This window comes from Diabrotica virgifera, chromosome 2 (genome assembly GCF_917563875.1).
Source record: "Diabrotica virgifera virgifera chromosome 2, PGI_DIABVI_V3a".
NCBI classification, from domain to species: Eukaryota; Metazoa; Arthropoda; class Insecta; order Coleoptera; family Chrysomelidae; genus Diabrotica; species Diabrotica virgifera.
The window spans coordinates 42,960,041-43,810,186 of record NC_065444.1 but is presented as its reverse complement, the minus strand read 5'-3'; the positions used below and the strand labels follow the sequence as shown (position 1 = coordinate 43,810,186).

At 32.8% G+C, this 850,146-nt stretch overlaps 4 protein-coding genes, 3 long non-coding RNA genes and 2 other non-coding genes across 12 annotated transcripts; 6 read left to right on the top strand and 3 right to left on the bottom strand.

The window, feature by feature from the left end:
- Positions 1-17,225: 17,225 nt before the first annotated feature.
- LOC126879499 (uncharacterized) lies at positions 17,226-21,792 on the bottom strand. The gene is made up of 2 exons (XM_050642557.1): positions 21,593-21,792; positions 17,226-18,076 (listed from the first exon to the last, which is right to left on the bottom strand). The coding sequence occupies exons 1-2, from the start codon at positions 21,720-21,722 to the stop codon at positions 17,325-17,327; spliced, it is 882 nt and encodes a 293-aa protein (XP_050498514.1). The 5' UTR covers positions 21,723-21,792; the 3' UTR covers positions 17,226-17,324.
- Positions 21,793-24,786: 2,994 nt separating this feature from the next.
- Positions 24,787-27,223, top strand: LOC126879503 (uncharacterized). Its single transcript, XR_007696079.1, has 3 exons — positions 24,787-25,138; positions 25,197-25,391; positions 27,037-27,223. It is a non-coding gene; the product is annotated as an uncharacterized LOC126879503 (long non-coding RNA).
- A 12,479-nt stretch (positions 27,224-39,702) lies between these two features.
- On the bottom strand, positions 39,703-650,540 carry LOC114336035 (peripheral plasma membrane protein CASK). 2 transcript variants are annotated; one of them, XM_050642554.1, is made up of 11 exons: positions 650,370-650,540; positions 209,192-209,383; positions 202,583-202,747; positions 194,349-194,417; positions 166,770-166,799; positions 139,045-139,143; positions 119,314-119,452; positions 65,802-65,921; positions 61,354-61,476; positions 55,790-56,073; positions 39,703-53,207 (listed from the first exon to the last, which is right to left on the bottom strand). In XM_050642554.1, the coding sequence occupies exons 2-11, from the start codon at positions 209,327-209,329 to the stop codon at positions 53,028-53,030; spliced, it is 1,347 nt and encodes a 448-aa protein (XP_050498511.1). In that variant the 5' UTR covers positions 209,330-209,383; positions 650,370-650,540; the 3' UTR covers positions 39,703-53,027. The 2 variants fall into 2 exon arrangements, with proteins under 2 accessions (XP_050498511.1, XP_050498512.1); XM_050642555.1 differs by lacking the exon at positions 166,770-166,799.
- On the top strand, positions 212,455-214,184 carry LOC126879502 (uncharacterized). The gene is made up of 2 exons (XR_007696078.1): positions 212,455-212,828; positions 213,321-214,184. It is a non-coding gene; the product is annotated as an uncharacterized LOC126879502 (long non-coding RNA).
- Positions 228,345-231,364, top strand: LOC126879501 (uncharacterized). The gene is made up of 2 exons (XR_007696077.1): positions 228,345-230,008; positions 230,501-231,364. It is a non-coding gene; the product is annotated as an uncharacterized LOC126879501 (long non-coding RNA).
- LOC126879497 (beta-galactosidase-1-like protein 2) lies at positions 390,734-460,241 on the top strand. Of its 3 annotated transcripts, XM_050642547.1 has the most exons (7): positions 390,734-390,871; positions 401,178-401,520; positions 406,198-406,417; positions 428,074-428,396; positions 435,440-435,553; positions 458,834-459,877; positions 460,020-460,241. In XM_050642547.1, the coding sequence occupies exons 2-7, from the start codon at positions 401,271-401,273 to the stop codon at positions 460,079-460,081; spliced, it is 2,013 nt and encodes a 670-aa protein (XP_050498504.1). In that variant the 5' UTR covers positions 390,734-390,871; positions 401,178-401,270; the 3' UTR covers positions 460,082-460,241. The 3 variants fall into 3 exon arrangements, with proteins under 3 accessions (XP_050498504.1, XP_050498505.1, XP_050498503.1); XM_050642548.1 differs by lacking the exon at positions 390,734-390,871 and having other exon boundaries at positions 401,083-401,520; positions 458,834-459,849; XM_050642546.1 differs by lacking the exon at positions 390,734-390,871 and having other exon boundaries at positions 401,083-401,520.
- LOC126880708 (uncharacterized) lies at positions 482,828-486,472 on the bottom strand. Its single transcript, XM_050644749.1, has one exon. It carries the CDS (start codon positions 486,470-486,472, stop codon positions 482,828-482,830), a length of 3,645 nt encoding a protein of 1,214 aa, XP_050500706.1.
- Positions 650,541-809,684: 159,144 nt separating the features above from the next.
- Trnac-gca (transfer RNA cysteine (anticodon GCA)) lies at positions 809,685-809,756 on the top strand. The gene has a single exon. It is a non-coding gene; the product is annotated as a tRNA-Cys (tRNA).
- A 308-nt stretch (positions 809,757-810,064) lies between these two features.
- Positions 810,065-810,136, top strand: Trnac-gca (transfer RNA cysteine (anticodon GCA)). The gene has a single exon. It is a non-coding gene; the product is annotated as a tRNA-Cys (tRNA).
- Positions 810,137-850,146: the final 40,010 nt, after the last annotated feature.

Sequence of the window (850,146 nt, the reverse complement as noted above, 5' to 3'; positions counted from 1 at the left end):
ACTGTATATTTATTTTATATTTGGCAGGCAAATATCATTTAAGATGTACAATACATTTATTTATTTTTAATTGAAAAAATCCAGGATTGGATTAAAAAATATTGGAAAAATATTCCGAAATATATATTTTAAAATAGATTTTTCAGTTGAAAAGAGGATAAAAAACTAATTTCAGAAGTATACTTTGAATTTTCGGCAAAATGATTTTTCTGTTGAAATTTTGAATTTGAATTCTGAAATTAAGTGAATTGCGAGAGCTCTAAGTGGAAAAAACTTGAAATACAGCTTACAACTTGCCAACCACACTGTATATTGATTTTATATTTAACACGCGAATAGTCTTTTAGGTGTCCAATCAATTAATTTATTTACAATTATAAAAAATCCAGGTCCGGATTAAAAAATATTGTATAAATGTTCCGACCCAAAAAACACCTTGTATATTATTTTTTTTTTTAAATGGATTATGCATTTGAAAAAAGGATGAAAAACAAAATTAGTGATATATGTACTTTGAATTTTTGGCAAAATTATTTTTCTGGTAAAATTTTGAATTTGAATTCTGAAATTATGTGAATTGCGAAGCTCAAAGTAAAATAAATTAAAATATGACTTAATTTTAATTAATACCATTATTTAATCTAAATTGGTAAAATATTAACATTTACACACATAACAATAATTTTTGATGACCTCTCTGTGGCTCAGTGGTAAGAGCGCCTACCTTTGGATCGAAAGGTCGTGAGTTCGAATCTCACCAGGGTCAGAAATTTTTCGTTTATAATAAATTAAAAAATGAAAATAGTTTCTGTCCTTGTACTCACCGGAGGGACCGCAGACGTTCGGATACAATTAGCGATACAAAAAAATAATAATTTTTAATGGTGATAATTTTGAATAAGTACTTTAGTTTTGAATAGTTATTATGCTGCAAATTTTCGCTGTTTTGTTATAATTTTTAGATATTTTGTTAATTAAAGTGACGTATTTTTTATTGACCCTTTATTATTTATTCATTATTTAAAGATGAATATTCGCCAAAAACTATTTTTCACACATAATAAAAAAACACTAAAATATTAACATTTTACAAATTTAGATTAAATAATGGCATTAATTAAAATTAAGTCACATTTTAATTTTTTCTCCTTCGGGCTCTCGCAATTGACATAATTTCAGAATTCAAATTCAAAATTTTACCAGAAAAATCATTTTGCCGAAAATTCAAATTATACGACTAATTTTGTTTTTCATGCTCTTTTCAAATGCAAAATCCATTTTAAAAAAAATTTAATGTACAGGGTGTTGTTTTTGGGTTAGTACATTTTTCCAATATTTTTTAATCCGGACCTGGATTTTTTACAATTGTAAAGAAAATAGTTTATTGTACACCTTAAATGATATTTGCGTGCCAAATATAAAATAAATATACAGTGCGGTTAAAAAGTTATGAACCAATTAAGAAAATGGAAAAATAGATAAAACACCCAGTATCTTTGTTATTAATGGGTCTTGTATGTTACTTTTCCAATGAAACACCCTGTATAAAAGACAAGTGATTTTACTAGACTGCGTGACTTGTGGCATTGGGATTTTATAAGACTAGATAGTAAAATCTTACCAAGATCGAAATATAACAGAATATAGGTGAGAGCAGTTACGATTCGTATATTTTTTACTCTTAGGGCGAACCAGACGGGTCACTCTGCAGCACTACTCTGTGGATCCACAAAAAAGTTTCCGATGATTGGCCGTTGGTTCTTATGGTCAACATACCGATAGTTTATGGTATCTCCGATATTTTATGGTTCTGGTTCTGAGATCTGAACGATGGATTTTCAAACGTGCCATAAAACTGAACGATCTCATCTGCGATGGGTTTTCTGCGATGGGATCGTCGGCGTCCGTTTCAGCCTCATTATAAAACCATAAAATTTCGTTTTTAAATAGGTAAACACAATAAAATTTCATTCGAAATGTTTCTCGGGGTGAATTAATAAAATCAGTTCTTCTTTAACACGTTCGCTGCGTATATTATTAAAGTACTTCTCTTAGAACCTGAAATGATTTTTGTGATGTAATGTAAGTGGGCAAATGTCACTCATATTTTTTCATGTTCATATTTTTTTAGTTAATTTCAACAGTACACATGCAGAGCTAGACTCTAGTAGCAAAACATACGGGCCAAAGTGATAATGAATATTGTGAAAATTAATATTTGATAAAGCTTTTTACAAGAGAAGAACAAACTCTAGGTTTTGCTCTACAGTAAATATTTTGCTAGTTTCGATTTTGTTTATGCTATAAAGTTCTTCTTTACTTAGTGCATGACAATACTGATTTTTTATCACAGATCTACGTCATTTAACTTTGGATGAGATAAGTAGAGCTAGAGGTCCTCTTCAATATGGCATGCATCAAGCTAATGTAGTTGAGAGCATGGGAGTCTCCCAAAGTATTACAAGCCAATTGTGGCAGCATTTCTGAGACACTGGAAGTCCAGCTTTACGCAACCTAGGAAGTGAGTCCGCTACAACTGCAGCTCAAGACCGATTTTAGTGTTAACTGCTAGAAGACATCCAACAATTGCAGCAACTGAATTGGTTAGCGACTTGTAGATGTAGACAGCACACCAGGCAACCATAGCCTATGATACTGTAGGAAATCGTATCCATGAAGCTAATATCCACAATCGAAGGTAGTTGAGATATCCAAATATCTCCAGAGGCAATCGCCCTGCAAGATTATATTGGTGCCAAAAATATCAAAACTGGGATGGAAATGATTGGGCTTATTCTCCGACGAATCTAGATTTGGAATTAATCCAGATTATCATGAAGTAAGAGTGTGAAAACGATCAGGAAATAATGTAGAACGCTTGAAACATGTTCAGGAGGTTTACACATATAGAGGTGGTGCAGTAATGATATGGAGTGGAATAATAGTTGGTAGCTGAACGGACCCCGTTTTTTCAAACCGATTCCTTACAGCTCAGCAGTACCTCGACACCATTCTACAATCCATCAATCATCTGTTTGTTGATGCGGTTGGTCAAAACTTCCACCACATGCATGATAATGCCCGTTCACACGTTGCATGCCCAGTGACATACTGGCTTACCATTGATGTGTTGACTTGTACAGCACAATCGCCTCAATCCCATGGAGCATATATGGGACATGCTTCAACAAAAACTTGCTCCACATATGGGTAACGAATACACGCCGTTTCGTTTCCGAGAACGTCTGATAGAAAAATGGGCAAACGTACATCAAAAGGGTATCGAAAATCTCATTCTGTCTATGAATGACAGATGTAGAGTGTGGACCTACGTGTAGAGTGTGTATAAATCAGGGTGGACCTTATTATGACCATATTTTGTGATGACTTATTATTTTTCTTTTAATTGTACTTCTCGGTATTTTTGACATTTCTGAAAGACATTCTGGTTATTTTTGACATTTCAAATTTTGTTGTATATTAAATACTACTAAACACTAAAAATCGATTATTATTTACTCAAAGCAATTAAAGAAGAAATTACGTCTCTTTTTAAAAAAATATCCCTAGACTTTTCCGATGTGTGTATGTAACATTTATTAAAATATGAGTGAATTTTTAATAATGTATTGATTTTATAAATTGAACTTTCAATGTAACAGTTTTATAAAATTAACGAAAAATCATTAACCATTATTTATTGCAATAATTAAACTTAAATATTATTTTTCTCATCCACTATAATTTTTAAAAACTTACTGTTATTTTGCTGCCCTGGTACAAGAAATTTGCTGTACAATGTTGCCAACATGGCTTGAGTTGCACACCAGGTTTGACGATAAGTTTGATCGTTTGTGACCCGTTTTATGGGGAGTGGACGTTACATCCCAGACGAGCGACTGTGGCCAGCCACAGTCGCCGATCTTCACTGCTAGTGGCGTCCACTAGCCGCAAAACCCATTCAGATGGACCACTTTTGTAGCTGCCACAGATATTGACGAGATTTTACACGCTGAGCGCGTAAAATGAATTTTGATTCCGAAAGATTTTTAATTAAAGTCCAAAACAGACCGGCTATATGAGATACAAGAACTCGAGGGTATAGTTATAGGGCATTGAAAGGAAAAGCGTGGGACGAGATCTTTGAATTATTTGTTCCTGATTTTAAAGAAGGTAGCCCTATCGAAAAAATGAATCCGGTAAGCAATATTTTCTCTATTTATATTTACATTTTATTATACATCTTGTCTAGGAAGGAGACCTTCCTCGTCTGAATCCATCATTGAACTGAACAAAACAAATACTCACAATCTTGTTTGTTTATTTAGGTTAAACAGTATGGTCCCATCCTAGGCCAAAAAAGGTTTTATTGTTTGTTGTAGAAAACAAAACGATAAGATATCAGTTAAAAGGAGGTTGCAAGTTAACATGTTTAGATATATTTAATGTAATCATCTACTTAAAACAGGACCACGTTCACTCAGTTGTAAGTTTGGGAATCTTACTATTTATCTGTGTTTTTTGTGTTGAAAATTGTATCAAATTATTTTAGGGCTGTGGGATACCAGATGTACTGGTTAATTTTTTATGTGCTTCTTTCTGTGATATAGCTGCTTTTCTCTTACTTATTTACTTACTTCGTGGCGTTACAACCCTTCGTGGGTTTTAGCCGACTCGAAAACATGCCTCCACTGTTTTCTGTCTTAGCTGCTTTTGTCTGGTCCTTCTTAATTCCATTTATTGAGTTTTGTGGCATTTTTTCAAATTCTACTAGCAAATTCTATGACCAATTAGGAGACGTCCTGAGTGATATTCCGTCAGAGGAGAAAGTTATAATAGGAGGTGATTTCAATGCACATGTGGGCCAAGCCAAGGCAGGATAAGAAGCAATACATGGGGGATTAGGCTTTGGAACTAGAAATGAAGCTGGAGATGACATGCTTGAATTAGCAACAGCATTGGATATGGCGATTGTTAACACATTCTTTAAAAAGAGAGAAACTCAACTTATTACCTACAAAAGTGGACAACATCAATCCCAAATAGACTAATTCATGATAAGGAAAGAAGACATACGTGAATGCACGGACTGCAAGGTAATAGTGAGTGAGACAGTAAGCCAACAACATAAGCTGCTTGTTCTGGACATCGAAGTAAAAAAGCGAAATTAATCACAAATATCGGAGGTTATCACAAAAAATCAAGCGGTGGCTGCTAAAAGATGAGAAAGAAGGTCTATTCAGGAGAAGAATAGTAAAGAAATATGTTGGAATATGAAAGGAAGCCCTAATACAATTTGGAGAAGAATGGCCAGTAGTATTAGAGAGACTGCTATTGAAATACTTGGGAAAACGTCAGGAAAAAAGATTGAGGATAAAGAGACTTGGTGGTGGTCAAATGAAGTATAAGAAAAAATAAAAGGGAAGAGAAAATTATACAAAAAGTGGCAAGAAACCAGATCCGACGCAGATCTTCAAAACTATATGGTGGCGAAAAAGGAAGCGAGAGTAGCAGTAGCAAAAGCCAAAGCAGAAGCGTATTCAAACCTATACGATCAACTTGATACCAGGGAAGGCGAAACGAATATATTATATAAAATAGACAAACAGAGAGCAAAGAAAGCAAAAGATTTTAATCAGATTAGATGTATCCGAGATGCAAATAATAAAATACTAGTTCACGAAAGGGATGTCAAAAAGAGATGGAGAAAGTACTTTGACAGCTTATTAAATGAAGAATTTGACAGACAGCCTGTAGAGTCAACGGAGACAGTAGCAGCAATGGTCACCAAAATAACAAACGAGGAAGTGGCTCAAGCACTTCAAAAAATAAAGAAAGGAAAAGCTGTAGAACCAGATGATATTCCTGAGGAAGTATGGAGAGCATTGGGAAAGACAGGAACAAGGTGGCTAGCAGGTCTATTTAATATAATTATGAAAGTTGGACAAATGCCAGACGAATGGAGAAGCAGTATACTGGTACCTGTTTACAAAAACAAGGGATATATACAACAATGTACAAACTACAGGGCTATAAAACTGCTTAGCCACACCATGAAAATATGGGAAAGAGTAATTGATAGACGGATACGTGAAGAGACCGAAATATCCGAGAATTAATTTGGCTTTATGCAGGGCAGATCAACAACAGATGCAATTTTCATTATAAGGCACTTGATGGAAAAATACAGGAGTAAAGAAACAAATGCTCATATGTTATTCATTGATCTTGAGAAAGTATATGATAGAGTTCCTCGAGAGATTTTGTGGTGGGCACTCAATAAGAAAGGAGTCCCTGGTGAATATGTAAAGATTGTGAGGGATATGTATGAGGGAGTAATGACTAGTGTTAGGACAGGTGTGGGAGAGACTGATAAATTTCATGTGAAAGTAGGATTGCACCAAGGCTCTGTGCTTAGTCCGTATTTATTCTCATTAGTTTTGGACCAGATAACAGCGAAACTACAGGGTAACATTCCATGGTGCTTAATGTATGCTGATGATGTCGTGTTAGTAGGAAATAGTGAAAGAGACTTAGAGCAAAAACTGGAACAGTGGAGGCAAGCTCTGGAGGAAAAAGGTTTAAAAATTAGTAGGACAAAAACAGAGTATTTGGAATCTTCATTTAAAGATGGAGCTACTACAAATAAAATGGTATCTTTGGATGGTGAAATGATTGTGAAAAGCAATAGTTTTAAGTACCTAGGATCGGTATTACAGAGTAATGGAGAAATAGATGGAGATGCATGCAGTAGAATTAGGGCTGGATGGATGAAGTGGAAAGAAGCGAGTGGTGTGTTGTGTGGCAGAAAAATTCCAATGAAGTTGAAGGGAAAATTCTATAAAACAGCCATAAGACCGGCTATGATGCACGGAACTGGATGTTGGGCAATGAAAAAGAAAGGGGAACAACGAATGCATAGATGGAGGAGTGGAGTGACAAAAAAGGATAAAATTAGAAATGAGTATATTAGGGGAAGTCTAGGTGTGGCAGCAATTGATGCCAAAATGAGGGAACATTAGTTAAGATGGTTTGGTCATGTTCAACGTCGAGACGTTAATCACCCAATACGAAGAATAGCTGAAGTGCAGATTCCTGGAAGGAGTAGGAGAGGAAGACCAAAGGAAACTTGGGGGGAGACGATAAGGCAGGACATGTTGGTAAAGGGGATTAACATTGATATGACTCAAGATAGAATTGTGTGGAGAAATGCAATTAGGGAAGCCGATCCCGCGTAGGGATAAGGCAAAGAGAATGATGGTGATTGGTATTTTTTCAAAAGGTTTGAAATTTTATAAAATATTTAAAACTATGGATATTACAAACACTGACTTTGACGAACACACTTTTTTTTAAATTATTAGCCGGCAAGTTTTTAATAATTTGAACAAATTTACTTTTTTTCTTACTCATTTCATTACATTAAACGCCGCACCCTTCCAAACGATCCACTTCGCACGTAGTCGCCGGCGCTAGAAAATCGCCTGTTTCAGCCACTCTGTGAATCCGCAGAGTGGTCTGTGGTATCTGAGTAGTTTTGTTGTATTTCTGAAGACTACTTGCTTGTTTAACCTTTTTATGCATACTAAACGTATCTTGTTTTTGTTCCAATAACTCTATCTCTTCATACTGTGATTTTAACCAAGTTTCCTTGGCCTTTCGTATTTCGCTTCTTATTTGTCTCTGAATATTGTTGCACATTCTTTTGTTGTTCTTTGATTTTCTTCCGTGAGTTACAATATATTATCATTTCTCTAACTTTTCCTCTTCTCTTTCTTTTTATTATATGTTCTTTTCTGATATTGTTAAAGATTTCATATACATTCTTAAGTGATTATTCTGCATTATTTATATTTGTTCCATGTTACTTAGCCTCTCGGAAAGAATCCGTGTGACTGTCTCTTTTGTTTCCTTGCATTTTAGTCTTCTCATATCTCATTTTTTGTTGGTATTCTTTTTTGTACCCTTCTTAAATCTAAACCTAAATTTACTAACTACTGATACATAATCTGACTATTTTGTAAGCACCATATATTAGCTTATAATCAATAAAAACACTTTACTTTCTACTTACTATGGTTTAAATATTTATTTACTGTAGATCTTCTCTTCTTCTTCTTGCGGGACTCGTTAGTCTCTGGCACTTGGTCATAAGACCTTTGTACCAAACCTTATTCTTTTCCTTAAACTTTAATAAGTCCTGTGGCCTCAACGAAGGCCAACAGTTTTCTTATTGGTAGTTTTAGGATCTCTTCTGGTTCAAACCTCATTTAACCAGTGAAGTTCTGCCTTAGCACACTGCAATAGCATAGTATGTGTATGGCAGTTTCTTCTTCCATTTCGCACTTTCTGCACCATGGTTCATTCACCTTACCTAGTTTGTATAGGTGATTTCTTAAACGACAATGTCCAGTCACAATTTCAGTGACCGTTTTGATCTCTCGTTTATTGAGGTTCATCAAACTGTTCGAGAGTTTTTTATCAATATTCTTGATTATTTTTTTAGTCTGGATTTGCCCTTGAGTGGTTCTCCATTTATTTTGATGATTCTTTATCAGCCATTTCTGAACCTCGTTTTTCATAGCATCTTTAGTGATGCCACAGAAAGGTTCTGGGCCTTCAAAAGTTTTTCTCGAGCCTTGTTTCGCTAACATATCTGCTCGTTCGTTCCCATGCACCCCTTCGTGACCCGGCACCCATATTAAAGACACTTTATTGTTTTTTGCCAGGTTATTGAGGAGATCTTTGCAGTTTCTCACCAGTTTTGATTTGGTGAGAGGGTTCTTTACAGCCAGAATAGCCGATTGGCTATCTGTGTAAATGTTGATTCTCTTTGCTTTAGGGTCCTCATCAATGATTTCATCAATGCAGGCCACCAAAGCAAAAACTTCAGCCTGGAACACCGTTGTATGTTGACCTAGGCTGTAAGATTTATTATAGTTACATGTTTGCCCAAATACTCCTGATCCAGTTCCATGGCCAGTTTTAGATTCATCAGTGAACCATATCAAGTCTCCATTAATGTTTGGGACTTTTTGTTATCTAGATGGTATAATTGTGTTAATCTTCTCAGTGAAGCTTAGTTCTGGTGTCATCATATCTAAGTTCATCATAAAGATGTATTCCTCAACTATAGTCCCAGTAATGTTTGTGTGGCTATTCAATACATAATTTGGCCTCCAAGTATTGTTTGCTTTGAGCCTCAGGATGGTCAAAAAGGCTACCGCCGAAATATACAATTCCAGCTGAGGGAAACCTGTGATAGCCTCTAATGAAGCCGTTCCTGTACTATTCAAGGCTCCTGTTATATTTAGAAGCGCTTGTCTTTGTAGGGTGGTGAGAGTGGTCACACAAGATTGCAAAGCCGTCTTTCTCCACCAGAGTACTGACCCATAAGTAACTGTCGATCGTATCACTGATGTGTACAACCAACATATCACCTTTGGTTTCAATCCCCAGGTTTTACCTACAACTCGTCTGCAGTTCCAGAAGAGTCGCTTAGCCCTATTGGTTATATTGGTAATATGAGTATTCCATTTGGGTTTCGAATCCAGGGTTACCCCTAGATACTTAACCTCATTGGTTCTTTCCAGTACCTCTCCAAATAATTTCAGCTCACTCAGTCCAGTAAGCTTCCTCTTATTTGTAAAGGCTACCAGTTTAGTTTTAGAAGGGTTCACGGAGAGGTTCCCTTTCAGACACCAGTTCTCTATGTAGTGAAGGGCATATCGCATCTGATACGCAACAGTGCTGGGAAATTTTCCCCTAGTTACTATCACGATATCATCTGCGAAACCCTGGACCCAGATTCCTTGGGCGCTTAGCCCATGAATCAGATCATCGACAACTATGTTCCATAATGACGGTGACAATACACCGCCTTGAGGGCATCCCTTAGTTGCCCTCGGATTTATGGTATCTTCATGCGTATCTGTGGATATTATTCTGCTCTGAAGCATCTGAATAGTCCACTTGCATGTTGTGTTGTTGATTTTCTTCCTCACCAGTGCGCTTTGTATAGACTCGATTGAGGTATTATCAAATGCACCTTCTATATCTAAAAATGCAGCAAGGGCGACTTCTTTCTGATGCAGACTCCTTTCGAGTTCCGACACTAGATTGTGCAGGGCGGCTTCACCTGATTTTCCTGCCTGATACGCCCATTAACGTTGGTGCAATGGATTTTCATTTAAATTGTTTTTCTTGATGTGTTCATTCAAGATTTTTTCCATGGTTTTTAACATGAATGAGGTCAGACTTATAGGCCTGTAGGATTTTGCTAAGGTGTAATCTGTTTTTCCTGGTTTGGGAATAAACGCCACCCTTGCCCTTCTCCAAGCTTTGGGAATGTATCCCAGAGCATGGCTAGCTCTAAATATTATGATCAGGGGACCCATGATTATTTCCAGACCCTCCTGGAGAGACTTAGAAAATATACCATCCGGTCCCGCAGTTTTATAAGGTTCAAAAGTTTCAATAGCCCATCTGACCTTGTGAGAACCAAAGATCTCGTCAGAGGTCAGCCAGTCCCTTTTGTTTGGGCTATTGTTTGCTTGATGATTGTTATTAGCAGCCAATTGCGTCGACCCTGGAAAGTGAACACTTAACCCTAATAGCACAAGGACGTCCATTGGACGTCCGTTTTCGTCCGAGGAACGTCCTTTATACATCCTATTTTGGTCCAAATGTCGCGCTACCGAACGTCCATTGGACGTCCATCTAAGGTCCGAGGGGCGTATATTGGACCTTAATCGGACGTAATTTGGACCTTGATCGGACGTCCTAGGGGACGTAAATTGGACCTTAATCGGACGTAAATTGGACCTTAATCGGACGTAAATTGGACCTTAATCGGACGTAAATTGGACCTTAATCGGACATAAATTGGACCTTACTCGGACTTAAATTGGACCTTAATAGGACGTAAATTGGACCTTAATCGGACGTAAATTGGACCTTAACCGGACGTTCTAGGGAACGTGAATTGGACCTTAATAGGACGTAAATTGGACCTTAATCGGACGTAAATGGGACCTTAATCGGACGTAAATTGGACCTTAATCGGACGTAAATTGGACCTTAATCGGACGTAAATGGGACCTTAATCGGACGTGAATTGGACCTTAATCGGAAGTAAATTGGACCTTAACCGGACGTTCTAGGGAACGTGAATTGGACCTTAACAGGACGTCCAATTTTGGTCCAAATGCCACGTTGCCAAACGCCCAATGGAGGTCCACTTAACATCCGAAGGGACGTTCAGTGGACGTCAATTGGGCCTTCATAGGACGTCCCAGTTTGGTCCAATGTCTTGCTGCCGAACATCCATCTAATGTCGTGGGAAATAAAAAATATATTTTTTAAGGAACTTATATTACATCTTATATTAAATTACAATTATTAGATATTACATTATTTACATTAAATTACAATACACTTCTCCAATAAATTAACGCACCACCTTAAATATGGGGTATTTTTGATGTCTCGTATTTCCTAAACCTGTTGTTTTATCTAAGTGATTTTTTTATAATATTATAGCCTAGGCTATAGGTTACCTCCTTAAGCTTGTCATGCACAGGGAGCTATGCTGTAATATATGTACATTATATCATATCGCTCTCTATAGTAATGAGTGAGCCTGCAGACAGGAAACAAATGGTTCCGTATGTGCAGGCTCACTCATTACTATAGAGTGCAATGTGATATAATATATATTACAGTATAGCTCCCCGTGCATGACAAGCATAAGGAGGTACTTAACCTATAGCCTAGGGCCTAGGCTAGAATATTATAAAAAAATCACTTAGATGCAACAACAGGTTTAGGAAATTCGAGACATCAAAAATTCCCAATTTTTAAGGTGGTGCGTAATCGGCTGTATATACAGGGTGTAAAAAAAATACACGTCATAAATTAAATTACATATTCTGGGACCAAAAATAGTTCGAATGAACCTAACTTACCTTAGTACAAATATGCACATAAAAAAAGTTACAGCCCTTTGAAATTACAAAATGAAAATCGATTTTTTCGATTATATCGAAAACTATTAGCGATTTTTTATTGAAAATGGACATGTGGCAGTATTATTTCAGGAATATCTTAAAGAAAAATTATGGTGAAATTTGTGCACCCCAAAAAAATTTTATGGGGGTTTTGATCCCTTAGATCCTCCCAAACTTTTGTGTACGTTCCAATTCAATTTTATTATTGTGGTACCATTAGTTAAATTCAATATTTTTGTTTCTTAGTATTTTTCAGATAAGGCAGTTTTTATCGAGTTGCGACTTCTTTTTTAACATGTCTACATAAAAATTTTATGGGGGTTTTGTTCCTTTAAACCCCCCAAATGTTTGTGTACGTTCCAATTAAACTATTACTGAGGTACCATTAGTTAAACAGAATGTTTTTAAAACTTTTTTGCCTCTTTGTATTTTTTCGATAAGGCACATTTTATCGAGATCTGGCTTCTTTTTTAATATGGTTCAAAATATACCTAAAAATGTAAAGCATAAATAAGTCTGCATATTATTACCAAGTCTCCATAATTGTACTTAACCATATACAAATATGTGGTGGATTTGACAAATATTCAAAATATTTCGATAAAAATTGACTTTTCAAAAAAAAGCAATAAGAGGCAAAAAAAGTTTTTAAAACGTTGTGTTTAAATGGTACTACAATAATAATTAAATTGAAACGTGCACAAAAGTTTGGGGGGGGTTTAAAGGAACAAAACCCCCATAAAATTTTTATGGGGTGTCCAAATTTTACTATAGTTTTTTCGTAAGATACTGCTGCCATAATAATGCCACATATCCATTTTCAATAAAAAATCTCTAATAGTTTTCGATATATTGGAAAAAATCACTTCATCTTGTAACTTCAAATGAGTGATAAAGGCACAGAGACTTAGATGGCGAGGTCACATTGAAAGGATGCCAAACACGAGGACTCCAAAAATGGTACTAAACTACACTACAGCTTCAAGAAAGAGAAGAGGAAGGCCGAAAAATAGATGGAAGCAAGAGGTCGAAAAAGATTTGGAAAGAATGGTGCTACAGGGTCAGAAAAGAAAAATGAATAACAGGAAGGAATGGAGAAAAATCACATATCAAGCCAGAGAAGATCTCAGTACATAAAGAAACGTGAAAATGAAGAAAAAAAAACAAACTTTTCAAGCCATGGGCCTCTAAGGCCCTTAGTGCTATTATATATATATATATATATATATATATATATATATATATATATATATAACTTCAAAGGGCTGTAACTTTTCTTGTGTGCACATTTGTACTAAGGTAAGTTAGGTCCAATCAAACTATTTTTGGTCCCAGAATATGTGATTAAATTTATGACCTGTATTTTTGTTACACCCTGTATATATCTACATACTTCGTCTAATTTACTAACTGTTGCGCGTCATCCGCGTCGTAGCCTGTGAGGTCGCATGATACCAACACGAAATATTTAGGCGGTAGGTGTGTTCTTTTTTAGAATCACTTTGCCGAGTACACTGGAATTACAGCCACTAGACATATTTTATTATATACGCGTAGAAATAATATTTGAAGATTTCTATTAATATTAACCTAAAGAAATACACAATAATATGTTTCATTTAATTTGTATAAATGGATTATAAAGCGTTTTTATGAAGCAGATTTGTTCGGATCACACTGTAACTGTAATCGAACGAAGGTGACATTTTAGAATAAATTGGTAACATTTATTTGACAGTTACGGTGATGACACTTCATATTTGCTTATATTCTTTACTATAAGTATCTGTTTTATTTATTATATTTACTGTTTTTATTATTTACTTTACTATAAAAAGATCCTCTACTATAAAAATATAAATTTCACCTAATTTTATAATGACTTAGAATAATCGAGGTATCTGACAACTTTTTTAGTTGGTATTGTAGACATACTTATACAAAGAAACCTACCGGCTTTTTGCCAAGAGTTCGGAGCCGTTTTTTAATTATAGGGATTTTCATCGATTGTCATTTGTTTCGAGCTTCTGTCAAATGTTGCATAATCCGTGTATAATATTAATATACACGGATTATACAACATATGACAGAAGCTCGAAACAAATGACTGTGAATGAAAAGCCCTATTAACAATGCAGTGCAAAAACTCTTGCACTGCAAATCTTAAAAGATTATAACTTAATTCTTGTTCTCTATTTCTTAAGTTTTTACTTATTTACATTGAATATTAATTTGTTTTGTTGTATAATCCACGTTTACAATAATTATGTGATATATTTGATTTAAAATGGATTCAGGATCTTTTTATACTTTGGCAACTATGTCAACTTAGATCTCTGGCGTATATAATGACGTGCAACAGTAAGTCAATTAGATGGACTGTAGGTTATATTTGGTTCTTGGGACATCAATGTATATTTTTTAGACATTCCCTGGATATAGTCACTGATGTGACATACCTCCGATTTGTTTTTTCATGAGTTTTGTAAGAGAGGCTAAAAACTTTTTTTATAGTCACCTCCTGTTTTCATATATTTTTTGACATGTTTTGTAGTAAATTCAACTGTCTATTTACTACAAAACATGTCAAAATTTACATGTGATAGCAGATGATCCTAAAAATGGTTTTTCGTCTCCTACAAAATTCATGAAAAAGCAGATAGGAGAATTATTGTACATTACAATTCTCTGATGTTTGGGAAAAAGGGCTTAAGTCAGAATTGCACATCGATAATGTTTTGATGATTTCTACAGTACTGTAGTAGACTCTACTGTACATACAGTTTACATCTACAACAGTTTTTTTCTGGTCCAGAAATCATCAAAACATTATCAATGTGCAATTCTGACTTAACTCCTTTTTGCCAAACATAAAAAACAATCTGGTCATAACTGACCAATGAGCAATTTTAATTTAACCTAAATTACTACTGTTTCTTAAAATGAAGAGCTTACCCCATAGCGTCTCTTATCTAATCTAACAAGATCGTGCACTATTCTAACATACACAGGCACAGCACACAAGCACTATGCTCCGTTTTTCACTATCACCTATCACTCAAACTAGTTCAAAAGGCTTTGTCCTCTTCAATCTTCTAGTTTGCCCAGTAGGAGCTGGATTTCCTCGATATTCTTGAACTTATGAAGTTGTTGCTCGTGACCCTGCTATCTTCTTGATATTTGTTGATAAAGTAATAACTTATTATGCATGGACAATGTGGACTTTCTTCCAACTAGCCAATACACTTTTTATATCTCTCTTTTGCCTTTCATAGCCACAAGGCTATACATTTCCTTCTTGGTTTTTTTTTGTAGGCCACTTTCAGCTGATTCTAAAAAAAATTAAAATGAACGGTAATTTTTCTATTCTTTACAATTAAAAATCAAAAGAAATATGTACTATTTACAGGTAATAATATGCATGCATAAATGATTCGTTTCATAAAGAATAAAGAAAATTGAAAACGGATTCTATAATACTTACAAAATTGTTTAAACAAGAGATTAAGCCAGAGCCCAGAGCAAAAACTAGCAGGCAGTACAGCAAAAAAGCCACTAATTTCCATTTCCCACACCCCCTTATCGATGCATTGTTTTCCAATCAAAATTTTTACTAAATTTTTAGGTTATCGGTTATCTTATGAAAATGAAATGTGATGACCAATGACCACGCGACGCTACATAGATACTCGCGCGGCAAATTTGAAAATGAACGCAAATTGAACAGTAAATGGCCTCTCTTAAAACCTTGTAATGGAAAATTTTACCCCTCCAGGAAGACATTGTACTATGTTCATAGAATATCTTGTGGTAACTTTCCACCCATAATTTAATCAGATAGATGTTCACGGAATAGAACGGTAGTACCTACATTCCTGGAATGTTTTGTGTTGTTAGGATTAAACTTTTATTTTATTTATTCTTGAATATTTCCTATTGTTAAACATTGTAACCAATAATTTACAAATAAGATTTTCATTACATTACATAAAATCAAAAACATGTTTTGGATATTAAACTATATAGTTTGTTTATAATTGTAATAATTGTATATACAATTTTGAATTAAGATTTAATCTTTTCGATTTAAACTACAGTAAAACCTGTGTTACCGGCCCCCTGCAAACACCGGCCACCTGTACTAACGGTCAGTTTAAAAATTCCCCAAACCAATTACAGTAAAACCTGTCAGTAACGGCCACTAAAAATGAAAAAGCTATTGGCCGATATAGAAAGGTGACCGGTATTGCCAGTTTTTGTAGTCTAGATATAATTGGTTTGGGGAATATTTAAACTGGCCGTTAGTACAGGTGGCCGATTTTATCAGGTGGCCAGTAACACAAGTTTTACTGTATATCTAGACTACAAAAACTGGCAATAACGGCCACCTTTCTATATCGGCCAATAGTTCTTTCATTTTAGTGGCCGTTACTGACAGGTTTGACTGTATTTCATTAACGGAAAGTTAACGCGTAAGTTAATATTTTATTGAATTATTTTGCTATTTGATCCCGTAATTGGTATGTGTCCAGTATAATATATAAGCGTTCATAAAACGTCCGTATTTCGTCCAGTATGGACGTCCAAAGGACGTTCAACGTCGGACGTCCAAAGGACGTCCATATTTATTCCGTCCGAAGGACGTCCAACGTCGGACGTCCAAAGGACGTCCATATTTATTCCTTCCGAAGGACGTCCAACATGGGACGTCCAAAGGACGTCCGTTTATAGTCCATGGACGTAAGGACCAAAAATGGACCTATTTTGGACGTCCAAAGGACGTCGTGTGCTATTAGGGAAAAGATGCTCTACAGCCTCCTTCTCTGTGTCCGTATACTTCCCATTGTGCAATTTCATTGACTTGGGTTTGTTAATGTTATCTCTTTTGAGGATTCTGTTAACCCTGGCGCTTTCAGGTACACTTTCAATGTTTTCACAGAATTCTCTCCAGGATCTTTTCTTAGCGGATTGGATTTTCTTATTTACTAACTACTGATACATAATCTGACTATTTTGTAAGCACCATATATTAGCTTATAATCAATAAAAACACTTTAATTTCTACTTACTATGGTTTAAATATTTATTTACTGTAGATCTTATTGGACAATCTAAAGGTTTCCAAAAATTGAAAAATCACGTTCATACCAGTTTTCACAATGCAATAAATAAAAGAGAAGTATAAAAAGTCCATTGGAATATAAGCCATTTTTTAATGAATGCGCATGAATTGATGAATATGCGTGACGATATTAGATGTATGGATCAACTCCCACTAACTTTGAGGTAAAGAAACTACAAAAAGTACTATTAAACCTAACTTTTATTACTCAAACTTCTTAAACCATACTCTTCCGATAATATAAATTCGTTTGTGCTTGTTGCTAGAGAATTTTTCATATGTAGGGACAACACATCACATGCAGCGACACCATTTGAAAGAGCCGATGAAGGACGTGATGCAGATGATGCGGAAAATGCTGATTGGTCCTCATGTCTTGGATAATTCAAACCCACTAGCCCGGAGGTTCCAGTTTGACTCCGTAAATATGCTTCTCGAGCTTCCATGACAGCCTGAAATATTTCTCTTTGAATTTTAATCTGGACATGTTCAGGTAGATCCATGGTCATGTCACACATGCTGTCGAAAAACTTTTCAGTAGCAGTTTTTGGCTTAACTACTAATTGTTTCAAAAGTTCTCTGCGGCATAAGTCTCGTTCGAATGACCTCTTCTCGCGTTTTGATTCTTGTTCTTGTAAATAATCCAAAAGTTGATCATTTTTTCTCTTAGGTAGGTAGGTGCTTGTGATTGCTGGCTGATCGTCGATTGTCTCAATTCTAATTTCTTCATGGAGTTGTGAGTCTTCGTCGGTCGTAGTTATACCAGAAGACATGGTATTAGTCGATGTAACTCGGCTAGATATATGAGGAAGGAGGAACTCCATCAGTTTCTCGTATTTCCAAGGCTTTATATCACTCGCTGCTTGTCCTGTAGCTGTTCTTTTCTTTGATATGGCTTGTCTATGTCCATCTCGTAATATTTTCCATAAATGTTTTGCTTCTTTTACTGAAAAAAAACAGGTTATAATTACTTTTTTGTATTAAGCTGTCTAGCTACAGCCAACAGCTTTAGATCTTAACTTTGGTGTATATTTATAGAATGGGAGATGAAACCCAGCAAACAGGTTTGAGCCCAGTTACATGATGATTACGTTAAATTTACGGCAAATTTCAACGAATACGTAACTCGGTGATTTATGACGGGAAAAAAACGTATTTCAGTGCCAAATCATTCACCTATATATTAGGGCTTCCTTTATTCGCGGTGTGCAAGTACTTGGAAGGGAAACGAGAAACGACCGTGCGCGAGTCGCGGAGAAATATTGCAACTATCTTAAATAATTCATATTGTCAATTGAAATTGTCAAATTGACGTATATTTCATACCTTCTGTCATTGAAGCAGAAAAATTATATATTGCTCCATAATATTGATATGATATGCAATTATTATATAAAGGTAAATTTAATTAATTGTATTTTGCTTGCAGTACTGCATTTTAATAACTAATTTTATTTACTACATACAATTGTTTACGTTTGCATAACATAACCTGCATCTTATTTTTTCTTCTTATTATTTTTTTGGACTATGGCCTTGACAATTATCCAGCAACCAGGACTAATATAATTGGCCAATATAATTAAAAGTGCGAATAATAGTACAGAGCGTAGAAATAGAGGTCGCTTTGCCGAACTTGCACGGTCCCAATACATTTTTGACATTAGAATAATATAAAATCATAATGACGAATATAGTACATGTTTTTTTATAATAGGTGTGAATGTCGGTTACATCGCAAAGGTACGTTTATTTCACGTAATAATCACGAAATAGAAATAACTCCCTTTGGTTAAATTTTGAGAACTATTTTGGAAAACAAAATTTTACAACGGTGTTGGTTAAATACGTATCGCTTGAATTTTACTCACTGTATTTTATGGACGTCGAAAAATTAGATGTATTTCACGTAAACGTAATGTAAATAATACCAATATTTAAACAAAAAGTTTATGATTTCGCTTTTAAAATCATTTAGCATAACTATTTCAATCCAACCTTGATTTGACGCTATTTTTGCTATTTTTTTCTTTAAAAATATCACAGGAGCTAAAATGATGTTGAGTCTAATTTTCAAATCGCCCGCGGTGATGACGTACTACCAAGCCTTTCTCCTCCTTTTAATACTATCACGTGACCACGGTACATGATGAACCACTGATGAACATAGTTGGTTCGAAAACTAAATTAATCGATTTATCGAATAATAGATACACGTTTCGATAGGATTATTTTTTTATATTATTCTGGTATTGAAATAGATTTTTAGTAAGACCAATTAGTTAATAGTAGAAGAAATTTAAAACAAAAAGAAAATACGTAATACTAATTATTTAAAGTAAGTAGAATAGTTCAACTGTAATTTAAAAATAATCGATTTTTAAAATCGATGATCATAACCTCTAATATCAGCTGCTCACATTTCTCACAACAAAAAGTGAAAGTGAAACGTGAAGAGCTTTATTTCCTTCGTTTTATTTTAGTCGGGTTTATTTATAATAATGTCTTTCGTATTAACGTTTACCTCACTGCTGGAGGGTTGAAGTACCGATGATGCAATTAGAAAAAAACAAGAAAGTGTCGAAGTGTCCTAGAAATAAAAAGTGACCTGTGTTGTGTTTTGTGTTGGCAAATTTTTTAATGTGTCTTTAGGTCGGTACCATTTTTGGTTCATGATATTGTATAATAATTATACAAGACAAATGTTTTAAAGTCTCTAAATTCTACTAAATAAATACATTGTTAATACTTTATATTATGCTTGTTTTATTTATATCATATGAGGATAATAATTACGTGATTCATAAGTTAATTAAGGTCGAATTATTTACGTGAACCGAGGACGTATCTTTCACGTGAATACTAATATATACATTCCCTAAAAGATACGTTAATCAATACGTATTTGCAACGTGAATTTCCCGAAACATTTTACTGCTATTCAAGGTAAATAACACGTCTGTTGAAGACGAGTTATTCACGTAATTTAAAGACGTATTTTCAATGTGACATTCCAACCAAATTTTCACGTGAAATTCACGTAAGCAATTTACGTATATTGGTGACAAATGTACCCAAAATTCACGTAATTAACATGTCGGTCTGTTTGCTGGGAACAGTCTCTGAAACTGTAAAATAAGTGTGTGTTGGTACATGAAGAGTACAGGGGAAAAACAAGGAATGTCACATTTTATACATATCGAGATAAACAGCAATAAAGGTTTAATTCCTATGATATCTAAAAACCACTTAGGAGATTTCTTAGCAGAATTCTAGCAATTCTTATGCTATAATCTTCATATTATAACATTAATCTATATCAATTTATTAATTTAATAATGCACCAAAAAACTATTGACATCCATATTTTTGTTCAGTGGCGTGCGGACAATCCTGGTCCTTCGCCTGGATACAAATTCTTAGAAAATTTATATTGACTGATCTTTCTGGTTATTGTTTTGATTCGATAGTCTAGTCGATAGTACTCAGTTTTTGCTAACAACATGGCGAGAAAAGCCAAAATTCATGAAAAAGTGACATTCCTTGTTTTCCCCTGTACTCTTCACATGGAACCGCTTGCAACCGTTGGTATTAAAACAGCCTTGGCCACTGAATACACCACTAAATCAACGGATTTCGAACATGTTTGTCAATTTACTCATTAAGTAGAAGCAATAGATGGCAGAAACGTTATTATTAAGGCATCGCCTAACTCAGCAAACGCTTTTTTAATTACAAAAAGACCTTTTCAATGTTTTGTTGGCAGTTTCATATGCAAAGAGAAAGTTTATGTACTTCGAAGTGGGATCAATGGGACGCTGTTAGTGGGTTAGTGACAGTGGTGTATTACATGACAGTGACTTTGACAGAAAATTAAATGTTGGCAAGTTGAATCTATGTACAATACTACCAGAAAACCCCTATATCCTGGTGGAGTCGAAATGCGTTACGTATACTATATACCTTTATTGAATATTCTCAACACATACTTAGAAGTACATTCTTAATACATACTTATAAGTAGATACTTCATTTAGTAGAAATTCATTTCAAAAGTGTTTTAATTGTATGGTAAAAAAGTTTAAACATTAATTGTAATTGTTAATTATTAAAAATTCGTTTTCATAATTGAAATGAATTTACCATTTCGAGTTTATCACGAGTATTTTTACATCGTTGGAATTTAGGTACAGTCAATTCAATATGGGCCATTCCAGCACCAAAACGTGCCAAAACCCACAACCAAAGGCTTTGGTGTTGCCAACCGTCGAGTAAGCTTTGATTTAATTTGTTTGAATTCATGTTTTGATTTAATTTGTTTGAAAATAAACAATCATGACGTTTGGGCGAAGATAAAATGAAACAACTACAATGAGTAGAACTACGTATATATTATATACGTAGTTCTACTCATTTTTAAATATGTAATAAAATTAATCAATTTTTCAAATAAATTACTTACCATCTGGATAATCACATTCTTTAATTATTTTTCGCCATGATGCTTTCTTCATTTCCGTATTTTTATAGTCTTCACTATCGGCTTTCCAAATACATGGATATTTTTTCACGCTGTTGATAAGATACTCCATTTTACCCTTTTAACAAAACACAACTAAACAGAAACACAACGATCAACAAACCACACTTCGTTTTGGTAGACTGAAAGTGAGGGCAGTATTATAGCGGGGTATGAAATATAATATAGTATAGCTTGTCGTGCGTGACAAGCTTAATATACCTACCATCGCCATCTGTCAATAAAGAGTCAAAGTTGTGCGGGAAGAGTATCGACAGTTAACATTAAGCGTTGTTAATACATACATTAGTTTTAATATACTTAAATTCTATTTTTAATCGTAATATTTCCTTCATGTAATACTTAAAATTACTATCAAATGATATTTAGAATAAAAAATATATTATTATTAAATTATTATTTAGTTTGACTTCGCGCCATCTATGTGACATATACTAAAGAAGACAGACTACCAAAGAAGGAAACTGTAACATTGACGCGACGAAACTAACTTGTTACAGCTTTCACAAAATATTAATCCTTCACTTTATCTTTTCATTTATATTTCAGCATTTCTTAACCGATTACTACAATATTTACTTTTAAATTATTTTTATTTATTTATACGTCACGTCATTTACTTTTTCTTACATCTGACATCTAAAAACAAAGACCCAAAACCCAAAAACCGCAAAATCCATCATGGCTGAAGTATGTGCCGAGAAATTTTTCTCTTTCTACTCGATTTGCAAGTATGGCATTTCTGCAACAATGTTTCCACACGAGCTTCTTTAGTTAGTTATTTATCATTCAGCTGAAAATTTCAGCCCATTGCCAATGGGGCGCTATAATAAACTATACGTGCCCCTGGAAGATAGGCAAACAGTTTTATAAATGTGATTCATGAATTAATTAGCTCTGTATGTTTTTAAATGATACAGATAGAAACAAGGAACATTGACGCTTTGTTTTTGGACCAATTTATTTATTTTGTTTATAAATCTCAACAGACCTTGTAGGCCTAGGGCTAAAACGTTTACATTTCTGATTATATTTAATTTTAGTCTTATAAATTTTATTTAATTATACTTTAATCTTTTTATACACTCCTTCATCACCTCCCTCCATCTCCTTCTGTCTAATCCTAGTTCTTTTCATCCCTCAATATTATTTTTCTTCAGGTCTTCGTACACACTTTCGTTCTATCATTTTCTTGGCCTGCCTTTCAAACTCTTTTCTATTGGTTTTCGTGAGAGTAGGTACCATTTTTGTCATTCTGTTACTTCCCATTTTGCGGTGTGCCCCAAACATCGTATTCTCTGTGCTTTGATGGTCGTCGTTATCGTTGGCTTTTTATACAGTTCTTCCAATCCTAATACAATCTTAAAAACATAAAAATTAAAAATACTCGATAAAAATTAATGTTAAAACGCCATTTTTTCATGACCTGTAGCCTTTGTTTAGTGGCTATTCTTTTAATAAATCGCATAAATTCTAAAAAAGTACTTTGCCTACAAAAAAATTATACTTATCATAATTTTTTTAGTAAGTATAGCCTTGGTTTTTCTGCTTTGTTTTGGACAAATCTTAAGAACATCAAAAATGGTAAATTCTCGATAAAAAATGTTGAGGCGTCATTTTTTGATGAACTCTAGGCTCTGTTACTTTTCTTTTGATAAATCATACAAACTCAAATAACACTTAGATTGTCTACAAAAAATTTGATGCCATAATTATTTTATAAACTATAGCCTTGTTTTTTTCGGTTTTGTTTTTGGTAAATCTTGAAAACATCAAAAATGGTAAATTCTCGATAAAAAATGTTAAAGCGTCATATTTTTGATGAGCTACTTAGTTGGTTTCCTTTCGATAAATAGTAGAAACTCTAAAAAAGGTAGATTTTTTACAATAAATTTTATAATGTGATTTTTTCATTGGACTTATATATTCTGCCATATAAGAACTATCAGTTTATGGATAGCTGCAAAAAGTCTGCTGGGGCTTTATTGTCTTTGAGTTTTAGGATGTCATTTGACACTTCTTATCTTGTTGGGTCTTCACTGTGTAGTTGATGATGTAGATTTTGTTGATTTTCTATATATATATTACGTTGTAACCTCCATCAATATCGTTTATATTTAGATCTTCGCCGAAATAGTGTGCCCATCTGTAGAACTGACTTTTGGTCATGTAGATTTTCACCGTTAGTGTCTCTACAAATTTTTAATCGTGGTTTAAATTCTCGACGACTATTATTTAAGGATGTGTAGTATTTTCTCGTTTCATTTTTATCAAATAAACTTTATATCTCATTGAGAGTGTTCTGTTCATATTCCCTCTTATTACGTCGATGGATTACGTTTTTCCTCTCTTCTAAAGGCCGCGTCTCACCATCAAATAATTTGATCAAACAGTTTGAGCAAACTCCGGAAGTACGTCAAAGTGACGTCACAATTGCAGTTTTTTTGAAATTCTAAAAATCTGTGCTCTCACTATCAGTCTAGTTTGATCAAATTTTTGTATTGAGTTGTCTAACTTGTTTGTACTTTATTTAAAATTAAAATTTTTCTTATTATCCACAATGAACACTCAGGATGTGACGTCACTAACTGTCACTTTCAGTTTGCTCAAACCAGTTTGATCAAATTATTTGATGGTGGGACGCGGCCTTAAGACGTCTATACTCTTCTTTTTTTCTCCGTGTACAACATGCGTCGATGGTTTTTTGATATGCTGCGTTCTTTTTATTTATGGTCATTTCGCACTCATGGTCAAACCAATTATTTCGTTTTTCTGACCTGTTTTGCCCAATATTTCAACCGATTTCTGTAACGCAATATCTCGTATATTTGCCCATAGTTGGTTAGTGTCTTTTTATTCTAAATTTTATGTCCCTATTTTATCTTTTATTTGCTGTCTGTATACATTTGCTGACGATTATTTCTCGAAATATTCGCTTTTTTCTTGTGAAACTTTGTGACTTACCCATTTCCATACACAAGAATCTACAGGTCGAGCAAGTCTCGTAAATTTCACGATTGCGAGCCACGCTTCACGCAACCGTGTTTGCATACTTGTGTTTCGAGTTGCGTGGTCGTGCGGAGTTATTTACCAAATTTAAATATAATCGTTTCTATTACCATGCTGTCAAAATTAAATCAATATGGCTACTAATCTTATTCTATCTGTTCTTCATGAGTTTTAGATAATTTTAGTTGTATTTCTTTGTAATTTTGTGTTGTACAAAGATTAATTTAACATTTTCTCTGGAAGTATTAATTTAGAAAGATAATATGCTTCATTGGTGTTGTGTTTTGAAGTGTGAAATGCAAAGTAATTGTGATAAAGTCAAGATAAAGTTCACTTTTAAACTGAACTAAATAAGGTATCATCTGAGAGACAACAATGGTTAAATGCAATACAATGTACAGGTTTTACTAGCGAAATGAAAATATTCCTGTCCTGTCTGCTGTAATCATTTTATATCTGGTAAGTTACAATTACAACAGTAAGGATTTTTGAAGATGTTAACATTTTAATCTTGTAGGAAAACCAGCAGACTTAATCGATAATAACAATCTCCAGATTGGGTTCCTTCAATAAATATGGGCTATAAACACAATGGAATAAGTTCCCCAAAATCTAAAATGGAGTGGTATCAAAGGAGAATTAAAGGAAAAAATATTCATATTGAAATTATTTATAAGGCACTGGACTGTCTTAAATTCTACAATAATACTAGGTGGGTAAATGATTTTAGACATTTTTCATTAAGAGTAGATTAAGTAGATTTTCATTCAGTAGATTTAAGACTTGTTTACAGGGGTAGAGTAATGATGCAAGTACTTGATAGAGTAGAGTAACTCTACCTGTAAAAATGCTCAGCACAGTAGAATAGCTGGTAGAGTGTATAGTTGGAGTTAAAGTAGAGTGACTAGCAACCTATGGCAAAGTAACTACTCTATGACCACCACTACTGCCAAAATGTCTACTCGGCTGCACACTCTACCCAAGGAACACGCTCAATTATGGCAGAATAGAGTAGGTAGGAGAGTACATGGGGGCACTGTCATTCTGGCTGGAATTGTGTTTTGTGTAAATAGTGAAAATGAAGTTCACCGAAGATGAAACTTTAAAACTTGTAGAGCTATAATACGGCGAATACCAGTGTTTATGGAATTTAGGTCGTGTATACTACAGAAATAAAAGTTTGCAGCAAGCTGCGGAGGATGAAATCGTCGAAAGAATGCCAAAGGGGGCTTTGGAGTAAACGAGCTTAAGCAAAAAATTAAGAATTTAAGGTGCACTTATAATCAAGAGTGTTTAAAAATACAAAAATCGGTTTCACTATACTAGCATCAGTACTATACTTGTACTCTCCTCATGTGAATGGTATCAAGCCATTTTTGGTAGAGTACTACCGCTACTCTACTCTCCTCAAAACTCTACCCATGTAAACAAGTCTTTAGAAACAGTGGAAAATGAGGTAGCTAGTAGAGTAGTAGTAGAGTAAAATATACTGGTTTAGCAAATTACAATCTTTTAAGGTAATACAGTAGCTATAAACAGGTAGCCAAAACGTGTTCCAAAATTGTCACTGTAATTTTGAATATTTTTTCAAGGCATTTGGCACACGTATTGGTAAAATAATAAAGAATGGCGGTACAGAGCCTAGATTTTGTGTAATTTTGGAACTACTAATGAAATAAAAAATTTTAGTAGTTCCAAAATAACACAAAATCGGATAAAAAAGTTGTATTTGAAGAAAGTGTATTTTTTTGTTCTTCTTAATGGCGGTACAAGCTCGTTTTTTTTATATTGTATTTAATTACAAAGTAATTTCCACATATTAATATATTTTTCAAATTGGGCTCTGTGCCGCCATTCTTTATTATATTACGAATATGTGTGCCAAATATCTCGAAAAAATATTCAAAATTACAGCCGCAATCTTGGAACACATTTTCGCTACCCGTTGATTGATACTGTTTCCTCTTAAGATAGTTTTAATAGTTATTTATGATATAAGTATTAAAAGTACAATTTTAAGACGCGCATGTGAAAGTTAACTTGAAAAAATAATTTTATTAATGTTTTGACTTCCACATCAGATGTCATTGTCAAAATACAAAATATTCATTATTATTAGGTTTGTTCTAGCAAACAGTCAAACTAGTCAAAAACCATCAGCAAACAGTTGGTCAGTAAAAGAACATAATAGTCACCAGTGCGATCCCCTCTACTCGCGCTGGTCCACTATTCGCTGATGGTTTCAAACTGATGCTAGAACAAACCTATTATTATTATGCATATCATTATCTGTAAATAATATTTCTTCTGATTGTTAATTGTAAAGGATAGAAAAATTACCATTTATTTTTTTTTAGAATCAGCTGAGAGAAGTGGTCTACAAAAAACCAGGAAGGAAACGGAATATGTGGCTACGAAAGGCAAAAGAAAGGTTTACAAAGCAAATGTGACACATTTTTTTGAAATATTTAGGAATATCAGTAAATTGCATTAAAAAAATGTATGAAAAGATTTTGTTCAATAAAAATGTTTATATTTATCAAAGATGTATTATTTGGTATGGCCACATATCGTCAGTGATGTAATAATACATCCTATCTGTTTTTTCATGAGTTTTGTAAGAGAGACTAAAAACTTGTCTTAGGGTCACCTCCTGTTTTCATATGATATTTTTTGACTTGTTTTGTAGTAAATTAAACTATCTATGAACTACAAAACAAGTCAAAACTTACATATGAACACAGGAGGTGACCTTAAAACATGTTTTTCCATCTCTCATACAAAACTCATGAAAAAACAGATATGAGGTATTGTCACATCAGCAAGGATGTACAGTGATGAGTGCCCTAATAACCGGCAAAATATGGGCAACATATTTAGTTGTGAGATAAAAAGAAATGAAACTAATCGAGCTGGGAAATTTAGCGAAATTAACCTTTAAATTTACGTTATATTGATCCCACCTTTACACATATCGGAGGAGTATGTCAACTAAAACTGTCACTGTGACAGTGGTAGTTTCCAAACTCGTCTGATACGTCTGAAGGTGGTACACAATCAATACAATCTAAATGTATAAGTTAATATCGCTAAATTTCCCAGCTCGACTAGTTTCATGCTTTTTATCTCACTACTTAATACATCTTTTGTGCTATTTTGCCGGTTATTAGAGCGCTCATCACTGTATTTCTGGTATATCCATGGAATGTCTACAAAATATATTTTGAATGTCCAGAGAACATTCGTGGACATTCATGGAATGTTCCAATAAGACATTCAGGTAATGTTTAAAATGCTGACACAGGATTTTCCTGGGATGTTCAGGGAACATGTTTTAGGGGATATTCCAGGAATTTTTCAATGTCTGTGTACCTTCTATGGACCTATATGGAATATTTTGGTGTTATTACCGCCGCACTCCACTTGCGATTTGTAATCAGGAAGATTGAACACATTGTTTCAAATACAAGTTAATCCATTTGTGACTAAATAATCATGGATTGACTTCTATTTGAAAGAATGTGTTCAATCTTCACAACTACAAATCGCAAGTGGAGTCCGGCGCTTAGGGCTACTTCCTCTTCGGTATTATGTATTATACTACAGAAATCAGGAACTTTCCTTCTAAATATATGTATGCATCTTGGCCATCAAACATATTCTTCCAAACATTTTTTTAAGGGGGTACATAGGTCTTGTGGGTAAAAAAAGTGACTTTTTAAAAAAATTATATCTCGAAAACTAAAATTTATTTTTATTTATAATTGGAACATGTAAAAGTATAGTACTTAAGGTAGTCTCAAAAAAAGTTTCAGCCAAAAATATTCATTTTTGTAGAGTTTAAGTTTTTTTGCGTTGGCAGCATAACTAGTCTCATCTGAAATCAAAAAGTTTCTTGTAGTTTATACCTCTGGCTAGAATATGAACGAAGGAATTAAAAAAAATGAGATTTGAAGATTTTACATAAGTTTAAACACATTTTTGACCCCAATTTTTCTCATTTTTAAAGTAGTTTTTTTTTATAAAACAAAAATGACCTCATCTAATAAAAAATCCTTTGTTCATTCACTAGCCAGAGGTATAAACTACAAGAAACTTTGATTTCAGATGAGACTGGACTTGTTATGCTGCTCACTGCAAAAAAGGGCTGTTGTCGAAAAATTGCAGTCAACTCTACAAAAATGAATATTTTTGGCTGAAATTTTTTTGAGAGTACTATACTTTTACATGTTTCAATTATAAATAAAAATAATTTTTAGTTTCCAAGATATAATTTTTTTAAAAAGTCACTTTTTTACCTGCAAGACAACAACTTAACAAATTGTTGATTTCAAATTGTAACAATTGTTTTGCAAAGTATGCTGCCCTCTTGTATTTTCTGTGTTATCTTCATCATACAATTACTTCATCTAAAAACTTTCTGCGATATATTCGCAACAACAAAAACAAACAAAACAAAAAAAATAAAACAAAAGTTTAACCACCTTCACACCACAGAATCAAGCGATCAAGTTACACAAATTTTCAAACACCTCACCTGACACAGCGTCTCAAGTACGATTGCGCGAATTGGTAAATATAACTCCGCACGACCACGCAACTCGAAACACAAGTACGCAAACACGGTTGCGTGAAACGTGGCTCGCAATCATGAAATTTACAAGACTTGCTCGACCTGTAGATTCTTGTTTTCCATACGCCCCGCTCAAACCATCAGGTTTTTTAAATACGCACTGTTCACCATGTACTTACCTTACCTTATCTTAATCTGACGATTTCGACGAGTATTTTTACAGGGTACTCATTTTTTGATGAACTGTATAGCCTCTGTTTAATAATTGCTTGTCTTTTGAAGAATTGTGTAAACCCTGAAAATGGTAAATTGTCTACAAAAAAGTGTATACTATAATTTTTTCATTGACTTGTGGTCTTTCTTTTATTCCAGTGTTCTCATTTAAATCCAAAAAACTTTTTGGGCTCGTATTTTTGCCATTATTATTGGTTTTCTATACATCCTCATTGTTTCACGTTGTTTTTTATGTGTACGTTTTCTCCAAATCGCGTGACCACCCGAATTCCTCCGAAGATTTTTCTGATTACCTTTCTTTCCCAAATCTCTACTTTCCGTTCTTCTTACTGGTTGATAATCCACGTTTCGCTGGCATACATCAATGTCGTTCTGATAAGTGACTCGCAGTTTAGTGGTAAATGCCGGTATACATGAAGTCAGTGAGAAAGTGGGCAGGTTACTTGCCACAAGTTACTAGCCTTTTGTAAACGTTTACTTGAATATTATTTTAAGGCAAGGAAAGTAAAATATGTCTCAAGTAAACGTTTTAAAATGTTTCAAAATGTGACTCAAGTAAACTGGTCAAACTTTTCATCATGTTTATTCGACTTGTGGTATACCTGAAAATTAGTTAAAGTCCGAATTCATAACGCTACCAAAAAACAACGCCCTAAATAGCGATTATAGAATGATAAGCCTTATGAGCCGCCACACTTTCTACGTATCATCCACAGCAGAATCAGAGATAAATGTGAAGAAGACCAGGATGACAGACAATTTGGCTTTAGAAATGGACTGGGAACCCGGGACGCACTCTTTGCACTAAATGTATTATTGCAGAAACGCCGAGATCAAAGGAAAGACGTCTTTGCTGTATTTATTGACAATGAAAAGGCCTTTGATAGAATACAGCATCACAAATTAATTAATATATTAAAGGATAAGATAGTCAAGAGCGTAGGGATTATAGAAAAACTATACTGGCGTCAAACAGCAACAGCTTGCATAAATGGGAAATCAACACAAATATATGTAAAAATAAAGAGATGTCAGACACGGTTGTATACTGTCCCCACTGTGGTTCAATTTATATTCAGATAGAATATTTAAAGAAGCGCTGCATAATTTGGAATGGGACGTGTAAGTTAATGGAATTCTGATAAATACAATCAGATATGCAGACGATCCAGTTATTTTAAGTGATGACATGAACGGATTACAATGCCTTTTAAATGCCATTGACGTAGTGGGAAGAGAGTTTGGCATAAATGTAAAACTGTTCAAAAACCAAATACATGTTTAGCCGTTCGGCACATCAAGATTCACGGTTAGATGTTGATGGTCATACAATTCAAAGAGTACCCAGTTTTAAATATCTTAGTTGCCATATTACTGAATAACTAAATCCAGATAATGAGATAAAATGAAGAGGCGTCAATCAAAATCAATCATGTCCATAAAAATCAAAAATGAGTATGTACTGTTTCATAATAAAAATGGTGAATCCTATTCTGTGATGTTTTCGGTTTCGGTTAAAAAAATTTATGTCCTTTTTAAAATGAATACACAATATTAGCGTCCCAAATCAAATGAGATCATGTCCACAGCTAGTTTCAATTCATAAAACCACATGTCCATTTAGCTATATAGCAGTGCCCAGATTTGGTCACGTGATTAAAATATTAATAAAAACTATAGAAAAGTAAACATATTATAGAATGATATTCTATTCCATCTTACTGAAGAGCCACCAAAATCAAACATGTCCCATAAGATTTCAAACAAAAAAGATCATGTCCACGAAATCCAATCAAACAAAAACATGTCCTTTTTTTAAAACGTATTTACAGGTTTATTTATACCTTTAGATTTAAAATATTTACTATAATTTCACTAAATAAAATGATACATGCTAATTTTACCGATTTTCAGTGCAAGGTTATTTACTAAAACGTTTTTTGCGATTTCCCTAAAACTTCTTAAGGTGGACAAGATTGGTTTTGATTGACACCTCCTCAAATGTAGAATCGAGATAGTCCGCACAACATTTTTAAAAATGAGGTCATTCTTCTGTAATGGTATCTTGCAACTTCAACTTCGAAAGCACATGATTAAACGTTAAGTTCGGTGTCGAAACATGGACATTAAAAATATCCACTATTAATTGTTTGGAGGCATTTGAAATATGCATACACTAAAAACACCATGGACGGCTATGCTGACAAATGTAGCAGTTCTTAAGAGAGCAAATGCTGTTCGCGAATAACATCAAATGTAGAAAGATGGCCTATTTTGGACCGTAATAAGGGGAGACCGATATAATATTTTTCAACTTATTATGATGAGTAAAATCGAAGGACGCAGTGGAATTGGTAGAAAACAGGTATCTTAGTTGAAGAATATCAGAGAGTGGACAGGTATAAAGAAAGCACAGCAACTATTTAGAATAGCTCGAGAGAGAGAGAGAGAGAGAGAGAGAGAGACAATTTTGCCATGTTAATCGCGAACGTTAAGGGGACTTGATAGGGCACGTTAAGAAGAAACGTTTACAAAAGGCAAGTATCTTGTGACAAGTAACGTTGTAACGGGTGCAAAGGTCATTAGTATTTTCTAATCACTGACTTTCGCTAAGCCTTGTATGTTAGATTCGTTGAATTCATTTTTGTTTTCAGAGATTGTTGAGTTCTCGCAAATCTATCGCTTTAGAGTGTGTAGGTATGACATAATTTGTTTCTCACAGTATTGAATCGATAAATTCTTATTTCCTCGAGTGTTTTTCATCAAGCTTCGGTATTACGTAGTTTTTCTCGATTCTTATGCGTGTTCGTATCTCTATTTTTTAATTTATCTAACAACCGACAAAGGAATTTTGGTAATAATTCTTTAATAAGTAGAGTATTTGTTTGTCTTCGGCTAAATATCAGAAGAGTTTAATGTTTTTTTTTTGAGACAGAATTCTGTCCACTTGAGTTGAAATGTCGCTGTTTGTTTGTCTAAAAGATAAGTAGCTTGGAGGCTGATCAACAACAAGTGTTCTTTTTGATAACGCATATGAGAACGGGCCTTAGCTGTGAATACGTCCAAGTCGGCGTTTTTTTTGTGAGAAAAGTAGGTGGTACGAAGTACTGAGATCGGCCTGTTTATTTTTTTGTGATTGGTCAGGAAGAAGAATTATAGCTTCAGTAGGATATTCTTATTATCATTCTCTCGCTATCTTATTGGCAGAGAAAATGTTTGGTTTATTCTTATTTGATAAAGTACCTGATGGTTACCCAAGTGGGAGGTGAATTCTTTTTTTTTTTTTTGAGAGAAGGAACCTGGGCTTGAAGGAGAACTGAAAGAGTTAGTTAACTTTGGTCTGGCAGAGAGTTAAGTTTTGTCTAGCAGAGAGTGCCGTGAAGACATTCAGTTTTGGTTAGAGCTGTCGACAAGTCAAGAAGTGGAGGCCTCGGAGTGTCCGCGGCTCGCAGCGACACCTGAGCTACCAGTTTGTGTTGAAGTTCCAGTTAAGTTTGTGCAATTTTATTGCAGAAGTTTTTGTGTTAGAGTTAGTGTTTGTTCCAGCATGGCCTAAGCAAGTCACAGGCCACCGCGTTCCGCAGTTTTTAAGCGAACGCGATATTTTCGCACCCCTATTGGTACTTCTTTCTTTACACGTAAGCAGAAGTAGAAGTTTTCTTTTAAAGCATGAAGTTGCTTTTATTTTTGTATAATTTTGAATCCGTTTAAGGAACTAGATAACAATCTTTTTTTTAATATTTTATTCGAGTAGTGCTAATATATTTTGAGAATCCGGAATGCATACAATGCTGAATTTTTCTATAATTTTTTTTATGAACTATGGTTTCATCAATTATGTACTGTTGCTGTATAAATCATTTATAAAGTGACTTTAGTGAAGTGAAATCGCGCTTTGGAGTTAACAACCACCAAGAAGAATAAAGACAATGATTGTACAAGGTATTATTTTTTGTTATGTAAAACTTTTGTTTCATTTTTTTATTTGGTAATCTCGATCTCTATTTGTAACACCATGAGATCAAATATTCATAATTTAATTTTTTGTTTTAATAAATAATGTTTGATTTGCAAAATACAAATTTATTATTTCTCTTTTCCTTCTCTCTTGTATCGTAAGAACAATAAAGATTTGGCTGAGTAAAGTACAACAAGGTAAATCACGCTATATTTGTTTTCACGTACTAATAAAAGTACACTTGCGATCATAAAAAGCGGATCACTCGATGAGTTATTCAAGTTACAGTCGGAAAAATGAAAGAATACCCATGAACGAACATGTAAAACACGCTGTATTTTCCTCTCACCGTGTCACAAAAAAAATTGGCCAGCGCAAGTACATGTAATAATAATTATTACATGTACTTGTGCTGGCCAATTTTTTGTATGATACGGTGACAGGAAAATACAGCGTGTTTTATATATTCGTTCATGGGTATTCTTTCATTTTTCCTACTGTAGATGTCTGGAATTTTCTAAACCTGTTGTCCGATTTGAGTGATTTTTTTAGTATGTTATAGCCTTATTCTTTAACAATATCGCTATAATAATATTGTTGCTGGACAGGTAAATTGTCATTGTATACCGGGTGTAACAATCATAGTGTGTTTATTCCTCGAAGTTTGGAACACCCTGTGGAATGTTTTGGCATAGATAAAATATTGAAATTAAAACTCGATTGTAGCCTTAGGCTTTCTTAACATTTTCTTTTTTGTTTTATTTGTTTTTGTTGGATAATAAAAAAGTTAGGCACGTTAACAACTAACCATGCTCTTCATCAATACAGGGTGTTTTTTAATAAGTGCAACAAATTTTAAGGAGTAATTTTGCATGAAAAAATACTGACAGTTTTCTTTATAAACATAATGTCCGCAAATGCTTCGTTTCCGAGATAAGGGATGTTTAAGTTTTTATTACAAAGACGATTTATTTATTGCTCTAAAGCCCGTAGATATATGCAAATAAAATTTGGTAGGTTTTAAGAGACAGTTTAGTTATTGTGCATTTTTTGACATACAATTAATAATTCTACATTCACCATTGGCGTGCATACGAGTATAAACATTTTAGATACTTTCCGTATGCATGCCAATGGTGGATATAAAATTCTTAGTTGTATTTTAAAAAATGCGCCATAACTACCTCTTAACACCTATCAAATTTCATTTGCATATCTCAACCGGTTTTAGAGCAATAAATAAATCGTCAGTTTGTAAGAAAAATTCAACATCCCATATCTCGAAACCGCAGAATTTGCAGCCATACGTTTATAAAGCAAACGATAATTATTTTTTCATGCAGAATTACCCCATACAGTTTGTCGCACTTATTTAGAAACACCCTGTATTGATGAAGAACATGGTTAATTGTTAACGTGCCTAACTTTTTTATTATCCAACATAAACAAATAAACCAAAAAAGAAAATGTTAAGAAAGCCTAAGGCTACAATCGAGTTTTAATTTAAATATTTTATCAATGCTAAAACATTCCACAGGGTGTTCCGAACTTTGAGGAATAAACACAGTATGATTTTTACACTCGGTATACAATGACAATTTACCTGTCTAGCAACAATGTTATTTAGTCTAGGCGCCAGAGGGGTCACCGTGTCATATTCAATTCTGATGGACAAACTCAACGGTTTCTTATGGATTTTTGGCTGCTGCTTACGAATTTCGAGGGGGATTTCGATCCGAGTGGTCAAAAAATTGTTATAAACAATTTAATTGTTTATAAATTTTTTATAAGGCTCTGGCTCATAAACTAAAAGAGATAAAAAAAAATGTTTCTAACAAAATTTGTTCCTTGATAAAAAACGAAGAAAAAACCGTTTACTAAACTTAAATCTAACAATTAGAACTAAAGATATTGTAAAATTAGTGCACAATGCAAATTGCAAATTGCAAAATAAGTATTTTTCGAAGCTTTATCGATCGTAACTCGGCTTCTACGCACGCAAAGAAGACTTGGAAGGTGTCGTTTTAAAGCTTAATTAACAGGCTTCCAAACAAAGTTTTTTAAATTACTTGAGCTTCATTTGTTTTAAAGTTATACCCGTTTGAATTTACAATTTTCTTAAAGATATTGTACATTCATTTGTTTATAGGGGTTTCAAGCAAATTTTAGCTATAAACATTTATACTTTAATGAACAATAATGATAGAAAAACTCAAAAGGAACAATTTGAGGTTATGAAAATGTTCATAAGTTTATTTTTGGCCAAGATGTCGATATTTTAATGGCGCGCGCTATGAGGCGCAAGATCGGCTCACCGCGTAAAGGTTCACGTGCTAACTTCTCGATGCAAATTATAATTTCTATGTATACATACGTTATCTTCATTTTTCATTCTTGAAGGTCCTAATAAAATTTTATCATATAATTCTTATAATTAAATCATCATACTGTACCTCGTATCACCTTTCATTCTATTTACATTGTCTTCTATTTTTTGCACTAAATGAGAAAAAAACATTAAAAACTAATATTTCAGAAGTATAACTAAAAAGTAAGTTGATATTATTTATTAATACTATTTTTACAAACATTTTTTTCATGCATCTGCAAATCTGCATAGAGATATACAGGGAGTATCAGCTTTTTTATATCTGCATAAATTCTTAGCGAAATTGTAACAGTTACATGGTGGTACAAGTCTGTTCTTGTAGGCAGTAAAACTAAAACTTTTTGAGGCTTCAGAGTCTAATTATCTATATGATATCCATATAAAGTGGATCTAGTTCTTTTGCAGCATCATCAAGGCCCGTCAATTGTGTGTATGCCGCCACATCATAAATGCTCGTTTTATATGCAATGATGATGCTGCAAAAGAACTCAATCCATTTTTATATGGATATCACATATTGGCTCATTTTCATGCGTAGAAGCCGAGTTACGATCGATAAAGCGTCGAAGAATACATACTTACTTGACTGTGAGCCAAACTTGCGCCTCATAGCGCGCCATTTAAATATCGACATCTTAGCCAAAAATAAACTTACGAACATTTTCTTAAGCTCAAATTGTTCCTTTTGAGTTGTTTTATCATTATTGTTAATTAAAGTATAAATGTTTATAGCTCAAGTTTGCTTGAAACCTTTATAAACAAATTAATGTACAATTTTTTTAAGAAAATTATAACTTCAAATGGGTATAACTTTAAAACAAATGAAGATCAAATAATTTAACAAACTTTGTTTGGAAGCATCTTAATTAAGCTTTAAAAGGACACCTTATAAGGCTCATTTGCGTGCGTAGAAGTCGAGTTACGATCGGTAAAGCTTCGAAAAATACTTATTTTGCAAATTGCAATTTGCACTGTGCACTAATTTTACAATATCTTGAGTTCTAATTGTCGGATTTAAGTTTAGTAAACGGTTGTTTCCTCGTCTTTTATTAGGGAACAAATTTTATTTGAAACATTTTTTATATCTCTTTTAGTTTATGAGCCAGAGCCTTATAAACAATTTATAAACAATTAAATTGTTTATAACAATTTTTGGACCACTCGGATCGAAATCCCCCCTCGAAATTCGTAATCATTAGCCCAAAATCCATAAGAAACCGTTGAGTTTGTCCATCAGAATTGAAAATGACACGGTGACCTCTATTTGGCGCCTAGACTAATTATAGCGATATTGTTAGAGAATAAGGCTATAACATACTAAAAAAATCACACAAATCGGACAACAGGTTTAGAAAATTCGGGACATCAAACTTGAATAATTTGTCGAGTGACCCGCCTTTTATGAACGCAATTGTATTTTATACACTTGCGATCATAAAAAGCGGGTCAATCGATGAATTATTCAAGTTAGATGTCTCGAATTTTCTAAACATGTTGTCCGATTTGAGTGATTTTTTTAGTATGTTCTTATTCTTTAAAAATATCACTATAACAATATTGTTGCTAGACAGGTAAATTGTCATTGTATACCGGGTGTAACAATCATACAGTGTTTATTCCTCAAAGTTCGGAACACCCTGTGGAATGTTTTAGGTTAGATAAAATATTGAAATTAAAACTCAATTGTAGCCTTAGGCTTTCTTAACATTTTCTTTTTTGATTTATTTGTTTATGTTGGACAATAAAAACGTTAGGCACGTTAATAACTGGCCATGTTCTTCATCAATAGAGAGTGTTTCTAAATAAGTGCGATAAACTTTAAGGGGTAATTCTTTATGAAAAAATAATGACAGTTTGCTTTATAAACATATGTCTGCAAATGCTTTGTTTCCGAGATACGGGATGTTGAAGTTTTTCTTACAAACTGATGATTTATTTATTGCTCTAAAATCCTTACAGACATGCAAATAGAATTTGGTAGGTGTTAAGAGGCAGTTATTGTGCATTTTTTGACATACAATTAATAATTATATATTCACCATTGGCGTGCATACCGGTATAAACATTTTAGATACATCCCGTATGCGCGCCAATGGTGATTATGAAATTCTTAATTGTATGTCAAAAAATGCGGCATAACTACCTCTTAATACCTACCAAATTTCATTTGCATATCACAAGCGGTTTTAAAGTAATAAATAAATCGTCAGTTTGTAAGAAAAAATTCAACATCCCGTATCTCGAAACCGAATAATTTGCGGCCATACGTTTATAAAGCAAACGGTCATTATTTTTTCATGCAGAATTACCTCTTAAAGATTGTCTGGCTTATTTAGAAACACCCTGTATTGATGAAGAACATGGTTAGTTGTTAACGTGCCTAACTTTTTTATTATCCAACATAAACCAATAAAGCAAAAAAGAAAATGTTAAGAAAGCCTAAGGCTACAATCGAGTTTTAATTTCAATATTTTATCTATGCTAAAAAGTTCCACAGGGTGTTCCGAGCTTTGAGGAATAAACACTGTATGATTGTTACACCCGGTATACAATGACAATTTACCTGTCTAGCAACAATATTATTATAGCGATATTGTTAAAGAATAAGGCTATAACATATTAAAAAAATCACTAAAATCGGACAACAGGCTTAGACAATTCGAGACATCTAACTTGAATAAATCATCGAGTGACCCGCTTTTTATGATCGCAAGTGTATATTTTACATTGAGTATTTTTTTTGTTAAAAAATGCCAAGTTTCTTGTAAAAGGTATATATTAAAATACCCTAAATAAGGGTCAAAATACAAAACGTTTTCGGATTAAGGAATCCATCATCAGTGTTTAAAAGCCAAAATTTGCATGCCTGAGCCACCAAAATGTATAGGGTAAAAACCCTTTAAATGTAAATAATAAAGATGTTTTACATATTTATATAAAATCCATCGGATGTAATAGATAAACCTGGATGTTACCCAGGGCAACACAGGACTCTCCCCACGTGGTTGGAACTTTTTTTGGTGAAAACCTCACATATTGGATTTCAATGGCCAACTCAAAATACATTTTGGTGGCTCAGGCATGCAAATTTTGGCTTTTAAACACTGATGATGGATTCCTTAATCCGAAAACGTTTTGTATTTTGACCCTTATTTAGGGTATTTTAATATATACCTTTTACAAGAAACTTGGCATTTTTGTGATTTATGGTATACAGCCAGGTACAGGAAGTTTATTTTCCTCGTGGATTTTTTTTGTTGTTTAATTTTTGATCTAGCTATCTTTCTTTTAATATTTCTATTTTTTGTATATTTTTGGTTTCCATAAGGTAACCAGTGGCGTCCAATATTTTATTTCTTTTTATCAGACATTCTTATTTTGATTTTTCTATTATTTTTATTTCCAAGCTAATAAGAGTATTCAATATTTTAATTAGTATATTAATAACATCCCTTAAAGAACCACCCATATCACTTCCGATTCTGAGCGACCGGGGACAATTGTTCTCGAAAGTGCATAACACGTCACATCTTCTTATGACATAAAAACATCTTGTCAAATTTTATTCTCCATCAACGTTTCACTGGCATTCGACGTGTTAATGTTACAACCTGCCCACTACTTGCTTTTTTACTGGCTTCATACATATCGGCCTTCATTGACACGCTTTTGTTATGTTTTTACTCAATCCAAAAAACTTTAGAAATTGTTGTTAAACAACTTCAATATTTTCAGCTCTCAAATTTTTTATGGATTCGTTGTTGTCTGTGTTTTCCCTTTTCTTTAATTTTTTTATATTTCCTTCTAGATTTTGAGCTAAAAATGATTTCTAAAATATCTTCAAGAGGGACAATTTGAAATCATAGAAATCATAAACGAGCAAGTTTATTTACTAATTACCTAATACATGAATTATTACTTTTTATACATTATTTAATTAAAATTTCAACAGATTTTATTTAATCTATATCACAATTACGTCATAGGTTTTAGTAGGTAAGTATTGTATTAATATTATTATTAGAAAAAGGGCAGCCTAGGAATAGCCGTAACTGATATTTTTATAAAATTTTATCAAGGTTTTTCTTTCGGTAACGGTATTAGCCTAATCAAATAAAATAAAATCAAAATGTATTTCAGTACAGGTTGGGAAACATTTTATATTAAAATTTAGATGCAAACAAAACATATTTTTAAGAAAGTACATAGGTGATCTATATTAAAGACATCATTGTTGAAATATTGAAATATTACTCATTTTTGGACATGTTCAGGAACACGAATGTTGATATTGCATTTCAAAATTTTTAATTCCCGCGACGTTATTAAAAAAATAAGTCATACACACATTAGAACAAAATTAAAAGTAAAAGATGAACTAACTGATCCAATTAAAGCTGGCAATGGGATAAGACAGGGGGATTCCTTAAGTCCTTTATTGTTCAACCTGATTATGGATGAAACAATAAAAAAGTAACAACTAAATGGGAGAAAAACAACTTAAAATAATCTGCTATGTAGACGATGTAATACTAATCTCTCAAAGTAAAGATGATTTACAACGTATGCTGCACCGATTTAACATGTTAATTTAACCGCCGGAAAATTTAACATGTTAATTTCTCCAAAAAAGACAAAATACATGGGTATAACAGCAAATCCAATAAGATGTAAATTGGAACTGGAGGGGCAGATAATAGAACAAGTGATGGAGTTTAAATATCTAAGAATCACACTATCTAGCTACGGAAGGCTCGAAACAGAATTGGAAGATCGAGTGAAGAGACCAAACAGAGGCGCAGGTTGCCTGAATGAAAAAATATTGAGAAATAAAGATATCGTAAAAAAAACAAAGGAAGAAAACAGTGATCAGACCAATAATGACATAAGCGGCAGAAACACGACCCGACACAGAGACGACAAAAAGATTGCTCGAAACAGCGGAGATGAAAACCCTTCGAAAAAACGATGGTAAGACTCTATGGAGTAGAGCTACAAGTACAGATATACGACTGAGATGCAAGGTGGACAACATTAATAACTGGTAAATAGGGAGAAGTGTATTTTTAAAGTGTGTAAATTAAATAATTCCTAGCTGAGCGCTTTCGGCTTACAACGCCATCTTCAGAGCTATCCCAAGTAGCAATTTTTCGACACATTGGTTGTCAGTACAAACAAATGCACTGTATATAACGTTGCCCGAGAGCATTTTCAGTTGTTTCGGCCAACGTCCCCTATCCCGACTGACATTACGATGTTACAACTTTAAGTAATATCTTTAGTTATACGGGCAACTAATTTATTACCATTGTGACAACTACATATCACAGTTCAGTTTTTTCAACAATCGCAACGACTTAAAAACGTTATAATGCTAAACTAATTTACGCCCTGGCCGATTTAGGTTTTCTGGCCGACTCTGAAGTTGTCTGTGACGACCCTAGGTGTTGTTCTAGGTGTGTGACACCTTTGCGGCAACTTCAGAAGGAGAAAAAGAATTTACTTTATAACCTTATTTTTGAAGTTATACTTCTTTACCGGCGATAGAGGGTGAATTTTTATATGTTAAAACCTATCAGCCCGGCGCATGCGCATTATAACTTTGTTCTGATTGGATGTTCAAATGACATGTCAAAAATTATTCCAAATGGCGGCTGTGGCACAGCTGTACACTAGGTTCGCTTTCAAGATGCAGTAGAAATAGAAATAAACAAACCAAGACACGTTAAATGCCACTAGGAGCACAACCGGATCATAATTTACAATGTATATACATTGTACATTCCAAATCATGATTTCCAAAGTTTATACATTGTAAATTATGATTCGGAAGTGCTCCTAGTAGCATTTAACGTGTCTTGGTTTGTTTATTTTCTACTGCATCTTGAAAGCGAACCTATTGTATTTTGATTATTTATGGTTGTTGCGTTTTGAAATTTGTGTGAAAAGAAACAACGTTAGTTAATAGTTATACTGCCTTTTTAAACAGTTTTCATATACCTATATTTTTGGACTATTTTGGACAAGGAAAACTCATTCTAATTTGGTAAGTAGTTTTTATTATAATCATATTGTAATTAAACATTTGGATTAGGTTGGAATACATACATTTATTTTCTCAAGAATGGGGATTTTAGAGAGAAATCCCAAATTAGGTCCGATTTTTAAATTATATTTTGGCGTAGATTTATTTATCTAGTAGGTATGTAATGCTTTGATTTACATACTTAATTTGATTACCAACAAAAGTTCTACAAATTTTCATCTAATATATTGTTTTCTTACTGTTTTGTTATTTAATATTTTCTTCCACAAGATTTAAACTACATAATTACATATATTTAAAACAACTGTCAAACAGTAAATCGTTCAGTTACCCTATTTTTCCACATGAGAAATAATGTGGGATTGGACGAGTGAGTCTGGGCTTCGATTACGAATGAAGGCGGCATGAAGTTCACGGGTTCGATTCCCGATGCAAGTTTTTATTTTTTTTATTTTTTTTTCCATTTTATGATTGTAAGTATATTTGTTATATAATTTTTTTTTCAGAGAATGCGTATTTAAAATTTTTGCCAACAATTATTATCGTTTAGAAATAATTTTTTCTTTGTGGCATTTTTCAATGTGTTTGTGTGCGTTTTATTCTTTAATTTTTTTAAATTTTTGGTATTGTCTTAAAAATCACATAATATGTAGTAGAAGTATAACTTCTTACGTGCGTACAAAAGTACACACACATTCATTTTTTTATTATTATTATGTTTTATTTTGCTGGAAATTTTCGATTTATTTAACAACCTGTTTGTTTGTTTTTTTTAATAGCTGGTTTCCATTCCACTGTCCAGTGTTTTATCAGTAGATTTAATAACCTTAATCTTTCAATCTTTGTATCAGCTTTGCTAGACGGGGTTGCCAGGTCAGTTTTTACTCTTTCATTAGTTTTCCTTTCACAAAATCAGTAGATTCTTTTTAGGCCATGTAAATACAGTATACTTATACAGTAATCTGCATATCGGTCTTAACTGTCCCAAGAGGAATTCCAAAAAATTGGAAACCTAATTATTCCAAAACAACAACTGGTAATTACCATTTTTTAGCTAAAATCTACTAAATCAAAAACTAAAATATACTTAAGGATTTTTGAGATATATTTGGGATTTTTTATAATAAAAACAACAGCTAACTTAAGGGGATAGGGGCAAAATGTCGCCCGTTAAAATGTTCAATGTATTTTAAATGTTTTCATTTTTTACGAATCCTGAGAAAACTAATAAGTATTTTGAAAAATTTAAACGCAGAAAGAAAGATTACGTTATTCCGAGGACCGAAAGTCCCTGAAAACTTCTATAATGTTTATTTTAATAAGTTACAGGGGTGAAAAAAAGACAAAATGTAAAAAAGACAAAATGTAGTGCCATTTTAATTCCAAATATCTCATTCAAAAGAAACGTTTTGGTTTTTCTAAATAATGCAGTCTTTCATTCTGCGTTTAAATTTTTCAAAAATACTTATTATAGTTTCCTCATAATTCGAAAAAAATGAATAGGTACATTTAACAACTAGAATATTTTTAACTATTTAGAATGGGAAATAATAGAATATTTTGTCATCCACTAATTTTAACAGCTGCATGTCTGGATCAAATTCTTCAAACAATTGTTTCGCATTTAATATTAGAAACACGTGAACAAAACATTTTGTGTTTTGCAAAGTTACATATGTTTAGATATTTTAGTTTTCCATCGTTAACTTCTAATATAGGCTCACCGAATGCCAGAACTCTTCAATAACACCTGAAATACTGCTTGCACTGTTACTTGAAATCTGCAAGTTTGTTACACAGGAATCCAGTTTCATTTCTCTGTAATATTCATCATCTACGTCCTGAATCTTATTTTCGGTAATGACCTATTTATTCTGAATCTTATTTTCGGTCTTATTTTCGGATTGGGAAATTGTAACCAAATGTGTGAAAATTAATTTAGAAATGGGGTAAATACTATTAAAAAGCAAATTTTATTTTAGTCATAACAAAATGTTGAAATATATCGAAAATCTACTAAAAAATATTAAATACTAGAATATTTTAAAAAATATCAAAAATCTACCAAAAAAGTAGAAATCTCCTAAATGTGGCAACGCTGTTAAGGAGAATGCTACACTTTTGACACTGGTCACATGACCTCTCTGTCACCCAATAAGAGGGTGCGTTCTAAAATGGTTGGGATAGTCAGCGCGGCCGGGTTTGGTTGGCGATTGGACTTCTAAGTTGTCTTATCGGTCTAGGGTTGGTAATAAGGTATTTTTTTAGTAATATTGGTAATATTGTTTAATGCACCAGTTTGGTTTTACTTGAGATTTTTGGGATGTAAAGAAAATGAAAACACAGAATATAAAAAATGCAGGCATTTTCTGATACCTTTAAAAGCACCATCAATACATTAAATTTATACAGAACATCTTTAACCTAAATTTTGACTTTTATATTAAAATTTGATTTTTTTAAATTTGCATATTTTTTGTCAAAAATGTCGTAAAAAAGTAGCGCGTGTGTTTTTTAAAGGTGAAATATCCATATTTGACGGTAATCTGAGATGCGTTTATAAATTTCAGATCAGGTAATTTTGTTATGTCCTTTATGTATTTATATAAATTTAAATACCTAATACGATGTCAAAATAGTTACCTTTTTGGTGTTCGCATTCACCATACAGGTGTTAAAAATATAGGTAAAAAACATAACTAGTCTGACTCCTTGAGCAACCATTGCATGCGCAGGTTCTTTTTATAGTCGCTTCAGTTCTCTTATGCAACGCTTACGAAACGATGTTGCTTCATAGGAGGTTGCCTAGGCAACGTCAAGACAACTCAAAAATCGTCCACCAAATTAGTGCAGAATAGGGTCGTCTTCTAGGCAATAACAACGTTGTAACAAAACGTTGCCACGCGGTAGACAACGTTGTCGCGTCGACAAATTGCTACTTGGGATGCTACAATAAAAAAGCCTCTAATGAATAATTGATTTTAGAATTCAAAGTTTAACTTACGTCAAAAGGTTCAAAATACCACTAAGAAGAGAGATGGATCCCATGTATGATATAAAAATACTTCTATTTGTTATGCAGTTTTTACATCATACATGGGATCTATCTCTCTTCTTAGTGGTATTTTGAACCTTTTGACGTAAGTTAAACTTTGAAATCTAAAATCAATTATTAATTAGAGGCCTTTTTATTATAGCATAGCTCTGAAGATGGCTTTGTAAGCCGAAAGCGCTCAGCTAGGAGTTATTTAATTTACACACTTCAAAAATACACTTCTCTCTATTCACCTGTTTTCATAAGTGTGTACAAAACTATTTCAGTCTTTACATTAATAACTGGGTAAGAAAAAGAAGAAGAGAATGGAATGACCACATAAGCCGACTGACAACAAATAGTGTAGTAAGGACATCGGGAGACAGTTCCCCAATAGGAAGACCAAGAAAACTATGGAACGACAACTTGCTAGAGGCACATCGGAAAACAGACAGAGTCATGTCTATACAAAAAGAAGAAGAAGACACATTAGAACAAATTTCAAGCGAAAGCAAATTTCATCGAAATTTTGATTTCTCAATACATTTATCGAAAATATATATAAAAAGGTGAAAATGCGAGCATTATCATTGTAACGTTTACGTTTTCCCAGTGTAGATTTTGGTCTAGTCCCTTTCATTTCACGCTTTTATCTTAACTGATTAGATCCTAGAGTCCCTATCGGCGTTGTTTTTCTTAGAAACACATATGTGCTATCGATAGAGTCGAACATTAGACTTTAATAGCTTTCTGGTGAATGATATGGGCCTTGCATCCCATAACTCGTCTTAAGTATTAGGTTCGCTAAGCCCTTTTACGAGTGGTAAGGAAATCTGTTCTTGAATATCTCTCACACTTTCCCATAATTTTGATTGGTTAAAACCCCACCACAAACAAAGGACGCCAAAGGTTCATAAAAACCACAAATTCTCAAAATTCTGCATCATTTGTGAGTTGAGTTAATATAGTCATTATGTGAGATCAAGTTTGTTCGTGTATTGTGGGCCCCGCCGATTAGGCAGGTAAGAGTATTAATGATTGTTTATTGGTATGTACAATAATTGTACAATTGCGTTTTCTATTTTTTTTAAAGGGTCCACCTTTCACCTTCCACCTTCCACCTATGCATTATGTTGTCCAGCTGCTATTTTATGAACACTGTTAAATACTATTATTCTTTCGACTGTGTCGTAAAGTTGAATTTCTTCATGGCTATCTTCCACACCTTGAGAGCCTGTCGGCTTACAAAGGGCCATCCTACCCTCTAACAGATGTTTTAAGTAAGTCACTCATCTTTTACTTATTGAAGAAGTTAGTAGAGACGCCTTTGTTATGTCCAGGGCAAGGACAATTTTGTGTTCTTTCGTGAAATAAGTTCAATGACCTAAAGTTTTCGCCCAGTTTGTGATAGTGACATTCTGAAAAGTAGGTCATACTTTTAGTATGAAGTTGATGATTATCTTTTTATTTTTAAATGGGTGATCATTTAAACTATAAACATTTACATTATGTAGATATTTTTCTGAGTATTATTAGAGTGTTATTAAGTATTGTTAGATAGGTATAAATATAAACAAAGAGCTCTTTCTTTTTTTGTTGTAAGTGAACGGTAAAATTGCTAGTTTTTATTTAGAGTATGGATTTTTTATTTTTTCGAGTAACTTCAGTTCATTTTTTTTGAGTTAATAATTAATAGTTATATTCGTTCACTTACATTCCATTTTTTGGTATTACTGTGTTGGTGAATACACCAATTTATATGCAGTGATTGTTATTATGTCGCCAACTTTTGTCTTATAGATTAACGGTTTAGGTATTTTTTTGATTTCTTAATTTTGTTGTTGGCGATCTTATACTGCGTATACACTGTACGTATTGTGTAAATAGTGAGATTTCGTAGAGTATTTTAATAAATGTTACATTGAAACTTACGATGTCGTATTTTATTTAATTTTTTTACAGCTCAAGATTAGTACATTGATGTCTTATCGTAGCATTCTTGCTAATTTGTTATTGTTGTGTTATGTTGCGTTAATTATTGTTCCTTTGAGTATTTTTTGGTCAAAATACCTGGCGCCCTATATTTCCGTTTCCTTAGAGTCCAAGTGTCAAACCATCAGTTAATGTTATCTATTTATCTTTTGTTTATCGTCGTTTCATTAGCTCTATTCGCATACCATTGTTTATTCGTTTAACATCTATCATTGTAACAGAAGCCCAACCCAAAGAACCATGCCCACATCTCTTCCGACTGAGCAACGTGGCCATTGTTTCGTCAATGTAGGCGATTGGACCTTTCTATCTTCGGTCATTCCTTTATTCCATCTAAGGATAATATCGTCCTGATCCTTCTGGTTCAGCTTTCATGACCTCTTGTCCATCAGATCGTTATATCATAACGAAAACTTTGTTTATTTACGTATTTTAATTCATAATATGGAAAATTGCTATAATGAAAAGTTGTTTAGAATTAATAATTATGTTTTAATGTGCAATTATATCATTCTAATTTAAATTTTATGAACTATAAAGGTACTTTACTCTTGATCGAAATTCATATTTTTATATACCTCGTATAAAATTAATAAAATTTGATATATGATGATTGCATCATAAATCTTAGAACATGAAGAGCTTTTTATGAAGAATAACTTTTCTTCGTCAAATTAAGAATAAAAGAGTTATAAATGAAAATGTTGTTGGTATCCATAATTTGAGAAAAATCTTAAAATATTTTCTTTCCATTAGAAGGATGTAATTGCACATATCAGACCATAATTTTTTATTCCAAACAATATTATTTGTTAATATTTTGTCAACCAATTTTTTTGTTGCTTTATATTGGTAACATAACGCAACTATTCCTACAAATTAAAATACTCGATAGAACTTATTTATAATCCAAATAATATTTTTTTGGAAAGTTTTTCAAGTTTTATTTATAATTATTTAAATTAGCTAAGGGTCAAATTTAACTTAGTAAGCCTTATATAAAAGCTTTTTATTTCAACGTTGCAGAAAAAAAATCGCAAAAACCATTATAAAAACATGAATTAACGCAGCAGTTAAAAAATTAAATTGTTTGCAGAAATGAGTCATTTTTCATTATTTAAACAATGCTCCCCTCATATAAATCATGCTTTCTTGAAAATATCTGTTGTTTTCATCTAAACTTTGACATAAAATTTGTTCCAACCTGTACGGAATTAAATTTTAATTTACGTGTATTGTAATTTTATTTGATCAGACTATATGTGGTGCTGATAAAACTGTTTTGAAAGTTTATTTTGTGTCGTTTATTAGTATCTCTGTATTTTTATAAAATAATTTTTATTATTTTTATATTATTCTTTTTCTATTTCTTATTTATATTGTATAATACGTAAAAAAGCCGTGGAAAAACTTTAGAACCTAATTGAGCTTGACAAACTTGTAATGAGTTAGAAACCTAAGCTAGGTAGCAACATATTATCGTTGTACCTACACCTGTTTGCAGGAGTAAGACAAGAGCACTTGCTTTTACCACTAATACCCTTTATTGTTATAGATGCTGCGACTCACAATAACGACAAGCCGAAAGGAAACGTAATAAGCCTGGAATAAAAGAATATATCCAAGTTGTTTGCTAATTGCATTTACAGGAGTAACTTTATTCCCCCCTGAAGAAAAAGAAAGAAAACAATGAGGTCGAGAGAGGACACCGCACACATCTTATGGAAAATGTAATATCAATCAAATGCAATACAATGTACATGAATATATTCGTCTGTAAATTACAATCATTTCATATCATTGCACCAACTCTAAACGTGTAAATCGTAATTATAGTTTATGGAAATCACATTTTTGAAGTCCATAAAACTGTCATATTCATAAATACTACTAGTTTAGTAGCTATTAACAGCTTAATCCAGCGTGAGCTAAGCCGATTAGAGAAATGATACTATCTGCAGATATGAGATATTTGCCTTCATATCTGCAGAAAGATTTATGAACTGCCGACACACTAAATCTGTTTTCTCAAAATCTTTTCATCATCATCAATGGTGCTACAGCCCTATAAAAGAGCCTCGACCTTCCTCCCAAGTCTATTACGCCAGTCAGTCCTATCCATTGCCAGCCGTTGCCAGTTTGCTGCGCCTATTTTTCTCCCATCCTCATCCACACCATCCTTCCATCTGAGTTTTGGCCTACTACTATTTCTACTTCCCACAGGTTGTGGCATAAGGATTCTTCTAGGAGGGTTGTTCTGCTGTGATCTTGCTAGATGTCCTGCCCATCTTTCTTATAAGAGATACTACGTCTTTGCCACCAAATTTTTGTTTATATCTGTGGTATACCTCGTAGTTGTACCTCCTCTTCCAGACACCATTTTCACAGATGCTACCGAAATTCCTCTCAGGATCCTTTGTTTAAATATAAGCAGAAGGTTTTTATCTGCCTTGGAAATGATGCATGCCTCTGATCCATATGTCAACACTGGTTGTATAAGGGTTTTGTATATGGTTCTTTTTGTTTTTTTGGCTTAAGTTTCTGCTTCTCATATGTCTACTCAGTCCAAAATAGCATTTGTTTGCTAGGATTATCGTTCACTTGATTTCTTCCGCCATAACGTTCTCCTTGGTGATCAGGGAGGCTAAGTATGTGAATTTGTCCACCACTTCAAAGGTAGAGTTATCAACCGTGAATGGGTGACCGATGTTTCTGGCTCTATTGTTGGGTGTTGATGCCATCATCCTAGTTTTCTCCTCATTTACTTGCAGGCCCATATTTTTAAGGCATTTAAGAAGGTGATATACATTTCTTCTAGCTTACGTGTTGTGCGGGCAACTAGGTCCTAAAGGTCTCTAAATCTTTTAGTTTTCACTAAAATTGGATTTTAGATTTATTTATATCAATTTTAGCCATTATTGATCAAAATTCAGAGTTGGTGCAATGATATGAAATGATTGTAATTTCGAGACAAACCTATTTATGTAAATTGTATTGCATTTGACTGGCATTATATTTTCCATAAGATGTGTGCGGTGTCCTTTAAATATTCACGTGTTATTTTTTTGATCTGGCAGTAATATTGTTGTGGATTTTTATTAATTGTCGATTTCTCAAGTGCCTGTCTTTACCTAATTAATTTTTGTCAAGCACAATTGCGTATTTATCAAATTATCGAATAACATGTAATAAAGTTACCAATGAAAATTATTTAACATAAAATATATAGTCTATATATAGGTCTACCTATATGATATTTTCTTTATTAAACATCTTCCAACAGTTTTACCGAACAGACGTTTTGGACCGTTCAAATAAAAGTAACATCAAAACATTTAACAAAAGACATATTATACATTAAATTAAAACCCAACAGAAATGTATTAAAATATGCTCAATATCCTAGATACCTAAAATTAGTTAGTAGTACTTAACATGTTTTGGTGAACAGTTGTATAAACAACATATTTTTTCATAGATTAAAGTAGTAGTCAACGAACAAGTAGAATGGTAGTATGCAGGGCATTGCAGGGGTTCTTTGTATGATTTTAAATGCCTTTTTAGCTGTTTTTAACAAGCAGGAAGACATTGTTGTTAAAATTAGGCAAATAAAATACTAACAATGTTACTAAAAAATTATGTTTACGCAGTGACCCTGATCCCTCCAAGCAAATAACAGTTGTTTTGAGTAGTATCGGTATTTATAAGATGAATCTATATGTTTCCTGAAGTCGACAGTTTGGACTTAATGAGTTATTAATAAATTATTGTCAACAAACGGTCATTTTTCGCTTTTTTCGTCTATAAATAAAAGGCGAAGCATTTGAAACAAATTTGAGATAAAGATGCTTATAAGTCATATAAAACCCTTCAAAATGGCGTGTTCTAAATGTTTATATCCTTATTTATTGCTTAGAAAATTAAAAGAAAGTCACAAATATCGATTTTTTATAAAACGCTAATAACTGTAAATAAACAATCATTTCGTTCTAAAATGAAAAAAGAGCCGTCCTATATTTTAGTTTGTTTCGTTTTACAACGAAATGATTATTTATTTATATTAGTGTTACTTCTATTGTGAGTATGCGGGACCATTTTTCGTTGGAATTTTATCGCGCTAGACAGGCGAGAAGTGAGATGCTCTTAGATCTCACTCAGCCTTCTTTGTTCCAGTAATTCGTTGGTTTGTAAAATTTTAGAGACCATGAAGGTGTTACCAAAAAATTGGTCCCTATAAAGTTGTGTTTTTAATATTATTTAATTATTTTATTAAAGCAAAACTTTCGCTTGTTGATAACTGTCCTCAATATCAATCTGGTACCTTCATATAATATGCAATATTGGGTAGTGTGGCGCTTAAAATATTACCACAATTTCAAAGCGTTGGGTCAAATACTTTAAAAGTTACATATTTTATTTGGTTTCTCAAATTATTTGTTTTTGCAACAATATGGTCAGAAAGTAATAAGGCTACAGTAATTCAACGGCTAGCTTATGAAAGAAGGTTTATTCCATGAAGCTTATTAAAAAAAATGAAGAAAATTTTGCAATAACATGTTGATTTTTTGCTTAAACACAATTATAATTGTCTTTTAACCATTAGGTACCTACAAGAAAATTATTTTTCCATGTTTGGAAAATTAAATTTTTTACGAATTTTAAAAGACGTTGTCCTAGGAAAATTTGTGAAGGAATTAGTCCCATTTTTTAAATTCATACTAGCTTTGTTTATAATAATTAAGATACATAATGGCCATCATTTGAAATAACATATTTTAGTTGGTATGTTATTTAAGTTTTATCGTGCCCAATTCTAAAACGACTTCCTTTCAAAGGAATTGTCCACAAAGATTCATAATGTGGTCCTCAAAATCATCTAACTTTGAAATTCGCGAAAGCGATTGAGTGGAATGAGCTGTTAACTCTATGTCTGGTTCTTGCTTGTGGATTTCGACGTTTCTTTTTTTTTAAGTTGTATGTACATTACGAACATTCATTCTTTAAATAAATAAAGTGTTAAATAATTTTGCAATATTTACAATTACCTTGCTTCATGTGTTTTTAATATTATTCATAGAATAAACCTTCTTCTTTCATAAGTTACTTGCAGAACTACTGTGACTTTTATTATTTTGTGACTTACTTAGGTATGTTGTTGCAAAAAAATTAAATTGGGGTAAACAAATAAAATAACTTATAAACTATTTTCCGATCTTTTTGAAATTTTGAGATTATTTTAAGCATCACAATACGCAATATTCCATGTAATGAAAGTTTTAGGTTAATTTTTTACTAGTTATTAACATTAAACATATAAAAAAATTATTTTGCAATTCCAAGCAGCAAATATGGTTAGAGATATTTAAAAAGCATTATTTTGAAGGCTTTTATATAGAATAAAAATGTATACCATTTTTATGGTACTACTTCGGCTTTTATATGGCTTATAAGTTTCTTATTCTCCAATTGTTTTGTTTGTTTAACTTTTTAGTGATAGAGAAATAAAGCGAAAACTGACCGTTTTTTGACCCTAATTTGTTAATAACTAATTAAATAAAAAAAAAATAAACTGCAGGAAATATATAGGTTCTTATTATTAAAGTACATACTACTTAAAATAACTGTGTTTGCTTGAAGGGACCAGTGTCACAAACAGTAGAGCAATATACCTACATGGATAAATAATACGAAGGAAGTAAACTGCTAGATGTGAATAAAACGTTGTGAAAAATAAGAAAAAATGACAAATATTGCCAAGAGTCACTTGTTAAAATCAAAATTTAGGTATATGAACACTTGTATAGTCGAACAAGCTACCTAAGAGATTTATTAATATTCAGCTGAGCGGATTCAGCGGATGCTATTGTTCAAGATGTGAGATTCCATAAACAAGGGATCTACCTGTTTTATGAAATGATCCCTTGTATATATAATTTCAAACCTCGATCATCCCGGTGAACTGCATACCAATGAGTCTCTTAGTTGTCTTGTTAGACTTATCTACAGTCAATTATCTACCATCCTACTCCATTCGTTACTTCATTGTCGTTAGGTGTGGGTAGGCTTCTGAGGAAGCGGGCTCAGAAATTTTGGTACGAGCCCGAATCCGGAGACTGCTCCTGTCAGTAGACCCAAGACACGGGGATCCACTGTGGTGTTGTTTGAGCATGTTCGATCGCAGACTCTAGAGCGGCTATCGTCTCATCTATATCATTATTTATTATAGATAGATCGAAGTAATGCCCGTACGCGTGGCGAAGCATATCAGATTCCTTGGCTAATCGTTCCAAACTACCATCGAACTAAAACAAATAAACGAAATATAAAAGTACTGATTATATAAATCCAACAAAAGATGTACATTGGAGATGATTCACATAAAAAACCAAAATTGTATCAGTAATAAGACTGATATCAAGGATATCTCGAATATATATCGCAATTTGATAAATTTATTTTATTTATAAACACACTATTGGCAGATACTTTAAATAGGCCCTTTTTTATTTCTCAAGTTCTCAATTTTCTCATCACGACTATCTTCACCTTCGATACTGGTATCCTAAACAGCTCAACAGAGTCACAATTAAACTATTGTCTTAATTTTGTTTAGCCAAGATATAGGTCATCAACCTACGCTTCTTCTGCCCAGTATCTTTCTCTGTATAATGAGGTACAGCAACGCCTATCTTTCACCTCTCATGTAATGATCCAGATACTACAAATTTTGTTTGTATATTTTGTTTCTGTTCTTTATTTATGCAAATACTATAAACCAGAAAATCCAAAGAAGAGACTTATGATGGTTGGCATATGTAATGACGACTTCATCATAAATCAGCAATTACGTCCGCTGCTGGACATAGGCCTCCCTCGGTTATTGCCAGGTTTCTCTACACCGGACCGCTTGTATCTAGTTTCCCTGTACTCTTTTTACGTCATTGGTACATCTAGTCGCCCTAGTAGGTGGTCGACCTTAGCTTCTTTTATAGTTTCTGGGCATCCATTCCATGATTCAGTTTGTCCACCGTCCATCTTGTGCTCTAGCTAAGTGCTATCTGCGGAACTTTGCGTCCATGTTTAAGTCTCTGCTCCATAAATTTGTACGGGCCAAAAACATTGCAAGAATTGCGAGAATTGCAATTTTTAGAATATGGCTTAGTAGTCAAGCACAGTATTTCATGTGTTTGAATGTCTCTGCTTATTTTGATCTCGTGACCCAGATATATGTAACTATCTGTTTGTTATATGGTATTATTGTCAATAGTTGCATTTCCGCTAATTACCATATTTTGTCATAAGTTTAGTCTCACAGTTTATTTTTAATCCGGCTCTCTCAGACAGAGTTTTGAGCAAATGTATCATAGAAACTGTATCTTTCTCCATCTAAATTGATGCCCATATCTTGCAATTAAATGTTCTTAAATATTGACTCTAGAGCTGCCGTTAACAATTTTAGTGAAATATTGTCTCCTTGTGTGACGATAATATAATTTAATCGTCTAGAGTACGCCAATGAATTAAGTAAAACGTGTTTTTGTACCGTCTCATACGATATAAAAGTCGAAACGAAAAGCCTAGTTGATTATTATTCTTGGAGCGTTGATCGAAGAATAATAAACAACAACGAGGTATAAGAGGTGAGTTATCCCGACCATTTTCCGCCGTCGTCTTTGGTGCGTTGAACGCATTTCGATGGTTTTTTCCTTTTACCTCTCCTTATACGAGCGGTGATCGTATTTCCCTACATGTCTTTTCTCCTGAGCGAGATTTCCTCTCCTTATATGTCTGTTTCATATAAATATAATTCCTGATCCACGCGATCGTCGGTAGTATTCATTCATGTACCAGATATCGTCACATCAACCCGAACCTAATGTTCGATACGTAGGTTATAAATATATTTTATTAATTAAGTACTATATAGTTACTATGAGTTATATTGTAGTAATTAACGCTAATTATCTTATCACTTGTAATGTTTTGATTCTACAATAAATGTCTTAAAAAGCGAACCTTCTGTCTTCGGCTGAATTTTTGTTACCTGGAGCAACAAACGCAACGATCACGTTACACTCGTCTGACTCTTAGATATAAGCTGAATTTTTTCTGTGTATTCCTGTAGTCGTATACCTACTCGAACTTATTGTATGTTATAGATATGCGTTCTCATAGATGTTTTTTATTAGTGACGTACCTATACTTGTAATCTATTCGGCTTTGCTTTAGTGAGTCCATTACTGTTTCAAACTCTACAGAATCAAAAGCATTCGCGTAATTGATAAATTCCAGAATCGATGATATGTTGTACTCGATGCAATTTCAATTAATATCTTGATGGTATTATGGTATGCAAATGGTCATTTGTGCCATATCCTGTCCTAAAGTCTGCCTGTTGTTTGAGCTTATAGAAATCAAGTTTAGGCGTTAGTCTTTTCGTTACGAGTTTTATAAAGAGTCTGTTCATATGTGTCAAAAGCCTGATGGGTCTATAATTTTCTAATTTAGTCACCTTTTCTGTGTAACAAAACTATCACTGCATTGTTCCAGTGTTTTGGAATCGTACCCACACTCCTGTTGCTTTTATTGCCTCAATCACGAGTCCATCATCACCAGGCGATCGATGGTTTTTCATTTCCTTTAAATCTGGTCTTACTTCTGATACTGTAATGGGTAAAAGTACTTCAGATCCCTGATTTATGAGAGTCCTTCCTCGTGTCGGAAAATTGTCTTGCGGTCTTTGCCTGGTATAAAGGTCTTTATAAAACTCTTTAGTTATTTTTATCTCTCAGTTTATTTATTGGAAAAAATATGTTTAAATTTATGCAAAAATGCACTAAGACAAACCAAACTATAACTATTAAATAGAATCTGTTATACTTACATCTGCTATGTTTTGTAAAGCAGGGGCAGCAATGAACACAACATATGGTGAGAACTCAGCAGTACGTAGCACCTTGAGTGCTTGTGGTTCCACATCTAGTATGGCTATTTTGCCATCTTGATGTATTTTTCTAATAGTATCTAATTTAGTGCCGTACATGGCGTCTTCATGAGTACCATATTCCAAGTACTCGTTAGCGGCTATGTCGGCCATCATCTCGTCGTGAGAGACGAAAAAGTAATTTCTGCCATTTTCTTCATCTGCCCTGGGTTGCCTCGTTGTATCTAAAATCGAAAATGTAATTACAATCAGTTTTAATATTGTATTATATGGGATTAAACCATAATTGATTGTAGTAAAAAAAGAGCGTGGCACTTGGGCAGTTCCGACAGAAGTGAACATTACAATATTATTATTAAAATATTTACGTTAATAAAATTTTATGTCTGCTTATTACTGAATTTTTAATATTTTTTATAATACACTACATATTTTATTTTATTTTACTGAATTTTATTTGATTTTATTTAATTTCATTTAATTTTATTTAATTTTATTTAATTTATAATTTTGTTGAATTTATTTTATAAAATATTTTAAAATCATAATTAGCCAAATCGATCCAGTCGTTCTCAAGTATGTATGTATATTATCTAGATTAATTACTGAACGTGTCTATTTTTTGAATGATGCTAAATAGGATTTACTTTGACGTTTCGAATAAATAAAATTAAATAAAATTGAATGAAATTAAATCAAATTAAATAGAATTTAATAAAATTAAATAAAATTCAATAAAATTCAATAAAATTAAATAAAATCGAAAGGATCGAATTAAATCGAATCGAATCGAATTTTTCTGCAAATTTTGACTGTTTTTTATTCAAGAAATGAAAAATAACCCAGATAAGATTAGGAAGTCAGTCAGACATAAAAGAGGAAGGCTTGGCCTTCAATAAGGTGGTGGACATTTTAAACAATTACTTTAGTTTTGATAACAGCTATTGTTCTGCCAATATTTTATGTTCTTTTTTTAATTTCTAAGATACTTCGTTGATAAAGTTATGAAAATTTTAACAGAAAAAACATTTTGCCAAAAATTCAAAGTCTACCACTAAAAGCTTTTTATTTTATTTTCAAGTGCAGAATTTTTAAAAAATCTGATACTACCTACACGGTGTTGTTTTTTGGGTGGGAATATTTTTTTAACATATTTTAATCCGTACATGGGTTTCGTATAAATATAAATAAATTAATTGATTGCCCACCTGAATGAATATTCGCGTGAAAAATATAAAGAAAATAATATACAGTGTGGTTAAAAAGTTATAAACCAAATAAGAAGTTGGCAAAATAGATAAAACACCAGTATCTTTGTTACTGATGAAGTAAGACCCATTAAGTATGGTGTTTTTGAGATCGCCAAGTGAGTTTTTTACAGTTAACGTACGTCTCTTTCCCAAAGAAACAACTTGTGTAGTAAAAAATAAGTTACTGAAGAAAGCAGTTAACACTAAAACAATAGGCCAAAGGAGAAGAGGAAAATTAATGAAAAGCAGCGAAAAATAGAACTGGGAGTAAACCAATTAAAAGTTTAGAAGACATGAAATGTGTTCCGAGGATGATAAATGGATTAAGAGATAAAAGAGACGAATTAATTAATACAAGCAATATCAATACATTTAGAAGTCTAGGATTAAACATATTTAAAAGTAGATTTAGATTGAGAAGTCTTAAGACGCTACAGTAGCGCTTCATCAAAACGGAAAACGCGTTCCAAGATTGCGGCTTTAATTTTGAATATTTTATCGTGATATTTGGCACACATATTCGTAATATAATAACGAATGGTGGCACAGAGCCGAATTTGAGAAATATGTTAGTGTGTGGAAATTCCTCTATAATTAAATACAGTATGTAAAGAAAAACTGTATTGTTTAGTTTTTCTTTAATAGTATTTATTTATATTCTCATTTTGTTACGCCACTGTCAAAAAATTAAATTCTTTTGAGGTGTTTTGACAATGACAATTAATTAATTTCCATTATTAAAATTGTTGCCAGCAGTGGGAGCACGCAAAATAGAATTCTATCTTAGTGACGTCATGTTGCCTAGCAACCGTCGATTCTCCCATTATGAAATTCTATTTTGTGACGTCAGCAAAATAGAATTCTATTTCTCTGGACCTGCATATTAACACTCGATACGAACCGTATCCGCCATATTTTACCGTAAGGCGCTACAGGAAAACATGGCGGATACGATTCGTATCGAGTGTTCGTAATCCCACGCCTGTTCAGCATAAACCTAAATATAATCTTTAAATGTTGTTTTTTTTTTACACAGAGAAACGCAATTAAGTTTTATTTGTCAAAAGTTTGCTGACTAAAAACATTATTACAAAACAACATTTAAAGCTTATATTTATAAAAAAGCGAACCTGTACCGCCATTAAGAATAACAAAAAATACACTTTTTTCAAACAAATTTTTTATCCCATGTCTAGATTTTGTGGCCCACTGAAACAACTAAAATTTTTTATTTCTAACATGAAATCGAACATAATATAACTAATACCTGATAAGGCAACATAGAGAAATAGTCACTGTCATTTTGACAAACCTGCGTCAGATTTCTAAGTATAATAAATATCTATATGGTAATAGCACGATTCTCTTATCGGTTCTGTTATCTGGGATGAGAGCACGCCAAATAGAATTATATTTTAGTGACGTCACGTTGCCTAGCAACCATAGATTCTCTCAATTTGAAATTCGATTTTGTGACGTCAGCAAAATAGAATTCTATTTGCCGTGCTCTGGGCCCAGATGCGGAAGCACGCCAAATAGAATTCTATTTTAGTGACGTCACGTTGCCTAGCAACCGTCGATTCTGCCATTATGAAATTCTATTTTGTGACGTCAGCAAAATAGAATTATATTTGGCGTGCTCTGGGCCCTGTATCGATATATGTTCAGTGCAGTAGTGTATTATTTTAAGAATTCCTTTAGTGTTGATTCATAGGGAAGTAATAGTGTTAATTTATAATTAATTTATTATATTTTTGTGTAATAGAACTAAGTTGTTGGACTATTTGAAAACATAGTTTATTATTAACTGTGAGTTTTGTAGGTTAGTATATTTTAAGTAAAAATATTTCAAATTATAATGCGAGTATATAAAGTTTTAGGAGGATTTTTTATTATAGAAATATCATCAGTAGTTTAAACTGATCCATTTTGGTTTCTTTCAATAAATATATATTTACTAATAATAAAATTAAAAAGGGATATTTCCCTGGGTTGGCTGTATACCATATAGTTAAACAAACTCGAACATTGAAGTTAAACAACTTCTACGTAATAGGTATAATTTACTAAAATCCTAAAAAATCCCAATGGATTGAATAACATATGTTCAGAACGAACGTTTTCGGACCTATCAATCCATCATCAGTGAACTCATGTACTTGGTAACTAGCCCCAGAATCAAACAATGGTTGTAATTATAATTCAATCTACATTCTAATGTTGTAAAATTGAAAAAACTTAACGCCGAAGTTAGTAGATAACCTCTGAGAACATGGTGAAACCCTAATCGAGAACTTTAACCAACCATCTTGGGCCAATAATGTCTGCCAAGTCTATGAGTTCACTGATGATGGACTGATAGGTCCGAAAACGTTCCTTCTGAACATATTTTATTCAATCAATTGGGATTTTTTAGGATTTTAGTAAATTATACCTATTACATAGGAAGTTGTTTTACTTCAATGTTAGAGTTTGAATAATAAAATTGTTGTAAACAACTGCAAAATCTGACAAACAACTGTTAATTGCAAAAAACATACATCACTAAGAACACAGGAATTAATACCAAATTCCACTTTGAACATAACAAATAATTAAGAGACTAAGAGCTATTTGACTAGTCAGCTGTTTTTGATGAGGCTGGTGACTTCCACGTACATCTTTAGCTGCAGAACGGTTTCCGTAGCTGATATGTAAGTACATACCTATTACTACAAACTTTATATGTTTTTGATGACATACCATCTTGTCAAGACTCCATCAACCCTTAACTATTTAAGGATTGATGGTAGTATATATTAAAAAGTATATACCAAGCAATTCTCATCAGATCGGTCACTCCCAATGGCAAAATGTCTCAGTATACATGCTAGAGATTATTAAGTTCAATACTACACAGTTGTTTGGCTTTATTGTATGTAATTAAAACCAAGACATAGTTGTTTTTTATGTTTTTTATATATGTACCTATATGTACAGGTTTGTCTCTTTTTGTGATTTTAGCTTGTAGTTTGTATTGTGAAGGCTTTTTGTACTGGGCCTGAAGATGAGTCATAAATTGTAAGACTCGAAACCGGTTGCCCATGATTATGTAACAACTAATAAAATACAAACTTAAGATTGCGAGTATTGACTCAATTCCTATATCCAATTGAATAAAATTGTTGTCTATTATTCCATTTAGCGCGCCTAGAGTATAAATTGTCACAATTACTGATCTAGATAATGTCAAATATTGCCGCTGTTGCCAAAGTTTCGCAGAACTTTCGAAAAATGGTATGATTCTATCTCCCGAAGTTATATTGATGACGCGCTACTGTTGCCTCTTAAGGAGGGGGTACGGTTTGAAATCAACAAATCAAGCACATTTTTGTGAATTTTTTTCGAAGCGATGGTACAATTATTTTATTTTTAAATTAAATAAGCATATTAAGTACAATTCAAAGAATATTTAGAAAAAAATTCAATCCAAAATATTGAAAAATAAGCCATTGGTGACAAATTTTGACAGGCAGCTCACAAAAAAATGGATTTTGCGGTGGACATCAGAACTCGACACTCGATCATACGAAAGAAAAAATTCAAAAAGATTTAATTAGCGTATGAGTTTCACGAGGTCCCAACGTCGAGGTTTTTTTAAATTTTAATGATTTTGGTATCACTCAGATATAAAAAAAAATGAAATTTTTGACATAAATTTTGTGAAAATCAACAGATTTATTATTGTTGAACAAAAAATAAGCAAAAAAAGAAAAATATCTCGACGTTGTTACCTAAAGAAATGTCTAAAGAAAATCTGTGCAAAATATCAGGTAGATCGGCCGAGTAGTTTTTTAGTTACAATGTCCACCGCAGTTGAAAAAGCAATTTTGAGAAAAATGCGTTTAAAGTTTTGACAACTGCATCTTCATCTTCTTATTTGTCTGCCAAATCGTAAAGTGATGCACATTGGAATATGTTTTTTGAATCGAGGAGTAATCTACAAAAAAGAAGGCGAACAGTTGTTTAACGTTTCTCACTACGCTCAAGCGTGCTGGCGCGAAGTCGCGGCAAAGCGAGTCGAAGGTAGGGATATTCAACACCCTGTATCTCTGGTAATTTTACTCCGATTATTTTTAAATTTTCAGAGAGTATTCTTGAAAGTATGAACTTTTATTTGAAATAATAAAAAAATTAAATATTTCAAACCATACCCCCCCCCCTTAAGGAAAAGGAAGAAATAATTACGTATTAGAATAAAATGTTAATACTTACGCGGTATAGGATAAGCGTATTCATCCGGGTGTTTGGCTATTAAAGTATTCTTTATATGCCTCCGTCCTACTCCATGAGCACCAAGCAACACCAATGTTTTCCTTTGAAACGCCGGATCGGTCACTGCAAAGTCATTTGATTAAATGTAAATCAATTTACGAATTTCCTCTCTAAACCGAGCCTCTGATATGTATGCACATACTAATTAACCCCAAGAGTTACTTCACCGAATTAATCTCTATTTGGTTGATAGATCCAAAATCACACATCTCAAAAATCTCAAGTAATACAACCATTACGCGGCTATTTTCAATTGAAACTTATCTTTGGTTCACAAAAAATTTATTTTAAAATATATCTATAAATAATAATATTACCACTACAATAAAGGCACATATCCCATTGTTTCATCAACTGATATATTTCTTCTTCTTCTTTTTCAGATGCAAATCCACTAATGGATGTTAGCGATCACATTGATTTTCCATTAACTCTCTGTTTCTTGCACTATGTATCAGAGATTATGTCGTTAATCGCCCATCGCCTTATGTTTCGGAATTAGGACATTTTCTTGCGTCCCATTCTCTCTTGCCTTCAATTTGACCCTGGATTATTGGTTGGAGGAACTGGTATTTTTCATTTTGTATGATCTTACCTAGATATGCCGTTTTCCTTTTCTTGATGATTTCAAAAATTTGTCATTCTTGGTTGATTCTTTTAAGGACATTACATTTTGTAACTTTCGCCGTCCATGGTATCTTAGGATACGGCGATAAAGCCACATTTCGAAAGCTTCTAATTTGTTTACATTTCTTGTTTTGAGTGTACAGCCCTCTACGCTATGTAACAGTACCGACCATACGTAGCACTTAGTAAACCTTAGTCTCAGTTGAAGATCGAATTCTGAACAGATCAGTACCTTCCTGAATTTTACGAAAGATTGTCGAGCTTGCCCAATGCGACATTTTACTTCCCTCAGCGATGCCGATGTCCAGTTTTCAAAAAGCCACGTTCCCAGGTGTTTAAATTTGTTCATTCTTTCAATGGACCTGGTATTCACTGTTATGGTGGAGTTTTCAAGTGCATCCAAGTTTTTGGAGATGATCATGAACTTAATCTTTTTGCTAAATAAACTCCATTCGCTTACTGTATTCTTCGATTATAGTGACAAGTTGTTGAAGATTGACAATGTTGTCACAAATTAAGATACCATCATCAGTATATCGTATGTAATTGATCAATAATCCATTCACTTTGATTCCCATCTCTGCATCTTCCAAATACTCTTGAAATATGGCTTCTGAATAAATGTTAAATAAAAGAAGGTAAAGCACATATCCCTATCGAACGCTCCTTCTTATACGTATGGGTTTGGATATAGAATTGTCTATTTTTAATTGTGCCAGTTGATACCAGTACAAGTTTTCAATGCATCTTATATCTTTTTGGTCGATATCAAGTTTCTTAAGGATATACATTAACTTGTGGTGTTGGAAAAGATCAAACGCTTTCGTTATCTAAAAAGCATAGATGTATGCCGTATGCCCTACTGAAAGAATTCTTGTAGCTGTTGCTCGAAGAATTCTTTAACGATTCAATTTTAGCGCCTTTGTCAGTGGCTCAAAGATGTGAAAATCATAAGGCGATAAATCAGAACCATAGGATGGACGCTTTAATATCCTTTATCCCTCTTCTTAGATTTTCTGTCACTATTTTGTCAACATTAGTCCGATCATTGTCGTGCAGACGAATGACACCATGTGGGAGCTTGTCTGGATGTTTTATTGCTTCATGGTAAGTTAATATACAGGGTGTCCCGGAAAATAGTGCGTTCCTTTAAGGTATGGAGAGAATACACAATTTGGAACAAAAAAGTCCTATACCATTTTTTTCTAAAGTTAACCGTTTCCAAAAAAAAGTTAACACTGTTTTCCATATACCTGTATTTTAATGTTTGGAAATTTTAATAAACTGGCAACATCGTACGCACTACGGAATAATAACATAATAAGAACTCGTTTACAGTATAACAGTATTTAAAATAATTCAACCTAATAGTAGGTAATACTTATGTATGTATTTACTATTTGTTTACTAAAATTATTTTCTTTTGAAATGTATTGAAATACCTATTGCATAATTTTAAACGAATTACACATCTTTTAACATAAAAACACATTGTAGTAAAGAAAAAAGAGACGTTCTCACAAACAATTTATTTTACAACTGACGACCGGTTTCGCTGTCTACAATATTCACAGCATCTTCAGATCACGGTAAAAGTAAAATTAAATGCTACAAATAACAAAAAAACCAGAGTTAGTTAAGTGATCTGGTTGAAATCAAAGGGTAAAGATCAAGCCAATATTAAAGTATATATATTCATGCATACATATAAATACTAAAATGTACGTAAATATGGTTTAACAACCCTCACACTCACATACATGCAAGCATTCAAATGTAGTGGCAACTAAAGTATGTCAAGTATAAGTATAAAATGTACACTTACTCTCCGGTATAAGGGAAGAATATAGTAGTATTCAATATCATACTTTTTCTCCAAATTATGCTAAAGGGAGAGATGGTAGAGGGACAGATTTGATTGTAATGTACAAACAAAACAAAATAAAATAATTTTTAGTAATTTTATTTTGTTTTGTTTTGTTTTGTTTTGTTTGTACATTACAATCAAATCTGTCCCTCTACTATCTCTCCCTTTAGCATAATTTGGAGAAAAAGTATGATATTGAATACTACTATATTCTTCCCTTATACCGGAAAGTAAGTGTACATTTTATACTTATACTTGACATACTTTAGTTGCCACTACATTTGAATGCTTGCATGTATGTGAGTGTGAGGGTTGTTAAACCATATTTACGTACATTTTAGTATTTATATGTATGCATGAATATATATACTTTAATATTGGCTTGATCTTTACCCTTTGATTTCAACCAGACCACTTAACTAACTCTGGTTTTTTTGTTATTTGTAGCATTTAATTTTACTTTTACCGTGACCTGAAGATGCTGTGAATATTGTAGACAGCGAAACCGGTCGTCAGTTGTAAAATAAATTGTTTGTGAGAACGTCTCTTTTTTCTTTACTACAATAGTATGGACTCACACATGCAACCCATTCATTATTTTATAAAAACACATCTTTTAACTGAACTAGTATCATGTATTTAGTAAGGTTTAAATGGGTTGAATGATGAGTATTGCTGAGGGCTTTAACTGAATTACATAGTTTTAATAGTTTACAGTGGAACTTAAATACACCAGATGTCTCAGTAATTTGTTTACTTGTGAACTGAAATAACTAAGTTGTACTTACTTGAAAATAATTATTATACCGAATAGATGTTTCAAGTAGACCTTTCACAAACACCATTCATAGGTAATAACATAATAGGTAATAAACTCACTTATCGAAAACATTTTCGGCATTGACACTAAACAGGAATCTTCAGAACTATCTGTTTACTATCTATCTTCTATCTATTTACATGGGACTGTCTATGCTTAAATTTGCGTACCGCACATAGTTGTCAGATTTAAATCTGCATACCAAAATACATTTTAATTTTTTGGTCAGACGGTTGCATTTAGAAAAAAATGTTATAAGAGTTTTTTGTTCTACATGGTGCCTTCTACCTATACCTTTAAGGAACGCACTATTTTCCGGGACACCCTGTATAATAGTAATGACACCTAATTCGTCGTCAGAAAATATTGACGAAAGAAAGTCATTACGCAAAGATAAACCCATACGCAAGCCTTTTTGGTCTTCTGATACAAGGCGAGGAACCCATTAGGAAGGAACTATGCTGCAACTCAGTTTGTGTGTAATCTAATTTGGTTACAATATTATGGACAGATTCAATACTCACACCAATATTTTATGAAATTGCTCTAATTGAAATTCGAAAAGTTTCTCTAACCAAGTTTTCTACAATATGCCATATTCCTGAATGTTGATGCATTACCCAATGCAGAGCAGCTGGTCACGGCTTATTATACACCTCATGTCTTCCAGTCTTAAATTTTCAAGATTATTCCTTAACCACAGTCAAATACAAATGATAGGAACAGATCAGTGTGACGTTTACAAACATACCTAATATCAAAGAACGTCAGTTGAGTGATTACAATTATTTCCAAGGCTAACCTGACCAAAGATGCGTTTCAATTGAACAAGCGTATATTTCACGTTTCAAATAAAAACTTGAATATATTTATACCATTCGATTTAATTACTTGATTTACAAATTACAGGATTTCATAAAAATTAATAGCACTATTTATTAAGGGGGAGGGGGTAAGTCGATAATTTGGAGCATTAGGGTAGGGTGGATTCCTGCTTACATAACTTAATCCTCCTCGCCCCAATGAATTAATTAGTCCCCAAAAAACTAATAAGGTAAATCTAATTATACTTACTGGGTAGTTTCACAACCTCCTCATAAGTAACTAAATCTAATTGGTCAAAAACGGCATTATGCTTCGCCAAATATTTGTCCTTATATTGTTTTTTCTTACGACCAAATATTGAGCAATTCACTGAAAAAAAAAAAGAATGCTATAAGTGGTTAATTTTTATTAATTTAATTTTTATTTTGTATAATACCCTAAAATAATATTTTCTTTATTTGTTATACCATATGGTGCTCTGCTTGAGCTTTCCTCTTCTTCTGCTAATACTCTCCGATCTATCAATGCTGACGATCCCCTTAACTATAATAATCTTCTGTCCTATATTTTATTGACTAAAATAATGTTCTTTCGTGAGAGCCGTTCTGTTTCTGTTTTAACACTAGAAAGTCTGGCTTAGCGTACCTACCTAGAAAGTCCGTAGGGATCATTTTGGCCCCAAGTTCTTAAATCAATAAAAGCTCAGTTTAAAGAAATTATATTAACTCTAGACTATAGAATCTGATTTTATTTTTTAATTTCATTGTTTAATACAATCGCTGCCTATCAAAAACATTTGGAACACCATACAGTTTGCCAGTTTTTGACATTTGCCACACATTGCCTTGTTAGAGCCCTGGCACAGATTGGAAGTATGATTTCCTTTATAAAATATTTTCAACTGACATTTTCTCGTATTTCGGGAGGCAAGATATGGAGTCTAGAATTCTTCACACAGACGATAAATAAACTTACGAAGATTAAGTCCACTTCGAGCTACTTCTTTATAAATAATCTATGCATTTATTGCCCCCAAGTCAGGAGTATTATATAACACGTGCATAGGCCATCGTCTTGAAGCAATTTTTGTAGTATAAAGACGCGCCACTTTGATCTTCTACACCAATCCAATGTTTGGTTTGCTTATAAAAATTTACTGATTCAAGAAGTTTTTTTCCACAGACAGCAACATCCACTGATTGATGTCCTAAGAGCTCAACAAAATCACATTTTTGTCACCCTTTTTTAGGTATTCAGTAAGTGTTATTTTTTTGTCGCTCTGGAATATAAGGGATATAAATATATATACAATTCTCTATTTTCACACTTTACGCTTAGAAAATCTTCCTTTCTGTTGCGATTCAAAGTACCCACAAAGCTTGTTGATTTCTTTTGCAATGCATTGGCAAATTTCAACGAAGTGAAGTATTGTTGTTGTTTATTTGGGTTTATATGACTGCGGACACTAAATCCATTCGCCAAAATGTGAAGTAGTTATCTGTCTATTTTTGACGTTTCCCGGTGGATTTTTCATTATCCGCAAAACAACGTGTTCAACAACAATTGTATCTTTATTGCGTAGATGACCAGTACCAGTAGATATAATGGTAACCATTTATAATAAACAAACAACAAACATACATAAATAAAATTTTACCCATCCAACAAAGAAAAACTCGTCGAATTTCCGAGAAAACGATAATAACTTACAAAGGGCCAATCTGGCCCCTTCAGACTTTTATGGTTTTGTTAGAAAACCCATTTAACAAATTTAGTAAACAATATTTTTTGTGTTAAATAAGGCTTTGCATCAAAATATTAAAAGTCATAAAATATGAAATTATTATTGCGTCAAATAAAAAAAAACTACAATTACTTCAATTCTCAACAGGAGCCAAATTGGCCCCTCCGACTTTCTAGTGTTAAACAGTTCGAACTGCAGACAATCGGCTTATTATACATCTTCCATTTCCTGAAGATACCCATTCCAAGATTCTGGAAATCTGTAGGTACCAGCTTGTACATGTCGAGTGGATGGGTACCATATATGTTTGGAGTCACTTCATCATCATCATCATCAATAAGCCAATCGCGTCCACTGCTGGACATAGGCCTCCCTCAGTTTTTCCAGTGTTCTCTACACTTCAGTGGAGTCATTTTTTGCCTCCAAAAACTGTCTGACTTTGTGATCTAATGCCTCACAGTCATGCAAAATATGATTGACTGTTTTAGATTCTCTCAATTAGTGCGAGGAAGTCCGATTATTCAGTTGTAAGCAAAAAATATTTACGTAAAATTTACAGCAAATGTAGAATCAAAATATGAAATATTAGCAAATATACAGGGTCACCAATAGGTATTGTAAAGTGGAACAAACTTATCTGTGTTTCTAAAAGGGATACCCCTTATGTTTTTAACATTTTTGGGATCTTCTCGATGTTTTTTTTGCAATGTAAGGTTTTGCACCGCCATACGATGGTAGTTTAAAAGACAAGAATAAAAACCGCTAAAGTTGGTAAAAACAGGTGACGCACATAATATTTTAGCTACAAAAAAGTTGATATGAATATTACCTTGCGCAAAATTATATTTTCATTTTGATGGAAAATAAAATTCATTAAAAAAAGGTAAGTTTGATCTGTTTGTTTTCTTCCTCGCACTAATGTCGCACCCTGTATTCCCAGGTAATCTCATTTTGCTAACAATCATAAATTTGTCTATTTAATGTGTTCAATACAATTATTATTAATAACAACCAATTCAGTATGTCCAAATGTGAATAAAAATGAATTGTTTGTTAATAAATCATTTAGTTTACTTTAACGATTTTTGGAGTATTTGATAAAAATTTATTTTTTTTTTCTTCACATAATATGTACATTTAAGTATTATTTTCTTCACCTATAAGCGTGCAAGTATAGCATATTATAACAAGAGACCAGTTCTAGCAGAATTTTGATTGCAGGTAACATATTGGTTTATTGTACCTATAATATATTTGACGACCCCTGTATAAGGATCACCTTACACATGGATCACAGATGTACACCTTTCAAAGTGTAGAACAATCATGTACAGGTCCAGGGATTGAACAAAATAGTATTGATTTGATACTGTCACAAGCTAATAAAATTAGGAGCCTAGATATATTTCAATGCTCTAAGTCGCCGTTTTGTACGGTTTTCGTGGTAGAAGTAGAATGAAAATATACATGGTGTAACAAAAAGCCAGGTTATAAATAAAATCACATATTCTGGGACCAAAAATAGTTCGATTGAACCTAACTTATCTTAGAAAAATGTGCACATAAAAAAATTACAGTTCTTTACTAAATAAAAATCGATTTTTTTCAATAAATCTAAAACTATTAGAGATGTTTTATTGAAAATGGACATGTGGCATTCTCACGAGCCTTCGTTTAATTTATCTTTACCTATGTATAAACAGAAAACATTGGCAAGCATTTAGAAAGTGAGATCTCTTTTGACTGATTGCAGTAAAAGTCAATTGATATGAGCACATATCTAAATTCATGATACAGTCGAATTAGTAGAAGTATAGTACAAGAAGCTTAAATTTGTTGTTTCTAAATATCTAACAACATCTAACAGAAGCTTGAATCACTTTTTAAAATATTCGGCAGACAAAACTTTCTAAAACAGATATAACTAGACATTGCAGATTAAAAAATAAATAAGCACAAATATGCATTTGGATATGGGTAAGCACAACATAGTCATTTGTAAATATAAATAAAAAAAAACGCAATAGCATTCCACACAATTCACGAAAGTGAAAAATGGTAAAGCAAATAATTTCCAACACATAGGTACAGGTTAATACTCATCAAGCTGAAAAAGCCACAGATATTTTAACTTCCAAAGGAAAACAAGACAGGTCAATAAAATCCATGCAAGTGTAGCACATGCTTTAATATTCTGACAATGAATAGTACATGAAAAGCAAACATATGAGACATAACCAATTTAGATTCCAATTTAGATAAGCATTTATATGTTTGTATTGAGATTTTTTATTTTCCTACATTGGACAGTCTACTCAGAAGCAACTCAAGCTGTACCAGCGAAAAACATTCATACTTTACGTCTATTCTTTGATCTATTTCTTTAATGACTATAACATTTCTATTAGAGTCCAAGATCTTAGGACTACCAGACGTTTCAAAATTTCAATATACAGGGTGTTGTTTCAAGGTCACAATTACTTTATGTTCATTTGTTAATCCGTACCTGTATTTTTCTTGTGATTAGTAAATGGATCGTTCCAATGTAGTGAATAAGTATTGATTATAGTTAAAGTGCGCATTTGTTCATTCACTTTAATAAATTATTATTAAAAGTTAATAATACCTGCTTTTTAATCTCAGAGTTCTTAAAAATTTTAATACAATCTCAAAATTAGTCAAGTCATTAAATTGTCTAGCGAAAAAATTGAAGCGAACCATTAAACTTAGTTTTTTGTGCTCTTTTCAAATATGAAAATGTATTTTGAAAATTCCAATATGCAGGGTGTTGTTTCAAGGTCAAATATTTTCGTTTCACAATGAGTCACCCTGTATAAACTGGTCCGTATTATCTCCTGAGGAAAGATAATTAACCTCATTGATAACATGCTGATAAAAAGACCCTTCTAGGTCAGCGTTTCCCAACCGGTGGGTCGCCACCCACTAGTGGGTCGCGGACGGATTTTAGGTGGGTCGCGGCGTGGCCCTTACAGTAGCTGAATCACGTACGTACATATATGTCATCATGGGTGGGGGATGGGTCGTGAATATGAAAAATCATCAGAAGGTGGGTCGCCAGACATAAAAGGTTGGGAACCACTCTAGGTAATAATGGGAAAGAATATGAGCAGAGGGATGACACTAAATAACGGCATTTCACAGGGTTCTATGCTTGCCCCTTTACTTTTCAGCCTCTATATTGCTGACATGCCTGCAACCACATCTGGCAAGTTTGAATATGCTGACGACTGGAGCCTTGGAACAAGCCACCAATTCTTATTCATGAGAGTGTTTGTTTTACCGAAAACACTCTCATTAATGACCTATACATCCTCAGCAAATACTTTAACAAATGAAGATTGCAGCCGAATAATAACAGGCTGGCAAACAAAGAATTGCAAGTGTATTTTAATAACAAACTATTGAAACACAATAAATACCCGAACTACCTTAGGTTAGGTCCTTAGAGGAGAACTCATGGCTAATATCTGTGCTTTTAACGAACTGAGAATCAATAATACATTTTTCGACCATAAGCTTTAGTATAAATATACGTTTGAAAACTCCAGGGGCACAAATCTATGATTGACTTTATAGAAAAATCCACCCAGAGCAGATTCTAGATATTCGAACTTTAAACTCGGCAGACGCAGGGAGTGAACACAAACTAGTCCTAGCAAAAATAGGAATGAAACTAACATCAAAACATTTTCTACAGGAAATCACCGAAAAAAAATTCAATGTAGAATCACTGTGGAACGATTCTACAAAAGAAATGTACCAAACGAGGCTAACGCAAAAGATACAGCTGAAACAAATAGAAGACATGGAAGATATAAACGTGAGCTGGGAGAAAATTAAAAACAACATTGAAGAGGCAGCAACAGAAGCTCTAGAAAAACGCAAAGTAATACTGAACAAAAGAAATAACAACAAATCGATATTTCTAGAACACGGCGTATCCTACCGACTTAAAGTAAGAGTACCTTTTAGTACAAGAATACCCCATAGTTTAATAATTCAGTGTCAAAAATGCTTAAAAGTTAAACACAGAAAAGTTATGCGATAAAATATCCGCGTCCCTACCCTAAAGGGACGCCTATGACCGGTACTAAAAATTGACAAATGATGGAATCCATTTATCTCTGGAAGATAAATAGGTGTACCAGTTTTCGTTATTCTAAATAGAAGTGTTCTGGAGCTATTTAAAAAACAAACTAACTAGAATACGCCATCTTTAAAGAGCTCTAGCTTCATTGGAAGCATTTTCGGACGAGGTGAATTGAGTTAAATTTTCTTAAAATTATCTGAGGAATCTCCGGGCTTCGATTGTTAGAAGAGTTTCTGGACATCCTGTATAATTGGTACAATCCCTGCTATAATTAATTGTAAAATTATTGATTTTCTTCCTATTACTTTTATTACGTTTACTTAAATACAAATATGATCTAATCGCTTAAAATAAATAGGTTACAGTTTGGTATTAGATTTGAAAGGTGTGTAAAAATCCGAGACATTCCTCAGGAAAATAATATTTAATACCGTACGATTCTTTTAACGATATAAAAATTAATTTTTATGTATTAAATATCTTTGCGGTTATCCTGCCACGTTGTAAACGGTTTTAGATTAGTGTTTTTTAAGCATACTCATGGCATGGCATGACTCAGAAAATTGTGGTGGTATGAATATGTTAGTATAAAAACCTGGAATAATTTTACTGACTTAAAATTTTATTTTTATATACGAAATAACTACACAACCATCCTGCCTCTTTGTAAATAACTTTATATTAACATTCTTGAGATATGTCCAAAATGGCATGACTCAGAAAATCGTGTAACTTTCCACGAATTTTCTTACACATTTTTAACTATGTGTAGTAAAAAAGGTGTAACTAAACATCCTGCCATTTTGAATAATGTCTACTTAAATTCTTTATTTTATAATACAATTTATTTTATGACTCAGAAACTCACGGAACCAGTTAATATCTCCCGGTTTAAAAGGAGTATGCGGCAAATATTATAGCCGAAAAACATTCGCGACTGGACCGGGTTAAAAATTCAGACGCTTTTAAGAAGAGCAGAAGATAGAGACGAATTTGCAATGGTTATAGTCAACCTTCATTAGTGGAGTCGGCACTAGAGCAAGAAGAAGAAGTGACGTACAACAATGTAATGAACATGAAAGTAAGCACTAATGAGTATTCTATTGCATTTAATTATTGATACCCACAAATAAAATAGTCGTTTTGAGTTTAACTAGGACAAATAAATGCATAGACCATTTTCTGCTTTAATATCTTGTTTTGTTCCGTTTTGAAAAGACTATAAAATCTGTTTATGTTACAAATGTCAAATATGCAATTTAGCTTTAAGTATGTTTTCAGTAATAAACGAGTTAGCAACTCGACAAATACATACGAAGTTTCATAAATTCTGCTCATGGCTCATAAGTTTAAAGCTATTAAATAGTTACGTCCAATTCGCCGAACTTATTGATTGGATATCAAGTTTTTATTATTATTACCCATATTTTGACCTAATAATACATCCGGTGAAAATACCATGATAAGGTCATACCATTAGGTCATCTATTGGAAATAATTTTTAGCTGAAAATTACCTGATTAGAATCAGAAAAACGAGTACCATTCCTTCTTTCTTCGTAACCTTCATTAAATCAATTATTAACTTTTATTAAGCCATTCTAGTAGTTGTTATTTCAAATAAATTTAGTCACCAAAACTATGCACTGTTGCTGTACCTTAGTAACCAAATCCACAAGTTTCCTGCAAAAATTTCGGTCTGGTTTTTTAATCAAGTGAGCTTTTGGAGAGCGCTTTTTGCAACGTGGTTGACCGACGACCCCCTCTTGGGGGTGAAAAAATATATGTCCAAAATAAGTCCAGAAATGGGTAAACTGACTAATTTTAAGTAACTTTTGTTCTATAGAGCTTTTTCGCCAAGTCGACACTTTTCGAGTTATTTGCGAGTGAATATGTTCATTTTTCAACAAAATAACCACATTTTTAGACGGTTTTTCTCAAATAACTCAAAAAGTAAGTATTTTGTCGAAAAAAACGTTCTTAGCAAAAATATAGCTTATAAAAAAGTAAAAAAAATGGTGTACACGTTAGGTCTCTGGATCTCGCAAAACCAGAGTTATAGCCAATGAAAAATAGATTCGTACTCACCAAATTTCAAATAGAGTATTTCGACGTGAAATATCCAAAAAATTAAGCACTTTTTGGGGAAAACCAAATATAACTTTTTCAAAGTGTTGAAAAAAGCTTTATTTCTGTTTTTACAAAAGCTTTTTTTCTAGCATTAAATTTAAGCAACTTACGCTCAAAATAAAGTTGGTCCCTTTTGATTTTGCAAAAAAAAAAATCAGGAAGACCACCCCCTAATTAGCGACTTAAATGAAATTAATCGTTACCGCTCCACAAATTATTTTACTTATGTTATGTTTATATGATCTGTAAGTTTTATCGATTCAAAGTGCTTATTTTTGAAAAAATTTGGTTTTAAAGTAAAATTTTTAAAAATTTAAATTTTGAAAAATATGTTTTTTTGTTCAAAATAACAAAAATTATAAAATTATTATTAGAGATACCAAAAATCTAGAAAAACAAAAAAAAGTCAGATTTGCTTTTCTGAATATCATGTATATTTTTCTTTTTCTGTTAGACAAAAATTGATTAAGATTTGGTGTTTCGAAATTTGCATACATTCGTTTTCAGTGACTCGTTCAACCCCTTTTAACTACAGCCCTTTCAATAATAAGGACTTTGAACCGATGAAACTTACAGATCATATAAACAATATATACATGAGTTAAGAAACTTGTGAAGTCGTAATGGTAGGGGAGCAAAGTATGCTAAATGTGCAGTCACTCGAGCGCTTTGGAGACCTATTGGGTTGTGAAGAGTAGGTCCTTAAACCAAAAAAAGTTAAGTAACATTTTCCATTTTAGTGGGCGCTTGCCATTTTTTAATTTAATTTTCCATTTCCAACAATCGTTTTTTCCGATTATAACGCCATCTATGCATAATTCGAATAAATGTTTCGAATAAAAGTTATTTATTTTTTAGTAAGGAACCCAAATCTGCAATAAAAAATGGGGGCTCCTATTTAAGATTTTAAAGTAACCCCCCACCTCACCTCCGTGGGGGGTCGTGTTTGGTGCCATTCGATAGATTTTTTTAAAAATATTAAATAAGTGTATTTTACAGTTTTTCGATCTGATGGTTATCTCGCGAAATATCGCGGGATTCGTATTTAAAATATTAAATCTACCCCCCACCCCTCTTCGTGGGAAGTCGTGTTTAGTATCATTCGATAGATTTTTAAAAAATATTGAGCAAATATTTTTTAGTTTTTCGATCTGTCATTCATTTCGCGAAATATTCGCTTTTTTCTTGTGAAACTTTGGGACTCGCCAATTTCCTTACGCCCGGCTCAAATCGTCAGATTTTTGAAATATACACTCTTTTGCATGTACTTAACTTACCTTATCTTAATCTGACAATTTCGAGTTTTTTTAAGGATAGATTTTTTTTTTCGGGTCCCCCTTAACGAACTCCCCTGTGTTAAGAGCCAATATATGGTAGGGTATGTCTGCGGGGTACCAGGTTTCTCCCCATATGATAATCTGACGCGCTCGAGTAACTGCAAAAATCCCCGCTTGGGCTCCCCTACCATAACGATTAAGTTCATTTAAGATACTAATTAGGGGGTGATTTTCTCGATTTTTTTACCAAAACCAAAAGGGACTAACTTTATTTTGAGCGTAACTTGTTTAATTTTGATGCTAGAAATTTTTTTTAAAACAAAAATGAAGCTTTTTTTTAACACTTTAAATAAGTTGTAATGGGTTTTCCCCGAAATGTGCTTCATTTTTGGTTATTTCACGTTAAAATATTCCATTTGGAATTTGACGAATATGAACCTATTTTTCATTAGCTATAACTCTGCTTCTACTAGGTGTAGAGACGTGATGTATATGTTACAGTTCAAGTTGATTCTCAGTTAGAGTTGACTCCAACTAGTTGGAGTCAACTCCAACTGAAACGAGCAGTAAAAGTTGATTTTAAAAATTTAAATCAACTTTTACTAGTTGGAGTTGACTCTTCCTGGATCGATTCAGTAAATGTTGATTATACGAGAATCTCAAGTGCATTTTTGATGAGTGTGCGTTTCTTTATTTTGACCGTTTCAACTACTTATTAGTATAGTCTATAACGTCGCCCCCGTTAGATAAATTATTCTGATTCGATTTTTTGCACAAACTTACTCAAAGAAATACATCCGTATAACAATCCTTATAACAAATACACAGGGTGTCACGCGGTACCGCGGTCGAAAAATTGTTTAACCAATTATTGTTAACCAAATTCACAAAAATAATTTTTATCTACTCTATCTCATATTATGTAAAGCAGCGGTTTTCAATCTGTGGTACATGTACCACTGGTGGTACATATCATTATTTGCGGTGGAAAACAAAACACACAAAAACTTAAAATAGTAGCACATAGTAAGTCTTGATTATACAATCTAAAAATATAGAAATATAATAAAATAAACTTTACATGATACATGACTCAAAAAGATTGAGAACCGCTGATGTAAAGGTTTTATTGCGTGAAAATTGTAAATATAGATAGCAGTACATGAAGAGTTTAAAGTGTGTCTGAAGTAACAAAGTATTTTAAATGGGTTTTACTTTTTCGCACTGTTTTTTAGCACACTTTCATATAATTAAACATCCTTAACTTTCGCCTTCGGGAGGAAATCAGACACGCCCTTGCAACGGCAACTGAAATGCTCACAAAACAGCACCCACGGAAGCAAAGATGGATGACAGAGGAAATATTGGATTTAATGGATGAAAGAAGAAAATGCAAACAGCACAAAGCAATGTACAAAGCATTAAATAGAACCATTAAACAAAAAATAAAAATTGCAAAAGAAAAATGGATAACAGAGCAATGTGAAGAAATCGAAAACTTATATAAAAAACATGATGACTTCCATCTGTATAAGAAACTCAAGGAATTCACAGGCACGACATACTCACAAGGACCAAATAATCTAATCAACGCAGAAGGCAAACTGATTTCAAGCCCTGAAGACAAATAAACATGTGGGAAGACTATATAAAGGAACTCTTCTATGACATCAGAGAACCTCCTATATTAAATACCGAAAACGACGAAGGTCTTCCAATACTAAAGTCCGAACTGGAATATGCTCTACGTCAACTAAAAAACAACAAATCTGTAGGAAAAGGTGAAATACCAGCTGAGCTATTGAAGTTAATCAACGAGGAAAACTTAGACCTTCTTCTTGGACTATTTAATAATGTTTACAATACAGGGACTATCAATAAAATATGGATTGAATCAGTCTTCATACCACTGCCTAAAAAGAAGAACGCCAAATTATGCCAGAACTTCCGCCTTATAAGTCTATTAAATAACATTCTGAAGCTTTTCTTGCGTATCATACAGAACAGAATATATTATAAAAAATGTGATGAGGTCACCGGTCAAGAACAATTTGGCTTCAGGAAAGGTATGGTGACACGAGAAGCAATATTCTGTCTTCAAAGTCTGGCACAAAGATACAAAGATCAGCAAGCAGACCTTTTTATCTGTTTCATAGATTTTGAGAAAGCGTTCGATAGGGTGAAGCACAAGACCTTGATAGAAATATTGAATGACATCGGAGTCGACAAAAGAGATTCTAAAATTATAGAGGCTATTTATTGGAATCAGACAGCAATCATAAAGACCAATGGTAATACGTCAAGGCCAATTGAAATACAACAAGGTGTTAGACAGGGTTGTGTGCTATCACCCATACTTTTAACGTCTACTCTGAGATAATATTTGCGAACTCTTTATCGCACCCTTCAGAAGGAATCAGGATAAACGGTCAGAGAGTAAATAACATCCGCTATGGAGATGACACAGTATTAATGACTGATTAGGACCATAGTCTGCAGATACTGTTGGATAGGCTTACTGAGAGTTGTGAAAAAATGGGGATGAATATCAATACTGCGAAAACCAAAGTTATAATAATATCAATGAACAAAAATTTACCTCTTCCAATAAATATGTGAAACACCAACAGCTTGAATACGTAAGCCAGTACACATATCTTGGTTGCTGGTTCAACAATCAACTTGATTAAAAACAAGAAGTCAAGAGCGAGAATAGAGGTAGCCCGACAGGGGTTTATCAAAATGAAAAGCTTATTTTGTAACAGTAGCATTAATGTCAGCCTTAGATGTCGTTTTCTGCATTGCTATGTGTGGTCAATACTTTTGTGTGGAACGGAGGCCTGGACACAACACAACACTGATGAACAAGTTGGACGCCTTTGAACTCTGGCTTTATAGAAGAGACTTGAAAATACCTTGGACAACCCACACCACCAACGAATATGTTCTGAGGAGAATAGGTACAGATAGGGAACTGCTAAAAATCATTAAAGTCAGAAAAGTTAGCTACCTGGGACACATAATGAGAAACGAAAAGTACCGCCTCACGCAACTGATCATCCAGGATAAGATTGAAGGAAAACGGGGTCCCGGTAGGCGCCAGATTTCATGGCTTAAAAAATATCAGAGACTAGACCGGCCTTGATTCAACACCTTTGTTTAGAGCCGCATTGGACAGAGACAGATTTGCCAGTGTAGTCGCTAACCTCCACTAAAGGAGAAAGCACCACAAGAAGAAGAACTTTCGCCTTGTCATGGTGATGACATGTGAGCATTAAATTACAAAAAAGGTTTTGACAGTTTTGTGGTTTGACAGAAGTTTGAATTTTTAAATGTCAAAATGGTGCAATGGTGCATCTCACTCGCACTCACATTGATAGCTGCGTCAATACGCTCCTAGCGCTCATTGTTAATAATTAAAAGTAACCGCTTAGTAATAAAATAATAACAAAAATTTATCAGTATCTTGTAGGGGGGTCGTTAAAATTTTATTTGGTGACTTTCGGACTTTCATAATAATAATTTTTAACTGAGTTACTAAGCTTTGAAAATGGTCCGAATGACCCAAATGATTTAAAGAAAATTGTCCTAAACGAATTTTTTTGTAAGTTTGTTTAAAAAAATTGTTTAAACAATTTTTCGACCACAGTACCATCTGACACCCTGTGGATTCGTCAAAAGGACCTCTTTTTGAGTAAGTTTGTGCAAAAAAATCGAACTGGAATAATTTACCTAACGGGGGCGACGATACAGCCTAGACTAATTTGAACATATTCAGTAACATTTAATTTCTAGAATCTGTTGTTTGTGTGAATCAGAATCAACTTTTACTAAATGGCATTGGGAAGAGTATACTTTTCCTAGTTGGAGTCTACTTTTACTAGTAAATGTTGAATATAAATCTTCATTTTATATTTATAATCAACTTTTACTGAAACCAGCCGTTAGAGTTGACTCCAACTAGTTGGAGTCAACTCCAACTGGATAATCAACTTGAACTGTACACCATTTTTTTAAATTTTTTACAGGCTATATTTTTGCTTCGAATGTTTTTTCGACAAAATACTTACTATTTCAGTTATTTGCGAAAAACCGTCTAAAAGCGTGGTTATTTTGTTGAAAAAATGAACATATTCACTGCCAAATAACTCGAAAAGTATTGACTAGTGAAAAAACTCTATAGAACAAAAGTTACTTAAAATTAGCCAGTTTATCCATTTCCTGACTTTATTTGGACGAATATTTTTTCACCCTCAAGAGGGGGTGAAAACCACCCCCAGGGCAAAAGCACATATCGGCACAATATCACTTTTTTTCTTTGACTTGTTAGCTATGTGTATGCCAAATTTCATGTCAATCCAAGCGGTTCTTTAAAATTGAGAGATTTTGCAATATTTTACCGTTAAAGAACGGACTATAGTTTATGAATGGTAGGGGAGCCCAAGCGGGGATTTTTGCAGTTACTCGAGCGCATCAGATTATTATATGGGGAGAAACCTGGTACCCTGTAGATGTATCTCTACCATATATTGGCTCTTAACACAGGGGAGTTCGTTAAGGGGGGCCCGAAAAAATAAAGCTATCCTTAAAGAAACTCGAAATTGTCAGATTAAGATAAAGTAAGTTAAGTACATGCAAAAGAGTGTATATTTAAAAAATCTGACGATTTGAGCCGGGCGTAAGGAAATGGGCGAGTCCCAAAGTTTCACAAGAGAAAAGCGAATATTTCGCGAAATGAATGACAGAACGAAACACTAAAAAATATGTGCTCAATATTTTTTAAAAATCTATCGAACGATACCAAACATGACTTCCGACGGAGAGGAGTGGGGGGTAAATTTAATATTTTAAATACAAATCCCACGATATTTCGCGAAATGAACATCAGATCTAAAAATTGTAAAATACACTTATTCAATATTTTTGAAAAATCTATCGAATGGCACCAAACACGACCCCCCACGGAGGTGGGGTGGGGGGTTACTTTAAAATCTTAAATAGGAACCCTCATCTTTTATTGCAGATTTGGATTCCTTACGTAAAAATAAGTAACTTTTATTCGAAATATTTTTTCGAATTATGGATAGATGGCGTTATAATCGGAAAAAACGATTGCTGGAACTGGAAAATTAAATTAAAAAATGGCAAGCGCCCACTAAAATGGAAAACTTTACTTAACTTTTTTTGGTTTTAGGACCTACTCTTCACAACCCAATAGGTCCCCAAACCGCTCGAGTGACTGCACATTTAGCATACTTTGCTCCCCTACCAAAAGAAGATATTCACTATTAATTTAATTGAAAAATTGACAAAAAATATTTCTAAATATTGCAAAATTATTTTGCAAAAACATGTGAATTAAAAAAAGGGGGGGGGCTAACTTCGTCCCTAATTGTCCTAGGACAATTGTTTTTCTTTCTAAATGTGTATAAATATTCAGTCTTTCTAAATATGAAAAAATAATTTTTCTACGTGTAACGGTTAAAAAGTTATTCTAATTGTTTATAAGTAAGCAAAAAATCGACATGTTTTTGCAAAATAATTTTACACTGTTTAAAATTCCTTTTTATCATTTTTTTCTAATTAAGTTAATAGCATAAATGTTCTTTCATAAACTGTCCGAAGTATTACTGTAACCTCATAATTTTCTGACTTACACTGTTACAAAAAAACTAATTTGGGATAAACAAATTAAATAACTTTTAAATTATTTGCCCAATTGCTTTGAAATTTAAAATGTAATTTAAACATAAGATGTCTTACCATTCCGTGTAACAAGAAGGTTCTAACTTAATTTTTACATAAGTTATGAACATTTATAAAATCTCAAAATTTATGACTTATTTTGCAATTTTCTAAGCAAAAAATAAGGATAGACATAGACATATTCGGCGAACGCCATATTGACGTTTTTTTATATGATTTATGAGTTTCTTATTCTCAAATTTGTTTAGAATTCTTCACTTTTTAGTAATCGACGAAAAAAGCGAAAATTTACCGTTTTTTGATCTTGATCTATTTATAACTATGTATGTCATCAAAATCGGCTGCAGGAAACATAATATAGGTTATTAATATAGATGTCTATACTACTCAAAAAATTTAGTTTCGGTCTGGAGGGGATGTGTCACGAGAAAAATCTTATTTCTCTGGACTATGAGAAATGACCCGTGTTGAGCTGGCCCCCCCACTTGCAAAAATTAAAAAACAAATAGCCCTGATTTATGAGCTATTTATGAGCTCTCATATTCGGCAAACTAAAAATTTTGAGCTCGTTCCACTGAGCAGGAATTTAATACCCTAGTGGGGGGGGGGGCTGAGTCAGCCCCCCCACTACTTCAAAATAGGAATATTGAATCGGTTTTTGCGGCAGAATTACGAGCTATTTATGAGCTCTTGAAATTATATAGTTTCGATTTTTGAGCTCATCCCCTTCACCCCCAAACAACCCTTTAATTGATTTAACTTAAGAGAAATATGCTGAGAAAACTTAAAATATATCGTATTGCGGATATAATTCCTATAGCTTATATACTCTAAGAATAAACTATTAAATCAAGGGCATTTCGATTATTGAGCTACAACCCCTTCGCAAGAAAACCACCCTATCTTCCCGGCTTAAGAGAAAGTTGTACTTAAAATGCGTTAAACTAATTATTTGGCGACTACATATCATTTAATAATTTATAAGCTTCCAAATTACGCGCATTTAGATCAGTAAATTGCAATTTATTTTGTATAGTGCAGTCACTGAAGGTAAAAATCAACGATTACCTTCAATTTCGGTGAACCTTCATCGATTTTCACGAAAATTGGTCAGTGGTTAGAGGATACGTCAAGAAACAAAGGTGACATGGTACCACCTTGCGCCTTTACCCTGAGGGTGGATACCGCCCCTTCTCGGGGGTGAAAATTATTTTATAAAAAATAACTGCACAAATCAATAAAAGAACAAATTAAAAGCAAAATTTATTATATAAAGTTAATAAAATAAGTCAATACTTTTTAAGTTATTAAAGATCAAAGATTTTAATTATTTGTGAAAAAAATGCATGTTTTGAAGAGGTTTTTTGTAAATCACTGAAAAACTGTAAGTTTTTACAAAAAAATTAATAGTAGTTTAATTCGTATAGCTTATATTCTGAAGGTAAAAATCAACTATGACCTTCGATTTCGGTAAATCTCCATTCATTTTCACGAAAATTGGTGAGCGGATTTTGATACTATCAACTTTTTCTGGATCTTATTTTTGATGGGTATTTCTAAGTACTTTGACAAGTATTTAGTACCTAAGTGTTATAAAATGCATCTTTTTCCCGTTATTTAAGCTTGAACCCTTAGATTTGAACAGTCGCGGAAAAAAATATACATTTAATTACCAATAACTTACTTTAAATTAACATTAAAGGTTTTTCAAGTAAGCAATTTATTATATATTTTATTAGCTTCAATTTTAGTGATGAAACCTTTTTTGTAAAAACTTACAGTTTTTAAGTCATTTATGAAAAATCGCTCTAAAGCATGCATTTTCTTTCCAAAAATTAAAATATTTGATCTTTAATATCTAAAAAAGTATTGATTTATTTTAATCACATTATATAACAAATTTTGCTTACAATTTGTCCCTCTCTCGATTTGTGGGGTTATTATTAATAAAGTGATTCCCGAGAAGGGGTGACATATACCCCAGGCTAAAACCCCAAGTTGTTATTGTCAATTCGTGAAAATAAATGGAGATTTACCGAAATCGAAGGTAATAGTTGATTTTTACCTTCAGTGACTGCACTATAGAAAGAAAATGGCAATTCAATAATTGAGATGCGTATATTTTGCAAGCTAATAAATTATTAAACGATATGTAGTCGCCAAATAATCAATTTAAATTATTTTAAGAACAACTCTCTCTTAAGCCGGGAAAATGGGGTCGTTTTCTTGCGAAGGGGTTGTAGCTATATAATCGAAAGGTGCGTGATTTAAGAGTTTATTCTTAGAATATAAGCTATACGAATTAACCTACTATTAACTTTTTTGTAAAAACTTACAGTTTTTCAGTGATTTACAAAAAACCTCTTCAAAACATGCATTTTTTTCACAAATAATTAAAATCTTTGATCTTTAATAACTTAAAAAGTATTGACTTATTTTATTAACTTTATATAATAAATTTTGCTTTTAATTAGTTCTTTTATTGATTTGTGCAGTTATTTTTTATAAAATAATTTTCACCCCCGAGAAGGGGCGCTATCCACCTTCAGGGTAAAGGCGCAAGGTGGTACCATGTCACCTTTGTTTCTTGACGTATCCTCTAACCACTGACCAATTTTCGTGAAAATCGATGAAGGTTCACCGAAATTGAAGGTAATCGATGATTTTTACCTTCAGTGACTGCACTATACAAAATAAATTGCAATTTACTGATCTAAATGCGCGTAATTTGGAAGCTTATAAATTATTAAATGATATGTAGTCGCCAAATAATTAGTTTAACGCATTTTAAGTACAACTTTCTCTTAAGCCGGGAAGATAGGGTGGTTTTCTTGCGAAGGGGTTGTAGCTCAATAATCGAAATGCCCTTGATTTAATAGTTTATTCTTAGAGTATATAAGCTATAGGAATTATATCCGCAATACGATATATTTTAAGTTTTCTCAGCATCTTTGTCTTAAGTTAAATCAATTAAAGGGTTGTTTGGGGGTGAAGGGGATGAGCTCAAAAATCGAAACTATATAATTTCAAGAGCTCATAAATAGCTCGTAATTCTGCCGCAAAAACCGATTCAATATTCCTATTTTTAAGTAGTGGGGGGGCTGACTCAGCCCCCCCACTAGGGTATTAAATTCCTGCTCAGTGGAACGAGCTCCAAATTTTTAGTTTGCGGAATATGAGAGCTCATAAATAGCTCATAAATCAGGGCTATTTGTTTTTTAATTTTTGCAAGTGGGGGGGCCAGCTCAACACGGGTTGAGAAATGTATGGTAATTTACTTTGATATAAATAAAGTACACTAAAATAACTAAAGTAACTATAGTTTAGAAACGCTGTATATTGAACACTCTAAAAAGGGGAGTCACAATAAAATAGGAGGGTGTCAGAAAAAATTAGGAGGACACGGTGAAATAGTAGAAAATCAGGAAAAATTAGAGGAAGACATGATAAACTGAGAAAGAATCAGGAAAGATTAGAGAGACACGATAAACTAGGAGAGAGCAATGGAAATTAGGGACAGACACGATACATACAGGGTGCGCCAAACCTAATGTGTATCAAAGAGGTCTATAATTTAAAATTATTTTCAATTATACAGGGTGAGTCAGAACGACGGTATGAACCAAAGTTGTATTTTTTTAAATGGAACACCCTGTATATTAAATCATTTTTGAATATATTATTTAAAAATATGAAAAATTTGTATAAGGTCTTATAGGCCTAAAGTTAATAATTTTCGAAATATTTACATTTTTATTGAGAAAAATGGTAATATTTATAGGGTTGTGGATTATGTTTCCAAGGAAATAAAAAATTAGGTGATAGGTCAAAGTTTTTAAAATATAGTGTTATTTTTAAATAATTTAATGTTTTTTACTTTTAGCCATAAAATATACAGTGTGACCACTATTTGCAAATACAAAATTTTCTCATTTTTTTTAATGGGACACACTGTATATTAGTTTTGCGTTTTGTAGTAAATATTACAACCTTTCTTTTGGTATAAGGTTGTATGTACCTAGCATGTTTCGTTTTGTAGATATTTTAAAAAAACTATAGATTTTACGTTTTTGCGGATTTTTTATTTAAAAATTTTTTTGCAAAAAAAATAATTATAATCTGGTTTTAGAAACATACACTAAAATATAAAATATGAAAATAAAAACGTAATTAAAGATTAAAATAAATCGTATGTTAGTACAATTCCATTGAATTTAATAACTTTAAATTATTTTACCAAAAATATTTTACCATATTAACGAATGCATAAATTAGTTACTAAATTAAATAAACAACCAAATTTTAAATCAATCGTAGTAATTCTTCTACCGCAGCAACTTTGCTGCACCAAATTAATTGTTAGTTATATTGTATTTACGAGTAAGGTAAGTTAATAACTTTTTAATTTACCTACATCTTGAGAACGTATAAAGTATGCTTTGAAACAAATGAACGTTATGGAAGTATATAGTATCTATGTACCTACTCGTGTCACAAAAGCTGGTAATAATTTCTAATGGTTTCGCCCAAAACAAATGTCATATCCAAAAATTTTTCGGTCAAAAAATTAAAATTTAAAATATAAAAAATTGTTACAAAAATTTCAACTACAAAAGTACTACCAGCTTTTGTGACACCCGTAAATACTATTTATATTAATAAATAATTTGGCTGATACATTTAACATTCATTTGTTTCAAAGCATACTTTATAATAATTTTTATATTCTCAAGATGTATGTAAGTAAATTTAAAAGGTAAATTAAAAGTTTAACTAAATACAATTTAACTAACAATTAATTTGGTACAGGAAAGTTTCTGTAGTAGAAAAATTACTACGGTTGATTTAAAATTTGGTTGTTTATTTAATTTAGTAACTAATTTATGCATTCATTAATATGGTAAAATATTTTTTGTAAAATAATTTAAAGTTATTAAATTCAATTGAATTGTACTAGCATACGATTTATTTTAATCTTTAATTACGTTTTTATTTTCATATTTTATATTTTAGTGTATGTTTCTAAAACCAGATTATAATTATTTTTTTTGCAAAAAATTTTTTAAATAAAAAATCCGCAAAAAACGTAAAATCTATAGTTTTTTTTAAAATATCTACAAAACGAAACATGCTAGGTACATACAACCTTATACCAAAAGAAAGGTTGTAATATTTACTACAAAACGCAAAACTAATATACAGGGTGTCCCATTTAAAAAAATTGAGAAAATTTTGTATTTGCAAATAGTGATCACACTGTATATTTTATGGCTAAAAGTAAAAAATATTAAATTATTTAAAAATAACACTATATTTTAAAAACTTTGACCTATCACCTAAATTTTTATTTTCTTGGAAACATAATCCACAACCCTATAAATATTACCATTTTTCTCAATAAAAATGTAAATATTTCGAAAATTATTAACTTTAGGCCTATAGGAGCTTATACAAATTTTTCATATTTTTAAATAATATATTCAAAAATGGTTTAATATACAGGGTGTTCCATTTAAAAAAATACAACTTTGGTTTATACCGTCGTTCTGACTCACCCTGTATAATTGAAAATAATTTTAAATTATAGACCTCTTTGATACACATTAGTTTTGTTATAAACATTTTTTTGTATATCTCATAGTTTAGCCGTAATCAAAGAAGACCAGAGGTTTGGCGCACCCTAAGTGAATCAGGAAACATTAGGAACAGAGGAGATAAAATTGGAAGAAATTAGGAACAATTAGAGGGAGACACGATAAAATTGGATGGACACCGAAAAGGTGGAGGCAGTCAGAAAAAATTATAGGGAGTCAGGGAAAATTGAAAGGTGAGACGATAAAATAGGAGGAAGTTGGAAAAAAATTAGTGGATTGCACTAAAAATTGCATGAAAATTTGGATTTAGGTTCTACTTACCCTCCACTTCAAAGTTGAATTTGTGCCGTTGGTTGCTTTTACTTGGGGGGTGACAGTTACCCATTCTCGGGGGGTAAAAAATGCGTGATTAAAATAAGCCAGGAAATGTATAAATTGACAGATTATAAGCAACTTTCGTTCTATAAAGTTTTTTACGTAGGTCAATACTTTTCGAGTTATTCGCGATTGAAAATGTTGATTTTTCGACAAAAAAACTACGTTTTCAGATTGTTTTTCGCAAATAACTCAAAAAGTAAATATTCTATTGAAAAATATATTAGAAAAAGCGTGGCTTATAAAAAACGAAAAAAATTGTGTGTCAGTAAAGTCTATAAATTGAGTAAAAGCAAAGTTGTAGCTCATGAAAAATACGTTCTTATTCGTCTAATCGAATAATTCAACGCGAAATCACCGAAAAATTAGCTGAAAAAAAAAGTTTGCCCCTTTTTTGGTAAAAAAAATTGTGAAAACCTCCCTCTATTTAGCACCCTAAGTAAAATTAATCGTTACCGCTTTACTATTTTTTATTTTAACTGTATGTGTATTGTTTATACGATCTGTATATTTGATTGATTTAAAGTGATTATTTTTAAAAAAATTTAGTTTTATAGTAAAAAAAAAATTCTGAGAATTTTTGAAAAAATTTCATTTTTTCAAAATATCTTAAAAAGTATTAGTGATAAGAAAAATCTTAAAGCGTAAAAAATGTAGGTTTTGCTATTATAAATATGCTAGTTTCATTTGTTTTTCCGTAAGACAAAAATTAGTTAAGATATGGCTGTTCAAAATTTGCATTCACTCGTGATTAGTGACCCGTTCAAGTTTTTGCAACTATAACTCTTTCAAAAATAAGCACTTTAAACCGGTGAGACTGACAGATCATATAAAAAATAGATAAGTAAGTAATTTGTTTGTAAAGCGGTAGCGATTAATTTCATTTGGGGAGCTAAACACGGGGAGATTTTCATGATTTTTTTACCAAAAAAGAAAGATGGTCAAATTTATTTTGAGCGTAACTCGCTTATTTTTAATGCTAGAAACTTTTATACACAATTAAAATAATGCTTTTTATAAACACTTTAAAAAAATTTCAATGGCTTTTTCCGAAAAGTGCTTAATTTTTCGGTGATTTCACCTTGAAATATTCGATTTGGAATTAGATGAATAAGTACGTATTTCTCATGAACTACAACTTTGTTTTTACTCGATTGATAGACTTTACCGATACACCATTTTTTTCGGTTTTTTTAAAAGCTACACTTTTCCTAAGGATATTTTTTTCGATCAAATATTTCCTTTTTAAATTATTTGCGAAAAACCGTCTGAAAACGTAGTTTTTTTGTCGAAAAATCAACATTTTTAATCGCAAATAACTCGAAAAGTATTGACTAACGTAAAAAACTCTATAGAACAAAAGTTGCTTAAAATCAGTCAATTTATTCATTTCTGGTCTTGAACGTATGTTTTTTCACCCCCAAGAAAGGGGTGACTGTCACCCCCCAAGTAAAAGCAACCAACGGCACAATTTCAACTTTGAAGTGGATGGTTCAGTTGCCCCTGAAAATTACACGGTATCGTCGTATTTCCCGTTCATTTACTGGGCTAATAGTACATAATTAACCATGCATAAACCACGCCGAAGTTTCTACAAAAATCTATATGCTTGTTTGATATCGTAACATATTAACGAAAAATTCGTCAAATACCTGGGCTATTGAGATGTCCTTAATTCCCTTAAATTTTGGTTATTTCCCTGGATTAACACGTCTCCAAATATACGTGTTTTGATATTACATTAGAATTTAAGTATGGATTTATTAATACCATTCTTACAATTACCACTCAAAAATCTGCTAGAACATTAGACAGGCAATATATAGTTCACTATGCACTTAACGAACAATGAGCATGCTCTAAGTTGACACTAAAGTAAAGTGGTGGTCTTATACCTGTGGTACCATCACAACCATTAGCATGAGAAGAACATCCTTTTTCCACGTCTGGCATTCAACAAAAATACAGATCACACCAAATACACTTTTTAGGAGTAGTTTTTAGTTAGTTAGAGGAATTATTCGAAAAAGTTTTGGGCCGGGACTATACTCAACCGGTAAAAAAAATTTATTTGTAAACACATAAACAACACTTTGGTTAGATAATATTGTTTAGGTAATTTCGTAGCTTTCGTTTTTAGTACAATCAGACGGCTTGTAGGTATTAAGTTGGATCAAAAGGTTTCAGCTAAAGTTTCTATTAAGCATGATGTCAGACAGGGATGTGTTACGTCAGCGACATTGTTAAATATCTACACCAAACCAATTTTTGAGACAGCGTTAAATAATCGACGCGAAGGTGTGAAAATCTGTGGTGAAATTATTAATAACATCAACGCAGGTGACACCGCTATAATGGCAGAGAGTCTAGAAGATCTCCAAACCCTATTGAAATGTACAGCAAAGGGCTATCAAAGGGAATATCAATGAAAAGAAAACAAAATGGATCGTGGTCGGAGAAATTAATATCGAAGACTCAATACTAAAATTAGATAACAAAATCCTGGAAAGGGTGGAACACTTTATCTGGGTAGCTGGATTGACTGCAGGGTAACAAGTGACGAGGAAATTTTAGGTAGAATAAAACTTGCATGAAAAAGCTTTATTAGCTGGCGTCCTGCATTGTTCAGAAGAAGTCTGTCATTGACCACACGTTTAGAATAGAATAGAATAGAAATATGTTTTATTTTCACTGAAAATTATACAAATTTTATGGACAAACTTAATATAAAGTCAGAAAAAATAAATAAATAAAAACAATAACAATAACAAATACAATTATCTGAAATTTGATAAATCGTCAATATAAAAAAATACAAAAATACAAAATATAAGTTAATAAAGTAAAGAAAAAAACAAAATCGATATATTGCAACAATTAATAGAAATTACAAAGTGAACATACAAAAAAGTAAACTATAGACATAGGAACTAATAAGTTTAAGCTGCTGCATGTGAGACCCAAATATAGATAAGTTTGGTTACTTGAACATTACTGTAATTTCTTAGTTAGTCATACAGAAACTTTTCTACTGAATAACATGGTCTTTTAGATAGATGAGCTTTTGTCATTTTACGGAACTTGGGGAAAGATGTTGCAGATTTGAATATATCTACTGAACGTGAAACGTGTACTAGAGAAAATGCACAAAGAGCGAGAATTGACCAACATCATGAAAAAGATGAATGTTTAATACTTCGGTCATATAATGAGAGGACCTCAATATCGCTTACTCCGGTTGACCATTCAGGGCAAAATCGAAGGAAAAGGCTGGGTTGGAAGAAAACAACTGTCCTGGCTGCGTAACATTAGACAATGGACAAGCCGGTCGAGGGATTGTAAGGAAATTATCGAGGAAATATAAGTAGCTGCCGACTAAGAAACATTTCATCAGCTTGCTAATACGACGATAGCCACACGAAAACAAGCACGGCACATAAAGAGGAATTCAAGAAAATAAACAAACCAATATAAAAAAGGATATCAAAATGATGCTAATAGGCCAAAATACATGAGCAACCAGAAAAAAAATCTAGAAAATAATAAGAAATGAAGCTCAAAAGAAAAAGATACTATGGATAGAAAAATAATAAAACAATAGGTAATAACAACATAATACTCGTAGAGGTCTATTTATCTAGGATATTGCCTTTAAGATATGGAGAGGAAATCCAATAGTAGATAACGTATATAATGATATTAGTCAAAGGTAATAAGGTTTTTTCCATCACACTTAAACAGCCATGGTACTGAAGCATTTTTTCGACAGGTAAGACCTATAAGAACAAATTGTAACTGTTTCCTGCATAGGATCTGGTGGCCATTTTTATTTATAAACAATTTTATGTCAAAAAGGGCATTTTTTCCTATTTTTTCAAACCAATGGAAAACAGTGAAACTTATGAAATTTCTAGTACAAACATCTTTGAGATTATGGAAAAAGCTTTAAAATGACGCATTACAAAGTTTGATATATATAATACATAGTCATTTATTGTTAATATGATTGTGAAAAAAGGTCGAAATTGCAAAAAAAGTTAATTTCGCAATAACTATTGCAAAAATTAGTGTACAGCTTTGAAATGTTTGTCAAATGAGGGTTCTTTCGTGCTTAATATGTTACAAAAGTTTCCAAGCGATTAATTCTATTGTTTAAACTTTATTCAAATTGTTTATCCCAGAGAGCACTTTTTTGAAATAACATAAGTCAGAAAAAAATGATGTTAGAACCAGTCTACAGATGTTAAATGAAAGAGCAGTAGCTATATATTTAACTTGGTTTAGAGAAAGTGAATAAAAAATGCATTTATTAGTAATAAATAATTATGCAAAATTATCGCCAATCTTTCCTTATAAACTTTTTCTTTTTTTATATAATAAATTATATAGATTTATTACAATTTTTTATCAATTATTATATAAATAACATTCCTTGGTAGTTATGCACCTAAAACAGTGTAAAAAATGATTTTTTTGAAAAAAGTTTTTCAAAATGTTTATAAGGAAAAATTGACGATACTTTTGCATAATTATTTATTACTAATAAATGCATTTTTTATTCACTTTTTTTCAAACCAATTTAAAAGTTTAGCTCATGGTCGTTCATTTAACACCTGTAGAATGGTTCTAACATCATTTTTTTCTTACTTATGCTATTGCAAAAAAAGCTCCCTGGTATAAACAATTTGAATAAAATTTAAACAATTGAATGAATCGATTTGAAATTTTTATCACATATTAAGCACTAAAAAACCCTCATTTGACAAAAATTTCAAAGCTGTACACTAATTTTTACAATAGTTATTGCGAAATTAATTTTTTTTGCAATTTCGACCCTTTTTCGCAATTATATTAACAATAAATAAGTATATCAAACTTTGTAATACGCTATTTTAAAGCTTTTTTCATGCTCCCAAAGTTGTTTGTATAGTATTAAAAAAACCATAAGTTTCACTGTTGTCCATTGATTTGAAAAGAAAGGAAAAATTACCGTTTTTTGACACAAAATTGTTTATAAATTAAAATGGCCGCCAGATCCTACGCAGGAAATAGTTATAATTTGATCTTATAGATATTACCTGTCGATAAAACGCTTCAGTACCCTGGCTGTTGAAGTGTCACGAACAGGGTATATTTTTGTCTTATTACCCTGGCCTATATACCCCAGTCTAGAAAACAAAATAAGTGAAAAAATTTTTACAGGCAGGACATAATATCTGTAAGTTTCAAGATCGTTTTGAGTATTAGGGGACATTGAATGGAAAATACATATTAAAATTCTATCAGACCATTCGTATTAAGGTACATTATATAATCAAAATACTCAAATATGTTATAAACACAACGAAAAATGATGTAAAAAAAAAGAAAAAGTGTATGTCGGAATATCATCAATATGGCATCTACAAATCTACGGAATATCTATCACGAAATAACCGTTGATATAAATAGATATATGAATCATCGTTTTAAAAATTATTGTCAAAATTACCTACTACAATATTATTCAAAAAATTGTCTCTTTTTTATAGTGCTCATACCGTGTCCAAAACTTTTTCAACTTATAGTTTTTATACAGAAGAAAGTTATGAATTTAGGATTATTAGTAGATAAGATTAAAAGGGTTTTTCATGCCATTTCCAAACTCATGACTTTTTTACTTATTTTTCGCAAGACTTCCGCAAGTTTGATTTTTAAAGGCAGAAACGAATCTGAATTATAATTACTTTGAGAATTACTAATTAAGTTTAAAAACTTTGTTTTAAAAGTTGTTTTAAAAACACAGCTTCTGCATTAAAATATTACGTTTTTAAATAAAGTTATTCAAAATAAAGAGATTAAGGATATAAACATAAATTAAAAAGTGGAACTCAGTGGAATATGCTGGAAATATTTGAGCATATTTGTCACCAAATATTTCCAGTATGGGGTGACATGCTTACAAAAAAAAACATAGACTAGCATACAAAAAATATATAAGGTGTCCCAAAAGTAGGGGAACGGTCGAATATTTCTCGAAATAAACATGGTATCGAAAAACTGCAAATACGTGTCCAATAATTTTCAAAAATCTATCGAATGACAAAAAACACTACCCCCACTCCACCCCCTAGAAGTGGGGTGGAGGGTAACTTTGAAATATTAAATAGAGACCCCAAGTTTTTATTTCAGATTTTGATTCCTTACGTAAAAGTAAGTAACTTTTATTCAAGACATTGTTTTGAACTATGGATAGATGGCGCTATAATAAAAAAAAATCATGTATCTTGATGTCATGGGTAAATAATAGAAACGGTCTAATACCTCGAGAAATACACTTCCAAAGGAAAAACAAAAAAATACGTATTTAATATTTTTTAAAAACCTATCGAATGACACCAATCACGATCCCCTACTCCACAACCTGGAAGTGGGGTGGGGCTAATTCCAAAATCTTAAATAGGAGCCCCTATTTTTTATTGCAGATTTGGATTTGCCATGATAAATTAAACAACATTTGTTCGAAACAATTTTTAAAATTGGTGATAGATGGCGCTAATAAATAGTCTTTTTCCAATTATAGCGCCCTCTATCAACAATTCTAAAAAATGTTTTAAATAAATGCTGCTCAATTTTTCATGATTAATTCAAATCTGCAATAAAAAATAGTGGATACCATTTAACATTATAAAGTTAACCCCCACCCCACCTGTAGGGAGTGAGGTAGAGGGTCATGTTTGGTAATATTCGATAGGTTCTTGAAAAATATTAAACATATATTTTTTGGTTTTTCATTTTAAAATGTATTTCTCGAGATATTAGAGCGCTTTTATATTTTACCTATGGTATTACAATAAATTTTTTTTTCCGATTATAGCGCCATCTATCCACAATTCTAAAAATGTCTCAAATAAAAGGTGCTTACTTTTACATAGGGAATCAAAATCTGCAATAAAAACTGACGGTTTCTATTCAAGATTTTTAAGTTACCTATCATCTGACCTCCAGGGGGTGGAGTGGGGGATTGCGTTTGGTGTCATTGGATAGATTTTTAAAAATTATTGAAAACGTGTTTTTCAGTTTTCAGCTCCGATGTTTAGTTCGCGAAATATTCGACCGTTCCGCTACTTTTGGGACACGCTGTATGAAAGGAGGAAATTACGACCTAGTAGTTTAGGTTCGAAGGGGGGCTTCGTGGCCCATTGAGGTCCATGAGATTTTACAACTGGTTTTTATGTAATACACAAGGAAGGTAATTTCCTATAGTCGGCAGTATACCATAGATCAGTGGTTCCCAACCCGTGGTCCGCGGACCACTTGTGGTCCGCGCCGAGTTTACGTGTGGTCCGCGGGCTGTTTCAGAGTACGTCTTATAATTCACGGTTTTCTTCATCAATACGAGTATAACAATGTTTTTACTGGCTATATAATGAGACATTCATCCTCGGAGATACGTTTGTTATGAAAGTATGCGTTGTCTACCTTCTCCTGAGTTCCATGGCCATTTGTCTGTCGTAGTGTCTAGTGTCACGTACCGTATGTACAGAGTGAGAGACTGCAATGAGTAAGCAAGTGAATTTGTTTAAGTTTTTAAAAAGAGCACATGATGAAAGTGAACCCGGACCTAGTGCTAGTACGAGTGTTAGTGACAGGTTTGTTTCAAGTGAACCTAAAAGTAGAAAACCAGCCAATCGTAAGTACAGCCCAGAATACTTAAAATATGGATTTACTTTTAAAGAAGATGGAGATGTTCATTTGCCTCAGTGTGTTTTATGTTCAGAGGATATATGCAATGAAGCTATGAAACCGGCCAAACTCATGCGTCATTTTGAGACAAAACACAAAGAACTTGTTCAAAAACCATTGGATTTTTTCAAGCGCAAGGAAACTCAGCTTAAAAATGCAAAACAAGTAATGAAACAGTATTCTTCTCAGGATAAGGCTGCTTTAAAAGCATCTTTTTTAATTTCATTGAAAATAGCAAAAGCAAAAAAAACCATTTACAATAGGAGAAGATTTAATTTTACCCTGTATTTTTGAAGCCACTAAAGAAGTACTTGGTGAAGAGTCAGCTAAAAGAATGAAAAACATAGCTCTATCAAATAATACAGTTACTAGAAGAGTTGAATCGATGGCAGCAGATGTTGAAAACCAACTCATAATAAAGCTTCACCAATCTAAGTGGTTTTCTTTGGAATTAGATGAGTCTACCGATGTTACAAATAAAGCAATTTTACTGGTGTATGTAAAATACATTGATCATGAAGAAAAGAAATTAAATGAAGAATACATGACATCTATTGAACTGCCAGGTCATACAAAAGGTCGGGACATTTTTAATGCTGTTGATGGGTATTTAAAGTTGCATAAACTATCTTGGAAAGACTGTGTTGGATTGTGTATTGACGGCGCGGCTGCTATGACAGGCTCCAAACAAGGCCTTAAAAGTTTTTTACTGAAAGAAGCGGGAACCGAAGTACAAATAACACACTGCATTATTCACAGAGAAATGCTAGCAACCAAACAGTTGAGTCCTGAACTCAATGAAGTCCTCCTTACAGTTGTAAAGGCTGTGAATTTAGTCCGGAGCAAAGCTCTTAATTCAAGATTGTTTGCTACGCTTTGTGATGATATGGGCTCGCTTCATTCCAAATTTCTCCTCCACACTGAAGTACGATGGTTATCCCGAGGGCGTGTATTGGCCAGATTTTATGAACTTAGACAGGTTTGTATGTTCCTTGACAAAAACAATCCAGAACTAGCGGCTGTGTTTCGGGATGGACAATGGGTGGCTAAACTTGCTTTTTTGACTGATATATTTGAAATTATAAATGTGCTGAATCTTGGTCTTCAAGGGCCCTCACACACAGTATTCGATCTGTGGAAAAAAATTGCTGCATTCAAACAAAAGTTAAAGTTATGGCAAATTGAAGTAGAGAAAGGATCTTTTGCTATGTTTAATCTGTCTTCTGAATTTATAATAGAAACGGAAGGTATGAATATAAATAAAGAACAGCTGTCATCTTTGGTAAAGGCTTACATAGCATCGCTTCAAGGGTATTTTGACAACTATTTCCCTGCCAGTTCTGACGTCAGTTCTAAAAACTTGTGGGTGGCAAATCCTTTTTTACCACTCAAGGATATTGATCTTACACTTAATGAACAGGAAGAACTTATTGAGATATCTTCTGATCCTCAGCTTGAAGTTGTCAAAATACAATGTGACAATATTGCAAGCTGTTTTACAATAGATTTATAATGTTTCTATAACTATATTAAGACTATAACTATGTTTTTTTTCTAATTACTTACTCTTAATACAATGTATATTAAAGGATTTAAAATATATTTCTCTAGTTCTCAATTTAATTTACCTAGTTATAAAATCATGTGGTCCGCAGACGTTTTCTTATAGATCTTGTGGTCCTCGAGGGAAAAAGGTTGGGAACCACTGCTATAGATGACAAAAATGTATTAAAAGTCCTTTAAACAAGAGATATTTATATTAAAAAAGACCCTTGCGGGCTACCCCACAGAATGTTTTCGGAATGACAATTCCATCATCAGTGCTTTGCAAGGTACACATCCTCCAACCTCTCTCTGCGTCTTCCCTTGGTCTTTCAGTTTCTGGTTTCCATCTGCTGACCTTAATCAGTTGGTCGTTTTTCTTTTGCTCTATGTTTCTTAGTCATCTTATTCTCTGCGCTTTAAGAAATCTACCTATAAATAAATCTAACTATAAATATCTTCTCCATTCATTAGATTTCTTAGTTCATGGTTCATTCTTCTTCTCATTTCTCCGTTTTCTCTTCTTATAAGACCCATAATTCTCCTGAGAATTTTAGTTTACAATATTCTTAATTTTTCTTCATCTTTATCTGCGAGGCACATTGTCTCAGCTGCTTAGGTATGTAACTTTGGTCGCATTGCAATTATAGTTTCCTATCGTCTTGTTATCTTCTCTTCTACAGCAGAATAGATACAGTAGGAAAAATGAAAGAATAGCCATGAACGAACATATAAAACACGCTGTATTTTCCTGTCACCGTGTCACAAAGAAAATTGTCCAGTGCAAGTACATGTAACAATAATTATTACATGTACTTGCGCTGGCCAATTTTTTGTGTGACACGGTGACAGGAAAATACAGCGTGTTTTATATGTTCGTTCATGGGTATTCTTTCATTTTTCCGACTGTATTTTGTTTTTCTTTCGTTAATTTCTAGCTCTTTTTCCGTGCTTGTTAGGGATTATTACTACTGCTTGTTAGTGCTTATTACTGCAGCTTGTTACTACTAATGAGGACTATAGTATAATGGAAAACGTACATAAAAATGGTATGACTATTAGACCAGGACGGATCTGTGAAAAAACGTCTATTTTTGGATGTGCGAGGTGGCATTCAAATTTTTGCAGAAAAAGTTAGGTGGCAGATTCAATAATAATAATTGACTTATGCTCCTTCTCAAATATGCCCGGAACATTAATAAAAAAAATTAAAATAATTAAAAATTTCCAAAAACATCGATTTTTTTCTACTTTCTTTGCTTATAACTTTAAAAGGATTCATTTTGGAACAAAGTCGTTGGGAAATCAAATAAAGATAATTGAATTTTATATAATAAACGACTGGTTAAAAACGTCTTAAATTATTACCCTTTCTGCAAAATAGCAATAAATACAAAATAAGGGGGCAGAATAAGCCTGTTTTTATTCAATGGTTTTCAACCACTTTGGTTGCACTTAGAACTTTCGTAATTCGCTTAGAAAATTATTACAACATGCTTAAATCATTAACCAAATTTCATTAAAATCGACCTGATAGATTTTGCAGAATAATTTTGCAATCTAAATTAAAAAAAATTAAGTTTTTTAAAAACTTTCTGAAGAAAAAGTTGACCATTTAGAAGTTAGCTAATTTTTGAAGTTATACTTCTTTACCGGCGATATGAGGGTGAATTTTTAAATGTTAAAACCTATGATCCCGGCGCATGCGCATTATAATTTTGTTCTGATTGGATGTTCAAATGACATGTCAAAAATTATTCAATATGGCGGCTGTGGCACAGCTGTAGTTAGATTATTTATGGTTGTAGCGTTTTAAAATTTGTGTGAAAAGAAACAACAAACAAAAGTTAGTTAATAGTTATACTGCCTTTTTAAATAGTTTTCATATACCTATATTTTTGGACTTTTGGACTATTTTGGACAAGGAAAACTCATTCTAATTTGGTAAGTAATTTTTATTATAATCATATTGTTATTATACATTTGGATTAGGTTGAAATACAGTAGAGCGTCGATTATCCGAACTAATTGGGGGACATAGGTGTTCGGAAAACCGATTTGTTCGGATAATCGAACTACAATATATTGATACATATTTATAGTCATACATATTTATCCACAAGTGAATAAAAGCCATATTTATATACCTACATATTTATTTATATCTTGATAATGACAACTAGCAACTAAACAAAAAAGTGCAGTCTTTGCAACAACATAATTATTTTTGGATACAATATTGAAGAAAATTGAGCATATTTTAAGCGTCAATTACTAACGCTTGCGCTTGCTCGGTATTCGAGTGCGGGACGCGGGAGTCGATAGTTCGAATAAGCGGTCGTTCGGTTGATCGACGTTCGGATAATCGACGCTCTACTGTACATTTATTTTCTCAAAAATGGGGATTTTAGAGAGAAATCCCAAATTAGGTCCGATTTTTATTTTTAAATTATGATTTTTTGGCGTAGATTTATTTATCTAATAGGTATGTAATGCTTTGATTTACATACTTAATTTGATTACCAACAAAAGTTCTAGCAATCTTCATCTAATATATTGTTTTCTTACTGTTTTGTTATATTTTAATATTTTCTTCCACAAAATTTAAACTACATTATTGAATTATATTCAAAACAAGTGTCAACCAGTAAAACGTTCAGTTGCCCTATTTTTCCACATTACAAATAATGTGGAATTGGACGAGTGAGTCTAGGCTTTGATTACGAATCAAAGCGCCACGAAATTCACGGGTTCGATTCCCGATGCAAGTTTTTATTTTTTTATGCATTTTATGATTGTAAGTATATTTGTTATATAATTTTTTTTTTCAGAAAATGCGTATTTAAAATTTTTGCCAACAATTATTATTGTTCAGAAATCATTTTTTCTTTGTGGCATTTTTCAATGTGTTTGTGTGCGTTTTATTCTTTTATTTTTTTAAATTTTTGGTATTGTCTTAAAAATCACATAATATGTAGTAGAAGTATAACTTCTTACGTGCGTACAAAGTACACACACATTCTTTTTTTTTTAGATATAAAGAGGTTCTCCACCTATCTAATACACTTTACAGAATTGAAATCGGATTATTTAAGCGGCCTCAGCACTGTTTTAAGTTTATAAACAATTTTTTGGCTTATAAACAAATACAAAGAGGACGTTTGAGTTGGCATAAATTCATTTTCTCGAGAATAGGCATCTCTGGAGGTAAATCTCGAAACAGGTCGATTTTAATTTTGAAATTCTAATTTTTTGGTATATATATCATACTGGTGACGTCATAAATCTGGGAGTGATGACGTAATCGATGATTTTTTTAAATGAGAATAGGTGCCGTGTGATGGCTCAATCGAAAGGCTTTTCAATTTTGTATTCACTAATATAAACATTAACATGAATTATTTATAAAAAGTTTGAATTCAAAAAATTTTTTTTATTAAATTAATTCCAATATTTAGATTACGTAATCACACCCAGATGGATGACGTCACTAGTATGATATTTATGCCAAAAAATTATAATATAAAAATAAAAATCGATCTGTTTCGGAATTTATCTTCAGAGTCGTCCATTCTCAAAAAAATGATTTTATTCCAACTCAAATCTCCTCACTGTATTTGTTTATAAGCCAAAACATTGTTTATAACTTTAAAACAGTGCTGAGGACGCTTAAATAATCCGATTTTAATTCTGTAAAGAGTATTAGATAGGCAGAGAACCTCTTTATATGTAAAAAAATTAGCAAACTTCTAAATGGTCTACTTTTTGTTCAGATACTTTTTAAAAAATTTGAACATTTTTAAAAAAATTTAGATTGCAAAATTATTATGCAAAATCTATTCGGTCGATTTTAATGAAATTTGGTAGACGGTTTAAGTAAGTTGTAAGAATTTTTCAAGCGAATTATGAAGGTTCTAAGTGCAACTAAAGCGGTTGAAAAACATTGAATAAAAAGAGTCTTTTTTGCCCCCTTATTTTCTGTTTGTTGCTATTTTGCAGGAAGGGTAATAATTTAAGACATTTTAAAACAGTCGTATATTATACAAAATTCAATTATCTTTATTTTCGTTCCCTACAACTTTGTTCCAAAATGAATCGTTTTAAAAATATAAGCAATGCAAGTAGAAAAAAATCGATATTTTTCGAAATTTTTAAATATTTAATTTTTTTTATTAATGTTCCGGGCCTATTTGAGAAAGAGCATAAGTCAATTATAATTACTGAAGTTGTCACCTAGCTTTATCTGCAAAAATTCGAATGCCACCTCTCACATTCACCTTAAAACAGATCCATCCTGGTCTATATAGTACAATTGTAATATTATAAAATGTTAGAAAGGTATGCCTTTATTAGTTTATTAGTAATTTAGTATGATAGAATTTATTCAAAAAATGACATAACCCAGACATCCAAAGTGAAAGTTATCCTCCAACACCAAATTGTTCTATATGATCCATATAATGTTCAGAAAGAAGTCACACCTTTTTGAGCGTCGGGTTTGGGGGGGAGAGGGGGGAGAAGTCGGCAAATTCGTAGTTTTTTACCTTTTTCGTCAATATTTCTAAAACCATGAGTTTTAGCATGAACAAACTTGTAAACGAAAATATTCTACATTAAATTTGAAATAAAAAAGGCCCTATACATAATCCTTCTAAAATTAACGGTTCCAAAGTTACGGAGGTAGTAATTGGTCCAAAAAAAGGCCTAACCCAGACATCCAATGTAAAAGTTTTCCTCCAACATCAAATTGTTCTATATGGTCCACATATTGTTGAGTAAAAAGTTACACCATTTTGAGCGTCCGGTTTGGGGGGGAGATGGGGGAGAAGTCGGTAAATTAGTAGTTTCTTTACGTTTTTCGTCAATATTTCTAAAACTATGTTTAAGCGTAACCAATGTTCTATACAAAAACGTTCTACATAAAATTCAAAACAAAAATGGTCCTATCCATAATTGTTATAAAATCAACGGTTCCAGAGTTACGGAGGGTGAAATGTGGAGGTTTTCGATACTTTTTATATTTTTTGGGCAATTGATGATGATTTTGGGTGGCGAGGTTGACGTTTCTTCAAGGGCTTATCATTAACATACCATCGGCCACTGAAATAGCAAATCCTGTTAAAAAAACTTCCTTTCAATCAGTAAAAATATTATAAATTGCCAAAAAAATAAAAAAGTATCGAAAACCTCCACTTTTCACCCTCCATAACTCTGGAATCTGTTGATTTTATAACAATTACGTATAGGACCTTTTTTGTTTTAATTTGATGTAGAACATTTTTATATAGAACATTGTTTACGCTAAAGCATATTTTTAGAAATATTGACGAGAAACTTAAAAAAACTACTAATTTACCGACTTTTCCCCCATCTGCTCCCCTAACCGGACGCTCAAAATGGTGTAACTTTTTACTGAACAATATCTGGACCATATAGAACAATTTGGTGTTGAAGGAAAACTTTTACTTTTATTGTCTGGGTTAGGCCTTTTTTGGACCAATTATACAATACTACCTCCGTAACTTTGGAACCGTGCATTTTAGAAGGATTATGTATAGGATCTTTTTTATTTCAAATTTAATGTAGAACATTTTCGTATAGAACGTTGTTCATGCTAAACCTCATGGTTTTATAAATATTGACGAAAAACTTAAAAAACTACGAATTTACCGACTTCCCCCTCTCATTATATGGACCATATAGAACAATTTGGTGTTGGAGGATAACTTTCACTTTGGATGTCTGGGTTTGGATCTAGTTATACCATACTAATTCATACAACTAAATTGGTAAAAACAAATTAATGCCTAAAAATTCGGATTAACATGTTGAAAATTCGGATTCATCAGGTCAAAAAACACAACCACCAGCTCTAAAATCTCATGGACCCAATCGGCCACGAACCTTTCTCCCTAGACTAAGAAGAATGGAATTTAAATCTGGATATAAAACAGAAAATATTAGTAAAAAACCCTGCCTGTTAAGTAGTTTTGTATACAACAATATATATAGTTCCCAGAATTTTACAGATGTAAATTGGTTAATTGCCTTTAATAATCAAAATTTAATTACCATATCGACCCATTAATAATCGGCTAACAACAGCAATCACAAAACTAGGTAATTAATTCGATTTATCAACAGTATCAGTTTCGTTTACGACTTTAATAAAATACATGAGTTGGATTAATTGCTATTATTCTATTTGTTTAGTTATTATTTGGGTGAAATAATAGGCATGCTACACATAGAGAATGCAGTTCCTCTCAATGTCAAATTAGGAGGCAAGTTTTTGACTATATTTTTTTATATTAAATATTCTAGTTCGAGTTTTACAATACCTACCAAACACTTACCAAGAAATCATAAAGTAAAGGCAATTTAAGAATTTATCTGATCTTAATATTCTGTGCATTTATAGACCGTACTGCAGGAATATCAAAAACATTCGTGTATCTGAGATTTAACAATAAAACAACTTGGAGAAATGTGCAAGAAGTCGAGCAATCGAGTAAAAAATCAATAAATATTTGAATGACCGCGAACCAACACAGTAGAAAACACAGTAGTTAAAAGAAAATACAGAGAAACATAAAAATAGAGAACACATAATGCAGAAAATGTTTCAATCGAGTTAGCACTAAAAGAAAACCTTTCAAGTAACAAGTAAACTCTATCAAATTGAACAAAAGGATACTCAACTACCAACCATACAAAAGCTAAATAGAATTACAGTCTCTAGATTACTCTAGACAGGAAGAGATTACTTGAATGAGTAAATTTTTAAATTTTGCAGTCAAAAGAAGTCATTAACTCATTAACTGAGGCATTTCCATGACTCTGATCTGGCCAGATACCTAACAAGTTTTTTTAATTTAATGGACCTCGATAATCAAAACCTCTATATCTCCTGCAGTGGGTTTGGTGGACTTTTTGATTTAATAGAAATTCAAACCCAAGGATAGACCATTGTAAGAACTTTCGTGTACCAGTAAAAAGTCAAGCAGGCCACTCACGGTACCGGGGCGGCGTTCAATTTTATTGAAAACGACTAATTGGCAAACATTTTGATCGTGTCTGACCGTGCATCCAACAAAATCGTACAATTTTACCGCACACAGACTGGTCTGCTGCAACCTGTCAGCTGCATTACTGCAGAAATTGATACCATCGTCGATCTTGTCGAATGACACCGCAGGACCGTAAGTGGCCAGCTTAAAGCACGTTGAACCAATTTGAGGCAATTAGTTGATAAAACTCGTTTAAAGCTTTAAAGTGGTGAATTTTGAATGTTGTTTTACTAATTTTTTGCTCAGAAAAATATAAAGAACCTATGAATTCTAAATTTTCAAAAAATGTTAATAACTATTGTTATAGAGAGTTATTCAATAAATAAAAAATGAATGTGTGTGTACTTTGTACGCACGTAAGAAGTTATACTTCTATTATATAATTTCAACGAAATAAATATACTTAACAGTTACAATACAAAAAATTAACAATAATTACCAAAAATTAACCAAAACTTAACAATGCCAAATATTAAAAAAAAAGGAAAAAGTATGAATCGTCCGGGATTTGAACCCGCAATCTCGCAATTTCTCGATCTCTGGTCCAATGCTCTACCAACCAGGCCATCAAGGCGCATGTTACTGACGTTTTAGATATACATAATTACACATCACGGTGACAAGTGAAATATAAAAATAGATGTTTTATTATTTTACGCCCAAAGAAGACAAATCCAAAGACACAAAATTATAATAATACATTTACTAAAAAACACTAATATATTATTATAACGGCTTATTTGCGCTGATACATAATTTAAAAGATTAGCAAATAAACGTCATACTGTCTGTGTGCGCATGCGCGCAGATTTATGAAGAATTTTACTCTCAATCGCGCCTAAAGAAGTATAACTTCAAAAATATTTAAAAGGGTTAAAAACTTTTTCCAATCTTCCAAAACTTGATTTAAAAATCATTGCAACTTGATTGCTTATAAACAGTTAGAATTACTTTTTCACTATTGCCCGAGGAAACATTACTTTTGATATTCGAAAAGCTGGCATTTTTTACAAATTAAAACAAATTGTCCTAGGACAATTGGGGACGAAGTCAATTTTTTAAATTCATAGCTTGTGTGTTTATAACAATTAAGGGGCTATCCTAGTGTAAAAGTACGAAATTCATATACTATTTTGGGGATTTCTGAAATACAAAGTGCTATACCAATTATTTTAAAAATTTGCATGAGCATTTATTATAAAAAGAAGTATATGTCAAACAATGTAAAAAAATATTGAAAATTAAACGATTTATGCGCCATCTACTGGCTCCGTGATAATAAAAACATAGCTCAACTGCTGCAGTGATTGGGACTAATAGAGATCCTGAAACATAAAATTGCAAAGTTATTATTGAAATATAAGTTATTTTCTATATACCACCAACTAGGGATTTTTCGATCGGATAAAAAATGTCAATTTGACGGTTTTTAAAATTGAAAATGTTTTAGATAATTAAAAAAAAAAATCAACATTTCGTCATTTTTCCAAATTGTAATATTAAAAGTCCTAGTTGATGGTATAGGAAATAACTTATATTTTATTAATCACTTTGAAATTTTTTGTTTCAGGATCTCTGCTCTATTAGTCCCAATCACTGCAGCAGTGGAGCTGTTTTTATTTTCACGTTGCCAGTAGATGGCGCATAAATCGTTTAATATTCAATATTTTATTATGAAAATTGTTTAACATAATATACTTCTCTTTATAATAAATGCTCATGCAAATTTTCACACCAATTGGTACAGTACTTTTTATTTTAGAAATTCCCAAAAAAAGTATATGAATTTCGTACTTTTACACTAGAATAGCCCCTTTAGGAAACCCAATGAGCGGCATTTAAAAGATTAAGAAATAAATCTTTAATGTATGAAGTTTAAAAAACAGTACTTTTCTATAGATTCGTCTACAAAGCTTCAAACGCTCTAATTCGTTCAGCTTAGACTAGTGGAGGATGTCCAATAAAATTCGCGCTATAAACTATATTTACGGTTCTTGTTGATGGATTTTGACGTTTCTTTTTTAACATGTATGTATTCTTTCTGTAACTTTTTTAAATTCTTTTGATAGAATAACTCTCTATGTTGCTTAGGCTACCCGTAGAATCATTTTAAAATTAGTTTTTTATAAATTATGTTATTTCAACAAACTAAGCCGATTGATAAATTAATTTTAGATTTTAAACACATTATTTTTAATAGCAGACCCAACTTTTCACGCAATATCAAGATTGGAGGATTATTTTTCAATAGTTATAAACATTTATTGAAAATTAAATAATATCTGGTTCTTTTATAGTTTTCTAAGCAACATATTGGTAAAGAAACATTCAAAAATTGCTATTTTAAAGCTTTAAACAGGTTCCAACAAATAATTGCGTCCAAGATCGTTCCAAACAGTTTTCTTTTTGCTGGTAACCGAAAGTTCTTCAACTAGTGCATTGTTAGCCTTAAATTGCTGATAGTTTAAAAAGCCCACCAAACCTACTGCAGGTAACCGAGAAGTTTGGGTTGACTACGTCCTTAAAACTCAAAAAAGGTGTCAGATACTCAACTTTAATACTTAGAGATAGTTTCCTCTTTAATTCTTTTTTTATTGATACGTACTTCAAGAACGACTGGCACACTACACTACCAATATGATCGTATGCTAACAAAACCGTTTTTGAAAAACACTAGTCACATTTTGTAATAATAATAACTCTAACGTTTATAAACAAGTGAGACCTTATAACAAGAGTTTGGATAAGTTCTTATATTCTTCTTCTTCGTCTTTATTAGCAATTCTACTTGATGATTGGCGGATTGATACCTCTATGGAAGGTTGTCACTCCATTTATTGCGCGGTCGGCTCATAATTCTTCTATCGATTGGTGATTTATATCTTGATATTTTGACCACACGTGTCTCCCCCATTCTGGTTATGTGGTTGTTCCATTCATTTTTTCTATTTAGTGTCCATTCGTTTATACACTGTACGTTACATTGCCTTCTAATGACTTCACTCCACTTTTGATCTCTCAACGTATTTCCTGTAATTCTTCTCATCTCTGCCGTTTCTAGTACTTAGTCTTTGTGTTCTGGCTGTATCGGGTCTTGTTTTTATGCATACGTCAGTATTGGTCGCAGCGCTTACAATGACTTTAAAAAATTCTTGACTTCATCTCACTGTTAATATGTCCGTTTGCCATATCGTCGGCCTCATATGAAAAGTGTTTAAGTCCCAAAATAAGCAAAAATGAGATTTTTGCGCCATCTGATTAATATTTATGGTACGCATGCATAGCAAGACAAAAATGTTCAAAAAGGTCAATAGATGTCGCTAGAACCACAAAAAAGAATTCTACCCAACTCCATGGCGTTGGGTGAATCACATGAAACTTGCCAAAGTCCATCATTGTCACTGAGGTTAGATGTACTTTTACTGCGCTGCTGTGTTATATCTTCAAGAAAAGTATTATAAGCTAACTTCACGGAAATAGTGTAAACTTATTGAAAGTAAGTCCAATTTGATCATATTATTATAGTTTTTGTGTTAACTACATTTAAGGAGCATTATTATCCTTAAAACCCCACATTTGTGGGACTGAAGCATTTTTCACAGTTTATTTTTGGCGACTTTTTATGGAGTTACGCATATTTCTTCATGCTTTTCGTTATTAAATGCGCCTAACTCCACAGTATTTCTTTATTTCAAAAATGAAAGTTGCCTAACTCTATTTTTAAAGTAATAATATTTTAAAAATAGATCTATCTTTATGAGAAGGCTGACGGACACATTTCTAAGTAACTGTGTCAAATAAGATAAAGTTTTAAGTCAAAATCATTCTTTAAATCAGTTTTTTCGTCTCCTGTAAAATTTGTTAATTTGGACTTAGGCACTTTTCATATGAGGCCGACGATATAGTGTTATTAAGACAACCTGCCAGCTTATTTGCTTTTTGTACTTGAATTCTCACTTCACCATCAATGTTTACATCTAAGTTTTTATATTAAACTTCCAAAATTTCCAATTTTCTTTTGTCAAATGTCTTTGTATACCCCTGTATATACACGCTCGTTCCTTTAATTTATTTACGGCATCCAATACATTATTAAAATCAAATTCTGCCCCAAATACCTCTGCTCATTTTTAATAAAACTCTACGAATAATTTTGGCAAAGAATTCGAAAACGTAGATATCAGATTTGTTCTTTTTTAATCCACATATTTCTGTTTGCCCCATATTTTTAGAGAGCGATAAAATTGGATTTTAGCTAATCTTCGAAGGATAAAAGGGAATGATATAATCAGTAGGTTGTGTAACGTATAGGGGATTTTTTTTATTAATTTAGGAATTTACCGCTTCTAGTACCTAATATTGCATTGGGTGCTTTTTACAGATATAGAGTGTTCTTGAGTTCAATCGACAAGGCGATACCACAGAAGACAGTCGTTAATTATTAAACTTTAATATTTTTTCTTCTGGTAGCATTACGACCCCGGATGGGTCTTGGCTGACTTGGCGAATATGTAAAGATTGTAAGAGATATGTATGAGGGAGTAACGACTAGTGTTAGGACAGGTGTGGGAGAGACTGATAAATTTTAGGTGAAAGTAGGATTGCACCAAGGCTCGGTGCTTAGTCCTTATTTATTCTCATTATTTTTGGACCAGATAACAGCGAAACTACAGGGTAACATTCCATGGTGCTTAATGTATGCTGATGATTTAGTGTTAGTAGGAAATAGTGAAAGAGACTTAAAAAAAAACTGGAAGCTACGAAGAATAGCTGAAGTACAGATTCCTGGAAGGAGTAGGAGAGGAAGACCAAAGATGACCTGGGGGAGACGATAAGGCAGGACATGTTGGTAAAGGGGATTAACATTGATATGACCCAAGATAGAATTGTGTGGAGAACTGCAATTAGTGAAGCCGACCCCGCATAGGGATAAAGCAAAGAGAATGATGATGGGTCTGGGCTGACTGCACAACTCGCTTCCATCTCAAACGGTCGTTCATGATAGTTGGGTCAGTAGGTATCCCCATTTTTATTAAATCTGACGATATATGTTATCTCTCCATCGCATTCGTCGAAGTCCTAAGTGCCTTCTTTCTGTCGGGACTTCCTCCCAGATTAACTTGGCAAGACGGCTATTAGGGAGTCTATGAACATGGTCTGCCATGGATATCGTTATCAGCGATGAATTTCGCTCTGAGATATTTCAAACTGTTCACTCTTTTAAAGATATATGGTATGTATTGTAACATTTTGCCCTATTCTATCTCGTTTTTGTTTGCTAATGCACCAAATGTTAATTTGGTGTTCTCTTCATTGATCTTTAATTCAGTTGTTTACTTCTTCTTCTTAAAGTTCCCTCTCCTATCGGAGGTTGGATATCATAATGTAACATTTTGCCCTATTTTATCTCGTCTATTTTGTTTGTTAATGCACCAAATGTAAATTTGGTGTTCCCTTCATTGACCTTTAAACCAATTGTTTACTTCTTCTTCTTAAAGTTCCTTCTCCTATCGGAGGTTGGACATCATAATGGCTATGGTCACTTTGTTGGCTGCTGCTCTAAACAGTTGTAATGAACTACAGTTAAACCATTATCTAAGGTTCCTCAGCCAGGAGATGCGTCTTCTTCCTATGCTTCTTCTTCCTTGGATTCTTCCTTGCATAATAATTCTCAGCAAGTCATATTTTTGTCCTCTGGTAATGTTACCCAAATATTCCAGTTTTCTAGTTTTTATACTGTTCATAATTCCTAACTCCTTATTTAAACGTCCTAGCACTTCAACATTGGTAATCCTTTAAACCCACTGAATTTTCAATATTCTTCTGTAACACCACATTTCGAACGTTTCTATTTTTCTTACCTGTTTTGTCTTCAATGTCCAAGCTTCCATTTCGTATAGTAATATAGAAAATATGTAGCATCTTAGAGCCCTCAATCTGAGAGGCAACTGAAGGTATTTGTTTGTAAGCAGTGTCTTCATTTTTATATCCTTGCAGTTTCAATTCGGACTTGAATTTCTTTGTTTTGGTCATTTTTGTCATCAACCCAGGTTCCCAGATATTTTTATGTCTTTACTTTTTCTATTTGGGTTTTCTCTATCATTAACCTTGCATTTCCATGTTGTGTTTTTGAGACAAGCATAAATTTAGTTTTTTCTTGTTTATTTTTAGTCCGTATCGAATGCAATAATCGTTAATTCTATTAAGCAATTCTTATGTTATTTACTATTCTACCGTTTACAGAGATTCCATCACTTAGCTCCGCTATCACTTCCTGAAATATGGCTTCACTGTACACGTTAAACAGTAGCGGCGACAGAACACAACCCTTTCTTACTCCTCTCTTTATATCAATATTCTCGGATTCTTGTTCTTCTATCTTTATATTGGCCTTTTGATATTCCAATACAGATTGATGATAATTCGTAAATATCGTCTGTCTATATCACTGTTTTTCAATAATTCTATTAGTTTTTCGTGTCGGACCCTGTCGAACGCTTTTTCGAAGTCGATGAAACAGGAATAAATATCCAGGTTCATATCTAAGCATCTTTGAGTGAGGACTTTAAACGCAAACAATGCCTGTCTTGTTCCAAGTCCCTTGCGGAACCCAAATTGGGTATCATTCATATCATCTTCTAGCTTTCTGTACAATCTTCCATGAATCACCTTTAGAAATATATTAAGGGGAATGGCTTATTAGTGATATTGTTCTATAGTCCGAACAGTCTTTGGCATATATTGTTTTTGGTATTGTAATAAAGGTGGGCACCAACCATTCCTGAGGGACTTTTTCCGGTTTTATATACTTCATTAAACAGATCCAGTAGTACAGATAGAGTTTCATCGTCTAGACATTTCAGTAATTCCGCAGGTATTTCGTCTGGTCCTACAGTTTTTCCGTTTTTGGCGTTGCTTGTTCGATTTCCACCATTAGTCCAGAAAGCCACTGCGCATCCGCTAGGAAAAATATTCTAATTCGGATTTTTTGCACAATCTTACTGAAAAAGGACCCCTTTTAACAAATTTGCATGTTGCCAGGACCAAAAGTTGGTCAAAAATTTTTTAAACGTTTTTTTTTTTGTTTTTTTCCTAAAATTATTTTTTTTGCATAGAACAAAATTTTTTTAGGTTTTTTTGGATCATTCCAAACAGAAAAGGTCTTTAGTGACTTTTCTCTAAAGTTGATAGTTTTTGACATATAAGCGATTAAAAATTGAAAAATTGCGAAATCGACCATTTTTAACCCTCAAAAACTATGTGAAAAACTGAATATTTTAATGTTGCCAAGGTAGGTAGATATTCTTTAAACATCGATTGATGAAATCCTGAAGATTTTTTTGCAATCCAATATTCAAAACTCCTTTGTTTTTTAATTGCTAATCAAGCGTGCGCGACACTATTTTCCATCGTTGCATGTGTATGCAGTATGGTGCAAATGAAAGGAATAAATTCGTTATTTCGTAAACCGGCGATTTTAAGGAAAAATCCCGAAACAGGTCGATTTTTATTTTTAAGTTATGATATTGTGACATATATGGTATACTAGTGACGTCATCCATCTGGGCGTGATGACGTAATCGATGATTTTTTTAAATGAGAATAGGGGTCGTGTGCTAGCTCATTTAAAAGGTTCTTCAATTCTCTATTCAGTAATATAAACATTTACATAATTATTTATACAGGGTGTCCAATAATTTAATTTTTTTGACAATTTGCCAAATGATTCAATTTAATAAAAAATTTTTGGACACCCTGTATAAATAATTATGTACATGTTTATGTTACTGAATAGTGAATTGAAGAACCTTTCAAATGAGCTAGCACACGACCCGTATTCTCATTTAAAAAAATCATCGATTACGTCATCACGCCCAGATGGATAACGTCACTAGTATACTATATATGCCACAATATTATAACTTACAAATAAAAACCGACCTGTTTTGGGATTTTTCCTTAAAGTCACCGGTTTACGAAATAAAGAATTTATTCCTTTCATTTGCACCATACTGTATACACATGCAACGGTGGAAAATAGTGTCGCGCACGCTTGATTGGCAATTAAAAAAGAAAGAGGTTTTTGATATTGTATTGCAAAAAACTCTTCGGGATTTCATCAATCGATGTTTAAAGAATGTCTATCTACCTTGGCAACATTCAAATTTTCAGTTTTTCACATAGTTTTTGAGGGTAAAAATGGCCAATTTCACAATTTTTCAATTTTTAATCGCTTATATGTCAAAAACTATCAACTTTAGAGAAAAGTCACTAAAGACCTTTTCTGTTTGGAATGATCCAAAGAAAATTTTTTTTGTTCCATGCAAAAAAATAATTTTAGGAAAAAAAAGAAAAAATTAGGAAAAATAATTTTTGGTCCTGGCAACATGCAAATTTGTTAAAAGGGGTCCTTTTTGAGTAAGATTGTGCAAAAAATCCGAATTAGAATATTTTTCCTAGCGGATGCGCAGTGGCTTTCTGGACTACATTATGATCTCTGTACATCTAATTTATTGAAAGCCCCCTTCACGTTGGTGACTCTGTTTCCTACAATGTCAGTGTCACCCAAGTATGCTAGTAGTCATTATGGTGCATTTATTGTCACTACTTCGGTTTCCACCTGCTACACAGTAGACTATGAAGGTAGTGATTTTGCAGTGGTATCTTAAGCTATTACATTTTAAGCAAGTACAAGAACGGCATCTTTTACCATTATTTATCAAACGAAAATTGACGACATTAAATCAAAGTAACAAATTTATAAAAGCACGAATTGCAAAACTTTAAATTGCTGAAAAATGGAAAAGTCGTATAATTGCACCAAATACATATTTATGAAAATTGCTCTATTTATATTTAAGCCGTTTAATGAGTTTGGAAGTATTGTAAAAACTAAAAAACTTTCAATTTAGAACTGTCAAGAACTGGATAGATAACCCATACTTTTCATTAATAACATCATCATCATGATACTGCAAACAAAAATAATGTTAACGAAAAAGAATAAAGATTATACGTTTTGAAGATGACACAAATATTTGCAAATAGTCAAGAAGAGTTGAAATTAAGCATCTCAAAGACAAATATCACGACAGTGGATAGACTAAAAAACAATCATCCACACATAATCACGATGGCCGGTTTGAGGTTGTGAATTTATACTTATACCTAGGATCATTGATCACAAACACAGGTCACTACAGGAAAAATAAAACAAATCTAGCAAAAGTCGTCGTAGGCCAAAGTATGGAAGGTAAGATGGCCAAACTATGGAAGGACTCTCATATTTCACGATATCTAAGAATGAGGTTGATTAACTGCTTAATACTCCCAATACTGGCATACAGTTAGACTTGGCAAACAACAGTGTGTGTGAGTGGTAATACGTCAAAATTATTTCGCTCCAACAAAAATTCGAAAAATAGTGGTTATAAATTTAAAAAATATACCCAGAAAGCAGCATTGAGAAAAAGCAGTGAATAGAAATCCACAAGTAAAACTGTAGGTGTCTACTTAAGTTGGAAACATAATATGGGAAACTATATTATTATTAATTTTGCGAAAAGAAGTTCTGCATGGTCTAAAACCTGCGATTCAACAATCAGATATCAAATTTTATCAATATTATACAAGGTATGTCAAAAAATATGACTTTCTTTCAAGAGTAAAGTGCCTTTATTTTTCTCAATATCGAAAAGTCTCATTATGAACAGTTGTTTGGAGATAAAAACTATGATCAAATATGCAATTACACGCTTCTAATTGAAAAAAAAAATTTGCAAATTTTTCTTAAAATATGGATAACCAACATTATTTGTATTTATTACACATATGATAACTCTTTTATATTATTATAAATTTTAGGAAAAAAGTTATTCTTCATAAAAAGCTCTGCATTGTCTAAAATATAAGATGCAATCATCATAATATCAAATTTTATGAATTTTATACGAGGTATGTCAAAAAATATGAATTTCAATAAAGAGCAAAGTACCTTTATAGTTCACAATATTTAAATTAGAAGGATGTAATTGCATATTGAAAGATAGTTTTAATTATAAACAACATTTCTTAATAGCAAATTTTAATATTGTAAAAAATAAAGGTACTTTACTCTTGATCGAAATTAATATTTTTTTGACATACCTCGTAAAATTTGATATCTGATGGTTGCACCTTAGGTTGTAACGTTACAAACGTCACATCTTTGATATTTTATTTTTAAATAATTATTTTACCTTATTTCCTTTAATATTTCATTAATAATTATCTTCTTCTATTTGGTTTACCCATTTCCCCCTTTAAAAATCGGTTGGCGCCCTCTTTTATTATCCTCTTTGATTATTCTCTTTGATTATCCTTTTTTAATACCCTCTTTTATTATCTTCTATTTAGTATATCTCTTTTCATTTAAATCATCATACTGAATGCACCCTGTATATACTCTCTGAATATCTGTATTTCAATACTGAACATACCTGCTACTTCATAGTACTTGGTCGTCGTTTCAAATGTCGTTTTCAATGACAGTGTCACTTCATCCGTCATCCCTACCCGCTGACACAAAATCCAAATGGAAGGGAAAAATAAATCTATTTAAAGAGATGAGCCCATAAGGCCCTATCTATTTCCATATCATTTCTCTTGGGGTGAGTTCTTATCATAATAATTACATTTCTACATCTTACAGTTTTTCTAATATTTTTTTTATCTAACCTAACTTTCAATGTCAGACCATGTGTTCTGATATTTTAGTTTTGAATATATTATGTTTTTAATTTACATATATGCACGTTTAGTAATCAAAATTTTAACTATTTTTCTCATCTAAATTTCATTTAGTTTATTCTTGTCATCTGCTACTCTTCCTGACGATTAGAACGGCAGATGGCACACGTTGGTTTTTCTTCTTGATGATTGATATGTGTCTCTATTTTATAGCTTTTGGAATAAGATCACCGTTCTCCCTCCGGGAATTTCAACAACCCTCAAATCGCCGGCGATAGAACAACGAGGACATGGCATCCATACTGCAACCCCAACAACTACACTGCAACGACCAACACCTGTAGGCCTGGTGGAGTAGGTACAGCTTTTAGAACCCCAGAGCCCGTTGCAGAACCAGCAGCAGTACCATACGACATCAAGAAGTTACCATCGAGCCGAATACCAAAAGCCATAAGTATAATCCAGAATTGTTAGTTTTTGGCAAAAATTTGAATACATTTGTTAATGCAATTTACTAAGTCAAATTTTTATTATATCTTTATGAACAATAAACATGATTAGTTAAAAATATTGTTGTTTTGTTTGCTTCCATTCCAATTTTCATAGTTCATGTCTAAGGTTAGGACAAGACGAACACACACCTGAGTGACTGAGCTAAGCTAAGGGTGTAACGTAGGCTATCTTGGTTAGTTGGGGTAATATTTTCGAATATTATTTCAATTAGCTTGGGGTAGTCCATCGCTTACTCGTTACAAGGTCATAGAAAATACAGAGATTTTTATGAAAAATAACTTTTTTTCGTAAAATTAATAAAAAAGAGTTCTCATATTGTGCAATAAATACAAACGAGGTTGGGTATTGGTAATTTGAGAAAAATTTGTAAGATTTTTTTTTCAATTAGAAGCGTGTAATTGCATACTAAGATGATACAGTAGCGATCAACAGGTAGCCAAAACGCGTTCCAAGATTGCGGCTATAATTTTGAATATTTTTTCGAGATATTTGGCACATGTAATCGTAATATAATAAAGAATGGCGGTACAGAGCCCAATCTGAAAAATATACTAATATGTGGAAATTACTCTGTAATTAAATACAATATTAAAAAACGAGCCTGTACTGCCATTAGGAAGAACAAAAAAATACACTTTCTTCAAATAAACTTTTTTATCCGATGCCTAGATTTTGTGTCATTTTGGAACTACTAAAATTTTTTATTTCATTAGTAGTTTCAAAATGACACAAAATCTAGGCACCGAATAAAAAAGTATATTTGAAGAAAGTGTATTTTTTTGTTCTTCTTAATGGCGGTACAGGCTCGCTATTTTAATAGTGTATTTAATTACAGAGTAATTTCCACATATTAATATATTTTTCAAATTGGGCTCTGTACTGCCATTCTTTATTATATTACGAATACGTGTGCCAAATATCTCGAAAAATATTCAAAATTATAGCCGCAATCTTGGAACGCGTTTTAGCTACCTGTTGATCGCTACTGTATCACCTTAATCATAGTTTTTAATTCAAACAAACAACTTTCCATAATTATTTCCATAAGGATTTTCGATAATGAGTAAAATAAATACACTTTACTCTTAAGCGAAATTCATACTTTTTGACATACCTTGTATAATATTGATAAAATTTGATATCTGATGATTAAATCTTAGGTTTTAGATCATGCAGAACTTTTTATGAAGAATAGCTTTTTTTCATAAAATTAATAATAAAAAAGTTTCTCATATGTTTCCAACTTAAGTAGACGCGCTGTATAAATAACGTAAACAACTAAAAAGTGGACATTTATTATTCGAAAGATAAATCCCCATAAGAATTATGGGCCGGAAAAGAATGGACAACAGAGAAATGAGAAAAAGAATGAAGCATGAACTAAAAGACATAATGAAGGGAGAAGATATAGTTAGATTTATTAAAGCGGAGAGACTGAGATGTTTGGGACACATAGAGAGAAGGAAAAACGATCTACTGATTAAGAAGATCACCAAATAAAACCCGAAAATAAAAGACTAAGACTGCTTTGCAGGAGAAAGAAAAAGGTAAGTCCCAAATAGAAGGGAAAGAAAAATATAGAATAAAGGAAGAAGGCGGAATCAAAAGACCAGCGGACAGGATAAGATATAAAAAATATGGAAGAAATAACACTACTAAAGCCTCCGTGAAACTATGCTATAAAAGATATTGGCGAAAAACACATATAGACGAAGCAACGAAGCATTAAACCTAGGAATTTTGTGCAGTAAGATGAATCGTCATGCAACTTTTTGCATTCGATTAGAGAGAGTGTCAGGCAACTTTGTGAACTAAATTCATATAGGGCAAAAATTTTTGTGCATAAGAAAATGCATTTTAAAAGTATATCTCGAAGAGGCGAAAATGAAAAATTTAGAACTCGGGCAATATTGATGGAAATGAGTTGAATTTTTATAATCGGGGGTTTTGGGGATGGCTGAGTACGAATTGCATATCGGCGATGGTTTTCAAGGTACCTGGTGCCCACGGTGGAACTCGGCGCCTAGAGTTTTATGTTATAATCATTAAAAATCAGTCAATATCCATTAGTCGGGGGGTTTTTGGCGTCGCCGGCCACGAATTTAATGTTGGCGATGGCATCCAAGATACCTGGTGCCCAGAGTGGAACTCGTCGCCTGGAGTTTTATGTTATAATCATTCAAAATCAGTCAATAACCATTACTCTGAGGGTTTTGGGGGTCGCTGAACAAGAGTTTCATGTGGTCGATGGTCTCCAAGATACCTGGTGCCCAGGGTGGAGCTCGTCGTCTGGAGTATTATGTTATAATTATTCCAAATCATTTAAAACCATTACGCGGGGGTTTTGGGAATCGCTGAGCACGAATTTCATGACGGCGATGGTCTCCTGTGTACCTGGTGCCCAGGTTGGAACTCGTCGCCTGGAGTTTTATGTTATAATCATTCAAAATCAGTCAATAACCATTACTCTGAGGATTTTGGGGGTCGCTGAACATTAATTTCATGTGTTCGATGGTCTCCAAGGTATCTGGTGCCAAAAGTGGAACTTGTCGTCTAGAGTTTTATGTTATAACTTTTACAAATCATTTAAAACCTAACTCGGGGAGTTCTGGGGGTCGCTGAACATGAATTTTATGACGGTGATGGTCTCCAAGAGACCTGGTGCCCAGGGTGCAACTCGTCGCCTGGTGCTTTATGGCATAATCATACAAAATCAGTCAATAACCATTATATGAAGGTTTTAGTGGTCGTTGGGTTGGCGATGGTCTTCAAGGTAGGTATACAATAATCTAAAAAATACGTGTTAAATTAAATGTTAGTGCACGTATTCGTAATCAATTTATTTTTATAATATAATGAAAAAATTAATAAAAAAGTAAAATAAAATAAAAAAATATATTTACTTACTTGAAGTTAGACAAATTTCTCTCTTCCGCAATTTCGAAAACCAAAATTATAAAACAGCGCAGCTATAGACTGTAGATAATGAAAATTCCTTTAATTCCAATCTTAAACAGCTTGATATTATATTATTATTTATTCTCTAATTAACAAAACTAATAAGTATAAAATATATGACTTTTTCAAAACACCAACATTAAAAACTTACTTTGCTTTAAATATGGTACCACTTTTTATAATTAATTAAAAATTTTTAAAAGAACAGAACTACATAAAAGTGTAGCTTGGAGGTATTCACATATATACTATGCTTTGTTTTTAAACCAGGAGCAGTAAAATAAAAAGAGAGATTCACATCCAAGAAAGTCAATAGAAAAATCACCATATACATCTTCTTTTTTGGTTGATCATATCGGCCTTCGACGGTAATCCATCAACATTATATTATACTAATACGTCTCTAAAGAGTTCTAAAAACCACTGTTTTTTTATATAAAAGCAGACTAGAAATCTAAAAATTAAAATAATACCGCCGAAAACACAAAAAATCGCTGATATAACTTAATTAACCTTGAAATGTCAATTATATCAAAATTTCATAAATGTCATTAGTGTCAAAATTTAACGACAACTGCTTTAAAAGCGACATAATTTTAAAATAATTTTTAAATAGGTAATTTTTTAGGATATAATATAAAAGTGTTTTAAGAAAAATTTAATGAAAAATAGATTTAGCGACCCCCAAAACACCGAAGTAATGCATATTTACTGATTTTGAATGAATATAACATAAATCTGCAGGCGACGAGTGCCACCCTAGGCACCAGGTACTTTGGAGACCATCGCCGACATGAAATTCGTAATCAAAGACCCCAAAAACCCCCGAGTAATTGTTATTGACTGGTATTGAATGGTTACAAGATAAAACTCCAGGCGATGAGTTTCCCCCTGGGCACCAGGTAACTTAGAGACCATCGCCGACTTGAAATTCGTAGTAAGCGACCCCCAAAACCCCAGATTAATGGTTTTTCACTGATTTTGAATAATTATGACATAAAACTCCAGGCGACGAGATGCACCCTGGGAAATCAGGTACCTTAGAGACCACCGCCAACATTAAATTGTGTTTAACGACTCCAAAAACCCCCGAGTAATGGTTATTGACTGATTTTTAATGGTTATAACATAAAACGCTAGGCAACGAGTTCCATCCCTTGGCACCAGGTACCTTGGGCACCATCGCCGACATGAAATTCGTACTCAGGGACCCTGAAAACCACCAGGGTAATAGTTTTTGACTAATTTTGAATAACTATAACTAAAAACTCCTGGCGACGTGTTCCACTTTAGGCACCAGGTATCTTGGAGACCACCGCCGACATTAAATTCGTCGTCAGTGACCCCAAAAACCGCCGTGTAATGGATATTGACTGATTTTTAATTATTATAACATAAAACTCCAGGCGACGAGTTCCATACTGGGTACCAGGTACCTTGGAGACCATCGCCGACATGAAATTCGTACTCAGCGAGCCCCAAAACCGCCAGGGTAGAGCCAGTTTTTGGCTGATTTTGGATAATTATAACTAAAAACTCTAGGCGACGAGTTCCACCGTTAGCACCAGGTACCTTGGAAACCATCGCCGATATGAAAATCGTGCTCAGCGATCCTCAAAACCCCCGAGTATAAAAATTCAACTCATTTCCGTCAATATTTCCCAAGTTCTAAATTTTTCATTTTCACCTCTTCGAGATGCACTTTTAAAATGCATTTTCTTATGTACAAAAATTTTTGCTGTAGATGAATTTAGTTCACAAAGTTGCCTGATACTCTCTCTAATCGAATGCAAAAAGTTCCATGACGATTCATCTTACTGCACAAAATTCCTAAGTTTTGGGCATTTTAGTGCTTCGTTGCTTCGTCTAATATCTAAATGAATAAATAAAATCTAGACACCAAATTCATACTACAGGCAAATTTGAATTTTATGTTTGTTTACTTTACGTACCTATAAACCACTGTTCAGGAGTCAATCTAACTGTGATTGTAATTACTTTGTAAAAGGTCCTAGATATTAGGAGGGTCTTTTGTTTAGATTCATGCTAAAGAGAAATCTGGCAAAAATTAAAATCTGTAAATATAATGATTATATATCATAATGATGATTCTGTTCATTCATTACAAAATAAGTTTGACAGTACATACATCCAGAACTATTATAAATTGAAAGCACCAGTGAAATATTTTCTTAAAACGCGTGCCCCTACATACATTTAGATGAAACAATTAATAGACATAAAGAGAAGAATAAACAAAGTAACGGATACGCGTATACGTTTTAGTACCTTGTTCCTGTTTCGTTTTCTCCATTGCCGCGCAAGCGGCCCTCCACTCCTGCAATTCAGGTGAAGGAATAAGACCCGCCGAACCAGCAGCATTGTCTTTCCTCGCTTGCCACCAATGATGGTCGTCTTTACTAATAATCTGAAACAAATCGGAAAATAAATTATTAACAATTTACTTATTTTACGAAAATACGAGACCAAAAAGAAAGGACAAGTTATAGTAAAACTGGACAATATTCAATTGAGTATCAGAAGACAAAACGCTGGACGGAAGGGCCGCCCGAGAACTTTATCGTACCGATCTAATAATTATCGTTATGATACTAGATACTGGATTCTATAAAAATAACAAAGTTACTCGTTATTTTGATATTTTAGAAACACCTTCTGTACTTGAAAGTATTTTATGGTTCTACGCATCATTAATTCCTGCATTTGAGTAAATGTTCGATGCCATATTTCGGGGACACACTATAGATGTATAGATTATTGCATAAATCAATAGAATATTATAGTTATACTTTCATTTCAAATTAGTTAATTTTTCTGAGAAATTAATAGTTTACAATATTTGCATTTCATTCTTTTCGATTACGCCAGTCAATGCGCGAGATTAAGAACAAGATATTATCTCCGAATTCTATCCTACTGCATGGATTGTAATGAAATTTTTGGAGTAGCCCAATCTCCTAATTCAAAGTCTATCCTATGTACTATGGCGCTTTTATCATGGGGGAGGTTCCCACCACTTCTCAGGGGTGAAATATTTTTATTTTCGAATTACATGGAGAAAAATGAAGATTTTTAAGAAAATTTAAAAATTCATTCTATAATTTGATAACATTTTTTACAAAAACCATTCATTTTAAACCCGTTCAACTTTTTGAAAGTAGAAATAACACTATATTAAAAGGTATTGCAAAAGAAAAACAATGCATTTAAATTATGGTGGATGGGAAGTTAAATGTATATACTTTTCAGTTTTCCTTAAAATACATTATTCATATATTTTTTTGCACCATATCTCGCTTAGTTTGTATGTAACCGACATTTAACGGTGCTCGTTTTAAAGGCCTTTTCAAACACTACAAAAGGTAGTAGCATTACACACCTAAAGCCTACCGTTCCTCTGTTATTTCAAGTTGAATACACCAATTTGAGCATGCACCAAAAAACAAACTATTTTCACCTACCATATCTCTTTTTGTATTATAACTAAAAGATTCATGATGGAACGAATCTCTTTTTTATTTTATAAGCTACAAAAATATTTTATATAGTGTTTTTAGTTCGATTCATAGTTTTTAAGGTATTCACAAAAAATCCGTCCGAAAAGGTGTCATTTTTCAATGAAAATGGCCAATTTTCAACTACGCATAACTCAAAAAGTATTGAGTTCTCAAAAAAAAGTATAGACCAGTTTTTGCTTAGAAATAGGTTCTTTAGCCACTTCCGTGCTTATTTTGACCAACAAATTTTCCACCTCCTTGAAAAAGTGGGAACCGCCCCAAGATAAAAGCGCCATAGTATATAGGGTAGATTTTGTTTTTTGAGCTATTCCCTACTTACTGTGAAAATATCAAGTACATCAATGTAGTAGGATGGAATTCGGAGCCAAATACCCTCATTGCCTGCCCTACAATAATAATGCTCTGCTATGATCGCGTGAGAGAGGACACACATAAGATTATAGCAAAATTTATATTTACCGTAACTTTTCGAGTTTTTGAGCTACAGCAATGAATTTTATGTCATTGGAAAGGTAATTTTGCGTTATTTCAAAATATGTAAAAATATACGGGGCGTATCAAAAAAATTAAGATTCTCTATTCATTTCCGGTTCAACCGGAAGACATATTTTTGGTAAAATTTATTGTAATAATAGATAATAAAGTGCCATATATGTCTGCAAAATTTCAAACTTCAGTTTATATTAGGAAGAAAGTTACGGGCACTCGAATATTTTTTTATAAAAAATTCATAACTCCCCTCCTATGGGGAGTTAAGAAATCTGACTAATGTCATTCAATGTACTGATAGGATATCAAAAACATATCAAAAAATAAAAAAATTCCTTGGAGCCATTTTTGAGAAAATTTAGTTCAAATTTATGTCAAATTTTGACCCCTTAAATATAGGCAACCCGTAACTTTCTCTGAAAAACGATATCATCCTTCTTATAGCCCCATCTTTAGGCTATATAGCGACTTTTTCAAATTAACCTTATCTTAAACAAGTTTTTAGATAGGTAGGGAAATGTGTCGGGTGGGCGGTCGGCCATGATGGCCGCCATTTTGAATTTGGAAATGTCAAATTTCGTATTTTTATTTACCTATCGATGTGTTTACTTTGAGTTGAATTTCATTCATTTCGGTCAAAATTTGCAAAAATGGGTCCTAAATAACCCCCCTCTTTCGGCCCCCCTTTGAGAGGTTTTTTTTAAAAGCTTAGTTTCTCGACAAAATTCTCTTAAACTTACTCATACCGAATTTTATCAAAATCGGTCCGGTAGTTTTTGCTGGGCGGTGGCGACATACGTACGTACATACGTACGTACGTACCGTACGTACCGTACGTACATACTTCCGACATGTTTTTTTTATTTGCTTTTTAGACTCAGGGGGACTCAAAACGTCAAAAAAAGTGAAATCTGAAAATTTTTTTTTGCACGATCGTATAACTTTATCTATTATACTATACTACGTATATAGTACGATAAAGTAAAAAGGCAGCTGCACGTGTAAGTTATATATTACATAACGTACTGGAAAGACAGATATGCTTTTGGAAAGGGTGGTTAGGGAGAATATTACTAATAGAAATTAATGATAACGAGTGTAGAGTGTAGACGCAATGAAATTGTTAGAGTAGATAGTACCTATATGGAAAAAAATGATAACCTATAAAGCAAAGGTGAATAATTGTGGGGAGAATTAACATTTTCAACAGAAACCGCAACCAAGAAAATCGAGCTGTTTCGGGATTTTTTCCAAAATTATCCATTCTCGAGAAAATGAATTTATTCATACCTTTACGTACTCACTGTATACAGTGATGAGCGCGCTAATAAAAGGCAAAATAGCGCAAAAGATGGAAAACATAATATATTGCGAAACAAAAAGAGATGAAACTAGTGTAGATGGAAATGATCGTTATAAACGTATACGCTCTGAGCTTCGCTGGTGTCGCTCCTAGCGGTTACTAATTCAACTTTTACTGGTAATTTTTAAATTTATTATTTAATTGTTATCGCTTAATACACACACCGGCAAAATTAGCCGAACACCTTAAAAATGGGACATGTTTGATGTCTCGAATTTCCTAAACCAGTGGTCCGATTTGAGTGATTCTCTTAGTATGTTGTAGCCTTATTATTTAAGAATATCGCTGTGATAATATTGTTGCTAGACAGGTAAATATCATTTTATACCGGGTGTATCAATCATACTGCGTTTTTTTCTTACAGTTTGGAACAGCCTGTGGTGTATTCTAGCAAATGTAAAATATTAAAATTAAAACTGTAATGTAGAGTTAGGCTTTCTTAACATTTTGATTTTCGATTCATTTACTTATGTGAGATAATAAAAAGGTTATGTGCGTTAACAACTATCCACGTTTTTCATCAATAAATCCTCAAAGTAGGGGAGGAAAGTATGCTAAATTTGCAGTTACCCGAGCGTTATGGGGACCTATTGGATTGTGAAGCGTACGTGCTAAAATCAGAAAAAGGTTAAGTTAAGTTTTCCATATGGTGGGGGACTTTTCATTTTTTAATTTAATTTTCCATTTGAAACAATCGTTTTTTTTTCATTATAGCGCGATCTATCCATAATTCGAAAAAATGTGTCGAATAAAAGTTGCTTCTTTTTACGTAAAGAATCCAAATCTGCAATAAAAATTGGGGGCTCCTATTTCAGATTTTAAATTAAATCCCCCAACCCCACCTCCGTGGGGGGCTCGTGTTTGGTGCCATTTGATAGATTTTTAAAAAATATTGAATACGTGTATTTTGCAGATTTTCGATCTGATGTTCATCTTTCGTCGATGTTGTATATAAAATTTGTAAAAAAGCATGCAAAAATAAATACTGAATATTACAATGCATGTGCGCTCAGCGTTTGACAATAAAACCCCCCTCGAAGCTAGTTCATCTGAAATCCACGGGAGGTCGTCACTGTGACATCGCTTACATCGCTTATTAATTTATTTATTTAATACATCTCTTGAATTTCTTTTTATTCTTGTTTATTAAACTAAGCAGATAATGATAGGGGAGCCCAAGCGGGGATTTTTGCAGTTACTCGATCGCGTCAGATTATCATGTGGGGAGAAACCTTGTACCCTGTAAATGTACCTATACCATATATTGGTTCTTAACACCGGGGAATTCATTAAGGGGGGACCGAAAAAAAATCTATTCTTAGAAAAGCTCGAAATCGTCAGATGAAGATAAGGTAAGTTAAGTACATGTAAAATAGTGTAAATTTCAAAAATCCGACGATTTTAGCGGGGCGTAAGAAAATGAGTGAGTCACAAAATTTCACAAAAAAAGCGAATATTTCGCGAAATAAACGTCAGATCGAAAAACTAAAAAACACGTGGGGGTTTCAATATTTTTCAAAAATCTATCGAATAATACTAAACACGTCACCACACGGAGAGGGGTGGGGGGTAAATTAAAAATTTTAAATACGATATTTCGCGAAATGAACATCAGAACGTAAAACTGCAAAATACACGTATTCAATATTTTTCAAAAATCTATCGAATGGCACCAAACCCGTTCCCCCACGGAGGCGGGGTGGTGGGTTACTTTAAAATCTTAAATAGGAACCCCCAATTTTTATTGCAGATTTGGATTCTTGACGTAAAGATAAGCAACTTTTATTCGCAACATTTTTTCCAATTATGGATAGATGGCGCTATAATCGGAAAAAACGACTGGTGAAAATGGAAAATTAAATTAAAAAATAAAGAGTCCCACACTTTATGGAAAACTTAACTTAACTTTTTTTGGTTTTAGTATCCACTCTTTACAATCCAATAGGTCCCTATAACGCTCGAGTAACTGCAAATTTAGCATACTTTCCTCCCCTACTATGAGGATTTATTGATGAAGAACATGGCTAGATGTTAAAGCCCATAACTTTTTTATTTTCCAACATAAGCAAATGAATCAAAAAAGAAAATGTTAAAAAAGCCTAAGGCTATAATCTAGTTTTAATTTCAATATTTTATATACGCTAGAATATTCCACAGGGTGTTCCAAACTTTAAGAAAAAAACACAGTATAATTTTTACACCCGGTATAAAATGATATTTACCTGTCTAGCAACAATATTATTACACCGATATTCTTAAATAATAAGGATATAACATACTAAAAGAATCACTCAAATCGGACAACAAGTTTAGGAAATTTGAGACATCAAGCATGTCCCATTTTTAAGGTGTTCGGCTAATTTTGCCGGTGTGTGTATTTACAACGCAAAAAAGTAATTAAATTGTAATCGATTTTTTTAAGATTTTTCTAATCATTTTGACGTTCTATTGATAAAATATCAATTTCTTACTTCGGATACTTTGACAATAATCGTGTAGATGGCGCTAAGATTATAATAGATTATTTATAATTAGATATTACGGAACATTAAAAAAACTTAAATTCAGTATTTAAAACGTAAGTATATTTGAGGTAAAAATATATACCACAGCTTTGACCAACTAATATTGTTTATAATTAATGTTTTTAATTTTAATTTTAAATTAATCACTTTGACATTTATGTCAAATTTCCGGTAAACGTTTACGCTGTGAGCTCGTACGGAGAGGGGATATTTATAAATTCGTGAGCTCCAGTAGTGACAAGTCTGTAAACGTTTACCGGAAATTTGACATAAATGTCAAAGTGATTAATTTTAAATTAAAATTAAAAACATTAATTATAAAAAATATTAGTTGATCAAAGCTGTGGTTTATATTTTTACCTTAAATATACTTACGTTTAAATACTGAATTTGCGTTTTTTAATGTTCTGTAATATGTAATTATAAATTAATCTTGGCGCCATCTACATGATAATTGTGAAAGTATCCGAAGTAAGAAATTAATATTTCATCAATAGAACGTCAAAATGATTAGAAAAATCTTAAAAAAATCTATTACAATTTAATTACTTTTTAGCGTTGTAAATATTAAGCGATAACAATTAAATAATAAATTTAAAAATTACCGGTGAAAGTTGAATTAGTAACCGCTAGGAGCGACACCAGCGAAGCTCAGAGCGTATAAATTAACATTACATTACATAGACTCCCACCTTTATACGTATCAGAGGTGTATGACAACTGTCACTGTGACAGTAGAATTTTATAAAATACTTTTGTCACAGACGTCTAAAGGTGGGAAGATATATAATGTAATGTTAATTTATACATATACGTTTATAACGATCATTTCTACCTCCACTAGTTTCATCTCTTTTTGTTTCGCAATGTATTATGTTTTCCATCTTCCGCTATTTTGCCCGTTATTAGCGCGTTCATTACTGTATGTATATGTCTGAAACTCTAAGCAAAAATAATAAACAAACGATTAAGAATGATGAAAGAACACACATTAGACGAAGCAAAAAGGTGATGTATAAGTGGTAGGAATAGGATCATATATACTCCATCTAATTTACTTACCGTTGCACGTCATCCGCGTCATAGCCCGAGACGTTACATGATACCAACATGAAATATTTAGGCGGTAGGTGTGTTTTTTTAGAATCACTTTGCCGAGTACACTGGCGTTACAGCCACTAGGCATATTTTATTATATACGCGTAGAAATAATATTTAAAAATTTCTATTAATGTTAACTTAAAGAAATACACAATAATATGTTTCATTTAATTTGTATAAATTGATTATAAAGCGTTTTTATAAAACACATTTGTGCGGAATACACTTAGACCGGGCAGTATCGTCGCCCCCGCTAGCGCAATTATTCCGATTCGATTTTTTTGCACAAACTTACTCAAAAAGAGGTCCTTATAACATATCCACAGGGTGCCGGGCGGTGCCGTGGTCGAAAAATTTTTTAAACATTTTTTTTAAATAAATTCACAAAAATAATTTTTTTATTTCCAAAAATTTTTTTTAGATAACTTGGGTCATTCTGAGCAAAAAAGCTCTCTTGTCATTTTTCTCTAAAATTGACCGTTGTCGAGTTATACGCGATTAAAAATTTGAAAAATGCGAAAATGGCCATTTTCATTGCTTCATAACTCCATTAAAAATGATTATTATGAAATTCAAAAAGTGACAAAATCAAGATTCAAATAACTTCTTCAACGTCCTGAAGAGATTTTTGTCACTATTTTATTATAAAGCTGTTATTTTTAGTTATTAACAATTAGCGGTATAGTCCAACTGTATCGTCGCCCCGTTAGCGGAACTATTTCGATTAGATTTTTTTGCACAAACTTACTCAAAAAGAGGTCTTTATAACATATCCACAGGGTGCCGGGCGGTGCCGTGGTCGAAAAATGTTTTAAACAATTTTTTTAAACAAATTCACAAAAATAATTTTTTAATTTACAACCATTTTTTTAGGGATAATTTGGGTCATTGTGAGTAAAAAAGGTCTCTGGTCATTTTTCTCGAAACTTGACTGTTGTCGAGTTATACGCGATTAAAAATTTTAAAAATGCGAAAATAGCCATTTTCAAGGCTTCAAAACTCGATTAAAAATTATTATTATGAAATTCAAAAAGTGACAAAATCAAGATTCAAATATCTTCTTCAAGGTCTTGAAGAGATTTTTGGCATTATTTTATTACAAAGCTGTTACTCTTAGTTATTAACAATTAGCGCTATAGTCCAACTGTATCGTCACCCCCGTTAGCGGAACTATTTCGATTAGATTTTTTTTGCACAAACTTACTCAAAAAGAGGTCCTTATAACATATCCACAGGGTGCCGGCCGGTGCCGTGGTCTAAAAATTGTTTAAACAATTTTTCGACCACCGGCCGGCACTCTGTGGATATGTTATAAGGACCTATTTTTGAGTAAGTTTGTGCAAAAAAATCTAATCGAAATAGTTCCGCTAACGGGGGCGACGATACAGTTGGACTATTTCGCTAATTGTTAATAAATAAAAATAACAGCTTTGTAATCAAATAATGACAAAAATCTCTTCAGGACGCTGAAGAAGGTATTTCAATCTTGATTTTGTCACTTTTTGAATTTCATAATAATCATTTTTAATCGAGTTATGAAGCCTTGAAATGGCCATTTTCACATTTTTCAAATTTTTAATCGCATATAACTCGACAACAATAAATTTTAGAGAAAAATTACAAGAGACCTTTTTTGGTCAGAATGACCCAAGTTATCTAAAAAAAATTGTTGGAAATGAAAAAATTATTTTTGTGAATTTGTTTAAAAAAAATTGTTTAAAAACTTTTTCGACCACGGCACCGCAAGGCACCCTGTGGATATGTTATGAGGACCCCTTTTTGAGTAAGTTTGTGCAAAAAAATCTGATCGAAATTGTTCCGCTAACGGGGGCGACGATACAGTTGGACTATTTCGCTAATTGTTAATAAATAAAAATAACAGCTTTGTAATCAAATAATGACAAAAATCTCTTCAGGACGCTGAAGAAGGTATTTCAATCTTGATTTTGCCACTTTTTGAATTTCATAATAATCATTTTTAATCGAGTTATGAAGCCTTGAAATGGCCATTTTCACATTTTTCAAATTTTTAATCGCATATAACTCGACAACAATAAATTTTAGAGAAAAATTACAAGAGACCTTTTTTGGTCAGAATGACCCAAGTTATCTAAAAAAAATTGTTGGAAATGAAAAAATTATTTTTGTGAATTTGTTTAAAAAAAATTGTTTAAAAACTTTTTCGACCACGGCACCGCAAGGCACCCTGTGGATATGTTATGAGGACCCCTTTTTGAGTAAGTTTGTGCAAAAAAATCTGATCGAAATTGTTCCGCCAACGGGGGCGACGATACAGTTAGACTATAGCGCTAATTGTTTATAACTAAAAATAACAGCTTTGTAATAAATTAATGACAAAAATCTCTTCAGAACGCTGAAGGAGGTATTTGAATCTTGATTTTGTCACTTTTTGAATTTCATAATAATAATTTTTGATCGAGTTATGAAGCTTTGAAAATGGCCATTTTCGCATTTTTCAAATTTTTAATTGCGTATAACTCGACAAAAGTCAATTTTAGAGAAAAATGACAAGAGACCTTTTTTGCTCAGAATGACTCAAATTAGCTAAAAAAAAATTGTTGGGAATAAAAAAAATATTTTTGTGAATGTGTTTAAAAAAATTGTTTAAAAAATTTTTCGACCACGGCACCGCCCAGCACCCTGTGTATATGTTATAAGGACCTCTTTTTGAGTAAGTTTGTGCAAAAAAATCTAATCGAATAGTTCCGTTAACGGGGGCGACGATACAGTTGGACTATAGCGCTAATTGTTAATATCTAAAAATAACAGCTTTGTAATAAATTAATGACAAAAATCTCTTCAGAACGCTGAAGAAGGTATTTGATTCTTGATTTTGTCACTTTTTTAATTTCATAATAATCATTTTTGATCGAGTTATGAAGCCTTGAAAATGGCCATTTTCGCATTTTTCAAATTTTTAATCGCGTATAACTCGACAAAAGTCAATTTTAGAGAAAAATGACAAGAGACCTTTTTTGCTCAGAATGACTCAAATTAGCTAAAAAAAATTGTTGGGAATAAAAAAAATATTTTTGTGAATGTGTTTAAAAAAATTGTTTAAAAAATTTTTCGACCACGGCACCGCCCAGCACCCTGTGTATATGTTATAAGGACCTCTTTTTGAGTAAGTTTGTGCAAAAAAATCTAATCGAAATTGTTCCGCCAACGGGGGCGACGATACAGTTAGACTATAGCGCTAATTGTTTATAACTAAAAATAACAGCTTTGTAATAAATTAATGACAAAAATCTCTTCAGAACGCTGAAGAAGGTATTTGAATCTTGATTTTGTCACTTTTTGAATTTCATAATAATCATTTTTGATCGAGTTATGAAGCTTTGAAAATGGCCATTTTCGCATTTTTCAAATTTTTAATTGCGTATAACTCGACAAAAGTCAATTTTAGAGAAAAATGACAAGAGACCTTTTTTGCTCAGAATGACTCAAATTAGCTAAAAAAAAATTGTTGGGAATAAAAAAAATATTTTTGTGAATGTGTTTAAAAAAATTGTTTAAAAAATTTTTCGACCACGGCACCGCCCAGCACCCTGTGTATATGTTATAAGGACCTCTTTTTGAGTAAGTTTGTGCAAAAAAATCTAATCGAATAGTTCCGTTAACGGGGGCGACGATACAGTTGGACTATAGCGCTAATTGTTAATATCTAAAAATAACAGCTTTGTAATAAATTAATGACAAAAATCTCTTCAGAACGCTGAAGAAGGTATTTGATTCTTGATTTTGTCACTTTTTTAATTTCATAATAATCATTTTTGATCGAGTTATGAAGCCTTGAAAATGGCCATTTTCGCATTTTTCAAATTTTTAATCGCGTATAACTCGACAACAGTCAATTTTAGAGAAAAATGACAAGAGACCTTTTTTGCTCAGAATGACCCAAATTATCTAAAAAAAATTTTTGGAAATAAAAAAATTATTTTTGTGAATTTGTTTAAAAAAAATTGTTTAAAAAATTTTTCGACCACGGCACCGCCCGGCACCCTGTGGATATGTTATAAGGACCTCTTTTTGAGTAAGTTTGTGCAAAAAAATCGAATCGGAATAATTGCACTAGCGGGTGCGACGATACTGCCCGGTCTAACTGTCACTATAATCGAACGAAGGTAATATTTTGGCATAAATTGGTAACATTTATTTGACAGTTGCGGTGATGACACTTCATATTTGTTTATATTCATTACTATAAGTATTTGTTTCATTATATTTACTGTTTTTATTATGTACTTTAACGTAAGATTATAACTTACTTCTTGTTTTCTATTTCTACAGTTTTTATTTATTTACATTGGATATTAATTTGTTTTGCTGTATAATCCACTTCCGCAAAAATTGTGTGATGTATTTGATTTAAAATGAATTCAAGAATTTTTTGTAATTGGGCAACAATGTTAACTTAGATCTCTAACGTAAATAATGACGTGCAACGGTAAGTAAATTAGACGGACTGTATGTAGTGTGAAGTGTTACATAGAATAGGCAAGTAACCAGAATTTTTTAACATAGTGTAATTTAAAACCACATCATACCTAGGCCACATACTGAGAAATAAGAAGTACCATTATGCTTAACTAATAGTGGAATGAAAAATTGAGGGAAAGAGAGGACTAGGAAAGAAAGACCGATAGTCTTTATAGGGCTAAAGAAACATCCGACAATGGGTAGGACTAATTTTTAAACAGCTAGTGAGAACAGCTGAAGACAGAGGAGAGTTTGCAGTTGTAGTAGCCAACCTTCATTGAGGAAAGGCAACTTTAAGAAAAAGATGAAGACATTGTAGTGAGTCAATAATGAGTTTTTCTCTCTCATTTCATTTTCGTTTTGTGTTATGATCCGACATTTCTCTGTTGTGATTTTTTAATAGTCAGTACATATCCCCAATAAAGTACGTGCCTCCTACTAGAGGGATACGGACAACAATACATTGGCTTATATGGCAGTCCTTACAGTTGAGATCCCGGCCTACATAAAACAATGCAAAAATCTCTTTGTTGCAAAATGTGTGTTGACCAATGAATCAGAGTTGTCTTCCATTCTTAGTAACATAATATTGGTTACAGTCAGCAAAACAACTCAAGACATTGCTGCATCTTTGATACTATAGGTTTCAATCGCTCATGAACAAAATTTCGATTATTCCAGTAATTCTATTGAATCGAGAAATCTATTGATCAAGAAATTCTGTTTTTATTAAAGGCATAACTATATATATACACTAATAGGTCTGGATCCCGCGTATGAAAAAAAAGTTGATTAATAGCAAGCTGAAAATTTGTTAATAGCTTAAGGGTGTCTAGTCGAACAAACTTTGATATATGGGAACACTGGAACAGGGGCAGTTTTAATTGTGGAACAGGTTAAAAATTTGGAACGGTCACACCACGAAAACGGCACATTTATTTTGTCCGACAGAACAGACTTAAACTCTCCGAACAGAGATTAAACTCTCATGCAAAAATCAGACTGCTATTCATCACCAAACGGGCGTTTTAATGAGTGGAACATGTAGAATATGTAAAATGACAGGAATTATGACAGGTGATAAATAGCAGTCTGATTTTTGCATGAGAGTTTAATCTCTGTTCGGAGAGTTTAAGTCTGTTCTGTCGGACAAAATAAATGTGCCGTTTTCGTGGTGTGGCCGTTCCAAATTTTTAACCTGTTCCACAATTAAAACTGCCCCTGTTCCAGTGTTCCCATATATCAAAGTTTACCCAACTAGACACTCTTAAGCTATTAACAAATTTTCAGCTTGCTATTAATCAACTTTTTTTTCATACGCGGGATCCAGACCTATAATGCTGCTATAAATTAGTCCCAAAATATTTAAATAGTTATTCCAATTAGAATCAACATCTATGACTAATTAAAAGTTACTTCAGTAGGCCGAAACACATATCAATTGTTTCTAGACTCCATTATGTCATCATATTCCAACAAAACTCACTCTCCAACTTTATCTTAATTTCTCTTTTACCTCATTCAACTCAAACTAACATTAATTAGTTTTGAGTATAGTCTAAATTGTTTCGACAAACGTATCGGCACGGAGACGGATCCTTCCTTTAATGAAAGCAGAATGTCGTGGGACAAAGTTTTTGTAATAAAGAGTTTATTTGTCGTAAAAACTTCTGCGACTCTCCCTGGGACTACATTCAAACCAGTCTTCCAGAAAAACTTCAAACGTACCTAATTTAATTTTCTTTTGTAGTTAGTCGGGTTTTTAAGGGAACCTGGCGACAGGGAAAATTTTGCAGTAACTAGAGAGCGGGATGATTTGGATGTAAAAAACTGTTGTTGAGATATACCATAATAAGTTGTCAATTGAAATCAAACAACGTTGCAATGAGATTGTTACTGTTTTGTGAATCTTTTTTAAATACCAGATTTACATATGCTTTTTTTAAGGTGCTTCCCCCCATTATTCGCTGTCTTTGTCTGATTGGTGTTATTTTATAAATCATGAGTAGGGGTAAGTTCCTTTTTTATGTTTGACTCGATGAAATGCATTTTCGTAGACGACAAAACAAAGGCGTCATGACGTAGATATAAGCACTTTTGTAACAATGACAAAACAGTGCTTTCTTCGTACCAAGCTGCATGTACAATCCAAATTGATTGGCACTTAGGTTGATGCAGGAGTTTGAGTATGATTAAACGACATGCCTCATAGTTAGAAATCAGACCACCTACTTAGCTGTCTATGTTCTATAAACTAGTGATGTTGATTATAGTTACTTTCGAGTATTCGTTACAAATCGTTACTTTTGTATAAAGTAATCATTTATAGTATTCGTTACTTTGATTACTATGATTACTTTTGTTACTTTTGTATTTGAGTACCGGTAATCATATCGAGAATCGTATTTCTCAGTAGGTAGGTATTTTGTATAGGTATTCCGATATAACAACGACCTTCACCGATCTGTTTTTACTCGCTGGGATACGATTGGTAGAAAGTAATCAAGTGTACAGATTGTAGATAAAATAGTTGTTACTCGCTCTGATACGATTGGTACAAAGTAATCAAAGTAATCAAAGTAGATACAATAGTCGTTACTCGCTCTGATACGATTAGTACGAAGTAACCAAGTAATCAGAGTAATCAAAGTAATCACGGTAACTATTTGCCTCTCTATATAGTAATCGTTACTTTCGGTATTCGTAAGTAACGAGTACTTTGTAACGAATATATACATTTTCAACATCTCTACTATAAACTCCAATGTGCATTGAAATTTTCAGTTCAGTCTTTATATCTGTGTTCCTTATTCCATCCTTTTTGCACCTCTAACACTTCTAAAACTTCATCTCTATAGCCTGTATTTTGCTCTTTTGTTCTCCCGGTAGGACTCATGATTCGTTGCGAAAAGTGAGAACAGGTCTATAAACTGCTTTGAAAACATAAATTTTTGAATTCACTTCACAAATTTTGAGGACTTTCCTGTAGATCCACATTACAAAGGCCTCCAACTTATTTAAGATTGATGTTTTAAGGATCCACGTCACAACTATAAAGAAGTACCACTTCTGCATATAGAAGAGTCACCCAGATGTAGCATTTTATAAACAGTCGAATTTCGAGTTTTATTCCAGAATCACATATCAGTCTTTTGATTTTTTCGTAAGATTTTCTGGCCTGTTCTATTCTCGATCTTATTCCTACATTTAGGCTGCTATCGATTCAACATCTCAGGTACTTAAATTTATTGACCTGTTCTAAAATGTGCCCGTATATTGTGCAAGGTTGAGGTAAATTTTGGTTTTTTTTTGGATTAACATCACTTTAGTTTTCTTGTTTTTTGGTTAAATATTTATTTTCATATTTTGGTCGTTATTGTATTGATATTGTCAACGAAAACATTTCGTTTATAAATTCGCAAAAGTCTGTATGTTACTGCGTTGCCGCTCCTGCAATACTCAGATCAGATTTATCGATGGATTCTTATGTAGTTTTTTCTTCTGAATCCAAATCTGAAAACGGCATTTCGATATTTCTAACCGTCTTCGAGATAATCCACCTCAAAGTCTAAAATATGACGTGACAATCGTTTTATTTTCTGCCGACACACTACACGTCCAGCTGAAATCGTTGCTATTAATTAGGCTAGTTTTTTTAATCTCGATTTTTTTTTTTTTATTTAGCTAATGCCTCGACAACTAATGGCCATTGGCATGGTAGGTACGGTAATTTTGAACAGTTAGGTACCTAGTGTCATGTGTAGTGTGTGTGTTGAGTAAGTGTCTTGTTACTTTGCAAAGTCGACGTCATTGTCTTTGCAAAGAGACGCTAATTGTATCCGAACGTCTGCGGTCCCTCCGGTGAGTACCGATCCCACAAGGACAGAAACGATATTCATTTATTAATTTATAATAAACGAAAAAGCTCTGACCCTGGTGAGATTCGAACCCACAACCTTTCGGATTTTTTCGATCCAAAGGCAGGCGCTCTTACCACTGAGCCACGGAGGGAGTTAATCTCGATTTGTTAAGCAAAGCGTAGGTTATTTACATTTGAGTTTGACACTTCGTGAATGTCAAACTAAATTTTAAATTAAGTATTAATAAAACATCAATGACATTTGATAGTAAATTTAATTATTATATAAAATAAATAAGATGTCCAAAAATACAATTTGAGTATATTTTAAAAGCAATAATTTATTAACAGCTTTATAAGGGTTTATAAGAGTATACGGCCTCCCCTTTATGATAAATGGACTGTTCCATTTGCTATGAAATTAAAATATAGTCGGTTCGCTAAACTCGACACAACTGGCTAGTGATTTTAGTAGGTAATTTTTTTGTTTTTTGCGAATTTTGCCAAAATTGGCAAAATTACTAATTATTTAGTAATTATTAACTAATTAGTAATCATTTTTTTTGCCAAATTGGCAAAATTATTGACTAAAATCACTAGCCAGTTGTGTCTGAGTTAAGCGAACCGACAGTATATGAAATAATATTGTTTGGTATAAAAAATTATGGTCTGATATGTGCAATTACATCCTTCTAATGGAAAAAAATATTTGAAGATTTTTCTCAAATTATGGATACCAACAACATTTTCATTTATAACTCTTTTATTTTTAATTTGACGAAGAAAAGTTATTCTTCATAAAAAGCTCTTCATGTTCTAAGATTTATGATGCAACCATCATATATAAAATTTTATTAATTTTATACGAGGTATATAAAAAATACGAATTTCGATCAAGAGTAAACTACCTTTATAGTTCATAACATTTAAATTAGAATGATATAATTGCACACTAAAACATAATTATTAATTCTAAACTACTTTTCATAATATAGTCCAAGTAATGAAGCTTAAAATAGGAGAAAACCTCGTAACTTTTACAGAATGGATAGATTTGCTTGAAAAATTGAGAATTAGTAGTGCATAGTCCAAGGATCAAAATCTATATCATGCCGAAAGCCGCTTTTACCATGGGGGTGGTTGCCACTCCATCTCAGGGGCGGAAATTTTTTATTATATTTTAATCACAAAAGTTGGTAGAAACGTTCATTCTTAGCAAAAAACGTTCTATATATTTTTTCAATAAAATTGATAGTTTTCGATTTATTCGCTATCGAAACTGTTGGTTTTATATCGAAAAAATCAATGTTTGTAATAAGTTTTCTGCTAATAACTCCAAAAGTTTTTGTTTTATCAAAACAACTTTACTTAACAAAAATGTACCTTTTGAAAAAATAAACAAAAACGTGTTTTTGATTTTCTTTAAGACCAATAGTAATCGAGCTATACTTTATTATATGTTGGTTCTTCTTCGTCAAATGCTAAATATTGTAGTTTCAAAGTCAAAAGACGAGAAAACTATGCATTTTTCGAGGACAACTTGTTCAAACTAATTGAAAGTATTAAAAATATCTATCTCCAGAAATAGCCTATAATGAACAGAATGTCAGTCCCTATTTTTTTCAGCGAAAAAGTGATTGGAAGCATAATCCTAATCACCACCCTAATTAAAATTAGTCATTGACCTTATCTGATTGTTTTTTATTTATGTATTATTAATAAGTTCTAGAAGTTTGACCGGCTTAGAATGAATAGTTTTTAAAAAATGGAGTTAAAGCAAATAACGAATTTATGTAGTTTGGAAAAAATTGCCTTTTCTTCAGAATAGCAAGATTAGCATCAGAGATACGAAAAAATGTTTAATAAATATGAAATTGTAGCCGATTTAATTTCCAAAAACCTGGTTTGCAAAAATTTTTTTTACGGCAAAAATTGAGTAAGCTATCGACAATTAAAACTTGTAATAACATGCAAAAACCACCTTTACCAACCCTTTCAAAGTCACCTCTTTTTGCGACTGAGAATTTTAACAAGAATTAATATTAATAGCCTTATAGACCTTATAAAAACCTACAAAATTATTTTTTACCAAACTTCTAGGATCAAAATTAAAAATGTTAGGGTTAAAAAATCAATATATTTTTTGAAAAAAAAAAAGGAGAAATCCAATTGGAAGCATAATAATGTAAGTTAGATGTTTGACTGGCTTAGAATGATTAGTTTTTAAAAACAGGAGTTAAAAGCTAATAACGAATTTTTGTAGCTTGGTAAAAAATGTCATTTTCTTCAGAATATAAAGATTAGCATCAGAGATGCGAAAAAATGTTTCAATATAAAATTGTAGGTTATTCAATTCTCAAGAACTTCGTTTAAAAAACATTTTTCTACGGCAAAAATTGAGTTAATCGTAAATGAGTATACCTATCAAAACATTGATTTTTTCGATATAAAACTAACATTTTCGATGGCAAATAAATCGAAAACTGTTAATTTTACCAAAAAAATGTATAGAACCTTTTTTGCTTAGAATAAACGTTTTTATCAACTTTTACGGTCAAAATATAATAAAAAATTTCCACCGCCGAGATGGGGTGGCAACCACCCTCATGGTAAAAGCACCTTTCCGCATCATATAGATTTTGATCCTTGGTTATCTACTACGTATTTTCAAATTTTCAAGCAAATCTATCCATTCTGTAAAAATTGCGAGGCGAAAAGCTTCGGTTCCTGGCCTAATAGACATTTTAGCCCGGGAGGTAGTGTCAAATTTGACCGGAGCATTTTAGCATGGCTGGTTTCTTTTTATTTAGGTAGGTGTTCCAAAGATTATTAACAAATGATGTGTCAGCTGGCCCAAAACCGGGGATTTTAGTCAAGAAAATGTGAAACATGAAAGTTGATGGACCAATGCTACAGCCTAAATGTCAAATATTTATATACGTTACTCAGAACATTCAATGGGCTTGCTTACTTGGCTCCTACGTTTCACTCAGGAGATCGGGGTTCAAATCCGGGCGCAGAAAATTCTTTTTGTTTTTTAAATTGACATTTTATTTTGAAAAATATTTATTTTTATACCACGTTTTTATTATTTATACGAGACAATATAAAAAAATCTGTATGTCTTTTATAGAATCGCAAACTATGCATTTTTGGTCATAATATTATGATTGATCTTAATAAGCAAATTTGTTGTACATGAACCCCTGAAGGTCCCTGAGTTGGTAAGACCAACAATCTAAGTGAAAAGGGAGATATTATTTGTTATTTTTTTGGACAAACTGTTTTTTTTTATATTATATATGTTGTAGAACCGAAAGATACAACCCTAAATTTTCACTTTTCTATCACCAACCCCCATGTTTTAATAGCAGTCTAAATATTTCCATATTCTCTATAATATATAAAAATGAATGTTTGTCTGTACCTATGTCCCTTATAGAATCGTAAACTATGCGTTTGGTAGAAAAAAGTATGGGTACGCAATATTTTTTAGTATTTTTTGGCTTTCTGGTAATTTTAGGTATTAAACATTCAAACATTATTTAGTTTTAAGGCGGTACGAAGTTTGGCGGGTCAGCTAGTTAATAATAAAAAAGTATTAACTCTTTTAACTCTATTAATTATTAAGTATATTAAGTATATATTATTAAGTATCAACTTCTTCCTGGGTTCATGTAAGTACAAAAACTTTGCTTGAGGTCATCATATGATTAAATGCATAGTTTACGATTCTATAAGGGACATACAGACAAAAATTCATTTTTATAAATGTTATAGAGAACAGGGAAATAATTAGATTGCTATTAAAAAATGGGTGTTGGTGATAGAAAAGTGAAAAATTAGGGTTGTATGTATATTTTGGTTTTACATCACATAAAATTATGCAAAAAAACAGTTTGTCTAAAAAGATAAAAGAATGTCGGGAGGGGGGTGAGGAGGCCAACCCCCTTTTTCACTTGGATTGGTCGTACTAACTCAGGAAGCTTCAGGGGTTCATGTACAACAATTTTGCTTATTAAGGTCAATCATAATATTTATGATCAAATGTATATATGCTATTTCATAAGTTCTATGCATAATTCTATAAATGACATACAGATTTTTTTATATTGTCTCGTATAAATAATAAAAACGTGGTATTATAAAAATAAATATTTTTCAAAATAAAATGTCAATTTAAAAAACAAAAAGAATTTTCCGCGCCAGGATTTGAACCCCGATCTCCTGAGTGAAAGGTAGGTGCCAAGTAAGCAAGTCCATTAAATGTTCTGAATAACGCATATAAATATTTGACATTTAAGCTGTAGCGTTGGTCCATCAACTTTCATGTTTCACCTTTTCTTGACTAAAATCTCCGGTTTTGGGCCAGCTGACACATCATTTGTTAATAAGCTTTGGAACACCTACCTAAATAATAAGAAACCAGCCATGCTAAAATGCTCCGGTCAAATTTGACACTACCTCCCTGGCTATTTTTCATATTATGGATTAAAATACGTAAATAAACAAAGTTTTCGTTAAGATAATGCTCGCATTTTCAGCTTGTTTACAATGAACTTGCTCATAAGCTGCTTGATATAAATGGTAATAAATAATAAAAGTACATATTTTACGTGTAATAATTATTATGTAGCAACTTACTTGAAGAATATCACCAGTCTTAAAGGCAATACCAGCTTGTGCACATGGAATAAGGTCGTCTTCCAATGGATCATAATCAAACTGCGCTCTAACGAATATCTGAAAAAAAAGAAAATAATATAATATTGACAAGAATATTCTAAAATGTAATTATTTTCAAAAGTAGTAAACTTTGTCAAAAACAAAGTATTTTAAAACAAAAACTGTAAATGTTGATTTGCATCTTGAGATATCATGAATATTTTGCATGATTGTGTTTTTTGAATTTGAATACTACTTTTGATTACAATTAAATTTGAATAATACTTCAATTTATTCATTTAAGGCTCGTACATAGGTTCTGGTGGAAATGACATAAAAAACCAATTCACTCATGAAAAATTCATACAGAAAATAAATCGTTTTTCGAATTGTGGCAACCTCTTAGACACAAGCTGGTGGTGTAGTTGGTGCTCCAAAATCAACAAACAGCAAAAAGTCAGAAAAGATCAAAAGCGTATCCACCGACTTAAGAAGAGAGAGTATTTAAGAGAAGAATAAAAAGTTATAGAAATTCTACATGTTTACTCCGTTCTTAATAAATAACCACAACAAGTGACCAATTCAATTTAGAATATGTTGAAGAAGGCAACAACATAGAAAATTAACTGAACATCCATCGGCAACTACACATTAAAGAATCAACAAGAAAACAAGTATCAAATGCCACCCAAAAAGTTAAAAATAATAAAGTACCAAGAATCGACGAAATCTGCTCTGAAATGTACAAAAAATGTGATGAAAGTCTTTTGGCATTAATACATAAACCGATAGTACTTATATGGCAGAAGGAACTGATACCAGAGGAGTCGCTAAACTGAATAATATGCCCGCTGCATAAGAAGGGTAAGGAACTTGATTGCAAAAACTATGAAGCCGTTACTCTGTTAGTATCTGAATATAAAATATTCGTTAACGTATCTTTTGAGGGAATTAAACTCTTAACAAAAGATATTATTGGACATTACCAATGCGGATTCTCTGCCGGAAAAACAAATATATACCAAATATATGCACGTAGGTAAATTTTAAAAGTCACTAGAATATGATAATATAGATAGACACCATCTCTTTGTCGACTTCAAAGCAGCATATGACAATCAAAATATGGTAATGATATCGTTACATTGGACACAAGTATGAGAGACGTAGTGTAGTGTTTTATAAAATTTACGAACGCAGCAAGTTAACGAAAACTTATCTTAATCCAGATTTTATTCCTATTGAGTATTTATGGGATGGCTTAAAAAAGCTATTAGCCGTCATCCTAGGCCTCCAGAAAATTTGGTACAGTTATGGTCCTGATAGAAGAATATCGGGCTATTCCTCAGGTAATGATAACACATCTTTATTCGATGCTAAACAGATTGCTAGCAGTCGTTGCTGCAAGAGGTGGACATACCAGCTATTTAATTGTTTTGTTTTGTTGTTAATTTTGTTTTGTTTTATTAATTTTAGTGCGCTTGATATTTTTAATTAAAAATAAATCTTCAAAGCAACGTTTTTATTTACAGCTCTTTAAAAAAAGATATTCGGATAATTCAAAAATCAAAACCTTAGTAATATCTCCAGGATAATACAAAAGGAGTATGAAACAAAATCAGCCTCCAATTTTTCCATATAATTTTTTAAATTTAGGAGAAAAACAACGCTTCCATTTACTCCCGTATAATAGTAGGGGAGGAAAGTATGTTAAATTTGCAGTCACTCGAGCGTTATGAGGACCGATTGGGTTGTGATTATTAGGTCCTAAAACCAAAAAGAGTTAAGTAAAGTTTTCCATTTAGTGGCGACTATCCATTTTTTAATTTAATTTTCCATTTCCAACAATCGTTTTTTCTGATTATAGCGCTATCAATAATTCTAAAAAATGTCTTAAATAAAAGTTGCTTATTTTTACGTAAAGAATCCAAACCTGCAATAAAAATTTGGAACTCCTATTTAAGATTTTAAAGTAACCCCCACACCACCTCCGTGGGGGGTCGTGTTTGGTATCGTTCGATAGACTTTTGAAAAATATTGCACACGTATTTTTAGTTTTTCGATCTGACGTTCATTTCGCGAAATATTCGCTTTTTTTTGTGAAACTTTGTGACCCGCCAATTTCCTTACGCCCGGCTCAAATCGTCAGATTTTTGAAATATTCATTCTCTTGCATGTACTTAACTTACCTTATCTTAATCTGGCAATTTCGAGTTTTTCTAAGGATAGATTTTTTGTCGGGCCCCCCTTAACGAACTCCCCTGTGTTAAAAGCCAATATGTTGTAGAGGTACATCTGCAAAAATCCCCGCTTGGGCTCCCCTACCATAATGCCATCTAAGCAAAAATTTTTTGTTACCGGAATAATACCAAACGACATCAATACATGTACCTACAAACTGAGGCAAGAATCTTGAAAAGCGGAGTACAAATAATAAAGTTATAAATTGTCAAACTTAATCAAAAATTTTGGGTGGCGGAATTTTGTGCCGGTGAGTGTATTATGTTCGTTGCTAAAAGTGTCAACAGAAAATCTAAGTTGAAAACTTTATAATTTAAAACGGGAGAACCCTGATGTTGACTGTATACTGTGTATACCATAGTTATAACAACTTATTAACGAAGTTAAGACTTCTGTTGTATGTGTGTGGATATAATAAATTTATTAAAAAAAATTCTCAAAATTATCCAATCCGATTGGATCGAACATCACAAAACGTTTTCGGTCATGTCTGACCATTCTCAGTGTGAAGCGTCCAGTGTACATGTAACTGAAACTAGCCACATTAATAGGTGTGACCACCTTTAAGTTAGATTGTTGTTAAACTATTTACCTATTAAGATAATACGACATTAAGGGGGTTCATTTTTTTTTGAATCCTGAGAAAACTAATAAGTATTTTTGAAAAATTTTAACGCAGAATGAAAGATTACGTTCTTACCGAGGGCCGAAAGTCCCTGAAAACTTCTATAATGTTTATTTTAATAAGTTACAGGGGTTAAAAACTAAGAGAAAATGTAGTGTGATTTTTAATTTCAAATATATCGTTCAAAAAAAAACTTTTATTTATTCTAAGGGACTTTCGGCCCTCGGTAATAAAGTAGTCTTTCATTCTGCGTTTAAATTTTTTAAAAATACTTATTAGTTTTCTCAGGATTCGAAAAAAATGATTACATTTAAAATCCATTGAAAATTCTGACAGGCGTCAAAATGTTCCTTTCTTGTTAAGTCGATGGAATTGAAGTTAAATTTAACATATGGATGTAATTCATCCCTACTCAAATGAATGCACGTTATGCTTGTATGAGAAGTAAAAAACAGTTGGTTGTTACATTGATTTTTATTAATAGTAAATGCGCCGAGGACCGGTTCCCCAATAGGAAGACATTAGTGGGAAGACCACGAAAACTATAGAACAACTTATTGAAGGCACATTTAAAAAAATAGACAGAGTTATGTCTAGACAAACAAAAGAACAAGAAGAAACAGAGATCCAGATATTGAGAAATTTAGTAAGATGGACTGAAGAGGGAGAAATTCATATTATCAAATCCAGAGGGCAGAAGAAGTAGATGATGATCGCATAGAAAATGGATTAATGATGTGGAAGATTTTAAGACTCAGAATATGGAGCGAAGTTGCTAGATATCGACGGGAGTGACGATTTCTCTGTCTGAGTCAATTATAATGAGAATAAATGGAGAAAATGAAGATCCAATTGCCAATTTAAAGTCTTGTTAAAAAAACTCGCTCTTCAATTGAAAAGGGATTTTCACTGCATAATTTTAATGGATTTATTATACCTGATACATATAATTTTGTTTTAGTTGTCATTATCAGTCATTCTCCTTTAGTTTGGATCTTATTTTTATTTAAGGTTTCCTCCAAAGGCACATTAGTTAATAGGGTAGACCTGTCAAACCTAAATAGCATGTTATTCGGGATGTACTCTATGCCTGCCAGTTTTTGCACAAAATATGTTTTCTTTACAAAAGTGTTCCAATTGTGTGCCAATAGTTATATTAGAGAAATACCACATAATATCTATATTGTCATAAAAAATAAAACCTGATTTATATCTTCAATGATTTTACATCTTTTTAACTTTCGTAATAGATCTCTTTCGTTAGTCAAATTAATTGTTTTCTAAATGAAAAAAGCTCCAAAAATAACCCAAAACCATCAATGAAGAGCATAAAGTTTAATATGCTGGTCTAAAAGAAAGTAGTCCCTAACTTCACAAAACCGCAAAAGTCTCAGCAATCTGAGCTGCGGCCACTATTAATTTTATCCTTGATATAAATCCGTTCACCTTTATTGCATTATCAACCCAAAAATATAATCGTAACGTAACTGTGTCTGAAATTAGGCTTTAGTACGGGAACGATAAAAGAAAAAATTAAAGAGTGAGAAAAACTAAAGTGTGAGAGTACCTCCTTTTTTCCGTTTCAATAAATATACGATAAAAAGGTAGAAGGTAGGAATGAGATTATTTTTAAGTTCACATTATTTTGTATTGGTAGCAATATAGTCCAGAAGATATCGGTCGAAAAGCAGACCATAATGGACATTTTTCGTTGGTGTTTATATTTTTTGCTGGAATCACTACAGGATGTACGTTCTATCAATAATCACGATATGCGCAAATCAGACAATTTGTGCTTAATTTTTGATTCAACAGAATCTAAAAAAAAAATCGAACATCCTTGCTTTTTGTTCCTATATTTTCACCCAACTTGAGAGATATTGCTACTACAAAAAATATAGAATTAAAAGGTTAATTTTTTAATTTTCCGTAATATTTGACTAGCTAAAAATTTAAAATTTAATGTTTATTGTAGGGGAGTGCAATTAGAACCAAAACATGCATTGTTTCGGAAAAATTCAAACAAGCTTATATTTTTCTAAAACTTTTTTTGTTAGTTTATATATACAGGTTAAAGTAAAAAGTTCTACTCGTGGATTTGGCCGCTAATTGTTTATTAATTGTTTAAGCAATAACAATTGTTTTGTATTAATAATTTTAAAAATATCGTTAAATTCATCATTTTAGAAGCTCTTATACAGTAAGGCTGCGTAACTAGAAACCACATGGAAAACTCTTTTATTATCAATTTTACGAAAGAAAGTTATTCTTCATAAAATGCTCTGGATAGTCAAAAATCTAAAACTCAACCATCAGATATCAAATTTTATCAATTTTATACGAGTTATGTCAAAAATATGAATTTCGTTAAAGAGTCAAGTACCTTTATATTTCAGAATATCAAAAAATGCTATAATGAAAAGTTCTTTGAAATTAAAAACTATGTTTAACTATACAATTACATTATTCTAATCGAAAATTTTTTTTAAATTTTTTCTTAAATTACGGATACTCATCATCACTTTATTACAATTATGATAACTATATCACTTTTACGAAAAAAAGTTATTCCTCATAAAATGATCTCTCTGGTCTAAAATCTAAGATACAACCATCAGATATTAAACTTTTTTAATTTTATACGAGGTATGTAAAAAATATGAATTTTTCTTAAGAGTTAAGTGCCTTTATTATTCACAATATTTTAATTAAAAGGATATAATTGAACAATAAAACAAATTTTTTAATTCCAAACAACTTTTCTTAATAACAATTTTCGATATTGTGAAATTTAACGATACTTTACTCTTGAGTGAAATTCATATTTTTTGACATACCTCGTATAAAATTTATTAAATTTGATATTTGATGATTGCATCTTAGATTATATACGATGCAGAGTATTTTATAAGGAATAACTTCTTTTCGTAAAACTGATAATAAAAAAGTTATCAATAGGTTCCAAGTTACGCAGACATACTGTATAAGAGCTAAAAGAAATTTTTTTGCTGAACATTTATTATTGTTGAAGTTTATTATTAAATGTATTTTAGGTAAGTTTTCCAGAAAAAAGTGTTGATCACTTTATATAATATAAACATTTTTTAGCTGGTAATTTTCGGTTTTTTATTACATTTTTGTTATCTTTCTTAATTTTCTCAAACAGAAATTGTCTATTTCATTTCTAAAGTAAAATAATTTAGTGCATTTTAAAGATTACATCCTAAGCTTTAAAAAAGCACTTATTAAACTGTAAGAGATCTGTCTAAACTTGAGTAATACCGTCTTAAAGTGGTGGTAATTCTATAAAACTACGATGATTTCAAAAATTACATTTTTTATGACGTCATATTATTTGAATTAAATTTTTGAGATTTTTTTTTTGGATGAAACATCATTTAGTACGATGCGTGAAAGGTAAGTTGTGCAAAATTGAGGGTTTTATAAGAAAAATTGTATTAGTTACACATTTTTAAATCATTTTTAAACAAAATTCATGTAAGGCTCACTCTCCGCCCCCACCGTACTTATGCCCATACTTATTTCTTTTTATTATAACCATAAGATAGCTTAATTATTCTTCTTTTAGGTTCAATTTGTAAAATTTCATTTGATTCATTAGTTAAAGAATTATATTAAAATAACTCAACCGTGCACTTCGCCGTACGCTAGTTTACAGTACGCCAATGTTTGTTAGAAGGGTGACTTTAGCGTTATAAATAAAAAATTATAGAAGATACAGATTTAATTTTAGAAAATTCTTTATATCAGGTTTTTTTGTAAAATTTTCTGAATTTTTCAATGGTCAAGTCAGTTTTGTTCTAAAATTTATATTTTCGGAGTTATTTAAAAAACATCAAACTTCGTAGTTCATTTGTTTAATAAAAAATGAAGCACCCACTTCTCGAGTAGAACTTTTTGATATGTTGTTTATTAAATATTTCTTAATGAAATCACAAAAAATTATATCTTGTTTGATTTTTTCCGAAGTGAAAATCTATATGCACTCCCCTATTGCTTAAAAATAGCAAAAATTAGAAAAAAAGAAGTTTTTCCTTTAAACTATTTTTATCAGTTAAACATAATAGAGCAAGGGCCCGTGGCCCATAGGCAATCCATATTTAATAAAAACTGAAAGTTTCTCTGCGCATGTCCCCAACACAGATAAAAACGATCAGTGAGTACGTTTTGGATCATGGTTACTTGAGCAGATAACAGGTAGAAAAGGTGTGTAAAATATTATATTACTTTCGTTAAAGTAAAAAGCTTAATTTTTTCATATTTTATTTAGAACAATATAAAAAATCATGTCACCCATTGCCGGACAGTTTCAATAGTTTGTTCACCTTGCCGAGTGCATTAAAAGTCTACTGTAGGTATAGGTCTGGATTCCGCGTATGAAAAAAAAATTGATTAATAGCAAGCTGAAAATTTGTTAATAGCTTAAGGGTGTCTATTCGGATAAACTTTGATATATGGGAACACTGGAACAGGGGCAGTTTTAATTGTGGAACAGGTTAAAAATTTGGAACGGTCAGACCACGAAAACGGCACATTTATTTTGTCCGACAGAACAGACTTAAACTCTCCGAACAGAAATTAAACTCTCATGCAAAAATCAGACTGCTATTTATCACCTGTCATAATTCCTGTCATTGGACACATTCTACATGTTTCACTCATTAAAACGCCCATTTTATGATAAGTAGCAGTCTGATTTTTGCATGAGGGTTTAATCTCTGTTCGAAGAATTTAAGTCTGTTCTGTCGGACAAAATACATGTGCCGTTTTCGTGGTCTGACCGTTCCAAACTTTTAACCTGTTGCACAATTAAAACTTCCCCTGTTCCAGTTTTCGCATATATCAAAATTTGTCCGACTAGACACCCTTAAGCTATTAACAAATTTTCAGCTTGCTATTGATCAACTTTTTTTTCATACGCGGGATCCAGACCTAGTACGAGCGCGAGACAATATTCAGCCCTGTGATGAATCACTCACGTTAAATATAACGTAAAGTTATCCTGTAGTTAAGTTATAATCCTCGAATTGGTGTGATGTATCATATTTAACTTAACTACTTGCGTTATTTCTTGTCAGTTCTTGAGTTATCTGATATATCAACTGTCACTTTATAACGCGACGTTAAACCTCAAGTAATGAGAGATTTCAAGTTATGAGAGATATAACTTCAAAAATGTTTCCTAGTTTGGATATTGCAAAATTATTATGCAAAGAGAATTAAATCGATCCTAAATTAAGTACATATTATTATTATAAAGCCTTTTTTGGCGGGGTAAGAAGGCTGCAAGTTACGTTCAAGGGGCCGAAAAAAATTAAAGAAGAAACTTCTGCACTTTTTGCACTTTTTTCCCAATTATTGCTATTTCTCAAACAATAAACATTAAATGTTTAATTTCTAGCTAGCCAAATTTATAAAATTGAAAAATGAAACTTTAGGTTGTTAGGATTCCTTCTTTACTTTTTTTGTAGGAACAATATCTCTCGAGTTATAGACGAAAAACTAGGCGCAAAAAGGAAAAATTTTCGATATTTTTTAGATTTATTTTCTGAAATAAAAAATTAATCACAAGGTTTTATATAGGGCTTTTCATCGATTGTCATTTGTTTCGAGCTTCTGTCATATGTTGTATAATCATTGTATATTAATATAAACGGATTATACAACATATGACAGAAGCTCGAAACAAATGACTGTGAATGAAAAGCCCTATTGGCGCATATCGTGATTATTGTTACAAAGTACGGTGTCCGCCAAAATAAACAAGATCGAAATTAAGATAACTGTGAAATTGCGCACGCAGGTTACATTTATCATATTTGGTATACTTGTCATTAGTTGTCAATTTGACATTACGTTAGGTACGGTTAAAATCTTTGTCGTTGTGGTTCTTTCTACCGAAGAAAATTTTTATTTAGTAGAACATTATTTCCGCTCATTCGGAGTTGGACGAAATAATGGCCTGTGCTTAAATGCTCCATAAAAATTTGCTCGGTGAACATCTTGGTACTAACAAAGTAATTTCTCGTCTAATAACTAACAAAAGATTTCGAGTATCCACTTCAGTCACTAAGGTGTGATGAAGAATTCCATATTTCCCTCGGAAAATCCGGCAGAATCTGTTGGATAACCACGGCAAAGAATAATAACTTATTTTCAAAATCTGCAGCAGAACCAATTTTCTTAAATATGTTTTTCTACAAACGTGTTAAAAATGCAATTTTTAGCTCTCCATAGGAGCCTTATAAATGTCACTTTAAAGCACTGGGTGCTTTATAGTTATTTAACCAACAAGTGTAATAATAAGGGCGATTAACAATTGAGGTATTTTAACGTTCGTTTATGTTCGAGATAGTTAATCGCCATTTTAATTCACGAGTTCGTTACAAAACTTTTCCGTCGACCGTACTTTTCAGAAATAAAGATATATCCATCTTTTGATCTTTCAAATACACAGAATTTTAAACAATAAACTAAATAATGACATACAATGACAGATAGTACTAACAGCGGCTGCTTGATAATACATTTTTTAGTGGGAATATAAATAGGTATATGTTTGGTTGCCTACACCACAGGTCACTGCCAATCACAGAGCGTTTAATTAATTTATGCAGGCAATGTATGTTGTGTTGCCTATAATAAAATCGTTCATTAATAGAAAATCATTTATTAATAGGGGTCATTAATCAATAATTTTGAGGGTGTTAATTGATCATAAATGGACGGTCGCCGGAAAAGTTTTTTATGGCACTGCAGTTAAAAGTGAAATGTCAAATTTTGAAAGCAAACGTCAAAATATTTATATTTCATTTATTAACATTAATATTAATAGTACAATTTGCGCAATTTGAAAAAAGAATTTCTTGCACTGCAGTTTGTAGAAAAAATATTGTATGATATACGTGTTAAAAGTACATTTTTAGGGAACTCATGTGAATTGCAGAATTCGCTTTTCTCATTCTGCAAACCTTCACATACATGCCTTAAAATTGTACTTTTAACACTTTATCATATATAACTATTAAATGATCTTCAGAAACTTTATGAACCTGGTTTCAAACGCCATGGTGCACATTTTGAACATATGTATTTGATTCAGTGAATTTGTACTATACGAGCTCCCTAGCGGGAAAATTTTGGGGTAGTTCTGATTTCTTTCATTATATATGGATCTTGGGCTGCTGAATCCGACTATGAGATTTGCGGACAAAATTTTTTGCCGGAACATTGAAAAAATCGAGAGAAAATCGAAAAATTTGAGCTTTTTTCCGTTTGTTTTGCTCAAATCTCAAAAACTATTAACTTAAGTAAATGGTCTGTTAACAGAAATTAAAGTACTTAAAATTATCTACAATTATCACTATTTCCTTTTTTTTTCAGACGAACCGTTCGGTCTAAAGTGCAAGTTGAAAATTGCCATTTTTTAACGGTCTCGGCAAAACCCACTTTTTACATTCCAAAACTTTAGTTTTTATTAGAATGCTGTCATTTGATAAATTTCTCCTAGTTTTCTGTACAAACAGTAAATGTTAGTTCATAATATGAATAGGGTATGTCTCTTCTCACAGCTTCCATGAATCCATTCCATCCTAAAATACCGAGAATGTCTCTGCTTTTCCCTTAGAGCCACAGAAGATCAGGCACAGATGGAGTCACAGTTTCAATTGGTGTGAACATTCCCTTCTGATTTTGATTTCTGATAAACCTTGAGGTTTTCTCCTTTCAAAATGTATTAGGTAGCTCTCTGACTTCCATAAACCTCAGGTGCGGGTTTAGTTTTTAACCGAGGTATGGATTGGTTAGGAGCTATTGCATGTTTTGGTTTAATACAAGAAATGCCACCCATGACGTAAAAAGTGTGGTATCCGTCGATTGTATGTACGTTAACCCTTTCTGTTCCAACGCTGCATATATGTATATGTTTTTGAAAAAGTGGGTCTGTATTCTCAGCCGCCGTATATATACGTTCAAGGTGTTATGGTCTCAATTTACCAAAGCCGAAAATATGCGTTGTTATAAAATTTTAGACTCATTGGTGTCCCAATGCCGTAGGAATATGTCCGAAAATGTCAGATTATTGTTCCCAAAGCCTCAAAATGTTGGCACCTAAGACAGATTGTGCGGACCCATTGCCGTATATTATTTGTTCACATATTTTAGATGAATGCTATATTGTAGCACTGGTGGCAACGCTTATAGGTAGCTGCTAGAAGGTGAAGCGTTTGTAGCCACAGAAAAAAAAAGAAGCGAATCGAGATACATGTGTGCAAGATGCGGAGTCGGCCTTTGCGTAGTGTCATGTTTTGAGAAGTACCACACAAAAGAAAACTTTTAATGGTAATTTACATTACATTATTTTTAAGTTAGTTACATTTTTTCAAGTTGGTTTTGCTCTCTGATGAGTACTTTTGAAAAGAAAACGTTAAGTTGGTTAAAAAGAACTCATTAAAAAACATGTTTTGGTCATTTATTTGTTTATTTATAAGCGACTTATATATAAGGGCGAAAGGGTTAAAATCAGCGTTTTCGTACACCTGTTGTGTAAAGCACGGCTGGTCAATTTTCTGCGGATCGGCTGCGATTGCTGACACTTCCAGATAAGCAACGCCATTGATTATAAACACACACACGCGCTTGCTCAAAGTCTTGTAGCGGCAGTAAAGCCCAGATAGAAGTCTTGCAGGGTTGGCCGTTTTTTTCTACAAAAAGTACGGCTCAAGAAAATAGGTTGATGTTGTTTCCTCTTTGGGGTTTTGTTCATCCTATACAGAAGCTGTTCGCCATGAAGTGTCAGCATTCGCAGGCGATCCGCAGAATATTGACCTGCCGTGCTTTACACAGCAAGTGTACGATAACGCTGATTTTAACGTACATACAATTGACGAATACCACACTTTTCACGTCATATGTGGCATTTCTTGTATTGCACCAAAACTTGCAGTAGATTCTAAGCAATCCATTCCTCGGATAAAAAAGAAACCCGCGCCTGAGTTTTATGGAAGTCAGGGAGCTGTTCAATTAATTCATTTTAAAAGGACAAAACCTCAAGGTTTATCAGAAATCAAGATAACAGATCTGATGTTCACACCAACTGAAACTGTGACTCTATCTGTGCCTGACCTTCTGTGGCTCTAAGGGAAAAGCAGAGACATTCCCGGCCTTTTAGGACGGAATGGACTCATGGAAGCAGTCACAAGAGGCATACCATACCTATGAACTAACATTTATTATTTGTACAGAAAACTGGGAGAAATTTATCAAATGACAGCATCTAATAAAAAATAAAGTTTTGGAATGTAAAAAGTGGGTTTTGCCGAGACCGTTGTACTTTATTAGACCGAACGGTTGGTCTGAAAAAAAGTAAATAGTGATATTTGTAGATAATTTTAAGTACTTTAGTTTCTGTTAACAGACCATTTACTAAAAGTTAATAGTTTTCGAGATTTGAGCAAAAAAGCGGAAAAAAGTTGAATTTTTTTTATTTTCGCGATTTTTTCAATGTTCCGGCAAGAAATTTTGTCCGCAAACCTCATATTCGGATGCAGCAGCCCAAAATCCATATACAATAAAAGAAATCAGAACTACCCCAAAACTTTCCTAGTCAAAACACAATTTTATTGAATCAACTATAAAAATTAATTCATTTTTTTATATTCGGTACTGTTTATTTTGGCGGATACTGTACACCCGCAAGTTATTCCAGGAGACAAATAGGAGACAAATGTCAAAATAAATCTCGCCTGGACTAATATTAAGACGGAATGACCATAATAAACGATATACAAGGCCGTCATAAAAATATTGCTCATAAATTATACCCCCTTTTAAGCGGTAAATAAAAGTTAACCTATATGCAACAGACCACCTAAAGTTAGAAGTGTTAACAGTATAACATTAAACCGAATTTTTAATGTTACGCTTAAACTAAAAATGCTGCGGAGAAATACTTTTTTATGGGCATTTCCGTCAATGAATGAATTTACGATAACGACATTAACACCGATAAAAGGGAATATTTTTTTTCCTTTTTTTGGTAGTTAGACTATAAATATAAACTTTTGGCTATTAGTATTTCTTTGTAAACTTAATAGTCTGGAAGAAGACTAACTAAAAGGTTCTTACTTCTTTGCAATTGAAGAGTGATAAGAGATGTTAAATTAGATACCAGAGCTTTAAATATAAATATTATTAATTGAAAAATTATTTAGTTTATTAACGGATCCACTAACTCTCGCATACAAGAAAGAAGAAGACAGAAAAATGCAAGCCTCTAAATAGATTCTAAGGAACTAGATAAAATTTTCTAGAAGACCTTCAAACCCTGCTGAACGCTGTAAACAACTAATGTTCTGCAAAGGGCTTAACAATCAACGCAAAGAAAATAAAAGGGATGGTGGTCGGAAAAATTAATATCAAAGACTCCGTACTAAATTTAGATAACAAAATCCTGGAAAGGGTGGAACACTTTAGATACCTGGGTAGCCGGATTGACCGTAGGGTTGAAAGTGGTGGGGAAATTTCAACCAGACTAGAATTTACATGAAAAGCTTTATTAGCTGGCGTTCTGTATTGTGTAGTAGAAGTTTGTCATTGACCACACGTCGAAGAGTATTGTAGTGCTACGCCTGGTCCGTTTTGTTCTATGGATGTGATACTTGGACAACAAAAATGAAGAATCTTAGCAAATCAGAAGCATTCTAGTTGTTGTGTTACCGTCGCATGCTCAGAATCCCGCGGACAGCACAAATATCCAACGAACGTGTGCTAGAGACCATGCACAAAGAGCGGGAATTGAGCAACATCATAAAAATGAGAAAGGTTCAATATAGGGATGGGAAAAACCTACCGGTTTAAACCTAAAACCGGTTTTTTTACTTCGCAATAACCGGTTTTACCGGTTGGTTTTTTGTCCCTGTTATAACCGGTTTTTTCTTTTTAAAGTAAAAACCGGTTATTAGGTTTTACGGTAATTAGGATTAGGTTAGGTATTACTTCGGATTCCAATCATAATTATTATTCTCAATGTTGTTCTGAAGCTATTTCCTTGTGGCATTTTTATAATGAACTATTTTTAATGAGAAATAAGTCGTCCCAGGAAACGCAACTCATTAATATTGGCAATATCATTTTAAAGTCTTCTACTTTAAAATGTATAATAATACATGCCTGAATTGCCGATATAAATGAGTCAGATTAAATAAATTATTAGAAGAATTTTTTACTAAGCAGCAACATTTTTGTTTATTTAGTAGTATTTTGTATTTTGACAACGACACCCGACTTGGGCGTCGAAACGTTAATAAATTCATTTTTTTGGTAAAATTGTGGCTTATTTCAAGTATATTATTATTCTCAAGTAATTATTCCAAACAAAACCATAATTCAAATTTTATTTTATTTTATAAAATACAGAAGCAAACTTAAAGTGCAATCTCACATCAGCCAGAAACAATTATTAAGTTTTATTATACTATTTCCTTGAAAAGGTATTTATAATCATAATATTTATATAAGAAGTGATCTGGTTGAATTAGACGCAAACAACATCTATTTTTCACACTTAACTCTTGACATTGAAAGTGGGTGAATGACTTTTTCTGATTACCAAAAATAATGCTCTGACTATGAATATCGAATTACTGATTGCGAATACTAATCTCCAAGAATTTCGCTACGTTTTCAAAACGATACACTCATACAGGAAGTATTAAATGAGTTAAAATGTACCTATTCTACAAATATACAAACGTGTTAAAAGTAGTACATGTTCTTTCGATAGTACTAATTTTGATCATATTGATATCGAGTCGAATGGAGTATCGCAAACTAAAGTGTAGTGTAGATGTAACTTTGTAACCTATTGGATTAAAAAAACCGAAAACCGGTTTTTCCAAAAACCGTTTTTTTTGGCCGGTTATAACCGCCAGGTTAAATCGTAAGCAAAAAAAAACCGGTATAACCGAAAACCGGTGTTTTGTCAAAAACCGCCATCCCTAGTTCAATACATCGGTCATATAATGAGAGAACCTAAATATCGGTTACTTCAGTTGATCATTCAGGGCAAACTCGAAGGAAAACGCTGGGTTGGAAGAAAACAACTGTCCTGGCTGCGTAACATTAGACAATGGACAGGTCGAATGGTCGAGGAATTGTTTCATATAGCTGACCAAGGAACATTTCATCAGCTTGTTAATACGACGATAGCCAACGCTTGAAAACAGGCACGGCACACAAAGAAGAAGATAAAATTTTAGTCCCTCATTTACATTATTCATTGATCGAGTAATTAATATCAAAAACTAGAAATTGTAAATACTTTTCCATTGTAGACATAAATTCAAAATTCAGGTCAATAGGGATGTTCACTAATTTTTAAATATAGTTAAATTCAATAGATTACAAGGTATATAAAAACGTAACAATTATAAAACTGTTTAAAAATGTATATTTTTTAAGATAAATGAGTTCATAATGTTGATTTTCTTGGAGGCTAGAAAAACGGTACCCTGCAGCGAGGCTACGGTCTGTGACGTCAGCAGTCGTAACGTCTTTGATCGACGACTAGTTTTGTATACTTATTTACTCAGTGTATTTGAATGTGCGCAGTTTTTTACGTATTTAATTATTAAAAATAAAGCCAAATAAGTGGTGTTTTGTTCCTGGGTGTGTAAATACATCAAAAAACAGTTCTGACAAGATTTTTATTACCGTTCCAGCCAATTTAAAACAGAAAAAGAAATGGTTTGTTGCAGCTAGAACTTAAAACAACTAACTTAAAGAACTAACTGAATAAAATAAACATTATAGAAGTTTTCCAGAGACTTTCGGCCCTTGGTAATAATGTAATTGTTCTTTCTGCATTTACATTTTTCAAAAATACTTATTATTAGTTTTCTCAGGATTCGAAAAAAAATGAATGAATTTAAATAGCATTGGACCAAGGTTTTGCAACTACCCCCTTAAAGAGTAAATGAAAAAGTTTCGGGACCTCAAATTTGTATTCCTTAAACTGGGATATTCCTAAAAACGGGATTCTAATAATACATACAGTACAAGTAAACCTTGAAATAACTACATGTAGATGTAGGTATGACTTTATATTATATTAAAATCATTCATAATTTAGTGAAAAGATTGGTTAAAATAAAAATGTATAATACCCAAGTTCAAATATATTTTTTACCTTGGAACAGTTGTCAACTCCAAATACGAAACAACCGAAATAAGATCTAGAGTTGAAAAGGACATAGCAACATTTAACAACATGTATGAGAAATATTTTCACCCATTGCGACATAATATCTCTCCCACTAAAAATGCGGCTGCTAAAATGTTATTATTTCCGGTCTTGCTATATGGCACAGAGGCCTGGACAATAATGGAAACATTAATAAAAAAGCTAGAGGCATTCGAGATGTGGGTGTACCCACGTATCCTCAAAATATCCTGGGCGACCCACACCAACGTACAGGTATTGCGTCGAATGGGAAAACAAAAAGAAATCTCTTTTACAATTAAGAAACGAAATCTTAAATATTTCGGTCATATCATGAGGCATGATAAATATCGTATACTCCAACTGATAACGCAAGGTAAAATAGAGAGCAAACGCGGACCCGGAAGAAAAGACACTCATGACTTAAAAACTTACGCCAATTATTTGGACAAAAATCGATCGAGTTATTCAGAAACGCCTCAAATGAAATTAAAATTGCCATGATGATAGCCAACGTCCACAACGGACAAGGCACATGAAGAAGAATAAAAATATTTTTAATACACCTAACCAAGGTAAAGTAATAACCAGCCAATGTATGTATACAATATGCATGCGTACAATGCATGCATACAACTTTCTCTATTTTTTTTTGTGGAGTATTAAGCATTTATTTTTTTAGCTTAAAGAAGACATGGAAAATTATATGGAATATACACTCAGTAAAGCTGTGGTAGATTTATTTTTTTACAAGATGCCAATAAATCATACACCATTGTTACATCTACACTACAGTCGGTAGTTTATACGAATCGGCTTTCTGAAAACCTTCTTCCATTTTATTTGTTTATTTTTGTAAAATATGTCCTTACAAACAGTCTATCCACTTTAAACCAAACAAATTCACTATAAAACTCCACTTTAACCCTGATAAAACAAGAAGAGAACAAAATAAAATGACCTGAAACGTCAAACAGGTAAGCAGTAACACTATGAGAATGGCGCGCGCTTGGGGTATGCAACTAGTGACGTCAGGCCAATAGAGAAGCGTTCTTGAAATTTAAAATAATGCTAGATTTCTAATAAAGATTTTTTATAGAAAGGCTTTTTCAATTTTGTTGAAATTTTGGACAATTATTCCTAGGGTGTTTCTTAATCGTTTTAAATGTTTGAAATGACTTTTTAATTTTTTGTGAACATCCCTATTCTTGTGAAACGGCCATTTTCAGTGCACTTGCCGTCCATTTGAAGACAGCTACGGCAATTTTTCAATGGATTTTAAGCAGTTTTATAAGAAAATATAATCTTGTGAATTTTATTTATAACATCACAATTTTTTCCAAAATGTTTGATCTGCATTTTGTACAGATATTAGATTTTTGATCACACAGTAACCCGCTCATTCACTTCCAATGAAATCAACCAGCATGAATTCTACGGAAAATTTGTCGATGGAGTGTTCCATTTTCAATTGTGTATATAAATTTTCTTACCCACCCAATTCTATGTCCTCATTCATGTTCCACCCAACTACATTCGTTTTGACTTCTAGAGCGTTCCAAACCTCCTCAGGTAGTCAATTAGGCCCTACTGCAGGGCTTCCCAAACTTATGCGTACTGTGACGCCCTTGGGACTTTGATATTTTTTTTCCGATGCCCCTCAACCCAACTCCTAATAATATTTACCAATTTTAGTACTAGCCTAGTAACAGGTTATTTATAATTTTTATAGAAATTAAGAAAGAAATCAAAACATAGGCACAAAAATAAAATGGGATATTTATTTATGTAACTGGCTGTAGTCGAGGAAATGAAGCATTTTGGCTCGCAATTTTTTCGTCCAGCATGTATTTACTTGAAATTTTCACAGAAGGTAGGGAATAGTCCAAAGATCATTTTCTATATCATGCCGCTGTACGCTAAAACCTTGGGGGTGGTTGCCACCTCATCTCGGGGGCGGGAATTTTTTATTACATTTTGATCATGTAAATCGATGTAAAAAGTAATTCTAAGAAAAAAATGTTTTTTACATTTTCTTCGTAAAACTAATATTTTTCGAGTTATTCGCGCTTGAAAGTAACAGTTTTTCGATGAAAAAATTTACTTTTTTAGAGGGTTTTTTGAGAATACCTCGAAAAATATGCATTTAACCAAAAAAACTGTAGATATCTAAATTGTATCTTTTAGTAACACAAACCAAATTTTTTTTCTGTAATATCTTTAGACAAATACAAACCGAGATACGGCATATTAAAATTAGCTTTTTTCGTCAAATGTCTAATTTGAAATATTCAAAGTAAAATAACGGAAAACCTTTGCATTTTTCGAGGAAAACTTAAATAATCTTTTTTCAAGCATACAGTTAGCCCTTTCAAAAAATAATAATAAAAAGTTTCTAGCCTAAAAACTAAGCGACTTATGATCAAAAAAAGGTCGGTACCTGATTTTCTCTTTGAAAAAATCAGTGAAAACAACCCCTAACTACCCTCTTAATTAAAAATTAGTCTTCACTTTTCTGTAATTTCTTTTATATTTGTATTATCAACACACCCAAGAAGTTTAACCTATTTAAAAGGCCTAATTTTAGAAAAATTGGAGTTTAAAGAAAAATAAAAAAATAAATTTTTTGCAATTTCCCATTTTTTACCTTTTACTTCAAAATATCTCCGAAAATACTGGAGATACGAAAAAAATTATGGACAACTAAATTATAGCTTTTCTAATAGCTAAAATGGCCTTGTGCATATATTTTCATTACAGTGAACAGTTAGCGAGATATAGCTGTTTAAAACATCTATTTACGAGCAAACATCCCCTTATTCGAGCCCCTTAAACCCACCCTAATTAAAAACTAAGGGATCTTACGGAATTTAATTTACACAGTCTTATAACTTTTCAAAATCCTACAGTCATTTTTGAAAAAACTTTTTATCGCCAAAAATAAAGGAGCTATGTTGTACAGGGTGAGATGATCCTAATCCCAAATTTTTATGAAATCGATGCAAGCCGGAATTATTCTTTTAGGATAAGTATTTTTTTTATATCCAACAAGGGTGGTTTTAAGGGTTGAAGTATTATGATAATATATCTTAAAGCATAAAACCATCATTATGTAACTAATAAGAACCAAATGTTGACAATATTAAAGATTAAAATGTTATTTTATAATTTTTTACAATTAGGGGTAGTTTTCACCCTTAAAAAACCAAAAGCGTACAACGGCTCAATATAGAAATTGAACTAGAGGGTGTAATGAGCCTAAACCCAAATTTTTGTACAAATCGATTCTGGACGAAAAAATTGCGAGGTTTTGCCATTTTTTCAGCTTCATTTCCTCGACTACTGGTTAATGTGAGGGATATGCTTGCCTTTTTGAGCATAGCTTATGAAACCAAGGCTTCAATTTGTAAATTGTCACTCTAATTTTTTTTTCTAAGTTTATGTTTGACCTGGACTTGTTTTTAATTACTGCAACTGCATAAAAGCCCGTTTCACACAAGTAGGAATTCGCAAATAGTAATACAACCTTTAATGCAGCAGTGCTGATGGCATGATTATTATGAGAAACTCAGCTCCAAAATTCAAACAGGTCCTTCTCGTGTTGAAGCTTTAGGCTTAAATCACAGGACAATTCTGTCGGTTGTTCTTCTTCCTCTGTTGAAAGTGTCGAGGTGTGAATGAATAGGGAGGGATTCTGTCTGACCCAGTCATATTGCTCCAGATTTTAGGGAAAACATTTCTCAGTGTTCGTTCAATGATAACATGTGTTGTGTAAACATATTTTTTAGAGAGGACCCAAGGTTTTCTATCGATTTTTCTTGTAGAATACCTTGTAAAGCAGAAAAACAGTCAATTTATTGATCTTCTAATTTTCTCTTCCATAAGAGCAACTTCTGAAACCCAGTAATTTTATCTGCCAATTGCAGGATATGAGCATTATTTCCATGTAAATACTTATTAAGATCATATAATTTGTTAAATATGTCAGAGCGGTATGCTAATTTTATTATAAACTCTGAATTAATAAAGTTTTGAGCATCATTATCGGATTCTGTATGACATGTAGATTTGTAGATACATGTAAAATTTCATTTTTATTGCAACGAGAGTTGCAATAATAAATTAAAGAGGTGTGTTCGGCCCCTGTTTCTTCACAATGTTTATGGAAAAGACTTGATTTCACGGGTCATGTTTTAATATAGTTCACCACTTTAATAATGCTATCCATCACAACACTTAATTCAGGTATAATGTTCTTTGCTGCTAAGGCCTCTCTATGAATGACACAATGTGTCCATTTTATATTTGGAGCCTTGGTTTTGGTAAGAGCTTGTAGTCCTGCATACTATCCAGCAAATATATTTTCTGTATTAAAAGGCCGCGCTGACACGCGGCGCCCCTGGAACAACGCAGCGACGCCCCAGGGCGTCACTACGCACAGTTTGGGAAGCCCTGTCCTACTTACTGCCTTACTATCTTTCTTCCTATTTAACGCTTCGACAACCTCATCTCTCATTAACCGCAGTAGTACATTCTCTCCACTTGTGTTCTGCATTTAACAACTTTCTAAAGTACTCCATCTTTGCTTCGTTTCAACATCGGATCGTAGCACTACTTATCTGCACTCTAATCTGCTGAACGTGATTTGATGACTACGCCCTTGCTTTAACAACTCTGTATAGCAGTTTCATCCTAAGTGTGTTCTCAACTTTTAATACACCTTTTGCAGATTTTTCATTAGCAGTAACTGCAGCCCTTGTTTCCCTTTTCGCTACCTTGCATACTACTCTTTCGTCACTACCCTTCCAACACAATTATTAAATTTGCAACCATTTGACTTAAAAACTAATCAAAACAAAACAGATAAAAGCACATAAAAAGGATAATTGGAAAAAATTAGTGTTAACATCGCCCAAAAACTGGGCATTTTCTTGTGGTGGTATATGTTTTTGAAAGATATTTTCTCTATTTCGAAAACAGTCCAATGAATAAATAATAATGTCATGCGAAAGTCGACTAAATTCTTGTAAGAATAGGGAGGAATAATTAACATAATTGTAATATTAAAATCATACAATAATTAGAGAAAAGCTATACATAAAGCCAACAGTACTATTATGGAAGCATAATTTAAGACATGAACAGAACATTAATGACTGAAACGACATAACGATAATAGCAAGTATTTCAAAAGCAGACGGCACGACAAGACAAAGAATATGGGGCTTGATATCATATTAAACTAAAACCAATTTATTTTAGTCTATTTAGTTTTGCAAGAAGCGATCAATATAATCAACTATTGTAAATGGAAAATAAGCCACAAATTAACTAAAAAAATGATTTTATTAACGTTTCGACGTCCACGTCAGATGTCTTGACAATATACAAAATATTAACAAATTAAACAAAAATGTTGTTGCTTAGTAAAAAATTCTTCTAATAATTTAATTTAATCTGACTCATTTTTATCGGCAATTCAGAAATATATTTTACATTTTAAAGTAGAAGACTCTAAAATGGTATTGCCAATATTTTTGAGTTGCCTTCCTGGGACGACTTTATTGAAAAATAGTTCATTCGATTACATGAAATCAACCCCAACCCAAGAATATCCGTCACAAAAAAATCATAGCATGTGATCTGCCTTTAAAAAGACAACCACATGCAATGGTGACAGTAAAATTCTCGTACTAAAATAAAAATTCCATATAAATATTGGCACACATAATTTTAAAGTCTTCTACTTTAAAATGTAAAATATATGTCTCAATTGTCGATATAAATGAGTCAGATTAAATTAAATTATTAGAAAATTTTTTTATTAAGCAACACAATTTTTGTTTAATTTATTTTAATATTTTGTATTTTGACAACGACATCCGATGTGGACGTCGAACCGTTAATAAAATCATTTTTTTAGTTAAATTGTGGCTTATTTCGCATTTAGAATAGTTGATTAAAAAAATGCCACAAGTAAATAGCTTCAGAACAACATTAAGTGATCAATAAGCATGAAGTTCCGATAAAAATATTTTAATTTTTAATATAGTCACCTACTCTCTCAACATAATTATTCCAACATTTATTCCATATTCATCTCAATCTAGCAATGTCTTCATTATGAATTCATGATACCTGGTCTAAAAAATAGCTATATGAATTAGCGAATACTTCGAAATTACAAAAAAATCTCTTCCAAAAGTTTGAATATACATAGATCTACATGGTTGGGAGCCACATTTCTAAATTACTGCGAAAGAGGCAACAAATCTGCAACCAGTTCATGAATTATGACCGTTTTAAATGTGGGTATTATACCACTGCAAAATTACGTCTTTTGACATTTTTTGTAACTAAATTATTGCAAGAAATTTTTATTTTTCATTTATTATTATTCCCCTTTATAAGGAAATTCTTATGCTTTATGGCAGCTTTGGAGTAGAAGAACTTTAATATATCCATAATTTGGACTATTGTAGTAGTAGTATAATGGCAGTATAATGGATGATTCAGCTTTCGCCTAAAGTACGAAAGAGCTGCATTCAAAATACTTCTTCTTCTTCCTAAAATTTTCCCCTTTCAGTGATCGCTTTCATTACTCTTTTTCACCACCCATTTTTGTCAATTATGTCTTCGTCAACTAAATTTTCCTTTCTTACCAGGGCTTACCACCTCTTGTATATTTTCTTTCAGTCCCTCTCTGATTTTTCGATTACAAAGTACCCCGCTCATTCGCCACTAAGTATACCAACCAGCCTGTTAGTCTAGGCGCCAGAGGTCACCATGTCCTTTTCAATTCTGATGGACAAACTCAACGGTTTCTTATGGATTTTTGGCTCCTGATTACGAATTTCGAGGGTCGATTTCGATATGAGTGGTCAAAAAATTGTTATAAACAATTTAATTGTTTATAAGTCTCAGGCTCATAAACTAAAAGAGATAAAAAGATGTTTTAAATAAAATTTGAACCTTAATAAAAAACGAAGACAAAAACGTTTATATAAAAACGTTTATATAAAAAGACAAAAACTAAACTTAAATCCAACAATTAAAACTGAAGATATTGTAAGATTAGTGCACAATGCAGATTGCAAATTTCAAAATAAGTATTTTTCGACGCTATATCGATAGTAACTCGGCTTCTACGCAAGCAAATGAGCTTTTCAAGGTCTCGTTTTAAAGCTTAATTAATAGACTTCCAAACAAAGTTTGTCAAATTACTTTATCTTCTTTAAAACAAATGAAGAAAAATGAATTTGACAAACTTTGTTTGGAAGTCTATTAATTAAGCTTTAAAATGAAACCATGAAAAGCTCATTTGCATGCGTAGAAGTCGAGTTACGATCGATAAAGCGTCGAAATATACTTACTTGACTGTGAACCGATCTTGCGCCTCATAGCGCGCTATTAAAATATCGATATATTGGCCAAAAATAAACTCACGAACATTTTCATAAGCTCAAAATGTTCCTTTTGAGTTCGTCTATTATTATGGTTAATTAAAGTATAAATGTTTATAGCTCAAATTTGCTTGAAAGCCTTATAAACAAATTAATGTACAATTTTTTAAGAAAATTATAACTTCAAACGGGTATAACTTTAAAACAAATGAAGATAAAGTAATTTAACATACTTTGTTTGAAAGCCTATTAATTAAGCTTTAAAATTAGACGTTCTAAGGTTCATTTGCATGCGTAGAAGCCGAGTTACGATCGATAAAGCTTCTAAAAATACTTATTTTGCAATTTGCATTGTGCACTAATTTTACAGTATTTTTAGGTCTAATTGTTGGATTTAAGTTTAGTAATCGTTTTTTTTTCTTGGTTTTTTATTAAGGAACAAATTTTATTTGAAATATTTTTTTATCTCTTTTAGTTTATCAGCCAGAGCCTTATAAACAATTAAATTGTTTATAACAATTTTTTGACCACTCGGATGATCGAAATCCACCCTCGAAATTCGTAATCAGCAGCCAAAAATCCATAAGAAACCGTTGAGTTTGTCCATAAGTATCGAAAAGGAAACGGTGACCTCTATTTAGCGCCTAGACTATGTACCTTGTGGGCAATTTCTCGATATAATGTCTCATTATTCATTCTATAGGAGCCAAGATATTTAAATTCTAAAACTCATCCTAGTTTTTCTCTAAGGAATTCTATGTCCTCAACCATTTCTGTTCCTCCCAACCACATCTACTATGATTTCGATCTGCTCATCTTAAGTCCTCCCTCTTCAACAGCCCTTCTTTAACTCTTCGACTTCTCCTCCAACATTTCTTTGCTCTCTACTAACACATTATCAGAAAAGAGCATTGACCAAGGAGCCACCTTTCTTACCTACTGTTAGGTAGTTAGGTAAGGAAGACCAGTACTGTACCAGATTAAACAGGTAGGAACTTAGTGAAGAACCTTGATGCAAACCAACCGACACTAGAAAACTTGGTTTATACATATATCTTACTTGGTAGTCAACGTTAGCCTAAGATGGTTGATTAAGTTTCCTGGTAGAGTTTCACCATGTTCCCGGAGGTTATATCTTTTAACATCGGCGTTTAGCCTGTTCAATATCACTACAACATAATGTAGATTGAATTATAATTTCAACCATTGTTTGGTTCTGGGGCTATTTAGCAAGTATTCGAATTCACTCATGATGGACTGATAGGTCCGAAAACGTTCTTAATTGTACACATTTTTTTCAATCCATTGGGATTTTTAAAATTTTTAATAAATATACCAATTACATAGAAGTGGTTTTTATTTCATGTTTGAGTTTTTTAACTATATGGTATACAGCCAACCTAGGGAACTACTCTTTTTAGTACATATATCTTTCACGAGCCTTACGTACTCCCCAGGAAGTCATTTCTCTCTCGTACATCTACATAGCCCTTGTCTAGGAATTGTGCCTTCTTAAAATTTATAAATACTAGTTGTAAATATCTGTATGAAACATGCAAACACTTTGTCTAATATCTTTCGCATTTTTATTCGACAGTCATTCAACATGATCCGGTGGACTTTTTCAATCGTATCCGAGGTAGTAGTCGAGCAATACTCCTGTTTATATGATCGGTCTTAAATTTGGCAAGCTAGTTATTCACATATGTTGCAGTCTAATAACAGAGCACATTCCTACTCTGCTTTGATGTTAGAAAATCAGATCAGACATTTACTTTCGTGTACAGAAAGGACTTGGTCTGGTCTAACATACTTTATAAACCATTAAGATTACTCTGCATACATAGAGGATATTAATTTCACCTTCCTTCGATAGGTAACTCCAATAATCAGAAACAAATCCTTAGACTTGTTAATTACGCTTAAAGCAATATGTATTTTATAATCTTTTTTCTGTCTAATGATTTAAAATTTTGATATGTTCTAATTAATTTATTTACCTGTCTCCCCTCATTCCTTGAACCCTAGGGCGTGGTAAAACTCAATATTGTTAACTTGTTGTCCACCTGTCCACTTGTAAAAGAATTTTTCCACCAGAGTCTTCATTTGTTATGCCCATCGTGTTAGAGATCTGCCTCTTAGTATTCGATCTTGTACCTTTTCTTCTACTAACAATAGTTCCATGGTGCCTTTTTTTGGCACTGTGGCCTAAGTAATTTAGATATGATCGGTTTACTTTCTTTATAACCTATCTTTTATATGAACCTCTTCCAAAATTAATAGGTTGGTCCTGTATTTTGTTCAGGACATGTTTGTGTAGAATTCTTCTGCAGACCCACATTTTGAAGGCTTCGATTTTACTTCTATTGATTTTTTAAAGTCCATGTTTCAGCTGCGTATGTAGCAGTAGGAAAAATAGGGACATTGACCAACCCGAGTTTAGTATTCTTGTTAGGTATTTACATATTTTAATGAATTTATCCGTTGCGGTGCGGACCATTCCTAGTCTACGTTTAATTTCTGCAGAGCAATCGCCATTGTTGGCTATCAAGGAGCCCAGGTATACAAATATGCCTACTACTAATAACGTCTCCATTTGATGTATGTAGGGTAGATTATTATTTGTCTTGTCTACGATCATTATTTTCGTCTTTCCGGTGTGAATCGTCTTCTTCTTCTTCTTCCTCTTTTTATATAGACATTACTCTGTCTGTTTTTCAATGTGCCTCCAGTAAGTTGTCATTCCATCTTTTTCGTGGTCTTCCCACTGATCGTCTTCCTATTGGGGAACCGTCTGTTGCCGTCCTTACTACTCTATTTGTTGTCATTCGGCTTATGTTGTCGTTTCATTCTACTCTTCTGCTTTTCACCCAGTTATTAATGTTGTCCACTTTGCATCTCCTTCGTATATCTGCACTTCTAGCTCTATCCCACAGCGTCTTACCATCGATTTTTCGCAATGTTTTCATCCCTGCCGTTTCTAGCATTCTTTTTGTCCTTTCTGTATTAGGTCGTGTTTCTGCCGCGTATGTCATTATTGGTCTGATGACTGTTTTGTAAATTCTGCCTTTCACTTCTTTTCCGATGTTTTTATTTCTCCATATTGTTTCATTCAGGCAACCTGCGGCTCTGTTTGCTTTATTCACCTGATCTTCCACTTATGTTTCGAGCTTTCCGTAGCTGCATAGTGTGATGCTTAGACATTTAAACTCCATGACTTGTTCTATTATTTGACCCTCCAGCTCTAATTTACACCTTATTAGATCTGCTGTTATAACCATGCATTTAGACTTTTTTGGGGAAATTAACATGTTAAATTTTCTAGCGGTTATATTAAATTCGTGCAGCATACGTTGTAAATCATCTTCACTTTGAGAGATTAGTATTGCGTGGTCTGCATAGCAGATTATTTTAAGTTGTTTTTCTCCCATTTGGTATCCTTTTTTTGTTCTTACTTTTTTTTATTGGTGTTAATCAGAAGTCCGAATTATTTGCTTATCCAGTTTAGTCATTCGGTGATGGCAATCATTTCGATTTCATTGGCTGCTAGTATAAGTGTTTCATCAACGCATTGCAGGTTACTGATTTTTCTGCATCCTATAGCGATTCCTCCATCCCATTCGTATAGTACTTTCCTCATTAGATATTTAGAATATATGTTGTATAATAATGGTGGTAGTATGCAGCCCTGGCTAGTTGCTTTGTTTGTTTTGAACGCATTTTAACTTTTTTTGTCACACAGCTTTTTTATCACACGGATTTCTTATTAGGTTCACTAGGTGGTTAGGTACTCCCATATTTTCCATTATACTCTAGAGAGGATCCCACTTTACCGAATCTAAAGCTTTTATGTAATCTGCGAAACAAAGCAGCATTGGTATATTATGTTTTTCGATATCTTTATTACATGTCTGGTGTTCAATATCTGCTCATGCGCTACTTTCCTGGTATGAATCCGCCTTATGATATAGATAATGTTAAAACATTCTTACATGAATTCAAACTGATTATGGAATAGGGGAAACTGATCAACTCTACTAATAACTAGTGAGTCAAACAAAAAACATGCGAATGATCCTAAACTACCTGATTTCGTAAAAAATAACTCTAAGTACAGAATGAATGAGGGAAGATGACAAAAAAACAGAAAAGCACATCGCACCAGCACCACTGAGTAATTTGTTGATGTACTTACTAAAACAGGCAGCGGTTTTATCCGGAACAACTAGATCAAAAATAGAAAACAAAATGAATAACAAGTTCCTAATATCTAAATTTAGATTTAAATAAAAATTGTATAAACTAATTTAAACTCTAAAAGTCTAATTTCTAAAAATTCGTACAGTTCAGTCATTTGGTAGAAAAAAAGGAGGTTACCTGGAGAGTTTTCCGGGAGTTTTTAAAATTGGCTATTTTATGGATTTTGGTATTATATGCTTTTTTTGAATTTCAACTTTGATACCTCATATCTCCGACGCTCGCGCCGCCATATTGAAAAATGGCACCTAAGTTTTTTGGGAATATCTTCTTTCCGACGCATTTTACGAAAAAAAACATTTATGTAAAAAATTAAACTAGAAAAAATTTCCTACAGTTGATGTATTTTTATTTTTTTTTTTTGCAAAATCAATAGTATTCGCATACCAGCGTCAGAAAATATTATTCGTCTACGCCACCAAGTGTTTTTCGTATATCATGAAAAAAGGAAAAAAATCCTGATTTGAATGAGGTTATTGAGGTATTTAAAATCCAAACGTTGATCCAGAGATCGTTGTTAAAGTAGAAGAACGTTTCCTCTTTCAATTATACGGTTACAGCGATGTGAAAAGTAAGAAAAACATGCATTTAAACGAATATAGATGTAAGTTTTCTTTAAAGACAATCGTAATAAAAGTCCGTTTGATGTTTAACAGTTTTAATTAATAAAATAGATGACTAAATTATTGTTACTATTAAATTGACGAAATGTAAAAGTGTAAAAGTGTGTAATTGCGACCAAAATCTTACGTGTTCTTATTCTTACAAAAAAGAAATGTATTTATAGATAATTTGCGTCTAATCAATATAATACCCGTCTTAACTCGTCTTTTTCTAAGTATTATCCCTAAGAACGCGTCTGTCGTCGCTGTGATGTTATAATCGACTGCCTGTATTCGTTCTAGTTCCCTACGCTAAAACCAACCCTCTTAGGCTAATCTCTTTTTTCCTGTGAAAAAACCCAATTAAAATTAGTTCAAAGTATGTACCGACCCGCCGCCGTATTTTTCCAATAAACTAAAACTATAAAGTTAAAAGTAGTCCGCTACCGTCGCTGTAATCCCCAATTCGTTCTGCACATCTGGGCCAAACCCTTATCCTGTTCTCGTACTAATAATTAAGAAAAATGATATACAGGGGAATTTAAAATATAAGTTAAACTATTTACAATCCTACATAGATATGTATGGTTCACAAGATCAGCATATAAGTAAATTTAATATTGCTCCGCTACCACCAACAGAAGCAGCAGCAGCACGACACCATTCATTCCGAACTTATCACCAGGTTCAGCAGTGGTACGAGAATGAAAAATGTGCCGATCAATGGGGATGAAAAAGAAATAAAAATGGACTAATTCCTGTTACGATGCTCCAACCCCCCGCTCCAGAATCGCTTTTGAAAGTTATTCTTTTTAAGTGTAAAAAAGGATATCAAGTCTGAGGATGCAGAAAAGCTGGATTAAAATGCTCCCTTAGATGCACAAATTGTAGTGGTACTTGTAATAATTCGCAAATTGCATCATATAATTACGATGAAGAAAAAAAAGAGCGACTATTTTTGAAAAAGGTTTCGATGAAATCGAAAACGAAGAGGCGTGTGATGAGTTCTCGATCGATGCTCAGGACAAAGTCGTAACACCTGGTCCATCAGAAACAGCAAAACGAAGGAGACTGCGTTAAATTTTTAAATTAATAAAAGCATCATGTGTGGATTTGAGCCTACAATGGAAACCACAATAAAAAACGTGCCGCTTAGTTTACCTCCTGGTGAAATGGAAATGAGTTTTTTTTTTTCAAAACGTTTATTAAAATATACTTTGCGGCGCTCTTACGCCAAAAACAATTGATTTTATGAAAAAAATTATAAATACATAAATCGTGGGAAATTTTTTTAGTTTAATTTTGTACATAAATGTTTTTTTCGTAAAACACGTCGTAAAGGAGATATTGCCAAAAAACTGTTATTAGGCGCCATTTTTTTATAGCGCGGCGCGAGTGGCCGATATACGAGGTAGCAAAGTGGAAATTCGAAAAGAGCGTACAAAAATCCATAAAATTACCAATTTTCAAAACTTCCGGAAAAATTTCCAGGTAAAACTACCAAATGATTGGACTAGTATGGTTTTTCTTAATTTGGTTAAAATAGGGTTCGATAGTGGTAATGTTGGAATAGTGCGATCATGTTGTCAGCACAGCTTCATTGTGGTCGAGCGATGTCATGTTAGTTAGTCCGGCAATAACAACGAGAAATAATGTGCATGTTACATATAATAGTTATTTTTCTACAACCACTATTCAAAGTGCACTTTTCTGCACGGTTTTATGTTAGAAAACTTGATATTTTCTCACAGTATAAGATATTTGACATTAGTGTGCAGAAAAGTGACGTTTCTGTGCCGCAAAGTTCTTTTCTGCACAGTTGACTACCTCATTCTGAGTAACGTTATATTCTGTTTACATCCGTGGACTACCGCATTCTGAGTAACGTTATATTCTGTTTACATCCGTGGTTAAACTTTCGACAAATATATAACCTATAAGACAATTATTATATTTAACTATAGCATAGAAACTAAATTATGGATGTTAAAACTGGTTTATTTTACAATTTTATTCTTATTAAACATTTTATAATTATCAAATAACCAATAAGGATTTAGCAACCTGTGCAAGAGACGTCGAATGAAGTAGGTTTTGTGTAAATCCGTGACTGCATAAATATAATGTCAATAATGTGTAATAATTGTTTAAATTTAAACAAATTAAGGCAGTGCATTAATTTGTTAACTGATTTCTGTGCAATTTATTTAGGTATAAGGAATTTAAATTGATTAGTAGGTATTAATTAAATACAGTTTAAAATTTATCACATAGGTACCTATTATAATTAATCGTCGTTTGGAAATTGTGATTTTTATTTTTAGGAAAAACTGTGCTTGTAGAAAAAGTATAGTGTGAAACACGTGCAGAAAAGTAATTTCTCACTCATTTGAATTGCGGCACTCGCTTGCGCTCGTACCGCAACTTTTCAAACTCGTGAGAAATTAGTACCTTTCTGCACTTGTTGCACAATATACTATTTCCTAACAAGTGCAGAAAGTCATTCTTTTCCGTACGCGACTGCAGTTTGCCGAACGACGCGAAGCGGGAGTTCGGCAAGCAGTCGAGTGCGGAAAAGAGACTTTCTGCAAGAGTTAGGAACAATATTTTTTCTAAGAGTCTTTAAAAAATGACCAAATCTTAATCAAGTAATTTAATTAATATGAAAATACATACACAAATTAATTCTTTGACAAGGTTGTCAAAACCAAACTTTCAATATAATTAGTTAGTGTGACGACGATCTTGGTTTCCATGACGATGATTCAAAACGACTGTTATTGTCTACCGATTTGACTTTCGAATATTATGTCAAAATAATTTTATTTCATCGAATTGTCGCGTTAATTTCGTTAAAACAGGAACACAATAAGATATATTTGAAATAAATTAGTAAATAATATCTAAATATTAGTTTATTGCATGTATTATAATTACTTTAAGGCCATATTAACATATCTAAATTAACACGCGTGCGGAAAAGTAAAAACCGCGTGCGGAAAAGTAACACGCGTGCGGAAAAGTAACACGCGTGCGGAAAAGTGAAACTTTCTAAACTAAAATGCGTGCGCGAAAGTAGACATTTTTGCACGCTCGTAGAAAAATATATTTACAAAATGAGAGACAGATTAAATTTATATTACAATACATATTTTAATTCTGATTTTACCATACTTATAATATATTTTTAGTTTTATGCGGAATAGTTCTTTAGCAGAAATATTAAATCCCAGGATCTAGACAATATTGACACAGAACTGATTAAAAAAGGAGGGCATGAACTTGAAAGGAGAACTAAAATACATCACACAATAAAAGAAGCCTGGGAACAAGAAATAGGTAATGCCAAAAGAATGGAGTGGGTACATGTAACAACTACAGGGGAATTTCACTCATGAGTACTACATATTGGCGGGTGTAATTTCCTCACCAAAATAATCTTTTGCCTACGTTTGGAAGGGTATGTCATAATCACACAGGTATTTTTCTCACCAAAATCGAAGTGGTTATTTCAGGTAGTTTTTACTAAAGGCATGCAAGGGACTTATTTATCTACCTATAAAATTACAGTAAGTACCTATAATAACTAATTAATTAATTATAGTATTTTCTTTTTAGTCACAATTGGAATTTTTGACAAAATGGAATGTTTATTAGAAAGTAATCGCAATAAACCTTTACTGGTATTTTAAAATTTATTTTTTAAAAGTGAAAGTTTTAAAAAGTAAAAAAGTGTTCTGGAGGTGTAATAAAACAACTTGTAGTGCGAAATTATTTACTATTGGTGCAAATTTTACAATATCTAGAAGTAGGTAGCCTACAACATAATCATGAACCAGATCGTCAGAAGATAGATCGGAAAATTGTTTCTAACTTTTGTAAACGTAAAGCCGAAGAGAATATTACTGAAAAACCAGCAAAAATTATACACCAAGAGCTTGCAGCTAATTTTCCTGAAACAAATCTACGATTGATATCAGTTACATAAGAAAAAATATATTATACCGGGTGTCCATTTATATTATCCCCCATTTTAACTACCTATAACTTCTAAACGGCTCAAGATAGAAACATGCGGTTTTCGCTGAAATGTTTTATTTTACTAAAAGTTTTGTATGAATCGATTGAGTTTTTATATCGCTTTCAATTACGAAAATAAAAATGGCGGATTTTTGAAAAAAACTTTGTTGACTTTTTTTTAATGGAACACCCAGTATATTGTTTTGTAAATTGAAACAACGATCATTCACCTATCCAGCGATATAAAGTTTTTTAAAATCGGTTGTCAAATCACTGAGTAATTAATTTTTAAAATGAGAGGTGCAGCGTGGATATCACATACCTAAATAACATGTAACTAAGTAAAATGATATTATGTTGTGATTTTCACATTGCATCTCTCATTTTAAAAATTAATTTCTCAGTCATTTCACAACCGATTTTAAAAAAAATTATATCGCTGGATAGGTAAATGACCATTTTTTCAAGTTACAAAAAAATATACTGGCTGTTTTAATAAAAAAAGTCAACAACTTCTTTTTTTTCAAAAATCCGCCATTTTTTAATTAAAAGCGATAAGAAAAATGGCCATTTACCTAAAAAATTGAAAAAACGATCATTTACCTATCTAGCGATATAAAAATTTTCAAAATCGGTTGTCAAATGACTGAGCAATTAATTTTTAAAATGAGAGATGCAATGTGGAAATCACATAACATAATATCAATTTGCTTAGCTAGAGAGTTGCACCTCTCATTTTAAAAATTAATTACTCAGTCATTTGACTACCGATTTTGAAAAAACTTTATATCGTTGGATAGGTGAATGACCTTTCTTTCAATTTACAAAAAAATATACTGGGTGTTCCATTAAAAAAAAGTCAACAAAGTTTTTTTCAAAAATCCGCCATTTTTTTTTCGTATTTGAAAGCGATATAAAAAATTTAATCCATTCAGACAAAACTTTTACTAAAATAAAACATTTCAGCGAAAACCGCACATTTCTATCTTGAGCAGTTTAGAAGTTATAGGCAGTTAAAATGGGGGAAAATATAAATGGACACCCGGTATAATTATCGACGAAAAATGATGCCTGGTCGACTTCCTTCCAATATTGATAAGGTTCAAGAATTTGTGAAGAAGTGTGCTTAAAAAACAACCAAAGGGGAAAATTTTCTCTTTATAAACTGTATCGAAAGTAAGATAATTGTGAAACAAATATAAGACTTTTAGCCACATTGAATTTTATACATTATATGGATGGCACATTTTCTTACTGCACCAGATATTATTTGCAATTATTCACTATTCATGGGCTAATTAATGGGCATTATATTTCTTTATTATACTGTTTACGGCCAAACAAAAAAACAGAAACTTACAACAATCGTTTTTATTTGTTAAAATTAGAAATTATTAAAGCTCTCAAAATTGAGTTTAATCCTAGTAAAATTTTTGTAGATTTTGAAAAAAGCTATATATAATGCAATCAGTCAAATATGTCCGAACACTGAAATACATGGTTGTAGATTTCACCTACACCAAGCTTGTAGTATGTGGTATAGAAAAATTCAGTCTCTTAACATCAGCATATTACGAATGATTCTTAAGTTGGCAAGTAGCTCAAACATACTTTTGGCCTTACATATATAAAACCAGAAGACGTATCAGATTGTCTTGTGTTTGATTTAATGTCATGCAAACCAGAAAATGAAATTTTAGAGAGATACGCTGAGTATTAATTGAAACTTATACAGACGAAGACGAAAATGCCATATTCTCCCCATATTTGTGAGCAGAGGCAAGTTCTTCTGTTATTCCTACTAGGAATGCTTGCGAATCTTTTCATTCGCATTTCAATTCCTCGTTTTATAATATGCATCCATCCATATTATATTTCTTTAGAAAAAGTTAAAGAATATCAAGTAGATAAGTATGTTATAATTTAAAATTTGCATATTTATTCCAAAACCTATCAAGGATAAACAAGTAAAACTGAAATTGAAAACTGTAGAAAATTTAATAATACGGTATCAATCTGATCAAATAACTAGAATGGATTTTGTAAAGTGTGTCTCTTATTATAAGTAGTAAATATTAAATATTAATTTATACGTTTTACATATTATCTTTATTATAAACTATTATTATAATGTAAGAAAATTAATGTCTTGTATTCGGATTTCGGATGCTTTCATAATAAACATTCTTAAGTTACTTATACATCTATATTTTTATTTTATTATATACCTCAGTGATTTGGTGAGGAAAATAACTACCAGATTAACACGAACCCTTAAATTTGGTGAGGAAAATACCTGTCGGATTATATGGTTTTACTTGTTGGTGAGGAATTTACCTCCGTCCCTACATAAGATATTCGCTTTAGTGGTACTAAAGCGATTACTGCCATATACATAAAAAATTATTGATGATTATCAGTGCGGCTTTAGGCCTAAGAGATTAACAATCGACCAAATATTTACTATCAGACAAATGCTAGAAAAGTATTGGGAGTATGATAAAGACATACACCAGGGGCCCGTTTCACAAAACTACACGTTTGTCAGTTACAATGAAATTCTTACAAGTTTGGCAAAATATCTCGTTATTAGTGTTTCACGAATGCACAAGTATTCACTTGTAACCACTAGTGAATTTTACAATTTTACAAGTAAATTACTTGTAAGCTACCAACAATTTACTTGTTCAACACAAAAATAATTTACAAGTTTGTAGTTGACAGTTGTAGTGAACTAAACATCTTCTACCTAAGTTTGAAGGTAGGTAGTTGGTTTGACAAGTGTAATAAGTGTAGGAAAAATGTTGTCTAGTAGCAGCTCTTCGTCAGAAAATAAAAATGACGTATTTGTTCAAAGAAGAAGAAGGAGAATATTCAGACCAATAATTAATAGTCATTTTCCATCAATTTACGAGTTTAATGAACGTTTTCGGATGACTTCTATACAAATGGAACAACTTCGTATATACATTGCACCTGTCTTAGCGCATTCAACGAATCGCTCTTATGCACTGGCAACAAAAATGCAATTGTGTATAGCATTACACTGGTTAGGCAGTGGAGGACAATATCACGTCATAGCAGATACTCATGGGGTCAGCAAAGCAAGTGTCAGTAGATGTGTAAAAAAAGTGGTACACGCAATTAACCAAATAAAATTTCGTCAAGTTGTTGCTTGGTCGGCAAATATTTTAAATACGACTGCAGAATTCTTTGCAGTAGCAGGATTTCCCCAAGTTATAGGTTGTATTGATGTGACGCTTATTAAAATAGATACCCCAACTGAAAACGAACCTGCTTTTGTTGATCGTAATGGAAATCACTCCATTAATTGTATGATTGTTTGTGGACCAAACTTGAAAATCTATTATGTTAGTGCAAATTGGCCGGGAAGTGTTCATGATGCGAGAGTACTGAGAAATAGTACCCTTTTTCAGAGAATGGAAGCTGGTTGGCATCCAATTCCAAATAGAATAATTCTAGGTGACTCTGGATACCCTCTATTAGATTGGCTTATGACCCCAATTGAGGTGAATGTGGATGAGGCTGTGGCTACCTACAACAGAGCACATAAGAAAACACGGCGTTTAGTCGAAAATGCTTTAGGCGTATTAAAGGAGAAATTTCCTTGTCTTAACTACTTTCGTTTGAGTCCAGTATATGCAGCCAATGTTTTCAAATTCTGCACAGCGCTGTATAACATTACTCGGTAGAGAATGAATATAAACCGACAAATGGATAATGAAGAAATGGAAGACGATAACGAAATAGCCGGACAACCAGCTCCTTTGAATGCAAGACAAAGACAACAGGAGTTGATAAATTATTTTAGAAATAGAAACTAGTTCCAGTGTAACTTTAAAACAATAAAGAATATAAAATAAATAAATATAGAATAATACACAATATTTACTTTTTATTTAACCGAAAAAATAATTTCCAAAACATTTAACAAATACTTAGCATAATAATGAATTAAAAATCAAAGAAGTAATTCCTATAAACAAAACGTTTTTCTTATAATTAATTAAAAAATCAAATATAACAATAACATAACTTCTCAAACAATGGTCGAATATTCCACGCTTTCACTGGTAGGTGACTCTTCTACATTTATGAGGTAGGTTACAGCAGAATCGAACGATGCAGTGAATTTTGAAGAGGTCACATGTAGTTCCCGTTCTAGTTTTAAAATCTCTAATGTTTTTAGATAACTTTCTTTTGCAATTATGTCAATTTGGTGTTGTAATTTTTTCTTCTTTAAATCGATTAGTTCTTCGTCAATTGGGTCATTTTCATTAGATATTTTCGACTTTTTCCTTTTTGCACAAGATGCAGTAGGTACACTGCTGCTCCCAGTAGAAATAAACACATTAGTGTTTTTAATTTTGTTTGTTGCACCGTGATTTTGCAAATGGTTAAAATTTTCTATTTCTTGTTCAACGTTCTCAGGATCTTGCTCCTTCTCAGGATCTTGCTCCCAAGTTTCGGAAATGCCGAAACTACACAGAATTGGGTTATCCGGCCCAAGAATGTCGAGAACTACATTGTCCATTTCTGTAAATTTAGAATCTGTGCCTCCACCTGAACCAGTTTTCCTCCTGTTATCAACTTTCTTCTGCAATACGAAAAAAATTGTCAGATACGCTTACACTTTGGCAAATTAAACGCTAACACTTACCATTGTTGTTTTCTTTAAATTTTGCCAAAATGCATCATGGCTGTAAGTCCAATCCTTATTTGGAGTCACAAGCCCTAAACTGGTGGATTTTTGGTGCACAGTTTTCCAACATTCTATTTTGTCTTTTTTTGTTAATTTGTCGGAAAAGCTGCCGAAAAGAATTGCTTTCTTATCTCTAATCTCTTTTAAAATTATAATTTTAGTACCATTTAAGACGTTTTTCGACATTGTCACAGAATTATAAATAACGACTGACGTTTAACTAGTAAATTGTCAACAAAACTATTTTAAGGTTATGTTTATTTACAAACTTGTAACTAACATGCGTGAAGTACACTTTGCTGACTTTACACATGTAACGAACAAGTTGAATATTTTTTTTGTGAAACGCTAGTTATTAACAACTTGTGATTACAAGTGCTGAATATTAACAATTCTTACTAACAACACTTGTTGTAGTTTTGTGAAACGGGCCCCTGATCTTCATAGACTTCAAAGAAGCATATGTTTCCATAGACCGCTTAAAACTGTGGAGCGCAATGGTGGATCTAGGCGTACCAAAAAAGCTGACAATGGTTGCGCGAATGTGTGTAAACAATTCCTTTGCACAAACTAGAATAGGAGGCAAAACTTCAAAGGCGCTCGGGGTAGACACCGGAATCAAACAGGGAGACCCGCTGCCCTTATTAATATTTAATCTATACCAGAGTCAAACCAGACATAACTGCCAAAGGAGCAAATATTGTTCTCGCATTTGCAGGTGACGTAGATGCAGTAGCACAGATAACACTGGATGTTAAATATATAGTTTCGAACTTTGACTACGCAACAGTAAACGTCGGCCTGAAAATAAACGAAGAAAAAATGAAATACCAAGAAAGGAACGACAACGAAGAAGACAAAACATTACCATCAACGATCATAATTTTGAGGTGCTCAAAGAATTCAAATATCTACGAACAACAATTACCAATGACAACCTAGGAGAACATGAGGTTGAAATACGAACACTGTCGGGGAATAAATCTTTCTTTGCCGTTCAGCATCTAATGAGGTCAAAGCTTCTTACACAAACCATACATACTCATAGACGTTTCACGACCATGTTAATCTTTCGGATCGAATTAACGCCATCTCTTGATTGGAATGGGAACTAAATTGACAAATTTTAGTTACGTGGGAATTTCAAATTATAAATTTTGCGGGATTTTAGATGAAATTTCGCAGGAAATTAAAACAACAGAAAGACAATTCAATGTTTTACTGAAAACTTCAAATGTTCCAATTTTTTTTTCAAAATGCTATAAACACTACTGCCATATGTCACGTGAAAGCACTGATGTGTAATATTGAGTTGAATGAAAATTTTTGAAAGAATCTTGTAGGATGATTGTTTAGATAAATACCTTATAATCTTTTACAAACTTCCAAAAATATATAGGCCCGAAATGTTGATGACACACTTGTCTATTGGAATAAACTGTTTCAGGATCTATTATATTGTTTTTTTAAATGTGGAGAAACACAACACGGGATGATCAATGTAAACTAAAAATTCTACTCACAAAAACGGAGAGGAGGTTAATAAAATTGATTAAAATTGTGATTAAATCTAATTAAAAACGTAACACCACTATAATAAAATATTTAAGCCACAAACTGTAAAATAAAAAGTAAATAACAAATTAATTTAATTGTCAACTGTCAGTTGTTAAATATGACAAGAGAATTGACTGACAGCGACATCTCTGGATTGGAATGGTAACTAATTTGCTGTCTTGACCTTGACAATTTACGTGAAACGTCTATGAGTATGTATGGTTTGTGGCTTCTTATCAAGACCTGCCAAAATCCAAATGTACAAAACCATAATACGATCAGCAGAGACATACGGAAGTGAAACATGTACATTGATAAAGAAAGAAATCAATAAACTATTACTATGGGAATGCAATATCCTGCAAGTTATAAGTGATCATTGCAGGGACAGTGTGACAAATGAATGAAGGAGTAGATACAGCAATGAATTAGACTAAGATGGGCAGGCCACGTGGTACGGAGTGATGACGACAGACTGATTAGCAATTTGTTTTGGGAAAGACCAGACGGTAGAAGACCGACAGGTCAGCCTAGAAAAAGGTGGAATGATGCAGTCAGAGAAGACCTGAAGAAGATGTAAGTGAGACCATGGGAAATAGTAGCACAGGATCAGAGGCCAATGGCAGACAACAGTAAACGTGGCAAAGACTCACGAAGAGTTGTAAAAGCCAAAGATAATGAGGAATATCTTCTTCCTCCTCCGAATTAAACTGATATTTATCGTTTTATTGGACCAACAAATATAATAATAACATGTTTTGTGTTGATGCTGTATAGCGAAGACTGTAGTAGTACTTTCAAATTCAGAGAACAAAATGGTTTTAAAATGTCGATTTCAACTCGAAAAAACTTGAACAATAGTAATAAGTAAATAAACAATATAATATAAGTATATATTAAAACAATATTTTTTTGATTTTTCAGAACCTCTCAATTGAGTTTGAACTACTAGCGCTTCTCTGTAGGTCACGGTGGCTTGAACTAACTTTACCAATTTCCTTGGTATACTAAATTCTTGCATAATTAAATATATTTTATTTCTATGTATGTTATCATAGTCTTGTCGAAAATCTACAAAGATTTGGGAGATATCTATGTTGTGCTCCAAGGCTTTAGCTAATATTTGTTATATATATAATAAGCGAGTCTTCTACAGCTGTCGCCGCTTCTCGCATCCTAATTCCCAGCGATTTCTGTCGAAGCAATCTTCAGTTTTTAAGTCTCTGGCGGTCATTGCATCTTCGACATCTTCTCTCCAGGATCGTCTTGGTCTACCTCGTTTTCTTCTTGTGGGTGGAGTCCATTTTTCTATTTTTTTCGGCCATCTATTTTCAGGCATTCTCTGAAGGTGTCCATACCAGTTAAGTCTTTTGGCTTCGATTGTGTCTATTATATCTAGATCGATTTCCATTTGTCTCCTAATATCTTCGTTTCTCACCCTATCAAGTCTAGTGAGTCGGCAAGATCGTCTCCAATAGTTCATTTCCATCGCCTTGATTTTTGACTTGTTTCTTTGGTTGATTTCCCAGAGTTCAGCGCCGTACAACCCAATACTTTCTATTATTGTTTTATACATTCTTCTTTTATTTTCTTTTGTTATATTATTACTCCACAATAGTCCGTGTAGCTGTCTGGTGGCTGATCTTGCTTGGCCAATCCTGGAATGTATTTCGTCGTTACTCCCTGCTTTTGAAGATATTTGGACACCTAAGTATTTGAAGACTTCTGTTGGATTTATAGTTCCCATTTCAATTTGTAGGCGTTCTGGTGTTTCTCCTACAACTAAGTACTCGGTTTTTTGTATATTAATTGTAAGGCCCCACTTAGTGTACTCCTCTTCCAGTTTTCTGAGCATATAGTCTATATCACTCTCGTCTTCAGCTAGAATGGCTTGGTCGTCAGCGAAGTGTATTGTGCACAATCTATCGTCATCGATTGGGATGCCCATATTGCAGCACTTTCTTCTCCACAGTGAGAGTGCCTCATTTAAATATATTTTAAAGAGTGTAGGTGCTATGCAGCAGCCTTGCTTTAGGCCCTTACTAATAGGAATTTCTCTCGTTAATTTGTTTCCAGTTTTAATGTTTACCGTCATATTTTTGTAAAGCTGTTGTACTGCTTGTATATTTTTTTTGCTTACTCCTTGTTTTTCCATTGCTATCCAGAGCATTGAAAGTGGTACACTATCGTATGCCTTTGTCAGATCAATAAAAACTATATGGGTAAAAAGGTTGTGGGCTAATCTTTTCTCAATAACTTGCTTTAGAGAAAATATGCTGTCCATACAGGATCTGCCTGCACGAAAGCCATTTTGTTCTTCTACATCTGTCATCTCTTTTTCAATTTTATTTTTTATTGTTTTTCCATAGAGTCTTGAGAGTGAGTTTATGACACTAAGCCCCCTGTAGTTTGAACAATTTTTTCTATCTCCTTTTTTGTATATATTGTTAATATGTGCTTTTGTCCACTCATGTGGTAAATCATGACCTTTATAGAATAAGGTGAAAACATACGCAAGTAATTCTCGTAATACTTGTGGGCTGTGTTTTAGTAATTCGTTCGGTATTCCTTGTGGTCCGCATGACTTTCGATTTTTTAGAGTTCGTATTGCATTCTCGACTTCCTGTACTGTTATTTCATCGTCTTCATCGTATTCTACTTCATATGTTGTTGTACTGATGTTCGTAATATTTGTTTTACATTGAATAGCTGGTCAATAGAAGACCGTCTTAGTATGAATCCGGCCTGGTATATTCTCCTATAATTTGTTCTGTGAAGTGACTTAATCTTTGGTTTATAATCCATGTAAACCCCTTACAATGCACACAGAGTCTATGCCTCTATGTTTTTATAGCTGGCTTTGTCCTCCTACTTGTGGATTGGGCATATCATTACTTTCTTCCAGTTTCCTGGAATTTCTTCCGTGTTTCACACGTCTGTTATTACTTTATGGAATCTATCTGTATGTGTATTCCCATTTTGAGAATTTCAGATGGTATGTTGTCAATCCCTGGGACTTTATTATTCTTCAGTGCTTGAATGGCATCCATTATCTCCTGTCTTGTGTGTGGGCATGTTAAGGCTATGGGTACATAATTCACAAATATTTTACGGCTATCCCTACTTTTTCTGTCTTTACACGGCAAATTACGTGTAGTAAAATTCTCACTGGTATGGAAACTGCAGATGTAAACATTAGGTTGACAGTGACATTGTCATTAGAAAGGTAGAGATGGTTATTTCGGTTTCGTTCAGTTTTTGAATGTTCTTGGATAACCTTTACTTGTATAAATGATAGGACTATTTTTTCACTAATTATGTATTCAGTGGTTACCATTATTTATATACTATACAAATAGTCGAAAAAGAAAAAAAGTTGTTAAGTTATTTTAATAATGTACTGTTACCATGGAAAGCTTAAATAAGGTTTGAACATGTGAAGAACTGCGTTGTATAAATATAGTATTACTCAATTAATTTATAAAGACTTTGTTTATTTCTTTATTTGCGTAAATTAAAATATGGGACGTTGTTACAAGAAATGTGTTACTGAAAAGCGAAGAAATAGAAATAGGCGAACAATAGAAAAATGAACAATTGTTATTTATTAATTTTCATCACAATTATTAAATTTTATTTAATAAAACAATGACCCCAAAAATTAAGAATCTTCTTCTTAGTTTGTAAATTTTTCTATGACACACATTCATAAATGATGCCATATTGTAACAAAAAAATACCTACGCCGAAGACATCCACCCACCAACTTCACTTAAACTGAAGCAAAATATTACTAAACAAGCACATACTTCAAAGGCGTAGTACATTCTTCTATGTAGGCTGGTAAATAGTAGCAAATACTACGGAGAAAAGCAAATGCTTTTTAAGTGTAGCGAAATCTTCAAAAATGTAGTACGTACTTGAAGCATTAGCATTTACTACATTTTATGCCATCATAGGCACTTTACTTTATAGCTAAACTCGTACCTATTTACGGTTATCGGAACAAACTCTTATAAAATAATACTTTTATTTGAACTTTAATGACTTGAAATACTTGTATTTTTCGTAAATAATATATAAACAATAAAAAACTTTTTATTAATTGTACGCCTTAAATCAATTATTATTTTTCAAATACACTATCAATACTATTTAATAAACAACTCTTTGATTGATTTTATTATCATCGTAAAAGCGTTAAAAAGCAGTAGCAGAATGAACTGCTATATCAAAATAGCGGGTCGGACACATCTCTTCTTGTCACTGTCTTAAGTCTTGTCATAACATTATATTCGAATGAGTGCGTTGTATGACAAAGATAGCGAATGTTCGATTTCCACGGACATGGTGTCCATTTTTTTCGAATCCTGAAAAAACTAATACATATTTTTAAAAAATTTAAACACAAAATGAAAGACTAAATTATTATCGAGGGCCGAAGATCCATTAGAATATATAAGAACTTTCTTTCGAATGTAACTTATTAAAATAAACATTACAGAAGTTCTCAGGGACTTTTGACCCTCGCTAATAACGTAATCTTTCATTCTGCGTTTAAATTTTTTAAAAATACTTATTAGTTTTCTCAGGATTCGAAAAAAATGAATCCCCATTTGAATAGCATTGCAGCCGAAAATACGTACCCATCCTCTTAATTCATTATTCTGGTTCTAATAATCTATTATCTCGATATCAGGTACTACACGGGCTGTGTTTGTTTGTACTTGCTCTGTTAGCAGACCCTCTAAATAGTTTTCCATACTATTTTTCTTGCTGTGTCGTCACTGAAAAATGTATCCTTCACTATTTCTAAAAAGATTAGTTCGTGGTTTATGTCCCTGCCCTCTCTGAGTTGTTTCATGAATTTATATGCTCCTCTCCTGGGTAATGTCCAGGAAGGATAGAGGAACCTCCATTCTTAATATTGAAATCTTCCTTCATTCTTAGCATTTGGTCGTTTTCGTATCTCGTCTTCTTTATTCTGCATATTTTGTCTGCTTATATTCGTTGTTCTTAAAATTCCTCACGCCTTTTTCTTATTCATCTTTGAATGTACTGCGCATATATTTAATTTCTTTTGTCGATTGCTTATTTAAATTCTTCATCAAACCAAAGCTATTTTCTTTGATGTTTTTTAATTCTAATGACTATTTTAGCCTTTTCCAATGTTATTCTTTTAATCTTATTGCATTATTCTTGTATTGTTTTTTTCCTCTGTTCTATGGGATTCAGTTCTTCTCGAAATCTCTTTTCTATGTCTGGATTTTTCAGGTTCTTCAGGTTTAATTTTTCTAGCTTTGTGTGTCTTTTGTTTCTCTCGTCTATTTATACGGCATCTAAATTTTATTTAAAATGTCCCTACATTCTCACGAAGGAGAAAATATACAATAAAAAACTAAATTCAGCTATATTAGGTAAATATACTAAATCATTATTCGAAAACTTGTCGATCCTAACCAACAAGGTGCTTTTTTTTTAATTAAAAGAAGCTTCAAAAATTTTAAAACACTGGTAAACAAATTTAATATACTCGGATGGAAAGTTTTCCTAGCGAAAGATTTAAAGTGTACTTATATAAAAGATAAAAATAAAGATTGTTGCTTAGGGGGATAGTAACGCTTTAATATTTTGAACTAAAATGTTATAATCATGAAGTTTTAAGTAATAAAAGGATCTATCTTTCGGCTTTATGATGATAAAGATTTATGATAATAAAACTGCAAGCGTGTTAACATCGTAAAATTCGAAATTATAGCAAATATGTCGCTAGAAATTCCATAAGGAACATAACATTTTTCATTATAATGTAGTTATAAAATGATAAAATCTAGAATCAGCTGTATTTCAAAGTTTAATACTTCAGTATAATAGTTAATAAGAAATTAAGCAACATATTCTCATCACGTCTGTCAGAATTGCGTGAATACTCAAATTTGAAGTTCAAAGGGGATTAAAGAAGGGAGATCCGCTCTCCAATTTTTTGTTGGAGTCGGTATTGAGAGATACTGAAATTCTAACGAAAGGTATGACTTATGACAGCAGAAGCCAGGTCCTGGCTTTTTCGGACAATGTAGTGTTAATAGCAAGAAGTGAAAGGGAACTGCGGACGATTTTCAAATTCTTTGAAGCAAAGGCTAAGCAGTATGGACTGATTACTAATAAGCAAAAAACAAAGTATGTGGAAATGGGGCAGTCGATATATTATGAAGACACAAAACTAAAGAGCAACTCTTAAATACAGAAAACCCCACAACGACAGGGCAACAAAGACAGTACCAGTTAGCCGACCCTAAAATACCAGGGCCCACACTAGCTGAAGTAAAGTCCGCAATTTCGTCCCTAAAAAAACATAAAGCCCCAGGCCCAGACGGCATACAGGCGGAACTACTAAAAAAAGGGGGAGATAAACTACATCTTGAGGTATATCATCTTATAAGAGAAGTCTGGGCAAGAGAAGAAATACCGAAACACTGGCATGAAAGCCATATAATACCTATTCACAAGAAGGGAGACAAACAAATATGTCGGAACTATAGAGGAATATCGTTAATTAATACAACATACAAGATTATATCCATAATACTGTTTAGAAGATTAACTCCATACGCAGAGGAAATAATAGGCGACTACCAAAGCGGATTCAGACCGGGAAGGTCGACTATAGACCAGATCTTCGTCCTACGCCAGGTGTTGGAAAAAAACTGGGAATTCAACCGCGATGTACACCAAATCTTCGTGGACTTCAAACAAGCTTACGATTCTGTTAGCAGAGAAGCATTGTGGGAGACTATGGTAGAAATGGGAGTACCTGGAAAACTGGTACGATTAGCAAAGGTGAGCACGGAGAACGCTTCCGCACGAATCAGAGTTGACAGCAACACGTCGGAGGAATTCCTCATTGACACAGGACTTAGACAAGGAGATCCTCTCGCCCCCCTGCTGTTTAACTTCGCACTGGAACATGCAGTAAGGAAAGCTCAGCCACAACTGACAAACGGATTTGCCGCCCAAGGATCAAAAATACTATTAGCCTTTGCGGATGACGTGGACACAATTGCACAATCCACCAGAGATGCAAAAGAAGTTTTCACCCTATTCGAGAACGGAGCCAAGGAAGTTGGTCTTAAGGTCAACGAGGACAAGACCAAGTACATGGTGGTTACGAAGAACCCAAGACCAAGGGTTAGACAAAACGTAACAATTAATGAATACAATTTTGAAGTCGTCAAAAAATTTAAGTACTTGGGAGCGATCATAACATCTGAAAATAACTATGAAAAGGACATGGCAGACAGGATTATTGCAGGAAACAGGGCATATTACTCGTTAAGGACCCTACTTAAATCAAAAATACTCTCAAGACCAGCAAAAATAAGAGTATATAAGACAATAATTCGTCCCACAATAACGTACGGAAGCGAAACCTGGACTCTGAATCAGCGGGAAACAACAAAATTACTGGTACTTGAAAGAAAGATACTGCGGACTATCTATGGGCCTTGCAGAGAAGAGACAACAGGAGAATGGAGAAGAAGACACAATGATGAACTCCAGACAATATACGGAGATAAAAACATAGTACGCTACATTAAATCAAACAGAATACGATGGGCGAGTCACGTACTAAGATCAAGTGACGAAAGACTTCTAAACGCCACATTCTGGGAAAGGCCCGATGGAAAAAGGTCAGTTGGTCGCCCAAGAAAGAGATGGAAGGACGCAGTAGCCAGCGATCTACGCAAAATGGGAGTACAGCAATGGGAAATAGCTGCTCAGGACCGACAACAATGGAGGGAAATAGTAAACGCGGCCAAGACTCACATAGAGTTGTAGAGCCAAATGATGATGATGATGATGACAAAACTAAAGACTTCCACAAACAACGAGAGTAAAGAGAATTGCTTCAAAAAGACGACGGAGTTTGAGTATCCAGGAGTTACCCTAACAAATAAAGGGGAAGAGAGCCAAGAAACTGAGAAGCGAATTTCGGGAGAGAGGAATATAGTGTCTGAGCCCTATACAAACTTCCAAGAGCAAAAAGCATCTCCAAAGAATCAAAATTGAGACTATACCAAACAGTGATCCAGCCCACAGTCCTTTACGGAAGCGAAATATGGGTTATCATATGAACAAAAAACAAGAAAATACGCTGAACACCTGGGAGCGGACTGTTCTAAGGAAGATATCAGAGATCTATACCTTAAGCACAGTATATAGAGGCTCCATGTAGAGGTATGGCCTTAAGCCAGAATTTTCAAATTTCGCAATTCTGTTTTTATTTTATATGGACAAAAATCTGAAAGCTTAAAATATCCAAAAACAAATTGATATACCATTGCGTTTAATTATTTATTTGCATTTTATGTTTAAAGTAAGCTTTTTACGAAAAAATCACAACAATAACTGGACGGTGTTATGCAATAATGTCCTAACCCACACCTCGTACAAAATTGAGATTTTTAGTGAAACAGGTTCCATATGAGGTGTACTGCAGTAAGCAAAAATATTTTAAGCTGATTGGCGCTCTCATACACATCTAGGGGAAAACATCGTAACCCACAAATGCTATATGTGGCGAATGTATAAATAAGCAAAAGTGTTCTAACCCATCAGTAGGGATAGAGATCATTATTGAAAATGAATTATTATGAATTATTTGACTTGCAAAAAACCCATCCTCTTCCCAAACTACCCACTGGTATCGTTTACTACAAGAGGCAATTGAACTTCTATAATTTGGGAATTGCTATAGGAAGCACAGGAAAAGGGATCTTTAATGTATGGTTAGAGCATGAAGCTGGCCGAGGAACCCAGGAAGTCGGGTCTTTTCTCCGTAAGTATATAATTGAAAATGTTAAACCTCCAGTTACTACATTAAATTTGTGGTCAGATTCGTGGCGGCCAGAACAGAAGTATAAAATTGGTACTAATGTTAATGCACGTTTTGCAAAATCATCCCTCATTGGAAGTTATTCAATTAAATTTTTTATTGTCGGGTCATTCCTTTTTACCCAATGATTCCCATTGCGGAGACGTTGAATGTACATTAAAAACCAACGAAAGAATATACACAGATCAAGACTATATCAACGTTATGAAAGGCTGTAGAAACAGAAATAAATTTATTGTTAATAGAATGACAAAAGAGGATATGGTATCAGCGGTAAACTTAATAAACGCAGTTACAAACAGAAAGGTTGATATCAATAAACAAAATATTAGTTGGTTAAAAACACATGAAATTCTACTAAGAAAAGATCAACCAAAGACCTTGTTCATGAAATATAATATTAAAGCGGAAGAGTATATTGAAGTTAATATTGAAAAACATGGAAAAGGCCGCAAATTTAATATACGGGAATTACACCTACCATTGTTGTGGCCAAGCGGTAAACCTTTATCCAAAGAAAAAATAAAAGACTTAAAAGATATTTTAAAAGTAATTCCTCAAGATGCCAGAGCATTTTACAACTTGTTAAGCTTAACCCCAAGTTCCAACTTTGAACAGGATATAGAAGGGCTCGGAAGCTAGTTAGATTTTGACACTGACGAAACTTTTCTTGAAGACTAGATCAAAAAACATATTTAAATTAAATGATTATTAACAAAGTTTAGTGTTTAGATCAGTTTTGCTTGTTTTTATTAAGGCATAATTGTAGTTTTTCAAAAACGTCCTAACCCGCTTTTGACACTGATTTCTGTCAAATTTGACACTTTATCTGTATAATCTTAGAATGTAGTATTTTTTTGTTGTCGATCTTATAATTTAAAAAATAAATAAAATTATAAATATCAATAGTCTATTTCTTATTTGAGTTTAAGTTTTAAATCAATTTATCTCCGAAACAACTTTTTGTGGGTTAGTACATTATTGCATAACACCAGCCAACTTTCATCTTATTCTAATTAAGTTGATAAAAAAGTAATTTCAAAGCAAAAAAATAATTTCTTTATAATTTGTTTAAACGTTGTTCAGTTTCTATTAGTTTATTTATTTGAAAAACTTTTTGAAAAGATAATAATGCGTATATTAAACTTAATTAAATATGAAATGAAAAACTGAAACTGTATTGACAAATTTAACAAATTTCAGTTTTTAATATTTATAAACTCTTGCGCTGTTATTGACAAAAAAAAAAGAAAAAATATCTTCGGTTGTATGGATCGTTTAACTTCTTTTTTTTTTAATAACGTGATGTGATTTTTCTTAACCTTTTATGTGGTGTATTGCTTTTATTATAAAGGTTATAACGGCGCACATGATTTTAAGCCGGAAAGTGGTAAGTTACAACTATTCGTAAGTAAACAATCTGAGCCCTTACGAAGAAAATAACATAAAAAAGCCCTTCTAAATATAGACAAAGCACCTGGACAGTCATTTGACAATAACCTTTTTTTCTCTAAAATGGGATAAACAAATTAATAGAATTGTTTAAAAAAACTACTCGATCGATATGTGAAATATGTTTTAAATATTTTTTTTCTCTTTTAATGATACACAATCGAAAACTATGAATATTTTCGAGTTTAATTAATTTGCAATACTTTTGTTGTTTATAAACATTTTTTAATTCAGAGAATCCAATTTTAATGGTAGAGGAGCCAAAGCGGGGATTCTTGAAGTTACTCGAGCGCGTCAGAAAATCGCATGGGGAGAAACCTTGTCCCCTGTAAATGCACCCCTACACTTGAACTCTTAATACAGGGCCATGTGTTGGGGACAGACTGTAAAAAAATCAATCCTTAAAAAAACTCGAAAACGTCAGATTACAGGTAAAACAAGGTTAGGACAAGGTAAGTTAAGTACATGAAAAACAGTTTATAATTCAAAAATCTTACGATTTGAGCGGGTCGTAAGGAAAAAGGCGAGTCACAAAGTTTCACAGAAAAAGCAAATATTTCGCGAAAATATACCCCCCCCCCCCCCCCCCCCCCCCCGCGGAGGAGGGGTCAGAGGATTATTGCAGATTTGGATTCATTACGTACAAATAAGTAACTTCTTATATTCGAGACATTTTTTCGAATTGGGGATAGATGGCGCGAAATTCGGAAAATCGGAAAATCGAAAAAAATGGTTTTTGGAAATTTGACATAACCGAAAAAGTCGTTCTTTTTGCTTAAATGTTAATAAAAAATCACGAAGCTGTAAAAATTTCGATACCTACGAGATGTCACGGCTTTTCTATTGACTTCCCCCAAATATTACATTTAAAGAATAGCAAACAGAAATTTTATCTTTATTACCTTTACTAGAGACAAAACACCAACATATCTCATACAACTTCTTATTTTTTACGCTAAAGCGATGAATTTATAACCTTATTTTTGCTGTCCAACGCTTTTTCCAAAGTCCCCGAATTAGTTCCCTTGATAAAATCTTTTAATTGCCACAACATAAACCTCCTCTGAGAGTTTAGTTTATCTCCACTCAAAGTTTACTTCTCATTAAGTTGTTTATTTGCTTAATAAAATTAGAAGGAAGAGGGGCAAATAAAGTAGCGCAAGTTATATCTCGGAGAATTAGTTTAATGATTTCTAATTATCAGCGAGACTAAGGAGGTAATAAAATTTGAGGAAAGTGCTAATTAAGCTGCAAAGGTTATGCATACGATAAAATCACTTTAAAGTTCGCTAAAGATAGTACTTTAGTGCTCCTTCTGAAAAACATCTGAAAATGTAAGTTGTCTTACTACTTCAGTCGAGCAAAAAAAAGCTGAAGAACACGTATTTAAAGCTTCCAAAAGGTATAGTATAGGCACTCAATCTTAATAATATCCAGATGAAAGGGTAGACAAATACAAATATCTAGGACCATTGTTTAGCCAAAACGGAGAACAAACACCAGATATTAAAAGCAAAGCCAAAATTTGTAAAAATGTAACTTTATTTATTAAAACCTTTCTATATACTTGGCTTGGTTGGTGTCACGGACTCCGCAAATTTTATAATCTATTTTAAAAATAGTTCTAGGCTACCTAGACACCTGAAATTTTCAGGACAGCTTAGAACTAACTAACAATGCAAGAGTTTACTGCTATTATACAAGGTGATTAATAATTAGTGGGGTGAAGCTCCGTAGATCCGTTATAGTAATGTATAGCGATAAAACTTAATAACAAAAATTGTAGCGAACTTTGAGCTTCACATTACAAAATTAGTTAGAATGTTACAGGTTGTTCGATAACATAGTGGCAGAACAAACTTATGTTTTGTTAAATAGAACACAAGTTGGCTACAATTTTTGTTATTAACTTTTATTACTACCTATTACTTATAACGGATTTACAAAGCTTTACCCCACTGACCAATCATACTGTATGGAATCACACTGTATGGATAAATCGATTTTTTTTTATTTCAAACTATTTTAAAAATGTGACTAATGCAATGATATTTTAAAGTAGGTTAATAGATCGATATCTACAAATTGATGTTGCCTCAGTGGCATTAGACTGCAGATCGAGAGGTCCCCAGTTGGAACCCGACTGTTGCGTAACTTTTTTTAATTTTTTTAATAAATAATTAAAAGTTTATATACTTAAAATTATATATACCATTTTAAACAACCGTGATATTATAAAAAATACTATTTTATACTAGTCTAATTTTTGGAATCATAATTATACATAACAGTTAATACACCTACTAAAAAATTATATTTTATAAGTTAATTATTCTTTCCAAACATGTGTCCTATATGTAGGTACATTAACAAAACCGTGATATTATAAAAAGTACTTTTTTATTAGAGTGTAATTTTTGGAATTTTAAGCATGTTATCGTTAAATCGTTTATCGTTAAATTATTTTATATTCTTGCCTATAAATAATAAAAAGGTTTTAAGTATTATAAAAAAGTTCTTTTTTATAAAAGTGTAATTATTTATTATGTAGTAGAGACCTAAGAATGGATCTAAGGGTAGGGTTGTTGCGCTGCTGCGTTGTTATAACTTTGCTCTACGGATCCGAGGTCTGTATATCGAAGCAATTAGAGATTAAGAAACTGGAAGCTTTTGAGAGATTGAGAGATTTTGAAAGATTCGAGAAGCCACTGGTCAATACAAGAGAAGAAACACACACCTCCTCATAAACAAAGACGGGAACCTGGCGACGACAGTTAAGGAGAAGCTGGTGACCTGGAAAATGTACATCGAAGAACTCTTCTGGGACTACCGAGGCAACCTTCCAGAAATAAATTGCATGACAGGGCCGTCAATACTAGAAAGCGAGGTGAAAGCGGCTTTAAAACAGTCTAAGAATGGTAAAGCCACAGGTCCGGACGAAATACCCGTCGAACTTATTAAGGTGATGATTGAAGTAAGCAAGAAGGAGTTTACTGAACTGTTCAACGCCATATACGACTCAGGTAATATCCCAGAAGAATGGCTATTGTCAACGTTTGTAACAATACCAAAAAACGATCTGCGAAAACGTGCGAAGATTTCCGGACTATCAGCCTTATGAGTCATGCACTTAAGATTTTTCTTAAAATCATACATGCCAGAATTTACAAGAAATGCGAGGAAAATGTCGGTGAAATGCAATTTGGATTCCGCGATTCCATGGGTAAACGTGAAGCACTTTTCACCTTACAAGTTCTACTTCAGAGATGCCGCGATGTTAGTTGTGATGTCTATTCTTGTTTTATTGACTACGCCAAGGCATTTGACCGTTGCCAGCACCAGAAGATGGTCACCGCCCTACAAAGAGTAGGATTAGATGAGAAGGACATTCGGATCATCATGAATTTATACTGGAACCAGCGTGCTCAAGTCGAGGTCGAACACCAGTTGACCGACCAAGTGAAGATCATGCGAGGAGTAAGGCAGGGCTGTGTGCTCTCGCCGACTCTTTTCAATATATACTCTGAGGAAATCTTTACTGAAGCCCTCACAAACCTAGAGATGGGAATCCGAGTGAACGGTGAATACATCAATAATATCCGCTACGCCGATGACACTGTATTACTAGCAACCAGCCTAAATGATCTACAGGCCTTACTAGACCGTGTGAGAACTGTGAGCGTAACATACGGACTGAACCTTAATATTAAGAAAACTAAATTCATCGTTGTCAGCCGTGTAGATTTAGATGCCGGGGCACTAATGGCAGATAGCGAAGAGATCCAGAGAGTCGACAGATTCACTTACCTCGGAACTACCCTTAACACACAATGGGACCAAGAGATTAAGAGACTAGATCCAGAATTGAAATGACACGGTCTACATTTATCAAGCTGAGATCCTTGCTGTGCTGCGGTGATCTCAGTTTGGGAACCAAGATGCGGATAGTGAGGTGCTACGTTCTTCCAGTGCTACTGTATGGAGTTGAAGCCTGGACACTGACGCAAGCCACTGAAAAGCGGATTGAAGCCTTCGAGATGTGGATCTACAGGAGGATACTAAAAATATCTTATGTGGACCATGTCACCAACATTGAGGTCCTACAGCGCATGACAAAAGAAAAAGAAGTGCTTAATTTAGTAAAACAACGTAAGCTTAAGTACCTTGGCCACGTGATGCGGAACGAAGAAAAATATCGAGTTCTTCAACTCGTCATGCAGGGCAAAGTATTTGGCAGGAGAGGACCGGGACGCCGTCGTATCTCGTGGTTGAAAAACCTCCGACAATGGTTTGGGATAACCTCCGCGGAGCTGTTTCGCAGAGCAGTCAACAAAACAATGATAGCCTTGATGATCGCCAACATCCGGACCGGATAAGGCACTGAAGAAGAAGAAGAAGCTTTTGAGCGTTGGTGTTATCGAAGAATGCTACTAATATTATGGGTAGACAAGATCAGCAATATTGAAGTCCTTGGTAGGGTTGATAAGAGGAAAGAAATTATACAGAAAATTAAGAAGTTGAAGCTTGAATATTTCGGTCAAATTATAGTAAGAGCTCCTCGTTAGTCTGTTACGTTTGATTAAAAGTTAAAAGAGATGTATGAAGAAGACAAACCTCCTGGTTACGAGAGAATGGTTTAGTCTGAACTCTAACCAACTATTCATAGCTGCTGTAAGTAAAATAAGAATTGCCATACTGATATCCAACTTTCGATAGAAGATGGAACCTTAAGAAGAAAAAAAGGCATATGAGGAGTAGCCAAGCTAAGAAGGAACAATGCAGTCTACACCAAGCCTTAGTTAATACATGAAATAAAGCGAATTGCAGTTGATTTTTCCGGTAAATTTACTTTTTTGGGAGCATTTATTCAAAGCAGCATATTTGTTTGACTTTATTATTTAGCATTTAATATTTTTGAATCTATCACTGAAGCAAGTACGATGCATATCATCTAAGTAAAACTTTTGGAAAATATTACGATATTTAGAATACAGATTGTAAGCACAATATGTTTAAACATTTGTTGACTTGTAAAAGTACTTTAAAAAGGTAAAAAATTTAAAAAGTCTCAAGAACTACTGTAGACACCTAAAAAGTGTCACTCTATATTTTGTACAGACGATATCACTCCTCTTTCGGTCCTCAGCATCTTTCATCTAATTTTTCTCGGTATTCTCATCTCTGTCATGGGTATGTTGTGATTTTTGTAGTATGTTGCTGTAATATTTTTTAAGAGAGATATTTCTTGAATTTGCAGTAGTATTACTTATAAAACGTTTGTTCAATTTTCACATGCGATAAATAATCTTATATTTTTCGCTGTATTATTTCAATAATTTTTTCCCTCAATCTTAGACTTTTCTATACTACTTACATATACTACTTACATATAGTATGCATAGATATTGCAACAGAAGCTTCTACCTCTCTTGTGTTGGCCACCGAAGGCTACAGACCTCTTTTAGTAATAATAAATAGATACCGCGTGATAAAAAAGTATCGCAATTTTATCTCTCCTCGCTAGTTACCACGCGAAAATACCACAAACCATTCTCTGGGTTCAACTATCGCTAAACAAATGCGCGCAATAGTGTAAAACGCTAATCCGTTGTAGACAAACCGCTAATCCGCTAACAACAATTAAACCGCATGCGAGAAGTAACCCCGTGTGAAACCGGCACATGTGACGTTGATCAATACGCGAGTGAAGAATGACTTGACAAGATTTTTTATAAACTAAATTAGATATTGTTTGTGTATCACAATCCCTCTCTAATCTACCTTGAACCAAAACCCAATATTCCGGACAATATGTCCTGAAATTTCACTAAATTAATGTGTAAATACTTTTTACTTTTTCTGGAATGTAAGAAATAATTCAATCATCGTCAATCGCGTTACAACTTTTCAGAAGTCTTTCCCGCGTTTATTATTGCTTTCCATAGTTGTCAGTACTACCAGTACTGCTAGTATCAGTACTATCACTATTTTCCATTGTCCCACTTGCATTTTTTCTTCTCAGGACGTTCTACAAACATTCTATCATCTGGTATTTTTCAAGACATACTGTTTATAAGGCGATTGTTATTACTAACTAATTCAATCATCCGAATCAAAAGGGTACCAAGATATTAAAACATTTTATGATGGTGTTTCAGTACGAGAAAGCTGTGATAATGTATTGAATCCAAAATGATTTGGAAATATATAATATGCATTACTTTATATAAAAAGAATTTACTAAATGGTACAAAAACATATACCACTTACCTCACAAGGCGGTGGCGCACTTCTGTAAGAAGGTACTATTTTAAACGTCACCGATCCCCGTGCTTCCCTCTAAAAATACAAAAAGGCATTTTATTTTTTTTTTATTTTTCTATTCTGCAGCTAAACAAAATTATATACAACCAAACTTATATGGAATAACCACGTATTTCAAACCAATATTTATTTCTTTAAAAAACTTTTCATTGTTACGAAGAATAAAGGATTTTATTAATAAACAAACCGATAAAACAATCTAGTCCAGGCTGTATTGTCGCCCCTGTTAGGTAAATTATTCCGATTCGATTCTTTTGCACAAACTTACTGAAGAAGAGGTCCTTATAACAAATCCACAGGGTGCCAGGTGGTCAACAAATTGTTTAAACAATTTTTTTAAAACAAATTCACAAACATAATATTTTTACTTCCAAAATTTTTTTTAGATCACTTGGGTCATTCTGAGCAGGAAAAGTATCTTGTCATTTTTCTCTAAAATTGATTGTTGTCGAGTTATACGCGATTTAAAATTTGAAAAATGCGAAAATGGCCATTTTCAAGCCTTAATAACCCGTTTAAAAATTATTATTATGAAAGTCAGAAAGTCACCAAATCAAAGTTTAAAGCCCCCCCTATAAGATCTTCGAGAAATTTTTGTCATTATTTTATTACTAAAATGTTATTTTTAATTATTAACAATGGGCGATAAGAGCGTACCGTCAATGTGAGTGCGAGTGAGATGCGCCATTTGACGGCCGGAATGGTGCATCTCTTTCGCACTCACCATTGACTGCCGCCTAATACGCGCTTAGCGCTCATTGTTGATACTTAAAAATAACCTCTTAATAATACAATAATGACACAAATTTCCATATGATAATTTCCAATAAAATAATGACCACTTCAGGATCGTGTAGGGGGACTTTAAACTTTGATTTGGTCACTTCCTAACTTTCATAATAATACATTTTAACCGAGTTGTTAAGCCTTGAAAATGGCTATTTTCGGGTTTTTCAAATTTTAAATCGCGTATAACTCGACAACAATCAATTTTAGAGAAAAATGACACGAGACGTTTTTTGTTCCGAATGACTCAAATAATTAAAAAAAAAAAATTGTCCGAATTGAAAAAAATTGTTTTTGTGAATTTGCTCAAAAATTTTTTTCGACCGCCGTACCGCCTGTCACCTTGTGGATTTGTTATAAGGACCTCTTTTTGAGTAAGTTTGTGCAAAAAAATCGAATCGGAATAATTTACCTAACGGGGATAACGATACAGCCGTGACTAATCAGATAACACAGCTCGATACATTATAGATTATTTGCTTAATAAACTAACTTTTGCATCCGAAAAAATTATACCGTATGTAAGGGCGCGTCCGTAGTGCACGCTGGTTTCCGAAGTCAGAGCCGAGTCCGTGTGCAAATAATCCTAATAAAAGCGCGCAGGTGGACAGTCCCGTTTAAAAACAGTGTGCACTACGGACGCGCCCTTTGGCTAACAGACGTGCAAAAGGGGAAACATTTTAAATTGGAAAAAGATGGCGGCGCGTGATACAACCACTTTAACGACTGAGTTAAATAAATTAAAGAAAAATGAACTAATCGACATAATTGTGACGTTAAAAGTACCAGTGAATGTTGCAAATCCACAAGTGATTACCTATATAAATAAAATTGGTGAATTTATAAACAGCAAGAGCGACAATAAATCTTGTGATTTGGTAGATACCATAACCTGTTCTCACTGTGACACATTATCAGACAGGGCCATTACCATTAAAAAGGAACTTGACGCTGTAAGTAAACTTACATATCATCTAGAAAAAAGGTGCCAAGAACAAGAAGATCTAATTTTTCTCCTAAAACAATTAAAAGAGAATTCAGATTCACCAAAGATACATACAACGCCATCTACTAGTACTATTGCGAACTCCAAAACACATTATAAGACCAATTTAAATATTGCCGAAAAAAAGAAAGAAGAACGCAAACAAAATTTTATGGGCAGAGCAGCAAAAAGTGAACTGGTAATTACTCAGAAAAAACCTGACGTAAATAAACAAGGGAATTCCCAAACAATAACAAAAACAGATGTTTCGAAAGGACTGCTTTTTGAACAAAGCAGATTAAAAATGGATCAGTTCATTAATTTAATAGAGGACGAAAAGCCTACTAACGATGAAATACCTATAAATGAAGCAGAAAATGATCAAGAATGGAAAACTATTAGGCGTAGGCGACATCAGTTTAACGGACGAAGAAAAATTATAGTAGGTAGCAATAGAAATAGCGATGAGGTTAAGGGTGTTCCAAAAATTTCAACTCTACATGTTACAAGAATTAATAAAGAAACTACAACTGACTCTCTAACCGAGTTAATTAAAGTGAATTTTCCTGAAGCAACATGTGAAATGATTCAATCGAAACATCCAACAATTTACTCATCGTTCAAAGTAAATATATGTTAAGGGAACTTCAACAAGGCCATGAATCCCGAAGTTTGGCCGCACGGAGCTGTTGTAAGCCGTTTTTTTTACCACAAGAAGAAACAGACAGAAGAAGCTTAGTTTTTGATCCAGATATTACATTATTAAATATCCCAAGTGTTAGTCAGAAGACTGGTTTTAAATTGGATAAGTTAGAAGTATTCAATTCTCCTAATTTTGACACAGTTGGTAAAAATTCTTCAACTATCAATCAAAAAAGTTTTGGCTTGCTTCATCAAAATATACAATGTGTATCAACAAGCATTGAAAAACTAGAGCTCTTCCTGCAGTGAGAAGGTCTACATAATGTATGTGTCTGTTTAACTGAGCACTGGAAATCTAAAGAACAACTATAACTACACCATATAAATGGATTTTCTCTGGCTTCATCTTTCTGCCGTGACCAAGGGGAACATGAAGGGTCTTCAATCTATGTGAAAGAGGGTGTGGTTTGGAAGGAACGTACTAATATATGTTCTCAATCTGAGAAATATAATTTTGAAGTGAGTGCTGTTGAAATAGACTATTGCCTTTTTAATTGTGTTGTGTTGTGTATTTATCTGCCTGGACGTGGCTCTATTGATGTTTTTATGTCAAAACTGGATCTAATACTTGATGTGCTAGTCTCCGAAGGTAAGGCTATAATATTAACAGGTGATTTTAATATAGATTTCAAATCAAATTCACTAAGTAAGCAGAACTTGGTAAATGTTTTAGATTCTTATGGCTTAACCGTAACTGTAAATGATTATACAAGAGTAACTGCAACTAGTAAAACTCAAATTGATTATATTGCTACAAACATAAATCACCAACAGAAAACAATGGTTGTGGAAGGTTTTATCTCTGATCATCGTGCGCAATTGTTCCAATGTAGCATTAACACAGACAATGATGCCTATATATTCATCCGTTCATATAGTGAAAGGAACATAAATCGTTTTGTTCAAACCCTTGAGTCAACAAATTGGTCAGAGGTATTTAATACAATTTCTGCTGAGGATAAATCATTAGCTTTTTTAAATACTATCCAAAATTACTTTCGGTCCCATTTTCCACTACTTAAATGTAAACCTAAAAAATGTACACGTTCGAATTGGTTTACGCAGGAACTGTACAATTTAAGGGATCAGCTAAAACTTTTAGAAACGATCTGTCAGCAAAATAGTAATCTTAGGCCAGTCCTTCATTTGGCAAAGACAGAATATTCAATTAAATTAAAAGCAGCTAAAAGTAGTCACTTCATGAGACAGTTAAACGAATCATCAAATAAAATGAAATGTATTTGGCATTTAGTAAACTTAACAGTCGGGAAACAAAACAACTCAAAAGTACCTAGTGATAATAATAATAATTTAGCAGACAAATTTAACCACCATTTTGTTGAAATGGCTCCAAAGTTACTTGCTGCTTTGGATCCTACTAAAATAGGTGGGTTTACATCAGCATCAAAAAACCGTAATAGTTGTTCTATGTTCTTATATCCAACTAACCCACAGGAAATAACTAGTGTAGTCGGAAGTTTTAAATACAAACACAGTTGTGGTTTTGATCAGATTTCCCCTAAGTTATTAAAACAATGCATTCACGCTTTCGCAGATCCACTGACGGATATTTGTAATGCCTCTTTTCAACAAGGAATATTTCCTAGTATGTTTAAACTATCTATTGTAATCCCTTTATTCAAAAGTGGTGATAAAGATGACCTTAACAACTACCGTCCCATAAGTCTCTTATCTGTGTTTTCAAAGATAATTGAAACTCTGGTTTATACTAGAATAAACGCATTCTTAAAAAAGCATAGTGTCTTGTATAATTTTCAACATGGTTTTACATCTTCTAAGTCTACAACTACAGCTCTTGCAAATTTCGTCAGCTTAGTGTTGGATGCTTTGGACAGACGAGAGAAGGCATGTGGTTTATTTCTCGATTTGTCCAAGGCTTTTGATACTTTGGATCATAATTTGTTGCTAATAAATCTTGAGGGGATTGGTATTCGTGGTGTAGTTCTAAAATGGTTTACTTCCTACCTAGAAAATAGAAGACAAAAAGTAAGGATAACATCTAATGGACTTAAATACGAATCAAACACGTTGGATATCCATTATGGTGTCCCTCAAGGTAGTGTATTGGGTCCTCTACTTATTATAGTATATATTAATGATATAGCTTTGATAACTAATTCACTGAGTGGAGTTAACATCATCAGTTATGCGGATGATACCAACATTCTAGTCACAGCTACATCCGATCAAAATTTGCAAAATAAAACTACACAGATACTATCCACCATCAACAGTTATTTCTTATCCAACAAACTAGTTTTAAATGAAGAGAAATCAAAGTATATGATTTTCACGTAAAATAATTTATTAAACCATCAAGCCACTATACAAGCAGCAATAGATAAAACAGACTGCAAGAAGTTGCTGGGGGTCCTGTTAGACAGTAATTTTAAATGGTCAAACCACATTTCTAATTTGAAATCCAGATTAAGTAGCGCATGTTATGCATTGAGAATTCTTTCACGTCTCTTTAATATATCAATATTAAAAACAGTATACTTTGCCCATTTTTACTCAATAGCCAAATATCGCATTGAAGTCTGGGGTTGTACCTCTGAATTAGAGCAGATATTCGTACTTCAGAAAAGAGCTATTAGGATAATATATAAAATGAAATTTAGAGATTCTTGTAGAGGTATCTTTAGACAAAATAATATTCTTACAATTCCTGGTCTGTATATATTTTCGTGTATAATGTATTTACATTGCAAAATTTATGAATTCAATAAATTTCAATTTAACCATGTTTATTCAACAAGATTCAGAGACAATCACTTTATGCTTCCACAACATCGTTCTGTTTTGTTGGAAGGTAGCACACATTATGCAGCCATAAGTTTCTTTAACAAATTGCCAATAGATATGCGAATGAATTTACATCAGCCAAACTTTCGGAGGTGTGTACATCAATACATTTGTGAGCTAGAGCCATATTCTAAAAATAACTTTTAAGTATGTTTTGTCGTATTTATTAATTTATATACTTTTAATATGTACATTATATGTCTGTAATTTTGACTTGTCTCATACATGTACAACTTTGTATAATGTCGCATGTGATGAATAAATTTGACTATGACTTTGACTTAAATGTTGAATGGGAAAGATTTTATTGGTATTGGAGCAAGGAATGTCAGTAGTAGGCGTAACACAAGGTATTGTGTCAAAAACCTACGCTAGGTGTCAGGAATTAGGAAAGCTTCAAAATAGACCACGAGAAAGTTGCCAAAAAGTAACAACGGCTTAACACGATAGTTGTATTATTATAGTCCAAGCAGCTAGAAGAGATCTAACAATTTCTCACGCGTAGCTCCAAAGGCAGCTATTGGAAGCTACAGGTGTAAGTGTCTTAGTTGAAACGATAAGAAAAAGAGTTCGTGCCAAAAGACTATAAAACAGGTGACAGTTACGGGTTACCGATTTATCCAGACAGCAAAAGAATGATCTCTAAATTGGTGTCTTCAACACCAAACCTAGGTCATTGGAAATTGGCAAAATATGCTATTTTAAGACGAAACCAGGATGTGCGTAAAATGAGGTGACCGACAAATTCGTGTACTTAGAGAGCGAGGAAGACAAGCAAGAGCCGAAACCTGCCAGATCTGTTCACAGATATATTAGGAGGGAGTGTCATGTATTGGGGAGTCATTAATGATCGGTAGAAAACTTCTTTAAATTTCATCCAACCAACTTTAACAGCTCGCAAGTATGTTAATTTGGTTAAAGAACCTGTAGTTAGGATCTATAGAGGAGCAATGAGAGAAAATTTAATTTTAATTCATGGTAATGTATGGTATGTTAAACAGTAAATGGTTGAGTTCAATTAGTTACCACTATAAAAATCCTGGATTAACCGATAATACTATAAAAAGCCCGGTTTCAGGTAAAATTTAAATATATTTTCTAGTAAAATGTGTTTGCTTTATTATGTGAGTACCGTCTAGTCAGTGTTAATTGTCAAAAGACCAACTCTGTCTACCTCGGTTGCTTATCGCTCTGGGTGGGTCTTAACAATGGGCCAGGTCAGATAAATTTAATAATATTTACGACCGCACTAATTGAACTCAACTATTTACTGTTGAACAAACCATACCTCCATCTAGCATAGTGACCTACAGACTTCCTTGAAGCAGAATATATCACTGTTCTGGAGTGGCCTACTTGCTCACCTGACCTTAATCCTATAGAGCATTTGCGGAATATGCGTTAAAAGAATAACCAGAGCTCGCCGGAATAATCCAAAAAAACACCGTACGGTTAATACATGCTGGAGTACAGTACAGGCTGGAGGAATGGTACCATTGAATATTAAAAAAACATAAATAAATAATAACAATTTAATCACCATTCGTTTACATTTTACATTGAAATTTTTTATGCTATTGATTTTAAAACAAATAGGTTTAATTTCTTATTTTAAAACTATGTTGTTTCCTTTAATTTTTATGTACTTATGTAATGTACTTTATGAAACTTTATGTAACTTTATATGTACAGTATGTCCCTGTAAGTTGTATCCATATGGAAAACTTTTTTATTATTAATTTTACGAAAAAAAGTTATTCTTTATCAAAAGCTCTGCATGGTCCAAAACCTAAGATTTAACCATCAAATATCAAATGTTTTGAATATTATACGAGGTGTGTCAAAAAGTTTAAATTTCACTTAAGAGTAAAGTAGCTTTATTTTTCGTAATATTGGAAATTGCTATTATGAAAAGTTGTTTGGAATTAAAAACTATATTCTAATATGCAACTACATCCTTCTAATTGAAAAATTTTTTTTTTTTGAAAAATTATGGATAACTCATTATTTTTTCAGTTATTTCAATTTTGATAACTCTTTTATTATTAATTTTACGAAAAAAAGTGATTCTCAATAAAAAGTTCTGGATGGTCTAAAACTTAAAATGCAACCATCTTATATCAAATTTTATCAATTTTATACGAGGTATGTCAAAAAAGATAAATTTGAATCAAAAGTAAAGTACCTTTATAGTTCAGAATATTTCAATTAGAAGGATGTAATTACATACTGAAACATAGTTCTTAATTCTAAATAACTTTTCATAATAACAATTTTCGATATTGTGAAAAATAAATGTATTTTACTCTTGAGCGAAATTCATATTTTTTGACATACCTACCTCGTATAAAATTGATAAAATTTGACAAAAGTTGGTTGTATTTTAGATTTTAGACCATGCAGAACTTTTTATTAAGAATCACTTTTTTTCGTAAAATTAATAATAAAAGAGTTATCTGAATTAAAATAACTGAAAATAATGTTAGTTATCCATAATTTTTCAAAAAAAAAATTTTCAATTAGAAGGATGTAATTGCATACTAGAATACAGTTTTTAATTCCAAACAACTTTTCATAATAGCAATTTTCAATATTGTGAAAAATAAAGCTACTTTACTCTTGAGTGAAATTCAAACTTTTTGACATACCTCGTATAATATTCAAAAAATTTGCTATTTGATAGTTAAATCTTAGGTTTTGGATCATGCAGAGCTTTTTATAAAGAATAACTTTTTTTCTTAAAATTAATAATAAAAAAGTTTTCCATATGGATACAACTTACAGGGACTGTATAATGATTAAATTGTTTAAAATAAATATTGTTTGGTTGTGTGTAAATTGTAGACAGTTTTGTAGACTAAGATGCTAAAAAAATACTAACGAGAATTTTTTGAAGCGCATTGACTGATTGATTAATAACTGGAATACCATTGATTTCTCTAATTTCATCGCCTACATGGAGGGTTGCTTGCCTATGAATCATCCCTCCGTGCATTATCCTCGCAACTATGCATTTGCCGTCTTCGTTCATTTTAAGGGTAATACCCTGAAAAAAAAACAAAATTATAAGATAAAATTATAAAATAATAAGTTGGCTATGATAATTAAATACCGAACAGTGAAATGTTCAATATTTGCATCAATATACACATAATATTCAATATAAAAAATAAATAAGTACAAGTAATAGGATATGTGGAGGATATAATCATAGTAAAGGCGGTTAAAAGGGCATTAAAGAAAATATTCCAAGAAATTATAAACGAAACCAAACTGAGAGGACTGGAAATAAACGACAATAAAATAAAATACGTGATGGTAAGCAAGAAAAAGAAGACATAAATGACAGGACTGACAATAGACACACATCGCTTTCAGTACTTCCAAGAGGTTGAAACGTTCAAATATTTGGGAATATGTGTATTTGTGTGTAATTTCATTTTACGACTAGGGACATAATTCATTAGCCTATTATATTTTGAATTATTATAGTTATTAAGGTACCAAGGGTATATTATAGTCCGTCCGCTATAACTTTTCCCATGCGGTAATTTTGAATTAATTAGTTTTCAGTAGTAATAACCCAAGGACATTGATAATTGTTCGAAAAAATTTTATAACAGATTTCGAAAGCTTGTTGCTTGGAAACAGACCGACGCCGTAGGCGGAGGTCTGTTGGCTGTAAGCAACAAGCTTGAGAAAGTTGTTAAAAAATTTTTGAGCATTTATCAAAGTTCGAGGGTTATTCGGATAGAAAATTTTTTGCTGGTTATGAAAAAAAAATACAGAGCAGAAACAATTTATTTAAATGTGCAATTAACATACAAATTTTTTACTGTAAACAGTATTCTTTGGTATATTTGATTCGATAATTTCATTAATATTCTCATCAGTATTACAACCAAATCGTGACATTTTGAAATATTGAATATTTGAAATGTCAACATCGAAATGAAACGAAATGTAGGTATCCATAGCTACATGATTGAGTGAAAACAGCCCATGGGATCTGTTTTCAGTATAATGTTGGTTTTATTGGTTGTATTCAATCAGATGACCACAAACTAATTGATTTCATTGGATTTCTAATTGAGCAAAAAATTTTCAAATAAGTATATTTACCAGCAATATTCGTAACGTAATTGTGGTAACCATAGTTTTACTTAGGTTGTTATTTGTCAACTTGACAGTATTTAACTAGTTATTTAAATTTAATACCTTAGGGCGTTATTTTTCGAAGTAACGCTCTAGTGCATTATATCATACTTAACTAACTTCGAAATAATGTCATTATCAGTCAAGTAATATACCAGTCGGATATTAATTTATTTTTTAACAATGGTTATAGAGTGAACCATAACAACAACAAAAAATTTGGGAGTATTAATCAACAGAATAAATGGAAGTGAGGATATGAAAGGAAGAATTTAAATGTTAAAATAAATATTTTACGGAAATAGTAAATATTTAGAGATAATAGACCGAGAGGCAGCGCTGAAAAATTTCTTTGAATTTACTAAAGCTAAATTGTTCACAGTTGATTACTGTGATTGTGTAGAGAAACATACTGCGGTCGATCAAGCGAAACAGAACAAGTAGAACAGGGGTTACTGAGAGGGTATGAAAGTTGGTTTCCTACGAAGGTAATTAAATCCATTTACTAAGGCAGAAAATCAGTACACACATTCTAAATTGAATATAAATAAAAATTATTATAGTCGGTCAGCTGTATGACGGGGAAGAGCCGGTTGGTCGGCCCCAATGAGTGTACAGGGTTATTCACTATATTTTGACACCCTTGTAAATTGCTTTATTTACAGAATTAGAAAAAATGTTAAATACAAAAGTTATTCAATTTTCTAATTATGATTTTTTGACATATATATCGTACTAGTGACGTCATCCATCTGGGCGTGATGACGCAATCGACTATTTTTTTAAATGAAAATAGGGGTCGTGTTCTAGCTCATTTAAAAGGTTAATTCTCTATACAGTACTATACACATTATTATCATTATTTATACAGGGTGTCCAAAATTTTTTTTTAATTATTAACTAAACAATTTATTTAATTAAAAAAACTTCTTTTGGACACCCTATAAAATTATCATGTTATTGTTTATATCACTGAATAGGGAATTGAATAACCTTTCAAATGAGCTAGCACTCCACCCTATTCCCATTTAAAAAAACAGTCGATTACATCATCACACCCAAATGGATGACGTCACTAGTACGATATATATGTCAAAAAATCATAATTTAAAAATCGAATAACTTTTTTATTTTACATTTTCTTCTAATTCTGTAAATAAATCAGTTTACAAGGGGGTCAAAATATAGTGAATAACCCTGTACATTAACTGGGGCCGAGCGACTGGGTCTGTCCCGTCATATAGCTGACCGATTATAATAACTTTTATTTATATTTAATTTAGAATGTGTGTACTGATTCTCAGCCTTAGTAAATGGATTTTATTACCTTCGTAGGAAAGTAACTTTGATACCCTCTCAGTAACCCCGGTTCTACGTTTCGCTTGACCGACCGCAGTATGTTTCTCTACACAATCACAGTAATCAACTGTGAAAAATCTAGCTTTAGTAAATTCAAAGAGATTTTTCAGCGCTGCCTCTTGGACTATAAGAGGATAAGCCGAAACAAAAAAATTAAAATCTACAAAACGACCATAAAACCAATAGTGGTATATTATGCTTCAGAGACATTTACATTAACAGAGAGAGAAGAAGAGCAAATAAAAGTTTTTGAAAGAAAGACTATCAGAAAATACTGGGACCAAGGAGGGAAAACAAAGAGGATGCAAGACAATGGATGAATAACGAAATACAAGAATCGATAGGCCAATAGAAAATAATTAGAGCAATACACGCACAGAGAATAGGGAACTTGCATAAAATTTTAAATTCGATAAAAATGTTATAAATCACAACAGAACATAATTTAAAACATGTATCAAAGATAAAAAAGTTTTGTTTGTTTTTCGTTTGGCCCCTAAAGACGATTCAAAATTCAAATTATACCAGCCAGCCCAAAGCGCGTCATGACGTCATCGGGTATATGTTTACATTTTGAACCAACAAAGTAAACAAAATTGTATATAATTTTAAATTAGACATTATAAACGTCAGTAGAAAATTCAGTTATGTAACGTTACAAGTGTTTTTGATCGTTTAAACTATTCATAAAAATTTGTACTTTTACAAAATGGTTTTATTTTCCATAGTAAACCTTCTTTCCTTTCCTTCAATAACTGTATCAAACTCCAATCTCAAAAAACTGATGTATTATTACAATGAATGTCATTAGAATATACATATTTTTCCTTTATTCCGCGACGACGAGCTGGCCAAATCCCAAGTAGGTGGAGGCCAATAAACTAAAGAAGAAGCAAAAGAATATACCTAAATATAACCATAAACGGAACCATATAGGTAAACTATGTGACGTCACGGGTCGTTTGAACTATTTTAAAATACAGAAGACTTTACATTTATACTTCTAAGTTATGATGAGTTTTTGAAACATGAAATTTTGGAAATCTCATTTTTATACAAAACTGACCATTATTATGTAATAGAAAAAAATGTGCAAGTTTTCTATTAAATGGTATGGACACATAATGAGATGAGACAAGAGCGATCCGTTAAGAGTTATAACAGAATGGATACCACCAGGTAAAAGAACCAGAGGCCGGACTAAACTGACATGGAGACAAGTGAAAAAGACTTAGGAAATATGGAAATTAGAAATATAGGAACGACAATCAAAGAAAGAGAAGAATAGGAAAAAGTAATGGAAAGAACGAAGTCACCAGACACTGTAAAACCAAATCCAGAATGGGATGATCCCCCACACAAAAAGGATATTGAAAACAGTTTCAGCTTTTATACAGGGTGAGTCACCACTAACGGGACGGAATATTACAGCGAAACGGTAAAAGATTTGAAAAAAATTTAAATTGAATAGTTTGTAGTTGATAAAAGCTACATTTTAAAATTATTTTTAAATATACAGGGTGTCCCAATAAATGGCGGCGTATCAAAGTTATATTTTTTCTTATGGAACACCCTGTATTTTATTGCATTTTTTAATTGTCCGCAAAAAATAAGGTATAGTTTCATAAGGCTTCCCTATACCTATGTACAGAGTGTTCTGAGTTATGTTGACTTTTCTTAAAATGTAAAGTTTTAAAAGAAGGCTTATTCTCAAGTTATTTAAGAAATTATAAAAACATTACTTTTACATCTAAATAGTTGGATATTGGTTGAATGTATTCCATGATTAATTATTACACATTTGTCTACAGGGTGTTCAAAATTTATAGTTTCATTAGTGGGGTATTCATTGTGTCATATGATGCGTATTTTAAATGGAACACCATGTATATTAATAAATAATTGTACTTAACCAATTTACCTCTTTCGAATGGTATATGGATGTCCTATACCTAGGTCTCATAGTTTTTGCGTAATTTACAATTATTTAAATTCTTACTATGTAAATCGATTTTAAAACAAAAGATGAAGTTAATTAATGTCATTGTATGAAATTGTCATTTCATGACAATACGGCCTGGTAATTATCTTATAATTAATGCATTCCATGATTGATTATTACACATTTATTTATAGGGTGTTCAAAATTTACAGTTTCATTAGTAGATTATTCAATGTAGCATAATATGATGGGTATTTTATTAGAACACCATGTATATTAATCAAAGATTGTACTAAACACAGGTTTTTGGGTTAGGAAGTGCAGCATTTACAATATTTTTAATATAACCTTATTTAAAAAAATTCATCTTGGTCAATCCTGGTGACCTAGGTGGCCAAATATATGGACCGAATCAATCTATCAATTTATTTCTAAATTTTATGTTGAGGTTGTTCTTAACATCACGTCAAAAATAAGCAGGAGCTCCGTCCATTTGGAGCCACATGTTTGTTCGCACGCTAAGTGGAAGGTTTTAAGAAGGATTCAAAAAACTTGTTTTAAGAAATTTAAAAAAGTTGCTCCATTCAGATTTTCGTCAAAAAAATATGGGTCGATAACGTACTGGCTCAAAATACTGCCCCAAACATTAACACTTCATCGGTGTTGGCGATCAACATTAAAATGTTTGTTTACTGTATCATAACAAAATGAAAGCTATGTCTATTAACTAGACGATTATTATTGAAAGTAGGTAGATTCGTCTGTACATAATACATTCTTAAAAAAAATCAGGATCTTCTCCAAATTCTAAAGTCTATAAACGAAAAGTTAAACGTTCCTGTTCTGTCTAATGCTGGTGTAGTTGAGTTTTATACGGATGAGAGTGGTTTTTCTTATGTATTCTACATACACTTGTTAGACTGATCTCCAATTGACTCGACATTTTTCACGTAGGTACTAGTATTTGGGTTTTCCGTAACAGAAAGCAGGACATCAAGTTCGTTGACGTCATCAAAAATAAATGGTTTATTTTCATTTAACTTTTCCTACCTATGCAAAATTACCAGCAGCACGGAATCTATCGAGAAATTTCTCAAAAACGTCATTTTTTGGGTGTCCTCTATCAGGATACTTTTAAGCGTAAACTTTAGAAGCTAAGAGAAAATTTTAAAAATATTCCCCAATGCAAAGTAGCATGTCTACTCTTTCATAGATAATGTGATTATTCATTTTTAGGAACAATTAAATTTGAATGTAATTGGCTCTTCCAAAGCCATTTTTAAGTAAAAAAAAATTAAATATCATACACGGATGTTTATAGTTTTGATAATTACCAGACCGTACTGTCATAAACTGACAATGTCATACAATGACATTAATCTTTTGTTTTAAAATCGATTTACAGATTAAGAATTTAAATAATTGTAAATTATGCAAAAACTATCACACCTAGGTATAGGACATTCATATACCATTCGAAAGAGGTAAATTTGGTTAGTATAATTATTTATTAATATACATGGTGTTCCATTTAAAATAAGCATCATATGACACATTGAATACTCCTATAATGAAACTGTAAATTTTGAACACCCTGTAAACAAATGTATAATAATTAATCATGGAATACATTAAACAAATATCCAACTATTTAGATGTAAAAGTAATGTTTTATAGTTTCTTAAATAACTTGAGAATAAGCCTTCTTTTAAAACTTTACATTTTAAGAAAAGTCAACATAACTCAGAACACTCTGTACATAGGTATAGGGAAGCCTTATGAAACTATACCTTATTTTTTGCGGACAATTAAAAATGCAATAAAATACAGGGTGTTCCATAAGAAAAAATATAACTTTGATACGCCGCCATTTATTGGGGTACCCTGTATATTTCAAAATAATTTTAAAATGTAGCTTTTATCAACTTGCAAACTAATCAATTTAATTTTTTTTTAAATCTTTTATCCTTTAGCTGTAATCTTCCGTCCCGTTAGTGGTGACTCACCCTGTATATGTAAATCATCAAAACTTACCATTGGTTCATCTGTATTTTTCTGGAACTGAACCAACCGAACTCTGGTCACGTTTTCCATCTCGATCTCGCCATTCGGGCCGTCCAGATCGTCACCGCCATTAAGGTATGGAAGAAGAGGCGGTGGCGTGACTCGCATGGCTTCCTCGCCGTACACTTCGTGTGCCACCACATCATGCGCTTGCAAAAGGGACTGCAACAAAAGAAAGAACGTTAATATACTGCAATACAAATACAGTAAGGTAAAGTAAGAGTGAAAGTTCAAAAAACGTTTCCTAAATGTTTACCACTTAAGAGGTAAGCGTACAAAGTGGCCATCTACTTCGATGGAAATGAACGAAAACAATTTATTAATTATCGATTTCTGCCCTTTGTACTACCCGAAATGTGCAAATATTTACATCTTTTAGAAACGCTTTCTATCGTTTGGTCGTTTGGTCTATCACTTGGTTTAACTAGAAATTAAAAAAGTATCCACAAAAGTAAGTAAAAATCGTTGCAGGCATTACACTTTGATGAATCATAAATATCTTGGTTATAGACTAAGAGCCGCTATAGGTGAAAGCTTATCATTTTAGGCACGATAAGGCCCTCTAACTTAAATATTAGAACTTAAAAGAAAACGAATGAACACTGTGCCGTCACTTTTTAGTGGCACATGCGTCGACAGTGGACAACTGTGCATCAAACTTTCCACTTATGGACGGGATAAATAAATTAAAAGGAAACCTCCCTCACTTCCAGAATTCATTTTTTTTTTCATTTTTTTGTATGTTCTATGTTATTAAAAAATAAGACTAAGCGTAATCTTAACCCGCCACACCCTTCCCCCTTCCCCTTCATCAAAAAAGTTTATAGGCATTGTTGACGCTTCTACAAAAAATGTCTATTGTTTATAGATCCGTAGGTTGAGTGTACATAACCTGAAAAAATAAAAAAAAATTGGAAAAAAGCGTTTAACTTTTTTTTGAGGGGACTGGAGATCTAATTTTTTTTATATTTTTTGTGTATTTTATCAAAAATATTTTTATTTTCTTCAGATTTTTCCGTAAAGTTCGCCACCTTCAAAAATCTAAAAAACTGTTTTTGGGGGTTTTTTGTGGATTTTCCCTAGTTTATAGACTTCAAAATAGATCAGATCAATGTTTTTATAGGTTATGTGTAAATTCTTTAAGACTAAGTCCTTAAGAACATTTAAAAATGGGAGAAACACGTTCACACCCCCAAAAAACCCCATAAAAAACAGTTTTTTGGATTTTTCAAGGTGGCGAATCTTTCGGAAAAATCTGAAAAAAATTAAAAACATAATTTTTGAAGAAATACACAAGATATAAAAAAATTAGACCTACAGCCCCCTCCAAAAAAACGTTATAAGCTTTTTTCAAAAAAAAAATGTGAACAATTTTTTGAGGTTATGATGTATACTCAACCTACGAGGAATACAAAAATAAATTTAAAACCCACCAAATTTCATTTTCACAGCTCAACCGGTCTTAGAGCAATACATAAATTGGCAGTTTGAAAGAAAAATTTCAACACCCGTATCTCGGAAACGAAACTTTTACGGACATTATGTTTATAGAACAAACTGTCATTATTTTTTTATGCAGAATTACCCCTTAAAGTATTTCATACTTATTTAGAAACACGTTCGAACAACGTTTCTGTAGATTTATATGTACGAAGAGTGCACTGCATTGATCCTAACGCAGCATAGTGCATAGGGATTAATTCACCCCTTTCTCAAAAACGCACTCCTTTAACCTTCGTCGGGCGGCATAGGTACAATTGTAACTTTTGAGTTTTGAAATTGTGATAACTTTTTTGTTAACGACATAGAGACTTGAACTTTTGTAACATCTCTACATTTATTCAGTAGATTATGTGAGCCAAATATAACAAAGAAATCTTTATTCAGTTCGCAGCAGGGGGCTTAAATTGTTCCTACCCCCATAAACGACGGAATATATACATTTGTACCTTGTATTTTTTTTGTAATTTGTAATAAATGTTATAAAAATCAATAGATGTTGTATTTAAGTGACAGTCTATTTGAATCAAAATACAAAAATTAATGGTAGTGTGGATTTTCGCAATACATAGATGTCGGAAAAAGAATTTTCGTCACACAAAGGTAGAAAACATACTACACAACTCTTTCTCGTTTTAGGTTGTTTTTTCCTTTGGTTTTGACAAACATGGCAACTTCCGGTTACTGGAGTAGATCCACGAATGCTGTGAGATACTTGAGGAGGAGTATCTACAGCAAGACAAAGATCTTTAGAAAGATCCTTTAAAAACTTCTTGCGTTGGTCCTTTGTTTGTGTAATGGATTGTGCTCTCGATATAATGTAGGGTGCTAAACCAGTGACGTCAATCATATTATACAAAAAGGCCAAGAGCCAAAGCAATGTTAGACGTGTGATTTTATACTTACCCAGCATTTTATCCATGGCATCAACCCCCCTTTAATTTTACTCTAATACTCAATTATTTCCGGCTACTTGTCCTGTTATATGCAAAGACGAGAGTAACACTACTGCTTTGTTTTTCTTTAGCAAATAAGATCATACAATAGCATCATGATTGTATGCAAGATTTGTGAAAAAAATATGTAGCTCTTTTCTAACTTAATTTCATATTGGTGAGTAGAAATCTCTTATTTTTTCTAAAAGAGCAGCTAACGTTATATGACATGAATTCTAGATTTTAGCAAGTTCAAAACTGGAAACATTTAGCAAGTTATCTGTGGTAAAATTTCGCCCAGAATCTTTATAAGACGTGACCAGATTCAAAACTGTTCGTTCTCCAACATTAACTTGCCGGGAACCAGAAATATGCTGTTTTTCAAATATAAAGGTGACTTTGTATGCGATAAGGTATTTAATGCACTACAAATCCAAAATACCATGTTTATTGGGTTTGAAAGATATGTATTGTGTAAATTATGTGCGACCTCTAAATAGAAACAATTATTGTTCATCTATGGTTATGCATTGGGATCGGATGGTTTGTAGACTTGTTGCACAGTTTTATTCAGCATTGTCCAGATATCTCGTTCGTATGAGTGCAGCCTTATCGGCTGTTTGGCGTTATTGGCGGGTATTTTCGTTGTCAAATATTATAAATTTTAGCATGGTCTTAAAACGATCACGAGACATTGCTGCACGTATTAGTGGCAGAGACTCCATATTCCACATCTCATACAAGTTTTCTTTGTTAATTCTATGTATACCTCTTTTGTCGGCATGTCGGCAAACTGTAACGATGAGTTACTACTATCGTTACTAAAATGTTATTCCGATGGGAACTAGGTATGCAACCAACTTTACAAGCACTCGTATTAGAGGTTGCAGTTGATAGACGATAAAGTTGGTAATATCTGGTAGATTAGAGTCTAGCAGTTGGCAATGACGATATCCGGCAGGGGTGTATGTCATATCGGCCATAGCGGCTGGCACTTCACTTGAATTTTCGTTCTTGTCCGATCAAGAAGTCCTCCGGTGACCATTGTAAGAATTTACCTTTTGGTTGAAATAAGTTATAAGAAGATTAATTTACGTTGGAGGAAGTTTTTATTTTTTTGTTTGGGGTTGTGAAGAGTTTTTGGTTCCAATATTTTTTGAAGAAAACAATGGGTATGTATGAAAAAAAATATCACTTAACTATGGTTTGCCATTTCTTTTTCATGCTAAGAAAAAATAACCATCTAAATTATTTTTAATACCATATTTAGATCATATGAAAAGCATTGCTATTCTTTAATTATCACTTTTTCAATACTTCTAATATACACTCACAGGAAAAAATATTCTTAGAACTACATTTTCACTCTCAAATAAATTGAAAATCAATGATAATTTTCATTCTATCATGTATTTAACTCCATATAGTAATCTTTGATTACAAGATCCACATTTTTTTTGTCCAAATACTTCCTTATATTCGTTTAAAAAGGCTTTTTCCAGTCAAGAAGAATCAAGGTCAATGAAAACATATACATCAAACCTCACTTTTTCCGTAGTTTTTTCTCTGTCAAGTTCTGATAAGGTGAAACACCTTTTTATAGAGGCCCTGTTTCTTAGATACTTAAGGAAAACCAGCTAATAGAAGGTTTTCTGTTCTTTTAGCCACTGGAGGGAGACTATAACAAAATTTAAGTCACATTTGGATGCTTCATTTATTTATGGAATAAACAATCATTTTGGTATTATTTTGGGTTTGGATTGGAAGAGTTTTGGATGTTTTTTTTTCTCGTTTCTGGAATAGACACTAAGTTCTATCGACACTAGCAAGTACCTCCTCGTCAATACTCTGTGTTGCTGTTCCTTACCTCCCGAGGATTGGGAAGATCGGAGGATACGTACCTGGCTCTCTCATCATCAACCTCACCAGGATTTTGGAGAAGCCACAGGCCTACTTTTGTAGAAACGCCAGGTTTTTATAATAAAATTTGAATTTTCAATCCTTTTAAATAATAGTTTTCAATTTTCAATTTTTTTCAATAACTCAAATACATAACCTTAATAATAATATAAATTCACCTTCTTAAACCCTATTATCTTTATAATATTCAATAATTTTTTTTTGTCAACGAATTTTATATTTCATTTTCATGATTGTATCAGGTATTTAAAATAATCTCAGGATTGTAAACTATCTGGGACGATACTGTGCACACTATCGAAGGGTTTATTTCCTACTCAATAATATTTATTCCATTCACCAGATATTGTCAGGTTGTCACTTCCGATCAGATACGGGATTGTCAGCCAATCTTGTATTCTACAGTAATAATTAGTTTGTACATGCATATTTAGATCAAATCACTTCCTTAGTAGAATAAATTCATTACATATATTAGTTTTTTCATACTGTAAAACCTGCATTATCGACAGGAGTGTACTACCATAGTACGTCGGATATTTAGCTAGTGTATAAAATTGTATATAGGGTTTATAGGTATTTTTTTTTATTAAATGTGGTTGTACATACTTATATGTTTTATTATCCTATCATTTTAATAGTATCTATTAATAGTATTAGTTAGGTACAGCAATATAGGTCACGTGGAGAAGAATTTATTCAATTCTTCCCTGGCGCTCAACACTACTTCTGAATATCTTCTTGGTCAATAGTTCTCTTCTTGTCATTACTCCTTATATTAATTTATTTTCTTTATCATTCAAGTATTTCAGTAGGTACCGTCTTACTAGGGCGTGCAAATACGGCCTGATCCTTCCCTGAGCCCTACTGTTTAGTCTCTTCAATTTCCAGCTAGCCTATTTCTGTAAAACTTTAGTCATTTATTAAGCTACCCCATTCAAACAGAATAATCATACGTTACAATTGGCGCTCGCCAACGTGGAGCCCGACTTTCAGTAAGACAGTACCTTTCTTTATTTTGTTGCTTATTGTAAATTTTTCTAGTAAGTATCTTTCTGGTCTATTGTTGTATATTTTGTAATTATATAGAGATACATTTTTGATTCCTTTTGTACGTTATTTGGAAAATACACTAGTGCACTTATATTGCTGTATTGGTACTATTTTAATTTATTTAAAATAATAATTGTAAATCGTGAGTAGGATAATATTTGAACAGGTGTATTGGTTGACATTTCGGTCTGGTCGGTTTGGTGATACCTGGATATTTATTTTGAAAAATTTTGAATGATTTATTTTTTTTTGATATCTAGGTACATTACTACTTTTGATTTAGGTTCAGCCACAATATACTACAGTTAGCTAAATTTTTGCTTACCATACCTATATATAATTTATAAAGTTTTCATTTTTTTATATACATTTTCGTTTAAACATTTACTTAAATTATTTTAAATATCTACCCCAAATATATATCTCGGTTATATTTGGTTTGTCGGTTTGTTAGGTCGTTAGTTTAGCAGCTCATTGGTTGAGCAGCTTGCTTAGTAGATTGTCGGTTAATTGGGTCGTTAGTTGTTGGGGTGGGTTCGGTTTGTCGTTGTTGGGTTGGGTTTATTGTTACTAAATTTTTCCTACTACCATGTGTACCTTTCAGCCAGAACATTTGTTAGTTAGGGAGTTAGATTATGAGCTGAGGATAAGGGAAATAGAGGTTGAAGAAGCCGCTAAATGTGATAGAAAACGCAGTCTATTGCGTGGTGCTCTTAAACAGGAGCAAGGAAATAGGAGTTTCCGTCAGATTTCAGCTGCAGCTATTCCTTTCCTGGAACAACAACAGGGAATAAATGAGACACTAGAGGATCTTACGCAAAAGATAAATAATTTTAGAGGGACTGTCCATGATAGCATGTATTCTAGATACATTTCATGTCTTGCTCATATCTCTGGTCGTGTCCACTTATTATGTTGCTCAGATGAGGAGCAACAACTTTACAAACGCTCTATGTCCATTAGGATTCTCAGTCTAGAAGGTGAACTCGATTCTCGAGTAAATCCTCTAGCCACGTCCACTCCTGTTTCTTCAGTTCAAGCCTCTAATTCCTTGTTACATCCCAAGCCTGTGCAGGTACATAAGTGGGGAGTTTCGTTTTCTGGTGAAGGTCATTATGACCAAGTAATTTCATTTTTAGATAGGGTAGAATGTCTTCGTGTTTCGAGAGGTGTGAGTGAGGAAGATCTTTTTTCGGCTTCTGCCGAATTATTTACAGGCCATGCTTTTACGTGGTTTATGAACAACCGTGGTAGCTTTACCACTTGGACTGGTTTGGCTCAGAAACTAAAATCCGATTTTCTGCCTTATTCTTTCCAAACTGATCTCTTAGACGAGATCAAGAACCGCAAGCAGAAACCTGGAGAATCAGTGACTATGTTTATTAACACTATGTTGGGTATGTGTAGTCGTTTAGATACTCCTTTAACAGATAATGCAAAAATTAAGATAATTTTAAAATGTTTGCTACCTTTTTACCATGCCCAATTGGCACTTGTTGATATAGACACTATCGAAGACCTGACAGATAAGTGTAAACGGTTAGAGGAAACTCTATCCTGGTCTTTTCATCCTCCTACAACACCTAATTCTGGTGCTGGATTTAACTCTTACTCCTCGAGAAATCGTTCTTGGCAATCTAGACCCCATACACCGAATGTGTCTGTGACTACTTATTCTTTGTCTTGCTGGAATTGTCAGGTTGTTGGTCACGCATTTCGGGATTGTACCAGACCCCAAACACGGATTTTCTGCCACGGTTGTGGTAGAGAAAATACGCTTAAACGTAACTGTTTTAAGTGTTCGGGAAACGAGCATGCAGAGGCTCGTACCCTGAGCGTTCCTCAAACAGCAGCCCCATCAGGGAACATGACCGCAGCTGTAGACGAAGCTTCAGGTCCAATACCCGCCAGCAGCTCGAACACCTCTCAGGAAGGAAGAAACACTTCCAACCGGAGACCAGCACGCAAACCGAAATCAGGGAAAAAGTAATTGTTAGTAACACTTCAGTTGACTCGTGCGGTTCGCTTGATCGTAGATTATCCCCTCCAGTCTTAAACTGGAATTTTAATAATAAGCATAATCAAGACGAGGAAACAGTTCCAAATTCTATACCAGGTTGTACGTTTGTAAATAATAATAATATGTCTATGTTAATACCAGATAATTTTGAAAATAAATCAGAGATTTTGGATTTTGATATAAATTCGTTATTAGTTAGGAAACATAATGATAACCGACCTTATCTTGAAATTGAAATTTTAGGACAATCTTGTTTAGCTCTATTAGATAGTGGCTCGAACATTTCTCTAATAGGTTCGTATTCGCTGAAATTATTAGAAAATACTGATATTAATGTTATGCCTATTTCTTCTTTACAAGTCTCTACTGCGGATGGTGCTATCCAGTCAATTACAGGTAAATTTGACACAGAAATCGTAGTTGCCAATATTCGGAAAATGGTTACATTTTATGTTATACCTTCAGTTAAAAATTCTATAATTCTTGGCATGGATTTCTTGAATGCATTTAATAGTACACTAAATTGCTCAGATTTTTCGTTGTTTATATCTTCCTTTAATGTCGCAACTGTAAGTGCCATTCGTGAGTTTTCTAGTTTGTCTAGCTTAGAACAAAACCAGTTAGAGAATATTATCTCTAAATTTTCTTCTATCTCTTCCAAAGATAGATTAGGCCGTACACATTTAATATCTCATACGATCGAAGTGAACACTTCAACTCCTTTCAGACAATATCAATATCCCATACCTCAGGCATGGCAAGCAGATTTAAGTAAAGAAATTGATTCGATGCTCTCTTTAAACATTATCGAAAAGTCGACGTCGTCATTTTGTTCGCCGTTATGGATGACAAAGAAGAAGGATGGATCATTCCGAGTATGCTTTGATGGTCGCAAACTTAATAGTATCACTACTAATCGAGATGCTTATCCCATCCCTCGGATAGATATAATTCTGAGCAAACTTCAGAATGCCAAATATATCTCTTCGATCGATTTATCCAAAGCTTTCTTACAAATTCCGTTAAGCGAAGAGAGTAAGAAGTATACTGCTTTCGCTGTCAGTGGTAAAGGGTTATTTCAATTTGTCACAATGCCTTTCGGTCTAGTTTCAGCTCCGCAAACAATGTGTCGTTTAATGGACTTGGTTATTGGTCCCCAACTCGAACCATTCGTATTCTATTATTTAGACGACATCATAGTTGTTACTCCTGATTTTTCTTCACATATTGAAATATTGGAGAAATTATTTTCACGCCTTAAAGAGGCTAATCTCACTGTTAATTTAGAGAAATGTAATTTTTGTCGTCCTAATTTGAAATTTCTAGGATATGTTGTTGATCATCAAGGTTTGAGAACAGACCCTGATAAAGTAACCGCTATTAAGGACTTCCCCATTCCTAAAACTACTACACAACTACGTAGGATCTTGGGCATGTGTGGATACTATCGTCGATTTGTGCCTTCTTATTCTACTTTATTATCACCTCTTACTGACCTCCTTAAGAATAGGAAAAAGGGCCAGACTATCACCTGGACTCCTGAAGCCGACGATGCTTTTCATCGTATTAAGGAAGCCCTTACGAGTGCTCCGGTCATGACTTCACCTGATTTCAGTGAACATTTCTACCTCATGACTGATTGTTCAAATACCGCCTCAGGTGGTGTACTCTTTCAGATGAAAGATGGTTCTGAACACCCCATAGCATATACTAGTAAGAAGCTCAATAAGGCCCAGAAAAATTATTCCACTACCGAGCGTGAACTCCTTGCTATTATTCACGGCTTGGAGGCTTTCCGTTACTATTTGGAAGGTCGTAAGTGTACCCTTATTACTGATCATAGTTCTTTACTCTGGATGCATTCTATGCGTAACCCATCCCAACGTTTGTCTCGATGGATTTGTAAGTTGTCAGCCTTTGATTATAATATCGTCCATCGTAAGGCAAATGGTGTTGTAGTAGCCGATGCTTTGTCCCGAACGTTTGATGTCAATCTTCTTGACTTATCCACTTTAGTTCCGGATACATGGTATCAAAAAATGTTAGAAAAGGTTACTCAAGCACCTGATCAGTACCCTGATTTTAAAGTAGAGAATAATATTCTTTATAAGCATGTCGTTAGTTCAGTGGAAGCTTTGTCTAATATGTCTGATTGGAAGATTGTTGTCCCAACAGCAAACCGGGATGAAATTCTTCGTACATTTCATGATAATGTGACATCTGGTCATTTTGGTTCTTATAAAACATTTAGTAGGATAGCAGAATTATATTATTGGCCTGGCATGCGCAACTATATCAAGAAATATTGTTCGAAACTCTCACAAAATATTCATAAAATTCAAAGAAGTACGTTCCTTATTTATGTTATCGTTCATATGCGGCATCTCCCATCTCTGGTAACGTCAAAGTGACAATATAGAACAAAAATATATCTCCCGTAAAAAGAAGGTCAAAAATTATCTCGTTGAAGAAAAAATTAGAACAGTAGCTCCAGAAGAGACAAGTATGTGTCTCACTCCTCGTATAATATAGTGATAGTGGATACATAGTTATATCAGAAGACTCAAATACTCTCTCTCTCGTTAAGTATCACTACGAAAAACGACGTTAAAATTTTAGTCAACTTGGTTCCTCGTACAATTGGAGTGAAAGATTGCTGCATATCGAGGCAGAGGCAAGAGATATCCAGCTGGTGAGGTAAGGACATATTTATGAGCTCATAAAATAAAGGCCTAACGGACTATTTTCGTGCGCGGAACCATTTAAGAAACAATATCGTAGTTTTCTTTCATTCGTTCATTTTCATTAGTTTTAGTTTTTAATATATATGTATTACAGTTTTTTACTGTTCATAATTATTTATATTTAGGTACACATTATTTTATTTGCGTATATATCTTCTTCTTCTTCTTCATCTTTTTTATATAGAGGGAGAATTAGTTATATATGTATATATTTTTCACTTTACTTTAATATTAATTGTTTAATTTAGAATAAATGTGTTAAATTCTCGTCTCGTCAAATTCATTTCTCTAAATTTATCACTTTAAGAAGCAGTCTCGCTGGTACTTTTAGTGGTATCAGCTAATTACCTTTCTCAGCGAACCAGCACCTATAGAACCTGAGATTGGAACAATTTCATTAAAGTGGGGTCTATTTACCAGCCTCATAACATGGTCCTTCGAGCCGGATCTGAGTAGATATTGGTGATTTGCTTATTTTGCTATTAATTTAACTCATTAAAGATCATATTAATTTTTCTCTCTCATTTTATTAAGTTTCTTTGTTTCTCTTATTATAAATTAACACATTTATTCTAAAGAAGGTACTTCTCTGAACTTTAAGAATGGATATTAAAACGGCTAAGGAAAATTGCAAATCCGCGAAAGCGTCTATGACCAGAATTCAGAAATGGGTTGATAGTAAATTAAACTCGGAAACTAATTTATTCATTGTAGAAAATAAAATGTCACTGTTAAAAGATGCCTTTGATAAATTTTCGGTAAATCAAGATATAATAGATTTAGCTACACCTGACACACAAGAACCTGTGGACAGGTCCCTTCAGGAGGATTTGTTTTCTGAGTTATCAGCTCGTCTAGCTGAGAAGATGAATCCTCAGAAGCACAGAGCCGTAATAGATTCAACTCAAGTACTAGTCAATAATAAGACAAGTACGGCACCTAGTGTAAAGTTACCCAATATTTCTATTCAATATTTCTCTGGTGACCCTAGTCAATGGTCAAATTTTTTCGATTTATTTTCTGCCCTTATTATAAATAATAATGAAATTACCGATGTACAACGTTTTATTTATTTAAAGTCATATCTTAAAGGTGAAGCTCTCAAAATGATTAATAATATAACAGTTTCGAATGATAACTTTCATATAGCTTTAAAAACTTTGAAAGATAGATATTCAAATAAATATAATATTATAAAAGCATTATTAAACGAATTACTCGATATTAAGTCTCTTAATAGTAATGCAAGCCATATTCAAGTACGCGAATTTTATATTCAGATAAAAAATACGTTGCAAGCTATAAATAATTTAACTCTCTCTGACTCTGAATTATTGCAATTGATTTTGATTAATTTTATTGATAGACATTTAGACTTTGGTACACGTAGGTTTATAGAATTTGAAAGAAAAGGCGAAAAAATAGACTCTCTTGATGAATACCTTAACTTTATAGATGAAAGATGTTCTCACCTAGAGAATCTAAACGTTAAAGAAAGGAATAAATCTCATTATAGAAAGGAGGAAACACAGGCCTCGTTTCATACAACGGTGGTAAATCGTAAAGCTAGTCCATCTTCGGGATATGTCAATAAATGCTCATTTTGCAATAATACGGGTCACAAAATTTACGCTTGTCACGCATATCAAGCACTCTCAATTCAAGATAGGTTGTCTTTTGTGAAACGATCGAAGCTTTGTATAAATTGTCTAGGACATTCTCATCTAATTGCTAATTGTACTTCGTCTCAGTTATGTGCTTTATGTCATAAAAAACATCATTCGTCCCTGCACCATTCGTCCAACAGTGAAGGCAACAGGAATATGGGAAGTAGAAGAGGCTTCGCTGATGCATCCAGAGGACAATCTCCTACAATTTCATCTGACAGTCAGGTACAACGGAGTGCTACTATTTTAAATGACAATAGAGAAAATGATATTTCTCGAGCAGCGCTAGCTGTTAGCAGACCTCTAGTACAAAAGGGCTCTATTCTATTGGCCACATGTAAAGTAAAAATAGCAGATGCATTTGGCAATTATATCTCGTGTAAAATGCTGATCGATACGGCTAGTCAGCTATCCTTGATAAAGAGTAGCTTAGTAGAAAGACTAGGTTTTCAAACGTACGCAAACACAACTAGTGTTCTAGGAGTAGGGTCTCGGGTAGCTAAATCAACAGAAATGGTTGATCTCGTAGTTTATTCAAGTAATACAAAGAATAGTTTAAATATTAATTGTGCAGTATTAGAAAATATCACTTGTGAGTTACCTCAGGTAGAGATTGATATATCCAAGCTCAATATTCCTCTCGAGTATAGATTAGCTGATGATGAGTTTCACGTTAGGTCAGAAATTTCTATTCTCCTCGGCGCAGATTTCTGTTATAAACTTTTCTCGGATGGCATATTTCACCTAGGTAAAGGACTCCCGACTCTTCAAAATACCTTGTTCGGTTGGATTGTTGGTGGTTCTGTTGATAGAAAATATCATCGTCACAAGGATTCTACTAATCCTTCTCGAAATTTGGGTCTAGTGAGTTATGCATCTTGTGAAGAACAGGACCGACATGTATCGTTGCTGGTGTCGGAGGAAAATGATGAAAGCCTTAACACTCTCGTGGAAAGATTTTGGAAGGTTGAAGAGATACCGATAATCCATACACCCGGGTCTGAAGCTGAAATGGCTGAGCGTATATTTAAAGAAACAACCAAGATATTGCCGGATGGCAGGTATCAAATCTCTATACCCTTTAGTTCTCAAAATGCGACGTCTAAACTAGGCGACTCTTATAGAATTGCGCAGAAAAGGTTTTTAAATGTTGAAAAAAGGCTGATTGCTAATCCCGAAGTATTTGCCCAATACCATTCTATTATAAATGATCATTTGAAGGTAGGAATTTCACAGATAGTCAAAGATCCTCATCCCGTGGTAGGTAAAGATCAACACTTCATTCCTCATTTTAATGTTTCGAAACAGAAAGCGGACGGTAGTATAGGTATTCGTGTGGTTTACGATGGTTCTTGTCCTACTTCTAACGGCATTGCTTTAAATGAAGTAATGTTAAATGGTGGCAATTTGCAGCCGTCATTGTTTTCAATTATATGTCGTTTCAGGATGTTTAAGTACGTTCTTACTGCCGATTTAAGTAACATGTATATGAACATTGCCATTGATCCCACACAACATGCATTATTGCGCATAATATGGCGCAATGATACCTCGGACCCATTGCAGATAATTGAGTATAAAAGGTTGTTATATGGGTTAAAATGCAGTTCATACATTAGTCAAAGAGTTTTAAAAGATATAGCGGACAATGCCCATGAAATGCCCTTGGCCACCAATGCGATTCAAAATCAGACATACATAGACGATATTTTAGCCGGTACCCAAACGTTAAATGACATGCAAGTGTTGTATGAACAATTGTCTACTGTTCTGAATGCAGCTTGTTTTTCTCTTCATAAGTTTAACTCAAATTCATCACAGTTCTTGATGTCTAACAATCTGGTAGCTCGCGATAATGTAGAAATTCACACTAACGAATCTCAAAATAGTAAAGTGTTAGGACTGCATTGGAATCCGCAAGAAGATAGTTTTTATTTTTCTAGTCCTCGTCATCTAATTGAAGGTAAGCTTACTAAACGTCGCATATTGTCAATAGTAAGTCAGTGTTTTGATCCAATAGGCATCATTAACCCATTTGTTTTAAAGGGAAAGCTGTTAATGCAAAAATTGTGGAAACTGAAAATTGGATGGGATGACGTCATCACGGACGATTCCATCATTAAGGAGTGGTTAAGGTTGGTCAATGGCTTTGAATCATTGAATATGTGTAAAATTGCGAGATGGTATTTTCATAACAAGTTAATACGAGAACAGGAGCTTCATATTTTCTCAGACGCCAGCAAGGATGCTTACAGTACATGTGCTTATATAAGGTCCCTTTATCTAGATGGATCAGTCTCGTCAAGTTTGGTCGCAGCAAAATCTCGGGTAGCTCCTTTAAAGGAAATTACAATTCCTCGATTGGAATTAGCAGGACTAGTGTTAGCTGCTAGGTTATTTGCAACTCTAAAACAGGTTTTTGAGAATGGTTTATCCTTTAGCTCATATCACATATATTCAGACAGCATGATAGTATTAAGTTGGTTAGCCAGTGATTCGTCTAAATGGAAACAGTATGTTGCGAATAGGGTAGCATTAATTAAGGAATTGACTCCAGAGGTACATTTTCATCATGTACCAGGCTCAGGCAATCCTGCGGATATAAATTCTCGAGGTTCCTTTCCTCAGGAACTCTCAAATAATTCTCTGTGGTTTTATGGTCCTTCTTTCTTACAAGAAAGAATTATTGACTATTCAAATTTAAAGTTAATCCTACTAGACTCGTTACCGGAAGAAAAAACGGAACATTCTCGTTCACATCACGTCGCAATAGACGATGTGCTAGACTGGGTTGAATTTTTCTCGCGATTTTCTGAATATGAAAGACTAGTTAAGGCCGTTAGCTATGTATTTCGGTTCGTTCATAATGCTCGTTTCAAGGGAAGTAATAGTCGCTTGCAGTCAGGCAAGGTAGTAACCGCGGATGAACGACTAAATGCAGAAAATTTTATCGTTAAAAGTCTCCAAAGAAAATATTTCAAAGCTGAATACAAGGTTCTTTTAGACAATAGCACAAGAAGCTCGTCACGTATTTGGTCTCTATCTCCCTTCATCGATAATTCACGTGGACTTATATTGGTAGGTGGTCGGTTAAGCTCGTCTGAGCTGTCCTTTAACCATAAACATCCAGTTTTGTTGCCAAAGGACGACCACACAGTCTCGCTTTTAATAAAGTCTGTGCATATATCACTCGGACACGCTGGAGTTCAAGCTACTCTAGCTAATATTCGGCAACGGTTTTGGGTAATAAACGGTTTAAATGAGGTCAAGAAGGTTATTCACCGATGTATTCTTTGTCATAGATTTCGAGCAAAATTTGCTACTCAAATGATGGCCGGTATGCACAAGGACCGAGTTCAAATTTGTAGACCATTTTCTAAAGTTAGTGTCGACTATGCCGGTTACTTTTTGTTAAAAACCTCTAAGTTACGAAAGGCCGCTACTGAAAAGTGCTATATCGCCGTATTTGTTTGTATGGTGACAAAGGCTACACATCTCGAGGTTGTTACCAGCTTGTCAACCGATGCCTATCTAATGGCATTGAAAAGGTTTATAGCACGTAGGGGCAATCCTGCCCTTATATGGAGTGATAATGGTACAAATTTTTCTGGTGCAAGTAACAGATTCGTTGAATTGCACCACTTTTTTGCAAATAATGCAAACTCTAATTGCATCTTGGATTTCTGTGCAACAAATAGAATAGAATTTAAATTTATAGTACCTAAGGCACCACATTGGGCAGGTCTTCAAGAAGCCGCCGTAAAAAGCACGAAACGGCATTTATACCGAATAATGAAAAATCTCACAGTTACATATGAAGTTTTCTCTACAATCGTGACCCAAATAGAAGGAATTTTAAATTCGCGTCCTCTCTCCCCACTTTCTGAGGACCCAAATGATTATGGCTGCCTTACCCCTGGGCATTTTCTTATCGGAACTGCATTAACTGCTCATCCGGAAAAAGATCTCTCGCAACATAATTCGAATAGGTTGAATATATATCAGAAAATTTGTCAAGCTCGACAACTCTTTTGGAAAAGGTGGAAGTTAGAGTATCTTCATCAACTGCAACATCGACCTAAATGGTGTAAACCTGTTAAAAATATACAGATTAATGATCTAGTTATCTTACGCGACGACGATTCGCCTCCCCTTTGTTGGCCACTTGGACGTGTGATTGAGACATATCCCGGTAAGGATGGATTAGTCCGATCTATTAAAGTTAAAACTTCATCCGGGGAGTATGTTAGGCCCATTACACGTGTTTCACTTCTCCCGATTGATGATTCCAAACTCATGGAAGTTGGAATGTCATAGCCCAGGACATGATAGTCCAGTCATATTTGTAGTAGAGGTATTATGATTCAATTTTAGTTTTTAGCATTGTTACACAGTAGTATAAGATTTAGTTTACGGTTACATTCTGATCCATCTGGGATCTGGTCCTTCGAGATTTTTTTTTAGTTTATTAATTTATTTAGACATTTTGACAAGACATCGCCTTGTCAAGGCCGGCCAATATGTTCGAAACTCTCACAAAATATTCATAAAATTCAAAGAAGTACGTTCCTTATTTATGTTATCGTTCATATGCGGCATCTCCCATCTCTGGTAACGTCAAAGTGACAATATAGAACAAAAATATATCTCCCGTAAAAAGAAGGTCAAAAATTATCTCGTTGAAGAAAAAATTAGAACAGTAGCTCCAGAAGAGACAAGTATGTGTCTCACTCCTCGTATAATATAGTGATAGTGGATACATAGTTATATCAGAAGACTCAAATACTCTCTCTCTCGTTAAGTATCACTACGAAAAACGACGTTAAAATTTTAGTCAACTTGGTTCCTCGTACAATTGGAGTGAAAGATTGCTGCATATCGAGGCAGAGGCAAGAGATATCCAGCTGGTGAGGTAAGGACATATTTATGAGCTCATAAAATAAAGGCCTAACGGACTATTTTCGTGCGCGGAACCATTTAAGAAACAATATCGTAGTTTTCTTTCATTCGTTCATTTTCATTAGTTTTAGTTTTTAATATATATGTATTACCGTTTTTTACTGTTCATAATTATTTATATTTAGGTACACATTATTTTATTTGCGTATATATCTTCTTCTTCTTCTTCATCTTTTTTATATAGAGGGAGAATTAGTTATATATGTATATATTTTTCACTTTACTTTAATATTAATTGTTTAATTTAGAATAAATGTGTTAAATTCTCGTCTCGTCAAATTCATTTCTCTAAATTTATCACTTTAAGAAGCAGTCTCGCTGGTACTTTTAGTGGTATCAGCTAATTACCTTTCTCAGCGAACCAGCACCTATAGAACCTGAGATTGGAACAATTTCATTAAAGTGGGGTCTATTTACCAGCCTCATAACAAATATATTTCTAGATGTAGAGTTTGTGCTACTTGCAAGCCAAGTACTATGCCACAAGCTGGATTAATGGGTACTTTTAGGAACATTGACTTCCCATGGCAGATGATATCCATGGATCTGATTGGACCATATCCTCGTAGTTACAATGGCTATACCTATTGTTTGGTGGTTGTGGACTACTTTACTAAATTTCCACTAGTTTTTCCTCTTCGTAATGCCACTGTCCCTGCTATTGTGAAATATTTGGAGGAGCAAGTCTTTTTGTTGTTTGGTGTTCCACAAATTGTTTCTTGTGACAATGGTCCTCAATTTGTGTCTAAGGCTTTTAAAAACCTTCTAACTAAATACAAAGTTCAGAAGATCTTTTATAATGCTGCATACCATCCGCAAGCTAATCATAGTGAGCGAGTGAACCGCAGTATTGTAACAGCCCTTAGATCATACACTTATCCAGATCACAGAGCTTGGGACCAGTATATTCACTCAATAGCTCAAGCCATAAGAACTTCGGTCCATGAAGTTACTCAATGTTCTCCAGCTTATTTGAATTTTGGTAGAAATATTGCTTTGTCTGGTGATTATTTTGGTTTAATTTCGGACAATTCCACAAATCTCCCTCAGATCTCTGAGAAACTCCATCGTTTAGATGATCTTCAGACTTTACCCCCAATATTTGCAGACATCAGGAAGAAGTTAAAATCTTCTTACCTTAAGTCACAGAGTCAATACAATTTGAGGAAAAGAGATTTGCGATTCTTTGTTGGTGATCGGGTATTAAAACGTAATTTTGTTAAGTCAAGCAAAGGTGATGCTATTTCTGCCAAATTTTGTCAGAAATATGTCCCATGTGTTGTCAGTAAAGTAATCTCTCCTTTAATATATGAACTAAAAGATAGTTCGTCCAACAGGAAACTTGGTCGATTTCATATAAAGGACTTACTACCAGATAATACTGTCAACGACTTAGCATCTTCGTCGTCAGAAGAAGAAGATTAACTTAACAATATTGATCAAGTTAATTCCTCGTTCTAAATTTTAGAAATACTCGATTGTTCAATGAATAGGTTAACGATTGGATTTTGATTTTAGTCACCAGATAGGTACTCTATGTTTTATCTATTATAGTAATTTTTCTAGCTTTCCATATTCTATGTATGTTAGATGTCATTAGTTATTATTGAGATTCAGCTTAATTTGGCTTATTATTGAACTGGTATGGAACTGTAACACCTTGTATGTGATTATGCTTATATATGTCATCACTTGTAGATTAGTGTATCTACAAAATAGGTTTAGATTATGTTTATCTGGTGTTGTGTTTAATTTTGTAGTTTCTACTGGAAAGTTATTCCAATGCTTAGTATGATTCCTTGGTACATTAGCTTATTGTGGTCTAAAGAAGTCATCATGATATTTGTTTTGGTAAAGGCAATTTGAGTATACAGTGTGATTCCAAAGTTATACTTCATTGGTCAAAATTTAATTAAGTTAATTGAGATAAAAATTTATGATAAAGACTATGAAGCCATTTCGTTATGTACCGTATTGAATATTTCTTAGGAAAATGGTTTGCCTAGCTTGGCTATGCAAATACGTGGGTTCGAAACTTGTATTACTTATCAACTGTGCACATGATAGGAGACGGATTTCCTGGCTCACAGTTGCCTAGTCCTGGGTCATACCTTAATTAGTTCAGATGCTGAATTTTTATGATAGAATGTTTAATCATCATTTTAATCATGCACTAGGCATTCTTATTCCATGTTCAGTTTATGATCATTCTATAGAGACTTAGTCTTAAACTTGTCTGTCTATTGTATACTCACTCTCCTTTAGTTTTATCAATTTATTGTTCTGATAATAATGGTAACTTCTTGGATATCAGTCATATGGAAATATGGTAGCTTTTGCCTACACCAAGGGATTATTGTGTTCGAGCATCAGCTTTCCTGAAAACTCATTATTTTTGTTTGTATGTGAATTAGAGTCAGGATCAACGTCCTGTTGTCTGTGCGTGACTAGGGAACATTTCCTTAATCTGCAGTTTCTTTAGAAATTGATTTACTTGTTCTCTAGTATTTACTTAATTGGATTTATTTATAAGAGTTAATAATATGTGACTTCTTGAAGTATTTCATGAGAGATGATTCCGAAATATTGGTTAGCTTTTTCTGGCTATTCCCATAAATTTGTTGTAGCTATAGCTATAGTTAGAGAATCCCAGAGTAAGCTAACTTCTGTTATGTCCACCATTTAATTAGGTAGACCTCCCGTTGCATCTGATACAAATCTGATGATCAGTTGAGTGAGGGTCATATTACCCAATATGTAATCATTATTAGCACATTGAGTGTTAGGTTGTAGCGTTGCTAATTAAATCTGCCTGATTGTTCCACCTTGGATATGCTTCCATATAAATCTATTGTCCACAGTCGGATCAATTTAGGATAAAAGGCTTGCTACAATAATTTCTTTTCTTGTCCATACATAACTCTTATATTTATTTTGGTTTATACTATGGTCTATGTTTTAGCTTTTTGGAACTGGCTACGAGATTTCTACTGATTGTTCACTTTGGACATGCTCTATTTAAATCTGTTGTCCATCGATAGAACAATTTTGTACTACTCGTCCCACTTGACTTTTTTGAGAATAGAATTTTTCTAAATTATGGAATTTAGTAAAGGGTTATAATAAACCTTAAGTATGTATGTTGGTACCATATGAGATATATCGGGCATTAAGACAACTCCATTTACATGACTCATAATTTGCGGTTAGGTATGATCGATCGAGTCAGCTGTAAGTGTAAGTTAGTCGTCGTATAGGTTATATTGAGTTTTCTATTCGAATATTGTTGTTATGGTGTTCTTGTTGACTATAATTTGGGGTTTTATAGAAATCTACTGAATCAACTTGAACACAACTTGGTCTTTAGGATATATATCAGAGTTTGGACGATGTCCTACGGTAGGTTAGTTTAGAGTAGTGAAGTATTCGTAGGTTCGTATTATATTTTAGAAATTTGGTTTGGTCACGCCTGTGTTGGATCCCACAGCGTGTGATTTTTTCTCTGTGGATACTTGTATGGAGTATCTATATGAGTATATATATGTATATGCATAATAAAAAAAAAGATTGATCATAGGATCAATTTTTTTTTCTTACAAGTAATGGGGGAATGTAACGATGAGTTACTACTATCGTTACTAAAATGTTATTCCGATGGGAACTAGGTATGCAACCAACTTTACAAGCACTCGTATTAGAGGTTGCAGTTGATAGACGATAAAGTTGGTAATATCTGGTAGATTAGAGTCTAGCAGTTGGCAATGACGATATCCGGCAGGGGTGTATGTCATATCGGCCATAGCGGCTGGCACTTCACTTGAATTTTCGTTCTTGTCCGATCAAGAAGTCCTCCGGTGACCATTGTAAGAATTTACCTTTTGGTTGAAATAAGTTATAAGAAGATTAATTTACGTTGGAGGAAGTTTTTATTTTTTTGTTTGGGGTTGTGAAGAGTTTTTGGTTCCAATATTTTTTGAAGAAAACAATGGGTATGTATGAAAAAAAATATCACTTAACTATGGTTTGCCATTTCTTTTTCATGCTAAGAAAAAATAACCATCTAAATTATTTTTAATACCATATTTAGATCATATGAAAAGCATTGCTATTCTTTAATTATCACTTTTTCAATACTTCTAATATACACTCACAGGAAAAAATATTCTTAGAACTACATTTTCACTCTCAAATAAATTGAAAATCAATGATAATTTTCATTCTATCATGTATTTAACTCCATATAGTAATCTTTGATTACAAGATCCACATTTTTTTTGTCCAAATACTTCCTTATATTCGTTTAAAAAGGCTTTTTCCAGTCAAGAAGAATCAAGGTCAATGAAAACATATACATCAAACCTCACTTTTTCCGTAGTTTTTTCTCTGTCAAGTTCTGATAAGGTGAAACACCTTTTTATAGAGGCCCTGTTTCTTAGATACTTAAGGAAAACCAGCTAATAGAAGGTTTTCTGTTCTTTTAGCCACTGGAGGGAGACTATAACAAAATTTAAGTCACATTTGGATGCTTCATTTATTTATGGAATAAACAATCATTTTGGTATTATTTTGGGTTTGGATTGGAAGAGTTTTGGATGTTTTTTTTTCTCGTTTCTGGAATAGACACTAAGTTCTATCGACACTAGCAAGTACCTCCTCGTCAATACTCTGTGTTGCTGTTCCTTACCTCCCGAGGATTGGGAAGATCGGAGGATACGTACCTGGCTCTCTCATCATCAACCTCACCAGGATTTTGGAGAAGCCACAGGCCTACTTTTGTAGAAACGCCAGGTTTTTATAATAAAATTTGAATTTTCAATCCTTTTAAATAATAGTTTTCAATTTTCAATTTTTTTCAATAACTCAAATACATAACCTTAATAATAATATAAATTCACCTTCTTAAACCCTATTATCTTTATAATATTCAATAATTTTTTTTTGTCAACGAATTTTATATTTCATTTTCATGATTGTATCAGGTATTTAAAATAATCTCAGGATTGTAAACTATCTGGGACGATACTGTGCACACTATCGAAGGGTTTATTTCCTACTCAATAATATTTATTCCATTCACCAGATATTGTCAGGTTGTCACTTCCGATCAGATACGGGATTGTCAGCCAATCTTGTATTCTACAGTAATAATTAGTTTGTACATGCATATTTAGATCAAATCACTTCCTTAGTAGAATAAATTCATTACATATATTAGTTTTTTCATACTGTAAAACCTGCATTATCGACAGGAGTGTACTACCATAGTACGTCGGATATTTAGCTAGTGTATAAAATTGTATATAGGGTTTATAGGTATTTTTTTTTATTAAATGTGGTTGTACATACTTATATGTTTTATTATCCTATCATTTTAATAGTATCTATTAATAGTATTAGTTAGGTACAGCAATATAGGTCACGTGGAGAAGAATTTATTCAATTCTTCCCTGGCGCTCAACACTACTTCTGAATATCTTCTTGGTCAATAGTTCTCTTCTTGTCATTACTCCTTATATTAATTTATTTTCTTTATCATTCAAGTATTTCAGTAGGTACCGTCTTACTAGGGCGTGCAAATACGGCCTGATCCTTCCCTGAGCCCTACTGTTTAGTCTCTTCAATTTCCAGCTAGCCTATTTCTGTAAAACTTTAGTCATTTATTAAGCTACCCCATTCAAACAGAATAATCATACGTTACAAAACTAAATGTAGAATCATTATAAATCATGATAATCTTCAGGTATACACGTACTGGCAAGCACCAAAGAACTTAATATGATGAAATCTTCCAATTGAAATCCAATACACTGCTACTCTTCCTAGAATTTGTTTACGACCACTATTTCTGGATGTATTGTTACAGTAATTTCAATAATTTACGATAGATAAGAAAGGTCACTTAAAAGCGGCTTCTAATCTTTGTTTGTAAATCCGTACAAGAACAAATTACCGAATATTATTATTTATTTATTGCAATAGTAAAAATTTTTTTAACCGGTTATGCTAGTATTAAATAATATTATCTTAAAACGAACACATATTTTCCTTTAGATTAAGGATTTTTTAAGAAAATGTATAACAGGTACAATTGTACCTCTGCCGTCTGTTACCGGTGTAAAATTATAGCGCTCGACAAAGGTTAAATGGTACTACCCACTAAACATATGAAAAAACAAACTCCTTTTAACATTTTAGTTTCTTTTAGTCCTCTTTTTTAAACAAAATCAATAGCCTATATGTTTGAGAATTATTTGTGTAATATTATTCCTCAGTTTTGTTTCACAGTTAATTATTGAAGTTATACTTCTTTACCGGCGATAGAGGGTGAACTTTATATGTTAAAACCTATCAGCCCGGCGCATGCGCATTATAACTTTGTTCTGATTGGATGTTCAAATGACATGTCAAAAATTATCCGATATGGCAGCTGTAGGACAGCTGTGGTTTGGAGGTAAAGGTAAAGGTAAACAAATGTATAATATATTAGTTTTATTGTTGTGAGGACAGAAACAAAAAAGTTTATAATATTGTAGTGACTTTTAAATAGTTTTTAAAAGCAACAGGTACGTAATAATAGGGAACTTGCACATTTTTTTTTATTAGATAATAATGTTCAGTTTTGTTTAAAAATGAGATTTCCAAAATTTCACGCTTCAAAAACGCGTAATAACTTAGAAATACATATTTAAAGTCTTCAGCGGTATAAAATAGTTCAAACGGCACGTGACGTCACATAGTTTTGCATTAGTTTTTATTATGGTTAGTATATTTCGCTGTGTCTAGGTACACGCTAACGTGTACGCAAATAAAAAAGTTAGGTAGACGCGAATTAAACTTCATCAAGCCAGTGACGTCATTATTTAGCTTGCGCAGTGACTATATATTTTGGTACATGCTATTTTGATATGTTTAGTGTTTGTTTGATGGAAACATATTTGTTAAGGTAAGGGAAGCAGAACTATTCAGATGTTTCAAACTTAATTGTAATAAATCAATGTGTATATATAAAAGTATATATTTAGGTTAGCAAAATAATTATATGTATTTAGTTGACATGACATGTAGGTACAAAATATTGTTAAAATAATTTTTATACGTAAGTGAATTATTATAATCAATTATTCTAAATAGAAAATAAGCCACAATTTAACTAAAAAAATTATTTTATTAACGTTTAGACGTCCAAATCGGATGTCATTGTCAAAATACAAAAATTAGTCAGATTAAATAAATTATTAGAAAAAATTTTTTACTAAGCAACAACATTTTTGTTTAATTTAATAATATTTTGTATTTTGACAACGACATCCGGTTTAGAAGTCGAAACGTTAATAAAATCAATTTTTTAGTTAAATTGTGGCTTAGTTCCCATTTAGAATAGTTGATTACAAAAATGCCACAAGGATAATAACTTCAAAACAAGTTAATTATTATTGTGAAAGCTTTACGTCTTCCTTTTATTTTGATCTTTTACGGTAATACTATTTCATTTATAACTAAAAAAAAATATATATTAATTTATAGTCTCTTATCTTTTGCGTACTGTTTTAACATGTTCTTAAATTCATTAAAAGAACTAAATAATTGTCCGCACTCCGTAGTTAATTTAAAAACAAACACTAAACAAATAAAAAATAAGAAATCACTGACACTCTAACTTTTTTATTTGCGTACACGTTAGCGTATACCTAGACACAACCTTATATTTAGGTATATTCTTCTTCTCATTCTTTAGTTTATTGGCCTCCACCTACTTGGGTATTTGGCAAGCTCATCGTCGTGGAATAAGTCAAAAATATTTATATTCTAATGACATTTATCGTATGTCATTGTAATAATATATACCAGTTTGTTAAAATTGTAGTTTTATACTGTTTTTGAAGGAAAGGAACGAAGGTTTACTATTGAAAATAAAACCATTTTGTAAAAGTACAAATTTTCTATGAATAGGTCAAACGATCAAAAACACTTGTAACGTCACATAAATGTATTTTCTACTGACGTTTATAACGTCTAATTTAAAATTCTGTTTACTTTATTGGAAAAATGTAAATGTAAAACCAAGTGACGTCACGATGCGTTTTGGACCACCTGTTTTAATTTGAATTTTTAATCGTTTTTAGGGGCCAAACGAAAGACAAACAAAACTTTTTTATCTTTGATACATGTTTTAAATTATGTTCTGTTGTGATTTATAACATTTTTTTCGAATTTAAAAAATTATGCAAGTTCCCTATTGTTAATGTATCATGGGTATAAACCTACCTATTTGATCTGCCAAAATACATAGTATGTAATACTTTTATTTATATAATTTGATTACCATCAAAATTTGTATCAATATTCACCTAATATATTGTTTTCTTACTCTATGTTTTGTTGTATTTTTTCAATTCTAAATCATTTCAATTCAAAATTAAAATAATTTGATCAATTTTCAAAATATCAAAATATCACAAGTTTAATATGTTTAGTTAGTCGATCTTCGTAAATAATGACACATAGTGTCCGTGGCTAAGCGTTGAAGGCGAATGAATTCCAATACCAACCGCGCTTATCAGCGCTGGTTCGAGTCCCAATAGAAACTTTCTTTTTTGTTTTTTTTTAATACATTTTATGATTGTAAGTATATTTATTATATAATTTTATTTCCAGAAAATACGTATTTAGTTAAAAAAATTTTCGACAATTAATGTTCAGACATCATTTGTGGCTTGTTTAATGTGTTTGTGTGTGTTTTATTCTTTTATTATTTTAATTTTTGGCACTGTTCTAATAAAAATGTTTGAGAAGTATTAAGTATAAATTAGTTTAATAATTAAACAAAATATAAATAAAAAGTATATTAATTTTGTTTAAATCATATAATAGAAGTATAACTTCTTACGTGCGTATAAAGTACACACACATTCTTTTTTGTTTTACAGCTACTATATAATACAAATTAATGTTCAAAAAACCATATTTTCTTCGCAATATCTTTTGTATACCTAAATCCTTCTAAACTCAAAATCCTACGAGAAATTCCGACCAAGAAATAATTTCTCCCAATCAACCTCTCCTACGTAGATATATCAATATCGTAACATCGATTTTCTACGACAACAAGGAAAATCTGAGGGAAATCTTTTCCTCAAGATCACTCGAATTCTATACCCACCTACCAAAACCTATCAACGATTCAATCTCATACGAACGCCATTTCTCATTACAAATGAGCCGGTTTATCACAAGAGGAATATATAGGACAACTTGTTTGTATTTTTATAGTCTGAGGACTAGCCAGAGGTCAACGTGGGCTTTTTAATTCTGAAGGGTCCACCCAAGTATGTATTTCTGTATTTTTGGCTGCTGATTAACATTTTCGAGGGTGGATTTAGATCCGAGTGGTCAAACAAGTATTGGTATAAACAATTTAGTTGTTTAGATCATAAACTAAAAGAGATAAAAATATTTTCAACGAAAACTTTTCATTTATAAATTCGCAAAGTCTGTTCGTTCGTGCGTCGCCGCTCCTGCAATACTTAAAGGCCACCTAGCGATGAATTCCTATGTAGTTTTGTCTTCTGAATCCAAATCTGAAAACGGCATTCCGCTATCTCTAACCATCTTTGAGATATCCGACCTCAAAGTCGTCATTGTGACGTCACAAGCCTTCTTTAAATATTTATTTTCTTCCGACATAGAAACGTCAACTCAACTTTTCGTTTGACGCAACTAAACGTCAACATAAAATTGAAATCTCTAATAAATAAAAAAATTATTTATTTATGTTAATGCAATGTTAAATTACAGTTCACTATTTTCAACGAAAACTTAAAAAAATAATAATATGGTATATCCGCTTCAACATCACATTCGGCTATAAACGCCTGTAGTCGTAATCATCTCGGCCTGCCTGAAACGCTTGTTTTATTTGAGCTGTCTACTTAATGATCTATAATATTATGTAGTATATTATATTGTATGTATTATTATACACAGCGTGTCTACTTAAGTTGGACACATATGGGAAACTTTTTTATTTTTAACTTTACGAAAAAAGTTATTCTTCATAAAAAGTTCTGTATGGTCTAAAACCGATAACCTAATAACAGAAACTTCAACCATCAGATATCAAATCTAGATTATACGAGGTATGTCAAAAAATATGAAGTTCGATCAAGATTAAAGTATGTATCTTTATTTTTCACAATATCGAAAAGTGTTTTATAAAAAGTTGTTTGAAGTTAAAAACTATGTTCTAATATATGCAATTATTACTTGTACATCCTTCTAATGAAAAAAAAATATTTGAAAATTTTTCGCAAATTACGGATACCAACATCATTTTCATTTATAACTCTTTTATTATTAAAAATCCACAAGGAAAAAGTTTTCCTGTTTTAATATTTTAATAATAAAAAAATCTTTTATTAATAATTTTACGAAGAAAATTTATTCTTCATAAAAAGATCAGGTGTTCTAAAATCTAAGATGCACTCATCATATATCAAATTTTATCAATTTTATTCGCGGTATGAATAAGGTGTCAAAAAAGAGTAGAGTACCTTTATAGTTCACAATATTTAAATTAGGATATAATTGCAATACTAAAGAACTTTTCATTTTAGAAATTTTCCATATTATGAATTTAAATAAATAAAATACGTAAGTTTTTGATATGATAGTGCTCGCATTTTCAGCTTGTTTCAAATAAAATTGTTTCCTTGTAAAACAAAGAAAATAGTATGCTAGTCAACTGCAATATAATAATTAGAACTCGACATATTGTTTAGTGCAAAATGGTAGCAAAATAAGCTTTTTCGATTGCTACTTGGATTCCAGACATGCAAATTAGCTTTATAAAGACTCATTTTTAAGCTTAATTTATAGACTTCCACTTGTTTAATAAGCACTTTACTTATTTTCATTTGTATTAAAGATATACTCGTTCGAAATTGTAATTTTCTAAAATATTTGTAAATTAATTTGTTTATAAGAGTTTTAAGCAAATTTAAGCAAGGATGATAGAAAAACTCAAATGGATCAAAATAATTTGTTAACCTATGCAGCATACTCTGCATACTCCATCCTTTCCATCAGTTCCCTATTAGCAGAAACTGAGCAAGAAGGTATGATAGTGCAGACTTTAGAAATCTCCTAAAGAGGCAAAAAAGTTTTAAAAACATTGTGTTTAACTAGTGGTGCCAAAATAATAATTTAATTGGAACGTACACAAAAGTTTGGGGGGGGGGGGGTTTAAGGGAGCAAAACCCCCATAAAATTTTTATGGGGTGCACAAATTTCACTTTAATTTTTTTTTAAGATGTTGCTGTCATAAGAATGCCACATGTCCACTTTCAATGAAAAATCTCTAAGAGATTTCGAAACATGAAAAAAAACATCGATTTTCATTTTGTAACTTCAAAGGGCTGTAACTTTTTTTATGTACACTTTTGTACTAAGGTAAGTTGGATTCAATCAATTTATTTTTGTCCCCGGAATGCGTGATTTAATTTATGACATACCTTTTTGAAACACCCTCTATAATAGTATATTATGCAACGAGTATTTAATGATGGGCATTATGAAGCGAGTATGAGGGATACGAAACGAGCCGCCTAGCGGCGATTTTATAAATTTTAAAATCTGTATATGGGAGGCATACTATCCTAAGTCCATTTTTTCAGAAAAATACATTATTGCATAACTGGGATCGGAATACCCTATATTATTCAGGGGAATACTATACTAAGTCCAAACTCTTTTAGAAACGAAATTAGACGAGAAACTATGTATACTATGTCCAGTTTGCTTTATAGGTATATAATCTTATCTGGACTTAAACTTATATTCCTCCAAATGAAATATTATGAACCGGATCCTAAGTCCATTATAGGATTATATGCCTCTCAAGGAAAATATATCAAGTATATATTAAAATATACACACACGTGTGCATTTTCGTGGAACTTAATCTTTTTAAAACAAACTCAAGTTAAATGCATATTATATTAAGTGCACATCAAGTGGTAACTGTTTAGAACATTGGTTTAGTAATTTTATGGTTTACAGGCCGCCCTAATTTATTGTGTTTATGTGTATTACGAGTGTCACTACAATCGGGAAAGGTCCAAAAAGAATTATTTAGGGCCTGATTTAAATATTGAAAAAATGTATAAATTATACGAACAGGAACAAACAGAGAATAAGGATGCTACTGAAGACATAGCAAAGCCCTGGCTATATCGCGATATATTTAATAAGCAATTTAATTTAACATTTAAACCCCCAGAGGTAGACACTTGTGACGACTGCGATATGTTTGCAGCTAAAATACGAGCAATTGATAATGATTCTGAGAAACAACTGATTGAAAACGAGAAAGATACGCACTTAAAAGCAGCAGAAGACAGATATAAATTTAAATCTATTGATATGGCCGAAGCAAAAGTAAATATAAAGCACAAAGTACTGACTGGTGATCTACAAAAGTGCCTTCCAACGCCATATTTGACCAATTGTGTAAATTTTTATAAGCGAAAATTATGGACTTTGAATTACACTTTATACGATGGATATAATAGTGCTGTGTATTGTGTAATGTGGGATGAAACCAAAGCAAACAGAGGAGGAAATGAAATTGCTTCAGGAATTTTAAAGTGGGCTGATCTAAATATTCCTTCATCTGACGTCGAATGTGTAACCATATGGGCAGATAACTGTTGGGGCCAGACCAAAAACCTATGTGTAGTTATGTGTGCATTTTACCTCATTCAAAAATATCCCAAACTACAAGTAATAGATTGTAAATTTCTTCTAGAGGGGCACACGCATATGGAATCCGATTCAGTACACGCTAATATAGAAAGGAAACGGAAAAAACTACCCACTCTAACTATATTAACACCCTGGGACTGGCAACAATTTATTCGTCAGTGCTCAAGTGAATACGAAGCTGTCAACATGGAACTCAATGATTTTAAAAATTTTGAATGCTTATATTCTTCAACAGGTCCATTTATTAATCGGAAAATAAATACTGATAGAGGGGCATTTCAAATTTCAAAATCAGTGATCTTACGTGTTACCAAAGAAAATTTTGGAATGCTTCAATATAAAACATCATTCAACAGTGACACTTTTCAAATGGTTGACTTAAGACGAAATAAAAGAGGTGATATCATTTTGCCAGAAACTTTACCACAAATGAATATGCAATTGATTCCTATATCAACAAAAAAATATAGTGATCTTATGGACTTACTCTTATACTTGCCATCCTATTGCCATAATTTCTATAAAAATCTGCCACGTTCAAACGAAGAATCCGAGTACCCTAATGATAATGATGACATGTAATTTGAAAACTGTATGTTAATTATAACTAAATAAAATAAATAAAGAAATATTGACGAGTTTTTTTACACAGATAACCAATTTATGAAGACTTAGTATATGTGTATTATAAATATAAGGAGTCTTATAACTTAGAGGTAATATATCCTAAGTCCATTATTTTATTATCTTTAAACCCTTACTTTACTTTCAAAATACCACAGCAAACTATATATAATACTATTTTTAAATACCGACAATAGTTTTCACTACAATTATTAATTACTTATCATTTTTTGAACAAACATCAAATATAATGTTTAAGTGCTCCTCCTGTAAAATTATGAAAATGTGACTTAGGATAGTATGCTTCCTATGAACAGAAATATAATATCTATTTCTAACAATTTTAAAGCTCAATGGTTCTCACCAAAGCCATAAATTCCAAAAAAAAAAAATAAAAAAAATAAAAAAAATTCCCACGCGTTACAACAATCTTCCTCGAGGCACTTACGAGTGTAAAGTTATTTTGCAAAATTTTTCATCAAGTTATCACGGAAAAGGATAAATGTGAGATTTTTTCTAACGGCGCGACTGCTTCTGGGTTAAAACAACTTGGATGGACCCGTCAGAATTGAAAAGGTCACGTTGACCTACACTGGTTACTATACTAAATTTTCATTCCACCTGAGCCGGTTTATCACAAGAGGCAAATAATATACAACTTGTTTGTATTTTTTACGTTTATTTATTAGATTTCTAAATGACAAAGCCCATGACGTAGATAAAATATAAAAATATTTCATGCGGCAGATATTGAACAATTGTTTTGTTATCGTGCGTTGTATATTACATTTTCTGTTTTTATGTTATAGTTCAATGCTGTTTTATTATTATATTGAAAACATTTGTTTGTGTATGAACTTTAAAATGATGTATTGTTTAAAAATCAATATTTACTGGGTCAAAGAAAAAATGCCCTATAACTGTTGGGAGTAAAAAATTTGATTTATTACATCAGTTAGAATAAAAACTGTATGGACAGGACATCTTTTAAATTGACAAAAATAACTTTGAAAATTCTTAGTAATTGGATATACCGCAGGAACCAAGCATTTAAAAATCTAAGCAATTGAAGTGCCAGTGTAGTTTTTTCTCAATATTGAAATCAATGAAAAAGAAGCTTTTTTGCTAAAATGTTAATAACAACCCATTAGTCGAGGAAATGAAGCATTTTGGCTCGCAATTGTTTCGTCCAGCATGGATTTACTTGAAATTTTCACAGAAGGTAGGGAATAGTCCAAGGATCATTTTCTATATCATGCCGCTGTACGCTAAAACCTTAAGGGTGGTTACCACCCCATCTCGAGGGCGGGAATTTTTTATTACATTTTAACCATGTAAACCGATGTAAAAAGTAATTCTGAGAAAAAAATGGTTTTTACATTTTCTTTGTAAAACTAATATTTTTCGAGTTATTCGCGCTTGAAAGTAACAGTTTTTCGATGAAAAAATCGACTTTTTAGAGGGTTTTTTGAGAATACCTCGAAAAATATGCAATTAATCAAAAAAACTGTAGATATCAAAATTGTATATTTTAGTAACACAAACCAAATTCTTTTTATGTAATATCTTTAAGACCCATATAAACAGAGATACGGCAAGTTAAAAGTTAGCTTTTCTCGTCAAATGCAAAATTTGAAATATTCAAAGTAAAATAACGAAAAAACTTTGCATTTTGCGAGGAAAGCTTAAATAATCTTTTTTCAAGTATACAGTTAGGCCTTTCACAAAAATAATAATAAAAATTTATTAGCCTGAAAATTAAGCGACTAATGATCAAAAAAAGGTCAGTACCTGCTTTTCCCTATGAAAGAAATAAGTGAAAACAACCCTCTAACTACCCTCCTAATTAAAAATTTGTCTTCACCTTTCTGTAATTCCTTTTATATTTGTATTATCAATACACCCAAGAAGTTTGACCTATTTAAAAGGCCTAATTTTAGAAAAATTGTAGTTTAAAGAAAAAACATTTTTTTGGAATTTCCCATTTTTTACCTTTTACTTCAAAATATCTCCGAAAATACTGGGGATGCGAAAAAAAATGATGGACCACTAAATTGTAGCTTTTGAATAGATACATTTCCTTTGTACATAGATTTTTATTTCAGTGAACAGTTAGCGAGCTATAGCTGTTTAAATCCTCTATTTACGAGGAAACACCCCCTTATTCGAGCCCTTTAAACCCACCCGAATTAAAAATTAAGGGATCTTACGGAATTTAGTCTACACAGTCTTATAACTCTTCAAAAATCCTACAAAGTCATTTTTGAAAAAACTTTTTATCGCCAAAAATGAAGGAGCTATGTTTATAAAACGAATTTTTTTTTCGAAAAATTCGGATAGTCCTTTTATGGATAATTTTCAGTGTATGTATAATACCACAGAGTCGGTTCGTATACTGGAAGATGACTAAAAAACTATTTGTATTTGTATTTGTACATATTTGTACATTCGTATTATTGTGTAAATTAATGTTTTTGTAATTCTTTAATTCTACTTTTTTTTCTGTATAGATCTATTGAAATATCTACTTATAAAAACTGTAATGTTATTAAGGGTGGTTTTTAAGGGTTGGAATATAATATTATATCCTAAAGTATAAAACAATCATTATTTAACCAATCAAAACCAAATTTTACCCATATTAAAGTTTACTAAAAATAATTAACGCCCTTAAGCATGATATAGAATATGAAGTACAGGGTGAGATGATCCTAATCCCAAATTTTTATGTAAATCGATGCAAGCCGAAATTATTCTTGTAGGATAAGTAAATTTTTTATATATAGCTCCAAGAAGGGTGGTTTTACGGGTTGAAATATTATGATAGTATATCTTAAAGCATTAAACAATCATTATGTAACTAATAAAAACCAAATGTTGATAATATTAAAGTTTAAAATTTTATTTTATAATTTTTTACAATTAGGAGTAGTTTTCACCCTTAAAAAACCAAAAGCGTACAACGGCTCAATATGGAAAATGAACTAGAGGGTGTAATGAGCTTAATTCCAAATTTTTGTACAAATCGATGCTGGACGAAAAAATTACGAGGTTTGGCCATTTTTTCAGCTTCATTTCCTAGACTACATGACACAGTAGAAACATCGATACCCACGAGAAAATTCGCCTTATTAGTATAGTATAGTTGATCCAAAAGATGGCATAACCCAGACATCCAAAGTGAAAGTTATCCTTCAACGCCAAATTGTTCTATATGGTCCACACAATGTCCAGAAAAAAGTCGGGTTGGGGGGGGGGGGGGGAGAGGGGGGAGAAATCGGTAAATTCGTAGTTTTTTAAGTTATTCGCCAATATTTCTAAAACTATGCGGTTTAGCATGAACAACCTTCTATACAAAATTGTTCTACATTAAATTTGAAATAAAAAAGGCCCTATGCATAATCTTTCTTAAATGAATGGTTCCAAAGTTACGGAGGTAGTATAGTATAACTGGTCCAAAAAAAGGCCTAACCCAAACATCTAAAGTAAAAGTTTTCCTCCAACACCAAAATGTTCTATATGGTCCACATATTGTTCAGTATAAAGTTACACCATTTTGAGCGTCCGGTTTGGGAGGGAGATGGGAGAGAAGCCGGTAAATTAGTAGTTTTTTTACGTTTTTCGTCAATATTTCTAAAACTATGCTTTAGCGTAAACAATGTTATATACAAAAATGTTCTACATGAAATTTAAAACAAAACATGTTCTATACATAATTGTTATAAAATCAACGGTTCCAGAGTTACAGAGGATGAAAAGTCGAGGTTTTCGATACTTTTTATATGTTATGGCCAATATTTATGATATAACTATACCAAAAACCCAGACATCCAAAGTGAAAGTTATCCTCCAACACCAAATTGTTCTATATGGTCCACATAATGTTCAGAAAAAAGTCACACCATTTTGAGCGTCGGGTTTAGGGGGGAGAGGGGGGAGAAAATCGGTACATATAAAAAGTATCGAAAACCTCCACTTTTCACCCTCCGTAACTCTGGAACCGTTGATTTTATAACAATTATATATCGAGCCTTTTTTTGTTTTAAATTTTATGTAGAACATTTTTTCTATAGGAACATTCCTTACGCTAAAGCATAGTTTTAGAAATATTAACGAAAAACGTAAAAAAAACTACTAATTTACCGATTTCTCCCCCATCTCCCCCCCCCCCCCAAACCGGACGCTCAAAATGGTGTAACTTTTTACTGAACAATATGTGGACCATATAGAAAAATTTGGGTGTTGAAGGAAAACTTTTATTTTTGGATGTCTGGGTTAGGCCTTTTTTTGGACCAATTATACTATACTACCTCCGTAACTTTGGAACCGTTCATTTTAGAAGGGTTATGCATGGGCCTTTTTTATTTCAAATTTAATGTAGAACAATTTTGTATAGAGGGTTGTTCATGCTAAACCGCTTAGTTTTAGAAATATTGACGAAAAACGTAAAAAACTACGAATTTGCAGATTTCTCCCCCCCTCTCCCCCCCCAAACCCGACGCTCAAAATGGTGTGACTTTTTTCTGAACATTATGTGGACCATATAGAACAATTTGGTGTTGGAGGATAACTTTCACTTTGGATGTCTGGGTTTGGGTCTAACTATACTATACTATATCTATTGATTTACCCTAGATATTCCAGTTGTAATCTAGCGACCAGTAATTTTTCGATTTTTCAAGAGCTTTTTTGGCTGAGTTTCCTGGGGGTATTTATCAAATGAGTAAACGAAAAAAAAATCGTTATAACTGTTGGGAATAAAAACTTTAGTGATTTATTACATAAGTTAGGATAACGACATCTTTCAAATTGACAAAAATAACTTTGGAAATTTCTTAGTAATTGGATAATCTATACACAATTTTAAAAGTGTAGGTTTTTGTAAATCAAAGTCGGAAGAAAACCGATTAATCAATCTGGCACTTATTTCGAGTCAATTGAGCGAAGGAAAAACACTCTCAGGTTTTCCCTGAACGAAGTTGGGAAATTATTTTTAGACCTCATTAAACCCGCATTAATCAGTCGTTTTAACTTCGCTTTGAAAATAATGACAATAATGGCGAGTAAATCCGTTTCTTTTGTGAGAAAAATGCTGGAACCGCGTCTTTTAATAGGTAAAGACCCTTGCAGTTTCATTTGCTGTTACTATTAGCTCTTGACAAATATTTCAATTGTAGTAGGAGTGTATGAAGGTAAAAATCCACTATTATCTCCAATTTCGGTGAACCTATATCGATTTTCATGAAAATTGGTGAGGGTTTAGAGGATACCTCAAGAATCAAAAGTGACCTGGACATCTCAAGAATCGATAATACTAATGCAATTTTAAAATTCTATTCCAGCAACAAAATAGCTCCCAAAAATACCCATTTTGTATAACTTTCCCAGACTATAAGCATGCCTGAGTACTTTGACAAGTGTCTAGTAAGTATATTTTATAAAATTCATTTTTTATCCGTTATTTAAGCTTGAATACTTAGATTTAAGTAGGTACTTGATTTTTTCTTAGCTTCAATTGTGGTATACATTTTTTGCAAAAGCCCATAGTTTTTGAGTTATTTACGAAGAACCGCGTTTTTAAACATGGTTATTTTTTTCACGAAAAATTAAAATCTTTGACCTTTAGTAACTCAAAAAGTACTGATTTATTTTAATAACTTTATATAACCAATTTTGCTTAGAGTTTGTCCCTATATCGATTTGTTGGGTTATTTTTAATAAAATAATTTTCACCCCCTGAGAATGGGTGGCATCCACCCCCAGGGTAAAAGCTCTAGTTGGCACCATGTCACAAATGTTTCTTGAGACATCATCTGACTACTCACAAATTTTCGAAGTCGGAAGTGTAAAAACATGTTTTTACACTTTACAGTACAAAAATGATGACGATTCGGATAGGCAACCCGAGAAGCATTGATGGAATATTTTTCCTAAGCGTCGTCCGTTTGATATTTATATATCTGGGCTAACAGCTTGCTTGAATCACCGTCGACATCCATTTTCATTCATTTCATCGTTCCCCGTTAGATGTCAGTCTAACCATACTCCGGTGTAAATATTTGAATATTTACACCATCTTCTCGCTGAGTTTTTATTCAGATCAGTCCTCTTGCGAAGCCTCTTTGATAAGGGGTACACCCCGAAACACGGTGTCAGAGGATGGCAAGAGACTCGATTTAAATCAAAAGGAAACAGTTTATTTTGTAAATAACACTCTATTCGTGGTGTTTCATTAAAAATTGGAAATATTTTAACTGTAGATTCCTGGTCTAAAAATGTTAAGTTTCAGCCCAAATCACCTAGTCCCAAACTGCTTCCTAAGGGAGCTAGAGCTCTTTGAAGATGGCGCCTTTTAATTAGGTTTTTTAAATACCTCCAGGACCTCGATTTTTGACCCTTTGCTTCGTTATCGAACGTATTCGCTTCGTATCTGTTTAGTGTACAGATAGCGAATAATCGATAACGACGCGAAGGGTCAAAAATCGTGGTCCAGAACGTTTTTATTAAGAAAAATGAAAACTGGTACGCCTATTTATCTTCCAGAGATAAATTAATAGATTCCAAAATAGCAAATTTCTAGTACCGGCCATAAGCGTTCCTTTTGGGCAGGGCAACGGTTATTTTATCGCATAACTTTTTGGTCTCTCATTTTTAAGCAATTTTAACACTTGATTATTCATTTGTGAGGTATTCTAGTACTAAAAGGTACTCTTGCTTTAAGTCGCAAGATATGAAAATTTTTCGATTTTTGAATTCTAACGATAAAATAACCGTTGACCTACTCAAAGCAGATGCATCTGACCGGAACTAGAAATTCCCAATTGATGAAACCGATCCATAGCGGGAAGGTAAATAAACGTACCAGTTTTCGTTTCTCTAAATAGTTTTTTCATTTTTTTTTTTTAATTCAAAAAACGAAAAATTTTCAGATTGATTTTTCTAGAAAACGGTGTGTTCTACCGACTTAAAGCAAGAGTACCTTTTAGTACAAGAATACTTCACAATTTAATAACTCAGTGTCAAAGATGCTCAAGAGTTTAAGTCAAAAAAGTTATGGGATAAAATAACCGTTGCCCTACCCAAAACGTACGCCTATGACCGGTAAAACAAATTCGCAATTTATGAAATCGATTTATCTCTGAAAGATAAATAGGCGTACCAGTTTTTGTTTTTCTAAATAGAAGCCTTCTGGAGGCATTTAAAAAAAACACATTGCAAGGCTCCATCTTCAAAGAGTTCTAGCTCCCTTAGTACAGCAGTACAGCAGTAGTTCTAGCTATTTCTCCATGTAAAATTCCATAAGAAACTGCTGAGGTTTATTTTGACCATTTTTGATCGTTTTGCGGTGGGAGAAGAACGGCTCATCGAATCGTGACGTAAGAGGACTCGTTGGAAAGCCGAGGGGATGAATAATACGGTTTTCATTGACCAAACAAATATGGCCAAAAGTGTTTTAGTCGTGGCAGTGCTTTATTGTAGTTCTGTCGTCTAATATAAAATCTGTTTTTTTTTCCTCAAATGTACAAGTATTCGGTTTTCTTTTTATTGATTTTTAGACCCATATATTGTAGTCTTCAATTAATTTTTGTTTTAAAAGAAAAATCCTCAGAAGAATCTTTGGACCTTATCATGACCCTGATAGCAATCAATACCGAATGAGAACAAATGCTGAGGTCAAGCTGATGTATAGAGCGAGTGACATAGTCCAAGAAATTAAATCTCAGCGTCTAAGATGGGCTGGCCATGTTCATAGACTCCCTAATAACCGCCTTACCAAACTGATCTGGGAGGAAGCCCCCACAGGAAGAAGGCCCTTAGGATGCCCACGAATGCGATGGAGAGACAATATATGGTCAGATCTAAGAACAATGGGGCTACCCACTGACCCAACTATCATGGACGATCGTTCGAAATGGAAGCGAGTTGTGCAGTCAGCCAAGACCCACCCCTGGTTGTAGTGCTACCAGAAGAAGAAAAACAAGAACTAATTTTTGGGTCGAACAGTTTAAATAGTCATAGTCTTAAGTCAATAGAAGGTACTTGATTGTCTGCAAAGTTAAGCGTATATAATAGTAGTAGTGTATAAATAGACTTGGTAGTCATCGTTGACCTAAGATGGCTGATTGGGTCCTCGGGTAGAGTATCACCAAGTTCCCAGAGGTTTTATCTTTGAACATCGGCGTTTAGCCTTTACAATATTATTATAACACAATGTAGATTGATTTATAATCACAACCATTGTTTGGTTCTGGGGCTATTTTGCAAGTATTTCAAATTCACTGATGATGGACCGATAGGTTCGAAAACGTTCTGATGAACACATTTTATTCAATCCATTGGGATTTTTAAAAAAATTTTAGTAAATATACCTTTTGCATAGAAGTGGTTTTACTTCATGTTCCAGTTTGTTTAACTATATAGTCCAGGGCGCATCTGTTTTGAGATGGACGTTGAGAGGTGACTCAAATTTTTTTGCAGAAATTGCTTGAAAATAGGTCAAATAATAATATTTGAGTTATCCTCCCTCTCAAAAAGGTCCGGAACATTGTTTAAATAATCAAAATGTCAAAAAATGAAGGAAAAATTCGATTTTTTTCTTCGTTTTTTATTATAACTTTAAAAGTATTCATTTCCGAGAAAAGTTGTATAATTAAATTTCCTACAACATAGAATTGGTTGAAAATTTAAAAAATAGTCACCCTAGTTGCAAAATAGCAATAATTTCGAAAAAACCATACAAAAACAAGTATTTGCATTTTACGTTTTTCAACAATTTATGCTACACTTTCATATTTCACCCAGAAAAACTTTATGATACAGTTAAACAACACTGTAAATTTCATTAAGATCGGTGCAATAGATTATGCAAAATAAATTTTGCAATCCAGCTTTCGCAAAAAAAATTCATTTTTTTTTAATGTTACAGGACTGAAAATAAAGCAGGTAGCAGGTTGAAATTTTTTTGCTTATAGAAGTGTACTGTACCTTTCATTTGCAATTTGAAAAATTAACATCGATTGATTACCATGGCGTCAGGAAATTTTTTAAATAAACATTAATTTTTGGTGCTACGCGCAGGACAGCGGTGTTCGATTCACACAAGTTGATTTCCACCAAAATTTCTTCCAATCTTTATCTAACATATTATTTTCTTACTCTATATTTTGTTGTATTTTAATATTTTAATTCCACAAAAATCAAACTAATTTTATTACTGTTTGTGAAATATTGTTTAAACAATTGCTTATGTTTAAAAATAATAAAGTTTTATTCTCTAAGTTAAAATATATGAACAAAGAAAGTTTTTGCTAATAAAAGTGTTATTTCAAAGAATAGAGTATGTGTTTTTATTTTGCAATAAACAAATTTATTTATTTATATCGAAATGTAATAAAAATTAAAATGTATCAATCATTATTAAAGGTCATTGGAATGCCCAATCAGAGCAAACTATCCGCTGTCCTGCGCGTAGCACCAATAATTAATGTTTATTTAAAAAAATTCCAGACGCCGCGCCGTGGTGTTAATCGATTTTAATTTTGCAAAATTGCAAATGAAAGGTACAGTACACTTCTATACGCAAAAAAATGTCAACTTGCTATCTGCTTTATTTTCAGTCCTGTAACATTTTGAAAAAATGAATTTTTTTGCGAAAGCTGGATTGCAAAATTTATTTTGCAAAATCTATTAAACCGATCTTAATGAAATTATCAGTGTTGTTTTACTGTATCATAAAGTTTTTCTGGGTAAAATATTAAGGTCCTAAGTGTAGCATAAATGGTTGAAAAACGTAAAATGCGAATACTTGTTTTTGTATGGTTTTTTCGCAATTATTGCTATTTTGCAACAAGGGTGATTATTTTTTAAATGTTTAACCAATTCTATATTATAGGAAATTTAATTAAGCAACTTTTATGTTTGTACAATTTTTCTCGAAAGTAAATACTTTTAAAGTTATAATCAAAAAACGAAGAAAAAAATCGAATATTTCCTTAATTTTTTGACATTTTGATTATTTAAACAATGTTCCGGACCTTTTTGAGAGGGAGGATAACTCAAATATTATTATTAGATTTATTTTCAAGCAATTTCTGCAAAAAAATTTAAGTCACCTCTCAACGTCCAAATGTACTTATATTTTTACAGATGCGCCCTGGTCTAATAAGGTATACAGCCAACCCAGGGAACTACCCCTTTTAGTTTGTATGTAATAGTGTTGACAAAGGTGTTGACGTAATAGTGTTGGCAAAGTACAAGTTGCCATTCCAACATCCGAAACGGATAGGCACTACAAGAAGAAGAATAGTGTTGATCCCCATTGTTTTATATTTTTGTTTCTCTCTTAATGAAGTATTTGCAAGGTACCGTATAAATAAAATAAGTGCCATGCAATATTCTTACTTCAATCCTTTTGCTGCTACATTTATTTATTTAGCGTATGGCTATATAACAGTTTTTGTTTAAAAATAAAGATCACAATACATTATAAAAAAAATAATAATTAATTTTTATAAACGAAAATTTAGTTGATAAATATATTCAATCGAGTCATTGGTCGCCATTAAAAAATCGGACCAATTGCCACTGTACGATCTGATGGGGCATTCCTCCATCAAATGCTTAACCGTTTGTCTTTCAGCACCGCAATCGCAGTTTGGAGAAGGTATTTTCCCCATCTAAAAAGTGAGTCAGAGCACCTACCACAGTTGGTTCTAATTCTATTTAGTGTCGCCCAGATCCGTCTAGGATCCGCCCAGATCCGGGGTGTAGGGGTTGTGTTATAGAGGTAGCACCTTTTATCGAAACAACCACATCAAGCGTCATAGACGGGAGATGGTTCTTGATAACTGGTCCTCATAAGACAACTAACTCTCACTTATGGCTCCACGTGCCACACCCCGGGCAACTGCATTGGTCTGCAGGCTAAACTAAGTGAGGGTAGCCAGATATGGCGATAATTTCACCGAATGATTGCCGGTATAAGCAATCTCCCACTTACCGACCAACGGCTTCGGGCGAATGAGTTAATAAGTGGTAGGGCACTCTTTTGTCCTGGGGTTGAGAAATCGACCTCGAAGGCGGATGAACAAAAAAAACGGTCAACGGCATAAGGATGTAGAAGGCAAGGGGAAACCACTACATTAAAGATCATATACGGATATCCCTAGTACAATTGTCATGGCTGTACAAAAAAGTAACTCTGTTACTGATCATGGATATCGGAGACCAAGATCCGGCAGGGGAGGCAAATCACAGATAGACCACAGGGCCTCTCAGGTCGATATCAAACGAAATCCCTGTGAAATACCCATCAGTAACACATCGCCCAAAAAGAAGACTAAAATCGACAAAAAGTGCATGAAGATAGGCACGTGGAATGTTAAGTCAATATACCAAGCAGGTAAAGTCCATAATGTCATTCAGGAAATGGAAAGACTTAACATAAAAATATTAGGACTAAGTGAGACCAGATGGCCCAATTCAGGTGAGATATTAGTAGGCTAAACAAAGATATACTACTCTGGTAATGACAATGACCCAAATCACTGGAACGGAGTAGCGATATTAGTTGATAAAACCATCCAGAAATTTGTAACTGGATTCTTACTCATCTCGGATAGAGTTATGATGGTAACACTCAAAACAGCCCAGTCTAGAGTCAATATAATTCAAGTATATGCTCCCACAGTAGATAAATCGGATGAAGAACTCGAACAGTTTTATAACGAATTACAACAAGCTATAGAAGTAACCAAGTCTAGAGACGTTACAATAGTAATGGGAGATCTAAATGCAAAAATCGGTAGAGGAAGTCAAGGTGATTTTATTGGAAACTTTGGACTGGGCACTCGTAACGAGAGAGGAGAAAGATTGGCTCAATTCTGCCAAGAGACCGATTTTATTGTCACGAATACTTATTATGATCTGCCGACCAGGAGACTCTATACATGGAAATCACCAGCAGACAACCAACATAACGTCATCAGAAACCAAATTGACTACCTTCTCATCTGCAAGCGATACCGAAATTCCATAAAATCAGTAAAATCATACCCTGGAGCTGATGTGAGATCAGATCACAACCCAGTTGTAGGAAGATTTAGAGTTAATCTAAAGAAGCCTGTGGTGAAAACTAAAGTAGAGACGATACAAGTATCTCGTTTGAGAGATCCATCAACAAAAGAGCAAGCCACACTAAAAATTAAAGAAGAGCTCACCAAAATAGAAACTATTCCTACTGAAGATGCGAACAGGAAATGGCACATGTTAAAAGATGCTATTATCCGCACATGTGAGACAACACTAACACCTAAACTAATTAAGAATAAAAATGAATGGATGACCGAGGAGATTCTAGATCTCATGGAAGCAAGGCGATCTTATAAAACCAAAGACAAAAACATGTATAATATTATACACACAGAAATAAGGAGAAAGATCAGAGAGGCAAAGGAAAGATTGTATAGTGACAGATGCGCAGAGATTGAACAGTTGGTAGAGAAACATGATAACTTAAACCTTCATAAGAAAATTAGGGAAATAACAGGCACAAATATTAAGAAAAAATCAAACATACTGCTGGATAAAAACGGCAAAATAATTATAGACGTCGGTGAAAGGCTTAAAAGATGGCAGGAATATATTCAAGAGCTATTTAAAGACGAACGGACTGAGATAGTACTAGAGCAGGAAAAGTTCGACAACGGCCCAGACATAACAGAAGATGAGGTATTAGAGGCGATAAAGCGAACAAAGAACAACAAGGCAACAGGTCCTGACCAAATACCTGTAGATATAATACGGTTAATAGAAGAACAGCAAATTGGAATATTGGTCGACTTATTTAATACAATATACGGTACAGGAATCATTCCCAGAGATTGGCTGCTGTCAACGTTCATAACACTGCCAAAAAAACCAAACGCAAAAGAATGCCAAGACGACCGGATAATAAGTTTAATGAGTCATACACTCAAAATATTTTTAAAAATTATACACCGGAGAATACATAACAAACTTGAGCAGGACATAAGCGACAAGCAATTTGGATTTAGAAATGCAATGGGAACGAGGGAAGCCCTGTTCGCTGTAAATGTACTTGTGCAAAGGTGCATGGATGTTAATCAGCCAGTATATATGTGTTTCTTGGATTACAACAAAGCCTTCGATAAGGTCAGACATAACCGCCTTATCGAATTACTTGAAAAGAAAAACTTAGATATGAGGGACATCAGGATCATTAGTGCTATCTATTGTAATCAGATCGCTGTGGTAAAAGAGAACAACGCCTTTTCAAATGAAATACAGATTGAGAGGAGCGTCAGACAGGGCTGTGTCCTTTCTCCTACTTTGTTCAATTTGTATTCAGAGGAAATAATCCAGGAAGCACTAGAAGACCTAACCACGGGAATAAAAGTAAATGGCCGACCAATCAATAATATACGGTTTGCCGACGACACTATTTTATTAGCCGAATGTCTTGAAGATTTACAACAAATGGTTGACAGAGTGGTAGAATTCAGCCAAGAAAACGGATTGTCCCTAAACACAAAAAAGACACAATTTATGGTAATCACAAAAGCTCAGCAGCGCCAAGAAAGCATAACAGTACATGGAGAACAAATTAAAAAGGTTGAAAAATATAAATATTTGGGTATAATAATTAATGAAACTAATGAGTACAGAGAAGAGATTAAAGCAAGAATAGGACAGGCAAGAAATGCTTTCAACAAACTGAAAAATGTACTCTGTAGCAGGGACATCACAATTTCTTTAAAGATAAGACTTCTGAGATGCTACGTGTTCTCCGTATTATTCTATGGGTTGGAGGCTTGGACATTAAAGAAGGATGTTTCGGACAGATTAGAAGCCTTCGAGTTATGGGCCTACAGAAGAATATTAAGGATAAGTTGGGTGGATAGAGTCACGAACATCGAGGTGTTGAGAAGAATGGGAAAAGATAAAGAGGTTTTAAATACAGTTAAAGTCAGAAAACTGCAATATCTGGGACATGTTATGAGGGGCGAGCATTATAACTTGTTACAATTAATAATGCAAGGAAGAATACAGGGTAGAAGGAGTCGCGGAAGAAGACGCATCTCCTGGTTAAACAATTTGAGAGCTTGGTTTAATTGCACTTCTGCTGATCTCTTTAGAGCAGCGGTATCGAAAGTGCGAATTGCCGTGATGGTTGCCAACCTTCTTAGAGGAGATGGTACATGAAGAAGAAGAAGATCCGTCTTGGTTGATTGAAACCCTCAGGCTTGCTTGTAATACATGGCATATTTCGGATGTCAGGTGGAGCATTCTTCTCCCAATCTTCTTGCCAACGGTCGGTTATTTCGAAATTCCTTTCAATTAGTATCCTTGCAGAATCCAGAGAGTTTTTTCTTGAACGAAGCCTGCATATGTCTCTGTCGTTAATACCAACATGAGAGCGGAGCACAGGATCGGCGTTAATTTTTTATTTTCACAGTTTTGATTTCGCTGAAATGCATATTATATTATAATAGTACCCGAAAGAATTTAACACAAGTATTCACTCTAAACGGTAGGAAGTGAGAGAAACCTATTTAAAATGGGATAGCGATATTAGGTCCTGGAAATATCTTGTCGAAAATTTACTAGTAGAATTAACTTAAGAGGAGAGGTTCAACATTGTTGTAATAAACCATAAATAATAATGTTGTTCTGAAGCTATTTCCTTGTGGCATTTTTATAATTACGTATTTTTTATGGGAAATAAGCCACAACTTTACTAAAAAATGAATTTATTAACGTTTCGAAGCCCAAATCGGGTTTCGTTGTCAAAATACAAAATAATATTGAATCGGGCTTCGAAACGTTAATAAATTCATTTTTTAGTAAAGTTGTGGCTTATTTCCCATAAAAAATACGTAATCATAAATAATAAGTCAACTAGGAGATTTATATTTTTAAAAAGAACAAAATGATAAGTAATCGGCAAAAATGATTTTTAACGGCAAGGAGGCGATTGTTGAGAAGAAAGAACGTGACGATGAAAACATAGATAATAATCAATATACCTTGACAATACACTTGTTAAAAGTTTTTATCTTTGATTCTTTCATGAAGTAATCATGTGATGGAGAACTGTGTTTAATGTAGAACCAAACAAGGACTCAACAAAATATGTCGGTAGGTATGGCAAGTTTATGCTGCACCTTTTCATTGTCAATGAATTTCACGTGGAATTTTTTTTATGAAAATTGCCAAGAATTCCGAAATTAAAAAGCTTTGGTGTTTAACACGGCTCAACACAATAAGCAGCGGATTGCATTCCACGCGTATTATATTAATTATACCAGTTTAATTGCCAAACCGATGTCCTTTGAAGTTGCCAGCTGAACAATAAAGAGCTTTACGACACATAAACGACATGTTGGCATATGCTAATTTAATTATCAACCGGTTTTGCCGTAGCGTTCGAAGTAATTACCGAAACTGTTACGAAGTATACAAAAATCGACGTTACGAAAATAATAAAAATTTCAATTTTCGTTTAGGAAATTAAAAATGCAAAGACTTTCTAACTTATATAACGAAAGGGCTCATGAAGATATAAAATATAAAAAATGACTAAGTCTTCATTCTAATAGCACATAAAAAAATATCAAAAATATTACTCTACATCCCACCAGATTGAAAAAAATGGGAACCTTCTCTGGTTCCACCTCCGAGGCTTCTAAAATTTGCAAGCCATCACGGATACTGAGACTAAAGAAGATGCGGGAATTTTACAATTTATAATGCACGTCCCATCTGCTCAGCGCGGCAAAGTTCCAACGAGAAAGGTTCCCTTCGTACTCCAATCAGAGTAAACATGTAAATCCAAAATGAATAACTATTTTCAATTTCGTTGCAATACGAATCTACAGCCGCATTATATTCTAGTTCAATCAGAGAGTGGAGCAAGCACTTCTACCGGTTTCGAAACTTATTAGTCTCTCATCAGGAGGCACATATGCTGCTCTCTCTTGTTTGCAACGAACGAAATGGCAGGGATGCCCTAACGGCAACTGCTAGCAAAAGACCAAGTTTTCAATCTAATAGAACATAAAACAATATCAAAAATATTACTCTACATCCCACCAGATTGAAAACAATGGGAACCTTCTCTGGTTACAACTCCCAAGCTTCTAAAATTTTCAAGCCATTTCGTTCGTTGCAATCCGTGACTGCACGCCGGCGCTTGTTCTGGTTGGGTCAGAGAGCAGCATATGTGCCTCCTGATGAGAGACACTAATAAGTTTCGAAACCGGTAGAGGCGCTTGCTCCACTCTCTGATTGAACTAGAATATAATGCAGCTGTAGTTTCGTGTTGCAACGAAATTGAAAATGGTTATTCATTTTTGATTTACATGCTTACTCTGATTGGAGTACGAAGGGAACCATTCTCGTTGGAACTTTACTGCGCTGAGCAGATGGGACGTGAATTATAAATTGTAAAATTCCCTCATCTTCTTTAGTCTTAGCATCCGTTATGGCTTGCAAATTTTAGAAGCCTCGGAGGTGTAACCAGATAAGGTTTCCATTGTTTTCAATCTGGTGGGATGTAGAGTAATATTTTTGATATTGTTTTATGTGCTATTAGATTGAAAACTTGGTCTTTTGCTAGCAGTTGCCGCTAGGGCATCCCTGCCCTTTCGTTCGTTGTAATCTGTGACTGTACGCCGGGGTTTGTCCTGGTTTTGTCAGAGAGAGCATCATATGTGCCTCCTGATGAGAGATTAATAAGTTTCGAAACCGGTAGAGGTGCTTGCTGCACTCTCTGATTGAAGTAGAATATAATGCAGCTGTAGTTTCGTGTTGCAACGAAATTGAAAATGGTTATTCATTTTTGATAAAAAATATACTTAGCCCTACCATACAAATGAAAAAAACTGGAATATCTAGGCCACATAATGAGAGGAGAAAAGTAATCTCTGCTAAGACTCATAATACAAGGAAAAATCTGGGGAAAGAGAAATGTGGGACGTAGGAGGATTTCCTGGTTGCGATATTTAAGGGACTGGTATGGGTGCAGTTCAATACGGTTGTTCAGAGCTGCAGCCAACAAAGTTAATATTGCTGTGATGGTAGCCAACCTCCGTTAGGAGACGGTACTGCAAGAAGAAGAAGAACCCTACCAAAAACAGCACATGTGGGTATCAGATACCCAATGATTTGTGTGACGAAAGAAAGTAAATATTTCATGATTTCCAGCGACTGTTGTAATCAATATGGAACAAAAACGAATAATCAAATCAGTAATTTTATTTACTCTTTTAATTGTAGCGATACAAAAAAGAAACAAGCAATTGAAGCTCGTAAGCGCAAAGAAAATAAAAAGAAGATGATAAGACTATAGTGAAAAGCACAAACAAGTCTACTCGTATACAGTTGTAAGGCCACCATCGTATGGACACTAAAAGAAAGAATATTCGCAACACTGACATCAACTGAAATAAAACGGATTTTTGAAAAAAAAGAGCGACAAGAATATTGAGAAGAGAAGGGATTAAAAACTAACGCATTAGAGAAATAATGGGAATCAAATGAACAGTCACAGATGACTTATCAACAAAGCAACTTACCTGGACAGATACAAAGAATGGATAAACAAATAATAAGAAAGGAGATACTAAAATGGCAACCAGAAGGCGGGAGAAAACGAGATAGACCGAGAACGAGTTGAAAAAATAGGAATAGATAAGAGGGGACCTAGTAGTAAAATATATAGGCTAGTCATTTATGATTAGTAGCTTCTTCATGTGCCGTGCTTGATTATCGAGGGTTTAGCATAACATTTTATGTGTATTTTATGAGTGGATTTTTAACTGTTTTGACGACTTCCGTAACTTTTCCAATCCGATGCAAAATATCTTCATTACGAACACTATTCACTATCCACCCAACTTGTTCGTAGGATTCTCCGATACACCCAGATTTCAAAGGCTTCTTCTTGAGAAGTGTATCCATTAAAGTCCAAACTTCTACACCATATGAAAGAGTAGAGAACACATAATATCTCACTAATCTAATTTTCAGACTTAAAGTAATATTGTTTCCACACAACAGTTTCTTCATCTTAAAGAATGCAGCTCTGGCATTCTGCAAGCGTATTCTAATTTCTTTGCTCGTGCCCCAGTTCTCATTTACATTACAACCAAGGTAGGTGATACTGTTAGTTATGTCAAATTATCCACCATAAGCTGTTACCACTTCCGGTTTTATTGGCGTTTTACTGACAACCATCAACTTTGTCTTTGCGGTCCATATTCATCACACGTGGTGATCCTATTAATCAGATGTTGAAGTTCTTAGTAATTGCTTGTAATTAACACCTCGTCATCCGCGTATCTCAAATTATTAATATTAACGAACTCAAAATAGATGTTACAAATTAGTGGGGATCAAATGCAGCCCTGTGTTACTCCTCTTCGTATTTGAAGTTCTTCAGAAGGTCTTTATAATAAATATCTACCTGCTGAAAAATGGCAATCATTTCAGTATGTTTTACTCTATCAAAGGCCTTCTAAAAGTCAATAAAATACATATAAACCGGATGTCGCAACATATTTGCATCTATGTATCATAGCAATAACTATGATAGTAACAATATCCTGTTAATAGAAAAAAATGAGTTCTAGTCTATTTCTTGTTCTGTTGAGTTTAACCTTCTACAATTCCAAACAGGTTTTTGTAATCTACTTGTTATTACAGCTCATTTATTATTGACTTTCTCGTTTCGTTGACCGTGATAGTCGCAATTTACTCCTTGTATTCATTCTTATTTTAGTATTAATTAAGCAACCATCCAAAAAAAACGCCTTAATATTAACTCTAACTTCTGCTTCGATGTATTTAACTAATACCTACCTAATATTCACTTTAAAAACTTCCCAACATCGAATAGCTTTTAGACTCTTAATTAAACCCTTCAATACACAACTTTTCCAGGGATAAAACGGCTTTAATCCCAAAATTAAAGAAAACTTTTGGAGAAAAATGATTAATTAACGAACTGAAACATAATCTGCCCAAACTTATTTTTGAGGGAAAACGTTATATAAGTAAAGGAACAATTCAGTGGCGACGCGTGACTTTTTCTAAAGTGTTACCAAACCAGATGTAAAAAAATCTTATTTAAAAACAATTATTTTGAACCTCCCAAATATAAGTTTTTGTTGTCAATCCTGTGGGATAAAATTAAACAAATCACTATTCCCAAATTATATGTATGTAATTATGTATATGTAACAGGTATAACAATAAATAATAAACAAACTAAACATATTATTCTACCATAAAATTGACATAACAAATTGAACAAGTAGGAAAAAGAACAGATTTTGAAAACTATTGTTTATATTTTAATTCTTCCATTTTCAATAATATCATTTTTTTTCTTCAAAATTATACAGGGTGTCCCAAAAGTAGTGGAACGGTAGAATATTTCGCGAACTAAACATCTCAAAACTTTAAAATCTCAAATGGAAACCCCTAGTTTTTCTTGCAGAGTTGGATTCATTACGTAAAATTAAGCAACTTTTATTCAAGACATTTTTTCGAACTGTGGATAGATGGCGCTATAATTGGGAAAAACGATTTATCCTGATACCATAGGTAAATTATAGAAACGGTCTAATATCTCGATAAATACACTTCCAAATGAGAAACCAAAAAGAAGGTTTTTATTACTTTTCGAAAACCTATCGAATAACACTAAACATGACCCTCCAACCCACCCCCTGGAGGTGGGGTGGGGGTAATTTTAAAATCTTAAATAGCAACCCCCACGTTTTATTACAGATTCAGATTCGTCATGAAAAATTAAGCAACATTTATTCGAAACATTTTTTAGAATTGTTGATAGATGGCGCTTTAATTGGAAAAATACGATTTATTAGCGCCATCTATCAGCAATTTTAAAAAATATTTCGAATAAATGTTGCTTAATTTTTCATGACGAATTCGAATCTGCAATAGAACGTGGGGGTTGCTATTTAAGATTTCAAATTTACCCCCCACCCCGTCTCCAGGGGGTGGGTTTGAGGGTCATTTTTGGTGTTTATTGATAGGTTTTCGAAAAATATTAAAAACCTGTTTTTTGGTTTCTCATTTGGAAGTGTATTGCTCGAGATATTAGACCGTTTATATACTTTACCTATGGTATCAGGATAAATCGTTTTTCACAATTATAGCGCCATCTATCCACAGTTCGAAAAAATGTCTTGAATAAAAGTTGCTTACTTTTACGTAACGAATCCAAATCTGCAAGAAAAACTAGGGGTTTCCATTTGAGATTTTAAAGTTACCCCCCACCCCACCTCCAGGGGGTGTAGTGGGGGTTGGTGTTTGGTGTCATTAGATAGATTTTTGAAAATGATTGAACACGTATTTTTCAGTTTTTCGATCCGATGTTTAGTTCGCGAAATATTCGACCGTTCCACTACTTTTGGGACACCCTATATATAAAAAAAATATACAAGGAGAATAACTTTTCAAGTAGTTGATCAATTACGCAATACGTAGCAACACTCTTCCATGTTTAAATGCACGCACACTGTAATCTGTAATAGGTTCTAAACTAATGTTACCAATTCTCAAAATGGTTACAATACTGATATACACAGCGTGCACGCGCGCCGCGCGCCGTCTCTAACAGAGCCGTCGCTCCTTCAAAATTTTCAGAAACGAGCTAGTGTCCCGAGCGATAGCGAGGTTTCTCCTGCGTTACCACTGCCAGTATTGGTAACAGCATATAATAACGTGCGTAACGTGCAGTGGATTCACATATCTCGCCAATATTTTCGTGCGTCTAGTTGGCTATTTACTGAATTAGGTAATATTAACAAATATTTCTGTTGGTAAAAAATATAAATGGAATTATTTCATAACGGTCATAAAATATTTATTGCAAGATTTTTAACTGTTACCAATGGTAACAGTGATTACATGGACGCTTCGCCAGTGGAACAATTAAACAACAAAATGATGAACAGATCCATAAGGTTGACAAAAAAACTTGTAGAATTTACTAAATAAAACAATTAATTGACAAATAAATTAATAATACAAATTTTCATTAGCCATTACGGCTCTTTTAAAGTGAATAGTTTTTTTTGTTCGGTATGACGTTTTTGCATGGACCCGAAATACCTATTTAGGATGATGCGAAATATCAAGACACGTGCAGTAACCTTACTATTGTAATAATAACTGTTGTAATAATACTGTTTTAAAAATACAATGCAACTTTTTATAACAACTTCAGACATATACTACACATATTTGGCTTATGTTGATTTTATAGTTATTTATGATATAAATGTTAAAAGTACACGTTTAAGGCACGCATGTGAAAGTTTGCAGAATGAGCGATAGCGAGTTCTGCAATTCATATGAGTGCCTTAAAAATGTACTTTTTAACACGCATATCATACAATATTTTTTCTACAAACGTAATTACAGGACAATATCTACAAAAACTTTTACTTGAACTTGACTGACATTCCATTTTTATATTTTTTTGAAATTACATCCAAATTTACTATACGGTCAATACGAACTGCAGTGCCTTAATAGTATATTGTGCAACAAGTGCAGAAAGGTACTAATTTCTCACGAGTTTGAAAAGTTGCGGTACGAGCGCAAGCGAGTGCCGCAATTCAAACGAGTGAGAAATTACCTTTCTGCACGTGTTTCACACTATACTTTTTCTACAAGCACAGTTTTTCCTAAAAATAAAAATCACAATTTCCAAACGACGTATAATTATAATAGGTACCTATGTGATAAATTTTAAACTGTATTTAATTAATACCTACTAATCAATTTAAATTCCTTATACCTAAATAAATTGCACAGAAATCAGTCAGTTAAAAAATTAATGCACTGCCTTAATTTCTTTAAATTTAAACAATTATTACACATTATTGACATTATATTTATGCAGTCACGGATTTACACAAAACCTACTTCATTCGACGTCTCTTGCACAGGTTGCTAAATCCTTATTGGTTATTTGATAATTATAAAATGTTTAATAAGAATAAAATTGTAAAATAAAACAGTTGTAACATCCATAATTTAGTTTCTATCCTATAGTTAAATATAATAATTGTCTTATAGGTTATATATTTGTCTAAAGTTTAACCACGGATGTAAACAGAATATAACGTTACTCAGAATGCGGTAGTCCACGGATGTAAACAGAATATAACGTTACTCAGAATGAGGTAGTCAACTGTGCAGAAAAGAACTTTGCGGCACAGAAACGTCACTTTGCGGCACAGAAACGTCACTTTTCTGCACACTAATGTCAAATATCTTATACTGTGAGAAAATATCAAGTTTGCTAACATAAAACCGTGCAGAAAAGTGCACTTTGAATAGTGGTTGTAGAAAAATAGTATATTGTGCAACAAGTGCAGAAAGGTACTAATTTCTCACGAGTTTGAAAAGTTGCGGTACGAGCGCAAGCGAGTGCCGCAATTCAAACGAGTGAGAAATTACCTTTCTGCACGTGTTTCACACTATACTTTTTCTACAAGCACAGTTTTTCCTACAAATAAAAATCACAATTTCCAAACGACGATTAGTTATAATAGGTACCTATGTGATAAATTTTAAACTGTATTTAATTAATACTTACTAATCAATTTAAATTCCTTATACCTAAATAAATTGCACAGAAATTAGTTAAAAAATTAATGCACTGCCTTAATTTGTTTAAATTTAAACAATTATTACACATTATTGACATTATTTTTATGCAGTCACGGATTTACACAAAACCTACTTCATTCGACGTCTCTTGCACAGGTTGCTAAATCCTTATTGGTTATTTGATAATTATAAAATGTTTAATAAGAATAAAATTGTAAAATAAAACAGTTGTAACATCCATAATTTAGTTTCTATGCTATAGTTAAATATAATAATTGTCTTATAGGTTATATATTTGTCTAAAGTTTAACCACGGATGTAAACAGAATATAACGTTACTCAGAATGCGGTAGTCCACGGATGTAAACAGAATATAACGTTACTCAGAATGAGGTAGTCAACTGTGCAGAAAAGAACTTTGCGGCACAGAAACGTCACTTTGCGGCACAGAAACGTCACTTTTCTGCACACTAATGTCAAATATCTTATACTGTGAGAAAATATCAAGTTTGCTAACATAAAACCGTGCAGAAAAGTGCACTTTGAATAGTGGTTGTAGAAAAAATATTTTAAAGCACTAGTGCCTTAAAGTAGCATTTTTAACGCTCGTATAAAGTGCTAAAAATTGCATTTTTAACACGGTTGTAGAAAAAAATATTTATAGAAGTCCAAGGAAGGTTTAAAATGTGAGAAACATAATATGATGAAACTGTACGGAACATAGTAAATACAAAAATTTTATTTTTACATGCAAATAGTTACGTGTGCTCCTTTAAATTGACGTCGCTAAAACCGTGGCTATTTTCACGTCTATTTTCGATTCCATGTCGAAGAGAATTTTTTTGTTTTTTTTTTAATCCATTATAACAAAATATAATGATAGTCAAAATAAAGTACTTAAACATAAATACAAGATGTACAAGATCAAATGTAAATGATAAATAAATTCTATATTATATTAAATTTAACAAATTTTGAAAATTTCTCAACTCATTAAATAAAACTTTTTTTAATGAAAACAATTTTTTTCAATTGTAAAGAACGCGTGGATTTCTGGTATTTATATAAAACAAAACATTATCTGTTTAGTAATAAGTAGGCAAAAAAATCCTTAATCCACATATAGTAACAAAGCGTTGTAAGAAGTATTTGCTTCTATCGGCACTCCCCAATCGTTTTATTACGTTATTGTTTATTGTTTCTTCTTTATCTGCAATATCAAGATTATCCGACATTCTTTGATATTTTTTGTGTTGCTGGAGAAGATAGTGCTCAGTGTATTGGTTCTTGTTCAGTGTAAATGTTCAGTGTAAATTTTGTTGCTATGTTGTACTTGTTCAACATACACAAAATACACAAAAAAATAAAACAATCAATACACTGAGTCTATATAAAACATAAACATATTATTTATTTACTAAAATCGTTTTTCCACTAATACTACTAAGTATTTCTACAATTTTCACATCTCCCCCCTCTTTGGTCCAGTGGTAAGAGAGCCTACCTTTGGATTCGGGGGCCGTGAGTTAAAATCTCAGCTGGGTAGGAAATATTTCATCTATTAAAATTAATAAATGAAAATAGTTTCTATTTTGGGGGATCAGTACTCACCGGAGGGACCGAAGAAGTTTGGATACAATTAACGTCTCTTTTGTCAAGACAATAAAGTCGACTTTACTAAGTAACAAGACATTTACTCAACACACACACACACACACACACACACACACACACACACAAACACACACACACACACACACACACACACACACACACACACACACACACACACACACACACACACACACACACACACACACACTACACACTATACTACACTAGGTATCTGATTGTAAAATCAACTGTACGATGCCAATAGTCATTAGTTGTCGATGAATTAAGCTAAATAAAATAAATAAAAAAAATTCACATCAATTTCTTCTTTTCAGCTCTTTCTATGCTGCCAATCTTTCTCTTGATTATTTTTCCATTTTCTCATCCACTACGTACTTCTCATACTCCCTTCTATTTTTTGTAATTTTGTTAATCAAAGTCCTGGGTATTAGTCTAAGAGCTGGAAGCGGATTTTGCTCGTGATAAGTAATATGGACAAACTATACGGGGATATGTTGAATTAGTCGTGTACATCACTTTCCCACAATGGCGGAAATCAGAGCGGGGGACGAGGGTAGCTATAAGGGGTCAAAGTCGCGGTTTTTATTATTTTTTTAACTAAGTAAAATCTCCACGGGCGGAACGCTGTGTGGGGGACAAAGGGATGGGGGCAGTGATAAATATAAACACTATGGGGAGTTTTTTGGGACGTTATTGATCAAGTTATTCCACCAAAATTTGGGAATAAGTAGACCATGACCTAACTAAGTAAAATCTCCAGGGGCGGAAACCAGAGCGGGGGACGAGGGTAATTATAAGGTGTCAAAGTTGCGGTTCGTATTATTTTTTTTTGGCGATGCTCGTGATCAAGATAGTGCACCAAAATTTGGGAATAAGTAGGTCATGACGTAAATAAGCAAAATCTCCAGAGGCGGAAAGCTGCGTGGCGGACAAAGGGATGGCGTGCAGGGGTGAACATAAAAATTATAAGGGGTTTTTTGTGACGTTCGTGATCGAGATAGTGCTCCAAAATTTGGAATAAGTAGGTCATGACCTAACTAAGCAAAATCTCCAGGTGCGGAACGCTGCGTGGGAGACAAACTGGTGGACGGCAGTGGTCCGTTTTTTGTCCCCTACGCAGCGTTAAGTTTCTGGAGATTTTGCTTAGTTGCGTCATGATCTACTTATTCCCAAATTTTGGTGCACTATCTAGATCACGAACGTCACAAAAAACCACTTATAATTTTTATATCCACCCCTGCCCCTACCCCTTTGTCCCCCACGCAGCGTTCCGCCCCTGGAGATTTTAATTAGTTACTGCATGGCCTACTTCTTCCCAAATTTTGGTGCACTATCGCGATCATGAGCGTCACAAATAAAAATAATAAAAACCGCGATTTTGACCACTTATAACTACCCTCGTCCCCCGCTCTGGTTTTCGGCCGTGTGGGAAAGTCATATACACGAGTAATTCAACATATCCCCGTATAGTTTGTCCATATTACTTATCACGAGCAAAATCCGCTTTTATCTATCCGGTTATATGCTTTGCTGACATATTTGTATCATGAGTCGCTCTTTTCGCGCCCTCAGTAATATAGAGGCACAACTCGAAAAAGCAGATTGTTGGGAAATCGCATTTAAAGATTCTGGTTTCCAATATTACAGCTATTTCTTCAAATAACATGCTTATTATTTAAGTTATAAAATGTGAAATTTGGCAGATTTGTTACTTGATAATTACACAATAAATAGCCATAATAAAAAATAATAATACAAATAAATTACATTAATTACATGTAATGGAAAAAAAATACTTTCAAGTTAGTCCCATATATTACAAAAAAACAACAGAAATAAGGAACTCTTTAAGTTTGATCCCTTATACTAAGAATGCTCGGTCACTGTTTATGAAAAATAGCGATCTATTATGAATTATACTCATTTATTTATTATATTTTCTATAATATAACGGCTCAACTAAAAACTGTTCTATATAAAACAAAATGTTGAAACACAAACTCACCAGGATATTCGTCATAGAAAGAGATGTTACCGATTGCTACCTTGTAGCAGTAAAAACAAGAGGTGGGCGGGAGAGTAAGAGAGAGGCACAAATATAGTTACTGAACCATTTAATGTTCTCTTTATCTTTCTGTCAGTGCTAACCGGTAGCGAATTTTACACAAATTTTGAGTTAGGCCCTTATATTAGTGAGGGTGCGTGTTGGTCGATATAATCGGTCAGAGTCTTGTGAGTTGAATATTTCTGAAGTTTGCCAATTATCTCATGGATTAGTTCTTTCTTATATTTCTCTCGATTTTTTTTTCAATATAATTTTCACCCCTTCCACAGCAAGTAAGCTTTTAAAGTTAATGTATCGCATTGTTAAAATTTACTGACGTTTCTATTAGTTGTTCGTAAATGATTGTCCCTCTTCTAACTTACCCACCGTATTGACCTACTTCGATAAAAAAAATTCACATCAAAACAGAACGTACGTACCATACTTTTTATGACGTTAATGTGATTATCTCATTACGCTATTCCGAACACAATTTAAAACTACTTACTCATCTGGAAAAGCTTACTCCGTAAATGGTTGTCATTGCCGATTTATCTTTTAATTAACAGTGTTTGTCGTGTGGTTTTTAATTATAATTTTCCCATGCCGCAGAGATTTTAGCGTTGTTCTAGAAGCGGAAAATTTCTATTTTCCGGCAAAATTGAACAGAAAAGATACTAAAATGATAAATAATTTTACTCAGATAGAATCTCTTTTTAATAGTAACATATACTGCGAAAAGAAGAAATAAAATTGCTTGTATTCAAGATTGCAATCGTGTACTAGTCACAATATTAGGAGATTTTAACGCCAAAGTAAGGTCATCTAACGAAAATATGAAAGAAGTGTTGGCTATTTATTTATTTATTTATTTATTTATTTATTTATTTATTTATTTATTTATTTATTTATTTATATAGTACTATACAATTGACCTGGCCTCTTGTGACTAATCCAGGTCGTTTCCTGATGGGATTACAGTAGTTTATTACAATATTATTACTTTAAGAATTTTTTCTATTTGACTAATTAACAATAGCCCTAATCTACTACTAATTATGAAAACTACAAATTGTAAACAATTCTAATGAACAAATAATAACAACTTAACAAAAACTAATAAACAGAAGATAAATTATTACCTTTTTTTTTGAACATATAATTTTTATAAAAGTGCTCCCATTTCTCATTCTCAGATGAGAAATGCCAGCACTATTCATCTAAAAATAGTCACGAATAATTTTAAGTGCAGGTCTAATCGACTTTATGATATTCTCAATGGTATTTCGGTGAGCCTCAGACCATTGAGTTTTAAAATTTCAGGTTTTTAGTTTAATTTTTTTTTGTTTGATTAATATTTTTTTTGATTTTTGATTTATTTTATTTTATTTTATATTTGATATTAATTTTTAATTATTTATTATATAAATGTTTATTTAATTATTCCAATATTTTATTTTATATTTTTATATGTAATTTTAATTTTTTTTGTATAATTTCTTATTGGTTTATTTATTTTTTTATTTTCTCTTATTTCTTATTTTATGGCTATTGCAACAATGGACTAATAAGTGTAGAGATATGTGAAGGGTATTGTGGAAATTAGGCAATGAAATAACAGAAACCATCATCGCAACAAAAGGCCTCAAACAGGGATACCATCTATATTCTTTTTCTCATGAGCATCTTTCATTGCGTCGCAGTTTTTCGATTTCATTCTAACGCATTAAATTGTATGTGACAGAAAAAAAGGCACGTTGGTGATTACAGACATTTATAAAATTTATTCTAGTTGTCGATAGATGGCGCTATACTCGAAAAATAAATATTTACGAATTATATAATATATCTACGAATATAATCTGAACAATTTAAAAGACTATACAAATCAAAGAAAATACCATTTTATAAATGCAATAAACACAATTGATTTGTTTTTATGCCAAATTGCAAATAAAATGTGACAACTGTCAGATGTAACTAAAATGTCATGTTAGAATAAATGTTCTAAATGTGTATTATCACGTACTTACCTTTTGTTCTATCATTTGTGACGCACTGAAAAATGCTCATGAAAATGACCATACCATCTGATCAGGCTTTGAACAAATGGTATAGAAAATGTGGAATGATAGGCACACTAGTACAAGAGAATATAATATTACATTCACTACTTGTCGCCGGTGACCAAGTTGTATTTGCACAATATAGGAAGAACATAAAATAGAATAATAAAACAAAATCAATGGGAAAATCCCAGTAGCTGGCTGTATTCCATAATTAAAAAATCATACAGAAGTAAAACTTCGTTTTTACAATGGTATAAAAAAGTTTATTAAAAACCATTAAAAGTCATCCAAAAGGATTCCCAAAACGTTTTCGATCTAGATCAGATCATCTTCAGTGCCTAGAACGAAGTACTTCCACGTTAGAATGAATGCAAAAGGTTAAAATTGTGACTAGTTGAAGAAAAAATGTGGTAATACTTACGTTCTGCTTAGTAAATGAAACTAGCAACCTTATGAAATTGGTATCATCGAGAAATATGGTTTACGCGATACTTATATGATATTTATAGCGACTCCAAGTCGATGTTAAAAGATTGAATGTGTTTGAAGTGCTCAAAGGGCAACGTGGTTCCCGCTCGATAAGAACTTGTGGTTCTTGCCAGTTCATTGGACACATACCAACAAAATTGAAAGAGCTGACAATCTAATTATCAGACAGAAGCGACATGACAAGACAAGTAGTCAATTTTTGGTTATGAATTTAAAAATAGTGTTGTTTAGAATTTAGATTATTAGTTAAGCTGAATGTATATTAATAACTGTATTAAAGTGAAATTTAAATTATAATAAATTAGATTTTATTGAAAAAGTCTAAAAGGCAACTCTCTGTTACAGAAAGAACTGTTGATAATGTTAAGTTGATAAAAATATTACTCATAGTAGAGTCAATGACGTCATTGATGACAGTTTTGAAAAGAAGACGAAAGTTTAATTTAGTTTGAAATAGAAAGAGAAAGAAAAATAATTAAATGTGAACAACTTATAGACGTACAAAGATAAGATACATAGTAATGTTGTAAAAATAAAAAGAGTAATGTTGGTTGCCTATTATTGTGATTGTAATGGTTATTAGCAAATTAAAAAAATATTTTAATTTAATTTGAATTTATTGTCTCAATAATGCCCGGTTGCACCAACAGATCTTAAGCTTAAGTCGAGAATATCATAAGAATTAATATAATATAGTTATAATATATTACAATAAAAATACCATAATATAATAATAGATACAATTGATAATAAGGTAAGAATCTAAAATTATGGTGCAACGTAAGTGATACTCAAGGAGGCCCTATTTATAAGTAGAGCTTAGCTAATCTGGAACTTAAGATCTGTTGGTGCAACCAGGCATAAGTGAACTAATAATAAAAGGAAATTAAAGGAATACTTTATACTTAAATATAAATGTAAATCCTTACGCTGGGGTCACACTAGCGTCTAATACCGTTAATTATCGCATTATTTGACATTTTTCTAATGTAAATAATGCGATAGTTAACGGTATTGGACACTAGTGTGGCCGCAGCATTAAAGTATAATCTGAGGTGGGCTAAGCTGGAGCTTAAGATCTATTGGTGCAACCAGGCATTAAGTATTTATTGTCACCGATAAACCTAGATGGTACTTTTATGAAAGATATACAGGGTGATTGATTAGTAGGGTAAAGCTCAATAGCTCCGCTATAGTAATAGATAGCAATAAAAGTTAATAACAAACATTTTAGCCACCTTTGAGCTTCACATTACAAAATTAGTTAGAATGTTACAGGGTGTTCGATAACACAGTGGCAGACCTAACTTCTGTTTTTTTAAATTCAACGCCCTATATTTTATTTTATATTTGAAATCCTGTTAACTTCTCCATCACAAAAATATAAAAGTTTGTAATGTTATACAGGGTATTTACAAAGTTATAACCAATTTTGTATGAAAATCGTAACAAGTTCAACTCCCTGTATAAATAAAAATAAGCAAAACAGCAATGGTTTATTAATGCCATATTTTTTATTTATTGTCAAAATGTTTAAGAATTATTGATATTGCTAATTTTCTTTATATCAAATACAGGGTGAGTCAAAACGCAAGTACATTATTTTCTCAGTAATGTTAAATGGAACACCCTGTATTTTATATCATTATTGAAAAGTAACATTAACGTACTTTAATTTTTATATAACATTCCGTATGCCCAAATTTATTAGTTTTCGAGATATTTTCATTTTTCAGAGCAAATTATTTTAGGTGTTTAAATTTATCTAAATTTTAAGTAAGCCATGACTGAATTGACAATTGAAGATTACCGATTATCAATCCGGTAATCAATGTAACACTGTAGCAAATAAAGAAATAAAAATAATTTATTAGTAATACATTTTACAAACAAAAACACAACCACTACATGCAACATTTTTGAAACAATTAAAAACTATCTTTTATGTAAATGCAACAAATAAACAAAGAAAATTAGTAATAAATTTTACAAAAAACACACAAACACAAAATACAACATTTTGTGAAGACAATTAAACACTACTATTGTATGTAAATGTAACAATGTAACAAATAAAGAACGAAACATAATTTATCAGTAATACATTTTGCAAAAAAAACATGTTTGAAAAAATCAGAAGCTACTTTTAATAAAATATTTTTAATATTTAATTACACAAGGTGTTCAAAATTATCTCCTAACACATTTATGTATGCCTAAAAACGATCATTGAATGAGCTACTTACTCTACGGAGCATTTGTAAATTAACACATCGAAATACACTTTGTATTCTATTTTTCATCTCATCCCTTGTTGTTGGAGGTATTTTATAAACTTCATTATTAACGTAACCCCAAAAAAATCAGTCCAGTTTATTAAATTCTGGTGATTCGGGGGGCTACGCTACTGGTCCATTGAAAAATGAAAATATCTCGAAAACTAATAAATTTAGACATAAGGAATGTTATCTAAAAATTAAAGTACGGTAATGGTACTTTTCAATAGTGATACAAAATACAGGGTGTTCCATTTAAAATTACTGAGAAAATAATGTACTTGCTTTTTGACTCACCCTGTATTTGATATAAAGAAAATTAGCAATATCGACCATTCTTGAAAATTTTGACAATACGTTAAAAATATGGCATTAATAAACCATTGTTGTTTTGCTTATTTTTATTTATACAGGGAGTTGAACTTATTACGATTTTCATATAAAATTGGTTATAACTTTGTAAATACCCTGTATAACATAATAAACCTTTATATTTTTGTGATGTTCCATTTAAAAAAACATAAGTTTGGTCTGCCACTGTGTTATGGAACACCCTGTAACATTCTAACTAATTTTTGTCATGTGAAACTCAAAGGTGGCTAAAATTTTTGTTTTTAACTTTTATTGCTATCTATTACTATAGCGGAGCTATTGAGCTTTACCCTACTAATCAATCACCCTGTAGAAATGAAAACAGCACAGAGAAAACAAGCTACAAAAGCACTCCATGGACGATATGGAACGACACTCTAACTAAAGAAAACCAAAAAAGGATTTTTCAGAGCATAGTGCTGAATATTACCCTATAATATGAAGCAGAAGTATGGCTAATGAAAACCACAATACGAAATAAAATACGAACAGTTGAATTGTAGTTTATGATAAGATATCTACAAATCGCCAGAGAGTATGGAATAAGAAAGAGGAAATATGGAACAGAATGGACGTAGAATGTTCAATAACAAAAAATATGTAAAACAGAGCCTGCAATGGTAGGACATGTACAAAGAATGTTAGAGCACAGGTGGCCGAAAAGAATTCAGGACTGGGACCCGCCGGGAAGAAGACGGAGAGGAAGACCTGCTATGAGATAGAAAACTTACATAGGAAATACTAAGAGATATAGGGGTCTCAGAGATTGAGACTGGGAGAATAGAATGCGATGGAAGACCAAAAAGACGAACATAATGGGAAAAAGCCGAAGAAGATCAAATAATTATATTTATCGGTTATTATTTTCATTTCTGAGTGTTCATTTATTGATCCGGTACTTTTCTGAATTTAACTGTAATGGATTGTAATGGATTCTTTAATTTGTATTGGATGTTTGCAGGTAGATATCGTTTCTTTATTTTCCATTTACAGTGGAACCTCGATTATCCGTCTCTCTATTAACCGTCACCTCTGTTAACCATCAGGGTACATATATAAGTTATATTGGCTACATAAGTAAAAATTTAGTCATACATTTATTTTGTTTGGGCATTGCGATAAGCCAAACGAAATTCGTTGAAATGTACACGTGCAGTTATGCCACCACCGCAATTTTTATGTATATAATTTTTGTTATTATTCAGAGCTCTGGATTAAATTCCAATTTAAATGGGTAATGATAAATGATACCGTGCATTTAGAGTTCAATTTTTAGAATCGCAAGCCAAAAATAAAAACGCACAGCACAATAATTATTACAGTCAATATCTGTGTGTCACCATAATTCAGTTTGATTTAAATTCGAACATTGATTGTGTCACTTACTCGTTTGATCAATTAAGTTTTGAAAATTGGAGCCTTCCATATCTGGAGCATCTAAAAGAAAACATGTGGTTTTGTCAATTAAAAAAAAAATAGAAATTATTGCAGAATTAAAGAAAGGTGTTTCTGCAGTCGCATTGAGCAAAAAGTATCATGTTTCGAGAATTTTTATTTTTTTATGTTCTGTTAACCGTCTTTTCGATTATCCGTCATACCCTTGGTCCGGTGCCCTGACGGATAATCGAGGTTCCACTGTACCTCTAATTCTTTTGGCAAACAAATTTTTTTAGTTGTTCTTCTTCTGTATGTGCCGTGTTCGTATTCACACGTTGGCCGTCATCATTCTTACAAGTTCCGGAAACCATTCTCTATGCTGCTCTGCGAAATAATTTTTCTACTGTGGAACCACACCATTGTCTAATATTACGCAACCATGAAAGTTTTTTCGGCCAATCCATCTCTTTCCCTCCACTTTTCCTTGTACTATAAGGCGAAGTAAATGGTATTTAGGTTACTAAATTTTTGGTTAATTAGGTCCTCTGACATGACATCGAAGAACTTGAAGAACTTGAAAACAGATACGACACGTTTAACATGTACAAAAAAGTGAAAGAAGCGGCTGGTATCTTCAATAAGAAACAATCTGCATTGCTACAGGATGAACATGGTAAAGTAATATTTGAAGTAGAGGACAAACTTCGTTACTAATCTATTCGAAGACGATAGGAGTAGTTCACCTCCCGATATTACTAATTACGACGGACCCCTAATAACACGCTCTGAGGTAATAAAAGCCATACAATCATCAAAAGATGGCAGAGCGACTGGTCCTGATGAAATTCCAACTGAAACATACAAGCCTGTAAATGATAGCGATGTTTTAGAGGCTATAACTTCGTTTTTCAATACCATTTATACCAGCGGACAACTACCTAATTGTTGGTCTAATTCACTGTTTATAGCTCTACCTAAGAAGACAACAGCTTAAACCTGTGCTGATAATAGAACCACCAGTTTGTTAAACCATTTATTGAAAATTTTTCTGAAGGTAATACATGGTCATATCCATATCTACAATAAATGCGAGGAATACCTGGATGACACACAGTTTGGTTGGAGAGAGGCACTGTTTGGAATGAACGTACTTGCTCAAAGATGTTGAGATATATCTGTAGACATATACTGTTGTTTTATTGACTTCCAAAAGGCATTTGATCGAGTTAAGCACTCTATATTAATCGAAGCTCTAAAAGACATTGGCCTGGAAGGCAGAGATGTTCGAATAATTGGAAATTTATATTGGAATCAAACATCAGTTTTAGTAGATGGTGTGGAATCACAGGCTCTTAATATTAAAAGAGGAGTACGGCAGCGATGCCTCTTGTCACCCCTGCTTTTCAACGTTTACTCCGAAAGAATTTTCAGAAAAGCACTTTCTGGAAAACAAGAAGGAATACTTGTGAACGGTGAACTCATCAATAATTTGCGATATGCGGACGATACAGTACTCCTAGCTTCTACTCAAGAAGATCTGCAAACACTACTTGATAGTCTCGTTGAGATTTGTAGGGAGGCAGGTCTGGATCTGAACACACGGAAAACCAAAATACTCGTAATAAGTAAACAACAGCATATAAAACTGTCTATATATGTAAATAATACCAAACTTTAGCAAGTTAATAAAATCGTTTACCTTGGACAGCAATTAAATTGTAACACAGAAAGTCACGGTGAAATTAGGTCTAGGATAGGGCAGGCTAGAGCCGCTTTTAGAAGGATGTCCAAGGTGCGATGTAACAGAGACCTAAAATTGGCATTGAGGATCCGCCTACTTCACTGCTACGTGTTTTTGGTCTTACTTTACGGTGTCAAGTCCTGTACTGTGAATAAAATCGATCTAAATCGCCTTGAGGCTTTCGAAATGTGGTGCTATAGAAGAATTTTAAAAGTTTCCTGGGTGGAGAAGATTCGAAACTCCACAATACTAGAACGTCTCAGCAAGACTTCTGAGATCATAAAAAGCATCAAGCAGAGAAAGCTGGAGTATTTCGGACATGTAATGAGAGATCCCAAATATAGGTTGCTACAAAAAATCATGCAAGGAAAAATAGCAGGCAAACGCAGTCCAGGACGAAGAAGAACCTCATGGTTGAAGAAATTGCGAGATTGGTATGGTGTTGATACAATCATGCTAGTTAGGGTGGCAGTGAATAAAATTAAGATAGCTATGATGGTAACCAACGTTCTGAAAGGACATAGTATATAAAGAAAAATAATTATATGGCCTAAGTATTCTCTTTTTCTTATTTTTATGATGTTTATGAGTAGACGTTCTGAATTCATCATTTGGAGAACATCTTCATTGAAAGTGAGTGAAATCCACGATATATTTAGGATTCGTCGATAGCACCACAATTAATTGATTGGTTGACTTACCTGTTAAGGAGGGACAATCATAATTGTCCTATCTTACATTTCGAACATTTGTACTTATGGTAGTGGTCTTTTCGGGCCGCTGATCACAGTTTAAAGAAGCAGAAGAAGAAAAAGAAGATTATTAAGCTTCTTGACAAGTGACGTCCGCGCATCACTGTTTTTTTTTTTATTTTATTTTTATCGCACAAGACATGGGTGGGTTCAAAAGAATCAATGGGGGGGAGCGTACAAATGTTCGAAATGTAAGATAGGACAATTATGATTGTCCCTCCTTAACAGGTAAGTCAACCAATCAATTAATTGTCCTTCACATAACATTTCGAACATTTGTACTTATGGTAGGCTGTTGAAAGATTAAACAATATTGTGCGATAAATAAACAAAAGTACATTGCAATCCAAAAATGAATAGTACTTAGCAATTTTTTTTTTTTTTTAGAAACTTTACACAAAATATATACATATGTATACCTAACTAATATATTAGAGCAATTATTAATTAAGATTCATGTTTATATTTTAATTATATGAGATGTGTACTTTCAACCAGGTACAAATAAACATAATAAGAAAATTAATGTTCTTACTAATATTAGTAACCTACACATGTAATATAATTACAATTACATACAATTACATGGACTCGCCAGACAATACGGTTTTGCAAAGAGTCCGTAATCTTTTGCTAGAGGTTTATTATAAAAAATATTGAATACTTGAGAATTTTCTGTCCATCTCGCCGTCTCTCTAATATCTTCTATAATCCAGTTCTAACTCCCGCTGAGGTAGATGCATGTCTGACACTATACACTTTAAAAATATTAGTGTCTATATTTTTAATTTAAAAAAATGTTATATCTATCTACTCAACGCCTGGGTAGATGTTGCTTTATACGTCTCTTTTTTTTTTGTTTTTAGTTATAAACAAATTGTCTTCCGATTGAGGACGAATGTTTTAGAAATCTCTAAACACTCTCAACTGTGTTTTTTGTTTTAAATAGGTTGATATTTGTTTATTTATTATTATTATTATTATTTTTTGGGGAAGTCTTTATCCTATGTTATATCAAAATGTCAATTTTATCTTGATCCATGAAAATATTCTGAATTTTTATTAGGTACAGGGTTTGCAACCTCTGAACTGAAGTGAGTGCAATCAACATTACAAGTTTGTAAGTAAGATCTTTCAGGGAAAGGCTTGTGAGACGAAATAATGTTTCTAAATAAAGTAATACTGGTAGAGGGTCCCAAGTTAATTAATATTTGGGCAATTAAGGTTTGAGGTTATATATACATTTGTAAAAAAATTTAAAAATGTTTTTATAATATTCTAGGATATCTTCTATCAACGCCAATGCAGCACTGTGAATGTTAATACGAGCTATAATTATAATCCGGTTCTACGATAGATTTAATAAAATTAAAATTTGGTAATTCATAAGCAAAATGGTTATTATTTTATACTAAACCGTCACCATCTCTTGAAAACTGTATCATACAGATTTAGTGATTTGTTGTAATAGATGGGATGGAATCCTCAGGAATGCCTTTTCTTAAAAAGCTTGCCTGACAAGAATATGGAAACCCAAAGGATGTCCTGGATATAAAACCCCAAAAAAAATTCTAGATTAAATTTTTATCAGGTCCATAATTATCTTTTTGGTTGTGTACGGTATGGTGGTCAAAGGCTGTGTACCAAGGCTGAAAAACATAAAATTTAAATCCATGCCAATCTAGAGTTAAGGCATTGGCTTTCTCTGATCCGGGGTCAGGGTTCAAAATTACATACCTTGCACATTTTTTTTTTTTTAGGATATGTGGCAAACATATCGATTTCTGGAATAAGAAGCTGCTCAAAAATTATAGTAACACAATTATCACTTAAAGAATACCTACTCTGTTTCTATTTTTAAAGATCTTGATTCCGAGTCAGGCAAAAGCATTTTTTTTTACTGTTACAGATGCAAAAATAATTTTTAAATTCCTATTTTCACAGAATTATTAAACTTATCTGCAAATGTTGAGTACTGTACACTACCCATCTTGTTAATGCAAGACACAGCTGTTGCGTTATTTATTCCTAGCAAAATGTTACAATTCCTATATTCGTTGAAAAAGGATTTCAAGCCACTATATGCTGCTAGTAACTGAAGTACATTTATATGTAGTTGTTGTTCATGACTCCAAAAACCATGAGTTTTGTTATCAATGCAGCATACCCGCCATGCTAAAAGATATACAGTAGGAAAAATGAAAGAATACCCATGAACGAACATATAAAACACACCGTATTTTCCTGCCACCGTGTCAGACAAAAAATTGGCCAGCGCAAGTACATGTAATAATTATTGTTACATGCACTTGCACTGGACAATTTTCTTTGTGGCACGGTGACAGGAAAATACAGCGTGTTTTATATGTTCGTTCATGGGTATTCTTTCATTTTTCCGACTGTATGCATCGCAAAATATTTCAAGTACATAATTGGATTATTTTATATTTTGCTCACTAATTGGTATGTTATTTAACCACCAATTGTAATCATTTTTAAGTATTTAGGTATGGTCATTTTAGTTTATAACTATTAGTTTAAGAAAGAGGCTACTTTTCTTTTGTATTTATTTATATATATTTTTTTTTTTAGTATAATTTTCCATATTTAACTTCCATAAATGGACGAACTGTTACAAACTGACCGATTAAGGCTGCAAATGATCTTATTTTACATGTACTTTTATTTTTGATGTTCTGAATACTATTAGATTTTTTTTTGTCAGCAGGTGCAAAATATATCAGGTTCGAATCAAACTTAAAACCAAGAAAAGTTATATTTTGTGGGGGTGAAAGTATACTTTTCCTTTTTTTTTTTATTTATAGTAAATCCCAAGCAGAAAAAACATAGAAAATGTTTAAACAATATTTTCTTTACATTTTAAATATGATTTTGAAATTGGTAAATGGTCCTCTAAAAAATTGACAAAAGTAAAGCCTCCTGTTATTAGATTATTTAGGGCTGGTTTTAAAGTTTTTGTAAATATAAAAGCCGAGATATTATTCAAACCAAACGGTAAAAAGTTTAATTAATATAAAAAAGTTCTGTACTTAAATTTTAAATATTTTTTAGAATTTTAATGAACAGAAATAGCAAAATAGACAACTTTTAAATCTATTTTTGCCATAACCCTTGAAAATGAGCTTGAGGACTGACCTATTATAGTCTTCCAGCTTAAAATATGTGGCTTCTATAAAGCAATTCAATTGTTTTAAATTCAAAACAAAATCTCTGATTTCCGTCTTTTTAGGCACAAAAAACTACGAAAAATAAATTGTCCTTTTGTATGTGAAGAAGGAGAAATAGTAATTTTTAATTACTTTTCAAGTAATTTTTTTTTTTTTTTTGTCATACGACCAGTTTGGGTCTATGAGAACTTTTGGTGCACTCTCTTCAGAGGGCGTTGTTTTAAATAAAATATTAAAACCTTAGACCAAACTTAAAAATTTCTTATCTGAAGTAATCCCTTTCCATAGTTTAATACAGTTAGCCATATTACCCTATTAAATTTTATTGACATTTAATATGACATCCTGGTTGTTCTCATTTGCTTTTGGTACTGCTGTCTGTTCGATTGTTTGCATCTCGATGCTAGTAGAGGGTGATTTGAGTACTGACTTTGTCCAATTCTTGGTCTGCTCAAGGTTGGATTGAAGTTTAAACGCTGCTGATTAAAGTTGCTAGATTCTGAAAGAACTCTTGATGGATGCTGAGTGGAAACAGCAGCTTGGCTTTGTGGTATAGTCTTTGGATAAACAGTGGTCTTTTGTGGCTTCGTAATGACTTCGAGATGACTTAATAAAGCTGATTTTGTATCTTTGTTTAATATTTTTGACAAAACCAAACAAAAAATTATTGTAAGTACACTTACTAACTTTGTAATATTAAGGTAGACGATAAAAATCAATGCAGAATGTGCAAAAAGTAGTTAAATATATTTTATTCTATTCTAAACTTCTGGGCTACTATAAGTAACTCTGCGAAATAGGAGTAACTCATAATAAAGATTTTCTGGGCCACTAAAAAAAGTACCCTCTTCTAGTTTTATTGTTTGAGGACAAACCAAACAAACATTTAATGTAAGCAGTAAACTTACTACCCTCATAATATGAAATCTAGGCAAAATGTGCACAAAGTAGTTGAATAAATACATTTTATTGTATTCTAAACTTCTGGGCTACATTAAAGTACCTCGGAGAAATAGAAGCAGATAAAATAATCATAAAGATTGTCTGGGCTGCTAAAAAGTACCCTCTGCTGTAATTTTATTGTTTGAAGACAAACCAAACAAAAAGCTTGGTGTAATTAAACTTGCTTGTAATCTTAAATCGAAGTAGAATTTACAAAAGTAGTGAAATAAATATAATTCTATTGTATTCCAAACTGCTGGGCTACTGTAAAAATACCTCTGAGAAATAGAAGCAGATAAAATGATCATAAAGATTGTCTAGGCTACTAAAAAATACCTCTGCTCTAGTTTTATTGTTTGAACACAAAACCAAACAAATAATTTAGTGCAAGTAAACTTGCTTGTAACGTGAAATCGAAGTAAAATTTACAAAAGCAGTTAAACTAATATATTTTGTTCTATTCTAAACTTCTGGACTACTGTAGAGTACCTCTGAAAAATAGAGGCAGGTCAAATAATCATAAAGATTTTTTGAGCTGCTTAAAAGCACCCCTGCTCTAATTTTATTGGTAAACCCTTTATTTTGTTCTATTTTAAACCTTTGGGCTATAATTTTATTTTTAAACCCCTAATAATGTAGTCTGTATTACTTTGGGCTACCTTAGGGTATCCTTATTGACACAAACAATATAAATTTTTGCATAATGTCATGTCTGTCGGACAATTTGCTACAAAATAAACATTAATAGGAAAAACAGTGCAGTGTGGCAACATAGCGCCTGTTACATCTCTGTGTGTTTTGACAAATACTATTGACGTTTTGAGTATTTCGAATAGGGAAGAAGGCGAGATATAGTAACTATGACAACAGAGAAAATATATTGATAACAACAAAAAAGGACCCCAAGTTTGAATTTGGTTAAAATTGTCATTTCGTAAATATTAAATATTTATAGTTCGATCTATTCACACATAATTTAATTTATCTAACATAAAATGATTCAAAAATATCTTATAAATAACTTGGTCTTTTGGGATAAAGCCCAAAAATATCATATAAATACCTTAACTCTACCAGTTTCTGTTGCAAATTTTCATATTTCCGCCTCTTTCGGGATACACAATTATTCTCTGATGACTTTTGTGGTATTTTAAACACTGTCTAATAATTTTTATAAAACTATTTGGAAAGCACTTGTGATCAGTACACGCACAGAAAAAAAAACAGTGATGCGCGGACGTCACTTGTCAAGAAGCTTAATAATCTTCTTTTTCTTCTTCTGCTTCTTTAAACTGTGATCAGCGGCCCGAAAAGACCACTACCATAAGTACAAATGTTCGAAATGTTATGTGAAGGACAATTCAAATGCTTCTAATTTATTTAGTTGTTTAGTTGTTCTTTAGTTGTAACAATATCCTTTTAAATTGCAATAAACATTGTCTACATAGATCTAATAACAATTTCCACGTATCTCTCTAAATATTTTCTTTGTTTCCTTCGAGCAGACTGCTAAAGTGAGCGGTTCTGATCGAGTTTTTATCTAAATGGAACTTGAGTTTTATCCCAGATCTAACGACTCGTACTCTTACTGTATTTCTTTCACGATCACAATCACAAACCCCGTAACAGTTTCAAGAAATAGTTTCTTATACCTTTGTCTTCAGTGTTTAAGTGGGTATATTATGCAACATTATTATAATATAGTCTTGGGTACTTTGTAATGTCTTTTAGTGTCTTAAAGGCTTTATAATAGATAGTTATTTATGATATAATAGGCTATTGATTATGTACTATAGAAAGTAACTACAACGTTAACGGGGTTTTATTATTTCATATGGTCAAAGAATCTCTATATATGAAAAAACCGCGGAGTGCTACCATTTAAAGGGGTGCGTTTTTGAGTAATGGGTGAATTAGTCCTTGGGCACACGTTACATTAGGGTGAGTTCTATGCACTTTTGTTACAAACACGTCTACATAAAAATTGTTCCTGGTTAAATTTCCTATCTAAATATAACTTTTTAAAGTCAAAGATTCTTTTTTTTACAAAAATATATTCAAATGAAAAAGCACAAAGAAACCCAAAAGAAAGGAATTTTGTTTTTTGTCCCATAACTTTTGTCCACGGGGATATAGGTATAGACATTGCTTCACAGAAAAAAAACTTACATATTTCTTCTTTAAAATTATGTTTAGTAGCAGTCATTAAGATTTACAGTTTTCGAAATATGATTTTTTAAAGTTCACCACTCACAGCAATTTTGGGCAATTTTCCTTGTTATTTCGCAAATAGTGTTCTGTAACTTTTTTCTACTTAACTTTAGGCATATGCAATGGTACATGTAAGAGGAATAGAAATCAATTACCTTTAAAATATTCTACTGCATAATGTTGTACGACTTCATTTAAAGAGGTTATCTTTTTCAAGACTTTATACTTTTAACGAGTTTTTATATTTTTTACGATTAGTTTTTAAATTTCCCATTATAACTTTTTTTTTACATTTAGGTATATATTATATAATAAAAATAATAACTTATTCTGTTTACTTTAAAATGGTGTATTATAAAAAATTCTAGGATTATTTTTGAATAAGATATTCTTTTTCAAAATGTAATAAGTACTTGCAACGATTTTTGATTTTAGGATTATTTTTTAAATTCCCCATTATAACTTTTTTATGTGATTGTGTGTTATTATTGAAGCTTATTTTTTATAGGTAATACTTTGGATCCACTTGACTCAGCCGGGCAAACTTCAAAATATGGATTAATTCCAATATTTACTGTCAAAGCTCCTACACCACAAGCTTTGCTTGAAAAAATAGCATGTAAATGTACCAAAGGATGTACCGGGTGTCCCAATAAGAACGGCTCTCGGCCATATCTCAGGAACCGTTTATAGTAGAGCTTTGAAATAAAAAATTTTATAACAAAAGTTGCCTCAGGAAAAGCCTGGAAATTATTTTCATAATTGTGGGTTCACCGCTAGAGAGCGTAATTGAATACCAAAAATTAAAAAATCTAAATTTTACAAAATTTTCCTAATGAAGGGGCATTGGAAATCCGATTATTGTATTCTTCATAAAATTCTGCGCATATTTGATTTAACAAGTTTAACTCTACTTTTGCAAATAAGAGGTGGGGGTGAGTGGGAACCTTGTTATGAAAAAATGGCTGTAAGTCCGGTTCTGCTAAATCAAATTTTGAAAACTGGGTCTTGTTGAAGACAGATCTTTTTCTTCAATGTAAGCGTGATAATTTGGAACCATCCTAATAAGTAATAAGCCAGCTGGGAGGCGTTATTTAATTTTTTTCAGAAATCTAGTTTTCTTTGGAAAATATTAAATACAAGTATGCATTTTTAATCATACTTTATAAAATTAGATTAAATTAGCAATAGAATAGCGAAAACCGCATGTCGATACCTTTTTTATATCTCAAGATATCTCGAGAAACGTGTAAATTTTATACATAACTGTTACTATCACCGGTAAACTAAGTTAATGAAAAATAGTGTGCTGTGGAAAAAAACAAAAAAACATTTTCCAGATGTCAACGTATAAAAATATAATTAATTAAAACAACAATATAAAGAGAAACAATACTATTAAATTAAATATAACAAAGAACAAAAAGAACTACTTAGTGACGACCTAAATATTCAAATTGTTGCCCATCATACACTACTCTAGAATACATTAAACAGAGAATATAGTCTGTTCGCTAAACTCAGACGCAACTTTCTAGATATTTTAGTCGGTAATTTTGCCAATTTTAGTAGAATTGGCAAAAAATAATTACTAAATAGTTAATAATCACTAAATAGTTAGTAATTTTGCCAATTTTTGCAAAATTGGCAGAAAACAAAAAAACTATCGACTAAAATATCTAGCCAGTTGCGTCTGAGTTTAGCGAACCGACTATACTAAACTCCATTCAAAACATATCGAGAGCAGAAATTGAGACTGCTGTTCAATCTACTCTTGAAAGAGTAAATGTTTGCAACGAAAATGATGGGCAAAAATTTGAACATTTCTGTCATCACTAAATAGTTGTTTTTATTTCTTTGTAATAGGGCTTTTCAACGCTTCTCATTTGTTTTGAGCCTCTGTCATATGCCGTATAATCCGTGTATAATATTAATATACGAGATATGAACGAGGCTCGAAACAAATGAGAAGCGTTGAAAAGACCTAATATACGTTGACAGCTAGAAAATGTTTCTTTGTTGTTTCCATAGCACACTACTTTTCCTAAACTTCGTTTACCGGTGACAGTAATAGTTATGTTTTTAAATTTACACGTTTTGTAAGATATCTCGAGATAGAAAAAAGGTATTAACATGCGGTTTTCGCTATTCTGTTGCTAATTTTGTCTAATTTTGTAATATGGTATTAAAAATGCATGTTTGTATTTAATATTTTCCAAAGAAAACTAGATTTCTGAAAAAAATTAAATAACGACTTCTAGCTGGCATATTCCTCAGTAAGTTGGTTCGAAATCATAACTTTTACATTGACGAAAAAGATCTGTCTTCAACAAGACAAAGTTTGCAAAATTTGATTAAGCAGAACCGGACTCACAGCCAGTTTTTCATAACAAGGTTCCCACTCACCCCCACCTCTTGTTTCCAAAGGTAGACCTAAACTTGTGAAATCAAATATGCGTAGAATTTTATGAAGAATGCGACGATCGGATTTCCAATGCCCCTTCATTAGGAAAATTTTGTAAAATTTAGATTTTTTAATTTTTGATATTCAATTACGCCCTCTAGCGGTGGTCCCATAATTATGAAAATAATTTCCAGGCTTTTCCTGAGGCAACTTTTGTTATAAATTTTTTTATTTCAAAGCTCTACTATAAACGGTTCCTGAGATATGGCCGAGAGCCATTCTTATTGGGACACCCGGTACAAAAAACTGCGGTTGTAGGAAGATAGGAATTAGTTGTTCAATATTCTGCAAAGGGTGCATGTGAATGGGTACTAGTTGTGGGAACTCTGATAACTGAGGTGTCAGAGGAAGTTATTGAAGCTAATAATAACGAAGAGATGGACTTTGATTTTGAAAATTTTTTAAATGTCAACCTTTAAATAATTTTAACTAACGTGATGTTTTCTAAGACTAATGTTTATGTAATTTTTGTAAACGAAATAATATTAAATAATACAGGTGAAAAAATATCAAAGAATCACTCGGTTTCCATTACATATTTAAATATAGATGATACACCATTTTAAAGAACAGAAAGTAAGCCCTCTTTATTGAGCAATATACAGTGCCGCCAAAAAAAATCTTTACATTGCAAAATAAATAACCAAATTTAAAGGCAATTTGCATGCGTTCTGTCTCCACTTGGAGGGGCGGAAGGGGAGGTGGGATAGCGTACTTGCGACGGCAATTGTCTGTAGTTTACGGATCGCTTAGCTTATTTAGGTTATTCTGCGCGTTTGCACTGTAAACAGTTGGCTTTGTGCGGGTAGTCAGTGTTAAACTTTGTCTTACTTACCGCGTAAAGTTTGAGATCGTAAAATTCTAAATTAAGCTGACAAATATGGGTCGAAAACACACACAAAAGAGGAGAAGGTTTCTGATTTAACATTACTGGAGAAAGGGGACTCTGTAATTACCGTAGCACGTGATATTGGTGCTTCAACAAAGGCTATTTATCACGTGAAACGTTCGGCTGCAACGTTTCACTTGATAAATAGCCTCTCTTGAAGCACCAATATCACGTGATACGGTAATTACGGAGTCCCCTTTCTCCAGTAATGTTAAAGCACGAACCTTCTCCTCTTTGGTGAGTTTCTTTCGAACCATATTTGTCAGTTCAATTTTGAATTTGACGATCTCAAACTTTACGCGTAAAATGAGACGAAGTTTAACACTGACTACCCGCACAAAGTCAACTGTTTACAGTGCAAACTGCAAACGCGCAGATTACCCTAAATAAGCTAAGCGGTCCGTAAACTACAGACAATTGCCGTCGCAAGTACGCTATCCCCCCTCCCCTCCCCACCCCTCCAAGCACAGACAGAACGCATGCAAATTGTCTCCAAATTTGGTGATTTATTTGGCAATGTAAAGATTTTTTTGCCGGCACTGTATAGTATATTCATGTACAAGAAAAAAAAGTTATAATGACAAATTTCAAAAATAATCGTAAAAAATGTAAAAATAATATTTATTAATATTATTATATTAATATTTATTAATAATATTAGGTATTATATAATATATAATATATAATATATTATTATATTATATATACTATATATAATTATAATATTATATAATATATTATATAATAATATTATTTTATTTTTATATTATATTATAAAAAATCGTTAAAAGTATAAAATCTTAAAAAACCATAAACTCTTTAAAAAAAGTCGTACAACCATATACAGTAGACCATTTTAAAGGTAATTGATTTCTATTCCTATTACGTGTACCATTGCATATACATAAAGTTACGTAGAAAATAGTTACAGAACAATATTTGCGAAAAAATTGCCCAAGGAAAATTGCACAAAATTGCTGTGAGTGCCGAACTTTGAAAAATCATATTTCGAAAACTATAAATCCTAATTACCTCTACTAAACAGCATTTTAAAGAAGAAATATGTAGATTTTTTTTCTGTAAAGCAATGTCTATACCTATATCCTCGTGGACAAAAGTTATGGGCCAAAAAACAAAATTTCTTTCTTTTGGGTTTCTTTGTGCTTGTTCTTTTAAATATATTTTTGTAACAAAAAGTATCATTGATTTTATAAAGTGATATTTAGATAGGAAATTTAACCAGGAACAATTTTTATGTAGATATGTTTGTACCAAAAGTGCATAGAACTCACCCTAATGTAACCTGTGCCCAGGGACTAATTCACCCGTTTCTCAAAAACGCACCCCTTTAAATGGTAGCACTCCGCGGTTTTTTCATATATAGATGTCCATTGACCATATGAAATGATAAAACCCCGTTAACGTTGTAGTTCCTTTTAGCTATCTTATTTTGAATATAATCAATAGCCTATAAGTGTTAAAAGTACAATTTTAGAGTTAATAAGAGTTAATTTTAATTTACATGTGGATCAGTCCTAAACAGCATAAACAAAAATTAAATACAACAACTATGTTTGTAATGTATTCAAAAACTCATTTTTTACACCATTTCAATTTTTTTTTAACCACAATTCATTCATTAAAACGAAACCTAAGACCTAAATTTGTATTAGCGTTGCATAATCTTGCTATTTTTGTATAAATTTACGATGTACATATTTTATAAACCCTATAAATCGTTGGAATTATGTAATTTCAAGGATTCATATAAGCTGGGAGACACGCCAAATACATAGTTAGCCAGCAGTTTAATGCTTTGTATGATACCCGTAACCTATAACTAGAACAGGGATTTACTGGAACTTTTCTTATTTATTATTTTGTTTGTGAGCATAAAGGACTTATTAAATTGCCATTTTTATTACACCTCTTTGTGCTAGAAATTTATGAATATGTTAATTTTAGTTTAACTGTATAACAGTGTTGAGAAGAATGGGAAAAGATAAAGAGGTTTTAAATAAAATTAAACTCAGAAAACTGCAATATCTGGGACATGTTATGAGGGCGAGCGTTATAACTTGTTACAATTAATAATACAAGGAAGAATACAGGGTAGAAGGAGTCGCGGAAGAAGACGCATCTCCTGGTTAAACAATTTGAGAGCTTGGTTTAATTGCACTTCTGCTTATCTGTTTAGAGCAGCTGTATCGAAAGTGCAAATTGCCGTGATGGTTGCCAACCTTCTTAGAGGAGATGGCACATGAAGAAGAAGAATAACAGTGGAAATTTTGTGCATTCATTTAGTAATAATATGGCACTTTTAACCTTCATAAATCCACGTTCAAAAACTTATTAAATACCTAGTGGGGTGCAAATGTACCCCAACCGTTTTGGCATATTTTTTATTATTATTAGCAAATATCAAAAAGGAATACATTTTGATTATAAAAAATATATGTTTTTATATGCTGTAAATATTGATAAACGACTACAGTTTACTCACATAAGCTATGCAGGAGATGTAAACATTAGTTGACAACTATGTTGTCATTAGCACCATAAATATGACTATTTCGTTCAGCTTTTGAATATTATTTGGTAACAGTTACTTGTATAATCGCGTAAATTATTTATTAATTGAATTAATATAATTATTTTTTAACTATATTTGTACTCAGTTTTTACAATAATTCATATACTATACAATAAAAAGTAATAATCGAGAAAATAGCAAAAGTAATAAAGTGATTTTAATGATATACTGTTACACGAAACGAGTAGATAAATTTTGAACATCTATAACAACTAAAATCGTTTTTTACATGCACTGCATTGCTTATTGAAATTTACTATAATAGCTCAGTAAATTGTTAAGAAATACGACGACACCGTGTAATTTTCCTAGTCGCGACTGATCTGCTTGAAAATTTGGATTTAGTTTCCTCTTACCCTCTACTTCGCTTTTGGACGTGTGCCGTTGGTTGCCTTTACTTGGGGGGTGAAAGCAACCCCTTCTCGGGGGTAAAAACATACGCTCAAACTGACTAAATTTAAGTAATTCTTGCTCTATAGTGTTTTGACTAAATCAATACTTTTCGAGTTATTTGCGGGTGAAAATGTTCATTACTCAACAAAAAACCAGTAAGGGTTTTCGCAAATATTTAGTTACGGTAATACGTACAGTTGATTCGAAACCCTTTTTTCAGTGTGTCATTAATTTTGATAGGGGAGTGCATTTAGATTTTCACTTCGGAAAAAATCAAACAAGATAAAACTTTTTGTAATTTCATTAAGAAATGTTTAATAAACAACATATCAAAAAGTTCTACTCGAGAAATGGGTGCTTCATTTTTTATTAAACAAATGAACAGCGAAGTTGGATGTTTTTTTAAATAACTCCGAAAATATAATTTTTAGAAAAAAACTGACTTGACCATTGAAAAATTCAGAAAATTTTACAAAAAAAACCTTATATAAAGATTTTTCTAAAATTAAATCTCTAGCTTCTGTAATTTTTTATTTATAACGCTAAAGTCACCCTTCTCACACACATTGGCGCACTGTAAACTAGCGTTGGAAGAAGTGCACAATTGAGTTTTTTTAATGTAATTCTTTAACTAATGAATCAAAAGAAATTTTACAAATTGGACATGAAAGAAAATGAAATAAGCTATCTTATGGTTGTAATAAAAAGAAATAAAGTTTATGGACATAAGTACGGTGTGGGCGGAAAGTGAGCCTTACATGAATTTTGTTTAAAAATGATTTAAAAATGTGTAACTAATACAATTTTACTTATAAAACTCTCAAATTTGTACAACTTACCTCTCAATCATCTTACTAAACGATGTTTCATTCAAAAAAAAAAATGTCAAAAATTTAATTCAAATAATACGCTACCTCAAAAAAAGGAATTTTTGAAAACTTCGTAGTTTTACAGAATTCCCACCACTTTAAGCCGGTATTACTGAAGTTTGAATAAATCTAATACAATTTTTTTGATATCTTTTTTAAAGCTTAGGATGTAGTATTTAAAAAACACTGAATTATTTTAGTTTAAAAATGAAATAAACAATTTATTTTTGAGAAAACTAAGAAAGATAACAAAAATGTAATACAAAAACCGAAAATTACCAGCTGAAAAAATGTATATACAGAGTGATTAAAACTTTTTTCTGTAAAACTTACCTAAAATATATTTAATAATAGGCTTCAACAATAATAAATGTTCAACAAAAAAAATTTTTTTTAGCTCTTATACAGTATGTCTGCGTAACTTGGAACCTATTGATAACTTTTGTAATATCAGTTTTACGAAAAAAAGTTATTCTTTTTAAAATACTCTTCATCGTATATAACATAAGACGCAACCATCAAATATCTAATTTTGTACGAGGTATGTCAAAAAATATGAATTTCACTCAAGAGTAAAGTACCTTTATATTTCACAATATCGAAAATTTTTATAAAGAAAAGTTGTTTGAAATTAAAAACTATGTTCCAATATGTAGTTATATCCTTCTAATCGAAAATTTGTTTTTTTTTAAATATTCTTTCAAATTAATTATACCCAACATCATTAAATTTTCACTTATTATTTATGATAACTGCTTTATTATTAATTTTATGAAGAAAGTTATTCATCATAAATAGCTGTGCGTGGTCTAACACTTAATATGCAAATATAAAATATTATATTTTATCAATATTATACGAGGTAGTATGTAAACAAATTATATTTCGCGCAATAAATATGTACCTTTATAGTTCACAATATTTCGATTAGAAGAGTGTAATTGCATATTGACACATGTTTTGTAGTTCTGAACAACTTTCCATAATAACAATTTTCAGTATTATGAAAAATATAGGTATTTTACTCCTAACTGAAATTTTTATTTATTGACATATCTTGTACAAAATTGATAAAAATTGATATTTTATGATTGCATTTAAAGTTTTAGAATATTCAGACCTTTTTACTAAGAATAACTTTTTTATTTATGATCCCATTGCACCAATTTTTTGAATATTGAAGAAATAGATTTTGAATAATTTGTTCTTTCTTTCTAATACATTTTAATTTTTAATAATATTGTGAAATTATTTGTTTATCTTTTTTTAAGAATGAAATTTCATATTTGTTTGATTGGATTCTACTTGTTTTTCATTTAAATATCCGCCACTTTGGATCCGCCATTTTGAAATTTAAATATTTAATCTTTAATTCAGATTCAACAACCTGTTAAAAATAAAGACAATAAATATTTTAGAAAAATGTTCTTTTTTATGTTCTTTTTAGAAAATCCGCATTTTGGATCCGCCATTTTATAGTTAATGTTAGCATTTAAGTTAGGTTTATCAAAGCTCTCAAAAATAAATATATGTAGAAATAAATACATTTTGTAAAGAAATTATGATTTTACAACTAATTTTTAAGTTATCCGCCATTTTGGATCCGCCATTTTATAATTTAAATTATCAAAATTTGATTCAGGTTCAGCAACCTCTCAAAAATATCCACATATATGTAAACAAACACGTTTTATAAAAAAAATTCGAATTTTACAACTGCTTTTGAAGGAGTTTTAGGAAAAAATCCGCCATTTTGAATCCGCCATTTTGAATTTGCAAATTGTAATGTCAGATTCGGCTTCAGCATAATCACAACTAAAATAAAAACATTTTTTATCAAAATACAATGTTGAATTCACCCATAATCTTAACATTATTTATACAAAACAATTGTTATTGTTTAAACAATTAATAAACAGTTAGCGGCGAAATTTTTGAGTAGAACTTTTTACTTTAACATATTTATAAACTAACAAAAAAAGTTTTAGAAAAATATAACCTTGTTTGATTTTTTCCGAAACATTGTATCTTTTCGTTCTAATTGCACTCCCCTATGATGCCTGGAGACGATGGCAATACGCAAAATATGCTGTTAGCCACACTACTTCAATTCCTGGAGGCAAGAGTATAGTTAAAAATGATCATCATCATCATCATCCTCCTCCAGCCCTTTGCGTCCACTGCTGGACATAGGCCTCCCTCATTTTTGTCCATTGTGCTCTATTTTGAGCACTTTGCATCCAATTTCTAGACATTTTCTTGAGATCGTCAGTCCAACGAGTCGGTGGTCTTCCTCTACTTCTTTTGTCTAATCTCGGCCTCCACTCAAGTAATCTCTTCGTCCATCTCCCATCATTGATTCGGGCGACGTATCTGGCCCAGTTCCATTTCAGGGTGGCAATTCGGGAAATTACATCGGTAACTCCTGTTCTTCGTCTTAAGTCTTCATTTCTAACTCGGTCACGAAGCGATATACTCAGCATTGACCTTTCCATTTTTCTCTGGGCTATTTGCAGCATTTTAGAAGCTGTAGCTGTCAATGTCAAAGTTTCGGCACCATCAGTCATCACAGGCAACACACATTGGTCAAATGTTTTATACGTTTTAAAGAAATTGATGCGTTCTTTGCAAAAACCCCAGTAGTACTTTTTTTCCGAAAATGGACTTATGCCATCTATGGATTGAAGGACTAATTACCTACGTTCCTTGCGTAAGAAACTTCCATTAAAGTTACAGTAGTCCAAAATATAAGCGACAAAAGTATAGGCGATTCCGCATAAACCCCATATGTCAAGCGCAATTCCCTTTGTTAATGACTATTGGTGTTTTTGCGGGAAACTTTATCGCTTGGCTGTCAGTAGGTTTTTCTAGGTTAAAGTTCCTTCGAATAGTTGTGTTGTGTGATTTTATACACCATTTTTCGTTCATTTTTTATTTTGGTTTATTACTATAAATATCGTTTTTCCTATAAATTAATGAAAAATTCCTGCAAAAACCCCATATGTCAAATGAATAAATGTCCTTCATAAATAAACAAAAGGAAAAAAATGTTATTTATATTGTAAACTGTGTGTAATCATCAAAATAATAAATCAATAATTTGAAAATTTCCGTAAACTTCATAGGGTTCAATTAAATAACTTTTTTTTTAATATCTCCGATGTTGTAAAAAGTGACATATGGGGTTTTTGCAAAGAACGCCTCAATTGGTATATCGCTTTTAAAGATGTCTTTGAGTTTTCCATAGGCTGTCCATGCTAGGTTTATTCTTCTTCGTAGTTCGCATGTTTGGTTGTTTCTTGTAATCTTTATTTCGTTTTCAAGGTATATGTATTTTTCTACTAGCTCTATTTCGTTGTCTTCAATATTGATATCTCCGCTAGGTACTAGGTTTGTCATGAATTTTGTTTTGGGGATGTTTATTTTAAGACCTACACTGGCACACACTACCTGAAGTTCATCTAGCTTTGTACATATCTTCTTAAGGTTGTCAGAGAATAAAACTATGTCGTCTGCGAATTTCAAATTTGTTAATCTTCTACCGTCAATATTTAGGCCTCGCTCTTCCCAGTTAAGTTTTTTAGGCGATAAGGTATCGCCCTGTCGGACTCCTCTGCTGATTGAGATATGGTCCGTGTTTTTATGTAGTTTCACCGACATAGTTGCGTTCTTGTTAAAAATGATAATGTTGACATATTGAAGCTTGACCAAGTGACGATTTTTTAGAAGTCGAACCGGGTGAAGGTTCGTTCCAGGATTTTTTACTTGGCACAGTTAAGCAGCATACAAGCGGTTAGTCCAAAAAAGAAGAGACTGATTGCAGCGGGGCAGAAGTGATAACTCTGCAAGAGGCCAACGTGGCGAACAGTTGCAAACGTGAAGGAGACGATTATGAAATTTGCCAAGGCTCAGACGATGACATAGATTTTCTAGATCAAAACATTCCATTGGGGGAGAAGAACACTAGTGACTTTTCTATTGAAGTTAATTCCTGAGTTTTGCTGAAGTACTGTCCGAAAAAGGTTTTCAAATACCATGTAAGACAAGTGATAGAAAATACGTTAAATGATGAATACCTGGTAAAATTCTTAAAACATAAGCATAAGACTGATCAGTTTTTTTGGTCCGTGCAACCCGACGATGATACTGTAACGAAAGGCACAATATTGTAATGGTTTCACCAGAACCTGACAACGATTTCAGAAGTTCATATATGAGTTCCAATATTGCACTTTATGGTATAAACTTGTGCTAAAAATATGAATGTGCTTTCAAATTTCCAAACTAAATTTCAGTTTGTAGTTATTCAAGCATATAAGCTGCTCGTCAAAAGTTAGGGATATAGAAAATTATGCTGATTTTCATAGTTGATTCTTTCGCGAACAGACAAACTTATTTTTTTGTACTCATACCGGGTGGAAGAAAAAAATGTTTTTCTTATGTTAAGTTTGAGACACCCTGTAGGGAGATCGAGGTACAAATGTGAGTATATATCAGAATCTTGTTATAGTCTTATGTTTTGTGAACACGTTGTTGTTTGAATGTCCCTGATATCTTTGGAAACAAAAAAAATAGACGGTTTTGTAATTTAACATGTGTTTTAACCGAAACAAAAGTTTGAGACACCCTGTAGGGAGAAAAAGTTACAAAGGTGAGTACACCTCGATATTATGTTGTAGTCTCGTATTTTGTGAATTTTCTACTTTCTTAATTTCTCTGATATCTTTAATAACAAAGAAACTAGACGGTATTACTCTTTAATATGTGTTTCTATGTTTCATATGTGTGATGTGATGCATGTCGTCAGTTAAACACATATTAAAGAGTAATACCGTCTAGTTTCTTTGTTATTTAGAGAAATTTAAAAAATAAAATATTCACAAAATATGAGACTACAACATAATATCGAGGTATACTCACCTTTGTGCCTTTTTCTCCCTACAAGGCGTCTCAAACTTTTGTTTCGGTTAAAACACATGTTAAATTAAAAAACCGTCTATTTTTTTGTTTCTAAAAACATCAGGGACATTCAAAAAAACAAAATGTTCACAAAACATAAGACTATGTACAATACGATTTCGATGTATACTCACATTTGTACCTCGTCCTCCCTACAGTGCGTCTCAAACTTAACATAAGAAAAACATTTCTTTTCTTCCACCCGGTGTAAATCAAAAAAAAATTTTGAGTAAACCTTTGCATAACTGTGTAAATATTAAAGAAAAATCTAAAATAATAAAAAAAAAATTGCGGAATCCGTTAATCTGTTCACAAAAAAATCTACTATGAAAATTCAGCAGAATTTTCTATATCCCTAACTTTTGACGAGCAGTTTATTTAATTATAATGGGATGTTCCTTTATGCCCAGTTTTGTTATTACGTGTTATATTCTTTCTTTTCTTACTGAGAAAAAACGAAATTCGAACTTACAACAAATGGATGTTCTGTAAAAGAGAATATATAAAAGAGAATACATTTTTATTTATGAATTAAATTATTTTCATGACAAAACACGATACGAATATAACTTGTATTATCAACAACGATTGTTCCGAGAAGAGAGAAGAGGGTATTTGTTTCCAAAATCATTCTCATCAATAATACACCGAAAACAGAAATAAACTTTCTACTATCGTCCCTGTACAAAGAAACTCCCGAAGAGCTCGTTAAATTTTCCGAAAAGAAAGGGATTGACGAAACTTTTCACTTATTGACTTCGAGTAATATGCCTATGGAGAAGTTTTATGATTTTCTCTAATTTTGTTTCCTGCGAATTTTCTCGGAGCACAAAGCGGTTTATGCTACTTTCTCTCAGAATTCCAATGAAGGAGATTCTGGCACAACTAAACCGAAATAGGAGCGTAAGCGAAATGTAAGAGGCGAATATAAGGCGAACCGAAAAAAGATTTCATTGGGTTAAACGGATCTATTAGATTGTTGGGATTTTGTTCCGCTTCATTTCACTATCGAAAATAGTTTTCTAGAGTCGTGTTTTCGGATAAGGGTAGTCTACAGAGAGAACATATCACTAACACGATAAACGAAGATATGTTTATCTCGTTATCAGTGCGTTTTTGAAATAGAATTTTTTTTTATATCATATTAGTTCAATATCATGTTTTTATTGCTTAATTAGCAACTACGTAAGAGTATACATTACGTATGTGCGGATCTAAAGTACAGTTATATTCAAAAAAAAAGGGTACAAGTATTAGAAAGGGAAGTTAACGTCATCCTATTTGTGTACAACCGGCTGGGATTTTTGGAGGTTATCAAATGTCATAAGTGATCAAAAATGCAACTCATAGACGTCAAAGACGTTTAATTTGATAGAAGGTTTAACGTTACGTACAATAAAAAATTAATATGCCTCGTCATTTAAGTGAGATTGAAAAGGCTCAAATAATTACGAAAATGGAAGAAGGATGGTCAATTCGTGCGCTAGCAAATTTCTATAATAGAAATTTGAAAACAATCTTCAGAATTAAGCAACGATGGGTCCAACAACAATCATTAAAAAGAAAAGTTGGTTCAGGGCGTTCCAAAGTATCCACTCCTCAACAAGATGCTGTTTTAGTTCAATTCTTAAGAGATAATCCATTTGCGACGTCGAAGGATTCAAGGATTCATACGGGATTTCCTGGTGCCCAACCTACTGTAAGCAGAAGGATCAATGAATCTGAATTAAAAAACCGACCAGCTGCTAAAAAACCATTAGTAACTGTTGAACATCGGCAAGCAAGAGTAATATTTGCACTAAACTATATTTACCGCAACCCACAATTTTGTAACAACGTCATTTTTACTGATGAAAAGACTTTTCAGTCGACCTATAACGGTCAAATCCGTGTTTATCGTCCAGCCAATACTAGGTTTGAAGAACGATATATTCACTCTCATAATAAATCTGGACGTTTTTCTGTAAATGTATGGGGTTGGATTAGTATACATGGACCTGGTGTTTGTTGGCGATTAGAGGGAAGATTTACTGCCGACAATTACATTAACGTTTTGGAACACGTAATGCTCCCTTCTATTGAGCAATTGTATCCTAATAATACTTTTATATATCAACAAGATAATTGTTCAGTCCACACTGCCCATGCCGTAAGGAATTGGTTTCAAACGCAAAACCTGGAAGTATTGCCATGGCCTGCGCACAGTCCAGATATAAATCCAATTGAAAACATTTGGGGCATAATTGTTAAAAAAATATATAAAAGAAATTTTATGCCACAAAATTCAGATCAATTGTGGGATACAATCTTAGAGTGCTGGGAAGATCTTGATCCAAATATGATATCTAATATAATTCAAAGTATGCCAAATAGACTAAATAAAGTTATAGAAGCAGACGGTTCTATCACCAAATACTAAATTCTATTTGTAACAGTCATTAAAATTATTCTTTATATAATTGTTGAATAAATGGTTTCGTCTAATTAATGCTCAACGCCAATGATTTATATTTTTAATAACCTGTGACATTTGATAACCTCCAAAAATCCCAGCCGGTTTTACACAAATAGGATGACGTTAACTTCTCTTTCTAATACTTGTACCCTTTTTTTTGAATATAACTGTACTCCGCTCAGGTATTAAGACAAAAAAATATTGATAACTTCTGAATGTTGAACCGAACATTTAAAAATGCTCATTAAAACTAAAAAAATTCGCGAGAGAAAGATAGATCTGATCCCCGAGTCAGCCACACCTGAAGTGCTTGTCTTTTCTTCAGAAAATGACCAACTCTCCTAAGAAATTACCAATAACATGTGGTCGAACTTCCTCTTCCCATCGAAACCCATTAGTTTAGAAAATGGTACTATAATTTATTAGAGAAAGTATGGCGTGTTTATTTGGAGACCCTTTGAAATCTATCCCCTGTGTAAAATCGGGTGAAGCTTTTTACACACTTTAAATTTATTAAATTGCGACAAAAATTAGCGCAAAAATAGAGTTAGCGTGAAGTACCTACCAAAAAAATTCAGAGCGCATGGAGTAGCGTATCAGTAGTAGGTTAAAGGAAAAAATAAAAAATAAAAAAATTTAAATATTTAAAAAAATGTCACAGTAAGTATTGTTGTGCAATGAGATTGAGAAAGCACAGAAATATCTCTTTACTTTTGAAAGAAAGATATTAAGAAGAATATTGGGACCCATTTGCGAGAATGGTATAAATATGGAGAATAAGGTTCAAACAAACAAACAAACGAATACAGGAGATTCCTCAGATAATTTTAAGACAATCTAACCCAATTCACCTAGTCCGAAAATGCTTCCTAGAGAGCTAGGTTATAGTAATTAGTTTTTGTTAAATGCCTCTAGAACGCTTGTAGGTAGAAACACGAAAATTGGTACGCATATTTATCTTCCAGAGATAAATCGATTCCATCTATTGTGAATTTCTAGTAGCGGTCATAGGCGTCCGTTTTGGGTAGGGCAACAGTTATTTTATCGCATAACTTTTTTGTCTTTAACTTTTAAGCATTTCTAACTGTGGATTATTAAATTCTCAGATATTCTACTTCTAAAAGGTACCCTTATCATAAGTCAGTATAATACACAGTTTTCTAGAAACATAGATTTTAAAATGTTTCATTTCTTGAATTTGAAAAAAAAATCAAAATTTTTTTCGAAATAAACGGTGTATTTTACCAACTTAAAGCAATAGTAACTTTTAGTATTAGAATTCCTCATAATTTAATAATCTAATGTCAAAATGCTTAAAAATTAAAGACAAAAAAGTTATCCGAAAAAATAATCGTTGATCTACCCAAAACGGACGCATATGACCGGTACTAGAAATTTTCAATTAATGAAATCGATTCATCTCTGGAATATAAATAAATTTACCAGTTTTCGTTTTTCTAAATAGTTTTTTTTTAAATGTTTTTTACAAATTAACAAAACGAAAAATTTTCAAATTGATTTTTCTAGAAAATGGTGTATCACTTAAAGTATCATGGTGTATCACTTATCAACTTAAAGCAGGAGTACCTTTTAGGACTATAACACCTTACAATTTAACAATCCAAAGTCAAAATTGCTTAAAAATTAAACAAAAAAAAGTTATGCGATAAAATAACCGTTGCCCTACCCAAAACGGACGCCTATGACCGGTACTAGAAATTTGCAATGCACGAAATCGCTTTGTCTCCGGAAGGTAAATAGGGATACCAATTTTCGTTTATCTTAATAGAAGCGTTCTGGAGATATTTAAGAAAAACTAATTACAAGACGCCATCTTCAAACAGCTCTAGCTACCTTAGGAAGCATTTTCAGACTAGGTGAATTGGGTTAAATTGTCTTAAAATTATCTGAGGAATCTCCTGTCGTTCGTCGGTAGAGTTTCTGGGCACCCTGTATATCAATATTACGATAAAACCCTCGGCAGCAAATTTAGCAAAAATACAAAGATTGCGCTGGATAGGTCACCTTATAAGATATCGATAATGAGAGAGCACCTAGTAGAACGCTTAGCATAACTATGGTGGGACGTCGGCCAGTACAAAAACCAAGGAAGAGTTGGATAGACCAAGTGAGAATCGATGCTAAAGAGATATTGAAGGGGGAAAACTGGAGGAGAACAGTCATGGAGAAGGATAAGTGGAGGCGGATGCTGGGGGAGCCCAGGGCCCGACTTGGGCTGTAGCGCCATAGGAGCAAGAGAGAAACCTCTCTTAGAAAATATTATTTTTAACAACATCTACTTTCTACAACATATACTTAAGATATTTTGTATCTGCTTCTACAATCAATTTTCTTAGGAAATATTAAATTCACTATTACTATGTTTGCTAAGTGTCAAATTTTATGTAAATTTACCCTACTATTATTGCCATATACACTAAACACAAAAATTATCGCAGTATTTTTGAAACAGAAAAAAAGTTTAAAAATCATTTTTAATTTTTAGCATAATGTTGTAATATCCGTCTATCGTCTTCTTTAGGTGTCTACAAACCTATTCCGGTAGGTGTGAGTTGACGGAATTAATTAAAAATAATAAAAATAAGTTAACAACGAACAGTAAAACATTTATTTATTTTGGTAACAAAAAGGTGTTGCTTAGTTAGATCTCGGAAAAGGGTCGGACGTTAGCGAGTAGTGCCTCGGTTGCACGCGGTGAATAGACTGTTAAGAAAAGCCACAACCTATTATATCGATGTTATGCCTTTCTACAATATGGCCCGGAGAAGACAATAAATCACTCCGATCTGACGCATAAAAACGGACACACTTCTGCAGTTTTAAAAACGAATGCATGTCCCAAAGTGAGTTGTTGACATAATGGTCTGATATGGTAATTAATTTATGGGGACTTCAGTTTGTCAAACTGACACTCCAAAAACATATGGTCAGGGGATGCATTCGTTTCGTAAAACCATGTCTTTCTTAGCGTCAGGTTTGTATATTAACGGTGACTTTATATGACCCATATTATTTCGTTTTGAGAAAAAATATTAAAATTAAAATTAGCAAAAATAGTAATAAAGCGTACCGCTTTAAACCCATAACATTTCAAATTGAAGCGTGTTTTTGCCGAAAAAAAAAAGAAACAAAACGTTGTTAAAGCAGAATATTACATTTGTGTTCGAGAATTTAATCTGTGCACTATTATATATCTGCTAGAGTTTTCAATGAGGAGGTGCGTTCTTACAAAAAATGAGTAATATAACACCAGAACAAGCAGCCCAAATTGTAGGTTTAATCGGAGACGGCCGATCGCAGCAATATCTTGCTGAAGTTATGGGAATCCACCAATCCAGTGTTTCAAGAGCTTTAAGAAGGTATAGAGAAAGTGGAGGATACACAAAAGACCAGTTCCAGGACTTTCCAGGTGCACGAACCCAGCAGACAAACGTTATTTACATCTGCAGACTTTACGTGCACATCATGTTACAGCTAGACAACTGCAAAATGATCTTTCCACAGCCCGTGGCCCATAATGTTCGATTCGTAAAGTGCCAATCGGTTAGAAACAGATTAAGGGAATTTGGAATCAGAGTCAGAATGACTGCTACTGATCGACTGTTAACAAGGGTACACCGTATGTCACGTTTAAGTTTTGCACCAGAATATGTCGATTTGAATATTGACGGCTGGACTAATATTCTTTTTATTGAGGGGTCAAGATGTGCACTTTGTGGATACGACAGTGCAAAGTGTCTTTCGGATCCAAAAAGTGCAAATTTTGACTCATCAATAAAAAGAATATTAGTCCAAATGTTAATATCCCAATCAACATGTTCTGGTGCAAAACTTAAACGTGACATACGGTGTACCCTCGTTAACAGTGGAGCAGTAGCAGTCATTCTGAGTCTGCTTCCAAATTCCTTAATCTGTTTCTAACCGAATTGGCACTTTACGAACCGAACATTACGGGCCACGGGCTGTGGAAAGATCATTTTGCAGTTGTCTAGCTGTAAAGTCTGCAGATGTAAATAACGTTCATCTGCTGGGTTCGTGTACCTGGAAAGTCCTGAAACTGGTATTTTTGTGTATGATCCAATTTCTCTATACCTTCTTAAAGCTCTTGAACCGCTGGATTGGTGGATTCCCATAACTTCAGCAAGACATTGCTGCGATCGGCCATCTCCAATTAAACCTTCAATTTGGGCTGCTTGTTATAGAATAGAATAGAAATATGCTTTATTGTCACTGAAATTTATACAAATTTTATGGACAAAGCTTAATATAAAGTCAGAAAAAATAAATAAATAATAACATTAACAATAAAAAATACAATTTTCTGAAATTTGATAAATCGTCAATCGTGTTCTGACGTTATATTACTCATTTTTTGTAAGAACGCACCTCCTCATTGAAAACTCAAGCATACCTAGTGCACAGAACAAAAATTTTCGAACATGTCCAAAATAAATATTCTGCTTTAACAACGTTTCGTTTCTAGTTTTTTTTTCGGCAAAAACACGCTTTAATTTGAAATGTTATGGGATTGTAGACACCTAAAGAAGAAGATAGACAGGAACATTCTGCTAAAAATTAAAAATTATTTTTAAACTTTTTTTCTGTTTCAAAAATTATGCGATACTTTTTTTTGATTAGTGTACATTTATTTTTTAATCTCGTTAGCAGGTATAAACCACCAATTCCGCGCCCACGTTCCAAATTCATATCGTTCAAAAGCTTTGTGTGTAAACTTCTGATTTCATTCATGTGTGAAGAGATGTTATCGTTTGTAACTAACTTTCTGGACTTTTACGGAATTAAGAAAGTTCATTCAAGCAAAATTGAAGACGAAGTGAAAATCTGCACAGGATAATCTCATACCAAGAGAGAAAATTTAATTTGTGAGTATTTGCGGAGTTTATTCAGCCACTGTAAATCTCGTGTATCGAATGAGAAACCAAGAAAGGTATTTATAGAAGATTTCAAAGAAAAATACCTGTGAGTTTCGTTTTATACATTAGAATTAGCGGATTCAATTATTTATAGGGTTATAGAGGGTTATATTATGGTTATACGCTTCATTGGAACGGTAGATCCCGTGATTTAAAAGCAAATATTCTAAGAACTTCTGATTACACAAATTGTATTTTGGATTTAATATTCATATGATTTTCTTGAGATACTGTATAATGCTAACTTGCTATGTTTGTAATCGTTTTACTTGTGCAACATATTTGAAACAGAAACCAAGCCGCCTATTTATGTAGAATTGTAATGGTAGGGATTATTTATGGGGTTATAGAGGGTTATAATATGGTTATACGGTTTACTGGAACGGTAGATCCCGTGATTTAAAAGCAAATATTCTAAGAACTTCTGGTTACACAAATTGTATTTTGGATTTAATATTCATATGATTTTCTTGAGATACTGTATAATGCTAACTTACTATGTTTGTAATCGTTTTACTTGTGCAACATATTTGAAACAGAAACCAAGCTGCCTATTTATGTAGAATTGTAATGGTAGGGATTATTTATGGGGTTATAGAGGGTTATATTATGGTTATACGGTTTACTGGAACGGTAGATCCCGTGATTTAAAAGCAAATATTCTAAGAACTTCTGATTACACAAATTGTATTTTGGATTTAATATTCATATGATTTTCTTGAGATACTGTATAATGCTAACTTGCTATGTTTGTAATCGTTTTACTTGTGCAACATATTTGAAACAGAAACCAAGCCGCCTATTTATGTACAATTGTAATGATAGGGATTATTTATGGGGTTATAGAGGGTTATATGTAGATCCCGTGATTTAAAAGCAAATATTCTAAGAACTTCTGATTACACAAATTGTATTTTGGATTTAATATTCACATGATTTTCTTGAGATACTGTATAATGCTAACTTGCTATGTTTGTAATCGTTTTACTTGTGCAACATATTTGAAACAGAAACCAAGCCGCCTATTTATGTACAATTGTAATGATAGGGATTATTTATGGGGTTATAGAGGGTTATATTATGGTTATACGGTTTAGATAGATGGATAGATAGATAGACATTTATTGTTTTTAAAAACTACAGTTTTATAACAATGAGTTTAGTAAGTACAGAATATAACTAACAACTAGTCTAGAACATAAATAACTATTAACAAATTTAAACAAAAGTTAAGCGCTATCACTAACTGAAATGGAGAACTTGGTTTTTTTAATAAACACCAATGAAGGAGAAACTGAAGTACAGAATATAACTAACAACTAGTCTAGAACATAAGTAACTATTAACAAATTTAAACAAAAGTTAATCGCTATTACTAACTGAAATGGAGACTTGTTTTCTTAAATAAACACCAATGAAGGAGAAACTGAAGCTTATTCATTTAAAACAAAAGATCTAAGTTTTATGATATTCCAAATATATATTGAAATTGCTTTCAGAGATATTATAGTTACATTATTAAGACAACCAATAAGGTCGGTGCAATTATTAAGGGGGGCCATATTAACCGGTTTCATTGAACTGTAAATGGGACATTCAAACAGTAAATGTTCAAGAGTTTCCAACTTGTTTGTGTTACAAATAGTACAGATTTCAGATGGTCGTATATGATATGTTATACCATTATAGGTAAATTTTAACACATGGCGATTAGATGTTCGAAGTTGCGCCATGGCACGAATGTATTTTATGGGAATTTGAAATTCCAGATATTTCTGTACTGAGGTATCTACGGATAAATGTTTGTAAATAGTTGAGAATGTTGACATGGAGACTGCTTGAATGTCTTCTTGATGAAGCATATCCATATACTTTTTTAACATGCTTTTCTTGTTTTTTAATAGCCAATCAGAGATGTTTTCATCCCAAGAAAATTCATAATCTAATATTTGAAAATATTGCTTAAACTGTGAAACCCAGTTGTATCTGTTCGTATTTATTGAATTATTTGCTGAAGAAATTTGAAGCTGACGCAGAAAACAAATAAGAGGAAGTCTTAAATCATGCATTTGCGATAGCTTGATAAGCCAATTTAAAGTTAGCTTGAAAATAGTAAAAGAAATTTTTACTCTTCCTGTCTCCAACCTAACAGCATAATCAGGTGTATTGATACTGAGATGTAAAAGTTTTTTAAAGAAAGTTATTTGTATTCTTTCTAACTGGTCAGCATATCTCATTCCCCAAACGGGCACACAGTTCATAACAAGGCTTTGAACTAGCGAATCGAAAAGTTGCACACGAGATGTCCAAGAATTCATTTTGGTTTTAGCCATTAAACCTATCACGTTACCAATTGCGTGTTTTGCTCTTTCCACTGTTGTATCGGCCATTGCTTTAAAAAGTGATGTTGTGGTTAGGGTGACTCCAAGATATACAAATTTGTTAACAACTTCTATTTTTTCATTCTTATATAGGAACTTAACGCCTTTATTGCCAATTTGACCGCTTCGGACAAATGGAAGAATTTTGGTTTTGCCAACATTTACAGTTAGCTGGTTTTTGTCACTGTATTTTTCTAGATAACTTAAATTTTTACCGAGTTCAACTTCCGAGTCACAAAGAATGACCAAATCATCAGCATACAATAGCATTATTATTTGATTTTGGCTATCAATGGAGATACCTTGTGATCCTTGACTAATAAAAAACTGTTCTATATCCGCAATAAATAAACTAAATAATAGTGGACTCAAAGGTTCACCCTGTAAGACTCCTGTTGAAATATCAAATGGTCTTGTGTAGCCGTTTGGAGTTTTGATGTACATCCTAGCATTATCATAAATGTTTTTCAAAATGGCTATTATTTTAGAACTCACCCCAAGGCCAAATAGCTTTTGCCACAGCAAATAATGGATAATGGAGTCAAAAGCCCGCTTATAAGCTACAAAGGCAGCGTACACTTTGCTTTTTTTCAGTCGTAGTTGCAGTTGTACAGCAGAAGTGAGGGTGAATACATTATCAATGCAACCCCTTGATCCCCTGAAACCCGACTGACATTCGGGAAGAACATTATTTACTTCAACCCAATCTCTGAGTCTGTTTAACAAAATATTAGTAAATATTTTTTCAACACAATTAAGTAAGGCAATACCTCTATAGTTTGCTGGATCATCTCTGTTGCCCTTTTTAAATATCATAGTAAAAATGACTTCACTCCAGTTATGCGGCGTAATGGTTGTTTCCAGTATTCTATTAAACATGCCCGTTAAATACAGTATCCAATTATTTGGAAGATTTTTAAAGAATTCATAAGAAATATGGTCAGTTCCAGGTGCTTTACGATTGGGACAGTTATTTAGGACTCTATATATTTCGTCACTGGTTATAATAGCGTCAAAAATGGGATGTCTTGCATCAAAAAAACGGGCATTATGATATAGTTTTGGGGGATATATATTCGAATAAAATTGCTCCCATACGTCTACATCGATAAAAGAAGTATTGTGATTTTTCCGAAATTTCCTAATCACTGACCAGAATGTTTTGGAGTCCCTGCTGTTTGCAAGTTGAGAATACAGGTTATGAAAATATATATGTTTTTTCTTTTTAATTATTTGTCTATAGGCTTTTTTTGATGTCAAAAAATTTGTTTTATAGGGGTCGCGGAAGTTATTTGATTTAGCTGTTTTGAGGCTTTGTTTCATGTTGTTTTTAGCTGAGGTACATTCATGATCAAACCATGGAGGACTTTGCCTGATACACGACGGGAAAGATTTTTCTTTACAAAGTTGTAATTGCGAAGCAGTTTCTTTAATTGCTGACATTAGATTATTGTATAGTTCCTGTGCATCAATATTTATAGAAAGAGACGTTTTATTCGAATGTTGCATAGAAATTTTATAGAAAAAGGCAAGGTCAGTATTCCATTGATATATAGTTTTTTTTTTGTATAGGAAGTGCTTTTTTGAAACGACTTTCTCGAAAAAAGTCGGAAACGCAAGTTACCAGTATACCAAAGTGGTCAGAAGGGCTGTTATGGTTCATTATACATAAATCTTGGATAATAGGTATTGCACTGTTCTGGATAAATGCTAAGTCAATTACACTATTTCCAGCTTTGCTAATGTGAGTAAATTGTGCCGGTGTATCAGACTCAGTCCTCCCATTAAGTAGACAGAAAGAGTTGGTGTTCATGAAGTCAATAATATGGCGCCCCTTAGTATTTAAAACCATGTCATTGCTTAGACGATACTCCGATAGATTTGTGCCCTCCAGCATCTCTGGCGGAACTTCTCCAATATCTGATATTCTACTGTTAAAGTCACCGCCAATTAGAAGCGGAACATCGAAATGGTTTTCTAGAATTTCCGACAGAGATACTTGAAAAAGTTCTAGAATATACACAATATCTAAGGACGGTTTAAAATATACTGTGCAAATAATAATAGACTCTTCCGAAGGAGAAACCAGTCTGCAAAATAGCCACCACGGTGTTTTTTCTAAAATTACACAGTTGTATACATTTTTATAAAATATGTAGATACCACCGCTTGCTCTGCCCACGGATTTCTCTTTCGAAGCAGGACTACTTATAACATTATAGGATGACAAAACAATTGACAAATTATTACACTCATTAAGTAGCCATGTTTCAGTAAGACATAAAACCGAAAAATCATCGTAATCTCTAACAAATTCATCCAGATTGGCAAATCCTTGACAGTTCCAAAATACTATTTTGAATGATTGCTATTCAGGTACAGATGAGTTTGCCCCACATAAAGCAGGCTTTGAAGTCTTGAGTCCCTTTTCACGTCTAGGTGATTCCTGTTCCTCTCTATCACGTTTGGTTGTTCCTCTTGTAGTAATTCTAGGTATTTTGTTTATGTATCTAATCGTTAAATTTTTCTCCCCATTATCTATGCGACTTTGTAGCTCTGTTCGTAATTCAGCTAGATATTTTGACTGGCAAGGTGTCAGATCTTGTTTTATGTATATGTTTGAGTTTGAGTTTTGATTCAGTTTAGATTTATTTTTAAGAACAAAAAGGGCATCTTCACTGGACATCATAGTAACTTTCAGCGGCCTTGGTTTCATATCTTGGCGAGGAAAGTCAAGCCGGCGATGCGAAGCTATTTGTAAGTTAGGAGCTACCTGATTTAATATTTGTTGTGCATTAACTTCATCGGATTCTGTATTTTCTGGAACACCCATGAGCAAAACATTTTTTTCCCTTTGTTTTCTATCAGCCAGCTCTATAAGGATATTTTCGGGAGGAGAGGATTCTATTTTCTGGATTTTAATTTTTAGCTGTTCGTTTTCTCTTCTTAGAACCGCTATTTCCGAGATGCAAGCGTCAATTTTTGTCGACTGAGAATTTACTAAATTATGTAAGTCAGACATTCGAGTGTTACATGTTGCGATAGCGTTACTTAAATTAGCAAGCTGAGCCATAATTGCGTTGAAGTGTATTGTGCTAGCATCTGCTTCTGTGGTACAATTTTGACACTTCCATGTCAACAAGGTTGCAGGTGAAAAATTTAAGGGTTGAGGTTGAGCACAAACACCGTGCCATGTTGTTTTGCATCCAGAACATTCCAGTTTGCTACCATCTGTCAGTGTTATAATTTTATGGCATGCCTGACAATTTAAATCCATTATAGTAATATTAACCGTACTATTAAAGGTACCACTAATTACTTAAGTTTTTGTCTAAGGCAATACTCAAGTTTCAATTAAGTAGATCGCTGAAATGTAGATTGTATTTCTTGTTTAAAAATTGGGTTTTTCTCCTTACAGGTGTGTTTATAGTAAAAACTATTCAACTGTTCTAAGGCAATATTCTGGTTTCGATTGAGTAGAACGTTGAAATGTAAATTGTATTTCTTTTTTAAAAATTAAGTTTTTCTACTTACAATTGTGTTTACAATAAAAACTGTTTAACTTTTAACTTATATTGGTTAAATTCACAAGCCACTATTAAACGATGTTACCTCTACGGCTGCTAGAACTAAACTCTTCTTATGGTTATACGGTTTACTGGAACGGTAGATCCCGTGATTTAAAAGCAAATATTCTAAGAACTTCTGATTACACAAATTGTATTTTGGATTTAATATTCATATGATTTTCTTGAGATACTGTATAATGCTAACTTGCTATGTTTGTAATCGTTTTACTTGTGCAACATATTTGAAACAGAAACCAAGCTGCCTATTTATGTAGAATTGTAATGGTAGGGATTATTTATGGGGTTATAGAGGGTTATATTATGGTTATACGCTTCATTGGAACGGTAGATCCCGTGATTTAAAAGCAAATATTCTAAGAACTTCTGATTACACAAATTGTATTTTTTATTTAATATTCATATGATTTTCTTGAGATACTGTATAATGCTAACTTGCTATGTTTGTAATCGTTTTACTTGTGCAACATATTTGAAACAGAAATCAAGCTGCCTATTTATGTACAATTGTAATGGTAGGGATTATTTATGGGGTTATAGAGGGTTATATTATGGTTATACGGTTTACTGGAACGGTAGATCCCGTGATTTAAAAGCAAATATTCTAAGAACTTCTGATTACACAAATTGTATTTTGGATTTAATATTCATATGATTTTCTTGAGATACTGTATAATGCTAACTTGCTATGTTTGTAATCGTTTTACTTGTGCAACATATTTGAAACAGAAACCAAGCCGCCTATTTATGTAGAATTGTAATGGTAGGGATTATTTATGGGGTTATAGAGGGTTATATTATGGTTATACATACGGTTTACTGGAACGGTAGATCCCGTGATTTAAAAGCAAATATTCTAAGAACTTCTGATTACACAAATTGTATTTTGGATTTAATATTCATATGATTTTCTTGAGATACTGTATAATGCTAACTTGCTATGTTTGTAATCGTTTTACTTGTGCAACATATTTGAAACAAAAACCAAGCTGCCTATTTAAGTAGAATTGTAATGGTAGTGGAGCCCAGGCGGGGATTTTTGCAGTTACTCGAGCGCGTCAGATTATCACATGGGGAGAAACCTTGTACCCTGTAAATTAATCTCTTAACACAGGGAATATTATATTGGCTCTTAACACAGGGAAGTTCGTTAAGGAGTGCAAGAAAAAAAATCTATCCTCAAAAATACTCGAAATTGTCAGATTAAGATAAGGTAAGTTAAATACATGCAAGAGAGTGTGTATTTCAAAAATCTGACGATTTGTGCGAAGCGTATGGAAATGGGTGAGTCAAAAAGTTTCACAAAAAAAGCGAATATTTCGCGAAATGAACGTCAAATCGAAAAACTGCAAAAGACACTTTCAAAATGTTTTTGAAAAATCTATCGAATGGTACCAAACACGACCCCCCACGGAGGTGGGGTTTGGGGTTACTTTAAAATCTTAAATGTGACCCCAAAATTTGTACTGCAAATCTTTTTACAAAATCCGCTCCTATATAAACACCAGCCGTTATTTCTCGAAGATTCTGCCCATATCTAGTTATTGTCGCGACGTTCGGAGAATTGCTCGTCTTCCGCCCCGCTGTATCACGTCTTGCCTAGAAAGATCGATGTGGATCTGCGTGTGTGGAAATGGGACCTGTTATACGAGGGTCGGTCAAAAGTAATCTTTTGTTACACTATATTTGTCCACTGCTGTTCAGGTAAAATGTTCCACCTATTTCTATCTTGAGCTCCTTGCATCCAATTTGTGGTGGTGCGGTTTATATCATCAGTCCATCTATTCGGTTGTCGTCTTTTGATTCGGTATGCCTCTTGTCTTGGTCGACATTACCGAATTTTTTGGTCCATCTATCATCCGTCAATCTAGCGACATGTCCGGCCCAAGCCCATTTAACTATGGCTACTTGTTCCGTCTCCTTATAGTTTAGTTAATTTTGATTTTCGATTTTATTTTACCCTGTAAATTCATATTAGTAATTCTTAAAGTTTGGGTAAATTAGTTTCCAGAAATCTCTTAAAAGATTAAAATACATTCATTTTTACCAATATTTCTGGGTAACATTTGTCATTTGTATCATAATCCTTCTCTTTAAAAAGTAGGTATTTGGAAATTAACAATTAGACGACTCCAACGTTTATTGTGAGCTTCTGAGAAGGACAGTGATGAACGGTTTTGTAATTACGTTTTTTCCAAAGTGAAATTGTGTAGGACAATAGACATTTTTGTGTTCCCCACCATCAGGGCTTTCTGGTCGGCAGTCGTTTTGTAATTTTAGTAGTATTCAGTAGCCAGCGAAAATTAGATCTGTAAACACGTACAGTAATCAATAAAGAGTTGTATCGAAAAGTGTCGTCGTGTATTATTTTAATTTGCTAAAGTAATATTTTATAGCAACGTATACTAACGGTAAACTAATCGTGGGTCAAGACAATATTCTTTCAACTGCATCCGTGACCCTTGTTCTTCTTATTTCTATGTTTGATACTTTATCTCTGATGATAGAACGAATGAAAGTACGAGTACCTAACATTGGTCTTTCCACAGCGTGTTGTATAACTCTTATGTACTTTATTTATTAATTCCCGTAGTATCTTGTCGTTCAAATCGCTTGAACATATATTCGAGTACAGCTGTAAATCATATCGAGGAGATAGTGTCACCTGGTCTAATTCCAAGTTTTCTTTGAAACCCTTTGATATCTTTATGAAGTCGGACACAAGCTGTACCAATTTAGTGGGTATCACTCTTAATCAAGGGAATATATCGGTAGTCAGTGCGGCAGTCAGCCAATGGTCCAAGAATTTTATGATGACCTATCTATAGTATCAAACGCCTTCTTCTAGTCTACGAAATTAGCGTTTTAATAACTTGTAGATAATCATTTGTTTCGTATATCGAGCGGAACCTAGCCTATTCGCAAGGTTGGTAACTAACCAGTTTATTCACAAACCGTCGTGATATTATCTTCATGAATAGTTTGTATGTATGGGCGAGCAAACTAATAGGTCTGTAGTTATTAAGGTCTGAAATGTCACCTTTTTTGCATATTATGATTATTATTGCATTATGCCATTACGCCTCTTGTCCAACAAACACTGAACATCTTTTTAACACATTTATTAAAGATGTTCAATGTTTGTTTGACAATAGGAGGAATATAAGACGAAAAATTATTTGTACAGGATATTTTTAGACACCTTGTGAGTCTACTCATGTTTTTATTAGTGATTATTTGTTAATTTTAAAGTGATATTAGGTATTTACATAACTTTTCCAGATGTATTTGCGCCTTTTCGTTCGGTTCTTTCCTGGGGGCGTTGGAAGCATTTCCATGCGCCCAATTACTCCACCTGCTGCGTGATATGTTTGATTAAGACTTTAAGTTGTGGTTCGAAGAAGCATCCCGACAACTATCCGGAAAAAAGGCGACACTTCAAAGTGCGAGAACTGGAGACCTATACTACTCTTATGTGTTGCGAGTAAAATAATGACCCATGCCGTATCATGCTTAATACAATGAAAAATAAAATGGACCAAAATTAAGACCAAATTAAGCTAGCTTTCGAGCAAATAAGTTATGTATAGACCAGATCTGCATACTCAGAATGATAATTGAGCAGTCCGTGGAATGGCAAAGTAAATTATATCTAAGCTTCACTGATTTTAGGAAGGCGTTCGATATCCTACACAGTGAAAAATTGTGAGAAATAGGAGAAAGTTATGGGATACTGAACAAATTCCTGAGAATGATGAACTTGTTTTATGAAAACATCACAGCACAAGTGTTATACGACGGGAATGCAACAGAACCAATCGACATTGACAGTGGTGTAAAACAGGGTTGTATACTGTCTCCCACTCTGTTGATTATTATCATGGACTGGTTCATGAGAAAAAGCACCAACGGTAAAACTGGGATACACTGGAATATCTTTCAATAATTAGAAGATATTGAATACGCAGATGATGTATGCTGACTTTCAGCAAAGAGACAGAGCATGCAGAAAAAAGTGAGACCTCACCCAAAGAAGATAAAAAAGTGGGTGTGGAGGTAAACATGAATAACACTGAAGTAATGAAGTTTAACACACCGAGAGAACTGGGCATATAAATAGAAAACCAAGAGCTAAAATCAGTGGAAAGAGTCAGTTATCTAGGAAGCATGCCGAATGCGACAAGAGGAGTAGAGGAGAATATTCAAACACGAATTGGCAAGCACAGACAGCATACTATATTTTTAATAATATATGGAAATCTAATGAGATAAAACTGGACACCAAAGTAAGAATCTTCAATAGTAACGTACAGGAAGTACTATTAGACGGATCACAAACTTGGAGAACAACAAAACATAACACTGGAAAGATTCAACCCTTCATTAATAAATGCTTAAGACAAATTCTAAGAATATTTTGGCCCAACCGGATCACAAACTCCAACTTATAGAACATTAGAATTCCAACTTCCAGGAAAACGGAAACAGGGGAGGCCGGTAAATACATGGAAGAAAACAATCATTAAAGAAGCAGAAAACGTCGGCATAACCTGGAAAGAAGTCAGAGAAAAATCACAAGATCGGCAAAAATGCCAGTGGGAACGAAAACGAAGAGGATAAGTGAAAGTAATTAAGTAATATTCACATCAGCCCTTTTGTAGCTAGAATATTGTGTGCACCACACATTTTTACCGCGATTAGCGGTTTTGTATTTTTCTTATTTGTACATTAGATTTTTATACACCCTGTAAGTATACTCATGTTTTTATTAGTGATTATTTGTTCATTTTAAAGCAATATTAGATATTTACATACCTTCTCCAGATATATCTACGCCTTTTCGTTCGGTTCTCTCCTGGGGGTGTTGGAGGCATTTCCATACGCCAAATATCTCCACCTGCTGCGTGATATGTTTGAATAAGACTTTAAGTTGGGGTTCGAAGCAACATCTGGATAAGATATTATTTGGGATCTTTAACACAGACAACATAGACAGGTGGAAAGCGCAAGTAAATAACTCTTTAGGGCACTGGAGATTAAAGGTATGACAAAGGGCTGCGGAGGGGGTGATAAGGCGTGATTTTATCTCTAAAGTTACACACCGTTTGGTAGATACGGTTGAAATGCCGTTATGATTTTAGACATTTCAAAGTCATATTAATGATAACGTATAGAAACTAGGATTAGGTTTTAAGAGAAAGTTTACTATTCTAATTTACTTACAATCTGATTTTTATGATTATTTTGTCATAATGAAGCAGATAAATAAATCGTGGATTTATTATCAGTCATAAATATCAAATTTATTTATTCATTGTGGTGCAAACTTGAAACTGTTTAAAATGTCTAGAAAATATCTCTAATCACTAATCATAAAATGATATAAAACAGCAAAATATAAAACAACAAAAAGCTAAAGAGATAGCTATAAAAAGAGGAGCAAAACAAGGATGTGTACGTGTAGTATTCTCTTTACAAAAAATAAAAACCGAATCTTGCAAAAGGTATATTTAAAATCCCTAAAAAGGGCTATATCACAACAAAACGTTTTCGGAATCAATATTCCATCATCAGTGTTATCACCTAAAATAAGTATAACTCTATAAGTAAAGCAAACGTGAGGTTAAATTTTGACAAAGGTAAAAGCGTGAATAGATAGTTATACTTACAGGTTTACATGCTTTAAGCCACCAAAATATACGGATAAAAACCAACGAACTGTCAATACGGATGGAATGGCCCGTCCCATTCGAGATTGCGAAGCGAGATTGCCACCAACATACAAGAGAGAGGTCCTAGAGAAAGACAGAGAATGACCGGGAAAATTTGACAGGCTGCGTAATTTGAGTTGCCTATATACATGGATCCGATTGAATCAGTATTGACAGTTCGTTGAATGGACCTCATATTTTAACTTGAAGGCTGATTAGCAGTAAATATTTCAAAATTTAAATACTTTTTCCACCCACCTCTACCGAAAGTATACTTTTCCGGACCTGATTGTAGGGAGCAAAGTTGTACTTTTCTTCCCTAGGCGGAAAAAAATTTTCCTCCCTAGGGAGGAAAAGTAAAAGTAACGCCATGGTATTTCATTCATGAAATATAACTTATTGACGCCCTGTACAATATCTATTTTCTATTACGTAAGTATATATACATTTTAACGTTTATTTAAAAACACTCTGTATTTTGCAGAATGGTAAAAAACAGTAAATTGTTAATCTGATTTAACAATGTTTACATTAATAATTTGACTTATATTTGACAGTTGACAGTTATATTGTACCTACTTGTTAGTTTTAATTCTAATAAATTTTGTTGGTTAGTTCTTCTTCTTCACGTGAAATCTCCGCGACGGAGGTTGGCAATCATCATGGCTATTCTGATCTTAGATGCTGCTGCTCTAAACAGTTCGGTTGATGTGCATCCGTAACATTCCCTCAAGTTACTCAACCACGAAATTCGTCTCCTTCCTACACTTCTCTTGCCCTGAATTTTCCCCTCTTGGTTGGTTAGTTACATAAACAAATTAAGTAAAAATGAAAAAATGACTTGTTATTTGAGGAAGGTGGAAAAACCATATGTATAACATGAGAGTAAAGTGCCTTTTCCTCCCTTGAATGATTACTGCCCTCCGCAACGCGTCGGGCAGTAAACTTCATTCTCGGGAGGAAAAGTAGCACTTTACTCCCTTGTTATACAAATAGCTATTTTGTGTTTACAGAGTAAAGAGAGTACAGAGTACCATACTTGGTGTTTATAGCTATTTGTATAACAAGGGAGGAAAGTGCTACTTTTCCTCCCGAGAATGAAGTATACTGCCCGACGCGTAGCGGAGGGCAGTAATCATTCAAGGGAGGAAAAGACACTTTACTCCCATGTTATACATATGGTTTTTCCACCTTCCTCAAATATCAAGTCATTTTTTCATTTTTACTTAATTTATTTATGTAACTAACCAACAAAATTTATTAGAACTAAAACTAACAAGTAGATACAATATAACTGTCAACTGTCAAATATAAGTCAAATTATTAATGTAAACATTGTTAAATCAGAATAACAATTTACTGTTTTTACCATTCTGCAAAATACAAAGTATTTTTAAATAAAAGTTAAAATGTATAGTTACTCACGTAATAGAAAATATATATTGTATAGGGCGTCAATAAGTTATATTTCATGAATGAAATACCATGACGTCACTTTTACTTTTCCTCCCTAGGGAGGAAAAATATTTTCCTCCCTAGGGAGGAAAACTACAACTTTGCTCCCTACAGTCAGGTCGGGAAAAGTATACTTTCGGTAGAGGTAGGTGAAAAAATACTTTTCAGAATTGTTATTTGTATTTATCAAAACAAATACTTTCCTTAAAGTATTTGGGAGTTAAATAATTTAAAACTATTTAAATACTAAATTAGTAACTGATTTATATAAAGTGAAAAAGTCCTTGATTATGTTTTATGTTACTTTTATATTTAGGATTTTACTTTTATATTTCCCTGATTTAAGTTGATATAGGCAACTCAAATTACCCGGCCTGTCAAATTTTCCCGGTCATTCCCTGTCTCTCTCTAGGACCTCTCTCTTGTATGTTGGCCGCATTAATTTTCTTAATATCTAAAATAATAACAGTAGCGAGAAAAACGTTTGTTGGGATTAAAATTAATTTACACTGAACAAGTATTATGGATAAATGTAAAAATTTCAGGATCAAACAAAAGTGAATTAATACTTTTTCCACCTACCTCTACCGAAAGTATACTTTTCCGGACCTGATTGTAGGGAGCAAAGTTGTACTTTTCCTCCCTAGGGAGGAAAATATTTTTCCTCCCTAGGGAGGAAAAGTAAAAGTGACGTCATAATATTTCATTCATGAAATATAACTTACTGACGCCCTGTATAATATCTATTTTCTATTACGGAGTATCTATACATTTTAACGTTTATTTATAAAACATCCTATATTTTGCAGAATGGTAAAAAACAGTAAATTGTTATTTTGATTTAACAATGTTTACATTAATAATTTGACTTATATTTGACAGCTGACAGTTATATTGTACCTACTTGTTGTTTTAGTTCTAATAAATTTTGTTGGTTAGTTACATAAATAAATTAAGTAAAAATGACAAAATTACTTGTTATTTGAGGAAGGTGGAAAAACCATATGTATAACATGGGAGTAAAGTGCCTTTTCCTCCCTTGAATGATTACTGCCCTCCGCTACGCGTCGGGCAGTAAACTTCATTCTCGGGAGGAAAAGTTACACTTTCCTCCCTTGTTATACAAATAGCTATTTTTAGGGTAGGCAATTACCATTACATATATTGAGCTAATAATCTTAGACGATGAAAAAGGCCATTATGTTGAAACATCTAGGATTGGAAAATTATAAATGTGTACAGAGTTGTACTTTTCTAAGATATTAGTTAAGCTGATGTTGTAAACTTAAGAGGAAACACTAGCGATCAACAGGTAACGAAAACGCGTTCCAAGATTACGGCTGTAATTTTGAATATTTTTTCGAGATATTTGGCACACGTATTCGTAATATAATAAAGAATGGCGATACAGAGCCCAATTTGAAAAATATATTAATATGTGGAAATTACTCTGTAATTAAATACAATATTAAAAAAACGAGCCTGTACCGTTATTAAGAAGAACAAAAAAATACACTTTTTTCAAATAAACTTTTTTATCCGATGCCTAGATTTTGTGTCATTTTGGAACTACTAATGAAATAAAAAATTTTAGTAGTTCCAAAATGACACAAAATCGGATAAAAAAGTTTATTTGACGAAAGTGTATTTTTTGTTCTTCTTAATGGCTGTACAGGCTCGTTTTTTATATTGTATTTAATTATTTTTTAATATTGTAATGATGATGATGATTATATTTTTTAAATTGGGCTCTGTACCGCCATTTTTTATTATATTACGAATACGTGTGCCAAATATCTCCAAAAAATATTTAAAATTACAGCCGCAATCTTGGAACGCGTTTTGCTGCCTGTTGATCGCTACTGTTTCCTCTTAATATTTGGTGTAATTTATTAATAGAAGGATCTAACAAAATACTACCGTGCTAAGCCCAAAGGCGGTAACTGATTTTTTATCGAACATGAGATTGTTGTATTTCTACGTAGATTATAGGTATTTAGAATATTTTTACCAAGTCCTTGGAGTTGTAGAACTATTATAATGGGTATCTAGAATATATTCACAAAGTCTTTGGAGTTGTAGAAGCATTATAATATAATGAAACTTACCTAGAAATACAAAAATGTAATTTTCGATAAAAAATCAGTTACCGCCTTTGGGCTTAGCACGGCAGAATAGATAAAAGATGATATATATTTAGTTTGGCTGAAGAAATATGTATTATTAGCTGTGAATGTAAATAAGAAAAGTAGTGAGGAGACTGAGAAATCCAGAGACCCGACATTAAAGTATCTGGAGATCAAAGACTTAATTTTAATTCCAACAAACGTTTTTTCACTACTGTTATTATTTGAAATATTAACATAAAATTTTAATTCTTTAGCTGAAGTAATTACACATATTATTACAGTCTGTCAAGGTACATTGACAATCTAGTGCTGACACCCTTTAGAGAGCCATTCCGGTTCAGTTGTCACCTAAACTCTGTCATGTAAGGTCCTACCTACAAATTTTCCAACCAATATGATTGATGTCATGTGATGTCATGGGTTAATCTGGAAATATTTTTAACATCCTTTTAAATCGTATAATATAATGTAACCTCAACTATTTAAAAACAACTCAAGGGTTTTTACCCGTAGATTTTGGTGGCTTAAAGCATGTTAACCTGTAAGCATAACTATCTATTCCCTTTCTTACCTTTGTCAAAATTTAACCTCACGTTTGCTTTACTTATAGAGTTATACTTATTTTAAGTGATAACACTGATAATGGAATATTGATTGCGAAAACGTTTTGTTGTGATATAGCCCTTTTTAGGGATTTTAAATATACCTTTTACAAGATAAGGTTTTTATTTTTTGTGATTTATGGTATACTAGACCAGGGCGCATCTGTAAAAATATTAGCACATTTGGACGTTGAGAGGTGACTCAAATTTTGTTGCAGAAATTGCTTGAAACTAACTCAAATAATTTTATTTGAGTTATCCTCCCTCTCAAAAAGGTCCGGAACATTGTTTAAATAATCAAAATGTCAAAAAATTAAGGATAAATTCGATTTTTTTCTTCGTTTTTTGATTATAACTTTAAAAGTATTCATTTTCGAGAAAAGTTGTGCTAACATAAAAGTTGCGTAATCAAATTTCCTATAATATAGAATTGGTTATAGATTTAAAAAATAGTCACCCTTGTTGCAAAATAGCAATAATTGCGAAAAAACCATACAAAAACAAGTATTCGCATTTTACGTTTTTCAACCATTTATGCTACACTTAGGACCTTCATATTTTACCCAGAAAAACTCTATGATACAGTAAAAGAACACTGTAAATTTCATTAAGATCAGTTTAATAGATTTTGCAAAATACATTTTCCAATCCAGCTTTCGCAAAAAAAATTCATTTCTTCAAAATGTTACAGGACTGAAAATAAAGCAGATAGCAAGTTAAAATTTTTTTTCGTATAGAAGTGTACTGTACCTTTCATTTGCAATTTGCGAAACTAAAATCGATTAACTACCACGGCGTCAGAATTTTTTTTTAAACATTATTTATTGGTGCTACGCGCAGGACAGCGGATAGTTTGCTCTGATTGGGCATTCCAATGACCTTTGATAATTATTTATATATTTTAATTTTTATTACATTTCGATATAAATAAATAAATTTGTTTATTGCAAAATAAAAACACATACTCTATGCTTTGAAATAACACTTTTTTTAGCAAAAACTTTCTTTGTTCATATAATTTAACTTGGAGAATAAAAGTTAATTATTTTTAAACATATATGCAATTGTTTAAACAATATTCTACAAACAATAATAAAATTAGTTTGATTTTTGTGGAATTAAGATATTAAAATACAACAAAATATAGAGTAAGAAAATAATATATTAGATAAAGATTGGAAGAAATTTTGGTGGAAATCAACTTGTGTGAATCGAACACAGCTGTCCTGCGCGTAGCACCAAAAATTAATGTTTTTTTAAAAAATTTCCTGACGCCGTGGTAATTAATCGATTTTAATTTTGCGAATTGCAAATGAAAGGTACAGTACACTTCTATAAGCAAAAAAAAATCAACTCGCTATCTGCTTTCTTTTCAGTCCTGCAACATTTTAAAAAAATGAATTTTTTTTGCGAAAGCTAGATTGCAAATTTTATTTTGCAAAATCTATTAAACCGATCTAAATGAAATTTACAGTGTTGTTTTACTATATCATAAAGTTTTTCTGGGTAAAATATGAAGTTCCTAAGCATAGCATTAATGGTTGAAAAACATAAAATGCAAATACTTGTTTTTGTATGGTTTTTTTTTCGCAATTATTGCTATTTTGCAACAAGGGTGATTATTCTTTAAATTTTTAACCAATTCTATATTATAGGAATTTTAATTACGCAACTTTTATGTCAGCACAACTTTTCTCAGAAATGAATAGTTTTAAAGTTATAATCAAAAAACCAATAAAAAAATCGAATTTTTCCTTCATATTTTGACATTTTGATTATTTAAACAATGTTCACGACCTTTTTGAGAGGGAGGACAACTAAAATATTATTATTTGAGTTATTTTCAAGCAACTTCTGCAGAAAAATTTGAGTCACCTCTCAACGTCCATCTCAAAACAGATGCGCATGGACTATACAGTCAGTTACAGGAATTTTTCCTTGTGATATTCTCTTTACGTTTTAAAATGTGCTCAGAAGCGATGTTTAAAGAGGCACTTGGAGACATCAACGACAACATATCAATTTTATTAACGATAAAATACTTATTGATTACATCAGAAAAGGTCTGTAAATGTTTATTGATCTACTACTCAGTAGCTGCGAGAGATATGGACTGACCCTTCACCTTCCTCATGTGCCTTGTCCGTTCCAACGTTGGCAATTAAAATGGCTATTCTGACTTTAGAAGAGAGATAAGAACGGCAAAAAATAAGTGGCTAAAGAAGCAGTGTGAGGAAATGGAACAGTTACAAAAACTACATGATGACCACAACCTACATAAGAAACTAAAGGAGGTAGCTGGAATATACAGAAAAAAGAAATTTTCTAACTTAGAAAATGAACAAGGAAAAATGGCACAAGATGATAGATAGAGGAAACTCATATGGGAAAAATACATCAAAAATCTCTTTGCAGACGAGAGGCCTGAGATAGAAGTCGTTCAGGAACAAGTGATAGATATTAACAACCTATCTGGTCCCGAGATCACAATTGAAGAAATTACTAGAGCAAAAAATACCTCGAAAGACGGGAAAGCAGTTGGACCTGATAAAATTCCTGTTGAGTTACTCAGATTGTTAGATGAAGAGGGAATTACGATACTCCAAAGATTTTTCAACCAAATCTATAAAAAAGGAGAATTCCCTGTCCAATGGCTTGTATCTACCTTTATCCCTTTGCCAAAAAAGAACAACGCAACAAAGTGTCAAGAGCACCGACTGATAAGTCTGATGAGCCATTCTTTAAAAATATTCCTCAAAGTTCTTCACTACAGAATCTCCACAAAATGCGATAAGGTTATTGGTTGCTCACAATTTGGATTTCGAAAAGGCCTGGGTACCAGGGAAGCACTAGTTGCAACCCAAGTGCTAGCTCAGAACTACTAAGATCAAAGGAAAGATGTAATGCTGTGCTTTATAGATTATGAAAAAGCCTTCGATCGAGTACAACATCATAAACTCGTACATATACTGAAACAACTCGACATAGATCAAAAAGACATTCGTTGCATAGAGGCTCTTTACTGGAATCAAACAGCTGTCGTCAAGGTGGACAATGAAACAACGCAAGCTCAAAAAATTCTCAGAGGTGTAAGACAGGGATGCATTCTCTCCCCACTACTGTTCAATCTATATTCAGAAAGTATCTTCCAGGAAGCTCTTGAGGAATGCGAAAGCGGCATCAAAGTGAATGGTACCTGGGTCAATAATATACGATATGCGGATGATTCGGTCTTAATAGCAGACAATATAGAAGACCTCCAAAACCTTCTTAATAAAATTGGAGAGCATAGCGAGAACATGGGACTTAGCATCAACATAAAAAAGACAAAGTTCCTTATAATCAGCCGTCAATTATGTCAACATCAAAATGCAAGACTAGCATATAACAACCAAGATGTAGAGCGCGTAAGAAAGTTTAAGTACCTGGGAACATGGCTATGTGAAGACTGGATGTCGGATATGGAAATTAAATGTCGGATAGAAAGAGCCAGAAGTGCATTCATGAAATTCAGAAACGTCTTTACGAACTCTGACTTTGACCTAAACCTAAGATTAAGATTCACAAAATGCTATAATATATGGTCGGTGCTCCTATATGGCATGGGAGGATGGACTTTAAAAATAAACACAATGAATAAGCTAGAGGCATTTGAGATGTGGATCTATCGACGAATCCTTAAAGTTCCCAGGACCGCAAGAATAACAAATGAAGAAATCCTGAGAAGAATTGGTACAGAACGACAACTGATGTGCACAATTAAACAGAGAAAAACGGCATACCTGGGACACATAATTAGAAATGAAAGATATCAGTTTCTGCAAACCTTAATTGAAGGAAAGATCGAAGGAAGAAGGGGAGTGGGCAGGAAGAAAATGTCATGGCTCCGTAATGTCAAACAATGGACAGGACTAAAAAACATAGGAGACCTAATACATACTGCAAGGGATAGAGAAAAATGGTCAAACGTGATCGCGAACATCCATTAGTGGATTGCATAAGAAGAAGAAGATTCTGACTTTGTTTACGGCAGATCTGTTGAATAACTCCTCCTACCGTGGCCCCTTCAGCTGTCTCTGAACGTACAAAAAAAAAAAAAATCATGATAGTCAGGAAGAACAAGATTGAAGACGAAACAGTCGTCGAAACTACATTAAAGAAAAAGCTTTAGAGAAAGTACCCAGATAGATTTGCTTGAGATGTGTGCTAACTGAACAAGCGCTTTCAATTAGATGAAGGCAATATTATGCAATGAAAAACTGAGAATAGAAATTAGGACTAGAGTATTAAGATGACACGTATTTAAATAATCTTCAAATAGTCTTAAATTTGAGTGGTCTTACTAGTTATTAATGGTAGTTTTGTTAAAAAAAATAATGGTGAAATTATGGAATTAATTAATCTGAGTCTTTTTTTTATATTTATAATTGAATGTTAAATTGGATTTAAATACAATGAAGGCATTCACTTGCCTATTTGCGTGGAATAAACAGTTAAGTACTTACCCTTTTTACAAAAAGCTATCGGTACTTCTATAAATAAATTTTTAAAATAATCAGGATAGTAAGATAAATTAATTTTAATAATCGCATGTGTTAAACATACTTCACAGCAAAAGTTTTGCAGCACCAAAAATTACGCTCATTTTGATAGTTGATTTTTTCGTGAACAGATTAACGGATTCCGCTATTTTTTTTATTATTTTAGATTTTTTTCTTGAGTATTTACACTGTTAGGCAAAGATTTATGCTCAAACTTCCCATTTGGGCTTATACTGGGTGGCAGAAAGGACATGTTTTTATTATACCAAATTTGAGACAGAATTTTGAGACAAATTTGAGGACAAAGCACAAAGGTAGGTAGAGATCGAAATCATGTTCTAGTTTCATGTTTCGGGAACATTTTGTTTTTTTTAATCTCCCTGATATCTTTAAAAACATAAAAAATAGAAATAAAAAAATAGATTTTATTCTTTCTCGTGTGTTTTAATTGAAATAATACTAAATTATCAGTAGTAATTGCACGTGAGCTCTAAAATTATCGATTTGTTTCCCGAGTGACACTTTGACAGAAATTATGTCAAAGTGTCACGAGGGCAACAAGTCGATAATAATTTTAGAGATAGAGTGTAATTCGCTGAGATTATTTCATGAATAAAACTGTCTTTTTAAATCATTTCAACTAATACTTTATTAATATCTTCACCTGTGACTTGGTGGTAAAAAGTGTTTCTTGGTGTTCTCTGTGACAAGTTGTAAAACAGTAATTGTCATTAATGTCACTGAATGTTCATTTTGGCATAGTAACGAAGGGCATCTGACGTAATGCTTGACGACGGGATATTATCAAAAATTATCACTTTAATTTTTATTTCTACAGCGTTCTATCGGTCAGAATCTCCTATGAATGAAATAATCAATAAAAAAAATAAGAAGTTAACAAAACTTTTAGTAAATAAGAAACATAACATAAACTAATATCGCGTGTTTTACTCTTAACTTCTAATAACACATATTGCCTAGGCATGCCAATAAGTGGGCTATTTTAATTTGGTATAAATGTTACGGTTGATGTGATAAATCCGGTCTGTATTAATAATTACCAGTAAATAATAATAACCGTAGCAGCTGGTCAATGTGATTAATAATGCATTTATAATTCGATTTACCGGTTATTATTAATACTTTCCTAACAATTCTGGTTAATGTAATAAAAACGCATTTTGGGCTTCACTATTGTTTATTTATGAAATTTAATAATTAGTCCTGAAAGCCACTGCGCATCCGCTAGGAAAAATATTCTAATTCGGATTTTTTGCACAATCTTACTCAAAAAGGACTCCTTTTAACAAATTTTCATGTTGCCAGGGCCAAAAGGTGGTCAAAAATTTTTTAAACGTTTTTTTTTTTTTTTTTCCTAAAATTATTTTTTTTGCATGCAACAAAGTTTTTTTAGATTTTTTGCATCATTCCAAACAGAAAAGGTCTTTAGTGACTTTTCTCTAAAAATGATAGTTTTTGACATATAAGCGATTAAAAATTGAAAAATTGCGAAATCGGCCATTTTTAACCCTCAAAAACTATGTGAAAAAGTTAAAATTTGAATGTTTCCAAAGTAAGTAGATATTCTTTAAACATCGATTCATGAAATCCCGAAGAGTTTTTTGCAATACAATATTCAAAACTCCTTTGTTTTTTAATTGATAATCAAGCGTGCGCGACACTATTTTCCACCGACAGTATGGTGCAAATAAAAGGAATAAATTCGTTATTTCGTAGACCGGCGACTTTAAGGAAAAATCCCGAAACAGGTCGATTTGTATTTTTAAGTTACGATATTATGGCATATATGATATACTAGTGACGTCATCCATCTGGCCGTGATGACGTAATCGATGATTTTTTTAAATGAGAATAGGGGTCGTGTGCTAGCTCATTTGAAAGGTTCTTCAATTCTCTATTTAGTAATATAAACATTTATATAATTATTTATACAGGGTGTCCTTCTAATTCTTTTTTGTCAAATAATTTAATTTAATAAAAATTTTTTTGGACACCCTGTATAAATAATTATGTAAATGTTTACATTACTGAATAGAGAATTGAAGAACCTTTCAAATGAGCTACCACACGACCCCTAGTCTGATTTAAAAAAATAATCGATTACGTCATCACGCCCAGACGGATGACGTCACTAGTATACCATACATGCCACAATATCATAACTTAAAAATAAAAATCGACCTGTTTCGGGTTTTTTTCTTGAAGTAGCCGGTTTACGAAATAACGAATTTATTCCTTTCATTTGCACCATACTGCATACACATGCAACGGTGGAAAATAGTGTCGCGCACGCGTGATTAGAAATTAAAAACAAAGGAGCTTTGAATATTATATTGCAAAAAACTCTTTGAGATTTCATCAATCGATGTTTAAAGAAAAGCTACCTACCTTGGCAACATTCAAGTTTTCAGTTTTTCACATAGTTTTTGAGCGTTAAAAATGGGCGATTTTGCAATTTTTCAATTTTTAATCGCTTATATGTCAAAAACTATCATTTTTAGAGAAAAATCAATAAAGACCTTTTCTGTTTGGAAGGATCCAAAAAACCTAAAAAAAACTTTGTTCCATGCAAAAAAAATAATTTTAGGAAAAAAACAAAAAAAAACGTTTAAAAAATTTTTGACCACCATTTGGTCCTGGCAACATGCAAATTTGTTAAAAGGAGTCCTTTTTGAGTAAGATTGTGCAAAAAATCCGAATTAGAATATTTTTCCTAGCGGATGCGCAGTGGCTTTCTGGACTAAATAAAGTTAAACACTTAAGCAGAATTTATCAATAAAAAACTCAACTAGACACCTTATAAGTAAAAACAAACTAATACACACGCAATAGGCTTTAAGTTACTAGACTATAATTACTTGTTTTTATAGATAAGACTGTGGCACTTAGAATTACAAAAAACGATTAATTTTTTGCGTTTGTAGCATTAATTGCATCGGCCATTATAATGGCAGTGGCAGAATCCTTGACTGTTGACTGCCTAAATTCGAATCTTTACGAACGCATTCACTGAGACTTATTTCAGTATCAAGCGCTTTATTAACTGAAATGAGTGTTTACTTCTTCTTCTTCTTCTTGTGCAACTCCTATCGGAGATTGGAAATCATCAAGGTTACCCTGACCTTGTTTACAGCTGACCTAAAAAGTTCATTAGTGGTGCAGCCAAACCACTCTCTCAAATTCCGCAACCATGACATTCTTCTACGGCCTGGATTCCGTTTTCCTTCTATTTTTCCTTGCATTATATTTTGAAGTAATGCGTATTTATGACCTCTCATCAGGTGACCCAAATACTCGAGTGTTTCCTCGCACGTATTTCCTTGTAGGTCGTAAATTCGTTTTTTGCATGAAGTTGGTTTAAAATACCATGCTTATTGCCTAGCTTGTATAGCTTTTCATCTATAACAGAAATAATAATGGCAATAATGTTTCGGCTATCGGCTTTAGCTCTATCAACTTCTGGAATTCGCACTCTAACACTTTGACCTACTTTTTCAACAGATAATCTATTATTAGAATGCTTTAATATTCTGTCAGATTCTTTTACAAGTGACTGTTTAGCAAGATGCCGAGTCTTCTGAATATTCTTTTGAAGTTTTGTCAATTGCAGTGCAATGTTCTCCGTCTCCCTCATTTTCTTTAATGCCAATACTGGCATTGTCGTCCTCATTGACAGCAATTATCGCACACGCATTATGTTCGATTGGACTGTGCTTTGCTCAGACACCAGGGTGCTTTGCTCCATCATCAGCGTGATCAGATTGATCTGCTATTATCGCTTCTAAATCTTCTTCTGATTTCGGATAAAGTACCAGGAGGTAAGGATTTTTTTAATCCTACTTTAGCCTTATGTATTTAATACATTAAATAGTGCATTACACAGTGGCCGCTTCCGACTACAGATTGACTAACACTGTGGTATGCGCTATGCGCTGTATTTAACTTGGGAATGTCACAGTGACTAATAAACCTCCCTACACTCCGCCAGCTTCTACGCACTTAACAGTATTGCAATTTATCACATTTACCGTTCTAATCCGGGATTTATTAATAATTACCGGTCGATGTGATTAATTCTGGCATATTTATTACTTTTACCTAGCTACTCGGTTTGTATTAATAGTAACCGATAATTATTAATAATTTCCAAATAATCATACTTACCGTAATATAAATATAAAGTTTACCGACCATATCCCATAAGTGTTCAATAGGGTCCATGTCAGGTCTGTGCGAGGTCTAATTCAATTTCTGAATATTTACCTCACTTAAATATTCAATAACGATATGCATTACCATGCACAAAGACAAAACTATTTCATATATAAGATGCGAAAGGAACAACGCGTTCAAAGAAACAAGATTTCTGTAATGTACCTTTCGCTATTTGAAGCGCCTACATCTAAAGACACCAAATCCGTTATGGCTGCCAAGGAAATTCCACCCCAAATACATGACAGAGCCTCCATTAAACAATCCCGTCCCTCTTATGTTGCACTGTGCATACCGCTCACTTGGTCGAAGAATATCTACTCTTAAGCGTCGATCAGAACAGTTATTATAATTAGATTGGGAAGCACTCGATATTAGTTTACGTTAGGTCTCTTTTTGTTTTGAAGCTATGTTAACTGTTGTTACTTTTTATTGTTAATTTAGAATTTAGTTGGAACACATTTTGAAAAGTAAAACGGCCTATTCTTATTGTTTTTAAAGATAACCGGGAAAATGAAAAAACTAAATATTTACAATACATGAAACCACAACATAATTTGATTTTAATGATAGTCCAGTTTACTAGGTAAACTAGAGCTCATAGCGTGGAAGGAGCCTCCCTTAAATTTAGTTATTTTGACCTTATAGTTGAGATTTGCGATGAGCGAACCAAATTAGAGCAAACAAAAATTATATTACGTAATCTGAATACTAATGTTGCTAAAACTTACCACAATCACTAAGAATGGAAGTTTAAGAGAAACTAACCTGAAACAAAAATTCAATGATAAAAAAAATATTTAACTATTTAAACATTTAGCTTTTCAGTAAATTTCATATATGTATATAAAAATAATATAGGTATATATTATATATTTTTATATTTATATTTATATGTATGTGTGAGAATGTATTATAGATATTTCTTTACATAATATCTGCTTGATATCTTTCTCGATTTCCGAATACACATTTACGTGGTCTCGGAATAAATGTTTTTATAAAGAAAAAGTCAGTGGTGTTGCCAGAATATTTTCAACGTCGAAAATAAAAAAAAAAACAGATATATTTTTTTATTTAAACAACCAAACCTGCCCAACTATGTACTAGCAGTAGAGTTATTAGCCGGAATACATAATTTTGTTAGGTTATATAGTGGAGACCAGACCAGACAAATATAACACTGTAAAACCATACCATAGAAAATGTTGAATGCTGTATATGTTACGGTAAGAGTAGAAAATCTGGTAATTGTACACAATTTCCGGTAATTGTATACAATTACCAGAGTCGACGGTAAATGTAGGAAATATTCTTTAAAAACCTTGTATTTCCTACTCTTACCGGTAATTGTATACAGTTTCCAAAGGATCTTGGTAAAAGTAAGAAATTCAAATAATAACTATCGACACGCAAGTGCAATGCCTTTGTTTACCTAGTGCGTAATCAGTCTTCAGTCTGCAGTGTTGACTGAGACATCAAAAGTTTTTCTATCCTGATTTGACTTCGTGTTTTTTAATTAGCAATAATGGTAACTACCTATCTTTGAAGTGTTCTCTTTACAGACATAACGTTTTATGTTAACTTACCTACATACAGAATTATACATTACATTATCCTAGAATTGATTATTTTTGATTTAACTTGTATTTGTACTTTTTGAACAAAAGTACTTGAAGTGATGAAGCACAATACGGTTTTTCTTACAAAAGAGAAGTACCAAAGTTTAATAAAAAATGTACACGTAAGTTAATCTAAAACCAGCACAACACGAGCAACTATCAGTGAATGAATCTAATGCGATTCTATACGGTAAAATTAAGAGTGCCAAGTGTTAACAGGGCACGAACTGATTCTAGAAATGTTTTGGCTGTTATTATGAGTGTCCAAGATGAATTATACGAATTGGTTACTAAAGAAGACAGACTGCCACAGTTGTATAGCAAAAATCAATTTACCATCTGCCAAAAATCACTCATACCTCTAGACATGGTTCCAAAACGAAACATTTCATTGCGCGAGAATGTTAGAAAAAGTCTTTGTTGGGTAGTCAACAAAGCTATCAGCGATGTGCTTGCACGAGTAATGTAAAACAGATAAGTGTAAATGTAAAAAAATGGAAATCTGTGTAATTTCAAGTGCCATGAGAGTTTGCCATGTCACAACAAATAGCAAGTAAGTAAAGTAGTAGTATTAATTCAGCCAAGATAACTCAATCAGGTTAAAAAAAGGTCTCTTGTTTTTAATTAAGTTCAATAAAAATCACACTTCTTGAATAGCTGTGGAAATTTATTGTTTTTATATCATTATTTTATACTTTTACCGTTGGTCCTTGGTAATTGTATACAATTGCCGGTAATTGTATACAGTTACCAATTATCTACTTTTACCGTAACATATATACTATATGGACCATTTCATCAAACTGAAAAAGAAAATTAAGATGCTGAAATTTAAAGAGCAACACATCTGGCATGGGCCGCTTTCAGTAAACTATCTGACAAACATCTCCATTACTACAAACTTCTTATAAAGAAAACCGTGCATGCATAACACTTGCATACTACCAGTTTGTTCTTACGGCGCGGCTTGAAGACTGTAGCGTTTGCCAGAAAATCTGCTGAAAACTAGAAACAACGCAAAGGAAGAATGGAATGAAGAATTCTTGGAATATGACTGAGAGAAAAGATCAGACACACTGAGACAAGACATAGAACGAAGAAGAGGGATATCATGGATGAAATTACAAAAATGGAATGGAGCTGGGAAGGTCACATAGCCAGATATGATAAGAAACGGTGAACACGGAGAATCCTAGAGCGGAGACTAAAAAGGACGACAAGAAGTATGGGAAGACCTCAAAAGAAATGACATAAGAACAGTAGCGCAAACAGTGGGTTAGATTGGCGGAAGATATAGAAAGATGGAAGCAATCGAGAGAGACCTACATTCAGAAGTGGATGGAAAATGGTTGCCGAAGAAGATGAAGGTACAATATGCTACAAGATACGTGCAGTTAAAAAAAAGTAAGAATGTTATTTATATATGTTTGCTTCTAGGTTATTTTTAAGATGTCGGGTATATTGTGATTTTGTCGTTTGTTCGTGTATAAATATTTTATAGTATCATAATATTTATTTGAACGGTGTTTACTCCGTTTCTCTGCATGTGCTGTTCTTAAAGCCGTCGCTCTAAGTAGATATAAATATATGAAATATTCTTCAAAGAAAAAAAATCATATAGTCTAGTCGCAACATAGGGGTCCCGTGGACACTTTTAGTTCGCCGCGATTTGATGGTGGTATTATAGGTTTTTTTGGTCCCTGAATCCAGTGGAAGTGGTCTGGAAGTCCAAATGTGGTGCGTTTAATTGTTATTAACAAATTATGGTAAAATTAGGGGTTTTTCAGGAATTATTAGAAGCCCTGTAAATAAACTGATAGTATTAAGGTCTTCTCTGGTGTATTTTTGGTCGCTGAATCGAGTGCAACTATTCGCGATTATTCAAATATTCGCTGAATCGAATGCGATTAGTCGCGATTACTCAAAATGTGTTTTTATTTTGTTAATAACAAAATAATAGTTTATTCGCCGAAAAGCTCGAAATGCGCTATCTACGGCAAGTCTGTAGTCTTTTTCATAGTATTTTTATACGCTAAATCGATTGCCGCTAGTCGTGATAGCTTAAACCACGTTCCGACTTTGTTATTAATAAATTATTGCAAAAATAACAATTTATAGTACGTTCACTCACGGTTTTTGCTCTAAGTGTTAAAAAACCACTTGGATTGACATGAAATTTGGCATACACGTAGCTAACATGTCAAGCAAAACAAGTGATATTGTGCCGATGTCTGCTTTTACCCTGGGGATGAGGTTTACCGCTTTTCGGTGGTGAAAAAAGAAACCTTTAAAATAAGTCCGGAAGTGGATAAACTGATTAATTCTAAGCAACTTTTGTTCTATACAGTTTTTTCACTAAGTCAATACTTTTCGAGTTATTTTTTTTTTGTTGAAAAATGAACATATTCACTTGCAAATAACTCGAAAAGTATTGACTTAATGAAAAAACTGTATATAACAAACGTTGCTTAGAATTAATCAGTTTATCCAATTCCGGACTTATGTTAAAGGTTTCTTCTTTCACCCCCTAAACGGGGCAAAACTCACCCCCAGGGTAAAAGCACACATCGGCACAATATCACTTGTTTTTTTTTGACATCTTAGCTACGTGGGTGCCAAATTACATGTCATTGCAAGTGATTTTTCAAAAATTTAGAGCAAAAACCGTGAGTAAACGTACTATAAACCGTTATTTTTGCAATAATTTATTAATAACAAAGTCGGAATGTGGTTTAAGCTATCACGACTAGTGACAATCGGTTTAGCGTATAAAAATACTATGAAAAAGACTACAAACTTGCTGTAGATAACGCATTTCGAGGTTTTTGGCGAATAAACAATTATTTTGTTATTAAAAATACACCAGAGACGACCTTAACACTATCAATTTATTTACAGGGTTTCTAGTAATTCCTGAAAAACACCTAATTTTACCATAATTTGTTAATAACAATTCAACGCACCACATTTGGGATTCCAGACTACTTCCGTTGAATTCAGCTACCTAAAAAAACCTATAATACCACCATCAAATCGCGGCGAACTAAAAGTGTCCACGGGGCTCCCTATGTTGCGACTAGACTAAAGAAGCTGAAGTAAGTACCTATACTATTCTTGTTGAATATAGATATGGTGTTTTAAGTTCTATGTCTTAGATTTATCGAAACTGCCACTTAAGTTACTTTAAAATCAAACATTTTTTCATTCGCCCTTATTTTCAACCGACTTCCTCGCCAATGATCTCTCCTTATTTCCAATGCCGAGCGAAATATCTACATATTTTCGGTTTCCATCGATATTTTTTCCGTTTTTCTCGTTCCCGACTGTCTCGCAGGTATTCAGCTATTTGTGTATTTATGTCAGACACAGTGCAGTAAAATGTAGTCTGAAAACGGGAGAGATATATACGTTTTGTTATGTGGCTTCGCTAAAGATAAGGTGTTAAATTCCTGATTCGACTCGTATCTTCGCTTTGTGAGCGGATTTGGTTTCAAAAGAAGTCGCTCGTCCTTTTTCCTGTTGTGGTAACGTTGCCAAATTACACATCTCGAAATTGTTGAAGTGATATATCAATCTGTACTTATTGCGATGTGTTTTGAGATCCGTTGCGATGCCTATTAGAACATCTACAAAGTAAGGAAAACTGTAGAAACTGATAATAGGCTAATAAATATGTATTTTAGACAGGAACTACAACGTTAACGGGGTTTTATTATTTCATATAGTCAATTGACCTCTAAATATGACAAAACCGCGAAGTGCTACCATTTAAAGGGGTGCCTTTTGGGGAAAGGGGTGAATTAGTCCCTAGGCACAGGGCGAATTAGGGTGAGTTCTATGCACTTTTGGTACAAACACGTCCACAGAAAAATTGTTTCAGGTTGAATCTACTATCAAAACATCACATATTAAAGTCAAAAATATTTGTTTTTACAAAAATATATTCAAAAGAAAAGCTAGAGAAAAATACGAAAGAATTTTGTTTTTTTGTCCCATAACTTTTTTCCACGGGGATATAGGTATAAGCCTTGCTTCACAGAAAAAAATATTTCGTCCTTCCTCTTTAACACAGTTTCCAAATGATTTACAGTTTCCAAAATATGATTTTTTAAAGTTCGCCACGCACAGCAATGTCGGCTCATTTTCCTTATTAGTTCTGAAACATTGTTCTTATGTAACGTTTTTCTACGTAGCTTTAGGTATATGCATGCAATGTTATACCGGGTGTCCACTTATATTTTTCCCCATTTTAACTGCCTATAACTTCTAAACGGCTCAAGATAGAAATATGCGGTTTTCGCTGAAATGTTTTACTTTAGCAAAAGTTTTGTCTGAATGGATTAAATTTTTTATATCGCTTTCAAATACGAAAAAAAAATGGCGGATTTTTGAAAAAAACGTGGTTGCCTTTTTTTAATGGAACACCCAGTATATTTTTTGTAAATTGAAAGAAAGGTCATTCACCTATCCAGTGATATAAAGTTTTTCAAAATCGGTTGTCAAATCACTGAGTAATTAATTTTTAAAATGAGGGGTGCAACGTGGATGTCACATACCTAAATAACATGACTAAACAAATTGATATTATGTTAGGTGATTTCCACATTGCATCTCTCATTTTAAAAATTAATTGCTCAGTCATTTGACAACCCATTTTAAAAATTTTTATATCGCTGGATAGGTAAATGATCATTTTTTCAAGTTACAAACAAGTATACTGGGTGTTTTAATAAAAAAAGTCAACAACGTTTTTTTTTCAAAAATCCGCCATTTTTTATTTAAAAGCGTTATAAAAAATGGTCATTTACCTAAAAACTTGAAAAAACGTTCATTTACCTATCCAGCGATATAAAAATTTTTAAAATCGGTTGTCAAATGACTGAGAAATTAATTTTTAAAATGAGAGATGCAATGTGGAAATCACATAAATTGATGGTCCAAGAGCTGTGAGACATTTTTGAGTAGGTATTTTAGGCAACCTGAAAATTTTTCAGGTGACTCTTCCATGATAGCCTAATACAAAAATGCCGGTCTGGCTGGAGGGTAGCGGTTATTTTCCCCAAAAATCCCCCCAAAGTTAAAAAAAGGGCAAAAATTGTTATTACAAAAAATATCATTGACGTGACTTTAAAATAAATTTAAATATTCAAATATAAAGAAAATAAACAAGCCAGGCGATTTGAGGGCGATTTTAACTCTGCAAGATACTTGCATGGGCGTCCCAGGATTATTTTCAAGGGATGCATCTGAACTTCAGAAGATTTCATTTGAATCTGTACATACTATTAACGAGTATAAAATATACAACTATACATACATAGCTATGTATATTCCTTACGGACAGGCAAGTGCAATTGTTATTGTGACAGGGTATTTTTTAATATTAAAAATAAATATTCTAAAGACAGGTTTTTTTGGTGAAATTTTCCAACTGCCATGTCATCAAACAAATTACGCGTGCATATCAATGAAAAGCGCTATAGGTAAGCAGAAGTGTGAGAAAGGGCGTATACTGATAGCTGTTTGCGTCCTCTGTTCTAACGGAGCGAGTCTGTTCGCTCGAGAAAAATCACGTGACCTGGCGATACCCATGTTGTTGTGCCTCGAAACGTTAGAGTAACTATTATATACTATAGTTTTTTAAGTAACTTTTTGTTAATTAAAGGAAAATAATACGTACTATACAATAGATTTTGCAAATATGATAGAAAAAGACACATTTATTATTATAAATATATAGGTAGAAAAGTATAAAACTATAAGCTAAATAAATTCGGTGTCCGAATCTTGTACTTCTTCTTCAAACTCCTCATCTGAGCTTAAATATTCATTCTCTTCTTCTTCGTCAGACTCGTCAGTCGAAGCCTGCACAATCACGGGCGCATCTGAAGAAAGACTTGCCATTGGTGAGATGTGGTGTTATCGAATAATGTAAAAAATATCATGGACACAACACATAGCAAACACGGAAACATTAAGAAAGATGAAAAAGGAAAAAGAAATACTCAACACTATGAAGGAAAAAAATGAGCTACTTTGGTCTTATATTAAGAAATAAAAAACCTGATATGATAAGTATTGGTTACATAAGTAAGACTACGTAGCGACTCAATTAATTAATCACTAATTAATTTTTAATTAACTCTAAATGCATATTACAACTATTTACAGATCAGGTAGAAGAGGAATCTGAGTCTCGAGTGGAGTCTGACGAAGAAAAAGAGAACGAATATTTAAGCTCAGATGAGGAGTTTGAAGAAGTACAAGATTCGGACACAGAATTAAGTTAGTTTATAGTTTTATACTTTTCTACCTATATATTTATAATAATAAATTTGTCTTTTTCTATCATATTTGCAAAATCTATTATATAGTCCGTATTATTTTCCTTTAATAAAAAAAATTACTTACAACAACATGGGTATCGCCAGGTCGTCACGTGATTTTTCTTGAGCGAACGGACTCGCTCAGTTACAACAGAGGACGCAAAGAGCTATCGGTATACGCTCTTTCTCATACTGGTGCTTACCTATAGCGCTTTTCATTTATATGCACGCGTAAATTGTTTGATCACATGGCAGTTGGAAAATTTCACCAAAAAAAACCTGTCTTTTTTAGAATATTTATTTTTAATATTAAAAAATACCCTGTCAAAATAACAATTGCACGTCCCTGTCCGGAAGGAATGTACATAGCTATGCATGTATAGTTGTATATTTTATACTCGTTAATAGTATGTACAGATTCAGATGAAATGTTCTGAAGTTCAGATGCATCCCCTGAAAATAATCCTGGGACGCCCATGCAAGTATCTTGCAGAGTTAAAATCGCCCTCAAATCGCCTGGCTTGTTTATTTTCTTTATATTTGAATATTTAAATTTACTTTAAAGTCACGTCAATGATATTTTTTGTAATAACAATTTTTACCCTTTTTTAACTTTGGGGGGGATTTTTGGGGAAAATAACCGCTACGCTCCAGCCAGACCGGCATTTTTGTATTAAGCTATCATGGAAAAGTCACCTGAAAAATTTTCAGGTTGCCTAAAATACCTACTCAAAAATGTCTCACAGCTCTTATACTATGATATTATATTATGTGATATCCATGCTGCACCTCTCATTTTAAAAATTAATTACTTAATGATTTGACAACCGATTTTGAAAAACTTTATATGGCTGGATAGGTGAAGGACCTTTCTTTCAATTTACAAAAAAAATATACTGGGTGTTCCATAAAAAAAAATCAACAAAGTTTTTTTCAAAAATCCGCCATTTTTGTTTTCGTATTTGAAAACTATATAAAAAGTTCAATCCATTCAGACAAAATTTTTACTAAAATAAAACATTTCAGCGAAAACCGCATATTTCTATCTTGAGCCGTTTAGAAGTTATTTGCAGTTAAAATGGGGGAAAATATAAGTGGACACCCGGTATTTAGGAAGGATAGTCAATTATCTTTAAAATGGTCTCTTGTAGAAGCTATTTTTAAGCAAGATATGGTTGTTCAAAGTTTTATACTTTTAATAATTTTTGATATATTTTACGATTATTTTTAAATTTGTGATTATACATTTTGTTAATGTATATTTAGATATATAAATGTACAATAAAAAGGAAAGCTTGTTTTCTTTACTTTAAAATGGTGGATTGTAAAAAATTCTAGGTCTACATATTTTTAAACAAGATAATATGCTTTTTCACAATGTGACATATACACCACTAATATAATAGGACCCACTAAGTTGGAACCATTTGGAATAATTTTTTATTATTAAATTTACAAAAAAAAATATTCTGTATAAAATACTCTCCATGGTCTAAAACCTAAGCAGATATCAAATTTTATTAATAGTGTACGAGGTATGTTAAAAAATATGAATTTTACTCAAGAGTAAAGTACCTTTATATTTCACAATATCGTGTTATAAAGAAAATATATCTGGAATTAAAAATTATGTTATAATATGCAATTATATTCTTCTAATTGAGAAAAATAAAAAAAAATTCTCAAATTACGGATACCCTTGGATATCCTACGGATATCTTGTTTAAAAAAAGTCTTATAATTTCTTTCAATACACCATTTTAAAGTAAAGTTAAGAAAGGATGGAAGTTATTTTTCGCTGAGGTAATGGCTATACCTATATCCGTGTGGAAAAAAGTTATGGGACAAAAAACAAAATTGTTTTCTTTCGTATTTTTTCCTTGCTTTTCTTTTGAATATATTTTTGTAAAAAAAATAATTTTGACCTTAAAATATGATATTTTGATAGCAAATTCAACCTGCATCAATTTTCCTGTAGACGTGTTGTAACAAAATGAGAAAACTTCTGTTGGAGTGAAAGTAAAAAGAAAGATATACTCCAACAGAAGTAAGTAAAAAATAAAGACTAGGTAGATAAAACTAAGTTGTGGCTAAAACTAAGTTGTAACAAAAAGAAGAAAACTTCTGTTGGAGTGAAAGTAAAAAGAAAGATATAGGTACTCCAACAGAAGGAAAAAAAAGAAACTATTTTACTAAATAGTGGCTGAAAAGAAGAGAAGGGTGAAGTGGCTTCTAGGTTGAAGCCGAAGTAAGAAAATAAAAAATACTACTAAAGTGCAGTAGTACTGAAGAAAGGGGAATTAGAAGGGATAGAAGTAGAAGTGGGAAGAGACAGAGGCAAACTGAATAGAGTTAGCTAGCTATAGATGCAAGAGAGCAACTTGACACTCAAGGATGGATACGGCTCGTTTGCATGCCTGTCGAAGAACAGTAGCTCTATATAGATAGTAATGATGACTAAAAGATGAAATAATAAAATAAGAATAATGTACTGAAAATGAATGGAGATGACTAATGACTAAAAACGAACAAAATAAATAAAACTAACTAATCATGGGCGCCATGAAAATGATCTTCGATCATTTTCCCAGGTATCTTAGACTGCTTTCAAATATTAAATATATTAAACCTGTAATAATGAACATAAAGGAATAATAAAATAATTGATATACAAAATAAATACATATTTATTAAAAATAACTACTAGATTTTTGACAATCTCTGAGTTACACAAAGTGTATATCATGTGACTCTAAAATGACATAAGTTATACAAAAAGTTATCTCTAAGATAACAACAATAATGTTATCTGTTAGAAAATTACAGGTATAAGTACCTCTCACTAACATATAGGGTACAAAATTACATAAGTCTTCTACCAAATGGTTATAGTACGCCTGCTACGTACAACTAAAGGAAACTGACAAAGATGAAAATACTACGAATAAATAGGCCCAAGCCTCACCAAGGGAAAATACAATAATGAATAAATAAAGTTAAATATACAATTGACTAAAGTAGAAATGAAGTTGAGATAAATACCGACGATGACCTAAATTAACCGAACAAATGGAATAAAGCGAATAACAGTAAATTATTTGGGAAACAAGCTAGTAATATTAAAATATAAATTTACCCGAATTACATAAACCAATATCAAAGCAATAATAAAGTATTAAAAACCTAATTTTCTCTAGGCTTATTCCTGTGCACAAGAAGTTACCGTAGATACAAAGTTTGGGAACCAAATAATCTAATATACAAATATGTCAAAAAAAACCAGAGGTAACCTAAATCTGGAAAAAAAACATAGTGTATTTAACAGATAGTCTGAAATATAAAAAAACCAATAGTTACTAAAACACCTCACTAAATGTTCCCAAACGAGGTTGCGGTTGCATCCTAGAAAATGATGCACCAGGATGGTGCGACCCCATGACTCCTGTAGGCCCAGGTGCCAAGACGAAAATTGAGCTGGAACGCTCCCATAGCTTGTTTCCAAAAGGACGTATTCCCTGGCGACTTGACTGTGGCTGTAGTGGTTTCCCTAGGTGTCAAAGGGCTATGAGTTCACCATGTGGTTACTCCAAAATGGCTAAAAAAATATTCCCAGTTTTATTTCTCATTTCAAACATGAGCAAAAAGTAAAGGGAAGAAGAAATAATTGAGGAACTTTTTAGAAGCAATAGTATAGAAAAACCGACCATTAAAAATGTAACAAAAACCAATCTCAAGTAACCTTGAACTATTTTGAGTGTGAATACATGAACAAATGACATGGAATTTGTAATTTGAATATGATTAATTTAAGGAAATATCTGTAAAAATATTGAATTTATAAAATATTGGATATTCAAAAACCTACAGAGAAATGATACTTATTTCCAATATTAATTTGAGGACTGCATATGTTTGGTTATGTCTAACCAAAAAAATATATTAATGTATAATTTTCTTTGAATGAATACTCAATAATCGAATCTACATAAAATCCAAATAATGAGTTGACTAAGAAATTTTAACAATGGGACTAATATTTTAATATTCAAGGCTAACAAAAAAAATTATTATAAAAAGGTTTTATTACCGGTGATTTCTATTCCGATTCCAAGAGGGGTTGTTCTACCCACATGCCACCCTACTGTAGAAAACCATTTGTGGTAATTTTTTTTTTTCACTGATGTTATAAAATAAAAAACCAACCGCCATTCTAATATTCTATGGTAGCAACCAACTTCACCTACAGCCACAGGTCAAGTGATGAACATTCGTCTCTCCTTCCAAGAGTACGACGTCAAACTCACCGAACGCGAAATAATTCTCGATAGGTGGAGTATGTTCCATCACCGAGGTATGACGTCACGTCAGTGGTCCTATACGAGGAATTAGAGAATTTAAATGGGAGAGCGAAGGAAAATAATTATAAAAATAATTAAAGAGTTAAGTTAGTAACGTGACCGTTACAGTGTTTGTATAAAAAATTCAAAGAACTCACCCTAATTTACCTTGTGCCTAGGGACTAATTCACCCCTTTCTCAAAAACGCACCCATCTAAATGGTAGCACCCCGCGGTTTTTTCAAATATAGAAATCTATTGACCACATGAGACAATAAAACTCCGTTAACGTTGTAGTTCCTTTTAGTTCTCTTATTTTGAACAAAATCAATAGCCTATAAGGCGGATATGTAAATTATTCTGGTCACACGAAAAAAAAAACAATGTGTTTTTGTTACTTCTTTTATTTTAAGACAAAACCCTATCATGTTTTTAGTCCAGTATTCAAAGAAAAAATGCTACTGAACCTATAAAAATCATACCAACAAGTTAAATTTTGCCAAGAATGTTAACTTTGGGATCATAAAAGATTCAAAACAGTTTGCCACTTCTACCCCAGGCCCCCCTTAAACCACCCCTCTTAGGAGGACTAGAAACATCGATTTATCAAGATTTACCGTGGTAATTTTGAAGAAAAAATGTTTATTGGCACTTTTTGTGTAAAACGAACAATTCTCTCAGAAACAACGCATGAAGCGACCGGAGATTTTGAATGACAGTTAGGCTCTAATTTCAAATTTTCAAATAAAAGTCAAATTTTCAAATAAAATTTCAATATAAAATATAAAAATAAAATATCAACTTGACGGTAAAAATTCGGTATCTTTTGAACAGAGTGTCCTATTGACAAAAATCAAAATTCATTTTAAAGGTGAATAGGGCAGTTTGCGTTTGCAATTTTTTGTGTATTTCTCGATATTTGACATTTTTATGAGTTTTATGGGATTAATAAAATTTACCAGTTCCGTTAACTGATCGCTACATAATTTTTATTGTCAGTGTCTAATCTTCAAAATCTATAACATGACATTTCGATTTTGAGTTTTGGCAACAATAATAAGACTTTTGAAATATGCCTAAAAAGCGCTGAATTCAAACTTTCGCATTACAATCGATGTAAAACGTTTAAAACTACTTATTTTCGATTGCACAAGTATGTCTTATATTTGTTGGCAAAACTCAAAATCGAAGTTTCATGTTATAGGCTTAGAAAATTAGGCTCTATCTGTTCCGTCCCTCCACATATAGTTTTATTTATATTTAATTAGCAATTCATTTTGTAAGTTTTATTATTATTCATTTTTATTTAGTTTAACCTTGTGTGTATATGTTTTAATTACGTACCAATACGGTCCTGTCGGCACTACCCTCAAGCTCAAACCCACTTAAGAGTGGACAAGCCAAAGCCAAGCAGATACACGCATTCTTTAGATAGTACTAGGAAAAAGACGAACTAGTCAACATAAAGGTACAGTACAAATATCTAAGTTGCATATTCACACTTAACAACTAACAATTAATTGATAAATTTGCTTAACCTTTTTAACCTTTTTCGACATATCATATAAAATCAGCACCTGCAATTAAATAAATCTCTTATTTGTATTTATTTGATTATACAGTGCGCTGGAATAAGTGTTACCGCCTTTATTAACTTATTTATTTTCAGCACATAAGCAAAGCACTCGGACAGGTCGATTTTAAAAATAATCATAGTATATTATAGTATCAATTTTTCGAACTTTACGCGATACCTCTTTTTTTAAATGGGAAAGTACATCATTTAATGTTATTTATGATATAAGTGTTAAAAGTACAATGTGAAAGTGCATGTGAAAGATTTCACATCGCTCACACTGCAATTCGCATGAGTGCCTTAAAAATGTACTTTTTAACACGTATATCATACAATATTTTTTCTACAAACGTTATAATACAATATTTTTGTTAATTGCTGAAACCATGAAACCTATGACCCGTAAAAGATAGAACTGGTTGTCTACACTCGAGGGGAATGTCTAAAAATTCTTAGCGAAAATATTATACCGTTACATAAACTTGTTTTTTCTACAAACTTATTAAAAATGCAATAATACAGTTTAAATTAAATTTTAAAAAACCTTTTAAACCACCTTTTTCAAATTGCGCAAGTTGTACTAATAATATTAATGTTAATAAATGAAATATAAATATTTTGACGTTTCACAATTTGACAATTCACTTTTAACTGCAGTGCCTTAAATTTTTTAAAGCACTATGGTTTGTTTTTTAACCAAGAGGAGTGATTCAAATTTACCGCGCTGTATTGCTTGTTTGTAATTGAATGGTAATTGGTCCAACCGCAGGCAAGTTTACTCCACTGTTATAAAATTTTGACACTAATGACATTTATTAAATTTTGACACTAGTGGCATTTCATAGGTTAATTAAGTTATATCGGGGATTTTTGTGTTTTCTGTGTTATTCCTTTAATTTTTAGGTTGTTAGTCTGCTTTTATATAAAAAGCAGTTGTTTTTGAAACTCTTTAGCGACGTATTGATTTAATATAATATTTATGGATTACCGTTGAGGGCCGACTAGATCAATCAAAAAAGAAGATGTATTTGGTTATTATTCTAGTGACTTTCTTGGGTGTGAATCTGTCTTTTTAGTTTACTCCTCCTGGTTAAAAAATAAACTATAGTGCTTTAAAGTAACATTTTTAACGCTCCTATGGAGTGCTAAAAATTGCATTTTTAATACGGTTGTAGAAAAAAGCTTTTAAAATACTGATGAAAAATATATAATAGGTACTTTAATCATTTTTGAGAGCGTAGGTGCAAAATTTCGGTCGAAATATTTTTAAACGCATTCACACGCGGGTGAAAAAAAGAGAAAATTTAGTCTGATTTTTAATTTAAAATATATCACTCAAAAGAAACTTTTTGTTAAGTCTAAGGACTTTTAGCCCTCCGTAATAATGTAGTTTTTCATTTTGAGTTTAAATTTTTCAAAAATACTTATTAGTTTTCTCAGAATTCGAAGAAAATTAATGCGTTTAAAAAGAATTCGACCGAAATTTTGCCCCTCTGCTCTCAAATAGGAGTAAAGTATTATACATTTTTGTAGTCAGCATTTCAAAAGCTTTTAAATGAGGTGTCACATGAGTACTTTCCTATTTAAAAAAAGTCAAAGTTATGCCTGTCACCTGAAAAGGCATCGCGTAAAGTTCGAAACGTTGATGTTATAATATACTTCGATTATTTTAAAAATCGACCTGTTCGAGCGTTTTGCGTATGTGCTGAAAATAAATAAGTTAATAAGGGTGGGGGGTAACACTTATTCCCGCGCACTGTATAATAAGAAAACTATCAATGAAAATTATACAGCGACCGATCAATGGAAGTGAAAAATTTCATTGATCTCATAAAAATATTCAAAAATGGCAAAAATTGCGCAACAGATTTATAGAAACGAATTTACTTTTTTAAAAACTTTTAAAACCTGTTATTTTTGTAGATAGGGCACTCAAAAATGTCATCAAATGATCAAAAGATATCGATTTTTGACCGTCGAATTGACACAAATTTCATTTAAAAAATCCATAACACGCGCGTAACTGACATCTAAAATGGTCGATCTCTTGAAGCGTTATTTCTGAGAGAACGTTTCATTCTACACAAAAAGTGCAGTAAACATTTTTGTTCATAACTCTCTCAACTACATTTCTTATTTGAATTTTTTTTTCTACTGCGTACATATTCTTGGTAAATCGATGTTATGCGATTCCTTCTGCGGAGGAAAGCCCCGGGTAGGAGTGTCATACCATTTTGTATCTTTTTGGGCTCCTAAAATTAATATTCTCAGCGCAATTCAGCTTGTTCGCCTCGTTTAGAGATCAAATCTGTGGTAACTGGACTAATTAGATATTTTTTATCTTAATCTCCTTAATTCATTTATTACAATCACCATATTTTATCTCAGCGACCTATAATACAATCAAGACACGTTAATTTAAATCGAAAAATATTCATGTTGATCCATTTTTGTTTACATTTTATAGTAATTACTGAAATTCCTCTGTTGAGTAATACTATGTATTTGATTCCGAGCTCTTACTTTGTTCAACGAATACACATTCCTTTGAATGATGTGACATTTATAAGACGAGCTATTTCAATATAAATGGCACAACAAAACAGCAGAGTACAAGTGAGAGAACATTGTAGGGAAGCTAGTATTAGGAATGTGGAATGTGAACGTATAATAATGGTCTGGTTTATATGAATTCATTATCGCAATCCGACACTGTGTTTTGATGGTTTCAGTTTAAGGGGTTTGTCTTCACAGCGAGTTCATAATACACAAAAACGGAGATGTGGAAATAATATGTAGTCCATTCTTTGACGGTTTTTGCGGTAAATTTTAAAGAACCGCTTGGATTGACTTAAAATTTGGCATACATATAGATAACACAGCCCAACAAAAAAAAATTTTTGTCTTGCTGCCGAAAAAAAATCAACTGATTTTAGTTAATTCATCTCTGCTGATTCCAAAAATACAAACCTTTTCTTTGTATCAGCTCTAGTTTTCGAGATATAACATACTCATCAAATACTTAAATATTCTTACATTTCTGTATATTCCACCACTGTAATTTCAATATGTTTATAAAGAAACTTAAGAAATTCTAAGACAAATGGACAAATGGACAAAAGGGCATATAAAGGCTATTTTGGTATTCATTTAGAAGATCAAGATAAATCCTGGGCTCCACATGTAGTGTGAAAAACTTGTCTTGAAAACTTGCGACAGTGGACGAAATGACAACGAAAATGTTTAAATTTTGGTATTCCAATGGTATGGAGGGAACCAAAAAATAATTTTGACGATTCAGCAAAGACCATCATAACCTCGATTCAGCAATAAGACCAATTCCCCATCAGCTTAAGCAGATAGGTACCCATTCCAATATTTAGCAGCTACGTTACCAGAGGATAATGTCGAAATGTTATCTGATGAACTATAGACTAATATATTTGAGAAAGACGATAGTGATTTTGAAGGGGATTCAACACGTCCTAAGCGCTTACTCAGGAAGAGCTAAGCGATCTTAAAATATTAAAGGACTGTTAGAAGAAATGGGTGTATCGGAGTATACATAATAATATTACACCAGATGTAATAATGTAATAATACACCAGATCACTGGCGTCTTTTTAAACGAAGTTTAAAGTGTGTCCTTCTACATAATGGCAACAAATATGGAAGTATACCAATTGGGCATTAGAGTGGAAGAAATGCTCAAAATTTTTAACAAATACGGTTGTCATATAATATTTAAAATACCTCTACAGCCACTTAGACCGTTTCCCAGAAAATATTGGAGACCTTTACGAGGAACAAGGGGAACGCTTCCACCAAGATATCAAAACGATGGAAGAGAGGTATCAGGGGAGATGTGGTAATCAAGAAAATCATATAAAGGGAAATTTATAGGTAAAGCTGAATAACACATTTTTGCTGCGACGCTGGTTAACTTAGATGAAAAGTTTTTTTGGCAGATATGTGTGATGATTTTTGTTGTACAATAAATATCTTACTTTTTATTCGTGTTTTGTTTATTTCATGGGTAGCAGCACTATATAATATATTTATGTAGGTAGTGCTGCGTTAAATTACCCTATATGTGAGAAATATGATCTGTTGTCGTATTTTCTAAAAACGATCTGATGGAGCAAATCTGGTGGCATTTTTGGATTCAGCAGACCCAAATTACCTAGAAACAGTAAAAAAATTTCCGGCAGCAAACTATGTGTTTACCAGTGTAATATGTCAAAGAAAAAAAGTGATATTGTGCCGATGTGTGCTTTTGCTCTGGGGGTAGGTACCACCCCTTCTTGGGGGTAGAAATATTTAACCTTAAAATAACCTCGGAAATTGATAGATATTTCAATTCTGAATAAAAAATCTTATATACGACTTTTTCGGTAAATTGATATTGAGCAAGTTATTCACGATCGAAATTGATGATCTCCTACATGAAAAATGCATGTTTTTGAGTGGATTTTCAAAAATATCTCTAAAATTATGCATTTTACGAAAAAGTCATTATAATCAAAAAGAAACCTATTAATTAGTGAATGGAGTGGTGTTCTTTAAATTACTATAGCAATAACACCACCTAAGTTACAGCCTACTTAAAATCGGGGTTTTTTCGAATTAACCTTGAATCAAACATTTTATCATTAAATAACGAAAGAAATAGAGATTTTTAGAAAAAAATTATGGAGACATCTTTTAAATATTTTACTGATACCTTTAAAAGGTGCTATGATAAAAGTGATTTGGATAAAAAATGGCTGAGTTATTACAAAAACAAAACGATTATGTCGTTGCAAAATCAAAAGAATAATTACTTAAATTGGTGAATTTTCCACAAAAATTAAAATTAACATTATTCCACACACAATTAGGTTTATTTATAGCCTGACTACGCGTTCTGAGATTTTAACCAGTTTAAATTGCTTAGGTTTGAAAAAAATTTCAATTTAGTGTTAAATTATTTTTTGATATTTTATAAATGTTTTCCATTTTTCCAAAATTACTTGAAAACTAAAAGAAATCTGGAAAATATATATCAATACTAAAATGTAGTATTTTTCATACTAAAACTTATTCAGTTTTTTCAATGTCTCTGTGGTAAAAACTGAGTGATATATTTATATTTTAAGTTTGCACGTAAGTGTGAGAAGCAGTTTTCTAAGCTCTTTGAATCGCATGCTTTAAAAATCAAAGACGTCCAGAAAGTCCAGCTTCTGAATACTTTTAGCACTTACAATTCTCCACAAAATAAGCTTTTGAACAATGAAATAGCTTGAAAATTACAGAAGTTATCGTTAAAAAACCATATTGAAATTTATGTCGAATACTTTTTAAGCGTTGATATAAGAATTTTATTTTTTTTTTTTCATGAAAAAGGCGCATCGCATGAAAAAAAGGGAAGATATATTTTCTGTCATAAATTAAATAAGCAACTCAAAAATGCTTTTTAATTTGAAATAGCTCAGTGGCGTACTATTTTTTTTAATTCAGACTAGTACCCGTATGCGCGCCAATGGTGAATATAAAATTATTAATAGTAAGTCTGTCAATAAATGCGTAATAACTACCTCTTAAAACCCACCAAATTTCATTTGCATATCTCTGGTTCTACTAGGTCTCCAAACTTCATACATACACAGATTTTTTCAGTTTTTCATAATCTATATTTCTGCTCGGAATATTTTTTCGATAAAACACTTACTTTTTGAGTTATTTGCAAAAACCGTCTAACAACGTGGTTCTTTTGTTGAAAAATGAAATATTCACTCGCAAATAACTCGAAAAGTATTGACTTAGTGAAAAAACTTTATACAACAAAAGTTGTTTAGAATTAGTCAGTTTATCCATTTCCGGACTTATTTTGGACCTATATTTTTTCACCCCCGAGAAGGGGTGAAAGTCACCCCCAGGGCAAAAGTACACATCGGTACTATATCACTTTTTTCCTTAACTTATTAGCTATGTGAATGCCAAATTTCATGTCAACCCAAGCGGTTGTTTAAAATTCACAGGTTTTGCAATATTTTACCGAGAGTGAATGATCTAATATCTAATAAATCTAGTTGTATGGATAATTTATAAGGGTTGAAAATATTAAATACTTAATAAACTAAATTGCAAACATAAAATAAAGTTTAGATCACTACAAAATACATCATTACCTAATTTAAAGTTACAAAATATTTTTTATACCAATTCTTATTTAGAGGGTAGTTTTTAAGGGTTTAAAAACAGTTATAAACTATAAAATACATTTCAATATGAGAAACAATCAAATTCCTATATTTAACATACTATTTAATGTACCTACACATAATTTAGATTTAAATAACGCTTATATCGGCTGTTTTTAATTTTTGGTAAAAGAGGGTAGTTTTCACCCCTTAAGAATAAAAAGCACACATTGTAGTCATATTTCTTTTGAAGAGAAGGATAAGAGGAGCTTATTTGCAAAATTTCTTCTAAATCGGAGCGGTTGTTTAGAATTTAGAGGTCTTGCAATATTTTACCGTTAACGAACGTATTAATGGAGCAATACAACGAAGTGTTTTTAAATTTCATTAATAATACAGGTAAATTAATGTCTCGAAGTTTACAAGCGAAAAATGTACTACAGACAAATTTTTCACCAAACTTCTTTTCGTACCTCCTAAGAAGACTAACTTATGATTTCATATACGCGGGATCTGTTTTGAATTGTATAATTTCCATAGGAGTATATTTTATACAAAGGTGCCTGGACATCAATCAAGATATATATGCGTGTTTGGTTGACTGTAATAAAGCATTCGACAAAGTACGACATGAACAATTAAGCATGTCTTGGAATCAAAGAAGCTGGACTACAATGACCTCAGGATTATATAGAATTTAAACTATAAGCAACGAGCAAAAGTACGTGTTAACGACCAGCTGTCAGAGGAAATTGAAATCAGACATGGAGTGAGACAGGGATGCGTGTTGTCGCCAATTCTTTTTAATGCCTACTCGGAACAGATCCTGAAAAAAGCTCTTGAGGGTTAAACAGCTGAAATAAAGGTAAATTGAGTTCCCATTAACAACATTAGATATGCGGATGACACTGTCATCTTAGCTGAAAATATTGGGGATCTTCACAGGCTGGTGACCAGAATAGCAGAGGTTGGAGAAGAATACGGGCTAACAAGGAATGTCAAGAAGACAAAGTTTATGAGAATAACGAAAACTCAAAGAAATAACAAAAATCTCTTCATAAACGGATCCAATATCGAACGAGTTGACCAATATGCATACCTTGGAACAATGATCAACTCCACAGGAGATTACTTACAGGAAATCAAAATCAAAATAGAAAAGGCTAGAGCAAATTTTAATAAAATGAGAAAAGTGCTCTGCACAACAGATTTGAAGTTGGAGCTAAGAGTTAGGTTGGCTAGGTGCTACGTTTTCTCGAGTTTGTTTTATGGAATGGAAGCTTGGAAGTTGAATGCTGCATCAATGAAAAAACTAGAATCATTCGAGCTGTGGGGGTACAGAAGAATTCTGAAAATATCGTGGACAGAACACGTCACAAACAAAGACGTTCTGAGAAAGATGAATAATGGAAATCCTAAATACCATCAAAACAAGAAAATTGGAATATCTCGGACATATTACTCGTGGAGAGAGATACTAGACGGAGAGGCAGCTCTGCAAAATCTATTTGAATTTACTAAAGCTAGATTTTTCACAGTTCATTACTGTGAGTGTGTACAGAAACATACTGCGGTCGGTCAAGCGAAACGTAGAACAGGGGTTACTGAGAGGGTATCAAAGTTGCTTTCCTACGAAGGTAATTATTTCCATTTACTAAGGCTGAAAATCAGTACACACATTCTAAATTAAATATAAATAAAAGTTATTACAGTCGGTCAGCTGTATGATGGGACAGAGCCGGTCGGTCGGCCCCAATAGTCGATTGAGGAAATGAAGCATTTTGGCTTGCAATTTTTTCGTCCAGCATGGATTTACTTGAAATTTTCACAGAAGGTAGGGAATAGTCCAAGGATCATTTTCTATATCATGCCGCTATCAAACGCTAAAACGTTGAGGGTGGTTGCCACCCCATCTCGGGGGGTGGGAATTTTTTATTACATTGTAACCATGTAATTAGATGGAAAAAGTGATTCTAAGAAAAAAATGTTTTTTACATTTTCTTCGTAAAACTAATATTTTTTGAGTTATTCGCGCTTGAAAATAACAGTTTTTCGACGAAAAAATCGACTTTTTTAGAGTGTTTTTTGAGAATACCTCCAAAAATATGCATTTAATCAAAAAAACTGTAGACACCAAAATTGTATCCTTTAGTAACACAAACCAAATTCTTTTCTAATATCTTTAAGACCTATACAAACCGAGATACGGCATGTTAAAGGTTAGCTTTTTTCGTCAAATGCATAATTTGAAATATTCAAAGCCAAATAATCGGAAAAATTTGCATTTTTCGAGAAAAACTTAAATAATATTTTTTTAAGGGTACAATTAGAGCTTTCAAAAAAATAATAAAAAGTTTCTAGCATGAAAATTAAGCGACTTATATATATAATCAAAAAAATGTCGGTACCTGCTTTCCTCTACGAAAAAATCAGTGAAAACAACCCCCTAACTACCTTCCTAATTTAAATTGGTCTTCACCTTTCTGTAGTTCCTTTTATATTAATATAATATACTTAAGGAGTTTGACCTATTTAAAATGCCTAATTTTGGAAAAATATTATATCTCACTGTGTAATGATTTTCAGCTTAGTAAATGGATTTAATTACCTTCGTACGAAAGCAACTTTGATACCCTCTCCTTAATGAGACCCCTCAAAAATGATTTTGTAGGATTTTTAAAGAGCTATAATACTGTGTAAATTAAATTCCGTAAGATGCTTTAGTTTTTAATTGGGGCGGGTTTAAAGGGCTGGAATAAGGGGGTGTTTGCTGGTAAATAGAGGTTTTAAACAGCTAAATCTGGCTAAATATTCACTGTAATGAAAATCCATGTACAGGTTAATTTTAGTAAATAAAAAAGCTACAATTTAGTAGTTTATAATTTTTTTCATATCTTCAGTATTTTCGGAAATATTTTGAAGTAAAAGGTGAAAAACACTAAATTGCAAAAAATCAATTTTTCTTTAAACTCCAATTTTTCCAAAATGAGGCATTCTAATAGGTCAAACTCCTTGAGTGTATTGATAATATAAATATAAAAGGAACTACAGAAAGGTGAAGACCAATTTTGAATTAGGAAGGTAGTTATGGGGTTGTTTTCACTGATTTTTTCGTAGAGAAAAGCAGGTACCGACATTTTTTTGTAATTCGCTTAATTATGATGCTAGAAACTTTTTATTCTTTTTTTTGAAAGGTCTAATTGTATACTTGAGAAAAGATTATTTAAGTTTTTCTGGAAAAATGCAAATTTTTCCCATTATTAGGCTCTTGAATATTTCAAATTAACCTTAAACATGCCGTATCTCGGTTTATATTGGTCTTAAAGATATTATAGGAAAAGAATTTGGTTTGTGTTACTAAAAGATACAATTTCGATATCTACAGTTTTTTTTTGATTAAATGCATATTTTTCGAGGTATTCTCAAAAAACCCTTTAAAAAGTCGATTTTTTCGTCGAAAAACTGTTATTTTCAAGCGCGAATAACTCGAAAAATATTAGTTTTACGAAGAAAATGTAAAAAACATTTTTTTCTTAGAACCACTTTTTCCATCGAATTATATAGTCAAAATATAATAAAAAATCTCGCCCCCGAGGTGGGGTGGCAACCACCCCCAAGGTTCTAGCGTATGATAGCGGCATGATATAGTAAATGATCCTTGGACTATTCTCTACCTTCTGTGAAAATTTCAAGTAAATCCATGCTGGACGAAAAAATTGCGAGCCAAAATGCTTCATTTCCTCAATCGACTATTGGGGCCGACCGACCGGCTCTGTCCCGTCATACAGCTGACCGACTATAATAACTTTTATTTATATTTACTTTAGAATGTGTGTACTGATTTTCAGCCTTAGTAAATGGAAATAATTACCTTCGTAGGAAAGCAACTTTGATACCCTCTCAGTAACCCCTGTTCTACGTTTCGCTTGACCGACCGCAGTATGTTTCTCTACACACTCACAGTAATCAACTGAAAAATCTAGCTTTAGTAAATTCAAATAGATTTTGCAGCGCTGCCTCTTGGTCTATACAGCTTACTCCAATTGATTATGCAGGGAAAGATTCAAGGAAAGAGAAGCATAGGGAGACGCAGAATATCGTGGCTGCGCAACCTGAGAGAGTGGTACGGATGTACATAAAATGAACTTTATAGAGCAGCCGTCTCTAAAATACGAATAGCTATGATGATTGCCGACCTCCGCCGCGGAGATGGCACTTAAAGAAGAAGAAGAAGAAGAAGATTTTTTTACGGGAATCACTTCAGGTTGTATCGTCTATCAATAATCACGACATGAGGCAATCGCAAATCTTGTGCTTAATTTTTAATTTAATAAAATCTAAAATAAAAACCACAAAATTTGCTCTTTACGTCCATATTTTCGTCTAAAACTAGAGAGATATTGCTATAACAAAAAAAAAAAAAAAATAGAAAGTAAAAGTTTTGTTTTTTCAATTTTACATAACATTTGACTAGCTACAAATTGAAAATTCAACGCATATTGTTTAAAAAATGAAGTGTTTTCATAAATCATTTCGACCCGGAAACTTAATTTTCAACTTGCATATTCCGCCTAGAAAAACAGTATAATACGACTGGAACGGGTTCTAAATTTTGTTAGGATTAGTTTAAACAGTTCTTGCATAATAGTTTTAAGTCCAGGGTCTACAAAAAGAGATATACCAATAATACAGATATTCAACCTAGGATACGGATAAAGACAAAGATAACTATTCTGTTCAAAATATATGAATAAAGACAAAGAGTCAACTGTTTTGTTCAAAATCTAGAGAAAAATAGTAAAAACCGTCAAGAATTCAATGGGGAACTTGCACATTTTTTTTTATTACATAATAATGTTCAGTTTTGTATAAAAATGAGATTTCCAAAATTTCCCGCTTCAAAAACTCATAATAGCTTAGAAATACAAATTTAAAGTCTTCTTTATTTTAAAGTAGTTCAGACGGCTCGTGACGTCACATAGTTTTACATTAGTTTTTTATATGGTTATATCAGTGATGTGGGAGGGTTATATGTAAGTATATTCTTCTTCTTCTTCTTTAGTTTATTGGCCTCCACCTACTTGGGTATTTGGCCACAGCATCGTCGCGAAATATGGGAAAATATTTATATTGTAATGACATTTTTTGATCACTATACTTAATAGGAAGTGTGTACCTACTAAGTTTTATCGTTAAATAATTATGAGAAAAATAATCAGAATAAAATCACAGTATAAAATTAGTAGGTATAATGGGAGTATAATATACATAATATATGTACTTACTTATCTGCTTTAACTCCCCGAACTTCTCTGACGGAAAAATTTTCACTCTTTTGAAAACATGTAGCCACCATACACATATCAACTATAGGTAAGTTATCAGACTGCCCTTTACAAAAACCCTCTTCGGTCATTTTAAAAAATATATCTTAAAAACACTCAAATATATCAGAAATAGAAATTATCAAATATATCTATAAAAGTGTCAGTGTCAAAACGAATGCCAAACCTATGAGGGAACTTACACATTTTTTTATTACGTAATATTATTCAGTTTCCTTTAAAAATAATATTTCCAAACTTTCACGCGGTAAAACCTCATAATAGCTTAGAAGATAATTTAAAATCTATATATTTTTTTCTGTTTTCTGGCCTTGGTTTAGAAGAACCCTTAGCCCACGGTTATTAGACTTTATTGTCTTGTCCGACGGTGGTGGGGAGACTTATATTTTTGACTTTACGTCACAAGAGTTTACATTCCCATATTTTTAAATTATTTTCGATCATTGAATGTGTGTTATTGTGTATATATGTGTATTATTTGTGTTATTATGAAATAATAAGAAAAATAGTACACATTTTATCTTATACCAGGTGGCGAATCTTAAAAAGGGCCATAGGAAACTCAATGTAAAGTTCTGAATTGTTGAATTCCTGCTTCCCTAATTATTCTACATCAAAAATCATGAGAGAATATTTGTAGAGAATTAAAATCTGTATTAAAATCAAAAGTTAAAATTTTTCTACATGCCAAAATTTTAATTTAAATGCATTCCAAAATTTTGAAAAATATGATACATTTGCCACAATAGGTATGCGTGTAAAAGTAAGGCCACACGTTAATATTTAACTGACAGTGCTCACACCATTGACTGAATAAAAAAATCTTTATTATTAATCCTTTCTCCGCAACTGAGGATATCTTATCAACTGTATTGTTTTTAAACAGTAGATGATAAAATAAAAATATTGACAGTTCAAAAATGTGAACATTATTGAATTGTGTGTGGCCTAAGTTTGGGCTGAAAACAAAATGTATTACATTTTTACAAAATTTTGGAATATGTTTAATTACGTATTTAGACCAATTTTAACAGTTATTTCCAATACAGATTTCAATCCTCTTCAAATAGTTTCTAATGTCTTTTGATGTAAAATAATTATTAGGGAAGCTGGAACTCAACAGTTCAGAATTTTACATTGAGTTAATGCAAAACTTTGAGGCATGTCAAAATTCTCAATGTGTTTTAATTGTGTTAATTTTTTTCGAATCCTGAGAAAACTAATAAATATTTTTGAAAAATTTAAACTCAGAATGAAAGACTACATTATTACCGAGGGCTGAAGGTCCCTGAAAACTTCTATAATGTTTATTTTAATAAGTTACAGGGCTGAAAATAAAAGAGAAGTGTGATATTTAATTTCAAATATTTCATTCAATAGAATCTGCTTGTTTATTCTAAGGGGCTTTCCGCCCTCGGTAATAATGTAATCTTGCATCCTGCGTTTAAATTTTTCTAAAATACTTGGTTTTCTCAGGATTCGAAAAAAATCATATTACGATTCAAATGACAGTAAACTCTCGTGACGTAATCTCACCCTTAATGTTCATTGGTTAGTCGATTTAGGCCACCGTAGTAATGTCTAAGAACCGTGTGTTAGCTTATGTGTGCCCTTAGCTAATGTGCTTAATGTGCCCTTAGCCAATGTAAAATAGTTCAAACGATCAAAAACGCTTGTGACGTTACATAACTGTATTTTCTACTGACGTTTATAGTGTCTATTTAAAATTATATACAATTTTGTTTACTTTGTTGGTGCAGAATGTACATGCACAACTATATGACGTCACTATGCGTTTTGGACCACCTGTTTTAATTTGAATTTTTAATCGTCTTTAGGGGCCAAACGAAAGACAAACAAAACTTTTTTTATCTTTGATACATGTTTTAAATTATGTTCTGTTGTGATTTATAACATTTTTTTCGAATTTAAAAATTTATGCAAGTTCCCTATTACGTCATTAGGGGAGTCAATAGAGATTGTGATTTCGAAAAAAATCAAACAAGATAGAACTTTTTGTAATTTGATTAAGAAATGTTTAATAAACAACATATCAAAATGTTCTACTACAGAAGTGGGCGCTTCATTTTTTATTAAACAAATGAACTGCGAAATTAGTTGTTTTTTTTAACTTTAATTAAACTTTTAGTATAGGAGCAAAGTATGCTAAATGTGCAGTCACTCGAGCGTTTTGGGGACCTATTGTGTTGTGAAGAGTAGGTCCTAAAACTAAAAAAAGTTAAGTAGAGTTTATCATTTTAGTGGGCTCTTGCCATTTTTTAATTTAATTTTCCATTTTCAACAATCGTTTTTTCGAAAAAATGTTTTGAATAAAAGTTGCTTATTTTTACGTAAGGAATCCAAATCTGAAATAAAAATTTGAGACTCCTATTTAAGATTTTAAAGTAACCCCCCACCCCACCTTCGTGGGGGGTCGGGTTTGGTACCATTCGACAGATTGTTCAAAAATATTGATTAAGTGTATTTTGCAGATTTTCGATCTAATGTTTATTTTGCGAAATATGGCGGGATTTGTATTTAAAATTTTAAATTTACCTCCCACCCCTCTCCGTGGGGGTCATGTTTGGTATCATTCGATAGATTTTTGAAAAATATTGAAAACGAATTTTTTAGTTTTCCGATCTAATGTCCATTTCGCGAATTATTAGCTTTTTTTGTGAGTTTTTAACTCACCCATTTCCTTACTCACGCTCACATCGTCAGATTTTTGAAATATACACTTAGACAAGGCGAAAACGGCGGGTTCGTTAGAAAAAATATTCCCATGAGATCTTTTTGCATAATCACATTCGTGAGACATCCCAGAATAAGGTTCAAGAAGTCTCCCACGTATAAAGTGGTCCAATTTTTTTTTAACAATTTTTTTTAATCAAATTGCAAAAATCAATATTTTTGGCCCGTCCACATTTTTGTTAAGTTTTTTGGACCATTCTGGACAAAAAAGGTCTCTTGTAATTTTTCTCTAAAGTTCATCGTTTTCGAGTTATAAATAATTTAAAATTGAAAAAAACGAAAAATGGCGATTTTGAAGGCTTAATAAATTGGTTAAAAGTTATTATTATGAAAGTCAGAAAGTGACTAAATCAAAGTTTAAAGCCCCCCTACAAGATCCTGAAGGAATTTTTGTCATAATTTTATTACTAAGCTGTTATTTTTAAGTAATAGTAATGAGCGCCAGCACCTATTAGGCGGCCGTCTATGGTGAGTGTGAGAGAGATGCCATTCCGGCAGTCCAATGGGGCATCTTACTCGCACTCACATTTACAGCCGCGTCAATACGCTCTTACGGCTTATTGTTAATAATTAAAAATAACAGTTTAGTCATAAATTAATGACACAAATTTCTTTAGGATCATGTAGGGGGGGCTTTAAACTTTGATTTAGTCACTTTCTGACTTTCATAATAATAATTTTTAACCAAGTTATTAAGTCTTAAAAAATTATCGAAATCTATTAATTATCTTAAAAAATTATCAAAAATGTTTGCGTTTTTCAAATTTTAAATTTGAACTCGAGAACCATTAACTTTAGAGAAAAATTAAAAGAGACTTTTTGTGTCCAGAATGGTCTAAGAAACCTAAAAAAAATTTGTCCAGACCAAAAATAATAATTTTTGCCATTTGATTTAAAAAAAAATTTAAAAAAATTTGGACCACTTTTCTCGTGGGCGACTTCTTGAACCTTATTCTGGGGTGTATTACAAATGTGATTATGCAAAAAAATCTAATGGGAATATTTTTTCCAACGAACCCGCCGTTTTCGCCTTGTCTAACTCTTTTGGATGTACATACTTAACTTACCTTATCTTGATCTGACAATTTCGAGTATTTTTAAGGATAGATTCTTTTTTTCGGACCCCCCTTAACGAACTAACCTGTGTTAAGAGCCAATATATGGTAGAGATACATCTAAATAGCACCAGGTTTCTCCCCTTATGATAATCTGACGCGCTCGAGTAACTGCAAAAATCTCCGCTTGGGCTCCCCTACCATTTACTATATTCCTTACATATTTGACAAATCTTACAGTGAACATAATAAATCAATATTTTATAGTTTTTTTCTTAACAATTTTTGTAAAAACGATTTGGAAATCGAAAAGTTGAAGAGACAAACTGTTTAGTCTGCAATATGCAACAAGAACAACGTTTTTCAGCACCATTTTAAAATTTAATTTTGCAGTATGCTCCCTAAACAAACATTTAATTAAAAACACGTTTCTGAAAACACAGAATACTATTTCCCCGTATTCGTTCCGTGCAATTGGCCGCAGTATTATCAGCCAACATGACGCCACCGAGTGCTTGATATGTCAAAAAGAACGATATTTCCTCCTCCAACACAAGCGGCCACACCTCTGCACTTCCGTTTTCCGTTGACAATTTCATATAAAACGTCAGAGACAAGCGTAGTTATATCTTACTTTTAGCTTTCCAGGAAGAAAATATTTAATTAGTAGTAACATGTTAAGGGATGATAATACGGTAAACGATAAACAACAAATTAGGATGGCGATCTTACTACCATTTAGAGCGTAATAAGCATTGTAATAAATTACAAATCAAAGAACCACGCTCTAACGTGGGAATAAAAGAATACCAATATGTAATTTAATGGTTAACGTTGTTACTACTACTAAAATAAGATGTGGTTTTACTGGACAGTTCTTTCGTAAAGTTCTTATATTACAACCGTCGAATTCCCTGTCCAATTCAGACTAGTCCACGAAACACAAACACAATGGTAGTTTTATAGTTTAAAGGTCACTAACTAAGACACGAACTAAGGCTAAGGATATTTCTCTTAATTATTAATAAGTGTTTGCGTAACATGTAGCTTTTAAGCTGTAAGCGAGACAATAAACTAGCACTGGTATTCTAAAAAAGCTAAATTTGATTTAAATTCTGCGATGCCTAAAATAATTCTTTTACTAACCAAATGCGGTCAAACTCGTGGATACCTAAGCTATGACTGTTTTTAAAAATAAGTAAGACGATACTCTAAACTAAATAAAATTACCACCCATACTGGATGAAGTCTAACTTTTTTCTTATAACACAGATACGCTAGAGTTGGGACTCTAAAACCAATAAATGCTGTTCTGAAGCTATTTCCTGGTTGCATTTTTACAATTAACCATTTAGATGGGAAATAAGCCACGATTAAATTGAAAAAAGTTAATAATTTAATTTTTATTAATTTATTTGTGGCTTATTTGCCATCTGAATAGTTAATAATTCCAATAAATGCTGTGTCCAGACTCGACGGGTCGATCAGAGGTTCGGGGGACAACTATTCAGTAGGTAAAATCACTTTTTGAAGGAAAAATTTATTTTACTATTATAAGCGTAGCAACTCTTAAGGTGATACAGTAGCGATCAACAGGTAGCAAAAACGCGTTCCAATATTGCGGCTGTAATTTTGAATATTTTTTCGAGATATTTGGTACACGTATTCGTAATATAATAAAGAATGGCGGTACACAGCCCAATTTGAAAAATATATTAATATGTGGGAATTACTCTGTAATTGAATATAATATTAAAAAAACGAGCCTGTACCGCCATTAAGAAGAACAAAAAAATACACTTTCTTAAAATAAACTTTTTTATCCGATGCCTAGATTTTCTGTCAGTTTGGAACTACTAAAATTTTTTATTTCATTAGTAGTTCCAAAATGACACAAAATCTAGGTATCGGATATAAAAGTTTATTTGAAGAAAGTGTATTTTTTTGTTCTTCTTAATGGCGGTACAGGCTCGTTTTTTTAATATTGTTTTTAATTACAGAGTGATTTCCACATACATATTAATATATTTTTCAAATTGGGCTCTGTACCGCCATTCGTTATTATATTACGAATATGTGTGCCAAATATCTCGAAAAAATATTCAAAATTACAGCCGCAATCTTGGAACGCGTTTTCGCTACCTGTTGATAGCTACTGTTTCCTCTTAAATATTTACTACATAAATTTATCCATAATGTGTTAAACAATGACCAGATATTGAATGTTTTAAGATAAAAATTGGTGTTTGTAAAATTATAACTCTAATAACTGATTGATGATAAATTTTTATCAACATACTTAAAACAACATACTTGAAGTTTTTACTTCTGTATAAATTTTTTTAAACTATGGTATACAGCCAACTATTGGAATTTTTCCATTGATTTTATACTTAAAAAAGTTGTAAAATGTACAACATAATTTTTTTTGTTTTTTGAAATTTCTCAGAAACACGTTTAATTTTCCGTTAAATTTTATTTTCAGATCGACCAAATTTTGGAAGCAGTGTTCACGACAGACTAACTCTGGCTTTGAATTATTTAATTTTCTGCTTAAACACCCTCAAAGTACCTTGCTAAAGGGATTCATGCTTTAAGGGCTATTTTAAATTCATACTGCCTCAATAAATACCTTTGGCCGATAATAATTTCAATAAATACCTATATACACACACCGGCAAAATTAGCCTAACACCTTAAAAATGGGATATGTTTGATGCCTTGAAGTTCCTAAACCACTGGTCCGATTTAAGTGATTCTTTTAGTATGTTATAGCCTTATTATTTAAGAATATCGTTGTAATAATATTGTTGCTAGGCAGGTAAATATAATTTTATACCGGGTGTACCAATCATACTGTGTTTTTTTCTTAAAGTTTGGAACACCCTGTGGAGTATTCTAGCGTATGTAAAATTTTAAAATTAATACTCGATTGTAGACTTTGGCTTTCTTAACATTTTCATTTTTAATTCATTTACTTATGTGAGATAACAAAAAAGTTATATGCGTTAACAACTATCCATCTTTTTCATCAATAAATCCTCATAGTAGGGGAGGAAAGTATACTAAATTTGCAGTTACTCGAGCTTTATGGGGACCTATTGGATTATGAAGAGTATGTGCTAAAATCAGAAAAAGGTTAAGTTAAGTTTTCCATAAAGTGGGGACTTTTCATTTTTTAATTTAATTTTACATTTGAAACAATCATTTTTCTCCGATTATAGCGCTATCTATCCATAATCCGAAAAAATGTGTCGAATAATAGTTGCTTATTTTAACTTAAAGAATCCAAATCTGCAATAAAAATTGGGGGCTCCTATTTAAGATTTTAAATTAAATCCCCCATCCCACCTCCGTGGGGGCTCGTGACACCCCACGGAGAGGGGTAGGGGGTAAATTAAAAATTTTAAATACGAACCCTGCGATATTTCGCGAAATGAACATCAGATCGTAAAACTGCAAAATACACCTATTCAATATTTTTCAAACATCTGCCGAATGGCACCAAACACGACCCGGAGGTGGGGTGGGGGTTACTTTAAAATCTTAAATAGGAGCCTACAATTTTTATTGCAGATTTGGATCCTTGACCTAAAAATAAGCAACTTTTATTCGCAACATTTTTTCCAATTATGGATAGATGGCGCTATAATCGGAAAAAACGATTGGTGGAAATGGAAAATTAAATTAAAAAATGGAGAGTCCCACACTTTATGGAAAACTTAACTTAAATTTTTTTGGTTTTAGCACCCACTCTTCACAATCCAATAGGTCCCCATAACGCTCGAGTAACTGCAAATTTAGCATACTTTCCTCCTCTACTATGAGGATTTATTGATAAAAAGTATGGCTAGTTGTTAAAGCACATAACTTTTTATTTTCCAACATAAGCAAATGAATCAAAAAAGAAAATGTTAAGAAAGCCTAAGTCTACAATTGAGTTTTAATTTTAATATTTTATATATGCTAGAATATTCCACAGGGTGTTACGAACTTTAAGAAAAAAACACAGTATGATTGTAACACCCGGTATAAAATGACATTTACCTGTCAAGCAACAATATTATTACACCGACATTCTTAACTAATAAGGCTATAACACACTAAAAGAATCACTCAAATCGGACAACAGGTTTAGGAAATTCGCGACTTCAAACATGTCCCATTTTTAAGGTGTTCGGCTAATTTTGACGGTGTGTGTATATTTAAAATTTCAAAATAAGATAATTACGTAGTAATAAAAATTATTCAAATATTTATAATACAAAGACAATGTGGCCTATCTCAATCGTTTTGAAATACAAATTACAATTTTGCACACACTGTTTTTGTATATTCCCATATAAATAATATATATTTTCAATATAAAATATGTATTTTTACCAATACATATTTACATCAAATACGTAAACACTTCAACACATTTTGTACATTGTACTGTACATCCTAGATAAAAAAACTGCACTAAAGAATCCCAGTACACAGATCTCAATTATCGAAACAGATCGCGAATTAGACAAAAACTTTCTAATGGATTGGTCGGCTACAACGCTGTTCAATCAAAAAGTCGTTATACAACCGACACATGTATCAATTTTAAAACTGGACGATGTCAACCGCAAAAATTTTAATTCCTTGACAGACTAACAAGACTCGACCTAATACAAGACATGACAAACTTAGATATCTCAATGAAACTTATAAGCTTAAGATAATGACAATGGAAGGATCGATGGCAGATATAATAACAGATGACGGCATCATCAAAAATAGATAAATAGCAACGGGCACTATCAACGTCACTATTTAATGTAAGAACATTTTCTTGCTGTGGAAAAACTAACTACAAATATCCAATCAGCTGCCTGGCAAGCAACACCAACAATACAAAATAAATGTATAATAAATGACTGCCCACAAGTTGTCAAAGAAAAAATTTTGCTAAAGAGAAGATTGAAGAAAAGATGGCAACAGACCAGAGATCCTGCTGATAAGCGTAGATTCAATAGTGCATCAAGGGAATTAAAAAAGCTCTTCGAAGATCTCAAAAACCAATCACTTCAGTACTACTTGGAAAATTTAGATTCCACTAAAGATACCGATTATTCGCTATGGAAAGCCACGAGAAAACTGAAACAACCCCAGAAACCCACCTCCAATTAGAAAATCGGACAGAGAATGGGCTCGTAGTGCACAAGAGAAAGCAAGTTGTTTTGCAGAGTATTTCTCCGAAGTATTTACTCCCAATCAAGTGAATTCACCTGTGGAAGTAGACGTATTCTCATTTCTTCAAAGTCCATATCAAATGAATTTGCCTATTCCGAAATTTAAATCGTCCGAAGTCATCTTAGCTATTAATAATTTAAACGATAGAAAATCTCCAGGGTACGATCTGATCAGTGGAAAAGTGTTGAAAGAATTACCTATCAAATGCATAAAACTTATAACGTTTATATTCAATGCCATATTAAACTTAGGTTACTTTCCTGATCAATGGAAAGTGTCTCAGATAATAACCATCCTAAAACCGGGAAAACCTCAAGAAGAAACAACATCGTACAGGCCAATCAGCCTCTTGCCAATCACGTCTAAAGTTTTCGAAAAACTATTAGTAAAAAAACTCGAACCCTGGATCAAAGATCTAATTCCAGACCACCAGTTTGGATTTCGATCCCATCACTCAACAATCCAACAAGTTCACAGAGTGGTAAAACATATAAATACTGATTTTGAGGCCAAAAGGTACTGTTCAGCGGCATTTCTTGACGTTAGGCACGCATTTGACAAGGTATGGCATGAAGGCCTCCTATACAAGCTAAAAAGGACATTACCGCACAGCTTTTACATTCTTCTTGTGTCATATTTGTCAGGTAGGTGTTACTTTATTAAATACCAAAATGCAATTTTCAAACTCTGTTCTATCAAAGCTGGCGTACCACAGGGTAGCGTGCTGGGACCTACCTTGTATCTCTTGTTTACCGCAGATATACCTTCAACTCTTCAGGAACCACTAGAGGAGAGACCACCTAAGAAGAAATGATGCTAGGAACATTTGCCGACGATACTGCAATCCTAGCCTCACACACAGATCCTATTTATGCCTCGCATCTCCTTCAAGCGTATCTAGACAGAGTACAAGTTTGGTTTTTGGAATGGAAAATTAAAGTCAATGAAGGAAAATCTATTCATGTTACATTTACAACACGAAGAGGAACTTGTCCTCCTGTAACTTTAAACAATCACCAATTACCATCAGCCAACGAAGTAAAATATCTTGGTATTCATTTGGACAGAAGTCTCACATGGAGGAAACATATCTGGACCAAGAGAAAGCAACTAGGTCTCCAATTCAGAAATATGTATTGGTTAATGGGCCGTTCATCAAGACTATCTCTGGATAATAAATTGCTGCTCTCTAAGGCAATACTTATGCCAATCTGGACATATGGGTTGGAACTATGGGGAACAGCCAGTCACTCCAACATCAAATTGTTCAACCCTCAGAACCATCACTAATGCACCTTGGTACATTAACAACAGAATTATTCATCGAGACCTTAAAACTGATATGGTACAAGAAGTCATCACAAAACGTAGCGCTGCATACATTGCCAAGTTGGAGGATCATGAAAACCAGTTTGCACTTAACCTCCTAGACAATTCCCAAGAACAGCGTAGGTTAAAGAGGTTCAAACCATTGGACTTACCATTTAGAGTAAACTTTTAAACTAATTAGTTAGTAGTAATGAAATGTAATTATTTTGTACACAACTTTATAAAAATTGTACTTTGATTTTGCCAGTGGGTAAAATCTTTCTTGTCCTTAGTCAATGTTATTACTTTTGTTTATTGTTGACACTCAACAGATTGCAAAATACTTTTAAATAAAAAAAACTATTTAATGTAACTATAGAAGGAACCATATCATCATCATCAACATCTATTTGTTATGTATTTTGGTGGCCAGTCATTCGCTTGATGTCATCAGTTTATCTTGTTTGCGGTCTGCCTCTACTTCTTTTGCTTGCCCTTGGTCGCCATTCGAGAATTCGCTTCGTTCAACGGTTGTCTTCCATTCTTACTGTGTATAGGAAGGACATATGAAGAATAGGAAAAAACAATAAGATACACTTATAACATACACCTAAATAAAAGATACACTTATAACATCGACGTCGCAACTTTTGTCGTACGCTGACGACATAGCACTGATTAGCAGAAACCTAAATAGTTTAAAGAATTTGAGAAGTTGTGCAAGGAAGCAACCAAATGGGGTTTGGAAATAAATCAAAACAAAACAAAATACCTAATATAGTCCAATTAATAAAGCTTAAAATAGTACAAAACCTCACAATTTTTACAGAATGGATCGATTTGCTTGAAAATTTGAGAATAAGTAGTGGATAGTCCAAAGATCAAAATCTATATGATCCCAAAAGGCCCTTTTACCATGGGGGTGGTTGCCATCCCATCTCGGGGGTGGAAATTTTTTATTATATTTTGACCACAAAAGTGGGTAAAAACATTAATTCTAAGCAAAAAACGTTCTATACATTTTTTTGATAAAATTGATAGTTTTCGATTTATTCGCTAGCGAAAGTGTTAGTTTTATTTTGAAAAAATCAATGTTTTTAATAAGTTTTCTGCTAGTAACTCCCAAAGTTTTCGTTTTATTAAAACAACTTTACAACAAAAATGTACCTTTTGAAAAAATAAACAAAACTGTTTGCTTTAATTTTCTTTAAGACCAATAGTAATCGAGCTATACTTTATTATATGTTTCTTGTTCGTCAAATGCTAAATATTGTAGTTTCAAAGTCAAAAGGCGGGAAAACTATGCACTTTTCGAGGATAACTTGTTCAAACTAATTTAAAGTATATAAAAATAGCTATCTCAGGAAATAAAAAAAAGTATCTAGCTCAAAAATTAAGTGACATAATGAAAAGAATGTCAGACCCTATTTTTTTCAGCGAAAAAGTGATCAAAAGCAACCCCTAATCACCATCCTAATTAAAATTAGTCATTGACCTTATTTGGCCTTCTTTATTTATGTATTATTAATAGGTTAGAAGTTTGACCGGCTAGAGTGATTGGTTTTAAAAAAAATGGAGTTACAAACAAATAACGAATTTTTGTAATTTGGAAAAATGGCATTTTCTTCAGAATAGATAGATTAGCGTCAGCGATAACGAAAAAATGTTTAAATATGAAATTGTATCTTATTTAATTTCCATGAACCTGACTTGCAAAATTTTTTCCTACGGCAAAAATTAAGTGAGCTATTGACAATTAAATCTTGTATTAACATGCAAAAACCACCTTTACCAACCCTTTCAAAGTCACCTGTCTTTTTGTATTTAATATTAATAAGCTTATAGATCTTATAAAAACCTACAAAATTATTTTTTACCAAACTTTCTAACATAAAAAATAAAAAGTTACGTTTAAAAAATCAATATTGGAAGCATAATAATGTAAGTTAGCGGTGTTTTGAGTCATTGACCTTATTCATTCTTCTTTATTTATGTATTAGTAATATATTCTAGAAGTGTGACTGGCTTAGAGTGATTAGTTTTTAAAAAACTGGAATTAAAAGCGAATAAGGAATTTTTGTAGTTTAATAAAAAATGCCATTTTCTTCAGAATAGGACGATTTGCATCAAAGATACAAAAAAATGTTTAAATATGAAATTGTAGGCTATTTAATTCCCAAGAATTTGTTTGAAAAAATTTTTTCTACGGCAAAAATTGAGTGAATCGTAAATGAGTATATCGAAAAATATTGATTTTTTTCGATATAAAACTAACACTAAGCGAATAAATTAAAAACTATTAATTTTATCAAAAAAATGTATAGAACATTTTTTGCTTAGAATAAACGTTTTTATCAACTTTAACGGTTAAAATATAACAAAAAAATTTTCCACCCCCGAGATGGGGCGGCAACCACCCCCATAGTAAAAGCGCCTTTCGGTATGATATAGATTTTGATCCTTGGACTATCCACTACTTATACTCAAATTTTCAAGCAAATCGATCCATTCTGTAAAAATTGCGAGGTGAAAAGCTTCATTACTTGGACTAATATGCTTAAGAAAAAATACAGTTAATGTGTCAAGGTTCAATATTGGCAAATATAAATTTGAAAAGGTAGAACACTTAAAATATCTTGGAACCTCAGATAAATGAACTAATAATAAAAGCATAATAGGACGACCTCAGTGCAAAAGGTAACAAGTGAAATTTTCTTATTTCCTTTTGCATCAATAAAATTTTATATTTAACTTGTTACCTTCTACACGTAAAAACTTGTGGCCTTTGAGTGGTAGTGGACTTGTTTCTTTTTGCACAGAGTTAGACACTGGTAAACCAATGAATATCACATGATAAAAAAATCAAAAAAATGACTTGTTACCTTTTGCACTGAGGCCGTCCAATAATCGATGAAAGAATCTTGACAGGAAAAAGAACCTACTGGAAATATAACTTCCTCAAAGTTAATAAGCTTACTCAGAATGCTAATAAAATGAAAATCTACAGAGCGGCAATTAGACCAGTAATCACATATGGTGCTGAGATAATGAGTCTGACAAAGAATAATTGAAAGATTTAGCATTTTAGAGACAAAAATAATGTGGAGAATAGCAGGTCCGATAAGGATAATTAATCAATTTAGAAAACTGATACACTACAAAGTAAGAGAACTTTTGAAAGGAGAAGACAGAGTCAGATTTATCAAGGCACAGAGACTCAGATGGATGGAACATATAGAAAGGAGAAATCCAGAAGCAGTTATAGAGAAAATCACTGAATTGAGACCACTCGAGTAGACCACGGGGAAGACCTAAAACGGGGCGGGAGACTACACGACAATTAGACCGAAATCATTATAGTCTAAGATCCGAATAGGAGGTCAAAATGTACCCATCTACTTGCCGTATGAAACATTTTTTTATTAAATTTCATACATAGACAAATATTTCTAGCATGGGTTGCCTATCAAAATCGTGTCATAGCTATCCTTAAAGGGAGCCGAAGGGCTTGAAATCAATATTCCAAACAAATTTTTTTTAAAAGTAGGTATGGTCGAATTATTTTATTTTTAAATTAAATAGGCATATTCAGTACAATTCATAGATTACTCAAAAAAAAATTCAAGGAAAAATACTGAAAAATAAGCCAACGCTGGCAAATTTTTAAAAGACACCTCAAAATATAATGAATTTTGCGGTGGACATCAGAACTTATCATTGAATTGTGGTAAACAAAAAATTCAAAAAGATTTTATAGCTTATGAGTTTCTCGAGGTAACGCTGTAAAAATTTTTTAGTTTTATCTAATTTTGACTTTTTAATACCACTCAGAAGTCAAAAAAACGAATTTTTTTTGTAAAAAGGGTGAAAATTAACATATTTATTATTGATAAACAAAAAATAAGCATACAACAAAAAATATCTCGATATGTTTATATATTTATATAATCGGTTCATAACGTTCTACGACGTCTTCCGATTCCCAATCGCCATTGCTCTCGATCGTAGCACATGTCTTTGTTCAAGCCTCTTTCTCTGATTTCCCTATGGATTCCTTCTATCCAGCTTTTTCTAGGTCTTCCTCTTTTCCGCCGTCCTTTTGGTGCCCATCGTAGCACTTGCTTGGATAATCTGTCTTCTTCCATACGTTGTACGTGGCCAAACCATCTAAGTTGCTTTGTTTTTATATCGTCCATTATTGTATGCTTTACATCCATTATCTCCAATATTCTTGTATTTCTGATTTTTTGTATTCTTGATATACCAGCAGATCTTCTCCAGAAGTCCATTTCAGTTGTTCTGAGCATATTTTCGGATTTTTCTTTAAGTGGCCAAACTTCGCTGCTGTATGTTATAATGCTCTTAACAATGCTGTTATAGATGTTACGTTTATTTTCTTTGGAGATACTTTGGTCCCATAGGATTTTGTTCAATAATGCGATAGCTTTCCTTCCTTGTGTGCACCTTTCTTGGATATTCTTGTCCAACGTTCCATCTTGTGTAATTTTAAGACCCAAGTATTTATATTCCTGACAGTGATTAATAGTTATTTCATTTTCCAACGCTAGATCCTGCTGTATACCTCCAACGCACATATATTCCGTTTTCTTGGTATTCACTTCTAAACCCCAGTTCCGGTACTCTTCTATTACGATTTTTTTCTATGATATCGATAGGTTTACCTCAAGGAATATCTAAAGAAAATGTATACAAAATTCCAGGCGGATCCGTCAAGTAGTTTTTCAATTACAATGTCTACAGCCTTTAAAGAGAGGAGTTTTGAGGAACACGCGTTTAAAGTATTGTCAGTCAATTTTTAGTTTCAATTTATTTTTTGTCTTTCAAATCGTAAAATGATGCACACCGGAATATCTTTCTGAATTGCGGAGTAATTTACAAAAGAAAATAAAAACAGCTGTTGACCTTTGTTCACTACGTTCAAGCGTGCTGGCGCGAACCTACTGCAAATCAAGTCGAAGCTAGGGCTATTCAACACTATCTCCCTACCTCCCTACCTTCGACTCGTTTTATAGCAAGTTCGTGCCAACGTGCTTGAGCGTAGTGAGAAACGGTCAACAGCTGTTCTTATTTTCTTTTGTAAATTACTCCGCGATTTAAAAACATATTTTCGGAGTGCATGACTTTTGAGTTACAATGTCTACAGCCGGAAAAAAGCAGTTTTGAGAAAAACGCTTTTAAAGTAGTGTCAACTTTCATTTTCAATTTCTTTTTGGCTTGTCACATGGTAGACATTGTAACTCAAAAACTACTTGACCAACTCACCTGGAATTTTGTATATATTTTCATTAGACATTCCTTGAGGTAATGCTGTCAAGATATTTTTGTTTTATGCTTATTTTTTGTTTAACAATAACAAATATGATGATTTTCATCCTTTTTTGCAAAAAAATCTCTTTGTTTAGATTTCTGAGTGATATCAAAAAGTCAAAATTAGATAAAACTAAAAAACTTGACAGCGTTACCTCGAGAAACTCATAAACTAATAAAATCTTTTTGATTTTTTTGTTTACTATTATTCAATGATAAGTTCTCATGTCCACCGCAAAATTCAATATATTTTGAGGTGTCTTTTAAAAATTTGCCACCGTTGGCTTAATATTTAGTATTTTTCCTTGAATTTTTTCTTGAGTAATCTATGAATTGTACTGAATATGCCTATTTAATTTAAAAATAACATAATTCTACCACACTTTAAAAAAAATGTGTTTGGAATATTGATTTCAACCCCTTCGCCCCCCCCCTTAAGGATAGCTATGACACGATTTTGATAGGCAACCCATGCTAGAAATATTTGTCTATGTATGAAATTAATTAAAAAAATATTACATCCGGCAAGCAGATGGGTACATTTTGACCTCCTATTCGGATCTCGTACTATTAGACCGAAAGCCGTAGACCGAACTCAATGGACCGAAAAACACTTTACTGAAACCTCACTAGACCGAACAGGAGTATACCGAAATGGTACATAAATTAAAAAAGATTGCAGTAAATTATGTTAAGATTTTGTATATATGTATCTGTATTTTTGTTTATTTGTATTCTTTTAATATTTTATACAGAGAGAGTCTGTAATTTGGAATAAATTCAATATCTCAAATACTAATTGTTTTTTTGAAAAATGCTCAGACCCGTCGATTAGTATTTCAAATTGTCCTTTTTGACATGCAATTATAATGTGTACAGGGTGTCCCAATTTAGAGATATGACGTCATCGTTGATTTTCTTAAATGGCAACATTGTCATTTTGATAGCTATTTTGATAGGGTGTGTAAAGTTATACACAACTGCAAAATATCAAATTTTTATTCTCTACCATTTACAAGATAATAGAAAATAATAAAGTTATATCTATAATTTGGAATAAATTCAATAATTAAAATAATAATTGTTTTTTTGAAAAATGCTCAGACCCGTCGATTAGTATTTTAAACTGTCATTTTTGACATACAATATTAATGTATACAGGGTGTCCCAATTTAGAGATATGACGTCATCGTTGATTTTCTTAAATGGCAATACTGTCATTTTGATAGTTATTTTGATATGATGTGTAAAGTTATACACAACTGCAAAATTTCAACTTTTGTTCCCTATCATTTACAAGAAAATAAAAAAACAAAGTTATGGAAAACAAGTAATCAAATAATAATTGAATTTAATTATTCCAATTAAGCAAATACTCATAATGTTGGCCCTCAATTATTGTCAAATTGTCAATGGGCAACGTTATGAGCATTTGCTTATTTGAAATAATTAAATTAAAATATTATTTGATTAGGTAATTGTTTTTCATAACTTTGTTATTTTTTATTATATTGTAAATGATGGGGAACAAAAACTTTAAATTGTGCAGTTGTGTGTAACTTTACACACCCTATCAAAATAACTATCAAAATGACAGTGTTGTCATTTAAGAAACTTAACGATGACGTTATATCTCTAAATTAGGACACCCTGTGTACATTATTATTGTATGCCAAAAATGACAATTTGAAATACTAATCGACGGGTCTGAGCATTTTTCAAAAAAACAATTAGTATTTTAATTATTGAATTTATTTCAAATTACAGACATAACTTGGTTATTTTCTATTATCTTGTAAATGGTAGGGAATAAAAATTTGATATTTTGCAGTTATGTATAACTTTACACACCCTATCAAAATAGCTATCAAAATGACAGTGTTGCCATTTAAGAAAATCAACGATGACGTCATATCTCTAAATTGGGACACCCTGTATACATTATTATTGTATGTCAAAAAGTACAATTTGAAATACTAATCGACGGGTCTGAGCATTTTTCAAAAAAACAATTAGTATTTGAGATATTGAATTTATTCCAAATTACAGACTCTCTCTGTATATAGACTGTGTAAATTGTTACTCTGTACAGTCTGATATAAAATAATTTTCATCCGTTAAACAAATTGGTGAAGATAAAAATAAATTAAGGGTAGAGTGACGTTTAAAAAAAATAAACAAAAAACAAAGCAAAAAAACAACCTCTGAACTCGCCAGTACTTTGTGCTGCCAGGCCTAAGCCTGGATAAAGGGTGAAGGGAGGTATATGTTACCCTTGCTCAGATTACAATCCTGTTTGAGCACCCTGTATTATGTACATAATGCTTTTCGGTCTCCTGTTTTTCGGTCTCCTACTGTTCGGTCTAGTGAGGTTTCGGTAAAGTGCCTTTCGGTCTACTGCTTTCGGTCTAATGAGTTCGACCTCTTTACAGTAAACCGGGTGGGAGAACCAGATAGTTAATGACCTTAAGAAGATGGAGTCAGGGAATGGGTAACCATAAGCAAAAGCAGGAACGAATGGAGAAAAATTGTAGAAGATGTTACGTCACACAACCAATTGTAAATCCAAAATGTTAATGCGGACTGATACCCCGCGATAAATATGTATATTTCTCCATATTTGCATCAATCCAATACGTAAACACTTCAACAAATGTGTTCGTCCTAGATAAAAAAACATGCACTACATGCACTTAAAAAATCCCAATACACAGATCTCAATTATCGAAACAGATCGCGAATTAGACAAAAACTTCCTAATGGATTGGTATTGGAACAACGTTGTTCAATCAAAAAGTCGTTATACAACCGACACATTTATTGATTTGAAAAGTGCACGATGTCAACCGCAAAAACTTTTAATTCCCTTATCGTGCAACTATTCTCGCTCTAAAAATCGCCTGCGAGGAAATGGAATTTAAGCTGCTCCTATAAGTGATTTATTGAAAGTTATAGTTTGGTTTTGATGTGTATTTCTGTTCGAAAATAAACTTTAAAATTTAGTATTGTTTTCAGCCATTTAAAAAAAATGTACGTTTAATGATCCAAAAATCCACAAGGAAAAAGTTTTCCTGTAGTTGGCTGTATAACATGTGATACAAAAAACAATAAATCCTGTATAAAAGCTATTTTTAAAAAACCCTCAAAAGGGCTACATCAAATTCACATAACTAGTTTTCGACTGGTTTACCAGTCATCATCAGTGCTTACGTGCAATGTACATACTAACCACCAAGATATTATTTAACAAAAATATGTGGGTCAAAGCCCTGTAAAAGTAGTCCGTCAAGGAAACATTGGTATAAAATGCTACCTTAAGCGTGGATGTTTAAAATATTATCTAATTTGCTCTAGGTAACACCTGAGAGCTAGGTATGACTTGTTCACATGTTGGAAGTGAGACGGCAAGTCTAATTATCCATGTTCGTCGTTGTAAACACAACTTCTCCGTCATTATACCCGATAGAATGACAATTGAGGTGTCGAAGGCTCATAAACCAAGGATGGTTTTAAAGGTGAGATAAACATTGACCTATTAAGCTTAGACAAGGCATACTCACCAAAAAAGCGTAACACGGAAACAGCATCAGGTGGTCGATCGGTGGTCTATCTATTTCTTTTAACCAAGTCGATCGGTGGTCTATCTATTTCTTTTAACCAAGCGATCCCGCGCATTTGACAGACAAAGATGGCTAGACCACTCAATCCTATGTCGGCGTTACACCTCGATGCATTGAGTGGCATATGACTAGTCCGGTCTATCCTCAACATGTCTCTGGGGAAAAACCTCGGACTTCCGGTTTTGGAGTTACCGGAAGGACTGTTTTAAAGACACCGAAATAGTACCAGCAGTATATTATTCGACGCTTTTAGCAAGACGAGAATAAAAAATATATACTTCCGGGTTCATGCCTGTCTGTCTATCCGACAGTCTGTCCGCGAATATAACTCCTACGTTATTAGAACTGACATAATGACAAATGAGGCGTCGAGTGAGAGCTTATAACTCATGAATACAGTCAAACCTGCCATATCCGGATCAATGTGGCGACAGACCGATCCGGATATGAAAAAATCCGGATATCAAAACCACTACTTCTTTTATAGTCTCTGAAACGTTTTCTCCTTCATACATTCCAGTAATCAACGCCGTCAATAACTTTAGTCGATAGACACGTTTTATAGATTCTATAATACATTACTTCGCCATCTTTTAGTTCTTCTTTTAGTGCATTGTCCAACAGCAGGACTGCCTTTCTCGGTAGATTTCGGTAGATCCGGACGGCGCAGAACCGTCCGGATATGGGGAGGCCGGATATGACAGGTCCGGATATGGCAGGTTGTACTGTAGTATTACAGGTGAGAAATGTAACCTCGGAATTCCGATTTGAGAATTGCCACTGGAAGTTTTAAAGTCGCCGAACTAGAACAAGCGATATAATACTCGACGCACCTGAGCAAAACGAGAATAAATATATATTTCCGGTTGAAAGTGTTTAAGACTTAGAAAAAAAATTAAAAATCAAAGAAGCAGCCGCTAACCTAATAGTTGAGAAAAATGTGTAGCAAACCCACCAGCAGAATGTAGCAGGCTTTGGTTGGCAACACTTAAAGAAGAAGTGAACAGGAAGAATATACCAACAATATCGGATGAAAAAACATGAAACACACGTATTCTATCATTCAAAATACACATGTAAGACCTAATTCACAACAGAATACAAACTTTCAATACAAAGAACCCCATAAAACACATAGTAATAATGCAGAAACACACATAATAATCAGAATTTGATATACCATAGGGCATAAAACATCTATTTAGCCAAAGTAAGACCAAACGACATGGCCACCTTAGCAAAGTATAAAAACCACAATTTTGACAACACATAACTTCCGCAAAAACTTGGTGGTTATACACTCTTTAAACACAATTTTTCTTATTGTCTTTCGTATTTCTTACCACAATTAATCTTTTTGAAAACTTTTTGAATCTCAGTCAAATCTTCTACAAACAACTGTTCCTAATTTCATATAAACACAATGTTTAAGGGGTTACATAGGTCTTGCGGGTAAAAAAACAGTAACTTTAAAAAAATAATATATCTCGAAAACTAAAAATTATTTTTATTTATAATTGAAACATGTAAAAGTATAGCACTTACTGTACTCTCAAAAAAATTTTCAGCCAAAAATATTCATTTTTGTAGAGTTGACTGCAATTTTTCGACAACAGCTCTTTTTTTTGCGGTGGGCAGCACAACTAAGTCCAGTGTCATCTAAAATCAAAAACTCGAAAAGTTTCTTGTAGTTTATACCTATGGCTAGTGAATGAATGAAGGAATTTAAAAAAGAAATGAAATTTAAAGATTTTACATGAATTTAAACACATTTTCGACCCCAATTTTTCTCATTTTTTTTAAAATGACCATTTTTAAAGTAGTTTTGTTTTATAAAACAAAAACAACTTCACCTAATAAAAATTCCTTCATTCATTCACTAGCCAGAGGTATAAACTTAAAGAAACTTTTTGATTTTTTGATTTCAGATGAGACTGGACTTAGTTATGCTGCCCACCGCAAAAAAGGGCTGTTGTCGAAAAATTGCAGTCAACTCTACAAAAATTAATATTTTTGGCTGAAAATTTTTTTGAAAGTACCTTATATACTATACTTTTACATGTTCCAATTATAAATAAAAATAATTTTTAGGTTTCGAGATATAATTTTTTTAAAAAGTCACTTTTTTTACCCCAAGATCTATGTAACCCCTTAATAAACATTCCACAAGAAAACAGTTTCAGAAGGTTGTGATTTTTAATTTTCTTTCGAATCCTGAGAAAACTAATAAGTCATCATCATCACGTAGCGCTACAACCCGGGTGGGTCCTGGCTGACTGTGCAACTTTCTTCCAATTTGTTCGGTCTTCCATCAACCTCGAGTCAAATGGAATATTCATTTTTCGGAGATCTGATTGGATGTTATCTCTCCATCGTATTCTGGGACGCCCGAGTGGTCTTTTGTCTGTAGAAATCTCCTCCCATCCCAGTCTTACAAGTCTCTCGTTATGAAGCCTGTGCCCGTGGCCTGCCCATCTTAGTCGCTGTGATTTAATTTCTTGGACAATATCGGTGTCATTGTAGAGTTCTTTTAATTCGAAGTTGGTTCTGATCCTATACTGGTTTGTGTTAATGTCGTGGTGAGGTCCGAAAATTTTTCTTAGTATTTTTCGTTCAAAACGTCTGAGCTTTTCTTCGTTTGATTTGGTCATGGTCCACGTTTCGCATCCGTATGTTAGTACAGGTCTGACGATGGATTTATAGATTTTGATCTTGGAACTTCTTGTAAGATTTTTTGATTTTATAAGCTTATCCAGTGCGAATAGACAGCGATTTGCTGATTGGATTCTGTCTTTTATTTCTTCATTAACATCGCTGTCACCTGTGATTACGGCCCCTAGATACTTAAAACGTGGTACTCTTTCGAAATTGAAGGTGTCGACCATCGCATTGTGTCCTCTCCTGTTTCTTCGGTTCGTTCTATTTATACACATATATTTCGTCTTCTCTTTATTAATCCTCAGCCCTACTTCGCTTGTTGCTCCTTCCACCTTGTGGAAAATGGCTTTTGTGGATAGGATGGAGTCTCCAACGAGATCAATATCAACTCCAACTAATAAGTATTTTTGAACAATTTAAACGCATAATGAAAGATCGCATTATTACCGAGGGCCGAAACTTCCTTAGAATAAGAAAAAGGTTTCTTTCAAATTTCTCATTCAAAAGGTTTCTTTTGAATGAGATATTTGAAATTAAAAGTCATACTAAATTGTCTCTTTTTTTCACCCTGTAACTTATTAAAGTAAACAATATAGAAGTTCTGAGGGACTTTTTATATTATAAATTTTAAATAATATAAGTATTGATTTGGTGAAAAAACTCTATAGAACAAAAGTTGCTTAAAATTAGTCAGTTTATCCATTTCGGGACATATCTTGGACATATATTTTTTCACCCCCAGAGCAAAAGCACACATCGGCATCATATCACTTTTTTTTTGACATGTTAGCTATGCCTGTGCCAAATTTCATAAGCGGTTCTTTAAAATTTACAGCAAAAACCGTGAAATAATGTACTATATGAGGGGTCTAGATTCAAAACCGGACATTTCCACGTTATGTCATTCCGAGGAAACTAAAAAAAAACAATTTACAACTTTATCTCTCAAATCTCAAATTGAAGGAAAAGTCCACTTTTGCATCTGAACCAATTCTTTCACACTGAATTACTACTAGGAACTGTCCAATTTTGCTATTTATCAAGTTGTTAATATATGGATTTTTAATCACATATTACAGAGGTCTATTCATCTAATTTTGACCAAAAAGTGGAAATGTTCGGTTTTGCATCTAGACCCCTTATATTGGTAATTTTTTGTATACAGTGCTAGTCAAAAGTCCGTACCCCCCTCGTATCTTTTGAACGGTTATACCTATATTAGTGAAATTTGGAGAGAGGAAATAAACGGACGTAAGCTTCTTAATTAGTCATGACAGGTGACGTAATTATGACAGATGGCTTTACAGCGCCACTGTGACAGATAATTTTAAATGGGACCTTATGGCAAGTGATACCTCGTTTGAAAGCTATTGAAAATACCTATTCAGTCATACTAATTTTGTTTGAGTTTAAGCTAATTTTGATGAATAAATGCAATAAATATAAAATTGTAGTTTCGCATTTAATTAATAAAAATTCAAAATTCCGCATATAATTACTTGTCAAAAAGGTTGACGTTGACGTAAAAACTACTAGAGAATTAAAACACGTCAACTTTTTTGACAAAAAAGCCATAGGCGGACATTTGAATTTTTATTAATTAAATGCGAAACTAGAATATTTTATTTATTTAATTTATTCACCAAAATGAAAATCAACTAAAACCCAAAAAAAAATAGTATGACTGAATAGGTATTTTGAATACCTTTCAAACGAGGTATCACTTGCCATAAGGTCTCATTTGAAATTATCGGTCACAGTGGCTCTGTAACGTCATCTGTCACTATTACGTCACCTGTCATGACTAGTTAAGAAGCATACGTCCGTTTATTTCCTCCCTTAAAATTTCACTATTATAGGTGTAACCGTTCAAAAGATACGAGGGAGGTACGGACTTTTGACTAGCACTGTATACTTGATTTAGATATAATCTGTATAACCTCTCCTAATTCATTTGAACCATATCTATAATACAGTCCTAATAATTCAAACATTATTTTAATAATTTCGAATATGTATTGTTATGCTCTACCTTTTCTATTTATTTAGATTAATTAGCAAAATCTTAATTTGATTGATTATCCAATTATTTTATTTATTGCCTATGTAAAGACATAACTAAATTCCAATTAAATTTTCCAATCAATTTTATTATCAGGGCTAATTTTGTATTTGATACAATACCTGTAATCTGTGGCTTCTAGTATTTCTAGTTGCTTACTTGTTCCAGGATAGAAACAGGGAAATTGACAACACTCAAATTCATATAAATGTAATCTATTGTTTTTATCAAATGCCGTGTACATATGATTCAAAAATATTAAAATTTAACTTTGTTGCAACAATCTCTAACTTAATAAATTAAAACTCTAACTCTAATATCTCCTTGTTTTGACAAAATTATTTATTTAATTAATTTCTTATTTACTCATACTAAATTGAATGAATTTTACTTTTCTTCTTTTGAATTGATTTCTCAAATTTGAAATGACTAACTGCGTTACAAAAAAATTCTTCAATAAACAATTAAACAAATATGGTCTTGATATAAATAACTTTTCTCCATTCAGAAAAATGATTTGACTAACCTTTCATTCTTCACTATCTCGTTTTCTGGATTGCGCTGTCCTTGATTCTCTCAACACGTACTCTCTGGTTGTTGCGAAAAAATCCCCCTCGTCAAAACTGCTTCCAAGAAAAGCACACAGGACTTGCTCGAATATCTTGTGCACAAACGGATAATAAGCAGCTACTCGTTCTAGACAAAACAAAGGAATCTCCCTCTGACCAGGAAAATTAACTCTTCAACCGGTCGACGATTTCGTTTCAACTTGACTCTGCTCACAAAGGCTGATCACACCAACTCTACACTGATTCTACACTTTTGAAAAACTCGGCTGCCTTCTCTCGATGTTCATTACACACTGACTTTATTTTTCTCTCAAATCCATACTCTCACATCCATTATCCCTTCTCCCGATATTTTTCGTCCACTAAACAACAACCTCTCTCAAACCATTTATTTCTTAAGAAACCCAATATTCTTCCACATAACTTTTTCCAATTTGTCAAATTTCAAGGAAAATCATAATTAGTTATTTTCTACTCTTTACTTTTACAACTAAAAATAATAGTTTGTATAACACATTGAAATACCTTTCCGGAAGGATCTGAAAAACGTTATTGTCCCGTCAACGCTCTCTCCACTTTCTAATCACCGAAATGTTTTGTTAATGTCCCGTCCATTTCGTCGAATGATTATCACTAATCATTTTAATTTTTCCGAAACACTTGTTTACTAGTAAAATTAAATTCTAAACAAATTTGGCCATATACAGGGTGATGAAAAACTATCATTTCATGGTCGTTGATATAAATTTAATTTTTTTGAATTTCCTTAAAAAAAACAATTCCACAACAGTATATGACTTAAATTGTAGGTACATTGATTTTTTAAAAATAATGAATGCTTAATTCTTCGAATGCAATAAAAGACAAAAATGAAAACTTTTACCGGTGTAAAGCGGAACAAAAAACAGCGTAGCAGAAGCTTTTAGGGAGCTTTTTGCGGTATCGCCAACGTTTGGAAAAGGACCAACCTCTGCTATTCCAGTTATAATAGCATTGCACAAATTTTTGATGGCCGCCGGCGTGAAAAAGTATGATGCACGTTTATTAAACCAACGTATTTCCAGAGCGGAAATTAAATGTGACAATATTAAATTTTTGTCACCGTTTGTTGTTTATTTCCAACCGCAGTAATCGGTTCCAGTATTTTTGTGCTTTGTGTGTTTTTCCGACGAGGGCTCTCAATATGTTTTTCGATATTTGATATTCGTTAAACGGGAAAATTGATGTAGCATACAAAGGTAAACATTTTTTAAACGCTGTTTGTTTGTGTTGTATTGAATAGAACCATTTTATTGAAATTTTGATAATTCTGCTGAAGTGATAAAACGATACGATGTTTTTTTTTATAAAGTTTTGAAGGAATTTTCTGACAATCTAAATTGAAAATAGAAGTTATTTTACTACAGATTATTCAAATAGTCGAAAGCAGTCCCGGATTAAGAATATTTAGGCCCCTAGGCAAACCATGCTATGAGGCCCCTAAAGAAACCTGTGCCTTCTCCTTCCAAAACCTCGGATAACCCCTCTATCTCCGAGCGGTATTTGTTAGATAAATGGATAACTCTATCTGGTGCTGCTTGGTCATTTACGACTAGATCGTGGCGAATGAGATTGCTTATAGTCCAGTCGGGTTAGACGAATAACAGGACTAACCTTGCATTAGGAGCTGCCGCAAATTTTATTTTTTTTTTAATCTTTAGGGGGGTCAATAGTAGTGTAAATTTAAAATCTCGACTGAATTCCGCCATTGCTTTAGCCGCCATCTTGATTTTAAACGAGAATGGTTTTTGCTCAATATCTTCGCCATTTTCAACTTTTCGACAAAAAGTAAAACAACCAAAGTTGTTGAAAATGTAATTTTCTACCATTTATATTTTTACAATTTTTTTGTGCCATCGATATTTTCCGAGTTATAGCGGAAAATAGTGACAGTTATTTATAAATAGAGTATAATTATTAAATTATCTCGTTTATTGTTAGTTTTACGACAAAAATGTTCCTATACAAAAATAGAGAAAATTGAATTCTACACAATTTTAGTTTTTTTCATTTTTTTTTGCTAAAGATAATATTTAAGGTAGTATGTATGCGATAATGGCGCGAGCGTAAGACCTGATTGATTTTGTAGCAATTGTTTTTGTTCAATATCTACGCCATTTTCAACTTAAATTGTTCCAAATATGATTTCCTACAATTTCTTTTTCACAATTTTTTTCATGCGGTTAATATTTTCCGAGTTAAGTGGGAAAATAGTAAAAAGTGGTGGGGGGAGCATAATTACTGAATTGAATCTTTTTTCCGAGCTGCCCCAAATTTTATAATTTTATCCTTTAGAGAAGATCAATAGTAGTGTAAATTTAAAATCTCGACTGAATTCCGCGGTTGCATTAGCCGCCATATTGATTTTAAAGGAGAACCGTTGTTGCTTAATATCTCCGCCATTTTCAACTTTTCGACAAAAACGGTAGGAACTAAAATTGTTGGAAACGCAATTTTCTACAATGTCTTTTCCACAATTTTTTTATGCGATCAACATTCTCCGAGTTAAGGAGGAAAATAGTGGAAGCGGAGTGGAAGCATAATTATTGAATTGCCTCATTTATTATTAACTTTACGACATAATTGTACATAAACAAAAATAAAGAGAATTATATTTTATACAATTTTTGAAACTTCCAATGAAACATTAACCAAACTAAGTACATAAAAGACATAAATAATAACTTATATGCATTAAGTTCACTTAATTTTATTAACTAGCTGGTTTTTTTGGTTGAATTTGTCTGTCGATAATTAAGTTTCATGTCAGCTAACATATTTTATTATTTCAACAATTTTTTTTTATTTTGGACCCCGTTGGGGGGAACTTTCCCATTCCCCCCCTCTTAGACCCGCCCCTGGTTCTCTCGAAAAATTGTAGTAAATCGTAATTGCAACAATTTCAGTCCTTACACTTTTTGTCGAAAAGTTGAAAATGGGGAAGATATTGAACAAAAACAATTGCTTTAAAATCAATCAGGACTTACGCTCGCGCTTTACCGCATACCTACTACCTTAAATATTGATTTTATCAAAAAAATGAAAGAGATCAAAATTGTACAAAATTTAATTCTCTTTATTTTTGTTTGAGTTAAAATTTGTTGTAAAAGTAATAATAAACGAGATAATTCAATAAATCAATAATTATGCTTTAACTGTCACTGTTTTTTCCCCATAACGCGGAAAATATGCACCGTACGAAAAAAATTATAATTAACGAAATTATAGAAAATCGTATTTTCAACAATTATAGTTGTTTGTATATTTTTTGTCGAAAAGTTGAAAATGGCGGAGATATTGAGCAAAAACGGTTCTCGTTTAAAATCAAGATGGCGGCTAACGCAACGGTCAAATTCAGTCGAGATTTTAAATTTATACTACTATTGACCCCCCTAAAGATTAGAAAAATAAAATTTGGGGCAGCTCCAAATGCAAGGTCAAATGGTATCCCGACTGGGCTATTAGTCGAGTTTCATTTAAGCATTTGATACTAGCTTCTCAACTGTGGGCAGAGGCTGAAAAAATGTTGTACACGGACTGAACAAACCGAAAATACGATATTGCTCCAACGCAACTTTCAGTAGCACTTACTCCAACAAAATTAAGTGAGTGTGAGGCACAAGGAATGCAAATTGCAAGTTTGTTAATATTAGATAAATGATTTTGGAGACTATTGTATTTGAATGACATGTTTGCTGCATTGTCGTATGATTCTCCCTATTGATGTCGTTTAACATCAATACCGCAGTCGTTTAAAAAGGTTAAAACGGCAGAAGAAAGAGTTTCTCCACTATGGCTACTTATGGGTATGAATGTGAGAAAAAGCACATGCACTTTACCATCAGATGGATTAACATAATAATAACGCATGTCCTAAAAGATTTGGCTTAAAATATTAATATAATTTTTTGTTAATGAAGAAATTGATTTAAACACTAACTAGTTACCATAAATTACAACTCAATGCTTAACTAAACTATACTATCAAATTATGTGCAGTGACACATCCTAGTCTACTAGACGCAAATTTCTTCAAATGTCTTTCATAAGGTCTTGGGCGGAATTCAAATCAATTTTTCTTAGTTTTTCGTAAATTCGCCGTCTTAATTGTTCATTATCTTGGGCTTTTCAGCCTCCATGATAAACTTTCCTAGGCCGTAAAACCCAAAAATCGGACGAGCCTGCGGCAAATTTTAGAGGATTATAGTTTCTGGCAACAAAGGGTATTTGGTGTTGTAGAAGCCCCTTTTGCATCTCTTGAGTAATAGAAGGTCTGAAGGAGTTTCGCTTGAGAGTATTTGGGGCGTTCACGTCCCTTTCGATATTTAGGACCATTCATCCTCAATTCCTAATCAGGAGACTATTATTATATATTAAAAAAAAGAACAGAAAATTAACAAACGAATATAATCAACAGAAATTAGAATGCAATAATTAATTTCAATAAAAATCATAAACATATGACGTTTATAAGGTTAAAAGATTAAATAGATTAAAAAATGTAATGTTGTTTTGATTGAATAATTATCAGAATTATTAAATGGAATTTATCAGATTAAAAACCATAAACAAATTCGATTTGTTTTGTTTTAATACCAGATGGAATTGTATATTCTTAATTGTTGTGCAACCATATGAGAATAATACATGAAGACAAATAAAGGTATATTTTAGTAAATGACAACATTTATTTTTTCGCATTTGCGTAACGTTTTCTAAAAATTGTTCGTCGTCTATGTATATAAATCAATAACCACGCTTGGATTGGAGGGATGAAAATTTTACACAATAACAGTTAAATTGCCTTTCTTTCACTTCTATCTGTACTCAGATTGTGAGTACTAAGGAACCATTTTTTGTGCCTTTTCCTATACGAAGGAAAACGGGATGTGATTGAATATTGTAGAATCCTTTCCGTTTTCTATTTCGTCGTCTCTTTGCCTTGTAAATTATAGAAGGTAGAGATGTAGGATGTTAATAAAGGATGGTTTTAATTAAGGAAGGTTTCTAGGTTTCCCTTCCATTCTGGGGTACGTGTTGTGCGACTCAATTTGAGCTACAAAAGAGAGCTCTTCGTTACTCCCTGAGACTCAATAGCAGAGTTCATTGCCAAGAATTCTTTAAAAAATTTAAAATATTAACTCTTCCTTCTTTGTTTGTTTTTGAATCCGTTTGTTTAATCCGCAAACATGCATCAGAAGGTCCAGAGAGACCCACTCACAACTATCCCCTTAGAAACGTGGAGCATAATCTTTATCTGCCAACCCCACGGTCTCAGCTGGTTAAGTGCTCTATACTATACAATTCGAGAAAAATGTACAATCACCTGCCATCTAACATCAAATCTATTGCAGCATTTCCCGCTTTTCGCAAGGCCTTGAAAGCTTATTTGCTGGAGAGAGCTTTTTATACAGTGAATGACTTTTTTATAAACGACTTGAATTCAGCAAATTGATTTGCAGGATTATTACTTTCGAGTACTTTTATACATATTTGCAGCGGCATAGAACTTTTGATTTACTTTCCCTTTCCCTTTTCCTCGTTCGCCTTCTTTTTGCTCTGACGTTGTATACATATTGTTTGCAAAATTTTAAATTTTTTAATGTGTACTTAATAACTATAAAATTATATTAAGTAGTATAACTCACGCCATTTACTTGGTGTCTGTTTCTGTTTTTGTTTTGTTTGTAGTTTTTTATTATTTTTTGTTTTTTATTGTATTTTTTTATTTTGTATAAGCTTTGTCCACAAATTGGTAAAATTTTTTGACAATAAAGCATACCTTATTTACTTACTTACTTCATCATCATCATCATTGGCTCGACAGCCCTTTCTGGGTCTTGGCCTGTTCCAGGATTCTTCTCCACTCTGATCTGTTTCGTGCTTTTTTTCTCCAGTTTTTTATTTTTAAGGTTTTTATATCATTTTCTATTTGTTCTAAATATCTCAGCTTCGGTCTTCCTCTTGTTCTTTTTCCTACTGGCCTCTGTTTGAATACTTTGTTTGGTATTTCGCCTTCTTCCATTCTTTCTACATGTCCCATCCAACGCAGCCGTCCTATTTTAATGAATGTTATGATATCTGGATCCTGGTATATTTCGTATAGTTCAAAGTTGTACCTTCTTCGCCAAATTCCATTTTCTTTTGTGCCCTTATATATGTGTCGCAAGATTTTTCTTTCAAAGGTGGCTAGCAATGTTTCCTCTCTTTTAGTGAGTGTCCAGGTTTCTGAGCCGTATGTGAGTACCGGTCTTATTAGGGTTTTGTATATTTGGCATTTTGTTTTCCTTGCGACGTTGTTGGATCTTAGTTGCCGAATTAAGCTATGATAACTTTTATTGGCAATAAATATTCGCCTCTTCACTTCCTCTGCTACGTTATTATCAGATGTGACTAGGGATCCCAAGTATGTAAAGTTTTTTACCCCCTCAATGTTGTATTCTCCTATTGTTATATTTTGTGGCTGCCTTATTTCTGTGTTTTTACTTACCTGCATATATTTTGTTTTGTTCTGGTTGATTTTCAGGCCACTATTTTGTGCAGCTCGTTCTATTTGATTGAATGCCTCTATCATTTCTCTTCTTGATCTTGCGATTATGTCAACATCATCTGCAAATGCTAGTATTTGCACGCTTTTATTAATTATTGTTCCTCGAGTATTGACTGTTGTGTCCCTCATTATTTTCTCGAGTACAATGTTGAACAAGATGCATGATAGAGCGTCTCCCTGGCGTAGTCCCTTTTTCACATCTATTGTTTCCGTTAGTTCGTTTTGTATCCGGATTTTACTTTCTACTTTTAGAGATTCTTTTATCAGTTCTATTAGTTGTGTTGGTATATTAAATTCTTTCATTGCTTTTATTAAGAATTCTCGGTTTATATTGTCATATGCGCTTTCGAAGTCTATGAAGAGATGATGTGTGTCGATGTTATGTTCACTTGTTTTTTCAAGGATCTGTCGCAGAACAACTTACTTACTTACTTACTTACTTGGATTTAAATTAGTGTATATTGTAATGTATTGTGTATCTGAGACCTTTCTACTTTCTATTGTATCTAATAAATGTCGCTGTTTGCGTCTTCAGAGGAGATTTCAATTGTTTTTGAAATTTCTCTTAAATTTCCCTTAAATAGGCAATTTTGTTTTGTGTTGATCCAGAGGCGGGGTGCATCTGTACTGATGAAGGTTATACCAGAAACAGTGGCGGTCTGCAGATTATGCCCTGCCTCTGAATCGAAATAAAACATAAATTGCCTTTCTTTCACTTCTATCTTTACTCAGATTGTGAGTACTAAGGAAACATTTCTTGTACCTTTTCCTATATGGAGGAAGACGGGATGTGATTGAACATTGTAGAATCCTTTCAGTTTTCTATTTCGTCGTCTCTTTGCCTTGTAAATTGTAGAAGGCAGAGATGCAGGATGTTAACAAAGAATGGTTTTAATTAAGGAAGGTTTCTAGATTTAAACTAGTTTATATTGTAATGTATTCTGTATCTGAGACCTTCCTACTTTCTATTGTTTCTTCTATTAGTTGACGTGTCGACAATATCAGCGATACCCTCATTAAATTTATTTCCGTACTATACGACTGGATGGTAATTTATTTGGCTTTATTATTATCATCGTACCTTCTTATTTAGAATATAGGAAATTGAGAAAAAATAATAAATGTGTAACGCTTACATCGGTTTTGTAATGTTGTTCTGAAGCTATTTCCTTGTGGCATTTTTATGATTAATTATTTATATGGGAAATAAGCCACAATTAAAATGAAAAAAATAATTTTATTAACGTTTCGACGCCCAAATCGGGTGCCGTTGTCAAAATACAAAATATTACTAAATAAACAATAATGTTGTTGCTAAGCAAAAAAATTCTTCTAATAATTTATTTAATCTGACTCATTTATATTGGCAATTTAGACATATATTATACATTTTAAAGTAGAAGACTTTAAAATGATATTGCCAATATTTATGAGTTGCGTTCCTGGGACGACTTACTGAAAGATAGTTTTCATTCGATTACATGAAATCAACCCCAACTCAAGAATATCCGTCACAAAAAAATTATAGCATGTGATCTGTCTTTAAAAAGACAACCAAATGCAACAACAGTAAAATTCTCGCGTTAGAGACTTCATAGTAAATCACAAGGGAAAACCAGGAAAAAACCTTGTGATACTATCCCGACATCGTAAGTATTTGGTGTTACATTTAATTTACTCTCAAAAAATAATACCAAATTCTGACTTGTAACATGTTTAAATTATAAATAATATTAATAATACTAGATATCTAAGTAATACTAAAATATAAAATATGTACCAGCTCGATGTTATTGACTTACTAATCTTGGTATTTTCTTTCTGTTGACTTCCTCTTTCAGTATGGGCAACCACATCCTACTGCATTCTACCGAGGAATTTGCGACACAATTGGTTTCATTTAGCAGAATTAGAGCCGCTTCTTTGATTTTTCTCTTTTTACTATCTGATTCTTTCAGGACTATACTTGAATCTCTCCACTGAACTCTATGTTCATTATCCCATGCGTGTTGACATATTTGAGATCTATCAAATTCTCTATTTTTAATATAAGATTGATGTTCACTTATTCTAACGTCTAATGGTCTTGATGTCTCACCTAAATAAAATTGTTTGCATTCACAAGGTATTTTATAAATAAATAAATAAACCTAACAATGATCAAGAAAGAACAAAGAATTGCATTTATAAAATAACAAACTTACTTACAAAGTAACACCAAATACTTACGATGTCGGGATAGTATCACAAGGTTTTTTCCTGGTTTTCCCTTGTGATTTACTATGAAGTCTCTAACGCGAGAATTTTACTGTTGTTGCATTTGGTTGTCTTTTTAAAGACAGATCACATGCTATAATTTTTTTGTGACGGATATTCTTGAGTTGGGGTTGATTTCATGTAATCGAATGAACTATCTTTCAGTAAGTCGTCCCAGGAACGCAACTCATAAATATTGGCAATATCATTTTAAAGTCTTCTACTTTAAAATGTATAATATATGTCTAAATTGCCAATATAAATGAGTCAGATTAAATAAATTATTAGAAGAATTTTTTTGCTTAGCAACAACATTATTGTTTATTTAGTAATATTTTGTATTTTGACAACGGCACCCGATTTGGGCGTCGAAACGTTAATAAAATTATTTTTTTCATTTTAATTGTGGCTTATTTCCCATATAAATAATTAATCGGTTTTGTAATCTTGACATGCATGAAACATGTCGTGTATAGAATATAATGTAAAACATCGATGATCTTACAGGCACTATTTAAAATTAAATTATAATCTTCTTCGGCCCTGCTAGGATTGCAAAATCAATAAGAAATTATCGTTTACAATGTATATTAATGAATCCACGTCCATACAGACTACAGACGAGAGGTCTGTGCTATGCATAGCTCCAGAGGGACTATTCTGGTCGGGAGATTGTGCTGGTCAAGACAACACATCGATACCTTCGTTGGTAAGCCAGTCTGTCACTAGGGTTGCGACATGTAGACGAGCTTTTTCATGTATGAGATGGAAGTTTTAACCAACCCCACCAGCAAACGGACGAACTATAGGTTGTAGAATGCTGTCGAGGTGTTGTTGAGTTGAAATTTATTAAGTGATTAAAATAGGCGGAACACATTTCTAGGACATTCTCAAACTTAGACGACAAAAAAGAAGAGGACGACCGAGTAGAGGATGAACTAATGATGCGGAAGAACTTCAGATTGTTAGAATCCGAAGATGGACGGAAATTGCTAGAAATCGACGAAAGTGGTGACTTCTCTGCGAGTAGACCAAGATCTACAACAAAGGATTGTTATTGTTGAGCCAATTATGTATTAATGATGATGGAGAAGTGAATTCCATTGTTGAACCATTCTACAAATACCTAGTTTACTGATAAATTATTTCACATACTTGCCCTATGTTGATCACAAATTGACCATAAGCTTAGTGACAAGTTGCCAAAGACTCATAACTATGAGGTGGATGTGCTTAGATGTCCTATTTTAAACGCTACGACGATTTTGAGTTACAATGAACCATATGGTGTAAAATATCATGATGCAAAAGAAATTGTTAACTTTTTTCTTAGCATCGTATTCATCGCATTTTAAGTCTTTTCAAATGCCTACATAATACAAAGCACCGTAGTTTTGGACCTACTTTTGATAATATATGTCATTTTTTTACTTCTGCAACAATGCTTACAGAAAACTCAAATAATTTTAATATTTTATGCATCAGTCTCTTTCAGTTGTGGTGTCGACATTGCCGATATCCATATTTTCTTTGGCTTTCTTATTTTCATCGTACCTTCTTATTAATAGTGTAGAAAATCCAGCAAAAATACCGAACTGGTAACGGTTACATCGGTTTTGTAATCTTGACATGCATGAAACATGTCGTGTACAGAATATAATGTAAAACATCCGTGGTCTTGCAGGCACTATTTTAACTTAAATTATAATCTTCTCCGGCCCTGCTAGGACTGCAAAATCAATAAGACATTATCGTTTACAATCTATATTAATGAATCCACGTTCGTACAGACTACAGACGAGAGGATACTCGTACCATTCCGATATCAAACAAATAACTTTGGAACAAAGTTTGAGCGTTTTAACGTGTTCAATCAGAAACTCATTAACCAACTGACACGTTTATCGATTACGTAAATATACCAGAGTTGACCATATAAAAATTTGACGTAGTTTTTCTAGCCCAGTAAATGAACGTAATAATAACCAATCGGTTGGAAGCAAAATTTGAGCTGTATCAGCCAAGACAACAGGCTGATTTTCGTCGCAACTATGATACAAATGACCACCTACAGTGCATAAAAGACTTGATTAAAAAATCAATTGAATACAATAATAGACCTCGAGTTCTAACGTTTATAGACTTCCATAAAGCGTTTGATACTATCGAACTACCCGCACTTCTAGAGGCATTGGAAGAGTGTCGAATTGATCGTATATACACAAATATTATAAAAAATATATACAGAAATCAAAAATAATTAACCATTTTCAATTTCGTTGCAAAACTAAAATACAGCCGCATCATATTCTAGTCCAATCAGAGAGTGCAGCAAGCACCTCTACCGGTTTCAAAACTTATTAGTCTCTCATCAGGAGGCACATATGCTGCTCTCCCTGATCCAACCAAAACAAACCCCGGCGTGCAGTCACGGATTGCAACGAACGAAATGGCATAGATGCCCTAGCGGCAACTGCTAGCAAAAGATTAAGTTTTCAATCTAATGGCATATAAAACAACATAATGCTACTCTACATCCCATCAGACTGAAAACAATGGGAACCTTCTCTGGTTACACCTCCGATGCTTCTACAATTTGCAAGCCATAACGAATGCTGAGACTAAGGAAGATGAGCGAATTTTAAATTGTAAACCAGACTGAAAATAATGGGAACCTTTATATACAGAAACTATAAATTTGCACGGTCCTACCAATAGGATACATATCAAGAGAGGTATTCAACAAGGAGATACTATGTCTCCTAAGTTGTCCATTTGAAGTCACTGGAATGGGAAAATAAAGGAATAAATATCGATGGTGAGAGGCTTAGTCATCTACGATTCGCATATAATATTGTTCTAATTTAAGATGACCTAAAAACTGCCAATGATATTATGTTGACTGAACTCAGTGATGCAGTGATGAACTCAGCAGTCTAAATATTAATTACCAAAAGACAAAAAATGTTGACGAATTTAGTTCTGAGCCATCCTTTAAAGGTAGAAAACGTCGAAATTAAAGTTGTTGACAGCTATAGGAGCCCATCAGAGCAACAGTGGCCTAACCCCAAAAACAAAGTTTTGAGATAAATGCAATCTTTGCATTCATATGTATTTCCATTTTTTATGCCGATGGGATGGCGTAGCGCCATTTAGCCAAATACAGAGGTAGGTTGTGTAAACCTTTGTTAATCGGAAGATATAATGTTGCTGCTTTTATTGATAAATTAATCTAAAAATGCTTAATTTGACGCCACTGTTGCTCTGAGCGCCTCTATACAGGGTGAGGCAGATAACTCACATATTAGAAATATTTGGAGAACTAAAGGCAACAGGATTACAAAAATTGGAATACAAAGGTTTTGAAGGATGATCTATTAAATGAAAATATTTTCATCTCTTTGCAACTTCCGGTTTTATATGTAAAACCGGAAGTTGCAAAGAGATGAAAATATTTTCATTTAATAGATCATCCTTCAAAACCTTTGTATTCCAATTTTTGTAATCCTGTTGCCTTTAGTTCTCCAAATATTTCTAATATGTGAGTTATCTGCCTCACCTTGTATAGAGGCGCTCAGAGCAACAGTGGCGTCAAATTAAGCATTTTTAGATTAATTTATCAATAAAAGCAGCAACATTATATCTTCCGATTAACAAAGGTTTACACAACCTACCTCTGTATTTGGCTAAATGGCGCTACGCCATCCCATCGGCATAAAAAATGGAAATACATATGAATGCAAAGATTGCATTTATCTCAAAACTTTGTTTTTGGGGTTAGGCCACTGTTGCTCTGATGGCCTCCTATAGCTGTCAACAACTTTAATTTCGACGTTTTCTACCTTTAAAGGATGGCTCAGAACTAAATTCGTCAACATTTTTTGTCTTTTGGTAATTAATATTTAGACTGCTGAGTTCATCACTGCATCACTGAGTTCAGTCAACATAATATCATTGGAAGTTTTTAGGTCATCTTAAATTAGAACAATGTTATATGCGAATCGTAGATGACTAAGCATCTCACCATCGATATTTTTCGGTTTTTTAAATGGGACACCCTGTATATTTTTACATTTTTGCATTCTCTTCGATGTCTTCTTTCTTAAAATATAAGGATTTGTAATGTAATACAGGGTATTTTAAAAGATAATTACGTTTTTTTATTAATTTCGTAGCAATATTCACACCCTGTAGAATTGTACTGATTTGATATTAAAAACTCCATTTATGTTGTAATTTTGTAATTTTTAATATAGTCTGCTATTGTTAAGAATCATTAGTATAGCTAAATCTTTAATTTTAGTATACAGGGTTGGTCGAAACTCGGAATGAGTATTTTCTGAGTTTTCTTAAATGGAACACCCTCTATTTTAGTATTGTAATGAAAAGATATTTTATGGTACTTTTTTATTTCTTAAGCATTCCCTATACCTAACTGCTTTAATTTGTGCTTAATTGTTAATCGCACCAACAATCTTAACTACGTAGGTATTTTGATAGCTAAACCATTATTGCTAATTTTAAGGACCAGTCTGGATTATTATGTATTTATTTCTGAAAAATTATTTGTGATTGAATATTTTCACGGCCAACCTAATAAAATTTTACGTATTTTTTGTTGCAATTAATGTTTAGCTTGAATCACCAATAACTCACAAATTAAAGCAGTTAGGTATAGGAAATACTTATAAAATAAAAAAGTACTATGAAATATTATTTCACTACAATACTAAAATACAGGGTGTTCTATTTAAGAAAATATTCATTCCGAGTTTCGACCAACCCTGTATACTAAAATTTCAAAATTAGCCATACTAATGATTCTTTACAATAATAGACTATATTAAAAATCACTTGAACGTAAGCAGAGTTTTTAATGTCAAACTATTACAATTATACGTGAATTTTGCTACGAAATTAATAAAAAAACGTAAATATCTTTTAAAATACCCTGTATAATATTACAAAATCTCATATTTTAAGAAAGAAGATATTGAGGAGAATCCAAAAATGTAAAAATATACAGGGTGTCCCATTTAAAAAAACCAAGTTATAAGCTACTTCCGGTATAACTGGAAGTTGCAAAGAGATGAAAATATTTTCATTTAATAGATCATCCCTCAAAACTTCTTTATTCCAATTTTCATAATTCTGTTACCTTTAATTCTCGAGATATTTCTAATAGGCCAGTTATCTGCCTCACCCTATATATATTATATACCTTGGACATATGGTAAAAATTAGCAGAGACAATCAAACTTCTGAACTGCTAAGAAGAATAACTCTGGAATAGGCAGCGCACGGAAGAATGCGTGATATTTTTAAAGGTGATATACTTGTGTATATAAAGTGTTCTACCTGTTCTTACAGATGGCGCAAAGACACTTACTCTAACAGGGACATCTGCACGAAAACTACAAGTGACGCAATGTAGAATGGAAAAATCATTGTTGGGCATAACGTTGAGAGATAGCGTAAAAGACGAAGAAATTCGTGGAAGAAGTGGTATAGAAGACATTATAAAACACAACCAAAATTAAATGGAAGTGGGCAGGACACCACAAAAAATCTTGGAGTGGAGACTGAGAGTGAATAGACAAAACCCGGGAAGACCACCCACAAGATGGACATAAAGAGGATTTGTACCAACTGGATTGCAGTAGCACAAGATGGATCTGAATGGAAGTTTTTCGAGGAGGCCTATGTTCAGTAGTGGACGAATATGGGCTGATGATGAAGAAAATGAACGTGAAATACGTTCCGCGATACCGAGTAATTTTCAGTGTCACCACCGAATACCTGAAAATTTGGATTTAGGTTGTATTTAGCCTCCCCTTCAAAGTTGGACTTGTGCCTTTGGCTGCTTTTACTTCAGGGATGAAAGTCACCCCTTCTAGGAGATGAAAAAATATATGTTTAAAATAAGGAATGAAGCATGGAATAGGGATAAATTAATTAATTTTAAGCAACTTTTGTGCTACAGAGTTTTTTTGACTAAGTCAATACTTTTTGAGTTTTTTTTTCGAGTGAAAACGTTTATTTTTCAACAAAAACAACCGGTTTTTTGAAATAGAGAGAACGTTACTTAGAATAAGTGGATTTATCCATTTTCGGATTTATTTTAAACGTATATTTTTTTATCCCCGAGAAGGCGTCACTTTCACCGTCCCATGCAAAATCAACCAACGGTATAAGTCCAACTTTGAAGGGGAGGGTAAGTACATAGAATCTAAATCCAAGTTTGCAAGCATTTCCGTCACGCCGTGAAGCTAAAAATTACACTCCGAAACGGTCACTTCCTGGACTATTAGGTTGACGTTACATCAAAAGTGACAGATCGTATATGTACCTACGAATGATTGCGTGTTCTGTGTTGGTAAAAATTTATTACTTTTTTAATTAAAAATGAATGCTTCCGAATGTAATTTTGAACCAAATTAAGGACAAGGAAACATATCCGTGGTAATACAGTACATGAAGAACATACCCGCAGTATAGGAATTTAGGTGATTTGCAGTGCGCGTGCCACATATTCGCATGCGTTATCGCTTTATTTTAAATGTACCATGCAGAGTATATCAACTTTGTAATGTGCTGAAATATTAAGTAATATAGAAGTTCATTTTGTTATGGTGTACGTGTTGTTGCAGCATTTCAATACACTGTAGGTAAGTGATTATAAAAATTGAGGAATAAACGGGTAAGGTCATTTTTTTGTCTCTCGTAATTGTAACTTTTGAACATTATTTAACCATAGCCATGTCAAAAAGTAACGATTCAGATGGTGGAGAAAGTTGGTTTTTGTCAGATTGTTCTTAAAGTAACAGTCAATCTAGTTATAATGACACCTTCGTCTTCTTATTTTTGTGTAGATATTCTATCTGTTTTTTTTTTCAATGTGTCTCCAGTAACTTGTCGTTCCATCGTCTTAGTGGACATTCCACTGAGCGTCTTCTTATTGGGGAACCGTCTCTCGTCGTCCTTACTACTTGTTGTCATTCGGCTTAGGTTGTCGTTTCATTCCATTATTCTGTTTCTTAACCATTTCTTAATGTTGTCCACTTTGCATCTCCTTCGTATATCTATACGCTCTGCCTCATCGATTTTTCTAAGGGATTTCATCTCTGCTGCCTCTAACATTCTCTTTGCCCTGTCATTATTGGTCTGATGAATGTTTTACAAATTCTGCCTTTCATTTCTTTCCCGATATTTTTATTTCTTCCTATTATTTCATTTAGGCCACCCCCGGATCTGTTTGCTCTATCCACTTCTGTTTCGAGCTTTTCGTAGCTGGATACTGTGATGCCCAGATATTTAAACTCCATCACTTGTTTTTAATCTGGTCATTTAGCTCCAATGCAGTGGTTCTCAATCTTTTTAAGTCATGTACCACAAAATTCTATTTATTATTTTTGGTACCACCTAACTGAAATACTTATGTAGCTAGTAATCTAATTAACTATAATAATTAATCTTCTAGATTATGTTAAGTCATGTAAATTGAAAATTTAGATTATAAAATTAGTCGCGTAAATTAATAATATCCCGTATCCCTACTTAGTCTGTGGTTAGTCACCCTGAACGACATGGGTGCGAAAAGTTTTTTCCTTCCCTGCCCTGGATTGCTTTTGTAATGAATTCGGAGATGGATTCGTAATGGTCTTGGTGTATGGTTAGGCGTCCATTTTAAGAAGTGTTGCTGGCTAAATGGGCACAGTTCCCAAAAACCATAAAAAAACTATAATAGTGGAGCAGATTTTGGCTGTTTTTGTGTTTTTTTGTACTACCGCAAATAATGATATGTACCACCAGTGTACCACAGATTGAAAACCGCTGCTCTAATGCACATGTTATTTAGATTTAGATTTATTGTTGAGAGCTTAGTATTGCATTTTAAGTTGTTTTTCTCCTTTTTTGGTATCTTTTTTTAGTTATGTTACCATTTAGTTAGCATACCCCCCTCCCTAACCAAACGGTAGCCAAGTAAGCCAATCGGCAGGCATTTTCGATAAAAATGAAAATCAAAAACTCGATTTAAGCTCCTTATAATATTATCTCTACAACTTTGCCATTTTACTTTTTTACATGGGATTTGTAATTCTGACAGAAATAATGGTAATAAAGCGTTTTTCATCCTTAAAAACTCAACCCCTTAAACTTCCCGAATTCAAATCGCCAGTATATTATTTTACCTTTAGTTTATGTTAATATTTGACTATTTTCTCCTTTACAATTCTGTGTTATTATTATTTTTTCACTTTTTACCAATTTTAAAGGTTTCGGTCCTGGTCTATAAGTTTAATATATTTTATGTTAGTACCTACTATTAGGGGAGTCAATATAGAACGAAAAAATGCATTGCTTCGGAATAATTCAAACAAGCTTATATTTTTCTAAAACCTTTTTTTGTTAGTTTATATACATTTTAAAGTAAAAAGTTATACTCACAGGTTTTGCCGCTAATTGTTTCTTAATTGTTTAAACAATTACAATTGTTTTGTATAAGTAATTTTAAAAATATCGTTGAATTCATCATTTTACTTTGATAAAGTATGTTTCGATTTTGTTTTTGATTATGCTGAATCTGAATATGGCATTACAATTTGAAAATTCGTATACAGAAGCTCTTATACAGTATGTGTGCGTAGCTAGGAGCCACATGGGAAACTTTTTTATTATCAATTTTACGAAAAAAGTTATTCTCCATAAAATCCTCTGCATAATCTAAAATCTAAAACGCAACCATCAGATATCAAATTTTATCAATTTTATACGAGGTTTGTCAAAAATATGAATTTCGTTAAAGCGTAAAGTATCTTTATATTCCAGAATATCAAAAATTGTTATTCTGAAAAGTTGTTTGGAATTAAAAACTATGTTTTAATATACAAGTAAATCCTTCTTATTGAAAAAAAAAAATAATTTTTTCTAAAATTACGGATACCCATCATCATTTTATTAGAATTATGATAATTATTTTATTATCAATTTTACGAAAAAAAGTTATTCTTCATAAAATAGGTACTCTAACTGGTCTAAAATCTAAGATACAACCATCAGATATCAAACCTTTTTGAATTAAAAAAAAAACGACTAAAATCCTTTATAAAAGGTATATTTGTTAAAATCCCTAAAAAGTGCTACATCACAGAACTAGTTTTCGATCGGATGACCGATCATCATCAGTGTTTACGTGATTCTAACATGCTAACCACCAAAATACAAAAATATATGGCTAAAAACCCTTTAAAATTGATCCGTCATGGAAACATAGATAAAATATGTGAACTTAAACATAGATGTACAAAATATCACATGTATTATGCTCAGGTACCATTTGAGCCCAAAATTGACTTGTTCACATGTTGACTGTATGATGGCAAGTGATGTCAATAGGGCTTTTCATCGATTGTCATTTGTTTAGAGCTTCTGTCATGTGTCACATAATATTAATATATCTACGTCATACGTCTTAGGTTTGTATTATTGTATATACCAATAACGTATGTCGTAGATATATTAATATTATGCGACACATGACAGAAGCTCGAAACAAATGACTGTGAATGAAAATCCCTATAGCTATTTTCGGAGTTGTTTAAACAAACATCTAATTTCGCAGTTCATTTGTTAAATAAAAAATGAAGCACCCCCTTCTGGTGTAGAACTTTTTGATATGATGTTTATTAAACATTTCCTAATCAAGTTACAAAAAGTTCTAGCTTGTTTGTTTTTTTCCGAAGCTAAAATCCCTATTGACTTCCCTATATTGATAGACAATGGATGAAAATGTAAATAAAATTAATTAAAAATATTATGTTAACAATGGCACAATGCGATATTGCCAAATACCTACCTGTGTCATAAATTGTTTCAATAAAATTAATTTGTAGTTCATTGTATAAAGTGCATAACTTATGATTAAAAGCATATGAGTTTTGGTGAGTCAATTTATGATTAATCTAGAGTTAAATTATAAGATATGTTCAATGTTCACATACGATGGATTTTTCTATACTTATCCTGCACCAGTGGTAGCAAAAATAACGTAAAATATTAGGAAAGTAAATATACACGGTGTCCTGACAAACGAAGACAGGAGGTTACTCAGATACTTTTAAAATAATTTAACCCAATTCATCTAGTTCGAAAATGCTTCTTAAGGGAGCTAGAGCTTGGTAATTGATGGGATGAGTTTATCTTTGGCAGATAAATCAGCGTACCGGTTTTCGTTTTTCTAAACATAAGCATTCTGGAGATATTAAAAAAAACTAATTACAATGCGCCATCTTCAAAGAGATCTTGCTCACTTAGGAAGCATTTTCGGCCTAGGTGAATTGAGTTAAATCGTCTTAAACTTATCTGAGGAATCTCCGTTAACAGAGGAGTTTCTGGACACCCTGTATATAAAAAGAGCACTAACCGGTTCACAGACATGTCACGAATTATTGAAATTTAAGCAAAGAAATTAATTCCGAAACGAATTTAATTCACCGAGATATGTGATCATTTCGGTGATTTACATTTCTTCTTCTTTTTTTAGTGCCTATTCGTTTCGAATATTGGCGATCATTCTGGCTATAATTATTTTATTAACTGATGCTTTAAATAGATTATTTGTTGTTTTGGAGAACCATTTCTTCAGGTTCTTTAACCATGTATACATTACCTCTCTTTCTTTCCCCATTCTTCGTAATAGGGTCTCGTTGTTTATCTTGTCCGTCCACGATATCCTTAGGATTCGCCTGTATAGCCACATCTCGAAGGCTTCAAGTTTTTTCTCCATGGCTTTAGCGAGTGTCCATGATTCAACTCCGTAGTGTAATATTGAGAAGATATTATAACATCGTAGGAGCCTTATTTTTATCTCCAGATTAAGGTTCTGTTTAAGCTTTTAAAGAGTTTAGCCATGTTGTTGAATGCAGTCCTAGCCTGCTCTATTCTACATTTTACTTCTTGTGAGTGATCCCATTGTTCGTTATCTATTGTTCCAAGATAGGTAAACTGTTTTACTTGGTCGACTGGTGTACTAATAAGCAGTTGGGCGTCTCTAATTTTATTTTTGCTGATGACCATAAATTTAGTTTTAGATGTGTTTACTTGTAGTCCAAATCTTTCACTTACTTCATTTACTTTGTTTATTAATTGCTGTAAACTGTTCAAACTGTCTACAAAAATAAAGGTGTCGTTTGCATAGCGGATGTTGTTTAGGCGTTCTCCATTTAGGAGTTTTCCATGTTCGCAATTTTACAAGGCTTTACTAAATATTTCCTCTGGATATGGGTTAAATAATATAGGTGAAACTATACAGTCTTGTCTAACGCCTCATAGAATCTGGATAGCTTCCGTTGGTTCATCTACAAGATTTGTTCTTATAGTTGCTGATTGATTCCAGTATAAATTTTGTATTATACGCCGGTCTTTATCATGCAATTGGGGTTTTGTTAGAACATCTATCATTTTTCGGTGTTGATCTGTATCAAACGCTTTTTGGTAGTCCCCAAAGCTGATGTAAATATCGCTAGTCCTATCTCGCATATAATTTTAAGAAAAATTTTTAATGCATGGCTCATTAGACAGCCTATATTCTCCGCCCTTTTTCGCCCACTGTTTCTTTGGTAACGTACTGTTTCGCCCACTGAAACTAGCCAATCTTTTGGGATATTGTCTGTCATAGGTCGCCCCCAAAACCGATAATGACATTAAACACGCCTAAATTCACGTGCAACTTTGATACGAGTATTATAAAAATATATGCATTGAAATTCAGATCGCGTAATTTTTTTGAGCATTATAAAGTGAGTACAAAGACATACATATTTTTTTTTGTAATTGCATCTTCAATTTACCCTACACTTCTTGTAGAATATTATCGGTAATGTAGATTTTTTATTTGTTTTGGACGGCGCGGCGCCCGTCTGTCATAGATATTATTGAAGATTTTAAATAGAATTCTTAAAGATTCATCAGCAAGAAGTTCAAGAAATTTAGACTGTACTGTACGTCTGGTCCTGGAGCTCCCCCTTCCTTTAGTGATATTATGGCTGTTCTTATTTCTGCCACTAGTATAGGCGGTCCTGTTTCCGTAGGTATCGGGGAATAGTTCTCACTCTCATCAAAACATAAATTTCGTATGTAAATTTTCCAGGTATTATCGATACTCTCTTTGTCCACTACTATCTTTCTATTGTCATTAACAAGTTTACTTATTCTTCTGTTTTTACATTTGCTTGTAACTGCTCATACCTTCTTATGCACGTTGAAGCCGTCGTATTTACTTTGCAGAATTTCGATTTCTGGGCATTTTTTCTCCAGTTCTTTCTGTTTGGCTTCTCTGATCTTTCTCTGTATCTCTCGTAATGTTTTATACATGGAGTTATCGTTCTTGTTTTTCATTCTTTCTTCCATTAGTTGCAGAATATCTGCCGTCATCCATGTCTTATATTACCTTCTTCGTTCTTCATAAAATTGTCTTTAATGTCCCCTATCGTTTACATTTAAATATTTACATTTATCGATTTACATTTAATGGTAGGGGGGCCCAAGCGGGGATTTTTGCAGTTACTCGAGTGCATCAGATTATCATATGGGGAGAAACCTGGTACCCTGCAAATGTACCTCTACCATATATTGGCTTGTAACACAGGGGAGTTCGTTAAGGAGGGCCAGAAAAAAAATCGATCTTTAAAAATACTCGAAATTGTCAGATTAAGATAAGGTAAGTTAAGTACATACATACATGCATAAGAGTTAGGTCGAATCCCGCGTATGAAAAAAAAGTTGATTAATAGCAATCTGAAAATTTGTTAATAGCTTAAGGGTGTCTAGTCGGATAAACTTTGATATATGGGAACACTGGAACAGGGGCAGTTTTAATTTTGGAACAGGTTAAAAATTTGGAACGGTCAGACCACGAAAACGGCACATTTATTTTGTCCGACAGAACAGATTTTAAACTCTTCGAACAGAGATTAAATTCTCATGCAAAAATCAGACTGCTATTTATGACCTGTCATAATTCCTGTCATTTGACATCTGGGCTAATTAGCAAAATTCATGGAAAAGTTATTTACCAGCAATTTTATTGCTGGAATCGAATTATAAGATCCTATATATTAATAATATAAGTATGCAAAGTCCACAGATAGTGTGCTACTTTTTTTATAAACAAAATGGCGCCGACAAATCGTATTTTTTTCAATTATTGCTCTATAATTCCGAAGATTTTAACTTTACAACAAAAACACCCAAATAAAAATTCACCGCAATTAAATTCTGCATAGAGATGTTTGTTTTTCACGATTTGCTCCGACTAAAATTTTCCTCGGAAAATGCGGGTTTTCCTAACAAAAACTATAATTTTCAAATAAAGTTTTAGGTAAATAATTATTAATCAATAATTAAATAACTTAGTGACATCAAAGATTTCTTGGTATAGATTGTAATTCCAGAAGCCGGTGAAAATTAAACGAATATTTTAGCAACAATTCAATTGTTAATTAACAATTTACGATCGCAATAATAACCAAAATAATCATGATACATTGATCAAACTTATAAAGATTATAAAGATGAGATGCTTGTTTAATATTTTATCGACAAAATATAAATTTTTCTTTTTTTTGCATAATCTTTAAATTTTGAAAAAAAATAGTTATAATACGTTGGTCTAATTAGTAAAGTACAAAGAAAGGTTATTTACCAGCAATTTTATTGCTTTAATCGAATTATAAGATCTTATATATTATTAATAGAGGTATGCAAAGTCCACAGATAGTGTGCTACTTTTTTTATAAACAAAATGGCGCCGACAAATCGTATTTTTTTCAATTATTGCTCTATAACTCCGCAGATTTTAACTTTACACCAAATATACTCAAATAAAAATTCAAATAAAAATTCACCTCAATTTAATTCTACATAGAGGCATGTTTTTCCCGATTTGCTCCGACGAAAATTTTCCTGAAAAAATGTGGGTTTTCCCAACAAAATCTCGAATTTTCAAATAAATTTTTTGGCCCAGTAATTATTTATCAATAATTATATAGCTTGGTGAAATAAAAGCTTTCTTGGTATAGATTATAAATTCAGAAGCCGGTTCAAATGAAACGAATATTTTAGCAACAATTCAATTGTTAATTAACAATTTACAGTCGCAATAACAACCAAAATAATCATGAGACATTGATCAAACTTAGAAAGATTATAAAGGTGTGATGCCTATTTAATATTTTGCCGACAAAATATAAATTTTTCATTTTTTTGCATAATATTTAAATGTTTAAAAAAATTGTTATAAACAAATTAACATTTCTTAGAAATTGTTTATTATATTCTAATTTTAAAAAATACTTAAAATGCGTATTTCATAGGTCTTGAAAATGAATGCTTTAAAAAAATTTTCCAACCATTTGCAAAAAAGTTAGGAAACAGCAAAATAAATATAGGATATCTCCACTGTTTATAATTTGTTTTAATTGTTTCAAAGCTTAAAAGTGAGTCTATGGTACAATCTAATTACTCACAAAGAATGTCAAAAATTAGTGCAATGGTTATATTTTAATCAAAGATTAAAAATACTTTTTTTTTGTAATTTTTAGCGCGAAAGTAGGCTTGATACAGAGCCGGAGATAAAATGTTCACTCGAAGCGACTGACACGCTTAAACTCGCGCGAGTTGTGTAAGTGGGCGGGTAGCTACGGTACTGTATTTTTCTACTTTCGCGCGTGTAAATTACAAAAAAATATATTTATAATCTTTAATTAAAATATAACCATTAAGCTCATAATCGATATTGTTTTATAAATAATTAGCTTGTACTTTAAACTCAATTCTACGTTTTGAAAGAATTAAAAAAAATTATTAACACCGTAGTAATAGTATGTTTACTTTGCTGTTTCATAACTTTTTTGCAAATGGTTGCAAAAAAGTTTTAAAGCATTCATTTTCAAGATATTTGAAATGCGCATTTTAGCTATTTTTTAAAATTATAATATAATAAAAACTTTCTGAGAAACGTTAATTTGTTTATAACTATTTTTTTTAACATTTAAAGATTATGCAAAAAAATAAAAAATTTATATTTTGTCGACAAAATGTTAAATAGGCATCTCATCTTTATAAGATTTCAAAGTTTGATTATTTTGGTTATTATTGCGACCGTAAATTATTAATTAACAATTGAATTGTAGTTAAAATATTCATTTAATTTTCACCTGCTTCTGGAACTATAATCTAAACCAAGAAGGCTTTTAAGTCACCAAATTATTTAATTATTTGTAAATAATTACTTATCTAAAACTTTATTTGAAAATTAAAGATTTTGTTGGGAAAACCCGCATTTTCCGAGGAAAATTTTCGTCGGAGCAGATCGGGAAAAACACGTCCCTATGCAGAATTTAATCACGGTGAATTTTTATTTGAGTGTTTTTGTTGTAAAGTTAAAATCTTCGGAGTCCTAGAGCAATAATTGAAAAAAACACGATTTTCGGGCGCCATTTTGTTTATAAAAAAAGTAGCACACTATCTGAGGACTTTGCATACCTATATTATTAATATATAGGATCTTATAATTCGATTCCAGCAATAAAATTGCTGGTAAATAACTTTTCCCAAAAATGGCCTATTCTCCGATAATCAGATATGTTCCACTCATTAAAACGCTCATTTGGTGATAAATAGCAGTCTGATTTTTGCATCAGAGTTTAATCTCTGTTCGGAGAGTTTAAGTCTGTTCTGTCGGACAAAATACATGTGCCGTTTTTGTGTTCTGACCGGATGGGACGTTTCATCGCCGCCGGTTCATCGCCGCCGTTTCGATGCCGCCGGTTCATCGCCAGTCCATTTCATCGCCGTCATATCTCGCATTTCCTAGAATTCCTAATTAATACTAAAAATAAGTAATAATTGTAACTGTCGAAAATTCGGAAATATATCAGATAGCGATTAACTGACTGGCGATGAATCGGCCGGCGATGAACTTGAAACGTCCTAGACCCGTTCTGACCATTCCAAATTTTTAACCTGTTCCACAATTAAAACTTCCCCTGTTCCAGTGTTCCCATATATCAAAGTTTGTCCGACTAGACACCCTTAAGCTATTAACAAATTTTCAGCTTGCTATTAATTAACTTTTTTTATACGCGGGATCCAGACCTAAGTGTATATTTCAAAAATCTGACGATTTGAGCGGGACGTAAGGAAATGGGCGAGTCAAAAAGTTTCACAAAAAAAAAGCGAATATTTCGCGAAATGAACGTCAGATCGAAAAACTAAAAACTACGTTTTCAATATTTTTTAAAAATCTATCGAATGATACTAAACATGACCCCCCACGGAGAGGGGTGGGGGGTAAATTAAAAATTTTAAATACAACTCCCGCGATATTTCGCAAAATAAACATCAGATCGAAAAACTGCAAAATACACTTATTCAATATTATTGAAAAATCTATCGAATGGTATCAGACACGAGCCCCCACGGAGGTGGGATGGGGGGTTACTTTAAAATCTTAAATAGGAGCCCCAAGTTTTTATTGCAGATTTGGACTCTTTACGTAAAAATAAGCAACTTTTATTTGCAACAAAGCAACATTTTTTCGAATTATGGATAAATGGCGTTATAATCGGAAAAAACGATTGTTGGAAATGGAAAATTCAATTTAAAAAAGGCAAGTCCCCACTAAAATGGAAAATTTTACTTAACATTTTTTGGTTTTAGGACCTAATAATCACAACCCAATAGTGGAATAGGTTCTCACAGCGCTCGAGTGACTGCATATTTAGCATACTTTGCTCCCCTACCATAAAGTTTTTTTATCATAAAATGTATTATACTAATATGACTGTAAGACACACAGTAAAAATCAACTATTCATAAAATAAAGATAGCACAAACATAAATTAAATTCCTCTGAAGTGGTTAGTGTACGATAAAAATTCAAGATAATTTAATTATGTTTATATTTTTAATCAGTATCGATGTAACATATCCGTGTCAGCTGGATAAATAACAAATAGCACCATATAATCTCGCCAGTAGTTTTGTGAGAAAAGTAGCAGCGGAATAATGGCTTTAGCAGCGAATAGTTTGCCAACTTTGTACGAATATTACACTGGAAATGGAATTACGCAGGGTTTATCGGATAACCAGCCCTATTTTACCCTCAACGAGAAAAATATTACCCTGTACAGTGGGGCTTTCCACTATTTCCGAGTGCCGAGGAAGTACTGGCGGGACAGGCTGAGGAAAATGAGGGCAGCAGGCTTGAATACCGTGGAAACTTACGTTCCCTGGAATCTACACGAGCCCCAACCAGGTAAATACTTATATTAACAATTTTATAGTTTTTTATAACTGTAATTTTAGAGTAACTAGACCGTGCATCAGAGAAAATGGGTCACACACATAATTTAGATTTTATATTTTTTGATAAATTTCTTCATTTTTTTTTTAATTTCTTTAATACGCCAGTCAATGGGAGCAAGAATAGGATATTACCTCCGAATTCTATTCTACTGCATGGATTTTATCCAAGGAGATAAACCACTACTTATCTCCTTATTCCAAGTCTACCCTATGTCGATGTGCGCTTTTATCTTGGGTCTTGTCAGGGTGCACAATTTTTCGGTTAAAATAACCACGGAAGTGGCTATAGAACTTAATTCTTACAAAAAACTGTTCTACATTTTTTTTGAAAACTCAATACTTTTTGAGTTATTCGTCCTTGGAAATTGGTTATTTTCATTAAAAAATTACCCCTTTTCGGACGGTTTTTTGCGAATACCTTAAAAAGTATTCATCTCACTACAAAAACTACACACACCGCACCGGAAAAATTAGCCGAACACCTTAAAAATGGTACATGTTTGATGTCTCAAATTTCCTAAACCTGTTGTTCGATTTTAGTGATCCTTTTAGTATGTTATAGCCTTATTATTTAAGAAATTTAAGTAATAATATTGTTGCGAGACAGGTAAATGTCATTTTATACCGGGTGTATTAATCATACTGTGTTTTTTTCTTAAAGTTCGGAACACCCTGTGGAATATTCTAGCACATATAAAATATTGAAATTAAAACTCAGTTATAGCCTAAGGCTTTCTTAACATTTTCTTTTTTGATTTATTTGCTTATATTGGAAAATAAAAAAGTTATGTGCTTTAACAACTAGCCACGTTTTTCATCAATAAATCCTCATAGTAGGGGAGGAAAGTGTGCTAAATTTGCAGATACTCGAGCGTTATGGGAACCGATAGGATTGTGAAGAGTGGGTGTTAAAACCAAAAAAATATGGTTCTTCCTTAAATAAGCCGATGTGTGTATTAAATTGTTAATTTCTGATAGCCTAATTAGTTTAGGTTTGTTTATTAAACTAAGCAGAAAATGAGGAGTTATTGATGGAAAACATGGCTAGTCGGAATGGGACGTTTCGGCGTCGCCGTTTCGGCGTGGCCATTTCGGCGTGGCCGTTTGGGCGTAGAGCCGTTTCGGCGTAGGCCGTTTCGGCGTAGGCCGTTTCGGCGTCGGCCATTTCGGCGTCAGAAATTTTATTTTAGTTGACTAAATACCTACATTGAGGTTTATTGGTCAGGCAATTTTTTGGAAAAAAATCTTTTAATATAGTTATTTAAATACATTGGAGTTCATTGGTCACACAATTTTAACATTAATGGTCAAGTAGAAAAATAAACTAAATATATTTCTTTTATAAACATTTTGTTATATTTTATTCTGCAAATACCTATATTGGATTTTTTATTAATGCATATTAATAATAATTGCTGTTCTCTTAATTGTCCCAGAGCTAATTAGATGATAACTGACATTTTTCAACTTTAATTAGACATACATTATATGGTATATAGACGGAGAATTTTAATATTGTTAAAATATCTTTTTTAAGCAAAAATATTTGCAGAATGTATATTTTTATAACCCTACATGGGGATGGCCCGTTTCGGCGCCGGCGATTCGGCGCCAGCGATTCGGCGTCGGCGTTTCGGCGCCTGCCGGTTCGGCGCCCGCCGATTCGGCGCCCGCCGATTCGGCGCCGGCTGATTCGGCGACAGATACTTTGGCAAAGTGAGAGAGAAAAAAAATAGTTGTTAATGTATGATAGTCTGAAATTTTCTTTAACAAAAAATGTAGAGTCAGGAGAACAATTTTCGACATTTTAATTTTAGAAGATGTAAAATAATACCCGAAAGTTAGGTTTGGACCGAAGGGTTAGGTCTTCCTCCTTTGAAAATTGTACTGTATAATATATAATATATATAATATATTAATTTTTTAATTAATTATGTGCAATTAAATAGCTTACATTTACAAAAGTTGGAAAAAATAACATTTAATATATTTTTTTAGTGTGGTATAGATATAAATCAAGAGCCTCTTAAATTTCTAAAAAAGTAACGTAGGTATAATCTAATGTCTTACTAATAGACTCCAATGTAGGTATTTAGTCAACTAAAATAAAATCTCTGACGCCGAAATGGCCGACGCCGAAACGGCCTACGCCGAAACGGCTCTACGCCCAAACGGCCACGCCGAAATGGCCACGCCGAAACGGCGACGCCGAAATGTCCTAGACCCTGGCTAGTCGTTAACGCATATAACTTTTTTATTATCCAACAGAAGCAAATAGTGAGAAACCTTGCACCCTGTAAATGTACCTGTACCATAATATTCGTTCTTAATACAGGGGAGTTCGTTAAAGGGGGTCTAAGAAAATGGGCGAGTCAGAAAGTTTCACAAAAAGCGAATATTTCGCGAAATGAACGTCAGGTCGAAAAACTAAAAAATTCGTGTTCAATATTTTTCAAAAGTCTATCGAATGATACCAAAAACGAACCCCCACGGAAAGGGGTGAGGGGTAAATTAATAATTTTAAATACGAACCCTGCGATATTTCGCGAAATGAATATCAGATCGAAAAACTGCAAAATACACGTATTCAATATTTTTGAAAAATCTATCGATTGACACCAAACACGAGCCCCCACGGAGGTGGGGTGGGGGATTAAATTTTAAATTTTAAATAGGAGCCCCCAATTTTTATTGCAGATTTTGATTCTTTACGTAAAAATAAGCAACTGTTATTCGTCACATTTTTCGAATTATGTATAGATAGCGCTATAATCGAAAAAAAATACTATTGTTTCAATTGGAAAATTAAATTAAAAAATGAAAAGTCCCCCACTTTATGGAAAACTGAACTTAACCTTTTCTGGTTTAAACACATACTCTTCACAATCCAACAGGTCCCCATAAGGCTCGAGTAACTGCAAATTTAGCATACCTTCATCCACTATTATGAGGATTTATTCGTGAAAAACATGGATAGTTGATAACGCACATAACTTTTTTATTATCCCACATAAGTACATGAATAAAAAAGGAAAATGTTAAGAATGCCTAGGTCTACAACTGAGTTTTAATTTTAATATTTTACATATGCTAGAATATTCCTCAGGGTGTTCCAAACTTTAAGAAAAATACACAGTATGAGTCGCAAACCCGGTATAAAATGATATTTACCTGTCTAGCAACAATATTATTACAACGATATTCATAAATAATAAGGCTATAACATACTAAAAGAATCACTCAAATCGGACCACTGGGTTAGGATATTCGAGACATTAAACATTCCCATTTTTAAGGTGTTCGGGTAATTTTGCCGGTGTGTGTATAAAAAACATTTTTGAAGCTTATAAGAAAACAATGAGATTCGTTCCTTCGTAGATCTTTTAGTTATAATACAAAAAGATATATGGTGTATCCAACTTTAAATAACAGAGAAACGGTCGATTTTAATTGTATAATGCTACCAATACCTTTTGTAGTGATTGAAAAGACCTTTAAAATGAACAATATTAAATATCGATTACGTTCAACCTAAGCGAGATATGTTGCAAAAAAATTGATGACTACTGTATTTTAGAAAAAATGAGAAGTATATTTAAAACCTAATTCAACAGAATTTAAATCCATCGTTTTTCTTCTACTATACCTTTTATTATAGTGTTATTTCTGTGTTCAAAAACTTTACGGACGGGTTTAAAATGAATGGTTTTTGAAAAAAAATAAGATCAAATTATAGAGAGCATTTTTAAATTTTCTTAAAAATCTTCCTCTTTCTCCCTGTAACTTGAAAACAGTAAGAGATACAGTAATGAAAAACAAAAAAAAAATTTATCTAAAAAACCCTACATTTTTGTTCGGTAACTTTTTTCGTATCTCTTATCATTTTCCAGTAACATGGAAAAAAATGAAGATTTTTAAGAAAATTTAAAAATGCACTCTATAATTTGATCTTATTTTTCTCAAATACCATTCATTCTAAATCCGTCCAACTTTTTGAACATATAAATTACGCCATAATAATAAGTATTGTGGAAGGAAAACGATGTATTTAAATTCTAATGGATGAGGTGTTAAAAATATACTTCCCATTTTTTCTTAAAATACATTAGTCATCAATATTTTGCTCCGTCATATGGAGCTTCGCAGGCCACACTGCTAGACAAGAAAATAAACGTTGGAGTGCAACAATACAGCACTGGAGACCTTACGAAAGTAAACGGCCAAGAGGAAGACCACAGATAAGATGGGTTGATAATATTAAAAGAGTAGCCGGAAGAAATTGGAAGTATTTTGGTCAGGATAGAGACCGATGATAGGAGTTGGGATGTCCAAACGTGGACGATAGAAGGATAAGAAGAAGAAGAAGATATCGTTACATTGGTACGGGTTCTTAAACTGTTTTCTTGTGGAATGTCTAATATGAATATTATGTTTATATGAGATTGGGGCACAATTATTGGTGCAATAAAAAAAATTGTTGCAATACATTTTCAATTAACTAATATTTTGAAGTTTTGACTTTCACTATGTAGGTTCCTTTTATATTTTTACTCTGTTTATTCGATTCAAAAATATCTATTATAACTAAAAATAAAAACCTAAAAGACAAAATACCCAATATTTCTAGGTGTGTACGATTTTGGTCAAGGAGGAACTGATATGGAAGACTTTTTACACATTGACGAATTTTTGAGAACCGCCAAAGAGGAGGATCTTTTAGTGTTGGTTAGACCTGGTCCGTACATTTGCGCAGAATGGGAATTTGGAGGTTTTCCCAGCTGGCTTTTAAGAAATGTTACTACAGTTCGGAGTTCAAAGGACAAAAATTATATGACTTACATACAAAGGTATGTACAGTAAATAAATAAATAAATAAATAATGTTTGTTTTAAAGATTACAGTTATCAATATTGTTCCAATATAATTTACAAATGGCAATATTATATAGGTCAATGTCAAGCATTTTAAGTGTTATCTCTATATCTGATAATAATTATCGAAAACGTGTATTGAAAATATTCTTTGCATCCCGAAAATAAAAGAGAAATCTAAGCAAATTTGAAGAATGGTAAGAAGCAAACTGCACAAATAGTGACACAAAAAAAAAGAAACAACAAAATCAGAACAAAAAGGCTAAAAGGGGGAAACTTAAAATGAAACAATAAAAAATAGGAGGAAAAGATACGAGGTTTGAGGTTTGTGTTCAATTATCTTACATACCTACTAATTTTTTGTCGTAATACAGCCCATTACTTACTGTACATTGGGTATGTTGTAGTTGAGTGTGTTCATTGAGCTTTTACTTTACAAAAGTTATAACCTTGCAAACATTATTCACGACGACGCACGTTTCCGATAAAGCAGATGTTAAAGATGCCCTCTGGCCAGTGACGGAGCTACGGGGAGAGAACATGAGAAAATGTTTCCCCCTAACAAGGTCTAAAATTAAAGGAAAAAATTGCTCAAACATAAAATTTTATTAGCTGACATGAAACTGAAACTACAGAAACACAAATTCAACCCAAGAAATACCCTAGTTATGAAAATTAAGGGAACCTAATGCCTATAAGTTATTATTTATGTCTTTTATGTAATCTAAGTTTATCTTTTTTATATTTATTGTTTGGTTTTTCATTCGAAGTTCTCTCCTAATGTAAATTTCCCCTTCCAAGGCAAATCTCTAGTTCCGCCACCGCCTTTGGCACGAAATAATCTTTAATGCTAGTCCGCAATTCCGAAACGACAGACAGTGGATCTGTCTCACTCTTTCAGCATTCCTCATATTTACGCACCTGATGGCATTAGTTTTGGCTAGTGGCAACTCCCAAAATGACAGGTTGTCCCGTTCTGCTGAAACCATTGTTGATTTTAAGCATGGATCGTTTTCGTGACCTTTTTCGTATGACTAAAAATATTACTCCACCATAATAAGCTTTCTGCCAAACTGAGAACCACTCTGAAGCACTTATAGCCCAGTCGGGATAGCATTTGACCTTGCATTAGGAGCTGCCCCAAATTTTATTTGTCTAATCTTTAGGGAGGGTCAATATTAGTATAAATTTAAAATCTCGACTGAATTCCGCCGTTGCGTTAGCCGCCATCTTGATTTTAAACGAGAACCGTTTTTGCTCAATATCTCCGCAATTTTCAATTTTTGACAAAAAGTGTTGAAACTGAAATTGTTGAAAATGCGATTTTCTATAATTTCATATATTATAATTTTTTTCGTGCGGTCGATATTTTCCGAGTTATGAGGGGAAAATAGTGAATATAATTATTGAATTATTGAATTATCTCGTTTATTATTAGTTTTACAACAAATATATACCTATGCAAAAATGAAGAAAATTAAATTTTGTACAATTATGATGCCATACATTTTTTTGATAAAATCAATATTTAAGGTATGTGGTAAAGGTGCGAGCGTAAGACCTGAATGATTTTGTAGCAATTGTTTTTGTTCAATATCTCCTCCATTTTCAAATTTTTGGACAAAAGTGTAAGAACTGAAATTGTTGCAATTACGATTTACTACAATTTTTCGAGAGAACCAGTGGCGGGTCTACAAGGGGGGAGGGGATGGGAAAATTCCCCACACAGGTTCCAAAATTTAAAAAAAAATTGTTGAAACATCACGATATATTAGCTGACATAAAACTTAAAACATTGACAGACAAATTCAACCAATAAAACCCGCTAGTTAATAAAATTAAGTGAACTTAATGTATATAATGTCTTTTTATGTCTTTTATATATTTAGTTTGGTTGATGTTTCATTAGAAGTTTCAAAAATTGTATAAAATATAATTCTCTTTATTTTTGTTTATGTACAGTTATGTCGTTAAAGTTATTAATAAATGAGACAATTCAATAATTATGCTTTCCCTCCGCTTCCATTGTTTTCCCCCTTAACTCGGAGAATATTGATCGTATAAAAAAATTGTGCCAAAGAAATTGTAGGAAATTGCATTTCCAACAATTTTCTTTCTCACCATTTATGTCGAAAAGTTGAAAATGGCGGAGATATTAAGCAACAACAGTTCTCATTTAAAATCAATTTGGCGGCTAATGCAACCGCGGAATTCAGTCGAGATTTTAAATTTACACTAATATTGATCTCTCCTAAAGGATATAATTATAAAATTTGGGGCAGCTCGGAAACAAAATTAAATTCAATAATTATGCTCCCCCCACCACTTTTTACTATTTTCTCATGTAACTCGGAAAATATCAACCGCATGAAAAAAATTGTTAAAAAGAAATTGTAGGAAATTATATTTTCAACAATTTTAGTTGACAATGGCGTAGATATTGAACAAAAACAATTGCTATAAAATCAATCCGGTCTTACGCTCGCGCCATTACCGCATACGTACTACCTTAAATATTAATTTTAGCAAAAAAATGAAAGAAACCAAAATTGTGTAGAATTTAATTCTCTTCATTTTTGTGTAGGTACATATTTGTTGTAAAACTAATAATAAACGCGATAATTCAATAATTCAATAATTATGCTCCAACTCTCACAATTTTCCCCTCATAACTCGGAAAATATCGACCGCACGAAAAAAATTATAATAAATAAAATTATAGAAAATTGCATTTTCAACAATTTCAGTTTTTACACTTTTTGTCAAAAAATTGAAAATGGCGGAGATATTGAGCAAAAACGGTTCTCGTTTAAAATCAAGATGGCGGCTAACGCAACGGTGGAATCCAGTTGAGATTTTAAATTTATACTAATATTGACCCTCCCTAAAGATTAGAAAAATAAAATTTGGGGCAGCTCCTAATGCAAGGTTAGGCCTGATATTCGTCTAACCCGACTGGACTATTAACATTATCAGGACATTTACATATTTTTTGCACGGTTGATCATTTTTGACTGTTTACCGTGACAGATTTTACGTCAGTAGGTGACATTTACTAGCAACTCGACAGTAAGTAATCCAACTCGACGGTAAGTACTCCAACTCGACGGTAAGTAATTCACTTACCGTCGAGTTAAAAAATCTCTTAATTTTAATTTATTTTTTGAAAGAATAAAGAAAACTAACGAATTATTTATTAATATTGAAACTTATGGTACAATTTGTTAAATTATTTATGAACTAGAAATTCTTCATCCGGTGCTTCCATCAGAAATTTTTCAAATTGCTCCCGTGTAAAAATGCTCGCTTTCTTAGGCCTATAGCCAACATTTTTCCTCTTCAAATACGCGATCAAAGTTGAAAACTTGGAAATATCAATGCCATCATAAAGAAAAACGGTGGATTTAATCATTGAATATCCTGCCCAGAGGCTTCCAGGAGCTTTCAACTGCATGTCTTTGAACGAAATATGCCAATAGAGTCTTTTCTTCGATTCCTAAATTCTTGCCTTCGCACCATTTTTTAAAACTTTGGTAGGTATTTTGATAACGGATTTTGGATTTTTCGGGAATAATTGCGGAACACCCTTCTTCCCAAGCCCGTTCAATCTCTTCAAATTTACTTTCGCTCATATTTTAATTTATAATAATCAAAATTGTACTTAGACAAGGCGGAAAAATTTGCGGCGGGTTTGTTGGGAAAAATATTCCCATGAGATATTTTTCCCAGAATAAGGGTCAAGAAGTCGCCCTTGCGAAAAGTGGGACAATTTTTTTTTTAACAATTTTTTTTAATCAAATTGCAAAAATCAATATTTTTGGCCCGGACTAATTTTTTTTAGGTTTTTTGAACCATTCTGGACAAAAAAGGTCTCCTATAATTTTTCTCTAAAGTTGATCTTTTTCGAGTTATAAGCAATTTAAAATTTGAAAAACGCGAAAATGGCAATTTTTAAGACTTAATAACTCGGTTAAAAATTATTATTATGAAAGTCTGAAAGTGGCTAAATCAAAGTTTAAAGTCGCCGCTACATGATCCTGAAGAAATCTGTATGATTAATTTACTACTAAGCTGTTATTTTTATTTAATAACAATGAGCGGTTAGATCGTATTGACGCCGCTATAAATGTGAGTGCGAGTAAGATGCACAATTGGACTGCTGGAATGGCTTCTCTTTCGCACTTAGAATTTACAGCGGCCGCACACGTGCATGGCGCTTATTATTATTACTTAAATATAACAGCTTAGTAATAAAATAATGACAAAAATTTCTTCAGAATCTTGTAGGGGGGGCTTTAAACTTTGTTTAGTCATATATTGACTTATATAATAATAACTTTTAACCGAGTTATTAAGCCTTGAAAATTGCCATTTTTCGTTTTTTTCAATTTTAAATTGCTTATTAGTCGAAAACGATCAACTTTAGAGAAAAATTATAAGAGACCTTTTTTGTCCAAAATGGTCAAAAAAATTAAAGAAAAAATTCGACAAAAATTGCTCGGACCAAAAATATTGATTCTTGCAATTTGATTAAAAAAAATTGTTAAAAAAAATTGGCAAACTTTTCACGTGGGCGACTTCTTGAACCTTATTCTGGGATATCTCACGAATGTGATTATGCAAAAAAATCTCATGGGAATATTTTTCCCTTCGAACCCGCCGTTTTCGCCTTGTCTAACTTAAAATTATTGACAACTAAATAAAAACTCAATTCTCCATTGTTGTTATGCACCCTAGTTACTACCTAACAACCAAAGTATCTATCTTGATAAAATGAACGAAACTAGTCAATATGACGAAAATGTTTAATTTTATAATTTATAATGGTATCAATCGTGCAAAAAACGTTATAAGCATGTCGAACGTTAAGGGTAACCGATCTCAGACAATAATTGGAGTCGTCGCTCCGCTCCTTCTCCAAACAATTGTCTTCGATCGGTATAAAACCCTTACCGTTCTCCATACTTAATATACTATATAACGACGTTCGGAAACCACTTAGTACGTCTCGGCGCCTGACACATACAAATTTGAGGCATACTACTACAGGGACTGCATAGCTACACTGATGAAGCATAAGATGCAGAAATAGCTATCTGTAGATGGTGATCCAATACTGAATCAAATTAAAACCAAACTGCCTTTCCCCCTTGTTGTTCTTTACTCAGATTTTTGAGTACTCGAAACTGTCTTTCGTCACTTTTTCCTAGACGAAAAGGGAGTAGATACGTGACCATTGTCCTTTCTACTTTCTTCTATATTCGTCGTCTCCGTACTTATAAAGCCGGAGATTCACGATGTAATCAGAAAGCAGTTTCTTTCGACGAAAAGTCTTGGATTTAAAATATTGTTTATTATTTTATTCCAATTATTTTAATTGTTTTATTACAGTAAACTTTGCATCTGGGTCTTTTCGTCGTCTTCCTAGTTTTACTAGAGATGTTGCTGTTTTGCGTCTCAAATGTGGAATTACTGCATCACGGTGATTTCCCTTAAAAAGGCAGAATTGTTGATTTTTTTTCAGAGTTGGGACTGCATAGCTACACTGATGAAGCATAAGATGCAGAAATAGCTATCTTTAGATGGTGGTCCAACTCTGAATCAAATTAAAACAAAGCTGCCTTTCCCCCTTGAGGCATACTAATTTCAGTACTGTTTATTTTGCCGCATACCGTATTAATATAGCTTAGATTACTATTATTAGAGCTATTAGCCACGAAAATTATTAATGAGTGCGTTCTAGCGCCTCTCGGCCATTGCAAGATATGGTCAGCAAGTTCTCTGGTATAGATTTGACAGTAGTATAGTATCCCTTGACTAGTACATGTCCAGTAAGGAAGCCTGGTATAAGTTGGAGCTGATAACTGCTTGTTTGTCACGGAAGTTCAGCAGTATTAGCAAATTGATATTGTATTACAGTCTGATATATGTATGCTTTACCATGAGTATAACCGAATATATTGTTCTAGTAAGTTATATCGCCTTTAGATCCAGGCTTTCTCCAGTACCGTATAACGAGCCTGTCTACAATTTCTTTTCCTTGCATCAAATTTTCCTGGAACTATAAATCATTATATTGAGCTTAATATCTTACCATGTGTCTAGTCATAGTGGTATCAGTTTTGTCGCAGATTCAGGAAAGTGCGTCTTGAAAAGTTCTTTCATAGTCTCTTCAACATTCTGAGTGTAATTACCTGACTTCGTTTGAAGCAGCGGAATAGTTATCTGGGTAACTTCATGAAGCCTTGGCATTTGTGCAGTCTGTTCTACCTTCTTGCAATGCCTTGCCTACTATTTTTGCCCTACTTAGTTTATTATTAATCGCTCCACTCATTTGCCATTCCATAAGGGTATTTTCTTTTCCAAACTCTTCACTATATGAGGACAGCTTATTACAGCCTCTTAAAATTGTTCGGCGGCCATGTATAGATCCAATGTATTCCTTATCATCCCTTTGAGTCTGCGTGATATGCTTGATATCTCAAATACAACCAATTCAAATGCAAGAAGGTATCAAAATGTATCTGCTCGCTGACAACATGCTAAACCTTTGCTGAAATCTTTCATTCTGGTTTCAGGTACCTGAACCGATGAGTTTGATTACTCAGCACTCTACACCTACACTGTCATTCCTCGCGCGGAAAACCAATATTAAAATAGCCATTGTCCACCTTCCGCTCGTAGACAATCGGCTCGAGAATCTGAATATAAATGAATTGACTGACTATGACTGAATTTCCTTAACGGGAAAGCGCAAAATGTCGCCTGTCAAAATTTTCAATGTACACTCCTAGCCAAAAAAATCGGGACACCTTAAAAATGGGTCATTTTTGATCTCTCGAATATCCTAAACCTGTTGTCCGATTTTAGCGATTTTTTTAATATGTTATAATCATATTCTCTAAAAATATGAATGTAGTAATTGTTTGCGCCAATATGAATATATATTTCATTTATTTTAATTCGGGAACGTCTTGGCAACACAGTTCTAAGTAAGCATAATCTTTTGTCCTTTATGTTAAGTCAGTCAGTCGTTAACAGACATACCGTCGGAATGTATAGTACACTTTGACAATTTTAATTTGATTTTGTGTGTGTTTTCCGTGAGACAAATTGACGATACCAGACAACATATTTTCGGTAAGTTCCCTTCTTTTATCCCATCCTTCATTTTCCTTAATGCCACCGAAAATAGTGCTTCAACATTTAACAACACGAAGAAAATCTTAGAAAATCTCGGTAAGTTATTATTATTAAATTTTTTCCATTTGGTTTGCTAAAAGCCAAAACATAATTGGTCAATTTCGAGCTCGGATATTCAGCGTAGGTTTACAGTTTGCTTTGCTTAGTTTTGTATTATTAAATAATAATATTCTTATTTAGAAACAAATTGTTCGGTAAAATTTAATGTCGGCACGTATCGGAAAAAAAACTCTGTGATAACTTTTTGCTGATTTTTGTATTTGTATCGTTTTTGTTTCTCGGAACAACTTGGGCTTCGGGCGTGAAAGAAGTTAGGTTTTTAAATATTTGCGGTGTTGTCAAACGTGAATATTTTTCGACTCAATCGGTTACGGAAAAATTCGGATGTATGAATAAAAATTATTTTGTAAACAAATACTAAATTTGATTCACGGTTCTAAACAAAATAAAGAGTTTGCATAATAACTGCCCGGAAGGCTTGTTTTTTAACAAATCTCTATAATTAATTAATTTTATTCAAAATTTATACTCAGACCTGGTTTGTTATATGCTACAGTTTTCTTAAAGTAGACTTTGTTTTTTTTCTGATTTTGCGGATTGATTTCAGTAACAATGACTACTTACGAAAGGCAATTTAAAATATTAACGGCTAAAAAAGAAACGCTTTATACAATCATTCAGACTTTACATGACTTATCGAAAAACTTAACTACGGATAACACCATTAAAAAATTCACAAACTTGTATCAGTCGATGGATTCGACAAGGACAGAAATTCTCAAAATTTTGGATGAAATCAACGCAGTCGGGTTTGACGTTGATGAAAACTATAAACCAGATTTTCAGGTGATGTCTGTTATTAACGAAATGTGTTGTGAAGCAAGGGCGGCTTATACAAAATTAAAACCAAGCACCAATATTGTAAATCCAACTTTACAGCAAAGTACACAACAACAGTGTAATGTACACAGTCTTTTGCCAAAAATCACTATTCCAGATTTCCACGGAGAACCAAAGGAATGGGAAACTTTTTATTCGATTTACAAACCATTGGTACACGATAATTTCCAGCTGACGGATGCAGATAAGGCTCGGCTTTTGGTTTCACATTTAAAGGGATCGGCCCTTAGTATTTGTGCGGGAATAGCTACTTCTGGGGATAATTATGACACGTTATGGAAAGCACTTTTAGAAAAATATCATAATAAAAGGTTGTTAGCAAACAATTATTTACAACAAATTTTTAATTTTAAATCCTTGCAATCGGAATCTGAAAAAAATCTAAACAGTTTTTTAGAAATCTTTGACGCCTCGGTTAATGCCTTAAAAAAGTTGGATGTCCCGGATTTAACGGATTTTATTTTACTTTATCATGCACTCTCAAAACTGGACAGGGAAACGGTAAAATCTTTTGAAAATCACATGCGCGGAACGGTTATTCCTACTTACACGGATTTAATTAAATTTGTTAAGGATCAAACAAAAATTTTGCATAATAGTGACTCACAAGAGGCTAGCTCCGGTGGCTATCATAAAAATAAAAATTCGAAATCATTTTTTGTAAGCCAGCATGAGAATAAAAACAATAACAGAATGCCTTTTTGTGTTTTATGTAAAAAATCGTCACATTTTTTGGGTAGGTGTGATAAATTTAAGGCTATGAATCCTACACAAAGGTACGATTTGGTAAAAAATAATAATTTATGCTTTCTGTGTTTTTCCCAGTCACATGGTGTAAGACAGTGCTTAAAAAGACCGTGTGCCCAGTGTGCCAAGAATCATCATTTTCTTTTATGCGCAGGAAAACCGGAAATAAGGGGTGCGAAGGAAAATAATCAAAATAATCAACCAAATTCTGGTGTCGGTATTCCAGAAACGGGTTCCAATAACCACAATTCGGGTTCAGTTAATTGTGCGTTTCAAAATTGTAGTTTTTTGAGTAGAAATCAGGAAAAAACGGTTCTATTAGCAACGGTAACGGTATGTGTGTTAAATAGTCCTTTACAAAATGCAACGGCGCGGTTTATTTTGGACAACGGTAGTCAGTGTAATCTTTTGACCACGGAATGTTGTAAAAAACTAGGTCTTAGATATACAAAAATTAATTCTTCGGTACAAGGTTTGGGACAAAACTCTCAGTCGGTAAGGGGAGTAACGGACATTATTATCGCTTCGCGTTTTGATCAGACTAAAAAATACGATGTTCAAGCTTTAGTTATTGATCATATTACAGATAAATTGCCAAAAACGAAATTAAATTTGCAAACTTTATCGGAATTTAAAAATTTACAATTAGCGGACGATAAGTTTTTTGAACCTAAATCAATCGATGGCATAATCGGTGCGCAGTTTTTTCCTATTCTTTTCGGCGGTAATCGGATTTTGAGTTCTTCAGGTTTAGGGGCGGCTTTAGAAACAACGTTCGGGTATGTTATTATGGGTAAGGTGGATACGGAATATTCCACTCCCATAAATTTGCTCACTTTAAGGGAAGAAACACCGATTGAACAAATTTTGACAAAATTTTGGGAATTAGAGCAGGTTCCAAAACGGGAAATTCCGGATTTAGACGCTATAGAATGTGAAAATATTTATAAAACCACGGTTTCCAGGGATATATCGGGCCGGTTTACTGTTGCATTACTTTTTAAAAGTTCACCAAAAAATTTGGGAAATTCAAGGGTTTCGGCGGAAAATCGGTTAAAAACCTTGGAAAAACGGTTAACAAAATCGGACAGCTTGCGTGCGGATTACAATAAAATTATGCAGGATTTTTTGGATCAAGGATACTTAAAATTATTGGAAAAAGAAGATTGTGACTTATCCTATTATATTAGTCATCACCCTGTAATAAAATTAGAGAGTTTAAGTACACCTATACGTATCGTATTGGATGCATCTTGCCCTTCAGACAGTGATGTCTCCTTGAATGATTTATTGCATAGCGGGCCTAAACTGCAGGCGGACATAAATATGCACTTTATTAATAAATTTTCGGCTTTTTCCAGTAGCATTGAGTTCGGATTTAAAAAAGATGTTTTTACAAATAAAATTAGTACAAGATCACTGGCGGTTTCAAAGAATATTATGGAGATTTGATCCAAACGAGGAAATAAAAACGTATGAATTTACGGTGGTTGCGTTCGGTTTAAGGTCGTCACCTTTTTTAGCGCTACGGACGGTTCAGCAATTGATAAATGAAGATGGCAAAGATTATCCTTTAGCTAAAAAATATATTTCTTCGGGGCTATATATGGATGATTTTTTAACGAGTGTTCCGGACGAAATTGAAGCTAAAGAATTATATAATCAATCGGTAAAGCTCTTCAAAGGTGGTTGTTTTGACTTAGTTAAATGGTCGACTAATTTGGACAATTTGTTATCAGAAATTCCGCTGGAAAAACGTTTACAAAATTCGGTTACATTTAAATCGGAGACTAAAGTTTTAGGGATGCAATGGGATCCGCAGAGGGATGTTTTGAACTATAGGTTAACCACCCCCGATAAAAATTGTACAAAACGTAAGATTTTATCTCTTACTGCAAAATGTTATGATCCTATTGGTCTGATTGCTCCATTTATTTTGCATTTAAAGTTAATGATCAGGGAGTTATGGCAACTAAAATTGGGTTGGGATGACTCACCCCCGGATACGATTAAAAAATCATGGGAAAAGGTATGCAATGAATGGCAAGATTTTTCAAAATTTGAGGTCCCTAGACATGTAGGAGCCATGAGGGATGTTCCGATTATGATTTTGGGGTTTGCGGATGCAAGTCAAGACGGTTACGGTGGGGTAGTTTATTTAAGGGTTGTAAATTCTAGCGGTGAAGTGAGTGTGAGACTGGTTGCTGCAAAATCGAGATGTGCACCTTTAAAAAAGACCATGACCATTCCGAAGCTAGAATTATGCGCGGCTTTGTTGTTATCATCTTTGCTGAAATTAATATTTGAAAATTATAGCAAACTTACTCATATTTCACAACTAGTTGCGTATTCTGATTCGACCACGGTGGTGAGTTGGTTAACTTCGGCAAATACCAAAGATATTTTTGTAGCTAATCGAGTGCAGCAAATTAAAGAAAACCTTCCTAATATTTCATGGCAACATATTGAAGGTAAAAATAATCCCGCGGACTGCTTGTCAAGAGGGTTGACACCCTCACAATTAATAAATCATGAACTTTGGTTACAAGGTCCTAGTTGGATAAAATTACGGGAATCGGACTGGCCTTCTTCAATATTAGAATCGGATATTTCGGAGGTTAAGGTTTTGGTTATTGAGGAGGAGAAGCAGGGTGAAAAAATTCATCCCTTACTTGAATTGGTTGAACGTCATTCTAGCTGGCATAAAATTTTACGGATTACGGTTCGGGTTTTAATGTTGTTAAAATTAATTCCTGTGCAAAAATTAATTACGGCTACTGCGCTAAGAACAGCAGAATGTTATTTAATTCAGTTAATTCAGTTAAAACATTTTGAAACTGAAATAAAAATGATAAAAGAAAACAAACAATGTAAAACACAGCTTAAGAAATTACGGCCATTTTTACAAGACGGTTTACTTATGGTGGGGGGACGACTTAATAATTCATCCCTTAGTTTTTCGGGAAAACATCCACTAATTTTACCGGGAAAAGAAACGTTAGTTGAACGGATTGTTGATTTTTATCATATAATTTATATGCATACGGGGGCATATTTGCTTGAAGCTTTATTGCGTCAAAAGTATTGGATTCTTGGGGCAAGAAATCTTATAAGAAATCGGGTTTTTAAATGCAATCGTTGTTTTAGAAATAAACCGAAAATTTTGACACCGCTCATGGCAGATTTACCGGTATCGAGGGTTACTGCTACTAAACCCTTTTTACACGTAGGGGTTGACTATTTTGGGCCAATAAATATTACATTAGGTAAAAAACGTAATGCGGCGGTTCATAAATCGTATTGTTTATTAGCGGTTTGTTTAAGCACAAAAGCGGTTCATTTAGAATTGGTGAGTTCTTTAAGCACACCACATTTTATGCAAGCATTTAAAAGACTTTTAGCAAGAAGGGGCCCATGCAAGGTTTTGTATTCTGATCAGGGATCATCTTTTGTTTGTGCGAAAACGGTTTTAAGTGAAATTAATCGGTTTGCTAGTTCGGAAGAATATCAAAATGCACTGTTATGTGAATTAAATTTGAACGGTGTGGAATGGAAATTTATAAGTCCACAAAGTCCGAGTTACGGGGGTCTTTGGGAAAGTAATGTAAAGAGCGCTAAGTCGCATCTCTATAAGGTCATAGGGGATCAGTTGTTAACATATGAAGAGTTAAATACTCTATTAATTCAAATAGAGGCAATCTTAAATTCGAGACCTCTTTGTCGTCGACCAACTGATTCATCTCAAATATCGGTATTAACTCCATCACATTTTTTAAATTTAACACCGTTAGGAAGTTTGCCGGCCGACGATTTAACAGATTTAAATATAAACCGGTTAGATAGGTTCCAGTTAATCGATCGAATGGTGCAAGATTTCTGGAAAAGGTGGCGTTTGGAATATTTGACTACCTTACAAACTAGAGAAAAATGGAATATAGATTTGCCTAATGTTAAAATCGGAACGGTTGTTATTTTAAAGGTAGACAATGTACCTACACTTTGTTGGCCGTTGGCCATTGTTACTGAGGTTCATCCGGGTAAAGACGGAGTTGTTAGAAATGTTACTGTAAAAACTTCGAAAGGGACATTTACACGACCAGTTTTGAAGTTATGCCCTCTTCCGAATCAATAAATTTACAGTAATATCTTTTGTATATAGTTATAGGTATTTTTCATTAGAATTTATTTATTTTTTTTCGATTATTTTTTTTGAGTTACGGTAATTAACTCTGAAAATTTTGGTATATTAATTTATGCCTGGTCCTTTGAGTATTTATTTGGAACTAGTTTTTTTATTGTGTTTTCGGCACAAATTGCATACAGATTTGGCTGAAAAATGGGTTTTTCAGGGCGGGGGCTATGTTTGCGCCAATATGAATATATATTTCATTTATTTTAATTCGGGAACGTCTTGGCAACACAGTTCTAAGTAAGCATAATCTTCTGTCCTTTATGTTAAGTCAGTCAGTCGTTAACAGACATACGGTCGGAACGTATAGTACACTTTGACAATTTTAATTTGATTTTGTGTGTGTTTTCCGTGAGACAAATTGACGATACCAGACAACATATTTTCGGTAAGTTCCCTTCTTTTATCCCATCCTTCATTTTCCTTAATGCCACCGAAAATAGTGCTTCAACATTTAACAACACGAAGAAAATCTAAGAAAATCTCGGTAAGTTATTATTATTAAATTTTTTCCATTTGGTTTGCTAAAAGCCAAAACAGTAATATTGTTGAATGTAGTAATGTCATTGTATACCGGCTGTAACAATAAAACTGTGTTTGTAGCCTTAGCCTTTCTTAACATTTTGCTTTTTGACTCATTCATTTATGTTGGATAATGAAAAAGTTAGGTACTTTGACAACTAGCCAATAAATACACGGTGTTTCTAAATAAAAGCGACAAACTTTAAGGGGTAATTTTGCATAAAAAAAATGACCATTTGATTTATAAACATATGTCTGCAAATGCTTCGTTTTTAAATTACCGGATGTTGAATTTTTTCTTACACACTGACGATTCATTTATTGCTCTAAAACCGATTGAGATATGCAAATGAAATTTGGTGGGTTTTAAGAGGCAATTATTGCGCATTTTTTGACATACAATTATGTACTTTATATTCACCATTAGCGTGCATACGGGTCATATTACACGGTCATATTACCTGTATGCACAGGTAACCACCTCTTAAAACCTACCAAACATTGCATATCTCAACCGGTTTTAGAGCAATAAATAAATCGTCAGTTTGTAAGAAAAACTTCAACATCCTGTATCTCGGAAACGAAGAATTTACAGAGATATGTTTAAAAAGCAAACTGTCATTATTTTAGAAACACCATGTATTGAAGAACATGGCTAGTTGTCAAAGTACCTACCTGACTTTTTCATTATCCAACATAAGTGAATGAGTCAAAAAGCAGAATGTTAAGAAAGGCTAAGGCTACAATTGAGTTTTAATGTCAATATTTTTTAAATGCTAAAATTTTCCACAAGGTTTTACGAACATTCAGCAAAGAACACATTATTATTATTACACCCGGTATAAAATGACATTTACCTGTTCAGCCATACTATTACTACTTCCATATTCTTAGAGAAAAAGGCTATAACATATTAAGAAAATCACTCTAACTGGACAACAGGTTTAAGAGATTCGAGACATCAAAAATGACCCATTTTTAAGGGGTCCCGATTTTTTTGGCCAGGGGAATATTTTAAATGTATTATTTTTTTTCGAATCATGAGAAAACTAATAAATACTTTTGAAAAAGTTAAAGTCAGAATGAAAAATTATGTTATCACCGAGAGCCGACAGTCCCTTAGAATAAACAAAAAGTTTCTTTTGAATAAAATATTCGCAATTAAAAGTCACACTAAATTTTCTCTTTTATTTTCACCCCTGCAACTTATTAAAATAAACATTATATAAGTTTTCAGAGACTTTCGGCCATAAGTAAAATCTTTCATTCTACATTTAAATTTTTCAAAAATATTTATTAGTTTTCTGAGTATTCTAAAAAATGAATATATGTAAAACACATTGAATATTTTGACAGGCGACATTTTGCGCCTATGCCCTTAATAGGTTTACATATTACCTATTATATGACAACATAATATTTGTCGATGGGCTGAACAGGATTTGCAATTGATTTCATTAGTGGAGTCACTGAAGGTTTTCACCTCCGATTTCGTTGAACCTCCATCGATTTTCATGAAAATTGGTGTGTAATTAGAGGATACCTCAAGGAACAAAGGTGACATGATGCCAATATGCGCGTTTACCCTGGGGGTGGATTCCACCCCTTCTCGGCGGTGAAACTTATTTTATTAAAAATAATACCATAAGTCGATAGAGGGACAAATTATAAGCAAAATTTGTTATATAAAGTTATTAAAATAAATCAACACTTTTTGAGTTATTAAAGACCAAAGATTTTATTTTTTCGTAAAAAAATTTATGTTTTAAATCGGTTTCTCACGTATAAATCAAAAACTATAAGCTTCTACAAAAAAGTTATTATTACTGAAATTGAAGATAATAAAAAATTGAATATATTCCTCACATAAACAACTAAACTAATGTTAGTACAAAGTGAGTTATTGGCAATTGAATGTGTATTTTTTTTGACGAGTACTCAAATCTAAGTATTCAAGCTTAAATAACGGGAAAACAATGCAATGCATAACACATTTCTGCCAAACATTTGAAAAAGTACTTCAGAATACCTATTTAATGAGCTTCAGAATAAGGTAATAGCGTCAAAATTAAGCAAGTTATCATGAAAATAAAAGAACCGTTTCGAATTTTTTAGGAAAAGGTGAAAAATAAAACATACGCCATTTCCACAAAAATTAAAATTTATAGTAATCCTTAGAAGAACTTCTTGATATTAGCATAAGTAATGTTTTCGATAATTTTGACCGGTTTAGAATGCATATTTTTGAAAAAAAAAAAGATATAATTTAAAAAAAATCATAATTTTTATAGTTATTGTAATCCTCATATTCTTTTGATAATAACTCCAAAAATACTCAATATACGTAACAAATTATATATAACCAAATTTTTGTTTTTTCTATGCCAAATATTTTACCAGTTTTACTATTTCCATAGGGTAAAAAATAACCGAGATAGAAACGTTTAAATCTTAAATTTTGCTGTGGGAACCATGCAACCGGGGTCATTGAACCTTTAATTTTTAAAAAAGTAAGGGGTTTAAAAGATTAGGTTCAACGTGCTTAAATAGCACTTGGAATTAACTTTCTAACAGTTTTTAGTTGAACCTGATATCGTAAACACGAACGGAGTTATTAAAAAAAAAACAATAACATTTTTTGGAAAAATTTTTAAAAGATAAATTTTGAAAAAATGTTGGAGCATAAATTTTAACGCTATCAACATAATCGGGGGCTCATTTAATAGATATTTTTAAGTACTTTGACAAATGTTTAATAAGTTTATGTTATAAAATGCATCAATTTCCCGTTATTTCAGCTTGAATACTTAGAGTTTTTTTCTCGCCGAAAAAAAAATATATTCAATTACCTATGACTCACTTTTACTTAACATAAAAAGGTTTTTGTAGTAAGCGGTTTATTTCATTTTTTATTAGCTTCAATTTTGATAATTATAACTTTTTTGTAAAAACTTACACTTTTTGAGTTATTGATGAAAAATTGGTTAAATACATGCATTTTTCTCAAGAATAATTAAAATCTTTGATCTTTAATAACTCAAAAAGTTTTGATTTATTTTAATAACTTTATATAACAAATTTTGCTTGAAATTTGTCCCTCTATCGAAATATGGGGTTATTTTTAATAAAATAATTTTCACCCCCGAGAAGGGGTGGCATCCACCCCAAGTATAAAAGCGCAAGTTGGCACCATGTCACCTTTGTTCCTTGAGATATCCTCTAACCACTCACCAATTTTCATGCAAATCGATGGAGGTTGAACGAAATCGGAGGTAATAGCTCATATCCACCTTCAGTGACTCCACTACATGGAGAAAGTCGTGTATTGAACGCTTTCATGTATAATGTGTAGTTTTTTCACAATTTTGAAATGAATGAAAAAAGTCGCCTTTTCTATTAACCTCCTCCAGGTATTCCAGTTGAGAAATAGCGCCAATAATTTTTCAACTTTTAAATGCTTTATCTGTAGCTAATGAACATAGTTCGAAGCCAAACCTCTCCACACACACATCATAAAATATTGAATTAAATAGTTAGTATTTTGTTGAAAAAACATTCTTAGCAAAAATATAGCCTGTAAAAAATTTTAAAAAATGGTGTATATATCACGTCTCTATACCTAGTAGAAGCAGAGTTATAGCTAATGAAAAATAGGTTCATATTCGTCAAATTCCAAATGGAATAGATACTTTAACGTGAAATAACCAAAAATGAAGCAAATTTCGGGAAAACTCATTACAACTTTTTTAAAGTGTTTAAATAGCTTCATTTTAGTTTTATAAAAAAAATTCTAGCATTAAAATTAAACAAGTTACGCTCAAAATAAGGTTAGTCCCTTTTTGTTTTGGTAAAAAAATCGAGAAAATCCCCCCTAATTAGTATCTTAAATGAACTTAATCGTTACAACTTCGCAAGTTTCGTGACTCGTGTATGTATTGTTTATATGATCTTTAAAGCAAGAAACCCATTATGAACAGCCAGCACGGCACAGCCCGGCACAGCCCGGCACGGCACAGGACAGTCCAAATTCATTTGTATAGTTTTAAATGCAACGTAACCCATTATGAGCAGCCAGCCCGGCCCGGCACAGGCCAGCACGCAAACGGAACGGCCGAAATTCTCCGAGTAGAATAAAATCCGTTGGAGTCGAACGGCCTCAACGGCCAGTCGGCGCCAGTGTGTCATAATTGTTATAAAATATTATATTGTTGATTTTTTAATTGAAAGCGCGTTGTTTCTTTTGAAATAATATGGACGAACTTTTAATTGAGTGTGTCAGAAAATACCCATTTTTGTATGATGCATCGGACCCAGGTTATCACGATAGCAAGAAAAAGGACAATGCATGGGTACAAATATCCGAACATTTTGATCAATGGACAGGTACGTGCATTATCTTTTAACCATGAATTCGTTTTTTTAACATGATGCATATTCATTAAAATTGTGTAGTTTATGTCTTTTAAAAACTTTTATTTTACGATAGTTTTTAAAATATATCATAGATGACATGATGCGTTTCTAAAATAAAATTAAAACATTACATAACATTTTTCTCCTATATAAAGATGGGCTAAATTATGGAATAAATTCATTTTCTCTAAAATGGACGGCTTTGGAGAAAAATCCCGAAACACGTCGATTTTTATTTTTAAATTACAATTTTTTGGCATATGTTTCATACTAGTGACGTTATCCATCTGAGCGTGATGACGTAATCTATGATTATTTTAAATGGGAATATGGGTCGTGTGGCATCTCATTTGTGGCCAAAAAATACTTTTTTAATTAAATTAATTGACGAAAAAAGAAGAATGTATGCAATTTATTTAACTCAAAATACTTTCTAATGATGTCAGAAAATAGAAAAAAATGTTTATTTGGCAAAAAAACATTGCTTTTCGCTTAAATTAAATGTTCAAACTGTCAAGAGGTAGGTGGGAGGCTGTTTGTGATTTAATTTAAGTAAAACGAAATGTTTATTTGTGAAATAAACATTTTTTTCTATTTACTGACAGCAGTACAATGTATTTTGAGTTAAATAAATTACATACATTCTTCCTTTTTCGTCAATTAATGTCATTTAAAAATTATTGTTTTGGCCACCCTGTATAAATAATGATATTATTGTTTATATTACTGAATAGAGGATTGAACACCCTTTCAAATGAGATGCCACACAACCCCTATTCCTATTTAAAAAAATCATCGATTACATCATTAAGCTCAGATGAATGACGTCTCTAGTATGAAATACAGTGGAACCTCGATTATCCGTCAGGGCACCGGACCAAGGGTATGACGGATAATCGAGAATACGGTTAACAGAACATTAAAAAAATAAAAATCATACTGTTATGGTGACACACAGATATTAACTAATAATTTGTGTGATGTACATTTTTATTTTCGGCTTGCGATTCTAAAAATAGAACTCTAAAAGTATGGTATCATTTATCATTACCTATTTAAATTGAAATTTAATCCAGAGCCCTGAATAAGAACAAAAATTATTTACATAAAAAAATGCGGTGATGGCATAACTGCACGTGTACATTTCAATGAATTTCGTTTGGCTTATCGCAATGCTCAAACAAAATGAATTGATGACTCAATTTTTACTTGTGTATACAATATAACTTAATGGACCCTGACGGTTAACAGAGGTGACGGATAATCGAGGTTTCACTGTATATGCCAAGAAATTGTAATTTAAAAGTAAAAATCGACCTGTTTTGTTATTTTCTTCCAAAGCCGTCCATTTTAGAGAAAATGAATTTATTCGATAATTTAGCCCCTCTCTGTATATATTTTATTAATAAAAATACATTATCATTTATGGCAAATGATCATTTTTCCGGTGCCGTGCCGCGCTGGCCGTTACAAATGGGTTTTTGGACGGGCCGGCCTGTGCTGTGCCGTGCCGGGCTGTGCCGTGCTGGCCGTTCATAATGGGTTTCTTGCTTAAGTTTCATCGGTTTAAAGTCCTTATTATTGAAAGAGCTGTAGTTAAAACGGGTTGAACGAGTCTTTGATCACGAATGTATACAAATTTAGAAACACCAAATCTTAACAATTTTTGTCTAACAGAAAAACAAAAAAATACATGATATTTAGAAAAGCAATGCTGACTTTTTTGTTTTTCGAGATTTTTGGTATCTCTAAAAATTTTTAAGTTATTTTGAAAAAAAGCATATTATTTTGAAAAAATTTTACTTTAAAACTTACAGATCATATAAACACAACATAAGTAAAATAAATAATTTGTGGAGCGGTAACGATTAATTTCATTTAATTTGCTAATTAGGGAGTGGTCTTCCCGATTTTTTTTGCCAAAACAAAAGGGACCAACTTTATTTTGAGCGTAACTGGCTTAAATTTATTGCTAGAAACTTTTTGTAAAAACAGAAATAAAGCTTTTTTTAAACACTTTAAAAGGTTATTATGGGTTTTCCCCAAAAAGTGCTTAATTTTCTGGATATTTCACGCCGAAATATTCTATTTTAAATTTGGTAAATATGAATCTGTTTTTCATTGGCTATAACTCTGGTTCTACGAGATCAAGAGACCTAACGTGTACACCAATTTTTTTACTTTTTTATAGGCTATATTTTTGCTAAGAACGTTTTTTTCGACAAAATACTTATAGTCCTGTCGCCAGGGGGGGTACAACGGCCTTCTTAATTCAGATGGACTTACCCAAGTTTTTTTTATATATTTTGGCCCGTAGAACACGAATTTTTTGGGCAACAGTTGATCCGGATGTCGATAAGATTGTTATAAACAAAGAAGTTGAGGAATTACATAACAGCGATTTCTCGCAAAACAAAACATTTTTTTGTATTTTTTGGGTCATTCTAACCAAAAAATGTTCCTACAAGTTTTTTCGTAGGATGCATAGTTTTCGAGATAAACGCGGTTGAACTTTCAAAAAATCGAAAAATTGCAATTTTTGAACCCGAATAACCTTTGAATAAGAAATAAAATAGCAATTCTGCTTATCGCCTGTAAAAGTATGAGTCAAAATTATATCTGTTTTGAATATTTTCATTCCTAAAAATTTATTTTTTGATTGTTAAAAAAAGCTGTAAATACATAGTGTTTCCCGTGCCTAATACATGCGTTTTAATGCATGCTACGTAGAAATAGCCTCGCTTGCACTTTTACCTCTTCTACCTACTCGTTCGATTTTAAATGAGAAATCATTAAAAACATCACTCAAGCACTAGGTGTTTATAGCTTTTTTTAACAATAAAATAATAAATTTTTAGCAATACAAATAATTAAAACCGATATAATTTGACTTGAACTTTCAAATGCGGTAAGCAGAATTGCTATTTTATTTTTTAATCAAAAGTTAATCGGGTTCGAAAGTTGCAACTTTTCGATTTTTTGAAAGTTCAACCGCGTTTATCTCGAAAACTGTGCATCCTACGAAAAAGTTTGTAGGTACATTTTTTACTTAGAATGGCCCAAAAAATGCAAAAAAATGTTTTGCGAGAAATCGCTGTTATGTGATTCCTCAACTTCTTGGTTTATAACAATCTTATCGACATCCGGATCAACTGTTACCCAACAAATTCGTGTTCTACAGGTCAAAATCGATAAAAAAAACTTGGGTAAGTCCATCTGAATACAGGAGGCCGTTGTACCCCCCTGGCGACAGAACTATTACTTTCTGATTTATTTGCGAAAAACCGTCTAAAAATGTGGTTATTTTGTTGAAAAATAAACTTAGTTACTCGCAAATAACTCAAAAAGTGTTGACTTGGCGAAAAAGCTCTATAGAACAAAAGTTACTTAAAATTAGTCAGTTTACCCATTTCCGGATTTATCTTGGACATATATTTTTTCACCCCCAAGTGGGGGGTGAAAGTTACCCCCAGGGCAAAAGCACACATCGGCACAATATCACTTTTCTTCTTTGACATATAAGCTATAAGTACGCCAAATTTCATGTCAATCCAAGCGGTTCTTTAAAATTTAGAGCAAAAACCGTGAAAGAATGTACAATTGATTGAATGAATTGTATATTACGTAGATAAGTGACACAAACTTTGTTTAATTTTAGGTGGTTTAACGTGTTACTACCAATATTGGCGCTGTTTCAGTTCCAAAGAGGAGGATCGATAGTCGGTTTCCAAGTCGAAAACGAGTTCGCCAGTCTCTCCATAGACGATCCAGTATACCTCAATACACTCAGAAAGTTATTTATTGACAACGGTATAACCGAACTGCTATACACAGCTGATGCTCCAGATTATACCCATGGAATTATACCGGGAGTGTTGCAGACTGCTAACGTGGGAAGTATGTCACAAATTATAAATGGGATTAAAACTATGCACAAGCGACAGCCCAACAAACCAAATATGGTTATGGAGACATATACAGGTATTTGCAATTAGAAAATAATATTTAAAATAGGATTTTCAACGAAAACTTTTCGTTTATAAATTTGCAAAAGTCTGTGCGTTATTGCGTTGCCGCTCCTGCAATACTTAGAGCAGATGTATCGATGGATTCTTATGTAGTGTTGCCTTCTGAATCCAAATCTGAAAACGGCATTTCGATATATCTAACCGTCTTCGAGATAATCGACCTCAAAGTCAAAAATGTGACATCACAATCCGGTTATCTCCTACAGACGCACTAAACGTCAGCTCAAATGGTTGATTAGGAAGTAGGCTACTTTTTTTTTAATCTCGATTTGCCAAGCATAGGTTATTTATATTTGAGTTTGACACTTCGTGAATGTCAAACTACATTTTAAATTAAGTATTAATAAAACATCAATGACATTTGATAGTGAATTTAATTATTATATATAAAATAAATAAGATGTTCAAAAATACAATTTGAGCATAAATATTTTAAAAGCAATAATTTATTAACAGTTTTAAAAAGGATTATACCAGTATAAATACGGCCTCCCCTTTATGATAAATGGACTGTTCCATTTGCTATAAAATTAAAATATTATGTGTACTTATACCTAGTCGTTCCCTAAACTCGACACAACTGGCTAGTGATTGTAGAAGGTAATTTTTTTGTTTTTTGAGAATTTTGCCGAAATTGGCAAAATGACTAATTATTTATTAATAATTATTAACTATTTAGAAATTATTTTTTTGTCGAATTGGCAAAATTATTGACTAAAATCACTAGCCAGTATTGTGTCTGTGTACATCCTTCTAATGGAAAAAAATATTTGAAGATTTTTCTCAAATTATGGATACCAAGAACATTTTCATTTATAACTCTTTTATTTTTAATTTGACAAATAAAAGTTATTCTTCATAAAAAGCTCTTCTTGTTCTAAGATTTATGATGCAACCGTGTCCCAAAATTAGGGAAACGGTCGAATATTTCGCGAACTAAACATCGGATGGAAAAACTGAAAATGGGGTGGGGGTAACTTTAAAATCTTAAATGGAAACCCCTAGTTTTTCTTGCAGATTTGCATTCGTTACGTAAAAGTAAGCAACTTTTATGCAAGACATTTTTTTGAACTGTGGATAGATGGCGCTATAATTGGGAAAAACGATTTATCCTGATACCATAGGTAAATTATAGAAACGGTCTATCTCGAGAAATACACTTCCAAATAAGAAACCAAAAAACAGGTTTTTAATATTTTCGAAAACCTATCGACAAACACTAAACATGACCCTTCAACCCACCCCCTGGAGGTGGTATGGGGGGAAACTTTAAAATCTTAAATAGCAATCCCCACTTTTTATTGCAGATTCGAATTCGTCATGAAAAATTAAGCAACATTTATTCGAAACATTTTTTAAAAATGCTGATAGATGGCGCTAATAAATCGTATTTTTCCAATTAAAGCGCTATCTATCAACAATTCTAAAAAATGTTTCGAATAAATGTTGCTTAGTTTTTCATGACAAATCCGAATCTGTAATAAAAGTGGGGGTTGCTATTTAATATTTTAAAGTTACCCCCCACCCCACCTCCAGGGCGGTGGGTTGGAGGGTCATGTTTAGTGTTATTCGATAGGTTTTCGAAAAGTATTAAAAAAATTTGTTTGGTTTCTCATTTGGAAGTGTATTTCTCGAGATATTAGACCGTTTCTACAATTTACCCATGGTATCAGGATAAATCGTTTTTCCCAATTATAGCGCGATCTATCCACAGTTCGAAAAAATGTCTTGAATAAAAGTTGCTTACTTTTACGTAACGAATCCAAATCTGCAAGAAAATCTAGGGGTTTCCATTTGAGATTTTAAAGTTACCCCCACCCCACCTCCAGGGGGTGTAGTGGAGGTTGGTGTTTGGTGTCATTGGATAGATGTTTGAAAATGATTGTACACGTATTTTTCAGTTTTTCGATCCGATGTTCAGTTCGCGAAATATTCGACCGTTCCACTACTTTTGGGACACCTTGTATAAAATTTTATTAATTTTATACGAGGTATATAAAACATATGAATTTCGATCAAGAGTAAACTACCTTTATAGTTCATAACATTTAAATTAGAATGATATAATTGCACATTAAAACATAATTATTAATTTTAAACTACTTTTCATAATAGAAATTTTCCATATTATGAATTAAAATACGTAAATATACAAAGTTTTCGTTATGACAATGCTCGCATTTTCAGCTTGTTTTTTATGTAATTATGTTTATTTACAATCTACATCATTAAAAGAGTATTAAGTAAATTTGTTCCATGTTTTTGGGCATGAAGAAGAGACTTCCAATGATGTCTCATCTTATTCTATTTATGTTTAAGTTTTAAAATAGGTCCTGAGGCCAGGTTCTATGTAGTCTCCTTGTGGCAGGGCCATTATGGAATAATTCCTTTACTAACTCATTTTCATGGTGAATGGTACGCTCATTTTGTGACTCCGTGGCTCGATGGATTTCTTCTCTGATGAAAGGTATATTTAAGTCTTCGTGAAGTGTTTGATTATTTACGTACCATGGTGCATCCACTATTGATCTTAGAACTTTAGACTGAAATCTTTGGATGATATTCAGTGATGTTGACTTTGCACAGCCCCAGAGGTGTAGTCCGTAGTACCAAATAGATTTGAGAATTGCTTTGTACAGAAGAATTTTGTTTTGGATGTTGAGTTTTGATCTGCGCCCAAGGAGCTAATAATACATTTGCCGGAATTTCAAGTCTAGCTGTCTTCTTTTGGTCTGGATATGTTTCTTCCAAGTAAGACGTTGGTCAACATGGAGGCTAAGGTATTTAGCGTCTGTTACTGTTGGTATTCGTACATTTTCCATTCTTACAGGTGGGCACGTGTTGTGGCGGTTGGTAAACGTTATTTGAGATGATTTTGTTTTGTTTACTTTTGTTCGTCATTTTGTGTATCATTCACTGAGTATGTCCAGATGGTGTTGCAGGTCTTGTGAGGCTTGTATGGTATCTTAATTTACAGCTAGTATTGCTACGTCATCAGCAAAGGAAGCGATGGTAGTATTATGAGACTCTGGTATATCGGCTGTGTAGAGTGAGAAAAGCAGCGGCCCGAGAACACTACCTTGCGGAACTCCGGAGTTAATAGGACAGAGGCTGGATTGTTGGTCTTTGAATTTTACAGAGAAATATCTATTTGATAAGTAGGATTTGATTAGGAGGAAATAGTTACTATATAGTGCTAGTTTTACTTTGTAAAGCACACCTCTGTGCCAAACTTTGTCAAACGCTTGTGAGATATCGAGGAATACAACGTTGCAGTATTTCCTTTCTTCGAGAGTTTTTTATATTTCATTTTCTATTCGATGGACTTGTTGTGTAGTAGAGTGATTTTCCCAAAAAAACCAAACGGATTTTCTGGTAGTAATGTTAGGAATTCACGACCTGCGTATATTCTTTGTAGCAGCAATCTTTCAAAAACTTTGCTACCGATTGGGAGTAGGCTGATGAATCGAGAAGATGTTACTTCATTCGGCGCTTTGCCTGACTTAAGGATCATTATGATTTCTGCAAATTTCCATATTTTTGGAAAGTATGATAAGCTTAGCATGCGATTAAATATTACTGTTAGCATAATAATGGCTTTACGAGGAAGTTGTTTTAGTACTTCTGCCGAGATTAAGTCATAACCTGGAGCCTTTCGTGAGTTGAGTTTGGTTATTTCTTTCTTGACTTCTATAGGAGTAAAACTTTTGATTGGAAGGGACATTTGACATGCTGCGCTAATTAGTTCTTCCACTTCTTCATCAGTGTCTGATGGTTCGGTTTGAAATACACTCGTAAGATGTTCAGCAAAAGACGCTTTTTCTTTGTTGGAACGAGCACATTCACCATTTGGTTTATGGAGGGGAGCAATAGTTGTAAATGGTTTTTTGAGCTTCTTAGTCGCCTTACATAGCGTCTGATCATTTGCTGTAAGGTTTGTAATGTAATGTTCGAAGGTTTCGTTGTTTGCAGCTTTGATGGCTACTCCAAGTTATCTACGTAGTCTATTTTATAGAAATAGGAATGAGACAAATAATTTATCTTTTCAATAATCATCGTTGATGATTATTATAATTAAAATCTGATTATAAATGACTAATGAGCAATTTAAACTTAAGCTAAATTACTACTGTTCCTTATAATTAAGAACACTATAGTATATCTTACCTAAACTAACAAGGTAGTGCACTATACTATTATGCTCACGCGCACAAGCACTATGCTCTGCTTTTCACTATCACTCAAACTACGTCAAAAAGCTTTGCCCTCTTCAATCTCCTAGGGATTGCCTCAATATTTTCGTGCCTATGAAGTGATTTCTCATGACTTCCTGTCAGTTCCCTGTCTGTTGCTTATTCCCACAGTTTATATTCTTAGGTTCTTAAGGAGGTCAGTGTTTGCCACGTACCAAGGAACATCAACAATGTTTCTCACTATTTTGTTTTGCAATGTTTTTATTATTGTTATTATATTGGTTGATCTAGCGCAACCCCATACTGGGCATCCATAAGTTCATACAGGTCCCAATAATTGTTTGAATCATCATCATCATCAGTGGCGCTACAGCCCTATGAAAGAGCCTCGACCTTCCCAAGTCTATTACGCCAGTCAGTCCTATCCATTGCCAACCATTGCCAGTTTGCTGCGCCTATTTTTCTCCCATCCTCATCCACACCATCCTTCCATCTGAGTTTTGGCTCTACTTCCCACAGGTTGTGACATAAAGATTATTCTAGGAGGGTTGTTCTACTGTGATCTTGCTAGATGTCCTGCCCATCTTAGTCTTTCTATTCTTATAAGAGATACTAATAATTGTTTGTATAGTGGCAACTTATTAAGAATCGACAGAGTTGAGTTTCTTCCAACTAGCCAATTTTTATACCTTATATTCAGTTCTTGTTCGGTAACTATTGAGTACTTACGATATGTGATGAGAGGGCAAAAATACCCATTATCACAACTTATTATGCAAGGAAAAAATCCAACGAAAGCGAAATGTGGGAAGACGAAGAATATCCTGGCTTAAGAACTTAAGGGAATGGTTCGAATGTAGCAGTGTAGATCTATTTAGAGCGGCAGTTAACAGAGTCCACATAACCATAATGATTTCCAACCTTCGATAAAAGATGGAACTTAGAGAAGAAGAAGATTCAGTCCTTCCCTTTTTTTACATGTGAGCCTTTCAGCGTAGTTTGGCTAACTTTATACTTAAATACTTAGTAGTATCTGCATATGTGATACGTGGATATTGTTGATTATAATAACTAACTAGTATATATTGTTTTTTTGCTAAAATTAGCAGGAAAACAGATTTATCTTCATCCAGCGTCTCCAGCCTCTCATCCAGATTTTCCATTTTGTATCCATTTATCGATATGTTTAACAGCTATTTGGACCTTGTTGATTACCTCTTCACTAGTCTTTCCTACTGCTTGGATCATCAGCAAAGATGGCAACGACTCTGTTATCATCTAGTACAGGTATATCATATGAGTATAATAGGTATAGGACCGGACCCAACACACTGCCTTGTGGAATATCTGCTCTAATTTTTTTCAAGTCCGAAAAACAGTATACCTCCTTAATTTTAGTAAAACTACAATAAAACTGTAAGTACTGCTTGGGGAAAAAACTTTTAAATTTATGTATTAGACCTTCATACCAGACTTTATCGAAAGCCTGTGTAGCATCAAGTAAGACAGTTGAACAGACATCTTTTCTTCTAACGATATTTCGATAATATTTGTGATTCTGTGCACCTGGTCGATGGTTAAGTGCTTATTCCTAAACCTGAATTTTTGACTCGAAATCAGGTAGATTGGTTCATAGTTATTTTAATTCTCTTCAGAACAAGTTTCTCAAAAAGCTTAGATATCACCGGGAACAGAGATATCGGTCTGTATGTCGAAACCTAATGTACTGGGTTTCCTGGTTTAAGAATCATAATGACTCCTGTCATTATTTTATACAGTGTCCCGAAAAGATTGGTCATAATTTATACCACAGATTCTGGGGTCAAAAATAGGTCGATTGAACCTCACTTACCTATATACAATAGTGCACACAAAAAAAGTTACAACCCTTTGAAGTTACAAAATGAAAATCGTTTTTTTTTTATAATATATCGAAAACTCTTAGAGATTTTCTATTGAAAATGGACATGTGGCATTCTTATGGCAGCAACATCTTAAAAAAAAATAAAATGAAATTTGTGTACCCCATAAAAAATTTGTCGGGATTTTGTCCCCTTAACCCCCCCCCCACCCCCCAACTTTTGTGTACGTTCCAATTAAATTATTATTGTGTGCCAGTGTAACAAAAATGAAGAAAACTTCTGTTGGAGTGAAAGTAAAAAGAAAGATATACTCCAACAGAAGTAAGGAAAAAATAAATAAATAACTAATGGGACATAGATGTAGAGAGAGAGTGGGGTGTGTGTAAAGAAAAGGATGAAGTGGCTTCTACGTTGAGAAGCCGCAATAGGAAAAATACTACTAAAGTGCAGTAGTACTGAAGAAAGGGGAATGAGAAGGGATAGAAGTAGAAGTGGGAAGAGACAGAGGCAAACTGAATAGAGTTGGCTAGCTATAGATGCAAGAGAGCAACTTGACACTCAAGGATGGATACGGCTCGTTTGCATGCCTGTCGAAGAACAGTAGCTCTATATAGATAGTAATGATGACTAGAAGATGAAATAATAAAATAAGAATAATATACTGAAAATGAATGGAGATGAATAATGACTAAAAACGAACAAAATAAATAAAACTAACTAATCATGGGCGCCATGAAAATGATCTTCGATCATTTTCCCAGGTATCTTATACTGCTGTCAAATATTAAATATATCAAACCTGTAATAATGAACATAAAGGAATAAGTTAAATTAAGGAATTAGTTAAACACAATGTTTTTAAAATTTTTTTGACTATTAGTACTTTATCGATAAGCCAGTGTTTTAACATGAATACATATAACTTTTTTAAATTTTTTCAGGGTGGTTCGACCATTGGGGTGAAACTCATCATACTACATCAGCGGAGGGTTATTTACCTTATCTAAAAGCAATTTTAGATTTCCCGTCATCAATAAATATGTACATGTTTGTAGGTAAGTAAAATAATAAAACAGTGTTTAGTGTTTATTACCTTTGTCGTACTTGATACGTGTTGAAAATCGTATAGACAAAGCTTTGGAAAATCTCATAATGAACAATAATATACATGAATGTTTAGGTGCTTTTAATGGTGTAATCTTGAAGGCTACGAAACTCTTCATTAGAACAAAAAAATTTGTCAAAATTTCTGCTACTGTGCCTTGGTTGAATTCCGAGTGCTGCGAAGTTTTGTTTGTGCAAAAATATTTTGTTCTTTCTTGGCTCTACAATTATAAGTGATTCTTGATCGCGTTCACTATTTTCTTGCTGGTCTTGGGGAATAATCTCCCATTGCTGTACTCCCATCTTATGTAGATCACTCGTTATTGCATCCTTTCATCTGTCTCTTGGGCAACCAACTGACCTTCTGCCATCGTTCCTAGAAGGTTGAATTTAGTAGTATTTCGTCATTATCAGTGTACATCAGTCTCAGTGCATGTCTTGCCCATCTTATACGATTTGCTTGATGTATCGTACTATATTTTCATCTAAATAGAGTGCTTGGAGTTTCAGGTTATGTCTTAGTCTCCTGTTATCTCGTCTCTACAAGGTCCAAAGGTAGTCCGGAAAATCTTCCATCATAACACTACTAATCTTGTTTTTGACGCTGTTTTAGTGTCCAAGTCTTGTAACGATTAGGAACAATCCCAATCTAAAATTCTTTAATGCTTCTGTATTGTTCAAATCGTGAAAATCTTATGGGTATGGTTTGATAGACACCTAACACAAAATAATACAAAAGGCAGTTGGAATTATCTTGCAATAAAAAACTTAGAGGTAATCTCAAGTAGCACAATAAAAATATTTTAGTTTTATTTAAGGTTTATAAAGGTTTTATTGTGGTAAATAAGAAGATAATGATTTTAAAGTTACCTTTTAGATATACTGCTAGAACTTTAAAACTGTTAAGCCTTTGTCACTAGTTTTAAAGTAGGTATCTAATTAAAGTATCAAATAAGACTAATTCATCTTAATATATATTTTGTTTTATTGTAGTTTTAAAATGGTTTATTCTCAGTTCACCTTAAAACTAATCAGTTTTATGAAGAATGTTGTTCTGAAGCTGTTTCCTTGTGGCATTTTTATAATGAAGTATTTTCGATGGGAAATAACCCACAATTTTACCAAAAAAATTAATTTTTTAACGTTTCGACGCCCAAGTCGGATGTCGTTGTCAAAATACAAAATAATACCTGTTATTATTTTGTATTTTGACAACGACACCCGACTTGGGCGTCGAATCGTTAATAAATTCATTTTATTGGTAAAATTGTGGCTTATTTCCCATCGAAAATACTTCATTTTATGAAGAACTTTCGGACTGTTTGGTTTTATTAGATTCTAGTTTGTTACCTTTTAGTTTTATTGTAGTTTTAAATATTCTCCTAATATGACTAATAAAACCTATTATTAAAACTACTTGATCTCATTTAGCAACACATATGCTTTAAAACTATTTTCTTAGTTTTTTTTTTAAATGCTTTCTTAAAAGCGATTAGTAGGCTATATTAAAACCAAACGCTCTTAACTGAATCACTTTGGTTATCGTAAAGACTAAACTATGCTTCTTGTTAGAAACAATAAAACTAAACTCATCCCCTTTTCTTTTATGTCCAAAATGGTTGGCCATCTGTTTTAGAGCGAAACAGTAGTGTAGTGTGTTGTAAAAAGTGGAATAAAATAAAACCATTTGATCTTAACAATTCTCTGTCGATAGACCAAATAGTTTTATTTGGATTTCGGCCATATTGTTTACTGGAGATGCTGAAAGCCATGCTAGAAAATAATATAAGGCTTACTAAAAAATTATAAATAAGCTTAAAGACATAAATTCGATTTATTTTAACATTAAAACATTAAAATTGTAGATAAAATTATTTTTCTCTCAAATTAATATTTTTCGTATTTAAATTTTATTATCATTTCTATTTTTTAATCGCCAAAAGTCACAATATTTTAGGGCGCGTGTGTTATTTAGACCTATTTTTGTTATCATTATCAATAAAGTTGGATGCACAGGTGTTTTTCTACCTTGACAGTTCGAAATAATCAAGTAGTTTTTATTATTTTATGGTTACAAATACGTATCTACCTATCATAACACATGTAAAAATTTGGTGGCCTATATGGAGTATATGGGTTTAAAGAATCATGTAATATAATAAATTGTCTTTAAAAGTCTCCATTTAAGAAACCTTTTTAAATTTGCTATAAAACTGCCTGCACAAGTGTCTTTTAACATGGTTTTTAAAGCACCTTCACAGCAGCTTTAAAACCAGTTGCTTAAAAAAACAAAGTTTTAAGAAGGTTTTTATTTTTGGTGTTATTGCAACCTCTAGCTTTACTTAAAAACCAAATGGTTTTAGTTTTAGTTTTATTCTACAGTTTTAAAGCATCCTTAAAAGAGTTAATAAACCCATTCGGTTCTACTTGGGAATGTCAAGTTTGTCAATATACTGCGAACCTGATTGTTCTACCCGCTAACAATACATAGAAATTCATTTTTTTTTAAGAAATTTCTTGATCAATAATTACATCCCTGTAGCATTGATATCGTTTTGCATAATTTTAATCATAAAACCGAGTTGATTTTGATCTGCGAGAGTATCGGGAAGTAGTGTCTATATATCGAAGGTCGGTTGGCATCATTAATCATTTTTTTGCATCTAATTTACGCTCCCCCGATGCTGACGTAACTGATTTGAAATTCCATTTGGGCGCCGCCGAACGAATCTACGTATATGAGACAGGTAACGTTTGGAAATTGAAACACTGATCGATGTAACACTTTGCATTTTTTTAAGTTTGGGAAAGCGCGCCGCGGGTTGCCATTAAATAAACACGAAGGTGGACAGGAATGGAAAGCGACAAGGAGTTATTGGATGAACTCTTTATATATAAACATTTTTGTAATTATTTTATTTATTGATAATTAGTAATTGACGAATTTAAATCTAATCGCCTCAAGATACTCGCCGGATAGAGATCCCCGAAAGAAAGTTGATTGATTTTATATAACCTCTCCCTAATGGTAGGGGACCAAAGTATGCTAAATTTGCAGTCACTCGAGCGTTATGGGGACCTATTGGGTTGTGATGATTAGGCCCTAAAACCAAAAAAAGTTAAGTAAAATTTTCCATTTTAGTGGGGACTTTCCATTTTTAATTTAATTTTCCATTTCCAACAATCGTTTTTCCGATTATAGCGCCATCTATCCATAATTCGAAAAAAGGTCTCGAATAAAAGTTGCTTATTTTTATGTAAAGAACCCAAATCGGCAATAAAATTTAGGGGTCCCATTTAAGATTTTAAAGTAACCCCCCACCCCACCTCCGTGGGGGATCGTGTTTGGTACCGTTCGATAGATTTTTCAAAAGAATTTTAAATGTGTATTTTGCAGTTTTTCGATCTGATGTTCATTTTGCGAAATATCGCGGGGTTTGTATTTAAAATTTTAAATTTACCCCCCACCCCTCTCCGTGGGGGTCATGTTTAGTGCCATTCGATAGATTTTTGAGAAATATTGAACATCTATCTTTTATTTTTTCGATCTGACGTTCATTTCGCGAAATATTCGCTTTTTTTGTAAAACTTTGTGACTCCCCCATTTCCGTGCTTAAATCTTCAGATTTTCTAAATATACACTCTTTTGTATGTACTTACTTACTTAATAATAGTCTCCCGTTTTATACCGCACGCGGCTTTGGGAGTATAGCAGGGTAGTCTGCTATATCAAGGCCTACGGTATACAAGGAAGGTAACAGGGCCAGTGCTACGCTTCAACCGCCTATTATTACCCCTGGTTTTACCCAAGGTACTCATTTTATTCAGGCTGAGTCGACCTGGGGGCCTATAAACATTTTTAAAAATGTCTAGTTGTTCTTGCCGGCGATAGTATTTGAACTCCTGACCACCGGCATGCGAGGCAAGCACACTACCACTTGCGCTACGCCGGCCCACTTACTTACTTACTTTATTTTATTCCTCTTGATTCCATTTGGAACATAGGGCCTCTACAGTCCCCCTCCATTCGTCTCTGTTTCTGGCCAGGGCTTTCACATCTTTCCATGTTAACCGATTGTCTTCTAGATCTCTGGTAATATTTCTTTTCCAGGATGTCATTGGTCTGCCTTGTTTTCTTTTTCCAGTTGGTTGGTAATCCAGGGCTTGTTTGGTTATATCATCTTTATTTTTCCTTAATGCGTGTCCAACAAACTTCCATTTACGTCTATTTATCGTTTTGGCTATCGGCTCTTGATTAGTGTTTCTCCAAAGTTCCTTGTTACTTATCGATGGCTTAGTGTGAAAACCTCGTATCTCATTTTTTTTTCGAAAATGACATTTTGGTGCTTTTAGTTTGAAAAGCTTGTATCTCACGATTTACAACTGTTAGAAAAAATCCAAATACACTAGACTATTTTCTACAGTCGAAAAAAGAAACCACGTATATCAATTGCTGTCTTGATTTAGTGTGAATACCACGTATATTTTTTGGTGGCAACGTGGCATTAGATAGAAAACAAAGTGTTTTAATTTTCGCCTGCATTTTACCCGATTTTCGCGTGGTGCAGCGAACATTGAATGCTGAGTGAGTGAAAAAGGTAAGGTATAACCTGTGCCCTACCTAATGCAAGAATAATATAAGTAAAAACGGTAAAAAATAGTATAAAATACTAAACGGGCAAATAAAAGTGAGGTTAACAGATAAGCTTATAAACACTGGCGAACGCTGGTCAAATTTCAAGCGGTGTTGCCGGATTTAAAAAAAATAGAAACACCTGCCGAAAAACAAAAGCAATTTTGGTGCGTGGATAATTGGGCATACCTCCTCGTGGTTGAAACGGGTGTGCCCAGTTAACGCTACGTACAAAATGGCTGAGAACGAGTATAGTGTGGACGAAAAGACAAGAAAAAGAGGAGATGAATCGGAAGATGAGGCAGACGATAGCAGAAGTAAAAAAGTACATCGGTCGCCTGGGAATGATAGGCAACTAGAAAAAATATTGGAGAGCCTAAATATTATCACAATGGAAATAAGGGAACTAAGAGAAGAGCAAAAAGAGTACAGAGCGGAAATGAAGGAACTCAGACAAGAAAATGAAAAGCTGAAACAGGAAAACAGAGAAACCCAACAAAAAGTGGAAGAATTGGAAAATAAAATAGACAGAATGGAAAAGGACAAAAGACGAAATAATATAATACTGCAGGGAGTAGATATGGATACCTACGATCAAAACATAACAAAAGATAACGTCCAAGATTTTTTATGCAATGCACTAAAAGTTGAGACAAAAATAAAAAGCGCAAGAAAAATTGGAAGTAAATCCTGCTTGATTGAGCTCGAAAATGCAACGGATAAAGAAGAAATTATGAAAAATAAAGGCAAATTGAGAGACATAAAGGGAAAAGAAATATATATTAATGACGACATGGACAAAAATGAACGGATGATACAGGGTAAAATCAGAACGAAGGCAAAAGAGGCTAAATTGGAAGGAAAAAACGTCAAGGTAGGATTTCAAAAAATAAAAATAAATGAGGAGGTATGGACATGGAATAAACATCAGCAACAACTCTTAAAAATAGAAAACCAAAACAGAAACCAAAAAAACTAAACGACGTAAATGAAACGGTAGCAACAACGGCAATGGACAAGGAGACGATTGGGATTAAAAACAAGAAAATGAAAACTAATTTGGGAACATGGAACGTAAGAGGCACTTATGAAACGGGAAAACTTAAAGAATTAATTAGAGAAACAAAAAGATATGAAATAGATATATTAGCTTTACAAGAAACAAAACAATTAGACACAGAAATAGTAGAAATAGATGATATAGTATTTTTTAAAAGTGGGGGGAATAACAGATTGCTAGGAACAGGCTTTATCATACAGAAAAGATGGAAAACCAGAGTGATGAATTTCAAGCCGATATCAGATAGAATGTGCACAATCAGGTTAAAAGGGAATCAACGAAACATAAGCATAATAAATGTACATGCACCAATAGAAGACGCCACCGAAGAAGACAAAGATGCATACTATGAGCAACTAGAGAGAGAATATGACAGATTACCAGCATTTGATATCAAAATAGTAATGGGAGACTGCAATGCTAAAGTGGGAAAAGAGGATATATATGAAAATATAACAGGAAAATACAGTAAACACGATGTATCAAATGATAATGGTCAACGAATTATAGGTTTTGCCACAGAAAGACAAATGGTAATAAAAAGCACATACCAACGCAGAAAAGATATACATAAAGGAACGTGGATTTCCCCTGACAAAAGGACAATAAATCAAATAGACCACATATTAATAGAGAAGAAGCACGCCCATAATATAATAAATATAAAAAGTATGAGAGGAGCGGAATGTGACTCAGATCACTTTTTGGTAAGAGCAGCCTATAGAATAAATGCTAATATAAAGAAAGACAATCAAAGGGACAAATAAATCAAAAAACAATTCAACACAGCAATACTAAAAGATAATATGACACAGAAGAAGTACGAACAACAAATAACCAGCAGACTAAACGAAGAACCAGAAACACTAGACCCGGAAGAAAAGTGGGAAAGCATAAAAGAAGCAGTTTTAAACACCAGTAAAGAAATATTAATTAAAGGTAATAGAAAACAAAAAGCAAAAGAATGGTATGATGAGGAATGTCAAAAAATAGCAGAAGAAATTAGAAAAATAAGAATAAAAAACTTAAGAAATAATAGTGACATTAGCACACAAGAATATAGAGAATTGAAGAGAATTATGAAGAGAACATGCAGAAATAAAAAAAGAAAATACAACGAAGAAAAACTCAAAGTGATAGAGGAAAAATTCCAAAAAAAGGAAATAAGATCCTTTTACCAGGAAACAAGAAAAATGGAAAGGGGATATCAGAAACATAACCCATATATGAAAAATGAGGAAGGAATATTAATAAATGAACCCGGGGAAATAATGAGAAATTGGCAAACTTATTTTACACAACTTTTAAACAAAAACGAAGAAGAAAGGGGAACAATCCAGGAAATTGAAGATGACCATATAGTAATAGAAACACCTACGAGGGAAGAAATAGAAAATGAAATAAGAGGGCTAAAAAACAATAAAAGCCCAGGAATAACGGAAATATCGGCGGAAATGATAAAGGCAGGAGGAAAAAGACTACACAAGGAGATACATAGCCTGATAAAAAGTATATGGGAAACAGAAAGAATGCCAGGAGAATGGACCAGGGCAAGGATATGCCCCATACATAAAAAAGGTGATAAAATGAGATGTGAAAATTATAGAGGTATCGCGTTGCTAGAAGTCGTGTACAAAATATTGACAAACATCTTAAGAAAAAAGCTGAATCAATACACGGAAAAGATATTGGGCGAATATCAGGCAGGATTCAGAAGTAATAGGTCGACGACAGACCAAATATTTGCGTTAAAAGAAATCCAAACTACGTGCTACGAACATAAAATAGCAGTATACGTCCTGTTCGTCGACTTTAAACAGGCCTATGATACGGTAAAGCGGCAACAGATGTACGCACTAATGAAAGAAATGGGCATACCAAGTAAAATCGTCAGGATGGTAAAGATGACTATGGATAACTCCACAAACGAAATAGCATGGAAGGGACATAAATCAAATAATTTTGAAACAAAGGAAGGATTAAGACAAGGAGACCCACTATCAACGACTCTTTTTAATGTAATACTGGAAGGAATAATCAGGAAAAGTAAAATAAGCACACAGGAAACGATTTTTAAAAATGGCCACCAATGTATTGCATTCGCAGATGATCTAACATTATTATCGACAAGTAAGAAAGAGCTAACAAAATTAATGAGCAATATAATAAAACAAGCCAAACCTTTTCGTCTTCTCATAAATAAGGAAAAGACAAAATACATGATAATGGGAGAAACAGATAAAGAAAATGAAGACAATTTCACATTGGAGATAGAAGGAGAAAATGTATGCGCATTTAAAAGAGTTTCAGAATTTACATACCTGGGTGTAAAAGTAGATGAAAAGGGACATGGGGAAGGGGAAATAAAAGCAAGAATAGCAAAAGCAAACAAAAAGTATGGAGCATTGCGTCCATTAATGAAATCCAAAGATGTGTCAAGAAAAACAAAAATAAGAATCTACAAAACAGTTATCAGACCTACAGCTACATATGCATGTGAAACATGGGTGCTTAAAAAATCAGAAATAGACCTTTTAGAAAGATGGGAGAGGAAAATACAACGAGCAATATATGGAGGCGTGAAAATAGACGGTCAATGGAGAAGAAGAAATAATAAGGAACTTGAAGAACTATATAATGAACCAAAAATAACGACGGCAATCAAAGCACAGAGAATCCGATACTTAGGACACATAGAAAGAATGGGAAAGGCGAGAATGCCAAAAATGGTTCTATTACGTAAGCCAATACAAAAAAGAAGAATAGGAAGACCAAGAAGGAGATGGAAGGACAGCGTATATGAAGACTTAAAACAAAGTAATATTGTAAACTGGAAAGAAAAAGCTTTGGACAGAAAACAATGGAAGGAAGTGGTGAAGAAATGTATGGAAAGACTATAATGTTAAGTGTAGTGTTAAGTGTTTTATACAAACAAATGTAATATTGTATATATTATAGTAGTATAGGATATAGCATTATATATAGATATGTAATAGTAATTGTAAGGAGGAATTAAATCTTTCAGCCCTAGGCCTTCACGGCCTGTTGAGCTTAATAAAAAAAAAAAAAAAAAAAACCACGTATATTTATAACCAAGAATTTGGTACTTAATTTGGAGTGTTTTTTTGAGAGATTCAACTTGCAGAAATGTTTTTTGTGAACAACAAAATGTAGTCCGGCATATAGAAACATTTTATGAACGTTAAATCAAAAGATTTGTATTGTATCGACCTAGTATTTGGAGGTGTGCAATAAGCTATAAAAAATGAAAACCTCGTAAATAATAATAAACACACCCTCATTTGAGATGAAAAACACGTTTTTGATTTAAAATTGTAAATCTCTCCTGTAAAATTGTAACTTAATGAGATACGAGGTTTTCACACGAAGCCACCGTTATCGGATTTGGCCAATATATTTGCAATATTCATCTAAGGCATCTATTTACAAATGTTTGAACTTTTTGTATAATCCTTTGTATATATCCTTTTCTTTTGTATGTACTTAGCTTATCTTAATCTGACAATTTCGAGTATTTTTAAGGATAGATTTTTTTTCGGGTCCCCTGTTTTGTAATTATTTATAGAAAGTATTATTTCTGCTTTCTGGTGGTTAATGCTGATAAAAAACTGATTATACTGAATAAAAACTGAATTTCTTTGTACATTGCCTATATGTTCCAACGTTACGACATGATGAATTTTTCAGTTGTCATGCGCGCTGTCACCAGCTGACATGCTACGAGCGCTTATTTGCCTAACACTTGTGTATTCGGTAACACCCCCTTAACGAACGTCCCTGTGTTAAGAGCCAATATATGGGAGAGGTGCATCTGCAGGGTACCAGGTTTCTCCCCATATGATAATCTGACGCGCTCGAGTAACTGCAAAAATCCCCGTTTGGGCTCCTTTACCATAAGCTCATAAATATTGATAATATCATTTTCATTATCTTAAATTTTCAACTTTAAGGACTTTCCTAATTTGCCAGTTGAAGGAACGAATGAAAGGACTTTTGTTATCTGAATAAGAGTAAGAGTTAGTTCTGTTTCCAAAGTAAAAATAAGACTGTTAAAAAATTGTAAAAAAATAACTTCTGATTTGAAGGGTTAAACGACCAATAAACGAATTGTTTAATATAGTGTTGTACATTCCTCCATATAAATATATTCATAATACATACAAACATACAAAGTACTGTCGGGTACATTGTCTTTCTCTTTGTTCACCAAACAAAAATTTTCAGTAGTAATTGCACAAGAGCTCTGAAATTATTGAATTTTTCCCGAGTGACACTTTGACAGTTTTAATTTCACGAGCCGAAGGCGAGTGAAATTATGTCAAAGTGTCACGAGAGCAAAAATTCTATAATAATTTCAGAGTTCGAGTACAATTTGTTGCGATTATTTCATGAATAAAACTGTTCAAAACCAAAATTTTATTGTAATTTATTTATGTAAGTACCATTAAACACACAGTATTTATAAATATTTGACGATTGAAAGTCATCACTTTTATAATTTTTAAAACATTAATTGTCATTAATGTCACTGAGTGTATTTTTTCGTAGCAACGAAGGGCATCTGACGTAATATACTTAACGACGGGAGATTATCAAAAATTATCGATTTAATTCAGATTTCTGTAGCTTTCTATTGGTCAGAATCTCCTATGAATGAAATAATCAGCTTAATTACTATCTGTTAAAGTAGGATATCAAAATAAAAAAACATACTACGAATTTATTTGTTTTACTATACTTGCATTGCCTGTAGACTTTTAATAGTAGAAGCACTGTTTATCAATGAACAAATTGATGAATAATTATAGACTGCCTGACTTCTACTCTCATAAACATTTAGAAAACGAAACCATAGTAGGTTTCTCGACAATACGGAACACAAAAAACTTATACTTTCACTCGAATACAGAAATTTTCGAATTTCGAATACAAACATCCAATTGATAATTGAAGATATTGTAATTGAGAGTGTGGATACCTACAAATACTTAGAAACATGAATAACATCAAATGTAGGCCAAACCCAAGAAATTAACACACCTATTGAAAATAGATTGTACATCAATGATTAAACTGAAGAAGTTTCTTTTTTGGTTGGAATATGGTTAGAACTACGCCTAAGGGTGCATCAGTGTTACGTGTTCTCTACTTTTTTCGTGGCTTATAAGCGTGGATACTAAAACAGTTGCATCTCAATAAGTTGGCCGCCTTTGAATTTTGAAGAAACTTACGAATATCATTGATTCAAAGAAGGTCAAACGTGGAAGTAATGAGGATAAAAAATTAAACAGAAATAATAGGTATAACTAGCAAAAGACGAAAACTTGATAGCTTGGGACAAGTGACGAGAGGGCAAATACTCATTTTTACGGCTTATTATGCAAGACGAGCATTCGAGGGAAGCGAAATGTGGACAGATACAGGATTAAGAACTTAAGAAAATGGCGTGACTGCAGTAGTGCAGAACTATTGCAATGGCAGTAAACAGGGTTCGCATATCCAAGATAATTTCCAACCTTCGGTAGAAGATGAAACTTGAAAAAGAAGAATTACGGGTGATAGTGGTGATTTGAATGATTTTTAGATTTTTTTTGGATTTGTGTAATTTTAACAGAATATTTATTAATTCTAAGGTGGTATGAAGTTTGCTAGTATCTTATAAAAATAAAAATTTCACATCTCGCAGGAACTATACTGGGTGGTGAATTGGAAAACGGACCATAGGAAACTCAATGTAAAATTCTAAACTGTTGAATTCCTGCTTCTTTAATTATTTTACATCAATAGTCATAAGAAACTATTTGTAGAGGATTGAAATATGTATTGAAAACAACTGTTAAAATTGTTCTACAAACAATAATTATTCAAAATTTTGTAAAAATATAATACGATTTTCAGAGTAATATGCCAAAGTTAGGCCACACACAGTGCAATAATGTGTATAAGGTTGCATTTGGTGACAATGAAGTTATTATAATATTATTAACAATTTGAACTATCAATTTTTTATTTTTTTTATCATTTGTTGTTTAAAACACGATAAAGTTGATAAGATACCATCAGTTAAGGAGAAAGTATTAACAATAAAAATATTTTCTTCAGTCAATAGTGTGCGCACTGTCACTTAAATAGTAACGTGTGGCCTAACATGCCCACACATACCTACTGTGGTAAATACATTATATTTTTCAAAATTTTGGAATGCGTTTAAATTGTAGAATAATTGTAACTTTTGTTTTTAATACATATTTCAATCTCCTACAAACAAGTTCTCACGACTTTTGATGTAAAATAATTAGGGAAGCAGGAATTCAACAGTTTACAAATTTCCATTGGCCAGTTTTACGATTCACCACCCTGTATAAGATCACATAGATAGTAAAGGGTACTAAGGTGTTTTCATTATCCTTATTAACATATTCACGGACACGCTTCAGATGTGGACACATCTTCTTATGGAGTAAGTGACTTCATATGCAGTCGTGTCCGTAAATGTGTTAACATTATTCAATAAATTGTGATTTTTAGTCGCAACCGATAAAAAATATTTATAATCATTGATTAATTCAACTTAGTTGTGACACACTCCGCACCGTCTGCGTCTCGCTTAATGGAACGCATCATTCAGTCAGTTTCATTTGTGTAATTGTTAATTAAATAATATAAACGTACGGCACCAAATGCGATCCATTACAGTTTATTTAATCATGATACCAGAATAATATGAACGGGTAAAACAGGAAGCAGAATGAAATAGGAAACCACAGTGTAATACCACACATGTAGAAGTGTAGAAGCGTTTTGTGTAAAAAGTTAATCAAACGAAAGTTAAACAAAGAAAAACGACGAGGATAATGAATTTAATGAAGGGTATTATATAAACTAAAAAGATTGGAGCAGAAAAGAAGAGCAAACCAGATAGACGTCAGTCATTTATGTAACCTGGAGGTAAAGGAGGAACTGCAAAGATGTATTAATAATAATTTGAAAATACTTCATGAAAAAGAAACATCTCAGCCAATGAACAACATGGATAAAAAATGCTAAAACGTAAAAATGGCGATAACAAGTCCTGCGAAGAAAATTCTGACTAAAGAAAAACCAAAAATAAAGCAAAGATGACTGATAAAATCCTTCTTCTCATGGACAATCGGAGAATAATGAAAGGAAAAAACGAAAAAAGGTATAAACAAATGGAGAAAGAAATCAAAAAAGAAATCAGAATAGCAAAGGAAGATTTTTATAAAAGAAAATGTGAAGAAATAGAGCAATTGCAAGCAAAACATGATATTTTTAATGTAGGTACATAAAAAAGTGAAAGAACTTGCAGGTACACAAAAACATAAGCAGCCAAATATCCTGTATAATGTCAACGGAAACATAATAACAGAACAGTTGAAGACATGGAAAAACTATGTTGAAGAACTCTTTGCAGATGATAGACAACAATCTGAACTAAGTAACATACAAGGAGACGAAGGTCCAGAAATAACGGAAGAGGAAGTAATGTACGCACTAAAAAGAATGAAAAACGGTATAGCCCCAGGTCCAGATGATTAGCAACGGACATCCTTAAACTGATAGAAGAAGACTCAATCAACATTTTAGTTGAACTTTTCAAAAGCATTTATACATCAGGAAAAATACCACACGAATGGCTTTTATCCACCTTTGTTATTATACCAAAAAAGATGAATGCCAAACAATGTAGTGATTACCGTACAATCAGTTTGATGAGCCATGTACTGAAAATATTCCTGAAAATTATACACACTAGAGTACACAGAAAACTGTAAATGGACATCAATGATACCCAGTTTGGATTCCGAAATGGACTCGGAACAGGAGAGGCATTGTTTGCACTGAACGTTATGTCTCAAAGATGTCTTGACATAAATTGATATGTATTCATGTGTTTCATAGATTATAACAAGGCCTTTGATAAAGTGCGGCATGATCATCTAATCAGACTCCTGGCAGAAAATAATTTAGATAAACGAGACATCCGACTAATAGCAAATATGTACTACAATCAGAAAGCAGTAGTGTGTATAATATGGACTATATTTGAACATAAAGAAAACTAAATTTATGGTAATATCGAAATCAACACGAAATGTCCAAAATTTATATTTACACAATGAAATTATCGATCGAGTTAGCAAATACAAATATTTAGGCACTTTAATAAATGAAGACAACGATAGCTCAGCAGAAATCAAAATAAGAATAGAAAAAGCCAGATACATATTCACTAAAATGAAGAGAGTGTTCTGTGGAAGAGATTTGAGCCTTGAAATGAAACTTCGCCTGATGAGATGTTACATACTTTCTGTGCTGTTCTACGGAATGGAGTCCTGGACGCTGAAAAAGATGGATACCAAAAAATTAGAGGCATTTGAACTGTGGATGTATCGCAGAATCTTGAGAATATCATGGACGGAGAGAGACACAAACGTCGAGGTCTTGAGAAGAATGAATAAAGAAAAGGAAGTCATATATGCGATCAAAAAACGAAAACTGCATTACTTAGGACACATTACAAGAGGCGAAAAATATGAACTGCTTCGAATAATTATGTAGGGGAAGATAGCAGGAAAAAGGTTCATAGGAAGAAGACGAAACTCCTGGCTAAAAAATCTACGGGAATGGTATAGCTGTAGCAACAACGAATTGTTTCGGTCAGCAGTTTCGAAAATACGTATAGCCCTGATGATCGCCAACCTTCGGAACGAAGATGGCACTTGAAGAAGAAGAAGATGATATTGTAAGACTTGTGAAAAATTAGATTGGCATGGCTAGGACATGTCCAGAAACCTCTTCTTCTTTCTCCATCTTTTCTTCTTCGTAAGGATGTAATGGCGTCATGTAATTTGTTTAACTATTTTTATCCAATTATCTATCTCCTGTGCGTGTTGTTTTGCTTCGGAAAATGAGTAACCAGTCATGTCCATTATTTGATCCCACTATCGTACTGGAGATCTTTCTCTTGATCTTTTGCCCGCTATGCTACGTTGCCTTCAACTGTAATTCGCTCTTCCTCTAGTTATATGTCGAAAATAGCTCAGTATATTTTGGTTGATAGTTAGGGTAAGTCTTCTTCTTCTTCTTCTTCTTCTTCTTCTTCTTCTTCTTCTTCTTCTTCCTCCTCTTTATAAGCAATTCTGCTGGTTCATTGGCGGATTGATACCTCTATGGAAGGTTGTCACTCCATTTTTTGCGCGGTCGGCCGATACTTCTTCTACCGATTGGTGATTTATCTCCTGCTATTTTGACCACACGTGTCTCTCCCATTCTGGTTATGTGGTTGTTCCATTCTTTTTTTCTAGGTACTTGATTTCTCACTTCTTTGTCTAGGTCTCCGTAACTTGACAATGTAATTCCAAGGTATTTTACTTCCATTACTTGCTCAATACTGATACCATCAATTTCTATTTTGAATCTGATTGGTTCTTTACTGGTTACTATTGTTTTGGTTTTCTAAGATCAAATTGTCATATTGAATTCTTTTGCTCTTATGTCAAATCTGTGGACTAATTTTTGCAGACTATCTTCATCTTGGGCTATCAATATTGCATCGTATGCGTAGCAGAGTATTTTACTCCTTTGTTTCCCATTCTATATCCTCTTCCTTTGTTGACGTTTTTGATGATTTCATCCATGATTAAATTGAAAAGCATATGACTCAATGAGTCTCCCTGTCTTATTCCGCTGCCTATATCTATAGGTTCTGTAAGTTGTCCATCTATTCTGACTTCCATTTTGTTGTTTTGGTAGATGTTGTCAATAGTTTTTATGATATCTAGAGGAACTTCTCTATTATACAGAAGATGGATTACATCTTTGAGTCTTACTCTGTCAAATGCTTTCTTTAAGTCAATCAGACATAGAAATGCTGGTCTATTATACTCTAGTGATTTCTCAGTAATTTGCTTTATGACGAATATTGCATATGTACACGATTTTCCAGTACGAAAACCCTGTTGTTAATCTGCTAAACTTATCCTCTGATTCATTACGTCTTGTAAGATTTTAGTAGTTGTAAGTTTTAGGGTAGTATTTAACAAGTTGATACCTCTGTAGTTTTCTGGCTGCTTTTTATCTTCTTTTTTGAATAGTAGAATTAGTTCGCTCGTTCTCCATTCTTCCGGTATTTTATTGTGTTTTATGATTTTGTTAATTAATGTTGTTAATTGTTCTGTCATTGCTGCTCCATAATATTTCAGTATTTCGTTTGGTATTCCATCCTTACCTGCAACTTTTCTGTTCTTCAGCTTTTCGAGTGTTTTTCGTACTTCCTATACACTTATATTAATATCTTCATTTGTGGTAATTTCTGGTGTTTCCGGTTCTAGCATCATTTGTTCTTCCTCTGCATAGAGCTTTTTTAGATATTCAATCCATGTATCCTTTTCTATGTGTTTTGGTTCTATTAGTTCGTTTACCTCCGTTCTTTGACCTCTTATAAAGCGCCATATTTCCTTTTAGAAACCATAAAAATCATATTTCTTTCGAAAAACGTTCCCAGTAATCATTTTTTATTCTTCTTACTACTGAATGTGTTTCGTTTCTTATAGTCTTATAATTATCGTATGCCTCTTATGTTTTAGTTGACATGTATTTTAGGTAAGCTTTTTTCTTCTCTTTACATTTTTCCTACATATTCCGTACCCACCATGCCTAACCTATTCATAATTTGTTCCAGTTCCTCTGGTGAAGACGATAATATAACAGTGTCATCAGCATAACGTAGGACTTTGATTTTTCTTCCTCCTATCGAGGTCGAACTCCAGATTTTAATTTAAAATATTTCAAAACCTTACCATTAACTCTTACATTAGCATTGTTATTTACATACAGTTTTTCAGTTATTTACATTCTACGTTATAGAAGGCTTTGTCAACAAAGAGCATAAATATGTTTCTATGTTAAACTCTAAATATTAAGAATTTGTTGTCTTGTTGGTTAGAAGTACTTGGTTCGTCTGTGATGTCAAGGCTACTGTACAATAATTACTGCAATCTGTCGGTAAATCCGTCATCCTAGTTCACCTATAATAAGTTTTCCTGAATTATCTACTAGAGCAGAGTTTCCCAGACAGTGTGCCGCGGCATACTGGTGTGCCCCGAAGTCCCTGTAGGTGTGCCGTGAAATTTGATTATACTCACTATCATTATAGAGATTATTTACCCAAGTGTGTCGTGCCTGAACCAGTTTTTCAGTTAGTGTGCCTCAATCTAAAAAAAGTTGAAAACCGTTGTACTAGAGTATTAGTGTCAGTTTTCCGTGTCATACAGGCCAGCCACTTCCTGAACTTTCTTGTGCATATTGAATAATATGTCATGTTTTGTTGTCATCAGAGGCGGCTTTACCTATTGTGCAGGGTGTGCAGTGCACACGGGCGCCGGGATGTTGGGGGCGCCGAGCGCCAAAGGGCGGGTCCTTTACTTTATTCAACATAAAATATGCTTTAAAACGATAAATGAAAAATTACATGGGCACTTAAGCACGATTTATAGATTGCCGCCCGCCCGGCTGTTCGTCCAACGGACGAGCGGCAATCTTTCGATTCGTTTGCAGACATACCGACAATAATTCCGAAATCGGTTGTGAAACCTATAAAGGTCAAATTGCTTGGGATTTTCCGGGCATTTTCAAAGGCGTTGAATTAAGTGATATTATTCAAGATTTTGCTAACACAAAAGCACGAAAAGTATTTTTTTCATAATTATTATATGTTATAGTATGTGCATCTTGTAATAATTCGTTAATAAATTATTATTTTTTAAATAAATACAAAGTTGGTTTTTTATTCATCTATAACCAATTCCTTCGTAAAAGTACTATTTACTCGTGTAGTCAAACCTGTCAAATTTCCTCAACCAATTTTTAACCTTCATCATCATCCAACCAATTTACGTCCACTGCTGGACATAGGTATCCCCAATTGTTTCCATACTTCACGGTTTTGTGCTGTATGTTGCCAGTTTTTACTAATCCGCCTGATATCATATGTCCATCGCGTAGGCAGCCTTCCTCAACAGCTTTTATCTTCTCTTGGTCTACATTCCATTAGCTTTCGTGTCCACCTTAAGTCCTTCTGCCTGGCGATGTGTCCTGTCCAGTTCCATTTAAGCTTGGTGACACGTTATATAATATCTGTGATCCCGGTCTATAACCGGTTCTTTGTCTCAGATCTTCATTTCTTATTTTATCCCGTAGGGTTACCCCCAGCATGGATCTTTCCATACGCTTTTGAGCAACCCTCATTTTCGACGCTGTCGCCTTGGTTAGAGTCAATGTCTCTGCTACATATGTCATTACCGGTAGCACACATTGATTAAACACTTGTCTTTTTAAACTGATTGGTATACTGCTCCTAAATATGTCTCTCAGCGCTCCGTAAGCTGCCCAAGCAAGAGTTAATCTTTTTATTTCGCATGTTTGGATATATCTGCCAATTCTAATTTCATGACCTAAGTAAATTTACTTTTCCACTAGCTCAACTTCCTGTTCACGTAGCTGTCCGCTAGAAATCAGATTAGTCATAAATTTAGTTTTAGTAAAGTTCATTTTCAGGCCTATTTTCCAGAAGATAGCGTCTAACTCATATAGCATTTCCTTTACTTCTCCTAGGTCATCAGTTATAAGGACTATGTCATCTGCAAAACGAAGATAATTTAACTTTTCTCCATCTATTGTGATCCCTTTATTGTCACAGCTAAGGATCTTAAAGGCATATTCCAGAATAGTAATGAATAGTTTTGGCGAGAGTGTGTCGCTTTGTCTTACGCCGCGTTCTATGTTTATTTGTTTGGTTTTATCATGTATCTTAACACTCGTTTTTGTCTCTTTATAAATATTATAGATGATTGTACAATAACGATAGTCAATGCTGCATTCATTTATAGTTTTTAAAATGCTATCCAGCTTTATCGTGTTAAAGGCTTTATGAAATCCACGACAGTTAGGGCAAGGGCTTATACTCCATTGACTGATTGGCTGATATTCCATTGACTTTTCAATTAGTAACTTTACTGCCTGCAGATGGTCGTTTGTTCCAAAGTTTGTGCTAAATCCAGTTTGTTCTTTTGGCTGGTAAAAATCTAGCTTCTTTTCTACTCTTGATGTCACTACTATTGTAAAGAGTTTGTATAAGTGGTTTAGCAGGCTAAGGAGTCTGTAATATTCTGTCTTATCTCCCTTCTTATGCAAAAGTACCTTTATAGTATTATTTTCAACCTTATCGCATAGATAAAAAATTAAATATTTTTAATTAAATATTTTTAACAGATTTGGGTAGGTTGTTCTGACGCCGTGAATACCAATTGGCTCCCGACATCTTTTAATATTGCACTATTTGCATCTGGATTTTTGTTTGCATTATAAGTGTACCTAATGTACTAGTACTAGGTAGGTACCTATTCGACTAGTCCATTTTGACTGCGCGTCTAGCAAAGGGCGCCAGGGCATCGACTGCACACGGGGGCTACATGGGCTAGGACCGCCTCTGGTTGTCATTCTTTTACGAAGCATTTTCGTATACTTTTTGGTTTTCCAATGTATTAATTTAAAACTACTTGGCCGTCAGGCTATCATAAGATAATGCTTATGAATTAACAAAAAGGTACAAATATGATGTAATACTTAGAAATAGATTAAAATATTATAAACATTCAATAAACATAAAAATTGTTGACATTTAGACCTCCAATTACACAGATAACTCAATCAAAAACATTTAGCCACAAATAAAAATTTAGTAATCACTTAAGAGATTACCTAAATATTTTGTTAACAATTCTACAGGATGGACTAAATTATTAAAACATAAACAATGTTTCATATAGTCAAAAAATCAACCAGTTGCGTCAATAGTAACAATAATGTATAAAAAATATTATTATAAAAATCTAAAAAAATATGACTAAAAATAATAATAAAATTAAATATATACGATTATTTTGAAGAAAACTCAAACTTAAATACTTATATAAAAAATGTTTAACTATGTGACTGATGAACAAAATGTCTCCAGTCACTTCCGTTGTGTGCTTTTTTTTTTCAGTTCCTCACCTTGACATGTTTAAGATCTTCCGCCACTATATTAATCCATCTCGTTCTGGATCTACCTCTTCTTTTGGGACAGATTAGTTTTATGGCCATAACAGGTTTGGACATTCTGTTCGCTACCATTCTTTCTACATGCCCCAACCATCTGATCCTTTGTGAATTTATTAACCTGGTGATGGTAGGTTTTTTGTACAAAGCCATTGATTCGTTGTTGGTTCTTTTCTACCACCCGTCTTCTCTCTTCCTTCCTCTGAATGTACGCCTCAATATTTTCCTTTCCTATTTTTCCAATGTCCTCTTCCTCCTTATGTAATGTCCATACCTGGCAGGCATATGTAACTGTGGGTCCTATTACTTTTATATATTTTCGGAGTTTGCCTTATCTAGAAAGGCATTTTGAATTCATTAGGGCTCTTAAACAGCTTAATTTTCCTTTTCCATTTTCATCGAATGCTACACCCAGACATTCAAAATTGTCCACACTTTCAAAACAATAGCTTTTACCACTTACGGACCACACATTAACGCATACTTCATTTTTTTCTTCTGTCCCACCCATAACAATCATCATAGCTATTCGAAATTTAGAGACGGCTGCTCTGAAAAGTTCATTTTATGTATATCCGTACTTTGATACATCCGTACCATGATATCCTAAGTCTCCCTAAGATTCTTTTTCCTTGGATCTTTCCCTGCATAATGAGTGGGAGCAAGTTATATCTCTCTCCACGTGTAATATATACCTGATATTCCAATTTTCTGGTTTTAATTGTATTTAATACTTCCATTTCGTTATTCGTCTTTCTTAGAACCTCATTGTCTGTGATTTGTTCTGTCCATGAGATTTTCAGAATTATTCTATACACCCACAACTCGAATGATTCCAGTTTGTCCATTGATGCAGTATTCAAGATCCAAGCTTCCATTTCGTAAAACTAAGTCGAGAAAACGTAGCACCTAGCCAACCTTACCTACCAAAGATAGTATACCTTAAATAATGACAAATTGTCTAAATAAATCGGTGCCCGATGTCACACAACCACAGAAAAATCTACTCCTTGCTGGCTACTGTAATTTCCTATTTTTTACAGCAAAACTATGGAGGCTTAATTGGGGCTTAATCCCATATAAACATAATATTCAGACATTTTTCTAATACAAATACTTCTTGTGCTCACTGGGAAGTCGCGTATTTTTTTTGCACAGGCTTTTGCCATTCAGCCAGTCACAACTTTTTAAGTTCTTCCTAAAGCAAAGAAAATAAAGTAATTATGACAATACCTATTTGATTATCATTATCAGTAAGGAATAAACATGTTTACTCGCTTCTCGTCTAGGGACCCATCAAGACATTAAATTAATACACAAACTAGACTGGGTCACGGAAAGAAGGTTTTAAACAAATGGGGAAAACAAAGGTTACTACATAGTTTAACTACTGTGCTCACAAGTTAAGGTTACTTTTTGAAATAAATTCTGTTAAATAGTCATATCCGGTTTTATTATTTAATGACAAAAGGTAGCAAATGTTATATGGAGGAAGGATTTTATGTTTGAATAAATTTTTTATTAAGTCATCAGTTTGTTGTATATATTTTGTACATTCAAAAAAATATGGTTTAAATCTGCTTCTTTTTGACAATCTTCACATATATTGGAACTTAAAATTCTAAGTTTTGCCAGATGGGCTGGATAACACGCGTGTTCAGATCTCATTCTGATAATAGATGTACTGTATCTACGTGGGACAGAGTAATTTTTATACCAAAATTCGCTCGGGATTGTGGGTTGTATCAGTGCCTATTGTGAGTAGGAGTGTTGACTATATTCGTAATATTCTTGTTTCCACTGATTGTTTAGATCATTCTTGATTTTTATAAATAAATCTGGAGAGCAGAGCTTATAATCTGTTTTCACACCAGAATCAATGGCGTTCTTAGCTAATATATCTACATGCTCATTATACTCGAGCCCCATGTGAGCTTTAATCCACAAAAATCTAACTGTTCTTTGCTCATGGTGTAATTAAAAAATAATTTTTTTGATTAAAAGAATGTAAATATTTGTGTTTTGGCTGGGTAAAAACATAGTCTCAATGGCTAAAAGAACCGAAAAAAATCAGAGGCAATTGTTGCGGAGCTGTCATTGGAACTCTTAAAATACTTTAATGCTTCATAAATTGCTATGGCTTCAGCCGTAAAAATTGAAAAATTATGATCCAGTGTAAACATGTTTTCTATACTTTTGAGGGGATATAAAAAGCGCCTCCAGTGCCAAAAGAAGACTTTGATGCATCTGTGTAAATAACTGTTGATTCTGGCCAGTTTTCTAAATATTGAAGCTGATTGCAGTATTTACATGGTACCTTGGTTTAATTACCGTAATAGTTTGCAAAAAGCATAAAAATCTTCAAAGTTTGAGCTATTATATGTATGTGAGTTGGTGTAATCGCAATATGAGAGATTTCTAAAAGCCTCACAAAGTGGGGGAGAGTTCTTGTGGATCCAATATTTATTTCTTAAATCTGCATTATTAAGTTTTCTAATATTGGAGTAGAGAGAGGGGTTTCTATAACAAGTATTAACCAGAAATTTTTTACTAAGATATTCTCTTCTATATCTCAATGGAAATTCAATAGCTTGAACATATAACGAATTGGTTGGAATTGCCTTCATAGTACCCAGGCAAATACGTAATATTGTATTTTGAAACACGTCTATTTTTCCCAAGATATACTTAGCTGCTGAACCATACAAAACACATCCATAATCGATGATTGATCTTATGTACAATCGATAAAAAAGCAATGCCGTTTGTACATCGGCTCCCCACCGAGTTTTAGAAGTTGCTTTAAGGAAATTTAATCCCTTGTTGCATCTGTTTAACATGAATTTCATGTGTAGCTTCAAAGTTAATTTACGGTCAAGAATCATCCCTAAATATTTAATTGAAGCACAGAAATTATACTCACGACTGCTTGCTGTTATCTTGTTTATTTTTGGGAGATTATGTCTCGTGAAAATACATATACTGGATTTGCTTGGTGCTATTTCAAATCCATTTTCTTTGAACCAGCTATTAGAGAAGTCGTCCATTTTTCCTAAAATTTGTATGCACTTTTCGTATGATTTGGAAGATGAGTATATCAGAAAATCATCAGCATATTGTATTATATTAAAGCTGTTATTTACTATTGAAATATTGTGCAAGTCAGCTGTATACGGATTAAATAATAGAGGGCTTAAAACTGACCCCTGTGGAAGTCCTAGGTTATTATATCGAGGACCTATTAGTTTATTATTATTAGATCTTAAATAAATTTTTCTGCAACTGTAACAGTTGAGTATGGTTTTCGCTAATGCAGCTGGTATGTGAAAATTTCTAATCAGGGAAATCGCACATGAATTTGAAATAATATTACTAACACAATTATCTTTGTTCTAGGTGGTACCAGTTTTGGCTTCATGAATGGTGCAAACGATAACACAAGAGGAATGGACAATTCTGGACTTCAAATAGACACCACCAGTTACGACTACGATTCACCAATCTCTGAATACGGAAATGTTGCTAACAAATTTTCCTTAATATCAAATGAGATAATTGCCAGAAATCCAGTTAAAACAAAGCTACCCCCACTACCAAACATCACTGCCCCTGTGAAGTACCCTTCGATTATGGCCGAGGGACAACTATTGCTGTCAGATATAATTGACGAATCAAACGAAATAATTAAATCAGAAAATGTTATGTCGATGGAAAGGTTACCTATAAATAACAATTCTGGTCAAAGTTACGGCTATATTGTCTATAGACAGTATAATCTGTATCTGGCAGCCAATTCTGTACTAACAATATCTGGATACGTGAGAGATACAGTACTTGTTTTATTAAATGGAGAGCTGGTATCACCTGCACCTGTCAACGACAAGAGCATCGAAGGATTCGGCTTCTGGAAGCTCTACAACTCTACCCTAAGTCTAGGCAATAAAGAACTTCAAAACGCTACGTTAGATTTGGTTGTTGAGAACTTTGGAAGATGCGGATATGGAGCCTTAGATCAATTCCAACAATATAAAGGTCTTACTGATGACGTTTTCGTTAATGGAAATAAACTAACAGACTGGACGATTATTCCCTTAGAATTTAAAACTAGCTGGAACAAAAATCTAGGCAACTGGAAAGCTGTAGGAAACACTACAAATACTCCAGCACTTTATAAATTTTCACTAAACATACCAGAAGAACCACAAGATACCTTTGTGTCTTTAAGGACTTGGGTCAAGGGGATCACAATAGTTAATGGTTTTGTGTTAGGTAGACACTTTTTTATTGGTCCACAACAAACCCTGTATCTGCCTGCTCCATTTTTACATAAAGGAAAAAATGATATTATTGTGTTTGAGCACTATTATTCTCCTAGTTATCTAGATTTTGTAGATCATCCAATATTTGAAAAGGTTGGTCATGTGAACACTGTAAACAGAGGTAAAACAATTAATTATTAGTATCATATAGCGACTTTTTGTTGTCAAGAAATTATATTGTTAGATAGAATAATTGTTTACATTTCATTATATAACTCTTGCTATATATATAGTGCATGTTTAATCTTTTGTTTCTTTCACAGGTACGGAATTGAAAACACTGGTTTCTTTCTTCAGAAATTTGTATGTTATGGTATCTGCATAAAATTATGTTTCATATTAGAAGCGAAAAGGGGAAATTAAAGAAATCTACCAAAGTTATACCTAGTGCGGAATTAGAATAAAATGTTTTTTAGCTTCATTATTTATTTATTTTTTATCTGATGAATGTTTAAAATGTTACTAAAGAAATTAAATGAAAAGAACTGCTTATTTTATTTGGACTGCCCATAATACTTATAGGTTGCTTCCACATAATTAGATTCCAAACTTCCTCTATGTTTTGCTATTGCTGATGGCTCAGGTTTACGCTGTCTATCGGCACTCCTTTATTTACCTATTCTAGAGTTCTAAACATATCTTCTAGAGCTAAAATAAATAACTCATGTCAGTGTCCTTGTGTATTTTATCTTTTCTGTTTTTACTTGCTATGTTGCATTGTCATATACAGTAACCGCCACGCTACTAGATACACGGGTACATTGAACTAATGCAGTCCTGGACCCGTCATTTGTTGCAGTGTTTACTTTTATGTCTAGTAACATCTACAACGTCAGAAAATGTATAGAAACCAGTTTACACCAGGAAAATAAGGCAAAAATATACCATGTTCGGGACACTTGAGCAGCCAGGTTGCAAATGGGTTTTTTGGGTACTATATACCTAATACAATTATAAATACCAAAATGCCCGTCACAGTTTGGACGAGAAATTTAGTTATTAACAAATAAGGGTCAAAAATTAGAGTGTTTTGTTTAAATCGCTACAGGTAAAAACATGGTAATTAAATGTCTTATTTATAATATTTTTCTTTTAGTAGATGAGATTTAAAATATAATTTTTTAAATTTTGGTCCGATTATTTGTTGCTTCGGATATTGCAAAATAAGACTAAAATTTTGAAAATAAAAAATTTGCTATAACTTTTGCGAAAATGAATTTAGGACTTTTATATTGCATGAAAAGTTTAGTCGCAATATTACTGTTCAGAAGATAATAATGATACAGCAATTCTGTGAAAACAACATGAAAGAAGAATAGTTATATTTTCAACGCATTTAAAAAATCATTAAAAAGTCATTTTTATCACTTAGAAAACATTTTACTAAAATAGAGTCATTTTTGGCTTATAAACAATTTGAATAACTTTGTTAATATTGACTGTAGGCTAAAACTACAATGGAATTTAAAAAACTGGTATTTTTATACGAATTTTCAAAGAAAAACTTTTCTCCTAGGTTAATTACGGTCAAAGTTAGCCACTTTTTTTATTTAATTGACGGCTACTTTGTTTATAACAATTAAGCAACCTAACTAGAGCCATTTTGAAGTTGAAGATATATAGGTTATGGGTAAAAATTTGAGTAAACTTTGAACCTCAACAGAGTGGTTAATAAAGCTTTAAACCTGGCGTCCGAACGGAATTAATTCGTGGTCGGTGGAGGGGAATTACTAAAATACGTGCACTCAAAAAATGAAACTGATTCTGCAAACATATGATACGATTAATATCGCTGGAACTTGTTGGTAGATTTTGATCATAATTTTTTTAATTTGTATGTACTCGTAGTCTTATAGAGTACGTTATGTACACACAACCCCACCTAACATTACAAAATGTTAGGGGGAACTTCCCTTATCATTCAGGGATATGAAAAATAGATTATACCGATTCTAAGACCTACCGAATATACATATATAATTTCACAAAAATCGGTCAAGCGGTCTCGGAGGAGTATGGAAACTAACACTGTGACAAGAGAATTTTATAGATGTAAATATATAGATGGCTATTAACAAATAGGGGTTGGTGATAGAAGAGTGAAAATTAAGGGTTGTATGTATTTTTTAATTCTACATCATATAAAATTAAGGTAGATAATTTTGTCCAAAAAAATAAAAAAAATGTCAGGGGGCAACCCCCCTTATAACTTATGGATATAAAAAAAAAGAATGTGTGTGTACTTTGTACGCACGTAAGAAGTTATACTTCTATTACATATTATGTGATTCTTAAGACAATACCAAATATTTTAAAAAATAAAAGAATAAAACGCACACAAACACATTGAAAAATGCCACAAAGAAAAAATGATTTCTGAACGATAATAATTGTTGGCAAAAATTTTAAATACGCATTTTCTGAAAAAAAAATTATATAACAAATATACTTACAATCATAAAATGCATAAAAAAATAAAAAAATAAAAACTTGCATCGGGAACTGAACCCGTGAATTTCGGGGCGCTTTGATTCGTAATCGAAGCCTAGACTCACTCGTCCAATTCCACATTATTTGTCATGTGGAAAAATAGGGTAACTGAACGTTTTACTGTTTGACACTTGTTTTGAATATAATTAAATTATGTAGTTTAAATTTTGTGGAAGAAAATATTAAAATATAACAAAACAGTAAGAAAACAATATATTAGATGAAGATTGGTAGAACTTTTGTTGGTAATTAAATTAAGTATGTAAATCAAAGCATTACATACCTACTAGATAAATAAATCTACGCCAAAAAATCATAATTTAAAAATAAAAATCGGACCTAATTTGGGATTTCTCTCTAAAATCCCCATTCTTGAGAAAATAAATGTACAGTAGAGCGTCGATTATCCGAACGTCGATCAACCGAACGACCGCTTATTCGAACTATCGACTCCCTCGTCCCGCACTCGAATACCGAGCAAGCGTTAGTAATTGACGCTTAAAATATCTTCAATTTTCTTCAATATTGTATCCAAAAATAATTATGTTGTTGCAAAGACTGCACTTTCTTGTTTAGTTGCTAGTTGTCATTATCAAGATATAAATAAATATGTAGGTAACTATATAAATATGGCTTTCATTCACTTGTGGATAAATATGTATGACTATAAATATGTATCAATATATTGTAGTTCGATTATCCGAACAAATCGGTTTTCCGAACACCTATGTCCCCCAATTAGTTCGGATAATCGACGCTCTACTGTATTTCAACCTAATCCAAATGTATAATTACAATATGATTATAATAAAAACTACTTACCAAATTAGAATGAGTTTTCCTTGTCCAAAATAGTCCAAAAGTCCAAAAATATAGGTATATGAAAACTATTTAAAAAGGCAGTATAACTATTAACTAACTTTTGTTTGTTGTTTCTTTTCACACAAATTTTAAAACGCAACAACCATAAATAATCTAACTACAGCTGTGCCACAGCCGCCATATTGAATAATTTTTGACATGTCATTTGAACATCCAATCACAACAAAGTTATAATGCGCATGCGCCGGGATCATAGGTTTTAACATATAAAAATTCACCCTCATATCGCCGGTAAAGAAGTATAACTTCAATAAATTAAAACCTCTTCAAGGTCCTACAGGATAAACGTGTAAAATTTTATAAAAATCGGCCAAGCCGTTTCAGAGTAGTATGGTAACTAACACTGTTACAGGAGAATTTGATGTATATAGATGTAACTGCGAATTAAATAATAAAAGTTGCTAACTTTGAACCTAATTAACCTAGGCAAAAAGTTTTTTTTTCTGAAAATTCGTACAAAAATACCAGCTTTTGATTTACTCTATAGTCAATATTAACAAAGATATTCAAATTGTTTAGAAGCCAAAAATGACTCTATTTTACTAAACTTTGTTCGGAGTGATAAAAACGACTTTTTAATAATTTTTTTTCAATACTTTAAAAATATAACTAATATTCTTGCATGCGGTTTCCACAGAATTGCTATGTCATGATTATTTTCTGAATAACATTGAGAAAAAAAAGCTCTTTGCGATAAACAAATTGATTAAAATTTAAACTAATTGACGACTCGTCTTAAAATTTTGTGTGCGTTATACGGAATGTTCGACTCAACTTTTCGTGCAATATGAAAGTCTTAAGGCCATTTTCGCAAAAGCTATAGCACATTTTTTATTTTTGAAATTTTAGTTTTATTTTGCACTTTTCGAAACAAAAAAAGATCGGACCAAAATTCAAAATGCGCCGTTTTAAACCTTGGCTCATCTACAAAAAGAAGAATATGTATTATAAATAAGATATTTAATTACCCTATTTTTACCTGTAGCGATTTAAACGAAAAAACTGCCATTGTTGACCCTTATTTGTTAATAACTAAGTTTCTCGTCCGAACTGTGACGGGCATTTTTGTATTTATAATGTATTAGGTATATAGTACCCAAAAAACCCATTTGCAACCTGGCTGCTCAAGTGTCCCGACAAAAACCTTATTTCTCTGGACTAATAGGGCATTCCAAAACTTTGACGCTTATGACACTGCTGGAAGACAAACATTGTATTTGCTTATATTTGTACCACATTTTAAGTTTTTTACCTTTAATAGTTTTTTATGTTATGTGTTCTCTACTCTTTTGTACGGTGTCGAAGGTTGGACTTTAACAGATACTCTTCTCAAGAAATTGGAAGCCTTTAAAATCTGGGTATACCGGAGAATCCTACGAATAAGTTGGGTCGATAGAGTTCGTAAGGGGGTTGTTCTGTACCGGATGGGAAAAGTTACGGAAGTCGTCAGAACAGTTAAAAATCGAAAACTTGAATATTTTGGCCATGTTATGCGACACCCATAGAGATATACTATACTCCATTTAATAATACAAGGCAAGGTAGGCGGAAGAAGAGGGCCAGGTCGAAGAAGAACGTCATGGCTTAAAAACCTAAGAGAATGGTATAACAGATCCTCTGCATCCCTTCGAGCTGCCGTTAACAAAATTACTTTAGCCAATTTGATAGCCAACGTTCGATAATCGAGCAAGGCACATGAAGAAGAAAAAATAGTTTTTTAGTTGTATTTTCAGAACATTTTGTTGTTGAATTTGTGTAGTTTAGTTGTTTGAGGTAGAAGTAGTTCAATGATTTTATTTAGTTTTAAGCAGTGAATAAATAAAAAAGACTGAATATTTTCGAAATTGTTGATAGACAATAAATACAGATACAAGCAAAAGATTGGCAAAATAAACAATATAGATCCATTTTCCTTCAAATAGTCTGAGCTAACCTACAGTGGAGACAGTATTCCAAGCTTAACGAACATGGACATAGTTAGTTATTTAGCATTTTTATACGACGTTATATAACGCATTTAAACATTGTTTTTGTCTTTCAGATGATAACTTATTTAGATCAGTTTTATGCTTAAAATGTAGCACTGATGGTAACCGATAAACTGCACTTTATCACGATTACTTCGCATTCCACACTTCAAAAGACAACAGAAATGAGGCATATACTATCCTTTTTAAATTAAATCTTCCAGTGAACATGTTAAATTAACCCTTGTACAAAACAAAATTACAAAGAAACCCAACTAAAATGATCTGAAACACATTAAGAACTGAAAGAATAATATTTCTGTTTGCCTCCCAGCCCCCATATTGATTTAATTTTGACAGCATGTTGGAATGCTTTATATAAACATAGAAAGTTGACAGTTTATAGAACAGTAGTTGTATTTGAAGTCTATAGGTTGTCATTGTGTTAAACTCGTAAAAGTTATAAAGCAGAGTGTAATATTGTTGGTATTTGAATAAAGCTTTCTTAAAGCAGAATAACATTACTAATAATTAATGTATGGAAAAATAATTATTTTGAACAGTTTTATGACAGTCGACAGTCACATGACATATCAGATGACAGATATGAAAGACAGAGGTAAGAATGGGCCGGATTAGCCCAAGCCTAGCAATCAGGTACCCGTTTATCTACTAGCGTGGCGCTTACTGCTTAATGATTTTTGTACATCGGTCATCAACTCTATTGTTGTTTAAGACATTAAGGACTGCTCAGATTTCTATGGAGTCAAATGTTTTCTCGTAATCTACTATAGCTATCCAGAGTGTATACCCGAATAGAAGGTCTCATATATTTTGATGATAAAAATTCGTATACCAAATAGAAAACAGAGATCGCTCTGTACAAAAGCTTTTTTATTCTTCAAACTTCAACTTCTGCAAATTCTATACACACAGACAAAAAACGATATCAAAGGATAAGCTCAAAAATAACCACTATGCCTTTACAACTTTTGCTGACAGATTAAATTAAATTCGGCGCGATCTCCCTCGAAATCCAATTTTATCCCAATTTATGACGTATACAAATGACCGAAGTTGTAAGTTGTGATCAAAAGTTTCACGCGCTGACCTAAACTAGTTACGTTGTTAGCAACCGAAAGTGAAAGTTCCTTCCACAACAGAAACCGGATCCCACGCAAACTGCTTATATATTACAAAGTTTTGGCGATTATGATCATGCCCAACCGATAAGAGCATAAGGGGATTTCGTTATTTTTTTAAGTATAAAACAGTGAAATTTTTCGTTCAACATGTATAAAAAAGTGAAGAAGCGTAACAAGATTTTACTCATTATTCGGATACTTCTAAAAATCATTTATTAAAAAAAATAATGAAAAAGACTAAGAATTCTATATTTGTTACGATATTGTTTTGATTACATAATTACAACACAACCGCAAGGTAAAGAGATCTAGGCCACGCATTGTTAGGTGACACAGTAAAATCATGCAATTCAGCTGGAATCATATTTACAGACTATGACATTGACAGTAAAAATATTATAAACAGACATACATAGATTAAATATACAGAGTTGGGATAAAGTATGGAACCAAGCAAATATCTTTGAAACGAAAAGAACAATATTTATGAAACTTTTCATGCAAGTACAGTGACGCAAAAGGCATCTGATGCCATATTTTTTGTTACTACTCCACTTCCGGTGTCACCAGAAATACTCTTAACTTATTTAATTTAAATGAGACACCCTGTATATTTTTTCAGATTTTAAAAGAACTTCTTATTTTTAATTCATACATACCAAGTTTGAAAGAAGAAACTATTAAAACAAGAAATAAAGCTCTTTCCAGTTAAAAAATAGGTTAATTTATTTACGTTAGACCAAGATATTAAAAATAAAAAAAACGTGCAAGCCTATAAATAAATTCGTAAGTCACTTTTTGCAAGATTTATCCACGTATTAGTTCACATTCATCAATTATTCTTTGTCTCAAATCCTGCAAGCATCTTGGTCTCCTAACTTAAACACGTGATTTTAGATAACCCCAAAGAAAAAAATCTAACGGGTTGAGGTCCGGAGAACGAGCGGGCCGCTCTATGAATCCTCTACGTCCAATCCATCGATTTGGAAAATTCACTTCCAAAAAATGAAAATTCACCTTAACCGATTATCATTAATATTTCAATATGATCTTTTTCACTTAAATGAACCATTTATAATACAACTTATTTCTGTCAATTAGTTCAGTAACAGTTTTACCTAATATACTAAATTCAAATAAGTCATGCAGTGCATGTAAACAACAATTTTAGTCTACAGTATAGATGGTAGGATGGCCTACTCGTTTATTTCCTACTACGTTGTATTAATACAAAAACTTATCTACAGACACTTTTTAACAAATTTTTTCTACTAAATTTGGTATGTATGAATTAAAAATAACAAGTTTTTTTAAAATCTGCAAAAATATACAGGGTGTCCCATTTAAATTAAATAAGGGTATTTCCGGTGAAACCGGAAGTGGAGTAATAACAAAAACTATGGCAACAGATGCCTTTTGCGTCACTGTACTTGCATGCAAAGTTTCATAAATATTATTCTTTTAGTTTCAAAGATATTTGCTTGGTTCCATACTTTATCACAACCCAGTATACAAAATAACACGAGATGATCATATTTATAATAATTATTAAATATAATCAAGCGAACGAGACATCACCTAACAGCTGAGTACACTTCTATTGAATTTGTTCAATGAATAAACAAGATATAGATATTTAACTGCATTATTGATGACCAACCCCATACCAAGAACCCAATACCCCTTATTATTATAGAAGCGACTGGCATCTTTAATATGAAATTAATATGAAAAAAACTGTACTGCTAGGTACATGAGGAACATGGAAAAGGAATGTTTGAAGTAAGGACAACCTTAAAGAATGGAAAAATTACATTACGAACCTATTTGAAGACGATAGGAGTAGTTCTCCTCCAGACATTACTAACTGCGACGGACCCCTAATAACACGCTCTGGGGTAATGCAAGCCATACAATCATCAAAAATGGCAAAGCGACGGGTCCTGATAAAATTCCAAGTGGAATAATAATATACAAGCTTACAAATAATGGCAATATTTTAGTTTAGAGGGTATAACTTCGTTTTTAAATACCATTTACCAATAATCTTTCTTTCTTTGAGTACCGTGTCCAAATTTTAGGGGTAGCTTCTTCTATGACAATTTGACGATATCGTTCTCGAACTTGCGCGGGACGTAACAATTCATCTGATGATAAGCCAGTTCATTGACGAAGGTTTCGTAGCCATGCATATTTCTTCCTACCGATTACTCATTTTCCGTCGATCTTTCCGTTGAATATTAACTGCATAATCCAGTATCTGCTACCTGTCATGATAATCCCAGATATTCAAGTTTCCTCTTCTTTTAAGGGCGTTTAAAGAAATAACCTAAAAACGGACCACTTTCCGGGGAAAACTCATTACAACTTTTTTAAAGTGTTAAAAAAAAAGGTTTATTTTTGTTTAAAAAAAAAACTTCTAACATTAAAAGTAAGTGAGTTACGCTCAAACTATTGTTGCTCCCATTTATATTTTAGTAAAAAGAATCGCGAAAATCACCCCCTAATTAGCATCCCACATAAAATTAATCGTTACCGCTTCACAAGTTACTTTGCTTATGTATTCTTCATAATGATCTATAAGTTTCATTGGTTCAAACTGTTCATTTTTGAAAAAAATTGTTTTTAAAATAAGACTTTTTTTCAGATTTTTTTTTTCAAAATAACTTAAAAATTATTAGTAATCCCAAAAATCTCAAAGATTAATAAAATGTACGTTTTGTTTTTCTGAATATTTTGGATTTTTTGTTTTCCTGGTAGACAAAAATTGGTTATGCTATGACTGTTCAAAATTTACATACACTCGTGATTAGTGACTCGTTCAAGCCATTTTAACTATAGTCTTTTCAAAAACAAGCACTTTGAACCATGCACGTATAAATAAAGATGGACATTTATTTATTTATTTAACTATTTACATCTTTACGTGAAGTCATGAGATTGTCACAGTCATAGGCACAAATGCCTAATTTGACGTTGTCATATTATTTTATTTTCAAGTCGATATTCGAAATAATTTTCAATTATTAGTATAATTTATTCTTAATTTATAAATCAAAATATATTACTTAGTTATTATAAATTATTTCTAAATATACTTATTCCGCAACCAAGAAATTAAAAGAAAAACATTCATTTTTTAATTATTTAAATGAAAATATATTCTGATAATCTTAACTCTTTGAGAAACTTGGCACCATTGGTAATATCAACCAATCATATCGCTTTCGAGGAGAAGGAACATGGCGTTGTGTTGTTTCCATTGGTGTTGATATTAAAAATATATTAAAAATAGAGAATTTGATAGATCTCAAATATGTCAACACGCATGGGATAATGAACATAGAGTTCAGTGGAGAGATTCAAGTATAGTCATGAAAGAAACAGATAGTAAAAAGAGAAAAATCAAAGAAGCGGCTCTAATTATGCTAAACGAAACCAATTGTGTCGCAAATTCCTCGGTGGAATGCAGTAGGATGTGGATACCCATACTGAAAGAGGAAGTCAATAGAAAGAAAATACCACAATTAGTAAGTCAATAGTCGAGTTAGTACATATTTTATATTTTAGTATTACTTATATATCCATGTATTATTGATATTATTTATAATTTAAACAAAATTATAGTAAAGTCAGAATTTGGTATTAATTTTAAGAGTAAATTAACTGTAAGACCAAATACTTACGATGTCGGGATAGTATCACGAGGTTTTTCCTGGTTTTCCCTCGTGATTTACTATGAGATCTCTAACGCGAGAATTTTAATGTCACCCTTGCACGTGGTTGTCTTTTTAAAGACAGATCACATGCTATGATTTTTTTTTGTGACGAATATTCTTGAGTTGGGGTTGATTTCATGTAATCGAATGAACTATCTTTCAGTAAAGTCGTCCGAGGAACGCAACTCATAAATACTGGCAATATCATTTTAAAGTCTTCTACTTTAAAATGTATCATATGTATCTGAATTGCCGATATAAATGAGTCAAATTAAATAAATTATTAGAAGAATTTTTTTACTAAGCAACAACATTTTTGTTTATGTTAACAGTATTTTGTATTTTGACAACGGCACCCGATTTGGGCGTCGAAACGTTAATAAAAATCATTTTTTAATAATATTGTGGCTTATTTCCCATTATAAATAGTTAAAATGGTGATATTTTAGTGAATTTCCTAACGTATTCTGAATTCGAATTGAAGAATCGTCATTGTTAAAGTGTCCTAATGGTGCTGAACTGTGTTGTATGCAGGAAAACTGCATATTTACAGATACTTACATCCACAACTGTCATTTCATTTGTAAATATTATCAAGTATTATAAACATACGTCCATCGTCCATGGACGTATCACACGGATATGATATTACTTAATCCTTGAAATTATGGTCTTTATTTATAGGTCCATGCTTTGAACCGATGATACTTACAGATACATACATAAAGAATACATAAGCAAAGTAACTTGTGCGGCGGTAACGATTAATTTTATTTGAGATTTTCGCGATTTTTTTACCAAAAAATAAAAGCGATCAACAATATTTTGAGCGTAACTCACTTACTTTTAATGTTAGAAGTTTTTCTTTAGAAACAAAAATAAACCTTTTTTTAAACACTTTAAAAAAGTTGTACTGTTTTTTCTTTGAAAAGTGCCCCGTTTTTTGGTTATTTGACAAAGAAGAACCTACTTCTCATTAGCTACAACTCTGCTTCTACTGGGTCAACAGATTTCATGTATACACCATTTATTTCAATTTTTTATAAGCTATATTTTCGTTAAGAATATTTTTCTCGATAAAATACTTACTTTTTGAGTTATTTGCGAAAAACCGTCCAAAAGCATGTTTTTATTTTGTTAAAAATGAATATATTCACTCGCAAATATCTCGAAAAGTCCTGAATTAGTGAAAAAACTCTATAGAACAAAAGTTAATTAGAATTAGTCATTTTATCCAATTCCCGACTTATTTTAAATGTATATTTTCACCCACGAGAAGGGGGTATACTCCTCCATTTTTTTTTAAATTTTGTAGAATGGTAAACTTTTTCTTATATAACAATAGACAATTTCAACTACCTATTACCAAATTTTCATCCTTCCTTTATTTTTTTTGGAGGTTTTCGTAAAGTTTGTGTAAAGTTTTGATTGGGCTATAACCTTCATGATCCTAATGGTTAGTAAAATTCATTGCTCATAGCTCTATCTAAGAAGACAACAGCACAAACTTATACTTATTATAGAACCATCAGTTTGTTAAGCCATTTATTGAAAAATTTTTTAAAGGTAATACATGACTGTATATACAGGGTGTCCCAAAAATAGCGAAACGGTCGAATATTTCGCAAAATGGACATCGAATATTTTTCAAAAATCTATCGAATGACACTAAACACGACCCCCTAGGACAGACAAGACATACAAAAATTGATCCTGGTACTGTGGGAAAAGAACATCAATATAAAAACAAAAGAATAATATATGACACCGTGGCAAAACCTATTCTCACTTATGGGTGTGAAAATTCGACATAAATAAGAAAACCAAAAACAAAATAGGAGCAAAAGAGATAAAATTTCTAAGGAGAAGTTGCAGAGTAACAAGAAGAAATAGAATAACTAACATAAACGTAAAGAAAAGAATGGGAATGAACTCAGATATAATAGACTACATAAAACAGAAGAGATTAACCTGGTACGGACATGTCAGAAGAGTAGAACAAAATCGTTGTTGGATAAACAAAACAAGAGAGTGGAGTCCTATAGGAATAAGGAGGAGAGGTAGACCCCGAAGATCTTTTAGTGATTAAGTGTACGAAGCAATGGAAAAAAGAAATCTGCAAAGAAAAAAATTGTTAGTATCTATACATAACGAATATGTTCTTAAAAAAATAGAAACGAGAAAGTGAACCTTGCAAAGCCCAAACAAGTAGGTGGTATTTCATTTGCCTCTATCAACGTTCTCATTGTCAGCAGATAGTCTGATGTACTATATCTTTACGAAAGCCAGCTTGTTTTATCCAATGGGAAGTATTCATTTTGTAAGTCAACACGTTGTTAATAATTCTTATAAACAGTTTTACACTTGACAACAACTAGACTAGTGAGACTCGACTCTCGGTACAGTCATTGATTATAAACTTACCCTTGTGTTTATTAATCAATGGTACAGTCTATAGGAATTTTGATTTTCTAGAGACAACTTTAAATAGCTCTAGGCCTAGAAAAACTACTAGGATTTAACCTAATACACAGCAATGAATGTGGTGAGTGGTATAATATCTATGCAAGCTAATGTATTAGCTAAACCGCGAGTTGGAGAAGGTTCATGGAACAGTAGACTATATGCCGTAATTTTATAGTGTAATAGAGATAAATAGCCATGAAAAATAAACTTTATTTGGAAAAATAAACGGTCAACGCCAATTGGAAGCATTCTGCGAACTATATCATAGCTTAAAATTTGACATACTATTTACAGACACAAGGTCAAGCTTGTAATAATACTTCAATGTTTCTAAAAAAGTTTAAAAAGCAGTGACAATTGGTATTATTTGTTTTTTTATTTATAATGAGGTTTTGGTATTAGTCCAGAAAGCCACTGCGCATCCGCTAGGAAAAATATTCTAATGCGGATTTTTTGCACAATCTTACTCAAAAAGGACCCCTTTTAACAAATTTGCATGTTGCCAGGACCAAAAGTTGGTCAAAAATTTTTTAAACTTTTTTTTTGTTTTTTCCCTAAAATTATTTTTTTTGCATGGAACACATTTTTTTTAGGTTTTTTGGATCATTCCAAACAGAAAAGGTGTTTAGTGACTTTTCTCTAAAGTTGATAGTTCTTGACATATAAGCGATTAAAAATTGAAAAATTGCGAAATCGGCCATTTTTAACCTTCAAAAACTATGTGAAACACTGAAAATTTGAATGTTGCCAAGGTGGGTAGATATCCTTTAAACATCGATTGATGAAATCCCGAAGAGTTTTTTGCAATAAAATATCAAAAACCCCTTTGTTTTTTAATTGCCAATCAAGCGTGCGCGACACTATTTTCCACCGACAGTATGGTGCAGATGAAAGGAATAAATTCGTTATTTCGTAAACCGGCGACTTTAAGGAAAAATCCCGAAACAGGTCGATTTTTATTTTTAAGTTATGATATTGTGACATATATGGTATACTAGTGACGTCATCCATCTGGGCGTGATGACGTAATCGATGATTTTTTTAAATAAGACTATGGGTCGTGTGCTAGCTCATTTGAAAGGTTCTTCAATTCTCTATTCAGTAATATAAACATTTAGATAACTATTTGTACAGGGTGTTCAATAATTTAATTTTTTTTGTCAATTTGCCACATGATTTAATTTAATAAAAATTTTTTGGACACCCTGTATAAATAATTATGTACATGTTTATATTACTGAATAGAGAATTGAAGAACCTTTCAAATGAGCCAGCACACGACCCGTATTCTCATTTAAAAAAATCATCGATTACGTCATCACGCCCAGATGGATGACGTCACTAGTATACTATATATGCCACAATATCATAACTTAAAAATGAAAACCGACCTGTTTTGGGATTTTTCCCTAAAGTCATCGGTTTACGAAATAACGAATTTATTCCTTTCATTTGTACCATACTGCATACACATGTAACGGTGGAAAATAATGTCGCGCACGCTTGATTGGCAATTAAAAAACAAAGGGGTTTTTGATATTGTATTGCAAAAAACTCTTCGGGATTTCGTCAATCGATGTTTAATGAATATCTACCTACCTCGGCAACATTCATATTTTCAGTTTTTCACATAGTTTTTGAGGGTTAAAAATGGCCGATTTCGCAATTTTTCAATTTTTAATCGCTTATATGTCAAAAACTATCAACTTTAGAGAAAAGTCACTAAAGACTTTTTCTGTTTGTAATGATCCAAAAAACTAAAAAAAAATTGTTCCATGCAAAAAAAATAATTTTAGGAAAAAAACAAAAAAAAACGTTTAAAAAATTTTTGACCACCTTTTGGTCCTGGCAACATGCAAATTTGTTAAAAGGGGTCCTTTTTCAGTAAGATTGTGCAAAAAATCCGAATTAGAATATTTTTCCTAGCGGATGCGCAGTGGCTTTCTGGACTATGTAAGCTAGAAATATTTCAGAATTATTGATCTGGCATGTGGCACTATTTAAGGAAAAAACAAATCCGATACGAAGCTTTAAACACATAAATGGGGCATATATAAACCACGCCATATATTTTTCTTATGTCCAAACCAGGAAATATATCATTGGAGGGAAGCCAACATCTACTTTTCTAGGTTACGTCGTTCACACTGTCATAATAAGAGATATAAATGAACCGTATTATTTCCTTATTGCAGTATGGATTGTTGTGTACTGTATCTGAGTAGTTACTGCAAAAACGGCTCACTTTATGGTTTAAAATTTATAGCTTCTTATTGCGAAATAGAAGACATGAAATAAAATTTTATGTACCTAGATATATTTTACTGCGAGGCATAAATAATGGGATATAGAAAATTATGCTCATTTTCATAGTTGTTTTTTTCGTAGTCAGATTAACGGATTCTGTTATTTTTTTATCATTATTTTAGATTTTTCTTTAGTATTTACCAGTTGTGCAAAGATTTACCCAAACTTCTTTTTTGTACTTGTACCGGGTGGAAGAAAAGAAATGTTTTTCTTGTATTAAGTTTAACACACTTTGTAGGGAGAACGACGTACAAAAATGTGAGTATACATCGGACTCGTATTCTAGCCTTATAGACCAGGGCAGATCTGTAAAAATATTAGTACATTTGGACGTTGAGAGGTGACTCAAATTTTTTTGCAGAAATTGCTTGAAAATAATTCAAATAATAATATTTGAGTTATCCTCCCTCTCAAAAAGGTCCGGAACATTGTTTAAATAATCAAAATGTCAAAAAATGAAGGAAAAATTCGATTTTTTTCTTCGTTTTTTGATTATAACTTTAAAAGTATTCATTTCCGAGAAAAGTTGTACTGAGATAAAAGTTGCATAATTAAATTTACTACAATATAGAATTGGTTATAAATTTAAAAAATAGTCACCCTTGCTGCAAAATAGTAATAATTGCGAAAAAAAACTATACAAAAACAAGTATTCGCATTTTACGTTTTTTCAACCATTTATGCTACACTTAGGACCTTCATATTTCACTCAGAAAAACTTTATGATACACTAAAACAATACTGTAAATTTCATTAAGATCGGTTCAATAAATTTTGCAAAATAAATTTTGCAATCCAGCCTTCGCAAAAAAAATTCGTTTCTTCAAAATATTACAGGACTGAAAATATGGCAGATAACAAGTTGAATTTTTTTTGCTTATAGAAGTGTACTGTACCTTTTATTTGCAATTTGCAAAATTAAAATCGATTAACTGCCACGGCGTCAGGAATTTTTTTAAATAAACATGAATTATTGGTGCTACGCGCAGGACAGCGGATAGTTTGCACTGATTGGTCATTCCAATGACCTTTGATAATGATTGATACATTTTAATTTTTATTACATTTCGATGTAAATAAATAAATTTGTTTATTGCAAAATAAAAACGCATACTCTATCCTTTGAAATAACACTTTTATTAGCAAAAACTTTCTTTGTTCGTATATTTTAACTTAGAGAATAAAAGTTTATTATTTTTAAATATATGCAATTGTTTAAACAATATTTCGCAAACAATAATAAAATTAGTTTGATTTTTGTGGAATTAAAATATTAAAATACAACAAAATATAGAGTAAGAAAATAATATATTAGATAAAGATTAGAAGAAATTTTGGTGGAAATCAATTTCATGTGAATCGAACACCACTATCCTGCGCGTAGCACCAAAAATTAATGTTTATTTAAAAAATTTCCTGACGCCGTGGTAATCATTCGATTTTAATTTTGCAAATTGCAAATGAAAGGTACAGTACACTTCTATAAGCAAAAAAAAATTCAACTTGCTATCTGCTGTATTTTCAGTCCTGCAACATTTTTAAAAAATGAATTTTTTTTGCGAAAGCTGGATTGCAAAATTTATTTTGCAAAATCTATAAAACCGATCTTAATGAAATTTACAGTGTTGTTTTACGATATCATAAAGTTTTTCTGGGTAAAATATGAAGGTCCTAAGTGTAGCATAAATGGTTGAAAATCGTAAAATGCGAATACTTGTTTTGGTATGGTTTTTTTTTGCAATTATTGCTATTTTGCAACCAGGGTGACTAGTTTTTAAATTTTTAACCAATTCTATATTGTAGGAAATTTAATTACGCAACTTTTATGTTGGTAAAACTTTTCTCAAAAATGAACAGTTTTAAAGTTATAATCAAAAAACCAATAAAAAAATCGACTTTTTCCTTCATATTTTGACATTTTGATTATTTAAACAATGTTCCGGACCATTTTGAGTGGGAGGATAACTCACATATTATTATTTGAGTTATTTTCAAGCAATTTCTGCAAAAAAATTTGAGTCACCTCTCAACGTCCATCTCAAAACAGATGAGCCCTGGACTATTAAGCGGCCCATAAATTGCGTTCTTGCTCGACAGTTTTGTTCGACAAGCAAATCTGTTGAACAAATGTGTCTGAACAAAAATATTTATTGCATCATTTTTGCAAGCGTGCAAGAACGAAAGTTTTCAAACCCCACACTTACGTTTTGCGTCATTTTTGTTCGAACAGACCTGCTCGTCGCAACAACAATAACGCAATTTTTTGGCCGCTTTATGCTTTGTGAAAATTTTGTTTTTTGAATGTCCCTCATTTATTTAGAGAAAAAGAAAATATGTGGTTTTCTCTAACATGTATTTTAACTGAATCAAAACTAAATTAACAATAAAAAAATTACAGTTAACCAAACTTTAAAAACAGAAAGGCACATAACGTAAACAGTTCCTATCGATTGGTCGACCAGGTAAGCGGTATGCGCAGCGTAACATTAGAGAGACGAGATTGTTTAATTGAGGCTCTGTGATGTTTTGAGGTAGAATTTCCTTGAGAGTAAGAACGGATTTGGTGTTTACATGGAGTCTTATTAAATAGTGAAAGGTACATTACACATATTTTTTTTTCATTGAACACTCTGTTCTTTTCGCACTACATATAGGAAATAATTTCATCTTATTGGTATGATAAGACATGGCCTTCTCACGAGTCGCATGTCGTCAGTTAAAACACATATTAAAGAGTAAAACTGTCTAATTTATTCGCTATTAAAAATATCAGAGAAATTAAAAAAATTAAATATTCACGAAATATGAGACTACATCATAATATCAAAGTATTTGAACCACATTTGAACCTGTTTCTCCCTACTGGGTGTCTAAAACTTAACATAAGAAAAACATTTCTTTTCTTACGCCCGGTATAAGTACAAAAAAAGTTTGAGTAAACCTTTGCTAAACTGTGTGGATACTAAAAAAAAATCTCAAATAATAAAGAAATACGCGAAATCCGTTAATCTTCTCACAAAAAAATCAACTATGAAAATGAGCATAATTTTCTATATCCCTAACTTATGTATCGCAGTATTATATTGAGAGCATATTTGAGTAAATACTGTTTTGATGTTGTAACATAGTTACTAACGAGAAAGTTTGTCTTTTAGGATTAAACATGACATGATTATTAGTATGTATCCGATAGAGACTTCTAGCTAAAGTTGCTTTTATGAGTCACAGAAAGTATAAAAGTCTATAAGATATCGAGTTAAGCAAGTTGGAGTTAGCAAGTGAAACCCCCCAAGTAAAAAGAAAGGACGCGTTCAGAAATTCCAAAGATTTTATTAAAATATGCACATGGAAGACCATGTACAAAGCAGGAAAAAATTTTAATGCCGTACGTACATAAAATGGAGACTCTGAATATCGATGTAATCAGTGAAATGCAATGATTATGATGCCGGAAAATATCAAATAAACGAATACCAAATATGATTCCGGAAATACAGAAGGTCAACATAAGCATGGCGTCGTCAAAACAGACAAATCATACGAAGTAAAAGATGCTTTGTATTGGGATTAACCACATAAGAAATCAGATTGACTGTATTCTTATAAACAAAATGTTAAAAAATTAAATAACACCAGTAAAAGCCTACCCTGGTGCAGATATTAGAGAGTTATTAAGTAACCCTAGGAGAATACGGTAACGCTATTTTACTGTATACTCTACATGTTATTTATAACGTTACCGTATTCTCATAGAGTTACTTGATAACTCTCGATTAAGTCCGACCATAACCCACTTGTTAGTCAATTTGGCATAAAATTTAAAAAAGCTACAAACCTAATACTATATAATACAAGTAATTGAACGTCGTAAGTCCTAGGTTTTCACCCAAAATTACCGAACGTAAAACCGGAAGTTGATATTTGAACTCTTGATCATGTTTAACTTTGCGTCGATTGATATACGATTTCACCAATAATTTTCAGTCATTTTTACTAAACTTTCGGTCATAATTGTTTAAAGGGAAATGACTTCAAAACTGGAACTAAAGATTCAAGCTCGACTTTCCTATACGCTTCGACTGATATGTCACATGTACTATTTCTACGAGTACCTATAATGTGGCATTTCCGGTTAGAACTTTTTAACCGGAAATGACACAAAAACCAAAATTATACATTTGTTCTCATCTTGCTAAGAAACTTCGAATAATATATCGCTTATAATATTTCGGTGATTTTAAAACTGTACTTTTGGTCGTAACTTTAAAAACGGAAGTCCGAGGTCAAATTTCTCGTCTTTATATCTAAGATATTATAATGCCACCAAACAAGAAATACGCGAATATCGTTACATGTTTAGCGTTTATTTTTTTTCGGTATCATTACAAATGTTGACAATAGCCAGTCTATTGGTATATTAGTGTAGCCAGTGGTATTTGGCTACGAATTCCATCCTACTCCACAAATTTACTGGATATTTTCACATTAAGTAGGGAATCGCTCATGAAACAAAGAATACCATATATCCTATGGTGCTTTTAGCTTGGGCGTGGTTCCCACCAGTTTTCGGGGTGGAAAATTTTTTGCTCAAATTTATCACGGAAGTGGCTAAAGCCTGGTTGCACCAACAGATCATAGGCTTAAGTCGAGAATATCATAAGAATTAATGTAATATAATTACAATAAAACATCATAGGAATATCATAATACATATACTTGATAACAAGGTAAGAATCCGAAATTATGGTGCAACGTAAGTGATACTTTCGGTGGTCCTATTTATAAGCAGAGCTTAGCTAAGCTGGAGCTTAAGATCTATTGGTGCAACCAGGCATGAAGAACCTAATTCTAAGCAAAAATTGTTCTATAATTTTTTTTTGAAAGCTCAATGCTTTCTGAGTTATTTGTGGTTGAAAATTTGCTATTTTCATTGAAAAATGTGGTTTTCGAAGGGTTTGTTGTGAATACCTTAAAAACTTTGCATCTAACTAAAAAACTATATATAAAACAGTTTTGTACCTTATGAAAAAACAAAGAGATTGGTTTCTTCATAAATCCTTTAGTTTTAATACAAAAAGAGATATGGTAGGTGCATGCTCAAATCGGTGTATTCAACCGTTGATTGAGGTATATACCTTTAAAACGGCCACTGTTAAATGTCGTTTACGTTCAAACTAAACGAGGTATGGTGCAAAAAAATGATGACTAATGTATTATAAGGAAAAATGGGAAGTATATCTAAACCTATTATCCACCAGAATGTAAATGCATCATTGTCATTCTACAATACGAGTAAAGGGACAGCACCGGTACGGGCGCAATTTGACGCTTTTTTACATGTAAATCTCCATAAGAAATTTTAAGGTCCATTCTGGTCATTTTTGACGCTTTTTGTGGTGGAGGCGCGACTGCTCGTCAGATCGTGACGTATGAGTTGGAATCAAAGTCCATCTCAGACGTACCAGAGCCCGCCAAGATGGACGCCTTCCATCTGTCGCTTTTTATAATATACAGGGAGAAGTCAGAAAGCCAAACCTTCTTTTAGGCTGTCACAGGGATTCTTCTATTTGTTTGCGAAATCGGTGTTCACGATTCTTTTGATATGTCCAAACCATCCCTCTTTCATGAATTTATCAAAATACAAAGCAACGGTATTTTATCAAAACCAACATTCGTTTACATATACACGTTTTAAACACACACATTCTTCAAAATGAACCTGAACCATCCTTAGAGCATGGCCAAACCAGCTAACTCAACATAGCCCTCATCTGCTCTTTACATACACACGGAAAATTTAATATGGTCAAAGACCTCTTCGATAACCTTCAGACAACAATAACAGATATAGTGAGCTGCTCAATATGCGTATCATTTTTTTATGAAAATTACTGAATCCAGATGATATTGTGAGTTACATACTATATTTTATCTGCGGCAATTCGGGTTTTTAGGTTGGTATTGTACTTCAGGTCTCTAGTAAAAATGGAAATACATATTGTATTAGAAAAAATCGTTTAACAATTTAGCATAACACAAACAACTGTTTGATATGCCGATATGATGTATCTGTTGATATATAAAAGGCATTTAACATAGTGTAGTAAGCAGTATTATGTGTGAAGAAGTGACGTCAGAGGGGGTTCGAGCCGTAGAAGTAGCCTCTGGGTGTACAAGAAGTGTGAACAACTGACGTGGGGTAGCAAAGTAGCCTCTGGGAGGGTAGCAAAGATGGCGAGGTGGCGTTGGGGCTGTAGAAGTAGCCTCTGGTAAGTACAAGAAGTGTGAAGAAGTGACGTCAGAGGCGGCTGGAGCCGTAGCCTCTGGATGTACAAGAAGTGACGTGGGGGTAGCAGGGAGCTGTAGCGTGGGACGCGACCTTATTTGGTAGCAAAATATGATGGATTGGGGGACGCAGGGGATTTAGTTACGATGTATTCAAGCCAAAGTAAAACGAAAATTTCATAGTTGTGAGTTGTATACTATATTTTATCTACGACAATTGGGGGTATTATTATGCTTTTTAGGTTGGTATTGTACTTCAGGTCTCTGACAAGAAACGGAAATATATTGTATTAGAAAAAATCGTTTAACAATTTAGCATAACACAAACAACTGTTTGATATGCTGATATGATGTATATGATGATATAGAAAAGGCATTTATCATAGTGTAATAAGCAGTATTGTTAAAATAAAAAATACATACACAATATTTTATCTATGGCCATAAATTAATTTAGAGTGTATAGCTACATAGACTGTCGCAAAAAATGTTAGCAGGTCAGTTAAATGTAATTAATATGTGTAAACGTTAATAAAGTAATGTTAGTATCTAAGCGATGGAATTTATGTAAAGCGATCTATAAAAATTATTAAAAGAATGCCATGGAAGGAACATAACCAATTTGGTTCGAACATAAATTTATTAATAAAACAACAAAAATATGTTCTTAACAGTAGTCACAGACGTGAAGGTACGCTTATACGACTACCAGAAGAAGTGATGTTAGTATAGGATAAACAATTAGTATGAATTCTTTTACAGTCATTATGTAAGCATGCAATGAAAGGAACGTAACCAATTCGGTTCGAACATAAATTTGTTGAAACAACAAAAATATGTTCTTAACAGCAGTCACCAACGTGAAGGTACGGTTACATGACTACCAGGAGAGGTTATGTTAGTATAGGACAAACAGTTAGTATGAATGAATTCTTTACATTATATGATTATATAATTAATGATAACAATATATTTAACTTACTTACTGAGATCAGCTCATACTTGGTTTAGTAGACATCTTTTTATTGATCTGATGAACATCTTTTATTTATTCTTATGAATGTTAAAACATCGATACTTTGGTGTTAATTCATTCGTTACTATGTTCTGTAATATTCAAAATGAATTATTGAGGGTAAATTTATTCGATAACTCTAGGTTATCTAATCTTAAAACTAGGGATTTCTCCGACTCCTGTTTTGTTACAGGCTATCGAAGACCTAAAACTAAATCGGGTAAAGATGACCATTAAGTTATCGATTGTCTTAACTTGAAGGCTACATGAGCAACAGCTTTGGAATTAACCAGAACGGTTCATTAATTTGCTAATGGTCCATATCAGATATCTTTTTAGTGGTCATAACTAAACATCTTTTTTTAATGTGCTAATCTTAGTTATTATACTTAATTTAGACTAAGTTATTGGAAACTATGATCTGTTAGAATTATCATATGATATAAAAATGATGCATGATATGAATGAGTTAGATTAGGATTATAATAAAAAGGTCTGATTCAGATATATTTAACAATATTTTAGTTGTAATAAATGAATTAGGTTTTAAACAAATTACAATATTCAATCAACATCCATCATAAAGTCAATAAAATCATCATGGATAAATGTCAAAATAAGCTTATTGAAATCTTGCTTTGTGTAAATCTAATCGACATATATCTCAAGATCAATATACAACAAAAGGAATGATATTAATCGTTTTCCTAAACTATATACCTAATGTTTAGTCGAGCTAATCTATCTTACATACACCAGATTCACTAGCGTTTGAACTGATAAAGTATAGCATATTTATTCAACATCCATGGGTGCAGCATTTATAGAGTAATGTCCCCAGGCTAATGTATTGTAGGTGTCTGGAACTTTACACCTTTTGTCGTCGTTTGAGTTAAGGCCTATTTTATCTTGAACCATGGAGTATACATCATGATTAATAGATCTTATTAATTTTTGCTGAATCGACATAGATTGATATGAATCTAGACATTTAACGTAATCATCAAAAGTTATTTTATTTTGAACCACACACATTTTAACCCCCTTGGCTTTCTTTGTCACGCCTAAATTTCTGATTATCGCCCCAATTTCATCCTCATCATACTCATCATTATGTAGCATTTTTCGTTTCTTTGTAATGTCATTATCTGTAATTAGAACTTTTGTTGTATACAATTTAGATCTCAACCCTATGTAGTCAGTCATAATGCGACCATTATTCTCATCTTTCATCAAGCCTGGAATTTTTTTGTTAACCTGGGGAATCTTATATGGATTGTCTGCAGCGTAGTCAGATGTATCGAAATACTTGTGGCAGTCATATTTCATCGTCTCATATGGATCTTCTCCTCGTATCTCTACTATTACTGAATCAGTGTCCGTGTAGCAAGTCGTGAAGTTTTCTCCAAATCTATCGGCTAAATAACCATACTGAAAGTCATATATCGTGGTTTTAGCCAAATCCAAGATGCTCATTCCAACAAATATAGGTTTATTTAGCCAAATTTCATCTTTTCTCATCTCGATTGCCACTAAATTTTCATTGAAAATAGTTAAATTTTTAAACAATGGATCACTAATTCGTGCTTCTGCGCCATACCGACCCTCCCAGTTTGTCACAAGTTTAATGGATACTCTCTTGCGCACGTTCTCCATGGTCTTGCCGAAGACAGCGTTGTTCATTAACTTAAAAAGGTTTTTTTCAAACTCATTCTTAGCATTTTTTCGAAGTTCAGTATTAAGCTCTATGTACGACTTCAGCCAAGGGGATTGTTTGAATTTTAAAACTCGATGTATCCTCTTCAGTACTAAGCCATGAGTTAATGCTTGCTTAAGAGCTCGATAGTGTATTATATATTTTCTTTTGGGGTTTAAGGTGGCCATTAATTTAGTAAGTTCTCTTAGTCGTGAAGGTGGTTTCATAGTTTTCGGATTTAGAGATTCTGGACAGAACGGGATATCATTATGATGATTGTGGAGATGGTGGGGGTAATCTAAATCAACCTCGAGGAAGTACCCATCAGAAGCATCGTCAGGAACCGACAAGACATCGATGTTAGCATCAACCCACTCGAAACCACCATATGGAAGATATTGTGACATCGCCCAGCCGTATTGATTATTAACGTCGAAGTACATAAGGTATGAATCGGGTTTAGATAAATCGTAAGTGGGTATATACTTATTGTTAGCATGAACGCGACGTTTCGAGCAAACTTGACTAAGTCCTCCGCGGATTCCGCGCTCGACAAACAAATGCATATCTTGATCAGTTAAAAGTTCAAGTTCCTGCTTCGTATGTTTCAGCATAGCATCCCACGTGAAGCCAGGTAAAGTGTAATAATGAGCAGGGTCAAGATTATAAGTTTTAAGGCAACTAGAACGAAATTGTTCAAAGACATCTGCTAGAAGAAGAATGTCTGTCTTCATGTAGAGATCTACATAATCGCCAAGAGTGGAACAATTGAAGGATGACCAGACTTCTTGGGCTCTACGATAATGTCGACTAGGACATGGTTTATCCTCAAGGTTATTATAAAAAGACTCTATAGGCGGTAGACATGTTTCAATGAAGCGATCGAATGAATCAATATAATCATATGGCATGATTCCCTTTTTAGTAAGAAGATTGAACTGCTCCTCGGGAAGAGATGAAAATTGAGCATGAAGATTTGGATATTTGGGCAAATACGAAGAAAGTTTCTCAAGAGAAGAAGCCATGAATCGAAAACTATCGATGAAACGAAATTTAATTTGAGCATCATCAATGTGTTTAGTAAATGATATATATTTTTCCTTAGTGATAGGAAGAAGATCAATGGAGCCTTTCATGCGTGTAGCAATGCTGGAAACGACAAAATGCGCGTCATATCCGCTCAAATTATGGAAGACCACTGGAATGGTGTGGGTGTCTTGATAATTGATGTTACACCCTTCGTGAGCGGCCCCTCGATAATTGTTTTCCGGAATCATGTGATTATGGTCTCGGACTTTTTTATCTTTAATAGAAAAGCGTTGCTCACATATATGACAGTAAGTAGTAGCCTGAAACATTCGCTCATCATCTGTAGACATATGGATCGGATATGGACAAAGAAATACGGTGGAGGCATCCGCTGCAAGCTGATTCATTTCATCAGCAAACCATTCCATGCAATTTGAACCACGATAGGAGCGATAAAATGACATAGAATCATCATAGGAACATTTAAAGTAATACCCAACGGCAGCAGGTATATGCTTTTGAGGTTTTTTCGGATCATCGGTAGGTTTTAGAACGCTCTCCAAATCCGCATATACCATGAATGGGACATTTACTTTATTTTTAAAATTTTTAAACTTTACTATGCTGTTTCTCTTATCAGGCATATTGATACCAGTCTCATTTTGTTTTAAGCAGTCTATTGTATGTTTATCTAATGTTTCTTGTGAGCGGAAGTAATGCAGGCAACGGTCACAGAAATATTTTTTATGCTCTTCTTTACTTAACTGTTTAGAGAGGAGGCGTGATAAATTTTTAATCCACACATAGTGGTAACTAATGGGGCCTTCTGCATCGTCATATTTATCTTGGATTATAAGCAGGTTTACATGTTTAGTTTGTCTACTTTTTGTAAGGTACGTTGGGAGGATCTTAAAATGTTTATTTTTTTTTAGGTAATATACGTTTATCGAAATATTGTTTTTCTTTTCAAAGTTAGGAATTTGTTTTATAGTCATTGGAAACTGAATGCTTTTTAAATTCAATACTTTTGAATAGTGTGGATATTTGGATACTCTTTGAGCATCTCTGTTAGCAGGATACAAAGCACTAACTACAGCCCATGCAAAGCATGCCTCATCATCATTTTTGACATTTACGCATGCTTCTTTTCTCATAATCTGTGGAGGAAGTTCAACGAATGAGGATCCGAGCTGTGGGGTAAACTTGTTGATGTTGACCCCCAGGTTAACAACAGCTTTTAGTGCCCAGCCACTATCACGCTCTTGGAATTCCTCCAATTTTGCTGTGATAGGTTCCATTACTTTCTCTTCAAACCATTCATCAAGATTTGTGTCTCGATATATGGCTGAGTTTGAAGTAGTAAAATATTTTGTATCGTTAAGCACTTTTTCTCCCTGAACGATTTCAAACTCTCCTCCGAATGTCGTGTTAACTTTCACTGCAGCGTCATTTTTTAGGGCATTTTGGATTCTCCGTTTAAATATGGCCTTACAATCGCTTAGAAAGCTGCCAGGATCCTTGTGTTTTAGGTTTGAGATGACTCCAGTCCGAATTCTTGAGTTGAATGCTGATAAAGAGTCATCCCAATGTACCCTATGCTTTGCAGTCTCCTTTGTAGGAATCAGTCCCGCTCCCTTCTTTTGTTCGGCCTTCAGTTGCTTTCTCAACGTTTTCACGTGCCTCATCTGGGCTTCGAGGTGCTGCTTCTCTCCCATCGTCTTAGCATATCTCAGCGAATCTCTTATTTTTTTAGATGCCTTATTACATTCAATCAGCCCTTTCTTAACATTATCTTCCTGATAATTATTTCTGATTAAGCCTAAGATGGATGTTATAAATTTAATCATTGCAATAATTGTCATTTTGAAATTATTAAAATTAAAAAATTATTTTCAAAAAATTAACAATTTAGAACTAAAACTCGAAAATATTTATAAAATTAAGATTTTCAAAAAATCTGAATAAGAAATTCAAAAATTTTCAAAGATATTAAAAATTTTCAAAATTCAAAAAATTTAAAAATTATTAAAAATCGAAATTTAACCTCACCAGTACACACGTCTAAACGCTAGGAATATCTGAAACAGAATAAATAAAATACCTTAGCAGTGTATAAGGCACACATTGGTCGTACGGAAAACTGAATGGTATTATGTTATGCCCAAAAAGCCCCTGCAAAGTGTAGATTTGTGCTTGTTTTCTCATAAGAAACAATGTAAAAGTGCTGAATTTAACATATTTGTCGAACTTTGTTACATTTTTCCCTTCACGTACAATAAGTATAAATAGCAAATTTTAGATGACGACATTTCAAACATCTTGATTACCCCACCACTTTCATCACTAACACACTCGATAATTCTAAATAATATCCACAAGCATCATTCATCAACTAGAAAAATGTTTAACAACTTGGCAAACCACAAATAACTATTTGATATGTTGATATGCTGTATATATCAACATAGAAAAGGCATTTAACGTAATGTAATAAGCAGTATTGTTGAAATAAAAAAATACAGTTACTACATTTTATCTACGACCATAAATTAATTTAGAACAATGTACCACATAACACAGCGCCGCATAGATAGGAAAGTGTAATGTACAATGTATAATATATAAAATATGTGTGAGAAAACATAACTCTAGGAATGCAAAGAGTTCAGTAGTGAAAATACAAAATGCATGGAATGCAAAACAGTAGTTCAGATAGCAGCCGTCAGAGAAAATGACACTATGACAGTCTTCCTCTCTCCGTCTATCACTTCTTGCAATATATAGGCTGTAGTCAAATAAAAAATAGACATGACGTTGCGTTAAAAGACACTATGATGTATCATCGTTCTTCCTCTTTCCTTCTGTCACTTCAATCGTCTTCTGTGTCAAATCATCTACCACATGTCAATGCTTCTTCGATTCACCTGTAATGTTTTGTTTCACGTCATTTTCTTTCATTTTAAATGATAGATGTCCTTCTTCGCCTACGTCTAGCCAGGGATATGTTATGTGATGGTTTGCAACCAATAAAATACGATTAAGAAAAATCCTAAATTAGAGTAATATACTATATTATATGACATTTGATGTCGAACGAACCAGTTCTTAATGTACATTCGTCGTTGATGTTGTTGTACACGTAAGCAAAATCATCATGTATAGTAATATGGTAGAAAGCGAATCAGATAAAGTGTACGACGCTGAAGTCGATCCAGTACTGAGAAAATATGAAGCATGGGGCAGTTCAGAACGTTATTATTTACTTTATACAAAATGCAATATGGCATACATAGAAGTAGGTACTGGTTTAAGTCCTGCACGGTCGTTTATGCCAGTTATATATCTGATACCACATATCTGATAAATCATTTGGAAAACTAGATAAAATATCATTTGATTCATGTGAATGGGTTGAACTTATGGATATTGTTCAAAACAAAATTGTCAATATATTTTTCCAAGAACCACTGAATCCCAGAAAATACGAAGAAAATGATCCAATAGAATACCAGTGTGAACAGTTTACCACAATTTGCCAATTTGAACGTGAAAATACAAAGTTTATTTCCCTTATAAAATATGGTGTGTACATTGAGTTGGTTCAAGACCAAGTTAAAGAACTTATGTCTATTCACAAAAGTATTATCCTGCAAAGAGTGAGACTTTTAAGTGAACTTAATTTTGATGCTTACTACTATAAAATTGTGAATGTAACAAAAACAACACCATGTTCCTCTTCTGTAGATTTGTTGGAGTTAGTGCAAATTATAATTTCTTGCAATTTTAGTATGTTAAGTACTGCTTTAGCAGAGTTTGTATATTACTATAGAGATAAAATATTGTTTGATTTACATCAATAAATGTCTTTTATAAATAATGATAGTTTTATATAGGAAATAACCTACGACCACATGTTAAAACATGTTACCTAAAATAGTTTAATAGTATAACATTCGGTTTAATACGTCGGTTATATGTATAATTAATATCGCTTACTCCAGGTGATCATTCACGGTAAAATCGAAGAAAAACGTTGGGTTGGAAGAAAACAATTGTCCTGGCTGTGTAATATTAGACTATGGACAGGTCGAAAGGTTGAGGAATTGTTTCATACAGCTACCGACCGAGAAATATTTCACCAGCTGGATAATACGATAGCCAACGAAAACAAGCACGGCACACAGAGGAAGATGCTTCTACGTAATATGTTAATTGATCTTCAATTTGTATGATATATATACGCCTACGGTTTAGAATACTGAGATACTCTTCCACTCCTGTGAAATGTATAGACGGTCTGTGATAGAATGAATAAAGTAAAATCAGTATCAGTCAATCATTCAACGAAGTAAGATGGAAAATATTGAGTTGTTTAGAGGTCCGAACGCAGTCAGAAAAATTAAAGAGTTAAATTTGGATGATGTAATTATCGATCAGTGGGTGACAAACATAAAAGTTACCTGCTACATCTTATATGTCTGCGGAGAACCAGCTTCGTTTGTTCTGTTATCAAAACGTGATTTTGACCCCCTCGGACAACACGATGTACCAAGAGTATTAGATTACATATATACACTACCTAACCATCGGAGAAGAGGATATGCAGCTAAACTTATACATCACATAAAGAAAAATAATGAATTTACGACATTCAGCTCCAACGAAGCATCTGAACGTTTATTTTTTAAATGTGAATGTATTAATCACGGAATAATGAATTATACTGTAATGTTTAGATATCCATAATAAAGCATAATAAATAGTACATTATTTTGTTATCGTATTTAGGTTACCAGGTAAGAAAACGTACCATGAAGCGGTCTATGTAGGAATTAACACTAAGAGATAGAATCCCAAAGGTAAATATAAGAGATGGTGTCGAAAGTATAATACATATGAAACGGTACCGGGATGGACACTTAGACTGAATGATGATATATCAACTAAAAGCGTAATATAACGGTGTCTTAGGTTTGATACAATAAGAGAAAGAAGTAGATAGCACACAATGGGTTGATGATATCAAGATAATAACCATAAAATGAATTCGCTCAGCAAAGGATCGAAAACTGGAAACGAATGGACCGTTGATTGGGAAACGTTTTTACGTCTGCTATACGTTAGATCACGTCTGCTAAACGTCCAATATGCGTTAGATCACGTCTGATATGCGTTATATCACGTCTGCTATACGTCTTATATGCGTTAGATCGCGTTGAAACTATGTTTTAAGTATATTACTAAAGCGCAGTTTTCAGACGTCAGCATGTGTCAGACATGCGTAAGAGTGCGTCAGAGATGCTTACGATCTTAGCAAAAAACGTTAGATCACGTTATCGATATGTTTGATCAACATCTACTACGTTTATATAGATCCGCATCAATTTTTCAAATCATTTTGTGTTGACAGTTGGTTGATTAACATGTAACTATAGATGAAGAATATGACTATGTGTTTGGACCAGAGTATGTAGGCGATAGAAAATGAAAGTTAGGTGAATAACTGTAATATATGAGAACGATTATATATTTGTAGGTGAAGAAAAGTTTACAGCAACTGAAGGTCTTTAGGATATTGTGATGATTTTATAAGTTTCTTCAGTTATTTTATAAGAATCCTAAAAACTTTATACCGCAAGATCGTCAAATGTACAAACGATTACTGCAAATAACTTATGTAAACAGGGATATATGTGGAAAGTTGAGACACCAAGCTTCACCCGAAAAATATTGAAACATTATTAGACCGCTGTTTTAAATAAGAGTTAGCATAATAGCCCAATCAGGGAACGCAAAATTTTACGAAAACCTCCAAAAAAATAAAGGAAGGACAAAAATTTGGGAATAGGTAGTTGAAATTGCCTATTATTATATAAAAAAGTTTACAATTCTACATCCCCTCCATTTTACAAAAATTAGAAAATACGGGTTGAAAAGTGAAAAAATATACGTTCAAAATAGGCCTGGAATTGGATCAAATGACTAATTCTAAGCAACTTTTGTTCTATAGAGTTTTTGCACTAAGTCAATATTTTCGAGTTATTTGTGAGTGAATATGTTCATTTTTAACAAAAAAAAAACATGTTTTTGGATGGTTTTTCGCAGATAACTCAAAAAGTAAGTACTCTAGTGAAAAAATATTCTTAGAGAGACAATATAGCTTATAAAAAATTAAAAAAATGGTGTACGCGTGAGGTCTCAGGCCCAGTAGAATCAGAGTTGTAGCCAATGAAAATTAGGTTATTCTTCGTCAAATTCCAAATCGAATATTTTAATGTGAAATAACCAAAGAACAGAGCACTTTTCAGGGAAAATTCATTATAACTTTTTTTAAAGTGCTTAAAAAAAGGTTTATTTTTGTTTAAAAAAAAACTTCTAAAATTAAAAATAGGTGAGTTACGCTCAAAATATTGTTGGTCCCTTTTATTTTTTGGTACAAAAACCGCGAAAATCATCCCCTAATTAGCTTCCCAAATAAAATTAATCGTCATCACTTCACAAGTTACTTTACTTATAGATTATTTATATTATCTATAAGTTTTATTGGTTCAAAATGCTCATTTTTTAAAAAATTTTTTGTTATAAATCATTTTTTTAATTTTGAAAAAAATGGAATTGTTCATGCAATTAACTTAAAAATTATTATAAATACCAAAAATATTAAAGAGTAATAAAATGTACGTTTTGGTTTTCTGAATATTTTTTGTTTTTTTTTTGTTTTCTTGTTAGACAAAAATTTACACAGTAGGATGTGATCACAGAATGGTTTGCGCTAGAATAGAAATTGACATCGGTAAAGAGAGAAATAAACTAATAAGAAAGAAACAAATAAAAGCACATAAACGAGATAAATAAAGTATAATACCATAGCATAGTAGAAGCTTATAGAAAATGTTGTATAGGTAACAAAAGGTAACAAAAGAGAGATGAGAATCACTGCTAACACTAAACTTAAGCTGGAAGAGAGGAGAGAAATGCTAAAAGATGGGAATATAGACTTGCAAATTATATTATGTTCTTGTAATATGCTTAAAAAACCAAGCCATACTAGCTAAATGCAATAATCCTATAACGCTCCTCATACATAAGAAAGGAGATCAAACAGACCTCGAAGATTATAGATCAATCACTCTTCTAAACCACCTGTATAAATAGATTGCTCGAATAATCACTGCCAGAATTGAGAACAAATTAGAAACATGACAACCAAGAGAACAGGCTGGTTTCCGCCCTGTGCATGCTACAAATGACCATCTAACTTGTCTATACGCTCTAATAAAAAAACTATAGAGTACAACCAGCCGCTCGTTCTAGTATTTGTTGACTAGCGAGATGGTAAAATGGTGATAAAACTGGTCAAGGCATAATTTTCAATAGAAAAGAAAGAAGATAAAGAAAAATCATGCACAAAAAAACAGTGAAATTTGTTCGCTCTCCTGAAAATTTGCAGATTTTGACTAATAAGGTTTCAGTATTTAACCATTAATATACGAATGCCTCAACAGCAATAAATCTCCACACCCAAACTCAAAAACATAAAACTAAAAAATAGAGTTAGACAAGGAGAAAACATGTCACCAAAACTATTCAATGCCGTAATGCAGCATGCATTCCAGATGTTAGAATGGAAAAACAGAGGTTTTAATGTTGATGGCGAAAGGCTGAACCACCTACGATTTGCAGATGACGTAGTTGTAATAACCGACGACTTAAAAGAAGCCACCGCAATGCTTCAAGAACTACAATGAGTTTTCCTAAAAGAGAGACTGGAAATAAACTTTGGAAAAACTAAAATGATGTCAAATTTAGTACGCAGCGGATCACTGAAACTAGAAAACTGATATATCGAAACAGTCGACAATACCATGAACCATGAAATACAAATAGGTAGAGACAAACCAATATGCGAATTATCTAGAAGAATAGCTTTACGATGGGTAGCGTATGCAGGCCCGCCGAGAGGGCGGTACAGCCGGTACATGTTACCGGGGCCTGGCGATGTAAGGGGCCCGGCATCGACCAGACCAAAGACGTAATATTTCCATATAATCAGACATTCATAGTCTTCCATTGTTGAACAATCTAAATTAGTTGTCAGCATTTATGGAATAAATCCAGAATGTACATCAAATAAATGAAAACGACACAAGAAGCCTGCGAGATTTTTTGATGATTTGCTTGGGTCTAGTATAGTGACTGCTAATTTTGAGTCCGGCGCAATAGTTGGCTGTAAAATATTTGACATTGTCATTGATTGTATACCAAGAAATTTTACCAGAAGATTTAATGCAACAATGAAATTTATTCGCTATTTAAGATTTTATGGACATTCCTAGATGAAAATGATGACAATATTAAGAAAACATTGAGCGAGTTTTATAAAGAAGACACCAGTGAAGAATAATTGATAGATAAAATTTTTCATTTGAGAGCGATATAAAAGGATATTGGTGAATTTTAAATTTCTCCAATAGATTTACATAATAAAATTGAACATCTCAAATTTTATTCATTATTTCCTAGGCGTCGACGTCGTTATTGCGTTAAAAGAATATTTTGCACCTTACCCGTGACAGTCGCAGAAGCAAAAATATGCTTGTGTTATCTTTCTCACATAAAAAATGCTATGAGATTAACAATGAAACAGGATCGGTTAACTGGCCTAGCGACTTTTGTATTGAGAATGATTTGGTAATTTTTTCGAAAATGATAGACATCTTTGCCAATTATGTAGAAAACTCAGAAAGCACCTGCATTAGATATAAATATTTTCACAATTATAAAAATAATCAAAACTTAATAAAATTTATATTTGAAACATTTCTTATTATTAAGTATTGAAAATTTTATTTCTATAAAAATTAAACAAAAATTGTTTTCGCTCTTCACTTCTTTTCAGTGGCCCGCTCTTCACTTCTTACCGGGGCCCGCTCATTCCTCTCGGCGGCCCTGAGCGTATGGTAAACTAAGAGACGTGTTCAAGGAAAACATCCCAATAAGGCTAAAAAGAAAAGCATTTAACCAGTATGAACTTCCGGTGCTCACTTCGGGAGCTGAAACACAGACATAGACTAAAGCATCAATAAGAAAATTACGAGTACCACAACGAAAAATGTAGAGATCCAAGCTTTGTCTAACTTTGAGAGGTAGAATACAAAAAATAATAAGATATAACGAAGAACTGGAGTGGAAGACATCATAAAATGCATTATGAAGTTAAAGTGGAAAATGTGGAAATAGTCAGGACACGTCACAGGACAGAGAGACAACAGATGGACAAAGATTTTTGAGTGGCACCAAGGGCAGACAAAGCGCAAAGCCCACCTACAAAGAATGGCTCTATTCTTGCTAAACTGGATTGCCGCTGCGCAGGACAGAGAAGGGTGGAGACATCTTGAGGGGGCCTATGGCCGACAGTGGACAAATTTGGTTGATTGTTGATGATAATGATGATGATAAAGTTAATTAGTATTTTATTTCAACTGTTCTTAGTTTTAAATTTATCTCTCGTTGCTAAGAATATAAAATTAACTTGTTCTTCGAAATGTCGCATTCTAAAAAAAGACTCTTCTAAACTATGTCTCTCCGAGACATTTAGCGTTTTCAATCACACTTGATATGTACGAGAACGAATAGAAATACAAAACTGTAAGAAAATAAAAAAAGGGTATATAGTATACTAGTGGATTAAGCATCCACATTCTTGTTTGTTCGTGGCGACATGTGGAGGAAATGGTCAATGATTATATACTGTCAATAAGGAAAAGAGATATTCTGAGAAAGAAGATATTCAAAGAGAACATGGACTGGTCCAAAATAAGTAAAGCAAAATATGTACACCTTGTTGGTAGAAATGTAATGGGATAAAGTTTTACCGAAAGGGGTTGACTACAGAATGATCTACATGAAAATTACATAATATATAGGTAGCTGGAATATGAAAAATATAACTAGCAATATTCTAACAAGTACAGATAATAACACATTAAAAATGATTAATATATAAATGGAAAATGCATGATATATCTAAACAATTTATTTTGAGATAACACGACACAGAATTTTAAACAGATTATACCTTACAAATATTATGCCTTATATTAAAATTAGTAATAAAAAATATGCAATACAGAAAAAGGACAGGAAGACGACAGACCTCTAGAATATTTAAAACCTCTTTATAAATATTAATTTTTCACTTCTCCCCGTATACGCAATTTACTGTAAGGGTCATAATATACCTATAGGTGTATTATGTATAGATGTGTATTTTTGTTGCGGTATTGTTTAATAAACTTCGATGTGTGTCTTATACCGACCAGTAGACATAGTGGACGTTTCAGCGTCGAACAGTGGAACACCATGTCAAGCAGTGGACGGCGATTAAGCCTAACAATGGAAGCAGTTAAGGTGAAAAAACATGGGCACTCTTTAGAATTCTAAACAGGACAACCTATACACTAATTCGGAAATCATTAACCGAACGTCTTCCGTGTATTACATAAAAGAAAGATAATATAAGAATAATCAAAATAAGGCGAAAAAAACATAGACACTCTTTAGACATCTAAACAGGACAACCTATACACTATTTCGGAAATCATCAACCAAACGTCTTCCGTGTATTGCATAAAAGAATGATAATTTGATAAAATCATAACTTAAGAATGTATACAAGAATACCAACACATACTATGCTGCTGTGTTTATTCTACAGCTTGTAATAGAAGGTAAACGTGGACCGGGGCGTAAGCGGCACTCATAATTTAAAAATATACACAAGAATACCGATAAATACTCTGGTACTGTGTAGGTTGCAACAGTAAAAATATAAAAGATAACAAAATATTAACATGATAAAAAGCAGAACCTGTAAAGTCATGTTATGGGATGCATACGTATGAACGTGGACCAGGACGCAAAATACACTCATAACTTAATAATATACACACACACAAGAAGACTAGAAACGAAAAAAATTACTAGAATTGAAAGAAGAATACCGACAAACACAAACGGAAAATACTTCTGAACAAAAATAACAAATTAAATAAAAAAATGTATACCTACTTACTTTTTAGTTGTATTGTCCACACTCACAAAATACCTCGTTTTCTTTGTGTTGGTTATCTGACTGTTCTAAACTGTAAGCCATAGCTATACCCGATTTATATTTAAATAGTAGAGCAATCTGGTGACGTACCTAATGCACGCGGGTAATTATTTGTTTTACAGTTTTCATGTCCTAACATGTCGTTGGGGAATTTACCGAAGTTTTATCTACATGCATGAGACCATAAACTATTTGCGATTTCCTAATGCGTTTCCTGTGAATTATCTACTAAAATTGTAATTAAGACAATCGATAACTTAATGGCCTTATTTCCTCGATTTAGTTTTAAGTCTTCGATAGTCTGTCACAAAAGAGGAGACGGAAAATCAATAATTTTAAGATTAGATAACCTAAAGTTATCGAACAAATTTACCCTCAATAATTCATTTTGAATACATATTAATGAATGAATTAACACCAAAGTATCGATGTTTTAACATTTATAAGAATAAATAAAAGATATTCATCAGATCAATAAAAAATGTACTAAATCAAGTTAAATAATGAGCTGATCTCAGTGAGTTGAATATATTGTTATCATTAAATATATTATTATATAATGCAAAATAATTCATTCATACTCACTTTTTGTCCTATACTAACATAACCTCTCCTGGTAGTCGTATAATCGTACCTTCACGTTGGTGACTGTTGTTAAGAAAATATTTTTGTAGTTTCAACAAATTTATGTTCGAACCGAATTGGTTATGTTACTTCCATTGCATGCTTTTAATCATTTTTATACATCGCTTAACATATTTTCACCAACTTATTATCATTATTTTATTAACGTTTACAGATACTTATTACACTTAACCATTACGTACTATTTAACTGTCCTGCTAACATTTCTTCCGACAGTCTATGTAGCTATATACTCTAAATTAATTTATGGCCATAGATAAAATATTGTGTATATGTATTTTTTATTTTAACAATACTGCTTATTACACTATGATAAATGCCTTTTCTATATCATCATATACATCATATCAGCATATCAAACAGTTGTTTGTGTTATGCTAAATTGTTAAACGATTTTTTCTAATACAATATATTTCCGTTTCTTGTCAGAGACCTGAAGTACAATACCAACCTAAAAAGCATAATAATACCCCCAATTGTCGTAGATAAAATATAGTATACAACTCACAACTATGAAATTTTCGTTTTACTTTGGCTTGAATACATCGTAACTAAATCCCCTGCGTCCCCCAATCCATCATATTTTGCTACCAAATAAGGTCGCGTCCCACGCTACAGCTCCCTGCTACCCCCACGTCACTTCTTGTACATCCAGAGGCTACGGCTCCAGCCGCCTCTGACGTCACTTCTTCACACTTCTTGTACTTACCAGAGGCTACTTCTACAGCCCCAACGCCACCTCGCCATCTTTGCTACCCTCCCAGAGGCTACTTTGCTACCCCACGTCAGTTGTTCACACTTCTTGTACACCCAGAGGCTACTTCTACGGCTCGAACCCCCTCTGACGTCACTTCTTCACACATAATACTGCTTACTACACTATGTTAAATGCCTTTTATATATCAACAGATACATCATATCGGCATATCAAACAGTTGTTTGTGTTATGCTAAATTGTTAAACGATTTTTTCTAATACAATATGTATTTCCATTTTTACTAGAGACCTGAAGTACAATACCAACCTAAAAACCCGAATTGCCGCAGATAAAATATAGTATGTAACTCACAATATCATCTGGATTCAGTAATTTTCATAAAAAAATGATACGCATATTGAGCAGCTCACTATATCTGTTATTGTTGTCTGAAGGTTATCGAAGAGGTCTTTGACCATATTAAATTTTCCGTGTGTATGTAAAGAGCAGATGAGGGCTATGTTGAGTTAGCTGGTTTGGCCATGCTCTAAGGATGGTTCAGGTTCATTTTGAAGAATGTGTGTGTTTAAAACGTGTATATGTAAACGAATGTTGGTTTTGATAAAATACCGTTGCTTTGTATTTTGATAAATTCATGAAAGAGGGATGGTTTGGACATATCAAAAGAATCGTGAACACCGATTTCGCAAACAAATAGAAGAATCCCTGTGACAGCCTAAAAGAAGAATTGGTTTGGCTTTCTGACTTCTCCCTGTATATTATAAAAAGCGACAGATGGAAGGCGTCCATCTTGGCGGGCTCTGGTACGTCTGAGATGGACTTTGATTCCAACTCATACGTCACGATCTGACGAGCAGTCGCGCCTCCACCACAAAAAGCGTCAAAAATGACCAGAATGGACCTTAAAATTTCTTATGGAGATTTACATGTAAAAAAGCGTCAAATTGCGCCCGTACCGGTGCTGTCCCTTTACTAATACGTTTTATTATTGTTAAAGTTTAAGTGTTATTGTTTAATTTGTGTATAAAATGAATGTTTTTTGAAAAAAAAAATAAGATCAAATTATAGAGAGCATTTTTAAATGTCTTAAAATTCTTTTTTTCTTCATGTAACTCGCAAATGATAACAGATACGAAAAAGGATACAGTACAAAAATGTAGGGTTTTTTAGATAAAAATTTTGTTTTTCTTTCATTGCAGAATCTCTTAGCATTTTTTCATTTATTATCATTCTTTTTTTTAGTTAAATAGATAAAAGAAAGATTTTAAAAAAAATTTAAAATGCGCTCTATAATTTGACTATATTTTGATCGTATTTTTTTTCAAAAACCAGGCATTTTAAACCCGTCCAACTTCTTGAACTTAGAAATAATACTATAATAAAAGGTATTGTAGAAGTAAAACGTTACATTTAAATCTGGTGGATGAGGGCTGTATTTTATCTCCACTACTACTCAATATTTTTACTCTGAATGGGTATTTAAGAAAGCTTTAGACGGTTGTGCGAAGGGAGTATTAATAAATGGTAAATGGTTGAATAACATTAGATATGCAGATGACACGATAGTTTTTGCCGATAATCTGAATGATTTACAGATATTAAGAAATCGTATAACAGAAGTCAGCAACAGATACGGACTAGCTCTAAACATAAAGAATACCAAATTTATGACAATTAGTAAAAAACCAATACTAAACGCTCAACTTACAACCAACGAACAGAATATCGAAAGAGTTGAGCAATATACATATCTGGGCACGAATTTAAATAGCCAATGGGACCACTCAACAGAAATTAAACAGCGAATAATAAAAGCGACAGCAGCATATGTTAGAATGAGACCCATTTTCAACAGTCGAGACATATCATTAAAAACAAAATACCGTCTGTTGAAATGCTACATATTCACAGTTCTACTCTACGGAATGGAAGCGTGGACACTAACTGTTGCATCTATGAATCGGCTCGAAGCTTTAGAAATGTGGTGTTATAGGCGCATTTTACGTATATCCTGGGTTGACCGAATTACCAATGTGAAAGTACTGCGTAGAATGTGGAAAGAGTGTGAAATTCTCATAATCATTAAAACAAAAAAAAATAGAATATCTAGGACATGTAATGAGAAATCAAGAACGTTACGGCCTTCTCGAACTGATTCTCCACGGGAAGGTAAATGGTAAAAGAGGACCGGGAAGAAGACGCATTTCCTGGCTTCAAAATTTACGAAAGTGGTATAACACGACTACCACTGATCTGTTCCGCGCTGCGGTAAACAAAGTCAAGATAGCCATGATGATCGCCAACAGCCAGAACGGATATGCACTTTAAGAAGAAGAAGAGGATGAGGGGTTAAAAATACATAAATCAATTATCAATTTTTTTGCACCATATCTCACTTAGTTTGAATGTAATCGACATTTAATAATGCTCGTTTTAAAGATATTTTCAAGCACTACAAAAGATGTTGATACCCTTAAGATCGACTACTTCTCTGTTATTTCAAATTGAACACACCTATTTCGGCATGCACCAAAAAAATCTCTTTTCACCTACCATATCTCTTTTTGTATTATAACTAGAAGATTTATGAAGAAACGAATCTCTTTGGTTTTTATCGTCTATATTTTCCTACTTTGGCAGTGGAGTCTTCAATTATTATAGTAATGCCTTATTTTTAAGATGACTCATTACTCTCTATATGATCATACAATTTCTCTGCTATCTTCAATACTGCTGGCTGTGGACGCATAAACTTGTACCGGATTAATATCCACTGACTTAAAATTTATATTCCTGTATAAATATTGTTACTAATTGTTTAATTTTAGTAGAACTGTATATATCCTAAACTATATTACTGATATTTTAAACAATGATAATAATAACAGCCTAAAATCAAATTGTAATAGCGAAATCGTCGAGTTTAGTGGATTAACCAAATGAAAATTATTCAAAGTTGCAGTGCTGGTGCAGTCATACATACATGGTGTCACGTTGATGCGAATAGTCGACGGTGAATAAGTCATCAGTTCATCTCGTTACAGAAAGCGGGAATGTGCATACACACTAAAATAATAATAACTACGCTCTGAGGTAGTGAATGCCAAGAGTTCACAGACAAAAGCATTCGGTTCGGAGCTAATGGGGCGTACTAAAGCTCAACCATCTACCTACGGTTTGTCGGGAAATCCGACCACTCAATGACATTGTACATGAAATGGTGGTAGGTGTCCTGTTAACGCTGTTTAAAACAATACATTACGAATTTTACAGAAGACTATATAATATAAATAGTTAAAAAAAGGTTATTTATTCATACGCAAAACAGGCCGTTAAGGACTAGGGCATTTTTGTAAAACAGAACAAAAATGATAAAGAAAAATCTGAAGCTTTTGGCAAATATCTGAAAAAGGCTTCATGTTCTTTCCTTCAGAATTATCTGCTGAAGAAGAACACGAAATTACCGACTATCTAAATGTACCCTTCCAAATGGACCTGCCTCATAACAAGTTCACTATTAGAGAAGTCAAACAAACAATTATGGAAGAAATTAACATAAAAAAGCTCCTGGTTTCGATTTTGTATCTGGAAAAATTCTTCAAGAACTATGCGAAAAGTGCTATAGACTTATTACTTACATTTTTAATTCTATACTACAACTAAATTATTTTTCTAGCATCTGGTAAGTTGCCCAGATTGTTATGATAGCCAAGCCCGGGAAGAAAATAGAAGAGTTGTCTTCCTACAGACCGATAAGTCTACTGCCAATTATTTCCAAGGGTTTTGAAAAGCTATATGTTAAAAGGCTAAAAACTATAATAGACGAAAATAAGATAATTCCAGATCACCAATTCGGATTCCGCAATAAACACGGTACAATAGAACAAGATCATAGAGTGGTAAATCAAATCAATAAGGACCTGAATAGTAAAAGATATTGTTCAGCAGCTTTCCTCGATATATCTCAGGCTTTCAACAAGGTGTGGCATGAAGGATTAGAAGCATCAGAAGTTAAACTAAAGAAGCTACTCCACCATCCCCACTTTCAACTTCTAAAAACGTAGCTGACAGATAGGCCCTTCCAAGTAAAACATGGAAGTGAATATACAGAGCTGCACCCAATAAATTCAGGAGTTCCACAAGGTAGCGTACTTGGACCGATTCTGTATTTATTTTATACTGCTGACGTGCCATCAACACGACTTACCGCTGTTGCGACATTTGCCGATGATACAGCCATTTTGGCGTCCCATACTGACCCAACATCAGCCTCTAGGAATCTGCAAAGTAGTCTAAACAAGGTCCAAAACTGGCTAAAAAGATGACATATTAAAGCAAATGGATTGAAATAAACACATGTGACGTTTATCCTCCGCAGAGAAACGTTCCCACCTGTTCAATTTATTGATTGCCAACTTCCACAATCTGATAGCGCCAAATACCTCGGAATGCACCTGGATCGACGACTGACTTGGACAAAACACATATTCACTAAGCGCAAGCAACTTGACCTCAAATTAAGAAACATGTATTGGCTCATCTGTCGCAGATAAAAACTCTCCATAGACAATAAAATATTATGATACAAAACAATCTTAAAACCTGTGTTAAAACGGCATCCAGCTGTGGGGAACTGTTAGCAACTCCAACATATCCATCTTGCAGAGGTTCCAAAATAAAGTACTATGAACTATTGTTGATGCTCCCTACTAAGTCAGTAACGAAATCATTCAGCATGCTATCCCTTTAGAATCCATCGAAGATGCCATACATCGTTTTAGTGTCAACTATAGTGAAAAAGTGTCAGTGCACCCGAATCGGTTAGCGGCCCAACTAAATGTGCGCGGTGCCAATGAAATCCGTAGGCTAAAACGTCTACTGCCATCCGATCTATCTATATCACACAGACTTTAGTTTAGTTTTTTAAGACAAATTATTGTTAAATCATACCAACAATGTTTAACTTTAATCTATTAGATTATTTAAGGTTTAGATATATTTAAAAGAGATTATTCATTGGAATAATACTCTACATGTCATCAGCTTCATTGTCAGAAAAAACGCTTATTGCCTAATAGGCAGATTGCAGATCTCTCAAGGATTTAATAAAAAAAAATCTACCCACGGTTTGTCGGGAAATCCGACCACTCAATGACATTGTACATGAAATGGTGGTAGGTGTCCTGTTAATGCTGTTTAAAACAATACATTACGAATTTCACAGGATATACAAATAGTTAAAAAAAACATGGTAGAGTAGGCAGTACTGCAGACTAGCGCGAAGCAAAATACTCTGTTTTCTGTAGTTTTAAAAATTAAATAATAGTCATAAAATTGAATAGAGTAATTTTATTATTTATAATTGATGGATTCGACCGTTACGTGATGGAAATTTATTTTATTTAACAACAATACACTGAAAATTTTGCTTTCAATATTTCCACAAAATTTATTACAATTTAATGTCACTACAACTGTTTCGAGAGAGTGCCTTTATCATGCGATTTATTTTACTGAGTCTGCATTTAAAACACTCTAACTGAATAGGTTGAGGAGTGGGGAGCTGATTGTCTCAAGTTGGTCATTCGTAGTTCATCATACCGTACATTGGTCATCTAGTTCAGTAGTGCCACAACTGCAAAAAATTCGATTTTTGGGTTAAGGCTTTAAAATGTTGCCTATATAATACCCCTTCTACCCGGCCGGCGCCGAAACGGGCCATCCCCTTCTAATGCACTACAGCCTTAACTGAAATATTTTTTTAATAAATATAAAGTAAGATACTTCGGTATTACACTGTAGGGTTTTCTGTTGGGATTTGAAATGCAATATGGCCATAACTGTGAGATGTGGCGATAATACACACTGCAAGAATACAACCGATGTAATTCAATACGGCCACAACTGCAAAAATCGTTAGGATAGTGGTACAATTTTATCAGTTCCCAATAATTAGTCATGCACGAGTTATCCACGTGTGTAGTGTAAAACTATTTGATTTAAAGTATAAAAAGAGTCTGGTATGAATTTACGCTACTTTTTAACAATAGACGGTGTAAAAGTTAAGGTCTGCAAAAAGTTTTTCATGAATACCTTGGACATTGGTGATAAACTATTGGTAACAGCTTTTAGAAAATCAGATGGTATCTGCGGAAAAGGACAAGAAAGGAAATTTTATGAAACACGAGAAACGGTTACTGGACTGGTTAAGAATAAAATAAGAGAGCACATACATTCTTTCCAAAGGGTGGAATCACATTACCTTAAAACTACAAAGGAATACATAGATGGTTCACTTACTTTAGCACAAATGTATCACCACTACAAACTACAAGAAGAGAGTGAAGGAAGGCCTGTGGCTAAGAAATGCACTTACGAGCATATTTTCAAAACCTTTAATATAACTTTCTTTCAGCCAAAAAAAAGATCAGTGCGCGGTAACCATACAAAAATTCTTCTGCTGAACAGCAAGCTGCTCTTGGCCAAAATTATAATAAACATATCCATAATAAATGTAGAAGCAGAGAAAAAAAAGCACAAGATTTAGCAAGAACTAAAGATGGTCCTCAAGTGTTGTTAGCTTGTTTTGATTTGCAGGCGATCCTTCCTACACCTTGTGGAAATATTTCAAGCTGCTACTATAAATACCGCCTGAACTGTTTCAACTTTACAAATTTTCAGATGGTACAAAAGAGTGGTTACTGTTCTTTTTGACCCAAAAGTATAGCTCAAACAAAATAGCAAGGTGTCTGTTGGATTATCTTTCAACTCATTTTAATGATAAAGACGTTATATTTTATAGAGACAATTGTGTTGGCAAAAATAAAAATAAATTTATAGTTACCATGTACCTTGCAAAAATTTATATTAAATCAATCAAACACAAATTTTTAACAGTGGGACATACCCAAAATGAAGGGGACACCATGCACGCAACTATTGAGAGGCAAAAAAAGAAAATACCTACTTCAAACAGGACCCATTTATATTCCTGCACAATGGCCTGTCATCATCATCATCATCATAGCATCCACACTCCTAGCGGAGTGATTGCCGCCCTCTGTGGGCTCTTGCCATTCGTTTGTCGCGGTGAATCAATCCGCATTAACATTTTCGTTTTACAATTGGTTGTGTGACTGGGCATCTTCTACAATTTTCCTCCATTCGTTCCTGTTTTTGCTTCTGGTTACCCATTCTCTGACTCCCATCTTCTTAAGTTCCTCCACTATCTGGTTCTCCCATCTAGTTTTGGGTCTTCCTCGTAGTCTGCCTGATACAGGTCTCCATTTGGAAATTTTCTTGATGACGGCTTCTTGATTTCTCCTTTCTATATGTCCCATCCATCTGAGTCTCTGTGCCTTGATAAATCTGACGATGTCTTCTCCTTTCAGAAGTTCTCTTACTTCGTGGTTCATGAATTTTCTAAATTCCTGTCATCATAAGGTCTGCAAAAAAGAGGGAGATCCTTACAATATAAAGAAAATGTCAACACAAGATTTTTATAACTTAGATCTCAATTCAAAAATTGGAGGAAACTTTACAAAGAATATTAAAAAATGAAAACGGAGTCTGGAATGATTTCCAAATTATTAAAACTGACAAAAGCAATCCTGGCTCTTTCTTCTATAAAACAGATTATAATGTCGAATGACTTTAAATAGGTCCATCTTACAGCATCCCCAAGAGGGCGATCAACTACTTTGGAAGCAGTAATCGATTTAGAAAAGGCGTACATGAAGCCGCAGTCGATATCCGCAAAAACCAAGGAAGATCTTTTGGAACTGTGTAATAAAAACTTAATAGGTAATACTGTTCATCACAAATTTTATATAACTTATACTTGGTAATATATATATGTATCGGTTTTTACGTCCTTCTATCATCCCATTGGCCATCTCTAAGATCCCTTGCACTCATTGCTTTGGTTACCCCTTCTTTCCATGTCTTTTTGGGTCTTCCTCGTTTTTTGCGGTTTGGTGGTACTTGGTAATACTTGGATAATAGTAATTATGAACATGTTTGTAGACATAATAACAATAATAAAAATATTACTTTTAATAACTAGACGATTATTTTATTATACAGAGTGAGTTTTATGTATGGAAACACTCAATTATCTCGGAAACCGATATTATAATGGTAATTACATTTTTGTCAGATTTTCCATTTTTCTGGAAATCTAATGAACTTTCTTATTTCAAATGGAACACCCTGTATATTTTTTGCGTTTTGAAGTCCTAACTAATTACTGATTATTTTTCATGTTATATTTCCTATACCTAAATGCCATAATTTCGAAGTTATTGCTACATTTAATTTAAAAGAAATTTTTAAACAAGTTATAAAAATCAATTTTTTCGGCTCGGGTAAATATTATTTTAGGTTCTTTGGATCATTGGGGACAAAAAAGATCTTTTGTAATTTTTCTATAAAATTAATCGTTTCCGAGTTCTAAACAATTTAAAACTGAAAAGAATCGAGTAATGACAAATTTCAAGGTTCAAAAACAAAAATAAAAATTATTAGTTTTGAAACTGCGTAGTACCCAAATTCAAGTTCACGCCTTATTTTATCAGATACCGATAAGTAATTTGAACTTGTTTTATATTAAAATATTTTTTTTAGTTGTTTATACAGCCCAATCGCCCGTCCTCTCATATGCGCTTTATTAACAAATTAAAAAGCGATGTTTTAGAATAAAACATGCCAAAAACTCTTATGACGAGCTCCGGTAAAAAGGGTTGAGCTTGAATTTAGGTACTTCGTAATTTCTAAAATTATATTTTTTATTTGTGTTTTTGAACCTTGAAAATCGTCATTATTCGATTTTTTTCAGTTTTAAATTGTTTATAACTCAGAAAAGATAAATTTTATAGAAAAATTACAAAAGATCTTTTTTGTTAACAATGATCAAAAGAACCTAAAGTAATATTTACCCGAGCCTAAAAAAATTATTTTTATAATTTGTTTAAATTTTTTTTTAAATAAATGTAGCAATAACTCCGAAATTGTGGCATTTAGGTATAGGGAATACAACATAAAAAATAATCGGTATTTCTTTAGAACTTCAAAACGCAAAAAATATACAGGGTGTTCCGTTTGAAATAAGAAAGTTCATTATATTTCCAGAAAAACAGAAAATCTGGCAACAATGTAATTGCTACTATAATATCGGCCGCCTCAGAAAACCTTTACTCACCAAAAGCTATAAAAATCGTGCAAGCCGTTTCCGAGATAATTGAGTGTTTCCATACATAAAACTCGCTCTGTATCTCCTAGGTAACGTGTGATCCAAAATTATTGTCACCATAGGTGGCTTTGAACGACAGAGATAGCTATACAGTGCATGTCTATTCTTAATTCAGATATACTTTCCAGTTTACGTCAACTTTGCAATGTGCGTCAACTTAACAAGAAAAGTTAGGTTATGTAGTTTGTTTGATTTTATTTATTATTGTTACTCATAATTTTGTTAATTCTTTTTATTTCTGATTAAAGTTCTGTGTTAGGCTTTGACTGATTTTTTATGTTTTATAATGTTAATCATAATTAATTGATAAACCAATGATATAAATTCAGATTAAAACAAGACATACGTAATTTTTTGCACGGCTAGCTTGGATCCCAATAATTGTGGATCGCTCGTTATCTTTTTATAAATGAATTTCTTTACAATGCAATATCCCCATAACTATCAAAATACAATTATTAATGTTTTATTTTGAATAAATTGCAATAAGCTCCAGCGAATAACTTATAATTTGCTAACTAAATTGTAATTTTGAAGCCAGTCATTCTCAAAACAAATTATTTACAAGACATAACTCGTTTGGTACAGAATGTTTTGCTCATTTCTTGAAATTATTGTGTTTTGCACTTGTGGCACTATTGAACTAGGTGTGCTATACGGAGAAACTGTTTTTCTATTGTTGAAATTTCTTTTGTGTTCTTCTATCCGTTTGTCTGTCATTTTGACCGATGTAACAAGGATTTCAAAGCACCTCCTATTGAAACAGTTCTTAATATATTGGTCGAGATACGTGGAAGATACACTAGTATGCTTTACATGAACTAATAGGCAACTCAGGGGCGTCATTTGGGCGTCCAGGGGGCATGTGCCCCCCCTGGCCCTGAAAATTACTGAAATTTACAGAAAATACACCAATATTCATCATAACATCATATATAATGTATTGTATATATAGTGCTTGCCCCCCCCCCCCCAAACAAAATTTCAAAGGACGCTCCTGACTGGCAACTTAACCAATTTTTATTATACATTAGTTCACTCCATAATAATAATGAGTTTACAATAGGAAGAGAAGAGAATCAGTCCATAAATTTTCTAGATTTAAAAATTTCCAAACTGAAAAATAAACATGAAATCTCCATATTTCCAAAACCTACCCATACTGACACAACTATACACAATTCATCATCCCATCCTACACAACATAAACATTGACAGAAATTCCCATGTCAAAAAAATAACTTCGAGATAGAATTAAACATCATTAAGCAAATAGAAGTGAAGAACCGGTACAATAAATAAACAAGAATTAACAAAAATTTAAACCAAAAACTCCATAAGAAAGCCCTGAAATTAGTTTTCTCACCACCACAGAAAAAACCCAGTACCCTCTGCTCTATCACATATACAGGGTGTTAGTAAATAAGTATGAAAAATTTTAAGAGCTAATTCTAATGAAAAATTAATACCAGTTTACTCTATAAACATAGGTCCGTAAATGCTTAGTTTCGGAGATACGGGGTGTTGAAATTTTTATTTCAAACTGCCAATTTATTTATTGCTCTAAGACCAGTTGAGCTATGAAAATGAAATTTGGTGAGTTTTAGGAGGTAGTTATTACAAATTTTTTGACATACAATTTAGAATTTTGTATTCATCATTGGCGCGCCTACGGGCAATGGTCTGAATTTTTTTAAAGAAAAAAATAGTACGCCACTGAGATATTTCGAATTAAAAATTATTCTTAAATTTCACGTCTAATTTATGATAAAAAACCTTTCTTGCCTTTTTTTCATATGATGCACCGTTTTTATGCAGAAAAATAAAACATCTTGGCGCGTATTTTTCATTTCTTAATACATCATCAAGAACTATCCAATATAATAATACTAAACTAGAACAATAACAGAAAATATTACTAATAAGATTTCAACTAGGTGCAAAGCTGCAAGAAATGTTTAAAATGATCTCCTTTACAAATAACAGAAGAATTTTATAATCATCATTGGCGCGCGTACGGGTAATGGTCTGAATTTTTTGAAGAAAAAAATAGTACGCCACTGAGATATGTCAAACTAAAAATCATTTTTGAATTCCTCGTTCAATTTACGACAAAAAATCTTTCTTTCCTTTTTTCATACGAGGCGCCGTTTTTATACAAAAAAAAATAAAACATCTTAACGCTTACCAAGTATTTGAGGTAGTTTCCATATGCATAGAAACTTAGTTCAAATACTTTGTAAACGTTAAGATGTTTAATTTTTTTGCATAAAAACGGCGTCGCATATGAGAAAAAGGTAAGGAAGATTTTTTGTCGTCAATTGAACGACGAATTCAAAAATGATTTTTAGTTTGACATATCTCAGTGGCGTAATATTTTTTTCTTCAAAAAATTCAGACCATTACCCGTACGCGCGCCAATGATGAAAATAAAATTATTCTGTTACCTGTAAAGGAGATCATTTTAAACATTTCTTGCAGCTTTGCACCTAGTTGAAATGGTATTAGTAATATTTTCTGTTATTGTTCTAGTTTAGTATTGTTATATTGGATAGTTCTTGATGATGTATTAAGAAATGAAAAATATGCGCCAAGATGTTTTATTTTTCTGCATAAAAACGGTGCATCATATGAAAAAAAGGCAAGAAAGGTTTTTTATCATAAATTAGACGTGGAATTTAAAAATAATTTATAATTCGAAATATCTCAGTGGCGTACTATTTTTTTCTTTAAAATAATTCAGACCATTGCCCGTAGGCGCGCCAAAGATGAATACAAAATTCTTAATTGTATGTCATCAAATTCGTAATAACCACCTTCTAAAACTCACCAAATTTCATTTTCATAACTCAACTGGTCTTAGAGCAATAAATAAATTGGCAGTTTGAAATAAAAATTTCAACACCCCGTATCTCCGAAACTAAGCATTTGCGGACATATGTTTATAGAGCAAACTGGCATTAATTTTTCATGTAGAATTAGCCCTTAAAATTTTTCATACTTATTTACTAACACCCTGTATAAGCAAGATATCAACAAAAATAGCCAAACACATAAAAACGAAAGGAATAACAACAACTTTCAGATGAAACAACAACTTAAGAAAACATATTAAGAACAATGAGTAAAAAAAGCAACTACACACTGATGTTTACGAAAGACATGTAGTGAATGTCCAAAAACTTACATCGGTTAAACTGGCAGAACCTTTGACAAACGGATAGCAGAATACAAAAGAGATGGGCAATGTCACGGTCTCAGGCCGGCCCTGTCAACACCAGAAGTTTCTGGCGACGAACTGTCTGAGACTCTGTCCGTGGGCGAGACACTTGTTTACAATCGGCGTATCTAGAAGGTCATCGATGAACCTTTTTTTTTATTATTGTATTTACCTTTAGATTTTTCTGGAAATCAGTAGACCAATTGTACATAACTATATAAATAGACATTTTTGGAATTAGAGTTTAGTGGTGAATACCTACTCCTCAACCTATTCAGTTAGAGATTTTAAAATGCAGACACATAGTAAAATAAATCACATGAGAAAGGCACCCTGCCGAAAAAGCTGTAGTGACATTGAATTGTAATAAATTTTGTGGAAGTATTGAAAACATAACTTTGTATAACGGACTCCCCTCGTCGAGTAAATAAACTGTTTCAACTGTTTACTGTGACTGTGAACCACGTACTTCGACACATAATTATTGTTCAAGAGAGGCTCGAGAGCAAACCAGTTCTGAGCTCTCTGTTTTTTCCTTTATATCTAAAAAGCACCATATCTTTCTCTACTTCAGTTATTTTCGACCCTAATTGTTTTGTTTCTTGCAGAGTAGTCCAGGGCGGATCTGTTTTGAGATGGACGTTGAGAGGTGACTCTAATTTTTTTACAGAAATTGCTAGGAAATAACACATATAATAATAATTCAGTTATCCTCCCACTCAAAAAGTTCCGGAACATTGTTTAAATAACCAAAATGTCAAAAAATGAAGGAAAAATTCGATTTTTTTCTTGGTTTTTTGATTATAACTTTAAAAGTATTCACTACCGAGAAAAGTTTCATAAAAATAAAAGTTGCACAATTAAATTCCCTACAATATAAGATTCGTTAAAAATTTTTAACGAATCTGAATGTCGGTCTTGACGGTCCAGTTAGCTGGGGCTCAGTCGATCGACAAGTTTAGTGGATTTACGATTTGCGGTCGCTGGTTCGAGCCTCAGCTAGGTCATGAAATTTATAAAAGGCCAACGCCGTAGTATAAAACTCAATAGAGTCTACGGCTTGGTCTGGAATAAACTGGCGTCTGATCGGCCTATGGAGGAGCGGTACGGGAAGGGATAAGGGCTTCCGGCTTGGTGATACTCCTCCATAGATCCCTACCGAAGGGCGTTGACGCCTAAGAACGGTGTATACATACATAAAAATTTTTAAAATTGTTACCCTTGTTGGAAAATAGCAATAATTGCGAAAAAAATCATAAAAAACAAGTATTCGCATTTTACGTTTTTCAACCATTTGTGCTACACCTAGGACCTTCATATTTCACCCATAAAAACTTTATGATGCGCTAAAACAACACTATAAATTTAGTTAAGTTCGGTTTAACAGATTATGCAAAATAAATTTTGCAATCCAGTGTTCACAAAAAAAATAATTTTTTCAAAATGTTGCAGGACTGAAAATAAAGCAGATAGCAATTTAATTTATTTTACAAATTAATAGAAGAATACTGTACATTTCATTTGCAATTTGCAAAATTAAAATCGGTTAACTACCACGACGTCAGGAATTTTTTTAAATAAACATTTATTTTTGATGCTATGCGGAGGACAGCGGTGTTCGATTCACATAAGTTGATTTCCACCAAAATTTCTTTCAATCTTTATATTATTTTCTTACTCTATATTTTGTTGTTTGTTCATATTTTAATTCCACAAAAATCAAACTAATTTGTTTATTGTGTGTGAAAAATTATTTAAACAATTGCATATGTTTAAAAATAATACACTTTTATTTTCTAAGTTAAAATATATCAGCAAAGAAAGTTTTTGCTAAAAAAAGTGTTATTTCAAAGGACAGACTATGTTTTTACTTTGCAATAAACAAATTTATTTATTTATTTCGAAATGTACTAAAAATTAAAATTTATCAATCATTATCAGAGGTCATTGGAATGTCCAATCAGAGCGAACGTATTCGCTGCCCTGCGCGTAGCACCAAAAATTAATGCTTATTTAAAAAAAAAATCCTGACGCCGTGGTAGTTAACCGATTTTAATTTTGCAAATTGCAAATGAAAGGTACAGTATTCCTTTATACAAAAAAAAATCAACTTGCTGTCTGCTTGATTTTCAGTGCTGCAACATTTTGAAAAAATGAATTTTTTTTGCGAAAGCTGAATTGCAAAATTTATTTTGCAATCACAGTATCGTATTATTTTGTTATCACAGAAAATTACAGTATTGTTTTATCATGCCATAAAGTTTTTCTGGGTAAAATATGAAGGTCCTAAGTGTAGCATAAATGTTTGAAAACATAAAACTTGTTTTTTATGGTTTTTTTCAAAACTAGCTATTCAAGTTATTGCTATTTTGCAAAAAGGGTAACAATTTTTAAAAACTTTAGTTAATCCTATTTTGTATCAAATTTAATTACGCAACTTTTATGTCGGTTCAACTTTTCTCGAAAATTTATACTTAAAGTTATAATCAAAAAACCAAGAAAAAAATCGAATTTTTCCTTAATTTTTTGACATTTTGAATATTTAAACAATTTGACGTTTTTGGGTGGAAGGATAACTCAAATATTATTTTCAAGCAATTTCTGCAAAAAAACATGAGTCACCTCTCAACATCCAAATGTACTAATATTTTTACAGATGCGCCCTGGTCTAGAGCCATTACATCGATTTTGTACTTCTTTGCCCATTGATTAGTTTTTAACGGTGCCTTGCCCTTCTTCCGCTTTTCTCTTTTGTTCCTGTTCTCTTTTACTTATTTCATTTCCGTATTTCGTAATTGTTTTCTTCGCATTGATAGTCACTGTTAGTTTTCTTTTCCTGCTGGTGCTTATTTTTTTTTGCTTTGATCTCTACTACCAACGTTTTATGCCATGCCAGCGCCATATTTCCTGATCGGAGTATATTTTCTTATACCCTACCTTTACTTTTCCCCCTTCCTTTCTTGGTTATTGCTCTTTCTGTCTGACATATTTCTGTATAATTCTTTCGTTCTTTGATGTATCGTCGTTGATATAAACTGGGCTTTTTCTTCAATGTTTCAAGTTACTTCTTTTTTACACGACTTTTCTCTAATTCTCTTCCTTTTCAAAATCAACCAGATACACTTTTATCCTAACTTCACAGCCGTCTCTATTTAAAGATCCACTGCTAATTGTTCCTTTATTTACTACAGATCTTCTTCTTCTTTAGCCAGTTTGCATCCACTCCTGGACAAATGCCTCCCCAAGGTTTTCCATTCTTCTCGGTTTTTGTGCATTACTGCTTTTTTACTATAGATATTCATTTATATTCCATTATGATTCCATGTTCCTATAAAAACCTCCTCATTATTCTTTTATGTTTTTTAATTTTGTAGGACACGATATAGAAGAGATGACGATATAATAACAATATTCGATATTTTTAAATTACAAAAATTTATTTTAGGCTTTTCTAAAAGAATACATTAAAAATGATAATGAGGCGGCTCTTATTTAAAACCCGAAAACGCGCCTTTATTCAATATGTAAATTCTTAGAAAGTGACGAAAAAAGAAATAGCATAATGCCATTACGGGCCAATTTATTTATTATCGAGAAAGGCTGAAAAGAAATTACGCTTTTAAAAATTTTATTCAATGGGAATTTGCAGAATAAAAACCGTTATGCGAGCGGTAAAAATTTTAATAACTTAATTCAATTAGGGCAGTTGAAAAATTACGAGGAAACCGTAAAAATTGTGCAGCAGCAGTTCTTACAAATTTTAAATTAAAAGGGAAACACTAAAAATAAAAAAGTAGAGAAAAATGGATAACACCTATAACTAACTAACTTTTTTCGCAGTTTATGTTACAAAATTTTTAAAAGAAATAACAAAATGGAAAATACAGAGGAAGTATAGGTAATTTTCAAAATTTTACATAGAAAAATCACCAAATTAGTCTTTACCACAATATTGTATTGTATTGTATTGTATCTTTACAACATACATAATAATTTTTTTTATTTGCTACGTGCTACAATCTGGTCATTGAACAATGGGTATGGTCAATGACCAGATTGCAGCACTGAATGAGTAAAAAATGAACAATAATGATCAAACTATTTCCGATTAAACTTATTAAAATTTACAAAGACAAATGTAGTTCACCTATAGTACGCGGCTGAATAATTGGTTGCGTACTATTGGAGGCATAATATAATATTGTTATAATAATACTGAAGTGTAAATGTATAGACGGTTAAGATTATTCGTATAAAGATAAACACTAGTTTGTTTATTTCTGAATAAAATTTAAAGATTGCAACGTAATACCACGCAAGCTCATGTCAGTTATGACAGTATATTTCGACCTTAATATCTGTCACATATGTCACTAGGGATGCACCACTTGTTTATTTAAACCCGTGAGTAATAAACTATTACTCACGGCTAAAGTAATGGGGGCTATCATCTATTCGAAAATAGTGAATAAGTAGCATGTTATTAATAGGTCGGAGAAAAGTAATATTTTATACTTTATATATCTGGTACCCACACCACCGGATCACTGTTGTTATATAGCTGTCAAAACAATTGTCGACATAAAATGATATCACTTTCTTGTGATGATCTATTTGGATATTCAAAACGTTCTCAATAAAAAAATCCGTCCTGAAGTATTAAGTTAAGGAAGTCTTTGCTTGAAAAGGAAATCACAAAATTCTCGAATACTTCCCGAAACAAATTATACGAAAACTACACGTACCTAGGAATTTTACTAATCTCAGTCTCATCGCGAAAAGCCAACGGAATAACGCGGGAGCTATCATAAATCACCTGGTGTTGATTATCCTGAAGGCGTCATAAAAGATCGATGATGGTTAGGGAAAAGTAGAAAAATTCAAATTAGACCTGACAATGACATACATCCATTGATTAATCTCCAGACACCTGTCGGCGCCAAAAATTTGGGAAGTAATTGGACGTGAAATATGACAATTAATATCAGATGTGGCTGGAGAACATAATCGCAATGTAGTTCGTTGATAGATTAAAGGATTTTCTCTCTTTTCTAATGGAGTAAATAGATTAAAATCTATTTTATTTATGAATACGTTTAGAAGTAAACAAAAAAAAAATATGTTTTATGAGTTGATACAGAATTATATAGATCGGTGTTTGGCGGATCGGAGGTGACAAAAAACTGTAACATTACTATTAATTATTATTATCTTTGCCTCAATGAAACTGCGGGGTCGAGTCCCCTAATTCTCTCATGTGTTTTCTTACAAGAAATAAATAATATAGTACTCTTGATTCTTTATTACTATATTTTAACAGCTTCTTCTTATTCTTCTTCCTCACTTTTTCCTTTTTCAGGGGACTCTGTTCCTTTCTCTTTTTTACCGCTCATTACCATCGGATATGGACATACCATCGTATCTTCTGCGTATAAACCTTTCTCTTTAAGTCATTTGCTACACAGTCCTTCTCGTCGGCCCTATATTTCTCTTTCTCCCAACTTCTAATAGGTTTATCCTCCAACTGACATAGTTCTCATTTCCAAGTTGATCCAAATACTAAAATCTTTGTTCTTGAAGGCCACCTCTACCCGTTTTCAATCTGCTAACCTTAACTCCTCCGTTTTCAGCAGCCCGTTGTCTTCAACCCCCTAACTTCTCCTCCAACATTTCTTTGCTCTCCTTCACTAACATGGTATCGTATCATCCGCAAAGAGCATTGACCAATGAACCCTTAGTGATTGTCTAAATGTTCAAATTGTTGCTCATCATTTTCGATGCAAGCATTTACTCTTTCGAGAGTAGATTGAATAGCAACAGATTTAACTGTTTTAGACTTTTATTTATAGAATAGAATAGAATAGAAATATGCTTTATTGTCATGAAAAATTGTACAATTTTATCGACAAAGCTTACAAAAAGTCAAGAAAACAAAACAATAACAATTCAATTTACTAAAATTGCATAAATCGTCAGTATAAATTAAAAATAATAATAATAATAATGAAGTTAAACAGTTAATCAATTGCAAAATTTAAAAATTTAAATAAATTGAAAATTGCATAGTCTACCTAGTAATTAAGTTTAAAAGTTAAGCTGCCGCATATGACACCCAAATACAGATGAAAAATAACAATAAAAATACTACTTGTGCAAAGAGTACTGTAATTTCTTAGTTATTGATTAAGAAAATCGGCTACTGCATAATATGGTCTTTCGGATAGGTAGGCTTTTGTCAGTTTACGGAATTTGGGGAAAGATGCTGCAGATTTAAGTTGTAGAGGGAGATGGTTGTAAAGTTTTTTTACGGAATATAATATAGATTTCTTTACTAACTCAGATGACGGGGTCGGTAAATAGACGTCAAAGGTAGAATTTCTCGTGAAGTAGTCATGAGTAGGTCTTGGTGGAATGACATGTAGATGTTTACGAATTAAGCAAACAGTTTCTAAAATATATAAAGATGGAAGGGTTAAAATTCTGTGATCTTTGAAGTAACTTCTACAATGTGTTGTTCTTCTGAGGCCAAACAGATATCTTATTGCTCTTTTTTGTAATTTGAAAATAACATCGAATTGGGCAGCTGTACCAGAACCCCAAAAAGGAAGACCATAACGAAGATGTGACTCGAACAAAGAAAAATATGTTATTTTGGAAGATGCTAAATTGAGTTCATTCGAAACAGATCTTATAGCATAGCAACCTGAAGATAGTTTCTTCCTTAACAAATTAATATGGAGGGACCATTTAAGGTTGCTGTCTAAAAAAATACCAAGAAATTTTACAGAATCAACAGTACTGATCTGGCTGTTATTAAGAGGTAAGGGTTGGAGAGCTCCTTTATAAGATAATGATACTGTTTTATCTACGTTAAACGAGAGTAAATTAGAGTCAGACCAGGTTTTTATTGGAAGTAGATCAGAAGTTATAGTAGCATGAAGAGTTGCAACATTTAAGTTGCTCCAAGTGATACTGGTATCATCAGCAAAAAGAAAGGTTTTTCCATCGATTTTTAAACTAGTGATGTCATTAATAAAGATAAGGAAAAGTAGAGGACCCAATACTGATCCTTGAGGTACCACACATACAATGTTTTTGAGACTAGAGTCTGAATCATTTGATCTAACCAGTTGTTTCCTATGATCCAAGTAAGATTGGAACCAATTCAAAGAAATACCTCGAATTCCGTAGAAATTTAGTTTTTTTATCAAAATGTACACAATCAAAAGCTTTGGCGTAGTCACAAAAAACAGTGGCAGTGTGAAGATTATTGTTCAGTGCTTGATAAACCTCATGTAGTACAGAAAACATGGCAACAGTGGTGCATTTATTATTTAAAAAGCCGAACTGATTTTGTGATAAAATGTTGTTTTCAACGAGAAAGGACATAAGTCGGGCTTTTATGAGTCCCTCAATAATTTTGGAGAGTACCGGTAGTAGTGCAATAGGTCTATAATTGCAGCTATTAGATATTTCACCACCCTTATGAAGAGGAATAATGATGGCAGTCTTTAGGCACTCTGGAAATTTGCCTTCCTCAAAAGAATCATTAATCAGTGAAATGAGGACTTCCAACACATTTTCTGGGAGATTAGAAAAAAAATTTATCGATAGACCATCAGTACTACAGGAAGATTTGCTTTTGATACTATTGATTGTTTGGATGAGTTCAGATTTATCGACTGGTTTTATAAAGAATGAATTCGAGACCTTTCTTGAATTAGGGAGATAGGAAATAGGATCTTTTTGTGGCAAAATAGTTGATGTAATATTTTTACTCACATTAACAAAGTCGGGACGGATTAAAGACCTTGTTTTCGCCGCTAAGCCCACTACGCAAGAAAACATGATCTAGAATCTAGAGAATACGAAACGCCGTTCAAAGCATTGCGAAAGCAGAAATTGAGACTGCTGTTCAATCTACTCTTGAAAGAGTAAATGCTTGCATCGAAAATGATGAGCAACAATTTGAACATTTAGGTCGTCACTAAGTAAATAATTGCTTTTATTTCTTTGTTGTATTTTATAGTATTGTTTGTCTTATTGTTGTTTTAATTAATTATATACGTTTACACCTGGAAAATGTTTCTTTGTTTTTTCCATAGCACACTACCTTTCCTTAACTTCGTTTACCGGTGACATTAACAGTTGTTTAAAATTTACACGTTTCTTACGACATCTTGAAATAGAAGAAAGGTATCGACATGCGGTTTCCGGTAATATGTTGCTAATTTGGTCTAATTTTGTAATACAGGATTTAAAATGTATACTTGTATTTAATATTCTCCAAAGAAAGCTAGATTTCCGAAAATAATTAAATAACGACTACTAGCTGACACATAACTTATTAGGCTATTTCGAAAATAAGACTCTTACATTGAACAAAAAGAGCTGTTTTCAACAAGACCAAGTATGCAAAATTCGATTTAGCAGAACCGGACTTACAGCCATTTTTTCAAAAGAAGGTTCCCACTCACCCTCACCTCTTATTTGCAAAGGTAGACTTAAACTTGTAAAATAAAATATGCGCAGAATTTTATAAAGAATACGATGATTGGATTTCCAGTACCCTTTCATTAGGTAAATTTTGTAAAATTTTGATTTTTTTATTTTTGATATTCAATTACGCCCTCTATCGGTGGACCTACAATTATGAAAATAATTTCCAGGCTTTTCCCGAGGCAACTTTTGTTATAATTTTTTTCTCAAAGCTGTACTATAAACGGTTCCTAAGGTATGGCCGAGAGCCATTCTTATTGGGACACCCGGTACATACTTATGCATAAAATGCAATTTTCATTTTACCGCCATAAATTTTGTTCACAAACTTTGCTGATACTTTCCCGAATCGAATGCAAAAAGTTGTATAGCGATTCAGCTTGATGCGGAAAATTTGTTTTTCTCTCTTAGTGGAGTCACTGAAGGTTTTCACCTCCGATTTCGTTGAATCTTCATCGATTTTCATGAAAATTGGTGAGTAGTTAGAAGATACTTCAAGGAACAAAGGTGACATGATGCCAACTTGCGCTTTTACCCTGGGGGTGGATGCCACCCTTTCTCGGGGGTGAAATTTTTTTTATTAAAAATAATACCAGAAATCGATAGAGGGGCAACTTCTAAGCAAAATTTGTTATATAAAGTTATTAACATAAATCAATACTTTTTGAGTTATCAAATATCAAAGATTTTATTTTTTCTTAAAATAAATGCATGTTTTAAAGCTGTTTTACACGTATTACTCAAAGACTATAACCTTTTGTAAAAAAGCTATTATTACCAAAATTAAAGACAATAAAAAATTTAATACACTCCCCACTTAAAGAACTAAATTAATGTTATTTAAAAGTGAGTTATGGGTAATTGAATGTATATTTTTTTCGACTAGTACTCACATCTAAGTATTCAATCTTACATAATGGGAAAACGATGCATTGTATATAATATACTTGTTAAGAACTTGTCAAAGTACTTCGGAATACCTATCAAATGAGCTCCAGTAGAAGTTAATAGCATCAAAATTAAGCAAGTTATGATGAAAATAAGAGAACACTTTCGATGTTTTTAGGAAAAATTGAAAAATAAAACATACGCCATTTCCACAAAAATTAAAATTTGTAGTAATCCTCACAAGAATTTCTTTATGTTAAAATAGTTAATGATTTCAACAATTTTGACCGGTTTAGAATGCATATTTTTGAAAAAAAGGTATATTGTTCTGAAGCTATTTTCTTGTGGCATTTTTATAATCAAGTATATTCAAATGGGAAATAAGCCACAATTTTACCTAAAAATGATTTTATTAACGTTTCGACGCCCAAGTCGGGTGTAGTTGTCAAAATACAAAAAAATTGTTAATTTTTTGGGTGTTTTAATTTTAAAATTTTAAAATTTAATTTTAATTTTTTCCCGACTTGGACGTCGAAACGTTAATAAAATCATTTTTAGGTAAAATTGTGGCTTATTTCCCATTTGAATATACTTGATTAAAAAAGGTATAATTTAAAAAAATCAGAATTTTTAAAATTATCGTACTTCATTTTCATTTTATAATAACTCCATAAATACTCAATATTCGTAAAAAATCGTATATAACTAAATTTTAGTTTTTTCTGTTCCAAATACTTTATCCATTTTACTATTTCCGTAGAGTAAAAAATAACCGAGATAGAAACGTTTAATATTTCAATTTTGCTGCGAGAACAATGTAACCGGGGCCATTTAACCTTTAATTTTTAAAAAAGTAAGAGGTTTAAAAGACTAATTTTGACATTTTTTAATAGCACTTAGGATCAAGTTTTAAATAGTTTTTAGGTGAACCTTATATCTTAAAAATTAACGGAGTTATTTACAAAAAAACAATAACATTTTTTTGGAAAAAATTTTAAAAGATACATTTTGAAACATTTTTGGTGCATAAATTTTAATGCTATCAACTTGTTCGAGGGCTTATTTGACAGATATTTCTATGAACTTTGACAAATGTTTAATAAGTTTATATTATAAAATGCACGATTTTCCCGGTATTTAAGCTTGAATACTTAGATTTGGGTACTCGACGAAAGAAATATACATTCAATTACCTATAACTCACTTTTAGTTAACATTGAAAGGTTTTCCCAGTAAGGAGTTTATTTTAGTTTTTATTAGCCTCAATTTTGATAATAATAACTTTTTTGCAAAAACTTATAGTTTTTGATTTATTAATGAAAAATCGGTTAAAAACATACATTTTTCTCACGAAAAATTAAAATCTTTGATCTTTAATAACTCAAAAAGATTTGATTTATTTTAATAAATTTATATAACAAATTTTGCTTATAATTTGTCCCTCTATCGAATTGTGGGGTTATTTTTAATAAAATAATTTTCACCCCCGAGGAGGGGTGGCATCCACCCCCAGGGTAAAAGCGCACGTTGGCACCATGTCACCTTTGTTCTTTGAGATATCCTCTTACCACTCACTAATTTTCATGCAAATCCATGGAGGTTCAACGAAATCGGAGGTAATAGCTCATATCCACCTTCAGTGACTGCACTATCTTGCCGAATTATTAAATTAATTAAAGGAATTGAGTCTACACTCAGCGAAAAATCAGCACTAAAAATTGTGTGCATCGATTCTAAATATCTTGCAGCAGTTCAGCGCCGCGCGCCTAGACCGCGATAAATACATCATCATTGTTTGGAGTAACTATGCACTGTTCCATCAACACGATCACGTTCGCGTTCGCAATCAATCTTCCATTTGCCAAACTTTGTCGATAGTTTCAAGTTCTCTGTTTAAGTCGAGGAACTTCATGGACTGTTTAACCAAGCGATGGAAACATAATCTGATGCATGTGTATCCCTGGGGATATTTGTATGTAAATGTTGATGTGTGAACGTTCCACCTGGTTAGTTTTGTGCTATAAATGGAAAATTGTACTGGAATGAGATAAGCGATAATGGTATCATTCATTTTTAACAACAGGAAGGCTTATTACCGGGATAATTTTGAACGTGAAAATTACCAGATGGCCGGGAGATGGATGTATAACCAGATCTTGGAAAATATTGTAAAAATGTATGAAAATCTTAAAAAGTATGATGATAGTCCATAGTATTTGATGATATTAATATTAGTCTGGGTAGATTATCGGAGAGTAGCCCATTTTTGGGAAAAGTTATTTACCAGCAATTTTATTGCTGGATCTTATTATTTATCGAATCTTATGGTTGTATATATTCATAATATAGTTATGCAAAGTCCGCAGATAGTGTGCTACTTTTATTATAAACAAAATGGCGCCCGAAAATCGTTTTTTAACGTATACCGATTTTGAACTTTGAGATTACATTTTCTCCAACCTAATTTTTTATTGGAATTTTGCGATTTTTGGCAATCGGGGTATTTTAAAGATATGACAATTGGTGTGTAGAAAGAGGACAAAAATAAAAAGGTGATGGTTTGAAAATTATGATCCTACTGTTTACATCTTTGCCGTAAATGCCGGTCAACTTTGACCGGTTGTATCTCAGGAACCACTTATCACAATTAAACGTTTTTTCTTTTAAAAGAAGCATCCTGCCGCTTTTTTTCCCGCGACCGTAAATTTTTAATTAACAATTCAATTGTTGCTAAACTGTTCATTCAATTTCCATCGGATTCTCGATTTATGATCTATACAAAAAGCTTACATATTACCAAGTTATTTAATTATTGATAAACAATTACTTATCTAAATTTTTAGTTGAAAATTAAAGATTTTGTTGGAAAAACCCGCATTTTCCGGGGAAAATTTTCGTCGAAGTAAATCGGGAAAAACACGTCTCTAAGCAGAATGTAATTATGGTGAATTTTTATTTGAGTGTTTTTGGTGTAAAGTTAAAATCTTTGGAGTTACAGAGCAAAAATTGAAAAAACACGATTTTCGAGCGCTATTTTGTTTATAAATAAAGTAGCACACTATCTGCGGACTTTGCATACCTATATTATTAATATATAGAATCATAAGATTCGATTCGAGCAATAAAATTACTGGTAAATAACTTTTCCTTGTATTTTTCTAATAAGATAATTAGAATGAGATAAGCGATAATGGTATCATTCATTTTTAACAGCAGGAAGGCTTATTACCAACGGTGTTCCAACGTCCCTGGTATCGTTTCTCCATCACCTTATAGCCTAGTGGAATCATTCGCCTTATTCTTCACTGACATCACCCAGATTTTCAGGGAAAAAGTCAAGATGGTTATGCAAAAGTTGGATTTTGACGCTCATTTGACATCCCACATTTTAAATCTCATCTAATATCTTAAAAAAACTTATCTAATAAATTAGCTAATATAAGGTCGTAGTTAGGGTCTTTCACATTACCTAAAAACTTGGTTATAACTTTTTTTAATGCAATGCAAGCTTCTTTTTCCTTAGTAGTCATCTTGGTTTCAAAGGTAATTATGCAATTTTAAATGTTAAATTGTGAAAGAATAGTGGGTGATACAGCATTTTTAATATGATTTTCGGACTCAGCACACTAAAATACATAAGATAGAGGTAATCTTATCAAAAAAGTTTTTCCATCGTTGGCCTGTGTAATTATTCGTCTGTGAACTGCAAGCATATTCTATAACTTCATCAATATCTTCATCTCGAAGTTGAAAATTACTCTCCAAATTTTTATGATGTAATTCTAAGTTTTTTTTTATTTAAACAATATAAATACACCTAATTTACAAGATTAATCAGTATTTTTTCTTTAACCTAATTTCCCTAAAAATGTTTATAAACTAGATTTTACCTGGTCCATCTTAGCTTTTTTTACATGAAATGCCCACTTCTTTGTTGTGGCTACACAGCACAGCACTGACTCTGCTTTTCACTAATTGCTCACGTCTTTATTGTGGCTACAATACAATGCACAACACTAACTATAGTCCATGTGGTGAGACCGCTCCCGTTTGAAAAAAGTTTCTGATTCGGTTTCTGTGTGGATTCTTATTCAAAAATGTCCCCTTTAAACAAATCTGAAGGGTGCCAGGCGGAATTTTTGGGCAGAAATTGTTTAAACAATTTTTTTAAACAAATACAAGAGATCATGTTTTTTTTGCTCTGGAGAAAATATTTTTAGATTTTTTGGGTCAGTCTAAACAAGAAAGGTATCTTGTAATTTTTCTCGAAAATTGATAGTTTTGGAGTTATAGGCGATTTAAAATCTGAAAAATGCGAAAATACGCATTTTCGAGGCTTAAAAACTCATATTTAGATTAGTATTTTTAAGGTTGCCAGATACTTAGACTGGAGACTGAACATTCAGCTTTAAGATTCTGAAGAGTCATCGCGTCTAACTTTAATTTATACCGTTGTTTTTTAATTGTTAAATATGCGTGTTTATCCGATTTTTTTGCCGGTGCGGCGCGCTCGATTTCAAAAATCTCTTATTTTTCTCCGAAAAATATTTTTTCTAGATTCTTTGTGATATTTTAAATAAAATAAGTATCTTGTCATTTTTCTCAAAAATTAATAGTTTTTAAGTTATAAGCGATTTAAAATCCGAAAAATGACAAAACGCAGTTTCGGATTTTAAATCGCGTATAACTTTAAAACTATTAACTTTTGAGAAAAATGTCAAGATACTTATTTTATTTAGAATGTCCCAAAGAATCTAGAAAAAGTATTTTTCGGGGGAAAATAGGAGATTTTTGAAAGGGATCGCGCCGCACCGACAAAAAAATCGGATAAACACGCATATTTAACAATTAAAAGACAACGGTATAAATTAAAGTTAGACGCGATTACTCTTCAGAATCTTGAAGCTGAATATTTAGTCTTCAATTTAGGTATCTGGCAATTTCAAAAATACTAATTTGAATATGAGTTTTTAGCCTCGAAATTTTTCAGATATTAAATCACCTATAACTCGAAAACTATCAATTTCTGAGAAAATTTACAAGATACCTTTCTTGTTCAAAATGACCCACAAAACTCAAAAATATATGTTTCGGAGCAAAAAAACGTGATCTTTTGTATTTGTTTAAAAAAATTGTTTAAACACTTTCTGCCCAAAAATTCCGCCCGGAACCCTTCAGATTTGTTTAAAGGGGACATTTTTGAATAGGAATGCACAAAGAAACCGAATTAGAAATTTTTCCAGACGGGAGTGGTCTCACCACATCGACTACTAAGCCCGGCACAACTTCACACATTACACGAGCTCGAATGGTTTAGTCCTCTTGAGCCTTCGTATCTGGGGTTCGTTGACAAGAAGCTGAAGTGCTTCATGGTTGGGATGCTTATGGAGCCTCTCTTCATGTCTCCTGGCGACTTTCTTAATTTCATTTGGAATAGATTCGATTTTAAGATCTCTACGCAAATCGTCATTCCGAACATACCAAGGAGCACCTACAATATTCCTTAATATTCGGTCCTGGAGTGTTTCTAAATTTCGGTAATTGCTTTTTTTGGTACAGCCCCATAATTGTAGGCCATAGGTCCACACCAGTTTCAATATCTGTTGGTAAATTAGTACTTTGTTCTGGATGGAAAGTTGAGAGTACCTACCTATTAGCCAATTAGCCAATACATATTTTTGTACTTTATCTTCAACTGTTCAGTTTTCTTTTTAACGTGCTCCTTCCATTTTAGTTTGACGTCGAGATTTAAACCCAGGTATTTCGCTGTTTTTTTATTAGGAACAACGTTGTTGTTTAGGATAATTGGAAGCTTATTGATTTTCTTGTTAGTGAAGTTAATATGAACTGACTTATGTTCATTAAACTTTATACGCCATTTTTTGGACCAGCCTTCTATGCTTTTAATTGCATTTTGTAAGTTAATCGTAGATTCCTCTATAGTTACTCCTAGTAGTTCTAAGTAAATTGCATTAAAGTTTACATCAGTATCAGTATTTTCTTACTCGAGAGTTATAATATTGTTTTGTGAATTACTTTTTGGGAAGTTTGTCCACGGCAGCTCGCTTGAAACATTCTTTCAAACACATAACTAATTATGAGAACATAATTTACCAAAAATTCTAATAAATATTAGTATTACTTACCGCAAATTTTGATATTATGTAGGTGATATCGCCTTACCTGCAACAAAAATTTTGTTAAAGTCTCACAAAAATAAGTTATTAGTTTAAAAAGTAAAAGGGTTAAGATAGGCAAAATGCCGTCATTAATAGAATTGAATTTCTCTCATTTTTTTACGTTCTATGTATGTGATTAAAAAATTGGGTTTGGCTGAATTTTAACCCTTCACCCCTTTCCTTCTTGCAGAGAGAAGATGGATGCAAGGATGCAAGAAGAAAATATAAGAATGCTAATCTGACAGAATACAAAAAGCTAAACAGTATGCTTCGAAGAAAAATAAGATCAGCTAAATCAGAGTGGCATAAACAACAATGTAAAGAAATTGAGAACTACGAGCGTATCTATGACGCATTCAATATGCACAAAAAACTGAAAGAAGTTGCAGGACTGAATAAAAAATGTAATCCTCCACTAATCGAAGATAAAAACGGAAAAAGTATAATCGATATCGAAGGTCAACTAATAAGATGGACAGAATATATAAAGGAATTATTCGATGATGAAAGAAGCGAACTAGAAACGCTAAATGACATAAGCGGTCCTCCAATAACTAAGGAAGAAGTGCAATACGCTATAAAGAACGCAAAAAACGGGAAGGCGATCGGACCAGATGGGATTTGCGTAGAAACACAAAGCTTTTAGGTGTCGAGGGCATTAAGATACTTACGAAATTGTTCAACTTAATCTATGAAAGCGGAAAAATTCCTAACGATTGGCTTAAATCCTCATTTGTTGTACTACCGGGAAAACACAGAGCCACAGGGTGCAGCGACTATCGCACCGTCAGCCTAATGAGTCATGTATTGAAAACGTTTCTTAGAGTCATTCATCAAAGAGCATATAGAGGGATTGGGGAGAGAATCTCAAGTACTCAATTCGGTTTTCGCTGTGGCCTTGGAACGCATGATGCACTATTCGCAACCCAAGTTTTAATTCAAAGATGCAGAGATGTAAATCATGACGTTTTCATGTGCGCGATTGATTTTGAAAAGGCCTTTGATAAAGTTCGCCATGAAAAAATGCTACATATTCTCAAAACTACCGGTCTGGACGGTAGGGACATTAGAATAATCGCAAATTTGTATTGGGGCCAGGCTGCATGTATTAGGGTTGCGAATCAGTGCTCTAAAGAAGTAAAAATCAAGCGCGGAGTTCGACAAGGCTGTATATTGTCGCCAGTGTTGTTTAATCTTTACGCTGAGACAATTTTAAATGAAGTCTTGGAAAACGCAAAAGAGGGAATACTCATTAATGGTATGCTTATGAACAATATCAGATACGCAGATGACACCTTGTTGCTGACTGGATCAATTGAACATCTTCAAGCGTTATTGAATCGAATGGTGGCATTCTGCGCGATATATGGACTCAAACTCAACGCAAGAAAAACAAAGTTTATGGTTATTAGTAAACAGGCAGCCGTAAATAATAATAACTATAACGTAACAATCGGTAATGACTCAATTGAACGAGTAAGTAATCTTGTATATCTGGGTACTCATATTAATGAAAGCTGGAACCCTAGTACAGAAATAAAAAGTAGAATTGCCAAAGCAAGAACAAGTTTTATGAAATTTAAGAAAATCCTGTGCAGTCATGATCTAAATTTGGAACTTCGCATAAGAATGGTCCGATGTTATATATTCCCAGTACTACTTTACGGGGTTGAAGCATGGACACTGACAGAATCGTTTTTAAAAAACCTAGAAGCATTTGAAATGTGGGTCTACCGCCGTATTCTGAAGATCAGTTGGGTAGAAAGAGTCACAAACGAAAGGGTTTTGCAACGTTTGAATAAAAGTTGCGAAGTAGTGAACACGGTTAAAAGGCGCAAATTGGAATACTTTGGTCATATAATGCGTCACCCAGAAAAATATGACATACTTCACCTTGTCATGCAAGGTAAAATAATGGGAAAAAGAAGTGTGGGCCGCCGTACAACTTCTTGGCTTAAAAACCTACGCCAATGGTTTGGGAAAACTAGCACTGAACTATTTCGTGCGGCTGTAAATAAGACAATGATTGTTAATATGCTGCGCAACATGAGAGCCAACGATCGACAAGCGGTCTCGGCACCTTAAGAAGAAGAAGACCCTTTTCCTCTTACCCACCTACATGAAAACGTCATTTTATCGTATTTTAATTTTTTTTAGACGGTATGTAATTAATTTAAAAACTTAAACAAATTCACAGGCATAGTTGAGGCCTTTACAAAACGTGTGAATTTTTTATTAGGCAATCCAAACCACGTGACTTCTGGTTAGCACAGAAAGTTACATAGGTTATGTTTGTATTTATCTATTTTTCATTGTTATTCGTCGTATTTTGTCTATTTTGGATTCATTTGGATTTCGTTTGCTGTATTTTGTGAACTTTATAAACTTTACCACAATGCAAAGTAATTATTTAAGGAAATTATTGGAAACTCCAAATGTTGCGAGAAAGGTAGGCGAAACAATTTTTACTGACGGTTCATTTTGCCCCGATATTTATCAATAATGATGAATTTTGCAAGCAATAACATTATTTCTTTTACTGTTTTAGATATTTATTGAAGCTGAAAATAATTGGGGATTTAGATCCATACGCAATTCAGTCAGAATTGGATTTTACAGTAAAGTGCAGTCCATCAAGTTACTATTACAGATATTTATACATATCTGGTGGAATCTCGGAGTTGCTACTCTAAGCAGCAGATGAAAGCATACAAAAGCCTTCAGGCACATAAATATTTTACAGCTGGATTTGTTTTGAAAGTTGGAGTAAAAATTGTTAATGATTTCCTGATTTCCATATTATTGTTGAAAAGGTATGCCTTTATTTTATTTATTCACCATTAAGAAATATGTGGATAACAGTATTAGTGTCTTTTGGATAAATTGGTTCTAAATATTAGATTTATTTACGTTTATATATCTGTATGAAACCAGACATATCGTCGTCCTAATCTGTAAACTGCGAACTCCATAATTCTCTGAAAATGATTTATTACTGCCATCTATTTGAATTACTGTCATGATTGTTCTAAAATTATATTATATGAATGTCTGATTTTAAATAAAATATTCTCAATCATTGTAAAGAACGCAAATACTCTAATAAAAATAAATTTTTGTAGTTAAGGAATTTCCAAAAAAATAAAATATTTTTTTTAGGTGAAGCATTTCCAAAAATCTAATGCTAAACGACTAAATACTTGGGTGGGGTGATAGCCAGTTCTGATGACATAGCAAATGCACATTGTATGCGTATGGCCGGTAATAGTGAAGTCTGCAGCCATATTGCAGCAATCCTATTTTTAGCTGAGTATGCCCAGGGCAAGACAGACGAATAAGAACCCAATGCATGTACATATGTTACAGCTACATGGTTTGGAGATAGCAACATATGCATTCTCTGATGAGCAACTGATGAGTTTTGAAACTGTTCGGTCAGAGAGCTTGTTGCGCTCACTAAACGAACTGAAATATAAGACGGCTTTGGCATTGTGTTGCAGCGATATGAAAATGGTTATTCATTTTTAATTACAATGTACTTCTTCATCATGAATAATTATGTATTGGTCTTTTAAATGTGTATTTATTTTTGTAATTAGTATCAACTTGTAATAATAATATACATTTATCGTTTAAGGTATGACTATGTTTTGACTCTAAAATAAATGTTTTAAAAATCGAATCCTACCTCTTTCTGTTAGTAACTACCCATGGATATCACAAATTGTGCTTACTGATAGGTTTGTTCGTAAAACTATCAGCAGCTCTTGCCAACTATCAGACACATGCGCATTCGTAGTCTATGAATGCTAACTATTAACTGCACAACGCTAACTTCTCATGCATCTGATGGTTGGCAGCAGTTGCTAATCGTTTGTGTCGTACTACGAACAAACCTATTAGGTCTGGATCGCGTGTATCAAAAAAATTGATTAATAGCAAGCTGAAAATTTGTTAATAGCTTAACAATGTCCAGTTGGACAAACTTTGGTGTATTGTGACACTGGAACAGAGGTAGTTTTAATTGTGAAACAGTTTGGAGACTCAGATTTGGAACATCAGGTTACGAAAACATCCCATATATTTTGTCGGACAGAACATCCAATTGATCTGTTACCCTTTCATTAAATTCTCATGCAAAAATCAGACTGCTATTACTAACCAACATGATTCCTGTAGTTTGACATGGTCTTCGTGTTTTACTCATTAAAATGCCCAGTTGGTGATTTTTTCACCAGTTTTTTTTTGCATGAGAGTTTAATGAACTGGTAGCAAATCAATTGGAAGTTTTATCTGACAAATTACATAAACATTTTCGTAGTTTGACGTTCCAAATTTTTAACTTGTTCCACAGTTAAAACTTCCAGTGTTCCCATACATCAAAGTTTGTCGGACTAGACACCGTTAAGCTATTAATAAATTTTCAGCTTGCTATCAATCAACTTTTTTTTGGTACGCGGGATCCAGGTCTATATGGAATAAATAAATAACAAAACAAATTCCCTGTCAAAATTGCATTTATCTTGAATAGAATGAAAAACAAAATAATATTGTTTTAACAAAATAGGGGATAAATGTTAAAATTTAGTATTAATAAAGTTTGTCACATTGGCCTAAAATTAATGTCACTAGTTACGTTAGTGTCACATATAAATAATTGTAATAATATTAATAAAAATTATAATTTCTAGCATGAGTGCCTCTTGTTTTTTGATAATTTAGTTAGGCGAGGAAACAAATGAGTTTCTAATAAGGCTTTTCATCGATTGTCATTTGTTTCGAGCTTCTGTTAGATGTTGTATAATCCGTGTATAATATTACGGATTATACGACATATGACAGAAGCTCAAAACAAATGAATGTGAATGAAAAGCCCTATAGAGGGAACACGAAAAAAATTAACATTATCCGATCAGCTCGACTTCCACAGTTCACTACTATACAAGTTACAGGCATGTTTTCAGCACTTAAAATCACCAAAAACGAAAAGTTTATAAAATAATTAATCTAATGAATGTCTTTAAATACTATATTAAGCTCAAAATCACGACAAAAAACAAATTAAAATTAACATTATTCTGATCAGTTGGGCTTCCACAGTACACTACTATACAAGTCACAGGCATGTTGTCAGCACTCAAAATCACCAAAAACGTAAAGTTTATAAAATAATTAATCTAATGAATGTCTTTAAATACTATACTACCTCAAAATCACGACAAAAAACAAATAAGAAAAATCAATAATTACATTGAGTTTAGGTTAAGAACAGTTTTGTGTGCTAACCAAAGATCACGTGGTTTATCTTTGACAGGTCGATGGATTGCCTAATAGACCCGTAGGTTGAATGTACATAACCTCAAAATGCATTTTTATTTATTTTTTTTGAAAAATGCGTACGTATAGCTTTTTTGAAGATGGATGCGTCTAATTTTTTTGTATTTGTGTATTTTATTAAAAAACTAGATTCCTAATTTTTGGCAGATTTTTCCGTAAGGTACATCCTCTTGAAAAGTCCGAAGAACCGGTTTTTAGGGGGATTTTTTTCCAAAAAAAAACCCAAAAAGATGGGGTTCTTTTTTGTAACCTTGGAGGCATCGCTGTGTCATATAAGTTCAATAGTAAAGGATTTATCTATTAGCGTATCAGGAAGAACAGAGTAGAAATCAGGATCATCCATTACGAAAAATAAAATCAGTACATAATCACTAAAATAGACAGAAAGAAAAATTATTTAGCAATATAGCTAGTCTATAGTGATGATTGAAGGTGATGGTTAGGGTAGGTTCAATATAAGTGGGCGCTTGATCACCTTTCCACTCTACATTCTTCTTCTTTAGGTGCCGTGCCGATATTTAGATGTTGGCCGTGATAATGTTTACAGTTTCTGAAACATCCCTCTATCCGTTGCTTCGCGAAATAATTATTCTACTGTGGAACCACACCATGTGCAATTCCTAGCTTAAAATTGTCCCTTTAGCCTAGTTTTCTTAACACCATGGATTTTTAGGTCCCTTGTGGCCTAAGGTGTCACTTCTATGAAGTAGTAGGGTTCGAGCTGATAATGCTCAACTGTATTGAGCCTTACAATTATTATTGCACCAACCGTGGGCAGTTTTACAGGACATGTTCCTCCCTGCGTTCATCAGCCTGATGGAATATTTAATGCGCACTTTCTGTCAGTTAGATTTTGTTTATATAACCTTTGAGGCCACAGTCCTGTTAGTAAACCTACGATGTTTTGCCGATCATTCCTATTCATATCTAGTAGATCTTTGTGCTGCTTTTCTCAATTTTAGTCTTCTTCGAAGGTTCATGTAAAAAAAGCCTTTTAATGTTTGAGATCCATTTATTCGAATAGTGGTTACCTTTCACCTTTTATCCGTTCCACCCAGTTCAATATTGTTCTTTTGGCTGTGCTTCTTGACATGTCAACGACAGGTACTGGACCTGTGAATGGTTCTTTTGTCCCTTTTCTTGTAGGCAAGTATTTCTCGTTACATTTTTTAATGCCGTATTGAATGGTATGTCCAGACACCTAGAGTAAACTTAGTTTGTTACATATATCGATTAGAATCGGATTCTAAAGACAGTTCCAAACTCAACTGGAGCCAATCCTATTCGAGTCCAGAGCCTCTAATAACGCCTAGCTATGAGGTATAATTTTTATAGACCTGTCCCTGCTGTTCCTATTTATTAGTTCTTGCAAGTACATCTCGATGGCATACATAGTTCTTAGCCTTGGTTTTGTTCAAATGTCATGATTTGTCGATACCCATAAAAGTCAGATTACTACGATGTTATACCTTTCCTATACTGTTGTACGGTGTTGAGTCGTGGACTCTCACAGACGCCACCTGCAAGAAAATTGAGGCTTTTGAGACGGGGCTTTATCGTCGAATCCTGAAGATATCTTATACCGACCACATTACTAATGAGGGTGTTTTGCTGAGAATGCAAAAAGAAAAAGAGCTGTTAATTAAAATAAAAACAGCCAAAATCAAATACCTCGGTCACATCATGAGGAACAGTGAAAGATATGGACTGCTGCAACTGGTCTTACAGGGAAAAGTAGAGGGAAAGCGAGGACCAGGAAGGCGAAGGATTTCGTGGCTGAAAAATCTACGTACGTGGTTCAACACAATCACTACAAATATTTTCAGAGCAGCAGTGTGCAAAGTACAGATTGCCATGATGGTCGCCAACATCCGAAACGGATAGGCACTGCAAGAAGAAGCCTTGGTTTTCCTCTACATACAGTAGAACCCCGATAAGTCGGCCTCTGTTAACCCGGAAGTCTGGCTAACTCGGATCGATTTTCATCAGATCAGATCAATTTTTTCAGTTTGACTGAGTTTTTTAGCAAGAAATGAACAATACTGTATACAACTGTACGTAATTTAGATGTACTGTGCATATGTATTCCATGTTTTTGCAATTATAATGGAGTTTCTGTAATCAATAAGTGAACTGTATTTTATTAATTTTTACCATATTCTCCGGCTAACCCGGATTTTCTATGACCCGGATAGGCCGCGGTCCCGATTAATTCGACTTATCGAGGTTCCACTGTACCTCAGATCCAACTCCTTTATCGGTTTTAGATCTATCGGTGCTAGAGTCTGTACACCAGTATTGATCTTCCATTATGAGATTCATTTTGTTCGACTTCCATCCCTTCGTTAAAAGAGGATGGTAACCGGATTTTTAAATTTATATTTAGGTTGGATTGCATCCGGTAGCATCTCCAACTCTGATTTTTAATTATCTCTCCAGATTTGATCTTGGTTCCTTTTGGCCTGCTTTCAGGCATCTGATCTGCCTTCTGTATGGTACTACATCCGTCTCACATCGCTCCTGTTATGCTTGTAGTTGAAGCTTATTCAGCTTCTCTTTGGTGGTATTTTGTTGTGCATTAAGATCACAATGTTACCATGTCATACTTAAAAATGAGTCTGACTGAAGTTATATATGCCAGTATATCTGTTTGAGTTTCATGTTTTCCTAAATGTGCTTTTCATTTAACAAGTCTAAAGGAAAAGCTTTGCTTTATTGGTCATTTTTACCATGATGATGATGGCAAATTACAACGGGTCAACAATGCATGTATACTTGTGCGTATTTTCTTGTTCCACTCTAGTGTTGCCCAAAATCGGTCTTGGTCTTGCATTCTTGGTCTTGTTCTTGCGTTTTCGCAAGACCAAGACCAAGACTAAGACCGCCTAATTTTAGCAAGACCAAGACAAGACTTACCGTGCAAGACTTGAGCAAGAACAAGACTAAGCCTGCGAGACCCTTGCGACTTGCAGTTAGGATTGAGTGTCGTTTTAGGGAATATAGTAGTTCGGGTATATGCTTAGAGACTATGAGACGCAACAAATATGTAACAAAAATTTGTAAAATTGGACTTATGCGCATTATGAACAATACAAGCAATATCAGCGGAACCGAGACGATGTAAGTTGGTCGTAAATAACAAAATAATAGAACAAGTGATGGAAACGGAATACTTGAGAATAAGACTGTCAAGCTACGGAAAAGTGGAAGAAAAGGTACCAAAACAAGTGAACATGGCGCACAGAGCAGCAGGATGTCTCAACACCACAATCTGGAGAAACAAATACCTCACAATGGAAAAGAAAACCAAGATATATAAATCAACAATATGAATCAACAAGACCCATAATGACTTACACAGCGGAAACAAGATCAGATAAGGAGAAAACACAAAGACTGCTGGAAACAGCAGAAATGAAAGTCTTACGAAAAATAACAAAGCAAACTTTAAGAGACAGAGTAAGAAGTAAATACCAAAGGAAGCAAAATAGAATGGAACCGACACATGCAAAGAATGACAGAAAATATAATAGTACGAATAGCAAGAGACAAATCTCCAAATGGAAGAAGATCATTGGGACGACCGAGGAAAAGATGGTCAGACAATGACAATTGAGGCTAACAACCAAAGTAAAACAGGCATTGAGCCTTTATAAAGTAGAAAGAAGAAGATGAACAATACAATAAACATACATTGACATATTTATTTGATACGTACTTAGAGGTCATAATAAATTATTACAATGTAAAAATAAAATATTTTGTTATATAAGTTTTCCTAGCAGACGATGCCTTCGCTCTGAAATTAATTGAATTGTCTAGATTTTGAGAATAGCTGTCCTTTCATAAAATAATCGTGTGTTGTAACGCCGATAGTATATCCTATTGAAACTTTTTAAAAATATGTCACCTAAACTGATAAAAAATATAATACGACACCCACCCAATTGTTTTTCCTATCAGTTAGTAGGATTCTAAATACCACATGGTAAAGACTAAACAACGTTCTTATAAACTTTCTGCAGAGTGTGCAATTATTATATCAATTGGTCAAACAAAATTCCTTTCTACACAGAGAATGTTCTTTAATGTGTCATTTTGTTGTTTTTTTTTTGTTTTAACCATGTTTTAGCACATGTAAGGTTGTTAAATGCAAATGTTTATTAAGAAACAGACTGACTCCCGCGGATTATGGTAGATAGCTCAGTTAGTGAGAGTATAGGCAGGGATAGTTTAGATCGTGGATTCAAACCCCACCCGATGTGAGTTGTTTAGTCATTTATTAATTTTGTTAGTTTTTACTTTATACTATGTCTACAGGGTGAGGCAGATAAATGGCCTATTAGAAATATCTCGAGAACTAAAGGCGACAGAATCATGAGAATTGGAACGAAGGGGTTTAAAGAGTGATCTATTAATGAAATATTTTCATATATTTCCTACTTTCAGTTATACTGGAAGTTGCTTATAACTTCGTTTTTTGCATGAGACACCCTGTATATGTTTACATTTTTAAATTCTTCTCGATGTGTTCGTTGTTAAAATATAAGGTTTTGTAATGTTATATAGGGTAGTTTAAAAGAAAATTACCTACATTTTTTTTCTTAATTTCGTAGCAATATTCACATCCTGTAGAATTGTAGTAGTTTGACATCAAAAACTCTATTTATGTTCAAATGATTTGTAATATATTCTACTATTGTTAAGAGTTGTTAGTACAGCTAAATTTTTAATTTTAGAATACAGGGTTGGTCGAAACTCGGAATTAGTATTTTCTGAGTTTTCTTAAATGGAACACCCTGTATTTTAGTATTGTAATGAAATGATGTTTAATGGTACTTTTTTTATTTCTTAAGCATTCCCTATACTTAACTGTTTTAGTTTGTGAGTTATTAGTGATTCAAGCCAAATATTAATTGTAACAAAAAATACAAGAAATTTTATTAGGTTGTCCGTGAACATATTCAATCGCAAATACTTTTTTGGAAATAGATACATATTAATTTATACTGATCCTAAAAATTACCAATAATGGTTGAGCTATCAAAATAACTACGTAGTTAAGATTGTTGATGCGATTAACAATTAAGCACAAATTAAGGCAGTTAGGTATAGGGAATGCTTAAGAAATAAAAAAGTACCATAAAATATCATTTCATTACAAGACTAAAATACAGGGTGGTCCATTTAAGAAAAGTCAGAAAATACTCATTCCGAGTTTCGACCAACCCTGTATACCAAATTCAACATTTAGCAATACTAATAACTTTAAACAATAGTAGACTTTATTAAAAATCATTTGAACATAAATAAAGTTTTTGATGTAAAATAACTACAATTCTACAGAGTGTGAAAGTGGCTACGAAATTAATAAGAAAACATAATTATCTTTTAAACTACCCTATATAACATTACAAAACCTCATATTTTTAGAAAAAAGACATGGAAGTGAATTTAGAAATTTAAAAATATACAGGGTATCCCATTTAAAAAAAAAACGAAGTTATAAGCAACTTCCGGTATAACCGGAAGTAGAAATAGAGAAAAATATTTTCATTAAATAGATCACTCTTCAAAACCCCTTCATTCCAATTTTCGTGATTCTGTTGTCTTTAGTTTTCAAGATATTTCTAATAGGAAGTGTATCTGCCTCGCCTTGTATGTTAAGTCAAGCTGAAAATGTACCTATACTGTTACGTTGTTCTAAAATCTAAAGTAACGTTTAATAAATAGCCATATGCTAGTGGGTAACCGCGAGACTTGCAAGACTCTTGCTACAAGACCAAGACCAAGACCAAGATTCTCTAAGTCTCGTCTTGGTCTTGCATTTAGGCAACAGTATTCCACTCCAAATGATCTCAGTGAAATATTTTTAGAAATTTCATTAAATTTATTTTTGATGTCTATCTATAAAATATTATTTTTCAAAACAAACTCACCTTACATAAGTGGTAGAACAGTCATATTATAGCCAGTACATCTGTTTCGAGTTTCATACCCCATGTTATCATTTAACATGTCCAAAGAAAAAGCTTTGCTCTGTTGGTCATTTTTACCATGATGATGATGATGAAAAATTACAACGAGTCAACAATGCATCTATACTTGTGCTTTGGGCATTATTTTCTTGTCCCACTCCAAATGATCTTATTGAAATATTTTTTGAAATTTTATTGAATTTTTTTTGAGTTGTCTATCTATAAAATATTCATTTTCAAGAAACTCACCTTACATAAGTTTCACATAAATCTTTCTGTCGAGGACAAAAAGCTTTCGCAGAACACAACTTAGCAATTCGATTACGGAGCAATATCTCTGCGTAAGAAACATTTTATCTGCTAAATAATTCATGTCGAATAAAACACAATCGTCGTTCCAATTTAAAAATTTCCTAAGTAATAAATTGACTCCTAATGGATTTCTTCTTACTTTTTTTTCTGGCATTACCATATCGCCGGATTACTCCGCTGGAGTAGAGCAGAACTCCGGTTATTAATGTAAAAAACGATGATTGAGAATAAGCGATTTCAAATTTTGTTTAATGGAAATTTTTCATGGAGTTCATCACATCAATATTTTTTAAAGAGTTCAACTAATTACAAAACGGATTTACATCATCCGGAAAAGACAGACGTTGCATAAATTACAACAAATATTATTAATATTTTGAAGTGGAGGGATGGGAGATAAAGACTATAAATTAGGGTGGTTCGAATTTTGTTTTATTTCAGATCGCTATAGTGCACAAAACTTGCCATTGGTATAGACGTGAAAAAACCACTAATTATTATTTTTTAATAATTTGTCTTCCGGTCACGCAATGCCATCGCAGTTAGCAAAAAATTGTGAAAAACATTAATTTTTCATATTTTTCTTAAGCAGGCCAGATGGATTTAATTGCGTTCCCATACCACGAATTAATATGGAAATAAGGATATTATACCAAAGAGAGACAGATAAAATACTAGAACAGTATGAAAACAATGAGGAAATATGGAATATGGAAGAGAGATAGAAAAAATTGAGAGACACGTTATGGAACACTGCAAAACAAGTATGTGGAATAAGAAAGAATGGTAAGAATAATAAAAGAACTGGATGATGGAATACCGAAATAAAGCAAGCTGTAAAAAAGAAGAAAGAAATGTGGAAGCGATACATAAACACAAATGAAGAGCAAGACAGAGACGAATACAGAAGACAGAGAAATATAGTGAAAGAACTAGTAAAAGATGCGAAGAAGAAGAGTTGGAAGGAATTTGGTGAAGAATTGAACGAAGGTTTTGGGAATAACAATAAACAGTTTTGGAATAAAATAAGAAGCATGAAAGGAACAAAAAGGAAACAAATAAGAGGAATTAGAAATAAGCGAAATGAATTGAAAACAAACATACAAGACATACTAACCATATGGAATAAGCACTATAAAGAAAAGTTCGAGGCAAGTAACCAACAAAATGAGGAGAGAGGACAGCAGGTAAGAGAAGTGGATAGAGACAATCGAGTAGACGAAATTCATATCAAAGATATTGAAGAAGGATTGGCAAGAATAAAGATTGGAAAAGCGGGAGGTGCCGATGACATAGATCCGAAGATGATGAAGTACGTGGGTGACCGAGGCAAGCTTTGGCTACTGGAAATAATGAGGGAAGCATGGAGAACAGAAAAGATACCGGAAGACTGGGAAGAAAATTTATTGATACCAATACACAAGAAAGGAGATGAAGCTGAATGTGATAACTATAGGGCTATATGCTTATCATCAGTGGCATATAAAGTCTACACCGGGATAATAGAAAGGAAGCTCAGGAAAGAACTGGAAGGAAAACTAGAAGAAGAACAAGCGGCTTTTAGGAAGGAAAGAGGAACAACAGATAATATATACATACTGAGAAATATAATTGAAAGGAAAAACGAATTAGGAGAAGACTTATATATTACGTTTATAGATATTAAAGCTGTTTTTGACTCTATAGATAGAGAAGTAATATGGTCAGTAATGGAAGATCTGCAAATCCCGCAAAAGATAGTAAGCGGGGTAAAAAGTACATATATAAACGTACTTGCTAAAGTACAAATAAACGGAAACAGATCGCCAATAATATACCTAAGGAGAGGAATAAAACAAGGGGACAGTCTCAGCCCAGTTTTGTTTATATTAGTAATGGATAGAGTAATGAAGAGCGCTAAAAGAAGGTCAAGGAAATTACAGTCAATAATAGGGTACAGGAATTTAGTACCAGTGAGAATGGAGGGATTACTATATGCAGATGACTTAGTAATAATAGCAGACAATAAAGAGAAAATGCAAAAGTTAATCAATATATGGGTGGAGAAAATAGAAAATTTGAAAATGGAGGTAAATGTAAAGAAAACGAAGACCATGATAGTATCCCAAAAGAAAAGGGAAGAAATACACCAAACGATATTTAGGTGCAAAAACGAAATAATAGAAACAGTCTCGACGTTTGAATACCTTGGAGTAATAATATCAGAGGATGGAAAGATAGATCAAGAAATCTCATACAGAGCGAAAAAAGCAAATAAGGTCTACTATGCACTAAATAAAACAATATTTGGAAAGGAAGAAATAGATAAAGAAATAAAACTGAAGGTATACAACGCAATCTCTGTGCCAACTTTAATATATGCAAGTGAGACATGGGTAAACAATGCAAAAATAGACAGTACAATAAACGCAGCGGAGATGAAGCAGATAAGAAAAATAGCAGGAAAAACGAAATTGGACAGAATAGGAAATGAAGATATTAGACAAAGACTGAAACAGGAATCGATAATAACCAAGATACAAAAAAGAAAATTAAAATGGTATGGACACATTAACAGAATGGACCAGGGAAGACTACCAAAGCAGGTGTTGGAATCGAAAAGATATGGTAAAAGAAGGAAAGGGAGGCCAAGAAAGAGATGGATCGATCAGATTATAGAAATTGGACAGGAAAAAGGAAAAACACATCAACAAATGAAAGAGTTAATAAAGGACCGCAAGATATGGAAGAGATGGATAGAAGATGAATAAAACCTCCGACGCCCCTGAGGGGCATAAGGAGTTTCGAGAAAGAACAAGAAGAAGAATAAAACACAATCGTCGTTCCAATTTAAAAATTTCCTAAGTAATAAATTGACTCATAATGGATTTCTTCTTACTTTTTTTTCTGGCGTTACCATACCGCCGGATTACTCCGCTGGAGTAGAGCAGAACTCCGGTTATTAATGTAAAAACGATGATTGAGGATAAGCGATTTCAAATTTTGTTTAATGGAAATTTTTCATGGAGTTCATCACATCAATCTTTTTTAAAATGTTCAACTAATTACAAAACGGATTTACGTCATCCGGAAAAGAGAGACGTTGCATAAATTACAACAAATATTAATATTTTGAAGTTGAGGGATGGGAGAGAAAGACTATGAATGCTGTAATACAGTTCAACATCTTTTATTTTAGGAAAAAATGGTAATTTTTTATCGGCAATAAAGCCGATGCTTCTCTACAGGGAGATCTTGTGGTAGTGTGGCAAGTGCTATAGATATTAAGCAAAGAGATACAAGAAAGTGAAATTTTTAGACATTCAGTAAGAGAGATAAAATTTTTATTATAGGTACTTTATTTTATAGTTTGTAAGGTAAACAGTAATTCAGCAAAAGAAGACTGAAATAGAAATTAAAGTAACGTTAAATTTTTATTAAGTGGTTAAGGTAATAGAGAGATATTGCAGAGCCTTTTTTGCACTTGCTGTATTACAGCAGGCGTTATTTTGACAGTAGAGCATGCGCAGATGTGATATCTGGCTTACGCTGCGTTATTGGAAATACGGCCTGCCGTTATTAGGGGAGTCGTTACGCTGTGCGGTATTCGTTGCGCTATTTTCTTTTCAGGTTATGTTTTTGTTTATCTTTCATTTAAACCAAATTTATTCGTAATAATTTGCTAAAATGGGTACCTCAGACAGTAGCAAACGAATTAGATTTACGTCTGATGACGATTTGTGTTTATTAAAACAAGTTTTATGTCAAAATCCATATTGACTTCTCCAGAAAATTGGACGTTAGTTCAGGAAAACATGAAGAGTGCAACAGGAAAATGTTTTATTTGTAAGAACATTCAAGGATCATTTATTTCTCTTGCTCGATATTTGGAAGAAAATACAAACCTGCTTTCTTTCATCTAAATTAAATTCTGAATTTTGAGTACAAATTAGATAAACAACTAATCTTAATCGAGCCGTAAAATACCGCAACCAAAATGTTGAGCAATATATGCATTTATGAAACGTCTGAGAAATGTCAATTCTGTCAAAATAGCGCGGTGTAAATAGCGCAACGTAGGCTGTGTTAAATTTGCAATATCTCTCTAATAATAATATGTTTTAGCTTAGCTTATACGCCAGTCAATGGGAGCAAGAATAGGATATTACCTCCGAATTCTGTCCTACTGCATGGATTTTAATGAAATTTTGGGCCTAGCCTCTACTTATCTCCTAATTCAAAGTCTACCCTATGCCGATGTGTGCTTTTATCCTGGGGGTGGTTCCCACCCCTTCTTAGGGGTGGACAATTTTTTGGTTTAAATTACCACGGAATTCGCTAGCGAACCTAATTCTAAGCAAAAACTGTTCTATAATTTTTTTTGAAAACTCAAAACTTTTTGAGATATTCGTGGTTGAAAATTGACACAATAAATGTGGTTGAAATTGAAACATAATACCTTTTCGAGCGGTTTTTTTCAAATACCTTAAAAACTATGCATCGAACTATGAAAACTGTATTAAACATTTTTGTAGGTTTTAAAAAACAAAGAGACACTTGCCTTCATAAATCTTCTAGTTATAATACAAAAAGAGATATGGTAGGTGAAAATAGTTTGTGTTTTGGTACATTCTCAAATTGGTGTATTCAACTTGAAATAACAGAGAAACGGTCGATTTTAGGTGTATAATGCTGCTAATAATCTTTGTAGTGCTTGAAACGACCTTTAAAATGGACTTTATTAAAGGTCCATTACATTAAAACTAAGCGAGATATGCTGCCAACAAAATTGATAACTACTGTATTTTAAGAAAAAATGAGAAGTAATTTTAACCCCCATCCACCAAAATGTAAATGCATAGTTTTCCTTATACAATACCTTTTACTATAGTGTTATTTATATGTTTAAAAAGTTGGACGGGTTTAAAATGAATGGTTTTAAAAAAAAGATCAAATTATAGAGAGTATTTTTAAATTTTCACTAGTAATACCACTAGAGGTCAAATTATTTCCGGAAATTTTTTTGAGATCATGAATATTTTGAAAATTTCCCGAGTCGCAGACGAGGGAAATTTTCTAAAAATATTCATGATCAAAAAAAAATTTCCGGATATTAATTTGACTTCGCGTGGTATTCGGTAAGAAAATTCCACACCAAATTTGCATTTGAAAATCCAAAGCTGCATGAACAGATTAATAGCGCGCCATAGCTTTGTCAGCAATTATTTAGGCTTTCAAATTCGTAATTTCTACTCATTGTAGTTGCATGGGAATACCATTTCAAGATAGAAAATAGTATATTCTTCAATTTTACATAAGTTTTGAGTAATTACAAGTGATAGAAAATGAATCAAAACTAAATTATGTAAACAAATAAAAACCAGTCTGTCAAAAATGTTCGGTTATTGTAAACGTCAAAAAATTTCCACTATAATTCGCTGTTGGGTACCCCACGAGCAAAAAATTTCCGATAAAATACCTCCGTTGCCATGGTGATCTGCCAAAATAACGTATTTTGATTGGTTCAAAATTACAGGTGTGGAATTTTCTTAAAAATCTTCCTTTTAAAAAAGCCCTACATTTTTGTGTGGTATCTTTTTTTTCGTATCTTGTATCTTTTTCGAGTTACATGGAGGAAAAGGAAGATATTTAAGAAAATTTAAAAATGCTCTCTATAATTTGATCTTATTTTTTTCAAAAACCATTCATTTTAATCCAGTCTAACTTTTTGAACATACAAATAACACTATAATAGAAAGTATTGTAGAAGGAAAACGATATATTTAAATTCTGATGGATGAGGGGTTAAATATACTTCTAATTTCTTGTTAAAATACATTAGTGATCAATTTTTTGCAGAATATCTGGCTTGGTTTGAATATAATCGACATTTAGTATTGCTCATTTTAAAGGCCTCTTCAAGCACTATAAAAGTTATTAGTATCATTATACACCTAAAATCGACAGTTTCTCTGTTATTTCAAGTTGAACATACCGATTTGAGCATGCAGCAAAAAAACAAACTCTTCTTACCTACCATATCCCTCTTTGTATTTTAACCAGAAGATTTATAAAGGAACGAATCTCTTTGTTTTTTGATAACCTACAGAAATATTTTATATAGTTTTTTTGTTAGATGCATAGTTTTTAAGGTATTCGCAAAGATCCGTTCGAAAAGGTGTCATTTTTCAATGAAAATGGCCAATTTTCAACCACGAATAACTCCAAAAGTATTGAGTTTTCAAACAAATAATTATAGAACAGTTTTTGCTTAAAATTATGTTCTCTAGCCTCTTCTGTGGCTATTTTAACCAAAACATTTTTCACCCCCGAGAAGGGGTGGGAACCACCCCCAAGATAAAAGTTCACATGGACATAGGGTAGACTTTGTTTCTTGGGTTATTCCATACTTACTGTGAAAATATCAAGTAAATCGATGTAGTAGGATGGAATTCGGAGCCAAATAGCCTCATTGACTGCCCTATTAGAATTATTAGATAGATTCACGATTTTATTATTATTTACAGAGATTATATGAATCATTCACACAGTTATTTGATATTTATTATTTAGATTTTATTATTTAGATTAGATTATTCACTGCTTATATGCACTAAAAGGCTATTTAGACTAATAAAAGTTAGGATAAATTTTATTCACTGTTTTATGTGGACACTGTTTTTATGAAGTGAATTAGTGAACGAAAAAAATACTAAAAGACAAGACGTGATAGTACGTGAAGTAGTGATAGTTTCAGAAAATATCAGTTTGGTATAAGGAAAATATGAACTTTTCTACATATAAGGATTTCAGACATGTTTGCATATCTGTGATCATCTGTCGAAATCCCTGTTTTTGACGTATGATTCGTTTTTCCCCATTCGATCCCCATTTAAGTGGGGACTTTCCATTTTTTAGTTTAATTTTCCATTTCCAATAATCGTTTTTTTCGGTTATAGCGCCATCTATCCATAATTCGAAAAAATGTCTCGAATAAAAGTTACTTATTTTTACGTAAGGAATCCAAATCTGCAATAAAAAATGGGGGCCACTATTTAAGATTTTTAAGTAACCCGCCACCCCCCACCTCCTTGGGGGGTCGTGTTTGGTGTCACTCGATAGATATTTCAAAAATATTGATTACTTGTATTTTGCAGTTTTTCGATATGATGTTCATTTCACGAAATCTCGCGAGGTTCCTATTTAAAATTTTAAATTTCCCCCCATTACTCTCCGTGGGGGGTCGTGTTTGATATCATTCGGTAGATTTTGATCACGTATTTTTATTTTTCCGATATGACGTTTATTTCTCGAAATATTCGCTTTTTTGTTGTGAAACTTTCTGACTCACCCATTTCCTTACGCCCCGCTTAAACCGTCAGATTTTCTAAATATACACTGTTCTGTATGTACTTAGCTTACCTTATCTTAATCTGACGATTTCGACTTTTTCCTAAGCATAGATTTATTTTTTCGGGCCCCTTAACGAACTCCCCTGTATCCAATATATCCAATATATCGTAGGGGTACATTTACAGGGTACAAGGTTTTTCCCCATGTGATTTTCTGACGTGCTCGAGTAACTTCAAAAATCCCCGCTTGGGCTCCCCCACCATAATACTTAAGTCCCATTTTTTTGGGTGTAGCTGGACTACTTGTGTTGTTTTGTTGTTTTCTTTCTTCTATCTTGTGGAATTCCTTGTTTATAAATGACAATGGGTAATCATTTTTTGTTAAAACCTTAGCAGGTTTTTTCCTCTTGAAATGCCTTTCCGTTGGAACAGGTGTTTTGGGCTGTATCATATAATGGTTTGAGATTCCTTTTTTAATGGTTACATTGTGATTTGAGTCAAAATTTACATATCTGTTGGTGTTTGGCTTCCTATAAACTCTGGATTTATAAACATAATTAACTAGTTTTGATAAGAAATAAGCCATTTTATTTATTTCATTTATTAACGTTAATAAAATCATTTTTTAAATAAAATTGTGGCTTATTTCCCATCAAAACTAGTTAATTGCAAAAATGCCACAAGAAAATAGCTTCAGAACAACATATAACACAATATTTTGTCGCTTTTGGCTACTTCATATATCACACAAAAATTCATTACCAATTTAAACTTATGAAATATACCGATTGAGCAATTTCTCGTGGTTGGCATGAGCCTTTAATTAGAGCGACAAAGAGACATGTATTTATTATACATTTAAAACGGTCTAGCTCAGGGGTGAGCAAACTTTTTTTAGTAAGGGCCACAAATTGTTTTTGGTCTATTACCGAGGGCCGCAATATTTATTACCTTAACATGTTCGAATTTTTAACTTTTTACTAATTTGGGGTGGGGGTTGAAATCAACATTTCAAACACATTTTTGTTATTGTTTTAAACTATGACATAATTATTTTATTTTTAATTTAAATAAATGTATTCAGTACAATTAAAATATTATTCAAAAAAAAATTTCAAGACCAAATTTGAAAAATTACTCAACGGTGACAAATTTTTACAGACACCTAAAAAAAAGGATTTTGCAGTAGATATCGCAACTCTTCATCAGATCATTGTAAATGAAACAAACAAATGTTTTATTAGCTTATGAGTTTCTTGAGGTAACGCTGTCGAGTTTTTTTAGTTTTAACTATTTTTGAGTTTTTGACATCACTCAGAAGTCAAAAAAAGGAAATTTTTTTAAGAAAGGGTGAAATTAACATGTTCATTATTGTTAAATAAAAAATTTGCATAAAACAAAAAATATCCCAACAACGTTACGTTACGAAATGCCTAAAGAAAATATATGATAAACTTCCGGTGGGTCTGTCAAGTAGTTTTTGAGTTATCCACCGCCTTTTAAAAGGGCAGTTTTGACAACAACGCGTTTAAAGTTTTGACAACTTTTATTTTCAATTTCTTTTTTGTTTGCCAAATCGTGATGCACATCATGTTTTTGAATGGCGGAGTAATTTACAAAAGAGAAGGGAACAACTGTTGAACGTTTCTCACTACGCTCAAGCTGCTGCAAAGCTAGTCGAAGATAAGGCTATTAAAGATGCTGTATTTCTAGTAAATTTACTCAGTTCAAACTCATATTTGCATAGAGTATTCTTGAAGTTATGTCTTCTTTTTCTTGTAGTTCCTTCTCCTATCGGAGGTTGGCTATCATCACAGATATACGTACCTTTTTAGCGGCTTCTCTGAAAAGATCTAATGAGCTGCAACTATATCACCCTCTTAACTTTCTCAGGCCGGAAATTCTTCTATCTATGGATCTTTTACCCTGCATTATGAACCTCAATATCTCATATCTAGCACCTCTGGTAGTATGACCCAAATATTTCAGCTTTCTTGTTTTAATATTCTTTATCACCTCGCTATCCTTTTGTAGCCTTCTTAACACTTCTGCATTGGTTACTCGTTGGATCCATGGTATTTTCAAGATCCTTCTATAGCACCACATCTCAAATGCTTCCAACTTCTTTTTATTGTGAACTTTTAGTATCCAGATTTCCATTTTATACATCAAAGTCAAGAAAACGTAGCATCTTAAGGCTCTTATTATCAGCTCTAGAGAAAGGTCTCGATTAACAAACATTTTTTTCGTTTTTATAAATGCCTTTGTTGCAAAGGCGCGTCTTAATTTCTCTACCTTGGTCATTGTTTTCATTTACCCAGTTATGTGTACTTTTATGTTATTGAAGTTATATACTTTCATTTGCTTACCTAAAATAATAAAACAAAATCGAAAATTTCAAAATTTTTAAACCATACCCGTGTCACTCCCTAAATAACATTTACACTTATTTAAGCACGCTATTTCCCTCAAATATACGTATATAAATATTTATTTGTTTTTATTTTATCTACAAACATATTTATTTTTCGCAAATATTGGTCAGAAGCTATTTCCTGGCGGTATCTTTGCAATTTACTATTTCATTTGGGAATAAAGCACAATTTAAGCTTGAAATTAAATTTATTTGACGTTTCCATTTCCACTTAGGAAATTGTTATCTAAATACAAAACATTAATAAGTTAGCATTTATTTATTTAGTTTAATTTATTAATGTTTTGCATTCAATTCGATTCAATTTTTTTCCGCGGGCCGCAAAAAAATATCTAAAGGGCCGCACTTTGCCCACCCCTGGTCTAGCTAGAAGATATACGCCTGCAAAGCGAGGTAGCGCCAACAACCCACTTCTTGTCGTAGGGCTTTCTCAACACAGCGTTGCCAAAGTAGATTTAAAAAAGAAAATAACAAAGTAGAAAAAATTATAATATTTAACTTTTTGTAAACCAATATAATAAACAAATTATTTAAAAGAAAAAAACTTAAGTAAAAGAATATTGTTTTCACCCATTTTAAAAAAAGTGGGTGAAAAAGGTTGAAATATTTCAACGTTTTCACATTTTTTTAAAATGGATGAAAACAATATTTTTTAAATAATTAATTAAATAATTTGTTTATTATATTCGTTTACAAAAAGGTAAATATTATAATTTTTTCTACTTTGTTATTTTCTTTTTAAATCTACTTTGGCAACGCTGTGCTGAGAAAGCCCTACCTACAACACGAAGTGGGTTGTTGGCTCTACCTAGCTTTGCCGGCGTATATCTTCTAGCCCGTTTTAAAGGTATAATAAATACATGTTTCTTTGTCGCTCTCATTAAAGGCCCATACCAACCATGAGAAATTGCCCAATCGGTATATTATTAAGTTCCTGTAACATAACTGGTTGGCTATTTCAAAAAAATTTTAACAAATGGAAAAAGCCCTTTTTAGCGTTATGCTTCGCTGAAGTTCATCCATAATTACAACCATTTTAGGTCATAATTGAAATTCGGAAAAAAGGTTTTTATTTAAATTTTTCCCAAGAAATATAAAAGATAACCTGTCTCATTTATTTATTAGCCAAAGAATTTCAAAAAGATCTTGGATTAAAGATTTTCTTTCATTTGAAAGTCAAATTCTAATATGAATTATTTAACAGAGGGATTTCAAATTTTTCGGAGCCGTGTGAAATTATATATAATTTCTAAAAACCTTAGTGCTATAAAAGGGAATTTTTAAATGTTCGAGCGAGGACACATCACATAACGAATGAGATGAATAAAATATTTCTGCCGTTGGGGGAGCGATTTATTATTTAACTTTTAATTAGTAGCTTGCCAAATATTAGTCTTTTTCGCCGCAAATCATATTTAATGATATAATTCGAAGTTACATAATACAGGGTGACATAAAAATATTGGCATGCATTATGCTAAGGGGAGTTTCATCTGGGATTTGGAACATTGCAAACTAAATACAAATAATATCTCCTATAATAGTTATTTATGATATAAATGTTAAAAATACAATTTTAAGGCACGCATGTGAAGGTTTGCAGAATGAGCGAAGCAAATTCGACGACATTAAAATAATAGCGACAAACTGGATTGCAGCTGCGCAGGACAGAGAAGGGTGGAGACATCTTGAGGAGGCCTATGTCCGACAGTGGACAAAGTTATCTGTATGATGATGATGATAACTCTATATACAGGGTGGTCCTTAAGTAATTGTACAAAAAGAAACAGTAGATTCTACACTCTAAAATATTACGATTTAACCCAACTTACTTAATAAAATGTTGATATTAAGAAAGATACAGGGTGGTAAATTTAAACCTTTTTTTTATTTATTATTGAATATTTCCTGACAGGTATGAGATAACAACATGAAATTTGCTATGTGGAGGTTTTTTGGGTCGAGAAAACTAAATTCCCTACCAAAAATTATGTATTGCCCAGAGGGCGCCACATACGCCCTTCAGCACTCATTTATTACGTTCAACTTGTTTTATTCCTCACTCTGTATAATTTTGACATTAAAATTTTTATTCTTCTGTTAGTTTTACTCAAAAAAGGTATACTTCTTTCATCTCCCTAAACTCAACCGTTTTCGAGATAAACGCATTTTAAATCTGCGATACACCATCATTTTTAGCATATCATTGTAGTTACACCCGAAAAATAACTTAAAACCATAAAATTATCCAAAAATGTATCGCAAATTTCTTCAAATGGAATTTGCGATGCAATGACATAAATTTGAGAACTGGCATAATCATTATGGTTTTAAGTTATTTTTCGGGTGTAACTACAATGATATGCTAGAAATGATGGTGTATCGCAGATTTAAAATGCATTTATCTCGAAAATGGTTGAGTTTAGGGAGATGGAAGAAGTATACCTTTTTTGAGTAAAACTAATAGGAGAATAAAAATTTTAATGTCAAAATTATACAGAGTGAGGGATAAAACAAATTGAACGTAATAAATGAGTGCTGAAGGGCGTATGTGGCGCCCTCTGGGCAACACATAATTTTTGGTAGGGAATTTAGTTTTCTCGACCCAAAAAACCTCCACACACCAAATTTCATGTTGTTATCTCATACCTGTCAGGAAATATTCAATAATAAATAAAAAAAAGTTTAAATTTACCACCCTGTATCTTTCTTAATATCAACATTTTATTAAGTAAGTTGGGTTAAATCGTAATATTTTAGAGTGTAGAATCTACTGTTTCTTTTTGTACAATTACTTAAGGACCACCCTGTATAAAGTAATAAGTAAATAGGTAGTCTGTAAGTCAATTTAAGGTGAGTTAGGTACCGTCCAGTGACGGCTCTGGCCGTTTGAGTATTATTGTGGTAGGTCATCTGGCCATACTCTCTTAAATCTTCTTTCAGCAAGTGTTCGGGAAAATAAATTATTTTTATTAATTCGTTGTTGTGGTTAATTGTGCCATTTTTATATTTTATTGAATAATTTTTTATTATGTCCTTGATTCGTGGGATGCCCAGACTATTTAATTGTGAAGTGTCTGGTTAGATACATACCATGGACTTTAACTTATCATACGGAGTATTTTGGATTGGAATATTTGGAGTATCTTCGTATTTGAAGGTTTTCTCAGCCCCATAGTTCTATTTGACAACCGGTTTTCCCCAAGTATTTGACCACTGGTTTTATAGAAATCGGGGTGTTATTTATAAAAAAAAATTATGAAGCTAAAGAAGAAATCGCAATTGGTAAAATTTTTCAGCACTTATGTATTCTATGTTCAATATTGTAAAAAACACTTTTCGGTTATTAAAATATAGTGACGAAAGTCTATCACATCCCCTTTGTAAACTTCATTATTTTCTGTAATTATTGCTCTCATCTTTTTTTAAACTGATTATTTGTTCATTCTAGTAAATGATTTTCATTCACATAAGATTATAAATTGAAATAATCTTATTAACGGTGATTAAATGAACATTTTCACACAGTTACCACTTTGCCAAACTATCAAACGTGCTGTTAAATGCTGAATTTATGGTTTTTTCAAATTTAGCAACGAGTGCACTGACAGTGATAAATCTGTAGCTTCAAAAAAAGAACATGAAACATGTAGCTGTATTAAAAAAAAATCAAATAAAAATAAAATAAAATTAAATAATATTGAATTATATTAAATCAAATTAATTAAATTAAATAAAAAAATCAAAAAAATTATATAAAATAAAATAAAATGAAATTAAATAAAATTAAAGCAAATCGAATACAATTACTTATACAAAATTTAATATAATTAAATAAAATTATAGAAAATAAAATTAAATGCGCAAGTTCTGCGCTCTTTTTTTTTCATTGTACTGTTCTTACAAATTTATGAAATAATCTTATTGACGATGATTGAATGAAACATTTTCACACAGTTACCACATTGCCGAACTATCAAACGTGCTGTTAAATTCTGATTTATGGTTTTTTCAAATTTTAGCACAGAGTGCAATGACTGTGATGAATCTGTAGCTGCACAAAAAAAGAACATGAAACATCTAGCTGACCCACAATGCAATGGGCCTACATAACACATCGACATTATCTACAGGCACAAAAAATGCAATTGAAATAACACAAAAATATGCTGGACATAAAATGAAATAAAATAAAATTGGATAAAATTAAATAAAATAACTGAAATTAAATAGAATTAATTAATATCAAACAAAATTATATAAAATAAAATCAAATTATATGAATTTAAAAAAAAATAAATAAAATTAAATAAAATTCAATAAAAGTCAATGACATTCAAAAATTTAATAAAATTAAATAAAATTATACAAAAGTTAATATACCTATGAAATTAAATAAAATTATAGAAAATAAAATAAAATGCTCAAGTGACGCGCTTTTTTTCGTTCTAGTATTCTCTCAAATTTACGAAATAATTTTATTGACGATGATTGAATGAAACATTTTCACACAGTTACCACATTGCCGAACTATCAAACGTGCAGTTAAATTCTGATTTATGGTTTTTTCAAATTTTAGCAAAGAGTGCACCGACAGTGATGAATCTGTAGCTGCACAAAAAAAAGAACATGAAACATCTAGCTGACCCACAATGCAATGGGCCTACATAACACATCGACATTATCTACAGCCACAAAAAATGCACTTGAAATAACACAAAAGTATGCTGGACACAAAATGAAATAAAATAAAATTGGATAAAATGAAATAAAATCAAATAAAAATAAATGAAACTACATTAAATTAAATAATATAAAATAAAATAAAATTATACGAATTTAAAAAAATAAATAAAATTCAATAAAATTAATGACATTCAAAAAATTAAATAAAATTATACAAAATTTAATATAAGTAAATAAAATTATAGAAAATAAAATAAAATGCTCACGTGCCGCGCTTTTTTTCGTTGTAGTATTCTTACAAATTTACGAAATAATTTTATTGACGATGATTGAATGAAACATTTTCACACAGTTACCACATTGCCGAACTATCAAACGTGCTGTTAAATTCTGATTTATGGTTTTTTCAAATTTTAGCAAAGAGTGCACTGACAGTGATGAATCTGTAGCTGCACAAAAAAAGAACATGAAACATCTAACTGACCCACAATGCAATGGGCCTACATAACACATTGACATTATCTACTGTCATAAAAAATGCAATTGAACTAACCAACATATAGTCGCGAACAAACACAAATATGCTGGCCACAAAATGACGAACCGTTGGAATAGAGGCGTCCGGCATATTTTCAATGAATATTAATATCAAACTTGGTACATTCGTTATGCCAGCGGTTCCAAAACTGTTATTACAACCTGAAAGTTACGTTAAAATGAGATTTCTTGGTGGTACACTGTAAAAATCTAATAATTTGATTTTCAAAAAGCTGTTAAAATTAGTCATCATAAGTAGGTCATATATATTTCATACATATTAAACTAACTACAGATGTCCAAGGAATAAAAGAAGGAACATCAAAAAGAAAATAGACGAAATGAAGGAGAAGAGGGATAAGATGAAAAAAGAAAAGAGAAGAAATATGGATTTAAGCAACAGAGTAGCGAAATTAGAGAAGAAAACAAATTAAAAACAAGCTGGTAATAACTGGCTTTGAACTATGTACTATTATTATGCTCTATATTTTCTCTCTGCTATGAGATTGAGCAGCATATTATTAATTCAACTAATTAATTCATTCATTCTTTGTAATTCGTGTGTATTTGTTTGGCTTTGTATTTATAAATCATATTGGAAGGTAAAGTACAAGGCAAAAGATTAGTAGGAAGACGCCAGAACTGGTAATTGAAAGACCCGGAGGAGATGGTTTGACCGTTCATCAGAAGAAAAATCGTTCGTGCAACAGTTTCCAAAGCTACAATTGCCATTTAGATCGCCAAGAAGAATAATCATTGAGTCATTTGCGCTAAAAATAAAGATGAAGTAGGCCAAATGTGTCCAAAATTGTTTCTTATCAGAATGTAATACTTTTATGATCACTCCATTAAGTCTATTGAGAGAAATTTACCAAAATAAATGTTTGGGAACTGCAGAGCAACGTCATCATCCGCCATATTATTAAAACACGTGGCGATTTAAAATGTAAGTGCAGTGAGTGCGAATTATTGCCACTGTTGTTTCTTTAATTGTGCTATTAACAAAAAACGTGACACTTTTAACTGACAAACGGAATTATGTGAAAATGTGATACAACAATGAAAATTTTAATACACGTTCGTAGAGGAAAAAACTGAAAATTAGATCTACATATATGTACAATTTTAACTATTCGTGATACACATATTTTAATATTCTACACTTTTTGAATGAATCGCTAAAAACCTCCTAGTTCCATTCTGTGTCATAAAGGCTATTTTGGTTAATGTCAATTGTCAATGGTCATGTCAATATTAGACAGCAGATTTGTATTGTATATGAAAGATGTAAATGTAACAGTTTGATTTAAATAAATGTAGTAAATAGGAAGAAAATATTATTTGCTCCAGCTAATCCCAAGGGAAAATACTATAGATATCAAAAACACTAAGCATCAAAATTAACGCACTACCTTAAAAAAGGGACATTTTTGATGTCTTGTATTTCCTAAGCCTGTTGTCCGATTTTAGTGATTTTTTTATTATATTATAGCTTTATTCTTCAATAATATCGATGTAATAATCTTGTTGCTAAACAGATACGTGTCATTGTATACCGGGTGTAACAATGATAGTGTGTTTTTTCCTCAAAGTTTGGAACACCCTGTGGAATATTCTGGCGTATATAAAATATTGAAATTACACACCATTGGCGTGCATACGGGTAATATGCACGCCAATGGTGAATATAAAATTCTTAATTGTATGTCAAAAAATGCGCAATAACTACCTCCTAAAACCTACTAAATTTTATTTGCATATCTCAACCGGTTTTAGAGCAATAAATAAATCGTCAGTTTGTAAGAAAAAATTCAACATTCCATATCTCGAAAACGAAGCATTTGCGGACATATGTTTATAATGCAAATGGTCATTATTTTTTTCATGCAGAATTGCCCTTTAAAGTTTGTCGCACTTATTTAGAAACACCCTACATTGATGAATAACATAGCTAGTTATTAAAGTACCTAACTTTTTTATTATCCCACATAAGCGAATGAATCGAAAAGCAAAATGTTAAGAAAGCCTAAGGGTACAGTAGAGTTTTAATTTCAAGATTTTATATACGCTAGAATATTCCAGAGGGTGTTCCAAACTTTGAGGGAAAAACACACTATCATTGTTACACCCGGTATACAATGACACTTACCTACCTGTTTAGCAATGATATTATTAAATCTATATTCCTGAAGAATAAAGCTATAATATATTAAAAAAATCACTCAAATCGGACAACAGGTTTAGGAAATACGAGACATCAAAAATGTCCCGTTTTTAAGGTGGTGCGTTAATTTTGATGCTTAGTGTATTAATGAAAGAGCATTTGTAGCGCAATCTTTTATAAACCTTTCTACATATTCATTCACCAAAACATCTCGAACGTATATTTGATAAAGTCATAAATTTACCTATACCGGCAATAACGCCTTTTAAAAATGTCATTTTTCTTTGTTATCCTAAAATATGCCCGAAATATATTTTTTTTCAATAAAATATAGTCCAAAAGTAATAAAAGTGGCATCTGTTTACGCATGATAAAATTTTTGATATATATTCGAAAGCCAAAGGAATTTCAGCATATTTATTACATTTTTTTATGACTTAATATCTGTTCATGCTGAAATGATTTTCTCAAAAGTACTTCGTAATATATAAAGCTAAATTCATTAAAAATCCATTCAAAGGATTGACTGTTCTGATTTTTATTCTACCTATTATGTTATTGAGCTATTCACCAGTGACAGAACCGAAAAAGTGTCTCTAAGAACTTCAGAATTATTGATTATTAAAATATGTGCCTGGAACGTGAAAATAATAGTCCTTTGGCCCACATATAAAATTATTATTTATGACCACACCGTCCAAACTTTTGTACTTGATATTTGGGTGGAGGCGGACAAATTTGGAGCTTGGTGCATTATGGTAGTGAAGTTGTCAACTTTATGCAAGAAAAAAATTTATAACCACATTGGTTATTTTATTTTAATCAATGGTTTTTATCATATAAACAGCGAAAACAATTTTGTCGGACAAAAATATTGGGCCATATGACGCGTCGGACACGCTAAATATGTCAAATTTACGAAAATAATAAATTTATTACCACATGGCTAATTTTAACAGAGTCTACCATAAAACATTTTTACAATAATGTGGTAACCTTGTCGGACAATTTTCACGGGGCTTATGCGCAGTCGGATGCGCCGAAGATGTCAATTTTCTGGGATTTTTGAAGTTATACTTCTTTAGGCGCGATTGGGAGTGAATTTTCATTATTCTGCGCGCATGCGCACACAGACAGTATGGCGTTTAGTTGCTAAATCTTTCAAGTTATGTATAAATAATAAATATATCAGTGCAAAAAAAGGTGAGACCAAAAAGACATAAGATGCATTGAAAACTTGTACTGGTATCAGGCAGCACAATTAAAAATAGACAATTCTATATCCAAATCCATACATATAAAAAGGGGTGTTCGGCAGGGATGTGTGCTTTCTTCTCTTTTATTTAACATTTATTCGGAAGCCATATTTCAAGAGTCTTTGGAAGATGCAGAGATGGGAATCAAAGTGAATGGAGTATTAATCAACAACATACGATATGCTGATGATGCTGTCTTAATTTGCGACAACATAGCAGATCTTCAACAACTTGTCACTATAATCGGAGAATACAGTAAGCGAATGGAATTAGAGATTAATACCAAAAAGACCAAATTCATGATCATCTCCAGAAACTTGGATGCATTTGAAAACTCCACCATAACACTGAATACTAAGTCCATTGAGAGAGTGAGCAAATTCAAATACCTAGGAACGTGGCTTTTTGAAGACTGGGCATCGGACAGGGAAGTAAAATGTCGCATTGAGCAAGCTCGACAAGCTTTCGTAAAATTCAGGAAGGTACTGAGCTGCTCAGAGTTCGACCTTACACTGAGACTAAGGTTTACTAAATGCTACGTTTGGTCGGTGCTGCTATATGGCATAGAGGGCTGGACACTCAAAACGAGGGATATAAACAGATTAGAAGCCTTCGAAATGTGGCTTTATCGCCGTATCCTAAAGATACCATGGACGGCGAAAGTCACAAATGTGGATGTCCTTAAAAGAATCAACCAAGAACGTCAGCTTTTCGAAAACATCAAGAAAAGAAAAACGGCGTATTTGGGTCACATCATGCGAAACGAAAAATACCAGTTCCTTCAACTGATAATCCAGGGTAAAATTGAAGACAAGAGAGGAATAGGACGCAAGAAAATGTCCTGGCTCCGAAACATAAGGCAATGGACAGGGATTACCGACATACAATCACTGATCCACATTGCAAGAAACAGAGAGTTAATGGAAAATGTGATCGCCAACATCCATTAGTGGATTTGCATTTGAAGAAGAAGAGAAAAAAAGGTGTGAAGAGAATATATTAGTGTTTTTAGTAAATATATTTATTAGATATAGTTATTGTGTCTTTGGATTTGTCTTCCTCAGGAGTAATATAAGTATTATTAAAACATTATTTTCATATTTATAATTCACTTCGTCTGTTTGTTACCGTGAATTGTCATTATTTTCGAGACGATAGAAATACAGAATACGGCCGGTTTGCGCTCGACCGTTTTGCGCCCTTACCTGAAATCGACCGGTTTGCGCTTTGCAATTTTCATAATAGAAATATCTAACTACTATAGTTTCCTTAATCGGCCGATTTGCGCTCTCTTGCAATATAATTTTAATTTCATTCTACAATAATAGTCTGGTGAACCTACCTGACTCAAAATCTGTGGGGAAGGAGGAAAACCCAACCCTTCGGTCCTAACTTAACTTTCGGGTATTTCCCTCTTTAGACATTAATTTTCGTAAAGCTTGTCGCAATTTTTACTATATCTACAGGCTACAAGCAAGTAATTAAAACAAAATTATCCATGTTTCTATATGTGTTTCTATAATGAGAATTATAAAAAAAATAGGCATTTAAATCTAAAAGCCGTGATTTTTTAGCATTACAAAGTGAGTACAAAGAGATACATAACATTTTTTTGTGTTTCCACCTTCCAATTGCTGTGCACATCATCTAGACTATATCCATTTTTTTTTTATAGTTTTATGATTTTTTAAAACTAATTTTACTAGCCTAACCGTTACCTAATCGTTATGGTAGAATAAAATTAAACGTCGATTACAAGAGAGCGCAAAACGGTCGATATAAGAAAACAATTAGCTATACATCTCCATTAAGAAAGTGTTAGAGCGCAAACCGGCCGATTTCAGGTAAGGGCGCAAAACGGTCGAGCGCATACCGGCCGACACCAGAAATACAGACCTCCTAGCATGATTACTATAGCATTCGGCTAGAGATCGAGGTCTTGAGTTCAAATCCGCACCATTTCTATTCTTTTTTTTTTATTTTTGGAAAATGGTAAGCATTAAAATTAGTTTAATATTTAAATAAAATTAGTAAAATAAACTGTCTAAAGTATATTTATTTCGTTGAAATCATATAATAGAAGTATAACTTCGTGCGTGCTTACAAAGTACACACACATTCTTTTTTTATTTACAACCATTTTTCAGACAAAAATACGAGGTTATAAGTAGTTATATTCTAAATCAAACCATCTAAGTGTCTGACAAAAATATTGGGGCAAATCGATAGACGTACAAAAAATTTAATTTTTATTAGTAAACTATACTTTTAAACTATGCTGGGTTCGTGCATTCTTTATCTTCACAACAATTTTTCCGACAAAAGTAGTAGGTTACACGTAATTATATTTTTAAACAAAAAATGTAATTGTCTGACAAAAATGTTGGGACAAACGAACAGAAAACTTAATTATTTTAGGTTATCGACGCGCTTAAGAGGAGGCAAAATTCCGTAAAATTGAACGAAGTGTCTATACAAATTGTAATACAAAAACGATTACCACGTGTAAATCATTTACAGTCCAATAAACGTCCCGGGTCGCTCACATTTCCCCGAAAAGTCATCATCGCGAAACGCCATAAAATACAAATCCTCGCCCGATAGCGTATGGACCTAAATTATTCATTTCTCCATAAAAGTGGAAGTGCGCGCACGATAAGAAAATTCGTGAAAAAGCAAAGGAAAATTGTCAAGTACGTGATAACGTCATCAGAATGACCAAAAAAAGCGAGGAGCAAGCCATTCGTTGTTGCAATTCTCATTCTTATATTTCCAGACACGAACTTCCGGTAGAGACAGAGTTGGACTGAAAATATTGTTTCAAAGTAGTTTCCTTGCTTTTTTAGTATCGACAATATTTTTATAATCTGAAATCAACTGTACCATGCCAATGGTCTTAGTTTCAATGCATTTAAGCTAAATAGGGGAATGCAATTAGAACGAAAAGATACAATGTTTCGGAAAAAATCAAACAAGGTTATATTTTTCTAAAACTTTTTTTGTTAGTTTATAAATATGTTAAAGTAAAAAATTCTACTCACAAATTTCGCCGCTAATTGTTTATTAATTGTTTAAACAGTAACAATTGTTTTGTATAAAAATAATGTTAAGAATATGGGTGAATTCAACATTTTATTTTGATAAAAAATGTTTTTATTTTAGTTTTGATTATGCTGAACCCGAATCTGACATTACAATTTGCAAATTCAAAATGGCGGATTCAAAATGGCGGATTTTTTCCTAAAAATCCTTAAAAATGTGTTGTAAAATCCGAATTTTTTTTATAAAACGTGTTTGTTTACATATATGTGGATATTTTTGAGAGGTTGCTGAACCTGAATCAAATTTTGATAATTTAAATTATAAAATGGCAGATCCAAAATGGCGGATAACTTAAAAAATAGTTGTAAAATCATAATTTCTTTACAAAATGTATTTATTTCTACATATATTTATTTTTGAGAGCTTTAATAAACCTAACTTAAATTTTAACATTATAAACTATAAAATGGCGGATCCAAAATGCGGATTTTCTAAAAAGAACATAAAAAAGAACATTTTTCTAAAACATTTATTGTCTTTATTTTCAACAGGTTGTTGAATCTGAATTAAAGATAAAAAATTTACATTTCAAAGTGGCGGATCCAAAATGGCGGATATTTAAATGAAAAACAAGTAGAATCCAATCAAACAAATATGGAATTTCATTCTTAAAAAAAAGGATAAACAAATAATTTTCACAATAATATTAAAAAATTTAAATGTATCAGAAAGAAAGAACAAATTATTCAAAATATATCTCTTCAATATCACCTCCAACTACGCTGACATCTTCGCTTTCTTCAATTTCTTGTTCATTAAAAACGGGACAATTCAAATAGTCTTGTCCGAAACAATGAGAATAATATTGATAAAATATAATATTTTATATTTGCGTATTAAGTGTTAGACCATGCACAGCTATTTATGACGAATAACTGTCTTCATAAAATTAATAATAAAACAGTTATCATAAATAATAAGTGAAAATTTAATGATGTTGTCCAAACAACTTTTCTTTATAAAAATTTTCGATATTGTGAAATATAAAGGTACTTTACTCTTGAGTGAAATTCATATTTTTTGACATACCTCGTACAAAATTAACAAAATTTGATATTTGATGGTTGCATCTTATGTTATATACGATGCAGAGTATTTTATAAAGAATAACTTTTTTTCGTAAACTGATATTAAAAAAGTTATCAATAGGTTCCAAGTTACGCCGACATACTGTATAAGAACTAAAAACAATTTTTTTGTTGAACATTTATTATTGTTGAAGCTTATTATTAAATGTATTTTAGGTAAGTTTTACAGAAAAAAGTTTTGATCACTCTGTATATACATTTTTTCAGCTGGTTATTTTCGGTTTTTGTATTACATTTTTGTTATCTTTCTTAGTTTTCTCAAAAAGAAATTGTTTATTTCATTTTTAAACTAAAATAATTCAGTGTTTTTTAAAGATTACATCCTAAACTTTAAAAAAATATCAAAAAAAATGTATTAGATTTATTCAAACTTGAGTAATACCGTCTTAAAGTGGTGGGAATTCTGTAAAACTACGAAGTTTTCGAAAATTATATTTTTTGAGACATCGTATTATTTGAATTAACTTTTTGAGATTTTTTTGAATGAAACATCGTTTAGTAAGGTGATTGGGAGGTAAGTTGTGCAAAATTTGAGAGTTTTATAAGTAAAATTGTATTAGTTACAAAATTCATGTAAGGCTCACTTTCCGCCCACACCGTACTTATGTCCATACATTTTATTTCTTTTTATTACAACCATAAGATAACTTATTTCATCTTCTTTCATGTCCACTTTGTAAAATTTCTTTTGATCCATTAGTTAAAGAATTACATTAAAAAAACTCAACCGTGCACTTCTTCCAACGCTAGTTTACAGTGCGCCAATGTGTGTGAGAAGGGTGACTTTAGCGTTATAAATAAAAAATTACAGAAGCTAGAGATTTAATTTTAGAAAAATCTTTATATAAGGTTTTTTTTTGTAAAATTTTCTGAGTTTTTCAATGTCAGTTTTTTTCTAAAAATTTTATTTTCGGAGTTATTTAAAAAAACATCTAACCTCGCTGTTCATTTGTTTAATAAAAAATGAAGCACCCACTTCTCGAGTAGAACTTTTTGATATGTTGTTTATTAAACATTTCTTAATGAAATTACAAAAAGTTTTATCTTGTTTGATTTTTTCCGAAGTGAAAATCTAAATGCACTCCCTTAAAATAAAAAAAATCGTCTCATTTCTTAGAGCAATTTTAAAACGGTCTATAAAAATAAATGCTTAAGATTATGCCTAGGCTATTTAAAATCCACTCCAGTCCAAATAATGGAAAATAAAGCAGTGAAACCTCCATTGCATTTACGCCGCCCATTTCTCAGTGATAAATTTACAACTCGAATTCTGTCCAAAAAATGTAATTACCTTCAAGATCTACATGAGCTATCAGTTTTAGACCTCACTCATAGGTACTGGAGAACTAAAAAATCTATATCTTTGGTAGAAAGTTATCTAAGTACGGTAAAGTACAGTGAAGTTATCTATAAAAGCCAAATTCCGCCTTACTACAGTGCAATTACAAAAACATTATTTTCTAACAAGGTTAAAACATGTTATTTAAACTCACATTTACCGCCAAATATGTTTGATATACTTATTAGAGAAAAATGGTTAAATTTTCAGTACATATTTACCGATGGGTCAAAAGACGCAAATGGAACGGGCTGTGCAGTATTCCACGAAACTAAAAATTACCATCATCAATATAGCCTACCTATTGAATGCTCAATATACACAGCAGAAATGATAGCAGTAATGTTTGCTGTTCAGTATGTACTACTGAATCCAACTAGCAGTTATGTTATATTTACTGACAGTCAAAGCGTGGTGGACAGATTGAGTAACATTCAAACAGTCAAACACATAAACCGCATTGAATTGAATATTCTTAAAACTCTGTTTGAAATTATACAATTAGGAGTAAATGTAACAATTACTTGGATTAAGGGTCATTCGGGAATAAATGGCAATTAAATAGTTGACAATTTTGCTAAATCATCCTATGTGATCGGAGAAAAAATAAACAAAAATTTAATTCCAGCTTCAGATATTGATACTTTTAGCAGAAAAAAACTTAAAAATAATTGGCAATTGCATTACAGAGAATGTAATACTGGCTCAAATTTTGCTCATTGTAACCCTAGGATATTCTCAAAAAGATGGTTTTACACAGAATATAACAGACATTTTATAAAGACCATTAATCGGTTGAGAGCCAGTCATGCTCTTACGCCATCTTACATGCATAGAATCGGCTTGGCAGATACTCCCAATTGTACTTGTGGCAAAATCGGAGATCTAACACATGTCATATTAGAATGTCATTTAAACATAAATAACATAAACGACCTTTATAAGGAATTAGAAGATTTAAAATGTTTTTTCCCAATAAACCTAAATACTTTAATATTTACAAATGATATGGAAATTCTTCATCTCATTTATAAACATGTTAAATTATGTAAATACAAGTTGTAAACGTAATATGTAATAAATAGGCATAATTTGTTAATGTGGTTTGAAAAAATTTAAAAAAAAATAAAAAAAAAAATAATATTAAAAAAAAACAAAATAAAATAATAACAAAAAAATACTAATAAACAAAAAAAAAAGAAAAAAAAGGAACAAAAATAAAAAATAACAAAAAAATAAGTAAAAAAAAGTGTTTCGCACAAATTAAAATATATATTAAAAAAAACAGTAAAATATTTAAAAAAAAAAACAAAATAAAAAAGAAGCTACACAATGTACCAATGTATCTATAAAAATAAAATTGTAGAATGTACTTATGTTATAAGAAATTTATGACTATGAATCTGCAATCAATCAGAAACAAGTCTGGCTAATTGGCTCTGCCAAAGCCATTTTTCAAAAAAAAATGGTCTATAAGTAGTATATTTTAACCAATGACATAAAATATACATAGGTTCAAAAGTTCTGTATCACCTAAAATTATGCTCATTTTCATAGTTGATTTTTGTTTGAACAGATTAATGGAATATTATTTTAGATGTCTGTTTTCATTTACACAATTGGGCAAAGGTTTATAGGCCTGGATCCCGCGTACCAAAAAAAAAGTTAATTAATAGCAAGCTAAAAATTTATTAATAGCTTAACGGTGTCTAGTCGGACAAACTTTAATGAAAGGGAACAGTGGAACAGGGGAAGTTTTAATTGTGAAACAGGTTACAGGTTTCGAACGTCATACTATGAAAACATCCCATGCATTTTGTAGGACAGAACTTCCGACTGATTTGTTCCCTTTCATTAAACTCTCATGCAAAAATCAGACTGCTATTTATTACCAACATAATTTCTGTCATTTGAAATGTTCTACGTGTCGGACTTATTAAAACGCCCAATATATTTGTCGGAAAATTTTTTTTTCATATATTATATAAAGTTTGCTATTGAATTAATTTAAAAACAAGCTGCTAGTTTTCACAATCATAAACTTGTCAGAATGACGCGTTCCACAATTAAAATCACGTTCCACAATTAAAACTTCCCCTGTTCCAGTGTTCCCATACATCAAAGTTTGTCCGACTAGACACCCTTAAACTATTAACAAATTTTCAGCTTGCTATTAATTAACTTTTTTTTGGTACGCGGGATCCAGGACTGTTACTTAAACTTGTTTTTTGAACTTGTACCGCGTGGAAAAAAAATAATGTTTTTCATATATTTTATTAAGTTCCCTGTAGTGGGGGTAAGTTATAAGATAGCGCTTATCTAAAAGGTACCAAGCGCCAAATCGCCATATTGTTATGAAATGGAAATAATTAAACTATTCATAAACTACTCGAAAGCAACAAATATACTCATTTAAACGAAATAGGTATAAATATAACAAAAGTAAAACAAAATTATTAGATTAAGGTAAAAATACAATAAAAATCTGTAGCCAACGCACCTGCATCCAAGCCATCTTTTCACACACACCCAAAATTTGTTTATCTAAAAGTCCCAAACACCACCTTAACGTCAGAGACCTCTTTTGGCAAAGGTTGCCGAGTTGCGTGTTGTGAATTATATGTCGATGTTTAAAACTGTTAAGATTTTAATCTTAATTTACTCAAAAGTACAAAATGGTTGTTGGTACGTCGGTATATATTAAATTTGTATCGAAATATTTTGTGAACACTTATTTTTTTAATTGTCCATGATATCTTGAGAAACAAAGAAAATAGCCAGTTTATCCTTTAGCACGCTTTGTTTAACTGAAACAAAACTAAATTAACAATAAACACAATAAACAATTCTGAACACCTTGAGTTATTTGTCTACCAAATGCACGGTATGCACAGCGTAATATAAGAGGGACGAGATTGTTTAATGGAGGCTCTGTGATGTTTTGGGGTGGAATTTACTTGAAAGTAACTAAGTGGAGGCTCTTTAAATAGCGAGAGATACATTGTACCAGATTTTTTTCTTTGAACAGTTTGTTACTTTCGCACTATACAGAGAAAATAATTTCATCTGAATGTATAAGACATGGCCTTCTCACGTATCGCATGTCTTCAGTTAAAACACATATTAAAGAGTAAAACCGTCTAGTTTTTTGTTATTAAAGATATCAGATTTTGAAAAATAAAATTTTGACACAATATGTGATTACAACTCAATTTCGATGCATACCATCCTTTCAACCTATTTCTCCCTATATGGTGTCTCAAACTTTTGTTTCTGTTAAAACACATGTTAAACTACAAAGAAGTCTAGTTTCTTTGTTTCGAAAGACACCAGAGCATTAAATAAGACTACAATACCATTTCGATGTACACTCACACTCGTACCTTGTCCTCCCTGCAGGATGTCTCGAAATTAACATAAGAAAAGCAGTTCTATTCTTCCACGCGATATACGTGCCAAAAAAAAAGTTTGAATAAACCTTTGCCCAACTGTTCAAATACTAAAGAAAATCTAAAATAATAAAAAAAAATAGCAGAATCCATTTGTTCAAACTCAAATTAATCCCTTAATTTGTAATCTCACATTATTCTTAACTTCTTAAACTTTTATAGTTTCACCGTGTATAATTGAAACATGTAACGGGTAGCTCTTCAAAGATGACAGACTCAGTAAAACACAGGTTAAAAATAAAGTAAATGTATTTAAGATGATTATATGCAGTTTAAAATAAATAAAATAAAATATAATGATATCTTCTGCAAAGAAAAAAACAATATTATACTTGTTACTGTCATCCGAACATAATAGTAATATAAAAATGATACGATAAATAACACAATATACAATAGGGTGGAACGAAAAAGGCCAGAAAAATAAAAGAAAAGAAAAATTCTTGTGGCTATCGTTTAAAAGTTGTGTCAGGTGATGAAAACAATTGGTGCGAGAGCATTTTGAAATAAAAAAATATCTTGAGGTTCCATATTGGATTTTAAAAATGAAAAAACAAAAAAATTATTTTTATCGAAAAATCAATATGGCTCTGATCAAATTTCAATAATCGTGTTTTACCAACTAAGTGTGACATTCTAAAGTACTTTCTCTTTATTCGTAATGAACTTACTTGACAAATAATAATAAAGATCCATCTATCGCCGATGTCTTGAATGCCGTTGCAACGAAAGTAGAATAAGAACAAACATGAATACAAGCTTCTATTCCAACATTATCGCATAAGTGCATTCAAGATATGATTAAAAACATTTATACAGAGTATCAAAATCTTAAGCGATAGGTACACAAAAACTCAGTAAGCATCTGATTCATAAATAGAAAAGATTTACCAGTTTCGAAAGGAGTGTAAAAATTATTGAATATCGCGGCTTGCAATTGCAACATGACTGGAACTGTGTGTGTGTGTGTGTGTGTGTGAACATGAATACAAGCTTCTATTCCAACATTATCGCATAAGTGCATTCAAGATATGATTAAAAACATTTATACAGAGTATCAAAATCTTAAGCGATAGGTACACAAAAACTCAGTAAGCATCTGATTCATAAATAGAAAAGATTTACCAGTTTCGAAAGGAGTGTAAAAATTATTGAATATCGCGGCTTGCAATTGCAACATGACTGGAACTGTGTGTGTGTGTGTGTGTGTGTGTGTGTGTGTGTGTGTGTGTGTGTGTGTGTGTGTGTGTGTGTGTGTGTGTGTGTGTGTGTGTGTGTGTGTGTGTGTGTGTGTGTGTGTGTGTGTGTGTGTGTGTGTGTGTGTGTGTGTGTGTGTGTGTGTGTGTGTGTGTGTGTGTGTGTGTGTGTGTGTGTGTGTGTGTGTGTGTGTGTGTGTGTGTGTGTGTGTGTGTGTGTGTGTGTGTGTGTGTGTGTGTGTGTGTGTGTGTGTGTGTGTGTGTGTGTGTGTGTGTGTGTGTGTGTGTGTGTGTGTGTGTGTGTGTGTGTGTGTGTGTGTGTGTGTGTGTGTGTGTGTGTGTGTGTGTGTGTGTGTGTGTGTGTGTGTGTGTGTGTGTGTGTGTGTGTGTGTGTGTGTGTGTGTGTGTGTGTGTGTGTGTGTGTGTGTGTGTGTGTGTGTGTGTGTGTGTGTGTGTGTGTGTGTGTGTGTGTGTGTGTGTGTGTGTGTGTGTGTGTGTGTGTGTGTGTGTGTGTGTGTGTGTGTGTGTGTGTGTGTGTGTGTGTGTGTGTGTGTGTGTGTGTGTGTGTGTGTGTGTGTGTGTGTGTGTGTGTGTGTGTGTGTGTGTGTGTGTGTGTGTGTGTGTGTGTGTGTGTGTGTGTGTGTGTGTGTGTGTGTGTGTGTGTGTGTGTGTGTGTGTGTGTGTGTGTGTGTGTGTGTGTGTGTGTGTGTGTGTGTGTGTGTGTGTGTGTGTGTGTGTGTGTGTGTGTGTGTGTGTGTGTGTGTGTGTGTGTGTGTGTGTGTGTGTGTGTGTGTGTGTGTGTGTGTGTGTGTGTGTGTGTGTGTGTGTGTGTGTGTGTGTGTGTGTGTGTGTGTGTGTGTGTGTGTGTGTGTGTGTGTGTGTGTGTGTGTGTGTGTGTGTGTGTGTGTGTGTGTGTGTGTGTGTGTGTGTGTGTGTGTGTGTGTGTGTGTGTGTGTGTGTGTGTGTGTGTGTGTGTGTGTGTGTGTGTGTGTGTGTGTGTGTGTGTGTGTGTGTGTGTGTGTGTGTGTGTGTGTGTGTGTGTGTGTGTGTGTGTGTGTGTGTGTGTGTGTGTGTGTGTGTGTGTGTGTGTGTGTGTGTGTGTGTGTGTGTGTGTGTGTGTGTGTGTGTGTGTGTGTGTGTGTGTGTGTGTGTGTGTGTGTGTGTGTGTGTGTGTGTGTGTGTGTGTGTGTGTGTGTGTGTGTGTGTGTGTGTGTGTGTGTGTGTGTGTGTGTGTGTGTGTGTGTGTGTGTGTGTGTGTGTGTGTGTGTGTGTGTGTGTGTGTGTGTGTGTGTGTGTGTGTGTGTGTGTGTGTGTGTGTGTGTGTGTGTGTGTGTGTGTGTGTGTGTGTGTGTGTGTGTGTGTGTGTGTGTGTGTGTGTGTGTGTGTGTGTGTGTGTGTGTGTGTGTGTGTGTGTGTGTGTGTGTGTGTGTGTGTGTGTGTGTGTGTGTGTGTGTGTGTGTGTGTGTGTGTGTGTGTGTGTGTGTGTGTGTGTGTGTGTGTGTGTGTGTGTGTGTGTGTGTGTGTGTGTGTGTGTGTGTGTGTGTGTGTGTGTGTGTGTGTGTGTGTGTGTGTGTGTGTGTGTGTGTGTGTGTGTGTGTGTGTGTGTGTGTGTGTGTGGTGTGTGTGTGTGTGTGTGTGTGTGTGTGTGTGTGTGTGTGTGTGTGTGTGTGTGTGTGTGTGTGTGTGTGTGTGTGTGTGTGTGTGTGTGTGTGTGTGTGTGTGTGTGTGTGTGTGTGTGTGTGTGTGTGTGTGTGTGTGTGTGTGTGTGTGTGTGTGTGTGTGTGTGTGTGTGTGTGTGTGTGTGTGTGTGTGTGTGTGTGTGTGTGTGTGTGTGTGTGTGTGTGTGTGTGTGTGTGTGTGTGTGTGTGTGTGTGTGTGTGTGTGTGTGTGTGTGTGTGTGTGTGTGTGTGTGTGTGTGTGTGTGTGTGTGTGTGTGTGTGTGTGTGTGTGTGTGTGTGTGTGTGTGTGTGTGTGTGTGTGTGTGTGTGTGTGTGTGTGTGTGTGTGTGTGTGTGTGTGTGTGTGTGTGTGTGTGTGTGTGTGTGTGTGTGTGTGTGTGTGTGTGTGTGTGTGTGTGTGTGTGTGTGTGTGTGTGTGTGTGTGTGTGTGTGTGTGTGTGTGTGTGTGTGTGTGTGTGTGTGTGTGTGTGTGTGTGTGTGTGTGTGTGTGTGTGTGTGTGTGTGTGTGTGTGTGTGTGTGTGTGTGTGTGTGTGTGTGTGTGTGTGTGTGTGTGTGTGTGTGTGTGTGTGTGTGTGTGTGTGTGTGTGTGTGTGTGTGTGTGTGTGTGTGTGTGTGTGTGTGTGTGTGTGTGTGTGTGTGTGTGTGTGTGTGTGTGTGTGTGTGTGTGTGTGTGTGTGTGTGTGTGTGTGTGTGTGTGTGTGTGTGTGTGTGTGTGTGTGTGTGTGTGTGTGTGTGTGTGTGTGTGTGTGTGTGTGTGTGTGTGTGTGTGTGTGTGTGTGTGTGTGTGTGTGTGTGTGTGTGTGTGTGTGTGTGTGTGTGTGTGTGTGTGTGTGTGTGTGTGTGTGTGTGTGTGTGTGTGTGTGTGTGTGTGTGTGTGTGTGTGTGTGTGTGTGTGTGTGTGTGTGTGTGTGTGTGTGTGTGTGTGTGTGTGTGTGTGTGTGTGTGTGTGTGTGTGTGTGTGTGTGTGTGTGTGTGTGTGTGTGTGTGTGTGTGTGTGTGTGTGTGTGTGTGTGTGTGTGTGTGTGTGTGTGTGTGTGTGTGTGTGTGTGTGTGTGTGTGTGTGTGTGTGTGTGTGTGTGTGTGTGTGTGTGTGTGTGTGTGTGTGTGTGTGTGTGTGTGTGTGTGTGTGTGTGTGTGTGTGTGTGTGTGTGTGTGTGTGTACTTGTGATAAAATCAAGAAAGTACCACAAAATGAGCGAATTTTTCTTCAATATCAACGATCCTGTCGAAAAATGGCAATTGGACCAGTGGATATTGCAGCATCTGCAGCAATAAGGAAGAACATGGAAAGAACCATGAAAGCAAAGGCAAGTTCTCAAAAATACAATACTGACGAAATTGTTCTTAAAGCATGTACCGTTGATTCCTCTAGTCCTTCCATAAGTAGCAGCTTGTTTGACTCAAATTCTTCTGATGCAGATAATCATGATGAATAATTCATTGCTCCTTTGTCAACAGTTACAGTCCAACCATCTACGTCACAAATACTGAGGCACTTCACTTCAATGGCTAGTATGCTTATTTTATTGCAATGAGCTACCTCTACGTCATTTAATTCAACAGTTAGATGGACGCACCAGTGGACCACTTGGTTTTTCAGGGCCAATAGGGAAACTTCTGGAACGCTGTGAAGAGAAGGCTGTTGTCGATTTTGTCGCAATAGAAATAACCTAGCAATATTATTAGAAACAACAGATCTTAGTACCGATCAGAAGTACTTGTACCAAATCAGTCAAGCAGTTGCCGCGGGAAAATGTCCTAATGATTTGAGCCTTAAAAAACCTGGGAAAATGTCACACGCAAGGTGGCTGACAGTTTATAATCGATTGCTTCGATTGAATGTTGGAACTGAATGTCCCAGCCCCCAATTAATTACGTTAGTAAGTTTCATCCAAAAAGTGTATGCACCAGTTTGGTTTTATATAAAACTGTATCCTAGCTGTTCTGATGGTTCAAAAAACATTTATGGCGAATGATCCATTATTAACGATTTCTACCAGTTGATCAAAGAAAAATTGTCGATGCCGTTATCCAAAGGAATGCTTATTTTGCCGATCCCGAAAATGTATTACTCGGTATGATGGAAGATGAACGAAAACATATAGGGAAGCTAGGACTACGCAGAGTGCCGAACGCTAGAGAAAATCAGAAAGAAAAAAGATCGGGAGGTCCAAAATATCAACATTAAATTTTAATGCTGCAGATTATAATGACTTACTTTCTATTTCTTGATTCAAAGTTACGGTTCCTCCTTTGCTAAAACATATTTCCAATGAAGATGTAAGGATATGACTTATTCTGGGAATTACAACAACATAGAGGTCTTAAACTGCCCTTGTCATACAAAATCTATGAAAAGAACTGTTAAGTTAGTAACTGAAGCATCAGCTGCTGTTTGTGGACCATAATCAAGGGATGGCTTTATTCGTTCAAGGTTGCAGTCTAGAGATATTATGCTGTTTTTTAACACAAAATCAGACTACCAATCTTAAAATGTATATTGTATCATAAAACAATTATTTAGATTCAAAGAACTGATAAAAAATTAATTTTTCAAATTTTATTTTTTTTTTGTTATTCCCAAAAATTTAAATTTAATATGGAACCTGAAGATAGGGTCCAATACAAAAAAGATTTCTTACAGTTTTATTATATATCAAAACACAACTTTTTCGCACTAGCCCCATAAAAAATAATTAATTCGAATTTTTCGTTCCACCCTAATATACAATAACAATCTCGCTACGTTAAATCAACATAGCCTTGCATTTGGACCTGGAAACACCGCATTTCAATTCAATGCGGCAAGGTTGAACAGCGACACGCAGTCACTCGTTCATCGTTACTACCGCCCACTGCGGTAAAGGTCTCGGTTAAGACGCCACGGCACTACTGAGGTGCCCAACTAGGCACAGTATAAAGAGGGACAGTAAAACCACTTCCCGAAAAATTGGAAGTAAAATCTGTAGTCGCGTATGGCGACCGCGCAATGTTCTTAGTCGCTTTTGCCCCACTCTCGCATTGCTAGTCGCATAGAAACGTACGGATTTTAACAGGGAAAACCCGCATCCACCACTGGTAAATTACCAATTGCGTACTGCCGGTATTACTTCTTGAGATCAAAGTGCCGACAGAGGAGTGGTTTTAATGTGGAACCTCTATATACTGTGACCTAGGCAAAGTACCGGCTCAAAGAACGCCGCATCTTTGCCATCCAGCTATTGCTAATTCAACACGTTAGCAACAACTGATTTTCTTATTCTCCTGGCTCGTCTTAAATATGCTCTCGATGCCTTCTCCTTCGGTTTCCCCCAGCGGTAGTATGAAGAGTGGATGCGTCAACTCGGATACTCCTACTGTCGTCTCTGATCGACCGGTCCATCGCCCGCTGTGGCGTCATATCACTACAAATATAATCTAGTAATATTTTAATAATTAGAGTCCATTCAACCTGCAAACCTGCAAACTTAATAAATTTCTAAATCATATATTTTCCAATTGAACTTCCTAAGTTTTGCAATAGCTTTCTTTAAACTGTAGTTGCAAGCTTTCAACATATTCAAAGTCCGTAGTTTGTTACCACGCTACTTATTGATAAATTGTATATTTTGACGATATTAAAAATTAGCCAAAGGGACTATTTTGAGTCGCAGTCTATTTCGAATAGTTACCTCGTTAACAAGTGCGTAAGTCATTGCTTGAAGTTACGCCGAGTGTAATTATTATTAGTAGCTGTCATTAAGGGCAGTCTACTATAGAAAGTTACCTGACCAACATCTATAGTGTAATACTCAGTAGCTGTCAAAAAAACCATATTTTTACTCCACACTTCCAACATTTATTTACCATCGTCGATCGAGAAGAAGCGGACAAAAGGGGCATTAGAAAACAATTCAATACAAGTGTAGCATAAATTGTTGAAAAACGTAAAATGCGAGTACTTGTTTTTGTATGGTTTTTTCGCAATTATTTCTATTTTGCAACAAGGGTGACTACTTTTTAAATTTATAGCCAATTCTATATTGTAGGAAATTTAATTACGCAACTTTTATGTTAGTACATCTTTTCTCGGAAATAAATACTTTTAAAGTTATAATCAAAAAACGAAGAAAAAAATCGAATTTTTCCTTAATTTTTTGACATTTTGATTATTTAAACAATGTTCCGGCCCTTTTTCAGAGGGAGGATAACCCAAATATTATTATTTGATTTATTTTCAAGCAATTTCTGCAAAAAAATTTGAGTCACCTCTCAACGTCCAAATGTACTAATATTTTTACAGATGCGCCCTGGTCTATTAGTACAAATCCTAAAATAAGCAGGAATTGACATCCAATATCTGAAGATAATTATTAGAAACCTTTACTGGAATCAGACCAAAAATCTCAGAGCTGAAGGTGAACAAATCGAATACGGGAAAATTATGCGGGAGTGATTCAAGGCTGTATTTTGTCTCCTCTAATCTTGAATCTCTACTCTGAAAGAATATTTATCGAAGCTTTGCACAAAAGTGAAAAAGGTATTCATCTAATCAGATAGTTATCTAACTGGCTTACTAACCGGACACTGTACCCTAAGAAAACACCTGCACAACATGGGGATCTTTCACGAAGACCCTATTTGCAGGTAATGTGGGGAGGCAGATGAAACTGCCTCACATGTCATATTTGGTAGCTTGTCCTGCTAGCTGGGAAAATGGAACTCTTATAGGTAACAGACGACTTAACTTCAAGTTAAGTAATCCCGAACCCATTGGGACAAAAACCCAATGATGGTTTAACCCGAGACCGAACGGTGTGCAATAAGCCTACTCAGGTTGAAGCACGGGCCCCATGGCCACCCGGTTCTATCTAACAACCAAAAAAAAAATCAGATAGTTAAATAACTCTTTGTACATGGATTTTGAAGTTAACCCAGTGTCTAGCTTTATTGAAAACTCTGGTTGCCTCCATTCCTCTAAGACAGTATCACTTAAGACAATAAGAAAATAATCTGACTCCGTGCCCCATGTCTATTCTACTTCTAAATAATTCAGATAACCCGAAAATCGAAAAACTTTTTAAAATTTTCTATTATGAATCAACATTAACTCATTCTGTAAGTACAACTAAGCTTTTCTAGTTTGTATGGTTTTAATTATTCGCTACTTAGAAACTTATTCGCTAAAAGTCATGACAGATGAACAAAACTCAGATGGCAGATGCGCCAGTGTGGTGAAAACTGACTTCTAAGAACTTAATATTCCTCTGAAAGTTCAAAAGCGTATTGTAATCTCTTGTTCGCGGTGATAGTATCCCAAGGCGTGTCTAAGATGTGATTTTCATTTCTCCTTTTAATACTTTGTTATATGTGAAACTTATATTACAGAATATAAGCACGTTATAATAACAGAAGTTGCTTGGATATAGACAAGGCGAAAACTGCGGGTTCGTTGGGAAAAATATTCCCATGAGATTTTTTTGCATAACTACATTCGTGAGACATCCCAGAATAAGGTTCAAGAAGTCGCCCACGTGAAAATTTGGCCAAATTTTTTTAACAATTTTTTTTAATCAAATTGCAAAAAATCAATATTTTTGGCCCAAACAATTTTTTTGCAGGTTTTTCTGACCATTCTGGATAAAAAAGGTCTCATAATTTTTCTCTAAAGTCCATCGTTTTCGAGTTATAAGCAATTTAAAATTGAAAAAAAAAAAACGAAAAATAGCGATTTTTGATGCTTAATAACTCGGTTAAAAGTTATTATTATGAAAGTCAGAAAGTGACTAAATCAAAGTTTAATGCCCCGCTTACAAGATCCTGAAGAAATTTTTGTCATTAGTTTATTACTAAGCTGTTATTTTTAAGTAATAATAAAGAGCGCCATGCACGTGGTAGCCGGCCGTAAATACTGAGTGTGAGAGAGATGCCACTCCGGCAGTCCAATTGTGAATCTTACTTGCACTCACATTTACGGCCGCCTACCACGTGCATGGCGCTCATTATTATTAGTTAAAAATAACAGCTTAGTAATAAAATAATGACAAAAATTTCTTCAGGATCTAGGATCTTGTAGGGGGCATTAAACTTTGATTTAGTCACATTCTGACTTTCATAATAATAACTTTTTTAACCGAGTTATTAAGCCTTGAAAATCGCCATTTTTCGTTTTTTTCAATTTTAAATTGCTTATAACTCGAAAACGATTAACTTTAGAGAAAAATTATAAGAGACCTTTTTTATCCGGAATGGTCCAAAAAATCTACAAAAAATTGTCCGAGCCAAAAATATTGATTTTTGCAATTTGATTAAAAAAAAGTTAAAAAAAAATTGAACCACTTTTCACGTGGGCGACTTCTTGAACCTTATTCTGGGATGTCTCACGAATGTGATTATGCAAAAACATCTCATGGGAATATTTTTCCCAACTCACCCGCCGTTTTCTCCTTGTCTTTTAAGGGCTTAATCATTTTGTTATTGTTAGCTTGTATATGTATATTTCATACATACTTATGTACCGGAAGCCAATTTGTAAGCAACGTTTGGCGAAATGAAAATGAAAATTAAGTATGTATAATTTTCCTCATGTTGTTTCCTCGGGTTTTAAGTACATATATACAGTTGTCTTCTTCATCCTAGTTGGTCTAATTCTTCCTAACTTTCAATGATTGCTATTAAACTGTTTCCATATTTCTCGATCCTCTGCAACTCTAAAGTAAAGGTTTAGTGGAGCTCCGACATCTTTTGTAATGTGGTCCATATACCTTGGTGATCTGTCAACTGTCAGAGTGACAGTTTTAGTTGACATACTGCTCTGATACGTCTAAAGGTGGGAAATAGGAAACCATACGTAAAATGTAAATTTATAAGTTTTTATCGCTAAATCTCCCACCTCCTCTAGTTCATTTCTTTTTATCTCACAACTTAATACGTTTTCCATATTTTGCGTTGTTTTCCGGTTATTAGCGTGCTCATCACTGTGTACCAACGGATTACATTTTTTAGTTTTTTGAGTGCCGCTTCCACTTTTGGTCTTATAATTGTTTGCGCCAATTCAATAGTATTTGCTGTTGTGGTGGTTATTGTTTTATCATAAGCCATTAGATTTTTGTAACATGACCTTGCAATATATGTCTGAACTTCTTGACATAAATTATTCAAATGCAGGCATTTCTATCATCTCTGCATGAATATTTTACTTTTCGGTAGAGTTCCCATTTTGAGCTTACAGATTCGTTGTACTCTTAATAAACAATGCCTCAATAGATTGGAAGCATTTGAGATGTGGACGTATCGAAAAATGCTGAGAATCTCCTAGACGGACAAAATAACCAATAAGTACTAAGGAGAATACAGAACAGCAGGGAGATACTGGATTCCATCAAAATAAGAAAACTTCAATACTTGGGTCATATAACATATACTTGGGACAGATATGAACTCCTAAAATTAATTATGCAGGGAAAGATTCAAGGAAGGCGCAGCATACGTAGGAGAAAAATTTCCTGGTTGATAAATCTCAGAGAATGGTTTGGATGCAGCTCAACTGAACTCTTTTGGGCCGTAGTGTCAAAAGTGAGAATAGCAATGATGATTGCCAACCTTCGTCGCGGAGGTGGCACGTAAAGAAGAAGAATTCGTTGTACAGACCCTTCGCCGTCACCTGATTTCTAGCTTGTATTGTTTGAATCTGTTTCTTTGTGGCATCTTATACAATTTACTATTTTATGGGGAAATAAGCCACAATTTAATTTAAAAATGAAATTGTGGCTTATTTCCCAACAAAATAGTAAATTGAGTCATCGGGGTTTATTTGAATTTCATTAGGTATTGAGTGGCAGTACGTATGAATTCACGGTTGTCTTTGAGAGAACAGTTTGGGCAAGTCTTTGTAATAGTCGTCTGTTGAGTTTTTAATTTAAGACGAATTTGGCTGAAAGGAACAAGTGATCGCTGTTGCAGTTGAACTATTTGCCTGGTTAAGTTTTTGCGTCCTTTAAAAGATGTTTTAAAACGGGTTTAATCAGGATATAGTGAATTTGCTTCCTCTATCATTCGCCTGGTAAGCGTTATGTGTAAAGACGTCTTGGTTGATGTATACAGTTGTGTAGGCTCCCATTTATTTCATTTTGATAAAATTTCTCATACAATTTTCCATACTATGTAATCTTATAGCTTTTGTCATTGTCCTAATAAACCCACTTAATGCTATTAATCGTTTTATAGTCTTGTGTTGATATCAATAAGTCTTTTTCGTATATCTTGATAAGTTTTCCCAAACTCCCAACAGCTTTGAAAAATTTTAGGATAAATTCATTTTAAATCACCATCTGTTAGTAGCTCCACATCAAATGGACCTTAAAAATTAGCTTTAAGAACATTCATTTGTCACGTAATCAAATTTAATCTGACTGTCAAAAATTCCTTAGTTTTCAGAGACAGTCCTGTCCAATTTATAACATAAAGTTAGTTTTATTAATTAAATCCAAAATCTTCTTAGTAAGTTTAGGGAATTATTAATTAGTGTTTAAGTTTCGGTTGGAAAACTCATCCAATATTAAGACTAAATGATGTCACTAATACAAGAAGTTCGCTTCAGAAGATAAACATCGGAGTTATTTTATTGAGTGACTGATAATTTAGCTTATAGATTTGGGAGTAATAAATCCCGTACAATAATTCTAAAATAATTGGAGAATATGTACTTGTACAGGGTGTTAAAAGATAATTTTGTAAACCAATTACTGTTTTACAAAAATAGCTACTACCTGCAGTATTGCAGGTAGTTGTAGTTCTGATAGTATCAGTAGTTTTCTTAATTCTTCTATAGAAATACCAGACATCTAATTCATTGTAGTAAATAATATATTTTATAATAATAGATAGTATCAGTAGTTTTTTTGATTCTTCGCTACACATGCCAGCATCTAATACGTTGTAATAAATAATATATTTTATGTGACCCCTTGATTAAATTAATATTTAAAAAAAAAACTGGATAAATCACTTTTAACAACACAAAAACGAAAGTAAAAGGGGTAGAAGAAGAAAGAACCTGGCTCCGAAACATCAGAAATTGGACCCATACAACAAGGAATGACCTAATTCATCAAGCCGAGAACAGAGAGAAATTTGCTAATATTGATCACCAACCTCAATAGAAGAGGCACTTAGAACGTCAGCTTTATCTTCGTCATGTACGTCACGTACATCTTCATTTCTTGTCGAGAAAATAATTTATTTGGGAGTAATTTTGTTCACTTTTGTACACAATAAGTTGAGTTTTAAAGGAATGTTTTAACCATCGTCATATCCAATGCTCTTCTTAAGCCAAGCAAACAATGTTTAGTTTAATTTCTAGCTACAAATCCTATAGTCTAAGAGCTAGAGGCGAGAAATCATCGTCATAAGTAATATGGAGTTTGGCATGTGTAATGTGTCTATTGTATGTTGATAATTATGACCCCTTTCAGGCTGACACCTCAGTGGATACAGGGAGTAGCAATAAGGGATGAAAGGGGAAAGTTAACGCAGTCATTAAAGGTTTTCACCTCCTATTTTGTTAAACCTCCATCGATTTACATGAAAATTGGTGAGTTGTTAGAGCATACCTCAAGGAATAAAACTGATATGGTGTGAACGTGCGCTTTTACCCTGGGGTTAGATGCCACCCCTTCTCAGAGGTGAAAACTATTTTATTAAAAATAACCCCACTAATCGATAGAGGGATAAATTTTGAGCAAAATTTATTACCTCTAATTATTAAAGTAAATCAATATTTTTGAGTTATTAAAGATCAAAGATTTGAATTTTTCGTGAAATAAATGCATGATGTAAAGCGGTTTTTCGTAAATAATTCAAAAACTGTAAGTTTTATCAAAATAGTTATGATTACCAAAATTGAAGATAATAAAAAATAAAAGAGATTTCTTATTCGAAAAACCTTTGAGAATTAATGAAAAGTGAGTTATAGGTGATGGAATATATATTTTTTTCGGCTAGTATCCAAATCTAAGTATTCAAGCTCAAATAACGGGAAAACGGTGCATTTTATAAAATATATTTACTGAACACTTGTCAAAGTACTCAAGAATACCTATCATGTGAGCTCCAGATGAAGTTTATAACATCAAATCTAAGCAAGTGGTGATGAAAATAAGAGAACCCTTTCGAGTTTTTAGGAAAAAGTGAAAATTAAAACATACGCTATTTATATATTTATTTTGAAATTTGTTAACAGAATAGTTTTTAAAGGAATTTCGGTAATGAAGTTAGGATTATAATTTATTATCAAGTTCGTTTTATTACAATTTAAATATATCAAGTTAACTAAGTTATTACAATTTAAATATAACTGAGTTGGTTGTTATCCTCTCACCTGATCACAATAACCTTGTGCAATTTCCGAGCAAGGATGACATACATCCACATGTGATAATTATATAATCTTTAGACATCGACTTAATGTCGATTATTATACAGCTTATAATGTAGCAATAATGTTATTTAGAGGTTTTCACACCTTTTGAAGTGGCTAGTTTCAACTACTTGTACACTGGACGTTTACACTGATGATGGTCAGTTTGACCGAAAACGTTTTGTACTTCCACTCCCTTGGGGATCAATTTTAAGAATTTTAATAAATGAATATACCTACATCCAACAGAAGTGTTTACTTCATTCTACGTTGTCAAATTTTATCTATATTATAGGAGGTATTTTAAAAAATATGAATTCCGCTCAAGATTAAAGTACCTTATTTTCACACTGTTGTAAATTATTGTTACTACGAAAAATTATTTGGAATTAAAAACTGTGTTCTAATATATGCAATAGTTGTTATTATTATAATTAAATAATTAATAATTATTATAATAATGTAACTATTATCTACATTCTTCTAATAAAAAGAAAATATTTAATTTTTTTCTCATATTAGAGATACCTACCAATCACCATTTTCATTTATATCTCTTTTATTATTAATTTTACGAACAAAAATTATTCTTCATAAAAAGATCTGCACGGTCTAAAATCCAAGATGCAATCATAAACATAAGATTATATAAAATTGTATTGATTTTAGTCGATGTGTAAAAAATATGAATTTCGCTCAAGAAATTCGCTCAGTAAAGTGCCATTATAGCTCACAATATTTAAATAGTAGAATATAATTGCACATTAAACATAATTTTTAATTCTAAACAACTTTTCATAATAGCAATTTTCCATTTATTAAGAATTTAAATACATAAAAAACAAAGTTTTCGTTATAATAATGCTCGCATTTTTAACTTGGTATATTTAAACTGTAATAAAACGAACTTGATAATAAATTATAATCCTAACTTCATTCCCGAAATTCCTTTAAAAACTATTCTGTTAACAAATTTCAAAATAAATATATAAATAGCGTATGTTTTAATTTTCACTTTTTCCTAAAAACTCGAAAGGGTTCTCTTATTTTCATCACCACTTGCTTAGCTTTGATGTTATAAACTTCATCTGGAGCTCACATGATAGGTATTCTTGAGTACTTTGACAAGTGTTCAGTAAATATATTTTACAAAATGCACCGTTTTCCCGTTATTTGAGCTTGAATACTTAGATTTGGGTGCTAGCCGAAAAAAATATACATTCCATCACCTATAACTCACTTTTTATTAATTCTCAAAGGTTTTTCGAATAAAATAATAAATTATAAATAAATCTCTTTTATTTTTTATTATCTTCAATTTTGGTAATCATAACTATTTTGATAAAACTTACAGTTTTTGAATTATTCACGAAAAACCGCTTTACATCATGCATTTATTTCACGAAAAATTCAAATCTTTGATCTTTAATAACTCAAAAAGTATTGATTTATTTTAATAATTAGAAGTAACAAATTTTGCTTAAAATTTGTCCCTCTATCGATTAGTGGGGTTATTTTTAATAAAATAGTTTTCACCCCCGAGAAGGGGTGGCATCCACCCCCAGGGTAAAAGCGCACGTTGGCACCATATCAGTTTTGTTTCTTGAGTTATGCTCTAACTACTCACCAATTTTCATGCAAATCGATGGAGGTTTAACAAAATAGAAGGTGAAAACATTTAATGACTGCACCAACTTTCCCCTTTCATCCCTTATTGCTACTTCCTGTATCCACTGAGGTGTCAGCCTGAAAGGGGTCATAGTTATCAATATACAATAGCCACATTTCACATGCCAAACTCCATATTACTTATGACGATGATTTCTCGCCTCTAGCTCTCCCTCTACTAGTCCTTCATGTATCGCTTCATAAAGCATAAAACTATAAGAAAAATAAAAAAGGAATTGTACTGAAAAGTATTTTAAGACATGTTTGAGATATCTCTTATATCCAGTTTTTCGAAGACCCGTAGATAATTACTACAAACTACAAACGGCTTATCAACTCGGTAAATCACAAAATTACCAATATACCCTTAACTTGGATCTCCGAAATAATTAGCTGTAGCACTAAACTCATGTAAACTCCTAAAAAGATAACTTTAATGTGTACATCAGGATCAGGTCTGATGGCACCGTTTGTTTGGGCGAAAGGGCCTAAAATCGTTTATGACTTTTCTGTTTTTGGTTTTGCACCAACGCCAACAAATCTACTGATTACCGTCGTTAAAGACGATAAAGAGGGCAACAAATCGCAAAAAATTGGAACACGTAAAACGGTAGTAAAACGGGTATTAAAACATCTATAAATCTTTTGTTTTTATGTCTGTTCGGATTTTGCAGAAATTTCGGAAATTTTATAACTCGAGTTAGGGCTATTAATAAGTTAGACCCTTTCGTCTGGATATGAAAAAAGTGGGATTTTTAGAGATCATTACGAATGAGTATAATGTATTATGTAATATAAAAGGTGTTATTATTTTACACAATTTACAATAATTAACATGTACCTACAGACTTTAATAAGTGTATTTTATCAGAGGACTCGTAGGCCAGGGTAATAAGATAAAAATATACCCTGTTCGTGACACTTCAGCAGCCAGGGTACTGAAGCGTTTTTTCGACAGGTAATACCTATAGGAACAAATTATGACTATTTCCTGCGTAGGATCAGGCGGCCATTTTTATTTATAAACAATTAACTGTCAAAAAATGGCAATTTTCCCCTTTTTTTAAAATCAACGGAAAACAGTAAAACTTATGATTTTTTTATTACAATTATCTTCGAGATTATGGAAAAAGCTTTAAAAGGACGTATTACAAAGTTTGATATACTCATTTATTGTTAGTATAATTGCGAAGAAAAGTCGGAATTGCAAAAAAAATATTTTCTCAATAACTGTTGTAAAAATTAGTGTACAGCTTTGAAATTTTTGTCAAATGAGGGTTCTTCGGTGCTTAATATGTGATAAAAATTTCAAAGCGATTCATTCAATTGTTTAAATTTTATTCAAATTGTTTATCCCAGAGAGCATTTTTTTGCAAAAAGATAAGTCAGAAAAAAATGAACTTAGAACCATTCCACAGGTGTCAAATGAAAGAGAATGAGCTATATTTTCAACATGGTTTAAAAAAGTGAATAAAAATGCATTTATTAGTAATAAATAATTATGCAAAAGTATCATAAATTTTTGTTTATAAACTTGTTGAATAACTTTTTCCAAAGAATTAACTTTTTTACCCTGTTTTAAGTGCACAACTACCAAGTAATGTTATCTATATCATTATTGATAAAAAATTGTAATAAATATGTATAATTTCTTATATAATAAAATAAAAAGTTTATAAGGAAATACTTACGATACTTTTGCATAATTATTTATTCCTAATAAATGCATTTTTTTATTCACTTTTTTTAAGCCAAGTTGAAACTATAGCTCCTGCTCTTTAATTTGAAACTTGTGGAATGGTTATAACGTCATTTTCTTCTGACTTATGTTATTGCAAAAAAATGCTCTATGGGATAAACAATTTGAATAAAATTTAAACAATTCAATGAATCACTTTGAAATTTTTGTCAAATAAGAGTTCTTTGGTGCTTAATATGTGAAATTTTTATCACATATTAAGCACCAAAGAACCCTTATTTGATAAAAATTTCAAAGCTGTACACTAATTTTTGCAACAGTTATTGTGAAAATATATTTTTTTCAATTCCGACCTTTTTTCGCAATTATATTAACAATAAATGAGTATATTAAACTTTGTAATACGTCATTTTAATGCTTTTTCCATAGTCTCGAAGATATTTGTACTAAAAAAACCATAAGTTTCCCTGTTTTCCATTGATTTGAAAAAAAACACTTACTTGTTTATAAATAAAAATGGCCGCCAGATCCTACGCAGGAAATAGTTACAATTTGCTCTTATAGGTATAACCTGTCGAAAAAACCCTTCAATACCCTGGCTGTTCAAGTGTCATGGAAAAAACCTTATTACCCTGGACTATGTACAACTTTGTGTATATTGCATTAGGTCAAAAGATTTTGGATTTATTAGCTTATCTTCAGTGCATAGTTTTTTAAACACAGACTTCTGAAGCTACTGTTGAAAAATCACTAAATTAACTTTTATTCTTTTGATCATTAGCGCTGATTTTATGGTCCTATATTAAGACATCCTTTTTGTGCGTCATTTTAAGTAAATTAGGACAAGATTATTGTACTGCGTAAACCTTCATCTCTTGTCAGATCAATCAAAGACAACATTCCAAGTGAATAATACGAAGTTCATGAAATTTATTGTGGAGACTGTCTCCGATCATCGTACAACCCAAAAAAGGATTTATGAACATTCCATTTCTGTTCGCATGAAAATTCGTAATTCCTATTCAATTTCAGCTCTAGGTCAAGAACATCGTCATAGAGGTCACAAAATTGATTTCTAAAACTCCAGAATCGTAGCCCCAATCTGATTCTATAAATCAATAATTGACCAAAAAGCCACAGAAATTGAAAACGGCCTAGTTGCCCCAATAAAAGAGATGCTGGCATCCGGTAACCTTCGATATGGAAAATTCTTCTAAAGAAAACATAGTCCGCTCCGCCTACCAATCAAAATCCCGCCGTCAGGAATCTTCGCGCCAACCCCCACCCAACGACGACCCCAGCAGCAGTAGTTCAGTTACTAGTGAACAGTGTAGTATCTGATGGCTCAGAAAACTGAGAGCCCAGAAGCTAGGAAGGACACACCTGAAAGGATATCAAAAGCTCGGCACATTGATAATTGACACGGTGCAACCGGGAAGTCTGGTGACAAAAAAATATACTGATTACAGTCGTTAACTACGATAATTATGACAACAAATCGCAAAAAAAATGGAACACTTAAAAGGATCTATAAATCTTTTGTTTTTATGTCTCTTCGGATTTTGCAGATATTTGGGAAATTTTATAACTCGAGGTGGGGCTATTAATATGTTAGATCCTTTAGTCTGGATATGAAAAAAAGTGGGATTTTTAGAGATACAGTGGAACCCCGATAAGTCGGCCCCCGATAACCCGGAAGTCCGGCTAACCCGGACCGATTTTTATCAGACAAAAATTTAACAAATAAACAATTTAACAATTTTATCAAATAAAAATGTATGTAGGCCAAATAATATTTCAGAGATAATGTGTATTTGTGTAATTTGAACACATAAGTACAATAGTAAAAATGATTCATGCACACGGCGGCAGCCAGAGCGACCGTCTCAGCTTATCGGAAAGAACAGACACCTGTCTGTATTCCTTTTTCTTTATTTATGTCAAACTGTCTTAGCATTGTTTAAAAAAGACGTGACTATTTAAAAATTCTTGTATTGTGTGTAGTACAGCCTATTAATCACTTCCGTTCTGTAATGTAATCGTGCTTCAGATTGTGTTTGCTTTGTCTACGTAATGGTAACAAAACGTAAAAATGTTGCAGTGACAATGGAAAAGAAACTAGAAACATTAGGTAGGATTGATAAAGACGAATCTTTAAAATAAATTTATTGCAGCATCATAATATGATATTATGCTACCATAGGTCTGGATCCCGCGTATGAAAAAAAAGTTGATTAATAGCAAGCTAAAAATTTATTAATAGCTTAAGGGTGTCTAGTCGGATAAACTTTGATATATGAGAACACTGGAACAGGGGCAGTTTTAATTGTGGAACTGGTCAAAAATTTGGAACGGTCAGAACACGAAAATGGCACATTTGTTTTGTCCGACAGAACAGACATAAACTCTCCGAACAGAGATTAAACTCTCATGCAAAAATCAGACTGCTATTTATCACCTGTCATAATTCCTGTCATTTGACATATTCTACATGTTCCACTCATTAAAACGCCAATTTGGTGATAAATAGCAGTCTGATTTTTGCATGAGAGTTTAATCTCAGTTCGGAGAGTTTAAGTCTGTTCTGTCGGAAAAAATACATGTGCCGTTTTCGTGGTCTGACCGTTCCAAATTTTTAACCTGTTCCACAGTTAAAACTTCCCCTGTTCCAGTGTTCCCATATATTAATGTTTGTCCCACTAGACACCCTTAAGCTAATAACAAATTTTCAGCTTGCTATTTATCAATTTTTTTTTGTACGCAGGATCCAGACCTACCATATTATGGTGTCGGTACATCTCTACAGTATGACTGAGTTTTTTACCAAGAAATGAACAAAACTCTACACTCTATACAACTATACGTAATTTAGATGTGTACTGTGCATATGTGTTTCATGTTTTTGTAATTGTAATGGAGGTTATTTATTAATTTTTACTATATTCTCCGGCTAACCCGGATTTTCGATAACCCGGATCGGCCGCGGTCCCGATTAATCCGAGTTATCGAGGTTCCACTGTAATTACAAATGAGTACAATGTAGCTAGTATGTAATATAAAAGTGTAAATATAAAACTGTCTGAATATTGTAAATACATAGCACGAAAAAATAAGTTGATTAAATGTTTACCTTGGATATCGGTTAAATTGTAATGCAGAGAATCACGGTAAAATTAGATCCAGAATGGAGCAGACCAGAGCCGATTTTAGAAAGATGGCCAAGATATTATGTAACAGAGACTTAAAACTGACATTGAGGATCCCAAATTTGTCTCAAATTTGCACAGCCTCAATTGAGCGGCCAACAAATTGCGTTATTGTTCGATGAGCAAGTCTGTTCGAACAAAAATGACCCAAAACAAAAGTGTGTGGGATGAAAAATGTCGTTCTTGCAAATGATACAATAATCATTTTTGTTCGAACAGACTTGCTCGTCGTGTAACAAAAATGAAGTTTCTGTTGTGGCAGAATAGATCTAGCTTTAAAGGGTAATTACTTATTTATGGAAGTTTCCTCAAAATAGGCTAGCTGGAAATTGAATAGACTAAACCGTAGGGCTCAGGGAAGGATAAGGCCGTATTTGCACGCCCTAGTAAGACGGTACCTACTGAAATCCTTGAATGATAAAGAAAATAACTTAATATAAGGAGTAATGACAAGAAAAGAACTATTGACCAAGAAGATATTCAGAATTAGTGTTGAGCGCCAGGAAAGAACAGAATATATTGCTCTCCACGTGACCTATATTGCTGTACCTAACTAATACTACTAAAAAGGTAGGATAATAAAACATATAAGTATGTACAACCAACAAATATAATGAAAAAAAAAAATACCTATAACCCCTATATACAATTTTATACAAACTAGCTAACCACCTGACGTACTAGGCTAGTACGCTCCTGTCTATTACACAGATATTACAGTAGAGAAAAGCAAATATATTGAATTTATTATACCAAGACAGTTAATGGATCTAAATATGTGTGTACAAAAACTTATTATTAAGGAGGATTACAATATTGGTTGACAATCCCACATCTGATCGGAATGATACACTGGACAATACTGATATATTGTGATAATAACCGAGATAGTGTGCACAGTATCTTACCAGATAGGTTATGATCTCCGGACTATTTTAAATAAAATAGAATACAAATACAATAATGAAAATGACATATAAAAGTTGTGGAAAAGAAAATATTGATTATGATTACGTTAACTGATTTTAGAAAAATGAATTTATATGATTATTAAGATTATATATGTTATTAAAAATGTTAAAGTTGAAATATGTTATGTAAAAGAATTGAAAATGTAAATTTTAATAATAAAACCTGTCGTTTCTACAAAAAGTAGGCCTGTGGCTTCTCCAAACTCCGGTTAAGTTGATGCGGGAGAGCCAAGTAAGGTATATTCCAGGTTTCCTCTACCTTAGGGGGAGTACTTCTCACCAACCAGAAGGTACGACGATGTGGTGCGACAAGGAGGTACTTCCTAGCACCGGGAAAACTGTCTATCTCCAAAAAAACAAAAAATAAAATCCATCCAATGCCAAAAGAACTCAAAATGATCCTCTATTTATTCCATATCCCAAAAAAAAGGATTGACTTAATCTTGATCTCCACCATTGGCTAAAAAAACAAACCTTGATCAGCTGATTGCCTTGACCACAAAAGAAACAGGGCCTCTGCAAAAAGGTGTATCACCTTATCAGAACTTGACAGAGAAAAAATCTAAGTAAAAATTGAGTTTGACGTCCATGCTTGAAGTCATTGACCTTGATTATCCTTGACTGGAAAGAGCCTTTTTAAACGAATATAAGGAAGTATTTGAACAAGTAAATATGAATCTGGTAATCAAGATTACTTTATGGAGTTATATAAAGGAGAGAAGGAGAATGGTCATTAATTCCAAACTGATTTTGAACTGGAAGTATATAGTTAGAAAGAATTCTTTTCTCTGTAGAAAAAAATAAGTGCGATGGTATTGAAGTATTGCAAATCTGATGATTGAAGAATAACAATTCATTTAAAGATAATATATGTAAGATATTTGAAATGAATAACAGGGTTATTTTTTATTTAAGGAAAAAAACATCATTTTTTTAATACATACCCATTACTCTTCAAAAAGGTGTTGGAAAACAAAAAAACCTCTTCTCTTCAAAACCACTTAACAACCAAGAACAAAACAACTTCTTCCCACGTAAACGTATATTCTATTCAAACATTTCAACTAAAATTTTATATTCTCTGTAATGACCACTGGCGTGACGGCTGATGGGTCTGCTTTCAACAACAGCCGAGATTGAAGTGACGAATAGCCCCTTCTTCAATGACAATCACGTCAGCCGGAAGCCGTATCGACACACAAACCAACTTCTAGGTTCTGAATTCCCCAAAAGTTACCAATTTTGTCGTCGATCAACTGCAACTTTCAATACAATTGTCAGTAAAGTTGGTTGCATACCTAGTTACTATTGGAATAAATATTTTAGTAACGATGGTAATAACTAATCGTTACAGTCGAACAAAACTGTCGAGCAAGAATGTAATATATGAGCAGCTTTACGTGTTCTCGGTATTACTTTATTTATAGTGTCGAGTCTTGTACTGTGATTAAAAGTGATCTAAATCGCCTTGAAGCTTTCGCAAGCTAGTGCTATAACAGAATAACTTTAAAAGTTTCTTGGTTGGAGAAGATTCGAAAGTCCACAATACTACAACGTCTCAGCAAGTCTACCAAGATTATAAAAATCATTAAGAGAAAAAAGCTATTGTATTTGGGACATGTAATGAGAGGTCATAAAAATATGTGTTTCTACAAAATATTATGCAAGGAAAAATAGCAGGCAAACGCAGTCCAGGACGAAAAAAAACTGGTTGAAGAACTTGCGAGATTGGTATGGTATTGATACAAGTATGCTATTTAGGATGGCAGTGAATAAAATTATGATAGCTAAGGAAACATTCTGAAAGAACGTGGTACATGAAGAAGAAGAATATAAAAGTAATTATTATTGTACAAAATTTACCATGATCAACATGAACCGACTTTAGTGACTATATTTGATCAGAAAGGTCGCACAAAAAAGGTTTTTGATCTATTATCTTATCTACAGTGCATAGTTTTCTAAACTTTGAAACTGTTGAAAAAACACTAAATTAATTTTCTTTTGATCCTTAGCGCTGATTTGAGTATGTATCTTATTTTGAGACATGTTTTTATGAGCATTTCGAATAATTTAATACAATTTTATTATGGTTTTGTATTGTATTGTGGTTTTTGCTTTGCAAATTAGTTAATCTGGTGACGGAAATTGAAGAATACAAAAATCACGTAGATCCGCAACAAATTCGCAAAACTATCACATCATATTACATAAATTTCCCTATCTGCAGATAATGTAAGTTTTCACATTTAGTAATTCAACCAATGGAAATTTTAGAGTCTATAGACTTTCTCGGAAAATAATAAAGAGTATTTGGAAATTGTGTTCAGATGTTGTGTTTTTATATTCACTAAAAATATTGATCCTAAACGTTGATCCTTTACTTTAGAATTGGATGGATGAAGTGCAAGGAAGCGAGAGGTGTGTTTGACCGAAAAATCCAAATGAAGCTGAATGACAAATTCTACAAACGTACCATCTAATAGATCCAAACTACCGTGAAACGCTGTAGTGTATGAAACGAAATGTTGGGCATTTAAAAGAAAGAGTCACAACGGATGAATATGGCGGAAATGAGACTGTTTAAATGGATGAGTGGAGTAACAAAAAAAGGATAAAATTAAGTAGAAGGATATTAGGGAATGTTTAGGGGTGGTATCAACTGATGCCAAAATGAGAGAGCATAGGTCTAGATAGCTTGGTCCAATTCATAGTCAACTCGTTAATGACCCAATACCAAGAAATGATGATCTTAGGGTCCCTGGAAGGATTAAAAGAGGAAATCCAAAGATGCAGGCCATCTTTGGATCTAATGTGATACGCTTAGACAGCACATGTCACTAAAGAAAATAGATATTAGTATGGCCCAAGATAAAAACTTATGGCAAAATGTAATTACGGAAGCCAACCCCGCATAGGTAGAAAGGAAAAGATAGAAATGAGCTTTGGAGTGAGCCATTACGTAAAATTTTTAATTTACTAGTTTTCCAATTAACGTTAATTTGATATAATCTGTCGCACTGTATTTAATCTACTAGGTTATTAAATGAATGGCATGGTACCTTCTAGTACTGCCGATCAATGAAAGATACTGCCGTTTTGATTTTCTTTTGGAAGCCATTTTCAATAAATGTCGTTACAGAATGAAATGGTTTTGCACATAATGAAGGGACATAGAGAACTTTTGACCACCATTAAAAGAAGAAAAGCAGCGTATTTGGGGCACATACTTAGAAATGATAAGTATGAGTTGTTACAGCTAATACTGAAGGGTAAAAGCGAAGGAAAAAGGGTTCTGGTAGGCGACAATTTTTTTTTATTTTCTGGCCTTACTTATCCTGGCTGAAAAACATTTGTGACTGGATCGGGTAAAACACACATATGCTTTTAAGAAAAGCAAAAGATAGAGACGAATGTGCAATGGTTATATCCAACCTTCATTAGTGGAGTCGGCACTAGAAGAAAAAGAAAAATAACTTGATGACTACAGTTTCTTCCTGGCATGAACGTATCTTATTATACAGGAATCTTTTCGCTGAGTTTGTAAAAGCATCGCGTAGATTGTCCCCTCAAAAATATTAAAAGGCTATTGGTCTGCAACTCTATGGCAATGAAGTGTCTAACGTGAAGTAGAAGTCAGTAAATAATAAAGAGTACATATTGACAAATTGTCTTCAGATGCTGTGTTTCTATATTAGCTAAAGGTATTGAAAGTTTTCGATTTACTTTTAAAGCCTTTGATCCTTTCCTTTATATCTTTTTTATACAATATTTCGTACATAGTTGGATAAATCTCGATGCAATTTTGAAGTAGAGAAACATATTTTTCCGTCTTACAAAGTGATATTTTCATACGCAAAATTGCCGCATGAACGGAAAGGAAAATATGGTAGCACATTTGCCATCCTCTTTGCCTCAAGTGCATATACGACGCGATATGAAATATATAACACAATTTTGAATATTTTAAATTGTGTCAGTAGGAAAGTGTCTGGAAGAGCAGAAGAGTGTCTTGAAGATTTTTTGGATTAAAATACTATTAGGGTGTTTGTTTTCTAAAAGCATAACCAAGGAAAGAAGTGCGACCGTCTTTTGTACATTTAAATTTATTTTGAAGAGATCAATATTTTGTTTAGTAAGTTCATAATATAATTAAAACAAATATACCAATCCATTTAAAAAGCGAAGCTTTTAACGAGTGTTTTTTACCGGTCCTCACATATGGAGCAGAAAACTTAACTCTTACAAAAACATCAGCTGAAAAATTGAAAAGGACACAACGAAAGATGGGGAGATCAATGCTTGGAATAAGGAAATTGGTAGACGACCGGGAGTGGACGATATTATATTATCGAACGTATTACACGGTAAAGATTTAGATGGGCGGGACATGTTGAAAGAATGAAAGTCAACAGACGGAATAAAATTGCGTGAGTAGAAACCACGGGCAGACAAGCGAAGCCGATGAAGACCTCCAACGCGATAGATCGATGACCTCAAAAGAATTGTGACTAATTGGATAGCAGAGGCACAAAACAGAAGAAAATGGAAATATCTGGAGGAAACCTATGTTCAACAGTGGAAAAATTAGGGCTGATTGGTGATGAGCTTTATAAAGTTTCTCTTTTTCTGCTTCTTCTTTATGTGGTACTTGTTTAATATATAACGCGCTTAACTCTGTTTATTTTCACTACAATGGGTAGATATGCTACTGTGGCTTGTATCTGTGACAATGGACAGTTACTGTGGCATGTTTCCTCTAAATTTTTTATAATTGCACCGATCTTTTCCGAAATTTTAAAAGTTGGTAGTAAATTACCCTAAAAACATAATAATTGATGGATTCGACCGTTAATTGATGTAAGTTCATTTTGTCTAACAATAAAACACTGAAAACGTTTGTTTTCTATACTGCCACAAAATTGATTATAACTATGTGACTACAGCTGTTTCGGCAGAGTGCCTTTCTGAAGTGATTTAGATTACTATGGGTTTGTCTTTTTAAAGTCTTTAACTGAACAGGTTGAGGAGTGGGGAGCTGTTTGTCTCGAGTTGGTCATTCAGAATTATATCTGTATTTTTCAATTTATTAATTTCCATAGATTCTAATAAAGATAGCTTAAGGCCTTTTTTTGAATATACAGGATTTGAAAATCTTCATTAAAAGAATGATTATAAAAGGTGCAGTGCGTATGTAGAAGTGTCTGTTTTTCTATTACTGAAAGCCCTTTTGTGTTCTGCTATCCGATTGTCAAAGGTTCTGCCAGTTTGACCGATGTAAGTTTTCGGATAGTCACCACAAGTTAGCTTGTAAACACCACTCTGTAGTTGCTTTCTCTTTTGGCTCTTATTGTTCTTAATATGTTTGCTTAAGTTGTTGTTAGTTCTGAAAGCTGGTGTTATTCGTTTTTTTTTTCATGTATCTGGCTATTTTTGTTGTTATCTTGCCAGTATACGTGATAAAGCAGAAGGTACTGGGTTCTTTCTGTGGTGGTGGATAGACTAATTTCAGGGCTTTCTTATGGATACATAATTCATTTTCCCATCCTACACAACACAAATTAGCAGCCTACCATAGCATGATACATAGCCTCACAGAAATTCCCATGTCAAAAAATAACTTCGAGATAGAACTGAACATCATTAAGCAAATAGCAGTAAACAACTACTATAACGAACAAACTATTAACAAAATTTTAAACCAAAAACTGCATAAGAAAACCCTGAAATTAGTCTATCCTCCACCACCAAAAGAACCCAGTACCTTCTGCTCTATCACATATACTGGCAAGATAACAACAAAAATAGCCAGATATATAAAAAAGAAAGGAATAACATCAGCTTTCAAAACTAACAACAACTTAAGCAAACATATTAAGAACAATAAGAGCCAAAAGAAAAAGCAAATATAGAGTGGTGTTTACAAACTAACTTGTGGTGACTGTCCGAAACCTGACATCGGTCAAACTAGCAGAACCTTTGACAAACGGATAGCAGAACACAAAAGGGCTTTCAGCAATAGAAAAACAGATACTTCTACATACGCACTTCACCTTCTCGATCATAATCATTCTTTTAATGAAGAATTTCAAATCCTGCATATTCAAAATAAAGACCTTAAGCTATCTTTATTAGAATCTATGAAAATTAATAAATTGAAAAATACAGATATAATTCTGAATGACCAACTGGAGACAAACAGCTCTCTACTCCTCAACCTGTTCAGTTAAAGACTTTAAAAAGCCAAACACATAGCACATAGTAAACTAAATCATTTGAGACAGGCACTCTGCCAAAAAAGCTGTAGTCACATAGTTATAATAAATTTTGTGGAAGTATAGAAAAACAAACGTTTTCAGTGTTTTATTGTTAGCTAAAAACATACGTTTATGATGTCATTATGTGCTTCTTCAATACCTCTGGGGTAGTTGGCATCCCAAAATGGAAATCTTTTTTGATAAAAATTCATAAAACACTTTTTAAAGGGCTCGAAAAAACCTTTAAAATGAGCGATGGTAAAAGTCATTTCAATTAAAACAAAGTAGAATGCGATGAAAAGAAAGTGGATTACGCCAACCTTTGGAAAAAAAAAACATGAGCAGTAGAAGTAACACTATCTTCACCAGAATAGAAATTAAGCGTATATCTTCTACCATTCATTTAATTTTAGTGTTATTTATAAGCTCCAAAGTTTAGCTTGAATAAAATGCGCATTTTTTTAAAAATATTTTATTTTATTTAATTATCTACACATATTATGTCTTTTTTTTTCGAGTAAATCTGAAACTTGTAGTTATCTGGTATAATTTATATCTAATAAAATATTATGTTCAAAAATACTTTCAACAAATTTTATTAAATGCCGTATCATTATGGCGTATCATGCCGTAGTTTCATTTCTAAGAAAACTACAAATAAAAATGTTGAATTAAAAATGAATTAATAAGACATTTGTATTTCAAAAGAGCTGGAAAATTCAAACTTTTCTTTAGTATTTTATCACCATCAACATAAAAACATATTTTCAGTTGTCTGTAAAAGTGAACCGTTTATTAAATTCGTTGATTAAATTTTTTTACGTTTAAAACTTATTCAAGAAATTAAATTCTCATTTTTGTATTTTATAATTATATTTTTAAATTCACAAGGTCTTTTCTTGTACAACAATCAGTTTTAAAATTGAATTTTTCTACGACCGTTTAATAACATGCTCATTATTCGCTATTTTTTCATAGATAATAACACCCATTACTGTACCCGTGAGTAATAATTCATTACTCACGGGCTGAAGTTACTCAGTGGTCATTACTCACGGGCTGAAGTTAGATTCAAGTGGCGCATGCCACTTTTAATATTAATCGTATATAAACTGCAAGTAAAATTACTTAAACTTCTTTATTTAATGCAATAATTAACTTCGAAAAATTTTTAAAGGAATTGTAACTGTAACAATGTCAGTATATTTTTTACGTTTATATCTTGTTTACTAAAAATTTTGACGTTTATCATTTAATTTAGTGACAATGACATTAGCGAATTTTGTTTATGTTAATTGGAATTTATAACTTATAATATTGTTTTTGTTTTTCAAGTTATATTGTGTTAAATATGTTATAACATATTATGTATGGGCCATTCCACGAACATACGCCAGTTTTGGATTACTTCGACAACGAATATTTTACTGTGCGAATATAAGAAGTAAGAAAGTAAATGGCGCTAATAATTATTCCAATAAACAATAATGTAATTTGAAATTTACGTTCGTTCTTCTTATTTTGCACAGTAAAATATTCGTTGTCGAAGTAATCCAAAACAGGCGTTTGTTCGTGGAATAGGGTATATAGTTATATTATTATATTATATTATATGGTTAAATGTAAATAGACATTATAACTAGGTATAATATACAGGGTGGTGAATCGGAAAACGGGCCATAGGAAACTCAATGTAAAATTTTAAATTGTTGAATTCCTGCTTCCCTAATTATGTTACATCAAAGTTATGAGAAATTATTTGTAGAGGATTGAAATCTGTATTAAAAACAGAAGTTACAATTGTCCTACGATTTAAACACATTCCAAAATTCTGAAAAAAAAAATGTATTTACCGCAGTAGGTATGCGTGGGCATGTTAGGCCACACGTTATTATTTAACTGACAGTGAACACACTATTGACTGAAGAAAATATTTTTTTATCAATACTTTCTCCTTAACTGAGGGTATCTGATCAACTTTATGGTGTTTTAAATAATAAATGATAAAATAAATAAAGAAATTGACAGTTCAAATTGTTAATATAATAAATTCATTGTCACCGAATGCAATCTTTTACACATTATTGCACTGTGTGTGGCGTAGCTTTGGCGTATTTCTCTGAAAATTGTATTATATTTTTATAAAATTTTGAATAATTATTGTTCGTAGAACAATATTAACAGTTGTTTTCAATACAGATTTCAATTCTCTACAAATAGTTTCTTATGTCTTTTGATATAAAATAATTAGGGAAGCAGGAATTCAACAGTTTAGAATTTTACATTGAGTTTCCTATGGCCCGTGTTCCAATTCACCACCCGGTATATGAAATAGGTCCACCGACAACAGCCATTTCCTATTTATTAGATTCACTGACAGTAGGTAAAAATTTAAGCTTATAATTTTTCGGAAACGAATAGAACTTATATTGACTATTTCTAGTTGTATTTTTACAATAAATAAGAATTTAGTAATAGTAGGCAACCAATTATTCAGCCACGTACTAGGGGTAAATAGCATTTAGGTATTTTTTTAAATTATTATAATTTAAATCTCGAGTAGTTGATAATTAAATTTTTTACTAATTAAAATAAAAAAATGGTCGTAGAAAAAGTAAAGTATTCTACTCGCATGTAATGGCTATTACTCACTCTGATGAATTACGACACTCGCCTACGGCTCGTGTCGCAAACTTCATCATCGTGAGTAATAGCCATCATTACATGCTCGTTGAATAATATACTATATCCCAAACAAATATAAGAGGTGGTGAGTTAATGTTTAAATTTTTCAACGATATTTCAATGTCAGTAATTTAAAGATTTTTCTGATTTTTCTTAATATCTATTTCAGAACTTTTTCTTTTATTTGTTTATTACGTTGTCCTTCTTATACATACAGGGTGGTGAATCGTAAAACGGGCCATAGGAAACTCAATGTAAAATTCTAAACTGTTAAATTCCTGCTTCTAAGCACCTATTTGTAGAGGATTAAAATCTGTATTAAAAACAAAAGTTACAATTGTTCTACGATTTAAACACATTCCAAAATTTTGAAAAATACCTACAGTTGCCACAGTAGGTATGTGTGTAAAAGTTAGGCCCACGTTATTATTTAACTGATTGTTCGCACACTATTGACTGAATACAACATCTTTATTATTATTACTTTCTCCTCAACTGAGGGTATCTTATCAATTTTATTATTTTTTAAACAAGCAATGATAAAATAAAAATTTTGACAGTTCAAATATTGTTAATATTTTTATAATAACTTCATTGTGACCGAACGCAACCGATACACATTATGGCGCTGTGTGTGGGCTAACTTTGGCGTAATTCTGTGAAAAATGTATTATATTTTTACGAAATTTTGGAATATGTTCAATGCGTAGAACAATTTTAACAGTTGTTTTCAATACATATTTCAATCCTCTACAAACAGTTTCCTATGATTTTTGATGTAAAATAATAAGAGAAGCAGGAATTCAACAGTTTAGAATTTTACATTGAATTTCCTATGGCCCTTTTTCCAATTCACCACTCGGTATACGACAATCATATTTTTAAGTATTAGTTATTAATCAATACTTTTTCTTGTCTTCTTCCGCACCATTTTTTGATTTTCATATTGAAAACACGTACCTATATTAAATTAGCAGTAGAAGCATTGACGAAGATACAACGCACAGATCCTAAAGGTGCCCGTGGGGTATGGTGTCTCTGGGCAGTATTATAGTTGGTGTATAAGAGAGAAAGTTCATTATCGAAACATTGAAATAACAAATAATATATATATATATATATATATATATATATATATATATATATATATATATATATATATATATATATATACATCCCGCTATCATTATGTCATCTTTTCATGTTGCAGTCATTTGGCATCACCAAGAAATACTATCATTTTCGAATTTTAATTCGTGTATGTTTGTTGAGCGCATTTTTTAACGCCCTGTATCGTTCTCAGTTTTCTAAAATTTTAATTTTAAAAATTTAAATTATATACAAAAATTTTTACACTTCATAACCATTTTGACTTCCACCACATAAAAATGTGTATTTCCCATCATTTTGCCGCTTTTCGACGTTGCCACGAGTTAAAAATACCGATCTTTTGAGGACAGGTAGAAAAGGTCTATTGTAAACTTAGAGGATGGAATATTTTGGTAAAATATTCCATCCTCTCAGATTATAAACTACATAAAAGGTAGGTTCTTTACCTGTTCAGCTGGATTACCAAGCAAGGGTCTAAATATTTTACGAGTTGAATTGTGTTTATTTGATTTCATCTGTTAAATTAAAATTTCTCATACCGACTTAAAATATTTGTTTGAAAAATTCATTTTATATTTTCGTTTAATTTACTTAGGGTTTTTGGTCAGAATTTTGAAGAAACGCTTGGTTTGACATAAAATTTGGGACACGTACCTATAGCTAATATGTTAAAGAAAAAAAGTGATATTGTGCCGATATGTGCTTTTGATCTGGAGGTGAGTTTCGTCGGTTATAGGGTATGAAAACAAATACGTTCAAATAAGTCCGGAATTGGATAAACTGACTAATTCTAAGCAACTTCTATTTTATAGCGTTTTTCACTAAGTCAATACTTTTAGAGATATTTGCGAGTGAATATGTTCATTTTTCAACAAAAAAAAACGTTTTTATACGGTTTTTCGCAAATAACTCAAAAAGTAGGTACTTTATTGAAAAAAAATTAGCAAATAGTAAATATAGCTTATAAAAAAGTGAAAAATGGTATATGTGTCAGGTCTGTAGACCCAGTAGAAGCAGAGTTATTGCTAAGCTTTGTTTTAAAACCAAGAGGAGTAGGTAAACTAAATGGCAGATTCACACCCAAGAAAGTCACTAGAAATATCATCAGATAAATCTTCTTTTTTGGTTGATCATATCGGCCTTTGACGGTAATCTTGACTAAAAATCTAAAAATAAAAGGAAGAACGCAGAAAATACAAAAATTGCTGATAAAATAAATAAACTAACCTATGAAATGCCAATAGTGTCAAAATTTGATATGAGTAAAATTGCCTGAGGTTGTACCAATTACAAACAAGGTGTACGGCGCAGGAAATTTGAATGACTCCTCTTGTTTAAAAACAGACTATAGTGAAAAATAAGCTCTTATATCTCAAATTCCAAATCGAATATTTTAACGTGAAATAAAAAAAATGAAACACTTTTCTGGGAAAACTTATTACAACTTTCTTAAAGTGTTTAAGAAAACGTTTATTTTTATTTTTTTTTTAAGTTTCCAGCAGCAAGAGTAAGCAGGTTACGCTCAAAATACAGTTGTTCCTTTTTTTTTGGTTAAAAATATTCTAAAAACTCCCTCTAATTAACAGCCCAAATGGAATTAATCGTTACCACTTCACAAGTAACTTTATGTATTGTTTGTGTTTGTAAGTTTCATCAGTTCAAAGTGCTTATTTGTGGAAAAATTTGGTTTTAAAGTAAATTTTTTTAAATCTTTAATTTTGAAAAAAAGACTTTTGTCAAAATAACTTAAAAATTATTAGTGGTACCAAATATCTTAAAGAGTAAAAAATGTAGGTGTTGCTTTTTTAAATATTTGGAATTTTTTGATTTTCTGGAAGACAAAAATTGGTTAAGATATGGCTGTTCAAAATTTGCATATACATACTCGTGACTAGTGATTCGTTCGAGGCCTTTCAACAAAACCCCTTTCAAAAATAAGCATTTTGAACCAATGCAACTTACAGATCATATACAGGGTTTCCCCGAAAATAGTGCGTTCCTTAAATGTATAGATAGAAAGCACAATGTAGAGCAAAAAACTCTTATAACATTTTATTCTAAATTCAGCCGTTTGACCAAAAAACGAAAATACATTTTGATATGCAAATTGATACTCAATTAGTAAATAAACAAGGGGTCCCATTAGATTAAATTTCACAGTCACAGGTTCTTCTACGCCATGTTGCCAGGTCATATAAATTTATGAAAATAAAAATTTACTCTTATGGAGAACAACGTAATTTTTGTTGAAACGGTTAACTTTAGGAAAAAATGTTACAACACCTTTTTGTTCTAAATTGTGTATTATATCCACACCTTAAAGGAACGCACTATTTTCGGAGACACCCTGTATAAACAATACATTTATCTAAAGTAACGTGTGAAGCGGTAACAATTAATTTTCATGACTTTCTTTTGCCAAAAAAAGGGAACGATTTTATTTTCAGCGTAACTTGCTTACTTTTCACGCTAGAAACTGTTTTAAAAACACCAAAAAAAATTTTTTTTAACACTTTAAAAGAGTTATGATGAGTGTTTCCCGAAAAGTGCTTTATTTTTTTGGTTATTTTACGTTGAAATATTCGATTTGGTATTTGACGAATAAGAACCTATTTTTCATTAGCTGTAACCCTGCTTCTACTGGGTCTACAGACCTTATACTGACACCTCTTTTTCATAAGCTATATTATTGCTAGGAATATTTTCTTCGATAAAATATGTACATACTTACTTTTTGAGTTATTTGCGAAAATCCGTCCAAAACGTGTTTTTCTATGAAAAATAAACATATTCACTCGCACATACCTCGAAAAGTTTTGACCTAAAACTTTTATAGAACAAAATTTGCTTAGAATTAGAATTAGTCAGTTTATCCACTTCCGGACTTATTTTGCACGTATGTTTTTCACCTCCAAGAAGGGGTGAAAGTCACATCCAGGACAAGAGAACATATCGGCATAATCTCACTTTTTTCTTTGGCATTTTAGCTACGTGTGTGCCAAATTTTATGTCAATCCAAGCGGTTCTTTAAAATCTGGAGGTTTTGCGATATTTTATCGTGAGTGAATGGAATAATAATTATTACAACGGCAATTATTGCCGTTGTCACTTTTAGATAAGAAGTCATTATCACAATGATATAGTCAGGTTAACTGAATTGTATAATTATTGTTTTTATCATTAAATGTGAAAACCTAGAATTATCCATGTCTGTCCGTCAATAAACACAACTCGTCTATTAGTAGGACAGAAAGAATGACAAATAAGGTGTCAAATGAAAGCCTATAACCAAAATATGATATTACATGTGAGAAGTTTGACCTCGGACTGCCTGTTCCAGAGTTGCAACCGAAAGTACTGTTTTAAATTCGTCGAAATAGTACAAACTATTGGTCAACACGACTAAGAAAGACCAGAACAAATACATACTTCCGGTTTCATGCCTGTCTGTTCGTCCATATCTGTAGGTGAACAAAATTCATCCGTCATATCAGCTGACAAAAAGTTACACGAAGGGTTCAAATATCGACTGCCGGTTCAACTTCCGGTCACTTTTTGTGAAAAATTAGAACTTACGATGTCCAATTGCTTGTTACAATTTTTTTTATAAGTGTTCTACTCTATCTATTCTGACTTTTCATTAACTTACTTAGATCACATATAATTTAATACAGTTTTGATGTCAGGGTCTTCAAAATTTATGTGGTGAGTTCCGGTATGTGATGAATGAAAAACGACTCCATAAGCAGAAGAAAAAAGTGTTCTCAAGACCTAAGACAATACATCGACTCACAAGAGCGTTGTGACAGTAGCAAAAATTCGAGTTGGGGTTCTAATTACTTTCTCATGCGGCTTACTCTCCTGACTTGGCCCCCTCCGATTATTAAGTGTTCCCAAATCTGAAGAAATGATGGGCGAGTCACAAAGTTTCACAAAAAAGCGAATATTTCGCGAAATGAACGTCAGATCGAAAAACTAAAAAATGCGTGTTCAATATTTTTCAAAAGTCTATCGAATGATACCAAAAACGAACCCCCACGGAAAGGGGTGAGGAGTAAATTAAAAATTTTAAATACGAACCCTGCGATATTTCGCGAAATGAACATCAGAGTGCCAGTGTGTGCTTTTTTTCTGGGGATGAGTACCACCCCCTTCTCGAGTGTGAAAAAATATAGGTCCAAATAAGTCCGTAAGTGGATAAACTAATTAAATTCCTTGTAACTTTTGTTTTTAGATGGTTTTTCGCAAATAAATCAAAAAGTAAGTATTTGATCGAAAAACTATTCCTAGCAAATATAAAGCTTATAAAACAGTAAAAAAAATGATGTATGTATGAAGTCTGGACACACAATAAAAACAGAGTTGGAGCTAATCAAAAGTTGGTTCTTATTCGTCAAATTCCAAATCGACTAGTTCAACGTAAAATGTCCAAAAAATAACGCACTTTTCGGGGAAAACCCGCCACAAATTTTTTAAAGAGTTTAAAAAAAGTTTTATTTTTGTTATATAAAAAGTATCTATTCTATCACAATCACCATCAAAAGTAGACCGGGCAGTATCGTCGCCCCCGCTAGCGAAATTATTCCGATTCGATTTTTTTGCACAAACTTACTCAAAAAGAGGTCCTTATAACATATCCAAAGGGTGCCGGGCGGTGCATTGGTCGAAAAATTGTTTAAAAAATTTTTTTGAAACAAATTCACAAAAACAATTTTTTCATTTCGAACAATTTTTTTTAGATAACTTGTGTCATTCTGGGCAAAAAAGGTGTCTTGCCATTTTTGTTTAAAATTGATTGTTGTCGAGTTATATGCGATTAAAAATTTGAAAAATGCGAAAATGGCCATTTTTAAGTCTTAATAACTCGATTAAAAGTTATTATTATGAAATTAAAAAGTGAGCAGATCAAGTTTCAAACCCTTGCTTCAAGGTCCTTAAGAGATTTTTGTCATTATTTTATTACAAAGCTGTTATTTTTAATTATTAATAATTAGCGCTATAGTCCCGGATTTATCGTCGCCCCTGTTAGTGAAATTATTCCGATTCGATTTTTTTGCACAAACTTACTCAAAAAGAGGTCCTTATAACATATTCACAAGGTGCCGTGGTCGAAAAATTGTTTAAACAATTTTTTAAACAAATCCACAAAAATAATTTTTTCACTTTGAACAATTTTTTTTTAGATAATTTTGGACATTCTGAACAAAAAAGGTCTCTTGTCAATTTTCTCTAAAATTGATTGTTGTCGAGTTATACGCGATTTAAAACCTGAAAAATGCGAAAATGGCCATATAACTCGACAAAAATCAATTTTAGAGAAAAATCTCAAGATACCTTTTTTGCTCAGAATAACCCAACTTATCTAAAAAATCGTTCGTAATGAAAAAATTATTTTTGTGAATTTGTTTAAAAAATTGTTTAAGGTGATACAGTAGCGATCAACAGGTAGCCAAAACGCGTTCCAAGATTGCGGCTGTAATTTTGAATATTTTTTCAAGATATTTGGCACACGTCTCCGTAATATAATAAAGAATGGCGGTACAGAGCCCAATTTGAAAAATATATTAGGTAATATTTGAAAATTATTCTGTAATTAAATACAATATTAAAAAAACGAGCCTGTACCGCCATTAAGAAGAACAAAAAAATACACTTTCTTCAAATAAACTTTTTTATCCGATGCCTAGATTTTGTGTCATTTTGGAACTACTAAAATGTTTTATTTCATTAGTCCAAAACAAAATTTAAATTTTTTAATTCGACAAAATATTTCCACGCACAGGCTGTGGTCTGTATTAATTCGAGAACCAAGAGAGACAGCTCATTAACCGCCTTTCATTTTTTCTTAGAAAATAAACGATCTCTACACAAAGTACTTATAGGATAATACGCCGCCGTTATGAAATGATTGTAGGATGTTAAAATGACGAAGGATGTTTTACCCGGAAATCCGAATTTTATATACTTTTGTTATATTTAATACCCTAATAGCACACGACGTCCTTTGGACGTCCAAAATAGGTCAATTTTTGGTCCTAACGTCCATGGACCATAAACGGACGTCCTTTGGACGTCCGACGCTGGACGTACTTCGGGTGTACTAAATATGTACGTCCTTTGGACGTCCGGCGTTGGACGTCCTTCAGGTGGACTAAATATGTACGTCCTTTGGACGTCCGGCGTTGGACGTCCTTCGGGTGGACTAAATATGTACGTCCTTCGGACGTCCGGTGTTGGACGTCCTTCGGGTGGAATAAATATGAACGTCCTTTGGACGTCCGTACTCGGACGAAATACGGACCTTTTCCAATCGTCCATATTGGATATATTCTACCAATAAGGGGATTAAACAGCAAAATTATTTAATAAAATATTAACTTAATTATGTTAATAAAATAGTTTAAATGGAAAAGATTATAAATCATATTTAATTCAAAACTGTATATGTAGTTTAATATCTAATACATGTTTTTGTTTTTATGTAAAGTGTGAAAATCTGATCGGTAAATTATTCGTTATGTCCACTCTACATCAACAATAAATTGAACAAGAAATTGACTAAGTTATTCAAGGCCAAATTTGACGAGTACAAAATGTATGATTTGTAAAAGAAAATGAAGGAATTTGATGAAATAGAACAATTGGATATGTTTTATTTTGTCAAATTTCTTTATTTTCTGTTTATTCACGGCAAAATTGGAAGTAGAATTGTGTTTTGTATAAGCCAAATTTGACCTTGAATAACTTGTCGTCAATTTCTTGTTCAATTATTGTTGATGTAAAGTGGACTTTATAATGTTTTATTATTCCCGTTACCAAGATGATAGAAGTTTGGTGGTTAATTCTAATAAGCAAAAATATAATTTTTATCAATGTATCCTTACTACAGATGAATATTGAGAGCATCTTTTTGAAGTTGAGCGTACGTGTGCCCAAAATAGGTCCAGTTTTAGTCCTAATGCGGATGGACTATAAATGAACGTCCTTCGGACGTCCGACGTTGGACGTACTTACGTGTTGAATAAATATGAACGTCCTTTGGACGTCCGTGCTCGGACGTCCGTTGGACATTGACATCGATCCGTGAGCGTCATCTGCAAAGAAGAAAATCACAAGCCAGGACAACCAATCCAAATAGTGAGTGTTTCAAACTTTTGTGTTGTGTTGTCAAAAGTTTATTTAATTATTTATGTTTTTCCTTACATACTTACATATTTTTTCAAGCTTTTTGGTATATTTTTCATATTTTTTACTATATTTCGATAAAAAAATTCTTCGCAGTTTTATCCTAATCAACATCATCATCATTCTATCCAAAAAGACAAATCGCCAAAATCGCAATTTTATCATAATATGATATGTATATTTGCATTTTACCACATTTTTTCGATGTTTTGAAACATTTTTGTATATCTTTTGTGTATCTATCTATATTTTGTATATCACCCCTCCTCGGGGTGAAACTCACCCCCCAAATTCACATACTAATTTGTAAGTACACATACTTTGTAAGTATGGAATAAAGGTTGCTTAATATTAATCAGTTTATCTTATCGAAGTCCGGACTTATTTTGAACGTTTTTCACCCCAGAGAAAGAGTGAAACTCACCCCAGGGCAATAGCACACATTGGCACAATATCACTTTTTTTCTTTGGCATGTTAGCTATGCGTATGCCAAATTTCATGTCAATCCTTTAAAATTTACAGCAAAAACCATCAAAGAATGTAGTAATACTTGTTTTCATGAAGTCGGTGATAGAGTTTGACAAATCTTTATGGTTGTTAAATATCTTTTAATTTGTGTATTCGATTTTTAAAGGTAGGTACTATATACGTCCATTTGGCACAATAAAAAATAACCTTCGACCGGTACATATTGCTTGTATCGATGCTCGGTGCATTGTTCAGTCATAAATTTTACCTGTCCCTATAGCGTCGGCCGTCGGGTCCTATTGTAAATTATTATAATAATAGTCCGTCTCGGTTTTTTATTATTTCTGTCATAAGTATCTCTGTGGAAATGCAAATGCTGCTTGTAACATCCCAAAAACCAGCTCTACTATTAATTGTACTCGTATAAATAAGTGTATAATATGTACCTACCTACTTATTTATTGTATTCATTTATAGACCTGGATCCCGCGTAATAAAAAAAGTTGATTAACAGCAAGCTGAAAATTTGTTAATAGCTTCACGGTGTCTAGTCGGACAAACTTTGATGTACGGGAATACTGGAACCGGGGAAGTTTTAATTGTGGAACAGGTTAAAAACTTGGAACATCAGACTACCGAAAACGTTCCATGTATTTTGTCGGACAGAACTTCCAATTGATTTGTTACCATTTCATTAAACTCTTATGCAAAAATCAGACTGCGTACCAGTCTACTTTTATTCTCTTAATATTTTTACTTAAAAAAAGTGTACTACAATCATCTCGCTAAACTTAATATAACTGTTTTCGAGATAAACCCATTTTAAATCTGCGATATAACATAATTTTTTGCATAATATTGTAGTTAAATCCGAAAAATCAACTTAAAACCATAATAATAATTGTGCCAATTCTCATTTATGTCATTTATATTTTTGGAGATTTTTATGGTTTATAAGTTATTTTTCGAGTTTAGCGAGACGAATGTAGTATATATTTTTTAAGTAATAATATTAAGAGAATAAAAGTTTTGATTCGAAAAGTATATGTAATGTAGAGTTCCCTCAGCGATGTGATATAATATTATTACAGTATAGCTCCCCGTGCATGACAAGCTTATGGAGGTAGCCCATATAGCCTAGGCTATAATATTATTAAAAAAATCACTTAGATGGGACAATGGCTTTAGGAAATTCGAGACATCAAAAATGGCCCATTTTTAAGGTGGTGCGTTAATTTCTTGGAGAAATGTAATTATAATTTAATGTAAATAATCTAATATCCAATAATTGTAAATTAATATAAGATGTAATATAAGTTCCTTAAAAAATATATTTTTTATTTCCCACAATACATTCTCCACAGGTATAAATATCGTCTCTAGACGTCCACCGAACGTCCTCCCAGGACGTTAGATGGATGATCGGCAGCAATACATTGGACCAAACTGGGACGTCCTATGAAGGCCCAATTGACGTCCACCGAACGTCCCTTCGGACGTTAGGTGGACCTCCATTGGGCGTTTGGCAACGTGGAATTTGGACCAAAATTGGACGTCCTGTTAAGGTCCAATTCACGTCCCCTAAGACGTCCGATTAAGATCCAATTTACTCCGATTAAGGTCCAATTTACGTCCAATTAAGGTCCCATTTACGTCCGATTAAGGTCCAATTTACGTCCGATTAAAGTCCAATTTACGTCCGATTAAGGTTCAATTTACGTCCGATTAAGGTCCAATTTACGTCCGATTAAGGTTCAATTTACGTCCGATTAAGGTCCAATTTACGTCCGATTAGGGTCCAATTTACGTCCCCTAGGACGTCCGATTAAGGTCCAATTTACGTCCGATTAAGATCCAATATATGTCCCCTCGGACATTAGATGGACGTCCAATGGACGTTCGGTAGCGCGACATTTGGACCAAAATAGGACGTATAAAGGACGTTCCTCGGACGAAAACGGACGTCCAATGGACGTCCCTAAAGTCCGTGAAGGACGTCCATTGGACGTCCTTGTGCTATTAGGGTAGGTACCTACCTATAATTCTGGTGATTTTTTAAATCCTCTATTGTTAAGAGAATTTACACATTTAGCCAAAGTTTTACGATTTTCTAACGGAAATTAACAAGTTATTTTAAATACGCACCAATTATCGATGTTGAAAGGAGTTTTTGAAGTTATAAAAATATTTTGTCTGATCAAAGAATATGTTTCCTCGTAAAGAATTTGGAAAAACACATTGTAGTGAATTATAATCGAAGATATATTTATAGTGATATTGTTGTTTTATTTTAAATAGGTAACTATTGGTAGCAGTTTTTGTAAAAACTGTGAATAAATTGCATATATAAAAAATGATTTTATTTGAAAAATAATAAATAAGATTACTAAATAAGACAGAAAATTTGTGGTTTCCCGAAATGCGCATTTTTTGAATTTTTGTGCATATCTTGCGCATATTTCGTAATTTTCTACCGCATATATATGCGAATATTTCATCAAAATTGATCGCATATAAATCCGCTCCCTAGTCATTGTATTCTGTTGGCTGATTCCAATGATTTGAGCCGCCGTACGACACGTTGGGACCAATGGGAGTGAAGATACGTAACTAATACCTATCAAGAGGTTTACTCAAACTTCTTTTCTGTACTTATACCTACCACTCGGTATAAGTACAAAAAAGAAGTTTGTGTAAACCTTTGCACAACTGTGTAAATACTAAAGAAAAATCTAAAATATTAAAAAAAAATAGTGGAATCCGTTAATCTGTTCTCGAAAAAATTAGCTATGAAAATGAGCATAATTTTCTATATCCCTAACTTTTGACGAGCAGTTTAGCTTAAATGGGGAAAAGCGGTAAGCTTAGACCAAACACCAGTAGGAGGCATTCAATTAATTGAGGAAAAAAATTAAATGGATAACAATATTCATTTCAGTTATAGAAAAGGCATTGCCCCGCTAGAATGGTTGAAATCACAAGTAACAATTAATAGTCCTACAAAAAAGACAGGCGCTTGAAAGTGATAAGACCATTGAACAATAAGCCTGCGAACTGCCTTTTAAACACATTCTTAAAAATAATCCATAACACAATTAAAAAAAGGTTTGTTAAGAAATTCTTTTATAGACTTCAGAAATTCAACAACTTCTCCTGATTATGTTTAAAAAACGTACGGAATGCACTAAATGAAAAAAAGAAGAAAAAGATTTATCATACCGTTATACTCTAATATATTCTTACGTTGAATATTTGATGCTTCCCTGTAGAGTATAAAACGGACAGTTGTGTTTTTCCCGTGAGCTGCCTTGTTTAGTCTTCTTTGTCGTTCTATTCGTTAAATCCTATCCTCTCAAGTCACAGCGTCAGAAAGCAGTGGGTATATGCAGTGAACGGGAGGCCTATGTCGAGCAGTGAACGTTGGGGCCCTTTCGCGTTTATCATATGTAGAGAAGTCGCTTGTCAAAAACTGGACGTATGTAATCGTATTCTATTTGTTAAATACTCTCACCTAATATGTCATACCATGTGTGTTAATCCATTTTATTTCTACAATTTTAAAGTGTTATTACATGCCGTCATTTTCATTTGTCTACACCATCTTATTCTGCCAGTTAAATCCCATCATTTCAGACGCTGTACGTCACGATTGAACCAATAGAACCGTAGATACAAGACTAAGGCCCTTTTGACATGATGCTGTAATTGATTTTCATACGTCATTGTATTATATTAGTCAAATCCAGTTATTTTAGGTGCTGTACGCCACGATTGGACCAATAGGAGCGAAGATACGTAAATAAGGCCCTTTTGACATATTGCTGTATTTGATTTTTCTGTGTCATTGTATTCTGTTCATTAAACCCTACCATTTGAGCTGCTGTACGTCACAATTGGACCAATAGGACTAAATATACATAACTAGGGCCCTTTTGACTTGTTGCTGTATTTGATTTTTCTGTGTCATTGTATTTTATTTGTCAAGTCCTATTATTTGAGATGCCGTACGTCACGATTGGTCTTATAGGACCGAAGATACGCGACTAAGGCCCTTTTGACATGAGGTTGTATTTGATTTTTCTCTCATTGTATTCTGTTTGTCAAATCCTATCATTTGAGGTGCTATACATCACGATTGGACCAACAGGACCGAAGATACATAACTAAGGCCCTTTTGACATATTGCTTGTTTGATTTTTCTGTGTCATTGTCTTCTATGATGCCTAAGGCATATCTCTGATATGCCCTATTTTTAAATTGGACTTCGTAAGTCCTAGGTTTTCACCCACAAGCTTTTATTTGACACCTCATTTGTCATTCTACCCGGTATAATGGCGGAGGAGTTATATTGGCGGTCGTACGGACCGACAGAAAGAGTACCCAGCTCAAATATCTCACCTTTAGTACCATCCTTGGATTATAAGCTTTCATTTGACACCTCATTTATTATTATAGCTGGTATAATGATAGAGGAGTTACATTCGCGGTCGGACGGACCCACCGACAGACCGCCTAGGTCAAATATCTCACCTTTAGTACCATCCTTGTATTACCAGCTTACATTTGACACCTTATTTGTCATTCTACCTGGTATAATGACGGAGAAGTTATATTCGCGGTCGTACGGACCGACAGAAAGATTGTCTAGGCCAAATATCTCACTTTTAGTACCATCCTTGGATTATAAGCTTTCATTTGACACCTTATTTATCATTCTACTTGGTATAAAGACGCAGAAGTTATAGTCGCGGTCGTACGGACCGGCGGAAAGACAGCTTAGGTCAAATCGCTCACTTGTAGTACCATCATTGGATTATCAGCTTTCATTTGACACCTCATTTGTCATTCTACTTGGTATAAAGACGCAGAAGTTATAGTCGCGGTCGTACGGACCGGCGGAAAGACAGCCTAGGTCAAATCGCTCACCTGTAGTACTATCATTGGATTATCAGCTTTCATTTGACACCTCATTTGTCATTCTACCTGGTATAACGACGGAGGGGTTATATGCGCGGTCGTACGGACCGACGGAAAGACAGCCTGGGTCAAATATCTCACCTTTAGTACCATCCTTGGAATATAAGCTTTCATTTGACACCTCATTTGTCATTCTACCTGGTATAATGACGGAGAAGTTATATTCGCGGTCGTACGGACCGACAGAAAGATTGCCTAGGCCAAATATCTCACCTTTAGTACCATCCTTGGATTATAAGCTTTCATTTGACACCTCATTTATCATTCTACCTGGTATAATGATTGAGGAGTTATACTCGCGGTCGGACGGACCGACGGACAGACCATGTAGGTCAAATATCTCACCTTTAGTACCATCCTTGGAATATCAGCCTTCATTTGACACCTCATTTCTCATTCTACATGGTATAATGACGGAGGAGTTATATTCCCGGTCGTACGGACCGTCGGAAAGACAGCCTAGGTCAAATATCTCACCTTTATTACCATCCTTGGAATATAAGCTTTCATTTGACACCTCATTTGTCATTCTACCTGGTATAATGATGGAGGAGTTATATTGGCGGTCGGAGGGACCGGCGCACAGATCGCCTAAGTTAAATATTTCACCTTTAGTACCATCCTTGTATTATAAGCTTTCTTTTGACACCTCATTTGTCATTCTACCTGGTATAATGACGGAGGAGTTATATTCGCGGTCGGAGGGACCGACGGAAAGACAGCCTAGGTCAAATATCTCATCTTTAGTACCATCCTAGGATTATCAGCTTTCATTTGACACCTCATTGGTCATTCTACCTGGTATAATGATGGAGGAGTTATATTCGCGGTCGTAAAGACCGACGGACAGACCGCCAAGGTCAAATATCTCACCTTTAGTACCATCCTTGGATTATCAGCTTTCATTTGATACCTCATTTGTCATTCTAGCTGGTATATTGACGGAGGAGTTGTGGTTACAGACAGACGGACAGACGGACGTGGATAATATAAAGTTTTCACATTTTTTCAAAATTGGGTGAAAACAATAAAACATGATGCCAGACTGATTTCTTTATGAAAATAATATATACATTCTCAAATTGTCTATTTTTCGTTGTGAATAATATTGTATTCAACAGTGATGCCAAATTTCTGATGCCAAAATGATTGATAATGAAAGTGGGATATACGTTTTCATGTATATAACGGCAGCGACAAAACGGTAAAACACTGAACTAAATGTATATAATATTTTCACTGTACGATCATTTTGGACTCAAACATTTTATGGAATAAACTTATATAACTTAGTAAGAGGTAAACAAGGAAAGCTGATATATTAAAGTAACATCAAGGAATCAAATCTCTAACTACCGAGCTGATTAGACTTCTGGTAGCAAGTACAGGAATAAAGTTATTAAGGTAGTGTAAAGTGGCATCGATATACAGATGCCACTTTGCAAGACGATGCCAAATTGATGGTAAATGCATAATGTATCGATGCCAAATTGATAGTAGGATGTATATATATATATATATATATATATATATATATATATATATATATATATATATATATATATATATATATATATATATATATTTGTTATTATATTATTTCGGATACTTTCTCTCTCATACACCGACTATAAATAATCAGCTATAATATTGCGCATAGACGCCATCCCCCACCGGCATCTTTAGAATCTGTGCACTATACGTTCATCTATAAACGCTAATCATAGAAGTTGGGGCAATATATATGTGTACTTGATTCACGAAATAAGTTTAATGTCGAACAGATTCCAAACCTATAACTTTGAAACCCACCACAGTGGTTCACAAATTTTCTGATACCCCTATATTATATCTAACATTGCCACTCAAGCTATAGCAAAAGATTTCAATTACTCTGTTACCCCAAGTCACATTCCAATTGAGACAAGCATCTGTCAAACTGAAGAAGCCATCTCCGATTAACCTTCCAAAGATGCTGAAATAGCTAAACTAGACTTCGCTACAGTTCTTAGAAACTCAAAGCTCCTACTCCAAACATTAGCCAATTCGAGAAAAAAGCCCTGAAAGAACTTCAATCAAATCCAGATGTATAGCAATTCTTCCCACCGATAAAGGAAACGTCATCTAAATTGTCATCCTAAACTTCCCACTGTCATCCTAAATACTTCTTCTCACATTAATAAACCCTCAAGTCCCATTAATACGCCAGACTACAAATCAACTCCTAATAATTCAATAACATATTCAGAGAAACCAACAAAAGCCATCATCAATAAAATCTCTCTTCCAAATGACGTAAAACAAACTTTAATTTCTCGTGAAAACTCTTCTAGAACACCTCGAATATATTATTAGTCCAGGGCCCATCTGTTTTGAGATGGACGTTGAGAGGTGACTCAAATTTTTTTGCAAAAATTGCTTAAAAATAGCTCAAATAATAATATTTGAGTTATCCTCCCTCTCAGAAAGGTCCGGAACATTGTTTAAATAATTAAAATGTCAAAAAATGAAGGAAGAATTCGATTTTTTTCTTCGTTTTTTGATTATAACTTTAAAAGTATTCATTTCCGAGAAAAGATGTACTAACATAAAAGTTGCGTAACTAAATTTGCTATAATATAGAATTAGTTAAAAATTTAAAAAATAGTCACCCTTGTTGCAAAATAGCAATAATTGCGAAAAAACCATACAAAAACAAGTATTGGTATTTTACGTTTTTCAACCATTTATGCTACACTTAGGAAATTCATATTTTACCCAGACAAACTTTATGATACAGTAAAGTAATACTGTAAATTTCATTAAGATGGGTTCAATAGATTTTGCAAAATAAATTTTGAAATCCAGCTTTCGCAAAAAAAATTCAATTTTTCAAAATGTTACAGGACTAAAAATAAAGTAGATAGCAAGTTGAAAATTTTTTTACGTATAGAAGTGTACTGTACCTTTCATTTGCAATTTGTAAAATTAAAATTGATTAACTACGACGGCGTCAGGAATTTTTTGAAATAAACCTTAAGTATTGGTGCTACGCGCAGGACAGCGGTGTTGGATTCACAAAAGTTGATTTCCACCAAAATATATTATTTTCTTACTCTATATTTTGTTGTATTTTAATATTTTAATTCCACAAAAACCAAACTAATTTTATTATTGTTTGTGAAATATTGTTTAAACAATTGCATATGTATAAAAATAATAAACGTTTATTCTCTAAGTTAAAATATATGAACAAAGAAAGTTTTTGCTAAAAAAGTGTTATTTCAAAGGATAGAGAATGTGTTGTTATTTTGCAATAAACAAATTTATTTATTTATATCGAAATGTAATAAAAATTAAAATGTATAAATCGTTATCAAAGGTCATTGGAATGCCCAATCAGAGCAAACTATCCGCTGTCCTGCGCACAGCACCAATAATTAATGTTTATTTAAAAAAATCCTGACACCGTGGTAGTTAATTGATTTTAATTTTACAAATTGCAAATGAAAGGTACAGTACAGTTCTATACGAAAAAAAAAATTTTAACTTGCTATCTGCTTTATTTTCAGTCCTGTACCATTTTGAAAAAATGAATCTTTTTTGCGAAAGCTGGATTGCAAAATTTATTTTGCAAAATCTATTAAACCGATCTTAATGAAATTTAGAGTATTATTTTACTGTATTATATAGTTTTTCTGGGTGAAATATGACGGTCCTAAGTGTGGCATAAATGGTTGAAAAACGTAAAATGCGAATACTTGCTTTTGTATGGTTTTTTGGCAATTATTGCTATTTTGAAACAAGGGTGACTACTTTTTAAATATGTCACCAATTCTATATTGTAGGAAATTTAATTACGCAACTTTTATGTAAATACAACTTTTCTTGGAAATGAAGACTTTTAAAGTTATAGTCAAAAAACCAAGAAAAAAATCGAATTTTTCCTTCATTTTTTGACATTTTGATTATTTAAACAATGTTCCGGACCTTTTTGAGAGGGAGGATAACTCAAATATTAATACTTGAGTTATTTTCAAGCAATTTCTGCAAAAAATTTGAGTCACCTCTCAACGTCCAAATGTACTAATATTTTTACAGATGCGCCCTGGTCTATATATGGCCCACCAAAAATTAAAATATTTCTGTCAATCCATGTAACATGCTATGATATGCTGCTAATTATTTATGTTGTGTCGGATGAGATGATGAATTGTGTACAGTTGTGTCAGTATTTATTTAGCGTATGGCTATATCACAGTTTTTGTATAAAAATAATAAAGATCACAATACATTATAAAAAAAATAATAATTAATTTTTATAAACGAAAATTTAGTTGATAAATATATTGAATCGAGTCATTGGTCGCCATTAAAAAATCAGACCAATTGCCACTGTACAATCTGATGGGGCATTCGTCCACTAAATGCTTAACCTTTTGTCTTTCAGCACCGCGATCGCATTTTGGTATTTCTCCCCATCTAAAAAGTGAGTCAGAGCACCTACCACAGTTGGTTCTAATTCTATTTAGTGTCGCCCAGATCCGTCTTGGTTGATTGAAACCCTCTGGCTTGCTTGTAATACATGGCATATTTCGGATGTCATGTGGAGCATTCTTCTCCCAATCTTTTGCCAACGGTCGGTTATTTCGAAATTCCTTTCAATTAGTATCCTTGCAGAATCCAGAGGGTTTTTTCTTGAACGAAGCCTACTTATGTCTCTGTCGTTAATACCAACGTGAAAGCGGAGCACAGGATCGGCGTTAATTTTTCTATACGCCCTGACAAGGGCATGTTCTCGACGGATTTGTGAGGGGGCTATGTGGCTTAGTGCTAGTAGCCAATACGTTGGCGTGGCCTTGATTGTACCTGATATAAGAAGCAAAGCCTGGTTTAGTTGGGCATCAACACGTTTGGTGTGTGGGCTGTTAAGCCATACCGGCACACACAATACTCTGCAACGGGATACACGAGTCCCAGTGCTGTCGACCTAAGTGTAGTCGCTGAGGAACCCCATGTGGTACCGCATAACTTTTGTATAATATTGTGTCGTGTTCTAAGTTTTGCAGTCGTCTTTGTAAGATGTTCTTTAAAGCTTAGCGTTCTATCGAGTGTCACACCTAAATATTTTGGATATTTAGTATGATTGAGGAGTCTGTATTCAAAGTGGATTTTTAATTGGTAATTAGCCAATATGTTGTTTAAATAAAAGCATGATACTTCCATCTTGGAGGTATTGGGCTGTAATCTCCAGTGTCGGAAATATCTCCCGAGGCTAACCAGGTCGTTTGTTAGTATTTGCTCAGTAGTCTCCATTTTTTCATGGCTCGTAGCAAGTGCCCAGTCATCTGCATATCCAAACTTCTTTGATATGGTTTCAGGCATGTCTGCTACATAAAGGCTAAAGAGTAGAGGGTCCAGCACCGATCCTTGTGGGAGACCATTGTTCAGTTTCATTTGGGTACTGGTCTTATCGCCCATGATGACTTGAAAACTTCTATTGCAAAGCATTGTATTAATGATATCAGTAATCTTTCTGCATGGAATGGCTCGCATTAATTTATATATTACCCCTTGTCTCCACACGGTATCGTACGCTGCCGATAAATCAATGAAAACAGCAGAGATTTTTAGTTGTTTTTGAAAGCCTGTTTCTATGTAGTTAGTCAGCGCTAGCACTTGGTCTGTGCAGCTGCGGTTTGGTCGAAATCCTGCTTGTTCCACAGGTATATGTTGAAGTATTGTTTGGCTAATTCTATTGTATAGCATTAGAATAGAATAGAAATATGCTTTATTGTCACTGAAATTTTTTACAATTTTATGGACAAAGCTTACATACAGTCAAAAGAAAGCATAATATAAATATCAAATAACAACTACAATTTACTAAAATTAGAAAAATTGTCAATTATTTCGTCATTCTTTCAAAAAGTTTGTAGACCATACTTAGAAGTGCAATTGGACGATAATTTTTTGGTAGATCGTTAGGTTTCCCTGGTTTTAAAAGAGCGACGATTTTTCCTCTTTTTAGTTGATGAGGAACATTTTCCGTCTGAAGAATGTCTAAGAAGAATTTTGCAAGCCATTGCCTAGTAAATCTGCCACTGTGCTTTAAAGACTTAGCATGAATGCCATCAAAGCCACTGGCTTTTCCGTTTTCATTTTATTAAGAGCTTCCTGATTTACTCACAGGTGAAAGGGTTGGAATACTCTGTTTCAAGCGGACACGTGGAGTTTAAATTCTTGAGGTATTTTTTAACTTTAGTTGTGTGTAAGCGATTTTGGGGTGCCCTTGAGGTAGATACTATATGTGATGCCACTTGGTTTGGAGTTACTAGATTGGTTGGGCGGTCGGGTGGGTTACTGCCTCCTAGTTTTATGACATACGGAGAACTCATGTTTGTTTTTCAGTCTGGTAATTTATAAATCTATAATATTTATGGACTGATTCACTTCATAGTAATATACAGAGATTAGAAATTCCCATGTCAAAAAATAACTTCCGAGATATAATTGAACATCATTAAGCAAATAGGAGTAAACAATTGGTACAAAGAATAAACAATTCACAAAATTGTAAACCAAAAACTGCATAAGAAAGTCATGAAGTTAGTCTTCCAACCACTATAGAAAACCCAGTACCTTCTGCTATCCCACATACGAAGGCAATTTATCAACAAAAATAGCCAAACACATAAAAAAAAAGGGAATAACACCAGATTTCAGAACAAACAAATACGTTAAAAACCATAAGAGCCAAAAGAAAAAGCAATTACAGAGTGGTGTATATAAACTAACATCTATGTGGTGACTGTCCAAAAACTTACATAGGTCAAATTGGCACAATTTTTGACAAACGTATATCAGAACATAAAAAGTCTTTCCATAATAGAAAAACAGATTCTACGTACGCATTCCACCTTCTAGATTATAATCATTCTTTTAATGAACAGTTTCAAATTCTCTATATTCAAAGTATAGGCGTTAAGCTATCTTTATTAGAATATAGGGAAATTAATAAATTAAAAAATACAGATATAATTTTAAATGACAAACTTGAGACAAACAGCTTCTTACTCCTCAACCTCTTCATTTAAGAGACTTTTAAGTGCAGATACATAGTAAAATAAATGACTTGAGAAAAGCACTCTACTAAAAGAGTTGTAGTGACGTAAACTTAAAATAAATTTTGTAAAAGTATTGAAAACAAAAGTTTTTAATGTTTTATTGTTAGACTTTATTATTACCGCTTCATTAATGCCCAACTTAATGGGCTTCCGAGAAAAAGAATATCAGGTTCGTAATTAAAAGTACTCATCTTTCATAAAACCCTTCAAATAATTTTCATAGCGTCGACTCTTCTGATTTATATAAAGATCTAATTTCGTTTTAATTCTACTAGCACCTGCGGCAACTCGGATTAATTTTCTTCGTAATGGAAATTTCGGAGATGCTTCAAATCCGCCGCAATAGTTCTGCCACCGGCAAAAACCTTCGTGATAAATAACATTTATGGCCAGAAAATAGTTCATTAATTACGACGTTTGCTCAAGCAGCCACGTTTTAAGTAGTTTTTTGTTACCGCGTTTAGAATGAAGTTTAAAGTATTGCGGCTAGATAAAACATGCGGTAAAAAGGCCATAATTTTTACTTAAAATGGAGTTTTTCTTTCGAAATAAGATCAGATATTCACGGTGTTGTTTAAGAATCATTCCTAGCTAAACTTCGGTGGCAAGTGGATATAAAGCTCTCTTATCTAAAAGCAAATAAGATAAGAATATTATTTGAGGCTACTCGTAATTTATACAACGTTAGTAACACATATGAGTCACTAAAATCTAGTATGTACTAACTTTCAGTACTCTCCTTGTGTAAATTGATGGTTTATATTGTAGACTAAGAGCCGCTATAGGTGAAATTTCTTAATCATTTTAGGCACGATGGGACCCTATAACTTAAATAGTAGAACCTAAAAGAAAACGTTTGAACACTGTGCCGTCACTTTTCAGTGGCACATGCGTCGACAGTGGCGCATCAAACTTTCCACTTATGGACGGGATAAATAAATTAAAAGTTAACAGAACTTACTAACAGAATTATTTTTTTTTATTTTTTTAAGTTCTATGTGATTAACACATAGGATTCATCGTGATTTTAACCCACCACCCCTTTCCCCCTGCCCCCACCATCAAAAACTTCATTTTTGATTTTTATTTTTTTTTGTGGGATCCAATCAATTTTAATATTTCAAAAAATTCACACGCATAGTTGAGGCTTTTATAAAACATGCCTATTTTTGTAGACCCATAGGTAGAGTGTACATAACCTAAAAAAATTAAAAGAAATTTATTTTTTCAAAAAAGCGTATAACTTTTTTTGAGGAATAGCTGCCGGTCTAATTTTTTCTTAATCTTGTGTGTTTTATCAAACACTATATTTTAAATTTTTTTCAGATTTTTCCGTAAGTCTCCCCACCTTCAAAAATCCGAAAAACTGTTTTTTGGGGGTTTTGGGGGATTTTCCCTATTTTATAGACTTCATAATATATCAAATCAATTTTGTTTTTATAGGTTATATGTAACTTGAAGTAACCGAGTTCTTTAGAATATTTAAAAATCAGAAAAACACGTTTAAACCCCCCAAAACCCCCTTAAAAAACAGTTTTTTGGATTTTTGAAGGTGACCAACGTTACAGAAAAATCTGAAAAAAATTTGTGATATAGTGTTTGATAAAATACACAAGACTAAGAAAAAATTAGATCTGCAGCTATCCCCAAAACAAAGTTATATACTTTTTTTCAAAAAAAAAAAAAAAAATTTTTAATTTTTTTGAGGTTATGTACACTCAACCTACAGGTCTATAAAAAATAGACGTGTTTTATAAAACCCTTAACTATGCGCGTAAATTTTTTGAAATTTTAAAATTGATTGCATCCCACCAAAAAAAAATAAATCGAAAAATAAAGTTTTTGATGGTGGGGGCAGGGAGAAGGGGGTGGTGGGTTAAAATTACGATGAATCTTATGTCTTAATCACGTAAAACTTAAAAGAATGAAAAAATTAAATTCTGGTAATTAGGGAGGGTATTTTTTAATTTATGTATCCCGTCCATAAGTGGAAAGTTTGATGCGCCACTGTAGACGCATGTGCCACTGAAAAGTGACGGCACAGTGTTTAAACGTTTTCTTTTAGGTTCTACTATATAAGTTATAGGGTCCCGTCGTGCCTAAAATGATTAAGAATTTTCACCTATAGCGGCTCTTAGTCTATTGGATTATAGTATTCGCCGCGAGTGTTCATGTCAGTCGAGTAAATAAAAAACTTCTTCTTCTTCTTGTGCCACTCCTACCGGAGATTGGAAATCATCAAGGCTATCCTGACCTTGTTTACAGCTGACCTAACAAGTTCATTAGTGGTGCAGCGAAACCACTCTCAAATTCCGCAACCATGACATTCTGCTACGGCCTGGATTACGCTTTATACATTACTTGCATTATATTTTGAAGTAATGCGTATTTATGTCCTCTCATCAGGTGACTCAGATATTCGAGTTTTCTTCGTTTTATCGTAAACAAAGTTTCTGGGTCTTTTCCTATCCTTTGTAATACTTCAAGGTTTGCGACTCTTTCAACCCTACTTATTACTTATCTTCAGCATTCGACGGTAGCATCACATCGCGAAACTTTCAATATTGTTTATGTTGTTTTCTTTGAGAGTCTAGGCCTCTACACCGTATAATAGCGTGATAAATACGTAGCCTCGTATTAAATACGCCTGTGTTAAATACATCTTAAATAAAAAGCAATAGCAATCCTATTTAGTGGAACGAGTAGGTTCCCCTACCACTTCTTCTAGGAATACTCGATTGTATGACGCACTAGCACCGTAGAGAACGGTTACACGCTTCTTTATTCGGATTCACGAGAATAATTCAGTGCTGTCCTTATGGCAAGCAAGGTTGCCGTTTAAAAGCTATGCTCGTCTTTGATCGGCATACACAAAACTCTTCCTGCTCGGAGAAAAAAAGAGTTCATCCAGAAGAGAAAACGGAATAAAACCTCAAGATAAAAAGAAATCAACGATACTGACAGTTAATCAAAAAAAGAGGTAGAAGAAAACAAAATGGAAAAGATGATGGTTGCCATGGAGGAAAACATGAAAGTTATGAGGAACCAAATGGACAAATTACAGAAACTATAGGTGATCAAAGAAAACAAATTGGAACACTAAGAGACGAAAATAGAAAACTAATACAAAAATACGATTACTAACAGGAATGAAAAAAGATGTTTCATAATATGAAGAAAATACTGAGGAAGTAACTAAGTTAGAAGATAAATTGGACAAGTTAGAAAATGTAGAGGAAACATGGGACTCTAAATTCACAGAAAAGGAAAAAAAAGATGAAAAATAAAAACGGCGATCAAACTCTAGAGAAATTCAAAGGGAAAATTCAAAGGAGAAATTCACAAAAGGAGCTAGAAAGACTTCTCAATTGAAATAAGGATGAAAAAAAGAAAAACACTATCAACAGAACAGGTCAAAAATAACCAGTGAGGAAACAAACTTACTGGTTTTTGCGCACAACAGTTAGTAGAAACCAAGAAATTTTCGAGATAGCCATAAAACCAGAAATAATAACTGAAAACAAAATGGCCAGAAATTCCATTTTTATACAGACCAAAAGCATAGATAACAGAAACATATGCGTACTGCTAGAAAATTACAATAAGGAGAAGCAGAAAATCGATTGGGCCGATTCTCCATCGATGACAAGAAGACTCATTCTTCTTGTAGTGCCTAACCGTTTTGGATGTTGGCGACCATCATGATAATCTATACTTTACACACTGGTCCTCTCAAAACATTTGTGGTTGTTGTATTGAACTACGTACGTAAATTTTCCAACCAGAAAATTCTTCGCCTTCCTGGTCTTCGTTTTGCTTTTACTTTTCCCTGTAAAATGAGTTGCAGCAATCTATATCTTTCGCTGTTTTTTTCATTTTGTAATATTAATAAGACGTCCTGATTATTAACGTAGTCGGTATGAGATTACAGGTATTGTCTGTGAAGAGTCCACATCTCAACTCCGTACAACATTATAGGGAAGATATAACATCGTAATAACTTGATTTAAAATGTAGGTCCATATATGTTTTTACTCTTTCTACTCATTAACCGCCCACACTGATACGAAAAGACTAAAATATTCAGAACAGACTCAAAAAAATTCAAAACGCTTTGGTGGAAAGGGACATTGAAGCAATAAAAGTTACTAAAATGATCTCAAAGAAGGAGGAGTTACCGCGGTTCATGATTACAGTGCACGAAAACGGTGAAGCATCTCTAAAAAAGCTACCAGTCTATGCTACAAAGATATGTTAAAAGAAGAGACCTGATATTACTAAGAGCAGATTAGGAAAGATGTAGGAGGTTACATATTACGTAGAATAAATAGAACATGTGGCGACACGCTTCAATTACTATTTTACTATTTTTTTAATTGCTAATTTTAAATATTAACTTTCCTTTCTAAACGAAATAATATGGGTCATTTAAAATTCACATGTGTTTCGTTCCTAATATACAAACCATATGCATAGAAGGACCTGTTACGATTTAAGAAACGAAACATATCCCTATTCAGGTAAAATTCCTTTGCAGTTTTTAAAACCCCAGATCTAATAAATTGTCGCCTGTCTGGCCATATGGTAGAACCACATAATGACAGATTAGTGTTTGTGGTCTAGTTTAGTAGAGTTACAGCGGGCACCCGTGCGGTCACACCCTTGCTAAAATACCAAACTCTCTTTCGACACATTTTCACGTTCTTTTTAGCGATTGAAATAAATATATTATTGACAGGCAGTTTGGTGTTTTTACATTTATTTTAATTTCATTTAATTGTTTCCGTGGACAATAAGGTTATCACAGACGCAACTCAACCACCACGGAACACACACAATAGATTTGTCTCAATTTCCTCTGCATCTTCATTTTTTTTTATTTTACACAAACAAAGTAAATCGTTTTCTAACAGGTTACTCTTAGTATTCTGTTCCAGATCCAAACAATCCTTTCAAATAAAGGTAAACTTGGCCAAGCCGGCACTTTTTCACGTAAAACTGCAGTTGAATCCAATGCGGACCCTAATGAAACCCCGCTTAAATCGAAGAAATTCCCAAACAGTCGTCTTGGCTTGGTAACAAGGTATCTTAATGATAATAGAATCTCACCTTCGAATCCCCGCTAATTCTGCAACGAATTTGCGAGATGTTGCCGAGTAATTGAATCTTCTCTGAGGCAGAATTCTATGACCTGATTTTGGAATGCCGTTTGCTAGTTAAATTTATTTTTATTATTAAGAGATTTGGTTTATTGGGTCAAATGATTTATTAGTAATCGGTATAAAGATCCTTCAGTTTACGCGTAAAATAATGAATGTTTCAAAGGAATTAAAACGTCTCAATAATTAAATTACTTTCTGGAGCAATAGGTTTAAAAAATGAACTACAGTAAAACATAAATAATCAGTAAGGACCAGACAAAAACAGAATAAAACTATACCCTCGCAAACGTTGAACATTATGTATATATACCTGGGCCATGCCATCAAACTGGAAAGGCCAAATCAAAATGCTGAAATAAAAAGAACACAACCAGCATGGGCCATTTTCAGTAAACTAGCATATATCTTGAGAATCCATCTCCATTCTTATAAACTTAAAAGAAAAAGATGAATACCACATTTATACTACCAGTTTGTGCCTATGAGTTAGAGATCGTAGCCCTTACGAAGAATTCTGCTAAAAACCTAGAAACAACGCAATAGGCAATAGGCAATGGCACGAAACATACTTGGAATACTACCACTGACAATATGAGAATCACCGAAATAAGACGTAGAACGAAGATAGGGGATATCATGGAAGAAATTACAAAAATGAAATGGCGTTGGGACGGAGCAAGTTGTACAGTGCGCTGGAAAAAGTCTTGCCCCCCCCCCTATTAACTTATGTATTTATTTTTAGCACATAAGCAAAACGCTCGGACAGGTCGATTTTTAAAATAACATAGTATATTATAGCATCAATGTTTCGAATTTTACGCGATCCCTCTTCAGGGGACAGACACAACTTTGATTTTTCTAAATGGGAAAGTACATCATGTGACACCTCATTTAAAAAGCTTTTTAAATACTGATTACAAAAATGTATAACACTTTAATCCTCTTTAAGAGCTTAGGCGCAAAATTTCGTTCGAATTATTTTTAAACGCATTTATTTTTTCAAATCCTGAGAAAACTAATAAGTATTTTTGAAAAATTTAAACGCAGAATGAAAGATCACACTACTACCGAGGGCCGAAAGTCCCTTAGAATAAACAAAAGGTTTCTTTTGAATGATTTATTTGAAATTAAAAATCAGACTAAATTTTCTCTTTTTTTCACCCCTGTGACTTATTAAAATAATCATTATAGTAGTTTTCAGTGACTTTCTTCCCTCGATAATACTGTAATATTTCATTATGCGTTTAAATCTTTCAGAAATACGTATTAGTTTTCTCAGGATTCGGAAAAATGAATACATTGAAGAATAATTCGACCGAAACTTTGGGCCTACGCTCTCAAAAAGAATTAAAGTATTATACATTTCTGTAATCAGTATTTTAAAAGCTTTTAAATGAGGTGTCACATGATGTACTTTCCCATTTAAAAAAATCAAAGTTCTGCCTGTCACCTGAAGAGGGATTGCGCAAAGTTCGAAACATTGATGCTAAAATATACTATGATTATTTTAAAAATCGACCTAGCCGAACGTTTTGCTTATGTGCTAAAAATAAATAAGTTAATAAGGAAGGGGGGTAACACTTATTCCAGCGCATTGTATGATGATTAGGGAGCGGATTTTATGCTAAATGCATATTGCATGCATATTTCGCATATTTGAGAACTTTACTAAATTTTGCATATCTTTAAAGAAACATGCATATATATTATGCATATTTAAAAACATTTAAATTTTTAACATAAAAATTTAAATTTTTTAATTCGACAAAAAATATTCCCCCGCAAAAATATGTCCTATTAATTCGAGAACTACCTGAAGAGAGACGGCTCATTCACTTGGCTTTTAATTTTTTCTTAGAAAATACCCGATCTTTACACAAAGTACTTATAAAGGATGGTTTACCGGGATATCCGAATTTTATTTCCTTTTATTATATTTAGTACAATTTGTATCCCAATTTAGTAGGTACCTATAATTCTGGTGATTCTTTTAAATCCCCTATTGGTAAGAGAATTTACACCTTTAACCATAGTTTTACGATTTTCTAACGGAAATTGAAATATGTATTCATGCTTTAGATCAGATACCGTCTTTAAACGGATTTAAAACTTTGGAGGACATATGCGAAATTTTTAATGGAAATTTTGAAATTGATTTTGGTGCAGAATTTTCGGCTTAAACAAGTTATTTTAAATACCCAATTACTTATGTTGATGTTGAAAGGAGTTGTTCAAGTTATAAAAATATTTTATCTGATTAAAGAAAATGTTTCCTCGTAAAAAAATTTGGGAAAAACACATTAAAGTGAATTATAATCGAAGATATATATAGTGATATTGTTGTTTTATTTTAAATAGGTAACTATTGGTATCAGTTTTTGTAAAAAATGTGAATAAATTACATGTATAAAAGATATTGATTTTTTTTGAAAGATAATAAATAAGATTGCCCCCCCCCCTAATAAAAGAACCCTCTAGAATAGACTAGAACAGAAAATTTGTGGTTTCTCGAAATGCGCATTTTTTCGATTTTTGTGCATATCTTGCGCATATTTCATTATTTTTTACTGCATATATATGCGCATATTTCATCAAAATTGATTGCATATAAATCCGCTCCCTAATGATGATAATCGGTGGACAAGGAATACCACAGGAAACATGGGAAAACCTCAAAAGAGAAAGGTAGATAACATAAGAGCAGTGGCAGGCAAACACTGGATCAGATTGGCGCAAGATAGAGAAAGTTGAAAGTAATTGAACGAAGAAGAAGAGATATAACAGGTCTTCTAATAGGAACTTCCGATCTTTGACAGTTGTGACAGTTCGCCATATTATTGGAGATGCATCTGTCAAATTGGCTGTTATTTAAATAAATGGTTATTCATTTTTTGGCTGTTATTTATTCACTGTGTTAGCTATCTCTTCTGCTAAAGCCCAAATTGAGCCTTTGCCTCAGCTTGAGTCCGCGCCGCCCGTCCCTAAGTCCTGATGTTAAGCAAATAGTGCGCATGCGCTACCACTTCGCTCTTTAATAATTTCCGTGCGTTCCTTCTTTAGTCTTTTGTCCTAGATTTTAACATCTGGAGTCCAGTAATTTGAAATCATCTATCCTCACTATATGACCATCAAAGTCTCTGGAGACTAGAGAATTGTGAGATGGGTGGTTCTTATAATATTTGATAAAATTTATGATGATATCTAGATTTTCGTATCAAGACAGATGAGAACGACGAGGACAGAAATTAAATTTGAGTAGAGGATGTTGTTGAAGTAGTGGAAAACTTCAGATATCTAGGAGTTTAATTAAGTGAATATCTAGAGAGAGCACAGAAGAAGCTGACATTAATGAATCTACTAATAACAGGAACTGAGATATTCCACTCCATAATCACATATCGCAAATAGAAGATTAACGCCTGGTTGCACCAACAGATTTTAAGCTTAAGACGTTCCTTAAGCTCAGCTTACGAAACATACGCGTTGCACCTTTGAGTCTTAGATCAATTTTCTGCTTGCCACAATGGATTGCCATGTGGATTGCATAGATAAGAATCGAAAATTATGGTGGAACGTAAGTGAGACTTAAAGCGGCCCTATCTATAAGCTGAGCTGCGACAAGCTGGATATTAAAATTTGTTGGTGCAACCAGGCATAAGATCTTCAAAACCATCACTAGACCAATACCTAATAGGTTACAATTGCAGGATGTAGGCAATGGCAGAACATACAAAAAGAAAGTTAGAAGTTATCTGAAAAAACAAATTCTTGAAAATAAATTATTTAAAGTAAAGGATTTTGCTGTATTTGGATTTACGGTGTTTGTTTTATTTTTACGTTGTATTAAAAGTATTTTGTAACTATGATTAAATTCTGCATTATTCTATGCAATTTAACCTAAGAAAAAAAATACAGCTATTGAGTATGAATAATACTTACATATTTAACTTGACTTAAAACTTGTTAAGAATATCACCAAACGTACCTGAAACAGAAATCATAGAATTAAAATATGCTCAATACTCAATGTTTGATAAATGGAATACTCCCATTATTTTAGTCAAAAACTCAACAAAAAGCTTATTCGAAGCACATACAATTTTTACTACGATCTTCACAAACGAATCTAAATCCACTGCTGAAGTAGGTGCAACTATAGTTTCTTCAACATCTAATAATTATGTTCAAACTTTCCCCAAAAACAACCATCTCCATGGCAGAACTCTATGTTATATACCGAGCTCTAAAATATTTAAATACCTTTAACATTCTACGAGCTCTTATTCTTACCGATTCACTTAGGTTTATGGCAGCCATATAACATCTATATCCCAAACACCCCATATAAAAGAAAATCAAATCCGGACTTCTAATTGCCCAGGAAACAAATAAGCTAGTAAAATTTGTATGGATCCCATCACACAATCGGCATCGAGGGTAACTAAGCAGCAGATAAAAGGGCACGAAGTGCAGCAGCAAGTAAGGGCAGTGAAATAGTACGTGAATACTCACAATGTGACTAAAGATATGATTCCGACATCGGCTGCAGGCGACAGACGGCATGCAGTTGTCGCCGTGACAGACGTCACTAATAGACACTAAGACGTAACTGAAACGTCAGTTGCTAATAATTGTATAAATTAATAGTGCAAAGTAAATACGCATGTCATGGTAATAACCGTAACTGCCGTCTGCAGGCGTTGTCGGAATCGGACCTTTAAAATCGAAGCTTAAGTCGAAAGTGTTGTGTTTATGGAAACCCAAGTGGTGCCACGTGCCGATCTCATTCCAAACTGCGATCTATCAAAAACGACATTATATCTTGGTGCCCAAATCTGACAACCGTCGCGCCGCCGCCTACAAACAGTGCTAACCAGACTACGCCTAGAACACTCAAGACTAAAACATTCACACTTTTCCATCAACAGTTACCTTCCCCGGTGCGAACTGCGTAACACATATTTAAGCACAAAACACCATCACTTGACTGCTTCTTTTATTTTTCTATTTTTCATGTGTGTTTCCTTCATGATTATTGATGCGTCTTTCCACTTGTGGTCTGTGTTCATTATCCCAGGTCCCAGGCATATTTGCATATCTGTGCTTTGTCGAAATCCCTCTTTTTGATATATGTTTTAAGTTTAAAACTTATACAGAAAAAACTACTTAAAACTTATACAAAAACTAATATTACACTGCAAGATACCAGACACATGGAGAAACAGAATAATGATACCAATGTTCAAGAAAGGAGACAAAGAAGACCCCAACAATTATAGAGGTATAAATCTACTGAACACCATACTTAAGCTAACCACAAAAGTCCTAACCGACAAAATCAATAAACTAACATCTTTATCAGATGAACAACAAGGATTCAGATCCGGAAGATCCTGCGTAGACGCCGTATTTGTACTGAGACAAATCACAGAAAAGGCCATTGAGTACAATAAACCAGCATATCTATGTTTTATAGACCTGACAAAGGATTTCGATCGCGTTCAAGTCGAAGACGTCTTCCATTTACTGTATAGAAGAAACATACTAATCAATATTATACAAACCATCGAAAACATCTATTTTCATAATCGAATACAGGCAAAGATAAATGGAAAACTAACGCAGTTTATACCAGTAGAAAGCGGAGTCCGACAAGGTGACTCATTAAGCTCACTGCTCTTTAATATAATAATGGACGAAATAATAGCAGTACGTTAAGGTCATGGTTACAGAATGGGGAACAAAGAAATCCAAATATTATGTTATGCAAACGATGCCGCAATAATCGCCGAGACAGAAGACGATCCCCAAAGATTAACACACATCTTCAATACAACAGCCAATAAGAAATACAATATGATAATATCAGCAGAAAAAACCAAATGTATGACAACATCTTATTGCTAACGATTATTGCATTCGATATGGACTCAAAATAAACAAGAAAAAAACTAAATTTATGATTGTCTCAAAAACACAACATGGAAATGAAAGGTTAATACTAGAGCAAACCCAAATAGAAAAAGTAAAGACATACAAATATCTGGGAACCTGGGTTGATGACAAAAATGACCAAAGCAAAGAAATTAAAGTCTGAATTGAAACTGCAAGGCAAGCATTTATAAAAATGAAGACACTGCTTACAAACAAAGACCTTCAGTTGCCTCTCAGATTGAGGGCTCTAAGATGCTACATATTTTCTATATTACTATACGGAATGGAAGCTTGGACATTGAAAAGGCAACATATAAGAAAAATAGTAGCGTTCGAAATGTGGTGTTACAGAAGAATGTTGAAAATTCAGTGGGTTCAAAGGATTACCAATGTTGAAGTGCTACGACGTTTAAATAAGGAGTTAGAAATTATGAACAGTATAAAAACAAGAAAACTAGAATATTTGGGTCACATTACCAGAGGAGAGAAATATGAGCTGCTGAGAATTATTATGCAAGGAAGGATCCAAGGAAAAAGAAGCATAGGAAGAAGACGCATCTCCTGGCTGAGGAACTTAAGAGAATGGTTTAACTGTAGTTCATTACAACTGTTCAGAGCAGCAGCCAACAAAGTGACCATAGCCATTATGATATCCAACCTCCGCTAGGAGATGGAACTTTAAGAAGAAGAATGACAACATCTAAATACCCACTACGATGTAAAATCGAAATTGATGGGAAAATAATAAAGCAGGAAGCAAGGTTTAGATATCTGGCAATATATACAGGGTGTCCCAAAAGTAGTGGAACGGTCGAATATTTCGCGAACTAAACATCGGATCGAAAAACTAAAAAATACGTTTCCAATAATTTTCAAAAATCTATCTAATGACACCAAACACCAACCCCCACTACACCCCCTGGAGGTGGGGTGGAGGGTAACTTTAAAATCTCAAATGGAAACCCCTAGTTTTTCTTGCAGATTTGGATTCGTTACGTAAAAGTAAGCAACTTTTATTTAAGACATTTTTTCGAACTGTGGATAGATGGCGCTATAATTGAGAAAAACGATTTATCCTGATACCATAGGTAAATTATAGAAACGGTCTAATATCTCGAGAAATACACTTCCAAATGAGAAACCAAAAAAAAGGTTTTTAATACTTTTCGAAAACCTATCGAATAACACTAAACATGACCCTCCAACCCACCCCCTGGAGGTGGGGTGGGGGGTAACTTTAAAATCTTAAATAGCAACCCCCACTTTTTATTACAGATTCGGATTCGTCATAAAAAATTAAGCAACATTTATTCGAAACATTTTTTAGAATTGTTGATAGATGGCGCTTTAATTGGAAAAATACGATTTATTAGCGCCATCTATCAGCAATTTTAAAAAATGTTTCGAATAAATGTTGCTTAATTTTTCATGACGAATTCGAATCTGCAATAAAAAGTGGGGGTTGCTATTTAATATTTTAAAGTTACCCCCCACCCCACCTCCAGGGGGTGGGTTGGAGGGTCACGTTTAGTGTTATTCGATAGGTTTTCGAAAAGTATTAAAAACCTTTTTTTTTGGTTTCTCATTTGGAAGTGTATTTCTCGAGATATTAGACCGTTTCTATAATTTACCTATGGTATCAGGATATATTGTTTTTCCCAATTATAGCGCCATCTATCCACAGTTCGAAAAAATGTCTTGAATAAAAGTTGCTAACTTTTACGTAACGAATCCAAATTTGCAAGAAAAACTAGGGGTTTCCATTTGAGATTTTAAAGTTACCCCCCACCCCACCTCCAGGGGGTGTAGTGGGGGTTGTTGTTTGGTGTCATTGGATAGATTTTTGAAAATGATTGAACACGTATTTTTCAGTTTTTTGATCCAATGTTTAGTTCGCGAAATATTCGACCGTTCCACTACTTTTGGGACACCCTATATAACCAGTTACGGTGATGTTGAAGAGGAATTACGACAACAAAGCTTAAAAGCAAGTAAAGCGGCGGGATCCCTTATTGACACAATCTGGAAGAACAAACACCTAAGACAAGACACAATAGCAAGAATCTATAAAGCCGCAATTAGACCTATATTGACATACACGGCGGAGACAAGACCTTACACATCTAAAACGAGACGACTAGGTACTAGAAACAACAGAGATGAAAATACTCCGACAAATATCAGGGAAAAGTCTGCTGGATAGGGAGAGAAGTGAAAACATAAGATGTAGAAGACATAAATGGATGGGTGACAAAACGGAAACAGGAGTGGAACGAACACATTAGTAGAATGGCAGATAATTATTGGCAGACCAAGAAAAAGATGGTGCGATAACTTAAATAATCTAGGAGGCTAATGTTGAAGAAGAAACAGGCTTTAAAGCCTACATACAAGAAGAAGAAGAAGAAGAAGAAGAAGTTTTAAGTTCTTTAATCCTGACGCTTAGTTGTCTTGCTGTTTCTCCCACGTAGAAATTGTTGCATTCACAGGGTATTTTGTAGATGCAATTCCTTGACAACACACAAAATACCCTGTGGATGCGCTTGTGGAAAAAAATTTGGGCGGAGTTACAAGAAAGAATATTTCCATTTTGAGTATTTTCCATGTTCGTAATGAACTTAAATGAAAATAATTTAGTGTCAAATTATTCATAAATTTAATAGGCCCTAGGGAATTTTTGAAAATAACGCCCTAGGGATTTGTATCATATTTAACTGACTATGACCTCATGTCATGATTTGTCAAAATAATATACCAGTCGGACATTAATATTTTAATCATTTATTAATTTCCACCCAGTATTTCTATTTCTACTTTCGGCAAATTTATGCATTTATTAATTCTCAAAATTAGTTTAGGAACTTTCAAGTTCACCATACAGTTAACCCTATCGATAAATAACAGAACTATCGAACTAAACTCTCCAAAGTAAGGTAATAAAATATCCGCGATATAAATGGAAAAGGAAATGGAGACTGCACGAAAACAATCGAACTTTGAGAAATTGATTCATTCTTGCCACCATTACTCTTCCTTACAAGCTGAATCGAGCGCATATTGCGACCTTGACATAGTGAAAGAATTGTATGGAGATTTTGGAAATGGAATAAATGTCACCGAAAATTTTACTTTTAATGTATCTGTTGACACATTATACGTTCATATGTCTGGTTGACTTTGAGAAAGTCTTCAACAAAATACAATACAGAAGGTTTGCAAACATATTACGGAACACAAAAATAGACGATCAAGATGTGAGAATCTTTAAAAATTTATACCGATACTAGAAAGCAATAATTCAAGTAGAACAACAATAATATAAAAGATATTCCAATAAGAAGAGGAGTACGACAAGGATGTGTAGTACTAAACCCGTTACGTTTTAATATCTGATCCGAAGAGATGGACGGAACACTAGTGAATAATCTCAGATATGTCTCAGCAGAGAAGAGCTGCAAACTTTGGTTGATCGGACTAGGAAGTACTGCGAGAGGTATAGTCCTGTCGCCAGTGGGGATACAACGGCCTCCTTAAGTCAGACGGACTTACCCAAGTTCTTTTTATGTATTTTGACCCGTAGAACACGAATTTTTTGGGTAACAGTTGATCTGGATGTCGATAAGATTGTTATAAACAAAGAACTTGAGGAATCACATAACAGCGATTTTTCGCAAAACAAAACATTTTTTTTGTATTTTTTGGGTCATTCTAAGCAAAAAATGTTTGTATAAGTTTCTTTGTAGATGCATAGTTTTCGACATTAACGCAGTTGAACTTTCAAAAAATCGAAAAATTGCAATTTTTGAACCCGAATAACTGTTGACTGAAAAATAAAATAGCAATTCTGCTTACCGCATTTGAAAGTTCAAGTCAAATTCTATCGGTTTTGATTATTTCCATTGCTAAAAATTAATTTTTTTTATTGTTAAACAAAGCTATAAACAAAAGACTATAATTTAATACAAAAGTCAATTACCTTTAAAATGGTTTATTGTGTAAGGTAGTACGAGGATTTTTAAGCAAGTTATGCTTTTTCAAGGTTTTATACTTTTAGTAATTTTTGATATTTTTTATGATTATTTTTTTGAATTTTTCATTATAGTTTTTTTTTGTATATTTAGGTATATTCCTCGTGAAATAAAAAAGCATATTTTCTTTACTTTAAAATGTTGTATTGCAAAAAATTCTAGGACTATTTTTAAACAAGATATCCGTAGGATATCCAAAGGTATCCGTAATTTGAGAAAAAAATTAAAATTTTTTATTTTTTTCAATTAGAAGACTATAATTGCATATTGTAACATACTTTTTAATTCCAACTAACTTTTCTTAATAACACTTTTCGATATTGTGAAATATAAAGGTAGGTACTTTACTCTTGAGCGAAATTCATATTTGTTAACATACCTCGTACACTATTGATAAAATTTTATATCTAATGATTGCATCTTAGATCTTCGACTATGCAGAGCATTTTATAAAAAAAAACTTTTTTCATGAAGTTAATAATAAAAAAGTTTTCCATATGGTTACAACTTAGTGGGACCTATTGCATGTGTATACTATATGTCACTCTTTTAAAAAGCATAATCGTGTTTAAAAATAGTCCTAGATTTTTTTACAATACACCATTTTAAAGTAAAGAAAATAATCTTTCTTTTTTGTTGGACAATACATATACCTAAATATACAATAAAAAAAGTTATAATGAGAAATTTAAAAATAATCATAAAATATATCAAAAATCATTTAAAAGTATAAAATTTTGAAAAACCATATCAGGCTTAAAAATAGTCATACAACCTTCCACAACAGACCATTTTAAAGGTACTTGACTTTTTTCTTCCTACTAAATGACACATTTCATATACCTAAAGCTGTGTAGAAAAGAGTTACAGAACAATGATGTTTGCGAAGTAACAAGGAAAATGAAAAATCATATTTTGTAAACTATAAATCACAGGGACTTCTTCCAAACGTCATTTTAAATAGAAAGGATATAAGTTGTTTTTCGCTGAAGCACCTGAAGCAATATATATACAGTAAAACCTGTCAGTAACGGCCACTAAAAATGAAAGAACTATTGGCCGATATAGAAAAGTGGCCGGTATTGCCAGTTTTTGTAGTCTACATATAATTGTTTTGGGGAATTTTTAAACTGGCCGTTAGTACAGGTATCCGGTTTTGGCAGGTGGCCGTTAACACAGGTTTTACTATACCTATATCTCTGTGAAAAAAAAATTATGGAGCAAAAAACAAAATTGTTTCTTTCGTGATTTTTTCTTGCTTTTCTTTTGAGTATATTTTTGTAAAAAAAAATATTTTTGACTTTAAAATGTGATATTTAGATAGCAAATTTAAACTTGAACAATTTTCCTGTAGACATGTTTGCACCAAAAGTGCATAGAACTCACTCTAATTCGCCTTGTGCCTAGGGACTAATTCACCCCTTTCTCAAAAACGCACCCATTTAAATGGTAGCACTCCGCGGTTTTTTCATATCTAGAGGTCCATTGACTATATGAAACAATAAAACCTCGTTAACGTTGTAGTTCCTTTCTAAAATACATAATCAATAGCGTACGTAGCGGCCCCCTTTATATAACGGCCTAGAGTTTTTGAAGTTATACTTTAGGCACGAGGGTGAACTTTTACATTACCCGGCGCATGCGCTCACGGACAGTATGGTATTAAAAAATAGTCGCTACATCTTTTAAGTTATGTAGCGCAAATAAGGTGTGGGTGAAAAGAATATATTATTAGTGTTTTTAGTAAATATATTTATTATAATTTTTATATCTGTGGATTTGTCTTCCTCCTAATAAGTATTATTAAAAATGTTTATTTTCATTTACAGTATCTGTCACCGAGATTGTAATTATGTCCGAGAAATGAGCCACTGAGTACTAAAGCCGTGGTAGCCGATCGGTAGAGCATTCGCCTAGGGATCGAGAGGTCCCGTGTTCAAATCCTGACAAAGTTATATCCTTTTTTTTTGTTCGTTCTAAAATTAGTTTAATATTTAAATACAATACAAAAAAACTGTTTAAAGTAGATAGGTATATTGATTTCGTTGAAATCATAATATGAAGTTAAATTATATTATAATCGAAGTATAACTTCTTTCGTACACACACATTATTTTTTATCTTTTAATGACCGTTATTGAAAGGTTTTATTATATAAATGCTGTGTAGATATGCTTAGAAACTTTTGTTGAACAAAGTGGTTATTTAGCATGAAAATCGTACAAACACTCTGAATATGGCCGCCCTAGACACACAGATTTGAATTATCAACACTAACCCTAAAACATTCCAAGCAAACACTTCAAAGCCGGATTTAAATTGAATTATTTGGTCGTTCTTTTGCGGGGCATTTATTTAACGGTTCTGCGCTAAAAAAACTTACGCCTCTAACGTTTGGACCACAAACGAATCTTCAAAGCTCAAAAGAATCCAATTAGAACGACGCTCTGGTTTGTATGAAAGAGAGTTTGACTAACAAGTCAGTAAAACGTATCAACGTATTTTTTGTCCTTGGTTTGCTTTTGTTTCGTTTAGAAAAAAAACACGAAAAAGGGCCCATTAGGTCAATAGGTACACATTGGAACAAAAGTTTGGCTAAAAAAAGGAACAAGAAATACGGAGACATATTTTGATTGCAAGTTTTAAAAAAAAATGCTTTATTAGACTAATTTTAATTAGTCAAAAGGTTTTATTTTTGTAAATGACATCGTAAACAACAAATATACCCCGACGAAAGCAAATCAGAAGAATACAACAAACCGAGATATTTATATTTTGCGGACCTTAAGAAGGCATTTGACAGGGTAAAATTAAAGGACGTTATCCATTTATTAAGAAAATACTAGGACTAATTAAAACGATCGAAAATATCTACCAAAACAAGACAATAAAAGTAAACGTAAGAACTCACTGATCCAATTGAAACTAGCAGGGGATAAGACAGGACGATAAAAAAGGATATCAAATGGGAGAAAACCAACTAAAATTAATCTGCCATGCAGACGAAGCAATATTAATTTCTCAAAGCGAAGAAGATTTACAACGTATGCTGCACCAATTTAATATAACTTCTAGAAAATTTATCATGTTAATTTCTCAAAAAAAAAAGACATGTAAATAAGAGCTGGAGTGTCAGAAAATATAACATGTGATGGAGTTTAAATATTTAGGCCTCACACTATCTAGCTACGGAAGGCTCGAAAGAGAAGTAGGAGATCAAGATAGATGGCGGTAGAGATGAAAACCTTTAGAAACATCGATGGTAACACACTATTAGTGCTGTCGCCAGGGGGGTACAACGGCCTCCTTTATTTAGATGGATTTACCAAGTTTTTTTATGTATTTTGGCCCGTAGAAAACGAATTTTTTGGGTAACAGTTGGTCCGGATGTCGATAAGATTGTTATAAACAAAAAAATTGCAAAATAACAAAAAAGGTATTTTGGGAAAAACAAAACGTTTTTTTTGTATTTTTTGGATCATTCTAAGCAAAAAACGTCCTTACAAGTTTTTCGTAGGATGCATAGTTTTCGAGATAAATGCGGTTGAACTTTCAAAAAATCGAAAAATTGCAATTTTTGAATGCGAATAACCACATAGGGCTTGAGTGATGTTTTCAATGCATCTCAAAAACGCAATTTCTACGTAGCATGCATTAAAACGCATGCATTAGGCGCTCTCGCATTTGGCGCTCAAACATTATTTGTTTATAGCTTTGATTATCAATAAAATATTTAATTTTTAGCAATGCAAATATGTAATCAAAACCGGTATAACTTTACTTGAACTTTCAAATACTGCAAGCAGAATTGCTATTTTATTTTTTAATCAAAAGTTATTCTGGTTCAAAAATTTAAATTTTTCTATTTTTTGCCGAAAAAAAGTTCAACCGCATTTATCTCGAGAACTATGCATCCTACGAAAAAACTTGTAAGGACGTTTTTTTCTTAGAATGACCCAAAAAATACAAAAATGAGCAATGTTTTGTTTTGCGCAAAATCGTTTTTTTGCAATTTTGTAAATTTTTCGTTTATGACAATCTTATCGACATCCGGACAAACTGTTACCCAAAAAATTCGTGTTCTACGGGTCAAAATACATAAAAAACTTGGGTAAGGCCATCTAAATAAAGGAGGCCGTTGTACCCCCTGGAAACAGTAGGATATAGGACGGAGCTAGAAGTAAGGTAAGGTAAGTTTTTATACCTAAGAAAGACCATATAATAAGCCGAATGACAAATAGAGTAAGGATGGCGAAAGATGGTTCCCCAATGTAGGAAGACGATAAGTGGGACGACCACGAAAACGATGTAAGGACACCTTATTGGAGGCACATTAGAAAAACATACAGTCATGTCTACACAAAAAGAAGAAATCAGATAAAGCGTTGTACTGATAACAGATCCTTGAGAAGTTTTATTTACTTGGTGTTTTGTGCTCAATGTGGTAGCATTTACTCTGACTTTAAATTCTCAAAGTACAAATTAAATTTTTACTTTGTTTCTGCTGTTTCAAATTATATGTAAATTATATAGTCGAACTCTATGTAAATTTATTTTTATCCAAAATTTCACGTTTATTCTAGATATGCTTTTGGACGTACACAACCATTAAGTTAATTAAAATTAAAACAAAACTACAAATAACTACCCTAAAAACATACCCAGAAGTGCGTATTCATTTATTTAAAACCCATTATGCTTTGACATTTTTCTATCTCCAATTAGAGTAAAGCATCCCAAAGAAAAACAAAAAGCCCGAATTCATACTTTTGCAGTGTACGTTTTCAAAAGCTCTTTTTTTTTAATTACCGTTGCTGGTCATTCATTTCGTCGAAGTACCTCTTGTAGTTTTGTTTTCAATCAAAATAAAAAGTTTTGGTTTTGTTGTTTTCCATCGTATACAGAGTGAGTTTTATGTATGGAATGCTTCAATTATCTCGGAAATACCTTGTACGATTTTTAGAGAATTTGGTGTGTAAGGGTCTTGTGATGCGGCCGATATTATGGTGATATTTACATTGTTGTCAGATCTTCCAGTTTTATGGATATCTAATGAACTTAACATTTGTATGTTGTAACGACATACTGCCGCCCGGCATTCAACAGCTCGTCAGAAGAGAACAGTACGCGCCTTGATACCAACGCACTCCCACTAATTGCCCCCTCTCCGATGGAACCAAGGAGTGATAGCTACGGAGAGTGTAGTTAAGAAGATAAACGAGACTCAATAAATCAGTTCCAATTTGTGTACTGAACTGAAACTAAATTTAACCCAGTTTCTAGCGGCCTGAGATGGGAGCAAGCGGCAGTTATGCGACGAAGTGAGTCGGAACTCTGCCGAGGCGAAGGTACTCTGAGTTTAAGAGATGCTTTTCCGGAACTGTAACCGCCATGTGTGGTAGCTGCCATCTTCGATCCGGAGTTGGTGTATGAACAGCGATGAGTCGATGTTTTGATTGTAAGAATAATTAAGTGTGCTTACACTGGATTGAAGTGTAAAGAGGCTACAAGTCTGGGAGTAGTTGTTTTATATATTAATGCCTTATACCGTGATCGCTCTCTGTATTTTAATAACATTGTTATTACGTTCTTGATGATAGTAAATGCAATTTAGTTTTCTTTTACGGACGTCCGCCAAGGGAGAGCTTTCTTCGGAGTGGAGCGAAAACAGAATATTATTTTATTTTATTATTTTAAGTTTACTCTGTATATAAATATCCTTATAGTATGATACAATTGATCCAAAAAAAGGCATAACACAGACATCCCAAAGGGAAAGTTTTCCTTCAACACCAAATTGTTCTATATGGTCCACATAATGTTCAGTAAAAAGTTACACCATTTTAAGCGTCGGGTTTGGAGGGGAGGTGGGAAAGAAGTCGGTAAATTGGTAGTTTTTTTAAGTTTTTCGTCAATATACCTAAAACTGAACCGTTTTAGCGTGAACAATGTAGTATACAAAAATGTTCTACATTGTATTTTAAACAAAAAAAGGTTCTATGCATAATCCTTCAAAAGGGAAAGGTTCCAAAATTACTAAGGTAGTATAGTATAATTGGTCCAAAAAAGGCCTAACCCCTTTTCGTCGGACGAAAACAAACGTCAGTTGCAATGCGGAGATAAGCTCTCGGAGTTTCGTCACTTGGGGCAGAGAGCAGTAAACCTACGCCTCTATGATGATGACTCCAAATCAGAGCCGGATTTAAGGCAGTGGGGGCCCCTGAGCAGAATTGGTGTGGGGGCCTCTGGGCAGAATTGGTGTGGGCCCTACCTCCTACGATTAAACAAATTGTCGTTATGACTATGGTATGGTTAAAGTCCGGGTGCTTTTTGAGATTTCTAACTGAAAATACCTTGATTATGTCGGGCATGTCTAGTTGCTTTAAGGCATTGCGTTCAAATTCAATGCTCATTATAAAGAGATGGTTCAAACGCTCTTGGCCTATCATAGACCCAAGTCGATTTTTAATTAACTTAAATTTTTAGAATGATCTCTCTCCACTGCAGTTAGTTACCATTAGAACTAAATATACAAGTACATTTGAAGTTCTTTACTTATATTTGATGAGCCGATTTCCTCTTTAAATGAATTGAACAATTCTATAAATTGTACTAGTTCGACACCTAGTTTTTTTATCTAAATCATTGCTATAATTGTCGGTAAGCTTCAGTAAGTGAGCTTCAATTTCATTGGGAGTAAAATTTTCCAAATCATGTAAAAATCCAAAATTGGAATGAATGGATTCATATGCCGAAAGCCTATGACTTGAAGAGGAAATGAAGTGATCTATAATAGCTATAAATTTTTGAGTCCTAAATTTATCTGATGTTGTCATTTCAGTCTCTGAAATATTCCTTAAATGAATATAAATTTTTTAATTGATTTAAGTGCCGCCACTCCTGAATTAAGGTCAATATTTGGATCTTGGAGAATACAACTTGTGCTGTTTGTCCTCTCTAAGATTTTATTCCAAAATATTGCAAATATCCCTGTTTTCAGTAAACACACACTCGATTATACAAACCATTTGTATCGCTACGAGTTTCAAATTGTTGCCATCGGCTTTTGAAATTTTGGATAATACTCCTTTAATCTGATTATAACCTTTAACTAGTTCTTTTGCGGCATCACTTCTAGACGACCATCTAGTAGTATTTACTCTTTTTTAGGAACAATAATATTTCTGCCATGGTCGGCGTTGTTCCCGCTTAAAGACGTTTTTAAACATCCGATTAACAAGTTGTATCTATATGTAGAGGAAGTGAAAAATACATAGGGTTTATACAGTCCTTCCAAGAAATCAAAGAATTCTATGGCAGCAGGACAACACTTAGCTGCAGCTTTAGCAACTAAATTTAGAGAGTGGGCGACACATGGAATCTACAACGCCAAGATATTGTGTTATCTAAATTTTAGCTGAACACAATTGTATTTTCCACTCATAACTGAAGCATTGTCGTAGGACTGTCCCCTGCAGCTTTTCAAATCGATATCATCTTCTTGCAAGAATGTCTTAAATATATCTTCTGCTTTATGATCGTAATTTGCCAAAAATACATTTTTAATAGGAGAGAAACCTTTTATATAACGAAATATTACAGTTAATTGATTGACAAAAATTATTCTATGTGAATAATGTGCTGATTTTTTTAAGTTTGGGGCTTTGTGGGGGCCCCCAAAATGTGGGGCCCCGGGCAGATGCCCAGCCTGCCCCCCCTTAAATCCGGCCCTGCTCCAAATAGAGTCGAAAATCGTCGATTTAGATTGCTGGTTTGCGATCTATGTTCTAGGTGAAAAATAAGACAGTTTTGCCTTCTCATTGCAACTGAATAAAAACGGTATACATTTTTATTTTATTTTACATTGGTTTTACTCCTCAGAGTAACGAGGTCCATTTTCCGTTGGAATTTACCAGCTGAAAAGACGGGGCCGTGATTTGTAAGTTTTTGAAATCCCTCTAGTCTTCTTCGCTTCAGCCTCCATCTGGCTTGCAATTTTTAGAAGCCATGGAGATGTTACCAGGAAAATGGTCCAATAAGTTTTTAATTAAATATCTTTTAGGAATATTTTAAATATTTTTCAATATTTTTAATACATCTATTAGGTTGAAAACTTAGACTTTATATATAAATAGTTTTAGGTTTATTAGATCTTAATATTATGTTGTTCTGAAGCTATTTTCTTGTGGCATTTTTATAATCAAGTATATTTAAATGGGAAATAAGCCACAATTTTACCTAAAAATGATTTTATTAACGTTTCGACGCCCAAGTCGGGTGTCGTTGTCAAAATACAAAATAATACTAAATAAACAAAATGTTGTTGCTTAGTAAAAAATTCTTCTAATAATTTATTTAATCTGACTCATTTATATCGACAATTCAGACACGTATTATACATTTTAAAGTAGACGACTTTAAAATGATATTGCCAATATTGATGAGTTGCGTTCCTGGGACGACTTTACTAAAATATAGTTCATTCGATTACATGAAATCAATCCCAACTCAAGAATATCCGCCACAAAAAATCATAGCATGTGATCTGTCTTTAAAAAGACAACTAAATGCAACGGTGGCACTGAAATTCTCGAGTTAGAGATTCCATAGTAAATCACGAGGGAACACCAGGAAAAACCTCGTGATACTATCTCGACATCGTAAGTAATTGGGTTTACATTAGTTTACTCTCAAAACTAATACCAAATTCTGACTTGATATTTTAAATTTTAAATAATACTAAAATACTAAATATGTACTAACTCGATATGTTACTGATTTACTAATTGTGGTATTTTCTTTCTATTGACTTCCTCCTTTAATATGGGTAACCACATCCTACTGCATTCTACCGAGGAATTTGCGACACAATTGGTTTCATTTAGCATAATTAGAGCCGCTTCTTTGATTTTTCTCTTTTTACTATCTGCCTCTTTAAGGACTATACTTGAATCTCTCCACTGAACTCTATGTTCATTATTCCATGCGTGTTGACATATTTGAGATCTATCAAATTCTCTATTTTTTATATAAGACTGATGTTCATTTACTCTAACGTCTAATGGTCTTGACGTTTCACCTATATAAAATTGTTCGCATTCACAAGGTATTTTATAAATACAATTCTTTGTTCTTTCTTGTTCACTGTTAGGTTTAGTTTTAGATAGAATAGAGCTCAATGTGTTTGTTGTTTTGAATGTTGTTGATATGTTGAATTTATTTCCTATTGTTTTAAGTTTCTCGGATAGTCCTTTTACATATGGTATTGATATTTTCCTCGTATTATTTCTTTTGAATGTTGTAGGATCTCGTTCTAAGTTGTTCTGTTCCATTCGATCCAATCTTGACAATTCCTTATTTATAAACGATATGGGATAATCATTTTTTAATAAAACAGATGTTAACAATTGTTTTTCTTCTAAAAATGAATTTTCGTTAGAACAAGTAAATTTGGCTCTATCATATAAGGATTTAATGATTCCCTTTTTAACGTTGATGTTATGATTTGATTTGTAATTGAGATATCTGTTGGTGTGTGTTGGTTTTCTATACACTTGAGTCTCATATCCAGTATCCTTCTTTGAGACCAAAACATCGAGGAAAGGTAGGGTGTTATTGTATTCCTTTTCCATTGTAAACTTTATTGTCTCTTCTTGATCGTTTATAATATTCAGGAACGATATAAATGAGTCAGATTAAATAAATTATTAGAAGAATTTTTTACTAAGCAACAACATTTTGTTTATTTAGTATTATTTTGTATTTTGACAACGACACCCGACTTGGGCGTCGAAACGTTAATAAAATCATTTTTAGGTAAAATTGTGGCTTATTTCCCATTTGAATATACTTAATAATATTATGATAGCTTTAAATTTTATAAAATTGTAATTTACGTTTAATTTTATATTTCAATAACATATTGCATTCTGTCATCTAACTAATAACCCTCAGCGGTTAATGTGGTTAATAAATAAAAAAAGACAAAGTAAAAATTATCAAATTGGTAGAAATAGCAGAGCTCTGTATACTGTATAGTATATACTAACTCAATTTTAATATACAATTCCAGATATACAATTAATTTGCATATTATTCTCAAATCATTTGAAGGGTATATTAGTATATTATATAATAATTCCAGAAGGGACAATTTATCTATAGACCCTCGAAAGAGGATTAGGCTATCAAAATCCTGGACGTGCTATCATTAAAGTGCGAATAATTAAATTTTCGACATTTGGTGGATGGTAGGTACAAACAAGGGTTTAATAAAAAATGACGAATCAATTTCACTAATTTTGCTGAAGTTGGAATATATGTAATATAAGAAATTGGTTTAATCAATCAACATTTATTAACTACATTTCAGTTAACTATAAAATGTTAGTAATTTGGCTAACTCCAACAATAAGTTGGCTATTTGGCCAACAGTGTTGTTGGGTGGACCGAATAGTTTATACAGTAATGAGCCCGATAATAAACTGCAAAATTACGCAAAAGATGGACAACATAATAATACGTTGTGGAATAAAAAGAGATAGTAGAGTTGGGAAACTATGGGTATTAACCTATAAAACATTACCACTATAATACCCCAACTTTAGACGTTAGTTAAAGTTTCCCACCTTTAGACGTTAGTTAAGAGCTAGTTGACTTTAGTCATACGTATGACGTTAACGTGACAAACCCGAATACAGAAAAGGGGAGTCTTTAGCAAGGTTAGCACCTTACATATACAGGGTGATTGATCAGTGGGGTAAAGCTCAATAGATCCGCTATAGCAGGGGTCACCAATTAGTTTCCCTGAGGGTCCGTTTCGAAAACCTATGACACTTCCGGGGTCCGGATTTATACTGCCTGTGTCTGGCTGTTCTGATTCGGTTTCTTTGTGGATTCTTGTTAAAAAATATCCCCTATAAACAAATCAGAAGGGTGCCGGGCGAAATTTTTGGGCAGAAATTGTTTAATATTTTTTTTAACAAATTCAAAACATCACTTTTTTGCCCGCGAAAATATGTTTTTAGCATTTTTGGGTCATCTTAAATAAAAAAGATATATCATTTTATTAAAACTTAACGAGTTTTCAAGCATCGCAAATGCATATTTTCGCATTTTTCAGATTTTAAATCGCTTATAACTCGAAAATTATTAACTTTTGAGAAATATGACAAGAGGAGGCTTTTATTGTCTATACATTGTCTAATATATTTTTAGAGGCAAAAAAATAATTTTGAATTTGCTTAAAAAATTGTTTCACACGGCACCCTTCTGATTTGTTTAAAGGGGACATTTTTGAACAGGAATCCGCAAAAAATCGAGTCAGAAACATTTTTCATACGAAAGTGGCCTCACACATGGACTAATATGGAAAGGAAAACTAATAATATCTGATTGTTTTTTTGGTTACTGTATACTTTGCTGTAAGTTTTCCTGGTACAATAAATAAAATATAAATTAATTGTGTATTGTTTTGATGTTATTATCAGTATATTTTGAAAACAGCAGTATTGTAAATTGTTACTGAGAATATTTTTAAAATTAGGAATTTATATTTGGTATAGAAGTTTTTAGACATCTTCAATTTTGTAGAAAGGAAACTGAGGAATTTAAAATAAATAATCATAGTACAAAATGCTAATAACCATGTTATATTTTCTACATTAGTTTCAATGCAAGGTGTTTGTCGCAAACTTATTAAATCTGAAAATTATTTTAATTAAATGCACATCTGAAAAGTAATCCTACTAGTACAACATATATTAGAGAGGAAATGAATATAAAAAATGCACATGACAATTTTATATTACAGCTTACTTAATTTCAAAACTAATGATTAGTTAGTATAACAATAAGGGGGAAAACTCTTTACAAAATAAATTATCAGAGAGAAAAATGACATTTTTTATGTACAACCTGTCTGAAGTTTGGAGTGAGTTTAGTGCAACTGAGTCTCATTAGGGAGTTCAGATATTCAGTCTTCTAATGCGGTCGATATTATAGTGTTAAATACATTGTTGTCATATCTTCCGTTTTTCTGAAAATCTAATGATCTTTCTTATTTCAAATGGAATACCCTGTATATTTATTGCGTTTTAAAGTGCTTACAAGATACTGATTATTTTTCATGTTATATTCCCTATACCTAAATGCCATACTTTCGGAGTTATTGCTACACTTATTAAAAATAAATTTTAACCAAATTATAAAAATCAATTTTTTCGGCCCGGATAGACATTATTTTAGGTTCTTTGGATCATTGGGAATAAAAAAGGTCTTTTGTAATTTTCCTCAAAAGTTAATCGTTTCCGAGTTATAAACAATTTAAAACTGAAAAAATTCGAAAAATGACGATTTTCAAGGTTAAAAAATACAAGTAAGAAATACAATTTTTGAAAATACAAAGTATCTAAATTCGAGTTCAGACCTTAAAAATATACAGACACCTATTACATTTGAAATAAAAAAGTTAATTAGATTTCCAGAAAAACGGAAGATGTGACAACAATGTAATTACAACTATATTATCGGCCGCATTAGAAGACCCTTACCCACCAAAATCTATAAAAATCGTTCTAGCGGTTTCCGAGAAATTACTGTTTCCATACTTTCTTGCTACCCTGTATATGTGATGTGTATATTCAACATTGATGAAATAAATGCACTGGAATGTTTCTAGATTCAAAACTATATTATATGTATAAGCAGATTTTACTTTAAAGGGCGATGCTAATGGCAGCAAGGGAATAATAAATGAATTGCCAACTAATCAGGGGAAATTGGTAATTACGTAATTATCAGTAATTTGCATTTGGAAATCATCCAATGTTCGATTTAGATAAAATAATAATATTAATAAATAATATAAGTACACTCACATACATACAAATATAGAATTCCTTGATTTGTTAGTATACAATTAATAACACTTTAAAATGGTAAACCTTTCGTCTGATTTGCATTTTTAATGAACCATTTTTTGTTTGAAACTAAAATACAGATACTTTCTGTATATCTGAATGTGTTAAAATCGTAAAATTCATTGTATCTGTTGCCGAAAAGAGGCAAAAGTGACACAGAAAAATATTTCGAACAATTTAAAAAAACAAGACAAGAATCTACAAAGCCAATTGAAAAGAGATCAAACCAGCGAAAAGGGAAAAAAATCCAGTAGAATATGAATAAATATACTCATTAGAAACTCAATTTAGAAAAACCTTAATAAAAAGAATTATAAGAAAATAAGTGGTATAGTTATTACTAACAGCATAAAAGTCCAGAGAAGAAATTAGAATAACAATAAACGTATAATACAAGAATAAAACCGAACAACAATAAAAAATGTAAATAAAACAATCCAAAAAAATATCAACGAAGCGAAGAAATTGTGGCTATCAAAAAATGTGCGAAAATAGAAACATTCGAAAAACAAAATAACAGCTTTAGCATATACAGGAGAATTAAAAAAACAGCTGACATACAAGAAACAGGTAATGGAAACCAAAAAATAAGAACTAAAAGTTCAGAGAAAATAAATAGATAGGAAGATTATTTATAAAAAAGAGAAAAACAACTAAAGTGTATAAATAATGACAATGCCACGGGAAATCTTAAGACTACTAATCGAACACTACGATGATAATCCAGTAAAATTATTCAACGAAATCTACTATACCGGGGAAATTACGAAATAATGACTATATCTGAATTCATTATAAAAACCCAACGCAATGAAATGCGAAGACTATAGAACCTTGACGAACCACGGTTTAAAACTCGAGTAATACATGAGCTCAAAATAGAGCACAATGGACAAAAATGAGGGAGGCCTATCTCCAGCAGTTGACGCAAAGGGCTGGATGATGATGATGATGAATACATAAACGTGTCTCCAAAAAACTAGTTGATAGTATAATAGCTAACAATTTGATATATAGAAAAGGCTTTGGCACTAGAGAACCATTATTTCTTATGAACACTCATAGAATGGTATCAAGAAATAAACAGTGACGTATTCATACTAGTTGACTTTAACTCGGCACCTGCCAGGCTTTGCAAGACGTCAACTGCCACGTGGGGTGCTCACAGCACCCCGTAAAAATGTTCTGTGATCTACTTGTTTATAAAAAAAAAATAATGTGTTGAGTTACACAAGAATATAAAAAAAACATGTTTTATTAACTTATTAGCAACTAATATATTATAAAAGTTAAAAAATAAAATAAAAAGGTGTTATAAGCAAATTAGCAAGTACCAGCCCATAATAAATGAAGTGAAGTAAAATATTAAAAAAAAAATAAGATTTATTGAGTATAGAGACTATATTAATAATTTAAATCAGTTATTACAATAAAAAATGTAATTCTGACCTGTACTGTTTATCAAAAACACAAAAAAAATTTAAAACTTAAACTGCCAGATGATGACACCCCCAATTCGACTTTAGAGCTACAAGTTCAGAATTACACTAAATAACCACTTCAGACGCAAACAGATCTATGCTATATAACAGCGTTTCCCAAACTTATTTTTCCGTGGCCCGGTTATTTTTGTGTTTATCCTTCGTGACCCACTATTTATTTGCATACTACATACTCACTACATACACTGGTGTGTGTGAGTGTGTGTGTGAATGAGAGGTGCGAGGTGCGTGGTGCGAAGTGCGTGGTGCGAGGTGCAATATGCGAGGTGCAAGGTGCGAAGTGCGAGGGGCGATGTGCGAGGTGCGAGGTGCGTGATGCAATGTGCGAGGTGCGTGGTGCGATGTGCGTGGTGCTTGGTGCGTGCTGCGTGTTGCTTGGTGCGTGTTGCTTTGTGCTTGGTGCGTGGTGCTTGCTGCGTGGTGCTTAGTGCGTTGTGCGTGGTGTTTGGTGCGTGGTGCTTGGGGCGTGGTGCTTGGTGCGTTGTGCGTGGTGCTTCATGCGTGTTGCTCCCTGGGTGGTGCGTGGTGCTTGGTGCGTGTTGCTTGGTGCGTGTTGCTTGGTGCGTGGTGCTTTGTGCGTGGTGTTGGTGCGTGGTGCTTAGGGCGTGGTGCTTGGAGCGTGGTTTGTGGTGCTTGGTGCGTGGTGTTTGGTGCGTGGTGCGTGATGTGTGGTGCTTGGGGCGTGGTGCTTGGTGCGTGGTGCATAATGCTTGGTGCGTGTTGCTTGGTGCGTGGTGCATGGGCACCTTCTCTTGTACTTTAAATACAGTTAATTTCTACCTTGTAATGTTATATTTAGATTGTTCGAGTAATAAAAAATACCACAAAGATAGGCTACCTTGATTAACCAATTGACATAATGAAAACTGTCTTTAAATTGAAATATTGCATCCATAGCCGTTGGTAGAGTTGTTCTAAGAATATTGAAATTTCTTCCATTAATTCAATAAGTCTTTTTAAAAAATTCTCTCTTGATAGCCAACGAACTTCGCAGTGTAAAAGATGTTCATGTTCACTTGAAGATCTGAAGCGACGAGACGAGGCGACCCGGCATTTTGCTTTCATGACCCGGTACTGGGTCGCGACCCACCGTTTGGGAAACACTGCTATATAATATTATAGAAAGCTACTATGACGCACAGCACGGTTAACTAATTTTAAATACCAAATATTTAATGAAAATGTGTTATGGGGTGCTGGTAGCACCCCACGTGGCAGGTGCCGGGTTAAGCAAGATTTCGACAAAATACCACATAGAATGCTTCCAATCGTATTACGAAACACAAAAATAAATCAAAAATGAATAACTCTTTTCAATTTCGTTGCAACACGAAACTACAGCCGCATCATGATTCTAGTTCAATCAGAGAGTGCAGCAAGCACCTCTACCGGTTTCGAAACTTATTAGTCTCTCATCAGGAGGCACATATGCTGCTCTCTCTGACCCAACTTGGACAAACCCCGGCGTGCCGTCACGGATTGCAACGAACGAAATGGTGGGGATGCCCTAGCGGCAACTGCTAGCAAAAAACTAAGTTTTCAATTTAATAGCACATAAAACAACATCCAAAAATGTTACTCTACATCCTACCAGATTGAAAACAATGGGAACCTTCTCTGGTAACACCTCCGGGGCTTCTACAATTTGCAAGCCGTAACGGATGCTGAGACTAAGGAAGATGAGGGAATTTTAGAATGTATAATTCACGTCCCACAAAAATAAATGATCGGGATGTGATAATCACGAAGGCATATCACCTAATGGAATATTAGTGAATAAGTGATAAGATATGCAGACGATACAAGAGTCCTTGCAGAGAACCAATTTATACCAATACAAAAAAACAATAACAAAGAAGAGGTACAAATTTTGGTTGATCTCACTACGCAGTACTGCGAGACAATTAAAAACAAAAATCATGATTGTCAGTAAGAACAAGATTAAAGACGAAACAGTCTACGTTAAAGGAAAAGCTTTAGAGAAAGTACCCAGATACAATTACTTGAAATGTGAGCTAAATGAACAATGATATGGTAGCCTTGATTAAAACGAGGCATTGGACACAGCATTTAACAAACAAGGAAACATTAAGGAAGATGAAAAAAGAAAAAGAACTACCTAATCAACATTATGAAGGAAATAAAAATGAGCTACTTTGGTTACATACTAAGAAACAAAAAATATGAGTTGATGTGACTGGTTATACAATTGAAAGTGAAAGGAAAAAGACGACCGGGGAGATGACACATGTCCAGGCACACCAAGAATAAGCAGAAGAACATATAAATGATAGATACAGGATATTAGAAATAATAAGTAAATAATATCAGAAAATATACAGATCCAGAATAAAACTACCAACAGTAACGACGAGGAAAATCCAAAATGTGGATGGAGACTAGTTAGTAATTATCGAAATAGCTGAAATAAAACACTTTAAGAGCAATAAGGCAGCTGGCGAAGACGCCCTGACCCCTGAACTCCTAAATCTCGAAGCAAAAAATTACTATTAATATCTTTCAGAACGACAACTATCATAATGCTGAGAACACAGGTATTATACAGTGGAACCTCGTTAACTCGGATTAATCGGGACCGCGGTCGATCCGGGCCATCGAAAATCCGGGTTAGCCGGAGAAAATGGTAAAAATTAAAAAATAGGGTATACTTACAAATAAACTCCGTTATAATTGAAATAACATGAAATATATATGCACAGTACACATCTAAATTACGTATCAATTACGCCTTTATCAATTCTACCTAATGCTTCTAGTTTCTTTTCCATTGTCACTACAACATGTTTACGTTTTGTTGCCATTACGTAGACAAAAAAACACGCAAACACAAAATCTGAATAGATTTACGAATGATTACAGAACGGAAGCGAACAATACGACTGTACTACACACAATACGGTCTCAATCGCAACGATGTTATGTTATTTAATAACAGTCAAGACTAAGACCATTGTTTAAGAAATAATTTTTTAATAGTCTTTTAGATTTTTTAAACAATGCTAAGACAGTTTGAAATAAATAAAGAATACTACAGGTGCCTCTTGTTTCCGATAACAAGACAATGAACGTCGTGTACCATGACTCATTTTTACTATCGTATATGTAGTTCAAATTACACAAATACCCAGTAACTCTCAAATATTATATTACATACATTTTTATTGTTGAAATGTTTGTCTGATAAAAATCGGTCCGGGTTAGCCGGACTTCCGGGTTATCGGGGTCGACTTATCGGGTTTTCACTGTACTAACACACACATGCACGAAAAAATAATAGTCAAAACTCCTCTCCGCCCCCTAAAATACACACAAGCGCCCATCTTTATACTAAACTGCCATTTTTAGTATTGACTTGATATAAAAGTCATTTTCATTGATTGTGGATATCCAGATCAAGGTCCTGATAGATATAAGGAATATACAATATATATTTAAATACATTTTAGATCAAAAAAGGTATATGATTAACATGAGGAAATTTGACAAACGTTGATCAAACGCACATGACATAAAAGATTCCTACGTATAAATCCTGTAATTCATATCACGAATTAGTCAATAGAATGGCTAAGTTATTCACGAGAAAAAATTTGAATAAATATGTAACCCACGGTCAGAACATATTGTAGCACCCTGTATATCCACTACTTCAAACTTGGAAATTTTATGAAAAGTACACATATATAATTGGATACAATTTCCAAGAACACTCTTTAGTCGGTTCACTAACGACCTACAAAAGGGAATGTACATATTGAAATAGGTCACTTGAGAAAGTTGCCTTGACCTCGAAATATCTGCCGGGAAAATTTAAAAAAAAAAATTAGAATTAAGTGATAATTCACACATTATAAAATTAATATGTTCTTTATTGAAATGTGTTTTTATACAGAAAGTAGATAAAGGGAATTTGTTCAAGTTTTTAAAATATTTTTTGGGGGTTTTGATCGTCGAAGTAAAAAAATTTTCTGACCTGATGAGGATTATGCAGATGATGGTGGTCAATCCCACCGTTGAGGAACCGATACCTGAAGGGGCTATGTACAGGGCAACTACTGTGAAAGGGACTTTCGAGAGTACGAAGAGGTCCTCCAACAGGCGTAACCGGATCAGAAGACCTTCTTGGCTGGTCGCACCAATGAACAGGCCCCCCGCCGCACCGTACAGCGAAAACGGATGAGAAGGTCATCCATGATATAGAGCAGATAATTTTTTCGAAATAGCTGAATCAAAAGACTTTAAAAACATTAAGGCAACTGGGGAAGATGATGTCATCCCCGAAGTCATAAAGCTCGGAGCAAAAATTACTATTAATTTCCTTCAGAACGGCAATTAGCATATGCAAAGGACACAACGAAGCTGCTAATCGTAGTATTGTGGTAATACAAAAACACAAAAAGAAATAAAAGCCAACCAACATACTTCTATCTAACCCCAAACACACACGCCCATTTTTTATATATAGGTACTCCCATATATTTTACTATTAACAATACATTAATATAGTCACTTTCATTAATTGTGTGCTACCCAATAATTATAGTTATATGGAAAAGGCAGAGAATCTTATCTTGAATATATCCTGGATAAAACGATGAAGGTTAACCTGCCAAAAATCCCAAAGAACATTTATAAATATTATTAAGTATTTTTTCACTATTGACGACATAATCGAAAGCAAAGTTAAGTATGGAATCATATCATGAATTTGTTAATAAAATAACTAATTATTAAGTTAAAAATCCACAAGGAAAAGAAAGAATTTTTCCGTAGTAGGCTGTATACCATCAATCACAAAAATTTTAATGAAAAAATCCTTTGTAAAAGGTATAAAAACTTTTATTAAATTAAATGTTATTGTGTGATGTAGCCCTTAGAGGGATTTTAATAAAATAGACCTGGATCCCGCGTACCAAAAAAAGTTGATTAATAGCAAACTGAAAATTTGTTAATAGCTTAATGGTGTCTAGTCGGATAAACTTTGATGTATGGGAACACTGGAACAGGGGAAGTTTTAATTGTGGAACAGGTTAAAAATTTGAAACGTCAGACTACGATAACGTTCCATGTATTTTGTCGGACAGAACTTCCAATTGATTTGTAACCATTTCATTAAACTCTCATACAAAAATCAGACTGGTGTTTATCACCAACTGAGCATTTTACTGAGTGGAACACGAAGAACATGTTAAATGGCATCATGCTGGTTAGTAATAGCGGTCTGGTTTTTGCATGAGAGTTTAATGCAAGTGTAACAAATCAATTGGATGTTCTGTCCGACAAAATACATGAGACGTTTTCGTAATCTGACGTTCCAAATTTTTAAACTGTTCAACAATTAAAACTTCTCCTGTTCCAGTATTCCCGTACATCAAAGTTTGTCCGACTAGACAGCGTTAAGCTATTAACAAATTTTCAGCTTGCTATTAATCAACTTTTTTGGTACGCGGGATCCAGGCCTAAAAGTTTTTATACCTATCTTTTACAAGGATTTTTTCTAATAATTTTTTTTTAATTTTAAAGTTATTCAGGAAAAAAATTTAAATAAATATCACCCCCACGGTCACAACATATTATAACTCTCCCTATATAACCACTATTATTAAAAGAATGGAAGTTATATCAAACGTACACATATATAACTGGATACAATTTCCAAGAACTCTTTAGTCGGTTCACTAACGACCTACAAAAGGGAATGTACATATATTGAAATAGGTCACTTGAGAAAGTTGCCTTGACCTCGAAACATCTGCCGAAATTCGGGAAAATTTTGAAAAAACTGACAATTTACACATCACAAAATTATTATTATCGTTATTAAAACGGTGTCTATTAGACGTGTTAAAGGGAATTTGCTGAATTTTTTATATTTTTTAGAGGTGTTGGTTGTTGAAGTAAAAAAAGGTGTCTGACCTGATGAGGATGATGCAGATGATGGTGGTCAATCCCACCGTTGAGGAACCGATACCTGAAGGGGCTATGTACAGGGCAACTACTGTGAAAGGGACTTTCGAGAGTACGAAGAGGTCCTCCAACAGGCGTAACCGGATCAGAAGATCTTCCTGGCTGGTCGCACCAATGAACAGGCCCCCCCGCCGCACCGTACAGCGAGTGCGGATGAGAAGGCCATCCACCGTGTCCGTACGGATCCAGGACGTCACACCGTTTATTAAATCACGTGACACACTTCCCTTACCACTCGATTGTTTTTTGATTTTAGGTCAATGGTACGGCACAGCGACGTTTTCCGTGAGTAGTGAGATGGACTCGGCCCTAGTGGGCGCTCACCACCTGGAAGAAGCGCCAGAGCACACTGGATGGATGTTCCCGATGCTGCATGGAGCACAGACGACGCGGTCACAGGCGCGAAGCGTCGGCGCAGGATTGGTCACGAAAATTCAAGGACTGTTTTTATCATTTCTCTCGTTGATGCATCAATAGGATCAAATATTTTCGTATGCGTAGGCATGAGAAAGGTGCGGGAAGCGGTGTGGAAACCAGGCCAAAGATAATACTTCATTCAAAAATGCGGTGTTTCATACAGGGCGATGAAACTTTCGCTAGTATACAATAAGCACTGTTTGACGTAGAGTTAAAGCCCATTTATTAGTCCAGTTAATCAAGAGACAAATAAATAAAATTTATTAAAATGAACAGATTTTTAATTCCTTCGCAAAAAAAGTTTTTGCCTGAAATTTAGGTACATATATATTTTATTACTGTTTTTATCGGATAAATTAAATATAGCATGAGTTTCACATTAAACCTTTTATTTAATCTGTAATACATAAAAATCATGCCAAGGTTGAAATCAATCAACTATTCTTAATGGGAAATAAGCCACAATTTATCTAAAAAAAAAAAAATGATTTTATTAACTTTTCGACGCCCAAATCGGATGTCGTTGACAAAATACAAAATATTACTAAATTAAACAAACATGTTGTTGCTTTATGGTTCGAAGTAAAAATTGACTGTATAGAGGTCAGTCCAATGACTGGACCTCTAGTCATGACCTCTAATGGCTTTGCCGACATTTCTTTTGCGATTATTATGAAATTGGCTGCGATTACAGCCCTTTTTGGCTTGTGTGTATTCTTGGTCTTGTTTCACTAGCCTACTGATTTTGGGTTTAGAGATGCCAGATATCTTTGTAGCCGTAATCTCTTCGCCTGTTATGAGATCAACGACTTCCACCGCTGTTACTCTGACAGGCTTTATGGTTCTTTGCCGATCAGCTTGGGAGATTTCTTTAGACCTTCCTGATCTTTAGACGTTCAGATTTTCTTTAGAAGTCCCCTTTTTTTCTATAACCTTTTTTTCCTTGATTTTCCATATTGGTCCCACGAGTAGCTAGAAAAAGACAGTCAATCCTTCGCAGAGCATTTCTTGTGAGGATAAGGTCTAAATACTAGGGGGTGCGACCTGTTGCCCCAAAGGAACCGTTTGCGACACTGTCACTCTAGTCGCTAATAGCCTTCACAACGGTATCTCACGGCTTGGCTTGAGGATTGTTTATCGACTATTTAGTCTAGATCCGCTGAGTTTAGTTTCAAAAGGATCACCAAGGGAAGGGTGCAATCAAAGAGTATACATTCCCAATCATTTCTGGGAGTACCCAGCGGTTCTGGGATGATTTAAGGAGGAGCAAAGTCCTTATAATCTCCATGCACAACTCGTCCTCTGAGATTAATTATTTTCCACTCAGCTTTCCGCCGATTAGAAAAAGAGCACATCCCTCGCCCCTTTAATTTTTAGACTCACATAATAAACTGAATGACTAGCTGAGGAAAGATTAAACAACCTCACTTATCACTTCTCTTCAATACCTTTCGACGTAACTCTAGAAACTGTGACCTAGCAACATCGTTCTCAAAAATATAATAACACCCCCTCGGAAAGGATTAGATTTTATCGACGTATTTGGATAATTTCAGCAACCCCACTGGATATTGTGTTGGCCGTGAACAGTCGACGAATTAGCGGAGACGAGAAGGTCGGTGGTGGGATATAAAATGTGGCTGGTAAAAAGTGAATTGCTAAAAGCATTTAGGTGTATTTTCATCGAAAATTGTTCGTTTTAACGAGGTATTGTTTGGGTTAATTGGTCAATAGGCAAAGTTAATATCGGTCTGATGGGTTTTTATATTGTATTAACTATATATAAATATACAATAGCTTACACAATAAAAAATAGAAAGCTTTCGGGCAGCATTTTTTTTTCAGAAGCATTTCAATATTATTTCTTTTATTTCTCTCAAGCTACTTCTTAAGATAATTCTTAATAGAATCAAGCAGAAATGTGAAGAGACAATGGGAAATCAACAATTCGGTTTCAGAGAAAGATTGGGAACAAGGGAAGCTTTGTTCTCAATGCCAACATTACTTCAACGATCATGAAAACTACAGAAACCAATTTAGGTCTGCTTTATAGATTTTAAGAAGGCGTTTGATAGGGATCAACATTAAAGGCTGTTTGAATATCTAGAAATGATTGGATGATAAAGATCTGAGACTTTTACAACATCTATATTGAAATCAAGGAGCTTCTATTCTAGTAGATGGCAAAGAGACAGATAAAATTTTCATTCAAAGAGGTGTCAGACAGGGTTGTGTGTTATCCCCAACTGTGTTTAACGTATACTCAGAAATAATTTTTAACGAAGCCTTGGAAGGGCAATGTGGAGCTCGAATCGGAGGAGAAATTATTAACAACATCAGATATGCAGACAACACCGCGATCGTGACTGAAAGTATCGAAAATCTTCAATTCCTTATAGATCGAGTCACTAGAGAATGCTCCAATAACGGACTTGACATAAATACAACAAAAAGTTACTTGTAGTTAGCAAACAAGACGTCGGCCCTATGCAACTAATTGTCAATAATGAACCTTTAACAAAAGTTAACTATTTTAAATACCTAGGATATTGGATAAACGAGACACTAAATCAAGATGAAGAAATTAAAACTCGTATAGAAATTGCAAGAGGAGCATTTATGAAACATAGATCTGTTCTGCGCAGCTCTCAGTTGAATGTACAACTAAGAATCAAGTTCCTAAAATGTTACGTGTATCCTGTATTACTGTATGGATGTCAAACCTGGATCATGAAGGTTAACATGATGAACAAATTAGAAGCCTTCGAGATGTGGTCATATCTTAGAATGCTCAGAATATCTTGGGTTCAACGCATTTCAAACAGAGAAGTCTTAAACAAAGTAGGTCAAGGCGAAGGTGACTTAATCAAGATGATAAAAAAGAGAAAACTTGAATATCTCGGGCATATAATGAGAGGTAGCAGATACAGGATGCTGCAGTTAATATTCAACGGAAAAATAGACGGAAAAAGAGGAAGTTGTAGAAATAAATATCCATGGCTCCGAAACCTTCGCCAATGGACTGGCTTATCAAGAGATCAACTATTACATGCTGCGCAAAATCGAGAACGATATCGGCAAATTGTCATGGAAGCTACCCACGCCTAAAAATTGGGCACGGTACTTAAAGAAGATGATTTTGTAGGACAGAACTTTCAATTGATTTGTTACGCTTTCAATAAACATCATGCAAACATCAGGCTGCTATTCATCACCAACATAATTCCTGTCATTTAACATGTTCCACGTGTCGGACTTATTAAAATGCCCAAAATATTTGTCGGACAAACATTTTTGATATATTATATAAAGTTTGCTATTGAATAGACTTAAAAACAACCTGCTAGTTTTCGCAATCATAAATTTGTCAAGATGACAAGTCCCACAATTAAAATCACGTTCCACAATTAAAACTTCCCCTGTTCCAGTGTTCCCATACATCAAGGTTTTCCGATTAGATACCGTTAAGCTACTAACAGTTCAGATTGCAATTAATAAACTTTATTTCGTACGCGGGATCCAGGCCTATTGGGACCGTGCAAGTTCGGAAGAGTGACATCTGGTTTCATAGCTCAGCAACATTTTTAGCACTTTTAATTATATTGGCTAATTATATTAGGTCAAACCGGCAAACAGGTGTATGTTCTCAAAGAAATTGAAAGTGTGTAAAAAAATTTTTAATAATCAGCTAAGTACTTTCAACACATAACGTGCCATCATCAGAGCTTCCTAAAAGGACATTTAAGCTAAGAGATTTTTTATAAACAAAAGATTGAAAAAACTTACGTCCTCTTATAAATCCTTCATAGAAGAGTAATTGTTAAAATTCACATGATAAATCATGGATACTGGGCAAAAGCCACAGATATCGGGTATAAAACCCTTAAAATTAAAAGTTTATCACATCTAAATTCTTTTTTAGTTTAAAATTACAACATGGCTGCGTCAAACCATTGTGAGTTCACGTGAACAGCTGAGCGCTGTCATTCATTCAAATGATAAAGAAGGAACCACTAATTTATGCGCCCTCTATATTGGTATGTAAATAAAAATTAAAAATTAATTAAATTGAAAATGGCTAAAAGGCCATGTGTTGGTTAAATTAATTCTAAGTGAAGATACTAAATTTTTAAAGTTAAATTTTCAAAATTACAAATATTAATATTGAAATGAAATGTTAACGTGTATGTAAGTTATCAAAATTCTTTTAAAAAACAAACCATTATGGTTTGACCAAGTGTGGAAGAAGTTAGATGAAAACAAACCAAGGAGAAGTCTCATTTGTCAAGTTCAGAGTTCGAAAGCTGTTATTTTATAAAATTAACAAATTTACCAATAGATTAAGTCAAATCTCAAATATTCTACTTATATGTAATCAATGAAAGAAAACTCAAGAATACCGAAAAAGTAATGTTCAAAATACCTACAGCAATTGTTGGGTATACTGTATACTAAACCAAAATTATTAAAGAAATTTCTTAAAGATAGGATCAAATTTACAATTTAATTGAATCTGAGTGTTAACACAGTTTTGAGGATTTCTTTTCATTTCTCTACTTATTTCTAGATCTTCTAGTAGATTCATTTTAGTATAGTTATTATTTGGTATGCTATGTAGGATCCTACTATCTCTTTGGGGACTAAAGCTGTGTTTCGATGCATGCAAATGATGACCAAAACTAGATTTATCGATCTTTGAAAGATGTTCTTTAATACGTGTATCCAACGGTCGCATCGTTCTACCCACGTAGGTCACAGGGCAGTCACCACATGACAATTTATATATGCCACTTTTAGAAGTTTTTTGAATTCTGTCTTTAGTATGAGAAAAAATAGACCTGATGTTTTCTTTACATTTAAATGAGAGTTTTAAGTTAATAAAGAAAACATCAGGTCTATTTTTTCTCATGCTAAAGACAGACTTAAAAAAACTTCTAACAGTGGCATATACAGAGTGGGCCAAATAAAAGGAGCCACCCCGATATTTGGCAGTATTTATTAGATTTTAAGAAAATAAAAAAACAGGTCAATTTTTGATCTAAGGGGGACACATTTTTACGGTACAAACATCTGTCATTTGTCAACTCCCTCCCTTCCACTTCTCCCACCCCTTATTTTTAAATAGGGAATAGTGGTCGTGTGCTAGCTCATTTGAAAGGGTATTCAATTCTCTATTTAGTAATATCAACATTGACATAAAAATGTATACAGGGTGTCCAAAAAAAATTATTTCAAATTAAATTAATTGACTCAAAAAGAAGAATGTATGTAATTTATTTAACTCAGAATACATTCTACTGCTGATCAAAAACAGAAAAAAATGTTTATTTGATAAATAAACACTGTTTGTTGCTTAAATTCAATATTCAACCTACCAAGAGGCAGATGAGTAGAAGCTTGAACATTAAAATTAAGCACAAAGCAGTGTCTATTTATCAAAAAACATTTTTTTCTGTTTTCTGTCAGCAGTAGAATGTGTTCTGAGTTAAATAAATTACATACATTCTTCTTTTTGTGTCAATTAATTTAATTCAAAATAATTTTTCTTGGACACCCTGTATACATTTTTAAGTCGATGTTGATATTACTGAATAGAGAATTAAATAACCTTTCAAATGAGCTAGCACACGACCCCTATTCCCTATTTAAAAATAAGGGGTGGGGGAAGTGAAAGGGAGGGAGTTGACAAATGACAGATGTCTGTATCGTAAAAATGTGTCCCCCTTAGATCAAAAATTGACCTGTTTTTTTATTTTCTTAAAATCTAATAAATACTGCCAAATATCGGGGTGGCTCCTTTTATTTGGCCCACTCTGTATAAATTGTCATGTGGTGACTGCCCTGTGACCTACGTGGGTAGAACTATGCGACCGTTGGATACACGTATTAAAGAACATCTTTCAAAGATCGATAAATCTAGTTTTGGTCATCATTTGCATGCATCGAAACACAGCTTTAGTCCCCAAAGAGATAGTAGGATCCTACATAGCATACCAAATAATAACTATACTAAAATGAATCTACTAGAAGATCTAGAAATAAGTAGAGAAATGAAAAGAAATCCTCAAAACTGTGTTAACACTCAGATTCAATTAAATTGTTAATTTGATCCTATCTTTAAGAAATTTCTTTAATAATTTTGGTTTAGTATACAGTATACCCAACAATTGCTGTAGGTATTTTGAACATTACTTTTTCGGTATTCTTGAGTTTTCTTTCATTGATTACATATAAGTAGAATATTTGAGATTTGACTTAATCTATTGGTAAATTTGTTAATTTTATAAAATAACAGCTTTCGAACTCTGAACTTGACAAATGAGACTTCTCCTTGGTTTGTTTTCATCTAACTTCTTCCACACTTGGTCAAACCATAATGGTTTGTTTTTTAAAAGAATTTTGATAACTTACATACACGTTAACATTTCACTTCAATATTAATATTTGTAATTTTGAAAATTAAATTTTAAAAATTTAGTATCTTCACTTAGAATTAATTTAACCAACACATGGCCTTTTAGCCATTTTCAATTTAATTAATTTTTAATTTTTATTTACATACCAATATAGAGGGCGCATAAATTAGTGGTTCCTTCTTTATCATTTGAATGAATGACAGCGCTCAGCTGTTCACGTGAACTCACAATGGTTTGACGCAGCCATGTTGTAATTTTAACTAAAAAAGAATTTAGATGTGATAAACTTTTAATTTTAAGGGTTTTATACCCGATATCTGTGGCTTTTGCCCAGTATCCGTGATTTATCATGTGAATTTTAACAATTACTCTTCTATGAAGGATTTATAAGAGGACGTAAGTTTTTTCAATCTTTTGTTTATAAAAAATGTCTTAGCTTAAATGTCCTTTTAGGAAGCTCTGATGATGGCACGTTATGTGTTGAAAGTACTTAGCTGATTATTAAAATTTTTTTTACACACTTTCAATTTCTTTGAGAACATACACCTGTTTGCCGGTTTGACCTTTTTAGAAGTGTGTACAAGTCATACAGTCTGTTTCAATTAATTATATTAGTCCTGGATAGTGGATAATTGTCAAGACCATAGCCCAAAAAAGAATAATAAGAAAAAGTAAGATTGAGGTTATATTATTAAAAGGTAATTGTAGGCATGTAGTAATAAATAAAATTAGTTATTAAAATGCAGTACTACAAGCAAAATACAACTAATTAAATTCACTTTAATAATTGCATAATATCATATCAATATTGTGGAGTAGCATATAATTTTTACAATTTATAACACATCCCTACGTAAATTTGACAATATGAATTATTTAAGAAATATGTTAAGAAAGTTGCAAGATTTCTCCGATACTCACGCACGATCGTTTCTCGTATCCCCTCCAAGTACTTGCACACAGCGAATATACAGGGTGTAATTAAACTACAGGTCATAAATTATATCACATATTCTGGGACCAAAAATAGTTCGATTGAACTTAACTTAACTTAGTACAAATGTCCACATAAAAAAAGTTACAGCCCTTCGAAGTTACAAAATGAAAATCGATTTTTTCCAATATATCGGCAACTATTAGAAATTTTTTATTGAAAATAGACATGTGGCATTTTCATGGCAGGAACATCTTAAAAAAATTATAGTGAAATTTGTGTACCGCATAAAAATTGTATGGGGGTTTTCTTCCCTTAAATCCCCCCGCCCCCAAAACTTTTGTGTACGTTCTGATTAAATTATTATTGTGGTACCATTAGTTAAACACAATATTTGTAAAATTTTTTTGCCTCTTAGTACTTTTTCGTAAAACCAGTTTTTATCGAGATATTTTGAGTACTTGTCAAATCCACCACATATTTGTAAAGGGTGATTTAGACGTACTTTTTTAAAAAAGAAAAAACAATGAAAAAAAAAAAGAATGTGTGTGTACTTTGTACGCACGTAAGAAGTTATACTTCTATTATATGATTTAAACGAAATTAATATACTTTTTATTTATATTTTGTTTAAATATTAAACTAATTTATACTTACTACTTCTCAAACATTTTTATTAGAACAGTGCCAAAAATTAAAATAATAAAAGAATAAAACACACACAAACACATTAAACAAGCCACAAATGATGTCTGAACATTAATTGTCGAAAAATTTTTTAACTAAATACGTATTTTCTGAAAATAAAATTATATAATAAATATACTTACAATCATAAAATGTATTAAAAAAAACAAAAAAGATAGTTTCTATTGGGACTCGAACCAGCGCTGATAAGCGCGGTTGGTATTGGAATTCATTCGCCTTCAACGCTTAGCCACGGACACTATGTGTCATTATTTACGAAGATCGACTAACTAAACGGATTAAACTTGTGATATTTTGATATTTTGAAAATTGATCAAATTATTTTAATTTTGAATTGAAATGATTTAGAATTGAAATGATTTAGAATTGAAAAAATACAACAAAACATAGAGTAAGAAAACAATATATTAGGTGAATATTGATAGAAATTTTGATGGTAATCAAATTATATAAATAAAAGTATTACATACTATGTATTTTGGCAGATCAAATAGGTAGATTTATACCCATGATACATTAACAATTATTACGTACCTGTTGCTTTTAAAAACTATTTAAAAGTCACTACAATATTATAAACTTTTTTGTTTCTGTCCTCACAACAATAAAACTAATATATTATACATTTGTTTGCCTTTACCTTTACCTCCAAACCACAGCTGTCCTACAGCTGCCATATCGGATAATTTTTGACATCAATCAGATGTCAAATCAGATCAGTCATTTGAACATCCAATCAGAACAAAGTTATAATGCGCATGCGCAGGGCTGATAGGTTTTAACATATAAAAATTCACCCTCTATCGCCGGTAAAGAAGTGTAACTATAAAAAATGAATTTTATTTGAAAATCTTTATTGTCGTAAAAAAGAACCATTTTTTACAATTACTTTTTAAAGATACTTTCTTTCAAACGTTGACCATGACTGCGGTTAAGACGGTCCATTCTGAAGGACTAATTCTCGATGAAGCGTTCAAGCTTTTCGATTGGTATTTGACCAGTGACTCGAGTAATACTGGCCTCCAATGCCTCAATCGTAGCCGGTTTATTCATGTAGACTTTGGACTTGAGGTAGCCCCAGAGGAAAACGACTAGAAGTGTGATGTCACAGGATATAGGCGGCCAAGTCACTGGTCCGAATCATGAAATAAGTTGCTCACCGAACCGTTTTCTCAGTAAAGCCAGGCCTTCACGGGATGTATGGCAATTGGCGCCATATTTTTGGAAACAAATGTCACTTAAACTGCTAACTTCAATTTCTGGTACCAAATAGTCCGTTATCATGGCACGATAATGGTCTCCATTCACAGTAACATTCTGGCCGGTCCAAGACATGAACCGACGATCGACGATGTACACCACACCAAACACTGTTTTTTTCTGAATGTATTGGCATCTCTTGAACCTCTTTGGTTTGCTCATCAACACAAATACGGGCATTTTGTTTATTCACGTCCTCATTAAGCCAAAAACGGGCATCATAGGAAAACATTTTTTTTCGCTCAAAGCGCACGAAACACATTCCTCATTGAACACCTATTTTCGTAATATAGCTAAATAATTTCTAGTCGTTGTGCCGAGTTAAGTCTTTCTAGGATGAAATGTCAAACAATACTGATTAAGGAAATCAACTTTAGGTGATACCATTCATGCACGATCTCCCATCAAATCCCCACCAAAAAAAGTAGCTCTAAATAAATCACCCTTTATATATGGTTAAGGACGATTATTATAGAGACCTGGTTATAATATGAAAATTGATTTATAATTTACATTTTTAGGTATATTTTGAAACATATTAAAAAAGAAGCAGAATCTCGATATAAGATGCCTTATCGAAAAAATACTAAGAGGCAAAAAAGTTTTAAAACCAGTGTGTTTAAATAATGGTACCGCAATAATAGCGTGGGACGTACACAAACATTTGGGGGATTTAAAGGAACAAAACCTCCATAAATTTTTTATGTACCTAAACATCTCGATAAAATCTGGATTATCGAAAAAATACTAAGAGGCAAAAAAGTTTTAGAAATATTGTCTTTAGCTAATGGTACCACAATAATAATTTAATTGAAACGTGCACAAAAGTTTGGGGGGTTTAAGGAAGAAAACCCCTATAAAATTTTTATGGGGTACACAAATTTCACTATAATTTTTTTAAGATGTTCCTGCCATGAGAATGCCACAGGTCTATTTTCAATAAAAAATCTCTAATAGTTTTCAATATATGGAAAAAAATCGATTTTCATTTTGTAACTTCAAAGGGCTGTAACTTCTTTTATGTGCACATTTGTACTAAGGTAAGTTAGGTTCAGTCGATCTATTTTTGGTCTCAGAATATGTGATTAAATTTATGACCTGCATTTTTGTTACACCCTGTATATTCCCGCGTTGTTGACGTCGTATAAGTATGTAAATCAAAAGAAAGCATTTTCTTAAATAACTATTACCCTAAAATGATGCTTTCAGTTTATTACTATCGACTTGAATTTTATAACCGAAATTAGCCTTTCAGCACAATTTTACAACTTTTCAATAATAGTATAATCTATCCAGCAATTGAAGCTCCCACGCTCCCGCTTGGTCTACCTCTCATAAAGATATAAAGTATTCTCAGTAGACATTTACGAGATAAACCGTTGAATTTATGAGCGGCAACCTAAAGCGTTTTGCTCCTTGACACAAATAAGATTCGTCTCCAGGCCGCATCGTCCTCATTTGCACGTTGAGACAACTGCGTGATCATCCTGTATGCACTCGTCTTTTAGTCTGGGTGATTTAATGTGACCTATATTATAGGAATGTGGGAATAGTGTAAGGATTAGGAACATATAGGGTGTGTTTAGGTTATACAGGGTGTTTGGTAAAGAATTAGCCATAGCTTAACTTTAGATTCCTGAGCTTAAAATAGGTCGATTTAAGCTAACTTGCCTTAGTACAAAAGTTGATAATAACCGAAATACAGGGTGTCAAAGTTAAACTTTTATTTTATTTATTTTTGAATATTTCGTGACAGGCATGGGACAACAACACGAAATTTGGTAAATGGTGCTGGTATTGTACAATCTACTAAATTATGTTAAACAAACGCTTCTGGCTACTACCAGAGGCGTACGACGGGGGAACATGAATGATTGACCCTTCCTAAATTCTACGCCACTGGCGGAATTGCTATTTTAGTGCAATTTTTTGATTCTCCAATACTTTTTATGTAAACAATATACTCTTCATTCGCAACGATAAAGCCATTAGTTTTCGAGATATTTGAAGCTAAAAACGAAGAAGCATAATACATTAATCAAAAAAAAAGTGTGCCTTTTCATTTTTAACTTCAAATATCTCGAAAACTCATGACTTTATCGTTACGAATAAAGAGTATATTATTTGCATAGAAAGTATTGGAGAATCTAAAAATTATGCTAAAATAGCAGTTTCATCAGTGGCGTAGAATGTGGGAAGGGTCAAGCATTCACTTTCCCCTGTCGTACGCCTCTGGTATTAACCACAAACGGTTATTTAACATAATTTAGTAGGATGTACAGTACCTACACTTTTTGAAAAGTACCATAAGGATATGTCAAATAGTTTTATAGTATCGGGCACACATAGTTCTTAAAGTTTTAAATAAAGAATAAATTATAAAAAAAAAGAATACTTTAAAATAATTTGACATATCCGTGTGATACTTGGCAGAAAGTGTAGGCACTGTACACCCTACTAAATTATGTTGAATAATAGTTTCTGGCTACTACCAGAGGCGTACGACAGGGGAAAGTGAATGGTTGACCCTTCCCAAATTCTACACCACTGATGAAACTGCTATTTTAGCATAATTTTTAGATTTTCCAATACTTTCTAAGCAAATAATATACTGTTCATTCGTAACGATAAAGTCATAAGTTTTCGAGATATTTGAAGTTAAACTTGAAAAGGCACACTTATTTTGATTAATGTATTATGCTCCTTCGTTTTTAGCTTTAAATATCTCGAAAACTAATGGCTTTATCGTTACAAATGAAGAGCATATTTTTTACATAGAAAGTATTGGGAATAAAAAAATTGTACTAAAATATCAATTCCGCCAGCGGCGTAGAATTTGGAGAGGGTCAACCATTCACGTTCCCCCGTCGTACGCCTCTGGTAGTAGCCAGAAATGTTTGTTTAAGACAATTTAGTAGATTATGCAATACCAGCACCACTTACCAAATTTCGTGTTGTTGTCCCATGCCTGTCAGGCAATATTAAAAAATAAATAAAATAAAAGTTTAACTGACACCCTGTATTTCGGTTATTATCAACTTTTGTACTAAGGTAAGTTAGCTTAAATCGACCTATTTTAAGCTCAGGAATCTAAGGTTAAGCTATGGCCCATTCTTTACCGAACACCCTGTATAGATCAATATTATTTACGACTTATTTTCTCTTTTATTTTCTTCTTGTTCGTCCTCTTTTCAAGTTCTTATGTTCAGCAAGACTACGCTGATTTGCCGATATTTTTAAAATGTTATTCGACTAATTTATAATTCAATCCATACAATCTATTAGAGCACAACTTTGCCCCGACTTTCTTTTGGCCGATTCTCAGTCGCTCGCCATTACACATCATCTTCCGTCTCTCGCACTCATTCGACCACCACGTCCGCATATGTCTAACTACCTGCCACAATTTCTACCTCTCGCTCTATAATTCATTTCCCTTAACTCTGATGCTGTCAACCTCTCCTCCTTCCTTCCGCTGCGGGCTCAGTTCTGCCTCCTCGATATCTGCTATAATTGCATCTACCTCCCACTCTTTCTTTTCTTTTCTACACAGCACCTTGTTCCACCATCGCTTATCCATCACCATCTCCTCTAACATTCCCAATCGTACTAGGCCAAAGTTCTCTCCGTTTCCTTTCACACCTAACCTCGCTACAAAATTTGTATTCCATGCTCATCCAGTGTTTCCATCAGCCACACCTGGCTCTCATCATTTCGTTCAAAATAAATTTCGGCAACCTTCTTCTTCTTGATGTGCCTATCCGTGACGAATGTTGGCGATCATCATGGCAATCTTCACCTTATCTGCAGCAACGCGGAAAAGCTACACAGATGTTGTGTTGAACCAGGTTCTGAGGTTCTTTAACCAGGATGTTCTTCCTCCTGGACCTCGCTTTCCAAATCTTTTTCCTTGCAGGATGGCTTGTAGGAGGGCATATCTGGATTCATTTCGCATAATGTGTCCAAAGTATTCCAACTTTTGAGATTTGATGGTGGTCAGTACCTCTCGGTTCTTCCCCATTCTTCTAAGGACCTCCTCATTTGTGACCCGATCAGTCCATGGGATTTTAAAAATTCTCCGATATAGCTACATCTCAAATGCTTCCAACTTTCGGCACATATCCTCGTTCAAGGTCCATACGGTTGAAGGTTGCTCTAGCTTTTCCGATGCGCGCTCTTATCTCTTGATTGTTGGTCCATTCTTCATTTATTATGGTGCTAAGGTAGTTGTAGTGCCTCACTCTTTCTACAGGGGTTTGGTTGACATAGAGTTGACCTTCTGTTATATTTTTCTTGCCGACGATCATAAGCTTTGTTTTCTTTACGTTTATATTGAGTCCATATTGTTGACTATATTACGTGATTTTGTTCATGAGGACTTGTAGGTCTTCTAGGTTGTCCGCAAATACTATGGTGTCATCTGCATACCTGATGTTATTTAGGCGGTACCCGTTTAGTAGAATACCTTTTTCAGTTTCGTCCAAAGCTTCGATAAATATTCTTTCAGAGAAAAGATTGAAAATTAAGGGGGCCAAAATGCAGCACTGCCTCACACCACGCATGATTTTCACATATTCGGTGTGTTCACCGTCAACTCTGAGGTTTGCAGTCTGATTCCAGTAAAGGTCTCTAATTATTTTCAGATCTTGGTGGTTAATTCCTGCTTTTTTTAGTATTTGCATCATCTTGGTGTGTTGTGCTCGATCAAACGCCTTCTCGTAATTAACCAGACATACGTATATGTCGCAATTGACGTCTCTGCATCTCTGGAATAAGACTTGTATTGAAAACAAAGCCTCTCTCGTACCAATAGCATTTATGAACCCGAACTGGTTAGGCGAAATTTGACTTTCACATAGCATGTAAATTCTCGTATGGATTACCTTTAAGAACGATTTTAGGAGATGACTCGTCAGGCTTATCGTACGGTATTCTTTTGGCTCCTGATTTTTTTGGAAGTGCAATAAACTCAGACTTCAGCCATTCTGTTAGTATTTCTCCAGAGTTGTATATGTTGTTGAATATCTTTGTGATTATTTCTATTGATTCTTTGTCCATCAGTTTAAGTAGTTCTGCTTGTATATTATCAGGAACTGCTGCTTTGCCATCCTTCAGCTGTGTTATGGCAGAATAAACTTCCTACTGTAATATTCTTGGTCCATCATTTACCTCTTCTTCTAACTCAAAGGTGTTATCTCTTTGGTCTTCAAATAGTTTTTCTAGATATTTTTTCCACGTTCTAATTTTACTCTGTTTGTCTAAGATGATGTTTCCGTCAGAATCAGTTAGATTTCCTCTCTGTCTCCGTCTTAGTCCACCTGTGAGTTCTTTAACTTTCCTATGTACATTGTGACTATCATACGTTGACTGTAGCGTTTCAATTTCTTGGCATCTCTCCATTGCTTCTTTTTCTTTCGCTTCTCTAATTTTCCTTCTTATTGATATATTGATTGTTTTATATGTGTCGGGGTCATTTTTGCCATTTCTTGTTTCGTTCATTAGTTTCAGGATCTCATCTGTCATCCATGATTTGTTCTTGGTTAATTTATGTGCCTGTAAGTGTTTATCCTTTACATTTTGAACTATTTCGGTCATCTGTTTGATCATTTGTTCTTCGTTCGATTCGTCTCTAATTGCAGTCACTTGCTCGTTTAACGTGGCTTGGACCCTCATTTTCGTGTCAGGTTCTTTTAGCATACGTAGGTCGTATGATTGTCATTTCTTTTTTTGCACTATTTTGAGTTTGATGCAAATACTCCCACCAGTGGAACGTGGTCCGTCTCTAAGTCTGCTCCAGGATAAGTCTTGACAGATGTAAAGCTGTTTCGGAATCTTTTGTTTACTAAAATGTAATCTATTTCATTTCTAATAATTCTCCCGGTTTTGTCTTGAGGGGATTTCCATGTGTTCAGCTTTTGAGGTGGTAATTGGAAAAATGTGTTGGTGAAAACGAGTTCTGAGTCTTCTGTGAATTTTTCTAGGTTTCCTTTGTCGTTTCTACGACAGGTTGCCTTCGGCAACCTACCATTCAAATATCCTAGAACTTTTTCAGTATATTTTACTGAAAAAGTTCTAGGATATTCGATTATTATATTATGTAAATTTATATTATTTATGTAAATTTATGGTACATAGGCTCCAGTCTAGCAATACATGTCTCCAGATCTATCATGAAGTTAGGAAAAAAGCTTGGACAGGAAAACATTTTATTTATATCCATTATTCTGATTTCTTCTACCTCCTAGTACTCAAAAATACCTTGTACGTGAGCCCCATAAGTCAAAATTTATCTTACTACTGACTCATACGCTGGTACTTTCGCAGAAAAGGGTATGTCAGCTTTAGACACTAAACTACTCCAAACCGTATGAATAGCCACTTCTTCAGAAAAGCTTTAATGGACAACTTGAGTGTTAGTGTCATTACCAAATAATTATAGTGATTCACAAACTCTAGATGACGAAGTTCTCAAAAAATTGTTAGCACACCATCTGCTTTTCTGAATACAAGTAAACTGCTCGTCAAAAGTTAGGGATATAGAAAATTATGATGATTTTCATAGTTGATTTTTCCGCGAACAGACGGATACCGCTATTTTTTTCTATTTTAGATTTTTTTTAGTATTTACACAATTGTGAAAAGGTTTACTCAAACTTATTTTTTGTACTTATACCGGGTGGAAGAAAAGAAATGTTTTTCTTATGTTAAGTTTGAGACACCCTGTAGGGAGAACGAGGTACAAATGTGAGTATACATCACAACCGTATTGTAGTCTTATGTTTTGTGAACATGTCGCTGTTTGAATGTCCCTGATATCTTTAGAAACAAAAAAAATAGACGGTTTTGTAATTTAACATGTGTTTTAACTGAAACAAAAGTTTGAGACACCTTGTAGGGAGAAAAAGGCACAAAGGTGAGTATAATCTTTTTCTCATGATCATCATCTTTCAGTGCGTCACAGTTTTTCGATTTCTTTCTAACGCATTAAATTGTATGTGACAGAAAAAAGGCACGTCCGTGATTACAGACATTTACAACATTTATCCTAATTATTCTAGTTGTCGATAGATGGCGCCATAATAAAAAAATAATTTTTTTTTAATTAGATAATAATATTACAAATATAATCTGTATAATTTATAAAACTATACAAATAAAAAAAAATACCATTTTATAAATGCAAGAAACACATTTGATTTGTTTTTATTCCAAATTGAAAATAAAATGTGACAACTGTCAGATTTAACTCAAATGTCATATTAGAATAAATGTCATAAATGTGTATTATCACGGACTTACCCTTTTTCCTATCATTTGTTACGCACTGAAAAATGCTCATGAAAATGACAATACCTCCATATTATGTTGTAGTCTCGTATTTTGTGAATATTTTATTTTTTAATTTCTCTAATATCTTTAATAACAAAGAAACTAGACGGTATTACTCTTTAATATGTGTTTCTATGTTTCACATGTGTGATGTGATTCGTGTCGTCAGTTAAAACACATATTAAAGAGTAATACCGTCTAGTTTCTTTGTTATTAAAGATATTAGAGAAATTCAAAAACAAAATATTCAAAAAATATGAGACTACAACATAATATCGAGGTATTCACCTTTGTGCCTTTTTCTCCCTACAAGTTGTCTCAAACTTTTGTTTCGGTTAAAACACATGTTAAATTACAAAACCGTTTATTTTTTTTGTTTCTAAAGATATCAGGGACATTCAAAAAACAAAATGTTCACAAAACATAAGACTACAATACGATTTCGATGTATACTCACATTAGTAACTCGTCCTCCCTACCGGGCGCCTCAAACTTAACATAAGAAAAATATTTCTTTTCTTCCACCCGGTATAAGTACAAAAAAAAGTTTGAGTAAACCTTTGCATAACTGTGTAAATACTAAAGAAAAATCTAAAATAATAAAAAAAATAGCGGAATCCGTTAATCTGTTCACGAAAAAATCTACTATGAAAATTCAGCAGAATTTTCTATATCCCTAACTTTTGACGAGCAGTTTATTTTGAATGTATCTTAATTTATTTTCATATTCCTTACCTTGCAGTATTTTTCCAGTTTATGAATCATCCGTTGTAGCATCTTCGGAGTAATTGCCGTCAAAACCAAATATTCTGCAAACCATTTATCTCCAAACCGTCTACCAATGCTTCCTGCAGGTCATTAAAGAAAACCCCAAAGAGTAATGGACTTAGAAGGCAGCTTTGGATCACTCCTACATTACCGTCAAATCTTTCAGATAGACCTTCCTTTGACTCCTTTTAGAAAATTCGCAGAAATGAAAATGGAAAATGAAATGGATAAACAAAATATCATGGAAAATGAGAATAGACACCAACACAACAGAAAATCTGACATCCTAGCGGGTAAAAGGCGTTTAGAGAAGAAGAAGAAATGCTTCATTTATAAATTTTGTACTATTATAACGAGATATTTGATTATCTTTCATCGTATACCTAACGTATTTTAAAATCTCTTTTTTCTTTTATTCTGACACGCTTATTTCCAAATCAGTGTAAAGCATTGTAAGTAGGCTATGGAAATTTCCGCAATTAACATTAACCTTATTTAATTTAGCAAAAGAACATTTAACAACCGTTCTTTAAAAAGTTTTCTAATTTTCCAACTTTTACGTTCAGCGACGTTTTCGTTTACTGAAATGAAACATATGGCTCGAGTTATTTTCTGGGACTGCTGTTCTCTGTCACTGACAAAATCAATAAATCCCATTAAAGCATTTAAAATGTGTAAGTTCTCTCTTGCAAGGGATCGTGTTAACGTCATGAGATGATGAGCTTCGTACTATATCGAGAGGGTTAAAGTAACTACGCAAATTATACAGACACTTAAGACGGCAGGATAGTGTTACTAGGAAGATAGATACTCGGCATTTTGGATCAGCTTCATGTAATTGAAAGTGCGGTAAGAGACTATTATCACGGAAAAATATCAGCTCTATATAGCCTCCTGCATAATCGTTTAAGCTTTTATTGAATGTGGGAGACAATCCTTCGTTATAGTGATATACCTTTGTTTAAGGGGAAAGGCGTAAAATGTCGCCTGTCAAAATTTTCAATGTATTTTAAATTTTTTAAAGTGTTTTCAATGTGTTAAAGTATTATTTTGAAAAATTTAAACGCAGAATGAAAGATTACGTTATTACTGAGGGTCAAAAGTCCCTTAGAATAAATAAAAAGTTTCTTTTGAATGAAATATTTACAATTAAAAATCACACTAAATTTTCTCTTTTATTTTCACACCTGTAATAAACATTATAGAAGTTTTCAGGGATCTTCGGCACTCAGTAATAATGTAATCTTTCATTCTGCGTTTAAATTTTTAAAACATATTTATTAGTTTTGTCAGGATTGGAATAACATATACTCCGTCTAATATACTTACCATTGCACGTCATCCGCGTCTTATGCCTCCTCTACATATCAGCAGACGCGTCCGCGGATGACATCCCCGTATGCATCCGCAGATGTGTAGATGGGGTAATTTGGTCGTCTGTTGGTGGTCTGTTGTTTATTTTTAAGGCATGCGGTTGTTGTCGGTTTTCCTAGAACGGATCAAAAGGTTTCCGCGGACGCGTCTGCCGATGTGTAGAGGAGGCACTTTCTTACATCGGCAGATGCATCCGCAGATGCATCCGCAGACGCGTCTGCTGATATGTAGAGGAGGCATTAGCCCGTGACGTCACACGATAACAACACGAAACACTTAGGCGGTAGGTGTGTTCCCTTTTAGAATCATTTTGCCGAGTACACTGGCATTACACCCACTAGACATATTTTATTATATACGCGTAGAAATATCATTTGAAGATTTCTTTTAATGTTAACATAAAGAAATACACAATAATATGTTTTATTTAATTTGTATAAATGGATTATAAAGCGTTCTTATGAAACACATTTGTTCGGAACTCACTGTAACTATAATCGAACGAAGGTGACATTTTGGCATAAATTGGTAACATTTATTGGACAGTTGCGCTGATGACACTTCATATTTGTTTTTATTCTTTACTATAAGTATTTGTTTTATTATATTTACTGTTTTTATTTTTTACTTTAACATGAGATTATTTTTTAATTCTTATTTTCTTTCTATTTATTTACATTCAATGTTAATTTGTTTTGTTGTATAATCCACGTTTGCAATAATTATGTGATCTATTTAATATAAAATGAATTCAGGATTTTTTATACTTTGGCAAATATGTCAACTTAGATCTCTGACGTAGATAATGACGTGCAACGGTAAGTATATTAGACGGACTGTAAATACATTTAACACATTGAAAATTTTGACTGGCGACATTTTGCGACTATTCCCTGAAGAGCAATATTTTTAAGATCATACTTTTATAGTAAGTTATCTGTACTCTGAAGATTTAAAATGATTGTTTTTTGTAGCAGCAGGTAGCTTCTTTTAGTATTGGTAGCAGGCTTTGGACTATTCTCTTCTTCCATTATATTTTTTGTTTCTCGATATAATTTTCATTTATACGTAGGTTATAAAACGTAGATTATGGTCAAAGAAAGGTCTACCTGAATCATTTGACTGAATGAGACAAAGATACCTTTTAAGTCCATTACTGTTACATTAATGATCTGCATGAAGCATTGAGAGGCGATTTGGAGATACATAAATGGTTTAATTGTAAGGCTTTTATTACATAAAGGTGATTTGGTTTTGATAACAATTAATCCGCTACAACGCGAATGAATAATGCTAATTATCCATCCGGATGAATAATGCTAACTATTATAATAATCACTAATGCTACAACGGATGGATAACGAACTGGAAAAATACTGTAGAATGCGCAATCTGAAGATAAATCCAAAATTCTTGTATTTAGAAGAACAGACGATGTGATCGGGGATTCTTGTAAACTGAAGAGTTTCTGAATCACTGTAATTATTTGGTAATGATAGTATCACCCAAGTTGTCCATTAAAGCTCATCTGGTCCATTAAAGCTCATCATCAACGGAGACAAAGTTGACTTGGTAGGTAGTATGCTTGGCAGGGATTGATAAAAAGATCAATATTTTACATGCGAAAAATATTAATAGCTCAATACTAAAAACTGTTCCTACTCCAACCATTACAGTAACAATTCCTCCTCCTGACATCCCACTCTTTAGAAGTACAGACGTACGAATAACTCTCTTTTTGCTGCATCGTCGAAGTGAACAGATGCAACTCTCTCTGCTTTCTTCTATTGAAGCCCACAAACCTGCTAATAAATCCCGCTGGAATACCTCGTGCTAAAATACCCTCGGAATATAGTACCTCGTGCTAAAATACCGCGAATGACAGACAGACAGGACATCTCGGTTTTATCAGCGGTATATGAATGAAGACCTGCTCTGCGATAACCGAGACCTACTTATCTGACTTGTAGCGTTTGAAAAAACCTACATAAATTGCAAAATACAATGCGATTTTCGTCCTTAACGGTGATTACTTCACAAAAAAGATCTACATCGCATGATCGACATCTAGTCTAGTCGCAACATAGGGGTAAATCGATTGTCACTAGTCGTGATAGCTTAAACCACGTTCCGACTTTGTTATTAATAAATTATTGCAAAAATAACGCGGCTGCCCCAATGAAAAACACAGTATCCAACAATTTCTTTATAATTGACTTTTTCACTTTTATGGGAATAACTTAATGTTGTTTATTATATTTTGGGTTTAAAATCCCCGTAAATCACTTGGTTTTGAAAATTTTTGAAAAGTAAAACACAGTATCTACCGTTAATTTTCTAATTTTAAAATGAAAAACACAGTATCTCTTATATAGAAGTGTAAAAGACAGTATATGCCAGATACTGTGTTTTTCGTTTTATTTTTACAGCATCTTCAATTAAAAATGTTTTTACAAACACAGTATATGGCGGATACTGTGTTTTTCAGTTCAAGGAACAACGACCAACGCATAACATCAAAAAAGTTGTGTGAGTACATGTGTGTTAAGACAAAATCTTTCTTAAAAAGTGTTAAAAAGTATTTAAATAATATGTCGCGTAGTTATCCAAGTCAACGTAACCGTCTCATATTGTCTATGATAAACAGTAATACCGGTGTTAACGATGGTGAAAATGAGTCAAGCTGTTCACGGTAAGTTTTTTGTGCATGATCAAGGTTAGGGCTGCTGAATAAACGATTGTTATTAAAGACTTTCAGGAACATGTAGTTTTTACTTCACATATGTACTAAAACTCTTAGTTTTATTGTCGTATATTTTGCTGTTAATTACACCTATTAATAGTAACCTAACATAGAAGTTATGAATTTGAAAGCGATGAGGATGATGATTACAGCATTGCTGATCCAGATTTTCTTCCCGATGAAACTGAGCTTCCAAAGGAGAGTTTTACATAACCTAACGTGACCAATAAAAATATTAAAACCAACGAATCGGAAATTGATGATGGGACTAAGGCTACAGAGAAGAGTTTTACTGTACCTGTTTTTTAAGAACTTGACGGGGCCAATGAAAATATTGATATTGACATGTTGGAAATGGAAACTCAAGAATCTGGCGTGACTAATGAAAATATTAACGAATCGGGGATGGAAACAGCTGAAGGAGACATACATCATGTAAACGCGGAAACTGAAATAGTTTTGGCAAATCCTGAAGAAGAGCATGAACCAGTAGTTAAAAGAAAAAAGAAAGAAAACCTTAAGAGACCTGGTTTAACAGACGAAGATAAATTTTTGCGGGATACAAAGAAACATTCAGTGTTATCTCCTTGTTTACAGAAATGTAAAGATACTCAATGCAAAGATTTTTCTCATAAGATCGAAAAAAAATATGGAAAGATTATTGGCATACTAACTATGGCCAGCGACGAGTATGGCTCTCGAAACATGTTTGTATCAAAACAGTTAATAGGCGCACAGTCACTTCTACAGAAAATATATACAAGAAAAATAAAACGCGCCAGTTTTATTTGCCCAACGCCAATGAAAACAGTGTTAAAGTTTGTCGTAATTTTTTGTTACGCACTTTGAGTTATACAAATGATTCAGTTATTACCGAATTGAACAATGCAATGGAACCTGCACCTTGGGTACAGCAGTGAAAGAAAATATAGGTAAGTATCAAAAAAAGATATTAGACCGAGATATAATTAAAGCACACATTGAAAGCTTTCATCCAATTGTAAGTCATTATAGACGACATAACGCACCGAACATAAGGTATTTACCAAGAGACTTATCAATTAACTTAATGTTTTCCAACTTTTTAGAAAAATATCCTGGCTATTGTTCGATAGAAATGTATAGGTCTACCGCATTAAGGAAATGCACATTTCTTTAAAAATGCCAAAATCAGAGTGTGAAGTTTTCAAAAACTTAGAAAAGGAAGCAAAAGGAAGGAAAACTTGGAAAAGGAAAATAAAGAAATACCTCCGGAAGGTCTAGAGTCTAGACCATCATAAAATTCACATTGATAAAGCAAAAAAGGCTAACGAATTCTATAAATCTGATGTTGTTCTTGCAAAAGCCTCACCGGCACATCTGAAGTTTTTCTCAATAAAAAAGCTATCTTTAAGGCTTTAGTTCCTATAATGCCGATAAACCGAAGATATTTTTGGGAAAATATTTCTGTAAATAATGATTCATTGGATTTAATAACGTCTTTTGAAGAAGATTAACTACTAAGAACGATAATATGATTTTTTTTGAAAATAAAAATTTTTCTAAATATAATCTGTGGTTTTGTACTATTTTCTTTAAATATGAATTTAACCTCCGGTAAAATGTAAAACACAGTATCTGCTTTAAACTTGGTTAAACTACAAATTTGTAAAAACGGCAACCTCACAAAATATTTTGAACGTATTTACAGTTAAATAAAAAATAGTTCACTTTAATAGTGTTTATAAATAAGTACGGCGAAACTTTTAAAGTTAATTGCGTTTTTCTCGAAAAGTATATGTTTGCAGATACTGTGTTTTTCATTGGGGCAGCCGAACGGTTAATAGTACGTTTACTCACAGTTTTTGCTCTACATTTTAAAAAACCACTTGGAATGGCATGAAATTTGGCATGCACGTAGCTAACATGTCAAACAAAACAAGCGATATTGTGCCGATGTGTGCTTTTAACCTGGGGGTGAGTGTCACCCCGTTTCGGGGGTGAAAGAAAAAACCTTTAAAATAAGTCCGGAATTGGATAAACTGATTAATTCTAAGCAACGTTTGTTATATACCGTTTTTTCACTAAGTCAATACTTTTCGAGTTATTTGCGAGTGAATATGTTCATTTTTCAACAAAAAAACCAAATAACTCGAAAAGTATTGACTTGGTGAAAAATCTGTATAGAACAAACGTTGCTTAGAATTAATCAGTTTATCCAATTCCGGACTTATTCTAAAGGTTTCTTCTTTCACCCCCGAAACGGGGTGAGACTCACACCCAGGGTAAAAGCACACATCGGCACAATATCACTTGTTTTGTTTGACATGTAAGCTATGTGCATGCCAAATTTCATGTCATTTCAAGTGGTCTTTTTTTAATTTAGAACAAAAACCGTGAGTAAACGTGCTACAAACCGTTATTTTTGCAATAATTTATTAATAACAAAAACCTATAATACCACCATCAAATCGCGGCGAACTAAAAGTGTCCACGGGACCCCCTATGTAGCGGCTAGACTATTTAAGCAATTTTACTGTTATTGCTATATGTATCTATTTTATCACGGATAGCCACTTTTATTAAGTTTGCCTACCATCTGGTTCGTTTTTGGTTTTTCATTATTTTTTTTTTAATTCCGCAGCATTCTTTAACTAATTCGTATATTTATTACTTCCTTTACTTTTTTCGATTTTTCATGCAGCGAGCCCTCCTTTTGTATGTTTTCCTAATTCTGTAGTATAAAAACATTATTTATTTTATTTTCTACAAGAATAACTCAACACAACTGTATGATTAGGATGTGAAAAGATTTTACAATACAATCCGTTTTATAATCAGCTTTATATTTTCCTCTAACTTTAAAATGAAATAACAAATGATAAACGAAAGCAGTCCGATATTTTTATAGGTTTGTTTATTTCGAATCCTCCAAAGGACTGATATCTCGAGGGTCACAAAGCCTTCAGCAATCTAAGAAACTTTTTGCCCTTTTCGTATTAGAAATCTCGATGGTCGTGGGTTAGGTGAAAAATAATCTTTTATATATTTCTTTGTAGTTGTTGTTAATAAAACTATTTTTTTTTGAGATGTACCACATCAATCACAATAGATTGTTAGTGGTTATACAATAGTAAAAGGTTATAAAATTGTTTTTCGTACTATACAATATAAACATAATAAATGTAATGGAATCATGTACTAAGAGTATAAGTCATAAAAAAATTTTTCGGGATTCTTCTATATTTTGAATTAAATAATTAATAAGGTATTACGAAAGTAGAAAGTAAAATAGTTAATTACTAATTTATTAATCATATTTCGTCACCATTTTGATATTTAGTTGTAATAGTTATTTCATCAGTGGTAAAAAAAGACTGAAAAGTCCTAATAAAAAATTTTCATTTTTGACTTATACTCTTAATACATAGCACTCTAGCATTATCAAAGTCATTATAACCTTGTGGTTCATCCTTGAGCTTCAGCAGCTCACACAGTTTGATTAATAACCTTTCTCCATTGGTTTCTGTCAACAGATATAGGTCCTGCCTCAGTATATTGTTTGTTGCGAAAGAAGCTTTCTTGTGATGTCTGTCAAGCGCTGTGGAGATCTACTACGTTGGCGCTGACTCTGAGGCCTTTCCTTAATCAACAACTGCTCCATTTTGTGATCTCTTCGATTGATCTGACCAAAAGAACTTTAAAATTCTAGAGTTGTCATAGCTGCTGTTTTAGAAAGGCGCGGATTGTGTTTAATTTCATCTAGAACCGAGACATTCCTGCAGTGAGCAATCCATGGAATTCGAAGTAGTGGTTTCCATGTTCACAATTCAGAAGCGTCTATGCGTCGCCTGTTAGCATTGTTTTTGTTAGCCTTAACATTGGTTTTGAGTTACCATTGGTTTTGATTTTTTTGTCTCATATTTGTGATAGTCTCTTTTAATTTTCTTTTTCATTGGACTTATAGTTTGATCTGTACTTATATTGTATATTTTTTATTACTTTTTGAAGACTGTAGCCAGCCTATACACGTTAAATTAAATAAACAAAAAAATATATTCAAACAGTGTAGTTTTCTAAACAGGTGCAAAATTTATGTAGGTCATAGGCATGATGTTCTTGATGCCCCAAGACTTTTTGGGATGCCCCGGTAAGGTACGGTCTTCGGAGATTAAAGGGGTAGGTTTTTAAAAAACCATTTATTATTAAAAGATATTATTGGGCGCCATTAATAATTCAAAATAAGAATATTGCAATGTGCTTATCCAAAATTAAAGAAAGTTACTTGCAATGTCGTTCCATCTGATGTAGGTTGGTACTTACCACTTACGACCGTAAATTATCTGTACTCTTCTCCAACAATAAGAAGAGATGTAGTGTGCAAAGAAAAATACTGATAAAAGTTATAACATAATAGTTGTTTATTTATAAAAATTAAGGAGGTGAAAATAAATTGAAAAGAAAGAGTTAAAAGAAAAAATTAAGTCCTTCACGAGTATGATTGTTCGAAAGAAAGAATAAACAGTTTATTATGAGTACCTGGTGATCTGGGACAGCATTGATGATTAGAGCTAACCTGGATCTAGTATAGCTCAGCTGGAACTACTGTTGCCCAACACTTTTCACTTAACACTTTACATTTGTTTGAACTAGAGTACAATTTCACAAAATTTTATGATATGAGATTAAAATTCCAAAGTTTTTGTTTTATTTTTACAAAAAGGTAACTGCTAATTATTAATTGTTATTGGTACATTCCAACATTGAAACGATGTAAACACTGTTCACTTGAACATAGCAAAAATTTTGTTTTTTTTTTAAATGAGTTTTTTATTTTACTATAAAGTTGGGAAACTCGCTTCGCGAACTTGTATTAATTTCTTCTTAAGAACAACAAAACGAAACTGTTCCTTCTAATACACGGAACTAGACACAAAACATACTATCGTGGTATGCACTGTAACCAACATTTGTTTTCTCACTAAGAAAACAGACTAAATAGATTGGAGCTCACTCCATCTGGTAACTCAACTTGTCTTACAGGCAATAAACCAAAACTTTCTAGCGGACTAGATCAAATCGGTCCGCGCCTCTACACTGTCGTAGCTAGATCTTGACTCCTCTCTCGTACCAATTCAAGACAAGATTCCTGGTCTCAAACACAGAAATTACCTCCCATTTTGGCAATCACCAGATAGTTATCCGATTAAAAGAAACTAAAAATTTCTTCTACCAATAAAATAGCCAGGATATGTTACTAAGTCACAGTCCACTAAACTCGTAAATCTTCTTTTGACGAATCCAAATCATAGAGCCACATCAGCTAAGGCTCTCCTGATTCCCACAGAAGTGCTATCATCGCACATCACTAGACGCAGTAAGCTGATCTTAATGAGTACCTCTTATCAACAAAAACTCGAGACTTTAGTCTCGAAAAATCATTATATCTTTTTGATAATTGCCAATGATAAACAAATCCTCCTTATGATACTTGAACGGGCAAAGAAAAATACATCGTAATATGGGAAAAAGAATTACGCAATACCATACGTCTAATTTATTCGTCACACAGGGTCGGACCTGATATATTTATAGGACGATAAAAACATATGCATTGGGACCGTTACAAGACAAAGGTAGGGAATATGAAAACCATAAGTAGCAATCAAGCAAAGGAAAATGTTTCAATGCGTCATGCACAAGTCGCTAACCTTTAAATGACATTCTGTCGGATTTGAGTAATCCACGTAGACGAAATGTGATTACTCAATTCATCACTGCACAAAATTTTCGGTAATTTTCAGAATGACTGCTCGATGCTTTCATGAAATCAATCAAAAGCACGCCGCGGACGGTACCGTCCTGTGTCACGAAGACTGTAGCTAATAATTCAATGTTGTAGTACTTTCTGAGGCCAAGTTTACTTATTGAGCATTGGATACTCCTGAATGCTTTTTGCATTTTGTTATACTAATAACCCTTAGTAGTTGAAGCTAAATAGAGTTGCAAACACTTCTATTACTGAGGTGAAAAAGTCAAAGGTTTATTTTAAAATTATTTCACATAGAGGAATTTTATTTGAAACAATTTATAAATAAATGATTAATACCAAAAAATTACATAAATATTATAACATAAATTCTACAATCCAGAAAATAACTTTTACTGCTCTCCATCAATACAGAACGAGTTAACAAGCTTTTTAGTTCAAGTAATGAAGCTTAAAATAGAACAAAACCTCGCAATTTTTACAGAATGGATCAATTTTCTTGAAAATTTGAGAAAAAGTAGCGCGAAAGGCGCTTTTACCATGGGGGTTGTTGCCAACCCATCTCGTGGGTGGACATTTTTTATTATATTTTGACCACAAAAGTTGAAAAAACATTCATTCTAAGCAAAAAATGTCCTATAAATTTTTTTGATAAAATTAATAGTTTTCGATTTATTCGCTATCGAAACTGTTAGTTTTATATCGAAAAAATCAATGTTTTTAATCACTTTTCTGCCAATAACTTAAAAAGTTTTCGGTTTATCAAAACAACTTTGCTTAACAAAAATGTACCTTTTGAAAAAATAAACAAAAACCGTTTTTTTAAGTTTTCTTTAAGACCAATGGTAATACAGCTATACTTTATTATATGTTAGCTCTTCTTTGTCAAATGCTAAATATTGTAGTTTCAAAGACAAAGTCAAATGACGAGAAATCTATGCATTTTTCGAGGTTAACTTGTTTGAACTAATTTAAAGTATTTAAAAATATTTATTTCCAGAAATAAAAAAGCCTCTAGCTCAAAACTTAAGTGACTTATAATAAAAAGAATGTCAGTCCCTATTTTTTTCAGCGAAAAAGTGATTGGAAAGAACCACCTAATCATCATTCTTTTTGCCTTATCCCTATGCGGGGTCGGCTTCCCTAATTGCATTTCTCCACACAATTCTATCTTGGGCCATATCAATGTTAATCCCCTTTACCAACATGTCCTGCCTTATCGTCTCCCCCCAGGTCTTCTTTGGTCTTCCTCTCCTACTCCTTCTAGGAATCTGCACTTCAGCTATTCTTCGTATTGGGTGGTTAACGTCTCAACGTTGAACATGACCAAACCATCTTAACCTATGCTCTCTCATTTTGGCATCAATTGGTGCCACACCTAGACTTCCCCTAATATACTCATTTCTAATTTTATCCTTCTTTGTCACTCCACTCATCCATCTAAGCATTCTCATTTCCGCCACATGCATTCGCTGTTCCTCTTTCTTTTCCACTGCCCAACATTCAGTTCCGTACATCATAGCTGGTCTTATGGCTGTTTTATAGAATTTTTCCTTCAGCTTCATTGGAATTTTTCTGTCACACAACACACCACTCGCTTCTTTCCACTTCATCCATCCAGCCCTAATTCTACTGCATGCATTTCCATCTATTTCTCCATTACTCTGTAATACCGATCCTAGGTACTTAAAACTATTGCTTTTTACAATCATTTCACCATCCAAAGATACCATTTTATTTGTAGTAGCTCCATCTTTAAATGAACATTCCAAATACTCTGTTTTTGTCCTACTAAGTTTTAACCCTTTTTCCTCCAGAGCTTGTCTCCACTGTTCCAGTTTTTGTTCTAAGTCTCTTTCACTATTTCCTACTAACACGACATCATCAGCATACATTAAGCACCATGGAATGTTACCCTGTATTTTCGCTGTTATCTGGTCCAAAACTAATGAGAATAAATACGGACTAAGCACAGAACCTTGATGCAATCCTACTTTCACATGAAATTTATCAGTCTCTCCCACACCTGTCCTAACACTAGTCGTTACTCCCTCATACATATCCCTCACAATCTTTACATATTCACCAGGGACTCCTTTCTTATTGAGTGCCCACCACAGAATCTCTCGAGGAACTCTATCATATGCTTTCTCAAGATCAATGAATACCATATGAGCGTTTGTTTCTTTACTCCTGTATTTTTCCATCAACTGCCTTATAATGAAAATTGCATCTGTTGTTGATCTACCCTGCATAAAGCCAAATTGATTCTCGGATATTTCGGTCTCTTCACGTATCCGTCTATCAATTACTCTTTCCCATATTTTCATGGTGTGGCTAAGCAGTTTTATAGCCCTGTAGTTTGTACATTGTTGTATATATCCCTTGTTTTTGTAAACAGGTACCAGTATACTGCTTCTCCATTCGTCTGGCATTTGTCCAACTTCCATAATTCTATTAAATAGACCTGCTAGCCACCTTGTTCCTGTCTCTCCCAATGCTCTCCATACTTCCCCAGGAATATCATCTGGTCCTACCGCTTTTCCTTTCTTTATTTTTTGAAGCGCTTGAGCCACTTCCTCGTTGGTTATTTTGGTGACCATTGCTGCTACTGTCTCCGTTGGCTCTACAGGCTGTCTGTCAAATTCTTCATTTAATAAGCTGTCAAAGTAATTTCTCCATCTCTTTTTGACATCACTTTCGTGAACTAGTATTTTATTATTTTCATCTCGGATACATCTAATCTGATTAAAATCTTTTGCTTTCTTTGCTCTCTGTTTGGCTATTTTATATATTTTCGTTTCACCTTCCCTGGTATCAAGTTGATCGTATAGGTTTGAATACGCTTCTGCTTTAGCTTTTGCTACTGCTACTTTCGCTTCCTTTTTGGCGACCATATAGTTTTGAAGATCTATGTCCGATCTGGTTTCTTGCCACTTTTTATATAATTTTCTCTTCTCTTTTATTTTTCCTTGTACTTCATTTGACCACCACCAAGTCTCTTTATCCTCAAACTTCTTTCCTGACGTTTTCCCAAGTATTTCAATAGCCGTCTCTCTAATAATATTAGTTAATAAATTGTGTTAGGGCTTCCTTTTATGTTCCAACATATTTTTTTTTACCACCAAAGAACCACCTAATCACCACCCTAATTAAAATTAATCATTGACCTTATTTGGTCTTCTTTATTAATGTATTATTAATAGGTTCCACAAGTTTGACGGGCTTAGAATGATTAGTTTAAAAAAAATGGGGTTAAAAGCGAATAACGAATTTTTGTAGTTTTGTAAAAATGCCTTTTTCTTCGGAATAGAAAGATTAACGTCAGAGATTCGAAAGAATATTTAAATATGAAATTCTAGTTTATCTAATTCCTAAGAAATTGGTTTGCCAAAATTTTTTTCTGTGGCAAATATTCAGTGAGATATTGACAAATAAAACTTATAATAACATGCAAAAACCAGCTTTACCAACCCTTTCAAAATCATCTCTCTTTGCGACTGAGGATTTTAAAAGGATTTATTATTAGGGCCCTTATAGATCTTGTAAAAACCTACAAAATTATTTTTTACCAAACTTTCTCAGATAAAAAATAAAAAAGTTACGGTTCAAAAATCAATATATTTTTTTGAAAAAAAAAAGGAGAAACCCAATTGGAAGCATAATAATGTAAGTTAGCGGTGTTTCTGGTCATTGGCATTATTAATTCTTCTTTATTTGTATATTGTTAATAGATTCTAGAAGTTTGACTAGCTTGGAATAATTAGTTTTTAAAAAACTGGAATTAAAAGTGAATAACGAATTTTGGTAGTTTGGTAAAAACTGCCATTTTCTTCCGAATAAAAAGATTAGCATCAGAGATACGAAAAAATGTTTAAATATGAAATTGTAGCTTATTTAATTCCCAAGCACTTGGTTTAAAAAAATTTTTACTACGGCAAAAATTGAGTGAATCGTAAATGAGTATATCGAAAAACATGTTTTTTCGATATAACTAGAACTAACACTTTCGAAGGCGAATAAATCGAAAACTATTAATTTTATTAAAAAAATGTATTGAACATTTTTTGCTTATAATGGGGAGCCCAAGCGGGGATTTTTGCAGTTACTCGAGCGCGTCAGATTATCATATGGGGAGAAACCTGGTACCCTGCAGATGTACCTCTACCATATATTGGCTCTTAACACAGGGGAGTTCGTTAAGGGGGACCCGAAAAAAAAATCTATCCTTAAAAAAACTCGAAATTGTCAGATTAAGATAAGGTAAGTTAAGTACATGCAAAAGAGTGCATATTTCAAAAATCTGACGATTTGAGCCGGGCGTAAGGAAATGGGTGAGTCGCAAAATTTCACAAGAAAAAAGCGAATATTTCGCGAAATGAATGACAGATCGAAAAACTAAAAAATATGTACTCAATATTTTTTAAAAATCTATCGAATGATACCAAACACGACTTCCCAGGGAGAGGGGTGGGGGTAAATTTATTATTTTAAATACGAATCTCGCGATATTTCGCGAAATGAACATCAGATCGAAAAACTGTAAAATACACTTATTTAATATTTTTGAAAAATATATCGAATGGTACCACACACGACCCCCCACGGAGGTGGGGCCGGGGGTCACTTTAAAATCTTAAATAGGAGCCCCATTTTTTATTGCAGATTTGGATTCCTTACGTAAAAATAAGTAACTTTTATTGGAAACATTTTTTCGAATTATGGATAGATGGCGTTTTAATCGGAAAAAAACGATTGTTGGAAATGGAAAATTAAATTAAAAAATGGCAAGCGCCCGCTAAAATGGAAAACTTTACTTAACTTTTTTTGGTTTTAGGACCTACTCTTCACAACCCAATAGGTCACCATAACGCTCGAGTGACTGCACATTTAGCATACTTTGCTCCCCTACCATAATGAATGTTTTTATCAAACTTTTGCAGTCAAAATATAATAAAAAATTTTCACCCCGAGATGGGGTGGCAACCACCCCCATGGTAAAAGCGTCTTTCGGCATCACATAGATTTTGATCCTTAGCCTATTCACTACTTATTTTCAAATTTTCAAGCAAATCGACCCGTTCTGTAAAACTTGCGAGGTGAAAAGCTTCGGTTCCTGGACTATTTGTATCAAATATTTCGTCGGGCAATACAAATCAAGTAATTACTAAACAAATTACTCTTTTCTCACTATACAATAATGATTTTTACTCCTTTCTCAGGCCCTCCGCCATCTATTAATGTCGCGGCAATTATAAATCGATTTTGACATTTGTGCCCTGATTAATCGCCGCAATATTAGAGACTCGAGCTCTCAATTTACTTTCCAGGGTGATGCAGATAGATGTGCTTGTTCCTAATGAGTACGTCGTCAGAGCAGGAAAAGATATGATCGACGTAATTAGACATCAGTTGCACGAGTAGATGAACTGATCATTTGTTAGGCATGATAAATAGAGATAAAGGTGTAGATAAAATTAATATCTACAAAATTGACAAACATTAAGAATACCGTGAAATGAGGGAGAGTGTAAGACATACATAAGTTGCTGGATATAAAATATGAGAACTCTTACCTGTAATTAAGGAATGTCTTAAACACTAACGGTTCAAAAAGCTATCCAAAGGTACTAACAATTTATTAACGAAAAAAGATAGAGATAGATCAAAACAAGCTAGAACATAAACAAAAACAAAAGAAACCTAAACAAAATCCTAGAGCCACAATTTTACTTACAAGTTACTAAGGCCTGGTTGTACCAACATATATTAAGCTTAAGACGTGCAAGCTTAAATATAAGCTTGTACGTTAAGCTTAAATATAAATGTAAATGCTTATGTTGGGGCCACACTAGCATCTAATGCCGTTAATTATTGCATTATTTGACTTATTTCTAATGCAAATAATGCGATAATTAACGGTATTAGATGCTAGTGTGGCCCAGTATTAAAGTAAAAGTTGAGTTTAGCTAATCTGGAGCTTTAGATCTGTGGGTGCAACCAGACGTATGTCTTTTAAACGTCTGTGTGCACTAATATCCATTATATCACGAAGATTCTGACTGTAAAGGTGTGGGATGTGGCAACCTTATGTTTACGGCCACGAAGAAAACGTTGCGAACTTCTGAACACTTTTTGGTTTACACAGTAAACTACACAACTTGTAATTAATTGCACTTTTAACAAAGATTAAAGTGTACAGTAAATTCTTGTAGAATTTTTGATAACTGCCAAACACAAAGATACAGTGTACAGTAAATTCTAGTCGAATTTTTGAGAACTGCCAAACTCAGCTGTTGTTTGGCAGTCTGGTGTTTGGAAAGTATTTTTAGAAAACTACAATATATTTTTCATGCACGAAACACGAAGCACTTATTTATCATTACTATATTTCCAAAGTTTCGGCACATTGGCAAATTATGTCAAAGGTTATAATTGTGTCAAATTAAAAACTTGAATAGTTTTAAATGTTCAAATGGATTTATTCGAACACAAGGGTTCACAAATAACAAGGTGCCGGAAAAACACTGATGAGCGCGCTAATAACCAGATAAATAATGCAAAAGTTGGAATACATAATACGTTGTGTAATAAAAAGAGGTCAAACTATATAGTTAAGGTGGGAAACTATAAATTTACATTAGACGACGATATTTCCCACCTTTCTCACCGATATATTAGGTTAAGACTAAGTTAACTTCAGTCATAATTATAGGTATGACGTCGAAAAACAATTTAATTTAATTTCCTATGTTAGAACAAATGATTGAATAAATTAAGACAGATGCTAGTAAAAAAACATTAGTTAGTAGCCATTTTAATTATACAGGGTGTAACGAAAATACAGGTCATAAATTAAACCACATATTCTGAGACCAAAAATAGTTCGAATGAACCTAATTTACCTTAGTACAAATATGCACATAAAAAAAGTTACAGCCCTTTGAAGTTACAAAATAAAAATCCATTTTTTCGAATATATCGAAAACTATTAGAGATTTTTTTATTGAAAATAGACATGTGTCATTATTATGGTAGGAACATCTTAAAAAAGAATTGTAGTCAAATTTGTGCACCCCATAAAAATTTTATGGGGGTTTTGTTCCCTGAAACCCCCCCAAAGTTTTGTGTACGTTCCAATTAAACTATTATTGTGGTACCATTAGTTAAATTCAATATTTCTATAACTTTCTTGCCTCTTAGTATTTTTTCGATAAGGCAGTTTTTATCGAGTTGCGGCTTCTTTTTTAATATGTTTACATACAAATTTTATGGGGGTTTTGTTCCTTTAAACCCCCCAAATGTCTGTGTATGTTCCAATTAAACTTTTACTGCGGTACCATTAGTTAAACACAGTGTTTTTAAAACTTTTTTGCTTCTTTGTATTTTTTCAAAAAGGCACTTTCTATCGAGATATTACTTCTTTTTTAATATGGTTCAAAATATACCTAAAAATGTAAATCATAAATAAATTTTCATATTACAGTCGAACCCGCTTATTGGAATAGCCTTTGTGCAAGGCAAAAATATTCTTATAACCGGGATATTCTAATAACCGATCATTGGTGGCTAGTCGAAATAAGTGTTACCGAATATACGTAATAATATTATTTACATACTGTGCCAATGTGTAGTTTTACATACTATGCCAATATGTAGTTTTATTACATACTATGCCAATATGTATATCATATTATATGTACCTACATATTCAGTGTATGTAAATGGTTTTAGGTCTTTTTACGTCAATAATACAGTAGTGTAACTAGTACTTATCTATTATGTATGTGTTAAATACCAAATTACATTACATGTATGTGAATGAATACATTATATAATTAATATGAAATGTATGCAATATGTAGATATGTAAATATTTTCTTATTAAAATGCATACCTATATAACAAAATTACTTTTTTTTTCTTGAGAAATTATTGGTAATTATAGCTTTTTCGTTGTTAATCCGTGTGGTCATCCTTAATCCATTGGTTGAATAGATGTTTTATTGGCGTCAAGAAATAGATTGTTACATTCTTGTTCTTTTCTCTTCTTTTCGAATTTAACAAAGCCATAATTCCATCTTGCAAACAAGTAGGTACTCTCTGAGTGAATTCTAACTAAACTGCTTCTAACAATTTTATAACAGGCAACAGTGCCTTTGTGTAGACAAATAAAAATTATTTTATGACCCATGCATTTGTCGGCTATGCTAAAGATCGAATTGGTATTCCTAACAAAGTAATAAATATTTATTACCCTAATAATATCTAATCCAGCACTACCGGCCGTTGACGACAAACCATAATACCAAACATAATTTAAATTTTTAGTAAATTGTAAAAAAAAATATTCTTTGACCTGCAAAATATGCTAATAAGCGGTATTATCTAGTTAGATCCTATTCCAATAAACAGATAAATTTATTAAGGAGTAAATGGAAATGTTTCGGGAACTTGAATTTATATTCCATAAACTGGGATATTCCTATAACAGGGATTCTAATAAGCGGGTTCGACTGTATTACCAAGTCTCCATAAACGTACTTAGCCATATACAAATATGTGGTGGATTTGATAAATATTCAAAATATCTCGATAAAAACTGACTTTTGTAAAAAGTACTAAGAGGCAAAAAAGTTTTGAAAATATTGTGTTTAGCTAATGGTACTACAATAATAATTAAATTGGAACGTACACAAAAGTTAGGGGGGTTTAAAGGAACAAAACCCCATACATTTTTTATGGGGTGTCCAAATTTGACTATATTTTTTTCTTAAGATACTACTACCATAAGAATGCCACATGTCGATTTTCAATAAATGACCTCTAATAGTTTTCGATATATTGGAAAAAATCGATTTTTATTTTGTAATTTCAAAGGGCTGTAACTTTTTTTATGTGCACATTTTTACCAAGGTAAGTTAGGTTCAATCGAACTATTTTGGGTCACAGAATATGTGATTAAATTTATGACCTGTATTTTTGTTACACCCTGTATAGTAGCAACTCATCAATATTGGCAATATCATTTTAAAGTCTTCTACTTTAAAATGTATAATACATGTCAGAATTGCCGATATAAATGAGTCAGATTAAATAAATTTTTAGAAGAATTTTTTACTAAGCAACAACATTTTTGTTTAATTTAGTATTATTTTGTATTTTGACAACGACACCCGACTTGAGCGTCGAAACGTTAATAAAATCTTTTTTTTTTTGGTAAAATTGTGGCTTATTTCCCATTGAAAAATAGTTGTTTATAAAAATTCCACAAGGAAATAGCTTCAGAACAACATTTTAATTATGAATCAAAATAATAATAAAAATAATTAAACTAAAATATTTTACTAAACGTCATACTATGCGTCATACGTGTAATATTATGACTAAAGTCAACTAGAGCTATTGTCTAAAGGTGGTAAATCGTAATGTAATGTAAATTTATAGGTTTATATCGATAATTTCTACATCAACTACTTTCATTTCTGTTTACTTCACAAAGTATTATGTTTTCCATATTTTGCGTTATTTTTTTGGTTTTAGCAGCTCGTCACTGTATAGGTTTACGACACTAGTGGAAAAGATGCTTAAATCATGCTCAATATGTTCTGAAAGTGTTTCAAATTTGTGGATCTCAAATCCTCGATTACATTCTCTAGCCCGACCCTTTTTAAAAGGACTAGTAGCTTCATGTAGATCTGTCGGCGGCTTTTCTTCGCCTAATGTAAAGAAGCGCATAACGCACCTCCGCTCAAAGAGTGTCACAACTAAAAAAATTTTAAAATCGGTTTTATTGCACCAACACTTTAATAAAACTCTAAACTCCTATCTCACAAAGTGTCACGTCTATGGGTCAAGTATTTATCGTTAGATGACACTAGTGTCATTATACGATTATCCAAAATCAACGACACACCAAACACAAGCAGTGTCACATATCGACTTGTGTAAAGCATTTGTCCATCTACGATGTGTATAAAGCGTCGTTTGCCGAGTTAAGATAGTATACGTGATTACTTTATTCAAAACAATATGCGTATGTGCTCAAGAAAACTGACATATTTATCACTTATTTATCTTTCTTTTTGCAGTATTTTGTGTTTAATGTTGTTACTTGTATTTAAAGTTACATCATTAAAATATATAAGTCTGTTAACCAGATAATAATAATGATATTATATTCTGTAGTCCAAGTGTCACTTTTGATAAATAATATTTCGTAAATTTTTTTCGTTATTTTATCTGCATAGTGTCACAACTCAAATTTTTTTTAATACTTCTAATAGAACTTAATACGCTATTTTATAGAGCTTCAAAAACCATTGTAACTGACTAATTACATAATCTAATTTGAATAGTTTTTGAATTAAACCCGAAAATGTTGCAGGACAAACTTTAAACGTCGTTTTCTCTAAACTTTGCTTTTTTGACTTATGACACTCTTTGAGCGGAGGTGCGATATGTGCTCTGCTGTTTCTTCCTGTAGATCGCGGAATCTGCGTAGGTCATTATCTTCCAATATCATCAGCTTAAACTGTAGCCTTGAATGTTGTCCTGTCTGCTCGTTAGACCTTCAGTAAATTTTGGCGAATGTTCTATAATGAACTCTTTTGTCACTTTTTGTCTAGTGAATTCCTTTACCATCCCAAAAATTTTTCAGCTATCTACTTTTTGGTAGCCGTTCTTGTTACTGCGTTTGCAATGACAAGGAAGAGTTCTGGTCCAATGAATGACATTGTTGAGCCTTGTTTGGCCAATGCATCTGCTTCTTCATTGCCCTTATAACCCTCGTGCCTTGGTACCTAGGCTAGCGTAACCTTGATACGGTTTACTAGTTTAATTGAGTCACACTTACAATAGCATACTATTCATTTGACCATATGCGTTCAAAATCGCATAAACTAAAAAGATTGGAACAGAAAAGAAGAGCAAACCAGATAGACGTCAGTCATTTATGTAACCTGGAGGTAAAGGCGGAACTGCAAAGATGTACTAATAATAATAATTTGAAAATACTTCATGAAAAAGAAACATCTCAGCCAACGAACAACATAGATAAAAAATGGCAAAACATAAAAATGGCGATAACAAGTCCTGCGAAGAAAATTCTGACTAAAGAAACACCAAAAATAAAGCAAAGATGGATGACTGATAAAATCCTTCTTCTCATGGACAATCGGAGAATAATGAAAGGAAAAAACGAACAAAGGTATAAACAAATACAGAAAGAAATCAAAAAGGAAATCAGAATAGCAAAGGAAGATTTTTATAAAAGAAAATGTGAAGAAATAAAGCAATTTCAGGCAAAACATGATATTTTTAATGTACATAAAAAAGTGAAAGAACTTGCAGGCACACAAAAACGTAAGCAGCCAAATACCCTGTATAATGTCAACGGAAACATAATAACAGAACTAGAAGAACAGTTGAAGACATGGAAAAACTATTTTGAAGAACTCTTTGCAGATGATAGACAACAATCTGAACTAAGTAACATACAAGGAGACGAAGGTCCAGAAATAACGGAAGAGGAAGTAATGTACGCACTAAAAAGAATGAAAAACGGTAAAGCCCCAGGTCCAGATGAAATACCAACGGAAATCCTTAAACTGATAGAAGAAGACTCGATCCACATTTTAGTTGAACTTTTCAATAGCATTTATACATCAGGAAAAATACCACAAGGATGGCTTTTATCCACCTTTGTTATTATACCAAAAAAGATGATTGCCAAACAATGTAGTGAATACCGTACAATCAGTTTGATGAGCCATGTACTGAAAATATTCCTGAAAATTATACACACTAGAGTAGACGGAAAACTGGAAATGGATATCAATGATACCCAGTTTGGATTCCGAAATGGACTCGGAACAAGAGAGGCGTTGTTTGCACTGAACGTTATATCTCAAATATGTCTTGACATAAATCAAGATGTATTCATGTGTTTCATAGATTATAACAAGGCCTTTGATAACGTGCGGCATGATCATCTAATCAGACTCCTGGCAGAAAAGAATTTAGATAAACGAGACATCCGACTAATAGCAAATATGTACTACAATCAGAAAGCAGTAGTGAGAGTAGAGAATAATACCACTGAAGAAATTGAAATAAAGCGAGGTGTGAGACAAGGGTGTAAACTGTCACCAACCCTGCTTAATCTCTATTCCGAAGACGTAATGAATAGAACACTCTCTGAGCAATCCATAGGTATTAAAATAAATGGTGTTAGATTAAACAATCTGAGATTTGCCGACGACACCGTTCTGATCGCAGAAACACTTGAAGACCTACAGACATTGGTGAATAAGATAGCAGTCTGCAGCGAAGAATATGGACTATCTTTGAACATAAAGAAAACTAAATTTATGGTAATATCGAAATCAACACGAAAGGTCCAAAATTTATATTTACACAATGAAATTATCGATCGAGTTAGCAAATACAAATTTAATATTTAGGCACTTTTGTAAATGAAGACAACGATAGCTCAGCAGAAATCAAAATAAGAATAGAAAAAGCCAGATCCATATTCACTAAAATGAAGAGAGTGTTCTGTGGAAGAGATTTGAGCCTTGAAATGAAACTTCGCCTGATGAGATGTTACGTACTTTCTGTGCTGTTCTACGGAATGGAGTCATGGACGCTAAAAAATATTGATATCAAAAAATTGGAGGCATTTAAACTGTGGATGTATCGCAGAATCTTGAGAATATCATGGACGGAGAGAGTCACAAACGTCGATGTCTTGAGAAGAATGAATAAAGAAAAGGAAGTCATATTTACGATAAAAAAACGAAAACTGCAATACTTAGGACACATTAAAAGAGGCGAAAGATATGAACTGCTTCGAATAATTATACAGGGGAAGATAGCAGGAAAAACATCCATAGGAAGAAGACGAAACTCCTGGCTAAAGAATCGACGGGAATGGTATAGATGTAGCAACAACGAAATGTTTCGGTCAGCAGTTTCGAAAATTCGTATAGCCCTGATGATCGCCAACCTTCGGAACGAAGATGGCACTTAAAGAAGAAGAAGTTCAAAATCGGAAGCCATTTTCAAAATATTATACATACTGAATTATTTTGAAAACTTTTTTACAATCTATTCAACTACAATCCCCCGTAGTAATATTTTGCTAAAAATACGCCAACTTGTAATATTTCCTGTCATTTCATACAAGATAAAACATTAAATGAATTGTGCAAAAGAACACATTAACGCTATTTTCCGAAACTTATATTTCACGACATTCGCACTGAATCAAAAACACACTGTCACAAAAATCCGGAGAAAGACAAACGGGAATAATTTTTCTCTGTCGTCCATGCACTGATTTTTAAAACAGCTGATTATTCTTCTGTCCCGTTATTTTGTTGCTGAGACAGCTTATACTTAATTGAAAAAATCTGGATATGTTGCCGTCGAAAAATCGTATTTTTAACGTTTTTTAATAGAGGCATCGTGGAAATATGAAATTAAATATATGGACTGAATTTTTTTTAAATGAACTAAATACATCACAACGGAATTTATTCTGTAAAATACTAAAACTTTTGGACTGGAATTCGTTTTAAAGTACCATAATTATAAAAAATCAATATAGCTAAAATCAGGCCGTGACTATTACATAAATTTTGAATATAATTTCTTTGCTAAATTGAATATCTATTTTTTTTGTTTTTGGTATATGATCGTTGGTAATAAGAACCCCGCGATATTTCGCGAAATGAACATCAGATCGAAAAACTGAAAAATACACGTATTTAATATTTTTGAAAAATCTTTGAAATGACCCACCACGGAGATGACGTACTTTAAAATCTTAAATAGGAGCCTCCATTTTTTATTGTAGATTAGAATTCCTTGCGTAAAAATAAGTAACTTTTATTCTAGACATTTTTCAAATTATGGATAGATGGACTATAATCGGTAAAAACAATTGTTGGAAATGGAAAATTAAATTAAAAAATCGAAATTCCCCACTAACATGGAAAACTTAACTTAACTTTTTTTGGTTAACACACTAAACTAATCTTCACAAACCAATAGGTCCCCATACCGTTCGAGTAACTGCAAATTTGCCATCCAATGCTCCCCTACTATAAGTTTTCTTTGATATTACAAACTGTACATTTGTACATAGTCATCTCACCTAAAACAAAAAGCAATAAGTTTGTGACTAAATTCTTTAACTTTTTGAACAATCAAGAGGAGTCTTCGAATTAACATTTTAATTTGATTTTTTCAACTCAACATTCACCATTTCTTGTGCCCAGAAATGCAGTTCCTGTACAAGACTGTATCGGTCTCTTGTTTGTTTCGTTTTGTCGTCTCGTTCCAAATTAATTGCTGCAATTTAGGTCGGATGTCATGTCCAAGAAAAGTACGTAAACATTTGCACTCGAGAATTTTAAAGACGCGCTGAAAAATAATACAACGATGGAGGTTTCTTTCGGAATTGAAAATGTGTGTCCTATTGTCTTTCCGGGACAAGTGCTAATGATATTTTTTTCTTGACGTCATTTGTTTCCTGTACGCGAAATATTTTAAAGTGGTGTACTCGTTTTCTAACAATATAATATTATGTATAATTATTAAGATCAAAAGATTTTTCTCTATTTTGAAAGTGAGCTGAAAAGGTTTACCTACTAAATTTTAACTTTAATATAATAACAAAATATAAGAAGATAAGAATATTTTAGCTATATATATCGGAGATAATATAGTTCACCTCAAACCCTTCTTTCAGTGCGTCAACGATAAAATGTCGACATATACTAGCCTAGAATGAAAATTGTAATTTTACCCCTTGACATTGTGAAAGTAGGCAACTATCCGTCCACGAATACATAATTTTCTGAGTTCTAGGTATACAGTTGAGTCCGCGAGTCTTTACCCTTGCGTCATCATTTAAAGCATACGAAATAAGTCGGAAATCTATTTCACGCAACAACAACTGACAGAAAGTGGCTACTGTTCCGATTACGGGTTTTATTATAAAATTTGACGTTATCAAATAATATATAGAATGTCAAATGTAAGTTTTGCTTCAAAATTTTTGTGCAGAATTACAGCTACATTTGAAGTAGCTTAATAAATTCTTATATTATTATTGATTTATAAATAAATAAACAATTTATAAAAAAATTCAGTAACATATTTTATTTTTGATATTTTATTCACTTTGACGGAAATCTAAACACAATCATTTCTTTACTGTGTGAATGACGTTAGCTTTGTATGTTTTAAATATTAATTGGCAAAATATAATTATTTACCTTAAAATTTCAAAGCCCAATATAAAATTAGTTGTGAAAACAACTGTTTGTGTAATATAAAGAAACTTCAGAACGCAAACATTCGACAAAAACCGCAAAAAATTCAACTGATTGACAGCCACAAAAGTAAACAAAGCAGAAACGTCAAACAAATTGTGCTTAAAATATGAAAACATACCGAATCGTCTTTTTGTGTACCTATCTCTTTTCAATGCACTGAGTCTAGATGGTTCATAAAAATAACATGTGTTGTTACTTAATAACAAACGGCAGCTGGTTTGTCATGAGTTTCATGCGTGGAAGAGAATGATGCTAGATAAAAAGTATGTGTTTTATCTCTTCAGGTATTAATGACGCACGGGTAAAGACTCGCGGACTCAACCGTACTAATCACGAGAGAGAAAATTCGACAAACTATGATGCACTGAAAGAAGGGTTTGGTATGGACTGTATCAGTATTGGGGTAAATAAACCTGGAAAAACGCATTTCAAACTGCAATATATGTACTTTGACAACATACTCAAAAGTTTAATCATACAGTTACTTTTTTGCACCAATTTTAGGTTTGATCTGAATATACAAAAAAGGGACTTTCAACAACGCGCATTCAACCTAATAATTAACAGCAGTTATTTCCACAAACCACAGGGCCCAAAGGTCAGAATAATCTAGACTAACTTTTTATCCTCTTTTCTAACATCATCAGCAGCTCTGTAGTATAAAAAGAGAGTTACAGTCAACTCTCGTTCATCAGCGAGCGTAATATCCGCCAATCTGTAGAAGTTTTTTTAAATATAAATGAAAACCTAATTGATAAACTAGATCTATGTATTATCTTTACTAAGTCAAATTTGTACCAGAAGTCAAAAAACATTTAAAAGCAAACAATTTGTCACAAAAAGCTATGTTGATTGACAACATCCCCTCAAATCCTGAAACACATATGCTCAAGTCTGGTGACGGAAAAATATTGGCCAAATTTTTGCTCCCAAACAAGACAGCGTTAGTTCAAGGCGTCATTGCATCTATGAAGGGAAACTACAAAACACAGTTACTTTAGTCCAGGGCGCATCTGTCTTGAGATGGACGTTGAGAGGTGACTCAAATTTTTTTGCAGAAATTGCTTGAAAATAAATCAAATAATAATATTTGAGTTATCCTCCCTCTCAAAAAGTCCGGAACATTGTTTAAATAATCAAAATGTCAAAAATTTAAGGAAAAATTCGATTTTTTTCTTCGTTTTTTGATTATAACTTTAAAAGTGTTCATTTCCGAGAAAAGTTGTAATGACATAAAAGTTGCGTAATTAAATTTCCTATAATATAGAATTGGTTAAAAATTTAAAAAATAGTCACCCTAGTTACAAAATAGCAATAATTGCGAAAAAAACCATACAAAAACAAGTATTCGCATTTTACGTTTTTCAACCATTTATGCTAAACTTAGGACATTCATATTTCACCCAGAAAAACATTATGATACAGTGAAGCAATATTGTAAATTTCATTAAGATCGGTCCAACAGATTTTGCAAAATAAATTTTGCAATCCAGCTTTCGCAAAAAAATTCATTTTTTCAAAATGTTACAGGACTGAAAATAAAGCAGATAGCAAGTTGAATTTTCTTTTGCTTATAGAAGTGTACTGTACCTTTCATTTGCAATTTTCAAAATTAATATCGATTAATTACCACGCCGTCACAAAATTTTTGAAATAAACAATAATTTTTGGTGTTCGCAGGACAGCGGTGTTAGATTCACACAAGTTGATTTCCAAAAAAATTTCTTCCAATCTTTATCTGATATATTATTTTCTTACTCTATATTTTGTTGTATTTTAATATTTTAATTCCACAAAAATCAAACTAATTTTATTATTTTTTGTGAAATATTGTTTAAACAATTGCATATGTTTAAAAATAATAAACTTTTATTATTTAAGTTAAAATATATTAACAAAGAAAGTTTTTGCTAATAAAAGTGTTATTTCAAAGGATAGAGTATGTGTTTTTATTTTGCAATAAACAATTTATTTATTTATATCGAAATGTAATAAAAATTAAAATGTATTAATCATTATCAAAGGTCATTGGAATGCCCAATCAAAACAAACTATCCGCTGTCCTGCGCGTAGCACCAATAATTAATGTTTCTTTAAAAAAATTCTTGACGCCGTGGTGTTAATCGATTTTAATTTTGCAAAATTGCAAATGAAAGGTACAGTACACTTCTATATGCAAAAAAATTTTCAACTTGCTATCTGCTTTATTTTCAGTCCTGTAACATTTTGAAAAATGATTTTTTTTTTACGAAAGCTGGATTGCAAAATTTATTTTGCAAAATCTATTAAACCGATCTTAATGAAATATACACTATTGTTTTGCTGTATAATATAGTTTTTCAGGGTGAAATATGAAGGTCCGAAGTGTAGCACAAATGGTTGAAAAACGTATAATGCGAATACTTGTTTTTGTATGTTTTTTTCACAATTATTGCTATTTTGCAACAAGGGTGACTATTTTTTGAATTTTTAACCAATTTTATATTGTAGGAAATTTAATTACGCAACTTTTATGTCTGTACAACTTTTCTCGAAAATGAATACTTTTAAAGTTATAATCAAAAAACCAAGAAAAAAATCGAATTTTTCCTTAATTTTTTGACATTTTGATTATTTAAACAATGTTCCGGACCTTTTTGAGAGGGAGGAAGAGAGGAAGCAATTTCTGCAAAAAAATTTGAGTCACCTCTCAACGTCCAAATGTACTAATATTTTTACAGATGCGCCCTGGTCTACTTGGCTTAAAAATTGAAGAAGGATATGACTTAAAAAGAGTTTTGGAAGTCATTCACTATTCTCGACTTTATTTACGAAATCGCATCTGCGTGGGAGTCTAGAAAGTCTTCAACAGTTGTGGAGTCATGGAGATCAAACTCTTACCAAACATCGAAATTTGTGTCGAACTAGCTGGAGAAGATGAAAATGAACTGCTTGTCCTTACAAGTTTAATGAACTCATTTGTGGGGAAGAAAATGTGGAAGCAGGAAAGCTGCAACGATGCTACCGACCCGAGATTTGAGCATCTAAAGGATGAAGACAGTCCAAGAAAATTCCGAAGAGAAAACGAAGAAAGCGATGAAGAAGAGGAGCTTGTACCTAGTGGTCACTTGAATAAAGTTCTAGAATACCTAGAGGACTAGGACGACGCTGCTCGCTACTCGCTGAAAATTTGATGCTGCGTAAAGTGAAATGCAGAATAAAGAAACACGTTTTTAGCGCAAAGAAGCAGAATCAAGTAACAGATTACTTTTAAAAGTGTAAACATGTAACTACATATATATTGAAAATTGTAAATTAAAGCTTTACACTGAACCAAAAAAGTACGTATATATAATGAAAAAAACATTGATTCAAAAACGGGGAGCATTAATTTTCGTCCAAAGATCAGTATCATTGGTCCAATGTAAGTAGATACATTAACTAATGCCCAAAAACATTAATTTTTATGAATTAGTACGTTCATTCAATGTACTTTCTAGTTAAGAATCAATGTATCGGTACATTGAATCAATGGATCGGTACATTAATTCTTAACTAGAACGTACATTGAACCAACCTACTAATTCATAAAAATTAATGTTTTTGTGCATTAGTTAATGTATCTACTTACATTGGACCAATGATACTGATCTTTGGACGAAAATTAATGCTCTCCGTTGTTGAATCAATGTTTTTTCAATATATTTACGTACTTTTTTGGTTCAGTGCATGGGATATTCATGTATATTTGTATATAACATACAAATTAATAGTTAATAAGTAAACAAAATGACGACTTAATATCTACATAAATATTTCAAATATAGGTTGAAGCAACGATTTTTTGCCCATTCTTAAACTAATGTTAAGTATTATCTATAAGTTTAAAGAAAAAAAAACATATATTTTTAATTAACACAAACAACTTTTTATAATATAATTTGGAAAAAACTGAATAACTTAATATAACAGAAATTGATTCTTCTTATAAAATATATAAAAATATAATTATATTTATATTATATAAAAAATGTGTACCTGATATCGTGAAAATAAATACATCTACAATAAAATCTCCATAAATACAACATCTCTCTGGGATTAATTATCACCACCCATACAAAAAGCAAATGGTTCAATGGCATTTTTCTTTGATTTCAAAAATCTAATATGATCTTCGACTTCTTGCTGGGTCTTCCCGATGTAAGAATGAGTACTGAAAATCTCTGATGGTATATTTTATTAATTCGTACAAAATATCGATGTAGAACCCAAAGAATAACTGCATGTTAGCTATCTACAATTTATTATAATAATTATTATAAAAAAATAAATCTAAGTAGTGAACATAGTTGTATTTTTGGGTATCACTTTTTTTATAGAAATATTTTAATTTATCCTGAAAAAAATTGCTAGATGTTGAGATGTTTATTTTTACTTTGATAGATACTACCGACTGCAAGAGTTAATAATATTTTTCAATTATTTACGGTTTAATCACCTAAATATTTAATTTACTAATCTTTTATAAGATTACACCATTTAGAAATATTTTCAAATGGTTCCTATTTTCTTTTACCTATGGGTGGAATTAGCTTTTAAAAAAATTTACAGAGAACAAAAATTAATTAATACTGGATATGCAGGATTGAATAATGAAATAGGTACTTACATTCCGTAATGTCTTCAAGGGTAATCTTTTCAAATAAAAATTTATTTATTTTATCCTTGATATGACTTTCACACTGAAGAAAGGAGATAATTCTTTCGAAATTGCTGTCCCATCCATCAATAAGTCCATTTCCATTTCCAAATGCCACTCCAAAGTCCATATCAATCTGCAAAAGTGGAAATAGAAGTACAACTTTTTTTTATAGAAATCCAACAAAATAATTTATAAATACAGTTAAAAATATATGTAAATACATACCTTAGAAAAATCAACCAAATCACTAGTGCCAAACACCGCTCCTCAGAGTCTGCAGGGTGACTGTCTGCTAGGAGGCTGCAACTGTTGTCACGTGATTTTTTTACACCAATAAAAACACTTATAGAGTTTTAAGAAATGTATCAGTTTATGTACAAGATCATTGCTACAATGAATTGATCATTGATTCAGGTATATTACATTAATACAATGATTGCGTTACGTCAAAACAATGTATCGAGTTATTAATCAAAGTCGAAAACATTGATTTAATGTTACGAAAACATTGATTCAATAAACGAGTTCGTAATTTAAGAACACTGTACATTAGTGCAACGTTTTATATTCATTAATTTAACCGCATAATCCTGATGTATAATTTTATATATACAATGAACAAATTATTAGTATTATGAAAAATGTCATTGGAGAGATAAAAAGATTCATTGGATTAATGATTCTATTCATAATTTTTAATGAATAGAATTACATTGTAATAATGAATATGGTCATTACTTAATGACTACGTGTTTATAGTATTAACGAAATTTTCATTGAATCAATGTAAAAAAAGTCAATGATTGGCGTTCATTGGTACTATGTACAATATTTTTTTCAGTGTAGGTAAAACTGTATTTTTATTTTTTGTATTTATGTAGTTGAATTCCAGTTAAGGTGTATCCAAGATTTTCGTTATTCGTGGTTTTCGTTATCCGCGATTTTCGTTATCCGCAACAACCGTTCCACTCAACCCCATGGATAAACGGATGTATATGTCTTAAATACATCAAGCGATAGCAAGCTTTTCATAAATGTGATTTTCTCGTTTCAGTTCAATCTTTTTTATTAGTGATAATGGCAATGAACCTTTTACATTCATTAACCATTTTTAAGTTTTTCCTTAAGGCCATCGGTACATAACTCGCAAATATTTTACAACTATCCCTACTTTTTCTGTCTTTACACGGCAAATTACGTGTAGTAAAATTCACACTGGTATGGATATGTAAACATTACTAGAATTTCTTCTACTTGACAATGTCATCATTAACTTTAAAGAGATGGCTTTTAAATGTTCTTGGATAACTGTTATTTGTATAATTGCAAATTATTAATTAAATTAATAAATGTGATAATTTTTTCACTAACTATGTATTCAGTGATTGTAATAATTTATAAGTACAACAAAAACTAATACTCAATCGAGAAAAAAGAAAAAGTGTTAAAGTGATTTTTTAATAATATATTGTTACTATGGAACGCTTACAAGTTTAAAGATCTTTAACAACAAAATACTTGGATCACAGAATATATCCTGATGTATTCTCCGCTTGGATCTTCCATAAATAATACACAATAAATAATTTTTTATTAAGTTCACGTCTTAAATCAATTATTTATCAAATACACTATCGATATTATTTAATCAACAACTCAAAATATTCCCGATCCCATGTCAAATATTTAAAATTGTCACTGATTGTCACTGTCTGACTGACAATATGCTGACAATATTCTATTCGACTGAGTGCGTTGTATGATAAAGATAGACTTGGAAAATATTACCACGGCCATTGTGTTCATTTTTTTCGAATCCTGAAAAAACCAATAAATATTTTTGAAAAATTTAAACGCAGAATGAAAGACTAAATTTTTACCGAGGACAGAAAGTCTCTTAGAATAAATAAAATTTTTATTTTGAATGAGATATTTGAAATTAAAAATCACACTAAATTTTCTCTTAGTTTTTCACCCCTGTAACTTATTAAAATAAACATTATAGAAGTTATCAGGGACTTTCGGCCCTCGCTAATAACGTAATACCTATTTCATTCTGCGTTTAAATTTTTCAAAAATACTTATTAGTTGTCTCAGGATTCGAAAAAAATAAATCCCCATTTGAATAGCATTGCAGCCGAAAATAGGTACCCATCCCATTAACTTCGTAGATTAATATCAAAGGTGAGATCATTATTGTGGTAATAAACCTAGGAAAATGCATTTCAATACGGCAATATACATACTTTGACAATGCGCAGTATCCTCAAAAGTTTAATGAAACAGTTACTTTTTCGCAGCGATTTTAGGTTTGATATGAAAATACAAAAAAAGGAACTTTAAACAACGCGCATTCAACCAAATAATTAACAGCAGTTATTTCCACAAACCACAGTGCCCAAAGGTCAGGATTAACTAGATTAACTACTCATACTCGTTTCAAACATCATCAGCAGCTCTGTAGTATAAAAAGAGAGTTATTGGTTGTGAAGCAATAAATTAGAGGATGTGAAAGAGCTTTGTTATATTAAAAGTTATTTGGAATATATTCTGCCTGTTTGACATTGTACGGCTACTGTGGAATGGTAAATACGACAATAAATTTTTGTGTTGGTGGTTATAAAACGTAAAAACAATGAAATAATTCAATGTACAATTCTGTAAACATTGGTAAGTGGCAATCTATAAAATAAATATAATATTTTATTTAAATTAATGAAAAAAATATAAAATATAGAGTTTGTTGAAAAGAAGTAGTAAAATCATTCGTTGATTTTTCAGCAGCACTAGAAGCACATATGCGGAAAAGTACATTAAAAAAAAAAGAACGTGTGTGTCTTTGTACGCACGTAAGAAGTTATACTTCTATTATATGATTTCAACGAAATAAATATACCTTAAACAGTTTATTTGTATTTTATTTAAATATTAGACTAATTTTAATACTTACCACTTTCAAAAAATTTTTGTTAAAACAATACCAAAAATTAAATAAAAAGAAAAAATATTAATTGTCCGGATTTGAACGCGGGACCTCTCGATCTGTAGTTGAATGCTCTACCAATAACCTACCAAGGCTCTGTTTACATCCCTTCTCGGCATAATTACAATCACGGTGACAAATAGATCAAGTGAAGTATAAAAATAGAAATGTTTTAATAATACTTATTATTTTACTCCCGAGCAAGACAAATCCAAAGACACAAAAATTATAATAAATATATTTACATAAATTATAAAATACATATAGGTCTGGATCCCGCGTATGAAAAAAAAGTTGATTAATAGCAAGCTGAAAATTTGTTAATAGATTAAGGGTGTCTAGTCGGACAAACTTTGATATATGGGAACACTGAAACAGGGGCAGTTTTAATTGTGGAACAGGTTAAAAATTTGGAACGGTCAGACCACGAAAACGTCACATGTATTTTGTCCGACAGAACTTCCAATTGATTTGTTACCCTTTCATTAAACTCTCATGCAAAAATGAGACTGCTATTTATCACCTGTCATAATTACTGTCATTTGACATGTTCTACGTGTTCCACTCATTATAATGCCCATTTGGTGATAAATAGCAGCCTGATTTTTGTTTGAGAGTTTAATGAAAGGGTAACAAATCAATTGGAAGTTCTGTCGGACAAAATACATGTGACGTTTTCGTGGTCTGACCGTTCCAAATTTTTAACCTGTTCCGCAATTGAAACTTCCCCTGTTCCAGTGTTCCCATATATCAAAGTTTGTCCGACTAGACACCCTTAAGCTTTTAACAAATTTTCAGCTTGCTATTAATCAACTTTTTTTTCATACGCGGGATCCAGACCTAATACATAAATTGAAAGATTTAATAACTAACTTCATACTGTCGGTGTGCGCAGGCGCGTGGGATAATAAAAATTCACTCTCAATCGCACCTAAAAAAGTATAACTTCAAAAAAGTATGAATCTGAAAACAAAGCTAAACAGCTAGCAAAATACGAAGTTAGTGTAGGCGAGTGATTTTATTACTTCATACAAAATTGTAAAACATGCACTAAGCAGGCAAATGATTACGACAAATAATGGCATCACCAAGAGTTAACAGGAGTATTTACATGACTCCCTTGGGTAGAAAAGGTATTAAGAATGGTAGATACGTACATATCTAGTAAGAAAGTTCATTTATATCTTCTTCTTCTTCTTAGCGTGCCCTATCAAGTCCCCTTGACGTTGGCGATTAACATGGCGAAACTGTCTCTGTCTCGAGCTATTCTAAATAGGTGTTCTGCTTTCTTTATTCCTGTCCACTCCCGGATATTCTTCAACCAAGAGGCCTGCTTTCTACCAATTCCTCTGCGTCCTTCGATTTTACCCATCATAATATTATACCGGTCTCCCCTTACTACGTGTCCAAAATAGGCCATCTTTCTATATTTGATGTTATCAAGCAGCTCGCGGGTAGCATTTTCTCTCTTAAGGACTGCCACATTTGTCAGCATAGCCGTCCATGGTATTTTCAGAATACGTCTGTGCAGCCACATTTCAAAGGCCTCCAAACGGTTAATGGTGGATATTTTTAATGTCCATGCTTCGACACCATACAAGAGGACTGACCAAATGTAGCATTTAATCAGGCGCTTTCGAAGTTGAAGTTGCAAGGTATCATTACAGAAGAATGACCTCATTTTCAAAAATGTCGTGCAGGCTATCTCGATTCTACATTTTATCTCTTTATCTGGATCTAGTTGTTTAGTAATATGGCAACCAAGATATTTAAAACTGGGTACTCTTTGAATTATATGACCATCAACATATAACCGTGAATCTTGATGAGCCAAACGGCTAAATACCATGTATTTTGTTTTTGAACAGTTTATATTTAGGCCAAACTCTCTTCCCACTGTGTCAATGGCATTTAAAAGGTGTTGTAATCCATTCATATCATCACTTAAAATAACTGTATCGTCTGCATATCTGATTGTATTTATCAGAATTCCATTAACCTTCACACCCCATTCCAAATTATGCACAATACTATGCAATATATCTATCCTCACAAATCAATCAAAGTAATACAGTAACTGCAGAAATTAACAGACTTATATGTCTACCAAATACAGCATCATAATCTAGCCTTCTGCATCCAAAGTTGAACATAGCCTCCCCTAATTTCTTCAAGTTCTGTCGGTCTTGGGCTTTACAACCAATTCCCAGCAACCTTTTTGACGTCACCTATCCATCGTGTAGGTGGTCTACCTCTACTTCTTCTGTCTACTCATAGTCTCGATAATGTAATTTTTTGGATCCATATACCGTCCTTCGTTCTGGCTAAATGGCCAGCCCAATTCCACTTCAGCCATGCTATGCATCGTCAAGATGGCTGACTGTACAACTTTTTTCCAATTTCTTCGGTCTTCCATCAACATAGGGTCAAATGGAATATTTATTTTCCGGAGATCTGCTTTGACGATATCTCTCAATCGCATTTTGGGACGTCCGACTGGTCTTTTGCCTGTAGGAATCTCCTCCCATACCAGTCTTACAAGTCTCTCGTTATGAAGCCTGTGCACGTGGCCTGCTCATTTCAGTGGCTGTGATTTAATTTCTTGGACAATATAGGCGTCATTGTAGAGTGCTTTTAACTCTATAAAATCTATGACGCTAGTCCTTCTTCTGATTTCCTCGTTTCTAACCCTATCTCTGAGAGTCCATCCAAGTAGTGACCATTCCATTATTCTTTGGGCCACTCTAAGTTTGGTTGCTGTGGCGTGGGATAACGACAGTGTTTGGGCGCCGTAAGTCATGACTGGAAGCACGCATTGGTTGAACGTCTTCTTCTTCAGATAATTTGGCATATTGCTCTTGATGATGTCTGGTACAGCTCCATATGTGACCCATGCTTTTCGTGAAAAACGAAACCGCTTCATGTTATACAGGGTGTCCCGAAAGTATTGGTCATAAATTATACCAAACATTCTGGGGTCAAAAATAGTTCGATTGAACCTAACTTACCTTAGTACAAATGTGCTCAAAAAAAAGGTACAGCCCTTTGAAGTTACAAAATGAAAATTGATTGTTTTCAATATATCGAAAACTATTAGAGATTTTTTAATGAAAATGGACATGTATCATTCTTATAGCAGGATAATCTTAAATCAAAATTATAGTGAAATTTGTCCACCCCATAAAAAATTTATGGGGATTTTGTTTCCTTAAACCCCCCCAAACTTTTGTGTACGTTCCAATTAATTCATTATTGTGGTACCACTAGTTAAACAACGTTTTTAAAACTTTTTTGCTTATTAGTATTTTTTCGATAAGCCAGTTTTTATCGAGATGCGCCTTATTTTTCAATATATTTACGTAAATATTTTATGGGGGTTTTGTACCTTCAAACCCCCCAAATGTTTGTGTACGTTCCAATTAAACTATTATTGTGGTACCATTAGTTAAACACAGTGTTTTTAAGACTTTTGCCTCTTAGTCTTTTTTTTATAAGTCACCTTTTATCGAGATGTAGCTTCTTTTTCAAAATATACCTAAAAATGTAAATTATAAATAAATTTTCAGATTATTAACAGGGCTCTATAACCGTACTTAATCGTCATCATCATCATCATTTGGCTCTACAACTCTATGTGAGTCTTGGCCGCGTTTACTATTTCCCTCCATTGTTGTCGGTCCTGAGCAGCTATTTCCCATTGCTGTACTCCCATTTTGCTTAGATCGCTGGCTACTGCGTCCTTCCATCTCTTTCTTGGGCGACCAACTGACCTTTTTCCATCGGGCCTTTCCCAGAATGTGGCGTTTAGAAGTCTTTCGTCACTTGATCTTAGTACGTGACCCGTCCATCGTATTCTGTTTGATTTAATATAGCGTACTATGTTTTCATCTCCGTATATTGTCTGGAGTTCATCATTGTGTCTTCTTCTCCATTCTCCTGTTGTCTCTTCTCTGCAAGGCCCATAGATAGTCCGCAGTATCTTTCTTTCAAGTACCAGTAATTTTGTTGTTTCCCGCTGATTCAGAGTCCATGTTTCGCTTCCATACGTTATTGTGGGACGAATTATTGTCTTATATACTCTTATTTTTGCTGGTCTTGAGAGTATTTTTGATTTAAGTAGGGTCCTTAATGAGTAATATGCCCTGTTTCCTGCAATAATCCTGGCTGCCACGTCCTTTTCATAGTTATTTTCACTTAACCATATACAAATATGTGGTGGATTCGACAAATATTCAAAATATCTCGATAAACACTGACTTATCGAAAAAGTACTAAGACGCAAAAAAGTTTTAGAAACATTGTGTCTAACTAATGGTGCCACAATAATAATTCAATTGGAACGTACACAAAAGTTTGGAGGGGTTTAAGGGAAGAAAACCCCATAAAATTTTTATGGGGTGCACAAATTTTACTTTCATTTTTTTTAAGATATTGCTGACATAAAAATGCCACATGTCCATTTTCAATAATAAATCTCTGAGAGTTTTCGATATATGAAAAAAAATCGATTTTTCTTTTGTAACTTCAAAGGGCTGTAACTTTTTTTGTGTGCACTATTGTATATAGGTAAGTCAGGTTCAATCAATCTATTTTTGACCCCAGAATCTGTGGTATAATTTATGACCAATCTTTTCGGGAATATTAATCAAAGAAACAAAAATAAAATTTGTATAGTCAACAATGGAAAGTGATGATGACGAAATCGTTGCTGTCGTGGCAACTCTTTTTTTGCTATAAAAAAAAAACAAAAAAGAAAACGACGTTATTGGGTACATCCGTAGAATAATATAAGTCATAAACGTAGTACACATTATGTTGTTGCAAAGGAATTAAATAATCATCCTTCCAAACTTCAATAATTTTATAGAATGAGTCTACAAACATTTAAACATTATGTTCTGTTGTGGGTCTTAGTTTAAAGAAAAAAGGTGAGGCATTTTCTTGACATTGTCTACTCGAGTACCTCTACAGGTTATCTTTTTACAAATCTTCGTTCTGCTTCACCACAGAAACCGATGCAATATTAAATCCTTGGTCGGTATTCTTTTCACGCACGTAATTATTTATACAAAACAATGAAACTACAACCGAAAAATAAAACACGACCTATTTCACGAAAATAAAATTGTTTCATGCGCATGAATCATACTCGTTTCATTGATGTTCGAACTTTTATTTATATATAGCAGTGTTTTATTTTCATGACACGTGTTTCACGTTTCACGTTTCACATTTCATGTTTCTTTGGTGTAAAAAGTATAAAATGCCTATAACATATATATTCTCTTAATTCTTCTTGTTTGATTTTCGCATTCACGCTTTAATACCGCAAAGCCAAGTTGTTTATTTTGCTGTCAAACAAATTTTTAGACTAAAACAAATTTAAGTATTTAATTATACCTATTTGGGATACGGCGCTGATTTAAATTAACAAAATTTATCTCAAAGGACGCTGCGTCGCGATAACGAAAACTAAAGTTTTGTACCTCCAAATTGTTAATTAAATATCAAAGCTGTGGAAAATGGCGTCGTTTAAAGACTCGGTCGTTTAAGACTGACAACAAATAAAGATCAACGCATTACTTTTATGGGGTCTGTCTTAAGAGCAATGATATCTCTTCCGATTTGGTAATGGTAGTAGCATTAGGGAAAAACCTAGCATCAATGAAAGAGAACCCAGTTGCTAAGTGATCAACCACTCGTATTAATCAAGTGGAAAAATATAAATAGTAAGGGTATGATAAAAAATAAAGGCATGAACAGATAACCACAATGATATACTAGTAGAAATATTCTATGAAATTTACTATACCGGGAAAATTCCGAAAGCATGGCTAATATCTGAGTTCATCACAATACCCAAAAACCTAACGCAATGAAATGTAAAGAATTTAGAACGATGAACTTGATGGACGATGTTTTAAAAGACTTCTTGCGAGTGATACATGAACTGGTCTACATAAAACTGAAAGATAGAATAATAGGAAACCAACTGGGGTTTAGAGAAGGCTTTGACACCAGAAAAGCATTTTTTTACTATACAAAAACACATAGAAAGGTGACGAGATGTCTAATATGACATACTCATATGTCTAGTTTACTTTAAGAAAACCTTCAACAACATACCACAGAGAACTTGCAAACTTACGGTACACAGAAATATATGTGAGAATCATTTCAAAACACCGATATCAGAAAGACATAATTCGAGTAGACCAACAAAGATCTAAGGAGATACCCATAAGAAGAGGAGTACGACAAGAACTTGTACCATCTCCTCCTCTACTTTTTAATATGTGCTCAAAAGAGATGTTTAAAGAGACACTCGATGACAATGAAAAGGGTAAATAAATTAACGGAACACTAGTGAATAACCTCAGATATGCAGACGTAACAATACTGTTTGTGGACAGCAGAGTAGGGGCCACACATTTTAATACCGGAAGCGCAAGTGTTTGATCGCACTACGCAGTATTGCGCAGGAGGTACGATATGCCTCTAAACACAAAAAAAAACCATCCACATACGATGCACATTGGGAAGTCATACGATCCCCAACACCATATCTATAAGAAATTTATATCCATCACTTGGATTTATTATTAATAATGTAACTGTAACATACACACACCCAAACTTATATGGAATCACCATGTATTTCAAAGTAATATTTATTTCTTTTGAAAAAACTTGTTATTGTTGCGAAGAATATAGGTTTTTATTGAAAACAAACAAATATATAAGACAATCGGATAGTACAGCTCGGTACGGTATAGGATATTTGCTTGAGTTGCAAATTGAACGAAAATAAATAAACTAACTTTTGCGTCCAAAAACGAAAATATGCCTGATGTGGGGTATAGAACTTACAACGAGGAAAGACTATTGGTCTTGGGGAGAAAGTAATGTTCTCAGAGGAACATAGCTGTAGAGCTAGGCGTAATACAGGGCGTTCTGTCCAATACCTAAGCTAGGTAACAGGAACTAGGAAAGATCAAAAATAAAGCAAGGGAAAGTCGCCAAAAGTAATAACGGCACTCCAAGATTGTTTAATTGTGCAATCAGCTGAAGACACCCAACCATTTCCCACCTGCAGCTCCAAAGGCAGCTTTTGAAAGCTACAGGTGTAACTGTTTCAGTTGAAACGATAAGAAGAAGAGTTCGTACCAAGAAGTATACAGCAGGATACAGTTATGGGTTCCCGAGTTATCCAGGCAGCATAAGATTGATCGCTTAAATTGGTGTCTTCACCACCAAAACTGGAACATTGGGAATTGACAAAATGTGCTATTTTCAAAAAAACTCAGGATTTGTGTAAAATCAGATGACCCATGTAATCGTGTACTTAGAGGTTGAGAAAGACAAGTAAGAACGAAAACTGTCAGATCTGTTCACAAATATACAAGGGGAAGTGTAATGTTCTGGAGAGGCATTGTGATCCGTAAAAAAACTCTTTTAATTTTCATCCAATCAACTTTAACTACTCACAGGTATGTTGATAACCTTAGTCAGGCTCTGGAGAGGTGCAACAGGAGAAAATTTAATTTTATTGCATGATAATGGACCTCTACATACCATTAGAGTGACTACAGACATCATTGAAGCAGAAGGTATCCCTTGTTTGGAGTGACCTGCTTGCTCACCCGAGCTTAATCCTATACAGTATTTGTGGGATATGCTTAAAAGAAAAATTAGAGCTCGCCGGTATAATCCACAAATGACCGCACAGCTAGTACAAGCTACTCTTGAAGAATGGAGCAACCTACCATAATAAAATGTTGATAAATTGATTAGGAGCGTGCCCACGCAAACTGAAGCTCGCATAAGGACTAGAGGGTATAACACTGACTACCCAAAATACAAAAAAAATAAATAAAAACAATTTAAACATTATTCGTTTTACATTTCAATTTTGTAAGCTATTGACTTTACAACAACTACTTTCAATTTGTTCGTTAAGAGGAAACAGTAGCGATCAACAGGTAGCGAAAACGCGTTCCAAGATTGCTGCTGTAATTGTGAATATTTTTTCGAGATATTTGGCACACGTATTTGTAATATAATAAAGAATGGCGATACAGAGCCCAATTTGAAAAATATATTAATATGTGGACATTAATCTGTAATTAAATACAATATTAAAAAAACGAGCCTGTACCGCCATTAAGAAGAACAAAAAAATACACTTTCTTCAAATAAACTTCTTTATCCGATGCCTAGATTTTGTGTCATTTTGGAACTACTAATGAAATAAAAAATTTTAGTAGTTCCAAAATGACACAAAATCTAGGCATCGGATAAAAAAGTTTATTTGAAAAAAGTGTATTTTTTGGTCTTCTTAATGGCGGTACAGGCTCGTTTTTTTAATATTATATTTAATTACGGAGTAATTTCCACATATTAATATATTTTTCAAATTGGGCTCTGTACCGCCATTCTTTATTATATTACGAATACGTGTGCCAAATATCTCGAAAAAATATTCAAAATTACAGCCGCAATCTTGGAACGCGTTTTTACTACCTGTTGATCGCAACTGTATCACCTTAAATACTTTATTGTTTTATTTAATTTTTATGTATTTGCTATTAAATTGCTTTAAAATAAATATTGTTTGTCTTCGTGTGTTTGTTTTTTTAAATTTGCACGAAATAGTACGAAATAATATCAGATAATAGATACTCTATAAGTTTGGGTGTGTATTTTTAAACATGTAACCGGTTTTTACCTATGTATTTTTGGTGGCTCAGCATGTGATTAGCCCGTATCAGCACTGATGATGATCTATGTAGATCGAAAACGTTAAGTGATTTAGATGTAGCCGTTTGAGGGTTTTTAATAAATGTATAACTTTCTTTCAACTAATTTTTTGTTAACATAAACATTTTTTATCTTTAAACTAAATTTATATCTAGAAATACAGAAAACTTTCTTTAGTGTAAGGTATTTTTGTTGAAACGACACACATTAAGTATAAATAACCGTACTCGGTTTCCCTCGTTTCCGACAAAAAACTCTTTCTGCGACGTTATCAACAATCGTAGCTCGTTTTGGGCCTGATTAATAGTGGTAATATTAAGTGGAGGGTCTCGGTTCAAGTTTGAGGCAGGCAAATAGACGGTGGTGCCTAATGGTCACAACGTAGCGCTATTATAGGAAAAATATGAGCCTCATAATTGTGGACACAAGAAAGGAAGGTGTAGCGGGAAGCGATTTGGGTAACGGAGGTTGTCTTGGCTCGTCGTTGTTTTAATTGGCTTTTCGGAATTTATTTAATTAGGAATATCCGAAGGGGCTAGTTAGCCAATAACTGGGATAATTTGGTTTGATTAACTTTACTAATTAATTCAATCAATGGAAATGTAATAGAAAAACAAAATCAAAATATGACAACGTATTAGATAGGATACCAGTGTTGGAAAACGCAAAAAGGGGCATACTCATTAATGGTATGCTTATGAACAATATAAGATACTCAGATGACACCTTGTTAGTGACAGGATCAATTGAACATCTTCAAGCGTTATTGAACCGAATGGTGGCGTTCTGCGCGATATATGGACCTAAACTCAACGCAATAAAAACAAAGTTTATGGTTATTAGTAAACCAGCAGCCGTAAATAATAATAATTATAACGTAACAATCAGTAATGACTCAATTGAACGAGTAAGTAATCTTGTATATCTGGGTACTCACATTAATGAAAGCTGGAACCCTAGTACAGAAATAAAAGTAGAATTGCCAAAGCAAGAACAAGTTTAATGAAATTTAGGAAAATCCTGTGCAGTCATGATCTAAATTTGGAACTTCGCATAAGAATGGTTCGATGTTATATATTCCCAGTACTACTTTACGAGGTTGAAGCATGGATCCTGACAGAATCGCTTTAAAAAACCTAGAAGCATTTGAGATGTGGGTCTACCGCCGTATTCACCGTATTCTGAAGATCAGTTGGGTAGAAAGATCACAAACGAAAGGGTTTTGCAACGTTTGAATAAAAGTTGCGAAGTAGTAAACACGGTTAAAAGGCGCAAATTGGAATACGTTGGTCATATAATGCGTCACCCAGAAAAATACGACATACTTCACCATGTCATGCAAGTTAAAATAATAGGAAAAAGAAGTGGGAGCCGCCGTACAACTTCTTGGCTTAAAAACCTACGCCAATGGTTTGGGAAAACTGCACTGAACTATTTCGTGCGGCTGTAAATAAGACAGTGATTGTTAATATGCTGGGCAACATGAGAGCCAACGATCGACAAGCGGTCTCGGCAGCTTAAGAAGAAGAAGAAGAATACCAGAACGGATTTAAAAAAGGAATATTCACATTATAATCAAGCAAATTGATAGTGATTGTGATAGATAGGGAGTTGACAGCAAAATAATCGAACACGAAAGAAGTATCAGCTATCTTGGAGTACTAATGCACAGTTATGGAGATACAGAAGCGGAAGTTGCCCAAAAAATAAACAAAGCCAACAGAATAGCAGGGTGTCTTAAACAAACTATCTAGTGCAACAAACATCTACGCACAGGAACAAAGGCCAAGATCTGTAGGACAGTAGTTAGGCTAATTATGACTTACACTGCGGAAACAAGACCTGATGGACAAGGACGAAAATACTGATGGAAACGTGTGAAATGAAAATAGTCCGAGATACCACAGGAAAATCATTATGGGACAGACAACGTAGCATAGACGTCAGGCAAAGCTGTAATATAGAGAACATAAATGACTGGACACTGAAAAGCAAAAAAAGGATAGCCATAGAAAGCCATATAAGCAGAATGGGAGAAGGAAAACTGGTAAAGATAGCACGGGACAGATCACCAAACGGCCGAAGAAGTATAGGAAGGCCAAGGAATAGATGTACTGACAACCTAGATATCTGATGAGGAGACATCCAAAGATATTAAGGAAGCAGGAAGAAGAAGAAGAAGAGTCAAGCAAATCTTATAATTAAATAAACTAATAAAAAAATAAACAAATACCTAGCAGAAAAATATGACATATTGTGATTCAGATATTACTCATTACTACTTATTTATGTGAATAACCAAGCCATCCCAGTGTACATAGTTAAACACATCTAGCGCTTGATTGAATAGCTTCGGTTAGATGGTATCTCCTTGTCTTATTCCTCGGTTTGTTTGTTTCATTAACTTAATAGTTGTTGTTACTTTGTCATATATATTTGTAATTAAGTCGCTATTTATGTAGTCTATTTTGCTGTTTTGTAGGGAATTATTTACTGTCCAGTGTTCTACACTATCAAATGCCTTTTCAAAGTCAATTAGTGCCATGCACAGCGGGATCTGATATATTCGTTAGTTATTTCGATTAATATCTACATCGTTAAAAGTGGGCACTTGTACTTTTTCTAAATCCGGCTTGTTCTTTTGCTTGGTATCCATCTAATTTAGTTGTTAATATTTTAGTTAATAGTTTTTACATCACATTATTTAAAGTTATGGGTTTGTAATTCTATCTTTAGATCCTTTTATCTCCTTTCTTAAATAGTAAGCGTGTTCTTGCTTCATTCTAAGTGTTGGGTATTTGTTTTGTCATTAGTATTTTATTCATAATAAGTATGTGCAAAACTTGTCTAGTTGTTTTTCCACGATTTTTTAGCATTTGTGCAGTTATCCCGTCTTTTCATGGCGATTTACTATTCTTCCTGGCGAAATATGATATATGTATTATATATGTATGTATGTATATGACGAAACATCATAATGGCGCAAAATTTCGTGCCAATTGCTTTTTAAATGGATTCATTTTTTTCGAGTCCTGAGAAAACTAATTATTTTTTTAAAATATAAACGCAGAATGTCTGCGTCTGGCAAGGGCCAGACGTCCCTGAAAACTTTTATTATGTTTATTTTAATATAAGTTACAGGGGTGAGAAAGAAACGAAAATTGAGTGTGATTTTTAATTTCAAATATCTCATTCAACCGCAGAAACGCAAAAAAACTTTTTGTTTATTCTAAGATGAATTCATTTAAAAAGCATTGACTCGAAATTTTGCGCCTACACTCTTTAAAATAAAAATCGACCTTTTTCGGGATTTATCTCCAAAATAACCTATTCTCGAAAAAAATTATGTATTTCATAATTTTGCCCCTCATAGTCCAGGAACCGAAGCTTTTTACCTCGCAATTTTTACAGAATGGATCGATTTGCATGAAAATTTGAGAATAAGTAGATGCTAGTCCAAGAATCAAAATAAATATGACGCCGAGAGGCGCTTTTACTATGGGGTGGTTGCCACCCCATCTCGGGGGTGGAAATTTTTTATTATATTTTGACCGCAAAAGTTGATAAAAACATTCATTTTAAGCAAAAAATGTTCTATAATTTTTTTTAATAAAATTAATATTTTTCGATATTATACTCATTTATGATTCACTCAATTTTTGCCGTAGAAAATTTTTTTTCAAACCAAGTTCTTAAGAATTAAATAGCCTAAAATTTCATATTTAAACATTTTTTCGTGTCTCTGATGGTAATCTTTCTATTCTAAAAAATGGCATTTTTTACCAAACTACAAAAATTCGTTATTCGCCTTTAACTCCAGTTTTTTTTTTAAAACTAATCATTTTAAGCCAGTCAAACTTCTGGAATCTATTAATAATACATAAATAAAGAATATGAATTAGGCCAATGACTAAAAACACCGCTAACTTACATTATTAAGCTTCCAATTGAATTTCTCTTTTTTTTTTCAAAAAAATATACTATTGATTTTTTAACCGTAACTTTTTTATTTTTTATCCTAGAAAGTTTGGTAAAAAATAATTTTGTAGGTTTCTACAAGGTCTATAAGGCTATTAATATTAAATCCTTTTAAAATCCTCAGTCGCAAAAAGAGGTGACTGTAAAAGGGTTGGTACAGGTGGTTTTTGTATATGTTATTACAAGTTTTAATAGTCAATAGCTCACTCAGTTTTGGTAATAGAAAAAAATTTTGCTAACCCCGTTCTTGGGAATTAAATAGGCGACAACTTTTGATTTACATATTTTTTCGTATCTCTGATGCTAATCTTTCTATTCTGAAGAAAAGGGCATTTTTTACCAAACTACAAAAATTCGTTATTCGGTTTTAACTCCATTTTTTTAAAAACTAATCATTCTAAGCCGGTCAGACCTCTAGAACCTATTATTAATACATAAATATAGAAAACCAAATAAGGTCAATGACTTATTTTAATCAGGGTGGTAATTAGGGGGAAGTTTCAAATCACTTTTTCGCTGAAAAAAATAAGGACTGACATTCTTTTCATAATAAGTCACTTAATTTTTGAGCTAGAGACTGTTTTTTATTTCTGTAGATAGATATTTTTAAATACGTTAAATTAGTTTGAACAAGTTATCCTCGAAAAATGCACAGTTTTCCCGTCCTTTCAGTTTGAAACTACAATATTAGCATTTGACGAAGAAGAGCTAACATATAATAAAGTATAGTTCGATTACTATTGGTCTTAAAGAAAATGAAAAAAGCTGTTTTGTTTATTTTTTCAAAAAGGTACATTTTTGTTAAGCAAAGTTGTTTTGATTAAACGAAAACTTTTTGAGTTATTAGCAAAAAACTGATTAAAAACATTGATTTTTTTGATTTTTTCGATATAAAACTCACACTTTCGATAGCGAATAAATCAAAAACTATTAATTTTATCAAAAAAATGTATAGAACGTTTTTTGCTTATAATAAATGTTTTTACCAACTTTTGCGGTCAAAATATAATAAAAAATTTTCACCCCCCGAGATGGGGTGGCAACCACCTTTAGTAAATAGTACCACCATAGTAAAAGCGCCTTTTGGCATCATATAGATTTTGATCCTTGGCTATCCACTACTTATTATCAAATTTTCAAGCAAATAGATCTATTCTGTAAAAATTGCGATGTTTTGTCCTATTTTAAGCTTCATTACTTGGACTATCATTGTGTACCTATACCCACATTTATTTCTGTAGATATTTTTTATTGTTCTAAGCATACTCGTTTTTCCAACTCGTCTTTATAGCTTCTAAAAAATCTTATGCAAGGGACAAGAAGATCATTCAATGAAGTAAATGTTCAAAAAGGCAACTGATAAGGTTTATTGTACCCATCTTATCGGATACATCTAAAGATGATAAATGAAATTTTTATACAGTGATAAGTGCGCTAAAAACCGGCAAATAACGCAAAAGATGGAAAACATAATACGTTGTGAAATAAAAAGAGATTAGAGATTAGATAGATAGTAGAAGTGGGAAATTATCGTTAGAAACCTATAAATTTACATTAAATTATATGATGCATTCCCACCTTTAGAAGTTAGCTTAAAACTAGTTGACTTCAGTCATACGTATGACGTTTCGTAAAATATTTTAGTTGAGCTATTTTTATTATTAGTTTGATTTATAATTAAAATTAAAACTAATAATTAATGTTTTTTATTAGCATCTGTCATAATTTATTGAATCATTTGTTCTAACATGGGAAATAAAATATAATGTTTGTTGACGTCATCACTCATCACTGTATCAAAATTGATCAATAGGGAGCGGATTTTATGCTAAATGCATATTGCTTGCATATTTCGCATATTTGAGAACTTTACCAAATTTTGCATATTTTTAAAGAAATGTGTATATTATGTGCCTATTTAAAAACATTTTTGTCCAAACGAAAAAAAATCTAAAATTTTTTAATTCGTCACAAAATATTCCCCCACACATGCTGTCATATCTTTTCGAAAACTACCTAAAATCAATCATTACCTTTTCTTTTTTTTTTTTTTTAGAAAACAAGCCATCTTTACCCACAAAGTGCGTATAGTACGCCGTCATAAAATGATTGTAGGATGTTAAATACCCTATTGTTAAGGGATATTTACACGTCTTAACATCGATTCTCTAACGGAAATTTAAATTTGATTTAAATCAGATCCCGTAAATCAGTAAAATTAGTCATCTTTAGTCTCTCAATGCGAGTTTTTGTGGAAAAGTACTTCTGTTTGTGAATTGTGCAATATGCCGAAAAATTCTAGCTTGGTTCATTCCCGGATCAGAACCTATCCCCAGCTTCTTAAACCAATGGAACAGTATTCTGCAAAAGATGTAGGAAAATAGTGAGTTTAAGATTGCTTTCTTCATCTTTTTTCTTTAATAAATAATATTTGGCTGCTTCCTCAACATTTTAAGTTTAAACAGTTTAAAAAAGTATGTGTTATTGTCGTAGATAACATCTTAGTGAAAATTTTCGGTTACAACGAAGGCCTGGACAGAACTACATAAGTCAAAATGCAAAAAGATGAGCGAGTCGAAAGTTGATCATTGATCAGTTATACCTTTGAAAAAATTGGAAAATCCCATGTTTAAAAGTTTTTTGGTAATATATTTCAAGAAAAGTGTTACCGATGAAATTACATTGAGAAAAAATTACGTACCTCTTTACAACTACACCATAAAAAATCAAGAAGACAGTGGAAAATCGATACATTTATTTTATTTTAGATAAATATGTGATGTCTCACAATGCGCATTTCTTGAAATTATTGTGCATATCTTGCGCATATTTCATAATTTTTTACTGCATATATATGCGCATATTTCATCAAAATTGCTCGCATATAAATCCGCTCCCTATTGATCAATAAACACAAGTTAGTTTTCTATGGTAGTCAGTTACAGTATTGATATATGAACGAATATAGCGGCACCCTGTATCTGATTTATTCTAGATTGTATCAGAAATCACTTGGTATTTATTAATCTGATCGCACTGCAAATGAGGTTGTAATAAACCATAAACAATTATTAGTAGCGAGTCAAATATTTATACATAATTAACAAATTGTAAATCGAACATAGATTATACAAATTTGCGAATGCAAATGATTTATATCAGAGCGAACATGCAAAATAATAAAATAGATTATAATTATGCTAATTAATACAAGTGATAAAAGATTTATTATTTCTGAAAAACACTAATACTGTTAATCCTCTATATATTTCTTTTAGTTTAACGGTATTTTGCAAAATATGTAATTAATAAAACGACAAAAAATTCTTTTAAATAAATTAGGCTGTGGTCTCCACTAAATGTCGTAGGTTACGTACAGCGACAAGCCAGACGTTGCATACAGTCGTTGTCAGTCACCGGTAACTTCACGTAGTCAATACAAAACATATGCCATGATTATCAATAAACATCGTACGTCGCGTCCAGTGTCAGCTGTGGTCACCAATAAATGCAGTAGGTTGGGTACAGCGTTTGTCGACCGCCGGCAACAACATTCCGATCGTTTTCATTATCAGTCATAAAAGTGCGATACTTAAACTTGTTGATAACCTGTACCAGCCGAATGGTACAGGTTATGCAATGCTCGAAATTAACGAAAAACGCTGCTTCCAACATTTGAAGTCGCTCATAACAGATAGACACTGCGTTCAACATCCAATAGAGACCGTATCCATTATAAAGCATACATATGCAACCTACTGCGTGACAGTGTATTCAGCGTATGGCGTTTATTGCTGACCACCGTCTGTGAAGCCGTGTACAGCAGTTTGATGCTACGTTCGGAGCATATCTTGCAATACTGTGAATAGTATCCTTTAATTATAATTATAAAAATTAAAAATTAAAAATTAAAATTAAAAACTAAAAATAAAAAATTTAAAAGTAAAAATTAAAAAATAAAAAGTAAAAATTAAAATTAAAAATTAAAAATTAAAAACAAAAAATAAAAATTAAAATTAAAAATTAAAACTTAAAAATTAAAAACTAAAAATTAAAAATTAAAAATTAAAAATTAAAAATTAAAAATTAAAAATTAAATATTAAAAATTAAAAATTAAAAATTAAAAATTAAAAATTAAAAATTAAAAATTAAGAATTAAAAATTAAAAATTAAAAATTAAAAAATAAAAATTAAAAATTAAAAATTAAAAAATAAAAATTAAAAATTAAAAATTAAAAAATAAAAATTAAAAATTAAAAATTAAAAATTTAAAGTTAAAAATTAAAAATTAAAAATTAAAAATTAAAAATTAAAAATTAAAAATTAAAAATTAAAAATTAAAAATTGAAAATTAAAAATTAAAAATTAAAAATTAAAAATTAAAAATTAAAAATTAAGAATTAAAAATTAAAAATTAAAAATTAAAAATTAAAAATTAAAAATTAAAAATTAAAAATTAAAAATTAAAAATTAAAAATTAAAAATTAAAAATTAAAAATTAAAAATTAAAAATTAAAAAAATATAGCTAAACACTTATAAATTTTAAAACTCAATGGATATTTTCGGCTAAGGGTCTGAGGGTCACCGAAATACCATTGTGAATATTATCAAGTCAAATAATTTTACAGTTACAATAATTGTTTCTAACTATTTTTAGATTAATAGTGCTTGCATTTCTCATCTGAGAATGAGAACTGGAAGCACTATAAAAATTTTACTCTCACAAAAAAAATAAAATTTAAAATAAAAAAAATAATTAAAAATTATATTTTGTTTATTAAAATTGTTTAGAATTGTTTATTAAAATTGTTCATTAGAATTATTTATTAGAATTATTTATAATTTATCATTTTCAGAATTAGAAAGTAATAGATTAGGGCCATTATTAATTAGTTAAATTACATTAGAAAATTGTGAAATAAAAATTATGTGTATCAACTACTGTAATCCCATCAGGAAACGACCTGGATTAGTCCCAAGAGGCCAGGTCATTTGTATAGTACTATAAATAAATAAATAAATAAAAATAAATAATAGTTCCCTTCTTCTGGCTCGATCGATAGCCTGTTTAAAATCGATGAAATAGCGCCTTTATTATATTCGTAACTTTCAGGATATATTTCTCGTATTTTGAAGACCTGATCTACAGTACTTCTGCATTTTTGTTTCTTGAATAGTCTGTAATATAACTCTCATTTTCATTTAGTTATTAAATATTATTAAAGTAAAATAACAAAACAGACAAGAATAAATAAACCAAACACGCAACAATATTATGGCAATTGTATTAATTACAAATAAATGATACCAATGATAAAGTAGAACACAAAAATAGATAGGTAGAATAAGGAAAAGGAGAATAAGCAAAAAATGATGCAGATTTTTTACCAAGAGAACAATACAACATTTTATAAAATTTAGATGAAACAGTATCATAGGAACATACAAGTGCCTCGGTAAATTTACATTTTCGTAAACTTATTTTATGAAATCCAGTGTTAAGGTCCGAATTCGGTATTTTTCAGAAAATCGATAAAATAGAAGACAGTTCTTTTCAATTGCACAAAAAGGAGAAAATAAATTGCACGGCTATTACATCGTTTCCAGAAAATGGATCGGTTTTATTGTTAAGATGCAGCAGTGACCTCGTACGTAATATGGGGTATAACGTAGTTGAAAACATCTGGATATTGGGTCGCTTGCTATGTTTCGACTAATCGAAGATAAATAAAAATGTGGGAGCGGTCCGGAAAACAAGACGACGGAGCCATAAGGGGATTTTAAATCTATTTAATGATGTAGGTATATGAAGGATAAAGAGAAGGAACATGTAAGATATTTTTATTTAAGCAATCGCATCAACCAGATAGTCATAAGTGATATATTAGTAGGTGCCAATTAAATTAAACCAAGTTTTTCAATTCACTAAATTTTGCAGTACATATTAATATCGTATAAATATGTAAATTATAATGTTGACAAAATTGCAGTCTAATGATTTGGTAATGATTTCGATATGTTGTTATTAACGCGTTGAATGTTATGCAACGGATATTCACATTAGTATATTCCCAAAGCGGCGACAAGTATTTCCAGATCTCGTCCAATGGTAACAGAAATAAGATTTCGAGAAAACGATGATCTCACTACCGCTGATAATAAACATGCTATTTTATTCCAAATTTGAAGCATACTGCAAAATCTTCAATAAAAATCTTAAATAAAAACAGAACATGTTTTAATTGCGGAAGAATAGGACATTTGCAAAATAATTGCAGATGTTCTAATTAGAGGAGAATAGGACTTTTGCAAAATAATTGCAGAAGCCAATCCCAGGCAAGGAAAGAAAAACTCAAGAATGAGTTCAGAGTTCAGAAGGTCGCCCAGATCGGTATCCAGGAGTTCCTCATATAGCCCTGCTAGAGATAGAGTAGATATAGGTCTCTAAGTGTCTCTAGGTGAACACAAATACAAGAATTCCAAGATGCTTTGAACGAATTACAGTTTCAAAGCTACTGTTAGCTTGAATATTAAAATAGAATGTTAACGAAGAAGTAAGTGTCCAGATCAGACTACCCTAGAAAGCTTTAAAAAGATTCAAAAGAAAGATAATGGACCTATTAGCAGGAAATAACCAAATATAGTAGAACTTTTAAGGCGTACTGGGGTCAAGGACTATCTCTTTATTTTTCCAATAGTCTATATATAGCCCGGGAGGTAGTGTCAAATTTAACCGGAGCATTTTAGCATGGCTGTTTTCTTTTTATTTAGTTAGGTGTTTCAAGCTTATTAACAAATGATGTGTCAGCTGGCCCAAAACCGGGGATTTAAGCCAAGAAAAGGTAAAATGTGAAACTTGATGGAAAAACGCTATAACTTATATGTCAAATATTTATCACCGTGACTTATGTGTATAATAGCCAAGGATACCTAGCTACTGGCTGTCACCCAGACGATTCGGGTTCAAATCATGGCCCTGAAAATATTTTTTGTTTTTAAAATTGACATTTCGATTTGAAAAATAATTATTTTTTGATAATACCACGTTTGTATTATTTATACGACACAATATAAAAAAAGTCTGTATGTCTTTTATAGAATCGTAAACTTTGCATTATTTAATCATATTTATTCAGCTGACGCTTTTTTCTTACAATCTAAAATTCATAAATTAATGATTTATACTTTTTAATCTTTGCCAAACTACATAGTTCAAGAATATTTTTTTATTATTAACTAGCTGACCCGGCAAACTTCGTACCGCCTTAGAACTAAAAAATAATGTTTAAAAGTTAAATACCTAAAAATTACCAGAAAGCCAAAAAATACTCAAAAATATTCTGTATACTTTGCACAGTTTACACAGTTTGCACAGTAAAAATGCACAGTTTACGATTCGTTAAGGGGCATACAGATAAACATTCATTTTTTATATATTGTAGAGAACAAGGAAATATGTAGATTAATAAGGGGTTGGTGATAGAAAAGTGAAAAATTAGGGTAAAGAAATAAAAAAGAACGTCAGGGGAGGGGGGCAACCCCTTTTTCACTTAGATTGGTCGTGCTAACTAAAGAAGCTTTAGGAGATTATGTACAACAACATTGTTTATTAAGGAGGTCAATCATAATATTATATTATCATATTATGATCAAATGCATAGTTTACGATTCTATAAAAGACATACAGACTTTTCATATTGTGTCGTATAAATAATAAAAACGTGGTATTATCAAAAAATAATTATTTTTCAAATCAAAATGTCAATTAAAAAAAAAAGATTTTCAGGGCTAGGATTTGAACCCGAGTCGTATGGGTGACAGACAGTAGCTAGGTATTCTTGGCTATTATACACGTAAGTCACGGAGATAAATATTTGACATATAAGTTGTAGCGTTTTCCATCAAGTTTCATATTTTACCTTTTCTTGGCTAAAATCCCCGGTTTTGGGCCAGCTGACACATCATTTGTTAATAAGCTTTGGAACACCTAACTAAATAAAAAAAGAGCCATGCTAAAATGCTCCAGTTAAATTTGACACTACCTCCCGGGCGGGAATTACATCGACGTCATATAGGTCCTATTATTATACATATAGGTCTATTATATCGACTTTTTTATGATCTAAGATGTTTTAAAGTGCACAAATATGTATACCGATCAACATCTAAATATTCTAGAGATTGGGACTGTAAAAACATAGAAAGGCAAGAATATATGGCATACTTCAGACTACTGTATTTGATCGGCATAAAACATATCATCACATAAATGTGAAAGAGGTTTTGCCTGTGATGGTATAGTACCTAAATTCAAATAACAAGAGCTGTTATGAGTTACTAGAGAATTCTCTTTATCACCTGTTGTTTCATATTCGATTATAAGAATACGAGCACCGAAAGAGAAAGAAAGTTCAGAAACTGGCCGCAATATGTAACTTCTTCCAGACTTCTGTCAAAAATGAATGATCATATAATTACAGAGAATATACTTCAATCGATGAGAATAATATTCTCAACATATTATGTTCCTAGAAAATCGGCAAAATATGTTTTTGCACATCTAACCTAGAAATATATTGCCCAAAACAACATGATGAACCACCCTCAGCCTTTAACTCTCTTTGTTGTCTAAAAAAATTGTTTTGGGGATAATAAAGAAAAACAATTTTGAATTTCCAAAACAATTTTTGACAAATAAAAGGAGCTTATCACATTTTTTGGTTTCCACAAGGATAAGCTGATGGTTGTTCTATATACCTCGGACAAAAGACTGTAATATTACTTTCAATGTTATATATTATTTATGTCGACAACGAAATGGGTCCTAGCACTAAAAACCAGGTTATACTGGGTTACAATGAAACCAAAGGTGATGTGGATACTGTAGACAAGATGTGTGCTGCTTACTGGACATCTAGGATAACAATGAGATAGTTGTGAGTAGTTTTCTAGTCATAAATATTGGCGGCATAAATGCTCAAATTTTATATAGATAAATTACCCTGTCCACCGAAGGCTCCTAAATATCGAAAAATTTTCCTGAAAATTTTGGCATTTAGCCTAACAAAGCAGAATCCTATCTTCAGATCAACCCTTAGATATTTTCCTCAAGATGTAAGTGTTCTCTTCAATGTCACTTATTGAATCTACTAAAGAACAAAATAGAAAACCTCCAAAGCGCGATGTGTACCGGCAATGTGCAATGGGCAAGAAAAGCAGCTTCAATGAAATGTTGCCATTGTTAGTCATTTACGTGCAAGAAACATTCTGCAGTTTAGGTGGTTTTCAATTATTGTAAGGATAAGAAAGGAAGGCTAAATGTAAATTATCACAATGTAAATTGACATCTAGTTAATGTTATTACCAATATAAATAAAAAATGCTTGGCTGGCAAGATCGACGATTGCATTGATTCAGCTTTTAGTAAACTATAAAGATGTTAAGTTTGTGAAATTGTTTTCTTGTGGCATGTTCAGGGGCGTCATTTGGGCGTCCAGGGGGGGGCATTTGCCCCCCCCTGGCCCTAAAAAATGACTGAAATTTACAAAAAATACATCAATATTCATCATAACATCATATATAATGTATTGTATATATAGTGCTTGCCCCCCCCCAAACAAAATTTCAAATGACGCTCCTGGGCATGTTTAAGTTAAATATTGTGTTTACGTGGGATTAGCCACAACTGATTGCAATGACAATTATATTTTTACCTAAAACGATTTGACGCTTCAATTTACACTCCGGAAATCGCTCTCAAAAGATTATAAAAAAAATTGTGTTTAAAGAGTGTATACCCGCTAAGTCTTTAAGTTTCTAAGTCTCTAAGTCTTCATTACGTCCTCAAAAACTTGGCGGTTAGAAACGCTTTATACATAATTTACTTAATAATCTTTTGAAAACGATTTCCGGAGTGGAAATCAAAACGTCAAATCTTTTTAAGTGAAAATATAATTAAATTGTATATACATTTTCAATTTCTTTGCAACACGAAAATGCAGTAGCTGCATAATACTCTGGTTAAATCGGAGAGTACAGGAGGAGTCTATACCGGTTTCGGAGAATTTTTCCTCCTCATCAGTTGTCCCATATCCTCTTCTCTCCGATTTCCCCAGGCACCATACTTTGGGCCCTTCCGAATTGCAAAGAACGAAATATCACGGATGTACTAGAGCCATCTAGCGAAAAACAAAGTAAGTTATCAATCGAAGTAGCACAGAAAACGACAATAAATATCGTTCCCATACCACTAGATTGAGAACAGGTGGAACAGGTTGTTGGTTACAACCTCCCGAGATTTTCAAAAATTATAAGGGAGGTTGTAACCAAAGAAAGTATTCCACCTGTTGTCAATCTGGTGGTATGGGAACGATATTTATTGTCGTTTTCTGTGCTACTTCGATTGATAACTTCCTTTCTTTTTCGGTAGATGGCTCTAGTACAGGGGTCACCAATTATATTCTTTGAGGGTCCGTTTCGAAAACCTATGACACTTCCGGGGTCCAGATTAATGCTGCCTGTGTCTGGTTGCTTTGATTCGGATTCTTTGCGGATTCTTAACAACAAGACAAATCAGAAGGGTACCGGGCGAAATTTTTGAGCAGAAACTGTTAACAATCTTTTTTAATTCAAAATATCACCTTTTTTGTCCCCGAAAATATATGTTCAGCATTTTTGGATCATCTTGAAAAAAGATCTTCATTTTTCGCAAAGTCTATATATTTCCAGTTTTAAGCGATTTAAAATCTTAAAAATGCAAAATAAGCATTTTTGAAACTTGAAAATTCATGTGTAAATTATTATTTTTGAGGTTCTCAAGTGTCTAAATTGAAGTTTAAAGTTAAACATTCAATTTCAATATTCTGATAAATAACCGGCGCTTATTATATGCGCGTCCACTTTCGCCATAAACCGCCGCGACGGCGCGTCGCACTATATGGTGCGTGGATAAATTATTTAAAAGTACTATGTTAGTAATATGTTATAAAATTTAAATAAATGTTAAGTATTTGTTGGAAATTTCTCTCATAAGTACGTATAATATGTATATGTAAAGTGCGACGATTAACCATTAAAAACTAACGATCTATAATGAAATAAGCCCCGATTACTCGTTAGAATCTTGAAATTGAATGTATTAGCTTCAATTTAGGCACCTGTACACTAATAATTAATTTACACATGAGTTTTCAAGCCTCGAAAATTCGTATGTATGTGTATTTTCGCATTTTTTAGATTTTAACTCGCTTATAACTCGATAACTATTAACTTTTGAGAAAAACGACAAAAGACCTATTTTTTGTTCAAACTCGCCCAAAAAAACCTAAAAATACATTTTGTGGAGCAAAAACATAATTTTTAATTTGTTTAACCCGCCGTTGCACGCGTCTTCTATTGCGACGTGGTTGCACGCGTATGAGCGTCGCCCTCACCTACATCAATTCGACTTATTTCGAGGAAGAATGAATGTCAACATGTATAACTGTAAAATGGGTTGTACTAACATATTATAGAAGGTCTCGTAAACCAATTTTTTTTATTAATTTAATAAAACAAAAGTAAAAATAATATAGATCTAAAGCAAGCTTTCCTTATTTTCAATTTCAGGAAGCCACTGAAGTAATTGGCGTTCTTTACGCGAATTCATTTTATTAAAAATACAAATTAAAATTAACAACTTGTTCTGAAGCTATTTCCTTGTGGCATTTATGTAATAATTAACTAATAATATTTGGTATTTTGATAACGACGTCCGAGGTGGATTTCGAAACGTCAATAAAATCAATTTTTAAAGTTAAATTGTGGCTTATTTCTCAATTAGAATAGGTTGATTTAAAAATGGGTTCTTATCCAGTGGCGCCCCTCTTTTTTCCTCTGGGGGGGGGGGTTGGCTTGGGTACCGAAAGTTTTTTTGTATTATTTGTGAAAGACTAGTTACATTTTCCTACTTTCTTTTATATATATTTTTATATGCTCTTGGAGGGATTTTAACCCCCAAACCCACCCCCTCGGTGCGGCACTGTTCCTAACCTAACCTAAACAATAAGATTTTAATTAAACCTACCCAAATATTAAACAAAAACCTAAAAATTTTTTTGAGATAACAGAAACGAGATTTCACCGTGATTGCACGCGCAGTGAGGAATTCTCTCACTTAAAGAGGGATGTCACTTCTTTCAAGTATCACAGAGCACACTGACCGCCTGAAATATTCTATAACTTTTTCATACCCTCTCATGAACGATGCTAAAGGCATTCCTGGGTGCTCAAGGGTGTCGCATTTGTTAAGACGATTTTATTGGCTATAAACAAATATGGTGAGGTATTCCCTCATAGAGCGTGTAATGGCGGGTATTAAAAAAATTGTTTCCTATATAAAAAAATGTATAACCTCTATGAAGTTTGGAATGAGGTTAGTGCAACTGATTTTCATTAGGGAGTTGAGATATTCATCTGTTAGCTGAGAGCTGTACTGATTCTTAATAAAGTTCATTCATGAAAAAACGGCTTCGCATCCATAAGTTGAGCCTAACATAGTACACAATTTCATGGCCAAAGATTTTCAAAATTGCAAAACACAATATTCTGAATGTAATGGCGGTCCGCACAAAACTAGCCCACGGTCCGGATGCGGACCGCGGTCCGCTAATTGGTGATCCCTGCTCTAGTACATCCGTGACATTTCGTTCTTTGCAATTCGGAAAGGCCCAAAATATGGTGCCTGGGGAAATCGGAGAGAAGAAGATATGGGACTACTGATGAGGAGAAAAAACCTCCGAAACCGTTATAGACTCTTCCTGCACTCTTCGAGTATTATACAGCTGCTGCATTTTCGTGTTGCAAAGAAATTGAAAATGTTTATACATTTTAATTCATTTACTCTTTTGTTGAGTACTAAGGAATCTTTCTTGTTGGAACTTTTACCACGCTGAGTAGATGAGTTGGGAATTATTTAAAATTCTCTCATCTTAATTTCCTCGGCATCCTTTTTGATTTATAAATTTTGAAAATCTCAGGAGGTGTAACCAAAGAAAATATTCCACCAGTTGTCAATCTGGTGGTATGGAGACGATATTTATTATCGTTTTCTGTGCTACTTCGATTGATAAGTTACTTTGAAAATATAATTGTCATTACAATCAACTGTGTCTAACCCTGTAAACTAAAAAAATGTAAACACAATATTTAACTATAAACATGTTATATATCTCAATTGTAAAAATATCATTTTACAAAGCTATTTTACTACGAGACTGACAGTTTTCATGTGTTCGCCTACTTAAAAAATAGCAACATGTTATATAACTATAAAATCGTAATAATGGTAATAACACTCTATTAAACTATTGTTTCGTAGCAATTCCCCAGTTTCCTGCTTACACATTGTTAAAGACTTACAACTCTCCGGCTCGTTTGAGCTTAAATCGTGAGCCCCGACTTAATATTACCGCCATTAATCAGCAAACGGTCTACCATATCGATCTCCCATTTTTTTGTGAACAGATATGCTTTGAGTCCTTTAGTGGAATGAAAGCAAGAAAAGAAAATTAGGAAATGTAATATCCCTAACGGCCTTTATGGCGAAAATTGAGAGATTTTTTTATACCCAGTAGGAGGAAGTTGACAAGGGGATTTTTTTAAGAAATCGTATAAAAATCGTCGCAAACGTCACCATTTTGCTATTAGGCTAGAGGCTTAATTAATTTTTTTGACTATACAATAAATCGTCGTCTAAACAAATCAGAAGAGAGAAGTCATGAGAGATTTCTTATTAAGTGTTCAAGTTATTAAGTTATTATCAAAATTTTGTTCCGATCAAAAAATTTAAAACAAGTTCGTTTCCGATTTGGTTTAATGGTAAATTAAGGAAATTGGTATATTCAAAAAAGAAAATACATAAGCAGTGCAAATTATTTGGTAGAACGGATGAATATTTAAGATTTTCTCAGTTAAGAAATGAATGTAAACAAGTCTCCTCTCAATGTTATAGTAACTATTTGAATAATACTGAGAATGGGATTCTATCTAATCCTCGACATTTTTTGAAGTATATCAATAATAAACGTAAAAGTTATAAACTGCCATCTAATATTATGTTCTACGGTGATAGTACAGGTGATAATGCTCAAGACGTAGTTAATTTATTTAGTAAGTTTTTCTCAACTACATATTCTAACTCTAAAGTTAATCAGATCCCAATTTTTAACTATCAGCAGAGTGTAAATGTAAATAATTATAGTATTGAGCTCTCAGACATAATTGATAGTGTTTTAAAGATGCCTTGGAAATTATCGCTTGGACCAGATTGTTTGCCAGCTTATGTTCTCAAGCATTGCATTTTTACTCTCGTAAAACCTATCTGCTACTTATTTAATTCCTCATTGAGTACTGGCATCTTTCCTGATCTTTAGAAAACTAGTTATTTAACACCAATTTTTAAGTCTGGTAATAAAAATGATGTTGAAAATTATCGAGCGGTTTGTAACCAATCCGTATTACCCAAACTTTTTGAGTGCCTTGTAAATAACTTTTTAACATGGAATTCTAAAGATATAATTGATGTTAGACAACATGGCTTTTCTAAAGGCAAGTCTACATGCACGAACTTAATATTGTATACTAATTTCATTGCTAATTCAGTTGAACAGAAGGGTCAGGTTGACGCTATCTACACAGACTTCTCTAAAGCCTTCGATAGAGTTAACCATGATCTGCTTATTGCTAAATTAAAAGGCTATGGATTTGGATGTAAAATAATTGAGTGGATAGATAGTTATATATCTGGTAGATGTCAGTATGTTAAATATGGAAATTGTTTATCTCAACAAATATCTGTAACCTCAGGAGTTCCTCAGGGGTCTCATATTGGGCCTCTTTTATTTAATATATTTGTTAATGATAAATATATCCTCAGTGATTAAAAGTAGTAAATTTCTAATGTTTGCTGATGACCTTAAAATATTTCGAATAGTAAATAACCTAGTTACAGAATGATATTAAAAGCTTAGCTAGTTGGTGTGAGGTAAACATGCTATACTTAAATATAAGAAAATGTTTTAAAATTACTTTTGGAAGATCAAGAGAGTTTGTAAATTATGATTATTGTATGAATAATGTACCATTTGAGGCATGTCATAATATTAAGGACTTAGGTATAAATTTTGATTCTAAATTAACTTTTAAATATCACATTAACGAAACTTCAGCTAAAGCTTTAAAAATGTTGGGATTTATTCTAAGAAACCGTAATCAGTTTTCAGTACAAATTTTAAAAATGTTATACTTTAGTTTAGTCCGATCAGTTTTGGAGTATGGTTCTCTCATTTGGTCTCCTTCATATAACAGTGACATCTACAGTATCGAGAGAGTTCAGAATAGATTCCTGAGGGTATGTGCTTAGAAGATTGGTTTTATTAGACAGCAATACACATATGATGATATACTGTCAATACTAAACATCTCACCACTACATCATAGAAGGTGTCAAGCGGATTTATGTTTCCTTTTTAAGATTATCAATAGATATGTTCAAGATCCAGAGTTACTAAGTTTAATAAGTTTGAATGTTAATACTAGAAGAACTGGTAACACTGAGATTTTCCACATTCCATTACTACAAATTATGGTCAAAATGAACCCATTACAAGAATTATTTGGAATATCTATTCGCGGTGTGCAAGTACTTGGAAAGGGAAACGAGAAACGACCGTGCGCGAGTCGCGGAGAAATATTGCAACTATCTTAAATAATTCATATTGTCAATTGAAATTGTCAAATTGACGTATATTTCATACCTTCTGTCATTGACTTAGAAAAATTATATATTGCTCCACAATATTGATATGATATGCAATTATTATATAAAGGTAAATTTAATTAATTGTATTTTGCTTGCAATACTGCATTTTAATAACGGATTTTATTTACTACATACAATTGTTTACGTTTGCTAAACATAACCTGCATCTTATTTTTTTCTTGTTATTATTTTTTTGGACTATGGTCTTGACAATTATCCAGCAACCAGGACTAATATAATTGGCCAATATAATTAAAAGTGCGAATAAAAGTACAGAGCGTAGAAATAGAGGTCGCTTTGCCGAACTTGCACGGTCCCAATAGCAACATTTAAGAAATCAGTTGAGAGATTTTGAGCATTATTTAATAATTTAAGCTACTACTTTTATCGAATGTTGTTTAATTTTAATTTTTGGTTTGTTTTTTTAACGCAAACTATTTAGTCCTGTCGCCAGGGGGGGTACAACGGCCTTCTTAATTCAGATGGACTTACCCAAGTTTTTTTTATGTATTTTGGCCCGTAGAACACGAATTTTTTGGGTAACAGTTGATCCGGTTGTCGATAAGATTGTTATAAACAAAGAAGTTGAGGAATTTCATAACAGCGATTTCTCGCAAAACAAAACATTTTTTTGTATTTTTTGAGTCATTCTAACCCAAAAATGTTCCTACAAGTTTTTTCGGAATGGGACGTTTCGGCGTCGCCGTTTCGGCGTGGCCATTTCGGCGTGGCCGTTTGGGCGTAGAGCCGTTTCGGCGTAGGCCGTTTCGGCGTAGGCCGTTTCGGCGTCGGCCATTTCGGCGCCTGCCGGTTCGGCGCCCGCCGATTCGGCGCCCGCCGATTCGGCGCCGGCTGATTCGGCGACAGATACTTTGGCAAAGTGAGAGAGAAAAAAAATAGTTGTTAATGTATGATAGTCTGAAATTTTCTTTAACAAAAAATGTAGAGTCAGGAGAACAATTTTCGACATTTTAATTTTAGAAGATGTAAAATAATACCCGAAAGTTAGGTTTGGACCGAAGGGTTAGGTCTTCCTCCTTTGAAAATTGTACTGTATAATATATAATATATATAATATATTAATTTTTTAATTAATTATGTGCAATTAAATAGCTTACATTTACAAAAGTTGGAAAAAATAACATTTAATATATTTTTTTAGTGTGGTATAGATATAAATCAAGAGCCTCTTAAATTTCTAAAAAAGTAACGTAGGTATAATCTAATGTCTTACTAATAGACTCCAATGTAGGTATTTAGTCAACTAAAATAAAATCTCTGACGCCGAAATGGCCGACGCCGAAACGGCCTACGCCGAAACGGCTCTACGCCCAAACGGCCACGCCGAAATGGCCACGCCGAAACGGCGACGCCGAAATGTCCTAGACCCAGTTTTTTCGTAGGATGCATAGTTTTCGAGATAAACGCGGTTGAACTTTCAAAAAATCGAAAAATTGCAATTTTTGAACCAGAATAACCTTTGAATAAGAAATAAAATAGCAATTCTGCTTACCGCCATTAAAAGTTTGAGTCAAATTATATCTGTTTTGAATATTTGCATTGCTAAAAATTTATTTTTTGATTGTTAAAAAAAGCTATAAACACATAGTGTTTCCCGTGCCTAATACATGCGTTTTAATGCATGCTACGTAGAAATAGCCTCGCTTGTACTTTTACCTCTTCTACCTACTCGTTCGATTTTAAATGAGAAATCATTAAAAACATCACTCAAGCACTAGGTGTTTATAGCTTTTTTTAACAATAAAATAATAATTTTTTAGCAATACAAATAATTAAAACCGATATAATTTGACTTGAACTTTCAAATGCGGTAAGCAGAATTGCTATTTTATTTTTTAATCAAAAGTTATTCGGGTTCAAAAATTGCAATTTTTCGATTTTTTTAAAGTTCAACCGCGTTTATCTCGAAAACTATGCATCCTACGAAAAAATTTGTAGGAACATTTTTTGGTTAGAATGGACCAAAAAATACAAAAAAATATTTTGTTTTGCGAGAAATCGCTGTTATGTGATTCCTCAACTTCTTGGTTTATAACAATCTTATCGACATCCGGATCAACTGTTACCCAAAAAATTCGTGTTCTACAGGTCAAAATACATAAAAAAAACTTGGGTAAGTCCATCTGAATGCAGGAGGCCGTTGTACCCCCCCTGGCGACAGGACTAATTGAACCTATAGTCCAAGTAATGAAGCTTAAAATAGGACAAAACCTCGCAATTTTTACAGAATGGATCGATTTGCTTGAAAATTTGAGAATAAGTAGTGGATAGTCCAAGGATCAAAATCTATATGAGGCCGAAAGGCCCTTTTACCATGGGGGTGGTTGCCACCCCATCTCGGGGGTTGAAATTTTTCATCTTATTTTGACCGAAAAATTTGGTAAAAACATTCATTCTAAGAAAAAAACGTTCTATACATTTTTTTGATAAAATTAATAGTTTTTGATTTATTCGCTATCGAAAGTGTTAGTTTTATAACGAAAAATCAATGTTTTTAATCAGTTTTCTGCTAAAAACTCAAAAAGTTTTCGTTTTATCAAAACAACTTTGCTTAACAAAATGTACCTTTTGAATAAATAAACAAAACAGTTTTTTTTATTTTCTTCAAGACCAACAGTAATCGAGCTATACTTTTTTATATGTTAGCTCTTCTTCGTCAAATGCCAAATATTGCAGTTTCAAAGTCAAAAGACGGGAAAACTATGCATTTTTCGAGGATAACTTGTTCAAACTAATTTAAATTATTTAAAAATATCTATCTTCAGAAATAAAAAAGAGTCTCTAGCTCAAAAAGTAAGTGACTTATAATAAAAAGAATGTCAGTCCCCATTTTATTCAGCGAAAAAGTGATCGTAAACTTCCCCCTACTTACCACCCTACTTAAAATTAGTCATGGACCTTATTTCGTCTTCTTTATTTATGTATTATCAATAGGTTCTAGAGGTTTGACTGGCTTAGAATGATTAGTTTTTTAAAAAATGGAGTTAAAAGCGAATAACAAATTTTTGTAGTTTGGTAAAAAATGCCATTTTCTTCAGAATAGAAAGATTAGCATCAGAGATACGAAAAAATATTTAAATACAAAATTGTAACTTATTTAATTTTCAAGCACCTGCTTTACAAGAATTTTGTCTATGGCAAAAGTTGCGTAAGCTATTGACAATTAAATCTTGTAATAACATGCAAAAACCACCTTTACCAACCCTTTCAAAGTCACCTCTTTTTGCGACTGAGGATTTTAAAAGGATTTAATGTTAACAGCCTTATAAATCTTGTAAAAATCTACAAAATTCTTTTTCAACAAACTTTCTAGAATAAAAAATAAAAAGTTACGGTTAAAAAATCAATATTTAAAAAAAAAAGAGGAGAAATCCAATTGGAAGCATAATAATGTAAGTTAGCGGTGTTTTTAGTCATTAGCCTTATTCATTCTTCTTTATTTATGTATTATTAATAGATTCTAGATATTCTAGAAGTATGACTATTTTAGAATGATTGGTTTTTAAAAAACTGGAGTTAAAAGTGAATAACGAATTTTTGTAGTTCGGTAAAAAGTGCCATTTTCTTAATAATAGAAAGATTAAAGTCAGAGATACGAAAAAATGTTTAAATATGAAATTGTAGTTTATTTAATTTCCAAGAACTTGGTTTAAAAAAAATGTTTCTACAGTAAAAATTGAGTGAATCGTAAATGAGTATAATATCGAAAAACATTGATTTTTTCGATACAAAACTAACACTTCGATAGCGAATAAATCGAAAAATACTAATTTTATCAAAAAAAATGTATAGATCATTTTTTGCTTAAAATAAAAATGTTTTTATCAACTTCTGCGGTCAAAATATAATAAATCATTTCCACAACCAAGATGGGGTGGAAACCACCCCCATAGTAAAAGCGCCTTTTGGCATCATATAGATTTTGATCCTTGGACTATCCACTACTTATTGTAACATTTTCAAGCAAATCGATCCATTCTGTAAATATTGCGAGGTGAAAAGCTTCGGTTCCTGGACTACTATGCTTTGTAACGGTTGACGTCGTATTTTGTAAAAATGGTATATCCGTAGAATTAATAAATAAAAATAAATAAATAAAATACTACTTCGTATTTATATATTGCATTTTGTATTTAACCGAAGCAATAAAGTAGTGAACCTCCGAAAAAAAAAACGACAAGACGGATCTTAATAATTCTTTTTGCATTCGATTCTTGAATGCGCCAGGAAACTTTCTGACCATGAGATAATATTAAAAAATTGCATTTGTGCATACAAAAAAGGCATTATTAAAAAGCATCTCAAACAGACAATAAAAACAAATTCAGAACTCGTCAATTATCGGGTATAATATCACAAGAGAATGAGAATAAATTGAAAATAATGCGACAGTTTTTCGAAAATTGGTTGTCTGGCAATAGACACGAGAGCCCGCAGGGCTCGAGTGGCTATTGCCCAATGACAACAAATTTGAGTAAAAATGAAGAATTATTTTCTTATTTATTCTTACTGTCGTGTGATATTCGTAAGATTATTTTTTAATACACACATACAAAAGTTAAGTCATTAGTAACATTAATTTTATTGTATTAAGTATATTACAAAAGACAACAAAACATGACAAGAGAACTGAGAACTATGTGTTTCTAGCATCTCGCGAGGATTTAAATTTCACATCCTTAAAGAGGTCTATGACTCGGTTAAATTCGTTATAATATAAATCTTGAATAAGTTTGGCGATTTTGTTCCACATTGTTTTAATCACTGCTTCTTTATAGTCTTCACCATTACACCTTTTCATATTGAATGCCCAGTATTTTAAAATGAGGGCCAATTTTGGGACAGTAGTATCTTGTTCCAGTTTGTAACCCCTTTCATCACAAAATTCTTGGAATTGCTTTCAAATTGAATTGTTGCTAAGTAAAGTATTCTTACTTGCATTTGCTGTAATTTCTGTGTTTATTTCTTCCACGGATGCAGAATCAAAACGTTTATTTTCGTTCATTTTATTAAATGTGACGGTTGTCAAAACTAGAAAACGTCACAGTGTATTAAGCGGTTGTCATGAAACAGAAACAATCTACTTAAAAAAAATTCTCAGTAGTAATTGCACAAGAGCTCTAAAATTCTATATTAATTTTAGAGTTCGAGTGCAATTTGTTGAGATTATTTCATGAATAAAACTGTTCAAAACCAAAATTTTATTGTAATTTATTTATGTAAGTACAAATTAGTACAATGAACCACAAAGTTTTTATAAATATTTGACGATTGAAAGTCATCATCATAATTTTTAAAACATTAATTGTCATTATTGTCACTGAATGTATTTTTTCGTAGCAACGAAGGGCATCTGACGTAATATACTTAACGACGGGCAATTATCAAAAATTATCGATTTAATTCAGATTTCTGTAGCTTTCTATTGGTCAGAATCTCCTATGAATGAAATAATCACCAAATTTTCTACAGTAGATAATTCTCAGTAGTAATTGCACAAGAGCTCTAAAATCATTGAATTTTTTACGAGTGACACTTTGACAGTTTTAATTTCACGAGCCGAAGGCGAGTGAAATTATGTCAAAGTGTCACGAGGGCAAAAATTATATATTAATATTCGAGATCGAGTGCAACTTGTTGCGATTATTTCATGAATAAAACTGTTCAAAACCAAAGTTTTATTGTAATTTATTTATGTAAGTACTAATTAGTACAATTAACCACACAGTTGATATAAATATTTCACGGTTGAAAGTCATCACTTTTATAATTTTTAAAACATTAATTGTCATTAATGTCACTGAATGTATTTTTTCGTAGCAACGAAGGGCATCTGACGTGATATACTTGACGACGGGAAATTATCAAAAATTATCAGTCTAATTTAGATTTCTGTAGCTTTCTATTGGTCAGAATCTCCTATGAATGAAATAATCAGTATAATTTTAATCTGATTGGACAGAATTAAACACGTGATCAAATATCTTACTATACGATTGGAAGTTAAAATCATTAAAAAATAATCGGCGGAAATGAGTTCAGCTTTGTTACTAGGGGGTTTTTGGGGTCGCTAGGATCGGAAGTGGTCTCCGGAGCACCTGGTGTCGAAGGTATTTTTGCTAAGTGATGAATTGGTAAAATTGGCAAAAATATCATTATAGTTAATAGTTACTAAATAGTTAGTAATATTGCCAATTTTGGCAAAATTGGCCAAAAACAAAAAATTACCTACTAAAATCACTAGCCACTTGTGTCTGAGTTTAGCGAACGGACTATACCTACCTTTTTTAATATGTAACATGAGCAAATGAATCAAAAAACAGTATGTTAAGAAAACATGAGGCTATGGTTGGGTTTTAATTTCAGTATTTTATAAATGCTAGAATATTTCACAGGGTGACGCGAACTTTGATAAAAAATCACAGTTTGATTGGTAAACCCGGTATATAATGACAATTTACCTGTCTCGCAACAATATTATTACAACGATATTGTTAAAGAATAAGGCTATAACATATTAAAAAATCACTTAAATCGGACAACAGGTTTGGGAAATTCGAGACATTAAAAATGACCAAGTTTTAAGGTGGTGCATTAAGTTCTTGTGGAAGTGTAAATAGCAACTTTTGTCAGTATGTCTCAGTTGCTATTGAGAGACCGTAGTCCGTAATGTAAGGTTTCTACAACTGTATAGCATTTAAGGGGAAAGGAACAAAATGCAGAATTTTGACGCCTGTCAAAATTATTAATGTATTTTAAATGAAATCATTTTTTTCGAATCCTAAGAAAACTATTAAGTATTTTTGAAAAATTTAAACGCAGAATGAAAGATTACTTTATTACCGAGGGCCGAAGGTCCCTCTTAGAATAAACAAAAAGTTTCTTTTGAATGAGATATCTGAAATTAAAAATCACACTACATTTTTTCTTAGTTTTTCACCCCTGTGAAGTTATTAAAATAAATATTATAGAAGTTTTCAGGGACTTTCGGCCCTCAGTAATAACGTTATATTATTTCAATCTACGCTTTAAATTTTTCAAAAATACTTATTAGTTTTCTCAGGATTCGAAAAAATTAATCCCATTTAAATAGCAGTGAAGTCGAAAGTTTGTACCCATCCCCTTAAAGGGTTTTCACCCATATACCGGGTGTCCACTTATATTTTCCCCCATTTTAACTGCCTATAACTTCTAAATGGTTCAAGATAGAAATATGCGCTTTTCGCTGAAATGTTTTATTTTAGTAAAAGTTTTGTCTGAATTTATTGAATTTTTTATATCGCTTTCAAATACAAAAAATAAAATGGCGGATTTTTGAAAAAAAACGTTGTTAACTTTTTTTAATGGAACACCCAGTATATTCTTTTTGTAAATTGAAAGAAAGGTCATTCGCCTATCCAGCGATATAAAGTTTTTCAAAATCGGTTGTCAAATCACTGAGTAATTAATTTTTAAAATAAGAGGTGCAACGTGGATATCACATACCTAACTAACATTATAAGCAAATTGATATTATGTTATGCGATTTCCACATTGCATCTCTCATTTTAAAAATTAATTGCTCAGCCATTTGACAACCGATTTTAAAAAATTTTATATTGCTGGATAGGTAAATGACCATTTTTTCAAGTTACGAAAAAATATACTGGGTGTTTTAATAAAAAAAGTCAACAACGTTTTTTTCAAAATTCGGCCATTTTGTATTTAAAAGTGATATAAAAAATGGGCATTTACCTAAAAACTTGAAAAAACGTTCATTTACCAATCCAGCGATATAAATTTTATTAAAATCGGTTGTCAAATAACTAAGCAATTCATTTTTAAGATGAGAGATGCAATGTGGAAATCACATAACATTATCAATTTGCTTAGTTATGTTATTTAGGTATGTGATATCCATGTTGCACCTCTCATTTTAAAAATTAATTACTCAGTGATTTGACAACCGATTTTGAAAACTTTATAATGCTGGATAGGTGAATGACCTTTCTTTCAATTTACAAAAAATATACAGGCAGTTCCATTAAAAAAAAAGTCAACAACGTTTTTTTCAAAAATCCGCCATTTTTTTCGTATTTGAAAGCGATATAAAAAATTCAATCAATTCATACAAAACTTTCACTAAAATAAAACATTTCAGCGAAAACCGCATATTTCTATCTTGAGCCGTTTAGAAGTTAGAGGCAGTTAAAATGGGGAAAAATATAAGTGGACACCCGGTATATTGGTGGCACTAGCATATAAAACCTGTTCATAGCACTCATGATGAACTTTTTAATTCGAAAACGTTCTGTGCCAAAGTATTTTCACTAATTTTTTGGCATTAATAAATGTTTAATCTTTTGCCATATTGACAGAAATTTTGATCCATGAGCCGCTTTACATTTATAATATAAATTTAATATAGTCAACATTTTACCCTTATAATTTCTTTTTCGAATTCTATCGTATTGTTGATTCTCCCTTTTTAAAAAGACGAATTACGGTACAAATAAGAGATGTTTAAATTTGAAATTGAAATTTTTTTTTGAAGCAGGCCACGGGGCTGGAAAGAATGTATTCCAGTGACGATGCGCAAAAAAATTCATGGAGAACGATCCGGGACAAGACGCAGAAAACATTTTAGTCCATTTACTCACGGTTTTTGCTCCTAATTTTAAAAAACCGTTTTAGTGCAGCCGATATGTGAAACAATTGTGCATTTAATGATAGAAGTATATAATTTGGACCACATATACTGCACATATAAAGGTTCAAATTTAGATGTGAGGCCATCTCAGATTTTGCCTTTTACAAAAATGGCGGGGATTCAAAATGGCGACTATATATTGTGACTAATAGCACGATAACTTTTGAACGAGACTTCAGATTTCAACCAAATTTGGTATATAGGTTCTTTTTTTGATAAATAATATCGAGGTCTTGTACCGGAAGAATCGGTTTACCAGAAGAAGTTGTGTTTTTCATGGTTTTTATGTAAAAATATGCTGTTTTTTTTTTCAATTCTTTCACCCTGTATGTATTAATTTTTCAAATAGTTAATACCGCCATTGAAGAAAGGGTAAAAATATTTTTAAGGAAATATTTTTAACTTTTTAGTTATGTTAATTACCATTTAATAAATGCAAAACGTATCTTCACATGTACCTATATGCGTCAGATTCGTGCCAATATTATAAGAATTGTTGTGCATTTAATGGTAGAAGCATATAATTTGGACCACATATACTACACATATAAAGGTTCAAATTTAGATACGAGGCCATCTCAGTTTTTGTTCCTTTTACAAAAATGGCGGGCATTCAAAATGGCGACTATACATTTGTGACTAATAGCAAGATAACTTTTGAAACAAACGTCAAATTTCAACCAAATTTGGTATATAGGTTCTTTTTTTGATGAATAATATCGAGGTCATGAACCGGAAGAATCGGTTTACCAGAATTTGTGTTTTTACTGTTTTTTTATGTAATAATATGTTGTACCTTTTTCAATACTTTCACCCTGTATATTTAAATTTTTAAAAAGGTAATAAGAAAGGCCATTGAAAAGAGTGTAAATATATTTTTTAGGAAATATTTTGAACTTTTCAGTTTTGTTAATTACCATTTAATAAATGCATAACGTATGTTCACATGTACCTATGGGCGGCAGATTCATTTAGAATGCTCGCCATTTTTGTAAAAGACTAAATCTGAGATGGCTTCATATCTAAATTTGAATCTTTGCATGTGTAGTATGTGTGGTCCACATTATATGCGTCTACCATTAAATGCACAATAATTCTTATATTATTATTTGCACGAATCTGCCGTACATAGGTACCTCGATGTGAAGATACGTTATGCATGTATTAAATGGTAATTAATATAACTAAAGAGTTTAAAATATTTCCTAAAAAACATTTTTACGGTCTTTTCAACGCCGGTATCACCTTTTTGAAAAATTATTATATACAGGGTAAAAGAATTGAAAATGAAACAACATATTTTTACATAAAAAAACAGTAAAAACAAAAAATTCTGGTAAACCGATTCTTCCGGTTTAAGACCTCGATATTATTCATCAAAAAAAGAACCTATATACCAAATTTGGTTGAAATCTGACGTCTCGTTCAAAAGTTATCGTGCTATTAGTCACATATGTATAGTCGCCATTTTGAATGCCCGCCATTTTTGTAAAAGGAACAAAAACTGAGATGGCCTCGTATCTAAATTTAAACCTCTGGATCAGGGAGAGCAGCATAGGTGCCTCCTGATGAGAGACTAATAAGTTTCGAAACCGGTAGAGGTGCTTGCAGCACTCTCTGATTGGACTGGAATATGGTTCGGCTGTATTTTCGTTTTGCAACGAAATTGAAAATGGTTATTCATTTTTGATTTACATTTACTCTGTGTGGAGTATGAAGGGAACCAGTCTCGTTGGAACTTTACCGCGCTGAGCAGATGTGACGTGAATTGTAAATTGTAGAATTCCCTCATCTTCCTTAGTCTCAGCATCCGTATGGCTTGCAAATTGTAGAAGCCTCGGAGGTGTAACCAGAGAAGGTTCCCATTGTTTTCATTCTGGTGGGATATGTTATATGCCATTAGAGTGAAAACTTAGTCTTTTGCTAGCAGTTGCCGCTAGGGCATCTATGCCATTTCGTTCGCTGCAATTCGGGACTGCACGCTGGGATTTGTTTTGGTTGGATCAGGGAGAGCAGCATATGTGCCTCCTGATGAGAGACTAATAAGTTTCGAAACCGGTAGAGGTGCTTGCAGCACTCTCTGATTGGACTGGAATATGGTTCGGCTGTATTTTCGTTTTGCAACGAAATTGAAAATGGTTATTCATTTTTGATTTACATTTACTCTGTGTGGAGTATGAAGGGAACCAGTCTCGTTGGAACTTTACCGCGCTGAGCAGATGTGACGTGAATTGTAAATTGTAGAATTCCCTCATCTTCCTTAGTCTCAGCATCCGTATGGCTTGCAAATTGTAGAAGCCTCGGAGGTGTAACCAGAGAAGGTTCCCATTGTTTTCATTCTGGTGGGATATGTTATATGCCATTAGAGTGAAAACTTAGTCTTTTGCTAGCAGTTGCCGCTAGGGCATCTATGCCATTTCGTTCGTTGCAATTCGGGACTGCACGCTGGGGTTTGTTTTGGTTGGATCAGGGAGAGCAGCATATGTGCCTCCTGATGAGAGACTAATAAGTTTCGAAACCGGTAGAGGTGCTTGCAGCACTCTCTGATTGGACTGGAATATGGTTCGGCTGTATTTTCGTTTTGCAACGAAATTGAAAATGGTTATTCATTTTTGATTTACATTTACTCTGTGTGGAGTATGAAGGGAACCAGTCTCGTTGGAACTTTACCGCGCTGAGCAGATGTGACGTGAATTGTAAATTGTAGAATTCCCTCATCTTCCTTAGTCTCAGCATCCGTATGGCTTGCAAATTGTAGAAGCCTCGGAGGTGTAACCAGAGAAGGTTCCCATTGTTTTCATTCTGGTGGGATATGTTATATGCCATTAGAGTGAAAACTTAGTCTTTTGCTAGCAGTTGCCGCTAGGGCATCTATGCCATTTCGTTCGTTGCAATTCGGGACTGCACGCTGGGATTTGTTTTGGTTGGATCAGGGAGAGCAGCATATGTGCCTCCTGATGAGAGACTAATAAGTTTCGAAACCGGTAGAGGTGCTTGCAGCACTCTCTGATTGGACTGGAATATGGTTCGGCTGTATTTTCGTTTTGCAACGAAATTGAAAATGGTTATTCATTTTTGATTTACATTTACTTTGTGTGGAGTATGAAGGGAACCAGTCTCGTTGGAACTTTACCGCGCTGAGCAGATGTGACGTGAATTGTAAATTGTAGAATTCCCTCATCTTCCTTAGTCTCAGCATCCGTATGGCTTGCAAATTGTAGAAGCCTCGGAGGTGTAACCAGAGAAGGTTCCCATTGTTTTCATTCTGGTGGGATATGTTATATGCCATTAGAGTGAAAACTTAGTCTTTTGCTAGTAGTTGCCGCTAGGGCATCTATGCCATTTCGTTCGTTGCAATTCGGGACTGCACGCTGGGGTTTGTTTTGGTTGGATCAGGGAGAGCAGCATATGTGCCTCCTGATGAGAGACTAATAAGTTTCGAAACCGGTAGAGGTGCTTGCAGCACTCTCTGATTGGACTGGAATATGGTTCGGCTGTATTTTCGTTTTGCAACGAAATTGAAAATGGTTATTCATTTTTGTTAAACCTCTATATGTGTAGCATATGTGCTCCAAATGCCTCAAAATTATATGCTTCTACCATTAAATGCAGAATAATTCTTATAATATTTGTTCGAATCTGCCGCATATAGGTACATGTGAAGATACGTTTTGCACTTAATAAATGATAATTAACATAACTAAAAAGTTAAAAATATCTTCTAAAAAATGTTCTTACTCTTTTTTTTAATGGCCGTATTAACTATTTGAAACATTAATCATACAGGGTGAAATAATTGAAAAAAAAAACCATACATAACAACACATAAACATTACATAGCACAGCATTACATAAAAACCAGGAAAAACAAAAATTCTGGTAAACTGTTTCTTCCGGTTCAAGACTTCGATCTTATACATCAAAAAAGAACCTATTTACCAAGTTTGGTTGAAATCTGAAGTTTCGTTCAAAAGTTAACGTGCTATTAGTCACATATGTATAGTCGCCATTTTGAATCCCCGCCATTCTTGTAAAAGGCAAAATCTGAGATGGCCTCCTATCTAAATTTGAACCTTCATATGTGTAGTATATGTGGTCGAAATTATATGTTTCTATCATTAAATGCACAATTCTTATAATATTTGCACGAATCTGCCGCACTATTTGGATTGACATGAAATTTGGCATACACACAGCTAATAAAGGAAAAATGTGATACTGTGCATATTGTGTGCTTTTGCCCTGGGCGTGAGTTTCACCTCTTCTCGAGGGTGAAAAAATATACGTTCAAAGTAACTCCTGAAATGGATAAACTGACTAATTCTAATCAACTTTTGTTCTATAGCGTTTTTTCACGAAGTCAATACTTTTCGAGTTTTTTTCTTTATTTACATAAAGCCGCATCAACCATGAAAAGTTATTAGCGGATGTTGAACGATTACAATATTTAGACAAGGCGAAAACGGCGGGATCTTTGGAGAAAATACTCCCATGAGATTTTTTTGCCTAATCACATTCGTGAGAGATTCCAGAATAAGATTCAAGAAGTTGCCTACGCGAAAAGTGGACCAATTTTTTTTAACAATTTTTTTTAATCAAATTTCCAAAAAACAATGTTTTTGGCCCAGAAATTTTTTTTTAGGTTTTTTGGACTATTCTGGATAAAAAAGGTCTCTTATTATTTTTCTCTAAAGTTGATAGTTTTCGAGGTAAAAGCATTTTAAAATTAAAAAAAAAAAACGAAAAATGGCGATTTTTAAGGCTTAATAACTCGGTTAAAAGTTATTACTATGAAAGTCAGAAAGTGACTAAATCAAAGTTTAAAGCCCCCCTCCCCCTACAAGATCCTGAAGAAATTTTTCTCAATATTTGATTACTAAGCTGTTATTTTTAAGTAAAATTAATCAGCGCCATGCACGTATTAGGCGGTCGTCCGTGCTGAGTGCGAAAAAGATGCCATTCAGGCAATCCAATGGCGCATCCCACTCGCACTCCCATTTACAGCCGCGTCAATACGATCTTACCGCTCATTATTAATAAATAAAAATAACAGCTTAGTAATAAATTAATGACACAAATTTCTTCAGGGCCGTGAAGGGGGGCTTTAAATTTGATTTAGTCACTTTCTGACTTTCATAATAATAATCTTTAACCGAGTTATTAAGTCTTAAAAATGGCCATTTTCGCGTTTTTCAAATTTTAAATTGCTTATAACTCGAACACGATCCACTTTAGAGAAAAATTACAAGAGACCTTTTCTGTCCAGAATGGTACGAAAAATCTAATAAAAAAGTTGTCCGGGCCGAAAATATTGATTTTTGCAATTTGATTAAAAAAATTGTTAAAAAAAATTGGACCACTTTTCGCGTGGATGACTTCTTGAACCTTATTCTGGGGTGTCTCACGAATGTGATTATGCAAAAAAATGTCATGGGAATATTTCTTCCAACGAACCCGCCCGTTTCGCCTTGTCTAAGTCTAACTTTATTAGTAAATTAATGGATTCTAAATTATTATAATAACCGTTTATATTCCACTGTAACAAGAATGTACTATCCATTTTAATTTTCATGTAAAAGAGAGTTATCGTTTTCTACCTCAGAGGTTGAATCAGTAACTCTAAGTTGTATATTTCTTGTAAGTTTTGCTAATTTGTTTTTTATGCGGTCTCGAATATGATCATGATCGAATAGTAAAATTCCTTTAAAATAATATTTATCGGTTGTGTAATTTTCCACTATAGAGGTAGGATATTTTGAGTATAAAGCATTACATATAGCATCACAAATAACTGTAAATTCTAAAATTTGCGAGTGAATATATTCATTTTTCAACAAAAAAGTTTTAGGCGGTTTTTCGCAAATAACTCAATAAGTAAGTATTTTACAGAACACAGTATTCTTAGCAAAAGTATATCTCATAAAAAAGTGAAAAAAAAAAATGGTGTATGTCTAAAGTTTCTAAATTCAGTAGAAGCAGCGTTGTAGCTAATGAAATATATGTTATAATTCATCAAATTTCAAATCGAATATTTCAACGTAAAATAACAAAAAAAAATGAAGCACTTTTTGGGGAAAACTCATTACAACTTTTTTAAAGTGTTTAAAAAAAACCTTTTTTTTGGGTTTTAAAAAAGTTTCTGGGGTAAAAAAAAGTAAGCAAGTTACGCTCAAAATAAATTTGGTATTTCTATAAAAAAAAATTTAGGAAACGCACCCCCTAATTTGCATCTCAAATAAAATTAATCGTTATCGCTTCACAAGTTGCTTTACTTATGTATTATTTATAAAATATGATCTGTAAGTTTCATCGGTTCAAAGTTTTTATTTAAAAAAATTAGTTTTAAAGTAAATTTTGTTTAATTTTTAAATTTGAAAAACATACTTTTTTTCACAATAACTTAAAAATTATTTGTGATAGGTACCAAAAATTCTCAAAGAGTAAAAAAAGTTGGTTTTGCTTTTGTGAATATTTTGGATTTATTGTTTTTCTGTCAGACAAAAATTGGATAAGATGTGGATGTTTAAAATTTGCATACACTCGTGATTAGTGACTCGTTCAAGCTATTTCAACTACAGCCCTCTCAAAAATAATCACTTTGAACCGATGAAACTTACAGATCATATAAACAATACATACACGAGTAAAGCAACTTGTGAAGCGGTAATGATTCATTTCATTTGGGATGCTAATTAGGGGGTAAATTTCACGATTATTATTTTTATAAAAAAAGGCACGAGCTTTATTTTGAGGCAAACTTGCTTATTTTTAACGTTAGAAACTTTTTAAAAAACAAAAATAAAGCTTTTTTTGAACACTTTACAAAAGTTTTAATGAGTTTTCCCCGAAAAGTGCTTCATTTTTTGGTTATTTCACGTTAAAGTATTCGATTTGGAATTTGATGAATATGAACCTATTTTTCATAAACTAAAACTCTGCTTTTACTTGGTCTAAAGACGTCATACATACACAATTTTTTTTTTCAATATTTTATAAGCTATATTTTTACTAAGAATGTTTTTTTCGATAAAATACTTACGTTTTTTGAGTAATTTGCGAAAAACCGTCTAAAAACGTATTTTTTTGTATATTTACTTAGTGAAGTAGTAAAAAAACGCTATCAAACAAAAGTTGCTTAGAATATTAGTCAGTTTATCCACTTCCGGATTTATTTTGATCGTATATTTTTCACCCCCGAGAAGGGGTGAAACTGACCCCCAGATCAAAACACACATCCGCACAATACAGGACATACATAAACATCCCAGGACAAAAGCGCACATCGGCACAATATCACCTTTTCTCTTTGACATGTTAGGTATGTGTATACCAAATTTCAAATTTCAATCCAAGGGGTTCTTTACAATTAGAAGGTTTTGCAATATTTTACCGTGAGTGAATGGACTAACGATCCGGGATAAAACGCTGGAAACATTTGGAATTCAAGGTGAGCCGAGCTCACGGCTAGCGGTTCATATTAAAATGAATTTAAATTTGTCACTGTGAGGCAAAGGTAATGGTAATGGAATGCTAAGAGAATGTTTTGCTTTACGGAAGTTATCACCAGAGGTTTGTTTATTAAATGCGATGTAGGGTAACAGCTATATATTTAAGTAATGGAATAATATACTATGTCATTTATATTCAATGTTAATCAAACAAGGAAGTTCAAAAAACTTGTTATTATACACTCCGGTGTTTTAAGCACACATTACTAGTATTCAGGTATGAATCTATGGAGTGAGCAACACCGTCGCAAGCCCCGATCTTTTGCCGTACTTATAGTCCAAGATACGATATAATATAAGGTCGATTTGCACCGATCTGTTTAATGGATAAAAATTATTGGATATGTAATTTAGCATGTTAACAATTACAAAAAACTTGGGTTGCCCAATCTAATCTTGTTCTAACTATAATTAATTAATAATAATTAAAAAATGAAAATTTTTTTATAAATTAAAAAAATTTTTCGACCCGGGCAGATATTGTTTTAGTATTTCTGGGTCATTCTAAACAAAAAAGGTCTTTTGTAATTTTTCTCTAAAGTAGATCGTTTTCTAGTTATAAACAAATTAAAACTGAATAAAAAAATATGAAAAACAATTTTTAAGAAACGCTTTTCTTTAGTTACGAGTGACTAAAATTAAAAATATTATAAAAAAAGTCAACCAAAAAGCAAAAAATAAAAAAAAAATGAAAAATCTAACACATTCGTCAAAGAAAAGCGTGGTGCGAAACCGTTTCTTCTATGAAGACGCGCCACGGTTTTCTTTGACGAATGCGATAGATTTTTTCAATTTTTTTTTATTTTTTGCTTTTTGGTTGATTATTTTTATAATATTTTTAATTTTAGTCACTCGTAACTAAAGAAAAAAAATCTAACACATTCGTCAAAGAAAAGCGTGGCGCGTCTTATGTGTTAGATTTTTTCAATTTTTTTTATTTTTTGCTTTTTGGTTGATTTTTTTCTAATATTAATTATTTTAGTCAATCGTAACTAAAAAAGGCGTTTCTTAAAAAAAAATTTTCATATTTTTTTATTTTTTACTTTTTAGTCTTACAATTTTCAAACATTAAAATATATCATCATGTTTATTAAAATATGTATAAAACATATGATGTACAAACATGAAGAGTAGTCGGAATCGGCAAAAAATTTGAAACTTTGTTGTTAATTTATAAAGCATAACGTAAACAATTAACGTAAAAAGTGAAATTATGTATAGTTCATATAACTAGCTACAATCTGTAAAAGTTTCAAGTTTCTTCATTGTAAAAAACAAGAGAATTTAAGCATTTTTCGTTAAAATCGTTTTTTATTTAAACAATTAATAAACATAAAAAAATTTTTATTGACTATTCATGTATTGTTTCGCGAATGCATATGCCTGCAAATTTTTAGTCATTTACATTGAAGAAAAGGCAGTCAAATTAACGTCCAAAGATTTGACCCAAACGATTGAACTAAAGAAAAGCGTTTAATTAATACGCCAAAACGAATTCTAATGTTAAGTGTAGCACAAAACGTCTCTACCGGTGCTTTTTCTAGGACAACGATAAAAACACGAATTTTTTGAATTCTAGTTTTGGTTGAACTTTTGTTTCGTATCGTATTGAAATTTGACACGAATAAGCGCCGACTTTTAAATAAACAAATATATGAGCGTTCAAAATTTGAAACTTTATTGTTTATTTATAAAGCATAACGTAAACAATTAACGTAAAAAGTGAAATTATGTATAGTTCATATCATTAGCTACAATCCGTAAAAGTTTTAAGTTTCTACATTGTAAAAAACAAGAGATTTTAAGCATTTTCCATTAAAATCGTTTTTTTTTATTTAAACAATTAATAAACATAAAAACATTTTTTGTTAGCTATTCGTATATTGTTCCCGCGAATAAACATGTCTGCAAATTTTTAGTCATTTGAATTGAAGAAAAGGCAGTCAAATTAACGTATAAAAATTTGACGCAAACTATTGAACTAAAGAAAAGCGTTTAAAAATATCAATGATTCATTGATATTTACCTCTATTAATATCCAATTAATTTTTATTAATTAAGGGTGAACTTTCCCAATACAAATCCAGTAGACTCCACTTAGAGCCATTAGTATTATTAGTGTGGTGTGACAGAACCATCCTGATGAAAACTGCTCTTGAAAGGATAATAAAAAAGACGGGAGACGAATGTTATAATTTCCTAAATAAATACCGAAAAAAAATTTTGGTCTGAATTTTCCATAAAACATTTAACCATAATTACATTACAACTCAAGCTCCTAACCCTCAAGTCGGTATTCTTCTCATTTTTTAAAGCTCTCTTCGAAACAAAATTGACACCATTAATCGCTATTCCACCGTTACAACCATTAATCAAGACGAGAAAGGCAAAATCGATCCAGAAATTGCTGTTCGGTTTATAACAGTGGCACCAGAGACACACTTTTTGTGAAAGAAGTAGGGGTTAAGCGTGAATACAGAGAGCAAAGAGAACTAGCAGAATGTCGTTTGTAGTGGATCGTCTTTATTACCCTAACCCACTAGGGGTGAAAACAGAGGCGTAGACGAAGGATAGTTGGGGATTTAAGGAAAATCTAATATCAAAGGAAACTTTCGTAACTGTTTTATTATCAGGTTTTTTTTTCAAAACTGTCAATGGTTTTAATCCTTCACACTCAACGTTAACTGTTCACTGCATGTTTGCATTTGAGGTCTATCAAAATGTAACTTTTAGAATAATAGAGTAGTATTCATTTGAATTAGAGTAATATTCATTTTGAATTTATTTTTTCTCTTAAAATTTCACTAAAATTAAAATTATTTCATTTGCAATCTATTTATTTGATACAACCACTTATTTGTAGCATCTAATTAGGTGCTAGATTTAGTCTAAAAGATAACCGATATTATTGTATTGATTATTTTAAATGTCGTTTCACTATTGTTTATATTTTGTCCCCACTCTAAAAGTTTTTTAACCCTTTTTCTTGGCATTTAAACCAGTTAACAAAATTTTCAGTAGTAATTGCACAAGAGCTCTAAAATTATTGAATTTTATTCGAGTGACACTTTAACAGTTTTAATTTCACGAGCCAAAGGCGAGTGAAGTTATGTCAAAGTGTCACGAGGGCAAAAATTCTATATTAATTTTAGAGTTCGAGTGCAATTTGTTGCGATTATTTCATGAATAAAACTGTTCAAAACCAAAATTTTATTGTAATTTATTTATGTAAGTACAAATTAGTACAATTAAACACAAAATTTTTATAAATATTTGACGATTGGAAGTCATCACTTTTATAATTTTTAAAACATTAATTGTCATTAATGTCACTGAATGTATTTTTTCGTAGCAACGAAGGGCATCTGACGTAATATACTTAACGACGGACAATTATAAAAAATTATTGATGTAATTCAGATTTCTGTAGCTTTCTATTGGTCAGAATCTCCTATGAATAAAATAATCACTAGTAATCGACACAATTCCAGGTCTACCAGAATTTTTGCCTGTAGAGTTTCACGATATTCGATAAAAATATCGATATTGTATTGATACCGTATCTAAAACCAATACGATACCGATACAATACATACCTTAGCAATATTAATGTCGATACCATACTCATTATCTGAAATCAATACAATACTCTTGTATTGTCGATACGCTTGCCTCGATATTATTGAAAATATCGATATCGAAAAAAAAACGCCACAGTTATTTGATTATATTTTGTGGAATAGGTATTTAGATAATAATTATTTATTACATAAAAGTATAAGTGATCTGCAACCCAAGCATCAGCTGTTATAATATTTTACACTTAAGTGCATGAACTTGAAATTCTTAAGAGTGAGTAGATGTCTGTTATGATTACACTGTTTATATCATGTGGCACTTGTGGCAATATTATGGAAGTAAGTGATGATGACTCAAATATAATTTTTAACAAATACTGAATTGCGATTTATTCCGAATCTCCGGGGATTTCCCTATATTTTCAAAAGTAGTTTTTAAACAATACAGAATTAGTAAGTATTTGTCGACTTTCAAGAAGCATTCAGCCATATTCAATCTTTATACGAATATACATATAAAAGGTGTCCCAAAAGTAGCGGAACGGTCGAATATTTCGCGAACTAAACATCGGATCGAAAAACTGAAAAATACATTTTCAATAATTTTTAAAAATCTATCCAGCGACGTCAAATACCATCCCCCACTCCATTCCCTAGAGGTGGGGTAGGGGGTAGCCTGAGTTTTTATTTCAGATTTGGATTCCTTATGTAAAAGTAAGTACCTTTTATTCGAGACATTTTTTCGAATTACGGATAGATGGCGCTATAATCGGAAAAAACAATTTATCGTGATACCATAGGTAAATTATAGAAACGGTCTAATATCTCGAGAAATACACTTCCAAATGAAAAACCAAAAAATATGTATTAAATATTTTTCAAAAACTTATCGAATAACGCTAAACATGACCCTCCACCTCACCCCGTAGAGGTGGGAAGGGGGGTAACTTTAAAGTCTTAAATAGCAACCTCCATTTTTTATTGCAGATTTGGATTCGTCATGAAAAATTAAGCAACATTTATTCGAAACATTTTTTAGAATTGTTGATAGATGGCGTTATAATTGGAAAAAGACTATTTATTAGCGCCATCTATCAACCATTCTTAAAAATGCTTCGAATAAAGGTTGCTTAATTTTTCATGACGAATCCAAATCTGCAATAAAAATGGAGGTTGCTATTTAAGATTTTAAAGTTACCACCCACCCCTCCTCTAGGGGGTGAGATGGAGGGTCGTGTTTAGCGTTATTCGATAGGTTTTTAAAAAATATTAAATACATGTTTTTTGGTTTTTCATTTTTAAGGGTATTTCTCGAGATATTAGACCGATTCTATAATTTACATGGTATTACGATAAATTGTTTTTTCCAATTATAGCGCCATCTATCCGTAATTCGAAAAAATGTCTTGAATAAAAGTTACTTACTTTTACATAAGGAATCCAAATCTGAAATAAAACTTGGGGTTTCCATTTAAGATTTCAAAGTTACCCCCCACCTTACCTCTAGGGAATGGAGTGGGGATCATATTTGATGTAGTTGGATAGATTTTTGAAAATTATTGAAAATGTATTTTTCAGTTTTTCGATCCGATGTTTAGTTCGCGAAATATTTGACCGTTTCGCTACATTTGGGACACCCTATATAAGTTATAAGCAATATTCGTAATATTTTTAAAATAATGTCCATTTGCCAAGCATGCAAAAGTGGGCATAAAGGGCCTACACAGCTCAGATGTATTATCCTTTTTATGTCGATATTTTATCGAGTATTGAATCGATACCGTATCGAAATCAATATCAATACGATAATTTTATAAGAAAGTAATGCCGATATCGATACTTGATACGATACTTCATTGGCATAATCAATACAATACACAATACTTAAAAAGTATCTATATTGTATCGTATCGTGAAGCTCTATTCGAAATTGTAGACTTAGATAATAATTTTTCAGAGTATAATTTTTCACACATTTTTCGTATTTTTTAATCTGACAATATTTTTTAATTATCAATTAACGGAATTGATTAGTGTAGGTGTAGGGTGGGGTAGTTTGGTACACTTTTTATAGGGAACATATTATATTTTGTGAAATTGTTTCACAATATTATTTTTTGTAAACTAGGCATATATTTATAAATAGTTTATGAAAAAAAAAAAATAGAAATAAAATTACATGCATTCTTTTTCAAATGTGGCCCATGGTGGGGCAGTTTGGACTCATCGAGGTACACTTTGAAATAAATAGTCTCAAGCTGTCCCAATGATAAGAAACATGGAACTAATAATAAAATTGATCTTTTTGATAAAGTTATTTATAATTTCATAAAACTGCACAAACTTTCTAAAACATTGTTCATAAATAAAACAGTAATAGGTTTGTTCTAGCAAACAGTCAAACTAGTCAGAAACCGTCAGCAAACAGTTGGTCAGTGAGAGAACATAATACAGTCACCAGTGCTATCCCCTCTACTCGCGCTGGCCCACTATTCGCTGATGGTTTCAAACCGTTTGAAACTGATGCTAGAACAAACCTAATATAAGATGCCAGCCTTCTCGTAGACCTTGACACTTCATTGGGATTTGTCAGTTTAGCTACAATGCCGCGTAGTATAGAGCTAATGGCATCCTGTACCGGGTAGAAAAATCCACAATTTTGGTTTCTTTTCATAAATTTGACAACTGGTTCAGCTGGATCAGCGATGTCTCAAACACAGACTTTATAATGATATTGCAAATAATGTAAGAATAAAATCCACTACAGAAATATTGGTATCGTCGAGTAAACCATCCCTTTCATAATCTTCGGTAATGTTTATGTCTGAATCTGATGAGTTTTTCATCTCTAATGAGGCATCTGAATCATTTTATGAAGAACTAAATTTCCTTTTTAAAGGTATAGATCTTACAATATACTTCTGTTTTTACCGTCACGACTATCTTGACAAAATTAAATTGAGTTGCTTTTTCGCTTTTTGTGTTCTACTGATACACTTTTAAAATCATCTGTCACCACATTTCACCTAGTAATTTTCGTGGCATTACTTTCAATTTCTTTTCTTCTCTTCTTTGTGTTTCTATTTTAATTTCATTCCTTTCAGGTATACTGGTATATTTTTAAGATCGGCCTTGTTTGAGATTTGACTTTGTTTGGTTTAGTGAAATTGTTGGATAAGGCGTTAGATTTTGCGGACTGAGAAATTGTTTTGTGAGGATTTTTAACAATTGCACTTTTAGATCGGAATTCAGCTCGCTAGAAGGTACCGAATGCACATCGATACCCACGCAGTCCCACTAAGCTTCCACCACTGCCTAGAGATGCCAGGAGATGGGCCACCGAAATTGTATTTAGAGAGCGGAACAATAGAAAATCAGTTCCACCTAGCGCACTGAGCTAAAAGGAACTCAGTGGCCAGTTCTCAACGAATTGAGTTGGGAACAGCCGGAGTCTTGCAACGCATTGAGTTAGTGAGCCAACTGGACTGCGACTGCCACAGAGCAATTCTGCATTGAAGGATTGCTTCGTTGGCGATCAAATCCAGTCGGGGGTCGAGTCGTTGTATGAGTCTGTGTGTAGGTCTTAATATTTTGATTCCGTATTGAGAAATAGCGTGATTGCTTCTTGTATTATACTTACACTGTTACTACATTTTTTTGATAGTGATAAATACACTTTTGTTTTTCTTTTACAGACAACCACCGAGGGGGCAGAACGAAGGCCAAAATACTCTTTTATTTTATTATGTTTAATTTTATTTTGTATTGGAAGAACAAGAATATATGTTTTTTAATTAGTGCAGTCACTGAAGGTTTTCACCTCCGATTTCGTTGAATCTATATCGATTTTCATGAAAATTGGTGAGTAATTAGAGGATACCTCAAGGAACAAAGGTGACATGATGCCAACTTGCGCTTTTACCCTGGGGGTGGATGCCACCCCTTCTCGGGGGTGAAAATTATTGTATTAAAAATAATACCATAAGTCGATAGAGGGACAAATTATAAGCAAAATTTGTTATATAAAGTTATTAAAATAAATCAACACTTTTTTAGTTATTAAAGACCAAAGATTTTATTTTTTCTTAAAAAAATGCATGTTTTCAATCGGTTTTTCACGTATAAATCAAATACTATAAGCTTTTACAAAAAAGTTGTTATTACTGAAATTGAAGGTAATAAAAAATTGAATACATTTCTCACATAAAGAACTAAACTAATGTTAGTTCAAAGTGAGTTATTGGCAATTGAATGTGTACTTTTTTCGACGAGTATTCAAATCTAAGTATTCAAGCTTAAACAACGGGAAAACGATGCAATGTATAAAATATTCCTGTTAAACATTTGTCAAAGTACTTCGGAATACCTATCAAATGAGCTTCAGAACAAGGTAATAGCGTCAAAATTAAGTAAGTTATACTGAAAATAAAAGAACCGTTTCGAATTTTTTAGGAAAAAGTGAAAAATAAAACATACGCCATTTCCACAAAAATTAAAATTTATAGTAATCCTTAGAAGAACTTCTTTATATTAGCATAAGTAATATTTTCGATAATTTTGGCCGGTTTAGAATGTATATTTTTGAAAAAAAGATATAATTTTAAAAAATCATAATTTTTAAAATTATTGTAATTTTCATATTCTTTTGATAATACTCCAAAATACTCAATATAAGTAAAAAATTATATATAACCAAATTTTAGTTTTTTCTGTGCCAAATATTTCACTTGTTTCACTATTTTTATAGGGTAAAAACTAACCGAGATAGAAACGTTTAAATCTTACATGTTGTTGTGCGAACCATACAACCGGGGCCATTTAACCTTTTATTTCTAAAAAAGTAAGGGGTCTAAAAGATCAGATTTAACGTGATTAAATAGCACTTGGAATTAGCTTTCAAACAGTTTTTAGATGAACCTGATACCGTAACGACGAACGGAGTTATTAAAAAAAAAGAATAACATTTTTTGGAAAAATTTTTAAAAGATAAATTTTGAAAAAATTTTGGAACATACATTTTAACGCTATCAACATGTTCGGGGGCTCATTTGATAGATATTTTTAAGTACTTTGACAAATGTTTAATAAGTTTATGTTATAAAATGCATCAATGTCCCGTTATTTAAGCTTGAATACTTAGAGTTTTTTACTCGCCGAAAAAAATATGCATTCAATTACTTATAACTCACTTTTAGTTAATATTAAAAGGTTTTTCTAGTAAGAGGTTTGTTTCTTTTTTTATTAGCTTTAATTTTGATAATAATAACTTTTTTGTAAAAACTTACACTTTTTGAGTTATTGATAAAAAATTGGTTAAAAACATGCATATTTCTCAAGAAAAATTAAAATTTTTGATCTTTAGTCACTTAAAAAGTTTTGATTTATATTAATAACTTTATATAACAAATGTTGTTGAAAATTTGTCCCTCTATCGAATTATGGGGTTATTTTTAATAAAATAATTTTCACCCCCGAAAAGGGGTGGCATCCACCCCCAGGGTAAAAGCGCAAGTTGGCACCATGTCACCTTTATTCCTTGAGATATCCTCTAACCACTCACCAATTTTCATGCAAATCCATGGAGGTTCAACGAAATCGGAGGTAATAGCTCATATCCACCTTCAGTGACTCCACTAAATTGAATCTGTGTAACTGGTCAAACCAAGAACCAAGAACTGCTCAAAGGTTTTGAGCGAAAAATCCTATGAAGAATATATGAAGGGATAAAAGAACAAGGTTTGTGGCGCAGGCGTTAAAATTTTGAGTTGTATAGGAGTTTTGGAGGACCTGACGTTGTAAAGTTCATTAAGGTAGCACGCCTTAGATGAGATGGATAGGGCGTGTAATCAGGAGAGAGGAAGGTGCCATAGTCAGAAAAGTTTCTGACCGAAGAGGGTCCATAGGACAACGAGCAAGAGGAAGGCCGAGACTCGGGTACCAAGACAACTTAGAAAACGATTTAAAATCTATTGGACTGAAAGCAAGGAGAAGATTTGCCAGAGACAGGGGCGAACGGAGGATTGTTCTGAAAAAGGCTTTGGCTCATAAAGAGCTGTAACGACACTGATAATGATGTGTTTAACTGAGTTATTTGCCCGAAAAAACTACCCGTTACAGATTTAGAGGAACTTGTAACGTTATGTAGGGCAGTGTTCCTAATATTATTAACAAGTCAAGTCACCAACTCCTAAATATTATCGTTTGTGTTTCTGGCAGGATCTAAACGAACTTTGCTTATAATATTAATTTTCGATGAACTTTTGAGAGTTGTTTTAAGCAAAGTTGAAGCTTCTGGGATGGTGTTATCTTTTCTGGCATTAGAAGATTTATTTACTACTGAAGTGGAATTTTCTTTATTCTCGTCCGAAGGATTTTATTCTTCGTGCAAAACACCAATTAAATCCGAATCGTTACAAGTTTGTGAATTAATAGACCAGATACCACACTTACGGTAAGCATTCATTATATTGGCCGGATTAAATGATAACTGAATAATTATAACATTAGCAGAAGAACAACAAGGTTTGAGGTCGGGAATACAGTCGAACCCGCTTATTAGAGTACCGGTTATAGGAATATCCCGGTTTAAGGAATAGAAATTTGAGGTCCCGAAACGTTTCTATTTATTCCTTAATAAATTTATCCTTTTATAGGAATACATTTTAATTAATTAATATCACTTAATCGAATATTATTCAAGTGGACGAACAACTTTTTATTCATATATTCCAAAAAAATTAAAATTATGTCGGGGTTATTATATTTTTCAGATAATAAATACTTTATTACGCACCAGTTGGACCCTTTTACGAAATATAACAGGCCATAGACTACCTACTTTAACTTGTCTCACAAAACTTGTAAAAATTTCTATTGCGACCTACCTCGTTGCAGTTATAAATTTTATTGGTTAATGGTTTATTGAGTTCGACAATATAATGGCAGAAAAGAATAGAAATGTTCTCTTTTATTAATAACCGCCCTGTCCATTCATAAACCCGACATGAGTTTGAATATTTTAACAATCCGTTTTTTGCCTGCCAATGTGCCAATTCATCAAAACACAGAATTCGAAAAAATAAAAGACGAATATTTTTAAGAGTTGTTTCATTTGACGATAATTTATCGGTTTTCGAAGGTACTGCAGATTTAGAACAAAACGATGAAACCACCCAACTAAATATTAAAGCGAAAGATGAGGCAAAAGATGAAGATTTTTTCGATTTTGTGGATATTCCATCCAATTTGGCAACTCCTAACCGTTTGTAATATTATAAGAAGATTTCTGGAGGGCCAATTCAATGTAATCTTTTCTAATTTGTATAATTTAAAGATTTTTCAAAAAAAAATGAGAAGGAATTTTGTCGTATGCATTTTAAATAAGATAATATATACATGTTTACATATTGCACACATCTCATGCTTATTAATGGATTTATGCACAGAAAATGTAATTTGGTTTTTTAATAAAATAAGTTACACTGCTGTATCATTGACATAAAACGACCTAAAACCATATAAATATAATGTAAATGTAGGTACATACATAATATGTACTATTATTGTGTAGGTCTATTCAGTAGGTACCCTTATTTCTACCAGCCATCAATGATCGGGTATTAGAATATCTCGGTTATAGGAATATTTTTGCTTGGCACGAAGGCTATTCCAATAAGCGGGTTCGACTGTATCATGCACCGACGTTATATTTATAATGAGGCAAGTTTAAAAGAAATCGTTAGAATACAACAAACCGGCAAATTTATGTTTCGTGGACATTGAGGAAGCATTTGACAGGGTAAAATTAAAGGACGTTATCCATTTGTTATACTCAAGAGGGTTACCTCTAGCAATAATTAAAACGATCAAAAACAGCTACCAGAAGAGGACAATAAAAGTAAAAGTAGAAGATGAACCAACTGGCCCAATTGAAGCTGGCCATGGGATAAGACAGGGGGACTCCCTGAGTCTTTTATTGTCCAACCTGATCATGGATAAAATAATATAAAAAATTAAAAACTGAAAAAAGGATACCAAATGGAAAAAAAACAACTTAAAACAATCTGATATGCAGACGATGCAATACTACTCTCTCAAAGTGAAGATGATTTACAACTTACGCTGCACCAATTTAATATAACCTCCAAATAATTTAACATGTTAATGGCCCCAAAAAAGACATGGTATAACAGCTTATCCAATAAAATATAAATTGGAGCTGGAGAAGCAGATAGTATAGAACAAGTGATGGAGTTTAAATATCTAGGCATCAGACTATCTAGCTACGGAAAGCTCGAAACAGAAGTGGAATATCAAGTGAATAGAGCAAACAGAGCCGCAGGTTGCCTGAATGACGCAATATGGAGAAATAAAAATATCATAAAAGAAATAAAATGGCAGAATTTACAAAACACTTATCAGACCAATAATGACATACGCAGCAGAAACACGACCTGATATAGAGAGGACAAAAAGATTGCTCGAAACAGCGGAGATAAAAAAAAAAACTTTCGAAAAATCGATGGTAAGACACTATGGGACAGAACTAGTAGTATCTACAGATATACGACGGAGATGCAAAGTGGAGAACATTAATAAGTGGATAAGAAACAGAGTAAGGACAGTGAGAAACGGTTCCCTAATAGGGCTTTTCATTCACAGTCATTTATTTCGAGCTTCTGTCATGTGTCTTATAATAATAATAATATATCTACGTCATACGTCTTTGGTTTGTATCATTGGTATATACCAATAACGTATGACGTAGATATATTAATATTTGATGACACCTGACAGAAGCTCGAAACAAACGACAATCGATGAAAAGCCCTATAGGAAGACGATGGAAGACCACGAAAACGACGGAACAACAACTTACTGCACATTGAAAAAACAGACAGAGTCATGTCTATACAAGAATAGGAAGAAGAGAAGAATGATTAGATGATAATCATGATCGACATGCGATTAAATGAGCAATATTGTATTGTTTGACTTCTTTGCCAGGGTGGCTCAGAATGTAGTAGTTAAATGCCACCTTGTATCGACGTTTAAAGGTCCATATATTATTATACTCCCACGTCTACGGGCTACGGGCCGTGCTACGGGCATTTTATGAGTGCCATGTGGAGGGAATGGTAACACAACCAGTCCATTTGCTCTGCGATAATTTATAGCAACCTACAATTTTACTTTGCTGTAACATCAAATAAGTTAATACTAAACACACAACATCGACTAATCATCATTATTATAATGAATCATATTAATGTTATTTTGGTATACTACCGACATCAATTTTGTTCATATATCAATCGCAATTTAGTTTTCACAACTACTCTTGAAACAACCCTTTACGCTCACGAATAACAGGCTAATCAAAATGGCACGTCCAAGCAACAACCCGCCTAGATTTTCTTGGGCCTTGAGCCCAACCACAGATCTAGATCCAAGTTTCGCATCTGGCATTTTAGAATAGGGCTTTTCATTCACAGTCATTTGTTTCGAGCTTCTGTCATATGTCATATAATCCGTGTATATTAATATTATACACAGATTATACAACATATGACAGAAGCTCGAAACAAATGACAGTCGATGAAAAGCCCTATTACGTGATACGACGGGAAAACCGAAATTATTAATTAAAACATCTAACAAATTCGGATAAATTCTTCCAGAGCGAGGGTAAGAAAAATATTAGCGCGGTTGCCGAATCGGCTCGTTACAAATTACATGCTTGCGCCGCGGGGCCGATTGGGGATTTTGATCAATATTTATACAATTTGGTAGAATCATTTATTAAAAGTTTACTTTGTAACCGGTTCCATTGCGGTTTAATATGATAACAAAGAAGCTGATATTAATTTCTAAGGTTTTTTCTGTAAGGCCTGTGTATTTTGTTTATTTCGGTTGTAATAATGTTCTGAAGCTCTTTTCTCGTGGCATCTTAATGTAATTTGCTATTTTGATTGAAAGTGAGATACAATTTTACTTTAAAAATAGGTCTATTGGAGAAACAATAAAAGAAAAATGCAAAGCTTCCTAATATATTATATACGACGTTATTAGGCGTCAACGCCCTTTCGGTAGGGATCTATGTAGGAGTATCACTGAGCCGCAAGACCTCATTCATCCCTTGCCGTACCACTACCCATAGGCAAATAACTATTACTAGAAATAATTTACGCATTAAGAAACCGACTGAGTGAACATCAAGTGAGACGTTTTCTGGGCTATGTACTTACTATCTGAGGTTCATTAAGAGGTTTGCAGATATCGCTAATCCATTGACGCGACTTACATAGGAAGCAAAAGATTACTAATGGGATAGAGACTACCAAACTACCTTTGAAACCTTGCAGAAGCATTTAATGACAGCGCCAATATTAGGGTATCCTCTGCCAGAAGGAGAGTTTACCTTGGATACATATGCAAGTAATGTGGAAATTTGTGGAGTGCTATCTCAGACATTAGACATTATCGTTGACTTGTTTAACACAGTGTACAAAACAGGAAACATACCAAAACAATGGTTACTCTCAACCTTTTGTGCTATCCCTAAAAATACAAACGCTAAAGATTGCAGTGAATACAGAACAATATCATTAATAAGTCACATTCTCAAATTATTGTTGAAAATAATACATGGTCGTATAAATAAAAAACTAGAAGAAGGAATAGATGATAGTCAGTTTGGGTTCAGAAACGGACTAGGAACCAGAGAGGCGTTATTTGCTTTTAATGTGTTGGCTCAAAGATGCATGGACATGAACGTGGATGTGCATGTTTGTTACGTTGATTTTGAGAAAGCTTTTGACAAAGTTAGACATAAAACATTAGTCCAAATTCTAAAGACAAAAAACATAGACAAAAGGGACTTACGAATAATAACAAACCTTTACTGGAATCAAAGAGCACAAATTGTATGGATGTATTATGTCTCCATTACTCTTTAATGCATATAGTGAAGCCATTTTTGAAGAAGCATTGCTATCTCAAAGTGAAGGAATAATACTTAACGAAAGATCTATTAACAACATAAGATATGCAGATGACACCGTGATTATGGCAAGCCCTGCTGAACAACTCCAACTACTACTAAACAAAACAAACAATTTCTGTGAAGAATATGGACTAAAATGAATATAAAAAAGACCAAATACATGATAATAACTAAGAAAACAAACATACAAACAAGCATACATTTGGGAAATGTACCGATAGAAAGGGTTGATAAATACAAATACCTAGGAACCTGGATTTCAGAGAAAAATGATCAAACAACAGAAATAAGGACCAGGATAGAAATATCAAGAAATGCGTTTGTAAAAATAAAAACAGTTCTCTGCAACAAAGACCTTAGCTTAGGACTGAGAGTAAGAGCTTTGAGATGCTACGTGTTCTCGATACTACAATATGGACTTGAAAGCTGGACATTAAAGCAAGAACACATAAATAAGCTACAGTCATTTGAAATGTGGTGTTACAGAAGGATGCTTAGAACAGCATGGACACAGAGGAAAACGAACACGGAAGTATTGCGAGAAATGGGTAAAAAATGCGAAATAATAAACACAATAAAAATAAGAAAGTTACAATATCTGGAACACGTAATGAGGGGACCGCGATATGAAATGCTAAGACTGATAATACAGGGAAAGATAAGAGGCGGAAGAAGTATAGGAAGAAGAAGAGTGTCATGGTTAAAGAATTTAAGGGACTGGTTTACATGCAGTTCTATAGAACTCTTATTCAGATTAGGAGACGGCACTTGAAGAAGATCTCAGATTAGAAAAGAATAGGAATGAGTCTGTGAATATTTTAGTAAAGTGCTTTCAAAACCTGAGCGAAATTATTGCATCACGGGAAGAGAACTTCTAGCAGTAGTGAAATCAGTAGAATAATAATTATTCTTCTATGGTAAGAAGTTTCTAATCCGAACGCCCTCAAGTAGTTAGTTTAAGAATTCGGAGGATCAGATAGACAAATAGATTGAACCGCTACAAGAATCTTCTTCTTCTTTAAGTGCCATCTCCGCGACGGAAGTCGTCAATCATAGCTATTCTGATTGTAGAGACGGCTGCTCTGAAAAGTTCATTTGATGTACATCCGTACCGTTTTCTCAGGTTGCGCAGCCATGGTATTCTGCGTCTCCACTACAAGAATACGATTTTCAAATTAAGCATAAGGCCGGAGTTAGCCATTGGAGGGCCGTTCCCAACAGAGTGTTCCCACTGCAACAAAACAGAATCAAAAGAAGCAGCGGTAATAAGAACAATGGTGGTCCACGACGAGTGGACATCTACTAATATCAGGAAAGAACAAGAAAAATATCCAGTTTTATAGAAGACTCGATAATGTAAAGAAGAAAATCGTCGACCATTTTGGCAAGAAATATCGAGCCTATGCTCAGTGGTTAAGACGTATTAGGCTGAGTAGGACTCCTTTATATGGAGTTAGCTTGCTTAAAAGAGTACCAAAAAATGATGATGGTTCAGCGAGTAGAACATAGTTGGTGATTCGAAAGATCAGAATAGCTGAAGTTCTTCGTCAGTTATACGACAATCCATCAGGAGAGCATTTTGATGTAAAGACAACCCTTCAGAGAATTCGGGAACGGTTTAATTGGATGACTAGTTCCGAATATGTAGAGGACTGGTGTAATAAATGTACTACCTGCGCTACGAGGTATGGACATACGGATATGGATATAGATATACATATGGATATACGAAGGAATGCCATCTGCTCCAAGAGCTTTGTCTTCTTTCAATTTTTGAATTATTGATTTCTTCCTCTGTTAGGATGATTGTTGGGATCTTTCTCTCTTTCATCGTCCATGCCTTCCAGCTGGGTTTCTGCTTCTTGCAACCTCATCTCACTATATTTAGTCTAATAATAAAAGATCACATATATCATATCATACCTAATCGACATATTAATTCGTTTCAATGACCCATTACCTTATTTCCCTTAAAACATCGTAGCCAGGTCCTACACTGAGCCTAACTTTGTCAGGGTCCCAATCCAGGCAAAAGAAAATAATTTATAAAATATGTTAAGGGTAAATATGCTGCGTAAATGAACTTGGAGAAAACTGAGCTGTCCCTCATTTTCGTATCAACAACAATAGAGTTAACGGCGTGGAAAATGATTATATTTTTGATGTATGTCGTCATTATGTGGACCGAAAACTGTGGACTCGTGTAGGCCTACAATTATTTTTAATTTAGTTTTACGGTTAATGTCGTATTATATTTCTCAAATGACGATTGTTTGCAGACTTGATTATGGTTATTATATCTGGAGAAAATATAGAGCAGTGTTTTCTGTATAATTAAACTACTAGGTTAATAATGTAGCACATGCACAAAAATAGTTTTTAAAAATAACTATATGATTAATATTCTTTAGGGTGTAAAAAATATTGTTACGACAATTCAGTTATTCTACATAGAATAGGTTCCTTGATGGAAAAGCTAGAAAAAATTCTACAATATTCAGAATAACATCTAAAAATCCCGAAATGTCTAGTAAAGTCTGGAAAGTCATCAAATGCGTAGGAAGTTGACAGTTTAAGTAATAGTAGTAATTTAGTTATGCAAGCCAATAAAAAGAGAAAAAAGAGGTAATTGAGTTTTGAAATTGATATGTCATTGAGTTAAAGTTAAAAACAAATATTGTGATATTGTTGGTATTTGATTTTGGTATTTGAAATTGATTTTAAAGAAGAGTAACAATGGTAAACATTATGTTGAAAGAATAATTAGACATTACAAAAAAAGAAAAATAAAGCACTACATTAATTTTATTAATTTAAAAATCTCAAATTTTTGCGTCACAGGCTATGAAAGAAACAAGAAATTAATGTATTTTGGCTCTTTTACACGAAATACATAACAAAATATGAAGCTATGGAAAAATCTCTATTAATCAACTTTTTTTTTTGGTACGCGGGATCCAGGTCTACTATTTATAGGGCTTGTTCGTAGTGCCCTCATCATGAATGAGAAGGCATTATGTCTTGACATTGTCAATGAAAAATTTGATTATACAGGGTGTTTCATTGGGAAACGGTTCTAGATATACTACATTTTTTGCCCTACCGACTTTCATAACCAAGTTACAGTGTGTTTTATCGATTTTGCCCATTTCTTTCCTAAGCCATAACTTTAGAACCACTCTTTAAATTTTATTGATATTTGGTACACGTATGTCTCATTCAAAACCCAAACAACCGACATACTAACCATAAGAAAAATCCAGGTCCGGATTATCAAAAAATTCTAAAGTATTTGTGACCTTAAAACAACACCCTGTATATTTAAATTTTGAAAATCTGTTTGCATTATTGAAAAGAGCACAACAAAGGAAGTTTAATGGTTCACTTCAATTTTTCGGCCAGACAATTTTATAACTTTAATTTTGAAATTATATTGAATTTTTTAAGAACTCTGATCAGCAAGAAAAACGATCTTTTATCGAGCAGGGAACCATGTTGCCCTTTGAGCACTCCTAACACATAAATTAATCCTTTAACATCGACTTGGAGTCGCTATAAATATTATAGAATTATCATGTAAACCATATTTCTCGATGTTACCATTTTCATAAGGTTGCTAGTTCCGTGTACTAGGCAGAACGCACTGAAGATGATCTGATCTAGATCGAAAACGTTTTGCAGATCCTTTTGGATGACTTTTAATAGTTTTTAATAAACTTTTTATACCATTGTACAAATGAAGTTTTTTACTTCTGTATGATATTATATATTTTGTTGTTAATCCAGACCTGGATTTTTCTTGTCATTAGTAATTGGGTCGTTCCAATGTAGTAAATAAGTATTGATTATTTTTAAAATGAGTATTTATTCATTAACTTTAATAATTTATAGCTAAAATTTAATAATACCTGCTTTTTAATGTCAGAGTTCTTGAAAAATCCAATATAATTTAAAAATTAAAGTCATAAAATGGTCTGGCCGAAAAATTGAAGCGAACCATTAAACTTACTTTCTTGTGCTCTTTTTAAATATGCAAACAGGTTTTCAAAATTTGAATATACAGGGTGTTGTTTTAAGGTCACAATTACTTTATAATTTTTTGTTAATCCGGACCTGGATTTTTCTTATGGTTAGTATGTCGGTCGTTTGGGTTTTGAATGAGATATATGTGTACCAGATATCAAAAAAATATACAGAATGTTTCTAAAGTTATGGCTTAGGAAAGAAATGGGCAAAATCGATAAAACACCCTGTAACTTGGTTACAAAAGTCGGCGGGGCAAAAATTTTTGTATATCTAGAACCGGCTCGGTGACCTCTATTCACCGTTAAAGTATTTCCGTTTCCCAATGAAACACCCTGTATACCAATGTTTTTCACAAGATGCTTTTGAGAGAATTAATGATTCGAAAGAGAAAGAGCTTTAATAGCGCTAAAAATTAATGAAGTTTTTTATGATAGCAAAATCCCTAAAGACTGGAACGAGTGTCTAGTAGGCCTGTTACACAAAAATATGGATCAATGTTTCCTAAAGAATTAAAGACTTCTGAGTCAAGTATTAGCCCGATCGAAGAACAATCTGACCCCAAAAAAAATAAAGAAAGGATGAAAATTTGGAAAAAGGTTGTTGAAATTGTCTATTATTTAAAAAAAAGTTTACAATTCTACATTCCCTCCATTTTACAAAAGTGGGGTTTTATCGGGGGTGAAAAATATACATTCAAAATAAGTCCGGAATTGGATAAAATTACTAATTCTAAGCAACTCTTGTTCTATAGAGTTTTTTCCCTAAGTCAATGCTTTTCGAGTTATTTGCAAGTGAATGTGTTCATTTTAACAGAAAAAAACATATTTTTGGAAGGTTTTTCGGAGATAACTCAAAAAGTAAGTATTTCCGCGAAAAAATATTCGTAGCAAAAATATAGCTTATAAAAAACTGAAAAAAATGGTGTATGCTTGAGGTCTGTATACCCAGTAGAAGCAGAGTTATAGCTAATGAAAAGTAGGTTCTTCTTCATAAAATTCCAAATCGAATATTTCAATGTGAAATAACACAAAAACGGAGCACTTTTCGGGGAAATTCATTTCAACTTTTTTAAAGTGTTTAAAAAAAGGATTATTTTTGTTTTATAAAAAAGCTTGTATCATTAACAGTAAGTGAGTTACGCTCACAGTATTGTTGTTTCCCTTTTATTTTTTGGTAAAAAAATCGCGAAAATCACCCCCTAATTAGCATCAAAAATAAATTTTATCATTACCACTTCACAAATTATTTTTCTTATGTATTATTTTTTATGATCTGTAAGTTTCATCGGATCAAAGTACTTATTTTTTAAAAAGCAGTAGTTAAAATGGCTTGAACGAGTAATTAATCACGAGTGTAGGCAAATTTTGAACAGCCATAGCATAATCAATTTTAGTACTTATAACAAGAAAACTAAAAAGGAAAAATATTCAGAAAAGCAAAACGTACATTTTATTACTTTTTATGATTTTTGGTATTACTAATAATTTTTTAAGTTAATTCCATGAATAATTCCATTTTTTTTCAAAATTAAAAAAATGTTTGATGAATTCGACCGCTACTTGATGGAAGTTCATTTTATCTAACAATAAAACACTGAAAACGTTATAGTTTAGTTGTAATAAATTTTGTGAAAGTATATAAAACTAACGTTTTCAGTGTTATATTGTTAGATAAAAAAATGTTTTATTTTAAACCCAATTTTTTTCAAAACTGAGCACTTTGAACCAATGAAACTTATAGATAATATAAACAATACGTAAGTAAAGTAACTTGTGAAGCGGTTACGATTAATTTTATTTGGAAAGCTAATTAGGGGATGATTTTAGCGATTTTTGTACCAAAAAATAAAAGGGACCAACAATAGTTTGAGCGTAACTCACTTATTTTTAATGTTAGAAATTTTTTTTAAAAACAAAATTAAACCTTTTTTTAAACACTTTAAAAAAGTTAAAATGAATTTTCCCCGAAAAATTCTCTGTTTTTTGGTTATTTCACATTGAAATATTATATTTTTAATTTGACGAAGAAGAACCTATTTTTCATTAGCTACAACTCTGCTTGTACTGGGTCTGCAGACCTAGCGCGTACACCATTTTTTTCAATTTTTTATAAACTATATTTTTACTGAGAATATTTTTTTCGCGAGTACTTATTTTTTGAGATATCTGCGAAAACGGTCCATAAACATGTTTTTTTTTTGTTAAAAATGAAGAACATATTCACTTGCAAATAACTCAAAAAGTATTGACTTAGGGAAAAAACTCTATAGAACAAAAGTTGCTTAGAATTAGTCATTTTATCCAATTCCGGGCCTATTTTGAACGTATATTTTTTCACTCACGAGAAAATATTTTTCACCCCGTATTTCCCAATTTTTGTAAAATGGAGAGGATGCAGAATTGTAAACTTTTTCTTATATGATAATAGACAATTTATTAGACCTTATTTCGCTTATAACTGAACTATACGAACACACTACTGGATCAGTTAAAGTGCTTGACACACTTTCAAACGAATTTCATCCAGAACGGGGTGTCAGACAGGGATGTATACTATCGCCACAATTATTCAATATATATGGAGAGCATATTATGAGAAGAGCACTTAAAGGATGGGAAAAAGGCATCTCAATAAATGGTCATAAAATAAACAACCTACGTTTCGTAGATGACACAGCCCTTCTTGCAAATAGTCAAGCAGAGCTGATTGATCTTATACGACTGGTTGAAAACGAAAGTCAAATATTTGGTCTGCAATTAAACATATCAAAGACAAAGATCATGATAGTGGATAGACTACATAACAATCATCCACATAATAACCACAATTGATCAGTTTGAGGTTGTGAACTCATACTTATATCTGGGATCATTAATCACAAACACAGGGTCACTACAGGAGGAAATAAAACGTAGATGTGATCTAGCAAAAGTCGCCACAGAAAAAATGACCACAATATGAAAGAACTGTCAAATTTCAAGGGCGTTAAAGATGAGGTTGATCAACTGCTTAATATTCCCAATACTAACTTACGGATGTGAATCTTGGACCCTGAGAAATTCGGAAAGAAGAAAGATAGACGCCACTGAAATGTTCTGTTGGAGACGAATGCTACGAATTCCTTGGACCGACCATAGAACAAATAATTCGATTTTAAGAGAGCTAAAAGTTAGCCAACGGCTCTCCAGTAAAGTCCATCTCCAACAATTAAAATACTTTGGACATGTTATGAGAGCCAACACAGAAAACATGGAAAGACTCATTATACAAGGAAGTGGAAGGTCACGAAGATCACGAGGAAGATCCCCAACAAGATGGATCGATCAGATTACAGGAATATGCAAAAGACCTATGCATGAATTAAAAGAAATGACCAGAGACAGAGATCTTTGGAGACGGAAAATACATGACATCACGTCGACCACTACACTCCCTCCAGGGGGTCAGGATTGAAGAGAGAGAATTGACAATTTCAACTACCTATTCCCAAATTTTCATCCTTCCTTTATTTTTTTGGAGGTTTTCGTAAAATTTTGTGTTCCCTGATCGGGCTATATAAAACTGTTTATGAGAGTTACTAAGAATCGATTGACTTACAAAATGGACACCAACCAGTAGAAGAGACTGGTTTCCACAAAAAATATAGGGACAGCTTGGATATTAGCGCACCCTATGTAACCCACAGCTGAATCTTATGTTTGTGCGTCACAGTGTTGCCATATTGTTTTCTTTATTTCTTTCATAATTTTAATCAATGTTAAATGTACCTACATGAATAATAGAATAATTTTATAAGAACGTTTAGTCGAGGAAATGAAGCATTTTGGCTCGCAATTTTTTCGTCCAGCATAGATTTACTTAAAATTTTCACAGAAAGTAGGGAATAGTCCAAGGACCATTTTCTATACCATGCCGCTGTACGCTAAAACCTTGGGACTGGTTGCCCCCCCCCCTCCTCCCATATCGGGGGTGGGAATTTTTTATTAAATTTTAACCATGTAAATCGATGTAAAACGTGATTTTAAGAAAAAAATGTATTTTACATTTTTTTCGTAAAACTAATATTTTTGCTACCAGACTTTCACCCTGTAATCAAGTCACACTACAGCTCAGATGTTACCTGGGGCATAATATTAAAATAGTTTAAACATCCATGCTTTAATTGGCATATTTAACTGATGTTTCCTTAACGGACCACTTATACAGGGCTTTGACCCACATATTTTTGTAAAACTATATCTTGGTGGTTAGCATGTAAACTTTACGCAAACACTGATGATGACTGGTAAACCAGTCGAAAACTAGTTATGTGATTGTGATGTAGCCCTTTTTAGGGATTTTAAATATATACGTTTTATAAAGGATTTACTAATTTATTTTTTAATATTTTTCGAGTTATTCGCGGTTGAAAGTAACAGTTTTTCGACGAAAAATCCACTCTTTTAGAGATTTTTTTAAGAATAACTCGGAAAATATGCATTTAATCAAAATTACAATACAAACCGAAATACGGCATGTTAAAGGTTAGCTTTTTTTCGTCAAATGTATAATTTGAAATGTTCAAAGCCAAATAACGGGAAAACTTTGCATTTTTCGAGAAAAACTTAGATAATCTTTTTTCAAGAACACAATTAGATCTTTCAAAAGAAAAAAAAAGCTAGAAGTTTCTAGCATAAAAAATAAGTGACTTATGATCAAAAAAAGGTCGGTACCTGCTTTTTCCTTTATGAAAAAATCTGTGAAAACAACCCCCTAACTACCCTCTTAATTAAAAATTGGTCTTTACCCTTCTGCAAATGCTGTCTGTGTTGTGTTATGTTTCATGTCAGCTAATATATTTTTTATGTAAGAATAGTGTACAGCCAAAAATAGATAATCATCATAGAAAATCATGAGTACCATTTTTTAAGGCACACTCACTGCCTCCTGATACAAATAGTCCAGGGTAATAAGGTTTTGTCCATGACACTTGAACAGCCAGGATACTGAAGCGTTTTTTCGATAGGTAATACCTATGAGAGCAAATTGTAACTATTTCCTGCGTAGGATCTGACGACCATTTTTATTTATAAACAATTAAGTGTCAAAAATGGCATTTTTCATTTTTTTTCAAATCAATGGAAAATAGGGAAACTTATGGTTTTTTTAGTAGAAATATCTTCGAGATTATGGAAAAAGCTTTAAAATGACGTATTACAAAATTTGATATACTCATTTATTGTTAATATAATTGCGAAAAAAGGTCGGAAATGCAAAGAAGTTATTTTCGCAATAACTGTTGTGAAAATTAGTACACAGCTTTGAAATTTTTGTTAAATGAGGGTTCTTTGATGCTTAATATGTCATAAAAATTTCAAAGCGATTCATTTAATTGTTTAAATTATATTCAAATTGTTTATCCCAGAGAGCATCTTTTTTGCAATAACATAAGTTAGAAAAAAATGACGTTAGAACCATTCCACAGGTGCCAAATGAAAGAGCATGAGCTATATTTTCAACTTGGTTTAAAAAAAGTGAATAAAAAATGCATTTATTAGTAATAAATAATTATGCAAAACTATCTTAAATCTTTCCTTATAAACTTTTTATTTTGTTATATAAGAAATTATATATATTTATTACAATTTTTTATCAATTATGATATAAATAACATTACTTGGTAGTTGTGCACTTAGATCAGGGTAAAAAAGTTATTTTTTTTGGAAAAAGTTATTCAAAAAGTTTATAATGAAAAATTTACGATACTTTTGCATAATTATTTATTACTAATAAATGCATTTTTTATTCACTTTTTTCTGACTTATGTTATTGCAAAAAAATGCTCTCTGGGATAAACAATTTGAATAAAATTTAAACAATTGAATGAATCGCTTTGAAATTTTTATTACATATTAAGCACCAAAGAACCCTCACTTGACAAAAATTTAAAAGCTGTATACAAATTTTTACAACAGTTATTGCGAAAATATTTTTTTTTTATTCTGATCATTTTTCGCAATTATATTAACAATAAATTAGTATATCAAACTTTGTAATACATCATTTTAAAGCTTTTTCGAAGATATTTGTACTAAAAAAATCATAGGTTTCACTGTTTTCCGTTGATTTGAAAAAAAGGGAAAAATGGCATTTTTTGACAGTTAATTATTTATAAATAAAAATGGCCGCCAGATCCTACGCAGGAAATAGTTACAATATGTTCCTATGGGTATTACCTGCCGAAAAAACGTTTCAGTACCCTGGCTGCTGAAGTGTCACGAACAGGGTATATTTTTGTCTTATTACCCTGGCCTAAAATAAGATACTAAGTATAAGTTAATTTACCATAGTTAACACACAACAACATAATCGATTCAAAATTTCATGTAGAAGTGAATAACGTACCTAACAAAAAACATTTTTCACAGCCTACCATAATTACCTTTTTTGTGGCACTGTATGTGATAATACAAGATAACACGTTTATTGAACAGCACATAAAGCTACAAAAAAATTAATAAAGATTGATTTATCAACAGACGTAAAAAGTGTTCTCTTTTACATCTGTTCTTTAAACCTTTTTATTTATTTGTTTATTCAGATATTCATAATGATTACTCGAAAACGTGAATATTTTAAACGACAGCACTCACACAAATGACTATCGTATATACCTAAATATTCAAAGTTTTATGCGGAACATCTCATTTGAATATTTTATAAGCCTGTGATAAAGCTTTCATACTGGGCCATTTGCTTTCACCGTAGAAGTATTTATTTTACAGATTTTTGGGTTCCTGATCATACCTGTCACTTTTGTAGAAGAATTTTTGTATAAAATAAATTACGAATAGTACGTTCTTTACAGGTAAAATATTGCAAAACCTCTAAATTTTAAAGAACCGTTTGGATTGACATGAAATTTGGCATACACATAGCTAACAAGTCAAACAAAAAAGGTGATATTGTGCCGATGTGTGCTTTTGCCCTAGGGGTGAGTTTCACCCTGTTTTGGAAGTAAAAAATATATGTTCGAAATAAGTCCGGAAATGGATAGAATGACTAATTCTAAGCAACTTTTTTTCTATAAAGTTTTTTCACCAAGTTAATATTATTCGAGATATTTGCGAGTGAATAGGTTAATTTTTCTACAGAATAACCACGTTCATAACCATATTCAGAAAAGTAAAGCCGACTTTTTTTATTGTTTAAGATTTTTGGTATCTCTAACAATTTTTAAGTTATTTTCAAAAAAACATTTTTTACAAAATTAAAATTTTTAAAAATTTTAGTTTAAAACCTTTTTTTTTTCAAAAATAAGAACCTAGAATCGATGAGACTTACAGATCATATAAACACAACATAAGGAAAGTAACTTGTGAAGCGGCAACGATTAATTTTCATTTAAATTGCTAATTGGGGGGTGATTTTCCTGATTTTCTTTTGCCAAAACAAAAAGGACCAACTTTATTTTGAGTGTAACTTGCTTATATTTGATGCTAGAATTTTTTTTATAAAAACCGAAATAAAGATTTTTTAAAACACTTTAAAATACAGTAGACTCGCGATTATCCGAGTCTCGGTCATCCGAGCCCCTCGGTTAACCGAGGCAAAAGTAATAACAGGTGAGTTACAATTTTCAACCTTGACGCAACATCGCCGATTCAAAATCAAAAAGAGGAATAAAGCTTATGCAAAATCAAAGACTTTTTGAAACTAATATTGATAAGGTAAATGTTTTTATCTTTTATAGACAGTACTGTATTAATTTTGTCATTAAAATATCCACAGTTATGATTATTTACGTGTTTTTCTATCAATATAACCTATCTCAGTGTTAACCGAGTTTTTCCGTATCCGAGGTAGTCGCGGTCCCAGTTACCTCGGATAATCGCGAGTCTACTGTAGTTGTAACGTGTTTTCCCCAAGAATGCTTGATTATTGGAATATTTCACATTGAATTTATTCTATTTGGAATTCTTCGAATATGAACCTATTCTTCATTAGCTATAACTCTGCTTTTGCTAGGTATAGAGACCTAATATATACACCGTTTTTTTCACTTTTTTATAGGTTATAGTTTTTCTAAGAATATTTTATTCGAAGAAATGCTTACGTTTTGAGTTATTATATTCGAAGAAATGCTTATGTTTTGAGTTATTTGCGAGAAACCGTCTAAAAACGTGGTTATTTTGTTGAAAAATGAACATATTCACTTGCAAATAACTCGAAAAGTGTTGATTTGGTGAAAAAACTCTATAGGACAAAAGTTGCTTAAAATTAGTCAGTTTATCCATTTCGGGACTTATCTTGGACATATATTTTTTCAGCCTCGAGATGGGGTGAAACTCACCCCCAGGGCAAAAGCACACATCAACACCATATCACTTTTTTTCTTTTACATGTTAGCTATGCGTATGCCAAATTTCATGTCGATCCAAGCGGTTTTTTAAAATTTACAGCAAAAACCGTGAAAGAATGTACTAGAAGAAAAAATACTAAATCAAGAGAAAAATAATAAGAAAATTAACCGGGATACCGCGTACCAAAAAAAGTTGATTAATAGCAAGTTGAAAATTTGTTAATAGCTTAACGGTGTCTAGTCGGACAAACTTTGATGTATGGAAACACTGGAAAAGGAGAAGTTTTAATTGTGGAATAGGTTAAAAATTTGGGACGTCAGACTACGAAAACGTTCCATGTATTTTGTCGGACAGAACTTCCAACTGATTTGTTACCATTTCATTAAATTCTCGTGCAAAAATCATACCGGTGTTTATCACCAACTAGGCATTTCAATGAATCCAACACGAAGAACATGTCAAAGGACAGGAATTATATTGGTGATAAATAGCAGTCTAATTTTTGCATGAGAGTTTAATGAAATGAAACGGTAACAAAGCAATTGGAAGTTCTGTCCGACAAAATACATGGGGCGTTTTCGTAATCTGACGTTCCAAATTTTTAAACTGTTCCACAATTATCAAAACTTTCCCTGTTCCAGTATTCCCGTATATCACAGTTTGTCCGATTAGATACCGTTAAGCTATTAACAAATTTTCAGCTTGCTATTAGTCAACTTTTTTTGGTACGTGGGATCCAGGCCTATAAACTAAATATAAGTCGAACTAAATTTTTGATAAATCAAAACAGTAACACGCTTAAACAATCAAGTGATGAAAAGAAAAACAAAATAAAATAATGTACAAACTAAATAGTCTGTTCTTTATGTACGTGGAGGCGTTGATATAAGTGACGCGAGTGAATAATAAAGACATTCACCTTTTCTATTTTTAAAACGTTTTAAACCTTGGCATTCCTCTCCGCAAGTAGCTGTAGCTTCCCCCGTGGATGTCAGTTTGAATCACCAAAGTGACATGTCGTGACTGTCCAAAAACTTACATCGGTCAAACTGGCAGAACCTTTCACAAACGGATAGCAGAACACAAAAAGGCTTTTAACAATAGAAAAACAGACACTTCTACAAACGCACTTCACCTTCTAGATCTTAATCATTCTTTTAACAGCTTAACGTGCAACCGCTTAACGATTAACTCGGTTTTAAACTACGTTTCTATTTTCGCTTAACCGAGTTAACTCGTGTTAAAAATATTTGTACGATATATAAGGCGCCTATGCGTTTTAACTCCTCTAGCGGTGACGTACCTCTGTGTGTAATCCCTTGTTTTAGAGTGTATCACACTGTTAGCAATATTTAACATTATTATACTGGAATAATTGGGATTTTCTTCTCTTACTTGTAGTATTTTGTATGTAAAAAGTTACGACCGAGTTAACTCGGGTGAGCGCATATGGGTATTTGTTATTTTATATTTTTCTAATAAAATATGCGTTTTTTTACTTTAGATTATATCTAGTGACAATAGTCTTGTTCGTAGTTTATTTTACTGTAATAAAATAAATAGGTAATTTTTTGACGTATTTTTGCAAATAAATGGGTGCGTTAAGCGGTTAATGAACAGTTTAAAATTCTTCATATTCAAAATAAAGGCCTTAAGCTATAAAATAAAAATGTATACCATTTTTATTCAGTTGCAATGCGAAGGCAAAACAATCTTACTTTTCAATTAGAATACGGAGTGCAGTCCAGTCCTTTGAATCGCGATTTTCGGCTCTTATTGGAGCCTAATCGGAAAGAACGTAGGCACTGTTCTCCATATTTTAACTGATTCGCATCAAGAGCTTTTCCCACTCATTGCAACCGAAGTGATGATAGTAGGTGGCTAGCGCCATCTGGCATTGAAAGACGAAGTAGTTTTCAATCCTAATAGTAAATCCTAATAGTAGTAAAACTACTTTGCCTTAAGCTATCTTTCTTAGAATCTATAGAAATTATTAAATTGAAAAATACAGATATAATTCTGAATGATCAACTTTGACAAATAGCTCCCCACTCCTCAACCTATTCAGCTAGAGACTTTGAAATGCAAACTCACATAGTAAAATAAATCACTTGACAAAGGCACTCCGCCGAAACAGCTGTAGTCACATAGTTTCATAATAGATTTTGTCAAGTATCGAAAACAAAAGTTTTCGGTATTTTATTGTTAGAAAAAGACAAAACTTGCTACGTAAACTAAAGTTAATGGAAACGTAAGTCTGAAAATTTTATAGTCTGCCTTTCTTCTGTTACACTGTTGCATCGTTCATAGTTCAATAAAAAAAAAAACGAAACCTCCATCTACCATCTAACTATGGGTTAGTCCCTGTTGAATATTAAAACTTATTTGAAAAAACATAGTGGATTTTATATGAATTTGTTAAAAATACTCACAATATAGTCTAACTGAAGAGAATTTTGTAGCCGTACATAGATCACCTGATTTCACTCACCTGGAACAAAAAAAAAACAGTGTTATATGGGAAGCGGATGTAGGTACATATAATACAATTATTAATCCCTATAAAATATTATCTCAAGCACACTGTCAGATGTGGGAACCAAGTTTTTGTTTATGTTCTGAAATTACGAATAACAAATTTACAGATAGGAATAATTTATGACTTTATTATACGGTTGAGCCTGTATAACGTGTATATAGAAAGTTTAGAGATATTTAAATTAAAGATAAAAATTTTGCAATGAACATTTAGTCCAAGTAATGAAGCTTAAAATAGGACAAAACCTCGCAATTTTTACAGAATGGATCGATTTGCTTGAAAATTTGAGAATTGGTAGTGGATTAGAATCTATATGATGCAGAAAGGCGCTTTTACCATAGGGGTGGTTGCCACCTCATCTCGAGATTGGAAATTTTTGATTATATTTTGACCGCAAAAGTTGGTAAAAACATTCATTCTAAGCAAAAAACGTTCTATACATTTTTCTGATAAAATTAATAGTTTTCGATTTATTTGCTATCGAAAGTGTTAGTTCTATATCGAAATAATCAATGTTTTTGATAAGTTTTGTGCTAATAACTCCAAAAGTTTTCGTTTTATCTTTAAACTTTACTCAATAAAAATGTACCTTTTAAAAAAATAAACAAAACCGTCTTTTTTAATTTTCTTTAATACCAACAGTAATCGAGCTATACTTTATTATATGTTAGCTTTTCTTCGTCAAATGCTAAATATTGTTGTTTCAAAGTCAAAAGACGGGAAAACCATGCATTTTTCGAGGATAATTTGTTCAAACTAAGAAATTTAAAGCATTTAAATATATCTATCTCCAGAAATAAAAACAAAGTTCTAGTTCAAAAATTAAGTGACTTATAATGAAAATAATGTCAGTCCCTATTCTTTTTCAGCGAAAAAGTGATGGGAATCAACCTCCTAATCACCACCCTAATTAAAATTAGTCATTGACCTTATTTGGTCTTCTTTATTTATGAATTATTAATAGGTTCTAGAAGTTTGACCCGCTTAGAATGATTAGTTTTTAAAAAAATGAAGTTAAAAGAAAATGACGAATTTTTGTAGTTTGAAAAAATGGCCTTATCTTCAGAATAGAAAGATTAGCATCAGAGATATGAAACAATGTTTAAATATGAAATTGTAGCTTATTTAATTCCCAAGAACATGGTTTGAAAAAAATTTTCCTACGGCAAAAATTGAGTGAATCGTAAATGAGTATTATCGAAAAACATTGATTTTCTCGATATAAAACTAACCCTTTCGATACCTAGCGAATAAATCGAAAACTATTAAATTTATCAAAAAAATGTATAGGACATTTTTTGCTTAGAATGAATGTTTTTATCAACTTTTGAAGTCAAAATATAATAAAAATTTCCACCCCCGAGATGGGGTGGCAACCAGCACAATGGTAAAAGCGCCTTTCGGCATCATATAAATTTTGATCCTTGGACTTCTTTTGATGTGACCATCCGTGACGAATGCTGGCGATCATCATGGCCATCTTCACTTTATCTGCAGCAACGGGGAAAAGCTGCACAGATGTTATGTTGAACCAGGTCCTGAGGTTCTTTAACTAGGATGTTCTTCTTCTTCCTGGACCTCGCTTTCCAAATATTTTTCCTTGCAGGATGGCTTGTAGGAGGGCATATCTGGATTCATTTCTCATAATGTGTTCAAAGTATTCCAATTTTCGAGAGTTGATGGTGGTTAGTACTTCTCGGTAATTCTTCCAATTTTCGGCACATATCCTCGTTCAAGGTCCACGATCAACATCATAAAAAAGGACAGAGAAGACGTAACATCTCAGCATTCTTACTTTTCTACCAAGAGAAAGGTTGTGGCTCTTGAAAAACGCCCCCATACGGTTGAAGATTGATCTAGATTTTCTGATGCGCGCTCTTATTACTTGGTTGTTGGTCCATTCTTCATTTATTATGGTGCCAAGGTAGTTGTAGTGCCTCACTCTTTATACAGGGGTTTGGTTGATATAGAGTTGACCTTCTGTTATCTTTTTCTTGCTGACGATCATAAGCTTTGTTTTCTTTACGTTTATATTGAGTCCATATTGTTGACTGTAATACGTGATTTTGTCCATGAGGACTTGTAGGTCTTCTAGGTTGTCCGCAAATACTATGGTGTCATCTGCATACCTGATATTATTTAGCCGGTACCCGTTTAGTAGAATACCTTTTTCAGTTTCATGCAAAGCTTCGATAAATATTCTTTCAGAGTAAAGATTGAAAATAGGGGGGACAAAATGCAGCCTTGCCTCACTCCCCGCATGATTTTGACATATTCGGTGTGTTCACCGTCAACTCTTAGGTTTGCAGTCTGATTCCAGTAAAGGTTTCTAATTATTTTCAGATCTTGATTGTTACTTCCTGCTTCTTTTAGTATTTGCATCATCTTGGCGTGTTGTACTCGATCAAACTCCTTCTAGTAATCAACCAGACATGCGTATACGTCGCAATTTACGTCTCTGCATCTTTGGAATGACACTTGTATTGAAAACAAAGCCTGTCTCGTACCAACAGCATTTATGAACCCGAACTGGTTGGACGAAATTTGAATTTCACATAGCTTGTAAATTCTCGTATGGATTACCTTTAGGAACAATTTTAGGAGATGATTCATCAGGCTTATCGTACGGTATTCTTCGCACTTTTTGGCTCCTGATTTCTTGGAAGTGCAATAAACTCAGACTTCATCCATTCTGTTGGTATTTGTCCAGAGTTGTATATTTTGTTGAATATCTTTGTGATTATTGCTATTGATTCGTTGCCCATCAGTTTGAGTAGTTCTGCTTGTATCTTATCGGGACCTGCTAATTTGCCATCCTTTAACTGTGTTATGGCAGAATAAACTTCTTCCTGTAATATTCTTGGTTCATCATTTACCTCTTCTTCTAGGACTACCCACTACTTATTCTCAAATTTTCAAGCAAATCGATTCAACATGAGCAAATATATGAAATAGGAATTTTACTTTAAAATGCATCGTTTGTTTATCGATAAATAAACCCAAACTAAATTAAAATTAATTTTTTATTGCTTCTTTTATTTACCCGCCAAGCCAAAAAATTAATAAAAAAATCGATCCACTAATCATTTTGTTTAATACATAATCTAAGTGACGTAACATAATACATTTTTTAATTAATTTACCTAAATATGGTAATACTACGTACGCATTTTATTTATAAATATTTATTTTTATACTTGAACAATTTGTAAAATGAATTATAATTAATTAAATAAATCATTATCAATATTTAATATTATTATCATAAAAAATTAATAATATAATACCTAGTAATTATTATATCTATTATTCTCGATTAAAATTATTAAAATTTACAAAAACAAATGTCGTTCACCAATAATAGTACGCGGCTGAATAATTGGTTACCTAATACTAGGAGGCGTACAATATTGTTACAGTAATATCTACTGAACTGTAAATGTCTCGACCGTTAGGATTATTAGTATAAAGATAAACACTATTTTGGTGTATTTCTGTTAGAGAATCAAATTTAAAACTCACGAAACCGAATTACATTCAATCGCTTAAAATTGACGATTTCCATTGCCTTCAAGACATTAGATGCGGAACTAAAATTTTATTTTGGTTAATTTTCTTACATGTGACAGTTGTCAAAACTAGAAAACTCGCTGTAATTATAGAGACAGCAAATTTCTTAAAATTTGTTCCCAGTATAATAGTTTAAGCCGATTATTCCCAGTACAATAATAATCTGATTTTACAGAATTAAACACGTGATTAAAAATCTTACTACACGATTGGAAATTAAAATCATTAAAAAATAATCAGTAGTAATTGCTCAAGAGCTGTAAAATTCTATATTAATTTTAGAGATCGAGTGCAATTTTTTGCGATTATTTCATGAATAAAACTGTTCAACACCAATTGTAATTTATTTATGTAAGTACAAATTAGTACAATTAAACACACAGTTGTTATAAATATTAATTTGACGGTTGAAAGTCATCACTTTTATAATTTTTAAAACATTAATTGACATTAATGTCACTGAATGTATTTTTTCGTAGCAACGAAGGGCATCTGACGTAATATACTTCTGACGTAATATACTTGACGACGGGAAATTATCAAAAATTATCGATTTTATTTAGATTTATGTAGCTTTCTATTGGTCAGAACCTCCTATGAATGAAATAATCAGTAATAATTGCATGAGAGCTCTAAAATTATCGATTTGTTTCCCGAGTGACATTTTGACAGTTTTAATTTACATTTTGACAGTTTTAACACGACCCGAAGGGGAGTGAAATTATGTCAAAGTGTCATGAGAATAATAATTTTAGAGATCGATGGTAATTCGCTGAGATTATTTCATGAATGTAACTGTCCTTTTAAATCAATTTAACTAATATTTTATTGATATCTTCACCTGAATATTTGCTAAACCTGTTTCTTGTTGTTGTCTGTGACAAGTTGTAAAACAAGTTAATGCCGCTGAATGTTAATTTTTGCGTAGTATCGAAGGGCATCTGACGTAATGTTTGACGACGGGATATTAGCAGAAATTATCGTTGTAATTTTTTTCTGTAGCTTCCTATTGGTCGGTGTCTCCTATGAATGAAATAATCGCTGAAATTTTTATTTTTGTGGGTTTCTATTGGTCAGAATTTCGATGAATAAAATAATCATTAAGATTACCGATACGGCAATATCCACGATTTTTTTTTGCCCAGCCCTCATCATCTCAATATTTTACTACATAATAATCGTGATTTGAGAAATAAAACCCACCTTATCCGGTACATTTATCCCTTTTTTATATATGATAGGATTCGCGCCATCAATCTTACCCTCCCCTTATACGAGCAAACGCAATCATTTATAACGCTTTGCTTATTGTATACATTCTGGGAAGATAACTTATTGACCATAAAAAGCATTTTATCACTCCATTTCTGTGAAGTGCCTAATACTTTTTGGGAAGCCGAGTGCAGAATTGTGGCGGACGAGTATTTTTTTATATATTGCGCTGTTCAGGCTTAGGCGGACAATTTGTAAATCGTTTTTAAATAACAGTGTCAAAAGTATAGATTGTAGATTTTTTTATTATGTCAGTGGGTAAATATTTAATATCATCCAAAAAACCATCAACTAGTAGATTGTTTCTCATCCAATTATTTGATAATACCAGCACCAGCAAGCCTTGTTTGAATAAATATTTCCATCGATTTCTTTATTTCGTTGCTCTTTTTTTCAATTTCTAATATTTAATTATTTTACATTTTTAAAAATGACATTTTACATTTTCCGAGTAGGTATATAATTTTTTATTACAATACAAAAATATTTACAGTTAAGTATCTGTTTCTTTTAAAAGCTATTTAAAAAAGTCACTACAACTATAAACATACTATTATCTCCGTTGTCACAACAATAAAAACAAAACCACATTTTTTTACCCACAGCCGCCATATTGAATAATTTTTCACAGGTTATTGGAATGTCCAATCAGAGCAAACGTATAACGTTCATCTTCGCGCAGGGCTAAAATTTTTTAATGGGTTCGCGCACATTTACATTCACTCGCAATAAAAACATTTTCCCCAATCACGCCTAAAGAAGTTTACTTCAAAAAAATTACAGGAATAAAAATCATAAATAATTTTCAGTATTAATTGCACAAGAGCTCTAAAATTATCGAATTTTTCCCGAGTGACACTGACAGTTTTAATTTCACGACCCGAAGGGCAGTGAAATTATGTCAAAGTGTCACGAGGGCAAAAATTCGATAATAATTTTAGAGATCGAGTGCAATTTGTTGCGATTATTTCATGAATAAAACTGTTCAAAACCAAAATTTTATTGTAATTTATTTATGTAAGTACAAATTAGTACAATTAAACACACAGTTATTATAAATATTTGACGGTTGAAAGTCATCACTTTTAAAATTTTTAAAACATTAATTGTCATTAATGTCACTGAATGTATTTTTTCGTAGCAACGAAGGGCATCTGACGTAATATACTTGACAACGAGATATTATCAAAAATTATCAGTTTAATTTTTATTTCTGCAGCTTTCTATTGGTCAGAATCTCCTATGAATGAAATAATCAAATTAATATACCTGAATTTATTTACGTCAACATTAAAGGATTTCCAAATTATCTAAAGTTAGTGAAACATAATTGCAGAAAATTAAACCAATATACGAAAATGCCGGAGAAAATTTAATGATATTTTATAAATATAAAATAACTAGAATCCAGAAAAGCTAAACATGTTATTAGGAAATAATTGGATCTCCTGGAATGGCCTAAACGCAAGTATACCTTCATCCCGGATTTATTTCCTTAATCTCTATCCCAAGCCAGTGGCAGAACAAGCCATAAAATGGTTTGGGCTATTTTCTTTTATTTCTTATTTTTATTTTTAGAATACGCTTATTCATATCCTGTAAGTTTTATAAAGCTATTAATCTTTTTTCTGTAGTTTCTTTACGTAGATTATGCAAAGAAACTATACCTACTCAATACAGAAAATCGTTATGGACACCTGTCCTAGAGACTAGGAGCCGGTATAGGTGAAATTTGCTAATCATTTTAGGCACGATAAGACCCTATAACTTAAATAGTAGAACCTAAATGAAAGCGTAGGGACACTTTGTCGTCACTTGTTAGTGGCACATGCGTCGACAGTGGCGCATCAAACTTTCCACTTATGGACGGGATAAATAAACTAAAAGGTACCCTCCCTCACTCCCAGAATTCAATTTTTTCCATTTTATAAAGTTCTATTAGACCAGTAAGGATCTGTTTTAGGTGGATGTGAGAGGAGGCATTCAGATTTTTGGCAACTTCGTTAATAATAATTGATTTATGCTCCTTCTCAAATATGCCTGGAACATTAATAAAAAAAATAAAATATTTAAAAATTTCAAAAAAAATCGTTTTTTTTTTCTACTTTTCTTGCTTATAACTTAAAAACTATTCATTTTAGAACAAAGTTCTATAGGAATAAAACAAATTTGATTAAATTTTCTATCAGATGCGATTGGTTAAAAATGCCTTAATTTATCACCCTTGCTTCAAAATAGCAATAAATATAAAATAAGGGGGCAAAACAAGCCTGTCCTTATTCAATGATTTTCCATCACTTAGGTTACACTTGGAACCTTCCTAATTCGCTTAGAAAATTTTTGTAATGTGCTAAAACCGTACACCAAATTTCATTAAAATTGACTTACTAGATTTTGCATAATATTTTGCAATTTAAACTTTTTTTAAAAAATTAAAATTTTTTTAAAATCTTGCACAACAAAAACTAGAACATACAAAGATTTGTCAATTTTTTTACATATAAAGAAGTACTCCACCTATCTAGTGCACTTTACAGAATTGAAATCGGATTATTTAAGCAGCCTCAGCAATGTTTTAAAGTTATAAACAAATTTCTGCTGTGGCCAGGAGGGGGCGCTACGGGCTCCTTTATTTAGATGGACTTATCCAAGTTTTTTTATGTATTTTGACCTGTAGAACACGAATTTTTTGGGTAACAGTTGATCCGAATGTCGATAAGATTGTTATAAACAAAGAACTTGAGGAATTACATAAAATCGATTTTTCGCAAAATAAAACATTTTTTTGTATTTCTTGGGTAATTCTAAGCAAAAAATGGTCTTACAAGTTTTTTCGTAGGATGCATAGTTTTCGAGATAAACGCAGTGGAACTTTCAAAAAATCGAGAAATTGCAATTTTTGAACGCGAATAACGTTTGATTAAAAAATAAATAGCAATTCTGCTGACAGCATTTGAAAGTTTAAGTCAAATTATACCGGTTTTAATTATTTGCATTGCTAAAAATTAATTTTTTTTTTATTATTAAACAAAGCTATTTGTTTATAAGCCAAAAAATTGTTTATAAATTGATTTTAATTCTGTAAAGTGTATTAGATAGGTAGAGCACCTCTTTATATGTAAAAAAATTAGCCAACTTCTAAATGACTTTTTGTTCAGAAAGATTTTAAAAAATTTGAACTTTTTTAAAAACATTTAGATTGCAGATTTATTATGCAAAATGTATTAGGTCGATTTTAATGAAATTCGGTAAACGATTTAAGTATGTTACAAAGAATTTCTCAAGCGAATTACTAAGGTTCTAAGTGCCACCAAAGTGGTTAAAAAATATTGAATAACAACAGACTTATTTTGCCCCCTTATTTTGTATTTATTGCTATATTGCAGAAAAGGTAATACCTTAAGACATTTTTTACCAGTCGTATATCATACAAAATTCAATTATCTTTATTTTATTTCTCTACGACTTTGTTCCAAAACGAATCGTTTTAAATCTATAAGCAAAGAAAGCAGAAAAAAATCGATGTTTTTCGAAATTTTTAAATATTTTAATTTTTTTATTAATGTTCCGGGCATATTTGAGAAGGAGCATAAGTAAATTATTATTACTGAAGGTGTCACCTCAAAACATACCTCAAAAAAATTGTTTAAAAAAACTTTTTTGGAAAAAACCCTATATTTTTTTTAAGGTAGCTGGAGGTCTAATTTTTTTTTTATTTTGTGTATTTTATCAAACAATAGGTTTCATTTTTTTTTCAGATTTTTCTGTAAGGTTTCTCTACGACTCTACGTGAACGCGTTTCTCTGATTTTGAAATGTTCTAAAAGAGTCAGTTACTTCAATTTACATATAACATATAAAAAACATTGATTTGATCTATTTTGAAGTTTATAAACTAGAAAAAATCTCCAAAACCCAAAAGACAGTTTTTTTGAATTTTTGAAGGTGGCAAAACTTACGGAAAAATCTGAAAAAATTAAAAACAGTGTTGAACAAAATACACAAAATAGAATAAAAATTATATCTCCATCTCCAAAAATAAGTTATACGCTTTTTTCCAAAAAAATTTAGCATCCAAGGCACCACTACTAATATTTTTGTAGTAGAACACATCCTGTATACTGTGATGGACCTCTCGCATGACCGAGTTTCCCTAAGAATCCCTATCATATAATTTTTGTAGTAGAACATATCCTGTATATGGCTATAGACTTCTCTCGCATGATCGAATTACACTAAGAAGCCCTACGATATAATTTTTGTAGTAAAACACATCCTGTATAATGTTATGGACTTCTCGTATGATCGAATTTCCCTAAAGAAACAGTCGACTGAGCTTCAACAATGACGAAGGTATAAAGACCAGGACCCTTGTCCTTCTACGTCTTTTCCGGAACGTTATCTTAAACTCTTTTGATTTCAGGACCTAACTATCACAACCCAATAGGTCCTCATTGTAACTGCAAATTTAGAATCCAAGGCTCCACTTCTAATATTTTTGTAGTAGAACACATCCTGTATACTGTGATAGACCTCTCGCATGACCGAATTTCCCTAAGAAACCCTATCATATAATTTTTGTAGTAGAACACATCCTGTATATGGCTATAGACTTCTCTCACATGATCGAATTACACTAAGAAGCCCTACGATATAATTTTTGTAGTAGAACACATCCTGTATAATGTTATGGACTTCTCGTATGATCGAATTTCCCTACAGATACAGTCGACTGAGCTTCAACAATAACGAAGGTATAAAGACCAGGACCCTTGTCCTTCTACGTCTTTTCCGGAACGTTATCTTAAACTCTTTTGATTTTAGGACCTAACTATCACAACCCAATAGGCCCTCATTGTAACTGCAAATTTAGCATCCAAGGCTCCTTTTCTAATATTTTTGTAGTAGAACACATCCTGTATACTGTGATGGACCTCTCATATGACCGAATTTCCCTCAGAAACCCTATCATATAATCTTTGTAGTAGAACACATCCTGTATATGGCTATAGACTTCTCTCGCATGATCGAATTACCCTAAGAAGCCCTACGACATAATTTTTGTAAAAGAACACATCCTGTATATTGTTATGGACTTCTCGCATGATCGAATTTCCCTAAAGAAACAGTTGACTGAGCTTCAACAATGACGAAGGTATAAAGACCAGGACCCTTGTCCCTCTACGTCTTTTCCGGAACGTTATAAATCTCAAGGAGCTTTTCTTATCACTACGGCCAAAAACGACATAGTCGAATGGACCAACATGTTTATTTTTAAGATATTTAAACTGCTGACGAGGTTTGATAAAGAAAACGGCAGATATTTCCACTCGAGACCGATCTACCAAATCACAATATATTTAAAATGGACTAAGATAATCCAATCAAGAAAGAAAAAAGCTGAAAAATCTTACAGATATTTGAAGGCTCGAAAAGATATATGAGGGGTATCTGATGAAAAATCGCTTTGCCTATAAAACGTTTCTTATACATTCTAGAGAAAAATACTTCAAATGAATGTTGTAGGTCTTAAAAAGTTCTTTAATTTTGGGAGTTTCCAACTTAAACTACATAAAAATTTGACCGATATAACTAAATAAAGCATTTTTAGTGTTATGTTTATATGGGATTAAGCCACAATCGCTGCTGTAATGAAAATTGCATTTCTTAATTAACTACAGCAGAGCATTTCGAGTTCTACTCCGGATATCGTCCTCGACGATAAAACATACATAAAAACAGAGATTTCGAGAGGTCCCAGATATGCAAACAGGCCTGAGACTAGGAGCTCAAAGTACAATGAAAAGATGCATCAATAATATAATCGTGAAAGAAACAGACATGAAAAAGAGAAAAGTTAAAGAAGCAGCCCCATGCTAGTCAACGAAGAAAAATGTGTAGTAAACCCATCAGCAGAATGCACCAGGCTTTGGTTCTTTTTCTTCTTCAGGTGCCATCTCCGCTACTGAAGTTGGCAGTCATCATAGCTATTTTAATTTTTGAGGCAGTAGCTCTAAATAGTTGTTTTGAGCTGCATCCAAACCATTCTCTCAGGTTCTTCAGCCATGAAATTCGTCTTCTTCCGATGCTTCTTCTGCCATATATCTTTCCTTGCATGATGAGTCGTAGGATGCCATACTTCTCGCCCCGCATCACATGTCCGAGATGCTGTAGTTTTCTTTCTTTAATTGTAAGTTCAACTTCCTTCTCTTTACCTATTCTTCTCAGTACTTCGTTGTTCGTAACTCTATCTACCCAGAAAACCCTCAAATTATTCTATAGGTCCACATTTCAAAGGCGTTAAGTCGTCTCATTGTCTCTACATTTAATGTCCATGATTTCACTCCATAGTATAGTACACTGCATACGTAACATTTTGTTGGTCGTACTTTAAGAGCCAATGTTAAATCTTTGCTACATAGGACCTTTTTAATTTTCATAAAATTAGAACGTGCTTTTTCGATTCTGACTTTGATTTTTGCAGTGTAGTCATTATTTTCTGTTAGAAGTGTTCCTAGGTAAGTGTACTTTTTTACTCTTTCGATCTGTTGGCCCTCTACTATTAAGATTTCGTTAGTATTATGGTTGTTTTTACTAATTTTCATAAACTTCGTCTTTTTGATATTAAGAGAGAGTCCGTACTGCCTACTACACCTTACTATTTTACTCATGAGTCTTTGCAGGTCTTGTAAACTATCGGCTATAATTACTGTATCATCTTTATATCTGATGTTGTTAACTAAGACTCCATTTACTCTTATGCCAACTGTTTCATCTTCCAGAGTTTCTCGCATTACTTCCTCAGAATAAGCGTTAAATAATAGAGGTGATAGTATGCAGCCTTGCCTGACTCCTCTCTTTATTTTCATTTCTACAGATGTTTCTTTTTCAATTCTTACTATTGCTCGCTGATTGTAATAGAGGTGTGTTATTAGTCTTAAATCTCTTTCATCTAGGTTTTTAGTTTTCAGAATTTCCATGAGTCGATCATATTTTACTTTATCAAACGCTTTATTGTAGTCTATAAAACAGACGTAAAGAGGACGGTTAACATCCAAACATCTCTGTGTCAGCACGTTAAACGAGAAAAATGCCTCTCTGGTGCCCATATCATTGCGGAACCCATATTGAGTGTCACTAATATCCAGCTCCAGTTTAGAGTGTATTCTGGCGTGGATAATTTTCAGCAGAATTTTCAAGGTATGTGACACTAAGCTTATGGTTCGGTAGTCACTGCATTCTTTGGCATTCATTTTCTTTGACAAACACACAAATACTGATGTCAACATTTCTCTAGGGATGATTCCCGTAGTATAGATAGCGTTGAACAGTTCCACTATTATGTCCAGGTTTTTCTCGTTGACCAACTTTATCAGCTCGCTAGGTAATTCATCTGTACCAGCAGATTTATTGGTTTTCATAGAGTCTATTGCCTGACTAACCTCTGATTTGGTTATCTCTGGGTCCACATCTCCGGTTTGGCTATCTACGGATGTACTAGCTTCTCTCTGGTCATGAAATAGTTCTTCGATGTACTCTTTCCATCGTCGTAGTTTTCGTTCTGTCTCCATTATAATATTTCCATTTTTGTCGAGCAATATATTTGAGGTTCTTCTATTTCCTATTCCGGCTAGTTCTTTGACTTTTTTATGTAGGTAGAAGTTGGCATATCTGTTTTGCAATTCTTCTATTTCTTTACATTTTTCAGAGAAGTAGATTTCTTGAGTCTCCCTAATTTTTCGTCTTATTTGGTTTTGAAGCTGTTTATAGCGGGTCTTATTGACGGTTTTGTTTTTTCTTTTTTCATTCGCCAACTCTAGAATTTCCTCCGTCATCCATTCTTCTTTCTTGCATTTGGTTGTTGTAAGTACTTTCTTACTTGGCTCTAATATAGAGGTTTTGAAGCATTGCCACTGCTGTTCTACGTTGCAATTATTTCCTAGGTTTCTGACTAGATTTGTGTTGATTTCGTGTTTCAGATTTTCTTTTGTTTCTTCTGACTTTAGTTTCTGTATGTTAAGTTTATTGTTGTTGCGGCTTTTTTGCGTCTTTGTTGGTTAAAGTTGAAACCCAGCAATAAGAAGACTGTGATAAGAAGATACATCCGCTCATGGATATGCCTTTACTGCCTGAATTGAGTTTCGATATCTGTGCTTTATTAGGCTTTGGTTACGAGTACTAAAAGCAGAAGTCAACAACAAGAATATACCAACACCAATAATAGCTGTATGAAGAGCAGACCATCAAAAATCTTATACCCAGTACATATGCGACAACACAACTCATACACAACTTCATACTTCCGGTTTTAGCCCTTGATAGGTGCAACCGGAAGTACGATTTAAAGTCACCGAAATAGAATAAGCGATATACTATACAGAGAGGGTCTGTAAAGTGGAATAAATTCAATATCTCAAATACTAATTGTTTTTTTGGAAAATGCTCAGACCCGTCGATTAGTATTTCAAATTGTCCTTTTTGACATTCAATAATAATGTATACAGGGTGTCCCAACTTAGAGATATGACGTCATCGTCGATTTTCTTAAATGGCAACACTGTCATTTTGATAGCTAATTTGATAGGGTTTGTAAAGTTATACATAACTGCAAAATATCAAATTTTTATTCTCTACCATTTACAAGATAATAGAAAATAACAAAGTTATATCTGTAATTTGGAATATATTCAATAATTAAAATACTAACTGTTTTTTTGAAAAATGCTCAGACCCGTCGATTAGTATATCAAATTGTCCTTTTTGACATATAATAATAATGTATACAGGGTGTCCCAACTTAGAGATATGACCTCATCGTCGATTTTCTTAAATGGCAACACTGTCATTTTGATAGCTAATTTGATAGGGTTTGTAAAGTTATACATAACTGCAAAATATCAAATTTTTATTCTCTACCATTTACAAGATAATAGAAAATAACAAAGTTATATCTGTAATTTGGAATATATTCAATAATTAAAATACTAACTGTTTTTTTGAAAAATGCTCAGACCCGTCGATTAGTATATCAAATTGTCCTTTTTGACATATAATAATAATGTATACAGGGTGTCCCAATTTAGAGATATGACGTCATCGTTGATTTTCTTAAATGGCAACACTGTCATTTTGATAGCTATTTTGATAGGGTGTGTAAAGTTATACACAACTGCAAAATTTCCAATTTGTATTCTCTACCATTTAGATGATAATAAAAAATAACAAAGTTATGAAAAAGAAGTAATCATCTAATAATTGAATTTAATTATTTCAATAAATTAAGCAAAAACTCATAATGTTGCCCTCAATTATTGTCAAATTGTCAATGGGCAACGTTATGAGCATTTGCTTAATTGAAATAAATAAATTCAATTATTATTTGATTACTTCTTGTTCTTCATAACTTTGTTATTTTTTATTATCTTGTAAATGGTAGGGAATAAAATTTTGAAATTTTTCAGATGTGTATAACTTTACACACGCTATCAAAATAGCTATCAAAATGATAGTGTTGCCATTTAAGAAAATCAACGATGACGTCATATCTCTAAATTGGGACACCCTGTATACATTATTATGATATGTCAAAAATGACAATTTGATATACTAATCGACGGGTCTGAGCATTTTTCAAAAAAACAGTTAGTATTTTAATTATTGAATATATTCCAAATTACAGATATAACTTTGTTATTTTCTATTATCTTGTAAATGGTAGAGAATAAAAATTTGATATTTTGCAGTTATGTATAACTTTACAAACCCTATCAAATTAGCTATCAAAATGACAGTGTTGCCATTTAAGAAAATCGACGATGACGTCATATCTCTAAATTGGGACACCCTGTATACATTTTTATTGAATGTCAAAAAGGACAATTTGAAATACTAATCGACGGGTCTGAGCATTTTCCAAAAAAACAATTAGTATTTGAGATATTGAATTTATTCCACTTTACAGACTCTCTCTGTATACTATTCGACGTACCTTAGAAAGATGAGAACAAATGTATACGTTTGGTTTTAATGTAAACAAAATCAGTGAAATTGTGTATTAATCGACGCAAAGTTACACGAAGAGTTCAAATATCGACTTCCAGTTCTACTTTCGATCACTTTGGGTGAAAACCTAGAACTTACTAATGATGAAGTCCAATCATCATCATCAATCCGTACGCGTTCACTGTTGGACATAGGTCTCCCTCAGCTCTTCCCATCTGTCTCTGTTTTGTGCGGCTTGCATACAGTTACCAATAGCATGCCTCAGATCGTCGGTCCATCTGGTTAGTGGGCGTCCTCTGCTCCGTAGGGCTCCTTCTCGTAGCTTCCAATCGAGAATACGTTTTATCCATCGGTTGTCTGACAATCTGGTGACGTCTCCTGCCCAATTTCACTTTAGCGACGCTATTTTTTCGACAGCGTGTGTTGTTTTTGTTTTACTACGTAATTATTTGTTTGAGATTCGGTCTCTCAGAAAGAAACTCAACATCTGGCGCTACATGGCCCTCTGAGTTACGCGAATCTTGTCCACTACCCTTTTTGTAAACGTTAATGTTTCCGCTCCATCAGTGAATATAGGAATACACATTGGTCTAAGATTTTCCGTTTCAGGCAAATAGGCAAGTTCTATTTAAATACATAGTTCAGTTTACCAAACGCTGCCCAGAAGGGTCCCAGACTCAGGCTCCTAAGCGACGTGGTAGCTCGCACGCCTGGTTATTTCTTCCCAACCGAATTTCATGTCCCAAGTACTTATAAGATGCAATACAGTCGGAAAAATGAAAGAATACCCATAAACGAACATATAAAACACGCTGTATTTTCCTGTCACCGTGTCACAAAGAAAATTGCCCAGCGCTTGCGCTGTCCAATTTTTTGTGTGACACGGTGACAGGAAAATACAGCGTCTTTTTTATGTTCGTTCATGGGTATTCTTTCATTTTTCCTTGCCTGCTCAACATCCATTCCATCAACAACAATATTACGATTTAGCACCAGATTAGTCATTATTTGCGTCTTGTCTGTTGTTGAAGTCCAATTAGTTGTTTATCAATACGAAACTTATTTTTTTGTTCAATTTTTTCTGTTTGTTTTATATAGTAGTTGTTTTGTTTCTTGTTTCATCTAAACAGTGTTCGTCATTGTATAATTAAGGTCAACCTACGATAAATTCCCACAGTACGGATTTCCAATGTTATTTTTAATTTATTTAATATATAAAAGGTTTTATGAAAAAAATCCTCCAACTCCATTAATTAGAAACCTCCTCCATTAAAAAATACTCTCACATTACCAAAAACAAATTTTAAATTTCACCTGTACCAAAATTATCAACTGTAAAATGTATCTCTTTGTCCTGTTATACAGCATAGCACACTATGTAGGCTACATACACACTTATGGTACATTTAATCGCAGAGTGCTCGTGTGATATATAGGCACAAATTGCGAAAATTGTTTTTGTCGAACCATAAACGCTAAAATTCTGTTTAGACCTAAATAACAGAGACACAACATTAATCACGAGTGCATGGCAGATTTTAAGGACGGCCCTATCATTCCGCTATACTAATTTTGTGTAATTTTTTTATAAATGGCCCACGTACAGCAGGGTATGAAGCAATTTTTTCCATAAGTATCTCAGTTCAGTTCTACTATTCATTTAAATGCAATTTCAATATCGAAAAGCACAGACGATCTGGATAGATTTATTAAAAACTGTGTTCAAATATTTTTTATCTATATGTATAATAGTCTGGGCTGATTATCGGAGAATAGGCCATTTTTGGGAAAAGTTATTTACCAGCAATTTTATTGATGGAATCGAATCTTATGATTGTATATATTAATAATATAGATATGCAAAGTCCGCAGATAGTGTGCTACTTTTTTTACAAACAAAATGGCGCCCTAAAATCGTGTTTTTTTCAATTTTTGCTCTATAAATCCAAAGATTTTAACTTTACACCAAAAACACCCAAATAAAAATTCACCGCAATTAAATTCTGCATAGAGACGCGTTTCTTCCGATTTACTTCGACGAAAACTTTCCCCGGAAAAAGCGGGTGTTTCCAACAAAATCTTTAATTTTCAACTAAACTTTTAGATAAGTAGTTGTTAATCAATAATTAAATAACTTGGTAACGTAAAAGCCCTTTCCCTATATATTATAATTGCAGAAGCCGATGGAAATTGAATGGACAGTTTAGCAACAATTGAAATGTTAATTAAAAATTTACGGTCGCTATAATAACGACAATAATTATGATGCATAAGAATAACTATGATTTTTTCATAAAAAGACACTATACCTATCTAATGTACATTACAGAATTGAAATTGGACTATTTAAGCGGCCTCAGGAATATTTTAAAATTATAAACAATTTTTTGGCTTAAAAACAAATAGAATATCTCGGGAAGAGAGAGAGAGAGAGAGAGAGAGAGAGAGAGAGAGAGAGAGAGAGAGATACATACTTTATTGATACAATGTACCAAAAGGCCATCGATCGAAGTCTTTCAGCCATGTCTCGGGAAATATTAAACCAAATTAAATTGTGAAAACGGTATTCGAAAGACAGCGGCAGGACGCTTCTTTTAAAAGAAAAAACGTTTAATTATGACGAGTGGTTCCTGAGATACAGCCGGTCAAAATTGAACGAAATTTACGGCAAAGATATAAACAATAGGATCATAATTTTCAAACCATCACCTTTTTATTTTTGTCCTCTTTCTCCACACCAATTTTCATATCTTTAAAATCCTCATAACATATATTATTATAATAAAAACTATCGATAATACTTGTGAAAATTGCCAAAAATAGCAAAATTCCAATCAAAAATTAGGTTGGAGAAAATGTAACCCTCAAAGTTCAAAATCGGTATACGTTAAAAAAAATGCATTTTCTCGGCTTCCCATGGAGCAATTTCCGTCATTCCTTTTTTGTTCCCAAGTAACTCGAGTAGAGCCATCGAACTAACGCATTATTAAATGTCAAACTTGCTTTTGTTTTGTTACAATAAATTAATTTATTTATTATAACACAATATTTTAGTTTGTTTAAATAAAAATTGTTTAAATAATTATACAGCTTTCAAATGAGAATATTTATGTTTTTAACTTTAAAAGGTACACTTGTAGTAAGTTTATCTAAAAAAAGCCTACAACTGGAAAAAATATGTAATTTTCTGTTCTTATTAATAAATTAATCTATTATAACAAAACAAAAGCAAGTTTGACATTTAGTAATGCGTTAGTTCGATGGCTCTACTCGAGTTATTAGGGAACAAAAAAAGAATGAAGGAAATTGCTCCATGGGAAGCCGAGAAAATGCATTTTGTTAACGTATACCGATTTTGAACTTAGAGGGTTACATTTTCTCCAACCTAATTTTTGATTGGAATTTTGCTATTTTTGGCAATTTTCACACGTATTATCGATAGTTTTTATTATAGTAATATATGTTATGAGGATTTTAGAGAAATAAAAATTGGTGTGGAGAAAGAGGATAAAAATAAAAAGGTGATGGTTTGAAAATTATGATCCTATTGTTTATATCTTTGCCGTAAATTCCGGTTAACTTTGACCGATTGTATCTCAGGAACCACTCGTCATAATTAAACGTTTTTCTTTTAAAAGAAGCGTCCTGCCGCTGTCTTTCGAATACCGTTTTCACAATTTAATTTCGTTTAACATTTCCCGAGATATTCTATTTGTTTATAAACCAAAAAATTTTTAAAATATTCCTGAGGCCGCTTAAATAGTCCAATGTCAATTCTGTAAAGTACATTAGATAGGTATAATGCCTTTTTATGAACAAAATCATAGTTATTCATATGCATCATAATTATTGTCGTTATTATAGCGACCGTAAATTTTTAATTAACATTTTAATTGTTGCTAAACTGTTTATTCAATTTCCATAGACTTCTGGAATTATAATATATACGGAAAGGGCTTTTACGTTACCAAGTTATTTAATTATTGATTAAAAACTACTTATCTAAAAGTTTAGTTGAAAATTAAAGATTTTATATACGAATATATACGAAGCAAGTTTTCAATCCTAATAGCAAATAATTAATATTGAAAAATATCAAAAATCACTAAAAGATTTTTAAATTGAAAACTTACTGGTACATCCCCATGTATACGCCTCCAAGACTTCTACAATTTGCAAGTCATATGGATGCTGCAGTAAAGACGATAGGGAAGGAATTCTAAACCTTGCAATTCAAATCCCCCGTCTGCAGCCGGCTAGGAACTGAAAGATGCACCATAGTTACTCTACGGAGTAATACGAAAATAAAATAATAAAAATGTGTACCATTTTTATTCGGCTGCAATACGAAGGAAAAACAATCTTACTTTTTAATTAGAATAAGGAGTGCAGCCAGTCCCTTTAACTGCAGTTTTCTGCTCTTATTGGAGCGTCATCAGAAGGAACGTAGGCACGTTAGTGTGCCTACGTTCCTTCTGATGACGCTCCAATAAGAGCAGAAAACTGCAGTTAAAGGGACTGGCTGCACTCCTTATTCTAATTAAAAAGTAAGATTGTTTTTCCTTCGTATTGCAGCCGAATAAAAATGGTACACATTTTTATTATTTTATTAAAGATTTTGTTGGAAAAGCCCGCTTTTTCCGGGGAAAGTTTTCGTCGAAGTAAATCGGAAAAAAACATGTCTATGCAGAATTTAATTGCGGTGAATTTTTATTTGGGTGTTTTTGGTCTAAAGTTAAAATCTTTGGAGTTATAGAGCAAAAATTGAAAAAAACACGATTTTCGGGCGCCATTTTGTTTATAAAAAAAAACACACTATCTGCGGACTTTGCATATCTATATTATTAATACATACAATAATAAGATTCGATTCCAGCAATAAAATTGCTGATAAATAACTTTTCCTTGTATTTTGCTAATTAGCCCAGAGTACTACTTTATGTCATATTATGTATAAGTTTTTAGTTTGTGAAAACTGTCATTATAGATAGCAGTGCGTGGAGTGTTTAAAGTGTGCGTGAAGTAACAATGTATTTTAAATGGGACTTACTTTCTCGCACTGTTTTTGACACACTTTCATATATTATAATCAAATATCCCTAACTTTCGCGTTGTCATGGTGATGACATAATGAGCAATAAATTACGACCAAAGTTTTGACAGTTTTGTGGTTTGAAAGTAGTTAGGATTTTTAAATGTCAAAATTCTAAAAATTGTAGAATAGAAATAAATTCCAGTGACGAAGAGTTACACTTTTTTTATTTGTTCATCGTAGATAAAATATTATATGAAACTGTGCGTGAAGTACTTTTTGTGAACTTACGCGATGTATAGCACTCGCTCCGTTGTCGCTCGTGCTCTAAACATGCAAAAAGCATACTTCACGAACTGTTTCATAAATAACTATTTGTAATCCGTGTTACAGATGACACGTTAATTCAAAATAAAAAATAATACACTAAAATTTCCAAATCAATAGTCACCATATTATATTCAAAGAATTTTAATGATTCTACATGTAACACAATTTTTTTTTTTTTAGTAGAAGTAATACATTTTTAATCGGTATGATTTTATATAAACACATATAGTACTAGAGGTAACGCTGTGTTTATGTAGGAATTCTATTCCGAATAAATTTATTTGTAACAGTAGAATAGTGTTTAATAATTGTGCCGTAAAGTTATAGACCTGGATCCCGCGTACCAAAAAAAAGTTGATTAATAGCAAGCTGAAAATTTGTTAATAGGTTATCGGTGTCTAGTCGGACAAACCTTGATGTATGGGAACACTGGAACAGGGGAAGTTTTAATTGTGGAACAGTTTAAAAATTTGGAACGTCAGATTACGAAAACTTCCATGTATTTTGTCGGACAGAACATCCAATTGATTTGATACCCTTTCATTACACTATCATGCAAAAATTAGACTGCTATTACTAACCAACATGATTCTTGTCATTTGATATGTTCTTCGTGTTCTACTCATTAAAATGCTCAGTTGGTGATAAATACCAGTCTGATTTTTGCACGAGAGTTTAATGAAATGGTAACAAATCAATTGGAAGTTCTGTTCGACAAAATACATAGACCGTTTTCATAATCTGACGTTCCAAATTTTTAAACTGTTTCACAATAAAAACTTCCCCTGTTCCAGTGTCTCCGTACAAAAGTTTGTCCGACTAGACACCTGTAAGATATTAACAAATTTTCAGCTTGCTATTAATCAACTTTTTTTTGGTACGCGGGATCCAGGTCTATTACTGATAAACGAGAAAATTCAATAATTACGCTTTTACGTCTCCACTTGGCCTTTGTTTCACTATACCCTCTTAACTCGAAAAATATCGGCCGTACGAAAAACATTTTAAGAAAGAAATTGTAGGAAATCGCATTTGAACAATATCATTCCTCAGCATTTTTGTCAGAATTTGACAGAATTAAGTCATTTTAATGACAGAATTAAGTGTTTTAAATTTACAAAATTATTACCCCCCCCCCCAAGGTTTATTCATTAATTATTAACCATTACAATCCTTAGGGGATACAGCTAAGGAAATGGGGTTCACAACCCTATTCTTCGATGAGTTGGATTATTCCTTTATGTGAATTATTAGACCAGGGTATTTAAACATTAAAAACACCGCAATAAATCGATTCTTAAATAAATACAATACCTAGAGACTTGCAACTTTTTGCATCAGAAAAAAAAAGGTTACTATAAAAAATGGGTGGAAGTGCATAATTGCAAAATAAGTGTATTCAGGTCAGATTTTGTTATTCAGGAGTTTTGAAGTTTTGTTATTCATCTTCTGGAATTTCGTGGGCTTTCGGCACTAAATTGATATAGTCTAAGATCCGAATATAGGTCGATCTGTACCAATCTGCTTGCCGGATGAAACATTTTTTTTATTAAATTTCATACATAGACAAACACGACCAGCATGGGTTGCCTATCAAAATCGTGTCATAGCTATCCTTAAGGAAGGCCGTAGGGGTTGAAATCAATATTTCTTTCAAGCACATTTTTTTTAAAGTATGGTAAATATTTATAAATGTAAAGTATCTTATTTATAAATTAAATAGGCATATTTAGTATAATTCATAGATTATTCAAGAAAAAATTCAAGCAAAATTATTGAAAAATAGGCCAACAGTGGCAAATTTTTGAAGACACCTCAAAATATAGTGATTTTTGCGGTGGACATCAGAACTCATCATTGGATCATGGTAAACAAACAATTCAAACAGATTTTATTAGCTTATGAGTTTTTCGTGGTAACGCTGTCGATTTTTTTTAGTTTTATCGACTTTTGACTTTTTGATATCACTCAGAAGTCAGAACAACGAATTTTTTTGCAAAGAATGGGAGAAAATCAACATATTTATTATTGTTAAACAACAAATGAGCATAAAACAAAAAATATTGTAACAATAAAACAAGCGGTTCGTATTTATATACAACTTTATTTATATAACTGTACAGATGGAATTTATCTTATAACTAACTACTCATAAAAATTCACATCCTTATATTATATTGAATACAAAAATACCAGCCATGTGCTTGAACTTTCCAGAAAAACGGAACCGCGCATCCCTAGGAATGCGTAGGCAAACTTTCTCGAGTAATCCTTTTCTCGCTTGTTCGCTGAGTCATCCTTCCAGATGTATCCGTACGTGACTGGCTCTCGAGACGGAACCTGTTATTTGCTGTCGGTAGCAGGCCTCTTGGTTGAAGAATATCCAGGAGTGGACAGGGATAAAGAAAGCAGAACAACTATTTAGAATAGCTCGAGACAGAGACAGTTTCGCCATGTTAATCGCCAACGTCAAGGAGACTTGATAGGGCACGTTAAGAAGAAGAATTCGTCACAATATCTCGACAGCGTTACCTCAGGGAATGTCTAAAGAAAATATGTACAAAATTCCAGGTGGGTCGGACAAGTAGTTTTTGAGTTTCAATGTCTACAGTCTTTGAAAAAAGCAGTTTATGGAAAAAGGGTTTAAAGTGTATTGTCAACTTTTATTTTCAAGCTCTTTTTTGTCTGTCAAATCGTAAAATGATGCACACCGGAATATATTTTTGAATCGCGGAGTAATTTACAAAAGAAAATGAGAACAGCTGTTGACCGTTGTTCATTACGTTAAGCGTTGTGACGCGAACATGCTGCAAAGTGATTCGAATATAGGGATATTCAACACTACCTTTGACTCGCTTTTTGCTAGTGAGCAACGGTCAATAGCTGTTCTCATTCTCTTTTGTAAATTACCCCGCGATTCAAAAACATATTCCGGTGTGCATCACTTTACGATTTGACAGACAAAAAATAAATTGAAAATAAAAGTTGACAATACTTTAAACGCGTTTTTCTCAAAACTGCTTTTTTCTAGGCCTGTAGACAATTGTACCTCAAAAACTATTTGACCAACGCAACTGGAATTTTGTATATATTTTTTTAGACATTCCTTGAGATAACACTCTCGAGATATTTTTTGTTTTATGCTTATTTTTTTGTTTAACAATAATAAATATGTTGATTGTTAAACTTTTTTGCAAAAAAAAATTCGTTGTTTTGACTTCTGAGTGATAGCAAACAGTCAAAATTCGATAAAACCAAAAAACTCGACAGCGTTAGTTTGAGAGACTCATAAGCTTACAAAATATTTTTGATTTTTTTTTACCATGATCCAACGATGAGTTCTGATGTCCACCGCAAAATTCATGAATTCTTGAGATGTCTTTAACAATTTGCCACCGTTTACTTGTTTTTCAATATTTTTGCTTGAATTTTTTCTTCAATAAACTATGAATTGTAGTGAATAGGCCTATTTAATTTAGAAATAAAATAATTCTACCATATTTTAAAAAAATAATGTGTGTGTACTTTGTACGCACGTAAGAAGTTATACTTCTATTATATGATTTAAACGAAATTAATATACTTTTTATTTATATTTTGTTTAAATATTAAACTAATTTATACTTACTACTTCTCAAACATTTTTATTAGAACAGTGCCAAAAATTAAAATAATAAAAGAATAAAACACACACAAACACATTAAACAAGCCACAAATGATGTCTGAACATTAATTGTCGAAAATTTTTTTAACTAAATACGTATTTTCTGAAAATACAATTATATAATAAATATACTTACAATCATAAAATGTATTAAAAAAAACAAAAAAGAAAGTTTCTATTGGGACTCGAACCAGCGCTGATAAGAGCGGTTGGTATTGGAATTCATTCGCCTTCTCCGCTTAGCCACGGACACTATGTGTCATTATTTACGAAGATCGACTAACTAAACGGATTAAACTTGTGATATTTTGATATTTTGAAAATTGATCAAATTATTTTAATGTTGAATTGAAATGATTTAGAATTGAAAAAATACAACAAAACATAGAGTAAAAAAACAATATATTAGGTGAATATTGACAGAAATTTTGATGGTAATCAAAGTATATAAATAAAAGTATTACATACTATGTACTTTGGCAGATCAAATAGGTAGGTTTATACCCATGATACATTAACAATTATTACGTACCTGTTGCTTTTAAAAACTATTTAAAAGTCACTACAATATTATAAACTTTTTTGTTTCTGTCCTCACAACAATAAAACTAATATATTATACATTTGTTTACCTTTACCTTTACCTCCAAACCACAGCTGCCATATCGGATAATTTTTGACATGTCATTTGAACATCCAATCAGAACAAAGTTATAATGCGCATGCGCCGGGCTGATAGGTTTTAACATATAAAAAAATTACCCTCTATCGCCGGTAAAGAAGTATAACTTCAAAAAATGTGCTTGAAATATTGATTTTAACCCCTACGCCCCCCCTTAAGGATAGCTAGGACACGATTTTAATAGGCAACCCATGCTAGAAATATTTGTCTATGTATGAAATTTAATAAAAAAAAATTCATCCGGCAAGCAGATGGGTACAGCTCGACCTATATTCAGATCCCGTACTAATACAAGCAGATTAAAATAATGCTCCAATTTTTTTCTCAAACTTGTATCCATTCGGAAATAGTCACTTGACTCGTGTCTATTGCCAGGTAACAAGTTTTCGGAAAATTGTCGCATTATGGTCAATTTATTCTCACTCTCTAGTGTTATTAATGTTGGAAATAAAACGCGATCTCTCGTACTAGTTGATATTTTCAAAATTATTTTACGATAGGTTCATTTTGTTCATAAATGTTTTAATTAATATTTTGCAGATTGCTCGCGTGTATGTGATGAAATTCTAACCTTTGATTTTAATTAATTAAACGACACAGAGGGACACGTTTTGATCAAATTTTAATTATATTGAGATATAGATTTTTTCAATATTTAATTATAACTAAAAAGTGGTTAAATTAAAATGAATTTATACTCAAAAAATGTGCCATAAATTGCGAAAAATTACCCAGTTTTAAATTAATTTGATGGAATTCGTTCAACGGTTAGATCCGGCACACATGGGACAAAACATATAGTTGACAAAAATTATTATACTATAACTGTTATCAATATCCAAGTATACTTATCAATCAATGCTATAACTATAAAATGTTTATGCGGTTATTTTAATATTCTTTCGATTAGTAGTCAAAGCCTAAAATGCCAGGTAGTACACAAAGCTATGATAATTACAATTCATTTCTTCAATATTAAAAATGTTGGTTAGAAAAAAAGGTTATAGAAACAAAAAGACCTTCTCCAATGTAACAAAAATTATAAGAAAACGATGGCATCTCCTGAGGTAAAATATTCCGAAAGCAAAGCGAAATACAGTCAAAATTTCATAAATAAAAAAATCATTAATGCCTGGTTGCACCAACAAATTTTAAGCTCTAGCTTAGCCCGGCTCAACTTATAAATAGCATCGCTTTAAGTCTCACTTACGTTAAACCATAATTTTCGATTCTTATCAATTCAGTCCACGTGGCAATCCACCGTGGTAAGCTGAAAATTAATCTAAAACTCAATGGTACTACGTGTATGTTTCGTAAGCTGAGTTTGAGGCACGTCTTAAACTTAAGATCTGTTCGTGCAACCAGGCATAAATAACTCATTCAAGCATTCAACTGATTCCTAATTTATACAAAAATATTTCTGAAAAGAACGGTTTCAACATCTGCGTCCTTTCTTCTCTGACCACTCTCTGAAGACGACCTCCTCAGCAGGACATCAACAATCAACATGGAATACAAGATGATGTGTAGGAGGTATTCGATTTTGGCTATTTTGAATTTTGTTATAGCTATTGTTATTTTTATATTCTTAATAAGACGTCCTGATCAGTGACGTGGTCGGTATAAGATATTGTGACATTATTTATAGGCCGCTCACAACCTGGCCTATTTCATTCCGGAAGCTTCTGTCGTCAAACTGTTTGACCCTCTCTGCAGGCGAGACAAATAGAACTTGTTACAATCGGCGCTTCTAGAAGGCCATCGATAAACCTTTTTTATTGTTCTTTAAATAATATTTACCTTTCGATTTTTCTGGAAATCAGAAGACTAATTGTACATAACTATATAAATAGACATTTTTGGAATTAGAGTTTAGTTGCGAATTTGGAACCGTCGGTGTACTTTGATATGTAGCGGGCGCGGTATATTTTTTGAATTTGTAATTAGATAAGTAAATCAGAAATCGTAGTTTGTAAAATAAAAGATATAAATTCAGTGTTTTTTATTTGTTTACTTATGAGTTATTAAAAATAAATAAAGTCAACTAAAATTAAACACTAGTGCCTAAAAGATCATAGAAAAGTCAAGTCAGTTTTGTAACAATATCTTTAGGATTCGACGATAAAGTCACATTTCGCAATTTTTAATTTTCTTGCAGGTAGTGCCTGTGAGAGTCCACGCCTCAACGTAGTAAAACAGCATGATGAGATGATATAACATCATAGTAACCTGATTTTTATCGGTATTGATAAATCATGATATTTGAATAGTTTAGCCATTATTTGAAATGCAGATCTTGCTTTCTCTATCCTGCGTTCGATTTCTAGGGAAACATCGCAATTTTCATTGACGTTGATACCAAGGTAGGCATATAATTTAACTCTTATTTTTTCAAAAATGAATAACCATTTTCAATTTGGCTTGCAAATGGCATTTCAGTATGGCTTGCAAATTGTAGAAGCCTCGGAGGTGTAACCAGAGAAGGTTCCCATTGTTTTCATTCTGGTGGGATATGTTATATGCCATTAGAGTGAAAACTTAGTCTTCTTATTTTTTCGTTGACGGAACCTATCTGGGTGCCCTCGTAAACATGTTACAGAAACTCATAAATTCATGGCTAACTCTTAATAGTACCTACTTCATAAACAAGATATTGGAATCGTTCCAGTTTCTTCTAACCAGCATTCCCTTAAACCGTTATTCCCTAGACTTAATTGCAGGTATTTGTTTGTCGTTTCTAGAGGTTTAACTGGTAACGCATGACGGAAACTATTTCCCGACAGTCAGTAGAGCATAGCTTACCTCTTAGATAAACTAACTAGGGTTAATTTTGAAATTTATACCAGTATGAATAATTGGGTACATCTGCAAATGGAACGAGAAGGATAATTGTTCCGAAAGACTAAGCAGCTTATACGTAGCAAGCCAACGCTGTCCGTGAAAATCAGCGATAACCGCCAGGGACGAATCCATCGTTGTTACGAGCTAAAGATGTATGGGTCATTCCACGAACATACGCCTGTTTGGGATTACTTCGACAACGAATATTTTACTGTGCAAAATAATAAGAATGACAGTAAATTGCTAATTACATTGTTGTTTATTGGAATAATTATTAGCGCCATTTACTTTCGTACTTCTTATGTTGCACAGTAAAATATTCGTTGTCGAAGTAATCCAAAACAGGCGTATGTTCGTGGAATGGCCCATATCTCTCTTTTGCGGACGGTCCATTTTTACTGCTACACATACGCCGAAAACGAAGTACTCTAAAGCCCTGATCACATGGAACGTGGTGTGGCATGCCAAGAGGAATAGAGAATATGTAATAGAAAAAATAAAAACTAAAGATGGGAGTCAACGCAAAGGTGAAATACCGTTATTTACCTCAAAATTTGTGATTTAGATCCTTAGGCTAGGACCTAACCCTCTATTTTTGTCAGGCGTGGATTGGCGTGAGCTCTCCTATCGTTTGTCGGGAAATGGATACTGTTCAAAGGAAATCAGAAGCTACAACAAAGTTATTAAGTACCACTCCTACCCTTCCGACCCGGCTAGGAATGGTACAGTCAGTGGCGTGGTAATTTTATTATCTTCTTCTTCTTTGCCATCTCCGCGTTGGAGATTGGCAATCATTATAGCTATTCTAATCTTAGATGCTGCTTCTCTGAATAGTTTGATTGATGTGCATCCATACCCTTCCCTCAAGTTACACAACCATGAGAGTCTGCTCCTCCCTACACTTCTCTTGTACTGGATTTTCTTTTGCCTAATTATTTCAAGTATGTTGTATCTCTCATTAAGCATAACATGCTCCAGATATTGCAGGTTTCGTGTCTTGATGGTTTCCAATATTTCCATTCTTTTGTTGACTCTTCTTATGGCTTCGTTGTTTGTTATATACTTGTAGCCAGGAACCGAAGCATTTCACCTCGCAATTTTTACAGAATGGATCGATTTGCTTGAAAATTTGAGAATAAGTAGTGGATAGTTCAAGAATCAAAATCTATATGATGCCGAAAGGCGCTTTTACCATGGAGCGGTTGCAACCCCAGCTTAGTGGTGTAAATTTTTTATTATATTTTGACTGCAAAAGGTGATAAAAACATTCATTCTAAGCAAAAAATGTTCTATACATTTTTTTGATAAAATTAATACTTTTCCGATTTATTCGCTATCGAAAGTGTTAGTTTTATACAGAAAAATCAATGTTTTTCGATATATACTCATTTACCATTCACTCAATTTTTGCCGTAGAAAAAATTTTTTCAAACCAAGTTCTTGGGAATTAAATAACCTACAATTTCATATAAAAACATTTTTTCGTATATCTGATGCTGATCTTTCTATTCTGAAGAAAATGGCATTTTTTATCAAACTACAAAAAGTCGTTATTCGCTTTTAACTCCAGTTTTTTAAAAACTAATCAATCTAAGCCAGTCAATACTGGCTTCTAAGAACTTCTTGAATCTATTAATAATACATAAATAAAGAAGAACAAATAAGGCCAATGACTAAAAGCAAAGCTAACTTACATTATTATGCTTCCAATTGGATTTCTTTTTTTTTTTTTTTTCAAAAAAATATATTGATTTTTTAACCGTAACCTTTTTAATTTTTATTTTAGAAAGTTTGGTCAAAAATAATTTTGTAGGTTTTTACAAGACCTATAAGACTATTAATATTAAATCCTTTTAAAATCCTTAGTCGCAAAAAGTGGTGACTTTGAAAGGGTTTGTAAAGGTGATTTTTGCATGTTATTACAAGATTTAATTGTCAATAGCTCACTCAATTTTTACCGTAGAAGAAATTTTTGTAAACCAAGTTCTTGGGAATTAAATAAGCTACAATTTCTTATTTAAATATTTTTTCGCATCTCTGATTTTAATCTTTCTATTCTGAAGAAAAGGGAATTTTTTACCAAACTTCAAAAATTCGATATTGGCTTTTGACTCCATTTTTTTAAAAACTAATCATTCTAAACCAGTTAAACTTCTAGAACCTATTAATAATACACAACTAAAAAAGACAAAATAAGGTGAATGACTAATTTTAATCAGGGTGGTGATTAGGGGTTTGCTTTCGATCACTTTTTCGCTGAAAAATATAGGGTCTGACATTCTTTTCATTATAAGCCACTTAATTTTTGAGCTAAAGACTTTTTTTATTTCTGGAGATAGATATTTTTAAATACTTCAAATTAGTTTAAACAAGTTATTCTCGAAAAATGCATAGTTTTCCCGTCTTTTGATCAAAAAACATTGATTTTTTCGATATAAAACTAACACTTTCGATAGCGAATAAATCGAAAACTATTAATTTTATCAAAAAAATGTATAGAACATTTTTTGCTTAGAATGAATATTTTTATCAACTTTTGCGGCCAAAATATAATAAAAAATTTTCACCCCCGACATGGGGTGGCAACCACACCCATGGTAAAAGCGCCTTTTGGCATCATATAGATTTTAATCCTTGGACTATTCACAACTTACTCTCAAATTTTCAAGTAAATCGATCTAATCTGTAAAATTGCGAGGTTTTGTCCTATTTTAAGCTTCATTGCTTGGACTATTGGTCCATGATATCTTCAGGATTCTTCTATACACCCCGTATCCCGTAAAGCAGAGTCGACAAAATATCACACCCTGTCAGCCTAACTCTCAAGTCTAATTTCAGTTCTCTTGCACAAAGTACCTTTCTCATTTTATTGAAGTTTATTCGTGTTTTCTCTATTCGAACTTTGATTTCTTAGGAGTAAACGTATGTTTTATTAATTAATGTACCAACATAGTTGTAGTTTACAACTTGTTCAAAGTTTTATCGTTAATTGTCAGGCTTTCATCATTATTTTGGGTTTTTGATATCCTCATAAATTTAGTTTTCTTGATGTTTATTGATAATCCATATTCTTCTCCATACTTAACTATCTTGTTCATTAGCTTTTGGAGATCTTTAAGGTTGTCTGCTATCATAATAGTATCGTCCGCATATCTAATGTTGTTAATTGGCATTCCACTGACCTTTATTCCTGCTGTTTTTTACTCAAGAGATCTTTTCAGAATTTCTTTAGAGTATGCATTGACTAGTAGTGGTGACAACACACCCCTATCGCACTCCTCTTTTAACTCCCAACTTTTCTGATGCGTGTTTGTTAATGCGTATGTGTGCCTGCTCTTTATAATATTATCTTCTTCTTCTTCTTCCTACTTTAAATATAGGCTCAATGCTTTAACCTCAATCGACGTTGTCTGACCATATTTTCTTCGGTCGTCCTAATGATCTTCTTTTATGATATTATAATATACAGTGATGAGCGCGCTAATAACCGGCAAAATAACGCAAAAGATGGAAAACATATTACATTGCGAAACAAAAAGAGATGAAACTAGTGGAGGTGGAAATTATCATTATAAACGTATAAATTAACATTACATTACATAGTTTCCCACCTTTAGCCGTATAAGAGGAGTATGACAACTGTCACTGTGACAGTAGAATTTTATAAAATACTCCTCTCATAGACGTCTAAAGGTGAGAAATTATGTAATGTAATGTTAATTATGTTAATTATTTATACTTTTATAACGATAATTTCCACCTCCACTAGTTTCATCTCTTTTTGTTTCGCAATATATGTTTTCCATGTTTTGCGTTATTTTGCCGGTTATTAGCGGGCTCATCACTGTATATTATAATTTTTACTACGGAGTAGTCTAACGACGTTGTGTTGGAATTTTTATCATTTTATGAATTAACCAACTTACTAAAATTTCTACCGTCAACATTGGTGGTATATCCTCGATACTCGAGGGGACAGGCTTCATCGGAATGATCCCACCGAATTTATGATAAAGTAAATATTTATTAATTTCACAGTGCCAATCATTATTCAATTCAACCATCAACATTATTAACGTGGAGTGTCAACCGTGCTCTATTTTCTTTTCACTATTATATATTTTCTTTTTCTTTTTGTCTTGCCTTTATTTTTTTGGACAAAACGTATTGTTGAGTGGAGGAGACGAGAAGAAGCACTACGGAGCAGAAGACGCCCACCAACCAGATGGGCCGACGATCTGAAGCATATTATTAGTTATGTTATTATACTAGATGTAAGCCGTACAACACAGAGACAGATGGAAAGAGCTAAGGGAGACCTATGTCCAGCAGTGGACGCGTACCGATTGATGATGATAACAATTTCTTGTTGCCGACGTAAACTAGTGAAGGGTGCCATGCCACACTACATTGGATCCTGACTTAAAAAGTGACGAATAATTACAACAGATTTGTAAAAAAATAAAATATCCTCAATAACGTCAACACATCTCGCTCTGGCACTGCAAAATAAACTCATTTAATGTTCCTCTCAAACACAGAAACCCACCTCTATTACAAACCAGAGCCTCTCTAGAATGCTGATCCTTAGGGAAATTTTCACTGTTGAATCGAAAATTATTTCTAAACAATAGCATAAACTAAACCAATAAATATGTGGTTTTGGTCTGTTTTAGTAGGTAATGAACACTTGTGGTGACTTTGATGCATCAGTAAATAATAACTTATGAATATTTTATTTTTACATATAGAATTAAGAAATCTCATAATAATGTGTTTGGTCAAATTTTCGGGATTATAATAGTCTTACAAATAACATCTAGACAGGGGTCACCAATTAGCGGACCGCGGTCCGCATCCGGACCGTGAGCTACTTTTGTGCGGACCGTCAATAAATTCAGAATATACCTAGTGTTTGGTAATTTTGAAAATGTTTGGCCATGGAATTGTGTAGGTACTATGTTTGGCTCAACGTATGTGTGCGAAGCCGCTTTATCAAGAATGAACTTTATTAAAAATCGGTAGAGATCTCACTTACCAGATGAATATATGAACTCCGTAATGAGACTCAGTTGCACTAAGCTCACTCCAAACTTCAGACAGGTTGTACATAAAAAAATGTCATTTTTCTCTGTGATAATTTAATTTTGTAAAGAGTTTTTCCCCTTATTGTTATACTTACTAATCATTAATATTGAAATTAAGTAAGCTGTAATATAAAATTGTCATGTGCATTTTTTATATTCATTTCCTCTCTACTATAAGTAGAAGTACTTTTCAGATGTGCATTTCATTAAAATAATTTTCAGATTTAATAAGTTTGCAACAAATACCTTGCATTAAAATCAATGTAGAAAAGATAACATGTTAATTAGTATCTTGTACTATGATTATTTATTTTAAATTCCTCAGTTTCCTTTCTACAAAATTGAAGATGTCTAAAAACTTCATTATCATTAGCATTCAAAGTATAAATTCCTAGTTTTTAAAATATTCTCAGTAACAATTTACAATACTGCTGTTTTCAAAATATACTGATAATAACATCAAAACAATACACAATGAATTTATATTTTATTTATTGTACCAGGAAAACTCACAGAAAAGTATACAGTAACCAAGAATCAATCAGATATTATTAGTTTTCCTTTTAATATTAGTCCATGTGTGAGGCCACTTTCGTATGAAAAATTTTTCTGACTCGATTTCTTTGCGGATTCCTGTTCAAAAATGTCCTCTTTAAACAAATCACAAGGGTGCCTGGTGAAAAAATTTTTTAAGCAAATTCAAAATTACTTTTTGCCTCGAAAAATGTATTTTAGGTTTCTTGGGTAATTATAAACAATAAAGGTGTCTTGTCATATTTCTGAAAAGTTGATAGTTTTTGATTATAAGCGATTTAAAATCTGAAAAATGCGAAAATATGCATTTGCGTTGCTTGAAAACTCTCAAGTTTTAATAAAATGACAAATTTATTTTATTGAAGATGACCCAAAAATGCTAGAAACATATTTTCGCGGGCAAAAAAGGTGATGTTTTGAATTTGTTAAAAAAATATTAGGGGTAATTTTGCATAAAAATTTCGCCCGGCATCCTTCTGATTTGTTTATAGGTGATATTTTTTAACAAGAATCCACCAAAGAAATCGAATCAGAACAGTCAGAAACAGGCAGCATAAATCCGGACCCCAGAAGTGTCATAGGTTTTCGAAACGGACCCGCAGGGAAACTAATTGGTGACCCCTGATCTAGAAGATCAGATATAAGAATTTTACATCTGTTCAAAGACATCTTAAACAAAGTTTGTACGACCCTCATAGAACTGGAGATAATTTTTGAAGTTATACTTCTTTAGGGGCGATTGGGAAAAATGTTGAGAATTAATTATTTCTATTAAAACCTACTCGCATCCGCACACGGACAGTATGGACTTAGTTGCAAAATTTTTCAAGTTATGTATGTATCAGTGCAAACAAAGTGTGAAAAAAATGTATTTGTGTTTTAAGTAAGTATATCAAATATAGAAAGATGGCCTATTTGGACACGTAGCAAGGGGAGACCGGTATAATATTCTTCAACTTATTATGATGGGTAAAATCGAAGGACGCAGAGGAATTGGTAGAAAGCAGGCCTCTTGGTTGAAGAATATCCGGGAGTGGACAGGAATAAAGGAAGCAGAGCACCTATTTAGAATAGCTCGAGCCAGAGACAGTTTCGCCATGTTAATCGCCAACGTCAAGGGGACTTGATAGGGCACGTTAAGAAGAAGAAGATTTATTATGATTGTTGTTTCTATGAATTTGCCTTCCTCGGGAATAAGATAATAACTATTACTAAAACGTTTTTATACTCGTATACTTCACTTGGTCTTTGTCACTATGTCAGAGAAATCTTGTAATCCATTATAAACATAGCGATTATAGCTCAGTGGTAGAGCATTCGACTGCAGATCGAGAGGTTCCCGGTTCAAACCCGGGTGCTCCCAATTTTTTTTTATTTTTTGAATTTTTGGTAGTTTTAATAAAAAATTTTGGAAAGTAGTAAGTATTAAAATTAGTTTAATATTTAAATAAAATACAAATACATAGTTAATATATAACATATATTATAAAGCATAATTTATTTCGTTGAAATCATATGATAGAAGTATATATTTATTATAATTGTTGTTTCTATGGATTTGCCTTCCTCGGGAATAAGATAATAACTATTATTAAAACGTTTTTATACTCGTATACTTCACTTGGTCTTTGTCACTATGTCATAGAAATCTTGTAATCCATTATAAACATAGCGATTATAGCTCAGTGGTAGAGCATTCGACTGCAGATCGAGAGGTCCCCGATTCAAACCCGGGTGTTCCCAAATTTTTTTTATTTTTTGAATTTTTGGTACTGTATAGATAAAAAATTTTGAAAGTAGTATTAAAATTAGTTTAATATTTAAATAAAATACAAATAAATAGTTAATACATAAAATATATTATAAAGCATAATTTATTTCGTTGAAATCATATAGCAGAAGTATAATTTCTTACGTGCGTAAAAAGTACACACACATCCTTTTTGTTTTTAATTCACAGCGGTTATAAACATTAAGAGCTTATTTTCGGGCAGTTTGTCCAAAAGAGAAGACGCCGATGCCGCATAGTGGTGATAATTCTTTTCGAGTTTTCATGAACTTCAAAAAGGAGCGCGCTTGAAAAACTGCAATATCTCGGGTTATACCTAATATAGTGACTTTTTCTTTTTGAATTGGGGTAGCTCGTCTGAACTAAAAATTAGGTCCTAATATATTTTCACCCCTATAAAACCACTACTAACCTCTAAAAGTGTAGTGTTTTCCTGCTCTTTTTTTTTGCATTTTTTCGATTTGATAATTTTATGACTATTTTTATTATCATCGATCAATAAAATTTTCTATACACATATTTTGAAAAAAATAAATGTTAAATAACTTCATTTACGAACTGTCCAAATTTCAGCTCTTAAAGGCATGGGCGCAAAATGTCGCCTGTCAAAATTTTCAATGTGTTTTAAATGTATTCATTTTTTTTCGAATCCTGAGAAAACAGTATTTTAAGAAAATTTAAACGCAAAACGAAAGATTACTTTACTACCGAGGGCCGAAAGTCCCTGAGAACTTCTATAATGTTTATTTTAATAAGTTACAGGGGTGAAAAAAAAAAGAAAATTTATTGTGATTTTTAATTTTAAATATCTTATTCAAAGGAAACTTTTTGGTTATTCTAACGGACTTTCGACTAGTGTGCCCAAATGCAAGACCAAGACGAGACTTGTCTTGGTCTTGGTCTTGCGCCAGTACACCTAGTCTTGGTCTTGGTCTTGGTATTGCGCTCCAGGTCTTGGTCTTGGTCTTGCAAGTCTCGCAGTTGCCTATTAGCCTATTGCATATCTTTGAACAACGTAAGAGAGGTACATTTTAAGCAGTAATATCATAGCCATAGTAAAGACCAGCCAAATTAATAAATATCTAGACCAGCGGTTCTCAACCTGTAGTGCATGTACCACTGGTGGTACATATCATTATTTGCGGTGGTACACAAAACGCAAAAACAGACAAAATTAGCCACAATTATTATAGTTAATTAGATTACCTAGCTATTTCAGTTAGGTTGTAACAAAAATAACAAAACGTATTTTGTGGTACATGACTCAAAAAGATTGAGAATTACTGATCTAGACAATTTACACTGGGTGGGGTTTGAACTCATGATCTAAGTGATCGGTGCTTATGTTCTAACTAACTAAAGTTTATTAGAAACTTATTTTATTATCCAATATAAGCGAATAAATAAGGAAACATAATGTTAAGAAAACATGAGGCTATCGTTTAAATTTCAGTATTTTATAAATGCTAGAATATTCCACAGAGTGATTTTAGCTCTGAGAAAAAACACAGTTTGATTGGTACCTACACCCGATGTACAATGACAATAATTGATTTGTCTAGCAACAATATTATTATAGCGATATTTATAAAAATAAGACAACATAATATTTAAAAAATCACTTAAATCGGACAACAGGTTTAGTAAATTCGAAACAATGACCCGTTTATAAGGTGGTGCGTAAATTTTTTGGAGAAGTGTATATCTTTATTAAATAATATTTTGGTATTTTGTTAGGATATCTGGCATTATCTGTTCTTTTGTCTCGGTATCACACTTTTAAATATTATACGCGCTGTTTCGGCAAATGTTATTTAACCGAGTGACCTCATAGCAGATTCAGCAAAAACAATACATAATAGTCTTACTACTATTCTATATACCGATAAGATTTTTGTGTATAAATTCCTGGAAAACTAATAATGAAAAAAATTAATTACTTATTAGGTATATTTTTTATCAGCTAATTTTAAAAAAGTTTGGATATGGTATTAGATATTACTATCGGCGTCGCAAAGCAAGAATGTTATGTTATGATTAGAAGGCGACTATCTCATAACCCGGACAATTAATTTCAGAGAAGTCGTTTGCTGGAAAGGAATGTACAAAATATTTTATTTTTACAGTGCAATAATGACCTCTGATTACGTGTCAAATGTGTGAAGTGTTCTTTAAATGGATATTTTGATTCGCTATGTATGTTTATGTTATGGTATTGTTTGTAATGCGCATAAGTCCAATTTTCAAAATTTGTGTTACAAATTTTCTTGTTTCTCATAGAGTATCTAAAAATATAGTCGAACTAATATACTCCCTAAAACGACCCTCAGTTCTAACTACAAGACACAAGAGTCTCGCAGGATTAGTCTTGTTCTTGCTCAAGTCTTGCACAGTAAGTCTTGGTCTTGGACTTGCTAAAATTAGGCGGTCTTGGTCTTGGTCTTGCGAAAATGCAAGAACAATACCAAGACTGCAAGACCAAGACCGATTTTGGGCAACACTATATTCGACCCTCGGTAATAATGCAATATTTTATTCTGCGTTTAATTTTTCAAAAATACCTGTAAGTTTTCTCACGGTTCGAAAAAAATGAATACATTTAAAACACATTGAACATATTGACAGGCGACATTTTGCGCCTATACCCTTAATGTTTATAAACAACTGCGTTATGAATTAAAATAAAATATCCGCTTTTATAGGTCGTGCAAACTTCTTTGTCTTCTAAGATGTGTTTGTTTTACAGCCTTTCAAATGTTTTTGTGTTTTTGTAAAGGTTAAAGGGCGCAGATAATTAAATTGTTTACAAGACGAAAAACGATACAACGGGTTTAATTTGCAAATCTCCTTAATTTCGAAATATTTTGAAATCAAGAAAACCCCATTTTAATAAGCAAATATTTTCAAAAAAGTCGTCTGTTGAATATTGTTTCATCTACAGGGCGTCGTTTTTTCACAAGACTGAAATAAATGAAAAAAGTTGCTTTTTATGCTTAAATGTTAATAAAAAAAACCACGACGGAGTAAAAATTTCGATACCTACGTGATGGTACGCCTTTTCTATTGACTTCCTTAAGATATTTCTTCTATTTTCAAGTGCTTTTTCGGCTTCGTTTCTTGGGGTATGTTTTCTTTTGTGGACTATTTGCCACGGGCTGTGGGCAAATTATCGTGATCGGGAGATTGCTAACAGGCATATAAGGAAAATAAGTTTTCACTGGACACAGTAACACCTTAATGACAGTTATCTGCTTCAAGTCAACGTTAAATAAACTTAACGGCACATTATCTTGAAAATGCGTCGACATCAAAGTACACAGCTGCCCTCTATTTGGACTGATTCTCTCATATAACTCTTAGCCTCTATTGCCTCTATTATTATTGCGCTTAACCTTCCACTTTCTAGGCCACCAAGTCGACTATAAACTTAATCGCCTCCACGAAACCCCGCAGATTCTCTAAGCATTAGCTTTATACTTATCTGAATTTCAAATTTATGTTCGTTGAATCCTAAGAGTCATGTCAATAAACCATAATGACTGTGTCTTAGATATATCCCGAGCTGGAAGTCGCATTATACTGATAAGTAGATTAAACAGAGGGCGTGGTGTTAGAGTTGTAGATTTGGGAAGACGTGAATAAATAATTATTTGGTTGAATTGTTTAATTCGGATTTAAATAGTATATTGCGCAACAAGTGCAGAAAGGTACTAATTTCTCACGAGTTCGAAAAGTTGCGGGACGAGCGCAAGCGAGTGCCGCAATTCAAACGAGTGAGAAATTACCTTTCTGTACGTGTTACACACTACTTTTTCTACAACCACAGTTTTTGCTAAAAATAAAAATCACAATTTCCAAACGAAGATTTATTATAATAATAAATTATAAATTTTAAACTGTGTTTAATTAATACTAATCAATTTAAATTCCTTATCTTCTTCTTTAAGTTCCATCTTCTATCGAAGGTTGGAAATCATCATGGCAATGCGGACCCTGTTGACTGCCGCTCTAAATAGCTCTGCACTACTGCATTCGAACCATTCCCGTAAGTACTTAAGCCAGGATGTTCTTCGTCTTCCCACATTTCGCTTTCCTCAGATTTTGCCTTGCAGAATAAGTTGTAATAATGAGTATTTCTGCCCTCTCATCACATATCCCAAGTACTCAAGTTTTCGTCTTTTGATAGTTAGTATTATTTCCGGTTGATTTCCTATCCTTCTAGTTACTTCCACGTTCGACATTCTTTGAATCCATGATATTCGTAGGATTCTTCTGTAACACCAAAATTCAAAAGCGACCAACTTATTCAAATGGACTTGTTTCAACGTCCACGCTTCCAAAGCCATAAAGAAGAGTAGAGAACACGTAACATCGAAGCATCCTTAGGCGTAGTTCTAACCTTATATCCCGACAACAAAGAAACTTTTCAAGTTTAATGAATGATGCACGTGCTATTTCAATACGTGTCTTAATTTCTTTGGTTTGGTCTACATTTGATGTTATCCATGTTCCTAAGTATTTGTAGTTATCCACACTCTCAATCACAGTATCTTCAATAGTTAATTGGATGTTTACGTGTGCTGATTTAGTTATGATCATGCATTTAGTTTTCTTTAAATTCATCTTCAGTCCGTACTCATGACAGCGTTCATTAAGGCGTTGCATTACATTCTGTAAATCATTGTTGTTATCTGTTATTATTACTGTATCGTCTGCAAAACGTAAGTTGTTCAAAACTTCTCCATTGATAGATATACCTTCTATTGAATCTGAGAGCGCTTCTTGAAATACCGCTTCACTGTAGACATTTAAAAGCAGTGGAGACAGCACGCAACCCTGACGGACTCCTCTCTGTATTTTGATATCTTGGGTGTCCTGGTTGTCAATTCTAACCTTGGCAGTTTGATTCCAATATATATTAGATATAATTTTCATGTCACGACTGTCAATATTTTTGCTTTTTAATATATCTACAAGCTTTTTATGTTGAACTTTATCAAATGCCCTTTCAAAGTCTACAAAACATAAGTACATATCCTGATTTATGTCCATGCATCTCTGGGCCAGCATATTCAAGCCGAACAAAGCATCTCGCGTGCTCATACCATTTCTAAAGCCAAATTTTGTGTCACTGATTTCATATTCGAGAGTTTTAACAATTCTCCTTTCTCCAACAATATAAATTCCTTATACCCGCACTAATTACGCAGAAATCAGTTAAAAAATTAATGCACTGCCTTAATTTGTTTGAATTTAAATTATTTTAAATAAATTATTACCAAATAATATCACATTTGACGTCATATTTATGCAGTCACGGATTTCCACCAGAACTACTTCATTCGACGTATCTTGCTGAGTTTGCTAAATCCTTATTGGTTAATTGATAATTATAAAATATTTATTAAGAATAAAATTGTACAATAAAACAGTTGTAACATCCATAATTTAATTTCTATTCGATAATTAAGTATAATAATTGTCTTAAAGGTTGTATATTTGTCTACATTTTAACCACAGATGTAAACAGAATATACATATAACGTTACTCAGAATGAGGTAGTCATTTGTAAAATACCAAATGTAAAGTTCAAAAATAATGTGTTTAAGTAGCCAATTTTGCAGATTTCTCGGACATGAGTTAAATCGGTTCTTTTTTGAAAAGCAATATCAAATCTAATATCTTAAATAAAACCATTTCATCTAAACATGTTATAATTATATTTATGATTTTATTGTGGAATGTAGTGGTACTGTACAGAAAAGAACTTTCCGGCACAGAAACATCACTTTCCGGCACAGAAACGTCACTTTTCTGCAATCTAATGTCATAGTCTAATGTCATAAATCTTATACTGTGAAAAAATATCAACTTTTTTACTATAAAACTGTGCAGAAAAGTGCACTTTGAATAGTGGTTGTAGAAAAATTTATATTAAGTGATTGATAATAAGCTTTGAATTAAATTAAGTGCTTTTTAATCTTTCTAGTTTAAGGGTGCGAATTTTCGCACCAGCTTACCTATTTCAGTTAATATTTTTATTTTTAGTGTAGGTACATACGAGTTTGTGCTTGTAGCACATTGGTTTTTATAAACCTGAGAAGCAACAACCCCAAATCTGCTTTCAATTTCTAAAAACTAAGGCATAAGGTACTGCGTGAAAGCCAAATTTCGCCTAACCAGTTCGTGTTCATAAATGCTGTTGGTACGCGAGTGGCTTTCTAATCTGGTTCATTACGAGAAAGCATTTGCTCGAGTACAGCACGCCAAGAAGATGCAAATACTATAAGAAGCAGGAACAACTGAAAATAATTAGAAACCTTTTGTGGAATCAGGGCCCTGAGCACGCCAAAGAGAATTCTATTTTGCTGACGTCACAAAATCGAATTTCAAAATGCAAGAATCGACGGCTGCTAGGCAACCTGACGTCACTAAAATAGAATTCTATTTTGCGGGCTTCCACTACAGAGCGCAAGCCGCAAAGTTGAAGGTGAACACACCCATTATGTGAAAATTATGCGTGGAGTGAGGTAAGACTGTATTTTTGTCTCCTAATCTTCAGTCTCTACTCTGAAAGAATACTTACATTGGAGTCCCTGAATCTTTACCCGTACGTCATCATTTAAAGCATACGAAATAAGTCGATGATAAGTCGGAAATTGAAATTTACTTAACGCAACAGCAAGTCACTTACTGTCACTTGCTGTTGCGTTTAGTAAATTTCAATTTTCGACTTATCATCGACTTATTTCGTATGCTTTAAATGACGACGCACGGGTAAAGATTCAGGGACTCAACTGTATCTAGGGGCGTAAGAGAGGCCCCCGCAGCGTGAAGCTTTCGAGGGGCCCCAATCGCTTAGGGGCCCCATCTTGTCATCTGATATTATGTAAAAATCTGTTATTGTTATATTATTTTACGTTGTGTGTTAAATTTAAAAACTTAAATTTCTAAATAGACGTATTTCCCAAGTGAATCATCTCATAATATCGAGAAACTTAATCCCTTCTGGCCTACCAAAATTTTATGGTAACGACAATAAACTATTATAATGCTTTGTACGTGACTATTGAAAGATTTGAGAATTGAAATTTGCCGAATTTTAGAACAATATTTCTAAATCTAGAAATGGGTTTTCTCTTTAATCTTTACCTACGTTTAGTATTTCGATACCATTATCCAGAGGCGTAACAGAGGCACCCGCAGCATGAAGTTTAGGGGGGCCCCAATATGTCAACTGCCCCATCTTGTTGTCTAATATAAATATGTAAAAATGTGTTATTACATTATTTGCATACATACGTTTTTTAAGCAGTGCAGTATTCAAAATGAAGTTGTCCATCCGAATTAATAAAATTGTAGATATTCGCTGATAGTAGATAGTGTACGAAGAAAGTTGTTCATCTCATAGAATAATACTAATGTAATAATTTAGTAATTTTTGTTCTATTTTATTCTATACCAATAAAGATGAAAAATGTAAGTCGTCATAAACAATCCATGAATACACCAATAGCTCAGTAAATGACAGTTTTGGAGTGGAATTATCAGCGTCCCGACGAACGTATTTGCTTGACAATTTGGATTTAGGTTCCAGTTACGTCTCCACTTCAAAGTTATATTTATGCCGTTGATTGCCTTCGGGGGGTGACACCCCTCCTTGGGGTGAAAAACATATGTTTAAAATAAGTCCGGAAATGTATAAATTGACTAATTATAAGCAATTTTGTTCTTCTATAGAGAGAAAAACGTTTTCAGACGGGTTTTTTTCGCAAATATCACAAAAATTAGTATTTATCGCACTAAATATTAGATATCGAAAAAATATTTGTAGCAAAAATGTAGCTTATAAAATACAGAAAACGGTGTACTTATTCATGAAGTCTTGAACGCAGTAAAAGCACAGTTGAAGCTCATGAAAAATTATTCTTATTTGTCCAATTCCAAAGCGATTATTTCAACCTGAAATAACCAAAAAATGAAGCAATTTTCGGGAAAAACTCTTAAAACTTTTTTTAAATGTTTCAAAAAAAGCTTTATTTTTAATTTTTATAAAAGTTTCTAGCACCAAAACTATACTAGTTACGCTCAAAATAAAGTTGGCCCCATTTTTGGTAAAAAAAAATGTTGAAAGTCTGCCCCTATTTCGCACCCCAAATAAAATTGATCATTAGCGCTTTACCACTTACTTTAAATATTTATTGTTTATATGATCTGTAAGTTTGACCGGTTCAAAGTTCTTATTTTTGAAAAAAATTAAAAGTTTTTTTATTTTGGAAAGATGCCTTTTTTAAAAAGTAACTTAAAAAGTATTAGTAATACGAAAAATCTCAAAGAGTAAAGAAATGTAGGTAGGTCTTGCATTTAAAATATTTTGGCTTTATTTTGTTTTTCTGTAAGACAAAAATTGGTTAAGACATATCTGTTTAAAATTTGCATATACTCGTGATTAGTGACTCGTTCAAGCCCTTCAACTGGAACCCTTTTTGAAAATAAGCACTTTCAACCGGTGAAACGTACAGGTCGTATAAAAAAGTTAGGTAATTTGTAAGGCGATAATGATTAGTTTCATTTGGGGTGCTAAATAGGGGGAGATTTTCACAATTTTTTACCAAAAAATGGGATTAATTGTATTTTGAGCGTAACTGGCTTAGTTTTGATGCTAGAAACTTTTGTAAAAAATAAAGCTTCTTCTAAACACTTTAAAAAAGTTCTAATGAGTTTCCCCGGACAGTATTTCATATTTTGGTTATTTCACGTTGATATATATTCGATTTGGAATTTGACGAATAAGAAAAACTTTTCATGAGCTACAAGTTTTCTGTTACTAGGTTGATAATAAATGAAGTCGATAGACTTCATTTTTGTTTCATTTTTTTGTAAGCTAGATACATTTTTGCTAACAATATTTTTTTCGATCGAATACTTACTCTTTGAACTATTTGCGAAAAACCGCCTAAAAACGTGGTTTTTTTGTTGAACAATAAACATTTTTACTCACTAATAACTCGAAAAGTCTTGAGTTGACCACTTCGATGGTAACACTGAAAATTACACGGTATCGCCATATTTTACGTTGATTTACTGCGCTGTAACACATATAGGTATTTGTTACACATGTCGCATTTAGTAATTTTTTAAACAGGGCCCCATTTCCAATTCCGCGGGGGGGGCCCGAAGGAGTTTTGTTACGCCACTGATTGTATCAAAGCTTTTCTATTTTCAGACAAGTTTTTTGTTTTGACGTTCGGATTTACGATCCGGAAAAGATTCTCGTTCGATTATTCCAAAAATTATAAAATATTCAGTAACACGTCATAAGAAAACAGTTACAGAACCAATATATTAGGTATTATAACAAATATATGTATATTATCATCGACAGATTTTTCCTCCTGTACAGAACAGCTTTCCCGATTCAGTGCACGAGCTTATAGGAGTATGTGAGGTCAAAGAAACTCATTTTGAAGTTGCTAAATTTTTAAAACGCTGCAGTAGAAACTGTTTAAGATATCTCTTTGATTTAAAGCCGACAACATGATAGTTAAAAAATTGTAAATTCGACAAACAGCGACCTGACTGGCAGGAGATACTTATTTAATATTAAAAGAGAATATTAAAAGAAATTTTACTCGATTTTACATTTACTCGAGCGCGCCAGATTATCATATGGAAAGAAACTTGGTACCCTGCAGATGTACCTCTAGCATATATTGGCTCTTAATACAGGGGAGTATGTTAAGGGGGTCCGAAAAAAAATCTATCCTTGGAAAAACTCGAAATCGTCAGATTAAGATAAGGTAAGTTAAGTATTTTCCTTTTCATGACCATTTTTCAGTGCGTCACAAATTATAGAAAAAAAGGTAAGTCCGTGATAATACACATTTATGACATTTATTCTAACATGACATTTTAGATAAATCTGACAGTTGTCACATTTTATTTTCAATTTGGAATAAAAACAAATCAATTGTGTCTATTGCATTTATAAAATGGTATTTTCTTTGATTTGTATAGTCTTATAAATTGTACAGATTATATTGATAATATTATTATTTTATTTAATAAATAATTATTTTTTGATTATGGCGCCATCTATCGACAACTAGAATAACTAGAAGAAATGTTATAAATGTCTGTAATCAGAGACGTGCGTTTTTTTCTGTCACATACAATTTAATGCGTTAGAGAGAAATCGACAAACTGTTACGCACTGAAAAATGGTCATGAAAAGGACTATACATGCAAAAGAGTGTATATTTAAAAAATCTGACGATTTGAGCGGGGCGTAAGGAAATAAGTGAGTCAAAAAATTTCACAAAAAAAGCGAATATTTCGCGAAATAAACGTCAGATCGAAAAACTAAAAAATACGTCTTCAATATTTTACAAAAATCTATCGAATGGTACTAAACATGATCCCCCACGGAGAGGGGTGGGGGGTAAATTTAAAATTTTAAATACAAACCCCGCGATATTTCGCAAACTGAACATGATCGAAAACCTGCAAAATACACTTTCAAAATGTTTTTAAAAAATCTATCGAATGGTACAAAACACGACCCCCACGGAGGTGGGGTTGGGGGGTTACTATAAAATCTTAAATGGGACTCCCAAATTTTTATAGCAGATTTGAATTCTTTACGTAACAATAAGCAACTTTTATTCGAGACATTTTTTCGAATTATGGATAGATGGCGCTATAATCGGAAAAAACGATTGTTGGAAATGGAAAATTAAATTAAAAATTGGAAAGTTTTAAAAATGGAAAGTCACCACTAAATTGGAAAATTTTACTGAACATTTTTTGGTTTTGGGACCTAATTATCACAACACAATAGGTCCCCATAACGCTCGAGGGACTGCAAATTTAGCTTACTTTGCTCCCCTACCATAGTAATATGTATATTGGTATGCTTTACATTAACTGACAGGCAACTTAACTAATTTTTAGCTTATATCAGGGCTGAATCAATCCATAAATTTTCTAGAATTAAAAATTTATTTGTTTATTTATTAAGCTCAACATCCCTTTTAGGCCTATGGCTGAAACATTTCTAATTACATTTTATTTAATCTTTTAAGTATAATTAATCTAAGTTTTATTCAATTTCACTTTAGTCTTTTTATACATTCCTTCACCACCTCCCTTCGTCTCCTTCTGTCGAATGTTAGTTATTTCCATCTCTCAATGTTACTTTTATTCAGGTCCTCGTACACACTATCCTTCTATTTTTTTCTTGGCCTGTCGTTCCTTCTCTTTTGTATTGCTCTTCGTGAGAGTATCATTTTTGGCATTCTTTTACTTGCCATTCTTTCGATGTGCCCCAAATATCGTATTCTATGTGCTTTGATTGTCGTCGTTATCGTTGGCTCTTTATACAGTTCTAATTATTTATTGAATCTTCTTCTCCACTGACCATATATTTTCACACATAGAAAATAGAAGGAAAAATTTTGCATATAGGTTACTCTTTGCATTTTTCTCTCTCATCTTTCTAAAAGGTCTGTTTCTGACTTTTTCAACACCCATGTTTCGCATGTGTATAATACGGTAGTCTGGATACAGTCTTATAAATAACAGTCTTATAAATTCTGATTTTTATTTTTCTTGATAAGTATTTGGATTTCGTTAATGTTCGTAGTGCTCCATACTTTTTATATCTTCTAGCTATTATTGCCTTTAATTAATTTCTTTGGCTCTTCTGAACGAGTATATTTTTTCTTCATATATTTGTCATATGATGTTATTTTCTATTTCTTTTTGGATCACTCCCATTATCATAATATACTTTGTCTTTTCTTCATTTATTAAAAGTCCAAATTGTTTGGCTTCTGTTCTTCAAAAACTTACATCAGTCAAACTGGTAGGACCTTTAGCAAACGTGTAGCAGTGCACAAAATGGCTTTCAATAATAGAAAAAACAAATTCTACGTACGCACTTCGCCTTCTAGATCATTATCATTCTCATGGAAAAATTCAAATTCTCCATATTCAAAATAAAGGCTACCTTTAATTAATTAAAAAATACAGATATAATTCTGAATGACCGACTTAAGACAAACAGCTATTCCCTACTGCACTTATTTACTTAAAGGCTATACAGGGTGTCCCGGAAAATAGTGCGTTCCTTTAAGGTATGGAGAGAATACACAATTTGGAACAAAAAAGTCCTATACCATTTTTTTCCAAAGTTAACCGTTTCCAAAAAAAAGTTAACATTGTTTTCCATATACCTGTATTTTAGTGTTCCATAATATACCTGAAATTTTAATAAACTGGCAACATCGTACGCACTACCGAATAATAACATAATAAGAACTCGTTTGTGATTGTGATACCAGTATTTAAAATAATCCAACCTAATAGTAGGTAATACTTATGTATTTACTATTTGTTTACTAAAATTATTTTCTTTTGAAATGTATTGAAATACCTATTGCATAATTTTAAACGAATTACACATCTTTTAACATAAAAACACATCTTTTAACTGAACTAGTATTATGTATTTAGTAAGATTTAAATGGGTTGAATGCTGAGTATTGCTGAGGGCTTTAACTGAATTACATAGCTTTAATAGTTTACAGTGGAACTTAAATACACCAGATAATGTCTCAGTAATTTGTTTACTTGTGAACTGAAATAACTAAGTTGTACTTACTTGAAAATAATTATTATACCGAATAGATGTTTCAAGTAACCTTTCACAAACACCATTCATAGGTAATAACATAATAGGTAATACACTCACTATTCGAAAACATTTTCGGCATTGACACTAAACAGGATTCTTTAAAACTATCTGTTTACTATCTATCTTCTATCATTTAGTTACATGGGACTGTCTATGCTTAAATTTGCGTACCGCACATAGTTGTCAGATTTAATTTTGCCTACCAAAATACATTTTAATTTTTTGGTCAAACGGTTGCATTTAGATAAAAATGTTATAAGAGTTTTTTGTTCTACATGGTGCCTTCTACCTATACCTTTAAGGAACGCACTATTTTCCGGGACACCCTGTATAAGGTCCGGCGCAAATTAAACCTAACCGAGACACAACCTGCGCCGGCGGGACGGGTGACCCGTGTATTAATTTTTCTAGCGGACCGCATATTGAACACAATTTAACCCAAGCGTTGGCTGTCGGTGTTGGAAATAGAGAAGGGCAAAATCAGTGCGGACGTGTAACGGTTACTTTTGATACCGGTTCTAAGTGGTACTGAGTACAAATACTGATTACAAAATACTGATGTATCTCATCCTTGGTACTGAATTGAGTAGGCAACTTTAAATCGGTATTTCCGTACTTGTAACTTTAGTAGGTACTAGCGGTATGACTTTTGAAAACATCGAATTTGATCATAAGCGGGTGCATAAAAGATATCTTACACTAAGTATTTTATTTCTGCACATAATACCTACATATTTAAAATAACCTCAGAGTTATTTAATAATCCCTCCGCTACTAATCGGTCATAAAAAATAATACTATCTGCCTATTTTGTTTTTAATTTTTAAGCATAAACAAAAATGTAATATGCCGACAAGTTAAATTTGAGGGTAATACGATATTTTTATTGATCACGGTTTTAAGTGACATGAATCATTTGTCATTGATAATCTGTAGATTTAAGGAATTATATAAATTTTTATACCTATAGAAAGGGGATTACGCCATCATTCTTTGTGACATCCTATTTAATTTTAGAGAAACCTTATCTTTCCATTATGTAATGTGTTATTGTAAAGGCATAACTTTGATTATTAATAATTTCGTATCGCCGCGCGCCGTTCTTTTAGTCTACTAGTAATAAAGTTATCATAATTTAATTACAAAGACAAATCAGTTTTCACTCGGGGTTTTGACTATGCTAATATTTTTTTTATCACAATAAACGGTACCATCCGTAGGTATACTATATATACTATACTATCCGCAGGTATACCGTAGGTAGCATCCTTAGGTACCATCCGTAATCATTTTATTTTCTATTTTCTCCCATAAGTCGTGTTTCCACGGGTATATCCCGAACGACTTCAATTATTAGCTTCGATACGTCCATCTCGCAAGCAAGTAAAAATAAACATCTGGCGGCGAGTCACGCATCCCACGACCCAAGAAAAGTGTACGTCGATGACAAACGTTCCCAAGCGAGACCTGCGAATGCATGCACTGATCGTAAGATGGGTTCAATTTGCGGTGTCTTGCTTATAAGCGTGCTTCACAAAACTGGCCACGCAGTTCGCCGGTGCAGGTTGTGTCTCCATACATCCATCCAATGGCACTATAGCCCAAATCGAGCCTTCGAGCCCAAATCGAGCAATTCAACAAGCTTCTCCAATCATTTCGATTTACCGCTGTTCTTTTCCATGAACGCGTTCCCAGGAAGTTCCTGGCATCCTCATCGACTTCGTCTTCCCATCTCTTTTTAGGTCTTCCAACAGGTCTTCTTCCCTGCATTCTTGCATTCAGCAATTTTCTGGGGATTATATTCTCATGCATGCGGACCACGTGCCCTGCCCACCGTAATCTCTGCAGTTTAGTGTATTGTGCTAGAGTTGGCTCGCTATATTGCTCGTATATTTCTCTACTATACCTAATTCGCCAGTTGTTATTTTCACTTATTGGGCCCAGTATCCTACGTAATATTTTCCTTTCAAACACATCTAATGCATTGGCAGATTTCTGTGTCACCACCCATGTTTCGCAGCCATAACTTACTATGGGCCTGATTATTGTTTTATATACCCGGAGTTTTGTTTTCCGGTGTACGTCTCGCAATCTGAATATGTGGCCCATCGCAAAATAGGCTTTATTTGCCAGCACAAGCTTTCTATTTATTTCCGGTTCTTCTTCATTGCTTGCAACCAGATCTATTCCTAGATACGTGAATTTATTCACATGTTCTATATCGTCAATAAAGTGTTGTTGCGCCGGTCTATTTGATCTGGTTTGTATGAGTAATTTTGTTTTATTTGTATTTATTGCTAGCCCTACTGCTTCTGCACTCTGTTTCAACTCAACGTAGGTTTCTTCCGCTGCATTCATTGTTCTGCTCATTATGTTTATATCATCTGCGTATGCTGCTAATTGGGTAGATTTGTTTGTAAGTATGTTATTTCCGCTCACCGTGAACCGTCTAATTACATATTCAAGAACAAGATTAAAAAGTGTTGGAGCCAGTCCGTCGCCTTGTTTCAGTCCTCGCGTTATCGTAAACGCATCAGTGATCTGTCCTTGAATACATACCTGTGCTTATGTTCTGTCATTGTCATTTGCACTAGTCGTATTAATTTTGATGGTATGCCAAATTCTTCCAATATATTAGGTAGAATTGTTTTATCTATTGAATCATAGTCTTGTTTAAAATCTACAAAGAGATTGTAAACATCCATGTCATATTCCCATGCTTTGGCTAGTATTTGTTTAACTGTAAATAGTTGGTCAATGGTAGATCGATTTTGCCTAAACCCTGCTTGATATTCCCCGATGATTTTTTCCGTGAGAGGTTGAAGTCTTCGATTAAGGATGTTTGTGAATATTTTGTATCCCGAACAAAGTAAAGAGATGCCTCTATAATTCTGACACGACAGTTTGTCTCCTAAGTTATACTTCTTTACGCGCGATATGACGGTGAATTTTTATATGTTAAAACCTACGACCCGGGCGCATGCGCATTATAACTTTGTTCTGATTGGATGTTCAAATGACATGTCAAAAATTATCCAATATGGCAGCTGTAGCACTGCTGTGTGAGTGCGATTTTCAATCACAAATTTACTGATAAAAACCTATTAGCTCGAAGACGTAGATAACTGTGGATAACATCAATCAACCGGGACGATCTACGATCTCACTTATTCAAAACTAAAAAATCGGACAGTCCATACTGGAGTCTTTTATTACTGGTAAGGTAAGTGTTTTAAGAATAGTCGATCAAATTTCGTTACTAAATGTTTTAATTTATGTATTTATCAGTCCAGAAAAGGTGTGGAAAGAATATATTAGTGTTTTTAAATATATTTTCTACAAACGTTTTAAAAATGCAATTTATAGCACTCCATAGGAGCGTTAAAAATGCTACTTTAAAGCACAGGTGCTTTAAAAAATTTAAGGCACTGCAGTTAAAAGCGAATTGTCAAATTGTGAAAAGTCAAAATATTTATATTTCATTTATTAACATTAATAATACCTATTTACGAATGTTTCTTCTAAAATTCAGGAATATATTAATTTTATAATACATTTAAGTATTTATGTAGTAATTTTCTTTACAATTTTTACTTACCTATTTGCTTTTATTTATACCTAATATCGCAAATGCCTAGCAAGTGTCTGTGTAGTCTAGCGGTATGTGTATCTAGTTACGGACCTGTTAGTAGTTGGTTCAATTCCCCCATAAGGACAATTTTTTTGTTTATTATTGATGGTTATTGACATCTTAGACTACTATTATGTATATGAACTTAAAAATGATTAAAAATAATTAAAATAATTAATCGGAATGTTGCCCAACTATTTACCGAGTTGCAAATTTATAATAATTGCCTATTTCAAAATGCACTTTTGAAATTAATTTTTCTTATGCACTTTTGAAATGAATTTTTCTTATGCACAAATGCAATTTCAGATTTCTTATTCATTACAATAGTTCACAAAATTTCCTGACAATCTCACGAATCCAACGCACCAAACTGCATTAAAATCCGTCTTACTGCGCCAAAAATCGACAGTCTTTTTTGTGCTTCAATGCCTCGACTAATTCGGCCAGAGATCGAGAGGTCGTGAGTTCGAATCCAGTGCAATCCTTTATTTTTTTTTATTTTTTGAAAGCGGTAAGCACAAAATTAGTTTGGTATTTAAAAAAAAATTAAAACAAACTGTTTAAAGTATATTTATTTTTAAGAAATCATATAATCATATAACTTCTTACATGCGTACAAAGTACACACATATTCTTTTTTTTTTTGAATGGGGCAGATTATACTTTTCTTCCATTGTTCGGGGATTTCTTCTTCTATCCATATCTCTCGTATTAGCTGGTACATCTGTTGTGTCAAATTACTTCCTCCTTGCTTGAGTAGTTCTGCCGGTATTTTATCTATTCCCGCTGCTTTATGGCTTTTTTGTATGTGGATTGCCGTTTGGACCTCCTCTAGCGTTGGGGGTCTAGTTAATTCATTTTCTTCCCCATCTTCCCCCAGCTGTTGTTGTTGTACCTCCTGCCGTGCCTGCTGCTGCCTCTGCTGTTGTAATGGTGGTTGTGCCCCTTTGTTTAATACTTCCTTAAAATATGTCATCCAGGTTATCTTAACTCCGTCCATATCGCTAATGATTTCACCCTTCTTATTTTTGCAGAGGCTAGTCTTCGGTTTGTATCCCTGTCTTAGGTTGTGTCTCGCTTAGGATCAATTTGCGCCGGGGCTGAAGTGTAGACTCATAGTAAAAATTCATCATTGGTGAAAGACACTATGCTGAAACATCTGTAGTGATATTTATTAATTTGTTATAAATTTTGAGGAAGTATCGAAAACAAAAGATCTCAGTGTTTTATTGTTAAATCCATAACATTTGGGCCATACGTTAGTAGAAGGCTTTTGCCCAATTACATTCAATATTTGAATTAAACGAATAATAGGATTAATAGCTTCCATTAACATACAAACAGCACTCCATTTACATCCATATCGCAAAATATCCAAACTACAACATCTCACTTGTAACTTTAGAAGCTCATATTGAAGCTGCTCGAACTTTCAAGTTGTCTATTAAATCCCTAGACAACTATAAGGAACTGTATACCATCATCCATCATACGTAATACGAACATCTCAATCTGAAGTTCCTTGATTGGATACATAATTCCCTTTCATTTCGAATATGCGTCCTTTATTCCGCATTCGGCCTCTTAATAACGAAAGATGAGCCCATGTTGGAAATTTATACCGGGATCATTCAGTTAGTAGTAAATATTTTACTAAATTGAATATAGCCCGATCAGGGAACACAAAATTTTACGAAAACCTCCAAAAAAATAAAGGAAGGATGAAAATTTGGGAATAGGTAGTTGAAATTGTCTATTATTATACAGTGGAACCTCGATTATCCGTCTCTCCATTAGCCGTCACCTCTGTTAACCGTCAGGGTCCGTACATCATCAATTATTCATTTTGTTAGCATTGAGTTTTGAGCATTGCGATGAGCCAAACAAAATACGTTGAAATGTACAGTGATGCTACCATTGCATTTGCACAAAGATTTGTGTAAAGAAACCAGAGAAGGTGCATCGCACATGCAACAATTCATTAAGTGAAATTCTCTACAAGAAGAAGACTATAAAGTAGATTGTATGATCTTACGCGGATTGAGAAATTCTTCGTTGCAAAATTTGAATTAACAGTAAAACAAACAAGATTTCAGAATATTCTAAACCAAATTAATTGGATTGGACGAACATAAATCCCTCTTATATTATTAAACAAAACACAAATAAAATTTGAGAGTTGTACTATGAATTTTTTAACGTTCTGTTAACCGTCTTTTCGATTATCCGTCATACCCTTGGTCCGGTGCCCTGACGGATAATCGAGGTTCCACTGTATAAGAAAAAGTTTACACTTCTACATCCCCTCCATTTTACAAAAATTTAGAAATACGGGGTGAAAAATATTTCCTCGAGAGTGAAAAAATATACGTTCAAAATAGGCCCGGAATTGGATAAAATGACTAATTCTAAGCAACTTTTGTTCTATAGAGTTTTTTCACTAAGTCAATACTTTTCGAGTTATTTGCGAGTGAATGTGTTCATTTTTAACAAAAAAAAAAAATGTTTTTGGACGGTTTCTCGGAGATAACTCAAAAAGTAAGTATTGTAGCAAAAAAAAATATTCTTAGTAAAAATATAGCTTATAAAAAATTGAAAAAAATGGTGTATGCGCGACGTCTGCAGACCCAGCAGAAGCAGAGTTGCAGCTAATGAAATGTAGGTTCTTCTTCGTCAAATTCCAAATCGAATATTTCAATGTGAAATAACCAAAAAACAGAGCACTTTTCGGGGAAAATTAATTACAACTTTTTTAAAGTGTTTAAAAAAGGTTTATTTTTGTTTTTTAAAAAAACTTCTAACATTAAAAGTAAGTGAGTTACGCTCAAAATATTGTTGGTCCCTTTTATTTTTTGGTAAAAAAAAATGGCGAAAATCACCCCTTAATTAGCTGCTCAAATAAAATTAATCGTTACCGCTTTACAAGTTACTTTACTTATGTATTGTTTATATTATCTATAAAAATTTCATATAAAAAATGTTCAAAGCGCTGAGTTTTGAAAAAAAATTGGGTTTAAAATAAAACATTTTTTTTATTTTGAAAAAAATCATAATTGTTTATGGAATTAACTTAAAAACAATTAGGAATACCAAAAATCTTAAAGAGTAATAAAATGTACGTTATGCTTTTCTGAATATTTTTTATTTTTTGTTTTCTTCTTAGACAAAAAATTGGTTATGCTATGGCTGTTCAAAATTTGCCTAAACTCGTGATTAGTTACTCGTTCAAGCCATTTTAACTACAGCTTTTTCAAAACGAAGCACTCCGAAACGATGAAACTTACAGATCATATAAATAATAGATAGACAAAGTAACTTGTGAAGTGGTAATGTTAAAATTTATATGTGATGCTAATTAGGGGGTGATTTTCGCGATTTTTTTGCCAAAAAATAAAAGGGACCAACAATATTTTGAGCGTAATTCACTTACTTTTAATATTACAAGTTTTTTTTAAAACAAAAGTAAACTTTTTTTAAACACTTTAAAAAAGTTAAAATGAATTTTCCCCTAAAAGTGCTGCGTTTTTGGGTTATTTCACATTGAAATATTCGATTTGGATTTTGACGAAGAAGAACCTACATTTCATTAGCTGCAACTCTGCTTCTACTGGGTCTACAGACCTCATGTATACACCATTTTTTCAATTTTTATGGGCTATATTTTTACTAAGAATATTTTTTTCGCTAAAATACTTACTTTTTGAGTTATTTCCGAAAAACCGTCCAAAAACATGTTTTATTTTGTTAGTCATGAAATATTCACTCGCAAATAACTCGAAAAGTATTGACTTAGTGAAAAAACTCTATAGAAGAAAAGTTGTTTAGAATTAGTCATTTTATCCAATTCCTGTATTTTGAATGTATTTTTTTCATCTTCGAGAGGGGGGTATTCCCCTCCATTTTTTTTAAATGGAGGGGATGTAGAATTGTAAACTTTTTCTTATATAATAATAGACAATTTTAACTACCTATTCTCAAATGTTCATCCTTTCTTTATTTTTTTTTTGTGTCGGATTGTTCTTTGATAGGGCTAATATACAAAGAAACAATTTGAGACTTTACAAATCTGCTACACGGATTGGACAATTAAGGCATGTATTTACAGCTGCAGCCATTGAATAGTTTACATCCTTACATTATCTAGTAGTGGATTTTTTGAATTTTTACCTCGTTTAAATCAAAATAAATGTAAAAATGAAAGTGTAAACTATTCAGTGACGGCAGATGTATCGGGTGTCCTAATAAGAATGGCTCTCGGTCATATCTCAGGAACCGTTTATAGTACAGCTTTGAGAAAAAAATATTTATAACAAAAGTTATCTCGGGAAAAGCCTGGAAATTATTTTTATAACTGTAGGTCCACCGTTAGAGGACGCAATTAAATTAAAAAACCAAAATTTTACAAAATTTACCTAATGAAAGGGCACTGGAAATCCAATCATCATATTCTGCGCATATTTGATTTCACAAGTTTAAGTCTACCTTAGCAAATAAGAAGTGGGGGTGAGTGGGAACCTTCTTATGAAAAAATGACTGTAAGTCCGGTTCTGCTAAATCGAATTTTGCATACTTGGTCTTGTTGAAAACAGCTCTTTTTCGTCAATTTAAGAGTCTTTTTTCGAAATAGCCCAATAAGTAACAAGAATAAAAAACCGCTAAACGCCGTAAAAATGAGTGGCGCATACAATATTCCAGCTACAAAAGATCTGATATGAATATTACGTGGCGCGAAAATGTATTTTTATTTTGATGCAAAACAAAATTCTAGTTTTATTTTAAAAGATTTTTTCATAATATTTGTCCAATTTGAAGTAAAACGCGCCACAAAAGGTAACTTTGATACAGTTTGAATTTTAAAACTCTTTTGTGGCGCGTTTACTTCAAATTTAGCAAATATTATGAAAAAATATTTTAAAATAAAACTAGAATTTTGTTTTGCATCAAAATGAAAATACATTTTCGCGACACGTAATATTCATATCAAACCTTTGTAGCTGGAATATTGTATGCGCCACTCATTTTTACGGCGTTTAGTGGTTTTTTCTTCTTGTATGAGGAGTTTTTGAAAGTTATTAATAAATTAAATGTATAAAGTTAAATGCAATGTTTCTCGATTACACGTTAAGCTTTATAAATGGTCCCCTTTGTGGCATTATCTCCCAAATGATCTAGTGTACATCGAATGTACACTAGATTTTTTTTCTATTCGAAATAGATTGAAAAAAATATTGGGATGGCCGGTAAATGAACTCGGATTTCCCGTTGCCAGATCAAATTAGCGTCGTAACCACTATAACTACATAAACCATTTAGGGAATAATCGTTAATTGGATTATACTTTTGCAGCTCAATAACTTCTAAACGACTTAACCGATTTTGTTCACTAAACATGACTTTGAAACGTATTGAAAAGTAGTATCTTATGTATCTAAGCTCAAGTATGATAACTGAAGTTATTACAGGAATTATTGAGCTTGAAAAACCGTTTTTCCCATAAGAAATAGATTTTATCATACTTATGAAGCCTATAACTTAAAAATTCGAATTTTTCCGGATATAAGGTATACACCATTAGATTCTTCTAGAGTCCTTCTACAAACGCTCAGATATTGGCGTAATTCGTATGTTGAAATTTTGAGTAATTGTCGAAAAACCAAAATTTTCAAACCGTAGTTTTTCAGTTTTTCGGCTATACTGAGCCGTGTGTATGTGTGATCCTGACAGCTTAGACACCATTTGAAAGCATAGCTCAACGCTATTGATTTGGTGTATTTACTGTTCTCCTGTCTCTTCTTGAACCGAAGATATACATATACCGCCAAATAATATGCCGTTTTGTACCTACCAAGTCCTATAGCTGGCTTATGGGTAGTCAAAACTCACAAACTGCACCGGTTCTGAATCGGCCCTCAACCCCTCTTTAAACACAGAAAAAAAATTCAGATCGGTTTAACTTTTACACACACATACATACATACATACTGCTGTGATCTACTTTTTATTTCTTTTATATCACTTAATCTTTATTTGATTACTCCAATCAATTATTTAATCACTTATCCAATTGTCGCAAATCATACAAAAAAATTAATAAAAAATCTCAGGGTGCCTTTTTATAATACAAAAAAATATCTAAATTATCTTATGTTATACTTATCGTCTCTCGTGGTTTCAGTATCTCTTAGTTGGATCTAATCGGGAAAAAATATTAGGAAAAGAAATTAAATAGAAATATAAACTAAGCATACAGAATTTTATTATCAAAATCAATACTCTAAAAATTGATCAAATTTAAAACCTGTGGACACAGCTGTCCGAATGAAATTATTACCACTTAAATTTATTCTAGTTAAAAAAACAATTTATCGGTTTGTTTCCGATGACTTTGATAAAACAAGCTAAACAAGCATATTTAGGTATTCGCAAATTACCTATACTTCCTATTTACTTTTTGAAATATTGGAATCTTAATTCATATGCTTTTACTCAAAAATTTTAGTTTCCGAACATAAAAATATCTTTCACATAAATTGACTGACCTTTTGCTTCACTCACTCTGATGTCTTCTCTTGACCCAAAACAGCTCTCCCTCGTTGACTATGTTAGGCTACCCATCAAAGCCCTCTCCGTTCTCAAGCTTTAAATCTATCAGAATACCAGCACCAATTCTCCAACAAAACACAAACTCCAAAAATTATCTCCTCTCCTTCTCACAATAATACAGAATCAAAGAGGTATTTCGTCTCAATTTGATCTGTCTCTCGTTCCACTTTTCAGCTCTATTCTCCACTATCAAAACACCCACTGGTACTTGCTATCTAACTATCCACGAAAACGTTGACTGCTCTTCAGCGGTGCCAATAACATAATGAGTTCCTCTTTCCAAAATTATCTCACATTCAAACAAAACTTTCCCCATTCCAAAGTGCCTAGCCAATCAGAAACATTTATCTCCCCACCTTCCTCTCTTTACATTCGAAAACAAAACAGTCATTCTTTCAAAAATATTCCTACTCAACTTATGACTTTTCGGAAATTATAATTATCTAAATATTCCTATCATTAAACAAACATACTTAAAATTCCAAACTTTCTTTACCTCAATTTCCTAAGAACTAATTACTGTGGCATGCATAACAAAACACCGTTATAATCTCCAAATACCCTGAACAATTATGGTCTATTCATATCACTTTCTTTCCTAATGTTTTATTTTTCAGGGAAAAAAATTACTAACGATAAATCACTTCTTAAAAACTACTTATAATAAATAGTTACAAATCAATGTACAGGGTGGATCAAATTTATGTGCCCGCGTTATATTAAAAACAATTAAAAATTTTATTCTATCTTTGATTGATATATTGATCGATAATAATATATATCCACAAACATTTTCCCTTTTTTAAATAAAAATTTACTCATATTTCTGAGCTCGGTAACTTTTGAACGGTATAACCGATTTTTAAAAGTAGACATGCGTTGGAAATGTAATGATCGCTTCTATTAGAAGCCGCAAAGGTCGGAGTTAAAGTTTGAAAGTTTTTGGGAGTTTTGGGGATGAGAACGAAAAACAGACCCTAAATAGGAAGGGCTGTAAAATCCACACCCTTGGACCAAAATAGATGGTTGACGTATAAATGGGTGAGTCTTTTCCTGAACTTTAAGATGGGAGTTGGCCCAATTTTCAATTCAGTCAGATTTAGAAAATCGAAAATTTCGTGTATATATAGTGTCGCGTGTAGGGGGTGTAGGTGTGCGCCACTGGCGAGAACTGCCGTTCAGTGGTAATATGCCAGCTAGTAGGCGTTATTTAATTATTTTCGGAAATCTAGTTTTCTTTGGAAAATATTAAATATAAGTATGCATTTTTAATCCTGCATTACAAAATTAGACCAAATTAGCAACATACCGAAAACCGCATGTCGATACCTTTTTTTCTATCTCGAGATATCTTAAGAAATGCGTAAATTTTAAACATAACTGTTACTGTCACCGGTAAACGAGGTTAAGGAAAAGTAGTGTGCTATAGAAAAAAACAAATAAACATTTTCCAGATGTAAACGTATATAATTAATTAAAACAATATCTTTCCGACTCTTTCTTTCTGGATCCGACCGGATCTTTCTTATAATTTTCCGACAACACTACTTATGTTTCTTCTAACAATTTTATTGAATCTAATTATTTAGTAATATTTCAGAAAAGAGCATTGTCAGTTCCTCTTTAACTTCGTAATATATGATCTTCTTTAAACATGAAATATAAATACGTGCGAAGATTATTAACTAGCTACTTCAAAAATGCAATTGCGACCTAGGTAGCTCGTTCAGGAAGCAATGCAGCTTAAACTGCATATCAAGTTGCACATAATTGATCGCACGGCTTTATGAGCTTAATTACAGTGAAAACTTAATCCCCTGATTCGTCACTTGTGTTAAATGAACTCGACGATTTGAATATTCATACGAGATGGGAGTACACAAGCGCAACCAGCAACACTGATAAGCTGAATGGGTTTAAAAATACACAATGGTTCGAGAGCATTAGTGAAAGAATAATCTTCTGAAAAGTGTAGGAGAGAAAAATGAAGGGGGCGAGTGGGTGGTGCAACCGTAGACTTAAATAAGTGATTGGTTTCTCTAATGATTTTCGTGCTGGTTAAAACCGGCTTTTAATTTTTCCATAAATTAAAATAAAAATGTATGAGGAAAATCAGAAAGCTAGAGTAAAATAAAAGTTAGTAAGTATTTGTTAATTAGCGCACGATTAGGTGTTTTCGAAAGAATGTTCTATTACAGTGGCTTGGAAAGAGGAGAGTTATTCTGTGTAGAAGACAATTAGCGTTTTTTCTGACAATGAAGCTGATGACATGTAGTGTCTTAGTGCTGTCGCCAGAGGGGGGTACAACGGCCTCCTTTATTTAGATGGACTTACCCAAGTTTTTTTTATGTATTGTGACCAGTAGACCACGAATTTTTTGGGTAACAGTTGATCCGGATGTCGATAAGATTGTTATAAACAAAGAACTTGAGGAATTACATAACAGCGGTTATTCGCAAAACAAAACATTTTTTTGTATTACTCGGGCCATTCTAAGCCAAAAATGTTCTAACAAGTTTTTTCGTAGGATGCATAGTTTTCGAGATAAACGCGGTTGAACTTTCAAAAAATCGAAAAACTAATACTTGAACCCGAATAAATTTTGATTAAAAAATTAAATAGCAATTCTGCTTACCGCATTTGAAAGCTCAAGTCAAATTATACTGGTTTGATGATGAAACTATTTATATGCAGCGACCTAATTTCAAAACTCGAAACGAATATAAGATGAGAGAAGAAGTGTTAAAATTCAAAATTTTCTAGTTTTACAACTTCAAAGAAAACAAAAGAATTAAACGTATCATACACTTTTATTATCCACACCAACATCAAGACTGAAATAATGCCAGAAAATTACACTTTCAATGCCACTTTTATCAGACCTGTCAAAAGTTTAAAGAAATGGGAAGAGTCTTCTCCGAATAAAAGACAATGCCGAGACATGCTTTACATTTTGATTTATAGGGACGTTCGTAAGAAAAATATTACCTTTCCGAGTATTTCTGCTCCGAGGATAATATCTTTCCAATCTTAAATAAACATAAAGTTCTGAGTTATAGGAAAATTTTATATTTTTTTATCTGCAGAACCGAAACAAGTTTTTTTGTTGAGTCGAGAAATTGTTGGATATTAAACTATTTGAGTTGGAATTTTATAACCATAATATTAAAAAACCATATTCCCAATATTACAATGCCACAGTTAATTTTATAAAATAATTGATGTATTCAACCGTTACTTGAGAAATTCATTTTATTCAACAATAATAGACTGAAAACTTTTGTTTTGTCAGTTGGTCATTCAGAATCATATCTGTATATTTTAATTTTTTTTTTAAAATCAAAAATGAATAACCATTTTCAATTTCGTTGTAACACGAAACTACAGCCGCATTATATTCAAGTTAGTTAGTTCTTTAGTCTCAGCATCCGTTATGGCTTGCAAATTTTAGAAGCCTCGCAGGTCTAACCAGAGAAGGTTCCCATTGTTTTCAATCTGGTGGGATGTAGAGTAATATTTTTAGTATTATTTTATGTGCTATTAGATTTAAAACTTAGTTTTTTGCTAGCAGTTGCCGCTAGGGCATCCCTGCCATTTCGTTCGTTGCAATCCGTAACTGCACGCCGGGGTTTGTCCTGGTTAGGTCAGAGAGAGCAGCATATTATGTGCCAACTGATGAGAGACTAATAAGTTTCGAAACCGGTAGACGTACTTGCTACTAGAACATAATGCGGCTGTAGTTTCGTGTTGCAACGAAATTGAAAATGGTTATTCATTTTTATTTACATGTTTACTCTGATTGGAGTACGAAGGGAACTATTATAAGGTAAGGTATGCTTTATTGTCAAAAAATTTTTTCAATTTGTGGACAAAGCTTATACAAAATAAAAAATACAATAAAAAACAAAAAATAATAAAAAACTACAAACAAAACAAAAACAGAAATAGACACCAAATAAATGACGTGAGTTATACTACTTAAATACAATTTTATAGTTATTAAGTACACATTAAAAAATTTTAAAAATTTTGCAAACAATACGTATACAACGTCAGAGCAAAAAGAAGGCGAACGAGGAAAAGGGAAAGGGAAAGTAAATCAAAAGATCTATGTCGCTGTAAATATGTACAAAAGTACTCGAAAGTAATAATCCTGCAAGTCAATTTGCTGAATTCAAATTGTTTATAAAAAAAGTCATTCACAGTATATAAAAAGCTCTCTCAAGCAAATAAGCTTTCAAGGCCTTGCGAAAAGCGGGAAATGCTGCAATAGATTTGATGTTAGATGGCAGGTGATTGTGCATTTTTCTCGAATTGTATAGTATAGAGCACTTAACCAGCTCAGACCGTGGGGTTGGCAAATAAAGATTATGCTCCACGTTTCTAAGGGAATAGTTGTGCGTGGGTCTCTCTGGACCTTCTGATGCGTGTTTTCGGATTAAACAAACGGATTCAAAAACAAACAAAGAAGGAAGAGTTAATATTTTAAATTTTTTAAAGAATTCTTGGCAATGAACTCTGCTATTGAGTCTCAGGGAGTAACGAAGAGCTCTCTTTTGTAGTTTAAAAATACGCTCAAATTGAGTCGCACAACACGAACCCCAGAATGGAAAGGCGTACCGAAGATGAAACTCAAAAAGGGCATAATAAACGGTACTAGATGTTGACAAATTCATTTCCGTAGCAACTGATCTTAGCGCAAAACAAGCAGAACTTAATTTTTTTGTGTAAGGCATCAATGTGCAAGTTCCATTTTAGAAACTTCTCCACAAAAAGCCCTAAGAACTTCACCGATTCAACTACCTCTAGACTGTTGTTATTAAGTACTAAAGGTTGCATCATACTGTTGTAAGGTAGGACTTTGGTTTTAGAAACGTTAAATAACAGGAGATTCGAATCGCACCACGATTAAATGGTGACTAGGTCTGTAGCTATGGTATTGCGAAGATCGATAATATCCGTGTTACTCCAAGTAATACTAGTATCATCTGCAAAGAGACATATTTTACCTTTAATGTTCAGACTAGAGATGTCATTTATGTATATCAGAAACAATAAAGGGCCTAGAATTGAACCCTGAGGTACCCCACATTCTAATGGCATGCAAGAAGACGTCTTCGTGTCAACCCTTACAAACTTACTTCTTTTATTAAGATATGATTTAAGCCATTTAAGAGCCTTTCCCCTAAATCCATAGTGCTGTAATTTGTCAGTCAAGATGTTATGGTTTACACAATCGAATGCTTTAGAGAAATCACAGAAAATTGTTGCTGTAGAGTGATGGTTGTTTAGACTGCAGTAAACATGATCGAAAAGGAAGAACATAGCATTATTCGTGCATTTGTCACTCAGGATTCCAAATTGATGTGGAGTAAGCAATTTGTATTTCAACAGAAAAGATAAGATTCTTTTTTTTTTACCAGACTTTCAATTATCTTCGACAACGTGGGCAGGAGTGCAATAGGACGATAATTCGAAGCAAGATATTTATCGCCTCCTTTGTGTATAGGAATAATTATCGCTGTCTTAAGACAGCTTGGAAAAACTCCAGTTTCGAATGACCTGTTTATTAAGGTAGTAAGATGGTTTAAAGTGCAATCAGGTAGAGCAGAAAACATTTTAAGAGTGAGGCCATCAGTCCCAGATGACGATTTGTTTTTAATGTCATTTATTGTAGAGCATAGTTCACCTAATACTATGGGTGTAAAAAAGAAATTATTTACATTCTTATGAGAAATATATGAAATCGGATCCTGAGAAGGAGGTATAGTATTTGTTAAATTTTTTGCCACATTTACAAAGAAATTGTTCAGGGTCTCAGGAGAAGTCGGGATTGTGGTGGGAGAAGAAGTCTTATCTCTCAGTTCATTTACGATAGACCACGTTTACTTTGCAACATTACATGATTTAGCCAGCCTTGCATTGTAATAAATTTCATTATAATCATGGAAAGATATGTTGTCCGAGAATTTTTTTAGGTACAATAATGAGCGCATGTTCTTTGCAGATATACGTAGACATCTAGTTGACCAGGGTTTACGATGTTTAGTTTTGATGGGCCTAAGAGGAAAGGATTCGTATGCCAGACCAGACAATAACTTTATAAATCTAGAAAACTCGATGTCGACATCAACAGAGCGGAAGTCCCAGTCAGTTGTTTGACATAGGTGTTTAAATGTTAGACAATTTTGTTCTCCAAAGACACGGAACAATTTTCGCTGCGGGTTTTTTGACTATTATTTTTTGATTTTAACCAAAATGTAGTCAATACTGCTTCATGATCAGAGAAACCTGAGTTGAAAACAGTACAGTCAGTAGAATTTGGAGCCAAAGACGATACGACATAGTCAATGATACTAGAGCTAGTTTTAGTTATTCTGGTTGGAGAATTTACATGCATACCAATACCAAAGGAATCAAAGATAGAATGAAGAGATTCCTGAGCAGCACACACACTGGAGTAGTCAATATTTAGATCGTCACATAGAATTAATTTACTTTTTAAAGGAATAGTTTCTAGCAAGCTAAGTAGTTGTTGTAAGAAAATCTGCACATACGCATCGGGAGTTCTATAAATACAAATAATATAGAGGTCAGAAGATTTCTGATAAATTATGGAGAATTCAAATACTTTTTCAATTAATAAATTATCAAATTTGGTCACTGCCGAAAAGTCATTTTGTGTAGACATAATCAAAGTACCCCCATGAGATAATCTACTCCTGTTAAATCTGGATATAATAGTGTAATTTTTAATAAACACAGGTTCATCAACATTTAACCAATGTTCAGTTATGGCAACAATCTCAGGAAAATTTAGCTCTTCTAGTAATAGAAGTAATTCATCAGTTTTGTGTCTTAAGGACTGAATGTTAATAAGAAATAAACTTAGCTTGCTATCGTCCAAATTGTCAGAAGGCGCTTGATCTTCTGTACGCGTCAATTTATTTAAAAAAAAATTTTGCTGGATGGGGAATTACTCGAAAAATATTTATTCTGACATTCCCTAATTTTCTGGAGTCGGAGGCGTATCTCAGTGGAAAAGAAGGTTCCAAAAGCCGAAAGATCTGCTTCAACTTCAGCAGTACTAATACCATAAGCCTCATGGAATCTGTGATACAGCTTACGCAGGGTATCCACGTCAGTAGGAAGTCCCTCTGAAGCCAGCATCAATTTAATGGTGGTGTTGGTGTGCCCATCGTAACACGTACTCGACGGTTGATCATGGAGATAGGCAAGGAAGAGTCGAAGAGGATTCAAGATTCCAGGGTCCCTCAGTCTAGCTAACAAGTAACGACTATTTTCCACATCCGCAGTACGAGATAGCCGCACTATAGGTGGAGTCATCGGGTCCATATAAAGCCCATCATCCTTTTTCATAGTTTTCTCCGTAACCACAATACTTGAATTTTGTTTATTAAAGGACTTACTTGCAATAATGGCATCCCTATCTGAACCAATCTGAATGGATATGCCCTCCTTAGTAGGTGTTGATGGTGTCGTGTAAGGAGTACTGGATGCTGGAGCCGCTACTTTTATGGTCGTTGAAGCTGAATTGGCATGCGCTGGAGGATTGTCGTTAAGGTTGTCTACTACAGTATCAGGCAGCCACAAACTTGGATCTTTCAGCAACTTGATGAAATCTTGATTTTGCACACCGATCTTAAAGTCAGAGTCTTGTCTATCCGTATCCCTCAGCAATGGGAAGGATCGAATAAAATCGGTGGTACCAAGTTTCTCCTTGACATAGTGTGCAATCAGTTTAGCAGTATAAGGAGGTGGAATTTTTGATACAACCACATAATGCCAGTTTTCTTTTACAGTGTATTTGGTAGGTGGTACAGTATTTACCTTTGAAGGAGAAGACACTAAAGGCTCTTGGGTTTCTGCAGGATCAGTTTGAGTTGAAATGAACTTTCTCATGGTTTGCGGTGGAGTTTTATTTGGTTTTTCATTGGTACCTAGCTTTTCAATTTTGTGAGCCATTTGGTTGATAGTCATTTTCAAGTCAGCCATTTCCTTCCGTTGGAACTTTATTACCGCGCTGAGCAGATGGGACGTGAATTAAAAATTGTAAAATTCCCTCATCTTCTTTAGTCTCAGCATCCGTTAGGACTTGAAAACTTTAGAAGCCTCGGAGGTGTAACCAGAGAAGGTTCCCATTATTTTCAATCTGGTGGGATGTAGAGTAATATTTTTAGTATTATTTTATGTGCCATTAGATTGAAAACTTAGCCTTTTTTTAATTTTTTTTATTCCATAGGTTTTAATGAAGATAACTTAAGGCCTCTATTTTTAATATCAAAAATTTGAAATTGTTCATTAAAATAATGATTATGATCTAAAAAAAAGAAGTGTGGACGTAGAATATGTTTTTCTACTATTGAAAGCCCTTTTGTATTTTGCTATGCGTTTGTCAAAGTTTCTGCTAGTTTGACCAATGTAAGTTTTTGAACAGCATCAAATGCCAGTTTATGACAGTGGATTTAATAATATGCACGCTTAATTGACTATTCTCACACTCTTTGCATGTACCGGGTGTCCCAATAAGAATGGCTCTCGGCCATACCTCAGGAACGGTTTATAGTAGAGCTTTGAAATAAAAAATTTTCTGCTAAATCAAATTTTGAAAACTGGGTCTTGTTGAAGACAGATCCTTTTCTTCAATGTAAGCGTGATAATTTTGAACCATCCTAATAAGTAGTAAGCTAGCTGGGAGGCGTTATTGAATTTTTTTCAGAAATCTAGTTTTCTTTGGAAAATATTAAATACAAGTATGCATTTTTAATCATACTTTATAAAATTAGATTAAATTAGCAATAGAATAGCGAAAACCGCATGTCGGTACCTTTTGTCTATCTCAAGATATCTCGAGAAACGTGTAAATTTTATACATAACTGTTACTATCACCGGTAAACTAAGTTAATGAAAAGTAGTGTACTGTGGAAAAAAACAAAATAACATTTTCCAGATGTCAACGTATAAAAATATAATTAATTAAAACAACAATATAAAGAGAAACAATACTATTAAAATTAAATATAACACAGAACAAAAAGAACTACTTAGTGACGACCTAAATATTCAAATTGTTGCCCATCATACACTACTCTAGAATACATTATCCAGAGAATACTAAACGCCATTCAAAGCATATCGAGAGCAGAAATTGAGACTGCTGTTCAATCTACTCTTGAAAGAGTAAATGTTTGCAACGAAAATGATGGGCAAAAATTTGAACGTTTATGTCATCACTAAATAGTTGTTTTTATTTCTTTGTAATAGGGCTTTTCAACGCTTCTCATTTGTTTCGAGTCTCTGTCATATGCCGTATAATCCGTGTATAATATTAATATACGAGATATGAACGAGGCTCGAAACAAATGAGAAGCGTTGAAAAGACCTAATATACGTTGACAGCTGGAAAATGTTTCTTTGTTGTTTCCATAGCACACTACTTTTAATGAATTATTTCGTTTACCGGTGACAGTAACAGTTATGTTTTTAAATTTACACATTTTGTAAGATATCTCGAGATAGAAAAAAGGTATTAACATGCGGTTTTCACTATTCTGTTGCTAATTTTGTCTAATTTTGTAATATGGTATTAAAAATGCATGTTTGTATTTAATATTTTCCAAGGAACACTAGATTTCTGAAAAAAATTAAATAACGCCTTCTAGCTGGCATATTACTCAGTAAGTTGGTTCGAAATCATAACTTTTACATTGACGAAAAAGATCTGTCTTCAACAAGACCAAGTTTGCAAAATTTGATTAAGCAGAACCGGACTCACAGCCAGTTTTTCATAACAAGATTCCCACTCACCCCCACCTCTTATTTCCAAAGGTAGGCCTAAACTTGTCAAATCAAATATGCGTAGAATTTTATGAAGAATACGAGGATCGGATTTCCAGTGCCCCTTCATTAGGAAAATTTTGTAAAATTTAGATTTTTTAATTTTTGATATTCAATTACGCCCTCTAGCGGTGGTCCCACAATTATGAAAATAATTTCCAGGCTTTTCCTGAGGCAACTTTTGTTATAAAATTTTTTATTTCAAAGCTCTACTATAAACGGTTCCTGAGATATGGCCGAGAGCCATTCTTATTGGGACACCCGGTACATTGAAATAGTTATATAAACTGTATTATCACCGATTGTGTTGTGATTCGTTTTTATATAACTGCCACAAAGACATCAAATGTACACGAATATAAATTAAAACTAAAAACTTTTATTGTTATTTGATTTGTAAACGTCGTTATCATTTTAGTTATATTACAATATAAATTTTCAATGGATAAATATCATTTAAAAAGAGAATTTATGTAAAACATTTTGCCCTAACAGAATATTACTCATATTTACATTTATATGAAACAACGTCAGTACATTAATTGAAATGCCTTGTTTAAAATAATGAGTGAAATATTCGAACCTAAACATAACTGGAATACATATTACGTTTTTAGTATATTTTTAAAATCAATACAATATAAAGAAGTTGATTGAAAAATTACCTCAACACATTTACTGTAGTTCTGATGAATTTTATTAATTATCTGTTTGTAAATCATTGACAGCACCGCTTCTGTGACACAGCTCATTTGTATTTTAAGTTGTAGTCGAAGTTTGACGGGGTGGTCACACTATTTTTATCAATTCCTGTGTAAAGCAGAGACCAGCATGTGTCAATAGTTGATTCAGTGGGTTTGTTGCAAATCACTTACACACCAGTTCATATTTTTGAATTTAAACGTAACTTTTATTGACTGTCAGATTACACTTAGAGCTAAGAATGTTGAAAAATAAAAAGGTTATAATATACGTGTTGTTTTGACTCGAATGCCTGTTCCTGGTGATTTTTCAGTATAAGCCCCTTTGAAAAAAGGCGGAAGTAGTACGAAAATAAACCATAAACCCTCATTGGCGTACTAGGTCGCAGTTCGATAAAATAAGCCTAAATAATAGGGCTTTTCTTTCACAGTCATTTGTATCGAGCTTCTGTCATATGTCGTATAATCCGTCTATATTAATATTATACACAGATTATACAACATATGACGTAAGCTCGAAACAAATGACAGTCGATGAAAGGCCCAAGAGTTGACACGCTAACGGACAGAACGTTTATAGACGTCTAATTTCCATTGATGTAATGGTTACGCCCCTGGTTACGCCTTGCTAGTTGTTATAAGACGAATGGTTCTGTTCTGTTGATTTGTTTAGGAATGTTTGAGATCGTCGTAATGGTTGTGTTATTCTTCTTTTACTCATGTTTTTGGACATCGGTTCTTGTCATGTGACTAACTCAATTAGTGGTTCCGTGTTTCGATGTGTCGTTCTGGGTTATGGGTGGAATGACAATAAGAGACAGATAGTTGACATCCTGTTTTTCATTCCTGATTGATATTCCGGTCGGAAAAAGAGTTTTCCAGAACCCAAGTTCATCAGCAAATTTATGGTCTGGTTTTATGAAAAACCATCATATAATTAGGCGTAGGCCAAATACGGATATATGGGCCATAATATTTGTGTACGCGGATGGAAATTTTGACCTAGTCACAGGACATAATCTCTACGGGTAAGCATGTTAAATACATTTTCTTTACAAGTATCACGTTGATAACAAAATCAATAGTTTTTTCGTTGCTGTACGCTTGGACTAATGTCCCCTGTCTTTCCTAGGCTTTCCCACCATTGGCGGTGTTTGAGGAAAGACACATTTGTTTGAGGAAAAACAATTCTCTTGTTGGCCACATACCACCACAGGTAAATATCTTTAAAACTATTAGGCGTATAGTCTCTTGTGTTTCTCCTGTCTTATCCCTACTAACAGTGTATTTTCTCTCCTTGGTAGGCAAATTTCTTGGGGACCTTTACCAGCGCTAGCAAGTAGCCACCACGACAAGTAGCAACTAGTACCTCGTAACCAGCACCAGTAACCAGCCCTAGTAACCGACATTTAGTACCTTGTAACCAGCACCAGTAACCAGCCTTAGTAACCGACAACTAGTACCAGAGCAAGCAAGAACAGAGGAAGTCAGTACCCTTAAATATCATTCTTTTTATATATATACCATATTTATATTTCATAGTGTGTCTGTAACTACCATTTTTGTACAGACCTAAGTCCTTCCTGTTACCCTCGTTGTACACCGGAACATAGCGCTATACGAAGGTATTAAATTTAACAGAGTAATTACAGGGTATTATATATTAATTGTACTTAGTTAATTCCACAGGCAGACTTACAAGAAGTAAGTATTTCACACTTCAGGGTATAAATTATTCACCTCATATTTGACAATATTAATATAGTATGGTTAATTGGTTACTGATATCTGATTCTTGCTGAACGTAGGTACTTTTTACTATTCAGGGTGGAGTGTATATTTATAAACTCCATATTTCTAGGTATTAGGGAGTATAAAGTTAGGGATTTTAAGTCACAGCAATATTTTATAGTTAATAGTTCCTTATATTCTGATACAATTCCCCCTATTTTGGTTCATTTTATGTTTTACACTTATGTGCAATAAATATTTGTAGTTATGGATTGTTTTAATGCTCAGAAGTAACCGGGTCACCTTCTACTATTCCATAATAAATCCCTGCGATGAGATAGAGAGATTAACTGAATTTTGTATAAAACATTAATATTCATTTCATTTGTTCAGTAACATCTCTCGATTTAATTTATTGTAACAATATATTCAACCAAACTTATATGGAATCACCATATATTTGAAACCTCTAGTTTTTGGAAGCTATTGGTCTAAGTATTTCAGTTGGAACGATAAGAAGAAGAGTTCGTGTGCTCAAGAACTAAATAGCAGGTAAAGCTACGGGATCCCGAGATATCCAGGCAGCACAAGATTGATCACGTGAATTGGTGTCTTCAACATCAAAACTGGAATATTAGAAATTGGCCTTATTTTCAAAGGAAAGTAGGATATGTAAAATAGATGATTAACGAATTCGTGTACTTGGAGGGTGTTGGAGAAAAGCAAGAACGGAAATTGCGAGATCTGTTCACAAATATAAAATAAGAAGTGTCTTGTTCCAAGGAGGCATTATGATCGGTAGAAAAACCCTCTAATTTTCATCTAACCAACTTTAATAGCTTGCAGGTATCAGTGGCGACGCGTGACTTTTTCTAAAGTGTTACCAAAACCAGATGTAAAAAAAATGTTATTTAAAAAAAATATTTTAAACCTCCCAAATATTAGTTTTTGTTTTCAATCCTGTGGGATAAAATTAAACAAATTACTATTCCCAAATTATATGTATGTAAGGACACGCGCCAACTCGTAACTCTTAATGACAAACTTTTTCAAATCAAAATGTAAACCGGCCAATTCGTAACTTTTTTACTACCTGACTCTCCCAACTCGCAACTTCATACAGGTGAATTCGAAACCAGTGTTTAATTTTAATACCCTGGGTAAATAGATTAAAAGGTAAGAAATAAATTTGAACAGTAACGGATTAAGCCAACACGGGGAATATAGCATATTATGTAAGCGAATGTTTCTTGGTTTGCTTAAAAACATGTGTATATATGTATGCACCTTTAAAAAAATAACAAAAATTAAATTCTCTTAAGAGGATGAGTACGTATTTTCGGCTGCAATGCCATTCAAATGGGGATTCATTTTTTTCGAATCCTGAGAAAACTAATAAGTATTTTTGAAAAATTTAAACGCAGAATGAAATATTACGTTATTGGCGAGGGCCAAAAGTCCCTGAGAACTTCTATGTTTATTTTAATAAGTTACAGGGGTGAAAAACTAAGAGAAAATTTAGTGCGGTATTTAATTTAAAATATCTCATTCAAAATAAACTTTTTATTTATTCTAAGAGACTTTCGGCCCTCGGTAATAATATAGTCTTTCATTCTGCGTTTAAATTTTTCAAAAAAATTTATTGGTTTTTTCAGGATTCGAAAAAAAATGAACACAACGTCCGTGGTAATATTTCCAAATCTATCTTTGTCATACAACGCACTCAGTCGAATAGAATATTGTCAGCATACTGTCAGTCAGACAGTGACAATCAGTGACAATTTTAAATATTTGACATGGCATCGGGAATATTTTGAGTTGTTGATTAAATAATATTGATTATAGTGTATTTGATAAATAATTGATTTAAGACGTGAACTTAATAAAAAGTCATTTATTGTGTATTATTTGTGGAAGATCCAAGCAGAGAATACATCAGGATAATATATTCTGTGATCCAAGTATTTTGTTGTTAAAGATGCTTGTAAGCGTTCCATAGTAACAATATATTATTCCTCTTTTCTCGATTGTGTATTAGTTTTTGTTGTACATATAAATTATTACAATCACTGAATACATAGGTACTTAGTGAAAAAATTATCACATTTATTAACTGAATTAATAATTTGCAAATTTAAAAATAACAGTTATCCAAGAACATTCAAAAGCAATCTCTTTAAATTAATGGTGACATTTTTAAGTAGAATGACATTCTACTAATGTTTACATATCCATACCAGTGTGAATTTTACTACACGTAATTTGCCGTGTAAAGACAGAAGAAGTAGGGGTACCCGTAAAATATTTGCGAATTATGTACCGATAGGCTTAATAAAATAATTGAAATAATATGATATGTATAGACCAGGGCGGATCTGTAAAAAAACGTCCATTTGCGGATGTGCGAGCTGGCATTCGGATTCTTGCAGATAAAGTTAGGTGACAACTTCAATAATAATAATTGACTTATGCTCCTTCTCAAATATGCCCGGAACATTAATAAAAAAAAATAAAATATTTAAAGTACTAGTACACTTTAGAAGACCAAAAATAAGCATTTTTTCAAGATTTTTTTTTAACTTTATTAAAAATAAACATAAATTTTTTTACATATTAATATCTATCTCTTAGAGAATACAAAAAGTATATATATGTTTTCATTTATGCACTAATACTAATATTGTAGAGGGCGCCAAAGTCGAGGCCTCGAAAAAAGTAGTTACGATGGCGGACAGTTAATCTCAGGATTGGAATCTCTGAAACAAAAAATAGTACGGAATTTGAAAAAGGAAGGTTTCTTACGTGACAATTTACCACCGTTAGTTAAAAATTCTGCAAAACAAAGATTTTACGGAAATTTGAACAAATTTTGTGAAAAAATCGTCCGTTTTCTTTCTGTTTTTCAAGGTTAAAAAATATTTATTTTTTATTTTTTGATGAAATTGTCAAGGAGGAAACCTTTCTTTTTCAAATGCAGTACGATTTTTTCTTTCAGATATACCAATCCTGAGATTTACTGTTCGCACTCATTTTTCCAGGCCTCGACTTTTGCGCCCTCTATAATATTAGTGTACGTGCATAAATGAAAAAAGGTTAATTTTTTGTACTATCTAAGAGAGACATTAATATGGAAAAAGTTTTATGTTCATTTTTAATAAAGGTTCTGAGAAAAAAATTCTTGAAATAAATGATTATTTTTGGTCTTCTAAAGTGTACTAGTACCTTAAAAATTTCGAAAAACATTGATTTTTTTCTATTTTCTTTGCTTATAACTTTAAAACCATTTTGGAGCAAAGTCATACGAAAATAAAATAAAGATAATTGAATTTTGTATGACATACGACTAATTAAAAATGTCTTAAATTATTACCGTTTCTGTAAAATAGCAATAAATACAAAATAAGGGGGCAAAATAAGCCTCTTTTATTCAGTGTTTTTCAACAACTTTGGTTGCACCTAGAACCTTCGTAATTCGCATAGAAAATCCTTATAACATACTTAAATCGTTCACCAAATTTCATTAAAATTGACCTGATAGATTTTGCATAATAATTTTGCAATCAAAATTTTTTAAAAAGAGTTCAAATTTTTTAAAAGCTTTCTGAACAAAAAGTCATTTAGAAGTTTGCTAATTTTTTCACACATAAAGAGGCTCTATCTATCTAATACACTTTACAGAATTAAAATCGGATTATCTAAGAGGCCTCAGCACTGTTTTAAAGTTATAAACAATTTTTTGGCTTCTAAACAAATACAGTGAGGACGTTTGAGTTGGAATAAATTCATTTTCTGGAGAATGGGCGTCTCTGGAGATAAATCCCGAAATAGGTCGATTTCTATTTTTAAATTCTAATTTTTTGGTATCCATATCATACTAGTGACGTCATCCATCTGGGCGTGGTAAAGCAATCGATGATTTTTTAAATGAGAATAGGGGCCGTATGATAGCTCATTCGAAAGGCTATTCAATTTTGTATTCACTGATATAAACATTAACATAATTATATATACAAGGTGCCCAAAATTTTTTTTTTGAATTAATTTAATTAAGACAAAAAAATAATGTAGGTAATCTATTTAATGCAAAATACATTTTACTGCAGTCAGAAAACAGAAAAAAATGTGAATTTGAAAAATAAACATTGCTTTTCGCTTAAGGCTATGGGTACATAATTCGCAAATATTTTACGTGTATCCCTACTTTTTCTGTCTTTACACGGCAAATTACGTGTAGTAAAATTCACACTGGTGTGGATATGTAAACATTACTAGAATTAAAAATCCACTAGGAAGAATTTCCTGTAGCTGGCTGTATACCATTAATTACAAGTAAAATTTAATAAAAAATTTTGGTCTTGGTAAAAGGTATATTATTTTAAAAAGCCCTATAGGGCTACAAACATCGAACAGAACGTTTTCGCTCTAAAAAGAGCATCATCAGTGTTGCCTAAAATAAGTATAACCATATTAATTATCAAAATGTTGAATTTAAAGTGATGACCAAGGTAGAATCAAAGTTTGGTTATACTTACAAGAACATGGTGAGCCAACCAAAAAATACGAAGGTCAAAGCCTTTCAAAAATGGACTAAAAGTCACATCAAAATGCTAACATAGCAAATTCCAAAGGATGGATATAATCCCTAAGGATATGGCCCTAGGATAACATATGACTCCCACACGTTGTAAGTGGGTCAAAGGTAACAAATTAGGTCATTATGTTACAAGAGCTGACAGGC

What these genes read in the sequence shown, in the direction of transcription:
- LOC126880708 (XM_050644749.1), bottom strand. Translation starts at nt 486,472, where the DNA reads ATGGGAGAGAAGCAGCACCTCGAAGCCCAGATGAGGCACGTGAAAACG.
- LOC114336035 (XM_050642554.1), bottom strand. Translation starts at nt 209,329, where the DNA reads ATGCGAGTCACGCCACCGCCTCTTCTTCCATACCTTAATGGCGGTGAC. An exon ending in GTGCGCCACCGCCTTGTGAG is followed by an intron (nt 166,800 to 194,348) that starts GTAAGTGGTATA and finishes TTTTTGATCTAG; the next exon opens with TTGTTCCGGATAAAACCGCT. An exon ending in AGACTGGTGATATTCTTCAA is followed by an intron (nt 119,453 to 139,044) that starts GTAAGTTGCTAC and finishes GATTTGTTTCAG; the next exon opens with ATTATTAGTAAAGACGACCA.
- LOC126879499 (XM_050642557.1), bottom strand. Translation starts at nt 21,722, where the DNA reads ATGGAGTATCTTATCAACAGCGTGAAAAAATATCCATGTATTTGGAAA. An exon ending in AGAATGTGATTATCCAGATG is followed by an intron (nt 18,077 to 21,592) that starts GTAAGTAATTTA and finishes GTTTTTTTTCAG; the next exon opens with TAAAAGAAGCAAAACATTTA.
- LOC126879497 (XM_050642547.1), top strand. Translation starts at nt 401,271, where the DNA reads ATGGCTTTAGCAGCGAATAGTTTGCCAACTTTGTACGAATATTACACT. An exon ending in AAATATGTACATGTTTGTAG is followed by an intron (nt 435,554 to 458,833) that starts GTAAGTAAAATA and finishes TCTTTGTTCTAG; the next exon opens with GTGGTACCAGTTTTGGCTTC. An exon ending in TGTGAACACTGTAAACAGAG is followed by an intron (nt 459,878 to 460,019) that starts GTAAAACAATTA and finishes TTTCTTTCACAG; the next exon opens with GTACGGAATTGAAAACACTG.